Genomic DNA, 1,028,392 nt, shown 5'->3' on the forward strand with positions numbered 1-1,028,392 from the left:
TTTGGTGTTATGGTAGCTCTGATGGTCTAAGGACATAAGCATGGCAAGATCTGTAATCATCATCCTTTATTAGACCAACTCACGTTTGGAAAAAAATGTTAGGTTTTTGGGCACAGAGGCTCTTGCGTACATGAAAGCTTGCTTTCATTTTCCATCACATGACAATGTTGGGGATATACACTACGAAAAACATAGTCATATGTCAAAACATGAAAAACAATGCAGTTTCTTCAATTTTAGGCTCTTTGGAATCTGTATTTGAAGACCACCTTTTTTTGCCAACCTCATCACTGTTACAAACACTGTGATTGACTCTGGTTGTTAGTTCATTTTGATCTTGGGGGTAAATCCGAATGAGTGGCATGAGTCCACTTTGCATCAGGACTTGACACCATTGTGAAGATTTGTCACAAAAATGGATTAGCCTTCACTTTAAGCTTTGGCATGCATGATGAAATTATATTTGTATTGTATATACAGCAATTTTGAGTGGGGACTTTCTTATAAAAAGATAGAATCCCATGGTAACAAATTTTATATCTTGGTGACTCCCTCTAGGGTCAACAAATCTGATTTCAGGGACTGATGACTTCATGACAAAAAGGACATTGAGGAATTCCCTTAGACTGTCATCACAACACAATGATTGTGTCCAATTTCAATCTGCATTGAATTTCATTATATTTTTATTAGTACTAGTGTTAAGCATAGCTATAAAAAAAAGTTTTGCCCCTGAAGATTTCTTAGTAATGCACAGCATTTTAAGAAAAAATCACTACAGAAATCATTATTCATATTAGACTGGTTGTAAAATGGCTAAACGATGGTTGCCCAAATATAACTATTAATAAGGACTCATCGATAACAAGGGTTTTCCTAATAAAGTCTCTCAGGGATCAGCTGTCAGGATAATATTCCTCAATATTTCCATGCCAGTTCTGAAGGAAAATACAGGAGGATTATGGCTGTGCAGGGAGCCCAAAGATCAATCAGCAGCGAAAAGGAATGGTCGTTTACACACCGGGGACCATCATTCAGTCAGATGGTGGAACGTGGGCAAGGAGAAAAGGGTTATGTATAAACTGTGAATGTTTTTGCTGGCTCTGGGTTTGTACGTATCCTTTAGCAGTGACAGCATGTCTGCCTGGTTTGAGCTCTCCCAGGCAGAAGACAGGGAGGGGCACTGGCTTCTTGCTGCAGCGATCGCTGTCGCGGTCAGCCTGGAGGAACGGTGTAGGCAAGAGGGGAAAGGGTGGCAGCTTCGAGAGCGGCCCTGGGTACACGCAGAAGGGACAGGCTGAATGAAAAAGGCTGCTGCCGCGGATGTGAACCACTGCTGCCTTTTTTTCTTCTTTATTATCACTCCCATCTCAGCCTCAAGGCCTGGTATTTCTCAGAGGTCTAAAATCAGTAACATTTTTCCTTGTCAGTGGACTCAAATCTCAAAGAAGGATGTTTGGATGAGGAAGACAGAGATTGTTACTGGTTTATAGTTAGAAATCAAGAGGTCTCATAAACAGGGCAGAACTATCAGTAATAACAGGATGGCAAAACAGCAAAACTCAAGTGAACTAAGATCTTCTCTTTGAAAGAATAATAAGCTTTTCAAATCCTCGGCTTGTAATATTATATTATACTGTGGATATATCACAATGATTTAAAATGTTAGAAATATATGTAATTATACTATACAAAGTTGTACTAATTAATATATATTATTTCTAAAAGTTAAAAAGAAAGAACTTGCAATATTTTTAAGGTTGAGTTACAGGTTTTTTACCCTAATTTTGTAAGATATTTTGGAAAAAAAGTTGAAGTTGACTTTTACTTATGCAAAGAATGAAGTTCTGCAGTAGTTTTCCACAAAAAGAAACCTGTAAACAAATAGAAGTTCAAATTTAAAAGAAACAACTAGTAGTCTAAGGCAGTAATGAAAGTAGATACGGTATAAATTTTTGTTTGTTGTTGTTAATCAGAAAAGATCTCCACTTCACACAAAGTCATTTGGAATTGGGGAGTGGGGCTCTGAGGAGCAATTGAAGTCAAGTATGCTTCACTAACAGTAATTAACAGCATGCGAGCTGTAGTACACTGCTGCAGTGAAACAGGATTAAGCAGGATGAAGGAACTCATTACATTACTTTGAGAAAGATTCCACTTTCTTTTAATGCTGATGTAAATCTGCATTAGCTTCAATTGCTTTAATATAGTCACTCATGTTAGACAATAGTAGAGAACAAAATTTAGGCCATTGTCCTTTATCAGAATTCACATCTCATGGACATGCTCATTTTCAAAACTGCTAATATCAAAATAAGCAGTAACTGCCTGCATACAAGAAGTTTTTGTGCATGTGATTATTCCATATCATTTTTTTACAACGTATAAGTGAAAGCTACAATCCACAGAAAGAAGGCTTCTTCTAGTCACTTATTTACATTCGTTATTAAACATCTCCCAATGCTAGACAACTATTTATTTCTGAGAAAACACAAGGTCCATATCCAATGGAAATATGTTTGCTAACAGACCACATGGAACAGGATAAACATTTAATTATGTCATTTTGAAACTCCAAGAGGATCAGCTAAGCTGTAATTTGTCATGTTATTCTGGTTTTGCATACTTCACGGTAAACTGATTATATAAATTCATGTCGGCTCTCATGTTAAAGGCATTTTTGCTTTTGAGTAATACAGGACAGGAAAGGATTTTCTCTCTAGAAATTGGGGCGTGGGAGTTTTTCTATGGAACCAATACTGCTTTGCAAAAAACCACCAGTTTACAAAACACTGCAGGTGACTACCGTGAACCAGTTTCGTTTGCCAAAAGATGAAAGTATTTCCATCTGCCTTCATCCATTCAGAAGTTATCCTAGGAAATTTTTTTATAGGAGATTGAAATGGAATTGATAGAACTGTTTGCTAAGGAACATATAACCTATAATTGATTTTACTCCCCTTAGTTTGAATAATACTTTCCTTTTTCTAAAATGCATGAGCACATTTACATCTGTGGTTCATTTTGACACAAAACCACATTAAAGCTTCTCTCTGTAAAGGAGCTGATTTCTGCTCACATTGTTTACTGTCTTCTCATCCTTCTTCAAATGTTAAATCAGTACCACAATCAGTTTCAAACTATTAAGTTATAGACTTTAGTATTATTGATGGATTGTTAGGTCATCCGGCTCAGAAGCGACACACAAAACCAAAAACAAATAGACATGGTAAGTAAATGTGTTGCAATATATTTATCCAAATATGCTGGTGGAAAATGTGCTGTTATCAACATTCATTAGGCTTTTGGAAGTCTGTAATCATAGCTGATAGATGTAAAGTCAAAGAAAGCTTTCAAGAAGACTATCGTTTAGATTATATATACTAGTTTTCTGGAATTGTTGTAACATAGTTGGAATAATTACTGATATAACAAATTTTTAAAGTTTCACATTCGGCACTTGGAAGCCTTGATTTCACTGTAATGCAGAACTGATTTTTGACAAAAGGAAATCTCCTAGTGATTTTGTGTACTCCCCTTGAGTCCCCAGCCTTCACCCTACCCAAAAAAGAGGATGCATGAAGGTCATTTATGGAAAGAAGACTGATGTTTCTGTGTTTCCTGTATTCTTACTCCATCTCCTGTCTTTGCAGATTCTGGTTCATACATACTGTGTTCATACATGTGCAGAAGATGATTTGGGTTACACTATCAAAACAATGAAAAATTAATACAATTCAATGGGGGAAAAAAAAAACAAACCACCAAAAACCAAAACCCAAACACATCAGCTCTGTCCTGAAGTTCTTAATAAAACATTATATGTCTTGACTGAATGGCTCAGTTGAGAGCGCTGAATGCATCAAGACTGTCAGAGAGCAGTGGGTCCAACACGGATGAGATGCTACAGCGTGTGTAGAAGTACTGGACCTCGCAGAAAAGGCAAGTTGTTCGTGTTGGTGCTGACAGAGACCAGGGAGATCCATCATTTGGGGGGAACAGATCTCAAACTGAAGTGAGAGCAGAAAACACTTCAGAATAAATGGATAGTAAAAAATCACAAGGACCACCTTTCCTTTTAAATAAAGAAATGCACTGAAAGCATTGCACTGTCATTTGCAGTGCATAATTTGGAGATGGTTCAAAGGTTCAAAAAAATATTCAAAAACTGCAAAAAAAAGCCTCTAAGAGGGAGAGGGAGACTTTAAGACTGCAGTCTCTTTACCCTATCAAAGGGAAGACTGAGAGGAGAAATTATTACACAGTATAATTATCTCCATGAGGGAAAAATACTAATACAGGTATTAAGTAGCTTTTCAAACCGGCAGTGAAAAATGCAACAAGAACTAAAGGCTGAAAGCTAAAGTCTGACATATTCACATTATTAAACAGGCAGAATATTTTAATGGGGAGGGTAATTTACCTCTGAAACATGGTAATAGAGGAAGTAGAAGATTATCCGTCTCTCATGGTCTTCAAATTAACTATCCTGCACTAAAACACGAAGGAACTACAGCTTCTTAATGAAGCAATTATAAAGAAAATGTTAACAGGTACAAAACAGGCTTCTTCTTGTAATCTCACTCTGGGAAATGACCAGACTATTTCAGGTGAAAATCAAACATGCACAAACACAGAATCAGCTTGAAGCAGGCTTCTTAAAGGGGAAATTTTGCAAGGCTGTGGACAAACTAAATTAAGTCTTAATTATAAGCAGTAGTTCCAGCTCATTCTTTTCAAACAACCCTTGGGTTTTACTGGTCTTCTGTACAGAAGGTCAGGCAGAAACAATTTCCACAGCCCAGAGTACTAAGCAAAATTGTTGATAGCATCTAGTCATCGCTAAAGTGATTGCTTTCAAATATACACAAAATTATTGTAGCCTCATAGCCGTATTCATACATATTTCTAATAGTCTTGATTAAAATTTCAAATAAAAAATAAGATTTTAGATTCAGAAAAAAGTATTTTATTCTTCATGAGGACACTAACCTTTTCAAAATGCAATGTAACATTAAGACAATTAGCTAGTGTACTGCTTAAACCAGGAACAATCTGAAATATAACGCAATTATAGGGATTGAGTAGGTATTTTTAAAAAGTGAAAATACATCAGGTTTTGAGAGCTTCCAAGTTTTTGAAAACTTTTTTTCAAATTTTTTCATCAGTGTAGTACTAGGGGTAAAGTGCGCTGTAGCCTTCAACTATAAAATACAGAGATAGTTCTGTACCAAATCCAGACATACCCACGTGCATATAGTAACTCATACACATGGGTCAGATGCAAGTAACAGAGTTTGGCTTCGTGTTTGCAAATTACATTTTTTCTCCCCCTCCCCTAAAATTCAACTGTTGTAATGTAAGCCTTATTAGATTTTCTACTTATTATTAACCCGGAGGCCCTCCAGCCTCCTCCCTACTCTCTTTCTTATTCATTTTTATACTTCTGACCCGATGCAATCTGCCTGCAGGGGCAAATACAGTTATCTCCTTCTAAATTAAAATTGTAACTCATTTGGTACAGTTTACACAAGGCCTCAGCTTTGACACAAGCAATTACTATGAACACAGGAGGAACATGATTGCTGAGAGCCACCAGAAATAGAGTTTAATCAGAAAACATGGAGTTGTTCCAACAGATTTATAATTTCACCACTTGCTATTCTTTTATGTTCGGATAATTAGATACACTGGTTTTTTGCTTCCCAAGAGGCCGGGGGAAGAAAAATTCCTACTTTTACATTAACAAGATGAAATTATAATACAAACAATCCATAACTTTTTTGTTGAAATGACAAATTCATACAACATTAATTTTAGTACTTACAAAATGTTACAAATAATTTGTTCTGTAGTATTGGTGTGTATCTCATAATGTAGACTTATGTGAATTAATTACCCATTCAGATGGATCGTCCAGTCTGCCAGCTTTTACTCACATAAGAACTGCTAGGTAGCTCACCTCGCCTATCTTAAAAAGCAGCCTTTTTAAATAGGTCTTTAAAAAAGTAAGGTAAGGTTCACATTTTGTGCCACTGTTAGGGAATGATCCTCCGGTGTAGTGGATCAGACTGCAGATCTGAAAAAAAATTGAAATGTTACAAAGCCAGATTCATAGCCCTGCCTGATCTCTGTGCCTCAAGCTCATCTCTGAAAAAGGAATTTTAAATGTATTTGATCAAGTTCAGTGAAACATAGAGTTGAATCAACAAAGAGACATCACTCACTGTAATTAGAAAGGAAGATGCAGCCTTCAACTGTGTGCTGCCTTGCATGATGGCATGACATTCTTCTGAGGATAGGGGTGTTCACGACAATGACTCGATTGCTTTTACAAATAAAAGCATCTGAACAGTAAATATAAATGAATAGACATGTGCAACATTGCAGGGTTTTGCAGTCTTTTTTACTGAGGTCTGAATGCATTCATTTTAATTATACTTTAATAGCAAGTTTTCCAGGCTGATGGATGGGCCTCTGGGAGGACTGTGGGTCAAATAAGGAGTAAGGTTACAGAAAAGGGTTACAGAAAATACTTTGGGTAAAGAAAATGCATGGCTGATGATGTGCTCTGTAGTACAAATGTGGTCCTGGAGCTCTGGCTGCTTTTTCAAGAGGCCACCTGCTTTCTATTTCTCCTTTTATGTTAGCCATTAATTTTGCTGCCACAGGCACAATTCATACTTACAAGGTTGGAGGCTCAGACAGGAGCAGCTGCTGTTTCAAATGGCACTACTCCATTCCCAAGACAGCCAACTCAGCTGCAACAACATCAGTGACCTGGATACACCAAATTCACCAAAAGATAGACTTTCCCATCCTTAACATACTCTTTTCTGCTGAGTATGTAACAGCAAGGTGAATCCATAAGGCTGGAAGGAAACAAATTGCAAGTATGACAAAGTTACAGAAAGAAAGAGTCTGGAAGAGCAACAAAGAGAAGCAAAGGAGGAAAAAAAAAAAAAAGGAAAAAAGGGATTACAAAAATATTAGTGCTGAAGTTGCCAATCTGTCTCAAGCAAAATGCTTGGTCTAGAAGCGTTTCTGTGTTAGTGAAAACTTAACTTAGGTAATAGTACTAGTTACCAAATTTATAAAGAGACGGCAAAATAGAGACATGTAGTACCATCATGTTTGTTTAAGTCTGGGATGGCTGAGTCCAGCTCCAAAGGCAGATTTATTTTATTTGGCTCCAGGAAGGCGCCCTGAACCCTTGGGATACACTGCCGTTCCGGCAGCCTGCACACCCCCAGCCCTCTCCCCAGGACCCCACACTCGGCAGGCTCTGCGGTAGGAAGGTGAAGCACCTGCAGAGCCATCTCAGGTCTTCGAGAGTTTATGAGCTGAGCCACGGTCCTGGGCAACCTGTGCTTTTTTTTTCCCAAGCCCATTTGGTTTCATCTCAGCCCATTCTGGGAAAATCCAGCCCAGGGATCCCTGCACCACATTTCCAGAACTGGAAATGCAGGTAGTGCAGCTCAAAGCAGCCCAATGCTATTACAGGCACAGCTCTTGAATTGCATTGGTGCTGGTACGAGGATACAAGGAGGCAGGAGCCTGTGGCCAGGAGCAGGGTCAGGGAAGAGGTGGGGGAGAGAAAAGGACCACAGCGGCCCCGAGCAGTCTGCCCTATGTCACAATGGAAACACCCCCTGAATCAGCTGAAATTTCATCGTGCTCCAGTGCACCAGGGAGAGTTAGAGCTTGGGAGCAGTGCTCCAGTAGCATATGGGGACAGCAAGGGCTCACAGTCAGCGATTTTGCAATATCCTGAATGGAGAAGAGACTGACTGCTCCCTGTCTCGTCCAGCACAAGCCGCAAAAGGCATCAAATTAATTTAGTAGCAGCTACATTCAAAACAAACAAAAGGAAGTGGCGCACCACACAGCAGGTAAGAGAGCTGAGAAACTCCTTGCCCAAGAGACTGTGGCTGCAAGAAGTCTGGTGGGGCTCAAATGGAGGCTGCAGGAGCACTTAAAAGATCCTGAGTGTTGTAAAAGAGACCACAGTAGACTCAAGAAATACCCTCAGCCGGGAAGTTTTAAAAGGGAAGTATTTTATAGATTTGCTTTTATTGTTCCTAAGCCATCTGCTTTTGGACACTGTTTGAGACAGGATAATGGATTAGTTGGCCCATGATCTATACCAGTCCAGCCACTCCTTTCCTCTTAAGACTGATAAATTCTACCAGCTTCCAGTTAGCAGCAGCTGGGAGATTTCCAGGGCTGCAGCTAAATTGCTGTGTTCAACAGCCACATTAGGCCTATCCTCCAAAATATGCCCAGTCCCATTTTTTAACCTGTTCTGGTCTCCACAACATCTTGCAACAATGAATCCTAAACTTTGTTTATAAATTGTGTATAAAGGCACTTCAACTTTGTTACTTTAAATATGACACTTGGCACCTTCATTGAAAGCACTCTACTCACCACATTATGAGAAAATAGTAAAAAAGTAGGGGATCTTTATCTCATTCTTTCTCATACATTGATACAGCTCTTTTCTAGCCTGAAGCAGTTCATTTACTTATTTATATTTATTTCTAACTCAGTGCAAAATTATTCCCATAAAATGTTAGAAAATACGTATCTTAGGAGGTAGCTTTGAGAGTTTAATGTCAAAATCTACTACAGATAAAGCATAGGAATTTAAATAAACATTTATTTCTATAGATTACTTGCAATTCCTATTATTGTCTTCTGTTGGGCTGATTTTTCATTGAATACAGACTCTACATTTGTACCAGACTCTTCTGCACCCCTCTGTCCCAGTTCAGACATTTACAGGCACATAAATAGAGTCTAACGGAGCTGGTTAGGACACTGAGGACTGTAATATGAACGTGAAAACACCAAATATTAACTATAGCAGTGGGGAATCCACAGCACTTAAAAATAAAGGACTGTGTAAAGGGATATGCTGTATTTTTATGATGGCCATGAAAATCGATAGCTAGATAGGAATGACAAGAGAATAAAAAAACTTCTGCAATTCATTTGATTTGTGATGCTAGGCTTAAACTATTCTCCTGTGTTTGTAAATAGAGATAAAAGCAAATGTATTCATTCTAGTGTAAAGACAAAATCTCTGTTATCGCTAGAAAGAGTTTGAATTACTTGCTGGACCAGCGTAGGTTTCCACTAGATGGTGCTCCTAGCTTTAGAAAAGCCATAAAAGGATTAACCTGCTCCAATGCAAGAGGAGGAACAAGTTGTTTCATGGACTGGTGAACCAACAAATGTGAAGTGGCTTCTTGCAGATCTCAATCCACCTTCCCAGATCCTCAGGCTGCAGCAATTTTGCTCTTTCCTCATGTCTCCTAAGAACTCACAAGCATGACGTTTTCAATCTGGTTCTCCTTTTCCTACAACTTCTCCTCCCGGTAACCCTCAGCTCCTGCCCGTGCCCCTAGCTACGAGCTGGCAGCGTGCCTTGGCCAAGCTGCACGAGTGCCCACCGGCCTCAGCCAACAGGCACAAGCCCGCTGAGCCCATGCTCCAGCCTTCCCACAGCAGACAGTGGCCTTCCTGCCTCATGCTCTTCTTCAGCTGCAGAATTTCACACAGCCTGTAAGACGCCGCTAAGATGTCTTCTGCAAAGCAGGCTCATGAAGAAAGGAACACCATCTCTCAGAAAGCCACTTTAGGAAAAAATATGTATATACATATATTGTGCAGCTTCTTTATCTGGTCATCTTCATTCTTGCTGCAATTCTTTTTACCTCCTCCACTAGTGCCATAAGGTGTTACCGTCTTCTTCATTTTTGACAGGTAAACAAAAAAAAACCCCACGTTTTCCCTGAATAATGTTCCACACAGACACTTGCTTTTGCTATTCCATTGGAAGACATTGTAGTGTAGATTGAACCAAAAAAAAGGCATTAATTTCTTTGAATTATTGGGTAACACCTGCTGATTCCTTCCCCTACTCCTTTCCATCTGAGCAGCTCTTTCATCAGTCAACCAGCAACATACGTAAGAAGGATGTTGAAATACTGGAGACACTTCAGAGATGAGCTGCAAAAATGATTGAAGATAGGAAAAAGTATCTCCCAGTGAGAGATTCAAAGAGTTCAAATCTGTCCACTTTAAAAGTGCTTAAGCACCATCAAGTCCCAAGATGGGAAAAGAACAGTAAGAATTAGTACAGAACAAAAAGATACAGACACAATTAAGTCCAACACATTATCTGTGTGCAGCGGAGCTGGTTCATGTGCATTTGGGGATACCTCATGCTCACTGGGTGCATGAAGAACAACTGCTGGGAACATTGCACTTGCCAGGCCGACGCAGAGCAAGCCGGCATTGCAAACAGACTAGGCAGTCACCGAAAGCACCAGACTTACCGCGTGTTGTGTACAGCCACCGTGCACACGTGCCACAATCGTGCTGAGGCTTTCCAAACACGCACAAGCCTGGTCAGAGCTGCTCTACAACTCAGGTTGTGCAATTATCTGAATGGCTGATGGCATAGATTTTTGAGGTGGAAGAAGCTAAAACTGAGCAGTCATGTCTATATGAAGTCTTCCCAAAGAGCCTTTTTTTGCAAGAACTGCCTGGCTTTGGCTCAAAACAGCTACCACTGGTTGGTGGAACAGACCAATAGCTGGCAGCACCAGCAAAATTTTTGCCTTAAAAGTCTGCTGCTATGGTTCACTGAAGTGAGATTTCTCTTTAGGATGTAAGATTTTGTAAGATGAAGATCAGTATTTAAAATTGCTGTACCAGGGCACTGTTGATAAATCATTGTTGTGACAGTAGTGCACACTGCCATCATGAAGGATCAGTACCCAGTGTTGCAATGCATCTGGAAATACCACATACTCATGTGGGCTGCTGTTGGGATTCATGTACCCAATATACTGACTTTATTCACAGAAAGAATTCTTCTCTGTTGTTTGTCAGAGTTACAGAGAAATCTGTAAGACTGGTTTATCACTCTTAATAGGGAAAGGCAGTTTGTTTTCTTCTCTAAGTTGCAAATCCCTTTAATAATTACTTTGCTAGAAGAGAGGAATGGCTGAACTAGGCTCTGGGCTGACCGACAGTGAAATTTGCACTGACAGACAAATGAAGAGCTCTGAGGTTGAGGCTGACAGATCCATTTAGCCTACCGTGGGTGAGCAAGACATACAGAAGAAAGGGACAGACAGAGCTGCTAGAAATTTGAACTGCAGATGTCCCTTCTATGAAATGCTGCAACTGATGGGGGCAGCCCACTTTGCCCTACCACTTTGAGCCTTGACTCGGTGCTACAGATTGCACACCTGTGTGCCTAGTAAAGCAATGTCCTTAAAGGGAAGCATCATGGACACCAAGGGCTCAGAAACACCCAAAATACAGAACAGAGAGGTGTTGAAGCCGCTGTTGCCACGGTGTATTTGTGGTTGCAGAGATGGTAGCCAAACACCTTTCATTGCAGCAAATGGTGGAGGTCTTATGCTCAGCTCTCTTCACCAGGGATTTGAGATGACGCTGGTTTCTATTCCACAGCAGAAGCCCTTGGTCTCACTCTACCTGCAAAGCCATCAGACTCTCCGACGTGTCCTCTTCCACCAGACAGGTACCTGGTGGACTGACTCACACTGGTCTGAGGAGCCTGTGATGAAAATATAGCACAAGCTTATCGTGCTTTCCTGAACTTGAAGGCCCTCTCAAGGGCCAGGCAGCCTCCCCCATGCTCACAGATACATGACTACCAGGTCAATGTAAATAGGTTTGCAGCCTCTTCAGTGACTGCTGCCAGCTAATCGGAATTGCTAGTTACTTGAAATCCATCAAAGAAGGACAGATATGCACTGCTGCTATACTTTCTGGCATCTCCTCCTTTCAGGAGTTTCCACACGCAGATGTAGAATTCAGCTCCTTCATTGATTGCTGCAGAAGCTGCAGAATGACCCTGCCTCAACTTAAATGGTAGTGGGTGAAAAGTGTTGAGATTTAGCTATCTGTCTGGGCTACCTACATGTAAGCACTCTGCCTGGAAATCACACAGGAAAAAGGAGATACACCACGAAATACCACGAATTTTTAAACTTACTGAAGTTGGTGCAACAAAAATCAAATTGTATCCATGCTACCAACAGATTTGCGTGTGTAAAAAAATTTGGCCTCCAAAGAAAAAAGCTTGAAACCAAAAGCTGCACACTCCATTACTTATGTTTAAATGTGGCAGAATATAACAACTGGCTAAAAAAATATACCAATAAAGCAAATGCCTATTGTACAATTTGTCAATGCATCTTTACTGCAAAATACAATGAAGTTGATCCTCTTCAGGTTCTTTTCTATGAGGAAAGAGCACTAAGCAGCAGTTCCGAGTGAAGAAGAGCAACATGCCAGAGTAAGAGAGGTTTGGGGGCTTCACAGAAGAACACAAGACATTGTGGGTTAATTGACCTGTATCTTTTGCAGAGGGATATAAAACTACAGTGTTTGTATGTGGTCTGTGGCAATAAATTACCTGCATGTAACTAGTTCCTATATGGTAAATGACACAAGACCAAGAACTGGAAGTATGGTGTATGCATCTGTGTGCATGAATATAAATGAATTATTATTATATATTATATTTTTATAAATATGATGCAGTTGCAAAGCTTCTGCTGAACTGGGAGGCTACCAAGCTATATTTCTTGCAAGTCGGAGAATAAGCCACTGACTAGCAATTTGACATTCATCACAAGGGAGAGGGCCGAGCTAAGAGGGTGTTTCTCACACGCTGTGGATTCTGGCATGGTTAATTTTTGGAAAAGCAGTATAGAAGATTCTCTTCATCATGTCAGACATCAGAAGAGTCAATGGCACAAAAGAGGCAAAGTTACGGGAATAAAGTTTTCCCATGCTTTCTGAAGAATCCCAACGAGCAGTTAAAAAGGAGGGGAAAAAAATGCTTTACACCATAGCAGCAGTTCATCTGAAGAAAAACCTGTCTTCTGAGAAACCTCCTTTTAAGCCATTGTCATTCCCTGACTTCACAAACACTTCATGTGACAACAGCCACCTCACCGATGCTACAGATACGGAACTTGAGATTTTCAGGGCAGTTGAGCCCTGAAATATATTTCAACTTGGCTACCAGTCACACTTTGCTTTTTCTCTCCGATGCTGACTGCGACCATTGCCCGAGTTCCTGGCTGCTGGTAGATCTCCTGTGCAGTTCACTAGTTTAACTTCTTAGCCAAAGAGGTAAAGTCCACCACTTCTGGAGCAATGGCAGAACACCACATGACCACCTATGTTGATCTCTATAACTTCTGCCTCAAATCCCAGACAGTAACTTTTCCATTAATTTCTATTTCTATTAAGAAAGACATCAAATCTTTACAAAAAACGTCTAGTGGGAGAGATGAAAGGAAGCCTTTGAATGTTTAATGATTTTCTTTTCACTAGCCCTTCCCCAAATCTCCTCTTCTCCAATTTAATTTGAATCTAGGTGCTTTTAGCTTCTACTTGCAGTCATTGAATCTTGTTATGATATTGTTTTCTGCAGGGTTAGAGTCATCTACCACTAGAAATCTCCTTAAGTGCACGTAATTATGAATCCTACAGAGTACATCAGACTCCAAATTTCTCACCAGCTGTTTTTTTTCCAGACTGTGGAATATTGTTTTGTGTTCTGGCTGAAACCTCACTTAAAGGCTAGTGTCATTTATGAAGGGAGGATGTGATACTCTGGTAGCAATCTCACTCATGTCGCAAGCAAAGGACTGCCAGGGCAGACACATGCTCAATCCAAACAGGAGAGCCACGTAATTGCATGCTTATGACATGAATGGGAGCCTGAACGTCGTGTTGGGAGGATCAGCTAATTCTGGGCTGATGATCCCCTTGCCCTCTTAATAAATGTCCCTGAATACTGTTTCCCTTCTCTCTGGCTCACTGTGATGTGAGCCAGAGAACTACAGCACATGAATTCAAGGATACAGATAGGGCTGCTCCACTGAGGAACTACAACCACCATGCAGGCATGCAACTACCGCTGCTTCCCGGGTACAGCATGTGAGTAGCTCTGTATCGCTAGCAACATGCAGGGGCAATAATCTTCCCTGCTCCCTTAGCAAATCCTCTGCTGGCTGACCTGTGATTACTGGTGGTTGTGGGTGGAGTTGTGTGAAGTCACACAGATGAGCTTAAACCTCATGTAAGACATTTTGTTTAAGAGGGGCTGTTCAGTGGACCATCAGTATGACTATTCTTCTCTGCCACTGAGTAGATTTTCTAAGATCTAACCATCCTTGTCAAAGCTTTGGGAAAACAATCTGATCCAGCCAGCAATAGCACACTATGAATGAAGCAAGAATCGTTAGCAGGGAGTTCCTGCTAACTAATAATTGGATATCTAGTACCATCTTTTTCCACCTTACACAACTGACATAAAAAAAACCCAATTACCTTTTGGCAAGAGCCGATGAAAACCTGCTAAAATCTGAGTACAAGATTGGTATAGAAAAGGGCTACACAATTCATAACTGAATCATTCCAAGTAATCATTACTACTTGATAGGGTTTTAAACTTTCACATTAAATTAATGCATTCAGTGTCGCCATCCTTACTGTTTGTCATCATGGCTCACTGCTGTAAAATACTTCCATTGAAATGTTACTAACACGAAATGTTGTATTCAAAGAATTGTCTTTTTATTGGCTATATGATCTTGAATTTAAGAATAGCTGTGGAAAAGTTAGATACAATCAGTCATATTAATTAACTACTCCGGCGCCTAGAAATCATTCATACCATGAAGAACAGCTAAACGATACTCAGCTCATACAAGAGCCTATCTAAATTTAACTGCTGTATCATGTTAATGAGAGATAAAATGCCCTGCGTCCACAAACAGATGGTGTTAGCCCACATTAATAAACTCACTGGAGAACTTAATATGCTTAGATTTAGATGGGTTATTCCACTGGATGATGCAGTCGATGACACATCCTCAAGCAACGTACCTGTATTTGGCAGACCTTTATCGTCTTACTTGGTTCTACTGGCTACGCCGTTTGCTGTCCCTGCGTCCTATCCTGCCTCAGGGTTATCCTGACTGGCAGATGCACAGGTGCAGCCCTTTGTGGTTCTTATTTGTGGAAGCCAAATGCAAGCGGAATAAACTACTTACTGTTGCACAGACATATTTTGTATTTTCACATGATCCCTGGATTTTACTGACCCCGGGGAAGACCTGTGCGTCCATCTGTATTTGGAAAGCAGTCAGTGTATCCCTGCTCTCCCCACTAACATGCCCCCCCCAACACACACCCACACACCACCAGCAGCGTGGGGAGGGGTATACAGGTAAGAAAGATATGGCTGCCTGTTTCTGCCTTGCCCTGTCTCATTTGAGGGCTGCAGCAGCCAGGGAGCTGGCATGAGCAGGGGCATGAGCTGGGCATAAAGCCACTGGCACCACTGTGAGTCCCATATGGTCTCTCCTTCACTACAGGCTGTGATTTTGCCTCCCTATAATCTGCCTCCCGAGGCAACAATCTGCCTCCCAAGGCAACAGATTGAATCTGGACATTCTTGCCCAGGGATCTTTTGGCAGCTTATCCTATTCGCACTTCCAAAAGCATAAAATGTTTGTATGTTATGTTTTGCATATTTAACCAGTGTTACTAGCTTACAGTAAATAAATATTTAAATCATATTAAATAGTAGACTTTACTACTTCAGAAATGAAGCATTTCATGTGATTGGAAAGTGGTATTGGATGTGATTGGATTATGGTATTAATTTCACGAAGGCTGCTTCTGATGAATTCATTTATATGAATTCGATCCACCTTATCGGCAATCTCCATCATTATTTTGTTGTATGAATAATGCACAAAACTTCCTAAAATAAATCTTTTGGATACTGCTTTACTCATCTTCTGAATAATGTTAATTTAGTGCTCTTTAAATAAAGGTTGCCTAATACAAAACCTCTGTAAATACGTACAGTAACTTAGAAATAAGAAATCATAGGAAGCAGGTGGAAGAGAACACGTGCAAACTGAAAGTTCAAATGTGTTGGAATTCTAAAGGTATTTTCATAAGATATTGTAATATTTGCACAAAGATACATGTGTGGAGTCTGCAGAAAGCTTAAGATGTTCTTATCTACTTTGTATAATGTGATCTGGAGGATGGAAAATGTTGACTCAGTAGTTAGTATTCCAACTTGCAGAAATTACCATAACAGTCATACGGAGCTTTAGCCGCTCTATACCTGGGCATGGGCTTTAAATATGGGCAGAAAAAAATTGCTTCTTTTGAGCGTAAGTACATCTGTAGAATTTGATAAGCATGCATATTCTACTTGCAAACCACAGATGTACCTGAAAAGTCACAGAAAAGAATTCAAGGATTTCATTTCCTACCTTCCAAGATTATCTTACGTCAGGGAGAGACTGTTTCATTTCCTTAGGACTGCTCTTTCCTGTTGGGACTAGAAACATAAAGTGTTTTTAGCTAAGACATTCAGAGAAAGGAGAGGAAGAAGGTGTATGAAGATGACAAAGAAACGAACACAGATACAGAGGGCTACAAGCATACTAAAGCACTGAAAACATTTACTACTTTAATTTGTACCTAGTCCCCTTTATCTGTGCTCTATTTTCATCTTCATACACCTTGTGTGTGTGGCCATTTACAAGGATGTAGTTTTTCAAGTAAGAACTGAGAGGAGTTTAGCCTAGATCTGAACCACCTCTAAGAACGAATACATTTAAAGGTCAGTGAGATATTACCAGAACCACTACGGCCTCTTTCTTCTGGGTTTCAGTCTAAGAACAATAAGGGAGAAATAAAATACACAAGATGAATTGGGATACTCTTGATCAAGTGATCAAGTATGAGGCAGCTCTCAGAGCCCAGAGCAATTTGTTCCACAGTCTTGGATCAGCCTTTGAAAGAGTTGAGCAAGGCTCCAACTGCCCAAAATTTCTTTTCATCAACTGGGGAAGGATGGAATCAGCACGCACTGCTCTTTAAGTTCACTCACCCTCATCATGCTGAGTGTTTCCAGTGGTGTGCAGGGGCAGGGTTTGTGAACAAGCGTAGACTGCTCAGCACCTGGCAAAGACTCTGTGATACCTAACATGTGTGCCTTCTCCTACTCCAGTACTGAGAGGCCATTGTCAGATGGGAACTGGTGAGTTTGTTCGCAATTGCTGAAGCCAAGGTCATGTGTGAATTACAACACTGGGAATCTGGAGGTGAAAAGTACAATTTTAAGTGAACAATTATTTCTTGAAAACCCTGAATTATGTTTCCTAATAATTCCTGAATGAGGGAGGTCTCATCCTTTTTTTTTTTTTGTCACAAGGGCCTCTCATTTCTTCGGGCTGACACATCCAAGATAATGCAGCACTATCAAAACAAGAAACTGCTGTTCTTCCCACAGACCTGCCGGTAACTGCAGCCATTCCTTTCCTGATTCAAGAAAGTCAGATGGATTCTGCATTTCCTCACAAATCAGAAGAAAAACGTGAGCACATTTTCATTGCAAAATCTGTACTACTGCTAGTAATTCAACACAAACTTACCTGATTTTTCTCTTCACAGAGTATTTTTTTCCCAAATATTTTTAAAACCTTTCCTGGTTTAAATACTGAATAGATTTGCAATGGGAGTCATGAGGGAAAAAATAAGAAAGGAAAAAAAAAACCCCAAACCAGACCCCGCCCCCCATGGAACATGTGAAATCAACTGTAGAAAAGTTGTTTTAAGGGTGAAGGTGTACCTGAATTGTGCTTGAATAGGTATCAGCTGATTCTACCAAATGGCCATCAAGGTCAAGGACAATCATAAAAATCAAAGCAAGGACTTTTCCTAGGCAAGAAATTTTTTTTTTTAAATAAAGTTCAACATATTTGCTTTTTATGAACATTTATTTGATTTATTTTAGAGAAAACCACTTCAGTTTAGCTGTTAAATATTGAATACTCCTTTTCCTACTTCAAGGCTCACAGAAGCATATTTCATAGTTAATATTTGTACGCTTTTTATACATGAGTCCTCTTATTTGTACAGCTCCCTATAAACCATATAAATGAATGACAGAAAGGACCAATTAGAGCTTTTGCGCACCAGGGTAGAATGGCACTTACATGTTTGTGCAGTCTCATTTTAATGGTTTCAGGTTCCACAGTTTCCCCGAGGAGATTATTTGAGAGCTTACTGCAATTTATTCTCATGATAGTCAGCTTCAACATTTCCTTTTCCAATTGTATCATAATACACTTACATCCAACATAATGTATCATACATTTTCTCCTGTTGTGAAGCAAGTTAGATTCCATAAACCCTGCAATAAATTCGTCACCTCTTCTTGTGTCCTTCTAAGTCCTTATTACATGAGCTATGTAGCATATGCCAGTCTTCACGGCAACATCACAGTTACGGCTCTTTCGTGATTTGCACAAAAAAGTAGCAATCAAACCCTGATACTACAGACGTACTTTATTCAAACTCCAAATTAATTCACAAAAACGACACTTGCTTTTAAATAATTCTATTATGCTATATATTGTAAGTATAAAATACTGCCCTTCTTTTATGCACGCTTGCAGAGTCTTACTCCCATCTTTTCAGGGTCGTATAATAACATTCCAGGAGCAAGCTTCATCATGTGCCTCTGAAAGGATCCAAATAAACTTTCCAGTTCACTGCAGAGAAAGCAGTAGCGTCGTGTTAAGCGTGGCTTATTCTGCCCGGCCATGTGGGCTGGTCCCTTCACCCCTCTGTTTATCACATGCCAAACTGGTTTGCTTGCAGACTCCCAGCCTGCCTTTCCCATTCAAGCCCTGCCATGGGATTGCCCCTGTTACAGGGCTCATGCTCAGCTCCTTCACTGGGCGAATTTTCTTTCACAAGAAACAGGGCTTAGATCCATCTTTTTGCAATTACAGATTAAAGGGGCTACAGAGATGCGGAAACACATTCCTGCAAATTTAAGAAAGCTAAGCTGTACATTTTAAGTTATCCGTCTTAAGTTATACTGATTACAGCAGAATTTTAAAGAAAACAAATGAGAACCAAAATTCAGGGAAGCACCTCTTAACCTCCTAATTGTTCATGTATGTTCATATTGACTCTAAAACAACCTAGAAGATGGCCATCAAATTACAACTCATAGAACATTATTCCTACCCAACAAATGAGTTCTATAAAACTACAAAGTCTCCCGGAAACTCTTTCAGGTGGTACAGATGTGGTAATTAGAAAATAATAGACTAAACCCATGAAAGCAGTAATAAAAAGTTAGAATACTGCTTGTGCACTCAGTAATACAGAACAGGTGCCCTAATAGCGAAGGTTTAAGAGCTAAAGGAACAGGCAAGTGTCTAATACTTCACTAGATTTTACAATTGTGGAAGATGCTACAAATACCAGAAACTCTGATGCAACTAATAATAGTATTAGATCATTTTTGGAAGCTGGCTTTAGAAAACTAATAAAAACACAACTGGCAGAACTAAAAAAGCCTGCCTGCACCTCACAGCTGAACCTGTTCCAATACCCTCATCGCACCTTGTGCCCTACGCCTACCGATGGGGAACGAGTGCATGCGCTAGACCCCTCCGATGGGCTGCATGCTGGGTAGCCGGTGGCCACCACCTCCTGCCTGCTGACCTGACAGGAAAGCTTCTACCGGCTGGCAAGCCAGGCAGATCCCTGTGGGGAGCTACAACAAACCCCTCCCTGGCCACGCGGTGTGCAGGCCATTAGAGGGTGTCTCTGTTTCGTTCTTCAAGAAATCTGTCATTTATTATTGAAATCAGCCCCATACGGCTGAACTAACCACTGGATTGAAGTCACTGGAGAGGGAGCAAAGGAGAGGGCAGCCAAATCATCTGGAATGCAGCTAAAATACTTTAGAGAGTTTAAGGTTAAAAGGGATCATTGGCTCACATACTCTGACCGTGGGCCAGTAAGTCTTATCACTAGTCCCAAACTGAACCAAGGAGCTTGTTTATGATTAAAACTGTTATATTTGCATTAGGTTATCTCAGCTCCTGACCACTGATTCTTCTACATTTTTTCTACCATTTTAAAAAGCTTTAGCATGCGGTACTTTTTGCTTGTGAAGGTATTTGAACACTGCAGTAAAGCCAACTCTTGCAGATCTTTTTGACAAATTAAATTGATGTAGCTTTTTAAATGTATTGTTGTAAGAGATTTCCTCCAGTCCTGTAATATTTTGGCAGGTCTTTTCTGCACCACCCGATCTTTAATGACAGAGCTACACACCTTGTTCTAGTATCGGTCTCATCAATAGTAATTGATATCCTGTACACTGATCCTGGTAGTACATCCAACGGTCATACTGCACACATTGCACTGGGACCTCATCTGTAATAGTTTGCTTGAAATTGTTTTTATACGACCTTTTCCAAGACACAAGCTCTTGTTCCAGAGGCGTGGCTTGTATTCCTGGAAAATACATACACATTTGGCTGTAAAAGCCTGTTTGAAAGTGTTAATTTTACTAAGCAGTCCAGATGACATTGCAGTTGCTCTCACAGTAGTTTACCAAGTTACCATTTAGCACATCCATGGATTTTATTAACCGAGTTTATTTTGGATCTTTGGTAAAAATCTTGAAGTCGCTGAGCCTGCAGAACCTCGCAAACCCCAGTATCTTGAAGACTAACCTTTGAAAATTTTTCTGATCTTTCAAAAGTCAAAAACCATTTATCTGTTTAACACATTAACCGTTCGATAGCATTAGCCATTAGAAGTATATATGGTACTAACCATTCTGCAGTTCTAAGCCTAATGATTAGGAACTGTACAGTCATTATGTTTTTGCAGTTACTTTTATCGATTAACCTTTAAATCTCACAGAATAAGGCTATCAGAATTGTTTTGTAAGACCTGTGAGATGATTGATATTAAGAATATCTTACATATTTCTTTTATCAAACGGTTTACGTATCTTTTCTACTGTTTTGCCTGTGGTTGATGTTAAACAGTCGAGAATTGTACGGGTCATTCTGCTTGATCATTTGAAAATGGGCAGAACACAAGTGCTTTTTTCTTTCTCAAGAACTTCTTTTATATTTAAAGATTTACTAAACCCCAAAGTTGGATAATTCCTTAGCCCACTCTGTCAAGACCCCAGGGTGCAAATTAGCTAGACTCTTCATTAAAAAAAGTCAAGGTTTGCTGGAAACAGAAGATTCCCCATAGACTTGACAAAACACCTCGCCACGTGATGCGAGTACAACATCTTGCTTCTTCCAGGTATGGCAGAGACGTTCATTCAGTGTTATCGATCGCCCGCGTCGTTACTGCTATAGCATCTAGGAACCATCTCCACCTCTGAGACGTTCCCCTTATCCCTTTTGTTTCTCAGGCCTTTCAAAAATTCCCCTCAGCTGCCCCACGCCCAGCGGCACCCCCGGCCTGGGGTCCCAGCGAGGTGCCAGCCCCGGCCCCGGGGCGCACCTGAGCAGCGGCCCCGGCAGGTCCCCGTCGCCGCCCCGGCCGCTGGTGCCCCCTCGGCCGACCCCGCCGCCCGCGACACCCTCCCTGGTCCTACTCGTGAGACGGCGCTAGCGCGGCCGCGGAGCCGCCCGCGGCCTCCCCCCGAGAGCGGCCGGGCGGCGCCCCGACGGCCCGCGGGAGGGGGGCGCCTCGGGGGGCGGCGGGCGGGGCCGCTCTCCCAGCATGCCCCGAGGGGAACGGTCGGAGGGTGGGTGGGTGGACGCGCGAGTGCGCGCGCGGCGGCGGCACGCGGCGGAGGGAGGGGAGGGTGCGCGCGCGCCCCCTCCCCCCCCCCCCCCCCCGACGCGGAAACCGGCGCCCAGCCGAGCCGCTGTAGCCGGCGCGCAGGGCGCATGCGCGGGCCCCTAGGAGGGCGGGGGCCGGCGTCTAGTGGCGAGCGAGCTGGCCGCCGGTGCCCGCCCGTCGCCGCCGCTACTCGGGGACTAGCGGTCGCTGCGCAGCGTCCGCGCCCTCTCCCGTGCTGGGCCGCGCGTAGTCCTGCCCCGCCATGAAGTTGAGCAGCCGCGGCCGGGGATGCTGCGTGGCCGGCAGCCGGGAGCGCGGGCCGCCGCCGCGGAGCCCCTTCGTGCACCAGCTGCGCCTCAGCCCCCTGGAGAAAGCCAAGGTAGGGGCGTGCAGGGCCCGGCCCCGCGCTGCCCGCCGCCTCCTTCCGCGCGTCCCTCGCGGCGCACCGGCGCGGCGGGCCGCGTCCAGCGGCGGGCGGGGGCACCCTGCTGCCGGCGCTTTGTGAGCCGCCGGGGGCGGCGGGACCGGGGAAGCCCGGTGTGTGCGTGTGTGTGTGCGTGTGCACAAGCCGGGCTTGCGAGGGCTGCGGCGGGCGGGGGGGGGGGCGGTCGGTGCGGTGCCGTGCCCGGGGCGGGGGGGGGCTGGGGGCGGCCGTGAGGCGGGGGGTCGGTAGCGGCGCGGGGGCTTGCGGGGCCAACGGCCGCTGTAGCGCCCGCCGCTCGGAGGGCGTGTTCCTTAACTTCTCCACCATTGCTTTCTTAAAAAAAATACTGTTTTAAAAAAAAAAAATGGTTTTGTGTTTGTTTTTTTTTTTTTAAATGGGGGGCGGGGGAACAGTCCTGTGGAGACGCTCTTTTCCAGCGGCAAGTTATGGTATGCCTGGGCCGAGGCATCCCGTGCATCTGAAGTTTGGTCCCTGGGTAAATAATCCCTGCGGCATAATTTACGCATTGTACAGGTAGCGTGAAAAGACAAGAATCGGTATTAAAATGCAAATTTGCAGTTGCGTTGCTCCCCCCCCCCCCCCCCCCCCCTTCCGTGCTACTGCCTCACTGACCTCAGGCGGTGAGCAGTAGGTGGTTGGATATTCAGAGTGCATGGCCCTTGTCTTAGGCTTTCGGTAAGATCTGGGTCACTTGCTGGATGAAAAAATACCATCAAAGGCTCACCTAATAAGGGGCTGGCCATTTCTGATACTTTCATCGCAGTAATACTTCACTTCCTTAAAGCTGTTGTTTTGGGGGCCTAACAGCCTACAGCACGTATCAACGTGGAAATTAAGATCCACTAATATTGAACCTCTCGGATCAAGGTGCTTTAGATCCAACTTTAATTTAATTTACATTCTGAGCGAAGTTCATTGTTGTGTTGCCCTGTTGCTGTCCAGATACTTAACACAAGACATGTATGGCCTGATTTACAAAACGTTGGAATGTGCGTCATGTTAAGTATCTGGCAGGCAAGGAATTCATAGTAGACTGTAGCGGAAAAGGTTTTTACTTCTTTTTAATGAAGTTTCCCAGAGTGATACAGTTAAACGCTGAATTCGGTGGTTACTGATAAATTGTTGTTTGAATGGGAGAAAAGGTTTGTGTCATTTGCCTCATTCAGTTTATACCTAGAGCTGCCTCAATAAATCACATAGTGGTGATGATTTCTTTTCCATGTAACCCTACTTCGTTCCTTAGGTCATGTTTTCTATGTAATTAATGAGGTAGAAGTCTTATGGGGAGCAGAGAGAAGCAAAGATAGCATGTGTTCATATGGACTAAGATTGTATCTGATTAAAAAACTAACGTTTTATTTTTGCAGTGTTAATGTATCCTTTTAATGTCGCTTTCTACTTGGTGATTTATAAGGAATTTTAAAAATACTGTTGGGAGGGCAGAGTACCAGTTTCACAGTTTTTGCAGTATTGAGTCGCATATGAGCTACTGGCACTGCTGATCTGTTGTTAGTCCTAACAGACCTTTAGCCACTTCACCAGCGAAGTGACTGGTCGTAGAACAGACCTGCCTTCTGTGTGGGCTGCCCTGTACATCTGTATGAGATGTGAGCTTTGCCGTTGGATTTCAAGGATTTGTTATTTTCAATGAAAACTGCAAGATGCATTTAAAGCTCTGTAGGTTTTTACAGTGTACAGACCAAAGGAAGAGCCTCACCAAAGAGTGCGGCTCGGTCTTGCTTTTTAAGTGAGAAGTCTTTCATTGATGTACAGCAGTACAGAGTTCTTTAACCCAGCCTTTCTCGCTGTCTTATTTCTGCAGTTTTATGTGAGGAAAAAGCACACAAGCTAGCACAGAGAACTGTAATAGATTTTCTTCTTTGCCTTAATCACGCTCTCCTAACCTCTTTGCTGATTAAAAGAAAAGTTGTGCTTGAGATAGAGGCTGTTAAAGAAAGGCTGTGGAACTGTTCCACTTACGAGAAATGCTGCTCTCCCAGAAAGGGAGACTTCTTGAATGGGGAGTCAATTACAGCAGCGCGCGTTCTCTTCCATACAGTCCTGGCCTGTTACTGAGGGTTCGGTATGAAGTATTACAGCTGAACTCACTTCCTGTTCAGCTGTAGGCGCATATTGTGTCACAGGTTTTTCTGTCTGCCCTGTGAATCTAACAGGGGTGAGTTCTGGGATTGCAAAGCCTATTGAGGAAGGTTAAGAACATGTGAGGACTGGAGGTACGTGAAGAAGTTGGTGAGCAGAGGGGACTGGGAGACAGTACTGCTTTGTCTGACGGTCTGTTGTCTGTTGCTGATGGTCTGTCAGATAGCTCCATTATGCTACTATCCCCTCATCCCTCCCTCATCCTGCACTCTGCAAGAGGTTAGATTAGCTTTTTTCCTCATTAATACAACTCAAAGTAAATGCATTTTAGAACATTTCAGCCCAAGACTGTGGGAGTGAAAAAAAGTAGAAAGTAAGAGGACAAAATAACTGCAGAGGAATAGCAACAGCAAAAAGAAATCCATTTGAGTGCCAGGGAATTGTTCATGTCATCTTTTATTGGCTTTATAAAAACTGGGAGATAACAGGAATGTAAAAGCAGTAGGGCTATTTGAGAACTGAGTCTCATGTTTCCTGTTGAAATGATGGTTATTTCACTCTGATCTGACGGTGACAGTGGGGGTCATTCCTGAAGCTACCTGTTTTATTTCAGTACTATAATAAAAAGATCCTTTCTGGAAGAAAGACAGACATGATTTCATTAACCATGAGTTCTGTTCATCCTAGCATCCTTGGGGCACCTATCACATAAGTCAAAGCTCTTGATTCTAGTTACCTCTGCAGAACAGGCAGAAGCATTACTGGAGCTGTCACAAAATGTTCATAGCTTTGTTTCCTTGCTACTTAAAAACACAATACGATGCCATTTTCCTTGCTTCCAGTGTTTCTGGCCCTTTTATTGCACCAATGCTGGTGTTCCTTTGGTGCCTTGGTGAGCTGATTTGGCTCATTACACCAGCAGATTATTGTGTTTTACTGTATTCTGATTGTTTTCTTTTGCTGGGATTGCTTTTCTTCACTCTAATGAGCTGTATTGGCTCATTGCAAGCTCAGATAAGTGCTAGAGCTGACTCAAGGGGAGGATTGAGGGGAGAGTGAACAGGACCACCCTCTTTTGCAGCAATGATCTGTTAGATTGGCTTAGTTGCACGTGAAAATTTCTACTCCTGTATTTATCTCCATGATTGTGTCAATCAGGGAACTTGCAGAGTGGGAAAGCGGGTAGTAAGAGAATTGTTGAGGGATGAATTCCTAGCTCTTTCAGTGCCATCTTTGGTGAATTGAGGCTATAGGGATGATAATAGTGAGGAAGTGAATGTGTGGGACAAGATGTAGTCTCTATCCGATATGTTTAAAAGAAAAATCAAAACCTCTACCATGTTAAATGTGCAGTTCATTATTCTATTTTCTTTGTTCAGTATGTGACCATTACTTTGTAATAAGTCATGGAAATTTTGTTGTGAATAAACAGTTTTTTAATTATGATTCTCACTGTATCGCTAATTTCAAAGATGCATTTTTTCAGCTCTGTGCATGAGAGGTATGATACTGACTTTAAAGACAGGAAATGGAGACACACAGAAGGAGAAACAAGGGTACTCTGTGATTCTCTTGCTCAATGCTTAGATACGTAGGACCTGATGTTTTGGAGAACTTAAAAAGGACTTAAGTACATATTTTATACCTTCATTGTAAGTTCATACTCAAATCTGAATGCAGAGTCTCTAAACAAGGAGAACATATGATACTTAGTTTAGGTGACTTGCCTTTCATCAGATTGAAGCTCTTCTGATGGCAGAGTAGAGTACAGTTTCTCAGGGCAGCCTTCTGTTACAAGCTGTAAGACCAACCTCTCCCTTCCTGCTGTCCATGGGTCTTTCACAGCATACACTTCAACTTCTGAAAAACTAAGTAGGATCCTGTAGACCAGCAAATGTTAAATGAGCTGTAGTCAAACCCCTCTTGAGAAAATCGGTCATGACCTGAACCTCCCAAGATACAGCTCCAGATGGACCTCTAGGGTTTTTTTGAATGTATCTCAAAACACAGGTGTTTACATAGGACTTATTACCAGATAGAATTTGTAATTTTAATAGAAAACATGTCTGGCTGAATGTCCTAAATATGTAGAAATATGATCAGTGAAATAAGATGTCTGTACAAGGTCAGACCAGGAGTGTAGGTCTCCTGCATTCTGATCTCTGACAGCAGCCAGTGGGGACAGGATCTTTTCCCTTTTTCTGTCTGACACTGACACTACTAATGTACGTAGGTTTTATGGGATAGGAGCTTTCTTACCCAGGAAGGTGTCTGAATGTAGATGTAGACTGAAGCACTTTTCAAGTGTTAGTGTCTTTGTTGATTCCTAACCTTCTTCAGGGGCCAAATGCACTTCTTCACTCTCCTACCAAATTTCTTATGTGGACAGGTACTGCGCTACCATTGCTCCATCCCTGGAAACATTCAAGGTCAGGTTGGACGGGGCTCTGAGCAACCTGATCTAGTTGAAGATGTCCCTGCCCACGGCAGGGGGGTTGGACTAGATGACCTTTAGAGGTCCCTTCCAACCCAAACTATTCTATGATTCTACCACCTGCTAAAAAAGAGACTGGTGTCACAGCCGGACCCTGTACACCTGTGTACTTGGAACTGCTTCTTGTTGGCCATTTCCACCACTGCTGTCTCTGGACATAGAAGACCAAGAGGCCTTTTCTACACGCTTATGCCATCTTTCACAACCTTATGGATGCAACTACTGCTTTGGTTCTGTGATGTGGCTCTAAAGTGATCTTGATACAAAGGATTGCTACAGAGGTGCAAAGGACTGAATAGCTCACCATCAGTCGCCTGCCAGTCAGCTTTGCCCCGGTACAGGAGGAAACTTTAAGGAGTGGGAGGGAGAGGGTGTGAATCCCGGAGGACTGTGTCCTCACCTGCATTTTGTTTCCCTTTTTTCTTGAACAGCTGGTCCTTCTCATCTTATGAGCCTAGAAGGCAGCTGCTCTCTCTTCTCCAGTTTCCAGATGAATGCTCCCCTATTTTCTGCCAGATGTGGTGGTCTTGTCTATGGATGCAGAGTTGCATGAGTTGGTATGACTTCAGTGCTCATCTGACCATTGCCAGTTTAGGAAGTTGAACTGGTTCATCTGGGAAACTAGCCTATCTAAGAAAAAAAAAAAATCCTTTTTCTTCCAATTCTGCAAACTGAAGCAGTCCACCCAGGGACTGGAATCCTGTTTTTGGGGACTGAGACCATGGTTGTTACGAGATCATGGTGCCAGTCTGAACCATCACTATAAAATCTGGCATTGCAGTAGGCTGGTAGCTCAGGGTTTGAAACTGGTAGCCTAGGCTTTTCTCCTGCTGTGTGTTCCCTTGCCTCTACCCTAAGTCTACAGATTTGTGCAGCTACAGGGTGAGTTGGTTATTGAGCTGTTTTGGGAAGAGAGAGGAAGCTGGAACTGATCAATGGAAAACTGAGCTGCATGATGACTAGATCTGCATCAGGGAAGAGAAGTAGTATGTGAATAATGCTTTCCACAGCAGCCTGGAGATGCATCAGGTTAAGCACAACATGAGACAGCACCTTATGCCTCATTACTCATCCTTGCCCAGCCATTGTGATGCTGAAAAGTGCTTTTCTACCTCATCTGGTGCACCTGTGACTATGTGGCATATTTCCTTTTGAATTCTCTTTCTTTACATGGTCCTTGTATTTCTTAGTATTGTCTTCATCTTCCGCTAGCCTCCACTGTATACAGCTTGAGGAGCATTGGTGCTACCCCAGTCAGCTTCAAACAGTTTTCAGTTCCCTCTCTCTCCATTAACCAGTCACCTGAAGCTGTACCCTCCTCCACTTTAAAAGCTTTTTTTTCTTTCTTCCTGTCCTTTGACCAAGGAAGATGGGACTCTTGGCTCCTGGAACAGTTTCCTGGAGCAAGTGGATCATTGCACAGATAGTTGCTAAGTTGTGTTTTCTGGAGGACAGTTTGGGAACAACTCCAAACAGCTCAGGAAAGGCCCTACTTTTGGGAGAATTCTTCAAAAGGCTGTGGGAGAAGTTCCAACATGACATGTTTTTCACCAAAGTTGAAGGCAGATAGCTGACTGGCTGGGAATGAGCTCTCCGAGAACTAGAGTGCTGGGAGGAGGTGCAGAAGCAACTAGGTTCACTGTGGCTTCCCAGGGGAGGATAACTTCTTGAAAACCTCTGCTTTCCAGGGGGTTGTGCCTGTGCACAGGCCTGGAACATAAACTCGTATGCGTGTCTGGATGTTTGTCCAGAGGTGTCTCTGCACTGTGTTCCCTGCTGTGGTTCCCCACAGCTTGTGGTTCCAAGAACGTACAACAGAGGAACTGGTGCCTGCCCAGTCCTGGAAGAGCTTTCCAGGTTGGGCCCTGTATTGCCATGTGAATGCACCCTGCTGAAGAAGTGCACATCACTGGCTGGGAGCTGCTGTGATGAACTGACTTCTGTGTGGTGCAGTAAGATTTACAACACACCCATGCTAAATATTTACTTAATGTGAGGCTGCGGAAAGGGAAAAGAGCATGTGGATGTATTCACTGACAAACATAGGGTTTGAAGAAGTGTGGATAGCTAAGACTGCATTAGCTTTAAGGAGTGTGCTGTGTTTCAGCTATAATTAAGATTGGTGAATACAAAATTGTTATACATATGTGCTGGTTTGGGCTGGGGTAGAGTTAATTTTCTTCATAGAAGCCGGTACGGGGCTGTGTTTTGGATCTGTGCTGGAAACAGTGTTGATAACACAGGGATGTTTTCGTTACTGCTGAGCAGTGCTTGCACAGAGTCAAGGCCTTTTCTGCTTCTCACCCCACCCCACCAGCGAGTAGGCTGGGGGGGCACAAGAAGTTGGGAGAGGGCACAGCCAGGACAGCTGACCCCAGCTGACCAAAGGGATATTCCATACCATGTGACGTCATGCTCAGCAATTAAAGCTGGGGGAAGAAGAAGGAAGGGGGGGACGTTCGGAGTGATGGCGTTTGTCTTCCCAAGTCACCGTTACGCGTGGTAGAGCCCTGCTTTCCTGGAGATGGCTGAACACCTGCCTGCCCATGGGAAGGAGTGAATGAATTCCTTGGTTTGCTTTGCTTGCGTGTGCAGCTTCTGCTTTACCTATTAAACTGCCTTTATCTCCACCCATGAGTTTTCCCACTTTTACCCTTCCGATTCTCTCCCCCATCCCACTGGGGGGCAGTGAGCGAGTGGCTGTGTGGTGCTTAGTTGCTGGCTGGGCTTGACCACAACAGCTTACACCACAATTATTTGTTTGAAGTTGAAGCATATTCTGCTGTTTTTAACATTAGATATTTTTAAGTTAAGACTTCGGATCAGTTTCTAGGAATCGCTGACTTTTTCAGTCCAAGATTGTGTTAGAATAACGCATTTGTTTTGGATTTTGCAGATTGCCTTCATGACCTTGACTCTGTTTCCTGTCCGACTCTTTTTTGCTGCTTTTATGATGTTGCTGGCCTGGCCTTTTGCATTCATTGCTTCAATGGGATCTGACGAGCAAGAGCTTGAAAAGCCGCTCTCCTGGTGGCGAAAGTGAGTCACTGTTGTGGTGAAATACTCAGGGAATCGTCGTTTATTTCAGCAGTTTGAAATAGAGAAGATTGGAAATACCTGGTATCTGTCCCATAGACCTGCTTTTCTCTTCAAAAGAAAAATATAAAAATTATTATTTAAACACTTTCCTCAGATGGGAAACTAAAAATACCTCAACTGTTTGATTTACCAGGTGACCCAAGAATTACAGGGAAAAAATCTGATCATCTCTGGCCTCTTATCTTTATTGAGGATGTAGTGTGAAGCTTCATTGTGACCTCCTTCAATTTCAATTATTCCCATAATGTCAACTTCTTGTTATGAAGATTGACACTATGGAATGTGCCCAGATTTCGTATTCTAAATTGTTGTTTTAACCTGCTTCACCCCATTGTTTGCTATCCTGTGATGAATTGACAAAATTTGTGTTGATTCTCTGAGGGCTTGCCCCATGCTTTAGTGCTTATCAATAAGTCTGTGCTTGCTTTAATATTGGAATGCTAGTTAAGGTAGAATGTAAGATAGTGTTCACCCATCCATGAAAACTGCCGTTTGAGGAACAAGGAAGGAGGAGTGTATCACCTCTTCTGTAGAGAACTTCAAAATTAGGAGCTGGCACTAGCATGAGGGAAGCTGATTGTATTTTGCATCACAGGAGGGAAGGAGGTTGAGAACCACAGAGGCACGTCACTTTACATTTCATTTGGAATGATACCAGTATAATGACGAAAGGAATAATGGACTGCCTTCAATCTTGCATACAATTATTTTGAATCTTTTTAGATTGTCCCTCCCCCATTTCATCCATTTATCAGTGTCACCCTGCTCTCCAGCCTCCAATCCCTGTGAGTGTAACAATTTGTGGTGTTTGGTTTTTGCACTCTGTTGATTCAAAGTAAATGTTTCTTCTTTCATGACTGTCAAGACAGTTTAAAAAACAAGCAAACAAAACCCCACAAAAAAACCCAACCAAAACACTTTAGGTGGAGATGGGGAAAAGGAAAGAAAGTAAAACGTTTCCAAAGCTCCCGGATGTGTTCTGTAGGCATCCCCGTGTTTGAGAATCTCTGCCCTACGCTTCTTTACTGTTTTGCGTGGGTAAACTTGAACACAAGAATCAGGGTTGTTGCATTCTAGCAATATCCTAATAGCATTTTTCAGGACTCAGTTTACTAGAGCTTTTTTGGTGTTACTAGAAAGTGTTATTAGACATTGTATAGAAGAAACTCAGCAGTCATAGTCTGAATCAAAATTAATCTAGTGATAAAATAAATGCCAATTTTATTGTGATTAAAAAGCATTAATTTTCAGGCATGAAATGGAATTGAATGGCATCTTACCTTAAAAGTGGTCTTAAATCTGCTGAGAAAGAGAAAACAAAAGGTCTATGCAGTGTTCCTGCTCTGTTTAAGCAGGATGGCCTATCTGTGCTTTTGTTGTGCTTATAAAGTTTTTATGTAACGCTTTTCTTTTCATTATTTTAAGGTATTCTTGTGGCAGCATAATTGTTTTCTCAACTCTTTACAGGATAGTGGATATTTTGCTGAAAGCAATCATGAGAATGATGTGGCTTGCTGGTGGATTCCACTGGATAAATGTAAAAGGCAGACGGGCATTGCCGGCAGAAGCAGCAATATTAACTGTGGCTCCCCATTCTTCCTACTTTGATGCCATTCCAGTAACTATGACCTTCGCCTCCATTGTGATGAAAGCAGAAAGCAAAGATATTCCTGTTTGGGGAAGTAAGTTGGTAGATACTTAATTTTTCAAGAACAATTAAAAATGATTACTTAAGAAATTCACTGATTGTGTATGAGAAGCCCTGAAACACAAAAGAAAATTTTGCTATAATATATGGTGAGATTATTTTTTTTTTTACTGGTCTGCTTTGAATGTCAACAGAAAAAACTGGGGGGATGTGTTGGTCTTCCCGCTCCCCGCCTCCCTTTCTCCACGGTTGAATCATTGTACAAAGTTAAAACAATCCTGCAGAACTCATGGTTAAATTTGCAGTGAAATTGTAACATTTTAAGACCTGACAAATAGAAAAGCTAGTTAGGATGGGGCTATAGAGAAAGTCCACCAGAACTTCTTTCTTGCTGTGAGTTAGGGTGCCATCCCAGAAATGTGTTTTAAGAATGTTGTCTGCTCTGAATGGTATCCTGCCTTGAGAGAGTGCTGCTAATCCTTCATGCATCAGTTAGTTTGTTTCAGGCAGGGTGTGAGAGATGAGCAAGAGCAGATTGTTGGGCAGTCAGATTTAGTCATAAGAAATGCAGATGCCCAAGTCAGGAGTGTTTGAACGCTATCTTTGGAATTATCAATGTAGATTCTCACAAAGGCTTGAGAGAGACCTGTGATTTTTTTTTTTTTTGGTGCAGTTGTGCCAAAAAAAATGTGTAAGCTTTTAGGCTTGCAGACTTCTAACCAAAGTCTGTGTGGAAGCATTTTGGAGAAACCCACCATGTTGTGGCTAGGGACCAGCAACGTTCAAAGAATCTTCCTGTGTCTCATTGTGTAGACTTTAAGGGTAGTATAAAAAGGACAAAAGATTTTATTTTCACCTTGGGTAGGGACTCTCTAATTCAAAAGTCTAAACAAAAGCTTTGAGTTCCTTCACAACTAAGTGGAGTCAGGCTGTTGGTGTTGACATCCTCCTAAACTTTCGTCAGACAATGTAATTTTAAGGACATGTTCAAAACCAGAAGCAGAGACATGGCCACAAATGGTGAGTGGTTACATCTGGAAGCTTCATGTAGGGAATCTCTTGGTATGAAGGTCTCTCTGTATCAGGTAAAGCTCAGACCAGGACTGTAGCTGTATCTCGATTTCATTGAATATCTGGCTAATAGAGTTTAGTAAAAGTTTGTGGCAGTGAAAAACCTGTAAAAATGAATAGATGCTTTGAACAAAAAGGGTGTAGGCATGTGTTTTTAAAAACTGAGCATAGTATGAAAACAAAAAGAAATTGAACTCTCTTGTCCAGTACTGAAAGAAGATACTCTTGTGAGATGGTATGTTGACACTCCTGTACAGTATAGGTGTATCCAGGCCATCTTGGGCTTTAGGATCAGTCCAGCTGTAGAAGCAGGGGCAGATTTTTCTTCTTTCTCAGCTGACTCAATTGACTGTTTAATAATTGCTAGCTCAGCCAAAAAAAGTAGTCCATGTGGAGCTCTCCTTTACTTGCAGCTGGACTGTTTGGAGGACCCAAACTAGATGAGGTAATTCCAGGCAATGTGTTACTGAAATGTGATGAAACGGCAGAATGGCATTTGACAGAATGCTATAATAGCTGCTTAACTATTCCACGTAATAGATTCAGTGGGGACTAGTGGGAAAGCCTGAGGAGAATCTGTAGGGATGTAGAGGTTGTAGTTACACTGAATGTAGCACAAATAATGCATATCGAGTAGTTCAAACTATTTCCTATATATCTAATTTAATTTTAAAGTAACTTTTAAAAGATTCAGTTGAAAGTCTAGACTTACTGTAACAAATTTTAAAAATGATTCACTTGATTTTGCTCATGTGTGAGCAAAACCAGTTACAGAAAACCCAGAAAACTACGTATAGTGTTTTAATGGAATATTACTGGAATGTGCAGTGCAGTCAAGTAAATGAGTGTTTTGTCTTGTATAGCTGCATTTGCTTTATGTCATGCAGCCACAAAAATTATGTAGTCCATTATGAAGCGTTCAGAAAAATGCCACGGAAATGAAGCATGGCAAAGGTCATAAGTGGGGTTCAGAGCTCAAAAACCCTTTTTTTTTCTTTGAGGAATACTTTTATATGAGCAACATTAATTACAGCAGTTTGTGTTATTAAAGTAAATGGACCTTAACAGAGGGGTAAGTAATCACTGTAATGATTAGTTTGGCTTAAAATTTAGTGAAAACTTCCAGTGGAGAGAAGTTGTGATTTTTTTTTTTTTTTCTTTTACTGCTTGAAAGAGCTTTTCTATGAAGCAGATGCTACTGACTATCCTTGCCTCCTTTGATCTAGTATTTTAATTCCAATGTTATTTATGCTTCTCTGCATATACACACAAAAAAATGTATTTCATGTTACTGGACAACTGGTATTTCTCTTATGCTATCTGTGAAAAGGTGGTCAAGTTTTTCTTGGATTGTGTGGTGAATTGTCAACACTCTAGACATTCATCTAGAATTTATCCCAGAGAGGTTAGAATTGCTTTTTATGTTCTTCAGTTTTGCAAGTCTTGCAGATTTGTTGTACCATCTTCAGTGAAGTTCTGGAGCCAGCCATTGATAATCCTAACCTTGCTATCTCTTAATTGAGTCTTAGTAATGGTCATTCAGAATCTTCTGGGAAGCTTTGAATAAAGCACATTCATTTAACTCTGTGAGCAGACTTTTCAGCATGTAAAAAATGAAGCAGCAAAGGAAATTTGAAGATTATTTCTAAGGATGAGGACTTTGGATGAAGAGTAGATCTTCATCTGCTTCAGCTTCATGGGGGTTGGACTAGATGACCTTTAAAGGTCCTTTCCAACCCAAACTATATCCAAGAATATCCAAATATGATATAAATGTTGGCTTTTTTATGTAATGACAGTGTTCAGCAGGACATTGTATGTTGTGTACCAGAGGGATCAGGTGCTTTAGCAGGCGCAAAAAGATCTGATTGCTAACTGGTTACCAAGATTGGTTCTGAAAGTATTTTAATAGGTTTCTGGAGCAGCTGCCTATATTATTGTACCCTTAGTTTGCCAGTCATGGAATATTAAGCTTTTGATCCACTTTTAAGTCCAGATGATTAAAAGCCTGTTCTTTATGGGATTGGAAGTATTCCACAAGTGTGTGTTTGTATATGAGTGTTTTATTGCTTTCTAATTGAAGGCAGGTCTCCTGGACCACAAAGTCCAATTTCAGAAGCAGACTTAAGTCTTGTGACTCCTTCAGACAACTTCCTTCTTTTTAGGAAAACAAAAGAAACACCAAATTAAAAAAATGCTCTTTTGCTCTGACAGAAGAGTTATGACCTCTTCAGTTAGTGGTCAGTAGTGAAGAAAATTACCCACTTGGCACACACACTAGGTTAACAAACTCTGGGGAGGAACTGCTTGCCCAAATATAAATGAGATCTCAATGATCATAAAAAAAAAAAAAAAAAATCAGTATCTGGTAAGTAGAGAATGCCAGAACAGACGGAGTGCATCACCACGATGCTGAAGAAGGACGTGTCTTTCTGCAGAATGGCTTTCCAGAGTTTTGGTAGGTTGGAGATGTGAAGTTTGCTGGACCACTTTACTGTAAAGTTTGCAGCCCAGGGAAGATGACATCTACGAATCTGTTGCACCTTAGGTTGGCTGAAGAAGTTAGATCAATTCATTCATTAGCACAGATACTTAAACTTTCCTGTTTTGTCTGCTGGACCCCACTTCAAGTCAGGACAAGCTCTTTGCGTAAATTCTGGGTAGTTACACTTCACTGCCTTATTTTTGGCTGGTAAAGCAACCTGGATAAAAGTTATTTTTCATTGCTGAAGTGGTCGATGCTACTGCAGAAATACTTCAATAAGAAGGAAAAGGGATTTGTCAGTAAATACGATTTGGTGGGGATTTTGTTGGACAACTTTTGTGATTAAAAAAATCTTCTGTGGTCTGAACTTTTTAAAAACTAAATTTAAGGTTATAAGCTAGTTTAAACTTTAAGCAACTTCTCAACATCTGTAACCTCATCTTCTGAAAAAGAGAGGAGGTTGGTACCTGTGAAATGAATGGGGAGATATGTTAGCTTAAGTTTATAAAGGGGAAGGAGGTTGTTTGTACTTGGCAAAATACAGAAGAGCTATAGAAGAAGGGAGAATCATACTGTGCTGTAAAAGCTATCAATTCTATTGTGGGGATTTTTTCCACATCTAGTAAACAAAACCATGAGTTTTTGTTCAAGCTCATCTTTTGAAAGTGCTTTATAGGCCTTTCTTGAGCGTAATGACTGAAAGACAAGAAATAAGTGATTCAGTGGGAAATATTTATGCTGTGGTAGCTGGGTATGTTTTCATCTCAGAACTTAAAAGATGCCAAATTACTTACTCATCAGCTTTATGAAAAGTTATGCAACCTAATCCTCCAGTCTTCCGCCCCAGTTCCTTCTCTCCCCCCCCCCCCCAAGCACACAAGGAAGAGAACCGTTGTAGACCCGTAGTTCTTCAGTGAGAATCTCACATTTAAATACTTCTGAGATTCATCAAAACAGCCCTTAAACCCCTTTTGGAAAAACCTGCTGTAAGGTGAAGGTGTCACAGATTTCTTCTCTTTATATGCTGTTAAATCAGCACCTTACAACACTGTTAAGGTCACTAACTTGAATGCCAGCATCCTATGCTATGTTGGCATTGTAGCCTGCCTTGAGTACACGAATGAGCTCCCCAGTTCTGAGGAGCATCTTGAAGTTATTGCCAAGCTTATCCATTTCATCCTGTGCTTTAAAAACTTCTGTTTCAAAATTCAGTGTTTCCTTCAGGCTGTGGGCACCCAGATGGTCCTGCAATATTTCAGTCCTCACAGGAGATCTCTGGGAGAGACTTAAAATAGTTGCAGTCACCTGTGTATTATAGGTATGCCTTTATTTTTTGAGTTGGAATCCTGGACTTGTTGGATTTTTTTCTTTCTCACTATAAATTCAGTAACAATTACTTCTAATTTAAACTGCTGCTGGAATGCCTAAACCACCATCACTTTTTTTAAGCATCATAGTTCATATCATTTATGGAAGTTACAAACTACAGTATATAGGAAACCTGCAAACAAACACAACTGCCTTCATAAAATACTTTTTAGACTGGCAGCAGGAAGCTAAAACATACAGCCATGCCCTCATACAGGTGCTGCAGGTGTGAGAGCAAACAGCAATCTTTGCGATATGAAAAGGGTCTTTGTCCCTCAAGAAGTCCTTAAAGGAAATAGATCACACTTTGAAAGACCAACCCAAATACCATAAAAATTTATGTCTGTTAAAGCTAAAGAGAACACTGATTATTTACCTCCCACTACTGACCTCTCCTTGTCCTACAAACTGCATGTTTCCTGCCTTTCCCTTTGGAAATAGGGAGAACTTTCCCATTAACACTGCCTCTATGCCAGGAATACTTGGTATCTCTTCTGTCAGGTGGTCCATCTACTAAGCATTTAGTCAAACTCAGAGAAGTGGTTCTTGACACGTATTTAGCTTTAGTGATTGGTTCAGGCTTGGATCAATAAAGTATGTATTTCTGTGTATGATTGTTGCTATAACTAACTTTACAAATCTCATGTAGGGTACCATGACTACAATAACACTGTCTCCGTAAGAACAATATAACTCCAAGTTGAAAAGGTCCTAATTTTGGTTGACTTCAGTTTTGTGCTTTTAATGTAGCTTTGTGTATTTGTGTGTGGGTTTGATCCCACCCCCCACCCCCACCCCCCCATTTTAAGGTCTTTGAGTCCATATACACAGGAAGCCATTTTATTCTGGAACCTTAATGTTTTTTTTCTCCTCATAACCTTCAGAAGACTTTTGAGTCCCTTGCAGATTTCTTTTCTTCTTTTCTCTCCATAAAAGAGCAGTTTTCATATTAGATATTACTTCATTAGAAAAAGTGTGAGTTCAGAACTTTGCGAGCATGTTCATTTGAGTAAGGCAACTCTTAAAAACTAAGCCCAAGATAGCGCTTTTCAACCTTTAACCTTCATGTTTTTGTAAGCCGTAAATACAGAATGCACAAGAGTGCAACTGCTATTAGAAAAAGTGTCTGTATTTTTTCCCATAGGAGGAAAAATCAAGGAGTAAATACTGTAAATGGATATCCCAGTGCAAGTCTACCTGTATTACACAGCCTACCTCCATGTTAAATGCAAACCGAGCCAGTTTGTACTGGCTTTATAGGCTGCCATCTCAGTGTATCAGAGGAATGTATGTGATGGGATTTTGCGTTGTTTGGGGGAGAGGCCAAGTGAAAGCCTCAGGTTCAGCATTCTCTGCTCTTGCAGCAGATCTGTCACTCTGATGCTGTTTCTACAGTGGTGAAAATGTAACTGCCTACTTAAAAATGTGTGTATGCATACATTTTAGAAGAACAGCATTTAGTGCCACACTGCCATTCCGTTGCTTTTTGTGTTCTCTGATGCCTTGTAGACCATTGGTGATGCAGCCATACTGCATAACATAAAGTTACTAGATAACTTTATCTACTATATGGTTGTAGCTGTCAAGCATAATTTAAATGATTTGTTACAATTCTTCCTTCTATTCTATGTTAAATAGCATTTCATGTCTTGATTTGAAACAAGGTTTCCTCACCCACATTTGCCTGGAAATAGAGATGAAATACCTTATTTTTTTTCCTGTTATCCTGAGAAGCTCATTGACACCAATTCTATGTGTTCAGCTCAGCAGAGAGAAACTTTTTTTTTGCTTACACAACAGCTGGTGATTGAAATGATTGCATGGGAGTTACGGTTCTGAAATTGGTTGGAGCTGCCACCCTGCAATTAAGGCAATACTGAATTTTTGCAGGGTCTCTAAAAAAAGGCTGTTTCATGCTAGAGCAACTTTCCATTGGTAGCGTATCTGCGGCATTCTGGCTGCCCTGCAAGGCAGAGGTTTTGATGAATTACTGGCACTACTGTTTAAACTGCAGGCACCTGCCTAAGAAGGTGGAGTACAGCATGTGTCACCTGTCTTCAGGACCACTTGTGATGAGCTGAAATTGGGGATGAGAGTGACTACATCAACTAGGACTGACACTGCTAGAGAAAAAGCTGGAATAATGACACTGGCAAGGTCAATTTTGTGAATTGAAGGATTGTCCACCATCGCCCACTAGAATTTAGAATTTAAAGGTGGCTTTAGTGGAGTGAGAGGAGATGGGCAAGCACCTCTTTCAGCATCTCTTGAATACTTGAGCTGTGGTTTTCATTACCTGGTTACAATTGGACTTGGACAGTTAAACTGATGAAGAGAGAAGGTTAAGATTATGTTCTGTTTATTAAGCATATTGCACAGTTCTGCTTGTTTCCTTTAGTTGCTCAGTATGCCAGCTGTCTGAAGCATTTTCATGCATGCTGCTTTTTGCTCCTGCCCTGATTTTGCTTTAGTCCTGCCTGTTCCTTGCCTCATATATATTGCCTCCAGGCTTCCCTATGTTTCGACTTGACTTCTGACTGCAGTCTCATCTTGTCCATCTATTTGATGTGTTTCTCAGCTTCTCTTTACAGACCTTTGGCCCTGCTCCTGACTATTTATTGCACAGATCGACTTGGTACAGCCTTTGAATTTTCAGATTTCTGTCTATTTACTGAACATGAAAATATGTGGTGAGAATAAAGGTCTGTGTAGCCTTGTGCTCTGTTTTCAAAAGTGGTTATGAAAATAGTATATGAGGAAAGGCAAGTACAGAGCTAGTCTTCCCTTGGTATGTATTTTCAACTTCTTACTGATGACTGAGAGTTTCAATTTCACTTAAATTGTTGAACTTAACCACTAAGGGCCTGGTAGTTGGTGTCTTACAGGATCTTAAGTTGCTGTTTAACAATAAAACAAGAATTCTGTTAGCTTTTTAATCTGATCCCTAAGGAAGTAAGACTTAATATGATCACCCTGTCTCTTCATTAAGCTAAGATTTGATGTGATGGGTTGAAATAGTGACGGCTCAGATAAGCGCCTCGGAGCTCTGGAATTATCTTGTTCATTCCTTGGCCTGAAGTAACCTGAATTCCATCATTTGAGCCTAATGTAAAAGAAACTTCAGGGTGAAGGCTGAGGATGTTTGAGTCTTTTTTGCTTTCTTTTACTTGATAATGTTTTTGCTACAGAATAATAATTTGCAGCAGTAGGGGAAACTCAGGACTAGCATCACTAAGAAACAAAATGAGCAGTTATGAAACCGAGTATAGTTTCCTTTGCATCTTATTCCTTGTTCTGTTTTTTCTTTCTAGTTTTTGTGTGTGGTGGTTCTGTGATTTGTGTTTGGTTTTTTTCTTGGTTGGTTGGGGTTTTTTTTGCCTTCCCACAGCAGTAACCCCAGCTGGCCCATGATGATCTTTGGTCCCCTAGCAAGCATTGTTCTGTGGATATTGTCTAAGAGCAGGCATGTAGGAAAAAGTGCAGGAGTATGGTAACTTTTCTCTGATATACTGTCTCCTAAGCTTCGGCAACTTGTAGGATAAAAGCAGTATTTCATAGGCTGGCTGAATGTTTGGGAATTTGCTGTAAGGTGTGACGGATTAGTTTCACAGAACTATAGAAGGATTTTGGTGAGAGCTGACTAAACTGCCCATGGGGTAACACCAGAATCAGCAGCTTTTGCTGAGTACAGGACTGTAATTCCTTATGCTGTTTTTTACTTCACACTTTAAGCACTGGCTGATCCATTAATGCAGCAAGTCAGTCCTTGACAAAAGAAGATTATACAGCTAGTGTCAGCGAACTCATCTCGCGGTAGTTGGAAATATGAAAACTGTATTTTATATTTGTATTTTAGGCCAATAGAATAGCTAATGATTTAGTGACTTTTGAACCTTCGAATAAGATTGCAAGATACAAAAATGATAAAAAGATATTTGAAGACAACCTGCTTAAATAAAAGTATGAAGTAGTATATTTGAAGATGCTTCTCTTGTAGTGCTTTTCTGACACTGCAAAAGTTGTATATGCTATGCTACTTATTTTGTAAGTGGGCCTCGGTGTCCTTGTGACAGACATGCATGGAGAGGATATTATGGGTTGATTTCTGATTCTTGGTCACACTCATTTTGTATCTGGCTATGTTTAAGAGGTTTCCCACTGAGCCAGGAAGAGGGTGCCCGAGATCTGATGCATCTAGTATGAGGAACAGGCAAACAGGTGACAGCTTAGAAAATAAGCATGCTTTTTCTTTTGATCATGCTGATTCTTCAGAATGATAACATAATATAACATAATCGGTGTATGTAATATCTTTGATGGTGTACCTTCAGTGAAGCTGAGGTGTCTTAGGAGACAAAAGCTCTAAAGACAGTGCCAGTTTGACCTGCAGGATGTTTTTTGGAAGCACTTGGAAGGTTCCTGCTACTTTGCTCGGTTGGCGGAGGCTATAGATTTTGTGATTTTTGTGTTAGGAGGAAATGGCCTATAGTCAGCCACAGCTGTATTGTTGCAGAAAACTATGCATAATATATACAATCATGTTTTAAATTATGTAAAGTGTGTGTATTGGTCTATTAAAAATTGAACAAGTACAAAGTGCCAAAATTGTGTAAATGGTTTTCCTCACAGGAATTCATGAAAATATTTCAATAAAACTGCAATAATTCAGCTGGATATTTAAGTTTGCAGTGTAATATATTAAAATAGTTATGTATTTGTACCAAAATTTTTGTCCAGAGGACTACTGGGGGGGGAATCTTTTTCAAACAAAGGGGAAATAAAAGCTGTTTTGCTTGTTTTTGTTTTCCCTCTTCTTCAGCTCTAATCAAATACATCCGACCGGTATTTGTATCTCGGTCAGACCAGGATTCTCGCAGGAAAACTGTTGAAGAGATAAAGAAACGTGCTCAGTCTGATGGTAAATGGCCACAGGTACTGTATACTACTACTGTGTGACAGATGGTATTTGGCATTTCCAGACTTTGGATCTGCAGTTTACTTTTTTCCTTGTGGGATGCTTTAGATGGCTTGCGGGAGTGGGATTTCCCCCCCTCTTTCTAGAAGATGTAAGATTTCTATCTGTACAAAACACTAGTTTTTCATTGCAGCATGTTTTGAGGGGAGACTGGGTAAGTACATGGGAATACAGCACTATTAAGTGATACTAAATGGACAGATCATAGCAGGTTTAGAAAGTCCTCTAAGAAGAAAATAATCAGGTGTGCAGTAGAATACCTGGGGGAGTATTGTGTGCTCTTGCCCTTCTCAGGATTTTGGCATACTGTCATTGTTGGAGAAGTGATACTGGCCAAGACAGCCCAAGCAGTTCAGATGTTCCAATAGCCAAAGTACACCTCTATTGGACCACATGATGAAAACATTGCTAAAATAAGTGGCTCAGGGTTTTTTCTGCACCTGAAATATGACTATAATGTGCCTTGGAAGAGAGTAATGGGAAGGAAGGGATGACTACCTAAGGTCTCAGTTTTCTAGAAGCATGTGATTATTTTGAAAACTTGAAGCATTCTTCTTGTGAATTTTTGAGATTAAGATACAGTACGTCTTTCATGACATTGTTACTACTACAGTGGTTGCATCTGCATACTGGACTACAGAAACATTATAAACAGTTATAAACAATGTGACAGAAAGGTGATATATAGCTTTCACATCATGACTTTCATCAATAGATTTGAAAGCACTTTAAAAAGTAAGTATTCTTACTTACGGATAAAGAAACTGAGTTGCAGAGCTGAAGTGATTTCCAGAATATCTAGCAAGCTAGTACCAGAGTGGGCAATAAAAGTAGTAATGTTAATTCTAGTCCATTGCTTTGTCCCCTTATGAAATGTATTTATTTCCTTTAACTGTCTTGTTCTCTAACTCAACAAAATTCCAGCAGTTCTTGGCTTTTTGCTGTCAGAAACTTTTTTTTTAACAATCTAAGCTCTTCCTCTGAATTCGGTTCAACTTGAGCATTTTTTGCGTTGTTAGAATTCTGTTTAGATATTTTTCAGCCTCTATCATTCTGACATCTGTGCACATGCCAGTAATAAATGCAAGAAGAAAATAAGTCTTCCTTTTCTTAGCCTGTAAGCAGGTAGCTTGGGACCAGGAATTTTGTTTTGGTGCAAAACAGAATATGGTATTTTTACCAGCACCAAAACCTTTTGTGAAAATTCTCTTGTACTCACAAGTGTTTCTGGTCACTGTCTCAGTGTTCCAATCGCATAGGATTATTATCGGAGGTCAAGAAAGAGGCAAATTCACAGATAGAGAAAAATAATTTGACTATTAAGACAGAACTTTGACTTCTTTATTGAGCAGTATTTTTTTTTTACTCTAGCTGAACTGTTTTTCCCTGAAAACTTTTTTTACTGTAATCAGTTAACGTTAGCTTTGAAAAGATGTGTTTATAAATAAATCCACGTTGAAATATTTCTTAAAAGTCAACTTTTTTTTTACTTCAAGATAATGATATTCCCAGAGGGCACTTGCACAAACCGATCCTGTCTAATTACATTCAAGCCTGGTAGGTATGATGCTCATTTCTCTGTTCTCCACAGAATGTTCTTGTATCTTCATTTTCTGAAATACCACTTGCATTGTAATTTGCTTGCTGTTGCAGAAGTTGAGTTAACAATCTTGCAATAGGGTGGAATTGAATAGAAATTTTCTGATGCTACAAAAGGATTGTAGTTCCACTGTTGAGCAAAAATGTTTTAGATAATTCAGATTTTTTTCTTGGCTTCTGAGATGCATATGAGCTGGAGGACTGATGTTTCTTACTGGGTTTTTGTTTGTCGTTGTTGCTTTTTCTTTTTTTTTTTTTTCCCCCTCCCCCCTCCATTTCCTATTTTGGGTCTGTCATGCAGCATTTAGATACCTTAAGCTTTTATAGTGTATCAGCGCGTATCTATTTCAGGCTGCTGCAGCATTTGTTGCTGTATTGTATGTGGTTGATTCCTCTCGAACTCTTCTGTTGAGTTGCGTTCTGGTGAAGATGGCACAAGAATCTTGCCAGTATAGCAATGTTAACAGAGGCTGTCATTTTTTACAATCTTTTTTTTTATTTAGCATCCACATTCTAAGCTCTTTTCAGTTAATATCACCCTTTTAGCTTATCAAATTAGTAGAGTATAACACTGAACGTTGTTGCAGCTGTAAACTGCAGTTACAACAGGGAGAAATGCCAACACTGCAGTAAACAGTTTTTTCTTTACTGCAATAGCGAACCACCAATGTTTAATGTAAACCTGCCTTTAGGATGTAGGTAGGGAGATGGTGAATGAGGAGACTGCAGTGAGCAATGCAGTTGTGAATGTGTTTTTTGACTCTTCCTAGGTTTCTGCCTAGCTCATTGTGTTCTGGTCTTACTGTGTGTCTTATATTTTGTGTTGCTTACAACTTACATATCGCTATTAGAATATCATGCAGCGAGTCAGCATTGTGATTCCTTGCACTGGGTCATTTCGCTGAAGGAATCTCAGTATTGTCTCCTGAACAAACATTCAAAAAGCTTTTCTTCCTCCCCTCTCAGCTCTTGCCTTTTTACTTGAATGAGTGGTGGTTAGGAGACCATCCACTTCCTTCGCTCTTTACTCTCCCTCTCCCTCTCTCTCTACCTGAATCCTGGCCATGCTTTGAAAACCAGCTTGAGTCCCTCATTAAACCTCTGATTTCCTGCCCTCCCTCTGTGCCATAGGCATTCCAGGCACCATATACCTTCTGCCTCAAATCCCCACTCTATCTTCCTCTCCTCTGGTCTAGTACATGCCGCTGTCTGCCTCTTGACTGTCTCACTTTTCCTACTGGAACCTGTTTCTGTATCCATCCAGCCTACTAGAAATCCTTTGCCTCAAAATTCCTCACATCAAGTTACGTTAGGTCTCTATTCAAGTAACTGCTTTCAGGATGCCTTTCCCCATTCTACTCATACGGCCTTCACTCCTTGCTCTTGCTACGCTGTTTTTTGGTTTTGCGTTCGTGCAAGCTAGTCATACAGGCAAGCTAGTCTAGTTCTGTTTAAGTGGTGGTTTTGTCATCTACCACTCAGATTTTGTCGTCTTTGGATTCTTTCAAAAGTTGCTTGGGCTGTTGTTTTTGGAGACTGAATAGGAAGTACCACTGGGCCAAGAACCAAATCTCTGCAGGATCCCATTCAACCTTCATTTGAAGATGTTTATACTCCATTTACAATTACTTCTTTTACATCTATGCAATTATTCTGTAAAGCAAATGTAGTGCTAAGAATACAGTATTCTTCCATCATTCAGTTCTTAATTCTAATCGAAACATTAGGCAGAACTTGGTAAATTGCTATAAAAAACATAGTTTGAGTGAAGACTGTCTTGAATAGTTGTTTTCACGAGATAAGGATGTTTAGAGAAATCTTGAGCAAGATAGTTATCATGCTTAGCCAATCTTTGTGCTAGAAACCAAGAAAATGATTAGCAAATGACATTTATAGATCTTGTGCTACTTATTTATCAGAACTATAATTTTCATATGAAATGAAGCAATACTTCTGTACAGTAGCTCTAGTTCAATACTTTCTAACTATTAGATTTTCCATAGCTACAGAATAAACAAATAAGCCCTTCTGAAGGGAATTAAGGTGGGAGAAAAGTTAAATTAATTCTGTTACTTCAGAGATGATAGATTTCCTATAAATTGTTGTTACTCAGTTAAAAATAGAAAGCTGCTCTTGCATAAGAAAGCTTAGGTTCTTCACCAAAAAATACTGTTGACCACAGGGAATATATTGACTTAACTGTCTTGCACATACTCATTTTTTTTTTTAATCATTTATCAAGCTGAATTTGGTACTGGTCTTTGACTTGTGTACATGACAATTTATGTAAGTGGTAGAGGATAATTTAGAGAATGCAATCAAGCATTCTTAATTTATCTTCTGAAAAGATGGATATACATTGTCATTCTTCAGTGCTTGCTTTTTAGATTACTTCTGAGGCTACTTTTGGATCATATCTTTTCACTATCAACTAATTCCTATGCATATCAGCCCAGTAATTGTATAATTTTTTTCTTTACTGCAATAGATTTCTTCTGTACCAAAGTGCACTATAAAGTAATGATGTGTCGTATGTGCCTTCTAGGAGCATTTATTCCTGGAGTTCCTGTACAGCCAGTGGTTTTACGTTATCCAAACAAACTGGTAAGTTCAGCTTGCAGTAAATATGGGGCATTTTCCTCTAAATACTTTGGCACTTCTGTAATCTTTTAGGTTAGATAATTAGATTAATAAATTTGGAAAGCATTAATAAATGCTGAGTGTGTATTCCTTAATATATAATAAATATAAATAGTCTTAACTGATACAGTTTAAATGTTTCTGCTTTTATTAAGTTACTCCTTTAAAACAGTGCTCTGAAAGTTATTCAGGTTGTTAGAAGAAGTACTGTACAAATGACAAGACAAATGTCAATTTCTGCCTAGGATCTGTGTTCCCATGTGCTCCCTGTTACTGCAATGTGTGCTGGAGAGTTTTCTTAATATCATTTATTGCTGGAAGATGCTTCTGCACCTCCTGCCTGTGGGGGTGTTAGTCACAAATTAACGCAACTAGCTAAATGATAATAGAATAATGTGTTGGGGACCTCGGCACCTTTGTAAGGTGTCTCGTTGTCCATGTTCTACGTTCACTGTCCACTTGGCTAAGGAATGCTAGACACTAGCTAATTTGGAGTAGTCCTTCAATATAAATGAGATTCACGTAAATTATACATGCCAATTCTAGTGTTTATTTACAATATCTAAATTAAACAATTGTTACAAATGCTTGTAAAGATATAGGCAAAGGAATGAAGACAAAGCTCACTTGATCTACTTCACGATCAAGCCTACAAGAAAGCACAGAAGAAGGATTTTTTTTTTAATATTATTATTCAGTTTACCTGATGTAGATTACTTTCCTCTCCTACTGCAGCCAGAAACTTGTCTGTCTACATTCCTTGATTAATTAGAAGATGCTTCCTGGTGAACTTTGCTAGCTTTTTTACTTGAAGTTTCTTTTTGAGCCCTCTCAGGCTATTTTCAGGTCCAGTCTGTCCCCTTCAAAAATAGAAGTTATTTAGGGGAGGATGGGAGGAGTGTCAGAAGTAAAATAAGGACTACCTTGCCTCTTTGCTGATGCATGTCACATCAAAAGATCTCATGTCATCTCTCTTTGACTAGCCCATTAACAACCCCTCGATCTAAGGAAGGATTTCGTTTCCTCTTGGTACCTGAGTGCTTATGTTTTAAAGTGTTTCCATCCATTGTTCTTTCTGTCAATTTACAGGTTGATATAAAACATATGCTTGATCTAAAAATAAAAGAACCTAAGCAAAGTTAATATACATAGACCACCACTTGCTCTTGACTGAGACACGGTGTGATGGCAGTCAACTAATTTGCAGTAACAAACCCCAAAATGATCTTTGCGGATGCTCTGACAAGTATAGCAGCCTGTTATGCTCGCGTAGTATTAATTGCATTGTAGTAGGTTGCCTGGGACTTTTCATTACATAACTGTTTTATTTTCACGAAGAAAGATTCTTTTCTAAAAATATTTTTAAACCTTTATTGCACTGCCAGTTTAAATTGCAAATATGCACGTGCCTTATGTCATACTTAATATACCTTGCTACTTTTGGTTAATAGTAAACGTATTTATAACAATATCAAACAATATAAAGCTATCAAACATTGATTTGCAAGTATCTTCAAAAATCCATTCTCATACGGAAATGTCCTTATTGCCTGTAGTACATAATATGCAATGTTTGTAAACTAATATTAACAATTGCTAATACTCTATTAACAGAAATAATGAGCTTTTTATGTTGAGGTAAATCAATGTAAATTTTAATGAAAATTTTCATGCATTTTTATATTATTGCAAAATGTCATTAAAAAAACTGTAAATATTTATATAGATACCCATCGGAGTTGGCCTGAATCTGTGTATGGAACTTTACGGCAATTAAAAGTATTAGGTAAAAGTAAAACACTTAGGTTTTCAGTGCCATACTGAGTCATTTAACCTCCTACGGTCTACTTCCACTAAGTGTTAAGGGGGAGGAGAATAATTGCTATTACTATTTAATTTTTAGATTAGCTTGGGGGCTGCAGATGAGTTGCAGCAAAGTTAGAATTAGGAGAAGAAGGAGGAGTATGATGTGATACGTGAAGGTGAGATTTATTTTGGTTAGGATCCAGTTAAGAGGTAGCAAGTAAGAACAGCAGAGTAGGGAGATAACATTGTTTTTCATAAACTAAGCATTTCTAGCAAACTTTAATTGTCTCTGGCTTCCTGTTTGTTGCCTTGTTTGACCGCTACATATTATAATTTTAGGTTTAGAAAGGAATTTTGTAAGATCTTTGCTTAGCCAGTGAATTCCAGTTATGTGTTGTGTGCAGTCACCCCACTGCTTTTAGCTTGAACTGCCTTCTTTGTTCTACCTTCAGAGCTCTGAGTTCCACAGTACAGATGAGAACAGTCTTGGACTTGAGTGCAGCTGACTGTTTTGGGAGGCTTTTGGAGATCAGAGCCTGGTGTGAATGTAGTAGGTGTATGCGCTCTTACATGTTTATTTCCTTGTACTCTATTCAAGAACTAGGTAAAATACTACTGTTCTGCAGTGGACTGAAACGTGGCAAAAAATGGTGATGTAAATTCAGTTCTCTTCTAGCAAATAAATCTAGTTCTGGTTGCCATGAAGAACTGTTTCTAGTCAGGGTTGCCATCTGAATACCTTCCTTCTTTGGGCTTGTGATTGTTTGCAGTAGGCGATGCCTCTGGTCCTGTGTCGATGTTTCTTTAGGAGTAGTATGTTAGTTTGCTCTTCTTGATGCATGAACAGAAAGACATTTTAAGGCTTAATGTTGTTTAGACATGAAATTCAAAATTTGCTCCTGTTTATCTAGTTTTGTAGCATTTTGCCTATTGGATGCTAGACAGCTATTACCTATATTCTAATTAGAAGAAATGCTCTAATGTCTCCATCCATAGGTTCTACAGCAATCCTTTTTGCAACTCATTTTTACACTCATTTTCTTCGTGTATACACCTTTTCCTTCATTTGAATTTTCTGTCAGTGCTGGTGATTATGAAAGGCTATATACCTGTTTAAATATCACAGAGCCATTTAAAATGTATTTTTATGTCCAAGTGTCTTCCACAGGTAACTGCTATTTGATAAGAGATTTGGCAGCATCTCTTGTGTAGCTTTGGTGTATCAGGGTTGATTGAGCATGTCAAAACACAGCCAATCTGCTGTTTGAAGCTTGGCATGATTCTCAGTACCTCTTGTGTCAAATACAAATTATATGGAAGATGTACTTCTACACAATTCAAAGGATTCATTATCTAGATGCAAAAGTTTCTAAGTGTACTCAGAATGCTATCAAAGTGAATGCTGTCCATAAGCCTAAGCTGGTAGCTGTGTTTAAATATAAAAGGTATCTAAACTAGGTACGGAAAATACCACTTCCCGTCTTCTGCTTGCTGTTTTTATCATGAAAATATTGGATAGGCTAGCAGGAGTCTCCTACAAAATAGGTCTGCCTCTTGCAGAACAGAATCCTGTCTTCTACTATGTAGCATTTATAGTAGTCATCCCTGCTGCATCTTCATGTTCTCGATGAGAAAAAGCATGCACGTCTGCTGAGACATTCACATGGGGCATTTCTTACAGGACTTACTTGCAGTATTCTCAGACACATCAAAATTGCCAGAAACAGTTTAACAGTAAAACTATAGACATTAAAGTTCTACAAGATCATTACATGGAGAAGTATGTTTTCATGCACGTATGTTGATTCCTAGGGATGAAATTGTTCTTTATCATATTTTGTTTGATTTAAAGTAATTGTTGAAAGTCAATATTTAAATTTAGTTGTCCTTCGTGATATATTGACCTTATTCCAAGCTGCTGATCAATCACATTAATCACATTTTTCACCTTTTATGGATGTGTTGCTTGCTTTCATTTTTACTTGTTGACAGTCTTTTGCTCTAAATGGTAATTAAAACATGAGTTTGACTTGATTTTTCAATATCATGGCACATGTGATCTCCTAAACTCTCTAAAATAGTTTTGGATGGTAACAAAGAACTGAACTGGAACACTTTCAGTAGGTTGATAGAAATATCTTTCTGATCTTGTCTTTTAGAAACCTGAATTTAGAGAGTCCTCTTGTCTTTCCATTAATGACTTGTACATTTTTTTCCCAGTTGGTCAGAACAGTAGCTTGGAACTAATTTTCAGGTTTTTGGATTCATTCTTCTATGCTTAAACCTAGTCTCCAAGTATCGCAGTTTTTTCCTCTGCTGTTTTCTTAGTCTTACAGTTAAAAATGTGATGACCTTTACTGTCATATTCCTTCTTATCACCTGTTACATACTTGTTTCCAGGTCTCGGTTTCCTTTTTGCTGTTTTCATCTTGTTCACTTCTTTTCCTATTTGTCCTCTCAGTGTTTTACACACTATTCATCTCAGCCATCTAACAGTGCTGCTGGTCTTGCCCCAGAGTAAATTGGTGGGTTTAGATGTCTTATAACGTACCTTTTGATTCTTGGATCAGGTAGGTGGATGTATGCTGTCTGTGAGTAAAGGCAACTGGAAAAATACTGTTTTGAGGTAAGACATAAGGTCTTACTTGTCCTACTGCTTTATGTCAGTTGAGCAGACTCCCTTTCAGTCATCTCCACAGGTCCCAAACACTGCAGAAGTGTTAGAATGTTCATATCTATCGCTGAGAGGTCCAAGTAAAGTGTAGGGACACTTGAGGGACACCCTGTTGAGCAGGATGGGTTAGGAAAATACACATGGACTATGCATACCAAGGAACATCAGCTTACAGTAAATAACTTTCTTTTCCAAGGCTAACAGCATTTGAAGAATCCCTGGATCTTTAAATATTTTATGAATATAGATACTCTGTGCTTAAGAGCTGGTTACTGGGTATTTCCTAGATACATAAAGGGTAGGCTGAATCCTGTTGGGGCTAAGAACTTTTGCAAAGAGGGTATTGAAGTTTCCATGAAAACCTTTTAGTCATATGTCATCAGTTATACTATCTATAATGTAAGAAAAGTTTAAAGTACAATAATTAATTGCAACTGTCATGCTTCTTTTCTTAGGATACAATCACATGGACATGGCAAGGGCCAGGAGCGTAAGTGGTTTGTTTTATTGCTTATATCATGATTGCTTTCCTTCATTAGTTTTTATTTACATGTCTTATAGGCATATACACTCAAGTAGTAATTGCTGGTTATTGGAATATTCTTTGGGATTAATTTGTGTCTTTTATCTATTGTTCCCCAATTATGATAATATTCAGTTAGAGGAATTCAGGTATGAACAGTGTAATTCTGCTGCTACGATTCTGGTGGTTTGCAGAATGGATTTTAGGTTATTTCAAAAAAATTATTTTTATTTTATTTTTTTTTAGCCAGGTACCTGAAGTAAAACAACTTGCTTCTGCTCTATGGATTTTATTGCCTGCAAATCACTTTGGTGTGCTTCTGTATAAAATCTGTATGGCTATTTTTTGAAATTGGTCTAGTCCCACAGAAACAGTCAACCCACACAGGGAATTTGGAGATACTGTTTCCATTATCTTGCCTGAATGTAACTTCGATTTTTTTATTTTTTTTAAACAAAATGTTATTCTAGAGGTTTCTTAGCAAATTCACGTAATGTAAAATACTAAATGAAGCAGTTCTTGCTTATTTAAAAACATAATTTTTTTAGCACTGTTTTCATGTTGGGGTTGGAGTAGAAGTTCTGAAATGTTTAGATGAAGATCAAAACAAGAAATTTTGAACCCTAAGTAAAGGGGAGTTGGTTTCTATGGTTAATGGCTTGCCATTAGCCTCCTCCTTGGGAACTATTGTTTTGAATGTCCCACCTGAGATCCTATATTTCAGTAGTAATGAGGAAACCATTGGGATTAGCCAAAATTCTAAATTAATTTTGCACCTTCAAATGGACTAGGAACCAGGTCTAATTAAGGACACATCTAGATTTGGAGAATTGAGGAAATCATTGATCACTTTTAAACGTTCAGCTTTCAGTTAAATCATCACGTTGGAAGTAGATGAATCCATGATAGTGTCTAAAGTAGGTACTGCAGCATTTACTGCATGGAAGGATTTCTGTTCTCTCCTTGTGAGTTCCTACCTCTTCCCTTGCATTTGCACTGCAGTTCATCTAGCAAATTAACTCAGCCAGAGGGGAGAAAGGTGAGTAGCTTACTTCCAGTTTAGTGTCCTACCTGAGGAGTCAAGAACACATAGAAGGAGGAAGAAGAGGAAAGGAACTTGTAGATGTGTTGCCTCAGATCACTTTAATGTGTACAAAACTCTTATTCGGAAGTGCTGACCTCTGCTAATAAAGTTTAATTAAATTAAAGCTGAATCAGAATCTGTGGCAGCATGTGATGTTATGCAAATTCACTGGCTCAGTTTAAATTACAGCTTTACTTAATTAGGATTAATTCTCCTGAGTGACCTAAAATGTGTTTCTGATGTCTTAGCAGAAAATACTGTTAAGACTGATACAGTTTTCACTTTCTCAGCAAACGTCTCTCTTCTGCTGTCATAGTGTTAGCCAAAACTTAATCTGGAAATGTTGGTGTATCCAGGAGTATTCTGTTCAAAGTTGATGTAGCCTATAAAATGGATTGAAAACTCATCATGTGGAAACTATACACTTTCTTCCACTTATGGAAAGTAATGTTTTTACTAGCTTGACAGTATTCAGAGCAGGTGAACTGACTCTACCTTGAAAACAAAGATTGACTATAGCATACAACTTAAATTTTCTCTACATCGGACTTGAGTTAGATACAGGTTCTATCAGTTTTTTTTTAAATTGATATTTATAATTGAAGGTTTAATCTTTGAGGATTACGGAGAGTTGGCAGAGAGAAAAGTTTACTTGTAACTTACTGGGGTTTTTTAATGCTTTTGGTCAAGGACCTAGAAACCAGACTTTCACATTTCCTGTCAGTGACGTAAACTTCAAATCACAAATTCCACTGTTGTTCTTGCTCCTTTTCTTTGCTTTAATGTGTTGGAAGTTCAGTAGGAAAGAAGGGGAGAAAAGAAAATGTGTTGCAGCCCTGAATAAGTGTATAGCAAAATGAGTAGGGTGTTGCTTCTAGGAACTGCACTTTATCTGCCTAAGGGGATTTTGACCAGCCTTCCCCTCACAGTGACTGACTGCTGTAACTACCTAGATAGTGTATAAAATGTGGCTACTGATGCTGCTCCCTAATTTAGGTTTACTAAATCCTTTCCTGGATTTGAATCTTACTGCTTTCTAAGGTCAAGTTTGTTCCAGTATCTTGTGTCTTAGGCTACTAAAACACATGTACTGCATTTCATTAACAGACTTCTGAAGTATAATGAACTTTGATTCCAAACCAAGGTAATGATAAAATCTTAGTGGTTATAATTAATCTTGCCAACTCTATGCTGAATACAGCATTTTCCTGAAACAGACTTACTCTTTCTTTACACACTATGCATACATCATATCTTACTGTATCTATTAGTACCTGTATATCATATTACTGCTTGTCTTCCTGCTTTTGGGTATCTTTTAAGATGCAACTTCAGTGTAAATTGCTTTTGTTCCACCTTACAGAATGTAGTGTATAGAAGTACTCTCAAAGACCTTTTCTGTTAATTTTGTATCTGAATATGATCATACCTACAAGTAGGAATGTGACTTGAAGACTTTGGAGCATAATGTACTACTGTTTCTCTACATGTAATTTTTTCCTCCACCCTTTTCCTTTTTTTTTCCCCTTTTAGGTTAGAAATTCTGTGGCTTACTTTGTGTCAGTTTCACAATTCTGTGGAAATTGAGGTCAGTAAAAAAACCCCAGTGTATTCTGAGCAATATCAGAATATATAATATTGTACTTAATTCTGCAGTAAAAGTTTGTATTCAAACTTCATATGTTAACACAGCCTGTAAAAACAGGTTAAAATACCACTTATGTTTTAGACAAATGGCTTCCGTGTCTGAAAATGTAGCCTAAAAATGGAATAACAAAATATAGTTTTCCACTTGGCTTAAGACTTTACTTTCTTATTCATTTAAATTGAGTAGATAGATTTCTGACTCTGTTTACTGTTTAGAGTCTTTTGTGAACAAATTTCTTGTCTTTTAATTGCCTGATTGCTATTCCAGCTAGTATACCAACTGTGTGTTAGATATCCAAGTGTGTGGATGCTGATGTACAAACTAAGGACAATCTTCTAGAGAAAAATCATTGTGAGTGGTTTCTTATAGGCCAGAGAGGTTATTTAATATGTCTGGCTAAACTTTTTATTAGGCTGCACTGTTCAGAATGTGAAATTGGAAAACACAATGAAAAATTAAGTTTATGTATATTCTTAACTTTGTTTTGAGGAAAACACTATGTGATCCTAACGCTGAAGACTATTGTAGTGAAAATGCGAAAACAATTAAAACCTTTCCTTTTAAACTGCTGTCCTTATGCATTTTACAGAGAGTAACTACATTTTTGTGGAGAGGTGTGGTATTTTAAAGGTGTTATATAGGATATTTGACAGATATTCTGTGGTTCTGCTTACATTTTTTTAATAATGAAGTAGCTACTTATCTCTGACTGATGGCAGGGTAAATTAGTAAGAACAACTATTACATATTTACATACACATATATGTTACTATTGTAACATACAACATATGCTAATCACAGTATTTATCATTGCTATGCTCTCTGTTTACTTATTTATGCTATAAATTCTTCTCAGAAATAATGAATGCACAAAGTAACAGCCAGTGAACAGTTGTATGTATTGTAGAAATTTGTGGTTTGTGTTATCACTTTAGTTGCATGTTTTCAGCTATTAATAGTATACTTTTAAAAAAAGAAAATTAAAAATCTTATTTCCAAAACAGTGGCCTGTTTTTGGTAGAAGGGCCAGGGAGCAACTGCCTCACACAGGGATAAGACAAACCAGCTGATTGGCAGGATGCCGAGTTTCTATAGCAAGTAGAGAACTTGCACAAGGACAAGTTATGATCTTTGGTCGCCTTTATTTAAAAAAAAAAAAAAAAAGTGCTAGTGACTTTCTGAAATACTCCATACTGAAGCAGGAGCTGGCAGCGGGTAGAGGAGCAGAGCTGTTTGCAAGGCTGCTCGCAAGTATGAGGCAGAGTACTGGAGAGCTACTTGTTGAATCTGTTTTTGTAAGGAAGTGCTGCAGATCTAGGAAAGTAGAGGGAAAATGAGTTGTTCTGTGTTCAAAGTCGTGTTTTTTCCCTGGTCTCCAAAGTCTGTTGGCTTTTATTCCTGCTTTGTTCCATCAGCACAGGGATACTGGCAAATACCAACCAGCCTTGATACCAGAATTACTGCTGAAGATCCAATAACTCAGGGAGGTGTACAGCAAAACAACACAACTTTAGTATGTTTTTGATCAAATGATAGCTCGTAAGGTCTAACAGCCAGCAATCAGGATCCAAAGCTTGTTAGTCTGGGCTTCTCTGTATATAACGTATGTTCTGGCGTGCCATACATGTCATCCAGCCATGTATATTGAGAAGCAAGCATTTGTGTAGATTTTATAATAGGTTACTATAAATATTGGCCTGCCTATCCATCCATCCTGTACTTGGAACTGGCATGCAAGCAATTGTGTGAAGAAAGGGTATGTGATCACCCGCACATGTAGTTTGTTTTGGCTCGTGTAGGTTTGTTTTGCTGGCCTGTCAGCTTCAGTGTTCGTACATCCATCACAGTCTGCAGCAGCTGAGAGTTCTTCTCCTAGTTTTGTTAGTGGTGCTGAAATGATCGTGCTATTTCTGTCCAGTTAGGCACAGACATGTAGGACACCTCTGAAATTGCCTCATATTCAAACTTGTCCTGTGTTTGGATGAATGACTTGAAGCAATTTGCCATTCAAAGTAAAAGAAATAGAATTGGGTTTGGAACTCAAAGGAACAGTCTTTCCGTCTCTGTTAGCTTCACAGTTTTTGTGCTTTTGTATATTACATCACATCAGGCTGGTGTACCTGTTTGTAAACCTAGAAGACAGGAGTCATATGTCTTCAATTGCAGTGGTGCATATAGGGAAAACTGTAGCAAAACCCAAAATAAATTAAAGATTTGTCCATCACTGAATACTTCTAAGAAACAGTTAGACAAACATCTAATGGCAGAATTTTCGGTACTGCTGATCGTACCATTATACAATTCTGAAAATACAGCTAACTTCATAGTTATTGAGAAGTATTTGCTTAAATGATAAACTTTATGTTTATTTCCCAATTCTTGTTTTCTTTTTTAAAGACCAGCGTGAAATTTCTGGATCATAATTCCCATTTTGTATTACCGATAGGTAATTATATGAAATATAACTAAGCTTATTACAAATTTGGCTTCTACTTCAGAAGCTTTCCATGGGATTACAAACATTTTGTTCACTTAGTGCATAGAGTCATTGTGTTGCACTACTAAGGGAATTGTCTGTCTGGTACTGAGCAGGGGTGGGAATCGGAGTGATCCCTTCTTGTTCCTTCTATCTGAGAAGTTAGTTATTTGACAGAAATGGGATGTTTTGAGCGTTTTTATAGGTGAGACTGGCCATGGTCTTGGGGCTTACATCACATTTCAATGATGATTTCAACTTAAAAACATAGCCAAAAGCTGGAAGGTCTTTTAATATAGGCCATCCCATTCTGAAAGCTGCCTTTTCTGTTGCAGGTCTCCAGCAGTTCTGGTTTAATTTTCCCCTTCCAGCCTCAACTGTTCTGTGGTTCTGTGGCCATCTGCATTTATTTAGAATTTTTATTTCAATTGAGTATTAATATCCAGTGTCCAATTTGAAGGAGAATTTTTTCAAAACCTCCAACAGAAGATAAAAACACTTCTGATGTGTACATTAAGCAGTCATACATGATTTCAAAATGTGTAAATACCTGATGTCCTGAGAATTTGAATTCTTAATATTTAAGCTATAGAACAATGTTGATGTAGCAGGTGCATTTCTTGGTTATCTGCAAAGTGCTGAACAATATAGGATGTAAGAGAAAAGTTTGCAAGGAAATGCTAATACTTTTAAATGATTTAAAAATTCCTGGTCCCACTTATGAAAGGAAGATAAAACTCTCTACTCCATGAGGTAAGAAATGAGCAGGGTCACTGTTATATGAATTTCTAGAAGTATGATGTGTCCTTAAGCATTTAAGAGTTCAATTTTTACTTCTTCAGTAGTCCTTTCGTTAATATAATTTTGTAAGTAGCAACAAACTTCATACATCTTTCACTATAGTGCTATAATAGAGATTGTTTAAAATGTTAAATATTCTTGGTATAATTCAGTTCTCTGTATGCAGTTTCTACCCGTGTATATTCCTTCAGAAGAAGAAAGAAAAAATCCAGTGTTATATGCCAATAACGTCAGACGTGTAATGGCAGAGTAAGTATGTTGTAATATGGAATAAAAATAGATACATGGTTTTAATTTTAGGATCAAGAAAATGTCATGAAATCAAGTCAGTGTAGTTGCCTGCTTGCAAAGAAGCTTGTAGTCTGTAGTAGCGTATACAAAACGTTTTATATAGGAGTTGCCTTCCTCTATGAGAAGGCCAGGGAGCCACAAATACAGCAGGAACTGTAGGAGTTGCTTACTTTTTTAACATGTCTTCATGTAACAAGCCGGTTCTGCTTGCTGCTGTGGCTATTTAGTCCTCTGGGGAGAAAGGTATAGTTGAATTGTATGACAGTTAATGTAACTGAATTTTGTGCTATTGAAGTTGCATTTTTAAGCTATGACTTTTTTAATGAGGTTAATAGTTTCATGTATTCATTGTTAGCCTGTGGTTATTTCAAACAGTAAAGCACAGGAAAGCTGCTTGTGTTGGAAATAGAGCACTGATACAATGCAAAGAACTAACTGAAGTTGAATGTTAATGTGAGGACACTTAACAATGCTTGTCTATAGTGTATAATAAAGCTAACATCAAATACGCAGACCTTCATTCTATTTTGTTGTATTTTTAATTAACCTCTCGTTCATTCATTTTTTTGTCCTTTCAGTAAATCTTCCATTAGTCAGTAGATGTTCTTTTCAGTATTTACAGAGAATCCTCAGGTCTATGGTCATTAATAATTCTTGAAGGATTTATGAATCTTTCTACTCTAAATTTTGAAAGAACCTGTGAAATCTTAATTTCCTTTGTGTAACTTCTCTTCCGTTCCTAAGTTATCAGTTTCAACCAAAGGCCAGTTTGTAGACAGAAACTGGTAATCCTTCTCTGGTTTATAAGCAGAACCCAGCTCTGTGAGTTTCCTTAAGGATGTTAGGCCTATAATATAACAATAGATCAATACTCGATCCGTTGTATGAAAAGACATTTCTCAAAAGAAAAAACAAAAGGATCTGTGTGAATCAACCTGTCTTAGAGTTGCGGTGGCCTCAAAGAGTTTTGTAGTTAATTTAAGACAGTCAGCTGGCACTACATGAAAGTGTTGTCCTCAGACTTTGGGTAGAAGGCTGTGTTATGAAACCTTCGTTCTGAACTCTACTCCAGTCAGATGACAGGGATTGTGTGGTATAAGGGGAAATTTTTAAAGACTACGGAGGTTTACAACAACCTGCATATTGAAAGCCTTCCCTTCTATGTGTGCGTAGGAGGAGAGAGATGATTTTCCTCTTCCTTTTGTTTCTCCCTCCCACCTCTGAAGAATTAGGCATTTGGGGTAACAGAAGTGGGATGCCGGTCTAAAGGGAAGACTGTCAGAATGGGGGATAGCAAATACGGCTTGCTTTGAGAAGAAGAAGGGGCTGCAGATGCTGTGTTGATGTGAAAGGAAAATAAATGTGGATATCAAAGTTCTGAAGTTAAAATGCAGATGGGACTAAACAAGAATGCTGACTCCTGGATACTGTGGATTACTGTAGACCAGTTAAAATAACATCAACATAACCAAAATTTATTTACTTCTGGCCACTTCGAGATGCTTACTTCTAGTGGCAGTTCTCCAGACTCTCCCAGTTCATTCATGTGGCTTTTGGTGTAGGAGATACCAGCTCAGATGTAGTCAGTCTGTTCTGGAGCTGTAGCAGTTGCAACTGTAGCACCTCAGACGCTGTTTGGTGCTAGCATTGTACCCTGCATTCGTGAATAAAGGACAGTATTACTAGATTTGTCTCCTTTTCTTGAAGATTGAATCAGTGACAGTGTACTGTTTTGATGTCAAGAGGTCACTTCAGGATCTGTTTAGATGTCTGCTTTCCCTTTCTTCCCCATCATATTTTTCTGGAAGAAGAGTCTAATACTACTGGATATTTTGCAGTAGTGGGACTGCCAGCAGAGGTGGCAGTCCCAGACAGTAATGCATTTGTGAGTCTAGAACCAGTATTGCGGCAAAAAACCTTGTGTCTTGCCCCTAATTTCAAGGGGAATTGATAGAACTTGCTGAGTGCAACAATAGATACTATTTCCACTCCTGAAATCTGTTTGCCTTCATCATAATCTTGTCTCGTGAACAGCTTCTGTTAAGTGTTGAACAAAGCACTTGACAGGATGTCTGATTCTTATGCTGCTTCTACTTGTTGACTCTATAAAGAATTTTTGGTTTAGCCTTATTTGTTTAGATTTTCTGTGGGCAGCCACAGATGCGAGTGATGGGAGTCTCTAGATAGTTCCTGTTCATATATATAAATTGAATATTTGATAAAGGAGATGCTGTCATTCACAGAGGTTTGCTTCCTTAGGACATAATTTCTTGCAAGACAGATGAATTTACCTGCCCAAATAGTGAAACCCAAAGTGAGCCTGGCCTTTTGGCTCTCTGTTTCAGGCCAGGGACCTCAAGCATAACTGTTCTCCTGTGCTTCAGGTTCCCTCAGGCAGCCATACCAATAACAAAGGAAATGCCATTTTTTAACTGCTGTAGTGCTCTATATGTCTTTATTGTATTCCTTCTCATCTGAGATGACAAGTATTGTATACTTTTGAAGATGCATTCAAGTGTTAACCCACCACTTGCATCATTCATCTTTGCTGCTGCCATATACCATCCATTTGAGTATGAACATACTGGTTTGCTTTTCCTGGACCATATTGGGGATGATTATCTCATTGATGTGAACGTTGTGACCAGAAGTTACTCAGTCCGGATTACTATTCTGCAAGCACCCTTCCTGCTGCTTTTCAGGACCTCATTTCACAGACTTTTCTTCTAAACTAAACATAGTTTATGTTTTACTTAATTCAAATGTAATATGAGCTGATCTCTTCTTGATTGATGGTGTTTCATTATTTGTGCACTGATCTGTCACCAAATTCCACAAGAATCCAGGTGATACATTTCCATTTTTTAAAGGACACTCTGTTGTGGTAGAAAATGAATTTAAGGCTCACAACTTCTACAGACCTTTCAGTTGAGCCTGTGGCTACTTGCTTCCTGCAACGTTAACTTGTAGTGATATCTTTTGTTGCAGTCCTTCTCATCAGGAGGATGAGCAAGATCCAAGCCGTAGCGCTTGATCGCTTTACAGCATCTGTAAAAATCCAAAGTTTCTTTCTAAAAGGGCTTCTTAATCTCACCTATGCAATTACCAGTATTTTAATGTCTGTGATCTTCAAACTTTTTTTTCTCATTGACAGATATTTATTCAGTAGCATTGGGCCAAAAACTAGAATCACGTGCAGTCTTGTTACAGCCACTCAGCTCACTGTTTCTTCTGTTTTGGGGATTATCTCTGTAATCAGAACTGGAATTACTCAGGCAGGATAGCCACTGCTGCTGAATAGTGACTCCATGCTTGTCTTCCTTTGGATCATTTTCTTATTCTGCACAAAAGGTATGTGCAGATTAGATTAATCTACTGTTTTAAAGCATGGACCCCTACTTATTCCCTATCAATATGCTTTGCATTTGATTTTCTCATACAACCTATTCTGTTTGAGTGAGTCTTGAGTGAGCCAGTCTTTCTGGCCTTGTTCTGACTGCTACTCTGTTTAGTCAATACCCATCTCATCCACAACATGCTGTCAGGAAGTGTGTTTAGAGTCACTTTCAAATCACTGAAAATGTTGAGTGCTTTTAAATATGGCAACAGTCTGTGCAGGTTCTCTCCTTAAAATAAATAAATAAGATTTGGTGATATCTTGAGTTCTAATTCACTTTGTGTGTTCCTTAATGCTCTAATACAGTTCTGATACCACCATGCTAGTAAGTCATGCCATGTAGATACATATTGTATTAGCTCATTTTTGTAAATATTACTTATAATTGCAAAATTGTCATTTTGGTCTTTATGTGTGTGAGCTGTTATCACCTTACGTTGATGGTAGTCAACGTGGATTATTTTGATCTGTTAATTTATTAATTTCAGCACTTACTCTTTCTTCTATATATTTTCTAGTTGAGTGTCAAGCTTTCTGGCCTATGTTGTTACATTTTTAAAATTCTTTTTTATATCTTCAAAGTATTAACTCATGATTTGCTAGAACTACGGTAGTGTTGTAAAATAGTCAGTGTGTACACTTGAGGCTTCAATCCCAGCTCTTCTAGAATTATTAGGAGCAAATCATCTGACCTTGCCATCACAAGTATTTATTTCTAAAAATTTCTTAGTAATAAAGGAAACTTCTCTACCATTGTTAAAGCATTGGAAAGTACTTCATTTTATTCATAAGATATGTCATCTTAATTGTTGCCTCATGTAAAGTATCTATGGCATATGACAGCTGTTTTTGCCTCTTGGCAATTTTACTATCCTCAGCTGGTAATAAGTTTTCCTCTGTTTTTACCTTTCCATATTGGTTTTTCTGCATCATAGTTTCTAATTTACTGATACCCATTTTAAAGTTCGTTTGTTTTGTGGGGTTTTTTTTGTTTGGGATTTATTTTCTCTGAAAAAATTACTAGTTGTCTCTTTTCATTGTGGGATTGTAGCCTTTTGCCTGTTGAATAGATTCTTGAACACCTAATTTTCATTAGCACTTTTATTCTGGAAGACATCTGATAGTTGTAAAGTAATCAAAGTACTGTTTAGAGTATAGAAATACTGCTTTAAAGAGAAAGTAGGTAACTCTTCCACTCCCACTTTGCAAAACAAAATTTGTTAGTTTGTTACCTTGCTATCAATTAGGGCTCAAATATATTTAAAAGGAGTATGTCAGCAGCTCACCTTCTAGTTAGTTGCATGTACTTAGCACTTCAAAATAGGGAAGAATATGGTTTAGATGGTACAACTTGGAAAAAAATGCAAGTTAAAATATTGCAACTTTCTTAATTTTTTTTTATGCATATGGCAGATGTTTAGGCTGAAACCTGATGGAAACTGGACACCTTTGCCCCTTTGTTTTTCAAAACTGTAAGCACTTCAGAACTGAAGTTCTGTCAGCATTACTGATTTGAGCATTTCATTTTTCTGATCTTTCTGGTGTTAGAACTCAGCATTATAACTACATACATGACGCTAGCCAGGAGTTTTGAAGTTTCTTTTGTGGGGAGCCCAGAAGGGCAGACTTCCTATAGAAATACCAAAATGTCATAGTCTGGTTTGCATTTTTCCAATAACTTTGTTTTTCTTCTCCACTTACACAAACATTTAAAGACATGGTTTTATATTTACAGTAGATGCTTAAATCAGTTAAAGTGCAGAGTGTTAGACATGGAACTTGAAAACATCTGTCTTCCTTATGTTTTCTCTGTCAAGTCCTTGCCGGGATCACTTTCCCCTTGTTGGAGCATGTCATACTGTTAAAGCAGTAACTCTTATCAGCTTGACATATGAGGATTACACTTTTGCTTTTGAGAAATGAATCCTTTTTTTCCAGCATGCTGGTGAAGACAAAAGATATTACAGATAGTCTTCTGTGTCCATTTCGCCCTTTGTCATTTTCTGCATAGTCAAAATCAGATTTTTTTTTTCTTGCAGGCTTTGACAGTATCAGAATGTGATCTCTGCCACTGTACATGATACGGTAATGCTAGTTGCTGAAGAATAGCCTTGAGGATGTGGGTTTACAGTAGCTCACTGGTCTATCTCATGGCTATTTGTTGTATTTCAGTGGTCAATTAAATCTAACTTTGGAAAAACGGCTGTGCTCTGGGCCTATGTTGTCTGAAGTTTTATATGTGATTCTGCAGAAGCACTGGTTGGATGCTCAGCACTCAACTTTGAAATTCAAGACTTTTGTCATTTTTTATACCATCAAAGGCATGAGGATCAGTATAAGTGGAATTACTGAAGTGCTGGCATTAACAAGCATCCATTTGTTTAGGTTTCAGGCCATATACAAAAATGGAGATGAGAACTACATTGTGCACTCTTTATTTCTGGGCCTGCTGTAAGTGTGGCAATTAGGCAAATGTAGTTACTGAACAGAGTTAACTCTATGCAGCTTCTTGCTAAGTTTATTTTCTCAAGGAAGAAACACATTTTTTTAAAGTTAAGTAATATTTTGCAACAATCTCGTTTAAACTAGATTTTTGAATGCTGACAACACAAAGAGAGCCTGCTTCATTTTTCACCCCTTGAAGATTGGTGATGTACAGGCCTACAAGACCAACAATTGCAGGACCCATTTTCTTAATACAAGGGATAAATGCAGCTGTTAGCAGCTTCTTTTTCTGTCTAAAAATTAAACCATCTTGAAATATTATATTCTTGATGTGAACTCCAGATTCTTATGACTGGACCTTTATTTGCTTGGAGAATGTCACAAAGTAGTAGTAGTCCAGGGAGAGAAAAGGTGCTACCTACCCCGGCCTTCCAAAACTAAAAAGGTGAAAGCTCTTCAGCTTGGGAAAGAAAGAAAGAAAAAAAAAAAAGTGGAGGGTTTCTTTGAAGGTCAGTAAAATCATGAGTGTTCTGGAAATGCATAGTAAGGAAAGTCTGTTACTTTCCATAGCAGAAGAAATGGAAGGCACTCAACAGTACATCAGCTGAAAGTAAATGGAAATACTCTTTAAAACATGCAGAAAATTGTGGCATTTACTACCAGATGCATAAAATGAATTCATCAGAGCTGAGATATACTGTAAAAAAATTGATCCATCAGTGATTCTAAAACACAGTGGTACAAATAGTCTCTGGTTCAGGAAGTACCTATACAGATGACTACTAGAAGCTGGGGTTATTAGTCCACCATGTTTTGTATGTCTTTTTCCTAAACATCTGATAATGAAGTAAAATACCAAATTTGATACCCTTTTAATGTTTTCAGCACCCTATAAAGATTATAGCTGATTTAAAGGGGGTTTTTTGAGCAGCCTGTGGAATACTTTCTAGATTAGTTCACAGTTCTGCTTATTAACAATGTAAAACATTTTGAAAATGTTTTTGTTGAAGTGTAGATTCAGAATGTCACAATATTGCCTGTACTATTTTCTCTCACTTTGGATAATATTACAGCAGTCACATTCTGTTTTACGTTCGGAATTTTGCATGCGTGGTGGATTGGTATGCAGAAAATGAGAAAGTTGATAATTTATTTTTATATTATGACTGCACAAGTGTTAGACATAGGGAGCTGTTTGGTGTGAGAAGTCAGGATGTAACAAGTACAACTGTTGTGTGTAACAGATTGGGTTGGCAGGAAGGCTTTTGGGCTTTGGTTTGGTTTTGGTTTGTTTTTATTTTCTTGAGGTTACTTACTGACTTTGGTATTTCATGTAGTATGATATCATGAAAGGTAAATAGGCAGCATTTCAGGGAAGGTAGGGAGGGAAAAAGTCTCAAGGTATGTCAAGCCAGACATGCACGTCTGGCCGTATAAAATTGCTGAACGTTAAAAAGGCCAGGCTCCGGTTAACTGACTGTGAAAGCAGAGGTAGTATGAAGAAAAGAGGAAGAAAAAAAAATGCTTCCAAGTTAAGATATGGGAAAAGCTGTTATATTCCTAGTTTATTAAAAACATTGGGTTGCACTTGTAATTTGCATCTCAAATTGAAATGATCTTTGTTTTTCCTAGCAGTTGAATTGAAGTAGAGAAAGATTGCCCTGGAGATAAGCTGGAATAGTTTGGTAACTGGTTCTGCAGAAAATCCTGTGAGTTGCAGTTGCACCCAGGCTTTACAGTGAACTCTAGTATGCCAGTCTTTATTCTAAGAAATTGAAAAGTTCACAAGTCTTAGCACAAATAATGAATTTTATGTTCCCCAGCTTCAGTTTCTTCAACATTCTGAGCTGAAATCAAGGTCCTTTTGTGTTAAACTGCTAGCCCTATACAGCTTGTAACTTATCTTCTGAACTCAAGAGCCGCTTGAACTCTAATTTGTCTGGCCTTGGTTGATCTTATGACTGAACTTTACTGTGAGCAAAAGTTGTTTCTTCCCCTTCTTTACTTCTGATCTTTGTAATTCTGAAAGTGTGGATGTATATATAAATACACTGTTTCAGTCATTTTGCTTTTTTTGGAAGTCCAAAGGCTGGAGAACTGCCAACAGGTGAGCAAGAGAAGATGCTTTTATCCTTCTCAATCCTGTTTTGTGTATGTGTTGACGCTGGGCATATGTGCAGGCATTAATTGTAGTGGGAATTTTCCTCTACTGATAGCACTGTAAGTCTGGCTCAAATACTGCTCCTTCTGTAAGGGGTGCACACAGCTATAAAAAGATGCAGGTTGTATTTTCCCCTTATGGTTTGGCTGAGTCTGAGATGATCCCTGCTTTTATTTGGAATTTGTTCTGTATCATAAGTTTGGTTTTAGTTGTTTTGTTGTTGGTTTTGTTTGGTGGGGTTTTTTATTATTATTATTCCTCTTTGGCTAGGCTCCTTCAACATGTTTGGGGATCGTTATTTAGGAGAAGTTCTTTAAATGTGGCATTGGTTCTGGGATGGCAGTCAGTCAGGCTTCTACCCTCCCCCCAGGTTGAGTGGCCTGATCTTTCTTAGTCATCTTTCTTTTGATGTGTTTGAAAAGCTTCTAGCTTTTAGTTTTACCAAGTTATTGTTTCTTGCTTTGACATGCCACCTTATGGTTATGTTTTAACTTGTCTGTCTTCTCTGTTTTCCTTGAGAGAACATTTTTTTTTTTTAAATTATTTTCATTCTAATTGCCACCTTTAATCAGTTGCTGAGTCATACTGGATTTGTTTTTGTCCTTTCAGAATCTTTTTTGATAAGTGTCTTGTCACTTCTGATTCCCTAATATGGTGTGTCATTTTGTACGACAAATGAACGCTTCGGCCTTTCAGTTTCTTCTTTTAACTTATTTTTAACCAGCTTCCCCTTTTCTGTGTAGTTGCCCTGTGCTTCAGCTGATCACCCGTAAGTTCCTGTATTTCTGTTGTGTGCTATACCTACTGTTGCCTTAAGAGCTGATGAAATCCGGTGTAATTTGCCTGGCTGGACAAGATCTTTAGTTATTACCACGTTCTTTTATGTAAGCCGCTCTGGGTAGTACTGCTTATACTGTGTCCTTGCTGCCCTAGGAGTTCGGCTGTTTCACTAACAGTTGACAGGGAAGTTTATAAGGATGATATAGTGTGCACACAGTACAAAAGAAGGGGATAGGAAGTAATCTAAGCTGGCAGGATAGACTCTCCTTCTTTCATCCACCCCTTTTTTCTTTTTCCAAGGAAAATTTATTTTGTATTGTATAATACCAATGATTTCATGTTGTATAATACAACGCTATATTGAATACCATATAAGTATTGGCAAGACCTGCAATACCTGATCTCTAAGTCAGGTAGAACTTGGAAATGGATTTAAATCCCCACAGCATGGGGGAGTTCTTCATCTGGATTTTACACAGCATTCATTACTATATTAACCATAAGTCTATGGAAGGAAATATCATATCACAAGAACCTCTTGTCCATTCCATTAAGGTGGTTTACTGATTTGCAAATGCTACTAGGACACACATCACAGGAGGAGCAGAGTGATGAAACAGGAACAGATCAAGAAGTGAAATATTTGAAGGAACTGAATTTAATTGTTTAGGATCATCCATATGAGGCAATCTAGCCTTCAACAGTCTGCAGGATTTTAAGATGCCTTTTCTATGTACCTGTATCTTTTTTGGTTTCATTGGCTTTTTCCTTTTGTTCCTTCCTGTTTGTTGTTTCTTCTTGCAAGGGGGAGGCTGTTCATCCAAAATCACTACCCTGTATGTCCTTGTTTTATTCATAAGTAACTTATAAATAATACCTATTTTTTTAACATATTTGGTACTTTTGAGCTCAAATATCTATTAGTGAGGTGGTATTCCTGAATATTTGACTTTCTCAGCCGAAGAGAGAAACCCTGATCAGTAGCTTTAATGTTAAGTGCATGTCTTACTAAGGTATTAGAATTCCTGAAGTTTGACAATTAATTGGTGGATAAAAGAGAACTGGCTTATGTTACTTATATTGGCATTCAAAGGCCTTGTAACGAGATTCTGGGGAAGAGGCTACTTAACAGAAATTAAGCGGTTATTGCATGAGAGGTAATTGCCGTTACAGATCAAACTGTCTATAATAAAGCATAGAATTGAATGCAGAGTTTTCATCAAAGACTGAATGACTGTGGCATGCCTCGGGGTTTTGTATCAATCTTGCCATTACTGTATATTAACTTCACGGACGAAAAAGGTGGTTTATAGTGAGGTAGAAAAACCTATAGATGAAAAGAATGAAGGTAAGTCAAGAAAAAAATTTTGTGAAGACTTCATCAAACTAGAAAAGGCTGCGCAAAGGAGATAACGTTCTGTACTAATATAAGTAAAATCAAGTATAATGGAAAACATGGCAGATGAGTAACTCATATGGAGCAGTGTTCGCTTTCTAAATTTTGTCTCATGTTTGTCCACTGAATTCTTAAAGGCCTCTTCCAAACCGAAGTGTCTTTCTCTCAACTTTGGCACAGCAAATGCAGTGCAACTACAATATCAGGATTTCCTTGAAGTTATCTTTTGGTGCTGCTATTACTACAGAGCGTCAAGTTAGAAGTAAAGCAAAAATGAGTACTTAATTATTTGGCATATAAAAACTTGGGAGTATTTTTTCTTCTACCTTTCTTATCTCATACACTTAAATAACTTGTGTTTGCTTGGAGTTTTAACTCTGCTTGCTTTTATACTTTATGTTCTAGCCATTCTTTATAGAGAAACATTGCCTGTTGTATAATTTTAATATTACCTGAAGGTAATAGTTGTTCTACTCAGGTGATTATTGATTTATTAATATGTTAGTGTAATAATAATGTAAATATTTAACATAATTATTAATAAATATGTAATTTTGTTCTAGTTTAATAATTTTGAAACCCTTGTTATTCACTTCTATGAAAATATTAAGGAATGTGAAAGTCTATGCACTGCCTAATTTTTCCCCTTGTGTTCTTTTATATTTTCATATACTTGTAAAGTCAAAATAGATGTTCTGCAATGGGTGGAGTACCATATTTCATTCTTTGTATGGGAACTTTCTTTTATGGGCTCTTCTTTATAGTTCTTCAGAATAGAGAGCATAATTGTTACAGGATTTCTTGCTATAAAAGAAAGTGATTCTGCTCATTTTTCTTAGATTATCTTGCTTACTGTGTTTCTTTGGTTTATTCAAGGGCGTTGGGAGTTTCAGTGACGGACTATACATTTGAAGACTGTCAGCTGGCTTTGGCTGAAGGACAACTTCGTCTGCCTTCAGACACGTGTCTTTTAGAATTTGCAAAGCTTGTGAGAAGCCTTGGGTGAGCATATACAATATTTATATGTAAGGTGCATCTTCATTATATATCTATGTTTATATACTTCTACCTTCATATAACAATATTGCATTTATGAATATGTATGGAATGTTGTCATAATACATTCAGGGAAACACTAATATAAAATTAAACCAATACCAATTCTCCATTTGCAAGCAGCACCCCTAGACCCTAATGAGTAGAGTAGGTTGTAAAATTCATATTTTCACAGTCTGACAAGTGAGCAGAGTGTGTCTGAAGTGTTCATTCCTGAACAAAACTAGAAGACACCTCCTGAAGAGGGTCAGGAATACTGTGGGATTCCTAATATTTGATACAGTTAAGAGTCAATTGCCCTTTCCTGTGACATCTATGAAGGGAGAACAGTGCTGCCATAGCAGTCTTGTGACTGGATTAACATTATAATAGTGAGGGCAGAGGGGTCACCCTTTCGCAAGAAGCACAAAGTAGTGGTTGATCTTTTGAGTAGGTTACTGCTAGATGGACTTTCTAATGAAACTGTAGCTTAGTATATACAGTGTGGCTCTTCTCTCTTCCAATAGCTTCAGTTCCCTCTGGCTTTACCTTTTAGAAAAGCTTAAGCAAACAGTGAAAAAATTCACATAAACCAAGTAGTAGAACTTGTTGCTGCTGTTTTCCAATTTTTCTCCTGCTTCGCCTCTCACCGTATTGAACAACCACAAACTAAATTTACAGCCTCATCCTATTAATTGCTTTAATATACAAACACTCTCTTCCATTTTTTTCTCCTCACCTGAAAGTATAGAGCATAGTTTCCTGTTTCCATTCTGTATTTTATTTCCTTTGATTAATTTTTCCTTCATCTTCCAGCTTGTGTACATAAATGAAAAAAAAAGAAGAGAAAGATCTATTGGAGAATAAGGAATGTAGGACAGCATACACTATGCATTCAGATGACAAGCATATATTAATTCATTGTCGGGACCTCCACCTGAAAAGACTTCCAGTAGGATAGAAAAGACTTCTAAGGGGAAAAAAAGATTCTTGCTTTGTTCCAAAGGCTCTGAATTTACAGTACTAAGAAAAAAAAGAAAAAAAAAAAAAACAAAACACCAAAAAAAACCCAACCCAAAAACCCACTCATGTCTCTTATTATGCAGTTGATAATCCCGGGATTCAGTTTAATCCTCTTGTTAAATTGTCTGGCTTCTGTCTGCTCAATTTAAAGCTGTTCTTTCAAATTATGCTTTTCTGGGTTTTTGTTTTGGCCTCTAAAACAATTACGTGCATTTGTGAGTGAGGTTCCCCACAACCCAAAAGTTCTCTGTCTGGTTTGAGTAATTGTACATTGGTGAAATATTATCCTGCCTTGGTTTGGATATGTGCCAGTAAGAAGGCTATTACGATGGTATTTTTCTGGCACAATTGGATGAAGATTGTAATATGACTTCATCTCTAATGCATGTTGGATGGCGATGCAGTCATTTTGCTGTTTATTCAAAGGTTTTGAGGCCAGGGAGGCATTAAGATCATCTGGTCACATCCCTAAATAACTGGAACAGTAAATTTTATCCAATGGATTTTGCATCCAGTCTTAATACTTGTTTTTGAGCAGTAACATACCTTAAAGGTAACATCCAGTTTTAAATGCAAGATTTTTATAGTAAGGCAAATCCAGACTTGTTTTTGGTTTAGATTCTCTGAAATCAAGTTATACCTCAGTTTGCTACACTGGAGAGTTATTTCTGTTCACGTTATGTATCTACAGGATTCATTAACATTGTCTGTAAAATTTGCTTAGTCTGTGCTCGGCTGGATAAGATCCAATCCAGAAGCCATGCAGCCACAGCAGCAAGTTCTCATGCTTCATCTAATGAAGAGCTTGGGCTCTGTTAACACAGCTATACAGCTGCCAGGTCACAGCTGGCTGAAACTCAGCCGCCTCATACTGAACTCTGTGGTAAAATGACTGCTGTATCAATGAGATCAATTGATCATAGTTCCATCTTCTCAAATTCTGCATTCGTTAGTCCTCAAGCAGTTATGCTTCTGTTGAGCCTGATAATCTATGTCTGACCAATGAGCTGATTACTAAGCTATATGCACTCTTTATTGTAGGTTTCCTACATTGTAAATTCTCTGCTTCATTTGATGATTTATTCCACAATTAATTACCCCACTGTTTAAAGTGATTCTCTGTCTGTACTTTGACTGGATCTATTACCATGTTCTAGACACTGAAGCTTGCTTGGATTTTGTGCCTTATTAAACACCTTTTCAGATATCTTCTCCTTCAGAAAGTATTAATACAGTATAATTAAGTCTTATCTCCATCTTTTTGAGATACTTTTGTATGAGCTGCTTTAGGGTAGTTGCCTGCAGAGACATCCTTAAGTTCTGATTTGAATTGATTTGTTCCTATTGTCTCAAACTTCTGTTCATTCTAATTCCTGCATTCACTTTGTCCATGAACTAGAAGGGCCTTCTAGCCGTAATTGTTGTTCCCCTTTCTTATGGAACCGTGGCTTTTAGGCCATCAGTACCTCCTTAGAGAATTCCCAGTTTTCAGTCAAATGATTTTCTAATTTTTTTAGTTGTTATTATTCTCAGTTTTAATTGTTTTATTTTCTGAAAATTAGAGATCTCTCTCTTCTCTTTAAAAAAAAAAAAAAGAAGAAAAAAGCCAAATGTAGCACATATTGCAATCCAAAGTTGAAATTTTTTAGCGACTGTGCTCTGCTTGCTGTTAGATGAGGCTTATAAAGTCAGGTCTTGATATAACCTGAAATTTTGCTCAAGTAATTCTAGTTGTCCAGGCCTTTTGCATCTTTTTTTTTTTGGGGTGGGGGGTGGGGGGAAGTATTGATAGCCTCATCAAACTTCTAGCCAGATTAAGGATCATCTGTTTGCTTATCCTGTGCTTGATTTTTTTTTTTTAACTGATCTCTTTTCTCTTGCTTTCTGCCTACCTTTCAATTTTTAACATTCAGTACTCTGCTACTGCATTGTTTACTTTATTGCTTCCTGGTTGTTTTTTCCCAAATCTTTCACTTTTAAAACCCCAGGTATGATTTGGAACATCTAGCAAGGGTGGATGTCTCTCACATCCTTCTGTTTTAGTCACTGTTTTCTACTTCCTGATTTTTCTTACTCATTTGAAGTCTTTTTGGCAAATATTCTTTAAAAATTAAGATTTTTCGTCTATTTTTTCTAATTTTTTTGAAGGCTAGGTAGCACTGATACTTGTACAAGATGGCACATCTTCTTTTCCAGTATGGTAGTTGGCTTCCACTTTGTGCATCAGAAAGTAATAAGTATAGAGAGTACAGCAAGAACATAACATGGTGTCATGGTGAATGTGCATTTTATTACTGGGATACGTGTGGCACAAGACCCTTTGTTTTGGCAGGTTCTTGATCTGGTGTATGCTATTTAGTACCTAGACTCTGAGGTTCTTTGTACTTTTCACTGAAACATACATACCCATGTGATGGGTACTAGTGATGTCTGCCCTGGAAGACTGTTCTACAACCTTAGCAAGCCTGCAGGGTTTACCTCCTTACACACTCCCTGGCCCTGGTGAAACTCAATGTTAGTAAGCCTACATGTGTTGAATCAATTCTGCTGCCTCTTAAAAGCCACAGTATTTTGGTAAGAATGACCTGAATTAAACAGCGGTTCCATTTTGACCGCTACTCTCCAGTATTATCTCATCCAGTTGGCCACAAGGATCCTACTAGGCAGTGCCCCTATAGGCTCGTAAGATCTGCAAGGAGGAGATAATTACCTCAAAGGCCTGGTGCCTGTCTATTCTTGCTCAGCAGCCTTTACCATCCAGACTACAATGCAAACTTCTGCTGTCCACGTGTGCCTGAAATGGTGGTCCAGACTGTGGGTAGAGTTTTGCATCCCCAAAGTAATAACCCCTCACAGCTAACTAACAGTGCCATGACTTCAGAGTGTTCAGACATCATCCGTAACAAGAAAAAAACCTCTGGAGGATGTTGTCCATCTGCATTCATGATAAAAGCAATATTGTCCGTTACAGGAGGTGATCATGGATCAGGCTTAACATAGCAACTACCAACCGTGATAGCCCCTGCCTTGTGGATCAAGGCAGGGTGTGCCAGAGTATTCGGAAGGTCAGTTTTGCAGCTGTTCAGTATCCTTTCTCCATTATGACAAGAAGTTGCACAGAAGTACATCAGCAGACATAAAACTGAATGTATTGTGCTTTTCTGGCTTAGGGTATGTTTCTGTGAGCTTGCAGTTTACAGTAGCTAGCTACAAGATCCAGCTGTTCTTATGCAACTTCCAGCTCTGTGAGACACTAGAAAGTTTTTGGCAGGTTCCCAGCATGCAAGAAAGGAGTTTGTTTTCAAATAGTCAAATGCGGCTAAAACTAGCTTTAAGGAGGTAAGACATCTCACTTGCTAAAAATAGTGGTAATTGTGCTGAAAATATCCTACCTTCAGGGATCTGGGTTTCCTTGTGAAGTCTGCTGTGAAGGATTTAATGTTCAGAGCTGTTAATCTTGAAAAACGTCCTTTCCATCTTCAGGGACTCGGGAATGACTTTTTGTTCCCTTTAGCGCACACTGGCCTGAAAAACGAAGCAAAACAACAGCAAATAATATTATGTATCGTAAAGCCTAGATCCTGCATGGAAGCCATTAGGCAAACAAGCATGATTTCATGAGCAAAGACATCCACTGTTGGCTTTCTAGCTTTTATAGCCTCCATTGGGATAAAAGTAACAATTTTAAAGGAATTGGGACTTCAAACCATTTCATATTGGTTTAGAACCTATTATGGGATTTGGAACACTTGCTTTCAAAAGACTTCAGCATAGTAGGTCATGGTCATCCATGCATCAATTACTTTCTGATTCTGAAGGTGCTAGAGGGAAGTGAGCCCACCTTGGATTACCAGAAGTACAATGCAGTCATACTCAAGCTGAAGCAATAAGTTTGCCTCACTGATCCACATACTCTTTTTGAGACTGGCTCACATCCCTTTCTACATTTACAAAAGCCAAACCACAAGATGTCTGTAAGATTCATCGTAAGCCATGCTACTTTCCGTACAAGGTTTTGCCTTCAAACTTTTTTAGCTTTTCGGACTTAATTGACTGGTGAAGAGGAGGTCTCACAAGCCTCGAATAGTACTCACCAAACGAGTGAGTACTCGCTCATACAGTACAACTCCCTCGGCTCTAGAAGGTGAATTTTGAGTCAATTCATTGCAAATCAAATCTCTCTGATTTAGAGACAGATGTTAGACTGCATATTCTGTGTCAGCGGTGGCTTATCTCAAGGGAGGATTCAGATGCCAGCTGTCCTCATCCTACAGTTAAAATCCATTTCTGCTACTACAGTGGGGATGTATTATCTGTGAACACTTCTTATATGTAATCCTGCATGTGAGAAGCTGAGTTCTGTGTGCATCTCAAATCCTCCATGGATTCCTTTGTTCCTGCTACTTTTCTACTTGATCATGGAAAATGAATGTTTGCAGAGGAGTGTTTCGCTGCTCTTTTTATACTGTCTAGGACTAAAACTTAAGATAGGTGCTTTAATGTCAGGATGGAGAACATACGAATGTTCTGTAGGGGCCATGGGTCTCTGGAAGAATTCTTGCATGTTCAGGTCTTATAATTCCGAAATACAGGGCTTGGCGTTGTTTAGTTAGTACATTTTTGGTAAGTCAGTCTAGGTAATGGCAGACAGCATAGTAATTGTGTTTTTACTTAAAAGCAGTAATTTTTAGGAAGGGTCATTTCAGCAAGCGATCAAGGTCTGGAGCTGACATACCAGATAATCTTCCTATCAGAAATGCTCTTACCGTTTTTCAGAAGCTTCTGAGAATGCTGGTATTAAGTATTTTATTCATTCTTGTCACTGAGCGGAAGCTGCTGAGGAGTCCCAGCTGCAGTCTGGGAACAATTCTGGTGTGAGCTTGTGAGTTCTGTAAATAACTGCTTTTCCTTGTCTGCAGCAGCAAACAGCAAAACAGACAACTGCAGAAGAATATTGTAGTAGACTTTATTGGCTTCTTTTGTCTTCAGACTGGAAAGTTGGGACGCCCACGTTACCCTAAATCAGTTCAGAGGAAACCTGCTGATCAAGATTTGGTTGATGTTGTATTAGGGAGGGAATTTACTTTTCCTCACATACCTGCAGCACCATTTATTACATTCATAGCAAGACTTTTTTTCGCGAAGCAAAAACAGGAAGCTTGACTTAGCCAAAAAAAAAAAAAAACCCCAAACAAACAAAAAACCAAACAAAAACCAAAAAAAACAACCACCATGCAGTACATATCTGCATAAATATAAGGCTGTTCATTCATCAGTCAAAATCTGGTTTTGCAGTCAGGACTGAGGGAATTTCTGTAGCGGTATTAACTGCTATAACTTCGTTTGGGTCACCTCGTAATGGTGTCCAACTCCAGACTGAATGTGAAAAATGAGGACTGACAAACAGGATTAACAGTATAATCGCTATTATGTAATCCCTGATTTCTTTTAGGCAAGATGCATCAGGTCTTCCCTGGTCAGTGACATTAGTAAATTTGGAAACGTAATTGGTTTATGTTGCTGTCCCACAATACAGCCATATTCAGGTGACCTAAATCCCACCTAGTTCTCTATGCCTGGTATTTATTAGCTAGTTCTAGACTGTGTTTCTTGTTCATGTTGAACTGCTTACCATATGGTTTATAATCACGGTACAATAAAGGACACAAGTTTATGACCAGGGTTCCTAAGCCCTTGCAGTAATTTCTAAAACGGTTCAAGAACTAATGGGAGCCTAAAAATTACAGGAATACATTATTTTATAATAAAGTTGCTTAGCAATTCTGATTCCAGATTTTGTAATGTTTTAGATGATTATCATCCATTGCTTCATTTGGTATATTGACATTTGTATTGTTAAAACTGGGTTTCTTTTTAAAATGTGCAAAAATAATATGCTTTCTAGGCTGAAGCCAGAAACACTTGAAGGTGATCTCAATAGATATGCTGCAAGTGCCATGAAAATGAAAAACGAGAAGGTTGATCTTAAAGAATTTTCAGCATACTTGGAATTTCCAGTTTCTCACACATTAGAAAGTATGTTTGCACTTTTTGATGAGGTAAGAAACAACATCATGTTTAAAAATTGTACTACTTTTGGTAAACTCTGTTTTAGCCTAATTCTGTTCCAGTTGCATTCACTGAGGTCTGATTTGGGCCAGTGCTAAGTGCTTTTGAGCACTTCACCGCAGTATTTGCCTACTGCAGTTCCCTTTCAGCAAGGTAAGAGCACCTATCATCAACTAAATAAAGCATTCATTCAGGTAGAAGTTAAAAGGAACATCAGTTGGACAAAACCGATTTTCTTTCTAGATGCAAAATATGAAGAGGAAGAAAGAGGGGTTCAGGCTCAACCTCTGCTGCTGCTTGTTGCAACTGAATGCAATGCCTGTTAGCTGATATTTCACTTACTTGTAAATAAATCACTTGTTCTCCTAGGATGCCTGAAACCTGAAGGACCTAGGAACTTGGCAAATGAGCCGGTTTTTCATTCTTCTGGCAATCATTCAGAACGCGGAAATGACTATTATCTTTGTCTGGATGTGGTGCTGTTTGGACCAGGAGCTGGATATGTCCACAGTGTTCTCTCTTAGACCAAAGAGCAGATGTCATGTATTCAGGGCTTAAATTAGGCTATCTTGCCCTCTGGTTTTCCAGTTTTAATTTCAACGTAGTAATTCAGATGGTTTAACATAAAAATCTTAAATATGCAAGTGAAGGGTGACAGTAGCAGCACTGTCTTCCAAGAATCTTTGAATTATGACTTCTGACTGAGATTCTGAAAAGGGCCTGCAGAGCTTTGATCTGACGTAATTCCATTTCAGTGAGACTTTTTTTGCAGTGGCATATGTAATGATCTTTCTGAATATTCTGCATCTTTAGCAACTGTTAGTTATCTATGAAAGTTCTCAGCCAAATTGCAGTATTACGAGGTGAGGTTTTCCTTCACAGAATGAAGATGGCATAATTGACGTTCGGGAATTTGTCATTGCTCTGTCAGTTGTCTGTAAGCCATCCAAAACTCTGGAAACAATTAAGTTGGCATTTCAGGTAAGCAGCATTTTCTTCCTCTATGTAGTTTACTTATTTTTAGAAATTATTAATACTGCCATTAGGCTTAACAGAAGCTTGTTTCACATGCCTTTTTAATACTTAATTACATTTTAAAACAACATTAACGGAAAGTTAGATTAAGAGGTCATGTTCAGAGGGAATGCACTACAAGTTTAAGTTGTGTAAAATTATGGAAGTTTGCAATTTGAAATTGTTCATTGTGGAACTCTGGTAGAATCGTTTTTAGCACCTTGAGTCTCAAACCTGAAGTCCTTTGTATTGATTCCTCTAAACTAAAGGCTAATGAGTTGTGCTTACTACTTTTATAATGTTTCAATCAAATCGTATTTTTCAAGTTAATAAAATATTTTTAAACTTTTCCTGCATGTTAATAGAGATTATTTTTTTTTTTTACCCCCTTTATCTTCTTGATAAGATTTTCTTCCCTCTTAGTCTTACAATGTTTCTGTGTTGGTCCTGCAATCTCTGCCCGGAGTTTATGCTTCCCTGATCTTGTTCTAGCCTCAGTGGATTGTTGTAGCATCAGCATAGATGGTTAATGCAGGCTTTTTGGGAAAGTGACAGCAGCAATACTTAATGTTTGCCGTTCCGGTGGGTTTGTCTGACACCTTGAGTTATTACTTTTTAATTAAATTCTTTAATATTGCTATTTCAACACGCAAACTCTGCTGTATCTTGCATCATCTTTTCCCTTTGCTTTGAACTTACGTGGTCTTTAGTGTTACTGAAACTGAAGAGTGCTAACTCTTGATGCTGTCTTCACTAGTGAATGCATGGAGTTGAGAACATTCAGTTGCATGGTACTACATGGCAGCCTTATTTTCTGAGTAGTTGTTTTCAGGTTCTTCAGCATACCTGTATTATTCTCTTAACTATGTTTTGCTAAAGAAATGAGGCTCCTGTAAATGTTTAGTGTTCATATCTATCATTCTTACCCTTTGGCCAGTATCAAACAAATTTGACAAAGGAGGAAGGAACAAAAGTATTTAGTTCCTACAAATATTGGGGGAAATCTGCCTCTAATAGCTTCTGTTACTGCTACTTCTGAGGGAAAATCAGAATGGTCTCTGCCCTTCCTTACTCCATTTGATCTGTACAATGGCATAGAGAAATGGTCTGGTGCTGTTTGGTCAGCTCTGTGTCTTCATACTAAAATGAACAAGCTTAAAATAAAACTGAACGTGGCTTTTGGGCAGTATTTCAGTGAAATTTAGCTGTCATGATGCATCATGTGCAACATACTTTTACTGTTTTAGAGGAAGAAAAGCTCAGATTGGGCAGTTATTTTCTTTTTGGAAGCACCTAAATTTAATAGAACTGTTTCTTAAAAAATTCTGTTCTTCACTATCTGCTCTATTCTTCAACTCATAATATTTATCTTGAGTTCCCTGGTTAATTGCAAAATATAAAGTTAAGTGTAGAACTGCAAAGAAGTTCTATGCACGTATGTTGTGGTTTAACCCCAACCGGCAACTAAGCCCCACACAGCCGCTCGCTCACTCCCCCTTGGTGGGATGGGGGAGAGAATCAGAAGAGTAAAAGTGAGAAAACTCGTGGGTTGAGATAAAGGCAGTTTAATAGGTAAAGCAAAAGCGGCGCACGCAAGCAAAGCAAAACAAGGAATTCATTCACTCCTTCCCATGGGCAGGCAGGTGTTCAGCCATCTCCAGGAAAGCAGGGCTCCATCACGCGTAACTGTGACTTGGGAAGACAAACGCTATCACTCCAAACATCCCCCCCTTCCTTCTTCTTCCCCCAGCTTTATATGCTGAGCATGACGTCACACGGTATGGAATATCCCTTTGGTCAGTTGGGGTCAGCTGTCCCGGCTGTGCCCCCTCCCAACTTCTTGTGCCCCCCCAGCCTACTCGCTGGTGGGGTGGGGTGAGAAGCAGAAAAGGCCTTGACTCTGTGCAAGCACTGCTCAGCAGTAACGAAAACATCCCTGTGTTATCAACACTGTTTCCAGCACAAATCCAAAACACAGCCCCGTACGAGCTACTATGAAGAAAATTAACTCTACCCCAGCCAAAACCAGCACAATGTATTAAGAAGAGGAAGCACTCAGCAAGGGGAAGCAAGTATGGCTCATTTTATCCTGCTAGTGATGATTGGAAGGGTTAAAAGTCTCGAGCTGAGGAAATTTTGTACACAGTATTCTAGAAAAAAGGGAGAGGGAACCTTTTTTTTTTTAATCCTTTCTTCCCCCCTGTCCTGGGTTCATGTACAGTAAGATACTCACACAGCTTATTGGGAGTCATTGAAGGATCTAGCCAGTTCGTGAATGTGTGCCTTTGAACAGGTGCTGTCCTCTGCCATGTGCTACTTTTTGCAAAGCACTTTGTCATTTGTTTTCAGGGATAAAGTGCAACATCTCATGTAGCTGAACAAGTTCTCAAAGTGCAAGTGTTTAGTATATGGCCGAAGAACTTGAAAAATAGGAGTTACTGAGCCACCAGAGTTCTAAAGCAGTGGGCAATTAAAAGAGAAGGGGGGATTATGGCAATCAAGTGTAAGAGCAGCGCTCCAGTGTAAGTGCTACGCATCCTTCCTTCCTAATTGTTAAGGAAACTAAAGGGTGTTGTAAATCTTGCCAATACAATGCTTGTGAGCCTTCACCACCTGTGAAAATATAGCAGGTTTTATTAAACAAGTGTCTTGTCCTTGCCCCTACTCCTTGGGAAACAGTATGCAGGTTGGGTGCTAGGGAGGAAAAGGCAAGATTCCCGATTTGAGCATGAATGTTGTCTTCCACAGAACTTTTTATTTCACTGACTTTTTTTTTATTCCATTGAGGTGTGCTGTCTTGTGATAGCAACTTCTGCTTGTGTGAAAAATACATCCTTATGCCTGTTTTGTTCAATCTCAGTTCCCACCTTCTCAATGATGTAGAGAAACTAAAAGGAAGTTTCCAAAATAGCATTTTTTACATGGTTCAATATTTGCAGTGTTGTCATGCTTGAAAATGAGACAAGGTTGTTTCAAAAACTCTTCTGTCTCAATTTCCATTGCACAGGCAAATTGAGTTATTTTAGAAAGTTTAATGAAGCTGTATTTGTTACAGATGTTTTGAAGTACTCAGGTCCTTTTTTCAGTGGAAAATACTGTACATATACAAAGATAGAATGAGACTATGAACAATTATTTTTAGTTCTCAATCTCCTGTCAGTAGTAAAGCTAACTCTTTCTGTGAGGAAACTATTTGCTTCAGGACTTAAGAATATGCAAATTATTATTTTGTAGAATAAATATTTGCAGAAAATTATAGGCCCATCACTGTATGGGGTAGGATTCTCCTGATTAATACAACACCATTTAGATGTAGGCATTTTATGCAAACTGGTTGAATCGGTTGGATTTTGGTCAAAGGAATCTTGAGTTTTACATCTGACCAAGTGGAAACGGTATCTGCTTTAGGCTGACCTAAATACATCTCCTGATGCCACAGACTCTATTGGAGTTTGAACACGTAGCTCAGTGGACTAAAAAGTATTCTCAGTTACATATCTGCAAAACATGTTAGTGTTTGTCCTGGTTTCGGCTGGGATACAGTTAACTTTCTTCCTAGTAGCTGGTACAGTGCTCTGTTTTGGATTTAGGATGAGAACAATGTTGATAACACACTGATCTTTTAGTTGTTGCTAGGCAGTGTTTATACTAAGTCAAGGACTTTTCAGCTTCTCATGCTCTACCAACTGAGAAGGCTTGGAGGTGCACAAGAAGCTGGGAGGGGGCACAGCCAGGACAGCTGACCCAAACTGGCCAAAGGGACATTCCATACCATGTGACGTCATGCTCAGTACATAAACTGGGGGAAAGCTGGCCGGGGGGGCCGCTGCTCAGGGACTGGCTGGGCATCGGTTGGCGGGTGGTGAGCAATTGCGTTGTGCATCACGTGCTTTGTATATTCTTTTATCATTATTGTTATTGTTGTTATTATTTTCCCTTCCTTTTCTGTCCTATTAAACTGTCTTCATCTCAACTCACAAATCTTACTTTTTTTTTATGTGATTCTCTCCCCCCCCCCCCCACTGGGGGGGGGGGGGGGGGGGGCAGTGACCGAATGGCTGTGTGGTGTTTAGCTGCCTGCCGGGTTAAACAGTCTTGTCTCTGAATATCACTGAAATTCCAGTGGTTAGGCATGTAAACATAGTTTTTTCTGAATATAGCAAGCTTTACTTTCTAAGCATACACAGGCGAACTAATAATCAATGCTATCTTTTACCTAGACTAATCAGAAATCCTTAGATCACATCAATCTGAGAGTTACAAGAATTTCCAATACCAAATTTTAATTCTGCATATCTTCTTAGTGTGGTGCTGTTTATAGGAGTTAGCATTCAGCTTTGCAATGATTTATCTTGCTGTCTTGATTCATAGCTGTACCAGTCAGAAAATGGAACTATAACAGAAGAGGATTTAGCTCATGTTCTGAAGACTGCCATGGGTGTGTCACAGATTGATGTTACACATCTTTTTAGAGCTGTAGATGAAGAAGAAAAAAGGGAGATTACATATGGTAAGTATTTTAAGTGGATCTGAACTGTCACAAAATGTCAAAGTTGTCTGAAATCATGTTGATATACAAACCAGTTATATTTTTATTAAACTTTACCTTTTTTTAGTTGACTTGTTGACTTTTATAATGATAAAAGCACTGCAGACAAAGTAAATTTACATTTTAAAAAAATATTTGAGTTTCACCTTTAATATCAAATGTCATGTTTACATGTTTTCAGAGGTTTTCCCTTCCACAGTAAGTCAGGCGATACCTGGATTAGCTCTTTCAGCATATTCTGTTCTGTGACTTCCATATATTTGAATGTGTATTTTTAAGAAAGCTATCTTAGCTCTGTCCTGTCATTTTCTCTCTTGTATCTGTTCCTCACTATTTCTGCCTTCCCAGAATATAGGGGGATATAAGACTTTCTACTCCTATAATAATTTCTCAGCCTGTTTGAAAATAAGTCACCGGGGGGGGGGGGGCAGGGGAGGGGTGGGTTGCGGAAATGAGGGGGTATTAACCGGGCTGCACAATATGTAGTCTGTAATGCAGGTGATGTGGAGGCGAGAAAGTTGCCTTTGAAAAATGGTGAGATCTGGGTGAATAGATTATGCTGGGAATCAAAGTACTTGTGTGTTACTTCAGATTCTTCATCTTTTATGCAGTAAGGTTCTAAATTTAGTTGTATCATTTAAGTATGATACATAAATAAATATGTATCTTACATACATACATAAGCCAACATATCACATATCTCTAGTAAAAGTGCTTATGGCATGCCCTGTTTTAGTGGTTTTCCTTCAGGAGAATCAGTATGTATTTAATTTATAAAAATCCTATGAATTAAGACATCAGTGTTAGTAAATCACAATTTCTACACTAGTAATTCCTATGTTTCAATCATACAATATGTATATAAAGCTTCAACTACAGAACTGTTTTAGAGTTATTGGCATGAGAATCATTGCCACTGCCCTCCCCTTTTTTCCTGACTGCTATGTCTTGCCTCCTTGATTCCTGCAGTACTATCCCTTTCCTTTCTGTACCTCTCATCTGTCATGTCCCCAGCATTTCCATGTCCATCCTATGTTATTGCCTTTTTCCTGCCTACCTCTGTTGCTCCTTGTTGTTCTCCCAACTCGTTTGGGCAGTGACTCAACTCTTCTTCCTCCCCACCCCCCTCACCAGCTTCAAAAATATCAGCACAGAATCTAAGCTGGTAATCCTAGCAGACCTCTAATTTTGGCACGCTTCATTGTTTGAGAATAGCTAAATTTTGAAATAGTGTACAAGTGAACTCAGACCAGTTCGTGTGAGTTACCAAAGAACTCATATTTTAATACCTATCTCTAATAGTACTTAGCTGCATTTGAATCTGCGCTTTACCCCTCAGTGGTCATGGTATATTCCCAGCACAAGAAAATCTGGACCGCTGACCCACAGCAGTGGCCACTGAAGTGCTTAGCTCTCATTTTCACCGTTTTATTTCCTGCAGTCAAGAGTAATCTTTTGTGAGGCTACACGAAGTAGGATGGTGTTTACATCACTTCTTTGAAACTCTGAAACTTTGCTTCTGACAGAAGTGCTCATTTTATAATATAAACATTGCACCAAGATTTTAACATATCCGAAAGCTTAATAGTAAATGTCCAATTTATTGTGGTAGAGAATTAGAAGATGAAAATAAACTTTCGGTATTGTATTTCTATCTTGAAAGTTCTTGCCGTAAGTATTCAGTCTCTTGTCTTTCCTGAGAATATGTGCAACTTTCCACATACTCAATTTGTTGCACTTAAATACTGAGGAAGGCAAAGCGGAAAATTTGCAAACTACACCTTTTCTGAAGGCATTGTCCAGACAAGTTCTGAGAAGTCAAAACTTTGGTGGAAGAGTACTGACATTACTTTGGATACACACAGCAGAGGGGTCTGCTCACAAGCTCCTTCTTTCTAGGGTGTTAGAATGTGAAGCAGGAATATTAAGCCTTCAGTCTTAATTGTAAGAACAAAAAGTAAAATATCCAAAGTATCAAAGCTAAATTGCTGCAAATATAGTAGAGTCCTTGCAGTCAGAGATTTCATCCCAAAGGAAAACCTCAGGTTGCAGGTAAACAGAATAACCAGTAGCAAAATTGAGATTTTTATAATTACATTGATAATGTTGGAGCTGAATTGTTAGAAGTCTGGATTTTTGTTGCATGTTTGAAAATACACAGATCTTTGGCAACTGTGTATTGTTTCAGTTCTCTTAAGCAGTGTGCTGTTGGCTTAACTGTTTAGATGCACCTTGATTCCAAAGCTCATCCCTTCGCTGTAATCTAGAGAGAGGCAAGATGTCTCAATCTTAAGACATGATTCTGGAGAATTTGAATAGGTTCTGTAGGTGGACATCGCAAATTCTAGGAAACTGTCCACCTGCTCTTGATAGACAAATAATGACTGTGAAAGTGTTCTGAAGACTCTGCCTTGCTTGCTGGTAAGAAGAAAGGGGGGATTGGCAGTATTGTGAATATCCTTATGGACAAATGTTCAGAGAAGGAGGAATTATTTGGTCTTTAAAATGTAGTATCCTTACCTATATTAACCACAGGATTATCCTATAAAGTTCTGTACACTAAAGTAATTTATAGCTGATGAGGAGGAGGTTCATGAACATACAGCTTCCATCAGGAGCATCAAGTAGTGGGAGGGTATTGCAAGGGCGGGAGAAAAACCTCTTGATGTTCTTGTAGTACATATGCATGCTTAATGCGAAAGTATAGACACCAGTCTTAAAAGAACTCCACTTTGGGTTCTTTCCTTCCTTTTGTCTCTTTCTTCTTAGTAGGGGCAGGAAGCAAAATTACTTTTTTTCCCAAGTAAATGACTAAGGTGATCTCTTTTCCTCCAGTCTAATGTTTCACAGTTGCTTTAAGCTTGAGCTCCAAGATGAGACCTGTGATTAGAAGCAATGCCGGAATAGCTCGTTCTTCCTACATCACCTTGTCTCACGTTTCTGATGAATGAGACAAATGGGATCCCAAGCACTTTTCTTTGGGCTCTGCTGTGTACAACTTTGATAAATATTCCTTAAGATCTTCAGGACTTGTTTCAGCAAGACCCAAAATGTCTACTTGCTCAGATCTATCAGAAACATTATCCTGTTTAATTCAGTCCTCCCTGGAATCTGAGGTTTTTCATTTGGATCCAGTACTGATAAAACATTGAGGGATGTATCCTGGTAGCATTGTCAGGATGCTGATCTGGATATAGACTATCTACTTCTGTGAACAACTGCTTCAAGGGATTTTCTGAATTTATTTTCTGAAAAGATACAGTAGCTTTTTGAAGAATTACTTAGAATGGCATCTACAGTAAATCTTCTAGTCTTCCCCATGCAAAAAGTATTATGCTTAATGTGATTGTAAGAGCATCTTTGGTACTGTCGGTTGAAATTTTTATACTTGTCTTACCTTAGTTGGGCTAACTATCAGAATGACCTTCCACAAAAAACCGCTATTTTTTCATGGTCGTTAATATGATGCGCACATCATACGTGTTGTTACAAAAAGGAATAGATCCTTGGGATGGGCTTAAAGCGTCCATGTGAAAAAAGGGAATGCTTTCATGTTCCTGCTGCAGGCCAGACCCAGTTAAGGCTGATAGGTGATTGCTCTTTCCTTGTTAGCTGCAGAAAAATAATGTACCCAGTTGGGTTCACTGAATGTACTTAACTGTGTTGATTCTGATGAATCAGTTTGCACTCAAGTGTTTCTAATATATTATTGCAACTACTACCACTGTTAAATATTTTAAATGTAAAAGAATGTTCTACGTTTCCTTGTTGGAAAAGGTCAGATGCATCACATTCTTTGCTATGAGATTATTTTAAAAAACAGTTGAACTTGCATTAAATATTATCGAAAGAAAAATTTTTGCTGTATGCATTTTCAAACATTTAAGATTTCCACCCCCCCCACTCCCCCCCGAAGACTTTATCATTTATATGATCAACCAGCCTGTTGTACATATGGGTTTTTCAATATAGATGATAGTGTTGGTTTTCATGGCCTGACTATCATCAGCTTTTGTTGAAGTTACAGGGTCCACGATACTTTAGATCCATACAAACTGTGGATGAAGGTTACTCACTTTTTTTGTTTGTGGAAGGATGAAGTTATGTTTATTGCATTCTCTCCACCTATCCCTTTGCAACAGTTCAGAGGCAGGGTTGACCTACAACTTCAGCGCCCCTGTGAGCCAGATGACATTCCCTTGACCTTTGCAATACTGAGAAAAACTTGCCGTCTCAAACAGAGAAGAGTGGTGGAGAGGGAAAGCTTTGGTAGTTCCCTTCTTCCACATCAGCCCAGTTGTACCAGGAGGAACTGGGCTTCACTCCTCTGAAAGGCTACTTGAGCTGTCATGTGCGCTGCACTCGCAGGAACTCACAGCATCGTCTGATCATGAGCTATTCTGGGATAACAGAGTGAATTTGAGTGGGCTGCGTGTGATACACTGCAGGTGACTGAGTTAGTGATAATGTTCGCATCCAGCTTCTTCCAGTGTCAGTTTACATTATAAGAATAGCTTCTTATGACTTGGATCCTGTACAGTATGTTGTGTTCAAATCATGTCTGAGTAAACAGTCATAAGGGCAAATTTTGACAAGGCTTCAATGCCTGATTTTTAACACAAAATGTAACTTCTTGATGTTAAGGATGCCCTGCTCCCCCAAGAGCTAATTTTGCTCTTTTTATTGTCTTATTAGTAGCTAACATTAAAATCAGGTTTTTTATAATGTGTTACAAATTAATTATCTTCCCACAATATTCTCTAAAATATTAGGAGTTTTGAAATGCTGAAACCTTGAAAGCGGAAGGCAGCAATGACAGCTGCTGTTAGGTTGAAGAGAATTATGAGTGCAAAGCATTAAAGGGCATGTTTGCAAAAGACTTCCCAGATTTTAAAAAATGACTACTCTTGCTGTTCGTTGTTCCTCAGCTGGAGTGCTTCTGCCCTTCCCCCAGTGAACAGTGGGATGCTATGTCAGGGCGTGTGGTGCTCCTCATGCATTTTAATGCAAATCTGAGCATGTTTACCCCTTCACCATACAAGCTAAGCTCTGATCTGAAGTGTTTTAAGAGGGCTTAGATAACTCTTTGTGGTATCTCGGCTCTGGGGATGTGGTAAACTTCTGCTGAAAAGCTAAAACAAGCTATGGGGATAGCATTATGTTAACTGCTGCTAATTTTCTCCAAAGTGATCATGTGATTATATATGTGTAAGTATTCAAATTTAGCGTCCTTCTGTTTCAAAGAGCTGATTCTGTGTAACAACAATTTTTTTTTTAGATGACTTCTACAGATTTGCTGAATTGCACCCACACTTTGCAGAAGACTATCTCTATGCTGATCAGATGGGAGCTGAGAGTGGCTTGGAGACTTCATCTCTTTCTGCTCCTAATGGTATCTGTACTGACTTCAGCCCTGAAAACACCGAAGGCAAAAACAAGCCCCTGCAGAAGAAACTGAATTAACACTACAACTGTTACCTTCCTCTCCTGGTGAGAGGATTGTCTTTTCTTGGGATTTTCATAAGTCACTCCAACTATACAGCAAATACCAGTTTTGTGTGTTAAAGTTCTACCTTAATACCGTTCTTTGAATCATATGTGCTATATTTAACAACATGTTCGAGGTTACTTTGGGGAAGGTGTTTTTATTTTTTTCAAAAAGGTCTTTGAAAGGCAAAAATGTGAATGTGCTTCATTATTAATGTTCATATTTAAAAGGAAGCGGCACACTTATTTATATTCCCTTGGCTAGTTTCATGTACAAAGTGTCGCACAAACTGTGCATGTATAAAGAAACTGTAGCTACTATGGTGTTAAGTGCACTTTGGTGATTAGTGTTTTCCCTAGTTATGGGGATGTTTATTTGGGGCCAAACTTTGCTGTCCATATTTGCATAGTCAGTCTTGTTGATTTCAGTGGGATTATTCTCTTGAGCAAGGCAAGCACATTTTGGCCCTTTGTTTTGGTTTCAGTGAACAGTTTGGAAATGATAATGCAAAAACTTGCTAAGGATTACTTTTTATTTTTATTGTTGAATGACAAAATTGCTTCTCTTTCAGTCTGTTCCATGGTAGAATGAAAAGGAAAGGCTCCTTATCCCTCACCCCAACACTTTTCTACTGTAATCTTCGGATGTAATTAAACATGAATTTTTTCCAAACTGACATGCCACATACTGTTTGCAAATACGTGACAGAACTGCTTGTGCTTTTCTCTTATAATCAATTCAGATCATGTCCACCCAACATTTAAATGGGAGACGTTTACACAATTGTATTTGATCTAGATTTATCAGGAATCACAGGTTTCTTTTGTAGCAAGCCTGTATATACAGATAACTTAGCATGGAACACACTATGAAAACTTTGTTGTATCAGCACAAGTTTGAAAAGGTTGCAGTTACTTCAGAGGCCAAGCCAGCAACAAGTTGCAGAACATCCTGAAAAAAGGCTAGTTAAATCTCGATAGCAACAGTACATATACTGCATATAATGTATATGAAGCTTAAAATAGTTTAGAACTGTTAAAAAAACAACAACAACAACACCTAAAACACTTGTATTAGTAAAGTTTCTTATCTTTCCTTTTGTAAAGCCAGATGCCTTAATTACCAATGGAGGTCTCAGAGAAAAATCTAAATTATTATAAAACCACAGAGCTTCACTGATTAGGAAATGTGACAAAAGCCTCAAGGAGTAGGAAGGAGGACCCTGTCACAAAACAACTCTGATGGCAACTCTACTTCCAAACAAAAAAAACCCTTTCAGATAATTTCTGTGACTAATTTTGTAGGGCTGCGCTAAAATATGATGGTTTTGTGATTGGAAACCTGCTGTTGAGATTTGAGTCTTTCACATGTTAGAGTAATTTAAAACTAGATTTGATAGAATTTAATAGAAAGAGTATGGGGAAATGCAGCCTACAGTAGACAGGCCCTTAAACAAATGCCACATTGCGTGATGAAGAGGCACTGAAAGTCGTGTGCATCAGTGAGTTCAGTCCAGAGCTGCTGCTGAAGAAGGCCAGTGACTAGCACATTGTTTGCGTGGTGAGCAAGTTCTCTTGGTGGAAGAAACAAAAAAACAAAAAAAAAACAAAACAAAAAAAACCCAAACACAAACCACACTTAGAATTGCGATGCTCCCTCTTTTGTGAGATTGTTAAACAAGGTAGGGACGTAATAGGATGAATGATAGGGTAAAGTCCTGATCAGTCTGCATGGAAACATTGTTAGATCACACATAATGTCACAAAAGCTGAGATTAATTAATATAATTCAGGTGATTTTAGCAACTGTAGAATATAAGGCTATAATATTAGACTTGCCTCATAGTGACAGAAAAGCTGTCACTACAACTCCGGAATTTGAGGGCTGAGACCTGTAGCACATTGCATTACTGCAGCAATGTTTGTTACAACTCATCTATCAAACTCCGACTGCTGAAGTGTTTTAGTAGTTCCTTAAGTAGGCCTTTTAAAAGGCAGCCAACTGTGGAAGAGCTGGGTTGTGACAGTCAAGTTTCAGTGGCTTGCTGCAATGTCAGGGTAGAAGTGAAAGCTTCCTTTCCCCTTCACCAAACACTGACATGTAAATGCTTTCAATTAAAATATTACAGATTTTACAAACGCATTGTTTTATTTTAACTGGTGATATCAGCAGCCCCTAAATTTACAGGGAGACATATGAAGAAATTACTTCAGTTCTTTGCAACAATTTAACTTAATAGATCATCCTTACACAAAAAATGAAAGGGTGTGAAGGCATTTGACGTTTCTGATGAGCATTTTACTACTTTTATGTAATACTGCCATTCCTTGCCAGTAGAGCTCTTACAATATATAAAAATTCAGTCTGATGCAAGAGAGGCCCAGCCAAAGCTTTGCTATTCTGATACGGTTGAACAAGTACACTCTGTATTTTGAAAGTATTTAAAGTAACACAGAAAATCATGAAATCCAAGATATATATAAAGTGTCTTTTTTTTTTGCTTCATTTATATTTCTTCAAACATGATAAAACCTCACTAAAACCAAGCAAATGTTTAGGAGGTGCAAAGCATGTTTAAGCCTTATGGAGAAATTAGGTTGTACACTTAATTTTATCCCAATGAATTACACTATATGTTTCAATGCATTTATTGTAGCTAGAATAATCTTACTGTGATAAAAAGCAGCCAGGCCTCTGCGTGTGTTTGCTAATCCCACTCTGAAGGTATAACTCCTTGGGTCACAAAGGTTGAAAAGGAGACACGTGTGCAGTAAGGAAGTGATGCAACCTCTTTAGTGGCAAAGCTGCCGGAAGTAAGTGGTCAAGTTTTGTACGTAGCTGTTTTAATATTTTCATGCAAACTGAATAGGTTTGTTAGCTAGTTTAAGCATTGGGCTGGTGGGAATATGTTTTTAGTCATAATAGGTAGTAAACATTTGTCTGGAAGAGGGATTGTTGCACTTCAACATTTGCATAGCTTGATAAATTTTCTAAAGCGGGTTTATTCATTTATGAGTTCACTTACAAGGCCACCTTTGATATTGCCATTAAGTTATATTATCAAGCGGTAAGTACAGCTTTTCATGTTAACTGTTTTAGTCACATTCTGCTCTCTGCTCCTTCAAAAATGGTATTCTCATTTAAAAAAAAAAAAAGACTCAAGTTCTGCAACTTGTATTCTTTGAGCGCCACGTGCTGTAAATCCCATGATCTCAGAAAAACTATATAAGCACAGCTTTGCCTATATTATGGGACTGAACTAGAACGCAAAAAAAAATTCTGATAAAAACTCTGACCAAATCAGATCAATTTTCCTTTAGGTCAGAGCATGGGTTATACGACCTTCTGAAATGTGTTTTGCTTAATGTGAAGCCTCTGCTTTTTTCTAGCAGCACTGTTCATGAGTGTCCTAGCATTAAGAAATTACAAATACGTTGGCCAAGAGTTTTTCATTAGCAAAATTTAAGTTCGGCTCCTAAACTCATACTGAAGCACAGAAGTTCTCTGTGAACCAAGTACTTCAGATGGTTTGTTACTTTTTAGGTGTCTGAACTTCAGCTAATTTGGAAAACTTCAATTACCTAATTAATATGGCTAGATCCTTTGCAAAAAAGGAGGAAGAGTAGGTCCAGCAGTTCAAAATGGAAAGTAAGAATTTGTAATCAGTGCTATTGATAATTAAATTAATAATTAATCAGTCCAACAAAACCACAAGATCTGTTTCACAAATGAGCAGGAAGACTGAGATTGTCAATCAGGTAATTTTGCAGTCCCAGCTAGGTAGGAATTAAGCCAGCTGTTCTTTAGTCAGAGGATGATTTCTTGAAGGTACTGCAGCATTGTGTATCCAGGTAACGTCTAGGTCACTGGCAGTGCAGCCAGTGAGGTTTCATCTGCTCTCCCTGCCTTTTTCCTATGAAGACTGGAAAAAAGTATTCAAACCGTGACAGGAACCTTGTAAGACCTCCTTACAGGTAAAATCCTCCAGCACCACCTCAGAGGAACAAACGTGTTCGTTCTGTGCTATAGCTAAGGCAGTGAACTGGGTATACACCTTAGTCACCAACACATTGTGATCAAAACGTGCATAAATTATATAATATTGAGGTAAAACTACTGAGAGAATGCAGCAGCAAAGAGATCATCCATTAGATGTGCCTGGACTTGCATCTGTGAATATTTCCTGCATCTCATAGTGATCAAGTTAAGACGGTTTCTTTCCCTAGGAAACCTTTCCGGTTTATTTCAAGGTATTATTTATTTTGTCTTTTATGAGTGGAGGAATGATTTGGTTTGTAGAAAGTGGCTTCTTTTTCCCCCGGTGGTATGATGTGCTTTATCATGTGTAATGGGATTAAACTCAAGTGGGTGATACCAAGAGAGCAGAGTGTTTAAGAGGCTTATAAAACAGTGGGGTTAACATTTCTGTGAAATACGCTGAGGCCTTTTTTTGCAGCAGTTGACGCTCTGCCTAGATTGTCTTGCAAGCGTGTTAGGCAAAATAATTTTACTAGTTGTGTGATGCCAGCAGCTGCTTGTTCCATTTTCCTCTAGCAAAGTGGCAGAGCAGAGTACTCCTGTGCAGGCTAACTTCAGGAGGCCATCTGTAACCAGTAAAGACGTATTTGCAGTTTTCAAATGATCAGTCTCTGGGAATGGAAACAGTAGATCACCTTAGCACAGATTGCACCTGAGTAAGTTACTCCTGTTAATTAACTTATTTGTTGGGTTTTTTTTTTACCAACATAGTTGTCACGCTTCTTTATTCCAAGCTAAATTGCACAGGGCCATACGAACATCCCAGCTTATTTGAGTTAGCTTGGGGATCCCGAAAAAGGTGGCGTACGATAATCTGTGGAGGTAGCATTAAGCTTCAGTTCTTTCACTTTGACCAAAAAAATGTTAGAAGCAAGAGAAACGTCATAATGACTTGTAATTTTAATAATAATATCAAAATATTATTTGGATACTGTGAATGGGGTGTTATTTGAGATGCCAGTTCTGAGCCAGAGTGTCAGTTGGAGACAAATCAGGCTGAACTTCTGGTGCTGCACCAGCAAGTAGAAAAGGCCATCAAGGCTAGCGTGGCAGCAGAGCTTTCAATGTGCAGCTGGCCTTTTCCCACAGTAAAGAAGGATCTTTTCTGCCTCTTGGGCGGGTGAATTCACTCTTCTGTATCCCTAGCTCTTGCTTGCGCTGTCTGTTCGTTGTAGGTGTGTTGCAGCCTGAGGGAGACCTTGCTGCCTCCTAAGTGACATTCATGGACTTTTCTCCCTGAGCCCGTTAAGCGGCAGGTGAATTAAGGTCGTGTTCTGGTAATGCCACCCAAAACTAAGGGCCCGTGTACTGCTCCGGCTTGTGCCTGCCGTTAGGTAAAGGATTGCTTTTTCTTTTCCCACACTTCAGCGGTTGCAGGTGTGTCGAGGTGACAGCAGGTCTGAAAGAGCTTGAGATTCTTCTTGTTCCTATGAGCAATAAGAAATTAAATTTAGAAATGGAGTACAACGAAACCTTAAATCGGATTGACTTCTGACTCCCTATGTCACTTTCAGTGTGTGCCTGTTTACTTCCAAGTTCTGAATGCAGCATCTATAAATGTGATAGCAAACAAAGTCTCCTCGTGGATACTGGAGAAAGCTGAAGCTCAGACACTTTTCATCCTACCATGGTACTGGAAATGAAATTCATCTGACGATAGGTAATTTCTAAGTCTATGAACGTATATGGGGAAAACCCAAATACATGTCTTTTATTCACTATCCAGCATGAAGACAATTTTGTATTTTAAATGCTAAAGAAATAAACTTGTAAAGATCTTGTATGCCCTAAGTATATATTTTTGTCCTATGTTTTCTTTTATAATGAAGTTCAAGCAAAATATTTCTTATATTTCAGAAGGGAAGTTTAGGTTAGCCAGTGCTGTACTTTCCAGACTACAAAAGCAGTTTTTAAGTAAACATCTAAAAATGAAATTGTATTTTTAAATATGTGGATTAGAATTCCTTAAGTTAAAACATCTCTCCTTAGCAACTGTATATACTTAGACAAAAAGCGAACCCATTGCAGCTGCTTGTCTATATGGTCGTTTGTGTTTTGGTGATTTGTTTATATTGCTTTCTCAAATTGCTCTAAAGGTATTAAGAGCTCCGTGTTAATGTTAGAAATAGAAGTCAGAAGTAAATTTCTTTAGAAGTGGTAGATTTTGTTTCTTGGAGGAGGACCAAGACTAAGCATCTGCTAACCTTGTATTATGTGTTATACAACTTCAATGTTGCGGCATTGTGCTGAAAGTATTTGGCATCTGTTCAATGGGACCACTTTCTAAACCTTTTTGTAATTCTGAGCATCTCTCCAGGTGTGCAAGACGTTTCTAATTTGATTGCAGGTATTAGTTCATCTTTTTGGAAGAATAAAATTGAGTTATCAACAAGCTGAGAAATAACGCAGAAAAAAACTGTTTTGTCTCTTGAATTATTGTTAAACTTGCATTGAGGATATCATTTATATATTTTGGAAAAAATATTGCTATGTTTTTGAACACACTTGAGAATTTAAATGCAAAAGCCAAAAAAGTTAACCTTTTAAATGATCAAATTTTGGAATTTTCTCTTACCGCTACTGAATCCAAGTTAGGCACTGCCATGAAGAGGATGCTTCTAGTTGAAAACCTGTGCTGACAGAGCAGGGAGCTGTTTTGTAGGAACTCGCTGGCAAGGTAGTACGTGCTTGTTCCATCAGTGGTACAACTTCTGTTGACTTCAAGGCTGCTCAAGCAGACCGGGTGTGTTTAAAGACGCATATTGGCTGCAAGCTTTTTATTATAATAGCCCTTGGACATGCAGTGTAAATCTAACAATATATAGTGCTACTGGGTAATAATAATCTGAATGCCTATCTTCTGCTGTAAATTTCCCTCCTATGGCTCCTATGGTATGTGTACATAGACTATGACCTTTGCACTGAACTGACTATACTTCGTAACCGAAAAGCAAAACCAAGTAGTGTACTAAAGAGGACTGTAGCTTGTGGTTCCAATTGTGGAAGTACGTTTGCAGAACGGAAAGTATAGCTTCAGTGCTACAAATTTGATTTTTATATTTTTTATTAACATGCATGGAAGACTAAGGATAATATTTTTTAAAAATGAACTTGTTTTTGTACATTTTTCAATGTTTAAAACTATATGATTTAACATTACCTCTGAATACCAGTGATCAGTCAATTCTTAAAGGAAATACCTCAATTTGAGCATTCTTTTCTTGTTAGTTGTCTGATAGGTTGAAATGGACTATAGCGTGTGATGAACTGAGCCAAATGATGTGGACACTTAAACTATGCCGTATAAGTCGTATGATGATTTACTAAAAGGGAACTAAATGATACACTACAAGTGTTGATGTGCAGTATACAATCATGGCTCATTCTGCCCAACTGGACATTTTCCTTATGAATGGCTTGTAAATTGAATTTTCAGCGTGAAGCCAAATTAAAAATGAAACAAAAAAAATGTTTGGTTTCCTCTGGATTTTCTTTTTTTTTTTTAGATTTAAGGGGTTTTTTATAAACAACAAGGTTTACAATAAGGGAAAAGATACAAACCATAACTGTGAATAAGACTGAGTCCCTGCATGTTTAGGCGCGCTTTGTTGATGTATGTTCTCTGTGGCGGTGTATGTTTGTTTACCTGACAACCGGGAGTATGAAATTACAGGGTTTTAAGGGGTTTTTGTTTGGGCTTGGGGTGTTTGGGTTTTCTTGTGGGGGTGTGTGGTTTTTGATTTGGTTATTGGTTTTTTGTTTTGTTTTGTTTCCCCTAAGGATAACAGGGATATTATTCCAGTTTTCTGGAATAATACACCTATTTTCTGTGCTCAAAGAAGAATATCAAAAGATCAAAAAAGATACAGAAAAGGGGCTCTGGAAGTCTGGAGAACAAGCCTGTCTAAATTAGACTGAAGTAGGTCTGGCTACTTTTACTTATCCAGGAAACACGACAAGAAGTGATCCAACACTCCAGATACCTACATACATGAGAAATTCATAACAGAGGGTGGAAAAAGGCGTAATGAGGTCCAGTGCATATAAGCTGAACCATTAATATGAACATTTTTAATACGACTGAAACACTGGGGAAGTTTACCGGGGAAGTGACATACATTCATCATGATACGAAGATTTCAAGGGAAGACTTGTTAATGCTTTTCTTAATGTTGGTCTCTAATTTCAAGTTACAGGGCGGATGCAGATTTTGAGTATGTTCTTTGGCCCAAGTCAGGTTAGTCGTGCAGTGGTTTGTGTGAAAGAATAGACATCTGTAGGTAATAGCAAATGCATATAATTTCACTCTATGTAAGAAAAAAGACTGAATACTGTATTTGTCCAAAATTTAATTTAAATTTAAATTTTAATCTAATTAATAGGACTTCACTGAAAGAATAACTAGTCATGCAGCAATGTGGCATGCTTTCTTACGAAGAAAAGCTTTAAAACCTGAACTTTTTTTGCTTAAATATATTTTTCCTTTTTCTTCTGCTCTAAAATGCAAATACCTTATTTGCTCTATACTTATGAAAGTAGATTACACTAGGGAGTGTTTCAACTAATGCCAGAGGATGCTATCAGAATGCGGTACGCTTTCACAAACGCTTATTCATTACAAAATGGAAGTGATTGACACAGTTAATGAAATATTACAGATGTGTAAATGCACAAAATGCATGCAAGATTTCTTTCTTCCAAGGGTGAAGATTCCCCTGCCTGGTACCATCTGGTTTTAACCCTGTTTCTCCCTGCTGCTTGCCAGGGTAGCGTGAGGCCTGCCAGAGGCGACAGGCTATAGCCCTGGCTTTGCTTCTGTGCGGCGGCAGAGCCCTCCTCTGCTGCTCCTGCCACTGTGCTGCTCGGTTCAGCAGGGAGCCGGCGGCATCTGAATCTGCGGCCAGTCCTTCCTCGCTGCTCTCGTTTCAGCATCTTTTCAGGTGACGTGATCTGCTGAGGTAGCAGCATGAGCTGCGACTCCTCACATCGTGCCCTCTTCTCCTTCCCCACCCTCATTCCCACCTTTCTCCTGTTACTCTCCACCACTTTCTTCTCTTAAAGAAGATATCCATCTTCACCTTCCCCCGTGGTGTTTCCAAGCTCCATGCGTCCTGCCATGCGCTTACGGTAACACCCCAGACTGCCCCAGCCCTTCACCTGCCCGCTTCCTCGCTCGTCTGTGTTGCAGGGAAGCTCCCTGTTGTGCCGCCCTGCTGAGCTGCTGGGGCAGTCATCTCTTACCGCATGCTTGCGCCTTTTCTGCCCCCACATACCTTCTGCCTGAAGCTCTCGGCTGACATGGACTTGGAGGTATGTACCCGCGTCACCACTTTCTCCTGGTTGACGCCACATGAGGGGATACGTGAGGACCACAGGAAATGCTCCTTTTTTACTCCCAGCGCAGGGCCTGGAAGAGCCTTCCCGGCTCCCTTGAGGGGCAACATTTGGTAGCTCAGGCCTGCGAGAGCGGAGCGTGACTGACTGCTTGGCGGGAGGACTGCTTCCCTCAGTCGCTGATGGACGGACGCCGGTCCCTTCCCTTCCTCTGGGTACTGCCACCGTCCATAAGGGTTTGCTCCTGTTGCTCCCTTCCTTTCCCTCACTTTTTTTTATCGTATTACACTACCTTTCAGTCTGTGGGTCAAAGGTAATTTCTCGTTAGACTGCTGAAGGATTTTTTTGTTGTTGTTATTACTATTACCCCTTTGTATTAAGCGCCAAGCTGTCTCCGCTGTTCTCCTCTGGGAGCTGGCTCCCGGGGGCGGACGGGGTGGGGGCACAGCGCCGCACGGGAGGCTCCTCTCCCCCTTCCTACCCCGTTACCACACCTCGGCTGCCGAGCCTCACGTCGTGCCCGCCTCCCCCCCCCCCCCCCCGACCCTAGTCGTTGTGAGGGGCCCGAACTTTGGCACGCTGCTGTCCCCTCCCGGAGAGCCGCAGGCGCCGACGGGTGCGTGGACACGCCGCAGGCCCCCTCGGCAGAGGCCGGTGCGAGCTCCGCCGCCGACCCGCCCCCGGCCCGGCGCGAAGGGAGCGGGCAGGGCCGCCGCCCGCCGCCCCCTCCCCTCAGCGCCCCCTAGCGGCGGCGGGCACCGCCCCCTGAGGTCACGCCGTGACGCACCCGCCGCGGGCCGGGCCGTCCGCGGGGCCAGCGCCTCCCGAAGCCGGTTGCTAGGCGGCGGGGCGGTGCTTCCTCCGCCCGCCGGAAGTGACGGGCGGGTGGTCGGGCGGGGCGGCCGGCTGCCTGGGGGATGCGCGAGCGGCGGCGGCGGGGCGGCCCGGGGCGGCCCGGCTGATCCCGAGCGGGGCAGCGGGGGGCGGCCGCCGCCATGCTGAGCCGCAGCTCGTTCACCAGCCTGGTGGTGGGGGTGTTCGCCGTGTACGTGGCGCACACGTGCTGGGTGATGTACGGCATCGTCTACACGCGGCCCTGCCCGGCGGCGGCGGGGGGCGGCGCGGCGGGGTGCGTCTGGCCCTACCTGGCGCGGAGGCCCAAGCTGCAGGTAAGCGGGGCGCAGCGGCCCGCCGGTGGAAACGGGCGGGCGGCTGCGAGCGGCCGGGCTGCGGCGGCGCCGGGAGCGGCCCCGGGAGCGGCCCCTGCTGCCGAGGGAGGCGGCCGGACCCCGCTTCGGCCCTCGACCCCTCGGCTAACCGGCCGTGGAACCGGCTCCTCGGTACCGCCTGGGCTCCTGTCCCGGTCCGGAGGCGGGAGCGGCAGCGCCTGCCCGGGCCCGTCCCCTCCGTCTCCGCCGCTGCGCTCGTGGGTGCGGGAGGCGCCGCGCTGACTCGGCTGACGGCCGCGGTCGCGGGTGGCCTGCCCGCTGCCCCAGGGCGCAGCTCCCTCGTTCCCCCCCTGTAGCGCCGCGGTTGTGGCGGGGGGGGAGCAGAAAGCGGGGAGGGCGCTGCTAGTGCTCTGTGCAGGCGGCCCCTGCCTTGTGGGTGATGCCCGCGGCTGAAGCACGGGCGGGATGGAAGCGTGTTTTATTTTTTGATTGCGTGTATCTGCTGGCGCCTGCACTGAGTAGAGCAGCCTGACTGGAGAAAAGGCCCGGCTTGCTTAGACAGCTTGGACTTCAGCTGCAAGAACAGGTCATCCTATTAAAATGTATTTAGTGGCAATGTTACAAGGTGTTTCTGCCCCAAAAGGAGGGAAGGGGCAGCTGAAACCTACGTTAGGCTTTTTTTGAGTATATTGTTTTCTCTCCCAGCGTGTATAACCGTCATGTGACTGGGGAAATTAGTGAAGCTGACAAACAGATTTGAACTCTTAAGTGTACTGGTGCATGAATTTAATATTTCTGTACTCTGATTTCTCTGTGCTGTGTTTTGATTTCAGCTAAGTGTATATACTACCACACGGTCAAATATTGGTGCTGAGAGTAATATAGATCTGGTTTTGAACGTGGAGGATTTTGATATTGAGTCCAAATTTGAAAGGTAGGTATCCGAACTACGAGTTCTTTGTTTAATTCTGAAGTATGTATCCTAACTAGTAGTTACGTGTATGGAAGCACGCATGAAGCAAGGTAGACCGTTCATGATAGTTGTATTGAAAGAGTAGTGTTGTTGTTCTTGCATTCTTTGTTTTGGGGTTAAAGGTATTTTTGCACGCCGTACAGGCTATTCAGCTCACCCTTGTTTTCGTACAGTAATAACTATATTTGCCATGTTAAGGCAGGAAAGATGCGAAACTTAAGCATTGGTTAGTTTGGATCAGCACACTGTTTTCAGCTGTACAGACAAACGTTTTACGAAAGTGTGCTTTGCTTATAATAGCAAACATGACTTTCTGTTGTGAAAATCTAAGTCGAAGTGCCTGGAAATGCTTGAGACTTTCCTCAGATAGCGTGTAGGCAGTCTACTAGCTACATGATGTTTTGTTCTTAATAGCCGTGGCTTCAGACCTGGAGTAGAACTTGGAAGTCAAACCGTGTTCTCTTTTACTGTGTTTTACCAACATGCTTTTCTATAACTGTTTCAGTGCTAATAATCGTAAAAGTAAACCTTCTTTCTCTGGTAGTTTAGGGTTTCAAGATCTTCTGAAGGGATGTTGGTGCTAAGATGGCATAAGATTGTGCCCTTAGACAAATTTCTGAGTATAACACTGCACTCTATGTATACCTCTATACAATTAAAATGATTAGAACTACTTGTTTTGTGCTTCATATTTGCTGCCTCACTTTTTTTTTTGTTTAAAGTAGTCGCCTTATTCTTGACTTTCTTGTCGCAGAGTCTCCCAGGTTCTTTCACGCTCTGCATTTTCTATAATTAAAGAACACGTTGGTCTGCAGTTTAGGTCATATTAAACTTCATCTCTGACAGGCTTGAAAACGTAAGAATTGTTTTACTGATGGAGTCTGCTAAGCCATTGAAAGTATTCAGAGCAAAATAACCTGAGCAAATTTACAGGAATAGAGGAGGCATTATGCAAGGTTGCAAGTAGGATGGTTTCTTGGCTAACACAAGGGGAGTGACTTCATGGTTTGGGGCTCCTATCTAGAGTTCTGTGCTTGGCATGCCATAGCTGAGAAGATATTTTATTAATGCAAAGTGCTTGGCAAAACTTTGATTTTCTTTTTAAACTTTGTGTCATGTATACGGTCTGTGATACATATTCAGCACACAGAAGGCTATTTTCTGCAAGTTCTGTGATAATTTTGGCCCTGTGACCTATCGGCAGGGGAAAACAACAAAAGAACTGATGATGCAGTTGTGTGCTATCTAGGGTAATAAAGTATGAATTGGACAAAGATTAAAGTATCTTAAGATGATAGTAAAACACTGGAAATGCAAATATCGGGATACATACTGGAGTATATAAATTGATCCCATCCGGCCACAGCTCTTTAGGGCATATTAGCCAGAACTCATTGTTGTGTGCCAGGCAACCCAAACGTCTCCTCTTTTTTTTTTATGTCCCCAACCTTTTTCTACTTGCTTCCAGAACGTCTTCAGTGATCCTTATATGTGATAGCTAAATGTTTCAACATGTGCTATGTCATCTCATAATGTATTTATTTTGTATTTTAGGACAGTGAATGTCTCTGTACCAAAGAAAACCCGAAATAATGGCACATTATATGCATATATATTTCTTCATCATGCTGGCATTTTGCCTTGGCATGACGGTAAGCAGGTGCATATAGTAAGCCCTCTGACCACGTACATGGTCCCTAAACCAGAAGAGGTCAATTTGCTCACTGGAGAATCAGCCACACAGGTAGGTGGTTTTTCCATCTATAGATGAACAACTGCAAAAAAAAAGTAATTTCTTTTATAGACACTTCTAGCGTTAGCATCTGCTGTACTTGCATTTTTACACTAATGATGATATTAGGGGGAAAAAAAAATCAAAACCCCTCTTCTTATCAGCTTGTACGCTAATAGTAGGTCACTCAGCACAGCAAAGGTAGAGCCCTCTATAACACCGGCTGCTATTAAAGCACTTCCCTAGTTAACATTAATTGCTTCTTTAGGGATTCATTGCTTTTGGTAGAAGTACTGTATTGTTCTGTAACAGCATGATGCTGCTTTCTATAGTGAATTGGATTCATGTGAAATAATACGCTTTGCTTTTATAAAACAGAGATACAAACTTGATTTTGACGTTGGTGAGTGACCAGTGTCAAATTGCTTCTTTTCCTTTAGGATGTTCTTACTTTCCACTTCAGTTCAAGAGAATAAGGTAGCATCCTTTGACAAATGCTATGACTACTCACCAGGGGGAAAAAAATGTAGTGTTATTTAATGAAATACTTGTGAATGGCTGTTGTGCCTCATATTAAGTGGAGCTTGAGAATTTCACTCTGTTATTCTTTGGGATCTGAAATATACCTGTAGCCAGCGGTGCTGTTTCTAAATACTGTCAGAATAAACTTGAAAATAAGTTGAGGCTAGAGTCCAATATTGAAAGTCAGAACAGGTGGTGTTCATCCAAAGAAAAGCAAGTAGAATGCCCTGGGGATAAGCATCTGCTGAAAGCTAAGGTTGTACTTGGTTTCAGCACTGCTTTACACAGCATTTGGAAGCTCAGAAGTTCAAAACAAATGGTCTGATCTTTTTACTCCCAAAAACTAATATGGTTGATATCTACATCCTTTTGACCATTTTGAAGTAACATATGATTACTCTACAGTTCTTATTTCAAAGTGACTTTTTCTGACTAGTATCCACATTCCTACGGTATTAAGATTAATTAGTTGAATATTCATTCTTGATGAACAAGGCTGTGAATGGGCACTGAAGTTTTTCAGTGTCAGATTATGGTGGGTCTTTGCAATCCGTTCTGTCGTATTTGAGCAAAATACTTGATCTGGTCAAAATTAAGGTAAAGCGTTTCTTGGTGGGCTTCTGTTTTGTGATGTAGTTAATGACTCCATAGTTTCTGTGAGTTAGAGTACTAACCTATTCAAAGTTCTGTATAGTTTAGCAGTATATATGTTTGTTGTATTTTTAAAGCAAATTGAAGCAGAAAAACAGACCAATGCTCTAGATGAACCTGTCTCTCACTGGAGGTCAAGATTAACCTTAAATGTCATGGTGGATGATTTTGTGTTTGATGGATCATCCCTCCCTGCTGATGTTCACCGTTACATGAAGATGTAAGTCGATGACTTAATTTTGCTAGATTTGTTATTATAAACTTACTGTATGTTTCTTCAAAAATCCTCCCTGGCCTCCTTTAGTATTTTATGTTTAAATTGGTGTTTAGGAGACAGGAATAGATACTCTTAATACTTGCATTTTGGTAGTGAAAATTAGTAAGATATTATGTACTAGACAACCTTATTGGAGATACCTTGTTCCTGGGCAGCTCAGAGTTTAGAATACTTTTTTGTATGGAGTTATCATAGTAAGACAAAGCGGAACTACAAAGGCACAAGAAAAATGCTACAGCAGACTTCATACCCCCTTGTTCTCAAATCATACTTCTGGCCTTTAAAGCAATTACTGTCCCTTGACCTTTCCAGTTATCCTTCATCTGCAAATTATCTGTACAAACTGCAAGTGCTGAAGAGGCACAGCTGATCTCCTATGACATCTTTTTTCTCCCTTTGTGGTTGGCTTTATTGTACTTTGACAATGTGTGTTCCTACATTGTCATTTTCTCAAGAAAATACTGAAAAGCAGGGATAGGTTTTTAGGCCACTAAATGTAGGCACTAGCTTCTGTTCACAGCTTGCTTAAATTACTTCCAGTGTTAACCATATAAATAGTGCCGTACTGGCTTGTGCTGCTGTATGTTGATGCCTTTCTCTACAAGTATCCTGTTAAATCCAGAAGTAGTTGCTTAATCAGCAGACCCTGGGGTTCTGGGATAGCTTCCCAGCCAGAATAGATAAACTTAGTAACTCGTAAGATAGGCCCATAACAAGAAGGGGTTGGACTGGGATTGATGAACGAGGATATTTTTTCTGGTCATGTTTAGATAGGCATCAGTGCTGTTTTGTCATTGCATTGTACAGGAAATAGTTTGGATGTGAAATAGCCTGCTGCAATTCCACTAGCAGTAGCTTTAATTGTAGTCATTATATAGAAATCTAAACCTCTTTAGTTAAATAACCAACCCAACCAGTATTTCTGAGCCTCAATTTAGTACTTTTCTATATTACTGTTGCCCATTTTATATTTAGTATGCAGTCTTTCTTTGCGTGCATAGAGACTTCTTTCTTTTGTCAACAACTAAAATTCAACTTCCAGGCTTTAAAAATCTCTGTTATGCTAGTTCCATAGACTTTTACCGAGAACATCACAGTGTAGACAACTGACTTTCTAGTGAAGAACTTTAAGAATTTGTCTCTCTTAGGGCATTAGGCTAAATACTTTTCTAAGATAGTGACAAAGCAATTGCATATAGGTCATAATTTGCTAAGTAACTTTCCAGCGGTCAGTTTTGTAGAGGGCTCAAAGGCTGGGAAGTTTCTATTGGTTTGATGCAGGCTGGTGAGGTAGTAGAGCAATCCAAACGAGGGCTTTTGTTCAGGAGAAGGCAGAGAAGATTTCTGCTCCTTGTGCACTCTCTCCAGTAGTATCTAGCCTTCCTGTGTGCGTACCAGCCATCATGTTCATAGTCCCATGCTAGCTAGAGCATGTGCTGTTGCTGACCTGATAGATGTCATTGGAGGTGCAGAGGAGTGTGGGAGATGGTGGAGAGTGGTCATTGTTGTAGTAGGAGAGGGATACTTGAGACAAAGGATACAAATATATGGTAGTAAACTTCAGCACGTTTCTCTTCAACAAACTTGTTGATTTCCTCTACCTTTGGTCATGCAACAGCTTCAGCATCATCACAACCAATTTCATTTGTCCTTTTTTTTTTTGTTTGCTTATTCTGTCTTCCTACAGAAAGGTAAAAACAAACTAAAAGGAGAAATATGACATGCCTAATTTTTTATACAGACATCTCTCAATGAAAGACTAGGCTAGTGGCTCCTTTCTTGCTGTGTTAAAACAAAATGTGCCTGAAAAGATGGTGGGAAATATCTACATGGGTAGATCTGAAAGTGATGAATGAGTGCTAATTTGAATAAAAGTAGTTTTCTTTTTAGATCACCACAGTCATAAAATCCATGTTTAAACATCCTAGGGTTCAGTTGGGGAAGACAGTGCATTACCTTCCAATATTATTTATTGATCAGCTAAGCAACAGAGTGAAAGATTTGATGGTGAGTAATAGAATACCTTTAATTACATTTAACAGTTTTAACAGTAATCTTCAATGTTGTTTTAATTAAGATTTTGTCATAGGTTGTTTGCTGTAATGAAAAAGTATAAATTCACAAAAGGACTCTACCAATGACTGTTTAACTTTGTGGTCAATTGTGGTAACTGCAGAGACTGGATCTGGGTTTTAAGACTCCCCTCTGGCAGAAGTATCTGCCAAGCACTCCCTTCTATTACACCAAAAGATATTTGGATTACATTGCTTCTGGATGGATATGGAGGACATTGCTGCAGCACCAGCTGTGGTGGGAGCAGTCTCATAAGCAATTTGACTCCCTAAGCTGAAGAAGTTGTGTTAGCATCCCAGATTGGCTTCTGATATCTTCTAGGGAAATGAGCATACTGAACACAGCTGATACTGGAGCTACACTGAGATAAGTCAGTAGCTATTCTCTTATCTCTAAAAAAATTCACTTGTGGTTAAATTTTCTGGTGGTGCTCTCTATCGTGTTAGAGTAACTTGAGCACCTGAAAGCTTGGTGTTGCAGTACATCCAATGATTTTGTGCACTCAAACAAATCAGGACTTAGAAACTTCAATAATGGAATTACAGAAGGATGAGGTTGGACAAGATTTCTGGAGATTGCCAGTCCAATGCCCCTGCTCAGAGTAGTGTCACCTAGAACGGGTTGCTCAGGACCTTCTCCAGTTGGGTTTTGAATATATCCAAGGATGGAGATGCCAGGGCCTCTCTGGGCAACCTGTTTTAGTGTTCAGTCACCCCTGCAATTTAAAAAAAAAAAAGTTTTTTTATACATATAAATAGAATTTTCTGTATTCAGTTTTTGCCCAACTCTTCTCGTGTGGGAAATCATGCAGTTCCTTTACTACAAGTTACACATGGCAGTCCCCTGCATCTAAACCGCATTCATCTTCGCAGCTCTTAGTTAAGCCCTGCAGTTCTTTTCAGTTGCACTGACTGGAATTTAGCAATCAGAGTTACTGAGACCACAAGTCTTGGGGAGTGTCTCAAAACTGTTAAATGAGCATGTCTGGAATCAGCATCTTCTAGATGGAAGTCTTGGTATATGTAAACTTTCCATTGACCTTCTAAATTGTCTTTCTGATTCATTAACTTTAGCTCAGACAAAGCATTTTGTTATTTAGTGTTGGGGAGAACCTTCTTTAAGAACTTGTATCCCCTCCACCCCAAGCTTGTTTGGCAAAATAAACTCCTGAGCATCTGTTACGAATCTTGGTAGCAGATAGTTTTGTCCAGTATTTCTGGTGTATTTTCCAGTATACTTTTGTGATGTCTTTATCAGTGGTCATTGTCCTTTGTTTTAAGTTTCTTACACAGCTCATTCAGTTCAGTACATTCATATGAGCTTCTAACTGGTCAAGTCATCTACCCTGTTTACAAATAAACTCAGCATTCTCATGTTATTAATAACATTCCTGCAGTTGTCATGCATGTCACGGTTAATGCTATTGTAACTTACTACCTTAAAGTCATTAAAGATACTGAGAAGTGCTGCAAAGACTATTCCATCAAAACTAGCAAACTTCCCCTTCAGCACTGACTTATGTGACTTCTCAGTAGTGACTTGCCAAACCGCTTGCAAGCCCTGCAGAAAGAGTGGTCTAATAGTATGCATACTGTGAGATAATGAGGGGTGAGTGAAGAGCAGGAAAGGATAAGGGAAGAAGGTGATACAGCTTTTGTGGAGCAAGGTCGGCATTTGACTGTAAATAGGGGCATAGACACTGTCTGTTTGGTATGCCCGACCTGAAGTCATGGAGCTGAAGATGCATTTTCCCTGCTTGTGCTAGGCTGTGTAGCTTTTGAACTGACTACTATTTTGACCCAGATGTAGGTCTCCTATGGTAAGTACTGTAGTCTAGAGATTATGTGTTCCTCATGCTCTTAAATGTTCTTGCTAATGCTGGGGGTTTGGGCTTGCACAGGATTCTGATTTAATAAAGAGAAAACTTTAAAATTCATACCGCTGAACTTATTTGCTTTGTTTACACACTGTTTTGTAGTACTGGTAAAGTAGAGTGCTAGAAGTAATATGTGATGCTCAGGCCGTACTACAAGAGTAGGTTGTATTGCAGAGGGTTGGTAACTTCCTAGTTTTCAAAGGCTTAGCAACCATCACACTCAGCTAGGTTGTGAGGCAGCACTTGTGGACTTTTAGTTGTTCATTGAGAAAGAGTTCATTCTTTTAATCTTTGTATGTTCACTGAATTTGTTTTTGGTGTTGAAGAATTCCTATCTCTGTGTTGTACTGCAATCCGATTTTCTCCCTACGCTGTCCCTAACTCCTTAGTAGTGCTTTGGCTGTGAAGAGTGCACTTGCTGCATGTTACCCATGCATTTGCAAAATTTTTGTTTTCTGTCTGTCCTGCACAGATAAAATTTCTTTTCCTTTTCTCCCAGAAATGTTGATGCTATCTCTGATTGACTGAGAAATTGGAATGAGAATGGAGGGATTACAGGCATCCTTTAAAAAGGAGAAGAAGCCTGGAAGATGTTTATGTAGCTTTTGGTAAACAGCTGTAGAATCTTGGTAGCATTCTCTACCGTCAGCTCTAACCACATTGTTTTCACCCTGTTTTGTTGTTGGTTTTCTTCCCCAGACATTTCAGAGATTCCTGGCACCATTCTAGTTTCTCAGGCTTTCTCCCTGCTGTATTTATAAAACTGTCTCAGCTTCCCTTTCTTTCCCTTGCACGCGGGCATGTTCTGCCACTGTCTGAAAAGCTTATAGGGTCTTGGGAGGGTGGTGAGATTGAAAATTGTCTGTACTCACTGGAGGAAAGAATGAATGGGAGAGTGAACGTAATCCCCAGGTCACACCTGACTGATACGTGGGGAGGCTAAAACCATGTTCTGTAACATAAGGATCAGAAGAAGCCTATTCATCTCAGATAGGTGTCAGCTAACTGACTACTGTAGAAACAGATACAGTGTAGAGTAGCAGTTCTGAGATGGGAATTATAATTGGGTAGTAATTAGGAGCCAGGAGCAATAGATCTTGAACTGTTGCAATTCAGAGTGCCTGCCTGTCTGTAGTCTTGAGCTATCCTTAAAAGTTTAAAACATACTGCCTGAACTTGTACCTAGGTAGCTGCGGAGAATTCTAACATCTGTGAGGACTATTTTTTTTTTCCTTCATTTTAAACTTATTTGAGAGACAGTCACCTATCATGCAGAAGGAGCTGAGGCAATTTAAGACTTTTTGTTTGTTTGTTTCCAGCTTAAGGGGGCCCCAGGTAGTTCTCATCATAAAGGAGGATTAGCTGAAATTTATTTCTCTTGGAGCAGGAAGAAGATTTCTGTGACACCCCATATCCCAAGTTTTGCAGGCAGGGTAGCTTGCTTAGCTTTAGCTGTGGTGTTTTCACCAGTCCAAGCAAGTAGGATCATCTTGCTTCCCCACCTTTTGTTTTGGTATGAGTTGTTGTAGCTTTAATTTCTCTCAAAGACAGCCTCACTTTAGTAAAGTTCTGACTGTGGCCTTTGGGATATGATTTTTTTTTCTTGGTTTTTTTACCTTCTAGTTTAGGTAATCTTAGGATATACATTCAGAGAAGAACTGTCAGAAAAAAGAATTACCTTAAGCACACTTTTCCCACTTGAGCTGAGACCAGCAGAGGGAACTATGTAAATGTCTCAGAGGAGTTTGTGTACAGTAACAGTGAGGTTGCTATAAGAACAAACTGCCAATTTAGCATTTCTTGGGAAAAAACCTGAAGACTTAAAGCATAGTATAGAAGTCTAAGATCTTATTCCCTTTCAAAAAACAAACTGACCTCTTAAAATTGTGTGATTAAATCAGTGTGATATAATCACTTTCCTTTATTTAAAAAAAAAATGAATGGAAATAATTGTTGCAATTTTTCTATTAAAAATGAAACTATATCTTTTTGAAATACAGGTTATAAATCGTTCAACCACAGAGCTACCTCTTACAGTGTCATATGACAAAATATCTCTTGGAAAACTCCGGTTTTGGATCCACATGCAGGATGCTGTGTACTCCCTCCAACAATTTGGTATGTTTTTTATCTTTAATGACTTTAGGCCAAAAAACCCAACAACCCATAAATTTTTTTTCTTGTAGGTACATAGATGACACTTAACTCTCTCTTTTTTTCTGGTTAGCTGGTGAAAAGATTTAATCTTTAAATAATTTCTGAATTAATGCTACAAATCTTACATTGTTTTACCTTAAGGTAAAGGTGGAAATAAAATGCTGACATGGTAGGAAACAAGAATACAGAGGTGAATTAACCATTTTTAAAGTAATTTTTATTTGTATAGGACTACTGTAAAAGTGTAAGAGGCCAAAATAGAGGAGAGAATTTTCGCCACAGGTTTCCCCTGTCATCCATGGAACAGAAAAGCTGGATTGGTGTTACATAAGCTTTGATATAAGCTATACATAGCTGGTCACTGTAGCTATATACCTACAGTGAAATACAGGCAGGTACAGTAAAGTCTTTGGGCTGAAGCTGAGCATGAAGGAGGAATCTGGGTTCTGATCATACTTGCTTCTGACGCTGCAGAACTGGCTGGCCTCTCACTTTGGCTCAGTTACAAATTTATAAGGTAATTCAGATAAACTGGAGGCTTTACATGCATGAAACTATTAAATTGTCTGTTTCACTTAAATGTAATGGAGTAAGTGTACACTTTCACTCTGAAGTTCATATGCTCTGTGTTGGTGATGGTATAGCCAAGCTTTTACTCTCTTTAAATGTTTGTCCCGCTGATGCACACCTTTTTGAGTCTAATCATCACTCTTAAAAATCCGCATCTTATTTTCAGGGTTATCTTTGCTGACTTAGTTTTCTCTCACAAGACTGTAGTTGGCTTTTTTATGCTAGAGTAAGGAACTACTGAACTGGTATATGCATGTAGGATTTTTTCTGATCCTCTCGTTTTAAGCTCTTCAGACAGCAATTTGAACTTTTTTTCAGGCCAAGAGATCTTAAAAGCTTCTGTGCTGTATTATTTTAATGATTCTTAAATCCTTCCCAGTTTTTTTTTTTTTTTAAATGCAGATATATGCAGTATTCTACTAGTTTCCCAAGAGACATATGTAGGGGTAATGCTGCTTCCATACTACTCAGTGTTGTTCTTTGTTCACCAAAATTTAGTCAGTAAGAGGGAAAGGGTTTAGTTATTCACTGTCATCTCTGAATTACTATTTTATGATGGACAACTTAACATTTAAGGCGTTGATTCCTCTGGAAAAAAAAATCTGTTCTGGTTCAGCACTAGTTTAGAATCATAGAATAGTTTGGGTTGGAAGGGACCTCTAAAGGTCATCTAGTCCAACCCCCCTGCCGTGGGCAGGGACATCTTCAACTAGATCAGGTTGCTCAGAGCCCCGTCCAGCCTGACCTGGAATGTTTCCAGGGATGGGGCATCCACCACCTCTCTGGGCAACCTGTGCCAGTGTTTCATCACCCTCAGCGTAAAAAATTTCTTCCTTATATCTAGTCTAAATCTACCCCCCTTTAGTTTAAAGCCATTCCCCCTTGTCCTGTCGCAACAGGCCCTGCTAAAAGTCTGCCACCATCTTTTTTTATAAGCCCCCTTTAAGTACCGATAGGCTGCAATAAGGTCTCCCCAAAGCCGTCTCTTCTCCAGGCTGAACAACCTCAACTCTCTCAGCCTTTCTTCACAGGAGAGGTGTTCCATCCCCCTGAGCATTTTTGTGACCCTCCTCTGGGCCCGCTCCAACAGGTCCGTGTCTTTCTTATGCTGAGGGCTCCAGAGCTGGACGCAGGACTCCAGCTGGGGTCTCACCAGAGCAGAGTAGAGGGGCAGAATCACCTCCCTCGCCCTGCTGGCCACGCTTCTTTTGATGCAGCCCAGGATATGTTTCAGAGTGCAGTATTGTAAGACACAGTATCTTTATACAGTGTAACTTAACTGAGAGTCTAGACTTTCTCCATTTCTTTTGCAGCCTAAGCTTTTCTCATGTTTTGTTGGGGTAGGGAGGGTGGGTAAGGAGTAAGGTCATCTGAAGTAGAATCCAGCAGCTTCTCCTTAGCTCAGGCTAATGTATATCGAAGCTACAAGTATGTCTGCTTAAAATAACTGTCTTGAAAGAATCAAGTAACTGCTTGCACAGTTTGCGTGGGGCATTTGACCACCATCATTTCTCCATAAATTCTTGTAAGCCTCCTTAGAATGGCATAATTGAAATTTTCATGTTCTGTGTCTTGGCTGTCTTGTGATGGACACATATATCAAGACCTGTCATCCTCGGAGTACATCCTCTGCGTGGAAAAAAAGCTTACCTAAAATGCTGCTTGTTCTCTTTAAGTATGCAGATAGTGAAACGTTAAGGTTTAAAATTTTCCTTTTGGAATAACTTACGAAAAGGTCATCAGTAGCAGAACTCCAAAATCACTTGAAAATAGGTGAGTTCTTCTTGCTGTGATGAAGGACAGCTGATAGGACAAAGTAAATTGGTACTGAACTCACTAGTGTCATAACTAACACCATTGCCGTAAATGCAACATTGTGTATTTTCTGAGAAGGGTAGACTTCAATCACAGTGGCTGGAACTTTCTACTTCATGAAGAAAGCATCTTAACACTGGCTGAAGGAGTTCAAAGGGATGCTGTATCTTCTAGAAAACACACTCCTTGGTGCTGGCAACCATATTTATCATGGACAGGCTCTAACTTTTTTTGAATTAATGGTTGTCCAGTATATAACAAGAAAGCAACATTCCTCCTTTAGGAGAATTGATAAGACAGTAGAGAATACGTATTTAGCTTACAGATTGTGATTTCTGGAAGATGCTTTGCCTTTTTCTATTTATCTAAGAGAGGCTTCCAAGTTAATTCTGTAAGGACTGTGAAAAGAATTGATGCCTAATCCATGATCTGGGGTCTATACTGTTGCATATATGGCCGTGTTTCCCACTGACCTTTGTTGTCCTCCACAGTGTAGTCCTTCTCTCATTTTTTGGTTTTTAATGTGAAGCTCACTTTTCTTATGTATCAAATAAAAGCTCAGAGGCCAAGTTGAATAGTCCTTTTTCTTCCTACTCAGGCCAGAGTGACTTCCTGTGTCTTGCCATTTGTGTCTCTGGTGTTCAGCCTGGGTTGTAGTTATACAACACATTAAAGGCACGTCAGTCTGCTTGTAACTGATGGGTTTTGTTTACGGCAAGCCAAATAACTAGCCAAAATATAGGTAGACTTGGGTTTTACCAATGAAGCTGCCATCTTGTTTTGGATTTATGATTCCTTGATAAAACATGTGCAGGTGAAATAAGATTCCGTTCATACTGAACTCTAGTGTAACATCAATTAACTGTCTAGTACTTCTTGCATAATTACTTGTTCTTTCTCTTAGGGTTTTCAGAAAAGGATGCAGATGAAGTAAAAGGAATTTTTGTTGATACTAACCTGTACTTTCTGGCTTTGACATTCTTCGTAGCAGCATTTCATGTAAGTGGAGAAACTTTGGGTTTTAGGAATTACAGCATATGAAATTAAAAGGGCTGGAGGGTGGGTTGAACTTCAACTCTTTCATTTATTGAGAACTGTTCTTGGAAATAGTAATTTCAGTAGAGCAATAGAAGAGGTTTCAGCTGTACAAATCAGCTGTATTTCCAATACCACGTTAATATAAAAATCTCAAGATAGAAATATGAGATAACTAGGTGTAAACTAAACAGTCTTGACTGAAATATAAGACATTTAACTTCATTATCATCACCTTTTTTTTTTTTTAGCTGAACCAAAGCACCCAGAATTAATATACCTGTCAACATTGGTTCACATTTTCTGCTAAGCTGAGTTATCACAAAGTTTACTGCTGCAGTGGCATAGCTCAGGCACCACAGTAGGGTTTGAGTCTCTGACTTCTAACCCCTGGAGAAATTTAGATCAGCTGCTCTAGATTACTTCAAAAAAATGGTCGCTGTAAAGTGCAGAGCTTGTGGCTCTAGGCATTTGTTGTTGCGTCTCTCTGTCAGCGTTATGTGTGTCTTTGTTTTAATGAACAAGTTTTTTAGACTTCATTGTTCTACTCGGACCATTTTTGTCATCTACAATTACGCTCAGTACAATTCCCATATTCTGGGGTAGATAAGAACTTGCTGAGCGTGTTATGTTTCTTTATACTTACATTACATACAATTAATTTGGTTGGAAACCCTTAGACTTCCAGCCATTTTAATTTATTTTTTTCCATTCTGTTTATTAGATTGTAAGATATCTGTAGGCTGGGACTAGATCTTCTGATATTTTTTTCTTTTGTGTATCATTTACCCAAATTAAAAAAATACACTTTTTCATTAAAATTCTCTGACCCAAGAATTTCTTGAATCTGTGCTGCTTTTTTTTAAGACAGTGAATGCTTAAAGGAGATACTAAAAAATATCCTGGCGGCCAAAAGGGCAAATGGCATCCTGGGGTGCATCAAACACAGCATAACCAGCCAGTCAAAAGAGGTGATCATCCCGCTGTATTCAGCATTGGCACGGCCTCACCTTGAGTGCTCTGTGCAGTTCTGGGCCCCACAATTTAAGAAGGATGTGAAGGTACTTTAATGCGTTCAGAGGAGGGCAACAAAGCTGGTGAAAGGGCTGGAAGGCATGTCCTGTGAGGAGCGGCTAAGGAGTTTGGGCTTGTCTAGTTTGGAGAAAAGGAGGCTGAGGGGCGACCTCATTGCTCTCCACAGCTGCCTGAGGAGGGGAAGTGGAGAGGGAGGTGCTCATCTCTTCTCCCTGGGATCCAGCGACAGGACGCGTGGGAACGGTTCAAATCTGCGCCAGGGGAGGTTTAGACAGGACATTAGAAAGCATTTCTTTACTGAGAGAGTTGTCAAACACTGGAACAGGCTTCCTAGAGAGGTGGTCGATGCCCCAAGCCTGTCGGTGTTTGAGGCATTTGGACAATGCCCTTAACAACGTGCTATAACTGTTGGTCAGCCCTGAATTGGCCAGGCAGTTGGACTAGATGATCGTTGTAGGTCCCTTCCAACTGAACTATACTATTCTATTCTGAACAAAAATTCTGGAAAAAATACTCGGTACAAATAAATCTAATGCTAAAATGTCCTTGAAGTTCAGATCAACTTCTTGGTGATGAAATAGAGAGGAGAAAATGACTTGCTGTATTTTAGGAATTTTTAAAAAACTTTGGTACTATCCAAGCCTAAATTGACTATCGATCCAATACAAAGCACTTTGAATCTAATTTAGCGTGGCTTTCCCTGGTCTGTCAAGGAGGTGAGCAATTCCTCAGGGTCCTCAGTTCTTCATCCTCTATCATGTGTTACCCTGTATTGGGTCACTAACTTTCTTTAACTGATGCAGCATTGTAGCAGTACCTGGAATTCTTTGTGTCATTGTGCACTGCATTTGGAGCTTAGGCTTCTAAAACAGTTTTTCTTTTTAGCTTTTATTTGTGGTATTTAATTTTTATTTCTGAGGCTTCTAAAACAGGTTTTTCTTGCAATTCTATCTTAAATGCATTTTCAACAGTTCAGCTGGTAGTCTTTAACTAGTGCACGTTTGAACAAATGAGTGTGTTTCTTGATATTTGCAGCTTCTCTTTGATTTCCTTGCATTCAAAAATGACATCAGTTTTTGGAAGAAAAAGAGGACCATGATTGGGATGTCTACAAAAGCAGGTATGGGCCAGAATGCGAAGTGTTGTGCATGTGTTATCTAATGTATACTGTGTGTTTTTAGTCTTACTCTAAGTTGAAATTTTGTAGATTCACTAAGATGGCAAAATGAGATGTGTTTGTGTATGAAAAGAAGATGGCTAACAGGCTGGTTCTAACTTTGTTAGCATTGTGCTCAAGTATCGCTTGCTTTTAAGCGCTCGTGTCACTTTTGAGGTTTGACTGTCTTACAATTGAGAATAAGTTTAATACTAAGTCAGTCACCAGATTTCCTTTGCTGAAGGAACAGAAAAAATCCCATGGGTGGAAAGAATGTGCTATCATGGGTAATGCTGTCCTGCGAGTCCCATGTGTTCCTTGTAGATAACTCCAGATTCCAAAATATTTGGGAGGGAAAACACTAGTGTAATGCTGCTGTTTGATTTGGGCATTGGTGTAAACAGGAGCAGTAGAAGCTCCTGGGGGCGGCGGGGCAGGAAGGGCATGGGAGGGCTGAGTTGACTTGGATGTAGGAAAGATGAGAGAAACATAGTGGTCTGACATCCTGCTAAGCCTTCCTGGAGACAGATGAAGGTAGTAGCCAGCCCTGGACACTTGAGGTTTAACACACCGTTCCGCAGCCTTGTTTATTGTGCTAATACTTACTGCTTGTTTTTTCTAATAGATTTTTCCATTCTGATTATAAACCAAAATGATAAACCTGGAGTCGCTTGACCTCTGAGACTATCCCTAATTCTATCATGTATACAGATTGATTAAAACGTGAGGAATATCCATACCAGGAAAAAATTAGGCAATCTAAAGTACGATAGACAGCGACATGTTTTTTTCATGTGGAAAATCTGTTTATCATCTTTATCGGAGTGCCTTTGTTTTTGTAAGGCATTTATACTGCTGTTGGCATGTGTATGCCAAAAAGTTAGTAAAAATTCAAAATGGTCCACGGAATTTCAGAATTAAGTGTTGATTGCCAGTTCAAAAAATAAGTAAAGTCAAATTGGAAAAACTGAGTGACAAAGGGTTTTCTAACTTCATTATTTAAGTATCAGTCTTCAGTCTCCAGTAATTGATGGTTCCATCCTCTTTTTAGCAAGCCTTAGTCACCTTTCTTCCTGTATTTCCTCCTTGCCCTGACGGAGGAGTGCGGCAGGCAATTGCTCTGGAATGGTACAGTGTAATTGTTGATGTCTGAGTGTGTTGTAGCTCTTCTCTCTTTCTGTTCCTGCTTAGGGGGATGGATATTTGAATCTAAGAATTAGTTGGTAGACACAAGCACCCAAGGTTTTGCAAAACCTGAAAAATAACCCTAAAATACGCTTCTTAACATTTACAAACATTAAATTAGTTGCATGAGTTTCAAAGATTGACATTACATTACCCCACAGCCTTTCAGCTTCCTCGAGACATGAATAATGAACATAGATCATAATAGTACTGATACATTGCTCAGTTGCTGCAGTACAGAAGTCTTCCTTAAATATTCTGATTTCCTTTCATCTTTTGTGATAAGGATTTCATAAAATGTTTTTATTCCTTATTTGCCTGGAGGCATACAGATCACTGGCTGTTGCTAGGACTACTTGATATATCAAGATGTATATAAGAGAAGTTCGTGCTTAAACTGCGTAAGGCAGAATTCTAGTAAATAGGCCAACAGTCTTCTGTCATCTCAGCTGTTCATTTAAATATTAATAAGCCTTTTGTTTTTGTTTTTTCTATCTAGTGCTTTGGCGGTGCTTTAGTACTGTGGTAATATTTCTTTTCCTTTTGGATGAACAAACAAGTTTATTGGTACTGATCCCAGCAGGCATTGGTGCAGTGATTGAGGTGAGTTCTTAAAGCTCTAGAACCAAATACCAGTATTTGTAGCAACATGCGTAGTTTATTGTAGAAAAAGAATGCTAAACTAGTTACTGGAAAAATACTGCTGTTGTAGTATGGTGTCTTAGCAGCATTGTTTAACTGGCTTTCAGTGGTAGAGGAGATTGTGTCCTTTTATCAAATAACTGAACTGGAAGTATCAGGTTTTTCTGGGACGGGCCAGCTGGTATTGTGGAAACCAAACATAGAGCTACGCTGAGGTTCCTTCCTATCACATCATCTGATAGGCATCACTCCTGACCAGGCATGTATGACCATGTCACAAGCCCTCACGGAAACATTTGTCAAAGAGCAGGCTGTGGGCCATCAGACAGTGCCTCAGGTCTGCAGCTTTCTCCCTGGCCATGACTGAGGTGCTTGGGGAAGGAGGAGAGTGCTGGCTGTGTTCGTTATTCCAGGAGATCATGTCCAGTCAGTGGGTTGCAAGTACTGCTTAAAAGCCTGCTTTATGTGTAGTAAAGCTCAAAGTCAACAGTAATGGGAAGGGGAGATCTCTCTGCCTAGTATTGCTTGCAGATCTAATTACTTCTCAGTATTTAAAAATAAATTCAGGACTCTCGTGAAATTTTTGACTACACATCTGTTATAGTTGCAGATAATCCTTGTGGGAACAAAACAGTTCAGAATTTTTAGTTAGTGATTAAATTGTTGAATGCAAAGTCACAAAGCAATCCTTAAATTTCAGTTTATTGTATAAGACAGATTAAAGTCTTGTGAAAACTATGAACAGTGGTGTCCTAAATAGTACCATTTCATTGACTGTAACGTTATTTTTCAGTAAGTTCAGATTTTTAAGTCTGATATATTTCTGTGTTAAGTTTTCTGTATCAGATTTGCCGGTGGTTTTGTTCCTGTAAATAGAAATTTAGTCTTACATTTCAAATTTTCTTTAGCTGTCTGAAATTTTAACAGTTTCAGGGATAAATATATATCCCTATAAATATGCTGCTCCTTTTGTAGAATATCTTTTATTTTGTTCCTATATCTAAATAACTAAATTTAAGAAAATCCCTGAATCTAAAGACTTCAGAAATTCAAAAGTGACAAATGATTTAAAAATGTATCAGGTCAAGAAAAATTATGCTTTTGTTTGTTTCTAGTGGGGAAGAAGAAATAGCCCTGGTCTCTAAATCACTTTTTTTTTTTTTAAGAACTTTTAGTGGAAACCAGATCAGGCATGTATGGTAGGGTAACAGGAATGATCAGCTATGCTACAGGATTTAAGTTCAATTAAAACTATTAAGATTTTGCATTTCTCTTCTGTGATGAAGATGGATTTCTCTGTTGCCGCTACCTAAGAACAGGCAGATCCAGATCTCATTTGGTTGTTGTGCCTGTCTCAGATTCTTCTTGGAGCTTCTCAAAGATCTGTTAAATGCATCTCTCTCAGATCTGTAGTCCATATGACTGACGGGCTCCTATCATCTTTCTCACATGCCTTATTTTCCAGTATGTTGCTTTTGGATTGCAGGCTGGGGGAACTGGGTTGAAAGGATTATATAGGAACACTCTGTGGGACACTTAAATGGAGGGGAAACGTTCTGTAGGTTCTGTTGAAGTAACGTGTCTCTCCTCTCAAGTGATGGTGAGATAACATGGTTGTCTCAAGGTGAGAATGAACATAAGGGCTATACATCTCAAAGGAATTTGTCTGCTGGGAAGAGCTTTTTCACAACTTGTTCTTAACACCTGTTTCTCATGCAGTACTAATAGTGACATTGGTTCTGTAATAAGTAATTTGCTCGCTTGCATCAAAGATGACAGTAAAGGATCGTCTTTACCGTATTGCACTTTTTTGTTTGGAAGATATGATGGGTGAGAAGAGCATATTGGTGTATCTAAAGTTAAACAAACCAACCTTTTCTACAAAAAGCTTCACGGAGCATAGCTCTCCAGCTGAGCTTACTGCATTGCCTAAGCTGTTGAATCTGTATAGCAGGGTGGGTACATGAGTAAATTTTCAGGTGCACTGAACCTTTGGCTACGTTAGGGTCAACCTGTTGCAGCTGTACAGTAAGTAGCCAAACAGTTCAGTGGATTCACTGACGTTTGCTTGTAGCCCACTACTGAAGTGTAATGACCATGTAAGTGCCCACTTAATTACTGTTAGGAGTTCTGAGGCACCTTCATCTTGCAGATCCCAGCTGAACTCGAAGGCATGTAAAAACTTGCTTGGTAGGTGGTTACTGGAGAATTCTCTAAATGCTTGACCTGGGGGGCATGCTGATGCTGAGAGCAGCTAACCCCCGCCTAAGCGCTGCAATCCAGATGTCCTGGAAGAGCTATGTTATTTCACTTAAAGTACATCATCTGATATGGAGACTTAATAGTGCATGCTCCCAGCGTTATACTTGTCTGGTGACACAGTATTTGGTTTGTATAGAGACGCAGGCAGTGCGCTTGCAATCATGCTGTTGCTGCTTTATGTAATGGGTGCTTAAAATAGATATTCTGGGGTCTTGATTCTGAGTATCTGAATCCTCCATAAGACATTCCTTTCGATTATTCTTTATGTGCACATTTTGTTTTTGCTAATCACAGCTCTGGAAAGTGAAGAAAGCTTTGAAAATGACAATCAAGTGGCAAGGCTTGAGACCCAAAATTCAGGTATAGTAGACATTGGCCTGTTAATGATTACACTCTTGAGCTTTCCACATGTTTCCAGGTTACTGTGCAACTTGGCTTTCAGTGAAATGAAGATTAAAAAAAACCTATAAAAGTTTGCTAGGTTCTTCTCTTTATGGATGACTTAATCCAAAAGCTGGACGAACATTTTCAAACTTACGGATTTCTTTGATGAATTCTGTAGAAGAAAAAGCTATTTGTGTGTATTTATGGTGTGAGAAACTTCAGAACTCCTCTGTCAGTCCTGCTAAATCTTAACAGGTTTGACTGTGCTCCTGCCACTGTGTTGGAAAGGCATTAACTGGCATCATGATTTGAAGTAAGAAACTGAATTTTTCATGAAGCTGTAGGTATAACTTCTCCATTTTGGAACTAGTAGATGTGGTGACATGTTCTGGGGACAGGATAGTCTCTGACAAATCCTCTGGGTAAAAGTTTAAGTCCCGAGACTGTCTGCAGGACATGCAGAGGCAGCTGGGATTCAAATTAACACTTTTTAAAGTACAATCTACATTGAAAGTTTCCCTTGTTGGTATGAGAAACAGTTGTCTAATCTTCAGTATTTACTTCACAGGAAGTACTGGGGTTCTGTGCTGCTTGAAGTCTATGCATCCTGAGTGGCTCGTAGCTCTGGCTGTTCCTTTGTAAATATTCAAGGAACTGTGTTTAAGCAGTCACAATTTCTGGAGATGTGGAGATAATCCATAACTGACCTCTTCATGCGTGAAAACGGTTATGGTTTTTAATAATGGCTTCCTGTAGCCGCTTGACTTTACTTCTGCTTTGTGAACTCTGCTGTCTCAACAGCATTTTCCTAAGCAAAGAAGTCCTGGATGTTTGGTGTAAAATACGAAGCGAAAAATTAAACTTTTTGCCTACCCTGTATTTGGCAGGCTGCACAGGACATTTATATGGCTCTTGTATAGAAGCTTATAAGAACTTTGAACTGTTACCTAGCTTAATGTCTAAGCAGTTTAGTTTGCAGTTTAAATCTCTGTTTAGGGAGTTGGACAGTGTCGTGGTTTAACCCCAGCTGGCAACTAAGCACCACGCAGCCGCTCACTCACTCCCCCTTGGTGGGATGGGGGAGAGAATCAGAAGGGTAAAAGTGAGAAAACTCGTGGGTGGAGATAAAGGCAGTTTAATAGGTAAAGCAAAAGCCACGCACGCAAGCAAAGCAAACGAAGGAATTCATTCACTCCTTCCCATGGGCAGGCAGGTGTTCAGCCATCTCCAGGAAAGCAGGGCTCCATCACGCGTAACTGTGACTTGGGAAGACAAACGCCATCACTCCAAATGTCCCCCCCTTCCTTCTTCTTCCTCCAGCTTTTATATGCTGAGCATGATGTCCTATGGTGTGGAACATCCCTTTGGTCAGTTGGGGTCAGCTGTCCCGGCTGTGTCCCCTCCCAACTTCTTGTGCCCCCCCAGCCTACTCGCTGGTGGGGTGGGGTGAGAAGCAGAAAAGGCCTTGACTCTGTGCAAGCACTGCTCAGCAGTAACGAAAACATCCCTGTGTTATCAACACTGTTTCCAGCACAAATCCAAAACACAGCCCCATACTGGCTTCTATGAAGAAAATTAACTCTACCCCAGCCAAAACCAGCACAGACAGCAAGTGCTTTTTCCCCCAGTTCTGACTTGATTATACATTTTATATGTATTGCAGTTTGGTACATACAACGACTCTGAAAAGAAAACTGAGGAGTATGATACCCAGGTAAGAGGGAATCCTGTGACTTCTGATCTATAAAGTCTATATATGTGGCCTGCTGATTGACTTGTTTCACTCTTTATTGCTACAAGTGCATTTTCCATTTTCTCATACTTGTCAAGTGGATCATCATTATGTGGATGATCAGATAATGAAGATTCATTCTAATAATTTATGAAGAGAAACAGTGAAAGACTTGTTTGTTAGCTGAATCTGGTTGAAACATTGAGAAGCAGAATTGCAAGTGACTTATCTGAAGAGAAATATCTTAAAGGGTCTTCATTCACAAATTTGAAAATTCATGTTTGTACTTATTTATACTGGAGGAATGTTCGTGTGCTTCCTGATTTCTGAAAGGAGTTGAAGAAATCAGGAAGTTAAGCAGAGAGCTACTCTTAGACTCTGATCTTCATGCTGCCTCTTGTTGCTTATGCTCTAAGGTCCTTGGTGGTCTGAAATGAGCATTGGAATTTTCACCACCTTTTATAGAATTGGAAGCATACTGGAAATAATAGTAGATATTTGGAAATAGGAAAAGATTTTTAGGAAAAAAATTATGTGGCTGTCTTCTAGTTAATGCCATGACAAGTCTGCTGTATGTAAAATGTAAGCTAACTATTTTTATTGTCTATTAGGCTATGAAATACTTGTCATATTTGCTCTATCCACTGTGTATTGGAGGTGCAGGTTACTCCTTGCTGAATGTCAAATACAAAAGGTACTGTAAATCTATAAATGATCTTATATGGAATTGGAACATTCCCCATTTTTCCCCGTATTAATTAATTGGAGATGACAGGTTATGGAAATCAGTTACTTTATCTTGCTTGATTCATAAGCTAGGAACCAGAAACTTCCTTGTTCTCTATGATCGAAAGATGAAAAGTCTAGCTGTTTTTTTAACATCCTGTAAGCTACAGGCTGTTGTATTTAGCAAGTAACCTGATATTACTGTAGTATAGAATTCAATAGCTTACATATATAAGCAAGCTGTGAATCAAAAGAGGAGGAAGAAAGCTGTCACTGATGTTTAGAGAACTGATAAGGTGACAGGAGAGATGAGAGGAATTCAGTGGTTAAACCTGTCCAATAACAGAGAGAAGCAAAAACTGTCCCAAAATTATTTGCTCTGACCAAGAGGTTCCTCTGTTGCCAAATATGATAGCTAGGATGGCAAGTAAGCAAGAGCGTTTTTAAGAAAGGACTGTATTCCTTTAGAGCCACAGGCTTACAGCAGCATACCAATACTACAGCAAGAGCTGAAGACTCAATATTTCATGAGAAGGTGAAACTCCTGTCTGCTTTCACTCAAAATAATAAAGCTAGTTCATTTTGTATTGGAGAGATGCAAGCAAGTATGCAGCCATGAGACTGCGTTGTAGAAAAAAATCTGCAAATGCGAGCGTGGTGATGGCTGTGTAAACATATTTTTAATAGTTTTTAGGCCCCGAAGGGTTGGGAGGGAGAGCAAGCAGTAGCTTAAAATAACATCAGAAAGAGCTACTGTTGCTGCATACATGGACCGTAGCACTTGTACTAGAAACTGGGGCAATTTCTGGGCTATTAGAAAAATAATGTTTTTGAAAAGGTTCTTGTCTTAGTAAGGAGCTAACAAATATGCAGCATTTAAAAATTCTGCTTTTCTCACAAAATTCTTAAATTCATTCAGTACTGCAAAATATTATATGCCAGGTGTTCTATGAGCTGTAGCTTAAGAAAGTGAAAACAATTGATATCAGAGAATTTTTATCATTGTTAAATCTACTTGTTCCATCACATTTCCTTACAAATAATCTTAACAGTGGATTATCCTTTAATCTTGCAGGCATTTACTGATGCATTTTTTAGATGCTTGTGGATTAGTGAAATGCTGCTACAGCTGTAATGTTGCTATTAACAAGTCACTAACACAGCCTTGCAAATTTAGTTTTAAATGATGTAACCTGAGCATCACAATTACTAGCTGTTCTTACTATCGCAAGCAGAAGTGTGGGATTTGACCACTATCTGTAACACTACTGTTACGTAGCTAAGATTGTGCTCCATTGAACATCTGGGAGGGGTTTTTAGATGTAAGGAGGGAAAAATGTAGATTCCTTGTACTTACCTTTTTTTTTTAAGTGCCTACTATAGTGGTTTGCACTGAATGGTATTTGTTGTTTGAAATTTGGTAAGTCCTTACAGTGCCATATTAAGTGTCTCTAGTATTTAGAATACAGTGTTACCTTTGCAAGCCTTAATGCAGTCAGGGTTCAGTGCGCAGTAATATGTGATGTCATTTTGGCTGCAGAAGTCTTAGAACATTCTGAAAAAGTATAAAAGCAGTTGATAAAGCTCTCCAAACTTGTTGGATGCACTGATAAACATCCTTTGCTTAAACTGTTAGCACCTTCTCTGGAGCCCTTCCAACCTCAAAGGTAGATGCAAGGTATTTAGTTCTTGTGTAAAGTAATTCACAACATAGCCAGTTCTTGGGGTAGTCAGCATACAGTCACGTAGAGGATGTATTTTACCGGTATATATTTTTGGCTGAGGTCAAAAAATAACTGGACTGTCTTCTTTGTTTGTAGCTGGTACTCCTGGTTGATTAACAGCTTTGTCAATGGTGAGTCCCTTCTTGTGGTTTTTTTTCTATTTATATTTTTTCAAATGGGGGCCAAGACTCAAAAGTAGAAAATTAACTGCTATCAGCTGGATAAGTGCAATATAGAGGAATAACTTGACTTTAGGTTCCAAAATTATCACAGTGATTGAGAAAGGGAGAAGAATCAACCCAAAGTGAAACAAAAGGATTAGATGCATCTTCTCTCTTTAGGAAAATGAGTGTAAATCTCCAATTGTGAAAGTATAGTTGTATGGTGTACTTCTATTGTGCATTTGTCTGTAAGTTTTCCATCTTTTATCTTCAGGAGTGTATGCTTTTGGATTCCTGTTTATGCTGCCCCAGCTGTTTGTAAACTACAAGGTAAGATTGAAAAGTGATAAAAGACTACTTTTTTAGTCTCTTCTTCCAGAACTTATTAAAAATTGATATTTTTAATCCTAGATGAAATCTGTTGCACACTTACCGTGGAAGGCTTTCACATACAAAGTAAGTAAAGCTCTAATTTAAAGATTGGTGCAGTCATTTTGGAAATAACTTTCTGTGAGAAACAGCTTAGTATTGTGTAGCTTAAGGCTGACAGTGCTTTGCTTGTTTGTTTTATGAACTAAACTGACAGTAAAACCAAATTTGTTTGCAAATGTCTTTAAAAAAAAAAAATTGATTTCCGTATTTTATGACTTCCATATAATGAGAACACCTGCATCCTAGTTTTGATTATAATATTGGGTTTTTTTACTGTCAGCTGTCTTAGAATCATAGAATCATTAAGGTTGGAAAAGACCTCTAAGATCATCGAGTCCAACCATCGACCCAACACCACCATGCCCACTAAACCATGTCCCTAAGCGCCTCATCTACACGTCTTTTAAATACCTCCAGGGATGGGGACTCAACCACTTCCCTGGGCAGCCTGTTCCAATGTTTAACCACTCTTTCAGTAAAGAAATTTTTCCTCATGTCCAATCTAAACCTCCCCTGGCGCAACTTGAGGCCATTTCCTCTCGTCCTATTGCTTGTTACTTGGGAGAAGAGACCGACACCCACCTCGCTACAACCTCCTTTCAGGTAGTTGTAGAGCGCGATTGTCTTGCATGGGTGCAAGTGTTGGTCCTGCAAATAAACTAATCGGTCTCAATTTAATACATTGCTTTAGGAAGAGAGAGATTATATTAACAAAGGATAGTTCTCAGGAAACAGATAGGACCACTAAGAGACCTTATTTTGGCAGGTTCCAGGAGCTACCAGAGACTGAAGTAATGTACACACTGTTCTGTCCTGGGGTGGTAATTCTGAGCTTCTGGGCAGTGTAGTGACAAATGTGTGGTGGGTTGTTACACAGTGGAAAAGAGGCTGCACTGTGCTGCCTAGACTGCCCTTGTAGGAAACAATGCAATGCTGTAGCAAAGCCTAACACCAGACCTTGGAGGAAGGGAAGGTGAGTTTATTTCAAAACAAAGCAAACTTACTAACTCTTTGACACCTGCATACCCACAAGCACCCATGTGTGTGTCCGAGTGGTTTGTGTAGTATTCAGGCACCAAGATGGATGTACCTGAGTATCCCGGTCAGGATTCCTTGCACCGATATGGAGGACAAGGGACACCCACTGTTAAGTTCCTATGTCTCCTACGTTCTTGCTCAAATGACAGCTACATGCTAGTTTTGTTCTTGTACCCCTAAAGAGCTGATAGTATTTTGACTCCATCCTTTCCCAGCTCTGCGAGTCATTAGGATTTGTGTACTGTCATTTGTTTTCCTGATCATTGTGTCCTGAGAAACACTAAATGGATGTGCTGGGATCATCAAGATCTTGATGCCATCAACATGTGCCACGTTTTCTTCTGCTTCCACTCATATATGCTTTCATTTATTCTTCCTTTGTGCTGATGTATTACAGTTCTCCAGAACGTGAATACTTTAAAAGAAACAGTGTTAAAAACTGCTCAAGACATGGTGTCCAATTCTGAACAGATGATCTGGGACAAAAGAACTAAAATCTTAAAATTTGAAGTGCCTTTCATAGCTTTCCCATTTCTGTGAGCCGACAGCAATAGCCCAACTTTCTGCTGCCTTAATATTTTTAAGGAATCGTGGAGCATCTAGGAAAACAGATTGAAATATCGCTGATAGCAGAATAGCAACTAAACAGTGTTTGATATAGAAATACAGTCAAAAAATAAAAATAAGCATCTAGTGTTTCAGACATATACTAGGCAAATCAGCATGTTTCTTAATGGAGAGGAGTAAAAGGTATATTAGTGAAGTAATTTCACAATTTTACTTCAGCAACAAAATACAATAACTGAGCAGAGACATCAGCAGTTAAGTAGACAACAAAGGGACAGTATTCAAGCAAGTAACCTTTAAAGCAGTAGAATTCTCTTGCTGAATAGCCTTTTCTTACAGAGCATTTATGGTTCCTGTTAAGATGCCAGAGGCTACCCGCAACAAAGGCTTGTGTGTATGTAGAAAGCAGTATATGATGTTTTCAATTATGTTTAACTTACTGGTCTTTGGAGGGGGTAATTTACTTTTTCCTAGCGGATATTTAAAGTTGCTTGCTCTCTTCTGCAGTCTGAAGAGTGGAAAGAATAGTCTGAGGTCTCGTCTGTGATTGTTGGTTTAAAGAGCTTTGTTTTTTTTCCTTAATTTGAACTCTTCCCTGTTTTGGAAGACCTTGGCAAAAATGAAGATCAGTCTAACTTTCTGGTTTCTGTAGTCTTTACTTTTATGCTCTTTATTCTTTTATGAGGAGTACCTTCAAATGAGGTAATCCCAAAAGAAAACTAGCTAGACTACTGTTAGATGGGCTGCTTTGATGCATTCAGTTTCAGTGGCTTACGAGGACTGCCTAAGTGTCTGAAGGATGGAGCATTTAGCTTTTTCCTTCTTTCACCATTGTAGGATCACTCACTTGGGTGTTGGCTTGGAAAGGCTGCCTTTCCCAACTTGCCAAGTTTTTTTTGTTCCATGAGGAACCTTTGCACAGGCTTGAGAAGTGCAGTCTGTATTCTTTGATCACCTTAGATTGATGGATTTGTTTTGACTTGCCAGAAAGAGCTTTCCTGTTGTAACTAAGCAGAACTCTCTCCTGTCCAACACCCCCATCTTCTGCTGATGCTTTGTTCCATCATATAAATATTGCTTCATTTTGAAGAGTGAGTCCTTCTCTGCTTAGAGAATATATTATTTTCCCCCTTCTTACGGTATGGATTAGTGTACAGCTTGCTAATATTGAAAGGAGAAGCCATGTTAGTGACTCAGTTTGTTAACCCAGCAGTGAATATTCTTTGCTGGATTTGTTTCCTGCTGTTTTTAGTGAGTCAAAACAGTTTATTGCACCATATGAAGAGTACTAGAGCTGGTGCACTGTAAAAGTTGATTTCTAGTCCCCCTTGTAGGCTAGAGCCAGATCCAGAGGAGCTGCCCTTTACTTTCGTTACCTTCACTGACAAAATATTGTTGTCTTTGCATGCCTGGAGCCTGTTTGCGTTGCTTTCCCAGCAGATGTCTGGGAATTTAAACTTTCTTACTCGGGAAGAAGTCGTGAGAAAATATTTCATTATTGCTTCAGAAACAGAACCTATAGTATGCCTAGTTGAGTGGAAATGGTGTAGAAAATTACGTCTCAGATAAGGAATGGATGATTACTTCCAGGAGAGCACTGAAAATATTTTAAAATCTCTCCAAGGCTGTCAAGTTGATGTTCTTAAGAGCAGTAAATTAACAAGTTTTTACACAAATTTCAAATTCCCACAGAAAATTAAAGTGAACTGACATTTTGTAAATCTTAAATAATTAGAGTAATGGATGAATAAAAGTTTTTTGCCAGTTTCTTTTAAAGATTTCACTGAAGGTGAATCCATGTTTTTCCTCTCGCATGACAATACTCTCACTTACCTGAAGTAGTCCTACTTCCTTTTTACTTGTAACTATAATTGTGTGGTCTGGAGTAGACAGCATGGTCTTCATTAAAAGCAAGCACTTTAAAGTTTGCATTAATTAGTTTTTCAGCATAACCCTGAAGTATTGTTATAAATATGGAAGTAGTCTGTGTTCCTACTGAAAAATACAGTTCTAGAAAGCCTGTTTCCTGTGTCTTTGTATGACAGATGACTTCCTTTCTTCACAGCCAACTGAAGTATACTTTTATTTGTAGGCATTCAACACCTTTATTGATGATATATTTGCTTTTATCATCACTATGCCAACGTCTCATAGGCTGGCGTGCTTTAGAGATGATGTCGTGTTCCTGGTCTATCTTTACCAAAGATGGTATGGCTTTTTTTTATATTCATCAGAATTTTTACAACGCTGTAGATGGTTGCAGTCTTATTGCTATAAAGAACTATGAAAAAGTTCGGGATAGACTTCAAGCAGAATTTTTATACCATAGTAATATATGGTATGGTCTGGATAATGGTAGTTGTGCATATGCCTAGTGAAGGGAATGTTGAGCAGGGGATCCTGAAAAGGACGTCTCAGTACAAATAAGAGGAGCAAAAGCACTTTCCCATAACCGACAGTATTCCTGGACCCTTTTTAGCATGCTAAGAGAGTAGTCAAGAAATTCCTCTTCTCACAGCACTCTCGGAATTTTTGTCAATTACCCCTTCTCCCTCCCCAAAACAGCAGTCCTCCTTTTCAGCAGATACTTTCACATTTGCAAGTTACAAAAAAACCCGAACCTGAAACATGAATACCTGAAGTAAGGTGAAGGAGAGCAATTCTACAGCTTGTATTCACAAACACTCTTAGGAGTTCTGGGCTTCTAACCCTTGCTGAGGGGCTACATGCCTACATATGCTCAGTATCTGAGGCATGCTTTCCAAGTGGCCTGCAAGGCACTAACAAAGGATGTTTTCCGATGAGGGGTTGCCCTGCTCTGCTTTCCTCTTTATCTAGTTTCCAAACACAAGTTATCAGGTTCTCTTGCAGGTTGGGTATCTGGCAAGTTTCAGATTCTTTTAAGTAACTAAAATCTGATGGGGAAGAAGGCTATATGCAGTAATCACTGAAATATTGTTCATAAGTGAAGCTACAGAAAGTGTATTCTTGTTCCCAAGAATAAATATTTAGATGTGGAGCAAACAAGAATTTTAAGCCTAGTTCACGTTATACCCGAATATATGGATGTGTACGTCTAATCCTTAATACTAAATGTGAACTTCAGTTTTAGGTTTATATAATCGCACATAAGTGTAGTAAAATAGGGCCCCTTCCAAGGTAAGAGCTCAACAACTTCTGATAGGGGCTAGACACTGGTTTCAAGTTGGAGAGGTATCCTGGATTGCTCAAGAAATACTCCAGCCAAGCTTTAGGGGAGCTAATACATCTCTTAAGAGGCCCTGTTAGAGACAACTGGTTAAGTCTCAACGTGAAGAAGCTGATGTATCTGTAGCTAATCTTTTAAAACTGTTGTATTTTTTGCCACAACTGGGAATAGAGGATATGATGAGAAAGAAATTCACTTTTAAAATTAAGTAGCACAGAACTGCTTAATTCCTCCAGGTAGCAGACAGTATTGTAACTAATCATTTGTTTTTTCTTCCAGGCTTTATCCTGTGGATAAGAGCAGAGTGAATGAGTATGGAGAATCTTACGAAGAAAAGCCAAAAAAAAAAGCTCATAGAGAATAACTAAGAATTGAAGAAGATTCTGACCCCTGGACTCTTACTGGCTTCATGTATTATCTGGTCTTAAGGAAGGAAAAACTTATTTAATGAGAGTATTTTTAAAGCTTATGACAGAACTACATGGACAATACATCTTCTATATTGTCAAAATCTAGTTTTGATACCCTCCTATTTCAAGATCCTCTTTTGTCCTCACAAGGTCCACAGTCTGCCAGATGTCGTTAAATAAACTTCCTGCATTTAAACTTCTCTTTGGTGAAAACCTGAGTGTCCCGACCATTGTAATTAATATCCAAATCTATGGTTTTTAGGACAACTCACTAACCGGAAGTGTGGTGACCGTGCCACTAGGCTGTGAAAAGTGAAAAAACAAGCCAGTGTGTTACAGCAGAATCGAGCATTATTGCCAAACTGGAGGCTGTCAAAAATAAACTGTATAATAGTGGATTATATGCTAATTACAAGTCATTCTCATTTGATAATGGATATAATGGAAATTCTAGAAATCATGATTAAAGTTGTAAGTTGTATGTGGGCATTTAAGTTCATAGCTTAAAAAAAATATTGTTGGAAATACAGGATGAGAGAGATGGGGTTGTTAAAATTCAAATTTTGCCACGTTCTTAGCTGACAACATGGCGAAGGGTTTCAGTTGTCTTAAACTGAATGAAGATGTGAAGAAACTGTAACATGATTTCTTTCAATATGTATCCAAGTTTATATAAATCCTTCTGCATTGTTGACAAACCTTCTGATTTCTTGGCATAGCAGGTATTCATATAATGCAAATCATTGTTATGTGCTAGGAAAGTCTCTTACATCTTAAATTCTTCATCATGTGGTACCCCAGTGACCTACTAGGCCAGTTCTCTCATGTCTCAAAGGGAATAATTCCTTGGTCTTTCCCCCTTCCCTCCCTCCCTGCCCCGTCCTATTTAAGATGAAACACACATCATTCAAGTGGAATGATTTTGCTCAAATACAATACAGGTTCAACAAACTACCTGGATACAGAGAAAACAGCCTGGTGAAGAACAGGCATCTTCCTTTCAGAATTTAAAATCCATATTCCATGGAAACAGTTCATGAGGGGAGTATTTTGATCTGTTGCTTTCAAATTAGTAAAAATAATCAGGTTGAATTATTACACCAAAATTAAAGCTTCACAGCTGTATCTAGAAATTGTGGTTCTAGATTTTTAAAAGCAAGTTTCTTAGTAAGTGAAATAGAGTGTGCATTCCTTTCAGCAGCAAATAAAATGCAATTAAAAAAAATCTAAAAGGCAGAATTCTAGTTTCCAATTCTAGTTTTGCTTTGGTCAGTAAGTTTACAAATTAACCCTAATGATTCTTAAGTTTCTTTATTAAATTGCATGCTGTTTGTGCAAGGCTGTTTAACTTCAATTTGTCATTGATTAATTGAATTGAAAATATTAATTCAATAACCTTGAAGAACACAGATCTATTCCTATAGTCTGTAACTACCTTATGAAGTGGATTTTATCCAGTTCTGATACGGCAGAAGTCTGAATGTATAAATACTTGGGTCTCAAAAAGATACAGAAATGTGCCTAACTTCTTTTGTCACCAACTATAGTCTTTCTCATACTGAATTCCTCCTTACATGCTACTGGCAATGGAAAGGAGTCATCTTGTACCCCTTTCGGATTTGTTTGGAAGGACCTCTTTGCCATTAGGCAAACTAATTTGGGACTCCGATTTCATAATAATAGTTAAATGTAAGTGTGTGAAAATTTTTCGGATATAAATAATGCATATAGCAGATTCCCCTTCTGTGCCATTTCAAAACGATCAAGTTATTGGTTCTTCTAGAGTAGCTTCTGAAAGTCCAGAATACCATGTTTGGGTATTTCTAATGTTTCATCACTCATTTTTGTATGTAGCTGTTGAAAAATCACTCTTGCACCTTTACATACTGTGAGTTTCTTGGTCTTCTGTCTTGCATTTCTGATGACAATGACCTCATAATAACGTATACAGTAGTCATAAAGAATATAAAATTAGAACATTTTAAGTCTTTAAAATGAGCGAGGCTTTCCTGTTCAAGTCATTGTTTTCTGCATTCCATTTCCAAATAAAAGACTTGGCATACGGGATAGAGAGTTACCTTTTGTTGTTGGAAAGATAGCAAAAAACTACGTAAGCAGTGTAACTTTGGAGATACTAAATGAAATGTTTTAACTTTCTAGTTGTGGAAATGACATCAGCCTAAAACAAAAATGCGGTTCTATATGTCATTAATGCAGAAGAAAAACCTCCTATATATAAAATTTCATTGAAGGTATTGCAGCTCATGCAGGATTGTCAGTATCTGTGATCTATTTAAGAGTTCAAGAGTAACGTAAAAACTTCCTCACTTCTAGTAAGGTTAACTGTGGTAAGCAGCTTGGTGACCATCTCACGTTCTCCTCTTCATTAGGCTTGTAACGGCTTTGGAAGTTAAAAGATCACAGTGATTTGGGGTTGCGGGTGGGGCTGTTTTAGAGTTAATTGGGCAAATCATCTCATGCTTCTGGAAGATATACTTATTGGTGCATAATAACATAGCAATCATGATTCTCTAAGACGTAAGTGAAGAAGGGCAGCTGACAACGCTTCCTGTGGGTGTGCACGACCTGTGGCTCAGTGCCTCTTGGCTCTGTTACGGAGACTCTGCTGTACTCCCGCACAGTTCTTCCAGTTCCGTACCGTGCTATTTCCTGCTCATCTTCACCTGCTGCTGGCTGTGTTGTCCAAGAGGTGACCTTCTGCCCTTACGGCTTTTTTCCCTGGAGCCATAGGGCTAACTGAATTAAAAATGGGCAGCAGCACAGACAGTTTTTCCTCTTAGCAGCAGAGCTCAAGAAGTCTGCGCTGCTCTGCTTCTGTCGCTGCTAGAGCTGGCGCTGTATACGTTGCTGATATGTAGACTCAGCACAAGTATATGTTCCCTTTTGATACGGCATTACGCTCCAGCAATTGTCAGCTCCAGCATCTACACCTCAGCGCCAGAAGTATTAAGACATAATTCTGTAATTTGTCTGCTTTCAAACATCACATTTTCCAGTTGTTTCATCGGAAGACAAATCTCATGTTGAGGAAGTGAAACGTGATCATTTACTAGTAATATGGGTCCTCTTTACATTACAACTTACAGCTTTTCAGTATCATAAGATCTAAAATAATGCAGGTGGGAAGGGAACTCAGGAGGCTATCCAGTACCACTACAGCATCTTCCCCCACACCCCTTACGGACTAATCCGGCTTTCCTGATAGTCCTGTGTAAAATTGTCTGAGTGAATAGATCTAGCTGTAGGAGTTGAGAAATTAAGCCAGGAAGAGCCCAACTTTTCCAGATGCCCAACAACAGTCTCTGACTGCTTCCCCTCTTATGCTCAGAGAGGTTTGGTTCTGCATCTGTGAGGATCCATCCACTTTCCTAGTGGTTATAGACACATTTAAGAATTCCCTCTTATTACAGAGGGGGAACTGTGATGTCTCCCATGTTTTCATCCATCTGCATTAAATACCACTGCTCCTTCTTAAGGGTATCTGGAGCTAATCAGTTTGCTCTAGTTTTTCCTTTAAGCAATTTTTCTATTTCTTACAGCTCCTTTTAACATCGGGTCCCCAAAAATCCTGTATTGTCTTTTTTTTATCCTAACCCCCACCCTGATAAGTATACCTGCATCAAAAGGAACAAGATACTTCAGATTCAAAAGACAAATGCTTTAACACTGGGGAATTCTGGCTCACGTCTGCCTATGTTCGGTTTAAAGAATAGGATAGCTTCTCCCCTTCTCCCTCCAGCTTTCTGTTTGGCAGTACTCTGTCCTTTTAGTCCTTGCCATATGGTACCCATAAAACTTCTTGCAAGCCGTTTTGGGTATAGTACGTACCAGCCTCTCAGTTTATGGCCCCTAATGTTCTCCTTAGTCATCCACAGCTCCGTGATCCTTATTAACTTAAGGCAGAGCTCATTGATGGTTGCCTTGATGATGATTTGTCCTCTTTCTGTTCTTGCACTAATGGAGTCTTGCACGCCTGCAAAGACTCATGAGCTATCTTACTCTTATTTTGGACTTTGGACTTTGAAAAGTTCACTCTGAACATTTTTATTAGGCATTAATTGCCTCTAGCAGTCTCTAGCCGCAGGTTATAGTCTGTGTTGAGCAGCCTAAAGCCAGGTAGATATTTCATTGCCGTGGTTCATCTGCCTGATGATGCATCCAGCTAACCGCCTGGCCACTGAAGCAAAAGCCCTTGAGCACAGACTTTGGCAGTGCAGCTACGCTCTTCACTCCATTCAGAACACCAGGCCTGGCACAGCTCCAGCTTAGTGCCGCATAACACTCAATGCCTGGCTCCTGGCCAGCCAGCAGCGCCTATCCAGCACACTTTGCCTCCTTGCTGCCCTGCAACCTCCCATCTGCATCACTTGCAAGCTTCAGCTCAAAGAGTCGTCATAGATGCCTAGTTTGGACTGACTTCCACAGGATCTACTGGAGTATAGCCTCTACGTTTCCAACTGGACTTAGCAATTTACATTTCCTATACTGAAATTCTCAACTCTTGCTACGTCTGCTGTTTAGTCTCCATCGGAAGCAGGCCTTTCGTTTGCCTCGTACTGACCGTGAGAACAGAAAGGAATAAGCAGTGTTTCATTTGGTAAAACCAACAAACCCTTCATCAACTTGCTTGAGAAAGAACTGGTTAGCTTCGCCCTCTCTGCCATCCCAGAAGTTCTTACAAAGATACATAGGAGAAAAAAAAAACTTGAACCAGGAATTTGTGGCGTTTCAAGCCAACTCCAATTTCTTAAACTTGGGCATCTCAGAAGATTAGTGTCAGAGGGCCATGCAATCTGAAAAAATCCCAGTCACAGACCTTGACTCCATTATCCCTGGAACACAGTAAGCATTGCTCTGCAGCCTTATACAGGCTACCTCTGATCCTCTTTAGTTATGCCAAATGTGCAAGGATCAGCAGTACATTATGGATCTGTTTGCAAAACCTCCACTGAAGAGCAGTTCGAAAAGCAGACTTGAAGATACAAGGCTCTGCGAGCATCCATGTCCTTCACTACTGCTTTCTTCAACCTGTCACTTCACAGAATTAGAATTTCAAGAACAGAAACACATTCATCCCTTTTGGGGAAGGAAGAGGGGAAAAGAAGAAAGTGTTCTTTGGTTATGCTGTGGTTTTAAATGATTGGTTATAAATACCTCTAGCTGGAGTGCCAAACAAGTCCCTTAGACTTCCTAGTTTTCTATCCCAGGCATTCAGAAAGGATTGGGGTCTTCTCCTGCTAATCAGCTACAGCTATTCTCAGTCTGCAACAATCCTTTTAAAAAAGCTGCTCTTTTCTGCTGACATCTGCATTTCTAAAGGAAGCAGTCTTTGAAAGTCTCCCAGTGACAAAGGCTAATTTAGTTCATAAACAAAAGAGGTACTTCATTCTGCTGAGGATTTGACCAACTGAAGGAACTGTTCTACATTCAGCTATCAGCAGGATCATATATTTTGCTTCTTTCAGATTACTCTTCCCCAGCATCTTTTTCACAAGTTACATGTAGTTCCATAGCTGTTTCTTGGGACTGTACCCTGGCATCACGGTACTCGAGCAGAGCTCCAAAGGACTCGGCAGAGAAGTGAAAGGATACTGCCTTCTCTAATGGAGTTGCCAACTACTAACTCTTTTTTAGGGCCAGGCGGAAAATTTCTTATCAGAATGGACCATCTTTGAAGGGAGATAGTAACACCTAGGTTCGCCAAGGCCAAGAGTAAATGCTGAGAAAAGTGCTTTGTTTATAGGAGCAGAATTAGACTCTTCAGCAAGCAGAGCTTTTCTACCACTGGACCATTTCTGGACACTACTAAGGTTTAGTGGACTCTCATCTCACTGCCACAGAGGCAGGACTTGCTTTACATTGGGCTGTCGAGCAGCCTACACTTCTGCCTTCTGGCACAACGAGTCATGAACACGAGCTAAGTAGACTTAGGGCATTTGTACAGCTTTTACTCCACACATACAAATGTAACCCTGAGAAGTCAATTTTTTTGACTAGTGCTCCTGGTTGGTGGCCGGTACCAAGCAGCCTCTGCAGGGAAATGCTGGTTTTCTTTCTCCTTTCCTCAAATACCCATGTATAATGAGACATGCCTTTTCTTAGATGGTAACACCATGCTGTAGGTTTGTGAGCTTGGATTTAAGTGTAAAGGGTTAGGATATTAAAGCTGAGTTACACTTACTGTTTCTTACATAGCAGGCCCCCCCCGGGGGTACAAGCACAGGACTGAGAGCAGAGTTCCCACCACCCAAGAATAAATACATACACTGCAAACGGTCAATTAATGGTCACTGGGGAATGCCATCCAAGGGGCCGGGTAGAACAAGGTTCTGGACACAAACATGAAACAAAGAACCCATCTGAAAAACCTCCCATATATGGTGAAAATGCAGAGGATTACAAGGCATAAAAGATGGTCAACCCCCCCCCTACAAGAACAGGAAAGAAGTTATAACAGCGAGGGAATGCTCCAGCATTAACCCCAGGTAAGGACACTACGTCTGATCAACACCACCTCTTCACTGCCAGCAGGTTCCCCACCCCTTCAGTACAGGAAGAGCACTGCTTTTTGATTCACCTTTTGCTACTGCAGACTCTGCAATCACATAGTAAAAAAATAACCCAATGAGGTGTAAAGTATTGAGTAAATAAAATTTTAGAGAGCCAACTGTGCACACATTTTCTGCTCCACCTTTCCCACGTAACAAGGTCATGGATACTACGCTTAGACAGAGTAAATTTAGATGCAAACTGGTGGATGATGCAGGCATCTTCAGCACTAAAGTAGGAGTCAAAGTCTGAGAGCAACCGGACAGACCACACCTGGGCTACAAAGAGATCTGCGCCAGAGGGAACGAGTTTGCGTGGAGTTCTCAAAACTTGTAAGTCTCATCTGCATGAACAGAGGCATGACAACACAGTGTGAGCTTGTGTAAAGTAGTAATTCATTAGGGACTGAACCCACAGTGTCGTGGTTTAACCCCAGCCGGCAACTAAGCACCACACAGCTGCTCACTCACTCCCCCCCGGCCCCAGTAGGATGGGGGGAGAATCGGAAGGGTAACAGTGAGAAAGAAACTTGTGGGTTGAGATAAAAACAGTTTAATAATTTAAAAAAAAAAAAAAAAATAAAAATTGTAAGGAAAAGAGAGGGAAAAAATTAATAACACAGAGAGAGGAAAATAAAACCCAAGAAAGACAAGTGATGCAAATGAAAACAATTGCTCACCACCAGCCAGTCCCCGAGCAGCGGCCCCACCACCAACCTCCCCTCAGTTTTATTGCTGAGCATGACGTCACATAGTGTGGGATATCCCTTTGGTCAGCTGGGGTCAGCTGTCCCGGCTGTGCCCCCTCCCAACTTCTTGTGCCCCCCCCAGCCTACTCGCTGGTGGGGTAGGGTGAGAAGCAGAAAAGGCCTTGACTCTGTGCAAGCACTGCTCAGCAGTAACGAAAACATCCCTGTGTTATCAACACTGTTTTCAGCACAAACCCAAAACACAGCCCCGTACCGGCTTCTATGAAGAAAATTAACTCTACCCCAGCCAAAACCAGCACACACGGAAAATTAATTTCCCCTCAAACTCTCTAACACTGAAAGGCAGTGTGCAACAGCGAGGAAGAGTGTGCCTGAGGAAGAACAAAGTATGATGCACTTGGGCATGGCTGGCTGTCAGCCAAGAGGCTGAGAGAAGTATCAAAGAGTTTGTGGAGGAAATATTGGGACTAAGGGGTGAAAAGCAGCACGGAACATTGATTAAACAGAATTGAAGAGAAAAGTTCAAAGTTTGACCGGCACAGGGTGTGTCTGACACAATAAAGATCATGACTCTGAGGAGGCAAACGTAGAAGGAGAAGGAAGAGCTAAACATCTGTTTTAAGGAGCAACAGGCAAGTAGGGAGAAGCTGAATCAAACAGAAAGGCTGGGGCTGGTGTGAGAACAGAGACACCATTCAGGGACCATCACACACACTGCAAGAGACACACAGTGGCCTGGAAAAAGCAGTTAAAAGGTGGAGAAGGGACCACTGCAACTCTCAGGGAGAGTCCCGACCCAGAGTATTGGGATGAAGACACATGTGAAGAGCCAGACCCATGTAAGTCTGGTAACTGTAATAATAATAGTGCTAGAAAGGGCTTGTTCCCCCACACCACATGTCCCGCTGCAAGATGAGCTCTGTAACTCAGGAAGCCAGCCAGAGAAACAAACGGCACCTCCAGTTACCAAGACCACTGTAAAGACAACCAAGGCTGAAGATGCAGCCCAGCAGAGAAGAGAGCAAGTCACTGTCATGGAAGGCTTTCATTCCACAGCAGATGACTGGCATGGGTGCCTTAAAAAGGGATTACACTGAGTAGCTGGTTAAACTGGAGGGATGTCCTTGATTAACAGCATATGACTGTATGGATCTAGCTCAAGCAGCAGCCTCAGGGAGAGACTGGGACCAAGATCAGCCACATTGGCTGAAGACCCCCTCGTCAGTGATGAGTCAGACTGATGGATGTGATGGATCATTAAGGGGTCTTACTCTGACAAACTGTACTGGGTCTAGCTGAGACAGTTACCTTTCTTCACAGCAGCCTGTACAGTGCTGTGCTTTGTATCTGTGACTAACAGTGTTGACAACACACCAACATTTTGGCTATTGCTGACCAGTGCTTGCACAGCGTCAAGACTTCTTTTTTCCCCACTCTGCCCCCACAATGAGTAAGCTGGGGTGGGCAAGAAGTTGGGAGGGGACACAGCCATGACAGCTGACCTGAACTGGCCAAAAGGATACCCCATACCATATAACCTCATCCTCAGCAAATGTAATGTTGACTCCTCCAATATGCCATAGTTATCAACATGTCCACTAAATCCATTCTCTATTACAGAGTTAGTCAACTTCCACAGCAGAGCCCTCAGACTTACTGCTAGGTAGTTCCCATGATCTCCTTTGGGATCCTTGGTGTCCTTTTACGTATTTTAATGGCTTGTGATATTAAAACATCTGGCATGATATAGGTAGTTGTTCAGTCACTGAGTTCCTCACTGGTAAATACCATCGGATCACGGAGTCTTACTGATTTTTGAACATTTTTTTTCCTCTCTCTTTATTGAACAACATAATTCGTAGTACTTGAGCTTGAGAGAGATCATGCTGTGTGCAAAGATTTGACGCAGGACCCCGCTCAAGTTCCTTATGTAATTTCCTCGGTATTGCTACAATTGCCCTAAGTGTTCCTTCTCTACTTTTATGTTATGGACTTCCTGGCAAGCTGTCCCACTTCTGACGTTTGATGTTTCTTTCAGCTTTGGAAAGTTATTCATCAAACTATTCTGATTTTGTTTTATTAGTTTTTTACTTTTCTGTTTAAACAGAGACACCTTTCTTCTTCTTCTCATGACACTTCTCATAACAGTTTCCTTTCAGCCTTTTCAAAGGGAGCTTTAAAAAGAGAGACACATTTGCAGTAAGCTTGCGTGTTTAAATAGTCATTACTGAAGCTAGACCTAAACAAAACATCTTCTTTCCTTTCACTTCACTGTTGGATTATAAAAATGGCATTTTATTTTTATCACTGCACTATCATCATCCATTCCCAGGGTAACTCCCTTTCACAGAAGCTGGTCATAAAGCAGGATGTGGATAAGATTAAGTCTGCCTTGAAGGATAAATTTTGTTGAGGAGAACTGTGACTTCATTATTTGTACAGATCTGGGTTCCCAGTACAAGAATGACATCTGGAGTGAGCCCAGCAAACTTGCCACTAAGGGCCACTAAGACGATTAAGGAGCTGGAGCATCTGACATGTGAGGAGATGCTGAGGCAGGTGGAATTGTTTAGCCCCAAGAAGGAAAGGCTCAGTGGGGATCGTATCAAAGTGTATAAATAGCTGATGTAAACAAGATGGATCCAAACTCTTCTCAATGGTACCCAGTGACAGGACAAGAGGCAGTGGGCACAAATTAAAATACAGAAAATTCCACTTAAATGTGAAAAAACTTTTTACTCTGAGGATGATAAAACACTGGAGCAGGTTGCCCAGAAAGGTTGTGGAGTCTCCATCCTTGGGGATATTCAAAGCCTGATTAGACATGGCACTGAGCAATCTGCTCAGTAACGCTGCTTTGAGCAGGGGGGTGCACTAGACACCTCCATAGCTCTCTTCCAGCCTCAGCTATTCTATGACTCTGTGATTCTATTCTTTTCCTTATTCATCCTCATAAAAAATAACTTTACTCCTTTTCCATGTCACTTAATTCTCCGACTCCCTCCTGCATTCTCTCCCCAGCCCAATGGTAGACGCACAGAAAATCATGTGGTACCTGTGAAAAGAAACAGGAGGAAAGGGCCTCCTTAGCCACAGCAGCCCTCCTCTCCACCATTGCTGCGGTCATTGCCACCAAGAAGGCATCAGCAAGAGGCACAGGTAGGGAATTACTGAGAGACTTACCAGCAGTTGGTAGAAAGGGTCAAGAGACCTCTTCAGAAATTCAGCCTGCAGCAACACCTACAACCCAGCCATCTGCGAGGAGCATGTCAACCAGCTTTGAGAACATGGATCTGCCACCACCAGAGCTAGGGCCAAGTAGTTGCAACCTCACCTGCAAACAGCATGTTCTCAGCTGTGGGCATGTCCTTCACTATCACCACAACCCAACTGCTTCCTTGTACACTGGTCCTGGGGGTGTACCTCCTAAGGAAGACCCACTGATAGAAAGGCATAGACCAATGTCCACCCCCTAAACATCAAAATCTCACAGATGGTCCTCCTCACCCTCATGCCCTTGCTTTCTCCAGTGTCAACCCACTGGCTGCTGAGGAGGACTCCACTGTGGCAGTCAGGGGTCGGGTTGTCATTTTCAAGATTAATTAACCCCTTTCTCTTCCTCCTCCTCTTCCTCCTCCTTTTTCTTTCTTCCTGAATACGTTCCTCACAGGAAATGGTGAACCTTGTGTTTGCCATAGGCTGCTGATGAATCCAGCCCCATCACCTCCAAATCCCCTGCCCTTCTGTATGCAGTGGCAGTGCAATGTTTCAGTTACAGTATTGCTGAAGTCCCATGAAGCCTTCTGGTGTTATCACTCTCCCTCCTTTGCTAGTGCCATCTGGTGCCTATCGTCTGTGTCAAGGGGTAAAGGAGTCTGGCAAGCAGGCAATGCTGAGCTGGGAGTGATGTAGGAATGCCTCAACTTGAAGGCCCTAAGGTGCCACGAAGTTGACTCCTCAGCCATGCTGATGTCAGGAGATGAGCTGCTTTGCTCCCTGGAAGAGATTCATTGTTTTAGAAGGAAAGTAGGCCAGTCTTCAATGAGCAGTGGGATGCTGACCTCACTCCCTAGTCTGTAAAGGCTTCACATGAGGAAGGGAAGGTACACATTGCCCTGTCCCTGCCATTGGTGAGAATTTCTTGTTGCATGGCACCACCACTACCAGGGACAGGACTGTCCCTGGCCACAGGGCCACTAATGTCTCCCTTCACCTAGTGACACAACTAAAAAAAACCCTTCTCCATGCTGGGAGCTGTTGGATGATTCCTCACAAAGATGAGGTACTCTCTAATCTTTGGGAAGGAGAGAACTCTGTCATGTTCCTGCAGGAGACTCACAGCAATCCAACTAGGAAGCCTAGCTAGAAGACAGTCACAGGTAGACTGCTGACTCCATCTTGCCTGGATCTTTACTTAAAGGTCCTGGGTTTGTTGAATTTATGCCATGTGGCATGCCACTGTTCTCTGTTCTTAATCTTTAACACCTACAGCCCCCTGGGCCAGGAGTGCAGCCTTACTAGCAGACATGTCTTGGTAGTCAGAGCCCCAGAGTCTTTTGCTGTGACTGCATGTGAGAAATCAGCAGGACAGAGCAGCTGGAGCAGGGGAGTTGGATTTGGAGAGGAACTTGGTGATCCACGCCTTTGCAGCATGTTTTGAGTGACCTATAAGACTGCCATGCCCCAGGGCACATATCCAACTGCTTCAGGAGATGGATCATGGCATGCAGCATTTGCCCTTCCCCACTAAGTTATCCTTTTTCCAGTTCCAGCCTACCATGTCATTGCTCATACAGGACTGTCCCATACATTTGATCGTCCCTCTCTGAACCTTTTCTAATCCTAGTACATCCTTTCTGAGATGCAGAGACCAGAACTGCACTCAAGGTGTAGGCAAACCATGAATTTATGCAGTGGCATAATGACGTCTTCTTTATTCCTTCCCAATCATTCCTAACCTGCGATTTGCTTTTTTGACTGCTGCTGAGCACAGTGTCCATTTGTTTCATGTAACCTCATGGTCTCACTCCTGAGTGGTACTAATCAGCTCAGAACCCATCATTTTATATAGGAAGCTAGGAATGTGTTTCACCTCTGTGCCATATGTGATTTATCAGCATTAAATTTCATCTGCCACGCAACTGCTCAATCATTCAGTCTTGTAAAGTTCTGCAATTTTCTAGTCTGCTTGTGTCCTTGCTGCTTTGAATAACTTCATCCCATCAGCAAATCTTGCCACTTATTGCTTATTTACAGACCTTCTGGGTCATTTTTGAACGTTACACAGTGCAGGCTAATATGGAACTCTGGTGGGGATCTTCCTCAGTTGAAAGGACTGACCATTTATCCCTACCTCTATCTCTTATCTTTAACAATAGTATATCTGTACCAGCACCTTCCATTTTAGGTGGGGTTTTTTTTATTGATAACATTTGCTTGCAAAGGTTTTTGGAAATTCAAGTAGAATATATCAAGCAGATCACCATAATTTTCACGTCTTCCCAACCCTTCATAGAACTCAAAGAGTTTTCTAAGGCAGGACTCCCTTTTATGGGAGTAATGTTGACTAAAGAACTTGTGTTTCTCCCAGCATCTACTAATCCTATCTTCTGTTATTTCTACTAAATTACCTGGAATAAACATCAGGCGTAGAGACCTACAGTTCCCCGGAACTCCACTGCAATCCCTTTTACAGTCTGGCATCAAGTTTGCTACCATGAAGACTTCAGAGACCAAGAAAAGTTTTGACTAGGAGGCTACACACTAGCATAAGCGATTTGGCTTCTACATTCATGAGTTTGATGAGAAACCCAGGACCAGCCAGTTGTTATTTTTGCGGTTTTATCTGTTCATCTCCACCATAACCTCTTCTACAGTTGCCCTTATTTCAGACAGATCCGCTATGGAGTGCTGATCCTAAAAGGGGTTCCTTGGAAGGGAATCTTCCTGGTTTCTTCCAGAGGAAATCTACCTTAATAAACTCACAAGACTCACTTAAAAAATTCAACAGCTTTCTTGACTGTAGTTCACGCCATCCCAAGCATCCTGAAAGTACACAGCATGAATTGTCCACCGAAAAGATGCTACAAAGCTGTCAGAAAATAAAAGCCTAAGTGCCTGGTCAGAAGCCGTGCCACACACTTGTGGCAGCCAGTGCTAGTTCTCTGCCTCACAGACGTCCCAGCCGTGCCTTCGCCCCCCGCCCCAGCCCGCTGCCTCACCAGACGGCGCCGGAGGAGGAAAGGAGCGCCGGAGCTGGACAGCGGCCTCCCGCCCCGCCCCGCCCCGCCCCGCCTCACCTCGGCCGCCGCCCCTCCGCGGCCACGTTGGGGCCCGGCGGCGCCGGGAGACAATTTTGCGAGGGCGTTTTCTTCATTTTTTTTTTTTTTAATAACACGGGTTTTTTTAAACAGCAGCTCCCTGTTGCCTGGCGGTGGTGTGGAGCGTAGCGTAGAGTAGCGGTGCGGGAGGGAGGGGAGCGGAGCGCGGGGCCGCCCCAGGTGGCGGCGTGCTCCGTCTCTACAACATGGCGGGCGCGGAGCCCTTCGCGGCAGTGCTGGCCGCGCTGCGCGGGTGCTATGCCGAGGCCGCCCCGCTGGAGACCTTCATCCGGCGGCTGCGGGAGAGCGGCGCCGGGGAGGCCGAGGTGCTGCGGGGCGACGACGCCCCCTGCTACCGGACCTTCGTGGGGCAGTGCCTGGTGTGCGTCCCCCGCGGGGCCCGCGCCATCCCCCGGCCCTTCACTTTCCAGCAGGTAGGAGGCAGGGCGCGAATGATGGCCCGCTCGCACCTGCGTCGGGCCCGGGGCGGCCGGAGCAGCGCAGCCCTCGCCGAGGAGCGAGCCCTGCCGCGGGCCCTGGCGAGGCCCCGCGCCGCCCGGGGCCGCGGCTGGCGGCGCGGGGCTTCCCCGGTGGCTAGCGTGAGCGGCAACGGCCGCTGCCGGCCCTTGGGGGCCGCGGAGACGGCTCTGCGCGCCGCCGCCCGCGCTTGGCGGGGTGGTAGCGCGCTTCCTGTCCTCCATGCGTGCGCGGGGGTGGCGGCCCTTTGCCCCTCGTGGCTGCTGCCGGCCGGGCCTCCCCGCCGGGCCTCGCCTGCCCCCTCCAGCCTCCTCGGCTGTCGGCTCTAGCCAGCGGGGAGCCGTGGGGGATCGTCGCCCCCCTCCGCTTCTGGGGGGCGGGCGAGCAAAGTCTTGGCGCCAGCGGGTGGGTGGTAGGTCACACAAAAGGTCTGCGTGCCTGGGGCTCCCCGACTGTCTGCTTGCCCTGTGAGGTGGGAGTGAACAAACCAGACGTAGCCGGGGAGCAACTAGAAGTGAAAAATGCCACTTTCCCACTCTGAGAGGATAGAGAAGAGGGGGGAAAACCACTTGCGGGTCGGTGTTTAAGCAGAAGAAACTTCAGAGAGGAAAGACTGCTTTTCTCTTGGAGTTACTGCGTGCGTGAGCAAAACTGTGCTATGGTAGGAAACAAACTTTGCAAGCTTGTTGAGCGGGTCTTAGAATTGTGAACTGAGTCGTTTAGTTGAACTTTTCTTTACGTGAAAGGAAATGGAGGCCTCAAGAAAATCAGTGTTAGTTCCCTGGAGGTTAGAGCCTGTGTGAGCACGTATGTACGGGCAGAGTGACCTGAAGGCCTTGGAGTCCAGGTTGCTGAGGGAGCCAAGGGGAGTAGCGTAGGGTGTTTCCTGGGCATGAAAAGCACGATCAAAAGGGCAGACGTTAAAAAGACTTCCTTAAAGCCGTAGGCTCATGTTGCTGCATGTAAACATCTTGTGGTGCGCTTGAAAATCTTTCTTTTTGCGTTTGGCACTTATGAATCATTAATACTGCTTTGAAAGGGCTTGATCTAAAGCTGATGTCTAGGATGGTGTACCTTGCATGTCTGTCTGTTTAAAGCATGTGTTGTGGCTTCTGGAAGAGTCGGTGATAAAAGCTAGTTTTCTTTCTTCTTTCTTCAGTTATCCAGTCAGAGTGAAGTCATCACAAGAGTCGTTCAGAGACTGTGTGAAAAAAGAAAGAAGAATGTCCTCGCATATGGATACTCCTTACTGGATGAAAACAGTTCTCATTTCCAAATCATGCCTTCTTCAAATATATACAGCTACCTACCCAATACTGCAACAGAAACTATTCGTATCAGTGGCCTCTGGGAAACACTGCTGAGCCGGATAGGGGATGATGTGATGATGTATTTACTGGAACACTGTGCAATCTTTATGCTGGTTCCCCCTAGTAATTGTTATCAAGTTTGTGGGCAACCAGTTTATGAACTTATTTCACATAATGTAGACTCATCCCCAGTGTTTGTTAAACAAAGGTTTTCAAAGCATAAATGTAGTAGCTTGCTTGACTATATGCAAAAAAGGCTTATGTTTCATAGACGGTATCTTTCAAAGTTGCATTGGTGGAAATGCAGACAAAGACTTGAAGCTAATGTCTCCAGCATGGGAAATAAAAAAAATAACAAGATACAAAGCTTAGTGTCCAGTTACCAGTATTCTGCAAAAGCTGTTTCTAAAGCAAGCAAACATACCAGAATTGTTGCTGAACATCTGGAAAAACAGACTAGCTCCGGTTTATATTTGTCAGCTGCGGCACCATCTTTAAAAAGGAAGCTTAATAGGGAACAACTTGAAATTCCAGCTAAGAGAGCAAAAGTAGAGGAGAAAGTGAGAGAGGAGAAGGCTTGTAATCTCACTCCTGATGTAAAACAAAGTAGTTCCAGGAGATACGGAACTGGGTATGTAGCATCACATTCTGTAAGTCTCATTAAAAGAAAGCACATTTCTCAAAGAAGTAACAGTGATATGTCTGGTCCTTCTTTAGTTCATACATCTCGTGACGGGAAGAAGTTTGTGGCAGGTGAAAGCTCTTTTCTGCGAGTTCAGAGTAACAAACCTTTAAAGTCCAGCATTGAAATGCAAGCAGAATCCCATAGGAAAGGAGTAGAGATGCATGTGTATAAATCTCAGTTGGATTCTGTACAAATCAAACCCATGGAGGGTATTTCTTCAAAATACAGAAGGCAGGAAAGTCCCCTAGCTCATTTGGCAAAGAAGTTACCAAATACGCTCTTGCGTTCTGCAGTATACATTGACAGGAAGTTTCTTCTGTATTCTCGCAGGAGTTTCCAAGAATGTTTTCCTAAATCGTTTTTACTGAATCGCTTGCAGGGCTGTCAGGCAGGTGGAAGACGGCTTATAGAAACTATATTCTTAAGCCAAAATCTGTTGGAGCAAAAGCACAACCAAAGTCTGCCACATCACAACTGGAGAAAGAAGAGGTTGCCCAAACGCTACTGGCAAATGAGACATACGTTTCAGAAACTGTTAAAGAACCATGGAAAGTGCCCTTACTTAGTTCTCTTGAAAAAAAATTGCCCTGTCTGGATAGCTGAAACCAGTGTGAGAAAAAGTGAGCTGCCTTGTCAGGCAGCCTTGCCTGGGGAAGCAGAGGTTCACAAGCAAGCAGAACAGTTTGGGAAAGAGCCTACTAAGTGTGTGACAAGCGGCAAATGTGAATCTGGTCACACTGATGTGCCAGACAACTTATGCGCTCCTCTTGCAAAATCTGTGCATGGGGACTCGCAGAGTGAGGAGCAAAACCCGGGAGAGGTGTGTGATTCAGCCCTCGGGGAGCTCCTCAAGCAGCACAGCAGCCACTGGCAGGTGTACATCTTTGTGAGGGAGTGCCTGGAGCGGGTCATCCCTGCTGAGCTTTGGGGTTCAAACCATAACAAGTGCCGGTTCTTAAAAAACGTGAAAGCGTTCATTTCCATGGGGAAGTTTGCTAAGCTTTCATTGCAGGAGCTGATGTGGAAGATGAGAGTGAATGACTGCATGTGGCTTCGTCTAGTCAAAGGTACTTCTTCTATTAAAGAACTAAGTGGCGGGGGTGTCAGATGACTGGTGTTCACATTTAAGGTGGGAAGGGGAAGGTGTTGAATCTGGGTTCAGAGTTGGGTTCATTGGTGATAACCATAGCTGAGAGAGCAAACCTATTAGTGTTTGTAATTGATGGTGGAAGAACACTTAAGCCTGTCTTCCTTCCAAAACTTAAGTTTTTATTGTTTTCATTCACACTTCTTGTGTTCAGTAGGATGACGTTTTCATAAACATGAGTTCAGAACCTGGGCCTTTCAACAAAACTCTTTCCCTTCCACCACTACCCTCCAAATTGCAGTAACTCTGAAAATTCATTGAAGCATGACCTAAGCACATAAGGAACAAATGCAGTCTGCCTGTTGGTTGCCATAAGCCTTCAGAAAGAACTGAAGGCAAATCAAGACACTTGTAGTGGCATGTGTTCCTCTGCTATGGGAGTGAACCTTCATCCCACAGTGTGGTTTTTTACCCCCCTCACATCAACCCTGTGAGAAAGACATGAGTATGGGACCCATGCAATACAGGGGTTGCCCACCATGTGTCACCTTTCTAGAGCCCTTCTCTAGGAACAAGAGACCTTTACTGAGCACTGCTTCAGGCTGGGTAGTTGGTGCAGAGGTCACAAGACCGAGTGGTCCTTGGCTGAAAGCTGTTGTGAGGGCATCAGCTGATTGCTCCAAATTCTATACGAATCCCTTCTGTTTAGTCCTCTTTTCAGATGATGACAGGTAAATCTTGCTTCCTTGAAGAAGCCTTCATTCAGACACTATCCTAGGATTTAAATCTAGGCTGGAGCTGTGGTTCTGTGGTTGATTGCTGTAGGATCTAAGGCATATTGTCATTTTTCTGTGCTTCTGTTCTCTGTCTATACAATGTGGATTGCACTTCCTTAACTGGTATGTTTGCAGTATTTATTCTTACCTGGTAATGTACTTGGATCCTACAGTAATGTGAGCTGAAAATGGTATTCCTTTTTAAAAGGTGTGATAAGGTTCTGAAATTACTACAGGTTCCTTGTAATGTAGGAGGAAAATAAAAAGTCTGATGTTTGAGAACTGATGTCAAAAATAGGGGAGGTTACACTTCCATAAGAAACTGTTAGTTTTAGCAAATGTATTGATTCTTTATTCAGAAACTATGGCTCAAACCCATGCTTTTCAAAATGCTGAGGAGTGAATATTTTAAAAGGTTTTTATTGTAAAATATATGTTTGGTTCATAGTCATTTGGAACATCTTACCTTAAAAAATGTAATACCTTATTCTCTGGCCTTATTCCAGGAAAAGCAACACATAGGCTTGATTTTAATTTCCATGAAATTACTCCCTTGTGCTTGAAGTGTAAACACACATTTAATTGCTTTGCTGCACTGTAGGTGTTTTTTTTCCTCCAAAAGTAGTAGTAGTGGTTTCTTGTCAGTTCCCTGAATTGTAGTCATCATTTACATCTGTTGTCAAGAACTTAGAAAACAAATAATCTAGTTCTGGGACAGCTACTTAACAATATCCTGATTTAATTTGTGTATTACAACTGCATATTGCAACTCTTCAGTTAGAGAATTTTCTAACAGTCGTTGGATTTTTTTCATTGATGTTACCTGGCTTCTGTTGAAGTGAATGCTGTTTTACCTCTTTATGGTAGTCTTTTCTTAGGTGCTGTAAATACATGAAAATGTCTGCTCTGAAGCGCACAAAACCAAAACAGGGTAGAGAACTGGAAACTTACTTCCATTTTATAAGTTTCAGTTTTAAGCTTCAGCTCTGTTGTGTCAAAATTAAGCTATTTTTAACACATTTGTGCCATAATTGTGACTTGTGCTATGCAGCTAAACTAATATTTCTGTATAATTTCTTTAAATTATCCTGTTGTATTTGGCTAAATTCTACTGTTAAATTTAATTAGAAAAAGTAGTATTGGAAGTTGGCAAAAATTCAGTATTGTAGCACAAGGTTTTATTCGCTACTCGCTCACCCATATTTAGACATCACTACAAACCTGTGTGGCCTTAAATTTGACAGTAGCTAGGAATGTTCTGGGTTCAAAATTTTTGTGCCATCTAAATATTGTATGTGCTGATGGAGTTAGGGTGATTTTTTTTTTTTTCTTCTTTTTGACTGCAGCAATAGGCTTTATTTCAGACGTCCTATATAAAACTTAACCCCAAAATTAATTTTCATGTAATTGGGGAATCTGAATGTCATTCTCATGCCCAAGTCAGCCCAGTTTAATTCTGTTATTTTTACAGTATACCTAAGTATTTTCATTCTTCTGCTTATTTCTTTTTTTTAGGTTTTATATTGTAGTAGGCTTACTTCCATTTTTCCTTTCCCTTCACAATAATCTTGCCTTTGTGCATTAAAGTTCTTGTACAATCAACGTTGTGGGAAGAAATTAAGTCTTTGGGCTACTAATGGCATGTATTCGTATCCTGTATGTCAATTTGTCACTGCAAATTTGTACTTTAAGCTTGGGTCACATTTAATGCCAGTGAAAATTTGGAGCGGCATCTGTGCAATTGTTTGTATTTGCTTTTTTTTTTTTCCATTAACCTCAAGCTAAGAAAAGTCTGTTATGTGTGGTTTTTTGTTTGTACTTTTTTTTTCACTAATACAAATAGTTGATATTTACTATAACTACCTTTGAATTGTTTATTGAAGGTGATCACTTTGTTCCTGCCTATGAACATTGTTTCCGTGAAGAACTTTTGGCTAAATTCCTATACTGGCTGATGGATACCTATGTTGTTGAGTTGCTCAGATCATTTTTCTATATCACCGAGACCATGTTCCAGAAAAACATGCTTTTCTACTACCGAAAGTTTATTTGGGGCAAGTTACAGAACATTGGAATTAGGTAACATCAGAAAACTAATCAAACATAAATGGAATATGTGGAAATCTCATGTTTTGTAGCGTAAAGTTATAATTCTGCTTTTCTTTATTGCCCATTTATCCTCCTTTTATTTTCTTAATTTCCCAAAAGAAAAATCAACTTGTAGTATGTGCAGCTTATAAATTCAGAAATATTTTGTGTGAGAAAACTGATTCAAATTTTGAATTCTTTTGTAGGAGAAGAGAAACCTTTGCAATAATAATGAAGATAATTTTGTTTGATAAGTCAAATTTTTACACCTTTTATCGATGAGGAAAACATTGTGGTAGAATCCCAAAGTAACCTTGGGAAAGTTCATTTTAAAAATACTCAGTTTGCTTTCACTGCCTTAACAAAAGAAAAAAAATTGAACTCTGCTGAAATGCTGTAATAGTCTATTCATAAATTCAGGCAGTGGGTTTGTTTTCTTTTGGGTTTTTGGAAGGTTGAGGGATTTAAAAGCTGCAGATTCTTTTTTTAGTGCAGCTGTGGAATTCCTGCTGCTTTTTGGTCTTAAAAATACATGCATGTATTTAAGATCGAATTTTAAGCAATTAAGTGAGAAAATAGGAAAAAACATCTCTGTAGTTCACATCTGGGTTTTCATCATAAATTGTTGGTATCCGAGAGAGCTTTGGTACTGTGCAAAATGAGCATACTTGATGTCTTGTGTTTTAATGGCTGTTTTATATGGCGTTTTAATGGCCGTTTTATATGGTGAATCTTTTGCATTCACAGTGGTCTGTTGGTCTGCAATGTTATATGTGTGATTTTTTTTTTTTCCCCCTCCTGCCCTGCTGCTCCCTGATCTTAACATTGGTATCTCCAGTGCAGCTCTTCTGCATATGTGTTTGCACTTAATAGGGCCCTGGTCCTGCTTTGCCCAGAATATGACATTTAAGTAGTAGAATATAATTTTCATTCCCACATATACTGTTTGTTTTGTCTTCAAACTAACAGCCTTAGTGTTACAGTTAGTGTTTTAGGTAGTTTTAATGTACTTCAAAGGCTACTTTTTGGCATAAAGTATCATCAAGTACTAATTTTTACATATTAGATATAATGCTCTTTTTAGTAGGGTATGTGATTAAAAGAAAACAAATATTTTTGGTTTTAGCCCTTTTTGTCCCTATTCCCAGTTTCCCAGAAAAATCCAATGGGTAAGGATGTTGTGGTTTAACCCGGCAGGCAGCTAAACACCACACAGCCGTTTGCTTGCTCCCCCCACCCCGGTGGGATGGGGAACAGAATTGGAAAAAAAGTAAAACTCATGGGTTGAGATAAAGACAATTCAATAGGACGGAAAAGGAAGGAAAAATAATAATAATGATAAAAGAATATACAAAACAAGTGATGCACAATGCAATTGCTCACCACCTGCTGACCGATGCCCAGCCAGTTCCTGAGCAGCAGCTGTGCCCCCCAGGCCAACACCCCCTAGTGTTTTTTTCAGCATGACATCACATGGTATGGAATATCTCTTTGGCCAGTTTGGGTCAGCTGTCCTGGCTGTGCCCCCTCCCAGCTTCTTGTGCACCTCCAGCCTCCTCACTGGCAGGGCAGTATGAGAAGCTGAAAAGTCTTTGACTTAGTGTAAGCACTGCTCAGCAACAACTAAAACATCAGCATGTTATCAACGTTATTCTTATCCTAAATCCAAAACACAGCACTGTACCAGCTACTAGGAAGAAAATTACCTCTATCCCAGCTGAAAAGAGGACAAAGGACAAGGTGCTCTGAACTGAAAAGACCCTAATCTGGGCTGATCCCGTTTCTTCTGATTTCCTCCCCACTGTGTAGGAAGCCCCTTCTCACCTTTGTCTCGGGAAGTCCCTGAACTGCAGAAAACTGGAAGCTGGGGAAGTATCCCAAGGAAGTACTGCTGCGTGCTTGCCAAGGGCGTGCTGTAAGGACAGGGTGTTTGCTGTTGGCTACAGGATATGTAGCTGTATGGACTTTTAGTCTGATCCCAGCAGCTGCACTTAAGCCTCACTCACAAGGCTAGGGCTTTCTGCACTGCTTTTTTGAGTGTGCAACGTAACGTGAGGTCTCCTACTAATCCAGCTTACTGCATTCATACAGGTGGCAAGCTGCCTAGTTCACGTGGGAGGAGAGAAATTGGGGTTTAGAGATATTGGGAAACAGCTGTTTAGGGTTGCTTCGGCCATTTTGAGGCTCTCTAGGCATCTTCCTCTCTTAACCAGCCAGCGTTTTCAGGCACTGTTGGTGAATCGGTGCCAAAGGCTGTTGAGCTGCTTCCATCTTCCCTGGAAGAAGAGTATCTGGTGGCCTTAGTTGTTGCCCTAATGGCTGTTCTGTGGTTGTCCTGGTTCTTCTCCTTCTCAGCTGGAGCCGCTCGTGGCGATTGCTCTGAGCTGGCTCGCAGGAAGGCATTCACAGCCAAGCGTGGCCACTGATGCCTTTCCAGTTCTTTTGCATCCTCCTTTGGGAGGAAGAGAATGGATGGAACAGGCTGGACTGAGTGGACCTGGACTTAACTCATGAGCTTGCCTTTGCACTGCATTGTCATTAGGGAGTAAATCCCCATCCTGAAGGACTGTATAAGTAGGTCTTCCTGTGCAGAATCCCACTCAAGGATACAGACCATGGTTCTGAGAGGGGACCTGAATCTATATGTTTGTCTTGCTGTATGGGTGGAGGTGAGAGTGTGCTGGTCATTTTGCACACACGCAACTTTCTATTAATTTTTGAAGCTATACCAAACTTCATGCCCCAAACTTCAAAAAACAGTACTTACTAAGAAAAATTCCGTATTTCATGATACAGTTGCTTCAAGTTACATGGCTCACAGAAGTTATGTTTTAAAAGTAACGTAATCAGCGTTGTGGTGACAGCACCTGTTTTCCTAAGGACCGCTCCTTCCCCACCCTCGCCACACAGTGGCTGCTGAGGATTGAAATGCTGCAGAAATTCTGAATCTCCCCCATCAGATTGTGGTGAGATGTCAAAAGACAGCAGCACCATCCACTCAACTTCCTCCAAGTTCCAGTGTGTAACAGCACCGTGAGTGTACAAATGAGAGTAGGATGGTTCAGTGGCCACTAGATTAGTGCATGTTCAAAATCATTAGTGCTGCTACAAATCCCATGAAACAAGCAAAGAATGTTGCTGCAGGCAAAATGACATCCAATTCTACAGCTGGCCAGAGGTAGTAATGATGAAGATCTGCCAATAATTGGCCTTTGTCTTCACTTTCAGAGGAAGTCATATTTTTTTTATACAGTGCTTGGTTGTTTTGGGTTTTTTTCCCCTTCAATCTTAAATGTGAACTGCAAAGCGATGGAGATTTGATCATTCGGTTGTTTCTGTTGAACTGGAGTTCTTTGTTTTGTTTTAGTGATCTAGCTAATGCTATAGTACATAATGAAGTTTTATGGGTTCAGGAAGGAATTTAAGTCATAATAAATAATAGTGATCTCTAGCTGTGGAACAGCGATCTGTCCATTCTGCTTTACTTTGGGCTACATTTGTACCAGGAATTTAATTCCAAAGTTTGAATACAAATCCTCAAAATACTTGCTCAGTAATAACTCAGCTTGCTGGCCCTGGATGCCTCTATACCTTCTAGGTGTCATATACTGTATCACTCAGACACCGACAGTTCCAAGCAGCTGGATCATTAGCTTGTATGGGAGTTGTGTTAGCATACAGAAGAGAAGTACTTGTGTGCCTCGCTTACCTGCATGCTTGGCTTCTCAGGTGTCTCCTAGAGCATGCTTACCACGTTTCCACCAACCATCCACTGCCTTTTGTGATAGCGTGGCCTCCTTTTGCTAAACCAGCCTGTTGGTTGGTGTGGGATGAGAAAAATCTGCATGCGAATTTATATTTGCATCCCCCTTCTGCAGGGATTTGAATTGTCTCGCTTCACTTCCCAGGGGAGTATCCTAACCAGTAGGCTGTAGGGCTTTTTGGAATGGCGCATTGTGTCCTTCTGAAGCAGTGCAGGAGACTGATCCAGGTCTTTCGCATTGCAAGTAGGCCACTTTAACAATACAATCTTAAGTAAAAGCAAGGGCTTTTGCACCACCTCCTTTTCCTGCCTCATTGCATGGGAAAGTATTGATTTTGTACTAAGCTACACTGAACTGTAAATCCTAAGGGGGTATCTGTGAGGGGAAAAAACATTTCCCGGAAGATGGACTTACGGAGCTCAGAATCTGTGACTTAGGAGCCTTCCGTTCTTCGTTATTCTTTGCTGTTCACTTTAGCTGATGCCTGCTCATCAGATTAGTTTTTTTGAATCGTGTTGCTGAATACCTAAATGCCCTTTTGTGTTGTATATGTATCCTAGTACCTCAGTTCGCTATAATAACTTTTAATACATAGTAGGTCCCCTAAACGGTGGGAGTAGAACAGCCAATTACAGTGTGTAAGTCCTTCCCTGGATCTTTCTTAACTTAGTTTTCAGAAGGTTCTATTCAACTTTGTTAATGTCTTTCAAGCTGAAGAAACCATGAGAAACATCCAACTTCTTGTTGTCTTGCATAAAAAATATTTCATAATGGTCAAATGTACTTGGCTAATCTGTGCTTAAATTTTCATTTGTGTTAATTAAGATTTTTTTTTTATTATCTTAATTTACATCAAGCAGAAATGTGTACTCTCTTATTATTGTATTACATTGTCATTAAGATACCGCAAAATTGTTCTGAAATTCAGATTTCCATGTCACTTCTGCAGAGGTTAGTATTTGTAATTATCCTTTTAGTAAAATATTTGGCTTCAGTTATCATAAAGAGATTAAATGTTTTAACTTACTGCCTTTCCTATTGCTTACACTAAATGTATATTTGTATTTTAGAAACCATTTTGCCAAAGTACACCTACGTGCTTTATCTTCAGAGGAGATTGAAGCTGTCCGTCAAAAAAAATATGTTCCTGTGGCATCAAAGCTCCGGTTCATTCCCAAAGCGAATGGGTTAAGACCCATAGTAAAAGTGAGCGGTGTTGTTGAAGCACGAGCATTCAGCAGGGAAAGCAGAGAAAAGAAGGTTTTTATTTTCTTTATTGTTTTACATGGGTTTGATGTAGGCAGCTAATAAAGTGAGTGAGGTTTTTTGTTATATAAAACTAGTTTTAACACGGTGAACTGGAACGTTCAAATCAGAATGACTGAACGGGTCTAGCTGTTGCAACTTAGCTTCTCCTTTCCCAGTGCTTAATTACCATTAGCCTCCAATTCCAGAATTACGTACTCCTGTTTGCAAGCCTGTCTTAAGGAAATGAGTCTGATAGAATTACATGGCCTGTCAGATAATCATGTTTTCTTTCTCTTCTCTTTCCATCCCTTTCCTTCAGGCTTGCTAACTGTCTGGTTGTGGTAGGCATTGGCCATCTATGGGAGAAGAAGGACGGAAATCTCAAAGATAGTCAGTGTTCTGAACTAACATGTCGTATTTGTTTGGCACACCGGAGGGTGAGGGATGGATGAGTCCGGCCTGTTGGGATTTATCTGAATACTGATTGTGCATGTTGATCGGCTAGTTGGCTGTGGTGCCAGGTCAGCCTAGGGGGCCGAACAGTGGTGAATTGGGTGTGTTACAGAAGAAGGTCTAAGAAAGGCGAGGAAGCTGGATCAAGCATAGTAGGGAGATAGGAAGAAAGCTGGGAATTACTGCAGTGTGGGAACAGAGACAGAACACGCAGTGCACAGAATAATCTATTTAACAGGCCAGTTAACCACAAGACATAGTGGGAACCCAGTTTCACTATCTTGCATGACTGCATTAATTGTTCTGCCTTAAGGCTGAGCCCCATTTAGTGCACAAGATTAAATGTTTCCCAGATGGGTGAGAGGTCAATGGCTTCTTAGTACTTACTGTTCAGTATGTGATCTCAGACCAGGTTTAAAGGGCATCAACTAAAAGCTGTTCTGAAGTGTTATTTCTTCATAGTCTTTCTGTGACAATCAGACTGTCAGATTTGAGAGTATGCACACTGTTAATCTGGAAATAGCTGCAGTGCTTTAAAGGTGCTATTGCTCCTGTAACAGATCTGGCATAAAGGATGACATCAATATACTGGAGAAGATGAAGGTTCACAGTCAACCGTGGTAGCTGGTCAAAGTGATTTGAGTTAACCTGGCTGCCCTGGAGCTGAGAGGGAATATCTGTATCTACTGAAAAGTGGGAGCAATAGACTCCTGTTGGAGAGTGCTGACAAATAACTGAGGACGTTAAAGTCTTCAGCTTTTAGAGAGACCTCATCTGTCTAAACTAATCACAAAGCATAGCTGATGATTTTCATAAATCCATGAAAAAGAAGGTGGTAGTACTGTTACCTCTCTTCTCAGATAGTAGACTGAGACAGAGAAAAGTGTCTAGTGCAAACTGATCATCTTACTCATCAATTTAGGGCTTCCAACCTAATGGAAGTGATGTAGTTCCCCCCCCCCCCCCCAAAAAAAAAAAAAAACCAAACCAACAAACCAAAACCTGAAAACGAACTTGCATGGCTACTCAGTTTGCCTCTGTCATGGCCTTTTGTCCTGCACTCTGTTCCAGTTTTTCATCCTGTACCATATCCAGCTTGTCTGTGCTCTCCACTTTCCTCCTAGCACTTTCCTCCTAGCATTTAAATTGTAGAAAGAAGACGATCTTCCAGTTCTTTCTGTCTGACAATAGTCCAGGTTTTGGAATTTGGAAGCCAGTTTGGAATTGTAGGCGTAGTCTTGGCCAGCTTCTGTAGCTCCACACTGGAATGTATCCAGATGAATTGCTAGAGATAATCTCCCAAATATCCAGCAAACCAACTTCCGATTCTTGGGCAAGTCTCAAACTGTGCTTCAAAATACATGGTGGAATGAGTCCAGTTCTGTGAATTTATCCTCAAATCGGTGTAGATTTTGTTTTGTTTCCAAGGTTTTACGTATTTGCTTTACATCCTTCTTCCTTTTTCATTTGAACCAATATTTTTTTTTTTTATTTTTAATGGGAAGCTCAAAGCACTGGGAGGCAGCAGGGTTCTAAAAGATCTGATTTGTCTGAGAGCTTAGTCTTTTACTGCATTCTGCAGGCATGCCAGCAGATCTTTAGGTTTTGCAAAAATGTTAACAACTCTGTGGATTAGAGCTGTTCTGGGGAATTAGGAGGCTCAAGGGAATTCCTTCTAACATGAAAATGAGGAGCTACTGTGACTACTGCAACTCCAGGTCTCTCAGGTTTAGTTCAAACTGGGTTTGAAGCCAGTCTCAATTTTCTTTTATTGACTCACCTGCTAACACCCATATGGCCATCAGCTTTATGAAAAGGTAAAGGTGTGCTTTTTGTGAAAAAGCAACCATCCTGGGATATGCTCATTAAGAAGGAAAGGAGGAACTTTTCTACTGATGATTACTTTGATCTTGCTGCTTCTATTTACCTTTCAGCTACATCTCTACCCTTTTGACTGTTTTTCTTAGGAACTTGGCCTATTACAGAGAAGATACCACTGCAATGATTCAGGAAAGCATCTTAATTTTCAGAAATCTTTTTTTTATAAACTGGTCAAAAACATTTTGCAGGATCAGCCAATGAATGAACATAACTACTTACCTTATGTAAAACAGTGAAGTTGGATCAAGTTGTTTAGGAGGCAGTGGCAGTAGTACACTAAACACTTTTGGTGTGCTTTAGTTTTGCCAGTTTTTCACTGAAACCTGTAATTGATTTTTTTCAGTGCAAAACTAAATGTTTTCAGATGAATTAAAATGCTTCCATGATTAGTAGTTTCAGTATCATGATCACAATACTACCATTGAGAGTAAGAACGCTTTTATGTTCTGTGTATACATTTTGGAGGATTTCTCTGAAGTTCTGAACTGATTCATAAGTATGCTACATGTGCAGTTTGTTTATTTTCTTCAGTAGTACGGCTTGCCCTTTCAACATTCTTTTGTTGCCAGGTCTGTCAATATTTTTTTTCCTTAAGGTGTTTACAGAGCTAATCGACCTGCACGACTTCACTGCCGCTCTGGTGTACTTTACTGTTCCCATAGCTGAGAGTTAAATATTTGCTATTTACTTGCATGAAGTATCTCTAGAGGCTCAACCGATGGTGCAGCTGGAGTTAGCCTGAAGTCTCAGGGCACATGTTCTTTTTGCTGTTCTTGTGGTGATAATCTCCAGCAGAGAGAATGAATGATATTTAAAAAGTTACCTTCTAATTGGTGGTGGTTTTATTTGCTGGAGTCTGTCTATTTATCTCCTTAACTATTACACCTTGATTTCCAAGAGTCAAGTACAGAAAAAAACATTTTCCATAGGATTTAAATGTACCAAAAAAAAAAAAAAATCTCTGAGTCTGTTTTGTCGCTTCCAAGTAGTTACTGCAGCTATATTCAGGCTTTCTGAAAACTGCAGTTGACCAAAATAATATAGTAAATATGTAAATTTAATCTCATATTTCATCTAAATGTGAAATCTGTGTATTGCACAGAATTTAATATGTTTCAGCATACTTTAAGGTGATTCTCTCTGGTCTCTTTAGATGCATCACTACAACACTCGACTAAAAAATCTATTTAGTGTGTTAAATTATGAACGGACTATAAACACCAGTTTTATTGGCTCTTCAGTGTTTGGGAAGGATGATATCTACAAGATATGGAAGAAGTTTGTTACAAAGGTTCTTGAATCAGATGGTGAAATTCCTCATTTCTACTATGTAAAGGTATGTCTTTTTAGTTACATATTCAAACTACCTTTTCAAAGTCAGCTTGTGCAGATACTTCTATAGCTGTAATAGCTGTGATGTGAGTGCATAATTATTTCTTTTTCAAAATAAACTTTTGTGTGTACCTAACAGAGACTCTGGTTGGTTTTTTGGGGTGGGGGGTTGGTTGGGGTTTTTTTTTTTTTTGTGTGTGTGTCCCTGCAGTAGTGCTTCCTTTATTTGGATGTTTTTCTGTTCATCTTTCTGCCATGTAGCAGCTCTTGCTCCTGCACATGCACTGGATTTTTGCAGTTACATTTACTTAGGTATAAAAATGGGACAAAGATACAAACTCAGATATGCTTTTAGGGCCATCTTCCCAAAGGAAAATGAGGAAAAACTTTCTATGCACATTTGGATAAATTCAGTGTCTTTTCAAAAATAGGTCTCTTCTATCTCAGTATCATTAGTTTCTGTTGAAAATGAACACTTGAACTCTAGTGTCTCTTAACAAGTTTCTTCTCCTACTTGAAAAAAATGAGTGCTTGTTGTATCCCACTATTTGAAGGAGTTTCTTCTTAACACTTGTTTTTCAGTTATGTCTAGCAGGCAACCTTTTGTGTTTGAGCTCAATTCATAGCTTTGAATTCGGGCGATTTATACAGATGTATGTAAATTACACAGATTTTTATATATATTATAGTGGGGCTCCTCTCCAGTGCTCTCATATGTCAGTTGTCATCCTGTCCTGAAATTACTTTCAGTGATTGTCTTGTTATCTTTCAAGCCAAAGAATCATGTCATTGACATAGTTCTCCTAAGATTGTTGCTTCTTCAAAAGGTTTTGAATTTTGACTATGACAAGTAAAAGCAGAGGTAAGATTGCAATATGAGGTTTAGGAAAGGTAAAACATCTGGGTTTGCAGCTTTCCAAAAGCCTAAGATGTCACCTCCATGATCATATGGAGAGGAAGGTTTCTTAAAATATTTAAGCGTATAAAAATATCAGCAATAAACTTTAGTTAAATGATTGAAGGTTCAGTGTTAGATTTAACGTTCCATATGGTATCATCTTCTGTTAATAACAAGAATTGTGCTTAAACTGATGGTTTGGTTATCCCTTGTAAGGGAAAACTCACTGATGAGTGAGAAAAGGTTTTGCCGATAAGCAGAGAGTTTTTGTTTTGTCACAAATTTGGACTGAATGATGCAATAATTTCACTCCTATGTGATTTATCCTTCAGCATGTTTACATACTACAACAATACTTTTTTCATACTACCACGGTGTTTACAGTGATACTGATGAATACATAATGGAAGATATTTCTTCTATTTCAGGCTGATGTGTCCAGGGCTTATGATACCATTCCTCACAATAAACTTGTGGAAGTGATTTCACGAATCTTAAACCCTGAGAAAAGAACTGTCTACTGCATACGGCGCTATGCCGTGATTATGATTACCACAAGTGGAAAAGCCAGGAGGTTCTATAGGAGACATGTATGACTTGCTGATTTCTTCTATTTGCTGCTGTAGATACATTTCGGTCCAAGGAATATATTTGTTTATATCTTTGTTTAGTCACAATTTGAATTAGGCAATTACTTCACAAACCCTTTTTTAATAGTGTTGGGTATTTTCCAGAGGTAGCAAAGCTGCTTTTTTACTCTTTTTACACTTTTTACTCAACATTAGTAAGAATAAAGATAAATGTGTTGTGGAAATAGAGATATGTGAGGGAGATACTTAATTTTAACAATAGCAGAATTGTTGGATTAAAATAATGCAATAAAGCTGTCCTTTTGACCTCCACTGAATAAGAGTCTGGTACTGAATTTTCTATTGCTTTTGTCATTTATTTCTTTACACTCAATATACAGGTTTCTACTTTCAAGGATTTTATGCCAGACATGAAGCAGTTTGTGTCCCAGCTTCAGGAGAATGCCTCATTGCAAAATGCGATAATAGTTGAACAGGTAAATATTAGGAGGCTTCTTTTCAACTGAAAAAGAAAGCTCCAGAAGAATTGGAGGAAGATTGGGTTTTTTAATTGAATGTACCTATTATGTGGTGACACCACATCTCTTCTAGTTACCCAGCACCTTCCACAGAAAGATTTTTGTCATCTCTTCTTTGACGTTTATAACAGGCTCTTAGTGTTCAGTGGAAGGAGTGCACCAGGCAAGAAACCTGACAAAATGTCCTTTTAGACTTTTCCCAGATTTTCTCATTGTTGTCTCAAACTTTCATTTTAACCAGTGTTTTCTTTTTCCTTTCCTAATTCCATTGTTTGTTGCAACAGTTCTCAAGTGAGAAATTAACTATCTAGTAAAGAAGGGCTTCAACACTTGCTATCTCCAAAACGTACAGAAGTAAGAATGAGCAAAATGTATTCTAAGCTAAGTAGCTAGGGAAATAGATGTGACATCTTGAATAGCAAACTGCACGGAATAGAAAAATGACTTTTTTAAAAAAAGAAAAAGCTTATTTTAATGATTACCTGCCAAGGTTGATAAGAATGAACTCTTCTTTAGAAGAGTTAAAATGCAGCACAAAACAAGATTAACTCTTGCATTTTTTATTTAAAGAGATTTCTTACTTTCAGTGAATTAAAGTACGGTTAAAAATTATATGTATTTTAAATTTACTGCAACTGATGCTTTGTTACAAGAAGCAAGCATCCTTCTGTTGTTTTAATTCTTGTGCTGCTGAGAACTGTACTGATTCCAAATGTTTGTTCTCAAGACTTCCTTCTGTGCGGGGAGCATGACAGAAAAAGACATAGAAGTAGATGATATGCTCAATCAGTTTCTTAATACATTTTATTGCTTGGCATCAACCTACAAGATTCCTGAGCATCAGATGACCAGACAGGTATTTTCTCACAGGCTACTTCCTCTTTAAATTTTTTTTTTTCTAAACTCGCCAGTGGAAAATTTTGACATAGGGTAATTTATGCTTCTAACCTACAAGTAAAATGATCTTGTATGCCTATGGACATAGGAGTAGACTATACAGTGCGGGTGATGCACAATTCCAGGATCCTACAAAGTGCAAAGCGCCTAATGAATACATGGATGAAAGTGAAAACTAGCTGGATCTATGATGATGTGTATGTAGGTTTTGTTTTGTTCTTTTTTCCAGTGGACATCTGATTTAGATAACTATGCTAGATATTACATGAATAGCAGCATTCTATTTCAAAGTATTTTACATTTGAAAACAATTTCTCTGTGTGTGTGTGTGTGTCATTACTTTTCTCAGAATACTTTTTTTTTAAAAGTATCATGTCAGCCTGCGTGTCTGTACCACAGGTGCATCACGTTAGCTTTTCGATACACATAACCATGATCTCACATGGCTCTATCAAAAGCTGGGTGCATTTGTCTGATGTCTAATCAATGCAAATAGGAAGTAATTTTGCTTTAGTTCTCATGAAGTCATTGTTAAAGGGATTTAAACTGCTTTAAATGAATCTTTATTACACCATTTTAAACACAAAAAACTTCATAAATATTGGGCGGACAGTCATGCGTGGAATCATTGGTAATATGTGGCATAGAATGGGGTTTGCAGCAGAACTGGCAAGTGAGTGTATCTATACTTGGGGAATAGTAAAGAACATGACAGTTACAGAAATTGTCCTGCAGGATAGAAAGTGGCCAAAAGAGTGAGGTCTCATACATTGTAATAATCCAATATAATATACCAGCACTTAAAAAAGTGATTTTAGATGTTATATTTGACTATTTTCCCATGTAACACCAATCAAAACTGCTTTTCTCCTAAAGCAAAACAAAAAAAGAACTGCACCATTCACTTGTTGGATGTGAGCAGCTTTTTATTGTGTATATTCAGATCTTGGTGTTAGGTGCTTTGTTTCTTACCTTAGGGGTTTGAACTACTACAATCTAACTTTTCATAAAGGTTTCTGTCTATCTTTTAAGTTTATACTATATTTTTAGTTTCAGTACATTTCTAAAGTACAAATCTTGTTTTGTTTTGTTCCATTTCTAGAGCTTAACTTTTAATGAGACAAGTTCCAGCCTGTTTACTTTTTTTCTTCAAATGATACATAACAACATCCTGGAGATTGGGAGCAGGTAAAAAAGCAGTTAGTTTTTCTTTGTATAGTGTGTTTGGGTTTTTTGGTTGGTTTTTTTCTGTTAAGCAGGATACTTTTAATTAGCTCAGGGGATTTTTGATAGCTGTCTTTTAAAGAATTTCATGTTAATTTGAAATCTGTTTATCAGTTTAAGCTCCATAAAAGCATGAAGAGTTTGGAATCAAATTAATATTTGAATAAAATGTCTCTTTCCCACCTGTATGATGTTAACTATACACAGAATGCATTATTCAATAAATAAGGAACCTTCATTTAAAACTGCAGATGCAGTTCAAAAGAAAAATACTTTAAAACGTTGGGATCCATAGTGGTGAACAAAAACAAGGTAACATCCAAGCAATCATGCAAAAGCCTTGTTGATCATTTCCCTGTAGTGCAAAATTAAACCTTTTCTGCATGGCCTTGCTATTTGGCAAGTTACAATAAAAATAAAAGGCAATAACAATAGGAATTAAAATTATTGGCAACTCCAAAATTAGGAATCAGATGTTATAGAGGGTAGTAATGCAGATTTCTTCTTGTGTTGCTGGAGATGCTGATCTGGTATTTATGTTTTGCCTCTAGGTGGCAAATGTGTACCATGTCTAGAAAGCAAGTACTTACATGATCTTTATTTGTAAATTCAGAGTGAGGTATATTAGAATGACCGGCTTCTTGCTCTTAAAAAAATACCTTTATTTTAGAATACTTAATCTCACAGGATTGAAGGAGAGGGGAAAAAAGCTTTCAAGGAGGCAAACAGAAGAGCATTTATAGGTTTTCCTAGCATTGATGCTTACGCTACCTTTGGCAGGATCATGACAATGCTGACATGGCATGCTGTTAATAAGGACTAACTGACATCAGTATGTTTAATAAAAGTTTAATGGTTTTAAAGAAAGCACACCCTGACAAAGCCAACTTCACACTTATCTAAATTCAGTCACAGCTTGGCTGAAAAAAATACTGTTTGTCCTGGAATGAATTTGCCCTTTTTAAGTAGCTCATTCTCATTTGTTCAAAAAAAACCAACCCAAAACTGCAAATAAATTCAGTAAATGAATACACTCTTTAACTGATGGTTCTCAAAAAGCCATCACAGTTAGTCAACATTCACTTGACGTTTTGAGAAAAATGCTGATTGTTGAGCTGGGGACCTAGAAGGAACCTTTTAATACCATTTGATACATTTATCAAAAGTCTGGAAAAAATTAAAGTTACTGCTAGAAGAATTTGCAGATGACTCAAAACATAGGTAAGATCACTGCTAGAATGTAGTATGTGGCTCTGGTGTCCAGTTGCTTAGTTTCATTCTCTTCAGCTTCACTAAGCCATTCATGTAGTAGTGGTAAAATGGACATTATAATATAGTATCTCACTACTTCAAAGGAGTGTTGGGTTTTGTGAGGCATACTCATTCTGTTTCTGCCAGCACAGAAAAATCAACAAGGTAATGGGGAACTCTGTCTTTAGTAGCATATCTAGATGTAGTACATTACTATTACTGTGTGTGGTCTTACTGGCTTTATACAAGTAACAAGTTAGGGGAAGTATTAATGAACCTCCCCCGGCTGTGTCTATATGAATTCTTTGAAGCCATGAGAAACAAATCAAGATTTACTCTTTTGCAGAATGACAACTGGCAGCTTCAGTGAGCTTTTCAAGCGGGGGGGCGGGGGAGAGGTTGAGTATAATTACAAATAATAAGGGTTAGCATTTCACAGGATGTAGTGGTTTTTCCTAATTAGAAGTAAGATAGTTTCATGCCTGAGCAGTTAAATGAGGAAGTAAATGTGATTTACAGTATAGCTGGGATGTATAAAACCAGATTGCATGCTGTGTTGGGCTAAGCCATCAGAAATGTCCCTAAAATTAAAGTGATATTTATTTGTGGGGAAAAAACAAAACCAAAACAAAAAAAACCCCCAAAAACAAAAACCCAAGAAAACACTTTCCTTGGCCAGATCATGCTGCGCAAGTATAAACGAAGAATAAACACCTCAGTTTAAATTATTGATTTAAATTATTTCATAGTTAAACATTTTTACTCTGATTTGCGCTGTTGAAAGAGCTTTTTTTCAGAAAACTTAGAAAGATTTGATAGTGGTGAACATTTATATTTGAATTTAATGTGGATGTCTGCTGTTCCTGAGAAAAGTTGGAAGTGTTCCATCTCAAAATCCACCTGAATTTAATTCCTGACGTAGATGTACAGTATGAGCTTCAGCCTGTCGATTTTTAGTGGGCACCTGCAAGGAGCTGTTTGGATAATGATTAAAAATAAATAAATTACAGTTTGAAAGATTTGTCCAGTGCACTTTGTTTCTTATACAAGAACACTTGTTTTTAAGCTATGTAAGATGTAACATAAAGAATTACAAAGCTTAAATGAAGGGTGGCTCTGCAGCTGAAGGAGGAAGGAAGCATTGTGGTTTGAGATCAGTTATAAAATTCCTTTCATTTAATGACAGTTGTCTGCTGGGGTTTGTTAAAAAGAAAGGAATATGTGTATTAGTGGGTTTTTGAACTGTTTAACTTAAAACTCGAGCCATATGTAGATACCTAGAGGAAAGGACAAACAAATTTAAGGCTAACTAGCAAGCATGTAGCGTATTTCTGATTGAAACATATGTTATACTTGAAAAAAAAAAAAACTAAATGTTTAATGGCTATTGCAATTTTCTTGTTGCTTGTTTTGATTTTTTTTTTTTAATTCTTTACTAGGTACTACTTACAGTGCTGTGGAATTCCACAGGGCTCCATTTTGTCAACCTTACTTTGCAGCTTATGCTATGGAGACATGGAAAATAAATTGCTCTGTGGAGTACAGCAGGATGGGTAGGGGTGCTTTGTTCTGTGCTCTGTTATAGTAATGCATAATATATAATATATGTGGTTTTAATATATATAGTGTAGTAGATGTGTGACATTTTCTCTGAAATTAAATTTTGAATTTTAAGGATTCCTAACTCTCCATTAGGAAACGCGGTGCACAAAGATCTCTGCAGCTTCAATGTCACTGTGGTGGTTTTGTGGGGGAATTTCCCTGTTTGACATAAGATTGGGAAGAAAAGTGCTGAAAAGAAGCTGTCCCAGATCTGTGGGTGGCAGATGTGTTCTTACAAAAGAGCATAGTATTTAGGGATGCTTTAAAGAGTCTGACAAGCTCTTCTTGTACATGTAAGAAGTTTATGGTTCTCCCACACTCGTTCCCACAACATTTGTGGTCGTTTGTCCTCAAACAAGATGGGATGTTCGTTACAGGCTTTCTGATACTCCAGGCTTCTGCGTGAGGGCTTTCCAATTCACCATCTGTAAATCTTAACATTTTATCAAGGTCACAGCTTTATTGCAGATTTTTTACAAGGCATGTTGGTTCTTGTTTGGAGCCCTACGTGGCTCTTGGTACATCTTCTAAGTGTTTGTGCCCTGCTAGTGCTTGCTTCTTAGGAGCGTGACAGAAAGCTAGCCTGGTAAAAGCTCTAGCACTTTATTAGCCATAAAAACTTCGGGGTCCCTTTTACCTCCATATGAACTGATCCCCAGTTGAATCCCAGATTAGGGTCTTCAGGCAAGAGCTAGACATTGGTGAGCCCCCTGAAGCTTGTCTGGGTTCACATATCTCCCTCCTGTGTGCTGTGGATTCTGTCCTAAGAAAGAGAAAAGAAAACTAAGAAGTGTGTAGGGGTACTCCAGAAAAGCGCATCTGTCTGGTGTCTCTTCTTGGGAGGCTCACGAGGTAATGGAAAGTCTCAGAATTTTAAACATTTCCCTACACAAGTAGTAGAGGAGTTCTCATAGGCTTTAGGATGCTGTGATGATATGAGTCTAAACAGCTGTCTTTTGCTTTCAAAGGATGTTGTTTATACTTACTGAAATTATGAAGCTGATTCAGAGGAATGCACTTTTTTTATGTAACAGCGGTTTTCATACAGAGCAGATTCTAGAATGTTTCTTACGTGTCTGTTGAATGATTTTGATAGTTTCATTTGGCCTTTAAGTCAAAGAAATGACCTGGCTATTGACTTGGCTAGGCAAAGGTGCAGCTGATCTGATCATAGTGATGGCGGTACTCCTGCTTTGAAGGGGAGACTACACAAGATCATCTCCAGAGCTTCCTCTCTATGATCTGCTAGGCAGGATTTATCAGAAAAATATGGGCTTGCTTGGGGCCTGAAGACTGTTGAAAAAGAAAATTCCAGCCTTTACAGTGGTAGACTGTAGTCTGTTTTACATTCAAGTTATAGCTTCACAAACAAGTTATTACGTGGTAAACGAAGATACAGAATTAGAGCACATCAGGAATCTGGTATCTGCTTGTGTACCTGGTATTACACCTCCTTTCCTTGTCTTGTGGATTAAGATACTGCAAATTCTCCCTTGGAAAAGTTTAAAACCCTGCATCCAAGAAGCTACTGTGGAGTAGCTTGTGTGCTGTAAATTCCTGTCATGTTTCATGTAGCCAGCCCCTTTGCTTTCTTATTTTTATTTTTTTTTCATTTATTTTTAGGAAAGAAGCAGAGCTGAGAATTTCTTCATGAGACTCGATTTGGAGATCATATTGGCCTCTACCTTCTTCTGAATTGAAATGGGCACATTAATGCTCTGAAGAATATGACAAAAATTTGAAAGGATTACATATCAAAAAATCTAACATCAGTTTCTTCTTGATTACAGAGTCCTAATACGTCTCATTGATGACTTTTTGCTGGTTACGCCACATTTAATGCAGGCAAGAACTTTTCTAAGGTATGCTATTAAAAACAGTCTTCAAAGTAATAAGCATTAATACCTTTTAGGTCATTCTTTTTCATCTCCTTTATACATGCTTGTACATATAGATACATTTGTTTTATGGGTTAATAATCAAGGGCTGTTTTGGAATCCTTGCCGGTAGCCTGTGCCTGGGAAGAATCCTAATAGGTACATTCTTGATGGCCAACTAGCAACCTGTTGCAGCTCAGATGGTGGGGGATTCCTGCTGAGGTTTAAATTAGGGACCTAGCTACTGACCTTGATGGAGCTTCTAGCAGCAATTAGTAGTGCAGACTAACCAAAGCAGCTGACAGGTGTCTTTTAAGACCATTGCCCTCAAATTTTTAACATGTCTTAGTTACATTTTTAAAATGTTTTTATCGGGCAGGCGTGCTGCTACCTTCTGTTCCTGGGGAAAAAATGCAACTTTTCTCTGATCCAATATTGCTAAGAATTTTCTGGTCATTAATATTCCGGGGTGACTATTTGAAGATAGTGATAGCATGGCAGCATGCAGCTCACACAGAAGTTTTCATACGGTAATTCTTTAAAGTGCTTCAGAGCTACCTTTTTTTTAAAATTGGGCCCCAAAAGAGATTCCTGGTTACCGTGGATATGAATGTACAGTCAGTATCCAAGAAGAGTTCTGCTGATGCCAAAGCCAGTTCTAAGTATCCAAACGAGAAGTCTTGAAGAAAAGCTTAGCATCTGCAATGCAGTCAGTTGCATCACACTTTTCGGTAGTCAGAAGGATGCAGCTCTGTCGTGAGCCTGAAAGGTGATGGGGAAATCAGTTAAGTACAGTTTGAAGTATAAATTGTACTAAATAGTGGATAGTGTACTTTGAAGACTTCATTTGTCCTCACTTCCTTATCAGAACAGAAGGAAATTTCTAGGGACGTGCAGATTTACAGTTGTGGAAATTCTAAGTCAAACTAAGAGGCTGGGGATGCCTCAAGCTACTAATCTCTATAACATCTCTTCCACATAATGTCACTTGCAGTAGCATTGCAGATATTTTCCTACTTGCCCTTTGAAGTTATCAGCACCTTTGTTCGGTACCAATTTCTGCACCAGCTGTGTTGATTTCTGTAGACAAGTAGCCTCTTCTGTGCAAGTTTTCCAGAACTGCTTACAGATCCTATGCATTCTCTGCCACAAATGGAGTAGTAACAGTTTTTTCTAATGTAATATTAGAACTGGGGGACTCAAGACATTAATTTTGAGGAGACAGCATTATGACTATTACTCCCCAACAAGAAGAACCTACCTCTTCCTCTCACTCTTTAAAAGAATGAAGCCTGCACATGAATACATCGCCAAGTAAGACAAACTGCTGCTTGTCCATGAGATGACGCTGCTGATCCAATGTGTAGTAGGTAATCAGCAGGCATTCTGGCAGTGAAAACATCCTTAGGGAAAACTTTGTGGAGAAAGTTCAAAACTTTTCATCAGATAAATGAGGTTCCTGTTACGTGGATTCTTCTTGTTTTCGTTAACTTTCAAATACAATAACTCTTCATCTGTCTTTTTCCGGTGATTTTGATCTCACTGGTTTCTGTGAGTGTGGTTTATGCAGCTTGGCTCAAATGTTTCATGGCTTAAGTTCTTAATTTGCATTAATGTGTAAAAGTTTTTCTGCATTATCCTCATCCTTAAGCTTATTTATTTATTTTATGTATTTATTTACCTCGAATATCTTCATTTTTTTTTTATTTCTAGCTGTGTTCCTTAACCTAAAGAGTTGGCCGTGGTTCCCTTTATCCTTTGGTTTCTGTCCTTTTATGCAAGATCATATGAGTCTTGCAGCATGGTGGGGTTTTTTGTTTGCTTTTGTGGGGAGAGTTAGGCTAACTGTTTATATCTGTTTTAGGACTCTAGCAACAGGTATTCCTGAGTATGGCTTTTTAATAAACCCCAATAAGACAGTCGTGAATTTTCCTGTTGATGATATCCCAGGATGTTCCAAATTTAAACAGCTGCCAGATTGTCGTTTGATCCCGTGGTGTGGTTTATTATTAGATATACAGACACTTGAGGTTTACTGCGATTACTCCAGGTAAATAGACTTGTATACTCCAGCGTGGGCTTTACAGTATATTGTACGCAGTGTGAGAAACAAAAGGGTGTCTTGTGAATGGTGCAGTTGGATTAACTGCAAAATAGATTTTACAATTCTGTTTCTTATACCATAATTTAAACATTTTATTCTGATGTGCAGCCTGCTATTTTCTTCATTCCATCCTGGTGGAACGTACGTACCATTAACACTACTGAATGTGGCACAGGTCACTAGTGACCAGAAGTCATATACTGTATGGTGGCTACGTGGTTCTGAGAAAGTTTATTCCATCACCTCAGTTCAGCTTCTTTCACCATGATGCACTGTATTGTACCTGATATCATATAACTACATTTATTGTTCTGAAATTGTTGTGGGTTTTTTTTTTTTACCTTCCTAGAAGAAGCAGTAAGTATTACATGAACTACAGATTGGGATTAATTTTGTATAGACTAGAGGGACTAGTAATCCTTTCAACAGCAGAGGTGTTCCCTCTGGTACACTTCAGATGGTAGTGTAGAAGTGGAGAAGTAACCTCTCTTTAGACTAGCAACCTTGGCTATATACACAAAGCAGTCTGAAGTGGCATAGAACTCAGGATGGGACAATGTATCCTACTGGAAAGCTCTGTAGACCCTTTACATCGACTCCTAGAGATGGCATTAGACATTTGTTAAAGATAAACAAGAAAGAACTGTTTAAACTGAAGGATAATATTGCTGTGATATTGACCATATTTAGTGTAAACAGCCCATGCATACACTTAAGTGGGGAAATTAGGAGGAGGTTTTCCATCACCAGTGTGGTGAAGTTCTTCAGTAGTCTTCTAAAACAGGAAAGCTTGGTCAGTTTAGGAAATGAATTTACATGACATGATTTTCTGTAAAAACAGAGGACTAAAATCAACAGCCAAAGAGACTTATTCATTAGCTGTGTTTCTAAAAGAAACGGTTTATGTTGATGAAGGCATTGGTGCTACTGGCCTGGGAGACACTAATCCGAATCCTGAGGGTGGTTGTTACAAGGGCTGTCTTGCTTTTGATAAGCTTGACTTAAGTAACTGGAACACCGGGGTGAACTGAGGTGGCTTCCAGCCTATGCTCCTGCGTTGCATGGATCACAGAGTATAACCTGGTTGTCACTGGAGTCATTAATAATGATCTGGCTAGACAATGTGTTTTAGAAATACATCCAGTTTGTGTTTAAGATTATTGGTTTGTTTATTTTTAGCAGGGTGAATTATTCAGCCCTGAGGTATTGAAGTCATTCCTTAGCTAATAGCCTTAATGCCACAATGTCCAGTCTGTTTTTAAATTGAATTTAGTTATAGTAATCTTTTAGCTACTGGCTCGTTGATTAGTAGGCAATCTCTGTAACATGAGAAGTTAAATGAGGCTTACTTTACAGAATTTAATTTAGTCTGTTAGCTCATGGAGTTTAACTACTTTTTTCTTTTTTTTTCTAGTTATACCTGTACTTCTATCAGATCAAGTCTTTCCTTCAATTCAAGTAGAACAGCTGGGAAAAACATGAAATACAAATTGATTACAGTCCTCAAACTGAAATGCCATTGTTTATTTCTTGATTTACAGGTGGGAATATGGAAATGGATGTTTGGAAATATTGTGATTAGTGATAAAGAGCATTAAAAATGCTTTGAGTTCTAACATAAGAGTTGGTTTTGAGAGGTCATACACGTAACTTGGAAGTGTTGACATCAACTGAAATGTGGGGTCTCAGCACCTTCCAGAACTGAACCTTCACAATGTTGTTACTTAAGTACATAATAGAAATCTTTGAAGTTAGCATCAAATGTTTTTTTTTCTAGATTTCTAAATCATCTTATGCTGTTGAACTTGAACAAATCATATCGTGACAGTAAAATATTCCTATAGCTCTGTTTCTGTTCTGTTCTAGATCAACAGCCTTAGAACAGTTTTCATTAACATCTACAAGATATTTTTACTTCAGGCTTACAGGTAGGTCACTGTCTTCTGTAGTAAATCTGAATATTTCATTACTCTTCCTTGACACATGGAGGAGCTATGGATTAGGAAAAAGTGTGCAATAAAAATGTGCAGTGGTAAACGTCAGTAGTAAGTCACGTTATTCTTGTTTCAACACTGTTCTTATGTAATATTTTTAGATTCAGGACGTAGGATTATATTGATGTGCGTGTTTAAGTGACACTTCACTAAATGGATTTTAATTTTCTCTGGATATTGACAGCTGACCTCAAGAAAAGCAGTCTGTTTTGTGGCAGGAGGATGACGAGAAGCCTTATCACTCATTAACCAGTTTATATTTAGAACTTTGTATCTATTAAAATTATATAGAACTTTGACCCGCATAACTTTGCCTTAAGTGAAGTTTCATTCTACCAAGTTAATTGCAGTTTCTTAGCTGCTGATAATGACTTACCTGCTCCTTAGCTGGTAATATCTTGTTGGTTTTTGTGAGCTGTTCTTGACCAGCAGAGGAAGTGAATATTTTAAACAAGGATAAAGGGAAAGAAATCAAAACTGATAAGCGAGTTGGGGGGAAAATACTAATCTCTGTGCATCAAAAACTTTGAATGATTGGCGACACCAAGGAATTGTTCATTTATTGTTTTAACGCAAAAAAAGTAGATGTTTTCCTCTTTACAGAAATCAGGTGTTGCTCTTTGGCTAGGCTTATACTTGTTATGAAGTGACATTTTGGTTTTGTTCTTAAATTCAGCTTGGTTCACATTCACCCTGTATCATTCTTGCGTCCAAGAAGTGTAGCTGGACTTGTGTAGTACAGCACTGATGTGTCAAACTCTTAAACTTTTGTGTTGTGAGTGACTTACGGTTTTTCTCTGATGTTGAACATGATTACTTAGTTACTTCTGTTTGCTTTTATGGTAACACTCTAACAAAGGTCTTTATGATAGAGTACCTTTAAAAAACTGTCCACCATGCTAACAGCATGTCAGGTTAATTCAGCCAGACCTCTGTGATGCAGTGTGGTAATTATGTTTATCCTTTAAATACTTTAAAACTTCAGAATTTCTTGAAGTGGTTACGCTTATGCAGGGTTAATTTAATAAACAAGTATATACATTGTTGAGTAATTAAAAATCAGCATTGTAACTGTTGACTATATTCAGCATAAGCAGGATTATAATACCAAAGTCTGAAGAAAAAAAAAAAGAAAAAAAAAAAGTCAGCAGTTTAAAAATATGTCCAAACAGAGGTGTAAGGGAGCATACAATACAAGTAATTTCCATGGAATTGGCTTCCAGGTAGACAAAAGAGTGGAACACTGTCATTTGGAGGTCTGTTTTCCTGAAAAACAGAATTTGTTGTGGGATTGTGTTTTGTTTTGTTTTTTCTTCCTCTTGCACTCTCTCTTGTGGGTGTGTTCTCTGGCTGCATGGTCTGTGATATGGAATTGGTGAGGATATGAAGTTTAACTTTCCCTGCACATAAGACAGTCATTGTCCTCAGAAGAGAATTCTGTTACCAGGGCAGATGGCTTCAAGATCTTCCTTCAGCACAGAATTTACAAACAAACATCATATGTGTCTGACACTCCAGGGATGTGTATATATAGGAGAGGTGTTGTATGCTAACAGTGTTGATACAGCTAAAGACTGTTGGGTGCTTTTCAATGTTGTATAGCGAGTGCCTCAGGTATGTAATCATAGTTTCACTTGAAATTGCAAATGACTTGTGATTAAATAGGCTGGTTTTGTGAACAGGTTCCACGCCTGTGTTCTCCAACTTCCATTCAACCAGCAAGTTAGAAACAATCCTTATTTCTTCCTAAGGATCATCTCAGAGACAGCATCATGCTGCTATGCTATCCTGAAAGCAAAAAACGCAGGTATAGTATGTTAATGGCAATGAAGTAGCGTGTTTGGGTTTGGTTTTTTTTTAGACAAATAAACGATCTTGAATGTGCAGTCAGATCATGTCATTTTGAGATAAAGATCAAGAATGAAAAACACGGATTGCGTGATAGGAATCACAGTGCATTTTTTTTCTTAAACTCAATTTCCTGAAGATACTAAAATGTTTCAGTTTAAAAAACTAAAAAAAAACCTAAAGTTTTTAGTCCTCTGCTGACATAGGAGACTTCATTGACTACATAGGTTTTTAGTAAAAAATCCTGGAGTGATTTTATAGAAAGAGAGGAGAGATCAGACATACTTCTTAATGCTTATCATTTTCAGTGACATTATTTTTCTGTTTTGTCTGTAGGGGTTGCTTTAGGTAACAAAGGTGCCTCTGGCATGTTCCCTTCTGAGGCAGCAGAATGGCTCTGCTACCATGCCTTCACTGTCAAACTGGCAAACCACAAAGTTGTTTACAAATGCCTGCTTAAGCCCCTAAAAATCTGTAAGTATTCGATTATTTTTACAGTTTGAAATATGGTTAACTGTAATAAAACATGGAATCGAATGGATTTTTTTAACTTTTCTTATCATAAAGTGTTGTTCTAAAATGTACATTAACGAGCTTTCTGATTGTCCTGGTTCCAGCAGGGATAGAGTTAATTTCCTTCCTAGTAGCTGGTACAGTGCTGTGTTTTGGATTTAGGATGAGAACAATGTTGATAAGACACCGATGTTTTAGTTGTTGCCACGTAGTGCTTACACTAGTCAAGGACTTTTCAGCTTCACATGGGGATGGGGATGCACAAGCAGCTGGGAGGGGGCACAGCCAGGACAGCTGACCCAAACTGGCCAAAGGAGTATTCCATACCATGTGACATCATGCTCAGTACATAAACTGGGGGAAAGCTGGCCGGGGGGTGGTGACCGCTGCTCGGGGACTGGCTGGGCATCGGTCAGCAGGTGGTGAGCAACTGCATTGTGCATCACTTGTTTTGTATATTCTTTTATTATTATTATTGTTATTATTACTATTTTCCCTTCCTTTTCTGTTCTATTAAACTGTCTGTTCTGTTCTAGTAAACTGTCTTTATCTCAACCCACAAATTTTACTTTTTTTTTTTTTTCCCCTCTCCCAGTTCTCTCCCCCATCCCACTGGTGGGGGGTGAATGGCTGTGTGGTGTTTAGCTGCCTGCTGGGTTAAACCACAACTCTGATTTTAATCAAATTTACTAAGTGTAAGTAGGCAAATTAAAATGGTATGTTTTTCAGCTCTGCATGTTCTAGAGCCTTGTTCTTAAGGGACAGCTATTTATACTTGGCAGTCAGTAAGTTTGTACAGTTCAGAAAGCTTCATAAGATTGGGTTAATCATATAAGCATTCTCAGCAGGTTTAACTAAATGAAATATGAATGCTCAGTTTTCTACTTTTAAAACTGTAGATTAACTGGCAACTAAATAAGTTTCTCCCACAGTGTAAGCTCTTACCAAAAAAGTGTTACCGGGGTCACTTTGAAACAGAAGCACTTGCTGCGCTGCATATGCTATATTGTAATAGAGTTGAGTGGTGTTGGCAAATCTCTGACTCTTCCACTCAGTGAAAGAAGCTGTCTGCATACCTGGCCTCTGGGGACCTGTCTCTTTGACAGTTGTGCGGTCTGTTCCCAGACTAGCTACAGAAATACTGGAATTCTCAGTTCTAAGATATTAAAAGTGAACAGCAGGAGGTTTTTCTGAAGCGATCAGTACTGTTGAATTTAGCTGCAGTGAAGGCCAGACTTTCAACACTGACTCTGTAATTCACATTTTGAATGAGTCATTACTTGGGCGGTTTTATTATACAATACCGAGAAATTCTTCAGTTTGGTTCCAGAATAACCCCTATTTGATTTGAAATGTGTTGCAAGCTTCCCTTGATACCTGTGCTAAGGCCCAGTGCCCCAAAAAGAGAGCAGTTCTGCTTTTGGAAGTAAGCATTTCCTTCCCATATCAAGGGCTTGCAGCAACGCCTGAGTGCAAACAGTCTGATTTTTGGTGGTGCAGTGTGAATGCATCAAAGAAGACACTTAAACATTTACAGGAAACAAACCGATGGTTGGGATTGCACCAGGCGCGTTCCTGACAGCTGTGGACTTTCTGTATGGAGCAGAACTCCAGCAGCCTCTCCCAGAGAAGCTCCTTCTCCGAGTTACTTACTGACACCAAAACCAGAGGCACCATGTCTGATCACTGCTGCTGAGAAGCCAGTTCTGTTCAGCCCTTCTAGGAGTACCAGGGGAAGCAGGCCTACCTCTGGGAAGGGAAGGGATGCCTGCTTGCTTCAGTTGGAGAGGACAGAAACTGAAGAACTGAGCAGAGAATGCAGTAGTCACACCCAGTAGGATAATAGCTTCTCTGGGAGCTGTGTCACTTCTCTAAGATCCATATAGAGCACATCTGACTTTTCATCTCTAATGCTGAAGGTTTTGCTCTTGGGATCTTTGACTGGCAGACCACAATCCAAGCCAAAGCTCCCCCATCCTTCTCTGAGCATGCTTTGCTATTGAATCTGACAGTACACTCAGCGTGGAGGTACAGCCCCAGGCAGCTCTATTGTTCAGCAGAATCTCGTCTTCCATGGGTGTGTGCATCTGCCATAAAAGTGGTCTCTGCTGTTCACAGAATCGCATCACCACAGATACCAGGGAAGATGGGCTGGGAAGTAGAGGTGGAATTTTCCTAGTTTGAGTAATGATTGTCGTTAGGTTCCTTCTGCTGAACCTATACAGCCCCTTGCCTAACCACAATACTGACCAGAAAATTGCGTGTGGTCCAGGCCTAACTCTGTATGCACAGTTTCTAACCCAAGAAGGGAAAGCTGACCATCTATCAGTTGGCTTCTCTGGCAGTGAGAATTGCCCTTACAGCAAATGGAATAAACTTGCTTCCTAAATTCCTGGGGAGAACTATTAATGTTGTACTTGCTGAGTATTGTGGGGGTGGAGCAGGGAAAGTCCAAAGGCAAGTAGAAAATTAGTGGTGACGTTCTCTTGAAGAGTAATTTCCAGCTATTCTTTCATAAATCTTCTCTGAGGCAGAATCCGTTCTTCACATCCATAATGTCAAGACAACTCCCTTTTTATCTACAAGGCCCAGTTTCTTCTGGAAGTATTTGAGACTTCAGGTACACTGCTGAAAGATCAAGGGTTCGGAGATTTTTGCTTAATGGCTGTCTAAACAATTAGCAGGCTCTGACTTGTTTTTACTTTGAAACTTTTAAGATGGAAGCTTTTGCTGTGGTTGGTCAGCAGATCACTGGGGCCCAAGTAACTCGAATACCATCTCTGAGATATCTCCATTTGCTTATAGACCCCTGAAGTCTTACCTGTACTTCCACTAGCCCTGTTCCACCTGTGCTGCAAGGGTTGATACAATACTTGGTGGAGCACTTCTGTAGTTGCCATTTTTATGAAAAGCCCCCAAAACATCTACTAGGTAATTTGGCAGGAGAGTAGCTGTTTGGGGTCAGCTTGTCAGGCAACTTGAATACTTACCAGTGACTGTAATTTTGAGAGGTGCTTTGACTGCATGTATAATTACTTCCCATCTGCCTTTCTCCTTCCTTTAAGAGTTGGTTGAGGTTTTAAAAATAATTTCAAACTGTTTTTGAAAAGGAACTGAGAAGGCACCAGATGCACCACCTAGAGGCTGAGCAGGAGGGAAGGTGAGGCATCAGTGTGCTGGTACTGTAAAGCTGTACAAAGACGTCTTGTGATCTGTAGCGATGAGTCATATGCATACCCTTGGTGTGAACGTGCATCATTATCTCCATGTCTCCAAGATCTCTGATCATAGATAAAGGCTATTTTTCAGTCACCTGATTGATTGTACGTGGTGTTTATATTTGTATTTTCTTCCAAATTTAGTAAGATACTAAGTCTTCTGATCCTGCAGGAACCCACTAAAATCCATTTAAAGAGACATTGATAGATAGTTTTCTATTCTGTCTTACAAGTTAGTTTTGTTTGTCCTGCATCAGACTTTTTCCTGGGTAATGTTATTGTAATCAGAACATCATGCTGTAGAGAAGGTTACCACAGAGCTGAGCATTATGTAGAGATACTGGAGCTAATTTTAAACACTGTATTTTAAGTTCTGTCTTACTTCTGGAAATCAGGTAGCATGTGTGGATGTCAGAGTAGCTGTGACAGAGAAGTCACTGGTTCTCAGGTGTGTTCCTGTAAAGTTAGCTCAGTATCTCTCTATGGCACAGCAATCTGTAGCACAGAGATAACCAAGGCTGGTAATAGCACCTGTGTTGACTTAACAACTATGCTTTTTGTTGTTATTTTGGAGTTTGTATCGGCTATATAAAACCTATTATCCCTGTAAGATCATGTTGTTGATAGGAATTGATATAAACTTAGGGTTTTTTTTCTCTTGTGTCCCTGCACATGCCTTTCCGTTACTCTCCACGGGAATCGATATCAAGCTCATAGGTTTTGGGGAGGAGTTTCTTCCCACTATTCCAAAACATGTTACATACCAAGATCAGGGGCTTCTCAGTACGAGTTGTCATTCTTCAGAGTTAAGTATTTAAAACATAGTTACTGTTTAACATGCCTCCTATTATTACCAGTGCAAGAGTTTTTCCTTATCATGATAAGATATAAATACATCATCTGTCTCCTTTCCAAATACAGAACAAATGTTTATTGAACCCTTCTGCCTTTCTGCACCATTGACAATTTTGCCAACTGTTTAGGTAACAGACTTAAACTGTTGCTAGGATTTTACACGTTCTTCCTAATCTTTAAAAAGTCCTTTTTATTCTCTATAATTCTGTTGACGATAGACTCAATGGCCTTCTGTGTTTCAAAACTGCTATGTCCTCTTATAAAAATTTAATTCCTGATTAAGAGCCTTGTTTAGTCTACAAAATTTTCCACCTTAAGGGTGGCTTTCCAGTTAGTCTCTCTTCTCTTACAAGGAAACACAGCAGGGCGAATTGCTGTTGCCAGTGTTATAGCAAAAGGTGCATTTTCCACGTGATTTTTTTTTTTTTAATCTTTTTGTATATGTCAGTTCCAAGCATAGGGTACTTTGGAGTCACATCTGAAAGTAGAGGGGAAAAGAAACAGTTTGGGAATACCTTCCCACTGTAGGTAAACATTAGCAACCAGGTAAGGACCTGTCCCTTGTCCTTAGCATTGTTTAAAATAAGGTCTTTCAAAGTAACTATGCTTTGATAGAAGGCCTTTTTTGGTGGATATAGTTATTGAATAAATGGTCTTATACTTTTCAAAAAACTTTTAAAATTCTTAAATCCAAGCACAGAAGTGTTACAAGGACATAGTAGGAGGAATTTGCTCCTTGGTTTTCTTAGTTTGTTAATATTTTGACATGATTTTTAACCTTTTTATTTATTAGCCAGATTTAAGGGCAGTAGAATAGTAGCATATTCTATTATAGCTTTTTTATCCCCATATTCCAGGTGTTCCAACTTTTTAATTGGATTCAGCTAGTATTGATTTTATTACTTTATTAGCATTTTCCCTAAAACAGAATTGTTAGTTACTTGCAGTAGTAACGAATTGTTTCTGATATTTTGGTAGGTAAGATGCAGCTATTCAGGAAGATCCCAAAGGATACTATGGCACTACTGAAGACAGTGACAGAACCGTCTCTTTGTCAAGATTTCAAAGCTATCCTGGACTAACTGACTGAGGTTTATTTCATAATTTTTCCGGGTTTGAAAATAAATGCTGTGTCTTTAGATGACTTTTCTCTGTAGTTTATTTTGGTAGAGTGGACTGAAAGCAACTTTACTCAGAGGATTTCCGTGTTTGTTTCTCAGATACCACACAAGGACTTAAAAAGAGCAAACAATTTGGTTAATACCTTCTTGTTTGTGTTTGCCTGTAAGTTTACAGGCTATTTGAAGTAATTGACTTGGTTTCCTTCAGTAATTCCCGTCTTCTCAATGAAGGCATCATTAAACTATGTTCCGTACAAACAGATCTACTTTCTTGTTTCAGCATGTTGTTTCTTCAGCATGTTCTTTGCTTCTCTGTGTTGCAGACTATTTTATAATAAAATGTCTGGTTAATTGTAATATGCATGCTTGTCTCCAGTACCTTTATTTTATAGTAATCTTCAACATCCCACCCAGCTGGGTTATGTCCTGAAAGACAGTAACTTGGGCAGGGCAAATGCGTTTCATGGCACTACCTAGCAAGATGTACAAGTTGGAGATTTTATGCTTTAGAGAGCACAACTAATGCATGCCAAAATTTCAGTGCCAAAGCTGGGTATATTTAACATATGTTTTATATATTTTGAACACTTGGTGATAGAGAATGATGGTGGTACCTTTATACCTACAAAACAAAAGTTCTATTAAATAATATACTGAGTAAATTACTCTTCTATCTGCATTTCCTGTTCTTTATTTAGGCTTAGCTTTGGCTCTATAATGTTACTGAGGCTACTGTCTAGCCCTGTGTCGTGGTTTAACTCCAGCCAGCAACTAAGCCCCACACAGCTGCTCGCTCACTCCCCCCTGGTGGGATGGGGGAGAGAATCAGAAGAGTAAAAGTGAGAAAACTCGTGGGTGGAGATAAAGGCAGTTTAATAGGTAAAGCAAAAGCCGTGCACAAGCAAAGCAAACCAAGGAATTCATTCACTCCTTCCCATAGGCAGGCAGGTGTTCAGCCATCTCCAGGAAAGCAGGGCTCCATCATGCCTAACGGTTACTTGGGAAGACAAACGCCATCACTCCGAATGTCCCCCCCTTCCTTCTTCTTCCCCCAGCTTTATATGCTGAGCATGACGTCACATGGTATGGAATGTCCCTTTGGTCAGCTGGGGTCAGCTGTCCCGGCTGTGCCCCCTCCCAACTTCTTGTGCCCCCCCCCAGCCTACTCGCTGGTGGGGTGGGGTGAGAAGCAGAAAAGGCCTTGACTCTGTGCAAGCACTGCTCAGCAGTAACGAAAACATCCCTGTGTTATCAACACTGTTTCCAGCACAAACCCAAAACACAGCCCCATACTGGCTACTATGAAGAAAATTAACTCTACCCCAGCCAAAACCAGCACAGCCTGGTGCTTGTGTGTGGTGCAGGGCTGAATTTTGCCCTGTGGCTGCTCTGATAAACCTGCCCATATGTTTTTTTTTTCTCTTACAGGCTTGTGTGTTGAATTTGCATTGGTCTAATGTAGAACTATTTTATTAGGATTTTTCTGTCTGTTATAGGCTAAATAGCAGCTGCTGGGAGGTTTTATTGACGTAGATGGAGAACATGTTGCTGGAGAGAGACCTGTGTGGGCAATGTTACTCAGTAGATGTGTGTCCCCACCACACAGGGATCAGTAACACAGCTCCTAGAAGCTGATATGCAGTATTGCAGTCTGTCCATTAACACCACAGCTCCATTCAAACTCAAACGTACAGAGTGTCATTTATACAGTTGGGTGGTTTTTTTGGTTTTCGCTATGAAGCGGCACAGTTACAAATAAAATTTAAACAAAAAGCCATAGAACAATTGCTCCTACTAGAGTAGAGAACAGATGAAGGACAGCTCAGTTGTTCCTTAGCCAGCAGCTCAAACATTTTAAACCCCCCATCCCCCTCAATGTTCTGCAGCGATACTGGTGTGGGGAAACGCTATCATGGATATCTTACGCAAACCATTGCGTAAGAGAGGCCTGGTGGTGCAGGAAGCTTTATTTTATTGGATCATGTGGCAGGAAGAGGCAGCGAGATGCTCCAACGAGGGCCTCGGCAGGGATGAGACTTGAGCACTTGGAGAACTTCCCACTCTTCAGCTGGAGCTGTTCCTATCTGTGGCCGTTCACTCCTTACCCGGACTTTCTTCATCCGTGCATTCCTTCCTATCTGCTTCTCTTCCCCTCTCCTGCTGTAGTAACTGTGAGTGATACAAATTTTGACTCTTTACCCCTTACTGCAGAGGCCCTGTGCCTTTTGTGTGTCCTGTTGAAGGCTGTGCTGGTGGGCAGCAGTACGGATGAATGCATGCTTGCTTTGTCCTGGTGTTCTGCATGAACCTTCAGAGAAGGATGAGGCAGAGGAGCCTAATAATTTCCTGAGAGCCAACGAGCATGTCTGTTTTGAAAGAATGGTCTAGAATAGGGGTTGGGTAGCCTGAAAGGATACCTCATGAGCCAGGATCCGACAGCACAAATCCATACGGGGAGGATGGGCCCTTGGGAAGAGTAGGGAGCCTTTCTGCGGTGAACAGCTGTCCCAAGGCAAACTTCCAGGGTGATCAAAAAAGTGTCCTGGATAACTGGGGTAGAAAACTAGAGCAAGAACTGTGCTGAACCAGTCAGTGTTTCAGAAAGCATTGCAGACAGGTGGGCTTGGGAGGACTAGAAGAAAACCTCTCTGCTCCCATCCAAGAACACGGTAGTTATGGATAGATTTGCTTCTAAGCCTTTGAACTTAGACTTCTCCATGTGTGCTGAGACATACCTTGTTTTATTTTGTGTTTTAATGTTAAAGGCAGCAGTTTTTAATGTCTTTCAGCAAGGTCCCTTACAGAAAAGGATGGAGCTGTTCCCACCTTAAGGCTCAGAACAACAGGCCCTGTTTCCAGCGTCACTGCTTCTTTATGTGGTTTCTAACATGGCTCTAACATGGACAATGCAGGAAATGTGAACTTCCTTGACGGTTGGATTAGCCCGTTTCCGCTCTGTATCACAGTGGATACCGTGATAATAAAAACTGCCAATGTAGCCTCAGTTGAAGGTGTACTTTTGTAAAAATGCATAAAGTGTAATGCTTGCAATTGTCCGAGCCGACGTTTGCTTTTCCCCATAACTACTTGCTGAGTCGTCCGTTTTAAACACTAACTGCTGTTTCTGAGGGCTATTTCTAAACAGATGCAAATACAATGCAGAAATCACAAGAGAAGACTATCTCATCTCAAAATATCTTCCATTCAAGAAGGCAAGTGAAAATAAGGCTGAAACTGGTATGTGTTTTAGCAAATGGAGAATTTGGAAATTTAAAGAAGAGCTGGCAGTCTGTACTGGAAACTTGTACTTCCTTGCTGCTGCGGCTTATGACACCTGGAAAAAAATGCTGTGAGCATATGTGTAAGGAATAGATTAACCATAGCAATGACATAGATTTAATGCTCTAAAATGAGATGTTTATGCTGTTGGGAAGTTAGAAATATTCCATAAGGCTACTTCTGTAAGGAACTGTTCTAAAAGAAATAGTGCGATATATTATGGTGGTAAAATATTTTCTACTTAATTGGTAGCAAGGTAGTACGTTAAACAGCAACTGTTGACAGGAATGAATAACTTGAATCTGGAAATAAAAGAATTAGATTAGGAGCATTCTGAACCTGTAATGTGGATTTTCAACCATCATTGGAAAGCTGGGAAAATTGCAAAAGATTTGAGGGTTGGGGGGAAGGTTAAGATTGTCTCAGTATTTAGGAGAAGGTAAGTAGAGAGTTTGAGAGCTAAGCCACTCTGTAACTGCGCTGTGCAATCTATGTTGCAAGTGTTGCAAACCACCCTGCAAGTCAGTGCTGGAGGCTTCATATGGGGAGGAAGAGTGATAGGGCTGAAAATTGTTTTTTGTGTCTCTGTGCAGGGCTGGAAGGGAGGAATTGGACAGAAGCCCCTCTAGAGGAAATCCTAGCATCTGCACGCGTCCATCAAACACATCCTTCTCCCCACTGCTTCCTTTTGGGAGAGGATTATGGACTGTGAACCTCAATTTGAGGTAGATCTCAAACTTTGCAATGTAGGGAACTGCCTGTGTTCCAGAAGGAATACACTTTTCTCTCTGCAGCTTTTCTCTATTTATTGTTTTATGGTAATTTGGATGCTTCCTTATTTATAGTGTTGTTGCAATGCTCCTTCTGAGGCTTCTTCCTCTAATAGGTACTTGAGCTCCTTGTCTTAGGGCTATGGATTCTGCTTAAGGCTGAACATCACCATGCCTCTGTGTGTGTCCTTTACAGCTCTACCCCCAAAAAATCCAGGCTGTCCTTACAGCCTAGACATTTCTAGAAAAGTCTTGTCTGTCAGAACAGTATGAGTTCACAGCAGAGTATTATAGCAAAGAAGATCTGACGGGATATGCAGATAAAAGATTGGGAGGAGAGTGAGCAGAAGTAGAAAGTGCTTGGTATGTAAGACTTCGACACAGATTGTTTCATGTTTGCGTGCACGTGCTTACTCAAGTAACAAAGTCAATCATGCTATTCAAGAGAAAAAAGTACTTATAAGATGCTGTGCTTCATACGAATAGGAAGGGGAAGATTCAAGCACTAATTTTACTGGAATAAGGTTGCAGTTCTTACACAGGAATTTTAGTAGAGGTCACATCAGAAGTGCACTGAGAACAGAAAAGCAATGTTTCTGCAAGAGTTGCTCAACACGTTTTCTACATGCCTACTTTGGCTAAACGGTAACTTCAGCTAGTGCATTTGCCTGCCGTGAGTTGTAGTTACTGGAGCTGAAAATTGTCTTCCTCCTGAGTCCCGTCCCAGGCTGAACTGCATGTCTGGTGACCCACGACGTCTCCCTTCTGGTGAATGGGAAGGGGCAGCTCAAAAGTCAAGAAGTCTGTGAGTGCCATGACAGTGACTCGAGATAGATTTATAGACTTGAAAGTCTTGTATATGTAGTTTAACTCTTTTCTCAGCTTGTGTCTGTATTAGCTGGATGTGTTTTCTTTAAGAACAGGTCTCTGACCAAATACTTAAACCTGCTGCATATACTCTGTATATATGATTTTAACGAACATCTAGCTATCTGTAGTCAGAGATGTGAATATAGAGCGTACGCTTTAGTTAATTAAAAATTCTTATTTATGTATTTACAGCTTTTATATGAATATATGCTCAAAATTGCAATTATATTGGGTTTTTTGATTATTCATTCTTTATGGAAGCCTTTTTTACTCATAACCTTTCAAATTTAATTTGCAACAGGCAGAGTGGCAATTGAAATCTTCCATGTCATTGTCAACAGCCTTTACAGTGCACAGCGGCAGAACATCAAGAAGTTTGCTTGGACCTTTGTGACTTGTGAGGTTTCTGCTATCAGAAGCTGTTTCCATGCTGTCTCTCTATTGACTTGAGGGCTGGGACTGTTGGGAGGCTACCATGGGGAACTGCTGGACACCGTCACGCAGACCATTGACCAAGTCCATGGCTCTTGGAAATAAAAACATGTGGAGCCCAGACACTTAACTGTTTTGTGGGTGATACTACTCATCCCACATAGTGGAAGGACCAGGAGGCTCTGGCCTGGCAACTGCTGTGCACACAGACAGTTTACCCATGCATTTCCTTCCAGCAGGCAGAGGCACGGTGTGCTTTTGATCCTCTGGTGGATCTGGTGTGACAGACTGGATGCAGCCGTTTCTAGTACCGTCACTGCTCCACAAGAGTTACTGTCCAGGCTAGTTGCAGGACAGGAGGTTGCAGCAGCAGCTATGTGAGGGGGATACTAAACCTAAAAAAGAAAAGTCTAAAAAAAAAAAAAAAAATTTCTCTCTCTTTCCCTGCTCTTTCCTTAAGCAGCAAGATAAAAATCATTCCCTCCTCCCTCCCAGGCTTGCAGTTCCCCTTGTGCCCCTTTCAAGGAGTCAGGTAACTGCCTTTCCTCTGCAGAGTTTGAGTTGGTCTCATTCATCTTCACTGTGTGGCCAAATCCCTGTTACCCATTATGAAGCCCTACTAGTGCGTAGCCTATCACAAGGCTAAATACGGAAATTGCTTCCGTTTTCCTTAATCTTCCTCTCCTTTCCTTGACTCTTAATTACTCAGCCTAAAGGCTTTGTCATACCTTATCCTCACATACTTTCCCTATATTTTCTCAGAGGCTGCTGGTTGCTCAAGTATCTTGGCAAAAGGAATCCTCATCTCCCATCACTGCAGAGTGGACAGGATCTGCAGGCAAGTATAGGAAAACCTGTTTTTAAGTAAAGATTAACTTCATTGTCATGTCATGTAAGGTTGCAGCTCACTGAGAGGCTTCCATGCATCTGCACTTTTATTACAGTATTCAGTTACTCTGTTCAGTATGAGAAATTAAGGGGAAAAAATTTGGGACATTTGTTTTCACAGTATTTTCCACTACAATAAATTCTGGAATCTGCTAGGTTAAGAGATTTGTGCAAAATTAATTACTCAGATTTACTTAATATACGTTCTTCTAACTGCTCATGCTTTATTTTTGCTCTTCGCAATGCTTGAGGATATGAAATAATCATAAAATAACTGCTATTTAAATGCGTATAGGGATTTACAAAAAGTAGAGTGTAGTGGACAAGAGGAGTCCTTGCTCTTCAAGAGCTTCCATTCTACATCTCTCAGAGGGGGTCAGTGAATGAAACTGTAGGTGCTTGTGTTTCAATTTTTATGTTGCTGATCCTCAGGAGCAGACTGTTTATTTAGAAGACAAGTGAAGGAAGACAGAGGACACGTGCAATAACTAGCAGGCTTTCCAGGTTTAAAGTCTGGCTGGAGAGAGACATGAAGTTGGTAAGGCATGAAAAGGGTTAAAGCAATGGGGCTGGTACTTGGTCGGGATGTAGGATTCAGGACAGGATGTAGGAGGGACAAGATTAATATAGCTGTTGTGAAATTGGTTGAAAATAAAGGAAACATAGCAGCTCTGTTTATAGAGTGCTAGTGATTGGCTGTAAGCATATGAACCGCATAAACCAGGTTGGTTCGATGATACCATACTACACCTAATCCTGTCTAACAAAGGCTGTCTTATTTTTACTTACAGGCAGATACAACGGGTATTTATTCTTTTGGATGAGAGAAGTTGCTATTAGCCCCCTGACATGAAAACACTTCTGGTGGTACAAAGCTTGGGTCCTTGCTTCTGCGCATTCGTTTGATCAGATGGAAGAGTGCCACCAGAGGTACAAACACACAAGGAAGGACAGCTAGCAGCACACAGATGGCCAGTACCCAAGGTGGATAGACTTTCTCCTCTTTCATAGGGAAGCCTTCCTATGGAGATAAAAAGGCAAGCGAAAGAAATAATTTGTAGGTACAATTACATATTGCTATGATTTCCACATGCATTTTCTTAAGCTGTTATAGTAAGGATAGCAAAACTTTTACTTTTGCTCTACAATAGCGTTCAATGGCCACGTCCTCTGTATACCCTTCTCGTGGGTCTGAAGATGTCTGCAAATGTTTTATAGTTTCAAAGATTTATAGCCGGAAGTGTGAGATACTCCTAGGGATGCAGGGGTTGCCCAAAGAGTTATCAAACTTTCACCCTCCCTTGCTTAAGCTCTGATTAGTCTTGTAAGTACTCAAAGCTTACCTGGTTTCAGCAATTACCAAGCATGATCTTTGCCAAATAGGAAAGATTTACTTGAGAGATTTAGAAGGAATGATGATAATGCAATTTCTGCAAGTCTGTGGCTATGAGTTTTATTTTGGGATCATAGATACATAATGGTGTTTGGAGGATACTCAAAGCTCAAAGGATACATTGCTGGTGTATGTACTGTTGGGCGCACAGAGCTTTTTCCCGAGGTACCATGCGTATATTTATACTATGAAGGTTGATGCCTTTCTGTGAGGGTGACTGCAGTCCTCATGCCGGATTGGCCAGAATCGATCCTCAAACCCCTACACAGGGTGTATTTGAAATATTTGAAGTATCTAAGAAACTGCAACTGGCGTGAGCCAGTGCCATCCAGATCAAATGTTCTCGGCATCGACACCTCTGGTGCTGAATTAACCAACACTGTTCTCGGACCACTGCCTCCCTCCCTGTCTGCCTGTCAAAGCTGCACGTTCATATATTCATCAGGGCCCTAGTGATTGGCAGTTCTCACTGAGAATTGTTTTCATCCCCAGCATCTGTTATGCAGCTCTAAAGCTCTGCTCGTGCGTTTGTTCCACCTCTGAACCCCCTGTAGGTTCAGAGTCTCTGTGAGACACTTCACTTCAACAGTTCTCTGCATTACGCACATCCGAAAGAAATACGGAGCACGGCATATGTGGGTCTTCTCAAGAAGAGGCCCTGTTAACAGGAAAGCGTTTCAGTGCATGTAACCTCATAACCTCTGTGCATACTGGAGCCTTCTCATTCTGAGCATTCCATCACTTCAGGCTGCATTACGTAGGTAAGCAGCAGAGAGCAATGATTTTAAAGGATGTGGTAAGGGAGAAAAGTGTACAACTCTTCCATTTATTAAACGTTTAGAAAATATTTGGGAACATACATGTTTAGGGTTCCAGGCTGCATAGCTTGATGGCTTCTGTATCTGAAGAGTAACAAAGGCCACGAAGACAATTAGCAGGAGCAGAGGGCTAATAAACCTCCATGTGATCTGCCAGTAGAGATTGGGTTTTCGTCCAGTCATCCATTTCACATCTTTACTGAACCTTTTAAGAGGAGGCATGTTTATGATGATATCAGACCTAAGTGGTAACAGTTTCACTTTTTCATATTTTTCTATAAGTTTTAAACACATGGTACAGCTCCCTAATCTTTTCTATTCCATACCCTTCTTTAATAACTTACTGTAGACTTAAGTAAATAATAATATCAATAAAGTAGGTCTTTATTGATCCCTACCAGGGATGAATGATCAGTTTACATTGTCAGTTTACATTACCTGAGCACCTAGTCTAAGGTTTCTAAGCACAAATAAGTGATGAAAATATTACAGCAGTTCTGTAGAACTATTCAAACATTGAAAAAAGACAAAATCGCCAAGGGAACAAACATAGCTTGTTATTAAGAAGTCTGAATTAACCAGCACCAAGTGAATCAAATCAGGTCAGGGACAAAATTATTGCGACCTGAGCCAGCTTCCTCTGCAGTCAGTAGTGGCAGTCGTTTGGACGTGGAGCTGATCTTTTACATATACCACTTACAGTTTTGTACGTTGAATGGGCAGTAGGTGTATGGTTCGGGGTTTGATAGTTACATGATAACCTGTATCTGTCAAGTTGGAAGGAGTTTTGTAATCTGGAATAGGAATTGTGATTTTCGTGTGTGTGTATTCAAACACCAGCTTTGCCTTCAATTCTGTTAATCTAACTGAAGATATTAGAAATTCTCTTGAGAACTAGGAAAAAGTGATTTGACCGTGCTCGTATCCCATAGTAACAAAGAGGAAAAAGTGTATGTATACTAGCACAACAGAGAAAATACAGGCGCTGTGGAATCCAGAGTCTGTTGTAGCGTGTGAAACCAGATTTTATTGCTACTTCTGCATCATGGAAGATTGAGGCTATCTGTATGTGCAGCAAGAGGCATGTGTGAAATTGTTTATGATGATATAGCCTGGGAGTTATCACCATTTAACATGGGAAATGCTCCAAGGATCTTAACAGTGGATCTAAAAAATTTAATGCAGGGACTTCAGCTGTAATTGAGGAAGATTTTTTTTCTTCAGTTTCTTATTTTTAAAATCATAGCCTATGGTAAGACTTAAGTTGGGATGATACTGAAACACCTTGATATGCAACAGCACTGGCCAAAGGTGAGTTCATTACCTATACAGTATACAAACTGTTCCACAAAAAATCAGGACCTTCATGATCCCAGTGCCAGAGTAAGAATTGGAAAGGTTAAGTCCCAACATGTAACTGAGTAAATTATAGAGGGGAAAAGATTAATCTTTACTGAGAATTGGGGAAATTTCTGGACTGGAAGGGCCCTGAGTAGGGAAGGCAGGTTTATTCTAAATCAAAATGAGCTAAGGTTTCTGGCATTTACAATTACAAAAGATGTAGGAAAGCTTTTAAACTAAAGAGTGAATTTAATTAGTGTCTGTGACTGCAGAAATTCTTAGCACGCAGGTTGAGCCTTTTGACATGGGGGAGTTACTGCATGTTGCTTACTATGAAGTTTGAGGGGAAAAAATAACGATTAAAAAATACAGGAGTATACAAAACAAAAGGGCAGTAACAGGAGGATATTTGAAAGATGATGTAACTCCTCTTGGCCAAAGAACTACAATGGCTCTTGACTTTCCAGCTTTAAACTTAGGATCCCCCCTTCCATAAATGCTATGCAGAGATTGTCCTTCCTGTTTTACAAATATAGGAGACTTGAAGCAAAGAATGATAACTACATTCACAGGACTGGTAAGTGCTACAGAAATAAGTTAATATCGTATACCTGTATGTAACATACATGGATTGAGAGGAAAATGCATTTGTCTCTTATGAGAAAAAAATTCCATCTGTTTCCAACGTACCTTTTGATTTTATAGACATACGCAACCCCAATCACTTCAAAGAAAGCGATGACTAGAAGAGGCAGAGAGCCTGCATAGCTGTCAAAAATGTCAATCCAGTAACTCCCCGAACCCAGCGTAAAACACAGAGCAATGAGGAAGCAAATTAGACATATTATACCTGAAGGAAAAAAGGTATCTTTGTTACTGGAGTACCGAACTGAACTTGGTAAATGTATTTTTGTTCTGAATTATTTTTGCTCTTGTTCTAGTGATTTTTATTCTCTCTCCCTCTACGGAGCTACAACAAGCTGTTTTTTCCTTAGGGGAGCTAATATCACTTCCCAAACTCAGTTGTCCCCTGCGTGTTGGCCACGTGCCAGAGGCACCACTCTGTGGCAGAAGGATTGCACTCTGTGACTCAGAGCATCCTTCAGTTGTTAGTACTCCCAGCAGATAGCCTGGGCTGTGCTATGCTATTGCCCTATGTTAATTTTTGACTGATGTAGTGGGTTCCAAGTGCCCTCATTTCCACGCAGTCACAGGCTCAAAGCATAGACAGCCGGCACCTGAGAAGTGTAAGGGCTCCCTGAATTTCTGCCCCCCATTTCCTCAAAGGGCCCAGAGCTACAAATGTGTATGTCCCTTATGTCCCGGCGTGTATGGTTTGGGTTTCACCACACTTCTGTACAGTCAGTTCCCCTTTAGCCACGATATGGATTTGGGGTAATTGAGAGAAAAAGTGGGAAGGAGGGAAAGCGTTTCTGGATGCAGACATGGGCTGCAAATCAGTTTGTGTGTCCTTGTGCTGTGTTACTAATCGCTTCTGACTCTGAGATGGCCTTTGGTTCAATGCTGTGTAAAATTGACTGCAGACTTTTTTTTTTCTTTAAAAAAAAAAAGCTCACAATTGGAAAATCAATTTCAAAATAATATGGTTACCTTGTCAAGTTGTAAATAAATTTGTTTCTACATAAAAAGTTGTAAAATGAGAAGGATATAATTTAGATGCTACAGGAAGACTCTAAAAAAGGCATGACAGCAATATTCCCCATAAGAATTTAAAAGGGCACATTGCAGGAGTGTTAATCTATTACTTCAAACTGCCAGAAATTTTTCTAGACCAATTTCACAGTAGGATCTCTCAGACTCTCACCGAGTCTGGTTCTTGAAGAGCAGGTTAGGATCAGTAACTGTCTCTGGTTGAAAAGATTCCAGTTTTGGTGCAAGAACAGGATTGCACACACTCATTCCTCAGTTTCCAAGTGGTAATTTTCTACTCTGGCGTGTTCACAGTAAATGTGAAATAATCTGTAGCGGCATAAACCTGAACGAAATAGGGGTGTGAGTGACCTGTCTTACAGTTGTGCCAACGTGGTAAGTTCATGCGCAGGTGGTTATGGCAGGCCAGCTGATGTCACTGGTTGCCTTAAAGTGACTTGTTTAGGTGCTAAAGGCTTAAGTGAAGACAAGGCTCCTCCTGATGTCTGCAACAGCTCAGAGTGAACTTGACTGCAGGAATAGCAATTTAACAGGCTTTCTCAGACTGAAACAGCTCTTGCAAGCTAAGAAGAAAAATGGCAAGGGCAATGTAATACTGTCATCTGACAGCTTCTGCCATAAATGCTACCTCATCTGTGTGCTTATCTTCTGCAAACACAATCCACTGCCCTTGAGATAGCTAAATGAATATTATAAATTCTTAATCCCTCTATGATGTTTATTAAGCAGTTGATAGTTTGCACCTCTATGAAGATGCCACCTTCTTTGAACAAAGCAAAGCAAATACCTTACCAGATAATAGCTCTTTGGGTATTGATTTAGATATAATTGGAAGCTCTAGAAGAGGAGTGAACACTCCCTCGATGTTCCCAAACATAGAAGAAAGGCCCAAGCTGAACAACATTATGAAAAACAGGATGGCCCAGGCCTGGGAGCCTGGCATTAGAATGATGGCTTGAGTGAAAATGATGAAAGCCAAGCCAGTTCCCGATACACTCTGCAGAATTCACAAACAGATAAAAATATGCATTACAATGGCGTAAATGTAGTTTCTCATGCATATAGAATTACAACGCGCTTCTGTCCTTTCCTGGAGACAAGGGTGCTGGTCAGCCTGTGGCAGCCAGCAGTTGAGAAAATGGATGTGGGGAGTGTTTGTGGGGATTTTAATTTTAAATGGTCTATAAGAGATGTGTAGACAATCATAGAGCAGAATTTTAGCTTGCACGGATAGATGGGTCCAGAGTAAAGCAGATCTGAGAGTTGTAAATGAAATAGCAATTGTTTTGCTAATACCATCTTAAATATGTTTTTAAAAAAATCTATGATGTAATAGCTGCTGGAAAGAAAAAGATGTAAATAAGGATATGATACCCATTCTAGCAGCAAGAGAGTTGGTGAATTGTTGATCACAAAATACCCCATAATTACCAGGGCAGAAAAGGCTAATAGGGAAAACCCCAATTTCAGCCAAATTTCTTTGAATTCAGTCTCCCAAGGACAAGGATATATAAATCTAAGCATTGAAGAATGCTAATGTTGCTCTAATTTGGAAGTAAAATGCGTCAAACCATAAATCAGAAATGGGTGCCATCAGAGGAAGCCAGACAAAACAGAAAGTGACTCGTGTCAGGGCTGGAATGTCTGTGGACTTCTCCATCATGTGAGTAAAATAGCCTATTTCACCATCATTGTGCGTTAAGGCTATCGTGCGTTAGCACACTCTGTCTCTAGCAAATGTGTCCACCCTTTGGTCCTAAGATTTTATTTTTTTCTCAGGCTCCTTTCTTTCTTATTCCCTCCTCCAACCATGGCCCTATTCTTTTCTCATTAGGTGGTAAGGACTTGTAACAAGGGAGTACAAATGGGCGAGCAGTAAATGAGAGTTATAGGACTGGGTGGGATCACTGCAGCAAGTGGAATGAGGTTGGAGAAGTAAACAGAGAAGAAACATCTGTGTTTAGTGATAGGGGAAATGTTTTAGGAGGGTTGGAAAAGAAGGAAGGGGAGAGGATCATGATGTATTTTGGTGGGGAGGAGGGGGGTTGGAGGAAAAAAAAATAAAAATATTGGTGAGATCCTGTGCAGAGAGGAGGAAAAATAAAAGGGAGAGGACAAGAGGGAATAGAAAGATGGGGAAAGGAAGATAAAAGAGAAGACAGCGATAAGATACCTTCCTGGTGGTCATATATGTGATGTAAGGCAAACAGAGAATATTTTAATAGATTTTTTGATACTTTCCTAAATATGGATTTAGGAAACTCCCATTCAGCATCCTTTTTCTATAATCTTTCAGCTAGATGTGTTTCCTCTGTTGTGCTTATTCCTGTAAACCAAAGTAGGACTGAATCTAGTGTCCATGGTAGGCTCCAGGTAGGAGCACCTTTGAAGATTAGTTTTGTGATAACAATGTGTCATTTTGCACGCTGTACCAGACAGCTTTGAGTTCCGACTGCCCTACAGCAGTGTTGTTATTTCAAATTTTGAAAAATTGTTTTGTTTCATGTTTAAGTATAATATATTTATTACAAGTAGAGTAAAGTACAAGTACTTATAAGAAAAAGGAAGATACCGGTCCTTCTACATATTTTGTTTAAGGGTTACTTTGTTGAAAGCAATTATGGTACCTGATCAAGAAATTCTTGAAGGTCACAGCTTTTCAGTTTGAGTCCAGCAATTCTTTCTGGATACGATGAGTTTAGGAAACTAATCCAGGCTGTATAGTTCTGTCGCATGATGCTTTCTTCCGGAAGATCAAATTCATTGATGATGCTGATAATGTTCCTGCCAGAGAAGCCAAGGTATCGTTAGTTTAAATGTTTGCAGATGATGTGGCTGGAAATGCTAAGCCATGTATTCAGATGTCAAAGAAAGTTGTGTTTACTTTCTGTGCTGTTATTTACAATATAAAGGAAAACATTAAATGAGGACTTACATACGAAATAGTTAGGAGAAAATATTCAGACTATTTAATGTCTTCTTTTTCAGATACAAACTCTGAGTACTTTATGCAGATGCAGTCTCTAAAACATTTCTATTTTTATTTTATCAGCTCTCCAGACCATTTCCACCACTTCTGTTTAATAACTTGGTGAATCTGGTGGAATAGGAAAAGGTGTTGGTTTTTTAACTACTTCTAATGCTAGTCTGAGATTGAGATGTGGTCCTTGATGCACTACTTGCAGTGGGTTGTTTTATAATTTGTCTTGCTTCTTACAAACGCTACCCCTGATCATTCTTGCCTCAGTGCCATAATACTTTCTATTTTTATATTAGACTGCTCCATACAGATGCTTTTCCTTTTTAGTGAAAATAAATTCTCTAAATGCATGTTTTTCAAGTAACGCATTATCTATTTAGGCATTGAAACCACAGTATAATACTGGAAACGCAAGTTTCTCACCTGTCCAAGCAGTCCCAGTAGCCTGTGGTTGCTTTAAACCCCAAAACAGAAAAGACTGGGATGGAAGCGTAGAGGGATGTCACGCTGTTCACAATTGCTACTGTCACAGCATCCTTTTCGCAGTCATTTCTAGAAATAGCATTCAAACAAGTGAAGCGACTAAAAAAAGGCAGTATTTTATCTGTGATTCTCTCAGGTATTTTGGGAGACATTTTATTTTTTTAGATTTTTTTTTCCCCCCTTCCTGTTAGAACATCTATTTGGCCTTTTAGAAAGACAGCAGCTGTTAAGATCCTTTAGAAAAATTAAGATCCTTTATAAATATCCTAAGGAAAGAGTTTTGAAAATTTTAGAAAATTGCACAAAATGCAGCAAGAATTTAGCCAATTTATAAAGGTTGTAGTTCTACTTACTTTTGTGGATTGTAGCTTGAGAATGCAATAAGACCTCCAAAAGCCAAAGAGAGAGAGAAGAAAATCTGGGTAGCTGCATCAAGCCATACACGGGGATTTTTCAAAGTGTTCAGCTGAAATAATTGAAATAAATGCAGGTATTAGGCTTAAATTAAAGTTTCTTTTTCTCTCCCAGTTCTCATAGCTCATCTCTTATTTCACTTTTGAAATTGTGAGTTGTGTTGCCATCTAAATACACTGAAAATGGAAATTAGTACAAAACATGTCAGTAAAGCAGGTGTTTCTGAAGACATAATTTGGTCTATTTAAATGTATGTAGTAATTATAGAATCTGTTTCATTGTACACCTCTTCTGTCTGATGATAAAAATGTGTTTCTAAATGATAGGCATTAGGCACACAATAGGGACAGTACATTACATTTTTCCTCAGTTTATTTATTTTTGTTAATCCACATACTGGGTAACTTACAGTTTAAGAATATTATCGTCCTAAAACTGTATAAACAAATACTAAACCTTCATTGTTTTAAGACACAAAGTGATTCCATAGCTTTCCCAATTCACTTAAAAAAAAAAAAAAAAAAAAAAAAAAAAGACTAAAAGCCCAAGCAGGCAAGAAGAGCATTTTGAGAGCAGCCCTGCCGAGAAGGACTTGGGGGTACTGGTGGATGAAAAGCTGGACATGAGCCAGCAATGTGCGCTCGCAGCCCAGAAGGCCAACCGTATCCTGGGCTGCATCCAAAGAAGCGTGGCCAGCAGGGCGAGGGAGGGGATTCTGCCCCTCTACTCTGCTCTGGGGAGACCCCAGCTGGAGTCCTGCGTCCAGCTCTGGAGCCCTCAGCATAAGAAAGACATGGACCTGTTGGAGCGGGTCCAGAGGAGGGCCATGAAAATGCTCAGGGGGATGGAACACCTCTCCTGTGAAGAAAGGCTGAGAGAGTTGGGGTTGTTCAGCCTGGAGAAGAGAAGGCTTCGGGGAGACCTTCTTGCAGCCTATCAGTACTTAAAGGGGGCTTATAAAAAAGATGGTGGCAAACTTTTTAGCAGGGTCTGTTGCGACAGGACAAGGGGGAATGGCTTTAAACTAAAGAGGGTAGATTTAGACTAGATATAAGGAAGAAATTTTTTACGCTGAGGGTGGTGAAGCACTGGCACAGGTTGCCCAGAGAGGTGGTGGATGCCCCATCCCTGGAAACATTCCAGGTCAGGCTGGACGGGGCTCTGAGCAACCTGATCTAGTTGAAGATGTCCCTGCCCACGGCAGGGGGGTTGGACTAGATGACCTTTGGAGATCCCTTCCAACCAAACTATTCTATGATGCTATGATTCATTAAAAAGAGCATCTTAGATTCAAAGTACTGTGAAAACAGCAATAACAGATAAAAGGGCAACATAGGAAAAATAAGGAAAAAGGAGAAACTGACAGAGTGAAATTTGAATTTTGATCTAAGGGTCATGCGATAGAGGAAGCTAAATTAAAAAGTCAGTGGTTGTTGGATTACAGAGAATAATATGCAATTTTAAATAGCTGTACTAAGAAGGAATCTTACCATTAAAATCAGTCTAAAAGAAAAAGATAAAACATAAGTAATGGGCAAAATATAAATGTGCTCAATAAGTATGAGTTTCTGCAGGAAACTAAGAAGTGGCATATTACAGTCATACCCCACCAGGTGAATTACTTTCCGATCCGTTATCAAGTAGGGGAAATAGAAATCAGTATTAGTTAAGAATGAGCGTTTTAAAAACCAGCTGGCCCAAAAGTAATACCGGGGCTGTAGGGTATTTCACTTTGTTTTACATCAATCTGAGTCAAATCTGCATCCTAGTCACGCAGGGCGAATTGTGTTTTTTCTGTGTTGTGTCTATGTGCCTGTGCTATTGATCCTAGTACATGGCTAGGAACATTTGTAGGGATGATCCTGCTAGGAGCGTTTGTAGGAATGAGAGGTAAGTATGCCAAAAGACCCTTAATAGCATTTTGGGTTTCTCTGAAGCTGGCCTGAGCTTGAAGAGCGAGAATAATGGGTTCACCTCGGTGGGGATGGATGCGGTGAATGCCATTACTGCAGATGCTTTCTCCACAAGTATGCCAGTGCTTTGACCACAGCAGAACTGGTACAGCTTTTTGTACAACATAGCATAGCAAACAGATATGTGTAACCGTTACTGGCTGAAATGCTTCAGCTTAGGCAAACTTTCTACAGGTTTATTTGGAAAGATCATAACCAAACCCTCCAATGCCAGACTGCTCACTGGTAGGACCTTGTGCAGGTGCAGAACTAGATTGCTATTGCTGTGCAGAAACTCGGCATTCGCATTGCTACGTGGCCTCCACAGTTTCATTAAGTGCTGCCAAGTGAATTGTCGGTGCTGATAGATGTGACTGGTACAAGTCTGGCTTTCTGACTGGGGACTTCGGCAAATGAGTCTGGAGGTAGTTTAATTTGGTGCTAGATGCAATGCATTTATTGACTCTAAAAGACACTAATCAACCCCCAAACTTGAAGAAATAGTGGACAGGCAAGCACGCCGTGGCAATGTCATTATCTGGTCTTAAGCAAATAATTATGAATCTAAATGTTATTTTATATTTTCAGTAATATGGTGTACAGATTTCATAGGCATGTCTTCAGAAGAAAAAATGTGCTGAAGCTAGAAACATGCGGATGAAGATATACAACCAGAATGTTAATGAATGAACATGGGAGTAATGAGGAAAGGAAGCATAATTGCTCCCCCCGGGGCGGTGAGATGTTTGGATACTTGATGAACACATGAAACACAGACAGAAACTTTGTTAAAACAGAACTAAAAAATACTAGGATCCCTGTGATGTGTCATTTTGGTGTAAAAGCAGCTATTGCTTTTCTCATAAGCAAGTGGCCAACAAGTCATACTGCACTTAAAGACAGCAGTTCATTAAGGTAATGCTTTTGTTCTCCTTAGTACCAGAAACAATATGGACAGACCAGGTACCTTGAAAGGGGTTTTAAGTGTCCATTCACAGTAATATATCAGGTGTAAAACTAAACTGCAAAATAGAGGAAAAAATTACAGGTTGCCTCTGTGATGGAGGATCTGGTGCCTGTGCTGCCTTTTTCTTTTTCTTGGCTATTCTCACTGCTCGTTAAATAGCTGCAGAGCTCTGGGCGCAGGCGTCAGTTGCCCAGCCAAGTTCCTGGAATTGTTCATTGCCAGAGAAGCCCCAAATATTTACAGTCTCTGAAGCTCTTTCAGATGTGGAAGAGACTGGAGAAGGAGGCATTTGTGCTCCTGAGCCAACACAGATGTCCACAGAAGCTGAACTGTGTACAGACCATTGCCGATGTTTGATGGGATCCCTTTTCTGCTGCCTCTGATTATTTTTTTTCCCAAGAACCTTTCCAAAAGTCTCTGTTCCAGCTCCTGTGTTGCTTCATCTTTGTACAACTTCTGCTTTCCCCTCAAGTGCCTGTGAGCGTAACTTCAGTATCTTTTTGTTTTCTTGGCAGCTTCACATTCCAGGTAGCCAAGGATTTAGAGAGGGTGAGTAAATTGTCAGACTTCTTCACGTCTGAAAGTCAATGAAAAGAAGTATTCATTATTTGTTCTAGAATTTAAGGTGTGAAAATGTGTCAGATGGCAAAAAGCTGACTATGTACTTCTGCATGAAAATAAACCCAGAGCCTGCCATATTTAAAATCCATATGCATGCAGTTATTATTTGTGATATTTATTAATGAGAACTAAAATACAAACTTGGAAAGTGAAGAAACTCAAACAATGGTCGTTTGGGAAAAAAAAAATTCAGTTGGGTGATTATGATGTTGAAACTGGGTAAGATGTGACTTTTAGCATGAGGTATTACTTTCTTTCACAGATTTTCAAAAACAATGGTGAGGTGTAACAGTTACCAGAGTGGATGTGGCAGCTATTACAGAGAAGCTACAACTTCCGCTGCACTGCAAAGTTGGAAAAAAGTTGGAAAAGTTTGCCTCCAATGAGTGGAGAATGTCAAGAAGGTTGATTTTTTTTTTTTTTTTTTTTTTTTTAAGCAAGCTGAAACAGGCAGTAGGTGAGCTAACTTTTACTTTATTTTGCTAAAACTTTACAAGCTTTGTGCAAAAAGACAGGAAAAGAAGCAGAAAACAGCACACATCTAAGAAATACGCTTTACAGTTTTGTAAGCTAATGTGGTCTGGGTGGGCTAGGTAAATCTTTGCCAAAAAACCCCCACAAACCAACAACCCCCCTGTACAACTCAGTTTGGGACATCTCCCGTGGAGAAGTGTAACAAGAAAAACGCATGTATTTGCTGACGGCAGTGGTGGGAATAGTTCCTCATTAAACAGGCTAACAGAAAAGGCAATACTGGTACTGCAGTTGTGGGCTAAGGAGAAGAAGAAAGAAAGGAAATGTTGCGGTTGTATGCTTACTGAAGTCCTTGAAGTGCTAAAATCCTCCATAGCAGTTGGTATGTTAGTTTAACAAAGCCGTCTGTCTTTCTTACGCTGTAACTTTCTGTGCAATAGCAACACCCATAGCAGATATCACTTACCAGGCTGTTGCATCAGCTTTTCCATGTTTGTAGATAAGAACGTAGTTTCATCACCAAAACCCTCTTCAGATGACTCTTCAAGGATGTCCCCAGGATCTGCTTCTTCAAACTGACTAATCATTAACTGCAGGTTGGTTGCAGCTGGATTTTCATTCTGACTCCTGGCGCCAGTCTACAAAACCATCCGGCTCTTCTTTTATGATGATCCGCTCCCCCTCAGCACTGCAATACCTCCAGGCTTTGTGAATATACACACAAATCTATTTTTTGCATTAAGTTCACTGTGCAATGATCATAAATCCCAAAGATGCCTGAGCTCTTCCAGAGAAACCTGACAGCCGGGCTGAGACCAAATGACAACAGGCCAAGCCCTGTTCTGGTTGTGTTGTCTAATTTGCTTTCTTCATTAAGACATTGCACCAAGCATTTATTGTCCTGTCTGGGCCCTACAAAAATGCAAGTGCACATCCTGATCCCCTGTAAAGAGCAAGGTTGTCCTTTTTGAGCTCTGACAGCGTTCAGATGGGTGCCCGTGCCACTGGGCTTGCAGGGGGAGGGATAAAAGAGGTCTCTCATCTGAGCTTTCTCTCGCTGTTGTCCCTTTCCAGGCTGGCATGTAGCGTATCTCCGGGCTTCTTGGCTTATGTTTTCCTTAATGCCTGTGTTCCTGCTGTAGGAAGGGAAAAGGAAATACCCAGCGCTCCTGTGGTGGGAAGCACTGCTGTGGCTGTGGAGGCAGAGGATGCTCCAAGACCATCTGTCAGTGGGTGCTGCTTTTCCTCCTCTACACTCACCGCTTTATGGAGCTTTTTAGCACGAAGGCAGAGCTGTGAGGAGCCTACGGTTGACAGCAACCACTTAGTGAGACAATTTGACTTTGCGTTTGGGAAGGCCGCTAAGGCCAGTGTAAAGAGGTCCTTCTGAAATGGCCAGCATATGGAGGGATCTGGGACTCCTGTCCCTTTGAGAAGATGAGAAAACGTGGGAAAGGGTTATTCTCCAGCAGTTCTGTCTTTTAGGGACAGCTGCGGAGGGGCGGGGGGGGGGGGGGAACTTCAGCTATGGAGAAACAGGGGTAGGAGAAAATTACTTTCAACCTTAAAAAAAAATCACTTTGCAGTGTAATTTCTCAGTCGTTTTCCTTGTGAATTCCTAAAAGATTAAAGTTGTGTAAATTCTCTAGCGTTGGCAGGGAAATCCCATCTTTATCATGTGTAAAAGAGAGATGATTCTGTTCGTGAAGTACATCAGTTTCACTTACACATTCAAGACCGAGGCACCCATAACATATTTATACTCAATTTTCCAATATTTTCTGATATGCTTATTACTGAACTGTTAAATACTTTGCTGCTTCTTTTCTTGCTAAAGTATATTAAAATACTAAATCGCTTCATCTCAGAAAAAAAAAGCTTAGCTGAGCTCTTGGATAGGGAGCTAGATCAAGAGTTGCTGGAAAATGAATATACAGTATAAGATCTGAGGGGGAGCAAAAGGAAAAATAATATTTCTGACTGTAGCAGCAATACTTACATTAGGGGTGAAGAGGTAAGCCAGCCCGTCAGTGGCTCCTGGTAGAGTGAGTCCGTGAATAAGGAATATAGTTAGGACCAGGTAAGGAAATATTGCTGTTACATAAATTGCCTAAAGTAAGAAAGTAAGCAGACGGACAAACAGTTACTGATAACAACATCGATAAATCCTATTTAAGTTATTGCAACACACAATCCTAACAATATTAGATAAAAGAGCTACAGATGAACATTGCCATCTTTAAAAGAAGCAGAATGCACTTTTGCAGAATATACTTCTAACAAAGTATAGCTTTTAAAACTGGGGGGGGAGGAGACTGGTAGGGCGGGCGCGTTTGCAATGGAAAAGGAGAGAAGTGTCATTTTGAGCCACCTGTACCGCTGTTACCGCTTCGCTGGACAAGGAGCACACTGAAATGGTGCTAGTGTAGTAAATGGGGAAGGCTTTCCTTGGTGGTGAAACTCAGTATCTGGAGAGCGAGATCCAAAGTGTGGGATAATGCACTTCTCTATCCTTTCCGTACCTTTCCTGTGGTTTCAATTCCTCGGATGGTGCAGAGATAGACAATTGCCCAGCAAGCTGCTAAGCACAAAATGAGCCACCACTGTAATGTGCCACTCTCGGTGACATCGGGTGTTATGTTCAAAGTTTTCCTGTACCAAAAATAATTTACTGCGGTACTTTCATAACATTCTTCGTTGAGCCCTGGAAAAAAATGTGGCAAGCATAAGAATAAATTTTAAAATTGGTAATATTTTTCCCACTCACTGTACAGTTAGGAAGCAATACTTTATACTAACAGAGAGTGGCAGGACGGTCTCTTGTGGGCTGCCAAATCAAATACAGAGATGGGCTGAACTGACCTTTCTGCACTGTCTGTAATGTGCAGCAAGACAAATTCTGTCATGGCAGGTTGAGACTGCGAGACTTACATGAGACCTTCACCAGAACATCACCAGCATTTCTACAGACAATAACTTTCTAAATAGAAAAGGTGTCATACTTAGTGCAAGGTGAAATCTAAACTGTAATTGCGGTGGAGACTATGAAATTTTTTAGCTCTGTCTACAAGTTGGTGGAACAATAACAAGATTCAGGCACCTGAGGATACATCTAAGCCCAGGATCCCCTGGCTATGTCATGGCCCTGTAGTGGGGCAAGACCCAGGCATCAGCCTCTTTGGTTCACATTTCCAGGACTTCTGTGAGCAGGAACCTCGGGCACCTGCGCCCGGGGGAGCGGGCACTCCCCAGCCAGGCTTTGTGCCTGGAGAAGAGGGAACCAGGAACACGATGTACACCACGACCCTTGCTCACCCCTCTGCCTACGTGCAACCTAAATGCCTGAAGAGGAGGTTGACAGAGGATCTTCAGGAGACCCGCTGACCTGCTGTCTTTAGCTGGAAACCCAAGTTCCCTGGGTGCTGCAGCTCCTGCCTTTGCTCCTAGCCAGAATCAGGTGTGTTCTGAGAGCACGAGGCAGCCCCGTGCATTTCCACTCAGGTTTAGCATAACTTTTTTTCCCTTCCTGCCCTCATTTCAAGTCCCATTAGCTTTAGCTATCGGCTCCTGCTCGGATTACCTAGTGCACTGAGCGGAATAGCTCACGCAGGGCAGTTTGACGCTCTCCTGCCATGAACGGCTGATAGCCCAGGCTGGAGAAAGGACGGCTCATTCTGCTTGCACAGAAGGGTAAGTCAGTCATCCTGTCACGACTCTACAAAGGGAAAGAGCATGTCTGCGGGCAGGAGAATGATAAAATGCTGCATTTCAGCAACATCCTGATGCTGCGTTTACTGGTAGTAAGTTTGGGGTGGCTGAATGACTAAGTGGCTACAGGAAACCTCCCTTATTCTCCTGTGTAGACTCCAGAGCTGGGCATGATGATGTATTTTAGGAAGATAATCCTGAGGGTACAAGAAACAACTCCTCTCTCCATTTTGAATTTTTTCCTGTTGTATGAAATGCCAGCCTGTTCAATCAAGCTCTCAAACGGGACCATTTCTCCCTTTTCTTGTGACCTTTCACTTGCTTCTGAAACAGCCACCTTTCACAACAAAACTCTGAAAACAAACGAATCAACAACGTGGCAATTAAGCCACTAAGCAGAGCTCAGGGATCCTGAGAGTTCCTTGCCCCATGGCTGCAGTGGGGAAACACGCTGTGGTGCTCCCGAGTGGCCAGCTCTGTGATCTTGGCAGTGAATCGAATTTGGTTCACTTTTTGCCCTTGATAAATTCCTTTTCTTTTAGGGAGTCTCTTGTTATGCAGGAGATGTTGCCCAGAGAGGTGGTGGATGCCCCATCCCTGGACACATTCCAGGTCAGGTTGGACGGGGCTCTGAGCAACCTGATCTAGCCGAGGATGTCCCTGCTTATTGCAGGGGGGTTGGACTAGATGACCTTTAGAGGTCCCTTCCAACCCAAACTATTCTATGATTCTATGATTCTATGTTAATTCAAGTATTTTCAACTAAAGGGAGGAAGTGAAGTGTGTTGCTCTTCCATCTTTGCCTCGCAGCCCTCCAGCCTCTGGAAGAGATGGCGGCTGCGGGTCCTTCTGCTGTGGTTCGGGAGAAAGGGCTGATCGAGGAGCCCAGCTCTGGGAGAGGTTTGTGGAGTGGTGCCCCAGCGGCAGGAGAGGACCCCCTGCCACCTGACCCTGGGGTGCAGAGCCATCAGCCCTAGCCGGGTTAAAGAGAACAGGAAGATCTTTTAAGAGAGCAAAAGAAACCCTGACAAAAGACATAATAAAATTGTTATTTCTAATGTTAAAAAGGTAATATTGGTAAATCAATATTTTGCTCTTATTATTCTGTAAAATAGAGCCAGAACAGGACTACCAAGTAGTAAAAATTGACTGGAAAATGCAGTTTACATTAGAAATAATTACAAATAATACATTTTTAATTGAACAGGTGCAGCAAATCCCAGCGGAGACAGCGGAGGAGATTCCTGGTTTGTAAGTCTTGAAATACTACAGAAATTCTAGCAGACAAAGAGTTAGGGCGCCTACCTTTGAAAAGCAAAAGTGACCTGAATAAGTAGTGGCAAAATCTTGACCTCAGCTCTGGACTAAATCCTGGGAAAGCTGGCCTAGCTGGCAAAAGGCTGATGGCGAGGAGTAATCATGATTGTGGTCATTGTGGCTTTATGAAACTTTTCAAACAAAACTTGCTCTGGTGAGATTGCAAGGTGGAGAATGAAGTAACTTGCAGATATGTGATGTACTGATTTAGCCAAGTGACTTTCCAGTTACAAATTTACACTTGAAAGTGTGGTTACCACTGAAATGTCATTACACCTGAAGCTGGTGATCCTTTTTCAGTGTATGAGGATGCTCGTGTACTCAGACTTGCTGGTGTCCTTTCCTCAGCTCTGAATTAAAAGAATCAGACATGCACCCGGACACACACTGACCAGCGCAACCCCAGTTCCCTTTGAATACACAGTCTCTGGCTGTTGAATGAAAGTCTGTGGGTTGTAGCAGGGTGTATGAGTAACGAGCTGTGTAGTGAAAAGCTTTGCTGCTCTTGTCCTTTTAGTCCCAGCTTAAGTACGTGAGCCTGAAATAATGCCATTTTTGTCTATGTTCAGCCAAGCCTGGTGGATGGGAACAGATGTTACTTGACTCACTTAGGAAGCAGCTCCCTGGAGAGAGCATTGCAATCGTGATGGAGAAGTGCAGGTTCTTCCCATCTTGGCACTGGTATTGAAAAATCCATCCTTAAAGGACTTTTTCAATATTTTCTAAAAGATGCTTAACTAAAATTGCAGGTTTTTGTATACCAAACTAGTTGATTAAAAAGTTGATCTCCAAAGCAGGTTTGGAAAACATTTGTTTAGCTCACTAGTTGGGACATCTGTATCCTGAGAAATGAAAGAATCCTATTTCTTAAGGCCCAAATAATTTTCTCTACTTCTGTAACAAAGATGGGGGATATCTGATTGTCTTCCTACTCTAGAATAGTCCTAAGGTCTCCAAAAGAAAGTTGACTTCTGCTATGTTTTGTCTTTGTTCTTAGCCTCTTACTCAGATTGTTTCTTGCTCTGCCCTGGAACTTGTCGTCTCTCAAGCTCTGAACAAAAAAGAAAGCTGAAAAATAATTTTAAAGAACTGCGAGCAGTCTTCCTTATCCTGCTTAGGTACACTGTCTGTCTTTGGTCTTACTAAAGGTTTTGTAATGGGTACTGTGAATTTGGTCTGAGCTTCAAAGATTCCCTCTTTAAGTAGTTTCTCTGCTACCTCAAAACTGTTTTGCTTATTTAGTTGCTCCTTTTTCTTTTTTTTTAAACATTGTTATTTCATTTCTCATTTTGAAAGGGGTCATGGACTTCCTGGCTTTTGATGTTCCTGCGAGGATGATGAATTTGAGTAGGCTATCATCACTCTCGTAGCTTTTCGAGAGGAAAGCAAACCAGGTCTTGTGCACAACTCGGGGCCAAATCAAGTGTGGCTTCTCTTCTCAGGGGTTTCTTGGTTAGCTGCTCTAGGAAGCTGTCTTGTCAGATGTGTAAAAGTAGTCTCAGCAATCTACAGGCAGAAACTAAAGTTCTCCAGTAGGGTTGTGTTTCCTGCTCTGGCAACTCAGCTGATCTTTCTCAGCACATCATGGCAAATGAGCTGAAAGGTTCCTGTAAGAGCTTGTTACGAGTCATAGCCAATGCATCACCACCTAATGAAAACTCGAAGGTCTCATTTAAAGCAGTTACTGAAAGCTGTAGTCGTAAATTTGGTTCTTAATTATGCTCACTATCTCATGTGTCTTGATATGTAGTTTATGATAACAGACACATGTGTCTTGATAAAGGACTGTTTCTCCATAGTCAGAAAGCAGAGGACACTCTTTCAGGCTGGTATTTGTATCATAGCACAAGCATAAAAAATAAACAAGACTTCCCTTTTCCCCTTGGTAGCCCCCAGACTCTGATGTTTGTGATCCTCCTTTTGCTAGCAGTGACGCTCGAAGTGGTAGTTACCTGTTCTGTTTTCATTTAGAGGACAAACGCTCCAAGGAAGAGGTTCTTGGAAGGAGTTTATGAAATACCACATCACCCAGGTTAAAACGGTGTTGTAGTATAAGCTCACCAGAACCGACACCATCCACGAACCAACCCCTGCAGAAAGCACAAGATCTCAGCTTAGAAAAGCTTTGGAAAAAACTATCAGTCACAGCACTTGCTCTTAGCAGCTCACGTTTCCTAATTTTTCAAGATTTTCTGTTTCTCCCCCAAGATTTTCACATGAAAGATGGGCATTTGTGTCCTCAGTAGCCAAACACTAGTGCACAGTTCCCCAGCCCTGCTCCAAGAAGGCTGACACTCCCTACTTACATAGAAGATTAGGGTTGAATCTTTGCTCTAGTATATAATACATTGTTTTCTACAACACGGGACAACTTTAATAGCAGAGACCAGAGACTGAAGTTTCACAGTATGCTATAGCTGCATGAGGGCACTCTTTTGTCCCAAATCATGCACATATGCCCTAAACCAGTAACTGGTTTGCTCCTACAATAAGGAAGGAAGAATAGCAACACCACGGTTTCTGCTTGCTTGCATTTTTGCAAAGGGAGGATGGACATGCTTAATTGTAGGAGATGGGTTTAGCTGGAGGCACCACCCTGCTGCTTGGTATTTCTTCCTGGTTGCCCTCTGACCCTTAGATAACTCCTCTTACCCACCCCTTCTCCTCTCACACATGCCCACAGGCATGGCTGTTGCTGACAATCCCATTTTCAAGCACCTGCTTAAAGCAGGGCACGATCCAGCAGTGCTGGCTGGAGCATCCAAGGGTTTCTCCTTGCCCCTGCAGGCAGGAGGGTGCTATCTCAAAACCAGTAAAGCCGATGGTTCAGTGCTCTAACAGTGGCTGCTCCCATTCACTTTTTGCAGCCTAACAATGCGCACAGGACACAAGATATGTTTTTTCAGTGTATATTAAATTAAATAGATAAAAAGAAATTGCTGGTACAGGACTGCACACCGGTCTGATGCACACTGCTCTGTGGATTGTCCCTCATGCTCAGCCACATTAATAATCTCCCTTTAGCAAGCCCCACTGTGCCCCCCTCTCCTGAAGGGAAACTTTCCCAGGTGCTTTAGGATATTTAGGAGGTGCCAGGCTCCCATTCCTGACTTTGTATCTTTCTGTCCCCCCTCCAGTCCATCTGTCCCTGGAAGGAGAAGACTGACTCCTGGAGGGGCTCTGAGGGAGGAGCGAGAAGCACTGTGGGCAGGCAGCTCTTGTGTAAGCTCCAAGATACGGTAGGAATGGGGCAGTCCTGGCTAGCAGAGCTCATGATCATTATGCTTCCCACAGCAAAGGTTATGAGGTTTGCATTTAAGGCCCCTGTGTGCCTGGGGTAATGGGAGCGATGACCTAACGAGCATCAGGCACAGGTCTGTAGGAAGTGAGTGCTGGGTTGGAGCTCAGCTGCGGTTCCTTGAGCTGGGACCCCGAGAGACGTACCGACTCCTCCGAGGTAAGGCGAGATGGTGTTCCAGGCACCGATGCTGCCTTTCCTCAGGCACTGTCCTAGGGCCAGTTCGAGATGCAACAGTGGGATTCCTTCAAAGAGAAGAGCGATGAAGTATGGGATCAGGAATGCCCCTGAAAAGACAATTAAGTGCAATTGAGCCACACGATTATCTGCATCTCACTGAAATTACTGTTTTGTAATTTGTCTGCTTTATGACCCTAAAAAAGTCCTTGTGGGACGTGTTGAGAGAGGGAGCATGGCTAGGGATACCTGCCAAGTAACATCTGTTACTGGTAATCTTGTTGGTGAAGATGTAGGAGGAAGGACTGGGATGCTTACTGCTGCAGGATGCTTCCCCTCAGGCACTGCTACAGCCCATTATAAATAGCCTCCATTTCCCTTTCTTTTAAGCATCTTCTTTTCTGCCCCTGCTCATAAAACAGAGAAGGTTTGCCTCTCCGCTATACCGTCTGTTCCCCCTTCAGTGCATCACCTTGTTTCCCTCCCTACAGCTCTCAGGCGTGTGCTCCTCTGTCCTCCGCTGGTAAAGCAGGATTTTGCACTGGAGACCCCCGAGAGACCAGGTTATTTTGTTGCATGAAGTTCTGCTCAAAGCACAGAGCCTCTGGCTAATGGAAAACTGAAAGCAAGACTGAAGTTGTTCTGTGAGCCGTGGGAGAAATGAAACCTGATTTCCTCCCGATTTGTGTCCTCTATGCCTTCCCTGTTTTTCTCATAGCAGCTCCCCTGGGCCAGAGCCAGCACGTGCTGTTGGGTGCCTGCAGGCAGGTATCAATCCTGCCGGCAGCCTGGCTGGTTCCTGCAAAACGGTGTGCAACGCCTCATCTCCCCCGCCTTCCCTCAGAAGGGGCACGGGTTTGGGTCTCCCTCCTTTGCACATACTGATTTTCATGAGACCAGGGGAAGTTTCATCAGTATATTTAAAGCGCCTGCCCAAATGTCCAATTAAATTAAAATGGTCTAATAGATTGAAGTTTATTGCCATGACCAACAACTACTGTGACCACGAAGCCTCTTTTCTTTGGGGAAACAAAGACAGAAGTCCTGCCTCAGCCACCTCCCAATCCTCCTACCAACTCATACCGACTCTGTGCTCCTCATCGCTTTGTCAATAAACCTGTGCCTTGTTACACCGTTTCAACTTTGCCTCCAAATCTCTTATCTGAGTCTACCCAGCTCTGCTCTTCTAGCTCTGGAAACCTTCTCCCCTCCCTCCAGGCTGGCAGGGAGAGCGGCTTCACCATCACCATGCGAGAGAACAGAGCGGAGCAGCTCCGCTCCCCGCTCCATCTTCGGCCCCGAGAGGGAGGTGGGGGAATGCACAAGGATTTCTGGTCTCTTCCTGGAATGGCTCCTGTGTTTTGCAATCACTGATTATTTAGAAAGGCTAGGCAGCTAAATAGAATCATTTGGGCTAGGTATTGCAACAACTTTGCTACCTATTACTAGGTGCTGCAATAATTACATACAACACCCAGAGAAGATGTGCTGTTTAATGGTTTAGCCCTTTATCAAGAAACACATAGAAACAAAAATTGGCAAAGCTCTTCTCGGTGAAGGACTGTTCTTAATTTGCCAAAGGTGGAAATAAATGTCCCTCCTTGCAATCTGATTTCTTAAGATGTTTTTAACTGCTAAGAAGCAGATTTGAAAAAGGAGTCTCACAGTTAATTCCCAGTATGTTAAATCCTCAATTTGGATCCTTGGTACTCCTGCTCAGTAGTCCCCTTGCTTGGAGAAAGCTCTGAAGTGGCTGTTATAAACCCCCCCCAAGAGAGAGATTTACAGAGGGAGTTAAGGACCACAATAGTTTGTTTATTTTGAAGTGTTTTACCACCTGATGAAATCTCACCTGGAGCTACCTACCGAAGCTCCCATGTAAATACCAAGGAATTTGCAGGTCCCTTCCACAAGAACTCGGTAACCTCTCACCATGCTCAGTCCTGCGCTCTCCTTCAAACCTGCTGCAATATCCCCATCCACAGCACACCTGAGGGCACCCACCCAGCCCTCCTGACAGCCCGACGCCTTGGGCTGTCTCCTGGGAAGAGCAAAATATTCACGCAAATGACCGGAGCACCGCAGTGCGGAGCTCTCTGCTTGTTCACCCAGCCACCTGGCTGCACACCAGCTCCGGCTGGCAGCTGTTTCGCTGCAATCCATGCGATGCTGAGCCCTTGCTAGCAGAGCACTCCGTAAGGGACCGACCTATCTCCCATATCATATCTCCCTGGAAATAACTGTGTAATAATTAGTGCCAACTGCCCTCTGTTATCTCTCTCCCCTTTTCTGTTTGCTAGTTGAACCATTGACAGCAGAGCATGTTTAGATATTCTGCTGATAAAAGCCTGTTTACTTTGTGCTGGTTTGTACGTATCTCCAGTCACAGCACAGCAAAGCATAATGTCACACTTCTTCGAAAGAAAACACTGGTTTTCCATGAGAACAATGTAAAAAGTATGCTATCTGCAAATATGAAAATATGGCAAAAGATTGGGCTAGGAAGAAATGTTTAATGGAACTAATCTTTCTCAAACCTAATCCAAATAAATGTCTTGTAGTGTAAAAATATGTTTTCAGCTATTCATTCCTTTGCTTCACAGTATTTTTAGGCAAAAAGGAAATAGTCAGAAAAAGCATAGACAGCCTGCTCAAGCACTTGAAGCTTACTCTTTTCCACAATAAAATTCCCCACCCATAGAAAGAAAAAGGATAGCGGAAAGGTAGCAGGAACCTAACAGTGAGTAGGAACCCTCTAGCACTATATAGTCAAGGGCTCTGTTTAATAGATAGGGGAGGATGTGCCAGAAGGCAGAATTTAATACTTAAAAAAAAAAAAAAAAAGCCATGAGAAAACTAACCGTGGAAAAGACAAGAAGAAAATCCAAGAAGCAGAATGAAGAAGCGAGCTGGTACCTAACACAGAGCATGTATCACAAAACAGAACGTTCAAACACGTGCACAGCAAAACCCTATCAGCACCCATATGATGTGTAGCACAGGTACAGCAGAAACTCAGTAGGTTTGGCTTCCATGAGGCGTGGTATCCTGGTTTCAGCTGGGATAGAGTTAATTTTCTTCCTAGTAGCTGGTACAGTGCTGTGTTTTGGATTTAGTATGAGAATAATGTTGATAACACACCGATGTTTTAGCTGTTGCTGAGCAGTGCTTACACTAGTCAAGGACTTTTCGGCTTCTCATGTCCTGCCAGTGGGAAGCTGGGAGGGGGCACAGCCAGGACAGCTGACCCAAACTGGCCAAAGGGATATTCCATACCATATGACATCATGCTCAGTATATAAACTGGGGGGAGTTGGCCAGGGTGTGGTGACCGCTGCTCGGGAACTGGCTGGGCATCGGTCGGAGGGTGGTGAACAATTGCAGTGTGCATCACTTATTTTGTATATTCTTTTATCATTATTATTATTATTATTATTATTATTATTATTATTATTTTCCTTTCCTGTCCTATTAAACTGTCTTTATCTCAACCCACAAATTTTACGTTTTTTTCCCAATTCTCTCCCCATTCCCACTGGGTGGGGAGGAGTGAGCGAATGGCTGTGTGGTGTTTAGCTGCCTGCCGGGTTAAACCACAACAGTCCTTTTGGTGCCCAACGTGGGGCACAAAGGGTTGAGATGTCAGATCTGACCAGAGCGTGTTAAGGCAGATTTGTTATAAGCATTCATCATATTGGTTTAACAGTCGCTGGTCACAATGTTGATTAATTTACTCTCAAAGATGTCATGCTTGCTCTCAGAGTTGTGTTATGTAACACCTTACCGGCTGTACGTGTTCCCTGTTGTGCTGTCTATCACCTCTGGGAGCTGGATCGAGGATATAATTTTGCTGCACTGTGTAACACTACTGGTTTATGATATGATAAAATTGTTAGTCGTGAGACTAATTTTTGTATTTGTACTTCTGTATTTGCACTTGGCATTACCATCATCTCTGTACCTTAGGAACCACTTTTTGGAAATTATTAATATTACACTTTTTACTTTTTCTCCTTGGGGAACCAATCTATGGGGGAGATAAGAGGGGACACTTGCCCCTGCTCCTTCACCTTCCCTTTCTTCTTCAGGTGAGTTACAACAGCTCTTGCGAATTTTGAATATCCTTGGGATGTTCAAACCAGCATGGCCCTATTGCTCTGTCTCCTGTATGTGGTTCAGGTCTTGTTTAAGGTTAAACAATTTTTTAAGAATACCATCCAGAGATCAACCCCCATGACAGGCACAGTGGCTACTCAAACCCCAGCGACAGGCACCGCAACTACTCCAGCCCCCATGACAGGCACTGTGGCTACTCAAATCCTGGCAACAGGCTGCGGCTGAACCAGAGAACCAACCCATGCCAGTATCAGTTGCCCCTATACACAAGAAGAAATACACAAGAAAATCAGCTCATTTAGTAAGAGATGAAGATGAACCAGGACCATCGTGAGAACAGAAGGAAGAAGAGGCAGAACCCATAAATGAGATGGCAACCACATGATCCCTATCCCTGAGTGAGTTGTGAGATATGCAAAAGATTTCAGTCATCCAGGCAAGCACGTTGTCACGGGGCTGCTCTGATGCTGGGATAATGGGACCAGTAGCCTGGAATTAGAGGGTAAAGAAGCCAAGCAGCTGGGATCCCTTTCCAGGGCAAGGGGCATTGGCAAAGCGATTGGAAAAGGGGCACAAGCCCTCAGCCTCTGGAGGTGAATCCTGTCAGGCGTACATGAGTTGCAAGGAAAAACAATCACAAAAGGGGGTTCTTCCAGGAAAATTGCTGCTCTATTTTCCAGTGAGCAGTTCCCCAGACAGAGTAGAAGGGCTGATTTTACTTCCGATCTTAATAAAGGGACTTCTGACTCGTATTTACAAGAAATGAGTAACAAGAACTATGATGAGGAGTAAAGGGGCTCTGCCTCCAGCCAGGTGGAGGAAAGGGACAACCGGGTTTACTGGACTGTGTGGATTTGGTGGCCTGGCACATCGGACCCACAGGAGTATAAGGCTCTAGTAGACACCAGTGCACAGTGTACCCTAATGCCGTCAAGCTATAAAGGGGCAGAACCCATCTGTATTTCTGGAGTGATGGGGGTGTCCCAACAGCTAACTGTATTGGAGGCCGAAGTGAGCCCAACTGGGAATGAGTGGCAAAAGCACCCCGTTGTGACTGGCCCAGGTGCTCCGTGCATCCTTGGCATAGACTACCTCAGGAGGGGGTATTTCAAGGACCCAAAAGGGTACCGGTGGGCTTTTGGTATAGCTGCCTTGGAGATGGAGGAAATTAAACAGCTGTCCACCTTGCCTGGTCTCTTGGAGGACCCTTCTGTTGTGGGGTTGCTGAGGGTCGAAGAACAACGGGTGCCGATTGCTACCACAACGGTGCACCGGCGACGATATCGCACCAACCGAGACTCCCTGATTCCCATCCATAAGCTGATTCATCGACTGGAGAGCCAAGGAGTGATCAGCAAGACTCGCTCACACTTCAACAGTCCCATATGGCCAGTGCGGAAGTCTAATGGAGAGTGGAGACTAACAGTAGACTATCATGGCCTGAACAAAGTCATGCCTCCACTGAGTGCTGCCATGCCGGACATGCTAGAACTTCAATACGAACTGGAGTCAAAGGCAGCCAAGTGGTATGCCACAACTGATATCGCTAATACGTTTTTCTCAATCCCTTTGGCAGCAGAGCGCAGGCCACAGTTTGCTTTCGCTTGGAGGGGCGTCCAGTACACCTGGAACCGACTGCCCCAGGGGTGGAAACACAGCCCTACCATTTGCCATGGACTGATCCAGACTGCACTGGAACAGGGTGAGGCTCCAGAACACCTGCAATACATTGATGACGTCATTGTGTGGGGCAACACAGCAGAAGTAGTTTTTGAGAAAGGGAAGAAAATAGCCCAAATCCTGCTGAAGGTTGGTTTTGCCATAAAACAAAGTAAGGCCAAGGGACCTGCACAGGAGATCCAGTTTTTAGGAATAAAATGGCAAGATGGACGTCGTCAGATCCCAATGGATGTGGTCAACAAAATAACAGCTATGCCTCCACCAACTAGCAAAAAGGAAACACAAGCTTTCTTAGGCGTTGTGAGTTTTTGGAGAATGCACATTCCAAATTACAGTCTGATTGTAAACCCTCTCTATCAAGTGACCCGAAAGAAGAACGATTTCAAATGGGGCCCTGAGCAATGACAAGCTTTTGAACAAATTAAACGGGAGATAGTTCATGCAGTAGCCCTGGGGCCAGTCCGGGCAGGACAAGATGGAAAAAATGTGCTCTATACCGCAGCCGGGGAGAATGGCCCTACCTGGCAGAAAGCACCAGGGGAGACTCGAGGTCGACCCCCAGAGTTTTGGAGTCGGGGATACAGAGAATCCAAGGCCCACTATACTCCAACTGAAAAAGAGATATTGGCAGCATATGAAGGGGTTCGAGCCGCTTTGGAAGTGATCGGCACTGAAGCACAGCTCCTCCTGGCACCCCGACTGCCAGTGCTGGGCTGGATGTTCAGAGGGAGGGTCCCCTGTACACATCATGCAACTGATGCTACGTGGAGTAAGTGGGTTGCACTGATCACACAACGGGCTCGAAGAGGAAACCCCAGTCGCCCAGGAATCCTGGAAGTGATCATGGATTGGCCAGAGGGCAAAGATTTTAGAATATTGCCAGAGGAGGAGGTGACGTGTGCTGAGGAGGCCCCAATGTACAATAAACTACCAGAAAATGAGAAGCAATATGCCCTGTTCACTGATGGGTCCTGTCGTCTTGTGGGAAAGCATCGGAGGTGGAAAGCTGCTGTATGGAGTCCTATGCAACAAGTTGTAGAAACTGCTGAAGGAGAAGGTGAATCGAGCCAATTTGCAGAAGTAAAGGCCATCCAGCTGGCTTTAGACATTGCTGACCGAGAAAAGTGGCCAGTGCTCTATCTCTATACTGACTCATGGATGGTGGCAAATGCCCTGTGGGGGTGGTTGCAGCAATGGAAGCAGAGCAACTGGCAGCGCAGAGGCAAACCCACCTGGGCTGCCGCATTGTGGCAAGATATTGCTGTCCAGGCAGTGAACCTGGTTGTAAAAGTCCGTCACGTAGATGCTCACGTACCCAAGAGTCGGGCCACTGAAGAACATCAAAACAACCAGCAGGTGGATCAGGCTGCTAAGATTGAAGTGGCTCCGGTGGATCTGGACTGGCAACATAAGGGTGAATTATTTATAGCTCAGTGGGCCCATGACACCTCAGGTCACCAAGGAAGAGATGCAACATACAGATGGGCTCGTGATCGAGGGGTGGACTTGGCCATGGACACTATTGCGCAGGTTATCCATGAATGCAAAACATGCGCTGCAATCAAGCAAGTCAAGCGGTTAAAGCCTCTCTGGTGTGGAGGACGATGGCTGAAATATAAATATGGGGAGGCCTGGCAGATCGATTATATCACACTCCCACAGACCCGCCAAGGCAAGTGCCACGTGCTTACAATGGTGGAGGCAACCACCAAATGGCTGGAAACATATCCCGTGCCCCATGCCACTGCCCGGAACACTATCCTGGGCCTTGAAAAACAGGTCTTATGGCAACATGGCACCCCAGAAAGAATTGAGTCAGACAACGGGACTCATTTCCGAAACAACCTCACAGACACCTGGGCCAAAGAGCACGGCATTGAGTGGGTGTATCACATCCCCTGTCATGCACCAGCCTCTGGGAAAATCGAATGATACAATGGACTGTTAAAGACTACACTGAGAGCAATGGGTGGCGAGACATTCAAACATTGGGATACACATTTAGCAAAGGCCACCTCGTTAGTCAACACTCGGGGATCTGCCCATCGAGCTGGCCCTGCCCAGTCAGAGCTTTTACGTCTGTAGATGGGAGTAAAGTCCCTGTAGTGCACATAAAAAATATGCTGGGGAAAACAGTCTGGGTTATTCCTGCCTCGGGCAAAGGCAAACCCATGCGTGGGATTGCTTTTGCTCAAGGACCTGTGTGCACTTGGTGGATCATGCAGAAGGATGGGGAAGTCCAATGTGTACCTCAAGGGGATTTGATTTTGGGTGAGAATAGCCAATGAATTAGATTGTATGATGTTAATTGCTATGTAATACTGTATATCATCACTTCTATGGTGGCTATATGCCATATTAACAGTATTACAGTAAGAATCACCTAGATTAATGAAGAATGAACTTTGATGAAACCAAGCAAAATGCAGCAATGGTAGAACCAGACAAGTGCAGTGGTGGTGGGATGAAAACTGGCTTCAGCATGCAAAAATCCAACACCACACACCATCTCTCCTGCCCTGAAGGACTGTTATGACAGATGGAGCCCAAAGTCATAGACTAAATGAACTCAATGAACATTTTATAGGGGTGGCCCATAGACTAAGAGAATGATATCTGTGTGTATATATCAAAAGACAGGAAAAGTGGTGGTGATTAATTGGAATGTATTGGAAAGTGTGGGACCTGGGCATGACGTAGATGGTATAGAAAAAGGGGTGGATACTGTCCTGGTTTTGGCTGGGATAGAGTTAATTTTCTTCCTAGTAGCTGGTACAGTGCTGTGTTTTGGATTTAGGATGAGAACAATGTTGTTAACACACTGATGTTTTAGTTGTTGCTAAGTAGTGATTTAGTGAAAAGTCAAGGACTTTTCAGCTTCCCATGCTCTACCGACTGAGAAGGCTGGAGGTGCACAAGAAGCTGGGAGGGGGCACAACCAGGACAGCTGACCCAAACTGGCCCAAGGGACATTCCATACCATGTGACGTCATGCTCAGTACATAAACTGGGGGAAAGCTGGCCGGGGTGACCGCTGCTTGGGGACTGGCTGGGCATCGGTCGGCGGGTAGTGAGCAATTGCATTGTGCATCACTTGCTTTGTATATTCTTTTATCATTATTATTATTATTTTCCCTTCCTTTTCTGTCCTATTAAACCATGTTTATCTCAACCCATGAATTTTACTTTTTCTTTTTTCTGATTCTGTCCCCCATCCCACTGAGGGGGGAGGAGTGAGCAAACAGCTGTGTGGTTTTTAGCTGCCTGCCGGGTTAAACCACAACACATGGGAAAGGAAACTTAGCAGAAGACAATCATAAAGTGCCAGTAAGCAAACCATTCTATATCTGGATATTCTAGGTATATTTATATCTAGATATTCTAGATCTATATCTCCACAGTGAAAGCAAAATAAATGACATACATAAGAGGCAAGCCCAGGGGGGAACTTCTAAAAACAAAAGTTTAGCTTCAGTAACTTTTTTCCTCTCAAAAAATGAATGAGGAAAATGACAGTGATCAAGCATTTGTAAGTACCTTAAAAGCCTGGAGAAATGCCCATAAAAATTAAAAGTATCACCAGGGCGCTATTTAGTTTCATCCGTGAGGAATGACCTAGGAAAATTTTAGTCTACACCTTTCCTTCTGTCAGAAAGACACTCAAGATGCATAAAGCATCCATTCTGCAAGTAGATACACGCGCTACTAAAAGAAGGTAAAGGAAAAAAAAAAAAAACAATCCAAAATCTACCAGAGGTAAAAGTTATTTTGGAAGGAGATCCTGCACAAAGATACCACAAACAATCCCTGTGCACATGAGAAGGCACAGAAAGCCTACGAGAGCTTTTTCAAATCAGGTTATCAACAACTACAAATACTGCACATATTGGTAAATTGGTTTCATTAACAATAGAGTCCCAAGTGACAAGGAGCACCAGCGTGTAGCACGATGGGTATCATTGCTAACTCAGAAGAACCATTAGAGTAGAGATAGCTCTACAGTCATGGCAGTAGAAAAGAAAATACCTGGTGCACTCTAGATACGCTGAGGGTTTTTAAAACCTGATCCCTCGATTGCAATGTACAGGCAAATCAGTTCAGAAAAGCAACCACTCAATCATATTCAGCCCTCTGCTTTCAAAATGACACTTGAAAGACACAATCTTTGTTATTATCACCTACACATGACAACCTGGAAGAGAAGTGCATGAACTACTAGGCAGCCTGTTGAGAGCTGCTGATGCACCGGAGGGCAGAATGACCAGAAGGCTAACGAAGGAGCGCAGTCTAAAGCTGAATCATGGCAACAGGCAAAGCAGAGTGAAACAACCAAATTGGTTTTGTCACATCTTAGAAAGAGAGAGCAATAAACCTGACTAGTGGAAATGTAAAGCAGTTACAGTATCAGCCAGGTGACCTCCTAATCAAGATGTACCAAGACCAGCAGAAATTGATGAGCCTCAGTGAGAAGCAGAAAAGAAAACCCAATAGCTTTGCTTGATGTTGGGGTACCACTGAAGACTTCCTAAATGGTGGAGAAAAACTTAGAGGAACTGATCCACATGCTCAATATTGCATTTTACCAGCGCTTGCAGATCAGCTAGCAGAAGTAAGGCAAGTAACTTGAAATGGTGATCTAAAGACATAATAGCATTTGAAAGGCCAGAACATGAATAATAAATTTCCTTCAGATCAGAGATTTAAGAATGGAAAAAAATAATTATAATGAAGACTGAAGTGACCTGGAAAGTGGCAAAATAGTAATTCCAAAGGAAATGTATCTGTAGAGTCTGAAAAATTCAGAAAGCACATCTCAGTATGATACAATGCAACCAGCATTCAGAGTACCCCTTCACTGGTTCTGTTGGTACGTAGGAGAAATGGTGATGGGTGCATTTTTCCAAAAGACTGAGAACTTAATGGCAAGATACCTGCCATAATTTATGTTTTACCTACAAGAAATTGCAATAGGTGGTAACTGCTTGTTCAGATACAGAGAAAAAGCTATTAGCTATTGAAAGGGGATTGTCAGACCCGTCCCCCTTTCTCCATGGGAGTTCAGCTAAGCAGCGTAGTAGCCAACACAGCCATGAATCACATCAAGACATCAGGTAGGAAAAAAAGCAGCAACTTAATCATATTCACCCCTCCCTCTGGAAAACAATACTTCGTGATCTTTGTTATGTCTTCTGCACATGCCTTAATCCAGAAGAAAAATATGAGTTACTATAAACGTCATATTTGTGCAGCATATTTATGATAGCACTGATTTTGACTTATGGGCCACTTTGCACGTCTTACAGACTCTGAAACTTTGCAGGGCTGAGTTTCCCATGTAAATGACTATCATCTCCTTGAGCAACAATGAAGGAGCTAAAGACATGTCCAGAAAACCAAGGGGGCAATAGCCAGTTCAAATGAAGATGGGTAACACCCGTAGATCAACTTATAAAATAATCTTGGTGAACTTCCCTATGAAATACTCATGACTGGAGGATGCCAGTGAGCAGCACCCACGTGCAAGCATGCACCAACCTGAGCTATAAAGGGCAACCAGATACAACAAGTTATGAAAGGATCAACCCCAAATGCCACAGCTTTTCACCAAGGACTTGAGCCGGACGTGGTAACAATCCAGAAAATGAAGTTTGTTACTTCTTGTAACATAATTCATCTTTATATCAGAGCGTGAACTGTTCTGCTCTTCCCAACATACTTTTTTTTTTTACAGTATCTTCCAGGTATACCTGTTGTTCCTCTCAGGTTTTATTTTCCTTCTGAGAACACAGTGAGCCAGGCAACTGCATTTCGTAGCAAGTTGTAGTTCAAATTCTAGCAAAAGGTCAGGTAGGCCACGGGTTATGAAAGTCTGTAAATCATTGCCCCAGAAGTAAACAGTTCTTCCTTTTTAGCAGGACTTTAATGCTTATGTATATTTATTTTCCTAGAAAGAAACTGTATTTTATATTAAAGATATTTTTCAGTCATCCTGTAGGCTCAGGCACTATGCACATTTTTAATACCCATGGGTTAGGCAAGCATTTATATACTAGCTCTAATCAAAAGTAAAACACTGCAGTAAGTTCCAGCTAGAAGTGGGTTGTTTTTTTTTTTTAAAGTATACTCAGATGACTGTATGTGTACAAATATAGCTGTATGACTTGTTTGAGTCTCAGTTTTAAGTGACAAACTATATACTGGGCCATTTAGAGACTTCTTTTCAATCCCAGTTGCCTGGGAACCTTTGTGTTTGTCTCCACTTACTGTGGCAAACAACCTTCATATCCATTAGTCATGAAAAGTAAATAACTAACTTAACTCAGGCAATAAATCCAAATAATCAGTAACGACAGCGGGTGATAAATGTCAGCAAAACTGATATTATATTAGATCCGAGTTACTGAGTAACACCAATGTGCGATGGATAAGGTCCAGAGGTCTGATGAGAACAGCTGACATGAGACAAATATACAAGCACGTATTTTTATCTCTTGTTTTTTAAAAGATCTAGAAATGAGGAAAAGTGCATTGCCTAACTCTTAAACGCTTGGATGTTTAACCTGAACCAGCTGTGAAACTGATATCTGTACCCCAGAAGCCATTCAGCCTTAGGGCACGTCTATGCCATATCCATACCAGGTTTCGCTGCACTTGTGGCTGTGGCTGCAGGCACAGAGCCACTGCACCTCTGAGGGCTCCTAGTCAACCACGATGCTGCTGGTCTCTCACATGGTCACATCTTCAGATGCACACAAGCAGGATTCATGCTCCAGTATCCCTGAAAATCTGTTGGGCTTTTGCATCTGAGTTGTTTGCTTTCAAAAATGCAACCGCAAATCACATCACTGCCTTAAATTAGCAGAAGTAAAATGTCACTATATTATACACTGGTGTAAACCCAACAGCTCTGTCTTCTTGGTGGTCTTCATGACTCACTCAAACTCTTCCAACACCAGCTTTCTGGGATAAATTATTCACAAACCCCACAGCACTTCGTCACCGAGTCCATCCTGCTGTTGAGCTCTTTAAGCCATTTGTTAAAATCCAGTGACCAAACATTGGCCATACATCCGTATATTGACCTTTATTCACCACTGTTTTGTGCCGCTGTTTGTAGTGATGCAAAGTAGCTATATGCCGTTACTGAGTCTGCTAGCTATTTTAAACTGATTTTTCACTGGCAAATTTACTACTCACGGAGCAAAGGAACGACTCAACCTTTGTCCCTGCAGCATTCTCCTATTTTTATTATCTTTAAACCTACTCTAAATGCTGTCTTTTTTGTCCCTAGCAGCTCCTGTGGGATATATCAGTGCTCAGAAGCTGGATACACAAGCAAACAGACTTTTGGAGCACTGTGTAGTCCGTAAGACAGGTCACCATGGGTCTCCTTGCACTTGGACTCATGCTTCTCCTGGGGTGGTGGAGCTCTGTAGGGCAGGGATGCAGAGGACCCTGGAGGGGAGGGATGGAGGGGAGATATCAAACCTCAGTAGGAGGCAAGTGTTGCTGATCTTCTGAAGTGAGGCTGGGGTCTGAAGAGGTTGAAAAACAGCTGGCCACAGTTAGTCCCCCACCTCCAGCACGGAGAAACAACCCTTGGTGCTTCATGGGAAGCTGTGAGAGCCTTTTTATGGTCAGTAGAACAATATTTCATCTTAATCCGTAATAGCAATTTGCACAGAATCCTGAAGCACAAAGTTCGTGCAGCCTCATGCAGTTGGTGGCCCCAGAAGCAGCTCTGCGTAATGAGATGTGCGGAGGAGCTGTGTCTTGCTGTGGTCCCGTCTGTGAGTTTCAAACCTTCCACTGAGTGCTTTGTGTTAATTGTTCATTACATTACAAAAATATCACATTATGTTAGTTTTATTATGTTGTTTGTTAATACTGCATGCTCGTTCCCTTGCTCCAAGATAGAAAGGCCACCTGAGATGCTGTAGGGTATTTGTCTGACCTACAGCTCCTGCTCCAGAATAACATCTTCCTTGCAGGCCCCATGCCATATCTGCTATAGGGATGTCTCTCTAAAGGTGTTTTTCATGTCTCATTAACTGAAGTGACAGGCTTTTTCCAGCCGTTCCCATGGGCAAACGCAGAGAAACAGCATGCTTGCACCTATGGCTTTCTAACCACCCAGTTATGGCACTCCTCTGAGAGAGTTTCACTGGGTTTCACATCTTGCAAATAAATAATGGAAAATGTTAAGTCTCCTGGGAGGAATCTAACCTACTGGTTCTTCTCTTTTCTTATTTGAATTTGTGTAATTGTAGCTTCCAGCTGTTACATGTTCAATGTTAAAGAGCTCCTTGCCACCAAAATAATTTCCATTTGCTTGCTTGTAGATTATGATAAATATACTCTTTCATTTTCAATTTCATGAGCTAAATAGATTGGATTCTTGAGTCATTCCTTGTCCCATAAGTCTTCCAGACCTTGAATAATTGTTGGGGCTTTTCTGCATTTTGTCTAATTTTTCAAGTTGGCTTTGAAAGGTGGACTTTCAGAAGAAGTCAGAAGTTCAGAAGTTGTCTTAGTATCAGTAGCAGTATCTCCACCTACTTCCTAGTGCTCTGCTTATATATGCCAAGATTCTTTTTGTTGATACAACCTGCTATATCTCATTCATTTTGCTACTTGCCAGGGTCCCTAAGTGGCTACTTCTTTCTGAAACACCTCCTTCCATTAAAGGCAGCATCCATTCTTGGTTCCTTCGTTGATTCAAATATATGTAGTTCATCATGTAATATAGATACCTTGGTAGAACAAGCTTGGATTTAATAATTTTTTCTGTCATTTGACAGTTTCTCCAGATTTGAATTTTCTGTTTCTCCAGTTAATTGAAAGATAATGAATAATACTGGACTGAAACAATTTGCTATCTCACTCTGCTTTAGACAGCTTACCGTGGCAGATCTCAAAAACTACTGTGAATGGCGAGTTATCAAGTACTCTTTTCTGATCCATTTATATTTAGTGAATTGGCTGCTTCTAAAGCAATTCTTTGTGGGAATGGTGCCCAGGGACAGCCTTGGGCAGCTGTTTGCGCCACCTGGCAGGCTCCTGTCGGTGTTCTATCAACTGAGCATTTTAAATGGCCTCACAGACATCAAAAAGTGCAATTTAGTTTTGTGCAGGGGCAGTTCCAGACGACGAGGTAGCTCCTAATAGCATCAGAGAAGGGAGGGGAACGACTCGCTCACCTTCCCAAAGGAAAGCACAGCGACCATTTGTCTGGGGGCTGGTTCACTCAGGCCTCCCCAGGACTTCTCACTTTTCCTTAAGGTAACAAGCTGCAGGATCAGTTTCCTGCTCCCGTCGGGACTGTAGCAGCAATGTAAGAACTTTAACATTGGTTTTGCTGAGAGTTGGTGTCACTCTGGTCTTATTTCCTAAACGAACGCATCATTTTAAAATGAAATATACTTCTATAGAAAAAGCTAATCTAACTGGTGCAAAATATTTTATGAGAATTAGATAGTTAAAAAAAAAGTGATGCAAATATATAACTTCCATGCCCATCATAAGTTAGTATAGTTAAATTAGAATTGCAGTTTAATATTTTGGCAAAGTCCCATTTCAATCTTACCGCCTCCATGTATCTGACACAAGTATGGAAATCGCCACACGTTCCCCAGACCAACGGCAAATCCGATACAGCTTAAAATATACTGGAACTTATTGTCCCACTTGGGTCTGCCATCTTCTTTAGGGATTTCAGGTGGCACTGATAAGTCTTTTGACATTTTAATGAAATATCCTTGCCCTCTTAGCCCCTTTCCCTGTAAATAGGAAGATGCTTCAAAACCTGTCTCTCCTACAGGTTTTATGCGGGGTGACGGGAGGATCCTGGAAAAAGAGGTGGAGCTTTCTTTTTATGTGATGCAAAGGAACGTGTCACTGCCAAAGCTGCAGTTTAAAGACAAAACCAGGAATTATTATTATATAGAGAGTTACCACTCGACTTTTTTGCAGCTCCTTCTATAGTTAGAGAACTTGGGAATATGTTGTTAATGGGTAACTTGGGATCAAACAGGTTTTTATTTTCTGTTCTCCTTCTGTTCTCAGATACTTTCAGAGAAGTGTGACACTGAATATAATTAAAAAGAAACCTTTACAACAGACATTAAAATTGTAAAATACTTGGAAACATCTGTGAATAAAGTGTTGCCATTTCCTTTCTTAGTTTGTTAATAGAGGTAAATGAATGAAGACATCTTTTGCAAGTGCAAAAAGTAAATTTAAAAAAACAGCAAGAAAAATTAGATTGTGTATGTTCAGACACTAGAATTTGGTCCATTTTCATCATAGCTGCTAGAGGTTAATCACTTCACGCCTGTCAATGAATCCCAAGTGACTATTTTTATTGTTCATTAAATAGTTACCGATAAATGCAAGAGCTGAATGCTTTCCTTCAATTGAAAGTATGTGAGAATGTTTTTCTGTTGTCTTTCAGTTATACCAGGGGTTTGCTATTTTGCACGCCAAATCAGGTCACTAAACAGATCAGCCAGTCAGCTTGCTTGCTTCAGTAAATCAACACTTTTTGCCTGGGTTCCCCTTTTCGAAATGGGAAGAGTATCTAAGTGAAGATGGATTTTTTTTCCCAAAATACTTGGCGAGAAATAAAAGCCCTGCTCTGCAGCTAAGCATACAAATATGGTCAGGTTGCAGATCATCCAACCAGAAGCCAATTTCACATCTAGGCTACACAAGTCTCCCCAGGTAAGCACAGTTCATCTGCTTGCAGCTCTGCAAACATCCAGATCCATAGGTGGAGCAACTCAACTTCCCAGTCCCTTATCAGGATGTCTCACAGGGCAGTCACGAGTCAACACACGCAGTGTGGTTTGGCAGCACTTACACAGCATCAGTGTTGCCAGGGCACCCACCACCGTTGCCCCCGCTGCTGCTGCGCTTCGGATCGGGAGATGCCTTGTGCTGTGCTGGGGCCGTTCTAGCAACGCACTGATTTCCATACCTGCCACCTGCAGCCGACTGCTTCAAACTGGGTTTTACTCATTCTCGGTGGCTGAGCTTTTTCTCAGCAGGAAAATCTGACAAAAATTGTTTTTCCCATTACAGAATAACATCTTTAAATAGTTTAAATAATTACTCACATTCAAATAATTAAAAAAAAATTGAAATTGGAATGCAAATGAATTTAATCATTCAAATACACATATAATGCCTGGTGCTTTACTGTCTATTTAGAGCAGATATACTACTCTAAAGGTACACTCTAGAGTAGATATACCCTAAATATCCCTATTTCTTGTAAGAGAGTATTTTGATTATAAGGGAGTGTCAGGGTGTAAATTGGATCAATTCTTGTCTTAAAAGGTGGGTATAGGAAGAGCTGCAAAGTGATACAAATATGTTGCCCATGTACAGGGACAGTTGGACGAAAGGGACCACCCATCCAGAGGGGACATTTACACTGTCTGCTTCTGGCATTCAGCCTGGGTGCTCTAATGGTGCCCCTTTCTCCCTCCAGTGACCACACAAGGAATGGGACTCCTGGCTGAGCTCCTCTGGGTCGCATGGAAGTTAGAAGCTTGAAATGGTTGTAAGGTAGCTGTGCGTGTGCGTGTGTCTGTGTCTATATGAACTAGAGCTGCCCACCTTCATTGTGACAGATGAGGGCAAGAAGCTTTGCGCCACTTGGATGCCTTGGATCCCCCATCAGCATGGACCTCCCAGGCAAGTGGTGCACCCCTTGCTCATGGGTGCCAGAGAAGGCAGATTTTGCCATTTCCTGAACCGCTGCTGCCCCATTGCAAGATTACCCCTTCTGTCATCAGCAAAAGCAGCACTATCTCCTGGGAACTTGGAAGTAATAGGCAATTAATAAAATATCCAGAATTATAAATGAATCAAACTGTCATTCTCATACTTAGAAATGTTTTTATTAAATATTTTAAACTTCTGCATGAGACAAATAATATTAGTGGCTTTGTGCAACACAGTGGCATGTAAAGTAAAAACAATTTAATGTGCAAGAGAAGTCAGTATTAAGTTACCCTTCATATTGGCCACCCAACCAGAATGATTGCACATGGAAGAGTCACTTATGGCATGTCAAGTGCAGTGCATCCCCAAACAGAGAACTGCAAGCCAGTTTCAAACAAGCTGGCTTCAAAACCAGAAGAAGGACAAATGATTTGGCCTGGTGCCCCAATCACTTACAAATGTGGCTGTTTTGCTTCCAGGATCCAAGCCATTAACTCTTCACAGTGCATTGCATTGTTAAGTAAACAAATGTTTACCTGGAAACAACACATAGTTATCCTTTTATGAAAATAAAATCAACTCTGGATTCTTTAAAAAAAATATTTTTACTTTTCTCACTGACAAAGCATTCTTCCACATTTTTTAAATTGTTTTATGCTGAATACTTTAAGTTTCCATTAACAGAAGTCTCAGATGTGGCGGTCATGAGGCCCGTATGGTCGTTTTTTTTCTGACAGCAATTTCTGATGGCTTTGTAGATGGCAAAGCCAGGGATGCTCAAACTAGGCACTCCAGCGAGGATTACAATAATAGCATACACCCAGCTGGGATATTCAACCTTCTGTGTTTTGGGGAACTCCTCCTGAAAGAGCAAACAATAAAATTGTAGAAAGTTGTGAGGGGCAAATACCTGGGAACATGCACCCATTCAATAATTCAACAGATCAAAAATGTAATCAGAACAGTAGCTAGCCACAACAGCACAACAATTTGCCAATTCCACAGCAGTTTCCATCTCAAGGGTTTCCAGTCTCAGCTGTTTTGGACTTATTTTTACTTAAAAGCGATGGAAAGAAGATGGCATGAAAGAAGCAAGAGCCAGGAAGGGAGACTGGTGGGACTGCTCCTGGCACGCTTCCTGGGCACAAAGGAGTGTGGGGCTCACAGGCCACCAGGGCTTGGTGGCCAAACAGCCTTTGAGTGGGAAGGCTGAAATCAAAGGGTGTGGGAGAGCTGAAACATTATTAAAAAGGAAGTGAGTTTGCCAAGGAGGAGAGAAGAAAGCAGTCCCATTTCCCCATCTTCTTTTCTCTCCCTTTCTGTCTCTGTCTTATGAAAATAAAAATTCACCTTTACAAATTAAGTAAGTGTGCTGCATGACTGTTTCTGCTTTAAGGATGGCGACTGGTATAAGGCCAGAGAACAAAAAGCAGAGCTAGACAGGCAGGGAAGAGATGGGGTGACAGAGAAAATGATGGGACCCACATTTTTTCTAAAATGCCCTTCTCTGTACCACATAGAGCTTTTTATTCTGCAAGGGGCAGAAAGGAAAAGTAGGTAACATTGCTGCAATTATAATTTAAATTGTACCAATACATTTGGAAGAGGAAAAAAGAAATCTGGATATTAATATTAATTAATATTAATTTCTTCTGTCAGCGATGAGTAACCAGCACTACTGCAGTTCTGTGATTTTAAATGCACACAGAAACAAATGCAATATCAAAATGGCTTCACAGATTTGGTCCTTTGTCAACATAGAAAGGTTGTGACATTTCCAGCTCTTCTATAATCCCTACTGGGGAACTGACATCTGTTTCAGTCTTGCCCCACAACTGGACTAATGTTTTGGTTTTGCCCACTTTGGAAAAGCTACTCAGGTGTCACTATATACCGGTTGCAGGCATCACAGCTGAATTTAGGACTTCTTTTTCTAAGCATTACTTTTTATTATTACTTTATGTCTTGTAGTAAGTTTTTTACCAGAAAACTGTTTCAGATGGGAGATGAATATAACTATGACTCTCACATTAAAGAAGAATACATAAAATAATTCTAAATAAATATTTTGCGTTTATATACTTACATAGCTAGGGTCCCAAACGCTGTAGAGCAGTTCTTCGTTGACTTTCACCACAAAATAAAAGAAGAAGATAACTAACATAATGAGAGGACTGATAACTCTCCAGGTAACCTGCCAGAAAATATTGGGCTTGTGTCCAATCATGAACTCAATATCCTTGTTAAACCTAGAAACAAAAAAGAGGAAGTTCAGGACAGTAAAAACTGGTCAGGATCAAAGAGTGCCTGCTCATAAACAGGGAAGTCCAAACTACACCTGGCTGTGCTTCCCAGGACTTCGCTAATGTCAATGTGAAACGAGGATTGAGAACAACATCAGGAGTTAGACCTAAGTAGTTCAAATTAAGACAGATATCATTGCAACTACGTTAGAAGTTTTTAACTCATAGTTCTCAAAAGTAAGTCAGGAAAATTATTTTTGGAAATGTACTTTCTTCAAGAAGTCTGTGAAGCATATGCAAAATAGTTTTGACATGAAAGAGTCAATGCAGATGGACTTTCCCTATAATATGTTGCAGTATTGTTTCACAATTTTTTGGTAAGCATCTCAGAGCTGCACAAATTAAAAGGAATGACACAATATTAAAAAAGAGCAAAATCAATTTAGAGTAATTTAAAAAATTAGATTCTATGCATAATGTTTGCTTAATTTGGATTTCTACCAGTTTTCTTTCTGAGGTTGAGTACTGAAACAATATTTAACTTTACACATTATTAAGAACACCTAAAAATGTGTTATTTGGGTTATTCATAGAGCATGCAGTGGAAAATGGGGCAAAAATGTCTCCACACGAAGAAATAATCCCTGCATCGAGAGTGATACTGTCTGTATCAGTCCTGAAACTATTTATGACCTCTACATATGATGTAGCACCATGTGCACACAGTTCTTAAAAAATAATTATTTTGGAAGTTTGGGGCTTCTATTGTTAGTCCTCTTGTCTGGCTTTCCTGCATATCCTATGGGGATAAGTCTGAGGGGACTGTTCAGTTGGTCCTACAGCTATGAACAACACACAGAATTGAGTTGAGTTTCAATTACTACGTAGATTTATTTTATCTTTTCATCCCTAACTTCTAAGATCTAGGTATCATTCCTAAAATGACATGGAGCCCCATGTCCCGACTGCAGAGTGCATCCAGGTGTAGTTCACATGAGTGTCATGGATAACACGCAGGTTCTCCTTCAATCAGGAGAGCCATCTTTTTACCAATGACCCTTTCTCAGAAAAAGGTCGCAGAAACTCATCTGGAGCAAATAACACCACCTTTGGGCAGCCCTGATAAGCTCTGTACTCAAAGAGGGCTACAGCAATGTGTACTGGCCAGGAACATGAAACTCTTTTCTGAATCAATCCCCACCCCTCTGTGGCCTCAGCCCATGTTTGTGTCCTGGGAATAGTTTTAATTTGACTTTGTAAAGTGTTCTGAGATTTTAAAGGGAAGGAAAAGTGATCAACACAGACTTTTTTGTCCTTAACAAATTAAAATGAGCCTTCTTTCTCTAGGGGACTCCCTCTGCTAGCCTAATTTGCCTAAGCTGATTCATGCCACCTCAGGTAATATAAAACTCTAAGTATGGGAAGGTGGGCCACAAAAGCATTCACCCCATCACCAGGAGCAGCACAGCTTGGAGGGTCTGGCACAGGTTCAAGCAAAACCTATGCGTGATTGAAGTCCCCACGCTTTTTTCATATTTCTTACGTATTAATGATGAACAGAAAAATGGTGAAATTTGATTTATTAATCATAGAATCATAGAATCATTAAGGTTGGAAAAAACCTCTATGGTCATCGAGTCCAACCATCAACCCAACACCACCAGGCCCACTAAACCATGTCCCTAAGTGCCTCATCTACACGTCTTTTAAATACTGTCAGGGATGGTGACTCCACCACTTCCCTGGGCAGCCTGTTTCAATGTTTAACCGCTCTTTCAGTAAAGAAATTTTTCCTCATCTCCAATCTAAACCTCACCGTCACAACTTGAGGCCATTTCCTCTCGTCCTATCATCCTATTAAATCTCTAGAAAGTTGATAGGATAATTACTCACTGCTACAACTGATAAAGTCCTGAATCTATCACCTGAGAACGTATATCAGTAGCCTTGGATTTGCATCCTGCTGTAAAACAATATGTGCAGCCTGACTGGAGATCCCTGCGTTGGACAGTATCATTTAGCATTCACTTTAAACACTCCTGGGCTATACCTCTGTTTTAAACTTTCAGCTCAGTGCCAATGTGCTTGTACTTTCCTTCTGCTAACTCAATATTTAATGCAATGATCCTGAAGAAGATTTACTGTAAATGTCACCATACTTAAAATGTAAATGAGCTATAGTGGCACTTACGCAACTGTTGCAAATATGTACATTCTGATGCCTCCTTTAAAAATAAATTCTTTGCACTCATATTATTATACTCTAGGGCGCTGGCTAATGCTTAATATTTTCTTGCAGTATCTTAGGGATGTGTTTATTTTAGCTGGTTGTTATAGAGCATTATCTATTATAATGTATTAATAAAGTGGAAAGCTTTCATGTACAAACAAAAAGCCCCACTGCACTCTTAACAAAGCGTTTTTTCTTTTTGTTGAGAACTATTTTAGAAACCTAAATCATATAAGCAACCCTAAACGACAGTTGCATAATTTCAGTGATTTCTATAACAGAAATTCTATGCACTGAGATGTAGCAAGGTTGCAGCTATACAACTAATCAATTTATGCACTAGTTTCTAGTAATGATTAACTTGTATTTCATACCTGTCTATTCCATAAATGTAGACGACTGAAAACATCTCAAAAAATGCAATTATTAGCAAGGGAATAGAGCCAGCGAAACTGTCAAATAGAGCCAGCCAGTAATTACCAGACTTCAGCACAAAAATAAAAGCTATCAAGTAAGACCCCATACAAATGAAACCTGTGGAAAAAAACCAAAACAACAGCACATTTAGGCAAAGAAAGCAAAAGAAAAAAAAAGTAAGATATTTTCTCTGTAGCTAGGAAGCTTTATAAGTAACTTTTAGTTCAATTGCAGCCTGAAGGTAACCACTTTATTTTTTGATGGTACTCTGAGACATCCTGCTTCTATGGAGGCAAAACAGCAAAACTCTCCCAGCATTGCACAGGTGGGAGATGGTGCAAATAAAACGGGAGAAGGCTGAGGAGAGAAACAGGTCCTCTTCCTTCTAGTCGGTGGGACAAAGTTGCACTGAGAGAAATCCTGCCTGGGTGAAGGACTTGGTCCTCCAGCTTCCCAATGGAGGAGGTGATAATCATCATGAGCAGGCTGACGGGCAAGCAAGGGGGTGAGCAGCTGTCTACAGTCTCAGAAGGAACCTCACAGGAGCTGCCACGTTGAGGGACATGAGAAAACCTTCAGTAGGTTATCTAGGAGTCTTAGGACCATGCCAGATCAGAAAGTAGATGGGTGGTGGGTTCATTTTTCAGCATACAAGCTATTCCCTGGGGAGGGGGGAGGTCACTTGTCTCTAAAAAAGCACTTACCAGTAACAAGTTCCTTAGGCACTTTGGGGGGTATAATCTTAAGATCTTGTAAAGGTACAAGCACACCTTCCATATTTCCAAACATAGATGACAAACCCAAGCAGAAGAGCATGATGAAGAAGAGAATGGACCACAAAGGTGAGACAGGCATTTTGGTGATAGCTTCAGTGAAGACAATAAAGGCTAGGCCAGTTCCTTCAACTCCCTGTGGAAGATTTCAGAAGCTCCAAAATTAGGTTCATTAACATCGTGCAGCACTTAAATTTACATCGGTATTCACTAGACTTGGTGTATGCTACACCATACCACAATACTTAGGCTTTTGTTTCCACAAAGACCTCCTAATGCAGCTATATATTTACTGTAATTATAATACAAATTCTATTTCATGGAATTTTATGGACACCTATTTTCATCTGTAATTCACCACCTTAAAAAGGTGCACCCATTTAATTCTTCTTGTAACTTTTTTCACCCCAGTGTCAAGGTCCATCTTTCTGTGTTGTGACACACTCATACTGATTGGGACAGGGCTTGCTCCAGCTGCTTCCTCGCTCTGGGAGTCTCTTCCCTAGTCATCTTGTCCCACCACGGCTGCAACCAGCTAGTTCCAGAGAAATACATGCTGCTATTTTGCCAGCTACATGAGGTCAGCCTAGAACACTTGTGGTTCTAGTTACTAGTCTGACAGATTGCCAATACTTTCCAGAGGAATTAAACAGTTCTCCTCTTCAAAAGCAAAATGGGGTGAACAAAAGTAATTCTTCAGTCCAAGAGTATTCCAGGCCAATTGCAATCAATCAGTGGAAATATATAAAAACCCAACAACCTCAGAAGAAAAAGCAATAGGCAATTAAGAAATTGCTATGCGTTCCTACCATATTTATGGTATTGATACGAGTCAGGGTGCTAAACTTACATCATTCAGGAAACTTTCCAGATTACAGGATTCAAACTTCAGTTTTGCAAAAAGCGTCGGATTAGTCAAGTTACATAGCTGCTGCATTTGTTCAAAGTTATCTTGGGTTACATTACCTTCTGGCAAATCAAATGCATTCATCAGAGTAAGAATATTACTGAAAAAGTGAAATAGAAGCAATTTGAAATTATTTATTTGTAAGCATCCTCAGGATTCATTTTCATCATCAAGCAAGTTATTAAGAGCACGATGTCTTTTATAAAGATACAAAGGAAGCAATGTTTCTGTTGCTCAAGATCAGATTTAGAAATTGGGAAGTCCAGCAGTTTTGTGCATGTGCAATTCTTTCTTTCTTCTTCCAAGGTGAGTCTGATACTGTCTTTCACGGCACAGATGACAGCTAAATGGATGAGCACTCTAGGGACCTGTGCAGAAGTTAGGTGTCCATCTTTGCACTGCAGACTGGGAACCAGTTCCCAGACGGAGCAGCTTCTGGGAATGTGTAAGGTGTCTGCAGTTATGTATCATGCACCTTTACAGCTGATGTGGAAGAACTTGACTGGAACCCGCAGGGTCTGGCAGCCCTGGTTAGAAGGGAGTCTGAATTGCTCTGGTAAAATTAGGTACCTCTGACGAGACCTAAGCATTTAAGCTGTCCGGGAGGCAACCTAAATACAGAGCTGACAGAGGGACCAGGTTATATTACATTCATGCCATATGTCAGCTCAGCAGGCATCAACTATTGTGAATTCTGGTTGTTGTTTGGGTTTTTTTTGCAGAGTTTCTAGACAATTTTCCAGTGGTTGGTAAAGCGTCATCTAATGAATTAAAATGTAAGGAATTTCATGAATTAATTTGGGTAATTTCCCAGTGTAGTACGCAGAGTCACTAGCAGTACCTGAGGTGCCTACACTGCAATCCAGCTGTGGCCAGGACTCTGCAGGACTGCCAGAACTGCCTGGTCATGGGGAGCTTTCTTAAAATGGGCAGTGCTTTCAGTGGCTCATTGCAAGTGATCTCCAAAGCAGAACTGCATCGTTTGGCCACTATGTCAGGAGGTCTTTGAGGATTTGACGTCAGCCATAGTAGAAATATCAGCAGCAGCCTAGTATCCCTTTTTTGTTTGTTTGTTTTTGAAGTATGTAATGTAAAATCCAATTTTTCACAGAACTAGTTTTGTTGAAACTTGCCTTATCCAGTTAAGTAAATACATTCCTTCAGAACATTTCATATCCATTGTTGTAACCATTAAATGATTAATTTTTCACATTTACCTCTAAAACTATAGATATTCTATCATGTTTTAGTGAAATAATGTACCATGAACTGAATCTACCTTTATGTAAATAGAAATTGTTACATAAACTGCAGTTATATTTGAAAGAACTGTCACAAAAAAACACATTAAAATATGGAATATCTTCTTCCTCTCTTGTTATTTTTGGAAACATCAGGGAATTATGTAAAATATGGTTGCTTACGCAACATCTATCTAGGGAATAAGGTGGCTCAAATAATTATCACTCCCTATGGGGCTGCTACCACACGATTTAAATTTTTTGAAGTAAAGAGTGGTCTGATACCATGTGGGTCAGGAGCTGCAGTTGTTCAGAAATAATAAATCCATTATCATCAGGCTAACAGAGCTGCCTCAGCCAAACAAACCCCTGTATATTTTGGAATTTTTTTCAAGAACTTACTTGTCAAAACAGTCATCATATCTTTCTGTGGCTCTGAATCCAATGATGGAGTATATGACAGTTGCTGCATAGATGGATGTGAAACCATTGATCACTGAGATAATCAGGGCATCTTTCTCACAGTTATTGCTGCAATTCAAAGAGAAAAAAAGAATGGATTTCAAACACGTTCCCAAAATAAATACCAAAAACTGGCTACCAAGACTAACAAAAAAAAAAGTAGTCTACAGACGCATAGGTACATCAGTATGGTCTCTAAGAATATACAAGTACAGCTGTTAAAGGTAGATTTAGTGAATTAAAAATTAGTGCCTTAAGCAGTTTAATAGCTATGCTTTCCCCGTCCCCCCTCAAATAATCCTATTCATAAGGAATAACTGCCTGAGTTGTTTCCATGTCTGGCTCATGGAAAGTAAAACATGAAGGGCAAAAAAGTATGTCTCCTCCTTTTCATGCCTGGCATGCACGTGTGCAGACACACGTTGGCATAAGCTGTATCTTAGCTGCAAGATGGTGTTCTGCTGCAAGGTGAAAGATTTGGGTTTGAATTCAGACAGTCAGAAGGGAAAAGTGACCAAAAGTTTTCACAGCACTTTGGTATGGTGAAGGTGCAGTAGCCAAGAGCACTTGGGAACAGTTTTGTTTAATTGTTGGACAGAAGATGGTTCAAAATGTCCTCAAGTTTTGGAAATACAATGGAACGTTATGCTGATAAGGTTGGACAGACAAGGTATTATATTGTGAAAGTTAAACTGCTTTGTAGAGACTTCTCTGCTGCAGGCACTTGCCAGCGTATCTGTGTTAAGATGAAAAAATTGCAGAGCCAGAAGGGGATTTTCATCTGAGAGAGAAGATAAAGAATCAATATTAAATTAGTTAATGGTTTTATGAGAAGGCTGTAAAGCTCTAGATATTGTATTTCTTTTGGGCAAGAGAGGACTATTGAGATTAACTTAATGTTGTCATATTTAATTTTCTGATCACCTTCAAGAAGAGGGGAAAGACAAGCCTGTCCAGCCAAGACCTGTGACACTGCGACCTTTCCTCATTTATAGTGTCACAAATAGGTCTCTAGTGTGCAAAAGGCATTGAATTGAAATTCCTTGCTGTACTCTCGTGTCAGTTTTTTCACTGTAACATGAGATTCTCAATGACAGGCTTGACAAAAATATTTCTTCCCTTCAGAGAAAGTAAGATGCTCAAGCTCCTCCTGGTTATGAATGAGTGAATCCCTGATGGCATTGAAAACTCATGGTGTTTCCTGAGATGTTTATACTCCCAAGCCACCTGGGAGCAGAGTCACTCACACCTCGTCCAGCTGGTGATGGACTGCAGGTGGCCCACCACCACAGTGTAACACTATGGTATTTGCATGTTTTTTTCCTGTATCTCCATGGGAATTTCATTACTTTCTGCAGTTTCCTCCTTAAGTCGTGAATGATTGAGAACTGAAGGAACGTGGCTTGGTGCCACAGCTCTCTGTGTTGGAAAAGCAGGAGGACACTGCTCCTTTTCTTTGAGTCTCTTGGAAAGACGCAGAACATTCTCAGCCCTGCTCCTCACGGTTGTGGGAACATTGACTTGGACCTGAAGTGTGGCTTGTCACCTTGCACTGAGACTCACAGGCACCAAAAGTTCCGGATGAACTTTTGAAAAATATCTGAAATCAAGAGTGGTGGCAGGGAATTACATCAGTGACTGAAATGTTGCTGTGGTGTGGTTGAACCTGAGCCAAAACTGAACCATAGATTTCTGAATGCATGACGAAACCAGATAACCAAAACTTAATTCAGAGACATTTGTCAAAAATATTAGGTTCAGAGAATGCTGCACAGTTTGTCTTTCAAGAGGACAGTGCTGAAGGGATGGAAGGCACCAAGAGGTGCTGGCAGTTGCTCTAATATTTGTGGAGGGTGGGTGTAGAATATAGCACCATGTTGTAATTTGCTGACTGGATCATTCCCTGGGTGATGGGAGTTTGCATTCCATCTCTTCCCTGGCCCCATCGCATATATAAAGGAAGGAACTGAATTTGAATTTCAAAACTCCTAGATATATATTCTAATCTCTAAGCTAAAGATTTAAACTGTGGTCTGTAAATTGCTTTGAAACGTGCGTACCATCACCCAGCTCTGACAGCGTGGAGACAAAGGGCAACACCATGCATTGAGCACTCCCGCAAAGGGAGCTCCCGCTCATCAGCTGGTGGTGGGCAGCCAGCCCCCTTCTTTCTAGCCTGCGCCACCACGTCTTTCTGCAGGAAATCAGCCAGCACTAGGACCTAAAATCTTGGCTCAGGAGAGCTAGGATCAGTCAGAGATGTGCCTTACACGGCTGAGGGGATGGTGTCCCGGTTGCAAGTAATTACTGTATAACGATAGGGCAGAAGTGGACATGCTTCATTTGAAAGAATGAAATATTCATATAAAATTTGGCTTTTGCCTGGCTACTTACTGAACAGAATTGTAACTGGAGAATGAAATGAGGCCTCCAAAGGCCAGGGAGAAAGAGTAAAACACCTGAGCACCCGCATCCAGCCACGTCACTGGGTTAGCCAGCTCGGTAACCTGAGGTATCAGACATATAGCTTTAAGCATATGCAACATTGCTATTTAGACTGAATATGAGGGATTTAAAACAATAATTAAAACAAGAACATTAACCATGCAGAACTCACCATTTTTGAAGATTGTTAACAAATAGGTCAATACTTTTGTCAAACTTACTTTTTCTTCAAAAAGAAAACCTATGTGTAGGTTTTCTACAAGTATTTTGAAAATTGATAAACAAATTACTTTCCATAGCTGACAGCTGCCATGCCTGTTTCCAGAAAAGGTGTTTATTATTTAGCATGAATAATGATCATTCAGAGGTCTTCTCATGGAAAATGAAACCCCTTTTAATTTTGTTTAAAAATTGTTGTATAGTTAAACCATTCTCTTAGGTCTTTTGTCCGTATAGCCATACTGATTAGATGGGTTCTACTCCCAAATGGACTATTTGTGCTTTAAAGTTAGACTCGTCCTTAACTAGAATACAGGAAAAGAAAGCAAGCCCCCTTATGGCAACCCCATTGCATTGCTCTGTGATGATCCTTCCATTTTTTATAACAGATTTTGATGGGGGGTGGGGGGAGGGAGAGAGAGAGAGACAATGTGTGTGTATATGTATCTTTTACATCTGATGCAAAGGATTCACCTCCCAGAATCAAGATTTTAAAGGTGTCTGAGGGATAGTTAGAAAAGCACCAATGGAGGGGACTAATTTTCGATCGGTTGTTAATTACAGAGAGAACTACATCGTGTTTCATTAAGGGATGAACCGTGCAGTGACTTACATTAGGGGTGAAGAGATACACAATTCCATTAGTTGATCCTTTCAGTGTCAAGCCACGGATTAGAAAAATGGTAAGCACAAGGTATGGAAGAGTTGATGTTACATACACGGCCTGCACAAGAAGCATGTAAATAAAACACTTAAATAAAACAGAACACTTGCATAAAAATAGCACTGCAGGGAAGAAAAGAGGGGAATAAACAAGGTACTGTGACTAACAATAATGGCAAGTTTCAAGGGAGTCACAATTAACATACTGCAGAAAACCATGTTCAAGAGAAAGAGTATGTGCAGTACATTTTGATAATAAACATTTTTACAGTTATAGTACTCTATTTAAGACAAATTGTCATTGTTGAAATTCAACTCAGATCATTCAAAAGCAGCATAAAAAATAATCTACATAAAAAATAATCTGAGATCAGGTTGATGCTGCTGATGCAAGGATGGGCTCTTAGGGCTTTGCTGGGCAGCAGAACATTGGTCACTCTTTCAGAGAGGTAATATTAAGGACTAGCACAAACCCAAATAAATCTACACATGTATGTTTTGAAGAGAATGGCCATAGCAAAAAGACAGAGTCCCTTGATCCTGCATTAAAGGTTAATATTAATGTTAAGGTGGTAATACCTAAAGAATGTTTTATTAGGACAAGGAATATTTATAAGGACAAGGAAGCCGAATTGCTCACAAAAATCTCCACATAAATCAAATCAAATCAAATTTCATTTCATAGCTTCCTTCTTCAAAAAGCAGCCCCAGTGATGACACATGAAGTTTTAGACATGCTTTTACGTAAGAAACAGGCAATTTCTACAGTATGATTAAGTCTGTTTAAATAAGGAATCACAACAGCATAATGAATCTCATAAAAAAACAAAATAGAGTACCTTTCCTGTTGTTTCGATGCCTCTGATTGTGCACACGTACAGTACACCCCATGCGCATGTTAAACATAACAAAAGCCACCACTGTATAGTGCCTGAATCGTCAATGGAAGTGGAGATGTTTAATGTTTCTCTGTACCAGAAATAATCTACAGGAGAGCTCTTGGCACACTCTTCTACGTAATCTGTAACCACAAAATGGTTTTCATTCTGTATGTCTTTTATTTACTTGAAAAAAAGGAAGTTAAATAATAAACACCACGGTTCTAAATTATACCACCTAATGCCAAAGAATTTGTTGTTGGCAGATTTCAGGTTCTTAGAGGCTGGTTTCATGGAAAAATGAGAGATTTAAAAGAGAATTGTTTAACAGGAATTTTAATCCAGATTTTATTGTTATTTCTATCAATTCCAGCATGCAGATAAAATCTTTGAAGCTCACTCAAAGACTCTTCTATCTTTATAATTTTTCTTTTTTCCTACAAAAATCTGAGGTTAGAAGCCTCTTGTGCCAAAGAAAGCGTGGAGAGGATTTCTGAGCGTAAATGTATGTATATTGCATGGAATATTTTTTTTTAGTAGAAGAAAAGCAGTTAGGCGGATGTCTTTCAACGATTGTACACTTCCTACCTCATCTTAAAAAAACCAAACAGACAGCTTCGGGCTTTCCACATGCATCCTGCTCTTTCTTGCCTGATGGAGTGTGGGCACCTTGCCACAGCTTCCTGCGGCCAGGCGGCTCTTCCCCTCCCACAACTCCTTCAGATCAGCAATACTTTGTCTTTCTGTTTTGTGGGGCATCTTTCAAGGTCTTGTCAGCTCAGGCTGGATTTTCAGCTCCCTGCAATGTGCTGACCTGTGCAGTATTCTGACCTGGCCTGCCCTTATATGAGGCTTTTTATCCTGGGAGGAGAGGAGCAAAGCTCTCTGAAGAGCTGTTCACTGACCCACCAGATAAACCTGCTTCATATAGTTTCATGCAGGGCTGACTATGGAAAACAAAGCTGCTGTCACCAAGCAGTCTGCAAGGAGCTATGAACTGTTGCCATATTGAGAGATACAGGTGTTTCATACGGATTATGCATCTCTTTTTTTTTTTTTTTGTTTCCTTTTCAAGATGCTAACGGAGGGCTGTTGCTGAAGAGATGGATGAAATATATCATCTAACTCTGGAAAATGTTAATGTTTATGCTAGACTTGCACTTTGTGAATATTCTGTATGCGAACATATCTGTCAAAATCAGCCCTGAAGTTTCATATAAAAAGTCAAAGTTTGTCTCAAAGATTAAGCATTGATCACATTTTATATAATGTGAATTTTTACAAAACACAAGTATTAAAATAGCACAATGTTCCTGGACTCCAGGACTGCCATTCCTTATTGTTGTTTTACAGAAAGAGACGCAATTAGGCTAATTGCTAGAAATGGAAAAATGTGCTGCACAACAAAATACAATATTTCATAAAATATACCTGTTCTGTTGTCATTGAGAGGACAGCTACTCCAAGGCAGGGGCTCTTGGAAAGAGTTGAAGAAATACCACATTACCCAGGCAATAATGGTATTGTAATACAAACCCACCAGGAAGGATACAAACATTGCCGCTATGCCTGGAAAAAATAAAATCAGAACACAATGTAAATTTCAATACTCTTAGTCTTCAAGACATATCAAAATATACAGTATGAGCCTCAACCTTTCCCTACTCTCCTCCCCACCCTAATTCCATGGTTTATAGCCTTTCCCCTCTCCTCTCTTTGTTTTGGATGTAGGTTTAATCACTGTGAATTCGTTACCTAAAGGTTGGACAGGGGAGTCCTACATAGATGTACAGCCTAAAACTACCCTGGGACTGAAGCTGACATCCGCTTAGAAGCCAACATTGTGGGTGGACTAACTACCTACAGACACTACACAATCCTGTTCACAGTCTTGCCCGCTGATATCTAGGGAGTTTGGGATGCTGGGTACATGTAAAGCTCAACTGACTTGGGATTTTGCCTAAATGAGACCCAGATTGTCTTCCCCTTCCACAATGTCACTGCAGAGGTCAGCAGATGTGTTTGGCTAATCTTTGTTGTATGGGATGAATAGCTGCCAGGAGGCACAGTCTGTGAAAAGATACAGGATTCAAGCTGGTATCTCTCCTTCTCCACTTGCTCCCAAGTAATCAACCTCTGGTGACTTCTCTTGCAGACAGTAAATGCTAATGATTAGCTCCTGAGGGCTCTTAGGTTCTGAAGAAGTTTGAAAAATTTCAGATGCAATGATAAAATACCCTTTGTAACTGATTTACAGATGCAATGGATGCCAACAACAGTTCTAACTGGCTGTGCTTCTTCCCTTTCAAGTGTGTGGTAATCACAGAATCACAGAAGAGCTGAGGTGGGAAGGGACCTCTGGAGGTCATCTTGTCCAAACCCCTGCTCAAGCAGGGTCACCTACAGCCAGTTGCCCAGGACTGTGTCCAGGCAGATTTTGAATATCTCTAAGGATGGAGACTCCACAACAGCTCTGGGCAACCTGTGCCAATACTTGGCCACCCTCCCAGTGTTTCCTGATGTTCAGATGGCACCTCCTGTGTTTCCTGTGTAAGGAGGTATCTATCTGTGGAGTTTTTAATGCTGTGTGCATCATGCTGCTTTTACTACATTGTCAAATAGAGTGTTTGAATACTCAGAAGTCTAATACGGATATGAAGAAGTATTTTCTGCAAAATACTGTCTCCATGGCTCTTAGCGTGTTACCTCTCTCAGATGTAAGAAAGGAACATTACATGGAGCTGAAGTCTGGTAGACCAGCTTGGAAAAAGATTCAACTATTATTTATCCACAGAAAGGTTACAGAACAAATTTTTGGCACACTTAAACGTTCATCCTAATGGTAAAAACAGCCATTATCGATAACACAGAAAATCTCTCTGAAACCCAAAATTGGTCTCAAATTAAAGAAGGGTTTTAACTGGACCCATAGTACCTGGGAATGTGGACACAAAATTGTCTTAGGGCCTTATCATGATTAGTGTGACCTATCAGTGGAGAGTTAGTGAGAAGGGAAAAGAAATAGATCCTGGAGTCTCTTATGGCATGCCGGAATAAAATCCTGAAGCTTTGCTCTTAAGGTTATCAGTTCAGAGACTTGTGCTTTCTCAGGTGGCTTTTTGTATCCTCTTCAGACTTACCAACCCCTTTCAGGGTAGGGTGGATAGAGCTCCAGACACCCACACTGCCTTTCCTCAGCCTTTGACCAATGGCAAACTCAAGATGAAGCAGGGGGATACCCTCCAGGACTAGCAAAATCAGGAAAGGGATCATGAAGGCTCCTGAAATAGGTAAGAAAAAAAAGATGTTTCCCATCAGTGAAGTGCTACAATAAAGCACAAACTTCAGTTCTGAGGGCTTTTGAAACAGCAAGCGAGTTGTAAGCATACTTGTGAAAACCCTTCTCCAGTTTCTGAACAATGCTTTTGCCTGATTGCCCAAGCAGGGGACTTCATTACATATGTGGTTTCAGGTAGGAATCCTTATTCTTCCCACATGACAAACATAAACACAAATTATACATGCCCAAGGTTAAACTTTGAAGAAGCCACCTTTGGATTGCAAGTGGAGGAAAGGTAGTTACTTTCCTGGAATGACTTCCTTTTATTTCTGCAAAAGTTTATGGTTTTATAATTGTGAATCATGCAAATTATATGAAGTAGTTGAATGAATTAAGCAAGATGCCTCAAAAGATTAGGCAGTAGTCTGGGGCTGTCTGCCTAAAATAACCAATAACTTCCTGGCAACTGTGTTCAACAGTTTTTATGTTTGAGTAGAAGAGATCTGAAGTTCAGGGTTCAAACCTTGTTAATTATGACAAGACTGGTTAGTATAGGACAAGTTTTTAAAATCAATTTTTTCCTGAATAAATTGTCGGACATGGAGATAACGTATAACATCACAGTGGAATACCAAAGTGCAGAGTTAAATGCTTGAAAATTGCTACATACTAGAATTATGGTTATCTGTCATTACAAAAAGTCTTTAAAATCCTAATCATAGGCAGTAAATAATCTAAGTGCATTAAAAAAATGCAAAACAGTATGTGAAAGTTCAGGTCTGGGTATTTGCTGACTTTATCCTCATGTATGCAATGAAAATCAGATAACAGTGAAAGAGGAAATTTGAAGAATGGAAACTATAGTTTTGAATTCAAGGCAGTTGAATGTTTTTTGGAAGAGCTGAACTGCATGCTTTTCTGCTCCATGGGGTATCTTCTTGACATTGTCTACACCAGAGTTTTAGAAATGATCATTACTGCAAAGTCTTCATTTTCTGTGTACTTCAATGAAGTCTGATAAAAACAATATTGTTGTATCAAGTGGCCACTATTATAATGAAATCGGCCAGCTATGCTTTTTGCTTTCCACTCCTATGGAATTAAAGTAATGCTAGTTATTCACCTGTCTTTCATTGACATTTTTGAGATTTACTAATCAAAATCAGTAGTTTTGAATACAAAAAATGCTATTCAAAATGCTGAGCACTTTGAAAATGCACACACCACACATCAGGTTGAATGACTAATCACTGATGCACCACCAAATATATTTTTTGTTGAAGCCAGTTGCCAAAGGTAGCTGTGTAGACGTTATATTCTCAGACTTCAGTAAAGCATGTCATTTAGCAACAAAAAAACTTCTTACTAAAAATTTAACACTTTTCAAAGTCAGTGTAGCTCATCTTGTATGCATTAAAAACTATCTATCACTGTAAAAACAGAGACTGACAAACTGAAGAGGTTTCAAAGGAGAGACAGAAGAATAACTGACTTCGGATATATTTTTTATTAGTGAAAAACTGAAGGACTTAATATGAATTGTTATTTGTAGAGAAGTTTGCTAAACTTCCAACTCTGCTGACTCTTCCTCTCGGTCTTCTGTGTCAGTCTATCACCTTGGGAAATGGGTAATATGGACATCATCACCAAGGAGGACAGTATCCTATTTATTTTCTTCCCCACTTCTCATATCTCAGCTACGTTCCCTTTTCCAGAGACCACGTAGTCCTTGCAAGAACAAAAGCCTTGCATTAGTGGGGAGCAGCTACCTGTTAGATCTAGGAACCTCAAGTTGGTACTCTCTCACCTTGGAGGAAAGAGGCTATTTTGTAATGCTGGAAAGGAATGAAGGATGGTGGTCCGTCCTAGATTTGAGGAAACTGAACTCCTCTAGTTGCAAATTCAAATTTAGCACTGTGATCTTAGCTGAGATATCATTACAAATGGTATCAGAGCTAAAGCAATTACTTCCTGACTCATGTCTTTCTGAATATGTATTTTCACATGACAAACATGTGAAACGTATAGGGCATATTTCAATTTTAGAGGGACTAGGTTCACTTCCAAAACAAGGTTCTTCCCCTCTGCCTTCCCACCACTCCAGGGACTTCTACAAAATTACTGGCAGCAGGAGCTGCTAATGTCAGATGTAACGGGGCAGTCCTCTCTCCATGACTTGTTGACTGGCTGCTGAAAGGCAACTACACCAGAAATGGTGATGTACTCTTCAGCTGCCTGTGCCCCGGAGTCATTGTTGATGATGTGAAAGTCTTACCCAACTCTGGCAGAGGTTCTGGGATTCGTTGAAACTGTGTCAGGCTTGGTCACTGCGAGGAACTGACTCCCTCTGTCCTTTCAGACAGTTTCTGGCATTTCTAAAGGTTTGTCCCATTTTGTCTGTATGAACTTGCTTAGCTGTGCTGGAACATGCGCTGGCATGCATGTAAGAGCTCCTCTTCGTCTGATTAGACATGCAGCGCATGCAGATTTGGCTTCAAAGAGTTTGTTCTCTACCGATACCCCACCCTATTTCTGTGAATAGCACTTCTCCCAACTGTTTTATTCTTACTTTCACAGAAAACATGATTTTTGCAGTGTACGCGATGAGTGCCCTCTCACTGTTGAGATCTGTCCCCCTACATGGCTTCCTTCCTACCTGGGAGGGTCAGTGGGACAACCTCCACACACAGAGCCTCTGGCCTTCCACAGAGACAATGTTACTTAATGCGTGGAGCTGCAAGCAGCCAGAAATATGTCACGTGTTCCAACCTCATGTCAGGCTGGCACACAGTTTCCCTCCTGTTGCACTCTGTCCAGGAGCTCTCATGTGGGTAAGATGAGATAAGGACAAGATAATTGTGTTTATACCAGCAATTTTTAGTTCCAGAGTATTCTCTCCGTTTTAAGCTCAAGACACCCCCTAAGAGTCTGAGACCTGACCCTACAGAGTTTGTATGGCTGCTCCACCTGTACCTTTTCTTTTTACCTCCCCTTTCAGATGGTGGATAGGTCTCTGCTGTATCGCAATCTCACTTCTCTCTCGTAAAGCCCTTCCTTGGCAATGGTAATTAAGTCCAGAAGATGGATCTGTACAGCTACCTGATCCAGATACTCCTCATTTGCACTCAGGGTAAGTCCTTGTCACCCTTTGAAACGCAACTTGCAGTGATTTTAGATCATCTCTTGAAACTTAAGAATGGACTGGCAGTTAGTTCTGCTAAGGTGTATAGCTTAACTACCTTTGCTCCTAATGGAGACACGTCACTTTTTTTTCCATCAGGTCAGTAAGATCGCTTAAAGACTTGATTAGAAATTCCCCTGGTCAAAGATCTTGTTGTGTAAGGAAATACACAGCCTTTATAGTCCTTTCAATCTATGACCACTTGTTTCTTATCATACCTGTCAAAGAAGATTTTTTTTTTGGTAGTTACCATCTCTGTTAGCAGAAGGGAGGGAAGATCAGGCCATTTCCTATGAAGCATTAGAAGCATTTCCTTTAGAAAGCATTCAAAGGTAGTCTCAACTTTTCACTTTCAGTAGAAAGCAGGCTGATTGATATTCTGATCTGGGCTCCATTTTTTCCGTGCTTGAGGCATTCTTGCAAACCTTAAATGCAAAGTGGACCTCCACTCACACAGCTCTAGCAGTCTGGGTAGATATCATGCCTCACCCTCCAATATAGCAAGATTCAGCAACAGCACTGTCCCTACACCATAACTCTCCCTGTGGATAGCACAGTGCATCAAATTTGCTGCAAGACTCTCAGAACTGAACCATCTTCTGTGGTGGACATGCCACGAGCGCTCTATCAACCTCAGGAGATTTCCTGAGGTCTCGAGATACTTACAGAGGTACCTTTATTAAGATGTCATAAAAGAAGTCTTTAAGCATGACACATCTTTGACAGAGCAGTCAGATAAAGGGACTCCATGACCTTCCTTGCGCAGCCACAAAAAGGGGAAAGGATGCCCTTTGTGGAGCCACCTATCGCATGAAAAAGGTGTGCTGTCCAACTGTGTGCTCACAGCTCCCCAGATCCTCACTACCTTGGAATCACTGGGAAATAAATTTCAGGTTCTGGGATGGACACAAATGGAGAAGGTGGGTCTCTGTCCACCCCTTTTGTTATCACAGACATAAAGTACATGGTGTGTGTATACACCTGCAGTGCAGAATCTATATCCCTACACAAACAGATACAACTAAAACATTTCTAGCTTGAAGCGCTCGCCATGTATAGTATGGTAGCTCTGATGAGTTAAAAATGCAGGGTGTGCCATGTCAGAACTGGACAAATAAGTAAAACTACCTATATTTAGCTGTAGGAATATTGGTATATTTCCAAGAGAAATAAAATGGCAGTTCTCAATCACGTATGCCACTTTTTTCTCTTTCTTGGGTTCTTCTCTTTCCAGGGTTCAATTCTAACAGCCAGCTCAGAAATCCGGCTCTGCTGTATTTTCCATTTCTCTCAATTTCTCCCCAACCTTTCTGAAAGAAGCTGTAATGGAAAAGTAAGTGACAATGACTCTGCAAAGCTGCTATATGGGACATTAAAAAAAAAAAATCAATGCTTTTTAAGCTGTCACGGTTTTATGAACCTAAGAAATGAAACAATGATCTGAAAATAAATGTTGTATAGATGTATATGAACAATGAGTAATCTTCCAGTCTGAAAGCTTACAGCTGAGATATTAGATTCTCCTCCTGTTTCAGTACTGTATTTCAGAACACACAATATTTGGTTTGAACATCTGTATAGCTATTAGTCTCTCTTTAGTCTAAGAGTTTCTAATGTGAAATTGGAAAAATTTTTATTGCTTTCACATAATTCCTTATAACAGGAAGACAGGTAGACTTCAGACGGAGACATTTTTCTATGCTATCATATTCTTAGACCTGAACTGTAGTGAGGGTACCAGTACCAGTGAGGAACTGCTGATGTCATTACTGTCACTTCATTTAGTGTGGCATGCACAGAGATGAAAAAGTTTTCCCTCACGCAGTGGCAAGGTTTACTGCAGATATATGTGAGCCGTGGACTTAAAGACTTCTTTTTTTATCAGTGGTTTAAGCATTAAATATACATCCTCTTTTTTATAATACTTATCAGGGATGAAACAAAAATGTTTAACAGTTGATTAAATGATGTGTTGCTCAATAAAGATTAAACAAAAGCTATGTGTAATGTCAGAGAGAGCTATCAAATGACAGGAAATTTCAATCTCATCAAGCTGGTGAAAGCACCGAGGAAAACACCATAGATCTTACATTGTGTGTATATTGAAATCTAGTTCACCTGTGGTGATGATGCATTTTACAACTTTTAAGATGTGAAAAGGATAAAATGTGCTTTAATCTACTAAATTTTACTGGGGTAAATATTCCATTTTTTAAAATATAAACTCATAATCTATGATAACAAAAGTAAGTAAATTATGTAACCACCAATTTCTTTTTGAATATTTGGGTATCACAGTGTTAAAACACTATCATAGTGTTGTGTTTAGGAAGAAGCAGCCCTCAAATAATTTCAGACTTAAGTTCAAACATCTGAAAATAAGAGTTATCTATAAACTCCGTGTTCCTAACTACCTTCACTACAGTCAATTTGCAGAGAAAAAATCCACCTTCCTTGAAGTCCAAGTACTACAAGGGTAAATTTTATACTGCACTGTAGTCCTTTTATGTTTCATGAGGGATATACAATGTGCAAACACTGATTCACAAGGTAGGTGGACATCCAACCTCATTTGGGAGTGTCCTTGCTGAAAAACTGACTATCTACACCCTTGCTACCAGACCTCACCCATGCTAAATGACTCCAAACGTTCATCCATATAACTCATATTTCAAAAAGAAAGAAGGTAAGATAGCAAAGCCAACCCTCAGAAAGTAGAAACTATTTTCATGAGGTAGTCTATGCAACTTTGATTCTGCATGCATCTTATGAGACAGCCTCTAATTGATGTGATCACATAGGACTTTTTCCTCATCCTCTGCAGATATTTACTGTGTGGTAAATAGCTGTATTTTTTTCTCTCTCTTAATGCACAGCCATAATCCACCATCATATCCAAAGTGAGCTTTAGGACTCTATAAAATAATCATGCCAGTGACAGACTGAGGAGCAGCATAATCCTGCCTCCAGCAAAAGAGAGCAGCAGGGATTCCTGCTGCTCTGGACCCAGGATTCAGTGAAGACATATCTTGAAGACATAAAGTGTGAAGACATACACCACCCAGGGTAAAGGCACCGGACAGACTAGGGGAAAATGGAGCTGCCTCAGTGCACTCATGAGTGTGGTGTATGCTTTGTATTAGTTAACTTGGAAGAAGGTGCATAACGTTGCAGTTTTCCCCTACTCTGTTACAGAGGCACATCTGTGTCCCTAAGTGGGCCACACAAATGCAAAGATGAATGAATCATCTTGGCAACCATGTTGAGTGGCAAGGACTAAGGCAAAACTTGTCCAAAATGTCTAGTAAATATGTATTTCCAACTGGAGGTAGCTGACGCCAGACTTAAGAGTGTCTGTGCAATCAAAGATGATGCAGAGTGCTGCATCTATTGGGTGTTTGCTATGCTGTGAACATGGCTGAATGGGAATTAGAGATAAAGGAACCAGAAAATCTCATGAAGTAGAAAATGTCTCAACACCAAAATATCTTCAGAAATAAGAACTTCCAGATCTGTTTTTACAATACGGATAGTCACGTGTTCAAATTCAAAGCCATCTATCCAAAGAACAGCAAGACCCATTTTTTTTCTGATTGAAGGGAGAAGTTGGAGAACAGGTGCTGTAATGAGAGGATGGCAGTGGTGGCAGGAGTTGGATTTAGACCTACCAGAAGAGGCTGAGGTGCACTGTACAGCAGGGAAGGAGGAGGAATTGCACAACAGCTCTACACCCTCACATGTGATGCAGTTAAGGAGGCCTTCCTAAGAAGCCACAGGAAGGCGTTGCTGTTCACTCTTATGTATTGATATAAGTCACAGCATTTGGTGTTATGCAGAAGAATTGATAGAGAAAGTAGCAAGTCCTGCTACGGGGACACATATCTGTACAGTAGCTCTAAGCCCAGAGCCAGCTACGTCATTTCTTTGCTATGTCCTGCCTTTCAACTTCTGCCTAAAATTTGAGTGAGAGAGTCCCAGGGAAGCAAGAAGCCTGGAATAACTGTTGTTAGTGTTCCTGAGCAAGGACAAGCCACAGGATGATGAGAAAGGAAAATAATTGCTGCCAAAGGATAAATTAAAACACAGTATTGACAGACACACACAAGCAATTCATAAATCTTCACTGACATCAGTCAGAAAACCATGATCCATACCAAGTTCTTTGCATTTGTTGGATGTTCATTTTTCAGCTGCATTTCATATGGCTAGAACACAAGGGAAAGGAAAGGAAAGGGAAAAGAAAGACAGAAAAGCAGGAAAGTGCCTATAAATCAACCCTGGGAAGCAGGGCATGTCCACATTCTAAGACTAAGTAGAAGAACCTGAGAAGCCAATGAGTGCCATGAATTTTGGAGATATCCATCCACTTTTTCAATTATTTAAAATTGTCACACATGGAAAAGGGGTTATGATTTTTTTGTGTGTGTGTCTTGTAACTGTTTTGTTACAAGAGTTGGCTGTGCTGCAAATGACCTTCAGTTTGCACTGCAAACTCTAACACCAGCCCATTAGAAAAAACTTAATGTTAAAAGCATCTCTTCTTGCAACTGAGACATCTGTTGTTAAACATCCCTCAGTTTGTACCAGCAGCTGCCCACAGAGCCCTCCTTGGTCTCGTCTCTAATTAGGAAAAGCAATTTTTAAACATCTCATTGTGTACATTTAATGAAAATTACTTTGAAATACTGTTCCTTAAGAGAAAAATTTTCTTTCAAGATCAAACATCACAAAGGAACAAACACTTTTTACACATATCCCAGAATGAAATGCAGATAACAAGTAGATAGTGGGCAGAAAGGACTGTCAGAAAATGAGAAATTTATGTTGTCATATAATATTTAAGCAATGGCTCAGCTCAAGATCATCTTTAAAAACAAACAGCAAAAGAGTGAAACAAAATTTTTAATATCGTCATTCAGTCCTAACCTGAACCCTAAGGAGTCACAGTAAATTATGTGGTGAATAGCATACATTTGGATTTTAAATGACCTAATAACACCAACTGCTAAAAAAATATTCTTAATGTTAACTACTTTCATGCTGTTACTCCTAGCATAAATTACACACACACTGATCCTGCAGCTGATGATACGCGGATCAGTCCAAAACCAATGAAAACCCTATTATGAAAAGATCATTTGGGATTGTGATCAGAATCATACTCCCAAGTAGTTTATAAATATTTTTAAATATACATTATATATATGTATGTATGTAAAGTAACATTAGTTTTAGATTGAGAAAATATACTATGTACATGACAGTGCAAGACTGAGTTGATCAGTCCTGTGTCCTGAAATAAAAACAGTCCCTTCCTTTTCTTCCATCATTAATGTGACTTCAGTGGGTGTTCATAACCTGTGAAATAAATAACCTTCTCCATTAGACAGTCTTCTAGAGATGAACATCACTGTTCTTACAGGAACTGACCAGTTCTGAACATATTCCATTATTTGTCTCCCAAAAGAGAGATTAATCCTAGTTTATAGCCAAAGTTAGCTAAGATATATTAAAGACATACCTCCTCCATGGCTCTGACAGAGATACGGAAACCGCCACACATTTCCTAAGCCCACGCAAAACCCTACGCACGTCAGCATATACTGAGCCTTGTTATCCCATTTTGGTCTGGAGTCTGCCTCTTCTTTCTCAAGGACCTCAAGTTCTGCATGGGAAGGTATCCTGTCCTCCAGGCCAGGATTGGGCAACTGTAGCTTCACCATATTTTAAATTTCCTGACTGAAAACGCTGCCCCAGTGAGGAGATAATGAAACAGGCAGCTAGTTAGAAATCTGCGTAAAAAGAGAACATCTATTTGCTGTCTTCAGCTATATATAGTGAACCTTTGGCACTAAACTTGAAAGTGCAGGCTTGTGGTAAAAAGAAGCGTCAGCAAATCATTCGATTGACCAGGTCAGCTCTGACACTTATTAATGCTTTATTTGTCAAGGTTTTATGGAACAGTCTGTTCATCTAGTAGAAGACATTGATTTCAGCTAATGTAATTCAGGAGATAATTTGGCTATAAACTGTAATCACCTATAAGGGTATGTAACACCCCTTGCCACTCCCCTGTTTAAACTCGCTTAAATACATATATAGCCCTAGCAAATATGGAGTAAAAAGATTCCACTGGCCTCAGACCAAATATAGATGTTTCATACTATTTTTTATCAGGAAGATAAACTGCTTGTGAATCACCGTCACATTCAGTTTCCCATAATGTATGCTTACAAAATTGTATATTTCGTGATAATTACCGAAACATGGTGTTCTTTCTCTGTAAGAGATCTTACTCTACTAAATGCTCTGACAAAAAGGATGGAGAATGAAAAGGATTATAAAATCTGACCTTTAAAATCATAAGCGTAATCTGCTTACCCTAACACTTCTAATCATTACAGAACAAGGTCTGAAGAACATAACATCTTTCTTGTAAATGGGCTTGAAATCAAAGGTCCCTTCACCTTTTCAGTGACCCTATGATACACTGGTCAAAAATAAAAAAGAGGCACTGGTTAACAAATAGCACAGATACTACTCACATCCTCATTCTTTCAGTACAGCTATAGCAAGACTGTTCCATTTGTACCTCAGTGTTATCAAAAGTTAAGTACTTGCCACTGAAAACTATATATAAAATCTAACACAGTATAAGTCATAAGAAAGAAGTTTGTCAGCTAAGCCCTACAGGCTCATTGCATACAATGATAGAGGGTGGTCAAAATAAAGAACTAGAAGGGTTCTTGTAAGTGCAGCCCCTGCCAAAGAAGGTGAACACATCATGGCATCCCTTTGCAACCTTACCGAGTCGATTCAAAATTGATTTTTTTGTACTCCCTATTTCTAAAAGGCTGGTCTGGAATTTCGGTCCTCTTATGCCCCAAGAAGGCTGTTCATTATCTCTTGAATAGAAAAGTTACAAAAAAAAGTCTTCATCCTTCACATGGACAACTGTATACAGTAGCCCAGATGGATTTTCCCTGTGCCTTGTAATCAGGTATTGGTATTTCCCTAACTTGACTTGAAATATCTCTATCAGTCTGCCTAGCGATAGAACTTGCCTTTTTCACGACCCCGTCAGTTCTGTGGATGGGCTGTCTCCTGATTAACCACTGGATCAAAGCCTTTCTTCTTCTCCTTTGGTGGTTCCAACTAAGGATTTCCTAGCTTGCAGCAGAACTTCTTTTTCTAAATTGCCAAAAGCATATTTTAAATGTCACCCAGTTTCTGCTACTGCAGTACATTGAGCTACTCAGTTCTTCCTGAATGATACTTTTTCAGCATTCACAGTACTTCTGAGATTGTATCATGAGTATTTCACTAACATGCTACTATTTTTTGTCCTTAGTCATTAGTGGAAGAATGACAAAGGACTGTTCCTGAACTGATCCTTGAGGAACGGCATTAGAAACCTCCCCTTAGACCACCATTTCTGCTTTCAGCACAGCTTACCATCATCATCAGATGTTTACCTAGTTCTTTGTTCATGTTATATCTCCTGTTTAACTCAGCTAATACGTCCAGTTGTGGTGAAGTGGCAACTGGTCTACTGAAGTCCAAAATGACTACATTTACTGTACTTTCCTTGCCTAGAAAAATCAATTTTCACTTATAAGTGGCAATAGAGAACTTTCAAATTGCAGCTCTTCAACTTCCAATTTCGCAGAAACACATTGACCTATTGATCAATAGCAAGAAACTGCACGGTCCAGGACCTCACAACTCGTCTGGGTTATTATTCTGCCTCCTGAATCATAGGAGGATAATCCTAGTATTCATGCTGTAGGGAATATGAGGCAGTAATAAAAAGCAGACAGAAGACAAATAGGAAAACCCAACATCCTCCCCATAATATTTCTACAGTCCCTGACTTGTAGGCTTCAGTTCTAAATCTTTGCAAAGTCATATGTAGAACCTCTTTCAATAACTGAATCGGATCATGATTACATGCTGTCCACACAACATATCTTACAGCTACAATCTAATGACTCTATGTAACCAGAAATTTTTGACAATCAAGATTCTGTGCAGAATTTATTGAACCTAAACCAGCATGTTTCTTTTTAAGCACAGTGCAAGCTGACATGGAGGGAATGAATGTAGCTTCCTTTGGGAATCAAATTGTATGAGGACAAATTGATAGGATATGAAATAAATTCACACTTGTGATAGGATGATCTGAAAATTTCTCTCTGCTAAGTTTCATGTGCAAGCAGTTTCTATCAGGATCCAAAAATACATTCCAGATGGCTTTTTCCTGAATAAATCCAAAATGTCTTTCTGGAGAAGTTTATCTTACTTCGGCAATGCCAGGTTCCAGTGGTTGTTAGTTATCTATCAGTTGTTAAATATTTGCAGAAGCAAATATGCTGGTATAGCGTCTAGCTCAAATTTCTTTATCAATGTAATTGCATGGGTAATGATCTTGGAAGGCACAGCACCTTTTTCTGAAGGACCTGCAGTAGCAATAACACCAGCTCGAACATGACCCGCAATTGCACGGAAGGGTTGTCTATATTGCCACCCTGTGGATTTGAACAAATAAGTTGGGGCTGCTCTGCCAACTGTAGTCACAGTCACTTGCTTATTCAACAGAGCCCTTGCCTTTGCTCTAAGGTAAACTTCTCCTTCCAGTAACACAAGGCTTAGGTTTGGCACGTCCCACAGGGTTTGTTATGGCTAATAAACCTCTACGAAATCAATCCTTTCGCAATATAGGCTGCTAAACAAGACATGTTTTGCAAATTGCTAATTATAAATGCAGGAGAAAATGGATCTTACCTTTAGATTGGATTACTTGTGTTAAAACATTTCTAATGACACATTTGTCTTTTTGTCTACTACCCCCGTATTTTTAATGTACTATTTTTTCAAAAGTTAAAAGAGGCTATACAAAAAAGTAAGCCAACTTTTCCATAAGTAACTCTCAATTTTACAAAAACTGGATCAAAAAGGAAATATCCCCTTTCTAAAAGTCATATATTTTACTGGAATATACACGCATACACATTTGTGGAAGAATATGGGCATATTCCTTTTCCTTAGATGAAAATGTCTTTCATCTCGCAGGACAATGAAGATGTTAGGAAGGAGTATGAGAGGGGGTAGCAGTAAAGAAAAGAAATGGCAGTATAAGGATATCAGGGTTGTAAATCAAGACAACAGCAAGAACAGACCCACTTGCTTCCCTCTGCGGGGCCAGGTCCAGGCATGGTGGGGTACCCACGTGGGTTGAGGGGCTCCTGGCTATGGGCAGTCCCCAATCTGTCTGTGGTAGCCTGGGCTCCACAGGGACTGTCTCTGTCTGGGACACAAGCTGTCCTGCCCTGAGGTGTAGGTGGAGCCTGACACCCTCTCCTGAACTGACCACCTAGCAGCTGCTCCTGCTTCTGACCTTGCGGGGGTCTCTCTTCGTGCTGGCATGGGCACTCCTGGGCCAGCACAGCTCACTTGCCCTGCAGGAAGCCATCCCTGTATGGAGAAGGACAGGTTCTTCTCTCCTGTGAACGAGTTGAATTGACTGACTGAAGGACCTGGCTGAAGCGTCTGTTGTCTTCTGCCCTCCACCATGGGCTGGAGGGGACTGCACTGGGGGAACCTCTTCTGGCTGGATCCTGTGAAGGGGAGGACAAGAAGCAACCAGCAAGACAGGACAGGGGCCTGTTCTTTAAGAAAACCAATTCCTTTAATTTAAAACCATTGAGAAAAGCAGAGAGCAGCAGCAATATATGTGGTTTGCATCCAGTCATAGTTTCAGGAATGAAATACAATATGATCCTTTCCTTGTGATCCCATCATCCCTGGTATGACATAGGACAAGTCTGTTACTTTCCAAATATTTTCAGAGTGACATTTATAGAGCATTGCAGCTGAAGGCAATTAATCATAAACACCAAGTTTGTTCCGTAATCTTGCCTTACAATATACCATGCTATTAGGATTAACTGCGTTATTTTCTGACCCTTTTTAGTACTATAGCAGATACTGGTGTGAAATCTCTTACTCTAGTGATTCTATAACAATATCTCACCAGCATTAATCATATTTTTTTCAGTCAGCTTCTAATTTCTAGTCAAAGCAACGTATACAGCAATCACAATTACTCTTGGTTGTGTGATAAGCCTAAAACAGGAAAAGATGGAAATGTAAAGATGGTGGTAACCATACAGCCAAATGCGTAAAGCACAGGATTCTCATTTGGAAGCGTAAAGTGGTAAAGATGTAATAGAAGAAGAAGAAGAAGAAGAAGAAGAAGAAGAGGAGGAGGAGGAGGAAGAAGAAGAAGAAGAAGAAGAAGAAGAAGAAGAAGAAGTAGAAGAAGAAGAAGAAGAAGAAGAAGAAGAAGAAGAAGAAGAAGAAGAAGAAGAGGAGGAGGAGGAAGAAGAAGAAGAAGAAGAAGAAGAAGAAGAAGAAGAAGAAGAAGAAGAAGAAGAAGAAGAAAATTCAGAGGTTAAATGAAATGCTCTCTCTGACAGCCTGTCCCTGGCAAAATCTGCTTGGACCATCTTTTAAAATATGTGGAGAAAACACAAAATCCTTTTACGAGCTGCCAATGGGTAAAATCCTTGACCAGCTATGCAAAGAGGGAGCACTGAACCCCAGGCTCAGGAGGAGACTCAAAATGTCCAGCCTAGGGGACACTAGTGATCACATTAGAACAGGAGATATGCAGGCAAAATGTTTCAGAGTTGCTTAGTTTTAAGGCTAATAATCAACGGCAGGTGGTTATGGAGTTTACCTTGCCAAGAAGTGTTTTGTAGATCTTTAACTTGATCTAAGTTTTATGCTCTGTTGTTCTCAAACTCTACCTGTTAAGTAACCAAAAGACACAGCTCCTCAGCTGGCATGGTTTGGTTTCCCGTGTATGTGCTTCAAGGCTGCTGCTGTCAGCCCACGGCAGTTCAAGCAGGGATACCTTGAAGGCTTTGGAGAAGTCCAATAAACTTTGGAGGCTGAATCTCTTCCCATGCAATTGTAAACACAGATGGGAGAGAAGTCCTTTTGTGCCAGCAAGTATCACTGCAGAGGAAAAACAGGACAGCACTGAGCTGTCATTGAAACTGTCTCAGGCTATTGGGAACGCAACAGAGGCAGGATGTCATATACAATGACTTCCACAAGTATTCCGTTCTGGGGTGTTTTTATGGTGTCAGGGAGTTTCCTTCAGCAATCTGACATGCCTAGAAATTGCCAGTCCATGTTTATTGTGGAAGTAGCAGTGTCCTTAGCCACAGAAGGATTAAAGGGAACAAGCCATGAACATCATGTCTGCTGTAGTTCACCCAGAACTGAGCTGACACTGATGCCCATGTGGCACTTTTCTCCTTTTTATCTTCCAGAAATAGGCACGATCTTTATTTTTGTATATACTGGTAGTTTGTGTAATACTTACTTCAGCTTTGTATGTAAATATTTCACTGAAGTAATATCAGGTCCAGTAGCATCATCCTTCTTCTTTGTTTTGTTCTTCTTGTTGACACCAGGGAGGGAGATGTGCTGTCCTTAATGTTGCACTGCATACATTCAGAAGATCCCCAAAATATTGCTTTCATCTTTGAAGAGTACAGTTCATCTTTGGAATCACTTTGTGGGGAACTACAGGTAAGGTGCATAGGTGTAGAAATGCTTCTGTGGTCAGCACCAGATTATCTGATCTCATGATGGCCAGCATCACCCTAAATTTCTTAGCCAGTAAAGTGCTATTGCTTGGATCTCTCTCACCACATGCATCTCTTCTCCAGCAGGCAGCAGAACATACTGACAGTTGTATGTTGTTGCTTGCCATGTTCATTAAGCAATGAACAGTGTTCTTTAATCAAGGCTGTTACTGTTTTCTTTTCCAGTGCTGTAGTATACAATGAGATGCTAATAGGTTGTTGAACTACATCCAACTCCTGCATGCCACCTTTGCATAGAGGTCTACCGCAATACCCACTTTGGTGGAGACAAGTTCGTTCTGTCTTGGTCACCGAACACCACGTTTTTCCTCATCTTTGTTATTATTACGCTCCAGTTGTGTTTGGACTGGAGCTCTGACCGTGTAGCATCGGAGATGTGCTCCAGAGGAGCCCATGGGAACAGAAGGTGCCACCGAGGCTGCCGGCTAGAAGAGCCATTAGCCACAAGGGGGAGGCAGTACTTAATAACACAGAGCACCAACCGCTTTGGCTGAGGATTTCATTCTGATTGTGCAAATCAAGCTTGGAAGTGAGGCGTCTCAGAAATACAAACCCGCAGGAGCAGTTATAAAGAGAAGGGTGAAGAGGCATTTTTCTGGCAGCTGGACGGCTCGGGCTGGGGTCAGCCTGGAGCACAGGGCTGTTCGAGGTGCATGACAGCAAATGGCCATCACGGCAGCTCTCACAATCCCTCTGCGCTCTTCAAACTCTTCAACAGGCTCTTTGTTTCCAGAGGCACCATTTACTTTCAGTTGTTTGGTTGTTGCCATTAGTATTATACACTGTAGCCACCACTTTCAGGGCTATTTTACCAGTAATGTTTCATCTTTTCACTTTCTCCAGTGGCTATCCATAATCTGTCTGTAATTACTCTTTTTGTAAAACTCCTTCCACAGTAATTTCTCAGACACTGGTACCTTGTGAGTAGGATTAGATGCTATGACTGCACTTGTCCATTTAGAATAAAGCTTGCCACACGCGTGACTTGTCGGCCACCACCCTTAGTGCTGTTGCACAGTAGGCGGTCACATGTACAAGCTGGGAGGTGTGACCATTTTTTAACAGCCCTTCTGATGTTAAAGTCCAGGCTGCACCCTTCATGTCTGCATGGTTCACCAAGTATGTGAGTTTTGGTACTGTGTAGGTCTTCAAAGCTGTGAGCTTTCTGTAAAGGTTTTGACAGAGCTTTTCCCACGTTAGAAAACCAAGAATCAAGTTTCAATATTCAGATTTAGATGTCCCTATCCAGAGGTAAATTTTCAAGCCGGGGTATTTTTCAGAGTCTCCTGGAGCAATTGTGTTTGGCTTATATTGAACACCTTCCAGTGGCTGCAGTCATTGATCGTATAAGAATCATGGGTGGGGTTAGTGAAAAAGCCGTGACATTTCTCCCTCCTGGGTTTTTAGATCAGTGCACTCACAGAAAGGTTTCTACAAGGGAGACAGTGTTTTGCATTGCCTCCCATGTGTTGCTTGGCAGGTCAAAGTCATCAGCAAAGGCCAAGCCGGTAACCTGGTTTTGCCACATTGTGGCATTTGCTCTGGTGGAATCCATAGCCATCTTCTTCTAGGTTGCAGAGTAATGGATTAATTGGGTGACATTGGATCCCCTTGTTTGACTCTGACCTTGACGGTAATTGGCTCAGCATGATCCTTTTTCAATTCCAGATGAGTGGTGGCACTTCCAGATCAATTTTCATCTGACCACGTGGTCAGATAGTTCTTTTTACTTCAGAACCAGAGGGTATGTTCACGTGTCACTGAGTAGGAGGCCTCGGCCGGTTCTGTGAATACTGCCCACAAGGGTTGCGGTTTTTCCTAGCATATTGAATGACGAATTGGAGTGATTTTACCTTCTCAGAGCACCGAGGTTCAGCTATAAGGCCTCTCTGTCACCCATTGGCCATTAATAGGCCAAGCTTTTGTTACCCTGGTTGTCAGAATCCATGGGAAGAGTATTAAGATGGTCAATCAGATTATCATAATAGGTCTCTCAGTTTTGCCACATAACTTGATTTCAGTATCAAAATAGTTCTGTTTTCCTTGATACTACCCAGTACATGTGTTGCCATCTGTAAGTCAGAGTTCTGCTAATACCAGTCCTTTGGGCGTCTGCCTGTACGAGGTCTTTTAAACTTATTTGGTCTAGGTCAGGTGCTGAGGTTTTACTTGTTTCTTTTACTTCCTTCAAAATGTATTTAAGTGTTACCAGTTTAAAAGGCCAATTTGTCTACTTTTCCAAGATTTTGAAACTTCTCTGTGCTGAGAAATGGTTTCTCAGTCTCCCACTTGGACTTTACTGACTAAATATACTACTGCACACATTCAGAGACAGAACTTTTATTATTTTTATCGGGATATTTTGCATAGGATAACGCTTACGGGGGGGACCGAATCTCTTGACCAAGATGGTTGGTTGCTGCCTGGATGCTGATGTTGCAAACATCCCTGCAATGGTGTCTTCAGCTAGATGGACTGAGACTCCCCAAACTGTTGTTCTGGTGAATTTTTATAATCCAGCTGGCCTGTGGGCCTACGTGACCACTACAGTGTATGCATGATCAGTTTTTGCCGATTATCTTAAACTATGTAAGAAACACATCTACGAGCAAAAGACAGCCCCACGTGCCCATCCTTGCATAGGCAGGAACAATTTCCACTGCCTATAGAAAATTATGCATGATTTGATCAATTCCTTAATCGACAACAGGAACCACCTGGGGAAATCCCTGGCTGTGCACTGGATCCTTCACCCCAAGTGGTTAAGCAATATATCTAAGCATACAGATAGCGCCTATCAGCTTACAGGGCAGAGCTTCTGCGTATCGGCAGGAGCTCCCTGGGGAAACCTCTGGCCCCAGCTGCAGCAATCAGTCGGTTGTTTTGTTGTGAAGTGGCTGGCAGACCAGTTGATCTCCTCACTGTCAAGCTACCCTAAATTTCAGTGAGCTACTTCTTTGCAGATCCGTCTGTTGTTGCAGCTATGCAGTGGTTAGCTGGAGAGCTCCTGGACCAAGCAGTCAATTAACGACTATGTGTCCTTGGCATGCACACAGGCAAAGTCTTCATATCCAGCTGCACCACGACTGTAACTATAGAGTAAACTTGAATTTTATCCTTTTATCAAAGCTGTAACTTAAATTCCATTGCTTTTGCCACAATACCTGAACCATTGACCACTCTTTCTGCCTTGTATCCTCCACAGGGGAACTCTATTTTCTCATCCTCACATAGGTGTGTTCAAAAGAGTGATTTAAAGAGCAAGAGGTAATGGGTGGCTTCTGAAAACCCTTCCCTTCAGGGGGGCTTGAACAGAGCTGTCACTTCCAGAGTGCAGCATCCCTTTGAGCAAGACACGTAGTCGTGTCAGCAGTCTTCTGGCAGCTCCTATTCTGGCAGTAGAAGCAAGAGAAGGCCAGACCCTCTGGGCTGCTCCTCTTTACCCGCCCCCCTTCAGGAGCATTTTCTAAGGAAGATTTCCCTTTTCTAGCAGTCACTCAAAGTTCCGTGAAGTCCAGAGTGTTTTTGCCTTTCTCTCTGTGTTGCACGCACCCAGGACAGCAGCTGTACCACACAACAGGCAGTTCAAACAGAACATGTTTTTTGCTTTTATTGAAAGCACAAGATGTCTCAGGCTGTTTCCTTACCTGTGTCTAAATGTAAAAAGTCATATTAACACGGCTACTGCCCTGTGGGGTATGGACTGGGGACAACTTAGCTGTGCCGTGGTGAAACCCATGTGTGTAGCTACTCTCAGGGCACGCCCCAGTAGGACTCAGACGAGGCTGAAGACTTCCCTGAGGGACCTTCGCTTCTCAGACGCCTGAGGCAGACACCTGGAGCCCCATCCACCAAACCCAGCACCACTACCACAGCCTCCAAGTGGGAGTTCTCTTTGGAAGGCAACCTGCAGCCCTCCGTTCCACAGCAGCCCTAGGATGCCTCTTCCAACCTGCATGTTACTAACTTTCAGGAAAGGCTGTGACCCACAGATGTGTGAACCACCTGAACAAGATATGCATTAAAAAGAACCCCCAAACTCCAAGACTTGAACAGTGTGGTAATTTTAAACCGAAGTTATAATAACAAATCTGAAGTTATAATAACAAACACCAGCTCTTGTTCTCCATTTGACAACAAGCTGTACTCTTTTATTTCTAATATTTCACAAGCATGGCATTCTCCATGTGAAGGTGAGGGATGAGTAAATGCAAAGGATTGTGTCAAATACAAAGAGATTAAGGTTCTTTTATGAAGGGAACAAGGACTCCCAGAGTGCCTGAACACTGTCCTAGAGCAGCTGGATTGTACTTCTTTACGGAGAGCAGGAAAACAAGAAAATGCACCTGGGGAAATGAAAAGGAGCTGACATGCAGAATGAGACATTTGAGGGATTCTGGAGGGAGGCAGAATACCCTACGTAACAGACAGAAAGAATTACCCCAGTCTTTTAGTGGGATGGTCATCTTTAACCACTCATCTTTAGTTAAAGCTGGTGCACTTATCTGTTTAATGATGCTGTTCTTTCCTAAGAAAGAAAAAAACCTTCTAACATATTCTCTTCTCAGCACAAAGACCAAAACTTTTTTCATACCAATATAAAAATTGTAAAACCTTAAAATTGTGCAATTTGCTTAGAAAGTTGGAATAAAACAGGAAATTCCACTCCTCCTACCCACCTTGCCCAAGTTACAAAACAGTGCAGAAATATGTAAGGGTTTTTATTAATTGTTATTCTTCATTTAACAGGTGAGTGACCATTTTCATAACCAAAAAAAGTTCATTAAATAGTTTGAAAACAAATTATTCTTGCATTCTACATATATATGGGCATTTCCAAACAAATAACCAATCCAGAACAATGGTTGTTGAGCAAGATAAAGCTCACAATAGAATGTTCAACATAACAACCTACAAAGGGGGAATGTTTCAAAAATACATAACACACAAACAAACATGAGTTTTGGTAGAAACTAACAGGACTGGTGCTTCTAAACCAGTTACACACTTTTAAAAATCCTCCTCAAATAACTCTTCAGTCTTAATATACTGATCTGCAAAGTGTCCATGAACAATAGTTCAACAATTAGTTGTACAAATAATTGACACTTCTGAAGAAGTGAAAGGGAATAAAACATTTATTACATTGCATCCAACCCTGTGCCATTGAGCGTATGATGCTTTAACTGACATATTTATACTGAAAAAAGTATTTTACCCTCTTGATTACATTTTCTTTAAACATTTTGAGTGATGTCAGTGACAAACTATGAAAAAACTAAAAAAGCATAAAATGCTTTTAATATTAAGAACTAATAAGTATGTACAAAGTCAAGACATGAGTCTTAAAATACATTGGCATTGATTCACTGGCTGCTGTTTGTCACCCGAGTTGCTTAACTGCCTATACGTACATACAAAATGCTCTACAGCTGTGTGGTTAGACACTTTCCACATCCTGGAGGAATTACACACAGGGTAATTAGTTGTTCAAACTAATTTGTTCTACTGGGCAATTAGGGCATGTGCATACCAGCTACAGCAGCTTGGCTCAGGCTGTCACACACGAGTAGTAACTCAATTGCATTCTCATCTCCCAACCCGCATATGCATGGCATCCAGACAAATTTTGGCCTTTCTGGTGTTTGTGATAGTATCTCTTTTTTTTTTTTTTTTTCAGGTGTCTGTCTACTACAAATTTATTTAAAAAAAAAAAAAAATCAGTACATAAGAGACTAATAAATCAATACAACAGTATAATTAGCACCACCAAGGTGAGCAAAATCACAACTGGAAAACTGAGTAGTTGGGAAACATATTCTGTTTAAGAATTTTGTTTCACATTAGATGTTTTTGCTGAGTAACTGGATTACGTTGCACATGCTACTTCAAAAGATTTATCTGCCATCTTCTGTGCCCAGACTGAGATGAAACCAGAGGGAAATAATAAAGAGAAAGACCCACAACTGCTGGAGTTCTCTGTTAAACTTGGATGGGCATTCACTTAGCTGGATTGCTTCTGGGCCACGCGGTAGCTGATTGCCTAGAGCAAACGTGTTTGTCAAGTCTAGCCCTCAGTAAATAAAGAACTGTTAATTAAAGAACTGACAACCTACCAACACTATCAAAGTCAAGTAATAGAGAAGACCAGATGTTATAAACAAAAGGGCAAACACTGCCCCTTTGAGGTCTAAGGCTGGATTAGAAAGGAGGAAGAAAAAAGTTATTCTCCAAAATACATGGCACATTTGAAAAAAGAAGGTGGTTCCTACTGCTACAAGGACCCAAAGAATACTCAAAATTTTAGGGGATTTCAAGCATGGAAATGCACTGAGGCATTTTTTTTTTTTTAATATCTAGATCTGTTTATTTTACTGTGCTAACCAAAGTAAAAAGCCCCCTTTCTTGAAAGTTTGCAAAGCTTGTATATCTGTAGGCTTTCATGGTCACGTGTACGTGAAGTGGTGAACCATAAGCTCAAAATTTAAGAGTCGTGGAAAAGCGTACTTCAGTTCTGAGAGAACCAAGACAGTCAGGGAGGGAGGTAGCGGCTACCAGTGCAGGCTGCATTTAGGTTCCTATCTGTGAATAACAAACGGGACCTGTCCAAGGAACAGAGCCAGGCGCAATGGCTGTAACCCATGGAGGTTCCTGCAAGCTAACCAGGTAGCAGCCAGTGCGCTGGCATGCAGAGGCAGCAGCACGGTGACGTCTATAATGGATGTACACTGTTGGGTTACAGCTAAAACCTTGACGGAGAGAAAAACGTAAGTATTCTTAACATATCTCCAGTATGATGAGAATATAACTTTGAGTTCATACACTCTTTAGTATTCAAGCATGAATTCCTAGCTCCAATGAGACTTTCATCAATCTGTTTCTTTATGTGTTATTTTAATTAGCATCTTTTGGAAGTTTCCTTCATAAAGTACTATTTGTATATTAAGCTGGAAGACAATGCAAGACTGATTAATTTGAAACATGATCATACTATTCCCCCCCCTCAGAATACTAATGCATACATTTATACACACACACATTCACACATACATATATTTATATAAATGTACATATATACACGTAGGATTTATGTGACAAGCACCTTGCTCAAACATGGTCTCTTCCAAGCATCTGCCTCAAAATCAGTCTTGCTTAAACAAACAAACAAACAAACAAAAAAGAAAAAGATAGTGTTGAGACACCATGTAAAACATCAGGGATAAGGAGCACAATGTGCTACCCCACTTGGGGGAGACGAATCACACCTCTCTGTTGATGGTGTATGACCATCAACTAGGTAAATCACTCTAAACGGAGTTCTGTTTTGCTGCTTCTGATACCTATGGAAGCTGGCATATCTCTATACTACACTGCAGTCTGCAATACAAACACACTCACAGAGTTTAAGAGCATGCATAGCTCACTGGAGCATCTGTTGTTAGACAGTGAAAGGAAAGGCACCAAAACTGCACGTCCCATGCAAATGCAAGTGCAACGAGGAGAAGAAATGGAAACACGGTAGAATTTAACAGCTTCAGACTACAACTGTGATTGTCCCTACTACGCACAGTGGATCACATGAAATCCCATTACTTCTCCTACTTATCGTTTTCCTAACATGGCCTTTTCTGCCCTCTTGAACTTTTGTAGTTCAATAGCTAGTTCCCAGTATCTCAGATACAGCCACATAAGTCTTCCATTTTGACTTTTGTTTCTGTTCAGCAGATTGCCACAGTAGTTATCATGTTTGAAAATATCTTTTAAGCCACTTTCCATATGTAGAGCCACAGCAACAGGATCTGTTGCTGCTTTAACTAGCAGATTTTTCTCTATTTCTAGTCTCTGGCTTCTGGGTACAACAAGACTGCAGTAGATGTCCTGTCTTTCTTTAAGTCCCTCTTCAAATTCTTTTAGTAAAATATTGGCTCTCTTTTGCCACTCTTCTTCCTTTGCCAGACAACTTTGGTACAAGTTACCTGCTGCTCCTGAGCGCAAAAGGACTTGTTTTTCTCGCTCTAACTTCTCCTGCTCCTGTTCTAGGATCCTTCTTTCTTCTACTAGCTTGCGACTCTGGGACACGAGGGCTTCACGGTAACTCAGGGTTCTGTTGCGTTCCTTTTCAAGCTCCAACTCCAAGTGAGCAACCGTCCGACGATTTTCTGTGATTATATCCCGGTATTTGGCTTCCAGGTCTTTTTGTAAAGATGAATGTTTTTTATAATACTCTTTTTTTTCTCTTTCTATTTCTTTTTGACATTCTCTGGTCCAGATCCAACCTATCATATATAAATGAGACTTCAGACATGAGTATAACACATATAACATTGATGGGTATGATTAATTAACTATGCCTCTAAAGAAGCTATTAAGTGGTGAAAAACTTTCTTTCCTGCCCTCCCCAGTGATATTCACTTCTATTCACGTCCCACAAAATGTATTTCTGTGGGTCCATGTTTCACAGTAACTCACTTTAAATGATGATGTTTCCTTTGAAGTATAATCTCCCCATGTCTTTTAGTGCTAATACATACACTTCTTGGATTAAAGAAGGAAAACAACGTTATGGGGAAACAAACCGGAGGTTTCCAATGCAGGAACTGCACTGAGAACTTTTCAGGTCCAGTACATAAATATACATCAGCAGCTCCTTGGGTTGTTACCTTTGGGCTCTCTAGCACGTCATATGTCCACGCTTCTGAGAGAGCTTTGTAAACTGGAGCTTAGTAAATATGGATTCAATTCCATGTGTGAAAAATGGCCGTTGCCTTAATGCTATAAACAGTGCTTACTGTTTATAACATTATAAATGAGCAGGCCAGAGGAAATGCCTAGATGGGGTATCACTATACTGCTTCAGAGATTCCCCTTTGGCTGGCGGGTGAGAGGCCTGAGCGCAGCCACGCACTCCAGCTCCAGCAGACAGGCCTGGGCGCTACTTACGGAAGGCGGCCAAGCCCAGCATGGGGACCAGCAAGGCGTAGTTCCATCGGCTGCCTTCATCCCCGGGCTCTCGTTGATTTGGCAGGATGTTCCAGTTGGGAGGGTCATTTAAATTATTCATGAAGGCACCTTAGATTTACAGGAGAGACACACGGCCTTAGCAGCACCACAGGAGCAGGGCCGCTCCCACAGCCACCCTCTCACCCGGACCACAGCTAACTCCGGGACAGCTATTTCAGCCCGAGACCCTCAAACGGCGGCCCCGTCGCTTGGGAACTTTGCTGGACGCGCTTTCGTCCAGCGAGAGGCTCCCCGGCCTGCTCCGTAACTGCCGGCCCGCGGCGGCACTCCCCCTCCCCGGGCCTCGGCCCTGCCGGCCGGCGGCACGTTAGCTGATGTTGCCGCCGCCCCCAAGGCCTCCAGGTCCCTTTGCGCTGCAAGCCCCGGTCCCGCCACCGCCACCGCCACCAGCCCAGCGCCGACTCGGGGCGGGGGAGTGGGCCCGGCGGGGCAGGGCGATCGGGCCGCGGAACAGGACAGCCACCTACCAGCCCGGCAGCGCGGAGCGTTATCGCTGTCACTTACCTGCCGACCCCGCCCCCTCCCGGGCTAGCCCATTAGCCTAGACAAAGAGGGGGAGAGCCCTCTCCCAACAACAAACGGACTCGCCCGAGTCCTAAGCGCTCCCGATCGTCTGGCCCCGCCTCAGCTCGCCCAGGTGTCGGGACGAGGGGGAGGTTTTGGGGGGACCCAGCATGCAAGCACGCACGCACTCACTCAGTCCCTGACTCTCCCCCTCCCAGCACAATTGGTCTCTCCCGCCGAGCCTTGCGGGTTAGCGGCGCCGGTAGCGGCGGTCTCGCGCATGCGCTCTTGCTCGCTCCTCGGGGTCCCTGCGAAATGGCGGCGACGGTAGCGGCTTCGCGGAGCTTAGCGAAGCGCTGGCTGCGGCCGGCGGCGCGGGCGGTGAGTGTCTGTCCTCGGCCCGCTGTGTCCTGCGCTGCCCTCCCGCCGGCGTCCTGGCGGAGGGGAAAGGGTCGGGCCGCGGGGCTGGCGCGGAGAGCCCCTTCGGGAGGGAGACGGGCCGGCTGGGCCTGAGGACCCCGCGCGTCTCCTGCCCCTCCCCTCAGCCGCGGCGGGGGAGCGCGTCCGGCCCCCTCCCTGCCCGCCCTCCCCCGCGGCCTGGTGCGTGGCGGCCCGTCCTTGCCGTCTCCTCCGTGACCTTGGCGGGGGAGCACTCGCCCCGGGGCGGGGAGCCGCGGCTGGGCTGCAGGAGCGGGGCAGTCAGGGCCGTGCGGGGCCGAGTGCCCCCTCGGCAGGCTCGGTCCCTCCGGTTGTTTTTGCGGAGCGCGGCTGTCCTTGCTACTCGGCTCCTGGGGCAGGTTACGGGGAGGTAACTGACTGTTGGCATGGCCAGGCCGCTCCTCTTGGCTTGGGAAGCGAGCGCCGTAGCCTTAGGCCGTGAGCAGGCTCCCCGAGGGATAGAGGAAGGCAGCGGGTACGGGGTGTGCTGGGGAAAGGCTCTGGAAGAGTCTGGCAGATGCAGCACCTTCCAGTCCCAGCACCTGGGTAGAAAGCTTACTGCTGGCTCCTTCTGGGCCTGCATGGGAAGCTAGCGTATATCTGCACGTTGCTTAGATCTGGCTAGCAGTTGTTTCCAGAAAGTGCTTCTTAAACGTTTGACAGTTTTGTTTTAGCTGATCTGTAAGCGGTCCTTAGTGAAGGCTTGTTTTTCTCCGTGGTGAAGTGGGAGTCTTCCGTTTCTTTCCACCGTTCTCACTGTGTGTGTCCGTAATGAGTTTGGGATTACAAAAGATAAATACATGGGAAAAGGACCCTATAAATGCAGCTGCAGTTGTCCCTGTCTCACAAAGGAAGTGCAGAAAAGACAACCTACTGAGGGGGAGAAAGGCTCAAAGAGTGTCACTGTGTTTTAGATGGCAGTGAGCTGGTCCAGACTGGACCTTAGTTTCATAAGGGCCATGATGTTCCTGGTAGCATACCAATTCAGGATTAGTGTGTGATCAGTGTTTCCTTCAAATTTAGTGTAACATCTTTTTCTGCTTTGTGGACTTTTGTTCAGACTCATTCTGAACACAACTTAGTGGCAGCAGAAATTCTTACGTATAGCTTTAACGAAAAAGTGAATGTGGATAGGAATAGCAGTTCTGAAAACTCTGTTTTGCGGAAGCTTAGATGTGAAAAGAAAAGCAGTCTGCTAAACAGTTGTGTGGTTTTGTTTTTTTATAATATATTTCCAGAGTTCTCTGATGCAAAATATATTTGATAACTGTTCATAGCGACTTCAGAAAATAACAAAGTGTTTTAAAAAGGAAATTAGTTGCAAGGCATTGTGGCAGAATTCTGACTGGAGAGTGCAGCAGGCTGTTTACTCTGAGGAGAGAAAAAGAATGGGCCAATTTCTTTTGGGGCTTTAGGGCATAACCACAGTTTATAGCTCTTGGGGTTTTTTTGGTGGTGTTTTTTTTTCCCCTCAGTCGTTTGCACTTTCTTTAAGCAATACTAAGTATGTACAAACCTGTTTGTTGTGTGCTGTCTTTACATCCAGTAAAGATTTTCTTTGAATTGCTTTATGCATTAACCAAATGTATTGTTGCTCACCTAGGAGAAATAATTTATTGCAGTAAAAAGAGCTGTACTGTTGCTGGAATGACATTACGGAAACAAGCAGTAGTAGTATATGCTAGAGAATGCATGGCCGCTACATTTAAAATGTGCAGTGTAGCCTGCCATGTCAATTAGAGTTCTGCTAGTCTAACTTCAATTGCACTCAGGCCTGTGAAAGCAGTTTTGCTACAGAGAGGACACCCCATTTGAGCTTGAGCTGTGATTGTTGGGAAAGCTGTTTTGCAGAGGAATTACATCTGATAAGTAGGTTTTATCTGGCTGTCGGTGAACTAGTTGATCTGATTCTGTGTGTGAAATATTAATGAAGATGATTAATACAGGAATTAAGATGGGCACGGAATTGCCCCACAGCGTGACAACACAGCAGGGTGGAAGGGGGAGAGTAACTGCCTGGAGGAGGGTATTAGTAGAACTCCTTATGAATAGGTGTTAAGATTGATCTTATTTAAAGATGGCTGTAAAAACCAGAAGCGTGTTAGCAAATATGATGACGCATTAGATCCACTGTTATGCAAGAAGATGGGAAACTAGTATGAGAAGCAATAAAACTCAGGTTTTATTGTCGAGGAAAGTGTACTGTAGTTCACTTCAAGGATGGGGGAAGAGATGGACATTTGGAAGTGATAGGGAGGGAAAATCTGCTTGTTAGCATATTATGGGGTGATTGAACTGTGAATATAACAGTTGCTGGAAAAGGCAAGTATCACTCCAGTGCATTTTAGGACATACTTCAAATAGGGAAGTGCTGACGTCACTGCACAGGTCACTAATATGGCTTTGTGTTGCTGTTCTCATCAATCATACATGTTGGGTTATTAGGTGTATTTTTCTGAATGGTGTAAAGAAGGAATACCAGGTTCCACGACATTAGAGATTTATATGGTGGAGACTAAAATTCTGATTGTTTTAACCTATCGAAGCAAAAATTGGATACTGGGTAGGTTTGGGTGCTGGGGTTTTTGTTTTGGTTTTGAACATGCTAGGGGAGAGGGAATAACATTACAGAAGGGGAGAACTGTGCCCTTGTGATTCATTTAGGTATTAGTAAATGGTTCTAAATTGGTCACTAATTAATAAAGAATGAGAACAAGAGAAGTATCTCTGACTTTTGAAGCAATGATAAGCTGGAACAGCTTTCCCTACCACCTAATTTTATCTTCATTACTCTTCACCACCTGAAATAATTCAGATTCTGAGGATTGCTTGACACGAGAGGTATTTTCCATTAATTCCTGTGGTTCCCATAAAGCTATCTTCATCTTGGTTTATTTAGGAAAAAAATGCAAGAATACTACAGCATTAATTGCAAACATATTCTTCTGTCAGTGCAGCCTCAGATACGTCTAGGGATTGGTTAGTGAAGTGAATAACAGTCTGTGACACCCTGTTACTTGCAGGCTGTTCTCTCATCCAGTCGAAACTTTTTTTTTTCTGGGTATCAGTATAGGAGAGCCAGAACTTCATTGCATGTAGATCTAAAATACATTGATACAATATTCTTGAATATGTGGTATCAGTGGTAAGTAAAGGTTTGTTATAAATATAGGGTAGCTGAGAATGCTGAAAGTCTTCCTTGTGGAAACATTTGTTCTGTAATAGTTGTCTTGACTTCTTTCCGTAGTGGCCAGCGGCATGCCAGACTCTTGCACGCAACTTACACTTCACAGTCTATGGAAAGAAAAATGCTTCTACGAAGGTTTCTGATTCGGTATGTTTGTACTTCTTTATATCCTAAGTAACAAATTAGATAACACACTAAATGCTTGAGAGACATGAAACAACCAGGTACTTGGCTTTTAGTGGAGTGTTGTGTTCAAGTACGTAGTGAGATTGAGTTGCTGAAACGCATGGCTTTTTTTAATGATAGTTTCCACCCAAAAGAGTATATGTGGCATTCGCTACAAGAGTCTGTTAAGGATATTACACCTCTACTGCTTGTGTCTCCATGAAACTTAAGTTTGACCTAGCTTGAAATATTTGTGATCATAATAAACTGATTTATTTTTCCAGATTTCTACACAATATCCAGTCGTGGACCATGAATTCGATGCAGTTGTTGTGGGTGCAGGAGGAGCAGGTCTGCGGGCTGCATTTGGTTTGTCAGAGGCTGGATTTAATACAGCATGTGTTACAAAGCTGTTTCCCACCAGATCTCATACTGTTGCTGCGCAGGTGAGAAATGAGGTAGAACAAATGTTTAAAAACACCTGCTGTCAGAAAGCTGATGCGGATATGCACGTGAACATCACGTTTCAAGGCCACGCTTCCTTTTATAAATATTACATATTTGGTTGAAACTATTTTGGAGGGCAATATATGTTTAGATGTTCAGTGCTTTTTCATTGCATTCAATGTAACTTTGCAATTCATTGTTATGCAAAGCAGAACAAAATAAGAGCCACTGTGAAACTGATAAATTGCACAGGTTTTTCATAGCCACGTTAAATCTGATTTTACTGTATTTCTTGTACACAGAGGCATAGATGGTATGTGATTTTTAACAGAAGTGAGGAAAACCTACTAAAACCGTACTTCAGTAATATAATTCCAGGAAAATGCATTTTCAGGGAGGAATTAATGCTGCTCTGGGAAACATGGAGGACGATAACTGGAGGTGGCATTTCTATGACACAGTGAAAGGGTCTGATTGGCTGGGTGACCAGGATGCCATACACTACATGACCGAGCAAGCCCCAGCTGCGGTGATAGAGGTGAGACTCACTGGAACCGATGTCAACTATAATTACTTATAATACAGACTAGCTTCCAAAGAGATCTCTTTACTAGGAACGTAGTAAAATAACTTGTTGGATTGTTATGCAGAAGAGTTTCTGATGCTTGTATTTGCATTCAACAGCTGGAAAATTATGGGATGCCATTCAGCAGAACTGAAGAAGGAAAAATCTATCAGCGTGCATTTGGTGGACAGAGTCTTCAGTTTGGAAAAGGGGGACAGGCTCACAGATGCTGTTGTGTTGCAGACAGGACAGGACACTCACTGTTGCATACTCTGTACGGCAGGGTAAGCAGCTGTGAAGTAAACTTGGTTTGGGTTTTTGTATTTGCAATTAATGATCCCCCCCCCCCCCCCGGAGTTTGAAGAAAAAACAAACAAAACACATCAACGAGGAATCTAGGGGAACGACTGATAACAATTCTGGATTTCCTTCTTTCCTAAGGCAATGTGGAAGGATGTAGCCTAGGTGATGCTTGTTTTTTGTCAGGAGTATGCAGAAACAGAATAAACTGAAAGATCGTAATTATAATGGCTCTCATGAAGACAACAGATGTTAATTAGCGTACCCTGTTAGCTTTGTGGTCTGGAGTAGTTCTTCACTGTTAATACTTTTGTGTCTGTTAACTAGACCCAAAAAGAATTTAAGTAAACTTTCCCCAAAAAACTTTTTTGAAAAAAATCTGAAACAGCGGCATTGGGGAACTCTAAAAAGAGGTACAAGGCAGCATTTTCTTTCACTCATCTTCAGACAGGGGGGAAACAAGAGGTGTAAATACATGAAGGCCTACTGTGCATTTCTGAGCTTGCTCTACAGCAAGTAAGTGACCTGTGTTCCAGCATCTGTTTCTATCAATTCTACAAACCATAACTGAAGAAAGATTTGGGTATTTTAAACTGGTAGTAAGCTACTTGAAACCTGAAATTCAGTACCTAGTAGCTAATGTTATTTACTTGGTAGCTAGCTAATTGCTCTCCTTCAGGTTCACACTATATATGCTGCTGCAATACAAATGCTCAGTGCTGCCAAACACCGGTCTGATCCTTGAGGGCATGAAAAAATGTTTGACTTGATGCCCGCTGCTTCTGCTCATATACTAGGCTCCCAGAGACGTATTCCACTTCTCTGCGAGAGGTTAAGTAAAACATGCTTGTACATGTATCAAGCACCACAGCTGACTAAAGTGTTGCCAAATGCAGAGGGAAATAACAAGCCTTGCTGACAAGCTATGACTTCCCAGAATTAAGTGGTTTGGTTTGGTAACTACTTGTGTCTCTTTAAGCTAGAATAGATTCATTAGCAAATTTTTATAAAGATTTGTGAGGAAACGAGCTTCCCTGAGAGTTGGTGGGGGTGGCTTTTATCCTGATGCAGCCCATATGCATTGACAGTTTTGAAGAGAGGTTACTTCGGTTTCTGGATTTTTCTTAAAGTTCTTTTTTTTTTTTTTTTTTTTTTTTCCCCCCTCCAGTCTCTAAGATATGATACAAGCTATTTTGTTGAATATTTTGCCTTGGACCTACTTATGGAAAATGGAGAATGTCGTGGTGTTATTGCCCTTTGCATAGAAGATGGCACTATACATCGTTTTAGAGCAAAGAACACTGTCATTGCCACTGGGTAATGTAAGGTTTATGATGGACAGAAACTTGAGAGTGTTACTAGTTAGAAGTCTGTGTGTTTGTACGTGTATTTGAATCCATAGTGTGGAGATGACATGTTGACTTGAAAAACATGATTTATATGCTCTTCTTCCCCCCGCCTTCGATCAAAAGCAGTATAATTGAATTCAGTCATTCCCTCTGAAAGAAGGCACATACTAATTTTGTGACCAAGTATAAATTTAGTACGAGGTCTAACTTTGAATTCTAGAACAATGACATAAAGTTGGAATGTGTAAGAGCAGTATGTATGGTCCAAATGGTCTTAGATTTTTAAAATGTGCTGTTTAAAACAGACATTGTTGCAGTGCTACTAGCATGTGTATATCTGTAGGATTCTAAGTTTCCTGTAGGAAACAGCTTTTTCAAAATTCTGGAGAACCTATTACATTAAGATACCAACATTATAAGTCTGATTGTTGTAGGATGAAATTATCAGAAGATGAGTGTAACAACATTACTTGGTTGCAAAAGTTTATATATGTTTGTTAGAATACTATATGTATTAGTCTTTTGCTGCTTATGGCTGTCTCCTATCTGTTTCAGTATGCAAAATATTTTGACGTATCTGTCAAAAAAAAAAAAACAACAACTTAGGTTGGTTGCCTACATAATTTGGCTTTATTAAAGCCAAGGCTGTTTTCATACTTGTGTACTTTGAGGTACATACAATATGTAGATTGATATTTCTTCTGAGAGTTTGTCCTGAAATTGGGAGTATTGGCAGTTCTCAATAACTCTGGAAGCTAACCTATTTGTTTTAGGCATAAGAATTCATGTTTAATACCCAATTCTAGACCACTAAGTTTTGAAATCTAAGAATATAAAATCAGGGCCATATCAAGGATATAAACCATTCTTACATGCTATTTTTGATAAAACTGCTAGTAATAGTTTGAATGAAGTCTAATGGTATTGGATTGAGAGAACTTTCTAAAGTAACTTTTTTCTGGCAGAAAGGCTTCTGATACTAACCTAACTATCCTGCTTTGGAATTGTTGTTCTTTTTCTTGGACCTTCTATCACCAGCTATTTTTCAAATATGGTTGAGCATAACAGGGCAATACCAATTTTGTTTTCTTTTGGTTGAACTTAGTACAGGAGATGACAAAACTTGCACATCTTGCTTATTAACCCTCTGCTCTACTTCCACTGTTGTGCAAAGAGCATAGTTAAGTGACATGTTCTGGTGACTTTTTTTTGGGCTGCTAATTCTGTTAACTTTTGTGTCCTGTAGTGGGTACGGCCGCACTTACTTCAGTTGTACATCTGCTCATACTAGTACGGGTGATGGCACTGCTATGGTCACACGAGCTGGTCTTCCTTGCCAGGACTTAGAATTTGTACAGTTTCACCCTACAGGTACAGAATATGAAATAATACTTACAACATTATTTTTAATGATTTGAACAGATTTTTTTGTTGTTTTAAAATGTGCTCAAGTCAGTTTGCACTTTTCTGCAGCACTTCATTAGTTCATTATCATTCAGTATCATCATCATTCAGTTGCTTGTGACAGGTGTTCAGACTTGTCTGCAACTGCTGTGGATAATAAATCTGAGAGTAAGACTTACAATATGAGAGAGAGGTCTGAGCTGTTCTATTTAAAGGTCAGTGTTAAATATTTTAAGGTGCTGTCTCCACCATACTAACGGGTTTTATGAATTTCAAGTGGAAACCACTTCACCTCTTAAACTTATATTTTAAAGGCAAGAGGAAATGTTAAAGGGTTTGATATTAGACACAGGAGCAACGGGATAGATGCAAGTGTTAGGGAGTTAATATACTAGAATCTTTTGTGGAAGTGGGGTAGTTGAAGTAAAGTTAGATATTTAGGACTAGTTTTGTAGCACAGGATCAGTATCTAAACTGTGGACAACAATGATCACAGACTAAAAAGTGAAGATCTGCTTTTTTGGTTGTAACTAAATAAATGCTCAGTTTTAACTTGTGATAAGTGGTGATTTTTTAAAATTGGTCACTTAATTTTACAATGTTATCCTTGTTACATCGTAGAGACCCAATGCTCATTTGACTTAGCTAAGGTTTTTCTAGTCAAAGAAGCTTCGTTGCTTGTCTGATAATTATGTTAAAAGCTATGGAATTATCAAGTGCATGAGTTGGTTAGCATTTTTGTTTTCTATGATGACCAGTGCTGAAGGCTAACAGGTAGGCCTTCCTTCTCTAAAGGAAAAGAAAACTGAGTAAGCTTTCGCATTCCACACAATTTGAAGCCATCCTGTACTGCCTTAGCACGGGAGAAGAGGGAACAAAGATGAGCAAACTGGCCTTGAGATAATCAACTTCTGGTTTACTTAAAAATCTTGAACAAAGTAATTGCTGAAGGTCTACAAAATCTTTGTAAAAGTCTCCTTACATATTGCTGGGTGCAGATATCTTCTAGTTCTAGTATTTTAGATACCGTGGGTGTTCCAAATCAACTTGCTTACCTTCCAGGAAGAGTGTTTGAAAGGAATAACAGTGCTTGTTTCTGAGCAGTCTTGGGGGACAGTTACTAGTGGTATGATTAGGGTGGAATTAAATCTACCCTTGTCACTACTTTGCATTATTTTAAGAAGACCTTGTTTATTCAATCCTGGTCGTCCTGATTACGAAGCTGTCGAGAGACCATCTCATTTGATGGTTATTTTCTTTCTTCACAGGTATCTATGGGGCTGGCTGCCTTATAACGGAAGGATGTCGTGGAGAGGGAGGTATTCTAATTAACAGTCAAGGTGAAAGATTTATGGAGAGATACGCACCTGTTGCTAAGGATCTGGCTTCCAGGGACGTAGTATCTCGTTCTATGACCATAGAAATCCGTGAAGGAAGGTTAGTTAAATATTCTAATGAAGCTGCAGAATGAATACTTAACCATACTAGACTATATGTGGTACAATAATTCATTTGATAAACGCCTGGTAATTCATGGGAGTGAGCTTTAATAACTGTTAGCTGAACACTGCATGTAGGGCAAAATTTTTACTTGTTAATTCCTAATGATACTAAAAAGAAACACAAGATGCTGGGAGTATCCTGTTTGAATTTGGTGTGTCTAGAGACAGTAGCTCAAACAAGTTTAATGTATATGTTCTTACTGCAAACAATGGAAATAATTTGGTGCTCTGGTCTCTTGATTAATCATCTTCAATTCTTACACATTTCTGCTGTGATACAGTGATTTAAAGTCTTAAATACTGTGAATTATTGTGAAAAGAAAGCTGGGAGGTGAAAACTACACGTAAATCTGCCAGGTTCAACAGTCTTAAATATGCTACATACTAATTTTTGTCAGATAACCTTTGAAAAAATTAAAAGTTTAAAATTTTTCACAAACGAAACAAATTGGATTAGAAATGTTACTGGTGTTTGCAGAATTCTTGTTACATGTTCCAGTGTTGACTTGGTGGGTTTTTTGTTTTTTTTTCTTTTGGTAGGGGTTGTGGTCCTGATAAAGACCACGTGTACTTGCAGTTGCACCACTTACCACCACAGCAGCTAGCAGCCCGTCTCCCAGGAATTTCAGAAACAGCTATGATATTTGCTGGAGTTGATGTCACTAAAGACCCTATTCCTGTTCTGCCTACTGTGCATTATAATATGGGAGGTATTCCTACTAACTACAAAGGACAGGTAAGTAATAGATCACTTTTAGGATTTTTTTTTTCCAGCATGATAATAAGAAATGATTTTCCAAATATAAGAGCATTAACAATGTTTTTCATAAATGTAAGGATGCTGAAGAACATTAGCTTAATAATAATAATATAATAATGATGTCAGAGTACTTAAAACACACAATCTGGTTTGTTTTTGTAAATAACTTGAGAGCCATGTTCCAGCCCACCTGGAGATGGGAGTTCCAAGAAACATCTAAAATGAAGTTACTGTCATGTCTGACAACAATTCCCTGTTTATCAAGTTGATGGTAATATATAGTTGAACAGGGATCAAACTAGGGCTCTGTTACAATCTGTAACTCAAGTTAATGTGTATTAATTCTCTGTACCTCGTATAATCTCTACACTAAAGCAGATTCCTTCAATTCCTACTAGTTAGAAGTCAATGTGATGGTGTTAGCTGAATTTTTCTGTTTCAGTGTATTGTACTTGTTAATTTTTTAATGTAAAATTCTGCCTTAGAAATGTGTGCAGATCAGATTTTCTTCCTGTGCTTTTCTGACTTGCTGCAGAATTGTGATGAAGAGTATGTGGTTCTGTTTCATCAGCATAACTGTATTTATATAAGCATCTGTATTTACATAGTATTACTACTTACCCTTTAGAACTAAGGTATTTACGGTTTTAGAGTTGGAGAAAACTTTAGATTGCTCTGTTTCATCCTTACATGCACATGGCCTTTGCAAATAAGGAGGTTTGCGCTGTTAGAAACTGTTTAAGAGATGAGTATTAATTGACTGTCTGAAATGATAGGTGATTACACATGTGAATGGTGAGGATAAAGTGGTACCTGGTTTATATGCTTGTGGGGAAGCAGCCTCTGCATCTGTCCATGGTGCAAATCGACTTGGAGCAAACTCGCTTCTAGATTTGGTGGTCTTTGGTCGTGCTTGTGCCCTTACTATTGCAGAGACGTGCAAGCCTGGTAAGTCTCACGGTTTGTCTCACTTTTTTAGAGACATTTGCCTTTATGATTACATTTCTGCCCAACAGAGTTGTTGCTACCTAATTCAAACTCAGAATGCTAGACATAGACTCTTACTTGTTAGAAAAGGCAGAAATCGGTGTTTATGCTTTTTATAGGCATGTTCTTTGCAATGCAAATGCTTGTCATTAACATTCGCTTTGTGAGTTGATCTTAAAACTAGAATTGGGTCAATGCTATCGGCAAAAACAGTTGAGTTGATTTTTTCACAAACTAGCAAAACAGAAAATATTGAGTATGAAGACTGACTTCTCTACATCTTGCACTGCATCTTCTACATCAAAATGTAGTCTGCCTTACACTTGGCACTTTGTACTTTGTTATAGTGGAATTTTCTGCCACCTTGTTGATTTATAAGGTGGACTGCATATGCAAAAAAGAGATAGATACTAAAAATTGTAACATCTCATCCCCTGTATGTGGATTATCACTGCTGAACGTTATTTTTAAATAATCTGGTTCAGCAACAGTTACTGAGCTGAAAAAAGAAAACAACTGCACAAAGTGCACAGAGTAATGGTTCCTGATGGAATCAGCTTGGATCTAGCAATGCCTATTGGCTCTGGCTTTGTGCAAACATTTATTTGGATGAGTCTTTCTGTGGCTCCTTTGAAGTCGCAGGAAGGTTTTTATTAGTCTGAATGCAAAGCTGCAGGAGAGATGGAGTGTGCTGGTAAGGTGCTGCATTTGATTTGTTACCCAATAACAAATGGCTTCCAGTATTAGAGGTAAGATGCAGAGCTCATGTGTAACTGCAAAGCTTATTGACTGGTCCCTGGTCCCTTAACAGGTCCAAGAGAGGGTGGGAGGTTTGGGGGTGAGGAGACAAGGAAAATATAGGAGAAGGTGGTAAGGAGCCACAAGCTTATTCCGTACTTTAGAAGAATTTGCATCAAGTGCTGTTTTTAAGGAATTAACAGCAGAATTTAGCCAAACCTATAAATTCCCTACTCACTGTCACAGGAAAGAATGGGATTCATATATTGCACTGAGAACTCTGTTTTTAAGTGTATGGATGCTATTGGTGGGAGTTCAGGAAAGTTATAGTTAACCTGTACCACAGAGGAAGAAAACAGATTGTGTTGTAGTGAAATCTGACTTTTAGTAGTTGCTAGTCTATGAAACTGCCAGAAACCAAAACCAAGCCCGACCTACTAAACTTACTGAAACTTTCTTATTAGGAGAGCCAGTTCCCTCCATTAAACCAAATGCTGGTGAAGAGTCAGTTGCTAATCTTGACAAATTAAGATTTGCTGACGGAACCATAAGAACTTCAGAAGTGCGACTTAACATGCAGAAGGTAAGCCTGGTGAAGCTCACAAGTATAAGGTGGGAGAACCTGCAAGCCACAGAGGTGGTTTGGTCACTTTGTGAAGTATGCTTCAGGATTTGCTTTGCAGAAGTAAAAAGCAGTGTGAGAAGATTGTCTGTGCTCAGCAAAGGCTGTATCAGTTTTGTTAGTTTCTTCTCCCCTCCATGGTTATTCCTCTTGGGTAGTTTACCCACTGTATAATAGAGTGGGGTTGCCTCTGTTTGGGAGGAACAGAAGAATGTTTTTTCTTCAGGCTGCAGACATGCTGGAATTCAAAACAGCTCTATATCAAGCTCTTTTGGAACTAATAAGTTATGTGGGATATTATGTATATGCAGCATATGAAACTGATTTTGTTTTACTACCTTGCAGACAATGCAAAACCATGCTGCTGTATTTCGTACTGGTTCTGTACTCCAAGAAGGCTGTGAAAAACTTTGCCAAATTTATGGTGATCTGGCTCATCTAAAGACATTTGACAGAGGTAATTTGATAGCAAAGAATACACCTTGGCCAGAGTACTCTCTGGGAAAAGTGTTTGTTTTCTTCTGTAAACCTTCTTATGTGTTTCTTGAAACTTTGGCTAAAGACTTTGACCATTTTGAATCTTCCAAAATACTTGGTAGAGCCCTACTTGCTAAACATGGTAATCAGTAAAGTACTTGATCTTACTGGTAATTTTCTGGTTGCAGACTCTCAAAGAAGCAGAGGCTGAAAACAGATTTAACTGTATAAGGTACTAACTGGTGTTCTCTCAGAACATGATGTGAAGTTGTTCAAATACTAAGATGAACCACTAGTATCTTCTGAAAAGGCCAGGGAGTTGCAAAAAGGTGACAAGACTATTCATAGGCTGAACACTCAGTTTTCATTCTTCAGCTGAACAGATAGCGCTGCATACAGATACACTGCAAGACATGGCAGTATCTTAGGAGAACTTGGTTAATTAAGTACAACTGACGATGCATCTTGTCCACTCGTGTATTTCTCTCCAACTACTGCTATTGGATGTGTATTCTAACACTGAAAGTAGAACTGGCTTTCTTGAACAGCTCTCACCAAGCATCAAGAAAAGTGTTACAATAGCTTAGAACGTAGGGATCAAAATGAAGATATGTTCATGTAAGTGAACGTGGGTCCACCTTGGAGATACTTAAATGAAGAAGAACCTCGTATAACTAGCAGGTGTTCCCCCCCCCCCCCTTCTCTGAGGGTGGGAAGGAAGGCAAAGCCCTGTTGTCTGGATCTGCTAGGGATCTACTTAAAGAGCTACCATCTAGCCAGATCTTGTGATCCAAAATGAGGTATGGGGACTGAGTTGTAGGTATGATACATAGCCAGCAAGAGTCTATGGTGTAATTTTATCTCAGTAGTACACATGCAACAGGGACACCTGGTAGAACTACTGAGTTTTTCTAAGATTCATTACGATTGTTAGGGTGTAGGAATCGTTACTGAGCCTTGCAGGCAATAGTGAGTAATTCAGTGTTGCAGAGTACTGTGATTGCAGTAGGTAGAGCATTGGCTTGTTCGATTCTAAGTATCGGCAATAGGACAGAAGTAAATTGAGGAATAACTTGTTTGTAGAACATCTTCCATAGTATTTTAATATTTTACTAGGTATTGTGTGGAACACTGACTTGGTGGAGACCCTTGAACTGCAAAACCTGATGCTTTGTGCTCTACAAACAATTTATGGTGCTGAGGCTCGCAAAGAGTCCCGGGGTGCTCATGCCAGAGAGGACTATAAGGTATAAATATTTTCTGTGACCTGGATGTAGGATTGAACTTCCTTGTTATGTGTCCTCGGATGGATTATTTAAAAGTTGTAATTTCTTCAGAGTCTTGAGTTAAGATTAGTGTAGTATTCATTTGGGGTCCCATCTGCTCTGTTTTATCTGTTCTTATTTGTTACATATAAAATGACCAATACATGCAACATTGGGTAACGATCTTGAGAGAAGAGTTGTTCCATGTGTGCATCCGAATGATTAGAAAGGTCTAAACCAGGACTAGAGTAATAATAAGGTCATGAATGCATAAACAGGACTTCAAGCAGAATAATTGTCCTATACAAGGAACATTACCTTAAAGCCCTTGTTAAGCCTCAGTATTTAAAATTTCACACGGGCGGTGTTAAGATAAAGCTTGCTGGCTATTAGGAGACAGATGGTGTTACAGTTGTAATTGGAATGCAACTAATCATGTGGTGGTAAAGTGATTTGCAGATGTAATTTCTGTTCTATACTAACCTAATCTTCTTAGTTACGGATAGATGAGTTTGACTATTCTAAGCCGCTCCAAGGCCAACAGCGGAAGCCATTTGAAGAGCACTGGAGAAAGCACACCCTTTCGTATGTGGATGTCCCATCTGGGAAGGTACGTTGAGCCTAATGCTTGAGGGTCTTTCTCACTGTCAACAGACAGCTGCTCTCATAGACAGCTCTTGATATCATGATAATACTGCAAATGATTGTCACTGTCTGAGGTACCTGATACAGTTTAGTGTACTTAGAGAAAGAAAAAAAAAAATTGAACATTTATTCTGTTGTTGAACAGTAGGCATAACTGGGATAAGTTACTGTTGATTTTTGGGCGAGTGACTTTGCGATTTGAGCTGGAACTGTGTTTCCCCTTGTATCAGGCTAGTTCAAAAGCTTTTTTCTTTTCCTCTGATGGTGGCAAAACCTGTTGTTGGTGTTCAGCGTAAAGTTTTTATGGTATTTCAAAGATAGAAATGAAATCTGACCCTATAAAAATCTTGAGTGTTGGTTTTTTGTATCCCATTCTCTGCATCTGCTTTGTTTCCTCTCCCCCGGTTCTAGCTTCCTTGAATCTAGTTTGAGGACAAGTGAGAACACTTCACTTCCTGAATGGCTGCTGAGGATGGAACGATAGAGTGACACGGTTCTGTCTCCTAACTTTGCTAGCTTAAAGAACTAGGCAGTAGCAATCTTAGCCAAAACTTTACTTTTGTCCAAAAGGTCTTTTTAAAGTAGTAGTCTTCTGATACCATTTCTGGTCAGGCTTTGCTTTTAAGGAATTCAGTCAGTGGTAACTTGATGGAACTTAAATGTTCCTTGTAGGTTACTAACTGTTCGTTTTCTATGGAAGGAAAAGAATAATAGAGAAATTAGCTTAACATCAATGAAGTTATTCAGTTATCTGTGTTATTCAGTCATTCCTGTTAGCTAGGCTGTCTCGTTTAGATACAAGAGGTTTGTTTGTCTTAAAGTTCTTTGTTCTCTTTTACTTTAGGTTACCTTGAAATATAGACCTGTGATTGACAGAACTTTGAATGAAGAAGACTGTTCAACTGTCCCACCTGCTATTCGCTCATACTAGTAACTTACATTTAACTTGCAGTCCTCTCCCAGAGTGGGTTGGTGTACATAAGCATAGTGGAAGCAAATCAAAATAGTATTGTCGCTATCAATTAATGGAAAGTGCTGACTAAACTTTTCTCCGGCTTGTATTCTGCTGTGGCTTACTGTACAATTATGAAAATGGAATGCAGGACAGCTTATGTTCTTTCACCCAACTGTCAAAACTGACAGGGAAAACACAAAATGTGTCTAAATAAAGTGATTAGAAGTCTTCTATTTGTTTGAATATGCTGTTATGTATATAATTACAATGCTTTTATTTTGAATGTATAGTTATTTCCATATTTTAAGAACAAGAAATGCATTGCAATAGTTTTAGACAAGATTGAGATGCTGAATTTTATGATATGGGGATTTAAAATTAAGCATCATAATTGCTGATTGTAAGTAACATGAAAGAAAAGAAAATGATGTACTAGTAATTACAACTTTTTTTTCTAAAGCTGAAATTGTCATACCGTTTTATTGAAGGAAACAAGATACTTCTACTCCAGTTACTTCCTCCAAAATATACCATGAACAGAATATAATCTTAATAGCTAATCTCTACTATCTCTGGAACTTCTGAAGCATTTTTGTGGCATGTCCTGTGTGTGTATTTCCTGGACTTTTCTCTCAGAGGAACCAAGGGGCAGTTTGGCAGAAGACTTATCTAAATATTAAAACTTACCAGATGCGAACTAAGGAACTTTAATGCCAAGATGTAACTTCTAAGGCATCAATAGAGCAGTTTCTAGCAGCATTTCTGTGAATAACTCCCAGTTCTTGGAGGACTTGAAGTGTAACTATGTGGATTGCAATTGAATGGAGCACTCTTTTTTTTTGACAATATTTTTGTTTTCTCAACTGCTGAATGTTGGCTGTTGTTGGAAAAAATGAATGTTGGAAAAACTGAAATCTTGGAATGTTACTGGTGGTGGTTGGAAAAACTGAATACACCATATGTCATTCTTGCAGTGTTTCTGTACCTTGCACCAGGGAGTTGAGAATGGACTCAGAGAACTGCGCTACCTTTGCAGGGGCAGGATGGGAAAAGGGGACTATATCTTGACTTGGCTTTTTTTCATAGAAAGAGCCCTGGCTGTTGTTAAGGGGGCAGGAAATAATGTTTCATACATCTTTAAAAAGATTACAATGAAGCAGAATAAGCTAATACCTTCTTTCCATCGTCGAGAGGTCGCTGTTCCAGTGGCTTCCCCGCTGCCCTTCGCCCAGGGGAGGCGGGTTCTCCTCAGGCCGGGCGGAACCTGCCCTGCGGGCGGGCGCGGGAAGGGGGCGAGGGGCCGCCCTCAGCCTGCCGCGGCGCAAGGCGCCGGCCCCTCGGCCCCGCCCCGCCGCTGAGGCGGTTCTCCCGCGACTGGCTCGCCCGAGCCCGGCTGCCGCCCCGCCCGCCGCAACCGATTGGCGCGGCGGAGCCTCTACGGTGATGGACGCCCTTGCCACCTTGACGCTCGTCCGGGGCGGGCCCGCTCCCTCTCCCCTCCCCGCGGCCAGCCCCCGGCGGTGCTCCCCGCCGCCGTCACCATGCACCGCTCACTCCGCGCCTGTCGCCGCCTGGGCTGCTCCGCAGGCCTCCTCGCGCGCCATCTGCCCCCGCGCGCCGCCGCCGCGGGCTGGGGCCCGCCGCCGCGCGCCGCCATGGTGAGCACGCCGGCGGGGGGGGAGGGGCAGGGGGAGCGGTGACCTCTAACTGCCACTGCCAGCCGCTGCCGCCGTGACTCCTCCCCCTGCGCTCGCCGGCGCTCGCGACCCTCTCTCGGCCCCCCGCGCCGCTCACCGGCCGGAGAGGGGAGGGGGAGCAGGCGCGCGCTGCCTGAGGGAGCGGCGGCCGCCGGCCAGGCTGGGCCGGCCCGGGGGCTTTAATCCGGTGTGTTCCCCCGTGAGGAGGGCGCCGGCAACGGCACCGGGAAGAGGTTGCCGCCGTCCCCTGTCAAGCTTGCGCGGCCGTTTTCCTCTTCCGCCGGGGTAGGCTGCGGGGCTTGTCCCCGCCCGGCGCCGTGCGGCGGAGTGCGCGGGCAGCGCCGGGGCCCGGCTCTGCCGCCGCTCGGCAGCGCTAGCGCACCCAGATTTGCAGCCCCCAGGGGGTGGTTGCTGCCGGGGCGGGCTGGTGGTATCTGCAGCGCGCAGCTGTCCGGGTGCTCTGCCCAGGGGATGAGATTTACGTCCTGAGCACGGCTGTTGGCTGTCTTAGCATGGCTGGGGAGGGGTGGCATCGGGACAGGTAGCCGCGAGAGGTGTTACTGCAGGACTTGCTGTGACAGAGCTGTGGCATGCAGCAGCGCCTTCCACAGAAATTTCAGGGCCTTTCTTAGAGTTGTTGAGGCACAAATGAGAAAAAGCTGTATCCTCACAGAAATGGAGGTATCTGGGAAATCTTTGGGGCTGCCTGAAAGCTAGGGAGCTTTCAGCTGAGAACTGCCTGTGACCTCTAGCAGGCATCCTCAGTTGTTGTTCAGGTATAGTCAGTTCATTGTCAGGCTGAAACGTGAATGGGACTTGTTTATTGTACGTGGCTCAATGTAGAAATGAAAATGCTATTTGAATAAGGAACTCTGAGTCTTAGTGCTAACAACTAGGAAGTTGCATGGAAACCTTAGTCTCGGATGCATCTCTGTAAGTTCACTCCTAAAAACAAGGAGGTAGTGTGAGACTGTTGGAAGAATTCCAGGAGAAAGTAGGGTGTTTAGGATTTGATACTCTTAATAAAATTCACTAGAACATTAGTTCCCCATCTGTGATATTGATTAAGGTATAGAAAATAGCATAAAAACCCCAAGCTTCCAAATGAGTGAGTAAACTGCATGGTGAATGAAACGTACCTGTATAAGAAAGTCTGCTCTGACACAGGTGATGTGACTCATAAACCATTGGCCTCTCAAATAGTTCCCTTTTTTTAATCTTGTGGCATCATCCAAGAAAAACATCATAGATCATGGTCTTCATTTACTTGCTGAAGACCCAGTATTTAAGAAAGGCTGCAGTCTTACCAGAAACATACACGTTTTGATCTTTGCCTGTCAGAAGTATGATCTATCCTGTAAACAGGCATTATTAATTGCTTGAGCTTAACTAACAGCAGTAGTCAGAGCAAAACGTCCCTCAGTGAATTTGGAACTCAAGCAGCCCTTGAATTCTTACAGGAAAACTTTGTATGTTTTTATTTCCAAAAGGAAAATGTACAAAAAAAGTACCAATGAATATTTACATTAAAAAACCCCTACCACTTTTTGATGTTCGCAGAGATTTTTCAGCAGCAGGATTTTGTTTTGGTCTCGTGTAGACACAACCAAACCTGCATGTTGTCCTACGGTATGACTATTGTGCTGCCGTAACTTAGATCTAAATTGCACAAGATGTTTTAAATGGAATTGTGGTCGTAATGTTCTTTCCTTCTTCGGCTGAATGTTGTAAAATATTTGGCTTTGGTTTCTAAAGAGTAAATTTCAGAATTTGTGACTCGATATTATAAAGGAGAAGCGACACTTAAAAATGGAAACATTCATCTGCTAAAGGAGAGCAGTTGAGCACAAATTTCATTTTCTGCTGGCCTTTAAAGATTGGTTTTAACATGCTAAAAATGGTGATTCTTTGAATTGAAATACTTATATCCAAAAGTTGCTGCATCCTTAAATCAGAATGTAATTTTCCACAGGAAACATTATTGCAGCAGTTCTGCCATTTGAATATCTCCAGTGCGTTATGGTGCAATCAGATCTAGCTGATTCGTTCCCTGCAACGAGGCAAAGGTACAGTTACGTTTGCCTAACTGTGTAAGCTTTGGACTATGGGTTCTTGGGATTTTGGGGGGCAGAGCACACCTTGTCAGGCCTCTTAAAAAAAAAAAAAAATTTGTTTTGTAAAGGTGAGGAATAGTAGTTCTGAGCTGAGACTTGCTGTAGCTGTGATAGAAACTAAGCGAGCACAGGAGTTTGCCTTGGCTTGCGGCAGAGTTGCTAGGTCTCCTTTTGGCTTCTCCTGTGGCCCACTGATGTGGGAGAGCTGACACAAGTGAGCTACTGTTGCACCATATTACAGCAGGTTCCCTAGGGCAGGGACCGACTGCAGAAACTGCTTTAGATACAGAAACTGGGACATAAAGCCACTCAAGAGGGTGAATTCCATATAAGGAGTGGGAGAAGCATGTTTTTTACATTAAAATTCAGGTAGTGCATTCTGCAGGCTGCTATGGTAGTCTGAAGGTAGTGATGAAGTTAGTTTAGTTACTTTAATATGTATGAAAAAATTCACTTTGCTTTTTTTCCTAATGTTACTTTTTACTCTGTTAATCAGCTAATGACATTCAGCTTAAAGTTGTTTACCCTGTTAACTTCATTGGAGTTTGTGAGTGTGTGTAACGTGGAATTGGCTAGGGAAGTAATTTTTTTTAGTAACGGGATTTATTTGTTAAAAGGTACTTGTACAAGGAGGTACTGATCCTATTTATCTTTGTTTCACCATTGTTGACATTGGAATTATGTAAGTTTGAGGAATTAATTGCGCAACTGCTAGCTTTTTTGTCTAAAAGGTTACAGGTAGTTTAACTTTTTTATATTGTTTGAGTGTGGATACTTTTGGTGACTCAACCACTGACAATATCAAGAGCTGGGCTTGGAACTGAATTGGTTCTGCTCATCCAGCTCTAGGAAAAGCTTGATGTTGTCTGCTTACACAAGGTGTCCAGATAGCAAAAGCAGGGATTTCAGAGACCATGCATCAGTGATACCTACTGTTGGAATATTAGTATGTGCACAAGCACAGTAACATCCACAAGCACCCCCATTAAACATTTTTGGTAGTAAGATACTAAATAAGCGCTGACTGTGTTCTGTTTCTTGTTAGCATGTAAATGAATGCTAAGTGATTAAAATACGATAAAGAGGATTAGAGAACATAGGAATGGCATACTGGTCCACACTAAGCTTTGTGTTCTTCTGGGGTCAGTGTCTGGGAGAGCATCAACCAAAACACAAGGTGTGGGGAGTGGGACAGCAAGAGCTAACCCTGTTTGTGGGCCAGGCTGCAGTTTCTTTTTGGTCGCATGCACCGTCTACTCTGCAGAAGTGCCCTAAGTGAGCGGGACTGGTGTCTCCGGTACACGACTGCTGGGGTACCTGATGGCAGAGCGTCTCCATCTGGCTGGGAACGCCGGTTAGGACAGTAAAAAGGCTGGGACACCCCCCCACACTACTACCACCTGCAGCTTGCCATCCACGGTGATGTGCACCTGGACAGGCTGCTGCAGAAAGTCAGTGTTGCTGGAGACGGTGTTCTTCCCAATACCCAGCTGTGCTCCTGTCCAAGAAGACGGAGACCCACCAAGCAAGGAGCAAGTAAAACGGACCAAGAAAAGAGAGGAACAGTGTGACTTCAGAAGCGGACACCTAGGGAAGAGTAAGAACTGTGCAAACATACACGATGCTTTCCTCTTACTCTGACCCAGAATCCTCATTTGGCGACAGATGGAGTCCAGCTATCTCACAGGGGGAAAAGGATCATTGCTCATGAATTGGCAGGGCTCATTGAGAGGGCTTTAAACTAGGTTTGAAGGGGGAAGGGGATAAAACCAGGCTCACTAGAGATGAGCCTAGGGGTGGCATGCCAATGCCGGGGGCGAAATCGATAGCCCAGCTCAAGTGCATATACACCAATGCACGCAGCATGGGCGGCAAACAGGAGGAGCTGGAAGCCATTGTGCAGCGGGATAGATATGACTTAGTCGCCATCACAGAAACATGGTGGGGTGACTCTCACGATTGGAGTGCTGCAATGGATGGCTATAGACTCTTCAGAAGGGACAGGCGAGGAAGGAGAGGCGGTGGGGTGGCCCTGTACGTTAGGGAGTGTTTCAATTGTCTAGAGTTCAACGATTGTGATGATGATACGGTTGAGTGTTTATGGGTAAGGATGAGGGGGAAGGCCAACGAGGCAGATATCCTGCTGGGAGTCTGTTATAGACCACCCAACCAGGATGAAGGGGCGGATGAAGCATTCTACAAGTGGCTGGCAGAAGTCTCTCAATCGCTAGCCCTTGTTCTCGTGGGGGACTTCAACTTCCCGGACGTCTGCTGGAAATACAACACGGCAGAGAGGAAGCAGTCTAGGAGGTTCCTGGAGTGTGTGGAAGACAACTTCCTGACACAGCTGGTAAGTGAGCCTACCAGGGGAGGTGCCTCGCTCGACCTGCTGTTTACAAACAGAGAAGGACTGGTGGGAGATGTGGTGGTCGGAGGCCGTCTTGGGCTTAGCGACCGTGAAATGGTAGAATTCTCGATTCTTGGTGAAGTATGGAGAGGGGCCAGCAAAACCGCAACCATGGACTTCCGGAGGGCGGACTTTGGCCTGTTCAGGGCACTGGTTGAGAGAGTCCCTTGGGAGACGGTCCTGAAGGGCAAAGGGGTCCAGGAAGGCTGGACGATCTTCAAGAAGGAAGTCTTAAAGGTGCAGGAGCAGGCTTGTCCCCATGTGCTGTAAGAAGAACGGGCGGGGAAGACGACCAGCCTGGCTGAACGGGGAGCTTTTGCTGGGACTCAGGAAAAAAAGGAGAGTTTACCGCTTGTGGAAGAAGAGGCAGGCAACTCAAGAAGAGTACAGGGATCTTGTTAGGTTGTGCAGAGAGGAAATGAGAAAGGCAAAAGCCCAGCTAGAACGCAATCTGGCTGCTGTCGTTAAAGACAACAAAAAGTGTTTTTACAAATATATTAATGACAAGAAGAGAGCCAAGGAGAATCTCCATCCTTTATTGGATGCGGGGGGGAATGTTGTCACCGAGGATGAGGAAAAGGCTGAGGTACTCAATGCCGCCTTTGCCTCAGTCTTTAACAGGCAGACCAGTTATCCTCAGGGTACTCGGCCCCCTGAGCTGGAAGACAGGGACGGCGAGCAGGATGAACCCCCCATAATCCAAGAAGAAGCAGTCAATGACCTGCTACACCACCTGGATGCTCACAAGTCTATGGGGCTGGATGGGATCCACCTGAGAGTGCTGAGGGAGCTGGCGGAGGAGCTCACCAAGCCACTCTCCATCATTTATCAGCAGTCCTGGTTAACGGGGGAGGTCCCGGACGACTGGAGGCTTGCCAATGTGACACCCATCTACAAGAAGGGCCGGAAGGAGGATCCGGGGAACTACAGGCCTGTCAGCCTGACCTCGGTGCCGGGGAAGATTATGGAGCGGTTCATCTTGAGGGCGCTCACAAGGCATGTGCGGGACAGCCAGGGGATCAGGCCCAGCCAGCATGGATTCATGAGAGGCAGGTCCTGCTTGACCAACCTGATCTCCTTCTATGACCAGGTGACCCGCCTAGTGGATGAGGGAAAGGCTGTGGATGTGGTCTACCTGGACTTCAGCAAGGCCTTTGACACTGTCTCCCACAGCATTCTTCTAGAGAAGCTGGCGGCTCATGGCTTAGACAGGTGTGCTCTTCGCTGGGTCAAAAACTGGCTGGACGGCCGGGCCCAGAGAGTTGTGGTGAATGGAGTTACATCCAGTTGGCGGCCGGTCACGAGCGGTGTTCCCCAGGGCTCAGTACTGGGGCCGGTCTTGTTCAATATCTTTGTCAATGATCTGGATGAGGGGATCAAGTGCACCCTCAGTAAGTTTGCAGACGACACCAAGTTGGGCGGGAGTGTTGATCTGCTCGAGGGTAGGAAGGCTCTGCAGAGGGACCTGGACAGGCTGGATCGATGGGCCGAGGCCAACTGTATGAGATTCAACAAGGCAAAGTGCCGGGTCCTGCACTTTGGCCACAACAACCCCATGCAGCGCTACAGGCTTGGGGAAGAGTGGCAGGAAAGCTGCCTGGCGGAAAAGGACCTGGGGGTGTTGGTTGACAGCTGGCTGAACATGAGCCGGCAGTGTGCCCAGGTGGCCAAGAAGGCCAATGGCATCCTGGCCTGTATCAGACATAGTGTGGCCAGCAGGAGTAGGGAAGTGATCGTGCCCCTGTACTCGGCACTGGTGAGGCCGCACCTTGAATACTGTGTTCAGTTTTGGGCCCCTCACTACAAGAAGGACATTGAGGTGTTAGAGCGTGTCCAGAGAAGGGCAACGAGGCTGGTGAGGGGTCTGGAGAACAAGTCTTCTGAGGAGCGGCTGAGGGAACTGGGGTTGTTTAGCCTGGAGAAAAGGAGGCTGAGGGGAGACCTCATCGCTCTCTGCAACTACCTGAAAGGAGGTTGTAGTGAGGTGGGTGTCAGTCTCTTCTCCCAAGTAACTAGTGATAGGACGAGAGGAAAAGGCCTCAAGTTGTGCCAGGGGAGGTTTAGATTGGACGTGAGGAAAAATTTCTTTCCTGAAAGAGTGGTTAAACATTGGAACAGGCTGCCCGGGGAAGTGGTTGAGTCCCCATCCCTGGAGGTATTTAAAAGATGTGTAGATGAGGCGCTTAGGGAGATGGTTTAGTGGGCCTGGTGGTGTTGGGTCGATGGTTGGACTCGATGATCTTAGAGGTCTTTTCCAACCTTAATGATTCTATGATTCTATGATTCTCATTTTCACATCAGGGGATTTCCCGAGTCTGTGGTTTGTCTGTATAATAACCCAGTTCAGATCTTTCTTCTGAGTGCTTACCTCACTTTCCCTGAACTTGTGCGGGCTTCTAGCATCCGTAGCATCAGCTGGCAAGGAGTTTCGTCAGTCTGCTACTTGTGTGAAGAGCTGCTTCCTTTTGCTGGCTTTGAACCCGACTCTGACTAGCCTAACATTATGGCTCCTGTTTCTTGTATCGGAAGAGACAGTGAGCAGCTAACACCTATTGCCATTCTACTGATGCTTTTATTGACCTCGGTTTTCCTTCAAACCCCAAGTTGCCTCTTTTCTGAAAGAAAAAGTAGTCTTAAGAAAGCTGTTTCCTACCTTTCATCAGCCTTATTGCCTTTCTTTGAACTGTTTCCAGTAATAAGCTTTTTGGGATGAAAGAACTGAATCTGCACAAAGACTTCAAAGTGTAGATGAACCGTCACGGCAGAGTGATGTTTTTTCTTGTATCCTCTGCTTTTCTTAACAGTTCCTAACGTTTGATTTTCTTCTTTCACTGCACTGCAACACTGACTTGATGCTCATTGCAGGGGGGGTTGGACTAGATGACCTTTAAAGGTCCCTTCCAACCCAAACTATTCTATGATTCTATGATAGAGCTACCCCAAGGACTCGCCCTTGAAGGTCAAGATTAGGTCAGAGCCTGGCACTGTATATGTATGTACCCTACCTATGGAGCTGGGATTGTTTCACTCCATCTATGATTAAGAACTAAAAAAGACTTCCTCCCTTTCCTGAAGACTCTGCAAGAAGGTAACCTCCTCTTCTGGGGAAGGAAAAACACCTTTCTCAAAGAAAATTGGGACTTTGCTGACCAAGGCGTAGGGAGAGGAGGAGTAAACTGCTCTTGCTTCCTGTCCAGTCCCATAATCTTTGTAGAGCTGCATGTGAGTGTGATCACATTGTCACAAATGAATGGGTTGTTTCACAGAAAGTAAAAATTTACTTTTTAGTTGGTGTATGTCAGCTAAAATTAATTTACCTCTGGCTGTGTTAGATAATAATGCATGCTAGGTGTATACATGATACAGAAATACTGCCTTATGTAAATATTGCAGAAAATATACCTAGATGCAGTTTCTTCACGTTGCACAGCTAGGGCAACTGTGTTCCTGGTTTATGAGGCTTAAGAAGATAATTAATTGTCAGTAACTTGGTACTGAATTAGTCAGGTGCTCCCTTCCAGTATTTTTCTTCTGTCCCATGTGCAGTGTGGATTTTGAATAGGATTTGTGTTACATGTATGTTGCCTGGGTGGATTCCACCTGAATTCTTACCGTGGTAGTTCTTCAGTTTGGTTTTAACAAAACACCAATTCTGTAAATTGTAAGATAAGTTACTAATTCTTCGAAAAGAAGAAACCGAGTCTTGCATCAGGATGATGTGTTTCGTACAATGGGCAGCCGAGATCTTAAGCCTTGCAGTGCTGCCTGTCACCACTGGGTCTGCTAGGCTGCATAATGTTAGTAGTTGTGACTTTTAGTGAGGCAGGTGCTCAAACTAGAAAAATGTCTTAACTCTGAAGATATAAAATACCTATGATTAGCTGCGTGTCTTTGTTTTGTTTTTTTCCCACTTCTTGCACATTTTTTTCTTAACTGTATCTGCTTTCAGAAAGGTTGTGCTGTTTACCAGTGTTTGAAATACATTTTTTTCCTTTTCCATAGTCCACTCAAGAGGCTTTTAGGATAGAATATGATACCTTTGGTGAACTGAAGGTCCCAAGTGACAAATACTATGGTGCCCAGACTGTAAGATCTACAATGAACTTCAAGATTGGAGGTGTTTCAGAAAGAATGCCAGTAAGTAATTTAAAGCTGTATTCATTTCTTCTCTTTAAGTATTTTTTGGATGTGAGAGTGAATACCTTCTTCTTAGACTTCTGCTGGGAATATGAGCAACTTTGAATTTTAAAGTTAGAAATTCCATGGCAAGATACTGTTCTGTGGTAGAAATATTTTTTTGTTGCATTTAAATAAATTGAATGTTGCTTTTGAATAATTACTTTATTGTGTTGAATAGAAATCTACCTTTTATTTTTCTGAAGACGAAAGACTGAGTGGAATAACTTGTTTGCTGTAGCGTTATGCAGTTTGTTATTGAAGATGTTCAGTTTAGCATGAGTTGATACGAAGTTACTTTTTCACATGTAGTTGTGCATAAAGCGTTAGTGTGCACACACTTTGTCATGCACTGGTTTTGCATGTACTGAAACATATGTCAGTTTGCCCTCAAAAAGGCTATTTTAGAAATAGAACCAGTTCTCCTTTTCTGTTCATTTTAATGCATGTAATCTTTTTTGATACACAAAGAAAGGATGAGCTGTGTACTGCTTTCCGGACTGCTTGGATAAATGTTGCTGTTAATGGGAGCACAGGTCATGTGACCGGATTGCTCTTTGGTTTGGTTGATGGACTACTGGTGGATTGAAGTTCAGAAGGAGTTTGGCTTAGAACTAGACCTGCACTATAGGTTCCCAAAATGTCCTTTGGGGGGAAGAATGATGTATTTAAACTTACTCTTGTGTCTCAGGTTCAAGTTATACGGGCTTTTGGCATCTTGAAGAGAGCAGCTGCTGAAGTAAATCAAGATTACGGTCTTGACCCAAAGATTGCTAATGCTATCATAAAGGCAGCAAATGAGGTAGGAACAAACTGTTCAAAATGCTAGAACTGTCACTGTATTTTTGTTAAGCTTTTCACAGGAAGTTTGGAGGCTGGGGGAAGACCCCCCTTGCATTTCTCAAATTGTTAGAGGAAGGCATTTATTGTTAGTAAATTTTATTTTTCAGATTGAGAAATCATTTACTCAATATAATGTTTTACTGTTTTACTTCTTATGTTTATAGAAGTGACAGAATGTCCAAATACATTTTGATACTTAAGTTATAAAAACTATGTAATTTTTCCCCTTTATTAAGACTACTCATTACTTGCATAGTGTTGACTCTTACCAGATGAACAGTATAAAAAACCCTAGGAGGGGAATGGAATCTCGGTTCATTCAGCTAATGTGAAGTCTGACATGCCAAATAAAAGCTTTTTTGTTTTGGAAGTCTCCAATCTGTTAAGCAATTGCATCTTGGTAATGTGAAGACCATCTGCAATCTGAGTAGTTTCTCTCTGTTACTAGTCTATTTCCTCTTCGGACTTAAGCGTACTAGTAAATCTGTGCTTTTTAAGTATCGCTTTTATAGCTAAAGAGGACATGATGTGACACACAGAGGCATCTCCTCTTTCTCAGGATAAATGCCACTCAAGTGCACAGAGTTGTGAATGACCATTATTTGAGGGATGGTAATACTAGGTGTGTTGCTTTGTGTAAATCAACATATTTATCTAGAAGCATTGTTTTACAGAGCTTTCTTGTTCTGACTAGCTTCAAAATATTTCAGTATTTGCAGCCTCTTTCTACCAGCTGTAGCACCGTAAGTCCCAAAACCCAAGAGCTTTGGAGAACTCCAGAATATGTCCAGTCTCTTCTTGTGGTTTCTAGGGTTCTAGTTAAAGGTGGATCAGAAATTTTGGTGGCTAAAGGCTACTTATTTTAGATTCATGGGTTCTGGAAGTTGTTTGGGGCTGCTTTGTTGTGTTTTAAAAACACTCCTGCAGTGATAGCCTTTCCCTTACCTCCAAAATAATTTTCTAATATAACTGAAAAAGAAGGAGATACAGCAAGGAATCAAGTTACTCTTGGAGGTGGGAACTTTGCCCCTGTATAAGATGGGAAATAAATAAGATCCTTTCCCAAAAAGCATGATTCCAGGAGGACTAATGTATCCTGATAATCTGGAGATAGTTATCTAGCCTCAGAGTTGTGACAACAGATCCTTTGCTTTGCATTCTCAACTTTCCTGAGGCTAATATGCATGGGGGTGCTACTTCTGAGCACAGATTTTGATACTATCACAAACACATTTAGAAAAATCTCTAAATGCACGTAAGGTTCAACAGGCTCCAAAAAATGTAAATCAAACAGGAGATTATTTGTACCTGTTGTTCTGTTTTGATTTGAGAGAGTAGTTGTCATAGCCTACCTACAGAAGATGTAAGTTGGTATAGTCTTTTTTGGCTGATCAGGACCTTGTTCTCGTGGGTCGTTAGCAAGTCAATACGTATGAAATCTTTTTAAGTCCATGTGATTCTCTTACTTGTTTATATGTGTAACACATTCAGTTACAGTTGAGGTGCAGTAAAGACAGTCACAAGTCCTTTTTAGGCACCTCTCAATTTAAAGCCATGTAGGTCCAGGGCAGTATTAGGGAAAGCATGCCTTACAGAAAGAAGGTGTCTGATACCAGCAACCATCTGCCGGCTCGTTGTGTTGATGCAAAATCTAATGTCTAAAGGTGCAAGAAGTCTGGAACTTCCCTGTATGAAATTTATTTCTGGAGAAATTTCAGAGTCCGATCATACAAATACCATGTACTGCATGTGCATGACAGATGGCCTTTGGCAAAAACACCTCTTCTGGGGAACTCTTTGCCATAAGGAATGGACTTCTGAATGCCTCTAATTCAAATTGTTGTATAGTTGTGATCAGTGGTCGTGATGAAACTGTGCAGCTGTTGAGCTTGATTTCCTAGGAGAAAGCAGTGCACCCATGCTGATGAGGAGTTTGTAAACAGATAAGCGCTGTCCGAAAACTGCTGTTTCTGACACCCAAAGGATGGTCATGAGCCAAGGAGACACACGACACTGAATCAGTGCCCTGAAGCACCTTACGTGCTCTGATTGAGAAACTACTTAAGATATTTTCCTTCCCTGGGAGATCTTAATAAGCTGAGCAAATAACTGTGGAAGGGAGAACCAGCACGTATTACCCCTAGTCCTACCCAGGAAGATTAGAATCCAAATTGCTTTAAAATTTGGGAAGGGAGGGATGTTTTTGGACTTACCTAAGAGATAACCTAAAAGACCTTTTAAAAATCTTTTCTTTCTATGACTGTAGAACATGAAACCAAATTATGTATTTCTCTGTGTTTCAGAATTCAGCATCTTCAAAAAGCATAGCAAAAGTTTTCTTCCCTTTTAATATCTGGTATTACATCAAACTCAATTATTCTGGTATAAATTCACAATTGTTATATGTAGATTTACAAATATAACGGAGAACGTTATTTGAATTATAGCTATAAAATTCTCAGGTTTATGCTTTTTAATTTTTTTTGTGACAGTAGAACAACTTTTCTCTCTCTTTTTCCATTATAGGTAGCCGAAGGAAAATTAAATGATCACTTTCCATTGGTGGTGTGGCAGACTGGGTCTGGAACTCAAACCAATATGAATGTCAATGAAGTCATCAGCAATAGAGCCATTGAGATAATGGGGGGCAAACTGGGGAGCAAAAACCCAGTACATCCGAATGATCATGTTAACAAAAGCCAGGTCGTTATACTTGTATTATACTTCTTTTAATGTCAAAAGTATTTTTTTTTAATTGTGAATTTTGAATTCTCTTACAGCCACTGTTTAGATTTTTGTTTTTTTAAAAAAAAGGAGTTTTGTGTACAGCTTTGGCAACAATTTTCCATGTTTTTCAGTATAAATGAACTTTAAAATGTTGGTCAGTGACAGTATGAGCTTTTTAGATTAAAAATTTTGAACTCATTCACGACAGATGAATTCACACATGATGTAGTGGGCAGAGGTGGCCTGGTGACAACCACTGCTACTGAAACAGTCTTAAAGAAGTTAAATATAGATCCAGTTTCTAAAGGTTGGATACTTGTAACTGTTATCTCCATAATGCATTACATAAAGCGTGTAGAAAGAATAATAAAATGGCTAAAGTACTGTAATGGGTAATTTTTCCCCAAGGATCGTGGTAGACCTTTTTATTATGCTTCATTCAATGTTTCCTTCAAATTAACTGAAGTTTAAGCCACTGATTTGGTTGTATCCCTTTCTGATCTTTTGTGCTTACTCAATATCCTGTTAACTACGGTTTTAACATTATCAAAGCAACATGTAGGTGTTTTAAAGTCACCTACAATTGTTTTAAAATCATCCATCCATTTGTTACCTGTCTCATAACTACTATAGTAATTATTTTTCTTTTTTTTGTCCCAATGTTGTTGTGAACAATCTACTCAAGTTAACTTTCTGTGGGTATAGTTATAAAAAGTTGACTTTTTCAATAAGGTACTGGACTGGAATTTGGAAGATTTGATTATTCCTGCAGATTGACTTGTGGAACATTCCTAAGTTGCTTACTCTTAGTTTAGTTTCTTCTTGTTTATAAAATAAAGAGAATAAAGCCATACATGTACATCTTACAGCAACAATGGTGAGAAAAGCTTGTAAATAAATTTCTTGAACTTCCTTCACAGAGTTCAAATGACACTTTCCCAACGGCAATGCATATTGCTGCTGCCCAGGAGGTTAATGAGGTGTTGTTACCTGGACTAAAGAAGCTACAGAATGCACTTGAAGCGAAATCGAAAGAGTTTTCCCAAATCATAAAAATAGGACGCACTCATACACAAGATGCTGTTCCTCTTACGCTTGGACAGGTAAAAAAAAAAAAGCCAAATTATGCATTTGCTTGAAAAATTCTTGTAAATATATTGGAGGAAACTGAGGCAAACTTGAGGATGCCGAAATTAAGTTGATAGTTCAAGATAAATTACAGGAAACTGGCTGAATCTCAGTCAAGAGCATTTTCATCTTTATTGGGGTTTGCTGGATGCTGTACTCTAATAACTGCATCATAAATTTTCTTAATTTTTTCCCATGTTTGTTTTACTTCTAACAGTAGTAAGATGTAAGTGATTTTTAAAAGATGTTCCATTACCAAATAACACAAAGTGATATTTCTGTTACACTGACATTGGAAGGAAGAAGGTAGGTAGTCTGTAATCTGTAAGCTTACATAAATGAGGTTTTGCCAACACACAAAACTACTAAGTATTTTGAACGAAAATCTTTTATATATGATCATATATGTATATATGAGATAGCAAATCTTAGTTATCATAAGCCATTCTTGACAATATATTACGTTAATTTGGTAATGAATTAACTTAAACTGAATTGATAAAAATCCATGTAAAATTTGTGGATTTTTTCCAAGAATGCACAGGTGGGGTTTTTACTAACTAAAATTAAGTGAACAAGGCCCAAGATCCGTTTCTCTAATTGTACCTTGAGAACATTAGTTTAATCTGAGAGCTGATTTACCTTGGATTCAGATCCTGTTAAGTACACAACTGAGATAAAAGGCAAGAGAAAGATGTATTGTGTATACATTTTTATATATGTCGGTTGTTTTTATGTGTAATTGTTTGTAGTGTGAGAGCAGTCTTCTAATATATATGTAAACTTTCCCTCTTAATGAAGACATGCTAAGATTCAGCATTTGGGTAAAGTTCAGTGCCTTCAGGTTTTTAAAGAAACTAGTCCAATCACGTTAAAAGTCTAAATAATTCTAGATGCTTATTCTTGGTTGTTGTCTTTGTTCCTTTATTTTGTCCTCCTTTCTTTCAAAGGAATTTAGTGGCTACGTGCAACAAATTAAATACGGTGTGACTAGGATTGAGTCAACCATGCCAAGAGTGTATCAACTGGCAGCTGGCGGGACTGCAGTTGGTACAGGATTAAACACAAGAATTGGCTTTGCTGAGAAAGTTGCTGCTAAAGTGGCTGAACTGACGGGTGAGGAATGATATTTCGGAGTTAATCAGTAAAGCAGTATATGTAACATACAGTCAAATTCAAACAAAATCTTTCAGTTTCCATACTTCTCGTAAGCTCAAATTGTATTTATATTTTAACATGAAGCTTTCTGTTAATGCCGTATGTTATATGCCTTATACTTAGGATTTTTCATGCAATGTATTTTTATAATTATACTCAGTGCATTGAAAGTGACTGAAATTACTGTGTTTTTCTGAGCAAGGCTTATTGGAGATGGATACAGTTTCAAGCTCCTATTATCAGCCCAGCTATAATGCTCCTGTCTTGATCTTTGCTCCTCTGGCTCCCTTAATCTACAGTGACTTGGCACAAAAGAAGGGGAAAAAACCCTCCCGAAGCCACTATGTTTTTTCATGTGAAAGAGTAAAAGTTAGCTTTTTTGATTTTTTTGATGCTGTCTTTATAGATCTTAAAACTTAATTTACAGAGCCATTGAGTATTTTTGAGCTGTAAACCAGATCTTGTGTGTCACAGTATCAGTTTTTAAAATGCCTCCAAAATCAATGTGTACGTCTGTCATTTAATTTTGCTGTAAAACCTGAAACTGCTTATCAACAGTATTTTTGTTTTAATGGATCTATTATTCACTGTCTTGTAGAGGGTCAAGACTTTCTTGTACCCTGAGGGGAAAGAAGTAACTTGTCATAAGCAACAGCTGCTGAGAAGCAGTACAGGCCTTGTTTTGGTGCTTGAAGAAGCCATCGGAGGTGCTAGGAAGCTCTCCCATCTTAATGCTTGTTAGGTGTACCATATGGGCAGGTTGTACGAGTTTAAAACAAGTAGGGCAGACTATTGAAGTTCCAGATGTTCTTACAGGGGAAGTTTATTGGCAAAGGCAAAAGGGAAAGTTTGGGATGATCTCTGCAACTGAGAACGCAGCTATGTAATTCAGAAGGCCATGCATATTGGGTGGGGTCTGGTGTTTGGCAGGAACTGCAGAACACTAGAAATTATGGGGGTTATGCTGCTCTTGTTTGAACTGGTAACGTAAGCTCAGACCAGTAGTTTCATGGGGCAGAAGTCCAGCCCGCCGTCGGTCCTTAGTGATGTCCATTACCACTAAAAAAATTCTGCTGAGACTTTTCTTCTAGGGCAAAACCCTGAAGAAATGTTTTTCATTGTGGAACCTAGCCTTAAATCTCAGGCATTTAATTAATGTAAACAGAGCTGTTGCTTCCATTGCTCCTGTGCTCTTGCTGTTGGCAGCAGTTTCAGGCATCCTCCCAAGTCTGAATCAGCTTTCACATGTTCTGTCCGGTTTGTTGTTCCCTTCCAGTGTTGATACTTGGATGCATCTTTTTTCTTTAAGCAGCCAATTCCATTGTGATTACTTTTTATTTATCCTAATGTCTGCACTGTGCTGCAAACCCCTCTACTTTCATAAATGGGAGAAAGCATTCTGGCAACCAACGATCTAAAGTATCTAACTTGATTTAATGGAAGAAATATGTAAGTTTGGGCTAACTTGTAGGAGATTCTTGACATTCACAAAGTACTGTGGTGCAAAGCAATGCTTAGTATGCAACGCAGAATGAAAGCTTGACATTTGTACCTTTGTTGTGGGCAGATGGGCAAATTTCATATTCTTCTGTATTTTAGTGACTTCTATTGTGTCTTTTGTATTGAATTTAGTCTGTTTAAGAAATATGTTTGTGAGGAAAAGTCTAGAGAAGAGGGATGATCTTACAGTGCTGTTAATATTTTTATTATTATTATTTATTAAGCTAATGATGTGTTTGATTACCTGGTTTATGCCTGCAAGGAAGTGCCTCACTGGTTTAATATTTCCTGCCCTCCCTGTAGGTTTGCCTTTTGTCACTGCTCCAAATAAGTTTGAAGCTCTTGCGGCTCACGATGCTCTAGTTGAACTCAGTGGAGCTATGAACACAGTGGCATGTAGTCTGATGAAAATAGCTAATGATATTCGTTTCCTGGGTTCTGGACCACGCTCTGGACTAGGAGAACTCATCCTGCCTGAAAATGAACCAGGAAGCAGCATCATGCCAGGTACAGAGAAAACATACAGAGAAAAATTGCCTGTTTCTTTTGTTTTGGACCACTCACTCTTAACAGATATTTGCCAAACAAATGTCAATAAGTCCATGATTCAACACTTCTGTCAGTTTTTCTCTTCTGCCATATTTTACCAAAATTTGTGTTCATAAAACTTGCTTGCACCACTGTTTGTTGGGAAGTACTTGGCAGAGAGTAGTATCTGTAAACATATAATATGACTTTATTAATACAAGCATACTTCTCAAAACCTTCTTTCAGAATTGCAAGATCTCTACAGTTTTTGTGTAAAGACTTTTCTGAGACAAGCTTTGAATGATCTAATCTATGAATTACTACTTAGCATGATACGCGTTGCGTACTCACATACTCTCTTCTGCAGTGATCCCAGCATATGGGAGGATAAGAAAGGAAGGAATAGTATTAGTAATCACTCCTTGCCCCTCTCATAAAAAAGTATGTGTATGTGAATATTGTACATCCAAAACTATTCTAAGCATATTCTTCCTGTATGATAAATTACAAAAGAAACAGGTCGTAAGTATATTTGGCTTTCAAAAAAGCAAATAATGAATGCTCTTATTAGGATTATTTCTAGAAATGAAAGCAACCATAAAACTTTCTTGTTAGGAGGCCACTCTAATTTGTTTGGTTGGTTTTTTTTCTCCTGATAAACAGAGTGTATTAATTTTATTACCAAATAATTCTAACAAATTAGTAATACTTTTCTTATGTTGACTGAGATTTGGTAATGATTTACCAGAAATGCCTACTTACACGAATAAAGACAGGTTATAATCTCAAGAACTGTGGTAGTTAACAGCTGCTTAGCTCACGCACATTTTATCCAGCTCTCAAAGTCTTGGTAGCTTGCTAAAGCAGCCATAGCTGCTTTAAAAATCCTAGCTGAATTACTGGAATAGTACAGTGAATTTAGTATCATTTATGGAAATTACTTCTTTTCTGTGGTGCACAGATACAGATGAGTAAGACGTTACCTCTTACAAAACATCTTCTGTTGAATGTGATTTGGTAAATGAGGGGAGGTACTGATTTTTTTTAATTTTTATTTTTTCTTCTTCGGTAACCTTTTTCTCTCCCTTCCACAACCAGGAAAAGTGAACCCTACTCAGTGTGAAGCTGTAACCATGGTGGCAGCCCAAGTTATGGGAAACCATGTTGCTGTTACTGTAGGAGGTAGCAATGGACACTTCGAACTGAATGTTTTTAAGCCCATGATGGTAAGTTCATAAAGTTTTAAGTATCTAGGACTTCTAAAATCATCGTTTGTACAATTGGATAAATCAGGGGGGAAAAAACTCAGTGAATAATTGGTCAATACAAGCACCAGAGAAGGTGATGAAAATGTGAGAACAAATTTTATTCTTTTGTATGGTAAGTCCTCGTTACTTTGACAGGGAACTGGCAATGTTTTTTACATGAAACTATCTTATGCAGATAAGCTTTTATGTTAAAAATGTGTGCTTATCGTCAGTCTAAGAAAGCAGGGAGAGAGGAACACAGGGACAAAATTTTGTCCAAAGCTGAAAAGAATTTGGTATTTTAGCTAAAAATGAGGATTTTTTTCTTTAGCAACTATCTGCTACTGATTTCTGTTACTGCTGAATACTAAAGGATTACATGCTTTTGGCAAGTGAGTCGTGTAAAATTGTAAATGGTTAGTCTTAGACTTCAGTATTTAAAATAATGGCTGCCTTCTACAGTGTGAGCAAGATACACCAAGATACATACTGTGTGTAAGATGTTGAATGAATAGTATAGCTGTTAGTGTAGGGATGAGAGTTTAAAAAGAATGCAGGTGACTTGTGGAAAAGATCCTAATATTAAATAGAAATAAAAAGAAAGTTTTTGAGATTTTTGTCATCTTGTTAGAAATAAGAGGCACAAAGGAAGCGGCATGTCATACGTTATTTTTCGACACAGCCTATACTGACTGATACTGCTTTTTTTTTATTATGCTAGTAAGAAATGATTGAAAAGAAAATGAAATCTTATAATAAAATTGGTATTTGTCTCTTCCTTACTGTGTCTGTTTAGGGTACTGCTTTTTTCCCCTCCATCCGAACAAACTACTTCTAAGCATACAGCACCTGGTTTTGAGAAAAAAAAAAAAAATCCTATTGAACAGCCAAGAGATGTGTCTGGCAGAGGATAAATTTTGATAGAAACAAACACCTCTCCAAAAAAAAAAAAAGAGTGGCATGTTATGGATTGTCAAAATAGAGGACTAATGCCAGACATTATTGTACTTTATGTTTTTAGATGTCTTCTCTTGATCGGTACCCGAGGGGGAAAATGACAACGAATCAAATGCCTTCATATATTTTTTACTTGGTTATTTGTGAGCTGTTATAACAAAATGATTATACACATTGTGGTCTTAGTGCAAGAGTTCTGCTGTTGAGTGCTTCTCACAAATTCCTTTGAATAGGAGTGGCTGAGCTCACCCTGCAGAAGGAGGAGAGTGTATTATTTACTGTACTCCTTTTCTACAAACGGCCCGTTAAAGCAGTGGATATTGCCGGGGGTGGGGGGGGCACTGCTGTTGAACAAATGTGCCAGACTGTGCAACTATTAATGTCTGAATGTAATAGTTGGTATTTCTTTCTTTTTTGTTAGATTAAAAATGTTTTAAACTCTGCAAGACTACTTGGAGACGTTTGTGTTTCTTTCACCGACAACTGTGTAGTTGGAATCCAAGCCAATACAGACAGAATCAACAAACTAATGAGTGAATCTCTGATGTTGGTAACAGCACTTAATCCGCATATAGGTAGGTTTAAGGCTCAGAAACTTCTCACAACATTATACTGAAATATTTTTGCGGTAACATTATTTTGCACACATTAGTTGTATTGTCACAATGTTTAGGAGACCAAGTCGCAGCTCAGGCCAAAAGTTAATTTACTTTAATGTCACCGACTAGAATTACTGGTGACAAAGGTGTGTCCTCCTTGCAGTGGCCATACCAGTGCATTATAAAAATAATTCTGATGAGAGTCGGAAAAAAAAAAAGGGAGATTGGGAGAATTTGCGTACCTGTTGTCCTGATTGGACCGCTACTAATGAAAAGTGAAAAGATTACGGGATTTTTTTTTCTTTAAAAAGGAGAAAGTCACATAAAACTTTGATCTAAATGCATTAAGACCAGAATAACAGAATTTACCTTCACTATAAGTGAGGAGTTGGTGTAAACATTAGGTGCCCACTCACTGCAAGTAGAGTCAAGCAGCAGTGTTACCGTGAGTCGGCAGATGGAAAAACTCTCCAAGACTCAATTTGGAGTTTTAGAAAGCAGGCATCCTTTATTGCGGCGCCGGGTGCTAGGTGGAATTTCCACAAATCAAGCACACCTATGCCGACTTCACCGTTACATTTATACACAAAAATTACAAGGTAGTACACTCCCGGTTACAATGATTGGTTAGTGATTTGCATATAATTATACTATCTGCTGTGTCATTCTCTTCTGCTACTACGCTTGCGCAGGGGAAGGGTCTTCACCTGGGCAAGGGTCTTCTTGACCTGTGGGTGTGTTTTTTAGTATTATAATGAAGACAGTTCACTTCAGGATACCTTAAAAGTAAGTTTTGTTGCCAAGTTAGCCAGATATCCATCTACCTTGTCAGGTTGTCAAATAACTCATCCCATATACAATGGAACCTAGGGGATCTAGTTACGGTCCAGAGAATAAGGACTTCAAGCCACACAGCCTCGGATAACAAATAGCACAGCAACCCATACGTAACGCTAACATAGAGGCTAACTTCTTGAAATCAAGATGTTCTTATAGTTGATTATTTCACAACCAAACATAGAAAGATTCAGTAAAACTTAAGATAATCTTCAACGTTAGTAGCGGTGTCCAGCACACCAGTTCCCCGGGGGCCAGGTGCCCTACCTAGGTTTTTCGCACCTCTAGCAAATCTTCTGGAACTGCCAGTGGCTGACTTGTTCCTTGCGTTTTGTTACAGGATACGATAAAGCAGCCAAGATTGCCAAAACGGCGCACAAGGAAGGGACAACGTTAAAAGAAGCGGCCATCAAGCTGGGATTCCTCACCTCAGACCAGTTTGATCAGTGGGTGAAGCCTAAAGAGATGTTGGGTCCTCAGTAACTGCTTTAAAAAAGTGAAAAAAAAAAAGGTGTTCTTAACGTAACAAGTAAAGGAAATAAAACAAATACGGTGTGCACGCTTTTGTTTCCCCGCCCGCGCCTGGCTCCCCGCCGCGGGGCGCTCGGGGCGCGACGGGACGGGCGCGGCCCCGCCCCCGCAGACCGGCCGGCCGCCGCCGGGGCCCTTCCCGTCGGTTCCGGGCAGCGCCCCCAGGTGGCCAGCGGCAGCTCGCCGCCGCGGAGGGGAGGGCGGAAGGGCGGGGGCGCGCCGCCGTGCTAGTGCTTCCGCCTTCGCCGCGGCCCCGCCTTGGGGGCGGCCGGCGGGGCGGGGTCGTCGGTGGGCTTCCGGGTCGGCCGGGAGCGCTGCTGCCGCCGTTGCCGGGACCGGGGGCGAGACCGAGGCGCCGCCGCCGTCGCCGCCATGAACCGCTTCTTCGGCAAAGCGAAGCCGAAGGCGCCTCCGCCCAGCCTCACCGACTGCATCGGGACGGTGAGCACGTTCCGCAGGGGACCTGGCCCGGACCCCCGAGCCCGGCCAATGCGCTGCCCGGCCCGGCCCGGCCGCCGCCTCGGGAGGGACGGGAGAGTGGCGGGGTGGCCGCGGGGGCGGCACGGCCGGCCCGGGCTGTGGGCCGCGCCCGGCCGGGCGAGGCCTTCCGCCCCGGCGGGTCCAGGGGCCTGGGCTCGGGCCTGAGGGCGCGCCGGGAGCGCCCGCGGGCCGTGCCTGCCTCCGCTCGTATCGGTGTGGGTGTAGAGCTTGGTACGTGAGCTGCCGCGTGTTTGCGTGCCTGCCCGTAGGCGGAAGTGTGCGGGTGCCCGCAGCGACCCGGAGGCACGGGGGGTGTGTGGGCCTGCGCTGGTTCGGAGGCACAGCCTGCGAGAGGTGTCTGCCCCCGTGCATGGGTGTGCGTCTGCGTGTCCGGGTGTGGAAACACAGCTCTGTGTGGGCACGCTCTCTGCGTCGTCAGTGCGTGTGTATATATATATATATATATATACTTGAACGAGCATAGCTACGTGCCGGTGCTTGGGTACAGTGTGTTTGTATACATGCGCACGTGTATTTTAGTGTGCACCTGTGCATCAGCGTACGCTGGTACGCACATTTGTACATGTATACACCCATGCCTGCGTTCGTTGCCTGTGCATAGGAGCACATCCCGTAAACAGATGCACACAGTGTGCGTGTGAGGCCTGGCTCTCCTTACATCCTCGTGGGTACTTCCACTATTTCCATCTGCGGGCTTCACTGCACTGCTTGCGCTGCCTAACTCCTGCCATGCCAAGTTGTGGGAAGGCAGGGACAGGAGCAAGGGAACCAGTCCCCCTGTCCAGTACAGAAGGTGGGAGGGCAAATCTCACCTTCTGGTGAAGATTGTTCCGTCTGCTACAGACGAGCTTGCCGTGGGGTCGACAGCGAAGATGTGTGCGGGTGGACAGTTAAACAAGCCCAGACCAGGAAAGAAATGCTGAGGAAACATGTGGTAGAATGCTTCACAGCTGTTGTAACGTTGCCCTGTTGTCCGAAAAGAAGGTTAAGGAAAAGTTTTAAGAAGGCTAATCTTGCCATTTCATAGTCTTTTTTTTTGGCTTTTAAGTTTGCGAAGAAAACCGTGGTACATTTCTACTGCTCCTTCTGTTGTAAACTAGTTTTAAAAGGTGAGAAAGAACACAGAGGTCTTGAGTATTTGTCTGAGCGGTTAACAGTCAGGTGAAAGGACAGTAATGGCTGTGGTATAAATGGAGGGTAACTAAACATTGTCCCTGGAACCTGACAACAAAAAGTTTCTGCGGAAAATCACTATTTTCCTCCCAGAAGGTTTATTTTGCTACCCAGTGAAGAGACTCTTGAAGTTAAGTACCTAGTATTTGTCAGTGTTACCCACACAAACCCACGCACATCAGTCTCTTGCATATGCCAGTGGCTGGGGTGAGGAGAGAAGCGGTCATAGTTAGTGTTTTTCCCAGTGTGTTATTTTATCGGCGAAGAATCTGCATTGCTTTTTAGCAGTATTGAACCCAAACGTAGCTCCGAGTACATCTAGTTGGAACAGTAAAAAAAGCATATGCTCAAAAATCAGGATGAACTTTCCCATTGTTACCAGTGAATGCTTTGGTGGATGGCTACAACTCCAAAATCCATCTGGGATACTGTTATTAATACTTAGATTTGCTATTTCAGCGCTATAAGCGGAAGATCAGGAAACCTCTTCCTCACAGCAACCAATTAGCAACCAATCCATATTAGTCAGTTAGATCTTTGAGGGCTGATTCTGACAGTTCCAAGTTAATGTGCATTTTCTAATGTTGAGGCACATCATAACAAAACCGGCCAGATTTAGATATGCCAGTAGGTTGTCTTCCACTAGAAGCTTGCTCAATCCCAGTGGATTTTTGGGGTACATAAAAGTGTAATTTAAACAGCTGCTTTGACTGGCAACACCGGGAATTTAGGATTTTTTTCCCAAAAAGGTGGTCGTCGCCACCACCCACCAGGAGCTGCATGCAGTTTTGATCCTCTCCTAGTTGTTTGTAATCACATTCTCTGAAAATTTGTCTATACAAGACAGCAGGTTAACTGAAAAGCAGAGTTTCAGGTTTATTTTACGTATGTGGTGACTTGGCAACCAATGATGAGTTACAGGGTAGTTTTTAAGATAGGAAATCAAGAGCCTGTGCTGGTCAGCTGTTGAGAAATGAAGGGCTGGTTCCAAGCACAGCTCTTCGGCGTGAGGAAGATGATTGTTATCATTACTGAGCTCCATGTTAGCTTTTTGCCCTGTTTTGACAACTTTCAGTTTCTGCAGATGGAACTAAAATTTAAGACGCTTCTGTATACTAGTAAGCGTGGGGAGAAACATACTTCCTTTTACAAGTTCGAAGTTTGTGAATTAACTTGTGCCAATTTACATGAAGTAATCTACCTGGTTTGTGAAAGACTTGCTGTGTTTTCAGTCCATTTTCACAATAGTGAAGTCCCTAGTACAGGTCCTGCTAAAGGACTAGAGATATCATTAGATTTTTTTTCTTAAATTGCATGTGAATTATTATTGAAGAGAGTTGTGTGAGATTTTGAAAAACCTGGACTGTTTCTTTTCCATGTTAAATTCAACAGTTTGGAGACTCAAGTAACGTCACTTCTGTGTTGTTTTCAATCTCAGACGCATTTCGTTGTACCTTTTGAAAGCGTCAAATTGCTTTGTAAAATCTCTTACCATGTTTCTTCAATGGTAATTAGCCATTAAATGGCAGTTAGGAATTACTGTGTTTGGCGAGCAATGATTAATGTTCATAGTTAGCATTTATTAAAGATGTAGACAACTCTCAGGCAGTAATTATGCCTATGCTTTGGATGTTCTTTTCTGTGTATGCAGAAGTAGTATGACTGAACCCAGTAAGATCAGCACACAATATGCTTTTTTTTCCTGTGGCAAGAGAACAAGCGTCACCTTAAGATATCTAAAGAATTCAAGATGTTTGCATTTAAAGAGCTGGTTCTGCAGGATCACTCATCTAAGTGTTTACTGAAGCCCAGGAAGCACTTCTCCCTACTTTTCTTCGATGGGTGGTTACTATCGAGTTTGCCGGCTGGATGTGTGATGCCCTCTGGTCTCCCCATGGGTATGTTCCCACTCTCCCTTGCAGTTTCTGCTCGCTCCCTTGCCGCGCCTGCCGTGCTTGCCTCGACATTGCACTAAGTGGCAGATATTTTTTTATTCTTGCTGGCTGAGCACAGTCAGATGACCCAAAGCTGTCATGAGGCCGGTAGGAGGAAGGATGCATCAGGAACTGTGGCATTGGTATTCTTTTTACTTTTTCTGCTTTGAAAAAACACTCCAAATTTATGGTTTTTCAGGGTAGTAAGTAGGAAACATAGGAACAAAAGGCTAATAGTTGTGACAACAATGTTAAAATTCAGTCTTATGTGTGATGTTCTTTTTTTTGTTGTTGTTTTTTTAATTGAAATAAGCTGCGATTTTGCTTAATAGGGATTTGGGATACCACAATCACTTTCTTTTGTTTAGACTGGGACCCTTCTGTAGCAGTGAAATGTACCTCAGTATGCCTTATTTGTAAATAATAGAAAGCAGCTCTTCAAGTCCTAATACACAGTCTAGTTTTCTTTTGGATAAATTAGATCCATTCTCCCCTCTTCTGTCCATTCTCATTTTTAAAAGCTGAGGTCCTGTGTAATGTCTGTGTGTAAAATTTGTATGTAGTTTACCGATGTAGGAGGATCCGTCTCCATTTCCTGCTAGTACGCCTAAAAGAATCATTACATAAATAAACCAAATAACTGGTTTTCCCCTGTGAAGGAGGCTGACCTCAAGGATGCATTTAGCTGATGAAGATCTTGAGGAGGTGCTACACTTTGAACCTACAAGAGTTTTAAAATTGCAAATATCTCTTTTTCTTGCTATTAGTAAAATATTTGGCATAATAGAAAGCTTAATACAATTTTTTTTGATGCCAGCTGTGCCCGGGCACTTCAATGTCTTGTGTGGAGTGTTCCTATCAAATGTTCTGCTCAGGATGCCTCTGGCGAATGCACGTTGCTGTCAAAGAGCAGAGATTTAAAAGGATCATTGAGACACCAGAATGAAAATCCGCATAATTATACATGTTTAGCCACACTATTAGCAAGTCAGAACTGTAAATTTGCACTGATTGGTCTCATGCTATAATTGGAATGTCATTATGTTCTACTCCCTAGAGAGGCACCTTGGAATGAGAAATTAATAAACTTCATTTTGTCGTTTCCAGAGAAATGCAGTGATGGTTGGTTCATGTTAAGGAGGCTTTCTTTGTTTTTTATGAATTTGTGTATGCTGTTAGAATGATCTATACCCATGCTTGGTTATGTAATTATCATCTTTAACCCTCTTATGCAGAAGGGTCAGAATATTTCCATAATGACAGCCCTGTGATATGCTTTGCACCAGGGCTGTTAGGGTTGACTGCTGGAGGTCTCTTTCTGAGCTGTGCAGCTACTATTGGGATTTGGAGCAGAAGTGCAGTAAGAATTCAGAGTAGCTACCAGGTGGAACTGCTGTGTCCTCGCTCCCTTTGCGGGAAGTGATGGCAAAAGTGTCTCTCTGACAAAGAAGTTAGGCATCTTTGAAAAAATGGTTAAGTCTGGGCTTTTAAAACGTAACCCGTAATCCAGGTATCATTCTGAAGGATTAATGTTCTCTGCCCACCAAAAATAAACCTCTAGCCTTGCTGATCGTGTCCCTGTCCCTTTTGCATTGCCCCCTTATCTGCCAGCACGGTACGCTTACGTTTTTCTGTTCCAGTTCAGTCCCTGGCACTGTGTGTTATCAGAAATTCCTGAATAGAGACTGTGACTTGAGTGGGTGTGCAAGGGAGCATCTCAAAATGATGAGAACGTGTTACAATGGCAGAGCTTCCTGCAACCTCAGAATGTTTATTGTGCTCCTTGTGGAGGGTGTTTCACTTGATTCTGGTTTTAGATTCTCCACAAACTTTAAACTGTTTATAAAACCACTGAGTGAAGAAACGATTCAGTTAGAAGCATAATAAAACTGAGGCTGTTCTTTTTATTGTCCAATACCTGAATAAAACCTTAATGAATGTTTTTTTGTTTGTTTTCCCCATCATGTAAAGGTGGATAGCAGGGCTGAGTCAATTGACAAGAAAATCGCTAGGCTTGATGCAGAACTAGTGAAGTACAAGGATCAAATGAAGAAGATGAGAGAGGGGCCTGCAAAGGTAAGAATCTTCTGTGGGATTTAGGCACGAGAGGATGTGACTCACACTTCTTGTCATGTAGTGGGGTGATTTAGCCAGTTCATCAGGTTCTTAGAATTGCATCTTGCCCTGCTGATGAGATACAAGATCCTGCAGGATTATTTTTATTCTGAAGCATCTCTTAGACATGCATCCTTGAACAGTGTTTTCATTGGTTTTTATTTCTTCCAAAGTGTAATGTAATTCCTCGATCAGAAGTAACTTGTTTCCTTTCTTCCTTCTGTTACCTGAATTAAGTCTGGTAGAGAGGCTGTTTTGTTCATCAGCCAAAATAAAAAGGTCTGCGCTATGCAGAAAGGGAGTAGGAAAACACATTTTATATGTTCATCCCCTTTCAAAAATGGATCTAATAATAAACATGTCTAATATAAACAGTATTGTTAAAGTACCTTTGCAGTATTATTTTATGCTGACCATTAAAATGTGTTGATGAAAGATGGTTCTGGTGGACTAAGTTTGACTTTGTATTCTGCTTATCAAAAAAAAAAATCAAAAGCCAGAAATTTTGAAAGTATTTTGTATTAGAAGCTTTACGTACAAGCCAATTTGGTTTATCATTAATGTAGAACAAACGCTGAATGTGACTACTGTTAAGCTCTTTGCACTAGTAACTGAGGAATCCTTTGGAAAACTTAAATGCGATACATTAGGTTTAAACAGTATAATCAAGAGTAAAGTCAAATATTTTTCCTAATGTAACAATATTGTGTCTTTCAGAATACAGTAAAGCAGAAAGCGTTGAGAGTGTTAAAGCAGAAGCGAATGTGAGTTTAAACCTTTCTCAGTTTGGGATTAATGAAAGCCTGTTTTCTTTAGGGGGGATGGCACACTTTCATTTCTCTTTCCAGTGCTCTTGCTTCTGAGTGTTCTTTAAAGAAAAATGCTGAAAAAGCTAGCCAGCCTTTCATAAGCATCTCCTTACAGATTTTGTGTCAGCATATTTGTGCCTTATTTGCATGAGAATATATAAATTTGGACTGGGACAAGGTGACCTAATCTGCTCATTATTAAAGCTATGCTTGGCTCCTAAACTTTCTGAGAGAGTGCCTCATTTTATATTATTAATTGCTTACTATAAATTGTGTACTTGATGATCTGGATGAATCAATCAGATGAATTGTACCTCTACAGACTTGCTCAATTACTTGTTAAGTATTTGTGAACTCTTACCATCCAAAATATCCTATGGTGAGGAATGCAATAGTGTAGTTAGATGTTGCAAGGAGGACTGCTTTGGTTTGGGTGGGTTTTTTTTTTCTTTTTTTGACTATGCTGCCTGCTAATCTTACTTGATAGTTGTTCCCCTAGTTACAGTCACTGGGCCCCTCATAATAGGCTATCATCGTATCCCTCAGTCATCTCTTTCCCATCTTGTTAACAGTAATATATTTAAGTCATTCCTTGTCCAGAGCTGTTTTGTATTTGGATCATCCTTGTCTTGCAGGACCTCCTGCCTTGGATGTTTGAAGAAGGACTCGTTCACTTTTATGTTTAACTTGACATATTTTACATTCTTGATTGGACACAAGTTAGCTTTGAGAAGGATGATTTCTTGATTTTTAAAGTCTCCCTTTTCTTTTTGGTTAGCCTTAACAGTTTCCTTTTGCTACCGTATCCTCCCCCTCCTCCCTGCCCTGCAAAGCTCCAGTGCAGAGCCATTGTGGTTTGGATCACCTGCATCTCTTCCATTCTGCTTACAGCATTAGTGAGCAATGGCATGCATCTCTAGCTTACAGCGATTAAAGCTTTTGCTATATCTTCACCTGCTGTGTAAGTCTATACAAATATGGTATCGCCGTCAGTTAAAACAGCTTAGTTTGGGAGTAGCTTTGTCAGTTTTAAATACACAGAAATGCATAATGGCCAGATTTTTATGAAGCTGTTCTGTGATTGTTTATAATAAATTAGTAAAAATAAATCTGTTCCTATCTTTAGACTACCACTGCTGATTTTTCAATTTTTTTTTAAAAATTAACAATTTTTGTGGCAATAAATAGCGTGGTGTTTTAAAGCCATTATTTGCATTGTTTTTAACAGGTATGAACAACAGAGGGATAATCTATCACAGCAGTCTTTTAATATGGAACAAGCTAATTACACTATCCAGGCGCTGAAGGATACAAAGACAACGGTACCAGTATATTAATCTCACATTCGTTTAATTTGTGTATGCTACATCAGATACGAACGTGTTGTTTGACTCTATTCTAGGTTGATGCAATGAAACTGGGGGTGAAAGAAATGAAGAAAGCTTACAAGCAAGTCAAAATTGATCAAATTGAGGTGAGTTTCTATGGTTTAAATTATTAAAGAACAGAAACAATGTACTGAAATAGTGACGACTGGACTATGTAACTTAAAGATAAGCTGACTGGTTTAGTTCACGTGAGTTTGCCTCCCTTTTTTATGGGACCACCATCAGAATTCCTTCCCCATTCCTCTGGTACAGCTCAATCAGTTGTTGGCCTTATTGCACTGATCGTTGTTTCCTTGCTGGGCTAATCTTTAATCTCTTCCCTTCCTTTCCTCTGCACTTCAGCATAAATGTTGGTGAATACTTCGTGCTGTGGCTTTTTTTTGTCCTCTCCCCCCCCCCCCCCCCCCCCCGCCATGTTAGCAACATGCAGATTAGTCCTTTGGTCCCCCAGTTCAAGGTAGTGCCTAATTAAAAAAAAACAAAACCCAAACCCAAAAAGAAAACGAACGAAAAAACCCCCACCAAAACCCAGCCAAACAACTAATTTAATTTCAAGAGGTCTGCAAGGCCTGGCCCTGTCTTCAGAAAATGCATAAAAAAACCTCCATAAGATCTCTAAATATAATTTAAAGTATGCTGCACTTAAACTCTTGTCAAATGCCAGTGCTGAATTCCTTTAAGTTCTCTTTCCTATGCTGTTTTTATATATGGCCTGCATTGTAAACCTTTAGGCAAGTATTGTCTCCTCACTTGTACCCAAGTACAGTGCCAATAGGTATGCTAAAGTATCTTCTAAATTTTGCTGTGGCACATCTCAGGTTAGTGCTTATTCTCCAGACAGCAGATTTAATTTCTCTAGATTTCATACTCTCCTGCTTTTCAAGATAATGCTGGACTCTGGGGAACTTATTAAAGGTTTTCAGTGTACCCTGGAGAATACCTAAAACAAAAGGATTTTGCAGAGATGTTGTTTCAAGGTTCCTCTTTTTCTACCTCATACACTTATTATAATTTTCATAGTAGTTAGGGCCACACTGTAGTAGTAAATGCGTGTGTCTTGACTTGTATTAATACTGCTTCAAAAAAAGGTTTATGCATTAAAAAGTTTGAGTGCCTTGTATGTTGGAATTTAATTAAACTGAATTTGGTTAAGCTCTGATAAATTTAACTAAAACTATTAAATATGGACCAGTTGAAATTGTTTCTTGCTTCAGGACATACAAGATCAGTTAGAGGATATGATGGAAGAAGCCAATGAAGTCCAGGAGGCACTGAGTCGTAGCTATGGAACACCAGAGATTGATGAAGATGACTTGGAAGCAGGTTAGAAAGGTGGAGGATGATTTTTACATTGCTGAATGTAAAAAATCATCATACAGTCATACAGTGATTTTTAATTTCATTAGTCAAATACTTTAAGTATGTTTAAAAAAAGTTTTAATGACTTTTTTAAACATAAAAGCTGCATTTCCTTTAAGAGCAGTAACAAGAGCATGAGACAAACATGAGAGATACACTAATGGAATGCTACAGTGAAGGAAAGAAGGTTCTCTCTATTTTGTGTGTGTGTGTGTGTGTGTGTGTATTCCCAACTGATGACTAAGTAATGCTAAATGAGTATGAATGTAAACAATCATTATGAATCCTGTTTCTCTGTAAGAGCAACTTTTGTTTTACAAAAGGAATTCCTTGCATAATTTTTCAACCAACATAATTCAATTTCAGAACTGGATGCGTTAGGTGATGAGCTTTTAGCTGATGAAGACAACTCCTACTTAGATGAAGCCGCATCCGCCCCAGCAATCCCAGAGGTCACTCCTACCGACACGAAAAACAAAGTGAGTCCTTTCCTCTTTAAAAGCAAAATACATGTATTTTTTTTTGTTTGGGATTAATCACATCTGTGTTGGTTGCTTGATATTTGGAATCCTTAATATTTTGAACAAAAAATGTGCCTAATGTTTTATGTATTTTGGATGCTATATATCAGAGAATACAGTGTAATGAATGCTCTTTATTATATTTTAAAGAGCCAAAATGGCATTTTGTAACTCCTGTCTAACATTGTCAGACTGCAAGTAGAATTTAAGTGTACCATTACAGCTCCTAGCAGTTACAGTTATTCTTAAAAACATAAGAAAGTCTTCTGTATGTTTGCTTTGGGGCTTCATAGTGAGGAATAACACTGATGCTCTTACTTCGATCCCTGCTGTCACACAGTGACCGTTACAGATGTATCACTTTATAGAAATTGTAAGGAAACTTTTGTGAAATGTTCTGGTTGGTGCAGAGTTGTTAACCTGTTGCTTCTTTTTCTTCCTTACAGGATGGTGTACTGGTGGATGAATTTGGATTGCCAAAGATCCCTGCAACATAAATGTTTCAGAAGCACAATGGATATAATGAACTATACTTTACAAATCAAATTAAGAATTTTTTTTTTTTTTTTTTAAATCCTGGAGAACTCCTTCCAGCGTAACCTTAATATCACTACATCCTAGAAAGCAGTACGAATGGCTGGTGGTGTTCTTTCTTTGAAGAAAGTTGTTCTACTACTGACTTTTCTATTAATGGAAAATTCGGCACAGTTCCCTTCAGCGGAAGCAGTCAGTCCAATAGGTTTTGATTTCCGTGTCTTATGGACAAAGTAATACGTGAAGAGTAGTGGTGGCTGTTGATAGCTGGTTTATTTTGACTTTGTATTATGTTTCTCTTTCTTGAAACTAAGACTGTACGTTGCTGCTCACTCTCTGTAAAATAGCTTCCTTATTACTATGCTTATTTGATAAAAGAATTGAAAGCAATTTTTAAACTGCTGCAGTCTTGAGACTTTTATGCTACTGTACTCGTAACCTTCTTCAAAGCTGTAATAAATAGGGTTGTCGTTAACTTTATGTATTCTATGGAGACATAAAATCGTGTAGATCAGCTGGTCCTTGTGTGTGGTGTTTCTGGTAGTTGATTTGGTCTTAACCTGCCCCCTGTCCTTATCGGTGTCCCGCGCTGCTCGAGCACGGCCTCCGCCAGAGGCGACGCCTGGTTCCGATCCCAAAAGCATCTCGCGCTGCCTTGCGCAGCGTGGCGTTTACACCCGGCTTGCTTTGGCCCCATCTCTCCCCGTCAGGCGTTACCTGGAGCAGCGGCGACAGCCCACGGCCAACGCGCCATCCGAGCAAAAACGGTCAAAGAAAAACCGCGGGTTTTCATCCGCCAGCCGCAGGTCCGGGGCTGCTGCCGAGGCTGGGCTGCGGCACCGAAGAGCAGTTTTCAGGCCAGGAGGCGGAGGGTGACGGAGAGGAGGCGCCGCGGCTGGCTGTGCAGGCAGCGCTGCCGGTCGGTAACGGCTGCCCCTCCCCCCTGCCGGCGCGCCCGGAGCCGAAACGCTTATTCGCGCCCTCCCTCTCCTTAGAAACCCGACGGCTGACGCTGCCGCCCGGCCGGTGACGCCGGTAAACAACAGGCCTGTGGGAGCCCCTCCCCGCCCGCCTGTGACGCCACGTCCCCCTCGCGGAGCCGCGCCCCTTCCCGGCGGGGGGGGGGGGGGCTTGGGGCGGAAGTGACGCGCTACCGGCGCGCCCCGGGAGGCGCCCGCAGAACGGTTTCCTTGTGGCGGGGGCGAGATGGCGGCGCCCGGAGCCCCGGTTACTGTCACCGTCACTTACAGTAAGAGCCGCCCGAGGGAGGGAGGGGGACCCGCCTCCAGCCGCTGCCGAGCCGAGCGCGGCCCGCGGCGTCTCCCCCGGCGCCCCTTACCCCGCGCTGGTCCCGGTGCCTCGGCCCCCGCCGGGACCGTGCGGGTCGGGCCCCGGCTTCGGGGGCTCCTCCTGGCCCCGGGGCCGCCCTTCCCTGCCGCCCCCGCGAACCTCGCCGCGGCCGTTAAGGGTAGCCCGGCCTGGTGATGGTGCCCCTGGCGCCAGGGTTAAGCGGGAAACGCGCGGGCCGCGGCGCTGGAAGGCGCCCGGCGGCGTCCCGAAGCGTTGGGGGGGAGCGGGTGTGTGGCTGCCTTCGGCGCCCGAGCGCCCGCGGCTGCAGCTCCGCGGAGCCTCGAGGAGACAGAAAGTGGCGGAGCTGCCGCTGCCGGCGCCTGCGCGGGGCTGCGGCTGTCAGCTGGATGGCGGCAGCGTCCCCGGCCTCGCTGGGCCAGCGGCCGGGCCGGCCTCGGCCTCGGGGGGGGGCACGGCTCACCCTCCGCTTAGCCCGGCCTCGGTGCCGGCTGCTTCCGTAAGGTTTCACTCCTCTACTGGCCACATCTTCCCACTGTCTCTCTCAAGCTGGATCGCTTGAGCTGATCCAGCAGAAGGGAAAAGAAATAGCTTTTTCTGTATCAACAAGATGATCAAGCTCGCCGCACGGGGATAGATCTACTGTAAGGATGATGGTTGGAACAGGTGACAAGGCTGTCCTTGCCAGAGAGCACTGAGCAGAGGTCACTTTTATGGTAGCAGTCTTCATTTAGATGAAATAAATCACTGAAGTCAGTACTGTATGTTCGTTATAAGCAGGTGCTACCCGATGGGCTCTCGTCTCGTTTGTTGAATAAGCTTGAATGTTTGTGGTTAGTGAGGTGCAAGATTGCAACAGAAAGTGGTGGTTTCCTCAGTATGACAGTTGGGTGCTGACCTGATGAGATGGGTTACTCAAAGGCCAGCTGACACGACTGAGCTTTTTTTCCTCCGGAAGAGAAATAGGAGGAGGGAGAAGAAGGGGGAAGGGAAGATGCGGTTAGGATTGCAAATAAATATAAAAAGTAACTGCAAAGAGGTAAGAACAGCCTGGACTAAACAGTTCTTAAAATTAAGATGGGAAATACCATAGTTAAATTTTAATGAAGTGGGCCTAGGTGAGGCAGCAGGAGGAATGAGAAGGCTAGTAAGGTATTAAATCAGCGAGGTATTCATCAGCTGATTTTTGTTAACAAAACTTGTGAATCTTTTATGGATTATTTTTTAATTACTGAAAAATAAATTCTGCTCCTGTTCCTTTTGCACTATGTTGGTGATGTTCTTTCCACCTTTAGAGCTTATTGTTTATTTCTGCTTGCTCATTCGTGTTTTTAAACTGTTATTGTTGTATTTGATACATTATTTTGTGAAAGTGTTCCCTTTATCACCAGGCAGTTTTATCTAAGGGTCTTTGGTGAGGAATTTTGTGGAATAATCTGTTTGAATCTTTATGATTCATGTGCTCATTGATGCCTTCAGAGAGCTGAGGGGTTTTCATTTGCAAAGATGACAATAACTTAATGACATTAACGTATTTATAATTCCAACATCTTGCTGTTCGCCAACAGTCGTCTTATCTGAGAGTGTTTCTGTCTTCCCAGTTGTTTTCTTATCTGGTAATTACTTTGTCATTAATAAATAGCAAATAGAAGGCATCCTTCATCTTGGACTTCAGCTGTCTGATTTACACCTGTTGCTGTCAGATGCTGGTTTACTACTTAGCACAAACGTTTTTATTGAAGTTTTGCATGCGTGAGTGAAAGTGGGGAAAGATGGAAATAAGGGTTAAGAAAGAGAATGGTAGTAAACCCACATGTATCACTTGACAATCTGCAAGAAATTAATTGAACTGGGTTTTAAATGTATTTAGGCTTTTTTTAAAAAAGGTTTTGGAATTCTGCACTAGTGGTTACTTTAAATTAATATTGTCATTTACTGAAGCAAACTGATAAGCTATGATACCGGCTCTAACCCGTGAGGTATTTTTCAGGGTGATTTCACTCTGCTGTGGATTTACCATAAAATTTTTGTTACAGTCTGCCCAAAGTGGTACTCATAATTTGCTATTAAAACTGTTTCTATTGCTGGGCAAACTTCTCTTCCCCATTTGCTGTCTGGTTGTTTTTTTCTCTCAACTGCTGACAGGAACAGCCCTTACACAAAGCAGTTGTATTTATCAAAACAACCTTTTGAAATATATTGAGGTTAGGACCTAAATTTTTTGTTCAGTTTTTTTTCCAAAACAAATTGGGAAGAAGGTCTGTTTATGGAAAATGCTTGGGGGAGAATTTGTATAATGTGATTTTGAGCTCAAAACCATTTCGGAATTAAGAAATATTGTTGGAGCTTGCAAGTTTTTGCAGCCACAGTGTCACTCGTCATGTGACTGTGGGAGGCTGGAACATTTTAAAATCGATATTTCTAGCACTCTTCTTTGTAAAAGATGCGTGCACTTCGGATTAGTGGCATGAGAATAATTTTCTTTCTGGTATTTGTTAAGGAGTTCTCTCTTCCTGCAAAGTAAAAAATGCCTGTCTTGATTTCCCTTGCAGCCAATGGTTGCTGATTCCTGTGGGTGCTTTCAGATTGACAGGCCTTAAGTGTGTGGGAGCAGAGGGTTATAGAAAGGGTCTATTGCAAAGCAGAGATTAATAGACATACTCCTTTTTTCTAAGAACTTCCTGCTGTTTGCATGCAAGTAATCCTAGAGAGTCTGAATAGGATGCTCCATAAGTGGAAGGTGACATGTAGGCTGAGACTTCTCAAAGTGGTTAAGGCTGCATATCAGCAGTATTATGGGGAGAAATAATTTTTGGACTGTGAGAATTCTCTCAGGTGGCTGGTAGAGGGGAGGCAGGGTAGACATTGATCGCTTGCTTCTCATATATGAGGAGCAGGGAGCAAAGAAAATGATAAATTGTCTCGGATTCCCCAAGACTCATGCCATTAAAAGTTCCTACAAGTAGGAAATGGAATACATCACGAAGGTGTGGGCTTTCATGCTTTAGCCTGTGGGATGTCTGGACACCATCTGCACTCTTAAAAAGAGGTGGGGAATAATATTTAGCAGGAGTATTGTGCCAGTAGAATACGCCTGATCCAACTCTTCAGGTTATTAGAATGTAAAACAAAATTTTGAGCTGAGGTAAGTCACTCCAAGAGGAAGAAAATGCGATAGAATCCTTTGATTGAAAATTATGATTGTACATGAGAATCAGTGATTTGAGAACTTTCTGCATTAATGGAAATAAATTCTAGAAACGGATTCCCTGTAATATTTTCTAAGTAACAATAAGTATTACTGTTACTCTGTTTTTTGTTAGGTAATGAAAAACACAGTATTCGGGTTGCTTCTCCGCAAGAAGATGGTGAACCTACACTACAAGACATGGCTGTGCTTATTGAACAAGTCACTGGAGTTCCAGTTCCTTTTCAGAAACTGATATACAAAGGTAACTTATAATCTCTCAATGTTTCTTATAGATGATACCTTTCATTTTAGTCACTTTGAGGTGTCCGTGTTTTGAATGTCTTCAAAAAGACATTCTTATGCCACTAACTATATTTTGACTGGTTTTTTTTCCTGTCTCGTTTTCCATTTAGGGAAGTCTCTGAAAGAATTGGAACAACCGTTGTCAGCACTTGGTGTTAAAAATGGTTGCAAAGTCATGTTGATTGGGAAAAGGGTAAGTGTTGTCTTCGGACTTTTTTTTTTTTCTCCCTTAAATTATTGTCGTTTCTGTCAGTGATTGAGCTGCTGAACACAGAAACAGGTTACAGCATAAACCTAATCTTGTATACCTACCCACAAAGTTGAGTTCAATTTCATGTTGTACTGCAAATAACTCTGCAGTTTGTACATTTCTGAAATTACATTATTGACTGACTTCTCCCTTACGTTATTGAGAAACTGCTGCCTAATCTGTTGCTTGTCAGTGCTCATGAACCTTCTGTGCACTGATGACCTTATCTGACCATCTTATTTTTCTGGTTTAAAAAAAAAAAAAAAAAAAAAAAAGCTGTAGCTACTGAGTTTGCTGGGTTATTTCTAGTGAAATGACTTGTGGCTGGCTTTGCCAAGTAGAGGACAAGGTAATATCTCATGATATAAATGTTACCTCTACTTTAAAGATGGTAAGCTATCAAAAAAAAAAAAATTGCGCTTTTCCTTTCTCCCTTCAAATTCATCTCATTTAATGTGTTTATATACATTGCCACTTCGACTGTATTTGTAATTAGGCTTTGGAAGAAGCTTATTTGATAGGTAATAGAATACAGAAAGAACAACCACAGTGTGGTATGTATTTTAAATCAGCAAAAGCCTTTATGTCTGTATCGCCACTGTTGCTGCTTTTTAATTGCATAGTGACTCTGTTCCATAGTTGTGAATATTGTACTTTTGAATACACAGAATAGTCCAGAAGAGGAGGCTGAATTAAAGAAGTTAAAAGATTTGGAGAAGTCAGTGGAGCAAATAGCTAATAAGTTAGAGGAAGTTAATAAGGAGTTCACAAGTATCCAGAAGGTATGCTGGTTTTGTATCATTTTATATTTTTTGCAAAACAGTTTTGTAGGTATATAAATTTAAAAAAAAATACTGTTTAAAGGTTTTGTGTAGTCAGTAATAGGCAGCTCCTCGTAACTGTCCAAGGGGCCCGTAAAATTCTTACTGAATTTCAAATGCTATTTAGAAGTTTGCAAAATGGAGACATGGCACTGTTTGGAAAAAGGTAAATATTGTTGCACATTGAATAAATTATATTCTTTAGATCTAGAAAAACATAAAGAGTTCTTGCAAAGTCCAAAGGAGAATGACTGTTACTTGTTTAATCTTTTAAGTAAACCTAGCAGATCTTACATTTAGCATTTCAAGGATTGATAGAATACAGATTGAGATTGGAGTCCCTATCATACTTGAAACTACAGAAGTAGTAAAAGATGTTTTCTGCTGTGATGGATTGGCAGATTTTCTAAGCTGAGTATTCTGTGGGGTATGGAATAACTTTGTCTTTCCTTCCCTCTTTTTCCTCCTCAGGGATTTTTAGCAAAGGATCTCCAAGCAGAAGCGCTAAAACAGCTGGACAAGAGGATAAAAGGAACTGCAGAGCAGTTCATGAAGATCCTGGAACAGATTGATGCCATTGTAAGTAAATAACCACAGAAGAGGGTCAAATCCCAACAGAAACTTACTGTTAAAAATATATCTTTCTTGTGATTTGATATTTTAAAATACTAACAAATTTATTTTGGCTTTGAAAATTAGTTAATTGGTTTGCTCATTTTTTCTTTAATATCCAGCTCTTGCCCCTGTATGTCTCCAAAAGACTACTTGGCAGCATCTATTTCTAAATGGTGACATTAATGCCTGTGTATGCATCCCCATTCTACAGAAGAGCTTCATTTGGGGCAGCAGCCTGTTAAGACTACATGAAATGGGTATCCTTTACTGAAGTTTTACCCTTTTAGTTTGTCTTGGCAAACTTTCATGTTAAACTTCATGGTAACAGTAAAGGTCTGGAAAAAAAAATCAGATACACTTTGTATTCTATATTGCGTAAGAACAAGGAGATCCTGAAGACTGAAGAATTTTCTGGTCAGTCTTATGTGGACTGACAGTACTTTTATTTGAGATGCCTGCATATGGAGGACTGGATTCTTTCTTTGGAATGTACTGGGGTATATCCAAGTGCTTCACAGTCATTAATGGATCATAACCTTACAGTGTATTTCCAGAGTATAATATATATCTTCCTGTATCATGTAGTAGCTGAGAGCTAGGTGAGAATAAGGGACTTGTGCAGAGATAAATAGAGGATTATGGCAACTAGGGTATTTCCTTATAATGTTTCTCTGTCTGTTGGTCATTCTCTGTAAACTTCATTATATAATTACGTTGCATATCACGATCATACTATCCTGCTCTGAAGGAAAAATGCTGGTTTTCTGTGGTAGTGATGTCTTTGGGTCTACTCCTTTGCACAGTGACCCTTTATGGGATTGTTTCAGAAAGATTCCATGCAAATGCCTATAATTGGTGAACCAAATGTAGTTTAATTGATGGACGCTTTGAAAAAGTTCAGCAGCAGACTAAATCATAGAGTAATAATTTGAATTGGCCATCATCAAATGCTGTACAATATGGATGTGTTCCTAGGAATGGTGGGGAGCTCATTAACTTATTTCCTCCTTTCGTATTGTGCACCTTTAATGGTAAATTAGCCTTTGCTGTTTGTTATAGCCAACAGTTCTTAAATACTTTTTTTTTTAAATTGTAATATGCTAAGTATTTTAAAGTCTTAAAATTTCTCTTTTCTGCATCATATAGAGGAAGATATTTTGCTGACAGTTCTTGAATGCTGTTAAACATACAGGCTTCGTGTAACTGATTCCCTGTTTGAAGTGGCAGATTTACTATGTGTTATCATGAAAATAGCAATAAGGTGACAACTGTTTAATTTGGATGGGATTAAAGCTTATTTCTGATCCCTTCAATTTCTGATACTAAGTCCTATTTAGAAAAAAGTCAGTACTTGTATGCTGGTGTACAATCCTGGAACCCAGCAAGCAGCTTCGAGAAAACCTTTTCATTGCTTCCTAATTAATCCAAACTGAGTTTCCCAACTTTACTTTTCATTCTGGTACTTTTTGCATGGCTTAAACAGAAAGCATGCTATTATCTATGTCCTTATCCAAAATACTCTAAATAGTACTGGACAAGGGACTTCTAGGTTTAGTACAAGATTTTAGAAGACTTGTATAACCTCGTGACTTCATGCTTAGATTTAGGAAATAATGGAGTACCTCGGCCTCAGTTTTGTCTCTTGTGGAAGTGGAGCAGCCAGAGCTAAAACTAATTATAATTAGTATCTTGTAATATCTGTAATAGTTGTTTGTTACTTTGTTGTATAAGAGCCTATGACATTGACAAGCCTCATGTTTTTAAAGCAAGAAATACATGAGGGTTTCTCTTACCAGTGGTTGAAGTTATGTTACACATACCAAAGTCCGTATTTATTTGTTTTAGTAAACAAAAGGTGGCTGTGGTTTTTGTCATGAAAACTGAACTTCTGTGAAACTTCTGTGAAATCTTGCAGATGAGATACGTGTAGTTGGGTGGAACCTTTACATACAACGTAGCTGTTCAGTGTACTCGTATTATACCAGATCAGATGAACAGGCCACCAGCTTCCTGAGGTATTACTTAGCTGTACTGTAGTTGTGCAACATACAGAGGTAGCAACACAGAATGGTAATGAGGTATGTGTATGATCAATAAATGGGTTCCACTGAAGTAAAAAGTGGTAAATAGAAATGCAAAGCAGAAAAGCGTAAAGCTTCCAGAAAGTATTTTATCTGTATCTCAGAATTGTTTTATACAGTATTCAGTATTAGACGTGCTATTGATTCAATCAACAGCATGTTAAAAAAGGTAAGGGCGAAAAAAAGCGGCTGAGCGAGCTGTTTTCTGCTAAGACAGAAGAATGGATGCATTGTAGAAGTGAAACATACAGCAAGCTCACACTATAAATGTTCCAGTTTGTTTCTTTGGCAGAATTGTTGTGAAAACTCTTTAAAGTGTCTTGGCTGTCATATGTTGTTTGGATCAATCAAAAACATCTAGCTTGGTACAAAATGAGATTTGTATGGTTATAGAGAACCTCACCTCCTAAGGGTGAGGAAGCCTGCATATTGTTTTCTGTCTATTCTAGGGGTGTCACCCTCTTACTGTTAGCAGACAAGCTCATTAATTAGAGGAGCCGAGTCTGAAACTAATACTCCTTTTTACTGGACTCCATGTGTTCAACAACTATGAATTTAAAAGAAGTGATTTAGGAAGTGGAGAAGTAGGTCAGTAGTCATACGGTACTGGGGTAGGAGAGGAAAAAATACAGTGTTGTTACTGCCAGAGGTGTGAAAGGAAGGTCTTGAAGGGATGCTCTTGGGTAGAGCAGCTGTAACTTAAACGTTTTGACGTTAAATGTGTTTAAATAGCTACTGCTTCCACAGCAGGAAGGGTGGAGGGATCTTAAGAACATCTTACAAGTTTTTGAATGTTGTGACGCAGTCAGCCATTCCCATAAGCCACGGATCTTTGATGTTTTCTTCAGGAGGAATACATATTAAGTCATGTTCAACAGTTGAAGATTTGTGTGTGCGCATCACCAGAAATGCCATTTATTTCAGCAGTTAAAACATTTGGTTCGGGAGTAAAAGTCAAAGTACACTACTCACTACAAATCTCAGTGAGTAGAACACAGAAAATCCTTGGCTTGATCAGCTGGCACAGTTTTTTAAATAACTGAAAGGCTTTTTCAAGAACAAAAAGGAAAGCTTTTCTGAGATCAGTAGGAAAATTTAAATCCACAGTCATGACCCTATGTACTTCTTGTGAGCCAGCTCTTATTTACATGAAGTCTGTCACTGATACTGCAATCTGAGAGATTACTTTGTTCTCATGATGATTTCTTACTAAATGGCAGATTTGTAATCTAGAAAGACAATATTGCAGAGAACAGATTGTTCTAACAACTGAAAAAAAAGCTTTATCTTCTGAAATAGCAGTCACTAATTTTGTTTACATAAATTCACAACAAAATCACCTGTCAAATTGCATGTATCAGTATTGAGGACATTGATAAAGTTACTGACTCATCATTATGTTCTGGTGGCCCATCCTCCTTTCTTGAGGATTTTTTTTGGTTATAATTCCTCTGTAAAACTTACTTAAATTACTGTACTGTTCTGATGAAGCTTTTTTCACTGTCTCCTTGTCCCTGCTATACTTGTCATCTGGTAAATCAATACCAAATTAACATTTCAAGGATTAAAAGAAAGAAGTATTCTGAAAAAAACCATCATTGTGCCTGTAACAAACATTTCCCAGGCTTCTGGGAAGTTTTGCCACTTACAGTAAGATGAAAACTTACTGCTAAACCTTTGAATTTATCTAGATAAATAAACATTTGATAAACATTTCTTATTATAATTCTTAAATCTCTTAGCAAGAATCATAAACATAAAATCAAAGCTTTTTTCTAAAGCACAAGGAGCATGAAAATACTATCATCCCTCAGTGAGGGTAGAGCCCTTAGTTACCACTTCTGCATTCAGAAAACCCGTTGACAAATGCTGCCATTTAATAGCTGCTTTTAAAGAAGTTGCTCAGCTGTCTACTTAGATAAAAAGATTGTGTCAACATAATGTGCTTCCCCAATTTACTGATTTATTTAACAATAAGTTAGAAAAAGCGAAGGGCTGGTAGTCAATAAAAACTAGACACTAAAATAGTATATATTGTTTTGGATTTTTTAAAACAAACTACCGAAGAAGCTTCCTGTTAGATGGATGGGGTGTCAGCAAAAAATCCTTGTTTGCAACTGATTAGCACTGGTGCCATGTGTAGCGCAGTGATTTTCTTAAGCAATTTGATAACAAACCAAAAACGTTTCTAGCTATTATTGCTAGTGACTGCTAGTGTAGGAGATTGCCTGTTTTAAGAATGGTGTCCCTTTGGTTCTGATAAGATAGTCATAAATAATAAATTTGACTAGCATTTGTTCTGTTTATTAGACGACACTGATATAAAGTGGATTCAGGCATCAGGTATTACCTACTGGGGTCTATGGTTTGGGAAATAAGAAATAACCAAAGAGGAGAACAAAGATGTGGTGGTAACACTAAGCTTAAAAATCGTTATTGGAAGCACTTCCAAAACAAACGGAACTTGCGCAGAGCTGAAGGTGATGTTCTGTGGCAAAGGGAGGTGGTTTTATTAGGAAATCAGCTGGGAGAAGGGAAAAGAAATGACAAGAGTCCTGTATTTCGTAAGAAGCAGTGCTCAGGAGAGAGGGATGCTGGATTCGTAGTTAAAAGAACACTCAAGAATAGAGAGGATCTAGAGGTGGGAAAACGCACACACATGAATTTATTACTATGTAAATGGTGATTGGTTTTAAGGATTTCTTGTATAAAGCATGAGTGTTGTGCATACAAAAGATGAATCTTCGAGGATGTAACGTGTGTGTGTCTGCAGTGCATCTTGTCAGTGTATCTGCAGGGTGAGAACTCTTGAAGAGATGTGATGAAGCAACTCTGAATTCGGGTGTGTGGGCTGGGAGATAGCCACTGGTAACAGGGGGACTCGGGCTCTGTTTCTGGGTGGATGGGGGGCGGGGAGGATAAAGAACCTGTGCCCAGGAGTTCTACAGAAGTTCCTGGGGTGAAGCCAGCACTGCATCACTTTTGAAAGTTTAAGACCATACTTAACTGTGAGACTTGAGCAGGGTTTTGTCACAGAGAAAAGTGCAATGCAAAGAGGAGACCTGCTATAAAAATAAAAGAATTTATAAAAATAAGAATATGCTATGCAGCAGAAAGCCATATACTCATGCAAACTACTGCTCTGCAAGCAATGGTAGCACCAAAATGTAGGTTTGGCAAGAGTTTTGCATAAGCACTGCCTAGGCTTAAGCTACTCCTTCTTTAATTAAATTTGATTTTAATTAAATATTGAAATGTTATTGTGACTTAAGGTTTATTGCCAGCTTCACCTGTTAAACCCTGAATAGTTGGACAACGTATTCCTGGAGAGGAGACGTAAGCTGACTAAGGTAAAACAGAGAGACTGTGAGATTTAATTTGATGTTAAGATTTGTAAACTTTACTAATTTGATTGCAAAACACCTTTTAAGTAGCTTGATAAGTTAGTACATTTAGGCCTTCCAATTCCATATCTCTGCCAAGGGGATTACAGGGTGTGATTTAAAAAAACCCCAAAAAACCAGCTATGAAGGTGTGCAAGAAAACATAGGAGTTTGCACACACAGATGTAATTAAAAAGAGCAGTTTTGAAAAATGTTGTCAAAAATAGAAATAGACTGAATGTCCTCTCTACACTCAAAGTTCCCTCCAGTTACCAATATCTGTTTCAGAAACAGACTTTGTGTGGTAAGCCTAGCTGGCGTTCCCTGTCTGTTATTGAAAGTTAACTTAGGCCTATTCTGATGATAGAAAATTGTTTGTTAATTTGTTATTTCAGATTGGTAGGAATACTTGCATAGGCCAGAATCTCTTTCAGAAAGTACAGCCTGAAATAAGTACTCAGCAAAAGGAGATGGGCAGTGTAACTGAGCTAGTGCATAATTTCATTTTTAATTTGATTATTAAGAAATTAAAAGTCATGGGAAACTTCAAGTCATAAAAGAATTTCTGTGACAATGAGCTGACATCTTCATTTTCTGGTAAGAATCAGCCATTAATAATTAGGCCTAACCCATCTTTGTTCTTTCAGGCCATTACATATATGGAGTCAAAATAGTACGCATCAGATACAAGAAACATTTAACATAGGGAGTCATATTTTGTTAATTTTAAAAAGTGAATTGTGTTGTTGAAAACCAAGGGAAAATTAGAATGTTTTCTCGTGTGGTTGCAGGGTTCTGTGTCTAAGATCCCTTAGAATACTTCATATAACTTTATAATATTTTTAAATTTTTTTTCCCCGCTGACAACTATAAATACTCTGAAGGCCGCCTTTTTTATTTGTGAACTAGAACCGGTGTTTGAAGAGAATTCACCCACAGCTTTAAACTAACTTCTCAATTGTTTGGTAATGTCTTTGGAGCATTCAGTTTCTGAAAGAAAAGCGTGTAATACAATCTCTTCACAGTGTCCTGCTTATTGGGAGGAGACGTGGGTTTAGCATGTTACAGTGAGCAAGGGCTTATTGCAGTACACACTACTAGAAAATACATTTGGTAAAAAGTAAAGTAGCTTCCAAAATGAACAGCTGAAAAAAAGCTGTGCTTTGGAAAATGGAGATGTGCCATTTGTAGAAAAGGAGTTTTCATTTTAGGCAGACCACTGTTGAAAATGGAGTAACAGCTTCTGAACCTATCCTGTGCTGTAAATCCAAGGATGTACGGTGACATTACGTAAATGAAGAAAGTGACCGGCGGAGAACAGGCTCCTGTAGGAGGATTTACATTGTGTGTGACAGCTACTTCTCCTCCTCTTTCTCACAAAATAAGAGGAGTTGGAAAGGATTGATAGGTGATGGAATGCACCTTAGGACAAAACTGAAGGGTGTTTTTGGTATTAAGAGGACTAACATCAATTTAAAAAACCAAAACAAACAAAAAACCAAACATAACTCAGTTTTTAGGTATTTCTGTCTCTGCAAGCTGACACTGCACCAGTTTGCATTTGGAAAGGTATCTCCCTTAATCCACATACTTTCTTGTGCCTCTGATACTGATGGTCATTTTTCCACCTGAAAGAAATATGTCCAGATTCTGGTTCTTTTTCAGGAGGTGCAGTCTGACATAAAAGGTCTCTGCAAGGGAGATACCTTTTCTGATGTTGAAGGGAAGTGTTAAAATTTGATATGAGTTTTATACAGCTTAACAATGCTGCTGTTTGGGAAAACTGATACTGGAGCAACAGAAATGGAAGCTGGAACTACAGGAACAGAAGATTCTTTCTCTTGCTCATCTTCCAAAAGCAAACTAACAAAATAAACCAAAAAAAAATGACCCTGGGAAGAGGTCAGTGTAGTAGTAGTTACTCCCACTTCCAACTTTCATAATCTCCTAGGAGACAAGAAGCAGCATTGTGCATTCCATCTTCCAGCTGAGCGTAGAAAGAGTGAGAGGTATTTTAAACTAGAAGTTTATGTAGCAGTAAAATGTAAGAATGTATCCCAGCTTGCTCTGTTGCGTGCCCATTTTTCTCTTCACCCGTGATGCTGGGAACGAGTGCTAAGCCTGGTGATTATTATTTCTTTGTGTGATGTCACTTACAGTGTGCTAATTACTACGCAAATACGGGAGCAGTGTGATCCCTGAACTTCTGGGATCTCAGTGATGCCTATAGTTTCACTTCCCACGATGGACTGTTTTTTAGTGTGGAGTCTTGTGTATTTTTAACTCCTATATTAGGTTATGTGCAAGACTCCTATATTTATGACCATGTATCTTTGGCTGGACGCTAAAAGAAGAGAGCATCTTTTTTTTTTTAATGGATTTTTATCAAAAATTATGTGTCTAAACCTCCCAGTGGGGCTTGCATTTTAGCTGAAATGAAACAGAGAGTAGTATAGGGAAACCTCTATTCTTTATATGGAGTTAGGGCGGAAAATAAAAGGTATACCTACCAGTGAGAAACTCCAAGATTTTTATGCATTTTCAACAGTGAGAGCATAACGTTTCTAAGAATGTTCACATAAACTTTACATGATGATAATCATCTGTTCTACCTGTTTCAAAAAAAAGTCATAAACCTGAGCACCATTCCCCACCAACACTCCAATTTCACACTGCTCCAAAAGGACAAAGCATATAACATTTGCTAAGATGACATACATGAATACATTGAGTGGTAGGAGTGTGGAAAATGATGCAGTTTGAATTAAATTAAAAGCTGTCAGCATGTAACACTTCACATCTCCTCCCTTCCATGAGTAGGTTGCAGAGAAGATCAGGTGTACAGCTTAAACAGAGTGGCAATGCCTGCATTACTGATGATATGTTTTAATGGTGGCGAGTGCTTGAGTTAATGTGTTCGTAAGAAATTAATTCATCTTACAGTCTCTGAAAAAATCTAAAGTTGAAGCTCAGCAGAACAATTAACATACGCCACAGTAGACAAAAGTAGTGTATGCAGTTACTGCTGTATGTTACCTAAAGGCACGTGGTAAATTTGGTAGCTCAGTTCTTCGTAATCAGCAGGCTGTATCCCAGACTTATTGAACTTACGACTTTTTCTTTTAAATTCTTTCTTGTGTAATCATCCTTACTGAGCAGGCATGGCATTTTCAGGATGCCTGTTAAGAGGATTCTTTGATACGTTCAGTTTTTGCTTTAAGTTTAATACGTTAATTTCAACATTAAGCTGCATCAACTTGTTTGTTTATTTTACTGCAGAATCTGCCAGAGAATTTCAGTGATTGCAAACTGAAAAAGAAGGGGTTGGTGAAAAGGGTTCAGGTGAGTATTTTTATTTTTTTGTTTTCCATTAATGCTGGGTACTTGTATACCAAGAGTTTGTGAAAGTGAGAGCTGTTTAGAGCTTAGATTTTTTCAGTGTTTGTTCTTACATTGGTATTTCTTATGACCTCCCTTTAAGAGGAATTTAATAGCTTTATAAAACATTATACAAAAATACAGATTTTCATAGTTCATACTGTCTTCAGATAATGTTTGTAATTTACATTAGTGGTTGGCCTTATGGCTGCCTGATGATGTAAAGTAATTCTGATAACTTGTAAAGAAAACGGGATGATTCCTCCTTTCCCCTATGTCGGTGGGCTGGAGTAATGAATGAGGAGGTCTGGGCACAAAGATGCAGTCAACTGTAACTCCTGATGGCCCTTGCTAGAGGTGTTCTTTGGAAAATGTAGCTTCTATTGCAATGTACCAACTTTCTGTGGAGAGTCACTAAACTAAAATCTGTACAGAAGAGCAGCTGTGCTGGGGGTGGATTTTTTAATTGCTTTGCCATTGTATGATGCTTACAAATTCCTAGGCATTGTTTCCTTAGAGACCTTGAACTGAAGGTTTGTTACTAAATACTGGAATTCGTCCTTCCTCCCTCCTCTCCCAAAAGCCAAACTTCCATAAATGGATGGTAACGCTACTCATATTATTGTTTTTATTTGTATTATGCTAGCTTCAGTCACAGGTTAGACTCCTGAAAATTATTTGTGAAAGTACCTTGCATTCATATGTGGAGTTGAAATGTTCTGTCTTTTACTGTAACCTTATTAAATACTTTCTATAAATGTTTCCCAATTTCTTTAAAATAGCCATCTATTTTTGGAGGAAGCCTTAGCAAGAAGTACTTCATAGTAGAAATGTTTTTTGTTATAGCTTTAGGGACAAAGTCCTTTGTACTCTGTTACAGAGGTAAGTTCAGATAATGCAAATTGAAATGAAGATGGCTGCTGGCGTAGCTATGTTATATGAGGCTCTCAACACGCTCTTGATTCCATGTGCCTAACCAAAGCAGCAAAAGTTTGTAATAGAGGTATGGCTATAACCCTCATGGCAAGCTACCAGAGCTCCACTCTTGGGTGAAGTTATTGCAGAAATAAGTGGGGCTTTGTATGAGAACTGCTGTTAAAGCATAAAACAGACTCTGTTGAGCAGAGATCAGCATTATTGTTGTGCTTTTATAGGCACAGTGTTCTGCAACTGTAGGTTATGAACCCTTTGAGGACTGCAGAAGAATCTAAGGGGTTTCAGACCAGAGCAGTCAACAACAATTTGTTTTTCCAGAGCAAGAAAATGATGGCAAGTTACGCTTATTACTCTTAAGTATTCCTGAAAGCGAGGGGGGAGCTATTAACTGCCTTCTGTTGCTGGCAATCACATTATCTTCCAGAATGGGGAGACAGATACAAAACACTTGCAGCCAGCAACTGCAATTGTTACCACCTTGACTTTTTCATCCCTCAAGTCCTTACAGAAGTGAGTTGATGCCAACTCAAGGGATTGGTTGAAGACGCATGATTCAAAACAGTGTGATGGTTGAGAAACATTCACCTGGCACAACAGTTTGCTGCTCTAGAGGGAAGGAAGTTTCTTAATGTCATTTTAATGTAAATAACATTAAATATCTGGTTTGACTTTAACAAGTCTAGTGCAGACATAGCAAAACTGAGTGCAAGACTTGTATAGATAGTGGGAGAGTCTGCTCAGAAACTGCAATGTACTCGCATACATTGGAATTGGCCTAAAAGAATTTATTGGCTTAAAGTGCTGGTGGCGTTGTGCTGTGTACAGCACAAGCAAAGTGACCAGTGGCTGCTGGCTCTTAATTGCTGTGTGTGGGTTACTATACTTGTAAGAACTTGTGGGCAGGTTCTAAGAAAGCTTAAGGTGCTGTGCTCCTTTTTGGAAAGGAGCCTTCTGTCTTTTGAGGCGCACCAGCTACTTACTGATAAAGATGAGGGTTCATGTTGCCCTGTAGTCCTGAGAAATAGAAGTGGTCTTGGTTTAATGACAGCTTGTTTTAGATTTGACTAAGTAGGTTTATCGCTTCCACCCTCAGCTACAGATGTGTGTGTTTTAGAAAGGAGTTTAAAAGTCATGTTCCAAACTGAAGCGCTAACTTGTCTGAACCTTTATGATCCTTATTGTTGTTTATGAACTTTGGATCAACTCAAAGTACTTCAGCAGCAGGACTGGTGAGGATGGGCAGCCACGTTGTTGCCTTATCAGATACCATGCTTCTGTTGGATTCTGGGTAAACAAAATTATGAACAAGCTAGTATTAAAACTGAACTGTGGAAGGTGGTTGTTGAGTTGGCTTCTTCAAATTCATGATGGAAACTGCAGTTTCGGTTCTTAAGAAGCATCTACCATTGCTATAATTGCATCCCAAATAACATTTGTTTGTTTCTTATTCTCAGGTTTTTCTTGCCCAGTGTGATACCATTGAAGGAAATATTGGTCAAGAAATGGACAAGCTACAGTCAAAGAATTTGGCACTGGCAGAATGAGGCATTGCCCTACGTAATTAGGAAACATAATTGCTCTATGAGCAAGAAGAAAAGTTTGCTCTTTGTTTTGGAGCACGTATTCAGCTTTTTTTTTCTTTTTTTTTTTTTTAAGCCCAGTCTGTTAGACTGGTACTAGTCAATCCTTTCTTGCTGGTTGTCTTGTTTGCCGCTTGGTTAGACCTATTATTTTGAAAAGAAAATCCTTCCTGAAGAATTGCAGAAATAATCTTTGTGGTGAATTGTTATGTATCTTATGGGCGAATGTTTAGTTAACTAAGCTACAAAGTTTGCAGTGATGGACAATTTTGTCTGATGTGTCTTTGAATTTATTTACAGCTCAAATCAAAGAAGGTCTATAATCCTACAAGTGCCGTAAGTTGCAATTGTAGGACTTCAGCTTGATTGAAAAAGGCAAACTGAGATGACATCTGGGAAAGTCGAACATTGTAGTAGACAGTTCAGAGCAATAAAAAAACCCCTACGCATTTGTATCTACTTAATGTTTGTATACATTTATAAATATAAGAAAGCTTGACTATAAGGGAGTCGTACCTATTTTAGCCTTAAATTGTCATAATAAATGGCATGTACTGTAACATGTATGGTACTTAATTTTGAGTGGTGCTTTAAGTTGTTATTGAGCTCCTTGATACAGACGTATGTTTTTTTACATAGATTTCTGATGTACTGTGGTTTTTATAGATTATTCTTATTTTTATTGTTTGTGTTCTGTCTTGAGTTATGGTGGGAAATTAAATGAGATTACTCATGCTGCTCATATGCCAAGGGTTCAGTTCAAGCAAAGTATAACTAAGGAGCTATTTTGAAAGGTTTTTTTATACTTTTTTTCTGATTTGACTGAATTCATGATGCTGTATTTACTGGAAAATTGCAGTGATTATTTCTAGTCTGTTAAGGTAATCAGTGAATTTTTATAACATGTTACAAAGTGACATAACTTTATTTTAGCAATGCCATCTGACTGAGGATTATGACTGATTCTTGCAGTCAGATACGTGCCATGCTTAGCCTTCTCTGTTAGGTGAAAAATAAGCTTTTGCAGGAGATAGTAACTGTCAGCAGGTGCAGCCAACTTTGCAGTTGTTGGTCAGAGCCCGTAGCTAAGGTACCTATAGTGGGATTTGCTTTTTCACGGATGCTTCTGGTGGGTAGGTCAGTCATCTACGCAGTGGCTGGTGAAGTATTGACTGGTAAGGAGCCTGTTTCTGTGGGGAAAGAAAAGCGCTTTCGTCTCAAATGAGTCAGACAGAGGGTGTTTAGAAATGGCCCTTAGGTAGTGAGTCTTTATCCATATGTGACTGCTTTAAGATTAGCTGTCCTTTCAAGATAAAAATAGGAAATGTCTGTTAAAAAAGAAGTTAACTTCTAATAAGTTATAAACCTTAAATAATACCTAAAGTATTATTATTAAAGTGTTATCTTTGCTGTTTGTAATTGGAGGAGCATTTCTTTAGTGAAAAATGCCATTGGACAAATGAAGTGATAGCCCTGCATTAGAAAGGGTCACTTTTATTCTAAAAATGCCTTTTGACCATATCAAGACTGGAGTATTTTTTACTGTTAACCAGTTTCTTCAAGGTTGTATTTTTTCCATATGTAACTCTCTTCTCAGCATCTCTGGAGGATTTTAAGGTCTAAACTCCTAGGAAGCTTGTCTGTCATGTTAGGAAATTGTATGTTTGGTAGGACCGTGGATATTTTTTCCTAGGCTACTAATCTGGTCATGCTGCATTTTCCCAGCACTTTAAGGTTAGGAGGAAGAAGAGTTGCTTGTAGCCATTTTTGTGAAGCCCTACCTAGTTTTGTGCTGCTACTGGACCAGATTCAGCTGACTCTTAAACCACCAGCAACACTATTGCCTAATTCAGGGGATGCAAAATTATCCACTTTCCTGTGATGGAAGGGATCCTCACCCTCTCAAATGTAAGTCCTCTAACGCATTGAACTTTCACAGGTGCATGTATAATAAGCAAAGTATCCTCTTGTGCCCATGAAGAAAACTGGGAGCTGTGGTCATGGCTAGGACTGTGTCTGTTTCTGCTCCTCCTTTGTATTTTTCTCTCTTGGGCGAGAACACTGAGGCTATAGGCAGACATCGTCTTCCCAGCACTCCTTCCCAGAAACTGCTGCTTCTTGAGATGTGCTTGTGTGAGTACATCCTCAGCCTGTCTCAAAGCCAGGTGGATTAACTTTAAGATGTTCCATAGTAGACCTTTTGATAATCTGGTACTTTGAGGCAAAGAGAGCGATGATGAACCTGTCCCACCAGCATGTCTGGATTCAGCAAAGGGTGCGCGTCCTGAGCTGAAGGTACCTTACAGTGGTAACTCCTGGTATCAGTGTGTTCGGTTTCTAGGACAAAAGTATGTGTATGAAGACAAACTTTTGCAGTATAAAATTTTTTGTCTTCCAAATACAAAAATGAGTTGATTCGTTTTGGAAAACGGATGGTTGTATTTAGAGTTCTCTAAGACCTTCTAGAGTGGATTGACTTTTATACTTAATTTTGAAAGAGGAGCCCTACACTTCATTTTTTCATAATAGCCTTAAATTTCAGTAAAAGCAAACTTGTGTGCTTTTGAAAAGTGCAGCAGACTCCAGTTGTGGGAGGAAGGGGAAGGAAGAGGAGATTTTAAATATTCGTCAGAATTTGTAAAGGTAAACATAGATCTCAATCAAGCTTAAGATATTCTCACTGATTCTGTAGTCTAGGTGTACTGTGATACCTATTGTGCTACTGAATCATTTCCCCACCCCAACTATCTGCCCTGATCATGTCAAAAGAGAAGTGACTCCCTCTTTGCCTTAGTTACACTTACCCCATCGTCTTCCTCCAGTTGCTGTGCTGCTCTGGCTGTGTTTCCACACCTGGGATTTGCTGGCCGGGCAAAATGTCTTACCACAAAAGTTTGCCTTTACTGAAAATAGAGATCGAATCACACACTTCCCTGCTCCCCCTTTCTCCCCCAGCTCCCTATAAGCTGTTGTGTGAGACGAACCAAACCCGATGCTCAGGGAGCTGCGGAGTCTGGAGCCGTGGGACGGCTTGCTCTCTGGGAACAGCGTAAAATACACTGCTTGTAGTGGCGTCCTCTGTGACCAAGTCCTCCTGAAGGTAATGTCGCTGTAAACCTGGAGTGACGCTTTCTTGACGTTTAACGGTCGCTTGTGGTTTGGAGTGGAGTACTTGACACCGTGGAACTTGGGGCTAGATTTTTTTTTTTTAGCTAACTTATTGTATTTCATAAACAAAAAATAAAATATGGAAAGTTCTCTGCTGTCCTTGGTCATGATGCGGTTACTAAACACTGTAGACGTGCTGTAGGTGGGCTGTATTCTAGTGGGGGAAACGCGTGCCGCTCTCATGTTGCCGTGTGCCCTGTGCAGGCGAGTAGGGAGCGTTTGGGCGCAGCAGCGGGCCGTACCAGGCCTCCCGAAAGCGGGCAGGGAATCAAAGCCTGAAACGTGACCGTGATTGGCAGAAAGCTCAGGCATAAAGAAAAGCTAGGGGTTTTTTAAGAGCACTTTTCACCGTTGTGTTGCACACTGAGGGTTTCTGGATCTGGGTGGGTGGGTGGGATGTAGTGGGGGTGTTTTTGTTGGTTGTTTTTTTTTTTTACTTATTTTGGGTGGTTTTGGGGCACTTTTTAGGGAATTTATTCAGAGGCGTGGCGTACAGCTGGCTTACGGCGCCTCTCTGGTTCTGATGGTGCTCCAAAGGCTTGACTACTGAAAAAACTGATAAAGCCGGAGAAACGTAATTCTGCTCCGGTGTTGAGATGGTTTTATTTCTGCTCCGCCTCCTATGCGGGCCGGGGGCGGGCCCGGGCCTCCTGACCCCGCCCCCAGACGAAGTCCCGCCCCCGGCGCCTTCTCTCCCGCCCCCGGCTGAGGGCGGGATGCGAGCAAGCCCCGCCCACCCGGCGTGCGTCGCGTCGCGTCGCGGAGCCGTAGCCTCGCTCTGGCCGCCGGCCCCGCCCCTCCGCTCTGCTCGCCGGGAGAAGATGGCGGCGGCCGAGGTGGGCTCGGGGCGGAAGCAGGTGCGGCAGGAGGAGCTGCGGCGCCTCATGCGGGAGAAGCAGCGGCAGAACGCGGCAAAGAAGCGGATCGACTCGCCCTTCGCCAAATATCCTCGGCACCGGCATCGCTGGCCCGGCGCGGGGGGCGGGGGAGGGGAGCGACGGCCGTTGCGGGGCGGTGAGGGGCGGGGGTCCGCCGCGCAGCGCCCTGCTTTCCTTAACGGCCGCCACGTACAACAGCCTGGGACACCTGAGCTGCACGCTGTGCAACGCGCCCGTGAAGAGCGAGCTGCTGTGGCAGACCCACGCCCTGGGCAAGCAGCACCGTGAGGTGAGCGGCCGCCGGCTTCCCGCCCTGGCTGGCGGGGGCGGCGGTGGGGTGCGGGGTGGGCCTTGGTGCCGGTGCTCTGGTGGTGCTGGCTGCCCGCTGGCCGGTGGTGCGGGTTTCGGCTGGGCGCTGGCTGGGTTTTTGTTGTTCAGAAGTGACTGGGCACCACGTGAGAAGGGGGAAGGACAGGGGAGGTTACGCCGCGTTAACGGAGGCTAGGGGTTTGCTGCTTTTTGAGGTGCACGCTAATGGCTAACACTTAAGTATCTGCCAGGAGAGAGCAGTGTAAAAACAAGCCCGATTGTTTTGTCTTGTTTTGTTTTTTTAAAACCTACGTACGCATTGAAAGGCCCGCACTTGAGAGAATCGTCCCCTGTCTTTCAAGGGACGTACTCTTAAGATGAAGCTGTTCCCGCGTTGGCGACAACTTAACTGTCACTTGTCTGCAGCTTTGCATCGTTGGACTTGGAAACCCTCCTCGGATTTACTTTGTTACGTGTATGTTAGCAAGTGACAGCTTACATGTCGTTAAGAAAACACATTTTGTTTGTAATTTAGCAGTAAAGATAAAACATTTGTAAAACAATTTCAGGGAGCTTGTAACTTGGATGCAACCTTAAGTGTGGGTTTTTTTTTTTTTTTATTCTTTCAAATTCTGCTGCTGCTTAACGGAAACTGAGAGATTGCATTTCATTTTGCAAGTACTGAGGAAAAAGACCAAAAGAACTGAGGGGTTCCTCGTTCATTACCTGCGTTCTGGGTAGATCGTTGTGGCAAGGCACAGTGACGTGTCTTTAATACTACTGCTGTGTTTTAATTTTAAAGCACTTAATATACCAGATGAGGCCAGCCTTCCTGCTCTTTCCTCCAGTGTTTTACTAATGTAAATGTCACTGATCTTAGACTTCCCTTTCTCACTCATACAGTCTCCCTTGTGCAAGTGTCAATTCCTCTCCCCCCATGTCACATCATTCAAGAGACTGACAGAAACATTGGTCTTGGTTTCTGTATCGGTGATGTCTATTTCAGTGATCTTGTTATAGAAAGATATTAGCTCATTTTAATAAAGTATTCTAAAAGAGCTGTACTTGAAGCTGCAATCCAGAAGTTCCTGCTAGGAAAGCCTCCTGAATTTTGTACTTCTTTACAGAGAGTTGCAGAATTAAAAGGCACAAAGCAGACAGCAACAGGTTCAGCTGCTAGCACATCATCTCATCCTGTCAAGAGAAAAACTATTGACACAGAAAATACAGAGTTGAAGAGAGTAAAAGGTAAGGAGAGAAAAATACTTATCAAGTACTTGCCAGAATCTAGCCATTTTACATCTTGAATGTTTTTGGTTTGTTTTTTTCCTATGGAAGTGAGTGTGAATACACAAGACTGTTGAGTTAATGTCAGCCTGTTGCTGCTGAAAAGGGAAAAAGCCTGTCTTGCTCTTTCTCTGTGAGTTCACTGATCAGGAGAAAACTGCACTTTTGGTAGTCTACCTAGTTTTCTTCTGGGTTATTGGGTTCAATTAGGTCATGGGGCTGTGGGCTTGGTCAAAACAGAACTAGAAACAGTATAAGTTAAACAGTAGAAGCACTTGTTCAGAAGTAGTGTTACTCCTTTTTAGTGGGATCAAGCCATTGGATTACCACAAATCACGCATGAAAGTTCATGCTAAAAGAAAGATAGTTAATTTTTTTCCCTTGGTGTTACTGAACATGTAAATATATGAAATACATGAAAGTGGGCATTTGTGAACTTGCTGCTGTAGTAAGACTTTATTTGAGGGATTTTTTTTTAAAAGTATGGGTTGTAAGAAGTGACTCTTGGCTGTTATACAGGTACGGACGAAAAGCCACATACGTCTACATCTGGGTAAGCAGATCTTATTACATGTGTTCTTTTTGTAACTGTACCAACCGTTACATTCTCACCCTGTTTTTCCTCATCTCTCCTTCCTAGCCAAGGGTAAAGATTCAGAGAATCAGCAGATCCCCGCTTCTGCTCATTTTCTAATGTGGGTGTATATTCCTGAACATGGCAGCATCTTCCTCAGTGCAGATGAGAAAATCATGGTATTAACTCTAGGGTCTGTGACAAAACAGGAATTATTTTACTGTCACTATCAGACTTTTAAAGATTAGTATGTGGTGGTAGTACGCAGTTTGCTAGAATGAAAATAACTAGATTGTGGCATGCACTCTAATCTTCAATGCTAGCATACTGCAGAAGAGATGGTAGTCTGAAATTAAGACAAATTTTAAATGTACATTTAAATGATATTTATTCACAAAACTACTAACAAATGTCATCAGCAGATCTTTGTTAAGATGTTTTTGTCACTTAAAATTCATGTAAATGCATATCTTGCAGTTGAACTCTCACAAATATAGGAGTGTATTTGACTTCAAGGGATTGGGTTAAGCATCTTACTGCCACTAAAGATTTTTGATGGTATTTGGATATCTTTGTGGGGTCGGTAGATGTCACACGGGGCCTGCAGGTCTCCTGTACGCTTCTTAACAGGATAAATTATTATTATCTTGCATAGATATTACGTGCTGTTATCTTGACACTAGAAGATGCTTACCTTGTAGAAATTTTGAGTGTGTGTGCAAAATTAACGGTTGAGTGGTTTGTTCATTATTAAACCAATCAGTATGATGATTTTAAAATATAACCTGGAAAAATGTTTGGCTTGGAGGCCTGCAGGTATTCTAAGCAAATCTGGGTTTTCTCATTGCTGAACCTGTGTGGCCCTTCTAAGCTGCAGTTCTGAGCCGCAGTAGATACCCCAAATAAGTAGCTGTGTTTATACATGAAGGTTATCAAGGTTTACGTGACATTAATACGACCGCTGAACTATGAATTTTGTATTTAATGTGTTCACAGCAGGTATACAGACGCAAATAACTTCGAATGTGGAAATAGAGTTACCGTATCTGCCATTCCTCCAAATGCACTTTGTTACAGGATATTTTTATTAATGTTTCTGATATTGAATATTCAAACAGAAAAATGGAACTGAAATCTGTTTTCAGAATTAATCTGAGCATTCCTGGGGAACTTCAAAAAAAAAAAAAAAAAGGAACAAGTATGTGCTGCCTTCAGACAATGGTTACATCGGTAGCTGCGCAGTTTAGGGTATTGCACAATATCTAAAAGATCGTATTGCTCACAGATCGAATAGGCTTTGGATGCTAGACTGTAACTGATTTTTGTGAAGTTTGAAATAGTTCTGTTTTGTGTTCTTTACTAGGCTACCAGCAGATTTTTTTGATGAAACAGAGCAAGATAGTGCAAACAAACAGCTTTCAAAGGGTTCAGGTCCCAGTTTATTGTCAGGAAATTACGATGATGATGATGATGAAGAAGAACAAGATCAATCAAACAAGTCTTGTGTTACGCATAATACTGAAATTCCACCTCCAACTCAAGAAGTAATAGCTAATTCTCTGCCTGCAGGTAACGATGACTGAAATAGTAAGTGATTCAGTAAGAAGAAGCTGTGTTTTAACTGATGATGGAAGGGTTTTAATTTACTTTTCTAATTATTGCTATTAGCTGGTTAGGGTGTGTTATATTGGAAGTAGAGAAAGGAGATTCTCTGCTAGTTTGTTATTGTGTGGTGTTTTCTGAGCATGCTTATTGATTTTATGTTCTAATTGTTTGAGGCTGTCAAGTGAAATAATGTCTGGCTGTTCTTCCCTTGATTCAGTAAGGTATTAATTGAAATTCCTGTCTTCTGTCTAGTCAGAACTATAAAGAAGCTTGAACAGTTCTTTTTGTTCATCGGCTTCTGTCCTTTCTTGTAGACTTCTTTGACAGCAAAACCACAGCTGCTCCTATAGTTTCCCATTCAGGGTCCATACAGAAAGCAGAGATACAAGAGAAGATAGTGGAAAGGTAAGCAGTCAAATCAAATACTGATAAATTTGGGACTTGTAAATAAACATTATCCTTCCCGGAAATACAGACTGTGATCACTTAAAAATCTGTCATATTGGTAACTTGTATTTGGAATAGTTTGTATATACATCAGCATCGAGCATTATTTCAGACAGGTATTTCACACCCTAAGGGCAGGATAAGAGAAGAAGTAATGCCATACGGTGTCTGTTAAACATCTCCATTTGCAATTTTTAACACAGGATACTTCTGAAGCTTAGTGTCAACCACTGGTTTTTACTGTTTAAAGAAAACCATTTGCTTGTTCTGTAGTAACAGTTCAGCTCACTTGGGCACTTTTTTAGACATTGGTTTAGGCTTTCAAAAGTAGAGACTGCTGTTAAAATGTTTGGGTGCTCAGCACACTGGAAAGAATAGTTTAAGAAGCCTAAGCTCTTGTTTTGACAGTGGGGTTTAAACCTGTCTGTGCAATCCTTGTAAGTTAGATAAGACCAAACTGAAGAAGCAAGTTTTGATGGTTGTAGGTAAAACTTGGGGCGTAAAAAAAACTTGCTTCATTTCTAGGTCCTTTTATAAAAGATTATGGATTTTATTCTTGACTATTTTTAACGCTACAATAAAGCAGGTTGCAAAGTGTTAACTCGAGATAATAGTAATCAAACATTTCAGGAAAGAAAACACCGCTGAAGCTTTGCCAGAAGGTTTCTTTGATGATCCTGAAGTGGATGCAAAAGTAAGTGATCTGCTGATTTGATGCTGCTGGATTTTTTTCTGCCAGTTGTAATGATTTTCTGAGTAGTGAAGATGCTTTTCCAGGTAATTAGTCATACCAGAATATAAGAAAATGACTGAACTATTTTGGTTCGTATTAATTAGAAGACATGAAAAGGGGCAGAGAGGGGCAAGAAGAGCTTGTTAAATCATCTCTCATAGCGTATTTTTGATTGTGGTGCCTTTGTGGCTCTTAAAGAAAACTAAAGAAGTGTTATTTGTTGGCTAAAACGCTGGACTGAGATTTGGACAATCCACCTGTTACTTTTATTTCTTTGAGTCACCCCGGGAAAAGCGTTTCACTGAATTTGTACATCCAATTCTGCCTCTGAATTGAGGATATAAAAACAGTTCTCTAACGTCCTTTGAGAGATCCTGTTGAAAAGTGTTAAGAGTTACTATGCAACTGATACTATGCATCCTGTTAGAATGAAAATAGGTAGATTATTGCATATACCGTGATCTCTAGTACTGGCATACTATAACAGTGATCTTGGTTTTCAACCCTCTTGTCTTTTACTGTTATGGGGTTTTTTGATGCTTGGAAAAGAAAAGAAAGGTGCACATTCAATGTGTTTGTCAAAAAAATCACAACTAAAAATCTTGGAATTTTGATCAAAATCATTCATACTTCCTTCAACTTGCACAGTACCAAATGACGACCAAAATAAACAGATATTTGAAATACAAAGCTTTTTTTTTTTGTAAAATTTACCACAGATTTGATGACTTTCCTGCTTTCTTTATTGAAATAATACTGTGGTAGGCTCAAAGTCTTTTTTATTTTCCTTGAGTATATTTCCCTATTTTTCACACTGTGGAAGGCTGCTGGTGTATTTAAATTGAGTAGAGTCATGACTTCTGATTTGGAGAGCTTCCAAATAATGCTTCTTTACATTCAGCTAGTTCCACTGTCACAATTACAGGCTTAGGTGTGTCTTAGTTGCTCTGGCAAGATTCTTTTGGCACCACTTGTGCCCACATGTTGGCATATGTGAATAGTTTTGAATAATGACATTCTGAATATTGAGTTACATAGCTGAAAAAAATGCACTTTTTTTTTTTTGCATATGACTAATTGGTATGTTACACTTTTCAAATACTTGGTTTCACCGTGAGTTGGGAAGCTTGTAGAAAGCGGGAATGTCTAGCAGGCAAAGGAGAATCTGCTTGTATCTGTGAGGACACTGGTTAGTGATCTTTGTTCTGGTCATTGCCTCAGCTGATAAAATTTACAAGTGGATACATGTTCCAATAAGCTCTTCTTGAATTGCTTGCAGGTACTCTTCTCTTTAATCAGCCCTTTCTAAGTTTTGCTAATATGCAGGGGAAGGAAAATGTTTGTGACATCGCTTATGTTGTGATTGCTGCAGTGATTCTGTATTGGAATCATACACAAATAATTATTTTCAGAATTAACTGAGCTTTTTGGAAGGGAGATTGTGGGCTTGAAAAATGTTGGTTCTTTACATCAGGAATTTATAAAGCATATAAATTCTGGATTAGATAAATATTTCAAGGAAAAATAATACCTTTAGTCTTTAAATTTATTGTAAGAAATACAAATAATTATGAATTACAAAAGACAACCACAATGCGTAATAACACAGTACATACACATATGATAGAAATAATCACAGAACAGAAAAATGAAATGACGACTATAACTTCCCAGTATGTAGTTTGCTTGGAAGCTTCTAATTTATTCTATAAACTTAATTCATACTACTGGATTTTGTATAATCGTTCAGGAACAAAACGTACCAAACTGTTGTCTTTACCATGATGATGACTGATGTGTTACCAAAAGAGAGGAATGAATAAAGGAAAAATAAAACTAATGCAAAAAGATGATGTCATGAATTATTTTGTTCAAACTGCTTAGTTCTCCCAGCTATATAATTTCCACCCAGTCCAGAGCCAGGCATAATCTCTCATCTAACATATGTTATATGCCACATCTTACAGTCTTGAATTGTGGAAGTTTTGGTTACACAGGTAGATTATCTTGCTTATTTGCTTGTATTAAAAGCACAGTCTGGTTTTGATTACCTTAGTTGTAGATCTTAGACACATTCTTACAGCTACTTGCTTTTTCAGTCTTTTTGTCTTAGTAATTAATGCCGTCTACCACAGAAGAGAAAGCTTTGCATGTCGTTAAAATTGGTATGCAGCTGTACTATTCCTTCTGTTAGCCAACAAAATTAGACTAGATTTGAAATATAGTCAGACTATCTAACACCAGTCAGACTAGTGACTGAATCATTTGATATTTTATGTTATGCCAAAGGCAAATAATTCACTCCTTTTTGGCTTGTGAGATAGCTACTATATATGATTGAACAGGCAGCTTACAGAAGAATTTAGAAGTTACCACCTAACGTAGTGAAATTACAGACCATCAAATTAACAGACTTAGTCACTTTTTTTAATCCAAACATTCCACACTATCCATTCTTAGTCAATTATTCTTTAATGCTAGAGTCAAGGATGTTGTTTTAATCCAGGAGTAGAGTCAGATGTTTTCCTCCAAAACCATTGTGCAGCTGCACTCTCTTGTTCATATACATTACTTAAACGGAAGTATGTTGACCAGACTTTTTGGAGAACACAGCATAATTTGTTCTGTTTCTCCAGGTGTTTTACAGTGCCCCAGAGTCACTAGATGTAAATTGTTAATAAGCCTGCTTTTTCATGTTCCTTAGGTGCGAAAAGTTGATGCTCCAAAGGATCAGATGGACAAAGAATGGGATGAATTTCAAAAGGCAATGCGACAGGTCAACACAGTAAGTAATGGAATCTATTTTTATTGATTCTAAATACTATACACAATAAGGAAAACAACAGTTTCATGCAGCTCTGCAGAATGACTGACATCTGCATTTGTCAGTTGTTCGTTGCAATGCAGTGTGTAGTTAAATGCACTTTACAAATGAGCAAAGGGTTCCTTCTGTTTTCCGCTTAAGGGAAATTAAGTTGAAAAAACTTTCGATCAGGATCCAGTCATCAATATATATCTAGTTACATTTGTTAAATTGTATTTAAATAAGATAGCATATACCTCAGATCAGCATCCTGAGGTGTGTCCTGTATCCAAACAGGACATAATTGTGGGCTCTTATTTAGATGAGATATATTCATATTTTAACCTTGAAAAAAACAGAACAGAACACCACCTGTTTGTCTGTCTTTTTCAAAAAGGATCTATAAAGTGTAGGTAACCTGCGTTTTATGGTTGACTTAAATGTTCTGGAAAGGAGCCCCAAAATTTGGGAAAGTGACAGAAGATTTTGTGTGTGTGAGACCTAAGTTGGCCGCAATTTTTATGTACCTCCATTTTTTACTGTTGAGCATTGCATGGAAAGTCTTCCCGTGCTTTTTTGTACGATACAAAACACTCGTTACAGATACCTGGTGTTCTCAATCTTCCCCTAGAGTATTTGCTAGGTTTTTTTAATTTTAATTGTAAATAATTGCTCGTATGTCAACTGCTAAGAAAAGTGGTGCAAAAAACCTTATCATTGCTCATTTTAAAGTGGTCAGCACTGTAAACAGAGCGAATGTTCATACAAAAGCAGTGGTGGATACATTTTGCTAGCATTAGCCATTCAGATAATTCTTCAGCTTAGAAGGAATCTTCTCAGTTATGCGTGGACCATTGATTGCATAGCATCTCCCAGACATTCAGATTTGAGAAAGTATATGCTGAAAAAAATAACAGGTTAGAAACACTTCGGGATCTAGTGGGAATATTTAACCAATACTTTCAATAAGCTTGCGTAATTTAGTCCCAAGCATTGGGATACAGCTCCTATTTCAGCCTCAGACTTTGGATGCGCGTAGTTTGTTTATGCTCAGTTTCAAATAGTAGCGTATTGAAAAATTCAAAAGGTTAACCCCAAAGCAGCCAAACTACTTTTAACTTTTAGTTTTAAGAAAAAGCATTTCCATTTCAAATTAAACCAGATCCGTTTTTTTCTGTATTTGCCTCCAGAGTCTTTTGTGAAGGTGGGAGTATTTGTATAGGAGATTGACACTGGCTTGAGGTAGAGGGGAGGAAGGGAAGACACAGACATCAAAAAGGAACAACAGTGAAATTCAGGATGAAGGTGAATTTTCTTAGCGCTTTTCTGGTTTAGATTTCAGAAGCAATAGTGGCAGAAGAGGATGAGGAGGGACGACTAGATCGTCAGATTGGAGAAATTGACGAACAGATGTAAGTAGATCAATTTTTCCTCAAACTTTCTGTTCTCCAGCAGTAATGGATCGCTATTTGACTAGAGTGATAAAAACGTTTTTAATCTTCTGTGATACTACCTTTCATTAATCACCTAAATATTTGAAGGAGAAAGACAGGCTCCCTCAAATTGCAGAATGATACCTAATAAAAACATGAATTTTGGTGCAAAGTTATGTAATTACTTGCAAAGAGAGAATGCGCTAGAATTACTGAAAATACAGCAAGCAGGCATGGGCAAAATAAAGCAATAGACAGCAAATTCTTTGAACAAACTGTCCCCCTTCGCCCTGTCAGATGTCTTAATTTGTATTTCTCTGTGAATTCTGATTGATGTTGAACTTATGTGAACACTTCTAAAAAAACAAGGTCTGATATTCTGCACTGCAATTAAAATTTCGATAACGAGATTTGTGTTTTGACCATCCATTTGCTGTACTGAAAATGCCCTGTTCTGTGACTTAACTCTTCTTGTTTCTAATAAAAGTTTACTTAAAGGTTTTGTTGAATGATGCACTTCATTACATGAAGTGGGTCGTTTTGTTTTGTTGAAATGGTAGGTGTAGCAGTTGGATAAGCATTAGTTTAAACTCTAAGTAACCTGAAATACAGCTTAGTAGAACAGATTGTTACCATTATCATGTAGCTTCACACATTGATTAACAGTGATTATGGCAATGCTAGTGATTGGAAAAAAAAAAAAAAAAAGATGAATTCTGATTTTAATGAACCTTGCAACAAAAAGAAGGCACTAAAAATTAAAGCAACGCTTAAGCCACCTGGCCAGATTTACATGCTACAGATAATCAGCGTATAGTAACAATAGCATTGGGATCAAACTGAGCTTTGATAGTACAGGGATGTCTTTTAACAACGTCCATGTAATTTTGGAGAGGGCTTGAGCTAAACCTGGCTGCCTTTGAGCATTCACTTTTACCAGTAGCTTAGGATGCTATAGTATGTAGAACCAAATTCAGAAATTTGTAGAGAATTTCAAGTTTGTTACCGTAATCATTTTTCCCAAAATAAAAGTTCCAAATCGATTTTTAAAGACTGTTTTTGTAGCTTTGTCTTCTGAGTGCATTTAAATGCAGGCTATTTCGAATTAAATTCAAAATCAAATTAATTACAGTTACATTCATGTTTTCCTTAGCCTTCAAATCTTCAGCTGTGCCTGCCTGTAAGTAATCATGTTGCAGATATGCAAGGGGAAACAGGATCCAGATAATAATCTTTCCTTGTTGACTCTTCCTAACAAACAGGAATGAAAGAAGCAAAGATGTATTTAAATCAGGCTGATACTACTTGGCATTTTCAACAAAATACCCTGTTAAAATGGCTAGAATCATTGTTATAAAACATATTTCAAGGACAGAACTTTTTAAGTAAGTGGAAAACTGAAACTCGTGGATTATGTTTACTTAAAATGTTCTGTTACAGCACACAGTAAGCCAATAAAGGATCGGAACACTTGTGCTGCCTTTTTGTTTTCAGAGATGCCATCACGAAGTTATCAAAATTGATAGCCAATTGATATCTCACCTTTCTACCGTATATGAAAACCATAAGTGGAGCAAAGAATGGCGTCTCTTCTTGTGTGGAAGTGGATATTGGTTCTGTGCTTTTTTTAAAATGATTTGTGGTGGTATTGCAGTTGTGAAATATTTGGATTAGATCTCATTACTGGAGAATTGACCACACCTTGCCTCTGGTCTGTTTCCACTTGATTAAGACAGAGAAGGTGCACTAGCATATTGAAAGCTTATTTTTTTAATTGATGGGAAGCTGTGGAGCTTTTTTTTATCCAAAGTTGGAGAAGCAAAATCCAGCACTGTAGAAAATCCAATTAATGTGGAAAGGCCACAAGTATTAATGGGTGGTTTACTTTTCAACAGTGAATGTTACCGCCGTGTTGAGCTTTTGCGTAACCGTCAGGATCTGATGAAGGAGAAGTTAAAGGAAGCCATGAGATTAAGAGCAACTCAACAGAAAGAGGACGAGGCTATTGGTAGCGAAGATGAAGAAGAATTGCAGGATTTGCTGTCTCAAGACTGGCGGGTGAAAGGGGCTTTGTTGTAGCGTTTCTGCAACGTGGCTGATACTCTCTTTATCTGTGATGTTACTTCCGTTGTTAGAAGTGAGATGCTTTTGTTAAATATTTATTTAAAGAGGATCGTGAGGTGGTAAAGAGCCAAGCGTATTAAAAAAAAAATAATCTTTGTAGATCTACAATGGTGTATTACTTGCTGTAAAAACTGTATATTGCAAATGTTTTACAATATTGAATGTACCTTTCCTATTAAAATTATTGGTTTCCTACCAGAGGTATTTTCATGGGATTAGTAATTAACTGAAGAATCTCTAAGGTTTTGGAAGCATTAGATATATCTGGTAATTTTGAGACTTGGATTATTGTGTATAGAAGTAAAGGACTAGCAAAAGTGATAGTGTATGGAGTTTTCCCAGATCGGGGGGTTAGGGAAAGGAAAATATCAGGCATTTATGTTATCTTAAAATTTGTAAGTGCTCTTCTGTCCATTGCCCCAGCTCCCAATAAAATATGTACATTTTTTTCAGGATCTGTTACAGTTTCTCTGTGTATGTAGGGCCAAGCTCAGAAACGTTGAGCTACAGCTTCTGCACAGTGTATGCTCTGTGATGTGCCATAGGCAGTGCTGAGTATTTTTCTTTATAGTATCTTGTTTTGCTTAGTGCAGCCATAGTTTAGCATACCTCACATTTCTTCAATCAGAGGGATGAAAACGCAATGGTTACATATTTGCATAACTAAATGAAAGGGTGGCAAAACGCCAGAGAGGAAGGTACTGCACTGGAAACTGATGAGGTAAAATAATTTATCTAGCTGCAAAGACTGGAAGTTTTCTTAAGATACTGTCTTAAGCACAGAGAGCACCTAAATTGATTTCTGTTCTGATAAACACAGATGAAGTAAGCTCAAGAACCAAGAAACTTGACAAGATTGGGATGTGGAAAGCACAACTACCTTGAGCTTTGGTAAGTGTCTTTTTTTTTTTTTATGAAGCATATTTTTTTACTTTTGCAAATCTTAAAGCATTTCAAATGTGCTGAGGACTTTTGAAAAAGGACAAATGTGTGGTTTAATTTTTATCAAAAAGTAAAGTTGTGAAGGAACAGCTTAACATTTTCCTGTTTTAAAGATTCTAGTTTTAAAACAAGTTAGTGAGGTTTTAAGGGAGAAAACAAGCTTTGTTCTTACGAGAGCATTCTAGATGCTTGCTTCAAAGATGTTTATTAACCAAGCAATAAAGAGAAAAACTAAAGCTTGATGTTTGATTTGCCTGTTTTGGAAGAAAGACTTGATATGGTGGGAGCCCTTTCCGTATTGTGAGATGCTTTTTTACCACTCCTGGCTTCCATGATCCTTGGGTTCAGCTCTTTATATTTATAAAGCTGTCAAAATTCAAGCAATGGTCCTTAGCAGTTTGGTGCATCCATTTATTCCTGCTCACACATGCTGGCTTACAGCTGTTGTTTTTTGACTGATTTAATAACCGTAAGTGTAAGTAGGTGTTACTGCTAAAATGTTTGACACAACACTGCAGTCTTACATGAATTAGTACTGTTGTTGGGATAGCAACGTTCAGAGAGTATTGAAATACAGAATACAGAAACATTCAGAGAGTATTGAAACAAGTAATGAATGTTTTGGCAAGTTGGAGAAAACTTAGTTGGGCCAAAACTGAAATAAAATTTCCTTTTATAGCGTGAAACATTTGAGTATCAATGTATAAGGCGCCTATTGTGCTGTAGTGAAAGATCTCTAGATCCATTTATCACTATGAAGAGAACTTTCAGCTGAGAGGGTGGTACAATATTAGCAGATGGACAGGTTTTTTTCAGAACAAAACAAAAGACAGTCCCCCAGTTTCACTCTCAGAAGAGCTAAGCTAAGTTTGTAGTAGTTCTGCTTATCTTTACTTTTCAGTCACTCATCAAAGCATACTAGCTTGCTAACACTGAACTTTAGAACCGCTCTCTGCATTTGGCTTAATGTCAGAGAAACAGATGTGACTAAAGTCAGGTTACACTGAGCGTCATGAACGTACATGTTTTTACAGTATAAAAATGTTAATCTCCTGAGATTATAAGTTCCATTTTGTACGTACATCTGTAACTTCACTTTCATTTTGTACATCAATCTGCAAATCATGGTTTCAACTGCAGATAAATAGGAAAGGAAGTGAGCGTTAGAACGGTTCAGCTGTTTAGCTCAGCTGCCCTCCTTTTTAGAGATACCTCGTGGTAAGAAGCTAAAGGCAGTGAGTTTAGTTGCAGTGGAGGGAGCTTGTACATTCAAATCCAAACCAGTGCAGCCCATTGTTTTAATTATTATTAGGAATAGATGGCAGGAATAAACACCAGATCACTCATCACTATATTGATTATCTTTGCATAACTTCTGTTGAAACAGTAAAGACGAGGGACCAGCCAGCAGGTTATGTATTGCTGGGGAAGTAACTGACAGCATTGGTCCCTCTTGGTTGTTGATTGTTTAAGATTTGATGCTTTTTTCCTTGGAGGAATCTCGTAGATCCACAAATAGTGTTGTATACAGGTTTTATACAGCTTATTGCGTACAACTGTACATTTCTTCATTTGAAACAAAGCTTTCGGAGAGCTTTGTGAAGAAGATAGGAGTGGCTTTGCTATCTGTATCCTACATGACCATTGATGTACATGTGCTGTTGTGTCGAGAAGGCAAGAAATCATCCTGCTTTTTAGCAATGAAAGTAGCATGGCTGTAAGGGAGAAAAGGGAATTATCTCAACCTTACTGAACAGTCAAGCTAATGTATCAAGGTAAATGATCTCCTGTGTCTTAGAAAAACATAGGCATAATTAATTTATATTTTAAATCTCTCCTCTGTTTTAGAAAACAATTTTATGAACTTCTGATGAGCTAGATAATTAACCAGAGCAAATAATTGTTTTTAAAAATATGTACTTCCTTAATTTCTTTCTAACTTCTTAACTTTCTTGAATTATATTTTTAAACAATAAAGATGAAAGCAGTCCTAATAACTAGCTCTGTCCATAGCCACTATTAAAAAATGAAGTTTTAATCTCTGGCACAGTGGAATTCAGAAGAATATTTTAATTCTCTGATCTCCAGGACTTCAAGAAAACTGAAGAATCAGATTTAAGGGGGAAGAGAGCATTTGTAATCCTTATTTATTGAAATACTAATGGAGAGTGTTGCCCAAATTTAAGAACTGTGGAATTTCATGCCACCAAAAAATAGTGATTCCCAGTTCAGTGTTTCTGAAACTGGTAAGTGACTTCAAGGGCCAAAATGTGTGTGCATGTGTGTTTGAAATGGAGGTCCAAGTAGCAGCTCTGCAGGGAGCAGATAACCATAGCTGCTACTGCCAGTTGGTGGTGGTTAGCTGTTCTCTGGCAAGTGCAAACAATCACAAATGGTAATCTGTGTGCTAACTTCTCTCCCGCCATGGAAGAAATAAGCTGCTGCTGTCATGACTTAGAAGTAGATGTGGAAAAAGGGCTGTATTTGGTACAGAGGAGCCCAAAAGTGATTGCGCAAAACCAACCAAACCAAAATAACAGCAGCAAACAAAACAATGTTCTCATTTGCTAACATGATTGTTTGTCATTCCTCCACTAAAGCGTATAATTTTAAAATTTGCTTTGGAATCACAAATACTAGTTAAAAAGAACACTAACATTAGCTTTGGTCAGCCCCCCTGCCAATACATTCAATTTGAGGAGAGACAAATTTTGCATATTACATGCCACTGTAATTAAATTCTCTGCATTTTATCATCTTAAAAACGCTGGGCTAGAAATAGCTCAAATAAGAAAAGTCGTATTAGTCAAAGATTTTCAGCACTTAAAAATACTTTCTTTTTTCTTACAATCAAGAAACCTTGCACTAGGAAATCAGACACTCAACCAAAAGGAATCATGCTGTAGCTGTCATTAGAAACCATAATATCAGTATATAATGTTTCAGAAATTCCCTTTCATTAGGTAACATCAGATGAATTTGACACTTCTCTTTCAGTTACTGTCTTGAGACATATGCCAGTCTGTAGAGTGACAGGACACATGCATTGATGCAGAAACTGATTTAATCAACATTACTGTGTTCCTTCCTGGAACCAAGGAGTAAGTACACTTCAATGGCAAGAAAGGCGGTATGTACTTGTATCCCTAGAAAGTGTCACTCAGCCCAGGAGATTGAAATTTTTTGGTGTGAAGCAATTTTTCAGTATCTGCCTTAATTTAATCTTCTGTTCATCCCTTCACTTAGAACTATCCTGGCCTGTTAGCTGGGAAAAGAAATGCGAGCAATTCCCTTGTGTAGTCATCTAAGCCAGGTCTTTCTCCCAAACATATAGCTGAGGGACTAACGCCTTGCGTAATTGGTGGTTACAGCGCTTATAGAGGGTGTAAGAGATCTGTGTTCAAATCCTTCCTCTCTATGCTGTCCTTTGAACCTACAGTTCCTCTGATCTAGTTGAGCAGCCTAACAATTGCAGTCTTTCCTGTAGAAGCTGTGCCACTGCAAAATGATTGAATTAGCGAGCGTGTGTGACTTGTCTGATAATCACGACACTCGCCTGAGAAGGGGTAGGTCCTGTTCCAAGTGCGTAAACAGTGCTGAAATACATTCAGCTGAGACTGAGGCTATGGAATAAACTGGATTTGGATCTCCCCCATCCTGGAGAAGCACTCTTACTTCGATGCTGTTGGGTATTGAATGAAAAAACAGCTTCCATTTCTTCCTAGTTCGGGTGGGGAAGGTTCAGTGCATGCTTTAAGGCTGTCTTGTGAAATCTCACAGAAACACCTTGCCCGTGCAGCCCGGTGAGGCTGAGGCACTTCCCAGGTGCCTACATTTGTGGCACCAGTGAGATCCATGCTGTTAGCTTCCTAGGAGCCTTGACTTGGCACAAATATGCACGTTGGGGCCCATAAATGCCTTCTGGCTATGTCTGAGAACAGAAAGCACTCTGGACTAGGTTATGTGGCTGAATACCTCTAACTTCTTCGTTTGTTTGTTTTCTTTCTGGTTGACTATTCCAGCTGGCATTTGTACTTTCTATTTTTTTTCACTAGAGAAACACAACAGAACTTCTTGAATTCGTTTGAGATGTTTGCCAGAACTCTGATACCAATTTGATGATGTGAAAGCTGCAGAACTTGTGTTATCTTTCATATAGAAACTCACAGTTGTGTGGGCAGTGACCTTTTCTTATTGGGTGCATGCTTCCTCTTATCTACCTTTGGGCATGAGTGGTTTAGTTTTCTATCTTGGATAATACTATTTTTTACTTTTTTTTTCCCCCCTCCAGATGTACCTTGTTGGTTTTGTTTGCCTGTTTTCGATGTTAAAGCTATCCAGGAACTTTTTCTTGCCGTTCAGAAATCTTTTCCAACTAAAATAATTGAGTCCTCAATTAGCCTAGATTTTATCACATTTCTGCCTGTATTTTTTGCAAAAGCCCTCTCAAAAGACTTCTCTTTTTCCTTCCTTTGTCCACGTGTCTTTATTTTAGCTCTCCTCATTCCACACACAAACGTGCCCGTGCACTAGTTTGTTTAAATCTCAGCCTGTTCTAGTCGATTCTGCAAGGCACATGAGAATTATTTATGTGAAAGATGCTATGCACAACAGAGCTGCTGCTGCCCTTTGCCTAGCAGCTTTACTGGGAGAGCAAAGCCTTGACCTACTTAGTGTTGAGCTGCAATAATGTTCTCTTTTTTTCATTTACGCTAGCCAGAGAAATAGCTTTTGCTGTTTAGGAAATGAAGAATATGGAGGTCCCTGCTGTGAAAGCAGCTTCAGCTCTCCTTTCAAGAGTAAGAAGTTAAATATATTTTAACTAATGATAACACAGATTTTTATCGGGGCGAAGGTTAGTACTACAGCCTGTAGTTCTTCCAGCCTAAGGGCTGGCATAGCTAATTCAACATTGGGTAGAGCTTCCTGGGTGCTGGCATGCAACGAGGCATTCTGTAATCTTCCTCGGCAGCCTTTATTGTCAAGAGATGCTCTGTGGCTGCATCTGTATTGAAAAAGCTGTTGACTTCTACAGGTTTCCAGGTCTGTATGCATGTCTTGATCATATCGTAGTTCCAGGCTCAGACTCAAGACCAAGATATGTAGCAGGTCTCTGTACCCTAGAGTCCATGGAAAATAATAGCGATATGCCCCACAAGTACTCAGCCGGGGCAGTGAGGGGAACCGGGTCCCCAAGCAAAGTACCAGGAGACAAGTACAGACCTTAGTAGAGTAGGGATGGAGGTTGTGGAATTAGTCTCACGTCATTAAGGATGCTACTCACTTGCACTGCCAAAACCTCTGCTTTCTCATGAGGATAAAGCATTAAACGTGAAAGTATTGCCAACACCCTAAGAGGAGAGGTGGCCAGAGCGCAGCCAGAAGCGCTGTATGCAGCAACGACTCAGAGCCAGCCCCTTTCTTTCGCTTTCCTGTGAAGGGATAACTTGAGGCTGTGACTGCAGTGCTGCAGCAGACCCGAAGGAGGAGCTGAATGGCTCAAGCAGTGTGTCAGGGCAGGATGAGACACTTCCCTGGGCCAGCTCTCCAGTCTCCCTTTTTAACGCAAATTGTAATGCTCCTCCCAGCTGCTGGCCTAGCTTCCTGGCTGGGTGAAAGGTGCTGTCTAGAAGCCTCGTCGCTGAACAGTGCTGCTGGGATTGGGAAAATACGAAGGGTCTTAGCAATATTGTACTCGGTATCCAAGTTTGTTCTTTTGTTCTTGTTTTTCTTTCCCCAGTATCTGATCTTAAAATCAGTATGGGGAAACACGAGAGATACAAACCAGTGGCTTCTTGTAGCAAGAAGCCAGATTCTGTCTTTTCTATGCAGCGTGAGTTTTCCGAAAGCAACTTTGTTAAAAACGAAATAAGGTTTTGCAGAGATACTGCTTACTAATTACACAATTTGGCTCCATCTAATCATGAAAAGACTCATCATCCCTGACAATGGGCTAATGTACTTCTAACGTTGCCAGTATTGCACAGTTGTTACACTCTTTCCCAATGAGCACTGGGACCTTAAGCGTGATGATATGAAACCTTTAATCATTAATGAAAACAAGCAATTTGTCTATGACCTTAGTTTGACAATCCATAAAATAGTGTTTCTCAAATGACAAATTAGCAACTTGGTTACAAAGAACAAAGTTTAAACAACACAACAGTTGTATGCACAAAGCTACCACGTCTTTTTTTTAAATCAGGAAAAAAATTTATTTATAAAAACGTCTCATTTAATTTACTGTCAAGTCTCTAGCTGAATACAGTGGTTTAGAACACTAACGGCCCATGCTTTTATACAGATTAGCCAAAGCATGAACATCAATGAAAATTAACCCCCAAAAATAACTTTTCTTTGCTGTATGTTATGAGCCACAACAGTGTTAAAACTGGAACAGTAATGAAAGCAACACAAGAGTTAGGAAGCACAGTTGCTTAAAGAGTAAAAGAAGTATTTTCTTTTGATGTCTCAGAATAATAAGAAAGTTAGAAATGGCAGAAACTCCTCTGTAGATTAGTCCATAGAAAGCATTGTCTCATGGGGCTTTGGAAAAGTCCTGTCTGGTGGCTAATGCACTAGGGCATGATGAGATACATTACAGAGCCCCCAGGCCAGTAACTTCTGAAGACAGCCTAAAATGTAGGAACAAAAACGAGGAAAAGAAAAGGGGGAAAAAAAAAGGCAAAAAAAAAAAAAAAAAGAAAAAAAATCTTCTCACTATTAAAAAAATAACACTGAGTACAACCAGCATAGAACAGCATTTCAATGCAGGCAAGTTTTCTCACATAGAGGTTGGTAGTTTGTTTGTTTGTTTGTTTTTTTAAATGTCAGTTATTGAAACAGTTACAATAGTCCAGAACAATTTTACAGCAGTTTTCTAGAGCTCTTAAATAGCTGAGGTACCTTGACATTATTTCCAGTTTTTCCTTCATTATATACAAAAAAAAAAAAAACAACCAACCAACCAACAAAAAACCCAACAAAAAAAAAAACCAAAACAAAAAACCCAACAAAACCAACCAAACACCCCATTTGGATAAGTGCAAACTGTAACAATGGCAGTTCTACAAATGGTTACAGTGACAAAACTTAGTGCAAAGGTACTAAGGTGAAGAAAAGCCCACAGAATACAGAAATGACACAAAATACTGAGATAGTACTTAGCCCTATACAATAATAATAACACACTTTGAAATACCATGTTTTAAAAAGTATTGCATTTGCATTGTGTTTTTAGTTTATATTAAAATGCACTGAATACAGTTCAATTGTTAAAGCTTTGTGTCCAAGGAGTGCAAAGTGGATGAACGTGGCGGGCTAATGGGATTCTGGATTTGGAAGTGGTGAGGAAAACAATATTGCATTACCGAGTTATGCAACAGAAATTAAAAAGAAGGTGGATGGACAAACAGAAAATGCAGTTAAAAACTAGTTCCAACAGCTAGCAACCAGCCATTACATCACCCAGCTCTCTTCGGTTTGGCTGCAATTAGGTGTCTGGTTTTAGTTACTCTGAGCATCGTTAAGATCTTGTTAAAGGGATGTTACCTGTCCAGGCAGCAACCTTTGGATCTCCTTTGATAAGCACTAGATTTTATTCGTACTTACAGTACAGTCCGATTGCATGGTTAGGGGTGAGTTAAACAGGAATGTATTTAGAGAAACCTGACAAAAAATGGTCATTTTGGCTGAACAAAATATATGCGGGAGGGGGTACCAGAATAGTGACTGTGCATGTCTGGTTTGTACCTACTGTTAAGTACTTACGGAGACAAGTACTTTGTTGGTGTGTGTATAAGAGTAAAACATCTGAGCGCAAAAAAAAGGAGCCTGCTCTCCCTCCCTAAAGCGGGGTTCTTAAAATTACGTTTTTCCAACCCAGAGAAAAAGCGTTGCACCCTTTAAAAGAACGGAGTGGAAAGGCGCGGGTGCCTGATATTTTTTTCTTGTTGTCTTCCAATCATTTTCGTTTAGGAGTTTTTCTCGGGCCAGAAAGCTTCATTTGTTGTACATAGAAGTACCTAAAGTTTGGTACTTTCTAGCCCCCATCTGCTCACAGGCAGGCGTCAGGGCAGGGGAGACGGGAGTCTTCAGGCCTGTTGAGAGCAGCAGAGTGACCGTGGGGGCCCAGCACTTCAGGTGGGATTTCAGGGGCGCTAGCAATCATCAGAAGTGCCAGATTTGCAGGCTCTAGCAACAGAAAAAAGTATCAGAGGTGCCCATTTGCCATAGAAAATTGTTCTGCAGTTGGAAGGATCCCTTCAAATGGATTTAACTTTCTTTTATATGCCAGGCAGTATTGCCGGAGCAGGACCGGGCTGTCAAAATTTTGCCTCATTTATGTTTTTTCTTTCTCGCCAGGTGTCTCCTTGCCGGGGTGGGGGCACCCTGCCGTGCTGCGGGGCTGCCGGAGGGCCAGCCCTGGCCGCGGCCCCGGCGGAGGGACGGCGTCGGCGGGGAAAGCCCCCGCGCCGGCGCCCGCCCGCTGTTGGAACTAGTTGGTAGGTGGTGCCCAGCTGTTAGTCGTTATGGAGAGCGGAAGACGACTTGAGTCGGCAACAGTTAACACTAGCAATTTAACAGAAAATAAAAGATGCCGTATTGTTTCCTTGATAACTAGGATCTACCACAGACTCTTGGTAGAGCTGGCAAAGCTTGCATTGTGTCTCATCCCTTCAATATGGAGCAAACTTCTGGCGGTCAGATTTCTTAACCCCGCTCGTCGAAGGAATTTTGGCAGTGTAAGCGGACAAACTCCCCGTGGCCCCCGCGGCGGCCGCGGCATTTAGTGCCAGGAGTGGGACAGTTTTCATGCCAAGCAGACTGGAGACAGGAACGGCATAGTGGGTGGTTGGCAGAGTTGGTAGGGGAGGGGGGGTACTGACGGTAACGGCGGAGGCGGCCGCCAGCACGGCCATGGAGGTGGGGGTGGAGGTAGGGGTGGCAGACTGAGAGAGGTTCATGTTGAGGTCAACAGGGGTCGTGACGGAAGCGGCCTGGGTGCTGACTTTAGCCATCTCTAAGCTGCAAACGAAGAGAGGAAGAGGAACAAACAGGTTGGGAGGGTCCAGCCAGGGCGGTGGGGCCGGGAGGAGGAGGAGGAGGAGGAGGAGGAGGAGGAGGAGGAGGGAGGGAGGGATGGAGGTACAGCAACCACGAAAGGGCAGGATTAGATCGGTGGACAAGGGGAACAGACAAGAGGGGGAGGGAGAGAGAGAAAAAAAGGGAAAATGAGGGTCAAAGGAGGAACATGTTATGTGTTAAAGAAGAGAAATAACAAAAGGGTTTTTCATGATTTGATGGTGAAAACATTACTGAGGCTCTAAAGTTCTTTCCAAAAAAAAAAAAGAAAAAAAAAAAAAGAGGTCAGGGGGTTTGCTAGTTCATTTTACATATGAAAAAAGAAATCTAAGGAATGCAGGTAATGGCAAAAAGATGGAAAAAACAAAACTTAAAAGAAAACTTAAAATAACTATGAAGTTTACTCCCCAGCACTGATAGGGTGAATTTCGCTTTTCAAAATCACGGTATTTTTGAAAGGGGGATGTGGGGGGTTTTGGTAATTTTTTCAATTTGTCAATTTTGTGGCATAAATAGTACCCTTCGTTATTTTGCTAGGATGAGAGGAGACTGAGCAATGATTTGCTGCTTCCGTCTAAGGCATAATGTTTTGGTTTGTTTGTTTTTTGTTTTTTTTTTCCAGAAAGTTAGGTTCTCATTTCATTCATTGTGAGGTCAATGTGCATTTTTCATATAAAACAAACCTGATTAGCCAGTGTGTTCACTTCCATTTGTACTTTACCCAGACTTTTTTTTTTTTTAAATCACAACAAAATATTTATGCAATCTAATTATAAGGAAATTAGTAAAAAGGAAGACTGAAAAACCCCGGCTTCCACAGCAGCGGTATCCTTTCTGAGCTTGTGGCAGTGGTTACAGAGAACATAAAAGAGCTTACCAGCTGACAGACAAGGTACTACATGGATACAACATACACATCGCCAGACGGACCCTGCCAGCACGAGGAACTTCAGATTGACCCGACCTCCGAGCCCAAGGCAGCGACGGGCTCCTTGGAGGATGTAGGTATCAAACCACCTTCACTTTAGTCTAACTCCACCCATCGGCAGGCAAGATGAGTTTGGCCCATGAATTAGGCTTTTCTGTACAGTTTTACACATGAAAATAAAGTAATTCCAAGGACGCATTTTTTTTTTTTTCCAGATGACAAAACGTTTACCTAGATAAATCCTCCCTTTGCCGTGTATTTGTTGCAGCTTGTGCACTGGGTTTTGGGTCGGCGAACAACCTAAATACTAATTTCAGGATGCATTCTCTATGTGACCAGCTGGGAGGTACGGCAGCCTAGCATATAAATAGGACTATGGGTTAGAAAATCTTTGATCGATACGGTTATACATGTATTAATTCCAAGTTTGGGGCTTTTTTTTTCAGTAATTACTAGCTTGTGAGGCTCCTGGGCTTTCTCCTGAGGTGAGCCGAGGAGCTGCAGCAGCTTCTCCCTCCCAGAGCGGAACACCCCGGGCAACCGGCCGGCTGTGCAGAGGACCTGCGTGGCAGAGGACCTGCTGCTTTCTTATCAAGTCCCACCAGGCCTGGGGGAAGCTTCCCAGCGCAGGGTTTGCTGGTCCCTGCTGGCGCTAGGGGCTGGGCGTGCAGGGTTAGAGAGCAGCTGTAGCCAGGCTCCTTGCCCAGGACAAGGCAGGGGAGCATGGTTGCCCTACTCGGGGCTTGGGAAAGCCTCGCTTTTCCTCACCTTAGACTTACATGCAGTTTTGAGAATAACAGCCCCTGGTCTGTTCATGGCCAGAGAAAGGCAGCGACCAGAAGGCCTGCCCACTTTGTACAAGGGCAAGGACACAAGCGATGAACCAGCACTATATAGGGGATGGGGATGTTGTACTAAAGCTTCCCAAAACACTGCTGCTGAAGGTGAGTCTAAAGGATACCTGAAGCGGGTGTGAGCCAGGGATAGGAGAGTGGAGGAGAAGAGGGAAAGGCTGGAGCGCCAAGCTCCTCTCCTCCCCCCAAAGAAAGAGGGCTCTTGGAGTATTAACTCCTCGTCGGCTTTTGCTGGGAAGTTAGAAGGTGCACGTCTTCTCTGCGGGGCTGGGAGGGGAGGAGGGCAAATGCATGAAATGCAGGCCCGTTTGTAGTAGGTAAGGCTTTGTTTTTTCTACCTGTGGTGTTTATCTGTCCCCATGGATGAGCATCTCAGAATTTTTCTAACCTTTGCAGCAGAGTTGCGCTTTGCAGAGAGAAGAGCATCCTTGTGCTGTTAGCTGTGCTACTTGCAATCTACTCACACAGCAGGATTTACATCAAGAATACTTGTTTCTATCCACTGCAATGGTGGATCCAACTCCAGTGTACATCCTTGACTTGGGGTGTAGGGGTTACATGGTGATACCTTAATAGGTTTTTTTTAAAAACTCAGTTTATACAGTTGAATTTTTTTATATTTCTAACTCAGTTTTATTCTGGGAGGGAGGCATATAGAAAGATAATGCAGGACTCAGTGTTTCAGTGACTCCAAATTTGCCTACCTTGCATTTAACAAAAACCAAAACCTCCTACTGATGTGGATGATATTTGAGCCTGAGCTTTTTCCTGCACCAGCAGGGAGAATAGAGTCCACAGGCTGAATGCTGGTGTTGGTAGCAGCCACTCAAACTCCCCGTCTCGGGTGTACTCGCACAGGTGCAATTAAAGCTCTAATTTGCCCTGCTTCACATTTATTACTGGTAGTAACGTGTAAGGTGGAAGTACGTCAGGTTAGCTATCAGCTGTCCTGTGACAGCAGCTGTTTCCCAAACCAATTGTAGATGCAACAAGATTGAATGTGAAAGGGGATGAGGCAGCCCTCATGCAGAATTTCATGGTGCCAATTTTACAGTCCCTTTGAAGAACTACACTTTATGAATATATACACCGAAGGCCACATCCTGCATTACCCAAAACTGGTGAAAGGAATAAAGCTCGAGTGTGGCTTTGGCAGTCCTGTTAGCTCTGTGAATGAACCTGTCATCAAAATGGCAGTAAAAAATATCTTCAGGGAACTGCTCTTCAACACGGAGAAAGTGCTGCTGGCTACAATTCATTTATAAGCCAAAGTCAAACATTACACAGGAAACCTAAACTGCGGTTCATTCTTAATAAAAGCTAGAAGATGGAATTGGATAATGAAAATCCAGTTACTACAATGGAGACCAGTTAAGAGACAGAAGATTTTACAGGAACAAAAGACACTTCTACTGCAAACAAGCTAGGACACGTTCTACTCGTACAGAGGTCAGCGCTCGGGTGATCAATACAGAATCAAAACAATACTTTAGAAAGATTTAAATCTCTGTCTTGATATTGTATCAATGTATTTATGTATCTATAATTTAGAGTATATTATGTACATATTCAACACCAGATTGCAATAAAAGTCTTAAACCAACTTGATAAATTATTCTATAGATGGCAACTTTGGTTGGAGGATAGTTTAAAGATACACACAGATTGTTTCAGGAATACAGTGGATAGCTTTTTTTTCCTTACATCCTATGCTGCTGTGAGACACTGATTTTTGCAGAAATACTGGCCCTGGAAACCAAATCCACGAGAATGACAGATCTTGTGGGGGAGAGAAAAAGAAAGTCCACCTTATCCTGAATGCTTATATGGCTTTTATTTATTATAATTATTATTTTGACATACCAGACTATACCTTGGGCAGCCTAGGCACTGTACTCAGCTCTTCCCCAACACTGTTTATTTCATGCCAACATCTTTAAAAGAGACGGCAGTACTTGTGACAGGTTTAGAACTGCCGAACACTGAAATTGGCTCCCAGCGTGCACAGGCAGCAGCAGCCTAGATCTGCCTCTCGAAAACCTGCCCAAGCACCTAAACCCCAGCTGGAGGAGACCTCCCTCTTGCCTGAGAGTTTCTCAGTTCTGCCTCCAGTACGACTGCAAACTAGCACTGCTGCTGCGGTGGCACCTAACTGGACAAGAATTTCTCTTGTGAAAGGAGAAATCTGGAACGCTGTCACTTTTTAAAATGAAAAAGCCACCTTATTGTCCTATGTTACCTTAGAGCTTAATTTATTATACATTACTTTAAGGGTCTTCATTTACAAATGAAGTCACTTCATCTAAATACAGTTTCAACACATGGTACATAATAATATATGATGGTTTATTGTAGATGATGGTAACAAATGACTTCTATCTAGAAATTCAACAGGAAGAAAATATTTTGTTTCTGGTTTCACAGGGTATAGATAGAGTATCCATGGTATATGACTGCTGAGAAGTTTTCTTCTTTGCAAAAGTATGTTAAAAGACCTCATATATATCCCATTCCATCGAAAGAATCATTAAGCAGTAATATACAGAAGTGTGAGAGTTCCCAGGCTTTTCTAAAGTGAGTCAAACAGAGGTTTGTTCACTAGAGTTTCTGGTGAGCAGCTCACTGCAACTCCATTAATAAGTGCATTATTTTATTTGCATGCTTTAGCTGTCTTGAAGATCTTAAATTGTTATCTTCTGAGTTCCAGATGCATGCCATATGGTGTTTGTGCAACTAAAAATGAAGGGGTCTATTCTCGTCTCGATGTGTGGGGAATCCCTGAACACCAAGAGAAGAACATATCCTTAAGGGTTAAAGGAGGGAACACATTTTTATTTGATTACAGGGCTTATGGAATTGACTTATATTTGCTACAAAGAATATAAATCAAAAGATCTGTAGGTTGTTTTAGGATTCTGGAAACGGCTTATCTTAGGCTTCACAACGCCACCCCTCAATATAACTTTTCCTAGCAAACTACTTTCAAACTGAATTTTAAAAAGTAATACTTTTGTTTGCTGTAACACAGAGCTGCACAAACATCCTTTTCCTCCATTAAGACATTTACAGTGGCTTGCAGTGGTGCACTACAGAACTGGGCTGGAGAGGAGGTTGGACCATACAAGACTGTAGGCCTGCTATGACTACAGCCCCTCCGCATATAAATCACATACTTTCTACTACCTTAACAGCAAACAGTTAAACACAAAGCTTGATTCGTATCACCGTATTTTTTTTTTTTGGGGGGGGAAGAAAAGGAAAAAAAAAAAAAAACTCAATAAAATACATAGATACTCCCCCTCCCCACAATATATTGCCTCGGTCCACCGTTTACGAGTAGATCTATCAGACAGCACTATATCCATTGCACTATCTTCTCAGGATAATTGTAAATAAAGGTGGTATCAATTTTAATACTCTTCTAAATAATCATATCAAAACTGATAGAGACTTAAGCCATCTCAATGGCTTAGCTAAACAGGCAGTCCTTTCATTAATTCTGGCACTGAGAAGTGGAGAAGCAGATAGCCTCACCCCATCACATTAGGGAACGCTTTTTACAAATTTGTGATGCTGTCTCTGAAAAAAAATAAAGCCCGTGCCCCTTTAGCAACCAAATGTGAATTTAATATCAATTCTGCATGACAATTTCCAGTTAGTAAATTAAATCTGTTTTGCAATCTGTTTCACTATATTTGCCATTTAGGAGAGTAAAATGGGTCTGTGAAAAGCATTTTCTTCTAAAGAATTTATGATTGTCATTTAATTTATCCACCTATATTTTAGGTGGTTGTCAATGTGAGTATTCAGATTTTTCCGCTTTTGTCATTCAACAGGTACCTGGAATTGCACCAGATTAAGCTGCTTTCCATATAAACCAACAGCAAACACAGGTTCTAGTGATACAGGCTTTACAAATCATTAGGAATTGAATAATACTATGCAAAATGGACACTGCAAAGCAACTTTCTGAATCTATCCAGGACAGACATTTGCTGGAGAGCAGGCAGAGCAATCTCGCAGAAGCATTATCACTTACAAAGCAAACTTACCTTGCATTAATGAGGTACTGTGCTAAGCTGATGTTTGCAGGGGATCCTGTGATTGTAACTTGTCGTTCTGCGGAGCCTTCTGTGGCATTAGCAATCTTGATCTGCGCTCCTGACATCTGCCTGATTTCATTTATCTTACTGCCTTGTCTGCCAATAATGCAGCCTATTAACTGGAGCGGACAAAGACTGAGATTAGTGCCACAGACACAAGCAAAAACCACTTAACTGCAATTTGTAGTATTGATAAAAACATGGTTATGAAAGCCTCAATATCAAAACAAAAGATTTTTGCTGTGCTGTTTGGAAGGAATAACTAGCGCGGTCTATCGGCTTTATGGTCATATGTCTCTAAATCAAGTTTCGCTGCTACATGGGTGTCAACTTAATATCAGATTATTAAGCTGTCTTCAGTGGCAGAAAATGACAGTGTGCCGTGGTGCTGACGAATACAGAACACAGCCCAGCCTGACTTGCCAGTGGCAGCAGCAAGCCAAGAACAGCAGCTGGAAGTCAGGCTGACCACCCAAAACTGCCACTGTGAGGCTCTGCACCGTTCCAGTGTGCTGCTAGTCCTACACCTCCCTGGGCACACGTGGTCCTCACTTGGCCACGTACTGTGCCATTAAAGTCAGTGGGATTTACAGCTCAGTAACTGCAGGCAGAAACAGGTGTAGGAAGAGACTGAACTTTGTCTGCATTCCTTTACAGAAACTTACCAAAACTCATATTTCATGACTAAAACTGAGCCTGAGTTGTGTGTGTGTGTGTCCCCCTAGATCCCCTCAATTTTTTTTGGTAAAATTGCGTGGGTGTTCTCTTCAATTAACAGTGTTTTAAAGGTTGTTTAAATGCTCTTGGTGGAGTCACAAGCTCTTGGAAGCTGTGTGCAAGACCTCAAGAAAGTGTTCAGCAGCACACGTAACCGCTGCAGCTGCAGCTGGGGTAAGGGAGTGTGATAGCTGTGCCGGGGTGTTGCTCCTCTGGCACAGGGAGCCCCCAAGAGCAAGTGGGCACCAAGCAGGCAGCTGAGGCTGAGAAATTTTGGCTTCTGTAAGGGTGGTGGTGTGTGTGGGGGGTGTCTTTTGTTCTGTGTTAGGGAAGGATGGGTGCTGAGAAGCTCAGCAATGGCCAGAATGGGTAGAAAATGGAAACTTCACTTTACAGGGCTGTTGACACTGGGATGATGTTGCCAGTTTGGCAGAAGGACGTGCCAGGATGCAGACACCGCCTTCCCCTCCTACCCTTCCCGCTGCTTCAGGCCCTGACGTGTTATCCTTTCTGGTACTTGGAGTATCTTGCCAGAAACCGATTCACATTGTCCAGACATTTTATCAAAAGCAGAAATCCCCTGCAACGTAATCCTCAGGGACAAGCAGAAAGCTGAAGCAGGTACCCGGGTAGCTGAAACATTGACCAAGCACAAGAGGAGCACCCATGAGGGGAGAAAAGAGTGTTCTGGGAAATGCACACAGGATTTCCCATCCTCTTCAAAGTGGAGGGCCTCGCTGAGCTCCCTGTCCTTATCCTGAGGACCTGTCTTAGTGTGTGACTGCACGTGCCAGTGCAAAGGACCTATGTGAGCTTCACTGGGAAGCCTCTAGCCTGTCTCTGTGTGCACACAAATGTGCTTGCATACACTAGATGTTAGCAGCACAGGGATCCCTAAGCATCCACTTCCTACACCTCAGTCTCACTGGGCTCCACGGTCCGCAGGTAGTGAAGGTGAAGCAGGAGAGAAGAGCACCCAGAGCACAGGTGGTAGCACCAGAGCCAGCCAGTGGTGGGTTTTGGGTTTTATCAGAGTATGCCATCAGTGTGAGGAAAGCAAAGGCAGTCCTACCAGACCATCATTGTACAGCAAAGCTGGCAGCACTAGATCCGCTCTTATCTGTTACAACCTGGTGACGGACTTCCATAATTTTGTTCCTGTGAATCATTTGCATGCCATACTGTAGCTGTAATTTACCCAAATCTGGTCAGAAGCGTTCACTACTGCAGAAGCAGGATGGAGCACAAGGCGGGGAAAAAACCTTGGGTCATCTTTACTTGACTGCTAGCTAGAGTTGTTCCCCCAGATATCGGAGTGGCTTGAAATGGCCAACAGGAGTGGAGGCTGTCACTATTTCCTTCTGCCACAACAAGCATCTAATTGTTTTTGCGATGATGATCTTGAAGTGACTGGTCAAGAAACCATCTGTTGCTACTGATGAGCTTATAAAGTAGTGACCGGGATTTAGGTTCTGTGAAGCAGCTGTTATGGTGCCTGTCACGTCTTCAGATTCCTCTGATACTTCTCACCCGATGTGCAGATCTGAATATGCTTCTGGTTGCTTTAATAATTATGTCCTAAGTGTCAACAGGAAAATGTAAACTGCGCATATTCCCTCAGTCTGCCCAAAGCAGAAGGGTGGAAATCTGATAAAATTACTTGGTGTAAAAAAACATGCAAAAATATATAAAAATGTATTATTTAGAAGAATTTCAAGCAGTCCAGTTCACAGGCATGGTTGTCATTGTGGCATTCGAAGTAGAGGAACTGCGTGGGACTGCTGGTTCTTCAGGCACGTTGTGAGACATAGTCTTACATGCCTGGTTCACCAGCTCTGAGAAGGCACTTGCCGGGTCACTCAGGAGGCTGCCACTTGTATGTGCTGGGGGTCCTCCAACGAGGCTTGGGACCCAGGTGTGTCAGTAGAAAGAATTTGCAGTCTCCTAGCTGACTTTGAATTAAGTAGCGAGGCTTCAGTCCAGACCGGTCAAAGACATTGGTGATGCAAGTATCTGGAAGAGAGGTTCGGTAACCGTCGGTCTGAAGCTCTCCAAAGTCATCCTTTGTTGCTGTGATAACAGGTTACTTGAACGTGCTCTGCAAGCCGTGACACAACCTGCAGCTCAGACAGAATACACTTCTCCATTTGCCATGCAGGGAGAATAGTGCTGGGGTGCTTGGGCTCTCTCTGGGGTGCCTTTCCTATTACATATTACTTACACTGAAATTTGTGCACTATCATCTGAATATTCAAGAGCTGATGGGTTCTGGAAGAAGTTCAAGGGACTGGTTTTCATCTACAAATCTTTGATCAATCAGGCCATGGACATTTGGTTTTACATAAAAACACCTGCCCTGCCTTGCTTCGAGATGAAGCCATGTCAAATTGCATCCAAACACGTATCTCTTTTCAAGAGTGACCTTTCCAATGCTGTCAGCTGCCCCCCTGTCGTTCCGTAGCTGGCCATTTCACATGACTTGGCAGGCTCTGTGTAATTCAGTCCCACAAAAGTCCCTCACCACAAAAGCAAGCTTCCCCAGACTTTGAAATTTGCTACCTTGCATGCAATGCTGCGTGTTTCACAGACATGGGTTTGCTGCTTTTCCAAGCTCAGTAGACGGAGTTAGGGAACGTGGAGGACAGTAAACATATAGCTGTTTTCGAGGACTTTAGGTGCTGCATTACTTTTGATGCTCACCTGCTTGCTCAACATACAGAGTGCGTTACTCTCATTTACGGAATAAATCAAGATGCAATTCTCCAGAAAATAAGTGCTAAAGCTGGCCTATGTGAGAGAGGAGCCAAACCTACTGTAGCCTATACCAAACCTACTATGCACTATAGTATAATACATATACTATAAATATATATATGTATAATATATCTAATATACACATATTTACATACACACACACACACACATATGTGTATGTGTATGAATATATATTTTAACTCTCTCAAGACTTGAGCGGAACAGCTCACATCAGATGTGCACCTAGCCCAGCAGCCTGTCTCTGACTGTGGCAGTAGCACACGCTTACAGAAAAAAGGATAAAAACAGTGTGAGGTATAAAACAAAGTTTCTGCTGGTATCCCAAATTCCCACCTAAGGCTTACAGACTACCTGAGTAGCAGCTGGTATCTCTGCCTTTATGCTCAATAGTCCATGTGTCTGACAATTTCTTTTTGAACCCGTTTCTCCTTCTGCTGCCCGGGAAGAGCCATAGCAGTGACCTGCAGAGCTTGCTCGTGTGTTGTGTGTATCACCATTTGTCCATATACCTCAAAACCAGCTGGCAGCCCCTCCTTGGACTGTGAGCACCAGGGAAAAACTGTTCCTTTTTCACTTTCTCTGCACCGCTTCCAATCTGTCTTCCCCTACGTCAGTGTACCTCATTCCTCCTCATGCCAAAAAAACCCCCAACAAACCAACCCTAAAACATAGATTCTGCTTTTTGCCTTTTTCTAGTTTTACTCTGTCCTTCAGCAAAGTTCTGTTGATACCAATGTAAACAGGACTGAATCAGGAGTCTGGACTCTTAAAGGGTGGGACTGGAAGGTCTACTGTGATTCTTTCCACCCCAAACTCCTGATGCTGATAGTTTCTCTCAATACACTATGCCATCTCTGGTTCAGGTCCATCTCTTGCATTTTTTTTTTTCTTCCCCATAATGCTAAATATAAATGCTAAATATATATTTATTTCCCATAATGCTAAAGTCATTGTCAGAGCTTAATAATAACAGCTTCCTGCTGGGTGTTTCCTACAGGTTTGCTCCTCTACGTCCATCGCACTGCATTACTTCTGTGCAGCACTGGGAACAATCAGACTTTTAGGTTTTGGTTTATTATCCAAGTCCAATGCTGCGGAGTACTGCTTCTCACAGGAAGTGGCACGGAGCTCACTTTCTTTTAAATACCGGTAAAAAAATCAGATTATTTTCTTATAATGAATGTAGTGCTGGTAAAAAGGGCCAAGGAAGTAGCCTCTGCAACTTGGTATCTGCTGTCCGGAACAGAGGGGTTGATCATACCTGTCCATGGGTGCACGTGGTTCCCCTTGGTTCCCCACCACCAACCCAGAGCAAATCCATTGGCTTTGGCAAAGCCTCTGCATTAGTTGAGCAAGCAGGTGCTCATCATGAAGGAGACTCTTCAACCGTTTTTCGTAAAGATACAGGCTTTCTTAGTTCCAGGTTTGGGTTGGTTTGGGTTTTTTTTTAGTTAGAAATGCTGGGGCAGAGTCCTCTATAGGGAGAAATAATCTCTTGAGGTATGATTACAGTTCTTTACAGACTTACTGCAGGGCCTGGAAAGAGATGCTTAAATACTCTGTGCCTCTTAAGAAACAATAATAATAATAATAATAATAATAATAATAAAAAAACAACTTTATTTCCCTTGCCAGGATAATGCAAAATCTGGACTATAATAATTTCACAGGCTTTGCAAGAAGTCATATAGAAAACTGAGAAAACATGTTCAGAAATGAGCCTTCTTACTACTTGTTGTGTAACCCAAATGACTCTGCAGATTTGTGTGCACTTCAACTTATTGAGGGCCCATCACCAGGTCCCATCCTGTTCCCTAAAGTGAGCAGTAGGTGGTTCTGGGGGGGAATTACTTTTAATGCTAACTAGTGCCTTGTGCCACAAACAGTCTCACTTGCTTCTGATGGATATTAAGTCTGCAAAATCTTTCTACTGATTCTTGATCTCATCTGGACAGGTCTACTTGAGGAATCAAATGGCATTTTCTTAGATTAAGGGGAGACAAAAATCAGGCCTTGTGCAAACATAAAAAATGATAAAAATGACTTTTTTTTTGATAACACATCCCCTTAAACATTGACAGAATCTGGTTAACTCTGTATTTTTGCTCTGGGCATTATTTCCCTATTACATGGGAGGCTCTCAGCAGTAAGGTAGATTTATTGAGGTTGAATCCACAGGTCCCTTGCCTTCAGTAGAAGCGCTTTGACTTACTTACACTACTGCAGGACCTTTCCCAGCACATCTTGTGTGGATTCGTAAGTCTTTGCCTAACCATTGCTTTTAAACCCTTTCATACAACTGGAAAGTTTCTGAGCCACGGATGGACTTAGCCAGCAGCTTAGTTTTATAAGAACATGGCACTTGTTCTCAGGACTTTTCTGGAAGAGGGCTGAAGGGAGGGCGAGGTGCAATTTTCCTGTAACGTGTAGGTGGTGGGTGGCCTTGCTGGAAGTCACAGCTAGGGTCGGACACTGCCCTTATGTTCTCCTTAAAGGCTTGCACTGATTCTCCCCTCCGGCAGGCGATGGATTGGGGATCTGCAAAGATGAGAGCTCAGTCTCCCCAGTGACCGCTGGTGGAAGAGGCAGCGCCACGCAGACCTACTTGGAGCATCATGCGGAGCTGGTGCTGGATTTCACCGCGGGCTGCTCCGAGAGCATTTTGCACATGGGGGTCCCCCTCCGTTGTTTGCAGGGAAGTACTTCGGGCTCCATGGAGAAAGAAAGGTAGTTCTTCAGTATGCCATTTCAAACTTGGATGGATTGACATTTCTGTTTCTATGGAGTATTGATCAGATTTATAGCTTTCTTAAAATGTTCTTGGTGCTTTCTGAGGGGGAAGTTGTTTTCCTGTTACTTGCCTCTGCCTGTCTCTCCCACAAGTATGCAAAATATGCATAATTTTTAATGAGACAGATTTTTTTTTATTATTGGTTTGTTCATTTACTCTCAATGGGCATTTTGGGGGATTGGATCATGAAATCTTAAGACATCTGTTATCTGTGCCCAATGAGCTACACCCAGGGATACCATCCCTTCTGTTCCCTTAAGGACCTGCCACTGTTAACGCCACTTTATTCTGGGATTTATGTGAAACACACTTACATTGTGTAACTTAGGCAGCAGTGGAAGTCCAGACAAGATCCTAGCAAGGAAAGAAAGGCAACCAAACGCCCCCATTAGAGGTTTTGATGAGGAAAAGGAGATACTAGATAAGGATCAAAGTGACTTCTGAGAGGGACCTAGAGAAATGTCCTCTCTGGTTTCTTTTTGGAGATACCCAGAAGTTATGAGGAAACCTAGAAAGGCAAATCTTCTGAATTCATTATTTGGAGAGTAAGCCTCGGCTTTTAGCATGTGGAAAATAACTTTCTGTAAAATGCATTTCTTTGTTCTCCGCTATCTCTTTGTTCTTGAGCAACAGGTTAGCTGCAATTATCAGCATACTGTATGAAGAAAGCAGCATGATGTTGTTACAGGAATTATTATTAACAGAAAAAAAACCTTCTGTCACTGCCTTAATGCCAGAGGGAGTGAAGAAAATTTAATTTAATATGAAGCTATGCAAATTGTAAAAGACTATTAATATCTACTTTCTGTAGACTAGGCTAAAGTCTGAGCTCCTTATTCTCTTTATATCTGGTTTTGCTCCATCAGATTCTTACTGAGGCTTTGGCTTTATGTGCTTATCATTACCTTGGTTTTAAAAAAATAAGTGTAGCACATGTAGATATACACTGACTTCTCTGGTAGCTGCGGAGCATGTAGATATTTGCAAGTCTCATGTTCTTCTCGTGTGTGCTGGACTTTTGCACACATAAGCACATGCGATAAGAAAGCTGGGGGACTCATGCAGCACAGGGGACCCCTGGAGTCGGGGCAGGCAGGGGACTGGCCACGTGCAGCCTCGGGGCTGCACTACAGCCCCGTGCCAGGGCCTGCAGCTTTCTTCACCTTCAACCAGATAAATAATCATCGTGCCATGCCGACTGTCTGTCTATCAAAACCGTGACTAAGAGATGCTTATTGGGAAAGCAAAGTCAAATTACCCATGCAGGCTTTGCTGCACAACTGCTGTTGCTTCTCCCTCCCTGACCTCCCTCCATGCACAGCATCTGACTGACAGGGCACACACGAAACACGGGTGCTGGCGCCTCCCCACCTGGCTCCCTCTCTGACCCATGTCCCTCCATCTCCTTCACATTCTCATTTTTGTCACTGGGCTGCCTGGAGAGCAGCCTTGCTGCAGCGTGATGGGGCTGCAGGACACCGGTATGCACGGTTATGCCGGGAGACTCCAGGGACGGTACCCTCTTGCTGCTGCAGCCTGAGGACAGCCCAGGGCACAGGCAGAGCGAACGCCTCAGGGAGACGCACGGGGAAACTGTTTTTCCCCCTGCAAAATTCCCAAGCAGCCCCTGATGCCCGATGGGATGCGAGAACCCTTCCTCCCCTCTGCGTCAGTGCTGCAGCACCGGGTGCACACACACACGCACACGCACGCAGTGCACGTGGGCAGCACTAATGCCTTTCGGTCCTTTAATGCACACCTTGACACCATACGAACATCAGAACTCCCTTTCACCACCTGTAGAGCTCCTGCAGGCTGTTTCTAAGCCTAACCCCATTTTGACCTTGGTTTTGCTCCTTTGGCAACAACAGCAAGACATGCACTACGTAGCCAGAAAAATCTTCTATTAGAAACAACGCACGGATGTGTGTTTGCTTTTCAGAGGACAGTGCTGAGCCGGGGCATTTCATACCTCCTGGATGAGAAAATGATGGGTTTTTTTAATTTTTTACTGCACTACAGGACACAAGGACAACTTTCTCCCTCTCTTTCTCTGTTATGGACCCTGAGAGAAATGGAGTCAGAAGAGTGACCTTGGATTTATATCACTGATTGCAAAACCAACATTTGCCTGAAAGTGAGATTAAAAAACTTGCACTGCAAGGATAAATAGGGTGCTCCCATAAAATTCTCAACATACAATAAATTGGGTTGTAAAGCAGGTACTGATAAATCAGCAGGGCATCTTTTAAGTAACAGAAAGCTTACGAAATCACAGCACTCACACCTTTGCTTTTTCGTTATTCTGTATTTTTTTCTTACTGTAAATCATTGCCACTGAGTTTAATAGGGCTTACACAATATTCTAAGTATCTCTTAAGTAATATAATTGCTATTTGTGATCCCACTCATGCTTGAAAGCTTTTTTTACTGGAGGGGAAATCTTCCATTTTCCAAGTGACTCATTTGTAATGAAAACTGAACACCACCCACCTCCCCCGCCCCCAGCCATTTGCAATGAAAGTGAATAAAATGGGAAGGCATTTTTATACAACACGCAACGTATCAGCTGGGCATTTTGAGTAGCTGTTTTAAGATTCAGCACCATATTGCTCATGGAGACTGGGTCTGTCCATCACAGCCTGTCCAGAGTTGCTGCAGCAGGAATGTTTTTAGCCCTTGTTTTTCAGATAAACCTTGTATTGCACCTTTACATAACTGAAGTAGCTTTTTTGCTCAGGAAAAATGCCGTCTCAGATAAGTGAGGGGTGCAGCGGAGACTGGCACGGCGCAAGCTGTTGTGGGGCAAGCTCTCCATCCCCTGGCACGGAGGACTCCAGCCCAACACACAGCACCCGGGGCTGCACATTTTTCCACCCCTTTTAGCCCTTCTGCTGAGACTGCCTGTGCTAGTGCCACCTGAGAGATGAATTTGATAACTCATCTAAGACCACTGTAAGCAGCAGGCACCCAGGCTTTAACAAGTCCGGCGAAGCACCGCGGCGCTGGCACCGTCATGCAACTAAACCAGCATCCCTGGAGGCCTGACACGAGAGGGGACAGTCACTTCTGCCGCTTCTGTCCAGCATTTCACTAACCCCTAATACCCCTCCCCAACAGACTAAATGCCGTACAGTTTATTCTGGCGACTAGTGTTTACAAATCAGCCAAACCCGAGAGGTTTCCCCTCCGGTGGCAGAGTGAGAGAAGAGAAAGTGATACTGACTATTGGTCCACTTACATCATTGGGAATAGTAAGTTCATGGGAACTGGTTGGAGTAGTGGCATCCAGTCCTATTCAGGGGACAGAGGGAAAATGTTACGCCAGTTTGCAAGAAGGGCAAGACACAACAAAGGATATTTTAAAGAAGGAAACATACAATAAGAAGGAAAAAAAAAAAAAAGGAGCAAAGAAAAATAGAGAACTTGTAGCGAAACAGAAAAGAAAGCAAGAAATGCAAAACTCAGAGGGCTGGACTAATTTTAAATGAGTCATTTTAATTAACCTTTAACCCACCAAAGCAACAAATGTCACATGAGATTCCACAGGGTCATAAAAAGCTTCTAGAAAATGAAGGGTTTCCCCTAAAAGTCTCAAGCTTGTTCTAAACACATCAATTGAGAAATTAATGGATGGCTGAAATTTGACCTGTCTACCAGGAGTTCTAGAATACGGAAAATGAAAGTGGAAGTCAAACGAACAATTAGCAGAACAAAATACATAGATATGAAAAAGAAAAAAAAAATCATAAATTAAGGTTGAGGAAATTAACCTAGGAAAATTTGGAAGTTATATGTGGGATTAGTTGCTGAAGAAATGTTGGGAAGGGTAATTTTTGAAGGGAAATGTACAAAATACTCTAAGCTGCATACATTTGTTTGTAAATTGGGTGGACAAAAGGAAAATGCTCAGGAAAAATGGAATTACTGCTCTAACACAGAGTAACATTACAGAAACGTACATCTCACAAATATAACCAGGAAAAGATTAAGGAGCAGCATGTTAATGACAAGAATAAGGAAAATATAAAGCTAGGAAAGGCAATTTAGTATTTCTTGTAGATATTTTATCAGATACATCATGAAGAAACAAAAGTATACTTTGTATGTCATGTGTCTTTCTCTCCTTTTCTCTTTTTTTGGTGTTTATTATTATTATTATCTGTAAAGACATGCCAAAAATACTCATTTCCAACTAGAAAAGATGGAAAAGAAATACTCTTACAAAAAAGTGACTCACCTACCTTTTACTTATGTTTACATTCAATTAAGAGTTGCATATACTTATTTTACATTGAATATAAAACAATCAAGTTGCTCACAGAATTGGATGTATGTGATAAAATGTTATTTGCCATACAAGGCATGTACCAGTACATAGGTACTTCTGTTTTGTGAAGTTTTTAGATGCCAAGCATGTATGTAGTGAAGTACCGTAAAAATGATTTATTGCAGGGTTAACTGACTTCTCACTCTTGAATCAAGAATTCAGCTTCAGCTTTAGTAAGTATGGACCAAATTTGCAGTCCTTAATTTAACTAAATTTCCATTGCATTTTGTAGTTATATCTGCATATCTAGTAGGAAGAGAAGCACTTGTCCCAGCAGTGATGATTACAGAGGCTCTTAAGACATTTGGCTCTACAAGGAATTTGAGTTTCAGCGTGCCGTAATTTCTTTAATCGGTATTTCTGTACCACGATTACATACTGTTTTCCTATGTTTGCTTCTTTCTGAACCATGTTACCAAACTGGAAATTTGACAAGATGCACGCCCAAGTACTTCACTCGGGACCAACTGGTACATACTGTATGGTCCATAATAACTTTACAAGGACCGAACAAAAGAAACTCAGGGCTTTTAGCCAATGGCACAAATGAAGCGGTTTTGATTAAATAAATGTAACAAACAAAGCACGTTTTAGTAATGATGAAAGGAACTGTAACAGAGGCACGGGGGGGGGGGGGGGGAGAACAGAGATTAATGTGTAAAAACAGAAGGATTGCTGGTCATTGACCACATTTATTATTAAAATGATGTAATGACCACGGGAAACAAAGCTGTTAAGAAGAAGGACATCCCCAGGGGATCATGGGTACGTACCAGGGAAACCAGGGGTGGTCTGCCCAAGGGGAGTAAAGGGGGGATGCTGCATAGCCAACTGGTGAAGCTTGGTCAACTGCAGGGCAGGATGGGAAATTAGAACTAACCAATCAAATGGAATTATTTCAGAGCAGAGAAACCATCTTACATGTTCTAAAACTGGATTAATTAAAATTATATTGGAACAAAAAAAAGGTTTAATCATTCATTCTAATCTACTGTAGAGGAAAAAAAAAACGACCCAAACTGGTTATAAATGACATCTCTACTGTTATTACATGTAATGGCTATTGTTAATATTAACTAATTACTGTAGAATTACATATTAAAAGAACTCAAATATATCACATGCAAAGAAAGACCAAGATAACTGTCATTTGTTCCTGGGCCATTGTACTTTCTAGCAATTATTACGGAAGTTGAGAGATGCAGCTGAGCTAACACGTGGCTCTACAGTGTGTTGTTCAGGAAAGGTGTTCTTAGGCCGTGTCTTTATTGCTAACTGTAGAAAGCAAATGCTGCCCAGAACAAATAAGAGGGAAAGGAAGAAAAAGGGAGTAATTTACATGCGCAGGACTCACGTCTGGATGAGGGATGGCATACTGCCCCTGAATCGTGAACGCCTGAAAACAACAAGCACAGTTAAGACACAGGTCAGTCAGGTGGGACAAGCAGCGTTCCTGTTTTCATCAGAAAAGCTCCCCCTGGCTCCCCAGGCAAATGCTGCCTGCATCGCTTTCAACGCTGAGTGAAGCTTAATTGTCTTGTGCTGCTTGATAACACTTGGCATGGGACAGGAAGATCTTAGCTGGGCTGCCCATGCACCCTTTGCAAGCAGGGGATGCCAACTGCCACCGTCCAAGCTCTGGTGACCCCAGTCCTCAGGACCCCTCTTCAGCCCAGCTCCGTCTGCTGGGAGCAGAGCTGGGGACACCACAGAGGCTGAGGAGCATGGGGGGTGGTCCCTTCCCCTCCCTGCTGCCCCCTCCACCCAGTGCCACTGATGTACACGGGGAGATGCTGATGCTGGGGCAGCAAGGATGGGGCAGACCCTCCTGGGGGATGTCCTGCCCTGACATCCAACTCCTGACTTCCGCGTGCAGCTCTGAGCCACCTCTTCTGGATACCGACAGCCACAGACGCTAAATGCCAGCAAACGTGTGCCCTGGTGCACCCCACGAGACTCATGCCCCAGGCTGCCATGCCAGCTGGTATGTGAGCACACGTGCTGGATGGCAGCCTGTCCTGCAGTGCCTGGGCACAGGGCCAGCATGCCAGTTTGGAGATAGGAGCGTGACGGAGTCCCACAGCGTGGTGGTCTTATCTTCCACAAGAAGTCAAATATCCCCCCTCCAAATCCAGCCTCTCTGCACCACAAGAGCAGCGCAAGGGGTATAGTTTCTAGCATCACTCCTGGCAGCACTGGGATGAGGTGGGGGAGCCAAAAAAAGCACATGAGCGAGGAGGGGTACGGTGGCATATTCGGCACTAGTTAGCATGGCCCTTTGTCTCTGCTGCTGGCTCTGTTCAACTCTCTGTAATGGCCTACAAAGAAAAAACTACAGAGAGTTTATAATTTTCTGTTATAACCTGTAGGGCTTTTCTGAATGCAACGGCATGTCAGAAAAATTTTAATGTGCTTGTGCTTAGATAGGCAGGAAAGCAGAAGGACAAATTATAATGTATAAATATTTGTGGTGGGAGAATTATAAACAGGAACAGAGCTGATTAGCTTCGTTTGCAAAATGCTTACTTGACAAAAGGCCTCTTAGAAAGTAATGAATCCTCTGCAAATGATAAAACAATTCATTTTATGGAGTTCGGATTTTAAAACCTTTAATGCCCCAACTGCTTAATGCATATTTCTGCAGCAGAATTTCCCTTCTGGAGAAGAAACATTTCATTTAGTTTTTAAATTAGTTATAAAGCAAGGCTGCAATCCAGCAAACATTATGCACATGAGCAGTTTTCAGGCAGAAGTGTGTGTGACTGGGCTCAATGGGATGCTCGTGGGCATACATACGTGCATCTACAGGGGATGGCCATTACAGAAAATTTATAAATGACAAGAAGAGGTTCCAGTTCACCAAAACAGGGGATCACTGCTGTCAATGGCTCTTAAGCAAGCACATATTCAAGCAAGCAAAACATCTGTTTAGGTGTTTTACCAAATGAGGACAACCTTAAGGAGATGTTACGCTGCTTTGCTGAGTGAGGGCTTTGTGCGTAGCCAAGCACAGGAGAGGCCTCAGGAAGGTGCCGGGTGGGGGCTTAGGTCCATGAGCAAACAGCGGGTTTGGAAACCACGCTTTGATCTCTGAGCCTCTGTGCTGGATCACAAGTGTCCTTTCTGATCTTTGCTTTACTTCAAACCCAGCTGAGAAAACATCTTTTACATGGGCGCTTCCCAAGCAGTGGTCTGCAAACCATCAAGGAACCACCGCAAAAAAATCACCAGCGAACCTAATGGAAGTCACCCCTTTCTTCATCACCCTGCTCCCTCATACTTCCATGTATACATATGAGGAAGCAAACAAACTGGATAAATAACAAAAATAATGAACATTCAGAGCTCAGACTGGCCTTTATTTGATTGTCAATGAAAACCATCAAAGCAGCACGGACAAGATGGGTCTTGAATTTTCTTTCCCAGTAAAAAAAAAAAAAACAACCTTTTCATGTCTTAGGCTCCCAAAAGGTCATTTGATTGATTTAGACTGAGAAAAACTGCCTTTGACTGCTTTACCCCTTGGCAGAGGAACTGTGCCCTTCTGTGGCTGAGGCATACTAAGTACGAGCCTGGTAGAGGCTACTGAGACATCTGTACTGTAACATTTCACTAAGGACATGAGCTACGGGTCTGCTTCCATCAAAGTCAAGGGCAATTTTCCTACTGATGTACTGACATTAGTAACAGCAGGAATGGCCTGGTGTACAAATCTTCCCCAATTTAAACCATAAAACTGCTATGAGACATAAAGCAAAGCTGTACCCTGTAAGCACCCATCTAAACAGCAATGTAGCACAGTGGGTAGAAATTTCCAATTTGTTTCCATCAGGTAGGAGGGCCGGATTTATTTTTTTTTTAATCACTGCATATGCTAACTATTGGTAAGGGGCAGAGCAGGGCAGGACAGTGTTCAGCTTCCTTTTAGTTCTGTCATGCAATACAGTATTGAAGAAGCACAAGAGAATTAAAAGCAATACTCAAAGCAGAAGTACCCCAACTTGTTAAGGAAAACTAGAAATTTGATTTTGCCAGTGTTGCTTGATATGCAAGCATTAAACAAACCAAAAACTTTCAAGATATCTATGATGTAATTTAGAATGGAAAAATAACTTCTGATAGTGTAGCCAAAAGGTTGGATAGAATTAACGCTGTTGATAACATTTTATTTTCAGTATTAATTTCCACTTATGAAACCTGGTTAAAATGTCTTTCCATACTGATGCCCAAACACACCTTAAGCATTTCCTTAAAAAGTCTGCTTAGTCAGAGCACACAGAAATTCAAAGCACCCAAGAAAGTGTCTGTCTCTTACACTCTTTCTCACATCAACAAGGTTGCGTTAGAAAAGTGAGAACACTTTTTTAACTGATAAAACCGAAGACGACAAGAGCTATTAGACCTTAAAATAGGACACTTTCAATTATTTATACAAACTGCTGAAGGCAGTCTAGCAAACGGTTTCAATACTTTTGAGTAATCATATACAGAGACAGTCTTTGAAGGTAGTGGCAATTACAATACTGGTAACATGGCCTGCTGCATACGTACACACATTTCTTAAAGGAAAGCACTGCAGTGTAAACTTATATATGTGAAGTAAATTATTCTGAACTTTCAGTCATAGACCAATTTCTAGCAAATTATTTTAAATTTCAATTCAACTTTGGTCACTAAGGAAGCAGATTTCTTATTTTGAAGACAACTAAGAGTGGCAGGCTTGAACACTAGGAGTTGAAAGCTACTACATCCAGATTATTAAAATCTGGATATACATCACAACATATCATTACAGAGCAGAAAGTAAAACTCTGAGACAAAAATTCAGAGAAAGCTCATTACAAGGACCTGTCAGAAGCAATGGCGCTTTGGCGTATGCTTGAGATGTGCAGGAGCTTCCTTACAAACCGGCAGATTGTGGTGGCGCGGGTCGTCATACCGCCAACAATACCAGCAGCACCTTGTGCCCTCTGCCCCACCAGGAACCCCATGTTCAGCTTCTCATACGACCTCCGAATTGCCTACTGGGATGAGACATGGCCTCTAGGGCTGCTGGCACAGCAGCCCACACCGCACACCCCATGACAGGGTGATGACCTGGGCCGGGCTAATGGGATGGGAGGTGGAACTTGCCTGCAGATGTTCCACCATGGAGGTGAGTGGCTCTTCCCACTGGGTAACTACTTAAAAAGAAGCCTTGCTGTCATCTTGGGGAAAAGACTTGGCTGGTTGGGGGTGCCCTACTGCCAGAGAGCTTTCACATACGTGAATCCCGAGTAAAGAGATGGCTGCCTTCCTCTAGGCCAGATTTAGGAGATCAGTTTCCCCTTGAGTTGGGCAGGGCCTGCAGCATCTCACTCCTCCACCATTCCACATATCTGGGCAGTGCTGCTCTTAGCCTGTTGGCTATATGGGTCTCCTTGTGAGCCTCCTATGATGTTTTTAGGGTACATATCAGCTGCGTTCATTGCTGGCTTATCAGTTTCTAAAACTGCATTCCCCCTGCAACGGATGATGGCAGAGCAAATTCCCGCCATGTCTCAGTGGCACGTTGCAGACCCATTTCAGCGCATTATCAAAAGGCAAGGAAGAGTCACATTGCACATGGGGTTTTAAAGGCAGATGAGAACCCTGGCTGATATAGCTTAAGATGAAGGGAGAATCATCAAAACTTCACTATATAAAAAAGAAACAGGAATGCTGTTCTTGTGTTATCAATCAGGCTGTTGCACGCCATGGTTGGGAAGGTCTACACTTGCATGTATGTAGTTCCTGTAACGTCAGAACCCCATTACTACTTGATCCTGAGGAACTATAAACAGCAGAAATTATGTGTGTGTAAATTTTTACTGCAAAACACACTATTTGGTCCTAAAAAGTATGAAAACTATGAGAGAAAAATTATGTCTTTCATGAGCAGAGACATCCTGCTGTTTGATCATCTCTGAAAATTGACAGAACTGCTTATATTGCTAGTGGAGCTACAAGTTAAGAGTGAAAAAAACCAACCCCTACAATAAGCAGTTTTGTCCCACTCAGGGAGCATCTGATTTGGACATCTCTCAATTTGCAGAAGGGCAAACTTTTCCTAATTACAGAAGTAAATTTTAAATCATGGTAAAATACGAGTCATCACAATTTTGTGTCAAGTTTGCAATGCAGTGTTCTCCTTTCCTGCAGACTGTAAGCACACAGAGTAGACAAAGCACATCAATACTATACCAGGCAAAAAAGAGTAAAAGTTGAAAACTAACAGGCGCTGGCTGAGGTTGGGCCAAGACGGTGTGGTTTCCAGCTGAAGCCAAAATGGTGTCTGCTCTTACCTGGCCACCTGCAAAAATGATAGGTGCAGAGGCAGGTTTGGGACGGTAAGGGATGGTGGCACCTTTGGGTGGGGACTGCAGACAAAAACACAAAGCGATCAAAATGCAGAATGAAACAGAGCTCATATTAAAAAATCACGCCTTATCTTGGTCACCTCAGACAAGGCATACAGCTAACCCAGCCGAGCCCACCCCACCCTGCCCTCCACCCCCATCAGCCCAAAAGCAGGCTGGAGGCCGGTTGTCTGGGCTTCGAGGGGAAGAGCCGAGGTCCCAACCGCACAGCCGAAACAGGTAGTGCTGGCACTCGTGGCTTCATTACCGCCATTGTCGGATGAAGCTATGAAGCTTCGTTAAGCATGTCAAGGCATTTCAGGAAACAGGGGCACAATTTTGAAATTCGTCGATGTTTTGGAAGAGTCCAGCCTGTGCTCTCGCTTTGTTAACACAGAGCACATCTCCTGCTTATCGATCTTTCCTACACTGCTACACATCAAGGTTTCTTGTTTTACTGACTCAATTAAGTCAGCTGTTCAATTGCGAATGACCAGCCTGATCCTGCCTTTCGTCTGACTGAGCTGGAAGGTTGGAGAAAAATCCTCCCGGCTTCAGCAGGAGCATAACCTCAGCCTTCGCAATGCATGAAAAGGGAGTTTGTTCCCCGCAGCCCAAGGCAAGGACCCAAAGGGAAAACCCCTGACTGAGGCTGACTTTCTCCTCGTAAATGACACAAGCAGGAGCATGTGTCTGTAACAAAGGCTTCAAGCTGTCTGTGCAACACCTAGCAGAATGGTGCCCTGATTTCAGTGCAATAACTTACAACTGAAGAAGGTAACAACAATATTACTTCCATCAATTAATATCATATAATTAGCTATTTCATGTCAATTTGTTGCCAAATTAAATATATGCTGCAAATTAGAGCACATTCATTTTCTTAAATGTTCGAAGCAGCAAATTGTAGTTAAGCCAGTGTCTTCTTAGTGCTGCTTGCAATTTGACTAACGCTAAATTTAAGTACTTCTTATGTCAAAACTGGTTATTTAAAAAGTGGCTCCACCTGTGGGAAAATAGGACTGTGTCTCTCTGATTTTGAGAAGCGGCTTCTCTCATCTTCTTTAGCAAATAACTATTTATTCCACGAAAGTCACTTGGACAATAGACTACACTCTGTATTCACAAAGCTGATAACTATTGCCATCACATACTCCATCTCTAACAGACTAAAATTATTTTTTAATATTATCTTTCTGCTCTCTTGCATTTTTATAAAGAAATTCCTTCCTCACAGTAGTCCAGGAAAAACTGAAGCAAGAGACACTTTTCCCCAGTAAAACACTGGGGATTTATTAGTTTTTATGCTTTTATTTTCATTAGGCTGTATGACATTTTGATGCAAAGGCTGTATGTCATTTTGATGCATTGCATACTTCTGAACAGCCAATAGCAGTGGTGCTGTCTCAAACACTCCACTGTTTCTCCCCTCTTCAAAGAATAACAGAACAGTAGGGTGTCAGAGATCATCATGAGACAGCTCTTGACTAGACTTGGGTAAAAAAACAAACCAAACCAAAAAAAACCACAGGAAATTTTCCAGCGGAAAATGTGATAAAAACAGAGGTGTTTCATGTTCCTTGTCAAAAATTATGGTTACTAGGTCAAAATATTTAATTTTGATTTGCTGAATTTTTTTTTTTCAAAATTCTATTCAATTTAATCAGTTGAGAAATGTACTTGCACAAAATTATGGACATTTTCAGCAAAGGTTAAAATGCCCAGATTTTTATATGAATTAATTTTGTATCATTTAATCTAGGAGCTAAAAAACTGCCGTCAAAATGAAACATTCTGGCCTTATGCAATGACCTGACCCTAAGGAAGCAAAAAGTCCTGCTAAATCTAAATTATGCTAGTCAGAATTATTTCTATTTAAACCAAGACCTAGATGTTTTCTGCCCTTTTCTGCATCAGAATAAAATGTTTTTCTCTCAGAACGGGCTGCAGCTCCATGCTGAACCCGGTTTGCTGTTTGACAGTGTCATGACAGCCCTGCTCTTTGATTGCTAAACCCTGCTGCGAGAGGCTCTCAAACAGCGGAAAGGGCACAGTCTAACAGAGTCCTCTTGAAATCCCTGGCACGGGAAGGGCAGGCAGCACCCCTGGGGAACCCAGGGCAACTGAAAATTAATCATGTGTTTGAGCATCCCCCGAGTGAGAGGCGATATGCTAAGCACTCACTTACCTCCAGCATAACCACGCATATTTGTTTCACACACTGGATAATGGCGTCGGGAGTGCCCGATATAGTCACTGCGCGCTCCGTCGAGTTTGGCAACATGTCCCCCGCTACCTGCACCTGGGCTCCTGTGGACTTGAGCAGAGACCAAGCAAAGAGAGCGTCACTGTCAGGGAGGCAATGGCACTTCTCAAAAGCCAGCGATTCACTGATGTGATGGTGGGGACGCACCTCTAAACTTTTTGTCTTTTCTTTGCAAGATACGTGGTAGAGCACGTATGTAAACTCATGCCCAGGCGGGGTAATTGGGGTCCGGCAGGACATGGATTTGCCTGTTCAAGCCAATTTGCAAACACTCCCATCCTAGGAAGATTAGTCCTCAGTAGCTGTTAATGAATCAAACTGTGACCTGAATTTCAGGACAAGTCTTCTAACCCTCTCAAAAACAGACAGTCACAATGCTGACTAAAAAATGAAAAAGGTGAAACAAAGTACTTTTCAATAACAAAAAAAAAAAAAAGAAAGGAAAAAAATGCTGATAACTGAAGGAGGTCTGCTAATCAAATGAGTTGCAGGTAAATGGCTCTTTAATCCACTGATGGCTGACTTGTGTCTCTGGATGAAATTTGGGGCTGCCTTATGCCCTGGAATATCTCAGGATGGTACAGAAGCACTTCTAAATTATAATTAGTGTTGATTAAATATATGCACATGATCAGCTTTTAGCTCAGTAATGAACCCAAGGAGATAATGAGCCAGTTTTGTTTTCCTTTTTTAAAAATTTGATCTTAGCACTAATGTATCTTAGTTAACCACAAAAAAACCCGCAAAGAAAGAAAAAAATACATGAGGCCAAAACAATCCCTGGCATTATTTCACAAATATCCTGGAAGACCTTTTCAGTCAATAGGGAAAAACCCAGGCATTTCATATTGAGTTAGCACTTTCATGTATTACAAACAAAATCTATTCCCGACTGTTACTGCAATACAATATTTTTGGCTTTTTAAAAAAAGTATTTTCAGTAACCATTGACTTTGTGTCAGTCAGCAAGGAGTTAATTTGTTTTCTTGCTGGTTACATACAACACATGTTATTATTCTTTCCAAAGACTCATTAAATTACTGATTGCATCTTCTGTTCACTAGTGCTGTTTAAGGCCAGAATATCAATTCCTTTCTCTATAATAGACTTAGGAATTTCGCCATAATTTGATCAATCAGTCATGCTTTTCTTTTATTTTCTTTTTTTTTTGTAATCTTGTCTTGAAAATAGTACTGCAACCCTACATGTTGTTCCTGGGTACATGACTGAACACAAAAGACCATCCCTCGTGCAATTGCCGCTCAGTGTGTTGTGTGATGATGAAATTAGACCACATCTCGAGCTGGATGCTCCTTTTTTTTTTCCTGTTTGATCGTATTTGCTGTTTCACATGCAGTTCTGGGTATCTGTACATATAGCACAAAATACTCTGCCAAATACTGCAGTCATTTATGCATTTGCTTCCAGTGCCAATCTTGTTTATTCTTTGGTCATATGTCAGCAACAAAAAAAAATGAGTAATATTTTGTCCATTACCCTTATGCCTAAGAAAATGTGCAGTGTGACTTCTCGCTACATGAGCCTTATCAAAAGACCTATTTGGCCAAACACTATCCTTTTACTTCCTTGTACTAGACCAGTAGGTAATTGCTTCTGAAACTACGCCAACCAGAATAATCACTTCAGTCATTTAATGTACACAGACCAACAGACCAATCTCACCTTTAAAAACCTGTGTCCTAAAAGCACTCACTCAGTGCTCTGGGTGAGGTTACCAGTATTTGAAATAAAATCCAAAGTATCGGCAGCTGTAAAACCTAGAGCTAAGCACTCACCAGCACACGGTTCACACTCACGCCTGCTCCTATTTTAACACAACTAAGAAATCAGCTGGGTTCCTGCTGCCTGACAGTTCTCCTGGACACCTAAGAGATCTGGAGGACTAAGAGAAATCATGTCTCGTGGCTGAGGTCACCTCCGACCGTGTGCTCTGACAGTAGCTCTGCCTTCTCCAGTGGCAAGGCTTTGGCCTGGCTTCGCCTTCTGCCTGCCAGGGCAAGAGCGTGCAGCCGCTCGGCAGGCTTTCTGACTCACCCGGACATGAACTGCTACAAACACCAACAGTCCGGTGGCTGTGCAGAATCTGAGCCAGAAATGTCCCCTGTGTAAGGCAAACTAAACACCTTCCTTCCACCCAGGAAATGCACTTCAACACACAAGTATCTTGTCCCATCTATACAAAGTTCTCTGACAAAGCTTTTTTGGGAATAAAGAAAAAAAGACAGAGGGTTTCCTGCGACCCTAACATCTGCACAGAAATAATGTTTTCTTCCCCTCAGTGTCATCAGGTGACTCCTTTCTCCCACATCTCAAAAGCTGGTTTGACAATAAGGACTACTGAGAGGCATAGCTCCTGGACTCTTTGATGAAAAATAAAGTAACAGCGTTCCTAGAAAAAAAATTCTGATTCGTAATTGCCTTTTATTTGCAGGTCTTGGTAAGCACAGAGACCCCTTCAAACGGCAGGGCTCTGAATTGTTTTTCTGTGAGTTTACAGCACGCAACCTATGCGTGTTTTCATGAACGCAGTTTACAAAGCAAGAGGCACATGGAGGAACAACATGTTTTTTGCTTGGCAACAAAAACTCTGGAACAGTTTTTGGAAGCTCTGTCAGCTAATGGAAGTGGTACACGCTGCTTTTACTTCCCTGTATGCAAGGAGAGAAAAGACCCTTTTAGTAGCGGCCAAATCCCAAAAGGTGAAGATAAGCCTTCAGAGGGAATTTTGTTAAAAAAACTCCTGGGACAATCGAATTGGAATCGAAATGAAATAATTTGGAAGAACTTGAAAGTCAACAGGATGAGACCCTTAACTATCCTCTATCCTCACCTTTCCTTCCAAGGCTACCGTAAACTAACATTTCATAGCAAATGCTGGATATAGAATTTTGATCAAAGGATTTTCCACTCCTTTTTGACATTTGATCAAATTTTCTTTGTTAGAAAAATATCCGTTAACTTTTTGTCACATTTGAAATGAAACGTAAAAGTTCACCGAAACCTAGAGCCTCGAATCAACATTTTAGACAAAAAAAGGAAGTTTCACTTTGGTAAAGCCTGTCAAAAGCTTCTGGTTTGATATAGTAAAATGAAAAAAATTGATCAGCGTGTTATCTTGATATTCAACACCTCATCCCATGTTGGAATGAATACAAATTTAGAAGGAGTACTGTCACTTTATCCAGAACAGAAATGCATTTTTCCAAAATGTCCTATCCAGATTTTCTCTACATAACTGAGTATGTACGTAATTTTCTTGTCTGACTGATTACAAACATTGGATCCTTGGCTTGCCATGTGCTATGTTGTTACAGTCATGCATAGAAGAATTAAAACTGGCACCGTATGATAATTTTTGCATTTTCTGGTTAAAGGAAAAAGTGGCTGCTAGCACAGCACATTGAATGAATACCTTTAGATAAAGTCTGGATTAAAAAAAGTCGATATGGGTTTGGAATACATGAGATCAGGTCACCTGTGGCACAGTGAGATTAGGGAGAAACAGGAAAGGAGTATGAAAATAAATTTTTTCTAAAAAGTAGATCAAGCATTTGATCTACCAACCTGGACTCCCCAGTGCTACTTGGGCCTGTCTCTGGCTGCAAGCGTGGTAGTTACTTTGGAAATGGCTGCAATGGTCCAACTTGGGATCACCTGAGTATTGCTGGGGAGGGGGCTGTGCGTGAAGGGAAACTAGACGAGCCATTTCTGTCACTAAACCGTTGCTTTGCTAAATCGTGCATTTACAATATGTTGTAAAGCTGTTTCTTTATTTCACACATGGTCTTTAGCTTCAGGGAAGGTAGAAGGGTACAGCTGTGCTGGACCCCTGATTCCCCCAGAGCAAGGCTTTTCCAGGCTTTTCACTCAGCATGTGCTTGCGTTCGTGCCATGGGCAAAGTGCAGCGGCCGATGGTGGCAGGGCACGCTGCGGTAGGATGCTGAGCTAGCCAGTGTTCCCGGCAGACGTCCCAAGACTTACCTCCCTGATTTCTTTGATTTTGGAACCTCCTTTTCCTATAAGGGATCCACACTGACTTGCCGGGACGACGAGTCGCAGTGTTACAGGCGGTTTGCTTGTCACCGTGCTGTTTGTCATTGAAGCGTTTATGTCCTGTAATCACAACGTCAGTAAGAATTAGTGGAGGATTTGTCATTCCTGGTAAGCACTGAAGGGCTCAGAGCAAAAGCCCGAGCTGTTCGTGGAGACCTGGGGAACGTGCAACCTGTCGTGGCTTGTTTCTGTGGCAGGTAAAGCCGCCGGCTCTGCCGGTGATATGCCGTAAGCACGAACCGCACAAGCAGCTTGTGCCGGAGGAACCCTTTTGCAGTCTGGCGTTGCGGGTCCACGCTGCGGGACCAGAGGACAGTCTCTGAGGCAAGATTAGGTGAAAGAGGAGGTGGTATCTATCATTAGACCAGCCGAAGCAGATGGAAAAGACACAGACACTTTTGAGTTCCCAGGCCCCGAAATCCTGATTTGGTCTCTTTTCCACCATCTCAATTAGAACACTTCTACTAAATGATGTCTTTACATTTTACACAATTTCATGTCAGGTTTGATACAAAGAAAAAAGGTTAAAAAAGGGGATGACAACGAATATGTGAATAATCTGAAGCAGAAAAAAAACAGATTATTTTGATAAGTATTTTGCTGCCCCCCAGGTTTAATTTCTCTTTTATAGCAGATCCATAAGTATTTGTAATGTTACGTAATTTCTAAAATCTTTTCCATCACAGCTATGTAACCAGAATACAAAGAGCTCAGCGGAACAGCAATTATCCATATCCAGGTAACGTAACCTGTATCCGTGTATCTCATTGAGATACACGTGTATCCCATGAGACTACACTGCAGGTTTTCATGAGCATTTCAATATACTACTTGTTGCAAGGTTTACACTGTTTTAAATATATTTTGCTAGTACAAAATCTTCTAGGCAAGACAAAACAATCCCTCTAATGTCTTCATCACAGAGGAAAAGATAAAGCTTATCTTCCCACTGATCGATGCGATGCTGTTGAGAGCACTTAGAATCACAAAAAAAAAAAGCCACAAGCTGCATAGCACCTGTTCAACAACTCATCAGAATCTCAATGTGGTTTGCTAACACTAGCTGCGAGCTGAAAAGACCATCTCATCCATCTGTGAGGTGGCATGGCACAGCTATTACACCCTTCACAGAAATGCTACTCAAAAGATTAGGACAGGAACGACAGAAAACATGCATTTCATATTCATTTAACTCATTTACGACGCAACAAGAGTTCCAGCAGACAGAACTGATGTGTTTCCCTACATTCTTGCTTATCAAGACTACCACTTGTTAAAAAAAAAAAAAAAAAAGTGCCTATACTGTGTGATCAGGACCCAAAATTAAAAAAAAAATTAAAAACTTTAAACAACTCTGCATGCCTTGTTGAACCGGTGCGGGAGCTCAGTGACACCAGCACTGATTCCTGCAGTACCTCTGCATTTGCGATGGCAGCATTCTTCCGTCCAAGAAATGGCTCAGTGTGACCTCGCTTAGCTTAAAAAAGAAGAAAAAAAATCTTGAACGGAATGAGGCATTGCTGCATGCCACAAGACAGCTATCAAATCATTCCTCTGCCAGCCAGTAACTCATATTTTGTTTAGTGCCCGTGTCAGTGAGAGATTGCAATCCAAAGTAAAGCGAGAGGGAGAACGGAATTTTGCAGGACCTGTGTATCTGAAATAAAGCGCACGTCATGCCAGTTTTTCAGCTGGAAGATGCCATCTCGCTATATCATGTTTGTGTCAGGTGGAGGCACACAATCATCCAGATGTAGGTAAATAACCCTCTTCAGCCACTCAGCATGACCCTGATAATGTCTCCCACTTCCATATCATATGTGGCCTGGCCTCAAAGCCTTCACTGCACTTAATGCCTTCAAGAGCACTTCACAAAAATTGGAAGCCGCTATTCTCTTTATTTTCTCTTCCTCATTTAAAAAGAGCAAAACCTAAATATGCAGGGTCAGCAGCGTGGAGTGCATAAAGGAATTAGTCCAGCTTAAAAACACAACAAAAGAGAAATGAGTAGGAAAAAAATCCCCTCCAGAACTGCAGGCCCCCAAGTAGGGCTGGCTGGAGACTTTCTCACAGAACAGTCGCCTTTCGAACTGGGAGACTCCTATTTCTTTATCCTCTTTCTGTGGCACTGCATCCATTTCCTCAGGGCTCTGGCAGACACTAAAGCCGGACCTTGCCTGGCTTTCTGCGCACTTGCCTGGGCTGATCCTCAGCCAGGACGGGCTAACTGGGAGCCTGGAAGTGGTGGGAGGGCCAGCTCCCGGTGTTGAAGCCTTGCAGCACCCCTAGGCTCCTGGCATCCCAGAGTCACAGCGTCTAAGGCTTCCCAAGGCAAGCAAACCTGGCAGCTCAGAAATCTACCAAACCTCCGGGGAAAAACATATCAAAATTCTTCTTTACTCGTTCATAATGAAATGTTAAACCTGCCAATTTCCACAGCAAGTACGAGTCTGTGAGGTGGCTACTCACTTAGTAACGGCCACCACAGGATTTACCTTAGTTGTAGCAGCAGGAGTTAGTATTTGTCAAAAAGGCATCATCTCAATTGCTTTTATCACCTTGTCTTTCTCTCCTCCTTATTCCTAGAGCCGAGCAATTTGTTCATAAATGTTTGCAAATTCTTATGTATTTGGAGGAGGTCTGACCACTGAGCTCTGCTTGCTGTTTTTTCCAGCACTTAACTATCGTGTGCTTCCAGTGGATTACGCATATTTATACCCAAAAGCAGAGCTGCCCCACTCACCAGTGAACTTACAGCTGCATTTCTCATGTCTCAGCCTCCAGTCTGGAAATCACTGCTCTAAAATGTCCTCTCTTGCAACTCCAGTGGTCTGCCTGGGTTAGTGCCATTTTTTAACAAGTCTCTTTTTCCTCTGCAGTGAATACTTTAGTTGTTTACATAATTACCTACCTAGCTTCTAAATTCATCATCAGGCTGCTAGAAAATCAACTTTTATTAGGAAGGTTGTCAAAGCAGAGCAATATAAGGCTGCAGAGCAACCGCACAGAGAACAGTCCTCCAGATCTTTCTTTTTTTTCTATCTATCTGACACATTTTGAGATTTTTGCTAACATTAGAAAAGCAGTCGAGGGCTCCCATGTCTTCCTAGACCGGCTTATCCCCACCTATACAACTGTAGAGTTGAAATTAAGGGTTCAAGAGCTTCATGTCAAAATGCTTCATGTGGCATGCATAACAAATACCAAAAAATCCCTCAAACCATCATTCTCACACATGCATCTTTTTTATTCTGTTTGAAGGTAGTTGAGATAACCAGAGCTGGGCCAGGCACTGTCTGCTCTGGGATTTTCAATGTTTTAAATGGCTGAAGAAATCTCCACAAAAAGATATGCATGAAAAATAACATTTGGTAGCTAGCTCATTTGTAATTTCTGAAACAGTACTTTATTTTGCCTCCAAAGTGTTACAGTTACCCCATTTTATTGACAGGAATAATTATAGGAAACCTAACTGATTATATGAGACATTTTTCTTTACCACTGTTCTTTTAAATATACCAGAAGCCAATTATATCAAAAGTAAATACAGATATTTCGGAATATAACCGCAGTACCTTATCTGCAGGGAGTGCCAATACCCCTTTGCTAATATCCACATGAAGACCCCAGAATACCTTCTAAAATCTACAAGGGTAAATGTGCATAAAATCCAGTCAGATGCCTGAATTTCAGATTTCTTTGCCTACTGCTAGCTACAGCACTTTCAAAGACAACGTGGTGTTGGGTGGTGGGGTGGGGATCTGATGCTGTGCAGCGTTTGACCTTTTTATGAGAAATGCAGTGTTATTTTCACTGGGTACTTGTTTTGGTGGGAACTGGCAGGGATTATCTCTGTTAATGATTCCCTCAGCAGTTTTCAGGATAAGGCCTTAAGGAGAGAGACTGTGCTCTCCAGATCTCCGTGGATCGGAGGGTATGGTAGCATACGTGAAGCTGCCTCATAAGCTGGGGGAAACAGGGATTGGTACAAGATGGGTAGGAGATAAAGCTGAGAAGGAGATGACAACAGATGGTTTTGAAATTGGGCTGGAGAGAATTACTTGTGTGGTTCTGCAGGATTCAACCTCAAAATCATTATCATCTCATTAATAACTGGTAAGGAAAAAAAAAAATAGCATTCTTATAAAATATACCATACCACAAAACCAGGGTACTTTATCAACATATTGAAAGATTGGAATATCACACAGGAACATCTGAAAACCCACGAAGGATTGGAGAAATATAAATGGGATTAACATCTGCAGTATAAAAAAAAGGGTCATTTGTCTGGGGGCTGACAGGAACGTCTGCCGAGACCGAAGAGGTTCCCACTGAAAACACCTGAGTGGAAGCTGGGGATACCTGCCAGGCACAGCATGGTTGTGTGCAAAACATCACACTAGCAGGAGGTGAGGCATTTCCAGCAGCAGTAGAGACATGTTAGCGTGATAGCCAGGACAGGGGACAGTTAGTGCCATTACATCAAGCCCTTGTGGGACTTCATTTGCAACCTGTCCACAATTAACACATACATTTAATACAAACTGTAACTGGGAAATGGTAGAAAGGGACTACTAGAGTCACGAGAGGGGTGGGGAACACATCCTCTGAAAGATTGAGCTTGGCTCACTTACTCTGGCAAAAGCAAGGGTGTGAGGGGATAAAACTGGTTTCTAAAAACATGCCTAAGAGGTGAATCCTCAGGGATGGAAAGGCAAGAATTGTTTAAACTAGTGGTCAGTGCTGGCACAGGAACAGAGCTGCATAAACTGCTTGTGAATAAATTTAGGTGAGGAGTGAAAAGAAGGTGTCTAATTATCAGAGAACTGAGGTTGCGGACCCAATATCAGGAACTAGAAAAAAAATATCTAACTAGTTTTTGATCATGCTATGAAGAAGATTGCAAGACATACTGCTTGTGCTAGAAGACAACTGCATCCAATGACCCACAAGCTCTCTTCCAGTCCCGTTACTCTAAATGTGAACAAGCACCTTGGGTAAAGGCACACGCTGACATTTCACATCAATGCTAGCATCTCCCAGTGCTATGGGGAGATGTGGAGACTTGGAGAAATAAGTACTCTTAAGAAAGGGATTCAAATCCCTCTAGTTTAATCACTGATTGACAGACACAGCCCCTTTCTCCTGCTGCAGGTGATTCAGTCCACCTATCTGCAGGCTCTTCCTTTAGCAGAAGGTAAATTGCCTTCTGCAGGGGCCTTTGTCTCTCCACAGAGGACAGGAGAGACGCCTGGACTGGATATCTGATTTTCAAAAGTTGAGGGGGTTAAATCCTCTCCTGAGTGACCAGGGTTCATGTTCTGTAGCCTGCTGCCTTTCCTGTGAGGTTTCCCATTAAGTGGTGACCATATCTAATTGTAGTTGGTCCATGAAACTTGAGGAGATCCCAGCACTTTAGGTTCATATCTGCACAGAACGGTAATTCTACAGTAATTGAGCACTCTCTTGCCTCACTTACTCTTAGTGCCTTTATTTTAATTAATTTTAAAAGCCAAGCTTTAAATATGGTAATTGGTAATCATATAGTTTGTTTTTAAAATAAAATTTTTCTAGTTGAATGAATTATATAGTCATTTTGACATATATAAAATTTACATCAATACCAAATGGAATCATATAAAAACAGAGATAAAAGTTAGGCAATTATTCTTTTCAAATCAAACCCACAATGGGACCAGAAATTTTCCAAGACATTTTTCCTACCATTAGTGCACATTACTAGAAGCAATTGCTTTTCCCTGAAGCTTCCAAAAAGCAAAAGAAATGATCAAACAGCTTGTAAATTGACCCATTATTTTTCTTCAGCGTTACTGCCAAAAGCATTTATAAAAATACAACCACTTTCATTGCTATTAAATAGAACATTAAACAAATCATATTTAACATTAAAGCAAACATGAGAAAATTCAAACAATGTTTGTATTTCAACTTGAAGAGAGAAAAAAACGTATTTTATTTGCTTACCTCTTCAAATTTTAGTGCAATCATAGAAAAAGCTTTAAAAATTGCATCTGTTGGGCCTGTTATTGTCACAATTCTCTCTGGACAGGAGCCTTCTGAAATATTGATTCGAGCACCACTCTGTCAAAAACAAATATTTTTCAAATTTATACTTCCCAGGGAGCAAACTAAGTAGGATTAGGGATATAGTTTGGGAAGGAATATCTTGAGGCATCTAATTCACTCCCCTACAACTGCAGCCCAAACATCATATAATTTCAGCATAAACTGATCACACTCCAAAAATTCATCTAGCTGCGGGAAGCCAGATTCTGTCTGGGTAAATACTTATACAGCCTTCATCACAGTATGCAAATAGCACCTCTGTAACTCAAAGTTGCAAATAATTGCATGATCAAGTCTTTTCCCTTCCCTTTTGCGGGGTTAACCTTAAGTAGGACAGGAGCTGCAGAATTTCCGACGAGGTGGTTGTCTCCATGGAGCACCAACATCTCCCAGGAAAGACGCACCTCTCTGGTTTGGAGACCCAAAGGCAGAGCTCGATCTGTCTAGCTGGGGCATTGGTTTGCACTGAGGAGCAGGTTCCTTATAGATGTGTCTAATGTGAAGGCGGTCAATTAATATGCACTGAACAACCCTTTAGAGGAGTAGCGGTAGGACAGGCAACAGCAATGGTGTTATCTCCTTAAGGCAAGGAGCCTGTTGGAAGGAGTTAGAAAACCTTAAGTCTTGGAGACAAGCCAGCATGGCTCTCAGGTATACTTAGTCCCCTTTATGCCACTGTGGCAGTGCAGAGAAAACCCCTAAACTAGATGTAAATATAATTAAGAGGATCTTGGTGTAGATAATGATCAAAGCCAGTTCAGGTAAGACCCACCCTATGCTTTCCCTGAAGTTTCAGGCATGGGAATGTGTTAATGCAGTCTAACAAGTCACTGGAGCCTCAACTCATTCACAGGCACTGACCCTCTCGAGGATCTGGACCTGTAGCAAATGTGAGATAATCTGGGTTAATTTGGCCCTTTGCCTTCAGGGTTACCACAAATCAGCCGATGTGCTGTGTGTCTGAGCCCTTATTCACGTGCATGCTGCTGCTCAACAGCAAGCTATCTTATTTCCCCGTATGACAGCAACCGAACACAACAACAACAAAAAAAAGCCCCCAGCGCTACTGATACAAAAATCTTGCTGCCACAGACTCGGCTGGCAGACAAACTCAGCGTTCATAGGTAAGAAAGGGCAGCAGACACTTTTTCTGACAGGTCAACCTGAGTGGGACTTGCCCTCATCAAACTCCGGCACCGGTTGAGGAAGGAGATCAGGGCCAGGGGCTCGTTCATGCTGGTGGCAACGTCTGGCTGCTGCCAGCACACGCGAACCCGGGGCCGTGGGACTCAGCCCAGCAGGGAGCGCGCCAGGTGCCGTGCTGGGCAGAGCTGCCCGCAGCAGGCAGGCCTGCCCGTCCCACGGCCGCCTTCGTGCAAAGCACGGCTCTTCCTTTGAAACCGGAGCCATGGGAGCTTGTCTGAAAGATCGCTCCACTGTGGATCGGCGGCGGCCAAAATTCACAGATGTTACTCCTCTGATAGATGACCAGTCAAAGCAGAGCTACGGCAATTAAAATGTTATGTGGCAGCTTCCGTATTTGTGTAGGAAGTCAACAACCGCAGGGCACAGAACCAAGGTTTTTGTACTTTTCTTTAGGCCCGAAGTTGTCTCTGACATTTCTTGTTCTGACAGAGCAAGACAAAGTTGCATTTAATTCCATAAAGATGGCATACAACTTGCCACATCTGTCAGGAAAGTCAAAATAAAGTTGTGGTTTGCTTTTAAAGAAGTACTGAAACAGTTATTTAAAAGAAGGAATGAGTTAACATCACATGGAGACACAGCCTCTTAGTCCTGTGCTGATATAAAGATGGATATAATTTGTTAAAAAAACCAAACAACCAAATAAAGCCTCTTGTGACCACGTATACGTGATGGTAGGTTTTCAGGGATGGAAGAAGAATATTTGTTATTTATCTTGAAAAACTAATCAGGGATCATAACTCTTCTCTAAGAAGTTTAACTCAGAAGTCAGGAGCACTCTCCAGTGATGGCTTCCCTTTTGCATGTGCAATTTATATCCAAAAATATCTGCCTGTGGTCATAATTAATAATTAAACTACAATGTGTTTAATCAACTGGCAGGATTACCCAGTATATTGGAAACATCTTTTTTCTTTATTTTTTTTAAGCCTTAGCAAATGAACTTATGTGTGAAAACATGGGTGAAAGCTCTTATCATCAAAAAAGGAGCTCTGAACTCAGTCAGCCTGACAATGAACTCCCTATTGTGTATATTTAAAGATGTATCTCAGCAATTTTCTTTACTACAAATACTTTGAAATTTCCCTGCCACCGACCTTCTATCAGTGTATAAAACAACAAAGCAGATGACATAGTAAGGTACTGCAGATTTACCAGAACCAAATTGACTTGTCTTGAGGCATCCTCTATAATACACTTTGCACTCCTAAAGTTTTAAACGGTAGGATTTGTCTTTTGACTTATGCTTTTAGCACTTGCTTCAAAGAAGGAAAATTACATGGATCTCCAGGTAAGATGTGCTGCCTTGCAGGACAAGTGTGGGTCTGTAACCTCCACCTGGGCACAATCCTCTGAAGACAGTGCAACTTGCTGTGCAGCAGGGAAAGAAGTCTGCTGACACTGGGGAGACTGAAGTTTATGCACTGCCATGTTTTAATTAGCCTTTTTGTGTTTACAACCTTTTCAAAGGATGTGAATGGTGGGTGTGTGGGTCTACCCTGTCCACATCCTACTCACAGCTGTGAAACGATGAAAAGTTAAGGCTTTGCCAAGACATGGCAGAGGGATACTTTGGCTTATGCAAGTCTGGCTCCAGGTCTGCTGAAGCTTGTGTCTACCCTCAAACTTTATGTAGCATCAGTCTAATGCTTGGTTTCAGATTTTGGAAGCTCTCTACCAGGAGGCCAAGCGACATGCAGGACCGATGTTGGTATGCTAAAGAAAGATACAGTGGTTTTGATGCACAGAATCACGCTGGCTAAGCTGTTCCTGAGATAAGACAGCAGCAGGCATATTGCTATGGGAACGAAAGACTCCAGACTGCTGTGGCGATAAGGAGGTTACATTAACAACAATGTTTAATTTAGGCCAGCACACTTATACACCACCACTTGCAAAGAATGGTGATGTTAAATTAACTGCCCACTTGATGGCAGTATCGGTCTGTGCGCACTGAATTTCCCTGTTCTCTGAGCTGGAAAGAAAGGCAAGTAAAGACATCAAGGATTGTCTTACCTCCTCCCTCATCTTCTTAACTGTCTCACCTTTCTGTTAAAGAAACAGAAAAAAAAAAAAAAGAAAAATTAGCCTGGGCTGATGAAGTGAACTGATATACAATATTTTGACATGAAAATAAAGAGAAAAAGTAATTTCCTGACCTTTCCGATAATGCTTCCAACCTCCTGAAACAGAAAAAAAAGACACTGTGAATGATACGATTTGCTACAGAAGAGCATTTGCTCTGCTCCTAAGCTATTTCACTATCACTTATTTCAAACCTGCAATATGAAGCGTAGCCCGCTTCCATTGTTGCTGTATACAAATATGCCATGTTAGATACAAAGAGGCGGACTAAAAATGCGGCTTTGCAACTTACTGATTGTGCAAGAAAAATACCTTTAACAGAAACTGATCTTGCAGTTACAGATCAATCCCACTACTATAAACACAGATAAACCCATATCAGTAATGAAAGGTTCAAAAATAATAGAACTGCACAACCTGCTAGAGAAAACAGGATATAATACAAGCATCAAAATAATTGCTGGTCTCTCTGAGGGCAGGCATTTACCCTCTTTACACCCTGTAATAGCTAGAGCTGAATTTCCATGCTAGAGTGTTATTGCATAAACACCTGGTGGCCTGTCTTAATCTCCCTATTAAGCACTTACAGAACAATAATTGCTAATCACTTTTTAGGGATTTGGGAATTGCTACTGGACTCCCACAATCTTCCATGAAGGGACAGAAGATACTAAGAAATGTCAGTGTGAACATACAATAGGGGAACAATTTGGCAGTTCTGGCAACATCCCAAGGGTTAAAAACTCGGTGCATAAAACCAACAGGTAGCAAAAAATGAAGCTAGTAACTCTAAAATGAATACGTTACACAAATCATGCAGGTGTGACATCAGACTGGAAATCATCTGATGGAGAGGAGACCAGCTAAAGGAAAACAAACTCCTCTCCTATACTCAGATTGTGAAATCTACTTCAATGGTTAAAGACTGTCTCACATGGCTGATCTGTCCCAGACGTATGATATACAGTTTCCCCTCCCTCCCCCAGTCTATATACTTAAGTCTGACCCATCCTGAAACACAGTCCAAAGAGTAAGATTTAAGAAATTGTCCTCCATTGCTCTATCCAGTGATGGACTCATGATAAAGTGGTACTAACTTCACCCTGCAGTAGAGGACTATCTGTAGTGACCTTGAGAGAGCTATTTCTCACCAGAATGTTATTTATAAGCTCATAATATGAAGCTGCTTGTGCTTGCAACTTCTCACATCCTGCTCACAAGATGTAAAGTCCTTTCAGTGAGAAGACAACCTATCTCAATGAAGAACTTTGTCATATGGTTCCTTTGCACTCTCTGCAAGTTTGCACATAACACCAGACTGGGGGCAACAGTCACTACACCGCTGGACAAGGCTGCTATTTGGAGTCACCTAGACAGGCTGGAGAAATGGGCTGAGAGAAACCTCAGGGAGTACAAAAAAGCCAAATGAAAAGTCCCATGTCTGGGATGGAACAAGCCCATGTAGCAGGACAGGCTGGGCAAAAACTTGCTACATACAAACTGGCTTTGCAGAAAAAGTCCTGAGGGTCCCAATGCACAACTCCAACATGAGTACATGAGTACATGGGCAGTGCATCCCTCATCAACCAAATGCTGGGCTGTATTAGCAAGAGTGTAGGCAGCAGGCTGGGGCAAATGATTCTTGCCTTCTCCTTGTGTTTGTGAGACCATGCCTGGAGGATTGTTTTGGGCTCCTAGTATGAGACAGACAAGGACACACTGAAGTGAATCTAACGCAGGGCCAACAAGACGGTCAGGGGACCGGAGCACAGGACGCATGAGGAGAGGCTGAGAACTGCATTTGTTCACCCTTAGGAAGAGAAGACTTGGGAGGATCTTATTGCAGTATATAATAAGGAAAGCAAGTTGCAACATCAAATTCCTACTCAAAATGAGGAAAAGTTTTTTTACCATGGGGATGGCTGGACATTGGAACAGGCACCAAGAGAAGCTGTGGAGTCCCCATCCTTGAAGGTGTCCAAACCCATCCTAGGCAAGGCCCTGAGCAACCTGCTCCAATGGGATCTGCTTGATTCAGGAGGTCAGACTGGAGACCTTTGGGGGTCCCTTCCAACCTCCATGGGTCTGTGATTCTTCAAGCATGGCCTTATATCCACTGAAGTCAGTGCCTAACTAGCCACAAAGTTCCTCAACCCAGTGAGGCCCCTTCTCAGGTTTATTTTCAAAATGTACTTTTTCTGTTTCCCATTTCCCTTTTTTTATTTCCCTTCCTACTTCTCTTCCAAGATGGGATTCTGCTCTCTTGTACACGCTGACCAGAGAAAAGATATGGTCCAGACAGACATTGCAAATCTTCCAGAGGTATCTGCTTTGCAAACCTATAGTTCTGCTGGCTGATGTACAGTAGATCTTTACACGTCACACAGCTGTGCGACTGTTCTTGCTAAAGCTTCCTGTGTCCATCTGGGACCGTGAGACGTCTGTACATCTGCACACACAATGCAAAGAAGCAGCTCTGTGAGAAGAGGAATGAATGAAGCAGACTCGCTGCAGTTTTGTGTCTTATGACCAAATTATCTTGTGTCTCTTAATACGTGGGTTTAGGTCACGTCTTTTCCCGTGGCTGAGACAGCTGTACCAGCATGCTGTGTAGGCTCTCTAATGAGGTGCAGCTTTTTTGTTAGCAGTGACACAAATTTGGGGCACCCATTCCACAGAATTTTTAAGATCTTACTATTTTTTTATATTATCATTGTAACTTTGCCAACCTGCTTGTAACTGTTGAATGGGATTAAACAATACAGGGAGTAAGACTCTCAACGATGAGAGCCTTGGGAACCCCTGTCCTGGTTTCGGGGTTAAACCACGACACCCCTCATGTCTAGTAGTTCCCATCTGCCCACTCAGCACATTCAGCAGTTTTACCTTGAAAACTTTTTCCATTCTTCTCAGTCCCAGCTTTCAGAAGTAATTTCTTTCGTAAAACAGATTCTTAGGATGTAGAAGGACCTTTTGCTATGTGTGAGCGTATTGTGTTTCAATTGTTATGGGCAAGTAATTGTATTTCAGCCCATGGTATAATTTCAGTTTTTCTATATCTGAAGTTTCATTAGAAGCTGTAGGCCTGGTCTTGAACCTGCAAGGCTCTGCCAGTGTAGACTTAGTATGAAATCTGTCCCAATCCACTTGATCATCCTGGGTCTTAATGACAGATGCTGTTCTCTCCAAAATGTATGGATGGGTCATGGTTAATAAGTACAAAGATATCTTCCTTGGAAACAGGAACAGATACGTTTGCTTTGGAAACAGAAAAGCAATATACTGTTTGTAGCCCTAGTAAAAAAGATGGTCCATTTCAAACAAGGAAATTGGGAGTTTTTAAACAAGCAGAGTAGAGCATAAAATATTAGGATTCTCAAGCTGCTTGTTCCACTGAAGTCTGCGGGAATTTTGCTATTGATTTCAGTGGGGACAGGAATTCTACCTGACTGATCATCACCTTGTTATTACCAAACAGTACAAGCTGCCAAAGAACTGAGCAAATGAACAGTGTGAATCCCACTGAGAAAAAATATTTCAATGAGACTGGTGACCAGTTCCTTAGAACATACCAGCAAATGTCACTGTAATGCTATGGAATACTTCAAACCTTCCCCTCCTCAAAGGGTGAATTTAAAGCTTATTCTATAAGGAGACAGTTTCAAAACATCCAAGCAAAAGCCACCTCTCCCCCTGCACTGGAAGCTGGGATTCTGCTTGGAAATGTGAGGGAAGGGTGCAGGGGGAGAGAGAAACATTAACTTCACATGGATATCCCTAATTTTTCCAGAATTTTTGATTCATAAAAATTACTAAAAAAAAATTAAAATCTAGAATGGTTCTAAATGGGTCACTTCAGACTTTTTTGGGGCCTTAGCTGTTTCTAGGAAAGATCCCATAAGTACTGGTGACAACAGATCACGTCTTTAATTATGATGAGAAACCTACCTCAGCCACAGATTAAATCAGAAGTCTCTTTGCACCTCATTCTCCAAACTACCAATGCTACTTCATCAAACCTTTAATGTTTCTTTACGAAGTCCAATATTTGTTTCATATAGATTCTTATATCACCCTAAATTACTTTTAGTGCTTAATGAGATACCTAACATCAATTTTATGACACTCAAGTTTTATCAATATTTCTAGCCAAGGTTACTTTGAGGGCTTTATCTTCTTCAGAAAATGTTTCTAAAGCTGCCAGGCACCAAACTGTGCTGTAGTTAACTGCATAAGACTGAAGGGATGGGATGTCTGTCACCTACATCAGTTCATTAAAAGTTAGGAGTCTAGTGTAAGCCAGACACACAGCCTCCTCTGCAGTCCAGGGAGAGAGATAATGGAGGACGTTTTGTTCTTAAAAGAGGAGGGAAGAAGTGCACTCCCAAGGGTTTAGTTTTTCTCCATCTGCAGTAGAAGAAGCCTAGACTGACACTAACACAGCTGAAGTTTGGTGAAAGGAATCCTACAGCTGATGTCAAATTCAGCCTCAGTGCAGGTCAGACAGGAATTTGATTTTGCTGTCCTAGCAAATAATTGCCTATTAGAATATACTAATAACTCCTGAACTATTTGCTGTATCCCAGTGCTCAGGAATATAAGCTAAAGGTAAGTATTTATGATCAATTTCAGACTGATTTATTGACTAACCCTCTACGTGTAAACACAGTGGGAAAATAAGTTATATGATAACAATTACTGGGTTTCATATAATCACATTTCAACAGCTGATCGAAAAGCAGTGCACAAAAAAAGGAAATTATAAATGTCGGAAATAAAGCTCAGAGGGAGAAAGATAGGTCCAGGGCAACCCAGCAGACTGATGCCAGAGCTAAAAGTACTACCCAAGCTCCTTGGCCTCAACATATAAACACCCACCTGTCAGAAGCAGATACACCACAGCAACCGTGCTGGACGAATAGGATGCCTCCTAAAAGCTGCGTATGCGTGCCTACATCCACTGATACATATGCATACACACACACATACATTTATATATTTGTGTGCGAAGTCAATATATACATACAGGCACCAAAGAGGTAAATATGAACTTTCCTTTGAGAAATGACAGCAAGGAAAATTTGAAATGTACGCGCTGATTTCAGATAGCCCGAAAATAATTATTTAGCCCGGGGGTCTGAGTTGATTTATGTCTATGATTCTCTTTAGTATGCCATTTCTAATAAAATAGATAAAAAGACAAGAGGTGAACCTCACCAACAAGCACTGGAAGACTGCTCAGTATCAATTAAGTATATTGCTAGCCAACCACCCAATTCATTGCAGATAACTTGAGGAAAGGCAATGGTAAAAACAAGGGATGCTTTCTTTCACGCTGAAATGCGGCATATAATATTATTTGCACATCTCATTCACATGAATGGGATGAGTTTTACTCTTAATGAACACTTGGGGAGCAGTGGGCCCATCACAGAGCAGAAAGCTATTTCTGTAGTTTTTGCATCATCTGTGGTCACCTGAGGGCAAGGCAGCACCAGCAGAACAAAAGGCGGCAGCAGAGAAGTCTGTGAGCCAAGGCTTTTGCAGGGCTCTTGATGGTGCGAATGACTAAACAAAGATATAAAATAGGCTGTAGGAGAAAGCTATTTCCTAATCAATTATCTGGTGTGCCTTTTGAATAACAAGGGAAAGAAATCAGTCATGTTAAGAAAACAAGAGGCTTAACGGATGGTAACAAACCTTGGTATAAAGTTTAACCTTCGATCTGTAAACATAATGTGAGAAATTCCATCATTTTTGTAAGTGTGAGGCTAGTTTGATAATTACTGTGGCCTAAGAAATCAAACCAAAACAGCTAGCTATTCCAAGACCATATAAAAACACAGGTCTTGCTCTATTACCATGGGGCACGCAGCTTCTATTATCAACACTACAGGGCGAATGGAACACTAATCTCACAGGAGCCCTGAGATAAAGCCACATCTAGAAGGAAAACACGTTTAAGAAATAATGTAAGAATATATACTTTCACTCCAAAGCATCTGACAAAGCACAGGCCACATCCTAAAGCCTGCAATTTATTCAGGCAATGCTTTTGTTGCATACGTCTACCTGCTTTCTATGAACAAACATAAGGTAGAGCCAGCAGGACTGGACTCTACAAACAAAAGCGCCTGCTAGAAAAGCATTGAAAGGAAAGAAATACAGCCTTCCAGTGTGGGGAAGAACATCCGTCACGAGACAAGGAGGGATCCTGGCAACAGCAAACAACATCTGCGCTGATAAAGTTTTCTAGACCAGCACCAGCTGTTTTTCTCCCATCCATAAAGAGGCATAACATAACCCAACTCTCTCTCTTTGCTTTGTTCTAAGGATAGAGTTGCCAATACTTGTATAAGTTCATGAAGATGTTTGCATGGAAGACCCCAGGAAAATGTTCCATGAAGATGTTCTGGACAATGTGTATGGAGCACGTGGGCCATCGGTGTTTTTCAAAGGCTGGAAAAAAAGTCTTAGTCAGTTTTGGGAAACATGATGTAACGTGTCTACCTTAGGAAACAAACGGCTGCCTCGGATAAACTGAGAGTCTGATTTGTGTTTTGGGATTATGTGGGATTGGCCTCACTGACACGGGAGATCTCATGTTCCTAGGTGATGCTTCAATAGTCACTGTCTGATGCTAACAGACCTAATTTAGTAAGACGCTGCAGTCCAAGCCCTTACTGAGACAGATCTCATGCTAACAAATGTGGTAGTGTATGAGGAAACCTTCAAATTACGGTCTTTCTAACGGAGATGCCAGCGTTATGAATCTTCCGCAGGTCCATCTACCATTTTTTGGGCAGCTATGCCAATGGGCATTTCTCATTTGCTTTTTGACAGCAGATTGGCAAGCAATTTACATTCAATTTCACACCAAACCTCCCAGCCTTCCCCCCAAAAAACAAACCAAAACCCCATTCTGTCCCTTCGCTTGTCCCTCCGCCTGTGATGCTGAAGCAGCAGCACTGAGTAGGGTGTGTGCCTTCTGCAATCCCTGTCCATTACAGCTGCGGACCGATGAGGAGATTCTGTCTGACAGAAGTGGGAAAATTCGGCTATGGAGATTGTTTTTGGGGACATTCAGTGCCCAGGGGCTGGGGGAAAAGACTTCTGTCCTTTCTGTTGATTTTTTAGGCTAGTGAGAAACTCCCAGCTGTTACTACAAACACACTAAGAGGAAATCCATCTTGTGTTGTGTATTTGCACACAGTTTTGTTCCATGACTAGAGCTCTTAGGTACCACAGTAATGCAAACAAACAAAACAAGAACTATAATAGCAATAGGCAGGACAGTCAATCCTCATAACACCCTGACAGCGTTCGTGGAAACTAGAAAGAACAGAACAAACAGTGGCTTGGTTGGCATTTTATGGCTTGGATTAAATTACTGAAAAGGTGATTCTTAAAGCTACTTTGTTGTATGCTATAATTTAATAAGTAAAAAATAAAAGAAAAGAACAGGGAAGGAAAAGAGCATTACTTTACAGGTGGGGAAAAATTATTCCTGTGCTTGCTTTACAATCTTTCAGGGGGCAATTAAGCAGGCACAAAAAAGTGGCCACTAAAAGAAATCCCTGGTGCTAAAACTATATTATCTATACTGATGAAAATGGCAATTTTCTCCATGATTTTATTCTGTCTATATTTGAGCTGTTAAGTGTAAGCAATCACTTTAATGAGTCTACATTTTTTTTCTTTTTCTTGTAAAAAATTTTATATATAGCATCACAAAACAATCACCAACATGTCTAAAAGTCACCGCTGAAGCTGGACGCAAGTCCGCTGTAACCAGTCCTTCCAGTGCCACAAGGCACCCACTGATCCTGCTGAAACCACTGGGAGACAGAGTTCCTCAGGGCATCTAAAATTAAGCTGTAAGTACTGGTAGTTTATTGCCTAAACATCAAGGCACTCATAGGGTTTTGTCCAAACCTGAACATTTGACTGCAGGTACATTTTTCTAATTCACTACTGCTGAAACTATGAGAAGCATATCATTGAGCAAATGGTATCAGGGAAGGAAAAGCTCCACTCAGTCATCATCTCTTTCCTCCATCAATGCAGATTATACATTCTACATAGTACATGTGCTGCTCTTCCCCAGACATGTTTAAAATCTGCTTGGGAGGCTTCCAGAACCTCATAAAAATCCCAATACCAGGAATTTCTCTTGGGATTCCCTTATTAGGATTTATTTTCAAAAATATTTTTCATCCCGTTATTTCCAGTCACAAGCACTTGTATTGTTCAAAATAACAACACCCCATTACACTCGTATTTATTCTCTCCAGGTATTTATGAGAATGTCTGAAGAAAGCTAGACACAATCTCCTCAGCCTCCTAAAACTTTGTTATTTTTCTGTGAATTCCCACTCTGCTCAGTCTTCAACATCACTCACACAGGTGACGCCTGCTGCTGAGCACAGAACCGCAGGTGTGATTTTGCCGGAAGAACGGTAAGGTAATTACCATCTCTTTGCCCCGCGATGCACCAACGCTATACATCCAAAATTGCATATGCTTTTGCTGCAACAGCTTTTGTCTCCAACCCAGCATATCCCAAATGTGCGACTCTCTAGACACTGCCACATCTGATGCCTTTCAGTCTTTTATGCTTTCCAGATTTCCTTCTCTCACTGAACACGTATCTTCTAAATTACCTTCTCCAGTTAATTGCCTCAACTCTCCAATTTACACCTCTGAGTATTTGGCAAGAGTCCTACTTCCCTGCCACTTTTCCCTTCCCTCCTTCATTCTACCTGCAAATTATTTCCTTGATCTTCCTAACCATCTGACTTTATTAATCCATTTCGTTTTCTATTTCTGAACTCCTTCCCCTTTCTCTGAAAGGTTCCTCAGACTCAATATTTAGTAAATTCTACTTTGGTTTCTTGCAGACTTCACTGCACCCAATATGGTTTCCTCGATGTACACCTTCACTCAGTGCATTTGGAAATGATGCATTTTTCCTTCTGCAGGTTTGTACTGGAAGGAGGAAGCAGAGACTCCTGCACCACCACTACGAGATGGAGACCAAAGTGGATTTGTGACCCTGCTCTCCTTTCCGTGCTGGCACATTTGAATATTTTCTCTTGTTCCACCTCATGGACCCAACTTTTAAATCTCTATTAAGCTGCTTTCCTGAAATTTAATATCTTTCTACCAGCACAGTCTCTTTACCATCCACATTTAAAATTAACCTTTAATGGTGAGTCTCTAGGGTCTTAATCAGCCTGTTAACACTGGCTGTGTACAAATCCAAACCAGTCCAAAATCATGCAATCATTACCCAGTACAGTCAAAGTAGGTGCTTTTTCAAGAGTTATTTCTTTTTGGGTATGAACTGATCAAAACTGGAACAAGAGCATTACAGATGTCAAGTACTAAGATCTGTTGGCAGAGACCTGTGGGCAAGGCTACGATTTTCCACAATCTTCCAACCTCATTACCTGTGGTAGTAAGCAAGAAAAAAAAAACCAGCCACAAGTAATGGGAATAAAAAACTCAGCAAAAGGTGAGCAAGGAATGATAAGAGAGAAACATCGAGCTCCATCAAAGACCCTATAACATGCGGATAGCCAGAAGAAGCTTGATTTTGACAAAACCTAAAAAAGTAAGAAAAAGCGAAAGGTATGTTTCTTTCGGAGCCTGAGCTCTGCCTCTCCTTAGAGAGGGCTCTGATAGCTGGGGACTGTTTACCCACGAGTACACACGCACTCAATTTGTGTTCCATAAGCCCTTCAAAAATTTGATCTGATCTGGGTAAATGCTGCCATTTTTGCCTTTGCTGGAAGCAGAAATCTTGCAATCACCGCAATATTCTAATCCTACCTAGAAATTCTACTTTTAAAGCAGACAAAGGTAATAAAATGTCCGTACCCATTCACATCTCTGCCCTACACAGTGATTTTACTTATTTTACTTCAAGAAACAGCAGGGATTAGATGGCAAATACACAAGTAGGGCAACGCAAACAGCCCCAGCTTGTATTCCCTGTTCTTCTCTACTGAAATGCATGAAACAGCTCTATGCCTTAATGTGGTTCATCTTTCTCATTAATAAAAGATGAAAATGCATCTCTGCATTATTTAATATACTCTATATATCCAACTCCTGCACACGCTTCAAAAGGGTCTTCAGTTCCTGCCCTCTTCAGAGAAGCATTCAGGTAACTCGGTCAAAAAGGTCCCGGGCAGCAGAGGCTGCAGGGCCATGGCATCTATATGGGATGTATTCATTTATGTCTAACTTGTCCTTAAAAACCTCCAGTGATGGATGCTGCAGCATGCCCGGGCAGCCTCCTCCCCTCCTCACACGTCTGCATAAGAAGTTTTTCCTAATTTCGCTTTTAAAATTCCCTGCAAATAGAGACAGTTGATTCTCTGTGGATGTGAAGAACATCTGAGCACCGCCCTTGTAGTGTACTCCCTAACACCTGCCCTCTAATTCACTGCAAGAAAGTATGAGAAATGTTTTGTATTGCTCCTGGTTTCTCTTCAGGGCTGTCACACTATCATAACTTTTTTACTGACGTAACATGGTGCAAGATGAAAATTAGGCCTTTCATCTTACACGATCACACACCCTCTGAAGTCCTGGCTCAGGAGGACACCTTTCATGTCAGGCCCTGGAAACATTTACCCTGAGGTTTATACCTCACCGTGGTTAGCTTTTTCTGGGTCCGCACAAGCCTTCTTACTGCTTCCACAGATAAAAAAATTGTTGCCCGCCCTTAACATCACATTTTCTGCCCTAAGAAAATCAAGGCTGTGCCTTGCCTCATTGCCAGCCATCTGCTCCCAAATCTTGCTACATTGCAGAGGAGCGGCTGAGCTGGTCCTTCAAGCGGCCATCCCAGCCTCTTCAGTATGAGGCTGCACAAAGCCCTGCAGGAGCTCAGCTGGACCTACAGCCGCTTCTGTCCCTGAAGAAAGAAAAAGCAAAGAAGCTGATGAGAGGTGTTCTACCTGCGGGGATGCACTGGCCCTGGGTTCTCGTGGAGCTCAGGACTGTTCCCATCTGTTTTCCTTTCACCAGACACTAATGTTGTCTTTGATTTTAGCTACCTGCTTTTTTTGTTGCTGTTAAAGATGTTCTTTTATTCCCTACCCTCTCGCACAGGTCTGTTCATTCATACAAATCCTAATTTTTCTGTCTGCGGGTACAGAATTTAGCTTAATTGCATAATTAAGATGTCCATCCTTGACTTAAAGCCCCTATACAAATCACATGAAAAGTACATGCTGAAAATTTCCTAAGTCTGCAGGATTTACAGACGAGATAACTAAGCATAGTAGCACAAGTTATGGACTTTCAATCAAAATGAATGCAAATATCACAAAGCACATAGACCTTCCCTTTGCAAAGGTACACTGGTAATAGAGGTTTAGAGGCAGAGTTAAGGTTAGTGGGGACAGACCCTCGTATTTCCATGAAACACGCTAATAAATAAATAACTTTAAAATAATCTTACTTTAAAATTATTTAACTCAATCCAGTTTGCTACTGTTTTTTTTAAAGCAACCTTTTAATTCCCCTCTTCTCTTTCAAGTTATGAGCAGTTATTTACAGCCCAAGCTCTGCTTCAGTTAATTGTTTTGTCTAGAAATACTAATTAGAGATCAGCAATTTCCACCGATGTCATTACCACAACAAATCTTAAGGAAGAGCCTAGAAACATATTTCTTCTTTTTCAGAGGCAAATACAGCTTTCAGAGTGACCTTCTCACACTGAGTTCATATTGACTCAGACATCCTTCATTCCTCTATATTAGCATTTCTAAATCACAGAAATGACATCAAAGAAACCATAAGGGTCTGACTTTTATCACCAAAATAAATTCTGATTTAATGTACTCTTTGCAATACTTAGGCACAATAGAATACATGATTAGAGCATAGTGGAGTTAACAGTATACCCATCGTGCCTTGTTAACTGAGGATGCACGGTATACTCCCACTTAAAATTTGAACTTTGTAGCTTTTATGGGTTTAATTTAGACCCTTGGGGCTACATATGCATTGAAGATTGGACACATAACATCCGTTACTGTTAAAAGTGGCTGCACACACAGTCATTGATGTTTAACACAGAAAATTAGCTTTTTCTAATTTCATTTCTGATTACTATATCTTTTGTTTCAAAAAAACCCTAGCCCACAGTTTAACTAAAATGTCCTGAAAATGACAAATGTTTGATTTTTGCTTTGATGGCATGACTCTGAAAGAAGCAGAGCAAAGCACAGCTAAGCACATGGAAATTTGACTGAAACCAGTAGGGCTACTTATACCCACCAGGATAAGGATGTGTTCAAATGCTTTTCTGGATTGGGACCAGAACCCGGTAGAATCAACCCCTAAGACCTAATTTTGAGAGCAGACATGCACACAGTTTTTAGGTGGGTTTGGTAAGAGAGACTATTATTAAATTTGTTTGACAGATCCCTATTTAAGATGCACATTTTACACACCAGATGCCTGCCTGAAGCTGAATATTTCAGGGGGAAAAAAAAAGTCAAACAAAATGGTTGGATCATTTCTGAGAAAATACATAATTTGATCTGACATAACCTAGCCTCTGAGTTTTTTAATTTGCAGACTTAAACTGTACCCCCTCATACTTCATAGCAGCTCCGTAAGTAAAATACAGAGGGAGATACCTTAGCCTCTTATTTGTGCTATGGGTATATCACACATGTGTTCATGCCATAGTTTGAAAGCATGCACTGTTTTAAAATGTACATGTATTTTTAGTAATTAAATTCTATGAGTAAAAATACATTTTAGATTTATATATACAAATCTGATCTCCAAAATTATACATATATTCACTGTTCTTTTTTTAAGAAAGAGCCAAAACCATCTCCTTTATATAACATTCATTCATTAAGCCTAAAAATGCCTGGTGTTGCCTGATGCAAATAATACAAACCTACCTATGAAAGGTGTTTTTTAATTAAAAGCCCATTTTGTGATCTGGCAATGTGAAATAAAGGGCTCTCAGACTGTTAAGTCTGACAATACTGAATTGGCTCTTTGTCTATGGCACAGATTTCACACTTATCTGCATGCTTAAGTGCCACGCTGGACAGAAACTAAATGACAGTCAACCTTCCAAAACAAACCCGCAGGGGACCTGGACGAATGCTTGGTATATCAGGAGGTTCACTCTAATAAGATGCTACATCAGAATAATGAAGAACTATGCCATTTGCATTCAACAGAAACAGACAGTAATTCTGTGGCAATTCTTTCACACAAGTCAATGTTCTGGCATCTTAAAAAACCCTGCAAAATCCAGCAAATGATGAGGAAGGCGAGCGATAAGCAGGTCAGCCTTATGCAAGGGTCTGCCTAATTTGGCTAACTATCAGTGGAAGAACTCTTTTTTTGCCGATGGATCTGCTCAAAAAGGGTTCGTTACAGGCAGGGTTTGATCCAATGAACTCGGGCTGCAGTGCAAACTTAAGTATGATGCCTTGAAAGGCAGGGGGGTGATTTTTCGGTCATGGCAATGGTGCTTTTGACTCAAGTTGAAGGAGAAGGAGCAGACCCTCTGCCAATGCCACTGTCAGGCTCTGATGGTAACTGCACACACTCGCTCAATACACAGGCAGCTGCTGTGGCAACAGTAAATGCTTCACCTTGCCATGCATGAGAAGGCGTATGGTAAGCGTGACATTGAGACCTCCTTCAGTCACTTTTGTGTCCTTCGTGTTCATCCTGGCCTTGTATCTTCAATACTTGAAAGCAGCTTCGTTTTTCTTTTTTTTTTTTTTTCTATTCACTTAATCAACCTACGAAGACAGAGAGAGAAAAAGAAAAGTACCATTGAGTGGCTGAAGCTACTCTGAACTGAGAATATCACGTTGTACAAACCAATTAACATTCCTCCCTTTGATTCTCTGGACTACAGTTTAGTGCTGAAAAGGCTCCTTTGATTATTATCCCTCCCCAACCAACTCTTTAGCCCTTCACCAATTACAAGATAAACTCCCTTTTGAAACCTTAAAAATTCTTTTAACTTCCTGTATTTTGAAGCTGAAAGTACAGAGCACAACAGAGTGAAATACAATGCTTTCTTCTGACTACCACTTTCTCTCTGTTATATGCAATGTGTGTATATATGTGTATATGCAATATATATATGCATTTTTACATGTGCCTGGTGCTGTTTTAATTTCTCTCCCTGTTACTACCTTTCTCTTTTTTTTTTTTTTTGCTCTTGCAGAAGAGATATTTTTGTTTTCTCTCCAGCTAGAGAGAAATTAATTCTGAGCCTAAACACTGATCCTTGCCAGCAACAGCAGATGACACATTATCAAAGACATCTGAGTAACTAAGAGCCACTTGCTGCTGTAAATCTGGGCACTGTCTGACTTTGTTTTCGTCTACCAGGCCCAGAGGTGGCTCAGTCCCTCAAAGGCCAAAGCTGAGCTTCAGCCCTAAGTAGAAGGAAGTTTTTTCTTAATTCCTAATGACAAATTGCAGATTTTCAGTCATTTACAAAGCCATAAATATCCTAAAATGCTAATGAAAGCTGCAAGGGCTGGCTTTGAAGGGATAAACAAGATGCATTATGAGTTTATTAATGCAAGGACATTTATCAGTACAAAAAACAATGGGAGCAGGAAGGAATATTACCAAAGGTAGGCAAATTCTATAGTAGAAAAGGCTTAGAGACTCCTTATTCGTTTTTGTCCTTTTCAGGCCTATCTTCTAGAGCATAAAACCCTTAAACAGACATCACGCCTCTCAGTAACCATCTTTTATTAATGACAACCCTATTAGCTTCGCATCTTGGAATGCTATTTGGAATAGCCAAAAATTTGGCTAGCTTGGGCACTGGCTAATGAGCACCCCTAGGGACAACCATTTTGTGGCTCAGAGCGTACAGCAGTGTCTCACCAGGGTGGCAGGCTATTGTTCCCTTTCGGAGACTGCTCAGATATGGGGTCAAACTACTGGAGAGACCTACGAGATCATTCCCCTAAAAATGCTGGAGGTAGTATCATGCAGACTGTTTCATCAACTGTTTAAGCTCCATCTTAAGAGCCACTAAGCGCTGACATACTAGACCAAAGTAAAGCCCATCTTAGTTGAGCGTGTTATGTGTGAGAGAAGTCAACAGCTAGGCTTAAAGAAAGAGCACAAGAAACATGTATGGAGTCATCCCTGATAGCCTTGCTGAGCTGCCAGCATTCAGCGATTCAGGATCTTCTGGGAGACTGCATCCAGACCAGTATTTTCAATAGCCATTGGTAGACCACACCTCCATGAATTTGTCTAATCCCTTCTTGAATCCATACATCTGGTCTCCAAAAGTTCTGGTCTCACAGGTTAATTATTAGTGTGGGAAAAAGTGCTCCACTTTACGTGGTTTTAATCAGCAGACCGTTATTTCCCCTTGTTACACATTTTGCCCTCTGTGTATTATCTGAAGACCATCCCAGAAAGTCACTCCTCTGATGGCTGATGCTTCTCGCTTCAGCCTGAGCCTGCGAGCGGCCAAGCCACTCCTGATGTTTTTGCCACTGGGAAATACACTGGAAGATACAGAGTTTTCTCTCAAGTCTCTGCAGGAGTACTTAGGACCACAGAGAGCTTCTGTGCCTTTGGTGACTGCAAGAATAAGAGGCAGACATGCTTGAGGAGGGGTGAAAAGAAAGAGGGAGAAAGAGCAATTTAAACTCCTCCTTCCTAAAAGCAAATTCATTAATCGCTACCACAGAGCAGCTCCCGCCTACCTGCTCCATTGCCAGGGCTGATTTTCCCTAACCCAGCACGGATTCAGTGTATTTCATACCATATGCTCTACCACCCAGACCACAGCCACTGAAATAAATCCCATTTATTCTACATTTCTAGGCTTATCGCTTACACTACATATCACCTATCCAGATGGCGAAAAGCAGAAGAGAAGCAAGGTGCCTGGGTGAGAAGGCAGAAAACAGAAGCAGCCTGGCCATGCCTCTGATGCACCATGTGTGCAAAAGGGTGAGAGGAAAATGTCCCAGGGCAGCCAGTAGCAAATGACAGAGAAAGGTATCGGGCTGTGTTCTGCTTCTTTAAGGTTAGACCAGGACTCACAGTAAAATCTGCAAGTGGGTGACCATGACAGTCCCTTCTGACAACTGCAGAGGGAGGAGCAGAGGAGGAGACTGTGGTTGTTCCCAGACTAAGGAAGGGAATGGTCCCATGGTGCTCACCTGCTCCTTGCCGCTTGCTGAGAGAAATGCTCTGGCTCTGACAGCCCAAGCATTTTCTGCTCAGCTCTGTCAAAAAAAAAAAAAAAAACAAAACAACAACCCAAAACCAAACAGGAGCACTTTGGTACATAAAGAGTAGAATACATCTCTGCATTCTGGACTTTATGGGAGCAATACTGGCCATCTGAGATCTCTGGGACATGCTTGGAAGATTTCACATAATGGATGTGTTTCAAGTAGAAGCAAAGTATTTAAGACCTGTAGACCAAAATTTAGTGATGAAGGTACAGCTATGTTTCTAATGAAATGTATTCCCACGTGGGAAAAATAATCCCCGACCAGATACAGGTTTACAGTTGCCATGGCCTTTTACTGCTGTGATGCTACAGCAGTATGCTCACTTTGGGAAAAATTTTGAAGAAAAGCCTGTTCCCAGACAACAAACCAACCTCCATCACTGCAATCTAATTTTTTTGGAGGATTTTGTCTTTGCCCCTCCTCCCAACAAGCTCAAACTCTGGCACCTGGTACTGAGAAGCAGAACAGATGTCTGGGGGAGGGCTGAGAGCGTGTGTGCCTGCAAGGAGTTAGGCAACTCTGTGAGATACAAAGGGAATGAATTAAAAAAGGCATCCTCACATGATAAGGAAGAATATGTGAAACCTATACATATACCATGAAGAGAGAAGAGTTTTTACGATGCCAGGTCATTTACAACTGCCCCAGTCGTCCTAAGAGTCCAAGTATTCTGGTAAAACATTTACAGCTTTATAAAGTAAACCTACAGGACTGTTAATTACCTGATTATTTCAGTTTTAAAGACAGATTAAAATAAAATGCATTGTTGTACTTTATAATTTTTAAATAATTAAAGCAAATTTTTCCACGGACATCATCGTAAACACGTGCTGGTCTAGATCTCTGCGTGCATGGAGATGTCAGATCATGGCACAAGGAAGAGAATGGTTTCCTCTACAAAGCCTCCTACCAGCCAGCAATACATCCATGTATTTATAAACCTACTGCTGTAATATATGAGCACATAATGAATATTTAATCAGTAAAATAATTTCCCTCTCCTTTGCAAAATCAGCATTTTTACTATGTTCCTGGCTTATGCGTGCCTCTCTGTGTGAGCAAACAGAAGGCTAAATACGTAAGGCTTTCCTTTCTCAAGCTGTGTGTGACGAGGTCCCATGGCTACTCTGGGGGCTGGGAGAGTTGAGTCTCAGACTATGAAAAAAATCAACGTGTCACACTTTTCCTGATGCCAGAGGAAAGTCAGGGGACTCCATAGGTGAGCAGAGAGTATCGTGCAGGCAGCTACTGTCGACGGCATGGCTGAATGTTAACAGTGAGTGTTTATGCACTTTACCCTGCCTTCGGCAGAGAGCTGGCAGCAACAGAAGGATGGCTGGATAACATCCTCCTTCTGACCTTGGGACTCTGGACAAGAATGCACAAAATCCAACATCCAGGGCTCTGCAGCTCCAGAAAAAATCATGCCCAGGGAACAAAGGACAGTAGATCACATCAGATAGTTTCCAGCAAACAGCAGATCTTTGCCTCCTGTGGGGCTGAGCATGAACTTTTGAGGACATTTCCACTGCTCTTTATCATGTAAAAAGTGAAAATTTCTCTTTTGGTAGAAAAAAGCATCCAAATGCATTAAAAAAAAAAAAGCCTTTTGAAAACTCCAATAAAATGGACATGTAGTCTTACGCAAATTCTTTTTTCTGCAATTACGTGTTTCTACATATTTTCAGTATTAGCTATCCCAAGTTGGCATAAAATGGCATGTCCTATATGCTCACTATTCACTACATAAGAACCATCAATTTTCTAACGTGGTTTTTCTATAATTGTTAGTAGATTAAATAACTAAAACAACAAGCAGCTAAGCCACGTGTTCATCAGATTACTAGAAAGAACACCACCGCTCCTCAAGGATTTCACTGAATTAATAAAAGCTACTAGATGAATTATATAGCCAAAGGGCAGTGACACAACCCCCCCCCTCCCCCCTCCCCCCCCCCCCCCCCCGGAGGGTAGGAATCCACGTGGCCAAGGGGGTAGTGTGAGATGGCTGCCTGAAGCCTGAGACATGAAAAGTCAATCTCATGACCCTCTTTCTTCCTTCCAGCCTACTAATTCCCTCCCAAGAAAATAAGCTGACCATTGCAAAGAATATGGCTGCACAGTGCTGAAAAAGAAATATATATATATGTTTTAAATCTCTAAGGTTACCACTTCAGGCATGCAGGATAAGAAAGCCTTTGACTCCACAGCAGGCAGGGATGCCAAAGATGAATAAAATCAACATAGTACCAAGGTAGACATCAGGCAATTGATCTTTGAGTTTAAAGCCACAATAAATTATTTGACATCCACGAATCTGCCAAGAAAGCTACTCATCTGGAAGATCCAGAGGAATGAGAGGGGGGAGGGAGAGAAAGAGATGGTGTGTACAGGGTGAAATGGGACAGAGCTGCACAGTCACAGTGGCACGCTGGAAAGGAAAGATGCAGAGGGGAGAGAAGGAGAAAGACAGGGAGAAAGAGAGACATGAAGATTCAGATGGCTGATACAGAGAATAATGTGAGAAGAATCAATGTGGAAGTAAGAACTGCCTGAAAACATTCAAGGAGGAAGCCTGCTCTGGTATGTGAAAACTTGACCGTACGGTTGTTAAATCTGAACCTGTCAGGAAAGATGAAACTGGTCAGAGCACCCAGCACAGCATTGCCTGTGCTTGAGCCTCAAAAGGGACTCGAACCTCATTATGGTGCTTCATCACCATCAACAGAAAGATGTAATTATGAAGAAAGCAAGGAAGAATCGACAGATAAAATTAAAAAGAACAAATTCCAGTTGTTCCACTGGAAGAAAAAAAAAAAATATAACAAAGAAAAAAGAATGGGGGAAATTATAGTGACATTCAGCAGAAGCCATGTCTAATTTAAATGAGGACACTTAAACTCAGTCATCTAGTTCCCATGTATCTGTAGGTTTCGAAAAAAAAATCTTCAATAAGGGAAACATAAGAGCATCCAGTCTCTCACAGTAAATCTGTCATTTCCATAATATATGGAAACATCCCAAAGGAGGAGTAGCTAAGCAGCTGATCAAGCTATAGGGATGGGGGCAGGAAAATACAGGGGCTGAACAAGGAGACTAAGACATGAGTGGAGTAACCTGAAGAAAAACAAAGAGCATTATCATGAGTTATGAAGAACTGGAAGTTGGACAGTAACACACTGACGTTATGAAGGAATAGTTCAGAGTTTGGTTTATTTAGCAAGAACTCTTAAAAAAAAAGTGTTGTTAAAAAAAAAAGAAAAAGAGAGAGTCAATAAAGAAAACTGGAGAGAACTGAAACATGGGAAGCCATGAAAAGGCTGTAGCTAAGTCCTCTTGATCAGAAGCCTCCCAGGTGGATGGAGACCTCCCGGGAACTAGAAGCAGCACATGGCCAGGGATCATAATGAGAAGAAAGGACCTGTGCTTTCAGAAGAGCAGCGTTCTTCAGGGACAGATTTATGCTACTTACATGATTTTAGTCTTTCATTTAAACTGGAGGGAATGTAGAAAAGGAGAAGGAGATTGAAAGGAACGTAAGAAAATTACTACAGGACAAGAATTGATGACATTATCAATAGAAAACAACACATTCAGCCATATATATAAGGTTTAAAATTAAAAATAAGCTGTCTGCCACAGAAAGGTTCTTGCTATCAAATGCAGAAATAACCACTTTGCTTTCAAGTTCTTTGATAAGCTAAGCAGTTATTATCTATGGCTTTTCACTTGAAAGTAACATCTCTGGATGTCAAAGGACTAAACAGTGTAATTATACAGAAAAACACTGGCAGAAGTTAAAAAAAGACCCCACGACCCAAAGTGAAATCAAAAGCAAAACCAGCTCCAGTTGTATTATTTTGTTTCTTTTCAGAAATGGTGAAAAGTGATAATGATCAGCAGCTATTTATGGTCTCAGCTGAAGCAAAAGAAGACTGGACATTTGCTAAACATACACTTCTTCAGTTTATGTGTCAACTGAAGGATGAAGATATCTACTGCTACTAAACCATGTCGTTGCGAGGTTACTAAGAACAAAAGGCTCACAGGATGCCCACAATAACATAACAGTAATAACAATGACAACTCTTTAAAGGATTTCCCTCCCAATAATAACTATTTGGAAAAGGAGAAATCACGCTTTGAGGCACTCCAGTTTTATACAGAAGCCTCTCCAGGAGAATCTGGTTAACGAACAATAGCTAGGGAAGCAGGTGCAGTATTAACCTTTCTGCTTTACCAGTTCTATCTCCCAAATTACTAGAGAGGACTGTACATAAAGGAATGAGATTATACATTTTATTCACATTCTTATCATTTATATCCCAAAATAGTTTTAATGTTAATCTCTAACTCTTTAATGAAGTGAACAATATCTGCAGAACCTGGCTCCATTAAATCGTCATATCATGGCCCATTTTGAGTAAGCTGATAGTTGGGATGGGTCCAAAAATCCAGAAATAAGAAAATTAATTCTTTGTGTTAGCAGAACAAAAAGGGGGGGGGGGGGGGGGGAGGGGGGAAGGGGGCATCAGTTGGTAAAATGTTTTTTCACTAAAAAGAGAGAACAAGGTTTCAGGAAATTCATAAATCACATGCTCAAAGACATCTAAATAACAATTAACTAATAGGAAAGTAAGCTGAATATGGGCCACTGAAAGCAATTGAGTATACAAACAGATATACAAAATACCTGTTTTACAAAGAGTGGTAAAATATTAGCTCAAAAGTCAAAGGGGATTAAAGAGCAGCACGTTATTGCACCAGTTAACAGCTACCAACAAAAGACAGTTACACATCTTAGCAAGCCATGTGCTCCTTTTACTAACTATTGTACAAATCTCTGTATCTCTGATATGCTAAGCTCTGTGGTTACTACAGATATCTGGAAGTAGCAGGTTTGCCAAAGATAGAATCATAGAATCATAGAATCATTGAGGTTGGAAAAGACCTCTAAGATCATCGAGTCCAACCGTTAACCCAACACCACCAGGCCCACTAAACCATGTCCCTAAGTGCCTCATCTACTCGTCTTTTAAATACCTCCAGGGATGGGGACTCAACCACTTCCCTGGGCAGCCTGTTCCAATGTTTAACCACTCTTTCAGTAAAGAAATTTTTCCTCACATCCAATCTAAACCTCCCCTGGCGCAACTTGAGGCCATTTCCTCTCGTCCTGTCACTAGTTACTTGGGAGAAGAGACCAACACCCACCTCGCTACAACCTCCTTTCAGGTAGTTGTAGAGAGCGATGAGGTCTCCCCTCAGCCTCCTTTTCTCCAGGCTGAACAACCCCAGTTCCCTCAGCCGCTCCTCAGAAGACTTGTTCTCCAGACCCCTCACCAGCCTCGTTGCCCTTCTCTGGACACGCTCCAGCACCTCAACGTCCTTCTTGTAGTGAGGGGCCCAAAACTGAACACAGTATTCGAGGTGCGGCCTCACCAGGGCCGAGTACAGGGGCACGATCACTTCCCTACTCCTGCTGGCCACACTATGTCTGATACAGGCCAGGATGCCATTGGCCTTCTTGGCCGCCTGGGCACACTGCCGGCTCATGTTCAGCCGGCTGTCGACCAACACCCCCAGGTCCTTCTCTGCTGGGCAGCTTTCCAGCCACTCTTCCCCAAGCCTGTAGCGCTGTATGGGGTTGTTGTGGCCAAAGTGCAGGACCCGGCACTTGTCCTTGTTGAACCTCATACAGTTGGCCTGGGCCCATCGATCCAGCCTGTCCAGGTCCCTCTGCAGAGCCTTCCTACCCTCGAGCAGATCAACACTCCCACCCAACTTGGTGTCGTCTGCAAACTTACTGAGGGTGCACTCAATCCCCTCATCCAGATCATCAATAAAGATATTAAACAAGACCGGCCCCGCAACTGAGCCCTGGGGAACACCGCTCGTGACCGGCCGCCAACTGGATGTAACTCCATTCACCACAACTCTCTGGGCCCGGCCATCCAGCCAGTTTTTGACCCAGTGCAGAGTCCACCTGTCTAAGCCGTGAGCCGCCAGCTTCTCGAGGAGAATGCTGTGGGAGACGGTGTCAAAGGCCTTGCTGAAGTCCAGGTAGACCACATCCACAGCCTTTCCCTCATCCACTAGGCGGGTCACCTGGTCATAGAAGGAGATCAGGTTGGTTCAGATGATTCAGATGTGAAACTGATAAGGAAATAACAGATTGAAAAAATAGCAGAAAAAACTTTTAAAGGCAATAGCAAGCATAAAAACTGGCAGGACTCCAGGAGTGCTGCCTTTCAAATGTAATTTTATGAAGCATGTAAAACAGTACTAGTTTTTCCTTGAGGGATATGTTTAACGCTATTTTGTCAGAGGACGGACCTGTTCTATCTATAGAAGAAGCTGTCTTTGCGTTCTCCCCCAAACGAGAAATACCCTTACCCTGTATGACTAACATAGTTACATCTCATTTGCTGAAGATCACTAGATGTCAAATAATTTTTGAAGCGACCAGCAAAAGATTAGAGACTTATTTTTTCTATTCTCAACAGATGGATGTTTAGCTGCTGAACTTGATGTATATGAGCCCCATACTTTAAATGGACCACTTTTCCTCACGCTGATCAAAAAGCATATGCTTCAGCCAATGGCTGTGGTTGTTCCCTTTTTGTTTTATTAAAGGAAATGAACAGCAACATATTTATTGACTCTTCTACTTATAACATTTTCTGTAAAGCCTTTTGAGTAAACAATATGGCATCGTGATTTTATTGCGGGAAGAAAACTCACAGAAGCACAATAAAAACTATTGTCTCATTGTTCACAAAACCATTTCCTAATATCAACATTCAATGATGAATTACTTATCTAATATAAATTAATATCAAAATATTATGCTGTGCGTGAATAGACAGCTACACATTTGCCAAAATATAGAAAGTTATCCCTTCAGAAAACATCACATGTCAAACAGTTAACATGCTATCAAATGCCTGGAAATCACGTCTCAGGAAATCTAGAAAAGCTGTATAATGGCCTTCAGCAAATGTCAAACAGATCTGGGATCCTGGGGGAAGTAATTTCCAGGCTATGGAAAACACAGTGACTCTTTTGCCAATGATATCTTCCATCTTTCTAAGTCTTTTTTTTTTCCCTTTCTGTAATTATTCCAGAAAGAATTAACTTGGCAGGAATGCAGAGAGCATCTTTACAGTTTGCCATGAACCCATGAACTAAAAAAAAGCACCAAAGTGTGCATGTCAATACTTTGTACAGATCCACTAGCCAAATAGCTCTTCCACATATGTGAAAAAGCCAGGCAGCTAAAAGCTCTTGTAGATGGAAGCTGCCCTGTTACACTAATGAAACATAACCGCCTCCACAAAAAAGAAGGTTGTGGCAGCCTACCATATATTATTCTGTACAAGTATTCTCCAGGAGGATTCAATGACGAGTTCAGGATAGACCAGAAGGTGCTTGCTTTCCTTTCCTAGTGGCACGCAATGCAATTAACTGCAAGCTTAATCATGGACCTGGCAGTTTGCAAGATCAGGGAAGACAGTATATGCATATGGTAGACCAGCTATTTACCAAAGAATAATTTCTAATCATAGCTTTGAGCACAAAATCAGCTTTACCTGCCACTTGATCCTGTGGCTCCAAAACCTCATGTTAAGCACTGTGTTTCTCAAATCTTTGTTTGTTTTTATGTTGCTCAAGTTTTAAATAAAAATTTTGCTTTACTTGCTTATGTTCAACTAAGAAACAGACACTCCAACTAACTTGCATTAATCATTCCATATGGTCTGACATAATAAATCTAATAAAGAAATGTACATATAAGTCACAGTGAAGGTGGGGAAAAAATTGAACAGACCATCAACAGTAGGAGAGTGGTCTCTCCAGCACGGAGGTGCTTACAAGAATGGCCTACCATATAATAGAAGATTTTCAGTCCATACCTGTTCCCGAAAAAAACCTAGATTCCGATGACCTAAACATTGTGAATGTGTGTTATATTTGTCAAATTATCTCTACCCCTTAAAAGTCAAATGCATGACTTTGACATTTCATCAATGAAATACTTTTATTTTGAAATAATGTTTCAATTGTAAATTTACCTCAATATTATTGAAAGCAAATAAAACAACTAAAAATGTTCTGGGGCAAACAAACTTTGCTTGTTGATTTAAAAATAAATGTACTTGCACCAAACAAAAGAGAGTCAAGCTTAAATAGATGTTCTTTTTTCCATTTTTTAAAATCTCTGAGAGAATAGAGAAATCGTTCACATGATCTATTTCCAGGAAATTTTAAGTGAGCAAGATTTATATAAATATATGAAAAGATATATTTTAATATGGTATGCATATATGCATAGAATATGGTTAAATGCTGGAAAGTAAGCAAGGTACATTTTTTACATGATAGATGTGGACAAATGTTAAAAGATTGCTAGGGCATAATCTAATAAGTAAATATTGAGAATAGCATGATTTTTTAAATGAATTTTTTATCTTTAGCAAAAATAGTCTCACATCCATAAAGAAGAATTATAATTTTCTTTGTCAGTACATACAAGCGTACAGATAGCTTCCTGTAGATCAAAGGAAAAAATGCCCCAAACCAGTAGAATAGTTCCAGAAATATGGCAGCTTCTTTACTGGGAAACATTAACCCATCAAGTATATTCCCACTGGGCACAGAATAAATATATATTTAAATAAATTGGTATTTTGATAATTCCATCAATGTTGAAATGACATCTGCCTTAGAATATGTATTTGTCCAACCTATTTGTAAATCAAATGTTTTGTAGACATATCTGGTTCGATAAATATCAGTCAGTTGTTTCACTCAGTCTGGTGTAAAACACTGTTGTTGGTTAGGCAAAAAAGGCTGATGATAATAATACATTTCACCTTATTAAACAGAAAAATATTATATATTGATATAATTGAATATCTGACACAAGCAAAAATATCATTTTGTAATCACCTTAATTATGTTATTTACAAGGCTGTGATTTGAAAATCCATTCAACCTCCCTAGATAAATAAAATAAATACTCATCAAAAAAAAAAAAAAAAGAAATACATACAGCATCTAAGGGATGGAAGAGGATGAGCTCCCATCCTTCTGTCAGAAGGGGGTTGGTACCAGTCTCTGAAATGTGAGTCACAGGCCCCCTTCTGGGATGCCACCCTTGCTTGAGGCAAGGATGGATTGGGAATTGTCTGAGAAAGAAGAGAGCAATTGGCCCAACAGGACCACAGCTGTAACAGCTGCAAATATGGCTGAGTGCTGTAAAGAATTCCATCATTCACAGGGCTAAAAGGAAAAACAAAAAGGGGTGTTGCTAAGTCCTGCCAGGTGGCTGGAATTGTTGCCTTCAAAAGTCATGCTCACAAGACGAATACTTAAGTTCTCAACCACTGGTGGTTAGTCAAAACATATAGCATTATAAGAATTTCACTGTGAAACCCAGGACTATGCAGTGTGTAAAAAAACCCAGTAAGTTCCCAGAGCTTCATCTGAAACTAGATTTAACAAAAAAACCCAACCAAAAACCCCGACAACCAGCCCACAATAAATGACTCTTTTATGGGCAGTCAATACTCAAAGAGCCAAACACATGCCAAGATTTAAGCCACTTAAATCAATATTTTTGTCACTGATTTAAACGAGGATTTCTTTACTGAAAGAGTGGTTAAACATTGGAACAGGCTGCCCAGGGAAGTGGTTGAGTCCCCATCCCTGGAAGTATTTAAAAGACGTGTAGAGCGGCACTTAGGGACATGGTTTAGTGGACATGGTGGTGTTGGGTCGGCGGTTGGACTCGATGACCTTAGAGGTCTTTTCCAACCTTAATGATTCTATGATTCTATGAGGAGAATATTTAAAACACAAACGTGAGTCTAATTGATGAAGTATTCAAAAGCAAAAAAAAAATCAAATAGTTTATATAAATAAATGACTTCAAAGTGCCAGCTGTAAAGTGAATCACTGTATCTTGCTTTAGCACTGGGAAAAAACAGTGCTAAAGCTATCCATTTGTTACTTTTGTGCAACCTTTACAATGAAAAGAGCCTATTTTTGCATAAACAACTCAATTGCTTCACAAAGCTACTCGACTGAAACAGCGCTACGTGGAGTATCTGTCCTTTTGCCTATCTTTCAGTCTCTTTCCTTACAAATACCTACCTACCTATATATATGTATATATATGTATATATATGTATATATATGTATATATAAGCTCCCCAGCCAGTTTCAACATTTTGAAGAGATACAGGGATGTCCGGTGTTTCAAGTTCACACAAGTTTCATGGAGCCACAGCCTAACCAGAGGCGCAAGGTCGTGGTTCCACAGCAGGAAAAGCTTTGGTCTGAACCCAGCAGTGAACAATTCCCAGTGGGGCTGGCAGCAGGTGGGTCAGCAGATGCACACTGGTCACTCAGCAGCTCACGGCCAGCCACGCCATGTGCTCTCCTCTGCTTACAGTGAGCATCACAAGAGAGAAAAGCGAGAGGAGGGGGCTCTGGAAGAGAACTAATACAATCACTAAAAAATCCCCCATGTTTGGAGGAACTCCCTACAAAAGGTGCTTTAAGCAGACATAGGATGTACACTCGATTTTTTTTTTCCAGCCGCTCCAGTAGCTTTGTTGCTCATACGCAACCCCACTGCCTTTAACGGAGTTTCACACACGTAACTGGATGTGGAATTTAGTCCTATGTTCTTTACAAAATCAGGACAGGACCTGTGTTAATGTGAAGGATTTGATGCTGCCCTTACCTTCCCACCTTTGGCTTGGGATCACAAAGTGGTCCATTTGCTTATTTGAAGGAAAAAAAGTAAAGATCAAGAGAAGGTAATTGTTGACTTATTGCAGAGACTCCAGAGATGTACTGAGGAATAGGTTATTATTTAAAAAATAAAAGAAAAGCATTGCTAAAGTTTTGGTAATATTTACATCAATAACTGGAAGAGGGCATTAGCAGCACATTAATGACACCCTTAGATGACACTCAGTTGGAAGGACTGCAGGCATTATAAAGGGGAAGGGCTCAAATATGAGCAGGAAGATGACAACCTGAAAAGAAACACAGTGAAGAAATGTATGGTGATACAACTAGGGAAAGCCAATTCTTAATAGCGAGTCAAATCCTGAAGGCACTAATGATACAAAAGACTTGACAGAAGGCTGCAAATTAGAAGTTGAAAACTTCTACTTTGGAGCAGGAGAAGAAGCAGCAATCACGTTCACATAACCATATCCTGTTTCATATTTGGATCTGGACACTCCATAACCACAGGAAAAAAATAGAAAAAGCTGCAGTTCATTGAGAGGAGACTGGAAAAACCTACTAACAGAGAAAATTATACAAAGACAGAGGTGGAGCTTAGCTGGTAACAAATGAGGCAGTATTCGAAAAAGGCTACTGTTATTGGAGGGAAATAGGAAAAAGGAGAGAAACTAGGATGCTGCAAGTGTGGTTGGCTGATGCAAGGGCGACTTAACTACATAAAAAGGGAAGCAATTAAAGCTAAATTTCTGCTCCAAAAACCTGTTTGGGGTATTATCTCTCAGGCTGAATGACATTTTCCAGAAGCAGCAGTGCCTCCAGCATTTCCATGTAGAAAGGTTGCATAAAGCTTCCTGGAAGCCATGTAAGAAATACACTGAAGTCAGCCGAGACACTTAGCACTGGCAATGCCGGATCAGGTTTTAAACAGAATTTAGACACAGAGTGCATATTTCATAGGAAATTCCACCTTGCAAAGTTTGCTTTCATTCCAAATTGGACCGAAACATCGATTTTTGAAACAATTTAGTGCGTGAGTGTGTGTTTGTGTATGTTTTAATATTTTTTGTCAATCCAAAGAAGTTATTTTTCTACAGCTAAATTTTTGTACAGACTTCAACTTGCTGGTTTTATATTCTGTTATGTATAATATATCTCAAAGTAAAAATATCTCTTTGAAATGGAAAACCAAAATGGCACAAATTTACAATCTTGCGAAGGCAGTATGGACAGTCCTTATGAAAGTCTTTCATTTAATTTTTTAATAAGGAAATCGACACATTCCCACAGAACATTTAGATATTGACAATCACAAAAAAAAAAAAATTGAAAAATTTCTATCTGCTCTTCTATAGACTCACTTTGTAACGGAAAGGGAACAGAGTCAAATGAACTAACAAGGTCTTTTTAGTCTCCAGTTTCCAAGACTTTGTACATTTTCTGTCTCTTTTCCATTTTTATAAGAGCCCTGGCATTATCTTTATTTATGTTAGGGAGAGGAGGGATGTTTTAGAGATTTTTTTACTATTATTTAGTCAATAAGTAAGTTAACTTTGTAAGAGAAAAAGGAGGTCATATAGTATTCAAAAGGATACAATACTTGTTTTCTTTTTTCCCCTCCAGTACTCTGTATTGAAATCTGAAAAGCCCTGTTTCAGATTCTGCACTTTGCTATCGCACACGTAATAATAGGACACACTGGCCTTTGATACAATTCTCTTCAGGGAACAAAAGCTTCCTTTGGCACAACTACAGCCACTGCTTGTTGTAGGTTACACATGTCTTTCTAGTCAAGCATGATTAATAACCATTAAAAAAAATGCTCATGACCCATGGCAAGTATTCTTTCAACTATAATACCAGCATTATGGGCTCTGAATCTCAGTAATTTTAAAATGTGCTTCTACAATGGAACTATAATTTAATTACTTTTTCTGCAGCCTGTTCCATTTTGTTTCATCACTTTGATTGCACCATGCACTTGGCAGCTTATGGAAGACTGCATCTGCCTCCAGGATTATTTCACTGGGCTCTTTCGACATCTGTTTCTGAAAATGACTTTATTTGCAGTGGCATAAAGAATAATCAGAGACTTGTTTAATCCAGATAAATTGGGAAAGAGAGAGACACAGAGAGAGAGTTGGAGGGAGGGAAGAGATGGGGGAAAAAGAGAAAGCAAATCTATGCTGCATGCTGCAGAAGACATCAAAATAATCTGACCTGTTCCTGTGCTTCTGAAAATGCTGTTATCTGATGGACGATATGATACATGAAAAGATGAGTCACTAAGTCAGTTCCTTTTAATGTCTGGGTGGAGTTCATAGATGCAATACATACGACATTCTAGCTAAAGCTTCACGTTGTGCTTGATCAGTTTAATATAATTTTCATGAACTACATTTGCAACCTCATCCCTTGAGAATCACAAGGCAGTCTGAAATGATCTGTAGCAGTTGACAAAAGTCCCTATAATAAACGAGCTAAACCCCAGCTTCAGCATGACCTGACATCCTTCCAAACGCAGCTACAGCCAACACCTGTTGCAGAGTGCCATAGCACGGACTGCCGAGCACACAGTTCAGCAGTCACGCTGATGGATAACTTCCCACATAATATCACACGTGAACTGGGTCACCTGTGTGTCAGATGAGCAAGGCATCTATAACATGCCTGTGCCTGTATCAGCTTGTATTCAACACAAAGGAAATCACCATTGGCAACTGCCGTTTATTTTTGTGTTATGGGTGGGTTTGTTAACCCACAAACATGCAAACCATCATAAGCATTTAAAGACATTCTCTCTAACAGATCACAGGTGTTGGTCAGGTTTTGTTTTGTTCTTTATTCTCTTTATTTTTTGCAGGGGGTGAACGGATGTTTGCCAAGAAGCATCCACTGCCTCAATAAGAAAGTGCTACAGGAAGGCATCTCCAGCAACAGAAGAGTAACGACTGAAGAAGCCATACAATGCGGCTTTAGGGACCAGGGCCACTACAATTCAAAGCACCAGCGTGGGCAGACCATAATGATAACAAGCAAAACAATCCCCAACATGCTCTCACTTTTGAGAGTTTAAAATCTTGCCTGTCTTGTTGCTTCTTTCCTTTTGGAGATTTTTTTTCTGTGTTATTTGCTGATCTTCAGGGCTCTATTGCTGTAACAAGCATGTCAGGAATAGTCACAATGAACAGATCATCCAGCTAGTTTGGACACACATATTTTTCTAGGAATTACTTAAAGACAATCTGAAAGGAGACCATACAGTTCTCAGAATAATAATGAAGAAAAAATCATTGTCCCTGAAAGTAATAGGTATCATGCAAACACACAACAGCTGGACCTAAACAACCTGGTAAAAACCTGATTCCCATAGCTGTGTAGCCTTAATTAGCAGTCACAAGTATTTGGGCTTTCCTTTCCCATATGGCCAGACTGACTCTTGCCCCAGTTAAAAGCAGTCCTAGCTTCCTTCTGGGACTTCATCCATCCAGGGCATGTAACTCCCTGCACCCCCAAAGACGTCCTTTTAAGAGTTGCCCGTGCTGCTGTCCCCATGGGAAAGCCACAAAAAGGAAAGACAAAAAAATTCCTCCTCTTCTGTATTTCAGCACCTCACCTTTTCTGAGCAAAATACAGCAGGTGAGCTGAGGACCTTGAAAAGCTCAAAGCTTCCACATTGCTGATCTACTTACAGGCAATATGAGAAGCAAAACTCCTCTGGCATCTTGTGTGTCGAGTAACTTGGCAAGCTTGACAGACTGCATTTGGAAGCCTGGTTATTGTCATAAAAGACGTAATCCCAAAAGCAAACATCTCGAACTTTTGGAAGGAAACACAGAGCAAAACAAAAATACACAGCTAACGCAAAGGAAAAGAGTCATCAGTGTAGAGTATTTTGCTGAAGAACTATCTGAAACCCAGGAGAATAAGGTTCTCTCCCCTCCTTCCTAACCAACCTCCCAATATCTCTTTGATGTCTGAAGAGGAAGTGAAGATTTGATAGAAGATATCGCCTATTCACAAGTTTCTATTTGGCTAAAAGAGGTGGGGAATCTGCTCTGAGAAGAGATATGTTCCAGTGGCAGGGCAGGCCTGTGAAAATGCTATTAACAGAGATTATTAAAAATTATTTTCCTCTTTTTCTTTTCTCTCTATTTTTTTTTTTTTTTTTAATTTAGACAAATTCACTTCCTCCCCTCATTTTCCACCTCACGAGTGTGGGCTGTAACACAGCAGTTGTGCAGGGCCAATGGCCGTGCAAAGAAGTTACTCATTGCTTTTCTGGAGCTTCAAAGTAAACTGTACACAGCATAAGACATGCAGGGGTTATTGCAATTTGACAAGGCTTTGTCATCTTGCCAGTATTACCAAAGAACAAAAGCTGTCATGCTTAATTAGAAATTCTCCCTGAAGAATTTATAAGAATTTATTGCTCAACAGCCAAGGTTAAAATAGGCTTGCCTCTGAAGTACCAGCTAGTGACCACTACTGGACAATTAGTAGAAGTCTGTGCTGTACTGCTGGTCAGATGTGGCTCAGTAGCACCTCTGTCCCCAGGATGTTACATAAAAAGTGTCCTTAAAGGCAGGATAAGTGTTTGAACTTATGGATGTTTACCTTAGCTTAGTCACATGAACCTGGTTGAAGCTTTCAGACTGTTGGTAGCAACTGAAGAGACGAAAGACAGCATAACCCCTTAAGCACTGATGATAAAAGCAGTTTGTAAGGTCAGGGTCAAGTCAGGACAGGGCAGCATGCGGGAAGTAGCTCTATTCAGGTTACTTAAGAGAGAAACATAGTTGTAAGCTTTTTGCCTGTAATAATGTCAGTTTGGATGCTGGTGCTAGCACCTGCTCAGGTGTTCAGAGGTTGGGTACCTACTTTGGTAAGCAGCTGAGCCAGTGTCGGATGGAGTCTCCTGCCAGCAGGACACAGACAGGGAAGGCTGAATGAGGAAAGAGGGGGAGCTGCACCCTGACACCGAGGGAGCAGAGGTTCTTGTGGAGCTGACTCGTTTTCCTACCAGAGATGACTGGAGAAGCCAGAGGAGAAAGCATAAAAAGATGGCACTGAATCAGAGAAGGGTACTTTTGCTGTCACTTGAGGAGGGACAGAAGGTGCTTGATGCTGCAAAAAGCAGAGGAGACAGCAGCCAGCTAACTCAGCTTTTTTGTTGTTGTTGTTCAAGGAAGTGATGAAAGTAGCATTGAGAGAGACAGGGAAAGAGTCAGTGGAGATGGAGTAATTAGCAGGAGGGAAGAGACCAGCCAAACCAGTGCTAAGAGTCTGGGATTGCATCAGACATGATCAATATTAACAACGAAGTAGGCATAAAAGTTGAAAAAGCATCAGGGTGTGTGCTCCTGGCATGGCGTTCAGAGCTCTGGAGACAGGTATCAGTATGGTCACGTTTGATTCATGCACACTTGAGACAGGCAGTGTGAAGATAATGTGTCTGTCCTCTTAAAATCAATTTTTTAAGAGGTAAAACTAATGTTTTGAGTAAATTTGAATAACCAGCTTGGAATCTAGCTATTTAAGGTTCAGACAGGGAATTTCAACATTCTTTCACAGCAGAAATACAGGTCTCCTGCCACCACAAGACCACTGCTTTGCACAGGACTGCATTTAAAACAGAAGCTCCCCCAGGGTGGTAACAGAACCACCCCGCGTCTATTTATTTTCAACTGTCTGTAACAGTTAAATTCACTGTTATGGCTTCAGCTGTATGAAAATGGGTTTGCCTATTTTTCTGCACAACTTGTGGGTCAGACTGGGCCACAGAGAATCTTTTTCAGCAGTATTGCTAGACTGTGATTATCAAAGTGCTAATGCGAGTCATTTGCATTTCCATTTTTTGCCTTCATTTAAGAAAAGGCGAGAATGAAAAGTAAGAGGAGGTGACCACTCTACTGCAGTATTTCAGGTTTGGACTTTCCTCCAAAAAAGGTTAAAAATTAATTCCCTTCTCCAGTGAGGACTGCTGACCATGTGGCAAGACCCAAACCAAAGCTTTCCTCCTCCTGTCACCACAGGCTCACCTACAAGCACATGAGGCCCATAGAATCATAGAATCATAGAATCATTGAGATTGGAAAAGACCTCTAAGATCATCGAGTCCAACCGTCAACCCAACACCACCATGCCCACTAAACCATGTCCCTAAGTGCCTCATCTACTCGTCTTTTAAATACCTCCAGGGATGGGGACTCAACCACTTCCCTGGGCAGCCTGTTCCAATGTTTCACCACTCTTTCAGGAAAGAAATTTTTCCTCACGTCCAATCTAAACCTCCCCTGGCACAACTTGAGGCCTTTTCCTCTCGTCCTATCGCTAGTTACTTGGGAGAAGAGACCGACACCCACCTCGCTACAACCTCCTTTCAGGCAGTTGTAGAGAGCGATGAAGTCTCCCCTCAGCCTCCTTTTCTCCAGGCTAAACAACCCCAGTTCCCTCAGCCGCTCCTCAGAAGACTTGTTCTCCAGAACCCTCACCAGCCTCGTTGCCCTTCTCTGGACACGCTCCAGCACCTCGATGTCCTTCTTGTAGTGAGGGGCCCAAAACTGAACACAGTATTCGAGGTGCGGCCTCACCAGTGCCGAGTACAGGGGCACGATCACTTCCCTACTCCTGCTGGCCACACTATTTCTGATACAGGCCAGGATGCCATCGGCCTTCTTGGCTGCCTGGGCACACTGCCGGCTCATGTTCAGCCGGCTGTCGACCAACACCCCCAGGTCCTTTTCCGACAGGCAGCTTTCCAGCCACTCTTCCCCAAGCCTGTAGTGCTGCATGGGGTTGTTGTGGCCGAAGTGCAGGACCCGGCACTTGGCCTTGTTGAATCTCATACAGTTGACCTCAGCCCATCGATCCAGCCTGTCCAGGTCCCTCTGCAGGGCCTTCCTACCCTCGAGCAGATCAACACTCCCGCCCAACTTGGTGTCACCTGCAAACTTACTGAGGGTGCACTCAATCCCCTCATCCAGATCATTGATAAAGATATTAAACAAGACCGGCCCCAGTACTGAGCCCTGGGGAACACCGCTCGTGACCGGCCGCCAACTGGATGTAACTCCATTCATCACAACTCACCATCTCAGGAAGCAGCAGGAAGACCAGTTCATACTCTGTCCAAGACATTTCCACTCAACTCCAGCAGTAAGAGAAATTCAGTTTACGCAAAACCACAACCTGCCTTTTACCCACCATCTTACCTCAGGCAGAGTGCAGAAACCTTTTTTGAGGACACTTTAAAGGCTACACTGGTAACAGGGAGTAAGTGGCTCCTCCAACGGTGAAAACGAAGTATCTCAATAGAAACAGCACAGATGCCTGCTAAGTGTCTAGATGCTGGCAGGTCCTTACTTATTTAAGTGCAGCTGGCTATATAACTGGATGATTTAGGCCCCTTAATCCAAGCACAAGGAGGATCCCAGAACCTGCCCAGTGTGGGCACAGCTGCAGCAAACCACCATGCCACCAAATCTTGCTACCATGAAACAAATGATGTCTGCAGTAATTCTATCTTAAAAAAAAGATCGTAAGTGTTGGACAGTTATTCCCCAGAAGCCACCCACAAAGACTGTCCAAGACTGCCTGGAGTCAATTAGTTACACCCAACGATGCATCTGAAGAGCTAACCTGCTCAACAGAGTCGCTCTTAGATCAGCAAAGAAGGAGGACCATACCATAGTGTATTAGCTGTTCCTCCGCCCTTTCCCCTTGACATATTCCATACAAATTAACGATTTTTCTTGCAACATTTAAGCAAATCTACTTATAAATTGCTTTCTGATGCTCCCTTTCTCAACTATGTAATTAATTTTCATCTACAACTTATATATACATCCTTGAAGTGAAATCAATTAAGAACGGCTGAAATGAAAATGGACTATGTTTGTAATGGGCAGATCTAGTTCCCGTCTGTAGCTATTCTCCACCTCAATAGGGGAAGTGATAAGATACAGAAGGAAAATAATCTGTGTGGGAGGTTTCACTGTGCTCTGCTTAATTAACCTCTGTTCAATATGTGGGACACACAGCAGTGTGCACCTTCATGTCCACACACGTACTTACATATAAAAGCAATATGCACTGGTAACAGGGTTGATATATTTTCTATAAACTGGGATATGACACCAAAACATTGCCAAGAAGAACTAGTCTGCATTAATTTGTAAAACAAATCAAGATTTTCCCAGACTGCAACAGCTCTGAGCCTGTTTAATATTGAGTTCATGAACAGGATCTTTTTCTTCAGAATCTAAATCTTCAATTCTTATCATAAAGATGAAGCTCTGTCTTTGCAACAGCATTTAGTCAAGCTACCTAGAGTCTTCCCAAACTGTACTGTAATATAAAATCAAGATAATTGAGAGATCAGCCATGCAATACACATGTACATATATATATATATTCATATATTCGTTCTGATGGAGTCCTACATGCATAAAACTGCCTGTGTTAGCCCTAACGCTCCCCTCAGTGCTCAGAGATGATATTCTGATCACATAAAATACAGCAGCAACCACTGTTTTATCACACAGTCGTTCTATACACAAATGTCAGATTATGTATTGTTCTTGCCAATGCAAATGTCAGTTTGGATCGTTCATAGGCTACAGACGTGCCCCAAGTTACCCTGGGTCCCCTGTGGAGCTGAGGCATGAATTCTCAGTACCTCACAGCACGAAAAACTTGGGGTACATTGGTCCTGCATTTCTGGCATGAAGGAGGCCCAAATAAAATGTTAAGTCCGTGCACTTCTGACCCCTAAAATGCAGCATCAAAGAAAAGCAGGGCAGGACAACTTCTGTGGATATGTAAAATTAATGATCCAGCTTCTCTGATCTGTACGGGTGAATGGGGAGTGGAAGGTCACAGGTAGGGCTCTTCTGGGCTCAGACTGGACCTTCAAGGAGGGAGGTCAGGCATCTAAAAATCATGGAAAGGAGAGCAGCACAAGGCTTGGTGGGTGACTTCTACAGATAACCACTCCTTTACTGTTTCTGCAGCAACCTGTTGATTATAAAAGGCTGCTGGTGGATGTCTGTAAGATAAGAGGGTGAAAAAGAGGGCACTTTAAGGAAAGGAAATATCAGACATACATGGCGTGTTAGATGTTTCCCTCTGTTTCCCTTGACTTCCCTGTGCTCTAAATAGGAAAGATGGTGAACCACTCCGAAGGATTTCCTGGGCTTTACAGGTAGCCTCCAAATGGCTCTACTTCACAATTTCTCATCGTGACAGATTTGGCTAATGACAAAATTGAGGAAAAAAGATTTAGACAGCCTGAAAATGTTGAACTTAATCATTTTGTGTGGAGTTTTTTTCTGTCAAAGTCTGAGAAACATAAATTCTGTTGAAGTATTAGGACCTTGGAGAAGAATTACACAGGTAATTTGTTATTATGGCTAGCTGAATAAAAACCCCCAAAACCTCCAACAACACATCATTGCCTCCCAGAGTATTTCTTCAAAGATGAAGTTTCAAATGTTACATAAAGCCTAAGGCATCATGTTTTATATGAGGTGCGTATGCGTTAATAGAGGGATATCCGTGATGATATCCCCAAGCCCTAGGCAAACTAACAGTGCCTCTCCTCCCTCCGAGCCACACTGCCTGCTTCCTTCCCTCCATCAGGTCTCTGCCAGCTAGTTCAAGAAACTCAAACCCAAATATTCTGAATTTCTGCAAGCTATTTTGTTAATAATTCATAAATGAGAAACTGGTCTAAGAGTCCTATTTCTGTTACCTAAACATTTGACAAATATCATCCATTCCCAGACATTTTTGCTATTTAAAAACAGTGGAAGCCAGCTCTCACAGGAGTACAGATAACCGAGATAACCACGGTTACTGAAATGTTACTGTACTCTAATAGTGCTTGAGAAAACTAGCAGAAATAGTAGCAAAACAACAAAAGAGTTGTAAGTATGAAATACAAAGATGACTAAATACTTAAGTAGTACCTCTCAGGTCATGCAAATACATAATGCAAGTCATTCCCTTTCTATCCCATGAATCACAGAAGGTGATGTAAAGGAATAGCTACAGCTATATGTTCCCTTTGCCCGTCCACCCCCCATACACAAACACACACACAATACAGTTGCTGACATCCTAGCACTTCTAAAAAATGACTGTTTTGCCATCCAGCTTTTGGAAATACATAATGCAAAACTCAGTGGGTCTTACCTCCTCCTTACTGATGGTCTATTAACACCATCTAGCTTGACTTTACATGCAGACTGAATATACTAACAGCTGCACTCGTTCATAAAAATGAGATACAGAGTTATTAATTTTGCCACCAAAGTCATCAGACCAGAGTTTCTTACTTGTGGCCATGAAATTCCTTTCAGATGACATACTTAAAAAAAAAAAAAAATTAAGAATCCATGGAGGGGAGGATAAAATGACTCATATATTTTAGCAAAACATAGGCTTGCAACTCTGAGACACGTAGGTTTAGCAGGAAGCAAATTTGTACACAGCCTATTACAAAAGGCATCTTGTTGGTTTCTCCCACAAACGCATAAGTAACTGACAGGCTACTTGAAAAACTTTCATGAAAACAGCTTTTTCATGGAAAACTGAGATGTTCTGTTGTGTTTTGGGTTGGTTTTTTTTTAATGTTAAACAGAGAATCTTATTTTTTGCATGAAGGACATTCCGAATTCCACTTTCCAACTTTAATCACAAAATACATTTGCAGCACGTATTAGAACAACAATGGCTCTTCACAAGGAGAAGCCTTTGCTGGATGAACTGGCAGCTAGCAGATACCGTGTAGCTGCCAGAATACCAAAGTGTGTACCCACTGGCCAGGCTCTCTCCCTTCCCCCTTTTCAGATCTTGCCCAAAGCACTTGTAGTCTGAGCTTTGAGAGAAAACTCCCCTTCCTTACCCCCTTCTCCCTTGCTCCAGTGCAAATGCACTGCTCTGGACTGTGGCCAGGAACGAAGACTTCTGTCTCGGCGAGGAAGAGGGACACTCTGCTGTCCCCTGTCCCCTCGCTCCACAGAGGAGCAGCTCAGCACGAGCAACAAAACACAAGTATGGAGGGATGCTGGGGTAAAAATGCTAGCAATGCCAAAAGATAGGCATGAAGCCCTACACTGGCAGCACATGCACTACAGAAAATGGCAGAGTTACCCTGAAGTCCAGGTTCAGATGGGTGAAAGCTCCTGCGCCCAGTATTTCCTATTGGGTACGTGCCTCTGGTGGGTGCGGTCAGAATATACAGAAACCGGCTCCAAGGTCTCAAGTGCAGTTGAAGCCATCTGAATCCAACCACCTATGCCATTTCCCACACCGCAGCCGTCTCCCAGCTCCTGCAGGAATTCTGGCCGAGCACAGCCTTGCTATTTAGACCTATACATCCTATGATTGCAACCTGAAGACTCACAAACTTACAGGCCTGCTGCCACTGTCAAAAATGGTGCTGCAACTTCTGCAGACATTTAAGATGGTAACATCCTGTGGACTATCTGTGGACTTACCTAGCTCAGAGCAAGGGGGCAAAAGCTGTCCCCACTCATTGCAGGTAGGTAATAATTGAAACAGCTACGCAGGACCAAAGCAAATGTAAACATCTAGTTCTATATGTAGGCTTAACTGTGAGAGCGTTAGTCTGCACAACAGGCTTTCTAGTAAGGGCTAACTGGATCTATACTACAAGTTTCTGCCAGCATGGGCTATCAAGGGACAAGAAAATGTAATTTTTGGGTGCTAAAGCTCTGCCGATACAACCCTCCAGGCCAATATATATGGTCAAAACCATGTACCTACCAGAAGTAGTTTACTGTGCTTGGAGATTGTGTACAGGCTACAATGTGTTCACTTGCTAGTCCAAGCTGTAACCACACAAGGGGTGCACTGGTAGTATGGTACTGGGGGTTTACAAAGCTATGCTAGTGTTTACATCACCGGAGCACATGCCCTTAATTTCACTGGGACTGCTTAAGTGATTGAAGGTATACAGGATTGGGCCGTATTCTCATGCTGGTAACATTACCTTGAACTCTGCAAGGTGATCAGCCATTTACATCTTTAGTAGATTAAAAGCGCTGGCTTCATTTGAGTTTCCTTTTCAAACAAATTTAATTTGGAGGATTTTGTGTCCCTTTTGCTCCTGGTATGTAAAAAGCTAATCCAGCTATTTTGGTACACATCCCTGCTTTAAGATGCTTTATGACTGCACACTTTTGTGATAGATTTACAATTTATCATATGCTGGCACTGAAGGAGATTAAATCCAAAATCTTGCAATACTGTGGCAGTTAAGTGATCACTATGAACACTGGAGCTAGTTTAACCACTGCTTGTCAGCAGTTTGATAAATACAATGTTTTTATCCTGCTGGTAAATTGCCTGTAAAGAAAGTAAAGTTTTTATAAGTGTGTTTGCCATTCTCAGGTGTACTGGGATTGATTTATCTGGCTACAGGTTTATCCTGAACTGTTCACAGTGAATAACAAATTGACTGGACAACATACGGCATTTTGTATTCAAGGACAGTTGTGTGTGCAACAAACTTGGTTTGTTCCATCATAGGGCAATCTAGCTCAAATTAATATCACAAAATAAAATATATTACTCAATTTAATACAACCTGATTTATAAGTACCTTTAAAAGGTGCTGATAGATCCACATAAAAACAGTTTCTAATTTAAGTTTGTTTAGAGGTCATTAGTTTCTGACTCTTTGGTTTCACACAAATGTAACTAGCCTTTCTGAACACTGATGGCTCTTCAAATGTGTGCATGAAGCCGAAATAAAATTTCCATGGACATGGAATAAAAAAATAATTTCAGATTAATCAAACATTCTCCTTCTATCTATGCACGTATGCATTTAAGAACTGTAAGTGATCCTGAGCCAGTTCAGCTCAGACTCCCAAGCTGCTGGTATCACAGCAGGCAAGTCCACGGGCACATTGCACATCCTTATCTCCAGCATACATGTTATTACATTCACATCCTTAGCAGCCCCCTAGGTAACCTGACAGATAATGAGGGACATTTCATTAGAAGATGTTGAAACTGCTTTGTTTCCATAAAATATTTGGTTAGTGGCAGATAATGCTATTTCTGACAACTCTTCCTTCTCTTTGTTTCATTCAGAAACTCCCAAGAAAGTGCTGCCACATCAGAACAGTGGCACTGCACACCCTCGCCCTGTAAAAATGAAAGCAGAGTTCAGAAACATTTTATGTGATGACAAATGCAGTTTAAGAAGTCTTCATCCTTTTTTTCTTTATATTTGCTTCTTTCTTGCAGTCCTCTATCCCCTCAGTCATGCTGATACAACCGTAAACTGAACAAAACTGTACTGAAGTGATTTGACTTGAAAACCAAACCAAACCAAACAAATAAACCCAAGATACGAATCTGGTTTACAGCACAACCCTGCAAATAATAATCTGGCACAACATGGAAGTGGGTGAACAACAGTGCAAGAATGGTGACTTACTAAACTGGCTTTGCTGACTGAGAAAATATTTGTGTAACCATACCTGGCTATACAAAATGGATGGTACTGAAGAATCAGATGTTGCATTTTTTCCCTAGCAGTTTTGTCCATTTCTAGTTGGCCAGGGTTATAATTTTTTGCTGTTTCTCAGGAACCACAAGACAGCTTGGTATCTCTTTGTAATTCCTTGCTGTTTCTCAATCATGCTATCTCAGTTCCAGGAAGGGATGTGTTTGTGGAGCTGAATTTCTCAGCAATGTGCAGTGTAACTGTCTTTGTACTAGAGAAACAAGAGGAGGGGTCATTTCTTACTATTGTTGCCTTCATCAGTCTTAGAGCTGCAGTGTTGGTAGTTAACCAAATTGGAAAGATGTGTCAAATCTGGAGGCTAAATTAACCTGCAAATTTTCTTCAACAATTTACACATCAAATCACAGATGTGATCTTTTTCTTTTGAAAAAAGCAGCATACATTGTTTTCCAGTTAGCTGTCACAACTAAACGCTCAATACAGACTGAAAAGTTAAAAAAAAAAATTATTGTGCTTACTTATATATTAATTATAACTTTTTAAGGAAATGAAAGCTTTGTTGCAAACACATTTCGATCACTGAATGAAAATGTTCTTTCACATTTCTGAAATGTTTTGAGATCCCCAGAAAGAAGATAATGTGTAAGCCTTACTGTTAAAATTACCACCTCCTCATCTTTAGAGAAACAGTACGGTGAATTTTAATGCAGCAGAAATGCAGACACTATTTCTCCATGACAATTTATCTTTTTCCCCCATTTTAGAAAAGTACTTGGGCCCAGATGTTATCAGGTGAAATTCAACAGCAGATGCCCTGTCAAAGGCATGCCAAGCAAGCTGAATTTATTTTAGTGATCTGCTGGCACTCCAGTGTAAATGGCTCAGTGTTATTAATTGAATTCTCCCTGCTCACCTGAAGTGGATTTAAACCCATTTTTGTCTTGCAGAAAGAACCACACAAGAGTAATATGATTAGTTTAGAAGTTGCCAGAATGATTAAAGAAGGCTGCTTAAACTGAAGTGTGTGGCAAGGAACAACAACTAGTACCAGCAGGTTTCTTGCTTTTCGCATCAAAGACCCAGAAGTAAAATTTAGCATCCCATTTCTATGCCAGTGTCCTGGCATGTCTTTGTATAACCATCTTGTTCCGACAATTTTGCTAATGTGTTTTTCTGGAGATGAGTTGAAACCAAGACCTGAGCTGAGAATGCAAAACTTCGAAGTGACACTTCTTCCTAACTCTACCCACAAGTACAAGTATTTCCACCAAGCCCCAACAGACAGATCTAGGCTTCAAAACTGGATCTTATCTTTCTTTTCTTTTTTTCCCCTCCATACAAAATATAATTCCCTATATTATATTTTAATAATCTGCAGCATCTTGCCCAATGAAAATAAGGCTCTGCAAAATACCTGCAGTTCCTCATTAAGCCCCTGTAGATCAGGAAAGGATAGTTGCTTCTGGTTAGCTGGAGAGCACATGCCAGTGAGCACAAAATCACAAAGATCTAAGCAGCTAAGGATTGCATGCTCCTAACATCTCCTCAGAGGTCCTGCCATCTTCAGTAACTTGCTGGTTCAAGCTCGTGACCCACATCCTGCCCACTAAACAAAAACCTGCATTGACACTAGTGCCTGGCTCTAGGCTCCAAACTTTCCTTTGCTGTCTTCTGCAGGCCTGGTAGCCTCCTGCCAACACCACCTTTGGACCAACTTGAATTTTTCTAAGTCTTCAAACCTGGACAGACACCTCCTCTCCCTGTATTACAAACCACAGAGAATGACCATTTCTCACCATTGGCTTGCCCCCTCCAGACTTGGGATGACAACATGTCCAAAACTCAGGCTGTCCCACAGCTGGGCACCCCCTGCTGCCATTGCAGCAGCGCACACTGTGTTGGGAACCTTGGGGAGCAGATCAGCCTGGCTTGCCCATGGCAGGCAGCCGAGAGGAAAGGATAAGCCTGGCTGGACTTCTCCTTTCCCACACTGCCCAGAGCCACTTCCTAATCCCAATGCCTTCCCTCTCCCCATCACCCTGGGGCAGTGCCAGCAGTGAAGTCTCCATCCTCAAGTTCATTTGATTTAAACACAAGACCGTCATTTCCTTTCCTGAAGTCATCCTCTCTCTTCATCACACAATTGTCAATTCCCAGATTAACTTCTTCGACAACATCCTCATTCATTACACCAAACTGATTCACGCCCTGAACACTGCTCATCTTATGCCCGAAGGGAATGCTGCTCCTCTGGAAAAACTGCTGCAATGATGTCATTCATGACTGTAACACAATATATATGGATAATAAGGCCAAATTAAAGGCACAGAAGAAACACACATTTGGCTTTTCCTAACTCCCAAGAGCTTGCTTCTGCCACTTTAAAGTTCTTTTCATGTTGTTTTTCAGTGCAACGCTACATACTCTTTGTTAAACACTGACAGTGGGGTTAGTGGCACAGTGGAAACGGATATAAAAAGAGTCTCTGTCTTGAGGAATATCCTTCAAGCAAAAAAGATGCGTAAAGAAAAAAGCCTGAACCCCTTTGGCCTCACAGAACATCATGATCTTCATCTCCCGCTGCCAGCAAAGTGAAATCTAGACATCGCAGCCCTGCACCACTACTAGGGGACACATGGGAATTCCTTCAGATGGAAGTAAAGGTAAACACCACCTAAGCCTATATTTTTACCAGTCTACAGTGTAACAGCATTTACACCACAGATACAAAATCCCCTGTGTCCCACCAACAGTCATTCATAAAAACAGCCTGTTGTTTTTGGTTTTTTTTTAGCAAACAACTTGCACTTTGAGCCTCCTCAGTATGGAGGCTATGCCTTAACAATTACTTCATTAAGCTTCACTGTTCTGATCAAGATCATGTCCACTTTTGTTCTGCTTTACAATTAGCATCACATAACGCACAAGTCATCACACACTGTGAGTTTTCTAAATGAGAATCGTAGCTGTACTGTATGCAAGCGACCAACACCAAGAAAAAGCAGCACTACCTTTGGTTCTGCCCTCTCCTTCCTTGCAAGCCTGAGTCCTCTCCCTGCTATGCTCAGTCTGTTTCCATTTCTAAAAAGTGCAATTTTAATATGCTGAGAATTTAAGGCACTCCAATAATTTGTAGACACGTTTGAGCTTCTGAATATAAAGGGTCACTCTATGCTAAATTACAAAGAACTGAATAATCATTTATTTTAAACAAAGACTCTTTTGTTCCCTGAAGTTGTTGCTATGCACATTGATGTGGGAATATAACTTGATCACAGGAAACAAGAAAGATTTGTAGTTTGCATTTTTTTGGCTTACAAACGCAGTCCTGTTCACAGTGGTCACAAAGACATCACTTGATTTTTCACCAGTATTAGTAATGAAACAATCTTTTCTTGCTAACGTTTAGTGCTGCACAATTGATACACAACTGTAATACAACAGACCTGTCTTTACGGGTATTGGGGCTGGAAAGCCTGTTTTTTGCACAGTGTTTCTTAGTGTTTCAGGTACTGAATGGTACCAGTGATGGGCAATGGGTGATGGCTTACAGTCGGTCCAGCCGTGCCACTTCATAGCCAGTTCACACGATGCAAGCCAGATCCCAGACCTGCTCACGCTGCCCCCTGCAGCCTTTTGCTTTCCATTTTGGACATGTCGTGAGGTTCTACATAGCATAAGGCAAGGCTGCCTCAGAGAAACAATCCCCTTGGGGCAGATTTGCGCCAGGGGTGATAAAGCTCCAGGGGGCAGAGAAGACCTACCCAGACTCTGGAAGCCATCACAGCCTGCTGCCGCTGTGCTGTGCAGTTGTGAGCGTGGACAGGCAGTCAAAAGAGCTCTCTGGCCTCAGACCAGACCTGGGACAGCTCTGGGCATTTCAACAGCAAGGAGTGTTTTCATTTGTGGTCACGTAGGTTTAAGTGCTCACTTGCACATGGGCCTTTAGCTAATGAAAACTAACTTACAAAGTATATTTCATTTAAGAATAAATGAAGCAGAGCCATGGATCTATGAAATCACTTTGGGAGCCGAGGCAAAAAAAAACCCAAACATTTCTTGCTGTTGAGTGGGTCTTCAGTAAGAAACTCAAAGCCTGGGAAAAAATATTCTCTCCTCTTTGACAGCAACAAACTGCATCATCATTAACCCTAGCATCTGAGAAAATCAGCTATCACTGCCCTTCTTCAGTTACAGCTGAATCACTCTTGGCTCTGCAAGCAGGACAAGGATGCAAACTTGGGACTGGAGAGGCAGGAAAACATCCTCGATCCCCTTCCCAAAGAAAGAGCTGTACTAGGAGTCTGCTTTAAGACTGCCAGGGTGTGAAGGTATTGTCTTGTTCCCTGCTGGAGCATGAGCATATATGATGTGAGGCACCAAGTGGCTTAGCAACTCAGGAACAGCAAGCAATGCAAACCATTTCATAAAACAGCACGTAAGGAAATACTCTTTTTGCCACTGCGTGATATCAATGGCAATTTGGACAGAGCACTTTTCATCTGTCACTGATCTATAATTTGCTTAATTTTGTCATGCTGAGTTATCATACGGTCTTATGCTGAAAGCAACTTCATTCATCAGTTACCCTCATCTGACAAAGGGAAACTGTAATATCATTGCATTTTACATGAAAGAAAATAGGGTATCAGTTAAAAAATTGGAATGGACTGCCTATCTTAAGGACTTTTCTAATAAAATGAGTCAGATGAACTTTTCTGGCATTGCTAATACTAATTTTCACTGAGTATATGTACTTAGTGATGCTCCGTATCAGGAAACGTCAGAATGCACCTAATTTGTTCGCAACAATTCTGCAAAACGATTAAACCAGGCAGACCACAACAACCTTCATTGGTTCAGTGACAAAACAGCATCCGTTCACTTTAACCTGAAGCACACTTCCAAGCGCGTCTTGGACATGGTGTTAGGTGAGCATTCACACACAGGTTTGCTTAGGCAGTGGGATTAGTGCAGGACAAGAGAGAAAACACTGTTGCCTTAGCATGATGCTGTTAGCCTAGACAGACTCTTTCCTTCTTATTCCCTCTGCAAAGAAAATCTAACTGTCAAGTGTCAGTCTGAACTCAGACCAAAACATTGATAAGATTTTAACAACATAAAACTGCCTTGTTCATTTCTGAGCTTTGCAACAACTAGAAATAATCTCAGAAAAATAGGAGTACCTATTTCTATGGAAGCTTGAATTAAAATCAACACGTCATGATTTTCTGCCCCCTACCCTAATGTGCGGGGACTAGAATAATGTATAAAGTCAAATTCTCAGGATATAAAAAACCCCACCAACAACAGAGCTCTGGCTTGCCTGTTTTTATGGCTCTTCAGTTTGGTTCTGCTCTGTTAAGCTAGGATGAAATCACAGCAAACACTACATTAATGCTTCTGTTAATTAACAACCTGCTTTGCAACTGCACTTTTCATTCCCACAAAAAGTGCTGCATTTTCACAAAGTATCACTTGTAGTAAGGCATTCAAACATGCTAATCACAGCTTTGCCTCCCAGGGAGATGTATGGGCTTACTCTGCATTAGTTAAAGGCTTCTGAGTTGATTTCCTTTTATTATGGTTATTATAACTATTTGAAAAAAATTAGAATTTGTTTTATTTTTGCAAGCTTGCACAAATCCAGCCCAAGAACAGATAAAATGATACCCTGATATGCTTTACGAAGATACACATAACCCAGCTAGGTTTACAACAGTGTCACAGAAATGCAGATAGGAGGGGGCTAGGAAGAAAAATTCTTCAGACGTCTCTGTTTTTTTCCACATAGAGAAGTGACTGCAGCCTGTGAAAAGCAGATGTGATTGTAAATTGCAACATATGCAAATTGTTCAGTGTAGCTTCCTATAAACATTGCATATCCATTTTTTCTTTTTTTATGATCTTCACTTGTATTGTTATTGAGTATTTCAGGCTTTATTCCTCTGCTTTATTTTGATCCGGTTGCTGGGTAGTAATAACAAAGATTGAAAAGTTTAGTCACAAGACAACAGGATCCAGCACTTGGTTGTTGCAAATTCCTGTTTACTGCAAACACTGATGTATGCGAATAAAGAATCTGGGTCAAAAAAGCACAACAGAGGATGCTACCTGTCTCTGTACTGAATAGCAGGCAGCTGGGAAATTGGCACGTTTTAGCACAAAAGCGGTAGGAATCTGCTTCAATGAGACGATTTATTTTTTTATAAAGGCATTTTAGATGTTCAGCCAAAGTGAGAAAAGTTGGTTTCCTGTTGAATTAATGCTTCCCTTTCCAATAGATCTAGGCATCTGTGGCTCCTATTTCCGTGACCGTGCAGCAGTGACATTCGTCTTGCTAGGCACCTCTGCACTGATTGTACTGCTAAACAAATTAGCGGGGCACTGGACCTGTGGGTCTGGGAAGAAGCACTCTTCAGAACAGTTGTCCACTGCTTGATCGGGAAAGAGAGAAGAGATGCCTCGGAGAACACATTATTAGGAAACTGCCTGGGAAGAGAAGCCCCAGGGATCTTGCTCTATTTTGAAAGCAGCTGCTATACCTATAACATATGATAATCTGCCTGGAAGATTCTAGGGTAATGTTATAACCAGAATAAAATTGATGATGCAATTTTTGACCATGTGTAAGTGGTGGGAGATTGTACAATATTAAGAAAATACGAAAACCAGGCCACTGCATGAAGAGAATATCTGGAGTGCATCAGGAGTAAGTTAACAGGGTGTGGAGAAATGAACACAATGGAGCCAGAGAGCCCCAGACCAATTTACAATGAGTCATGATTCTCCAAAAAAAACAAATCAACATAGATGACACAGTCAGTCGTCATCCAAACAATATGGCACTTTCTGAACCAGATCTTGAAAACAGTAATTTGTCCCTTGAAACTGAGCATTAGGATGAGCCTTTTTTCAATGGAATGTGCAACTAATACTCTTTTCTTAAAAAAAAAAAAATTCAATAGACAAACACATTTGATTATATAGATGTTACTTGTTGAAGGTGTAGCCCTATTTGAAAATGTCATGCAACAAGAGTTGAAGACTCTTCAGAAGTCCACACACACAGAGCACGTTATGTATTGTTAGTCTTCTAGTTGTATTTGTACACAAATTTGGTCAAACAAAGCTAGCAGTTTTTTTTTTTTTTAAATCCTTTTTCTGAAAATATATATGCAAATCATATACACAAAGCCTTTACTACCTTGATCTCACTAGATGTTGTTTTCAGTGGGACTAGTAAAAGTCTAGAGTAAATTTAGCTTGTTGGTATTGCTGTGTAAGGAAGGGCAAGGCAGATTAGGCTCCAATCTAAAATGCTAAAAATAGTCAGATACACTTGCTGTAGGAGTTATAAAAATAGGACCTTATTTTAAAAGAAAAGAAATAATTTTAAAAAGTTCCTCTAAATCCATACTTCCTTGCAAAAGTTAAATCCTGAAAACAAGAATTAAATGCTCAGGACTCCTTTTGCAGAAACCTCCAGGAGTTCTGCCATGAGACTAAATGGCAGCCACATCAATGGCAGTGGAAATAGTAGATAAATTAATTGTCTACAGTGTACCTTTATTTAAAAAAAAAAAAAAAAAAACAACCCACATAAGCATAAGATTAATTTGTTACAATGTAGATGTTGGGTGTTACATAGTCAATTAGTGAAATGAAAAGTTAGGATAAATCCATCACTGCCAATTAAGATGTATTAAAGATAATATTGTCTCTTTGGTGTTCTTACAAATTTAAAGGCATTTACCCTTAGGCTACTGTTATTCAGCTCCTGTACGTGAGCATTAACCTGTGTCTTAAAGATGCTCGATAATATATACACTTTAATGGTCTGTTTTCTTCATTTAAAAGTGAACTCCCAAGCAAAAAGACTATGTCTCTACTGTTTCTTTAGGATGTATTAAAGAACTGCAGTAGCAGGAATGAGCATTTTTGCTTAAACATTGTGTGCTAACATCTTTTGTTTTTTCTCTTTCAGCCCCTTCTTCAGGGAGGGGCTCTGAGCAATGCAGCATCTTGTTTTGTTAAAGTTTTATCATTTGCTTCTTTTGAAATGCACAAGCTGCTTTATCTTTAGCTTTGAGAAGATGTTGAACTTGCACACTGTCTGGATCTGGGTGTTTCCTCTACCTCTAAAAAAGGGGCAGTTGGTTTTGGGAACTCGCAGAAAGCCTGGATGCCTGTCGGCTTCCACTCCCATGCACCCCCGAAGAGGGGAAGCGTAAGCCCAGGCTGCTCAGTGAACAACCACGCTGTTGCACTTGAAGGCACGTGCACTGCCAATTTGGGAGGAAGAGGGAATGCAGCCACCCTGCAAACTCAAGGCATGTCTGGTCCCTTTTCCACAAAGGGGTTGCACCGAGGGGAGTCAGCTCAGATGGGGCATGCTGACAGCCCAGCGTAAAGTGGGACCCTGACCTGCTGTTGGGTTTGGTATGCTTCTGAAAGTCCCTAGAACTGCTTTGGATGACTTTGTTCATTTATTGTCCTCAAGAATCCCACTGCTATTGCTTAACCTACAGTGACAGGCAGACCATTCCCAATACATGATTAAATAGATACAGGAGCAGAAAGTAAAGAACAAGAACCCATGTTTTCCCTTAGGAAACCAGGACCCCTTACGAGTAATAGCAGTGATGCAGACGGACACTATTGAACGGTTAAAGTGTTTGAGATGAGTGACAGGGCCCAGTTTTCCAAGAAGACACCCCACAAAAAGTGTCAGCTACTCGACTGGACACTACTTTGTTCAGACAGAGAAAACCTTTGAACTAAACTTTTCCCTGGTACACTCCAAGAAGGCTTTATATTGCACTACATTTACACAGACTGCTAGCCCTGGCTGGGCCAGGTGAAAGGTGAGAGTAAAGGTGTCCTTTGCCTCTCTCTGTAATGAAATGAGGAGCGATACTCACCCTGCAAAGAGCAGGCTTTGTCCTTTGTGGACATGGCAGAAGGGCTGTCCTAGGCGTTAGCATTATAGGAGGCAGGCGAAAAAGACAGTTGTCAATCTCTCATGCCTTGCCTGTTGTATAAAATGCACTATGTTAGAACTAATCGCACTGCTAATGAAATCATATTGTTAAACGAAGCCATTTAACATGGACAAGCATTAATCAAAATTAATTCATTTTTAAACACTGTCCATGTTAAAAATAGAAGATCATTGAACTCTTTCTTTGTTGAGAAAACACAATTAATACAAGACGGTACTCCCACTCCCATTATAGGCATCGCCAAGCTTACATGGGAGAAGACAACTGATGCTGTGGAGAAAAAGACATTTTTCTCTAAATGCCACCCTGCTGTCCTCTCCCATCCCTGCCCACCAGCTTTGAAGAGGGCAAGATACAGCTCTCCGTTGATTCACTGGGCACAGTTTCAGCCATCTCAATGAATGAATCTGAAGGTAGAAACAAAAAAATCATAACATTTTGTTCTACACACTGAACCTCAAAGGTCTTGGTCTTGAAATGTCACTGGTCAGAGATGTCCAAATAAATATGCTTCAGCCAGAATTGTAACCTTTAATAAAAAGGTACAAGTACTTTCTAAGGATATATGTCTTCAGCACAAATACAGTGTATAAAAATAAAAACAAATCCAACACTACAGCTGGTCTTTAATGACACTTAATTTACATAACAAAACCAGAATTGAGTGTTTTTGGAACTGGCAAAGGATTAAGAAGGTTGTTTTACCTTCAAACTGCTACTAAAAAAAGCCTCCGTTTCCATAGATGCTTCCCAATGCATTACCTTTTCAGTAACGAGTGCTAGGAGATCTAGTCAGAGATAGGTGCCTACTGAAATACAAATCCACAGCCAGTTGCTCCTTCAGACAGCAAAATTCACCTCAGAGTAATTTCCCTTTTTGCAAAGGACCAGCAAGCTTTAAGTCCCTCTTGAACTTTAAAACTAGGGTTTAAATAGGACTTAGGAGAGGTAGAGTTATTGCATTGACCACCAGCCTGAATGCTTAACTTAGGTGTGAAGCAGATCATACAACACATGAGTCAACAAGCCTTGTGATCAACGGTGTCAAAGGCTGACAATACATCTAATAAAAACCAGTACAGGCACCTCCATATTCATCGTCCATTGCCAGGAGTCAATTATCCACCATATATGCAAGTGCATTTGAAGTCCTCCTATGTTACTTGAACATAAAATTGCACCAGGTCAAGTTGGTTTAAAAGACTGGATTTTTCGTTGGCTGAAGTCCACATCTCTTTTCTTGCTGTATTTCAATGCCAGCTGCAAACTTCTAGTAAAGCTGCAGTATTATGTTTATTTATTTATTAAAATTAAGCCTCATATTAACACTGGTAAATAATCCAAGTTAGCATTCGCAGAGCTCAAAACTCCTTGGGACCAGCCAGTTTTATTTAGGTTTGGCACCAGTGACTCTATCCAGCCTTTGTCTTCTCCAGTAAAAAGAAAGCCCCCAACCATATTTTCACCCCATCAGCCCAAGCTCAAGCTTTTAAGAGCAACTGCTCCTCAAGTGCTCTGCCACAGCCCTTGTTTTCAGACTGTTGAGGTTTGCCATCGATCTCAGTGAGACGGGAAGTCCAGGACCCCCAACACCTGAGCTCTAGAACAGGGAGCACTGAATGAGCTGCTCTAGAAGCACTTTCAGCAGACTGTCATCCAGCTTTCTTCTCATCTCTTCAGTTTCAGTATCCTCATTCTGATATAAACTCCATATTATTTCTCTGCTTTTCTCTTCTTATCCATTTAGATCATAAAACTGGCTTTTCCTTTCAACTGCTTATAAGCTGATCTGCTACATCACTGTCACAAATTGATACCCTGCATAGCAAATTGCCACAATTACATTACTAACAAGTTTTAATATTTCTATGATGAAAAAAAACATGAGAGAACAACCACTTTGTTAAGACAAAGTTGACACTACTGTTTACAGGTGTGTCTGTGCAAAGGGCAATTTTCTGACACCCTATTTTATTCAGTAAGCTGAAAAGAATCTCCCTGCCCAAGATATGCTTAAGAAAATGCACGCAATAATTTAATTAGCTATTGCAATTTTGTGTAGTCCATTTAAGATTTTCTGGAGAAGTCCCCCAGTTCATGGAATTTCACTGGAAGGACTTGATGTGTTCTTTTCATGCCGCACAAGAGTGTTTCCACTCCACATTAGTAGGTGAAAAAGTGTCCCCTCCTGACAACATGCTGTTGTAGCACTGTTGGTACTTAGCGTGGGAGTCACTGGTGGCACAAATATTTGGTGTAAATAACTGTATGTGGAGACAATCATGTGGATTCAATCTGACATCCTGAATTCTGACTGAATGCCTCTAAACCAGAACCTCTTACACGAACTTCATATCAGCTCACACATAGTGTCTGCTACCAGGTAACGCTATATATAACGGTAATTTCTATTTAGCACAATAACAAACAAAAATAAAGTTATCACTAAGCACAGAAGTTAAAAGCATCTACCTGTTTAGACTACCCTGGAAATATCTTTATGCAAGTAATCATTCCATGAGGACTGGAGAATGATGTCCATCAAATAAAGAAACTATGTAGCTGAGTAGTGGTATTCTATCAATGAACATGGAGGTATGTGCCCGATGCATGTAACGTGTTGAATAAAATATGGTATCAGAAAGGGGCAGGATGGCAGGCTGAAGAGAAAGTGGTGCAATTTCCTACTCTGCTGCAGATCTGCTGGGTGGTCTTGGGTGACCACGGCTCAGTGTACCCTCTTTTAAGCATGGCTAACAGTCCTGACACTTTTCTGTCCAAGAGACTAAGAAGTCTCTTGGGGAGACATACTAAGAGATGAGTTAGGGTATAGCTAGAGATGTGTCGTTAAAGGGCCAGAAAGAACTGAAATGCTCAGAAACCTCTGAGAGCCTCTCCATGACATTAAGTGAAGTCTTGCTTCGCTGCATGGATAAGGCCATTTTGCTGTGAGAAGCAGTTGCGTCAATACCTTTGAAAATCAGTAATAAATTCTGGTTTGATCATCTTTTCTCCATTCCTTCCAGGAAGGCAAAATTTCAAATCAAGGATAAAACTTTGAGGTATCTTACGTCCTTCCCCCTTGTCCCCCAAGAAAGTTTAGGGCTGAGTCTTAGATGGGTGGATGTTGGTTCAGCCACTGGTACATTTGTATTGAAAAACAAAGCAAAACCTACATTTATAGTTAGGAAAGTTATTCCAGGAAGCTGTGAGAAAGTAAAACAATAAGACATCATTGGGGAGCTCATTTTAGAGAAAACACAGCAGGATGCACAGCCACAGAAAAACAATATTCAAAAAATCTGACCTAGATAACAGTATTTCCTAGTGACTAGCATTCATTAAAAACAACCGATTAAAAATGTACTGCACAGGATTCTTTGAAGCCTGAGTGTCACATTCAGTTTAAATAACCCAACCCAACTTAGCTAAAAATAAAAACAACTTTTATTTTTTCCCTTACCAAAAAATGACAACAGAGAAAGCTGAGAGTTCTGCTATTGAGAAGAGGCTAATAATGTCAGTATGAAACAGAGCTCTGACTTTGTAGGGTTTTACATGAGTGAATGCTTTCTTTGGCTATGAGTGAAGCTGATAAGCTCGCAGACCCGAGTGTTGGGTTCAAAGGGATTCCAAATGCAAAAGCAAAACTCAGCAGAAAGTCTCAAAGTTTCCATACTATAAAACTAAAGCATTTTCACATAATTTTAGTGGAAAATCATGATGATTAAATTATGCTGTCTCATGGTAGCACTGTGTTAGCACGTTAGGAAATCTTCTTCAAGGCTTTCCTACTTCCCTGCTTCTCCCTGAGTGCTACAGTGAAAATCCTTCTTACAAAAGGAGGCTCAGTTGTGTCCCTCACAGAGAGGAAGAGGGGACAATCAAACCCTTTCCTTCTTGAGAAAGCTTTTGAGTTGTGTTGAATACAGCCCCAGGTTACCTCTCCATTTCAAGAAGCTACTCGCATGCTTCTATACTCAAAGTTAAGCATGTGCTTAAGCACTATACTAATGCCAAAGTGCCTTCCTACATCAAGCCTATATTCACCTTACAAGTAGATATGGTTTACATTAAAAGCTTTACTGTTGTGTAAGCATGAATAAAGGGATGAGATTCATGGACTTGTCCATCTTTTCCTGTAAAAACAACATGATGCATCACAAAATATTTTCTAGTGTAAATCCAAAATTTTAGATGCCTGCAGAAGGTCCTCTGGACATCTCCCTGTCTGAAAAAGACACTCTCCCCACCCAACAAAAAACCTAATCTAATCTCTAGTTTAAAATTTGCTAAAAGAGAAGAATCACAGAACTGCAACCAATATAAAAACACCTTCATGCTTACCACATTCAATGAGTTTGACTGTTTCTTAAAATTGACTCCAGAAGCACCTTTGAATTGTACAACTGCTTTATGCCTACTGACTGCATGGTTAGCCATTTGTCACTTGACAGTATTTATTTTTGCCCCGAAAGAGTTACAGGAGCCAAAATAAGAGCTTATCTTTTAGAAAACACTAAAATAATGTAGGTAGACGAGTGTGCTCCATCCTAGTCATTATTTACTTACTACTTGTATTTCATACTTCACTTCCTAACCATCAAGTCTTTTCCAAGCAAACTCATTAAAGAAGGTCAATTAGAAGATGACTACAGTTACTAGCTAATATAGGGCCCATTCATCCCCTGAAGTACTGGTCAACCAAGTTGCAGGAAAGAAAAGGTTCATTGCAACTTCTGCAAGCTGGACAGTAAGCACTCCGCAAAACAATCCCTACTGGATTTAACAGCGGTGACTGAAGAGGTTGCCGGTCCCCCCAGCCTCTTCCCACACCACCCCGTTGCCACAGTTAAATCTGATGATGAGTTAGTGACTCAAAGTCCCCAGCCGCCTCAGTTCACACGCTGCCTCAACACCAAATATAAACCTGAAGGTGGATTACACTGTCCTCGAGCTGAGAGCTGAAGTGGCTGGGGAGCACGCACACTACTTTTTGCTATTTTTACCTCAAGGATAAGGAAATCCAGCAGAGGCAGGGCAAAGTAATTGGCAGTAACTTTTTAAAATGCCTCAGCCTGAATCAACGGAGCTTTTCAATCACAGCCCATGGAGCAAAACCCAGCCCTGCTCCCCCTCCGCTCCATGTAAGTTACCCATAAAAAGATTTGCTAAAGTGTATTGCAATGGGTTTTCTTTTGTTGCCCCAATCACTGACAGATCCTGGAATGAAACTTGTTATAACTCATTTCATCAAGTAGATGAAATTTCTTCTTAGACAGGCAGTTCTGCCTAGTAAGGCAGCTACCTGTGTGGCTTTGGATCTCGGGCAAATGTGCAGACTTACCAGAACGAAATCTGAGCAAAACAACCTCCTGTGTTTTAACTGATTGTACTCTAGCATTTTAGAGTTACTATTTGTAGGCCTCACAGGCTGACATCTTCTCCTTGCAGGGCCAGTAATCAGAAGTTAAACTTGGTATCTTGGAGTCAATGCTCTTCCACCTGGGATTTTTGCAGATCATCTCAGCAGTCCTAACACAACTGGCGCCTGTCCAAGTGTCTCTAGTGACAGTGACTGCTTGGTAGACTCCTGCAAGACCTCCCTAGCATTTTCTTTCTTACTCTCAAGAACAACACATTACTTCACTGTATTCAGACTTTAAGCCTATCTATAATGTAGAACTGCTACACGGTCCTCCTGCTGCTTCGAAGATCTCTGGCAGCAACCTTTTGCTGGATGTTGATTTACTCCGTTTGGTATCTAGTGCTTCTGCATCAGTTTCCACCATCTCAAAGTTCAAAACATGGTTAACAGGCTGAATGGCTAACACAGGCTATGCTGCTCTCCTACTGTCAGAGCGCACACTGCCTTCATCCCTCCGCCCAAGAACTGAAAGGTAAGGTGGCTCCCAGTTTTTACCTGATCCCTTCCTACTTGAGAAACTTTGAAAAAAAACTGTTCCGAACTATTTTGCTATTTTACTGTTCAATCAGAATCATGATGCTTTTTTCCTGTAACCGGGTGGATGTTTCTCCTTCGGAGGACACCATTTCCATTGAATAGCACACAGTCAAATAATCCTTCCTCCCTGTCTGATGTTCCAAATGACTGATCTGGGACTCTGCATTAACCTTGGCAGCTAAAACTCTCTGAACTGTTTAATGCTTAATAAGGGGGTTTCTTCTTGCACGCATGAATCTGAGGTTTCCACTGTCAGCCCCTTGAACTCCAGAAAAGGGAATGGCTTGCTGCTCCTTTTTATTTATTTACTTCGTTCTACTTGAGCCCCTTCTTGTGAGGAACATTTCAGTGTGGGTTTGGATCTTAAAAATTAAATTCTAGGAGAAGTTGGCAAGAACAGTAGGAGACGGACAACCGCAATGTGCCACAACACTCATAAAGTAAATGGACTTATATTAGGTAGGGATAGTGCCGCTTAAGCTCTGAAACAGGAGCTCATTCTGTGGGGACGTGTATCTGATCTCTATTATACTAGGGGCAAATCAGGAGCAACTTCAGTACATTGACTGGATTTACATCAACGATAGAGGAGAACAAGATAACTGGTTTTATAGAATGTACTTCAAAAAGTAGAAGCAGCCTGTAGGTCTGTCACCCCGCCCACCCCCCAACACTAAGTCTATAGAGACTCGCAGGATATAAATCAGGAAAAAAAAAAAAGAGAAACTAGGACTCTCACCTGCACCTTTGTTTTTTCCAAGATATTGTTCTAGTCCTAACAAATATTCCATTTTCACAGTAAGGTCAGCAAACAGTTACCCAAGCATCTGCTGTATTTCCTTGAATTCTCCTTTATTTTCTCCATAGGGAAATACTGGAAAGTCTGTCCTTACGGAAGGCTGCCCAAAATCTGTACTTTGGCTGTGACTAAGCATTGCTTTGGATCGCTCAAGTCCCAAATTCAGAAAAAGAGTTAAATTTATGCTTAGGTTTATTTCTGCTGAGCGAAAGGCTTACCTATATACATAAGTCTCATTGAAATCAAAAGGATTTAAAACATATACTTAGATTTACACAAGGGAGATGGATTTAAGCATAATGTTCAACTGCTCTATGGAGACGGGACTTAAGCAAGTCGAGGCAAGTAACAGATTAAATTTAAAAGTACTGCTCTGTGCTCTTGTGATATCACAATAATTAAGATGTGACTGCAGAAGTGGCAAATCCCACTCTGTACCCCTAACCTACTTCGCAAAGAATATACTTATAAATTAATGTAATTAAGGTATTTTAGACATATCATTGGTTGCATCACACTCTTGCCACTCTCTTTTGGGATTATTTTACTGTCTAGTTTACTTTACCAGGAATAGGAGATTCCAAATTTCCACATGAAGACTTGCTCTCATCATCGGGCGATAACATATTTTCAAGTTCCAATAAGGTAAAATTAATGTGCCAAAATGCAGGTAACTCACCTGAGGATAAGCCCCCTCAGACTAATGTCGTAAATTATCATTATTTCAGTCCCTACTCCAGAGACATTGGAAGAGGCTGTGGCTTAAGCCATTGCCTGAAATACAATTTTAGTGACTGTAAAATCCAGTCAGATCCATAAGTGCAAATCCAAATTATCCAAAGTGACTGATAGTTATACTGTTCTCCAAAGTCTTAATATGTCTCAGAAAAGTTGACGTATGTAGAATTTACAATCAGAAATAGCTTATTTAAAAATGAAAATCTAATTGCAGATGGATACAAGTAAATGACTTTTAAATGATTTTAGAAAAGCTCTTTTGCATTTACCAAAGCAATGATTTTTAAGTCCCACATCTCAGGCTTGAAAGCCCAAAAGTAGCTGTTTAGCAAGGAAGAGTAGCAAGTGGAGATCCAGTAAGCAACTGACACATTTATAACATAATTCTGTGATAATTGTCACATGATGATCTCCACATACATGTATGTACCTACCTAAATTTTTAACTGTATAGTGTATATATTTTATAAGGGCATAAAAATACATACATAGATTATATGTAACAATATTAAAATTGCACCAGGGTGTATATTAAATTAAGGGAATTTCCAATTATACAAATATTAGCACTTCTTCCAAAAAAGTAGCAAAAAGGAATTATCTCTTCCTTTTAATCTTATAATTCAAATTAAAAAGATACTGAAATTTACATTAATCAAAACAGAAGAAAGCACCAGTTTCACTGAAGATTTTATAAAAATATTATTCTCTGCTTTGCTTGTGGTTGTGCTCCTCAGACTTATTACTGCAATTCTCTTGCAGTTCAGTTAAATGTCAATGCTCCAATTACTTTAATAGTCAAACTGTGCGCTATTTTCACCACACAGTCATTCAGGCTTGTCATGTTTGACAAATCCAGTAATTGAGATGAACTCTTGGAGAATACTGACATGTAACCCGTCATTTCCTACTGCAGAACATTGACCTCTGCAGCGTAAACCACAGAGGATTTATTCAGCAGCTTGAAAAAACAAACAGGCTTGTTAAGTTTAAGATCATCATTTCACACATCTCCACTCCTTTCCTTGTTTATTCACTTTATGTTCCATTGGGGTGGGAATTAAAACATTAGGAGCACTTTGAATAAGCACAGAAAAAGGACTAGAGCAAATATTCTGAAAAACTATTGTAAATTAAAAATTGCCTAACAGATTACTAGAGGCTGAGTGTACTGTCAAACAGCTTCAAAGCCCCCCTCAGTCCTCCCTTGCCCCCCAGCAGCTGCACCCCACCCCAGCTTCAGCTCATTAACAGAAGAAGGTATTATACAAATTACATAAAGTATTTATCAAACAGTGCTTGTTTCAGTCAGTCATTACAGTACGTTAACCCTTGCTGGGGCCTTTTTATTTTTACCATTCCTCTACCATCATGTCCTGCAGCCAATGTGTAAGCAATGCGCTGAAACCTCAGGACTATCCACATTTACCTCAGATTCACTGAGCCAAGCACAAGCTCTGCAAAACCTACCAAGTGTGTACTTGCTGGGCTGGCAGGTCCTTGGGTGATGCCTTTGGGACAGCCATCAGTATTTGACAGGTCTGGACAGCTACAAGCCCATCACATTTGTATTGAAAAACAAACAAATATTTTGCAATGCCAGCTCGTTACAAAGAGAAAATGCAGCAAAGGTTTGGGATGAGGATGCAGCCTAATTCAAATGCAATTCTGAAGCTCCCCTGCGATTTACATCAACTGGAGACCTAATGCTACTTTTGTTATAGTTATGAAAGTTACTATGGACCTTTCTACCAGAATTTAGCCCTACTTTGGATGAAGTGCTGACATTTTATATACAGAATAATGAAAGAAAAAAAAAAAAGACTTGTGATCAAAAGCAAATGGTGGATAAAAATATAAAGAAGAAATAATCCACACAGACGATACCAGCTTCCAAGAAGTGACCTTTGCAGTTGCCAAAATTAAACATCCCTTTGAATGCTTCTGACTGCCTTTATCAGAGACAGTGGCTGGTCTAGGACACATGTTACCAAACTGGGCTATAAGAGACCTTGCTTCATGTCCCTTCTCGCGAAGACTTTTTGCTTGCTCTTGGGCAAGTGAATTAATTTATCTATTTTACAAGCTGATTGATTGCTCCTCCCTGGAGTCTTTGAAAGAAATGTGTTAACTATTACAGGTCACTTAGATTCTACAGGGCATAAAGACCTCTTAAGTATCAAAGACAGCCTGTCCATACAATTTTTTTAATACATACTAATTCACAACCAAGTGTATGGCAACCACCAAGGCTGAAAGGGCAACAGGAATCATCTGAGAAGGCAGAACTGAGAGCAAAAGACTTTTGCAGGAAACGAAGAGCTAGAAATTACTTGTGCAAAATTCTATTTCCAGGAAAAAGAAACAGTTCAAATACCCAATAGAAGGGGAAAGTGAATAACTAAACAGCTGCACTCTGGTTAAATTACTATACGTTTATTTTCATACTGTTTCCTTCCAGCACTACCTTTTCAATTAGGCAGGCATTGCCCACCTGAGAGACAGAGACCAGAAACCTATGAGGCTACTTAGAACATCTGGCAGTGTACAAAGCCTAAGAGCTGGTGGGTGAGAACAACACCCTCTCTCACTGCTGAGGTCACTTAACCCTTATCAAGGAGGAAGGCAGTAACTGTCCCTCCAGCTGGAGGCTCCGGATTCCGTCCTTTTCCACAGGAACACAGAAGTTCTTCATGAAAGATGCATGAAACATGCATTCAAACAGAAATTAGCCTGTGGTACAGCACACAGCTGACTGAAGTAATTCACTGCATTTGCCTTGAGAAGTCTTACTCAAAAAAGACTAGAGGACTGACTCTAAATCACAGTCCTTTTCATGGTCTCACAATCCTTAGTATCGCCACTGGTCACATGCACTGTGTATCCATCCTTACCAAGTAGTGCATTTGCAGAGGTCATGAGTTAACTTTCTGCCTATTCACATGACAAAAACCCAGTTGAGTCTTGTGATGAGGAACAACCGGTAGCAAGAAGGTCATAGGGGAGACTAGGCACTCTCCGAAGGTAATGCAAGCTGAATAGCAGTGTTCCCTGAAGGCAACGCGGTCTCTTGAACCATCTGCATGCCACAGCAGCTGCTGAAGGAGTTTCCATAAGTGTCAAAGCACTACACAGTCCTAATCCGCAGAGCATCTGTAGGCACCACCACAATACAAAGAGGACAATTCCTTAGGTTTATCTATGAACACCCATGGCTAACGTGCTTTAGGAGGGAGGAGGGTTGCTACCTCTCCAAGGCAGAGACACAAAGCCTGAAGAACTGCACATGTGCAACACAGTGGTCAGTACTCTGCCCTCCTCCCCACCGTATGGCAGCCCCCTGCTATAAAAGTCCCTATCAGACTTCCCGACTGAGGGAAGTCAGGTTATGTCCCATCTGCCACTATGTGCTGGATTGATTTTTTTCTTCCTCCTTCCCCACCCATCTGCTGGTAGATGATCATATTTCATCAGTAGTCCAGACAACTTCACACCACATGCACCTGAGCAGGAGATGAACCTTTTCCATCCAGAGTCACCAGCCTTGCTACTCACTCTCCATGGCTTCACCACCTCCCATAACAGTGGGGCTCTGGCAGAAAGCCTTTGCCTTTCCATTAATGAGGAGCAAAGCAACATGCTAATTGAGCATACCTAGTGCTTTGAGGTCTGCATTGGGCTGCCTACTCCTCAGCAGGTAGAGTTTGAGGTGTTGGTTATCATGTGTGAAGCTGTAAACAGGCATCAGACAACTGCTCAGCCCAGCTCTGGGAAAGGGGAAAAAAGCATTTTCCTGTCACAAGACACAGTAAATCCAAACCTGTGAACCCCTAAACCAACATCCCCTCCCTTCCCCAGTAAATCCAAGCCTGGTCTGATGTATTCAAGTGACTGTCCCTCTCCCTGCACCTTCTAGCCATAGCTGCAGAGTGGATTATCACTGTTGTACAAAAAACCAACAGGATTGCAACTCCAGTGCTCTTCATGAGGGCAACAAACTAGACCGCAGCAGGGACCTAGTTCTTCAAACAAACTGGAACATGATGACCTTCAGGATATGGCTAAGGAAAGCTGATCCTTATGGCAGCGGGTGTGCACTAGATGACCTTTTGAGGTGCCTTCCAGCACTCTTTGCTATAACTCTGCTTGCAAGGCCCCATTTATTAGATAGCATTTGCGGTAAAGGCAGAGCATGTGTTCCTAGGTGGTACATGCAATATGTTAGCCTGCTAACTTAATTTGTTACCTATGTAAGGTTATATATGTTATCTGGTCACCAACACACGATTCAGATTAGTTGCCAACACTATTTAAAATTTTATTCACAGGGTTAGCATTGATAAACCACACAAAAGAAATGACACTATTATGACCTGGTGGCTAATAACTAAGGAAGTGTCTGAGAAACTGCTTTCCGACACTTCCCTTTTGCTGCCATACAAAGCAACCTACTGTACAAAAGATGGTTGCTAAGGATTACATGAGAAATAAACATGCTACAGAAAACTCAAGATTTACATAATTTTTTTTCCTGCTTAAAAATCCAAGGAAAAATGTGTTCACGATATGTCTGCTCCTGATATTTGGAGTGGGAGCTGTCTCATGAAATTAATCTTTTCTTTTAATAATCAGTCATCAGTATTTCTCAGGGAATATTTTCAGGCCCCAGAGGCTGTCAAAGCCACTTTTGCTGATTGTGCTGGTTTTGGCTGGGGTAGAGTTAATTTTCTTCATAGTAGCCAGTACGGGGCTGCGTTTTGGATTTGTGCTGGAAACAGTGTTGATAACACAGGGATGTTTTCGTTACTGCTGAGCAGTGCTTGCACAGAGTCAAGGCCTTTTCTGCTCCTCACCCCACCCCACCAGCGAGTAGGCTGGGGGGGCACAAGAAGCTGGGAGGGGGCACAGTCGGGACAGCTGACCCCAACTGGCCAAAGGGATATTCCATACCATGTGACGTCATGCTCAGCATATAAAGCTGGAGGAAGAAGAAGGAAGGGGGGGGGGATGTTCGGAGTGATGGCGTTTGTCTTCCCAAGTCACCGTTACGCATGGTGGAGCCCTGCTTTCCTGGAGATGGCTGAACACCTGCCTGCCCATGGGAAGGAGTGAATGAATTCCTTGGTTTGCTTTGCTTGTGCACATGGCTTTTGCTTTACCTATTAACCTGTCTTTACCTCAACCCACGTGTTTTCTCACTTTTACCCTTCTGATTCTCTCCCCCATCCCACCAGGGGGGAGTGAGTGAGCAGCTGTGTGGGGCTTAGCTGCTGGCTGGGGTTAAACCGTGACACTGTTTCAAAGTCAGCCATATCTCTTTTGACAGTCTGAAAACAGATTATCACATCCTGTATTTTTTTTTTCAGGCCACATCCTTCTTGTCTGCAATCAAAGTCCCAGCCAGCCAGATATTTGAACATCTAGTCTGAAAAAGAGACTTGCTCTTGCAGAAAGAGGCAACAAGGGAGGAGCAAAAGAGGAGGAAGAAAGCATCATACTCAAATGTTTAACCACAGTGTATTTAAACAGTCATTTTCTCTCAGTAACAAAATTAACAAACATTCCTTGCCTTGAATATACAGTTCTGTTTTTCTCAGAATGTTATTTCAGGTTACGTCATGGATTTTTTGACTCGCAGATAGTTCACTTTATGCTGGCTTATTAAAAAAAAAAAAAAATAAAATTCAGAGCCCAAATTATCTTCTAGATATTAAAATGGCACTGCCTTGTGAGAGAATTCATGACCACCATGACAATCTTCATTCATGTCTCCAAGCTCCTGAATTGCTTAAATCTGTCTGTAAAGCACCCTAATATTTTCTAAGTGGAATGGTTACATCTGTGAAGAATATCATACATTGGTGTTAATAATACCTAATAAAGGATTTATTAACACATTTGGAATGGAGAAGCCAAAAAGGGCCTGATGTCCCATAAACAGTTACATATTCTTTTGAAATCACAGTAACCATTTCAATCTCGGAAACAATTAGTTTTTGTTATGTACCAAATACATTGCTCATGCTAATATGAGTGATCTTTAATATTCCTTACATTTACATTGCCAACGACTGTACTGAGTTCTTTACAGAACAAAAGATGTAATCCTTGCCTTGGCAGGCTTATGGTCCTCAGAAACGAGAAGAAACGGGTTAGTCCATGTCTCCCAAGCTATAGGTTATTAAACATTGTGCATATATTACTAAACACATTTGTGTGCAATGCAATTACTAGAGTGCATTTTCTTGAAGTGCCACTCACAGCCTCATGGGTAGGAAAGTCCGCTCACATCAGTGCTGCATCCCACAAGTTACAGGAAAAAGGGAAGATCCTTTAGGGATTGTCCTAACAGGATACAAAGGGCTCCGTGAATATCATCTCCTCACATAACCATGGAAAACTGAGATAAACCACACTCATTTAGCCATAATTCTGCTTTCATAAACTTACTGATGTAGAAGAGACCAAAAAAAAAAACCCCAAAGATAAGAGAACAGAAACTAGTCAGGGCTTTTCTTGATGCTAAACGAGACCTCCTTTTAATCATATTTGCTTTATATGGCTCTGGGGGCTATGATGCTTTTGGCAAAATCTTGTCTGAGTTGCTAAAGCATAATCTCACAGCCCAGACTGAGCTTTTTTATTTATTCTGAGAATTTAAACCATTTTGGCCATTCTAAGACAATACATTCCATGGAACCTGTATTTTCTGTCATAAATTCTGTGCATACTATACAGAATTTTTAACATATAAACATACATAGACAGATGTAATATGCAAGTATACATATAAAAAAGTAGACTGTATATAAATTATATAGTATGTAATATATTTTATGTATATATATGTAGTATACTGTACTATGCCCTTTTCCCTTCATACATTGCAACACTCATTGTACTACTTAAACAACAAGTAACAATAATGTTTATTGTTAATGTTTATATGCCCAAAATGCATAATACATAACTATGTTTTCCCCCTTTTACACCCATTTAATTAGATTGAAATGAGAGTGCCACACAATTCTAAAACTGGAAAACCCAAATAATGAACTGTACCAATAGCTGCACTGTACCATAACTTTCTAATACCTAACCTCAATATCTTAAAAGCACTTTACAGACTTGATCTGCATATTTATCTGTTTCCCTTTCATTCAATCACGAAAAGTGGAGTAGCTGTTGAAAATTTTCTGTTAATTGCCCTCAAACATCTGTTGAATAACTCTGAGAAAATACGAAATCAAAAGGGTAACTTTAATAGATGGTTTTTCTTTATGTCTCTCTCATATACACATTCACAAGCGTATACTAATATATCAACCCCTAAAAAACAATAGAAAACTTCACATTACTTTGAATGAAAACTGAATTTTATTCCTAAAGGCACAAACCTGGAGATGCCCAACTCTACTGCCTACACTGAAAGTGAATCTAACAAAATTTTCCAAATGAGAAGGAAAAAAGAAAAAACTCTTCACACAATAAAAATAAATAATAAGATGCAAGAACACACACACACACAGAGGAAGCTTGTCTTGGTGCTACTGTAAGGAATCATTTGAACTTATGTTTCTGGTTGGTTTTCATCCCACCAGAATCCTATCAACAAAATGATAACCATGTATTACAGACTGCGTACTTACTGTTAACACACACTTAATCCTGCCAACGCTGGTTCTACAGAAAACATTATCAGTGTGCAACCATAAATGAACAAAATTACCATCTGCACACTGAAGAACAGAATTGCAAACATAATTATGTCTCTTACATGTTGTAAGCACACAGTTGTTTTAAATTTGGACTTATAACCTGTTTTTCAAATAACAGCTTCAGTCTGCTTCAAAGTCACCAAGGTAATGACTGTAATAAGTAGCTATACCTCCTAATCAGCAAATGTCACAATAAGCATAGTGCATCTATCTATCTAATCTTTTTTGGCCATGTTATTATGGTTTATGAGCAGTTTTGCCACCCATATGTTATGCTTTCATGTTCTTCTAAAAGCTGGTTATTAGGATTAACTGGAGAAAGTGAAATATGAATGCCTGTATAAATTGCAGAGCTGACTGCTGCTAAAAGCAAGGTGTCCTAGGTCAGAGGAAGACGTGTCATGCATTGCAGGGCATACCACTTTCGGTGGGAAAACCACGGAATTTGCTTTGGCCTCTGTGAGGCTTTCTGACTCATTGCTGTGGTTGGCTTCATATGGGAAACAACAGCTGACCCTCTGTCCTGGTTTTGGCTGGGATAGAGTTAATTTTCTTCCTAGTAGCTGGTACAGTGCTGTGTGTTGGATTTAGGATGAGAACAATGTTGATAACACACCAATGTTTTAGCTGTTGCTAAGCAGTGCTTACACTAGTCAAGGACTTTTCAGCTTCTCATGCCCTGCCAGCGAGAAGCTGGGAGGGGGCACAGCCAGGACAGCTGACCCAAACTGGCCAAAGGGATATTCCATACCATGTGACGTCGTGCTGAACAAAAACCTGTGGGGAGTTGGCTGGGGAGGTGGTGACCGCTGCTCAGGAACTGGCTGGTCATCGGTCAGCAGGTGGTGAGCAATTGCACTGTGCATCACTTGTTTTGTATATTCTCTTATCATTATTATTATTTTCCCTTCCTTTTCTGTCCTATTGAATTGTCTTTATCTCAACCCACGAGTTTTACCTTTTTTCTGATTCTCTCCCCCATCCCACTGGGTGGGGGGGAATGAGCGAATGGCTGTGCGGTGGTTAGCTGCCTGCCAGGTTAAACCACGACACCCTCATTTATTTCTAGTGCACTAATATGTACCGTAGATGACTGTATAAAACAGTCACATCAATCCTTCTTCTCACCAACTTTAAAGCCAGATGCTGTAGTGACCATGTTATTCATCACAATAAGACCAGCATGCCTTATGAAGAATTATTGATATCCCTTTCTGACCTTAACAATACACCAAAATTCAGAAGACTACTTTCATTAGGAAAAAAAAGGTCACGAGGAAATCAGATGTCCTTAGATGCAGACACCTTCATTTTCGGCACAAAATACAAGAGAGATACTCCATTGTGTAATTACAAAACAAAAAGAAATTCCAAAAAAAACCCCACCAAAACCCACAAAAACCCCTCGGGGATCTATGACCCACAATGAATTATGACTTGCATAAGAACCAATACTGTAAGGCTGTTTGGGGCAGGGGGAGACAAATCTGCTAATATGTCACAGAATGAGAAGTGCTATATGCAAAAGACAGGAGGCAATTATTGTCCTTTGCTCAGCACTGAGGAGGCCCCAGCCGGTGTTTGGGGCACTGCACCTGGGGGAAGAAGTGTGGAGAAATTGGAGAGAATCTAGAATAAAGCAACATATTTAAGAGAGTTCCTAAAGCTCTGACCAGGAAGGAGAGACTGAAAGGGGGGGTTTCCTATTCTCGATAAAAGATGAGAGTTTTCAGAGAGGAAAATATTCTTGTAAATGAAGACAGTACTGTTTTTTTCCATGTCTGGTCAAAAAATTACTGGTTTAACATGCAATTAAAAAAAATAAAAGAAAGAATGATTCTGTGATTTTAATTAATAAGAGGAAAAACCTAACTAAAAGGACCACTAAGCATGGAAGCAGACTACTGCATGCAAACCGCTTTGCTGCAGATTTTTAAGAAGAAATCCTGTAAGAGATAACATAACTATAAATAATTCTCCATCCTAGTGGAACTAGGTGACCTTTAGAGATCCCTTCTAGCAGAAGCAGTGTAAGAATTGTGGTTGTCCACACAGAAGAGAGGAAGAGATGAGCCCCTTCCCTCTGTAGCATGGCTTCCTGCCTCAGCTGAACAAGAGGGGCTCGCAGGGCCTGGCGCTCCCACCCAACAGCCCGGAGGAGTCACCCTCACAGCTTCTAGGCCCTCTAGTCTTGTATTTCTAAGAGTGAGAAAACAGGGCTGCATAACAGGGTTGAATGACAAAATTTCCATCTTCCTGCATGCAGGAGTCGTCAAACAATATACTTTCTTCACAAGTCCATTTGTCAGCACATCATCCAAAAGCCCTCTGCTGTTTCTTAGAGCCATCTTCCTGGTGTTTCTGTAGCTACGTTTGGCCCTCCCTGCTGCCTTTCCCCACCGTCCTCTGCCCTGGCCTTCCAAGCCTTCTCAAACCTTTGCATGGACAACAGGTCCCTGTGGACTGTGGGGAGCAGTCTGCTGCTCTTGTAGGAACCTGACTACGTGAAGAAGGTAAATGACTTCCTGACACCTATCTTGACAGCAAGGCTGAGATCTACCCACAGTATACTATGACGTATTTATCAGTAAAGCACTAGCTAACACACTTCTGTGACAGCTCTTGCTAAATTATTAGAATAGCAATTTCAGTATTAGAAGTTCATACACTTCTCCAGGGTGGACACTTCTCTGTTCCCAAGTTTCAGTATCCTTCCTTTCTGACATACACATCTTTAAATGTCTTTTCTGCTACTGTAGACGGATTCCTTCAAAAGAACATGAAGCTTATAAACTGAGACAAGACCTTTTTTGTAGCTGCCTCTGAGATTCAGGAAACGGTCTTTGGCCAAAATTGCCCATGTCCAGTTCCAGGGTGTTTCATTCTGCACATAATCAGCAGCACTGCACCACAGACATGAAGACAGCGTGGCAAGCTGTAGACAGAACAGCATCCATAACAGTACTTTGATGACCTTATACATTGAGTGAGCCCACAGTTGGCTGCTAAAGCAAACGGGGTGCCAGCTGATGATGCACAGCATAGGTGCTGTGTGTTCACAGTGCCATCCCTACTAATGAGGTAGACTGCTGCACTCTGCAATAGCTAAAGTTTCTATGGAGCTTTTATCTTCAGCTTCAGTGAGTTACAATAATCCAGTCTGGTTGTGCAGAACGTGTTCATCACTGCTGCTAGATCTGTGCCAAAGAAAAGGAAGTATAGCTTCTTGGACAGCCAGAAGTAGAATAATTAATTTCTGACTATTTCTAGCATCTTGGTATTGAAACACCAGCTAGAGTAGAATACTGCACAGAACCCACAACGCTTTGAAAAATGAAGGTCAAGTGTCTTCCCAGAGAAAAGGGGTCACTACCTCTTCTAGTTCCCTCAAATCACTCACACTAGATAAATTTCTATGCTGTGGCTTGGATACAACCTGAGCCAGTCGCTCTTGCTGAGTAATTTAACAGTATCTTGTGATCTACATGTCAAAACCAGTAGGAAGATCAAGTATGGATATTAATATGATTTAAAAGGTATTTTGCAGTAGCAACAGCTAAAGACACAATTAGGTCTCTGTCTTTGCTACGTTACAGCGGTCAAAATAAAAGAGCTAAGCACTGCATTCTCTTTGGTGTCTGTACTCATTTGCAAGTTTGAAGTAGCAGTTCCTTAATGTCTTAGCCATGATAATATACTGTGGAGGCTGTATTGCAGATGCACCTTTAGCATTCTATTCACTTCTCATGAAACAAGACTAAATAAAGGCAGCACAAAATGGTACTTGCAATATATGTTGGAATAAACACTTCTCTGATATGACATAACAGCTAAACATTACGGTGTAGATGTATGAGAAGATGGGCAGTGGTCGGTACTCTGCATTAGAAGTTGCTAGTAAAGTAGCACCTCATAGGTGAGGTGACAGCTTAAAATGTTCAATATAAACCATCTTGGTTGAGGGGAAAAATCCCAGCCCAACAAATTAATCCTTAAGGTGGTCAAAACCCCCCAATATTCCAACAGTGTTCCTCTGAAACAGCCTACCTTGTTAGTTATTATTAATGCTTTTGAGCACAGGGAGGTTTGGCAGCAGCTGGAGGTAGCTGCTGGCTTTTTACCCCAACAGGTTGAAGGGAGGGAAGGGAGGGAAGGGAAAACTGGCTTTTCCCAGTGACAGAATCTAGAATATGGGCTGAAGAGTCTAGAGGGCATCTGCTCACAGTGTTAACGACAAAAAGGGATTACCAGGGCGTTTTCCCCTCTGAGGTAATGCAATGAAAAAGATAGAGTTGCACATTAAGCGAGATCAACATCTGACCCTCCATGGAGGCTCCAAGACGTGCAGTACTTTCTGCAACAAATAATACCTTATAATGCAAAGATCTCAAGGTCTTTGAGTGAATGAATGAGTGAATGTGCCTGATGGGCACATCTAGGGCATGGTATCTGTACAGCCAGATGTTGTCAGAGCATAAGAACTTTCAACCCGAGCAACGTGCCAAAGGGTACCTCTGCCTTATTCATTCATGCCTTGCTGGGATAAAAAGGACTTGCCTCACAATGCAGTTTTGCGTTCGGAGAAGAGACATGACCTTTTGATTTCTCCATCTATCGTGGCCTGTTGCTTTCTATTACCAGCCATAACTGCAGAGCTGGTAGGAAGCTACAAGCAGGCTGGCAAAGTACTGCCCTGCAGAAGATGACTGGACAAAGGTGAGCACGTACATTCCGTTCTCACTCCAATGGAGCAGCAACCGTGACTTGTAGCCGCCTGCAGGCACAGCCATTGGCACAGAAGTCCCCAAGGAGCAATCTCATTTTAAACGTCCCAGGCATGTCAGGAGAGTACACCTTCTTCTACACCCCTTGGGGCTGCAACACACAGTGGTGGGATGCACACCCAGCCCCTAGGAGCATCCTTCTCCCCATTAGGGGCTTACAAATGAGCTCAGCATAATCCAGTCCTACTGGTGGCGGTTTACTGGGCATCACTTTGTTACATCCTGCCAAAGATTAAAAGAGTTCTGGTTGCTTTCTCAGCCCATGAATCTCATGTAGTATCACCAAGTAGTACTCAGTAAATCCTCAGCTGCTGCTATACAATGAAATAAAATTACCAATAAGCACTATTTTTAACCACAAAACATGTTACTCATTATCCAACATATGATTCTGTCGTTCTCTGAGAAAAAAATGCCTAACTGCTTACACTATATCTCACTGGAAATATAACAAAGAAAACAAGCCAGGCCATTGAAGGATGAAAATAACCATGATAGCAACATGTGGTACAGGGGCTGACCCTAAGAGAGAGGTATTTATTCTGAAGAAATGTAAATGGTAACAGGAGTTTTGAGAAAAGCTCTGCCAGTTAAGGAAATTGTCTGACTTACATCAAGGAAGTCACATTTACCTAAGTATTTTTTGCTTAAGCTTAACCTGTATTATTCGGTTTCTGTGTGCAAGGGTGGAGAACAATGACATACAAGATTGATGGAATCCTGACTTCCCCCCCCCCCAGCATCCTTTCTGCTGCTTTTTGGGAGTATAACTCAATGTAATACAGAAAGGTAGTTTTCTGACAAATTATAGTGGCCGTCACTTACCTTTGAACATATGGTCAGTTTGACAAAATCTCTAGCAGTCTTATGGCTTAATACCTGCATATGTATATACCTTGTTTTTGCCTCAACAAGCAATGGTATAAACCTGTGTCTTTTTTCCTTTCTGCTGACTGCCCATCACTTGCACAAGTTTACACAGAGGAGCATACAGGGAACAAATAATAATAATAATAAAGTGACATTACTTTTCTGCAAACATGATGGGTAGCCATTTCTCAGGAATCCTGTATGTCCTCTGCATGCAAAACCTGCAGACCTCCAGAACAGCTGCTACTTATTAGTAGTCTATAAATCTGCACACCCATAAATGTGTTGGATGTGCTTGGTTATCTATCAGATATGCAGAAATGTGATGGTGTGGCACTCATTAGAATTCATGAATGCACTTTTTGTAGTGCCTTTTTTTCCCCCAGAGGTATATTCAGGCCAAATCAATGGCCTCCAGAAAGTGGCGATGATGCAGTGCACAGCTTGGAAATCCATTCATGAGGGAAGGTGACATGAAAGATTGATTAGATATTTGTACTTTCTGGGGCCACAGTTGTCATTTTTGTGGAAAGGCACCTGTTACATGCAAGTATTTACCAGGTTTGACAGAATGGGGCATAACTGGACATGAAGCCTTAAAAATTCATACTTGCAATTGAAAGAGTAAATGTTTAAAAGACACCACAGCCATTGTTCTACACAAGCAGTGTGCCACATGGAAGAACGGTGATGCACTAACATTGTTGTTAAAAGGTTCGTAGTAATGACTACCTGCTAAATACAATATAATTAGAGAATACTCCCCTATGAATTAAATGCAAATACTTTGAAATGTGACTGAGTGAGCACATTTAGTTACTATTACCATATTAAATACAATTTAAACCCCACTCTCAAGTACCTGATTTTTTTCCTGAAATGTCAGTCAGAATACAGTATTTCCACACCAGGGACAGGAGGGGGACTGGAAAGCTTGGTGAGGCATGAAAAAATTGAATTTCAGCGAGGCAACGGAAGGGACATTGTTGAGCAATTACAGTGCTCCAGTGTTTGCAGTCCGCAAAGGCTGCAATCATCTGCAGCGACAGTGTGGTGTATGACTCCCCCAGGGCAGCGCGCTCTGGTTAAATCAATTTGTCAGAAGCAGGGCTGCTCCCTCCCTTCTGCAGAGGAGGCCCACCGGAGTGGAGGACAGCTGGGGTGCACAGCTGTCTCTCTGCAGCAGATCAATTAGAACATCAAAATTCATCTGCTAATTAGCAAGCATGTACAGAGGGGAAAGAAACCTCTCTTAAATGAATCATTTCCATGTATTACTGAATTCAGTGACATCCCAGATTTAGAGCCTAGCCCAATGAGAAGAGACATAGCCACGTGAGGCACCGGCTAACACGATGAGGCAATTTCATTATCGCAAAAGTTCAATCTGCTGCTGAGTTGAAAATAAAACTCACTAAAACAAAAAATTTGCACTTCCAATATCAGTGAAAAAAGACCCACATCTAGTAGAGCTACTAATGTCTGATCACAGTGTAAACAGTGATCACTGTAATGTGACATTGAGAATAAATACGAGTGGGACCAGGAAAAATACTAATCCCAGTCAGCCTGACATACTGCTTGCTTTGAAATACGCTGAAAAGTCCCTTGACTTCTGTGATTGAGGACTGGGCCTCAGGTCAGCAATTTTTACCCTTGCTTTTATTTATTTTTATATTCGGCCTTTGCATTGTTATTAGAATGACACTTATTGTTTATTCACATGTTGCAATGTTGCCAAGGGGTGTTTTTACAAGAGAACTTGGCCAAAGTCAGCTGCTGATCCAATGCCATTTCAAGGCTTAGCAGGACAAGGTCACTAATTTTTTTTTCCTGACACTTATAGCATGGTTAGTAGAGACAAAAAAAAAAAGTCGTCATACTACTTTTTGCATTAAAGTACAGCTACTCTCTGAGAATTCTTGCACGTGCAATTCCCAGCCCAAAGAAGAGCCAGGCACATTGACTGGTAATACACAGAAAATTAATTTCTTCAGTTGGGAAGTGCACCACCAGCCTCCCTAGTTACTTCCAGTGCCTCAGCCATCTCAGCCTAATCGCAATGGACTTGAGCAGCTCTTCTCTGGATACCGAGCACAAACCCTTTGTTCTTGGAAGTTTGTCTGAGAATACTCGTACGATGGGTATCTTGTCAGAAATGATTAAGGAAAAGAGAACATCAGTGTGGAGAGGACTAAGACAAAATGACCTCCCCGAAACAGTAGCATAGTAAGGGAAACTCTAAAACTGGCATCAGCAATGACCTTACTGCTCATTTGAAGCAATTAATTCACTGTAATTCAATCCATTTTCCCAAGGTGTTTATTTTTTAAGGCTCTGTTTTCTTACAACTGTATGTAGATGTGATTTTTAGGCCATTTGACATCAGATAAGGAACTGCAAATCATTATTCTAAAATACATTACTATAACCTGCAGCGTGGAGAAGACACAACACACAATACCTACTTGGAAACGATGTTGTTTAATCTGACATACCGGTGCTGACCGCTTACCTTGTTCTTAGTTGTTTAGTTGCCTCACCAAGATTTTTCCTCTTTTGTTCTTTTAATAACACTCGTCAAAAGCAAAACTGCATTAACTGGCTGAAAACACAAAGCCACACAGCAATGCCAGTACATGAGGAGCTGAATTCTCTAAGGGAAGGCTATGAAATGTTATTGTTAGCTCTGCTGCAGTAAGACAAACTGTCACAGAGAGCCACGTCCATTCTCATCTACTGAAGGAGATGAGCTGAAAGTAAGTCACAGAGGAGGTCAACCAAGATAGTACAGTGCCCCACTTGCCTTGCAATAATGAAAAGCATGTATGAAAAAAGTTTAATAATATGAGGAAGTTTTATCACCACCCTCACTCCTTTTCAAACCCTGTATTGGACTTTCATCTTATACTGATTTCCATTACACCCAATAATGTCTATGCATGAGAAGGAAGAGTGTGACCCACCAAGTTTTACAGCTCTAAGCTGCCATTTAGTTCTAAATTTATTTCTTAAGTGAGGATTGCTGAATATGGCAAGCACTGAGCTGTAATATATATATACTCCATTAAAAGCAGTCCAGAGAATGTGACATTCTTCTTATCATATTACCTCAGTTACTGGCAGAATAATATAATTATGATTCACATTGAAGTGGCCTACAGAATGAATTTAATCAAATTTTAATATAAAATATGGACACTTAGAGCATATTCCATTCAATAGCTTGTTCAGTCAAGATGCTGTGTAGGGAGGGGAAGTGCACAGTTGTCATTTCCAGTAGCAAAACAACAACTGCTTTTAAGTCAAATAGGGCATGAAGATGTTTAAGCAGACATTAGAGGATGCATTGGTGTCACTGCTATTATGCTGTACTCTGTAAATAACTTGGCATGGATGACTGCTGTATCACTTTCAGTCCCTTACGCTTACAATACAAAAACATGGAGAACCTTACTATTTGAGTGCTCCTAGCAAGGAAAGAATAATTCATTCACTGAGAAAACTCTTCTCCTACCTATAATCATGCAGACCAAGTGGCTGGATTCTGTTCTGAAGGACACCAGTGCAAATTCAGAGCACAGTCATTGAAAACACACCAGTTGCTGCAATTCTACACTGGACTGAGTTGATATCTACTGATTTACTTATAACTAGATGACTTCAAAGTAGAGTGTGTCCCATTGATTAGATTTTAGGTAACTCCAGATGCAAGGAGATACTGTGTAGGTGTGTAAAATTCTCACCACGTAGATAGTTTTTCAGAGAAGTCGCTTGGGAACTATGGTTGCAAATGTTCAGCTATGAAGCTAAATGCAGAAAAGACAAAAGATACTAGATGTGAGAGGTACTAGATACAAAAGGCATTTGTGCAGGAGTTTAAGTTCACTACTGTGCACATTTTCTGCAGCACAGACTTGGATTTGCTGCTCTTCAGTTCAATGCTTTTTAGTTTTAAGGCTCTATAGCAAAGCCCTCACACTCTGGTAATACAGGAAGAGGTGTGCTGAGTTAAAAATTCAGTGGAGAGCTACCTTTTAGTTTACAGCATCTGAGGGTCCAGACTTGTGGTTTACAACTATTTACAACATTTTAGCCATTTGACTATGATTTCCTAGCTGTTTATGACATTTTTCTTGAAGGTGGATTAAGTCCATGAATTCCTTGCATGTAATTCATGGGTTTTGTTGTTGTTGTTTTATTTTGTTGGGGTTTGGCTTTTTGTTGTTATTTGTTTTTTAAAAAGCCCTGTCCATCTGCTAATCTCTTCGGGTTCTTACCACATCCCTTACTGCCTCATAGCATCTGTCTCCTTTATCATTTCCTTGCACTAGCTCCAGTTGCTCTTTTCCCTTTGCTTCCTTCTGTTATTTTAACTTCTTTTTGGTTCCCGTCTGCTACGTCTGACCATCTTTATTTGTTTATTCTCTCTTCATTTCCCCCTCACAGCAACCCTATGATCCCACATCCTCACCGTCCTGCCTCTGGTGACATTCTCCCCCAGGAATAACCTTCGTGCCATGCCCACCTTCTACTTCCCACCCCGGTTTTGGCACTACCTCCCGGTCTTTAGTAACATTATTCCAACCTGCACAACTCATCTCTCAGCCTCTTACTTTCCCTCTGTCTCTGCTTTTATTTTTTCTGAAACTCTGTATTTAAAATCACTGTAACCAGCCACAGCTTCCTTACAATTCCCTTTTCCACTATTCCCTTGGAGATCAAGATTATTTCTTCTGAAATTACTCCTTAACTATACTTTCTGAGTGATTTCTCCTTTTTCCTACCACTCTCCCTACCTCTGCGCAGATGGTCATGGGGATACCGGACTCCCCTAGCAACCTTTTCTAAATGCTCTCTAGTCTGGAATTTTGTTCAATTATTTTATTTTAGGTTTATTTAGTGTCACATCATGTTCTACTTGTATCTTCCCTCCATGTTGCTGTCATCTATGATCCACCAACTCCTTCCTTCCCTTTTTCACAACTAACTGAACTAATTTTTGATGACTGGGTCTTCCAGCCCTTCAGTTAGACACTTTATCACCCTCCTATCTTCATTCAGCCAAGAGCATTGATTCAAGTCTTCCACCCTGCCAGACTAACTTTTAATTTTACTTTGTTCCAACTAAGCAACAACATGTTCCTTCTTGCTACCATGATAGCCATCTCTATCTTCTGGTCTCATCCAAAACAGAACATCAACCCCTCCTCCTCACTCCCTGTCACTAGAAGTCCCAGTGATTTCCAGGTCATGAATGCTGATGACTTTTCGCCTATTATCAGTTTACTCTTGCATTCTTTTGCTTTCTTTGCCCCTGCGCATGTGGCTGCAGATCATCTCCCTTTTCTACTTTTTTCATCCTCAACTCACTTGTTCTTCTGCCTCATTACAAAGCACGGGAACTGTTTGGAACTTCCCACAAGCATTTTTACAAATACTGTTTGAAACTCTCCATTTCCATTTTTGACCTCTTGCAGTCTGGCTTCCACTTCTTGTACAAATTCCTGCCTTCACTGAAGGCTTTAGCGTCTTCTTTTTGGTCAGTTTTTTTTAATCAGTACCCTGGCCATCCAACTGCCTTCTGCAAAGTCAATCAGAAGCTTTTTCTCCAAGATGTTTAATGCTTTTTTTCCTACCCCTCCAATTATTACTTAAGAGAATAATCCTCACCTTCCTCCCATGATTTTCAGAAAAGATTGGACACAGGCATGTCTTGCGTTCTTTTACCTTCTGCGTCTTATTCCCCAGGCAACCTCATTAAGAAATTGGACTACTATGCTGATATTATTGATTTACCTCTCCCATGCATAGCCATCTCCTTTTCTCCAGTCTGTATTTTGATCTTTCATTCTGACATCTCCCATAATGACTAACAAGTTCAAGAAGAGCAAGGATAAAACACAGTAGACCTTCCTGCTATCTCCTTCCTTGGCTCTACCGTCTTGCCAATCACACAATCCTCGAATGGGATGCCACCTTCAAGACTACCCTCAGTGTGACATTTGTTCTCTAGCTATGTCCTAATCTTGCGAATGGGCCTGAGATATGACCTTTTCTATTCATCCTCATTGCCAAAACTTGCATGCTGTGGTCTTTTTGCTAGTTTTTACAGCTCTTAGTGCTTCTCAGTTCATGCAGGAATTCAAGAATTGTGATCTTCGTGCGGTTATGGTAGATAACATTAGATGCATTTACTGTCAGAAAACCCTTGTTCAGATCTTTCAGGTTTTACTCCCTATCCCTAAGGGGTGAAAGAGACAGGCAGGTGGACAGGGAAGGACAGACTCATACACGCCTAGAGCGTGGGACAATGAAGTCCTGTGTCCAGTCTAGGGAAGTGAAACATGGAGGGAAAAAATAGAAAGGCAAAAATAAGGAAGATGTGGAAATACAGAAAAGGACAACAAATCAAAGAAATGCAAGCAAAGTTTGAAAGACAAGAACAAATGAAAGAAAGTGTGTGCAATAAAGAGAGAAACAGAGAAAAAGACAAAGATAAAAAAATAGTGGGAGAAGTCTTTGATACTTAAAAGGGTACTTAAAAGAAATTTAAGTAGGTAAGCTCAGTTATAATTTTAGGAAAAGAAATACAACCACCTCATATAATCAGATGTCAACCAAAATCACCTTGTCTTAGCAGGAAGTATATAAAATCTAAAATATTTCCAAAGTTTTCATTAATCTTTAACTTATTCTTGAAAACAAGGAAGGAATGGGTGTGGTTTGAGAAGATATTCCAAGTTAATGGTGCAGCTCCACAACCATGGCAACAAAGAGTTGATTTCCTGCTGCTGGGGTCTGACATGGGAACTGCAAACACAGTACAGCGCTGGGATCGCGATCAATACCAATAGAAGCGCTGTGGTTTCACTGCTCTGCGGTAGCACAGCTACTTCATGTGTTTGTTACCATGCACGCAAGTCGTAGTAGGTCCTCACTTGTTTTAGGATTATTTTCCAATGAATTTAAGCTCCTAGCAGCTTTTTAAACATATCAGTATCTCAAATTAAAAACACATGTTTTCACCTCAGAGCTAGGTGAATAGCTTAAGAAACCTGTTTTGTTTAAAAACACGTATCTTACCTCTAAATAGAAGATTTTTTTTTTTCCAGGTTATTCAAAATAAACAAAAAATCCACTATATTTTAACTGAACAGTGGCTTCAAAAAGAAACTCAAAACTACTATAGATTACTTTAAACAAAATATTACCTGTTTGAACTGATTTCTACACAAATTCTAATTGATTAAAATTATGCTGAATTGTGAATATCTAAACATACTATTTATAATAAAGACAGATCATTAAATACTGAAATTGTTGTCAGAAATACTAAGACAAACAACAGAAATTTATTGTACAAAATTAAAGTATTAGATAGGTCATCTTCAAAGTTAACACAGGATATTCCATTCTCAAGATCACTCTTTCCTCAGGAAGAGGATTAATTTTTGTTTGCTTCCTAATCTACACATTTTAAAATAATCTATGGGGTAACTATAGTACTTCCATCCGTTCCAGAAACATGGCCTTTCAGTCCTACCTTTTCATTTATCGAGACCATGATCAATATAAAATCAAAAGTATCAGAAGTTATCACAATCAAGCCACTGAATACATTAGAAGTTGAGTAAAGGAAGATGCTGGAATAATTTGTCTTGCCAAGTGAAATGATGGAAAAGGTTGCAGTGCAGGGGGCAATGCCATGCATGGAAGAAAAATAAATGGAAGGGTCTCCGTTTCACGGACTGCTCAGTATATTTTTCTGTCCAGTTCTCTCTAGTAGGTTAATAGCTGGGCTGTCTTAACCATGATAGCCTTGATGACTGTATTGACAAGAAATCATGATCTACAGCAGATCTGCTTTTACGAAACGGCTGGATAAGCCCTTCCATTAACAATACTAATCAGATAAAGTATTGCTAATGGATGACCTTGCATCTGGTTAGCATGAACTGTTCTGTTTAGTATGTATATGCTGTATTTCTCATGCAAGATCAAGATGTCACTGCTATAAATTTATACATTATGTTTGGAAAATTGTTTATAATTTATTCTCTACATCTGCTGCAACTTTGGAAAACAGAGAGCTGTTTCTTTGTTCTTGTCATTAAATCAGATTGTTCTCATGCACTGCTAAAGGTTTCAGTGACCCAAACAACAAACAAGGGACCAACATGTAAAGACACACTAGGAATTAATTTATACATTCACTTTTCCCTCATGGTGTAAAGGAGTTATCTATAAAAAGTGTGTCCTGATAATCACATTTCTAGGTAAAACATATTATGAAACTGGAAGTATAATAGCCATTTGACAGACATGCTGCATAAAACCATAGTGCCCTGAGCACCAATCCCTTCATAAAATATTTAAAGTACACAGTGTTTACAGGCTGTTAATAGATAGCAGTGATAAATCCCTTTCAGAAAAAAAACATTGTCCTGTGAGCTTTATGGAAATGAGAGAAATCTTAAGAGGTGCAGCATCCACAAAATTCACATGCCAAGAGATCCCCCGTGCTCTTCTCCATGAAAAGAATGGCATCTGTGCCAAAGCGTGTACGAGAACAGTTTTCCTTCAGTCCTGTGATGGGTTTACCACCAGATCAGTGTATGCTATTCACAAAAGCTTTTACAGCATTTGTCTTCAGTCAGTGAAAATCTCCCTTACTGGCAGCACAGATAACAGAACTTGGTTGGCTTTGTTCTCTTTTGCAATGTAACATGCAAAAAGAGAGCAAAGCATCACCGATTTATAACAGCAACATTTGATACCTATCTTGCAGAGTCAGTGCAAAGTCAGTTATAGTCTGGACATCAGCAAGAAATTGGAACTGAAGTCACTTACATTATTGTAAAATTGAAAGTTGCAAACTGTTAAAAGGACCTATCCAATTTAAACTTACTGTTTTGCCCCCTAAAGTTTCTTTATTTTTCCTCTACATCAAAAATCACTTGCTACTCCACCAGGTCAAACTAGCAAGATCCTTTTGAAAAGCCAAGCTACAGAGAAAAGCTTAACGGAGTTCCTAAACCCCTATGCCTAAGCAAATCCTCAGTTACGAGTTTCTTCTCCTTAATAAGGACCTTGGACACAGAGGGACAGTTTCTTATCAGCGACGGGCTTGGGAGGTCAAAAGCTCCCCTCCACCCATGGATCTCGTTTGTTAGGTGGAACTGTGATGCTTAATGCACTTATGAAAGAACAGAAACTATGCCCTAAACTTCTATTCCTTTGATATTAAGAACTTGAGCTGCACGAGCTGGGAAGCAAATGGGCATTTAGAATATTAGTGATTTTTAAACACATTTTACTTTGGCCCCCAAAAGTTCTGGAACTTAAATGACTTATACCCAGTAGTACTAGCAATGCTGAACATTGCACGGCTAACTCATAGCACACACTTGTCGACTCATGTACCATACAAAGAAGCTAAAAGACATTTTCATATCAGGTTACTAATAATCACTCTACAAAAAAGAAGAGACAATGGAATTTCATCCTTTAAAAGTGGCTTTTGCCAACCTACAAGTCTGAATTTTCACTTTCAATCAATGCAAACCTCAGGTTTTTTTTCAAAAGTTCTCTCCCCAAAGGAATACTGTGCCAAAGCTTTTACAAGAGTTACTTAATTTTTTATTTTATATTTTATTTTTAGGTACAATAAGGTTTGGATGCCCTTTCAGCTTTAAAGCTTTGATCTGAATATTGTCATGCCCCATGTAACTTTGATGTGGTCTAGTGCCACACAGAAACAATGCCTGGGGTTATTTCTGTGCATCTTTTTGCCAAATTATGCAGCCTTCCACCTGTGGATGGAAACAGATGCCAGATACTATCAACTGTAAGTGAACTCTCGTATCTCTTTTCTATAATTTATTTATTTTTCTTTAAACTTTAACCTCTGCTGCTGCCAAGTCTGGATTCCCTCGGTGCTGTTCTTGTGCCTGCAGTGAGGTTTGCTCAGCTTGGTCAACCTTCTTATAACACCTGTCAAATTACTGTTATGCTTTACATGCTTTCCTTACCCCCTTTGCTGTCTTTTTTTTTTTTTAAATCAGAATGAAAATGAGTGTCTAAATCCTCAGCTTTTAGTCTTACAGAATCCAGCCCTACAGGATGACGCCAAAAAGTAAAGTTACAAAAAATAAAAATCTTAACCCAACACAGTTTGGTTGGCTCCTTTAAGGCCTGGGACGGATCCAGACAGTACAAGTGTTTGCCCTTAACTCACTGTGGTACTTTCCAGCCCCATTGCACAACAGAAGGATGGATAAAGTAAGACAGAGGAGAGTTTTGGTAAAAGGAGAAATTGAGCTGCCAATTCCTACAGTTCTCAGAGTTTTAAGGATTTTTTTCCTTCCTAAAATATATATAACAAAGCAACGAAGCCTTTACGAATGAGCCAAGTTTCTCCTCCCTATCTTTCTGAAGAGCATCAAAAAGCACAGACTGGAGGAAAGCCAAAGGGCAGCTGCAGCTCGGCAGCTGCTCAGCAATTCCTGCCTGGGCTTCTGTCTGAGCACTGAGTCTAGGAGGACCATACTGCTGAGGACCAAGTGGTCCAGACTTTGTACAGGGTGATGGATGGAATTAGCTTCAACACTCCGGCTGCTGCAACTATGCTCTTCCATGAATGCTCTTCAACACTGAGGTCATACGTACAGAAAACTTTTTCATGTGTGTTTTGGGGGTCATATCGACACTGTATATGCTTTTGTAGCAGGTAGGAAAGTATACAGTTGAAGAAGCGCCTCTCACAACCTATAGGTATCTTTTGGCCATTGTTTAAAGGCAGGTGCTTTCATTAAAGATCTGAAAGCAGCATTTGTTTCAATAAATTCATGGGTGTAAACTGTCAGGAATCCCTGTGGCTATTCTTACCATTAAGGTGGCATTGCAGTGTTACGGAGCTGCTGCTTAAGCTTTAACAGGTCTGTGACTTAACTGGGAGAAATTCTCAGCATAGTTCGCACTGCTCTCCCAGTGTCATAAGCATGTACCCCAGAGTTCAATTACTCAGCTAAAATGCAACAGTTGCCTTATACAACATAATGTAAGAAAAAGGTGCATTTTCACACAGGAACTCATCTATCCATTTCCTTTCAGGGTGGACTTTAATTTGTTACTCAGTTGTCCTTTTATTTTAATTAGACCTGTTTGCTGTGTTAGCAATTGCAAGGTGATTCGAGGTTGGTTTTTTTTTCCCCCCAGAAAAAAAAAAAAGGTAGCTTGGTGGTGGTAGTGGTGGAGGGTGAAAGAATCTTTAGGAAAGGGGGACTGTTTGATGTTTTGCTTTGAGGCTGGCAAGTTATTTGGATAACGTGCTGGCTTCAGGCAACATCACAAAATAAAACGATATGGTCTCAGATAAAGGAAAGGAAAAAGGTCATAAATATCACAGCAGTGCTCCAGTAAAATGCAGTACAATTAACTCCATAAGCTGCAGCTTCCCTACCTGCATTAAGAGTGGTCTGCAACGAATACAAGTCCCAGTTGCCTGAACTGGAAGAATGTTTTCCTGCTCAAGACTGCTGCCAAAGGCTATGATCAGACATGAGCATATTTCATGAAGATGACAGTTGCTCTAAGGGAAACAGTGTCTGTGCTGATGTCCACCCCGGGCAACCCCAGTGATTTCAGCGCGTAATTTAGGTAACAGCAATCTCCTACGTGTTCCATGCAAAAAAAAACACAAAGGGGGGTGGTGGTGGTGGGAGGAAATCCCAAACACCAAAAAAACAATGCCACAACCCTTCAAACACCACCTTCTGTCAGAATGAAGCCCAATCCCAACCTAACCACCTTTTAGGGGTAACCTCTTCCTACAAACCTCCAAACAAAAATACCATATGTATACATAAGATAAAGAACTATAATGTAAGTATATATGAATGAGCTCTGACCTTTCCTTCTGGCTTGCCCATATGACTAAAATAATGACATCTGCTTAGGGTCAGAGGTCTGTAACACATAGGGATGCTGTGCCTGTAGTACATGCTTTACAAAGGCAGGCTGCACTGTCATGGATAATTATGATATTTAGTGTAAACACGTCTCATTTTCATTTACAGTAGTCAATTTTTTTTTTTTTGAATGTAAATAAAAATAAGCCTTGATCCAGAACTATAAGACATCTTCATTATAATGGGAGATCTCTTTGGCAAGACTGACCATTTAAAATTAAAGTGAAAAATGTGATTTTTTTTCAAATTAACTTTTCATTTGCATTTAAATTTGCAGTACATCAGATAATTGTACAAGTTGGTCTAGGAAAGCTCCACACTGATCTTTCAATGCAAAAAGATCTCATTAGAAAAGGTTTTGACCATAAGAAATGAAAGGCTATATTCTGGCTACAGTCCACGTGATCTATTAGTAGGATGGGGGTAGGGAGAGAAGGCATCAACGTCACCATAGAGAAATGTTCCGCTAACTCAGTCTTGCTGGTTTTCTGAAAACAAGGGAATATATTTTCAGGTCAGTGATTTTCAACTGTTTTCAATTCACAGATCCCTAAATATTTTCCAGCAGAGATGCAGACCTTTGAATAGCAAAAATTAAGCCCAAGGCAAATTACGTGCTTTTCATCTTTACCTGCCATGGGTTTCTGAGGTATGGTTCACAGACCATAGGCTGAAAAACATTTTTTAAAAGATATCTCTTTATCGCAATTTAGCTGTTTTGCTTGGAATACTGCTATCCTAGCTTCCCTGAAAAGGAAGGGGGGGAGAAGAAGAGACACACTGCCCATGCTACGTGAACAAGATTTCTTTGAAATGAAATCACAAATGCTTATGTTTTCAGGTCCCTTAATTCTAGATATGTTTAGATATAAATTACATTGCAATCCTTCTTTCTGTAGTTTATCAGCCTTCAATTATACAGGGTTTCTGGGATTAGCCTCAACCTAATACACTCCTAGGCCATGGTTTTAGAATCATAGAATCACCAGACATGGGACAAACCTATAAAAGATTTTTTTTTTTTTTTTTAAATATCTTTCTTATAGTTGCCTGCAGAATCCTTTCCTTCCCTTAATTCCACTGGAGTGAGGGGAGGGTCCTTTGCTCCAATAGAGGTTTACACTATGTATAGTCACCTCCATATTTCCTTCGGGAGTATCTCATGCATCCATTTAGCAACAGATATGATTCACCCAAAGGACCCAGCCCAGCATTACGTGGCCTATGCAGACAGTCCTCTGTGCGACAGATATCCCTTCAGGCACAAATTTGGAAACAAAAGCATCTGTGTGCCCACTGATCATTGAAGCCCCTGGAGCACTTTCAATCCATGTTTTGTACACATGTTGGTTTTGAAGACATGCATCCCTTCTGCTCTTTATAGAGTGTTCTCGGTGCAGGCATTTAAAAGAAATACTGATTTGAACAGAGTTCTTCCTGGCTGTGTACTTTCTTTTCCCCCAGTCCCTTTTCAAATTTTGACTAAAGGTTTGAGCACTAAGCCTCAGCTTTAACTCTGGTGTTTGGCAATGGCACATCATGGCTTGTAGCGATACACTGTATTACAGAGAGGAAAGAACAATACAGTCACCATGTACTGGCTGAGGCCCAGTCTAGATGATTATGCAGGCTCTTTCCAATAACGGCATCCCCTCCTTTCCATAATTTATAGAGGGAATAAGGAATTTTTTTAAATCATTATCAGACTAATTTATATGTAGGGATTGTGCAGTTTGATAGAAAACTTGACGAAACCTTGGTAGAATCACCAGAAAACATTCTTACAAATGTGTATGATGTAGACAACAATAATCTAATTTTTTTTCCACAGTGGTTTTAATGTTACTTATGCCCTGTCTCTATTACTAAGTCTTTTCCCCTGCTAACACACTGTAGAAATCCCTTTCCTGGCAAATATCATCATCAAAGGGACAATTTCCCAGAGAAATCTGGCTCAAATTCAAGATTCTTTGGTAGGATCAAAGATGGATCAAAAAAGGGGGAGGGGAATTCATGAACACATCGACCAGAAAATTTGCATGCATCTACTCTTGCACTTGATTAAAAAAAAAAAGTTTTCTTTTAGTCTCTCTATGACTGATGAACATTGAGGCTGAGTCAACACCTCTGATTTGCAATTGGGAGCAACTGTGCTTTCAGAGGGATCCAGATCAAGTATATGAAATAGAAACTAAGATCAATTAACACCAGAAATATTCATTGTGGAACAAAAGACACAGAACAGGGATTTGTACACCATTTTTTTCCAAACAAGTGATACATATAACGTCCCAGCAGATCTAATGTTCATACTTGTATTACTATAAATCTGCAAAATACTCCACTTCAATAAAAACTTGATTCTGATGAGCTAGGAATCAGTGGTCCAGAATGGCTTCAAAGAATAATGGACTACTTCAGAAAAAATCCTTCAGATTTTTGGATGAAATAAAACATAAAAGACTTTCCTTTATGTGGCCATGAAAGCTTACTGAATATCTTTGTTACTTCACATGACAGCAATTGGGCTGCTTAATTAGAGAAAATTGAAAGGAATGTTAAAACTACTAAAAAAAAGCTAAATAAAAAAACCACGTTGTTGAAAATTGCACTGAAATTTATTAGCCTTGGCTCAAAAGATATGAAAAATGAAAATGAATTTCAAATATATACAGGCTTGTCTTTGCAAAGAATACTGCCAAACAGAGTAAAATAACTCAGGTCACACTAGAAAGGGCTTCTTTACCATTGATAACTGCCTGATCACTGAGCACAGAGTAGAAATTGAGAGTTAACCCAAGTGACCTCACCTTACCTTGTATCATCATATTCTGCCTAAGTCCTCCCAGCATTATCAACTAATATAGTTTCCATTGGTCTTAAGCTGTGATTGTTTAACAGCACTTTGCAACTTAACTTTCCTGAGCTGATGTCTAAATGTGGGTGCATGTCAAGAGTGGACAAAGTGATTGATACTCCAATGTGTGTGTTGCATTTTCTTTGGCAGATAGGGGGGGGGGGGGAGAAAAAAAGGGGGGGGGGGAAGGGAAGAAGAAGAGAGAGCTGAAGGGATAGCAGAACAGTTCCTGCCTCTGTAAACGTCCTCTGTGCTGTTCCAATTTAAAGACATACCTTAAGACAAGCACCGTGGTGGTCATGTTGTTCGCAAGCTGAAGAACAAAGCAATTAAGGTGCAAGGACTACCAAGGCACAAAAAGCAGTTAGGAGACAATATCTGTAAGCCTGTAGTGCTGTTATGGCATCAACTTCTGATGTCCTAACTTTCCACAGAATCGTGCTTTCTCACCTCTGATTCTGTGTCGAGATGGATTAATACAATGCCGGGGGGTCCTGGCCACCTGACTCCTAGCTCACAGCAATGTTTGGTGACTTCATGTGCCAAATGTAGCTGGGTCCCGAGATGTGTGCCACAGCTTGCGAATGCAGGAGGCATGGCCTCAGCTGACGGAATGGGAAGGGGAACAGTACACCCAGCAGTCACTCACGTCTTATGACCTCCTCATCTCTGGCTCTTCTAATGGCTATAGACTATTTTTTCCCCTCCAGACACCAGGAAACTGTATGAATAGGAGCCAATTTTCCTATTTAACCTTGTAAGGATAATTCATTACAGTGCAAGCAAACTTAGTACAAGTTACTGCTCAGACCTTGAAAACCTGGTTCATTTGCAAAGGGATTCCCCCCAAAACACACACACGACTGCTGGCTCAGGAGTAGCTCTAGTTGCATTTCCACTGTCTGTGAGATGAAGCTGTTTAACAGCCGTTTCTGTTCATTCCAGAAGGTACACAGACACTCAGACCGCAGCTAGTCTGTGCAGGCCAACTGTCTGCACTCAACAGACTAATCAACCTGGGTGGATTAGATTAAAAAAAAGAAAAAACAAACCATCAACAAAAAAACCCCAAACCAACCAAATAACCCACCCACAAAAAAAACCGCAAACACGCATCCATTCTCTCTTGCTGACGACGTGACCGCAAGCAGCATGACTGCATGCTCCCTGCCTCTGCCTTGCCTACCAACAGCACTGTAAGAGCCTATAAATACCACGGGGACGCACACTTGTGGTGCGGAGCCCACTCACGCTGTCTTTCTGTTCTCTGGCCTCGTCACCAGATGCCAGACAGTTCTGCAGGGCTGCAAGGGCACTCCCGAGCTTTTGCAGCCGACTGGAGTAACATGGCAGCATCATTTGTTTCGGAAACAAAACAATACAGGAAGCTTCAGCTGTATAAGTAGGAACCCAAATGGTTTCTTTTAATCTCGAGAACCTGTTATCTGTACACATCTGTCTTCCACTGCACATTTGTCTTTTGCTATTTATGTACTACAATACAAACTCTCTGAACAGGCTACTAACCTTAAGTGATGCCAAGTAAAATAAATAAATAAATAACCCCTCCAATATCCTGAACTCAGGCACTTATGGAACACCCCCCAACATCCCCTCACCACTCTTCAGTTAACAGTAATGTCAAGGGCATTCAAGAGACCTGCTCTGAGGACAGGGGAGGCAAACCAGGAATAACCATCCCAAACTCCTCCGCTTCCAGCACAGTATGGCAAGATGAACTCCACGTCTAATAGCCCGAGACAGACATTAGGAAGGAACCAGTCATTTACCAAGGAGATGGTAATCAAAGCCACATCTCTGCAGATTTGGTGGCAATGAGGTATGAGACAAGATTCCAGCTCCAGGGCTAGAAAGATGCCTTCAAATGGCTTAAATTTTCTCCCTAGATCCTGTTATTTTCTAATTCCAGTTCAATTTTTGCAGCAAGCCCCCTTTCCTTGAGCTTCCCTTGGGACAGTAGGACTGCATTTCAGCTTTTCAGAACTAACATTGCTCTCCCAGATCTCGGTGACTGATAACTTCAAAAGGGAACACGCTTGGTTCATTAGACTACTTAATGACATTCATTTTGGCACTAATCTTAAAGCACTTAATGCACTTAAAACTTTTTTTTTTTTTTAAATAATCAGTATAACCTAGCAGTCAGAATGGATTTGCCAATAACTGGTAAGGACCTCCATCACAGGAGGAAGTAGGCACTTTTAAAGACAGCTTGTCTTATTCAACTTTCACCTGAATTATGATAAAGCATCATCAAGAACCACACATCAAGGAATTTCATACAATATTACAGCAACACTTAATTTTTTTCCAACTGAATATAATGAAACAAATTAATCTCTGGCATAGACTAGTGTGGAAGCAAATAAGAAGTGTGGCCACTGATGCCAAGGATAAATCTGGATGGGAAGAGTAAGAAACCACCAATGGTGGTAAAATCAGCACAAAGTCTTTAAGTGTTTACATCTGGATGAGTAGAAGAATTTGATAATCAAGGAACAAACTGCTTTCTTACTAATTCTGAAATTCTAACATTCACTCAGGCAAGAACAATACAAGATGCCAGTAGTGTGAGCTATTTCACACAGATAAGCAACTCTGGAAGGAAGCAAAAGATGCTAAATATTACTTAAGGGAGGAGAAACAGCAGTAGAGAAAGAACTAGACACGTAGGATAAATTTAGCAGAAAAAGACTACTGACTTGGAAAATGTGCATTACAAGAAAGTTACAGAAAGTTAAAATAAAGATTTTTTTTTATTATTATAAAATTTACTACAGATGTCATTAATAGAGATTTCTATGTAATTTGATTTATAAATGTAATTCATTGTTGGATCACACTGAAACTGAAAACATCTTGAATTCAAGATAGATAAATCAGACAGAATTCAGAGGTTTGATGTACTGGGGGGGTGGGGGTGGAGTGGAGAACAAAACCAACCAAGCCTGTAAAAATTTAGAGACCTCCTAAACACAGAAACTGAAGTTGGTTTTGTGAGAATTCTGGTATGTCTGGCAGCTGGTCTTACACGCAGTTGGTTTCTCTGTTTTAGAACTATTACTTTGTTGCTCTCTTGAAATCAGAAGTGACAAATACACATGAAAATTAACCAAAACCCAAATATATATCAAGTAAAGATGAATGATTTTTTAATTTTTTAATTTATTTTTTTAAGTCCATAAGCATTAAGTTTATGTACTTTGGAGGAAATATTTTGCATCTTCCCATTTGATTTGCCTTTGCTACAAAGCCAAAGAGGATAGCAATCCACAAATATTTGAAATGTGCTGATGCAGAAAACGAGACAATATTTACTCATAATAAATAAAGCTATTCCTGCTTTACGTTAGAATATAAGCAGCACTGACAAAAACTGTAGCTGTCTAAAAGCATCGAGTGTGATGCCATCTGAAAGTAGGGTCAATATTTGATTGGAGATCGAAGATTATTTTGCAAGTTTGATCTGTTTGCAGGAGGAGCAACTGCTGGTCTTCGATTTGTATGTATCTCCTATAAATCCAAGGAGGTAATAATTCCACAGTACAAAGCCATGACGTGACCAAATGGAATATCGCATGCAGGTCTCTTCTCAATGGATTGCAAAAAAGATATAAAATAACTAGGCATATACAAAGAAGGCTAACTTAAATGATACAGGAATTGGAGGATAAGATACTGAATATGAAGACAGGCTAAGGAAGCTAAGGTTACACAATCCAGAAAAGAGGATTGAGCAGAACATAATCATAGTCTATAAATAACTTACAGGTAACAATATAGATGAAAGAAGAGAATTATTTAGTCTTGGTAGAAGATAAGATGAGAAGCAATTTCCTTTAGCTAAAGAAAGAAAAACTGAACAGAAGAATGTAGGCCAAACATTTGCAAAACTTAACACCCCACAGCATGGGACTGCATTTTAGTCAAGGTGGAGCCATTTCACGCACGTGGCAGTTCCAACTAAAACAGGTAAGTCCTGTGCCTAGCAGGACACCGCCCAACCCTATGGTCACCTGCCAACAGAACAGACCGGGGTTTCTTTTGCTCTCTGGGTACCCAATAGCAGAGGTGAATTCAAAGAGACATCAAAGTTGAGTATAGTTTTAAAATTAGAAAAGTTAGTTGGCTGTCCAAGAGAAGCATTTTTATTTTCCCCTGCAACTTATGGAAGGCAGGTTGTTAATACTAACCACAGACAGGAAAAATGGTATTAACGTGGCAAATAACCCATCGTAACAGTTAAAGATGAACATACAGCGAGTGCACAGGATGTGTCTCAAACAGCAAGAGAAGACTTGTTCTCAATTAATCCAACTTGCAAATTTTCAAATAATGTCAACATAAGCAATACCTGCTCATAGCAAATAAATTGGAATGAGTAAGTAGAGATTTACCTCAAAGATTGAAAAAAAAAAAGTGAAGTTTGACTTTGCAAGTACATTCAACAGAGCAGCAGGAGTCTATCAAAGACGACAAGAATCATAGAATCATTGAGGTTGGAAAAGACCTCTAAGATCATCGAGTCCAACCGTCAACCCAACACCACCATGCCCACTAAACCATGTCCCTAAGCGCCTCATCTACATGTCTTTTAAATACGTCCAGGGATGGGGACTCAACCACTTCCCTGGGCAGCCTGGTCCAATGTTTAACCACTCTTTCAGGAAAGACATTTTTCCTCACGTCCAATCTAAACCTCCCCTGGCACAACTTGAGGCCATTTCCTCTCGTCCTGTCACTAGTTACTTGGGAGAAGAGACCAACACCCACCTCGCTACATCCTCCTTTCAGGCAGTTGTAGAGAGCGATGAGGTCTCCCCTCAGCCTCCTTTTTTCCAGGCTAAACAACCCCAGTTCCCTCAGCCGCTCCTCAGAAGACTTGTTCTCCAGACCCCTCACCAGCCTCGTTGCCCTTCTCTGGACACGCTCCAGCACCTCAATGTCCTTCTTGTAGTGAGGTGCCCAAAACTGAACACAGTATTCGAGGTGCGGCCTCACCAGGGCCGAGTACAGGGGCACGATCACTTCCCTACTCCTACTGGCCACACTATGTCTGATACAGGCCAGGATGCCATTGGCCTTCTTGGCCGCCTGGGCACACTGCTGGCTCATATTCAGCCGGCTGTCGACCAGCACCCCCAGGTCCTTTTCCGCCAGGCAGCTTTTCAGCCACTCTTCCCCAAGCCTGTAGTGCTGTATGGGGTTGTTGTGGCTGAAGTGCAGGACCCGGCACTTGGCCTTGTTGAACCTCATACAGTTAAGCTGGCCTTAAGATTAATATGAGATCCAGAAGGCTGCTGCTGCACCCCTCACGCTGCTGTGCAGCGGCGTGGACTGAGCTAAATTGAGAGTAATTATTTCCTTGAGCACTGTGCAGGCAGTGTAGCCGTAACCACACAGACGTAAGCACAACCTGCAAAACCATGTTTGGATGCTGGTAAAAGCTCAGGCTCTTCCCTGGTTTTGTGCTGCTGTGGCTACATCGCTGTCACTACAGAAGTAGCCCACTTAACGGTAGTTTTAAAAGATCTGCAGGAGGACTGTGGTGATGCACTAGTTTGCACTGCAGGCAGCCAAATACTGACATATCCAAGTGGACTTATGTTCAGTGGTTAACTTCAGCCTAGCAAGGCTTCCCAGTAGTCAGGGGAGAATGACTGGCTTCTGAGATGGGCAATTCAGAGCTGCTCTGCTTGGAAGTGCCTCTCTCTCCACCAACTACAGACTGAGCCAAGGTGGGGGGGGGGAGCCTTGTTAGGCAGCTTTGGGGAATACTCCCCCCTCGCATCAGACATTCCATACTCATAACCAGATATAACTCTGCCCACTAAATTCTTGAAACAGCAGCATTTTACCTTGGATCGTGCACTTGTAATACTGTTAAGCGTGTGTCTGATAATCCAACTGATTTACAATGGCTTTAGGAAAAGGCAAGCAAGAATTTTTTATACTTAATAGCATTGCTGCACACATCTTGGGAAGATTTTGTTACTTCATTGCCAACTGTCATGAAAGCTCATATGAGCAGTGGAGCAAGAATACACCCCTTTGCCCCTTAAACGTGGCAATTTGAGACATTTTTTCTGCTATGAAAATGTCACAGGTTCAAGAAAGGTAATCGACTGCAGTCCATTTACTGACAAACATTTGTACAATGGTATTTTTCTACAAACACACCCAAGATGCATGATCATAATCAGCTCAGAAGAGAAACATTGCAGTAGTTAAAAGAGTAACCAGAGCTACAGATTGCCCCCTGCTGCAACAGAGGTTTTTTTGTTTGGTTTATTTATTTTTTTTTAATTATTATTATTTTTACATCACGCACTTGTGTCTACAGTACTATTACAGTACACTAGATAATACACCAGTGTTTACTAGGGAGGATCGGTCAACAACCAACCAAAGCCTACTCGTTCCATCCCATTAAGAGCCCCTTGCTAACGCAGACATGCCGACACGCACAACTTCACACAGAGGTTTCAGATGCATGCCATCCAAGACTGCTCACGTGCCACCACAGCACCTTATTGTGGCATTTATTCCCATTTCAGCTGGCATCAGAAGTACTGGGGCTGAGACAGTTTTGAATGGGTGAAAAAAAAAAATGCCTGCCTAGAATATGATTTTTTAGGTATTTCACTGCTGAATGTTCCAAGTGGTTGAAATGAAAATGCACAAGCTTTGGAAAGTCCATATTCCTACTGAAGTGAAGTGGTGGTGGACACAATACAATAGGTGTTACGGTGTAGTGTTCCTGTACTAACCACTAGACCTTTCCCATGCAGTTAAAAATAATATCTCCTCTTAGGGATGTGGAAAATAATCCACATACCAAGGTAAACATTTTCTACCCAAACATACTGCAGAGACTTTCACTCTCCCTTTCTAATCTCATGGACACATGAATCTCACTCTCCCTTTCCACTGGTCCCATGACTGAGACAAGGTATCTTCGTAAACCCATTTCTTTCTTCTTTTACCCCAACAGGAGGAGGTGTCATCCAGGCTTAAAACTCAGAGGACCTTCTAAAGAGTGGAGGGAAAGTCAGGAGAAATGGATAGGGGAAGAAGACCGACCCTGTGAAAACATAGTTTCCATGGATCTTCGAATCATAGAATCATTTAGGTTGGAAAAGACCCTTAAAATTATCGAGTCCAACCGTTAACCTAACACTAAACCCACCACTAAACTGTGTCCTTAAGCGCCATGTCTACACATCTTTTAAATACCTCCAGGGAAGGTGACTCAAGCACTTCCCTGGGCAGCCTGTTCCAGTGCTTGACAACCCTTTCAGTGAAGAAACTTTTTGTAATATCCAATCTAAACCTCCCCTGATGCAACTTGAAGCTGTTTCCTCTCGTCCTATCACTTGTTACTTGGGAAAAAGCTTGTATCTTATTCAGATACGAGCCAGAGCAGTATCACACATCACTTTCACAATGAGATGCCATCTTGCAGCCCAAGTCAACAGAAGTGGCTGGTAACATCTTTGTGTCATTCATAAAGGTGGATGTTCCTGCGATGTAGGAGCACAGAGGATCCCAGGAGCCCTTGGGGATTAGACAGAAACCTGTTCTCATCCTACTGCTCCAATAGAATAATCGAGGAGAAATTATGTCAGGGGCTCTGTGGACATCTCCTCCTCCTCCTCAACACCTTCCTTGGATGTTACAACAGGCCAGGGCTACCTCCAGCTCAGCCTTTTGTCACATTCGGTCTGCTGCATACATGTCAAAATTCAGGACAACCTTCACTGCCTGTCCCAAATAATTAAGGCAGCAAATGAGTGGAATACATAGAAATAGCTGTTTCAACTTGCAAAAACTAACCAGGTACATATGGTTACAGTTGCAAATCTAAGATCATCATTGGCTAAGAATGCAGATCAGCAGCACTTCAGATTGCCAAAAAAGAGAAACAGAAGATATCTATGGCTCAGAATCGTCTCTAATACCATTTTTGTCACAAAGTTACTATGTGTATATACAAGCTACAGATAGGTATGTAAATTAGGTGCTCAGTGCTTACACAAAACTACTGACTTTGACTAAATATTAATTGAACAACATTATTAGGTAAAAATTAATACAGATGAACTCCCTACTTTGTTGATTACACATCATAAATTAAAAAGAGATTTATTTGAACAAATACAGTTCAATAAGTCCTTTTCATGAATGAGAAGTGTGAAGCCAAGAGAGTTATTCAAAGCTGCAGACACAAAAACTAGTCTCACAACATAAGCTATAAACCCATCTTTGTTTATTACTATAGCCTACCCATTTGATGTCTATCCTAATAAATGGTTCTCAATGAAAAGCATGCAAGTACACACCATTTTCTCTGGCTATCCCCAGAGTATTGAGGATCATTAGACAGGTCATCGGCTTTCTGCAAGAGATGTCTGCATAGTTTTCAAATTTTGACTAGTAATCTGTTGAAATAAGGTTTGCAGCAGAAGACATACTGAGCCAAAGTCATCACTAGTCTGAATCTGTGAGGATGTGATTTTTGAAGATGACTTTGCTCTCAGTTTTAGACATATTTGCAGGTCCAAAGTGGTTTTATTCTGTTGATATCCCCACCCCCCAAAAAATTGCAATTACTATCAAGAAAATAAAAGCACCAATCCAGAACTAGTTGAATTGAGATGTTTCTGTGACTATTCCCAGCAACAGACTTGTTTCTCAGAATTTTGTCAGAAAGCAGTTATAACAGTGTAAACTCATTTCCTTTTAAATTTGGGCAAATATGTGCACAAATTTTACTTGATTTGCCCAGATCCTATAAACAAAAACATGCAAGAAATTTAATGTCGTATAAACATAATAATTTTCTTTAGAAAGTTGCCAGCCATGGTTTGAAGTTGTAGTTAAGTAAAATTCCCGGTTAAGTGTTTCAAGTGAGTAAGAATAAATACCTTTGAAATCAACACAGCCAAGAAAGGATTTTGTAAAATCTACTAAGCTCCACATAAGACAATCCCCCAATATAAAAAAATATATATATGAAAAATCTGAATTGCATTAGCAGCGTAGGAACTAGAAATGAAACACGTTTTAGGTGCATCTGCAATCTTTTATGCTTGTCCAGTATATATTCAGAATACTATTTAGAAATACATTTCTTTATCTGTCAACTCAGCCATATTCTCATTGAGAGCATCAGATTTTGATATATTTTTAAGTATGATCTCAGAGGCATACAGAGCTAAAATGAAGGTGACATTTTATTAGTAGCCGTAGGCAACACTAGTTCTGGCTACTTTTGTTATTATTTATCTCCCAATATATATATGATCTGCTGCTTTTAACTTTATTGACTAACAATAATATTCACTGGAGACTGGGTCTTTCCTGTCTAGTGATGGGAAAGCAGAAAGGTCACAAGGTAAAAGAAAACTCTTTTTTCATAGGCACTTTAATGCATTGCTCCTAAGGGAATTCAAGTTGCTTTAGAAAGGTTTAGATATATATTGGTGGGCCCTTTACTCTTGAGCCAACTAAAAGCCCATCCATCTGTGCACAATCCAATGTAATAAAAGCACAGTAAAAAGGATAGTTTCTGCACACTTTTTTTGTAAAGCCTCGCTTGCATTTTATTGCCAGCTCCACAGTAACTTCACACACCCACTCAAAGTAAGATCAGGCTTGTTTCTTAACTGAGGTACAACAGGCAAGAAGAGGTCACACTGTCTGAAAGGAAATATCACAGCAATGAACAGGATTAGAAGTGAATAGGTCCCAGTAAGCAGATTACCCTAAAACGAAACCCAGGGATGACAAGGCAAAGCCCAGGATCCAAATCGCCTGTCGGCAATCTCCTCACAGCAAGTGTGGGGTCAAGAAGTGGCTACCAACAAATATATGTAATCAACCACAAGTGGTGTTGATACATTTGCCCAATCAAACAATAAAATAAACAAACAAAACCCTCTAAAAGTTTAGCAAATCCAAAAGTTAAGGCTACCTTTGTCAGAAGAAAACTAGTATCAGAAAAAAAGGGAATATCAAGATGGGTTGCCTAAACGGCCGTAACTCTGCCTTTTACATTGAACAGCTTTTCATTGAAGCTAAAAACCAACGGAGCAGGAAGGATGTTTCTGAGAAATCAAAAAGCATCATCCAACCACATTAAAGTATGTCCACACAGCTGCAAGGAGATTGTATCACCCACTGGCTATAAACTACCACTCATCTATCACTCATCAGCTGACACTCAGTAGCTGGTCATGGATGTGATCCTACGCAGGGGCAACAAGACGCAAAACAGGTGAGCTACCATTACATTCAGTCATGACAATCTTAATAGCTGCAGAAGGAAATTATTTGCATTTGTAGTGTTTAAGCTAATGCATTCTGCTCCACAGCCAGCACCAGGAACAGGTATCCCTGAACTTACCATGCCACAGCTGAAGATCAGTGTCTTCTTGAAGCATGCTTTTTAAGACATGGGTTAGATTACTCACAAACACTAATTAGCTACCAATGAGAGGTTGGATACTATGCTGTCACATATTAAGTTACGATAGGATATGTTGACAGATTAATTGGTACTGAAGCTCCCAGAGATATATAGGCAACTGTGGTTCCTGTAAGCAAACAGGAGGCCAACAGCAACGCTGGTTAGAAGCGTGGGAAAGAGTCACACCCAGCATGTGACGGTCACAACAGACACCCCCAAGCGCAGATGCGTTTCTGTCAGCATTGGAGGCTGTTTGGGGAGATGCTCTAGTTAGTCATGGGAAAGTACAGCTTCAGGAGGCTCCACACGACAGCTCTCAGAGAGGTATCATTCCTGCACAAACAACAGAAGCCTCCAAAATTTCAGCAGTATTTTAAAACACAGGGTCGGATTCAGAGTATCTTACTTATCTGACACTACGACACTGAAGGGACATTAGACTTTGTTATAAGCAAGGTTTAAGAGCTGTTATGATTTTTATTCAACCTCCTCTACCCCACCCCAGTCCGTGGTAAGCATCATGGGATGCTCACAGTACTTAATTAACAGTGACAGTCTTTCCGTTACCTGCCAGGCATCTGTGTTTGTACAGTGTGAATGCTGATGGGGGAAGGAGGGAGGGGAAACTAAGTATATCTCTCCCTCTCAGCGTCTGCCCAGAGCCCTTGCTCTTCCCTGAGAAATCTAACGATGTAACTTCTGATGTTCCCTACTACTTGATCAAAATCCAGCAATTTAAACATCTCTGAAAGAGGAGTTGAGACTCCAAACCTGATTCTTATCGCTGCGAATGAAAACCCTGAACTTGCATATCGGAACAACGGTAGATCTCTCATATTTTCCCATTTGCAGGAGCGAAACATTTTATTTTAATTTACTCTTATAGGTATAACATACATTAATAAAAGAGGCAAACAGTCTTTTTAATCACTTCGATCATATGTAAACAAATCTCCACTAGATCCAGGCAGCTCAGGGACTTTCAGTATTTAATCCAGTACTATATAGTAATTATTAAATGGATTTACAGCATTTACAAACGTTGCATCTGCCCCCAATGTTTTTACAGCCTTTTCATTTAAAGTCTTTGCTGTTGTTCTATAGAATGTTTAATGTTACAAAACAGCCAGCAAAATTTCCATTAGCTCTTCTGGCTAGATGCTGACACGCAGCCACAGTCACGCTAATGAGATCCTCGAGGTACGCACAGAGTTTTGTTCATTGAATGAAATCACAGAAAAGTCATTTTCTGGTCTTCAAAACTCAGATTCTGTCCTTCTATTCATTTAAATCAGGCTCAAATGCAGAATAGGTGCTTTACTGCCCACTGATGAGAAAATGCAGGCCAACAGGAGTAAAGGTAATAAACTATCATAAATACAGGACTAGATGGTGTGGACATTGCACCAAGCACTTCATTGTCATGTAGCATCCAAAAGTGTTCTTTTTTTGGGAGACGTACCCCTCCGCTTTTCTGTAGAGTGCTCTGCATCTGGGATGGTATTCTGCTTCCCTTGTTGCCACCAGGACAACCAGACTGTTCAGATTTCATTTAATGAAATCCTCAGATTAGCACTAATATCTTATCCGTATTTGCTTACCAACAAACGCATACATATTCGTATATAAAAGATGACAAAAGTCTCTTTTTCTAGAGCTCCACGTGCTCTGTATGCAGCTGCCCAGACCCTTGCCACGTGCCTGGGACTGCGGTTCTGACACAGCCACCCCCATTTTCTAAAACTTGGCTGAACATTCATAAAGCCTCGCTTTAAGCATCACAGTCAAGTGCTTTTGTTTGGTTTTGATTTTTTTTTTTTAGCGAAATTATTCTTTGTTTCTTATTACAGACACGTCCCTAAACTAGTCTATAAGCATAGCCAAAAGTTTTTCAGTAAATGTACTGTGAATCTAACAGAAATAAAGCAGTACAGAACAAGGCAGAGACGTGCAAACAGTGTTTTTCTAAACATTTTAATTGCCTTTTTTTTTAATTATTTGAAAATGTTTGTCTTAAACTGTTTGCGAGGTTAAAAAGCAACAAAACCAAAAGTTTTTCTCTGAACTATTTTGTAGAAGTTTTCAGGTGTCACTGCAATAAATCCTACTAAGAAATGCTGCAGTGTCCTCACGCACTTGTATCAAGCCATAGGCTGTCTGAGCAACTAGATTATGCTGAGAACAACAGGTACGTGGACTCTTTTTATTCATGTTATAAGTAAGTCCACTGCTTATTTATTCCATACTGTTACAGTCAAATCCTACCACCGACGCCCACATCCTTCTCAGAAGGAAAGTCTGTTGAGGTCACTGGGCTGAGTCTTGACAGTCTTAATCACTGCTCAATGACTCCCAGCAGCTAGCTACGTCTAGCTACGACGTCAAGCATGGACCTCTGAGGGGGTGAACGGAATAAGGAAGTTCACCAGACTCTAAACAACCATTACAGCTTTGGGAAAAAACAAGATCTGATCTGAGTGGGAGTCTGGTCTGTAGAGGAACAGAATTAAAAAAAAAAAGCGCTTACATTAACCCTTTTGGAAAAAAGGCCCATTCATGTTGATTTGCATTTTTTTTTTTTGAAGTATAGATATTAACCTTTTATTTTTTAAATAACAATGACTTTCTATACTAATTGTTTTTTGTGTCTCAGTGCTGAAGGCTTTCAGAGCTCGGAAAGCAAGTCAAGATGCTGAACAGCGTGTGTGTACACAAGATGACAGCCTTTGGCAGGAGACACAAAAGCTTCAGAATAGGGGTGAGCACAGCAAAGGGCCACCCGTGTGCATCAGGGACGATGGGGCTGTCTGCTAGAAATCTTGGCATACTGCTCAAATGGGAGTTTGTTGACCTGACCTTGATTTCTGTGCCTGATTGATGAATGTTAACATACGATTGCACTTGCTGAATATTTTCGTGGCTTTCTAACCACTTTATAGACACTTGGATGTATTATCATCTCCCTCTTCCCTCCCCCTAGCCGATGGACACTACACTCCATAAAAAACACACATACACCCTTAAGACTAGGTGGATGTCTATTACAAAGATTTTTCTGCTTGGTTTTAATCCAAAAGAGCTGGCATTGAGTTGGTATTTTTTAATTAAAACCTCCTTCGCTCAGCTCTTTTTTGTCTTGTGGAGCATCTATCAATCAGGAGGAGTCACCACAGGATGCACCCGGTGGCAGGAGGCCATTTCGTCCCCTCCCCCAACCCCAGACACTGACTTTTTTCCTCCCCCCTGCCTCCAACTTCATTAGCTAAATGCACTGAATAAACCTTAACATCCCAGCTAAATCCTATTGGCCCTGGATTTGCTGCTTAATGCTAAAACCCAAGCGACCCATTTTTCTCATGTTGATACTTCTATTGCTGATGGCAGCCAGCAGAGAAAAATACATTAAAATATTTTAAGGTTGGGTAAGGAACAAAACCCAGAGTATTCATCACTCACTCTTTCTGCTGCTGCTCATGAACTTTACGTAAGCTCTACTTCGTGTGTCAAAGCCTCCCTTGCTTTTGTGCTTCATAGGCAACACGGTGAATCTGTTGCTTAGCAAATGAATGCAACAAAGTGCATCTGTTATTAAAAGTGCGACAAGGTTTCTTTTAAAGAAAAATGATCTTGCAAAGTCTATGAAACTAAATTTCTGTGCATTCTACAATCTCCAGCCATGACGTTGTTATAAACGTCAGAAGATGGAGACCCCACTAACTGAAAATCTTTGGGAAAGACTAACGACGAGAGTAAACCGTTTCAGGGCTACAGATGCATTTTGAGTTCCTATCCTTATGTTTTGCTTTAAGCTGTAATAGTTTGCCTTCCTGATTTCATGTATGCAACAGAAAAGGCTAAAGATTATTCACCATCCCCCTGCCTCCTGGCTGCCAGCCCTCTCACTGCACCCCAGTTATAATTGCTGTACCTAATCTCACCGCGGCTCAGCTGCCCAACACTTCTTCCTCGGTCTGTGATGATGAGCAGGAATGTTGATGGTCACTTCCCCACTTTTGACTCCTTATTCCCAAAGCACCCAAACTGGGTTACCCATTCAGCTGCAAAGTCTCCCTATGGTAGTGAAGAGCTTTAGCGCTCCTGACTGCTCCTGGGACCACCAGCCTGCCTTTACTCCTTGCTCCATCAGACCTCCAACCTCTCTGCCCCCCTCAAACCATCACCACCATGACCACTATGTGTTTTGCCACAGCATCTGCCACTTCAAAACCCTTCCCTCCTGCAAATACCTCTTTCACACTCCTGCCACACACACCCATGGCTGCAGCCACATCCCCCATTAGCTTTGCAAGCTTCTCCACAACGTCCTGCCCCAGTGATACACCCTTGCCCTACTGCAGGGTCCCTTTGCAGTTGTCCCTGCCCAGTGTGCTCAGCCCTGGCCTACCCGCCCTCCCGAGCAGGAGGGATGGCTCATCCTCTCCTCCTGTGTCCTGTCCCACTTCCCCCAGCGCAGAGCACCACAAGGGTGTGAACCACCGCGCTTTGGCTAGGACAGCCTCCAGCCATGCCATGGCTCCGTGGCAAGCGGCTTCACAACTGAGCACTACCCTCACGGCTTACAAAAGTTGCTCACCACATTTTCAGTAATCTGTCAGAGAAGGCTATTTCAGTTTGCTCTTGAGTATCCAACCAACACAGCAGTCTTTGGATTTGACTTATATTTTTAATAACACATTTTGCTTTACATTAATATCAGACCTCAATGCCCTACAATACCGAGGACGGTCTCCGAGAAGAAGGGCTGCATTCTGAAATGTCTACCCCATGCACACCCAGTCCTTCGCCCAACAAATTCCTGTGGCATTCAGAGGCTGCAAAGGCTGAAAAGAAACAAGGAGCCTGGACATCTGGTAGAAATTCAGTTATCCTGAATAAAAATTATATTTACAAAGTACCTAAAAACAAATCTAATCTAACACTGAAGATATGCAGCACAGGTTACACATTAAGATTATTAGTACGATGTCCATTATGAGAAGGCTTTCAAATAAAAATGCTTTCCTACTGACTGCGTGCTTGCGTTAATGTATTTCTTACCAATACCACTAATAGAGCGTTTATCATGTTTCTAGCTTCTCTAAAGTAACAACAAAAAAATATTGAGACATGTAAGAATAAAATGAATATATCCATGTCACTACGTGTTATCATACTGCACACACTCTACAGTTGTGTTTAAATATGGTCCTTGAAGGAAGTAATGCAACTGACTGACTTGAATATTACAGAAATATTCAAACCAGAATAAACTGGAGACCAAGATTGATAAGGAACGGAACCAGTAAAACAAACAGTTATATTCTCGAGGACTTATTTTTGCAGCACGAACACAGATGAGAGAAAGAAAGAGGGCAAGGTCTTTTGTAAGAAACCAGCTATTTCAGATTGTAAGGAAAATAAAAGTATTTTTGTTCACTTGATTATAGATTAAGAAGGTATGGAGTAATAACCACATGATCGATCAAGTTTTTCCGTTTCTTGACTACAATGAGTAGAATACTAGATAGATGATGTATTTATTAAGAGGTTTATGAGTAGGCAAGCCTCAGCTTTTCAGTTTATTTTATTTTTATAAACTCTTGCCTGATTTTAGTATGGCCGATTCCTGGATTCCATTTTGAACCATCCTCAGTGATAGTTCATGAACTTTGCACCAGGATTCTTTATAGGGATAAGCGGTGGACAAATGGATTACCAGCTGCTCAACTCCATTTTTTTACCACTGTTCTACTTCTAAAACTTTATATAAAAGAAACAAACAAGACCTACAGCTGGACTGGATGGTATGCACACTTCTAACAGCAATTTTTTTTTTTTTTTTTTTTTTTTAACATTTGAAGATAGACATGCACGGCAATTTCCAGCTATGACTGTATTTTGCTGCCTATAATCTACACAAGAGCTGTTAAAACATGATTAGGTAATATGTATTAACTGAATGTTTATTTTTCCAGTAGTACTAGTAGGGTTATCAGAAACACAAATAGAAGGTGTACGCTAAACATAGCCATATCCAGTGTAACAGGAAATTTTAGAAGATGTATCAAAGAGATTAAAGCATAGTTTTTGGCGCATAGTAACAAAACTTCTTGCATCTTTAATAATAATAATAGGCATGAAGTCCAGAGTCCTCTCTTATTACTGTTATCATAAAGCTACCATATATTTCCTAGCTCTTCTTTAAAAAATGCACACTTTGAAGTTCACTTTTCCCCCATTGCACAACACAGAGAACAGCGATACGATTGTTTACTTAGGCTGCTTACATTAGCAACTTAAAAACCAAAAAAAGCCTTCAGAAACGTTACCAGCTAAATGAAAGGAAGCAACTTCCAATGCTAGCACCCCCAAAATATGGGACAATATTCCAGCTCAGTAGCTTTTGACAGGGATGCTGGTTTACAGTACGTCCGAAACTTCTTAGCCTCTGCCTTCCTTCTGTAGTTTTCCTTGGCAAGGGCCAGATCTCGCCTCTCCCCATTTCACGTTAAACTTGCAGGAAACTATTAACCGGGGGGTGGCTGCGGGGAAGCGGGGGGCACACACACCAGCCTCCAGATGATATTATCGCATTTAAACCCTGGAGCTGCCGGCTCAGGCGGGGTTACTCACCCCAGGGAAGCGCGCACTTTCCGACTGACAGCCCCTAATAGACATTTTAGCGCAGCTCACTTGTGCGGATGATAAACCAGCACATTCTCCACGCAAATCACTTCTACAGCAACTTGTTGGTTTCAATCTTTTAACGGCTTTGCCCACCGCAGCCTGCCCCGGGCGGGCAGAGGAGCGAAACTCGGTCCCTAAAGCGCCCGCAAAAGCAGCGTGCTCGGCTCCTGCAAGCTCGAAACAAAGCGAACACCCCAAACCCAGCCCCCGCAGGCAGCACCCCCTCCTCGGCCGCGCTACAACTCCAGAAAGCAGGGAGGGTTGCTCCTTGCGGCCGGAGCCTGCTCCATCCCCTCTCGCATCCCTGCGCGGGGCAGAGGTACCCACCTGCCGAGCGGGTCCCCGAGCCCGGCCGGGGCCCCACGCCGCTCCCTTCCTCCCGTGGGGTCGTGCAGCCAGCCGGCTCCCTCCGCGCCGCCCTTGCGCGGGGCTGCAGCCAGCCGGCTCCCTCCGTGCCGCCCGAGCGTGGACAGATGGCCGGGAGCCCTGAGCCCTACCAGAGTGAAGCAAAGCTGGGCTTTTTTTTTTTTCCCCTTCCCCCCCCCCCCCTTCCCCTCCTTTCTTTCCCCCCTTTCCTCCCTTCTCCCCGGTTTTCCTCCCTTCCTCCCCTGGCTTAGCCCCTGACAGATAAGCCCGAGTCAGCCAGAGTGCGCTCACAACACCCCCTCCACCAATCATTTCAATTAGTGCCACATGAGAGGAGCTTCTGCCCAAAATCTGCTTAAGAAAGGGCCAGAGGGCAGGGCAATCTCCTTTGCTCAACAATGACCAGAAGCTGCTATAAATATCCAAACAAAAGCACTGTCAAGGCCAGGAATGTCACATCCTAATGTGATAAAAATTGTAAAGATCCGATGTATACCAGAAGTACAAAGGAGGAAAAATAAGAAAAAAAACAACACCAGAGCAAAGACTAAAAGCAGTCGCCACCTTCCTACCCTCTCCCTTAATACGTAACCTTGTAATATGTTATCAAAGCTGTATATTTCTGGGTGCCAAGCTATTATGTTTTCGAGGTCCCGAACAGCTCGCTCACAATCCCTTTGTGACAGCTGCATGCTCATATTTATAGGTAGCCAAGTCTATGCATCTTATATAACCGAGTACACTGACCAGGGCTGGTCAGAGGTAGCCTCCGACCCCGCAGACACGTTACATCACAAAAATAGTATAAGCAATGACTTCTCTAAATTAAAACATTAACAAGAGGTTCCCAATACGCCAATAAGTAAATCAATACATTAATAAAGTACAGGCTTGGGTGCATTTGTATCAAAACTGGGGGATTTAATCTAATTTGATTTAGACACATTTTACACCAGCGTATTCCAGCACTGTGAGTGAGGAGAAACTCCAGCCTGAGGTTTCTAACTCTACAGTGAGTTAGAGCTGACAACTAACAAAAAACCCCCTCAAAACACCCTTGATCAAGCAGAGTGCCTCCGCCAGAGGTGCCGGGACCTAGAGCTTGTGCACTGCTTTGCAAACCTCCAGTTCGCACTGTGCAAGTAGCTGGATGCTGCCTGCTCCAGCATGGGGAGGGCAGGGCAGGGCAGGGCGGCAGAAGGGAGTGGTTTCGGTCCCATTTGACTGCTTGTAAACTCTGCAATGCTTTTGAGATAGTAATTTCCAGCCTGTTGATGGCAAGATGACAACAGCTAGGTTCATCTGAGGGGAAGCCAATAGTCACTGTCACCTAATTCCCCCCACAGACGTTCCCAAATGTAATCATTGCAAAGGGAGGGCACTCAGCTGATGTCCCTCCAACTCTCGTGTCTCAATGTTTATGTACAAATCTATGTAAAAGTAGTTAATCCTATTGACTAACCTCAAGCTCTTTCAGAACGGACATAAAAAACATCTGAAATTATCTGTGTTCCCTCTGTTTGTTTTCCACCAACTCAACAATAAACTTCTCTTCTATTACAAATAAATGTTATTTTTTCCATTTCATTCCCATGCCCTCCTCTGATCATACTTGTTTGTCCTGCTGCAGTGAACATTGCTTTCTCATACTAAACCCATTCACATATAGGCTTATCCTCAAAGCACCCTTATCCTCAAAGGATGTCCAGAGATGGTTTTTGCTGTTTTATTAATTCCCTGAATTTAAGCATGTGCCCTACATAACAAAGCATGTACTTTTAGAAGATAATTTGAAGAAACGCATTTAAAAGAGAGAATATTTAAGTGAAGCCCATGCAAAACCCTAGTCTAAAAATCACGTGCACAGGCTTGCAAGAACAAAACTGCCCGGAAGTTTTCCAGACTTCCTAGTTTTAGCAGGGACAGAAATATTCTTTATTTCAACAAAGAGCTTTCAGTAACCCAGAGCGCACAGATGCAGAACAATAACACCAACACAAACAATACAGACTAAGCATTGTCGGGCCAAAGCCGCCAGCCCGTGGGCTGACACAGCCCTCCCTGAGGACAGGGGAGAGTGAAGCAGAGACCCCTGTTCTGGCACAGGCAGGGTGGTGGTCCGTGTAGCCCAGCACAGCAGCCGGAGGTATGGCAGGACGTCCAGCTGTATTTGCAAGGTATTGCAATATAGCTAATAAACCCTGCCAGTTCCACCGGCTGGTCTTTACGTTGGGTCCTTCTTTTACTTCAAGCAGGGCCAAGCTGGGTGTCTGCAGTGGCAGTACAGACATGCTTTGCATTGCAAAGGAGTGGACAGGACCTCCGCTGAAGGGAAAAAAAAATATCCTCAAGAACAAAAACCCCTCCAGGTAAACAGTAAAATGTTTTCAGAATAATGAGCTTACCTGAGAAAAACATGACCTATGACTTAAACAGCTGCATAGTCGTAACTGAGTAACAAGACAGCAAAAATAAGTCACTAATGGAGTGAAATGCAAGATTGTGTGCACGGTATAAAAATCCAGCCAGCCGGGCAGATGAATAAATTTGCGGAACTGTGCCACTGATGCCAGAAGTAAAAGAAAAATATCCTTCTCTCTCAATTTTGGGTGGTTTTTGTATCTTTCACTTCCTGGATCAGCTATCGTTACAGAGTTCAGAGACAGGAGGAAAAAAAAGGTTATAAAAATAAACAGTATTTCCTCGTCTTGCCAAAAGGCCCTGTTTGAGTTGATCTGTCTTGACCTGGTCCTCATTGTTTTGCATGCTGCTTTCCTACACCAGCTTTTCCAACCTATGCATAAAAATGGTGGGAGAATCTTGCAACCTCCCTTAAGGATGCTGAAAATGTAACATGAAGAAAACTGCATGTATGGAAATATGCCTCACAGAGAGGTATTCAGAAGGGCTCTCCTTTGAAAGCTTGAAAGTATTCAAAACACCATTTACTTACCGATCAAAATGCTGTAGTTGATGACAAATCTAAGAGACAGATGACAGAAATCTCCATGAGCAATGTCCCAAAAAGAAAATGTATAAACAAAAGATACTGTTTAGTTTGTAACAATTTAGTATATATTTTCAATTTTAAACTGTTTGTAAAATATTCCACCAATAGATCAGGGTAAGACTTCTTGTTTTATAGAAAACTATGACTATTACCTGGAAGTGCTTTAAGTTAACTCATTATGGAAATGGAAACCTGGAGCAGATACATTGCGTCCTCGCATTTGACATAATTTCCTGGAGAAACAAGCCTATATATGGAAAGCTATCCTCAAGCACTGGTTCAAGTTTTCCCTTAAACACTGTTTTGTTTGATAAGTGAAAACTGACAACACCACCAAATCATCTAGTATTAGTGTTCTTTTCTTTTACATGTCCCTGCTCTTGGAAAAAAAATGGATTATGCTATTTCTTTGTCTGAATAAAATGTTGCAGTTCCGGAGATAAAGACGTATTCAGCTGAGCAATTAAATAGCTAAATAAATGAATCAGCAGAGCAGAAGTGACAGATTTAATTACTGCTTAGAGCTAGGAAGGGGAACTAATTATGGGGTTCATGAACCACATGCCATTCTTCTCCTTAAGCATGTGCTTCGATTCTTCTGGATCAAGCTCTGCAAACGCAGTGGCACCATGCGCCGGATTTAAAAAAAAAAGGAGGAAAAAAAAAGAAAAAAAAGCTATTCAAAATTTGGAAATAAAGTCTAACCTTTGAAGAAAGAATAGTCAATACTCTGTTTTAAAAGCCCATATTCAATTGACTCGATACCATGAATTAGAGGAACTTTCTTTTAAATAGATAAGCACTAAAAATGTAGTTCTCCAAAAAATGAAAGCACAATGAAGTTCACTGGATGTGAATAAACCAAAGATTGCAACAGAAAGCTGTGGTAATTGAGGCATAAAACATATAGCTATATCAAGCGACTTGGAGCCCTATTCATCAGAGAGTATCTGTAGCTGGGAAGCCTGAGAAAGCTGTTGAACCTAGCTCTCAACTGCTTCGGTCTGTCTACCACAGCAAGCAATACAGTTCAAAAAGATGCTTTTGTGGCCACCAACTGCAAAGCCGCTAGTGGTGGAAAAAACTGTTCCTCAGTTTCTGCCTTCTGTCCCATTTCTCTACTTTGCATTAACTTTACTATCCTAATTTTATCCTTGTTTGATAAGACTGTCAATGCCAATTCTTGGAGCTTCACATGAAAATCATGAGCCTTGTGGTATAATCCCACAAACACAAAACTCTTCCCTCATTAGTGGGAGAGAGAAAGAGGAAAAAGCCCCACATACACTGCATTTGAATCACATCATTCAATGAATTGCATAATTTTGGCAAGTTTATGGCTAGCTTATACAGAAGAAAAGAGACAGGGATCATTTCAGAACAAAAAAGAAAAGAAAAAAGAAAGCACCAAACTATATTTAAAAAAAATAAAAAAATTAGTGGAGGTAAGAGAGGAGAGGTCTTTCATTCATAGCCAGCAGTTTTCTAAAATTAAAATCTCAATGTGTTGTGATGTCTGTTTTAGCATAATTTTAAAAAACAACACGTTTGTCTCTTTCCCTAAAAATACTGCAAAGAAAGAGATAAATAACTCTGTACAACTGACCTCATACACCATTCTGAAAAAGTCAGACCTTCTACTCCACTGACTTTGAAAATTTTCAAAAAGCAGAACATGATGCAAACAATAAAACATCTTATGGCTGGGAAAGATCAAAATCCACCCCAGCTATAGCCATGTTCTTCTTCCACACCACCAGTAATTTTGTCAGAATGAAAATGACTGTGTCCAAACCCAGAGATGTACACTGATCCCTGGGAAGGCTCGCTGGACAATCACAAATACCATCATCATCCAAGATTACACCATCAGCTCTACTTGGCTGAAATTCTGTCCTCTGAAGGCAGCCAAAACCAAGGTCTATTGCATCAATAAAGTCCAAAATGAACCCTATCTTGAAAATCAGTGTCTGGGCTTCTGTATCAAGGGAGACTGTATCTGCAGGGAACCAGGAGCACTGTACATCCAAGATAAGGTAAAAACAGGATTTTTTTTTTTTTTAATGGAATTATGGTATAGCTCTATAAAAGTGACATCCCTTGCCTGGAATTCCAGTGCAGTTAGATCAGAAGAAAATGCACTTTGTACCTAGACACACAGCAAAGCAGAGAGGAACTGATCTTCAAAAAAGGCACTGTATCTGAAACATTACGTACAAGTTGCATTAGCACTCATACCATATGAATTTTACAGCATCTGTTATCCATGGTTATAAAGTGTGATGTCTATAGAAAGTCACTAAGGTACCAGTGATCATGAACCTTGCAGAACACATGCACAACTGATATCTCATAACAGAGATGTTATGATTGTATAAATAACCTCAGTGCAGTGTGAGGAGTTGAAAAAGATCGCATGGGCAGGGGCAGCTAGTCAGCAGACTGCTGAAGGACAAAGAGAGAATATACTCTTGGTGCACAACACTTCTGATCTCAGGAGGCAAAATCAGCTGCATTTGTCTGACAGTCCCTGCCAGGCTGACATGGAAATGACCATTTAACTATCTGAGGTGTCCCTCTCAAGACAGGACATGATCGGCATTTGCATCCAAAAGCATATTTCCAGAGGAACACAGGGTGTTTGGAAGTGGAAGTCATGCAGAAGTGAGCTTGCCACCTGGCAGGAAGGCTGACCCTATGAATCCACCATCTTCTGCTCTCACCACAGGGCAATGCAAAAGAAATCCCTCACGGGATACTTGAAACAGGAGTCATGGTTAAGTATAGACCAGAAGCGAATTTGTCATTGTTTTATTTATACCCTTTTGCTCTCAATCTTGCACTTGGATGTCTGCCCTTAAGTCTTGCTTAACATAATTTTGCAGTGTTTCACCACCCAGCCAGTCCAGTGCAGTGGAGAGACAAGATGAAACAGAATGAAACCAGTAGGTCCTCAATAGAAAACAAAGAAGCGTGCACAGGGTTACTTGAGACATGGGTGTCTCCTCCAGCAGGATCATAGAAGCCCAGAGCTGGCAAGTATTTCCCTCCTATTTTCAAAGGATCACTGGGGGATGGACGGGAAGGGAGGACTTTACGAGCAGGGAAAGGATTAGCCCTAACAGGCATGAACTAATTCCTCTCCTACAAGAAGCAGATGGCAAAGCAATACTCCACAGTTCTGGGTGAGCCCTGGGTTTTCAAACAGATTCCAACTCTGTGTTTCGTTGTTACAGGGAAGGTAGAAAGTCATTTTTCACTGCCACGGCGAACGTGCCATTTTATCAAAGCTACCCTTGGGGAAGTTTGCTTGTGAAGGTTTACAAAAGAGGTGACTAAGCATGCCAGTGGGTGTAAAAGGAGTTGCTAGTTGACCGGCACAAAGAAGAAATTACTGTGTTTTTTGTATAAAGTCTAAATAACGTTTATACAGTACTAATCACAGAGCTAAAAATAATTTAAAATCACCCACCATTTTCTTCTTTTAAAACTCAAAGAAGCAATTTTTTTTTTTTTCTTGAGTGCCCTATTGCATATTCCTAATAGTTCATCAAAGACTGGAAGCAAACATCCAGTCTTCACTGAGGACTAATATAAAAACCAATCAAGCTCCTTGACAATAATGACAACTGACATAACGGGAGCCACTGTCCAAACCAAAAGCTGAAGTAGGCATCCAGCCACGATGCCCAAAGGGCTTTCATGGAGAAGGGCAAGGATGCCTGCATACAAATGATAGAACTTGCTTACTGTTGGAATAAGTTGTATCTGAGAAAAAACAGAAATATGCCAGAAATAGGGGGAGCAAGGAAGCACGTGAACTGGCTAGAGGGCAGCCCTTGAAGACTGAGCCTGAGCAAAACTCAGGGAAAGTTCCTCCTTTGTCCTAGTGCAGTGGTATACCAAAGAGGAAGCAGCCATAAGGAGTATGAAATAAGGAGTAAGACATCTGATCCTCATGAGCCTCACAAATACAACTCTTGACCTAATACAGATGATAAAAAGGGGGATTATAATATGGCTCACTGTGACACTTTCAAACAATTAGAATAAAAATCTGTCTTGATTTGTAAAACCAGAGAAGCAGTTATGTTGTAAAATTCTGCCACTTTGAAAAACACTAGCTGCAACATGAGGAAATATCACAAGCACAGGATGGACCAAGAGAACAATTCACAGATCTTTAGGAATAGTTCAATTCCATCACTTAAGGTCTGAGGTTTTCCAGCTTGAAGGAACAAAGCTCCAGGGCACAAAAACCAGTCAGATAGTCATGGAACAGACGTTGGAAGTTCCACTTCTAGACTCTGAATTTGGCTACTGAATTTGTAATCTCTGGAAATTCCCATGGAATAAGGTGTAAAAATCACCAAGCCAAAAATCCTGAAAACACTGAGAAGTTGAAAGTTGAAACTGAACCACATTTGTGGTTCAAATCTCAAATGCAGACAGTGATGGCAGAACATCCATCCAACCTGAATGAACGAAAACTGTTTTTAACACTAATCTGTTGAATTCACAACAAAGAACCTGGGGTAGAAAAAGGAGAAACTGAGATAGCCAGGAGTGGAGAATGAAATGCAGACAATGTCATCTGCATTTTGGAACAAGTAGCATAGTACATACAACATTTAGACCAAGGACGCTCCCTGAATTTCTAAATATAAGTAATGCCATGATTATTCCTCATTTAAGACTATAAACATTTTGCATGCCTTTTATTCTAGAGCCAGCACAAGACTTTTCAATGACTCAGACAAAATTGACAGTCAGTCCTCCTAAAATAACAGATGGGACAGGACCACCCCTGCCTGCTGCAGAAAAGTGGGGAATTGCAATGGAGAGATCTAGAGGATCCATGCTGTTAATCTGGCTGCCTCCAGGGACTGATACTAGTCAGCTATCACAGCTGCTGGCACTGGGCATTCTACCAATAGTTTCCACTCCTACTTTAGGGGCAGCAGCAGTTTCAGACAACCTGTTTTTCCCAGTCCTAATATGGACAAAATTGGGGGGGGGAATGTTAAGGGACATGCGCTTTGTCTTCCCAACAGCCTGCTACCTTAGGCAATTTCTGCTTTGCCTATGCTCACAGCCAGACCAGTTTGCTGCTGGAAGCTGAGGACTCAATTTAACTTTGCTGCTTCTGCATTCTCAGAAGATTCAGCAAAGACTCCGTTCACCAGTGTCATCTTATAATTCTTCTGAGAGTCAGGGGCCTTGACCCTAAATGTATGAAGTCCACCTTATGTTAGTCTTAATTCTTCTGCAGGGGCATCAGTATAATATCATTCTCAAAAAAACAAACAGTTCACCTATAATGATCAAGAATTTTTTTAATATGCTGTCCATATTGTGCTCTTCAAGTTCCTTGTGAAAGAGTTTGAGTGTAGTGAAATTCTTGATGTAAAAGGCTACCGTGAGATATTTCAATATGCTGGTGCAATATAAGAGTTATCAGTGTGCCAGGGTAGAGCTTGGCTGGTTTGATCAGGAAACTATTGAAGAGCCGTAGAGTAAATAATAGATTTAAAAACAGGAACAGCTTTGAAGTGTGTATTGGCAGTTGCTCATTGTACAGTACTCTCAGAACACACGTTGCATCAATATTGGCAGATAACACTGAAATTTCAGTAAATATTAGTGTTTCGAGCTAGGGTTATTAAAGCCTCATGCAGGTATATTTGTTACAGCTTTTCTGACAGATTATACCACTGTTTGCCAAGTCCACTAGTTTAGCAACAACAGGAAAAAATGCAGAAGAATAATTTTGTTCAACATAAAATCATCCCTTGCCATACCATAATGACTTTTTATATACAACTTCGTATCCTACTTCATTCCATTATTTCTTTTTAAATGTCTGAAACTTTACTGAGGCAGAAGATACTTCAGTGATGCTCACCAAGTTCAGACCTCTTCTCCACCTGCAGATTTCCACTGTGCTCTCTTGAGATTCATTTTGTCTTTTAGTGCCTTAGCTCCATGGACATAAAATAATAACCTTGTCCTACCCCACAGAGCTGCTATTAGCACAGCCCATTTAGATTCTGGAGCATTGCAGCATTATGGGAGAAAAATGGTTTATCTATGTACCGTTTTGGGTGTACATTTTCTACTGAGCTTTTTAAAAAAAAATCTAAATTTGTCTCTTGAACATTTTTTTTTTCATTTTCTTTTCTAACTTCCATCATTTTGTTTTGCTTTGTACTGTGCTGTGTCTCCTGCTACAGTCTTCTTCCTCCTTCAGTCACTTTTTTGTGTCATATAACTGTGATGAGGTTTCTCTCTGTACTTCTTTTTTCCACCATTGCATTCTTCTTATTTCTCCTTTATTGCCAGGCTCTCTAGATTGAGAATAGATAACTATTCCCAAATTTATTCACATCTTTGCATCTCCTTTCTTATTGCTCTGAGCCTTTCCTTTCCTGCCTGTGTACCATCCTGCCTCCTCTCCTGAAAGAATTTTCTCCTTTTACAGGGGTGAGGGAGAACCCTGCACCAGCAAGCATTCATTGATGAGGAGGTAGGGAAATTAGAAAGAGTGACTGATAAAATAAATAAAAGAGAGCTTTTATTCAGGATAAATGTAGGCCTTTAGCTATGTGTAAAACACCTCAATGAAAGATAATGAGTGCTTCAGGGCAGGGATGGTATCTGCCCGAAATAAACATTTCTCCAGTGCTCAGTGCAAAAAAGCTGCTAACCTTGCAGAGGCCTTAGAGTTGCTACAGCTAAACCCAGGAGGCTTTACGGGTTAAATCTAACATCTTGGACCCAACTGGGAAATAAAATCAAAGCTGCTGCATGCTACAAAACACATGGTTTATGGGCTGATCACAGCCCAGCTGCCGATGGCTCCCAGCTGCTTATTCCCTTGTCCTGTGCAGTGGACTTTCAAAGAGTGCAAGTCAGAAGCAACCAATGTTGTTATTTACCTTGATTTCACTCATTTGGAGGATCTAGATCTGTCCTCAGAAAAAGAAGTTAAAAGTCTTGTTGTTAAGCCTAGTTAAAAAATGGTGCTTTCGACTGCAACTGCAACTTGGCCTTTCAGAGAAGAACTCAGAATCCAGAAGAACTCCTAGAGTAAGAATAGATATATTATTTATATGTAGAGTGATATTGATTTCTATATTTCCTTCCCTTTTAGGGGTGGTAAGTGCATTTTTAAAGTTTGATAATTGCTTGGTTCCAAAAGGTAAGCTATCTTCTCCCTGCAAATCTGGAGAAATGTTAAAGTTGGCAATACATCACTGGAAAGCCTTACCTTGCTAGGGCTCAAAGCAGACCCACCATTTGTGTGCAGAGCAGCAGGCTCAGGGAGAAATCAGCACCTCTCCTTCTGGAGTGGTTCATGACCAAAAGCTCACAGGACTCAATCCTGCAAGGCACTGACATCATCTAGTACCATACTTTGCTGCTTCAGTCATATCACCATACTTTGCAGTGCTCAGCCACTGCCAGGGTATACCCAGGAATCACGTCTGTATACACCTGTATGTTTACAAGAGGCTGAACCTGCCATTTGGAGTCTGCTGATGAGTGAGGAAATTTAGGCAGCTGCCCAAGGATGAAATTTGCTGCTGGTTTGGGGGACCTGCTCACTATTCAAGTCCCATCAAAACATCTGGAAGCTTTGCTGCCTCAGTCTTCCTCACTTTTGAGGCAGGACATACGCACACACGTATGTCTATATCTAAACCTCTGTCTATATCTGGGTATAATTTTCAGAAAATAGAATTTATTCCTAGGATTCATCCCACTTATCTGTAGTGCAAGCTGCACTGAAACCATTAACATTTCAGAAGTTATTATTTTAGTATGATCACTGTTTCGTTTGTCTGTGTAACTTTTCCCAACCTGTTCTTTCCTCCTGCTACCCTTTCTTTCTTATCCATGCATGCTTACACCAACCCTTCCTTTCTCTATCCATTTTTGCAAACGGTTTCCCTTTGATTTTTTTTGTCCCCATGGTTTGAATTTTGTGAGCATTCCTTTCATGTTTTAGTTCCTTTCTGAGGGGACACAAAAGAGAGAGAAAGCAATTCAGAAAAAGAACAATAATTACCTTTTATAACTTTAACTACATATCTAATGTCAGGTCATATTGAGGGGGAAAGGCAGGGAAGATGGAAAGAGAAACTCCCCAGAGTTGTCTGTTTTTTCTAGACCATTTCAATACACAGCACAGTAAAGAAGATTACTGGAAGTTCTTCTGAAAGTAGAAGTCATTTCCCAACCAGAAAAATAGAAAAGAATATAAACTCTGGCAAGTTAAATTTAATAAGCCCGGCCAAAAAAAGAGTTTGAAGAGCAATTTTCCAAAGGCATAAAACCAATAATAAAATGTTTTTTAAGCACATCAGAAACAGAAAGTCTGCCAGAAAGTCTGTAGGGCTTATAAGTAATTGAGGTATGAAAGGGGAGCTCAAATAAGTTCAGACTGTACACCAGCAAAGTGAGAATTCTTTACATAGGTGTCCACTGCTGAAGAGCTTTCAGAGGTTCCCAGGCCAAAACTTCTTTACAGGGAACAAGGCCCTTAAAACTCGTTAGACAATAGGAAACACCTAGTAGAAGTAAATGGTCACTCTTCACAATGCAGAGAGATTTCTAGTGGATCAGTGCAGGGAAATGCAGTGTTCAACATAGTTGTCAGTAATTTGGATAAGGCTGAATAGTGAGGTGGCAGTTAATCACACTAGATTATTTAGGGTAGTAAAACCGAAGGGTGACTAGAAAATTGCAGAAAGATCTCAATTCTGTGTGATTGATGATAAAAGTGCAGATGAAATGCAATGCTAATAAATGTGGAATCTGGAATAAAAATACCAGTCTTAACTATACATACCCAGGGATGAGCTTTAAGTTAGCTGTTACCACTCTGAAATACAGCTGCCGCAACTGGAGAAACCACATATAGTCTTATGAAAACAACAGCCTAAAGTGAATAGAATATTATGAATTATTAGGAAAATGAAATGAAAGAGAGCAATTCTATTGCCATGGAGAAAATGTGCCTTATCTTCTAAGCCCCAAGGGACTCACCTGAAGTAGAAAACATATAGACAAGGGTGGTAAGTAAGATAATTGAAGGTAAGGGACAGTATCTGTGTGAGGAACAATAAGTAGGCTGGGATAACTCAGGCTGGAAAAGAGATAGCTCAGAAGAACATGACAAAACCCACAACATTATGTGCCACACCGAGAAGGGTAAAACAGAAAAGGCTATTCACCCCTACTAGTAATACAAGAAGGAAAGAGCAGCAAATGAAATGTTGGAGTGTCAGATTAACACCAAAAAAATGGACTATACTTTTTTACAGAATGGGTGATTAAGTTATGGAATAAACCATTAGAATATATTGCAGTGAAACAAATTCATGGGACACCCCACCACCCCCAACATTTATTAGAAACAAAGGTATAATTTCTAGCCAAGCCCCTAGACTTCAGACCAGGAAAGGCTGAGAAAAGTACTGGAAAATGTATCCCCCTGACGTTGCCATCTTACACTTTTGAAATATATGTTATCATCTACATTTAGAAAAATATACCAGGCCTACTGGTTAGGCCCAGCAGAGCCATTTTTCTGTTCTTACCCTCAGGAGAGCTGTGCTCTGAGCAGAAGACCTGAACAGCTCAGCACGGAGGCACAGGGTTACCAAACCAACCACGAACAGCACGTGTCAGGACAGCAAAAGGGGGCCAGAGGGTCCTTCATCTCATGCTGGTTGCTCTACAGCATCTGTACCCAAGCCTAAGAGCTCTCTGAGCCTGGATATTCAGCCGGTACAGTCAGAAGTTCTGACCACCACTCTGGCTGTGGGTTTATTTCACTCAGTAACGTAGGCTTTCCTCAGAGGAGTTCTGGGACCATAAGAGGGAGGATGAAGTCTTGCTCTCTTGAGAAAAAGCTCTTCTGCTCACAGAGCTATTGGACAGTAGAGTCCCTTATATTTTAGGTAGGTCTTAATACACAGTTAGTGAAAGATTTTGAAAGATAAATCATTGCCCGTATTCTGGAATGAAAAATCCCATCAAAGTCCACAACAATTTCTTCCCTTCATTTCCCCAACCCCCAAGGCCTATCAGATTTATTCTCTAAGCAAAAGAATATTTGTGAAGATTGAGAAAATTGGTGAAGAAAATGGTTTGCATTTTAAGCAGAAGAAATAAGCAAGACAGAAAAATATTAAAATATATTTAAATTGGATTTGTCCAGGCTAGTAAATCACCCGAATTGACCTATTTTTACCTTGTATTTGTTTACAAGGTCTGCAGATCTCTTCACTTGTGTGGATTAAACATGCTTCACTGACTTTTTTGTTCTATTTAACAAAAAACCACAATCCATTCTGGCAGCCTGGTATACATGACCACACCTACAATATTTCCTAGCAGCAATGACTTATATTTTGGTAATAATAATGATCTGCATTTTCACTGTTCTTTTCCTTCAAAATACAAAGTGCCCCAGGAACATTATTTAAATCCTTAAAGCAGTCATTTAGGTAAGCAAAAACAAATTCTGTAGGGATTATCAGCTTGGAAGGGATCTTTGAAGCTCATCTGGGCCCACTCAAGCAAGATCAGCTTTGAAGTTACATCCGAGTTCAAAGGTTGCTCAGGGACTTGCCCAGTCAACTTTGTCATATCTCCAAGAATGGAGATGCCACAGACTCTCCTGGTACCTGTGCCAGTATTTGACACCCCCCCCCCTCAAGGCAGGAAAGATTTTTCTAATACTTAGACAAAATTTCCCATGTTGCAACTTATGTCTCTTGCCTCTTGTCCTATTATGGTGCACTGCCTAGAAGAGTCTGGCTTCACCTTCTCTGTACATTGCTAGTAGGTAGTTTAAAACAATTAGATTCCCCCCCTTATTCTCATCTTAAGGCTGAACAAACCCAGTTCTGTCAGCTTCTCCTTGTATGTCCTGTGCTCCAGCCACCTCATGCTCCAAGAGTCTCATTCCAGCATGTCAATATCCATCTTGTACATGGGAACCCAGAACAGGGCACAGTCCTTTAGGCAGGGTCTTACAAGCTCCAAGCAGCGGGCCAGAATCCCTTCCCTCAACCTGCTGGCTACACTCTTGCTGGTACAGCCCAGGATGCGGCCGACCTTCAGGATGCTCTGCTGACTCATGTTGGAGTTGTTGTCTGCTGGGACCCCCAGGAATTTTTCTGCAAAACTGCTTTCTAACCAGTTGGTGTCCCACCTATCCTGCTGCATGGGCTTGTTCTGTCTCAGGTTCAGGAATTTGCATTTGCTGGCGCTGAACTTCCAAAAGTTTCTGCCAGACTACTTCTCCAGCTTGTTGAGAGGCCTCTGAATGGCAGCCCTGCCCTCCAGCGTATTAATTGCTGTCCTAATTAGGTACCATCTGTGAACTTGCTGAGGGTGCGTTTCATCCCATTGTCTAGGTGAATGAATGAACATCGATGCCAGTATTGACTCCTGACAGGTGTTACTAGAAATCACCCATCAGTTGGACTTTATACAACTGATCATAACTCTTGGAGCCTGGTGGTACGGCCAGCAGCCACTCAGTTTGTAGTTCACTTCTCAAATCCACGTCTCACCAATTTGGCTGCAGGGATATCATGTAACAGGCCTTGTGGAAGTTAAGGTAAATAACCACTGTTCTTCCTTCACCCACCATACCAGCCATCTCCTCAGAGCAAGCTCTCAGACTGTTCAGCCACAATTTGCCATTTGTGAATCCATGCTGGTTGTTCCCAATAGTATTCTTGCCCTCCATGTGCCTAGACATGGTTTCCAGAAGGGTTTTCTCCAAAATCTTCCCGGGGACTGAAGGGAGGTTTATGAGCAGATAGCTCCCCAGATCTGCCTCCCTGCTCATCCTGAAGATGCGTGTGAAACTTGCCTTTTCCCAGCCTCAGGAACCTCTCCTGATCTCTAGGGACCTTTTGAAGAAGACACAAAGCAGTCCTTGCAGTGACCTCAGCCAGCTCCCTCCACATCCTTGCATCCATCCATCCTCTCTTGTCCCATGGACTTGTATATACCCAGTTTGCTTATTTGGTCACTGACTCAATCTTCCCAGATCCTGCCTGGGAGACCTGAAGACAGAATTTGCCAGTAAAGACCAAAGCAAAGAAGGCATTGAGTTTCTCAGCCTCTTCTGTGTGCTTTGTTATCAACTCTGCTGCCTCATTTTGCAGCCCCACATCTTCCTTAGGCCTCCTTTTGCTGCTACCTTTAGAAGGTCTTCTTGTTGCCCTTCCCTTTCCTCACCAATTTCAAATCCAGCTGAACTCTGGCTTCCCTAATTCCCTGCCTGCATGGCCAGACAATGGTCTGCAATACTCCCAAGTAGCCCTCCTTGGCCTCCCCTGCCCTCTCTTTTGGTACCGGTGCCCAGGCTGGAGCTGCCTGCCCATCTGTTGTGCCTGTGTGATTGCCTGGGCCGCGGGCTGGGCTGAGCCCAGGTCTGGGGAGCTTGTCCTCAGAGAGCAGCACCCTCTCCAGGTCCCCTTCCCCTTCAGGGCAGCCTCCCATGGGAACCTGCCAAACAGTTCCCAGAATGAGCTGGTGAACCCTCTATTTTCATTTGCTGTTATCATTCTGGAAACTTCCCATTTTTGCCTGAAGTATTTGTTCATTTCAGACAAAAGATGTGCAAAAAAGTTTAAGTGTAAAAAAAAAAAGAAATTAAAATGAAACTTTTTTCTGTATCAAAGTAATTTAGATGCATCTGAACTTTTACAAGGAGCCATAGTCACTAAATTATGTTCACTGACTAAGCTGAAATAAAAAGTAATGGGGTAGCGATGCTTAATGATTATTGACTGTAAGTAAATTATTTGTAATTTTAAATATTAATTTGTAAATAACGATACATGGCTAAGTCTGACAATATGGCTGGAAAATAAAATCAAGAGAGATTACAAAAAATCCCCTCCTAGCTCAGCATCTCACAAATTTTGCTTGCTACCTGTCAACTTCTTCACTTTTCAACAGACCTAGTCTCGTCTCCTTTGCAACTCACAGTGCTGCTTAATTTAAACATTCTGTAATCATGTTTTTTAGTCCTAAATCATGAGCCTGTGAGATGTCCAATTACTGCTTCTTTCATTTTATTCACAAAAGACAAGCAAGAGGGAGAATACTGGTTTTTTACTCCCACCTGTTATGCTAAGAGAAGCCGAAAGAGTGTTTGACAGGTAAAAATATAAATGATGAACCTCCAAATTAAAAATCTATTGGAATTAAGTTCACATATGTTTGTGAGAGTTTGGGCAAGTTCCAGAAACTGACAGCATTTTGCTTTTTCTTTGACACGTACAGTATGCTCAAAAAGCCTCCACTAAAATGCCATGTAATTAACTCAGGATACAAGGGATAAAATGGTGAAGAGAACAACAAAGATAATTTGTCACCAAGATTTTAATTAAAAACCCCAGTATTATAGGAATCAATTTCAGCAGTGCTTTGCCCTGATTACTACCTGTCAGATAGCATATGGAGACTGAACAGGATATTTGAATGGGGAGCATTTGCAGAATCTCATCCTACATCAGCATTATGAAGGTAAGTGGTTTATCTACATTGACTGTAATTCATCATCTATATTTTAATATTCCAAAAACTGAAGACTTTGCTCTGATTTTAACTTCTCCTAACATTACTATTTTCCAGTAAATGTTACATTGATAATAGCTTTTCCTGACACACATTGCAGTCTCTGTCTTGGCCAGGGAGAAAGATCAACGTGCTTCAAAATCACAACAGCCATTAACTTGTTACTTTTTTCTCCCAAACCTTGTAGTTGTTTGCTAATAGTGTTACATCACACAGGCACACAAACGTTGTTGGCCACAGAAAGGAGAGAACCAAATTTGATTTCAGACCCTGAATTGACCTACCACCTGCACAGCATTTAGGCAGTGTTCTTATCCAGCCTTCACATTTTTATCTTTTCAAAATATTCCCCATCTGAAGCAGAACACTTTGGAGTCTGCAACACATTCTAAAGTAATGACTAAACACTAATCCACTAACATATTAAAGTGGCACTTGAGAATTTGGCAGTATCACTTTAAATAATCTCTTAGCCTACTGATGCCTCTCTCAGTATCCTGTGTTTCCACACATAGTTGATGAATAAAATTATTTGAAATAATCCTTGCCCATACTTTACTTCACACAGTATTTCTTGCATGAAGAGCAAAGGATGCAACATGCATGGTTTACAATAAGGAAACCTGTAATGCAACATATGGTCAAAATTTCAGTTTCTATAACATTTTTCCTTCAAGTTATCAAAAAGTATTTTTATAAAAAATCCCAGCTTAAATCTGAGAGTGCCACTGTGGAATAAAGACTATATTTCCTGGAATGCGTCAATGATAACTTCCTTCTCCAAGTGGTAGAGGAGCCAACGAGGAGAGGTGCTATGCTGGACCTTGTTCTCACCAAGAAGGAGGGGCTGGTGGGGAATGTGAAGCTCAAGGGCAGCCTGGGCTGCAGTGACCACGAAATGGTGGAGTTCAAGATCCTGAGGGCACCGAGGAGGGTGCACAGCAAGCTCACTACCCTGGACTTCAGGAGAGCAGACTTTGGCCTCTTCAGGGATCTGCTTGGTAGAGTGCCATGGGACAAAAACCTGGAGGGAAGAGGGGCCCAAGAAAGCTGGGTAATATTCAAGGATCACCTCCTGCAAGCTCAGGAGCGAGGCATCCCAACAAAGAGGAAGTCAGGCAAAAACACCAGGAGGCCTGCATGGATGAACAAGGAGGTCCTGGACAAACTCAAACACAAAAAGGAAGCCTACAGAGGGTGGAAGCAAGGACAGGTAGCCTGGGAGGAATACAGAGAAATTGTCTGAGCAGCCAGGGATCAGATTAGGAAAGCTAAAGCCCTGATAGAATTAAATCTGGCCAGGGACGTCAAGGGCAACAAGAAAAGCTTCTGTAGGTACATCGGGGATAAAAGGAAGATGAGAGAAAATGTGGACCTGGTTACCTGGGATACGGAGAAGGTGGAAGTACTCAATGACTTTTTTGGCTGAGTCTTCACTGGCAAGTGCTTGAACCTCACCACCCAAGCCACAGAAGGCAAAGGCAGGGACTGGGAGAATGAAGAGCCTCCCACTGTGGGGGAACATCAGGTTTGAGACTATCTAAGGCACCTGAAGGTGCACAGGTCCATGGGACCCGATGAGATCCATTCACGGGTCCTGAAGGAACAGGCGGTTGAAGTTGCTAAGCCACTGTCCATCGTATTTGAGAAGTCGTGGCAGTCTGGAGAAGTTCCCACTGACTGGAAAAGAGGAAACATAACCCCCATTTTTAAAAAGGGAAAAAAGGAAGACCTGGGGAACTACAGGCCAGTCAGTCTCATCTCTGTGCCTGGGAAGATCATGGAACAGATCCTCCTGGAAGCATGCTAAGGCACATGGAGGACAGGGAGGTGATTCGAGACAGCCAGCATGGCTTCACCAAGGGCGAGTCCTGCCTGACTAACCTGGTGGCCTTCTATGATGGAGTGACTACATCAGTGGACACAGGAAGGGCTACAGATGTCGTCTATCTGGACCTCTGTAAGGCCTTTGACACGGATCCCATAGCATCCTTCTCTAAACTGGAGAGGTATGGATTTGATGGGTGGACTGTCCGGTGGGTGAGGAATTGATTAGATGGTCACATCCAGAGCATAGTGGTCAATGGCTCAATGTCCAGATGGAGACTGGTGACGAGTGGCGTCCCGCAGGGGTCCATATTGGGACCGGTACTGTTTAATATCTTCATCAGTGACATAGACAGTGGGATTGAGTGCACCCTCAGCAAGTTTGCAGGTGACACCAAGCTGAGTGGTGCGGTCGACATGCCAGAGGGACGGGATGCCACCCAGAGGGACCTGGACAAGCTCGAGAAGTGGGCCTGTGTGAACCTCATAAGGTTCAACAAGGCCAAGTGCAAGGTCCTGCACCTGGGTCAGGGCAACACCCGGTACCAACACAGGCTGGGGGATGAAGGGATTGAGAGCAGCCCTGCCAAGAAGGACTTGGGGGTACTGGTGGATGAAAAGCTGGACATGAGCCAGCAATGTGCGCTCACAGCCCAGAAGGCCAACCGTATCCTGGGCTGCATCAAAAGAAGCGTGGCCAGCAGGTCGAGGGAGGGGATTCTGCCCCTCTACTCTGCTCTGGTGAGACCCCAGTTGGAGTCCTGCGTCCAGCTCTGGAGCCCTCAGCATAAGAAAGACACGGACCTGTTGGAGCAGGTCCAGAGGAGGGTCACAAAAATGCTCAGGGGGATGGAACACCTCTCCTATGAAGAAAGGCTGAGAGAGTTGGGGTTGTTCAACCTGGAGAGAAGGCTCCGGGGAGACCTTCTTGCAGCCTATCAGTACTTAAAGGGGGCTTATAAAAAAGATGGGGGCAGACTTTTTAGCAGGGCCTGTTGCAACAGGACAAGGGGAATGACTTTAAACTAAAGGGAGGTAGATTTAGCCTAGATATAAGGAAGAAATTTTTTACGCTGAGGGTGGTGAAGCACTGGCACAGGTTGCCCAGAGAGGTGGTGGATGCCCCATCCCTGGAAACATTCCAGGTCAGGTTGGACGGGGCTCTGAGCAACCTGATCTAGTTGAAGATGTCCCTGCCCACAGCAGGGGGGTTGGACTAGATGACCTTTAGAGGTCCCTTCCAACCCAAACTATTCTATGATTCTATGATTACAGAAATTACTTTGGTCACTTTTGGCCAAAGCAATGCAGGAGTTCAATGTCACACATGAGGGTCAGGGAGGGGGTAGCAGATGGAGAAATCAAATACACAAGATATCCATCATTATTGAGGAACAACAAGCCGCAGTATTGTACAGTTTCTTATAATATCATGTTAAGTGAACACTGACGTAATTGGATGTTGCCTTGAGTTCTTTTTGCTTGTTGGCACAAACTTATGATTTATTCTCTGCAAAAACTTGACTAAATAATGTCTGTGCTGCACACCGCTGCCTATAAGGCATGTAGGCAAAGTACTTTTTATGGCTTAAAAATTATTAGGGGATCAAGATCCGCCTCGTTCCTTGAGCTGAAATGTGGTTAAAACCGAGGGACTAAGCTTTCCATTCTCCCTCTTTGAGTAGGGAAAATGAAGGTGAGGGGTGTCTTGATCCTTAAGCAGTATTTAAAAAAAAAAGAAGTGTTCTCTAGCATCGTGCTTTAAAAGTTTTGTTGGTTCACTGATTTTTCCATCAATTCCCAGCTTTCCTAAGAGCTGTCCCAATATGCTACAGGTATTGGGTTCAAACCTGCTTTGCTTGCATCTTCTGTCATAATCACATTATGAGATGACACATACATTCATTTGGCTGTAAGGGAATGCTTAGAGAAGTCAGGTTAAGAAGATGACTCAGTTGCCTTATTTAGATGAAAAATTCTTCTGAGTATGCGGCACATTAAGCCATTCGTTAAATAACAAAATATGCCATCTCTCTTTCTTCTCTCTGTTCTCATTTTTCCATTCCCAGTTTCCTGGTCCTTCTATCATTGCATGTTTCCTTTCTCCCAATCTGTTGATCTCTTTTCTCCTCTTTGCTACTCCTATACTTGCTCTTCCTCCTGTTCCTCTTCACTCTTCCCATACTCTCTCCTACCCTACTGCTACATAACACTGCCAGTCATTCCCAGCTTCTCCTTTTATTCACACCCAGCCTCCTTCTATTTATGGTGTTCTTTTTCATGGAGCATATATACATGGCAGGAAACCAGCAGCTTCCTCGTTTTCCAGTACTTCATGTAGGGAAAATCTGTGCCATTACATAGAATCTAAACCCAGTCTACAGCAATGCCCTGTTCACCAGGTGCCCCAGAAACAAAGGGCCACCATTTTTTTGAGTGTCCTGCAGCCTACAGAGCTATTCTAGCCAAGAACAGGTCCTGTAAATGACATGCATGATAGTGGCTCCATGGTAAACAGTAGGTCTTGCTCTTCCCTGAAACTCTTCAAGACTGCCGGATGCGTAAAACAAGCTATGTTTGGTCAAACTTCACAAAAAGTGTTTTTCCCCTCCTCTCCCAGTGCTAGATTTGCCTTTTAAATTATTAAAGCTACTCATCAGAGCTAGTTCGACTGGGCAAGGCCTGGGGCTTCTGAATACAATGGTGTCACAGGCATGAAAGCATTTCTTTTCTGCCACAATGGAGCCATAGAATAGAACCTAAAATAAAAAGTAGAAAATATAGAGACAGAACATTAGATTTTTCTCTTTGATTTTTCTTCCTTAGATGTAAAACCCATTAAATAGGCCAGTATGTAGGCAACCTCTTATTTAACTAGAATTATGGCAATTGCACCCACTCTACATGGAAACATAACGAGTAGTAATGGCTAATTATTTCAATGAACATTTTTTCCAATCAACAATTATAATTCCCAGATATTGATTATAACACATATCTTTAAAAATATCAACAATTATTGCTAAAAGACTGAGTAGTTGCTTATAGTGGAAAACGTACACATTAGGAGAGAGGAATTATTCAAAATTATATGCATTCTGCAACACAGGAAATCTATTAGCACACACAAATTAACAAGCCACTTTGTGTTTCCAGTCAGGGCACCATGATAGTCTGTGACTCGTAATCTAGAGCACAAATAAAGCTGTGAATTTGCTATGCTAAAGTGCCACCATTGATATTCCTACATTTACTGTGTCTTGCATAAATGAACTAGTCCAAGAGGAAGGTGGTTGGATGATGCTTACTTATATTTAGATATAATCCTTTATGTACCAATGATTAGCCATTGTCACAGGGCCTATATAATGACACTGATTTCCATGCCTAATTCTTTCCGCTTAGTTGGCTCTAAAACTTTAGGTAACATCTGACACAAGAACTTACATGGAAATTAGGCCATCTGGATATGACCTTCTCCCTACAACCCATTCTCTCATCCTCTCCTCAAGGCCAAGCAACAGGATAGGTTATAAGGATAACCCAGCTGCCAAGCACATCCAAAAGTATGCCTAATGCATAAAGAACGGTGAGAAGGACTTCCTCCAAATTCATCTCCCATTTTCAACATAGCCACACCAGTTCTGCATGCAGGGCAACATCATGGCTGCAGGGACATAACTTGCTGAAATTACCTAATTATGCTTTCTCTCACTTTTCTTTATGGATGCTGCTGATATCAGTCAAAGACAACTCTTTGAAATCCCATCCTTGGAAAAGGCACAGAGAAGGACTTCCACACCACACTTTTGGAACAAATCTGTCTTGCTAGACTCTGGGTTATAATAAATCTGAAGCAATTTCTGTTCACTGTGTAGAACTAGGGCAACAGAAACATGATTGTTAGCAACGTGACAAAATACATTCAAACCTCTGGCAATTAATGAAAAACACCAGTTTCTTAGCGCAATGCTGTCTTCATACAAGTTCACAAGTACCACAAAGTGATACTTTCCACTGGCTTCAGTGGGAACTGGTCATGTAAATAAAATGTGGTTGTGGTGCACCTGGATGTGATTCTGCCCTTGCTGCCTCTGTGCTGACAGACTTCTCAGCACCTAAAGTCATCTGTGCAACAGGGAGGCTTTGTTTATTCCATGAAAACCTGGGGGTAACTTGAGTTTTTTTCTTATTACATTTTTTTTCTTTCTTTTTTTTTCTTCTTCTGGCAATCAGTGCAATTTCCAGGAATTAGAGTGCATGGACTAGAGGAACAGTGACATGCTTTTCTATAAATCTTACAGTGATCAGGATAGGAAAGTCACATAGTTGTGGTCTCCCTTTTCACAGCACGAATGTGAGGAAACTACAAAATATTGCAATATACACCAATATCACTATGAGTAGAATTTCACCCACAGGACTTTTTTTTTAACTGAAAAATCAATAGATGTCAAACAATTATAATACAGGTAACTTTTCCAGCACAGCCTGTAATGGAATTGTGCTTTAGATGTAAGACAAATGCAAGCCATATTTTAGCCATGTTTTGGAGTTAGCAAAAGGCAGGGTTCTCTAGAATTATCCACTGTCACCATGGCATAACCTGAAAATTTATTTTTCTGTCTTCCAGATACGTTTTCAGTTATTCTTTTATTTACTTACGTATTTTACTTCTCGCCATGTTGTCCACATTCTCTGGATAGGGTTCAGTTCAAAAACATCTCTGTTTTGGTTTACAACAGAAGTCCGATAAACACTTATATGCTTCTTAGCATGAAACATTAGTCTTTTAAAATATATACTGATGCTTTGAACCATCACAGAACTGATTGTGAAGGTGTTCAGAGCTTCTCTGAACTTGAGCTACCCAGGCTGGGTCCTACTGCTTTACCCATCCAGAGGAAAGTGCAGGTAAGTAATAAAGATAATGTATTTATACCACTTACTACCTGTGTGTGTGTGTGTGTGTACATATATATATATATCTCTCTCCACATACATACATTCACTATACATACATATGCACTCTATATGCATTTATTATACCTGTAAACATAATTTTATTACAATTAACTTAATGATCAACTAATTTGATCACACTTTCTTTTTTGAGTGGAATCTGAGATATCTCCATTCTGTTAATGTTTGATAGTGAGCTGTAACTTTTCTTTCTCTCAGAAAGAAGGGAAAATAATTTAGAATCCTTACTTCACTTGACATTGCTCATTTGGAGTGAAAAAGTAAATCCTCAAGGCTTGTACCTATGCTTGGTACAGTAATTATGAGAATGAAAAGAACAGCAGTTTGCTCTAAGTTTCAGAGTCAATTCAGGCTGATAACATCTGAAATTGGGAAGGCAGAACTGATATATAAAGCCAGTGTACAGCAATGAGAAAAGATCACCCTGTGTCTGACTAAAATGGTATGCAAAGCCCATGCTGCCTACAGCAGGCTATATCCATTGTCTGGATGGTGAAAATAATACAGTCCTTCTCCTTCAAGAAAGCAAAGCTGCACACACCACCACACCCTGACTCTGACGGGAGACAAAGGCAAGGGATTGATCTGTGTAAAGGAAGAAGGAAAACTACTTGCTGAAAAGATGCAGAAATGCACACCCCCGTTGCCTGACACAGGAAAGAAGAAAGGGTGCTGAATGCATACATGCACATACATTCTTCTACTCACAGCGCTACCCACTGCCAAGAGAAAACAACCATCTCAAGAGAAACAAAGAGGAAAGAGATGGAAAGTAAAATAAAGCCAGCCAATCGAATGCAATAAAGGCTGAGCAGATTTTTAAAGGAGTTCAGAACCCACAGTAAGGGTTCTGTCCTGCCAACAGGTCTCCTGAGCTCCTAGAAACGGTGGGGGATAGAAGAGGAACAAGAGAATGGTTTTGAAAGCTTAGTGAGGGTGTTGGTGGACTACCTTACGCTGCACCCTAATGCAGTGTCTCAGCCTTTGCACTGGGCCCCTGAGAACACTCACGTGTGTTTCGGTGTCTCATGTTCAGTATTTATGTAATTCACCAGATTGTCTGGACAATTCAGAAGGAACTTTCCTACCTGATGTCCATGCGCATTTTTGTGAGCACGCATGGAGAACCAGAGATGATCTATTTCACTGTGTTCATAGGTTCACATCACAAGAGGTTTGGGCTGGACACCGTTATTATTGTACAATGCCATGTGAAACACTTCATAGGGTGACACAGCTTACTGTAGATTTAGGGGTTACAATTCACGGAATCCAGCCCTGGGCACTGTGAGTCCTGAACTGGGTTGCTGTGATGCTGACCTGAGCACTAGTACACAGGCAGGGTTGAGCAGTATGGACACTCATTCTCTGGCTTAGCTGACTGGGTTCCTCCAAGTAGAGCATGAGTCCATAAATCTCTACAGAGAAGATATGCTCAGTGGGGAATTCAGCAGCTGACAAGCAGCTGAATGGAAACACCCCACAGAGCGGCTAGTGCATCTACGCAGAGCGGTATGTGGGCACAGCAGGGTAAAGCCAGCGTCATCTCCTCCCGTGGGCCATATTAGCAGCTGTGCTGGAATCCTTTACTCCAGAAACACCTACTGAATATCCCAGTTCAAAATACACATAAGCAAACATTACACAGAGGTGCACTCTTATAACATTAATGCATGGGTTTTTCAGTACAATGCCTTGGCATTTCATAATGCTATCTGACTGCTTTCCCAAAAGAAGAATAACGATAACATACAGAAATAAGTGGTTTTGTTAAAGGTACAGTGATCATGAAGGAAAGAAAACATAAAATCCAGACACATAACAACAGCTTGGGGTGTTTCCTGGCCTAAATTGCAGCTCTCCTCATGTCTAATATCCTGGATGTAGAAGACAGTTAAGGGATATCTAATATCCTGGATGCAGAAGACAGTTAATGACGATCATAAAATACTGAAATGACTATTCAATTCCTATTCTCTGGCAGAAACTGTGATGTTGGTTATTACTGGCCTTTCATGCTTCAATAAAAGTCTTTAAAATATCACCTCTGACTTGACTGATGTGCTTTTGAAATAGTTTCTTGAATCAGAATACCTCCACTGCCAGCATACTACAGAGTTCCCTTCAGAGTTCCTGGCTTTTGTATTAACTAGTTTTCTTTCTTAATGTTTTCTTCTCTCCTGTGGTCAAGGTTTGGAAATGCTACTTTATGCATGTGTGCAAGGGCACAAGGTTACACTCAGTGATTTTATTTAAGCTCCCTTATTTAAGAAAACAAACATTGGGATTAATTAATTCTCATACGTGACTTCCAAGCTGAGAAACTACATTTCTTCCCCTACTTCTTTTGTTAATTCTACTAGTAAAGGTTATTGTCATCCGCTGGTAGAGAATTTAAACAGTAATTTTGTTGATGGTACACTTTGGAGCAGAGAATGGGTCTTCCTTTCTCATTGTGACAATGGTGCTGCCGTCCTTTCGTGGTACGTACACGGTAAGGCAGACAATCCGCTTGGATATTGCAGAAGCAGGCTTCTGACTCCAGAGGACAAAAAGAGACTAATCAATCCTGTTCAGCATCTGGGTTCCTCCTCAGGTGTCCAGGCCATGTTATCTTCTCCATATACTTAATTTTTCTTCTGGAGGAATCATCAGGGGTTTCCTAGTAAATTACCAAACTGAACTCTTCAAACTCCTTAGGCCTTTCCACAGCTGGGATTATAGAGCATTAGTTATCTACTGCCACGTTAAGCTCTGTGAGCTGCTGAGAGCACCTCCTAATCAACTCTTATGTTTCTAGCTGATTGACTTAGAGACTACATTGTAGTCTAAAACAAACTTTTGTCTCCTGTGTAGCAAAGGTTTGACACATCCTCATTGATCTCTATTTACTTAAATAAATTAACAACCAATTAATGTGAAGTAAAAGAAAACCAACCTCAAAATACTAACATAGGCCAGCTGTATTCTTTAGAAGGGGGGAAAAGGTGAATGAATGTTTAGATATCAGTGTGAACAAAAAAAAATTGCATATGAGTTTACGTATAACTGCATGCTTAGCATCACACCTGAATTCAAGTCTGCTGGATACAACCATGCTACAGCCACTTCTGCTGCCTTCTCTTGTGTTTAAAGTGCTTAAGACTTGGGGAATAGCAAACACTCGCTTTGCACACAATATTATGCTGGTTTGACAACATTACTCCTCCCTGTTTTCCGTACTCTGCCCCATAGCTGCGCCAGCGGAGGGGGTTGTGTGAACACTCTCTAAAATGCTCAAGGCAAAATGAGCCAGTTTATTTTAAGTGGCGTGAACTGTGGATCTGGACTGCCCTGGCTGAGTTTGCAAGTTTCAGGCTAAGGAGCAATCACGCGAGCCACTCCGTTAGCAAAACTGCAGGGGCAGCACTGCCAGCTGGTGAGTGACAGTGACAGTAGAAAGCAGGAATGTCTTTGAGCAGAACAGCTGGAGCCTAGAAGATGCCATCCCTCTGCAGCTGTAAAACTTTTGCCTCAGTGTCCCTTAGGTGTGGGAAAGACCAACCCCAAAATAAAACAGATGGGACAGGGAAAGTTTCTGTTAGTAGCTGTAAAAAAGCCCTTTACAATATGTTACTCTTATCCACTTGATATAAGCTATACTTGAAAAAAAACCCAAACAGCCAGCTAGTAAATCAGCAAACTCTTGTACGTATAGAGAGCAAAAATTTCTTATACCCAATCCTCAAATAAATAAACTACACTTTTCTGTGGTGTAAGTGCACCAACTTAAACTTTTTCTAGCTTTTGTCATTAAAAAACCTCCAAACTCATAAAACCTTCAAATATCAAAAGCTAAATCTATCCCTAAATGGTGTTCCTGTGCTGGCAAAAGTTTTCAGCAGAGATTTGGTTCAGAGAAAACACCATAGGTGTTAAGGTACTTAACCTTAAGTGTGTCTGTGTAGAGTTTATAGGCATTAAGCAAATAACATGTCTTAAAATCCAACGGTAGTTTGATGGACACTTTTTTCTAGCCTGACTGAACTGAAGCAGTTCCCTTCCCTATGATGCATGTTCAGTTGCACCGGAGTAATGATTTGGGGGCTACACTGCAAACCAGATGAGCACATTGCTCTGCTTTATAAAGGACCTTGAAAAAACCAAGAAAGGAGATGGGTAATTTTCTAGGGTTGCTAACCCAGGTCAGTGCTCAGTCCTACAAAAAACTGTACCAGCACAATGGGAAGAAAAGAGGCAGAGACAAGTGGTAGGTTGTGAACAGGGGTGGGAGCTACTTAAAGTCAACTTTGCCACCAAGAAAAATACCCATGGAAGTCTAAATTGGTGTTAGGCATGAGTTCTGTGCCCCACCCAGAACTATAAACTAGCATTTATTAATTTATATTAATACTAATATACACATAAATTAAAAAATGTTAAATTTTAAACATACTAAAAAAATAACATTATAAACCTTGAATTAATAGTCCTTTAAAACTGTAATCAAGTAAAACTAAAATTCATGTATGTATTACGTATTTGTATTTTATCACCTTTAAAGAACTTCACTTAAAAATACAGTATGAATTCTTATGCAGGGAAACTGTCACTTATGATTCAATGTGATTCATCTGTTGCATTTGGAAGGAACTGTGGGATGGCATCGTGGATGTGTATTTTCCTCTCATTCTATTAGATACATAATAAAGCTTTCAGAATATTTTTAAGTCATAACAAAAACTCTATAGGAAGCAAAAAAATAGCTGAAAATCACAGAAGTCTACTTTCTAAGGCCTGCCTCTGACCCCAGACACAACCATTAGCACAGAAACTGCACTTATCTTACAGATATGGAATATGGACTTCAAGCAACAGCTGCCAAAACACACATTTAATGAAGATAAAGTAACAGAGTGATGGAGAATATCAGCTAGTAAACTTCTCAGGATTACTCATGCAAGACATCATCCTTTTATGTAAATACACAAGCACGCAGTGCCAGCCAAAAGCCGTGTTAATCTAACATTGAATTAAAGGCAATTTTAACTTCTGGACTTCATGTGATGCTGAGGGTGGCTCTCCCCCCTCTTGGTGCTACACCAGAGCTTGGACCAGATGGCCAGGTTAGGAGCACCTGGAGTTTCCTAGGCTGCACCACAGCTTGGGTTTGTATATTAAAAGTATATGGCACCGCTTCTGAGAGTGCGTGTGGCATATTAGGGCGTAAAGGTCAGGAGAGGAACTGAGAGTGATCGCCTCAAAGGCCAGCCCCCCGCAAAGGTGACGTGGTGTCGTAAGAAATGATGTTCTAAAGGACAGTTGTTCTCACCGTCAGCGTAATGCCTACCATAGGGATAGCGATCGTGGCTACAATGCTTTAAGTGTGATTGTTTAAAGACGCCCAAGTCTGACCTAAAGAAGGGCTTACATGCTTTAAACTTGCCTGCTTCTCCCAACTATTTTAGTCAGCACAAGAAAGGACAACGCCCCTCCCCTGCAAACCCACCTCTCTTACCTCATGGGCATTTAAAATTAAAAGCATCAGTTTGAAGCCAAGAAAAATCTGTTCTCATATGAAAGGAAAAATTACACACAAACTTACTCAAGACATTGAATTATGAGTGAATATGAGAAAACTATGAATTGTAATTAAAGTTGCACCTCATTATTTTCCAGAGCAAAACATAAATTAGCTGAGTGGCTGTATTTAATTCTTTAAGCAAAGCTGTAGGACTGGAATTTTGGGTCTCAGCTTTAATCAGAGAAACATTAAATTCTGCAAGGGTTAAAAGCTATATGAAGTTCCTGTTACATCACACGACTACTGATCTGGCTTTACTTGGAAGTACAGGTGCAACAGACTGAAATACTGTCTTTTATCACTCAGTGGGCAGTTTGAAGAATGGTGCAGAAAATGGGATGTGTTCCAGTCAACTGCAGAGAAGCTGTTGTACTCATTTTATAGATTAATAAGACATTTGGACAAAGATTTTGACAACAGAAACAATAAGTGAAACAGTTGCAGGCAGTATTATCTATGACAAAACATTTTGGAAGTTTTTTTAGCTTTTGTTTTATCAAATAACAGTTTAACAAAGAAGTTCTGTGATTTTTCATTTTGTTCCCAAGTATTTAATGACAAGCACAGCTCCAGAAGATATCTCTTACTATCCTTCTGGACTCTGATTTCTCATGCAGAATGAGTGTATCGAGGTTTTAATATTAAATAGTTTACTCACAGCACTTTCATTCAGATTCACATGCTAGTTTTCCTCCTTCATAAAAAGGCATTTTTGGATACATGGCTGAAGAGCCAATCCACAAAGTTGCCTTCCGAATGCAGCAGCTGAGCACAACGCACAATCCCAGAGTTATCCCTCTCGATACGCTCAGAGGAACGCATGAGTAACACTCTGCACCTCGTTCTGAGCATAATGGGGAATGCCATCCACGCCAGCAAGGCTGGAAAAAACTTTTTCCTGATTGGCTGCTCATCCCAAACTGCCTGGCAGAGGTTCGAAATATGCAATGCAGGGAAGTGATATTCTGTGGCATTCATTCAATTTACCTGCACTACACTCCAGGGAGCCATGCTATTAAACAACAGCTCCAGAGGGTCAATAAAGTTAACTTAATTAAATTGCTTTCCCTCCCACTCTTCCAACTAGCAAGATTTAGGGCACAGGGACACAGTGCTGCTTGTAAATGAAAGGATGATTTCGCTAATCATTTGCTGAAGAAAGACATATTTCTGTCAATAATTCTATACACAAAGCAGAGAGCTAATTTAAATTAAAACAATCATGTAGGATAAGGGGAGAGACAATACCTACTAATGAACGGCCATTAATATTTTTCAACCAGTGTCAATTAAATCCACTACTTACTTAAAAGTTAAATCTCAGAGATTGCACTTTTTGCTCCATAAAACTGAAATGACAATTGCTTCAGTGCAATGTTATAAAACATACTATCATTATTACAAGCACAATGAATACACATTCTTAATTTGCTGGGGACTGATCTAGTCCCTTTCCAGTCATTTCGACACATACAGTCTCACTGCCTTGCAAGAGTCATGTTTTAGGAGTCTCTAGTCTGTCCTTTTCTATGGCAGTACACAGAAAATATCACCAATAACTAAGGACAACAAACAAACTTTACAGTTAAGCCAATGTTTGCAGATTATTTGCAACCTTATCATACTTTCAAATCCTCAGTCTGAAACCTCTGAGGCTGCTTGTCTCTTTGAGGCTACAGGTTTTGAAAAGCTACAATTAAACTGATGTGGCTGTTTCGCAAAGTGATATTTAGGTATTCTTATTCCTTTTTCCTCAGAAACTCTACTACTTGTTCATTCGGAAAACAGACCTGCTTTTTGGCAGGAGTTGCCCTGATGTTACATGAGCACCCTCTGCTCTGTCTCTTGAGTGTTTCCAGCTTTGCCCCAAAGCTCTCTTTGCGTACGTTGAGCAAAAGCATGCCAAGCACTGGCAGCTAGACTCTCTAAAGATTTCTTCCGTGCTGTTTATAATCTATTCCCTCTGAGCTTTTACTTGCAAGTAAATGGGTCTTTTTTGTTTCTTTTCTTCAAATATCTTTACTGTTTCCTATGAATAGCAAGATCTTGGAGCTGGTCTGAGTTCTTATAAGCAAGTGAAGAGAGAGGGACGTTTGCAAAGGCACGTAGGCACAGTTTAATTTAGGAAGTATGAAAATACATGACAAGGCAGAAACAAGTCCCTTTATGTCCTCATAGCCAGTTCTTGCAGTACAGGCGGTCTCTCCATAAACCTGTCTGCCATGGGCTCTGAGACTGTCCTTTCCTCCTAGAGCTCAAATCCTCCTCCAAAGTGTTGGGTTTGCTGCTCTTTGTTCTACTCTGACTCCATCCATCCAGTGCAAGTGAAGGTCCAAACCAGTGAAATCACCAAGCTGAGTAGCCTTATGGTAGAGTCCTTTCTCTGCTTTTCATACTGGTTATTTTGTCTCTTATTTCTTCACAGCACAAGCTGGAATGGCAACAGCCTTCCTGCACATCCTCTCCCAGTATTTCAGAAAGAAGCCCAGGGAGAGAGCATTACTCACACAGATTTGAATGTCACTCAGTAAGAACTCCCACTGAATACCATAAGACAAAACTAAGATTAAACAAATTATTTACTGTGATTAGGAGTGTCAGAATTCAGGTGGAATGAACAGCCATTTGACTGCTTCATATTCCAGGATGTGTTACTTCATCAATGCCTTGTCAAAGCTGAGAGTCCACAATGAAAAATGCATATACCAATACAAACATTAAATAACTAGGCTGAGAAATTTAATATAAAACTAAAAATCACCTATCTAGGGAACCGTCTGTCAAAGAGACCGAATTAATTTAAATTAATGGCACAATGCAGTGGAAAGGTGGTCAGGATGCTGAGCGCTGTAGGGTCAGAGTCAGGAGGTCTGGTGGGATTGCCTATCCCTCTCCTCACAAAATTTCTGCAGCACCCAGGGGTGATGCCCTTGACCTCCAGGAGGGGAGGGTGATACTCAGCTGCGCCCAGTGCACCTTCCCACTGACAGATCTCAGCCTCGGAGAAAGAGAGCTCTATTCACAGCATCCAGAGATGCCAGGAAGGGGAGGGAGGAATCTCTTGTAGCACAACTGTGACCTTTTGGCTAGGACTGAATACACTGAATAAGACCCTTCTGGAAGTAGAAGGGTGAAGAAAAGGGAAGTTTCTGTTATAGAACAAATAGCATTTAAATGGAAATCTTCCCTTTTTTTGACCAGTTTAACTCCATATGGCAGCATAAAATAATTCAATATTATAGTCATTATATTCACACATTTTCTTTTCCTTTTTTTCCCTCAATTCCCCAAGCCTGATGAAGTTCTGGCCAGGAGACAGATGCTCTGCACTTTTATTGCAATATATAAATCTCAGCGAATAGTAAGAAAACTACAACCATTAACAAAAAAAGAAAGAAAGAGAAAAAAAAAATAGGAAGACAGTTTTCTTAGGATAATTAAATGGCTTGGTTTTTTCCCAATGAACTACTTCTGGCTTTTTGCTCATTTGTACCCTGACAAGACAGGCAAAGAATGTGTCTGTATCTGCCTAATAAGCACTGTTATCTTTTAACTGGTTATTAGTACTACAATACAAAAATAATATTAAAGTTGAGCTATATAGGACTGCATTTAGCCAAGCCTGCTCTTAATCTGGACTGGGTCTGCCCTGTCATATCAGAATCAGGAAATCATAGTTTGGAAGTGGCACTCCTCCTTAAAAAGACACTAAACACTCGCTCTCTGCCCCAAATTCTTTGGGCTGTCAGGAATTTGTAGCCCTTTGCCAGAGCCCCAGGAGGAGCTGCTGGAGGCAGGGTGTCACAGACATACACCATAGCCCCAGGGATCCCAGCTGCAGCCACATGGATTTCTTCTATTTTTAATGTTGTGGGTGATGCAGCGTTAGCCTGTTCTGCAGCCAAAGGGCTGAGACAGGCGCGCTGACCCTACAGACCCTCCCAGGCCAGGCTCCTGCGCTCACTGTGAGGGCTGCTGCTGGGCATCCATGTTTTGTGCCTGCAGGAGGAGGCTGGGGGACCCAAATCTCAAAGGCTCAGCTCCCTCTGCCCACTGGAGAGCAGGAGCTGAGCAGCAAGAGCAGCAGCCTGTGTACTGTAAGGAGCAGAGACCACTTGCTTCACTTACAGGAATGAGGACTGAAGTTCACAGTCATCCTGCCTACCTTTAGGCACTTAACCAAAGCTCCATTCATAGAATCATAGAATCATTAAGGTTGGAAAAGACCTCTAAGATCATCGAGTCCAACCGTCAACCCAACACCACCAGGCCCACTAAACCATGTCCCTAAGCGCCTCATCTACACGTCTTTTAAATACCTCCAGGGATGGGGACTCAACCACTTCCCTGGGCAGCCTGGTCCAATGTTTAACCACTCTTTCAGGAAAGAAATTTTTCCTCACGTCCAATCTAAACCTCCCCTGACGCAACTTGAGGCCATTTCCTCTCGTCCTATCGCTAGTTACTTGGGAGAAGAGACCAACACCCACCTCGCTACAACCTCCTTTCAGGTAGTTGTAGAGAACGATGAGGTCTCCCCTCAGCCTCCTTTTCTCCAGGCTAAACAACCCCAGTTCCCTCAGCCGCTCCTCAGAAGACTTGTTCTCCAGACCCCTCACCAGCCTCGTTGCCCTTCTCTGGACACGCTCCAGCACCTCAATGTCCTTCTTGTAGTGAGGGGCCCAAAACTGAACACAGTATTCAAGGTGCGGCCTCACCAGTGCCGAGTACAGGGGCACGATCACTTCCCTACTCCTGCTGGCCACACTATGTCTGATACAGGCCAGGATGCCATTGGCCTTCTTGGCCGCCTGGGCACACTGCCGGCTCATGTTCAGCTGGCTGTCGACCAACACCCCCAGGTCCTTTTCCGACAGGCAGCTTTCCAGCCACTCTTCCCCAAGCCTGTAGCGCTGTATGGGGTTGTTGTGGCTAAAGTGCAGGACCCGGCACTTGGCCTTGTTGAATCTCACACAGTTGGCTTCCACCCATCGATCCAGCCTGTCCAGGTCCCTCTGCAGAGCCTTCCTACCCCCGAGCAGATCAACACTGCTTCATTCAGGAGAACAGTTACCTGCACCTGACAACGGGGAGAAACAGACACCTCCGAAGGCCCACTCAGACCTTAAATGGACCAGTGTCCCTCGAGGTGTTGCCCTCCCAGTACTCATTCTCTATGTTAACTGGAAGAGCCTAAGGTGATGGTACCTCTAAACTTAGGACCCTCAGCTGGATGCCAGAAGTAAGGCAGATGTGGGTCCATGGGATCTTTGAGGAACAAGAGAGACTGTGAGGATGAGAGCAATGATTATGGCACCCGATACTGCGGCAGGACTCATCTCCTCCTATCACCCTGAGCACCCCTGCAAAAGGGTCCCCTTTGTGGGGACCCTTGTGTAACTGCAGCTCAGGCTGTTTCACTTGCCCCGACTAGCAGGTACGGGGAGTGCTCGATGCCCCACACCCAGGTACTACCTGGCCACAGCAGAAATGCTGGCCTGGATCAGGCCTGGGTCCACAGCCACATTTCTGGGGAGGAAGACAGAGCTGCGAAGAGCTTCCCACTGCTGCAGGGGGGAAGGTGCCGCCCATGGGTTCAGCATCGAGCATGAGTGGCAAAGACAGGCAATACCTGCTCCAGCACAAAGTCTCTGAGGGGAAAGGTAACCCCTGAATACAGTTTTAACACACCTGAACTGGGGCAAATTTCTGCCTTTTTGTGTCCAGTGCCACTGGTGTTTCTTGCCTGATTAGAGGTTCCCTAAAACTGAACTCCTCATTCAGCTGTCCCCTCTGCCATCCCTCCAACCAGGTGACTGTGACCCTTCATTTTTACTCATGCATTCACCTGCAAAACTCTGAATTAGCAAAGACAGGTGTCACAGGTGCTTAGCATCTCCCGTGGCCAAGATCTTTATTTGTTATACCTGTCAGCCCAGTCAATGAATGAGTGCTGTATCACACTGTGGGCAAGCATATTCCTTCCTGCCAACGTCAAAAGCATATCTATCTATTCAGCAATGCTCTACGCTGAGCAACTGCCATGCTGTGGGGAAAGAAGATTGTGATCAGCACCATTTGTCTACATAATTGCATTTGTTACTGGACAATTGTTGGGTCAGAGGGTCACTTTTTATTTATAGTCTTTCTACGTTCATCTGAATTTTCCTGTGCCTTTTCCCATACCAAAGATTGTGATGCCATTTGGCTTCATACTGCAGGAAGTCTGCTAGAAATCTGAGAAAAAATATCTGAAAGTAAATCCATTACACTCGATTGAACAGAATTTTACATTAAGGAGCTGGAAAGGCGCCTCAGATTCAAGGTGCATTTCTAGGAAAAAAGAAAGACCACATACTTATTTAGCTTCTTTTTTCTTCATATTGTGTAACTTCTATTTCTAGTAAAAGATATTGAATTCTGCTAATGGTTTACATGGAATTATATATATGGAAGATGAAGATCTATACATTTTCAAGGTTAGCTTTCAATTAGTCCTTTATTAACAACACTACCAAACAGAACTCAAATATACTTGCCTGTAAAGACTGAAACAAAAAAGTGTATGTCCCCCTTATATCTTAGTGTCCATATAATCTGGTTCTGAAATTCCCTAAATGAGAAAAAATATTTGTTTTCTTTATAATAAGAATTCTGTTTATTTTCACAAAGATATTGCATAGTATTTTGCCTTTTTGTTATGCTTATTAAATAAACACATCAACATCTAAGTGTAACACACTTGTTGCCTTAGGCAAGCCACTATTTCACCACTTTAACACTTCAAGGGTTTCCAAATAATCTTGCCAAGTAGAGCTGCTTGCTTCATTTTCCATTGTCCTGCAGGCAGCCTGGGTAGAAATTCATGCATCATTTTTTAATACAAGAATGGATTTTGCTCAAACTGTTTTTCTAACTAGATGCATTTTTTTTCAGATTAAATATATATTTTTATTTAAAAGTGGGGTCATTTAAGGTTAAACATGAAATTTTAACAATGTACTGCCAAACTTCTTAAATTCCATAATTCGATTTACCTTAAATAACATGCAGTATTCAAGTGTTACATATCTGTTGGTAAGGATTTGCTGACCATCAAACCACTGAGCTGGGAGAGTTTGAGTGACTGGAGAAAATGGTCTCTGACAAAGTGTTCAGTTCAAGTTTGATAGCTGCATCTTGCTCTGCAGGTGCAGAGAAGGTATTTTCTTCACTTTATTCAGGCTAGCTCTGTTCAATACCTAGTTCATGCAAAGCTATCTCTTGAGAGCTGATAAATGCAGAAAACCTTACTTTCTACTGTAGGTAAAAGCTCCATGGCAGGGGCTGAAATCTGCTAATTCTAAAATCTTGCAGGACACAGTAAACAGAAAAAACCACACAGTTCTCTTTACTCAATAAAAAGAATGATTAATTTGCTAATAAATCAGCTTAATATAAGTAATAAATAAAACAAATATGCAGTAAGTGTGAAATGTCATTCATTGGTTTCTAAGATAACAAAAGGTAAAAATCAGGAATCTGAATAAATATATCAGGAGTTTTATATAATTGCCTAAGTGCAACTTAATATAGCTCCACCTTTATAAACAGAAGTACCTAATGTAAACGAAGTAGCAAAGTAATCTGGTATATGATATTCTCACAGCAGTGGAACAGGACTGACTATAGTGATCAAGGACTTTTCTCCCATCACCATTTTGACCATGGGAATTATGCTGCCAGTCAACAATACTGTAAGCAAGGAGAATATGATGTAAAAGGAAATTACCCACTCTTATTTGGGTAATAATATACTTCACAGTCTAGGTTATCAAACAAGTGAGGTCACACACCTTATTATTTACTGCTACACTGTGGCAGAAAACCAAAATACTTTAATGATACCAACTGAGAAGAAACAACCCTTTTCCAGGAAACTAATTAAAAAGTAAAGGCATGAAAGAAAGACAGTGTGATGATTTCAGTTACGTTCCTTGCTTGCTTTTTTCCATGGTGAGGCCATCAAATCGGCTCTCGGCTTCTTTTAAAAAAACCAAAGCAGACCGAGCTCTTCAAATCGGTTGCAGACATTTTCTTCAGTGTACTAATGATTTCTGTGGCCCTCTTCTGACCCCCTCTGATGTTTTCAACACCCTTTCTTAAAGCAGGGGCACTAAAACACAGTCTTCTAGCATCAGTCTCACCAAAGCCAGACTTATGACTAAAGCAATGATCTCCATTCTATGTAATCAATTTTCTCACTTGAGTTGCTTATCTGCTGTGATTCCTGAAATATTTCCCTCAAAGGTTAGGACTCCTTAGAACACAATTCCTCTTTCTCTCAATGACACTATTAGTATTTAGCCTTAAATTCAGTATTTCGCTTTATATAGATGGACTGGGGTTACCAAGCAACCCAGGTTGCTTGCTATAGCAAGTGGCCTGGACTCTTTGTATCGTTCGCAAATTTCATTGACAGCAGTATTCTGTCAGCTTCCAGGTTGTCTGAAAAACACTGAAAACATACATCTGGTTGTGAACCTTGTTGAAACCTGCTGCAAATGCCTTCCCTCAATTATGACTCCTCATGCCAAGTATTTTCTGTGATGTGCTCATTTAGCATGTGCTCTATTGACATTGTGTAGGGTTAAATATTGAATAGATTGAAGTAAACTCTAATAAATACTTTGCCTGGGAATATTGTAAAGCCAAGGTAGCTGAAAGGTACTGTAATCAGAGGTGAGGGACTAGGGTTCAAATACTACTTTGTAGAAGAGGGACTTGACCCTGTGACTGTTACAATTCTGTACTACAAAATAAAAGGAGATATGACAACCACTACTTCTACCTATGCTGTGAACCTGCCTATCCTTCTCCTTTGCTTTTGTAACATCTGCCTCAAAACATAATGTTGTAAGTTAAAATCAATTAATTGCCTAAACCCAAATGGAGCCTCTTCCCCCCATCTCAAAAAGAAACCCTCCTTTTTCTCCGTTCAGATTGATTCATTATTTATTATTTATTTCCTGGGTTGATGAAGTGATAAATCAGTTTTGTGCACAGTCCTGATATGCTTAATGCCACAGAGATTCAGTAATTCAATTATTGGGCTTGGATTCATTGTGTGAAATGGCCTCAGCTTCCTTACGGTCTGCTTTTCATGGTAAACAGGACAGAGCTTCAAAACTGCATCTTAGAGACAAATCCAAGAATTGAAGCTGTTGGCTCTAGCCTGTCTTTTCTCTTAGTAAAATCCAAGTGGATGGTCAATTAAGTAGATACAGAAACTCATATTGTTATAAACACCTCTAACACATTACAGTCCAGACTGGAAAGTGAACCACACAAAAATGCAGATAATTAGAAGAGAGATCACTTAGTAACAGGTGCTGTATTTAGTAAATCTACTTCCTGGGAAGAGAGAAATGTAAGTCATGACCCTGTGTTCCTTTAAGACCCCAAATAAAGTTTCAAAAGTTTGGCTACATGCTTATAGCCAAAACACCTGAAAAGCAAGCAAGCAAGCAATTAGAAAGAAGGAAGATGATTTTGCACTTGTGAAAACAATAAAAATTGAGAAAAATCCTACAATTTCATCTGCTTGTGTAGAATGTGAAATTTCAGATGTTCAATTTATAGCTTCTAATAAAATTACATTTAAGTAATTGTCCTGGTTTTGGCAGGGATAGAGTTAATTTCCTTCCTAGTAGCTGGTACAGTGCTGTGTTTTGGATTTAGGGTGAGAACAATGTTGATAACTCACCAATGGTTTAGTTGCTGCTAAGTAGTGCTTACACTAGTCAAGGACTTTTCAGCTTCCCATGCTCTACCGACTGAGTAGTCTGGGGGGGCACAAGAAGCTGGGAGGGGACAGAGCCGGGACAGCTGACCCCAGCTGACCAAAGGGATATTCCATACCGTGTGACATCATGCTCAGCATATAAAGCTGGGGGAAGAAGAAGGAAGGGGGGGACGTTTGGAGTGATGGCGTTTGTCTTCCCAAGTAACCATTACGCGTGATGGAGCCCTGCTTTCCTGGAGATGGCTGAACACCTGCCTGCCCATGGGAAGGAGTGAATGAATTCCTTGGTTTGCTTTGCTTGCGTGAACGCCTTTTGCTTTACCTATTAACCTGCCTTTACCTCAATCCACGAGTTTTCTCACTTTTACCCTTCTGATTCTCTCCCTCTTCCCACCAGGGGGGAGTGAGCGAGCAGCTGTGTGGTGCTTAGTTGCCTGCTAAGATTAAACCACGACAGTAATAAAAATAATATAAACTCAAATATTTTTATTCTTGTATTTTCACTAGTTTATGTGAGCAGTTATTAAATAATGCATATTCTTTGTATCACTTTTTCTTCTTTTATATGAAATAATACACCAGAAGTCTTTTATTTTGGAGACTACAGGTAGCTAAACTTGCTTAATTATGATATATGAGGTAATGAAATATGAGATACTGTATGACTTAAGTTCAATGCATTTTCTTCATCTTTATCTTAGAAATATGCAGTGCCAAAAAGTGACAATGGCCTAAAATTTCATTACCTGTCATACACAGGATGATCAAATATCATTGCCAAAGCTGAGCCAGCCTATAACCAGGCACTGAGTTTTATAAAATCCATCAGATACACTGAAGTGGAGTATATTCCAACAAGAAGCAAATAACATATTTACAGTAACTATATGAAACCACGAAGAAAGATGGAGTGTGGTAGTGATATGAGAATCTTCATTGCTATTTTGGTGGAGCAGTCTCTGGAAATATAAATATATATATATATATTTTTATATATATATATATATATATATATAAAAATATATATATATATATAAAAGATCCCTCACTTAAGAAGCTAGGATGAGTGGACTCCATTTTTTAGGAATAATTTTGCATTTTAAAATGTAGTTTCTTATAAACCTTATTCTTTATGAACAGGAAAACTTTAAGAAGTTCTGAAGTTCTCCTTCAACAAATCCTGAACAGAAAGGAGCTTTCTTTTCTGTTCCTCTTAGTAAACAGTAAGGATCCTCTTTCTTCCCCTTCCTATGCAAGTTGTTCTTTTTCCTCTCTGCTTTTACTGATCCTACCAGCCCTTCTGATACTCTTTCTTCTAACTGTAGAGGCTATCCTCAGACACTACTATTTCCAGCAGTTTCCAAATTCTTCCAGCTTCCTTTTCCTAAGTCCAGTAAGGACTGTTAAATATTTTTATTTTTCCCTTTCTATAAGATGTCTGATATTTTTGTGAGATACCATCTTTGTAATTGTCTCTGAGTTTTCATCTTGGGCTTCACTCAGATTGGGAGGAGTAACAACTTGTAGGTTACTTTAAAAAGCTTTAAAAACTTTGAAAAGGAGTTTTATCTTGTTCCTTTAGAATTGAAGCCAAGGATCAGACAAGCTCCTCTTCCCATTTCCCAATATAGCCACAACAGTGTCCAGGAAATCTAACAATAATGGGAGGAGAAAAATAAAGTCCAAAGACCCTTTTCAAGGCTTGAGTTCCCCATTTTACACCAGTTTACCTTTGGGGTAGTACGGTATGATGTATCAAGCCTGCACAGGCATGAGAAGGTTTAAGGGCAAAGGTCTACATTTTGGGGAATGCAGGGGAATTTGAGAAAGACAATGCAGAGTAGGTAGGAGAAAGCAAGTCAGGTATTGCTGCAATATAGATAATAACCATAGTTACGGAAACGATTTATATTAAAAGGCTATTCTAGTATAACCTGTTGTACTAGGTGGACTGCACTGCTTAAGGTCCTGATTTAAATGTGGTGTTAGCAAACTCCTGATGTAGTACAAGTCTGAGACTAAGCAGCTCAACCTTTCAAAGAGTAGGACATGCAGAGGGAGCACAGGAGACTAAATGGGCAAAGGAGGCGTATGACCACAGTTTTTGTATCCACGTGAATCCTGGAGAACTTTAGGGTCCCATTTACTACAATGAGTAACCTCTGGATGCCCCCAAGAAGAAGAAGAGCCCACTGCAAATGGATAAGCATTTCCAGACCCAGATGCCACACAATTCTAGTGACAGAAAAAAGGCTTTAACCATTTAACCTTTTACCAGGGAAAAGCCCCCAAACATCTAGAGATACGACTACAGTCCCACTGGCATTACAAGTTGGAATAATCAGGTGATCCAGTACTTCATCTCAATTATATCTGTGATACTGATAGGTTTCACTGTAGCTGGGAAAGATTAAGATCACTTTCATACTGTTCAATTTGCACTCATATTCAGCTGGCCCAGAAAATGAATATGGTAGTCCGTATAATAAATACAAGGATAAAATACAAGCCAGGAATACAGGAGAGAAAACAAAAGTGAGAATGAAGAACTTACTTGTGAGAAGACCAGTGATATTTAAAAAAACTGCTGTCGTTGGTCAGTTTTTGCAGTCACTCTGCGATCTCAAAGAAGAAATCTAAAGGTATTGAGTACGCTCTGAAAATAAGAAGAATGAAGGACTTAGTAATTATATCACCTATCAAATACTAAAACAAAACTTGTCCAAAATAACTTGCTTTCCCATTTTATGGGGTTATTAATTCATAAAATAATTTTTTATTCCACCACTGAATCTCTGCAGAGAGTTTATGGGCTTCTACCAGTTGAACTGCTCAGATCAGGCTTCCTGGAGTGCACAGGGAATCAAAACAACAGGAAGAGTAATTATTTAATGTATTCTCTTGCATACTTACATTTCTAAGCTGTTCCAGTTGTGAGAGAACAGTGAAAATGAAAAAGGCCTGGCTCCTTTCTCGTTTGATAAACCAATATGCTGGAGTAAATGACTTTCCAAAACAGGCACATAAAATCATGTCCCTAAATGTCTTTCAAACAATTGACTAGAATTCGTTGGCTGTCTTTTGGACTAGTTCATGTATTTGGCCTCCTTATTTGTGATCTAATAGCTGAGGATGTCCCTTTGTACTCACAATGTTATTCTGCATTTCAAGTCTAGCTTTGTAATTTCCAATTGTCCTTAATGGACAGTCCAGTTGACTGAGTCAAGGAGCCGTCTCAGCTCTCCAGATAAAAATGAAACTGAGAGACTGGGAGATGACCAATGCTTCCATCTATGTAGACTGTGGGGGAAGGAGGTCGAGGTGTTGGGAATGAAGGAGTGAAGTTGAGCTTGGGAAAAAGAAGGGGTGGAGGGAAGGTGTTTTTAGTGTTTGTTTCTCACCACCCTACTCTATTTTTAATTGGCAATAAATTAAATTAATTTTCCCCGAGTCGACTCTGGTTTTTTGCCCATGATGGTAATTGGTGAGTTATCTCCTTGTCTTTGTCTCAACCCATGAGATTTTCTGTCTTATTTTCTCTCCCTGGTCTGTTGAGAAGGGGAAGTGAGAAAGCAGCTGGATGGGTGCCTGGCTGTTGGCCAAGGTCAAACCACCACAGCTATAAAATAAAGTTTCCATCGCTGATCTCTCCCAGACCAGCAGGACTGAGACTGGAATGGAAAAAGAAGCCATACAAAGAAAACTCTGCCTATAATGCATGGGAATAACAGAATTAATAAGGAACAGAACTCCTCCTCAGAGCAAACTGTGTTAACAGGAAATCTTCAAAAACCCCTAGCTTCTGTACTGTAGTACAGCCACAGATTTGAAAACAAGATCTTGTTAACAAGCAAAAAGTCAAATGACTCATATTCCATGAAAGGAGAGTGCTGAAAACCTCATTTAAGAAAGATGTCTGCTTGTGATATGATACTGAGGTCTTTTTGGCCCATTAAGAGATTTTTGACGATGAACATTGAAATGTAACACAGCAAGTGTTTTAAAGTCAGAGATGAGACTGATCCACTTGCAGTAATATATTTATTATATATAAACCTTTCACAGCTAGGTTTTAACAATCCTGAGATGATTTATTTAATTCCAGATTTCATTAAGCTCCAGAACTCCATCTTAGCAACCATTATGGTAGTAATAACACATTTCGGCTATGAAAAAAATTGAAGGGTTATGCTTCTCTATCTGATATTGAAGACTATGGGATGAAATCTTCATTGAGTTAGTACAGCAAAGGATTATGCATTTGTTTGGATTCCTTCAGTTTTGATCAGGATATGCCTTACAGTGGCAAAATTAACAAAACCATCTTAGAAAAAGGTTATGGAATGAACTCTTTCCTGAATGACTTTCTTAAAATTAATGTTCTGTTAAAATAATCAACAACCCACTAAAAAGATGGGGTCCATGGGAGACATTCGCACTGCCTCACATACTTGTTGTGAGAAATCTCTGGTCTAACAAAACCTAGAACAACATAAAATTGCCAGTAGAACTGAGTGAATATTAAATTCTACCAACAATCATCCTGTTTACAGCCTAAAACACTCTTGTAATTTAGCTGTGTTTTCATGGTTAAATAACTAACATCTCATGCCTATACCCTGGGAAATCTATAAACACACAGTGAAATTAACTGTTGGTGGGGAAAGAGAGCTTGGAAACAGCTTTATGAAAATGTCACCTAAATCCCCATCAACGGTCAAAAAAGAAAATGGTATATTAGGAAATATTAGGAAAAGAACAGAAAACAGCAGAAGAAAACATGATAATGCTGCCATAAAAATCCACTGCCCACCTAACATTTTGAATATTGAATATGGTTAGAGTCATCTCATCTCAAAAATGACAGGGTAGCAATAGAAGGATAAAGAAAAGGGTGACAGGATGATCAAAGGTATGTAATGGCTTCTGTACTAGGAAAGAAAAAATAGCTTTAGGATTTTCATATTGGAGGAGGGACAACTGAGGGAAAGGACTGTGACAGAGCACCAGAAAATCATGAACAGTACTGAGAAAGTGAATAAAGAATGCTTTTTCACTGTTTTTCATAGCACAGGAAACAGTCCCAATAAAACAAGCAGTTAGCAAGTTTAAAACGTGAAACCTAAGAAAGGATGTGTTCCACAAAGATCATAATTAAATGGTAGAACTCATTGCCACGGGATGCAGTGGATGCCACATACATGTGTGGGCTTCAAAAAGCAATTCACTGCGGTGATAAAAGAAACATCCACCAGTCTGTATTTTACAAAAAGATACACAATATAAACCTTCAGCTTAAGAAGCACCACAGAGTGCTGTGGGATGACATCAAGGGAAGTTATCTTTTGGTTTGATTTAAATACAGCTGTCACAATGTCTTCATTCATTTTGCTTTTTTATTGCGTTCTTGGTGATCTCTTGCAACATGTGGATGTTAGAAAGTGTACTGTGCCTCCAGCTAGTGCGCAAGGAAGATTTTGAGGGCAGAAAATTCCTAGTTTCCCTCATCCCCCTGTGCAACTTTACATCCTAGGGTAATTAGAATAAGTGAAGGGTTTATTTCTGGGGACTTTACAAGTCCATCCATAGTTTTGAAAATAAAAAATGAATATAATGGTAATTACAGTAATACTCTGTACAGCCATGTATTAATCTTCTAGTGGTTTAGCACCTTACATAAATGAGTAAATAAGAATGGCTATACTAGATCAGACAGAAGATCCATCTATCTAAGCCAGTATCCCATCTACAACAGTGCCAAAATACAAAGTTAGCTTTGGCTAGCATGACAGATTCAGCTTTCAGGATATTATATGCTTTAGAAAGCCATGCAAACCTTTTTCGTCTGAACAGATGCTGAGTAAACACTATGAAAGAAAAAGTTTTGGAGGAAAATCCTCCTCAGGCCCAAGTCCTGGTTAACGTCCCAGCTATTGGGATCACACCAAGATATGCCCCATCCCTTCTAGTTTTCACTGAAGAATAAGATGGGCATATAGTAGGAGAGAATAGTGATATCAACCAGTGTTTGCTGATATGGGAAACCAAGACTCTGGGCACACATGCCCCACAGCTTAGATGCCACCAGCGTGGCCAGAGATCTAGTCAGCCAAAGCCAGTCAGAACACTGTACTGCTATACAAGCATTTCCTGAACATAGCCTTTTATGTCATAGGAAGCATCAGCCTTCCAGTGGTGGAAGTGGCAAGACCTTCCCTTGTAGCATGACAGTGAGCAGGGTAAAGTCTTTTATGAAAGTGCAGCAGATGAACACAAGACAGATGCAGAATTCAAGCAACCTTGCTTATTTGCTAAAATTAATCACCACAATAAATGAAAAATGACAATTCCACATATCCCTGTCTATCCCTTTCCCATTTGTCTGGAAAATTTCTCTCTATTCCTCTGTCATGAGAGAGAGACTACTGGAATCTCACCCTACCTTCCCTGGAACAGGCCCAACAGGCAGACAGGACGCACGATACGGAGGATTCCCTGTCCTCTCTCTACCTGGCTGAATGTGGTGACTCAAGGGATAGGGGGCAATGGCAACAAGTTCCTGCCCAGCACGGCAGGTGCGTCTCCTCTGTGACTACCCCACCTTCCCAGGTGCCCTTGCATAATAGCTATGAGGCTCTGCAAGTGGAATCGAACAATAACGAGGACAATGGTTCACCTATCTTGGAGGTGTCGCCAAAGTTGTTGGTCTACACCCTGTGTCAAAACCTTTTCCATAAAGAGAAAAAGACAGGTCATTGTCATAGGAGACTGTCTCCTGAGGGGAACAGAAGGCCCAATATGCAGACCGGAATGACTTCTTAGGGAAGTCTGCTGCCTCCCTGGGGCCCGGGTTAAAGATGTGAAGAGAAAGCTTCCTACCCTGGTATGGCCCTCAGGTTATTATCCATTATTGATTTTTCAGGTAGGCAGCGATGAAATCACAAGAAGTCCGAGGGCAATCAAGAGAGACTTCAGGGCCTTGGGACGACTGGTTAAGGGATCAGGAGCACAAATAGTATTCTCCTCTATCTTCCAGTTACAGGGAATGATGAGGGAAGAAACAGGAAGAGGCAGCAGATCAATACCTGGCTCCAAGCCTGGTGTCACTGGCAGAATCTTGGGTTTTTTGATCACGGGTCAGTTTACACGACACCAGGCCTGCTGCTGATGGACAGGGTACACCTGTCTCAAAGGGGAAAAAGGATCTTTCCACAGGAGTTAGCAGGGCTCATTGAAAGAGCTTTAAACTAGATTTGAAGGGGGAAAGGGAGAAAAACAGGCTCACTAGACATAAGCCTAGGGGCAACACGCCAATGTTTGGGGGATGCTGTGCTAGCAAGGTCCTTCGGTCTGCCATCTCCGTGGAGGTAGGGGATGGAGATCCATGCGGCAGCAAAGATGCAAGGGTTATTGGTGTGTTAGAAACCATGGAAGCGCCTGAGAGTGGTCACATAGGAATTAGAGCGTCTTCTCCCAAAAAGGTGGTGGGATCAATAGCCCAACTGAAGTGCATCTACACCAATGCATGCAGCATGAGCAACAAACAGGAGGAACTGGAAGCCATTGTGCAACAGGAAAACTATGATATAGTTGCCATCATGGAAACATGGTGGGATGACTCCCACAACTGGAGTGCTGCAACGGATGGCTATAAACTCTTCAGAAGGGATAGGCAAGGAAGGAGAGGCGGTGGGGTAGCCCTGTATGTTAGGGAGTGTTTTCACTGTCTAGAGCCTGATGATGGTGACGACAGGGTTGAGTGTTTATGGGTAAGAATCAAGGGGAAGGCCAACAAGGCAGATATCATGGTGGGAGTCTGGTATAGACCACCCAACCAGGATGAAGAGGCAGACAAAATATTCTATAAGCAGTTGGGAGAAGTCTCACAATCGCTAGCCCTTGTTCTCATGGGGGACTTCAACTTACCAGATGTCTGCTGGAAATACAATACAGCAGAGAGGAAACAGTCCAGGAGGTTCCTGGAGTGTGTGGAAGACAACTTCCTGACACAGTTGGTGAGGGAGCCAACTAGGGAAGGCGCCCTGCTGGACCTGTTGTTTGCAAACAGAGAAGGACTTGTGGGTGATGTGGCGGTTGGAGGCCATCTTGGGCATAGCAATCACAAAATGATAGAGGTTTTGATTCTCAGAGAGATCAGGAGGGGGGTCAGCAGAACTGCCACCTTGGACTTCCAGAGGGCAGACTTTGGCCTGTTTAGGAGCCTGGTTGACAGAGTCCCTTGGGAGGCAATCCTGAAGGGCAAAGGAGTCCAGGAAGGCTGGACATTCTTCAAGAAGGGAATCTTAAAGGCACAGGAGTGGACCGTCCCCATGTGCCGAAAGATGAGCCGGCAGGGAAGAAGACCGGCCTGGCTGAACAGAGAGATCTGGCTGGAACTCAGGAAAAAAAGGAGAGTTTATGACCTTTGGAAGAAGGGACAGGCAACTCAGGAGGACTACAAGGATGTCATGAGGTTATGCAGGGAGAAAATTAGAGGGGCCAAAGCCCAGCTAGAACTTAATCTGGCTACTGCTGTAAAAGACGATAAAAAATGTTTCTATAAATACATTAGCAACAAAAGGAGGGCTAAGGAGAATCTCCATCCTTTATTGGATGTGGGGGGAAACATAGTGACAAAGGCTGAGGAAAAGGCTGAGGTACTTAACGCCTTCTTTGCCTCAGCCTTTAATAGTAAGACCAGTTGTCCTCTGGGTACCCAGCCCCCTGAGCTGGAAGACAGGGATGGGGAGCAGAATGAAGCCCCCATAATCCAAGGGGAAATGGTTAGCGACCTGCTACACCACTTGGACATTCACAAGTCTATGGGGCCAGATGGGATCCACCCGAGGGTGGATCTGAGGGAGAAGGCAGAAGTGCTCACCAAGCCACTTTCCATCATTTATCAGCAGTCCTGGCTAACAGGGGAGGTCCCAGTTGACTGGAGGTTAGCAAATGTGACGCCCATCTACAGGAAGGGCCAGAAGGAGGATCCGGGGAACTACAGGCCTGACAGCCTGACCTTGGTGCTGGGGAAGGTTATGGAGCAGTTCATCTTGGTACCATCACATGGCACGTACAGGGCAACCAGGTGATCAGGCCCAGTCAGCATGGATTTACAAAAGGCAGGTCCTGCTTGACTAACCTGATCTCCTTCTATGACCAGGTGACCTGCTTAGTGGATGAGGGAAAGGCTGTGGATGTTGTCTACCTAGACTTTAGTAAAGCCTTTGACACCATTTCCCACAGCATTCTCCTGGAGAAACTGGCTGCTCATGGTTTGGATGGGTGTATGCTTTGCTGGGTCAAAAACTGGCTGGACGGCCGGGCCCAGAGAGTTGTGGTGAATGGCATTAAATCCAGTTGGCGGCCGGTCACAAGTGGTGTTCCCCAGGGCTCAGTATTGGGGCCAGTTCTGTTCAATATCTTCATCAATGATCTGGATGAGGGGATCGAGTGCACCCTCAGTAAGTTTGCAGACGACACCAAGTTGGGCGGGAGTGTTGATCTGCTCGAGGGTAGGAGGGCTCTGCAGAGGGACCTGGACAGGCTGGATCGATGGGCTGAGGTCAACTGTATGAGATTCAACAAGGCCAAGTGCCGGGTCCTGCACTTCAGCCACAACAACCCCATGCAGCGCTACAGGCTTGGGGAAGAGTGGCTGGAAAGCTGCCTGGCGGAAAAGGACCTGGGAGTGTTGGTCGACAGCCGGCTGAACATGAGCCGGCAGTGTGCCCAGGCGGCCAAGAAGGCCAATGGCATCCTGGCCTGTATCAGAAATAGTGTGGCCAGCAAGACTAGGGAATTGATTGTCCCCTTGTACTCGGCCCTGGTGAGGCCGCACCTTGAATACTGTGTTCAGTTTTGGGCCCTCACTACAAGAAGGACATTGAGGTGTTGGAGACTGTACAAAGTCCAAAAAAGGGCAACGAAGCTGGTGAGGGGTCTAGAGAACAAGTCTTATGAGGAGCAGCTGAGGGAACTGGGACTGTTTAGCTTGGAGAAAAGGAGGCTGAGGGGAGACCTTATCGTTCTCTACAACTACCTGAAAGGAGGTTGTAGTGAGGTGGGTGTTGGTCTCTTCTCCCAAGTAACAAGTGATAAGACAAGAGGAAATGGCCTCAGGCTGTGCCAGGAGAGGTTTGGATTGGACATGAGGAAAAATTTCTTCACCAAAAGGGTTGTCAAGCATTGGACCAGGCTGCCCAGGGAAGTGGTTGAGTCACCATCCCTGGAAGTATTTAAAAGACGTGTAGATGTGGCACTTAGGAACGTGGTTTAGTGGTGGACTTGGCAGTGTTAGGTTTACGGTTGGACTTGATGATCTTAAAGGTCCTTTCCAACCTAAACTGTTCTATGATTCTGTGATTCTGTTAAGATAAAGAACATTAACTACACAAGACAGACTATTTCTTCTTTTTTGAGGGGAGGAAAGGCAGTATCATTAGTTATTTCTGTAAGACAAGAGAGTTTGGTTTATCAATCCTTTTAACCTTTAGCAGCGGTTGGATGCCAAACCTGAGGCTCGTTAGAAAACCCTAGTCTAAAACCTGCCTGCCTGAGTAGGCTGCACTATTTGACTTAATTTTTTGCATTGGGTGTAGGTGTTTAGGTGTTGGGGGGCTGCAGGGGTGGCCTCTGTGAGGAGCCAAGCTGGTGACACCTCTGGGAAAATATATTTAAGAAAGGGCAGAAAATGCCATGCAGGCAGAGGAGGAGGGAAAAAAGATGAGTGAGAGACAACAGAGGGAGTACCAAAGTCAGGGGAGGAAGAGGTACTCCAGACACGGGACCACATATCCCCTGTGGCCAGTGGAGGACCCCACGCCAGAGCAGGCAGATATTTCCTGGAGGACTGTGGCCCATGGAAGAGATCCCAGGCTGGAGCAAGGGAGAAGAGTGAGAGGGAAGGAGCAGCAGGGAGAAACCGCTTTGTACTGACCATAACCCTCATCACCCCTACACCGCTGCAGAGGGGGAGAGGAGTTGGGTGTGAAGCAATAAAGTTGAGCCTGGGAAAGGGGGGAGGAAAAGTGTTGTTGTAATGTTTGTCTTCTTGTTTCTCACTGCCTGAATCTATTTTAATTGGCAGTAAATTAAGTTAATTTCCCCAAAGTTCAGTCTGTTTTGCCTGTGACAGTAACTGGCAAGCAATCTCCTTGTCTTTATCTTAACTCATGAGCTTTTTTGTCCTATTTTGTCCCCCTAGCCTTCTGAGGAGGGCGGATTGAGAGACCAGCTGTGTGGGTGCCTAGCCACTGCCCAAGGTCAACCCACCACATCCTTGGAGCAGGCAACATGTTTATGCTACTTTGCTTTCAGTGAAATCATCCATACTGGGTTTGTTGCACCTCAGTTATGTACATGAATTCCATACCTTCAGTTAACTTAATCTGAACTGCTCTGAGCAATCCTTATGCAGACAAGGAACGATTCTGTTCTCAGGGAGCATGAGGATGCAACCCTACTTTCCTACTACATGCATTGTAGCTAGTTTGTAAATGCATTATCCAACCCTTTTTCCCGCTTGCAAATTGTTAATGAGCAGATTTCTGCCAATGCATTTGTTAATTATGCACTGAATTATTTGGACAAAGCATTTTTAGCATGTGGGTTGTTTGTCAGCTGTTTGCTATTGGCTATGCATTGTTAATAATTGTTTTGACTTCTGCCTTATGTGACTTACGGTGCAGGAAGAATGATATTGTTCATGAATGGCCACCTCATAGTAACAATAATGTTTCTGCTTACCGAACAGATGAAAACAACTTTCCAAAAAGACACAGGTGAATAAGGAATGACTGAATAACAAACAGCAAATAGCTACCATGTTAGTTTGCACCTGAATATTGTTGTTTGCGTGTAAGTACAAAATATTCAGCAAAGCAAAGCACTTCCTCACGCATGTAAGTAAGTATTTCTCAATTCTTCATAAAAGGAATTGAAATGTCATCAAACCAAATAGCTGTTTGGATCTAACAGATGTTTTTGTCAAATGTTATAGCTGTAGTGAATCAGTTTAATCTATAACAGAAGAAGTTTGCTCTGACCAACATGTAATCTCCAATGCAAAGGTTGCCATATTACTGAAGGAGTTTTGAGTGAAAGAGTTATGGGGGCAACCAATTAGAATTATTATATTTGCTGTAGGTTTGGACAACCACCTGGAATGATTTCATTTGCTTTAAGCTTGGTCAACCCAAGTGCATTCTTTTTTCTGATTTTCCTTAAACCCTCTGTGCCACCTGAAAAGATCACATCTGGTAGGGTCAATGCTTTTTCTTTGTCCTTCCAATACCACACACACACAACATTTTTTAATTCCCAGAGGCCTTTGACACTGCATTACAATGGATCAGCCACCTCTAATATGCTGAGAAGGAAGAAAAACAGACTCCCCAAGAGAGGGGAAGCAGACAATCTGCCCTGAGGCTTCCCTATTGTTATTTCATTTAGAGAGACAGGCAATACCACAGTATCTATGACAAGAGAGGAAAAGATTTCAAGTCCCCCCAGCTGTCTCCTCCTTAATTCGATACTGATTGTTCAGTTGGTCCCAACTGTCCATAAAACACTGAGATTTTCCATGGCTGCTGTGCTAGAGAATTCTCCTGCCTGCTTGTGATGTGCTGTTCTTCTACTTTGAGCAATGCTCCAAAATCAGTAAGCACAAGAGTAATCATAGGCAGCAGACACTGTGCTACCTTATCCAGCTATTTTTTTATTGAAGATTATCCTGGTGTGTCAGGAAGCAAGATTCATGTTTAAGCTTGTCTAAGTGGCTCAGCTTAGCTTCATAAAGACATGTGCAACACAAAGGTATATGTGAAGAACATTACACAGTTCAGTAAGCATTGCTTTGGGGACGATGGACAAAAAATGTGGTGGTCAGCATAGTATCCTTGTTTGACAAGCTTGGACTGACAGCTGGGCAAAACTGTGCCAATAACAAAGAACAAGGGTTGTTTCAGTGACAAACTCTGTAGGAGGTAACCTCTTCTCTATGCAGTAGACACTGATCAGTAATGGTTAGGACTAGGGAATCTCTGAGAGACCATGTCCATTTAATATGCCATCTCAACTTAGAAAATACTAGCATGTCTATTGTGCTATATTGCTCAGTAGAAATATTAAACACTTCCAGAGTCATTCTTTTCCGCAGTAGGTATCAAAATCCTTTACTAGTTGAGAAGTGGTATTATGCAGACTGTACAAAGAGGCTGAACCACCTGCCTCAGACCTTGCAATGGAAGTGGTAGAACTAGAAATAAAATTCATGTCAGCTGTCCTAGATGCTATGCAAGTTCCATCACTTCAGACAGACTTACACTGATGACACATCTCTACCAGGTAAGGGCAGAGAAATGACATAACTCGCTCCATGTCACATAGGTGAGGCTTACGTAACCTTCATGGTATTGCATTATCTGCTAAACTGCTCTACCTCTGGAATTAGCTAAGGCTAATGAAATGGTGATGCTATCAGAAGGCAACTGAGAAGAAAAGTCTCACTGTGAATTGCTGGAAGTTATTGCTTACATCACAAAAATGATACCCATTAAAGTACCACTCTCTAGCGAAGAGTAACCTAACAATCATAAGACAAACACAACAATTCGCACAGAGAACTAACTATACAGGAGTTATAAGTTTACCAGGAAGAAAAATTGTTAACGTAGTATCAATTTAATCAATTATTTTTATTCCAGGACTACAATGAATGGATACATACCATATTATAAGAATCTGTGAGCACAATCCCATTTCACTTATATATGAAATTAATGGCCTTACATTAGAAAAGAACCTCATGCAGGGACATCCTTGAAACTATTCACATGATTAAGAGCAAGATTTCACTTAATATGGTCAGCTGACATCCCTGATGCATATCACATATTACCAATTATACTGTTATATTATCCTTACTCAGCGCTTCAATACTTAAAATGTCTTTTCATCCATCCAAGCATCAATATTGATCTCTGGCTACATTAAGTATTTCCAGTTAAACAGTGCAAAAAATCTCATCTTTTCAGCTATTGTTTTAGTTAAATAACTCAACTGAAAACTACAAGAATAATTCTTATTCAATTTCCTCATTCTACATATGAGAATGACTGGCAATAATCTACTTCATTCAAACAGTGATCTCCCATAGTTTTCCAACAAGATATAAATGGAAACAAATAACTTTTATCAATCTACAGCTTATACACACAATAAATAGCATATTGCAATCAGTATGCAAATCTGTAAGGGTACAGTTTATAGCAGCAGGTCATTTACTGCAATTTAGATTTCAGTTTTCTCATATCTGCTTAGCAATTTTACCTGCTATGTTTCCCAGAACACTGTGGTGTTCCCTGTTGTTGTAGGCAATTTGGTCATGCAGAAGCACAGTGAAGTTTCCATAATTTAACTTGCATGCAGAAGTCCACCTTACCCTTCCTTACACCAAAAGAAAAGCCACGGTTGTTTCCATTGCTTACAGATCATGACCTTCTTATGCAAAGATTAGGGGGTCCTCTTTGATCACTAAGTGTGACCTCTCACAGAGTATGCGATGCAGAATCCCACTTGGTTTGTAAGTCCCTGACTGCAAGCCTAAACTACTGCCTTCCCACCTGTATCCCACTGATAGATGGGATCTATCGAAGCTGTTTGGTGTTACTGTACGAAAATGGGATTCCTCTTCGAAATTATGCTTCCCTTGCCTTCCATGGATGTCTCTATCTCCTCTGGAGATAAAAAAGACAAAAAAGAAAAGGTGATAGACAGAAAAATGGCTCTACAGAAGGCAAGAAAGTCAGAGACAGGGAACTGTGGAATTACCGCTGGCCAACTTCTGCCGTCCAGCTCTGGGGTAGGTTTGTCTGTAAGATAAGGAAGCACAGTCTATTCCTTCAGCCAGATCATTACCAAAAATACTGAATAGTTGGGGGAATTCAAAGGTTGCATACTGGAAAGGGCTCAGCTGATGATTTCAAGCCCAGGCACTCCCAGGAAAATCTGCGAGACAAGCAGAGGTTCAGAAAGTCTAAAAATTGTTTTGGGGGCTGAGCCAAGGAGTTTGCAGTATAGGCAATGGGTGGGTCAGGGGTTGAAGGACAACCCAACCCTCAGTGCAGATACTGGACAGTGGTCTGCAAAGGCACAAGAGCCAGGAAACACTGTGCCTTGGTGCTGCATAAACCCACTGGCACTCACTGCTGCTGTCCTTCAGGAGAGCAGTGTGCTACTGTGGCATAACATATGCTGATGCAGGCAGAAGGTTAAGCCCATAGATCAAATATTTCTTTGTCGTCTTAGCTGTGCAGTTTGCATAAACTGAAGTTAGTAGGACCTTGCTTATGTCTAGCGGGCACAGTAATAGTTTACCTGTGCTTTGTTCCACTTTTCAAGGAGGGACAATGAGGCCTAAGGGAAATCTCACCCTTTCTGCACCAATCTGCCACCATTAAACCTGACATCTTTGTACTTACAGCTGCAATAGCATCACAGTCTATGGATTGAGACAGATGCTGAATTTTTTTATGAGTACCCGTTGCAGTAAAAGTGAAAACTCTTCAGATACATATAAGTTCTTTGAATCACTACAGTATTTAGAATGAAAAGAGAAGTAAGTCACTATAAATATTTAAGTGTCTTAAAGATTAATTAAGAACTAGGCAGGAAGCTGCCTTTTCTTTTTAAGCAACACATTTTTAATTGCAAAGTATGCTTTAGTAAAAAATTGGTGCTTAATGGAGATATAAAAGGAGAAGTCTGAAGATCAGGGATAGTGATCAGATACCTGCATATGCGTCTGCACATAAAACACAGTGCTATAATTGAGCAAATATTGCAAAAATTATTAAAAGTTATTAATTTGAATAAAATGCTAAGTTCTGTTATAGTATTCACCATCCTTTTTATTTGCATGAGTTCATGCTCATATGCAAGAGTATCCCTTAAAAGAATACAAATTGCAAATACCTATTTCTAAATTTTTTTCTGTGGCCGACATGCCATTGATTAGAAAAGTAGGGAACAAACAGAAAGATGCCACTTAGAAGAAATGAAAACATCTAATTTTAACTACATGGAAGAAGTCATATCTATGGACTATGAACATAAGCAAAGAGCTTCAGTTTTCCAGTAATCAGGTAATAAATAACATTGTTAGCCATCTGAAGATAGATGCAGGTATTCCATGTGCGATGTCATGGCCTATTTTAAGGTGTTCTCTACCTGGTTGAAGAAAAAGGTAATTATTCTCCGGTCTTTTAAGATAAACAGAAACCAGAAAGGTACCACGAGTTCAATTATTCTCAGCTACTCAGAGAACCTGGAAAAACTGGCTTTGGAATGCATTGGCAGGGCATATTTTGGTTTTGTTTTAGCATAGTGCCTTGCTTTGTTTTGTTGACTCACACTTCCCCTGTTGAGTGAGCTTATTTTATTTATTTGTGCAACTGCACATGTAGAGCTTTACACATAAGTTAGGATATATATGTAAACCATCCAGGTTTACAATGCTCAATTTCGAGTACTGGGTACTAAACTGAAGAAGTAGCATTTTATACACACCATGCATCAAATGAAAGTTTATTCCTGCAATATTGGTTGCATAAAGGCAATTCTTAAATGCACTTTTATAACTGGATAAGCAGAACTGAAAGAAAAAATCAAACTGCAAGAAGACTCTTACCTGAACTGAAACCTAGCTCTTGATACAAAACCCATGGATCAGGCTGAAACCATGCAGTCTCCCTTCATATGAGTGTGGCCTCCTAGCGTGCATAGAAAAAGTCTCTATCCTATATTCTTGCTTGCCTTTTGCATATTCAGAGATAAGAACATAAGAATGATAAAAATAAAGGGCCAGAGAAAACATCACAGAGTTTTCCCCAGTTACTCTCTTGCTGGGATGTTCAACAGAAAGGAGGTTTCTTATTTTTTTCTCTACTGTTTGAATTTCCTAGATGCAATCTTCCAAACTTATCTCAGGCCACCTGCAGTAGGAGATTGCTACGACTTTTGGGTACTGACCAGCCCCTCCCCTCTCCCCCAGTACTTTATTCTATGTTTACAGTGGCGCTTTGCATGCTTTCCTCCCAGCCACTTGCTGGCAAGCTGAAACTGAGAAAAGAACACAAGCAAGGGTGTGTGGTTTTCCGTTTGGCAACTTTTCAGAGTCTCACTTGAAATGGAAATGTTTTATTATTTTTTCTTGGGAATGAAGTTCCTAACCAAAACCACAGCAATAGCAGAGAGTGTATCTTCTTTCTTTGGTATTAGCATAGCAGATACCACTACAGTTAGTATAAACTGTTAGTCTCATGCACTGCAATTGTACCAGTTTCTCTTCTCCTCGTGCTCAAGCACTGGTACTTCTTATGCTAATAATAAAGCATTAGGAATATCCTCTATGCCCTACTGTCCCATGGCAGAGGCAGGAACCAACCTCCTCTGCAAGCAACAAATTCCTAGTGAACCCTAAAGCAGAGAGTATTGAAGTGGTGCATCAAAGTGAGAGTCAAAAACGGAAAAAGCGGGCAGTTAAATACAAGAGATTTTGAACTGCATGGTCAAGACATATCTGAACACACTGGGTCACATCCTCAATTGGTATAAATAACCTTAAGTCCATTAATCTCAGAGCTACATTGGTTCTCACCTTGCTAGTGATGTAGCACAAGTCAAAAAGGATCCAATGCTGGGCTCCCACCTTGCTAAGCTTTGGTGGTTTGCATATTTTATAAAACAAGTTGAGAAAACAACCATGAGGGGTTACTAGCATTTTACAAGCTGTCCACTTAGAGAACCTGAGCAACTCGACTGGCGTGTAGCCTAGGAGCTGCTCTGCCTTTCCGCAGGGTGGCCTATGCACTCTGGCAGGACAATCTGCCAGGTTGTAGCCTCCACAGCATCTCCCCAGTTGTACATACGCTGTGGATCAAATGATGCCTTCAGCCTCCCCAGTATTTACTGAGGCAGTTTTCTGAACACCAAGGGACACTCTTCCCTGAGAAAAGTATAAAATCTTCTAAACAGTTCTAAGCATTAAAAAGAAATGTGGGGAAAAATAAGAATATTTTTTCAACAATTTTGAGCACTGATTTTCCTGGTAGGTATATTGAGGTATAGACTACATTCTCAAGTGCTTCTTCAGCTGTAATGATCTTTCCTTTAAAACTTGTCAATTTAAAATGTTCATGTTCAGTGATAAGGACTCTCTCTCACTGTCTATAAATTTGCTTATGTACAGCATAGCTGTACATAATTTTTTCTCAATGGTCTTGGTTGGACCATTGAGAAACAAATCCAAGTGAATTTGACATCATCTGTAAGATGGAGCTTTATTTTACTGTAATAAATTTACTCCACCCAATATATTTTTTCTCTCATAATAAACATTTGAAGAAGCCATGATGCTCCTTGTTTTCCTCAATATTTTGGAGGTGTAAGTTTTTGATAGAGATTACATTTTAAGGATGCTTAATACAAAGAGAAATTAATTTTAATGGCACTGATCATTGGATCAAGATATTTATTGATTATAGTAAGAGTTTAGTCTGTTTAGTTTTGCTAGATTTACAAGATCAAGAAAGAATGATCAGAAATGCATCTATACCAAGCTAGATTCGGAAATAAGCACCACTGCTGGCAAATAAAAACACATTTCCATTTCAATATTATTCAGAAAGGTTGTTTTGGTTGCCTAATATAGTGGTTTGATACCAACATAACTCTATTTATTTCAAAAGAGCTATAAATGCTGGGCTTACCTCTCCACTGAGGGACACATTTTCTACTGAGGATTCCCTGCTGAAGCCTATAATTATGTGGTGCCATACCAGTCTAGCTGAGTGCAGAATCAGGACCCACATGTGTTTTGACCACCAGAGCCATGGTCTTCCACTTGCCCACACAACTCCTAGTCACGAACTGACATTTCCAGGCATTTCAACTAATGCTCAAATCTGGCTGATGGAAATCAAAATAAAGAGGTTCTTTTCTATACACTTACAGTTTGTCTACAGCACAAATGTAACAAGCACGTCCCTTATCATTGACCTTTTTTTATCATTTGAGCAATGAGCACTGTTGAAGTACTGCTGTAAATAGGGTGGGAATACTACTGCTGTGCATCAGGAGTAAAACAAATAAGACAAGACAGTAAAAAACCAATGCTTTCTTGCTGAATCAGACCAAATCACAGCATGGAACTTTATTACAGAATCTGACAGCAAAGCACTAATTTGCTTCTTTGAATGATGCAGAATGAATCAATACATCTCCAGCTATCAGAGTAAATCCTTCAGGAAGATAAAACCAACCAGAAAGTCAGAATTCACTCTTCTTTCCACAGAACATTTGAAAAATTTAAATTTTTTCTCTGCTGTACTTTGTTTCTAAGGTATTGAGTCCATACCAAAGCCATGCTTTATTTTCATAATATAAGCATATCAATGTTCCCGTGCTCCCATCTCTTAAAAAATACTTTAGTAAATTAAAAAGCTAATAAAGCTTCAGTGAACCAGTAAACTATTTCTGCACAGCTTTGATTCTACCAGGTACTTCAGTATGTGCCTTGCTCACTAAGGTCAAGTCAAAGCTGAATATGTATGTTAAAAACTATGGCGAATCAGGGATTAAAACCTATATCCTGTATCCACAGCCCTACATACTCTGTGGCTTGTGTAGTATACATTTTCTGAGGTCCCTTATTTTAGTGGAAGAGAAATGTAGCAATGCTCTACTCTGTGGAACTTTGACATTTGCTCGTCAGCTGAAGGTGGCTTTAAAACCAAAGGTTGTTATATAATTAAAAAAGGAACACCAGCAGCAAGAGCTTCTAGGTCTTCTTTCTTTTGAGACTGAACTCAGGTCTCATTTTTGGCTTGTTTACCAACATAGTCATTTCCTTCATTTGCTCCATGTTTTGAATTTTTCTTTTGTCATGACATACTTACAGATGGTGGTGGAGAAGGAGGACAGAGAAGAGAAGGTTCTGGCAGGGTTGTGGCCAGACCCCCTGTGTGTGTTACCCTATGCTAACTTCCACACAAATTATTTTTTTTCTTTTCACAAACACTCTGTCTTTGCAACAACAGGATTGGTAAACAAATGTCTGTGCAACAGTTCTATGGAAAAAGGATTTAAGAATCATAGAGGACTGCTGTGTGAGTTTCGCTCTGCTGTAAGAAAGGCAAATTCTGCCTGGGCATACCTAAGAGAAGGACAACCTGCAAGAGAAATGAAATGATCCTTCTGCTACTTCCAATACAAGAAGACCCAGATGAGGGCCTAAAACTGAATCTGTTCTTCATGTCCGCAGCAGGCAGGACAGGAAATAATGAGTGTAGACCACAGCAAGGAAGATTCAGGTTAGAAACAAGGAAAAACTTTCTTTGAAGGAAAGATCCTGAAGCTCTTGGACAGACTGCCTAGAGTTGTGGTGACAGCATTTCTATTGCTGCCTAAACTGTTCCTTAAAGTTTTCAAACCTCTGCTAAAGACAAGCCTGCCACAGGATGAGGGAATTGTCTAGGTGACTTCTTGTGGTCCTTTCCAGGTCTACAACTCTAACATAATGTAGCAAGTGAGAGAAAAAACTATGTTTATTTGATACAATTAGTCCTGAAGTGTCTCAAGTGGATAAATACAGAATGGTGGAGTAGTCTATTAGAAATGTCACTAAATAATCTGCAACAACCATGTGCTTCCTGATCATTTGAGTACCTTTACCCTTACAACCAGTGAAAATCTCTGTGCAGTTTTATCCCCAATGAATCTCATGATATGCAAAATGAAAGGAGTTACAACAGATGTTTCTATGTAGATCTAGTAGATCCTATAAGACCATTAAGTTCACTGTGACTGAAATATGCTGTTATAGGAGCTTTAATACCTCAAGACATCATCTAAGTAAATAGGCATTTTTACTCCTAGACACATTAGCAGATGAATAACCAAGCTCATAAATCTGTAATGAATGAATAACTTGTTTCAGTCCCTGGAGGTAACACACAGACTAGATACCATAATTTTCTACTGAAGAAGTAACCATTTCAAGGAGAAGCCTATGAATTTCCTGTGGTGTGAATCAGTACCACCACGATGTGCTTACCTTTACTTGGGTCTATTTGCAGCAGGAAAACTCCTTTTGTTTAAACTGAGAGAGCTGCCAAATATCATGACTCTCACACAACACTCAGACATTTGGCAGCAGTGACAGCGACTCCTGCAGCCTGACTACACAGAGGGAGCTGTAAGAAATATCTTACAGTGTGGCCCTGAGTCTGACAGCAGGAACCAGTTTCTAGCCCATCCTCTTGCCTCCAGCTCACATGAGCTGCCAACAAGGGGAGTACATTGTACTAGCAAAGAGACGTGGCCCAAAGCTGGCTCCCTTAACTCCTTTCCCAAAGGGGACAGGGGCAAAGGAAAAAACACTGCTGAGGGGAAAATAATTTGTCAGCAGAGAAGATGACAGACGGGTGCATTGTTCCCCACTCCCAGGAAGGCTATAGCAAAACTGAAAGTGAAATCATACCTTTAAATATACCCTTTAATCAACTCAGCCTGCTTGCCAGTGACACAGTAGTTGCTGTCATTAATGAAGACAGAAGAACACAAGCCTCTGCTGAGACACGCCGTGAAGGTGAAGGTCCAGAGAAGGTCTGTGAAGAATATGATGGTACCCGTGGGGCCATAGACTTACTGTTCTTTATGCCTGAGAAAGCCTACGGCCCTGAAAACACTGGCTGCACAGCCTGAGTCTTAGAAACCATCTCATAGCACTGTAAGCTCTCTCCCCTTGAAAATCAGTCCTGCTTGAGCTCTTTCTCACCCATCAGTTTACTGTAAGAAGATTCAGCACCATCTCTGGCAACATGTTCCCTTCCACCTGCACCACTTATTTCATTACGTCCAATATCTCCCTCCTTCAGACTTCTCTAGACTCATGTGAACCCATGTTCACATGGGTGAACACCATTTAAACACCATTTAAATTCCTTCCCAGAGATGAGCATCAGCTTTTCCCACACTGTTTGGAGGAATATAGCAAGCAGCTTACCTTTTTAAATACAGATTCAGCTACTGAATTCTTATTGAATAATTATCACCAAAAGATACATATTACTTGTAGAAAGCTACATGAGAAAAATTAAGTGAATCTTGTAAGAGTCCAAAAATTTCGAGCAGCTTGGTGCTCATTTGCTCTTAAGAAATGACTTTTATTAGTAAGTACACATACAACCCCCCACCCACTAAAAAAAATCCCCGAAGAGTGACAAATTATGCATAAAGATTTAATGTGTGTAACTGTCAGGTTTTGGGAAAAATGACAGAATTCAATAAAGAAAAAGAGAACTACATATTCAGCAACTGTAATCACGAATTAATTAGTTCTGATATAACTTCAGAAACATTTTAATAACAGCCGTTCTAATTTATTTATGACTTAAATGCTTTTGCTCATGAGAAACATTATACCTAAGATAGCACAATATAAAATAGCACCTATCAGCTGCTGCTTTACCCGTGGTAGTGTCCACCCACTTTATTGAGGAAAATTACAAGTGAATGACTGAGAGAAGGAAGATGCTGTGTGTGGGTATTGACACAGAGCCTGATGGAGTCAGAGGACTAACGTGCTCTAATGGCACGTAAGAGACTGAAGGCTCAGAAGCAGAGACTACGTTGGGGGAGAAAGGGTTGGTTATTTGCCTGTTTTTCTGGGTTTTGTAAATTTAGCTTTTTACTTCCTGATCCTTGTGTATTTTTCTCTAAGTCAAAGGAAATCAGTTTCCAGAAAGCAGGATTTTTCAGAAAAACAATCTGTGCTGTGCTGTCCATTCCCCCACTGACCTGTGTCACTCGCTATTCCTTGTTTTTCAGAGTTTGGCATTGACATCAGGCTCAAATTCAGCACAGTCACATTCCTATCAATCAATCTTTTCTCCTTTGGAGAAAAAAAAACATTTCTCTCTAGTGTAACCGCTGCCTACGTTGGTTCTTCTTATTACAGGCAGATGACAAAACACAACAGCTGAGACTGTATGGTGTAATCTGACTGACCTACATTTCACTAAGTATCAACCTCTACAGGCTTTAAATGCATTGTTCCCTACTTCCAACTCATTTCATCATTTAAACTAAATTTTTCCAAAAGTCTCCCCACAGATGAGGAAGATTTCATTTAACAGTTTCTGCAGTTGGACAGAGCCATGGCTTTCTGTGTTTATTTACAGTATATGTTTGAGTCGAATGTCACCTAGCAACTGCAACATGTCCCCTTTTTTACTCTTACACCTAATCCTAAAAGGACCAATGCACACGTGGAATTTGCTTCCTGTGAGTAGACCGTGTGAAGGGGATGAAGTTACTCATGTTTAGTATTTTACAGGCCTGAGGGAATGAAATGGATCAAATAGAATAGAAACACATTATTTCTGATCAGTGTTATAATAAAATATTATTGTACAATATCTGAATTGATGAACTGCATTCAAAAAAATTCAGTGAAATCTCATCCAGAATGAAATTCCGTTCATCTTACTTTATAGTATCTTAGGCACAGATAAATTATTATCATACAACAGTTACTTTGTTTAGAGGATAGATAGATAGATATACATGTATATGTACAAGACAACATAATACCTCTAACCTATTCAACTAGATTCTTCTTAATACAATGATTTTTAATAAAATGCTAAAAAACTTGTAACAGTGTACTAGCTAAAGGGACACTGCTCAATTGATGTTTCTATATATTGATCTACCTTTAGAATATCCTGCTGTTAAAATACTATTAAAACATCTCCCTCCTCTACTAAGAGGGCAGTCCGCATGGAGGGAGACAAAACCACCTTGGAGACTGGACTTTTTTCTTCATAAGGTGTTGATATTAAAAGAATTCTTCTGAGGAACAGAGGATTGTAGACATTTTCAGTATGTTTGCCAATTTACAAGGGCCTTGGAAAACATGAAAACAGTGGTGACAGAGAGTACATGCCTTGGCTGCAAACCAAGACAAAGCTGGCTGATCTGATTTGAAGCCTAAGAGGTTCGATGGCATCTTGTCCATAGGACTACAGAGTGGGCTGTGATGAAGGTGCTCCCTCGGCACCGTAGGTCTGCTGGGTGCGTGGCCCTGGATTACCAGCTTGCAGTGCTAACCCACAGCCGAGACTGGTGCCTGCCATCCTCTTGTTGGCAGAACTATGCGTTTGCATTTTAATTTGCTCATGGCCACTATAAATGCTAAAACTTAGAGAAACCAAGGCCACTAGTGTACATCTCTTGCAGTCTTCTGCAGTGACTCTCATTGTTGTTTCTCTTTGTAATTCAACTACTGTTCTCCACTGCTGCTCATTTTTTTAAAAATTAGGATACATTTATAGCTTCTTAAGACAGATTATTTTCTTGAACTTCTCTATAGTACACATTGACCTTCTTTCTTCTATATGCAAGTAATAATTATGTAGCTTTACCATAATCTTAATTAAAAAAGAAAAAATCAAAATCATACTACACAGTGCCGATACCTTTATTTTAACCTGGATCTGCTCTTATTTTCACTGACAACGTTACTGCTGTTGTGAAGAGATGCAGTTCTGTATCTGAAGCATCTTGATCTGGAAAATAGTTGTGGCTATCCCTGATAATAAATTAAAAAATCTCTACCTTCTCAAAAATATTTATTATTTCTTAGACTCTGAGTGCCCAAAATGTTATTCCAGAGCAGCTTCTGTGGGCATGTATCAAGATGAGAAAGCAAAATCAGAAGACATCATTACTACTGTGCCAATTACATTTGCCACGCAAAGCTGCGGAGAAGTGCATTCCCTGGAGAGCCAGAATTACATGCTAAAAATCACTCAAAGGGATCACCTATCACTTGATCCAAATAGGTGCTGAGAACTCATTTTATCAGCATTAACTGATCACAGCAAAAGACTGTTGGTTAAAATCATCCTTCTGGTTATGACTCCATGCACTAATGTCGTCCAGACAGACGACATAAACTCACACGCCGGGAGAAAAAGCTCATGGTCTTGGTTCAACTCTGTTTACAGTGACTGCTTGCCACAGTTACAGATATTAATTAAACACCTCTCATTTTGAATATCCATAATTCAACTTCTGGAATATTTTTGTTAATGAAAGCCTCACACCCACATGACATGAGAATTAATGTGCTATGTCTTTTTGTAGGTACTGCTGGCCCAAGGCCCCTCGTGCTGCTCTTGCATCCGCGCTCTACGTAGGCCGAACTCCGCTATTCATCAAGCCTTGTTTTTCACCCTGCCTTTGACAAGCCGAATGGCAATATCCATTTGGCCTGCCCTACCATCACAGCCTGATTTGTAACCTAACTGCTCAGCTGTCAGCTTCACTGCAGGCCGCCTTTTGTTTTAATAAAACTGTGGGAGTGGAGACAACTTCTTTGTACAAGCACAGCGAAGGCCTGGAGCTTGCCCAGCTGAATACATTAAGGCTTTATTATTAACTGATCTTCAAGATCTATTTAAATGTGAAGTGTTAGTGATCTGACACAATGCTGAGAATAAGTGTAATTGACTTTTGTTATTTTTTCCTTTTCGGGGTCAGAAGCACTGAGTGGTGTTAACGCTCTGCTACTAGAAAGGGCCCTCTACCCACTACTGACTGCAGAAGAGGGTACAAACCTACCGTACCAACGCTCAGGACTAAAACCCAGCCTGCTGAGGACATTCACACTTCTTATTAAGACCTGAATGTTGTGAAGCATTTAATTCAAAAAGGTGAAGTATAATGAGGAGCAGGAAGTTAGGCATGGTTAACACACAGGTAATCTTTACGGACTAATTATTTTTATCTTAAATTTCCAAACAATTGGTGTACAAAACCTAGATGTTTTAAAAAAGCTTGCACATCCTCAAAATACTAGGTGCCTGGGTTTGTCACTCCTAGAACCACGCTAAACTCACATCAGCCCATTCACTTGCATTTCTCAAATGGAAAATGCATGCTCCTGGGTTAAAAAAAGATAAGGCTCACTCAAACTGGAGGAATGCAGAATCCTTGCAAAATTTAATTCATACACTAAAATAAAGTAAAACAAGTATAACTAAATATATAGGAGACAACTAGAATTAGATTCCCAGGTCAGTGACATTACTGGTCCTGACAAGGTGAATTCATCCAAGCTTTTACAAACAGGATGTCCAATTTACCTCAGAACATACTTATATTTTTCTGTTCCGTCTTTTCAATCTGATGACATTTCATAGACTGCTGCACCATTAGCAAATAGGTTGCTACTTTTTAAAACCGGCTTTGCCAAGCTCAGAATTTAACAGAGAAATACAGTTTGGATTCTGTGACACCTATGTTTCAAAATTCACTATCAATCATCAGGTTAATTATTGCTCTAAGAAAATCAGGAGGTAAACGTAAGCCAAAGCACAAAACAGCCTGGAACAACTTTTGCACTCTTTTATGCCCTGTTTTGCCTGACTGACATAATCAGGTTGCAAGAAGTAAGAACAAGGTTGAAATTGTTTCTATTACAGAAAATAGCTTTGTACAATGAAAATTTCTTTACAGGTTTTGTTTAGTTCCATAAATGTTTCTGAACGAAATTTTGGTCTCATTGACATTTTCTATTGACTTGCATAAAGCTGCAAATCATTGCCTGTCTTCTCCTTGTAGCAGGATATATATACAGGATGTGTTATTAATTTCATCTATCTGCAAGAATATTAAAAACTTTTCATATAGTTGTTTTTTAAAAGGTAAAAAGTAAACTACAGGTCTGATTCTGCAGCCCTGATCTTGTGTTCCATTGTCTTAGACACACTTAATATATATTACAAATGCTAAGGGATGATATACAATCATTAATTGCCTTTAAGAAAGGTTTTTGCCTTTTTAACACCATCTTGGAAATTGCATATAGACCAATAACAAAAGAGTTTTTATTCAATTTAAAAATATTTTCATTTGCTTGAACTTCTATGGTAAACACACACAAAGACTAACTGAAATAAACATGATTCATACCTCTCTAGGGAGGAGTTGATTTACTGTTAAGACCACTTTCTGTGTCCTGCACTGCCCCTTGCTGGAGTATCTTACAAATGTGACAGTGTAAATTCTAATAGCAGCACTAATTAAAATGTGCATTAGTTTCTGAGCCACAAAATAATCTTAAAGTATAAGGATTGCACAATTTTATAATCAGTCACTTAATCAACAGTTCATTATCACACATGTGGACTTCTTTTCTGTAAAACTATTGACCATTCCCATTTACAAAGACTAATTTTAATCCATACAGAGCTGATGAACACTGTTACCTTTTTCCCTGATTACTTTCTCGTAAGAGATTACTATTGAAAGAAGAAAACCATAAAATGAAACACCCAGAAATATTGCTACTTTACTGCTAATGAAAAGTGACAAGGAAATCAAGGCAAGCAGATGCTTTCCTAAAAAACATGTCTAAGAAGTACAGTAAATATGATCTTGATCTATATATAGAAATGAGAATAAGAAGCACACTTAGCAGTATCTCTTACCTCTGAAACTTCCACAGCATTTCCTGTTATCCTTCAAAAATGCATCTGAAAAACTAGTGTCTGTTATTGGTTATAGATTCATTCATTCATTCTCAAAGTCATTGCAAGCTTGACAAAATGAATACACTTGAGTACCTGCGTCTGCGACTCTGTATTTTTCAACTTTCTGGTTCTGGTCATTGTTTGATTTCTTTTAAGTTTTCCGTCATGGACACTATTCAACCTTAAAATAAGAATGTGTTTTCACAAAACTTTGAAAGGTTGTTTGTACAACTGTGTATGTAGGAAAACTGAATTACATGTTAGAAGCTCAATGAACACTTTCCTGTATTAAAGTAAATCCTACCACAACACATCTTCTAACCAAACTATTTGTAATATCCCTCAGCTAGTCATAAGTTATTCAATTTGTGCTGGTGTTTTTAATTGCATCCTACATGCATATATTAGCTTCGGAGAAGTTATTCTATACATCAGATTTATGTAAGCCCAATGCAAGTTACCCTCTCCTTCCCTTCCAACGGGGACAATCCTTTGTTGGTGAATAAAGCCAAGGACTGACCTTCCTTGCGTTCTCTCTATGAAACCACACACTCTTATTTGTCAACAAACAGTAAAGCACTTGGTCTTTGTACTGAACTAAGTGACATCACTCCCCTGAAAGCTGTGGGCAGTGTAAGGGTCAAAACAACTAGTCTACACTTGAAATATTACCTTCAATTTAAAAATGCACAGGAGAAAAAAATAAAGAGCTATAGGCAGCTAGTTACTTAAATGCCTTTCTTTTAAGAACTTGCAGGAAAAGCCTGAGGGAAGAGCCTAGCCCTGGCCATACTGGCAGCAGAGCACTTTCTGACTTCATCAAAGCTTTGATTTCACCCTCAGACTTTTAAATTGACCTGGGAATTTGGCCCAAAATATAAGGGGGTCAAGTGGCAAGAACAGGAATTCAAACCGTACCTCTTAAATAATCCTTCACGCTAAGAGGTCTATGGGTGGCAAGAACACTATGGAAACAGAAAAGACTAAAAAATATGAGACAATATTGGAAAAGAGCACCACGAAGCACCTGCAACTCTTTAAGAACTTAGGAAGAAAATAAAAACTAAAATATTAACTTTGGTCTGTTTCCGTGTGCCATCCCAGGTGTTGATTTAGCCACTCCTCCATCTTGGGATGTGAGGCTGACAGAGGTCCAACACGCAGCGGTTCTGTTTTCCTACTGTCCCGATCCAGGAACACATTGGGATGCACAAACAAATCTGCAAACAGCTTAGGGTGCTGCCTTTTCTTAGCTCAGACACATCCTGCTACTAGAGGAAAGCTCAATGTGGCTATTGGAAATGTCAACTCACTGCCACAGCTGATTACACATCGGCTCTAGAATGGAGCGTCATCAAAGAAAAAAATCTTATGCGCTGTACAGAGTGGAGAGCTCTATGTGAAAGCTAAATTGAAGCCTGCCAAACCCACCAAGTCCCTTTCCAGCAAGTCTGCAGAAGAGCAGCTCTGTGAATAAGAATCAGGATGCTACCACAGACGTAGCATGGCAAAAAGGATGACAATAAGTCTCAAGGGTAAGACGGTGTCTCTGTGTTTCATCTGTATAAAATGAGGCAGGCCAACTCCCAATTTACTCATAAGACTTGATTGAGGGGGACAGAAGTACAATATATTACTTCTACGTTTGGCACCAGTGTAACTGTGGCTGGAACACTGTGCCTATTTCAAGCATCCAAATTTCAAGAAGTATGCTGAGAAATTGGACAAGGTTCATAACAGAGCCTAGGGAATGATTAAAGAATTAGAAGACATGCCTTCTAGTGAAAGACTCCAGAAGGTTAATCTACTTAGCTCATCAAAGAGAAGGTTGAGGGGTTGGGACTTAATCATAGTCTCACATCTAATATGAGAATCAGAAGTTTGACAGTAAAAGAGTTTATCTCCTGCCCAATTACCAAAGGTCCAGTGGTTGAAAGCTGGATGTAAATAAATTCAGAAAGGACAGAAGGCAGGTTTGTTTACTAATGTATTTAATTTTATCCAAGGAGGGTAATTAACTACTGAGAAAAAAAAAAAAAAAAAGTGCTACATTTGGCCAGTGATGTCAAATCAAGATTGACACTTTTCTAAAAAACTATGCTGCAGTTCAAGCACAGCTATTGGATACAGGCTGTGCTCTTTACTGAAAGATACAAATCACACAGAATGAACTTACAGAAACAAAGTCATCAACATATTGTACTGAGAAGTGCCATAATTTCTAAATATAGCAAGTCCTTTAGTTCAAAACTAATTCTGCCTAAACCTGAATTTAAAAAGATGCCCACAGAAATCTGAATCGCTAAAAGAACATGCCTAGCAGTAAATTGTAGCTAGAATTAAAGACGTGAATTTAGCCAACTTCAAAAAACGTACACAATATCCACTTCATTAAGGGCTATGTTCTGAGAGACTGTTTTGCTGCAGCGTTCCCCAAATCATTCCCAGTTATTGATTTGCAATGTCCAAGTGGATGAATGTGACTCTGATAAGGATGAATGCTTCAAAGTTGAATGATTCTCCATAGCTGTCTGACAGATAAGCTTCTGAACACGTCTGGCATTACCGGGAAAATACAGTATAAAAATTGAACAGGGATTGCTACCCCCCCCGCCCCTTTGGTAATGGTAGAAGATACTTGCAATGTCAGTGTTTTTTTCCAGGTACAAATGAATCAGCTGTGTCAGGAACCAATTTTGCCATAACATAAATTACTTTTACATTTTCTCTTTGTTCTGGTAAGACAGGCCTATTGGTGAACAACCTCTTCCGTTTATTCATACAAGTAGTCTATAGCGGTAGCATGAATTTTGAAAGATGCATAACCTCTGACTCAAGAATATTAGGGTATATAAGATTTAGTTTATTGGGTGATTTTCATTAAAAAATAGAAACATAGAATAAATACATTGGTAAGTGTCTCAACCCTTAAACTAAAACTCCTCTGTGTATGCCTTCACCTTCACCAATAACCCACAGGCCTAAATTTCACAAAGAAAAAAACGTATTCTTTAAATCATATTAGCTATCACAAGGTAGCCAATATTTTGGCAGACCAAAGAAAACATTACAGCAACCTGAAAGTCCTTACATTAACCTGGATGTATGCCAAAATCTGCCTATTTCTTATTAAGATTAACTTTTATTTTCTGCTTATCACATCCTGAAAGCACTGATGTTCAGATTGCAGAAATGTCCATTCTTTTTGTGTGTCAGCCAGGAGTCAGACTGATACTGTTGTCCTAACACACAAAAAGTGGATTTTATTAGAGACAGTCTAGCACTTTCTTCATTCAATTTTGATTAAGTTTCACAGTTTGTTGCCCTGGGAAAAGAATCGAAAAGTATGTTAGAAATACATTCGTTCTCATTTAGGCATACATATGTTCTTGAATGCTTACAGTATGTTTCAATATCCCCTTAAAGTTAACGGCAAGAGCAAGATTCTTTTCTCCTGTTTGCTCTGGTGACTGGATTAACACGCAACGTGCCATGAGTAGCAGGACAGTAGTATCGCAACCCAGCATTGCCTAAGGCTGATGCCCCATTTGAGTCTCCGGAGTCTTTCCAAAAGGAAAGGGAATTGCATGTTGCTATAGGGCTCAGAAGAGGTTCATGGTGCAGGTCTACACCCCAGGTAAACTCACAGAGATGGGTATAAGTGCATGCAATGTAAAGAAGCACAGCACTAGCCCGTGCAATGTATGTTGTCCAAAGGATTTAGACAGCTGCAGATCTGAAACGTGTCCATGTTTTGAAGGACAATCCTTTTTTCTTTTCAACATATTGTGTTTCTTTTTTGCTATTGCTGTTTATTAATTTGACCTTTTTTTAAAGTTTAGTACTAAATCACTATGTTTTCCCACATACTAATAGGATAGCCTTATCAAGAAATACACTAAAGCAGCTGGTACTTTATGAGCAATTTGCATCACTCCAGGTTAGTCAAAAAATATACCAGTTACTACAAAGCTTAGGAAATGAAACTTTGATTCTAGGCAGTAGCACTAAGAGCTTTAGAGGTTTAATGTTTTACAGCTGTGGAGGTGTATGTTTGTGTATTTCTAAACTGCTTAAATCAGTGGGACGCAATATTCTAAGCCTTGAGGATCAAGCTTCTTTTTAAAAGTTCAGGGGACAATAACAAATGCTGAGTCAGGTTCTCTATTATTCTGAGCTACATTTGAGAAAGTGTATAGTGAATTCAGAATATTTTTACATTAGATGGTTGGACTGTCACAGATTTTTTTTTCTTCCAGATGGGCTTCATTCAAATACTTATATCTTCCTGTTTTGCCATATTTTGTTAATTTTTTTCATCAATTATTGTGTGCCCAACGTAGCTTCACAGCATCATAACAAGGGTGGAAAAGGCAACTCAGCAAATGTCAGAAGCCCTTTTGTGATGTGTTATTCACAGAGGGATGCATGCAGGGAACTGCGCAAAGGATGAAGTTGCAAGGTCTGTCTAAGCAGATTTTACCAAGTTAGTTTTGTGCCTTTTCAGTGAACTGAACTAGCTTGCTGTGGATGGCACTCAAGTTGGCACAAGGTGGGTGGTGTGAGCAAGGCATTAGGAGGTAGGCTTTGGGTGGCAGGAGTTGAAGCTCTGCATCTGAGCAGTAGCAAAATGATCAGTCTGGATCAAGCCATACTTTGCAACTATGTCCAGAAGGGTTTTTTTCTGCTGTGTACTCGGCACTGGTGAGGCCGCACCTCGAATACTGTGTTCAGTTTTGGGCACCTCACTACAAGAAGGACATTGAGGTGCTGGAGAGTGTCCAGAGAAGGGCAACGAGGCTGGTGAGGGATCTGGAGAACAAGTCTTCTGAGGAGCGGCTGAGGGAACTGGGGTTGTTTAGCCTGGAGAAAAGGAGGCTGAGGGGAGACCTCATCGCTCTCTACAACTGCCTGAAAGGAGGTTGTAGCGAGGTGGGTGTTGGTCTCTTCTCCCAAGTAACAAGCAATAGGACGAGAGGAAATGGCCTCAAGTTGTGCCAGGGGCGGTTTAGATTGGATGTGAGGAAAAATTTCTTTACTGAAAGAGTGGTTAAACATTGGACCAGGCTGCCCAGGGAAGTGGTGGAGTCCCCATCCCTGGAGGTATTTAAAAGACGAGTAGATGCGGTGCTTAGGGACATGGTTTAGTGGACATGGTGGTGTTGGGTTGACGGTTGGACTTGATGATCTTAGAGGTCTTTTCCAACCTCAATGATTCTATGATTCTATGATTCTATTAAGTGAACTGAGTCACAGAGGAGTCCTCCTGGAAGAGTCCAATGAACACCAGAGCCAAAGCAAGGGAATACACTTAGCTCAGAGATACTATGTGGCTGAGCCGTAACATAAGAATAAGGGTGGATAGACAGGTAAAGAGAAATAAATATTTTGTTAAGAGATTTTTTTTTTTAGAGGTTTCTGTTCAGCTCTACCCAGGAATAGAAACCAGAAAAGCCTGTTAAGGGACAGCATCAGTAATGTACGCAGAGGGTAGATGACTTTCTGTAGAAGGAAAAATGTGAGGTAGGTATGAATTTGGGTGTAGGGATGAAAATTTGTGAGTGGGTGACATTGCATATATTGGCTAAGCTACACAGAAAATAGACATATACATCCTAGTTGCTTAAGAGGCAGCATAAACATGTCTTATATTCTTTGCCACCAAATTACACAAATATGCAAATTTAACAGCAAGTTGTTGATTTTTAATTATTTATAGTGGAGATATTACAACTAGTACACTCAAACTAATGCTTTGTAAACTACAATTATTAGATAATAGTCAATAAAAAGCCCACATACAAATTCTTGGGCCAGGAGGAGCAAGCTCCATGTATGTATACAAGCATACCATACAAAAAACTTGTTAAAGCCAAGGTCTTGTGAATAGTATGCTAACAGAAAACCTCATTATAGAAAGTAAACTAGCTACTACCTAGCAAAAAATGTATCTGACAATACACTGTGAAGAAGCCTGAATATTGATATGCTATGTGTAAATCTAATAATGGGGAAGACTATCAAAAGGTTCCAAATTTCAATAATACCTGTGCTAGCTGAGTTAATTGGAAGTCTTACCCATAACCTTTTCTGAGTATTTCCTCTTCTTGCAATGATCTGTTATTTCCTTGCTTGTTAATGGAACAACAGGTAGAAATTTCCCAAGTGACAGCCCGCTCTGCAGGCTGGCTTGTAAACACAGAAGAGTGCATTATAGCCATCCTCTGTTAAAGCTGTTTGTTCTGTGAATACAATTTGCAATCTTCCTGACCAACTCAAAATAACCTCAAATACATTTATTTTGCTATTAGAAAGGCAGAAAAAAAGAGCATCAGTTTGCTTTTTTTTTCTTTGAAGGAATTCTTGGATTCTACAAAGAGCTGTTTCAATTTTTCTAAAACTTCAATAATCTGAAACCACCACCCCCACTTGGAGATACTGCATTGTAGAGCTATAACGTAAGGGAATAGAATGATACATTGGTAGAGAGAAACAAATATTTCATTAGGAGATTTTCTCTGTAAGGTTTCCATTCAGCCCTACACAGGAATACAAAGTAGAAAAGCTTGTAAAGGGAGAGCATACAGCAATGCGTACAAAGGCTAGACATCTGCAGTCTAACACATGTTCAGTTCAGCATCTTAATTCCTCATATGAACTTTCAAGGTGAAAATTCTTGTACTTTCAATGCAATGATAATGGTTATCCTCGATCCCTACAATTTAATCACAGTTCATGATTTTAGTTTGGCGCTACTTTTTTCCATTGGTGATAGTCTTAGGTCTCAGTCTTTTAATGTAATGGTATTTTAATCTTATGAATAGAAAAGTTAATCTAAAAGTTTTTAGTCAGAAATAAACTTCTAAGTTTTAAATCAACAACAAAAAAGGTGAAAGTTAAAAAACCGCAAAATGAAATGAACACTCCATCTTCAGACTGCTGCGATGGTGTGGCTGCGTACACCTGCTGATCTGGAAGTCGCACCGAGCTCTGCCTGGGTATGGGTGTGAGTGGGAGAAGAGCATGCTACGTACTGCCATGGAGGAGGAGGCCAGATGGCAGGGTTGACCCCAACAGAGCTAAAGACTTTCCTGTGTCCTGCACTTGCTCCAAATGTGTAGGCAAGCATACCACAAAATAAACTTTCTAAACATCTAGGGCCTCAACATGCATCACTGCTGCTGCTTTACCATGAATGGCAAGTTTGCACCTGCAATACTGTAGTGTAAATATCAAAAGTCCCATGATACAACTGTGCAACAGGGTTGAAAAAAATCTCTGCCTTATACAGGACGTGCAAATATTCCTTCAGAAAATATACTTTCTCATCCTGGTGACAATCTTTTGTTGGTTTTGGGGCTTTGTTTTTATGAGTTTACATTTTTTTAATTAAAGTGAGTAGAATATGTATATGCACATATATTAGCTTTCAGTATATCGCTGTTTGTTTTCCCTACTTTTTGGCATAAAAAGGAGTTCATTTTAAAAATAAGAAACACGACAGGATGTTTTCCTTTAATTCAGAAGGACATCTTTTGTCATTCTCAGAAATCCTACTATGTTTGAGTATAATTCACAGTAGAAGCTGCTTCAGTTCCTCATGACATGATTCAACAGAGATATAATGGGATCTCTGCTTCACAAGAGGAGAGGAAACATGACACAGGAACGTTCTGTAAACTCAGAACAGCGTTACAGTGCTAACGAAGCAGTCAGATCGAGTTTCTTTGTTGGAAGTCAGTTTTGGTCCCAATTGTCATATGTTTAAGGTGAAACTTGTAAAACAAATTAAAACTGAAGCATTCCTATACAAACCATAAATCTTATGATTTAGCATTAAGACTAAAACTATTAATGAATAAAACTCCAATGGCCAGGAATGATGGAAAACCTGCTTAGCATTACCTGTTGTGCATACTCATTTGGTATTTAATCCCTTCCTATGTTTCCCTGCTTTCACTGCCTTAGGTTACAATATTAATATTCTTTTAATGAAGCTCGTCTGTGTGAATTAAATTATACTTGAGTTCTGAAGGATTCAGATGCTGTATTGTTTTTTCCTTCAGATTACTTACGTTCCTGAGAAAAAAATGCTTCAGCAAGAAGGTGTGTTGCACTAGCTCTCAGCTGCATGAAGAAAAGCTTTCAGAGCAGCACTTGGAGCATCCAATTTAGATAAGGATAAGTTCTATTTGGAAAATTTTGGAGAATGCTAGGATAAGAAGGTTATCTGCTGACCAGCAGAATGACAGTCAAGAAAATGTAAGCATCCTCCACAAAGGATGGTTGTATCAGGAGTGCGTTAACAAAATGAATAAGATCCTCCTATTCAGAATCGCTTACAAAGTTATTGTACCAGATAAGAAAGAGCAGGAGTTCAGGAGTATATCTCTTATAAAACATTATTAGATTCCTTAATCTTAAGAGTGATGAATATTTACTCTTGAGCTTTTAAATGTATCTGAAGATTTACATACATTTATTGCAATAATTCAAGATTTGACAAAATACTGATACAGCTTGTAAGCTTTCCCTCATGGAGGCACAGCTGAACTGGCAAAGCAGTCTTCTGCCAATACAGCTGACAGTCAATACATCAAGTCACATAAAAGAAATTGACAAAACATTTATTTTTCTGCTAGAATTACTGCTGTACACCAGGGCTCCTGCTGCAATGGGGAAGGTATCAACCAGAGGCTTCCCCCTCTGCACCTCATGTTCCTGCTGGGTGGCCCTGGTAAAACCCTGACTCATAGATGAGGCCTCAGCACAAGGGGAAATGTCTTAAACACGTAGCTTCACGAGCAAAGAAACTAGGACAGCGTGGTTTCTGGAGGACCTGAGGCACTGGACTGACTCACTAAGGAGGTGCGAGTTCCCACGGGAACTTCTCCCAGGGTGCTGGCACTGACGAGGCCGCCCTCTTGGAGGGGAGTTTCTGCTGCTCAGTAAGGTATCAAGAAACTATCAAGAGTCTCCCATTTACAAAACAAGGATAAATGAAAAAGGTGACTGTGTAAATGACCAAAAGGGTGGAAAAGTTACTGGCTATATCAAAACCAGAGAAAAATCAAAGAAACTTAACTCATTGACATTATCACTGTCCTCCCCCATGCAGGATGTAGTAGTACTTGAAATTCCTGCTGATAAGACAATCTTTTCTTACTTCTTTGATTATTGTGGTTGTAGGAGTGCATTTATATCATTTTCAAAAACAGCGTATGATATCTATTTTGCAGAGAAAATAAAGCAAAAGAAATTCTTTAACTAAAAGTTACATTCATAGCTCTTATTCCAAATTGGATCACTTTACCAGATCACATGATTTATGCTCAGATTTGCTTAGATCCTCTTTGAGGAGGAAACATGGGATTGCAACCATAAATGTCCAACTATGCTCCAGAGATGGTGCATTTCTTCTAGACCTCTATGACCAAAAATGGTCAGTACCTTGGTAGTTTTATGGTCTATGCAATAAGAAAACTACAAGCTTGATTTGCAAACCAGAGACATACTTGAGCCCGCCTCATCTGTGTTACTACTTCTGAAGAGCTCAATTCCATGCAAGCAGAGGAGCTTTTTCTTTTTTCTCTAAATACCATTTCCTTTTCTTCCGTATTTTATTGCACTGGAGTTTTCTGCCTCCTTATTACTGATCTTGCTGTAACACTTCACAAGGTGTGAATGCACATCTGTGGGCATAAGAAGTGCTAACACTTCAGTATCTACACTTTAGCAAATGTTACCTTCAATAAGCCTGCTTCATTGGAGACAGCAAGAGTACATTTGTGTGAAACTAATCTTCTGGAAAAAAGAAATTGAGCCATTTTGATAAGATAATTCCCACCTAATATTAGATATCTACAATGCAGATGTCTACAACCAAGCTAGTATCCTGCACTTTCTTCAGAGTCAATGAAGAGAAATAAAAATGCATAAGGTATGATTTATGCGACCATTTTTAACCACATAATTTAGAATGGAATTATTTACATCCTACAAGTGTGTATTACTCTCTATGAACTAAAAAGCTGCTAACTGAGAAGCACTGTAAACATTTATTTTTGGCATTGTGAATCCCACCTTCTGTACAGCAGATCGAGTAGGAAAAAAAAGAAAAAAAGTAACTCGTGAAGCAAATCTGATTGGCATAGCCATGCCTTGAAGGGCTGGAAAGTTGGTTAAATCCCTTGCACTGCTGTGGCTGTGCTGCACAACTTCATAATTTGAATCTTCCACCTACAACAGGATGCTGTTGATTTAATTTCACACAGATACTAATCCATTAAAAGATCAGTTTAATCAAATAAGTAAAATCAATGTGACTCCAAATGCAAATTTGATTTGTTGATTGTAATAATCTCTTGTAATCAGTTTTGTAAAAGAAAAAAGTTTACACGTTAATTGATTTTTACTCTACCGGCTTGCTAAATTTCCATAAAAAGCTAAAAAGAACATTGAAAGCTCCTGCCTCCAAAATGAAACACAAGTTGTAGCCCTGCAAGAACAGATATAAAGCAACTGAACCTTTTGCCACTTTGCTGTGCTTCCAAATTACAACAGTCACCTGCAGAAGATCAATAAGTAACATAAGCAACTTCATGAAAGCACTCTGAAATGATAATGAGATTCTCCCACCAACCAGTGGCAATTCTTATGGAACAGGTGAAATGTGATACAGAAGTATTTGTCTCACAAAGAGAAGAACAAACCAGTCTAAAAGACCTACTACAGAAATCCATCTTGCTTTCAACTAGTAAATATATTTGAAAAAACAGTGGCATAGAGCAGAGCACTGGAGCCCTTCCTTCTTCCAGACCAGAAAATGATGCTGGAGAATTATTTGCCCTAGAGTTTCATACTCTCAATTTCCACTACTCCAAATTACAGGAGTTGTCTTCCTTCCTGGACAATAACTTATGAGAAGGGGAAGCTCTTAAAGGGACAACAGACAACAGGGTAAGGAGGTACTGACAATGAACTATCTTTCGTCTACCATTGCCAGACTAAGGTCATGTAGTTTCACATGTCCTGAAATACAGAAAGAAAGAAAGAAAGAAAGAAAGAAAGAAAACTAGATTCCTTAAAAAATGGGGAGAAATTTGAGCCTTCCAGAGGAGCAATAGCTGATACCAAAGGATACTGAGTACAAGTGAGATGAGATCTGACATCTCCAGGCCTGTTTATGGTCCCTCAGCATCAGGATATTCAAGGTAAGAGATGTAACAAGTGCACTTGTGGGCAACGGTTGTAGTACCAGCTTCTTGCTACACAGTGTATCGATTCTGTGTGTTCTAGTGCACAATCATCAACAGGGGGGTTTGTCAGCTGTACCCACTGTGCATGAAGAACTTCAAAATGTATTGAGGTTGTCGTAAGATCCGACCTGGGCATTCAGCTGCAATTTGCACAGTATTTGCTCTGCACTGGGGATAGAAATCCATGAAATTGGTTACCATATCACTGTCAAAAGGTAGCAGATGTTTTTGTAGACCTCATCAACCAAAATACATTTTTTGTTCTCTAAAACAAGGTTCTAACACTGATAAAACCATTCCGCTACCTAGCTAAGCACTAACTAGAAGAATTAAATCACAAAGTGGCCAACAATAAAGTCTTTGCCAGTGTGCTAGGTAGCTCCATAGCTATAAATAGTAAGACAGAACTGGAGGAAAATTGTAATTTTTCCAATTTTCATTCTTGTGAGTAAGGACATCAAAGGTAATGCAGAGTAGAAAGGTAACCTCACACACTGGAAGTGAGATATACGTGGATCACCACCCAAAGGTCAAGCAACATTTCATAGCTCAAATTCTACTCCCAGCAAAGCAAGGTGCAAGTGGAAACATTTCTCTTGGGTTTACTGGCACTACACCAGATCTGCACATGCATAGCTGACCAAAGCTCAGCTCCGAATATCTAAGATCAGCATGTAAGGTATTTATGCACATAATTGATGGTTGTACCTATTAAAGTAGCTCAATCAGTGGGCCACAGTATATCAATATGAAATTGCCTAAACTAACAGCATTGTACCTGAATGGGATGGGGAACACATTGCGTTGGTATAAGGGACTTTTACATCAATATAATGTTAGAGCTTTCCGAGTAAAATATTTTGATCCAAAAAGAAAATAAAACTCCTGAAACAAACAAAAAGCCCTTGTGCTCAACTGAAATAGTGACAACAGGAAAAACTGTCAGACCTTAGTGATTAGCTTTGGCTGTATTTCTCTTCCTCCTAGATTTTCTACCCTCACATAGAACTGTGCCAGTTTTTTGAAAGATATAAAATACAACTGTGGTTACTTAATTTTTGAAGGCATACAAAAGAAAACGGAGAACAAGGAAATGAAAGCCTAAATCACTAGCTGGATTAAAGCAGACTGTGGTCCCCATGTTGTCCTGAGCACAGACACAGCTCCTCAGTATTTCAGAAAGAAGGAAATTAGCTTCTGACCTTGCACATGAAATAGCCTGGGTATCTAGTCATTACAAAAAGAAGCTTATGATCCTCTCTTTGATCTGAACTGATGTGGAAACTTGGCCTGTCTTGGTTTAAGCTGAACATGGAAATTCAACAAGGGAGGTTCCCTTCTGTCCTTTCCGCATCCATTTTAAATCTAATTTATAAAGCAGTGCCCTTAATCTGCTTGTAAACTTGTTTTTAACTGTCAGACTTGAGTAGCTATCGAGCAAAATGATACACATTTCAAACAACTGCCTAACTGTGTATTTACTCTAGAGACATTACTGCTTTGAAATAAGGTATTCCATCTTCACAGGCAAATATTTTTCAATTTATATAATTTCATAAATGATTTTTAAAGAGAATTTAAAAATTCCTCAGCTAATACTCCTCAGTAGCCACCAAGATTGTAACAAATATTGGCAGAGAAAGAAATGCAAAGTAACACTCTGTCCTTCAATGCCTCAGCAGCGCCCTTGTTTTGTATTTTTACAGCAGTAGCTAATAGCTTACTTGCTAGTTCCTCCTTTGTGTCATACACCTGTCTTTTGTCACTTCTGTGACAGCCATTCTGTTATTTAAGCATATCTTTCCCTTGTATCTAATATAAGCACAAGCCTATCTGCAAAACTGAAGCTGTGCTTTCTCGCTTTTACTTGAGCAAAACTCCTGTGAACTTCAGTGAGAGGATTAAGTTCTGTTTGCTAACTTTCCCAGTGTAAAGCCCTCAGCAAAAGGAAGAAACATGCAAACTTCAGTGAGAACATCCTACCCGAGATCTGTCTCCGGCCACAGGCAGAGACGATACCTCTCCCAGCCTGTGAAGGGGGCTGGGGACAGCACAGAGACTTTACGAGACCCTTGAGGAGAGCCACATGGGAGCCCAAGACTTCTTCAGAGCTCTTCATACTTCTCAGCCAGACAGCACAACGTTGTCAGGTCTTCAAGCCAAAGTCTTCAAAAAAGCCGCGCTCTAGACAGCAAACTGAGAGGTCTGATCTCCAGCAAAGTCAAGAACCAGGATCTTCCAGGGAGGCAGGATATTCAATGCTTTTCAAAATCAGGGGACTTCATTATTTGTTTCAACTCCATGCCTTTCACCCTCAGTCAGATTCTCCAGTCTATATATCAGCAGCTCTGTCCTGTTGGTCACTAACTTACCTGATAGCACCAGATCTTTAAGACCTGTGTTACTTTTTTTCACTGCAGAGTTAGCTTCAGTTAACATAAGTGCTGTTGATAACTCAGGTCCCATTCATGAAAAAAATACCCACCAAAAAACCAGCAACTCTCATTCAAGAATAGTTACACTTTTAACGAGTTAGCTGGCCCATCAGTGGAAATCAGCTCAGGAAACACATCACATCAGCTACTAATACAGCTACTCTGCATCGCTGTAGTGTTAATTCACAGGGTGGCTTTCCTCATTCAAGCCACATTAACTTGAGGGTCATTAGCTTGAGTATATGCAATTTAAACTAACTCTTTAGTGAGGACAAGTTATATGAAGTAGCTTTTACCATAACCCTATAACCTTTCTGCCAGTAGTTCCTTATCAGGAATTCATTTTAAAAGAGCTTTTTTCCCACTCTTAATGTGGTGTTGCACAGGGCAAAGCAGCCAACCATCTGCCAGGTATTTTAGCATGCTGGACTAGCTGCTCTCACCTAGGACACAATAGAGTCACAACAGAGTCATTTTTATTTCACTTGTTTTATGTGCTTTGACCTCCAGGTTTTGTCATTTTTACCAGAAGGACCTATTATTATGAGTGCTTTTTGCTAGCCAATATAAATCCTTGGCAGCCAGTCCCCTCCGTCTCACTGAAGCAATCAATCTGCCAGAAAATCACAACAGTATCATGTGCTATGAATATTTTATAGTTTACTTACTCTAATTGCCCATTTCATGCCCAAGCACTGAGGTCATGCTGGTCACACCTGTTAGGATATTTTGTCCTCCATGAGACTGAAAAGCAGGTCAAAACCCAGAATATTCTCATATCTCATAATTCAGTTAAAGAAAGATAAAATGGGACTAAGAAACAGATGAATCGACAAGCTTCTCCAGACCACAGAGCTATCAAAACACTTTAAAGACACCCGACCTCTTTTCACCCTGAACACATATCTGTCAGGCACTCTGTGAACACACTCTGGGTCTGGAGCCACGCAGTGCCCATCTCAATCAGTTTGTGCAGTGGTTTTTGTGGTACTTGCTGATGTGGCAGGCTGACAATTCACCTCTGCTTTAAGATGGGATGCCCTTAGGTTCAAAGTCAAGCTCCTGTCAAGCGAAACACTAACCATTATAAAAATTTACTTTAGCAGCTTCTTTTAGGATTTTTGCATCACAAGACCTGATTTGCATACCAGCTTCTGGAACACTAGATGACCCCAGTACACTATTAAAATGTGAAGACCATCCTGCACTGGATTTTCCTGCATTCAAGCTATCTGAAGAAATACCTGTGCTATATCACGCTCCCAGATTCGACACGTCTACGCAGCTAGCAAAGTTATGTTCTTTCCTCTTTCTGGTGAGGGTGAGATAGAGGCTGCATACGGGACTTACAGTGCAAAACGTGTATCAAGCACTGATGTATCAGTAAAGATTCTCAAGAAACCTTCAAAGAATTCTACTACAGTAGGACACCCCCCCGAACGCAAGCACAAATACAGCATATTAGGCACATTAGGGACAAGAGCAATGCTCGGGGAAGAGATCATAAAACATCTTGTCTACCATGCCAGGGAAATTAACTTGATTCTGGTCCTCTTCTCCTAAGACAAGATATATAGAACTGGAATAACATAAGTGGCTTTGATTCAGCACTGCTTCTGGGTTTTACTGCTTAAAGACAAACGTGCCTTCACAAGTACACTCGGGTTATTCCACAATTTCAGCAAGAGATACATGACTTCTGCAGCATGTACTGCTGTGCCAATGCAACAGGTGATTAGAGATTCAGACAAACCCATCTTTTGGTGCAGGTCATTCTGGTATTCCACAGGCTGTGATAAGAGCTGCTGGGTGGAGGCCAGGCTTGGATGTACAGTAGTGCTCTAAGCCCTAAAAGCAGTTGGGAACCCTGTTATGAAATTTTGGAACGTGGCATTCTGGTAAAATAAGATTATTGCCAGCAGATTCAGAACAGACATGATATTCTTCTGCCAGAAACAGAAAACAATGACTGTGGTGCATTTCTGTCCAAGGACAGGCGGTTCACAGCTGATATGCATATTGACATTTGGCAGGAATCCCTAAAAATGAACGTTTGCTAATCGTTTCAGTCCAGGCCTAACCATATTTAGCACAGAAGGTGGTTTACCAGATTTGTCAGCATATTACTTCATACACTGTCTCTCATATCCTTAACACCTCGCTTTCTGTTGGGATTCACTGCTAAAAGTTTAAAAAAGCAGAACTGAATAAAGAAGCCATCACAGTTGGATAAATCCCATAAAGCTGTCAATAGAGAAGTAGCCTGAAGTAGGAATGCCATGTATTAGACTGGTCTATTACACAGTCCAGAAAATGGTGGTTTATGCATTTCTTGGATTTCCTGCAAAGATTTTGCTTTGGCAATGTATAGGAATTACAGGTCAGGCTGTTCCTCAGCAATGCAATACCTGGCAAATACAGCCTTTTACAACAAATAAAGAAACGCACACAAATTCACACATGCAGAGTGGGGATTTTGGTTTTGTGTTAGGTTTCTGCTTCAAAAACTCGCCCATTATCATCTTAAAAAAACATACAAAACATATATTGTTCTGAATAATCTATAAATAGCAAATGATTCTCAATAATCAATTTCAGTGCTCTATCATTTTTTTATTGACACCTAATAGGATGTATTTTCTCCTCACTATTTTTCATATACTTTAGAGGGGGAAAACAGGCATCTTGAAAAGTATTGCTGAATAAAGTCTAAAAAGTATTTTCAGTTTCTTTGTATTCTTCCAAATTTTTATGCATAATATAAAGTCACAATTGCATGTCTTGAATAAGTAGGAAGCAAAATAATTGCACCAAGCACAGAGAGCTCACGTGTACAATTTCAGTATTCAGAGACTGGGCAAGAAATGTTTTCCCCCATCTTGCCATGAATACTTCTGTCAATTCTTTTTCCCATTCTTTCAGACATCTTCAATTTCATTCAGATTCTGATCACTGAAAGATTCCAAAGTATTTGTGTATCTGTATGTCCACTTCCTTTGCTGGTATTTTTAATAATGCATTTATTCCTTTTATTTTAATAATTAATAACAGAAACAATAACTTCAGTATGACTACCTCTGATAACTTGGTAGTCTGAATTTGTCTGAAAATCTGGTCTCCTCAAAAGCTATTCTGACAGTGTATGGGATGATGCAGCAGTAAATACGCTTGCCACATTCAAATTCTTGATGAAAATAAAGCTGCATATAATGTTTTGCTTTTTTTGCTGATTCTTCTGCTGGTGAATGACTTTTGATATGTAATGCAGTAATACACCAAGGATATTTCTTGGATATGTTAGTTAAGTCAGATTTTTTTAAAACAAAGATGGAATCAGAAAGTCCTCTACCTGGTTCCCCTATGATAAGGATATTTGTAAGTACACATAAAACAAAAATATAATACTTTTCCTAAATCAGTTCATTATCACACTTTAGCAGCTGTTGAAATGATCTGAAAAGTTTAGTGCAAACCTGAACTGGCAATTATTTATACCCAGAATGATTTGTAGGGTACAGTTATGTGTCTATCCCATGTTCCCAACTGTACTGAAATAAATTTAAGACTGTTTAAGCACATTTGCCTTTAAGTGTTGTGAAAACCCTTGGCCACATCTAGAATGTAGGTCATATTTTTTTTCTAGGAAAATCTTTTATATGTTTTTTTTCTTTTCAGGAGGAAAATAGCCCTTGTATCACAGGACAAAGCTTTGTAGCTTGTTCTTCTTTTCAACAGCCAAATACGACAATGGGAAGCCCAGTGATGGTTTCATCTCCGTGGAGAAAGCTGTAAGCCACATAAGCCTTGCATGACCACATGCATAATATTCTGCTGAGATAAGACCAAACAATAGGAGGAGCCTGTATCAGTCAAAATCTGTGACAAAAGCTGCTACTGATAGGAACGGTTCAGGTAACTTAATTGCCCAATCTCTTGACCTGGAAATACTGGACGTGGATAAGCTGTCACATCTTGTCGTGGTTTAAACTCAGTCGGCAACTGAGCACCACACAGCCGCTTGCTCACTCCCCCCCACCCGGTGGGATGGGGGAGAGAATTGGAAGAGCACAAATGAGAAAAACTCGTGGGTTGAGATAAAAACAGTTTAATAATTGAAATAAAAAAAAAAAAAAAAAAAAAATACACAAAGTGATGCACAGTACAATTGCTCACCGCCCGCCGACCGATGCCCAGCCAGTCCCCGAGCAGCGGCCCCCCCAGCCAGCTTTCCCCAGTTTATGTACTGAGCATGACGTCACATGGTATGGAATGTCCCTTGGGCCAGTTTGGCTGTGCCCCCTCCCAGCTTCTTGTGCACCCCCAGCCTTCTCAGTCAGTAGAGCATGGAAAACTAAAAAGTCCTTGGCTAGTGTAAGCATTACCTAGCAACAACTAAAACATGGGTGCGTTATCAACTTTGTTCTCATCCTAAATCCAAAACACAGCACTGTACCAGCTACTAGGAAGGAAATTAACTCTATCCCTGCCAAAACCAGGACAATATCCACCCCTTATTCCATACCATCTGCGTCATGCTCAAGTCTCATATTTTCCAGTACATTTTCATTAATCACCACCCCCTTTTTTTTCTATATATACGCACACACACACACACACACAGATATCATTCCCTTCATCTGTGGGCCATCCCTCTAAAATGTTTGGTGAGTTCATTTAGTCCATGACTTCGGGCTCCATCTGTCATAATAATCTTTCAGGGCAGGAAAAATGGAGATGGTATGTGGTGTTGGATTGTTCCATGTTGAAGTCAGTTCTGGTACCATCATCACTGTGCTTTGCTTGGTTTCACTGAAGTTATTCTTCATTAGTCTGGGTGATTCTTATTGTAATAACATTAGTATGGCATATAATATTATTAGTATTATTAGTATATCTGTGTATTATTAGTATAACTATTATAACTATAATTAGTACTTAACATCACATAATTCAGATCATTGGCTATTCTCACCCAAAATCAAATCCCCTTGAGGTACACATCAGACTTCCCCATCCTTCTGCATGATCCACCAAGTGCACACAGGTCCTTGAGCAAAAGCAATCCCATGGATGGGTTTGCCTTTGCCCGAAGCAGGAATAACCCAAACTGTTTTCCCCAACATATTTTTTATGTGCACTACAGGGACTTTATTCCCATCTACAGTACAGAAAAGTTCTGACTGGGCAGGGCCTGCTCGATGGGCAGATCCCCGAGTGTTGACTAACCAGGTGGCCTTTGCTAAATGCGTATCCCAATGTTTGAACGTCCCGCCACCCATTGCTCTCAGTGTAGTCTTTAACAGTCCATTGTATCATTCAATTTTCCCAGAGGCTGGTGCATGACAGGGGATGTGATACACCCACTCAATGCCGTGCTCTTTGGCCCAGGTGTCTGTGAGGTTGTGTCGGAAATGAGTCCCGTTGTCTGACTCAATTCTTTCTGGGGTGCCATGTCGCCATAGGACTTGCTTTTCAAGGCCCAGGAGAGTGTTCCGGGCAGTGGCATGGGGCACGGGATATGTTTCCAGCCATCCAGTGGTTGCCTCCACCATTGTAAGCACGTGGCGCTTGCCTTGGCGGGTTTGTGGGAGTGTGATATAATCGATCTGCCAGGCCTCCCCATATTGATATTTCAACCATCGTCCTCCATACCAGAGAGGCTTTAACCACTTGGCTTGATTGATTGCAGCGCATGTTTCGCATTCATGGATAACCTGCGCAATAGTGTCCATGGTCAAGTCCACCCCTGGATCACGAGCCCATCTGTATGTTGCATCTCTTCCTTGGTGACCTGAGGTGTCATGGGCCCACCGAGCTATAAATAATTCACCCTTATGTTGCCAGTCCAGATCCACCGGAGCCACTTCAATCTTAGCAGCCTGATCCACCTGCTGGTTGTTTTGATGTTCTTCAGTGGCCCGACTCTTGGGTATGTGAGCATCTACATGATGGACTTTTACAACCAGGTTCTCCACCCGGGCAGCAATATCTTGCCACAATGCGGCAGCCCAGGTGGGTTTGCCTCTGCGCTGCCAGTTGCTCTGCTTCCATTGCTGCAACCACCCCCACAGGGCATTTGCCACCATCCATGAGTCAGTATAGAGATAGAGCACTGGCCACTTTTCTTGGTCAGCAATGTCTAAAGCCAGCTGGATGGCCTTTACTTCTGCAAATTGGCTCGATTCACCTTCTCCTTCAGCCGTTTCTACAACTTGTTGCATAGGACTCCACACAGCAGCTTTCCACCTCCGATGCTTTCCCACAAGACGACAGGACCCATCAGTGAACAGGGCATATTGCTTCTCATTTTCTGGTAGTTCATTATACATTGGGGCCTCTTCAGCACGCGTCACTTCCTCCTCTGGCAATATTCTAAAATCTTTGCCCTCTGGCCAATCCATGATCACTTCCAGGATTCCTGGGCGACTGGGGTTTCCTCTTCGAGCCCGTTGTGTGATCAGTGCGACCCACTTACTCCACGTAGCATCAGTTGCGTGATGTGTACAGGGGACCCTCCCTCTGAACATCCAGCCCAGCACCGGCAGTCGGGGTGCCAGGAGGAGCTGTGCTTCAGTGCCGATCACTTCTGAAGCAGCTTGAACCCCTTCATATGCTGCCAATATCTCTTTTTCAGTTGGAGTATAGTGGGCCTCGGATCCTCTGTATTCCCGAATCCAAAACCCTAGGGGTTGGCCTCGAGTCTCCCCTGGTGCTTTCTGCCAGAGGCTCCAGGTAGGGCCGTTCTCCCCGGCTGTGGTGTAGAGCACATTTTTTACCTCTTGCCCTGCCCGGACTGGCCCCAGGGCTACTGCATGAACTATCTCCTCTTTAATTTGTTCAAAAGCTTGTCGTTGCTCAGGGCCCCATTTGAAATCGTTCTTCTTTCGGGTCACTTGATAGAGAGGGTTTACAATCAGACTGTAATTTGGAATGTGCATTCTCCAAAAACCCACGACGCCTAAGAAAGCTTGTGTTTCCTTTTTGCTAGTTGGTGGAGGCATAGCTGTTATTTTGTTGACCACATCCATTGGGATCTGATGACGTCCATCTTGCCATTTTATTCCTAAAAATTGGATCTCCTGTGCAGGTCCCTCGACCTTACTTTGTTTTATGGCAAAACAGGCCTTCAGCAGGATTTGGACTATTTCCTTCCTTTTTTCAAAAACTACTTCTGCTGTGTTGCCCCACACAATGACGTCATCAATGTATTGCAGGTTTTCTGGAGCCTCACCCTGTTCCAGTGCAGTCTGGATCAGTCCATGGCAAATGGTGGGGCTGTGTTTCCACCCCTGGGGCAGTCGGTTCCAGGTGTACTGGACATCCCTCCAAGTGAAAGCAAACTGTGGCCTGCACTCTGCTGCCAAAGGGATTGAGAAGAATGCATTAGCGATGTCACTTGCAGCATACCACTTGGCTGCTTTTGACTCCAGTTCGTATTGAAGTTCTAGCATGTCCGGCACAGCAGCACTCAGCGGTGGCGTGACTTCATTTAGGCCACGATAGTCTACTGTTAGTCTCCACTCTCCATTAGACTTCCGCACTGGCCATATGGGACTGTTGAAGGGTGAGCGGGTCTTGCTGATCACTCCTTGGCTCTCCAGTCGACGAATCAGCTCATGAATGGGAATCAGGGAGTCTCGGTTGGTGCGATATTGCCGCCGGTGCACCGTGGTGGCAGTGATTGGCACCTGTTGGTCTTCGACCTTCAGCAACCCCACAACAGAGGGGTCCTCCAAGAGACCAGGCAAGGTGGACAGCTGTTTAATTTCCTCCATCTCCAAGGCAGCTATACCAAAAACCCACCGGTACCCTTTTGGGTCTTTGAAATACCCTTTCCTGAGGTAGTCTATGCCAAGGATGCACGGAGCATCTGGGCCAGTCACAATGGGGTGCTTCTGCCACTCATTCCCAGTTAGACTCACTTCGGCTTCCAATACAGCTAGCTGTTGGGATCCCCCCGTCACCCCAGAAATACAGATGGGTTCTGCCCCTATATAGCTTGATGGCATTAGGGTACATTGTGCACCGGTGTCTACCAGAGCCTTATACTTCTGTGGGTCTGACGTGCCAGGCCACCGAATCCACACAGTCCAGTAAACCCGGTTGTCCCTTTCCTCCCCCTGGCTGGAGGCAGGGTCCCTCTAATCCTCATCACAGTACTTATTTCTCACTTCTTGTACATATGAGTCAGAAGTTTCTTCATTAACATCAGGAGTAAGATCAGCCCTTCTACTCTCTCTGGGGAACTGCCTGCTGGAAACTGGAGCAGCAATTTTCCTGGAAGAACCTCTTTCTGTGATTGTTTTCCCTTGCAATTCATGTACCCGTGTCCCTAGGACTGCAGTAGGTTTCCCATCCCACTTCCTCATGTCCTCTCCGTGGTCATGCAGGTAAAACCATAGGGTGCCCCGTGGTGTGTACCCTTTATATCCTCTCTCTTGAGCAAAAGAACACGGACTACTAATAGCCGAGATACTGGTCTGTACAGGTGGGGAGTAGGACCTATCCTCTTCGAGTTGCTGGATCTCCCGGGACAGTTTTTCCACAGCCGAGACAAGGGAGGAAGAGAGACTTTCCTCGTATTGCCGGAGTTGACTAGCCAATTCATCCACTGTTTGTTCCTCTCCATCTTTCCAGGTCATCACTGCAAATGAATTGGCGTATGACGATGGTGAGCTCCTTACAAAATTCCGCCACATGGGTTGTGTGCGCTTGACTTCATCTGGATCTTCGGATAGTTGTTCATTGCTCAGGTCACCATAAATCACCTCCAGCACAGCTAATTCTCTCAGAAACTGGATACCCTTCTCCATGGTGGCCCATTTGCTTGGGCGACATCTTCCTTAAAGGGATACCTTTCCTTCACGCTTGACAAGAGTCGCCTCCAAAGGCTGAGGACTCGTGTCCCTTTTCCAATTACTTTGTCAATGCCCCCTTCCCTAGAAAGGGATCCCAGCTGCTTGGCTTCCCTACCCTCTAATTCCAGGCTACTGGCCCCATTATCCCAGCATCAGAGCAGCCAGGTGACAATATGCTCACCTGGACGACGGCTGAAATCTTTCCGTATATCTCGCAGCTCACTCAGGGATAGAGATCGGGTGGTCACTGCCTCGTTTATGAGTTCTTCCTCTTCCTCCTCCCTGATCAACGGCCGTCTCTCCTCCTCCTGTTCTCATGATGGCCCTTCTCCAGGGTAGTCATACAGTTCTTCCTCCGGTTCCCTTTTAGAAGAAGCTTCTTCCTCCCTTACTAAACGAGCCGACTTCCGCTTCCAAGATTTCTTCTTGTGTACAGGGGCGACTGATACCGGCACAGGCTGGTTCTTTGGTTCAGCCACAGGGCCTGTTGCCGGGGTTGGAGTGACCGCTGTGCAAGTGCATGTCACCGGAGTCTGAGTGGCCGCAGGGCCTGTTGCCGGCGTCTGAGTAGCTGCAGTGCATGTTGCTGGGGTCTGAGTGGCCGCAGGGCCTGTTGCCGGGGTCGGAGTGGCCGCAGGGCGCGTTGCCCGGGTTTGAGTGGCCACAGTGCGTGTCATTTTACTGTCAGAGCCAGAGACCTTCCCTTCCCTTTGAGGGCACTGAATGGTGTTGAACAGGGCTCGGTAGGCATGGGCCAGGCCCCAGCACGTTGCAATGAGCTGCATCTCTCTGGAGTTGCCAGGGTGACAGCATACTTCGTCCAAATATTCTACTAACTTTTCAGGATTCTGCACTTGCTCAGGGGTGAAGTTCCAAAACACTGGGGGTGCCCATTGGCCTAGGTACTTGCCCATCTTGTCCCACACACCCTGCCACTCATAATTATTCAGCCTTGGGGCAGATCTCTGGATGATATTCTTAAATTGCTTACCAACTTTAGACAAAACCGAAACAGTATTCCCAAGAAGTATTAATAGAAGTATCTTAACTGCCCAAGGATGTTCAAAATACTGAAAATTTACTGTAATGAAGGAGGAAACATCATAGAAGAAGGTAGTGACACTGCCATTCTGTATTTCCTCTGTAAAAAAACTCTAGAAAAATCACTGTAATTGCTAGTTTTCTCCATGAAATGGTATCTGTGGTACAGTAACGGCTTCATTGAGAAACTTACATACCACGCCAACGTCAAGGTCAATGTTCTAAAAACAAACCTCACAAGCAAGACATCACCAATCACTGCAGACCACAGCAAACTGCAAAACCTAACACCAATCTTTAATATGTACAGCAGAAAAAAGAGCACGATGCAGATTATACAAATCAATATCGAGAACAGAGAAACGAACATTGTGACCCACAACTACTAACAGATATACGTTCTTTAATACGCTCCGGTTAACCTGTTATTATCTCAAACCCTTCGAGCCCCACGTTGGGCGCCAAAAAGGACTGTCGTGGTTTAAACTCAGTCGGAAACTGAGCACCACACAGCCGGTCGCTCACTCCCCCCCCCCCGGTGGGATGGGGGAGAGAATTGGAAGAGCACAAGTGAGAAAAACTCGTGGGTTGAGATAAAAACAGTTTAATAATTGAAATAAAATGGTAATAATAATAATAATATGATAATAATAATAATACACAAAACAAGTGATGCACAGTGCAGTTGCTCACCACCTGCCGACCTATGCCCAGCCAGTCCCCGAGCAGCGGCCCCCCCAGCCAGCTTTCCCCAGTTTATGTACTGAGCATGACGTCACATGGTGTGGAATGTCCCTTGGGCCAGTTGGGGTCAGCTGTCCTGGCTGTGCCCCCTCCCAGCTTCTTGTGCACCTCCAGCCTTCTCAGTCAGTAGAGCATGGAAAACTAAAAAGTCCTTGGCTAGTGTAAGCATTACCTAGCAACAACTAAAACACCGGTGTGTTATCAACTTTGTTCTCATCCTAAATCCAAAACACAGTGCTGTACCAGCTACTGGGAAGGAAATTAACTCTATCCCTGCCAAAACCAGGACACATCTCTAGATGCACATGAGAAATGAACACCATTGTAGGGCCTTGACTATCCAGAGAAACTAGTAGGCTATCTATGCAGAGAAAGTAAGTCCCTCCATCCAGCACAAGCCTGCATGAAGTCATCCTTCCACTATTTTTCAAGTTTTCCTTAGGAGCAATACCTGAAAAATTGCAAGCAATTTCACTTGCAGTTAAATCTTTTCAGCAGCAGTAATGCACACATTTCCTAGCGCAGCACATCTAGCCCTAGAGTCTCTGTGCTGGAAAACATTTATGTAAAAATGTTTTGTTATGTGCACCATCAGCTGAAGAGTCAGCAGTGGTGGCACTATCGTGGATACTGCCTATTTTCTTGTAAATAATGTTAGAATTTCTGCAGTTCAAGGAGCTTGCATTAGAGCTAACAAATTAAACAAAAGTGCTGAAGCTGCTACTTTAGTGACAATCTCTGTATTTACTAGATGAGCTACAAATATGAGAGGGCACTGGTGTACGATTTTAAAGTGTGGCCAGTGGGGACACCTGCCTACTAGCAACATGAATGACTGCATATTTCTACTCATTTTATTACAATACTAAGCTTCTACACATGGGACATGTCTGATAAAAAAGAGATTTTGCTTTTGAGATATGCTTCATGTTTATTAAAATACTTCATCATCAACCTGATGTTCTTTCACAAACAAAACCGCATGTTATTGTTTCAAATCAAATTTCTTTCTTTCTAAGTCAATCTCATGGTAAGCAACTGTGCCATTCTTGCTCTGATTTTGTCCTGAATGGGCAAATGAGCCTGAGTGTCACAAGACCAGTTCTGTGCTTATGGCAAGTGGATAGATATACAGACAGTGACTGAAGTGTGTCCTGTCTCTAATTCAAAAGCAAGCAATGCACTAACAGCAACAGTGGATAGTTAGAGAATGATAGTTAGAGAATGTAGAGAGTACCGGCATCTAATTGAAGATGGCTAATACAATATAAAGCAGTCTCAGTTTTAAAGACTTAAATGGTTATCCTATCCCTAATGTGGACACTTTGCAGGAGTCAGTGGAAAATAACAATAATAATAATAAATCAGTAAATAAAGCAGATGAAGGCAAGAATAAACTAATACATTTGCATGTTTGGTATACAGGACCTGAGCTGCTGTAAATGGCAGTAAATTACATGCAGTGTCTGAGAGTCAGTACTGCATATCAAACTAAACATGAGAGGGTAGCTATAATTCAGATTAGACAGCGTCTGCTGTGGGCACTGAGCACCTGAAAGGGAACTTGAAGCAGGGGATGTGGTATATTATGCTGATGAACATGAAGAATACAAAGGCTGAACCAAACTTGGGTTTCCAGGGCTGTTGCTTCTTCCCACTGGCTTTGAACACTGGGCAGTGTTCAACGGTATGGAAAGTTAGATGTTCAAGGACAGCTACTCTCTCACCTATGATTAAAAAAACATAGTACTTTCTGCTTCTGACAGCTGATTTCAGACTGAAGGCTATATATTGTTCCCTTGATGCAGTACGTCCTTGAATAAGATTTGAAACTCGATTTCGTGTTTGTTTAAGTGGAAGCAGTGGACCACAAACACATCTGTCCTTTCCTTCAGCAAAGGAACAGCAAAACCTTCATTAATCAAATATAACGAATGTTAAACACTGACTCTATTAACTCAGAGTAAATAAGCTACATGATTGCATTCATCTTGGAGGTCAAGCCCAAGGGGATTTGTCAGAGACCACTTCATAACAGGCTACCCTTCAGCCCTGCCACAACCTTTCCCCTCTCCAAATAAAGCACAGAAAGAGGTGGGCACAGGCCATGTGGTGTCCACACTGTACATCTGCATTGCAGCACAAGGATGGAAGCAGCAACTCTGGACATTTTCAGGTAACTGGACTGGATTGTTTAACAACAACAAAGTTGCCCGTTAGGATGAATAAAGCCTCTTTATCTGTAAGAAGCTGCAAAGAGAAACTTTTGTTTTCTCTCCTGGCCTGGTCTATGCCAAAAGCAGAAAGGTAGAGAAGATGCCCAAGACTCCCCTTTGCTGAGGCATCTGCATGGCGGGCTGTGCAGGAGACCACAAGCTGACTCGGTACCCCTCCCCACTACCACCTGCAGAACGGGTGGGAGGAAGGGCTGAGCAAGCTAACAGACCAAAGAAGAACCAGGGCATCAAATCTATGAGTAATTCGTCTGATTTTGGTGAACTACCTTTGCAATATGCTCCTAGTTGGAGGCTTGAGGGAGTAGCAGAATTTATCCTCATATGAATAAATAATTTATTCCATACATGTGTAATGCATCCACACATGTTTACAGAAAAAGAAACACAAGAACATAGTAAGAACAACTGTAAATTTTCCAAAATATGATTACATACTTACCAATATAAACTCCTTTAATACATTTGCAAGCAACCTCATATGAAATGATATGCATATTCACAAATGCAGTGAGTACATTTCTTACACTTAATTAGCACGGCAGAATTTCTGCACTCTCTGATAATTTATCTGTGAAAATTACATTACAGATTTTGCAGCTGATATGAAGACATTACAGTAAAAAAACACCCAGTAAAAAATATGAACTAATTACATAATGTGCCTTGAGAAATCAAGTTCTCACTTGGTACGTCACTGGTGGTATATCAGATATCTACATCAGTGGTACCCAAGAGCACTAATCTGCTCTATAAACATTGGTGATTAAACTTAATAACTAGCTCTTAATTCTGCTGAACTGACTATCCAGGATTAGGTGTCTGCAGATGCCTCCAGTGCTTGGAATGATTCATCTATGTCAAACCAGGACAGGCAGCTTCCTACAGCACATATTGGTGTTTTAAAAATGTACCTCGAACTATCCATACTGTAAATCTTCCTTGCTCTTCCTTAGGTTATACACATCTTTTAATGCTCTACCTTTGCCCCAGCATATACCATCATATGACCCATACATTATTTTCTATTACTTAGATGGAAGTCAGGGGAACCTCTGCCCACATGAATATCCTGCGCACCTGAGATCACAAGGGCTATCCCTCTCTTAGCCAGCTGTGCTCACCAGCAAAAGCAGCTCCATGGAGCAAAACACTTGTAACTGGAGATCACACATCTGCATTGTTCCCATTTTGCAGCTATTTAATTCAGACTAGCCCTGATCTGACTCCACTGACCAAATGCTTGTTTAGAATTGGAACATATTATGTACACCACACCTCTGGAGCAAATCTTCCAGCTTAGTTTCCTCCCAAAGGAAAGCAGCTCACATGTTTGGAGGCAGCTCCACATTGCAAATCAAAGCACAGCCTGTAGGCATAGGTGGGAGACTTGCATCAAAAGTGCCCTCCTGATGCAAACTAAAAGGCTAATGTAGACATAACCCATATGACCAAATCATGCTTATGCTAAAGGGTGAAATTCTCTTTCCTTCATCTCACCTTTCGGGAAAGTTGAGGAGTTACAGTGGCTGGGAAACTCAAATGTAATCACAAAACTTCTCCTACAAAATGATAATATATCACTTTAATGTGAAGCTGCCTCTCCCACAAAACCTTGTGCAAAAAGTTATGTGCTTTTGCTGAGTGGCCTTCCCAGATTTAGTTGTCCAAACAGACATAAAAACCTGTACTAATCCAAGATGACACGAGAAAAGGTTTCTAAAAATGTATGTTCTGCTTAACTCTTCACTTGCCATATATGCTCAATGGTAAAGAGGATTTTCTCTATTAGTCATGACTAGTTTGCGGGTCAAGGTCAAACAAATTTAGAACAGATCTCTGTATATGCTTTTGCCTCCTTACACTAATCACAATCCAGTTTACACCAGAATGAAACCTGGAGGGCCTGCCAGAAGCACCGGCAGATCACACCAGGTGCTTGGGTCTGTCAGGTAGACACGCTTCATAGTTGCAGTTAGCTTATAGTCAGTGTGAAAAATATTCAATGCTCTTTGCTCTTTGTGCTTTTGTGTGTGTGTGTTTTAATATGATTTACTAGTCTTTTAAAACCAGTAATTATTTTTAAAATGAAAGATTCACACAACTGTCCACAGCTACAAAATTAAGATCTTCTCTATGGGAGAACAAGGAAGACTGTAAAATATCAATGAAAAATGTGAAGTCCCTTCATGTAAGTAGCATATGGAGACTGTCTTGCAAGAGGTAGAGCAGTTTGTGACCAGTTTTATGTCGATTAATCTGTACAGACTACAGCTTCTGAATGAGATTGTATATGAATTTAAGATGCTTTAAGTTACATAAACTGACTGCTGTAAATACTTCATACAGTATGGGGATGGAAAGGACTCCGTGCTCTCATTCACCTTATATCAGCGTTCCCAACTAGAAAGTGCTTATTATTCACTCTCTAACTTGCCTTCAAATAAAATGTGTGTGCAAAAATAAACTATCTCTACACACCAGAAGGAAGGCAAATCGATAGAGGACAGCAACACCACACCACCATCACAGAGCTCCAGTTCTGACTTAGTTCTGATCCTCTAGGAAGACCTAGGATACAGCTCCAAGAGACAAGCCTGCAAAATACCGGGGAATGAGTATACCTGTATAAGGAGCACGTCTTTTACAGCGCAGTACAAATTTTCCCATATCCAGATCTCGTTAACGCATGCTGTTCTGTAAGTGACACACGCTTGTCTGTTTGTCCCTTCTGCAAAGGATAACCACTGTCACTTCACCCTTCTGCTTCATAGGTGCCAGCTAGTTTTGTCTTTCAAATTATCTTATTAGACAGTACAATTAAATTAAATTCATAGAAATTGTTCCTAGTCTGCATTAGATGCTATTGCGTCTGTTTCAAACCCAGAAAGAATTTTTCTTCAAGTATGTCTGTCTGTATTTTGTTGGTCAGATGAGAGATGATTACTTTCCCCTTTGCTCATCTTGCTTCCCTTGCAATTGTAAAGGCCATTTTCCAGGCCTGTAGCTGCTCCAGCCTTTAGCTGCTTCCTGAGCATTCATACGATTATGGATTTCCATCTATAGCTGCTTGCCAGTAATACACCCACAAACGTACCAATAAAAGAGAACCGTTAAGACACTGAACAGAAAACTTACAGCAGAAGTAAATTAGGCAAAATTCAGAGGTCGATCTATCTCAAGAATTTCAACATATGTGTATATATATATATTTACTTCTTACTTCTTCACCATCTCCAATACCCCCTTTACAATACTCTTCATTCAGACCCTGGAAAAATCACGTGTGTAGTTCTCAAAAAGTTTTACTAAGTGCACACCTGAAGTTTGGGAAGGCAGAGTTACAACAGTATGCTGTCTTTGAATATTGCTTCTGCTGCTGATATTGATAATAAATAGAATTACATAAAATTTGACGCCCAGGAGTCATGAACTGAAGGGGATAAGCCTGTAATAGATGCTTCTGACACAACACTATCAGATTTTGACATCAAAAAGCCTGAAGTAAGGTTAAAAAGACTACATGTTCCATTACATTTTCCCAGTAATTCTTGAAGAAAATATTGCCTTTGAGACTCTTCCAAGAACTGAGAAGACTAATGATATATTTGATCTTAAGTTTATTTCTCTCTTTGGATGTTTTCTTTCTGTCTCCTTTTACATTGATTAATGCTGTGTTAGTCAAACTCTTTTAGTTATTGCTGCCTGTGATATTTCTTCTGAGGCAAAACTAAACTTTTAAAATGTGCTTTATTATTTTGAAGTGTTTTCTTCCTCCCTTTCTTCTTTCCACTTTCTCAGTAAAATTAGGAGTTCTTGGGGAAATGTTAAAACTTCCTTTAGACATGTCTGCTATGCTCCTTAAAAACAGTTTTCATTCCTATTCTAGAAAAGCACAGGGAAGAAAATGAAACTGGAGTGCAGTCAGTGTAGCATCACCACTGTTCAAAGTGGTTGTCATCAGTATGACCTGTAGTGTAGCTCATTCTTGAAGTATTTTTGCCATTGCTCATTCTGTTTTATTAAATAGAGGGATATGTACGGAAGCTAACTTTATGCTACGTGGCCAACACTTACAGAAAAATCGGAGACTCTGCCAAGTCTCAATTCATTGGCCAGTGCTGCAGATTTCCATAATCCAGGTCTCTAAACAGATTCTACAGCAACACATAAGCATCTATTTCAGAAATACAGCAATAACTTTCTGAACTTTACCTATTCTCTTATTTCATCCCAATAAAATCCAAAAAAGAATGTCAAATGAGAAGAAGAAAAACAAGATGGGAGTGTTATCTAGCTAAGATTCTTTCTCTGAATGCAATTTCTCCATGGACTCTCAGTCTTCAGCTTGAGTGCTTGTGTTATTTTCATAAATTATTATTTTTAGTGAGAAAAAGCCCAAGCACTACAGTCATGAAATGGGAGATCCCACTGTGGCAGGTGTTTATAAACAAAAAGACCATTCTTGCACTAAAGGCTTTATGATTGTTCCTATTATTCTAATTCATTGAACAGTTAAACTTTACTATGCTGCTGGTTTTATAGAGCTTCTGACTCATCATTGTTCTCCTTACTTCTTGGCAATCATTTAAAGAGTAAAGTTTGACCCTTAATCACATGTGGGAAAACAAAGACCTGCACTGGAGTGTCTGATAATATTGTGTTACCAGAAGTTCAGAGGCACGATCAGTGAGGGCTCAGCAGAAAGAAGCAGTAGGCACTACTAGAACTGCCTACAAAGAGAAGTCCGAGGACACAGTCGAGAAACCAGGAAATGAGGTGGTCGAGAACAGGGCTGAAGACAACACAGAGCAGAAGTAGCCATGAAGCTATGTGACTAATTTGAGGAAGTGGAAAAGTGAATAATGGAAAAGCAGGTGTAGCATGGTCAATGCTGAGAGGGATCACAATCCGATGGAGGTAAGCACAGTCCATCTCAAAGTATGCAAGGATCTTGGTGACAACGGGACTATCCTGAAAAGAGGTATCAGATTCGTGAACTATCAGTAACTTTGGAAGAGAATGAGTGAAAGAGTGCAAAAGGACTCATGACATACCAAATCTATTTTATCCATAGCTCTAGCCAACTTGAGAAGTATTAAGCTGTCCCACCATGCCCTCCAAAGCAACTACCACAACATTAAAGAATGGAGCAGAGGTCTTTGAACTCCTCAATCTTTCAGAAAAAGACTGCCTATCTGGTGAAATGTAACAAGAGTTACACTGCAGTTGTCACTGCAGTCAAGGCAAATCTGAATCCTGAGCTCAACAGAACGAAAATGAGTTATTCTGACCCATTATCAGTGTTTTCTTTCCAGAGCGTGGTATAGGATTTTAAAAGGGTGAACAGTTCTGCCTCCTAGAAACTTATGGGAAAGTAGTCAGAGCTCTTTGTTTCCTGAAATAGTGTTTCCTGCTTATCATTTCCACTGTGATAGTGCCTCAGAGTGTTACCTTACCATAATAAAGATTGGGAAATCGTATGCTACTGATTCTCCCAAGAGACAATAACACACCTGAAGTGTCGGGGCTGAAAATATTTTATGTTCACTTCCCCTGCCCAAACCCCCAAAGTAATAGGTGCCGTGACAACTATCGATAGTAGGATGACACGTAACAAGTCCTTTCTCTCCAGTATCCGTCTGTCAGAAAACTGATCTCACTTCAATCTTTTATTAATACTTGATGTTAGTTTTAACAGCATAAAATGTATGCTAGTAAAGCAAAGGAATATTTATAGTAGTGCCTATACATAATGAAATGATTTTAGTGGCAAGGACACCAAAACAGAATGTGCTATGAACTGGAGATTTACAGCTGTATATACAGGATTTTGTAAGGCAGCAAAGTTCTTCACTCTGTAAATTAGTCTTAATATTGATTTTAAATCCATTTCACACTTACATTTTCAGAAGCCCTAGCAAGAGTTTATCTTCTACTTATAATTTGATTTACATAGCAAACATGTGCTAAAGATTACTGAAAAAGTTTCTTGCATTGATAGCCTTAGTGGAAATAATATCCAGGCAGCAAACCAGAATTTTACAATGCAGACTCACATAGATTATAGAATTTCTTTAACGTACTTAACCAAAGTAAAGCTTGACAATACTCCCCTGCCAGAATAAAACTTTATCATATGAAAGCTGCCCACGTAGCTGAATAGATGGAAATCTTTCATACTAGTTAAATAATATATAAAGCTTCATGCAGAGCAATAAAGTGACTATCATCAGAATTTCATATTGACAATGGGGAAAAAAAGAAGTAAGGGGCCCCATTTATTCCTGGTAAGATTTTATTATCTATGGTAAGGTTATACCTTGAAGTATAGTCTGAAGGCTTGGGTATGTCAGATTTATGCTGACTTCTGCTTTTCGGACTATCTGGGCTTTGATTCCATAACCCATTGTAATTTCATGTACTCAAAAGGGCTGCCTAATAGGTCCTGAGGTCCAATGGTTTGGAAAGTTTAAAGTAACACCAGGGACTATCAAGTCAGAGGGATCTCTGTATTTGGGCCGGTGTTCACATAACACTGTTAGCACTACGCTCTGTATTAGATCAGGCAGTTCAGCTTAAGTTTATTCACATACAACTTTCACAAAAGTTGAGTGGGCAGACTCACCACTGAAAGAGGCTTTGTCTCTGAATAAAATACTCTGTAAAAAAAACCCCTCCTAACTTATTAAGCTAAGTACCATACACAGAGTAATAAAATTATAATAAGACAACCCTCAGTGAACTAACTGGTGGGTGCCTACAAAAATTAAGTTAAATATTTCAGTCAGTACCTGACAGACTACCAGCCATTTCTGTCTTCCAAAGAAATGCTGAAAAACTTGTGTAAGGGAGAATTTCCCACAGGAAAAGTTTGTCTGCCTCTCTTATTGAGTGGTGTTTTGGGGGGGGTTGTTTGTTTGTTTGTTTATTTTTGTTGGATTACCACCTGCCACTCCAGCTTCATGGAGCGTCTATTACCAAAGGCAAGAATTCAGACAAAAAGAGTATGCCAAGGACGGTGTCTGTAAGGATCAGGAACACTGGCAGAATTTTCTAGTGGGGTAAAAGGAAGGTAGCCTTGATTTCCTGCATGGGGTGAAGATAAAATTAGGGATCTCCACTTCCCAGCAAGTGGGGAAGGAAGAACAACCATAGCATCTTGCACGCACACGGCTGGTGTTTAGCTGGCTCTAAAAGAATGGGATGTACTGCAGCCAGGATTTGCAAACACATTGGCATAGATCCCCTTTCTGATTTTTCCACTAAACAGAGACAATATGAAGTGGCATCACAAGCTCTTCTACAGTCTCTGTTATGTTAATGATTGCATACTCCTCAATCCTTCTCTCTAAACGGTTGCCATCATGTACTAACCCCATCTCAGTGGCAGATACCTTGGATATTCCGGGAGTACACACAGTGATGAAGTAAGGTTTCTTTGGGCAACAGCTGTGCTACACAGCTCCCTCTCCGAGTCTGATCAGAGCTGTAAATGCATTCGAGTGGAGAAGGATGTCTTACTTCAAGGTTTTGCTCCTCTCCATTTCTGATATAATCTTTGGTATAGGTGTTCCTGTAGTTTCATGGTTTATTTTATCTTGTATTAATGAGCAAGCCAGTAACCATAAAAAGATATGTAACAACAATGGAACCAGTAACATAAAACCCATTGTTATTTGGCTCCATGAAACTAAACAAAGCGTGATCTGACAATTATGAAAGAATCACAGTAAAAGACAGAAAAGTCCTGTATCATCAACCAAAACACATCTGAATAATTTTAGAATCATGTTACATCTTAGCAAGTGAGGAGCTATTACACAGATTTATTGGTTCACATTTACCCCTGGTATAACTCAGTTAAAATAAATGGTGGAACAAAAGGAATAACTTTGGTCTATTATGTAGTAAATGGTTTTTAGAGCTTTGCTGAGTGAATAAATAATGATAGATAGGTTTTGTCTACTACAGCACTTATTTTCTGCATTGTACATTTGTATTCATAGCAAATACACTGAATGTGTTCTAAGAGAAAGCAATCATAAAAAGTTGCACACTAAATTATATATCCAGTGTGAAAATTAAAACAACAACAAACATACCCAAAAGGGATATAAACATTTAGACATGATCTTATGAGCAGAAGAAACAAGTCTACTAGTGCTCCTAAACTGTGGATCTGATCTCCTGCAGTGTTCCCACAGACTTATTCTGTCGGATTAAAGGGCTGAAGCTTCAGATATTACATTCTTGGACATCCACCCTCTTAGCAATTACTATCTCCGCAGCAAGGACAGCAGAAAAAACATGCAAAAAAAGCAATGGCACTCTGGACACTGAAGTTCACAAGTTCAGTGCATTAGTTTAAACTATCCTCAGTCTGTTGGATTTAGCTGCAAGGTTTAACCAGTCCTCAGCAGGATGCTGAGGAGAACAGCACTCTCTTCTGCCTCACCACCACATACCTGCTGGTCTCTCATGGCTCGGTGTATGGACATCTGGAAGCAGTAATGTCCTTATTGCTGTAGCTTAATCCAGCACAGCCCATCCCTCTGAACCCAAAGCTATCTGAAAACTTCCCCAGAGAAAGAATAAAGATTACTTTACAACACATTTATATTGTTCTGTCACACAGTACATACTGCTGAATTTTAATAGTCTCAGACATACTAAAAGCTCGAGCATCCAAATTTAGAGGGTCCATGGAGCTTAGACAAGGTGTGAGACACCCCGAAGCATCCCTTGGACAGTAACATTTTGCAGAGATTAGATAAGTAATCTTAGCACAGCTCTGCTTTCTTTACCAAAGAGCAAATCTTGCTCCCAAGAAACTAGTGGCAAAATTTTCTTTTACTGCAGGCCTCTGGGATCTCGCTCCAATCCAACTCTCAACATGTCAGCAGAAACTGTATGTATTTTGATTTAAAGCCAAATCTTATACCCAAAGAAAGTAGTCTGGCCCACTGCTTTGCTCCACCGTACAGAAGCCCACTCCTTGAGGCTCCACAAACAGTGAGGGAGACAGTAAAATAGTCCCATTCACTTCCACTGGAGGAAATGTATAGACATAGCTATGGTATGTTCATTGACATAGTTTACCACAGGGTGCCCTACAGTATTGTAAAATCATGTGGCTTTTATTGCACAGGACAGACAAATACTTACTGATAAAATATGATTTCAGAAAGTAGTAGTAATTAAGCAGGTAATGAAAATTAACACAGAGAAATTCTCCTTTGCCACTGCTAAGAATTCAACCCCCTCCTGTTTTCAGTCTGAGGGAGGGAGGAATAGATTTTTTTTTTTTAAGTGAATTTAATAGCTCATGGCAGCTGATTAACACAAACTCAGACAATTTTATTAGTAGCACTGTATTTTCATATGTAAAGCCCTTGCCCTCAGATAACCCCACATGCCTCTGAAAGCATTACTCCTTAAAATACATATTGCACCCTCAGATAACTCAAACAAAATAAGAAGTAAGGAAGGTGAAGGAGGGGTTAACTGAGGGAGAGGGAACAAACAATGGACGGGCTCCGAGGAAAATTTTTCTTTTTATTACTCACACACATATACAACCCACTCTGCTGCTGAATGACATTCTATTTTTCAAGCAGGTAACTCGCAGGTTGGACACATAGAAATACAGGTTATTATTATTTGAGCTGCAGTATATTCAGGAATGGACTTGCACCCTAGTGTGCTGACTGTATTACAAACAGAATTTAAAAAAAAAAAAAGTTTCTCTCCCAGTAGACCTTCATAGACCCATAAAATTACAGAAAGGCCAAATCTTGATGGTAAGTTCAACCCAACTCTTTCCTGGTTTCAAGTCACTCGGAGTGTTTTATATTATACCCTTGGGTTCTCTGTAGGTTCTTTCAGTCACAAAAACATTTGGCAATCACATTACAAAGAGTTCAGAAAAATTCAAAATGCAGGAGCATAAATTACTTTAGACACTCTCAACCTTTAGAAAGAGAAGCAAAAAGAGGGGAGGGAGAGGTAACGTGAATGTGAAATGGGGGACAAATAAAAAGTAGCGACAACATTTTACTTCCAAACTTTTGTCTGAGATCCAAGTAAGAACAGAAGCATCAGGGGGAATTTCCCAGGAAGTTCAGCCTCCAAGAAATTAAATGGTAGCCGTGATAGGGAGGGAAAACTTCATCTTAGGCAAAATTTGCCGCCTTACCTATAGGTGCAAAGTATATGTCCAAGATAGGTTGGGGTGTTGCATATAAGCCCTTTTTTTCCTGACTCCTGGTGAATGGGAGCATGCTAAGCATGCCAGCTAAGTATGCTCTGCATGCAACATGTTCCTGAGACTTGCACAGGGAAAGACAGAGAAAGTTCTCAAAGGCGAGACTGGGACGCAGAGGCAGAGATCATGAAAACGAGGATTTTCTTCCAAGAAAACAAAAAAAAGTCCAAAAGACAGCAACAACAATTACCACCAGTCCCAGTCCCCAGGACTACGTTGATGTAGGGAGGTGTCGTGGGCACCAGTGACACAGCCAGGAGCAGTCTGAGGACTATCAAGAAGGACTGCAGAGCCCTGGGAGCAGCGGTAAGGGACTCGGGAGCGCAGGTAGTTTTTTCATCAATCCTGCCGGTCAAAGGGAAGGGTTTGAAAGGGCCAGTTGAATCTGGCGAATCAACACATGGTTACAGGACTGGTGCCACAGCCAGGGGTTCAGCTACTTAGACCATGGGACTCGCTTTGAGAAACCTGGTCTACTGGGGGCTGACGGGGTCCATCTGTCAGAGGAGGGGAAGAGCATTGTCGGTCATAGGCTCGCCAAGCTGGTGAAGAGGGCTTTAAACTAGAGATGCCGGGGGAGGGGAACCTCAATCCATCCCACTCCTACCAGTTTGATGCCAGGGCCAGCAATAGATGCCCCAAACCTGGAGAAGGAACACAGGTCAGCAGGAGAGCGCCTGAAGAGCAGCACAAAGGAACTCCAGCCAGTAAGACAGCTTCATCGGGGGCCCAACTTAAATGCCTCTATGCAAACGCACGTAGCATGGGGAATAAACAAGAGGAGTTGGAGATGTGCACACGCCTGCAGGGCTACGATATTATTGGCATCACAGAGACATGGTGGGATGGTTCCTACGATTGGAGTGTTGGGATGGAGGGATACAGGCTCTTTAGGAAGGACAGGCAGGGGAGATGAGGAGGGGGTGTCGCCCTCTATGTCAATGACCAGCTGGATTGCATGGAGCTCTGCCTGGGGATGGATGAGGAGCCAACCGAGAGCTTATGGGTCAGGATTAAAGGGAAGGCAGGGACAGGTGACATTATGGTGGGGGTCTGCTACAGGCCACCTGACCAGGCAGACCGAGCAGATGAGGCCCTCTATAGACAGATAGGAGCAGCCTCACGCTCACAAGCCCTGGTCCTCATGGGGGACTTCAACCACCCCGATATCTGTTGGAGGGACAACATGGCAGGGCATAAGCAATCTGGGAGGTTCCTGGAATGCGTTGATGATAACTTTCTTCTCCAAGTGGTAGAGGAGCCAACGAGGAGAGGTGCTATGCTGGACCTTGTTCTCACCAAGAAGGAGGGGCTGGTGGGGAATGTGAAGCTCAAGGGCAGCCTGGGCTGCAGTGACCACGAAATGGTGGAGTTCAAGATCCTGAGGGCACCGAGGAGGGTGCACAGCAAGCTCACTACCCTGGACTTCAGGAGAGCAGACTTTAGCCTCTCCAGGGATCTGCTTGGTAGAGTGCCATGGGACAAAAACCTGGAGGGAAGAGGGGCCCAAGAAAGCTGGGTAATAGTCAAGGATCACCTCCTTCAAGCTCAGGAGCGAGGCATCCCAACAAAGAGGAAGTCAGGCAAAAACGCCAGGAGGCCTGCATGGATGAACAAGGAGGTCCTGGACAAACTCAAACACAAAAAGGAAGCCTACAGAGGGTGGAAGCAAGGACAGGTAGCCTGGGAGGAATACAGAGAAATTGTCCAAGCAGCCAGAATCATAGAATCATAGAATCATAGAATCATTGAGGTTGGAAAAGACCTCTAAGATCATCGAGTCCAACCGTCAACCCAACACCACCAGGCCCACTAAACCATGTCCCTAAGCGCCTCATCTACACGTCTTTTAAATACCTCCAGGGATGGGGACTCCACCACTTCCCTGGGCAGCCTGTTCCAATGTTTCACCACTCTTTCAGTAAAGAAATTTTTCCTTACATCCAATCTAAACCTCCCCTGCCGCAACTTGAGGCCATTTCCTCTCGTCCTATCGCTTGTTACTTCGGAGAAAAGACCAACACCCACCTCGCTACAACTTCCTTTCAGGTAGTTGTAGAGAGCGATGAGGTCTCCCCTCAGCCTCCTTTTCTCCAGGCTGAACAGTCCCAGTTCCCTCAGCCGCTCCTCATAAGACTTGTGCTTATGAGGGAGTCCTTCTCCTGTAGTGCCTGACGTGGCTGGAGCAGCAGTTAATTACCGGTCCTTTTTTGCACCATGGGGTGAAAGCCTTCAGAAGAGGATCACAAATGAAGGATAAATTTTTTTAACAACTGTAAACCATCACCTAAAGACACAGCATAACAACATGTCACTAAACCATTCAGAAGGTTTGGCTTGCACACAAACAACAAATCTGAAATTAGCAACCTCCCCCTGGATTAGTTATGGAAATCAAAGACGCAGAAATTCAAACATAGAGATTTGAAAAGCAGGTCGGGGGATGTGGTGACACGGCACACTGAAATCAGGCCAGGGGCCTTGATTTGGCCCACCTGGTCTGCAGGTACAGGCACCTTCTTTTAAAGTGTGGTGGTGGTATCAGGTCCTCTGGATCCGAACAGCAAAGACAGAGTACACACACACACAGAGTAGATCTTTGGACAGTAATTTACAAGTGACTGATGAGTGCCACTCTTGCTGTTACAAAGCCACTTTGTGATTGCCACACTTGCTGCTTTAGGTGCTTCACCTGACTTCACCTGACAGAACACTGCCTGAGTTAAGAGGAGCAGCAATTATTCAGCCAGCAGTGGAAAAAAGTGGAAAGGCAAGGAAAGAGCAATGCAACTACTTTACTGATGACACTAAGAGCTTGGGCAGGGGACTTTGGGATTATACTATGTTGGCCTTTTCATGGACTGCTGACAACTCCGTGTGTCACCAGCTTTCCTAACAGCAATAGGACAACATCTCATCAATATTTGCACAGTTACAGAGCAGGCTAGGCTTGGCTATGAGCTAACAGTCAGTACCAATCTACACAGATGTCACGCACTTGATTGCTTCAGCAATCAGCTGATAATTTGCCAAATGGGAACCCAGCAGTGAGGTCAGCCTGGCAATAAGGATACTCAAACCAAACTGCTGCCAAAAGTGTAAGGTCTTGCTTCCCATCTCTCCTCTCCTGCTCCTCCCATCCTCTATCCCACACCCAGCCCTGTGACTCCTCTTCTTTCCTTGTACTGGGTCCATCTACCTTCTCTTTGCTGGGTGAGTTTCCTGACTCACCCAGGTCAGGGGAATGAAGCATTTCAAGGAGGGGCTGGACAGGCACCAGAGCTGACCCAAGGTATTGAACAGAACTGTGTGACCACCAGGGAAGATGATGGAACGAAGTGCAATGACTTCCCCTCTTGGTGGCGGTGGGGAGCTGTTAGATCAGTTCAAGGCGTATTTCCTTTCGCCCCTTCAAATACACTCCCATTACCATGTAAAGGCATGACTTGTCTTGCTGTGTTGACCCTGGAAATGCTTGAGGGCTCCAGAGCAGGTGATGCCCATGCACAGGTGGCAGGGTTTTAAGCAGGTGGAAAAAAGGCAGGAGAGGGCTAGTAATCCATGTATCTGGGCATGGATTTAACATGCAGTATAAAGAAAGGTACCCTAACTCTAGCAGGGGCTAGAGATATGTGCAGAGCTAATGTGATAAATTCACTCAGATGCACAGTTGACTGATCAAGAAGTGCAAGGAAGAGATGCAAGTATAAGGGGAAATAGCAAAGAGAAAAGCATTACAAAAGCATACATACACATAAAGGAGGAAAATGAAAAGGACATCTGAAATCTAACCTTCATTTACCATGAAGCTTCTGTCACCAAGGTAAAATTTCAGGCACTGATGCCTTACCCTCCTTCCCCTTCTCCTCATGCCAGCACCAGCTAACGTGTAGCAGTGTGATGAGTCTGATCAATGACTGATCCAGCTGAAAACTAAGCCCATCCCCATCTTACTTTTCAGCTGGATCCCTCCCTGAATCTAACTGACCACAAGGTTGCATGATCAGCAATGGTATTAATGGAGTGGCAGCCTGTACTTAGATGAGTTCAAAGCACACATCACCCTGCTACCCAAAAAAACCCTGCAACACATTCACAGCACAAGCTTGTGTCACCCATCCCGGGACTCTGTAAGGCAGGTATATGAGTACAGGAGAGCTGGCCAGTTATGCAGTAGTGGCTTTCTGCCTTGTTCCCAGTTGCCATTGTCTCATTAGCAGATAAGGAGAAACTTGCATTAAATGTTTTGCTTTTCATTTTCCTTGTGAGCACACTGTTCTAATTAGGAAACTGAAGCCAGAGAATGAAATGGAAAGTGGTACTTGGACACAGTGTGTTTACACAGCTATCTACCCTAGGAAATAAAGAGAAAACTGATGTCCTCTAGAGCCTCATCATCTTCTACTTACCTACATGTCAATAACTGAATCCCTGTTAAGGCCACAGAGACTTGGAATAAGCAAGGCTAAGGAGAAAAAAAAAAAGTGTGCAAATATAAAGGGCTAACATTTCACTGCTTTTGTGTAACAGGACTTAAATAAGTACCTTTTAAAAGACTTACTGGATTCTTTAATGACTAGAATTAAGGGAGGTATGGTTCCGGCAGGAGGTATTTTGAGAGGTGGGTAGTTACGGTGCACGCTGTTACAAGCAGTGTGTGAACCACTGGCCCAGAACCATGGACCGAAGGACACCATCTCCCTTCACGTAAAACACAACTTCAGCATCTGGTTTCTGATGGAAGCTCATTTACAGAGCGGCAGCTCTGATGTCGTAATTGTAACATTAACAGGTAGCAAGCCGTTAAAACGTGGAATTAAGATGAATATGGCTGATACCCAAATATTATTTCTCAGATTAAATACAAGGGAGAAATATTCATGTTTCAGTAATTATGATAACATTGTATGAATAGCTTCCCTCAATTAATTACATACGTTCTGAACCAAATAAAGCCTTAATGTGGCTGATGACAGCAAAGCTGAACATGGTCTTCCTTGCCTAAGCAATAATGATTCTGTTCACATAGTTGGCACTTCTGAAAGGAAGATGAATTCTGGCAACCAGATCTATTTTCCTTAACAGATGTTTCAAAATATGGTAATGAGGTGTGGGTTTCCTAGGCTGTCAGCTGGAATTCACTAACCAGGAAACAAAACAAAATGGATCTGACTCAATCCATCTTTTCCCTTTAAACCTTTAAAGACTACATTAATTTTTATATTAATTTTACAAAACACTGCTTGCAATAAATTATGTAATAGTACAACCACCTCTGCCAACACAATTTACTCTCAGCCTTTCCTTCACTAATTCATAACTCTTTGTGACAGACACCATGTCTATTTGAAGGGTTTCAGAGTGGCTCTGGCATGCAGAACACTATCACAGCCCCCCAAAAGAAAAAAAAAAAAAAAAAAATCGGAAGAAACACATTTTTTTGTGACATGTTCAATCAAACTCCGTAGTTTGAAAAATGCAACACATTTTTAGACAGGAAACAAAATTCATACTGAACTCGAATCTTAAGTAATTTCTTAAACACAGCTTTATCTTCACACTGATGAAAGCTGTACTAATGAAGGACCAGCTAGAATTACATGTCTAGCAGAGAGATGAAAGAGAATGTCTGTCTTAATTAAAAGCTGAATCACGTTTAAATTTTCCACTTACAGTAGTTGCCAAACTCTTCTTTCCTGTAATTTCTAGAATAACTCTCATGTACATCTCAGCATAAAGGAGCAAAATATATCATGACAGTGTACCATATTAAATGTTCGCATACCCACAAAGAGTAAACAGTTGAGAAACACATCAAAACCTTCAACTTCCAGCATTGCTACTCATGTAAAAGATAAATTTGTGTGCCTGATGTTATATGTTGGGCACCATTAAGATTGGTCTTTGGTTAGCAGGTAAAAAAAACTACACTGAATCCTGACAACACAGAAAGAAGAGCACTAATCATTTTTAGCCAATTTGCGTTGTTAGGAAACCAATAACATTGGTAGCTGTATCAGTAACATTATCACCGGCAGAACTCATAGCTTTGTCAGTTATTAGGGCTACCCGCCAATCCTTCTTATGAAGCCCTGAAAAGAAGGGAAAATAAACAACTGGGTTGACATTTTCTGACAGTCTGCAGATGGATTTCCCATACACAATCACATCACCCAATTTCAGGCGCAACTGTTTAGGCATTTCCATGAATGAGGTTGGAGAAAACCCCATTGGTCTGCAATTTCAGGCAATTCAGGTGATCATTCCCTGAGAAACTGTAGCATCTCATGCACTGGAAGAGTAACTTGAAATTTGGAAGTTTGGTGGGTAAGCTTTTGTGTGAGAAATATGCTTCTTACTCTTATGCAAATCCTCCCAAAGTTGGCCAAACTATGAAAACATGAACTACTGCTATGAAAAACACTTATGCACTTATGGGGGGTTTCTCAGAGCTGGCTAAATGCTTGGACCTTCTGTTCTTGCTGAGGAAGCTCCATCCTTTCTCTGTCCCTGTCTACGACTGGACTTATCACCCGGGGCATCAACTGCCCTGCAGGACTCAGACTGCTCCAACAGGGAGAGAGGGGGATAAACCTCCTTCATCCCTTTGAGCTGCAGCAGTACAGGACAGTGTAATGGAGGACACCGAGTCTGCCCTCCCTTCGCCATCACTACCACAGAGGAGGAAGCTGCTGGACTTAAATACAGGGAAAGAACCAAATTTAACATAGTTATAGGTTTATTTGGGTCCCATTGTAAAAGTTACTTGTGCTTTTCATCACAATCTCTCAGGTGCTTTTTTTACGTTCTTATGAGTGGCTGGGAAGTGTTACTGCTCCTGTATTGCAAATAAAATACTGAGTTTTAGAGATTCAAAGCAGCACCCCCAAAATGCCAGTTGTGTTGCAGAGCAGAAACTTAATCAGAATTTCTGATTTTTCTCCTTCCCTGCTAGCCTGGTGAGAGGTTGGGGTGGAAGGAGAAGAACAGTGACTGGGGTTTGCAAAAAGACTAGAACTAATATCTCCAATAGTCTTTGTCTAGTTAATTCCCAACTGTAAAGTAGAAATATGTGTTGTTCTTTACCTTTAGGGACCATTGTGAAGATAAATCCATTGAAGACTTTGAGGTGACCAAAAGGAAACTATAAAAATAAGTAAATCAGTAACTTCTAATAGACATGCTAGTGCTGGTGTGAATATGACTTCAGAATAGTAAGGTTTATTTATATAATAAAAAGAACTATTTTGTTTTTATTTTGCTTTTTTAACTGACTATATAAAAGCAAGTGTATGCGCACATGCACACCTAACGAGAGAGAGATGGGGATAACCTATATCAAAATTTTAACTATAATAAAAATCAAAACTTTTACGTCAGACTGGTAATTTCCCTCAGTCTTCCATTAAATAACTCCCTCCACTCCCCACTGAGTTAGAATTGCCCTTATTATGGAGAATTTGAAAGACAGTAGCAAAACAGGTAACATTTTTTCCCTCTGCTGCTTATGTAAAAGACAGTAAAATGCAGTTTCATTATCACAAGCAAAACACCATAGCCATTTGCTGCTGAGGCATTCCTGTATTGACCTGGAACAAGCGAGTAGCCAAGCTTATGTCTTAAGTTTGATGTGTCCAATATATAATGGCTAACTGTAAAATACACTGATATATGTCTCATAGGCAGGACTTCATATTTATTTTCTCTGAGTGGGTCAAACACAATCATGTTAGCCCTGTTGCTAACGGCAGAGCCTATATATAGTAAAGGTTGTTTTTACATCAGTCTTTGCCAAGCGTTCGTACCTAGCAGCCGTTCTCTTCTTCAGACTATGTAAAGTTGTTAATCTTGTTCCAGTTTTGGATAGATAATTTTTCACACACAAGCCCTCAAACAGGCATAAGACATCACCCACGACAACACCAAAGCATCAGGAGCATCAGGAGGCTGAACTAGCACACATTTCCATTCCATCATGTATAGCAGTGGTCTTTCTGAGTGTCCTGGTTTCAGCAGGGATAGAGTTAATTTCCTTCCTAGTAGCTGGTACAGTGCTGTGTTTTGGATTTAGGGTGAGAACAAAGTTGATAACGCACCCATGTTTTAGTTGTTGCTAGACAGCGTTTACACTAGTCAAGGACTTCTCAGCTTCCCATGCTCTACTGACTGAGAAGGCTGGGGGTGCACAAGAAGCTGGGAGGGGGCACAGCCAGGACAGTTGACCCAAACTGGCCAAAGGGATATTCCACACCATGTGACGTCATGCTCAGCATATAAAGCTGGGGGAAGAAGAAGGAAGGGGGGGACATTTGGAGTGATGGCGTTTGTCTTCCCAAGTCACCGTTACGTGTGATGGAGCCCTGCTTTCCTGGAGATGGCTGAACACCTGCCTGCCCATGGGAAGGAGTGAATCAATTCCTTGGTTTGCTTTGCTTGCATGCGCAGCTTTTGCTTTACCTATTAACCTGTCTTTATCTCAACCCACGTGTTTTCTCACTTTTACCCTTCCGATTCTCTCCCCCATCCTACTGGGGGGGGGAGTGAGCGAGCGGCTGTGTGGTGCTCAGTTGCCAGCTGGGGTTAAACCACGACAGTCCTTTTTGGTGCCCAACGTGGGGCTCGAAGGGTTCGAGATAATGACAGGTTTGATTGGAATGTGCTAGATGACTGAATATGTACTAGATGACTCATATTCACAGCTGAATAGCTGTTTAGCTATTAATTGGCAGGCTCCTGTGCTTGCCATGGGGCTTGCTCGCCTTACTGTATATTAGAGTCTAATGCTCGTTAGTGGCTGCTTTTTGCTTTTGCTGCTTGCTGTACTGCCGTGCTGCTTATCATCATATTGTACTGTGCCTGGGAACATTTTGATAACAACAATGGCGATGCGCCTGGGCTGGCAGATGGGCAGGGCATCGCTGCTGTTTCTGTGCTGCTGTACTGGACCGGCTGGAACGCCAGTGTGAACTCGAGTCGAAGGGACTGTGACCTGTGGATGAGTCCATGCAGGAGCAGGACACCCCAAAGCGTCTGTGGCCGTGGATAAGCCCATGCCAGAGCAGGTACATCTCTAAGCGTCTGTGGCCGCGGTTACGTTTGTGCTACAGCAGGTTTACTTCTGAAGGGACTGTGGCTGCGAGTAAGGCTACGCTGGAGCAGGTATATCTCTGAAGACATTGTGGCCCATGGAGAAGACCATGCTGGAACAGGTGCATCTCAAAGTGACTGTGGATAAGTTTATGCTGCAGCAGGTGTACCCCTGGAGAGACTGTGGCTCATAGATAAGGCTCCACTTGGAGCAGGTACACCCCTAAGGGACTGCAGTCTGTGGATAAGTCCAAGCCGGAGCAAGGGCAAGGGGAGGAGTTCATTGCAATGTTAAACCCTATGGTTTGATCCAAAGGGACTAGGGGTGGAGATTGTAATGGAAATACCTTTAAATTGTTGTAACCCATGATTTGAGTTGCATGTTATAGGAATTACTATAGCAGGAATCCCTTGTTGCTAGCCAGGCTAGGAGCAAGGGGAGGAGTTCATTGCAATGTTAAACCCTATAACCTGGCCCAAAGGGACCAGGGGTGGAGATTGTAAGGGGAACACCTTTAAATTGTTGTAACCCATGATTTGAGTTGCATGTTATAGAAATTACTATAGCAGGAACCACCTGAACCAGTGGAGGACAAGCCTTACAAGAAGCAGTGCAAGTGCAGCAGTGACCTGACCCGATCTGGCTTTGGTGCCCAGTAACTCCACGCAACACACCACCTCTCCTGTCCTGAGTGACCACCATCACAGATGGAGCCTAAAGTCACGGACTAAATGAACTCAATGGATATTTCATGGACATTTCTGGACATTTTACAGACATTCCACAAGGGTGGTCCATAGACTAAGGGAATGATATCTGTGTGTTATATCAAAGGATGGAAAGCGGGGTGGGTGGTTAATGAGGTTGTACTGGAAAATATGGGACTTGAGCATGACGTAGATGGTATAGAATAAGGGGTGGATACTGTCCTGGTTTCGGCAGGGATAGAGTTAATTTCCTTCCTAGAAGCTGGTACAGTGCTGTGTTTTGGATTTAGGGTGAGAACAATGTTGATAACACACCGATGTTTTAGTTGTTGCTAGGTAATGCTTACACTAGCCAAGGACTTTTTAGTTTTCCATGCTCTACTGACTGAGAAGTCTGGGGGTGCACAAGAAGCTGGGAGGGGGCACAGCCAGGACAGTTGACCCAAACTGGCCAAAGGGATATTCCACACCATGTGACGTCATGCTCAGCACATAAAGCTGGGGGAAGAAGAAGGAAGGGGGGAACATTTGGAGTGATGACGTTTGTCTTCCCAAGTCACCGTTACACGTGATGGAGCCCTGCTTTCCTGGAGATGGCTGAACACCTGCCTGCCGATGGCAAGGAGTGAATGAATTCCTTGGTTTGCTTTGCTTGCATGCGCAGCTTTTGCTTTACCTATTAACCTGTCTTTATCTCAACCCACGTGTTTTCTCACTTTTACCCTTCCGATTCTCTCCCCCATCCTACTGGGGGGGGGAGTGAGCGAGCGGCTGTGTGGGGCTTAGTTGCCAGCTGGGGTTAAACCACGACACTGAGGCAAGAAAGTTCTTAGAGAAAGTGTTTCACATTTCTGCAGATATAAAAATGCTCTTTTTGGACCTGCCAGTCCATTTCTTCCTACAATCACTGTAATATTTATGTTGAGCAGAACTTTAAAGCCTTCCTGAGGAAACCAAAAGGGTTTTCATCACCTCCTTAAACAATAGCCCATTCACTAACAAAACTTATCAACTTCACTGTTACCAAGTGTTACAGAAAACAGCAAAATACAAGAAAAACCTCTGGACTTGAGCACTTTCAATAGTTTACTATCACAAAACAATCCACAGCAGGACTTGCTTAAGCTCTGAAATCAAGAAACATTGAAGGCATTAATAATTTACACTGGTGTCGTCTTTCATTTGCTATCCCAACCATATTTTACACATTCATCAACACTGTTTCACTTCAGTGGCAGCTGCACGTTCATGAAAACGCTGGAATGAGCTGACGCTGTGGGGTTCAAAGGCACTCCTTTTTACAAGTGTTTTACTACCATTCAGGTGTTTCACTTATACTCCTGTGCTCATCTCCTCAGTACTTTGAGGCTCTCAGTCAAAACATTTACTTTCACATCCGCTCACCTTTGTCTTTCCCAGCCGCACCCTTTCCTTGGCCATTTTACCAATAGGTCATTCAAAAACACCTCTGAAGTTTCTTGCATTTGGTGGTCTGTGATATTTGAATGACTACAGCCAACTTGCTCTACGCTATTGTAGCTATCACAGAGCCGCCTTCTGATACCTAGCTCAGTGCAGAGTGAGAATTAAATCCAGCTTATTTAGAAAAAAGTTTGATTTCCATCACTAGCACCACATCAGAAACAAGCAGCCCAAATTCGTTTTTGTTGATTTACATACAAGGAATCATAAAACAGTCACTAGCTTTGACCTGATTTTAGGCAAAAGATCTGCCTGCCTCTGCATGTCTTTAGCCTTTCTGTATGTTGCCAGCGGTCCCTGCCGTGCAAAGCTCTTTGCTGTGCTCTCTTCAGTTCCCTGTATCCTGAGGGCTGTCAAAGAGATGTAGTTTTTGTCACTCTTCAGCTGAAAGTGAGATGCAATCCCTGTATTAGCACACTGCCATTGCACACAGGCCTCCTGCACACTTAAAAGCATTGGCTTGTGCTCTGACAGCGTCTGCCAGAGGCAGTGTCTGGAAATTTCCAGATACTTGCCAGCAACCAACTCCAGTGCTAGAATTTCCATTCTATCATATAAAATTTGGGAACAGCCATAGCAGTCAGCATCTGGTCCACAGGGCTGGCTACTCAGTGGCTTTATTTTATAATACAGCACTTCCATTCCCATTTTCCTAAAGAAGGATGAACCTCCTGGCTCCATGCTCTACCAAGCTTCTAAAAATACACTCCCTTCTCCCAGGTGAATTTTGATTTTCTGTCAGTTCTCAGGGATGTCTCCACACGTGTTCTCACTTCCTTTCGTCCAGTGGTAGGTATGATTTAGTATTGGTTGTCTTGTATACAGTGCCATGCAAATGCACGCATCCAGATTTTAATACCCACAAGGCAAACAAGAATAATTCTCAGATTCATATACTCATTATTTCCTATAGTAAACAAATAGACACCATCCCTATGCCACAGCTGAATTTGGTGAAGGATTTAAGCATGGCAGCATGGTTCATTTGGAGACCTTTCCTGGAGTCTTCCTCAAAGCTAATGTTTAAAACACGATTTTAAATTACTTATTTTGTTGTTCTCATTCACAACTCTTTTTAGAGCTTTCTTGTATGTGACCATAAATATTAAACAGAGTTCAGTCAGCACATTTATTTCTGATTTCATCTGTGGATCGTAACAACCAGCTTTTCATACAGAAAGAATAGGGTTCACAAGCACATATTTTATTTAAATTGCTACTTTATTCCTTACACCTGCAAGCAGAACAGAAAGAGAAAATTGGAATCTCAGTTTCCTATAGTAGGCACTTTAGGCCAAGAGGAAACTCAGATACAAAGAGAAATGAGAGCAAACTTTCAGTCTTTCGTTTAGGGTATGATTCTTGACTGTTCACAGTAAGAACTGTCTGAGGTATGATACAGTAGAGATTTTCAACTATAAGCTCCTTTGCTTTTTTTTTTTGTAATTTAAGTAAAAATTTAGAGTTTCAAATAACTTGAGTCATAAATATATAAAAAAAAAAGCACAAAATATGCTGCTAGCAGTTTCCAACAGTGCATTAAATAGTATGATTAACATCTGACACATTACCTTATCTTCTTCCCAGTGCAGGGGGGTGCTCAATTTAGAAAGTTTTTCTCTCTTTATATTATAATTTATTAAGAATAGAATTCACTGTTTATTCATTAGGAAAAGTGGTGTCAAAGACGTGCCCATATCTGGAGACAGGTATGGTAAGATTATGATCATTCTCACTTCCTAAGAAAGCTCAATTGAGAACTGTTTTCTCCCAAAGTCTGTCTCATCCAACTACGCTTTACCGATATCGTAGAACAATGTTAATCAGGAGACATTGGGAACTGGTCCAAGAAGTAATCAAAAAAACTTTTGGTCTTAACCAAAGATTTAAAAAAAATCATGCATATTCCCATTTATTACAAGTAAACAAACAGAAACAAGGAAATAAAAATAATGTAAAGGAATTTCAATAACCTGTTTTTCTGTTTGGTTGTAAATTAAATTAAATATGGCAACTAATACTCTGTCCATCTGTTGTTTTCAAAAACATTTGAATGGTCTTTGGATATGTTTGAGAAAGAGCAGGTTATCTACTCTGATTTAAAAAGAGTGAGAAATTGCATCACAGAAGGAACAGTACTTTTGAGACAGGTTCTCGCCCTAGGATTGAGCATCCCAAATGCCTCCAGGGGATCATTGCAAGAGAAAAGGACTGCAAATTTGAATTTGATTTCAAATTCTCAGCAAAGCCTAGCAAAAAGCGGAGACAGTTATGATTTACACTGGGCATAGCGTGTACCATTAAGGAATCATGTTAAAGCACTGTATGCTATTTATTGATTTTCAAGAGTTCAAATTTCTGTGCTATTCTGAATTGTAATACTGAATTACATATTGAATTGCTACAAACTAGCCAAAAGAGGATATCATCTAATCAGATCACTTGCTAGGTATATATGCTTAATGAAAAGAACAAGGGAAAAACAGTGTTTTTTTGGTGATACTACACAGAAGCGAGACTAATTCCTGAAGACAGTTTTCTTAATTAAATTTATTCTGCAGATACGTTTTCCTAAGCTGAAGTGCCACGTACATGGATAGCGAAAATTAAATTTGCTGTTTTCAGATATGAATTAATTTATATATGGCTTATGGTTGCCCAGTACCTAATTAAGCACCCTCAATTCACAACTTGCCTGATTCAGTATCCTCAACCTTTTATTGATTAAAAGGTCCCGGCAAACTTCCATTGCTCAGTCCATTCTTCTGCAGCCTCCTATTGTGATTCTTGGTGGAGATATTTCCCTGAACCCAGCAGGATGAAAAGTAACCATAAGAAAGGCACATTTTAAGGAACATTGCCTCCTGCCATGAATGGGGTGATAGTAGGATTGTTTAGGAATTGAGAAGTTATTATCAGGGCTTGAATTGAAAGGGAAGAAAGGGACAAATGGGTCTGACCAGAGTGCAGCAGAGGACCTCCAAGTCCTTACTAGGTTCTTCTAGTGGTGACAATTACCTGCCAACTGACTGAACACGTTACATATTCATTCAGTCATGCCCATTAGGCTGCTGGCACTGGAGTACAAAAGGGCTTTCATTGTCCTTTCCAAGCCCAGAGCTCCTCGAGATCCATGAACAGGACGCCAATCAGGGCATAAAAAACACTGTCCTGAACTATTAACAAAACTGGCCCAATTCCACAATTCTAGTTCTCGGAAGTACTCTCCTTGACTTCATTACAGCATTTAGGTCTTGACTCTTCCATGGTACACAAGCAATGAAAACAGTATGGATTCAGTTGAGATGAAAGGGGAAAAATCCTGTGAGATAAAGTGACATGAAGACTTCTGTCCAGCACAGGAATTATTAATAAGCAACAAACGTAATGCATGACTTCTATGTCTTTGAAAGACACCCAAACACACACACATGCTGGTAAACTATAAAAGCCCTACTCTGTAATCTTAACTCAGTTTTGAGCCTATAACAATCTGCACTCTTCAATGGAACACTTTATTTTTTGGAACACCTACATATGCAGACTCAAATATGAGAAAATATTACATTCTGAAAACATACATTCAGCAAGGAAGTCAGCAGTGACAATGCTCTCCGCAAGAAGGCAACACAGTGATTAAACTGTGAATGCATCTGTCATCCTGACATCTAGCTTTGCTTAATTACTTGCATAATATCTTTACAGGACAGTTTAGAAATATCCCATTTCATCCAAACTGACATTTTCTCAGAATGAGCCTGTGTTGTCATTATATGAGAAATACAATAAAAAGACTAGAGTAAGAAGAGGCATACTCTGAAGCTATACCCAAATGGCTGTATTTTCATTTGAATTGACCAGTAAGCAGAATTTCTGTTTAGCAACAACCCACAGTTTTGAGATAAAAGCCAAACCCGCACCATTTTAATGGAAAGAAGAGCTGCAATAGTTTGCTTCAGAAACACCAAGGCATTGCCCGAACATGGAGACAAACATGCAAATAACACCATGAACAAGGGAAGTAACATCATTTAAACACTTCCAGGTTTCAAAACTCTGATCTGAAATGCATGTGAAGTTTCATGGATATAGGCATGACAGGGTAATCTAAACCATTTTAGCTGACCTATTCCTAATAGAAAACTGAGACCTGGAGATCAGTACTTTCTGAATATGCAGTTAAAATTCCCAATAAACATAACTGGAATCTGAGCTTCAGAACTGAGTAAGAAATCTGCTTGGCCTTATGTCTTTCCCCAATAATATATTTACAAGCTGTTTTAGCTTGCACACATGAGTGCATAGCTTATGAGTAGGGAAAAAAAAAATTAGAAAGAAGGCAAGTTATTCTGTGTTTAATTCTTTTAGTTACATGACACTAAGTCAGACTTAAGTCCTGGACTTTGATGGAAGTATTTGCACAAATCCTCTTAAAAGCAGAATTTGATACTCCATTACTTTTAAGATTATTCCCAGAAGCAGATGGATGGGTATGTTTATTAAGACACAATCCATTATCAGAGATATTATATACATTGCTTTTCTAAGAATAGGGGAGAACAACGATATCTCAAGTACTAAGCACGTTAAAATAGATACATTAAAATTTATTCAAATACTTCAAAAAAGTAAACATTGGTAAATACTTATGAAGTGCTATACCCATCTACCCTAACCATTTCAGTCAGGTAAGCAGTGTCGTTTCCTCAATAGCACTGTTCATACAAGTCGCTGCTTTAGAATCATGATTCCCGAAAGGATTTCACAAGCAGAGCTTTCTTGCAGGTCATGATTACCTTCTGCAGGGCTGTGAAATCTTTGATTTTTACTTCTATAAAAGGCAAAATAACTGTTAGTATTAATGATGACAAAATCCTCCGCAAGCAGCTATGGTTTAATGTCTTCAGAGTGTTATGATCTTTTATATGGATCCGTGTCTGGGATTCTCACACTGCAGCTGTGCAAAGCCCCCAGGCCCTGGAGAACGAGTCCTGCTTCCGGACCAGAGCCAGAGTGAGACCTGCACTTGCTCCTGCTGAATGCTTCAGCCAGAGGTGGGCTCATCCCAGAGCTCAATCCTCAAGATCTGCCTCTGGTTAATTTATGGGTCAGGAGATTCACTGGGTGATTTTCCCCGAGATACTGTGCTCCTTTCACTTCTCTCATTTACCATATGGCATTGGAAGTCACTAGGGCTCTGGTCTATCTTACCGCTTTAAACATACCCCCTATGTTTTTCTCCTTCCATTTGGCACACTCTTCACTAGGTTGCAACCAGTTTTTAGTCCCGAATCCTTAGACTCTCCCACAACTCCCACAACCAGTAGAGGAGACTCCCTATCAGCCTACTCATTAACACCTTCCACTCAGCTAGGAAACAGGAAACGTCTGCTCCTACATGTAGGAAAACCAGAAACTTTGGAGGTTTCCATTGAACCTCACAATCCTTGTGCATTGAATCCCAAGGGGAGGGCTGGGAGCAGTTTGCAAAATCCTCAGCAGCAAAAATGCCACTGTTGAAACTCAACACACTCCTGGCATGAGGCACACCACGTACAGTCCTGATCCCCAAGCCAGACCTACAACAGTCTACAAATATCTCCTCTGTGATGACAATCTCACCACAGCAGCTGCCGTGTAACTCAAAGGAGCTCCAGAAGGACACTTCTCTCAGCTGGTTCCTCTGAATGGGAATGCCTTTAGTGAAAACGGGTGGGAAATCACATCTTGGACTGTACATGAATCCACCAACATTAAGCTTTACAGTCAGTGCCACAGAGCATTTGTTGTGGTTTAACACGGCAGGCAGCTAAACATCACACAGCTGTTCGCTCACTCCCCTCCCACCCAGTGGGATGGGGGAAAGAATCAGGGAGGAAAAAAAAAAGTAAAATTCATGGGTTGAGATAAAGACAGTTTAATAGGACAGAAAAGGAAGGGAAAATAATAATAATAATAATAATGATAAAAGAATATACAAAGCAAGTGATGCACAGTGCAATTGCTCACCACCTGCTGACTGATGCCCAGCCAGTCCCCGAGCAGCGGCCCCCCCCCCGGCCAGCTTTCCCCAGTTTATGTACTGAGCATGACGTCACATGGTATGGAATGTCCCTTGGGCCAGTTGGGGTCAGCTGTCCTGGCTGTGCCCCCTCCCAGCTTCTTGTGCACCCCCAGCCTTCTCAGTCAGTAGAGCATGGGAAGCTGAAAAGTCCTTGGCTAGTGTAAGCACTACCTAGCAACAACTAAAACATCGGTGTGTTATCAACATTGTTCTCACCCTAAATCCAAAACACAGCACTGTACCAGCTACTAGGAAGGAAATTAACTCTATCCCAGCTGAAACCAGGACAGCATTGGAGACCAATACAGCAACTGGCAGGGAGGAAGGGAGAGAAAACCAGTGACTTTTACTTTGTTTTCTCTAAAAATCAGCCATAAAACCCAGGGCTATTAAACTCCACAGAGATACACATAGCTTTATGAAGTAAAGTAACAGTTGAGTCTTTAAGACAGGAAGGATGTGAACTGACCTCCTGGGTAATATTACTGGCATTATTTTTGCTCATATTAGAGGTCCAGTGAATCTCAGGGAAACTTTTAAAGCTCCCCAATTTTCTTCCAGCCTTACACTGTCCCTTTTACTTTCATAAAGTTACACATTCCAGCTACCGCCATGCAGAGCTTGAAGGGGGACGCTCAGAAGGCTACCAATACCATCTCCTAACTATCCAGAAAATAAATGATGTGGGGTATTGGAAGGCACTTCTAAAGAAACTGGAACAGGGTTAAGAGTAAAGTGTGCTGAAAACTGAGCGCTTGGGCATGTTTGAGCAAGAGGTCTAACTCCAGTGATTCCACTGTACCAAAAGGTTTGGGAGGGAAGTCAAATCTGTGGAAGGAGGGTTAATGCGTTGAGTAATTTGCTGAGTCAAGCAATCATTTGTGCAGCATTTACTTCAGATCCTCGTCCTGTTGTACAGACAGTTACTGCAGCACAACTGCAGATCTGGCCTCACTGAGTGAAAGCTGAAGTGGATGCTAATGTAGCAGGTCTGGGGATAGTTTCTCTGTAGACCAGAAGTCTGGCGTGCTTCTTTATGACTGCAAAACTTTATCTCTAAACCTGTAGTATGTGATTCACACAAGTAATCATGAAAAGATAAAAATTTTAATAAGATACGAAAGATATTAATTTCCAATGATGATGCAATTATTTGTCTCAAAAATTAAGATGTTTGGTTAAAGAAAGGTCATTATCATAGATAAAATACAAGAGCAGATGTTAAAGGATCTGTGATACATACGAAGATCTTACCGTTTTCTATTTAAGAAATAAAGCTACACTCTCCACTTTTAAGTCTGTCACCATGGAATTTACTTTGACCAATTCAGCAAGAGGACTTTAGTGAAAACAATAACAGTTAATGATGGGGAGCTGCCATATGACTGGAAGCAAAGCCTGAAAGACCATGCTTACTAAGCGTTAATCAAAGTCTGCTAGAGCATGCTCTGAAACAGAGCTGCCATCTGCCATACTTAAGTACAAGAGTAAGAAAGCAGAAGCTAGTTTTTTTCAAAAGATTTCCCACCACACACAGGGGTAGGAGAGACAGGGAAAGTAAACGTAACATGATGAAGTGCTGACACAACACAGCCAAAGACCCAGCGCAGTGATGAACACCACGCAGCCTGCAGAACAACAGAACGTGACCTTTGGGCTTTGCTTCCTGTCCAGCTCTTTGAGGAAGCTACAGGGCAAAACATGTGCGTTAAGTGAGTGCAGTGTCTGCACAGCACTTCAGAGAATTCCTGATTCCCTGGTTCATAAATCTTCAGGAGTCCAGCACTATAATATTGATTTCTCATCACTGTTTTAATTCTGCTACTTGCCTTCTTTCTACTGAACTCTGAAAAATCATAAGCATGTTTAACTGCAACCACTTCAAAGACCTTTGTGAGAGGTTGAAGGTAAATGAGAAAGCTGTTGAAAAGAACAGGCATAAAAAATATCTGCCGCAAAACTAACAGACAGTTTGAGACAGTGAACATCATTTAACAAAAAAAGATGCAGGATCAGATGGAGTATAATTTAAAGATTTTTATGTGACAATTGTTCTAACACTACAGAAATATGAAAAACAATGAAGATGATCCTGCTCAGTGACACACTTTGACACATGAAGACACTTGTTATTTCTCTTCTGTATTTACCTCTTACGTCCTATTTGCATTGTTCTGGGTCATAGGATTGACACTGGCCACTGAAGAATATCAGAGTATGAGAATGGCTGAACTGCCAGGGCCTTTCTGAAGATGCTACGTATCCCATCCAAATCAGCACTTGAGCCCAAGTCTGTTTTTTCAGCCTTGTGCATTTAAGAAAATAGCTATAGACTTTTTAAAATTCCGTTTAGGTTTCTGGTTCTGCAAGTCTAGGATGCAGCTAAAATTGTACCTTTCTGTCCTGTCAACAGGTTGTAAAATGTATGCGTGCTGTCGTAACTATCAGAATCCTGTAAAATTGCACTGAGGTGCTGTTACATGTAAAACCAGGTAGGGGCCATATAGATTGAAAAGGGTATTGAAAAAATGAAGCTATTAGAAGATATGGTTGTGTCAGACAGAAATAGGACTGTATTCTTGTCTGAATGTCAGCCTACTAAAATCAATGGATACAAAGATAAAACTAAAGCATAACACATCCCACCACGTACACTCCCTATTGCACACTCATTTGTATATGTGACATAGATAAAGGACCATGTTGCCAAAAGCCTGTCCATCTTTCTGACTTTATCAGTGATCTAATGGAAGATAATAACCCTGCTTGGACACCTTGCATCACTCATCTGTGCCACATGGTAAGTACACTCCTTATTCGCCTGAGCAGAACACACTATGCTTAAAGGCCCAAAATAGCAACCACCTTAAATTTAATTATTTAGGTATGTTGAACACTTTTAAATATTTTATTGCCTAGTTTCTGAGCTTACTTCAGACTTAGGGATTAAAAAAAACCAGATAGAGATCATGATTATATTCACCCATGGAGAAAGCCCCCACACATCCTGTGTTCAAAGACGGAAAACGTCTCTAAGGACTTGCCACTGCCCAGCCAGTGCAAGGAGAGGAGCACCAGATGACAAGGAGTATTACGAATTCCTGTAACAGTTGAGCAGTTCAGAGGACAGCTCAGAAGGACCTGTAGAACCAACGCAGATAACTTTTACACCTAGCACTCTGTTTCGCTGTCTTGCTTTAATCTGCAAATAATTGAGAGACAGCAAGCCTCCGGCTGCTACAAAAACATGAATCCATTGGCTGGACATTCAGTCCCAGCTGATGAAGTGCTACACCACGCACAGCACATGCTCTCTTTTGCCTCGTAGGGGTATCAGAAAGGACACGGGAAGGGAACTTGAGTAACTGTGGGAGTGGAGAAGGGGTACAGAACAGATATTAACAGTTAAATGCTTGCTTAACTGCTCTAAATGAATCAGCTTCTGAGGCCTAGGGTCATGGTGATGAAGTAGGGCCAAGGCAAGACTACCTGAATCAGCAGCCTTTCACTCTTTCCATATAAGTAGAGAGTCACATAGTGTCTTCCAGCTGCAACTTCTGTGTGATCAACAAGCTTCAGCTCTGCTATTCTGCTTGTAGAACCTGTAAGCAGTTTTCAATCAAATGGAAAAATAGCATCAATTAAAAATATTCACGCAACAAAATTTATTTAAGAATCTCCAGTGATAGGGAGCACTAAGGGATGAAGAAAAGGATGAGCTACACATCAGCATTCTTACCCCTCTTATGTATTTGTATTTCAGTACCTTTAAAATTAATTTAAAATTAAAAATTCCCAGTCATATCACAAGGGAGTTTCTGCTATGTATTGTGGCTGGGAAACTAAAATGCATAAAGACAACAAGACCCACTCAAGTATATGTCACTTAGTACAGAAAGGATATTTGAAGCTGCTTTTATCACTTATTTGTTTTATTATTTATGAGGCCATCTGCAGCCAGTCAGTTCACCCAAGTCTGGTCGGTCACAGCTGAAAGCCCTTTTTTGTTGTTGTTGTTTCTGCTGTTTCCGACATAGAACCTGCCTCTTAAAAAGACATGATATGAAACACACTACTCACTCACAGCTGCCCCCTCTTTTCCCCAGTAGCTGTATGATTGTTTGATGTTAATGCGACCAAGGTCTGTAGGATGTTGCTTATTACTACCCTTATAAAAAGCATCTCATGTACAGGCAATTCAGATTGATGGGTTGACAACCAAAACTAGCATACTTATGCTCATTTTGTTCTGTTGTTGCAATTTTTCTGGGCCTTTTTTCATTTAAATATCTTTCAATAGCAGGAAGTCCTGCTGAATAAAATATCTGAGAAACACATATTAGAGGCATATTAAAGTATGACCAGAGCACATTTTTCTAAGTCAAGATCTAAGCCAATCTTCCCCCATTTAGCAATGCACAGTCTCCGTGCACCACACCTCGTTAGGTCAAGCGCAGGCGTTCAGACTGTGCACAGGAAAGCTTCCATTCCCCAAAGAGCAGAAGGAATTCTGAGCATCTATTTCCATTCACGTCACCCCTTTAAAAACATGGGAAGAAGGATACGTGTTGGGTCATGGTAGCCACCACAGGTAATTCACTTTTAATGTTCTGAGGACACCACATCACAACTTACTGTACCTATTCTTGTTTATCTCAAAGTTGCATTTACAAACACCAACCTGCAGCTGAGGATCTAATTTCTATCATCAACTCCAAACAGGATGATAACTATTAGCCAAACACAAGCTGGCTAATCACAAAATTGGAAGTTTTAAATGTGACTTTGAACCTCCAAAATACAGCAAGACCGTATTTTCACACTTTCCTCTGCAATCATGAAGTCTGTCAAGTTTCTACTATTGGCTTTCCCCAAAAACTATAGATTTAAGGAAAATGTATGACTTCATGTCTTGCAGTAAAACTACCAGAATTAACAGCACTGTATCATACCATTTAATCAGTAAAAGTTTGGGTATGAAGGATGAAAAAGGAACACTGTGTGACTGTGGCCATACAAATAGATGACATTGTGCAGAAAATTTGTTCAATGTTCTAATGGTGTCTCAGAGTTATGGTTAAGCAGATATGGTGAACTGAAGAAAAAATAGCAGTAACTCTTCAGCTACATAAGTGCCCAGCACTTCCCAGTATAAGTACTATGGCCATTTTCTGAAGAACTGCAGCATTTCCACAGCCTCTAGAGGGGATCTTATATCTGCTAGGGGCATTTCTCTAAGATTGGACATGTAATTTTTTCAGGCTCGATAAAAACATATGCCATCTTAGGTAAAGCTTTCCATACAGATTTTCCTTGCTTTTTCTTTTTTTTCATTATTGTTATTTTTTTGCTGTCAGGCTTCTTGAACACTCCAGCAAGTAGCACTCTGTCATCTTTCCCTAATATCTTAAAGTTGAAATTTCAGGCTGGACACGGACAAATTAACTGTGCTACTGTCTAAACCATTATTTTGTCCTAAAGAAAATTACACTGGGCAAGTGATCAGAACACATGATGACATTTCTCTCCCAAAATCTTCTGGATGTATTTACAAAATCTAAGGCTGAACAACTAATGCAAAATGTCAGAGCTAATTTAGAAAGTTCAGTATCTAAAATGCTATTTTACCATTTCTCAGATGTTCTGTAGCTAAACTGCATTCAGACAGAATGGTCTTTGCTAATGCTGTCTCCTAACTGAAGTTACCACGTCAATACAAATGATCATCATTTTACATTTAAACTATTCATCACAAACAATGAAGCAGGACCTTCTGCTTGAATTACTAGACAAGCAACTTCAGACATCTATTTGCAATAAAGTATGAACAGAAGCAGCTCATCTTACGAAAATACATTCAGACACCTTGCTCTGTGTCAGTGCTGGTAAAATAAGACATAAGAGTAGAGAATTTACACAACCTATCATCTGTTTTCTCCAGATAAAGTATAAATGTTGCTTTTCATGTCTACTCTGGAATAAATGAGCTTCTACCAATTCCATGGGAAATTATTCCACAAGGTATTAATTTTGGAAGTCCCCGAGTTCCTTCCTGTCAGAGTTCCTTCCACCCACAACCATAAACAACTATTTTTTAAATTTGAAGCCACATTCTGCCAAATTTGCACCAAGAGACCACTAAGGACAAAATTCATGAATGTATTTTATCTCCCTGTACTCCTTTGTGGATCTGGCCCTTACTTCAGAAATTGCCTTCAGTTAAACCAGCAAGCATCTTGGGGGAAATAAGATCTGGGCAAATAAGATCCTGCATCTCATAAATAAAACTGGAAGAATCTGGTTCCATACTTGCATCCATGCACCTTTCTTCTCTATACAATCCAAATATTGATTTAAGCCTATCATAGGCAGGCAATAAGCACTTGGCAACGCTAAAACACTTGTATCTTTCTTACTAAGCAAGGCCATGTGCACTCCAGAGCAAGGGGGACTTAGACTTTGTTGCACAATCATCTTATTTTGAGCTTGACAGAAATTAAAGGTAGAGGTTAGTCAATGAATGATATGATCCTGAATAGTACAGTCAGCACATGTAGCGTTTGCTTCTTATCGTTTCCATATCATCTTTCACAGCTTGTGGATGAGAGTCTCATACCTTGCAAATGCCTCTGCAAGAACGACTGGGAGGCAAAAAAGTGAACAACTACCCTCCAGCGGCTGAAGACTCAACACACTGAAGGGATGAACTGGGGCAGTTTGTAATTGCTACACGGTCTTTCAGTCTGGTATATACTGAAGTATACATGAATATATGTAGTTTATACTTCAGCCTATTTTATCCCCAGTGGTCTTGCTGCCCTCTCATTAATATCTATTCTGCAGTCAGACATTGTGTAATACTTCTGTACTGAATAAATTTCACTAGCCCTTTTTTTCAATTAGCAGCAGATGTTCTAAAATACACTAGTTTTCAAAAATATTTGGCCTTGTTATCTTGCAGCTTTTTTCTTTAAAAACACCTCTCTCTACCATTTTTACCTGCACCTGCAACCTCCTGCAAGTGATAACTTTTCTTCATTACCAGGCAAACAAATTTATGCATTAATCCCAAAGGAAGGACCATAAAATTGGTTTCGGCCTGCCTTTAAATTTCCTTGCTATTTATCTCAGCTAAATCCATGAACCAATCTCCAGCTTTGCAGCTTTGCTTCCTGAACTCATGTATTAATGATATGTCAAAATCTAAAGCTCCCTGAAGAAAAGAGGTTGCCATGGGATACTGAGCGCTTAGGAGCAAAGTGTAGAAAGACGTATCCTGCTAAGAAAGGCTCCAAAGACCTTGCTGTGTCAGCCAGTATTGCTTTTTATCTGTTTAGATGAAACAAAATCACTGCTCTGGGAGTCACTGGGCATCTGTCAGCCCTGATTGCTCCATCATGCTGTCCATTTCAACAGGACTGTAGGAATCCATTAGTGGAAAGGAAACTCCTCCAGTTCTGCAAAAGGTCCGACTTTGCTGCCTGGTGTCGAGGCTGCTCTCCTGCAACATACGTAGACAAATCATTTTTCTTCAGCAGTACCTGTCTGTAATCACCCTCTTCCCTCCTAGCTTTTTAAACATCTCCAAACCCATACGCAAAGAAGTCGTGTGCTACAGATTAGCGATGCTTATGAGGGAGGAAAGGAGAATAAAGCGTGAATGCTTTAGGTGGGGTTCGCTAGCCAGATGGACATCATTTCCTCAGAGGTAAAGCTGACTTTTGAAAAAGACAAGAGGAAAAGGAAAGGTGAAGACTAGAAGATGTGACTGCTGAAAGATAATTTCCAAGAGAGAGCATAGCTTCTGCCAGAAGTGTGTTCTGGGTGGGAAAGAGAGAAGTCTGAATTGCCTGAAGGGCTAACAAGAGAGAAGGCATTTGTGACACGTTCCCTGGGTGCATCAAAGAGCTTGGTCACTGATGCACTTAGAAGCATTTATATATTTCCACAGTGAATTAGTCACACTAAAATCTTTAAAATTTCATTTTTTTCTGAACATAAATTGCTGCCACAGAGCTATAGTACATACACAACAGAAGTGGCTTCTGACACAATCTTTAGCAACAGACAAGTTTACAGAAATTCAGTTCTGCCTGCAAATGGTTCACAAAAGAGAAGAAAGGCTAAATTTGAGTAAAAATTTGCATCTTTTTTTTCCATCTCATGTAGCAAACTTATTCTTTGTAAAGGTAGCTGTAAAGATTTGATTGCAAACATTGTACATAGTAATTTCATTGTTTCAAAAAGGTACCTAAGAACACAATCTTCAGCTGGTAAAATCAATTATGCATTTACATATCTTGTGTTTCTAGTTAATTTCTTTGAAGGAAAACATAACAAAATTTTGCCTCTGGATCAGCAATGACGTTCAGTTGAAACATAGGTGATACTGATGATTTCCATGCACAGCTATCTAAAGATACAGTGTCTACAGCTATCTAAACATATAGCTAACATACAGGCTCTGGTCTTCCTCTTTCGCAGTCATTTGTACAGATACAAGTGAGGCAAAATGACGCACAGGGACAGCGTGCTCTCCAAGAGCAAGTGTAGTGTGTCTGCTTCACCAGCCAGCGACTGGTGGAGGTAAGAGAAGTTCCCCTATCATCATGGTTTCCAGTTGAAGACCATGCTAGATTCTGTCAGCAGGACCTATTTTATATCACGAGCATCCAATGCTAAAAAGAAAACAAGAAACCCAATACGAATTTTAGCTGTACAGGGCAGATAACATTTTATGGCAGAACAAGGAACGTGGTGTTATTTACCTCCAACACGAGATATAAGAAAGATCCCATTGAATATACCAATGAGATGACATCTAAAATATTGTGTTCCTCTTTCTGAAAAGTCTGTATCACAACAAATACAGGGAATTTACAGAAAAGAAGAACAAATTACTGAAGAACAGGACACTGTGATTTATAGGTAACAATCAAAAGATTAATGCCTGGTTAAATTAAGGCTATGGTGAAAGGGCATATGAAAATCAGTTTGAAGTATTGGAATGTCATAAGCAATGAAATGGGAGAGAAATTATTTTCACTTAGTAATAAAAATTAGTAATAATTGAATGTTCATTATAAAAAGCAAATTTAGGGTAATAATAAATAAGAAAACATCTCCCAACAGTGCATTTTACTGCACTGCACAGGTTTTCCTCAGAAAACGTTGAGGCTCACATCCCTTAATGTAAATGCACATGCTAACTCATCAAGTTACCCACATGGGCAAAAGAACCGTCTAAGAAAGCTCTCTTTGCCAGCTTTCTCCTGTGAACTTGCAAGACTAAATTAAAAACTAAGAAACAAAAAGTGTCTTGAGTTCAGAACAACAAATGAGAGCAGATTCTATAAAAATATGAGCTAAAAATTACAGTCCTTGGTTTTATTTATACTTTTTCTCCTACTGGAAAGCTTCAAATCTCTTTAAAAAAACCAAGACAGAATAAAACAATAATACAAAATTGCTTTTGGTGAAACATTTCTCCTTGAAAGATATTTTTAGTTCAACAGTATTTTAAGGGTAAGAAATCTCTTACAAATTGCAGAATCTTTCAAACCAGAATTTTTTGGTTTGAAAGCAACCATAGTGATTTTCTGTCCACTGTATTTCTTAATAAACATGAAATCCTCATTAATTTTTGGCTGTATTATCATTAATTTACTGACTGGTTTATTTTTAAATTTAAAAAATAAAAAAGCAGCAAAACAGGAGATAAAAGTTATTGAAACAAGCAAAAAAAAATATTCAAGCTGCAACTAGTACCGAGCTCCCATTGTATGCTTTTGAAAACTTCATCCTCCCTGGCATGAGTGGAAGCACAATGACACAGTGGATTCAGATTGGAGTGATGGCCCAGATAACCTGCACAGTTAAGTGCAGCATCAATTCCCACCCATAGACCAGGACAAAACCCACACAATGAATAGCGCATTTAGGCAGACAGCAGCCTTGGATCATTAATGAAGAATAAACTGCACCCTCATATTTTTGAATTTCACTTTCTGACACAAGGTGTCACTTTCAGGTATAAGTCAGAGCTCTTGGGAGTGGGATTTTGAAAAGCTCCTGTTGTAAGTCAGTGACAAAGCTTCCACTGACTTCTGTGAAATGTTAGATGAGCCCTTCTGAAAAAAATATGTCAGCAGTCTGAGGGACTGAACAGTGAAACTGTTACAAGGCGCAGCACCATGGTCAGTTACTCAGAGTGGTAAAATGGCATCTGTAAATCTACAGTTTGCTTGGAGAAGTAGCATATGTTTGGGCCGTGTGTTGCTAACAAGCTAACTTAGACAACTAGTTTTCCTAGGCGCCTTCAATGGTCAAGTAAGAGTGATATGAAGCACTTAGTTAATTCCTAATGCTCTCACATTTAGCAAAATTCAGTCTAAAATTCAACATATTCAGGCACAGTCCTGGTTCTCTTCTGCTTCCACCCAAAAGGGCTGCTGGGGATGTGATTTAATTCCCCTAACCACAGACAGCTGTAGTGTTGAAGTATACCTCTGAAACATGCTTCAGCTCCTTTGCAGAGAGGAGAAAGCAAAGAGCAATACAGCAGAGAACTAATTACCATTCATTTACTCAAATGCAGACACCTTCAACTACAAGCAACCCTTTCAAATACAAATCCCACCCTTCGAGCCTGCACTGAACAGAAACACCATTGTTTATTTTAATGCAATCTGCATTAAACACAGAAAGTCAAAGCAGCTGCAGTTTTAATTTCTGGCTATAGGGTTGCAGTCAGCTTGCCAGCATGCAACATATTCAGGCTTGACTTCCCATGGATATGGGGGAATCATTGCCATTTTGCATTGAAAGAAATAACCCAGGATGGCCATTAAATCTCTTAAAACCCTCAACTTTAAAAAATTATTGAACCTCGTCAAAGTCAGCTTTGTACCTCAGCTCAAGGATGACCTCAAATTGCCTATGACAAAGCTAAAACTACCTTACTCTTTTGCCTCCACTGTCATAGTAAAGCAGCATCGCTGCCATCTCATGTATTTAATGCAGTGTAGACACTTCTTTTTTTCAGTGAAGACACAGCCTGAGGCTGCCGCTTCTCCTTTCTCTGTGTGTTGGAGCATGGATGTCTTTTGAACTTCCTGAAGTAAGCAGGATCCCCTGGGTATTATCATGTTTATTTTAGAAAAGACCTATTGTTCCAGAGACTAACATCATTTCTGAGGCTATTTTGAAACTGCTCTTTCAAAGTGTTTATTGTTCCAACCTTCAATTTTAGGGACATCAGAGAAAAAGTGATTAAAGACCTGTTTCCCCCAGCAGAGACACTATTTTTATTCATTTTTGATGCCCTATTTGGCTATTTATTGCCCTTATTGTTCCTTTTGATGGTTGCTAGGGAGAAGGAGATTAAAACTCAATGTGCAGCACAGCTCATCCTGGGGTATAATTTTTCTGGTATTTAAAATAATATATGCTAGATAATAGATAAAAAGTACTGTGTTGAGCTTAAAAAGGGATATTATTGTACCATATTTAGTTTTATTTTTTCCTAGTCTTCAAAAAATGTTTCCTAAGGGATACAGAGGGAGAGGACAGATTTGATAAATACAAACAGATTTCCTCTGTGAATGCAAGAGAAGAAACATAAGCCCCAGAACAACTGACTCAGAAGGACAGAGCTTTCTGTTTTCCTCCATGGAACAAAGAAAAAGTTCCCCTCTAGACAGGACTAATTTACTTTAATTATGATTTTGCATAATCTGAAGTACGTGCTGACATGCATTATTTGGGGCATATGCTGTAATTCTGTGAATAAAAGTAATTTCTTAATATGGCTGTATTAGTGATACACTTACTGAAAATGGGCAAATATCCCCTACTAGATGGTCAACTACATTAGGCAGGGCAAAACCCAGGGGCTTTCTTGGAAAAAGCAGAAATTTAGTCAGCAATCGTGTTTTGCTCTGGGCCTCCAGTTTCTTCCAGAGACTCTGATTTCTTTGGGAAGGCTGGTCCTTCCACACATGATCAGCAGTGAAGCGACAGATTCTGTGTAGACCACATGAGGCATCAGCTTCACTGATAAAGCTCACCTCGTAAAACTGAAACAGGTGGTTCTAGCAGGAGATGGACTTCCATACAAGCACTGCTAATCTAGAGTCAGCGTCCAGAGAAGGAGGAACGATTCGCCCACTTTTGAACCTGCCTGGACCAGAGGGAGGAAACTCCGGTGAGGGAGAACTGTCCTGTGCGGAAGAGCTGCACAGCTAAAACCAGGACTGTAGGAATTGCTGTGCCATCCATAATGCACCACTGGGCTTGTGTTATTTTTCATTTTAAGTAAAACCAACAGGCAACAAATGTTATCGAGTAGGAAGAAAATACTCTTCCAAGGTGACTAACAGATTTTTAAAGCTCCTAAAACCTGGGAATGAATAGAGACTTGTGAGTGAGTTTGGACAAAGCATTTGCATTCTTTTAGAAACAATATCTGAAATGGGGTAGCTGATTCTTGTTGCTGACACCTGTCAGGAAGAATTCAGAGAGGAATTTCTCTGCTGTATTAAAAGAGAAGACGTGTCCACGGTCACAGCCTCCTCTTACTTCCTCGGGCTCAGTTTCTACAGCTGACTGCCTTTGGGCATACGCCTGTGTGCTGCTCACATAGTTTTAACAGGGCCCCATGAGGAGGAGAACTTGGAATGAGCAAGGTTTGATTCCCGACCCTACCAAACGGATTCTTGTGAGCCCCGGAGCATCTCATTTCATCTACACAGTTCAAGTCTTCATTCCAAAATGAATACAGTAACACTTACCTATTCTACTGTAAACTATAAAAATAAAAGTATTAATGTACCTGTATCACTCAAATGTTACACTGATAAGCGTCACACAGAAGCATCCCTAAATATTCACAGTGAACAACAGTTTGTCAGATCAAAGTGTTTGGCTATCTCACATGAACATCAGATCTTTCTCTCACAAAGATTATAGCATGCCTCAGTTGTACGACCGGAACTTGTTGAAAAGTTGAACATTAGCTACCAGTCTCATTGAGTTAAAAAAAAAAAAAGAAAAAAAGAAAAAGGTCTGATCAGCACAATTTGAAAGAGCTCTGAAAGACTCCAGTTTGGATTTGATGACTCAGCCTGTGATCGTTACGCAATCTGTGACTGTTGCATTGGTCCTCTTCTGATTACCCAGAACTCATAAGCTATCTGCGCAGAGTGGTGGAATTGGCAAACATTGCAAGTCCCAGGAAAGCTGTTTTTCTAATAGAACCTTAATTTACCAATGTCTGTCAAGATCAATGAACAAATGACCTCAGGAGTTACAGCTATTTTTTAAAAGAAATTACAAGGCCCAGTGGTAATGGATGCAAGAGGGACTTATGTAAAATACTAATTCAGCTGCTTTCCTCATAGATCCTTTAAAATCTGTGATCCCTGAAATTAAGTATTCCTAGAGATTATAAAGTGTGTCATTTACTACAGCAGTTCATATACTCTGTCACACTCAAAATAAAAGATTCACAGAGATCATAAACTTGCCAGATGCAAGACCTGGCATAGATATACACGGTTTTCTGCTGACTGTCAGGTTCTGGAGAACTTTCATTTATGAGAATTTTTTTTTTCCCACCTTTCTAGCTGCTCTTGTATGTGCATGCTACTCTGACTACATGTGTTGATATACAGCATAATAAATAATGTAATAGAGTAACAAGATTTTCAGCCTCAGTACATACTACAGGACAGAAGATGCTTTGTTTGAAGTAGTTTTAGTTTTGTAAGCACTATCATTAGAAACCTGAAAAATACATAGAGAACCCAATGAAAATAATGATCATATAGAAGTCAGCTGATAGAAAAGCTGAGAAAATGGGTTCCTTCCAAGAGAGAAGGAGCCCAGGATACAAAAAAAGGAAAAAAAACCTAGAGAGATAGTAGCCCCTTGGAGAGTCAAGATTTAAATTAAAAGAAGAGGTATTGCAGGAGGCAGGTGAACAGAGCTGACATTTTAGGGAATTAAACAAAATCTAAAAATGGAAATAGGAAATAAAAAGGATGATGTAAAAATATAGTTTAAAAATAGTTTTGGAAGAAAAAGAAGGAAATATATAAGGTGAACTTCTACTAGATTTAAAGATCAGCTATCAAGGGAAAAATTAAAATATTAACATTTAAGGAGATGGTGAAGGCTACAGAAAATCACTCCAAAGGAATACGGGCAATCTTAAAAGTCATTGGGAAGATGTAAAGGACTTTCCTGAAGATGTGAGAAGAAAATATCACTATACTGCTGTAACATCTTAAGTAAACAGACACTCAGGGTCAAGTATAGTGACTGCATCAGCTACACCATTCTAAGATGAATCATTTTGGTGGTCAGATGTTACCCCAGCTGGAAAAAACCCAAAGTGACTGTGCAGCACTCTGACTAGTGTGCCTGTGTGTTACTGCCACTGCCCGGAAGGAAGACTTGTGGAAATATTTGCAACTAAGGTCTCCCCTAATGGAAGGAATTATAAATAGATATGTATACAGTGTACACCCCTTGGCTAATCACGGTAGGTTCATTCACAGTAATGTCACAGGGCTGTCTTTTGGGAGTCTAAGATATTAGATAACCTCTCTGATGTCATGTATGTTCAGTTAACAACTGTGGTTTGTATGAAATATATAAAATACCAGTGTGATAAGATACTGGATGGCTCCTATATTCCAAAAGTGTGTTTCCCTCTGCTTTACATTTTGGCAAATGCATTCCAGCTTCAGAGAGACTAACATCAATTCTCCTGAAGCACTTAGTTTTAATTTAGAAGAAAATAAAGCCATATAAAAATTATAATTTTTAGTAGGTTAAAACTGACAGCTTCCTCTGAAGGAGAAACTAACTAATTTAGAATCTTCTGCACTGGATATTTACCACAATTTTGTTCAATCTTGATTTAAATGTTTCAATCAATATGGCTTCAAAGCATGTCCCTTGTGAGATCTTACTGTCAGCTATTCAGCCCATCAGTTCATCTAAAATCCTAAACCCAGTTGGCACAGATAGGCACGTTGAAATTTTCAAAGGAAAATAATCAAGTCACAGCAAGAATAATGCAGAAACATATAAAAATGAACTCCTGATGTCTTTTAAAATGTCAGACTCTCAGAATACGCAAGCTTGATTCTGTTTTACTATAAAGCGAGACTATATTCAGACATTGCTCTTTTTTTTTTTTTTTTTTTTAAATCTGAGAGCTTCATGCTCATTTAGACAGCAGAATGGATCTCTTAAAATATCAGGTTCAGAATTGCCTAAGCTACTGTCTTCATCTCAATGTATTTTCCTTCTTTTTCATTTTGACTGGAAGAGTATGTAAACATGCATGTGCAAACTACCATTCACATCAAGTGGACTTACTTTTATAGGTAAGAGTACAAATAATAAAGTAACATGATATTTTCTAATATTTACAGACAAAAAGAGAAGACTAGATTAAGACAAAGAGAGAAAAACATAGAAATCTAATTAGAAGGTAAAATCTAGGTATAAAAGCAATTACGAACCTCAGCTGTGGGAAGCAATTTTCATGACAATAACAACAACAAGTCATTTCATCTCCTCTCTGGGCCCTGGCCCTTAGCTTCCCTAACCTCCTAGGTGGTATCTCTGCATGCTGCATGGCAAGAAACAGGCCAAAATTTAAAAGTTCGGATCTGTAACTAGTGCTGAATCTATTTAACCTCAAACTGCAAGAGACGTGTTTGGATACAAAATAAATTACACTTTATTACAGTTGCCTCTTCTTCCTTCATAATCTAAATGCAGATACCAAGCTCAGGAAGTACTCACAATTCAGAGTCTCAGGTTCATCTCAATACTGCAACCAAAACTGAGCTCAAGTCTCCCTTAGAGGAACTTACTACTCTAATCAACTGATGACATCACTGACTACAATGTAGACACAGGGCCAGTACTGAGACTGCTTTAATTCCTGTTTGAAGTTCATGGAGGCTGTGATAAAGCACTAATCATCAGAGATTTCCACACCCTCAAGTGATAATCTGCAAAGCTCTACAAATTTTTTATATAGCTACTCCAACATAAAAGCCAGAAAGATAAGCCAAATAACTTACATAGCACCATTCTTGATTTAAACAAATATGATAAAAATCAGAAGTTTATGATTATAGTCACAAGTTGTCTATTTTGCTTAAAGGTAAAAGAACCAAAAATATGTGAATTTAGCTCAATGTAGTAAATAATAGATGAAGAAGGTTAATCATCTCTAATTTAAATTTTCTTTTATTCAGTTTGTAATTATATTCTGCATGAGAAAGTATCGTTGGGAATACCAAATAAGCCAAAAAGACATTATTTAGCCAAATAAGACTACATAACAAGATAAATTAAAATTAAATGCTTCTAAACTTAATTTAGGCATAGGGCATAATCATTATGAAACTTAATAAAAGGTAAACAGAGTTTTAAGAGTCACTTTTCAATTCAATTGACGTTCAATTCTCCATTTACATGCAAAATATATCTTGGCTATATAAGAAACCCACAGCTGGAAGAGGTTCAATTTTCCAATTATAGCTAATAGATATTTTACTGTAAGTTGAGAGAAAATTTATATACAATATAAAAGCATGTGATGACCAGATAAGTTGAGAAGGAGTATGTAATCAATAACAAGTAAGATCTGGAAAAGGAAGAGCAACTCTTGCTTAAAATGAGGGAAAACCATCTCAGAGACAACTGGAGGGACAGATCCTGGCGGCTGCTGGTGTATGCCATGTGTGCGTGTGTGCAGGATGGGTATGGAAGAAAAAGTATGAAATAAGATGAGAATCATTTACCACTCGGCTACAGCTGGGAAGGTGATATTTTGCTGCTGCTCTTCTCTGCTTGTACTTGAGTCTTTGTAGAGGCACTGAAGCCAGAGACACCATGGCAGGGTGAATGAATGGACACACAACTATATGATGATTTTCCAAATTTTAAACATGTCTACTTAGAGAGGGCAGCAGTCAAGTGCACCTAAGCAGTGTAAGGTTATGCATAGTCTTTTTGGAGGACTGCTTTTCAAACTGTACGAAGACAGAAAATCAGGAAAGTATTCAAATATATCTTTATGCGTGTTATACCCATTAATTTTCACTAACAACATAGGTGTTATTTCAGCTCTTCTACAGCATTACAAGGGTTCTTCAACTAGCTTTGCTTGCCAAGGGGCCTAATTGGGTAGTCAGGAGGACTCAGGCCACCTTACCTGGTTGGTGTTGCAGGGGTGGTTCTGGCTGGTGCTCTGGTTCCAGCCCCAGGCACACATCTTCCCCCAGGCCCCGGAAACCCTCCCTTGCACCATCCTTCCTTATCTCCCTGTCTCACGCTGAAGCCTCAGAGATATATTCTGCCCAGAAAACACAGGAACAAATGGAGAAGTGGAGCAGTCCATAAGACATTTCATTGCTCCCAGCTGAGCAATATGCAGAGACCTCTAAAAGGAAAAAGCCCACTGCATACAGATTTACAGCGCGTTGCAGGAAGGCCAGGCAGGTTTTGCACCTGTAAACACTTGCTGCTGTTTGCACAGTTCTGTGGTAGGATTTCACAACCGGAGAGAAATGCAGCGAATGCTCTCAGATGATGTCTTTTCAGTTTTTCTAAAATGACATAAGTTATTAGCAGTGTTAATTGTGTTCTGCACTACCTTACAGGGAAAACCTATCCAAGCAATATCTTAAAAACAGTTAATGGGAAAAAATAACATCTTTTCATGCTACTGCTACTGCTTGCAGTAGCAAGTGCAGAATCTCTGTAGAACAGGAGAGAGAACTCTGAGAGAACAGAAAAAAGAACTGAAAACACAGGAGGGAAAGAAAGGGTAAGTAGAAAGAAATTAGGGCTAGATATAGCACCATATCTTATTATGATACTACCTTTTGGTGTAAAGGTTTCCACTATCTGCTTCAACAAAAGACTGTCTTATACAGCCTAAGAAAAGTTTAAGCCACAAGACAAGGGCAAAAGTGGAATGTTAATAAAGGCAGAAATATATTTTTTTGAGAAAGAAATGAAAAGCTTTCCTTCATTGTTTTATTTTAAGCAAACTTTGTAAAAAGCACATTTTCATGTGAATTCATGATTTCCTCTGCAGCCTGCCAAGTGTTTTTCCCAGCATCTAACATCAGAGCGAGTGTGTAGATAGATTACGAGCTCACCCAGCCTACTATTTCACGGGATTTATAACTGTTGTTAGCTAAATAACATTTTTGTGTAATACCCCTTGTATTGGAAATCTGAGGTTTCCAGTATTCAGTCTTCACTTCAGCTCTGATCTGAGGGGAAAGGAAACCTTCAAGTTGACACCGAGGACAGAACAGAGAAGTGATGTGGCCGACATTAAAGGAGGGATGATTTCAGTGTGTAATCTGAAGAGCTCACAAGGAATCCCTTCTTGCAGATGTCAACACACAAGACGTCCTGTTAGGAGGCACTTGGCATTTTTTGCATTGCTGTTCACTCCGCACACAGGGATGGGGTCCAATGCTTGGGCTTCTCCCAGGCTCTGTAAGGGCTGACATCACACAAGGATGTACATGTTAATGTCATTGCTGACTTAGCTCCAGCTGCAGTATTCATTGCCTTACGATGTCCTTCCTTCCCTTTCCTGGACAGTGCTATGAGATCCTGCAGTTCTTTCTCAGGGCACTCAGAGGATCTGAAAACAGACCAGTCCATTGGCAAAGACACCTCTAGGGAACAGCTTCTTCCCAGTGGCCAAAGAATACCGCAAAGAAACATACAAATACCAAGAAAATGGTTCTGAAAATCTTGCCAAAACTCAACATATTGGATTTACAGATTTTCTTGTAATTACTGTATTTATTGGAAAGATATATATAAACACACATACAGTGAATGTATACATGTGTGCATATGTCTTGCACATATTACTATATGTGTGTGTCTAATCACACCTATGTTATAGACATATTTATATAAAATAAAATGAGGTTTTATTATTGCTGAGATATATTGCCAGAGCTGTAGGGTGCGTTTTAGAGCACAAACAACAGGAAATCACCAGATTACTAGCACATTTGCAGTATATAGCTTGACAAGGTCTATTTCAACTACTGTTCCAAATAAAAAACAAGACTGACAAAACACTCATCCATTACCAAAGCACCTTTCAGCCCACACTGTCTTTCATCCTGTCCTTCCATTTTACATATTTCCACTTAAAGAGATACCCCAGCTTATGCTGTTGCTACACTGGGTGTAAATAACATGCATTGCTTATTGAAAAGAATGACATTAAGGGGAAGAGTGTGCAGAACTCAGGAATGCCATCCAGCCCTCGCTGTAGTTAAGAAACACACCATAAAGCCCCGTTCAGTTTTACTAATGCTCCATCTCCAAACTGTTGAATATATATGGTACTTTGAAACTACTGCTGTATGCTAGAGGCTGAAACGCAAAAACTGTCCTGGTTTCAGCAGGGATAGAGTTAATTTCCTTCCTAGTAGCTGGTACAGTGCTGTGTTTTGGATTTAGGGTGAGAACAATGTTGATAACGCACCGATGTTTTAGCTGTTGCTAAGTAGTGCTTACACTAGTCAAGGACTTCTCAGCTTCCCATGCTCTACCGACTGAGAAGGCTGGGGGTGCACAAGAAGCTGGGAGGGGGCACAACCAGGACAGCTGACCCCAACTGGCCCAAGGGACATTCCATACCATGTGACGTCATGCTCAGCATATGAACTGGGGGGAGTTGGCCGGGGGGGCCGCTGCTCGGGGACTGGTTGGGCATTGGTCGGCGGGTGGTGAGCAACTGCATTGTGCATCACTTGCTTTGTATATTATTATTATTATTATTATTATTATTATTATTATTATTTTATTTCAATTATTAAACTGTTTTTATCTCAACCCATGAGTTTTTCTCACTTCTACTCTTCCATTTCTCTCCCCCATCCCACCGGGGTGGGGGGGGAGTGAGCAAGCGGCTGTGTGGTGCTCAGTTGCCGACTGACTGAGGTTAAACCACGACAAGAACATACAAGAAAAATTATTTTGAAAAGCCAGTCTCAGGCTGCTAACATAACTGAATTTCAGCTGGCACCACGCTTAGCTTAATTACATAAACTGAAATGAAGGCTGGAGATAAAAACATTAAAGCTATACCAGTGGTTTGTGCAACACAAAGGCAGTGCCCCTTCACGGCAGGCAATGGAGAAGAGGAGGTGAGCACAGAGGACATGAGGAGTACACTGAAGACAGTGAGGGGCAGGCAAGTGATCCTGAGTCCAGTTGAGAACTGGCCTAAAGTGCAGTTTAAGATTCTGGGTAATAGAAATTAGTGTATTTAAATTCACTTAAATAAAGCTATACCACCTTACACCTGCTGAAAATCCAGTCCAATGTATTTCAGTTGATAGCAGTGAGAAGTTGAGAAGTGGATTTAAATTACTGCTTGCATTAAATGAATCAGTAATAATGAAAATGCAACCACGGGGGGAAATATCCCTTCAAAAGAGAGCTTTACGATGTTAACATTATGTTGCACACATTATTAAAGAATAGTCTAACAGCTTGATTAGCCCTTTCTAATGGTGCCCATCCATTATTAATAAAGCAATCATACTTTTAAGGCCTGATTCTCAATTATTTCATTAGCTGAATGAAAAGTTAAACAAAGATGAAGAGAGAAACATTTTAGCTTCCTTAGAAGCCCTGGAGAGGAAAACTTTTTCTCCCATAGTGTATTTACTGAATTATTTGACAAGCGGAATAACCAGCCTTGATCATTGAGGATTTTTGCTGGTGAACATATGCCAATGAACTCACCAGATTTGTTCATTAAGTCTGACTCATGGAAAGATTTAAAAGAGTACATCATCTTAGCAGTAGGAAAATGCCAAAAGATTTAGATGCTTTGCTTGACCTTTGTTTATGAATTGGTTTCATCTAGAAATTGAGCTGAAAGCGTCCTATAAAAATCCTTCATCTTTTGAAAAAGGACAAAAAGGACCCGTCTTGAAATACAAGCTCAATAATACTTATGCATAAATAATGCTTATACATAAATCTATTTTTCCAATTTATATAAAACTTGCAATACTTTTTTTCCCTTTTCAGCAAATCACTGAGAAACAAAAGTGCTGTTCAGGCAAACTGTCTGAGATGTAACTCATAAACAGAACAGTAGAACTTCTAAGAACAAGCCAATGTTTAAAACTCAAGATATTTCCCATTCTTCAGCTCATCTTTCCCATACTTATACAAACTTACTAGCCACCACATTTCCATTTTCTGGCAGATTAATACCCATTACCCTATGTGAGAGCCAGAGATTCAGCTAATGTCCTACCATGTGTCAAAAGATGCATACTGTTTTTTGTAGACCAGATTAGCTCAGCCTATTGAATTTGTTTTCCATACACAGGCAGGAAGTGACACCAGCCTCTAGGCTGATACACAAGCCATGGTTTGCAAGCAACGCGTGCATCTGAACTATAGCCAAAGGGGGATGAAACCTTATTTGTTTGAACCTCTTAAATGTTTTGTACTTGTTCCTTAATTCTTTCTGAAAGCCTCCATATACACTGCAGACCTCCTAATAGTTACTCTGAAATGAAAACTTCCTGCAGAACATTGCCTTTCAAAGACTTCTTTCAAAAGACCTAGGGACAGGACTGAAGGGGAGGCAATTTACAGTTGTATCATGCAAGACTTGAAGCAGAGAGAAATGGATGAACAAATTTCCCCAATGACTCCACAACACAAGCAGATCATAGCAGCTGCTGCTGCTGAATCCTTGCAGCTAATGCACCATATCTGTAATGATGTTTGCTGGTATTTTAGAGAACGGGCTTAGGGACCATTTCCTTCCCACATTCCTTGGGGTGTCTCCCAGCCCTAGGAACACAGGCGATCAGCAAGGCACGTCAGAAATTAACTCACCTCACTCAGTCTCACTGCTTAAACATTTCACTGTCATTTAAAGCAGAACGCTTGAAAAAACAGAAAAGTATAATTATTTTTTTCATGTGCAGACAAGGCGGAGCAGTGCATTCAAGAAATATGATCGTAGGAATGTTCAGCTAAGCACTCATTTGTCTTGGTGCTCCAAATGTCTTATTTGCTCCCCCCCCCCCCTTTTTTTTTTATTTAAATGCAACTCTACAGTATTAAAGTTCTTTTTATGTTCACGGTTGATGCAACAGAGGGAGTATTTGGAAAGTGAAGTGAAAGCAGAGATATAGTGAGGTTGTCCTAAGAACACAAGGCAACAGAAAACAAAATGAGATGTTTCTGGGAGAAGATAATGAACGTGGTGGTGAGATTCATCTCTATGGGAAAACAGACAACATGAATATGATTTGTTAGTATTTTTTTTTCAATAAAAAACTATAGCATTCTTCCAAAAGAATTTTATATCATCAGACTAAGCCTAACAACATTTTGCTGTTGTCTGAGAATAGCCTATTTAAGAGTTTATACTATTGACTTCATATTATGGTTTGAAGCCATATACTATGGGTTTATACTATGTACTCAAGCCTGTGCTCCAACCCAGACATGCCCAATCTCTCTCCATGTGTTGATCCATGTGCCCAGGTGCAGCTCAGACCCAGGGCAGGAAATTACGCCAAAACACTCAGCCTTCGTCCAGGCTCCAAGCTCCCCTCCATCCAGTCCAACAGCACTGACAATAGGAAGCACTGAACACCCTAAAGCTTGTTCACTAGTGTGGCTCTCCCTGAGCATGGTGTGGATATCAGGAGCTGAAGGTCCAACCACGTTTCCGTACATCACTGAGAATGGAGATTGCACGGTTCACAGTATACTGCATACACATGTCCGCTCCTGCACCCTTGCGTCAACTGGAAGAGCAGCCAGAAGCACAGCCTAAACAGCAGCTGCCTGAGCAGGCAGACCCAGCAACCAGCCCTCAGGGTCTTGGAAAATATCAGGGTCTTTTTTGTTCATTGTGTGTGATGCCTAGCACAATGGTGTCCTTTGGTTACTGTTCCAGTTATTATTACTTACTAATAAAATTTTCTGAACTACATGAGACATCATTGCCACATCTTCCCTGCAAGCTTTTTAAGTCCAAAGCTTATATATAGCTTGTTTCCAATAATGAGCATAAAGCAGTGCTTTTTGTGTCTCCGTTGTGTAACACTGTGATGACCCAGGCCTGCCAAATGCCTGGTGAGTGACCAGATATGCAGAGTGACCAAGATATTAAAGTCGTCGGAAGGGAGGAAAGGTTTGCTTCTATTAGCATTCTGTTAATGTGCTTCATGTTGCTAATCCTTGACCTCAATCTGCTAATACAATATTTTCAGATTTGGAGTGCCAGGATAATTTTAGAGTTCATCCATTCTGGTGCAAGAAATTTAATTTGGGTTTACAGTAAGCCACAGAATTGAAAACTGACGAGGTGATAGTACAGCATATTATAGTATTAGAGTATCTGATTTTTGATTTACGTTTTGCAATGCTGTAGAAACAGACTAATGTGCAGAGATTACAGGTCTGAAAGGACTGGAAGACAATACCCATATCCAGTAAATCAGATGCTTAGTGCAACAAATACCCACTGATTACCTGTTATTAAAAAAAAATTAACTGAAGTACACTCATAGTAACGTAATGTTGCAAGAAAGGAAGTACAGTATAGCAAACATTGATAATCCTGTGAAAGACAAAGAGATGCTGTGTATTTCTGAAGAATGCCAGTTGTGATTCTTTGTAGTCATACTTTGAAATAAGTGGTGTATTTGTTATTTCAGTATCTCAGAAAAGGCTGAATGAACTCCCCCTCTCTCCGTTGTTATAAAAGAGCTCTAATAACTCTGGCATCATTACATTATCGGAGAACTAGATTATGAATCCTAAGCTTTCCACTACAGGTGACAAGAACAGTTTTGTTATCAGATTTTGCAAAACAGAATCAGCCTTAATATTCAAAGTCTGTATTTCAGCATGAAAAAATGGGCTTTGTGCAAACATTGACAAACAGAAAGTATTACTGCTCCTGCATGTTCAAATGAAAAGTGGATCAATAATCATTAGAGAACCTGTTTACTCATGAAAATTTGGAAATTATTCATAATCTTGCTTTCTCCATTAACCTAGCTTCTGACATGTAATCAATGTATTTCAGGTTATCTCCTATCTGAGCAGTACTTATTAAAAAAAATAAAAATGCACTGATAAAAATGTAGGGGCCTTCAGCAAACATTTGACTTAGAGCAGTAGTCCCTATTTCAGCAAGTCTGCGGAAATTGGATGCCCTTTTTTTCCCCCATCTCCATCAGTACCTTGCTAGGGGAGTTAGGGAAACTACATATTTTCCTCACCTATCCAATGAGTTTCTTGGGACCCTTAATTAGTCATTCAGAAAACATTTACAAAAAAAATTTATTCTCTCACCAGTGTAAAAGAAAGACTATGAGATATTTTTTTATCATTTGTATGGGTTGGTTGTTTTTGTTTGTTTTTTAGTTTTTTGGGTTTTTTTTCCATTCAGTTCCCTACAGCTGCGAAGAAGATTTGTTTAAAATTTCTTAATCACATTCAGTTTTTTGGGAACTAGACTATGGCTGAAATTTTGAAGAATAAAAAAATCTGAGACAATGGAATGGATTCTGCACCAACTAAATGCTTTGTGAACTCCCTTGCAAAGATTAGGCTTCAAATCAATTATTCAAACTCCTTTTGTTAGTTCGATGTTTACAGACTTAACAAAGTAACTTTTTTACATAGAAGAATTGTTTCATTGGTTTCTTGTTTTCAGCTGAAGTGTTTAGTATGAGGGAGGGATTCTAGACTAGTTTCACTAGGTTCCAGTGTTGACACCGTTGGGAAGTCAAAACCTGAGACTTGCTCTAAATAGGTATTTTAATGTCTAATAACTAATTAATAATTTAAGCTTCTTCTCCCTTTAGAATAATGCATTGAGAATTCTTTGTAGCTGCATCTGGGTTTTAAGTTTCTGTAATTGCCTTAAAAATTTCTCCGTGCAACAACCAGGGCTATAGACCAAGTTACTACGTACACATAAGTGACTACATACCAATAGGAATCTGGGAAATGGAGCTGTGAAAACTACCAGCAAAAAAGGTCTTACCCAGAATATGCCTAGGGGAAGCGGAATTTTTCTTTTAAGCCATCACCTCTTCCCTGCCAGAAGGATCCTGACAGATTCTTCATACTCCTTTCTTCTTCCTCCCTCTCCTCCCTTTTTTTTTTTTTTTTTCATTTGGTTACAGAAATTTTGGCTACAGAGAAAAACAAGTTTATCTTTACGTATGACAGCCTAAGCCACAGAAAGCCAACTCTTAAGAAGCAACTGACTGTCAAAGTCACGACATGGTAGGTCGTAGACAGACACCTTCTTTAGGATACCAGGGAAAGAAGGATGCATATGAACAGGGACTGACTTAAAAAAATCCTTCCTCCACCCCCTTTTAACAGAAACAAAGTATTTTTTCCCTTTCAGAATAGGACACAGTCTTTCTCTCTTGTCCTCCCACACTGCAGTACCCTGTTCCTCTAATTTCCATTATTAAACTTTGCTTAGACATAAAAATGTCAATGAAACAGCACAGAGAGAAACATTATAAAAATAAATCCTTCTGGGAACTACAGGTCTCCTAAGATATGGATATGAGTAAATGGAAATTTGGATCCGTGAAAAGGAAAAGGACCTTGTGAAAAAACACATTAATAACTGAGGAGAATCAAAACACAACTACAACAAAGAAAGCAGTGCTGTAGCCCCAAGAGAGACTTTGTGTGATGAACTTGCAGAAACAAAAATTATATTCTTCCTAAATGGAGTTGTTTGTATACTATAGCTTCTGGGTGTTCTGAAGACAGAGCTTTGGTTTCACCAAAAAAGCCCCCCCTCAACCAAACCCTAAATGATGCTCACAGATGACTCTATTGCTTTATAACATAGCAGTCACAGTTTCTCTCTCACCATGGCTGGTTTAGTGTAAGGTTCTTTTAAATTAGTTGCTGGTATTAGAATTTTCTCAGCCACTATAATTTCCCAACTCAGTGTCAACATGTAATTTTTTCTAGGACACTTGACAGCCGCCCACACCCAAATCCAAATGCTCATATTTTATATTTGCTTTTTGTTTCTGCACAATGTTTTTCAGCAGCTGTTACTGCTTTTCCTGATTTTACTCACTTTTAAATGAACCCATTTGGTCCTCCTCTCTTAGCAAGAATAACCTATCCTGAATCATAACAATACTTAAAACTTCTTTGAAAATGAATTAATTTGTTTTCCTTGTTGCACCACATACAATTCTATTCTGCTTAAAAATGCCCTTAAAAACAAAAAATGTCAACTGTTTCACAGATCAGAAATTATATAAATACTTTTCATCACATTCTAATTGTATAAATGATGAAAATTTGGAAATTAGATTTTGATCGAGTTTCTACTACAATGAAATTAAGATAAAATCTTTTGAAAGAGCACTAACAATCAGAACCAGACCTATCATATTATAAATGAAACACTGCTTTACTTCATTACAGAAAAATTATGAAACTCCAGAGCTTTCATTCCATTTCCCACAGGAAAAAGGAAAAAAATCTTGTTACTAGTGGTCTTCATTTACATCAGTCATCATTCTGCTTATCAATAGTTCCAACATCATGTTAGCTGGAGTTCATCTTCCAATTTTATAAAGTATAAATGAAATTAACAAACTTATGAGGAAGCTTCTACCAGGATCACTCAATGGCCTCTAGTTCTTGTACTGAAAGAGATGTGGAGCTATCAGTATTATTCACCCTCCAATCACACTTGCAGTTTCATAGATCTCTATCAGATCTCACCCCAATCACCCCTTTTCAAAGAAAAGAAGTCCCAGCCTACTCAGTTGTTTCTTATATGGAAGTCATTCCACATTCTTCTCACATGGCAGTTTAATTCTCTCAGAGACCTCTATTGAGGGACTTAGAGTCAAAGCAGACTATATTGGTTGAGTAACTTGTCTCCACATACTTGCTGACCGCTTAAACTAGAAGAGATTTGAAGACAGAAATTTCTTTACAGTAGCCATACTGATTCTTTCCATATAGATAGTAATTATCCAGGTGTCCGCTAACTCTATCCTGTGTTATAATTTCTACTAGTTTCTCAGCACAGATCTCAGTTATGGGACTGCCATTTCCAGGTTCCACCTAAATCTTTCTTCAAAGATGGGCATCACACCATCCTCCCATTTTCAAATACCAACAGAGTTTTAAAACAGGATGTTACACACTACTACTACTATTAAGCTATTTTATCCCTGAGTTCTTTTGGGACCCTTTGTGAATACTGTCCAGTCCTCGTACTCCGTTACTGTTAATTTCCTCTATTTCTACTACAACCTCTGACATTTATTTCAATTCCACACAAAGCCACTGTTGTGCCCTTCCCAAAAAACCCACATTTTGCTGTGGGACTCTCCCTGGTCTCTTCAGCAGGGAATGCTAATGTGAAGAGCTGATTAGACCTGTCAGCAGTGTACCTCTGCTTCTTTTATACTTCTACCCCTTCCACAAGTGTTTTCTCTATATGCTTGGCCTTTTAAACCCTCCCTGAAGGACTTCTTGCTCCTGGGTATGGATAGGGATCAAAGTTAGTTCCAATTCCTTTAGCTACTTGCTCTTCAAACTCTTCTTTTGTCTGCCTAATTGTACCTTTGTGCAACTGGCCAGAGTTTAAGAACCTTTCTCTTTTCTTAATTCGATTCAGTTTCAGCTCCCTGAAGGGTGCTTTCTTCTAGTAACCTCCATTACTTTGCTGATTAGCCATATTTTTATCCTTTTTCAGTCCTTCTGCTAGGGCTTTATTTCCAGGATGATGTTCCTTGCTAATCTTCACACCACAGGTAAGGATAACTTTCTCAGTTGCTTCTTTTAGGTTCTATTAATGACGCATTCTTATTTTTACACAGCTCACCTTTTGAATGGAAGCAGGTGATCTTTTGCTAGCTGTTGCTCTTGAAGGGATGCCAAATATTAATACAGTATTAGTGACAACACTGATACAATGATGCTTCAGCTGTAAGATTTCACACCAGGCCATTCCTTACATTGCTAAATACTGATTCAAGGGCTGAATTTTCCTGTGTGAGTACTCTGAACAGCTGCTCTACATGAAACAGTCATTGATAGCACCTAAGAATTATGTCTTCGCTTCATGTCCTGATATAACATTTGCCCAATTCACATGGGAAAACTTTAACTTACCCCATACTAATTTTCTCTGCTTTCTACTTCTTTCAGAATATTACACTGGTTCTGCCATTCTGGTCAAGCAGTCAGTAGTGCAGCCCAAGTATTATATTCTTCCTGTTCACGCCTAGAATTTCAATCCATATTGATTCTCATGTTACAAATTGCAGTGGTGAGTTGACTAATGTGATTTGAATCTTATCTCCTTTAACTTATAGTACTATTATTCCATCTTAACTTTCTTGTATATTTGATATTAGTGTCTCTTTGACTGTCTTTCCAGTAAGATGTTGACATACACTATTACATCCATTTCTTCATTTAGTTATGAATTCCAGTTCCATCTTAATTCTTAGATTTAAACAATTTCTTTAAAAGTGCGCATACCACTATCATAGTTCCCTTCTTGTCAGTCTATTTAAATAACACTCCATTTGTTTTTAATTTCCTATATATTTGGGAAAGAATATAACCAATTATTCACTTAAGGATATGAAGGTTTTCTATCTTGCTTTAGAAGCATTATCACAAACGGCTATTCTTGCACCTAATAGAAATGTCAACAGCTCAGTGTCTGATTGTCCTCTGGACATCCCAATCTGATCAAGACCATTTAGGGAAAATCTTCTCTGGCTATTCCTGTTAGTTTTGTCTTACTGAAAAATGTGCAAGGTATTTCAATGAAGGCATAATTTCTTCATCCCAGCATACTGTTTTCTCCGAATGCTGCAGCTGGAGTTATCCACTGTTATATATGTCTGAATAGCATGCACTTATGACCTGCAAGAGCCTCAGTTCTTCTATGCTTGGTATTATTAACAGTTTTACAAATAATCCTACTGTCCTGTTTTGGCAGGGATAGAGTTAATTTCCTTCCCAGTAGCTGGTACAGTGCTGTGTTTTGGATTTAGGGTGAGAACAATGTTGATAGCAACTAAAACATTGGTGTGTTAAGCAGTGCTTACGCTAGTCGAGGACTTCTCAGCTTCCCATGCTCTACCGACTGAGAAGGCTGGGGGTGCACAAGAAGCTGGGAGGGGGCACAGCCAGGACAGCTGACCCAAACTGGCCCAAGGGACATTCCATACCATGTGACGTCATGCTCAGTACATAAACTGGGGAAAGCTGGCTGGGGGGGCCACTGCTCAGGGACTGGCTGGGCATCGGTCAGCGGGTGGTGAGCAATTGCATTGTGCATCACTTGTATGTTATTATTATTATAATATTTTATTTCAATTATTAAACTGTTTTTATCTCAATCCATGAGTTTTCTCACTTCTACTCTTCCGATTCTCTCCCCCATGCCACTGGGGGGGGGGGTAGTGAGCGAGCAGCTGTGTGGTGCTCAGTTGCCGACTGAGGTTAAACCACGACACCTACTAAAGTCAAATGAAGATGTAAGAGCCTGTTACCACTGTCAGCAGTGGATGCCTAGAAAATCATAAGAAAAGGCCAAACATACTTCTCCCAGACTCTAGCAACTCAAGGACTTCCCAAGCCAAAGATGTTATCTTCTGTTTGGCAAACCTTGATGTTCTTCTTCCATTGATTTCCAATCACATTCTGAATCCATGTAAATAAAGCACTAGCAAAATTGTAGATGGAACACAGGATGCAAAATTTTTCATCCTTGGCCTGATCACTGGTCTGTCAGATTCTTATCAGGAGCAGTAACTGCACCTTGTGCTGGAGCATCTATGGATGCCAGCTATATATAAAAGTCAAGGAGAGTCCTGTTTCTTCCTTCTGAATTGACTAAATATAGAATGAGACCGAGCTGCATCCCTGCTGAAGTGGAACATGGCTCTAATGCCTGTGACTACTCTTTACAGTTGAAATTTGGGAAGAGCAAAACAAAATTCTTTCTAAAGTGCCATGCCACATCCTCCTCATAGGAAAGTCAACACAGCTCCACAGAGGTTCAGTGGAGCGACACAATTAACAATGTCTGTCCCCAGTTTCTGCCTCCACCCTCAGTGCGCTGTCAGGTACAGCATGTACCTGAAAAGAACACATTAGAGACAAAAACTATTCTGTTAAGCTGAGAGCCTGTCTAATGCAGCTTCAGCTATAAACCCCACACCTTTAGGGAACACTTTAAAAAAAAAAAAAAATCCACCATCTGTTTTTATATGAAAGAGGAAGAACACCAAACTGCACATTTTACTCTCTTTCAGCAAAGCTACTTCAAAAGTAAATGGGATGTGAGAAATGCACCTTGCCCATGCACGTGGCCCTTGCTTAGGTCTCCTCATCGTTTGAAAGAGTTCTGACCTAGCAAAGCTCAAAGTACTTGAACACTCTGCGTTGGGCCTGTTCTGCAGCTCTTTTACTAGCCGGGAGGTGTACCCTGAAATAGAAACATGATGCATTCATGACCAGCTGTGAAGTGTTCTGCTTTTGAAAACTGTAAGAAGCACCAAATTAATTTGTCCAACTGCTACCTCCTAACGTACAACTTCTTATCATTTGCTCCAGTTCAAAACTATGTTCCTCTAAAATACTGCATTTGAAAATGCAGATGTTATAAGCAGTTAAAGCCAAACTAATGCTTAAAATTAGAACCTAAATTCTAGCTCTTTATATCAAGTTCAGCTGGGAGAAAGGAAGAGTAGTAGTCTTTCCTTGGAGGAAATAGAGAGAGTAAGAGAGGGAATGGAGAAGTAGCTGTATCACCCTAAGGATTTCTTCAACTATATAAATCAAAAGTGTGTATGGATATTTAAATAGATACACACACACAGAGACATCCACATACAGAAACTGTTACTTATCCTGAAATTTTACCCAGTGGTTTCATTTATTGTCTGAGACAAAGGATGCTTGCTAAATCAGCTAGCTAGCATACCATTAGCATCGTGACTAAACAAATCTAACCTTGACTAACTAGAGACAGTTAATCTCCAGAACTGGGGGCTTCTCTAGTTCTCTAGGAAATTGAACTCACATCAAACTAAACAATCTATGATTCTGCTGGAACAATTTCTATTGATGTGGGAAACAAAAAAAAATGTCCAGGGTTCTATACAACAGGGAGGGAAGTAAAATTGCCTGTTTATCTATCCTTTTAAATGTACAAGCTGCATTAAGAAAGCTCTGTGAAATGACACTAATTAGGAGACAAGTCATCTTGTAAGAATTCTGTGGATTTCCTGCTGCTTGATAGGGGTTTTTCTTAGACTTTGTGCACTGTATTAGGTTCCTGAAGCTTTCATAATCAAGACTTTAAAAGAAAACTATCCTCTACACTGAAGATATGAAAAAATGAAAATATTTACGTTCCTTTAGCACCAACTCCACTAACAATCTCTGCTTCTCTGTGTCTGAAAGCTGGACTGCCTCAACATGATTTCCTTTCTAAACTGAGTCAGATCCCCCATCACCATACTGCATAGGTATTTGCTGGAGGTATTAATGTATCTGTCTTGCAGTATACTTGGATGAGATATGGAAGTTCCATACTTTGGAACTCCCTGGAGGCATTTCCAGTCTGCATCAAAACTGAGAAATCTAATAGAAAAAAAAAGTAGTTCATTTTCCCCAAAATGTTTTACAGGAAGTGTCATCAAAACCAGATATCCTCAAGGGGAAAACTTTCTGCTCTGATTTTCCCATGATGCACAGTCTGCACTGGTTTCACAACAGCCAGCCAAGAGACATGGACCTTACTGTAGGTATAAGTAAAAATGCCTGTGACAGCAGACTACTAAGGTGGCCATGGCTAGAGAAGGGATCCAGCAACGTCCGTATCACATGCAGCTTCTCTCCCTTGAACAACCCTTCAGTCCTGCTGCTACCACACAGGGTGAGGCTGAGCTGGAGAACATGGCAGCTACTGTGGGGAAGAAATGGTCCCCTAAGCAGCTGCGGCTGACACCTTGCCCCTGACAGCATCAGGAGTAGCAAGCTCTTTCTACCCTGCCACAAACCCTTGAGCTGGCTCAGAGATGATGTATTCCTCACTGTTTTAAGATGATTGCCTCTTCTTTCCATCCCTGTACTCATTTTGTAATCAACCTTTCAGCAGATGAAATGAAACATCCTTCTGATTACAAGTGCATCTTTAAAACATCATTCCTGAGTATAATTTCCCAGTGACTAGACAAAGAAACTTCTGATTTACCATCTGCTTTTAATTCCTTTCTGAGTGAAGATTATGAGTAAACAGGTCATCTTCATGTTTCCTCAGTTAGTCTACTTAGATTTTCTGAGTCCACCCACACATGACTGAAGGCACTACACACAAAAGCCATGCCATCTGAGGTTGGCGAGCAGCTTCTCTTCCAAGTATACTGCAAGACAGATACATTAATACCTCCAGCAAATACCTATGCAGTATGGTGATGGGGGATCTTTCCTCATCACCTGCATTTTTATATCCTGCTAGGACTGAATCATAACTGCTTAAGGATGCTGAAAACTATTATTCAGTTGAAGATTATTTTTCTCTATTAAGAGGCATTAAAAAGGAAAAACTTATAATCTCTCACATTCAACTTTTCACATCACTTTCTGCAAGAGCATGGTTATTAGACAGCTGCTTATTTTGACCCTTTGAAATGACCGCAATTTAGTAATGGAATTACAGTTCTTCACCTGTCACTGCATACCAATTTGTTAGAAGCTTTGGAATTAGTTTCTGTGCAAATGAAAATGACTGTCACTATTGTTACCAGTCATAAAGAATGAGTTCAGAGTATTTCTTAATAGGATGCAAATACTGTGAGTTGTTTCTGATAAATTACTTCAGTCCTAAAAACCCAGTGTGTTTAAAAAGGTGAACGTGAAGATGCAATCAGCAAGACAGCAAATGTTAGAGGAGGTCAGAGCTGTAAGTGTGGGCACAGCAGGATACCAAGATTACGGAGAACTACCAAAAGTGCATGCCTGGAGTATGGAGTCTTTTTTAATTAGCATTAAGCTTCTCTGAAACAAACAGCCTTCCAAGGTAGCATTGCACATTCTGTAGAAGTGGGGTGGAAGTCAGTTAACTGCTTCTTCACAAACATTTAACTTCATTGTGTAACTCAAAGTTCCTCATTTTGGATTACGATACATTCCTCTATTACTAGCCAGCTGGAGAAGAGTGGTCCCAAAATTGACACCTGGTCTGTTTAATCATGCTCTTCATATTTCAAAACTGGCCACATTCAAAAGTCCTCACTTAGTCTAGCGACATCTCAAGCAATCAGATCACTGTGAGGACTGACACATTAGTGTGCTAACCTGATGCGTCACTGATATACATTACTGTGCCTAGTCCCTTTCTGGCTCAAAAAGACTGGACAGCAAGCAAGGAAGATGAATCAGATCCAAACTTTGTCTACTTCTGCCTAAATTGGCTTCAGGAAGTAGCCAGAAAATACAGGGCCCGATTCCTCCAGCACATCCAGTTCCAAGGTCTGGCAGGCCATATTGGAGATAGTTTTCAGGTATACATTTTAAAGACCAGTTTAGCTGTCTATATTTTTAGTCTATCTTAAACACGGCAATAATAGAATACTGATAGGGGAACTAGGATTGCCAAGAAGTGGCTCACAGGAGATTTTAAAACTGCCTGCAGAACTCTTCTATTTACAGACTCATAGGACCAGTCAGGTTGGAAGGGACCTCAGGAGGTCTCTGGTCCAACCTCCTGCCTAAAGCAGGGTCAACCATGAGGTCAGACCAAGGTGCTCAGGGCTTTATCCAGGCAGATCTTGAAATCCTCTCACGTTGGAGACTGCCCAGCATCTCTTTCCCCTGCTTAGCTGTTCTCAAGGTGAAAAAGTTTCTCTATATATCTAGCAGTCTGAATCTTCCCTTTTCAGTTTACAACTGTTGCCTTTCATTCTCCTGCCATGCACCTCAGTGAAGAGCCGGGCTCCGTCTTCTTGCTAACCTCCTTGTAGGTGTTGGCAGCCACTGTTAGCTTTCCACTCTTCCCCAAGCTGAACAAGCCCCATTCCATCAGCCTCTCCTCACAGGGCAAATGCACCAGCTCCCCAACCATCTTGGTGACCCTTCACTGAACATGTTCCAGTTTATCATTTTTCTTTTATTAGCAGCCCAAAACTGGACAAAACATTCAAGAAGTGGCCTAGAAAGGCCAAATAAAGAGGAATAATAACTTCCTTTGATCTAACTGCAGTCCTGTTAATGTATCCCAGAATACTGCTAGCCTTCCTTGCTGCCAGGGCACACTGCTGACTCACAAGCAGCTTCCTCTCCACCAAAAGTTTGCTCGGTCACATGCTGCTTGGTCCTCTTCTATCCCTTTTGATGCTAATCATTTCTTCCAAGAATTTCTTCCAAGTCTGTAAGAGTTTAGTGCTCCTGAAAGCAGTGTCAAGAATGGCATCACTGTAGCAAAGCGAGTGATTTCCTAAAGAGGACCAGAAATTCCTTAAATACTGTAACCTACATATCTTTACTATAGCCATTCAAATCCTGTACTTAAACAATGAAAGCATACTCAAGTCCCAGGCAGGTCAATAAAATACATAAATCATAGATTAATTTGATCCATATTTGTGATGGAAAAGGTGTAAAAAGTGCACGCTGATAGAAGTAAAATAAAGTCTACATCCAACTGTAAGAAAAATTAACTACACTAACTACTAAGGGGGAAAACAAGATAAATAGTTACTTATACCTCAGGCAATTTTTAATCTTTAGTATTCATGTTCTGTTTCTACTGACAATTACTCCTAATACTTTACAGGAAATAATAGTTGAATATTTCAACTGTTCTAACAGGAAAAAAAACCTCATTCACTCAACATGCCACAGCTTACCAGGCTTATTATTCTGCTGAAACTAGGATGTATTAACTTTTTTTTTTTTTTTTGGTGAGTGCTAAATATACAGAAGAGGCACTGAGGAGCTAAAGGTAATCAACTTGTTTAACTTAACATCACTGAATCAGAGGCCCAGGCGTCTCCGATTCCCTGCCCTGAGTCATCTTTAATAGGAATGTAATTTTAAAAATGTGTATCTTCAGGTTGGTCACAAGCAATCCTACATAAGATTAGATATTTTATATTTGTCTTAGGATTTCATGTTTGGACTGTCACCATTGATATCTGTCTTCTAGTAGTAAAGAACACTTTGTAGGACTTGAGGGTTCAACATTGATTTTGTCATATCATAAGGCACAGATTCTTACTTAGATCTTCTAGGACTTCTAAAAGCTGAGTGATCTTCACAAAGCCAGTGCTGCATATTCCATTTCTGTTACGTTAAAGCTAAGCTAAACCCAAAGTGGGCTGATGGTATCAAAGTGGGCTTTCATCTGAAAGGTCCTTGTTTAAGGTCATAGCAGCCAGGCAATTTGTTATGTGTTTCTCCTTACTCATACTGAACTCAAAATACCTACTTGATCACATACATTTCTTCAGGGACTTCCACATTCTCCCCAGGTCTCTGTAAGCTCCCTTAAAAGCATGCCCATTCATGGGTTACCTCCAGTCTCAGAATTAGATTAACTTCTGCAAGAAGAAGGTCACTATTATTCAGATCTCATTCTTTTAGTGAAGGCAAATAACTTCCAAATATTTTCACCTTCAGTGCACATGGCATATATTAAGTGAGTGCATCCACACCTTACTGTTCCATGTATCAGACTTCTCTCATTTCAGACACCTTCCTGAATTTTCTGTTATTTTCCTGTTTATTTCTTTTCATGGGTTCCTGGAGAATCAGTTGCTAATGGCTTCTGTAGACAGGGATGTGAATTTGTTGGTTTTGTGTTTAATGTTTCTAATAAAGTGCATTGTGAATTATCATCATCTCAGACCAAATTACACTTGAGTGAAGAAGGAAATGAGCAGGATGAAACCTCCTGTCTCCTTGTGTGATTAGATGCATGCAGGCTGCAGCACTATTTAGAGTGAAGGGACAAGACTCAGTTATGATGACCATAATGAAGATTCTTTATTCAGGATGTTGGAGACTGTCAAATCCCCTGCTTCTTCCTCAGTCTTATTAAACAAACTGTCCTCTCTGCTGCTCCCTGCCCAAGAACCCTTTATGCCCGTGCATGCTCTGCAAAGTTCCAGAATGGATCTTTGTCAACAGCAAGTACGGCATCTTTTTTGATGACTTGTCCCGTTCCTGATAAATACCTCTAAATCCTCAGCAGCAGTGAAAACTCAGTTTATTTTCATTAATAATCACTTATCTCTCAATTATTTTCAAAAGCTCACATAATAGTCCCTATCACTGCTTTAGACATTGCAAAGCTCTTCTAGCATTAATTTTACTGTCAATACAAGCTTTGTCAGCAACTACCATTTTGAATGTCACTATTTCTTTCTATTTTTTAACATTTTAAAGCTGTCCTATTTATATTTGCTTGATTCAAAACTAATAAAAAAAAGATTTATTTTGCCTTCATAATGTAAGCTCTGCCTGAAGGTACGGATGTATCATTTATTGTTCACAGAATTCTAGTAAAATCTATAAATAATCCATAAAGCAAACACTATCTCTAATCACTACCTTCCTTCAGACTTTGTGCCATTCAGATGTGAAATTCTAGCTTGAATTGCATTACAAGTACTGCTGTTTATTTGACTAAAGTGCCAGGGGGAAGTGGAGTCAGATCTCAGTCATGTGATACGTAGAAAGCAACTCTAATGAAATCTAGTTATTCCACTTAAAGATGTGACAGTGGGATCCGAGCCTACTTGCACTAGATCTAGCAGCCCTGCTTGTCCTAGTTATTGTTGTGGTTTGCCAAAAGCCCCGACTGTAAGATAACCAAGCTGGGTTAAACATACTGGCTGGCTGGAAGTTGTACAAACATAAGTTAACAACAGTAACTTTTCAAATGTTAACAAGAACCATCACTTAATCTGCAACAGCATTCAATGCTGCTTAGCTAAAAATATCATTAAATACATTTCACAAGCCCTGCAGCCTGCATGTAATACTAGAGATGGACTGACATAATCATAAATTATTCATGGACAGTCAATGGCATTGTAAAAAAATCAGATTTCTCTTCTGAGAGACTATTCTTTTGAGAATATCAGTTGAACAGCTAGTGCACTTGAAGACGACCTTTCAGTGAATACCAAATATAAAAACCTGTAATGATATCTATATCTATGCAACATAAGTCCATGTCTATAGGCACAAGCCATCAATTATGCATAGTGAAAAGGGTATAAAGTGCCTAGCCTTGAGAAAGAAAGAGGAGTAATATATGAATGCCTTAAGGTATCAGGGTGTAATGAGTCCTAGAACTCTCACAATCAAATGTACAGGACCCACACAACCAGAGACATTGATATTTATATGACCAGGAATTTTTTTTTTTTTTTTTTTTCCCAAAAAAACCAAGCACCTTATGCTATGTAATTAGATATCAGTATAAAAATAGGTTATTAACCACAACAAAGTGAACCTAACAGCTATTTAGGGTTACTGTTTAAAGAGGAATAAGCACTCAGCAGACTGTAAAAGCTTATATGCAGAAGTTAGTGCAGACAACTAGTATTTCTAGGCAACATTATGTCCACGAGATCCACACCTTTATCACTGTCAAGGGTCCTAGCAATTCCATTGTGCAGCATGCCACAATCAAAGCAAGAAAAGCAGACTATTTAGTGTTCTTCATGTTCAGGCACAACTTTAATACATGCATGCCATGGCACTTCATGGTGGAAAGAGAAAAATTAACAAAATTTTCAAAATGTATTATTATGCCAAACCCAAGTCTGTCACGATGTAACATGGCACAAAGTGCCTCATCTGTAACTTTCTCCCTGTATTTGCTCAAAACCAAGAACTGGATAGTCATAGGTAATTATCTAGGGTGTTAATGTCCAGCAATGTTTGTCTGAGCAAAGGCCTGACAGACTTGTTCAATATGGTAGAGAGCTTCCCGGTAGACTTTGGCATCTTTGAACCCACAGATATAAGGCAGAGGGTGGGGTAACCTCAGCCGTCTCATTGGAAATGCTAGCAGAGAATTTGCCATCCCCTGTAACTTCTTCTGCAGACAGGAAATATTTTTGTTTTCTGTACAGTAGTTTCTAGGTAGTCTACTCAAAAGAAAAAGTAATGTTTGTTATCTAAGATAAAAATCTACTTCATGTTACTTTGCTTTTATCAATCTCTCTACCAGTCAAAGGAAAAAATAATGTTTCTTTTATTTTTTCCCTATTGCTTTCTAACAAGTAATGAAAGATCTATTTTACCTCATATGATTTTTTTTTCATGCAGTGTGAAGCAGACCCCTTTTTAATATCTCACAGGTTGCTTCCAACTTCCCCAACCTTCCTATCTGACACTGAGAAAGACATTGCTATTAAATGTTTCTAGGTCAAACCCAAATTGAAGTTTTCTGTTTAACAGCTGCGAACAACTTATCCTGCACTGTCACTAGGCAAACACAATATTGCTTTTCAAAGAAAATCATAGCAGGAGAGAAAGTAAAAGAGAGAGGAATGAAAAAAATAATCCATCAAAACAGTGGCAATGTTTTCCAAAACAAAACCAAACACCCCCAACTCCTCTACAGCACTTACTCATGTCATTTTTCAGAGACAGACAGTTGCAAAGGGAGCTCATCATCTTAGTGAGGCTTAATTCATTAAAATTAGAAACCCAACAGTAACTTTTTTTCCTCTTCAGTACAGGCCTTATTAAGAAGTGCTGCTCCTGCAGTCATCTTAAAGTGAGGCCGACATGCTACCATAAAACCCAAAGATGGATCATAGAATCTTTAGCACTTCTTTAATACACGTTTCATTTCTTTTCATCCTGCTCACAAAAGTGTCCCTGTTCTTCTGGCAAAGCTGGGAGGTGCCTAGGACAAGCAACAGAGATAGCACCGTGCTCAAAGGCACAGAAACTTATCCTTCATCTCAGCAGGGTCATTGTTTCCACTTTTAAGCTGTGACCACAAGTCGTACACTGAAGAAATCTATTGTGACCCTGGAAAGAACCCACTGCAGATGTTTCAAAAACTTAGATGGGAATCTCTAAAATGGCTGTAAGAATTATCCATCTAACTACTAGTGAAATGAAAGCCATCTGCCTGTAGGTAATTTTGTATATAACAGCCTAAAGACTGGACAAGGGACAGTGACTCATCCAGGGGCAGTGGGGGAAATACTGCATTTGCTTTTCTCACAGCATCAACCTGAACATTCGCTGTGTCACATGAAGTGAAATACTGAGTCAGACAGGGCAACGTGTCCAGCTCAGAACAGTGTCTCTGGCCAGTGCTAGATGCTTCAGCAGAAGTGTGGCATCGTGTAACAGAGAGCTAGGAGAAAGAAAGGGCGCTCTCAGTGGAGTAAAAATCTGAAAAAATACATCCCTACAATGAGAGATTCGCTGTGAGGAGCCTCACAACAAGAAAGAGAAGTAATAGCCAGCTAACCCAGAAAATGGTTTTGCTAAGAAATTTTCTAGAACTGTGAGTAACAAAAGGAATCCGGTTAGATGAGTGATCAGGTTGGAAATTAATTCATCCTAAGGAAGCTTGTGGGGGAGGTCTATATCAAGAAGCCCACTGCAGTGTCCTAGGACCATGGTCGCAGCTCCGTAACTTGAGAATACAGCAGACACGACTTGCAGTCCCTCTTCATCAGCCCTTCCTCTCTAGAGCCCAGAGATTTCTCCCTGCATCCTGCTGGGGAAGCCAGATCCATGCACTACTCCAGATTCCCAGGTCCGCTCCCCAGATTCTGAGGAATTCCTGTTCCCCACAAATCTTTCAACATACTCAGCTCAGCCGGCTGAACAGCTTTACCCACCGTTGGCTTCTTTTAGAGGAATTAGATTTCCCCAGCTGCCCTCATATCAAAAGGGCAGCTCCCGGGCTAACCTGAGGTGTGACGCTCCAACTGCTCTCTAAATAGGAAGAAACTAGAAGTGACAGAAAGAGGCAACAGGATAATGACAGAAATAGAAGAGAACCTTATAAAATTTAAACAGAGTGGACAATTACCAAACCTTCTTGATAGCTCCTAATTTGAATCTTGAAAAGAAAGGTGATTTTCAGGTGACTATGATATAACTTGGTATCCCAGGAAGGAATAGTTTAAAACAGACAGTTTAAAAATATCTGAGATAACGAGGCTTCAACTTATTTAAACACATATTGGTGTGATTCTCTATTCTTATGTAAAAATGGAATACCTCCAATAGTAGCTCAAAACCCTGTTACATTTTGATCTTCCCTGCTGACGAATTATTTAAAGTACGCTTAACAGGGACTGCCACTATTACAGAACCTATGGAGTGGCATATTTAGGAAGTGATTTACTTCCTCTCCTCTCAGAACAGCTGCGCAAGCCTGATGTGTACAGTCTATCAGGCAGCTGGTCCAAAGGCACAGAGGCTGCACGCTACCTGACAAGTTGGAAACTTTAATTGGGGAGCAAACATCAAGCCTTGGTCTTGCATAAATGAAGGCGGCAGATCTATCGACAGGATAGAGTCATCGCCATTGTGTTGCTCAACATTCCCTCAGCAACTGATTTTTCTGCTGAAATTTACATCAGCTTTGCAGGGCTCTGTTCACCTGCTCTTCCAGTCGTAAGTGCAAGCGTTGAGTACAATGGTGCTTGCTTCCTGCATGCAGAATAGGAGGAAATGGTCCAGAAAGAGAAGATTAGGACGAGTTTCTTTCAGGCACAACAAATCAAGGAAACTGTTCTATAGGTGGAGATCAAGAGTAACTCCTCTTATGAAAGTACATTCAGAGGAACAGTGATTGTCTAATGTTAATTTGAATTACGAGTCTGAAATTAGTGTCGCTAAGATCATGTTACGGTTTGTGAATCCATACTGCATTTGGTGATGTGGACTGTTTGCTTCACCAGACTAGGACATGAGTTTGTTTAAAAGCCACCAATTTTTTTTTGAAGACCTTGAAATTTCTGGTTCTGCAAGAGGGATTCAGCCAAAGCTATGCGAAATAATGCCCTGCCCTCTCCACACACACTGGTTTTATCCACACAGCGAGGATACAATCCCAGAGAAGCAATACCTGTGAACTTAGTAGATATAATACATACAGCCAAACCCTTTCATTTCTACCTGGGAGCACTGCTAATGGAAGCCACATTCAGAAATCTTGTAAAGCACCTCCACACTCATTAATGCAAGAGCACGGACTTCATTATAAATGTCATCTTCTTGTTCAGCCTGAAACTTGAGAAGCCATTTAAAAAAATCTCAACCCAATCTTCTATTGTTAATTAATCACTAATTAGAGGGATACATGCTAGAACTACTTTGTTTACTGCAATGGAGGTTGCCATGCCCTTTGATGCCTTTCACACGTGCCTTTCAATGAAACAAACCACATAACATAATCCCAACCGCTCCATGTTTTGACAGAAATCGGGACCTGCCCCAGTAAGCTTGGTGTTTTTCTTCTCTCTTGTAAAATTTCACCTCACTTATAATCTTTTCTTTTTTGGATGCTTTTGGATAGTGGTTTAAGCCCCATATAAGCAACTGTCCAATTTCAGTGATTACTTAGATGGGAGAACTCTAAGGCAAGTTGGGAGAACTAAAGTGTCTAAATCAGGTCAAATTCTACCCATCTTTATAACTCTTATGCAATCTTCTGTACTATGTTTACTTTAATTCAAGCTGTTGAAAGGTGACAAAGCCATGAAATGTTTCAGGAACACACAAATCACTAGAGTTTTAAATTTGCTCATAAAACCCAACCAATATCCAAAACACAGATCATTTAATACATGCATGATCCCGTCCTTGCTTTCTTTGCTTGGAAAACCTCTGCCTTGAGTCAGTTATAAACCACGGATGCAATAATGCTGGCAAAAGAAAGGCTTTCAAAGCCATTTGCAGCGTTGTAACCTTCCCATTTTTCCACAAACAAGAGCATTAATATTTTGCTTTCCTACTTTACTATGAAAACAAAAAACAGTCTGTGTGCATGCACACACAAAAGGTTTTCTTAAATGTACAGTAAAAAAAAGTGTAGCTCTTAAACTGTTTTACCCACTGATGACCCAAATAGTTTGATGGTCTATAAAATCTATTTTATTCTACAGAAACATGACTTCCTGTCTCAATACACATCACCGACTAACAAGTACAAAAAAGAGAAAATTTGAACTCTTGTCCTTCTCTTCTTCCAGGACACTTTTCTTCCCACTCTTAGCATACTAGTCTGGCAGTTTGCACAAACATGTCTTAATGCTTTTAGAAGTCTTGGTCCTGAGAATACTACCTCTGGGCAGTAGCACCACTTTTAATAAACTATGTCTGAGGTAAAGAAATTATGGCAGCTTATAATCAGCTGAAAATGAAAACCATAGCTGTTCTTTTAGAAAAAACATTGGAGAACATTATCCAATATAGAACTACTACTGCAGGGCTGCTGCCGAAAAGCAAGCCGCTCAGGTCTTTCTCTGCTCTGTGCCCTAAGCTGTGCTTGTAGGCCATACGGTGAGCAGGAACCACACCTGTGATGCATCCAGCCTCAGTCTAATGTAGGGTCTCTTAGATCCAGAGGATGTACATGTGATTCTTCCCCTGCTCATTATTTCTAGACAGTGCATTATATATTCGTGTGTCTTGCACAGGGTTTTCGACTTGGCCTCGCTGCCAGCCTCTACCCCATTTCAAGTGCCTCTCCTTTATACTGCAAATGCATCCTGGCACCCATTCCCTTCCCCTAGCCAGCAATAAGAACGGAACCCAAGAATATCTAATTCTCTTCATCCTAATATACACCACAACAGTTGATAGATACCCAGCCATTGAATCGCTTGCATAGCTCTCACCCTGTTCAGTCCATGACTGGACATGCAGCTGCAGTTCTCAAGAGTGCTGTTAGCATGCCAGTTTCAGAGATTATCCACACCATGCATGAGCAGCATGACCAGTTCAAATAGGTACATGTCAGCGAGAGGATGGACTGTATTCAGCAATAAGCCAGTAGAAAAGAGAAACAGACTGTTTTCAAATGTTCACCAACTCAGAGGGTGGGATTCAACCCAGAGTTGGAAAGCTAACAGGCAGGAATGCAGCTTGGTGTGCTAGCACATGCAAACTTCCCCTTCAACTTCAAGAGAGACTCCTGCACCAAGGGTCTTGGGGACACTTTTTCAGTTCTAGAGGGACCTCATCCAGAACGGTGAGTCCACTGTATTGTTCCAAATACAAATAATAGATAGCAACAGTCTATCCCAAAACGTGTTATTCTTGACAGGCTGCACACAACAGTTTTCATCTGACTGTTTTAATAGAGCTCAGTTATATTCTTCGGGTTTATTAATTACCTTTCAACCTCCAGCACCCACACAGTACAGAGTTAATTCTACCAGAACTGCAGTGTAGGTTAGTTAACAACAGTTATTCAGGCCAAAAAAACTGCAAGGCTTACAAGAGTGCTCTGATGTTTAGTAAAGTTTTCACTAAGTGAGAACAACTTTTCAATAGCTTAAGTGAAGAAGGTACAATAAATATTGCAATCCAAACAATTCTGTTTAGGCTGTACTTTACTTCAGCATTCGAATGGGCAGGTTACAGCAATCTCTCCAAATTTTAGTTTAGCTTTTTTTCCTATGCTTTTTTTGTGAAAGTTAGCCCCAATTTTTTCTTGCCAAGAACACGTTAGTTCAGTCATTGTAATAACATCTGTCATACCAAAACCACTGCTCTTCACATGGAACCATACTTAAACACATGGGATGTAAATAGGCAGTTTCTGGACAAAGCAGTTGGGCCTAGGATAGGGTTACCCAGTGAGCTCATGGAAAGCCCATTAGCTTCCTTTCAGTCTGGAACTACAATATTTATTTAAGTATGTCTGAAGTCACAGGGGAAATAGGATAGGTTCTCCTGTCTTCAGGAGAAGAAGGTCAGGAAACATATATATATACATGTATGTATGCATATGTAAAATCATGTATGTATAAAACACACACGACTGATGTACAACTGATAGCTTGTCTGCAACAAGAAGAAAATGTCCAATACAAACAATATAATAATAAAATAAAATAAATACTAAAATAATAGTATAATAGGGATCAGAACCAATAAGCATGGATTTCTCCGGGTGACTATTTGTGTGCATTGTGTAGTGTTCAATACGGACTGGTGTTTTTTGGTTGTTTTTCACCCAGTGAAGGCACAAACATAGCCTAATTACCTATTCTTATGACAGTCACTATAACTCAATAGCTTTAGAAATACACCCCCCCCCCCCCCGCCAAGTTTGGCTGAAGCTAGTTTAGAAGAAGAGAACTCTCAGATACATCCAGAGAATGATCATGAGAGTCTTGTTTCCTAAGGAAATTAGATTTAAAAAAAAAAAAAAAGAAAGAGTAAAGAAAAAAAAGGAAAAAAAAAAGAGAAAGGATGAATGATATAGTTAGAATGAAACACCACAGAGGATTTTTGGGTCTCTGACTCTGAATCCTGACCGTATATGCTTTCTATATTCACAGGGAATGACCCTACTTTATGTGTGCCTTGATTCTGCCTTAATGTAAAAATTACACTTCCGCACTCAGAGGAATATTGGGATCGTAAACTCCCATTAAGGATCGTAAACTATTCAGACACTACAGGTATAAACCCATACACAATAACCAGACAGTCAGAAAGTGGCTACATTGCTATAAATCAGAAGCAAGTGAAATACATACCCACACTAATCATGTTTTAGAGGCCACAGGTCTTTAATTTCTGAAGGGATTCACATTTGCCCAAAGTTTAAGGATGCTCTTTCCCTTGAACTTACTAATTCTGCACAGCATTGCTCACTGTCTCCATTTTCAGCTCTTGTTTCACCATCTAATTGGCAGTATTGCAATTGCTTCTTTCCTTTTTACACAGAGCTCCTCAAGGTATATTATACTATATAAAACTTACATATAAGGGGGGGAGATATTTTTGCTTATGTTCCATTCCTTTCAATGCGTATCATTTAACAGAGGTGAAACATATTTTAATTGCAGATTTTTTTTCCTGTTGCTTCTGAAGGGAGAAAAAAAATCCTTGATTTTTGGTGCTTAGTAAGAAAAAAATATATATTCTATGTGGTTTTTTTTAATATTCATACAATGCTTTCATTACTGAGAAAACAGGCACCATCTTTTCTTACACCACATGCAATTGTAACGCCAAATTCAGTGCAAGAGTAAATAGGGATAGCATAGTTCATGGAATGAAGGCTCACAAGTCAGTACCCAAAGAGTCAACAGATATATTAATATTTTTGAAGAAGTAGATTATTGCATCGATTTCAGGGAAGTTACTTGTCAGAACATTACCACTGAAAGATGTCATTGTATTAGCTGGACCAGAATTATTGTGTCATAAAGAGTCCTTAGAATATATGAAACCTTTTATTTCCAACATAAGTAATAGGTGATTCTAAAATATGTTACTGTGAAACCAGGTAAAGCCAGTTAGTGTATGTGCATGAAAAGGAAGGAAATCTGTCTAAACTGATTAATACACATACTCAATATTTTATCACTAAAAATTCAGACCAAAACCACACCCTCAGAAACAACTCAGCTCAGAAAAACTGTATGCATTTAAATTTTAATTTTAGTCACTTTATAAACTATTCAATATTCAGTTGCTTATTCTTCCTATCTCCTGTTATTTTCTTTCAGTTTCAAAGTACAGACCATTTTATGCTTCAAAAGCAGGGTATTCATTTGCATTTTTACACCTGAGGAAAGCAGCATATCCTCTGGAAGTACAGCATTTCCTGTTCAGGCAAAGGAGGAGTTTTCTGAGAGAATGAACTACTGATAGCGATTATAGCCGCGTATCTTAGAAATCATTAAAAAGTCATTTTGCAAAAGTCACAGAAGGAAAAATTGGAAAGAAAAGCCCACCCCTGTGTCATTAAAAACTACTTTAACAAGCATTATTATGAGAAATTAGGACTGTACACTTAATAAACAGCATTACCAAAGAACTGAAGTAGGTTTATGTGAGCGTCCTGCAGTCATGGTGTCACGATCCTAAGGGCTGGATCTGTGCACTGGAGGCTTACTCAGCGTAGGAACATGTTCCAAACCAGGCACAGATACACCATGGCACCGTGCTCAGATTCACCAAGGCACACTGTACACTATAGATGTGTTTATGCTGGCTGCAGAAGAACAGATGATACGCAATGAGGCATGAAGCCTGCTGGAACAAAGCTCCTGTCAATGTTTTGTAAGCTCATTTAAGTGAGTTTAGAAAACGTGTCATGTGGCTGCAGTGGGCTTGATCTGGCAGAAGTCTGAAAGCTAGGTTTTCTATACCACGGTTTCACTGAGCATTTCTAACACAGCTTCCTTTCATTTTAATTTTAACTAAAACTTTGACACAATTACTATGAAGAATTATTTGCTTCACCTGCTTTACTTAGCACAAAAGCTCAGGTTTCCAGTAGTTCTGATCTGTCATAACAGTAAACCCAAGCGGCCTACTTCTGATGTCACTTACGCTAATGTAACTCTAGGAAATGACTCCTTCCATGCATCACCTTACTTTACTTCATGACCTATCCTAAGACTACCTCATAGGCAAGTATTCAGGACCTTCCAAGTTATATCTGTTAAATGACTAAAAGCATGTCTACAATAGTGTCTTAGTCCAGATCAGGAGTGCACTTTTGAAGCAGATCTCCCAGATGTCTCCACTTTGCACTTTGGTTCACATCACAACAGAATTTCAGAGCTAATGAACTGGATTCCTCACCAACGAAGCTAAGTCAAAAGATGTGCTCCAGGAGTGCGCCTAATGCATCCCGCTGCTAAGGAGGGTTCAGTCCAAGGGATGACACTAGAACAAGACCCGAATAAACCTACAGACAGCTGCTGTGACTGCTGTTCAATATGTTGTTCTGATTCTACTGACCCATCATCTTCCTGTTGGGATGAGTCTGCTAAAACAATACAGCCTTATACCATTTCTACACCCAATAAGTGAACCATGGACTAAATAAAGCTACAACGCACTAAAGAGACTGGGGAAGAAGATTCAAGCTCAAACTTGGTAGAGTTGTAAACTGTGAGGTAAGAAATAGATTCCAAATGTAGTAATTTTCACCAAATCTATATTTTGAGTGCATGCAAAACAAGCGTGAAATACATAAGGCAGAAGGGGAAAAAAGGTTAACCAGGGTAAAGGAATGTGTATTACTTGCAGAGTTCCTACATAAGTGATAAACATGTATTTCCCATGCATACACAGTAGGTTGTAAAAGTAGCTCTGAAAGTCAAAAAACTTATGAAAAAGGGTGTGAAATACTCCTGCAATCTGTTTTTTCCTGTACCTCTTTTTTTCCAAGGGATAAAAGGTAGGAGTTGAACATTATTTGAACATAGGATACTAAATTCTGCTTTTGCTTACACTATAGTAAAACAATATTGCAGGTTGTTATTTGTAACAGTCAAATGGGCTAGGCATTGTACAAGGCAAATATTTCCTTATTATTTTGTTGCCTGCCCAAAGTTTATCCCCCAAAACACAAGCATATTGATCAAAGCTTAGTGTCCAGGAAAATGTAGACAAGATGATCAAGGACTGACACAGGTGGATCACACCATTACTGGGTTTAGTAGGAGAGGACTAAATCCTAAGAATCCCCAGATGATGTCAGATAAGAAATCCCACCACAATGAACTGTTAGGATAATGGAAATAGTACACATTTTATAGATGACCTCAAGTAACATGATCTAACTCTGAAATTAGCTCCAACTTTGAAGTTAGCCTTGTTTTGGGTGGGTGCTGAGAGGGAGAGCAGCTTGGACCAGATGGCCTCCAGACATCCCTTCTACCTGAAATTATTCTACGACTCCACAATTTTTAATATTTGTTACTAGAAATGTGTCCTGGTTTTGGCAGGGATAGAGTTAATTTCCTTCCAAGTAGCTGGTACAGTGCTGTGTTTTGGATTTAGGATGAGAACAATGTTGATAACGCACCGATGTTTTAGTTGTTGCTAGGTAGTGCTTACACTAGCCAAGGACTTTTTAGTTTTCCATGCTCTACTGACTGAGAAGGCTGGGGGTGCACAAGAAGCTGGGAGGGGGCACAGCCAGGACAGCTGACCCCAACTGGCCCAAGGGACATTCCACACCATATGACATCATGCTCAGTACATAAACTGGGGAAAGCTGGCTGGGGGGGGGGGCGCTGCTTGGGGACTGGCTGGGCATTGGTCGGCGGGTGGTGAGCAACTGCACTTCCTTTGTGTATTATTATTATTACATTATTATATTTCAATTATTAAATTGTTTTTATCTCAACCCACGAGTTTCTCACTTGTGCTCTTCTAATTCTCTCCCCATCCCACCGGGGCGGGGGAATGAGCGAGCGGCTGTGTGGTGCTCAGTTGCCAACTGAGGTTAAACCATGACAAAATGTAAAATTACTTGATAAAGAACACACAATACCAGTGAGATCTTCTCTTGTTTCAGGGCTCAGTGTTTCCTTCAAAAAGTATTTCACATGCTGGAGGAAAGAACTCTGGTGGCCAAAAATTATAGTGCTTCACTGGAATGAAAGCAAATGGAGTTTTTACACAAACACATAAGGTTTATCTGAGAGCTTAAGCCTTTAATTTAAAAAAGGTTACACCACAGGTGAGCCCAAGTTATTTATCACCCATAGAGCCTTGCGATTACATGGAATAAACGAGGTCTCCAGAAGAACTGAGTTCTGCTCCTAACCTCCTTCTATGCTGTGTCACCTTAGGCAAACTACTAAAAAAAACCCCACTGATACTTCAATACACATGAAATTTTTTCACCACAAACAAGTCAATGAGCAGTTAAGAGCAAGTAAAATTTTACTTATTCTAATTTGAATTACACGCATATCTAAAAGTGTGAAAAATCAGAGTTGATTCTCTTTGAGCTTTAGTTCTCCTGCTATAAAACAGGAAATGCAATAGGGTCTTGGAACAGAAACTACTGAAGAAAATTCTTTGTCTTCTGTTTTACAGGAGTCAGACCAAATTATAGAATCATAGAATAGTTTGGGTTGGAAGGGACCTCTAAAGGTCATCTAGTCCAACCCCCCTGCAATGAGCAGGGACATCTTCAACTAGATCAGGTTGCTCAGAGCCCTGTCCAACCTGACCTGGAATGTCTCCAGGGATGGGGCATCCACCACCTCTCTGGGCAACCTGTGCCAGTGCTTCACCACCCTCAGCGTAAAAAATTTCTTTCTTATATCTAGTCTATATCTACCCCCCTTTAGAATCATAGAATAGTCCTGTTGCAACAGGCCCTGCTAAAAAGTTTGCCGCCATCTTTTTTATAAGCCCCCTTTTAAGTACTGATAGGCTGCAATAAGGTCTCCCCAAAGCCTTCTCTTCTCCAGGCTGAACAACCCCAACTCTCTCAGCCTTTCTTCACAGGAGAGGTGGTTCCATCCCCCTGATCATTTTCGTGGCCCTCCTCTGGACCTGCTCCAACAGGTCTGTGTCTTTCTTATGCTGAGGGCTCCAGAGCTGGACGCAGGACTCCAGGTGGGGTCTCACCAGAGCAGAACAGAGAGGCAGAATCACCTCCCTCGCCCTGCTGGCCACGCTTCTTTTGATGCAGCCCAGGATACGATTGGCCTTCTGGGCTGCGAGCGCACATTGCTGGCTCATGTCCAGCTTTTCATCCACCAGTACCCCCAAGTCCTTCTCGGCAGGGCTGCTCTCAATCCCTTCATCCCCCAGCCTGTGTTGATAGCGGGGGTTGCCCCGACCCAGGTGCAGGACCTTGCACTTGGCCTTGTTGAACCTCATGAGGTTCACACAAGCTCACTTCTCGAGCTTGTCCAGGTCCCTCTGTATGGCATCGCATCCCTCTGGCATGTCGACTGCACCACTCAGCTTGGTGTCACCTGCAAACTTGCTGAGGGTGCACTCAATCCCACTGTCTGTGTCATTGATGAAGATATTAAACAGTACCGCTCCCAATATGGACCCCTGCGGGACGCCACTCATCACCAATCTCCATCTGGACATTGAGCCGTTGACCACTACCCTCTGGATGCGACCATCCAACCACTTCCTCACCCACCGGACAGTCCACCCATCAAATCCATACCTCTCCAGTTTAGAGAGAAGGATGTTGTGGGGGACCATGTCAAAGGCCTTACAGAGGTCCAGACAGACGACATCTGTAGCCCTTCCTGTGTCCACTGATGTAGTCACTCCCTCATAGAAGGCCACTAGGTTAGTCAGGCAGGACCTGCCCTTGGTCTCAAATCACCTCCCTGTCCTCCATGTGCCTTAGCATAGCTTCTAGGAAGATCTGTTCCATGATCTTCCCAGGCACAGACGTGAGACTGACTGGCCTGTAGTTCCCCAGGTCTTCCTTTTTTCCCTTTTTAAAAATGGGGGTTATGTTTCCCCTTTTCCAGTCAGTGGGAACTTCACCGGACTGCCATGACTTCTCAAATACGATGGATAGTGGCTTAGCAACTTCAACTGCCAGTTCCTTCAGGACCCGTGGATGGATCTCATCAGGTCCCATGGACTTGTGCACCTTCAGTTGCCTTAGATGGTCTCAAACCTGATCTTCCCCCACAGTGGGAGGGTCTTATCATAATAGTCTGTTTTGGCCTTAATCTGTACTTCACTTCCTCACACAGGTTTTATGAGGATAAATTCACTTGGGTATTATTGATGATAGGAGCAATTTAAATAGGTAATAGAGAATGTTCCTTCCAAACAAATGGATTGGCAATTAAAGATATAAATAGCATAATCAGTTCTCCAGTTTCATTATTAATTATCCGCATACACAGGTAAACAGACAGATATACAGATAAACATTTGATTTTAAAAAAAATTGACATTTTTGAAACAATATTTTTATCATAAAGATGTGCATTAGCTAATTCTCCCAATACTCTGGCAAAGTAGGGAAATAAGTATTAATATTCCTTCTTTAGCTGAAGGAAAATCGAGAGACTGTGGTGAGCAGTAAGTGATTTTTTCCAAGACCATGTATCAAATTAACACAAGAACTTAGCTCCTGGTTCTGTGCTCATTCCCTCACTCCATGTTGCCTCTAACTTGATTAGTTTCTTATGACTAACCATTAATAATTCTGCATTATGCAATCATACCTAGGTAAAAGATAAGTTTATTCTTAATAAATGACAGGGAAGCTAAACAATTTTAGAGGACCACAAAATGTACAATAATCAGATTAATTAAAATGGACTATGTTTGATTATGGCCATAACCCGATATACCCAGCCAGTCAGTCTCTCGTAGGCTCTAATTAGACAAAATTACATTTCAAATGTATCAGGAAAAGAGAATCTTTTCCTGCATTTAGAGTAAAGTCATTATTTTTCTTCTCTGCAAACTGTATAAAATCCAAAATAACCCTTTCTACTCCTTAGTAAGTTAAGTAAGCCTTGGTAAAGCAAAGTAATAATTTTCAGTGAGCAGCAAAAAACCTGCCTCTTGACAGTGAAGAAGTTATTCAACTTCAACAGATCTGATCACCCCAGACAGCATTTGATCAATTAGTCTCATTTAGCAAAGTACATAAGTACGTGCTTAGTATTAATTCGGTAACACCTTCATGGTCATTAGGTTATAAGGACATACCTGAGCAATATACTGAAACTGGATCTCTGCTATTAAATTGTGGTTCAAACTAACCAGTGAAGTAAATACAATGTGTGACGAGATACATGGGCTTTATCTGCCTTCCTGTAAACAGGGAATTTCTTACTGGTTAGCCTCACAGAACTATATATATGGCAAACAGCCTGAGAGAAGGTGGTGAATGCAAGCCTATCCATGTTTTCATCAAAGATGATGTGAACAACATAAAGGGCAGCTACAAACATAAATTTCAAAGAGGACAGAATTCCAAACTGAGTTATTTTAGGCGCAACCATCACTTCTGTTTCTTTGCTGGTAGAGCAAATAGGCTTCCCTGCTCACTCTTAGATTGCAGTCATTTCGCTCTTCCAAAATCCTTAAGGAAACACAGAGGAGAAAGCTTGGAAGCTTTAAAAAGTTAAGAAATCTTTACAAACACTATATTATGCTGGATAACTCAAGGGGTTTTGCATCCTTTGGGGTTTTGAAAAATCACATAATGAAATGTCAGGTTCTGTGTTAGCACAGCAAACTCCACCAGCTCTTAAATCTTCCTGGTTGCCTCCATGGCCAAAGGCCCCTTCCCCTGGGCAATTTGCAGGTGGAACAACCCTGCAGCAGCAACTTGACAGTGCCAGGCCACGCCTCTACCTCTTGACACCTCCTGATGCCACATGCTTCTTCCCCCAGCTTTCTCTGGAGTAGAACAGGAAGCAGGAACAACTGGATATGGATGTGATCGGACCTGAAATTCTGGAGCACCTTGGAAAAATTCTATATCTTCCTTAGCATCGCCCTTTTAGGAAAGAGAGAGGACCACAGTCACATTTGCACTCCTCCTTCTGGCCCCACGCCAAGTGATTCTCACTGCCGTGAATGATCTGGCCTGTTACTTATGCAGACAGCAGCAATGATGGACTGCTAGCACTGCCTGTAAATTAAATTCCAATTAACAGCACCATCTCCTTGATAGTTAGCACTAGCCCCCTCCTTCCTTACTCCTGTTCCTAATGCTTATGCCTACAGAGACTCGAGGCACCAGCTCCAGACAGAAAATCAAATTAGGCCTTCAGCTTTTTCTTCATTTGCTTTGTCTTGAGCTTGGGCTCAGCCCCAGTAGCTGCTCCAGCCTCAGCACTTCACCTTTGACCAGTAGGGCCAGAGCTTTAGCAGCCCCTTGGAGGCTGAGGTCATGTTCGCACTGTGGATCAGTAAGAGGAATTTTTCAGTCTAATGGCACTACTAGCATTGTACCTCCACAGAAGTCCTAGGCCAGATTTTCTTCTGAAAGGACCCTAAAGCTATTACACACCTTGCACATTAGGCATGTTGTCAGTAGCACATATCTAACACTTCAGCAGCACCCACAAATTCAGCACCAACAACCATTCGTTCTCAAAACACTATCGCACAAAGAATACAAAGTAAATCCACAATTCAGAAGTTTTAGTGGAAGTGAAGGACTCCCTGGTTTCAGGTGGTTATTACGTGATCCTAATTTGCTGTTTACTCTTGTCTTCTTCTGGTACACAGATTAGCCCTTGACTCCAAAGACTTCTGTCCAGAGTCTCTGCAGGGTTACAATCTTTAAAAAGATGTATTTTTGAGTAAGCGTAGAGAAAGAATTTCCATTATTTTATGGAAATCTGGCTTCCCAGAGAATGACAATAAATCAAAATGAGCTTGGATCACTAAAGGGGAGATCGTATAAGGCATGTAGGTGTGTGACAAGAAAAATTAAATGCCTTTGTGAGAAAGGAATTCAGGTTAACCAAGTCTTTGAAAACCTGAACCTTTCCACCAGAAATGCCAACACAGTAAACTGGGATTCTTATGGAGACAGTGACTCAGGAATAAGAAAAGCTTTCAGCTATTCCTATCAAAATCATTCTGATTAAGGCCAAAAACTTAATTATTACTACATGACCAATACTTCTTCCACCTATCACCACTGCTAATTAATCTACAAAATAGAGCATAATTCTGTATTATAAACATTAGATTGGATATCAAAAAATTGGTATAACCTATGAATAAATAAGAATGTCCTTCAAAAACCATGACCATAACTGGAATGAATACATCAGACACAGTCCTTCTTCTTCCACGTTTAACTGGCTTAAATGTATACACACTAACTGAAAAATGTTTTCCTTGAAAATGTTCAATGTAGAAAAGACAGCATATACTGTAGGTAATGCAGCTCACAAATAATGATATCATATTCCAGGAATAGACACAGGTTGCTCCAGGTTGAGATAATGGAAACAATTTAGGGCACAACTTAAGCTAAGTCTAATTTATGTTTGTGTGAGAGTGCTATAAATTCAGGCAGGAAGGGAAAGGAGTAGGAACATGACTGAGGGTTTTCAGTGAAGTAGAGCTCTTTTGATAATTGTTGAACCTGAGTTTTTAATCTATAATTGAGGTGATTATTTAATTTGAATTTTATTAGGAACCATGCACTGTAGCAACATCCTCTTTCAGTTTACAGATACCAGCTGGGTAACATTGACGTGAAGAACTAGGATGAAACATTACACTTCACTGGAAATTCAGCACGTCTAATTAGTCACCTAAAGGACTGATTAATTAAGTTTGGGGGGAGGGGGAGGGTTGCTTCCATCATACTAAATCCTTCCTGAAAACATACAGATATTCCAAGAACAACAACCAGAAGGAAACCAAATTATAGAAAGCCACTACTATTATTTCTGAGCTTGCAGAGCTACTATTTCTGACCTTGCAGAAATCCTTTGCTAGATGCTACATACCACAGGGAAAAACTGGAATTATAGACCTAGGAGACATTCAATCTCCAGTTTCAAATATCAGAGGAATTTCATTAAATCATATTGTTAGATAAAATTTTAACAGAGAGAACAATGCTACTCAGTTTTCTTGAAAAAATAGTCATAGCTTTCAGAACTTGTACTTTTGCTAACACTTACCTCAAGTGTCTTGAGGTAAGATATCGCATAATAAGAGCCCCCATAATCCAAGAGGAAGCAGTCAACGACCTGCTACACCACCTGGATGCTCACAAGTCTATGGGGCCAGATGGGATCCACCCGAGAGTGCTGAGGGAGCTGGCAGAGGAGCTCGCCAAGCCACTCTCCATCATTTATCAGCAGTCCTGGTTAACGGGGGAGGTCCCAGACGACTGGACGCTTGCCAATGTGACACCCATCTACAAGAAGGGCCAGAAAGAGGATCCGGGGTACTACAGGCCTGTCAGCCTGACCTCGGTGCTGGGGAAGGTTATGGAGCAGATCATTTTGAGTGCCATCACGTGGCCTGTACAGGACAACCAGGTGATCAGGCCCAGTCAGCATGGATTTATGAAAGGCAGGTCCTGCTTGACTAACCTGATCTCCTTCTATGACAAGGTGACCCGCTTAGTGGATGAGGGAAAGGCTGTGGATGTGGTCTACCTAGACTTTAGTAAAGCCTTTGACACCATTTCCCACAGCATTCTCCTGGAAAACTGGCTGCTCATGGTTTGGATGGGTGTATGCTTTGCTGGGTCAAAAACTGGCTGGACAGCCGGGCCCAGAGAGTTGTGGTGAATGGAGTTACATCCAGTTGGCAGCCGGTCATGAGCGGTGTTCCCCAGGGCTCAGTACTGGGGCCGGTCTTGTTCAATATCTTTATCGATGATCTGGATGAGGGGATCAAGTGCACCCTCAGTAAGTTTGGAGACGACACCAAGTTGGGTGGGAGTGTTGATCTGCTCGAGGGTAGGAAGGCTCTGCAGAGGGACCTGGACAGGCTGGATTGATGGGCCCAGGCCAACTGTATGAGGTTCAACAAGGCAAAGTGCCGGGTCCTGCATTTCGGCCACAACAACCCCATGCAGCGCTACAGGCTTGGGGAAGAGTGGCTGGAAAGCTGCCTGTCAGAAAAGGACCTGGGGGTGCTGGTCGACAGCCAGCTGAACATGAGCCAGCAGTGTGCCCAGGTGGCCAAGAAGGCCAATGGCATCCTGGCCTGTATCAGAAAGAGTGTGGCCAGCAGGAGTAGGGAAGTGATCGTGCCCCTGTACTCGGCCCTGGTGAGGCCGCACCTCGAATACTGTGTTCAGTTTTGGGCCCCTCACTACAAGAAGGACGTCGAGGTGCTGGAGCGTGTCCAGAGAAGGGCAACGAAGCTGGTGAGGGGTCTGGAGAACAAGTCTTCTGAGGAGCGGCTGAGGGAACTGGGGTCGTTTAGCCTGGAGAAAAGGAGGCTGAGGGGAGACCTCATCGCTCTCTACAACTACCTGAAAGGAGGATGTAGCGAGGTGGGTGTCGGTCTCTTCTCCCAAGTAACTAGCGATAGGATGAGAGGAAATGGCCTCAGGTTGTGCCAGGAGAGGTTTAGATTGGACATGAGGAAAAATTTCTTCACCAAAAGGGTTGTCAAGCATTGGACCAGGCTGCCCAGGGAAGTGGTTGAGTCCCCATCCCTGGAGATATTTAAAAGATGTGTAGATGAGGCGCTTAGGGACATGGTTTAGCGGGCACAGTGGTGTTGGGTTGATGGTTGGACTCAATGATCTTAGAGGTCTTTTCCAACCTTAATGATTCTATGATTCTATCTAAAAAATGCCTTTGATTTTAATTACAATGAAATATTTGCAATAAATGCAGATCATACTATCTGGCAACTATTAAAACCTTTTAACATTTTTAATAGTCTCTTACAACTCTTAGGTTACTAATGGATTATGAAATTCAGCCACAGAGCCTGGTAGGTTGAGAATCAATCCTTGTTCCGGAAATACCCTCTGCAGGTTGTGTCTGGATGTGGGACTAGGAAATAAATGAAATTTCCATACCTGTTATTTTAAGGAGAGAATAAATAAGAGTAAAACCTCAAATGTAACCTTTATTAGAATCATAACGACCACTGGTTTTTGTTTTTGTGGTTGCTCCCCTTTCTAAGGCTAGTACACGCAACAGACTTTTGGATAGCCCTGCTTTTAAAAAGCAAGACTGTCAGGCTACGTCCATGTAGTTTTCAACCCACTTTAATTTTGTGAGCATCAACCACAAAGTCTTCCCATGACAGCATATTATGTTTTCCCTGTTAGTACTCTGGACAACAGGAACAGAGTTCTGCTGCCCTTCTTTCTTAGAAGGGCCCTTCTTTCTTCTTTTCTTACTCAGGGAAAACCCTTCTGACTGGCTTTCCAAGGAGCCCTGCCTCAGCTGGGGAGCTGACCTCATCCACATAACACATGAAAGGGCAGAACTGGGAAAATATTAGCTGCACATTTACCTCCTATTTAATATCAGTAATGTGCATTGCAGTATTGCCTAGCAGCCAGATAATGCTGTGTTTCCATCCTCTTCATGCCACACAACAGACAGAAACAGGCAGTTTATAACCTGCAAATAGGAGTCCCTGTAAATACAACTAAGGGGAACCATCTTGGATTGAAAAACATAGTCAGGATCAGATGTCCATGCTTATCCTATATTGCATAAATGTATAGAACACTAAATGAGTAATTCATGTCACCATATAAGCTGTGGCATTCTCAGACATACAAATATGACTGTATCTGAAATATGACAGCTAGAAAAATGAGTATTGACACAACTATTAAAGAGGCATTTCTTTCCTGTAAAAGTTAGAAATTGGTATTCTTCAAAATGTTGTAAGCATTTACATTTTTGGTACTATGGTTTTATAAGGACGTTACATACAGTATCCTCCAGTACTTCTGCTTTAGCTAACTTAAACGCATCAAATTGAAAGCATCAAAAACCTGGACAGAGAGAGGCACAGCTTTGAACTACCATCCTCACATATCAGTTATCAAACTTGGCTGGGGCATTTTTCCTTCAAAATATGTTTCAGCTTCCCATCAAAAATGTTTTCCAAAGGAAAAAAACCATTAACAAAACAACAGCCTTTCTCTCTGTCCCTCAACACCTTCCATGGGGAAATACTTGAACATTTTTTCAGCTGGGAAATTTTAACAAAACAGTATCTTCCAGGCTGCTTTGATTTGATCAATATTCTACTTGCTTTTCTGTCTTCTGCTGCAGCTATTCCACTTTGCATAAACCACTAATAATCTTCCATCTATAAGCTGAAAACTCAGAGAAGAATAATCACTACCATAAATTCTTTGTTTTCTTCCTTTTTTCCTCTCAAAACCGAAAAATATTTAGGGTTTTTACCAGTGCAAAGGAACAATAATGCTGGAGCCACCTCCAACTTCCAACTCGAATACCATCCAATTCCTTCACAAGTAAGTAAACACCCACAGGCCAACAAGCCGTATACAGATACCTGGGGAAATATTTTTCCTTCTGCTGCACTATGCAGAAAAACATAACTCCAGGTAGACCAAATCTGGTCAGATGAAACCAAAGATGTAACCAACCCACCATCATGCACCCTAAAAATAGTCAGTAAAAGGAAGAAAGTTAAGAGAGGTCATGAGCATCTGAAAAGTATATGTACCCGCCAGGAATACAAGCAAGCAAACCCCAGTTACCAGCGGAGCACTTTGGGTAGCTCTCCAGCAAATTCACCAGATCTCAGCAACCATAACAGAGCTCCATGGTCTGCTGCCTCTCAGCTGCAGCATCATCTTTCGCTAACAGCCATCAATCCAGACCTACACCCTGGTGTACTGTTGACCCACACCACACAAACATTTCATGTATTTGCTGCTCCCATTTCCAGGCAGGTCATGCGCTGGGAACACTTGTCATAAGGAGCAACCTGTTTCAAAGCAAAGAATCAGTGAAGCCATATGTGGCTTGCTGGCACCGTACCCCACCAAGTCCAAGGTGGGTCTGGATGCACACAAAAACAAAGAGCCCCTTTGCTACTTCTTGTCTAACATAACATACTTTGCCAGTTATTGGCAAAGAACAGTTGAAGACAGAAGGTGTCCAAATTCAAAGATTTTTTTCCAACCATTTTGAGATTAACAGACCCTTAAAAATTTCTCAGTAGAAGCAACGTAAATTCAAGCTCATTGACAATAAACTTGCTTTTCTCAGTTAGGCTTTAGTAGTAGCTCGTGGATCTGGAGATCTGGATCTGGCCTGTGTAAACCATATAATAAAAAACAATCCCAGTGAATTAGGAGGTCTTTTTCTTTCAAGCCCTGTCACATGCATTCTGGTTTTTTATTCATACTAAGCATACTATGGTTACACTATTAATAAAATAAAATATAATGATATTATACATACAAATTATTTATCCAAGAGCTCCTAAAATAGAATATAACTTCAGTTGTCTCACTCTGAAGCTAGGAAATCATCTTCATGATTATTTGCTTTGTAGAATTAGAATTTTAAAAAATCCTACTTTCTAATACTGAAAACTCCCTTCCAAAAAACTATTTTCTTACAGTGTTGTCTCAGACATAGTATTCCCTCAGTTCAAAATAAACAAGGAAGATAAGCCAGCGAGCAAGTTCCAAACATCCACTGCTTCTACCTTGAACAAACTTTTTTTGCATTGCTGTTTTCCATTTTAAGAAATGAAAAGGCATCTCTGGCATCCAGGGATTGCTCTGCACCCAAGTAAAAGGTGCAATTAAAAATCAGTCTTGTAAAATGTTATTGTTTCTCACAAACAGGTAGAATAGCACTCACAGTCTTGTGCAACCTGAATGAGAATGAGCTCCTAGTATATCCCGTACGATTTTGCCCTGATCATCAGAACTGCAGGTCCCTGTGTGCTCAAAAGGTAAAACAAGGATAGTGTAGCTGACAATAAAGAAAATCAGGACCTAGACTGGCAAGTCAATAACAAATACTGCCTAGCCAATAACAAATAACTTCTATCTGGAAATTAACTTTCAGTGTATTTCTGATTTTTCAGAAATTTTCATGAAACATATACAGATGTTATATTTTAAACAAAACCAGTTCCCTTCATCTGCTAAATCAAGCACTTAAGCACTATAAACAACCCTTAAAATAGATTTTTATTTAAAAGACTTATATGTGCATGGTGTATGGCATTAGTAGGAAAAAAATAAATCAGAGAGATGCAATGTCCACTATTCACTACTCCACCTTTGAGTACCACTATCAGCAACTGATGCCTAAGGAAAGAGTAAACAAGTGAGGGAACAGCGGCAATATGTCCTCAACAGCAAAGGGACTTCCCAAGCCAAACTTTGTGTCACTAGCTTTGCTCTGATAGCACTTCAGGGGCCTTTTGCCAAGAATTCATTAAATGATTTCACAGCCTGGTTGTGTAAAAGAATTTCTAACAGTTTTAAATTTTTTTGAAAGCTTTCAGGTTGAAAAATTGTGTTTGATACCCTGATTCCTTGCACCATGAGAAAAAGAATAAATAATCTGTGTTGTTCTTTTCCACACTGTTCAAGGTTAGATAAAACTCTGGGTTATTGCTCAGATGTTTATCGTAAAGTTGAAATGTGTCAGTGAACTTCATCTCCTCATATATGGAAGTTGTCTCATACTCTTGATTGCTGGCCTTTTTATTCTTTTCTACTTTTCCTCTTCCACTTTTGAGAAAGAAGTCCAGACCAGCATGAAAAATTTCAATACGTGAACACACCATGGATTTATGCAAGTACATATGCAACACCACGATGACATTTTCTGGTTTGTTCATTATTCTTGCTTACTAGTGCCCAATTTTAACTGTTGCTGAGTTTGAGGAGACATTTTCAAGGAGCTATATACAGCATTGCTCCAAGACCTACTGTCTTAATGCTAATAGTTAATTTCAGGATCGTCAATGCAATATGTATACTGTAGGCTGTTTCCAAATATGAATTACTTATATTATTTGAATATGAAGTTTCATCTGCTATTTTACTGGAAAATCACTCTATAACAAATTTTTCCTATAACTTTTTGCAACGAGTTATTTTAATAATTTGCTGAACCTAGTGAAAAAAGAATTAAGACTTGAAGACAACAAAGAACTGGTGAACTAAACATTTTGATAGTAAATATATGGGAGAATGATTTGTCTTTGACATGGAGAGCATCTGATGTCTGCTGATCAAACTGTAGAGTAAGAAAACATCTTTACACATTTTGTTAGGACTACAGTGCTTTTGTAACTAAGTAAAACAGAAAAAAACTGATAACATTTTCAAACAATTTGTTTGGATTTAAAGTAAATAAATATTTACTCCTGCATAAATAAATATGCAGAAGGTAAGTAAAAATAATGTTATTATTTATAGTGATCATGAAGTTATATTAAATCAACAGAATATTGTACCTTGCTTTTACTGTAGGATCATGTACACATACATACTTAAAAAATGTATGTACAAATTATGTGCTTTATAGATTAAGAAGGATATTAAAGAATTGGCTCTTTGATGCTCTTTTCCTTCAAGATAGCCTGAAACCTGGCATTTATCTTGTTTCTGTCATGATGGGGTTGCACATCTGAGAGAATGTGGCTGTTAGAAGTGACTTGATTTTAATACTAAAGACAGATCTCTTTCTATGCACAGGTACTAAATAACTGTGTGTGACTGTTTTAAGGGGGTGAACCAGCTATGCACAAAAAAAAGGAAACAAAGTTTAATAGTTTAACCCTAATTCAGGAGTTAAATTTAGAAGCTACACCACTCTCCACTCATTTTTCCAGCTCATGTTTCCAAATGAAGTCCTAGGTGGCATAAAGAAACTGAAAAGTTAAACATGCAGTCCACTTACGCGTGTTACAACATACAGTAAAATCAGCTGTAAGCATGAGGAGACTATGTGGTCTCACTCTGAATGCAGTTCTAGGAGGACTATGTAACAGACCAGAAAAAGTAATTTATGCACACAGTAAATGATCATCAGCTTGCAGAAGGGCCCCCACTGAATTTGCCATTTGATCTTCCACGAAGAATTCTAGAGAAAGCCCCAAATTAATACTTCAAGCAAATGCCAGGGAAGGATCAAGCTAAAACACTACCCGGTATTCTTGGTAAACACAGGAATGGCACTGCTGCTCAGATCACAGTATGCAATCACACTGGGAAATGTGGAAACTCAATGTCTTATGACAATTAAGTTTAAAAGCCAGAAACCAGCACATTTTGGTCAGATAAAGACGTGGTTACGGTCCAAATCTGCAAACATATCTAAGCACTTCACTGTTATTTAACACTCTCAACACAAGATTGACTTATGAACGCTTTTGTTGGAAAGAGGGTCTCAGTGCTTCCAGCTTCCAATACCTACTGCTGGCCCACAGCTCCTACACAGCTGGGCAATAAGCAAAGAGACTACAGCTAATTAAAAGCAATGTAGTCTTTTGGAAGGCAAAGAAAGGAGGGTATTAAACCTTTCCATCACTTCAAACCAAAATGCTTAGATTCAGTCTCTGCTAACAATTTTGAAGTAAACAAAGCCATACTGACTGCAAAATGCAGGCTTTAAAAAAATATTTGAAATACACTGAAATCATGGATATATTTAAATGTCACTTTCTTCTTTCTTAGAAGAGTTCTATAGATATTTTGAAACCTTCAAAGGAAAAGAAACATGCCACAAACTGCAAATTCTCCAGCCTTTGAAGTACCTTTGGGAGACACCTCCAGCTAAAAGAAATGTTCCTGGTAAAGACAGTGTACATTTAGCTACAGTTAGGCTGCAATACATCCCTTCTTCAGATAGGCAACTGTTGTTTTCCCTACCACCGATCATTCCCAGCTGTGGGGATTTTGCAAGTGATCTCCTGCAGATACCCAAGGCAGAACAAAGGACATGGATGTTCACTGGTACTGATGGCATTCAGTCCTAGAAGTGAGAGACCTGGATTAATTCAATTCATTTCACTAAGGAAAAAAAAAAAAGAAAAAAAAGAAAAAAAAGAAAAAAGTTATGCAGGTCCTCTCCTTCCCCAACTGTATTAATCTTAGGTGAATGCTACAAGTAATTAGCCCTGACTTGTGATTCCAGCACTGTCCTTGCCCAGAGAAGTCAGAGACTTTATTAGGGAAATCACATAACTGCTGTCAACCACTCCATTTTATTGAGCTTTACTCCCATTTTTTTTCCTCCTTGAAAACAAATTTATCAGTGCATTTAGCCTCCTCCAAATCCCCACACCGCTGCACTGCCAGTCACTGGAAAAAGAAGGTTCTTCAAAACTGCTGCTGTGGTCCCACCCAAACTAGTCAACAGGTGACACTATGGGGGGGTAAAAGGACCTAGCTCTTATTCAAATGCTCAGTCATCTGGAGAGGTATGCAAAATGTCAGAATCTAGACATTTTACAAGGACAATATTGAAAACATTTCTAATTGCTGACTCGCAGCTTTGCAGTATGATATCAGTGAAGAAAACTACTGCATTGCAAGTTCAAGAGAATGATAAACTGTAAACTCCTGATAACAAAGAAATAAACACACTGTTCTTGCCCTTTGTTTTTTTCTTTTAAAACAAAAGATAATCCCAACAATTAAAAAAAAGTTTGTGAGTTCTTGTTTTATAAGTACAGTAAACATTTTTGAAAGGAAGAAGCTCATTAATGTACTGATGACAATCCTGAATATTTCAAGATTCAAAAGAAATGTTGGAATCAGTTAAACAATTTTCCACTTTGGAAACTCTTATTTTCATACAAAAGAAAACATCTTTACAAAACAAAGGCTTCTAGGGTGTTTGAGACTCCACTCATAAAACAGGGAATAATATAAGTTGCTTCAGAAAAAAAAAATCTGAAAGAGTATATTTTGTAAATCACAAAATGCTCAAGAATGTTTCCTTTTTGTTGATTTTTCCACATTACATTATATTGAACTAAAATGATGTCTTCAACAACTTGAAAAGTGGGAGGGCGAAAAAATGTCTATCTTTAACAAGATCTGATTTTGACTTTGCAATCATGTTTATTCTCTACAGAAAGAAAGAAATGCATATTTTTTATGAGAAAGTAATTTTTTATTGGGGATGAAACAACACAGAAGAGTAGCAAATGTTTAACCAGGAAATCTCTCAAAAGCTTTTTCAGTTTCACACTGATCCAGTACCCTTTTTATCTGAACATCTTGTCTGCGCATTTTACAAATTTCCTAGCTGTTATAATTCTCCCAGACTGATAGCTCCCAGCAGAGCCAGGTAGCAGCGGGGCCTCATTGTGCCAGCCACAATACAAAGCACAATGGCAGACGTTTTATCTGCCCCAAATTGCTTATAATCCAGTGGCCACGACACATGGCTGACTGGTGATAGCACAATCACAGCTGTGAAACAGGCCCTTCTCCAGTAATGTTGCTACTATTTCACACAAAGGGTTAAAGCAATATTTATCAATCCCGTACAGAAAGGTTTCATTCTGAAGACAATCAAGCATTTGAAATCTCTCCAGCCACTGACTACTCAGGGAACCAACACGTTACCCAGGCTCGAGACTCTACTTTCACCGGCGCAGCGTACACAGAGCCAGCGTACTCCACAGCCCTCTGGAAGCCACCTAGGCAGAGTCCTTTTAGACACAGTTCTTTTAGACACAGTTATTTCATTTGGCAAAAGTGGCTGAGGCTTTTCATTCCCTGTGCAGTATTTCTGCTCCCAAATTGCAAGTGATCATAATTTCATGAGAAGCAGTTTACAAAAGGGAAAAAAAAAAACCCCAAACAAAAAAAGCAGGTTGGCTACTTCGTCTATGTAGGAAATTGTAAGCTTGTTACAGAATTTGCTTGCTGAATACCTGAATTTACTGCAACGTTAAATAAACGTCCTGGGTTTGTCTCCATCTTCCATTTTAAAAATGGAATCAGAATTTTTGCACACTTGCTCGTCTGCAAGGTTGGGACCTCCCGATAATCTTTAGTTTGAATGATCCATGAACGGCAGTCTCTGATACACCACTGCTTAACCATAGGGTTGCCAGTTTTGTCTTGTAGGCATAACTAAAAATGGATTTTAAACGACACCGATACAGAAGCAGTACTGTTTCCATCCATACCTTGCACCCGCAGAAGGTTTTTGCCCCCTCAGAGTTAATTCAGCATTCAGCCAAAAAATGTAAATGGCACTGGCTAGCAAGGAGGAAACAAATCCTAAAACTGATTTGCTTTAGAGGAAATTTCTGCTCTGCTGATGGTGGGTCCCTTTCAGAAGGTTTGTCTCCCATCACTTAACCCTGCCCTTCAGCAGCTGGAGATGGTGTTCAGTCAAGTCTTCAAGCAGTAATAAAAAGATAAAAAAGAGTTATCATACAAAACCCTGATACATGAACAATGGGCTGCTGCTTAAACACCTGCTTAATTATTACATCCAGGCTATATCTTTTCTACAGGCATTTTTAATTTATCTCTAAGAGGATTTATAGGATCGATATGCTATCTGAAAAACAGGTGACGAGGTCAGTGCAGCCCAAGGTATTTTGTTTCAGCTTTTACAATTAACACACATACTGGAAGTGCTGGAAAGGTCTCAGAAGAGTAGTGGATTTGTCAAGCGCTCTCCCTCTCTCCCACATGCATTTGCAAGGGCAGGTAATGGAAGACCAACAGCAAGTATACCGATATTGTGCAAATTAGAAAGCCACAAATGGACAGCTCTGGGAGAGAACGGTACAAACAAACATGCCAGAAAGAAGCACCAGGTGCAGAATTTTTTATTTCTTGCAGTAAGTTTCACCAGTGAGAAAGAAAGTCTCCAGAGTACAGCTTTGCTAAATGCACCTTGTTGAGAACGAAGCGAGCATCACTCTCTCTTCATAGTTAACTTTCAACTGCCACACTTTGATGGCAGAATTCATTGAACTTTTGTCTGTTTTTAAAATAAATACCCCTTAAAACGTTACCCTTTGACCAGTATTGTTATTTCTATCTGCCTCAGCAAACACAAAAAGAGCAGTTCAGATGCTACGTTATTAGAGGTGGGGCTGCGTGGGATGAACGAGGAAAATACTATGACATCCTATTAAATCTAAACTCCACACATGGTGCAGCGCTGACCTGGAACCAGGGCACCGCTGTAGGAGCCAGCACTCTCCACAGAAGCCACTGCTCTTCTGAACTCAAGCTTGGAAACAGGCCCCTAAGGTGAACTGAAAGCCTAAGGATTTGCACAGATCTACTAATACATGTATAAGCTACACTACATAGGATGATGTGTCCCGACGGAGAGGCAGCATTACACAACTATTGTTAAAGAAAAAGCAGCACTGAAGGGCGGGGGAAGGAGGAGGAAGGGAAGGAAGGAAAAGAAATCCAAAAAGGAGAGACCCAGGAGATTAATTAGTAGAGAATAGAGTCAGTGGCTTCATTTTCACTTGGCTCCCCAGACCTTGGTAAAACCTGTAGCTCAGCTGGTTTATTTGGTGATTTGAACTAGAAAAAATTTTCTTGTTGGGGGAAGAGAAAGGGAGAAGGCAGAACATCCTCTTGCTCCACTAAGACTGAAATTATATTTTGGATTCAACTAAGTCTGCACCAGAATATGACACCCAATTTTGAATCTGAACTTGGAGTTAAATACGCTTATATAATTTCAGCTTTAGTGGTTGAACATGAAAAAGCAGACATTAATTTCCTGGTTTATTAGCAGCTCCAGTCTCCAAAAGCTAACTTGGTTTCCCAGACACAGTTGGCAAGAAGGTTGGATTTTCAGTTTGTGAGATACCATTATTCTCCTTTCCACCACCCCCACCATGTCTTTACACCAGAAACAAACCAACAACTGTTTGTAAATTACCAATAAACCAGAAACTCAAACAGATTTTTAATTCTGGAAAAAAACAGAACAGAGTTTCTGAGACAAAATACCCTCCATTATTTGGTTGTGTCATCTTTATGCCAGTTGAACAAGAGAAAATTGGGGTCAAATTAAGAGGTGCTCTCAGCTACTTGATACCAATTCAAAGGTAAAGCATAGCTTGAACAGACAACTGCCTATTAAGTCTATGAAAAGGATAGATGTATTCTGAGGGGCAGAGGAGGGGTTACTATTCAACAACATTAAATCTGAGTGGTCTGCCAGGAACTTTCACAGGGAGAGCGCTGAGCAGCAAAGGCTGTCGAAAATGGATACAAATACGTTGTCAAGCCACTGTGACAGATCCATTATGGGTGAGCAGCTTAGCAAAATGAACTCGATCTCAACTGTCTCACAATATAAATGCCACAAGCGCAGAAGGACTTGAGCTTCCAGTTCCCCCATCCCTTCCTCTGAGGTTAGCAAGAGAGAGCTGGCATCAAAGAGAAGCAGTGGGTCAAGGAAAGCCTTATCCACAAGAACAGCCACCCCAGGAAAGACCCTCCTGTCACATGCCAAATCTGCCACTCTGTGAGACCACACTCTTTCAAACACGTATGCTTTCACAGTTGCTCTCTCTCCTTGTCCAGCTGCGGAAAGGCAATTTCAATACCGTTACAGACAACAAAGAGTACATCTGTTTGGATATGCCGATTTCTCAAGTTACACCAAAATGTCATAGCACGACATTTTTTTCCTACTGTGAACTAATGAAAAAGCACAAAAAAAAGATAGTGACCTAGTGCTGGTCAAGGTGCAACTTGAAACTTGTTAAATGACATTTCCCTAGAGGTATTAGCAGTAATACTTCTGAACTCAATCTATGAGGTATACATGTGACATATACGGGTAAGTGAAAACTAGAGCTTTTAAAATGCATTCAATTTTCAAACACAGAATATTTAACACAAAATTAAGTTTTATGATAACAGTTAAAGCCATGTTACAATTTTTGCTCACACTTATGTGACTGTTCAGCAAAAAGCATTTCAGCATATGCTTAAGGGTCAATAAAGTCTCAAGAATGTGAGCCTGGCAATTTGCTGAGCCATGGCATCAGCAAGCAACTCACCAGCCAAACTCAAAGGATCTTCAGAACAATCACAGTAGCAAGGCAGCAGGGTGGGGACTGAGAAATAGTGAAATACGTTCTCTCCGCTCTTCAGGAGGATTTCTCTCACACTGTGATGAATTTATTAGGAAATATAGTGTGCTGGTTTTGGCTGGGGTAGAGTTAATTTTCTTCATAGTAGCCAGTATGGGGCTGTGTTTTGGATTTGTGCTGGAAACAGTGTTGATTGATAACACAGGGATGTTTTCGTTACTGCTGAGCAGTGCTTGCACAGAGTCAAGGCCTTTTCTGCTTCTCACCCCACCCCACCAGCGAGTAGACTGGGGGGGCACAAGAAGTTGGGAGGGGACACAGCCGGGACAGCTGACCCCAACTGGCCAAAGGGACATTCCATACCATATGACGTCATGCTCAGCATATAAAGCTGGGGGAAGAAGAAGGAAGGAGGGGACATTCGGAGTGATGGTGCTTGTCTTCCCAAGTCACCGTTACGCATGATGGAGCCCTGCTTTCCTGGAGATGGCTGAACACCTGCCTGCCGATGGGAAGGAGTGAATGAATTCCTTGTTTTGCTTTGCCTGCGTGCGCGCCTTTTGCTTTACCTATTAACCTGCCTTTATCTCAATCCACGAGTTTTCACTTTTACCCTTCTGATTCTCTCCCTCTTCCCACCGGGGGGAGTGAGCGAGCGGCTGTGTGGGGCTTAGCTGCCAGCTGGGGTTAGACCACAACAACTCCCCTCCTGCCTTTACATAGGGCTACAGAGCAAGGCTGACAAAGACCAGTGCAAGTGCAAAACAGGTGAAACCACCACATGAAGCATGGCAGGGCGATTTCTCTGGAAATGTTCTACTTTACTTGGAGAAAAAAAAAAAAAATATATTGCCCAGTCAAACCTAGTGTTGGTGATGACTGTGACTGCAGTGCAGTGGCAAGTTCTTCCACCAGAATGTATAATTTTTCACTTTGTTGCTATATTTAATTTTAACTTTCAGTTCTATCACATGGAATAATCAATGGGACAGCTTGATTCAGTATTGAAGTGTGCAAATGGGTTAAAAGGTTTGGGGCTGAAGTCATTTGGAATAGTATCCTATATTCTGCTTGCCCTGTCTTGAAGACTATATATATAGTCATATATATAGTCAACATATAGTCATTTACAAGATTTCCTATTATTTCTTTCCTTTAAAATAATAAGCTTTGCCACTCTCTTCAGGTCCATCCACTCCAAGAGAACTGCTAGAGCAGACACCAAAGTTTCATAGAGAATCTCTTGCTAATTCAGCATAGTACAAGCATTACCCCACGTATAGATCCGAGTGCAGGGACATACGGAAAAGCATATCAGAACAAAGCCTTAGCCAAATATGCCCTCCTAGCCAACATGAGGCGAGACTAAAGTGCAGTAGGTGCCTTCATTGTAGAAGATACAGACTACTCCACTGGTTTATTAAAATCTAACCCTGGCCTTGCTCCAAATTGCACGTTTGATGACACAAAATGGAAGAATAGCAAGGACTACCTCCTGGTTGATGATCAGCTAGCTCTATGTGTTGCTCCACAGGACCAGGTACTGCTGGGAAAGCACACAAGGGAAAAGTTTCGTGCACGAACCTGACCACGCAATAATTACTTGTATCTCTTTTATCTCTCTGCTCTCCGCCCTCCCTCTTTTCCAATGCTACAGCACAAAAGCGACCCACCTACGGGTGAAGTCTTAGTGCAGAAACACTGTTTTTCAATGCCACTCAATAAACAGACTGACAGCTGACACTATGACTCCTAACCTTAGCCAAGGTGCAATGGTGAGCTTCCTGCCATTGCAGCCCAGCCAACACTGCGTGGCTCATTCATGGGGCAAGGATTCCTCGGTCACATCCAAGAGTTGGTCAACATTCGTCATAGAAACCAAATACTTACTTTATTTTTATTTGTCATACAAACCAAATACTTTAGTTGCCTAAAGGACTCTAAAGTCACCTGAGTAATTCAGCAACCATTTCCACTCCCCACCCACTCACACATTTTTTAAAGCATGCAGTCCAGTGTTTACTACAATACTGTTTAACACCTATGTACCTTGATATTTGCAGGAGTGAGTATACTATTGCCAATTCTACCTTTGGAGGGTTTTTGAGATGGACAAGAAGGGCATTTGCTTTTCTTAAACTGGCCAAGTCAGTCCTCACTGGCCAGGATTTTTTTTTTTGTTTTGCCTGGTTTTTGTGGGTTTTTTAAACATAAGTAGTTATATTATTGTCATGAACTCTGATTAGAGCCATTAACATAAACTAGTAGACTGCCATGAGACCAAAGGAGAAAAATAATGACACATCAAGCAGAATAGCATTAACTAAAAAAAAAAAAAACAAACCCAAAAAACCAAACAAACAACCCACACATTAAAAAAATAAGTAAAACAGCCTCCAGTCTTCAGTATTTACTCACATATAATGCCAGGTTGTGATTTTTACTGACATCTTTCTGAGTCTCTGCACATTGCAGTGCCCCCTAATAGAAACAACACTGGCAAAACAGAAATAGCCTCATTTTCAGGAGCTCTCTAAAAGTTTATTTTAGTTGTCCTCAACTCCCAGTTCATCTCTGTGAGGAACAGTACTCAACGTACGGCTGATGAACCATAAACACTGACATCACTCTAATAAATAGTTCTAATAATCAATTTAAAAGCAAAGCAATATAAGAAAAAAAACTTAAAAATTACGATTAAGAATAAAACTTGGATACGTATAAATCCCTTCATGTGTTCAGTTATTCTGGTTAATGCATGCTAAGCATGTTAAAGACACTGTGTTAAAAAAAACCAAACAAGAAAAAGAAAATCAATGTTCAGCAGGATATACTTTATGTCAACTTTTTTTTTTTAATAAAAATGTGTAAAGAAGATGAAGATCATCTTGTGATGACTAATTTTTAAAGGTGAATTTGCTCTGACTTCTTACTTACTTCATATAGTGCATGTCCACTGCACAATTTACCTTATTCAGCATCTCTCCTGTACTTTTGAACTACGCGTGGATGGTGCTCCTTCATTTTCTAAACACACCAGTTATCAGCGTTATTCCCTAACAGATAAGCAACTTTTCACAATTACCTTCAGCAGATTAGATTCTCTTCTGCCATCCTTAGAGGACCTGTCTGAACCTGGCCTCTATGTCTCTGATTTCATCCCCTTTGTCCTTTTGCTCTGTTCAAGCCATGCAACCAGTAATTAAAGCAGAATGAATCAAGAGGGGGAGCTACCATCACAACAGATAACGAAGCACTAGGAACAAGAGAAACCTGATGCACCAAGCCAGGGATAACGAAGGATGTTTTTAATTGTATTTCTTCACTTTCCCACCCCCACCAGCTTCTCATTGTAGCTCCTCCACTATAACCTCTGCCACTGAGCTCTCACTTTTGGGCTCTTCATCTCCCTCTCAGATCCATATTTTCAACCTGCTGTAATTTCCTTCCCTGAACCAGCTGCCCATGCCTGCCTTCCCTTTTCAGCAAAGTGCTATTCCTCTTGCAAGAATAAAAGTCTCTCCATCCCTCTCCCCACATAATGAGCTACATACACATCAAATCCACTGGCTGACATCTATTTTTCTGATTTTTCTTTTAGGATATTAATGTTACTTTGAAAAATTTTAAGTGTGTTCCATGGCTTGACAGCATTGTGTGTGTGTCACAGACTGTCATTCTGTCACCCTCGTCTTTCCAGTTTCAGCATGTATTCCATTTCCTCAGGATCAGACCTTCCAAAACATCGGACACTTGCTCCTGACACAGTGAGTCAAAAATTGACCCTGTAAATGTAGCTTCTTTTAACACAAGATCTACCAATAAAATGCCTATGTCTTTTATGATACAGAGGAGATACACACACGCACACACACAAAGAAAACCTCTTCTGAAAAGATGAGCTTATGGAGTGTCATCTACTGAGATGAATCCTTCCCTTTCTGCAAGGAAGGAAAGATCCACATGTTTCTGCAGCACCATTTTTCCTTTTTCTGCTTCCCACAAGCAAGCAAGAATTGATTTATCCAATCCATAATAAAAGGTAACATAGCAATGGAAAAATATATCCGTTTGATCCAGTGTTACCAATCACACTTACACAACACACACATGCAACACCAATTTCTCTCATGCACTCCTTCAATATGAGTGGTCCTCTCATTTGAGGAATCCATGCTCAGATCACATTAAGTGTCTGCCTGTATAATTTCTCATAAGGTATTACACACACACAAAGTTAAACTAATGTTAATTTTATCTAGGAAGGGATAAGTTTCTGAACTATAAATCACAACATACTGACATTTTAGAAGCTACTCAATCCATGTGCGATACATAGGTCTGGATGGCAAATTGTTCTGGTGCTAAAAATATTATATGTTTTACATTCCCTATTATTAAATTTACTGTCACTTCATCACCCCAGTGTTGGACTGGTGCTACCAGTTTGCCTTTGATGGTCTGTACCAAAATGAAGGAAAAATGCAAGTTAAAAAGCCCCAAACATACTCGATACCTTGCAAAGAAGTGATGGAAGCAAAACAGACTGAATGGAGTTAAGCTCTCTCCTACACAGCTTCATGAAAAGAAAACTCTGAAATATCAACAAAGTTCTAGAAATTTGTCATCATGTTCAGACTAGTAGAGAAAGCACTGACCTTTTCCTACCTTCGTTTTTAAATCCTAACCATAGAAACCTGAATGACAACAACATGTATTATGAATAGGACTCGAAATCCCACCAGGAATATATATCTTTAGATTACTTCAGAAAATGTTACCCTCCGACTTGAAGAATGACATCATTAAGCAGTCTCCTAAACTGGATTTCAGAGATGACAAACAGTTATTTGTCATTTCCTTTTTTTTTTTTTGCATACTTAGGCATTTCTACTGCAACTTTCAGTTCAACTTTGTTTGTCAGATCAACTCTACCCAGTTAAATACACTTCTCCACAACGCATCTGCTTGAGTGACACAAGTAGTGCAGGACACCCCCAATTGCCTAACTGCTTCTGACTGCCACAACCCTTCCAGTAATCATTTCCACAGCGGATATCCCTGTGACAAAGGGATCATGCAAGCTTAGATCAAATCCTTTCACATTTCTCTCCACTGTTTCTCTGGAACTGGAGCAGCCTCACATACTCCAGGGTAAGCAAAACTCCTGCTTGGTCACACCACTGTTTCGTGACTGTAAGACCAAACAGGTCTGTAGATCTACGCCCTAAGTATTAAACAACTGCCATGAATAATAAAATTCAGTGAACAGCACGATATAAAACTCTACCCTTAATTTAGCCTCTCTTTTATGTACTAGCGACATGCTTAGATACCTTCTTCACAACACTGCCCATCTGATTAAATAGCTGAAGAGAAGAGAAAAGAGCGTGCCACTAAGTAATTTAGCATCATTGACTATTACTATACCTAAACAGGTATTTATTACTCTATGAGCATGTGGACAATGCATCAATTATACCAGATTTTCTGAGCTGTCTCCCCATAAGCCCAAATATCCTTTTTCACAGTAAAATATCTTATCACCTTATTTCAAGAAAAAAGGTATATCGAAGTTACTTTTTTTTTTGTTCACTTTGCTGCTGCTGTATATTGTTTCTGAACAAACAGCTCATTAATAGTAATTTAAACCTTGTTTTTGAAGTATCGTTTGGAAGAGGGGGAAAGGAAGTAAATTTTCATTTCACTTCCACCAGTGTAAATGCAAAATAAGATAATACATCTATAGTTTGCACGTACACTAATGTAATCAAGATTAATATTTGTCATGTGTCAGTAATGTAATAAGATGTGTCAAAATCAACTTACCTATCACATCAGACGTCCATGAGCCACAATTCCACCTCAATCCGAAGAACACTTGACCTATTGGATATGAAGCAATATGTTTTCACCCATTATAAAGTCTTGCCCTCTTTGGAACAGGCTAACAAGCCACAGATTTTTGTGGGGAAGAACAAAAAACACTTTGTCACCCCAGAGAGCTTAGCATCCCAAAACTTTCTTTTTGCTTTCTGTTAAAATTAAAATATTACAGATAACTCAGATTTCCCAATCAGTAGCCTATCTGGTTTTAATCTTTATAGAGAGTGTTCACTGAGGTTCAGCATTTGGTTCTAAGAATCATCTCAAAAATTTACAAAAGACCCTGAAGGTTACCAATTGTAAAAAAACGTGTACACAGAAACTCTTACGGTGCCCTTCGAACAAATCTGCAGAGACCAGAAAGCAAAACGTACTCATCTTCCTTTACTTCCACTTTTCATCTTTGCTCCTTTCTACATATTCATTTGATTTTATTCTGAGAGAGAAATAAGGGAATGGAAAAGGAGAATGGAAAGAAATAATAAGGACTGTCAGGGAGATGAGGGGGCTGTTTTCTACCAACAGTACCATTATGTTAATTGCATTTTTATAAAATCAACTCTCTGAAAACCATAGCTGTCAAGTATTTAGTTCTCTTATATTCACACAATCTTACAGATTTAGAATAGTTTTGCTGAAATTTCTTGAGCTATAAAGCAAGGCAAACACGACTCTCTAGTAGCCTGTGTTCACTAGAAAATAAGCAGAAGTTAGAGATGTCCAACCCGCATTAATGTGTGTAAAACATATTGCTAATGCTAATATTGTTCTTGAAAAGAAAACAGGTCAAGTTTCAACTCTCAACTAGCATGACAGCAACATAACATGAATCTTTATTATTTGACTGTGAGTTTGAGATGATACAATACACAATCTATGTCTTTTGGTGTACAGAATTGTAGTGTGCTATATTAATTGCCTCCGAAGTGAAGCACAAAAAGTTACTGACTTAAATTATTTCACTGACTCCACTTAAGCAGTGCAAGAGATCTGGTTTCAGGGTAAGCTAAGAAAAGATACGCAAGTAAGGAATGTTTAGCCTATGACACCCAATATTGATTTTTTTTACTCAATCTATATTAACGTTGGCCTTCCTATTTTTCCCTTGGTCTTACGGGCGCAGGGAACTCCACTGCATCAGAATGAGGTCAGTAAGCAAAGGCTAAATCCCATTTCCACTCAATTGAGTGGCAGAACTTCCATTAACTTGATAGGGAGCTATAGCAGCATCTGAATGCCAAAAGATATCCTGCAGACCCCCTTTTCTTGCCTTGGGCAGGGATTATAGGCGTCAATATTTTAGGATATAAAAGGCGGGGGAAGCAGTTATTTGGGAGAGTTGAGAGAGGAGATTATTTTCCATGGGTTTTTTTGTTTGTTTTGTGACGAGCCGTGTTGACACATAGCGAAGTGCAAACAAGAAAGTAAAAACTAACACTGTGTTATGTGTCGCAAGGGAAAAAAAAACAACAATCTGGTTTTATAATGCATCAGGAAATTTCCTCAGGAATAATGCTGTCACAGCATGCTTGCATGGTACAAAGAGGAAGGAGATGCAGAACTGAATAAATGATTGTGGGAGGAGAAGATTTCTAATGGACCAGTTAAAGACCATCAGGTTTCTGATATTGCCTACAAGCAAATTGCCTTGTCACACACTAACACCTTCATATGAGAGAGTAACTCAGTTAGCCCTGTCTGATGATTTGCATCACTTGTTTGCTATTACAACAGTTTTCGTAGGGAATGTTTCAATCATTAAAATAGATGAGCTTGAAGCCAACTGGACAATGCTCTGCAGCTGAGTTTAAATGCATCCACTGCTTTCAAACAAACAATCCAAAGTTGGTTTCCTCCCTGCGCCCCGCTCCCCGCCCCCATATGTGAGCTATACTTCACTTTGTTTTACATTTCCTTAGGTCTGTGGCTTGAGTAACTTTGAAGCAATATTTGCATTAGGTCCTTGGAAGCAGTCAAACATGCCTTTCTGATTATTAGGAGTAGGAAATGAAACTAGCTCCTTTACTCCCCTGCTGTTCTCAGAAGGGTCTCTCTGCTTTTCCCTGAAAGTTCACAAGTCCTGTGGGCTTCAGCAGGTGGTCCAGGCATCCAAGCAGGCTCTGCCCTAGCAACAGCCATATCCGAGAAGGGCTTTCGCAGCCGCTTCCTATGGGGATCTCAAAACATTTTAAAAGGTGAGTGGCAAGATAAACACTGGCACATCTACTACATCTTTATAATCTCTTTGCTAAAGACTGAGGGAAAATTCTTTTTTTATGCTTTAAGAGCCATAATGTCTTTAGGAATATTACTTTTTATGTTTTTAATCTATAGTGCCTTTCTCTTTATTTGCATTTTTGATTAGAGGAAGGTTTATGAATCAACCTCAGTATAATGGAAATATATTAGCAGCCTACTCAATCATTGATACATACATTCATCTAGATAAAAAATTACCTTGAAAATTCACACACTAAGTTTAATACACAACATTTTTCTTCTTTTAATTTCAAAACTTGTGTTTCCCCATATACAAAACTGAAATAACATTTCCTTTTTAGGTCAAGATGGAGTTCATGATTCAATCTTCTCTTTGCTTCTTTCTTTCAAAAGACCACCGCTTCTCAGTGCACAGCATGCAGTTATGCAATACTAATGAGGGAAAAGGTCCTTGCATGAATGCTATTAGATGTGCTCAGTGCTGTTTGTCTGCAGTACAGCTGTTTACAGTAGGGAATGTTTTATCATCTTTGGACTAGACCTTAAGAGTAGGAAATATACTATACAAAATCTGATATGAATACAATTAGAAAAACGTGCAAGTCACCCAAAACAACATCCAATTTCTTAAGAGAGTTAAAGCTTCCAAGAAGAGTAATTTGCTCAGTGAGTAATATGGACTATTCAGCATGCACTGTTATTCCATTTTGCTCTTAAAGTTATTTTACATTTACAGTATATGTGTTGTTTTATACTCCCTCAAGTAACAATTTAAAGACCCTCAACTTTAAGGTATTACTCCACGATGTCTGAGACAAGACATTAATTTCCTGTTTGAAGCATGGGAAACAGCAACAGTTCCAATATCACACTGCCTCTAAAGACACAGGCTTGTTCAGCCACCACCCTGCCCCTGTGCAGAGCTTCCCAGTGAGCCAGTCACGATGGGCTAAGCAGAGCAAAACTAGATGTCCTGGAGGACAAACTGCTTCCCCTCACAGAAAGGACAGACACCGAAAGTCATGCAAGCCAAAGACTCCGAGATCTCTATGGTGGAGATCCTCCATCAGTGTCTTCCAAGGGACCGGACACCTTGGGGAGATTTTGCTAACGTGAATTTTAAGAGAAATCCCATGACGGTGCTCCTCTTTTATGCCAGCCCATAGGGTGATAAAACCCTGTGAGATAGCAATTACTGTGTCATAACAGTGGTACATCAGGACACAGTAACTCAAAGCCAAAAGAAAACCAAAACACATGTGGAAAGATAAGTTCTTGGTTTCGGGTCTAACTTTAATTTTTGCATGTCACACAAGCCAGCATACTCTACTGCAGTGATCAAGCAAGATAAATCTTCACTTTGTTCTGTTTCCTAGCCATGAAATGCCGTAAAGCACTAGATAAGGATTACTGCTTTTATCCAGCATGCCAGGAGACTATTAGCAATTTATTTGAAAGGAGAAAACTTTAGATAGAAATAAAAAAGGCAATGTTGATCAACATAACTCAGTATTTTCTTTTAAAATAAAGTTTAATAGAATTGAAAAGTTGAAAGGTTGGCGACCCAAGCTCTCTACTTATGCACTCAGAAGATAGAGAATGAACACGAGCAATACAAGCTTTTCCTAGGCTGTTTCCAGCTAAGGTTTATTACCTGTGGTTTTCTGAAAAAGGAAAAAGAACCCAAACCAAACTAACAACCAAACCTAAGAAATTAACTAGTTAGATGGTTTAAGCAGTTTCTACTCATTCTGCAGAACACACCAATGAGTTGCCAGTTTCAAAATATAAATAGATGTTCACAAAGAAATGGAATTACATAACCAAACTAATTTCTTGAGGCACTCCCACAACTTATCAGATAACAGTAGTTCACCACTGAAGATTTAAACCCAAAATTCTTTAACTTAATAAGCATGTGATCTCCATTGCTTTGTATGTTGTGTAGGAATTTACATTTGCATAAAGGACAGAAAGAAAGAAAAAAAAAACCCCTCTACCAAACCATTGTGGCAATGTTGTAAGACCACTTTACAATGGAGCCAGTGAAGACTGACAGAGCAGCTGTCCCTATATTACTAAGAAAATACTCACTTTCTTCTTTTTTTCCCTTTTCTTTTATTTAAATAAAAAGCAAACAAAAGCAGCCTTACCAAGCAACATTTGAATTTTGTGGTTTGCATTTGGGAATGCTTTATCTCTGAACTTGGAAAAGGCTGCAGTGTTTTAGAACAGTGTTACAAGAAGCTGGACCTCATAAATTCACTGATATGAGTCTGAGAAACATTACGAGTTAACACATTTAGATAAATAAGAAAACAAGGCAGAAGTAGGGGAAGGAAAGCAGCTCTGAAATACAGCTCTGCATCACAGTTACCAAAAGCTAAAACCAAGATACAGTTGCTAGAGGCATCAACACCATAATACTTTACATGCATTAAAAACATTTAACTACAATAACTCATACTATATTAATTAACATTTTCCAGTATGGTAAACTCAAGTAAACCGCAATTACCGTGCACACAGATTTCTGACATAGCAAAGTGAAAGCTGGTGACATAAAATGCAGTAACTTCTTAAAAGGCTGACAGCCACGAACTGCTAAGGTCAGGTACCACATGCTGGAAAGAGCAATGCAGCGGCTATGTCATGCCAGACCATTTGTTTGGTCAGAGGCATGCTGAAACTCATAGGAGCCCTGCATCTATCAGGCTCCCGCAAATCACAAAGAAGGAATGAGAATTAAACCTACTGCAAAGAATTACAAAATGAGACTGGAGTTAATGACATGTCAGGAAGAGCATGAAAATGGAATATTTAAAAATTCACATGTGGATTGAAAACAAACAGGAAAGCGGCTCTAGCACATATGGGTCAGTTACTAGGTAGTGCTGAGCTGTACTCTCACAGAGCCGTACTCAGATATGAGGCCTGCAGGCTCTCTTTCAAGAATGTTTCTTAGTTATCTATATTGTTGTTTCACATCTCTATTTACAAGTCAGTGGGAGCTCTAGATACCCAAAAAAACCCCCAATAAAACAATATTTAAGCACCTAAATTTCAGTTTATATATATATATATATTTAAATAAACATTTATGTTCCAAACTTCTGTCAACTATTAAAAGTTTGGGTCAGACTGTACCACTATGTGTTGCAGATCTCTGCACCTTAAGAGGTTCTTACTTCTGTGTTTCTTTTCCTCTTAACTCATAAGATTCTTCTCTCAACTTTTTTAAATAAAACCAACTTATTTTACTTCAGGTAAGAAAATTAAATACATAGAAAAATCCCATACCTAAATGACTTGAGGTAGCAGCAACAAAATATTTCAGTTTCTTCCTTTTCTCCTCCGTAAGATCATTCATCATTTCAGAATTATAAAATTTTAAAGAGTTAACATATGCCCAAAGTATTGATGATTTTCTTTACCTTTCAAAACACTTTGACCATCTGTAGTGTCCCTGCTTGTCAGATTTCAAAATCCAAGATCACAGCTGTATATGCAGGCTCTTTAGCCTTCCAAAATGGACATACAAAGGAAGTCATAGAAATAATACCTTAAATAAAGGAAAAGGGCTCAGTATTGTCATACCCACTGAACAACTTCATTTACAACCACTGACTAAATCCATTGTAGATGTTGACAGCTTTAGATCTATGTATTACGTTTTGGTGAATAAATGCCACTACATATTTAGCCTTTATAGAGGAAAGCTTTTATTTTGTGTATAAATCTGTGTTTAATGAGCCTTGAAAGAGATGATTGCTAAATAACAGCCTGCTGCATTCAAGCTCAACTGCCTCCAATTATATTGTTTATAATTATATAATTGTACAATATAACGTGTGTCCAACAATCCCTGTGTTTTATTACTGCACAGCACTATGACACTGGCGTAAATCACCTTTTCACTTTCACAGTCAGCCTCTTTCATTTTGCTTACTCAACCAACACAAATGCACGTGGAACTGCACTTTTGACTGCTGAATACATCAAACCAGCTTACCAGCCTCAGCAGAAATAAAGTAATGGAAGTGGTCAACTCGCAAAGATGAAAGGAGAAAAAAAGGCACTGCCTATACAAGGAAGTGAGGGAGAAAAAAAAAAAGAAAAAAGAATTAGTTCAAAAAATCATACATAGTGTTTGTGAATTCTGTTTCTTAGGGTGTTTCTTGTTGGCAGATGTTTCCAAATATATTGCCTATCCAAAATTCCTGTGAGAATGAGTGCAAAGCAGCTAACATTGGCAGGTAACGTTCTTTGCATTGTTCTTACACCTGTACGGATACCGCAACATTTGCTGTAAAGGCACTAAAATTAGCAAGAAACTTATTAGCAAACACAACATTATGCTATTAAACACCTACACAAACCTCTCTTCCTCCTCCACTTCCAGAGAGCAACATTTCTTCTCTCTGTTCCATCATTTGAAAACTAACCCAAGTTTTAATCAGCAATTTAATACACTGGCACTCAACATGTACTTGCAATAATTCCTGCCACAGAAATTTAAGCCCCAAAGTTATCTGTAAAACTCCATTTTGACTTAATAGGGACAGAATTTCATTGTTTTGACATGACTTGTTGGGCACACCTTCCATTCTTGTTTTTAAATGTCACGTAAAGCGCTCTGCCTCCCTCCTCCCTTCCCTTCACACACACTCTCCACACAGGATTTTCTTCTTTGCTCTTTAGTCCACAAGTCCTCACACCCAAAACACCTGGCCTTTTAATCAGTGAAGCTCTGGTACTGCAATCCCCTGTCAGAAGGGCTCCCATAGGTCTCCCCATCAGTGGAGGGCAGCACAGAACTGCCTGCTGCACCCTCCCCCTGCATTCTTTTGCTCTTGGCTGCCTGTAAAGGATTGACTTTGAGTTGGTCCGCATTGACTTTTAAAGCCAGCAGCTTCACATCCTCCGAACTGCTCCAGCCTGTCCTCCTCCCTCATCAACATTTACACATCTTTAAAACTCCTGAACTCAGAGGCCTGTGTACAGTGGGACGCCTCTCCCTGTGATGATTTGATGATTCAAATCGTTGTCTTCTGAAATCTACTGCTATCGTTATTTTAACAACTTGGACAATTTCCCAAATTGGGAGAAGCCGGTTTAAAACTATGATTAATTTTTTCAACATTACCAATAAAATTACTGCAAACACCTTTTCAGGTCAGTTAACTTCACTACTGCACATCAGTTCCTAAACAGTCCCTTAACTAGAGTCAATGACTGTAGAAAAACAAGGCACCTAAACTTCTCTTAGGTTTAGATGCTGTTTTGGAACTGAAAACTAAATTAAAAATTAACATGTAATTATAATTATGAAGTTGTTTTAAAATAATAGCTGTATCACTTTCTTTGATCTTGAGGAAATGTTTCACCATTATTTATCAAACAACCTACTTTTATATGCCATCTCTTAAAAAATTCTTCAAACTGTGACCTTAATACAAATCTTTGTATTGTGCTGAATAGAAAAGTATCAGGTAGTAAAAAACATCACTGTCTCTCTCATAGTTTTGAAAAAATGGTTGTCACAGCAAGAAATACCACACAAGTGACAAGTACATCAATATTAACTTGTATTTAGATTTAGCAAATCATTTCCTATAGCCAGGCAAACTTGTTAAACAAAATCCAAGCAGAAAGCCAATTAAATGAAACGTCCAAGGGCAGGCAGGAAAAGGTACAGTGAAGAGACAGCCCACACAGAGTGTCACACAACCATGGATCCTCTTGGTCACTTCAAAGAAGTCTGGGGCTGACTGTGGGGCCACAAGGAAAAGCAACGTGATGTCACAGCACAGGCCACAGCACCATTTTCACTCCCAGCACAGAGACCTCCCACAGCTTCCAGATCCCAAACCTATTCAGAGGTACTGAACCAATTTCCAGCTGCCGTACTTTCCTAGCTGAAATAACTGGCAGGGTTTCCCACGGCACCCTCCTTAGGTGCTCAGCCTCTTCCAAGGTGAGCATCTGTGCACATTGCCTTGAACATTGGTGCTCGTTACAGCAACAAGAACAATATTGCTAATGGAAGAGACGCTTTCTGCTAAACTGTGAGAGTATATGTACCTCAAATTGCTAAAGTTGTTAAGTCAGATATTTCTAAAATTCAGCATCCTTTAATTTGCCTTCTTGTTTCCAAGTCTCTGGGATTTGCTTTCCCATGTTTACAAGATTTCCTCACCAAAAATAAGGGCTACATGTTTTGGCTTTTTCAAATAAATGCCAAGGTTTCAAATGTTCTCCTCATCCCCCTTCCATCTCGCTGCAGGGGAAGGAGGGGTGAGCACTGCAAGATCTGCAGTAAAGAGAAATGACCATTCTGAGTTCAGGTCCCTTGGGTACATTACCTGGGAGCAGCTCCATAAGACCCCACTGTTCATAAGCAGCTGCCTGATGCCTGACACCCCGTGTGGTTCAGCACTTTACATAAATGGGCATCTGAACTGTTCTCACCTGGCTTGTTTTCAAGCAGAAAGTTAGGTACCAGCAACAGAGAGAGGAAGCACTTGTTGGTTGGCAATGGAAAGGTAGGGTGGGGCAAATTTAAAACTGGCAGAGGAGGCAGAACAGACCAGGTAAAAACTTGTTACCAGCCGAGGAAAAAAATAAATATTAAAAAAAAAACAAAACAGCTTATATCTTAAATTTTGCCACAGTTTTCTTTCACACGTGTACTACGTTACCTTTGAAAGGCTTTTCACTAGATCTATCTGTACTTGGTTCTGCTTCATACTTCTGTAATGTCAGAACTGTTGTAGTGTTTTGGGTTTTGTCCACATGCTTTAAGGGTTGTTTTCCTGACTGCTATACTTGGACTTCTCTAGAAATTACTGAGTTTGTGTTGCTTTGCACTTCCAGAATATCCATATAATACAAGGAAATTATGTCTGCTATAGAGGAACTACTCCAGAAGATAAATTATTTTTCTTTTTTTTACCCCTTTCTGGAGGAGTGGCAATATTAACAAAAGTAGTCATGGCTTTAAAAATAAAATAAAATTTAAAAAGTGTTTGTGAGCAAGAATGACTAAACAATGGTGTATCTGTTTCAATCCAAATGGAGAAAATACAGAAGGTAGAAACAAAAAGCAGACACACAAGTATGTCACATTTAAGAGGAAAGAATGAGTCTTCATAACAATCGATAAAGGCCACTTTTCACTACTCAGAGGTATAAATTGACAGTAGATAAGAAAGCAGCAGAGAAAGAATATGCATTAGATATCAGAATTTTTGCTGAGAAATAGAAATCCTGCTACTCTGTAGATGCTAGACATACCAAACAGGTCAAACTGATCTTAGCTTACTACATATACATGGGTTAACTGTTCCTCCCACAGGCACTGCTACCAGGTGCAGAAATTTTCTGGTTGGCTCTTCCAGTTATCCCAGAAAAAAAACAACTTCTTTTTCCATTTGCAAAAGTCCAGGAAAATGTACATGTTCGGGATGCCAAATTGTATGCACTTTAAGACCTGAATTTGCAAAAGCTTAAATGAAGTCTGAGCAATAAAAGCCCTGTATAATTTACTAGTTTTTCCTAGTGCCGTGGTTTAATTTCAGTCGGCAACTAAGCACCACGCAGCCGCTCGCTCACTCCCCCCCACCCAGTGGGATGGGGGAGAGAATTGGAAGAGCACAAGTGAGAAAAACTCGTGGGTTGAGATAAAAACAGTTTAATAATTGAAATAAAATGATAATAATAATAATATGATAATAATAATAATAATAATAATAATAATAATAATAATACACAAAGCAAGTGACGCACAGTACAATTGCTCACCACCCGCCAACCGATGCCCAGCCAGTCCCCGAGCAGCGGCCCCCCCCGGCCAGCTTTCCCCAGTTTATGTACTGAGCATGACGTCACATGGTATGGAATGTCCCTTTGGCCAGTTTGGCTGTGCCCCTTCCCAGCTTCTTGTGCACTTCCAGCCTTCTCAGTCAGTAGAACATGGGAAGCTGAAAAGTCCTTGGCTAGTGTAAGCATTACCTAGCAACAACTAAAACATGGGTGCGTTATCAACTTTGTTCTCATCCTAAATCCAAAACACTGTACCAGCTACTAGAAAAGAAATTAACTCTATCCCTGCCAAAACCAGGACAATATCCACCCCTTATTCTACACCATCTGCGTCATGCTCAAGTCTCATTTTCCAGTACATTTTCATTAATCACCACCCCCTTTTTTTTTATATATATATATATACACATACACACACACACAGATATCATTCCCTTCGTCTGTGTGCCATCCCTCTAAAATGTTTGGTGAGTTCATTTAGTCCATGACTTTGGGCTCCATCTGTCATAATAATCTTTCAGGGTAGGAAAAATGGAGATGGTATGTGGTGTTGGATTGTTTCATGTTGAAGTCAGTTCTGGTGCCATCATCACTGTGCTTTGCTTGGTTTCACTGAAGTTATTCTTCACTAGTCTGGGTGATTCTTATTGTAATAACATTAGTATGGCATATAATATTACTAGTATTATTAGTATATCTGTGTATTATTAGTATAACTATTATAACTATAATTAGTACTTAACATCACATAATTCAGATCATTGGCTATTCTCACCCAAAATCAAATCCCCTTGAGGTACACATCGGACTTCCCCATCCTTCTGCATTATCCACCAAGTGCACCCAGGTCCTTGAGCAAAAGCAATCCCACGGATGGGTCTGCCTCTGCCCGAGGCAGGAATAACCCAGACTGTCTTCCCCAGCATATTTTTTATGTGCACTACAGGAACTTTATTCCCATCTACAGTACGTAAAAGCTCTGACTGGGCAGGGCCTGCTCGATGGGCAGATCCCCGAGTGTTGACTAACCAGGTGGCCTTTGCTAAATGCGTATCCCAATGTTTGAACGTCCCGCCACCCATTGCTCTCAGTGTAGTCTTTAACAGTCCATTGTATCGTTCAATTTTCCCAGAGGCCGGTGCATGACAGGGGATGTGATACACCCACTCAATGCCGTGCTCTTTGGCCCAGGTGTCTGTGAGGTTGTGTCAGAAATGAGTCCCATTGTCTGACTCAATTCTTTCTGGGGTGCCATGTCGCCATAGGACTTGCTTTTCAAGGCCCAGGATAGTGTTCCGGGCAGTGGCATGGGGCACGGGATATGTTTCCAGACATCCGGTGGTTGCCTCCACCATTGTAAGCACGTGGCGCTTGCCTCGGCGGGTTTGTGGGAGTGTGATATAATCGATCTGCCAGGCCTCCCCATATTTATATTTCAACCATCGTCCTCCATACCAGAGAGGCTTTAACCGCTTGACTTGCTTGATTGCAGCACATGTTTTGCATTCATGGATAACCTGGGTATAGTGTCCATGGTCAAGTCCACCCCTGGATCACGAGCCCATCTATACGTTGCATCTCTTCCTTGGTGGCCTGAGGTGTCATGGGCCCACCGAGCTAGAAATAATTCACCCTTATGTTGCCAGTCCAGATCCACCTGAGCCAATTCAATCTTAGCAGCCTGATCCACCTGCTGGTTATTTTGATGTTCTTCAGTGGCCCGACTCTTGGGTACGTGAGCATCTACGTGACGGACTTTTACAACCAGGTTCTCCACCCGGGCAGCAATATCTTGCCACAATGCGGCAGCCCAGATGGGTTTGCCTCTGCGCTGCCAGTTGCTCTGCTTCCATTGCTGCAACCACCCCCACAGGGCATTTGCCACCATCCATGAGTCAGTATAGAGATAGAGCACTGGCCACTTTTCTCGGTCAGCAATGTCTAAAGCCAGCTGGATGGCCTTTACTTCTGCAAATTGGCTCAATTCACCTTCTCCTTCAGCAGTTTCTACAACTTGTTGCATAGGACTCCATACAGCAGCTTTCCACCTCCGATGCTTTCCCACAAGACGACAGGACCCATCAGTGAACAGGGCATATTGCTTCTCATTTTCTGGTAGTTCATTATACATTGGGGCCTCTTCAGCACGCGTTACCTCCTCCTCTGGCAATATTCTAAAATCTTTGCCCTCTGGCCAATCCATGATCACTTCCAGGATTCCTGGGCGACTGGGGTTTCCTATTCGAGCCCGTTGTGTGATCAGTGCGACCCACTTACTCCATGTAGCATCAGTTGCGTGATGTGTACAGGGGACCCTCCCTCTGAACATCCAGCCCAGCACCGGCAGTCGGGGTGCCAGGAGGAGCTGTGCTTCAGTGCCGATCACTTCCGAAGCAGCTCGAACCCCTTCATATGCTGCCAATATCTCTTTTTCAGTTGGAGTATAGCGGGCCTCGGATCCTCTGTATCCCCGACTCCAAAACCCTAGGGGTCGACCTCGAGTCTCCCCTGGTGCTTTCTGCCAGAGGCTCCAGGTAGGGCCGTTCTCCCCGGCTGCGGTATAGAGCACATTTTTTACCTCTTGCCCTGCCCGGACTGGCCCCAGGGCTACTGCATGAACTATCTCCCGTTTAATTTGTTCAAAAGCTTGTCGTTGCTCAGGGCCCCATTTGAAATCGTTCTTCTTCCGGGTCACTTGATAGAGAGGGTTTACAATCAGACTGTAATTTGGAATGTGCATTCTCCAAAAACCCACGACGCCTAAGAAAGCTTGTGTTTCCTTTTTGCTAGTTGGTGGAGACATGGCTGTTATTTTGTTGATCACATCCATTGGGATCTGACGACGTCCATCTTGCCATTTTATTCCTAAAAATTGGATCTCCTGTGCAGGTCCCTTGACCTTACTTTGTTTTATGGCAAAACCGGCCTTCAGCAGGATTTGGACTATTTCCTTCCCTTTTTCAAAAACTTCTCCTGCTGTGTTGCCCCACACGATGATATCATCAATGTATTGCAGGTGTTCTGGAGCTCCACCCTGTTCTAGTGCAGTCTGGATTAGTCCATGGCAAATGGTAGGGCTGTGTTTCCACCCCTGGGGCAGTCGGTTCCAGGTGTACTGAACACCCCTCCAAGTGAAAGCAAACTGTGGCCTGCACTCCGCTGCCAAAGGGATTGAGAAAAACACATAAGCGATATCAACTGTGGCATACCACTTGGCTGCCTTTGACTCCAGTTCGTATTGAAGTTCTAGCATGTCTGGCACAGCAGCACTCAGCGGTGGCACGACTTCATTTAGGCCACGATAGTCTACTGTTAGTCTCCACTCTCCATTAGACTTCCGCACTGGCCATATGGGACTGTTAAAGGGTGAGCGGGTCTTGCTGATCACTCCTTGGCTCTCCAGTCGACAAATCAGCTTATGGATGGGAATCAGGGAGTCTCAGTTGGTGCGATATTGCCACCAGTGCACTGTGGTGGTAACAATTGGCACTTGTTGGTCTTCGACCTTCAGCAACCCCACAACAGAGGGGTCCTCCAAGAGACCAGGCAAGGTGGACAGCTGTTTAATTTCCTCCATCTCCAAGGCAGCTATACCAAAAACCCACCGGTACCCTTTTGGGTCCTTGAAATACCCTCTCCTGAGGTAGTCTATGCCAAGGATGCACGGAGCACCTGGGCCAGTCACAATGGGGTGCTTCTGCCACCCGTTCCCAGTTAAACTCACTTCGGCTTCCAATACAGTTAGCTGTTGGGATCCCCCCGTCACCCCAGAAATTCAGATGGGTTCTGCCCCTATATAGCTTGATGGCATTAGGGTACACTGTGCACCGGTGTCTACCAGAGCCTTATACTTCTGTGGGTCTGACGTGCCAGGCCACCGAATCCACACAGTCCAGTAAACCCGGTTGTCCCTTTCCTCCCCCTGGCTGGAGGCAGGGCCCCTCTAGTCCTCATCACAGTACTCATTTCTCATTTCTCGTACGTACGAGTCAGAAGTTTCTTCATTAAGATCAAGAGTAAGATCAGCCCTTCTACTCTCTCTGGGGAACTGCCCACTGGAAACTGGAGCAGCAATTTTCCTGGAAGAACCCATTTCTGTGATTGTTTTCCCTTGCAATTCGCGTACCCGTGCCCCTAGGGCTGCGGTAGGTTTCCCATCCCACTTCCTCATGTCCTCTCCGTGGTCACGCAGATAAAACCATAGGGTGCCCCGTGGTGTGTACCCTTTATATTCTCTCTCTTGAGCAAAAGAACACGGACTACTAATAGCTGAGATATTGGTCCGTACAGGTGAGGAGTAGGACCTATCCTCTCCGAGTTGCTGGATCTCCCGGGACAGTTTTTCGGACAGTTTCTCCACAGCCGAGACGATGGAGGAAGAAAGACTTTCCTCGTATTGCCGGAGTTGACTAGCCAATTCATCCACTGTTTGTTCCTCTCCATCTTTCCAGGTTATCACTCTCAATGAATTGGCGTATGACGATGGTGAGCTCCTTATAAACTTCCGCCACATGGGTCGTGTGCACTTGACTTCATCTGGATCTTTGGATAGTTGTTCATTGTTCAGGTCATCATAAATCACCTCCAGCACAGCTAATTCTCTCAGAAACTGGATACCCTTCTCCATGGTGGCCCATTTGCTTGGGCGACATATGACATCTTCCTTAAAGGGATACCTTTCCTTCACGCTTGACAAGAGTCGCCTCCAAAGGCTGAGGATACGTGTCCCTTTTCCAATTGCTTTATCAATGCCCCCTTCCCTAGAAAGGGATCCCAGCTGCTTGGCTTCCCTACCCTCTAATTCCAGGCTACTGGCCCCATTATCCCAGCATCGGAGCAGCCAGGTGACAATATGCTCACCTGGACGACGGCCGAAATCTTTCCGTATATCTCGCAGCTCACTCAGGGATAGAGATCGGGTGGTCACTGCCTCGTTTATGAGTTCTTCCTCTTCCTCCTCCCCGATCAGCGGCCGGCTCTCCTCCTCCCGTTCTCGTGATGGCCCTTCTCCAGGGTAGTCGTACAGTTCTTCCTCCGGTTCCCTTTTAGAAGAAGCTTCTTCCTCCCTTACTAAACGAGCCGACTTCCGCTTCCAAAATTTCTTCTTGTGTCCAGGGGCGACTGATACCGGCACAGGCTGGTTCTTTGGTTCAGCCACAGGGCCTGTTGCCGGGGTTGGAGTGACCGCTGTGCAAGTGCATGTCACCGGAGTCTGAGTGGCCGCAGGGCCTGTTGCCGGCGTCTGAGTAGCTGCAGTGCATGTTGCTGGGGTCTGAGTGGCCGCAGGGCCTGTTGCCGGGGTTGGAGTGGCCGTAGTGCGTGTTGCCCGGGTTGAGTGGCCGCAGTGCGTGTCGTTTTACTGTCAGAGCCAGAGACCTTCTCTTCCCTTTGAGGGCACTGAATGGTGTTGAACAGGGCTCGGTAGGCATGGGCCAGGCCCCAGCACGTTGCAATGAGCTGCATCTCTCTGGAGTTGCCAGGGTGACAGCATACTTTGTCCAAATATTCTACTAACACTTCAGAATTCTGCACTTGCTCAGGGGTGAAGTCCCAAAACACTGGGGGTGCCCATTGGCCTAGGTACTTGCCCATCTTGTCCCACACACCCTGCCACTCATAATTATTCAGCCTTGGGGCAGATCTCTGGATGATATTCTTAAATTGCTTATCAACTTTAGACAAAACCGAAACAGTATTCCCAAGAAGTATTAATAGAAGTATCTTAACTGCCCAAGGATGTTCAAAATACTGAAAAATTACTGTAATGAAGGAGGAAACATTATAGAAGAAGGTAGTGACCCTGCCATTCTGTATTTCCTCCGTAAAAAAACTCTCAGAAGTTACTGCAATTGCTAGTTGTCTCCACGAAATGGTCTCCGTGGTACAGTAACGGCTTCATTGCGAAGTTTACATACCACACTAACGTCAAGGTCAATGTTCTAAAAACAAACCTCACAAGCGAGACATTACTATTCACTGCAGACCACAGCAAACTGCAAAACCCAACGCCAATCTTTAACATGTACAGCAGGAAAAAGAGCGCGATGCAGATTATACAAATCAATATCGAGAACAGAGAAACCAACATTGTGACCCACAACTACTAACAGCTATACATTCTTTAATACACTCCGGTTAACCTGTTATTATCTCAAACCCTTCGAGCCCCACGTTGGGCGCCAAAAAGGACTGTCGTGGTTTAATTTCAGTCGGCAACTAAGCACCACGCAGCTGCTCGCTCACTCCCCCCCACCCAGTGGGATGGGGGAGAGAATTGGAAGAGCACAAGTGAGAAAAACTCGTGGGTTGAGATAAAAACAGTTTAATAATTGAAATAAAATGATAATAATAATAATATGATAATAATAATAATAATAATAATAATACACAAAGCAAGTGACGCACAGTACAATTGCTCACCACCCGCCGACCGATGCCCAGCCAGTCCCTGAGCAGCGGCCCCCCCCGGCCAGCTTTCCCCAGTTTATGTACTGAGCATGACGTCACATGGTATGGAATGTCCCTTTGGCCAGTTTGGCTGTGCCCCTTCCCAGCTTCTCGTGCACCTCCAGCCTTCTCAGTCAGTAGAACATGGGAAGCTGAAAAGTCCTTGGCTAGTGTAAGCATTACCTAGCAACAACTAAAACATGGGTGCGTTATCAACTTTGTTCTCATCCTAAATCCAAAACACTGTACCAGCTACTAGAAAAGAAATTAACTCTATCCCTGCCAAAACCAGGACACCTAGAATATGGGGAAAAAAATGCACAACTGAAAGACTTCACACAGTTATATGTGGTTGCTCACCCAGCAACAGTATTGCTGAGAAGCAGCTGTTAGTTACTCTGACTTCCAGCTCAAACAAACTTTGAAAAAGCACTCAACTGTTACTAAATTTTACATACATTAGATTAACTTCCTTCACAAAGTTGAAGCATTAGTTGAAGAGGGTAAAATATTCATGCTTCAACAGATTTATCACAAAATCTATCTGTAAGGAAAAAAAAAAAAACGTGTTAGTGCATATGAATAAAGTTTTCACTACTTCTTTCCTTGAACAGTCCTGCACCAAAAGTTTGCACAGTAGGTTGTTTTAATGTATTTATTTTTACACAAAAAGATTTCAAGTACATTTTTCCATCCCTATCTCTCAGACAACCCAGCACAACTGAAGGAAAAATGAGTTTTTTTCTTCCCCCATTATTTAATGGATATTCACTGATTGAAACAGTGGTGAAAGTAGAACTCTTGATAAATAAAGTACAGTATGCCTTAATTTGATTCTGTCAAGAGCCTGTAGATGCCACTATGTATTTGAGTTCATAATAGAATAAGAAAAAAATAAATTAAGAGAAAATAAAATCAATGAGATCCTTTTTAACAGAACATACTAAAGCATTTCTTGAAAGAAATGGAAATGAATAAGGAAAAAGTAAAGGCAGAAGAGAAGTCGTTCCCCAATATTAGATTGTTCTGTACTGAGGTTCATGCCCTTGCTGACAGCTGGCGGGTAATACATTATCACAAGCACCCAATATACATCCCTTGATCAAACACTACAAAAGTCCGCATCAGGAATTTAAAAGTCAAGTGTTCATGTCTTTATAAAAAGAACACAGACATATGTAAAAATTATGTTTGCACCTGCTGAAAATGCCCTTCCCTCTCTGCTTTCTCCCTACAATCCTTTCTTTCCTTAAAAAATGGTTTCATTACCCAGTGAAAACTTTATTAGCATAATTTTTAAGGCTGTAGGGTATCAGGCAGTCATTCATGATATCATAGATACCATAAGACACAAAAATACATATTTCAGCCATTGGTCACACGCATTTTGACTGTGCATGTTGTGCAAGGATGGGTTTAAACATTATAGAACATGAAAGTGAACAGAATAAGGGCTTTTCCATTTTACATGTGAAATACATGGCTGATTGCAAAGCCTGAATTCCTGGGTGTGGTACTGATACTAGGATCAGCCGGCTTTCCACATGGGATTCATCTGCAAGAAGCCTCCAAGCTTGTCAACATTAGCATTCCAGGATCTCCATTTTCCACAATGACATATTTAATTCTACTACCTATTACAAAAAAAAGTCTCTTTCCTGCCTCTGAAGCACTAACAAGTGCCATTCTTTGGCCATGCTTTCTGAGCTCTCTGCTCGTACCCTGAGCAAGGAGAATTACTTCACAGGGCAATGACTGTGGGTTAGGGTAGGACATTTTAAGATTAATTTCACGTTTAACCTATGCAATCAGATCTTGGGTTATCTGGCAGCTATACAAGAGCCCAAAATACCAACAGCCATATATCTGGAGCCTGTCCCTAAAAGGATCTTCAGCTCTTTGGAGGAAGTGCTTGCTTCTTGCAGGAACTGAGCCCCGTCACTGGATGCTGCTCTCTCCCCTCACATTAATTATTTGCCTCCTAAAGCAGTTTGTCAGCTTACTGGGAGAACAGCTTCCTGCAGGTAACTCCCTACCTTACAGAAAGGAGAAAGGACAACCTAGTTCCCCTTTTGTGAACTCACATGGCCTCTTTAAGCTCCTCATAAATCCCCACTGGGAAGCTTTTCTGAAACATTTTCAGGACTCTAGAGTGTTGTTCTCCTTTCTGAAAATGCTGATATTATTCCTGTGTCTCCTTTCAAAGATTTTGTCACAGTTAAGACAGGCAGAGTTTCCCTTCTGGGCCTATCAATATTCCTCTGGGCTGTCAACCGTGGAAATTTCCAGCTCTAAAAGCATAAGATAATCTAAAAAAAGAGGCATTTGCCTTAACTGCCTGTTACCTTCCAGAAGTTCTTAAATTCTCATACTTATTCTTCACCAGTCTGCTAAACCCATTCATCTGATGCTTTTTTTCATGTTAATAGTACCGATTCAGTTTTTAGCTCTGCCCCCTCATACCAATGTTTCCCTGCCTGAAGTCTTATGGGTTCTGGTTAGACTTTTTAGCAGGACCCCCTTGCATAAAATAGGACACTTAAAAAAAAAAAACAACGTAAACCAAACACACCAAAAAACCCCCCAACAAACAAAACTGTGCTGCATCTGAGCTAACAACTACTAAGGCATCCAGCCTGGTTTGTGTAGGAACTGAGATGTCCCATGTACCTGCAGCATAAGTCATTCCACAAATACAAAAAATATCAAGAAACAGCAAAGCTCGGAAGCATGGTGCCTATGTACAGAAGTAGCTCTTGAGGAACAAGGCTAGGTCCAATCAGGCAGCTGAGATGAACACGGGCCGCTCAGGACCACTGCTATCTCCATACAAAGCCACCTCATTATGCCTATGCTGACTTCTGAAAACAAGTTCAGCCCAGAGACACCTGCCATGGATGTGCACAGAGCCAGCTTGGGCTCCAGGGAGATTTATTTCCTCAGGCTTCACGCTGCAAGACAGGGACTATACCACTTCCACCCCAGAGCTGGCCCTGGAAGCAATCTGTCCACATCCACACATATTCAAACATGATCTGTCAGATGGGAGCTGACTTGGCACAGAGCTGGCTCCCTGTTGCCCACTACGGGTAATAGTGCCAGTGAGCAGCACTGCCTCCTACCCTGCACCAAAGCATTGTCACCTTGAGGGAGCACAATCCCATGCCATTAACAGATTAGCAAGGACAGGGACGTGCACTTATTCTAAACCTTAATGGTGGGAGAACATTACAAAAATCACTGGAACTGAAAACGGAGAGCATTTTCCCATTCCCAAACTGCAACTGCACCCACACTGCTGCTTCAGATCCGAGTCCCATATTTTCAGGAGGAAAACAGGAAGAAGGAGAAAGGAAGCTTCTTCCTTGGTATCTGATATATACTCATAGATATTTTCTCTATGAACATTCAGTGAAAGAAAATATGAAATGCAATGCTCTGATGAGGTCATAGACTCCGTTAATTTATTACAAAACAGGAAGGATTTCTGTGTCTTGAGGCAAACTCCTACATGGGAAATGTTGATCCAGGATAACGTAGCACAGTTATGGTACATTTAGAAATTCTAAGTGAAAGTATGTTTAGATTTTTTTTAATGGCTTGACTTAAGGCGATTCTGAATCCCCTAAAAACGTGTTATTTTGCTATACTTCATATAACAGCCTAATTAATTTGATTTTGAAACATATAAATTGATCACAGATTAACACACAAATTCTAAGACAAACAAGGTTTTACGTATCTCATAAGCGTTTATATCAGCATGTTTCTTGATGGAATATTCTTGTCGCTCCCATACCTCCTGCTTCAAGAAGATAATTATTAAGATAAGAACCTTCAACAAAATATAAAATTTGGAAACAAGACCTATACATAGTCAAAAATTTCTTACTGTCCGTTCCAAAAGAAATGCATTCTAGGAAGTATAAAACAAAGATGAAGAAAAACTGGCACTGTTAATACAAAACCTTGTATCTTGGACTAAAAATAAAGGTGCTGTAACCTCTATGCTGGCCTAACATCACGAGTGTTATTCAGAAAGTAAGAACCTGTCTTTAATTATTGAATAGATGTTAGAATTTTATTTTTTAAACACAAGTGACAGTGTAATATAAACCAATTTATGGAATCAATATTAAATCTGTTAAGAATAAGAGGTATCCTTTATCCCTATCCACAAAGCAATCTAGTCCCCCTACATCCCATCAAACATTATGGTTTTGATCTTTGTTTATTCTGAGATTGGCCCAAAAGAGAATAAAAGTTGAGAAACCAAATTCTGCCATAAGCAAAGACATTTTGTGTTTACTGCAGGGAGCTGAACACATCTGAAAATACAGCTCTGTTAATGAATGAGTTTTTCAAATAACTGCTACAGAAGTTCTTTATCAGGTTGATACAAAAACACCAGACAATAATTAAGCAAGCTCAAGTGGTGTAAAGATAGTCCCAAAGCCTTAGGTGAAAGGGCAAAGTTTTCCCTTTCCCAGGAACTTTGGAAGACAACGTACAAGCTGCCCTCCACAGATGCTTCTACAAGCACTGCTGTATGGAGAAGGCCACAGCACTCAGCACTGTGAAGACTGCAGCTTGCTCAAAGCCATAAAGGACGGTTCCAGAGAGACTACCATAATTTACAGAGGTGCCCAGAGCTGGACAGTTTACCCTAGAGTCCCTTTTCTGCCTCCAAAGCATCTCTTCATCAGGAAAACAAAGACGGCTTAAAACATTCTTAACTTTTCATTTCATTTGGCTCCAAAACCTGCATTGTACTTTTGAAAAGGCAAGAGGGAAAGAAAACACCTATCAGGATACTTCAGTACAAATTTTCCTTGAAAGAAAGTCTGCAACATCAAATGGGGAAGATCAATTCCCTGTAAAATGTTAATAATACATAATAAAGATCTTCCTACCTTACACTTCAAGAGCAAAACCAATGCAAAAATTTTAAAATATTCTCTGTTATAGATGTGACATCTTTAAGTGAGAGGACTTTAGGTGCAATCCAAGGATGTTTCTCTCAGTTTACAAAACCAAATTCTTCATAGCTAGAGGGTTCTTATTCACTTTTTTCCTAATCTGATTTTTGAGGTCATTAGTAACAATGATTACTTTTAGTACTTATGGTGCCATAAAAAAAATTGTTAACTTCATTTAAAGTGAGTTCCGTCCCTTCCTCTGTCCTATCTATCCTCTAGCCTCTATTTGCATTGGTTAGTATCATAAAACAAAAGAAAATCAGGAAGCTTTTCAAGCCTAAGGACTACAACTCTATAAATTGTCTCTCAGAAGAGCACACAGTTGCACTAGCAAGTTAGAAAGCTAATAAAATATCTCCTAGAATGGAAAGTTTCAGAAATAATTTTCAGGCATCACAGACATGTTTGTGAAAGTTAGGTGAGTTTTGATCCTTATTTCTTTTGTTAATTTTAGGTCAAAACCTCAGTTATAACAGTCTCAGTGATAAAAAATACTGTTCCTTTTGATGCAATTTTAAACAGCTACAAGATGGAGATTAGGAAGACTTTCCAAAGTTAAGAGTGATTTTAATCAGTGGTTTCCAAAAACTGTGTGAGCTTCACACTTGTATGTTTTTGCTGGGGAATAAATCCCACATTACTTACCAGTGAGGTTGTAACCCACCGTTGCTGCAGAGCAATGAGGTCACTACGATAACACCAGAGTTTGGAACACCAAGCCATTTAACTGCTTTCTGACAGTACCCATGGGGGATTTCAAGATTTTATTTAACATCACAATAGTGCACTTTGTGTTACTGAGTCGTATTTTTTTTTTTTGTCAAATCACATTCCATAAACCTCAAGACAGCCTCTTTCAGCCGAAACATGAAGATCGAACTATAAATAAAGCACAGAGATGGGAGGTGTTGAAGAAACACGGTTCTTTTCCTAGTCAACAGTGTCTAGCAAGTTTCCGCTAAAACCTCAAAGACATGCATAGCTGAAGGTAAACCAAATAACGTGGCTGGTACTACTGGGAAGGGTCTGAGTTCACAAGGATCACTCAGCAAACCACAGCTTGTGTTCTGTGTCTTGCTAAATAGAACTCTAGAGTAACAGATTATTCATTAAAAAAAATTAAGACATTAATTGGAACAGGAGTCATCAGAACAAACACCATATGAAACATACATAGTAAAATCTGAAACAGGTAAATCTGTCTGTTGTGGGCATTCTGATTTAGGTGTTTAAAAGTGACCATTGCAAATCTGTATAGTTCTACCTCAAGTCAATAAACATTGTCCTTTGATTATGTAACTTTACTGGTCTTGGGGGAAAAATATTATTGTTTTCCAGATCATCTGAAATCTGCCCATTTTTCCTGAGTTTGATTTAAATATTTTGTACTTTAAAAAAAAAAAAAGAAAAAAGACACACAAAGGTTTCCCTGATCTCATGTGAAGTCAAATCACTGTTCTGAGAAGCTTAATTTCTGACTAGTTTATCTTTCCTAGTGATTCCTATTAAATCAGAAAAACCCCCACTATGCCTGCTTAAAAAATTCTTCAAGACATGACAAGCAAAATATAAGATACTATTCCAAAAAAAAAAAAAAGAAAAGAAAGAGAGTATTATACCTTTGGCCATCTGATTTTTTTTTTTTCCTAAAATATCCTGAATAGCATGCTTTTTGGGGAGTAGGAGGAAGGGGGGAATCCATTGAAAACCCAATTGTCTGAGAAAAATAACATCAAAATGTAGTCTGAACTAGCCCTTGTTAATTCCCTTAAGCATATAATAAATTCTTTGATGAACTTCCAAAATATCCAAGGATATGCAAAACAGTAAACAGGCCAATTTTTCTGAAGGAAAAAGATGCTTTTATATGTTTTATATTATGCTACTCTTCATTTACATATATTTTTGCTCTCAGTGTGGAAATACAAATACTTCAAGCAAACAAAAATAGAGAGACAATTATTTTCTTGTTTCAAGTTTCATTACTACATCTGTATTGTAGAAGCCAAAATATTTCAAGTCTCTTTGAATGCATACAAGGCACTAAGTACATTTCTCACAAAAGCCACATCTTTTGTCACAGGTTTTCTATTACTTAACAAGAGAAAATGAAAATAGGAGATATATTTGTAATTTACCCTAGTTCAAAAAAATTCACCTACAAGAAGAAAACTGAGGTGTTTGAGCAAACAAAACAAAAACAATCCCTGTAGGACAGTGTGCTTAAATTGTTCCTAGATGTATTGTGAAATACTGTTCTTCTGAGGTAAGAAAACAGGAAACTAAGAATTAAGTTTTTTAGCTGAGTACTTCCTGAATTATCATATTAGTAGTTAATGACATGGTATTACTGTATCATTTTGCAGTCAGCTAAGCAGCAATAACTAGAATATAAAGTGTGAATCATCACAGCACAACTGAGTTGCAGGAGATTAACATTCTTGCAGATTGTAGTGTTCAACACAACTTAATGCTTTAGTCCTGAAAATACCACTCTCTCCCATGTGCAACAATAGAGAATCAAGGCACCATAAATATCTCTAATCATCATTAATAAACCCCCGAGCAGAAATAGTGAACATACCTCTGAGACAAATTAAGAAAAGTTTGAGTGTAGTCTGAGATGCTGGTAACTTTCATTATTAGTCCACCTGTAATTCATCGGCAGCAAATTGCTTGCACACATATGCAGAGGAACACACACCTTCACAAATATCTAAGTGGTTTGACTATACCCCAAAAGTGTGACTGAAGCCATCTACGGACACACCTACACTAATTCAGGTACCAGTAACTGCACAGCCACCGCAGCAGAGCTCAGCGTGAGCTGCAGAACCCTGCCAGCAAACCCCAGCTACCTTACAGGGAACAACGCTGCTGTCAACAGACTACAGCCCCAGTCTGCCCTAGCTGATACCGCTCCGTGCTAACACTCCTGGAGCTGGATTGTGCAGAGACAGATGGAATATCTTTGCACATGCATCTTTTCACCAAGACCTTTTTCCCCTGCAGCTGCGCAGTAAGGTGCTGAGCAGACAAATGCCCATAGCAGGTATATGTAGTTTCTCAGTCCTCATGCAGACCAAACATCCCATTCCTATTTCCCAGCAAAACTGACTGCAAGACAATCGGGGACATACAAAAATTGTTTGTTCACTCTGATCCAGGTCTGCAATTTGACCATGTGCCAGTGAAACTGAAGATTTGGTTTTGGACCTTCTTAAAAATGAAAAGACTTGTTTCTGCCTTGTGGTGATGATGATGAAGCTGATAAATCCAGGGATGGGAAGAAACTTGCATCTCTATATTCAGCAGCTAATCAGGGCTAACAAGGGATAAAGCGCTACCACAAGGGATAAAGCGCTACCCCTTACTGAAGTGACCTCAGTGGACCGCTGCAAGGATCCCAAATCAGCAAGCATTAGGACCATTTTAGTTACACAGCCCATCATCCTGACACACCAGCTCTAACACCAAAACAGCTTGCAAACATACACATACCTTCCCCGAGACACCACTGTATCTTCAGGCCTCATAGGAGACAGTGCAGCACTTTTCAGCTTCCATCTTAGGTTTTAACTTATATCTGTGCCTTGCTTCCTCACAGATCCGGTTCTTCTAAACCTTGCCCCGGTATACCCATTTATGCAAAGGCCAATGTGGGTAATACAATACCTCGGCAGAGAAGTAAGCAGGTATACACATTGTAAGGAGATGGTAAATCAGATTCCTAAAACATGGTATTTTGAATTGCAGGATCCAGAGGATAAATATAATCCTTTGACTGTTGAGAGTCAGTGTTAGCATTGCTACACTGCATAAAAGGTGGGAAGTGTGAGTGCATGTGTTTGTGTTGGAAAGAGAGGCCATGAAAATAACAGAATGGATGGATATAAGTGCCAAGGCCTAGATATGGAAGTATCACAATAGGGAATGGCAACGGTAGTGAGATTTAACTGTGCAATACATAGTTGATAAGGTGGCTTACTTAACAGCTTACCCATTTATTTGGTTTGGGCAGCCTCCTCCAAAGCACACAGAAAAGTCAAACTTATTTTAAACAATGTAGGTATCTTCAAAATTATTTGGTGCCTGCACACAACAGCTGGACAAGAGACGGGAATTTATTCTCTTTCCTAAGCCCTTTAAAAAGAATTGCCTTTCATATTGACATCTACTTAGTTGCAAATGACAGGCAGATTATCAGAAGTGAGGACATACCCCTTGAAATGACTGTTTCAGGTTCTTGGCAAACTGCACGGATTTGTTCCTTTTACATTTTCGAGGCACTCTCCAAACTTACATGTAAGCACAGGTTTCAGTGATGAAAATGACAGCATGATCCCCTCACCTCAAATGAGTAAAACAACACAAAAGCAAAGACCTTCAGAAATGGTTAAGTAATTCAGTGTAGACCCATCTGACAGCTAGCCACCTGTAGCTATAATAAATGATTATTTGACATGCTATCCTTGACTTTCGTTAGTCAGCTATTCCCCCCAAGACATCACGCTACATTTAGTTTTAAAGATTCAATCCCATATTTCTTTCCTCATTTTTACCTGATAAACTTCAAAATAATCCAAAAATATTTTAGGACTGAACCTTGATGAGGAAACCACAATCTTACATTCAAGTTATGTACTACTTCCTTTAGAAACATCATAAATAGATGTATAAAACAGAAAGTAATTATTCCCAACTATCTATTATAAAGCAAGAAAAACAGAGATCTAAACAAAGTGCTTGGCAACTTATTTTTAACGTGGATGATTTGATTTTGCAGAGCTCCCTTACATGTGAATTTCTGAAAGCGTTAAAAAGTTAGGATTATTTTGTATCATGGATGAGATACCTGGCATTATGTATAGATAACTATTCATTGGCTTCATAGTCCTCTAGGGTATATCGCACATCTACACGATATACCTGACTGCTAGGCCTGAATTTTTTTTTAAGCCAGCAAATGAGTAAAAAAGTCCACACAAATCCAACAACCCCTCAGTTGGATAAATTTCTCAGAGGTTTTTACAAAAAAAGTTTTATTCCCACTAACAGCTGAGAGAAACGCATATCATTAAATTTTTACCAGATAAAAAGCAGTCCCCTCCCCTTTCCCTCAGATTTACCATACGGACAACTGCTGAATCAGTTTCAAAACAAAATGATCCAGATTCACAAGAATGAAAAAAGAAAAAATACAGAGACCTGCAGAATGTAGAAAAAGTGCATAGCCTGGAATTTCAGTCCCTCGCTCAGTAGCGCTAAGGAAAGCTTCTACTAGATATAAAGAAATAAAATGTATCCTTTGTACTGTCCTTCTGGAAGTATATGCATGCAGGTCTGGTCAGAGGCTGGTATTTCTACCTCTTTGTTTTGTTGGGTTTTTTTTCCCCCCCAAAAAAAAGAGTCCACAAAGAGGTTCACACGGAACTTCATATCACCATGGAAGGCCAAAATAACCACCAGCTCAGTAAAAACACTTCAGCACGAAGCTGTATGAAGCTACTGTCCCTCTGACACTTCAGCACGAAGCTGTATGAAGCTACTGTCCCTCTGAGGGACATGGGATGTGGCAGTTTCACTTAGATGGTGAGCCGAAGTGTTGGCTCAATAAATCACTTCTCAGTGGTGATACTTCAACTGTCACTCTTCTTCCAAGCACCTTTTTATTAAAGGCTGTTACTGTATGGAGACCACCAATTGGCTTTTGTCCATCTAGTTTCAGGACTGGGACGTGGCATAAAGACAACCTTTTTCTCTTGGTTGATGATCTTCACCTGCAGAAGGGTAAACGTATAATGAATGAACATGACTTTCGGTCTACCAGCCAGTTCTCTGGGACCGTCTCTTTTGGCTGAAGTAGCAGCAAACTCAGAACAAGTGCAAGAGCACAACCTCTCCCCCTGTTGTTTGCTCACTGTGCCCAGTGGGGCTTCCCTTTGGAGGAAGAAACACGGCTGCCCTGACCAAACTGTTCTTGCAAATGGCAGAGCACACTGGAAGTTTCCTAAGGAAACCACATCCATGTCAGCCAGCCCTCTCTGCTCCGCTGAGCCCCAGGCCAGCAAACATGGCGCCTGCCAGACTCCAGCCCCCACAGCCAACCCCTGTTTCAAGGGCAGCGCTGCCTCCAGTGCACGGGGAGACATTTCCACTGGCAGCCTACACCTTCCATGCTGCTCCCTCACGCCCTGGGCACCCTTGAGGTGCCAACTTGGGGCCTTGTGCAGCCTTGTCTCCCACCATCCCCATCCCCGCCCCTGCCCCCATGCTGGCTGGACACCCAGGGCACACTGCCGCAGGTGGCTGCCCTTGCGTCCCTCTCCCACTCCAAACAGGCCAGGGCCTTGCAGCCCGGGGTGGGTCCGGAAAAGGCTGGTCCTGGAAGGAGCCTGCCAATTTTTTACGTATTTATTTATTTTAATCAAACACTGGAAGGCTCTGGCTGTTATCCTGATGTGGGGTGGAAGCATTTTTACACCATGGGATGGGAAATGCAGATGTCCGGTTCAGGTCTGTTGCACACACCCTGAGATTTCCCCCACCAGCCCTGTTGTCACTTCATAATTATCGCCATCTCTTCTCCTTATGCCTGGACAGAAAGTAAATATCAGAAATAATTATAATACTTACTGACTTCGCAGTTAGCACCAACTGAATAACCTGCTGTGGTGGTATTCCTCCTGCTTTAGGCAGGACATGCCAGCTATTGTTTTTTAATGTCAGAGTATACGACTTGTGCACTTCCATGCTATTTGTTTTGTTGTCAGTCTGGTCAATTTGAAGAGAATGGAACTTATTATTTTAATACCCAGAAACTGATTTCTGCCCACCGTCCGCAGGGCAACACAAAAATACATCAGAAGGCAAGGAGGACAGAGTCACTCAGTGACATAATAAACCTAACGATCTATAAATGCGACTGCATGTGAATGTTTGCACCTGTAAGCATCCTTTAGGATAAGCTAAATATGCTAGAAGGTGATTGACAATTTTCATCAGTCCTAAAGATTGAATAATTTAAATGCAGGGCTGCTTCTTGTCTAATACAAAGTGCTGAGCACAGAATCCTAAACAAACACTGTCAAATTTAAATCCGGTCTGCACAAAATCTGAAACGGAGGAAACAGTTTAACCCAAGGTGAGCCTGCACACTCCATGACTGCAGTACCATCTGATTACTGGGAAAGCGGCAGGAAAATCTACCCTGACTGCAAAGGAAAAAAGGATAGGGCATGTTAAACTCATCTGAAAAAAGCCAAGAACAACAAAAATCCCAAGCCCTGTAACTGTGCTAGCGTTAGACAATGATTTGTGTTTGCCTTTACTCATTACAGCAAAGTGCTGCGTTAGTGGGAGACAAACCCAGATCCCCATGCGTCCCAATAATCACCATTTTGCTGAAGAATCAAGTAAGAGCCTGATGAACCTTACGGTAATTTATGGAAAGCCTCAGGAGAGCTTCAGAACTACAGGAAAGTAGCAGAGCAAATCCTTCAATTTGGGGAGGAACCTACATGCACATGGGCAGGCCGGCTGTGCTTGGGAATCAGTTGGTGCCAAGGAAGCTGAGGGAGATCTGCTTCCTCTGGTGTCCCAGATCATTCTATGTTGTTTGAGCTGCTGTTCCACCTCCATCAGCCAGTCCTTTTCAAAAGCCCTAGCATAAGCCAGTCATTTAATCTGGTCTTCCCAGCAATATTCACAGAACTGAATTTCCATAATTTCATCTGCAAATTAATGCCCTTATATGGGCATTCTTTAACATCAGCATCACTGTCGTCAGCCAGTGACATTAAGTCCGATGGTGGGATGCTCTGGTACTTAGCCATCTCACTCGGCTTTGGTTTTTCATAAAGCTAGGGCAAACCTAGATTTCAGAACACTACGAGGTTTGTTTTTTTTTTTCCTTCTCTGTCTTTTCCCATATCTGCAAGACTCTTGCAACTCTGACACTGTTTTCTTAGAGTCAAAACATCTCAGCCTTCAGCCCTCCAGTGCACATAGCACCGGCAGCAATAAAGCCAGATTTCACTGGTCTTGTGGTGTGATTTAAAAAAATGCAGACTGATGTGCCACTTTTTTTTTTTAAATAAATACTTCAGTATTTAATGAATAACCCACCTACTTATTAGACTAGGCTTACACATTCCGTTTTAAACTTTACAACAGCCTGCTTAAATATGGCCTATATTTTTTGTAACACAATCCTGATAGCTTTACACAAAACCACATCTAGTACAGGCAGCTCCATTAATGATAAAGGCTAGAAATACACTGTTCTGGGCAAGCTGTCCAAATAACCCTAATTGCTTTTTTGCCAGATGTCATTCTCAGAAGTAACTCTGACAGTCCCATTCCTGCCCCTTTCTTCCCTTATCCCCATCAAACTGACATTCTTTATAATCTAGCTATGATTAGCTAGAAATAGCTAATTTCCACAGCTACGCTTTTGACAAATGTTCAGGAGAGGATGTTTGCAATCATCCAGTTTCTCCTAGGTTAGTGTTCAATTTGCAGCCACTGAAGTGCTCTCTATCCTTGTCAAGAAAGAGGTACAGGACTGCTGGTCAGACTCCATTCAGGAAAGGGAATCAATTTCAGCCAACTTAACCTCCTGTAAATAAATATATGAAATTTTACTTACAAATCTTCTGTCCAGAGTACTAATGTACACTTAAAGACCTTTCTGTTTTTCTCAGAAGTGATAAATAAGCCACTGCTCGGTTAAAATCATACTGGTCTAGGACACTCAGTGTCCTCCTAAGACACGATCACAAATAAAACTGTTTTGTGTTTGTGGCTTCTGGACAAAATATTCTGTTCTTCTATCCTGATTTTCATAAAAACACATCAAAAAGCATGATAAATTCTTATGAGGATCAGAAGATGCCTCAATATGAGAAGTGACTTATGTGCACATCTCTAATACTTGAAATATCTCTGACAACATTAACTTTAAAGCGCACATTTAATGAATATAATTACTGCTTAAATAACTATAATAACCAAAGTATGAAACATTTATCTGATTATGAGATTTCACTGAAGCCAATAAAGCTTGTCTTTTTCTTTTCACAATGTGTCACTACATTTTTCTTCAGTTTTTAATCCAGATGCAATCTGGCATGACAAAAACTGCTGCCTTCCCAGACACAGTCTGATAAGCCAAATTCCATGCTGATTCAAACCCTGCTTCAGCGGGAGCATGTGGGTTTCAAAGACAGCATACAACAGTTGTCATTGTTGAGAAACTTCTAAAGAGAGATGAATCACCACAGCCAAAAAAAATTGCAGATTACTGGGATTTCTTTTATGGAACAAGGATCTCACCCATTTCCATCTTTGCATTCATCTACTGCACGTGCTTTTCTGTTTGTTTTCTTTCTCATATTACATGAATTCATAGTGGTCAGTTCCTGCATTTGTTGCTGCTATATCAATTTCATTTCCATGCACAGAGCACATTCCATTGAAAAATAAAACAAAAAACCCCCAAAAAAACCAAACACCAAAGCCCCAAAAATCACACAAACAATTTTTCTTCTATATAATCCTAAGTGGAAACAATGCTTTCTTATACTGCCTTACTTCCATTCCTGATAATGAAAGGTGTGGGGGTTTTTTGTTTGGGGTTGTTTTCTTTTTTTTAAATTAACATATCCATTTTTATTGCCACAGTCTGGACTGAAGTTCTTTGCTCTATTACAAATGCAACAAAACAATAAAACAGATAAAGAGCCGTACTCTGCTTCTCTCCATTTCAACTGTGAAACTGAGATGCATTGCCACTGGTGCCAACAGAATTACCCAGATTCAGATACACAAGAATAAAAAAGACAGAATAAAAGAAAGAATAAAAGACAGAATAAGCTAAATATAAATTTGGACCAAATATCAGACTTACCTTTACATAAAAGCTTGTGATAATATTGCAATTGGCAAAGCACATTTATCTAAATATGTATGGGTACAGATAAATATGTATATAGGCTATGCTTGTAGCTGCAAAAATGCAAATAGAGAGAGAGATGAAACCTGTTTAACTCTCTAAGAAGAGAAAACAAGTGGGGAAATCAAATTGGAATCTGCAACACTCACAAAAATATTCTTTTGGATCATAAAATACTCTTTTATAGACACACATGCAGGCAGACTTACTGAAAACTAACTAATATTGTCAGCACCTGATGCAACAGCAACACGTACCTATTTATCAAGGAAGAGGATTTTCCCCATAAGTTAATGTCCTCAATTATAGTTTATCATAAAACACTGTTAATATTCACTCTGAGCAGAAAAATAGCTCTGATTATGTCTTCATCCATTTGATTTTTCTCTACACACATGGTCTACATTGGCTTACTGTGTTTGCTGCTGATTAACGGAGAACAAGCCTTGGGTATAGCAGTCTGTATTAAGCATACGTTTTATAGCAACTAAACAAGTTTGAGGCAATTAAAAAAAAAAGTCAAAACTATGGTATTTCCAGCATCTATAACAGAAGATCCCAACAATGCAAGTTGAATCTTCCTTCAAATTGTCAGATCTGCAGTCACGTCACTCAGCTTAATCCTTAAAGCACCAGGGCAAAAGACAAGGGCAAGGTGTGAAGTTCCATCTTGGGGAAGGGGAGGAACAAGAAAGATGATAATCCTCAGAAGTCCTAGAATAGTAATTCAACATCTGCTCAGATGAAGCAGGTGATAGCACAGCAGCTGATGCAGTTAGTGAGCACAAAACCCCAGGGATAAGCCCTTTTTTCTCCTACCTTTCCTCCATCACCTTGAGAAGCAAGGTGACTTTAGTGACTTTGAGAAGAAGGAATCACTAACCCATCCTTTCTCCAGTGGTCTGGGAGTGTCCATGGCAGGAGGATCACTCTTACTACACCTCCTCAGTAGGGGACTCAGTAGCAGAAGGCATAAAATATGTCCTGGGGGTTCTTTACACCAGCCTGAGAAGATGACAGTGGTAAAAGCTTGAACTTTTCTTTCCTTCCTTCCTATCTTGTCTGACTACTGCTAGGTATACATGTACATGCTGGAAATGGAGAAGAGGAAGGAAACTTGTTCACAAGGATGTAGAAGGGAGACAATTTACAGAATGTTGGAAAGTTACAGTCTGATCGCATTTTGAGCCTTTAAGGCTATGTCTAAGAACCACCATACAGTTTAGAAAGAAGAGCAGTGACCCTCCCAAAAGGCAGTTCTTCTAAATTTAGAGGCTCATCATCCTAGTTGGACACAGGCCAGCTGGACATTAGATCTCTATCTCCACCCCCATCACCATGTAGGCTATTTGATTTAAACATGCTGAGGCTTTTATACAGCACCCTTTGTGCCTAAATTTTCAAAGCAATTTGAAAAGCATTATTTTCAAGTCACACACAAGAAAGGCAGGAAAAAAAATTAACTGATCTGTCCAAGGCAGCTTCTCAACCTGCACCTGCTTTCAGTGCAAATCAGTCAAGGCTGGGCACATCCATGTGTAACAGAAAGTCAGACACAGATACCCAAGCGAGCCTTGAAGGTGCCAGCAGCAACACTGCTGGCAATATAAAGTTATCAGCACAATGCTCAAGGCTATGCTGAGAAACAGGGAATAGCAGCCCCCAGAACACCACTCTAACATAACCATGCTGTGAAAATATGCAAGCAACCTTAGCTGTGGGCATGGTGCCCACATAAACCTGCCCGTTCTTAGACATAGCATTAATTTGCCTGTAGGTGGAGCTCAAGAATATGTATAGAGTTCCTGCATTTTTTGGGATGAGTACTGTCTGTCTCACACACTCACCCAAGCTCCCTCTCTAGAAGCTTCACAAGCCTTACATCAAAAGCTAACACAGAAGTTTTTAATAGAATTGACTATACACCTGTGTGGCTTTGACCCTGTATATTCAGAATAATGCATACCTGACTGAAAAGATGGGCTGTTCTTGCTTTAAGTTACATTACACTCAGTAATTTTAATTACCCACCCTGTTAATCTATTCATAGAAGCAACCGCATCTCCCAGGAACTCCTTTCTTCCCTTGTCCCCACCTAGACTCAGGCCCTTCCCTGCAAGCCACAGAGAAACAGATCACAGGGATGCCCCCCCAAAGACCTAACACCCCAAGCACTACTAACCAAGTCTCCATTTTCATTTATTCGGATTTTACAGCAGCAAAACTGTGTTCTTCAGGGGGCCTTTTACCATGAGCAGAACCAGATAAGCATCTCTCTTTGCATTTGATTCCCTGATACCTGTTAGGAGAAGAGCTATTAGAAACATTAGCTTCTTCATATGACGAGTTCTCTCGTTGAGAAGCAAGATTTTAATAATCCACTCTTCTTAATTGCTAATATTTAATGTTTCAAATCTGAACAGGTTTTTCAATCATTGTTATTTTATTGTTTACACATGCAAAATAAAAATCATGATATGTTAGGAGACATCCTATAGGAGTTCACAGTCTGTTAAATATTTCAAATGACAATTATTAAAATAAATCTCTCTTAGTAATAGGACAGTACACCTCAAATTCTGCTTCAAGTTATACCCACTGTCATCTTTCAAGAATGGAGCCAAATACTGCTCCAAGTAGCTCCTCTATAATGCTACCTGAACATAACTGAGAACAAAATTTAATGAATGTGCTAAAAACGCAACTTCACAAGGTACGTAAGCCAGTATCATATTTCCAAAGGCAGAATCAGCCAGCTGTAACCTAAAGGTTACAGCTATAGCTTAAAGGTTACAGTACATCGTCAGTTTTGAAATTCATAAGGCAGATATGGCCAGAGTGCTCCCACCTGAGAAAACTTAGCATTTGTGAAATCCCTATTAGCCTAGTAACATCATTTAAGATGCAAAGCCAATATGCAACTGGCCCAATTCTGATTCCATTTTAAACCAGAGTTAACCTGTATTAAAGCTACCAATAGATATAACAGGATTCTGGATTTACATCAACACAAATAAGACCAGGGTATGTGTCTTGTTGAGGATCTTGAAAGGCAGATGCTTGCATTACATATTTTTATTATAACAGAGCGCCTGAAATGATTCGCTAAGCTAGTATCCACTAGGGATTAGTGGACACAGGCACGATCACATTTGGATGGTGTATATGTTCAGCAGTGTTATTCTAAGAAGTACTTGAGAAAATTAGGAACTAGACAAAAAGCAAAACCTTGGAATTCAAGCAAGTAAAATAGGAACAGTGATGGTGAGGGAAATCAGAACAGCAAGTGCAACAGAAGCCAGCAGAGAGCAGCATCAAGATTAATGATTTTCTGTTTCTTACATTCTTATTAAGTTTCTAACCATTTCACAGAAGTTGCAGCATCATTTGTGGCAATAAAGATGAAGGAAGCCCAAGGTGGGCATAACCACAGAACCAGCCGCAGAAGGGAATGGCTTGATAGCAATCCACAGCACACTGGCAAGTGCAAAGGAGGAAACCCACATTGAAGGAATCAACATGGCAGTGTTCACTGAGCAGAGCACTTGACCTGGTTTGATTTGCTTTGTAGCAGTAAGCAGGCTAGCCAATACCACCAAAAAGGTAAACAAACACAGGAAAACAATGACGGTAGCTGGAAAGTAAAAAGGCAAAAGTTTTGGAGGTTCCACGGAGAGTCCCAAACTTAAAAACAAAACACTGACATTCAAAACTGAAATTGCAAAACACCCTCAGAGAGTGGCATCCCTCAGGCTGTCCTCCCACAATTTAGCATCCGACCTTGTCATTGCTGGGATTTTTACAGGATTTTTCTGCATGCAGTTCAAATTAATTTAAAAGTTAAGGGCTCAAATAAACACATAACAGTGCTTCTCTAAAACACATAAGGACGAGACTGCGAAAGGTTTCCTTTTCTTCTACACATACACCCTTTACAAGAGACACATTTCATAGCAAAACTCTCTATTTTGCGTATTAATTACCTGATTTTGAATCTCTCAATTTTATAGAAGTTGGCCCAATAGCCAAAAATTCCAAACTAAGCTTAGAAAAAGGTTCTCAAAAGGACATCACCCCATAACATGGTTTGAGTATATTACAGAAGAAGCTAAACCACACCAGTTCAGCAACAGATGCAAGACTCATATATAAAAATATTAAAATTATGAGAACGGTGCGATATTGCTGTTGCACCCTGTCACTTAAGTGGCAAGAACTCTAGGGGTCCTGGTAATCTTTATGAGCTAATAGAATAAGCCTGTTTTCTAGTTTGTGCATGCCAGCACCAGCACAAAATAACCAACAAGTGCAATGAAGGCTAAGGAGTGGGTGTAGGCCATAGTAATGAGCAACAAAAGTCTCCGCAGCCTTCCCTCTTACACTAAGAGTGGAAGGGGGAGAACAAACCAAGAACAGGAGCATGCATTGGCAGAAAATGAGCCTAGCACATTAGCTGAAATGTTATCCCCCACCGTAATGCTAATGGGAGCACTTATCTGTGCACCCCTTCCTCAAGCCTTGCTTTTTCCACTACACAAGCGTAGCAGCAGGACTTCCATTATCACAGGATGGGGTACTCCTTAGCAGCTTTCTCAAAATTTGAAACACATACTCATCACTCTGCACTTGTGTCATGCAAAATTAAGTTTTCATGAGTCAAAATGGAGAGACTCAAATCCCAGACCAGTTACCAGTAACTGAGTTAACAAAGTATCAAAGTATCAAAATAAACAGCACCTCCCTCACTGGCTGCAAAAATCTCTATTCAGCATTAACTCCATTGTAGCCTGTTTGCCACTTTGTTTATGCAATTCCTCTCCCCCACCAGCTTTATGCACTAAGATTTAGCCATACATTCCGTTAAACATATGCTAACTCATCAAACTCACCGTGTTTCATGCAGACACTTCCATTTCAACAATGCTTTCAGTGGAATTATTTTTTAGGAGTAAGAAAAGCAAGCAAAGACAAATATCATGGGCTAGGATGCTGGAAGCATAGCTTCAAGTGCCTGAGCTCTGTCTCAATGGGTGATACAGGATGTAAAATTATTTTGAACTGGGCAGAGAGAAAACCTGAGGTGGAGTACCCCATATCCTACCAAGCAGCCCCTCACCACAGACCAAGCTGCTACTTCTTCCTGAACCGAGACTCACATGCTTTCTATTTGGAAAGGGAAATGCATTGACATTCAGACACCAGATCAATGCAGAAACCTTCGAAATGTTTAATTTTCTTTATGGCACCTAAGAAAAACAGAATTTAGAAGCCTTAGGAGACGAGGTAAAAGGGCAGCAGCATCCCCCAGCCGATCAGAGCCTGCCCTTGCATTGTAGGCAACGGCAGATGCTCAGAGAATGGCTCTTTCATCCTGCTGCTTTGCTTGCCCCATGTTATGCCAAAACACACAGACTTGAGAAGGAGAGGGAAAAAAAAAAAGCCAAATCCTTGGGTTTGGTCCTGCCAGTGAAGCTCTGCTACCTTTTCATGAAGATCAAGAGAAAAGAGTATTCAAAGAGAATTGCCAGAGTGTTCCTCAATAAATAGCTGCAATTGATCTGGAAATTAGAGTTGGGAATAAATTAATGTTAATTAATAAATTTTTACATTGTTTAAATTGCTAAGGGTAGCTGTAATTGTCCCTCAAAGCATCCTGACAATGAACCACAATAAATCAAGTTAAATATACCAAGTGAGCTGCGGTATCAGATGGCATTGTTTTAACATTTACTGTAATAATTTGAGTGACAGGAACAACTGACCAGAAAAACAATATGGAGTTGAATGGCCCTTGAATAGCAAAATAGTACTTCACTTCATCAACCACTGACACATCACAGCCATTGCTTCTATCTCATCCACTGTTCAACAGCAACAGGTCAGACAGAGAGAGAGAGAGAGAGAGAGAGAGAGAGAGAGAGACAAACAAGGGAAATTTCAAATTGACATCCCCCCCCCCCCCCTAATTCTGCAGCAGTCAGTTGCACTAGGCAACATGTCATATTTTATTTTCTTCATGGAACACAGATTTTGTCTAAACTAATTTAAAACAGCAAAATCATTAGAACTTATTAGGTATCCAGCTACTCCACGTATCAAAATCATAATTTTTCTGCTGTAAGAGGTCTGTATCAAACATGGTATGAAAGGCCAGTTGGGTAAGATAAAAAAAAAAGAGGAAATCATGACCTGCAAAGAATCTCTCCCTACCCCGAGTTTTGAGGGGGGGAAAAACCCAAACAAACCAAAGACAAAAATCAAATTTGCATTTTTTAAAGCTACTAAGATCTATCATTGACATCTAGGGGGAGGACTGGAAGGAGCAATACACAAGGGTAAGGAAATGGATTGGAATTTACAGCTTGCTTTTTTTTTTTTTTTAAGAAGGAAAAAGAGCAAAATAAGCATTTGGAAAAGATCACATTCTTGAAAATGTTAAACAGAGATCACAAGCTTTGTTAGCTTCTTCAGTTTACAACATTTATCTGATGAAGAAGTGCGATAGGGACACTCTTCCAATGGTCACTCCAACATGAGTGCTTTACAGGATTTACTTGGATCATCTTTCATTTACATTTGAAATGAGGAGAAAAAAAAAATCACTAACCATGTAAAAAGATAGCACATGCAGTACTTTTAAAAGACAAAATCGCAAAAGATTTGAAAACAAAATATTTTTCTTACACTAACATGCCTACTTACAAAGGCAAAAAAAAAATACAGGAACTAAATCAGAACCAGGTACCTGATCCTCCCAGCATTTCTGGAAGACGTACTTAATGCTGTAAGTACGCTCACTGACTTCAATGGGAATTGTGGTTCTAAGCACCACTGAACATTAAGCTATTTCCAGTTAGTAATAATTTATGAAAGGGGAGTTTGCAAGAGGTACTGAGTCCCTCAAATATACTTTAGCTGAATTCAAAGTGCATTAGATATGGGAGCAGCAGGTACCACTGTCATGTATAATTTATTATAACGGGACTTCTCCAGTGTCCAGCAGCACTGCTTTGCAGGCTGCTCCTGCAGGCAACTGGAAGAGCTGCTGAACAAGAGGCCTCTAAGAAATTTTTTGGGTATCAGAGTTCCCCTGAGCTGAAAGCTCCCTGTGCTGCTGGCGAGGACAGCAGAGGGGCTTTTCATTCCTGTTTGATGTCGTTTTGGCCTCTGAATTAAAGACAGAATTTGTGGTGTGGGTGCCATCTGAATCCCCTTTGAACTCAGAGTTGAACTAAGAAATGAAGTCATTGAAGTAATTCCCCTGGAATATAAGCCACTTTCTGCATGAGTTATTAAGTCTTTTCAAGTCACTTGTAGAACACAGCTGGAAGTAAAATCTGTCCTTACAGGAGATATTTTAATTGCTACTGATACTGGGAAAGACACTGAAACCTTCTGGGAAAACCAAGAGGAAAAGTCTACTGGGAAAACTAACATGTAACAGGAAGAAAAAGTGTGCCTCATGACAACAGTCGTTTGCAGCTGCAGATAGCATTTGGGAACAAAAAACAGACAGGCAAATGCTTTATTATAAAGTGCAGATTTTTCCTTATTATCTTTTTCACACCATTTTGGATACAAGTTATGTCTTGGACAAAGGTAAAAGCATAGTAAGAAACAGTAAAGAAGCTCTAGCTTTAATTTCTACAGATATTAATAAAACCAATTTTGCCTTGAGATGGCTTCCTCCAGTACTATCATCTCCAGCAGTAATTACACACATGTATCCAACAGCAAAATTTTGCTGGAGTATTTGAGCCAAATCAAAGTACAGGGTAATTAGTCCTGTAAACTAGAGACCTTATTCAGCATCATTTGCACAGTCAAAGCTCCTGCTGAAGCCCCAGGGAATTCTGCATAATTAAGGCACAAAGAAAGTGGCTCTGGAATTGCATCTGAAGAAATCTGGCTAGAGATGGGCTCTTTTGAATTATGGCAGCTGGTTCAGAAGTGTTGCCAGTATCCATCTCAATGATATGTTGTAAATCAGAATGTAAGCTTGGGTAGATCAAGCTAAGAGGGGAACAAGTAGCAGGTAAAAGAGGACTTCACAAACATTAAAACTCTCTTTTGGGAGAGATCAGCCCTTTCCAAGTAGGACAGGATCTTCCGACTTCAAGTCCTAGGAGATACTGCAGTCCTAAGGGGCCTAAGCCAACCTACCTGCCAGCTGTTGCCCTGCCTCCTCAGCACTGACGTAGGCATTTGTCTGAGCCAGTGCCCAGATATTTTACCTCAATACTCTGGCAAGAAACAGTTTTGGTTGCTCTAGATTTATGCTGCCTTAGAGGTCTACAATGCCTGTGAAAGGATGGTACCACAGCACCTAGCAGATAGATCACCACACACAACCGTAGGTTTGCAGAAAAAGGGTGGAGTGGCACAAGACAGACCCAGACAAATGAGGCATTGCTGCTCCCTTTCCTCATCTCACCTCTTCACAGGCATCCCTCCTCTCCACCTTGAACTGGCTCTAAGTGCTTGACTGACAACAGAGAATAAACCACCTCCATCTGCTAAGACAGGAAATCAAGCCGGGGGGGGGGGTGGTGGGGAGAGCCATCATTGTCTGTTTTGTTGGCAAAGTGCACTGGCTGACCAGTAAGTGGCAGGGTCAAAGCAAGGGAGAAGGCAAGACTACATAGCCACAGTTTTGGTTGGAGGGGGGAACGGGATTACCAGTTTAGGTGACAGCCAGCTGTTGAACTAGGTCAGTAAGGTTTTGCAACCTGAGAAGCTATTTCAAACAGTGGGGTCCTGCTTCTGAGCATCAGTGTTGAAAAGTCACCCAAAAAAGGTTAAGAAGCTGGTTTATCCCCTGCAGGGCAAGCAAAGACGTGATGATCTCTTGCCCCCTCGGCACACTTTTACAGAGCATGCCTTCTGCTGATTTGTCTTTCCCTTGACAAACATGTAGAAAAAAAATAATGTCCTTTTAATTTGAACAATTTCCTTCTCTTTAAAGCTAGACATAGAATAAGTTAGAGGCATAAAATTAATTTCAGATCAAGCACATTTCAATACAACACAGACCAAAGTGGGAAAAATAATAAAGACACTTTTCTACTAGTCTGTAGAAGACAGGCTTCTTATATCCACATGGAGTACACCTGTACATAAATGAAAGATGTCAAGCCTGTTCATACAGTCTCACAAGACATCTAAATATATCAAAAACCACATCCCTCAAGCTGAGAGCTTTTCTGTCCAATTAATTTTCAAAACAACGAGGCACATAAGTAATTTCAGATCTTTAAGAATTTGGACTCATTGAAAGAGGTGAAGTACTGTATTTAAACAGTAATTTTAAAATTAATATTTTTTATTTACAGGAAAGAGACCTGAAAAGTTTAGTCACACATAAGGAAAATTTAAGAAGGCAAGTGGAAAATGAAGGAAAGTTTAGAGTTGACAGCATAGTCCTTCAGTTGCCTAGGCACATCCTAGTGGAACGAAGCTGCGTCAGGGGAAGTTCAGATTGGACGTTAGGAAAAGGTTCTTCACTGAGAGGGTGGTCGCTTACTGGAACAGGCTCCCCAGGGAAGTGGCCACGGCACCAAGCCTGTCAGAGTTCAAGGAGCACCTGGACGATGCTCTCAGTCATATGGTTTAGTTTTAGGTAGTCCTGCAAGGAGCAGGGAGTTGGATTTGATGATCCTTATGGGTCCCTTCCAATTTGAGATATTCTATGATTCTATACTCGCCAAAGTCAGTGGAAGTTCTTACGCAGAATTTTCATTATTGCCTCTAATACAGATGTTGGAAACACAGGGAAATTAATGAAGAAGTCATTTTGGTATTCAGAAAGTTGAACAGAAGAGTGACATATGTTAAAATTTGACAAATTGTCTATATAGTCACCAAAGGGATTAAACTCAGCACAAAGAAGAAGAAAAAAAAAACAAAACACAGTATTTCTCATGTAGAAGAGACATTCAAGAGGAAATTTGTATCACATGAAAAAGTGAGAGAAATTCAGAAGTTTTAACTGCAACCTTCAACTAACCCCAAGCTTTGAATCAAGTGTAAATAAAAAAAATAATCTACAGATCTCATTAGAGAAAAGAAATAGCCAGACTGACTAAAATAACAGCTAAAAAAAGACAACTTTATTTTTCATAGATTCTTTGCAAGTACAACTTGCAATATATCAATTTAATATATGGGTGTCAATATTTTAATACTGTAATAAAATGTGTACATATGTATACATACACACTTCTAGAAAACCTGCAAGACACAGTAGTTCGTTACATCAGCGTGTGATGAACTAGCATAAATAGGTCTGAGTACTTATGATAGAAGCATCTGAGATTGGAAGAGATGTGTTACTGGTAATGCAATTACCAGTTTTATTGTGCCTGATTGCACTTACATAATAAATCAGCAATCAATTGGCAAAAGGCAAGTGGCAAAAATTCCTAGCACTGAGGCCAGAAAATAAAGAGGGCAAGGGGAAAGGAAAGTATATGTGGCAGGTTTATGAAAAATAAAGCTTCCTAGGGTGTGCTTAACAGCACTAAAAAGAAAGTATTATATGGAGATGAGCAAGGATTACGGAACATAGGGGAATGGAAGGGGCTCTAACCACATTAGAAATGTGACTAGAAAGGCCACCTTTGGTGTTATTTTATTCTAAGAGGCAAAGTCCCTGTCCTGCTGCCAACTGATGCATAGACTTCATTCCCTTTGAAGTTAATTATAGTTGTGCACATTACAATAGCTACTGTTCTGCTGATGATTCTCATATCCGTTTCCAAGAGCCATTGTTCTTCTCTAGTTTGCTCTGATAAAAAAATGGTCAGGTTAAAAAAGAATAAGGCTTGAAGTGTTGACACAAAGGGTTAACTTCTGTTTGTTTATAAATGCAATCCAGGCATTCTCCTTCCTTTCCTCTTAGAGGAGATCATTGACTCAGTCTAACAGGGCTCCTGCTTGCATTCAAAAAATATCCATTTTGGTCTAATGCCATGTTCTGGTAAGAAACTTTTCATATTTGGAGTGTGGAATATAACCTGTTACATGTCAAACTAAGCATAGCCAAAAAGTATCTATCTGGAAGAGAGCCACGCTCCTAGAAGTGAAGATTGATTTATGCCTCTTCTCTTCATATAAAAATGCCATGCATTTCAAACAGGGTAGAAGTTGCATACCTAGAGCGTTTATGGAAATGATATGTTTGTTTTGCAGACGTTTGCCAGAACCCCTGCATAAACAAATGCTTCTGCTGCTTATTTTTGGGTAAGGGAGTATACATAGACCGACTCCACATCCAGGATTCCTACACCACTTGATGACAAAGAGATCAACTTGACAAATGGCTGGTACTGTACACACAGGAACACAAATAACCGTCATGAGCTGTGTTACTGGAGTATAAGTTTTTATTAATAAAAACTTTAAAAATACCTGCTTGGTTAATGTCTATTAAGGAATCTTGTAACTTATCCAGGCTGATGGATGCAATATGCTAGTCAAAACCAGCATCTCAGCGAGAGATTGACTGTTAGAGACTCATCATTAGGAGACACGAACACTTGAGTAAGAGCACTGTCTGAAACCTCAAAATAAAAGCTTTAGACAATATTCATATTTCTGTTAGGACAGCAGCTACAGGTGCCAGTTGGGAATCTCTGCTTTATTGAGCAAGATGCTGTACTGCGTGCATGTACGAAGAAAAAAAAACCCAACTGTTGGCCAAAGACCTTTATGTTACTCTCTGAAAGAAAAAAACAAATTCATCGGAGCTCCTGAGAATAAAGACGGCAGTGTTACAGGACAGATTTCCTCTTTGCCCAAACAGAGAACAAAAAGACAAAAGTTTGAATAGGGAACATTTTGGAAGTGGTTTAAAACAACAACAACACAAAAGTGGTGCCCTAACGCTGCTACTTCTGTGGAAAAACTTTGCCCCTCCTTGCATGTCCCTGTTGTCTGTTTTCTCTGATTGTACCAAAGAGGGTCACCAAATGCATAATGTTAAAGACAACTAACTGCTCTCTAGCTTTATGCATTAGTTTCAGTTCCTCCTGGAACTGGTGAAGTCCTGCATCTCCTCAGGCCTGTTCTCCACTCCCATTTACTGCAGGAATAATCTGAAGCAGCTTTTTCCTCCCAACTCTGCAAGAGAGAAGCATGGCCACAGCAGACCCCTAAAGTTTTCCTAAAGGTTACCTTAAGCTCTTATGCAGTCACAAAATCTACACCTTAGAGTGCAGGGAATAAAGCATAGGCAGCAATGCAGACTAGCCATGGTGGGGCGACAACCCTGCATACTGCTCAATGGTGGCAACTGCTTCCACTTAACAAGTATGACACAAAATAAGTTAACTATATTAGTAACATATTAAGCCCTGAGTGGTGCTGGCCAATGTCTCGCAGTACTCCTAACCTATCTAGCAAAAGAGGTCACTGATCTACACAGTCTGTGCTCCTCCTCTGTGAAAGGCTACCTTATTCGCAGCAGAGATATCTGAGCAGGACAGCTACCAGTCATCACATTATGCTTATTTACACTGAAAGCAGCAGGAGTTCTCTAGACCACTGGGTGACACATCCAGTTCCTCGGTGCTGCGATGTAAGTCCCACTGAACTCTCTCTCACATAAAGTTGGCATCAGGCAACCTCCAGAAAAAAGGCACTGTGGGCAGTTAAGACTAACTATTACAACTTCTCCAGCTGTATCAGTTGTTAAATACAAGTCATTGATTCATCACCAGATGAATTACCTGAGCCTCAAGTGCTGTTTAGCAGCAAAGACCCTCCAAGAATCTCCAATTAAGATAGATGATCCCTGATGAACACTGATGCGGAGGGTAAGTTTCTAGCTCCTTCCACTTTATTTAAAATGGCCATAGACACTATGCTAAAGCAGAAGAAAAAAATTAGCGTACCAGCAACAGAAGAAATTGAACAAAAGATTAATCTATCATGGATGACTCCCAAATATAATGTTTGAGAAACTTCCAGCTCTTTGGGGGTGAAAAATCCGACTGTATATTATGTTTTACTGTTGTACAGAAGATGCAATCCAATATTGAATTTATTGGAATTGTTGAGAGAACAAAGATACAGTAGGAATTAAGTGCTAGGGCTCGAGTGAAAAAATCTTTTTGATGCTGTGTGGCAAACTTACTTTAGAAAACATGGCAACTTACCTGGTTTCAGTTCATATCACTTTTAACAAACTATGTAGTGAGGCCAGTGATTTATCATTACTACTGAAGACAGTCAGGAAAAATTATTTTGGGCACCTTTTGGCATAGAAAGGGAGCACTCACTAGTCTTGTAAGTCTAGGTCTTGTCCTTAGGCCTTGAGGACTAAGACAAAAGCAGCAAGATATTGCTCTATATCAGTCTAAAAAAAAAAAGCAGTAAGATTTCAGAAGAGGGAAGAAAATTAAGAAACTCAGGAAAGCACAGAACACTTGCACAGAAGAGAATTATAAACTACAGTATAAATGTTTTGGTATTTTCCCTTGTTGTGAACTTAGAAGAAAAATCCAATTAGAAAACAGACAAGAATTTTAAAATACTATGACTTTGAAAAGGCTGGGTCATACCCCGTTCTGCTATGCCAAACTCACATTTACCAAAATTCCAAAGTATATACGTGGAATGAAAAAGAACTACTAGGACACTTAGAAGCCTTAGGTATTTTTTCAGCATCAAAGATTTTTTTGTTTTGTTTTGGTAAGCTGAAATTGTGGTGTCCCATGTATTTACCTGAGGACTGAACATACTAAAAACCAATGAAAAAAAATTGATACTTTGAGGTAAAATCTTTTATACTGCTTTGTAGCTTGAAAAGAAAGAAGCAATGGAAGTCATGCCACAAATACACACGTTCCTACAGGTCTGTCTCAGATGTTGCCTCTGAAGTCCCGTTGAAAGTGAAAACGGGAAGTTATTCAAGCACGCTGTTTTCCTGCTGTCTTCCCCGCTACTTACGATCCCTTAGTCATCATACGCAGTGAACAAAAATTAAACCAGCCCTTCAAGCTGCTCTAACCTGAGCTGTGACAGTGAATCACAGACACGTACCCGTCTGTTGGATCTCAGGTTCCTCTGCTTACACCATTCCTGAGCTGCTAGAGAAGGTTACCTCCCAAACCAGCTTTTTCTAGGCACATCCTTTGGCTCACACAGAGCCTTTGAGTTTCTACCTAATCCTCCCCAAGGTCTCTCAGGGCCAAACACGTGTCTTATGCTCAGAAACCCTTCAGTTTCAAAACTGCAAGGAGTTGGAAAACAATGCTTCCTTTCACAAATCAAAAAGTATATATTTTCTCAAAACTATCCAAAAGCCACAGTGTAAAGCCTCAAGATCCAAAGCCTGTTTGAAAGCCACAGGAAAAATTACCACAGACTACAAATAATTTTAAAGATAGGAGGTCTGTTTGTCAAGATTTGTATAAATTGCAAACTCAGTTTTCATTGTTCCTTGCTCATTTGTGAGAAAAGCAAATGCCTTTTCAACATTATAATCACCCATCAAGTTTACTGCTTATGCCAAAACTGGATTCTTTAGAGGATCACAAACACTCCTACTTACTGGAAAAGTCAAAACCAACCCCAGATAAAATCTCTGTAGCTTAGTTCCATCTCTCCTCTACCACAAGTCATACTACTATTGAATATATGGCACTGTAGTCACGACCTCCCCTCCTCTCAACAGGTAGAAATAAAGGCAAAAAGTAATTATGCCAGGATTTTTGCACTCTATTTACACTTCTTTACCGACTGCTCAGAGCTGCTATGGCATGAAATACTCCATAGATAGGCATGTCACTAAGCCAGAGGTATAAAGGCATGGTCTCAGCTAGATGTGTTATGGCAAATACTTTACTCTTTTTGTTGACAAGGCATTACAACAGAACAACTCCAGGGAGCGAAGGGGACTGTGCATGGGAGAGGGAGATGTTGAGATGTAAAAGAAAAAAAAAATTAAAGGGTATTATTTTTACAGGTGACAACTACATGATTGTCACCTTTTACCCTTCATAGTCTGTTGCATACTTTTCTCCTTTAAGTTCCTGTCGCAGTTTCAACTGTGAAGCTCAATGCTGCAAACAAAACATTACAGAAACAAATCAACTTACCCTAAAATCACCCCAGACCAGAAACTCTTGCTATCCACATTTTACACATGAGGGAACTGAGAGCACAAGGATTAAGAGTCGCAAAATAACACTGATGGCAGAAGTAGGAAATGAACCCTGACTTTAAGTCAGCCTGTTGTGTTATGATTACTGAATCATCCCACTCTCCTTAACAAACCTGAATGCTAAGAGGGGATCAGAGGAGCATTGAATTTAAAATAAAGTGAATAAAATCAGAAGCATGCTTATTCTTCACTCCCAGTTCACTCTTCACTATATGAAAGTCTTACCTTCATGTTGCAAGGTGTAGGTGGCAAATAAAAAACACAAGGCAATGCGAAACAAGGCCTGCAGCATTACTGTATTTTAAACTTATCAACGAAATCAGTTCCCATGAAACCAAAAGGATGACAGTACTGGCCAACCCAGAAAATGTCTGTGCATGTACAGTGGGTACATGCAAAGCCAAGACTGCAGAAGGACGATGGCATGATCTCATTTTTACATGGAGTCACTGATGTAACTTTACGAGGTTCAATGGAGGGCTCTTGATTTCATACCACCAGTCAATCAAAACAGAGTTCCAGCTGCTAATAACATCAGCTCTCAGAATTGCTTTTAAGCTGTTTATGAGCCTGCAGGGCATCTGCAAGAATATTTATTCTGGGGTGTAAAAATAAACATTTTCATGCAGGCTTACAGAATTTTAAAAACAAAATACTAGAGCAAATCCTCAGCTGGAACACGCTGTCCATTCACTTCAGTAGAGCTGCCTCCTTATATTTACATATTTCCAACTGACCCTGTCAGAGATGTTGGCAACTATTGCTTTTAAAAGACAAGCATCTCAAACATATTTTTGTGTTTTCATTGACCTTAAATTAAAAAAAGTCCCACCTCCCCACCCCACAAAAAAAACCCAAGTAATCCACCACACAAACCCAACAACCCACAATAAAGTCAGAATACTGGTATTTCCTCCTCTCCCCAAGTTATGCATCCAAGCTGTTGTGGTCTGTCCCAGAAAGCAGAATAGTTAATTTTAGTTGAAATATCTTGTGAATATTTAAGGTCAAGGATCTCACCAATCACGCTTCCATGACAATGGGGGGGGGGGGGGGGCGGGGCAGGGGGAGGGGAAGGAAGGCAAAAATAAATTTGAATGGATTTGATGAATAAACACGCTAAGGTAAGATTCCTTTGTAAGCCTCCTGCTAAAATTGAGGGCATCACAGTCTGCAGGGGTTTTTTTGGGGTTGGTTTTTTTTTTTGTTTGTTTGTTTGTTTTGTTTTTTGGTTGTGGGTTTTTTTGGGTTTTTTTGTTTTTAAGAAGTCTGTTGTCCCATTTTTTCAGTCACGCCCATTCTAGCTTAAACTTAGAATTGACAAGACACAAGCAAAACCCCTGTTTTTCTCTGTCACATCCAAAGCCAGTAAGAAGTGTAGAAGTCCCATTCTGGGAAGGATAAGCTTTTAATTTTGCTGGCTCTGTAGAACTTCATTACCCAAATGTCTTGCAGTACCACCTGAAGAGGCTAAGTCTGATCTTTTCACTACTGTAAGCCAGTACTTACCTAAGTTGCACAAGCGCTTAAGAGATCAAGGCTCTAAAATACTTAAAGTTGACCCTAGCAAGCAACAGGTGAGATTCAACATCCTTAGGAGAGCAAAAATCCTTAATGGAACTTCTGCTAAATATTCCTTTATTTATTTTCCCATGTGAGCTCCAGGATCTCATCTGGCCCCAGCCTCACACGAGGGGGCACTACGTGAAGAAGCCCTGACAGCCGGGAGTCACTGACCCATTCTAGAACTGCAAGGCCAGTGAGCACACCTTGGTTGCAACCTGCCTGTTGTCTAGAAAGATATTTTGTAGGCCAAGGACAAGGATGCTTTGGAATTGGGAGAGGGATTTGAGATACCACAGCCATTGTTCCTGTTGTTAATTACTGGAGGCGGTTACATCTTTTTTAAATACAGTAATTTAAAAAATAAAATTACTATGATGCATTTAAAACAAAGAGATTAATGAATAATTCATTAGTATACGGATGGTGTAAATGCATCCTTGTACTTAAAGTAGATTAACTAATATCTGAAATAAATCACTACAAAAAATGCAAATGAGTTTTCCACTGCAATCATATTTTATTCATGTTGTATGATATTTATAGATATGTTCGGTGTATAGCAATAAATACCTTTATGAAAACAAAGGTATCTAGATTAATTCCATGCTATTTAAGTGGGCTTTAGGCTGTTTTCTAGATACATATGCAAATTTTAAAAAGCACTTCTCTCTGGAAACAGAAAAAAGCAAAACTTGACAGATGAAGTGAAAAACTGAAAATGAAGATATTCATCAAGAACTTTGTTGCCTTTGTGATGCCTATGCGTAGCCTGCTAGATGCAAAACTAAACAAGATCCTGAAATTGTCCCTAAGGCATTAAGTTTTACAATATTGGATACATGTTATTTTGAAGAGCTAAAAAACCAAAACCAAACAACAAAAAATGAAGACAAATAGGTCTCTAAGTCTTCTACTTCAAAGATTATTCTTTTTTCCCCCCCCAAAAAAATCACTAGTTTAAATGAAAATGCAATTTTTAAGCAGTTTTGCAGCTTTTCATAAAACATGACCCAATTCTCAGGCAATAAGAACAACCCCGCCCCCCCCCCCCCCCATTTTATTTTAATAGATATTAAAATAAGGATATGATTTATTTTGGGTGAATTGAAATATCCGAGATCAATAACAAAAAACGCACAAGCATTTTACATTTCCTTCTCTCTTTTCTACAACTTCAGTATCTGAACCTTCCCCCAGTCCAGAGTCAGGGAAAAAAAATCTCCTTTCAGCTAAATGGTCTTATGCAAGCACATGTACACAATCAAGTCAACATGAGTGTTCAGTAAAAGTTCTAACAGAAAACTCTGCACTCACTCTTGTCGCCACAGTGAAGCTTCTTTAGTCATTGGGCTTTCTGATATTGCTACAAACTGATTTCTGTTGAGATCCATAACTCCACCTCTCAGCTTCCTTTTGAGCATCTGCATCTTCCTTCCACAAAATTTAAGCTGAATTTATTATAGCAAGCCCTGAGCCAATCTGCTCAGGAGCACCTAGAAACTCAAACCGTAGTGTTTCAACATTACCAACAATTAATTCCATACAGCATAGTTTCTCAAATGTAATAAAACTCCAGAATCTGTTGAAACCTCATTATGTAACGATGGCAAGCATTTTCAATAACATTCAAGATACATACCTTAGGGAAATACAGACTTAATGCTTGGTTTACATATGAAATTTCTATTACTCTTCCACTTATTTTTTCCAAGGTGCCCCAGCATATTCAGCTAATTCCTGGCAACATAAATTAAGCTTTGCTCCTATATTTCCAGTGCTGGTTAGTCATGTTTGACTGAAAACATACATTCTAGACCAAATTTCAGGCAATAGTAGATCTAAAGTGAGGTTTAATTTATACTGAAACTATGCATTATACTAGAAGTGGTGACATAAATTATAGCATTATTTCATACATATGAAAGCTTGCATTGTTTTCCGTTGTTTTGGATTTTGTTTGCATTTTTTTTTTTTAAATATACTCAAGTAGGTGGGAATACACACAAATAATCTGTTAGATTGCATGAGTGTCCACACAGCGTCACAATCATTTTCCTCCCTTTCAGATTTTTGTAGTAAAGCAGTCAACTTCAAGAACACATACAAGACTTCAGAAGGAGTAATTAAGTTTACAGAAATTATCTTATCCTGACCCAGTTCTTGTCACCTGAGTTCTAAAGTGGGGTGTCAGTGGGAATTGAATAGGGGAAAAACAAGCCAACCCCCACCCTCAAAACCAAAAGACCCTGCCTTTACCCAAGAGAGCAGATTTAGCCTATCTCCTTTCTCAAAAGGACAGCAAAGTAAGAGAATATTTGTTAGAACCAAGAGAAAACAAGGACTTCTAGCCTTTCTCTGTACCACACTACCTACAATTTGGACTCTTTCCTCAAGAGCTGGACCTTGCATGGACTTCTTGAAATTAAAACATCCTCTGTCTCCAATCACATTCAAGAATTATAGGAGGTTTCAGTATCTGGAGTGGATACTGAAGTGGCACTGGAGTGCCTTACAAAGAATGATATGGAAAAGCTTTTCTCGTGAATGGTGATCTACTTCGAGCAGTAGCAAAAGTACAGAAACTCACTGACATTTGCCTCTGTTCTGTATCGAGGACACTTGGATTCTGGTGTTGGTGTTAACCTTGGCAGGAAACAGGCATCTTAAGGCCTGAAGGAAAATCTAGAATCTCTGTTAGAGCCTTCATAAAACAGCAGCTAGCATCCAAGACGTGAAGGTATTATCAGGACAGCTGGCATTGTGTGAAAAAAACATGCCTCCAACTCACATGTGTGGAAATATTAAATAGAGTACAAAGTTTAAAGCAGGCACAACCATATAGTATGGAAAACCACTGTGAAACTGTAAAACAAACAAAACCCCCTTACCAATACCTTTCTATGGAACTAAAAAAAATTATTGTATCACTGTAACTATCTAGTCAGCTTTTCTTTGTATCACTTCGGAGAATTTCATTTCCCAATTCTTGCGTTCAGTCTTAATATGCTTACAAGAGTATCTCTCATAAAAAGATATGCTTGAACAAAAAGTATCTTTCCCAAAGATATCTGATATTGACTAAAGACTTCGAAATGCTAAAGATTACCCACATACTTCATTGTTCTAATTGTTGCTTACCCTTGCTGTTGTTAAACCATGCCACATTCCCAGTCTGAACTTTCATCAGCTTCCAGACACTGGATCTTGCTTTTTCCTGATGATACAAAGCTTGTTCTCAAGTACAACCTCTTTGTGTAGGTACTCAGAGGCTTAAGCTAAAAGACAGTTTCCAAAATGGTTCTGATATCAAAGCACTGTTTCACATAGAGTTGGCTTATGCAAGATCTTTTAATTAGTATTACTTATAAAGAATCATGACATCCCACAGGCCACACAAGCATTACTGTTCCATGAGTATCTCAATATCCTTCTCCCTTTCCAGCTGCAAATAACCTTGTGAGGAACAATATCCAAGGAGTCAATGGGGGCATTATTCCTTCACTGAATGGCTTGACTTCAAGGACAGTTCTGTACTAGTAAAAAGAAACACAGTGGCAGTACACACATTTCCATACACTTCCCAGCCAGGAATCTGAAAAATATCTGTGTGTATTTATTTGGTTTTAGCAAGGATGCACAATCAAAGCTAGTTCAGCATTTCTCTGAAATCAGAACATCTGTTATGTACCAAGAGAGATGTCCTAAAAACCTACATAATGCTAGATTTTATTTTTCTATTAAGCAGCAAAGCATTTTATATTTATGTGCATTAGCATCAGGATGCCAGGGACATAAGCTGAACATTCATCTGTTAAACATTGCCAGTAATCAGATCCTATACTCCCAAACCTAGCATACAAGATTTGTGAATGTTTTTTTCCCCCCCATTTTAGGACACTAATTTTAGCACAATTCAGTTGTCACTATTCTTGGTTACAGAGACAGCCTGTACTTCAAGACTACTGTTTCTCAACTAAATCAGAAATTGGAAGATGAAAGAACTCCTTGAAAGATTTGTCACTGAAATCTCAGGAAAGATTTCTTTACTGAAAGAGTGGTGAAACATTGGCACAGGCTGCCCAGGGAAGTGGTTGAGTCCCCATCCCTGGAGGTATTTAAAAGACGAGTAGATGAGGCACTTAGGGACATGGCTTAGTGGGTGGTGGTGTTGGGTCGATGGTTGGACTTGATCTTAGAATCATAGAATTATTGAGGTTGGAAAAGACCTCTATGATTCTATGATTCTTGTGACTCACAAGTAGATGTTTTCTTTCTGCCAGATCTTTCTTATCTCTTACAGAACCTGTACCATCTTATGTATGACTTCTCTGTATAAGTAATAAGAGGAAAATATATGTTAGAGAAAAGGCATACTTACCGTAACTCTACCTCAAAAATAACAAAACTTGCAACAGAAACAAGTTTAATCGATGACCAAGGATAGGGCAGTAATAGGTGCTAGTCATCCCGCCCCTTCCCAAATCTATAGGGTGTTTGAATCATGCCTAGTTTCAAACACCTAAATAAATGAAAGATCTCTTGCCTTTGCTACTCTGAAAAAATAAGGGATTGAGGAAGAGTTTTATTGTGCAGATGTGAAGGCTATCTCTAGTCATCACATCTGCACGGATGTGCGTGCTCTCTGGACAGATCCTCTGCAACCTGAAACCTTGTGCAATTGTTTGTCCGCACATGGGCAAAACACCTGGCATTAGGCATGGGTATCATGCTGTACTGCGAATCTGTGCCTTTTTGATGGGCAGCACAGTGACCCACCGCTCAGTCGGAGAAGCTGGGCAACTGGCACCAGATTGTGGATTCCCCTGTGACAGTCCAGCAGGGACCTGCGACAACTCAGCACCAATGCTCCTCAGCTCCCTTTTGAATATAGCTGAAAGCACCTTCCAACTCAGAAAACAAACCCAACCAACCAACAACAAAACCCCCCAAAAAACATCCACACTTGGATATTAGAGACTTTAAGATTGTTATATATAATATAGAAAAGGTCATGATTAAGAACTGCTGACATTGAAATGAAACTCAATGCAGAGGTCACCAACAAAAATCCTTAGAGAATTAATCTGATGCCTTGAAAGTTATACATTCTAAGCTTTGATAGCCTCCTTTAATTAAAGTTTCCCTTCAAGCCTCTAAACAAATATCACTGAATGAAGTCGTGTTAAACTTCCTCAGGGGTTGTGTTGGGGAACAGACACATTGCAATCAAAATGTTAAACAAATCTTATCATGAAGCAGAAATAAGACTTCCTAATTTATGTATATCCTACCCTATTTCCTGTTTATATTATGATGAAATGGTTTAGCTTCCATTGCTGTTGCTGTTTGCACTTCACATTTTTTTGTAGGAAAACCTGTTTTTTAATTTTTTTTTCTTTTAAGCAAAATAGGAAGAGAGAATAATTATCCAACTATTCTTCAAACTACATGCATGATGAAGGGCACACTAAAAAAGCTCAATGATCAAACATGATATGACCATAGAAAAAAAATGACAAAAATAAATGAGCCACACAATTGTGACTTACAGGAGACATTTCTCTGGTTGGAGTTTATTTGTTTTAGTGTTACTATTTCTAACAATCTTTTCTCTGACTTTTCGTTCCCCCAGATGTTATTTCTTCCTTTAGATTTTTATTCTCTCCCAGAAGTATAATTAAAAAAAAAATAAACAAACACCCTAACGTATTGAAACATTTTTTCCTCACCTCAAGGAAAGCTGAATACAGGGTTTATTTATGCTTGCATTTAGTGGACACTTGTAGTAATCTCAATTAGCTTATTTTCTGCCTTTAAATTCCACAAATAGATCTGTTCAGTCCTAATGCCATCTATCTTGGATGAAGATTGAAAAATTAATCTGTACAGTATTTATTTTTCTCTCTCAGTTGGGGCTTGGTTTCAATAGACAGCTTGTAGTGGTTTCTGAACTCTAAGATGATTGTCCAGTAAGTCCTACAAAACCACCAACGCTTTGCCATGTTCTCACATCCCTTGGGCTGTGCAGTTAAGAATGTTCCTGGCTTATGCTGGAAACCTGAGATAACATTTGTTATAGGAGTATACATTAGAGGAAGTGGAACGCAGCTGAGCCCCTTAAGTCCACTAATCAAAGCAGCAACACATCCATAACACCAACACAGCATCACTATCGCGTTCTCAGCTAGCACTAATGATGCATTAGATGTCCTATAACTCAGCAAAATTAAAATATTTCTAGATGTGTAACACTTCAACTTTACGGAGAGAAGCTCTCGTAGTTCAGGTGAACAACAATGGCCTTTCAAGATGCCACGACTGCTCGCACCAAAACATTGCTAGACCTAACATCACCAAGCAGGGACCAGGACCTGGCTCAGAGTATCTCCCTCTGAGCATCCCACATTCAGGCTGTGGATGCAAGCACTCCCTAGAGAACAGAAGCTATTCTCTGCCTGTTTCTCATCAATGCACAAGCGCAGAAGGAAAGAATATAAAAACAAACGAAACTAAAAAACAACCAAAAAAAAAAGGGAATGGGAATGGGATTAAAGCTACAGCTAAACCTCAATGGAGAGGAAGCTAGTCCCTCTAAAAACTTTAACCTTCTGCTTCCTGTCCATCTCCAGAGCAGAAAAGAAACTGTTTAAATAGAACTGACTCAGGGCTTTCACAGGGGAGGGGCCAATAACTTACGAACAAAAAAACAACCACCAAAATGCATTTGAAAGCATGGTTACTTGGAGACGAAGAAAGGTATTAAAAACAAACAAAACAAAACTTTTTAATTTGGAAGCTTTCAAATTTCTCCTGGAAGAGGAAATTTTTTCCCCCAGTGGCTGTGTTCTGGCTGTTTGTCCAGAAGGGACCAGTGAGTGCCCACCCGTTGCAGGAGCTGGCTGCGTTCCTCTTACTACCCTCCCTCCAGCTCAGGCCTGAGCTCTGGTCCTGCACCCTCCCTCCCTCCCACACACGCCTGCCCCAGCCTCCTTCATCCCCACACTCCTAGGAAGAAGACCTGGGCAGAGGCACCAAACAGAGCTGCAGTACTCCTCCACCCCTGCGGGACCCCTGATGTGGCCAGAACAGAGAGGCACCCCAAATGTCAGCCCTTCTGCAGGACAGCTTCTGTGGCACCAGGACCTGTTGCAAGAGCCAGTGATGGCAGCTTTCATAACACCCCTTGTATAAGATCTTCATAAAGGTCCGATCTTCCCCAAAATGAATACCTCTGTGCTTAGAGAACACCAAGAAAAGAAAGAAAAGGCAACAGCAATAATTGCCTCTAATTGCTTTTGTTTTCTTTTTAGAATTTCCTCTCTTCTTCTACCCAACCTCCAGCTTGAAGAGTCAGACACAAACATGTACAAACACCGCGTATGATATTTATATTGTCTGATTCTACATAGGGTGGTATCTTCAGATACCAAACATTTTTTTAAATGGTAAAATGTCTCACCTGACTGCTGCAGATATTTCACCTCCAATAAGTATTTTGCAAAACCTGTAAATGGCCTAACCAAATTAGTAGGACAGCAAAAACGTCTCAGAATTTATTGCTTATTGCTGGGGGTCAAAACACTGCACTGCTGCTTTTATTTCACCACTCTTGTGCACTGTCTAAATCTAATCTGGAACAAAACAATGTCAGATAGGAAATTTATGATCATAAATAGCCAAGGAATAATATCCTAAACAGTACTATCCTGTCTGTAAAGCATTGCTTTCTGGGCAGTATGATTCTGTGAGGATGATTCTCAAGTGTTTCCTCTAATTTCTTATTTTTTGTGACCATTAACACCACACACAGAAGAGCTGTCTGCCAGCAGAATCTCACGAGCGGATGTTGTATTGCAGATACATCTAAGAAACAAGTTCAACCAAATCAACAGAAACAGGTAAATTAATCTCAGAAGGAACTTCATTAGGCTAATCTTTGCTCTCAGTTTTCTAATGTCTATTGGAGCAACTTTCTTCCCGTAACAGGGTTGCTCTGAACAAGGCTGGTACAACAGAGCAGGAATCTGGTTGACTTAAATATAGATGAGCAACAAATAAGATTCAGTTCCTGCCACTGAAAGCATTTTTAATAGTGTAATTGTGCAAATATTTCTGCTGGATTTGTGAGATCTCCAAGAGTTTTAGCAGTTAGTTGGCTGGGTGGCACGGCTGCGGCTGTCCGGTGCTGCCTGACAATCTCATCCCTAGGCTGACAGGATGCCGCTCTCAGCTCTGCCACTAGGTATTTTCATCCACTTACTTTAATAGGGGGAAAGTAGCTTTACTGATTAATTTTATAGCTTGATTTGCAATGCTGCCCTGGGACAAAAAGCTGGAAATTTGCACAAACTATTAGAAGAGCTTTAATAGCAATACATTACAATAAGCTTATTAAATAGAAACCTGTGATTGAAGGCAATTGCATAGCTTCTGTTGTCTAGGTAATTAACAATATTGCATGGAGGGACTTGCTTGCAATACATTTAAGACTTTAAATATTCACAAAGTATTCCCCCTCTTCTTACCTGCCCAGACCTAATCAGTTGTTATTGCTATTCTTTATTACTTGTTAAGCACCTTCCCTGTGCTGGGCGCCTGCAGGATCCTTCCTAGCGGAGTGAAAACAGTATTCGAGTTGTAAGGAGCGTAAAGGGGATTCTTTATTCAGACTATGGGAGACAGAGAGCCTCTCAACCTCCTCACTCCTTCAGCACAGCTCTTGCTGCTTCATGTCACCAAGCAGGGCCTCCCCCAACCATGGTCTGACCCCAACGCTCCTGGAAGGGACCGAGGACCATGCTGCGCTGGCTCCCCATCAGCAACAGGACATCAGACGGAGACTTGGCTCCCCTCTGGCCCTGGCAGGTGACAGCTACGCTGCCCTCTCCTTGCGAGTATGTCCAGGTGGGTGCAGCCTTACCGGGACAACTGAACACAGCGTTTGGTAGACAGCTACCCCAACCCTATAAATGATTGTCACCTCTCATGCATTACAGTCCTACATATTCAGATTTTCTTTTTTTCCACTTTATTACTAACATGGGTGACTTAAGACTTTTAACTGGTAAACTCAATTAATAAACCTGTATAAAGATAATAAATCTGTATAAAGATATTCAAAGCTTTCTGATCTCTTGGCCATTTTGCTGGACATAAGAAATAATTTTCAACCCAATATTCAGTCAGCTTGTAGAACTTTAGTTACCAAGAGAAGAGAGGTTTATGCACTTCCACAAACCCAGGTGCTCAGTCCAAGACTGAAGAACCAAAGACTTAATTTCCTTAAATAAATAATCAAACAAATAAATGAGCAGGCATCAACAGAGCTTTTAGATTTGAGTATCCCATAAAAGGGCTATTAGAACCTTTGAAAAGTTTTGATTTTTTATCTTTAAATATATTTGCAGAAAACACTTTTGAACTCATTAATAAGCCTTTATTTTTTAAAGCTGCTTAGAGCAATACCAAACAGGCTTTAGTTCTTGCAGCAGGAGACTCCATCAGCCAATGCTGCAGGGACAGGGAGCATTGCGCTACTTTGTGGGCAGTGCTGCTCAGGAGAACAGAGCCAGTGGCAGTGGCAGAGCCGTTGGTAAAGAAGCCAGTAGTAAAAATTCAAGCAAGCAGTAGAGGACTGTTTTCGCTTTAGAAAGAAGGATGTTCACTTCCTCAACTCAGGGGTGGAGCTCACTTACAGCATACCATACGTATGCTTGCAAACCAGACCTGGGGTAGTTCAAATAACCTGCCGAGATTAGGGTTTTTTTCCTGCATTCCTGCAGCTGCTGCTTTTGCTCATTGTTCCGTATGAAGCCCTTAATTCTTGAGGCACTAGTTGAAAGAGAAAAAAAAAAAAATCTGTCAAAAAGCTAATCGCTCCAAACAGATAAATGTCACAATAAATTAACTAGTATTTAACAAAGTAGTCATTCTCTGACAGTCTGTCACACACCAGTACAGGATGCACACCTGAATGCAGTAGACTGAAAAAAATGCAGACTGAAAAATGCAAGCCTGAAGTTTTCCTTTGACACAAGCAATTCCCTAGGATTTTCACTTTTCAGAGTTTATCAGCACAATAGAAAGAGAAATAACATCCCTGTATTACATCTTCATCAGAAGATTAAGCAATCTGCTTTGTCACAACCCAGATACAATGTATCTGTGCTTTTCCTTTTTTCGGTCATGTATTGACAAAGACACAAACACAAAAAGACAGGAGGGATAGGCCATCTCTCTTTTCCTCCATACTTTTATTTTTCCAGAGCACCCATATCTTAAGGTCCCTTCATTTCTTTGTCTCCACCTGCTTCTACTCCCCTTGACCACACCTGGTCCTCTTCCCTTCTCACTTTACAGGTGTCTCACCTTGGCCTTCAGAAAAATCTTCAATTTACCCTCTAACCTGTGCTCCCCTCTCATGCAGCAAAGCTTGTGCCTTTTCCCTTCCTTACCTCTTCCCCCCCCCAACCATTTCTTAGGAAAAAAGCTGTTGTCAAACTGCTGCTATTTATAGGGACTTCCAGTCCTTCCTCTTTGCTTTGTCGCTGGAGGAGACAGTGGACAGCATTTCTGAGTGGTCATTGGAGAAGATGCTGAGAGTCTCACCCATCTCCTGTCTGCCAGAGTGCATCTGTGAGACTGTTCCCAGACCCGGGCATAAAACAAAAGACATTTCTTGTAGGTCTGGAGGGACAGTAGACTGGTTAATAACAGTATAACTCAGTACATTCACTACATGTTGTATAAAAACAGTTGCATCAAACACCTGACGTGTGAATGCTATCCTGAGATCTGCTTCTTGCAAATGGCTTTTCAAATAGTACTTTAATTAGAGCTTTATTAAAAAAAAAAAAACAACAACCAAGAAAACCCAAAACACCACAAAACAACCAAACCAAAACAGTTTTAAGTCTCTCACATAATAAGTTCCTGAGAGTAGGCACTATCAACACCTAGCTATTTGTTTGTGACCTCAAGATCCTCCTGAATGCCCTTGAGCAAACAATCCCACCCAAAAGCATGACATTTTGGCTTGAAGCGCCAGAGAACTTGCAGAGTTCTCCATAAAAACTTCAGTACATTGGACATACTAAGAAAAGTTTGACTATCTCCAACTGGAATGTTTTCAAGGCGCATCCTATTTTTACACATTGAGGTTTTATTAATTTCTTTCTGTAGTTTGACAATAAAAATCATAATTCAGCTTCCAAAAAAGTTGACACATTTTTCTGGAAAGGATTGACACCAACAAATAAGTATAACAGTGTTCCCCTCTGTCATATGCATTCTTGCAGTTGCTACTATATGTACCTCCCCCTTTACCATCAGGCCTTCCTAAATCTCTTGTGCATCTTTCAGCGCAGTTCAATGAAACCATCTCTGAATAGGTGTCGTCTCTGACCAGACAGTGTGAAACATGCTCTGCAAGGTTCTGTTTCTCTAAATTGCCGTAAGATGCTCCCAGGTCTCAGTCATTACAAATCTTCTTTTCAACTCATTTGTGGCCAGACTAGCACAGCCATATAGTTTTCATCACCTATAACACTCAAAAAAAATCTGCCCTACCCCCATATGCCCAGTCATATTAGAGCACCTCAGCAACCCATGAACTTTCCCAGTCTTGGCTTCATATATAATACAGATTCCAGCAATTCTTCCTCTCCTTTTTCAGCACTGGAACAAACTGCAATGCTAGGGTTTATTTGTTTCTCTGTTCAAAAAAGCCACAGTAGTACACAGCAATCTACTTTAAAAAAAATGGAGGTCTGTTTTTAAGGTGCTGCATAAATTAGACTGTAAACATCTCCATATCTGAAGACAATATACAAAGAACAAAGCAACAACCAGTGAAACAAAACAACATATCTGGCCAAGCGCTAAGCTGAATAACATTAATGCCAGCAATACACCAGAAAACATTCAAAAGCAGTTTGTTGTTGCTCAAGTGTCACTTTTCTATTGTGGTGAGGATCAATAAGTCTTCTAAACAGCTTGACAGCCGCACAGAACAGATTAGCATGGAAGTTAGTTTCACTTGAAAGACAACCACAGAAGATTAATTTGCACCAGGGACTCCTGCGCACCTTCATGTTTCAGAACAAGAGCCTAAACATAGAATAGAGAGCAGAAAAGCACTCTCTTCAACAGAGAATAGGAATTTTGTCAAGTTAGAGAAACTTATTTGACCTACAGCTAACGCTGCTTGGCTGAGAGGTAACAGATGCATAAATTAAACATGTTGCAGCACCATTTTAAATATGGCAACAGTGATGCCAGTACCCAAACTACCTCGGTGATTTCCATAGTCCTTCATTATGACATCTCTCTCAGATTAGAGAGAGGTGTGTAATGTGTCCTGCTGGAGTCTCAGAACTAAAGTTACAGAGCTAGAATACAACTGGTCAGCTTGGAAACTAGCACTGACTTTTTATAGTTTATTTCTTCTCATAGGGCTTTTTGTTGTTGGGTTATTTTAAAAAAAAAAAAAATATGAAAATTTTAAAGAGTTTAGAGTGCCCATCTCCAAGCAAAAGAAAAAAAAAAAACCCTAAAACTTTTGAAGGGCAAGTAAGCATTCGGCTCAAAAAAGAAATAAAAGGCAAAAATCAAGACAAAATGCTTTATTTAACTGGGACCAATCTGGGAGGAAATCTTCATTTCAAAATATTGTTTCAACTTTTTATCCCCGCTTCAGGTGAGGAATTTAGTTAAGCAATGGGGAGATGCATAAAAATTTGCAAAGCTGACCTATGTCAATCTTTTCTGCCTGTAATTGTCAATGCTTCATGGCAGAAATCATCCTTCTTTCTCTGTGTGTCACTAAACTGATGACAGTCTCAGTCATTATTATGCATTTTGCAGTTCTAAAATTCTGCTCTCAGCAAGAATACCGGAACACCAGTAATTCTCACACAGGAGAAAGTCAGTGGGAAAAGGAGCTAATTCTCTATGGCCAGCCTTCCAATTTCCAGCTGACTTCCACTGACTTTCAGCCCCTGCTGCATCAGATCCTTCCAGCTACTTGGCCAGTCCAAGACATTTAACAACCGTTCCTACTTGAGCCTGGAAGAGAATTACAGGCTATTTCCAACTTCCAGAGAAACAAAGTCCTACCCTCTCCTTCCAACACAGGGTACCGGACAATAATATAAAGTCCTCAAACATCTAAACCTTAGTTTTAGCATCCTGTAAACTTCCTCAGGACCCTTCCATGTTTCTTTTAGGACTCGATAGGAGCTCTAAATATGCTCCATGTAACACAGCATATGAACACAAAGTGTGCATAGGGTCCAAAACAATGAGTTTTGCTATAACCAAGTCGTGCTGTAGCAGAACTTTGAGTGCAGATAACGTACTCAATTCCTCCCAGCTTCTCTGGGCAAGGAGTGGGTTGTGGAGAGAGAAATAGTAATAGTTGTGGTTTTTTTAATCTTTACTGTAGATTAAACTTGTCACAAAAGAAATGCTTTGTGACTCCTTGTGTATTGCCCACAGGCAATAGATACTATGGGCTTCACAACCATTGCAAAATTGCCCGGGATTGCAGAGGACTGGATGGGGACTAATAGGCAGTCCCTTTCATCACTACATTCATATGACTATTGGTGTAAACAAGCAAAAGAAATAAATTAATCCATGTGTTTTACAAGTTTTAATTTGTAATGCACGTGTGGTTAGGATTAGTTAGGACTTGGTTGAGTTTGATACTGAAGAATAGAGTAGTTGAGAGCATAGACAGTAGCTAATTTATCTATGAAAGACAAGGGAGACCTACACAGGAGTACCATGGGTACACCCTGTACCTGCTTTGCTGCACTCCTCAGGTTCAAGTTTGAGGAGGAAGAGCACTGGTCTCGCTATTCCCTGCGCCATTATCGACATTGACATGCATCATACAGCATAGTAAGTATGATATGTCAGCTTGCCCTGCTAAGAGGGCAAGGATAAAAGCTTCTTTCCAGGCATTCTCTTTTCTACCAAGGTACAAGCAGAGACCAAGACATTCTGGTAGAGGGAAACTGAACAAAACTGAAGTTTGTAAATGAAACATTTAAAACATTGGAAACTGAGGGGTGCACTTCCATTACTACTATCCAGTAACAATCCACAGTGAATGAAATATGACTACTTTGATAAGTACAAAATTTCTCTTAGTAGTTCTACAAAACATCTTACAAAAACTCCAAATACGCAATGAAACTAGTACCCATAGTGCACCATTTAGAGGTAGACATAGTTTTCTACAATACTGTTGTTTGGCCATGCTTTTTACTTGCTATAAATTCACCTTCTAAGGCAGAATAGTTTGAAAGAACCCAAAGTATCCATGAGAAGAATATAAATACAAATTTTCTGGTAGTCACTAGGTCAGAGCACACACTAATTTACATGCAAAGCAGCAGCATTTAACACTTGTAAGTCAAGCAGACGTTTCCTCCTTAGTTTTCATCCGTTCCTTAATTTGGGGACTGGCTTTTTTAAAAATCAAAAAAGAGGGGGGGGGGGATTTGTTTTTGTTTTTTCCCCTGACAGAATATTTTGAAACAGTTGATACATATTCCTGCATTTCAGAAAACTAAGGTATTAATTTTGGAATACATACTTTCGTATTCCTTGGGTCAGTTACTTACGTTAGAATAGAGCTTGTCAAGTTTCACTCTTTAATGGAAGGATCAACACTACAAAATGTCCCACTAGAGCTAGAATGCATCAGAAATTATCAGTCTGTATTCAGAAAGGCTAGAAATCGCAAATGAAAAGAGTTAGAGAGAAATCTAATCCTTCGAGTGGGCAAATATGTCCTAGTTCCAACTCCTTTCCCAACTGTGCCATTTCCCTCTCACTGGCAGAGGAGCACTAAATGCACCTGTGGTAAGAAGAGAAAATTTATTACCCACAGGGGAAAACCATGTTCCTTTATTTTAACGTATAGCCATCAGACTTCAGTTTTGGAAAATATACAGCAATACAGTATATATAGTACTGGTGGGTAGTATTTTAGAGCTGCTCTACCACGTTAAATATTTAAGTAATGTAGGTATCATCTGTTTTGCATATGTTTTCACAGCAGATTGTTTGTTATCAAGCTCAATTTTTTTCCAGAAAAAGACAGTTGTCAAGCATACACACAGAAAACAACAACAACAACAAGCAGCACAAGAACGAGTCCAGCAAACTTCAGCACGTGCTCTATTGTTTCTCTTGACTTACGTACATATTGTAGATCAGTACAACTATTTACCTGCTATAAAGCTGATACTGTCAATTAACGTTACAGATGCACAGCTATGTGCATCACCTAAATAGGAGAAAAGGGAAGGAGTGGTCCTTAACTTGCCCCCTGGGGGGCTTCAACAACAGGACATAATGCCATTTTCAATTGGGAGATCCGATTTTCCCATGAAGAATCATCACTGCATTGCCAAATAAGTCTCAGGTCCTCTCTCTGCTGCTATGTCCTTCAGATACACTCTGACAGTTGGGGCTTTTCCCCTGTACAGGCATATAAAGCACCCCGGATTCTGCTGTCTCTTGAAGAGCTCTCCCCAACCCAGACCTTGCAGTGATTGTCACTCCAGCTCTCTGCCTGCAAGCTAAAAAGATTCTCCAGATTGTCCACCTCTGCGCTGAAAGATTCAAGCCATCTCCTAACTTCCATATCCATGTGGCATGTATATTCTCTTGTACTACAAGCGTAGTTAGGCCTTTGATATAAAATTAGTAATACCATATTCCATACCTGCCACGTCCCCAGACATTACGATTTTGAACTGAGACTGTTAAAACACCCTAAGAAACATGGTTGCCTATCTTCTTTTACAGGTGATGGATGTTTTCTAAGTAGCTTTGAAAAACCTTAAACATTAATGCAATCATTCCATTAATACAAACTTTCTTATTGGTGAAATATTGGTCAGCCTTTGTGCATCACACCCTCCATAAAGTGCAAACGTTTTGTTATATTTTTTTTTTTCCTTAAGAAGCAGAACATATTTTTTCATCACTGGTGTACACAAACAGCAGATGGAAGTTAAAGGGGACACACTTAGATACAGGGTATATATCAATGCCGCTTACAATGACTTAATGATCAATTAATATTTTATGGCTTGGGACCATTTTCCAGCATGAGTCTTTTTTTTTTTTTATAGCTTGTATTTGTAAACAGTACTTTAATCGTTAAACTGCCTCATGCACATATTCTATTCCTTTGCCTCTTCCTATAGGCCAAACATATTCTTTATTGGCTACAGACTGCAATTAAAGCCATACCTATAGCTAATTAAGCGGTTGCCACAGTTCCCTAAATGAATCCTTATCTGGAAGCTACTCTTCAGTGATTTTAGCTGTGCATACAAATGAACAGATTATACTCACTTTAGCCAAACTGTATTCTGCCTACAACAGAGTTGTGGAGGACATGCTTACACTTTGGCTATGACACAGTACATACCATGCTTGTTTTTCCAATCTTGACATAAGTGGGTAACATACTACGTCCTGCAGCAATGTAATAAGTGACACAAATTACGTATCATGAAACTAGACCCATGATGAGCACCAACCTACTTGCAAATGAGTAAAAGTTCTGCCATTTATGTGACATCTTCTGTGCAGGATCAGACCTAAAATGGCTTCGGGGGTGCAGGGCTGGCTACTGCTTAGTCTTCTATAATTGGTCTTTGGAGGCAAGGAAAAAAATCCCGAGAGTATGACGGCCATATATATATCCCCTATGCTATGCCCAAGAAATGCATCCTTTTCTAAAAATATGTATTCTTACTATTTTTCCTATAGTCCAGGACACCACGAGTCTTACCCTCTCCTTCACATTGGAACCAGGGCAACTCCAGGGGCCACAGCAGACACAATTGGAGAGCAAGGACAGATTTGCATCCCTCGTGTGGAAAACTCATCAGGAACATACAAAACACTTAAATAAGAATCAAGATCAGGATATTTGCTGGTATGCAACATGCTTCCTGAGCTACTGAAAGGCTGTTGCACTTCTGTGTTTCCCGAAGGCATACCACTGCTGAGGTGGCATGTCACAGCTGAAAAGCTTATGGTATTCCTTTCATTTCACTTAGAGGCATTCTATGCAATGCAGCAACCCTAACTGCAAAATACCATCGCAGATCCCATACATCGATCAAGCATATAGCATTACTGGGCTACTTACAGTTGAAGCAGCCATGAAAAGGCTAAGAAACTGGGGGAGGGAAGAATATCTATGTGTCTGTACTTTTTAGGTCACACATATGGTGGATTAGCTGTTTGGCATATGAACTTTCAGCAGAAGGTTGCTTATTTCACACTTGCAGTTATGTTAAGCACACTTGTTTCTTATGCCTACTAAAGAATTGTTTAAAAATCCTCTTCCTGATTAGGCAGCCAAGCTGAGACATAGGAAACCAGAAAGCTTATATAGAAAACTTTATATAAAGAGCGCTCACGTTAAACATGGGTCATATACAAGCTAAGTACAAAGACAAACAACAACTGCGAAGCCAGATCTCTCTTTAGAGCCACATGGAAAATCCTGAACTTGGCAGAAGTCAGTGACAAAACTCTTATTAGCATCACTGATGCTTTAGATGTGTTTGTGCAAGGCCTAGCACCCAGTGGGGAATGCCCTACTGCTATTAGTAAATCCTGGCACAATTCTCCACAAGAGGCAGGACTTAACCAACTCAATTATCTGGGGTAATAGAATAGGATAACTCAGATTATGAAAACAAAATACTCCCCCCCAAAACCACCCACACTGACAGCACAAAACACAGGTAACATTAGGTGTAAGACATATTTAATACTTTCAAAGGTGAATGTATCCATTTGCAGCCATCTGTAAAGAGCAGAGGAAGCCTCAAGTGCAACCAGGCAAAGCAGACTTGATGCATGCCGCATTCCACAGCTAGCAATACTCCCCCCTGCAGCTGGTGCTGCTTAATGAATTCATAACATCAGAGGTAGCAGAAAGCTGGCTAGTTGTGCTAGACCCCATCCCCACTGTACACCTCCTCTTATTCCACAAGTTAGCTGCTTCCTATGAAGGAAGCACCTGTTGGGTTTCTGCCAGCATCACTTCCCATGTGGGTAGCTGTTACTGTACCCAAGTCCTCCCAGGGCAGGAACAGGGAAGAGAAGGTGACAAGGTGAGAAGAACTTCAGGTCCTGGGGATAGCGATTGCTGCAAGGAGTTGGGTGGGCAAGAAATCATACCCAACCCAAATCTGAACCTGCTTTTGCAGTGTGCTGCGACCTGCAGCCTAAAACAGAAGGAACCAAAACCTTTTCATGTCCCTGATCCTGAAGGGACCACTTATGAGGTCAAGACAAACAAGAAAATCTTTGCTTCTTTGCTCCCATGACATTCAATTTAGAGTGGGAACACATGACAGCTTGACCTGTCTCACCTACAGATGCCCCATCCTCTAAAGCAGACAGCCAGCTGGCAGGCAACCAGCGGGAGAAGTGATATAGCTTAAAGGAAGGGAAAAAAAAAATAATCATCACAGGCAAAGGCAGAAAAAGACTAGAAGGGAAAGTAAAAAAAGAAAGAAAAAAGTAGAAAAGGCAGAGACCATAAAGATGTGGAAGACGTACTTTTTTTTTTTTAAATCAGACAGTGCAGGTGCCGCAAGCACCACATGGATAGTTTTTACATGAAATGAGGTTTAAGTCTTAAAGGCCCTCAGATATGTTCACTTTGATATATGAAGCTAAAAACTTTTGCAAAAAGCTCACTTTCCTTTAATACTGCCAACAAATGGTTGTTACTACAGCGTATGAAAGCTTCAGAGGACTTGCACCCTCCCCTCACAGAAAGTCTTTGGATAAAACACTGACAGATCTGGCAGCAACCTGTGTTCTCAAACACACACACCCCCCATGCAACCTACAATTAAAACCACTTCAGTGTCATTGAACACATTTGGATGAAGCACAGTTCAATGAAGAATTTCTTACAGAATGACTTCTACCCTCCAGAAGAAACAAGCCAAGTGAAAGAGTACCATTCAATCCCAAGAACAATATGCAAGCGTGACTTTGACTATCATGCTCTTCAAAAGCAGCACAGGAAAGAAGCTGTTGAGACTTTAAATAGTGCGTATTCACAGATTTCAACAGCTTCTCTACAAAATATTATCAATAAGCCCACTCAAACTATTAGAGAGAAGACTTCCCATCACCCAGCAGCAGCAGCCCTGAGAAGCAGCATGCACTACTGCTACTTAGAAAGAAAAAAATCACATACCCCTTTAGCCATAAAAAAAAAAATTATAATCTAAGTCAGCTTTTTTCTTCTAAGCCCCTCCGAAGCATATTATGTCAAATATAACCATTAAATCTCAACTGTCTCCAAATATTTTCAGAGAAAAAGGAGATCCACAGACAACCAAAGTAATATATTTTTTACACTAATGAACAAGTACATATTTCTAGTTACTTTTCTGTAATGGCACAAATTACGTATAAAAGAATCTTGTGGAGTCCACACATGCTCACTTTCAAGCTTAGAAAACATTCAGGAAGAGGAGGTCAAAAACATCTCATGCTTCAGTTAAACCCTGCACATTCTTTCAGCTGCTGCTGCTTAGCTGCGGAACCTGTGTTACAACTCAAAAATTTAAAGGGTAGGAGATTAATGTTAAGGATACAAACCCATAGATACAATTGCTTGGAAAAGTAATTGAAGAAGACATGGACTAATCCAAAATAAACATAGGATGCTCTTTTTATGGGGGAAGAAAGGGACCAGTGCTTCTTCCTGCCAGCATGCCTACCTGTCTGCCAGAGCTAAAAGATGGAGAGAGCCTGCCACCAAGGCGGGCAGGGAAAGATGGAGATCCCAGGATGCTAGTCACCCAATTTCACAAGCTGTTAAGCACCGCTCAGAAGTGGGGTGACAGACCCACGGAAAGTCCTTCATTCAGTGCTGCATCCCTGTGCCTTCTTGCAATATATTATGGCAAGGTTACAGATCTAATGAGAGAATCTGATACGCAGCACTGTGGGACTAGACCTACCCATAATCATTGTCTATGATACAACAGGGAGATAAATGTAAGCCCCGACTAATGGAATAGAAATGTGTGAATGCAACGATGCTTCTCAGTTTAAATTTACATCCAAGTATCACTGACTATGGCAGTAAGGAATGAGTTTTAGAAGCTTTAGTATAACATTAAAGCCAGAACCATGCTCTCCCATAAGTCTTGAGCATGAATTTAACTGCAGCATCCCAAATCTGGTTTGTTTACATGAACTCTAGATCAGATTATGAATGTCTTCAATTCCTTGAATTGAACAGAATCCTAAACATCATTAGGTATACTTGTACTCTCTTGCTTTTTTTGGGGGTCAAGAAAATCCCCACATCTCTTAGAACAGGAAAAGTATGTACTACAAAGCATAATGATCAATCGAATGAAAAATCTAGATATTTTCTTGTATGATGGAAAAGGTATATAAAGCTAGTGTTGTGAGTACACCAGTTAGAAATTAGGCAGGGTACCCGTCTGAAAAGGTTGTTGCTTTTTAAGGTGTCTGCTAACAATATAATGTAAGCTATGATGTGATTTTGTCGATAAATGAGGCTGTCAGTAAAAGACAACTAAAAAAAAGTCTGTAAGGCTGGGCTACTAGGACTGAAACATAAGACATCAGGGTTTTTCTCATGTAGGTGTCTCATAATTGGTGTTTCAATAGTTATAACACAAACTATTTAGTAATAGTTTGTGTTCTAGCTTATCAAAGGTACATTTTCAATAAATACAGTGTTATTTATTTATGACTTCAGCAGCATAACAGCTGAAAATAAATCAGCAAGATATATTTGGAGATAAAGGAGAACCAATGAGATTTCTCTGATGAATTAATTTTAACTACAATCTACAAAAAATAAGTCAGTCTCATCAGTTCTGTAGATGGATTTCTTTCACTTTTCTCAGAAACACCTGGGAGTGGCTAGTAGCTGTGACAGGACACTGAACCTAACAGACCACAAAGCTGGTCTAAATGGTCATTCATAAATCCCTGTCACAGTGACTAGTTTTACCTAGGAGATTAATTTTACCTTCATCCCTGCTCATATACATCTGGCTTTAGCAGATTACTGCAAACAAGAAGTGGTTTTGGCAACAATATTCTATACAGTGTAGCCTTTGCCACTCACAAATCTCTCATATGTTGTAAAGAGAAACCACGTTTAGCTTTAAATAATTAATCGGATACTCAAAATAGCACTTCATATGAAATATTTAGTAGGTGCACAGGGCAACCGTGACAAGTGTTGTGTTCAGTCTTACATACGACTTTACAAACAGAAGCCATGAATTCTCTTCTTTTCAAGTTTGTAACTCAAACTCCAGTGAGTTCAACAGCTTCACAGTGATAGAAAAAAAATCAGGTGAGATTCAGACAACACATCTGGTATAACCAATCCCATGTGAATTAGGAATAGTTATTCTTTCTACATTTACAATGATTCCTCCTCAAAACATATAGTATGTTTCCTTTCAGTTCAAACTGTACATTGATAAGCACACCAAACTCCCATCTAGCATCTGGTAGAAGAAGAAATACAAGAACAAGCTCTTCAGTTATACGGGTTTGCATCTCATCAGTGAGGGATAGCTACCAAGGCATTGAAGTACAGCATTGGGAAGTACATTTAAGTCTCATGTTAAATTCTGCAGCACTCTAAACAACGAGCTATAGTTTCACACAGTCTGAAACCACCTATTTTATATTACGATTTCAATATAAGCCCATATATGCAAGGTCTCCTTAAAACAACAGCTGGAGATTCTGGATCAAAACCACATCATTTATGATGATTTATATTTCTAGATTAAAAAAAAGCAAAGGCTAAAAGGAGGCTTTCTTCAACCATTATTTTTTTCTGCCAGCAGAAAGCAGAGTAGCCTTTATCTTGGACAATTTAGACCCTTTCTTCTTCTTTGTCCAGTGCCAGAGCTGAAGCAGCTGATAGGGCCAGCTTTCTGGAAGCTCTAGGGCAGCTTTGATTTATCCCACCACGGATAAATCTAGCATGTACCAGAAAAGCATAGTCTTTTTCCCATCTACAAAGTATTCTACGTGAAACTAGCCTCTCCTTGCTAACCCAGCACCAAAGAGAGACGCTGCTGTGTCTCATGGGCCTTTGTGGCAGTCAGCACCTTTCAGAGCTCTCTGAATATACCCTCCAGCCATCTCTAATCTGTGTGACAGAAACAGTCTGGCACTAAGAAAGATGAGGAGCCACTAAGCACAAAATCACTTTGCACAAAACATATCTCCTTAATCTGTTCTGAGCACTTGATCTGGTCCACAGACTATTTCTGCTCATCCTTCCATATTTTTTCAGTGCCCTATCAGCCTGTGACTTTTTAAGTGTATGCATGCTTCTTACGTACATGCAAAGTCTGTAATTTGATGTGCACTTATTCTGAATAATCAATATAAATTCAGTCACCTAACAAATGTTCCTGAATATACCCTTCTTATTATGCACCAGACTGCAATTCCATGCTACTCTGACACAACACTGACAGTATAATCCTCTCCATGGCAGCATATAGTGTAATCACAGACCCTGAAAATACTAAGTGCAGGCAATACCTAAGCAGATGCTTAAAAGTGTACTACACATAACAAGCGTGCAAGTGATCCAAAAATAAAAGGCTATATATTCCACAAGTACAGAACCGTATGTTACTGAAGGATCGATCACTCACTACAAGCAGTGTCTGGAGTCATTAATCTGTCTTTACCAACAAGGGTAAATATTTCTTCACTGTTCAGGAAAAGCAGCACTGTATGAATAATTGATTTTTTGAAACAATTGGTATGATGTCCAAGTTCATGTAATTAAATTTCCCTTTGTCAAGGCATACCACCAGTAAATGATTCCTAAAAGGGAATGAGAAAAGACAGACGACATTAACATCAAAACTTAACTGGCATTATAACATCAAAAAACCCCACAGTGAACTATAAAATTCTCCATCACTAGGCCAGAGATACATATTGCTTATAAATCCCCTCTTCCCTGATCCAGCCCTAATCATAAGTAGATGTTATTGTCTGTTAGAGTCCACATACAAATTATGTGAAAAAGGCAAACAAAAATTTTGTCAGCTAAATCCTATCCCAACTGGAGTTGGCAGCAAGACTCCCATGGACTTCAAAGGCAGCAGGATTTGGCAGGGGTTAAGCGTTCCAAATGGCATTCAAACAACAGATGGACATTCGCTCTAGTTCAAAGGCACGAGACATAGCTCGTGCCTTATGTTAAAATCTTATCCCAGCTTATATAATTGTGGAAAGACCACTACTTCTAGAAGTGGGAGACAGGCTACCAAGAGAGCCTTGTGCAAGTCACCATCCATCTGCTCTGAAACAGTGGTGAAATTCAGTTTACTAGGATGAAGAAGAAAAACAGTGAGAGGCAGCTGTATGTGGTCAGAGGATGCCTACACTCAGCAGCAATCCAGCTGTCCACAGCAGATGCTGGGGAGCAGGGATGCATCCCTCCATCCAATGTTTCGGTTCACTCTGGTCATGAACTTATGCTCAGCATTTCACCAACACTATATAAAGACGCGCGCATGCTCACACGAAGTTCTTGCTCGGCCTTAGTTTATCATTAAGAGACTTGCTTTTATTTTGTGAATTTATAAGACCTGTCCTATTCTACAAAAAACCTACTATGAGGATCTACGTATTATTAATGAAAGTTTGATGAACAAGCATGTTCACATCCAACTAAAATGAGAAATTCAGACACTTAAAACAACCACTTCTTATTCCTCATTTAATCTCCTGGCACCTCTCCAATTTATCCCATCTTGCTAGCTTTCCTACACACCCTGAAAACATTGTTCATAGGTTTATTTTCTCAGTTTCTTCCACATGGTACTCACAGACAATCATGTCTGTTCAAAACTGAAATCTTAGGATATCACCCATTCTGTAGAAAGCAATGTCATGACATTTCTAGGAAAGCCACCAATTTCATCCCAAAGACAGGAAATCCCCTACCAGAGAGGAAGAGTTTTACAGCCTTAAGAGTGGGTTAAACACACTCAGCTGAGACTAGAAGTGTAGTGTTAAAGGACACAGTAAAGATTTGAAAAATACATTTACATCAAACCCAGCCAGCTTACCACCACCCATGGGCAGAGTACCCAGGTGCTGGACTACACAGGCTACAGGCACAGAGGCATCTGTGCTGGCTCCAGGCAGAGCTAGCAAGTGGAATATGGCAAACGTCCAGTTGGCTCAGGTGTGTATCAGCTCACTGACATATCATCTCCATTACACTTTTACTGTGTATTTTTATAGTGTTATTTGCATATGTTTGTTTTATCTGTATTTGTTTTTCACAGCCACCCAGTGTTGTTGTCCTTCTCTGCTCTGTCTCCTGCCACCACTAATAACCAGGAGTCCCTTGCATAAATGAAGTGGCATTTGCAAAGGGGTGGGGGTCGGGTTGAAGAAAGCTCTGTAACATCTCCATGAAACAAAAATTCTTCATTGAAATTGAGAGAACCATTCAGTGAGTATAATGTGAACTTCAAGCAGTTCTTTGCTCTGATATTCACATCAGCATTGCTGTATTCTCTTTTGTAAGTCTATTATATTCCCAATGCACGGAAGCCAGTTCAAAGATACTTCAGGCTTCCAAAGAGTAGCCCAAACTGCTTCACAGCTACCATTCAGCATCTTGCCAGAAAAATAAGACAAAAGGGTCCTTTTTGTTCTGGGTGCCTCTGACCTAGAAATTACTTTGCTTTACAAGTCCTTATTTCGCATTCTTTCTGAGCATGCACAGTTTGGAATCAAAGAGCTCTAAAAACAAGAGAGTTAAAGGCTCTTTGGCAAACTGACAGAGTCTATGCAAGCAGCCCTGACAGCAAATCATTTCACCAGCAATTTGATGATTACACTTTAGAATTGAGGGCTAATGCAAATTTTCATTCACAAATAGTTACTCTAGGCATTTTCCTTACAATGGTATATTCCAAAATGTAAATTGAAGATGAGTATTAGAGGTTTATCATGCAATAATTTTCCTGTCCTTGTACGTGAAGTATGTCTTGGACAAGCTGTCCAATGAGGTCTTTTTTAAAATGTAATGAAATCATTGTTACCCTAAAGTTCATGCCCTTGTGCTTAATATAACACGGATCTCAGCCACCTTTTGCCCCAGAAGCTGTCCCACACCTCAGCTGGATCCACTCTGGAAAAAAAATAAACACAAAACCAAAACAAAACCAACAGACATGTTATAGCAGCTTCAGATCTCCTGTAACACTGGCTGGTGGTGAAAAACAGTAGTGAGAGAGTTTTCATATCTCCCACATAATACTCCAACACTGCCCCTGCAAAGAAAGTCAAATGTAAAGCTGCGCAGATAACATTTCTTGGCTTGGCCATGGAACAAAACCAAACATGAATGCACAAAACCTCAAAATGCTTTTGTTTGTATTCAGATCAAATGAAAGCTTCTACCAAATCCAAAATTAAGTATACAGGTTTTCAGCACTTAGAAGAAAATGAAGGATGCACATAAATACAAAAGTAGAAAGTAGTGGTCATTTCCCTTTATCCAGTATCCTACTGCACAGAGCACTTCCTTAGTCCAAGGTAAGTTAAACCCATTGCATCCCAGGAGAACAGCTCACTGCTAGCATACCAGCTTTTCTAGGGTAGCATAAAACTTAACACAGAGTTCCTAATTTTGCTATTATACATGCGCTGGAGCAGATGTGTGAATCAAAATCTTCATCTTCTCAGACAACATAAACACTTGCTGTCTTGTTTGATAAATATCTCGGTTTTCAGTGCAACAGATCTGCAAAACAGGAAAGATAACCCCAGCTCAGAATATCCCATCCTTGCAGTAGCAGAAGTCAGAAGACAGACATGGATTCAGACCTTTCAGGCAAAAGAAGCATTTCAGCTAATGTCTATACCTCAGAAGAAGGAAGTGTTATCATCCTAACACAGGTTGTGGTGAAAAAAACCACCCCAAAACTAAAAAACAACAAAACCCCAAAACAAACCCACAAACAAACAAAAAGCCCCAGCCACCCACAATTCCACTACCCGGAATTTTTCTGAGCCAAAACTATTAAATCAATTCAGTATGAGTTTACAAGTAACATACAAATCATTCACCAAACGTTCAGTCTGAATTTACTTCACACCTATCTAGTCAAGTAGAAGCAATATCTTTTTCTCTTTCTTCTCAGCAGTTGGAGAACAGACAGAATATTCCACTTCAACTTATTATGATATTATTATTATTTTAAAATAAGTCTTGAGGTTCAAAGATGAAGATGGGAAATTACAGATCTACAAATTCCACAACACCAAAACTGCATTTTTAATATTCATTTACAGAAAGCAAATGAAACTAGAAGAGATTTGCAAGAGCAGAGGCATTAGCAAGTGGCTATAAAAATGGATTTTATATTGAGAATGTTAAGTTTGATACTGGAGTTTCTGCGGAGGGACTAAAGAGGCAACTTAGAGGCAAAACTGAGCAAACCAATTTCCATCCATCAATGGTTAGGCCAAGTGGTAAGGCACAGAAGAAAGGTTACTCTTTAATGGCTTTACAGAGATACAGTACTTTTCCTATGTTCACTTCCTATTCTGTCCTCAGCAAATGACTATTTCAGTGCTGAAACTTCCACACATCTACTCAGCATCTTTTACTCTTCACTTGGAAAAAATTTCAGTCCCAGATGACCAGTTACACTTGCAGTACAAAGTAAGCCATATTTTCCTATTCAATCCGTAGTCTACAATTATTCAAAGTACCACAATATCATTCAATGAGAACCAATTTTTTGCATAGTTAAAACTGAATCCACTTGTGATATTTATGCCCTTTAGTTCTTCCAAACTGCCTTGAGGAACTGAAGGATCATTAGTATGACCAATACCAAGAGCTTCTACCATCACGGAGGAAAGCAAGCTATAAAATTCATCTTTATACAAAGGCTGTAAATCCTCCATATATCACAGGTACAAGCATCGAGTAGCAATGATGGCACAAGGCACAGAGGCGTAAAAACAGTCTATATTAACTGCTCAGTATCACCTGGCCATGCTAAAGTGTGCATTGTGCTGTACATGGGGGAAAAATAGGAAATTGTGTCTGCATTGAATGATTTATCTCCTCTTCAGATACCCATATTTGACCTCATACACTCAATTTGTTCTCTGGAGCACTGTACTAGTAAGTCCTCCCTCCTCGAATCCCACCCCCAGTGGGAATGAAAGGGACCCCATGGTCTAACAGCAAGCTGTCTGAACAATGAAAAGTTTTCATGCATGAGGTGAGGCTGTGGGCCTCAAGCCCCCCTAACCATCACGGAGTATCACAAAACCTAAAAAATAAATTTTGGAAAGATAAGAGAACTGTTCGTTATACTGTTCTAGACTTTGATTTTGTTTATTTTCTCCTGCCCCTTCATAGCATACATGAGAAATACTGGAACAGAGGAGGCCGTCTTGACAAGAGCCAACACAGATGTACAAGTAGCTTATGAAATGTAAAATATTGAGAGGAAAAAAAAAAGAAATGGAAGGAAGGACTTAATGAATTGCAAAAGGGCTTATACTATCAGTGGTCAGATTCAGCATGGCAGCGATCAGGAAAAATATGTTCAGCTCTCTGCTCAACAGCAGTCAGACATGTGGAAGAATCTCAGAGGACCTGAGAAAAAGCAAAGTCAATCAAAACTAATGATAACACTGTGCCTGACAGTGGATGGGAGCAATTCTGTAGCACCATCCACCCTTTTGGGCTCTATTCACGAGCTGAGAGTGAACAGTCTGGGTCTCTCAGCAATAGTTACCTGCTTGTAATGTGCTATGTACACCCTGCTTGGGAGGGGAGGAGACACTTAGCTGGACGGAAGAGAAGAAGAGCACGCCAGTGGAAAGTCCCAGTGTTTCTTCCATTTCAGTAACAATTCCAAGATGAAATCAGATTCTTTTAAAGCTGAAACTATATTTTTTTTAATTTCAAATTTAAAAAACAAGCAAACTGCAATCAAATTGGCTACCACAGTTATGACAGATCTTTTTTTGAAGCACTAGATTATATGTTATTCAAAACGTTTATTGATGGTTGTGAAATTCCCTTCCACAAAATGAGAATGTACGGCACTGGAGAGACATACCCTCTTCCCATTACAAACAGTATTTCATATGCCTTTTTAGCATAGAAGGCCTGTACCTATGCTCATTTTCAGATTATCTTCAGCATATTAGTATAAAAATGAGATATTACTTATGCTGAACCACCTGCTTGGCTTGGATCCACTTCCACAGAGTTGTTTGGCCAAAACACATCCGTATAACAAGAGACAGCTATCCTCAGTGGAGGGACACCCTGCCCCTGGAAACGTGACATGAAGCAGCGTGCCATGAAGCAGCGTGCCTGCCGCTCTGGATGTGTGAAAGCAACGTGGCACTTCAGGAACCCTTGCAATGTTTCTGACCTTGGCTGTTGCACCAAAAGGCACAGTGTCAGATACAGCATGAAAAGAGTTCATGCAGCTGTGTTGCTTAAACAGGTTGTCCCCTTATTTATCCCTGTACAGCCTCACAACAGCAAAACACATGCCTCTGCAGCCACAAAGACGAGCTATTGTAATTCTCTCCATATTGAGTTTCGCCACAGGGTTTTCCTACCTCACACGGTTAGTGCAGCATGCAGCAGCACATCAGCCACCAGGACAGAGCCGCAGCGATCACGTTACAGCCACCCAGTGCTGCGCCCCACACTCAGGCAAAAGAAAGCCTTCAGAAGAAAGGCATTGTACAGATTTGTTCATCACTGGTTGCGGAGTTACATTTCTCAACACTACCCCTCACCCCTACATTCGAACTAACACGAAGGAACATTAAGTAGGTTTTCCTTCAGGTAAACACCTTCTCTGTAAGAAACTGTGTGCCTTGGCAGGTCACACAACACTGTATGCTCAGCCAGGCCCTCCTCCAAGTCTACAAACATTTTTGCCTTTCAAAGGGGTTAGCTTTAACAACCACTTCATGCCGGGAGACCTTCAGAGCTGTACCACATCCCGACAGTCTCACACCCTAGTAAAACCCTTCTTGCATTGCTTACGCATCCCTTCTCCTCTCCAGGCTCCTGTCTTCAGGAATTAGATAGAGCAAACCTGTAGGTCTATTTCAACATGACTTACCTTTCCTACATGAAAAAACAGTATGTAAATAGCGATCAGACCCAACCATGGCATAATTGCCATTGCTTCTGGATTTATTGTGATTAGTTAGTTCAAGTGGGTCCAACATTCACGCAATTAGCATCCAAGGCACACAGCAGTGAGCACATTATCTGCACACAGAAATTAACAAGTAAGAATTGTCAATGCAGCACCCCTTCACTTCTCTGTGGGTCTCAGATTGGAGTGTTTCACAGGAAAAAGTTGAATGCAGCTCTGAGGGCTTATCTACATAAAGTAAGCTGCTTCCCCAGACCAAAAGCCCCAACTTGTAGACCATCCCAACAGCTAAGCTTCCTGGCAAACTCTGCAGTGCTCACTAGCTCTGTTTAAAGTAACGAGGAAGTTAATGCAACCCAAACAGAATAGTACATTAAAGCAATTTGCACTGAAGACACTACATCTATCTGTAGTTGGGGTATCTTACTTGAAACTACATTTTGCCTGGTTCCCTGGATGGGTGTTCCCAATGCAGAAGTGGTACAAGCTCTTGAAAGGGACCACCAACACCTTCTGTCCCCATTAGAGGCTGAACCACACTTGGAAAGAAGTTTCCTGTACAGCCCTCCTTCAAGGAATCTTGTTTGTACACACCAAAACCACTTTGTGAACCAAACCAATAAGCGGTATAAGTGGGTACAAGGAGGGGATTCAGTTCAAAATCACGCTGCAGCTCCAAACAAAAAAGCAGTCTCAGCCACTATGACCATGTTGAAACGTCTTTTGGAGGGAGCCCAAGTTCCCTAACTAACTGTTAGGTTAGTCTAGGTTGGGAACCCACAAACCTTGCCAAGTGACAGCTGAGAGGTGGTGCTACTGGATGCTGCCTTTCTGGACCACTGCTAGCTTTCTTTCAGAGGCAGATGCCTGAAAAAGGAATTATTATGCCTTCTCTCTTCAGCTTTAACTAAACAAATCATAGATTTAAGTGCTGTTCAGGTGTAAAACCTCAGGCTACTGGAGGCGACATCCATCCTAGGCAGCTGCCCAAACGAAGCACTTACATACTGTGGGAACAGATAAAGATCCCATAGTGCACGTAGGAATTGGCTGGGAAAAGCAGCGAGGATTGCTCCTCCCTTGGGAAAAGCCAAACCTATTCCTGGGATTCCCTTCTGTCAATGACCCAGGCACACTTGGTGGAAAACACAGAAGGATGGGGAAATCCAGTGTGTACCTCAAGGACATTTCACTTTGAGGCAAAACAACCCATGATTTGAGTTGAATGTTATAGGAAGTACTACAGTAGGAACCACTTGAAACACCAGAGGATGAGCTTCACAAGGAACAGGGCAAGCATGGTAATGACCCAACACAAGCCAGTCTCGGCAAACCCAACATGCCGCTTCTCTTGTCTTCGAGTGACCTTGACAGATGGAGCCCAAGTCATCAGCTGTTCTTACGGACATTTGACAGGGCCCTATAGAATGTGGAAATCATATCTGCATATATGTCAAGGAAAAGAGGATAGTGGTTAATGAGAATATTTAAATCTGACTGTTGGATGTAAAGATGGTTTTAGCATGCAGTATCAGTTGTAAGTGTTGGTGAGAGGGAAATTCAGGCATAAGAAATAGAATGGAAAGAATAAAAAAGGTATGGGATAGAAGAATCAAATGTTGTAACACAGTGTGGGTTAGGTAAGTGTGCTGGTTTCAGCTGGGATAGTTTTCTTCCTAGCATTTAGTACAGGGCTGTGTTTTGGATTTGTGCTGGAAACAGTGTTGATAACACAGGGATGTTTTCATTACTGCTGAGCAGTGCTTGCACAGCGTCAAGGCCTTTTCTGCTTCTCACCCCACCCCACCAGTGAGAAGGCTGGGGGGGCACAAGAAGTTGGGAGGGGACACAGCCAGGACAGCTGACCCCAATTGACCAAAGGGATATTCCACACCATATGATGTCACACTCAGCATATAAAAGCTGGGGGAAGAAGAAGGAATGGGGGGGGATGTTCAGAGTGATGGCGTTTGTCTTCCCAAGTAACCATTACGCATGATGGAGCCCTGCTTTCCTGGAGATGGCTGAACACCTGCCTGCCCATGGGAAGGAGTGAATGAATTCCTTGGTTTGCTTTGCTTGCATGCACGGTTTTTGCTTTACCTATTAAACTGTCTTTATCTTAACGCATGAGTTTTCTCACTTTTACCCTTCCGATTCTCTCCCCCATCCTACCAGGGGGGAGTGAGCAAGCAGCTGTGTGGGGTGCTTAGTTGCTGGCTCGGGTTAAGCCACGACAGTAAGCAAGTGGAAAAGTGTGAATAGGATATAGAAATGAAACCATATATGAATAGGACAGTCAGAGGATACTTAGACATACCAGATAACATAGAACTGGAGCATGATGCAAATGGTATGGAATAAGGGGTGGGGATTGCACAGGGTCTGACTGGGATGGAGTTAACTTTCTTCATAGTGGCCCATGTTGTGCTGTGCTTTGTATTTGTGGCTAAAACAGTGTTAATAACACACCAATGTTTTGGCTGTTGCTGAACACTGCTTGCATAGCAGCAAGGTTTTCTCTTTCCTGCTCTATGCACCCCTATCCCCCAGTGAGTAGGCTGGAGTGGGCAAGAGGTTGGGAGGAGACACAGCCAGAAGAACTGACCTGAATTGATCAAAGGGATTTTCCATACTGTATGACATCATGATCAGCAATAAAAGCTCATGGGAAGGAGGAGAAAGGGGGGACACATTCATAGTTATGGTAATTGTCCTCCCAAGCAGCCATTATGCATGCTGAGGTCCTGCTTCCCATGAAGTGGCTGGACATCTGCCTAGCGATGGGAAATAGTGGATGAATTCCTCCTGTTTTTCTTGTACACACAACTTTTGCTTTCCCTGTTAAACTGTCATTATCTCAATCCACAAGTCTTCTTGCCTTCCTTCTATTTTCTCCCCATTCTGCAGGAGTGGAGAGTGAGCAAATAAGTGGCTGGGTGGCTGTTGACCAATATCAAGCCACCACACCTATATCACTCTATATAGACTAGAAGCACAAAGACTGTAAATGGTACATATTAAGGACCAACAAGTTCCACCACTAAAGATATTTAAAAAAAACCCCACTCCCATCCTGAAAGAACATCATGTCGCTCTTTTCCAGTCATATAACAAATCACTAGAGACAACAGCAGGCATGAAATTTAAAAAAGTATATATGTGTGTGCATGTGTATATGGAATAAAGCAACAGCACTAACTACTCTCCTGAGCAGCACTTTGCACCAAACTTGCTCCCTCAAAATCTAGAGGTGAAAAAGCAATTCAAAAGCGATGGCTCTGGACATCCCCCATGTCACTGACTGGTCCTTCTGCACGGGGCCCCACGGTGCTCCGAGGGTGGAGAAGACGAAGGCCTGGTGTGCTTGTAGGATATTAGGAGGGCTGTGCACGGTCACTGTCTGGGTTTGGTGCCACTGCAGTGCCTGCCCTGGCTGACAGCCCCCTCATCTCTATCCTGGTGCTGTCTCCCTGCTCAGCCCTGCTCCAGCTGATGCTGCCCCACATCCCCACATGCACACACCTCCACATGCGCACCAATGTGAATGATGCTAAACTTGCACTGTGAGTCTGTGAAACAGCCAGTAAGGGTCAGACCAAAATCCTTAAGAGTCAAACGCTGCTGAATTTCTGATTTCATTGAGAACAGTTTGTATGGTTGTTTCCAAGAACTGTGATATTTACTTCAGTCCATGATGCTTTTAGTCTTTCCATCCAAATAACGAGAGCAAATATGATGCATTGTGCCAAAATTCATGTCTGTTATTGGTGTAAATTCACTCCTTATAGAAGTGTTATCCAACTAATGGAATTATAATCAGAATTTGAAAGTGACCTTTAGATTTTTCTTGAAAATAGTTAAACAGTAACTCTAGAAATTTATCACCACAGGAGATGAGATGTAAATAGATGAAGAATTCAGATCCATGTATTTTGTTAATCTACCATCCATCTGTTAGACAATTTAGTATGGTCCAATAGCCTATAAAAACAAATCTTGATCAGGTAGTACAAACAAAACAATCAGATTTCTAATAATTAATATGGAGGGGTTTTTTGCATAAAATAAGTCACATCACTAGATTAGTGCAGTTCCCCTAATGGAAGTAAGTTTTATCATAGACTGAATATTTTAAAAGATTTTTACGTCAGGAAAAGAGCGCATAAAGGCCTTAAAGAAAAAATAACATGAATCAGTACCTTCATTAGCTGCATGCAGCATAACTTTCTGATCCAAATTGTCAAAAAGCCTCATACTGTGGAACATAACCAACTCAGACTTGTAAATCCCCCAATACACACACTTTTTGCATTCATTGGAGGACACAGGATTCATTAGTGGCAACGTTTCAACAATCAATGATCTGGGAGAAGAGCCCGCCATTGTCCCGCAATAGTTACTATTCTTATTAAACATGATTCTTTGAAAATGGGGCAACTGTGGTAACACATTGAACAATGGATCCCTGGCTCTGTCCTCCTCCCAAGCAACAAATATTGAGGAGAAGCTTTTGTTTAAATTGCTCAATTACTGCCGAGTTGTTTACTGACCTCTTAAATTTTATTTTACATGCTGCTGCAGTAAAACTGAGGACAGATGAAATAGCTGCCTTAAAAAGCTTCTTGTCCCCCCTCCTCCCCCCCACATTGTATAAGGAACACAATTCACCGGAAGACCTCAATTCCATATTTTTTAAGATCAGGAACAGCTACAACGGGCTAGAAATGAATTATAACAAGGCACAGTGCTCCATTTCAAGTGTAGCTGCCTTCAAGTACATCAACCTGCAAATTAGAGTTGCAGAAAACATTCAAGACTGAGATGTGCGAGAGCCTAGAACAAAGAGGGAGTGAGAAGACCTCACTGACCCATGCCACCTCTGCAGCAATGGTAGTGTGCACACTTAGAGGTAACAACAGATAGGGCAGGAGGGTCAGAACAACCTGTTGCCATTTTTTTTTCTTGGAGGAAGAATATGCCATAATGAAGACAGAAATGCCTTTTATCATAGATGAAGTCTGCCTACTTCTCATATATGCTTGCAAATGCTAGGAACCACCAAAATTCCCTTCGGTGGAGTGCCTCCCTGCTGCCAAACTAGATCAGCCCACAGTGCTGCATCCCAGAGCATAACGATCCACCCTGAAAAACATGAGTCACTACACTTAAATACTCAACAGTTATTACTCTTATTTTAAATCAAAGGACTTGGTGTGATCTGTGCTTTGTGTACAGGAGGAATTATTTAACACACTTGGGAGTGGACTTGGACTCAGGCTAGTCAGCTTCACCTTAGTCCCTGGGAAGGTGATAGAGCAATTTATCTTGGAAACCATTTCCAAACACATGAAGGGCAAGAAGGTGGTCAGGAGTGCTCAGCATGGATTTACAAAGGGGAAATCGTGCTTAACCAACCTCATCACCTTCTACAATTAGGTGATCAGCTTGGTGGATTTCATTAGAGCAGTAGATGTTGTTTACCTTGACCTTAGTAAGGCTTTTGACACTGCCTCCTATAACATCCTCAGACAAGCTGACAAAGTACGGGTTGGATAAGTAGGCAGTGAGGTAGACTGGAAACTGGCTGAACCGCCAGGCCCAGAGGGTTATGATGAGTAGCACAAAGTCCAGCTGGAGGCAAGTCACCAGTGGTGTATGCTGGGGCCAATACTGTTAACACCTTCATTAATACCCTGGATGACAAAACTGAGTGTCATCTCAGCAAGCTTGTAGACAATACAAAACTCAGAGGAGTGACCAATACACCAGATGGGTGTGCTGCCATTCAGCAGGACCTGGGCAGGCTGGAGAAACGGACGGAGAGGAATCTCATTACCTTCAACAAGGGGAGGTATAAAAGTCCTATATCTAGGGAGGAATAACCCCAAACATCAGTACATGCTGGGGACCAAGTGGCTGGAAAGCAGTTTTGCAGAGGACAACCTTGGGGTCCTGGTGGACCACAAGCTGACCATAAGCCAGCAGTATACCCTTACTGCAAAGAAGTCTAACAGCATCTTGGCCTGCTTTAAGAGCATTGTCAGCTGGTCCTCGGCAGCCTGCTCTAGCTGACCTTGCTTGAGGAAGAGGATTGGACCAGATGATCTCAAGAAGTTCCTTCCAGCCTCAACTGTTTTGTGAGGTTCTGTGTGAGTGGAGGTCTAACTAGTATCAGCATAAGCTTGCTAAATTACTTTAAACAATATCATAAAAAAGAGACCTAGATGTTTAATTCGGGGTTAGGGCCAGACGGGGCAAATAAGAGAACTCTATGAATACCTTATTAACCACATTAAATGCATCAAAGTTAGAAGAAAGTCACAGGAGTTACTTCCAATGCATGCCACAGTTCAGAACACATTGAGTCTAATTCACTGCACAGTTCTGGAATAAACAAGAGCGAATATTCAATGTTTAATCACTGGAGCTACAACACCACAGGAGCAGAATCAAAACTGATCTATCCTTTTCTGGAAATGTTTCCAAATAATTTATTTCTAATAACAGTAAAAAACCTACAGCATCAGCACTATTAATTTTCTTCTTCATAGTCTAATGTTGGTTTGTCTTATATTCTACAAGTACCCAAGCTGCAATTCGTCAAGAAGTTACACTCCCTAAAGTGATCTGAAATTACTTTTCCAGATATTGTGATGTCACAGTGTTAAGAACCTGACATTTTTCTCCCTGTTTGAGATGGAAACAAATACTCTGTTAATCAGCGAGAATGTTATTGTAGGGCCATAAAACACCTGACACCACATACCTGCTAGAGGGGAGGTAAGGAGAGGAAGATACAAGTCACAGGAGGGATGTAATCCCACTGAACCCCAACCCAGGCCTTGTGCTCAGAGCTGGGGGCAGATATCAGGCTGTTACTCTAGGGCTAAGCCCTTCAAGAATAATGAGGAAGGAAAGGGAGGGGGTAAAAGCCAGGCTTTTTCTTTCTTTTCTGTTTGTGCGAGGAGCACACACTTGTTCTTTTACTGCACAGTTTATGCCAAGTTTACTAGAGAAGTAATTGGCTGCTGTGGTTATAAAGGAGTCAAAAATGTATGTAGAAATCACAGTATGAAACCTATTTTCCCTGCAGCCTATGTTAAATACTGTATCTTAAAATTGCTGTTAAGCCCACCTAATTTTTTAAGAAATGATGGTATGTCCAACTGACACAGAGCAGATGGCTCCGATCTCTGCAGGTGCAGCAGTGCTGCACATCTGACTACAGCAGATACAGCTACTGCCAGGGAGAGGAGGGAAGAGTCTGTGTAGTGGTATGGCTCTACAAGTTCCCCAAATAAACTACGAATAAAACACTTGCTTTGTAAACAACAGCACCCCACTCCGCACAACATCTTAAACAATGAGTTAGGAAAAGACAAAGATGTACCATGGATTTATTCCATTTACTACAGGAACACTGACTTGAGAAATTCAATTCAGGTTAACCTTGTATTTGGTTTCAGTAATACTCACATTATTCCCTTACAAAACAGCAAGGGAACACTGCTTTAAAGCTTCCTGGAATGGGGATTAATAGTAAAATAAAGATTCTCCTTGGAGATTTTCAATGAGTATCTTGTTTCTTGATTATAAAGGCAGAAGAGAACAGAAAGCAAGAAAATTTGGAGATAACTTTGAGGACAACTGTTTAGCTTGCCTGTAGGAACCAAAGCATTGTAATAAAACATCAACTGTGGATCTGAATCATAGAATCATTGAGGTTGGAAAAGACCTCTAAGATCATCGAGTCCAACCATCGACCCAACGCCACCATGCCCACTAAACCATGTCCCTAAGCGCCTCATCTACACATCTTTTAAATACCTCCAGGGATGGGGACTCAACCACTTCCCTGGGCAGCCTGGTCCAATGTTTCACCACTCTTTCAGTAAAGAAATTTTTCCTCATGTCCAATCTAAACCTCCCCTGGCACAGCCTGAGGCTCTTTCCTCTCATCCTATAGCTAGTTACTTGGGAGAAGAGACCAACACCCACCTCGCTACAACCTCCTTTCAGGTAGTTGTAGAGAGCAATGAGGTCTCCCCTCAGCCTCCTTTTCTCCAGGCTAAACAACCCCAGTTCCCTCAGCCGCTCCTCAGAAGACTTGTTCTCCAGACCCCTCACCAGCCTCTAATGTAGAACCAACCAGAAGATGCAGGATGAAAAAAAAAAAAAAAAAAAAAAAGAGTCTTCTGATCTTCAATTTAAAAAAAAGCTACCAGACACTTTCACATCTACTAGAGATTTATTTTTAATGGACCATGTTTCTTAGGAAGATGTTTAAATTAAGTAAAAGAAGAATATGCATGTGTTTGAAGATATAGCAGGACTAAGTTTCTCATCCCTACTGCCTTAAAATCACATCATCTCTGTAGCAGAATTAATAGAAGGGAAAACCTACCAGTAAAAAAGCCTCAAACTAACATTAGAATGTTTCCTCTCCCCAAAATGACACAATTTATAGAAAGGTGATTTCACTCAAGAAGTCACATGAATTACATTATACAGATTAATGGCCTAAAAATAAGTTCTCCATCACATGCATGCAGTAAAAGATGTGCTGTGCACAAGCGCAGAACAGATCTTGCAGGGGGGATAGGTTTTAAACAGTGCAAGGTGGAACAAATTCTAAGCTTAAACGAAAGTCAATAATAATTTATACTACCAAGTACAAGACATGATTGAAACAGCATCTGGATTCTAGATCTCATCCTGGACAAGTATCAAAATTAGTATTGAACAGCAAAGGTTGTATTAATTGAGTCCCAGGATGAAACCATAAAAAGAGGATTCTATTACACTCTCAGTTGTGCATGCATGAATCTAGAGTAACAGTTGACATTGTTGTTTTGTACATTCGAGGCTTAACAGGGAGCAGAATGGGAAAATACAGAATGTGAGGACTTTCATATACCTTTGACAGATTTTGTAGTTAAAAGATACTTTATTACGAGGCTGCTAATGGACAGGCAGGAACAGCTATTTCACAGTCTTAGAATGTTTAATAGCTATGTGTTAAGACTTGTTACATTTGTCTCAGAAGATGACCAGGAAATATGTTATAACACCAGAACGGAAGCGAGAAGAGATTAAAATTGTTTTCCTGGTACTTCAGAATAGGAACAAAAAGAGAAATGTGAACTGCCTGTTGGGGCCTTGAAGTATCCTATATAGCATCTGTTAAAAAACAAAAAACCCAGAACACCTACCCCCTCATCCCCAAATGCAACCTGTCTGTATACTTTGTAAGAGTTGCTCTGTTATCTAAGGTTGTAGTGAATCTACTTGTTTCTCCTTATGTCTTGTTCCAGGGTCTTTTGGGAAATCTGTAGTAAATTTTAACAGGTTTTCTCTCATCTCCCAAGCTACTCATTGAAAAAGCAAAGATTGTGGCAGCGTGGATGCAACTTACATCTTCAAAAAAAATCATTTCATACTTATTTATTAGAAAACTAAGAATCATTCCCTCAGTGGAGGGAAACCGGTAGCAGTTAGTTTGAGAAAAGACCCAAGACTGTCTTTTTGGACTAACTGAACAGAAAGCCTGCTCTCATAAAAGGTCTCCCGTGCTTTAGGTCTGCTGACTGGCATTGAGCTAGTCATTAATAGTTATGATCTAAGCAATATTAGGATCACACAGATATCTTTCAAAAACACAGGATAAACTTTCAATAAGCCGTGCCATTAGGAATAAGACCAAGTCACAGCTAGTTTTGAAATTTCCACTTAGAACCATTTTTGTTGATACATGACAGCATTTGGAAGTCCTAATCACAGGCCAGGACCCTATTGTATTTGATGCTGTACAAACATGAAACAAAGATGCCAAAACTTCAGAGTCATCTTTTGTAGCTGGAAAAGCTTTACACTTCCAATTTTAAGAGCAAAAGGTGGCTTTTGGTGCTACATCAGAGCAATGGAGGTATCAATGCTTTCCTTCCTCCTAGCAAAGCAATGCTAATTTGTTTCTGTTCAGCAGACTGTCATTTAAGTAGCATTCCTAAAAAATCAGGTTTTGAAATTAAAAACTGATATGGGATCAGACCATACAACTTAGGACTTTTCATACAACAACATTTATGAGTAAAAAAAAAAAAATCAAGATTACTAGGGTCACCAAGACCTGGTACTGATAGAAAAGATTTCTTTTACACAAAGAACGGCATGCTGTGTTTAATGCAGCAGAAGCCTGGTACTAACCTTCCCCTGCCTGGTATGTATACCTTCCCCAAATACCACTTTTTCTTGTGCATTGACAAAAAAGAACTATGGTTCCTGCAGCGATGGTCACAGAGCTTCCGAAGGAACAGGGAAGCACCACAGTTTTTGTTTGTGGAGGTATGGTTTTGGCTGATGCAGGTGAGAACACATGCAGGTTGTGAACCTCCAGAAAACACATTTGACCTGTGCTAACACCAACATATGCACCAGCTGAGCCATATTCCATGGCTCAGAAATCCACATATAAACATTATGCTGCATCAGGCTTCAGAAGTTTGAAGTGAGGGGGTTTTTTTTATTGTCTTAGAAATTGAAGAATATTTTGAATTTATATGAGCACTCCAGCAATGGTCAGACTACTATATCCTGTGTCACACAGAACTGGACAAATTCTCCACAGAAAGCTACAGAACAGCTGCAAAGTGTAGTCTTGCATGGTAATGGGAAACAGAAGGAGAAGGCTGGAAAATATTTTGTTCACACATCTAACAAAAGAAATTGTAAAAAACCTTAGAAGAAATTTATTACATGACTAGCTTTTCTCTGCACTCAGACAATTTTTTATTTTAATCAGCAAAAAACTGAGTCCAACTAATTGCCTGAGTCTATCCAAAATACACCTTAAGGTTCAAATAGAACACAGAAAATATTTTAGCTCTGAATAAAGAATGCAAAAATTGCGGTTCTTGTTTACTACAATAGTGTATGTAGGACTGTAAGAAAAAAGGACTCCAAATAGAGTTGTAGAAAAGTTATTAAAAATGCAGATCCAGAGAGATTACAGTCTGAAGGATCAGATAAAACAAAGTAAGTGAGACATGTACTAGTCTGACACCGGAGAAGTTCACAAGTTCATTCCTAGTGCCCTGGCTCAACATGCCTCCACGTTTGCAACTTTGATCTCTGCTTCCTCTATATCCCTGCTCCCACCACATGGAGTATCCCAGTCCACTTATCAAGCAAGAGATGAGAAGCTGGAGTGCTCCACTTCAGGGTTCTTTTCTCCATCCTTCCTTTACTCCTACCATACTGGTCTCATGCTAGCCATGTCAGAGACTTTGCCTATAGCAGCCAGTGAAAGCATCCCTGTAACCCAGCACAGCTGGAAGAAATGGAGTGGGTACACGGTCTAAAACCTCCTTTACTGGACTCCTACACCAAATCTCCTCCTGCATTAGGTCTTGCTTCAGCTACTGCAGATGTCATGCAGAGGAAGCAGAGGAAGGCACTGCAGGAGATCCAAGGTGCTGGTGGCGATAGGGAGGTTTGTGGAGGAAAACAGCAGAGGAAATAAAACAGAAGGATATGACTCTTCATCTTTTCTTTTTTTCTTTCCCAGCCCAATCCAGTCACGATCATCCTAAATTGATGGCCCTCTGCCACTAAACTCATTGGGACCTCACAGCAAATTGTTGTTTGGGGCATGGAAAAGAGAGGTGGAAGTCCAATGGATCATATGGGCCAATCCTGCAATATGAATGTGGTCCTTTGACTTGCTGCTGAAGAGCCTCACTTTAGAGGCTTTTATATGATCATAGAATCATTGAGGTTGGAAAAGACCTCTAAGATCATCGAGTCCAACCATCGACCCAACACCACCATGTCCACTAAACCATGTCCCTAAGCGCCTCATCTACACATCTTTTAAATACTTCCAGGGATGGGGACTCAACCACTTCCCCGGGCAGCCTGTTCCAATGTTTAACCACTCTTTCAGGAAAGAAATTTTTCCTCATGTCCAATCTAAACCTCCCCTAACGCAACTTGAGGCCATTTCCTCTTGTCCTAAATGTACACTGATGACGTCCTGATGACATCTCCCACATTCTTACAGAAGCACCTATCTAATATATTGTATTTAAATCTTTTCCCCTCAAAGTATGCACATTCTAGCAAATATCTTGTATTTTTATTCCAACAAAATCTTCATTTATCATTTTCAAACATGGGATTACCTTGATTACAACAAGCAAACAGCACATATATTTTCATGAGAAAGTACTATGCTTGCTAGGAAGTTTTCATAGATAGGTCCCGTACTCCAATCCATCTTGAGGAGATTATTCTTCCTACATATTATCAAGCTCTATGTGTTAAAGTTTATCAATAGTCATATCACAATTTATAAACAGTCTTTCACATGGTGATCCCTCAGAAATGTAAGACAGTACACATAGTAGTTTCATGTACTACAATTAAACCAAAACTTATATTCTACTTTAATATTAGTGTTCTGATTTTTTTCTTACTACTAATTATCTAATGAACCTTTTAAACAAGGAACTTATACTGTTCTCAGCTGTGAGACTGATGTGCAGTTTACTACTACTACTAATTCCATTTAAAAAAGTTAAATCGGCTTTTAAAGTGTCAGCCTGGATATCAAAGAGCAAAAGAGTGCTTTCTTTCACAAATTTGTTTCCAGCATACTTGGGGAACAACAAGGAAAAAAAGGAAAAAAGGGGGATTAACACTTGTTTACATTTGTAAACCAATTAAAAATAAATCTGATTAGTATAGTCTGATTAGACTATATGATGATAAAATTCTAACAACATGCTATTGTCCACAGTAATTGTGTAATATTGTCTAATATTAGACAATTAGTTGGTCTTATAACCACAAGGTTCTAGGTAGAAATTTTGTAATAAATATTCTGTCAAACATACTGTTTTCTAAAAACTTAAATCCTTCAGTAATATAATAATATTTTGTCCAACAGCTTTCACAGCTCCAAAACTCTAATCAACTGGACTCAAGACTGAAAATAGACCTTTTGTATGTAGACATGAACTGATTTTGCACTGTTCAAAGGTGTCATTTTGTGCTCAGAGAAAAACACAAGTTTCAAAACCTCTAAAGGTTTCATAAAGCTGAACTAGAATCATCCACACTGCTCCTCTGTAAAATATCTGAAAAGACCCGATTTCAAGTAGGTTTTCTGACTATTATATCTCCTTAAATTCATAACTTAAATACTTCAGGAGTCAAAACATTTTATAACTGAAGTAGGCATCTTTGCTCCTTACCCTCATCTTTCAGTTTAGATATTAACCTGTATTTTTTAAAGGAACGACTGTGTGGATCGGCCTCCTTTCTCTTCCCTAGCTGCATTAGTTTTCGTATTGTCCCAAGTACTGCCTGAGGAGGATCAGCAGCTCCCCAGCAAGCCAAGAACTGAGAAAAATCAGTCCACAAGAGAAACAGAACATGTCATTTGGGGAAAACTGCTAGAGGATCAAAGAAAGCAGCTTACATGGTCAGACTCAATGTCTTGAGAACTTTAAGTAACTGCAGATGTATCAGTCTGCATATCCAGCCTGTATTTTCAAGTGTGTGTATACAGACACAGGATTCTGAACTAACGCTTACTACACATGTAACTCGTGGAGAAGATTTTAAATTTTTAAAATGGTTTGAAATGAAGCAGTACTATAGTACCTAGATAAGTACATCCTGAGGTATTTCAGATTTGAGAGTATTCAATTTCCTTTTCCAGATACAAGCTGTCTACCCTGTTCACAGGGGCAAGGGGGAAGCCCCATTTGTCATACCACAGGAGAAGGGGTTACTGATGAGGCTTGGTCTACATAGAACAAGGAAAGTATTTCACCTTTGCTGTTTAAGAGAGCGTCACACAAACCAGCAATTATAAGTTGGACTCACAATGAGTAGCATGACCCTTAGATCAGACCTAGTTTTAAAACATACCCCACAACTTCACTATTAAACCCTGCTTCCTTTCAAGAATTATGTGCTTGCAGCAAAACAAAGCCAGTACACGGTATTCTAGGTCTGGAAAGGGCATCAAGGTCAACTCCTTATCACCAAGTACAAACCCCAAAGGTAGTCTTCTAAAGACCAATGGTGATCCTTAGACTGCAACAGCAGATGATACTGGAGAAGAGGTGGATAACACCAGCATTATGGTCCTGTGAAACACCAACCCTTACAGTACTCGTAATCACAACAGCCATTATTCCCAAGGTAAAAAAAAAAAAACAAACCACCACACCAAAAAACACACACACAATAATAGCACTGTGGAATCCCTAAACAGTTGCTCTCCAGCAAACAGGCTAAACTATTGCTCTCTGGCAACCCATAAAGCTTTCATGCCATGACAGCAGGTACAGCCAAATGAAAAAGAAAGTAAGTGAGCTCTCATCATTCATAGTTGGCTTACAAAAGTCTTCAAGTAAGCTGGCAATGGAATGATAGTGAAAAGTGTGATATGAAGCAATAATGAAGTGTGATATGATTGATAGTGAAAAGAGTGACAGGAATTGGGAACAGCATTGTTAGACTACATAGGGCAGTGCTGTTAATTAAGTAGAAGATCCTATACAAGGTCTACAAATCGAGCAGGAACATACAGTATTAGATGAGCTGCACTGCCCTAAAATTAATTCCTCAGTCCTACAACCATAGGAGCAACTGCAAGGATAAAGAAGTAGAGAAATTCTGCAGCGACATCAAAAGGCTCTTGCAGCTGCTTCTCAATGGGAACACAGACTCTAGACAGCATCCATCAACTCTGCCCCCACAAAAGCACAACTGTACGGTGAAGCCCATGCGTGCCAAGTCAAACAGCAGAGAGTGACTTGTGAGTAAGAATGACTCAGTAATAAAACTGGTTTTGCCCATTCATAAACCATCAAGGTGATGCACAGCCATCATATCGGCAGATGTAAACTAGATGAATGTTATCAATCATTTCAGAGAGTGCAACTATGCCATGAAAGTAAACAAATCAATATTTCAAAATCTATAAAGTGACAACACATAAAAGCTATACAGTTCATTTTCTGCCTTGGCAGATGAACCTACAAGTGGGACTTCCATTTACATGGGATGGTGTGAGCAAGACATAATACCTAATCCAAACCTCTTTCAATATTGTCTATGGAATTTAATTCCCTTTACATTTCACAGCAGTAACACAAGTGTCTAACCCACCCTGGCCCACACAAAGCACCAGCTCATCCAAAGGCTTTGGACTGCCTCAGCTGCGTTCGCTCTTCTTACCCATCTTACCTCTCTGAGCAGCTCTGAACAGACACTGTCTGCAAACGAAGGAACATGCTTCCCTTCTTCCCCAGCAAAGTGGAAAGTGTTTCCCCAGCCTGCACTGCCCTCCAGCCCAGAAGGACTAACATTCCTTCATTTGAGGACCAGTCATTCTGGGTGAGGAATTCCACTTGGGGGATGCATGGGTGTGTGCGTGTATGTTTTTAAGTACGAGTAGACTCATTAACTCTTATGATCATCACTGACCACCAGTATATGTGTTGGAGGAGCCACTTTTTGATAGCCTTGTACTAGCTTTGAGTATGTTTCCTGAGATATTGCTTACAAAGCTTGTAGACAACTGTGAAGCATTTCCAAATAGGCTGTTACAAATAATTCTGAATAACTATCATTCAGCAAGCCTTTACAGACATTGGTGCCTCCTTAAAAAAGAGATTGACTAAGAATATTAAATCGATACAAGCCCAAGCTGATCCTTGGCTTTAGCACAAGATTGAAAGGCCTGCAAGCGTTTTGAACACTTTTGTACTTCCCTCACAGTCTATGTAGCACTGACCAACCTTGAAAATTCTTGATCTACTCTAGGTCCTCAATGATATTATTTGAATATTAACTAGTAGGTCAGATTGCAGATAGCGTTATTCAAACCATTAAAAAGAAAGTTTTACACTGTCTGAGGTCCTCCGTCTCCCTTCCTATTCCTTGGTAGCAGCCAAAAAGTACCACTGCCCTGTCTGACATCTAACAGCTTTAAGTAGCTTAAAAAAAAAAAAAAAAAAAAAAAAAGCATCTTTGTCTGAGAGACTCTTGCTTTGCCAACAATAAGCTTCTGCCTTCAAGTCTTGGAGACAGTTCAGAAATCCACACATTTTGCAAAATTAAGCGCAGAATCAGCCCTCCGTGTCTATTATTCCAGAAACAGATAGAAAATAGGTCCATTTTGTACAAGCATGTCTACAGCAGGTCTTAGCTTTTGTCTTCATCATTTGATAACATACATTAGGAACCGAGAAGCAGAACCATTATATTCTAGTGTGTTCCCATTATATACACAAGGACATGCACTCAGTAACAAGAATTACCACTATAAACCAGAAGCTAATTTGTCAGTGAGAAGGAGTAGGATTATTCTGATTAAATGCAGAAATTCTCATCAATGCAAGCCACCTCAGGCTTCCATGATTCTCAAAGATTTTGGGTGCGATTCCTTTCATCTTAAATTAGATGCCTAAAATAGGTCAGATTAATCTCACCATAGCTCCACCTATTTTTCTCCATTGACTATACAAACAGCCCAAGGTAACTAGTTCAGACACAGATATACAAAGCCAGGGGAGATTCATCTTACTCAAGATGCCTACAAGATATCAATAAGCTCTCTCTCTGTAGGAGAGCCCAAGATATATCAAGAAATGTGTTTACATAAGGAAACATCAATCCTGTAGAAACTGATGGAAAAATCATTTGAAATGCTGAGTGATCATAGTTTTTACACATCCTAAAACAAGAACAATTAAAAAAAAGTGGAGAAAATAGAGAGAACACCTAATCAAAATAGCAAAACAACAACAAAACCCAACCCTCGACACCATTGACCTGAAAAGACACATTTCAAAGGCCTTAGTTTGTTAACTCTCACAAAAATAAAGCCTGAGAAAGTTTCACAGGCAACAGAAAGGCAAAACCATTTAAGGTAAAGGACAATATTGGCAGTAAGACAAATAAACTAGCTTTGAACTTGCCTTAGCCAAAAATTAGAAGGCTTCTAATTTTCACAGGAGCTCAGCTGGGGAACAACCAGCCTATAACAGGGTAAAGACCCCTGCTAAATTTTAGATAGACAATAACAGCCTTCTAAAGGGGATTTATATACTACAGCAGCTGTGATGGCAAGAGGAAAGACAGGAGGACTCAGGAGGTCCCTTCCGATCCTATACTCCTAATTTAAGGACAGAGAGGATACTAAATAGCTACACAATGCACTATACAAAATTGCATTTCAAGGGTGAAGAATAACACAAATAAATTACTCTGGCAAAACACTTCCTTTAGGAAATGAAAGATTATTTTACATATTTATGATAACTAACAACAAGATACAATCTAGGAAAGAGATCTTACTTCCATTTGCAAGGCAGGTTTATCTCACCAGAAGAGTTTGCTCTCACTCTAGCACAAATCCACAGCAAGATGAACTCTAGTACTGGCTGGTAGGCACCAGCTAAGAACTGGCTGTAACGAGAAGACAGTTTTCACCTGGGCCTTACAGGAAGGCTCTTCTCCTCTTTGGGAGGTTAATTGAATATCAAAATTAAGAAAGCAAAACAGCAGCAGCTGTGGAGGTGGCACTGACACTCAGAAAAATGGATCCCTAAAGACATTTTCTAGGGAAGCCTGTAATCACTTAATGAGAGTATATGTTACCTAAGTAAAACAAAAAGCATATAAAACAGCTGCAATGTCTGCACTGAGGTGTGAACTACCGTAAGAGTGGAAATACAGAAAGGTTTTAGAAAAAAAATGGATGAACATTCATAAACAACATTTTAAAAACAAAACTCAGACCAACTCCCCTCTCTAAAGAGCAGGCAGCACCCACAAGCATGCCTAAATTCTCAAATCCAATGTGGCTAGCTCAGGAGAGGGCTGCCATGCCACTGCCACTCCTTTTGCACTCCCCATTGCATCATTTTACACTACATTCAGGAGGGAAGAGGCAGGGACTTGAAACACCTGTGGCTGCATGAAACCTGCATGTTAGGGAGATGCATGTGCAAGGGTTGCTGGTAACAGCGGTAGAAGGTGTCCTGTACAGCAAAGTGTAGTAAGTAGCTCAGTGCTGTCTGGCAGGGAAGAAAGGAGTGTGATGGGTCCAGGGAAATGTGGGTTGGTGCTGGTGGGGGCAGGGGAGATTTGTGTAGTGTGTGGTGTTAAAATGATGGATACTGTAAGGGGATGTGTTTATGCAGTGCAGCAAAAGGTGTTTGAAAGTCCTATTTGGATGTGATTAAAGGAAAAGTTTCTTCAGGCAATTACTGAGGGAAAAAAAGTTATTATTCAATGGAGTAGGAATTGATTCAGGGCAGCAGTCATATCCTCTAACTATTTTTGATGAACCCAGATTGGTTTCAGTGACCAAAGTTACATTTTTTTCAGTTAAACTCTATGACAGAAAAACTACAACCATTCAATCCCTGTTGTAGCTGGAGCCTGGACTTAGTGCTCTTATGAGAAGATGATGGAGGACAATTCACATGAGTTGTTATTGCAAGGGGAGCAGTATTAGCATAGCTAACCTCTCACCTGATTAAGCACTAAGAGACTCATGGGAGCAAATCACTGAACCTAAGCAACTTATTGAAAAAGTAAAGAAAAATAGGAGGCAAAACTAAGTGGCTTTATATGATCCCCTCACAGCTTGAAGCTAGTGCAGAACTCGGTGAAGGCTGTATGGATATCAATGGAACCCCATTATGAAGAAAGATCATGATGTTATAAATGGGAAAGGACAAGTAAAGTATCCCCTCCAAAATGCTGCTGACCCTGGTGAGAAGGTATATACTGACTATATAAGTTATTTCTGAACAAATAATTTTTTCCAAAAATACACTGTTTAAAGTTTTCTGAGATGCTAAAAAGAATCATTGCTGCTCTTAGCCGAGCTCTTCCCCATTAATTGCAATACAGCTGCTATTAGCCAATTCCCCTGGCCTCTCCAGCTTCCACAGTGATTTGAAACCCTGATAATGTTTTTCATTTTGTTTCTTCTGTAGACAGAGGCAAAAGCATTTCCTTTCCAACAACATGACACAGGCTACAGACAGCCTGACGCCAAAGCTTTCTGCAGATCAATATATTTAATGCATTTGAAGTCAGTAAAATCTCCCAGGCTAGTCCAGGGTTGCCTGAGGAAAAAGAAAGCCAAAAGGCTAGACAGCTGTGTGGATATGGATTTAATATTCAATTTGCTTACTTAAGGCTCTCTCCACTTTAACAGAAACCCATTTAAGTTATCTTGGGTTGTAATTTAGAGTATTTTTCTCAAAAAGTTTTGGTGACTATGGAGAAAAATTTAATGTAGTAAGTGGAGTCAGGTACGCTCAACCCAGGCTGGTGGGAGGTATGTTTATATGCATAAAGACAAAGCAGTGAATAAATCCCAAAGACTGTGGGAACAAAAATGTTATCAATCCCATCACACCAATTCTCTTTCTCCCCATCTCCCAGATTTATTTTGTTCACTTGAATATTGCTCCAGCCACTCTGGCCTTTCCCACAGGCTTTCCTCATTTACTTAAGGTACCTCTCATTTTCATTAACCTTCAATCTTTATTGCTCCAAAGCATCTTTCTTGCCCATCGATGAAGTTTTACTGCCTCTTAAATACAAAAGCCAGAGGCAATCACACAAGTGAAGAAGCCAGTCGTTCTCCTATCAAACCCATCAGAATTGTTCTCCTTCCATTCAGCCTTAAAAATTCCCCAGGGATTCCCATTCACTCTACCTTCTTTCCCACTCCCACTCCACAAAACTGTATATCAAGAAAAAAAGGAATAAGCCTCACTGAAGAAGCTGCCATACTTTTCAGTCTTATTTCATATCCATCAAAAAACATGATTACATACTAGGTTAGCCTGTAAAACTCTATAATACCACAGAGCAATTGCTACCTTGCTGTCAATCTTTAAAAGCTACTAAATAATGGTACCCCAAGTTCACTATTTGTCTTGCAAAACCAAAGCATTTTTTATTGCTTACAATTGGAAGAGCAACTTAATAAACTTCAGCTCTATGTACAACCTTGGGCTGCCAGAAACAGTGAATAAAATAACATCTTCCACCTTAAGATAGTATTAACTATGATGCTCAAACACACATTGCTTTAAATGCAAATATTAATTATTTCATGCTAACATTTCAGCAAGAATGAATGCAATTATTTCATCAAAGCAGATGCAGTGGGAGGTAAGCAAAGAGAGGTAGCTGTTACTGGTTTGTGGGAAATAAATTGAGTCTTTCTCTCAGTCATTTTTTCTTGTATGGATTAGGTGGTTAGAAAGAGAAATATTGCCTTTCTGTTACATCAAAAGGTCTGGCTATGAAGTTCCAGATGACTTGCACTGCTTTCCTGGATACTAACAGTCCAGGTTAACCCAATAATATTTGAAAAGCATTTATAATAATTTTTAAAGGTTTTTATTGAAAATTTGGAAAGCGAGGGTATATCACACAATCATTAAATTTAACATCATTTATTTCTCTCTCTGAGTGCATCCTATTCTGCTACAAATCTTCATCCTGGTACATTATAGTGCTATGAGAAAGTAGGGTCCCTGCCATGAATTCCAGGACAGCCTGACTCCAGCAGCTCTTGGGAATGGCATTTTATTCCTTCGTAGCAAATATATGAGGGGAGCAGGTGAATTATATCACCTGAGTTCAGCACAGCAGAACAGGCAAGAACTAAAGGAACAGCTTCAGTGTCTGGCTTTTGCACAACGTTGTCTTGTGTTTGAAATGGCAGAAATGAGCTGCGGGTATTGCACCTTGGGGCCAGGTCTGCCTGATGCAATATCAGACGCGTTGGGCAGCAACCCAGCTCTCTTGCTTACCAAGTAAAATTGCAGAGACGTTGCTTCAGCCAGAAACTTTATGTGACGCCTATCAAAGTTCTTAAAGAACTTAGTGACCAAAAAAGTGATAATCCCCTCTCAGAAAAACTGTCCTCGTGCGGGTCCTGGGGCCTATCATGGCTTGAGGTTCTTGTGATGGAAAAGTTTAGCCTGAAAGCAAGTAAGCAATAAAAATTCGCACATGCATTCACATCACAATGCTAACTCTCCTCTGCATAAACTTCTCATCGAACCAACTCTTCCTAGCTGCTTGCCCCTGCTATTCAGCAATGCATAACAGAATATATGCATTTTAGAAAACATGCACCATTTCCCTTGTGTCTATTCTTCCTTGTGATTTACCAAATGCAGTTTTTGCCCATGCTTTCTGAAGAAACAGCTGTAATGTCACATAAGAACTGCTAAAAAGGCAAAAAGATGTACTATGAGATATAAAAAAAGGACCTTTTCTATCTCAACAGGACTCCCATCTAAGCAGCAAGGCTTCTGTTTTGAACTTGCATTCTCAGGGATCCCAACTGTAATTTTTGTATCCTACACTACAGCCCTCAAACTTTGCACGTGATTTCCCAGTCCATGAAAATGTCTATTCTATCTCTTAAATTTAAATATGACATATGTAATGCTGTAGCATCTAGAGAGTCCAACCAATACTGAGTCAGACAGATGACAGAAAAAATACTCTGCCTGCAAGCTTGTACTCTTTTATATGCCAGTAGTGTAGGTAAAAACTCCAGTATAGTCCATCGGCTTGTGGACCAGGGGCCAAATTCCTTTCTGCTGTGTATTGGAACGGCTCAACCAGTTGACTTCAAATAACCCGTGCCATTTCATTCCAGCAAAGAGTTTGCCCCAAGGGTCTTGCTAACACTTTTGATCATAAACACTAAAAGGGCAGTTAATCCTCAAGCTCAAATGAATTAACATGCTACATTTCTATGGCTCGGAAGAAGCAAAAGCTGTTCAGTCTACTGTGAAAAGAAGGCATTTGTCTGATAAATGAAAAAAAAGCCCAACCAGAGTGTTGTCAAAATAAGCGTGTATATGACGGTTCCAAAATACAAATTATTCACTCCTAAGCACAAACAAGGTTAAATATTATGGGTGGCAGGACACAGCAATGCTCTTCTGGAAGCTTTTCATGAGGAAGGCAAATGCTGCACTCTTTAAAGTCTGACTCACACAAGGAAGCCCGCTGAAATCACTGGGACCATTCACGCCGCTGTGAGGTGACCTACACCTTGCACCCAGTGCAAGACTAGAAATACAGCCAACCCCAACCCATCCTAAAGGGTAGCTGATACTACACTTATCTTTTGTACCTGTAAAATGGGTTACACCAAGAGACTTTCAACAATAGCAAGAGGTGAATAAGAGGGTACAACACAATACTGCTGTAGGCCTGGATTTGTTACACATATTTAATTATTATTTCTCACTCCGTCTTACTCAAGTCCCACAAACATCTCCACCGTCTCAACAAGGTGCTCATCTCAAATTCAGGAGCCCTGCGACCCTGAAACAATACCTAAGCCCCAAAATCTCAGATCTGCTCAGCATACATCTAACAGACACAGGCAAATTTGCACTTCTTGGAAAATACCCTTGTTTTCTAGAGTGCAGCTGGAAGAGATAGCAGCCTGTATTACACACGCATACAGCTGGAGCACTCACTTGGGTGTGAGGGATCTCGTTTCCAGGCTCTCCCCACCCTGAGGTGGCGTGTACACCCACTTTCCAGCAGAACTACAAGCTGGTCTGGAAAACACGAGTGGGGAGTGGTCCACTAGTCCTACTACAGCACTGCCAGAGTGAAGTAAATTGCAAATTTCATGCAGCTGGCAGAAAGACTCGTGAGAGGATAGCACAGCCCAGTGGCTGGGCAACTTGATGAGGAAGGGAAGAGCCTCAGTATCACACAAGCAATGAGTTCCCACATATCTGGCAGACTGCAAGAATGACCACGAAGCCTGATGAGTCCTTTTAAAAACCCCTGCTATGGGGACCTACCTCCGGAGAAGAGCCCCGACTCCGCAGCCTGTAGGCACTGGGCTTTGCTCAGCCTTTGCTATGTGCTATTTCAAGGCAGTTTCTGCTGCGTTTGCAGGTTTCCACCCAATCCTGGCATGCACTACAGAGGGAGATTGTGTGTCCCAGCCCTATGTCTTTATTGAGCCTTCCTGGGACTGGCTACTGAGGACACCTGTTTCAGCCCTAAATATGACAGCAGAGAAGCACAGAGACCACATCCTGCCCTTTGTTCTTACATGTAAAGCATTTCTGGCCCAACATCGTAAACACTTCACAATTCTCCCACCAACTGCAGTGGGAAGTGTATTGCATCTTCTATATTTTGATTTAACTCTCCTCTGCACCTTGCAGCTGAGGACAAAAATGTTGTCCTTGTGATAAATTTCCTTACCATAAGATTACAGACACTAACAACAAAGAAGGAACGAAAAAATGCTAGAAAAAAAGAAGTGCATTACTTAGACAAAATAATGGAAACCATAAATCACTGCAGTGACAGGATTAAATGTGAAACCTTTAATTATACATTTAATCATTTACCAACTTCTTATTTTCCCTGTAGTAATGTTCATGAAGCTTTAATAAGATTTGAGTTTGAAGATGATTTTATTTTATATGTGAATTGCAAAAGCAATATACATAGAAATGGTTTTAAGAATAAAAATATTATTAACTTTAATCTTCAACTATGTTGACACCTTACTGAACACCTTTATTGGTCTCAGTCATACTGGCCCTCACTTAATAGCATCGCTGTGTCAATGCACATCAAGCCCATCTCCATTGCACAGTTATTATATAAAATAAAGTAGAACTAAAGTAGAACTAAGGGGGAAATAAGTGGTGGTTCAGAAAGTACACTACTGTATTAAAGCAAGAGAGTGTAATTACATTGTTGAAGAAGACGCTGTGTTATTTATGAAGTATGGACAAACCTGTGCCCACAGACTGTATCTGCTCCACTGCCTTTTCCACAAGGAGGCAAGAAGCAGCTGCTAGAGCAGAAAAGTGACTCCCCAGCTCCTGAACACCTTTTCCTATGGATCCCAGAGTCCAGCAACAGAGAGCAGGGCTGTTGTTGCTGTTGCCGTCGGGCTCAGTGGGCAAGGGAATAACCTGTTTTCTGTAAAATTTTGTGCACCAGCATAATCTTTCAGCATACTCAGAGCAGTACTTACTGAAAAGAAAAATAAAAAAGGCAAAAATAGCAAAATTCCCCTTCTTCTAACTGGAGAGTAAGGCAAAGTCCAGACAGCATTCATGTTTACACAGATCCCCTCAAAGAATGTGCAGTAGCAAAAAGCAGGCTTTCATCAAAGTCGAAACATTGCTTGTATGTTAAGAAAAACAGCCTAATATTACACTAAACACATCATCTAGTAGCAATTGTAAAGGTACTATTATACTGCTAGATATTGCATTGCATATCAGACAGCTGTTGGCAGGAAAGTACCTGTCCTCTGGAGCACCCTTCATTTTGTTCTATCATGTTGCAGGCTCTGGCAAATTGCCTTAAGGTTCCTAGCTGGGGTGGCCTGTCACACAGCTAAAACCATAATTCAGCTGCTCTACATGTTCCTTAAAAAAAAGTGTCCACTGGGCCTGCGTTGCAGGGAAGATGGGTTTGCTCTGCTCATTCAGCTCGTGCTTTTTGCCCCAGCACAGAACACGGGGCCTTGCCAATGTTTAGGGTGCAGAAATGGGCAGGACCAAATACGGTGGGGAAGCACACACTCAGAGGGACTTTCAGCCATCCCAACGGAGGAGGACACCATTTTCATCATGTCTTTTGTAGAGACACCAGACAGAGGACTCCAAGTTCATCTTCAGGTTTTGTTTGGATTTTCTGCCATGTTAGTCATATGTTTTGATTTAGATCATCTTTTTGAAAAATAAGTTATCCTCTGTACATGGGACCCTTGAACCTGTTGGATTGGCTTCTTGGTTCTTGACAGACCTTCTGACTCACTGCTATGAACTGGAGGAAATAATCCAGACTCTGCTGTGGTCTCTGCCTCTACCACTTTTGGGAACAGGCAAACACAGAAAGAAAAGGGCATCATATAATTAGGTTCTGGCTATCACATAAGTCGACTACACATTTGTTTCTCACCTAGGTAATTTTTTCCATTGCATTTTGTAAGCAAGAAAAAATTGCCTAGGGAAAGCAGGGAACACAGGCCCAGATCTGTAGGAGTCTAAGTACCGTCAGCACTCGGAAAATGAGTTTTATTCCTTTCTTTTCTCTTTTGGATCTCTTTTTGAACCATGAGGAGTTTGGACTGATTCAGTAATAGTTAGATATTTCTGTTTCACACACTCAATTTGAAAAGGGTCTTAACAGCACCACGTACATAAAAAAAAAAAACCATGACACAGAACTGTCTATTTTATTAAATGCATGTTCAAGGCTTAAACTGGAAATATAGGAGGTGTCTGTCTTGGTACTTCTGAACACATGTAGGGCACCAGTGTCAGAGACCTGGAAACAGGAGACATTTTTATCATCTTTTTCTCAAAAATTACTGGAGAGGAAATTCCTGAGGCAACGCTTAAAGTAGGATCACTCGTGTACCTGACAACTCAAGACTGAGATGCCAGGACATTTACTCACCGTGCCAGCAAGATGATCTGTAGGTCTTTGGAGTTTTTCTGTCTTTCCTTTCTCTAGTCCACTCATGCATCAGGTCCCTTAGAGATAAGGGACAGCCAAAGGAATGTACGTTTCTTGCTCTGGGTGTAAGATGGTTTCCTGTGACAGAGAGGACATAGAGACCAAATGTGGCATATGAAAGCACTGGAACAATCATTTCCAATCATACTGTAATTCAAGTATTTCCTACCTCCTGCCTTCAACAGTAGCCAATATTGAGGAATAAAAACCCCAAGAGATGGTTTCCAAACAAGCAGTCTGGGGGGATCATTGCTTAGTAAGTGCCAGAATCTTTTATGCTGCCCTATTTAGTTGCAAAGAGATAATACGTGTGAGGAGAGTTTCCGGTGTTTTACTCAACAGTATCTTATAGCAATCAATTCTACTAGTTAATTCTGCATATTTCAAATATGTTTTTCTTTCATCAGTGTTAAATGCATGTGACCATGATCCTTTTTGGATTTTCATTCAATACCGTCATTCTATGCATGTTCTCTTCCCTGTACCTTCTCTGAACTATTTTTTCTACTCGCTTTTCACTCCAGAATGTCTTCCTTAAATATTATTCATTGGGTTTGTGGGGTTTTTTTCAACACCTATAGACTTTTCCTCTTTAGGGGTGAGCTGGTCAGACCTAAATATATTTCAGAATGGTGACTGAGCACTTCTGTTTCCCTCTTTTCCTCCCTGTACCACTAAGGGAGTTATGGGAGACCAGTTCAAAGTCAAGCATGATAATCAACTATGGCACTTTTCTGCTCCATTTCCTTCAGAAAATCGGTGCAACTGGTAGAGAAGCAGAAGGGGAGAATTGGGAACGTACACACAAATCACATCCTCTATGACCACTGCGTTGCTGTGGTTCAGGTGGAGAAAAGCAAACACACAAACCCCCAAATATACTGCACTTAAGAACATTATTAAAAGCAGAAATGGGCAAATGTCTAACTTAGAGGATTTCAGAGCTCTCCTGAACAATTTTTCTGAATTGTCAACTGAATAGCCAAGAGACTGGAATAATTCAGAAAAAAAGAAACCAACCAGGAATGGGTAATTATTTTAATTGCCTCACAAAGCCTAAAACACAAAGGACTTTCACCAGGGGTAACTTTGGAGGTGAAATTGCAAACTTATCTTCAGAGATTTTTCTATTAAAGGTCATGGGTATCAAAATCTATTGTCTCATTTTAGATCAGTTATAAAGCTACTATAAATAAAGTCTCCTATATGGCACCTTGTCATTGATTCCCACTTCAGTGTAATCAGCACTGCAGACACAAGAAATTCTTAAAATAAACAGCAGTATTCTCTACTTACTGCACTTAAAATGGAGTCAGGAGTTCTGTACTTTTAAGATATTCATTATAATTGTTCATTGAGCAAATTATTTTACTACTGTTTAGATGAACACAATTACTATATCAAAATACAGTGTAACTATGACAACAGTAACTCATAGTTTACCACTTTCTTTACCACTAAGCAAATTCAGTAATTTTGCTGAATTAGTTCTTAATAATAAAAATATGATAATTTCCAAGCAACAGTGTTAGCATTCACTATTCTTAGAACTAGTCCAATATCTTTTATGACAATTGTAAATACATCAACACATCTTTCTTGGATAAAAACAGACCATACAACTGGAAAATGTAGTGCCTATTCTACTGAAGTTGTTAGACAACTCATGGTGACTGTTCCAAAGCTCTGGCTAAAAAAAAAAAAAAAAATTTCCAGAAAAAACATCAAAATACTTGACAACTTCCAAGCAAACACTTAAAAAAAAGTCTGTAGTAAATTTACTCACATACAAATGAAAAATCATGCTAGAAAAGAAAACCTGTGGAACTACAATGTTTTGATATCCTTCAGATTACACTGCTATATCTTGCTGAAAAAGATTTGGGGATGTGAAGACGGAAGGGTGGGAAGTAAGAAGGATGACCTGAAAAATCGAAACCCAACATTTGCATCAATTTTTTTGACAGCTCAAACTGAAATGTGTCTTCTGAAAACCAAGGTAGCAAAGGGGCCCAGAAGAGCAAGCTGCTTGCTGAGGACAGTCTTCCCAGTGCACAGGGACTTCCCAGCTCGCCATGTGGAAAGTCATGCAGGCACAGGAGAAGGGCAGTGTGGACAGGCAGAGGATGAAGAGGCTGGGAGGGTTACTTGGGAGCAGTGCAGAACTTCCTTATTCTGGCCTGTTTGGATGAAATTAGGGAAGCCAGACCTCAGTTGGACCTGAAACTGGTAAGGGACTTGAGGAGCAACCAGACAAGCTTCTAGGGGAACACTGACAGCAAAAGGAAGACTGAGGAACAGGTAGCTGGGAGAGGCTGATGAATCTCCACCCTTGTAGATACTCCAAACTCAAGTGAACAAGGCCCAAAGAAATGTTATTGAAGTTTGTCTCTCTTGGACTAGGACATTGTTGATGTCCTCCAGAAGTCTGTTCTAACCAACACAATTCTGTGGTTCTGTGAAATACTTAATTTGCCTGCGGTTTTCTCCCCTCTGAATAAAAGAAAAGTGGAAGTAAAAAGAAAAACTGGGGGGAAAAAAGTAACAATTTATCTCATATTTAATACTTTTCTGAAAGAAGAGGTGCTGAATTTGAATAGAAAATACTGTTAATGGGGTAAAACTTTTAGACCACTACTAATCGCATTTTTATTTTTTATTTTATCTTTGTCGTGGTTTAACCTCAGTCGGCAACTAAGCACCACGCAGCCACTCGCTCACTCCCCCCCACCCGGTGGGATGGGGGAGAGAATTGGAAGAGCACAAGTGAGAAAAACTCGTGGGTTGAGATAAAAACAGTTTAATAATTGAAATAAAATGATAATAATAATATGATGATAATAATAATACACAAAACAAGTGATGCACAGTACAATTGCTCACCACCCGCTGACCGATGCCCAGCCAGTCCCCGAGCAGCGGCCCCCCCTGGCCAGCTTTCCCCAGTTTATGTACTGAGCATGACGTCACATGGTATGGAATGTCCCTTTGGCCAGTTTGGCTGTGCCCCCTCCCAGCTTCTTGTGCACCTCCAGCCTTCTCAGTCAGTAGAGCATGGGAAACTAGAAAGTCCTTGGCTAGTGTAAGCATTACCTAGTAACAACTAAAACATGGGTGCCTTATCAACTTTGTTCCCATCCTAAATCCAAAACACAGCACTGTACCAGCTACTAGAAAGGAAATTAACTCTATCCCTGCCGAAACCAGGACAATCTTTCACTCTCTATTACCTCTATGATTTTGTAACCCATTCACCTTGTTGTGCTTTTTTCCTTTTACTGAATTAATGCAGACCAATAAAAGAAGATTAACTGATGACGTAGTTCTCATCAGATTCTTGACTGACCTAGGTAAGCTCTAAGTCTAGGTAGGTGCTAGGATTGATTAGCTCAGTTTGGTAGGCAGCTTTCCCTGTGCCACATACTGGCAGTTCACAAGTGACACTATAATAAGTGGGAATAGATGGGACATGGAGATCTTGAGTCTAGCCTTCACAAGAGGACTGACAGGGACCTTTCATTTCACCAGCTGTTTCCCCAGGCAGAAAGCTTCCTCTGTACCATGGGATGGCACCAGAGTGTAGGCACTATCATTTTTCCAGGTGCATGCTCCATCTGTTTCTCCCTCTTTGCCTCTTCATGTTTACCCAAGAAAAAGGAAGAATTTAGCACCGCACACTCTTTGAGCCTGAGTAAGCAGCTTAATTATTCAGACAAAATACCATTGATTTAAAAGCGTCTCAGCACTTAAAATTCAGGCTTGCCGACCTCATTGAGAAGGACAGCCAACCTTCTCAGGGAATTTCCAATTGTGTTACTTACATTGCTTGTTCCTTTCTTTTATTTCAGGGGCATTTGATACAGTACAGCACAACTTCTGGTATTGCACGCACACAGCTTCTTTTGAAATCAGAGGAGACTTTGCTTAAGATGCAGACCTTCAGCTCCCTCTGAATTCAAGAGCAACCTATGTGCACCCGAAGACAACATACGAATCAGGGAAGCTGACAGAAATGATAAAAAAATAAAATGGCAGGCTCAATTAAGCATCCACTAAAATGTATGGGACTATATACATCTATGAATGTGCTACCCTTAAACATGAAGTAAATCTCACGCTCCATCATTGTCTTCTTCTTAAACCATAAATTCAAGTTTTTCTAATGTCATTCCACAGGGTCATTTTCCAAGAAGCCATGCCTTTTTTTCTTCAGTCTTTCCAAGTGTAAGCATTTAGACAACGGACAATCATCTTCCCTAGTATTCACTTTTATCACAGCAGGCATACTACAAAATAGAGACCCTGTATACTACATTTATTAAATGTAGGTAGGAAGCAACTTCCCAGGCTATAAATGGACTGTATTATTCATGTTATTTGCTATAATAGTTGAACACCAAAGAGCTGCAGATCCAACAAATATCCAAAAATGGCTACCCAAAAAGCCCTAAAATTAAGTTCTTGACAGATAATAACTAATGCTGTATACCCCTACTCGTTATGTTATGAACAATATGTACACTATATTTATGCAGAAGAAACCAGTATTTAAAACTCTTACATTTATCATAAAAATAGATTTTATCACAGAAAACAGTGCCTTCCCATAAGAGATTTACAACTGATTAAATAGGATGGCTTGTCCTAAAACACTTACATGATTGCATGAAAAGAAAACAGATGGTCTGTGTAACAGTAATTTGATTTCTTCCAGTAAACATTACTCATGATATAGAAAACGTTTATGCTGATCTCTTTCAGAATGATGTGTGCGCTTTGCATATCTCTTTAAATGAAGCCTGCAATTCTGTTCAAGAAACAGCACAGCAGCTCTGGTTTCCCAACAAATCAAATAAAATCAGGTAGTCTAATGCATTATTCCTCACTTAAAAGCCTGAAAACACAGAGATTGATTTTAACTTTTCACTCTCCCAAAAGTGCTTAACATAATGCCATGCTCCTTTCTCATTTATTCCTTTTGTAATGCCTCTTCATACCAAAAAAAGAACACCATTTCTACCTTCATCTCCGCCTAAGAGAAGTATCATAAGCCAAACTATAATGTCTATTCTCTTCTGATTGCATCTAACATTCCTCTCCTTTATATAGCTGCAGGTGTATAAGAAGGGAAAAAAGTCTTACTGATAAGTCTCCATGTGTCCACCTCAAATTTTGTTTTATCTCCTGAGTCACACCAAGAACGCTGCTCAGGGAACTTCAGCACCCAAATTTCCCTGAAATGACTCTACTCAAGCTTTACGCTTCCCAAACACCGGATGAAATGCTATCTGCCTTTGTAAGGCAGACAACCCTCATGAGGTCATCTAAATCACTGAAGTCCTTGGGACCAAGCCATGGATGGGAACTCTGTTACTTGTTCCCACAGGATGATAGTCTGGGCTGATAAAGGATTCATGTTGCCTTTTACAGATCTTTTGCATGGGGTGAGTACAGGTGGATCTTTCTCAAAGGCACAAATTTAACCCCTGAGAGTGCACCCTTAAATCTGGCCCTAATTTTTACAGGGTCTTCACACCAGGATATGTTCCATCATCTGCAAGTAATAAAGTTCCTGCTGGGATGTAACCCTATTTGTCATTATCTTGTCTTGTTTGATTACTGCTGCTTCACCTGACTGGCCTGGACTTACCCCAGCCAAATGAAGTAAGGGCACAATCCTATTAAATGCCTGCTGGGAACACCCTAAGCTGCCGCTATTGTCAGTGGGAATTAAGGGTTCTCGGCACATCGTAACAGGTACTCAGACCCTTGAGAAATTGGACTCTTAATTAGATATTCCCTCGTGACATTGTGTGATTATTTAACATTCTGACAAGACGCCTCAGCAATCTCACAGGCCCTGAATTAACTATCCTGGAAGAGCTCTATGCCAACTGCAATTCTGTGAAACCTTTGTCATGCTTGGCCATGGAAGCAAATTGCATTTCATGGAGCACATGAAAGGATTTACCCAATGAATTGCCTGAATTATATACAACACAAACTACTGGCCAGGCTTGAGATGTCCAGTTTTAAATAGTTGTTCTTTCTTTGTCCCTTTCCTAATCCCTCGCCTGTGCCTTCCCCTCCATCCTTCCATACACACTTTTTGTTGTCCCACTTGCTGGCAGAGCTCAGCAGCAGCAGCAGCAGTCCTTGTGGCGATGTGGGATGATTCATCACGCAGTCTACATGAGGCAGATTAATACTGCCAGAGCAGTCCCTTATTATAAATTTCCCTTTCTCCTGTCTGGCTCATCTGCATTATAATATTTGTTACTCACACGTAGATTTCCAACTCAAGCCTATCCATCCAGGGGCTGCTGAAGCTTTTTAATCTATACTGAAAAGTTTAACAAAACCCCAACAGACTAAATATTTCTGCCTTGCAGCTGATGCCATATTATCAAACACATTAATAAAAGTTACAATAAGCATGAAAAATAAAGTAAATAAACAGAAGAGTGCTGAATGACATAGCATATCACATAACAAATGCACACAACAAATGGTCATCTTTTTATCATTCCCTATGCATAACAGCTTTAGGCACAATCATCTCAGGGGAAAAAGGCATAGGATCAAATGTTTTCCATAGGATTTTAGCAACAATGCCATTCTGATTACTAAACCCTGGTTCAAGTCTGCAAAATTATGGTGCTTGACAATCAATATTCATCTCCCCTCCACTTTGTAGAAATGGAAGCTAGAAAAAGAGTATTTGGACTACCTACCCTAACTCCTATGACACCCAAATACCCACCTCAGACCCAAGGACTGTAGTCAGAGTGTATCAGCTATAGGTAACTGAAAGATGTGCTGCAAGTAAAGTATAAGAGAGACAATGACTGTCACGAGAGGCATTAAAATACACTGCAAAGGTTGTATTTTTAGGAAAAGCTTTATTAAACTTCGAACTTCTCCATCCCTGCTGGGTTGCAACACACTTTCTGAGGCTGCTACGCAGAAATCACAGCACTTGCATGCTCTCTGCTAAGGCTTGTAGTTCCCATGCTTGCAACCACTTGTCAAAAGACATACTCAATTCCACTTATCTGTGGTCACAATTTCTACTAAGTCCAACTCAAAGAATTCACAGACATGGAATGTCTCCCAGCCCCCTCCCTGCCCTCCTACCCAGCCAAGACTCTTGCTTTACCTGCTTACCTTTTAGGGAGGTTTTTTTCATTCTTCTGTTGTTAACAACATTTCCATCAACTAAGTTTTCTTGGGGTTTTTTTTTATGAGCCTTCAACACAACCTTAAACTGTGTCTCACAAGCATCATCAAATCCACTTCCATGATGAGGAATCTAACTTCAGATAAATCATTCTACCAACTAGTTTCACCTACAACAAAAACAGTTCCTTGAGTGTTTTATGCATTCTGGCAAGCATCTGCTTTGCCAGGAGTGGATTAAATAACACTACCTCTATTATTCTAATAGTGCGGGAGATCATATAAAATATTTACATTGTGAACTGCAGGCAAAATGCCTATTGTAAATTATGCTCCGGAATCTCAGCAAGATCTTTTTTTGATAGAAAAATACCTCAGTTTAAATAATTGGGCAATTTTAGTTATTCCTTATTCTACAAATCTCATGTCATTTTGCTCTTTTCCCCTTGGGAACATGATCTATTTTAGTAAGTACTGTTTTCCATGTTCAAGGGTTTCTTGTGTACTAGTACAAGCATCTCACCCACATCATACTGAATCACAGGGCCAGCATAGAGGTAACTATAAAAAAATACAAATGCTGTCAGTGCAGATCAATGTTCTGCCTGAGCTTCTTCATTGCATTATACAGGGCATCAGACTTTTTTTTTTTTTAGTACATAGCTATGAAGATAGATTTGCTTAAGGCTCAATTTTCAGCTGACTTCCAAATTTGCAAACAAAGAGTTGGCATGTGCAGTTATTTGCAAGCGAAGACTATGCACAAAATCCCATCAATGTGGTAAGTTGGCACCAATCTGCATGTGCAAGAATAATATTTATACAAATTGAATATCCTCTCACCCCAGAGTCATATTAATGTTTTTATTTGGGTTAGTCCAATTTGCTATGTGAGTATGCGTGACTGCTTTAGGGTCACAAGCCCATTTTCACAGAAGTCACTTGTTTCAGCAGGTTTCAATGTAAAGGGTGTTCTTCTCAAACCATGGCAAACAGTATGCTTTTCCCACGTTTCACAACTATACAGTGCAGGATGGTTGGCATTAGATTCTGCAACCAGCTAAATGCAGTGTATGCGTGCTTGTGCTGTTTTGTGCAGCCCCAGGACAATGTGGCATGGGGAAGAAAGGCATGAGCCATTCCTCTGCAGAATTTTCCCTGGGTAGCAGCATTTTCAGTCAGTCTGGAGCCAGTAAGGACAGCCCACTGAATCCACACGAACTTTGTCTAACCCTGATGATGCTTTGCTGAGCATCATCAGCAAGGAGAGGAATGAGGACACGGGCAGAGGGAAGGCAAAGTGACACACAACAGAGAGTGCACTGTGCCTTCCCCTCTGTTGGCAGAAGGCATCAAAAGCAACCGCACTGCAGCTCCCATGCAGCCTTTCACATGCTATGGGCAGGCAAGCTCTTTAAAGGTGGGTATCTCAGTTAACAGCTGAAGTCAGCTGTCAAGCAGATGTCCAAGCTAATGGCATTTTCAGTGGCCTTGGAGAATCTTCTCCACAGACTGTCACAAGCGGTTCTGTCTATACTCAGATTCAGAGACTACTCTAGGTTACCCTTGCCCAGCCCAGGTCCCATTGCACACAATTTCCGACAAAAACAGCCACACAGTGCTGTTGATATGTGAGGTTCACCTCCCCGAGTGAATGGACATGTCTCGCCCTTCAGCCTTACTCCTGTTAGTGAGGGCAGGCATGAGCAAGGGCAGCAGGAGGAAGGGAAGGTGGCAGGAGATGAAGGGCAGGTTTTCCTTGACTGTCTCGCTCTTGTCAATTCTGCCTCAGCTCCAGCACTGCCACTTGGCAAGGGCAGAGATGGTGCAGCAAGGCCCACCCTTTCCAATGAGAAACTGGGCGTTAAGCAGTGCCTGCTTTTCCTGATCCCTCCCCATTGCATGGGTCTGCTCCTTTATTTTGCAGGCATCTCCCACTACAGTGTCCTCCAGCACTCTCTCTGCTATCTCCCCTGAGGGCTCCCTTCCCCTTGCCGGAACGGGAGTGCCCTCAGAGCAGCTCCCAGCCCTCTGATTGCCACCCCCTTCTGCCCAGGCTGCAGCTGGGTCGTGGCAGCCACAGAGATCCAGTGCAGCCACGGAAGTAACTGGTCTGTCCATTCATCCTTTCCGGGCTGGGATAGATCCAAAAGCATAAAGTCAATCCCATTCAAAATCAGGATGATTCTCCAGGGGAAAAAAAAAAATCATGTTATTGTAGCCTGTCTTGTGACTTGTCAACTTCCCTCCCTTCAGCCAGCGTATGCAAAACTGCAGTAACTTCAGACTGAAAAGTCAGCCTTGAATGCATTTAAAATATGCACGTTTCCTTTGCTGTTTATGCAGACATCATGCTGACTCTCTGCTCACATCTATAAGGAAACCTATGCATGTGCCCTCAATGGTCTGATTTCTTCCCACTTTCTCAACCTGACCCTCATGCTGACCATCATGCTCCTGCACTCCCACCAGACCTTTTCTCCTTTTACTGTCCCCAGTAGTGCAAAAAAATACAGCTAGAAAAGTGAACAATGAACATCCATAATCCAGTAAGCACTAATATAATGTATTAGGTTTTCAAATGATTTTTCAATAGAGATTTATCAGCTGCCTTGCTAGTGGATAGTAAAGCACTCAGCCAAACAGCACCTTCTCTAGCTTACTACTTTAATGATACTTAAAATTTTTAAATAAAACAGAATCAATTCTCAATCATTCAAAGTATGTAAAACAGTTTTGCACTGCTCTCTTTCTTTGCCGTTACCATCAACTATAAAAATACAGAAATTATCAAATAAATTTTGTTTATTGCTCAATAAATACACTCAATAATATACTGCTCAGTACATAGCTTTCATTAAAGGAAACAACATGACAACAGAATTACCCAAGTACCTAAAATAATTCATTTCAGACTTGTTCCATGCCTGGGACCCTAAAAGCACTTCCACAAATCTGTTCCTTCATTATCTTCTTGGACACGATCGCAAGAACAACAGAAATCCCTCATTCCTGCTTAAGCAGTCACATCTTGCCCTACAGCAAAACAGAAGAGCATCTCACATTATTGAGAGAACCCTTCCCAATATTCCTGCGGAAATAGCAAGGTGTTTGATTTTCACTTCTATTTTAGTCTAGATACGACTTCCCTCACTGTGTAGACATAACCTTAGCATCAGACACACTGTTGACTATTTCAAGGTGTCTACCCTGGACAGTAATCAACTAAGGATATGGCTGAAATGTCCACAAGGCTGCAGCCTATGTAAGAACTGCATTTAGCCTAAAATTTCAAGTAGACTCCAGTAGTCTGATATTGGGGAAGGGAAATATTTTAGGTAGCCTGAGAGGGTCCAGTCCCACAACAGGATTACACTCAGGTGTGAAGCTGAGCTGTTTATTTTCTATTTAAACAGCCTTGCTGACATTTCTATGCTTTGCCGAGCAAGGAGGCAGATAAGACTTCAAGTCAAGCCAGGCATTCAGCTACTTAGCAGTATGTCCCAAGGTGGCAGGGAGGGTTGAACTTTTGCATCCCGTCTTTTGGACACCTGGTCAACAAATACAAAGAAGCAAATACAGACCAACCATTTGAGTAAGAACTGCCGTTGTCAGACACAAAGAGAAAATCTGTTGTGCTTTGAATTTCCTTGCCCTAAGATCTTCGCTGACAACATGTTGTCAGCAAGTAGGATTCTATTGATGCAATCCTCTTCTCCCTGGTAAAGTAAGAACCAGGTTCCCCAATACTGATTTTAATATTAAAGCATGTTCAGAGAGAGTCTTTTCAGGTTCTCACTGAAAGTCTTGCTTGGCTTTATGGCTTGTCACAGCTGACATGATTCTTAATCAGAGCTCCTTTAAAACACAGTGAATAGATAATAATATCTGGAAAACTAGGACATTAAAACTTTGATTCACATAACACATCGTTCTAGTCTTATCATACATTATGCATAGCTGTACTATATTTTGAAGGAAACTGCTGTGACGTGTTTTCAGTGGGAGATATACGCATGACTACAGTGTCTACAGCATATCAAAAAACAGGATTCTGATCTCTGGCAGATGTTCAGATAATTAGGCAAAACTGCAATACAGGAACATTTTGCCCCAAACTAGAAATATTTTGGATTGATAATGAAACACTTGGATTCCATATTACCATGGAGATATCTCATGGGAGTTATAGTTTAGGTGCCTCAGCAGCCCAGTGTCAAGGATATTTAGTTTTCCTAAAACTCCATTTTGCCATGTGAAGACTGTTATCGGAAATATGCAAACTCCAGTTGGTATACAATAAAGACCCATAGCTGCCTACTTTTATCATGTTAGTTTTGCTTTTTAAAGCAATGGTAGTTATTGACAAATTGGTATTGACTCTGATCTCTTTAACTGTTGTGCAGATAAATTTTCATCCTTATCATTTACTTGACAGTGTTAACATCATATCCCCACTTTAATGATGTGACTGACTTTAAAGAGTCATAAATTCATTACTACAGTACATATCAAGGTTAAAAGAGGGAGAATTCCCTTATCAGTATGAAGGACTCGTACAGTTTGCAACAATCCTAGATGAAATTACCCTTTTGTCTTTCAATAAGCAGAAATCTCCTGCAGTGGCAAATGTTCATAATGCACTGTTTCATCTTGGCAATCATCTGAAAAGCATCTAATTTAATTAAAGCTTTAGGACAAAGTGATCTCTCCTTTAACAATTAAATATTTATGTTAACACACATATCACTTAATTGGCATAACGTATCAAAGGGTATTAATTGATTGTACAGTGTGTACGGACTGAAAAAAAAAAGTCTAGCACTGGTTTAAAAGTCTTTTCTGTATTAAACACTGAAGAAAAAATTGCAAGGCAGAGAAAGGGCGTCAAAGATACAATAATAAGCAAGAATTAAGACAACTGATATTTTAATGATCATTAGCTCTGTGCTACCACTATGCTAACTGCTGGCAGTACAAGCTGTATGACAAGTCACCAGAAATGCTGTGTTCACAGAAGCCGCAGTAACTAGTGCTGGAATTGAGAGAAAGAACAGGAGCGGAGATTAGAGAGATCCTAGACTCAACAGTAGGTCTGTGTATTCTTGGTCATTAATCACTGCTGAACACTTGATTCCAAAGCTGTGCCAAAGAAGCTATAAGTGGCATAATACTATCTATGTCAACATGAACTGTATAACGAAACAATATCTACAGCCTACATTATCTCGACAAAGATCAAAAGAATGTATCACATTTTATTCAATTATCTGGTGGAGAGAGACAGAATTTAAATATGTGAAAGCCACACTAATTGGAAACATCCTTTTCAGGCTTTTTTCTGCCTTTTTCCTAGGGAATTAGAACATATCTGTGAAGGGGAGGCGGTGAGAATTTGTCTGAATAGTTGCTAAAATTAACTTAAATGCGCAGTTACAGGCCATCTCTTCAGCTAACAAGCACTTACTGATACCATTTTATTTAGTAAGAAGCTGACTTCTACACTAACAAGTAGCTCAATGGGGAACATTCAAGTAAGTTCATGGGGGAAAAATCAGAATTTAACCTCTTACATACTACTTTTTGAGGTCTTACAGGCTCTACTGTTAAAGCCACATTTTTTTATTTCTCTGTGAAAGGTCGGAAAAGAAAACCAAAAATTAACAGGCTTAGACGTTCAGCACCAATTCAAGGGACAAGTTCTGGTGTAGATATGTGTGATTACCATGTTATACAGCCATTTGGAAGCGTAAAAGCTGCTCGCTGAAGTTGCAAATATTAGCAAATAAAGCCTGTTTAAGCTATAGCGTTAACACTTTAAGCTGGCACGAACAGATGCTGCTACTAAATGTAGTCCTGGATCTCTGTTAATGTTGCTGCCTTTGTGAGTTTAACCCAGGCCAGTTCCTTCCAGAAACACTTGTGGCAACATCAGAGAGAACACAGGCAAGGGAGTAAAACAGTGGGGTGGAAGCAGGACAGGATCTCTTCCTTCAGTGGCAGTACAAGTTTAAAGTGCTTGATCTCATGTCCACCCTCTTTCCTAAAAGCAGAAAAGGACGCAGGAGGGAGAGAATATCTCAGCCCCAAACCAGAAGGACTCTTCACTCTACATCCCAGAACTAGCTGGGAATACAGTCTGTGGACTCTCCCCAGTGTTTATTAAAAAAAATTATGTCAATAGCTAGTCGTCATCTCAAACTTCAGTGTCTTTGGAAAAGTTTGCTCCCTATACATATCCTGATCACTGTCACACTTACAAGCACTTGTATAGGAGCAGCTGCTCATGAATCTTTCCAGCACAGTTCTGTGCACATTCATTTGGCTATTTGCAATGAACTTTCTCACCATTATTTCCTTCAAAATAGATTACATGCTATCCATCAGTTTTCTAGGGCTATGTTTTACAGTTAAGAACAACATTTGTTCCCTGAGGGCCTTTAGAAACGAAAGGAAGTAGACGTTAAACAATTATTCAGGAAATTTCAATCTAAGATGGACTGAGCAGTTGATGAAGGTTTTCTTCAGAAGTGTAACATGAAATGGCTTACTAGATCACAACATAAAGTCTAGTACTCTACCTTTGACAATAGCTAACAACAGATACTCATGGTGAAAAAAAAATTAGGAATCCGTCAAATAAAGAAATTTTAGTAATCATTGTGTTCAGGACTTTCGGAGCCTGGACTGTTTTGTCCTTAATTAGTCTTGAGAGATCACTTTTAAATCTATTTTTCAAATTTATATTGAAATCATACATACTTCCAGGATCTAAAATAGTGTAGAAAGAAAAGTATTTCCTTATGTTTTAAAAATTCTGCAACTTCTTTTGATGACTTTTGTTCCTTGCATTGTGAGAAACATTGAACACTTCTTTTTGTTTAACATTACCATTTCATATTCAAACATATCCCATCTCAGTTTTCTCTTTTCAAAGCTGAAAAACTAGGTGATAAAATAATAGATGATATTCAGTGTTGATAAATCCAAAGGAATATGTAAGGAGAAGAAAATGCCCTCTTACTATTCAAATACACTGCTGGGTCTGAATTAGCTATTGCTGTTGAGGAAACAGATCTCAGAATCACCATGGACAGTTTTGTGAAAACATCCAGTCAGCTGCAGTGGTGGTCAAAAAGGCAAATATAACATTACTGATAATCAGTAAAGGAACAGAAAACAAAATAAAAAACAAAAAATAACAAATAATAATAATTAGTATTAGCATAATTGAACATTAGTATTATTACTATTATTTCTTATTATTTGTTATTATTATGCTATTGTGCAAAAGTAGCATGGGTCCATACCTTCACTGATGCCCAGAGTTCTGTTCCACACTCTGTGAGAAAGAATAGAGTAAAACACAACAAGGTATATATTATATAGTACACCATACAGAGATCTCAACAGGCTGGAAGACTGGGCCAACATTAATTGAATGAGGTTTAACAAAGATAATTGTAACATTCTGCATCTGGGATGGAATAATCCCAAGCAGCAGTGCAGGACAGGGACTGACTGGATCAGGTGTGCATCCTTGCAGCAATGAAACCAACCTGGGGCCTTGACTGCATCAGCCAAAGTAAAACCAGCAGATGAAAGATTGTCGCAGTTTCATTTGTCATTTGTTTGGTCACACTTGGAATAATGTGTCCAGTTTTGGACACTCACTTCAAAAGAGACACTGAAATATTGGAGATGGTCCAGTGAAGGGCCACCAAGTTGATTAGAGGGTCGGAGACCTTGATGCATGTTGAAAGGTCAAAGAAATTCAGTTTGCTCAACCTAAAGAAGAGAAAGGGCAGAGAGGAGTCTAATCACATTCTCTCAATACCTAAAAGGTAGTTATAGAGAAGATGGAGGTACTCTTTTCACAAGGACAAAGTGACAGGACAAGAAGCAATGGGCAACAGTTGCTTCAAAAGGAAATTTCATCAGTCTATATGAAAAAGTTCTTCACCAAACATTGGAACAGGTTGTCCGGAGAAGTGGTGGAATCTCTCTTGCTGGAAGTAATTCAGGACTTGTCTTGTTGGACCAATGGGTAACCTAATCCAAACCCTTGCTGTCAACTGTAGGTGGGCTCAGATGATGTCCAGAGGTCCCTTCCAATCTAGGCTTTTCCCTGCTTCTACACAGGAGGGCAGCAGGCACAATGAAATTTCTGGAACAGCTTTCACAGCAGGCAAGAAGCAGAAGACTAGCACTCTTTAACAATGAAAAAGAAATGACAGGGGACAGAAAGGGGGAAGACAGAGGTTTACAGCATCATGAAAGACCCAGAGAAGGTAAGTATGGAACAGGTATTCAACCTTTTTCACAATACAGGAAAGAGGGGATATAAAATGAAATTTTCAAAGGGAAGCCTTGAAAGAAACCAAAGGACTTTTACCAACAAAACATAACTGACCTATGAAACTTACTGACATATTTTCTGGGTATCAAAAGAATAAAGGGAATCAAAAGGACATGCTGAAATGAGTCCATCAAGGGCTGTTAATAAAGAGATGCGGAATCGAACTCTGGACAGGAAGCCACCAAGCACTGAGCTGACTGAGCATGGGAGAGTATACCACGGCAAGGATCGTGGTATGTACTCATGCCTTTTCTGAAAGGATTGTCCATATTTGGAAAACTTGAGTTCATGAGAGAATGAGAATGTTTTATCCAAAAGAATCTCAACAAAAATAAATTCTGATGCCTTTACTGCCATGTCTGCATCGGGAAAATACTCACCAGCTCAGTGGCTCATCACATCTTTTTTCTTTTTCATTTTTCTTTTTTTTTTTTTTTAAGATTTCCATTAAAAAGCATAGTTTTTTTCCTGAGGACAAAATTAAATCCTGCAAAATATACCAAATTCCTAAGCTTTTGGATAGTTGACTACATAACAACCAACATTTGGCCTATTTTTCTTTTTTAACTGATGCTGGGAGCACTGAGATGCAAGAAGGATCATGCATATGATTATAGCAACAGTGGGAATTCTCCTGGCTTTACAAATGAGAACCATGGCTTACCACAGGGAAGCCACAGAACGCCTTAAGGCCCCAACTGTAGCAGCCTGTCTAAACCTGCTGTGCAGCAGGATTTGTTTCTTAAAATTCACAATTTACATCTGTTTGCCAGAAGGGAGGTTGCACATTCTCCTATTAAAAAAAAAAAGAAGAAAAAGTGTAGTTTTTTTCAGTAGCCTTTGGTAAGTATTTATTTCCTTCTTCTAACCGAAAGGCTCCAAGGGAAACCTGACTCATTTAAAAGTGAAAGATGAGCTCGCATGCATTTTCTTGGTAGCATTCTCAGAGCATGATGCTGCAATGCTGCCCCATCACAGTGGAGCTCTGCTTAGTTCATTTTCCCTGTCACACAAACTCAGAGGTAGCTAAGGGTAGCTAAGTTGCCCAGCCACCCCAAGAGGGGTACAGGACAGGAATAGCCATAACATATATCTCCATTGGGATCAATGTCAGAATGCCAACTGGTTTCATTTCAGCAATAATTTCCCATTCCAAGTGTTTATATGGACTAATGCAGGGTAGCCATACTGATATCAAAATTTCTCTAGGTTTTTACACATTACTGACATTAGAGGACTGAGCACTAAAATTGTTACTTCTTCAAACGGAATCTTTTTCTGATAGATCCAAATTTCGCTGCTGCTTTTTGCTGTGATCAAGTACCAAACCCAAATGGCAGTATCCTAGGTTGATACACATCTTTGAGCTGTATTCACAGGCATCCTGGCCAACTGTTTTAACTGATTTTAAGGCTGTGTATTGCATGCATTCTATCAAAATATTGATAAGAAATTCAAACATCCAGATTTGAGTCACTTACAGCACATGGCTCAAACACTAGCTTCCCAAAATAAACAGCAGAGCATTAAATTTCTTTCTACTTTGCTTTTTGAAAGTCTTCAAAAATCAGAGGTAAATCAGTGGGCCTGTTCTTATATAAATGTCTCATTTATCAGATCCATTGTGAAGTATAATTTCATTCTTTTGTGATCAAATGCAGATTCTTGAAAGAAATTCAATTCTGTTTATATAAAAATCTCTGTATATTCAATGACAAAGAAACCAAATTTTCTTTTGCAGATGGTGCTAAGCAATTGTCAAAAAGTGTTGAAATCTGCTTTATTCCAAGCCACTACATTAATTTCCTATTGCAGTGATTTGCAAACTGTAATTTATCAATTTGTTTTAATTTGTGACAGTCAGTTGTGTTCTTCAGCAGAGACATTCTCTGGGTTGTGTGGTTCCACCATAGAAAGGTTACATTTCTGTTTTCTGGTATGTTTGGACAGATTAAAAGGCCAAGGCACGGGAACAAGAATACCCAGAAGATTATTTGGATTTTAAATACAAAGAAAAAAAGAAAGCCTTCCAACCCCATCCACTTGAATAACGATGTTAATCTGGTGAGATTTAATGAGGAAGTAGCAAATTTTAGGTTACGTGGATGACCATGAAAGATTGGTGTGGGGCAATGGATTGTACAAGAATTAAAAAAAAATCTAGGAGAGAAAACCTTAGACTCAGTAGATGAAATAACGTTAATTGAATGCATATACTGTTTTAAGATGTTCCTCTCATTATGAGAAAAAGCAAATAAAACTATGAGGCAATGCTAGAACCCCCAGATAAATATACTGTTTAGGTCAGTGAAGAGAACAATTCATTTCATCTAAAATCAGGATCCATTTAAACGGATCACAAGTTACTCTTAAAATACTTATTTTTTCAGAATAAATAAACCAGATTATCATTATTCTAATTGAATTTCAAATATCTTTGGCCCCATTTTGTTGTTATTTGGAATATATTCGACAAAGTAGAAAAGGTTCGTTGCTCTGTTCCGTCAAGATGATGAGCTATTATAAGCAGATAATCAATGAGTTTCAGATATGGTTGTCAGCTTCTTAAACACAAACAGAAAATCAAACTTTGGAGAAGAACAGAACTGATGTTATTATCCCGTGACCCTAACTGAAGTTGATTTTTCAATCACTATGAATATAAAAAATACAAAATAAAACTACAGAGTGCTCTACAGCTACTGCATTTAGAATACCCCAAGGTGCATCTTTTTGTCAAAAGGCTTTTAAAATCCCTCTACATTGCAGTAATGGAAGCATGCAGCAATTAATCACAAGTTAATTTTTTAAATGGGAGGCCTAGAGGATAAAATACCGACTCCTTCACTGACATAAACCCCACATACATATTAGCAAGTAGCATCCGCAAAATTCAAAAGCTACAAAATGTTATAGTCTCTCATCATTTTCTCCCAGGCTGGCAATCTGTGCAAAACACAAGCACTTATGAGTCAGCAGTTCATTTGCATGTTACCCCAGAAGATGAGAAAATTGTTATTTTTGTTTGGGTTTAGGGTTGTTTTTAAGGAGACTAAAAAGGGAAAATTATAATCAGGCTTGATTACTCTAAAACAACGAGTGCGTTCAGATCATACACAAATCAGTTTATCAGACCTGAAATGAAAACATATAAAAATGTATGCACGGTTAATGTGCAAGATTTCTAGGCATTTTACTTCCACAAGTCACCTAGGACACTATATTGTGAATTTTGAAAGATTTCTATATTCACAATTGCAATATCAAGTTGATCAAATTCTGATGTGTGTAAGTTAAAAGCCCTAACACATACATGAGATCTATTCCTTTATCCAGTGTAACTGGAGGAGCTAATCTCTTTTCAGGACAGGTCCTACCTGCACATGCACAGAAATCTACAGTATCTAAACTTTGACTTCAAACCGGCCTGCTTGTAACTCAGTATCCTTGCATTTCTTATGGGATTTCAGGTTACTCTACAGGTTTTCAAACATGATAAGGTCAGTCCCCCACTACATCCATAAATCAGAGGAACAGACGAAGTCAATAGCCTGAGTGGGAGCACTCTTACCTTCCCTGATTCCTGAGCTGGTTCTTTGCAGTTTCTAGCACAATTTAATCCAGCCTTGCTGCACAGCAAGAAATGACCATATGAAATAAAGTGATGGCACGCTGGCCAGGAATGTAACATTTCTCCAAACCTGGAAGAGAAAATAGCTCAGTTCCCCAGATCTCCCAGGCCAGAAACCATTAGCTGTTTGACTGTGCTTTTTCTTCAGCACTTCCCCTCTTTGAGGTTGAAATAAGACAACAGGCTAACTTCGTCACAGCTATGAAAAATCATCACTGGATTTAGACTAAAGCCTGAGATATTAATAAATATTTCTGGTCAGATTTTCCTGCCTTCCAGCCCTTACTGTGTTTTCAGACCACACAGTATTGCTATATTCCAGTTACAAATACGTTTTTGTTACCAACCCTTATATCAGATAAGGCAGTGCCCTGGAGTGTAACCCCCTGCTTTTCCTCACTCTAAATCACATCATTTCATGCTCTCTAAGCCAACACCTGACTTTTGCCTCAAATTCAGTTCTACCCTTCTTCCATGGGCTGAGGTTATTCCCTCCTCCTAGAAGTGAGGGAAAGAAACACCAGAGAAATGTTCCTTTTTTCCTTTTCTGCATTAACGGACAGAAAGGAGAGCAGGATACAGGCTACCCTCTGGTCCCAGAATGTGGGAAATCACAGCAGAGTGGTGGCAGGCTAAACACAGCCTTCATCTTTCCTTCCCTTCCCTCTAAATATGTTTTGCTGCTCCAGGGTAGAAGAATACCTATCAATGTGATTTAGATAGGTGACTTTAAATACTGTACTGTAACCCCATTTTGCAGTAATTCTGAGCTCTTCTTCCAAGAGAAAAGGTGATCCTCATCAGTGTCAACAACTATACCATGCTGATTTACATGCTAAAGTCAGTGAGCTCCTGCTTGCCAGAGACCACCAGGTTCCACCTTCTCACTTGCAGATTTAGTTCACAAGTTGGCTAACAAGCTCTCTTCTTTGTCTGTCGACAATTTGTCAATAATACTTAGAATTATTTTAATTCTAGATTAGGCAGTCATTGCACTTGCCTTTTAGAAAGAAACATGTGTTTTAATACAACCCAATCTATAGAAAAGAGTTTGGTTGACTAATTTTATTAAAAACACCATTTATCTTGTCCCAAGCACCTCGCACTCTGCTGAAAGGTTCTCTTCTGTATTAATGAGGAGGAGGAAGAGAGGGCTTTGTCTTCTTTGAAGACATTTGTAAGTAGATTTACTTTTCTACAGAGAGAGAAACAAGCAACACGCTGAACAAGATCTGCTTCTGAAAAGGTTACTGCCTGCATCACCTTCCTCTGTCCTAAACCTAGCTAAAGCAAAAGCCAGTGCCAGCACCGAGAGAGACGAATTAGTCTTTAAAAGAAACAAAAAAATGGACTGTATGAAGCTGAAAGCAATGCTGGACCACAAAAATTGACTGAAAAGAACTGACTGCCCTGCAGACATTGATGCAAAAATATGAAACATGATAAAGATGGAATTGTCTGTTTTTCAAAATTATGTGCCCGCTGGCCAAATCCTGTCTGTTGCTCTCCATTAAAGTTGATGAGATGGATCAAATAAGAAGGAGAAGTAGAGTTTGGCCGTAAATATTCCATTCCAAAATGGAAAAAAAGGAACAACACTTATCATCTGCATTTCAGAAGTCAATAACCATAACTTGACTCAACAGAATATTCAGGATTATGCTTCTAGGAGCTGAACACTAAAAATCTGAGTGTCCTGAAAGGGCCTCAAACTGCATGTGAATCTTTACTGAGCTAAAACCTCACTGAGGTTTCAAGATGGAAGGATGGCAATAAAAAGATGTCAGGATTGAGGCCCTACAAACATATTTAAAAGGATATGGTGAAGCCAGTGTTTCTATCAATAATTGCAATTAAAATATAACAAAGACAATACAGACAAGAATACTTATCCATTTACCAGTGGCAGTAACACAGACAGGAAGTTTGCTTGAGTAAATAATGTTCTTGATTTTGTATACAGGATAGTACTGCAACTTTAAGGTTTCATAATTAGTGGGATGTGTGGTTTTTTATTGGTGAGATTAAAAGTGTTGAGATTTTCTGCCATTTTAAAATCTTATTTCAATTTGGATTTTATTTCCTGCTAGTAAATCCAGAATAACACTTCTATGTTGCTTGACAAAACTATAAAAGTGCTCACACATATATCAACTGCTCTTCATTAAGAGGGGCTTTCACATCAGCATTCCTCTGCCCCCATAGAACAGATGTCATGTCATTTTACAATATATAATTCTAATTTATCAACATCAGTAATGCTGAATTACAAAAACAAGTAATTGTTGGCAGACAATATAAACAATTCATTTAAAGCATTCTCCCAGTACTTCTGATTCCTGTGTCAAAGAAACACTTAATCCGTGACTGATTCTCCAAACCATGAATTCAAAATCAATGTATTAGTCCATTTTGGGAACAGGAGGAGGAGAAGTATTGCTCTTGGAGTGTCATTTAATTTTAACATTTTAGAGAATTCAAATCTCAGTGCTGCTTCCACTGAAGTCATTGGGAGTTCCAATAAAGACTCTGGTATGAAAAAAAACTAATTATATATGATTGAGATGGGACAGATTCAGATTTCCAGACAGATTCTTTACTCCTAATGAATACAGGTAGAAAGAGGTCGGCTCCTCAGAGCGCTTCCATTGCACAAAAACATACAATGACATGTACATACTAAAACCAGAGCTTGTCGTGAACAGAAGAAGATTAAATGTTTATTTATATTAATATCTCTGTACACTCTTTTCTCCCATCAGCTTTGTTTCAGAGACAAAGTAACAAAGTGTCACTTGGTGTTGTATTCTGTTTTGGAAAGGAAAATATTGGAATAACAGTTTCTGGTGAAACAGAAATTACAATTTCCGAAGAGTTCTAGAGAGGAATAACTGCCATGAAGGCTTTGTCTTGGATTGTTAGTGCCAATCACTTATATTGGGGAAAGAAACTCTTATCTTTCTTAGAGAGGCAGAGTTTCATATAGAAACCCCACCAAAACCCTCATCTGAAAACAAACTGTCATTTTTACCCACAAGTAGGCAGTCTAGTTGCCCATTCAACATCAAGCTTGAAATCAAGATTCCTCTTTCTCTTTTGTCAGGCTCTGGATGACTTTCATATACAGTACAACACAGGCCAACAGTCACCGCGCAGTCTAATAGTGTTTGGTATCTGTCCCCCCAGACCCCTTGCTTAAATTCATTCTCTGTGCCAAGGACAGTTAAAAAAGCATGGCCTGGGAATCCATCTCTCCAAGCTCTAGTGCTACCATTTTATTTTCTCGTTTGAGACTCATTACTTCACGTACTGTCTTTAACTCCTCATATATAAAGGGCAACAAAACTCTCTGCCTCATATTTTGGTGCAAGTATGTGCTTGCTGAATAGCTCCAGGGGGGCTCATCAGCTGCACTGCTAGCATTTCTGAACCACAACAGCAAGAGGACAAGTGCTTCTCTCTTTGGCTGCTGCCTCTCCGAGGCTCTTCGTAGATGCAAGGAGAAGGAGCTAGATTTTGCCTCATAGTATCCTATAGCTGCAAACAAATAGAAACACCAATTTGGAATTCTTCAAAACACACGGCTCAGCCCAGCCTGTACCTCTGATACGTAGGGCAAGACCAATCAAGGACATCCTGCAGCGCTCTTTTGATCTAAATGCTAGAAATTATTTATAAGTAACTAAGTAAACATTTTCAACAAACTATTCCATAAATGTTATTTGTAAAGAAATTAACACATGATACTATTTAAGAATGTGAATTCTGATGCTACAAATATATTGGGAGAAATGTAGTTCGACAGTTTTGATGGGAGGTGTGTTATTGATTACATACACAGGCCTTTATATTAATTTCAAACTGCATAGGCACTTGTACAGCTGTATATGCATAAAAAGTGATTTTTTATATCCTCCATGGATTACTGATAACTATGCAAATAAGTAACATTATTGTAATGTTTTTATTTTGTCTTTTGATTGCAATCAATTGTTTATCTTTTTCATCGTCTGTTGGAGCAGCACATACTAGATCTAATAAATGTTTCCATCCAGTAACAGGCAACATCCACTGTAGGTAGATTTAATTTGTGCTGTCAGAAGCAGTACTGCACCAAATGAAAGATCCCTCCATGCATTTTTGAAGCATGATAATGAATGCTATGCAGCTGAGATTAAGAACAAGCTCTCTACATAACACTTCTTCAATCAGTTCTTTTAATTTTATAAGAAATACTTTAGGTTTTAAGGATGTTAACTTACAATATGAATAATTCGCTTTACATTTACTAATGGGAATGTTTCCATTGACATCCAGAAGACTATGTGGGAAAGTAAACAATACATTGAGGAAAAAGATTTACAGAGCTTCACTTGAACCCATGATTTATCTATTTCCCCTTGGTAAGTCTCCCATTTACAAAGGACATACTTTTCCAAGGCTTGCATGCTCACCTGTAACATTTTCTTCCATTCTTTCTACTCTATTTTTCATTCCTCCAGACAGAATTAATTGCATAACATTAATTAAACTATCACTTGAAGGAATATCTTTCCTATTTTTGAAGAAACATTCAGATTTTTTCTTTTTACATCTAGATGATTTATTAGTTCCTAACTTAGCAGGGGGTACAACTTGTGACAGGGACACCTGTGTTGTGCATAAATAAGTCTGGATACAGTTGTAGATCCCAGCTCCAGAGAACAGTAGAGCAAAGCTGGCCTTCTTCCTCAGCAAAAGTGGAAAGTGATTTTAGTAAGTAGATTGCAACTATCTGCAGCACTGATTGGCACCACAAGCATCTCCATATAGGTAGCACACAGGCACATCTTCATGTCCTTGTTCCAGGTTTCCTGGTAGCCCATGAACCAAACTTTGTCCACGAGACAGTGCCATTGACATAGATCACTGCTTACACAAAGCCGAAGTCAGGAGAACCTATGGAGACACTCATCGAACAGCCATACATTTCAAGGCTCAGCCTCTGGCCTACATAGCGCATATTTTCTTTCCCATCTGCCTGTCTTCCAGAAACAGTGGACTATCTTCCAAAAAATGCGCTATGCTCTGCATTTCCCTTCTCGCAAATCAATTTTCCTGTTTCAGCTCTGTCCTCCGACTGCTTTGCTACACAATGACACCACCTTAAACTCTCTAGCACGAACACAAGAGAGTGTTGCTCACGCCCTCTGTCTGCTTCCATTTATGTCACATCTGAATTGGACCAATTGCATCTGTTAAACTCTATATGCTATTTTGGGAACAGCCCCTACTTTGCTGAGTTCAAGCAGCCTGCTGTAAAGTATCCACTGTACAGAATGCTTCATTCACCTTTCAAGCAGACACTTCCCACCACTCCTTCCCTAACACATTTTGCAGTTCTCTCTATAATACATGACTTTTGACAGAGTCAGTTCTTACCTTTACAGGTAACTAGGTGAAGAAAGACCTAAGAGGCACAGAAAAAAGCAACTGTACTGTGTCGTCCATGAGGATAACAGTGTGTAATAAAGTGTTGAGGATTTCTGCAAGTGCCCAACCTAGCTGTCACAGAAGAAGTAGTTCATGGGAAATGCATGGCCAAATCCAGTTAATCTAGTCCAGCTTCACATGGTTCTCTTCTGTATGACTGTGAGTCTCCAGCTTTGCAAGTACCACAGGAGGAATTAATGAATCATTTACTGTAAGACTTCATCTACCATCCCTTTGTCCTCTGATGTTATTACATGCTATGCTGAGAGGCAAGGGAAATATTTCCTTCCTGGAGCATTATTTTTAATGAGCAGCGTGTTTGTGGTTTAACAGTATGTTTTGGCTAATTGATTCAAGAGGAAAAGAAAAGGTTTCCGTTTTTAATATCATATCTTGAATCATTATTCTTCAACCATAATGAGTCAGCTTTGTGATTTTTTTCCCTAACTCCCTGTGTCTACTTGTCAATTCTATATTTGACTGCTTCATTTTGTTTTCATTTTGACAGCTGTTGTGTTTATATAAGTGTGTGTATGTATGTATATGCATTTATATATAAAAATAAATAATGTACTTAATACTTGTGTTGTTAGCCTAGGTTACCAGATGATCAACATATGATTTTTTAAATAGTGTGGTATTTCAAATGTTTAAAATTATGTTCTTGAATAGAAATCTTAGTCACAGTGTTGGCATTTTTCTAGCTCTATTAGTCTTGTCACTTGTGTAAAGAGATGGTATCGTCTTTAATATGTCACTTGGAGGAGGGATTTACTATTTACTAGTAGGTATTTGATAAAAACAGTCAGACTTTTTCTTAAGTCATAATTTTACATATTTTAAAACTCCAGAAGCCAAATATAGACTCATTAGAACACCATTTATTGAAAGTATGGTATTTGTACAATTGCATGCAGTGAGCATTTTATATAGCCAAGCCCAAGGAGAAATGGCTTCTGCTGCTGTCCACAGAGGTTTTTGAGGCTACTGTTCCTCCTGTGGAGGGACTTTCTTCCACCAGAAAATGCTTCATATTTTTCACTGGTTTATAATTGCCAAGACCATAGCATCTATGGGACCCAGTCACCGGCTTTACTTATCCTGAAGGGGCAGAATGACAACTGGGTTTAATTACACTTGAATCCAAGTGCTTTGACGTGCAAAGAGAAAGCTTAGGTTCTTTGTTCACCGATTCTTGGGAAAAATCACATCAAGCTTTTAATGGTAAGAACTGGTATAAAATGCAGCTATTTGTTTCGCAAAATGGTGAGATAGTACATGTCAGGTGCTTTGATCCTGTGGCTCGCTGAGATCAGGGTCACCTACTCGATCATTAAAAACCTTTTTTAGACACCTAAGTTTCCCCTTGAAGATCTCTTGTGCAAGCTGTAGTGAAATCTGATCTTGTACAGTTAGTAGCAGGTTCACAGCCCAAGGTCACATTTTATGTTTGAAGGCTAAGATATAGATGGATAATAAGACATTACATTTAATGACATGGGCCCAGTAGGGCAATTAGGAGTTGACTATAAAGCACATATTTCCTCCAGGTTCACATGAGTGTTTCTACAGAGGTTTGAAAAGCAGCAATGCCAGGGAAATGGATGCACAAAGAATGAAAAAATCATGTGGAAAATTTTCAAAGGACTAGAGGAAACTCAGGAGCCTATTCACCAGAAACATCAACCCAGTGAAAACCAGAGAGAGACAGGGGCCTAATTCATCTTTCTGTCTTTAAAAACCTCCCATGATAATGCAAAAAATAACTGAAAGTCCAGAAGACTCACTACTTACTTGAACAAAAAAAATCTACTTGGGAGAAAGAAAATAATTCTCTGGACTTTGTCAGTAAATCATTTTCTGTGGGAAATATTTTAGATTCACAATGATGAGAATAATGTCTGGCTTTATAATCTTGTAGAAAATAAAATTGTCTCTGACAACACCTTCTGAAAACTGTAAGTGCAGATGCCTGTAGTCACACTAGCTAGAGAACAGACTGCAGCTGGGCTACTTCAAAACAAAGGTTTTGAGTGGCATGTGAAGAGTTATGGAAAAGCACAGCATTATTCTGGTATGGCAAAGAACCTGCCTTTCAAAGATTTTCAGTGTTTACCTTCTGATGCATAACTAAACTGCTCCCTTCCAGAAGTGATACCGACTTTAGACAGAAATACAATCTTAGAAAATAACAATTTATAAGAAATTCCATGTATCAAGCTATTATATTGAGAGCATCAATAGCCAAGTCACATAGGTAAAGAAGTCTGCTGTGAAGGATTTCAGCACAGGATTGCTCCTGCCACAAGAATTTCTTAGTCTGATACAGTAGCTAAACCAGAGAAGACTTTGGTTTGAAAGACACTATGACAAGCAATCTCCATTGTAGAGAGTGGCCTCTGTGTTCCAGATTAAGCTTATTATATGAACATCTGAATCCATATCCTTGACACTGGCTTAGTTTTAGAGAGAGATCATTTCATATCCCTAAATTACCATCTAGGTGGACAGGATGGCTGTTCTGCATGAATATCCCTCAAAATCTTAGATATTGTGAAATTTCAAAGGCAGTTTTCACTGTATGATTCCCTCCCCGCCCCCAAAGAGTAATTTATTTGAGAAGCACAGGTAGTATAAAAGTCAGATTCTCTGAACCAAAGCATCCCATTGCAGCAAAGTTTACTTTGAAAGAAGATGAACTGGATCAAGATTTCTGCTTAGGCTTCCCTTGTTTGGAATCGCTAGCAGGGGACTCAGCTATTATGAGGAAACAGCTCCAGAAGTCCCTGAATGGATTTCAAAGAAGCCAAAGCAAAAAAGAAAAAAGGGGGAAGATGGGAAAGTGATGACTAGAAGGTACTCCTCTTCTCTCTGGAGTTAATCTTCAAATATAGATGGTGCATTATGAGCTAGAAGATGTATAATGAGTGGAAGAATTTTAGCAGATATATTTATCTGCAGTATCCTTTCAGTCAAGTAAATACAAATATGAACACCGTAAACAATATATATTCCAGAAGGAAATATATGAAGAGAAGCCTTTTTCCTTTTAAGAGTCTCTTTTTTTTTCAGGGAGATCCAACAAAGTGCAGGAGCTCAAGATTACTTTTTCTTTGACATGTGGTGGAAAAAATAATGGCCGTCACTAAAAGGAACCGAGCATTATCACTGAACTCGCCCGTTGAATGAGGACATGACTGAATTACTGGCTGTTACCTAACCAAAAAATCTCAGAGGGAGAAAAGACTCATCACCCTTTCACTAAGCATGTGAGGCAAGGTATATTCAGGCAATAAATGTAGCCCCATGACAGGTTTACTGTACTGGTAGCCACCTCAAGGGTATTATTATCCCTTTACAAGGCTAAAGTCTCAGTAGCATATCAGATACTTCTGGGAGAAAGGGGGAGAGTTGTTATCACAGTGTACAAAGCACCAAAGGTAAGACAATAGAAGTCCTTTGCTCTGTTGATTGTGCAGGAATTTGTTAGCTAACACACACTTGCCTCGCAAGACCTTTTCCTTGCTAAACCCTGTGGGCTTTGGAAAGCTTAAATTGCTCCATACTTTTGAATAGAGCAAGCTGGAGTGAATCCTCTTTGTTCTGTGGCACTTGGCACTTGGGTAGCTAGACAGCAGCTTTCACAACTCCCTGTGATTTTGAACAATTATTTAAATGTTCCTATTGCTTTCCACCCAAAGTGATTACAGACAGTGACATATCATTGTTGAGGGCTTAAGGCTACCTAAAAGACCCAAGAATGGATAAGAATACAGGTGACGGGTTTGCTGTACTGTCACCCGTAAGAGAGGGAATGGCTCATTCCATCTCGTTGGCATCCCAGGAAAAAAAAAAAATCAGTTGTGATTAATATGTTAATGGTAAATTGGCTGTCTCTTCTCTGTGCAATTCAACATGGTTATTTTATAGAATGAGACTTTAGATCTCGCTCTGAAGAAAAATACATCCTTTGGTTGACAGTCCCATGTAGATCAAATAAAGTGTTCTTCTAAGTCCTGGACTTCTCAGGTGATAAACACTGCACAATGAGGTCTGTGAGTAACAAATGCTATATACAACAACAAAGGCACAAACCACTTAGCTGTGTAAAGAAGCAAAAGGGGATTGTTCAAGCATTCCCACAACTGTTCTTAAACAAAGAAGAATTGATTTGGCTCCCAGTTACAATGGTCTGACAGGAACTAAACTGCTGAATTTGAGTCCTCAGCTACCCCAGAGGAACACGACAAAAGTCCTCCTGGCTTACAAGCACTGTCCTTGAACTATTCATTTTCTGTATGTGCCTTTCAAGGTACCAGTTCTACTCAATACAAATGCACGCTGCCTTTTCAGACTGTCCTCAGCTCAGCCCCATTGGGCCAGCACATCTACTATTGGTGGGAATTTCTCTGTTTTGGCTCCTGTTTCTGAGCAAAAAAAAATCTGCTTGCGTTTCCCAAGCAGTCACAACGCCCGAATCGGCCAGTTACCAATGGTTACCCTGGCAGGATTTAAGAGCAGTCTTTTGCCATCTTACCTTATCATACCATTTCATGTCGAGGTCCACAGGGTGGAAAAAGCATACCTTCCTGAGCAACACCAACCTGCAGAGCTATGAGCTGCTATTTAGCAACCACAGAGCTCCAGATATTTTCCTCTGATGCGCTCTCTCATTATCTGTGTATTCCTTTCAAAGTGGAGCACAATGCACAGCACAGATCTATACTCTGATTACTCAGCAAGATTAAAGAATATCTTTAAGGCACTTATTTAGAGTTATAAAGAAATAAATATTGGCTCCTCAAAGTTTGCTACTTTGGACTAGAGGCTAGCTGATTTACACCCATTGAGCAGCATACTTCTCATCTAAATTCAGTGACATTATTTATAAGATAACATTTTTCAGCCAGAGTAAAGTTTTCCAAATGCAGCCCCTGGGTTTTAGCTATTGTATAGACCTTCCTGTTCCTCACTTCAGAGACTTACTCCTAGAAGAAAGGACAAGTTTCATTTTCTTCAATAAAACTCTAATGTCATTCAATGTAGGCTATTCAGACCTGACCATAGAAGAGATTTTCACAGATGTGTAGTGGCAACAGAATTATTGTTATTGCCATTATTGGTTTCTTGGCTTGAACATTACCCCAAACCGGGGCCTTTACAATGTTGTTTCTACTAAAGTGAGAAAGAGATTATAAGCATTTTGGTTAAGTGTAATGCTGCTTACACACACACAAAGGAAGAAAAAAAAAAAGGCAACAAGCCCTGTTTCCCTGAATGCAGCAGAAAGAAAGAAGAAAAACAAGCAGGGTTTTCTTCTGATCAGGTCTTCTAGTCCAACAAGCCCTGTGCCCAAGAAGTCCTCCCTTTTTCTTTTTTTTTCCAGGGTCACACTCACAGATTCCCAGACCGGCTTCTTCTATAGCGTGCAGCTGGCATTTCTGCTACCAAGCACAAGCCACAGTCTGGGTGTTTTCTTTCTAACATTTCATTCTGCCCAAAGCCTCAAATCAAGCCTTCAGCTAGTACTATTTAGCTGCATGCAGGGGCTGTTTATTCCTGCTTCCACTGAAAAGTATTAGTTTGTACACCCGCAGACTTTCATAGGTGCACTAGTGCCCTTGGATCTGAGATTGCCTGCCTAAAAGCTGGCCTACTGCCATGAATTCCCTCCAAGGTTACCCTCTAGCTGTCCACATCTTCTTGGATCATCTGTGTAATCCTGAAAGAACTACTCTGAACAAAAAAGAAACCTGCTTTTGAAACACATGCTTGTTCATTTTTGTCCCCTCTAGAGAGAAAGAACTTTCTCTGGTTTCTAAGACACTTCTGGTTTTGTTTATCTTTTAGCAGCTCTTCACATTTTCTGTTGGTTCTTTCTTCTTGTTGCATAACTTAGTTGACTGTTGCAAACCAGTTTTATAGACATAGTGCTGTGATTAAGTATTTTATTTTAGCAAAGATTTTACCATCTGTACTTATAATATTTACTGCCCAAATGAATACTTCATTCTTTGGTTTTAGCATGTTTCTCTTCAGTATATATGTGTTTATTTTTCATGTCTCACAAAAGACACCTGGTACCCTGCAAAATTCCATGTATATTTTTGTCACCAGTTTTCACCTTGACATGCTCAGACATGAACACAAAGAATAACCTAAAATTATCAATTAAATTATTTTAAATTACATTACATTTTCTTATTTGTTACAAGAATAATTGTGCTGGTTTTGGCTGGGGTAGAGTTCATTTTCTTCATAGTAGCTAGTATGGGGTTTTGGACTTGTGCTGAAAAGTGTTGATAACACAGGCATGTTTTGTTACTGCTGAGCAGTGCTTGCACAGAGTCAAGGCCTTTTCTGCTTCTCACACCACCCCACCAGCAAGGAGGCTGGGGGGGCACAAGGAGCTGGGAGGGGACACAGCCGGGACAGCTGACCCCAACTGACCAAAGAGATATTCCATACCATATGACGTCATGCTCAGCATATAAAAGCTGGGGGAAGAAGAAGGAAGGGGGGGACGTTTGGAGCGATGGCGTTTGTCTTCTCAAGTAACTGTTACGCGTGATGGAGCCCTGCTGTCCTGAAGATGAGATGGCTGAACACCTGCCTGCCCATGGGAAGTAGCGAATGAATTCCTTGGTTTGCTTTGCTCACGTGCGCGGCTTTTGCTTTATCTATTAACCTGTCTTTATCTCAGCCCATGAGTTTTCTCACTTTTACCCTTCCGATTCTCTCCTTCTTCCCACCGGGGGGCAGTGAGCGAGCAGCTGTGTGGGGCTTAGTTGCCGGCTGGGGTTAAACCATGACAATAACATAGCTTATATATCTATTATATAAAAATATTTGTGGATACAATTCATGGGCCTACAACCTCTAGGGAATGTTACAAATCCATACAATGTTCCCAAATGTCCAAACATCTATAGGAATTGAAGGATACATAAAACTGCTTGCCATCAAAGAATTCCTTATATTGCACACATCAGTAAGGACGTTCATGTAAATTGTTTATTCACACACTGAAAGAAATACGATATGTGAAAAACTAATGTAAATATTGGGGAAAAAAACAAACCTTCACGCAGGTAAAAAAATCTCTCTCACATTCTAAATCCCACATTTTATTTTCAAAGGAATGTCCAGAGCTACTACGTCTACCAGCCAGGAGCAAAACCCGAGCTCCAAAACCACAGGAAATGTAGGCAATGCAAAAGAAAACAATGATCTGTACTTCTATTATACTTTATAATCCCTTTTTTGAGAGCAAATTGAGGTTCAGATGTGCAGTTGTTTATGTCTAGTTTCCATCAAGTGATCTTGTACACATCTGAAGACATTATTTCTTAATTTTGAAAAAAAAAAATATATCTTAGCTTCACTCTTACCATATGTTGTACTACATTATTTAACAATTGATAGCAATGGGAATTGCTAAAAACACTGGAACAGATTGCCTAGAGAGGTTGTGGGGTTTCCATCTGTGGAGATATTCAAAACCGGACTGGACAAGGTCCTGGGCAACCTGCTCTAGCTGAGCCTGCTTGAGCAGGGTGAGTAAACTGGGTGATGTCAAGAGGTTTCTTCCAACCCCAATGATTCTGTGATTCTGTGAAATAAAACTATGTATGTTTACTGCTGTAAGCCAGGTAAGTCCTTCAGTACTCCTTTTTTTTAATGACATAAGCAGAACACAAGACTGCTTTTGCACTTAAAATTAGACAAGCGGTTAAACAATTTGATATATCCTCATATCTCATTTCAGTGGAGATTTAACCTGCTTCACTTTGCTGATGCATGGAAAAATTCTAAGCTATAATAGCCCCTTCAAAAATAAATCTTGTTAGCTGCACATTAAACATGATCAATAATTAAATACAGAAAATTTTATTCTTAAATTTACCAATAATCTGTGAATGCCTGTATATAGATACATGCTGAGATAACCACCTACTTGTAAACATATACATATTGTGTCATACTGCACTGTGTGGCTGCAATCAACAGAAAGCAAAAAATATTCATTTGGAGAGAACTTAAACAGCTTAGACTAGACACTGAAAGTTGGGTGAGATAAACCCATAATTAACATACTGTGGTCAGGTAGTCCTTCTAAATATTTATAGAATGGGCTGGATTCTGTAACTCATATATTGAGCTGTAGCTGTGCCACAAGACCCGTTTCACTCGAGAAGCCGCCTGTGTAAATAAAGGCAGTTCGGCTAGTTCATAGGGGTCGCAGCATCCTGCCTCCTTCCCGGAGCTGTCCAAACACAAAAAAATACATGCTGTAGAGCTTAACGGAAAATGCCTTCTAGTTCTATATGGATTACCATTGGAGTCGAATAATTTGCCCATCTAGCAGCATAAAAGCAGGAGGACACAGTAATATAAATTAATTTTGGATTACTGTTTGTACTGTAATTACTGAGGCTTTTGTTTGCTTCTTATTTTATTAGTAGAAACCAGTACTGTTGTTACAGTGCTAAAAAAAAGAAGTCTTCCTTAAATGGAAAGGCTTTCAAGCAGTAAGCCTAGTATCTTCATCAGTGCCAGTGGTATAGATACCAGAAAGAGTGACAGCTAATCCACATGTACTCAGAAGAAAAATGAAAAGGCCAGTTACACACGCTTGTCAGTGCTAGTCTCATCCACACCTACTAACTTGCAAGACCTTCAGACAATCGGTCAGTAATGAAATGAGTAGGGGAAGGAGAAGAACAGAGGAACAGGACAGGAAAGAGATGGAACACCAGCAAAACATCATTCCGCATTCATGTAAATGGGAACAGGACATTTTAAGTGGAGCTTTACAAGGTGGCTTAAATAATTTCAGGACTAAATATCTCTCTGTACCGTATCAGCTTCTCAGGATCACTGTTTGTTGGGTTTTTTGTAATCCCCTTGTCGTGATTTAACCTCAGTCGGCAACTAAGCACCACACAGCTGCTTGCTCACTCCCCCCCGACCCCCGATGGGATGGGGGAGAGAATTGGAAGAGTAAAAGTGAGAAAACTCATGGGTTGAGATAAAGACAGCTTAATAATTCAAATAGAATAAAATAATAATAATAATAATAATAATAATAATAATAACAACAATATACAAAGCAAGTGATGCACAATGCAATTGCTCACCACCCACCGACCGATGCCCAGCCAGTCCCCGAGCAGCGGCCCCCCCCAGCCAGCTTTCCCCAGTTTATGTACTGAGCATGACGTCACATGGTATGGAATGTCCCTTGGGCCAGTTTGGGTCAGCTGTCCTGGCTGTGCCCCCTCCCAGATTCTTGTGCACCTCCAGCCTTCTCAGTCGGTAGAGCATGGGAAGCTGAAAAGTCCTTGACTAGTGTAAGCACTGCTTAGCAACAACTAAAACATCGGTGTGTTATCAACATTGTTCTCACCCTAAATCCAAAACACAGCACTGTACCAGCTACTAGGAAGAAAATTAACTCTGTCCCAACCAAAACCAGGACACCCCTATCTCCTTTTCCACCTCCCCTTTCCTACTCCCCATCATTGTCAGCATTTCTGTCTTGGCAATATCAGAGCAAACAGGGAAGGGACTGAAACAAGAGAATCGCATAGAAGAGATTGTTTTGGCAGGGATGTGCAGGGCTGCCTTACTAATCCAGCACACACAAGATATTACTGGCTTGTATTCTATTAAAAAATATTAGCAGTGTGAAAAAGTATCCTGTGCCAAATCCAAGGGCTGCTGAGCTCCAAGTTCAGTTCTGTCCTACAGCCTTCACCTTTCACTCGCACTCTGCAAAATGAGATAAAAAAGGAGATGCCGTAGTTTTTGTTTGCCTAATAACAACTTTAAAAAAGGCAATATGCATACGGAGCCAGTGTGCTCAGTAATTTGATCAGCCAAGCCCAACTGACATATGTGTTCTCCCAAATTGTGATTTAAGTTACAGGTCATCTATGCACCAAAGGGGAGCTTTGCTATCTTCTCTAACAGCTGTGGGATGAAAGTACTGATTGGCAATGCAGTTTTACACAGATATATAAACAAGCTACATAATTCCTTTAGGCTCCTTGAAAAATCCCATCTGACCATATTCTTATGGAGGAATCTTTCCATGATTACATTTGAGGGATCCACTGATTTTTCCATTGAGGTTTCTGAATTCACTCAGGGCAGAAAATATAGCCCTGAAGCTTTGCAGTCACAAAGCTTGGCAGTGTTTCAAAAGTACCATTTTCACAAACTTTGTCATGATGTCAATATCCATGAACAAAGATCAGCATGCTGGTATTCGCAAAATGAAAAAAAAACCCCGTCTTTGGTGAATTTCTCAGTGAAAACATCATTGCATTAACATTTTGCTCAAGCAGGCTATTCTTCAGTGAATCTAAAGGCTAATGTAAGACTTCCAGAACTGATCTTCAAATCTTATACATTTATGGAGTAATACCATACAGGTAAGATGGAAATTTAAGGAAATATTTAAGTGAACTTACATTATATCATTAACGCCTGACATTTTGTAAAAAATATAAGCTGCTCACTAGTACATATATGCTGGATACAATGCTTGGACTGGCAGATAGTGGGAGAAAAGAAATGTCAGTTGTCACCTTATTCAGCTTTATCCTGTAAATTCCCCTGTCTTAAAGCATGATGGACATACAGATTTTCTACTGTAAAAGGTCTGTTAAAGTTGCTTTACTAAACACTTTTCAAACTTCTGGGAATGATTGTTCTGGATAGAAATTACAGTCTCTTCAGTTTTTCCTGGAGAGTGTATTCTGCAGCCTTAAAGAAGATGGTATTTCTCTAGCTATTTATGAAGAATATAGAAAAGATTCACGTGGGATTAAATTTGCTTGCCAAACAAGCAAAATTCGTGATAGCCCAAAAACTGTTAGTTATCCTTTCTTGCACAGAAACAGCAAAAACCTACAAATGAAAAAAAATAAAAAGGGGGAAAAAAAAAGGAAACAGGACATTAATTGTGCAACTAAATTTCAGCACCATGCTTATTCTAGTCTTGGACTTTTACCAATGTCTCAGGAAGAGATGAACAACAGAGATTTAAGATGCAACCGTCAACTGGTTGAACCCTCTCTTTTCCCACTTCTCCTGGACGTTAATCTTCCTGTAGCAAAGCTGCCTATTCTTTAGAGGCTCCAGCCAACAGCCTGGTATATTAATGTAACAGCTATTGAAGCAGATACATTGGACTGTGATTTGCAGTGGCTGAGAAGCTGATACATGATCCCTTCTGTTACTTCTGCTCCGGGGCCCCTGTCCACTGGAGGATGGATGGCACAGACCGTAGGACGCTATAACCTTTTACACTGCTGGAGCAAGATTTAGCAGAGCTTGATCCACTTGTGACCTTATTAGATTTGTCATTAAAACCTACAGCTGGACCAATTGTTATCTAGCAGTTTGTGATGGTACCCTCCAAAAAGAGGAAAAGCCCCCCACATTGAGGAAGCCATGGTCTGTTGGCAAAGACTTGAGCAAGTACTGACAAATGGGTTGTGCTTTGATCTCTACCAACTTCTTGAGGAGCTGTGTTTGCTTGAACATGTTATAGTTTGCTGCTGGCACAAATCCACATGAAATTACAACTCCTCAGAAAGCAAAAAAGAAGTACAAGATGAACTAAGCTGACAGGACACATCAAATTCACACTGACTGAAATTTCTCCCAACCTCTGCCAAACACACTGACCCACTGACAACACCAACACCAACTGGTCTTAAGCTCTTAGCATCCTCTTTTCTTCAGTCATCCAACCTTTTCTTTTATTTTTAAAGGGGTATTTGGACCCGATTTGTTTCTTATGTATGTGACACTAAAGACTATTCACATTCAGTGAAAAGAACCCCAATACAAAATACTACAAACACAAGGCAGGCTGCGTGCATATAAATGTGGTATTTTACTGTTAGACAGAATGAAAGACCAGCCCACTGAGGAAAATAAAGATATTCCTCAAAACATCACAGTGATTTTTCCAAGATAAAATTTTCAATGCAATGTATGAGCATCGTGTGATGGCTAACTGCTGTACAGAGAAAAGGCAAAAGGGAAAAAAAAAAAAAGACATTTTTTGTTTTAATGTGATTTGATTAGCCTCAATGGCCCACGTGAGGACATCACATTAGAAAGACATGTGCTTTTTTTGCAACATGAAACAAATGCTGTGTTGCCAAAATAGTCAGCATCTTTAAGCTATGCTGCAGAAAAACCTACAGTAGTATGGCCATCTGTTTTAACTGAAAGGTACTGTTGGGTACTGCACTACTGAGAATTCATGGAACAACTGAGTATATTGAAAAGAAAAAAATGAGTCAAAGGATGATAACAAAAAGCTTGTATGTTTTGTTAAAATGTTTACCCTCTTTGGGATACCACGTCCTATTGGTTAAATAGCACTGCAACTTTTCTTCACTACATTCTAAGAATTCTTTTCCTTTTGGCTGTTTTTTCTGCAAGTCAGCAGGAATTAAGGAATTTGGCATTCAGTACTTTTTTTTCTGTCTATCTCCAAAGTGGTTCAATGCCTATGTATCTGTGCCACTCATAAAAACTCAAGAAACAAAACATAAATCTGCTTGTCTAATTTAGTGGCTCAGAGAATATTTTGAAGTATGATTCAAAAAGGAAAATAAAACCTTCATAGTTCATCTTCTACTTGCTTTTAAATAATTCAATCTTTCAAGCATTATATTTCACTCATTTGCTCTAATCCATTCATTTACTTTTCTTATTTTTATTGCTTACGAATGTAATGATCATGAACTAAGCCGGTATGAAAGCCCCAGTGAAAGAAACTCACTGTTTGGGTTTTGTATCAGTGTTCGGTGCAACATCCTCTTTTTATCCATGCTGGACACGTCAAAGGCAAGGACAGCAACAGATTGCTCTATCACTGTGACCAGTCCAAATCCAGCAAGAACTGGATCTGTTTCAATTATGCCTTTTGCCTTTTGGTGTCATTTACCAAACAATGTACCATTTATCTATGCAAAATAATGATAAATTCTTTCTAATTATACTTTTTATAGCCATTTGCTAGCACAGACGTAAACACTTGGGCCAGATACCAGAGAATCAGGTATCTGATCCAAAGCAAAGGGGAATCAGGCTCCCACCTCTGAGCACAATGGAGAACTCGGGCCCTGTAACACACAGGATGATTACAGGTCCTAGCAAGAAGGCTAGCAAGGGAACTAATTAGCGCTAGGCGTGATCCCCTTTCTGTGGCCTGCATATCTCTGTGTTAGGAACTGGAAGAACTGCGTCAGATCCCACAGGCCCACTTTTCAGAAGAGCTCAGCACCTTGCATTTCGTGCTGCTGGAGTCCAAAGCAAGTTCATCCTTCTAAGCATGTGACTGTGTGAAGGGCACTTTCATTTAAGCAGTAAAACAAAGGGCCTCACTCTGCTTCCATTACAGCCACTGTGCACCCACTGAAACCTACTTCCCCGGTCTGAGGGAGAACAAGGCTCACTTGTTCACGTTTCACCTCAAAAGTATTATTTTCCTTTAGGTACGGAATACATTTTCAAGGGCTGAGGGCAGCCGTGACATTGATCAGGGGCTATACTGAAGAAATGAAAACCTAATTCTCAGCTAGTGATGAGGAGGTGCATGCCACAGCAGGCAATGCTAATAGGAAGGATGGATGGTGTATGTCCAACCCAGAAACAGCAGCAGAAAGGTTAACATTTTCAGCTATCAGACCATTCACTGTCACTACCATGTGTTTACAAGTCCAGGATCTATGTTCAATAAGAAAGGCATGCTCTCCCCAGCATTTTGCCAACATGACCAGCCGTTTGATATCTGTGAGGCTATCTACAGATTGCTACCTTTCACTTTTGTTTAGAGAAAAAATATGGCTTCCTTTTCTAATTTGATTTAAAATCAAAAGATTTTGTGCAGCATTACCTTACTCAAATGATGTCTTAATTGCAAGTCTTTTGATGCAGTATAATCTCTCTGAGAGAGAGAGAGTACTTTAAAATGTAAATGATGAAAAACCTCTATCAGTTTCTAAGAACTAGAGGCCCACGGTGCCTAGCTGGTGTAGGGTTTCCATTAACACTTGATAGATAAATGAAGTTTCAAAGTCTTCATTATTCTGATCAGAGGACACATCACATTTACATTCAGATAATCCTGAATGGGAAGCTTACCTGCACAGAAAAACAATCTGGGTCATCACAGCTAGCTGTACGCTTGCAATTTATATACCCCAGTGAACATAAGTAATGCTCACAGTATATTCAGGAGAGATACCTTAGAAAGCAACACAGTGGAGGGCAGAAGAAAAAGCAGTGCAATTGTTAAAGATGTATGGCAGTTGTATCCTCATTTGGGTGACAACATTTGGGTGACAACTTACTCTCTTTCCCTCCATTTAAGTCTGAGAATGAGAAAGGGTATAGCTTCCAAACAGAGGTCTGAGAGTCCTCTTACCAGTATTTACGGATCTCACCTTATCCTCTGATAACATAAGAGGTAACCTCATCTTGGTAGATGGCTTGACATATCTTGTAAAATGAATCCCTGACTGACCAAAGACACTGGATATCTGGTAAGGTCACCGCACTTACTCATGGAGCTGGAGTGAATCAATATCCTCACAGGAATACACACTGTGGGGCAGCAGGAAAATCCTGTCCTGGTGGTCTAATACAGAGCATGAAAGGATTAAATTAGGAGTGAGAAATGGTGGCAGAAAAAACACCCATACAGTCTTAGAGAGTGCCATGGTGGTTTTGGAAGTTCTTGCACAAGGGACAAATAAATCTAGGGGCAAACTAATGCAAATTGTTACACCTCCTGCAGTTGGTATCAACTGTCATGTCCAAAAAGAAGCAGCTTTTGCTGATGTGCAGGCCAGGACCTCACCGCAATGAGCACTCCATGAGAGAATTGTATCACAGCAACTATGATTTTCACGTGTACGCAAGAGCTGGACTCCGAAGGGGATTTAGGGCCCCAAAGATGCACATAGGGGCATATACAGTTTTGTGCCACTGAAATCAGCCAACTTTTTCTTCCCTATGCATGCAGCATGGAAACTTAATTTCAAAGAAATCTGCATTAATGGAAGCTTTTTAATTAACTCGAGATGGGGAAGCTTTCACATCTCAGCTGAGCAAGACATGAGAGAGAAGTGCAAATCCAGGGATCTCATGTCAAGCACGGTGACTCAGTGAGTTGCAACACAATGAGAATAAAGATTTACTTCCTCTAGCATACTTTCATCTTTGCTTTTTTTTTTTCTTTTTGTTCTCATCCCTATCTCCAAAGTAATCTGGACACATCGTTACCAGCACTGACATTAATGACATGCAAATGAAATGATAGACAGGGGGATACTTGGTGCACTCTAATGAAACGGAAGACTGTTATTATCCAGACATGAATAACTGTCCTTTCCAAGGTGTACTTGAACCTTTATGTCCCTTGATGCTGCCTAACAAATAAATGGCATCCTAAAAGCAAGTGCCTGGTAGGATATACGGAAACCAAGTGATATCCTATACAAGGTCTATTATCTCTCTAAACTTTCAAGATGATGTGTGCTCAGGCATCTTCAGAAGCCTTATAAAACCAGCTCCCACGCTTCCTATAGATCTGGCAATCAGCAAGTCCCAAACATTTAAGTCTTCTTTGTTTATTCATGATGAAGCTGTGGACTAAATTGTCAGTATTGCCCTTCATTTCTACCCTGTCTTATTCCTGAGAATTCATTTAGAATGAAGAGGTCTCTTAAGAATGAATATTTACAGGCAAGGGAGAGCTCAAAATGTTGGAAACCTGTTACATTAAGCATCTAGAATTGTAAATAGTGGGTAAGTAAATAACATGCATTGCTCTTTGTGTTTGGAAACCTGGGAGTACACCTCTCATGTCTGCAAAACTTTCACGTACTGGTATGAGAGGACCTGCTTGCTGGTATCTGTCCCCAGTCACCAGTCACCGTACTTCCATGGCAGTGGAATTATAGTCTCAGTCAGCAGTTACAGTCTGTGATTATAATCTCAGAAGTAGCAAGGAGTTTAGCTGTTCTCCAAAATCCACCCACAGACAGACTGCAGCGTATCTAAAGAAATGTTGTAGACATTGGACTGCACAAGTCAGTCTATGTTCTGGGTTCTGCACACTCTGGAGGGAATATTCCTCAGGAAACATCTGGGACTTGTCTAAAAGATCACCATCTATCCAGATCGACAAAGAATTTGGCAATACTGTGTCCTGTCTCAGGGCAACTTTCAAAAGGCAGCATAGGCATATGTATTCTTCTTTACAAGACATGAGGAACATCCACAGTAATTTAGTGGCAGGTGCAGTTCAAACACTTCTCATACAGAAGCAATCTTAGCTGTAGGCTAAGATATAAATATAAACTACCTATTAACATTTGAATGCAATTTTAGACTCTGGTTTGTCTGTCTCTGGGCTACCTGCTGCAATATGAGACACAACTCAGTAAGCAGATTCATGCAAAAAGTAACCATGTCTAACAAAGAAACTGGACAACAAACAGGTCTTTTCATTTGTGCTCTCAGTTTTATGTGGGCAAAGGTTGTCAATGCAAGAGAGGACTAATGAAATACAACATTTAACATTTAATTAATCGGAGCTATGTGGTACTTCTGTTAATGAAATGGTGAGCTCAAGCTTAGTAGAAAAAAAAAACCAAACTCCTCTATCTATGGAAACTGAATGGTAATTCTCTGGGTACAATGCCCTGATTTCAACAACATCGTGATATCCTTGTGCATTTGTCTCCACAAAAGGAGTCACACGCGTCTCTGTAGAGCAGCCCCAGACCCCAGCTCTGTCTTGGCAAGTCTCTTGCTGAAATACCTCGTGAGAGTTCTCCCCATAGCTAAGGTAGCTGGCAGAGAAGAAGCTTAAAGAAGCTATAGAGAGATACTGTGCAAAGCAGTGTATGTCTAGAAGGACTACATAAAGGACAAACTTCACATTTTTATCGTTGAGGAAGAAGTTCAATATACATTAACAATAGAGGCATAAAAAACAAGTAAGAAAATTCTTGGCCTGAAGATAAAACTAGTAGAAAAACTAGCCCACGGCCAAAGCCCTGGGGACTATTTTGAAGCGTGATGTAAAATATATAATTTTCCAACAATCCAGTCAATCGGAATATTCTTCTGTAGATATTGTGCTAATAAATATTCTTATTGATCTTTTTAATGCAAACATTGTGCTAACAGAGAAAGAACATGCCGCTACTTCAAGTCTGAAGCACTTTCCATTAGCTATCTGATCATGGGTGGAGGATTTATTGAATAATAAATTGCCTACTCGCAATAGGCTTGCAAAAGCTCAATACGTCCTTATTAGTGCCTCAAAATTTTGCAATACAATAATTAGGCTATGAGTGGAACAGAGACATTTTTCTGCATTCTGCAAAGTGTCGACTAATGCTTTTGTGAAGTTCTGGCTGTTCTCAGTTGCGGCACATTTTTATTTGTAAAGATCCATGGGACTTACACTTGCAAGTCTTGATGAGTCAAAAATGTCCTCTATGGGAAATTTTGAGTGAGTAGAGCATGCAGAATTAAGACCATATGCAGTGGTAACAGTGAATATTATTAATTTCATACATAATCTAAACAAACAAAAACTTGTCATAAAAATGTAAGATACCTCAAACAGTCTCTTAAAGTTTAGTATTTCTCTATGTCTGCCTGTCAGGGAATAAAATGGCACATTACATGGGGCTTGCATAAGCTGAATAGGTCTGAAAAAAATGTATTAGCCAACAGAGTGAATGTGGACCATAAATCCCATTTCTAGCTACCTCATAATTTTTAGTGAGTGGTCCTCTCAAAAGACCCAAAAGGGCAAAACTGTACTTTAGATTGGAGGTGTAAATAAATTTAGCACACAAAATAAATCATTCCAGTATTACATGCATGAAAACATAAAACCCAACTTAGTTCCAAAGTTCTTTTGCACAGTCCAGCTATATATTACTTCAGCTTCTGCCAGGATTTATTTTGGAGATGCTGGTAGATGCTGAACTGATGTACAAGGACAAGACATAGCTGATTTAAGCAAGAGCGGATTACCTCTTCCTCTAAAGATTGTAAAGAGCATTCATGAGCATATTTTGACTCAGATAGCCTTTCTTCTGATATAACACAAACCTAAATAATTAAGAATATTCAGACTCAGCCAGTAATTACTTGCTTTTCAGAAGGTGAAAAAATGCCTCCAGTTCCATATCAGCCAGAAGAGAATAGCGACTGGTGATCTGAAGACAGTTCCTGCAGGACTCTTGCTCGTACCATCATGCAGTGTGACACCACAGAGGCTGTGGTCACTTCTACCTGACGTGCACTACCACTCCATTGTGAGAAAAACACTCCACTCGGTGCCTGGCTGTGTTACAAGTTGCCACAACTAGTGTCATCCGTCCACAATTTTAATAAAAGAATCTATGCACACTGACACCACATCCATCCCAAACTAATCTAACCCCATCCTTCCTCCCTGATTCTGTATCGCCATTGAATCATTTGCAAATTATTAAAGGTTAAGGGAGGGTGCATCTCTTTTCCTAATTACTGAACTCTGTAGCATACTACATCCACACACACACACACACACAGAGGCACGCAGTTCTGGGTTAGATGACTTTCTTTCCTGAATCTTCCTCTCTCCCCTAGATTTTCACTGTTACTGTAAGGATACCATACAATATCTAAATAGCATGACTGGGTAGGCAGTGTATAGAAATTAAAAGGCCCGAAATCTCTTCCTGCCTTTGACCTCCTCATCACGCAACTTCTCTAAGCCTTATTTTCACTAAAGATAAAATGTCATTCTTAGTAACGTTCTTAGTAAACTGGTGTGACAGCTACAGATGAATCACACTATTTAAACAGCAAAGCACAAGGAATGAGCTGTAGAAACATGAACAATACAGGAAAATTATGAGCATGACACACAATCTGAATAACCTACTGCAAGATCAGAGTAAGTGGGCAAAACTGGTTGGTATCCAATACAACTGGGGTTGCAGGATAATCAAGGAAAGGACAGAAGAACATGTTGTTACAGCTGGTTTTATTTACAGAGATGAAACTGCAATGGTGACTAGGTAAAAAGTCAATTCTGATACTAAGAAAAATAAGATAATCTTATAAAATACATGACATTCTGCATAAATCTAAATCAATCCTGAGGCAATGAACACTATGAAGCTATTCTTTCCAGCTTTATTATTTCCCCATTTTATCAAAACCAGGTCAAATAGACTATCCACTATATGCCTCATATCTGTAAGTAAAAGATCTGAATTACCATTTATAACAAATGCTTTTGGCTTGCTTTTAACACAAAATTGTTTTCTAACTGTTCTCTTTCCAACTTTAAAGCCTTAAAATAGGTAGGGTAATAGTAGTCTGTGTAACATCTTCAGTATTAACTTCGACCCATTTATCCATCAAATAGCATATTTATATAGACTTGCTCTAAAGTGCAGTTTCTGGGAGAGTACATGAGTAACCACCAGAAAGGGTCCAGTCCAGCAGATATTCCACAGAAATAAAAGCTCTGGTTTGTTCACTTCACCAGCAGAAAGACCCAGAGGAAAGTGTAGATTTCATCCCACATGAATTATTAGCAGTGGCAATTCATTTTGAACAAATCATGACTTTTTCTTGTGTTGTATCTGACATCAGCGCAGTACAGTACCTTGCCAACATGCACTGTACACTACCTGGGAGGCAAAAAGCAAATGACAAGTCCTAATCCATCACATTTTAAGGAACCTGACTACGACCAAGGCTGGATGTGCAAGTGAGGCAGGGAACTTTTCTGCAAAATATTTTAAACTGGATTCAAAGTCATTCTGGATGTCCTCTAATAAATAAAGACCTGCTTGTAAAGGGGACCAGCAAAGAGCATGGAACCAGGCTGGCATTTTGTTCTGTTTCTTTGCCTTGTGTAAAAAAATCAAGGAGGATGAAAAATCTTTTTTTTTTTTTTTTGAGGAAGAATGAGCTCTACTTTCCTACTTTTTTCCACTTAAAATTCAAAGTTTGTTTACCTTAGTAAAATACAGTGACAAGGCAACTCATGGAAAAAGGAGAGTATGAAAACCAGGAAATAAAAGTTGGGTAAATAAAAGAATTTTTTCTTGTTGTTAGACACACAAATTCTTTGTTTCTTTAAAAAATTCTTCAACTCCAATGATTGACATTTTGGAGAAGAGATTTTTCGTTAACACTTTTGTCTCTCAGCTTAAAGTGTGAGAACTTGCAATATACAGCTTTAAGATTTCCAGCAAGTATTCCAAAAATAAGAATCAGAACAGGTGTTTCTGACATTTCTTATTTTTAAATAGCAGCGGAAAATTCAACATTTCTAAGAACCTTTCCAATCTTTCTTATTCATTGCAAGAGAACAAAGAGATGGAAAAGTTTGAATGGTTAAAAATCACCTGACAGTCACCTTGTATTGACGGAGCATTTACGGAGACACTAAATGCATTTTTTCTGTTCTCCTGGAAATGGACTTCCAGCAATATGTACAGAAGACCTTGGATTTCATCTGACCTCTGGTCCTTAGAGTAACATAGCTACAGCAGAATTAGACTCTATATTGTAATTGTCAATATCTGAATATCCTGTGGAATAAAATAATTACAGCAGGCTCTTTTGACAGAGGCGATACATAAGGTGGAAATATAAGTAACTGACCCAATTTATCCTGTTCATAACTAATATTTAATGTTACATGAACTAATACTTGCAAACAGGGAAAAGTACTGCTTGAAGTTATTAAGATGTCCATCAATCCATATGAAACATCTGAAGCCTTGTTTTCTATCACTGCTTATCCCAGAAAGTAGTATCAGCAAACGTGCTGGCATGTATAGGTGACCACATGAGCTGTGTCACAAGGGTACATCTTTCCTTTAACATAACAGAATTTTGCCATGTTGCCAGGTTATCCCTAAGCAGTAAGCAGTGCTCTTTAGCCACCTCCAAAAAGTCCAGATGCTCTTGCGTGGGGTGACCAAATTAAGTTCTTCCATCTACCACTCTCTAACATGAATGCAATGTTTCCGTTATTATGCCTTATGTCAGGGCAAGGAAAACACGTGCCTATGGCTTTATTTGTTCTGATAATGTTGGAATTTTTTCCACAAATGGTTGTGATGTTCACCAGGGAAGTCTTTTAAGTATCTATGCCATATTTAAAGGCATAATTGATCTTAAAAATGCCTTCTGGAAGACCTAGTGGCAATTCCTTAAAATCATCGTTATGTGATAAGAGTTCCCAGCCCTCAGGAAGCTGGTGCAGGCTTTGGCACGGACCTGAATAAGGTCAGGACTGTATTCAACTTCTCAGTTTCATAGAGTATCCACATAAAGCTTGATTATTTAACTCTGAATACAGATTTGTATGCCAAAGTGCATACTGAAATAACTCCCAATAATCACTGTCACACTGAAGCTACTGAGTCATTGTTGATTCAACTGAGAATCAAGCAAACCGGACAAAAAGAATTAGATATGCAGCCTTTGCTTGCTCAAAATGATACCACCACCCACTGCCACCACCACAAGCCAATACAAATATTCAGCAGATTTGGTCTATGGCCATTTCTGTGGCAGAACGCCAAGCTATGTATTAAGGCAGCCTCTTAACTCTGTAATGCATGTACTATCATCCCACCCAAATCAGATGGAAGGAAAAGATGATCAGCAATTCTTATCTCAATGTTTCAATCTTTGAGCATCTACTACAGGAAGGGAATTACAGGCATTTCTGAAGCCACTGTGGCACCGAAGCCAGCTTCACAGTGAGTCATTGAAGACCAATGGCCAGGGCTTGGGAAAAAAATAATTTGAAATTCCTTATTCAATAAAAGGGACTTATTTTAAAAGGCCTGGACAATATCCTTGGATTATTATATTTCAGCTGAATGACTGAAAATATAAAAACTCAGTGGATGTTTCTACATTTTTGCTTTCTTTCATTACCTTGTTCTTCTCTGATAAAAGGAAAAGACACAGTAAAAAGGAAAGAGAAGTGAACAAAAGTCATCATTGTTATTTCTAATTGAAAAAGTGAAGGATTTTAAGGATCTGCAAGTTTAAAACAAGTACGTGAGAATGCCCTGCAAATTCAACTTACCAGGTTATTAACTGCCCACAACGAGTGAAAAATTCATCATCTAGTCCCATACTGATAATAAACAGTGACTGCAATTAAACTTGACACTTGGCTATAGCCCCACATGTTGAAAAAATGACTGGCAATGTGATATGTTTGAAATGCCAGCCTCTGAGCACTATTTCTGTCTGCAGGTTATTCTTGCATATCCAGCTATAATAGTTTCATCTATAAACTTAGGCCTTCCAGGCTACACATTCATAATCTTTAAAAATCTCCTTGCCCTAAAAGTAGTTTTCTCCAAAGCCTCTGCTTCACCACAAAGGAAGATGTAAGGGTTGTATGCATCAGGTCTGAGATGCCTAGAATCAGTAAAATCATAGCTTTTCATCCTACCAGCTTACTACGAATGAAATAGATTACATACGGCCTGCCCATGTGTGAATGCATCCATATGTATTTAAAACTCCATTTATTGCTTGCTCTGCAGCATTTTTCTTTAGAGGTTTATGTCAATATTTTTGGCAAAATTCCCCCTCCTTCCCACTGTTTTGCAGTATGCTGTGAAACTGTTACCTACTGCCCATCTGTAAGGTGGCTGAATTTGAGCAAACTTGTAAGCACGGACTGAGCAATGTAAAGCAATGAGTGTGCCAGAAATTTGCAAAATGGCATATAAATTAATGATATTATTCTGCATTTTCATTTACTAAGCCACACGATCCTATATTTCAGCCAGTGGAAGGGCTTAAACATTGCTTTATGACAACGATTCGTAATTTGCTATTCATTGCTTCTTTATACTGCTGATCCTCCACATTTACGTTGCTCTTCAGATCTGATTGAGAACATCTCCAAGTCAAATCTTCTGTTGCCTTCTGGCATACATATATATTTTTTTTTTCCCCTATATGTCATCTATCTTCATTTTCTTATCCACAATGCTGGAGTTCTGTTATGCAGCTGAAAAGTCTTACAGGCAACAGATAGATAGAACAAGAACGGTAATTCGTGAGCTGAGTGAATCAAATGTAAATATTTCAAACAGAGGTTCCCAAGCCATGCTTAAACTTCAACTCTGAAAAGCTTTTTTTTTTTTTTCTTTTTTTTCAGGTGCAATGGGCAGAGAAAGACCTTTCGGCGACTACAAGGAACGCTGAATATATTGCAGATGGCACTGCAAAGGAACTGACCTTGTGACAGCAGGAGTCATGTTTTGTAAAATAAAATAAAAAATAAGCCTAGCGTGACCTTAACAAACAGGCTGCATGAGGCTTTGCCTGGTAGAGACTGTTCTTCCACAGCCTCCTACAAGCATGGCCCAAATTCTGTCTGATCAATACCTGCCTGAAAATACCAACTTTCTACCATTCATGCAAAAGTGCTCAAGGCCACATTATTAATTACTAAGAGCACCTAGTGCTGTTAGAAATCTCCAGGTTTTCATAGCATTATCTAGACATTTTAGGTAATAACTTGATCCAGATCCTTTATCAGAGAACAAAATGGTGTTAGAGATCAAATTACTCCCAGGGAATAATTTTGTCCCATTCAAGGCATTTAGTGGTTTTTTTTTTCCCCCCTTTATTTCAGTAGCTGGGATTTCACCTGTAAGAGTGTAATGATTGCAATGGTTAGAATACAATGGAATTTGATTTTAATAGTTATTACTGTTAGCCTCCAGTCATTCATTCTGCATATTTAAAAAAAAAATAGTTCCTACGTCTGCATATAAGATCATGGCTTCAGACTGCAAGTAATTTGTTTTATTTTTATCTTTTCAGTGTCACACTCTTTTGCCTGTCTTTTGTTTGCAATTAAAGCATACTACAGTTAGGAGTATCCACGCCCTCCCCCCCCAAAAAAAAAGAAAAACAAAAGAGAAATTAACTTTCCTTGGTACTAAAATTCCTAATGGAACTCTCTACCTCTTGGAAAGATTTTGTTTCCATGGAAGAATATGAGTTGGAGATTTTCTGCGATGCAAATATCATTTCACTTGCATGAACAAAATGGAATTTACCCATATCATTCCTTGTGACAGTATTTCAACATTTATTTTAGGAAAATTAACAACAGAGAACCATGTCCCTGATGCAGTAACAGATGCACTACATACAAATTAAGGAAGGTTAAACAAATGTATATATGAATAATCAGCATTATCTCCTACTGTAGGAACATGGTAAATTTTACAATATGGAGATATAATGGGTTACCAATTCCACTAAATATTTCGGTAACAGAAGGATCCTATCCAGCAATAAAATAAAACAGAACGTGGTTCATAGATTAAGCAACTTTAATACAGTAACTGCTATATTATACATCAGCTTTGTTTAGTTTAGTAGTAAACATCTTTATACAAAACACCTACTAGTATTGCTTTCATTGTAGCTTTCCCCTGGGTTCGTCTATAAGGATAACTCTACTAAAACGATAAACTGCATAAAACACAGTTTCCTCATTGGATTTGGATCGCAACATGTCCTGAATAAAAGCTTTCTGTTGAATACAACTTGCTGAATTCCCTGTTTACTTTCTTGACGGACATGTACCCTACGTATGCATGTGAGTCTCATCCCATCTGCATTAATTCCCGTTAAAGTGTAACAGTAAAATCCACAATTAGAGAACTGCTGGAGGACAGGACCAGCTGCTCTTTTGTCTCAGGGCCCCCAGGAGAGGTGACCTTTCGCTGAGAGCCCCACGCTGCTCTCCAGCGAGCTCGTGTTGCGGTAGTCGGCACTGGGCAGCAATGCAATCCCACCAGGCAGATGGGTGGCCGAGAGCCTGAGAAGGACCTGTTCAAGACCAACCAGACACCAGGCGAGATTCGGTCCCTATCCCTCACTGTCACTCTCTGACCTCGTGGTCTTCGGCAGAAGGGGCTGGTACAGCCGTCTCTGAAATGAACATGCAAACTGGCTACACATGTGCATCTCTGGCTATGGTGATCCTGAGATATGTGTGCATATTTACATAAACAATGTATTCTTAAGTTTTTGTCCTTTCTCTGTAAATGTAAAAGTTGTGAAAGGAATAGCTCCTTCCTGAGGAAAAACTATCAGCTCTGCACTGTACAAATTCACACATACACACTACTTAAAATCCGCAAGCTCATTTTGGAGGGTTAGAGTGTGTGGCGCGGAACGGGGGAAAAATCAGCATGTTTGAAAATTATTTCACATGTTTCCTTGGCTATTCGTCATGCCATTACATTTATTCTCCACAAACTTGTAGTCATCCTTCTTTGTCATTCTAGGCTGTTCACAGATGTCACAATTTATTTAACATTCTACAATGATTTCGACAGTACACATACACATCTGACAATTTCAATATGAATACTGAGGAAATATTATATTGCATTCTGTAGACCAATATAAAATGAAAAACAAATACTTCATTTTCATCAAATTAAAAAAAGTATTCAAGCTGAAGTATTACTGTTATATTCACAAAGTATAGTAAAACTGCCAAATGAAAAGAGCAGGTTGCAAAAGTAATAAAAACAGATGCAATGAATTACAGTACGTGGGGAAGGAAAAAAAAAGATTCTTAAGACCATTTAAACATATAGTTATTAGTACCATTTCTTCTTTTTGGTAATTGGATCATTTAAAATCATTGAATAGTGCTAGATTACAGTGAAGGCGAACACACCACCCTCAGCAAGGTTTTCCCATCTGTTTCCAGCTTCTGGTCCTTTCAGAGTCAATTTTCACTATTTCATATCTCCAACTCCAGTCATTATTCAGGGGCAGCATTAATATAGCCAGCAATAAAACTGATTAGAAAAAGTGGGCAGGGTGGGTAAATACATTAGGAGTGAATAAGAGAAGCCATGGGGAACCAAGTCACTTTTGTTATACACACCATGGGAGCTAGGACCATACACCAGGGAGGATCTTACATAGCCAGCTCACATTAATGCAGCACTAGTGGCTAATGGACGTGGAACAGGATTAAGTCTATATGGTAATGGCACTGAAAAGGGAAAAGAAGGAGTAATAAGAAAAGAAAAATCATAAAAAGGAACAGTCATCTCCTCTCAAACAATTTTAAACCTCAATCCATCTTCTGCTGAAGTAGACTGATTTGTCATTGGTTTTGATGGGAGTAGCAGTGACCTCATTATTGGCATCTGGTATATTTACAATATATTACATAACCCTCCATAATGTGCTCCCAGAAAAAGTGAATACCCCAAAAAACCTAAAAAAACATCCACTAAGGGAAGGGCTTCTATTAGTGCCTAGCGTACAAAATCCAGCTCATTTCTTATGTTGTCTAAAAGGCAATGGTCAGGGCCCTTGGTCCAACAGCTGATCTCTCCTTTCCATTCCTCCTTTCAATAACAAATGGTTGGGATACCCTCACATCTAAGGAGACTGCTGCCAAGTGAAAAGAAGCATTGACAGAACCCTCTCCGTGGCACTTTCGTGGTCACTTAAGTGCTCATTCAGGCTTGATGCTCCAGTACTTTCCAATATACCTAATGTTAATGAAGAAAATTCCTCCACCTGGGTGAACATGACTACTACTAAGCTTAAATGGTTAGTAAATGTGGAATTATTGGCAGGACCAAGACAGTTGAGGCTCCTCCTCCTCTCCTCCTCCTTGGTCAAAAAGTCAATTTTCCCATTTTCTCACAAATTGTGATCTGCCAGAATGGAGTTGCAGTGCGTGGAATTTACAGGCTGATTTCTAAGGTGATTTCAAAATGTAACGAAGGAGAAGTGCATTGGCAGTGAATTCCCAGCAAGCACAAGCGCTACTGTTCACAACAGCACTCAAGACTGGAAGTGCCTGATATTTTACTTCCACAGCCCAGTAAAATATTTGAGTGCCACCCACAAACAATTAGGACCCTGAATCAACTGAAATCCTACTGCCCTACCTCAGGAAAGTTTGGAGGCACAGTATTTCTGACTCTACAGTTTCACAATATTACCCCGAAATCCCAGAGATACTCTTGTGCTATTTCTAAAGGTAGTGAGTTAATAGCATTAAAAGGAACAAGGTCATGCCTTTCCTTGTAGCGTTGCATTAAATGTAATATTGACACAGAGGGGACAGGAACAGGGGACACTTCTGCTGGAATGAAGAGGAGCACTACTACCTCAACTTATGAAGAACTCTCTTTTCAGCCGAGGAGTTTCGCTGAGCTTTCTGTTGCTCCCACTTAACTAATCCCCTCTCCTGACAGATGGACAGTAAGGTCTTCTTTTTTAATGCAGCTGCCAAAAAACTGATGGGGCCCTTAAAGGCTTGAGACAGAAACTGACAGAGGACTCTTAGTCCTGGGCAGGGGAGCACCATATGAAACAAAAATGGTGGCACACAGCCCCATGGTTCTTCTGTTCCCCTAGGACTAGGAGCCTGCTTGTCCTGCTAAGCCCCACAGATGGCTGAAAAAGCCCTTGTTGCTCACATAAGAGAACAAAAGTGAAAGTGGAAAAAACAAGACCAAAATGAAATATCTGGACCTGAATTATTCCATAACTTAAAAATATTGGAGCCAGGACTTTGATTCACATCTGCCCATACCAAAGCAGCAATGTGAGGCTTCTTGTATCAAGGGGATGGCAAGTTTGCTGGACTGAAATTTGCTTTTGGCTTAGAGGTTTGTAATGGCTGACATGGTAAAATGCAAACACTAGTTATAAAGTAAGCATAAAGAATCCAAAACTTCAAGCAATGACTAGAGGAGATCACAGGACAAGTGTGACAGGACACCTAAATGTCAGAAGTATTAGGGACTTGTCACTCCATTGGATATTGGTAGTGATTGGTGGCTAATGTATACAAAGCGGCTATCTCCAAATGCTTTGGAGATTTGGGAGAGCTCTTATTTTGGGGTGGTTTCTGCAGAAAGAGCAGCAGGTTATCCACGGTGTTTAAGGAATTTGTTGTTGTCTTCCTGACCTGAAGCTGTACCTCCAGCCTGGGTACAGAAGCGCATGGCTACCTCCACTGATACGGCTGGACTCTTGAGATGTACCAGGGATGATAATCTATGGCTTCTATAAATAAGCTCACCACTCTGTTGTCCTGTCCTGCCCAGTATATTTTACTGCTGAATCTTTCTCTTTTTGCCCTCTAATGAGTGCGCAGTTTGGCACACTCTGAGAAATGCATCCTTGCTTTGCTTTTGTGTTAAAAAAGGTAACTGAAAACCGACACTTCCATCTGATTCTCAGTCACAGAGACAGTGTTAAATTTTCCTCAGCTGAAAATCACACTTACTATACTGCCATCGTACCCACCATATTCTGAGACCTCCTGCCAAAATGCAACTCTGACTCACAAGACCAGAACATAAATATTTCTGTTCTTTAATTTTCATAACACACTTTAAAATGTCTTTTTTTTTTTTTCTAGATATAGTTCCATGGCCTGTTGAAGAAGCAAAAGTTTGATCCATCACACTAAAACATCACCACTTGGGCTAGATTTATGAGTAGCTGACTCAGCCACTCTGTGGGAACAGAGAATTGCAGGAAAGGACACTCTCTCTCCCCAAATCAGTGTTTGGAGAGGTTCCTCGGATGGCTGTCAGCTGCTCCCCCTCTGTGGAATGGTGTCAGCAGTTGTGATGCTGACTTCTATAACAAGATCTGGTGCAGCTACACTTTTGCTTTAAATAAGCTTTTCGAGTATCAGAAGAATTTGTACTAAGCAGCACAAACTCCACACATGCTGAAAATGGAGTTATGACCCTGAAGCAAGCTCTGTGCTTTTGTGACGAGACTGCATTGACTATTCAAGCTAGCTATTTAAAATTCACTCTAGTATCTCCACACAACACTAAAATCTATAGCACAGATGTGTACTCAGGTCTGCACAGAGATCAAGCTCTTTCTTACACGTAAAGCTGCTCAACAGAAACCAATTTTTTGCTCCTGTGAGTAAATAACTATTTAAAATCATTTAAAACCACTCTAGATTATAGGCATAAACTGCTTGTTTTATACAGGAAGGACTCCCAAATGAAGTACACAAGGGGCACCAGTCTTCCTTACCATTGAAGGCAGCCCAGAAAATCTGGGAAAAAACGCCCCCATGGCAGGGACTTGTATGATTTACTCAGCAAGAGACAGCTTTTTTTTTTTAAATTATGACACAGGGAAAAAGATGCACAGCAGGCAAGATTTTCCATCACCCTTCAGCTTTTATGCTACTGTAATGCTAGAAACTAGTGAGTTACTCCTGAGCTATGTTGGTGTGACTGAGCTCAGCATCAGGTGCTTATAAAGAGAAGACATTTATGCTCTCTATTTAAAATAAGAGAATGTAACAGTTTTAATATTAAAAAAACCAACCAAACAAACCATCCTGATGTTTCAACAGTATGCAATAAATACTTGAGCAGGTCAGTGTGTTTTAAATTTAGAGTGGTGACATGCACACTAATGGATAAGGGGAATGATGTTCTACCATAACAGAATCACAGACTCATAGAACGGTTGAGATTGGAAGGGACCTCAGGGGTCATCTGGTCCACCCCCCCTTGCTCAAGCAGGGCCACCTAGAGCAGGCTGCCCAGCACTAATCCGGATGGCTTTTGAAGATCTTCATTAAAGGCTTACTAGATGTTGCACTGTTTTACTCTGTAACACATGTATAGCATTTTGCTGACTGGCAGAGAAGAAGAAAGTTATCTCTGAACCTCCTAAGGAAGTACTTGCTTATTATAATTATCACTGTGTTTGGGTGGATATCTTAAATTATACCTGTGAGTGAATATTAGAGTCTCCAAAACTGTGTAAAACAGAATGAGAAAGTTTATCCAACAGACAGTTTGGATACTGCTGCTCATTTTTAAACTAAATCTCAACTGAGCAAATTGACTATTTTAAAGTGTTTGCTAACCTAGCCAAGAAACATATAATTTTGGAGGAAAAAAAAAAATTAAAAAAATGGTGGTAGGAAGTTGGTTGAACAGGAAATTTCAATACCCACTCATTATAATAAGCAATATTTAAACAGACCTTCAAGTCCACTGCAAGGGGAAGACATAATTTAAAAAAAAAAAAACCAAAACCAAACATGGGTGGGGCAGGACTTCCCAGTAAAATTACAGATTAAAAATGTGAATAGTCAGTGTTGAACCTTTCTGTCTTGTCTAACAGATACTTTAATACATACTGCTTAATACATGAGATGATGTGTTTTAAAACATTACTAATTTTTCCATAATCTAAACATAAAATCACAGTCTGGCCATGGAAAAGGATGTCAGCGGTTGTCACCATTCTTCATCACATGCAGCTCTGGTGTTTATATTTTCTATACGCTATTTCTTTAAATGTCCTACTCCAGCATAGGAAGCAATTACAGCTACTAATGATGCCTTTCTCTGCAGGATCTGCCCGTCTATAAAAGATAGCCTGATAAGGAGCTGGGGCTGAGATAATGCCACAAACAGATTGCTTGCTGCTCCACCAATATGCTGCCGTATGCTGTATCCTTCTCTCAGGAACTGCACTGGATCTTACACATCCTGCTGGAAGTACTTCATGCCATCATCTATGTAAAACTAGGTGATCCCTTTATGATTACTCCCTTTAAAACCCTTAATTCCTCTTGTTTGGCCTGGGAACAAATGCCCATAGCAAAGCTTTTGTTTTCTGTGCCTCCGGGGTATCTGGTGTATATGCAGACAGGTGACAGTGCCAGGGTGGTGAAAGCAAACAAACAATGAAGACCATCTCCTGAATGAATTATTTTTCTTAAGGCATGTATTCATAGCGGTCTAAAGACTGGGCTAAATCACAAATTATCTGACATATGCAGGACTTCAGGACATGGGGCTGCAGTACCATCTCCTGAGATTAATGGTGGGGCACAGAGCTGTTTCTCAGCATGAATGCTGCAGTTGCTCTGAGAAAGAAAATATCTCCTTTACCCAAGCTTTTGCATTTCAATGCTATCTTGTCCCAGTTACACTCAAATGTGTTAGGCATGCAGTAAGAAATATGGAGTTGTTGAAACTTTTATTTTGAGATGGGCAGGATGGCAATTCAAAGTCAGGTTTAAAATAGAAAGCACGTTGATTCCTTCAGTGTGGAAGCATTCCTGTGACTGTAACAGAGACTGCTCTTATTTGAACAAACTTTACTGCTAAAGAGCCAAATTATGCCATCGGTTTAAAGCAGACTCCCCGGTGAGATCAATGGAGAGGTCTGCTTAAAAACCAGTGGTACGACACGGCAAAGATATTTAATACAATGAGTTTCCCATCTAAGTAGCAAATCCCCTAACGGGGTGTTTCTGGAAAGGTACTGGCAGTTTGAAATCAATGAGGTGGAGTGCCAAAGGAGAACAGGAAGATGCTGACTGGCTCGGGAAGCAAGCTGTTTCCGAGCAGCGGTGCAGCTGCCTTCCAGCTGTGCGGTGTGCGCTGCCAGCCTAACCTTCCTCACTTCAGGACAGAAGACTGCTTGCAAGTGGTGTTCTGTCGTAGCTGTTGAATATAGATACAGCGGCTGTGGTTTAAATAAGAAGAAACAGCACCGCACTGGATTGCTTGCTATTTTGAAAATAAAATCGGTGGTCTGAAGTGACTCCAAAGTCCTGAATACTCAAATTAGTGCCAAGGAAGATGAACTGGTGATACATGAACAGATGAGGCGGCTATAGTAAAAAAATATAATCTCTTACATAGGTCTGTAATTCATCAGCTGGATCAGCACCGACTTCCAAGGTGTGCAAGGCACCATGCAAGGAATGAGGGAGAAAGGAATGAGGGGAGGGAGGGAGGGAGGGAGGAAGGAAGGAAGGAAGGAAGGAAGGAAGGAAGGAAGGAAGGAAGGAAGGAATTTATTACTATGAATCCAGCTTCTGAAAAGACCTCTGGTTATTTTTCTGGACTATATGCCACCCCAGACTACTGCTGTAACTACATAGCACAAGTAAACCACAAAATAAGACAGGAATGCCATGGACCTTTGTCTCCCCAGATACAGCAGTGATATTATTGTGATTTTTTGCTACTTTCAAAGTAGGAAAAAGCCAAAGAAAAGGAGATAATGTTTTGAGCTGTAAAAGATATTTTCAACTTCCTAAAATAACATTAAAAATATCTAATAGATATTTTTGTGGCCATTTTAAAAAATATATGTGCAATCAGGTTTCCAAGCTTTTTTCTGTAACAGAGATGGCTAGAAATGTGCTTTTTCTAAAGAAAGCTGAAATTACAATGGGTGTCAGAGGAAAAATCATGAAACATCGCAATATTATGTCAGTTTACAAGACTTAAACACCAGTGTTGTCAACAGGAAGGTGGGAGAACAAGCAGAATGCACTATCTTTACAGAACCTGCAGACAGGAAAATGATAACACAGTAAGAATGAGGAAAAAAAATCAGAATATAACAGACAAAATAAGCTGTTTGGCATGGGCTGAATGTATTTAAAAATACAGTTTGATTCAGTTTAATTAAACAAAATGTTTTGAATTAAAATGAAATTATTTTCTTCTTCCCATTGTGCCAATGGTGGGTTGAAAAAAGAACAGAAACAAAGCAATTTCTGGCTGGGCTGAGCTGAGGTGATGTTTTGTGTTTGAAATTTTCTGGTTGGAAGCGGAACTCAAAAGAAAATCTCTCTTATCGTAGCTTTCTAGTCAATGGCCATGAACGAGACCTCCAAAGGTAGCTTCCCTTGACCCTGGTGTATTTCCTCACCTCCCCTTATCTTATGCTCTTTAGTGCATACAACAAAGAGAGTGTTCGGTATTCAGCACTTACACTGTTAGAAAAGATGCTTTTTTACTTCAGGATACAGAATTTAATTTACATCATTATTCTCAGTGTTTCTTTTACAAGATAATCTAATGATTCAGCAAGTAAGACAATCTGTTCCACTATATGTCACAAAGAGTAATATTAGCTATTATTGTTCGTGAAACATTAGGACGTTATCTTACTGGATGTACCTAATTCAAAATCAGGCTGCTGCCTCTGAGGAATTCTGCAGATCTCTTCTAAACGTAAGTAAGAATGCTTCCTAAACCAGCATCAATCCAGTAGAACATACATCTGAGGCTTAGGCTATCTCTGGTAACTTTTTTACTTGCTTTTCATTTTATCTACCTGTCTTACAACTTTTCTTGGAAGTACGAAACAATTTTCTTTCTTAAACACATAATGAAACATACAGTTTATGACAAGGCTTTTTTCAGCTTATTCCAGAAAGCAAACATACCCCAGACTATTATGGAGGCACGTGAGTGAAGGACTAGCTGGAGTGTAGCTAGGTCTCTTTGCTCCATGGTTTTGAAAAAAAAAAAAAACCGCAACCAAAAACCCAAAAAACAAACCACAACATTAAATACATTTTAAATCATACCCCGATGCTAGTGTAGTGATGACTGTTCGAATCTGCAGAAATTCTGGAACAATTGCTTTGAAGTCTGAATGTCCTAAATTCTCTTAATAGATGCTAACTCAAATGTTACTGATGCAAAGCAACCTCACTCCTTTTTTTCATCTGGGACTTGTATAATGAGGGGTCAAGAAAAACAAGAATGGCAAGTATTCATACTCATACATAAGGCACTGACTTGCTTTTTCTTTAGATGCACCTTTTTACAAACTAGCAATAGCATGATTTTTAGTACTGCAAAGTATTATAATTTCTCCATATTTTCCTCATTACTCACGTAGGTGATTTTGGATTGTGGCTCTATCATCATGACAGCATTTTTCCCTATGTATCCAGTATATGAATTCCATTTTGTATTATCATCTTTCCTTTTTTTTGTAAAATAATCACCTCCTCTCTGTCACAGTTTGTTCACACCTGCAGAGGTTGTAACTCCCAAGAGAATGAGATTAACCATTACTAGAGTTTTTAACAGAAAACAGTTTCAGAATTTGAGTCCTCCTTCTGAAATCTTTGTTCAGCTGTGGACGACAGTATGTAAAAGATAACACAACTATAACATATTTCATTCCCCTTCTGAGGTAGCTTTACGTGAAAATGGCAATAATCTTCTTGGACTATATAAAGTCTTTTTGATCTACCAACAGTACTTGAAAGCTGGTTTATATCAACAAAGTCTTTTCACTTCTCAGAAGGCAGTAAAAAACTGGGGTATACAGCATGGAATGCCATTGGGTTAAGATAGCTCCTGAGCAAGTATTTATCTACTTCCAACATATAAATGAAAGAGAATAAATAACAAGGCATCCAGGAAGATGGAAGAGAAAAGAAAAAATAGGGGTTAAAAAAGAGAAAAACCACAAAATTCTACTGGGGGGAGAGGGAAATAATTTAGAAACTGTAGCCAACAAACAACTACAATGCAAACGACCATGGCAGATCCAAACTCTGACATAGCAATAACCAGATAAAATGATCTGCTGGATCTCATAACATCTTTTACCTGATGAACAGACTAACTTCTTTGTGTTGCACCTAACACAACAGGGCTCCTACCAGTGGTACTTGAAGCATACGCAACACCAAATTGTTTCTTAAGTAGAAACAATTGAGCAATGACTGGATTATTCAGTGACTAAAACCCTTACAGACCACGGATGGGACATGCCAGTAGAATACATTAGGGAAGCCCAATTACATTCATAATTTTCCTGGGAACTTGGTAGATGATGATCATGCAACAGGCAAGCATAAACCTTGAGGTCAGTAGTCCTAAATCAATCCTATAAATAGAGATTCTAGTGATGAGTACGTATACAGATATTCACCAAATTCAGAAATACTCACTCTTCTTTAATAATTGCAAATGTGATAAAACTAACATACTAAAATTTAATTTTAGCCACTTAGAAGTTTCTTAAAAAAATACACTGGTTGAAATTTGTCACACATTATGATTATGCATGTTGCCTTCAAGATGATGATGATGATGATGATGATGATAATAATAATAATAATGATAATAATAATAACAACAACAATAACAACAACAACCACCACCACAAACAGGAAAAGTCTATCCTTTTTTTGAAAATTAAGATGGGTTAGTGTTTAAGGAGAATTTTTCTAAGAAATTATTTTATTAACACGCTTTAAAGCCAATGGTATAGTACACAAAGTATTAAAAAGACTTCAGGAATTAAAAACGCTAAAGACCTCCTGCTCCTCCCCTCCTGGGACATCAGTTCCACCCAGTAACACCAGATCAAGCCTTTTACAAACACCATAACCTTCACGTTAAAACTAGCTGGGCTTTTTTCTGCTCATATTGGAAAGCTTTTGCAGAAACCTGTTCCTCTGATAGCTAATAATCTTTAAATTTGTTTCCTGTTGATACTCACTTTTTCTTTGTGCCAGTGCAGTCCCTTAGTTCATTCATCTCAAATGTTTACCTTCTTGATGTTATAACAGAGAATAATAATGTCTGCTCTCAGCCTTTGTTTTTCTAGACTAAGAAGCCAGGCTCCTTAAATCTCTCCATAGAAAACAGATTTTTTTCCTTCCTCTTAACCTAATATCTCTTCCAGACATATTCAGATCTTTTTATGAGGCCCTAAATGCATAACCTGGCAATTCTCACTGTTAAATTCCATTCCACTGATATTACTTCACCCCTTAAGGTGATCCCATTTTCCTCCTATATTGTGATCTTTCTCTTTGTTGTTAATCTCTGCAAATTTAGAGTATTGGGCCATTTTTACTCTCTCTCTTTTTTTTTTTTTTTTTTTTTTGCTAAGGTCACTAATAAAAATACAGTAGGATAGACATTTAGAACATTCCTTCGTAGTTTCTGGCATGATTTTAAGAGGTATTTATTTCTGCCAAAAGAAGCATGTAGGTGCTTGCTAGAATTTTTAGCAGTACTTAGATACCTAACTTGGACTAAATTTTGTGACTGTTGTACTTTTGGATTCCCATTACGGCTCTACCAGCTTCTTTAGGTACTTAACACATCCTTACAGTCCGAGTGGTTGCAACCTGAAGTTTCTCTACAAACAAATTTTTTGAGGCTGGTCTTCCATAGACCTAAACCATCTAAACTTAGTGATCACCATTCTATCTGCAAATCTGTCCCTGAATATCTGGAAAACCTTCTTTGTCTGAGTATTTTCTGAAATCCTTTTTTTTTTTAATACAGTCAAGTACATGACATCAACTTTCCCCATCACTAGCGTGTTTCATAACCTGGTCATCCAAGACTTAACATGCACGGTTTTCAAGTGATTAGCCTGTACTATAGCATGCAGCGACCAGAAATACAAAAATTAGTTCTCTCTTCAACAACATATGTGTTCTCAATAGAAAGCCTTTCCCTGAAGATTGCAGCATGCAAACGGGGGGGTTACCACAGCTACTACTCAGAAGCAAGGGGAGCCCTGACCACACAGGGCCAGAGCAGAAAAGACAGCATCTCTTCCACAACTGAAAGAACAACCCTATTCTCCCCTCTATGTTCTTGGGATTTTTCTGTGAGACTAGAAATTGAGTCCCCTTGCTTGTAGGCATCAGTGGTACATCAGTCTTTGGCTTGCTAAATGGATTCTAGATTTAATGTGAAAGATGACTAAGTTTTTTTACCCAGCAAACATGTACTTAAGTTTTATTAAGAAAGAAATTGCCTGAATTGCCCCTCAATAGAAATATACTTAGTTAACCTATCCAAAACCCAAAGGGAAATCAGTCAAAGACTGAAATAGGACAGCTTGCATTCCTATCAATTTTTTTCTGGTTAGTACTATTGTTACTCTAATGGTCATATTTCCATAAATGTTCAAGTCTTCTGTGAAGACTGCTAAGGCCCAAGCTGCCACCAAAACCTGCAACTGTGATAATGTGTTGGCTTTTCACCTGCTTTGAATCTGTCACATTACAATTGTTTCATACATTTTCGTTCATCATCTGTTCTTCACTTAGAGACCCATGTGACAGTGACAGACTTTGAAATTTAATGATTTTTCATATAGTATTATTCGCCTTTTTTCTGTTTGTGCCAAAGTGCACTTATCAGTGATGCTGACAAATTGCAGTCTTGGAATTACGCTACCTTTGAGTTTACAGGAGAGATTTTTTAAAGGCTCACCAACAGATAGGTAATATGATGGGGTTAGACTGCTGCTCTTCTTTTTGGCAAAGTGAATTTCTTTGGCTTTTCAGCTGGCTGATAAAACAAAATGGTTTGGACCCCGTTAACTCTTGGGCAGAAAGAGCTGTTACTACAAGGGTCACACTGTGCCTGTGTTATGGTCATGGTATTTGTCTTTCATAACAAGCCTTCAGCACCCTTCAGGGCAGGAATGAAGAATGTTTCTTCTATTTAATCCTATCTCTGAGTTATTTTGTTGGCCGTGGCTTTGACTGATAGGAATTTGAGAGGATGGCAGTGATGGGAGGGGGAGAAGCATACGAAGGGAGGGTCTATTTGTTCTCATTTTCCACTCTGTATTGATTATATTTTCCGTCCACCTTATTTGGATGCTTGTAATTTTGTTTGTAAAACACAAAATGCCTCTGATATGAAGCAGCAAGAGGGAAAAAAGCTTATTAAAAAAATTCTTATTTTCTTGTACAGTTTCTAAGGAAAATTTACTCATACACTGTGTTTATGGGGTTTTTTTTCTCCTGATAATCTGGTGCCAATGCTCTGTAATGTTATGTACTTGACCTGGATTTTATTCCTCTTTCTGTTGTGTCACCCCCAGAGGCTTCAAGTAATACAGTTTAAAAAAAAAATATCAGTACCAACCAAGCGTACCAAACCGACCTAGGCTTTAATCTTTTCAGCTCACATGGCAAGGGAATGTTGTGTCTGACCAGGGCCTGAATCGAGGCCCTCAAAGGAAAAAAAGGAAAGGAGATGTATGTACCATCATTATGCATCCCAAAGGAGATGTTCTTTGTTTGGCAGATTCTTCCTGCAGTTTTGGAAAAACTGCTTTTTCTTTGCCTCTCTGTTTCCTCATTAAAAAAAAATAAACCTGGTTTGCAACTCCCTCCTTCAATTTTAGTGAAGAATGAATAGATCACATAGGTAGCATATAGACAACAGTAAGTTAACAATATCTACAGTAACTCTGACTCAGCCACACTGGAGAATTGCTGCATGAACTTCAGATATCTAGTTTAGATTGATAAATGAGGTTCCCCCTGTGGCCAGTAGAAGTACATAGGCTCCTCCAGAAGATTCAGAACATTTTGCGTGGAGCTTCTCTCCCTCTTTTTTTTCCACTGACTGAAGAGATATAACCTAAATGTTGAGAGTAGCAATGTTCTTCTGTCTGTGTATGTATCACAACAGCGCCTTCCTTATCAACCAATTCCCACTGATCATCACCAGTCTTGTGGGGTAGCTTTCACAAAAGACATCACGCCCTGGTGATCAAGGAGCCTCCCTCCAGTATGTCAACAACACACCTCCTAAAAGGCAACTGGTCCTTGATATCACTGAAAGGAAAAGGATACCAACCTGCCACCAGCCTGCCCTTACTACACGATTTTAAACAGAAGCAAGCTAAAAAGGCCCAGGCTCAATCAATCTGTTTATGCCTCAAGCTCGAAGGAGCCTGCAGCTCCAGGGAAGTTGGAAAGTTAAGAAAAACATCTGATTAGAGCTGCAGAAACCACGAGCTGGTGCCTAATTTTAAGATCAGTATATCTCAAGCAAATAAAGGAACTCCTCGGAGCCCAGCTTCTTTGTAAATAGAGCCATTAAATTAGATGCTTAATTATGAATTTGGAGTCTACCATGGGCCCAGAGTTCCAAAACTGCTGGACTGCAAACTGCTTCGGCATTTCTAATTCCTTGTCTAGGGCTCTGTAAGTGTGTGCAAAAGTGGGTGACTGTGCTGGTTTTGGCTGGGGTAGAGTTAATTTTCTTCATAGTAGCCAGTACGGGGCTGTGTTTTGGATTTGTGCTGAAAACAGTGTTGATAACACAGGGATGTTTTTGTTACTGAACACAGGGATGTTTTTGTTACTGCTGAGCAGTGCTTGCACAGAGTCAAGGCCTTTTCTGCTTCTCACCCCATCCCACCAGCGAGTAGGCTGGGGGGGCACAAGGAGTTGGGAGGGGACACAGCCAGGACAGCTGACCCCAACTGACCAAAGGGATATTCCATACCATATGACGTCATGCTCAGCATATAAAAGCTGGGGGAAGAAGGAATGGGGGGGGATGTTCAGAGTGATGGCGTTCGTCTTCCCAAGTAACCGTTACGCGTGATGGATCCCTGCTTTCCTGGAGATGGCTGAACACCTGCCTGCCCATGGGAAGGAGTGAATGAATTCCTTGGTTTGCTTTGCTTGTATGCACAGCTCTTGCTTTACCTATTACACTGTCTTTATCTCAACCCACGAGTTTTCTCACTTTTACTCTTCCGATTCTCTCCCCCATCCCACTTGGGGGGAGTGAGCGAGCGGCTGTGTGGGGCTTAGTTGCCAGCTGGGGTTAAACCATGACAGTCTTTTTTGGCATCCAACATGGGGCTCAAAGGGTCAAGATAATAACAGATTTGATTGGAATGTTCTAGATCGAATTTATAGCTGTTATTGCTGGTTTTTAGCTATTAATTGGCAGGTTTCTGTGTTTGCCATGGGGCTTGCTTGCTGTACTGTGTATTAGAGTCTAGTGCTCATTAGTGGCCGCTTTTTGCTTTCGATGCTTGCTGTACTGCTGTGCTGCTTATCATCATATTCTACTGTGCCTGGGAACATTTTGATAACAGCAATGGCGATGCGCCTGGGCTGGCAGATGGCCAGGGCATCGCTGCTGTTTCTGTGCTGCTGTACTGGACCGGCTGGAACTCCAGTGTGAACTCGAGTTGAAGGGACTGTGACCTGTGGATGAGTTCACGTGGGAGCAGGACACCGCGAAGTGTCTGTGGCTGTGGATAAGCCCATGCCAGAGCAGGTACATCTCTAAGCGTCTGTGGCCGTGGTTATGTCTGTGCCACAGCAGCTGTACCTCTGAAGGGATTGTGGCCCAAGGATAAGTCCACACTGGAGAAGGTACACCTCGAAGCATCTGTGGCTGTGGATAAGTCCATGATGTAGCAGGTTCACCTTGAAGCATCAGTGGCTGTGCATGAGGTCATGCTGGAGCACCTCAAAGCATGTGGCCATGGATAAGCCCACGACAGAGCAGGTACTCCCCTGGAGGGACTGCAGCCATGGGTAAGGCCATGTTGGAGCAGGTATATCTCTGAAGGCATTGTGGCCCATAGATAAGGCCACACTGGAACAGGTGCACCTCAGAGTGACTGTGGCTGTGGATAAGTTTATGCTGCAGAAGGTATACCTCTGAAGAGACCGTGGCTCATAGATAAGGCTCCACTTGGAGCAGATACACCCCTAAGAGACTGCAGTCTGTGGATAAGTCCAAGCTGGAGCAGGGGCAAGAGGAAGAGTTCATTGCAATGTTAAACCCGACAGTCTGGTCCAAAGAGATCGGGGTGGAGATTGTAATGAAATTACCTTTAAATTGTTGTAACCCCTGAACCAATGGAGAACAAGCCCTACAAGAAGCAGTGCAAGTGCAGCAGTGACCCAACCTGAGCTGTCTTCGGTGCCCAGTAACTCGATGCAACACACCACCTCTCCTGTCCTGAGTGACCACCATAACAGATAGAGCCCAAGGTCATGGACTGAACTAACTCAATGGACATTTTGTGGATATTTGTGGACATTTTACAGACATTTCACAGGGGTGGTCCATAGACTAAGGGGATGATATCTGTGTATTACATCAAAGGATGGGAAGGGAGGTGGTGGTTAATGAGGATGTATTGGATAGTGTGGGACTTGAGCATGACGTAAATGGCATAGAATAAGGGGCGGAGAATGTGCTGGTTTTGGCTGGGGTAGAGTTAATTTTCTTCATAGTAGCCAGTACGGGGCTGTGTTTTGGATTTGTGCTGGAAACAGTGTTGATAACACAGGGATGTTTTCGTTACTGCTGAGCAGTGCTTGCACAGAGCCAAGGCCTTTTCTGCTTCTCACACCACCCCACCAGCGAGTAGGCTGGGGGGCACAAGAAGTTGGGAGGGGGACACAGCCAGGACAGCTGACCCCAACTGACCAAAGGGATATTCCACACCATATGATGTCATGCTCAGCATATAAAGCTGGGGGAAGAAGAAGGAAAGGGGGGGGATGTTCAGAATGATGGCATTTGTCTTCCCATGTAACCGTTACGCGTGATGGAGCCCTGCTTTCCTGGAGATGGCTGAACACCTGCCTGCCCATGGGAAGTAGCGAATGAATTCCTTGTTCTGCTTTGCTTGCATGCGTGGCTTTTGCTTTACTTATTAAACTGTTTTTATCTCAACCCACAAGTTTTCTCACTTTTACCCTTCTGATTCTCTCCCCCATCCCACCGGGGGGAGTGAGCGAGCGGCTGTGTGGTGCTTAGTTGCCAGCTGGGGTTAAACGACAGTGACAGTGACATAACAATTATGTTATTCAAACAAAATACTGCACACATGTAAATGAGCTCTGCCAGGACAGTAGGCAGACGTTTGGAAATCCAGAGCTTAAAATGTAACAGCACGACTGTCGTTTATAAAAGGAATTTTCGTTTGCTATAATTATCCATGGTAACTTGCCAACAGTCACTTGATAAAAATCTGAGGTACTAATGTATACATAGCTTGATTTAGAAAATCTAGCAAGTCATTAACCCTAAGCAATATATGCTTATCTTTGCTGGTGATGCTGTCAGTGTTTAATTTCCTGTAGATCATAAATTCAATAGAGAGTTGACAGTGCTGCCTGGAGTAAGTAAGGGAAAAATTCCCTTTTTAATATCTCATCCTACTGATCATTTTCTTTACTAGTGGAAATCTCTGTAAGCCATTTGGACAGTAAGATAATTCCTGAAAGTGTCAAGAGGCATATGATTCATAGTGTCTCTCTGGTTAAAATAAATGGGGGAAGGGAAGGAAATGGGTTTTCTTTTCTCTCATCCCCCTTTCTTAGATTTCTTGAGTTTTCCAGTATTTTTTTTTTCTTATGAGCAAGTCCTACATTCTTCTGAAGGATTTATCTGTTTATGAAATGCTTTTCTCTGAGAAACCAGCCTACTAAGATAATTTCTCCTTCATTACTGGGAATTTAATGCAACATTTTTGGTTTCTTATTTTATTCAGACTGTTATCCAAACAATCACTTCTACTCTGCATAATTTAATGGCCCCTTAGATATGCTACAATATTATGTAAGACCTGATCCTGTTCTCAAATAATCAGATGTCTACCACCAAGATGGGGAACAATCCAGACAGATGGTGCCTGAGCAAAAGTCTATGGAGGTGAACAGGAGTCACTCCATTGACTCAGCCCCCAGGAGGCATGAGCTGCAGCCTCCTATCAAACATGTGCTCCACCGAAATATTAGGGAATGGTCCATATGTCTAATGCTCTTGTGCTGGAGATCTTTAAATTGGCATATGGCTTAACTTGAAGAGCGTATTCAAGTTTTGCACCAAAAGTTATTTATGTATATCCTGTAAAGTCTGGCAACTTCAGAGCAAATAGCTTTAGAGTAACTTATTTTAGACTTTTAGACTAAGCAATGTGCATCAGCCCTCTCAAATTCATATTCAACTGGGAACCGTCTGGCTACTTTTGTGTTGATATATCTGTCAACTAAAACGAAACATCAGATAAAAAAATGCTGTGTTCAGAGACATCAGAAGTATTGTCACATTCCTACAGGGCTATGTTTATAAACCTATGAATAGTTTATATTTAGCAACATATGTAGTTTTAAAATTTATATAAAACAGCACTACTACTGCAGCAGTCTACTTCAGTATTCAGTACCGTACACAAAAGATCTCACAGATTTTTGAGAGGCTCTGTTATGCTAAGGCTTAGCATCTCTAATGTTCAAAGGCTTGCAGTTAAAGTAAAACTCTGCTTGGACGGCAACAGTCAGCTGTTCTCCATGGGCAAGGTAGCACCATGTAGCCTTATTAGTTACATTCTATATTCTTTGTGTTCTGTGAAATGAAAATCTTAATGGAAATTCATTGAGAGGAAGTTTGGACCATTTTGTAGTTTGCTACAAAAGCCTACAGTCCAATTATGCTCCTGGGGAGAAGAATGTGTATTACAAGCTTCAGTGGCAGGACAGCAGTGTTTAACCAAGAGCAGTTCTTACTGCATCATCCCAGTGTGATTAGTAGTTACAAAACTTTTAGACAGGATCGAGATTTTCACTGTAGGAGCAGAACTGCTATAATGATCCAACCTGAGGAGAATATCCTGCAGGGAACCCCAGATCTGCCTCTAGAGCTATGTTTATTATGTGCTCTACCTTTGACTAGAACCAGAGTCATCAAAACATCTTTTTCATGTGAGTGAGCACCACAGCGTGACTATGTTTTGTATACAAAATAACTGGTTCTTGCAACTTCAGAGCAATCACAGGATACCTGTTGCAAATGTAACGAGCAATGATGTCCTGGGTAGCTTTGCATGGATCTTGCATGGGTCTAGCCGTTCCAGTTCTACAACTGGTATACATTGACTAACCACACTGATTAGAAAATGTTGACAAGTAATATCCACATGTGCAGCTAAGAAGAAAGAAAAGCTTTTAAAAGGTTACATTATTTTGTTTTTTTCCATCAGAACTCATAAAGCAAACGTGCAACTGATCCACAGGGACCTGAGGATCAGACAATCTGGAAGAAAAAAAAAAAAACCTTCCTTGGCAAGAGGACATACTGGGAGGTCTTCAGAGTGGTTTTTTCCTCCAAAAAATTAGTTCAACAAGAGTTACATTTTTTTTAAAAAGGGAAGGATTCAGAAGTCAGTCTAAAAAGGAAGAACACAATTTCAGATTTCAAAAAAACTCTTTAAGTAAAAAAGGGCAAATGCTATTTATGTTACTTAGCTGCTGGAGTGAGGAAATGAAAATCATAAACCTCATTGCTGCTATAGCTGGGGGGTGGGGGAATCATCCCATTTAGAAATGCTTCTTGTAAACAAGTGTGTGTTTGTTTAGGCACTACAGATCTAGGGTCGCTGTTTTCAGAGGAACAGCGGAGCAAAGGGACTACGCTCTATGGGAACTCTCCCGCTTGGAAACAGTTGTGAAGCTGCCTGGAAATGAAGGACAGGGTATGTCAGCCAGGGAAATGTCTTTCTCTGAGGGCTCTTCCGTAACAAAAAACCAACCATACAGGACTGAAAAAAAATTGATTACATAATCCCTATTCACCATTACTCCTATTCATCCGCCCATAACGATGGTGGATTGTGTGTATTGCCCTCCTCAGCGACTCATCACAGATGGGCCGGTTATGAAAGAGCTCTGTTCACTGCCGCAAGCCCCGCTGTCCTCTGAATCATGAATGAAGACAACAACAAGCTTCAGAATCCCAGAAGATAGAGGAGATGATAACCTTTAGCATTGACAGATCACAAGGACAAAGATTTACTGCCACAGCAACAGAAACGTGCAGAAAGAGTGATAAAAATTAAGGTAGGAGTGATGCTGTCCCTTGGTTTGTAAGAAAAGTCATATCAATTTTTTAAACTGATAGGTTAGGCGATATATTGCTGCATGGCAGTTTGTTTTGGTTTAGGGTGGGGTTTTTTCACCTGTTGTTTTTAAGATGGCAAGGTATGAAAAATGGAAGTTACATAAGGAAAAACATCTTATCATGGCTCCTACAGCATTCTGACAAACAGATTTTAAAGCCTAAAGCAGTCATGAAAATCTAGAAGGGACCACATACGTTAATACAGAACAACTGAATAGTTCCTGTCAAAAAAACCCACAAATCCTCCATGAGCTGTAACATATGTTTTTAGGACAACAAACCCAGCTGACCTTAATTAAAGAAAACAACACCCTGCCACACCCACGATAAATGGTAGGTCAGGATTACTGTGTTCTCATACTATCTAGTCATTTTGTATTTCTCCTCATCCAGCTTATGGAAAAAAGTCACCAATACTCTACCATGCTCCTTGCAAACAACTAGTTTGTAGGTTTTGTGAATGATGCAAGATAAAATAAGTAAATAATAAAATGAGGAATAGCTGTAGACAAGAGTAAACCACTGCCTTTTAACAGGAACTGTGAGCTACACATTCTCTACTTGGTGGCACACACATTCACTACTTTTACTTATGTACAGTTTCCAAAACTGCCACTTCTGTACATAAAATTACAAGAATTCTCCTTAACCTGTGAAGAATAGTTGCCTCTTCATAAAACTAAAGCAAGCTCACGGTTCTCATACAACTGTTAGTAATTTTTATGAGTGTTTTCAGTACATCAGGGAGTGTTTTTTCTTCACAGATTTTGAATGAATTTAATTCTAACTTCATTATTTTTTTTTAATACAATTACAACTTGGTTATGCTTTATTTCTTTTGAAAGCGTCTCTTGTTAAATGCAATTGTTTGAATTCCCCATTGTTTCATGTGTCCAGTTGTTTTAGGATCAACAAGTAATATTAGTAATGCTCTTATCTACAAAAGAATTAATTCTTTAAGAAAAAATTGTTCTGAACTAGTAGTTTAACGGCTAAAGAGTCTGTAAGTCAGAACATACACAAGTCTCATCCAGCTATCAACAAAAATAATCTGACCCACTACTGCTTTATGCACTTCTGGTAAAACTACAACTCGACATGTCTAGGGTGTTCTTTGCTCCATAATCACCAAGAAACAAGTGAAATAGGAACTGAATTCCATCCTATCCAAGGCATGGCAAGTTCCTCCTTTAATTAAATCAATATTGTCTTTATTAATTGAATTTCAAAAAAAACCTTACTCTTTCCATAAAGAATGCTGACTTTTCATCCTACTAATGATTCATTTTTTTTAATTCAGAAAACTGTAGCCCTGTCAACCCATCAACTGATTAGCATTGATTCATGGACACCACTGAACATAAGCTAAAAATAATATATTCAAACTTATTAAAAAACCAGCAAGGTATATTACTATTATTGTGATATTTACATTTTTAAAGTAGCACAAGCTATCTAACCCCCCACCCCATGGCTCTGTCTTCAAGATGCATGAGGCCTGAAGTATGTCTGTAGCTTACGTACAAACAGCAATAAAGATGATATTATGGGATATATTCCCTGGGAGTAGATGCTTGTGCCACTTGCATAGATTCCAGTAAATCTATTTTCATACTCTCCTACTCTCCAAGATGGGCCACTGAGCTAGAAATGTCCCTGAGAGAAATGTGGGCTTCTGTCCATATGATTAACTAAACAGACATATTGAATTTTAAATAAAATCTTTCTGGATGTTTTGAAGAAAAGGAAAAAAAAAAAAGAGAATCAATACATTCTGAGCACTCCTTTTACGGCTTCTCTAGTACAAAAATAGCAGTGAAAGACTACTAAGGCTTTGAGGAGGAATGCTGCTTACTGAGTGCAATGGCTCTGGCTTGTCTAGTGGTACTGAAAAGAGGCAAGATACTGCAGAAATCTTTGACAGACTCAGGGGCAAGCCAAGGTTTTTAACAGAGCAGTCAGTTATCTCTATTATTATAACTTCTCAGCATGCTCCCTCTGCTTATCCATGGGCTTCAGGACTGCTGCACAGCTTCAGCTTACTCCACAAAGGCTTGTGTGAGGCAGCAATTAAGTGACTCATGGAAAAGATACAGAAGATATTGGTTCAAAATTGAAAATCCTCAATCACCAAGAGAATACATCTTTTTTCCATGTCCCCTACATGGTCAAAATGCTATGAACTAATTGCTTTTTAAAATGTTTGAGAAGATCTAAATTAAGTATTTCTCTCCACCTTCACATTGTACCTTCCAGTGTAAGTGTTTGTGTGCCTGTCGTTGTCTACGGCAAGACTACAGCTGAGTAAGCATGGCACTTTGCTCTGAAGGCCAGCCATCCTAAGCAATCGGGAGTGTCACAACTGCAACCCGTTTGCAGAAAAGAAGACGTGGCCTCTGCCTACCTGAAGCTCATGTTTGATGGAGTTACCAAAGTACATCTTGAGAAAAGGCTATGATCATTCAGGAAGCATGTTACTCTGAGTAACCTGGGCCTGCTCTGTGAAGGGTTTTTAGATCAGGACCTATTAGTACCAGAAGACCAAAGGCTATGACTTTTGTGTATCACCCAGCAGCCCTGGACCTTGCCCCCCTGAGAGACCAGCACAGCCAGCTCCCAGTTCTGTGGTCAGCCAGGACAAAGTCAGCTAGCAGTGAGCCTTCCCAGCATCACATTTCCAAGAAACAGCCCCCCGCCACCACTCATGACAACCTTCAGGACAGCTAAATGTCTGTTAAACACCCTACTCATCAGAAGGTGGCTGAGGCTGAGGCTGAGGCATGTGTCTCCATCTCTTTGAAGAGTCTCCTTCATGACCATGCTTGATGAACCACAATTGTCTGGCTTACTTGTTTTAGAGGAGCTCATCTGCACCTCACATTTCTACAAGCTAAGCCTTGAACTGGAGCTCCTAGGATCTTATTAGAGCTTTTCTACATATATTTTACAAATTCAATATTTACATTTTAAAAAAGAACATTTTTCTCTCATGAATGCAAAAACATCACAACAGGAACACACATTGCTTCCTGCTGCTGTATGAAATATCTCCTTAAGCACTTTAAAACACATTTGGTCTAGCCATTTAATGACAACTTTATGAAATCATCATAAAGGACTACTTTTCACAAGAGAGATTTGAAAGCAAACTAGCTCCAGATTATACATATTTAATAAATAATCCATGTATTTTTTTTAACTCATTCTGGCTGATATTGTTAGACAAATTAATAAACTTTAATGGCCCTCATCTTGGTATTACATTGGTCTCAGTCCTAAATGAAGCTGAGTTCATAATCTGTTTTCTCATTAGATTGAGGTAGATTTCTGGCTCCTCCTTCTCGTCTATTATTAGAAAATCTCTTTGTCATGCACAAAGAGCTAAAGTTTGACAAAATTTAGCTTATATGATGCACCTAAGCAATCCACTCAGGAGATATTATGTAAAGCTATTAGATGCTTTCTGTACATAATGCTTTTGATTTCATATCCAGCTGAATCTTGGCCCTTTTCATTAAAAAAAAAAACAAACAAACAAACAACAAAAAACAGGAAAAAAGGAAATATTTTCTGAACTTCTTAATGTCTCATTTTGAAGACAGCTCCAGTTTCTGTGCTATTTACGGTTGTAGTTCTAATTGTGACTTTGACTGTAATGGGTCTGTAACTTTTGCAAATTGCCATGTTATGTATGCTAATTATCTGTTAAAGACACAATAGCCCTTAAGTACTTTCCCTGCATAGGTATAGAAATGCTAAATCTTTCTTTTCCTTCCCCACCACCAAGTAATTGATTTGAATTTTAGAAGTTTTTTATCATTTCAAAACATTTAACCCCACTAATACAATACAATATTCTCTTTATGTTTTATGATAAAAACCATTTCTTTGAAAGATGGTGAATCCTAGTTAAAGTACAAAGCACAACCGTACAAGTTTTTCCTAGATAGTATCTTAAAAAGGCATTTCTGTTGTAAGACTCATCAGTCTCCATTACATACACCACAAGAAATCCAAACACCTGAGCATCCCCCCCCAGCTGTCATGCAGACTGGGTTGGCATTACCTATCATGCAGAGCAAAGTTGGTTTTACAAAGAATGAAACAGAAGAACTAAAGGTTTAACATGGACAAATTTACTTTCCTTTCTAGCAAGGAATCTGCTGAAAAGATCATTAGGTAGAGCACCTAGCTCCCCCCTTCCCCAAAGTAAATTGGCTCCTGATCTTGAATGCACACAATGCTCTTGAGTAGCACTTCAAAATGCCACGATGTCTTTAAACCATACAGCAATTTGTATTTGTTAGTTTAAAGGTCACTATGTCTAAAAAAGACAAACTCATAAATTAGTTTTAAAAACCACTGCTAAAGTAGCTATTTACTGCAGTTCTGTGAACCAGTGTCTTTGCAAGCACTTAAGAAAAGTCTTCTTCCCATGCTACCCATACATAACCAAATATCCACAGTGGGAGTGATGTGCATGCCCGAAAGGAAAAAAGTCCCTGAACATGGATTTCGCAGTAATGACAGGACTGCAGCAAAGTGGACAGAAAGTTGCTGAATGGAGCATGCTAAATTTCTCATACCACACAAATCCAAAAGTTGTTTTGCAAGACCAGAACCAGGATGAAAATTACAAGTCTTTTTTCTCCAGTTTTGATGCTCAGTTCAAAAGCTCATTCAATTGTTTGACTTCTAAATGAGGTCCTAACTATGTGTTTCTTTAAATATCCTACGTACAAGACATAATGAAAGACAATGAAATCTGTCTGTTAAAAAACAAACCAACTTACTGTAATGCAAAAGATTTATCAGACTGTGTTAAGTACACAGTGACAGCAACCATTTTTTCAAGACACTTTTTCTGTGAATTCCTGCAACAATAACATCTTCAGCAATAAATGACACCTTAAATGCTCAAACACCAGATTGTTTCACAGAAACCTTCATGTACAAACATAAGAAGAATCTCTCAATGGCTTAAAACAATTAGTTAATAGCCAATAGCAGAACTGAGCTGTTTCTTGCAAGACACACCAGTCATCATGTATCCCGGTCACCTGGTAATAGATCTTACAGAAAAAGGAAGGCAGAGAAAGAAAAGCTCTACTAAATCTCTTACATAGTCCCCAGAAAGTGTCAATACAAAAATCTTCCCTTACAATTGTTTTGATCCTGAAAGAGATTAGGTGCAGCACGTGGGGAAAAAAAGAACAAGGCTGCTACTTTTCAGTGCAATGTGACAGGAGCAGAGGTACCACTACAGCTGGACATCAGGCAGAGTGGGATGTTGAAACCACTTGCACATTCAGTCCCTTGCAATCTGGAGTGCAAAGCAAATGAGCTGTAGTATGGCTACTAGCAATTAGTTTTGCTTCCGCGTCTCAAGAGATACTAGCTGAAGTGTGATTCTGAACACAGTCCTTCTCAGGCCCCCTGGGAACTGAACAAATGATAGCAATTTCCAAGGATTTTATACTCTGGCTTTGCTCCAAATTACAGCAAAACTGAAACACTTCAAATAATCTTGGAAGGAAAATTCCATGGCTCTTCTGTTTATTTGTTTATTGTTTGCACTTATTTCTAAAGAAATCAAAATAGATAGAAAATTAATCAAAAGAATCATTTCAAAACTAAGAATTAAGAAAGATGTATTCCAAAACATTAAAATGTGCTCTGTCTGACAGTCCTTTTCATTTTTTTGAAACAAAAGTCTAGTGCAGTTGACCTGCTTTTGTGAAGTATTTTGATTTCAACAGAGCTGCATTTTCCAGGAGAGCTTTCACACCCCCAAAATTTGTAGATTTCTTCCATCTGTCTCTCACTTAGCCAAGATAGGCATTTAAATTTTATTCATTTTTTATCTTCAGCTCATTAAACAGCCTTCGTCATTCCCCAACTGATTCCCATTTTTCCATTACCCACCGCCAACCTATTTATCTCTTGCCGTGTGAAAGTGCATGGGCACAGGGTCTGCCAGAGGCGGTTTCAGTGTGATACCACACCTTGGCCCAATAAACACAGCAATACATGTAGCACATCTACAGTTCTGCCAACTTCTTTATAAACAAGTATCAAGGGTCCAGGTTCCACCTACTAGTCTCAAAGAACTCCACTGCTTTGTCAACATTGCAGCTGGCATAATACAGGAGAAACCCCAGTGAATTAAGTTCCACGTGTACCGTCCACTGCTCCCCCCTGCTCGCCAGTTAGGTAATTTCTTTTCTTCCTCTCTGCTATTTATTGATCTGATCAAACTCTACCCTCACAGATCTGTGCACAAAATGCGATGCTTTTCAGACAACCACTGAAATTGATCTGAAGGCACAATTTCTCAGGTCTCCTCCATCACTGCGAGTGTGCAAGGATTCTTCCCTGGGGAAGATCAGGCACCAACTACAGAAGGACTCAGATTTTCACTAAGAGCACATGCCATCTGAACATGGCATTCCCTGCCACTAACAGGAGCTTGTGTCTCTTGGTTACCTCAACCTGCTGTTGAGCAGCAGAAAATGATTTCTAAGAAGTCACAGGAAGCATATAAAGTTAAGAACACCTTTGATGCACAGAAAATGAATGACTAATACACGATGAATCATAGAAATGATGGTTGGAAAAAACCTCTGGAGGTCATCTAGTCTAACCTCCCGCTCAAAGCAATGACTATCACTAACACTAGATGATGTCAGCTGTGACTGTGCTTAGCTAACTCTAGAAAACCTCCAGGGACCAGCAAAAAAGCCAACCAATCAATCAAACAAAAACCTGTCAGATGACAAAACCATCAGACAATTCAGAGTTAAAAAAGGACAAAATATAGAAAGCATAATAACATACATTCATAACAAATATCATACAATCACATTTGAAACAGCACTGCCAACATTTAAAATTAGGCTACTTGATCACCAGCACACCTGAAACCCAGCCATCCTAAAAACAACATGCCTCTAAAACATCTAAAACCAGGAGATGTCATGGAGGGAGGTGGAAAATGTCCAAGAAAATAACAAAAGCAATGAGAAGGAGACTGGGTGGCTTAGGTATTGCAAGATGATACATACCTCTCTTTATCTGGGTCATCAGTTTAAAACCGTATGAGTATAAACACATACCTCACTGTGGAATAAAGATGTGATAAAACAATCCTGAAATAGGGTGAGCAGACCTTCCTTTCTTTTCACCTACCTTCAGAAATAATCCACCTCATGGAATTCACTCTGGTATGGCTACACCAGCGCCTTGAGCATACACCCAGGATACCAAAAAGTTCAGTCTGGAGTTACATCTTCCTTAAATCTGCCTGGACAATACTTCTCCTGGAAATAAAAGGAACTCCCTACCACCATATCTCAACCCACAGAAATTGATCCAGACGGGAGAAGGAAAGACACCATGAGCAGGACTTCTAGCTTGTCATGTGTCTTCTTTTTGCAGCAAGATTGTGCATGTGCAATTGTTCTTATGTGCAATTCTCCATTCAGATGTTCATCTCATTTCAAAGATGTTTTATTTGTCCATAGCTTTGTCTGTAGGAGGGTAGCAAGCAAACGAAACCCAGAAGCCAGCTATCTGGTGGCTACAGATACTCTTAGAAAAACTCTATAGGTAGTTGGTGGACGTATGTTTGACAGTGAATTGTAGATCCAGTGTAGAAAAACACTTCACGAAAAGGATCTAAGTGTTGCATCTTGCAAAAGAAGACGTGAACCAGAGGTCTATGCATGTGTTAGGAGACTGGAGGATCTTCAAGCACCCAGCAGCCAATAAACATTGCAATGGGCACTGTAGATTGCAGGATCCGCTCCATTCTGAAGCCTTCAAAACTACTTTTATTTAACTCTGTTTCTCCTGTTTGGTTCACGCTGCTGATGAGAAACACTCAAATCTTCACATCAGCCTTTCTCCTAGAATTCCAGCTCATTAGCCGTATTAAAAAAGAATTGGTGGCCACCCAGTTTCCTAGCAGGCAGGTGTCTCCTCCTGGTTTGACATTACATGGCCTTTACGGCTTATTCAGGGGACAAGCCTTGTGAGCAGACAGTGACATACCCACTGGGCTGCAAGGACAATTTCTTTCAGTTAGGGCCATGAGGCATCAGCAAGGCATGCCTGGGTGAAAGCTTGTAAGTCAGCTGGTGATCCTGTCCTATCAATAGATCAAAGATCTCTGCTTTCAGGGGAGAAAAAACCCAGCATGTTTTTAATCAAAAACATGTCTTTTAAAGAAAGTAAATAGAACAAACTTTCAAGTAACAAAACAGAACCTAATAACATCATGAGTAATTGTCTTGAATGTGTTAGCACATAGAGTATTCTGTTATTTTTCACAGCATTTTAAAACATATTCTACTTTCTTCTGGTTAGAAAAGAAACCTAATCACAGGACTAGGAAGTGCTGATTGTATGATATCTGCAAAACTGCAGCCATGCTCTTCTGAATAATCTCCCAGTTTAAAAAAAAAGCTTTCAAATATATATTAAATCATCCTTAAGAAATGCTAATGTTAACCAATGTAAATGAAGAACTGTCCTGAAGACACTGAATTGTAATGACATTTCATTTACATCTACAAATGAAATGCTTTTCTCCTCTCTAAGCTTAAGTGTTATTACGCCTGATTACATTTTCAGATTTTTTTTCCTCTCTTTTGTTCCCCCATTGCACTGTCTGTTTTACAAACAGGTTTAAGCAAAAACAGTTAACATTTCCACCACATGGACACTCATCTCACTTAATTGTGTAGAGTTCAAACATTTCTGGGATGACTAAAATGTATATGGCTTTGCTTAGCAATGCAAAATTCCTTGATCTGCTTGAGCACAGCCTAAGACACAATAGTGGTTTTGTTCTGTGCTTTTAATGAAGACAAAAAATTAGACGGATTTAGGTCAAAGAAAAAAGAGCATGCTAAAATGCTGTAGAGTTAAAATTCAGCTGCACCAGTAACAACATATACTAATTAATTATAAACTTCATGAATACTAACTCAAAGATAATGCCAGTTATCACAGCATTTGCAACATTTTTCTTCAAAATAGTACCTCACTATTCTTGGTACCTAATGCTGCAGTGAAATTTCCCATTTATCTCACCTCCCTAAAATTTTCCTTTCCTCTTTGTCACAGTGAGAAGTGAAGTTATTATTGTGGTGCTGTGAAGATGTCCCATTTCCTGCTAGAAACAATGAGGCTGACTTCAAACATCAGGGGCTATATATTGAAAATACTTATCCACTTCCTGTTCCATTACTTTGCAGTCAACATGTTATTTTCCAAAATATTTTGACAACAAGGAATCACTGCACATGCCAACTTTTATACTCCCACAGAACTTTTTCCTATTCAAAATTAGTTAGCCAATGACAAGTCCACACATTCCATCTATAAACTTCTGTTACATGCAACCATACAAATGATGGTGACAAAAAGAAAACTGAAAATATTTTCCTGACTTTTGGATTTGGGATTTGTTTGTGGGGGAAGGGAGATACATTATAAAAAAAAAGAAGGAAAGCAAAAAAGGAGTAAAAGAACATTGATTTCTGTTAGTGTTCATACTTTGTTGAAAATTCTATTTCCAAATCAAACCAAAGTGGGAGGAAAAGTGTTTATTCAGAAGCTTTTTCATGGAAAATACCAGCAGTATCATTTTCAAAAAGAAAATCAAAAAGCCATTATGGGAATGGAAAAGAGCTTCATGCTCTGTGCGATACCTGTAAATCATACATCCTCCAGACGTGTCTCTGGGCAGCCAGGTTGCCAGCAAGTGGCACATGAAACAGAACAGGAGTTAATAAGCTGCATGGCTTATTGGGTTAGGAGCCAGGCTGGGGTTAGTACCCTGCTGTGGCCACAGGCAGGCAGCTGGAGAGGCAGGAGGGAGAGCACACCAAAGCAAGAGGAGCCAGCAGCAAGGCTTCTGCTCTAGGGGAAACTGCAGGAGAGAGGAGCTATTGGTGAAACCTGTGGTGGGATGTACTGCCTTCATCAGGGCAATGACGACTGTGCTATAGAGGAGACCCTTTCTCTCTGTTCCTTGTGAGACAGTGAGTGCTGCAAAATCAAAACTCACTTCTTACCCCCGTTACCCAAATGCACTGATTGACAGGCCAGCCTTAGTCCAACCAGCCAGTGAAAACATGACTAGTGTAACGTTCTGGCCACAGCATAAATTGTACCCAACCTGTAATTCCATGTTCTAGCAATAGGAAATACATAGAAAATCAAAATATGCTTTAGTTAAATACACTGAACATTTAGAGGAAGAGCAAAAAAAGAATTCAAGGTTGTTCCCCTCCCTTTCCCAAGATACTCTTCAGATCTCCAAAGACAGATTCATGCACGGATCTCACATGTGACATCAAGGACTGCAACATGCTCCTAATCAATCCAACTGGCAATTTTAATTTCTGGACAAATCAAGGCAGATAGATTTCACGTTATGCTATATACCCAGCAAATTAAGTTGCTAGTGATTACAGTAGAAGTACTAAATCCATGAGATAGGAAGATGTTGTTATTAACTATACTGCACTGTGATGCTCCTGAGTTTCAAAAGCGTCACTGATGAGTTAAGACTTCCCCAAAATGGCAGATGAAGAAGTGCTCCAAATAAGAGTAAAAAGCATCAGCAAGCAGAGATAGGCGATGAAGGATTAACGGGGGGGGGGGGGGGGCTATGGTTAACATTCATTCATTCATTTCAGCGGATTGCTAAGGTTTCAGAGAAAGGATGGAATTGCAACTCCTAAATCAGTCAACAACTCTATCCAACAACACTTCTTACAGAGGCTTCCTTCAAGAAAAGGCCATGCTTTCTAAGTAAGTCATTTAAAGCACAGGACATCAGTAGTAACTTGAGCACAGTGGGCAGGAAGAATGAGTTTGCAAAGCTTGTGTCAGAAGTTCAAACAATTATTTGTATTCTTGACAAACAGGATACCAACTTCCACTTACAAGTCTTAGCTCCAGTATATAATTTTCAGTATTTCTCACAAGAAGATAAAACAAGGAAGAAGAAAATCAAACCAAAAATAGATGAAAGTAGTAACCCTGTCTGGCTGCATTTGCCAGGGGAGTCAATGCAGACCAACACAGAGGTATTATTAGCTAGCCGCATGAACGAGGTTAGTGAATCAGCCCATTTATCATTACACTGTTCTAGCCTCTGGTTCACCTAAAATACTGTTTTCAAGGATGAATCACTCAACCTAAAGTATCACTTCATAGTACTCAGATGGATCATAACTCTGCACTGCAGCAAAAGCTGATTCTTAACCAACAAACCAACCCTAGGTAACTGATACTGTCACTACACCCAATGAAACAATAAAAGCATGATTACACATAAAAATAATTAAGAAAAAACTTTTAAAATAAAAACACCCTAGGTCTTTACACTTTATCTCAAATATCATACTTAGTTGGACCTCATGTCTTGCTACATTAATCTGCTGTACACCGCAAAACTTCTTTGGTCACTGAAATGGTATCTGGTTGCACAAGGCTAATACAGTAGGGAGACAGGTTTTGAAACCTCAGATGAGGTACCTGACCAGAAGTTAAATAAAACTGAATGAGAAGAAGAACCCTAAAAGCCATATCTAACAGCTCTTCTTGATATGCCAGTGAAATCTACAGCCTCAGCATCACTATCACTCAATTGTGCTACTGAGCCAAATGTACAGTGAAAGAAAGCATGCTGGCATGAATTATTCGTGGTCAAAGTGGTGTCCTAATATCCTCTGTAATCATTACACTGCCTAAAGATTTGGAATAGTGTAAGAATATGAAGAACAAATATTTCTCCTTTGAACAGAGGGTGGACATAAATTCAGGACAGAATAATACCTAGTCAGGTATACAAGGAGAAAGTCGCTATTACTAAGAAATTAAGAGCAGTAATAGTAGTACGGAAGATGGAAGAGAAAGCCCATGATGAAGAATTGCAGAAGGGTTAGTTTGGGAAGGGAAATAACAACTTAAATTTACATTCATTCAAATTAGACTCTTCTCAAGATGTTAAAAAAGAGAAGTATATGAACCGAAAAAACATTGTTCAAGCCAATGAATCACTTTGAAATGCTTTTAGCAAAAAAAAAAATATGATTCCCATCACCACCTGTTCTGATGTGTCAACAGGACATATATTTATCAGCTTGACTGACAGTTCAGGACTGGACGTGCAGCTTCAGTGCATCACAAACATGAGCTATCTCGATTACACAAGGTTGAACGTGTGAAAGATTAATGTTCTGATGTAAAGCAGAAAAAAAAAAAACAACAAAGAAACAAAGCATCGAAAATATCTGTATCTTCTATAGGTCGCCCCAAAACATATTTAACCAGATATTTGCTCAGCTGTGTTCTGCTTTATGATCTATATTATCCTTTGAAGACTTCAAGACAAAAGCTTTAACCCTTCCCTCCAAAAAAAGTTTCAAAACTTTGAAGTTGTGTATGCACACTATCTCACGGTGCAAAAATATTCACTATTCTTGAATTTACAATAACTTTTCTTTTTTCAAAATTCTATGAAGGAACAAAAGAAAGCATTTATAGGTAATAAGTTAAATAAGTATGCGAGTCTAGGTGTTATTTTTATTCCCATATGCTTATTTTACTGGGTACAATAATTTCATGGTTGTCATGACCTAAAATGAAAATTAAGTGTGAAAACACCAAATGAGAACCAACATGAATTTGATTGAATAATGATGATTGAGTAATAATTTTCTGAAGACAATTTACTATTTTAAAAGATTGTGCTGAATGTGTTTGGAGATAAAATTCTACAATGTAAATGTAGAACTAAGGACTGAAATGCTGCCTTTCTTCATTAATTTCCCTATACAGTTTTTTTTTCATTGGTTTCTTAAACTTACTGGTAATATTTACCTAGGTTCTGATACACTACTTATAATCATGTAATCCAAGCCACTCCCCCTAAAAATAAATCATAGAATCATAGAATCATTTAGGTTGGAAAAGACCCTTAAGATCATCAAGTCCAACTGTAAACCTAACACTGCCAACTCCACCACTAAACCATGTCCCTAAACGCCACATCTACACGTCTTTTAAATACTTCCAGGTATGGTGACTCCACCACTTCCCTGGGCAGCCTGTTCCCCAGTGCTTGATAACCCTTTCGGTGAAGAAAATGCCAATTACTGTTTTATTGCTAGAAAACTAAGACATGATGCTCATACAAAAAACTACCCATGACAAGAGTAGACCTCAGACCAGTAATCACATCTGCCAAAATTCAGGGTCTGAACCATGAAACCGTCTCTGGTTATTTATGACACATCCTTGATGTACCCCTCCATCCACTAAATAAGCAGCAGCACTGCCACTATCATCATTCACTCCTAAAGAGTTCTAATGATGAAACATGTAATGCAACGGATTCATAAAGAACTTCAGTACAAGTGGGAAGATTCAGTGCTCAGAATGGTTAACGTTAATTAGCATTGTCAATGACCTTCGTTCAGTAGATCCTGGAACTGCTTACTGAAGTGCCTCACTTGATTGAAATACACATATTAGCTGTTTGGTCTACAGCGTGCCTTCCCTTTAAGTGAAACCAATTTGGAAGGGGAAAGAAAAAGCTTGTCATTCAAGATGTCCACTGACTTTGTTAATACCTGTATACAAACACACACAGGTTTCAGAGGAGACACACTACATCCCAAACCAGAGTAGGATTTGCACAAGAACAGGTAGTCTCTGGTGGGTTCATCATTCAAAATGTTAGCATGTTCCTGATGTCACCTGAAAGCTTGCAATTGCTGCCATAAACACTGAAGACCAGCAGCCCTGATTTAGTCTTGATCCTGAACGTGGAACTCCTTGCCTATGTAGGATCATCATTCAGCAGAGAGATCGACTACATTTTTTCTCCTGCCAACACTTCAGTGTAGCAGCACAGCTACCCAAACTTTTTTGTAGGTTTAGGATAGAGAACTGGAGAATCATGTCACAAGTAGGGAGATTTCAGAAACTTTCTGGGGGAACAACAAATGACTGCAAAGAAGTCACATCTTATAATCTGTAGACATAGGGATAGAGAAGAGGTGAGCCACATGAACTCTGACTTTACTGTTCTCTTTTTATTTTAGCATTACATATTGATGCTAAAAGAGAGGTCTCTGAGAACTGAAGGGAAATTGGCCAAGAACAATTCACTGATTTAACAGCTTACAGAAACCACTTCCATGAAAATCTAATGGGTTGCTAAAGTGCCACCCTAGAGGGAAGTATCTGCCTCCTAAAGGTTTTCCTGAGTCTGCAGAATCAATCTATGGAGCATGCTTTCATACCAGGTGAGACCCCAGTTTGACTGGGGACTTTTATGTCCAGTGTTTTATAAAAGCTCACCAGAGTGAGCCCTAATCCTAGTCCGTGACATATGAAGAGGTTTTAGGTCTTGAGCTCCTTTGAAAAACTGACCATGTGCACTTAAACCCTGCAACACACACACACACACACACACACACACACACACACACACACACACACACACACACCCCCACACACCCACACACCCCCACCCAACAGATTAATGACTTGCTCAAAATTCAAGCCTATTGACTACTCATATGGCAAAAGGAAAGGAGGAAAAAGTCACCACCAAAACGACAAATCTCTCTGTCACTCCCTATTTTAAGAAAATTCAGGGGTTTGCATCAGTCTCCTTACCTCCATTAAGTCACACTGCTCACACATAGTGCGGGTTTACTCCCAGAAGTGATTTCATTGAGGAAGTCAGAGTAGCTGATCAACATTTAAGGGAAGAGATTAACAACCTGAAGAGGAGCCGTTCCAAACAACCAATCTCATTGTCCTCCCCATACTTTTGCTCACATAATTAATAAGGTTTTATTAAAAAATGAGAAGATTATTCCATGGTGTTTGGTTATTATCAGATTACCATACCCCAAGAGCATTTCATAGCCAAGGCAGTCTGGTCTTTTTGCAGAATTCGAATGGTATATCCACGTGCTAATAAGACAAAATATGAATTTGAAGGTCTCCATTTATTTCTGTACAACTAAACAGCCATTTACAAAGCATACACAAAGCCTGACTCAGACTAAAATATCACACATTTCCCGTTTCCCAGTTACTAGACATTTGACCTCTTAAGACAAATACAATCGCATCAGAAACATTTTCATGTTCCTGAATAAAAAAAAAAAAAAAAAGGAAAGAAAAATCATAGACCTTTTCAAACTTAGCGCTCAAACACTGGAGATGCTGGGTCTGGGCACGCTACCCTGCTGAGCACCTAGAAAAAAGGCCCACAGGCCTGCCCTGGCAAAATTCAGCTTGAATTCAGTAAAAAAGCTTGGCTTTTTTGGTCTGTGTATGAAAAAAAAAATCTAGGTAGTTGTAAATTAACCATTCTAATATTTGTTTCTGAGTAAAACTAGCTGTATTCCTATTATATTTTTATTTGTAAAACTAGCTGTATTTCTATTGAAAAGTTTAAAAACCAAAATGCTGCATGAGCACAATTTTCACTTCATGTTAAACTAAATATTGGGGTGGGTGTTTTATTTTCCTTCGTAGATTTTCATTTTCTGAACAAAATCCTTTTGTGTGATTTTTTTCTTATTCTTCCGATTCATGCAGTCAATGAAATAAATCGACTGCCTGCATCGCTCTACCTACACAGTTGTCTATAAAGTTGCTAATGTAAATTGTCCCTCTTGGTTAGTTATGAGAACCTCAGCCAGGGTAATCATGCACAAATCTGAATGAATACAAGTAGGAGAAAGGAGAATACTCTCCAAATGCTGCTGGGCAGTAAATAAAGGTGAATCAGTGGTCCCCCCTCTGACAGTATGCCCTCAAAACAAAACCTCCTGCAACACCTGTTTAAATGCTCCTGTTGCTTTCACTGGCTGTGGTCTTCTGAATTGAGCTGCTTCTGCCTCTTTACACGGCTTTCTACTAGTATTTATTGCCATCAGTGTGAACAGAATGAGCTCAAAGAAACAACCTCTTGAAAGGTTTCACTCTTTACCTACTGGGTGATCAGATGCTACAGACAGTCATACGGACAACTGCAGCACCTCACTCTATTTCTCTCATAAATATAAGACCAGAAGAACTGACTCAGAAACACAGACCTATTTCAGGACAATTGGTTTTAGGAGAAACACAGCTTTAGTTAGCCCTGTGAAAATGTAGTCACATAGGAAATAGAGCTCCCAGAAGGAACCGGTGTAAGATCATTATCGTCTCTAGACGTGTCAACAGAACACCTTATCATTTTAAGATATTTAAAGAATATCTTTGTTTGCATCATAATTTAGCATGTTTCCTCAACTGCTAATATAATTTGGCTCTGATGAAGCAGCTCTCTGTGTTTTTCAATGTTTTTCTGTTTATATTCCCCAGTAATTTTCTGCTGAATGCATGGATCCCTAGATAACAAAATAAAATTTTCTACCAGTGGGTTGCTATTGTTACTTACCTTTCACAGATCCCTCAGGATGCCTGGGGGTCTGTAAGATCATATCTCAAAACTACTGTGATCCATGTAACAATTATTATTTATGTTCCCACAGAAATGTTACTTAACTCTTTGCAGGACAAATTAAAACACTTCATTTACCAAGGGGCTATCATCCTCTTAAAACTGAGGGTAACTCAGTCTATTTAATAACTGAATGGCCCTCTGGAAGTTCCCAGCGCTCTACATTGACCAAGAGACGTGCTTAAGGCAGCTGCTCAAGAGCTTAAAGAAGGGAAATGTATGATATTTATAATCAATGGTTGGCTGAAGAGGCTTCCCATCCCAAGTTGCATATCTCACTGATGCTAAAACAAGCCTTATTGTGATAGATGTTAGTTCACAAAATAGCATTTCAGTGCAGTGGTTGCTTCAAAGCTTAGGTACATCAGTTCCAGTTGGGTTATCAAAAGGGCAAAACTGAGATCCTCAAAGGTATTTATGTGAAGGCTCACAGAAAACTTTGTGGAAGTGTGGTGCCTTTGAGAGTTTGGGTCCTGTACGCATCTTTTTAGGTCTGTCTAAATGGGCAAAAGGTTTTGTTCAACACAGATTGCTATGTAGATTTCTGTAGGCATCATGTTAATCAAAACAAGCAGTTTATTATAGATCAGAAGGTTGAAAATTAATCAAGAAAATTAATGGTTGGCCATCAGGCTCTTAGAGAATTGGCTGCTTGACTGCTCATGGCACATCCTTTGTGAAAACACTGCTAGGAACTCTGCTTTTACCTGGGAGGAGCACAGAGCAAGAGCAAGGAAATGAAAGGTTATAGCCTTATCAGTGGGCCATGTCTCAAACTATTCATGTTTAAGGTCTTAAGTTTAGGTTTTTGGGGTTTTTTACATTTGTTTTAGAATATGAGTTTTGTTTTTAAAAAAGGGAGCAAAGCACTCTCTTTTATTAAGTGTTTTCTCCCCCTAATTCCCTCAGATGCTGAGCACCAATACATAGCAGGAAATGGATGCTGAGCAGTACAAAGCAAAGACTCTGGGAAGGAGATTGGGGCGCACACATGCTGAGAACGTTTGTACCAATAGTTATCAGTAAGTCTGCTTTATGTGTATATATATTTTGGTTAGACATTTAATTGCAAATATTGTTTTAAAATGGGAATGAGAAGTTGCACTCACTTATACTGCAGCAAGGCAAACCTTGCCCAGTGTTTGTCAGCTCAGTAAGTATTTTCTTGTGGAACTAACAGTATGTGCTTTGGAGTGCTAATGTGCTCTCTCAATTGTTTTTCTTCCTACTAGCTCTATTGACAGTAAGATTTGTGTAGTACTGCCATACCCCAAAGGTCATTATTACATTTTTACACAGCCCCTACCTTCAAAAATAGAAAGTTATCTCAAAAAATATATGCCGACACAGCTTCTTTGCTAGCTACAGTGCCACAAATAAAAGACAATTAAAAAGTTAAAAAATTAACAAATAGCAGATGGAATCTTTAGCTGTAATTATTTTTTTCTATATCCACACAAGTATTTGCAATGAAAACAAGCATCACAACAAGATTACGTAAGCTAGCAGCACTTCTCAAATATGAACCCCTTGGCTTCTTGAAGGATTAATTGCCAGAAATAATGCAAACAGAAATGTAGGCTCCTAACTTCAATATTTATACAACTATTGCATTATTCAGAGACTAGATTGGTAATTGTTGTAAGTTGTTATCCTAAATTTCTTGCATTCCTATGAATTTGACAGGAATTTGGGCTGGGAAAGGCTTAAAGGATTAGGAAGACAGTTACAGAGAGGCAATTATCTTCATTTTCATTGAGATGGCTAACAAGGTGTTGTTTCCCTATAATAAAGTTGACACTTTCAGTGACCAAAGAAACTGCAGTACATTAAACTATTAAAGAGCTGTGAAAAGTCGAGCCTTCTTTACGTTCAGGTACAATCCAAAGGGAAAGATGTAAGAGCAAGATTCTGACTAAATAAATAGCATAACGAGAACATTAGCTCATAGATATGGACTAAAAGGCAGATAAAATTGCCACCACTGCACCTGTGAAGACACGCTTGCACAACTAGAGTCGGATTGCTGCCCCAAATGAAGCCTGCAGTTGAGTCACGCAGGCACTGCAGGTGAGTGTGAAGTGCCTTCTTCATGATGACGATGAGTCAGGAAGGCATGACAGCCTGGCACAGGAAGGAGAGAGCTAGCAGCGGATGCCCTGCTGCATAGCTTCAAAAATAAATATGAAAAGAACAACATTAAGAAAGTAGTGGCTCCAAGCAGGGTGTCGAGTCCCTTCTTGTAAGTCTGAAATACTGGGATTCACTACTGCATGAAAAGTCTTCTGGCAGTAAGCCTTGCGCCGGCGTTCTCCATGTAGGCAAGACTGTGGGAGTTACTGGGGAACCCTATGGATGAGCTTCCAGGGCTCACAGGGTGAAAAACCTTACTTGGCGTGGAGCACTTTGTGAGAGTCTCCAGAAGGCTGTAGGAGGAGGACTAGTGCAGGCACCAGAATACTTGTTTCCCTTTCATTCCCATTCCCCCCTTGCTCTTTTCTGCATTTGTCAAACTTGCGGTATTTGTGACAAAAGCAGTAGATATTATTGGGTTATGCAAATTGCTGTGTTCACTCTTCTTGAGTTTCTTTCCACAACCCCTTAGGAAAACAATGCAATGAAGACGATCTGTTTCTTGTATTGGCTGGGGAACGCCATCAAGGCTGCAGTTCATCAAGTCTGAGGCAGAGAATACCTGCTGAAATGTTGCTACCTGGTTATGTTGTACGACTGGTGGTACTCATCAACTCTCATCCGAATGTACTTGAAAGAAGAGAAGAATTGCTGTAAGTCAGAGGTGGCTTTCCACACCTTACTAATCAATGGAGGAGGAGCGAGACACACAATGCTTACAAGGAAAAGGAAAAAAATTACTCTCTCAAAAGAAAAAAAAAGGAACTTCCTAATCTATGAGCCAAAAGAAGCCCCTGTTTGATCAGAAACTTTTCCTAGTACCAAATAGTGTTGGGTAGAAATGCAGACTTAAAATATGCAGACCTGAAAATGCAGACCATCTCCAGCTTTGATGTGATTTTTTTCTGTAGTAATCAAGCATATATTTGGGACAGTAGCAGTTTCCCTGATTTATGAAGCTGAGGGCTTGGTCCACTGGTTTCAGGAGGAATTGATGGTGGCTGAGCAATGCTCAGCAACCTACAAAACTGAGCTTTCAGAGAAGTGTTGAAATATACACCAGTGAGGCTGATTTTTCACATTGCCAAGTATCCTCTATCTGTAATCTTTGCAAGCCTGAGGCTGTTCTCATTCTGATTACAGCAGTGTTTTCCAACTGGCTGGAGTTCTGAAGTCAGGTTCACAGGAACAGGAGCGAGGGTTGGTCACCGAGCCACAAATGTAGCTTCAAGGAATCAAATCCCACAGCTTGAGCCCAAGGTTCAAAGTGCAGTTTCTCCATGGATAATTAGCTTTAAGGCCTTTTTATGAAAAGCACTTTCACTGGATCAAAGTATGGGATGCTTCCGGCTTCTAACTCATCCTCTGTTCCTAATTTCTTGACATACTGAAAACAGAAATCTGAAGCTGAGTGGGCCCTGCAAAATCCAGCGCTTTCTAATGAGCAATAATACTTATGTTTAATCTAAAGTTACATTAAAAGAATTGAGTAAACTGCTATAGGAGATGCATCAGGGATAGCTATACATATGTAACAACAGAATCAAGTGCTTTGATGACTTTAACTTGAATCTGCATGTAAATTTTGTATAGCTTGATCATAAACAGCCATCTGCAGTCATTTTTGATGATGGCTTTTTTAAGTAACAAAACACATCACATCCAAGCCAGAATATTCCAAACAGACTGCAGTTAGCTGCTGGGATTAAATGGTCACTTTATGAAACAAGCACATAGTTTTTGGGAAGGCACAGTATTTTATTTCCTTAAAGACATTTATTCAACAAACGTGCTATCACCTTTGAGTTAACTAACAAAACCAGCGAGGTACAAAATCAATATTTTTACACTGAAACTGAAAACTAAAGGGTTTCTAGTGTGCTGAACAGCAGAATATAGGTCCTTTTTATAAACAATCCCTACAGAAAAAATGACAGCTCTGGCACAACTCACAATGCAGAGGTAAGACTTTTTTTGTTGCGGAGAAATGCAGTCTTGCTTTGAAGAACGCATGTCAGAGAGATCATTTTTTGAACTTGCTCTATCAGAGCCATTTAAAATATTTCTGTGCACCGAGAGACCTTGTGGTGGAATATGTTAAAGTGTTCAAAATGGTGAAACAAATAAGAGGGATTTCAACACCGAGCTTACCCACGCAGTCAGAAACCTCAGTGCTTGTGCATGTTAGCTACTAGGGTGGACTCTGAAGCAAGTACACCAGCTAAACTAAATTACACTGAATGGCAATACCTTAGTAATGCTTTATATTTTATCCCACTGGTTAAAATTTCAGTAAAAAGGAAACACAATATTGCTTTAAAGTTTACAGATGAGATTAGGCAGAAACAGATGAGACTAGCAGACTACCATGACTCATAATAAAACCCCAGTAAAGCTGTCTGTGAAGAAGTTCTACAATGAAAATCAAAACCACGGAAGACTATAACTACATTGGGGTTTGAATAAGGAAATGGAAACCCGATTCTCTACACAGAATATACAAGTGTATTTCCATGCAATATCGTTGCAGAGAAATAAAGCACACAGTGCCTGTACACATATATGGATTTCTCAAGCTTGAGTTTTGTGAAAACTGTGAATATCTAGGCAGATAGCAGATTGAGTAAATCTCAGTTGTAACTGAGCAATTACCAAATACTGGCCTGGATTATTCTTCCTCATAATAAATCTCACATGAGCAAGCTGAGGAAGAGGAATTTTCTTTAAGCATCTATATCATAGAATCACAGAATAGTTTGGGTTGGAAGGGACCTCTAAAGGTCATCTAGCCCAACCCCCCTGCCGTGGGCAGGGACATCTTCAACTACATCAGGTTGCTCAGAGCCCCGTCCAACCTGACCTGGAATGTCTCCAGGGATGGGGCATCCACCACCTCTCTGGGCAACCTGTGCCAGTGCTTCACCACCCTCAGCGTAAAAAATTTCTTCTTTATATCTAGTCTAAATCTACCCCCATTTAGTTTAAAGCCATTTCCTTTTTATGAGGCACTCTTATTCATTAAGTCCCCAATTCATATGAATTTGACAACCCAACCTACTCTCCAACCAGCAGAAAATATGCTTCAAGTATTTGAGGGAATCTCTAGGAGCCCAGGCAGGATGGCAGCCCTCTTTGAAAGAAATGCTAATGAAAATATATTGAGGTGACTCCTATACTCTCCCATACCCAACCGTATTCTTGTACCAAAAAGGGAGGGACATTACAGATAATGTTGCTTATTACACAAGTATTTGAGATCAGGGTGTCTTACTATCTGCTCTCCCAACCCCAGTGTAGGTATAATTTGCATCAGCAGGTGTAAATAACAATATGCAACTAGATTTTTTGAGTGATCCCTCATTTTCTGCATTTCTTTCTACTATTTCTGTTTGAGAGCTACTTTATTAAAAATGAGATCTTAGCCATTTTCTTAGTGCTTATTCCAGTTTGTAGTCCAGCTCTTTAGTCTGCAATAACTTGCACTGCAACAAAGTGACAGAGCTTTAGTAGAGAACTGTAGGTTTGGTACCTTCAAACAATTATCAGAAATTGGTACCTTCAAAATTGGCACCGGATGAGAAAGTGTGCCTATAAACCAGCTACTGTAGGATCCTTTCAGAGTCACCTGCCAGCACTTTTTAATTTTTCTTCAGCCAACCTTTAGGTCATGTGACATAAAAAATAATTAACTTTTTTTAACAAGTGCTGTCCCCTTTTTTGGTAAGAACACCACATAAATTCTAAGCTCTTGTATTCTATTTTTCATATATCCACCTGTATGAATACATACATAATAGCTTAATGAGGGATCACGTTCTGTGAACCCCAACTACCTGCAGGCATATAGTTCTATTACACTCAAAATATTTAGTGATTTTTTTCCTTATTGTTTTCAGGTATTGTACTTCATTCAGCTCTCTGCTGCAGCTACAGATAAGATCCAAGGAACCTTCAGTGTCTACTAACAAGTGCCCAAAAAGATGTGTAGCTGGGGCTTTGGCTGCTCATCCTTCTCATCCTGCTCATGCGGTGCTATGGCACATCCTGCCGCATCCTGCTTATGTGGTGCTACGGCACAAGGGCTAGATTGAACACTTTGTATCAGAAATTCATTTCAACAGAAAAATACTTTGGTGATAATACTCCCTGCCCATCTCCACCTGCCTTTTTCACCTCACTCCCACAGAAAAACTTGCTTCCCATGAAAAAGTCTGACAGAAAAGCTTTTCCAATGTTAGTCAGAGCTGGAACACTTGCACTTGGAAGTAACAGTGACTCCTGCCTGTGGTTTGAAATGTATATACTCCCATTCCTTTCTCTGGCTTGGCTAGATCTTTCATGATGCCATTGGCCATCAGATTCCCATGATCCACTGAAAAAGGGATAAGGCTGCTCCTTATACCAGGGGACACTGGTTGGTCAGAAAGCCAAGTTCATAGAAAAACATAAGTCCCCTGAACTTCAGGCCATATAAGGTACCATGGAACCATCTCCAAACTGCCACATTTTAGCTTTTAGCCACATTTGCACTTTTTGACCATCAGCTTCTGATTTTCAGTTCTTTTTTTGAAAAGTGGTCATTTCTGAAATGGGGGAAGGAACTTGAGCATAAAAACTGGCTCCTGTCATCCTTTTCGTCTTGTACCATTGTCTGGTGACTGAGAAGGGCAGAAAAGAAATTGCCTTTATATATGCTCTTTTGTGCCTATGAGGCAAGCAGGACAAATCAGAATGGAATACATCTTTGCTGAAGATGGAATATCATCTAAAATTAATTCAATTTCACTTGTGTATCAAGAATGATTTAGAAAGGATATGCAAAAAGTCTTGGTGTATGCCCAACGTGAATAAGCATGTAGAGTACCAGTGCATTCAAAGCGATGTTCTTCATTCTTTCTAATGTTCTTTTGGACAGTGAAATCACTGATGAAACTTGAACACCAGTCACAACATGAATAATACATGTGTCAAAAGTTAGTCCACAAATGAACATAGCATACTGCATAAAAGCTAATGACCCACTGAAAAGCAGAATCATTTAGAAGGATAAGAAAGGAATTTTATATAGTCCTCCCTTATGAGAGCCTCCCTAAACCCATAAATTTCGGCTCAGTGGAAATTAAACTTTAAAAAACCCTAAAATACCCATAAATAGAACACTTTAAGTATGCCTTACAGGGAAAATAAACTTAACTTCAACACCAGGTGATCTAAAGTCTCTCATCATTTTAATCAGACTTCTTTGATTTTTAGGAGTTTGCTGCTGAGGAACAAATAAATGGCAACAATGTGGCTTCCTCTTCTCCTTTCCTTTTGAATTCCCCCCCCCCTACATCCTGGCACAAACCCATTATTTTTTCATTCTTTAGAAAATTTCTGATATTTCATGGAAATAAGATAACGACTTTATGCTATTTATCCACAAATTTATTAATGTATACATATTCTAGATACCATTCTATCATCATCATCTGTGGCCTTCAAAAAGGATAACTACTTTAACAGTTACACTGACCATAAAGTTAACGACATACTTAAGTACTTGGATTAGCTAAATCCTAAAACTGTAAAAGAAAGAAATTCAAATCCAACTGTATGTCAGGCAGGATGCTCTATAAATGCATGAGATCCCTCAGCATCATACTGCTTCATCCTTTCTGACTCTTTGTAAAGATACTGATAAGGAAAATTCAAAAGAACAACATTGAGAAGTACACCTTCACATCAGGTTACTACATTTCTCTGATTTCTGATATTTGATTTTGCTTTTATAAAGATTTCATTAGAAAATCTGAAGACCTGCTTTGCTTCATTGCTGTTCTGCAATATCATAGTATGAACAGATAATTTGACATGTAAAATAGAGTTCCATCTCCCGTAACACCTGTACTTGCCTTTAAGACATTTATCTACTCTCTGAAACATTCAGATTGGTTGATAACAAGGAATTTCACGTGGTTGATCACATTTCACTTTCTCTGAGGCATAAATATTTTTGGGATAATTCCTTTCCTTTTCTTTAAATCAAATTACACTTTGCTTTATTTTCAGGGCCCTTAAAGTGCCTTGTACCAGATTATTTATTAACGTAAATGAGGTCTAAGGAGAACAGGACCTGGCTCTCTATAGTCTCCACCAAGCCCATCAGGTTTCTCCAGAAAGCTGTAATAAATTAGAGTTCCACGACAACAAATTCCTGCTGTGTGTTTAAAAAGAGGTATTTGTTGAAACTGATCCTTTCCCAGGAAATATTTGGTGAATTGGTAAATTAAAGTCAGCAAGCAAGCAAAAACCGCTCTTACTTGTACACTTCTGATTAATTCTCGCCATAACCACAGCTATTTATTTTGACCCGAATGATGTTCGACTGGATGAGATACAACCGCTGCAGTAAGAAGGGCCTGGTTTCAAGTGCTGTACGCTCCCCGGTTCAGTGAGATGCTCTTGATCATCATCCCACAGCAATTGCTTTCGGCCCCAGCTTAACAAATTTCCCCTAGAAAATGTGTGGCTGTCCCTGGACTACCAAAACTCCTTTTATGCTGTTACTCCTGATTTTCACTGCCTATGTAAAAAAGCATAAATTGAAAGCCTATCTGGAATAAAGGGACACAGCACCAGGGAACCGCAATTCTGGCTTATTCTCTGTGGCTGGAGTGGCTCAAGGGCCTGTTAGCAGACTTCTGTAGGACAGAGCAGCAATGGTCTTTTGCACCACAGACCAATGCATTTGCAGGCCCTAAATCAGCCATATAACAGTGGCATTTCCAAGCAGGCAGCCCATTCAGGTAAGGCCAATACAGTACTGCCTGTATAAAATTTGCTGAAATGGCATCCGAGTGTTCCAGCAGAAGTGAAAGCGTTAACCAGAAATCTTGCATAAATCACATTTTGCAGGAATCACTCTGTTACAACAGATTGTGCAGCACTATTTTTTCCCACTCTTTCTGATACAAGCACCCTAGGCAAACTTTCTAATTAGAGCAGCAGATGTATGCAGTGCCATGTCTCTGTGAAGTTATTATCCCCAAACCAAATTTTGTCACTAGCAGCCAATAATTCGTTTGTCTACTAAAGGCTTGAAGTGGCCGTATCAATTATTTAAAAACATACTAAGAAGAGGAATCCATTTAAAATCTTCTGGGAAGCCCAGTTATAAAACAGCGCATGTTCAGATTTCATTCACAATATTGTCTTTTTAAAAATACAGTATTACTAATTAAGGCTTAGTGCATTAGGCCATTAGAACTTGAGTGATTCATGACAGCATAATGATCTTGCTTACCATTTGTGCTTTAATTTATGGGGTTCTAAGAAAAAACAAAGGAAAAAAACCTAAGCAATTTGCAAAACTGAAACTCATCCAAAAATTTCTTGCAGTAATTTCTCCTGAAAAGTGATTTCACTGTGTGTAAGTGCTATGCTGGTAAGAAAATGCTTCCTATCAATAATTAAAGTATAATGAAAGTTTCATGTGTCAGAAGACACCCTCAAAACAGGGCTACAAAGAAGAACGTTGCTTTTCATTCAGACCTTCCACATTTTAAATTTCACAATAACACCCTTCTCAAGAAAGCATTTTAAATAAACTATTTAGTGAAATAACTGACTGACTCCTATGGCTGGAGTATGTCAAAGGTCTGCCTGGGGCACATCATGGACAATCTGCGGTCTCCTCCTTGGGGCCAGGGTCCTCCTCACCTGTCCAGGCACATGTTTGGATGAAACTCCTAGGGACTGGATTGTATTTTGAGCTTTTCAGCCCCATGGCAGATGTGGCTGATATCGGCAAACGGACACAAGAGTTACTGGTGACAAGAGGAGGAAGCCAAGAAGCAGACTGCCATCAGCCTTTCAGAAAAAACAGTCTAAAAATAACAGTAATTCTGCACACTGATTTAAAATATCCACACCTAATACCAACAAAGAGAGAAGGTTAGCAGGATTGTCAGAGAGGTCCTTGGCATAAAATCCTTTTTAATATTGACAGAAGTTAGAGACTGAAACATGTTAGAGGGGGATTTTCCAAGGGGCCCAAGTTTTCAGCCAGCTGATCCCACTGCTTCCTCACTCTGGTTATTATTGAACTCCACTGTCTTCACACTCTGTGAAAGCACTTATGCTAACAGGTGGGAGGACCATCCAAGCTCAGGATGGCCAGGATTGCTGGCCTTCAGCAGCATCCCTCAGGAGAAATACAGTCCCTCCGCTGCCGAGGAGGCACCTCCACCACGACTCTGCCACTCGGGAGGTTTGCAAACCAGCTTGCAAGTGAGATCTGATACATTGGATCAAAATATTAAGCAGGCTAAACAGCAGAAAGCTAACCCTCGAAACACGTAGGTGGGTCTGAACAAGGTTACTGTGAGCAAACTGCAGCCAGGACATCTGAAGGCAAGCCTGCCACGTTGCTAAAACACTCACTGGAAACACTATCGCAATGCAAACTCTGCATGATTCCAAAGGGATGCTGGGCTCAGCGTGAGGCCACCGACTCTGCGACTGAGGAGATGCCTGCTTCAAAAATAACTGAAGTCATTGTAGCCTGAAGAATTAACTAAACCGCTAACTAAACATTTTTTTATACTTTGCATTTTAAATGGTTTAATATTATAGAGCTACTCTTCCACATGGCATTTAGGTGATAGTTTAGAGCAACATCTGGATTGATAGGACCATTTATATAAAAAACCCCTCAGGTTCGTGGTGAGAAACATTAAATTTGGAGTAAACTCTCTTGGTCAATCTCCCTAGTTCTGGCCATCTAATGGACAGAGGTCAGACTGGAGTCTCCTGTATTCAAAGTCCATAACTCAGGAGGGGACCAGCAGTCCTCTCAAAATTTTTCCCCCAGCATCCTGCTGCGGCAATGGGAGTTAGCCTTGTCGTGTGACAAACCCACTCTCTTCTAACTCTGGATAAGGAAGTCACTCTTCGATCTCCTGATCTTCCAGCAGAGCCACTGCCTGTCATCTCCAATGGCTTCGGCTACTCAGGCAAACTTGGAGTCTCTGATCCCCTCTCCACCTCTCCCCATGCATCAATCTGTAACTACAGTTACTATTTAACAAGTGCACTAAGTAGGGCTTCCTCTCACGTGATAAGCTTAGTTTATCACATTTCGAAACACAGGTAACTTCTCTTCAGTAAATTCAAAACTTTCTTCAACAGGATCTCTGTTTAGCAGGCTGTGGTATACAAGTACTGTTGGAAATGGAGCCGCAGCAATTAGGTCTGGAACTGTCTGAAGATGCCACCTGTTTTTCAATACTCAAATACTTGGATCGATCTTTACCATGTAGGAGCTTGGCATGCCACTATAGGCCACAGCTGATATTTCCAAGTTCTTGTACTCATCCAATTTTATCAAGACTTGATTCCTAGAAGTCAAATAGAGTAAACCTTGGGCTACATCCTCCCTCCCCAACCCCCAAAAAAGCTGGAAATCTCTAATTTTGCTTTTCTTAGCTTCATCTCCATTACCCCACCGCATTTCCTTCTGGCTTTTTTTCTGTATATTTTCCCTCCTGATTTATGCAAACACACCTAAAATTTTCTAAATGAGGTGAGAAATCTTTTGTAGTTAATATAACCTTATTGATAAAAAGGTTGACTTTCTTGATTTGTTTTGGCCATGCAAAAGTAGTCCATGAATAACAGGAGAGATGCTGCCCACAGCTTGAAAACTCTTTTGACAGGGCTTTGGTAGAAACTCCAAACTGATCCTGTGCTGTCCCAGGAAGTGCAAAGCTCTTACAGGTTATTTTTTATTATATTATTTGTTATGATACCTCTCCCTGATGTGCTGATTCTTACCATAGCAACAGCATGTGGGAAAAAAATTTCAAAATCAAAAAGCATCCAAGACATCCTAGGAAAACAGGTCACACACTGCCATGACATATTATTATAATATTTTTTTTTTGCCAGTCAATAGTTCATTTTTTAATAAAAAAAATCTGGTGTTTTTTTTAATAACAGCAACATAAACAACACTTCTGTGTGCATTGCTGCATTCTTTTCAACCAGCATAAACATTCTGGATTTCTGAATAGAGTTAGCGCAAAGGACTCCAGGCTTCTTCCCAACGCCAACCTTTGTGCATGCACCTGCTGGCAGTCTACTCCCCTACACAGATCTTTAATCCCTTCCATGCCCAGGTCTGCACGACAAATACGACTCAGAGCTTACTCCTACCAACACTCAAATGAGAACCTGCAGCCCCGTTAGGTTAAATGGGACAAATCCAGTGAGTGAAGTTATTTGCCCATGTAGGTATACATAAACCTTAACGCTGTGACACACACCCTTTTCCATGAAGAGGATGTCTACACCAGGATTAAAGGTTGCTCATTACTAATGGACTAACACCTTGCAGATAACATTCATAGTCATTCTGCAGACGAGGCAAATGTCAACAGGCCCAGGAGAAAGCAGAAAGGAGTGACTGGTGTTGGGCAGCTGGTATGAGTTACAGTTCCAGCTGCTTCGTTCATTGTGGGATTTTACTGTTTTAGATATTGCTTATTGTAGTATTATTGTAGCATTGTTGTATTAGATACTACTTATTTTGGTATTTTTAAACATCTAATAAATAACAGAACTGTATCTTATCCATCCATATTAATCTTCCGACAGAAGATTAATGACAAGTAATATAGGAAAGTGTTTTTTTTTAAATGACAAATGCAATAATTCCATATTAGGTAAATACTAACCTACCTGTATAACATAGTAATGTATAAAATTGTTTGTATACACCTGAACTTGATAAAGACAGTGATAGTCATATCAATCTAACTATAGAGCATTCACCCTTCCTGCCCCATACTTCACACATAGGGGCAATGACTTCAACATTGCAAACGATTTAAAAGCTTCAGTATCATGACTTCACTCCTTGGTTTTTGAGAAAGAACAGAAAAAGCAAACTGAAAATATCATGAACGAATAGAATAGAATAGAATAGAATAGAATAGAATAGAATAGAATATTTCAGTTGGAAGGGACCTACAACGATCATCTAGTCCAACTGCCTGGCCAATTCAGGGCTGACCAAAAGTTATAGCATGTTATTAAGGGCATTGTCCAAATGCCTCTTAAACACCGACAGGCTTGGGGCATCGACCACCTCTTAGGAAGCCTGTTCCAGTGTTTGACAACTCTCTCAGTAAAGAAATGCTTTCTAATGTCCTGTCTAAACCTCCCCTGGCGCAGATTTGAACCATTCCCACGCGTCCTGTCGCTGGATCCCAGGGAGAAGAGATCAGCACCTCCCTCTCCACTTCCCCTCCTCAGGCAGCTGTGGAGAGCAATGAGGTCGCCCCTCAGCCTCCTTTTCTCCAAACCAGACAAGCCCAAACTCCTTAGCCGCTCCTCACAGGACATGCTTTCCAGCCCCTTCACCAGCTTTGTTGCCCTCCTCTGGATGCATTCAAGGACCTTCACATCCTTCTTAAATTGTGGGGCCCAGAACTGCACACAGTACTCAAGGTGAGGTTGCACCAACGTTGATGCCCTTCACTTTTCAAAATAAAGCCATTTCAAGTAAATTCTTGAAACATAAAAAGGCCAGCCACTTGTATTTCCTGTCCTCTGTTTACATTATACTTCAAGGAACAAAAATAAAATATACATGTTCCTTTTCCCAGTAATTTTAAAATTAGGAAATGAGTCCAGAATCAAAACCTACTAATTTCCAGCTTCCCAAATGAAGTACAAATGGTAAATCCACATGAAATCCAATGCATTCTTGATTAGGACTATTAGATAGTCTGATTTGAAAATAATTTTGCTTACAGCATAATGGCCACCTCCTATTTGAAAGATTAATGCTTAGAATATTGTATCTGTTTAAATGTTAAAGTATCAACTCTCACCAATTGAAATTTAATCCAAAGGAGAAACAGGATTTTTTTTCAAACTATAAACAAAGGTTCCTTCTGTCTTACTTGAACTATTTATAGTAAGAAACCAGAACTAAGCCAAATGAAAATGAGTCTGCAAAAACCCCATAGAGCACTACGCACTGGAAGACCAAACCTACCCCCAAAGAGAAATGGGAGTAAGGCACTTGTCTTATCACTCACCCTCTGAAGGTCAATACTGAAGACTGGTTTAAGATATAGTCATCGCGTGAACGAGGAGCATGACCAGAACCCTATTGTGTCTAACTTTACACCATTGTATATCCTCCACAAGAATTTAGGAGTCCCCACCAGAACTGAACTTTGGCAGGCAGGAACTTTGCTTTTTATGCCTAGCACAGGAAAACAGCGAGCAGGACTGCTCCATACTTTGGGGCAGTAAACACTGTGCAGAAAAGGCCTTTGAAGCTCTAGTACAAGATTAGACCAAGAACAAGGTAATATAAGCAGGCCACAAACATATTTAAGGGCAAAAGAAACCAGAATACTGAAACAGCCTCCAAATGGTAGTATGGAAGCTAAAAAAATCCTTAAATAGTTGTAAGAAGGAGTTTGATCAGTACATGAAAGGAATTATATGATATCTTGGCTGCAAGAGCAAGGAAGGGACTGAACTGGGTAACGCAGAAGAATCAGTCATATCTTCTTATGAGTATGCAGTTCTCTATAGGTATGCTTAAAGGGAGAAAAAGCAGCGTTTTAAAAATATGTTATGAAAAGACACCAGAACCATAGAGCATGATCAAAGTAAAATCTAAGGTCATCAGCTAGCACTTCTGATTTCTTAGAATTTTAAAATATTTTATTTAAATAAGTTAGCTAAGATTTTTTAAAATACATCTTTTATTCTAGTCTAGACAGCATGACATCATCTGCCAGCATCTTATTTCTCACAGGGCTGGGTAAACTCTTCTTTTTCAACCCTTTCCTTCAAAGAGTGGAATCCATAACGTGGTTTTGCCTCTGTGTGTGTGTGTATTTGTGCATAATCTAATTTCTCCATTTAATATTTTTTAAAAAATCATTTAAAAGATAGCCAGTAAGACCTAAGAGCTTTATATTTCATTTATCACAAAACATATCATAATCTTTGCCTCCTTTTCTCTGAAGGCATTTCATTCTGAATTTCTTTTTATTTTTCTATATTGTTTCTTCTTATTCCAAGAGAAACTTGAAGCATACATTACCATTTAAAAGTAAGCTTAACACATGCTGCACATGTATAGCACATTGCAGGTGCAGCTATGAGGCAGAAAGAGGCAGAAAGATGTTTTGTTTGGGAGCCATAAATACTGGATTAATAAAAAGTGGTACAAGTCAGTATGAAATACGCCGGGGCCCCTGAAGGAGATGCACATTAAGGTTGTGAGAGGGAAGCGCAGAGCTACCAGTGGGACTGCTGCAAGACTGGACTTTGTCATTCATGATCCACTGAGGTGAAGCAAGCCCCAAGTCGCAGGCACTGCTCTGCTTAACAGGGGTCATGAGGGACAGGGTAGCCACTCATGAGGGGTATGGTACTCCTGGAGCCTCTGCCACCCTGCCTCTCTGCAAGCTGTCCCGAGGGAAAAGAGCCCCACCCGATCATGTAATTAAAGACTGCATCAGCAGGCATGCCTGTGCATACTGAATTAAATACACAGGTAACATAAATACCGGTTTTTTGTAACTTTTAAATGCTTGATTTTGCCTCTTAAGTGTTTTGAGCATCTTTTATCCTTTGCATGCAGCCATCTAAACTGCTCGCTATAAATACTGTCCCAGGTGGCTTCTTCCTTTCTTTGTGTTACCACTCCAAGTTTTCCTAGCCAGCCCCTCTTCTGAGTAATTTCTAACTCAGAATCTCACCAGGACTTTCAGACCAAGAGCACGGATCCGTTGTCAGCGTAAGTCAATTTTATGCTGCCCTTTCCTATGTCCACCCCCCCGCCTCTTTGCCTTGAGGCAGCTGTAATGTTAATATGAGCAGTTAGTTAGCCGGATCAAGGATCCGATCTGGATGAATTTTTCTTTTTTCATATTACCAGTTGCAGCACATCATTCGGAAGAAGGAAGGAAGAGTGTGCAGGACTCCCTTTGCAGCAGCAGCTGGCACTTAGATCAACTTAAGCTGATCCTGAAACCACACTTTAAATTGATAGTTTACAGCTCCCTTTCAGCCTGTCTTTTTGCCTTCTACCATTAGTTGCGCTGTCTTTCTTCTAATCCAGCCTCCATCTCTGATATTTGTCTTGGGCTTTTTCTCTCTCGCATTCTGTTAAATCTTATTAATTCTATCCCAGTGCAATGCCTTGCCCTCTTCCATCCTCTCTCTTAAGGACTCCCCCACACTTAGCTTCTTGCATTTTTGCTTATAAATGTACTTTGTTACCCTTTTGCTAAATCCTTTCCTTGATTCCAGCTACTTTACTATCCCTGATTCTGCCTCCCGTCACTCACATCTCTAGGCTGCACATATAGGTGCCACACACAAGCAAAATCTGAGTGAGAGTGCAAATTTAGAAGTTGCTTTTAAGATTTTGGCCTTGAAGATCTAGCCTTTTGCAATATGCACTGGAAAGATCTCAGAGGAGTGGATGATCTGATATTATCCATATGGCACTGCAGATTTTACCTTCAGACTTGAAAGAATCACAAAATCCTCCCCTTCCCAGGTTCTTCCGTCTTGCCAGGCAGGGGAACCCTGCCAATCCCAAATGCTAATACAAGCACTGGTCCTCACTCAAAAAGAGTAAGGAGTCTTAAAACTCAGCCGGTGGCTAGGAACAGTCAAATCTACAATTCCTTTCTAGTCTCTACCCCACATTACCACTGAAAGCTAACTAGAAAAAGAAAAGAGAGGGGAAAATAAATTCTCCTCTCCTGGTCCCTCATTTTACTATTACTGCTGCTTAAAATTTTGTCTATGTACTACTAAACCGAAGGAGGGTTTGCTGTAATGGCTAATTAGCTGATGTCTGTAACATAGAATCATAGAATGGTTTGGGTTGGAAGGGACCTTTAAAGATCATCTAGTCCAAGCCCCCTGCAATGAGCAGGGGTTGCTCAGAGCCCCATCCAACCTAACCTTGGAACACTTCCAGTGACGGGGCATCCACAACCTCTCTGCGTAACCTGTTCTAGCGTCTCACCAGTGTCTCATCTCTGACATGTAAAGAATTACCTATAAAGTACTTATCTGCTTCTAGAATTCATAAAGTATTTTTATATTAGGTGAAAATCCAAATAGAGACAAAATAATTTCTTGCACGTAGATGGACATGCAGAAACATACGGCTACATTAAATCTGAACTATCATATACAATTAATATATTTAAAATGTTCCTATATTTTCTATGTTCTTTATTTAGACCCCAGATTTTAGAAAGGATTTTAAATTTATTTCATCCTGCCACAGAATCCAGCAGTGACGCATTGCAGAAATCAAGTGAATTTTAGTCTGGTGATGCAGACTGCCGGGAACATGAGCCATCTCATACAAGGTAAGCTTCTCTGAGATAATAATAATGATGATACTTCACAACTTCCCTGTTGTCACTGTTCTACGACCCTGTTTCTGAGACTCTCGCTTAAGCAAGCAATCCCACTGAAGTTGAGGAATTAACACGACCAGGAATTGCTGAATTTAGCCTTAACTGTACTATCCCATTTTACAGGTGGGAAAAGCATCACACAAACTCTGCATTCAGTGCCACTTTAGGAGATGTTTGTCAGAGCTGCAACAAGAACTCCCAAGCCATAGACCATGCCTCTGTAATGGTTAAGTGCAAGTTAAGCCTTACCTTTGAATTTCCATATTTTTCTAGTCTAAATCATTCCCCATTCATTACCATAAGTCAAAATATATAAACCTTTTCAAAAGGTACACAAATGAAACAGAACACACTTCTCCATTGGTATCACAACAGGAGAAGGAACCATGCACATTCTCATCTAAATATAAGTACCACACTTGTGAAGTTCTCCCTTTCTGCTCCTGTGACAACCTCTGCTGGATTATATAAATTTCATTAGGATTCTGTACTGCTGGTAAGCCACTGGGATTTTGTCATGTATAGAAACAGCCCTTAAGTCCAAGGAAGCTTAGAAGTACATCATGGCCATGTGCTGACTTCTACTCCAGAAAGACAGACTTTTTTGTTTTTCCTGAGGGGTTTTCTAAGCCCACCTCGGGGTCCTATTTACTTCCCAGCTGATGCCCCCTGTCTTTCACCACGTTGTCATTGAGTACTGGTATATCTCTACCTGGATTTCTGAAGCAGCCATCATGAACTAAAGGTATTGCCCCAAACTGCTATGGCTTATAGATAAGTTTTATACTGAACTCACACAGACGACAAGATGGCAATGGTATGACTGAAAAGGGAACTGTACATTAACGGCTGTTTTATTCTACCAGAGCTCAAATAATCCAAACACTTTGATTTGATTAAAATATTCAGACTTTCACTGCAAATAAAAAAAAAAAAATCTTTATGGGAGCTCCAGATGACTCATTATAAAAGACATTGTTGTATGCAAAGTGCCAGTAAGTTTGAAAAAGACCTTGTCACTATATATGTCATTTATATTAATGAAAGTATGATAACAACCAGTCATTAAGAGGGCTAAGTTCTCAGTGGCCTACCCTAAAACTTCGTTATGAAACTAAACATTTTTTTAAATGCATACAGAAGAGACTGTCTAAAATTAATAACAATAAATCCTTTTGTAACTATTTTTAAGCAAACTAAGAGACAAATTTTAATCAAATAAGGTGTAGTCCTGAACCATCCACACTCCCCAAAACCAAATGAAAGAACAAATTGAGGATTTTATCTATCATTTACATAAGACAAGCATCTTGCTTCCTTATAGCCTACTAAGTGTCCACAGCATTTAAATATATCTAATGCATAGATGAGACAGTCACGGATGTTGCAAGGTAAACAGATCCATAATCAAAATGACTGGATTCATACACCCTGTTAAAAGCATTGCCCATTAGCAGAAATCAATAGTGCATTATATATTTTGCCCTATAAACAAAGCTTAAATTTTGTTACTGATACCACTGCAGCACTGGACTAGGTACCCAGTTACAAGCACGGAGTTACAGTAGTGGACCTAACGGGAGAAACTGGCCCCACCCCACTTTAACCAGGAATTAACGGGGCTGCTCCAAACAGATCCCGCAGGACAAGAGTGGTCATGGGGACTCGCTGAGTCTCGTTCTGAAAAGAGCATTTCCTTTGAATTACGTTTAAAAATGTGTCTCCTCTCATGAAGTATGAAATCTCGTATTCATGTCAAGCAAATTCTGAGCATTTTACCCACAATGCCACAGCTATTCTTGCATTTGGTTGGGGTTCATGGAGCTGTTATATGGTGTTGTTCCAAAGTTAACAATAATATTCTTTTTCCCCTTCCTACAAACACTTTCTCCACACAAAGCATCCTCCAGCCTACACAGGGAAGTAGGGTATAACAGCTGGATGCAAATCCAGGGAAAACTGGCATAAATGAAAACATACCACAAAGAAGAAACAGTGTAGCTGGAGACTCATCTCCGCAATTATTTTCCATTTGACCTCCTACAAACAGTTGTCATCAGAGAGCTGCGTTAGCACTGTAATTAAGTCTTCCATATCTACTCTAACGCAAAGGGAAAACCAAGCAGATCACTGAATGCAATCCACGAGATAGAGGAGTTTAATACTGTTAAGGGTGAGGAAGCAACTTGCTATTTTAGCCCTGAAGCACACAGCCGCTCCACCACCAGGTAGTTAGATACTCCGCTTTCCCAAGAGCCGCGCTCTTCCTTTCCCTGCCATGCCCAAGCACTTGGCACCCCTGCCACTCATCCACATTCACCAAGACTGGGAAGGTAGCTGCTTGTAGCTCTGTTCAGCACCTGGCTCTTCAGAGTTACACATGGTTGCCAGGAGGAATATACTAATTTTCTTCTATGTGTAAGCAAGCACAGCAGAAAAAAATATCTGTTTTATTACAGAAAGTATATTTCTCACAGACAAAACACAAATAAAAAGTCAGCTTTGCATAAAGTAACTTCATTCATCTGAGCGTTTTAAAATTACAAATATACACTCAGATTGAAACACACACAGAGTACCATTTAAAACTAGTAAAGAAAGAGGGATTTACAGAGAAAAATTAATTTGTTTTCAGATGGATAATGCTACTGCTTTTTAATGGATATTGTGATTGCATTCTGCATGGATATAGATAATAGCTCTGTACCCCATCGCTAAAAGTCCCAGGCAACACTGTGATAGTTTTCTTTTCCTTTTTAAAAATTTAAGAAAATCCGAGATCAATATAGCTTCCTCAATAAGTATGTCCAAATGAAACAGCAATTTTGCCCTGCAACAAAACGCTACAGAAACTGGTGGGTAGTTGTCGTTTAGGACAAGACAAAATACACACGTTCTTCATTTGTGGAAGCACCACGTCCACAGAATAAAAACTCCTTGGACTAAGTATTTTAGACTGATATTGCAGAATAATAAAGTGCAGTAATACAAGAAAATCATTTCACTTGTCTAACAGTAGAGAGAAATCCCACAGTCAGAGTGACTTCTGAACTCTCCCTCCATTACTTTGCTTAGATCAGTTCACAGCTTTCTAAGGCTTGTTTCAAGAGCAAAAAAAAGGCTTTAGAAGTGAACAAATCCAAGGTCTGAGGTTTTATCCAAGCCTCAAAACATAAATTAAAGGGAAGTTTAATCTAGGTTAGTACGTTATTGAATAACCTAAGTGTTGGTGTGCTGCCATCCACATCAGTGGGAACAACCACCAGATCAAACTCAACGTTAACCTTGCTTCAGCATTTTCATATCCAGCTGAAAGCACTCTTGTCTTTCAGTTGTTACGATAAAGAAACACATGACTTGGTCTCTTTTTTTTGTATGAATATTCCATGCATTTTTTTTTCCTTCACCGATGTCAACAGCTAATCAACCAGCGTAAGTAACTTACTGCATAGATTTCTGAAGCAAACACTGCTTTTTCACAACCAGCTAAAGGATACCAAGAGAATTCTCTTAAAAAGCCCATGAGTAAACCAATGCTAAACTTTTCCACCTACCGACACGTTTTAGTGTTCCTGTGGTAAAAGAAAAACACTTATTTGTAAACATACTGTATGCACCCAATGTAAAATCTAAACAAAATGACACATTACAGATCTGTTGGCAACTGTATCCTTTGGAAATATCCTGAATCCTGGTACGTTTAAGTAAAAAATCCTGACGAGTGCTGAACACAAGTAACTCCTAGTGACTTCAGTACGAGTTGTGGATATTTCAGCCTTCTCCAGATTAAAACGAGGAGGCATGATTTTTATCAGCAGAACAAGAGCTCTCCTGTGCCACATGTGATTTTAACAGCAAACTCTATCAAAACAGAAAAATTGTATCACATCACAGTGCTTACCAAGAAAATGTGTTTAGCCAGTAGTCAGGGTTCAGCAGAACAGCAGCTGACAAGCTAACATACATCACCCTTATTTATTTATTTAAACAGGTAGTGCACTGTGCTCGTTTTCCATCTCTTTTTCTGACTCCTGCATACCGTCAGGGATGATGTACAAAGCACACCAGGTGTTTCTCCCCTCACTGCTATCAAGCATTAGGAATGGCACAACTCACTCAAAGCATGCTTCCTGCTTTCACAACATCAGCCAGCCACAGCAGAAAAAAAAAAATCCCAAGGCATACTTGTGTAAAATATTTTAATTTAGGCTAACAAGAAAAAGAAACGATGAAATTACTCTTGATAGCACAGGACTACTTCCATGGCTGCTCATTTTTGTTGAACGTCATCTACGCAGCATGTGGAAAGATAGGTTATTTTGGAATTGCATTAACTAGACAGGCAACATTAATGTTCCTGTGTCCGTACAGCATGAAGGCCTCCAAACACAGATGATAGCAACCTTTTTAGTGCATTTGTAAACTTCTGGGTGCAAAAATGACTCGACCTGTTAGAAAACTATGTATACAATGTGCTCTTTCATGTACTTTGGATCCACTAGATTTCATAAACAAATTCAAGTTTCACAGTCAGACAAGTGTAGAATTTTGAGCTCTGAATATTTGAAACTGTGTATCATTGTGAAGCCAGTTTTCCTTCCAAGTTCTTAAGCAAAATCACCTGCTTATTTTGAAACAAACAAGGGAGATGTGAAAAATCCATTAAAAAAAGCTAGGGGCTGTTATTTTGCTTTATATTAAGTGACACTTTGCAAATGGCACCCTGCAAGTTATGCCTTAACTCCTTGTTAAAATGCAACTAAAATCTATATTACTCCACTTCACACACATAGGTAAAATGCAGTTGAAAACACATTAAAAGACTGGGGGAAAATCCATGAAACAGATAAATTACTTGATTGCCTCTAAATAATAAATCGTTGCCCAGCAGATTTATAATAGGCTGTTTTACTGTAGAAACACATTTCTGTCGTCAATAGGAACAGTTAGCTGAACAGCTGAAGAAAGAAAAACAGTCTAAAACAACTTTGGAATTGGGAAGCAAACCGGGCTGCAATGCTTCTGCTGGCTGGCCAAACTAGTAATGTTTCATCTCTCTTTTTCTCACTGAACACTAGTATGTGACAGCAAATGATCCATTTGCTCTGGATCACAATGCTGTTTTCCCCACTTATCCCTGGAATACCACTGTCTCGGGCTGCTGGAGGAACAGAAACGCTATCAATTCACGTTAGCCCTAAAGTTTTCCCTCTCGGCACTCCTCTACTGAGAAGCCGGGAGAGGAATGAGAGCCATCACCTTGAAGGTGCCAGTAATGATGTATGGAAAGATGTCCTGGAGCACAAGGGACCGAACTCCGTGGAGAGCTCTCTAGCTTTCCTGCATCCCTGACCGATTTCTCCATCAGCAGTCTCTGCCGTGCTCCTCACTCTACGTACAGTGGCTGTTTGGAAGCTTTATCACTCATCATCCCATAAACACAAAATACAAATGCACTTCACACATACATACGCGTGCGCACACACACACACACTCAAGACACACGTGCACAAGCACACTCGCTGCCCCCGACATCACATGCAATTCTTTCCAAATCCCCTGTGTATTGCTTAAAAACAAACCGAGCACACACACACACACACAAACAAAACCCAACCCCCCTCACCAAACAAAAAACACCCCACAAAAAAAACCCCAAAAAACAACAAAACACAGAAAGGAGGAGGGAATGGGGGGGCGGGGGGGGAGCGAAGGAAAAAAAGAGCAGCTTTTTTTTTTTTTCCCCCTGCTGTTGCTGTGGCTCCCAAGCATGCAGTGCTAAGGAAGAGTAGTTCCCCACTTTCATCAGCTAGCTCCATCCTTGGGATAAAAGGGAGCAGTCCGGAACGATGCTGAGGCTGCAGGAGGGAAAATAAGGCTTTGCAAACATGCCTGACTCCCCACGAAATTCTCTCCTCCACATCCCCTCCTCCCTAAAACCTGCCCTAAAGGGGGGAAAAGAAAAACCAAAACCAAAAAAACAACACACAAGGAAAAAAGTGATGAAAAGACACAACTCACCTTAACAAGGGGTGTTGGATGGGGTCAGAGAGGAGGAAGGGTATATAAAAAGATCTATTTTTAGCAGAGGTTGTGATAGTATTGAAACACACAGACACAGGGTTTGGAAGCAGGGGGAAGAGCATAAAAAAACGAGGGGAAGAGAAATTGTCAAGAAGGTGCAAGTCAGCCTGGCAGGAGAAAGAATCCCCAAGAAAAAAAAAAAATTAACACGGAAAAAAGAAAAAAAACAACCACCAAATGCCAAGAGGAAAGGAGGGAAGAGCGTGGCGGTGCCGGGGTTTTGTTTTGTTTCTCTTCGCTGGGGGCGGGCGGAGGCGGCGGGGCGGGGGGGGGTCGCGCTTTCGGCGAGGGGCCCCTCGCTGCCTCCCCGCGGGGCTGCCGCGGCCGCGAGCCTCTCCCCGGCGGCTGCGGGCGGCCGGGCTCGCTCCTCGCCCGGCTCCGGCGGCTGCGGCGGGCGCGGCGCTCCCGTTCCCGCGGCTCGCTGGGGCTCTGCAGCCGCGTTCACGCCGCTGCCGCCGCCGCTCCTCGGCCACCCCCGCGCCCGCGCTCCCGCCGCCGCCCGCGGGCGCCCCCCGCCGCCCGCCGCTGCGGGCCGGGGCGCGGGGACGCTCCGGGGCAGGGGCGGGGCGGCGGCGGCGGGGAGCCGCGCCCGCGGGCGGGGGTCCCGGGCTGGGGCGGGGGGGGGGGCTCTCCGCGGCGGCACCGCCGGTGGCGGTCGGCTGCGAGGCGAGCCGTGCCGGCTGCGGGCCGCGGAGAGGGACCCGCGCAGCTGCGCGGGGAGAAGTGCCGGAGCGGGGTGCGAGGGACGCGGGGGTCCCTGCCGGGCACCTCCGTGCGGGACCCGGGCTGGCCCTCTAGGCTGCGGAGCCCCCCTCCTGCGCGCAGCCCTTGCGCGGCACTCGGGGGGTAAAGGGAGTTCGGGTCTGGGAGGCAAAACTTGGGCACGCAGGAAGGCAGTCGGCGTGTTATTAGCTGAATGCTGCATATCAATGGCACATAAGCGTCGCTCGGTATCATTGAGAAAAGCACCAGGAACAAGCCGGGAGGCTGAGAACTGTACTGATTTTCATTAAAAGTAGTAAAACTGCACCCAGCCTTGCCTTTAATACAGACGCATGGCTCACAGAGAGCGGCGCCAGCAGGTGATGTTCGTTCTTGATCCAGACGGAAGCTACTCGCAGCATTTTGTTGATGAGCACTATCAGAGGGTCACATTTGTCTTAAACAGCTGACAAAATTCAACAAACATTTAGATGTTATAGAAGCAAGCTTTTGCCGCGACTACACCCCCAGAAGTACTCTTCAACTAAAAATAAATCCTGTGAAAGTTGTTTTTAAGCAGATAAATATAAAAGCTTTGGACACTTTTACATTTTGTCTAGATTGAAAGAAGTAAAAAAAAAAAAAGTGGAGAATTTAGGTGCAGAGAGATAAATGAGCCTTTAAAAAGTATTTTATTTCTATCTACGGTGCTATTAACAACTGTAAGTAAACACGTCTGTTTATGACTTGTGATTTTGAATTGGCATTGTCCCATAAATGATGAGAGCAAACGCAGGCCAAGCTGTCAGACCCACAACTTGCAATTGGTATACAAGCTGTGCTTCAGCACCACTGTTACACTGAGATAAGCAGGAGTGCATATAGTAAATAGTAGAAGGGTATGCTCCAGTATGTAAACCGATGCTAAGACACTTACTCAAAGTAGTATCGTTTGTTGATACCTGGCAGTAGATGAAGCCACCTAGAATAAGAGTTGTGGAGGTACCGGGGCATGTAAAGGTTGCTCCTAAATACTGGCCTTGGTACCCGCAGGGAGGATGGTGTATGAACCAGCCATCAATGTGGGGACCGCAGGCAGCCTAGCTGAACACGTCATGATGGCCAAACCGCCTGATACCGTACTGCTGGCGTAATACGGCAGGGGATGTGGAGTGCGCAGTTTCATTCTCCAGTTAGAGAGTGGCTCTGGTCTTGCAGGCACCTTCGGAGCACTCCCACGGGGGCTCTCAGGAGCACATCAGTTATCTCTGTGCTCTGCCTTCCCAGTCACCATCAGCTGAAATACAGGAGCGGGTAAAATATTTTGAACCCAAGTCTTGGTTGGAACCAGGACATCTTTGCTAAATGAATCATTGATTAAATAAAAAAAGACATTCTCAGAACCAAACGACAATTTTATTATACCGTATTTGAACTCTTTTTCCTCCTCCAGAGAAAGAGGTGCTTCCTACGGGTTTGCAGCAGAGGAACTGGAGGAATAATGAGCTTTCCAAATCTCTCATATGAAGTAGAAATAAAATAAGAGGATGTAGTTCCTTTTGTGAGCTTCTCACAGGAGTCAGAGGAAGAAGATCCTCTTCTGCCTCGGTGCAGGCTCAGCTTCTGCCCGTTTCTTCTCCAATTTCTTCTGTGAACCAAATTGTTCAGTGGTCTAATGACTGAACCCAAGAGTTTACAGGATTTGGATCATGTCTCTCTTTTTAAAAATCAAATATATACAAAATTATTCACAGCCACACAAAGGGGAGTAAAGACATTGGAAATAAACTCCGTGCTGCTTGGAGCCTTAATTTCTGCAATAACTAAGTTGGGGAAATGTTTTATACATTAAAGTGGGGGTAATGTTTTATACATTATGGTATTAAATATTTTCTTTAATTTCAGTTCATTTTCAAGAAACTGCATCTTGGTTAACATGTATTTACATGAACTCTCATTGGCTTCTAATATTTATGAATCATTTTGCACTGTTGCAGAAGTGCCGATTTACTGTAAAACACAGGTCCACCCAGTATGCAGTGCGAGGCTCTGACCATTACCAGTTCCCTGAGCCACTCTATGCCCAGTAATATCAAGGCAGTTTTTACTGTCAATTATAACTCTGTGGCCCTATTGACTTTGCCAAAGTTGCACAGACCTATTATTTTTAATTTCCCTTCTCCAGAAAAAAAAGCCCTTTGATAAATGGCTTTATAGTTTGATTATGAAAAGCACACGCACTGGTGGTATTCGGGAACAGCTAAACGCACAATGCTTAAACACCAACGTATCTTTTTAAAATGTACATTTCAGTTGCCATGTCACAGGATCTGCATATTTGATGTCTGATTTACAAGCATAGCTTGGCACTCAAGTCATTTGCATGCTGGGAAACAGTCAGTTTTACAGCTTGAACATACATTTAAATGCATGGAAATCATGACAAGGGTTAAAATCAGAGATTTTTATTATGTAAAGAGCTCCTGTAGAAATTCTTTTTCCAGAAGACAGTATACATACATTATAGATAATTGTCTAAATTGATCAAAACCCAAAGGTAGTCAGAAAGGTTATTGAGACAACAAGACAGAGCATCTAAACTAACATACACAAAATCACTCCTCACAGGTGACCTGTGATATATTGCTTCAGGGTGTCACTGTTGCTGCAAACAGCTAATGCTGGGAAGCTTTCCTACAGTTTTCATTCAGGCAGTCCAGAGGAAGGCATACTTTGTGTTTGGTTCATTATGAAACACACAAATCATGTATGCTGACAGTGCAGCAAAGTAATCTTTGAGGCAGAGAGATAAAAACTTCAGTTTGGGTAATGCATTCAATGTCCTTATACTGCTGAGAGGTATGAACCAGCTCACCACGAACCCTTGCCTGCCACTAGTATCTCTTTAAAATTTCTGCTGCAGGGTAGACCCAGCCGAAGAGCAACTTGCTTCCCTCCCAACCTGGCGGAGATGTCTGCAGATCTCCACTGCTGCTTAGTACCATTCCCCCAAAGCTATGCTGTAGCCAACATGAGATGAACCTTTGGTGCGACCTCACCTTGAGTACTGCGTGCAGTTCTGGGCCCCACAATTTAAGAAGGATGTGAAGGTCCTTGAATGCATCCAGAGGAGGGCAACAAAGCTGGTGAAAGGGCTGGAAGGCATGTCCTGTGAGGAGCGGCTAAGGAGTTTGGGCTTGTCTGGTTTGGAGAAAAGGAGGCTGAGGGGCGACCTCATTGCTCTCCACAGCTGCCTGAGGAGGGGAAGTGGAGAGGGAGGTGCTCATCTCTTCTCCCTGGGATCCAGCGACAGGACGCGTGGGAATGGTTCAAATCTGCGCCAGGGGAGGTTTAGACTGGACATTAAGAAGCATTTCTTTACTGAGAGAGTTGTCAAACACTGGAACAGGCTTCCTAAGAGGTGGTCAATGCCCCAAGCCTGTCGCTGTTTAAGAGGCATTTGGACAATGCCCTTAACGACATGCTTTAACTTTTGGTCAGCCCTGAATTGGCCAGGCAGTTGGACTAGATGATCGTTGTAGGTCCCTTCCAACTGAAATATTCTCTCTTCTCTTCTCTTCTCTTCTCTTCTCTTCTCTTCTCTTCTCTTCTCTTCTCTTCTCTTCTCTTCTCTTCTCTTCTCTTCTCTTCTCTTCTCTTCTCTTCTCTTTTCTCTCCTCTCCTCTCCTCTCCTCTCCTCTCCTCTCCTCTCCTCTCCTCTCCTCTCCTCTCTTCTCTCCTCTTCTCTTTTCCCTTTCCTTCCCTTCCCTTCCCTTTACCTGGGTAGGGATGTAATGAAGAAACTCTCTCTAAATCACCAAGCATCAATTGAATGGTGCGTGTTAGTGATATGTCTGAAAGAGGCATGATGCCCATCTTTCTGTCCTTGCTAGTGATACATGCAGATGCTGTTTTTATTAGTGTAAATTAGAAAGTTAATTTCAGGCCAGTAAGAAGATTTTTCTAATAATATTATCTCACACAAATTGAAATATATTTATTGTTTCAATCCATTTGAGATCCTCTGACTGTCCCTCTTGTCTAGGCTTTTGTCTGCTTCACCTGAGAATGGTAAAGTCCATGAGTCATGCCCAGGTGTGATGGAGTCCACTCACCACTTCACAGGTTATGGACATTCTTAGGAACTTTTCGCAGAGCATGTCAAAACATTCATTTAATATACACTCTCAAATTTAGTACAGATGTGCAAGCAATAAATAGTACTTCAAGATGATTGTGAAGTCCCCAGAGATCACAGATATACCAATTCCTTCATATTATGCCTTTTAAGAAATGATCTCCCAGTTACCTATTGCCGTGTAAGGGGTGTAGCCTTGAAACTTTATTTTCTGTTGTACAACATGATAGAAACATACGTTCCATGGGTTTTAACGGTGTGATTTACTGCATTTGTGAAAGAAGGTGTGTGATATGTGAATCTAACATCACAAGTGTGTGATGTTAGAATTCCAAAAATGTGACCAGGAAATAAAAGATAGAACAGGCTTTTGAATTGAAAAAATATCAAACAACACTGAAATGAAACACTTCAGACTACGTGACCAACCTGAATAGTCTCATGATCTTATGTATTATCAATAGTTTTGTTAATATTTTTATGCATTTTGCCAATTATTATCAAAGGCTTCTTTTATGATGTTTGTATTATACTAGCCTACATGTCTTTAAAATGCTAAACATTCCTAATACTGTGTAATGTTGAATGAGTTGTGTTTGCTATTTGATTGCAGTTTGATGCAACTGACAGCAATTTTAAATATCTAACTACATATTAATAGAAATGACATGCATTATCATATTTTTCCTCTAAAATTATTAGCATTGTGATAGATGTGGATACAATTTTACATACCAATTTGAATTAACATAAACCAGGCTAATAATGTGCAATTGTGAGCAAATCTTTTGTTCCAGGCTGAGGCAGAGCAGCTGAACTGGAAACTGGGCAGACAAATGATGGGAGTTATGGAGGGAAATCCCTTCTCCTTCAGCAGAGAAGTAGCTGTTATCTTAAGTTCCCTATTAATATGAATGTTTCTACCCTCCATCAGAGGAAATGCCTATTGTGATCACTAGTCCAGAGTCACAGCTGTATTTAAGTGTCTGCTTCCTGTCAAAACTGCTCAAAGTATTAGGGATTATTTGTGATACATTGGCTTGTAAGGGGTTTTGTGGAGGGATGTCATACCTAAATTTGTCAATGTTCATTTATACTGCAGCCACTTCAGTCGTGAACAGTCCTTCCTGGGATAAATTGTTAAATATGTATCTCTAGATGACAGTGATGAGCACTTTTTTTTTTCTTCCCAATTAATTGCTTTGTACTATTGAGTAACAGCATCAGTCTATTTCCTGCGTCCTTCCAAGGATGTCACACAGGCCAGGACTGATGGACTTTTGTGAAAGCCATATTACTCCAGTTCACTTTCTACGTTTCAACAGCTATGTCACAAACTTGCCAGAAGCTATGCAAAGTGATTTGTCTCCCGCCACCAAACATACTTCTTCCAGAAAACAATCAACAAGTTCTCAAAATGACATTCCACTTCAATGATTTCTGAAATTACAATTTCATTTTAAAAAGTGAGCATGCTTCTTATTTTGGCACCTGGCACCATACATACAAGGCTGACCTCTACAAGCTCTTTCCAATGCATCAGAGTGACAGTAGCTCTTCCCCCATACTATTAGTTTATTTATTAAACTTTGGTAGGCTATCTCTTCAGACTTATTGGTAATTCTTATCTGACCAAGAAGATTACTGACAGGCTCATCCATTTTAAAAGGAGACTAGAATGGATTTCTCATTTGGCTGTCAGTCCATGTTCTTCATTTGTCAGAAAAAAGTCGAAGCTTGCTCTTCATTTGTCAAGTCTGTCTTTCCCATCAGTGGGTCAGAGATTACAACTCATCTCAAGTACTTATAGCAAATATGTTGTGGACAATAAGAATAGGATTGCTTGACTTTGAAAGACATGTACAGTAGCTCATAGCAAGTGCTACAGGACACCATTGGCAGGATCAAGCCAATAAAATAGAACAGCAAAATGTAGCAGGCTCCTGCTCCTCTCACAGGTACACAAGCTTTCTCTTTTTGGTCTTGCTTTCTTTGTCTCTGATGCTTGTGACAGAAAGACATGAAGTTTCCCCTGTTCTGACACTGTGCATGCAAAAAACTATCAATCAGCAGCATTTTCTTAATGAAGCAGTTGGGTTTTTTAAATTCTGGTGAGCTTTTTAAATTTTTGCGTCCCAAGGATATTAATTAGTCAGAAGAGAAGAATTTTTTTTTTTTTTTTTTTAATGGAAGCAATTCCTTAACTTCTAGGATAAAGCTAGATTTTGTGGAGGGTAAGAAATATCCTAGAACTCAACAGATCAGGTGTCAAGGAGCAGCAAGGAGCAGCAGCAGCTCCCTCAAGAAGAGAGAACAAGAAACCAAGGGGGATAACTCCAACATCACAGCACTCAACCAAGTGAGGTGAACAAAACAGGCCTGGAAATCATGGTCAGGCAAGAGTCCAGATCATCAGGCAAGTTTGCTGTGAAATCAACCTGCAAGCCAGGGACAAGATCAAGTCCAGTGCCAGCTGGGCAGGCCCATCATGACAGAGCAGGTCTGAGATTAAGCTGGAAAACGAGACTGCAGATCAGAACCATCCATGACCAGGCATAACTGTGGCTAAGTTCAAGACCAGCATTCCTACAGCATAGCCAAAAAAGAGGTTGAGGGCACTGGGGTGAGCTTAAAAAAGCCTCTGTGTCCATGGGCAGTGGTGTGGGTTGAGGCCCCAGGTGAGGCTGGTTCGTGCCGGTAAGGCCTATTAATGCATTTGGAGCCAAGAGGTGGTGGTAAAGTGATGGTGGAAGTAACAAAAGAAGTATCCCTGATTGCTTCTTTGTGTGTTTTTGTGCTAGCAGGGAGGGGCCACAGAAAAGGAGAGGAGATGCAAACTAGGTGTGTAGCAATAAGGCAGCCTGGAAATAAGAACAGGAGGGGGAAGGGTGATTACAAACTAGAAAAAAAGGAAACAAAAATAACTTAAGAGGTGTGAGAACTGGAAGGAGAAAAGAAAAGGATGGCACAAAAAAGTTATGTAAGGAGAAAAAACGGGGTTCCCATGAGAACAAAATAGTTATAGAATACTAATGCTTTTATGGAAATAAGGGAAAAAGCTTGAGTGTATGTGTTTATTTTACCCATTTTGGGGCGGCTGGAGCTTTGCCCTTATGACTGCCAAAAAGGGACAAGAAGATTTTGCTAAGTCATTATATTCCATCTCTTTGTTCTCTCCTTCAAGTTGCCTTCATTTTTTCTGTTACTTCTTATTCTCCTCCTTAGTGCAAGGGTCTCTGCTTTCCTTGGGTGTCTGTAGGGTTTCCTGTGAAGAAGGCTATTTTCCCTTTTGTTTCTACCTTCTGTTTTTCTAACTTCTGTGCCCTGAGCTATGCCAAGAATTACCTATGGCCAAACTAGGATCAGGTCCATAGTTGACTGCATTTTGCTCTCTCTTTACTTAAGTATATGTTTGACTCACTGTTTACTCTGTTAGGAAGTGGCTACTGATTTATAGCAGATCAGACTTTGAACTTACTTGCAGTGATGTAAGTGTGGTTTTACACCAGGAGAACTTAGATCACATAATTGTTAATTGTCTCTAGTAGTTTTATAACCCATGTACTCAACTTCTTAAAATGCTTCTTTTGGCTTAACGATGCTACTTCCCATTTCATGCATTTTCATCCCTTCCATCATCAGTTGTTTTGATGGTTTTCTGTCAACTCAGATTTTCTCTTTGTCATTTTCCTCCTGCTTCCTAATCACAGATTTAGGCACAATTCTCATTGACCTTGACAACCTTGAACCAATGAGCAATTTCACAAAATGAGAATCAATTGCAATATCATTTTATGCTTCCACATTCAGAAGTATAATTTAAGATAAACATAAATTCTTATTACTCTGTTGTGTTAAAATATCTGACAGCACCTTAATATTTTACATCATTGTACCTTTTTACTATTTCATGATCTAAATCCAATTAATAAACATAATATTAGGAAAAAATAGAAAACTTACCAAGTCCTTTACAACAGAACAAATTATTAGTAGCTCTGATCGCAGATTCTTTTCCCTCTGGATTTCACATCCTGCTTTCAAAGTAATTGAACAACAGCATGAACGAAAACGTTACTTAGCGGGACAAGTGAAGTGAAAACACAAAACAGAATAAAAATATCTCAAGGGAACATACATACAACTTAATAGTTGCATGCTTACGTCGCATCCGCTGCATAGACAGTCACTTCTGACTATATTTGAAAAGAGTTCACAGCTATCTGTGAATTAATCAGAGTCAAATTCTGCTGTATTAAGTCTAGTTTACCCTTATGCTTATAAAGCTGACCCATAATCTAATTTACTCCCACTCCTATATTTAAATTCATGCATGATCTGACAGATTTGATAATCTAAGTTACCATAATGAATTTCTCCTTTCAGAAAATAACGCATGAAGCATCAGATTCCTGGAACTGACCTAAAAAGTTTAAATCAAGTCTCATGTAAAGGTTGTCAGTAAAAACATGCCTTTTTATTTTTAAACTGATATGTAGAATGTGTGTTACTATTTCTGGTATGTGGAAACAAGAACAGACAGGATGTAGTCCTTTAGTATGGAGATGGGAGGCACATACTCAAGTTACTTTGACTTTAATAATAAATTATATTTATTATTTGAAATTGTTAAATATTGAGTACATAGGGAATTTGCCAAATAGATTGAATTAGTGTATGTATTTGATTATGTCAACAAGAAAGGAGCAGATTCTTTCCATGAATAATTTGAATCTTCCGTATTTTTGCTTCAATCAACAATGAAAATCATTTTTGTTTTCCACCTGACATATAAAATTTCATCAATATTTCAAGAGTCTTTCCATCCTGAGCCCCATTCTACAAGAACCTTTATCCACCAATTTGACCTTCTTCAGAAGGTTTCTGCTGGCACTCAATACCAATTATTTTCACCTGTGACTCCTCAGCACAAACGTGCCTCAGGCAGATGAATCAGAAGTCCAGTGTCCTTTGAGACAGGAACTGTACTGGATCATTTAGGAGTGCTTCCAAGAGTCTCATTCATGCAAATGCAGGCTTCCAACCATGTCCCAGATTTCTTCCATTGTGGCCCTGAGCCGGTGGGCCTCTCCCAGTCCCAGAGTGCCCAGGGACAGGGTGGAAGCCACAGCCACCAGCGGTGAGCACTCCCTAATTTGCTTCAGGCAAGATCAGCTGGGTTAGTGTAAACAGTTTAAATGCATTTTCCCTCTGGTAAGGTAGAGCCTGCTCCTATAAACTTTTCCACCTGCAGATTACCAGCTGTAGCAACCTCTGACAGGGAGCTATTGCTACACAGTGGGGGTTAACAAGGGGCAGTTCCCTCCATCCCTGGAAAGAGGGGTCTAAAGATGAAGGTTTCTCGTGGGTGAGTGAAAGCACGTTGGCGCAGTGCACTTGTGCAGACTTCTGGATAGGATGCGATGGCTCCTACTCCTCTTACCTTAGATTGCACTAGGGCTCCTGAGTCTGCCCTGTCAGATTTTGACACCCAGATTCAGAGATGGTAAGCAGCAGGAAGCTCAACACAGCTTCAAAATCACCACAGACAAAGATGAACCATAATCTACTGAATCTGATAAAACTTTGAAAATTTAACTGCCATTCTAGCTTGCCGTCAGTCCTTGCTCAGCAAATGGTAGGGGTATTTTTTTCCCTTGCTCTGTGTGGGGTAATAAACAAGAGTTGTTAGCTATCTCCTTTCTTTGGGAAATTCAGTAGTGGGAAAACATCAAAAGCTCCTGAAGATGTGCAACACCTCAGATTTGGATTGCATAGAGTGACAATTTCTTATCTGGAAGAACCCTTTGTGGAGTTTCTGAATATTTGTATGAAAGCTATTACAGGGAGGGGGGGAAACAAAAAGTCATGAAGAAGTGAAAAATTGATTTGAAGGTTTTCTTAAGACACAATTTTCTGTGAAGTTTCCATGCCTTTCCATTTCCCATAGGAAGTGTATTAATTGTATTAATGGAAAGAGTAGTATTTGAGGTGAAGCTCTTTTAGCGCTTTAAAAACACCACCACCACCACCAAACAGCATAGAGATCAATTCAGAATAGTTTCAGAGAAAAAAAAGTAATAAAAATGCAGCAGCTCTACTATTACAGAGCTTGTAGGGAGCCTTAGAAGTTTCTGAATTGGTCAACGGGTTATTGTTTTATGCAGAAACCCATAATATACTGTGCTGGTCTGTTAGAACTTGGATGCGGTAAGAAACATTTCTTTGTTAAAATCCTTGGCTCAGAGTGATTGATGGACAGCACGTGGTGCCAGAGATAAAGGAGATTTAAAAAAATGCCCACCAGTAGTGAAACTCTGGAGAACAGCACTTCATTCCGTATCTGTAAGTAGGGGCTGTAAGGAGGAAGGCAGGTGGAGGTAGCTCTATTTCTGATAATAGCAGATTCTGAGGCAGCAAATGTTTTTCATAGTTTTCAGATATCCCAGACAGAGGAGGCTGGCTATGAAACTGTATTGCAGAAATCTGAGGAGTATTGTGTTCCATCTGAAAATGTATGAATACATATATAGAGAGATGCATTTTAACAGAGATTACATAAAGGCGAGAAAATCACAGAGGACTTTTTGACTGATATAAGACTGAAGAGCTAGGCTTGCAATTTTGAGTACCTGTATTTTGGATAAGAGAACAGATCTTGAAAAGAGGAGGCGCAGAATTAAGCTATGATTAAAGCAAATAGAATTAACCAAGCAAAAGAAGTAATCTAATACAAGCCTTTAATTTGTGGATGGTGTGCAGTCTGGACATAACAGAAAATCCAAGACATTAAAGGAATTGAGGGTTTAGCTAGAAAGGCATGAAAAGCTCAAAGAGAGAGTTCACAAATAAATACCACAAGAGCAGCACAAGCTGAAAGCGAATGGGACATTTCTTATTCCTAACTGCAATATAGGAGACCACTTAACGAGCTGTCAGAAACAGTTACTTCCCAACTGAAAGAAAAGCCATAGGTAGTAGAAGGTAAGGAAGTGAAATTCAAGGCTTAGGGAAGGAGAATTACCCCACTAAGTGAATTTGTTTTCTGAACGTGTGGGTAAATGAATTCTCGAAGATGCAGATTTTAATAGTACAAGGGAAACTTAATATGCCTTCCTGTATTAAAAAGAGCTGATCCCTCAACCAACACCTGAGCTAGTTCTGAGCGAGAAATCCCACACGCCCTGTAATGTCTTTGTACAGCAGCAAGCTGCTTTTTTTCTTCTTTTTTTCTTTTTTTGTTTTCAGCAATAAAGCAGCTCAAGGCCTGACCCTGAGCTGGTTTGATATGGGCTGGTGGTCATTGGCATAGGCTTGGGAGTCACTGGATAATTACTGAAGCTGGGGTAGGGATGTTCCTGCTTTGGCAAGTATGAGGCCCAAGGAAGTGGCATGGGGCTGGGCAGTAGGAAAAACAAATCAAGGCCAGGAGGTGAGCAAGGTCATTGCAAGGGAGGCTTTCACAGGTTCCACCACCTCCGCATCAGTAGCTTTACCTGGATGCCTCTCTTGGGGCCATGGACACAACCAGGGCTGCTTCTCCCCTCCTGCACATCCATGCCATGCTCCCTTCTTCCTCTGACTTGCAGAAGGATGAGGGACCTAGAAAGAGAGGGAATGTTTATAGCTACTTCAATGTACAGGCAATGGCGTGAGGTCTTAGTGAAGACAGACAGACTTAGTCAGAGAGTTACTGTTTTCTTTTGCAGAATTAGTGTTATTTACACCTTTTAATGCTGTTTTCCAGGTGTTTTACAAACAAATGTATTAATAAGGAATAGGATTTTATAAATAGTGGGATAATGAAATATATGAAGAATTCAAAACAGCACAAAGTATTTTTTCATGCAATCTGAAATCAGGCTTCAAACCTACGGCCACCACAGAAGGAGTCAATGCCAGGACAATAGCAAGATGGGAGTGAAGGTGCATATGGATATCAGCTACCCAGTGCTAGTCTAAATCTTCCATCCTGTATTGTTGCCACAGGATGGAGTTGATACCTAAGCAGATGTGGGAATACCACACTGGTTTGGAGAACATGCAGTAGTCTCAGGTCAGGAGAGAACAGACATTCCTCAGGCAGTGACCTGTACACAGGAGGGATGCAGACCACAGGTCTTCCTCTTATAAACATGTCAGTGGAAACTCAGCAGGCTTGTCCTACAACCTGCCTGTGCTCAGACGTGAGCCAGTCCTGTGGTCAACATTATAGCAATTCAGTGGAAAACACAGTCATAGACTTGAGGAGCCTAGAGACAGCACATGCTTAACTTGGAGGCATCACTGCTGAACAGTTATTCGTAGCAAACAAAAACAGTAGGACACAATGTTGTGGGGAGCACAACTTGCAAGGGCTGGGACCATCTTTCAGGTCATTAACCTCAAGAATGGCTTTAGTTAATAATTTTGTGCTGATTTCATTTAGAAAATGACAGAAGTGCCCAGCAAACTTGCACTGCTGCTCTGAAAAAAGCCCAAAATCTTGTTAGGCTGCTTGAGGAAGGAGGGCAGATCATGGCAGAAAGCAGGTCTCCCGTTGCATGGAGGAGTACGTACCTAGGATACTGACCTAAAATAACAGACTACCTGCATAATAAAGGCAATCCAAACTCCAGTTTTGACTCATTACTCTCACTTCATATTTAGTGTAGTTACAACCTGAGGCATTTTTAAGAGCTCTTTTTCTCATTTGGATTCTCACTGCTGAATGCAGGGTGAGATACCACTGTCCTCAAGGTCCCTTTGCCTTGTTCCAGGACAAAAGGCAATGGGCACAAACTGAAACACATGAAAATCCTCCTGACATCAGAAAACACTTTTTTTCATGTGAGGGTGGTTGAACACTGGAACAGGGTGCCCAAAGAAGCTGTGGAGTCTCCATCCTTGGAGATATTAAAAATCCATCTGGACACAGTCCTGGGCAACCAGTTCTAGGTGGCCCTGCTTGAGCAGGGGTCTTGGACTAGATGACCTCCAGAGGGCCCTTCCAACCTCAACCATTCTGTGATTCTGTATTTTGTATAGAGAATATATATATGAAGCTTGCACAAATATTGTTTCCAAGTTACCTACATTTCTGTCAGATTGGATTGCTCCTGCTTGGTGCCTCCAAAAGTTAGTAAGTTATCTGTGGAGGAGACAACCACAACAGAGTGTGATTATATAAAGTGACAACACTTAAGAAACCAGGGTAGTAGACAACCAAAGAAAGAGTCTGCTGTAACCCAAACAATGTTTGCCCTCCTAATTTCCTCCCTATGCCCTTGTCTGGTCACCTCTGTATTACACGAGTCAGAAAGCTAGAGGTCAAATTAGAAATGGAGCATATATCTCCAGAGTACATCACTTCATCTAAGCTGGGAGAAGTGCTTCTTACACCACTGCTGTGCCACTGCTCTGAATCATGTTTTTTTTAAAATAAATTGTATTCAGACTCCAGATAATTATCTTATAGCTGCAGCTGTTTTTTCAAAATGATGATTCAAGCATTTTGTAACCCACATATGTATTTTCCCAAAACTACCTCAGCTTCTTCAGTTTATACACCTCAGTCAAGTGTAAAATTAAACAAAACCAGGAAGAAAATATGCTTAAAGAAAGAAAAACACATCTGGAAAAATAAATTGTTGTATTGTCTTAATGCATTGTAGTCAAAGGCTGAGAAGTGGAAAATAGAAATCACATTCCATTTTGTGAAAGCTCCACTGCTGGCAGAGGTGAAACTAATAAGGCTGGTAAATCTTTATGATAAATATTTAATAAAACTTCATAGGTGTATGATTTACTGCATTATCATTCCTTGAAGAAAGGAAATAACTAAGACCCTATACTTGCAAAGACTATGCATTTCCTTTAATATCGCAAACCACAAATCTCCCCACTGGTCACAGTCATGTGGGTGTAAAATGGAATTTTTCTCTAGTTTTTGCGTTGGTTGTAACCCATACCTGACCAGTACTTCCTAACCTAAAATGCTAAAAAATTATGAAAATGTCCCCAAATTAGAAAGAAAACCAAAGAATTCCTGAAGAGAGTGGATGCTTTTTGGAATGTGAGGAAGTTTCCCGGTGGAGAGGACAGCTTCCTTGTAAGTCATAAATCTCATTGCTCCTCTCAGAGCACTTAGAGTTCATGGAGACAGCACGGGGCCTCATTCCTATTTTAATAGATCTTACCCATGCGCTAGAATGTCATTTGCCTAGATAACATCACTTTATTAACTGATGTGTATATAAACCTATACACTTTTTTGCATGTAATTAAAGAAATCAGTGAACATGTTCATTAAAAAAACCCACAAGGTGCTGTATCTCTAAGTAAAGATCTTAGAAGTTGGAGTTTTAAGCTTCATTAAGATTTTTATGAAAAAGAAAAGTGCTTCTGGCATTATACGGTTCTGCAGAAAAACTTTGATGTGCATGTTAGCACCGATTTATGGGTAGGTTTTAGGTGTCTGTATATTTAAAGGAATATTTCATATGCTTTTTTGGAGAGAAGAGTCTATTTAAAAGACTAACAGGGAATTTTGCATGGAAGGAAAGATTATTTGGTACCTTTGCAAGACAGTGCCTAAAAGAGACAGCTCTTACTAGTGATTAAGCAGATGAATTTTCCAAAAGTGCAGTGATTCATGGAAATGGCTTGTATTGCTTTTTTACCATACCACTTATTTCCGTGGATCGATTTATTGGTGGTTTTGAGCCCATTAATAACTATATTTGAAAACTGCTGCCTCGTGTGCATTCACATCGTATGTCTTAAGTAGGGCTGATCTCCCGCAGAAAAGCATCCTCTAGTTAATTCCCAGCAAGATAGGGTTTGTCATGTTCCTGGACAGACAGAATGCTGTGGGGAAAGTAAAAAATACTATAGAAAAAGAATAAATGCAACTTACTGCTTTTTTATCACAATGTTGATGGGGAACAAGACTGTATTCTGTTACAACCTTGAGATACTGTGACAGAAAAATATGGGAACTATAAAAATAATGTGAAGTGACATTTTCTCCCAACTTCCACAATAAATATACTGGTTGTGCAGTAAATATACTGGTTGTGGAATAGCTAGGTGGGACAAGAACTTGTACAGTACTCATCTACTGTTACAGAAAAGCCTATTTTTGTCCTACAGAATGGAGAAACTCTTCAAGAGTAGTTCATCTATGTGAAAATATGACCCAGGAAGGTCTACCAAGCAAGGTCAGTACACCCTAAAATGATTTGTTAAATAAATTCAGCCCTAGGGAGGCTAAGGTGCTGACAGCTACTTTGACAAGCACATCAGGTCTTTTGGCCCAAGCTTTCCGAAACAGCATAGGATGGTACAGGGCATGAGTAAGCAGCAAGTCCTTTCCCCGTGTTTAATTGAGGGGGGACACCACCCCTATCCTATTCCAGACAGTTCTACACATCATACTGGCACAAAGAAGGAAATAGAAAAGGTGTAAAAGAAATCTTCCAGAAACTTTTCCTGGTTTAAGATGTTGAAGCTCCAGGCCTAGGTTTTTAAGAGAATACCAAATTAGTTGGGCTCTTGACTGCTCTTTTCCCCTTTTCCTGAAGTTTCTGTTAGAAAATGTGTTCCTTTTGCTCCCGTATGGATTTTGCTTCAGCTGTTAAAACTCGCATCCTAAGCTTAAAAATAAATGTCAGTCTATGCTGGCATTTGCGACAAGGCAGCAGGTTTGGAACAATGATCCATAAATGATCCAATGAGGCATCCTTTTAGTGTTCTTTTCCTATTTTAAAGCAAACGTTCCCCAAGAATTATGATGAACAAGTGGAGGACTGCATTCAGCAGCAGGGAGTCACTAATGACCATTTCTATCCTCACCAGTAAATAGCACAGCAGTTAATGGAAATTACTTTTGAGTATTTCTCAAGACACCTGAATGAAGCAACCAGCCAAAGACACATTTTAATCTCCTCTCCCTTAATTAACATGCATCTGGCAAATATATAACACTGTAAATACTATATTATCTCTGATACTGTAAAAGAAGAACAGTGAGTGGATTGATACTGATTCAGATAGGGAGGTAAATTAGCTTGATAGATGGTCTCTTGGTGTTTGTCGCTCCCAACCACCATAATTACAACTATATTTGAATACTTGGCAGTATGCAAATCACAATTTAAAGTAAATAGTTTAAAATACATGTGTCTGAAGTAACTGTTCAAACAGCATATTCCAAGAGAGACAGAGAAAGGAAAAGAGAGATTTGATGCACTCACCAAAAATCAATTTGTTTTTAAAAATGGGAAAAAAATTACTGTAGGGAAAGCAATGAGATAGTGCCCCAAAGTTTTCATTCCCCCTTCCTCTTTTCATTTGCCTCTTTTTTTTTTTAAACCATATTGTTCTTTCTGTAAGAGTTGATTTCTAAGGCAGATCCTCAGTAGTTTCAGAGAAAACGAATTATTTACAGCCTTTTTGATTAAGGACCTGTAAAACTGAAACCTCCAAAATCATGTCACTTTTGGAAACACAGGCCTATGACTGCTTAACATAAAAGACCTTCAGACATGACCTTCAATGCAGTGTAAAACCGCATTGATTTTCCAGTCCAACATTGCTGAAATGCCCTGGGCTTTAAGAGATTTAAGTATGCCACAAAGTAAAGCTGGGGTGGTGCCATTTTTGGAAGACTGTACTGCAGGTTTTAGTTCAGGCATGTTGTGAGGAACTGAGCTGGAAACATACCGCTGGCATGGGACTCGCAGTGGTGTGACAATCAACTCTGTGTGGTTGGAAGAAGTCCTGAGAAAAGGAAGGACTTGACTTGAAAAAGTGCTGAGCTTTCCCTAATTACATGAAAGGTTGCCTGTAGATGGGTGTAGATGGACATTGCACTGACTGAGGAACTAAAAACTCTGAGATGGGACTAAGCGAGACTATAGGTAACCCTGATCAACAATGCACTGTTTAGGAGAAGGAACAGACCACTTACATGCAAATCATTTTAAAAAGTCCTGTGCTCTTTGTGGACCAGAAAGGACAGAAAAACATTGGCTTCTATTTGATGGTTGTTTAAAATAAATTTTTCTTGTGTCTACCAAACTACTCTGGGCAGTGAAGTCCTACCCTTTATGTATGTGTAGTGTAGTGTCCATCAAAATGGAAACGATCTCTAGACCTTGGTATTGTGGGACTGAAGGTAGGTCTAAAGAGCATGTTGGTAGGTACAAGGTGATGACAGAGACTGTGATGGCTCAGAGACCTGCTCCCAAGCCGCCGTCCAGGAATTCCAGGCAGTGCCTTCCTCTGGCTACAGATCCTACAGAAATCCCTCTGACTTCCCCTTTCTACTGCCATGCTATAAATGCCTTGCTATTCCTGCACAAGCAACGCTGCCATACTGATGATCCAACAGTTGACCCCCAAGCCCCAGCCTGACCAAATCATTGTCTGGGGCATAGTGGCATTGGATGAGTGCATGAACGTCTTCAGGTGCCCGTGTCGGTGGAACTAACAATACCGTTCCCATTGTATTTTCCCATCTGCAATAACATGCTTCTCGTGATGTGCTGTTTTCTTCTACCTTACACTACCTAAAACTCCTTTGTGCCCTGTGCTGGGATTTTTTTTTTTCCTTTTTCCTCAATACAGAAGTTAGAGCTTAAGTCATCTACATTAAAATAAGTCTTCTAGCCTACCTCTTCCTCTAGCTGATGTCAGGACCTGCGTAGACAGATTTTTTTTTTGCACGGGATTTTCAATGCATTCACTTTTGAGTATGGAATCAAGCCCTGACAGATCAAGAAATCCTCTTGGAAAAGGAAAGGCCAAGAATCACAGCTCTGGGGCAATTCATGCGACTCTCTGGCCCATAACTGAAGACCCTGTGGCCCTTGGTGTTCCTAGCTCCTTAGTAGCCTTCCTGGCTTGTTTCCCCAGATTCAAATGAGAGTTTGGATTGCTAAGGAGCCAGGCACTTAGCAGTCTGCAGGTCAGTACTCTTTGAACTGCCAGGTTTCTGGCTGTCCACCATTTTCCTGGAAGATTAACAAGGCAGCTCTTCTCCAGCACTCTGCCTGGCATGCTACAGGTGACGTGGGAATGCAAGATCTTACAGAGGCCCTCTCCACACAGCCTGCCCAGAAGTCTTCAGAGAAAACAAACAAACAAAAGGTTTCAGACTTAGCTCCCAGTAGGAAGCTCAAGACAACAAAAATCAGCTCCTGCCCAAAATACAAGTTACCTGGACGTGTTCCTTTAGAAACACCTCACTTAAGGAAGCGGTTAAGCAGCAGTGACTGAAGTATTGGTAGTGTGGGAACTATCACAGTGCCCTCGTCACCACAGGGCTTAGCTGCATCATCCCACTGCTGGAAAAGCACATTTCTGACAGACCACTTCGCCTTTCCTGCATTAAGCCAGATGAGTCTACCACCTCCCCCTGCACTGAGACGGCGTCGTTGTCGCAGTGTAATTCTGAGTTGCCCCTAGACAGAGAAAAATGGAATATGTATCTAAAAGGTAATGCACTGACACTGTTTTCAGGATTTCTTTTGTTCCTAGTTTACTTAAAAGTCTAATCTGCATTGTTTTTAACTCTGCTGACTAGAGGGTTTTCATCATGTACCTTTTTTCTCTTTTTATACATTTTCTATAGCTCTTAGTTTCTAACTTATATTACTTTTATTATTTATATTAATTTCATTCTCGTCATACAATGACACTGCTTCACTTAAAGGCTTACTTTTGCTCAGTAAATGCTTATTTCATAAATATTAAATAGAGGAATGAACAGTTTTCTCATCAAAATCTTATATGAGCACTATGTTGAGAGTTTACCCCATGTTTATATACATTTTAAAATAATGAACCACAGTCAGAACACTTTGAGTAGTTAAGGATATATTCCCTCTGTTCCATTTTTAAAATACATATACATACATATATAAAGTGAATACAATTTTGTACCTGCTTTTTTCCCTTACTAGGTTGCTTTTTAGGCAGTGTAGATATTTTTCCACTTTTTGGACTGCGGATTTTGAATATAATGTGAAACAGTTCTAGTCATCTCTCAGATGCTTCTGTTTGTATTTTTTCTCTCGACTGATTTGATTCATGATTATTTTCAGCATTTCTAAGTTGGCCCTATTAAAGCACCAAGTCTAGAACATACTGGTTACACAATTATATATTTGATTCTGTTTCCACATAAGAAATGTAAATCAGTCTCCATCACTTCCATTGAATTAGGCACCACTAGCCTGATAATCAAGCACTTTCTGTGGTACACAATGCCCCCAGGTCAAACATACTTACAGGTTAGGAAATATTCATTTATCGTTTTACAAGTTCCAGGGGTAGAAGCATAGTTTTTGCTGAAACATCTGTCAGTCAGAGAGAAAGGCCCCACGATAATTAATTTCCCCCCGAACGTTATTAAAGAGTACTTTTGGAGCTCACCCTGCACTCAAATTTGATGGAAGGAAGAACATGCCCACTATATCCATATTGTGATTTTTCTGTTGGAAATGTGGTGCATGATGATTTAAGACCTTTTGCTCCTAGGCTGTCAATGACTTGGGAGTGGTGAATGAGCAAGAACACCCTTCCTCCATTGCTTTTGCTCTTTCATTCCTTCTAATATATCAAGTTTTTAAACATTTGATTAATATGCCCCCTTCTACCCGCTTTCAGTGAATAAGTGAAATGTGTGCTCATAAGCAAGCAGTCTGAATATCTCTTGCCTATTACCCATACATCAACATATAGAGAGTCTTCATTTCTTCTGGTATATTGATTATGAACTAAAAGGAGCTGATATTTTTGCCTCTTTTTGTTGCCCATTTAATGTCCCTGGCTGTAGCTAGGCTATTCTCCTGAAGATCAGTTTCCTCTGTGACAAGTAGATCGTCCAGACTGCTTGGTTGCCTGTGCTCATAGAAGGGAAAGCGATGTTCCCCAAACCCTCTACTTTCCCATATCTAAAAATCTGTTAAAATATAAGACTGTGCTGTGTTTTCACCCAGAAAAGTCATGACATATAAAGAATGAGTGTATATATTCATACTGTTTCTACAAACCTGCATACATGCAGGGCTCTAGATCTGTATTTCTTGTGCTTCCCGAACTTGTATTCCCTCCTTACAATTTATGTATCCAGGGAACAGGGTGATACTTGTATGCAAAAACTGCCAAATGAGCTTCTAGAACTCAGTGAACTGAGTATTGCCTACATGGGGCACACATTTAGGACACCAAACCCATATATTTCTTAGAAAAAAGCATGGTTTATATTTAGGCTTATCTAATTAAAATCTCCTTCAAACTGTTTACAAAATGTCTTCCTAAATGCAATGAAGTCAGAGAGAATGGATAATGAAGATCAGGGACACACACAGCTTTCCTCTATGTTGACAAAATACTAAGCTAAAACTAATTTCATTCACAATAGCATGATACTCTCTCTGTTCATGAAAACACCTTTATCATTTGGCATTTCTGTGTTTCCTAGTAAAATAAAGATCCTTGCAAAATTCCAATTACTTACGCTTGAAAGATTTTCATAGCCCAGGTCAGATAGATTAACATTGATGATTTATAAAATATTAAGCATTAGTAATGAAATGTTGTAACGTCTTGCAGTCTGGGGGCTTTCTTGTGGGACGTTATTTTAAAATGTATATATACACAGTAAACTCTTAACAGTACTTAAAATGAGATTTTGGTGACAATTTTACAATACATTTCAATCTTAATATTTATGAAATATGCATTTACTCAATAAAAATAAGTCTCTAGGAAATGCAGCGTGGTGCAGTGGCCAGGATGCAGACCTATGAGTCAGAAGTTTGTGTTCTATTTCTGGACGTGCCAGAAGGCTTTTTCTATAATTATCAGCATCTATATTTGTCTCTTTTTTCTCACTCTCTTTTGTCATATATTTGGAAACTCACAAGAAAGCCAAGAAATTATTTTAGAGAGAGGGTGTCACCATCCATTTTGGGTTGTTTCCTGACACTTGGAGAAAGTAGTACAAGTTGCCTCAGTACTTTCAAATCTTGAAATATTACTCCTTTTTGAATCCTGTTCATTCACCTCTATCCACATAGAATAATGGTATCAGTGAGTAGATACCCAACATTCTGTCTAGAGATACAATATTTATGAAGATAATTAGCCAAAATACAGAAAATGCCCAGTTTTCCTCATGAAATTCTTCTACTGCATCGCCGATTTGGACAAAATCAATCAATTAATAAACCAGTCAGGCTTCAGATGAGATTTTCTTAAACCTGAGAGGCAAATACTGGGATCTGGGTTTTCCTGCTGGCTCCTGTACCTTCAGTAATTACTTCATGCTTTCAAATTTTTTTAAGCCAGTAAGATTCCAGTAACTGATGCTACAGTATTTCAAGTGAGAATCTAAGAAAATTGTCTATTCATAAGTCTCCTAGTATAATAAAAGTTTTCACCACTAGTTTAGAGAGGGGGAAATTTGTATCTATTCTTATTCCAGGATAGAATGAACTGCTCAAAATTCTGATGAATTCAATTAAATTCTATTAGGGATTTTTCCAAAGTAGTATTCATTCACCATAAAGGAAGTCATATGATTATGATTTTTAAATGGGATATCTGGTGGCAGGGGAACAAAAATCAAAACATCAGCTAAAAGCAATAAACTGCATGGTGCTAAACTGAAAAAAAACCCTCTATGACATTACAACGATCAAATATCTTTCCAATGATGCCAACACAGTAAGAACAACAATGTTATACTCACTGTTGCATGAAATAACACAATTTATTGAGGCAATTTGTCTTCAATCTGTGTTGTATGAATAATATATCAATAAAAAGATGGGCATAGGCAGCATAGCTTCAGTTATATTTTGGAAATTTCAAACATCTATATTAGGACAGAAGAACTAGACAGGAATGATTTACAGTGAGACACTCGAATACCTTGGTTTTACCGTTGGTACCCCTAACCTTCATATGCAGGATAATTTTCAAGATATTAGTCCCAAAATCAAGCTCAGTTACATAGAGTGGAGCATGGGAAAGATGACTAGAGCCAATTTACATAATCTTTCAGGATTTTGTTTCTCTTAATAACCAACTCACAAATATTCACACTAGAAGTAGGCTTTCCAATGTAAAATGTTAGATTTACCACCTGTGTTCCACATGACTAGGTTTTCTTTTCAATTTTTCATTGTAATTTTGATGTGCAACTGGACCTGGTGTCTACTGTCCAATTTAAAATTAACGCATGTGCCATTTATATTCGAGGTACTATTCAAGTTGATGGACCTAATTTTTCCACTAGAAAATCTTTAGTTATGCTATTATTATAATGATCTTGATTGTTGCTGAATCCTTTTCTTTCTGGAGAATACATACGCTTCGGTTCTTACCAGTCCATTTTGTTCTTGTTTACAGCCTTTTGGAAAATGATTTTGTTTTTCACAAATATAGCAACTCTGTCCAAAAGCAGGTTACTGTTTTGGTCTGCATTTGCTTCCACACTACGTGTATGCTCTATTTTTCATTCTGTTTCCATATTAAAACATACGTTATCATGCTTTGCTGTGATTCTACCCAGCTTCACGAAGATATCAAACTTTTGTTTGGACTTTTCCCAGTTTAATCCTGCAGTTGTAGGTACTCTGAATACATCAGATTCCTTCGTTGCCCCAACTGTTCTTCTATCACCTTTTCTTCTCTTTGCAGGTACCAAGTGTAGTTCTCCAGTGGCAGATAATGAACATTTTCTGTTGGAGCCCATGGATAAGATATCTCCATAATCTTAGAGCTAAAGCTAAAAAGCAAAGAGCAAGAGAGTGAGACTTCTGGTAGGATTCTCCATGGATGCCAAGCCCAAGCTCTAAATGCCTGCTTGTCAAATATCTCCATCTTCCTGATGGAAGAAGATACACGGTACTTACAATACAACAGTCTGAGTCAGTCTCTTCAGTCTTGTATTCCTTCACAATAGGTCCCAGTTTTTAGTTTCTGGACAGTTTTATGCAATTCATTCCCTGATGGTGTCTGATCCACTGAGTCCTTTTTGGCCCATTCTGATTTGCTCTTTGTAGACTTAGAGTGCAGCTTCTTTTGCTCCTTCCTTTGGAGACATATCTGAGAAGGCCTCCTATTTCTCCTGCTGATCTGCCTCTACTTAGTAATTGCTGCAGTAAGAGAGCAGGTAACATCTTCCAAAAAGACACTTGCGTTTTGCACCCATGTTTTGCTATTCTTTTTATATTCACTCTTATGGATGAAAAAGCTTTAACTTACATTACCTTTTATCACATAATCTGCTTCATTTTCTCATGGTTAATAAAAAAATTTGATATTCTTATTAGCAATAGTGACTACATAAGAGACTCTCAGCTTGCTGCTGAACTGTATGAAAGTATTTTATGCAATTATTGTAACCATTCCCCAAAACTCTGTGGCACCAAGCAGGGATCTGAATTTCTTTCTATGGGTTTTGAAGTTTTGTTTTTAAAAAATTTTAGCACAGCTTTTATAAGGGCAATTCACTGTGGGTACCCCAGACACTGGAGCATTTAAAACCATAGCAGAACATCAGAAACACTCTTAACAAATCATATTGTGGTCCATTATTTGTCACTACCTCACTTGGTATGCCATATTTAGCAGATACTGATTTTACATGTGAGAAGCAATTGAAACAGCACAGAAGTAGCACTCAGTGCTATTTCTGGAAAAAGAAAAAAATAATTCCAGAACAATGTGTAATATTTTCCAGTGTAAACAAACAAATTAATGCCGGCCTTGTACACGGATCTGAAATTCCCTTTAATATGCCTGAATTACAAGTAGAGTTTCCAGCTTCAGTGTCCTCCTCTCTTTAGTCATTTATTGTTACAAGCTTTTCTTTTCTGTGAAGTTTTTTAACTGTTCCACAGCGCTTCACCTTGTTTTCTTTATGGCATTTTTCTATTTCCTGGGGAATTTAGTTTTTCCTGTGAATGTCTACAATTTCTCCCTGTCTCTTTTTTTTTTTTCTCTTTAACATTTGGGCACCACTTTTCTCAGTCTCCTACAATGTAAATTCTTTCAGGAAGACATAATATATGTGAACGCAAATTGTTATCATACTGCTGGGTTTCACTCTAGACATGCTGATTCTCTGAAGATAATCCATGCTAAAAGGTGTGTTTGGCTGTACAAGAGTTAAGAAGCCCATTTCTATGTTTATAGCAGCATTTAAAAATGTGTATTTAAAAGGGAAAATATTTGCAGCAAGGGATGAATTAACATTTAAAGGTAATTACTTAGTTGTATTTTTAAAGTAACCTTTCTAATGAATAGATGCCACAATAAATTACATTTATTTTAAAAAAGAGTCAAACTACTCTTCATAGTGGGGTAATGGATGCCTTTAATGACAAGTCATATAACATGTGCATTCACAAATGAATATTCATGCTGCAAGTGTTCACAGATACTGATAATATTTCACTTATTCTATGAGGGAGCAAAGTAATCATGTACCACATGTAGTGAATAATCAAAAGGAAAGTAAATCAGAGACAACTCAGGGGATGAAACTTATTCAGATAAATCATTTGTTAAACAATTACAACTAATGAGCATATTCATAAAAATCAGGCTATTCATTGATAATACATCAAGTGACTAAAAGTCTATGTTTGATGGCTACATTATTTTCTATGAATAGTTCATCCATCTTCAACTGTAAAGCTTTAATTTTTGTTTTAAACTGTGAACACATATGGCTGAAATTATCTCTGAAATTTGGAAAAACTGAGCTTTCTTCCTTTTTTTGCCAACAGGTTTCCTACCTGGCTTTGAACAAACCATTTATAGTCAGTCTCTGATGTACTTGTTTGCAGTGGCCAAGATTCCTCCAGTATTTTGACACCGTTTGTGGCAGCAATGGTTTTAAAGGAGTCCAGGTGTGTGTGATATCCCTTTGATGGCTGTGCAGGAAGATGCACTTGAGTTTCTTCAGTTGCTTGAGCAACTGGCATGCAAGCTGTCTTCTCTAGCTTATGTGGGGACCTATCCAGTCCTGTCTACTCCATACTGTCCCAAGCAGCCTAACTCTCTAAGATGCTTTTTCTTCTGTGACAGAGTCCCCTAGCATTCTTGTCTAGCTCAGTTTATTGCAGTACAGGGATCTCATTTTTGTGGTGAGATGTTAAGCGTGGGATGGTATGGAGGGAGGGGCCAAGCCTGCTGAGACACCCTTTGAAGACTGGGTGATGAGTCATTCTGAGCATGGCCAGGGCCAACTACTTGTCAGTGCAGCTTTCAGACTTGAGGCATACCCCAGCGCTGCACGTAAGCTCCCTTGCTTGGAGAGCCAGCTGACACATGCTAGATTACAAATCAGCAGGTAAACAGTGTGGGTGCTCAGCAGGTTGTGGCTCAAGTCTGAGTTCTGGCCCCAAAATTAAAATGGTGTGTCCTTAATCCCAGCTTCAGCTAGATGACGTACCATGTTGCCTTAAACTCACTTTTCAGAACCATGATCTTGTCTTCAGTTTCGTTTTCTGTTAAGCGTCAGCTAGAGAGGCAGCCTAAGAGCCAGACCTGTGAGCCATGTCCTTCCCAGCTGCGTTGCTGCTAGCCTGACTGCCACTTGCATTGAAAACATCCCTGCAAGCCCTTCCTTTGCACAGAAAATTAGTGGTGGACTGGGTGTAGCTAACTTGTTGTCGTGGTTTAACTTCAGTCGGCAACTAAGCACCACGCAGCCGCTCGCTCACTCCCCCCCACCCGCTGGGATGGGGGAGAGAATTGGAAGAGCACAAGTTAGAAAAACTCGTGGGTTGAGATAAAAACAGTTTAATAATTGAAATAAAATGATAATAATAATAATATGATAATAATAATAATAATACACAAAGCAAGTGATGCACAGTACAATTGCTCACCACCCGCTGACCGATGCCCAGCCAGTCCCCGAGCAGCGGCCCCCCCGGCCAGCTTTCCCCAGTTTATGTACTGAGCATGACGTCACATGGTATGGAATGTCCCTTTGGCCAGTTTGGCTGTGCCCCCTCCCAGCTTCTTGTGCACCTTCAGCCTTCTCAGTCGGTAGAACATGGGAAGCTGAAAAGTCCTTGGCTAGTGTAAGCATTACCTAGCAACAACTAAAACATCGGTGCGTTATCAACTTTGTTCTCATCCTAAATCCAAAACACTGTACCAGCTACTAGAAAAGAAATTAACTCTATCCCTGCCGAAACCAGGACAATATCCACCCCTTATTCTATACCATCTGCGTCATGCTCAAGTCTCATATTTTCCAGTACATTTTCATTAATCACCACCCCCTTTTTTTATATATATATATATACACACACACAGAGATATCATTCCCTTCGTCTGTGGGCCATCCCTCTAAAATGTTCGGTGAGTTCATTTAGTCCATGACTTCGGGCTCCATCTGTCATAATAATCTTTCAGGGCAGGAAAAATGGAGATGGTATGTGGTGTTGGATTGTTCCATGTTGAAGTCAGTTCTGGTACCATCATCACTGTGCTTTGCTTGGTTTCACTGAAGTTATTCTTCATTAGTCTGGGTGATTCTTATTGTAATAACATTAGTATGGCATATAATATTATTAGTATTATTAGTATATCTGTGTATTATTAGTATAACTATTATAACTATAATTAGTACTTAACATCACATAGTTCAGATCATTGGCTATTCTCACCCAAAATCAAATCCCCTTGAGGTACACATCGGACTTCCCCATCCTCCCGCATTATCCACCAAGTGCACCCAGGTCCTTGAGCAAAAGCAATCCCATGGATGGGTTTGCCTCTGCCTGAGGCAGGAATAACCCAGACTGTCTTCCCCAGCATATTTTTTATGTGCACTACAGGAACTTTATTCCCATCTACAGTACGTAAAAGTTCTGACTGGGCAGGGCCTGCTCGATTGGCAGATCCCCTAGTGTTGACTAACCAGGTGGCCTTTGCTAAATGCGTATCCCAATGTTTGAACGTCCCGCCACCCATTGCTCTCAGTGTAGTCTTTAACAGTCCATTGTATCGTTCAATTTTCCCAGAGGCTGGTGCATGATAGGGGATGTGATACACCCACTCAATGCCGTGCTCTTTGGCCCAGGTGTCTATGAGGTTGTTTCGGAAATGAGTCCCATTGTCTGACTCAATTCTTTCTGGGGTGCCATGTCGCCATAGGACTTGCTTTTCAAGGCCCAGGATAGTGTTCCGGGCGGTGGCATGGGGCACGGGATATGTTTCCAGCCATCCGGTGGTTGCCTCCACCATTGTAAGCACGTGGCGCTTGCCTTGGCGGGTTTGTGGGAGTGTGATATAATCGATCTGCCAGACCTCCCCATATTTATATTTCAACCATCGTCCTCCATACCAAAAAGGCTTTAACCGCTTGGCTTGTTTGATTGCAGCGCATGTTTCGCATTCATGGATAACCTGGGCTATAGTGTCCATGGTCAAGTCCACCCCTCGATCACGAGCCCATCTATATGTTGCATCTCTTCCTTGGTGGCCTGAGGTGTCATGGGCCCACCGAGCTAGAAATAATTCACCCTTATGTTGCCAGTCCAGATCCACCGGAGCCACTTCAATCTTAGCCTGATCCACCTGCTGGTTATTTTGATGTTCTTCAGTGGCCCGACTCTTGGGTACGTGAGCATCTACGTGACGGACTTTTACAACCAGGTTCTCCACCCGGGCAGCAATATCTTGCCACAATGCGGCAGCCCAGATGGGTTTGCCTCTGCGCTGCCAGTTGCTCTGCTTCCATTGCTGCAACCACCCCCACAGGGCATTTGCCACCATCCATGAGTCAGTATAGAGATAGAGCACTGGCCACTTTTCTCGGTCAGCAATGTCTAAAGCCAGCTGGATGGCCTTTACTTCTGCAAATTGGCTCAATTCACCTTCTCCTTCAGCAGTTTCTACAACTTGTCGCATAGGACTCCATACAGCAGCTTTCCACCTCCGATGTTTTCCCACAAGACGACAGGACCCATCAGTGAACAGGGCATATTGCTTCTCATTTTCTGGTAGTTCATTATACATTGGGGCCTCTTCAGCACGCGTTACCTCCTCCTCTGGCAATATTCCAAAATCTTTGCCCTCTGGCCAATCCATGATCACTTCCAGGATTCCTGGGCGACTGGGGTTTCCTATTCGAGCCCGTTGTGTGATCAGTGCGACCCACTTACTCCATGTAGCATCAGTTGCATGATGTGTACAGGGGACCCTCCCTCTGAACATCCAGCCTAGCACCGGCAGTCGGGGTGCCAGGAGGAGCTGTGCTTCAGTGCCGATCACTTCTGAAGCAGCTCGAACCCCTTCATATGCTGCTAATATCTCTTTTTCAGTTGGAGTATAGCGGGCCTCGGATCCTCTGTATCCCCGACTCCAAAACCCTAGGGGTCGACCTCGAGTCTCCCCTGGTGCTTTCTGCCAGAGGCTCCAGGTAGGGCCGTTCTCCCCGGCTGCGGTATAGAGCACATTTTTAACCTCTTGCCCTGCCCGGACTGGCCCCAGGGCTACTGCATGAACTATCTCCCGTTTAATTTGTTCAAAAGCTTGTCGTTGCTCAGGGCCCCATTTGAAATCGTTCTTCTTCCGGGTCACTTGATAGAGAGGGTTTACAATCAGACTGTAATTTGGAATGTGCATTCTCCAAAAACCCACGACGCCTAAGAAAGCTTGTGTTTCCTTTTTGCTAGTTGGTGGAGACATGGCTGTTATTTTGTTGATCACATCCATTGGGATCTGACGACGTCCATCTTGCCATTTTATTCCTAAAAATTGGATCTCCTGTGCAGGTCCCTTGACCTTACTTTGTTTTATGGCAAAACCGGCCTTCAGCAGGATTTGGACTATTTCCTTCCCTTTTTCAAAAACTTCTCCTGCTGTGTTGCCCCACACGATGATATCATCAATGTATTGCAGGTGTTCTGGAGCTCCACCCTGTTCTAGTGCAGTCTGGATTAGTCCATGGCAAATGGTAGGGCTGTGTTTCCACCCCTGGGGCAGTCAGTTCCAGGTGTACTGAACGCCCCTCCAAGTGAAAGCAAACTGTGGCCTGCACTCTGCTGCCAAAGGGATTGAGAAAAACGCATTAGCAATATCAACTGTGGCATACCACTTGGCTGCCTTTGACTCCAGTTCGTATTGAAGTTCTAGCATGTCTGGCACAGCGGCACTCAGCGGTGGCACGACTTCATTTAGGCCACGATAGTCTACTGTTAGTCTCCACTCTCCATTAGACTTCCGCACTGGCCATATGGGACTGTTAAAGGGTGAGCGGGTCTTGCTGATCACTCCTTGGCTCTCCAGTCGACGAATCAGCTTATGGATGGGAATCAGGGAGTCTCGGTTGGTGCGATATTGCCGCCGGTGCACTGTGGTGGTAGCAATTGGCACTTGTTGGTCTTCGACCTTCAGCAACCCCACAACAGAGGGGTCCTCCGAAAGACCAGGCAAGGTGGACAGCTGTTTAATCTCCTCCGTCTCCAAGGCAGCTATACCAAAAGCCCACCGGTACCCTTTTGGGTCCTTGAAATACCCTCTCCTGAGGTAGTCTATGCCAAGGATGCACGGAGCATCTGGGCCAGTCACAATGGGGTGCTTCTGCCACCCGTTCCCAGTTAAACTCACTTCGGCTTCCAATACAGTTAGCTGTTGGGATCCCCCCGTCACCCCAGAAATACAGATGGGTTCTGCCCCTATATAGCTTGATGGCATTAGGGTACACTGTGCACCGGTGTCTACCAGAGCCTTATACTTCTGTGGGTCTGACGTGCCAGGCCACCGAATCCACACAGTCCAGTAAACCCGGTTGTCCCTTTCCTCCCCCTGGCTGGAGGCAGGGCCCCTCTAATCCTCATCACAGTACTCATTTCTCATTTCTTGTACGTATGAGTCAGAAGTTTCTTCATTAAGATCAAGAGTAAGATCAGCCCTTCTACTCTCTCTGGGGAACTGCCCGCTGGAAACTGGAGCAGCAATTTTCCTGGAAGAACCTCTTTCTGTGATTGTTTTCCCTTGCAATTCGCGTACCCGTGCCCCTAGGGCTGCGGTAGGTTTCCCATCCCACTTCCTCATGTCCTCTCCGTGGTCACGCAGATAAAACCATAGGGTGCCCCGTGGTGTGTACCCTTTATATTCTCTCTCTTGAGCAAAAGAACGCTTACTTCTAATAGCCGAGATACTGGTCCGTACAGGTGAGGAGTAGGACCTATCCTCTCTGAGTTGCTGGATCTCCCGGGACAGTTTTTCGGACAGTTTCTCCACTGCCGAGACGAGGGAGGAAGAAAGACTTTCCTCGTATTGCCGGAGTTGACTAGCCAATTCATCCACTGTTTGTTCCTCTCCATCTTTCCAGGTCATCACTGCCAATGAATTGGCGTATGACGATGGTGAGCTCCTTATAAACTTCCGCCACATGGGTCGTGTGCACTTGACTTCGTCTGGATCTTTGGATAGTTGTTTATTGTTCAGGTCACCATAAATCACCTCCAGCACAGCTAATTCTCTCAGAAACTGGATACCCTTCTCCATGGTGGCCCACTTGCTTGGACGACATATGACATCTTCCTTAAAGGGATACCTTTCCTTCACGCTTGACAAGAGTCGCCTCCAAAGGCTGAGGATACGTGTCCCTTTTCCAATTGCTTTATCAATGCCCCCTTCCCTAGAAAGGGATCCCAGCTGCTTGGCTTCCCTACCCTCTAATTCCAGGCTACTGGCCCCATTATCCCAGCATCGGAGCAGCCAGGTGACAATATGCTCACCTGGACGACGGCTGAAATCTTTTCGTATATCTCGCAGCTCACTCAGGGACAGAGATCGGGTGGTCACTGCCTCGTTTATGAGTTCTTCCTCTTCTTCCTCCCCGATCAGTGGCCGGGTCTCCTCCTCCCGTTCTCGTGATGGCCCTTCTCCAGGGTACTCGTACAGTTCTTCCTCCGGTTCCCTTTTAGAAGAAGCTTCTTCCTCCCTTACTAAACGAGCCGACTTCCGCTTCCAAAATTTCTTCTTGTGTACAGGGGCGACTGATACCGGCACAGGCTGGTTCTTTGGTTCAGCCACAGGGCCTGTTGCCGGGGTTGGAGTGGTCGCAGTGCAAGTGCATGTCACCGGAGTCGGAGTAGCCGCAGGGCCTGTTGCCGGGGTCTGAGTGACTGCAGTGCAAGTGCATGTCACCGGAGTCTGAGTGGCCACAGGGCCTGTCGCCGGGGTTGGAGTGGCCACAGTGCACGTGCATGTCACCGGAGTCTGAGTGGCCGCAGGGCCTGTCGCCGGGGTTGGAGTGGCCACAGTGCAAGTGCATGTCACCGGAGTCTGAGTGGCCGCAGGGCCTGTTGCCGGGGTTGGAGTGGCCACAGTGCACGTGCATGTCACCGGAGTCTGAGTGGCCACAGGGCCTGTTGCCGGGGTCTGAGTGACCGCAGTGCATGTCGCCGGGGTCTGAGTGGCCTCAGTGCATGTCGCCGGGATTGGAGTGGCCGCTGTGCATGTCGCCAAGGTCTGAGTGGCCGCAGTGCATGTCGCCAAGGTCTGAGTGGCCGCAGTGCATGTTGCCGGGGTCTGAGTGGCCGCAGTGCATGTTGCCGGGGTCTGAGTGGCTGCAGTGCATGTCGCCGGGATTGGAGTGGCCGCAGTGCATGTCGCTGGGGTCTGAGTGGCCGCAGTGCATGTCACCGGGGTCTGAGTGGCTGCAGTGCATGTCGCCGGGATTGGAGTGGCCGCAGTGCATGTCGCCGGGGTCTGAGTGGCTGCAGTGCATGTCGCCGGGGTCTGAGTGGCTGCAGTGCATGTTGCTGGGGTTGGAGTGGCCGTAGTGCGTGTTGCCCGGGTTTGAGTGGCCGCAGGGCCTGTTGCCGGGGTCTGAGTGGCTGCACGGCCTGTCGCTGGGGTCGGAGTGGCCGCAGGGCGTGTTGCCCGGGTCTGAGTGGCCGCAGTGCGTGTCGTTTTACTGTCAGAGCCAGAGACCTTCCCTTCCCTTTGAGGGCACTGAATGGTGTTGAACAGGGCTCGGTAGGCATGGGCCAGGCCCCAGCACGTTGCAATGAGCTGCATCTCTCTGGAGTTGCCAGGGTGACAGCATACTTTTTCCAAATATTCCACTAACTTTTCAGGATTCTGCACTTGCTCAGGGGTGAAGTTCCAAAACACTGGGGGTGCCCATTGGCCTAGGTACTTGCCCATCTTGTCCCACACACCCTGCCACTCATAATTATTCAGCCTTGGGGCAGATCTCTGGATGATATTCTTAAATTGCTTACCAACTTTAGACAAAACCGAAACAGTATTCCCAAGAAGTATTAATAGAAGTATCTTAACTGCCCAAGGATGTTCAAAATACTGAAAAATTACTGTAATGAAGGAGGAAACATTATAGAAGAAGGTAGTGACCCTGCCATTCTGTATTTCCTCCGTAAAAAAACTCTCAGAAAAGTTACTGCAATTGCTAGTTGTCTCCACGAAATGATCTCCGTGGTACAGTAACGGCTTCATTGCGAAGTTTACATACCACACTAATGTCAAGGTCAATGTTCTAAAAACAAACCTCACAAGCGAGACATTACTATTCACTGCAGACCACAGCAAACTGCAAAACCCAACACCAATCTTTAACATGTACAGCAGGAAAAAGAGCGCGATGCAGATTATACAAATCAATATTGAGAACAGAGAAACGAACATTGTGACCCACAACTACTAACAGATATACGTTCTTTAATACGCTCCGGTTAACCTGTTATTATCTCAAACCCTTCGAGCCCCACGTTGGGCGCCAAAAAGGACTGTCGTGGTTTAACTTCAGTCGGCAACTAAGCACCACGCAGCCGCTCGCTCACTCCCCCCCGACCCCCGATGGGATGGGGGAGAGAATTGGAAGAGCACAAGTTAGAAAAACTCGTGGGTTGAGATAAAAACAGTTTAATAATTGAAATAAAATTATAATAATAATAATATGATAATAATAATAATAATACACAAAGCAAGTGATGCACAGTACAATTGCTCACCACCCGCCGACCGATGCCCAGCCAGTCCCCGAGCAGCGGCCCCCCCGGCCAGCTTTCCCCAGTTTATGTACTGAGCATGACGTCACATGGTATGGAATGTCCCTTTGGCCAGTTTGGCTGTGCCCCCTCCCAGCTTCTTGTGCACCTTCAGCCTTCTCAGTCGGTAGAACATGGGAAGCTGAAAAGTCCTTGGCTAGTGTAAGCATTACCTAGCAACAACTAAAACATCGGTGCGTTATCAACTTTGTTCTCATCCTAAATCCAAAACACTGTACCAGCTACTAGAAAAGAAATTAACTCTATCCCTGCCGAAACCAGGACACTTGTTTGAAGCCCTGGAGCCAATTCGCAGCAGGGAATAACAACAGGCAAGGCTAGCAGGAGAATAGGACCATCTGGGCGCAGACATAGGCTTGGACTGCGGATCGCGGGTTGAGGAGAAATTAAATAATTGAATTCTCTGGCCTTGGGAATGGGATTCTCTCTCCTCCTGTGTGAAGTGAGGTGAATGATTGCCAACTGGGGATCGCTCCCTTTTTCAGATATGGCTTCACACTGTGGGATCTGGTTTGCAGATGTGCTGAATATTTATTATTGTAGCCAAATCAGTGGTTCTTGATTTTGAACATCTGCAGAGCTAGCTAATAGATACCTGCCTCTACAAGGAGGATGGGATTTTTAATACAGGGTCAAAGGCAGGATGTGTAAAGGAGGTGAGAGTTCAGAACTTGAAATAAGCTCATCTGAACTGGAAGCAGCGTAGAAAGAGCACAGTGCACTTGAGCCACTGCGGTCAGATACACCGCATGTTGCAGAATACAGAAAGAATTGACACATGGGTTTGTAAGATTCATAGCAAGGAGTTTGAACAGAGCTATTATCTTGTGTGTTTGGACCGTGTGACAAAATAATAACAAACACAATAAAAGTGTGAGTCAAGTGTGTGGTAGGGCAATGGGTGTTATAATGAGGTTCATGTGTTTGGCCTCCTAGACATGGTATGTCTTAGCAGAAACGTTTGTGGGAAGAATAACTAAAAGCATAAAGTGAAGTGAATATGGATAAACCATAACTTGATTCTGCTGAAGATGCCCCACAGTATACTGACTTCACACCTTTCTTTTTTAGGGAATTGATTTTACGGATTAGAGATACTGCATTTTCTTAGTCTGTCTTGTCTTCAGCCTGATGTCACATAGGAAACTATTAGTTAAACTGTAGAAGATGCAGTTTTTATAGAAGAATTATAAGATTAGTAAGGAAAAAACTAGGGAGGAAGCTCCAGATTATGCTGAAAGAGCATCTATCTGGCTGTAGAGTGATTACTCCTCAAAGATCAGTCTTGAGATGGAACTCATTAAATATTTTTATTAATGACCTTGACACCAAAAATGGCAGTGTGCTAAATGTGCTGATAACAAGCAGTTGTGAGACACTGACAATATTCAAGAAGAGTTAGAACTCAGAATCACTGACAGCTAGAGTGGCACAAATAGGGTTCAGTACAGTAGCTGGAAGTGGTATTAGGGATGAATAACACAAATTTCATCAATAAACTTGGAATTTGTCAACTCTTAAAAATTGATGAGGATAAAGAAACCGAGAGTATTAGTCTATTATGGGAATATATGAGACATCAGTCTGACATACATAACCTCAAAAATGTATGTGAAAGCTTAAGATGTAGCATCTCCAGTACTGAAAGGAAAGCATTAGTGCCAATGTGTAAGACCCTGTCTGCAATATTTTGTTCCATTCTGGATGGTTATGTTTAATGAAGATGAATCCAGAGTTGAACAGGTACAGAGCAGGAGGATTAAAATGAATGGGTAATGGAAAACTTTAGTTAGAGGAGGGATATTAGACGAGCATAGTTTATTTAGGTTAGTTAAAAAAAAAAGGAAATACTTGCTGTCTATAAGGAAATCAGTTAACATTGGGTGTGGACAATATTGGCACAAAGGAAAAGGGTATAAACTGAATCAGGTTAAGTGTGGTCTGGAAGCTAAAGGAGGTCTGTAACAGCTTTCCAACATGAAAGCAACAATATTTAATTTTTGTCTGGAGTTTGATCTGGTTTAGGAAGTAGCTTCCTACAGTAAAAAAGAAAGGCATGTGGGCCGTAAGATGTCATCCCATTTCATTAGACATGAAATCCTGAAGGACATCTAGTTTGGAACTGGACGTCAAGATAAAGCCTGGGGAGGCAAGGACTGCTCACGGGGCTCAAAAGGGATATTGCTGTGAGGTGCTGGTAAGGCTGTAATAGAAGAAGGTGCATGGATAGAGGCAACAACACATAAGAGAAATGGCTTGGATGAGGAATGAGGAAGAGGACAAGGTGGAGGGCCAGAACCTGGAAGTCTGGAGAAAGACTGAGATGAGGTTGAGGAGACTGGTTGTATGCAATGAGGATGTGGATAAGCAACCTGAAGAAAAAAAAGGGCTGTGAACAAGGAACCAGAGGTGGGAAAGAAACAGGCAGCAAGACAGACATAAAAGACTGGAGCCAGCATAGACCTGTTCTCCTCAGAGCCCAGAAAGGGGCCAGCAATTCCTGAGTCCTGCCATTCCTCTGTTGACACAAGATATCTGTGAAACCTCATGTTGCTTCATGCTGTACTACAGGTCTACATCTAATATAATTTATTATCACCCTTGATTACAGAGATCTGGCCAGGAGTCCTCATTATCCTGTCCCAACCAGTGAACACAACAACTGTCACTACAATGCTCATGATTAAAAAGATATATCTGGGTGATACTAAAAAACCACAAAAACTAACAGGAGACCCACGCTAGAAATTAACACTAGAAACCCTGTAGTGGCATACTGAATAGTTGTTTCAGTTGCTCTGAAGTCATGATGCTCTGAAAAAGTCCTAGAGGTTCGGGAAAATCTGGTATAAGAAAAACAACTCTCAGTTAATTCTGGTCTAATTAAAGTACTGTGGAAAGTATCAGTTTGGTTTTAACTTAATTGTAATTATATTAGTTCAGGATAAGATCCTTCCTTCAAGACTGAGAGAGTTGGGCATTCTGGTCCTATTTTGTTTTCAAAGCAAAAACACCAGTAAAATGATCTAGCTTTTATTTTCACTATTTAATGTTTAGATTTCTTTAGCACTACACCATGTGCTTAGTTTGGGGCTCCTAAAATAAACTTAATTAAAAACCGCACAGTTTTCATGGGGCAGTTAAGTTCTATAGATGATCCAAAATGGATGAAGTCTGGGAAAGAATAAGGCTAGCTGCAATTTAGTTCAGGATTGTATTCAGAAAAAACAAACCTTCTGCAACATAAAATAACTGAGATTAAAATATAAAAACCAAACAATTGGAGAGATAAAAAGATGCTGTAAAAATTCTGAACATTCAGTTCTTACTGCATTTTTATTCACTGCTTTAAAAAACATTTGAGACGTGTAAGGAGGTTTATTTTTTTTCACAGCGCGGGCAATATCAGCAGGTTGGTAAATCTTCTTAAATTCCAGCATGACTATAAATAGCCAAAAGAGAATTACTGAATATCTCCAGTAAAATGATGACAGTTTATCATATGTCAGCATCTACCTTCCTTATATTTTCTGTCTTGTAAAGAAACACAGAGGTTTTAGCTAGGTAAAAACTGACAAATTACTTGATGGGCATTTGTCCTTCATCCAGCAAGGCAAGTTATGCTGGTAGCAGGCAAAAAGAAATTAACATTTTTGAGATCTAAAGAAACTATAACATTTGTGCTCAGGCAGACCAGGTTCTGACATTAAGAATCAACTTTATGTATTAATTTTCCTTTGAAGTTATTTAATCCCTTTTATAATCTGACTAGGACTTGACATCTGGCATAGAGGGTGTATTTTAAAATAATTTTATTTTCGTTCTACTTCTATCCTTGCACTGTTGCTTACCATTTTAGTGATCTCCACATACTTATGTGAGACAGTTTTAATTTTTCCAAATGATTACCTGGAGCAGAATGGGAAAACCTAGTTGCTATAGGTACCTATATTACCTTTCTGTGCTTAGAGAAACATTATGGATGTCCCCATTTTACATGAAAAAGGCTCTATCTGTTATCCTTTTTCTTCAAACTTATCTTCATTTTGGAGAGAGACACTATTTTGATACTGCTTAATACAGAGGGCACAACGTACACTTGTGTTTCTCCTGGACACCTACTCTCATGCAGTCTTGCCAGAATGCTTTGTCAGCCTTTGATTAAAGCAAAGTAAAACTCAAAGGATCAAAGGGCAAATCAAAACCATTGCAGCTTTTATGCACACTGAAGGGAGACATACAACAGACATCTGTCTTGAGGCTTAGCACAGAAAGGAATAAAGTATGGTCGTAAGCGTGGTACTAAAGGATAACAGAATACCATAGGGTGCCCAGGGCAGTGCTTATTATTAAAGATTGTTACCGAAGGTGGGATATCAGTGAGTACAAGTGATATCCTGAGTGGCACAAACATAACTTGAGGCACTATCCTGCAGATATGTGAATGAGTTTATTAAATAAGGCCTTAAATATAGGCGCGAGGGAGGAGAAAGGGTTAAGAAACCACAGAGACATCTGATCTGTTTCTATTCTTTTGGAATTTATCTTTCATGCTTCGTCTCGAGAATAAGTGTAGGAAATAAAGGTGCAATTGCATGGCAAGTAGACATGCACATATGAGCTGTGGTCCAGGGGATGCAGGTAATAGTACTAACAATACACTGGGAGGGGTTGCTCTGTGGGCTGGCAAGCTAAATATAAACCCCTTGGGAAACTTAGACTTGCACTTTGCTTGCTAGCCTGTATCTTCATTACCGTGACCTGTGCTAACTAGCTAGAATCTGTTTAGTTGCTTTCAGCTGAAAGCTGAATGCAAAATTGAGTAAGCTTTTTGCAAGTAGCTTTCCCTGCCCTGCCCTGCCCTGAGTATTTATATCCATATAGCTTGGCAATGCTTTGTAATACAGAATTGCTTGGGTTTCTCCCTCTCCTTATTTGTGTTTTTATAGCTATAATATTCAGTGGTTTAAGATCAGGACATTAGTTTTGTCATTGACATCACTAAGAGGCAAGATCAGTTCCTAAAATTTCTTATTCCTGGCACTGAGTTGTGCTGTTTTAAACCATGTTTTCCTTCTACAGCTAGGTGATTAAAAAAAAGGTACCCCCTGTGCATTTAAGTCATGAGATTCAGCATAAGTAGTTACAGACAGTGCCAAAGGCACAGAAAATTTGATGGGAAGGGCATCTGGGGAACTGTCTTCTGCTCGCTGTCTGTGGCTCTGGTGCTTAGTGATTTGCTACAGCCATGATTGCTATTTTCCCTGTTTCTTGTTGTGCATTAAAATTCAGAGCAAAATACCATCGTGCCAGGACCGTCCCCAAGTGTGGCCTGGGACATCTGATCACTGCTTTCTGGAAGGGGTGGTGTGCCCTCTTCCTTGTTACAATCTGTTGTTCTGTTGCACAAACTTCTAGTTATCCAATGCTGAAAAAACAGTAACAAAAGGCATTAAAAAACTGCTATGCATATGAGGACTTGTCAACATAAAGACTTATATTCTCACAAGGTCATTATTGGCAAAAGCTTCAATTCTGGCAATATTTATTTCTCGGTTCAAAAAAATCTAATGTTCAGCTCATCAGGTGCCAATTTCTACTTAGTATTTAGACACATCCATTGGTGAAATCCAATACTTCAGAAGAGAAAGCATTATAAAGACAACAGCAACAATCATGTTTTGCGTTATCATTCCTACTGTATAATTTTTCAACAGTGAAGGCTTTAACAAAGCCTTTTGAAAAATTAATCACTACTTCTATTCTGTGCATAGATAGGAAGAGTTTGGGAAAATTAAACCCTGTGAGTGTCCCACTACTTAAAGAATGGTTATTGAAGAGTATGGGATGCCATAGGTAGTCATGTCAAGGGAATACCCTTATCACTACTACTGTCTTTGTAATCACAGGTGGTATGGAAATACAATTAACCATTGTGGAGTTCTGCTTATTTTTGTCAAAATTATTCTGTTTTTCCAAGAAAACAGTAAACAAGAACCCCATACTTGGATTCAAAATATAAATTTCAGTGCAAAGGAGAGCGTTTGAGGGTGGCGATATTGAATGTGTATTTTTACTTCATTTCTTTTTAATGCTCTCACTTTCTTGCTTTTAATATTGATTTATTTTTTTTATGTTAATTAACTTGAACCTAACTTCTTAATATTACATCAGGGAAAAATGTGCAACTTCAATAACCTTGGAAATCTTGGGGCCTGTGTTATGTTGGAGATTAGATTACAAATTTAGAAGAAATGGCTTGGCTTTTCTATGGGAATAAACAGGGATGTGTTAAACAAAACAAAGCATTACATGCATCTGGCTGTTTAGTACAGTGATGTTCAGACAAAAGCCTTCAGTAACTCAGTCGCTCTCAATGCTTCTTATTCATATGAGCAAACAGGTTAGTGCATGCCATGAAACTTAAAAAGCTGGAGACAATAAGTTTAATATAACTACAGAAAGTAAGTTTTACCGACATGTTTTATACATAAATTGCAGATCCACATACATTCACTAGGCAACATACGACACCAGACACCCAGCAGAGTGGGAGAGACTCTCAACGTGGCTATCAGTAAAATGGCATCAGTGGCTGTTTTTTAGCAGTCAAGGATCTGTTTCATTGTCCATCCAACACACATTGCCAGGTTTGAGTGGAGGAAGCAGTAGTAATTCAGGAAGTTAGTGACAGGGATGGAGGGACTCTCCGCTTCCGCCTTCAATATTCAGTGAATCTCCTCTTGAAAAGTCCTGAAAAGAAATAGAGCAAGGAGAGACAGGCATGTTCACAGACATGTACGTGTCTTACAGAACCCAACTTCATCTGCAAGGGCTGGATACTAAGCATCTGCCTCAAGATACGCCTCCAGGGTGTGAAAGCCTTTACAACATGTAGCTTGCCCCTTGGCCAGCTAAAAAACATACTTAAGCAAAAAAAAAAAATTATCATTTCCACCTATGCCCTCTAAGAAAGGAGTGCACAAAAGTAATTTCTGTTGTTTGAGGCTTGAAAATAGCTTGTCAGTCCTAAGCACAAAACAGACTGCAGAGATTTTAAAATATGAGACTCTCGAAGAGATCACACCCTTTTTTCTATGTAGCTGGTAAGCATTGTCTGATGCTATGCTTATAAACTAAATTACTGAGGCTCATGCAAGTGACTTAGTAACTTGAAGAGATGAATGAATGAATGAATGAGTATAAATGCAGTGGTAGCATAGCTCGGTAAATTCACCTCAACACTTCAACTCTATTTATTTCTTGTTAAGCTGAATGTTTTTGAGAAAATTACAAGACAAGCCACTGTTGGATTAGGCATCTTCTGCTGAAGACCCCTGCACTCTTGAGAAGGTTGTGATTCTCTAAGATGAAAGGGTCTGCAATAACAAAAAAGAAATACAGATCCAGAATGAGACAAATGGTACCAGTGTAGTTGCAGCACCATGAAGTACTTTCCAGTTCCAGCTGTCCGCTGTAAATAGTAGTCTCCTTTGTTAAGACAGTACAGTTAGTGTGTTCAACTCATTCTCTGATAAACTGTGTTGCCACATCTCCACGGAAAGCCATGGGGAGCGTGCTATGGTCTGAGCAGAGCCTGAAGACTTTCTTCCAGCTGTCACTTCCAAGAAAGTAATAATTCATGCCCGATGAATTCAAGAGGAGCAACAACTCATTTATTTCTTTTAATCATAAATTTTGCCACGATTTTAATTAGGTTGTACTCTAGTCCAGAGCCTAAAAACTGCTACTTTGGTTCGATGGGAGTTTAGCAAAGAGCTGGTTAAGACTGTTGGAGTTCTGCTTGGGTTTGGATCAGAGTCTCGTTTAGTGCTGAGTCACAGGTGACTAAGGATGTCCAATTCTCTCTCACATATTTAGGTTTTTCTCACTTGCTTTAATTTATGCAAAAATTGAAAAAAGCAGCAGACAGACTTAGCACAAGCATGCTGACATACCTTGGTTGTGTCTCAGCACAAATTCTGGAATGATGCTTTTAACCACATGCAGCTATTTTTCTATGACTATTTTTCTTTCTACAATACAACACATACAATACAGTTCAGGAGGACAATGTGCTGCAGTGGCAATAACACTGAAATTCATCAGCTAATTTAGCTTGCTACCAGTTAGGAATAATTCAAGGTTCTTGACCTCTTTTTTTTGGTAATTGATGTATCATCAACAAAGTGTTTGGGCAAAATGATGGCCATCCCCACTGGGGAAAATATGTAAATGACAGATGTTACTTAGATATATCATCTCTTATCTAGACAAGACAAGCTGTTAGGTGAAACACGTGTCATGCTGAGGCTTTGCACTGTGCCGGGCACAAGGGTCAGGTCTGAGCTCCAGGTAGCAATGCAATATGAACAGCAGCAGTAATACATTTTTCCTTTTGGCATTAGGATTTTAGGTCTTGAATGTGAAAAAGTCCGGTTATTTTCCCAGTCTAATCCTGAAGCAGAGCATCAGCAAGGCTTTCAAAAGTCCCAGTAAACTTAAGCCAATGGGGACCATAGCTAAAAAAATCCCTTTCCTTATTTATAGCTTCATATGTCTTACTGAATAAAGTAAAAGTCACTTTAAGTATGAGCAATCACATTCAGTATTGCTGAAATACAGTCAACACATGAGCAATATACATACCTTCAAAGTAAACTTTAAAAAGTATAGAAGTTTCAGGATAAACATCAGAGCAGGGCTGAGCTTTGCTTCACTCTGAAAAGTCATCCATCTAATGGCTGTGTCTCTGAATCAGATATTTTAATCCCCTTAGAAGACTTAAAATGACCCACTCTAAGAGTTACTCTGCCATTTCTGTATTTAAGTAATGGCAAAACTTTAACAGGAAATTCACACTGTTCACAAAATTCTGATCATGTAGTCTCTTAATGAGAGAAATTTGTCCATTTTACTTGGAACCAAGGAAATAAGACTTCTAAAATTTAGGTTAAGACTTTTGAAGATGAGTGATGGATTTCTTCACCTTGCTTTGAAAAATCTGAGTGATTGGATATATAGGTAAGAAAATAAAATATAAAACTGCATGGACTTCTCATTCAGATAGCTCTATGCTTGACAGAGCCGGCTCCTGCTTTTATAAGCTTTTTAATTTCACTGGTGTTAACATGGAAGTCACAAATGCAGTGACAAATATAGAATAATTACTATGGCAGCCAATTCCACGATCACCTCACTTTGCCCCCAGAGCCAAGTGATAATAACTAGACACAGGCACGCTACCTTGCTCAGACTAATGGATTTTACTCAAGTACCCATGCACCCTTAGTCATGTCCATGTTGCTTGTGAACAGTATTGACGTGCATTTTTTTCACCAGAATAAATATATGGCAAGTAGGACAGATTCAACCTGCAATGCACAGCCAGCCTTGCAACTAAAATTTTCCTTCAGTCACTGGTGTAACAGAGCGACAATTTTTCTAGTAGCATTTTCTTGGTTATACTGTCACTGTACAGACTTTACTACTACTTAAAATAGCAGTGTATGCCAGACTCCTGACCTACCAACCAGGACAGCAGTCCTTTGATTTTGCACCATTGATACACTAATGTCATACTGTTATTTTTAAACACTTGGAACGTACCATGCCACCCAATCTGATATTAGCAAATCTTGCCTAGCCGTTACTTCTTTTCTTCTGCTGCTCCAGTGGAGCAGTTCATGCTGCTTTTTCCTGTCTTTATCACAGCACTAGCATTTGAGATACAATCAGGAAAAATGTGGGTTTGTTTAAAAATGGACTTGAGTTCTCGATATTTTTAAGTACGGTCATTGACAATTATTAGAAATAGCAGATATCTTTACTAGTATAAAACATGTAAGGTCAAATAAGCTTAAAGGAGAACAATTTTCCCCTCTTTGAGAGAGGCCCAGCTTGGCAATGGAAACAGTACAGCATTCAAAGAAAAAGATGTAGCCTTTTTTATGTTCCTTACTGAAGCCTGAAGATGCTGCAGAGATTTTACATATCAGTCTTTGAAAAAAAATACACGATCATTCAAATACAGACCCACGATGCATTCACATAATTTGAATTATATACCCAAACAGTTTCTGACCATTGATTCATGGCCAGATCTGGTTAGGCTAACTTGTAATGACTTTATCGGCAGAACCATCATACACAGCCCCCCTTTCTCTTCAATTGAAGAAGTCAAATAACCCCAACACCTAGAACTAGTGTGTGACTTACGGGGCTAAGGCTACGCCAGTTTAGCAAGCCTGACCTCAGCCCTGTCTCTGGCACGAGCAGCATGCTCAGCTTGGTTTCCAAAACTGGCATCCTCAGATGCACTGAGTCATCTCTGAACCTGTGGGTGAAGGTGATAGTGATGACAGAGCTCCTGGAAACATCTCTAACTTCCCACTCAGTGAACAAAGTTCCCTGTTTTGTTTGGCATGCACTAAGCAAGGTTACATCAAACCTCAGGGGAAGGAGGCTCTGGGAGGCTGACATTTTCCGCAAAAATGTGTGTTTTTCTTCCCATCTCAAAGAGAGGTTTTGAAGCTTTCACCCATTCATCCTGCATGCAGCTCTGCCTTCTGGCCTTAAGTGACAGAATGACTCTCTTGCTTATGCAATAAGAGGTTAGTGCTCCTGCTGAAAGAGCTGTCTCCATTTTGCACTGATCTATGCTCCTGTTGGGGTCTGTGAAGGGGCTTTATCAGGCAAAAAGTCCAACAACCCCTTTCTTGCCTTGGCCTGTAACCCCTCCCCCCATTTGCAATGCTGGGGAGGCACATCATGGTAAATAGCAGCTGTTCAGGGACCACGCTGCGCCTTGCAGGAGGTGAAGATGGGGTATCTGCATGCGATGGGGCAGATAGGCTTCTCAGGAGGGGGCAAGATGAGCTGCAGAGAGAGACCTTGTTACTGTCCCTCATAAACTCCTACAGTCCTCTAAAAATCATCCCTCCTAAACATCCCAGGAGTCTCATAAAATGGGTAGCAGATCTCATTACAAGTAGCCTTGGACCACAGTAGTGGTTGATCTTTTTTCCACTCTCTTGGTGAGGATGGGAAGTCCTATGCAGTGGCTATTTCTACAGCAACAGTAGTTGTCTTTCTCCCATCTTGTTGTATTTCTGGTGATGCTTCTGCCTGCTGGGTTTGAAGATGGCTTTTTCTAATGCAGCAGTCTCAGCAGCGGCAGTTCCAGTCTCATGCTTTAAGACATTCTTGCCAGCAGTATCATGGAGCTGCTCAGCTCCCTACGGACAAAAAAGGCTACAGTTTGCAAATCACTATTGTAGGTTTTAATACTGCATTCATGCCACTTGCAAACATGGGACTTGTAAATGAATCACTGAAGCACAGTAAAACCTCCAGGGACTGGAGAAATCTAGGCAGGAACTGCAGCATTAAAAAAATCACATACCCTGTCATTTTACAGTCTCTACAGTTTTTGTTGCATGGTACGAGAGCCCTCAAATTGATAAACTTACTTTAAAAATGTTTCCCTATTTTTTTTGTATAGATGCATAAGCTGCAGCCCTTATAGATTTTTCTTGGAACAGAGCTTCCCAATAAGAAGTCTGGAATATGATCCTCTCACATCAGCTTCACCTCAGCTATGACTGACTCAGTTGTGAATCTTAAAGGGTCAGGTCTTTTTTTTTTTTTTTACATCTTTCCGATGAAATAATTGAATTGAATGCAAAATGCTATATTATTGAGGTTTAGGTCATGCATGGCTCTAACATAGCAGTACCTTCATTATCCATCGATGCCTTGACAGCGGATATCCAGATAAACTTTCAATATACAGATGTGCTCTGCTTGCTGAGACACTGAATGAAATACTCAGGGCTACGTCTCCTGTCTCTGAAGTAGGGAGCTTATCACATTTGGTCAGATAGTTAGTGCTGATGGAGGAATTACACAGAAGAATTAATGTAAACAGACTTATATGGCAGCAATAACTAGGGTTCCTGAAGTAAGCGTTGATGCTTAATGTTCCATGTGAACCGCAGAAATCTAGGTTATTCCAGATAGAGTACTCTCAGACGTTCTCCACCATGTACAGGAAAACACGGGATGACAGAATTCCCACTCAGCAAAGCAAAAGGGGTAGAGCACATTGTACTTAGCATCCCTTTAGAAAATATGACATGGGTATAAAATCTCTCAGTGCTTGTGCTTTACCCACAGGGCTTAATTAAATCTGTTGAAGGTTAATAACTAGGAATAGGTAAATCTCAAAGTTTACAACATCTAGATTTTATCTCAATGAGCACCTTTTACTTCAGAGGCCAATTATTCTGCTCTCCTAAATGGAGATTAATTGGGTGACCTGCTCCCAGGGCATATGGCCTAGTGACCCCTCTGCTCAGCTTTGAAAGGGCTGTCTTCCAGGATGCATCATGAAATTCTTAACCGCAATCTGCTGCTTTTTAATTTTCAGGGGAAGGATTTCACAGCATTGCTCTGTCTGGTGAGTTTTATCACACACCTAGCAGATTTAAAGCATGTTCTTTAGATGGCAAGGGCTACTGTGTCCTACTGCACCAGAACAAGGGAATGGACTGTCCTCTTTCCCTGTAAAGAGCTTTGCCTTCGAGCATTTTCGCACGAGACATTTTCTAATCAAATGGGTTTTAGTAAACCTGTTTAAATTCGTTGCTTCCCTTGCATATATAATGCCAAATGCCAGAAAGCAGTTGGTGTCAGTAGCCTCTGTCCTGGACACTTAGTACTTTCATCCATAAAGCACTTCACAAACATCAGCTAACCCTCGTAATGTTCTTATAAAGTCCTGTAGGTAAAGCATTAGAGCTAGGTAAATAACTCACTACCAACAGTTTAAAGAATTAACCCCCTTTTTGCATGTAAACTATTGCCAACCCGCTGTGATGTTTTTTTCCCTCCAGTCCCCAGTTGTCCGCTGCATTGTTTGCAGAACATGTAGAAGTGGGGACTCTGGTGCTCTTCCTTAGGAGACATGGCACTATTTGTTCCCTTGACCACATATGGAAATTTTCTCTGGCAGAAGTGAATATGGCCAGTGGCTCTCATTCAAATCTTTGGGAAACCTGCATCATCTTAAGCATACGGCTTTGTGGATCAGTTGAAGAGCTGCATGCTGTTCAGTGAGGGATTTCCCACTTCCCCCCTCTCCCTGCTGATGGCCATGCATTCCCACCGCTTGCCTTGGGCTGGCTCTGGTGATCACCAGACCTGTCTGTGAACTGCCATGGACCTGCCTGACAGCAGAAAGCAAAAGCGCTGACTACCCTGGCTAGCTCTCTGCTGCGTTAGCATGTTAAATTGGCTTGTGGAAAAGAGTGAGGAGTGCCAGAGCTGGCACAAGGGAGAATGGGAGACCTGGGAGGTCAGGAGGGAGGCCAGGGAGTAAGGAAGGCAGGGCCAGCAGTGGGGCGGGAAGACGATGACCCTTCTGAATGTGTCTCCCAGTCAGTTCTCCTGTGTGGCAATGGGAACAAGCAATGCTTTTGTATTGTTTCCTTTGCACTGATGGGGTTGAGCGGTCTTAGTGTTGAAGAGAATCACGGAGAAAGAGAAAAGTAAAGTAAGAACAAAAAAGGAGAAAGTGTTATGCTAATATTTGACCAATGAGTCTTTCACCTCCTTTGTTAGAAGCAGGAGATGGTGTGTTGTACTTTTTTTTTGTTTGTTTAAGGAAACATTGTCATCTGCTGATTTCCCATGATCAATCAATGCCCTCAAGCCTTTGCATTGCCCTACCGCTGGTAGTCCTCAGACAGAATATTCATGAATGCAAGACAAATGGGACAGTCCAGAACTGAAGAAAGAAGAAAGTAGTGAAGTGCATAATTTCCTAATGACTCCTTATTGTGTTGTGAATATAATTGAAGATCCAGAATGTAGTTATGCATAATGTGAGGCCAAATAACTATCATCTATTGCTCTCTTTAGGTTTTTGCATGAAATTTTATTTACTTTTCCAGCTTATCAGCATAAATGCATGCAGAAAATAATTTTGTAAATCCTACAGCCATTGCGTGCCAGAAAAATACTCAGTTAATTATATATTACTGCAAATATGTTGCTCTGGATTGATTGCCTTATATTGGAAAGCACTTGTATATGAAATATTTGATGAACATAACAATAGGAAGCAGGCAAACCAAAACCCAAGAGAAGAAATAAATCTGAAGGAAATAGAGTGCAGCAAATAAAGTACAGAAAAATAAAAGAGCTTTTGTCTCCAGGAAAAAATGGTGAATCTTGTTAAGTCAGTTGACTCATAGTCAGATCAGGTTGTTAGGGGGTTTATGATTTGATTCAGCAAGTTACTTAAACATGTCCATCCGCATATGAGTAATCCCACTTACATATTTATGTTAAGCATGTATTTAAATTGTTTGCTGAATCAGGGCCTTCTGAAAGATATGGTACGTAAGTACTGAGTAACACTTCTTGGTGTAATGCTAAAACAGCAACAAGTTCTATGCCAGATGCAATTCTTAGAATTGCCGCATCTGGTCACATATATATGTTCTGTTTTTTGTCTGCATTAGCAACATCTGCAAGTTTTGCTCCTTTTAGCTGGGAGTGAATCCAGTACTCTATTTTGGGAATTACTTTGCTGCCAAAACACCCCTAACAAACTACCTCCATTCATAACAGGAGAGTTCATATTCTGTTCTTCTAAACTTTTTCTTAATTATAAACAGCTTAAAACTCTTTGAATGGTACTATTAAGTCATTGAATTTCACTCTTTTTTAGCTAATTACTAACATTATTTCTATTTTGGGGGGGTATATTTTCATCTTTGGAACTCAATCAGATTTTCTCCTATAAAGCCAAGTTTCATCATTATTCTGTGCTAAAGGCTGAATTTTCAAGCATGCCAATACAGCTGGCATGACATTGGCCTTCCTAATTCAAGGACACAAAGGATTACCCTAAACCATAAGCAGAAAAGATTCACATTTGTTCTATTAATCAAGGTTTTTCTTTTTTGTCAAACGTGATTCGTACTTGCCTCACAGCTAAGTCTCTGAGCAACTCAGTGTTTCCTGGAAGCCCTTTGGTCAGTAAGAGCTGAGCATCAAACCATGCAGTTCGTCACCTGCCACAGTATTTACAGAGCCAATGGATAGGAACAAAATAATGCAGAGCAGTAACTGTCAATAATTCACCCAGTAGTGACTGCTGACACATAAGATATCACCAGGACAACTTGAGCAAAATCCCATCATTTCAGTTCATAGGGAGTAACAGGCTCTTTCTCTCAGCTCTTGCTTTCTCCACAGATTTTTCTCTAATTATTAAAAAAAAAAAAAAAAAAAGTTTTGGAAACCAGAATCCATTGTGTTCCCTATAAAACGTGAAATTGTGATGGTTGATGTGGCAGGAATGATGGGGGTCTTGGCTTCAGGAACAGAAAGACACAACGGAGCAAGTAGTTCTTTGGGCAGAGGAAGCAAAACCCGGGTTTTCAACATATCTCTCTTACTCTCTTTCTCTCCCTCAACTGCTTGAGTCTCTGATTTTCTAAAACTTGGTGATCTTATTTGTCTTTTTCACAGTGGGGAACTAACGGCCCTTTAGCTTGTTGCCTTCACCAAACTCACAGAATCTTTGTCAAATTTGATTGGAATTCAGCAATGGATTAGAAAGCAGGAGACCAGCTTGTACCTACACATGCAGAATGAGCGATGAAACAAGCCTCATTTCAGTGAGGGATCAAGCTAAAATCCTCCCACTCAGTGAGATGTCTCTGAGATTTTAATCTAGGAATTGAGGCAGTCAGCACTGTCATAGGCAAAAATTCCAAATCAAAAACAAACAGAAAATGTCAACAGAGGCAGCCCTTTAGTTCATAAACTGAATATTACAGGTATAAAAATCAGGTGGTGAGAACAAACATGCTACCTCACAGTGCTCGCAAGAGCGTTTGTGCCATGTACCGGGTGAGTATGGCTGAACATGGCTGAGGGCAGCAGGCTGTGTCCTCCGGGGTTGGCCATGGGGGATGTCAGGGTGGAGTATGGGTGCTGGAATTGTTTGAGGCTCTGTACAAGACCACAGCCCCTTACATTCACCAAGATTTGCCCAACCTTGTCCTCATTTTCTGACAGTCTTAGTTTAATAATGAATTTTGGACAGAGCTTGCATGAAAGATGCTTTATAATATCCCGCAAAGTCCTGAGTGACTCCACTGAAGGTTTCATGAGGTCTTTGATGAAAGATCCCTGGCTATGTAAAAATCTTTCTTGATTAGTGAAGTCAGCTGCTGTTGGGATGATTTGGGTGGATTTATTTCATCTTTTAAATTCAAATTACCTCCAAATAAGTTTTCAAGGCACTGCCTATAGATTAAAGGATAGGAGGAATGTGACACAGAATATTTCAGTAGAAGATTTTCCTCAGGAAACTAATCACTTGGGATTCTAGTTCTGCTAAATAAGCTATATGAACAGGCCCAGAACTTTTAGCTGCAGTATGTATCTGACCCAAAAAGTTACTGAACACAGTCAACGTCCCACAGAAGGCAGTGCTCAACAAGGGCACCTTGTGCCTCATGAGGAGCATTTGGGATCTTGGAAATCAGATCTTTTGCTCCCTCGTGCCCCACCGACTGTCCAGCCTTCATCCTGCAGCAGCCAGGAGGCATTTTCTCATCAATACTCAGGGAACAGGAGAGGCTTGACAGGACTTGGGAGGTCTCATAGCTGGTTAGCGTGGCTGACTGCCCATCAGCAGCCCTCAGTTCCCCACTCCCAGGCACTTGCCGGGGTAGCTGGGCTATTGCAGGTGTAAAAGGGAGGGCTCTGCTGCAGCTGAAGAGATGCCTGAAAACAAGAAAGATCCTCGGCAGATGTAAGAAAAGTGTGGTGGCAGAGAAGCGGGGGAGATACACATGTACCACAGAGAGGCAAAGAAATGAAAGGAGGGAGACTGGCAGCTTGAGATCTCAGAGGGAGAAGATCAGGCAGAGGAACAGCAGAGGAGCTCTGCAAGCACCTGAAAAGGAGAAAGCAGGTTTAAAGATTGTCTCACTTCTTCAGGGACCTGCATATGCAAGTCTCAGACTTTTTTTGATTTTACATCTTTTGGAAACTCAGATCTGCGAATAAATTGCTATACGATGCTCTTCAAGCCTCTTGATTTATTTTCTTTAAAGGAGAGGTTTAAAAAGAGGCATCTCTCACCGCTTTGGTATGAAATGGAATAATTTGAGAATAAGGGAGGGCTTATATAAAAATATATAAAAATATATAAAAATATATTTTAACAGAAAGGAGGTAGTGAATAATAAACACATCCATAGGTTTGGGCTCCCTTATATAATAGAAATATTGAGTACATTTCTGTATATGTTCAAAAAGAGTGAACTTTTTTCTGTCATAAAGTTCTCTTCTGCCAGTTTAAACACGTTTTATGAACTGACTTTAGGGCTCTGTGTAAATCTGCTCAAGATTCTGAGAAAGGAGAGGGTTATTAATCTGGAAAAAGTGTCTTTGCTTAGAGCCAACTTCAGAATCTGTTTAAAATAGGAATTTTTAACAAGTGAATAGTATTCCCTCAGTTGTCCTTAGATTAGCTTTCTTTCATGGGTACTGGGCAGAGTCAGTACAATTTCACTCCTGGTAAAAAGTTTTTACATCCCTGAACAGATATTAAACATGATCAGCATAACATCAGTGAATTTGATGAGATTCAGCCCACACAGTTTGTTCCTCCCAAGCTGATAGAGCTTTTGCTAGCCCTTATATCCCAAACTAATAAAAAAGAAAGACTGAATGAACTCCCACGACTGAAGCAAATAAAGCCAATTACTAGACAATTTTAACAAAAATAATAAGGTTTCAGTCAATAGTGAACATTGCAATTCTGCTGAAATGAAATGTTCTCAGTCAGCCAAGTGCAAGGCGTGTTTAATTCAATATTATTGCCAAATCTTTACTGGCTATGGAGAACCTTATCTTCAAACGTTTGCATCTTACTAGTCTACTCCAACCTCATGTAGGGATACTGCCACTTACATTACACTGCAAAAGTACCCACTTTTAAGGGGTGCTGTCTGTGTCAGGTTAGAGTTTTCCTTTATAAAATCTGAACACGTTATACTGATTTGGTGATTTCAAATTTGAGCCTATGGACCTACCGATTTCTTTTATATTGTGGCATGATTTAAAAAGTTTGATTGTTTAATTTACTTAATGAAATTGAAATAACTTAGCTTGATACTATTTAAGTTGAAACATCATTTTAATGGTTTAATTCATATATGGCAGGCAAATAAATGCCTTTAGCTGTTCCTTTGGATCCTTGCCATTTGAGCCCACTAGTTTCCCACTCCTGACAGTCGTGCTAGTAGCTCATATAATGTTGGCTGTTGCGTAATGTTGCATTTTCCTTTTAGTTTCCCCCCATGCTAAAGCTAAAGGGTATGCAAGAGGTAGAAGCATACCAGGTCATTGCTCATCTCCCTGCTTTCTTCAGGCCAGAGCCACCCTGATCACAGAAGCCATCATGGAATGGGAAGGCACCCAGCCTTCCTATTAACATCAGATCTCTAAAATCCCATGCAGAGTCTGACAGACTGGTTTATGCTATGTACTTTCAGCACTGGCCTTGAACTTAAGCCCAATAACTCCTTTGCATAAGGCATGTGCAAGCTGCTTGGGTCTGATTCCATATGAGACCCAGGTCCTTTTCCCCTTCTTCTTTATCTCCCATGCCCATGCTTTTCTATGCTTTTGTAGAGCTCTCATCCTTCATACCTCACACTGAACCAGAGGAACTGCGATGGTTAGTATACGTTCAGTCGTCAGCCTCACTTTTCTGGCCCTTCCACGTAACCACCTTATACCCGTATCCAAAACTTTACACTGCTTTCCTCTCCCAGTGTATCAGTGTCTTGTGCTATTCTAAGACATTTCATTCAGGCATCCCTTTCTGTTCCAGTTCTACAATGGTGGCAGTTGAGACATTATGTATTTACTGTGTTTTATCATTTAAAGAACGCGTCTTACTTTGTGTTGCATCAACTTCACGAAGAAGTGTAAAATCTAATTGCTGCTGCTCTACGCCCCCTCTTCCTTTATCAGATCTTTACAAAGGCTATGGCTGACATAGTCATCCTTACTGTCAAATATATATGGATATGGATAGTAACAGTGTTGTTTTGTCTAAGTGTTATATTGCAGAAAAACTAATTTTAGGGTCGTGCTGCATCTATTAGGGTTAGCATTTGCCTTTATACTAAAATCCATAAACAGGCTATCATTAAATTGTTGAAGATTTGCATAGTGGACAGGAATTAATTTTTTTTACTCCTTTGTTCACAGTTGTAGGATGTCCCTTTATGAAGGCTAGGTCAGGTGCAGCCCCTTGGAGGGTAACGCAGATGGTTCCTGTCTATCCAGCAGCTGGGCATACAGGGCTGGAAAAACTTTGCAAGACAGCTGAGTGTGGCACATAGAAGGGTTACGGCATACAGCTGGGAGCCTGCAGCTCAGGAGGAGCAGACAGACTTCGGAGGCTGGTAGAAAGGACTTCCTAGGGATCAGGGGGGATTAGTCAAGTTTGTGACAAACTTAGAAAGTCACTGAGTTGGCCGAAACCAAGCCTGTAACTGAGGAACAGTTTAGGAATGCTTTTTATGTCTATTCTGCTTGAATTGGTAATTTTGAGTTTTTTCTATTCAATTTTTTGTTTTTGGTTCACGGTCTAATAAAACATTGCTTTCTGAGTTTCCAAGTCTTTCTGTCTTCTTTGGGGATCTCATTATAATGAAAAGGTCTAGGCATTCCATTGCAAAACCTTGGCTGACTTTGGTTTCTGTCACAGTTAGGTAGTTAGGAGACACTAAATATCTCCCTTGCTTATATGTTTCAAACTGCTGATCATAATGAGTTATTTCAGTGCAACTAAAGACAGAATTTGGTGAAATTCAGTATTTGTACCATTTGCACAATTTAATTATACTACCTTACAAGGCCTATGTGGACTGAGCTCTACTCAAAAATCTGCAACAAGCAGTAATTACAGCGGTACTGCTTTTGGACTATCTGATCTGTTTGGGATTCGGAAGTTTCTGCGGCCGATACCTCAAGAGGAGTCTTAGATCAATAGTTTCTGTTCTTATCTAGATTACTAGCCCTTTGGGGCTGGCAGTAGCAAGCCTTCCCTGTCTTCTTCCCTAATAACTAAGTGTAAGTAAACCTGTCCAGCTAGGCATTGCCTAGTTGTTGCTCATTGTGCCTTCAGACTGCAAATTTGCCCCTGATTTGGTGTTTTTTCCTTGTCCTGGATCCTGCAGTGTTGATTTAATCTCCTGGTATTCAAGTGCTGGCCACTCCTTTGGCTTGCTTTCTAGTTTCATGTAGTTCCTGATGTTGGTAGTTGGCGCTGATGGTCCAGCCACCACCTAATCCTTCTTCTTGTCGTGCAGATTGGTGTCTCCGCAGGGGTGTCAGGATCTTGGCATGTTACTCTGAGCTACACACTTCACAGGCTAGTGGATGATAGGTAGATTTAAATAAAAAAGCCCATAGTAGAAGTCTATGTTTTGTTGTATATTACAGTGAAACTTCCCATTTGGTCCATCATTATGATATTTATGAAACATAAAGAGTATTTTCAAAATAACATTCATTTCATTATGCTCAAGGTTTCCTTCCCTCTTTGGGGCTCAACCCTAATGTGTAGTTGCTGATTCACTGAGAGAAAGATCAGTTTCTCAGACTGAGAAGCCATCCCTTATGGGTTGACTATCTTCTAATGTGCTAGTGAAAAAAGAAGTGACCAGCCCTGAAATAATTAAAACAGAGTTTGGTGCTCAAGCTCTCAGCAAATGGTAAGAAAGGTGATCCACAGAGACTTTGTAAACATCTGGTAAAGAGAGAAATGCAATGATACAAAAGTGGGAAATGATAACAGCAATGATAATATCCAGGTGGCTCATCTAAAAATGATATGTTTGCAGCCTGCTTTTATGTGAAGCAACCCTTAACTGGAGGAAAAATAATCCAAGCTAGGGATTCTGAGGAATAAAAGCAGCAAATGTGCCATGACTGGAAACAAAACAAAACTTAACAAGTAAGCTCACCTGCAGAATAAAAAGCTGTAATTGGTGTTTCCTGCATCCTGCACTATGAGATTGATGCTGGTTGTGATAAATGGAGCAAGGAATAGATTTCTGGCTGAAAGATGCTCAGAACACAAAGGGGTGGGCTAAAAAATGATAGGTAGGTAGGTAGGTAGGTAGATAGATAGATAGATAGATAGATTATATATACATACATACATACATGCACATGTACATACAGATACGTGTGCTAGATTTCTTAATGAGAATCTGCTGTAGTGATGTGACAGTGGTATGTACTGTATCAATAAAGTCCTACCGAGATATATGTGCGCTGAGAAGCACAAGACGCACTGTGAGCTGAGCTTGGAAGCGTCCACGTGTTTGGTTTGGAATACTAATACTTTGTGAGTTTTCCTTTGTTATGTAAAAACCTATGAAGAGCTGTGCTGGTTCAGACCAAAGTGCTAGTCCAGTATACTGTCCCAGAAGTGGCCATAAGTTGACTCCCAGGGAAAAGAACAGGGCAAGCGCATGTTATTTACCCTCATACTCTCCCAGCATCCAACTGTTTGCAGCTCTGAAGATTTCTTGAGCTTGGTAACCTTCAGTGGAGTTTTATTCCAAATACTTGTCCAGCTTCCCCTTGTACCCATGTAAAATTTTTGGCATCCAAAATACCTTTTGGGAAGGAGTCTGAGGACTCTGCTGCATTCTGTGTGAAGAGCTACCTCCTCTGGTTTGTTTGCGTCAAGCTCCTATCAGCTTTGTTTCATGACCTCAGTTACATACAACAGTGATGCACAATACTACTATCAATTTTTATATATATATATATATATATATATATATTTGCAATAGTGTTATGTTTCTTTAAAAAGCCTGAATTGAGTGAAATTCCCAGGAGGGAGGGGAGATTGATCCGGTGTGGTGGGGAACTGAGCCTGTCTCTGGGGCCAAAATGTTTGGGCCCACTGAATGTGGCAGAAAAGAAGATGCAAGTATGGAGCTGGGAGCCTGCGGGTCATTCAGGCAGCAGACAGAAAAGTCCTCCTGAAAAATGTCCTGGGGACCAGAAGTTGCTAGGCAGGTTTTGCTATAACTCAGAGAGTCCCTGAATTGTCATTGAAATTAGGTTTGAGGAAATGACTCACCTGCAAGGACACAGTGAGAAGGAGGAGTTATTTATGAACCTTTTAATTTAATTATTGATATTTATACTCCAGATGTCATAGTCACTTTGGATTTTCTCTCTTCAGAAAAGTTAAGGATCTTAGTTAATACTACAGTAAAACCTGGCTTCTCTGATTTTAAAGCCTTTTGTCTCAGAGAAAGGGAGAGTCCATTGGAAACAAAAGCCTGGGCAGATCCACCTCAAAGATGTGGTCAACGTCTATTTGCTCAATAATGCTTATTAGTTGTACTGTATCCTGCTTTACCGAAAATTGCCCAGTGTTCCCCACAAGGAGATCTGTGACATCTGTTGCTTATAGCTTTTTCTTATGCCATCTCTGTGAAAATCTGCTCATATTAACCAAGTTACAAACATTTAAAAAAGGCCAGTGATACATTCTCAGTGAAGACTAGGATTTTTCCAAAGGCTTTGTTTGTACGGAGTATGCTCCCTCTTGAGACTGAGCATAAATTCCCTGCACTGGCATTTCTCCATTAATGAATCTGAATGGCTGATTAAAGATTAGAAGTGTTATTTTTTCTGGCTTCTTTGTGTCCCCCTTTTTTTTCATAAAATAATGTAACATTTTCATGATTTGTAGGGGCCAGCAGGCATTTTGTGTCTAGAGGCAAAACGATCCTTCTCATCTGTGATCTAGCAATTAATATAAATGTCACTGATGACATTTTAAGGTGGAACAAATATTTGAAGTGGAAAGTAATGATTAGGTGGTGCCAGCCTAACAGAAAAGTTTTACTGTTCAGTAAGCCAGGCTGTTTCCAAAAAGCTTGTCTCCCAGATGCAGTCCCCACACTTAATCTAGAGGAAGGTGAAAGGCCAGCCAAAACATATGAGAATTTAAAAGCAGAAACTTTGCAAAAGATGGAATGGTCACAGTGGATGAGTATTCAATAAAAGGTTCCTAAAAAATTCTGCGACTAAAAAACCTTAACGTGACGCTTAGTTGTATAGATGGGGAAATGTATGGGGAGTCAGTGCTATTTCTGTGTAATGGGAATGCAAATTGAGAAGCGGTTCACAACTGTTCCAGCTCTAACAGATCTAAACCAATCTGATACCAACTAATATTTTTTTTGGCTTTATTTAGATGAGTAGTATCAAAGTGATACTTTTTATATCTTTGCTTTTTCATACATTTCTATACATTTTTCTTTGTTACCAAGCTTTCTAAAAGTTGAGAAAGCTTTCTTCCCGTATTTGGCTACTTGCTGAAACCATGGCTACTCTTTTCCTTCTTTTTATTGAATCTCCATGTTTGCCACCTTCTTGGCTGCCTGTTCTTCTATAAAATGAACTGTAATTGGTATTCAGTATCTTACATGTATTCAGCCCTAGAATTTTTGAAACAATTCCAAACTTTCTGTTTTCAAGGCTGTGTCTTACCTTTATGCCCCATTCACATCCACCCACTCTGGGAATAATTTCTGCAATGTATCATTGTTATATCTTTCCTTATGCCTACGTTTCCTCTTCAAACCTTTCACTCAAACTTCAGATATCACACTCACGTGAGATCTCCTGAGTGTTGAAGCTTCCAGGTAGTATTCCAGGTAGCGGATGTGACTTTTTTTTTGAGCAATTTCTACAACTAACTAATCTATTTCCTTACATATGTATACCTTTTTCTCTCCTTAGGTACTGTCAGTGAGGCTGTGCTCTGATGGCTTTATTTCTTTGCAGAGAGAGCAACTCTGCCAAATGCAGGTTAGTGCTCAGTTCTGTGCTTATCTCTGTCCTCTTCACATTCTTTGTTCCAGTCTGGAAAACGCTGTTGCCTCTTGCAGTTTCACTTTTATTTTGCTTCTCCATGTTCCTGGGGTTTGTTTTATTTTGCTTTAAAACCTAGTCCACTGTGGCACCGAGGAGCAGAAAAAAAGAGAAATCAAAACTTGTAATCTGATCTGAGTACATTCTGCAGGCTGGCAAATTTCAGTTGCTTATTCTGTTATCTTTAAGCCTGTTTTCAAAAATATTTTTTATCTCTGTTCCATGTCTCTGAGGCCTATTACAATCTGATCTTACATTAGAGATTGTACAAACCCTCCAAACAGCATGTCAGACTTGCCGGACTGAAGTCTGCTATAAATGCTTCAAAAATTTCTCCCTTTTTGATTTTACGTATGAAGCCAATGATCTTGCAAACAAGTCATTCATTCTAGGAGTGGAGTATTCCCTATGTCTGTGTCATGGCTTGCTCTCTTTCACTAAGTTTTAGGCTGGTGAGTGAAATATGTGCCCTGAATCCTGCAAATATAATGTGTTTGGCCCCAATATATTAAGATAGATATAGACCTTCATCTCACTATGCCTTTCCATAGTTTCACCTCCTTTTAGAAGAAAACAAATTCTTGCCTGAATGACTTCCAAGAGTCTGTTGTATCTGTGGCAAATTCTAGATACATTAGTATGTTAATACGTTGTTGCATTTTGTCATTTGACACCTTTTGTCTTGTTTCATGATGCTTTTCCTCCTCCATTGAGCATGCTAGCTAATAATTATTGGTGGCAATTTATAAACAGTCAATGTCAGACCATGAACGATTAGCTGAGGCTGGAGCTGGGGCTGGAGGCTGGGCTGCAGCTGCTTCATGTGTGGATTCGTGTGCAGCTCACAAATTGGCTTCTGAGAGGATGGACCACTTTGTCAAAACTCACTGACATCCCAAACCACACACCTCAGTGGACTCAAGAGCACAGGCACTAATGACTGCACTAGTCCACAATCAAATAGTGCGTTGAGCTGTCCAAGACCTGTAATTAGCTCAGTGTGAGGAGTAGAGATCAAGAGCCTCATCTTATCCGGTGAACACCATTATATCCCTCTTTCGGCCAAATTTAAAATAGGGCTTTTTTTCAACAAGTGAATAGAGGATTAGGCAGAGTCAGGAGACATTCACTCCTCCTTAAAAATTAAAAAAAAAAAAAAGGAATCAAAAGAAAGTGGTTTTTTTCCTGAACAGATATTAACCATTATCTGCATAACCATGATCAGCACAATGGCTTTGATGAGACTCAGCCCACACAGTTTGTTCCTCCAGAGCAGACCGAGTTTTCTGCCAGCCATTCTGTATTCATTACATCCCAACCTAATAAAAAAGACTGAATGAACTCTCATGATTGATGCAAATAAAGCCAAATGCTGCTACAAAAGAAATAAGATTTCAGTCATTACCAGTCACTGTTATTCTGCTGAGAGGGAATATTCTCAGCAACACTCATGCAAAATATACCTAAGCCACAACTTTTCCCTTTCCCTCTTTTTGTTGTTTGTTTTTTTTTTATAATGGGTGAGGAGAGATACAATGTTGGCACCTTTTAAAACATCCTTCAGGAACTCTGTCTAGACTGCCATGTAATACAAATTATTTTGTAGTTATGTCCTGCTCACTGCCAGTTCCTTCATTTCCGTGGGTGGTTTGTCTGGATTTTCTTTATAAATTGGAACATAAATACCTAGGCATTTTAGCTGGCTCTGTACAGGTCAGCTCAGGTTCAAGCAGGGTTCATATTACCCGTGGAAATTTGAGCATATGCTTGTGTGATTTGAGCAAAAAAAGGGTAAGGTAACTTTAGAAGCTAGAAGCCTCTAATTCAATCCCAAAGCATGTTGTCAACTGTTTTTTACTAGCCTGTAGGTTTAATGTTGGGCCGGAAGGATTTGACCAGAGGGAGACTAATATCTGCTAACACTGTTGCTAACATACTGCTTTACTCAAGGGTTGTTTCATTTTGTATTTTATTATCAGTGGAGCAGATAGCACTGCCTATTATTAAAATTGGTGGATGTTGTCCTTGAAACTCCCCTCAGTTTCTTATAACTTTGTCAAGCTTTTAACTCCTAATGTTTAAAATTTTCATGCTGATAAGGTGCCTGCCTCTGGCTGCTTTTGTAGGGTTTATTTAGTTATTTATTTTTCCATAGATTCCAGCTGTTTTGAAGGATAATGCCTGAGAAACGTAGGTTGTTACACGTACGCTGAAAAACAAAATGATACTTGACAGTCTTTTTCTTTAAGCATCAGTAATTTTTATTTTCTTTTCCTCATTACCTGAAGCAAGGTCAAGAAGTTTGGTGGGGAGAGACTGTTATGACAGGGAGGTACATCTTGTATTTGTACAAGCAGTAAGCTGTTTAAAAATGACCATTTAAATATGGTCATTGCTAACAGGTAAAATTCCCCAAACTTCCTATCTATGGTGAGCACAATCCAGTGTGATGTTGTACAACATCTGCCAGCAAGTACAGCTGTAAGCAGCAGCGTATCCGCTTCATTTGGCCAACTGGACTGTGAGTAACAAGATTGTTTCAGAGCTTTCCGTGCCGTTGTGCTGGACCTCAGAAGAAAAAGCTGCTTCATCTGAAAGCAAGGGAAGAAGAAACTGAGCCTGTGGAGAAAAGGGGAGTTTGTCAAGGAGCTCCTTAGGAAAGAGAAAGAGGGGAGGAGGCTGGCAAGCAATAGGAAAAAAAGATGTCATGAGTGGGATGGGAACAAAGACTGGGAATAAGGACCAACGGAGCTGGATGAAGAAGATGAAGGAGGCCGGAAAATGAATACAGTGAGGTCTTAGGGTGCAGTGAGGAAAATGGGAATTGAGGAGCAAAGAAGCGGGAAAAAAGAGCCCAGACCACTCAACTTTAAAAACAGACTTCACATATGTGTGTTAAAGTGCCCTCTGACATTTGCAAGACCTAGGTTTTCCAGTTTGTAGGAAATTCTGAAATTCCATGATTGGGGCTGGAGGGAATGTTCTGAAAAGGCAAAGGAAACCAAAGAATTGAAAAAAAAGATCACTTTTTAGACTAAATTATATATAAAAAAAAAGGCAAGTCAGGTGATAGTTTCTCAGTCATAATGTTCAAAAAGTTGGATATAGTTTTGACATTTATCCCTTTAAACATTGTTGCACCATAAAATAAAATACATCTAAAATAAGTGATTTTGAGTTACAGGTGTAACTGTATTATTCTGAAACTACGATAATCTAACATTTTGTAGTTAAGCCAAAAAAAAAAAAATTTAAAGCACTCAAGCCAGTACATTCCACAAAATTATTTGCTTTCAATACACCACCAAGTTACAAGACAAAAAATTTCATATAGGAAAGCATCAACTAATTTTAGATTCAATTTTCAATTTCCTGGTGGTGCGCAATTTTTTATGAGCGAGGCTTCCTTTTCTGTAGGATACCAGCCACAGAATTCGGGAGACATGCAGGATTTGGAAGAGGTGCCGTTAATGAAAAAAGGCATTGCAGAAAGAAAATGTAGAAAAAGGCACTGCGGAAAGAAAATCATATAAAGCAAGTATTTCACAGGTGGTCTTTTTACTGTGTTTTCTTCATTTTCTGGATATCTGATTTGATACCTTAGGGTCTCATTTGCAGAAATAGTGAGAACTTTCAAATGCTGTTGAAATCCATGGAAACTGCTGCTATATACAGTAAATGCTTTAAAAAAAAGTAGGTCCAAGGTATTTCAAACAGAGCAACCAGAATTAGTGGGTATTTTTTACCTTAATCTCTCCGTTTTAGGATTTCCCATCTGTAAAACAGTGATACTGACAAAGTGATGCTAATGGGTGGCAAATGTGGTATCTCTTATTGCTGGAGTGCTGAACTGTACAACTTCAGCGGTTTTCCTTCAATGCAAGTTTTCTTTTCTGGACTGAGTATGAAAGAGTAATTGCTTTCTTTCTATGATCATAATTCTGCAGGAGAAAGTCATGTGAACAATCTCAAGCCTCTCACAGAGGAGACTTGGAAAATATTTTTAAACTACTGAACTCAAGTCACTTAATCTTTCCTGCTTACTGCAGCATATTGAATTTTTGAGACCAAACAGTGTAGACTTCAGCTAGCTTTATAGTCTTGGCTGTTTACAGAGAATTTATCTAAAAAGAAAAGTAATGCAGTGTAGATGCTTCTTAAATTTACCATAAAATTAATAAATTTACAGGAATATTAAGAATAGATATGTGGATCTATTGCATAATGGTTAATCGTTCTCCATGAATGACTAACACTTATGACCTTTATTCTCCAGTTAAGCGTATACATGCATAAAGACAAAATTGCAAGAGTTCTGTGAATAAAATATTTAACTTAAATATGAAATGAGAACATTTCAGATGTCTAACAATTGGAAATTAGAATCTACTCTCAGAAAATGTAAACCCGAAATATGAGAAAACATTTCAGCGTTGTATTTATTTCCCCCAAATAAAAGCTTCTGTGGGTTGATAAAAAAAAATAATTATACCAAATGCTGTTGCCATCATTTTTCTTCTTATTTTATCTGTGTAATGCATTAGAACGATCAATAATGACTCTGAAATTGTAAGAAGCAAGGCTAATTTGTGTTTATCAGGCTTCTCAGTTGCACAAATTGCTGTGAGATACAGCTTAAAACTTTTCCAATTACAGTCCATATTTTCTACAGTAAGCAATGAAGCTGGAGGCTTGATTGCCTCTGACTTAGGTCCCAGCCGTTATCTTTTTCTTCTGCTGTATCTTTGTGGCCGCCTTTTAAAAATTTCTTTTGGATTTGTGTCAGCACTCCTGGTACCATGTAAAGATTAGTAATAACTCAGAGCAGCCGTGTTACCTAGAGCAACAATAAGGGCCCATTCTTCAACTCTCATCATCTAGGAGGGGACCATGTGGCAGCAGCACTTTACTCTAGAAGTGTTTACCTCTCTCAGCATATTGAAGCACAGTGCTATTAAATAGTCTCCCCACCATCTCCAGGGCTGGCTAGTGTTGCAGCACAGGTTGCTAGTCCTTTCTCATGTGATGCAGCTATCCTAATTCACAGAGTGGGAGGATGACATCCATCTTAGCTCGTACATACTGCTCCCCTGGTAAAAGTGCACAGGAGCGCCCTTGTTTTATCCAATCTGCTCCTGTGTTGCTAAGTTACTTTTCAAGAAATGCCATTTATTACTGTTGTTTGTTTATTTATCGTGCTGTTTTAACAAGAATCAGGAGATGCAGACTCATTTTTGAAGAGGACAGTCTCAGCAGCCAAAGCAAAGGCAGAGTGTGCACAAAGTGATTAAATGACTTGCATACGGTCCCAAAATAAGTCAGGGTCTGGGACAGAATCAAGGTTGTCCAACAGCCATCACTTTTATTTACCACCACACCACGCTACCACTGGCTAGTTTCAGAGGATTTGAACTTCTCTGTGCTTTCTTACGTAAAACTACAGTGGAGCAAAACAAAGACAGCTGAATAAGTGTATCTGGGAACAAAGAAGAAGTTTGTTAGGGCTGGCTGCTACGTTGATACAATATCTACTGCAATTGCTGCTTGGGGAGAGTGTGTTTGCAGAGTGTGGCAGCAACAGATTCTGCAAGTCGAAGTACTGCACATTTGACCGCTATGGTTGGCAGTTTTTCTGTCAAGTAAGCACTGGCAGGGAATACAGGGTGCCTTTCCAACAGCCAGACTTGAGACATTTTGTTCCCCTTCCAGGAGGGGTCTGTGTTTCTCCGTGAGCTGCTCAGTGCAGTCCTGTTAAAATCTTCTTCCATTAGGATACTGCCTACACCCAGTAAAAGCAAAACACAGTGCAAGTCCCAGCCGAAAGACAGACAGACTGTTTCAATTCACGTTATGACCTACTGACAGCATCCTAGCAGTGCCAAGGTGGTATGAACAGATTTATTTTTTTCAGGTAGACTCTGAGGTCCATTCACATGTGCAGCAGAACATAAAGCAACCTCAGGGCAAATGAGAATTAGGGCCATTACCTCTGCCCACGACAGTCCCTTCATGACTCATTTTTCATCTCTTGCTTCTTTGTGGAGAGCCTTCATGTGCCACAATGATTCTGGGAAAAAAGTGGGGATGCCCTGCCAAGAAAAGAGGGCACTGTAGTCATCTCACTGTGAACAAAGAGAACTGGTTAAGACCAAGTCACTCTTGTTTTGCCCGCATATTTTGGCATGGCTGAGGTAATTTCTTTACAAAGGCAATTGGCAACTGAAGGGTTCTCTGTTGGTGGAACTGGGCTGGAGCTGATCACTAAGACGAATCTTTATTACATTCATAAGGAAAACTAAGAAGTGAGTGAAGCAGAGATAGGTGAGGGAGAAACAGAGGATCCACAGGTTGCCTCCTCCTCTGGCAATTTACACCAACTGACACAAACAGTAGCTGCTTCAGACCTCAATGGTTTGTCTCTCACTGGCTTTGCATGGGAGCTGCAAAGGCAGAAAACAGAGAAGGGAGGGCAGCCCACAACAGCAGCGGGATCGAGGTCAGTCGGTCCTAAGCAGGAGGCAAGTGCCGTTCTGTGAGCTGAGCTTGCCCTGGGCTCAGACACGTGCTCCCAACACACCAGGCTCTCATTCATCCACCCTGGCACCCGTTCCCCCTGCAACCGCGCTATGCTGTAGTTGTGTTTGGGATCCCTTTCTGAAGAGCTACTTGTTTAAAATCCTTCGTGGAGCTTACTGCTTGTACGCAGACAAGTATTGCTCATTTTTGAGCAGACCCCCATCGTAATTTAGGTTCTGCAGCTTATGGGACATGAGCTGAAGTTTCAGTCTCAGTGAGCACCACAAAAAATTGAGCTGATCTTCTTTCTTATGACCTAGCTGTTGTTCTGGGCTGTTGTTGATAGAATTTCAGGGTCTGATTAGACTTCAATGGATATATTCCTACTAGGACAATGTTTTCTAGACTGCCTATATATATGCAAAGACCATTGAGGTTTTTTTAGCTTCTTCCAATTTTTCTGTTCTGTTCCTTTACCCCATCAAACTTCTTTCTGCCACTGTTGTTCTTACTCTTTCCATCATTTTGACACAGCTAGCTACAGAAAGGAACTGAGTAGGATGCTTATCTCTGAACTAACAGCATCAGAGAGCTCTTCTAGTCAATTCTATTCTTTTACAAATGCACTTCATGGAAAACAATATAGGAAAAAGAAATGTGCAGGTGCATGTTTTCTGATACCATATAAGAAAAAAAAGCACAATTGCATGGTATATGATTGCTGATGAATGCCTTCAGAGGAGAATACACCTGAACACGAAAATTAATGATGTGGGAAAGCACCAGTATAATTCCTTCCAGTTTCCTATGGACCCCCTCTAGATCATACTGTCTTTCTCTGTCCACTTCTCTACATTAATACAGTTAATGATCCTGATCTTGCATTTTTCTTTTGTAGAAAAGAGTAGAGATCTCAAGGCCATACCTGCACAGAGGTGCAGCTGATTCATTAGCAGGGTTTAGCCAAAGAACCTCCCCCTGAAAGTTTTGCCTGCAGTGGTACAAAAGGAATTACTCTGTCCTCTGACAGTAGGTGATTTCCTCTGAGTTCTTCTCATTGGAGCTCCTGTGCCCGGCATGGAAAAATTAAATATTCATCTTACAAAGGGGCTCTGTTGTTTAGTAATGTGGATCAGGGAAACCTGAGTGCCATTACCCACACCAGTAAATGCTTTATTTGGTTTAATACTAAGTGAAACAGTGTAGCTTTCAGAGTTAAAACAGCATTCGTTGTGGTCTAGATATTTTAGGTAGGTCACAGGAAAGGGAGCAGTCCTGCCAGGGAAGATGACTAACGTTCTGTGGTTGGCTACTATATGGTATAATGGCTAGCAGTTGCCTAGAGGTGGACTCAGATCCCTTTAGAAAGAGGACTGAATTTAACCCAGGTCTCCTACATCCCAATTTTCTAGCTGTAGAGCTGTTTTCCGAAAGCGGAGGGCTGCCTCACATCCCCTCTCATTTTGTATGGAGCTCAGCCGATCAGTCGGGATCAGCGAGGCAGCACCTGGTTTGCAGACTACAGCTGCTCAGGGCATCATCGGCGGATTTGTGGGACCTTTGCCAACGAGAAATCGAGCGCCTCTGGGCTTCAGGTGTCTTCAGGGTGAGTTGGCAACTTAAGCAGGATGTGTGGAGCTTCAGTTATGGCTGTAGGTGCTCCTTAGGTAGTTTGGCAGACCCTTTTGTAGATTAAACAGCATCTAGACCTTGAGAGGCTTGCCCATTGGTGACACCAGCGAGGTTTAGGACATGTAACTACCTTTGCATATCTGGGTTGTAGCCCCAGGGGTGGGCTATGCCTTGCCAAGGTTGTGGGCAGTCATCACGTCAGGGCAGGTTGACCCTGTGTGCGTCACAGCTCACACCCTCCGCTCAGCTGCCCTTGGGGCCACGATGTGGTGCCTCTCTGGTCAGGGAGGCTTGAAACTAGGAAGCAAATACCGAAGCCGTGCAGTGCTATCCCTTAAGTTTCAGTCTTTCAAAGTTATGGTCATTGTAATTCAGTTGTATTTAATTAAGTGCCCGTATCTGTGCTCCCGTATATAAATCAGCCAATATCAGCCAACATGGTAGATGCTGCTGGTGAATAACATAGCTCCCAACACAGTGGGGATTTTAATCTCCTATTGATCCCGCAGATCAAGGCTTCTGGCTTGGCTGGACAATGCATAACAGGCAACAAAACAACGACAGCTTTCTTCTCCTGGTAATGATGTGCAATACTTTGAACTATTTAAATTAATAACTGTATTTTCAGCTTGTCAGATGCATCCTATGCTTCCAGGACACATCCTCACATTTTACATTTTTCAGGGAAGTTGCTCATCAGGCATGTTGGCCCCAGCACAGGCAATCTGTGATAAAGTGTGATCCACCAAGCTAACCAGGATTGCAGAAAAGAAAGTGAAGGCAAAGCCCTGACCCAAAAGACTGCTTATGGATGGGAAGAGAGAGCAGTTAGGCAAGAGCCCCCTATTTGCACAACCCAATGCTGCATGCACTTTGTGGCACGTGGGGAGGAACAGCTGAGCTGGGCAGCCCAGCTTTATCTGACTATGTCCAAATAGACTTCAAACAAACCCCACACTTGTAAAAGTTGGCTCGACTTCCACTGATCTTAATAACAGCTACACGAGAACATCAAAAGAGCAGAATTTGGCCCCATGAAAGGCAAGAAATAACCCATTTATGGGTCTCATTGTAAGGTATTAGCAGTTTAAAATTACAGTCATTGTGTGGCACAAAGAACATTCTGAACAATCCATTCCCTTATGGATGTGATTTAAAATTAATTCATTCTTCCGCCTCACTCCATTATTGCCAGCAAACCAGTGATGTGGAATTACTTACTTCTAAGCCATATGGTCTTCTGAGGACAGATACCTCCTTAGCTTACTCTAATTAATACATTTCATGTATCAGAAGCTCACTCTGATTTTAATTTTATGTTAACTAAACTGAACAAAAGGAAAAGTCGATTTTGCAATTAGAGGTTAGGGATGGTTTCTGTTGTTTTTCTCATTTCCTATTTACTTTAAAATCAAAGGGGCTTGCATCCTGGCATGTCAGTCCTTCCTAGCAAAGCATTAGAGTATGCTGGAGAAGAGATCAAATGGTGTTAAACCCCTATTTTTTATTTTCATGCTTCTACCTAAAAATGTAATTCTTTAAAAGGATTTCTTGTGACAGAGTCACTTCTGCACATGACTGTGTGAAGAGCTAGGATCTAGACCTTGCTGACTCATTTAGCAGAGATTTCTTGATTTTCTTAACAGCTCAGGTTCTTGTTTTGTTTCTTTTCCTGCTGTTTTGTTTCCTGCTGTCAAGAATACAGAACATGTAGCCCACTATGCTTCATCTATCCTATACCCAGCTGAACAAAATAGAGGCAGGCATAGTAAGAGGGGCAAAATATTACCTTAGCAAGTTCATTCGTAACACTTTCAAAGACCAAATTCAGTGTCCTGAATTGAGGAACATTTTAAAATTATTTCCTGCAAAGTTTTTTTTTAATGAGAAAAGTAATAGATCTACGTGATACTTGAGTGGAATTTGGTATTATAATAATATAATAACATCCTGTTAAAATATCAGTGGATGTGTAAACCAGATCAAATGGGCCCCGTATGAATTCACACTTTCCCCTTCAAATGTATATTTGCCACCTTTCCACTATTTTATATCTCATTAATCGAGTACTGTTTCTGGCTTCCTTTTTCTTTATCTATGTAATTGCCCTCTATGGGAGTATATTGTTTCACAGACCTTTCCCTGCCACTGGGCAGTAGTGACAGCCCATTTTGAAGGTTATGCCAAGAATTAGAAGGAGAAAATGAGAGGTCCTACTGGAACTGTGAATGAACTGCTAGTCTGGATTCCCTCCATTCCTTTTCTTGCCTTTAAAAAGAAAATGGTTTGATGTTTGTCTGTATCAGCTAGTTCTATAACAAAATGTAAACTGGAAGGAAAAACCTTTCCATATAAAATCTGTTGACCTTCACTACCAGTGAAAACTAAGGCTCCTGAAAGGGCACGAGAAGTATGCAGAGGTTTGAGTGTGCAGACAGACATTTCGGACCTCTCTACAGTCCTGCATCAATATGTATTTATTTATTTATTTATTTATTTATTCAAAGGCAATCACTAGTTCTGCACACATGCAGAAAACCTTGAATCTGTGGCCCAAGTGAAGACACGAGAGGTTGCTTACTGGTCACTTTGTCTAACCTTGGCTATTGCACTGAAGAGGATTAAGAGCACCCACTCAGTCTGTTAATGCAAGTCATCCGTGCAACTCATAGCATCCGTCTCAGAAGCAGTGGCTGCCGATATCACTCCTCCTCAGTCCCCAACAGCTCTTCTGGTTAATCCCAGAACCAAAAAAATCTCTCTTACTTCTGAATATGAAGAGAGTTAAAGGAACAGAAATAATGCAAGCTAAATTTCCATTGTACCTGATAAAGGTGTAACCTCCCAACATAGACATATCCCTATAACGCATCCTCTTCTTTTCCTGCCAGCCCTGTGCAAAGATTTTACACCCCGTGCCTTTTGTCTGTCATCCCTGCCTCTAATAATTCATTCTCCCATGAGGCCTAAGAGAATACTGATTAACTTAGTATTAAGAAAGAAAACTGTGATATAGAACCTGCAAGGAAAGAAATCATACAGCTTAACATGTGTTTGGATGCCCCAAATGATAGTAATTTGGTCATTCTGCTAAGCTGTATACATGCGCATGTTTATTTTTGTTAACATAATTCCCTTAGCTGTTTAAAGGTTATAGTTAGTGTTCCACATTTCCTTAAAGAATAATTTATTTCTAGCCTTGAGGCAAGCTCATGAAATAGCTGCCAGCTTTCTGTATGTCTGCAGCACACTTAGATCATAATCCCGTTTTTAGAAGGCATCTGTACCAACCTCAGTATGTTCATAATGATGAAATAATTATGTTAGTATTAAAATTCACTCTTTGCCAGTAACAAGCTACAGAAATCTTGAATGCTCCCTAGGCTAAGGTTCACAATCTCTTTAAATTGGTCTTTCATGGCACCAGTAAACAGCTTTAATTATCTGGGCAAATAATCAAAGTATTCTTAGATCTGTGGGTGAGGTTATATTAATCATATCCTACCTCTAGAGAAGGTCCAATTCTATCAAGCACTTCATGAAAAGACAGGAGTGCTTACTCCATAATAACACTTATTAGCCTTCACAGATTATGAAAATATTATGGGTGTCATAATGTCAATTTTGTGAAGTTGGAGCTTCCTAATAAAAAATTACTGACAGTCAGTTTATACCAATCAGCAAAAAGTACTGAATATATATATGTACCACCTGCATTGCACAACACGAGCTGCCACTGAATAATGTGCCTACGATATATACATCTATGATGCACATCACATGCCAGGGGCAGGTAGAGCCCCAGTGTAATTGGTAAAGTAGCTTTGGACTTACCCCGAGTCATCTGAAAAAGAGAGAGGGCATTGCACCACTAAGATTAATGGTTGGGACTAGAAACCCTTTCTCAAGTCTCTCCCTTCACCAGTAAATCTGCCCCAGAATTCATTTGCACAATATTTAAGCGGAGGAAATGGCATTGGTCAACAGGTACTATACCAAACCTGAGATTTATTGAGGACTACATTTATGTTTTTGCCTTGTCACAGGCTTCTGAGTATCTTATGCAGTGCTGTATTTATTACAGTACAGGTCCGCGATAGCTTTCCAGTTACTTCTATTACGTGAACTCAGAGGAGAAATAAGGTAGAAATAAATATACTGTCACTTTTCCAGATGAATTGCTCAAAATGCTAAACTTGCCACCTGAGATTTATGGCACTGGGAACTAAATTACATAATAATATAAATTTGGCAACATGGCTTTTTTAACTTCATATATTGTAATATACTGCCTGGACAACATCCCTGTGGAGTTAAAACAACGACCATGTTGTTGTATTACCTGTAACAACTTTGAAAGGAAATTAAGTGAAATGTAAGTAAGTTCAGCATGTTTGAATTAAGCTGATGATTTATTAGAAGACGCCTTTGTGATTAAAAACAAATGGCCAGGTGAAACCTCTGTTCCCCACCCCATTTTTTATTGACTTCTTCCACTGAGAGGCTGGGAGACAGAGATCTTTATTTCTTGTACATTAGATTTTCAAAGGACTTGTACTCTTCGTTAGAGACAGATTTTCAAAGTATTTCAGAGCTTATCTGAACACCTAAGAGAGAGTTGCTCCTTCACAGGTGCTTAGATCTCATTGTTTTCAATTGTGGTGGCAGACTACAAGTGGAGATGGGAACAAGCGTGGAGTTAGGAGGGTGCTGACCAGCCCTGAGGATGCACACCTTGGCTCTGTCAAGCTCTGTAGCCTGTCTCTTTTTCCCACGTTTTCAAATGCATTTACCACCCAGTAACATAACTGCTTTTAGAAAATACTCCAGTGGTTAATTTGCAGCTGGATTCTTTCACACACCCGACCTGACTGCAGGCACTAAGCACTTACAAAAATCTAGCAGAAATGGTGGATTATAGTAATTTAGCCTACATCCCTAGTGGAGCCAAACCAAGTGATGACTACATCTACAGCTCTCAAAGGGAGTGGTCTCCAATGTGGTCAGGAACACAGTGGTCTCCATTTCAGGCTGCCCATGCAAATAGCATCACCTATCATATATTCATCACCTAATCATATATTAAAAAAACAGTGTCTGATTTGATTTAGAATCTCATGATTTCAAAAACAATCTCACGACTGATTTGAATCTCTTGGCATTTGAATGCGTAGGGTTGGCACTTATTTGGAGCCTGAACAGGGTGCCACACAAATCAATAGAAAAGAGACCTGGGACTTAGAAGTAAGTTTGGTTCAAAGTGATGAGAACATAGATATTAGCAGATTAGTAAAAAGTGCCGCTATGTCAGACATGGAAAATGAAGACATTGTATAGATTCTTTATCGTTCAGCTTCTTGCTTGTTCTAATGACTTTCCTTTGCCCAGTACCAATCCAAGCTGTACTGCGCTGTTACTTCTCAGTCTTAAATAGTGAACTGTCCTGAAGCAGAGGGAATAAGGAAATTGAGCCCATCTATAACACATTTCAATAAAGCATGAAGGTGGTATTGGTTCTGTCACCTGCGAATTAAAGTAGCTGGTTTCGTTATAATTTGATAGCATTTTGTTCTTGTTCTATTATTTCACCGTATTTTATTTAAAAGAAAAAGAATTGAAGATATTTAAAAATACATTGCCATTGTAGAAAAATGGCAATTTTTCTACAAAAAGCAATTACGTTAGCTTTCTGCTGCTGTACTTCTATCTCAATGTTAAAATTTCTCAGTTTTAAAGTACGTTTTACTTTTCACTTGAGAAGAGTGGGTATAGACTTTCCTTAAATCACCTGTGGATCCTCCTCCTTTTGTTTCTGTGTTTGTATGTTGCCACCATAGGACATTAGTCTCAGAACCGATGATTAAATGCCCATTTATTCCAGTGGGACAATAACGTCTCACCTGGGTTTAATGTTTGCTCCCTGACATCCCAGAGGTGGCTAAATTTTTGCAAATGGACAAAGTGAAGCATTTCTCTTTGAAGACTAAGCTGATGATTTGGTTTAGTACTTTAAGCCTCTTGAGAAATGCCATGAAGGGCCTCGGTGAAAAGCCTGTTCAAATAATGGCAAGACTCTCCCTTACATCAACAGACTTGAGCCCAACCCTCACGTCTGTTAGCAGTATCAGAAACAGTACTAGGCCCAAATTTACAGAATTTGGTATTTCAGAACTCACTGCAGTGTAACTCCAGTTACCCGAGTCAATTTATTTCCTGTGGGGCATATGAGAAGTTGAACCAAGCTATTGCCATTATCTATTCCTGTAAATTATTGATATCTGAAATGCTGATGCTTCAGGCTGTGGTTACAGTAAGCATTAAAGCTTCCTGCAGTATTATTTTTCTTACTGGCTCGTGGCCCATATTTTGGCCTTGTCCATTTCTAGAACAAGTAGTGATGGCCTGTGATTGACAGATCATTGTTGTTTGTGTATATATGATTATCTGTGTTCATTTCAGGAATGTCAGAGAAAATGCAATGTTAATTATTGATTTCAAGCAGGAGAAGGCAATGCTTTCTTTTAACAGCAAACATCTTTGCAGCTACAGTAAATTTTACTTTAAAAATTTGAAAGCGTGTGTTTACCTATTTGCACAAAGCCAGAAATGCTTTTGCTAGGTTTCAGCAGCGTCCCTCCCACTCTTCTCTCTGCTGTTCTGTTGCCCAGAGAAAAGCAGCAGCTATGGCATTCTCTGCTGTTAGTGTGGAGCAGAGAGCAGTAGGTTTAAGTTGGCTGCCTAGGTCTGGAAGGAAGGAGCTGGACTTTGTTCTGCTAGGTAAAGAACGGCTGCTGCAGACCAGGGAGGATCCTCCCTCTCACAAAAAAAAAAAAAAAAAGCAGAGCAAAGATTTCAGAGCCTTTCTGAAACGTGTTGTTGACCTCATATGGCAACATCAGAGCTCTGACAGAGTACTGACATCAGTACTCTTCCAAGGGGTGGAAGACTGTGTGTGTCTGAGAAGCCTGAAAGCACAGTAGTAAATTATTGTTATGTGTAAAGTTTCTGGGATGGATTACTCAACCCTATTTTCCCGAGGAATTTTATCATCTCCTGTCAAGGAGAACATATTACAGAAATCCAGGACTCTGTGTGTCTGCAAACCCCTTCAGTAGATGTAAATACTGAAACTTTGGGGATCGTAGGGTACTGAGCAACCCATTTCACCCTGTTCACATCAAGAGTAATTAAGAGTGCCTGGATCTCAAAAGCTTGGGGTCTAAGTGATTTATTTGAGGTCATACTGAAGCCTGTAGGTGAATTGATCCATGATGTTTTTATGAGGCTAAAGCTGGTGTTATGTTAGGCTGTCCTTTCTCTGGTAACCCATGTTCAGATGGCAGGGAGCTCCGGCCCCCTCCCAGCAAAGCATTTAAGCACAGCGTGGAGTATGAACATAAAGCCCGTAAACACAGGGCTTGCCTTAATAATTCCACGGGGATTCAGATGACGTGACCTTTGCTGGAACGGGCATGTGATGGGATCTTCTCTCTGCTCCCCGGTTATGAATGCAAGGAGGGATGTTTACCCTCCTAGAAGAAAGCATGACATCAGCTCCAGAGTGCTGATAATCTCCCTGGATGTTTCAAATGTTTTGGGGGTAGCAAGTTGTCCATGTATGTTCCTGAAGCCCCAGCAACGTCCTTGTAAATATGGCATTACTGACTGTCCAAGGCTCCCCATATTTTCTTGTTTGAAGCACGCTGCTGCCAGGACAGTTTGGATCCTTCCCTTGGCATCACCCTGCCTCCTGCTCTCCTGCATCTCCGTGCCATCTATTCTGATCCAGAAACCCAGTGAGCTCTATCTGTGTGCTGCAGGGGAAGGGAGAACATTGCTGTGGAAGTAACAGCTCCTGACATTCAACTCGAGGAGTGGGAAATCTGCCACCACACCTTCTGCTAATACAGAGCAAGCTTTGAGACTTGAATTACACCCTCAGTTCTGAAAGTCAGGCTTGGCTTGAGCGTCCCACAGGAAGCTGACCTGGACTGCCCCGTGGTCACAGTACAGGAGGACATCTCGGGACACAACCATATGCTGAAGTTGACATAGTGGCTTGTGAGGCAGACTTCTCCCTAAGGAGAGTGGCAGATATCTTGAATGATGTCTAACAGTAGTCAGTTTTTAGCTTATTAATCTTGCAGAACGCTCATTAAGTCATGTGTTGCTTTATTTGATGTAATGGAGCCAGCCTTTAACTCACATTGATGATGCCAGCTGTCTGGATATGCCAGTCTCCTTTTTGACCACTATTTAAAATATTCTACGCCGTTCTTTTTCCTCTCCTAACTTGCTCATCCTTGCTCCTGTATATGATTATAAAAAGAATTTCCTTCATCTTCTATTCATCTTTTAACTTACAAGAACCAAATATACTTACAAGGATCCGGGTATTTCAGCACTAAAAAAAAAAGGGGGGGGGGGAGATTATTATTTACTACTTTTCTGATATCAGAATTAAACTGTGCCTTGCCAGACTTGCTTAGCTGGCACTAGGAAGATTAATACACCCACATTTGGCTTACTCAAGTTACAGACTGTTTACGCTAACAATTTGGAGAAAATGACACCAGTGGTCTCCAAGAGTAAAGTGCCAACACAACAGATTTTAAAATCTGCAAGAAATAAAAAGATGGGCCTCAGTAAGAAATGAAAGCCTTGCATGCTGGATTAATAAAGAGGAAACTGTTCACGGTATATAAAATACAATGTGTGTGCAGGACCTGCTTGCTAATCCAAAGCTATACCAGAGCTAAAAAGTTTGGCTTTTGCCATTGCTAAATACCTAGGAAACCCAGACACGCTAGTGTATTAAAATGTTCCTTCAAAATGGCATTTCCTTGCATATATAAAGGTCCTTTTCTAATCAAATCTCCATTTAAATCCACATACTGCAAATGCTTCTGCACATGCCTAATTCATCTTGTGTACATGAATACTTGCAAGATTATGGGCTGAAAGCATATCTATTTTAACCTTTTAGTCCTCGCATGAGTGAAGAGTGGGATTTTCAAGGGTGCTTAAGAAAGTGAGGTATGCAGTTCTCCTCACTTCTCATATTGGAGGCCTGATCCCTAAAGATCTCTTAAAAATCCTGACCAGAATATTTGAAGGAGGAAAAGAGTGTCCACAACTGCAAGCCTGAAAATGTTTTTTAGTGAAAGGCGAATGTACTGAAGGAACCATCAAGAGAACAATGACTAACAGTTGCGACTGCAAGACGGAGTAAATAGCATAATTGTATATGCCAAGTACTCCAATGCAGAACATTTATTTTCATATCCATGTGGGGAGGGGAATGTGTAGTAAATGACTCACCCTCACTACCAACTGCTTACAGACCTCACACCGTATTTTCATCTAAATTACAATGACCGTTCCAGTAGTCTGTAAAGAATATGTCCTTTGTGTGTGACGATACAACTGAAACAGGAGGATGCAAAGGTTAGTTATAGAGTTAAAGATTTGTAGTAAGTTTTCATCAAAGCCCCAATGACCAGTTTATCAATAGTGTCCGCATTAATTACCCTCCCATGTTTCAACACTATTTTCATTTATGGCCCAATCTTTAGCTCACTGGAGGTAGTGAAAAGATTTTCACTGAGAACAGCACAGGCGCAATCAACTCCTAACCTTCCAGATCAGAGGCTGAGTTGTTTCCCCAAAAAAGTTCCAATGGGGGGCAAAAATAACTTTCCTCTTTTATAACTCCCAAATTCTCCTCTCAAGACCATGAAAACCATAGGTACATGCAATAACATGCTATAAGCCTGTTTCCAAGATTTCTAAAAAAGTCACGGAAACCCATGCCTCTCCCAAAAAGCCACTGACAGTTTTTGAACTGATCCAACCTGCATTGGTAGCAATTACAGGCTTGAATCTGCTCGGGATGGGGTGGAAACTTTCTCACAAGACCCTGTGACTTCCAGGTCTTTCATGGTCTCAGTCATTTCTGAAAGCTGCCTTCAGCGCCTCTCCATTGCACTGTCTGCAGTGTGACAGTGCAGCCCAAACTGGGCGTTAATGCCCTGGTGAAGTACTGCCCAGACAGAGGTACCTGGGGAAAGGTAGTCCTTAAAACAAAACGAAAGCAAACAAAAACAGTTGTCTCAATTATAACGGCACAAGCTGTGATGTTTGAATGATTACTGATAAGGTGAAATGGGATGCTGAGTGTGGTCCCCTAAAATCTGTCTCTTCTCTGAGCAAGTCTAGTAAATACCAGTAAAACATTGATGTTATGTCCAAAAGCTGGCAGAGAAGCTCAACAGGGATGTGTTAGACAGTTGGAGTGAAGCCTTTAGCCACAGTAAAGCACTATATGAGACAACAGTTCCCTTCAGCCCATTAGCTGGTCACGACAAACGATTCGTAACAAGAAGCTGAAATAAAAACATAAGTCTAAATCTCTCCCTTGTGTGTTGAAGCTGTCACGATTTTTATGGAGATAATATTTCCAATAAACTTTAATTCAAAACAGAGCTGCTTTTACTGATTCTCTTCTTGCTGACCCAGATAACTCCATGCTGTACGAGGTGGTGGATATTCACGTGCCGACAGTCTGTTCCTGTGACTTTATTCACAGGAAACGCTATTGTCTAAACTTATGTGGCGGATGGCCGAAAGATCTGAGGGGTGATCCTCCACATTGTCACACCTGAGCAGCAAGCGGAGTGCCCAGATGCTCTCATATCCACTGTGCAGCCTAGAGAGTGCAAAGACAATAGGAAATGAGCTCTCTTCTCTTTTTGTTTAGCAACAGCTGAGGAATAAAAATTTACTCTACACAAATTAATAGTGACTGCTATTGATCCTAACCAATGTGTCTTAGGGAAATCAGCTACTGGCAGTCCCCAGGTCGGTGGTGGCTTGCCTCCGAGGGAAGAAATGACTCTTGGGAACATGTGGGACACCTGGGAATTTGAAGCTTCTGTCACCCATCAGAGAAAAGACCTTGCTTCCAGGTGTGCTGTATAGAGGGCTTTGACAGAAGAAAAGCAGTATACTCTGACTGCAAACCTGTCATGCTTGATCCTGCACTAGAGCAGAACGTGACTGTAGTTGCTTAAGCGTGCCAGTGTAACTTTTGAGAGAAGATGCAAGAACTTTCTGCAATGAATAATTAGAACGCTAAAGATTTGTGCACATGACTTTGAGCTATCCCACAGCCGGATCAAAAATAAGATACTGAATGTCTTGAAACAGCAGTAGGCATGCATACCTGTCTGTTTAAACAATACTGAAGTGGAAGAGAAAATATTTAGAGAAAACCGCACGGCGTCTGAATTTCAGCAGCGTCTTGCTGAAATACAAAGTTGGAGAACAGAATGAGGACTGAATTCAGAAAGAATGCAAATCAAGGTGGAGTTTAACACGCTTTGGGAGAATGACTTAAATACAGCCACTTGTTAAGTAATTTGAGATATGGGCTAAAAATTGTAAGATTAGGTAAAATGAAATCTTCAAGCGCATTTTTGTTTCGAAAAATGGGAGCCTAAAATGCTCCCTCTTCTTCCCTTGACCTGAGTGCAGATCTTTGCATTGAAGTCTCTATCTGCTAACTTCACTAACAAAAAAAAAATATTGCTTTTTTCTCCTAATATTCTGGTAGGGCTGGGCTCCATTGCACATCAGCAAGACTTATTAACTCAGTCACAGCTGTAAATTTTGCTCGGTGTCACTGAGAACATAACTTGAAGACAATGGAGGCTCTGTGGTATAAGTGACATCTCAATTTATTCTGCACAACCTTAATTTCCTTGGTTAGAATTCTCAGAAGCAGGTTGAGTTTACAAGACTGGGATTTAATACCAATAATATGAGAACCTAAAATATAGAAATTGAGAGAAAATAAACATGAATGTCTCCCATGCCATGTTTGAGGTTTATTTTACAAGCACCTGTACTCTGAACTCCAAAGGAACAATCATATGTACTTGTATATGTAAATACAACATGAGTGAGCAGGGATGTTGGCATATTTGGATGGAAGGTCTGGGGAAGAGGTAATTAATCAACCTAATAAGCCCATACAATTTGTATCTTATCTCCCAAATCAAATCTGAATTTTTACCTGGTTTAGATTTATTTAAACTTTGCCCTTTTCATTTGTTTTTTCCCTTCCTTCTTCAGTTTTCTTTTCTACTTCCTTCCTAAATAATCTCATAACTGGCAGGTCTCCCACACCTTCATGGTTCTTGATGAACTACCTTATTTTTTCCATCACCCTTTCAGTTCATTTCTAAGACAGAGACAGTGTGCTCTCTCTAGAATCAAATCCTGACAACCAGTTCCTCTGACAGCTCTACCTACAGCGCACATTTGATACCTTTTGAGTTTCAATCAGCCATAAGATGTACAGTGAAAAGATGTTTGAGCAGTGAGGATGATAATGGATCAAAACAACATGTGAACACTGTGTCAGCATAATATGAAAAGCAAGAGTGATATTATGCCACACTGTCACTTTTACAAGTGAGAACTCATTGCCTTCACGGAGTTCCTTACTTGATTATGGGTGCCACATTTTTTGAAAGACAGACAAATTGAAGAAAATTTAGAGATAGCAAAGCATTAGGAAATGGTCTGGAAAATAAGAATGTACAAGGAAAAAAACAGAGTTGGGCATGTCCGGTCAAGAAATAAGATGATCAAGGGGAGATATAATTTCTACGTTAAGCATGTTACAGTCATGGATGATTAATCTACAGAGGAAGATAAGAAGTCAAAGGCTTCAAGTGGAGAGGCAAAAATGTAAGTTTGATATTAGGGAAAACTTTCCAGTACAAAGCAAAATTGACAATGAACAAACCATCAAGAAAGACTGTATAATTGCTATTATTGCAGAAGCTCAAGGTCAGATGAGAGACCCCCATCTATTTAATGTAAGTTAAGGAGGACTAAATCATACCTGCCCTTTAGGAGGATGACCCAAATCCCAATCTTCCTCCAAAATGTTCTCATCAATAATCCTCACAGGTAACCTGTCTTGTGCTTTTGTCTTAATGTAAGCCACAAGCTCTATTTAGTATAGGATTAAGTGTTTGGATTTGTGAGGCTTGAAGAAATTAGAATGTTCTCCCTATGGGTATGCAGAGACCAGTGAAATTCAGATAAATAGGAAACTCCATAAACACTCAGAAAGAACACTCAGCAGTTGATGAATGTGCCTAATAGCAATTCCTGAAGTTGCTTAATGGGGTTTAACTACGGACAGCCTACTTGATAGATCACACCTGACCATCCTCTGAGCTTTAATAAAATGCAGATGCCTGAGAGAATGTTATGAATGCTGGTGGTGTTCTCCCCTACCTTCCCAGCTCTGTGGGTCTGGCATTAGGTTTTGATAGTTGCATTACTTGGATGAAAGTGCTACTCTGGTTTTCCTTAGTACAGCAGCTACCCATGTGGATAATGTTTGGTTTGCTGCTGGGATTCTGTCCTCCTTCAGAAGGTAATAATTCTCCTCCCAGTTATTTTTGTCCCTTATTCATTATGACCTGACTTCAGTGGACCTACGGGAAAAGGGTAATGCTGTCTTTATATGTGACTTCAAGTTTTCTGATTCTGCTTAAGCTAAGTGACCCATGCTGTATATTGTTATCACGCTTTTGAGGTTCAGATACAACTTCTGAAAGTGGAATTGAGAGAAATGTGCTCTCATAGAAGCAAAATATACAGGTACAAATGTGACACTGGATGCTGACATTCATGTAACAACCTCAAAGTTGGGAACCTTTTGTGAAGCACACCAACAGAAGAACTGCTTAATAGCTTTTGCATTAGTTATGCATACGTTTCCAGATACCCCTTATAATGTTATCTCTGTGCATTAAAAGTTTGTTTACCAAAAAGCTAATTCAAACCAGGTGGGATGTGGTCTCATTTATAGTATGAACTGTTAGCTAGTTAGAACACAGTCTTCCTAGCCCTGAGGTTTACTTCTGCATGTATCCTTCTGAAAACACAGAAGTCTGGCCTGTGTTGAGTTAAAGCAAAAGGCTGTATGTATACCGAATGGTATATAATGCTGTCCTGTCATCCTTTCATGCCATCATAGAAAACACGCTCTCCATCTAGCTTTTTGTTTTACTTAGGTTTGAAATTTTGAGCCAGGCAACACGTGGTGTTTCAGGGCTATGTAGTTACAACCAGCTACAGCAGGACAGAACGTGACTTCTGTAAGGGCAGAAAAGAGTCCCAAAATGTTAACGCCTTAAAGATGTTATAGGCCTGCTTTGAGCTGAACCCTATTGACTTTTGACTGAAGGTAGGAGGAGTAGGGGTAAGACAGGTCATGTTGAGGTTTGTGGTGAGTAGAAATGAATGTGGATTTGCCTAATCAGATGGCTGTGCATTTCAGCTATAAATAGAAATATTTTAAAGCAAGACTCTAGAGGTTATGTAGAGAATCAACCATTTTATAAGTTGAATTAAGGGGTAAATATTTCATGCCAAAGAAGCATTTTTACATGGCAAATGAATGGTTTGAATCTTACCTGTGTTGCACACCATGTACTCTGCCCACTCTTTCAGTGTTACACCATCCTGTACCTGCTACTGTGTCAGAGTTTAGTGCTGCGGGCAGGGTCAACGTACTTAGGACATAGTGCTGTTCGCTGGTAAGACATATGCTGTATACCTGCAAATGTACACTCATAAGCAAAAAGCTAGTGTGATGGCAACTGTGTGCAAACACAAGACTCCCGCAAACTGATCTATTTCTTCTCCAGAGAGAAAAAGGCAATTTCACTTCAAAACTCTCAGAAATTTTCTGTTAGGTTTATGGGCGCTCTGAGATCTTTTCTTTTCCAATGTACTTCTATGAACTCCAAGGTCAAATCATGTAGGCTGAATTAGGTAACAGTGTCTAGAGAGGGGATGACTCAGTTTATTTGAGCAGCACAATATGAGCTGCTTACAGTCCCAAGAGCTACTCTCAGCATGTCAGGGATTTGCAGGCAATATTTATGCTTGTCTGTTTTCTCTTGTAGATTTTCATACTGCAAAAACCTCTAAATCTTCACCTGGTTTATTTGGGTAGACAATGTGGGATTTAAGCAGTCGTCAATAATGCTGGAGAGAGGTTTCTATGTTCTGGAGATGAAGTATTTCTTTTACTTATTGCTGGTTACTTAATGATGCATAACTCAATACTTAACAGCCTCATGGCATCTGTCTTTTGAGTAGTGTGTGATGGAGACCATGGGGTGGGTAGCAGGGGCGGTGCCAGGCTGCAGGAGTGGGTTGTACCTTATAACAAGGCTCCCTTCAGTTCAGCTGCCAGTAGGTGATGCAGCCCTGGTGGGTGCACTGCAGCAGCGTGCCTGTCCCGCACCCCCAACTCATGCACCAGACTTACCAGGCTGCTGTAACCTGCTGTGCTGGGGGAGGCTGGCCTAGCTTCCAGGGAGATCGAAATGAGACCCAAGTGGGGGGGAAGGTGCGGGTCTGCATTAGTGCACGAGGAGGGTAGTGTGCCGCCTTCGGGAGAGGCGGCACCGCCCTGCAGCAGGGATGTGGAGGAAAGCCACCTTGGGTAATAAGCACATCAGCTGCATTTGCTGTAAGCAGTGCCTCCTTAAAGAGGGAGGTAATCAGCATTAATAGGGGCTGAAGCGTTTTTTTCCTCCTCTCTTGGGAGACAGATGTAAGCGTATATTTTTCTTTTGTGGTTCATGGTTGCTAAATGCAGAGCAGACTTCAGCTGCCTTCTCACTGGAGCCAACCTGGAACTTCCTTTTAACTGAACCTAACGCAATTAGAAGCTTGCTGATGTTTTTGTTAGGGGACAAGTATCCCAATAAATAATCTGGAGAGTTTCTCTGTGATAGGTTGAGTGACTGTTTTCTGAAATAGGCCAAAGATCATCTAATTTATATGCCTGATCTTCCATCTGGCTGTCTTTAAAAGGCTTTAAAACTTAGGCTGCAAGAGGAAATATGCCTGATCTGTCTCAGTTCCGAGCAAACAGTTTTGATTCCTGGAATTGGTGGCACCATTAAAAAAAAGTATGCGATATTTTTTATGATGGGATCAGAACAGGTGGAAGGAGGTGGAAAAGGAAGCATAAGCTTATTGTCACATTTTTTTTTTTTAAAAATCAAGAAATGCACATCTGTTGATGTGTTTTCACAAGTTATCCAGCTGTAGGAGTAGGTGAAAAGAGAAAGCCTGTTAATTCAATAGTTTATTTGCAAAAGCTCGTCCATGAGTCTTCAAATGCCCTTTTCCACTACTGACAGTCATTTTTCTTGTGCCTGCTGTCTGGTTTCCTTTTGTAAGGGGAATTAGAGTCTCAGCCTGGCTTAAAAATTTTACATGCCTTATTCATGCATCAGTTAAACATCCTCTATTTCATATATTTATTATGGCCCTGTGATTGTATTTACCTAAAAAGGCTTGTGTGTAGAACTGGATGTTTGTCCAAGAAACCCTTTATAAAACTCTCTCTGGGCCTTTTCCTCAGAAACTTCTTTGGCTTGTCCCCCATTTCCTCCAGTAACTTCTATGACCTTGATAGGTATCATATCATGAGGGGCTTGTTTGTTTGTTGACAAACCCCCACAAATATCATGAGCTTTGGAAGCTTTGTCTTTGAGAAAGACATAAGTAGTCTGCCATGATTATAACATTCAAATCTCTTACTGCAACAACCAATTCACATCAACAACCAATTCACATCCTTCGCATTCAGCTCCAATAGGGTTTTTCTAAATTCAGATATGATCAATGCCTTTCAGAGTGGAACCCTACCAAATAAAGTTGGTCCTTTTTTCCATATTAGTCAACTCTATTGTGCTTTTATTTTCCTCTGGTAACCAGAAGAATTTACTTGGTCCTTTTATTTCCCTCTTGTAAGTTTGTTTATTTAGGAATATTAATTTAAAATTTCTCTTCATACTTAGCGATATAAATGTTTTAGTTGTAAAATTGTGAAAATCAAACTGAAAGAACCATTATTATGAAACCAGTAGGTTGTGTTGCATTAATAACTGGTGTCCTACATTAACAGGAGTTAATGCACTGATACCTCATTGCCTCCTAGATCTGCCATGGAAGCTGTAATCCTTTTCAGATAAGCAATTTCCACATTTTTAGGACATTGAGGGTGGTTTCCAAGCTACAGAGAAACCCACACCCATTCTGAACTCCTCAGAAGGTAATACGAGAACTGAGTTTTTAGTTCATGATGAAAGTCTATTTAAAAAAACTTGATAGACTCCGAGCTTTGAATGATGATGGCTGTTCTGTTTGTTTGACTTTTTGGCTTTCTGGTTTGTGCAGTATGGTCTTCTCCCTACAGAAAACATGGGGGTATGGAACTTTTTATCATTTCGTTCACTTTAGCTCCTGATTAAATGAACATAAAAATGTAACACAACAGCTAAGAAAGCCAGCTGCAGAACAGATATTATAAAATGTACACAAAACATAATAAAAAAAGAGAAATCTAATGCCTAATCATAGCTTAGAGAATTAAAGGAGACCTTTAACTAGTGGAGCTAGCTCTTGTTTTGTCCATTTTCTTACTATGGAAGTTAGGCAAAATGAATTTACTGGAACATGTGTCTGATGTATCTGCCATCAAAACCCTAGTAACTCATCTCCTAAAAAAAAAAAGGGGAGTGGATTTTTTTCTTTGCTAAATCACTGTTTTTGGGATTTACTGTCAGCTCTGTGGATCTTGACTCCTGAACTTCTTTCTCTCCTTGGCTTATTGAAGAAATGGATATTCCATGATAGTTAATTTCTTTTGCTGGCAACACAAACTTTTCCATGTAAATTACACAAGTATATTTTCTAACTCTGTTTTAACTGGGGTAACGTTTGCCTCCAGGCTTATAAACCAAACCGGCACCTCCTTCACTTGCAAAATGCATTGTAGGTACAAAATTTGATTTGTTTTACTCACGCAGTTAAAAATGCCATTCTGAAAACATGAATAGATAAATTGTGTTGGCAAATACATTTAATTTGGTTTATGCCTTCTGTATCACCCACTCTACCTGTGAATACAATAGTCTTCTGGAAACTAGCTATTTTAAAATCTAGGTTAGGGTTACGTTAGATTTCATCCACTACAATTGTCCAAGTAACTCTTCTGAATAGATGATGTGTTATGCAATTACGAAGCAGCCTACGGGGATTTGCATCATGGAACTCAAAACATGTATGATCTGGCAAAAGGAAAGGAAATAAGAAAAATAGGAAGGAGTTGCTTTTTAAATACTGAAGTTTGACGTATGTACCATTAGCACTTTCTAAAACCGCAAAGTAAAATAAAACCAGGTTTTAAACAAACTGATTTATTATGCCAACAATACATCTGACCTAGTTGTAGAACTTTTCCTTTTCTTAATAGTGCTGCAGTGCCAGAACACCAGCAGAAGTCAGTAAAATGATTAAAGCATTCTCTCTAGATTTCAGGGGATGACTGAGGTTTATTGCAGCTGTGATGGACAGGAATGATTGGTACCAGCTGTGATAAGCTTGATGTGAAACTGGCAGGCCACACTTTCATTGGCTGAAATAAACCGTAAGAAAGATCTTTGACAATATTAGTGTGGTCCTGAATGAGAAAAAAGGATGTTTTTTTCCATCTTTGCTGGTTTTCATGGAAATTATTCTCCTTTGTTACAAAGAAATGTGGTACCTTAAAAAAAAAAAAATACTTTGGAACTGCATCTTTTTAAATTAAGATTCCTTCCCCTCATGCCATGCAGACATTTATACACTGAGCAAATCTTCTCTTTCCTGTTATTGGTAAGGCTGCTGCAATGTGTAACACCATTTTTTTTAATTCCTCTTGGTAAGCTCAGAACTCTTTTTATGAAGGATCCACAATGCAGTGCAAACAAATGTGTACACCATAATCTTTTGAGAAAATGAAACTGGGAATGAACTAAAACAGATTATTGGTGTTTGCATTGCTTTGTATGTTTAGCGCAACCTTAAGCAGTTAATACGGGAAGACTCATCCTGAATTTCAATGATAAGTTTGCATCTGTGTTACATGGTTTTAAAAATTGATTTGGTCAGTTGCATAAGCTGTCAAGTCATGGAGTAGCAAAATTAATATCCAGTGATATGTTCCATAGTTTTTTTTTCCCCTGAAGTGAGTTAATTGAAAACAGTATATAGGTATTGACTGGGACACCTGGCCACTATATGTTTTAACAGAACCCATAAAACCAATAATGATTAAGTTTAATAGATCGATATGAAATTCACTAAAGCTCTGTTAAACTTTAAGCAGTTAAAATCAATAGTTAACCTACTGCAAACAGATATGGAGAAGCCCTTGATTCCCAACAGAGTTAAATATCTCCTTTCGAAGAAGCAGTGGGTAGAAAGCTCTTCTATGTCAGCATACTTGTCAGTGTCATGCTGTTTCTGGAGATCTTATTAGGAAGAAATGTGTTTGAGAACTACTATGCTAATCTGATTTTACAACAAAAGCATATTCAAAGCTATGGGCATCACCAGCATTTTCAGGTTCAAGCGCAGACGTTTTACCCTGCCTGCTGCTCGGCGTTACCAGGCTTACGGCTCCTCTTACGCTATGGCTGCAAGTCTCTGGTCGGCTCCCCACGCTGTCACTTCTGGATCTTTAAGCTGAACCCAAATCCCAAGCTGACACATCACCAGAATTTGAGAAGGCTTGAACCTGGACTTGAACACAGTAGCTTAAGCACACTTCTATCATTTGTGCTGTTTCTTTTTGCTTCCAGACTTTCTTTTACACTTAAAGCCCTAAATACTTGGAAATTCTCACAGTATAAATAAAGCGCTGTTAGAGCTGCAGTTTATCATATGTTGCCACCTGTACCTGTACTGCTCTGAAAGGTGCTGTCTGCCCACACCTAGTTTTAAACTAGAGTGGATGCTTGTAACACTGCATGTCGCAACGCACGTTTCACTGTGGTCCGCGAAGAGCACTCTGAGCAAACTCTGTGCTGCCACTATTACACCGGTATCGGCGCCGGACCTCCTTAGTTTAAGGTTGGTTTGGGTTGGTATACAAGGCTTGAAGGAGTTCCCTCCATGGGTTGCAGACTGAATATGTCCATACTGACAATTTAAACTTTCACTGATTACACACATAACTCATAACTTGTGAACTTTCCATAATCGCAAATGCTGTCTTGGTTGCTCAGATACGGGGTTTTTTACAGCATTTTTAAATTCATCTATGTTTCTCAAGGTCTTTTAGTTAAGAAACTGCCAGGCAACCATTTCTTTAATGCTAAAAGGTAGGCTTGGCTTAAAGCAATAATATTTGAGTCCCTAGTCCTAGAATCTACTCACTGTTGGTGGACCTTGCAATCTTTACGGAGACCTGTATGTTTCCCTGCAGGTACAGATCTGGGTGCCGGATAAGGGGATTAAATTAATAGTGAAGCTTGAGCTTGATCTATACAAGACTGAAGGAGAATGGGAAGGTAAGAGATGCAGTGCCTGAAATGGGCATGGTGAGGATACTGTTCATAACTGAGGAATATCTAACTCCAGTCAGAGAATTGGTAGCTTAAAGCCAGAAGGGCAATTTGGATCGGCACAGCCAAACCAAGAGTCTCCAGTGCTCCTGGTTGGTCTAATCAACCTTCTGCCATGCTGAATAGCTTCATAATTCATGTACATACTGGGATGTAGGGATAGAGGGGATTTATTATAGGAACTTCACCTGGGGACAGCAATGTTGTTTCATTTTTTTAAGTTTAGATGAGTGAAGCTAAGGATACATGTTGTCTTATGCCTTGCTGGAAAAGATGGGTTTGCATAATCTGGTTAGTTATCTTTCTAGGGAGTAAAGTGATAGGAGTCCCCTTTCTCCCTCAGCGTTGGGTGTCTTACAATAACTGGAAGAGAAATTCTTATTCCCAGATGCATATTAAATCTTTATAATAAAACTATTTTTTGTGGTTAGTTACAATTTAGCTCTAAAACAAAGCCCTGACACTAATCACTTTTACAAATCCTTTTTCTAGGGCTTGAGTTAACTCCCTTTGAAGTCAGTGGAAATCTTTGAATTTACTGAGAGTTAGTTGAGGCCCTTACATTATAAGCAGGACTTGGTTGATTTTTTTTTTTTTAAAAAAAAGCCCACTTACATTAACTGCATTTACACACAGTACTAAAACTTTCAAATAACAGCCTTCTAATAAAAATCTTAATTTCTAAAACATGTGAGCCTAATTATTATTCATCTGCACTTGCATGCTGTGCTACCTCTTGCAAGGCTTTCTGCCTCATGTATCATCTTGTAATTAGTAAAGTGGGAAAACACATTCATCTCTTCAAAGAAAAAAAGAATCACTTTAATCTTAGTACATCATAATTGGCAAGAGGAAAAAAGGGTGGGGGAGGTATCTCAAGATACTTCAAGAATTTTGCATGGACAACTTTTTTGGTAGGGAATCATTGCTGTGTAGCTCTTTGCTTGTATCATTATTTGTTGGAAAAAATAAAGGAGCGGGATAAGGAAAGGAGCACAAGGACCAGCATGAGGACGCATCATCAAAACAGGGAAAACCACCCTGTATGGGGAAAACCCGCTCTCCCCCTCTTTTAGAAACAAAAACCTGAAGGCTGTCAAGAATACTAATGCTATTGATCTTACTCATAGTGCTGTCTCCCTAACAGAGCCAGCAGGCTGTGGTAACATGGCTTATGGAACCACACAGAACAGAAAAAATTGATTTTTTTTTTTAAATTAAAATTTGGATGATGAGGCTGCATTGTGGTCCATGGGACATTCTGAGGGTAAGCAGAAGTCCATTGGTCTCACGTTTAGGAATCCCTGGTTGAAGAGTTGCTTCTTGGCGAAAACTTCCAGTAAGACAATGAAATGCATATTTTTACAGCAATGAAACAGGAGGATGATCAAATCTGTCCCTGTAATAGGCTTGAATATGGTCAGGAATTCAAATGTATAAATCACTTTAGGCTGCAATTTGATGTTGTTAATTTCTCTGATCTAAACACAGTACTGTAAAATGATCAATTATCTGTCTAAGGAATACTCGGTTGGGCTGAATATTTAACAATAAAAGCATCAGGGGATATGTATTTTTAAATAGTGTAAAATGAATGCAAGCTTAAATATTACCAAAATGGGAGTAAAGAGTGATACGGTACACTTCCCTGGTGTCGGTTTACTGAGGATCCCAGAATACTTTAAGCAAACACCATTTGAGGCTCCAACCCACAACCTGTTTAAGCTTTATAATGTGTTTCTCAAAAATTAACAGTGTTAGTTTAGATTTAGGTCTAACCTTGAAACCACAGGAAACTGCCTAGGAGCCTAGCTTAGTTACCAAGGACCAACACTTGTGTTTCAAGTGTCTTGCCCAAACTTAAACTCAGCGTTCTCACAGCTGGAAACAAGATCTAAGTTTTGTTAGACTTCCCCTTCCATCATGTGAAATCCTGGAACCCAAATGTTACAGGATAGTGCAAAATTTTCACCTGGCTGTGGTTAGTGAGGTTTATTCTGGGTTTTTGCAAAGAAGCAAACTGCAGCAGAGACAGAGTTGAATATCTCCTTAGCACAGTAGACGAACTGCCTTTTTCACATTGCAATGAATTGAAAAAGCCCCCGCTTTAGACTTCAGTTTGTCTACGTTTTAGCTCTCCAAGTCAGCAATTATAGCAAACTTCCACCCTTATGGATCTAGCCCAGTGTTCTCAAGCTCCAATTTTCCATCACCTTTTAAAAAAAATAAAATCTACATTTGCAGTCAGGTTCTGCCTGGAAATATGCCAGCTTCCACTTAAATAGTCTATGGAACAGAAAGAATTGGGCAGAAATTCACCCAGAGGGAAAGCTTCAGCAGATGAGTCCCAAGGAATTAGCTTGCTCATCCCCTCTGCATGTTTAGTGTTTCTATATTATAATCGGGACATTGCGGTTTTAGGGTTGACTTCTCCACATTGGGATTAGAAAGCTTTCTTGTAAATTCTTTGTTTAGACATCTGTGACTTTGGGCAAGCTACTCAACTGTTCTGCAGCCTGTGAAATCTGTATAACCCTTCTGCTGCTTAGCTATAGTTTATGAAGCGCCAGAAATGCTTGGACAATACTCCAGTATGGAAGTGGTGGGTGACGTAAGTATTTTGCTGTACTGCAGGGCACACTTCTGTGAAAGAGCTAGCATATGGCAGGTATTAGCTGTGCACTGAGGCTGACGGGAAGCCCTGCTGCCTGACCTCTGAATATCAGAGTATTATGTTTTGTCTAGTTTCCCTTCGCTGTATTGAGCTGAATAACTTGTGTTTGATGAAAGATACGTTGCTTTGTTGAGTGGCAGGCTGAAATTTGCTCCACCTGTGCTTTGAAACTGTTGTAGGTGAGTCTGCCCCCCAGCAGCAGGATGCTGAGGTGTGCTTCTAGGGCAGCAGCATGTAGTGTGGAGGTGGTCTGTGTGCTCTCAGGAGGGTGGTGGGCACTGTGGGGTGCCTCCAGGCATCCCTCTGAGCAATGATGTTCTGCTTGACAGTGATTACAAGTGAGGGTGAAGTCCCCTCTCCTTGAAATTTGTTCCAATAGTTGATCAATTTTCAAGGAACATCTTAGTTCAAATACAAATTTGTTGAGTATCAGCTTCCAGGTATTGGCCCTTTCTCATCTGATTAAGAACCACCTCCTTAACTCTCTTCTTTCCCTGCAAAGGAGATAAGGTTGTGTTGTGAAGCCACATCTTATGTTTCTTTCTGATCGTATAAACTGATGGAGTTCTTTCACTGAAGGGCATTTTCTCTGGTCTGAGATATGAATATATTTCAGAAATACTGAAGTTGGTCTTTTGTGCTTCTCTGTCCTAAATTTTTCATTATGCTTTTTAACAAGTGGACACTAGAATTGGAGAGAGACTTTTAAAACAGGAAACGATAGCTTTGTGGTTATAATTCAATATACACTATGTGCTACAGTCAGGAATGTAGGTGCTAGGAAAGAAACATAAGAAGGTTTAAGTCAAAATATGCAGCGCACTCTTTTTCCTGCCTCACCACTCTCTGCTGTCTTTGCGATAGGTAACTTGCTTTGACCATATATCCATTGACTGAATGCTAAATTACACTACTATGCACATAGCCTTTAGTTCTTGGCTCAGTGAATCTTGGTTACCAGGCTTACCCTTTTAACAAGATGACTCTTGTTGCATATGAATATCTTCATTCGATAAAATAAAATGAATCAGTAAGTTTTAGCTCATTAGGCAAAATGTTGCATAAATGAAGAGAAAAAACCTATTTGCTGCTATAAATATGTTTCAGAGAGTAAATGTTAAATTGGATCTAACATTTAATAACAGTAACATCAAGATTTTTTTAGACTGTGCAGTATAAATATAGAGAGACAAAATGAGGAACTTGGATATCAGTCCATGTAGAAATGTGAAGCAATGTCAACAATGTACAAAGGCTAAAGATATGCATACCGTACACTTGTGCTTCAAAAATGCAAGGTACTTTCCAGCAGTTTAGGGGAAATAACTTTTCCTCGATATTTGAAAAATGTTGAAACAATTTGCAGGGAATAATATGCTAAATAAACCCCAAGCTCAGTTCTTCACTCAACTGGCATGAATCTGTCTTTTCAGAATGTTTCATGGGTTTACAACCACTTTATAAATCTAACAATATTGTCTGGGCTAAAATAGTGATGGTTGCAGCTTCCTCAGACCTGGGGCTTCTCTAAATGGGTTTCAGAGGATGTCAGAATTCAATGGTCTTGGCATGCAAACCTGGAAACCCTTGTAAATGGCATTTGAGATCAGATGAGGTAATGGATGTGGATGCCTTGACCTAACTGTGATTGCAGGAAATATTCTCAGAGAATGCTCTAGGATAGATCTAAATCTTTGACAACTTTTTCCTGGAGTACTGGCTCACTGAATGGAGTCTCTTCCTAGCAGTGAATATGGATGTTGCTTTTTTATGAGTGAAACATTCAAGTTCCGTCAGACATCAACTCCCTGCACAACACTGAGCTCAAGGAATCTGGAAACTGGGGCTGTTACGAGTGCAGCCCTTCAGCTTCACAACTTTATAATAGGTATTTCGGACACAGGATTTCTAGATTACAAAACAGTTATCAAGTAAGTTAACTGAAAGCAACAAAACAATTCAATTCCCATACTATTGATTTGATTGGAGTTAATTTATCCCACATTAAAAAAAAAAAAAGCAAATGCTTGACTTGGAAATAACCCAAATATTAACACAAATCATAATGCCATGCTAATTTCCCCCCGGGGATGTAAACACTACAGATTTGTCACCATGCAAATCTTTTCCTAGAATTGGTGAGAAATGCTAAAAGTGCTATTGCTGTGGGAAAGCGGCACATATATTGTGTACTGATTTTATCTTTTTAGGAGGGGGAAGAATTTTTTTTGGAAGATGGTCCCATGGAAACATAACTGAATACTTCTCAATAAAGCTCAGTGATCATCACCTAAATCTTGACTAAGCTGTCCCATCCTCTCTTCTATAAATGGAGTTTTCACCTTGTCCTTATACCTCTACTAATTGGTTTACCTTCTAAAATATAAAATCATTTTCTCCCCATCCTTCCTGTGCCTTAACAAAGCTTTAGAGTCAGATGGGCTGGTAGCTACCACTAGTTCCAGCTCCAAAGCCTGGAGTCAGCCTAAACACCGAAGCTCTCCCGTTTTGAGCAAAATATTTACCAGGTCAGATGCTTGGGAGCCTGGATCTACCCCACTAGCCAAAACAGAATCAGCCTGTTTTTTTCCGCTCAAGCTCATTAACATGTTATATGAACAGGGACATCTTCCACACTGGGCATTGAGAGTGCAAACTCAGTGCTCTCCCTGTTTCCTCGTGGTTAAAGCAATCACCTCTGAATTTCAGTGCTTGGGGTGAAGACCCTTCTCTAAAATGACGTCTCCCATAGCCCAGCCATATGCTCTCACAGCTGGCTCTTGGTGTGGGTCTGTAAGAACAGGCTGGGGTCAGCTCTGCCCCAAAACTGTGCAGAGAAAGCCCAGAAAAGATTATTCACGGTCACAGCCTTATCTCCTTTACTGCGGAAATCCTAAGGATAGTTGACTATATAGTAGGAGCTATGGCTTGGAGCAGAAACACCAAGGTATAGCTGTAACTTTAGATGAGGTTCCCATAGGACTGTCTAAGAAAATGGTCCCAAAGGCAGCAGCATCTAGTAAATCTGTCCCTTTCAATCCCAAAAAGCCACATTACACACAGAGGGCAAGCTGAGATGCTATTTTTCAGATGACTGACAGATCATTACATTTTTTTTGGAACCTAGAGTTTTAGCAACTTGTCTTTTGCTAGTCAATAATAGTGATGCCCCCCCAGCTGGTTGCTGGAGTTTAAATTTATTCTAGTGAGAGAGATAAATCAGTTGTGAGACTTTTTTTTTGTCTCTCAATGAGTTGCTGTCACTGAACAGGACGATAAATGATTATTTCTGTTGACAATAGAAGATAACTAAAGTGCTGATCGGATCCCACATTTTGGGATCAATATGGCATTTCTCTCTAGCCTCTCTTACACCTCTGTGCATAGCCAGCTTCCTGCTATCCCAGACATCAGCTGAACATACAATAACCGGTACCCAGTGAATTAGTGAAATATGGTTTCTGGCATGTTGCTTCCTTGCTCAGTGAATGCTTCTGAAATGAACGCCCCTCTCCCTAATAAAAAGCTTTATAGAATAGGACATCACACTTTTGCAGGCTTAATATAGCTAGAGATGTATCCTCCCCTTAGTGATTTTGGAATAAACAGGAGAGAAATCCTCTCACTGCAGCTGAAGGATTACCAGCAGGTGTGTTCTCACTCACTCAGGGACCTTGCTAGGGTCCTGCTTCCCATCTCTCTGTCTACTTTAGCTTGTCCAGCCTTTTTTGCTCATCTCTCTTGCTCACTTTCCTCTTAATGCCTTCCCTGCCATTGCTACGTCATGAGTTTTAAAGTCCCCAGATCTCTGTCAGTAAAAGGGTTTTTCCATCCCTCCCTCAGGGCCTTCTGGGTTGTGCCTGCCCACACTGACACTGTGGCCTTCAGCCAGCTCTGCTCTCTGCCTCCCCCTTCCCCGCTGCTTCCTTGACCAGGTACTCATTCTCTTGATTGTAGCAATGTAGAAAAGCATGCCGAAGGGTGTGCATCCTTGAAGGTCCTTCCTAATGTCCATGTTTAGGAGGTAAAATGCAAGTTGCTCCATGAATGACTCCATGCCTGTCCATGGCAGCTGGTACCCTGAGGTCTTGGTTCTGGTGGGCTTCCCCTTCCTGGCTCTACTGCAGCTTGCAGGGTCTTCGCACTTGCTTATTCTTTTGTCGTTGCTTGTTAGATTCCTGAGCGTACCAGAAGGACCCTGTGTAAACAAAAATTAGAAGTTGGGGAACAGTAATAAAACTACTGACCTGAAACCATGCTGAGCACAGGAAATGGCAAAAGTTTTTGCTGGTGAGAAATACTTGGTTCATGTCATTGAAACTGCTGTTTTGCTGTTCCTTAATGTCCATTTTGTTAGTTTCATGCTAAAAGCAGGTGGCTGCTGTCTGCTTTGCCTTCCATTGAAGCTGTCTGCTTTAAACTCTTTAAAGTTGTCCACTGGTTGCAGCTTTCAAAAGTCAAAGTGACCAGCTAAGGGAGTCCCTCTGTGCGTGGGAGTGCGTGCACACTGCCTTCTCTGGAGTCTGGAATACAAATCCAAGTGGTACGTGCTGGAGGGAGGCTGACTGCAGAATGATCAGGAAGAAAATGCTGAGTAGCTTATTTTACATACAGATGCTTTTCTTATTCCAGCAAAATTTCTTTGGTACAGAAGAAATATACCTAATCTGTGATAATATAGTTCTGCCACATGACAGACTGCTGCTCACCAGCCTGAGACATGCTTATTTTCCTTTCTTTTTAAAAGAAAAAAGACCTAGCTTGCCAGTTCAATGCTTTTTGAATTATTATGGGTTTTGCATGTAAAGCAATAACACAGCAGCCAGGCTATAAGATAACATGTTCAGTGTGCCATAATCAGATGGGACCAAATGTATTCTTGGTACAACTCTATTAACTTTGATGGGCTTACAGGAGAGAAAAGCACAGACCATTGACATTAAGGGGGAAATTTTTCCTGGATAGAGAGCTGCAATATCTCTGTAGGTAATACTGATGTGATTGTTCCGTGTCTTGGAGGCACAGTCATTACAATTAATGGAGTGAGTCAACATGATATACAGCATTTTGTCGTATGTCTTTTTTTCATTTAGTAGGCTCATACTACATTTTTACGTGTAGTATTTCTGTTCAAGAGTAATAGCTGTGCTTTTCATGCTCTCACCGCTCAGTGTGCAGTCTCTGAACTGAATAGTAGGGGTGTTTCTAAGGAAATAACATTACTCAGGACAGTAACAGCTAAGCAAATGGTACAGGTGGATGTGATTTGCTGCTGACCAAGTCTCATTTGAACTGTTTGGCACACCTCTAAATTAACTGAACAGATGGATTTTTAATTAGTTCTGTCATTTCATTTTCTGCATTCTTAATATATGTCAGGCTGTATGTCAGGGAGTATTAACATCAATTTCAAGTGATACAAAAACATTCATAGCAAGAATAAGCTGATAATAACAATAACAAAACATAATTAGAGTACAAATTGGGAGGTCTGTAGCTTTAGAAACATGGCAAACCTAGATTTATGAGACTTCAGAGATTTGTTTAAAATGAAAAATGCATGAAAATTGCTGCAAACCAATTAGTTCTGTGCAGACATAGAGCAGGATTTTCCAGCTTCCAGTTAGTGGGATGGACCTTGCTCATATGAATTAGCTAAGAGAAGCTGCTGAATTTATGCAATTGATTTATCTGGTTTCACCTGCCCCAAAGAGCAGAAGCACTTGCCTGGGCACTAAAGTGACTTTTAGCTTCTGAGACAGTAGTAAAAAATTTAGTTATTCTTTCCTTCTGACCAAAGCGGTGTTTGTCCAAGTGCAAAATCCTTTCTTTGAGATTTGCAGCCAGGCTAGTGGATTGTTTTCAAGGGCAAGGCAGCAGCAGAATCTGGTCCAAGTATAGTAATATGGCAGCAATAGTTGCACTCCCATATAAAATTAAAATGATAGTAATTTCTGAGCACAGATAAAGCAACACAATATTATATACTTGTTTTATTAATACAATCTTTCAGAATACTAATGATGTTGTTTATATGATGGTAGTTAACAAGATGAAGTGCAATCTACATAAAAACAAATTCCACACAACTGTATAGAATTAAGATCCCGCACTGTTCATATAGTTTAAGCTACAAAGATTGATTTTTATGCATTTGTAATTTTCCATGGCAAGCTCTGGATAAAATACTCATTTCCTCCAGATTTATCTCTGCAGGGAATACCTTAGAATTATGGCAGGCACTACATCACAAGTAGTATCAACATCTAAGTTAAAGCAAATAGCTTTAATCATAGATTTCCAAAACATGTTCCTCTTTGGATCTGCAGAAAATGGCTAACTTGTAAACAGGCCTAATCAGACCAATAACATTTCCAGCAGTAGGATCCTAGAGAAATTAAATAGGAGACACCTCATCAAGGGGATATAATGGTGCTTGGTAGGATGTCCATCCCTTGACACTTTTTCAGCAATATTACACAATGTGCACATAGTGGGAACTGTTTTATTTAATATACAACACTAAGACTGGCATGACTCATGTTTGCTTAGGTATATCTTCTTTTGATGGCTTACAATGAACTGGTTAAAACCTACACAGAAAAGTCTTTTTTTTTCCCAAGGATAAGGAAAGTATTTCAGCCTGAATGGCTTTATGCATGTCCTAGTTATTACCTGATTTTCTTATTCAGTCTTGGCCCACTTGCTGTCCTTTTGAGCCAAATCTTCTCAGCATCTTGTGAAAAGCAATTGCCAGCAACGGAGCTTCTGTTCACAGAGCAGGCAATATGCTGGCTACTAAGGAAATGCTGGTTCAAACCTCCTCCCCCGTTCAGAACTGGGGCAAATGCCTAGGTCTTTCCTGTGGCCTAATCATAAGGTTACTAGCTCTTCTGTGGTGGGGTTTCTTGCTTTGACCTCTTTTGCTCTGGCCATTGACAGCATCCTGAATATGCTGCAGCCAGCTCTATGGTTTTGTGAGATGTTTCATTTCAAACAATGGCACTTTGCAGATTTTGGAAAACTTACCCTTGGAAATTTTCCAGTCAGATCTGAGGCTGAATAAACCTTAGTTGCTACTTTATATTGTCAGAGGACATGTCTGGCAGTCTTTGAACACAGAGGGGCATACCGACCCAGCCCTGAAGATTTCACACGTATTCAGGCTCTGATAGATGAGCCCTGTGCACAGGTTACCTTTACCCAGTTGAACAGACCTAGGGAAGTCTTTTCAGGATCTGGGCTACTTCATAGCTGATGCCTTAATGCGTACTGGCAGTGCAGGATCTGGTCTTCATCAGCTTTGCTGCCCAGAGGGTTTGACAGGTGGATCCATGCCCGTGTGTAAGTGGGCTCAGGTCTCTCTGCTCTGTCTCCTCTGCAAGGAGCACACTGTGCTTCTGCTGTGCTTTCCAGTCTGCCAGACATCCAGAGTCATCCTGAGAGGACCCAAGACAACCTGGCCTCCTCCCGGGCAGATAAATGAACGTTGTTATTTGAATACGGTTTGGAATTTGTATGCTTTGAGGGGAGAGGCGATGTTAGGGAGACTGTCTTTGGCTGTAAGCATCACTAATGCTGAAAAGCGATGGTTACAGTCCTCATGTTAGAGCACTGGGCAGCTTCCCTGCTATCACCTCCGCCCAGCCTATTCTTGTACTGTCTGTTTGTCTTTGATAATACAGAGATGACAATGATCTCACTGACAACATGCTTTGTGATCTGATATTGTTATACAAAAGTCAGCTAATATTTATTTCTACAGGAATAAAAGGTTTGTGTATACAAGGACTACAGGACATCAGATAAAACTAGCGTGGACCAGGTTCAAACCAAGTAGAGAATTGCCCCATGGCACAGCCCATGGTTGAGCTGTGGAACACCTGGCCATAGGGTGCGATGGACCCTGAAGTTCTCAAAGTTTGAAAAGGAATTGGACATGTTACTGGAAGAAACACTAATTAAGGTTATTAAATATTAAAGGCACCATCTCTGCTTCAGGAAGCCCTTAAAGCAGGTGGCACCTGAGGTTAGGAGAGGTTGCCGGGCCAGTGTTGCTATGTGCCTCTCTTAATTCTTCCTTGGGCATGAGCTATTAGCATATGATGGGAGGCAGGTGCCTAGGCTACACAGACCTTTTATCTAACTCAGTATGGGTTTTCTTATGTTTTTATGTATTCTTATGATCACTGATTTCTAAAACAAAATTTCAGGGCAGAAAAAGCTGTTATGTTGTTAAAAGAAGGAAAAATTTGGAGAAAGAGCAAACAAAAATCCCTGTAAGAACATGCAGCTTCTGTCTCTTCACTCTTACAGTAATAGATTATGAGAAAGGACAACCAGATATTGTGAAACAGAAGGTAAAGGTGAAGTAAAGAGGAGACAACAGGCACTGGAGTTGCATGCCTCCTTCTTCAAGTTCCCAATACAATCAAAAGTATTTTCATCAGACTGCTAGGCAGGACCCTTGATGTAAATAGCAGATTATTTAAATTGTAACTAGCAGGTTGCTGAGGTAGCAGCCAGATTCACTCATCACCTCAGTAAAGAAAGTGCACATTGCTGGGAAGACCTGTACCACATTATTCATGTAACATAAAAGCAGATTCTGAAAAATTGTGTTGTGCTAGGCTCAACACCGTCTGCTGTTTGTAATTGTCTGAGGCCAGAGTGAGAGGAAAGAAGATGCTTCAAAACTTTTTGTAGCAGTGGGGAGGAAGATCTTTATGGGGCAATAAATACTGGATAAAGGAAATACAGGTTCGTCAACACAATTCTGAATAAACAAGCTTGCTTCATTCTGTGGCTGTTCTTTAGCTGTATTATTTGTTGTTTGTAACAACTGCCAGATACTCTTGAAAATGTTCATGAGTTCTGGATGATTCATGATTCCTTGGTGTAGGTGATTTTTCATCAAACGGTTCTTACCAGGAGTGTGGTGTTTGTTATTCATTAATTCAGTATTTGGTATTGTTTTGTCATCTTTTGTTTAAAAAGTTTCATATATTGAATCAAGAAGCACAAATATTGTCTGGTAACTTAGGACTAATTATGAACCATGAAGAGCAAGCAGACAAAATGGAACAGTTTGACATCAAAAATAGTATGTCCAAACTAGTTGGCAAATACCTTCCATTAAGGAATACGTTAATAGAAATGAGTACTTGCTCATAAAGAGTCTGAAGCAAAAAAGAAATTGATTTCCAGTCAATATACATTCACCCAGTTTTAATTAAGTACTCTTATGGAATGAGTCTCTTGTTAGATGCACTGGAAAATGGTGTTCATGAAAGATACATCTGAAATAAAAGCAGCTTTATATTTGAACCTATTGCCCTGCATGGTGTAGCTTCAAGCACAAATAAATGAGACTTCCATGAGGCTGAGAACCTCTTTTTCTTGTTATGAGGGTGAAGCACAAATGCCAAGTGGAATTTTGTTTTGCTTTGCTTTAATTATGAGCCATGTTACGTAGCTGAAGAATGAACCCAAGAGGAAAAGCTTGAAGCTTAAAATTATTTATAGATAAGCTCTCTACATGTATTCTGCTTTGTGGGATGCAAATTTTACCTGAGACTTCCCTCATGATTCCCTTAAAAGCTTGGTTTATCTTCATGTTAGGTCTGGTCCAAACTGTGGGACCAAGGGAAAGGGGGGAATATAGTTGCTATTTTGTACAAAGTTTATTAGGGCCATGCTTAAGGCTTTTATGTGCAGAACACTACAAAAGCTGGCACACAGCATATCCTATCTAAAACCACAGCAAGTTCACCATACAGTCTCAGTGCCTCCTTGATGTGATCGTAGCATGTGCTATTTCGGTAACCTCCCATGTGCCTTTCTATATTAGTTTCTACCCTTGGCAGATGGACTGTTGTTTCCTTTTGTGTTCCTTCCTACTCCATAGTCACAGTGACAGGACTTTGGTTCCTTACCCAGAGCACCAACAAGCGATGTAAATAACACTTTGCCACAGCAGTATATTTTCCCTCCCTTCCTTCCTGGCCCCCCAAACCAGCGTGCAGCAGGGTCTCCTCACTTCCCTGAAGCTTCAGAAAACCCTGAATGTGGAGCATTGTAACAGGGTACTTCTGAGGCTATCACTAGAGAGATGCACAAGTGAAGTCACAGACAGAAAGTGATGTGGTGACAGATTTTGAACAAACTGCCAAAGGACTTACAAGAACAAAAGCAATCAAAGTTCTACCTCCAGCAAGGCATGAGAGGCAAGTGACCTCAGGGTGCATGGATTCTGATGCCTGACTTTCTGTTGCACAGTACCAAGCTGATGATGAAGTACCAAGGATATCTAAAACAGCTTATGAAAACCTGATCTTTCAGCCCTGTGATTAATCATCTCTCGACCTCCGTGCACACCCAGTTAGCAGCACTGTGGGAGGTGCTGGTAAGCATCTTTTGTCTCCCCCCCCCTTTGGTGATGAATGCTTCAAAATTATTTGATTTTGAGTGTATTTCTGCCATGTAAGAAAAATGGTAATGAGAAGTTAAATCTTTCCTCCAGTGAAGAATCAGTCTTTCTGGGTATATTTAGAAGATCTGTTTTCTCTATTACATCTTTCATTTAGAGACTACCTTTGTGCTCTAGTACGACATGATAAGGCTGCATGTCACCTTGGGAACCTGCTCTTCAGAAAGGAATGATCTTTACAGATGCGTGCTTTATTTTAGTTTTGCTGTGACGAAGTGGTGAAGCAGAGGCGCTGGTCAACAGGCACTTGGGACTACAAATCTAGCTGCAACACACTTGTCTCCAAACTTAGAGATTTGTGAGTAGTGAAGAAGACGCAGCAACTACCACTGCCTCTCACTTATGCTGATAGTCCTTTTAACTGCTGAGATCCCAATGGTGGTGGAGATGCAACTGCTGTCAGAAGCAAGAGGTTTGTGAAAAGAGAAGTAGAAAAGTATAGCACTTAGCACTGTGATACGGTAGCAGAGTAAGATAATACTTTTGGGGAGCTATCTATTCAAGTGGGATCTCCTAGGGGTCAACAGTCTCACTCAGCGAGGATGCAAGAGGATGAAGGGGGATGTGAAGAGGTCAAATTTCCCAATGACCTGCCAGACCAAGCAATGATTGGTCAACAGGGATTTATTAAATACTGGTTTTGTCTGCTTGTGCAAACTCCTTCCCTCTTCCAGTGACAGAAACGTGGCAGTAGTGCCAAAAATGGAAACCCTGAATCCCTGAATCCAAGAGTGACCATCACACCAGAGTATCTGCCATTCTCTTTGCATAGGGAACATGGACATACTCAGAGATTAGAGTAGGAAGCTAAATACAGTATTAAATATGACTCTTCTGTGAAAGCAATCTTCAGTATGTACAGCAGAATAAGATTTCAGAGGGTTCAATTTGAAGCATTATATAGGAAAATACAACTTGAAAGATATTACACTATCCACCCAAGAAAATTTGCACGATGATTTTAATATTACCTTTCTTAAAGCTCTTGCAGCTAAGGTCAGTGTAACTGTATAAAGGAAAAAAAATCTAGAGAGACATGTTTTTGTCATGCTAACTGAGGTGATAGGATATTTTATGTATGTGTGTACAGAGCCACATTCAGATTGAATTCAAATGGTATACAGGAAAACCAAAAGGCATATTAATCTTGTATATTTTAATTATTGTTTTAGTGGCTCACATTGGCAATAATGTCTTAATAATTCAATAAGTCTCAATTCAGTAGTTCAGTCTTAAATCTTGGGCAGCTGGTGGAGATTTTAATAGAATTCAGCAATTTAGTCGATATATGAGAACTGAGATAAGCAAATTAAGATCTACCAGAGATCAGATATAAAATTAGAGACGGTATAATTTTTGATGGGCCATGACCTCAGCAGCTAGGAATTGTCATTTCTCTGTGAAATTAGATGAACAGATAATGAAGCAATTACCTTGTGAACTTTGAAATTATAAACAAATAGTAATGCTGCAGGACAGGCAAAGTAAGTTATTTCCAGCATCTGGAGAACCTGATGCAATTTATCTTTAAATTCCACATAAACTGTTTAAATCTGCATATATTTGTATAAATAAGAGTAACTAAACCCAAGTATGTTTTTTTTTTCCTCCCAAAGGCATGCACATTTCTTAGTGACACAAATATGAATAAATAAATATATTTATAAGAGATTACCAATCACAAGTCAACCAAGCTATCTTATGATTTATGTATTGAATTCAGGTGGCCAAGTAATTAACTTTATCATATTTATCCCAGCGATATCTGAGATAAGATACATCTTGTCTTTTCCTTAGCCTTCAATGAAATGACTGCTTTTCTTCAGCAGGAAATTAAGAGCATCGGAAAGATCTGAACGCCTTTGTACAGTGGCTCTGTGAATATGAATTCTGTCTGCCTTTTCTTTACCTTGGGCGTAAATGTGTGGTCAGCAGATTCATTCTGAGCTCGTCTTGCTGAAATCTAAGGTGTGAGAATGACGTTCTCGTAAAGCTCTGACTGATGGGACAGCTGGCAAAGTCTGTTGTTCCACCCTGGAGGGTGAGAGAAAGATGTTTAGCGAAGGACAGGATAGGCAAATAAACTGCATTTTTATCCTGTGGTGATTTGAGTAATGTAGACTTCATGCATTTCTCACTCTGTGCAGCAGGTGATTTTGATTGACATATTGCTGTCAGTTTTAGACACAATTTTATTGCAAGCAGAAGATGATTTTGGTTGTCTCTGTAGGCATGTGTGCATCTTCTCTGAGTATTTAGAAGTCCCCTACTATAGGTGCATGTTTATATAATCTTCTTTAGTGCATTATACATGTACTTAATGAAGTGTGATCTTTCGGTAGGTGCTTATGATAACTATTGCTCCAGACAGGCAGTAACAGTTCGGGTGATCACAATGATATTTGCTGTCTGGTTCACTCAACGCTGGAGTTATGGAAAAGGTGGAAAGAACTGCATTACCAAAGAGGTAAAAAGTAGTGTTATATAAAACCAGACTATAATCTATAACCCTATTTTAAAATACAAGGAGATCAGTAATAGCGGGCTATTTCTTCGATTGGGAAAAGGTGAGTAGGGTAGGGAGGATAGGGACAGCATTGGAAGTAGACAGAAACCTTTATTTGCTTGTTCAAAAACTTTTTCACGTATTATGAGCAAAGCAAAACTGAAACTCAAAATATAGGCAGATGAAAACAGAATCTCCTCTGAACCCCTCCAGACTTTGAGGAGCTGGATGATCTCAAACTTCATTTGTCTGTTTTTTCTCTAAGAAAATCACAAATGAGGAGGGACAGCAAAGTCAGCATCAAGAGCTTAATTAGGGTGTTTGCTCATTGTGCCCACCTTAGTCTCTTGGTGTCAGTAGGTTGATACAGATGTCAAAATAAAGTAGTACAGGGGTGAATTGGGCCCACGGTTTCTATACCTGGTTTGGAATCTATTTTAAGATTATACACAGATGTAAATCAGGAATAATTTCTCACAAATACAGCTGTATGAATCCACGGATTCTAGTATTAGAGATCAAAATCGAATGTTTTCTGTGTGCTTCCATTTCATCAGAGAAGCCTCTGCATTTCCATGCTGTTTCTTCTATTTGCCTTCCCAGTCAGGAAAGAATTTAAGGCCAAATTTACCTTTAGGCACATCTTTACCTTCAGAGTGGCTTTGCTGAACAGAAGCCCTGGTCACTGGAACCCCATTAGGAAAAGTGGAAGGCTTGTGGAATTTCAGAGCAGGATCCAAAAACCCTGGTTTGAGTAAGGCCACGTTGGGAAGGTCAGGGTTATCAGCTGTCAAGTTTCCACCAAACACTTTTTAGGCTTCTTGAGTCAAAGGAGTAAATCCGTTGCCTATTCCACCACAAAGCATCAGGAAAAGAAGGAAAAGCTGCTCACCCAGAACACAGACAAACTGTGCTGAGAAGATGGTGCCAGAGGCTCTGCCTGCATTAGTTGTGCTCAGCAGGGCCAGATGCAAGATTCGGAGAACTTGCTAAAAGCCCCAGTGGAGAAACACCAAGTGGGATGGGGTGGGGGCAGAATTTGGTGCCTTTGAAAGACAAAGACAAGACTGTTGTCAGGAGTCAACCTATTCTTTAGGCTTTTCTGCAGACCTGTTGTCCCCCAGCTTTCAGTTAGGAGCTGCACTTCCTATCACCTCCCAAACAGTTAGGGCTCTTACACCGTTTTTTTGAAAGGCTTTTACACTGCGTTACAGACAATGCCTAGAGTAGCCGAATACAAAACGGAGAAGTTCTTACCAGTGTTGCTAAAACTTACTGAAAACAACAACAAAAAAAATCAGCAAATTCTAATACTGCCTTGCACCACTGCTATTGATTACTTTTTGTACTTGCTAAATATTTTTTAATGGCTAGATGCCTCACCCAGCGAAGAGAATGGAAAAAAAAAATCCACTTATTTTTCTTTTACTTAGTTTTCCAGTTATTTTACCTATAGTTTTTATCCTGTCATGGTGCTGTACTCTCTGGATTGCAAACATTGTGAGGAATCATTTTGATACAAATGAAGCAATCCCTATGCATTTTCTGAAGTGGAACACACTTTTGGTAATGCTAGATCTTGTAAACTCTTTAAAAGAAACTTAACTTTGAGAGTAAACCAACAGCACCACCTTACTGGAAACCACATGATACGTGTACTGCTAAAGAGCTAAAAATATACAGTACTATAGGATATTCGTCTTAACAATATTAACCTTTCCCTAGAGAGATGTTTCAGTCTGTTCCATCTGCCTATATCCATTTTTATCATACTTATCCCTGTTTCTAAATTAAATTTGGCTCTCTTATTCAGGTTTCTTTTTATTCCCACCCCTAAATATTTTATCCATTCAGTTGCCTACACAAAATTCCCATTTATGTGAAAAGCCCTGTATTACCCTTTAGTTAGGGGCAATATCTCAGATTTATCCCATTACTTCATAATTTCAAGCTACAGTAGGGCGTCCCTATTTGTTTCAGAGTTTCAAAAGTAGCTACCTTCTGTTCAATGAGAAAGTGTAATCCATGTATATGGGAACTTTGCTACATAATCTTGACATCCAACTGTGTTTCCATCAGCATTAAAATCCTCCTTTTATGGTACCATTCTGGGTTTATGAGCACACAGATGATAATGACGATAAAGAAATAAGTACCACCCCAGCAAATGTTGCTTATGCAACAAACATCTGTATGACAGAGGAGCATTTATGTAATTGACGAAAAAAAGTTGCTTCAACACTTTTCACAAAGCCAGATTTCACTTGATCTGCAGCCAGACTGGGCTAAATAACTCTCAGCAGAATCTAGTCTTTGGTGCACAGCTCCTGACCACCCTTACCCTGTGCTGCTTCCTTCTTGACATCACCTCCCTTTCCTGACTTTCCTAACTCTGATGTGCTGAGTATGATTCAATAACAGAATAATAGGTATTATACTAGAATCTCAAGTAACATTTCACAATGGATAGCTTAAGGTGTGAATTTACTGTGGAGACAAAAGGAATCTGTCACCTAGCTGGGCAGAAGGGAGGGAGGCTCAGTCCACTGGCCACGGCCTTTATCTTCTCTTCATTCTCTTCTTTCACTCTCTGAAGGCTGCAGATAGATCTGCAGATGATGCAAATGAATGTAGCTCTAACAGACCACATAGAGCTATGCCTGCTTATCCCAGCTGAGAATCTACCCCAGCACTTCATGAGCCAGTTGTCTTCACCCAGGTTTTTCTTTCTTCCTGGGTCTTGTTATAATCAGTGATGAAAGCACAGTGAAGGAGGAGAGGAGAAGCTGTACAGTTCTTGAGGTACCAACCAAGAGGAGAGGAATCCCTAGGGAAAGGCACAAAGGAGGGGAGGGCAAGCTGTTAGCAGGGAGGTTGAACTTTCCTTTTGGCTTCCAGCTTGGTAGACATAAATATGGTCTTGACCGAGGAGTTTGCATCTCTTATACAACAGATTGTAGACTATCTCAAAGTTCATAGGCAGAGTACTTAACAAGTGCACCCTGAGACTACTTGTGTCGATGGCATTCAAACATGCAGTGCTTGAGATACCACAGCAATGCACTGCATTTAAATGGAGGCAGGGAAGGGAAAAAGCACAGTGCAGTTGCCACCGGAGGCAGGCTTGGATAGTGGTGAATTACTTTCAGCCAGAACAAGCAAGCTGGTCAAGCTGTATCACTGTTTCATCTGCTTGGCAACTCTGTCTTCAAGGGAGGTGATGATAAACTCTAGCAATAGTGGAGACTTTTCCTTTTGCCAGCTGTCCTGGTTTCGGCAGGGATAGAGTTAATTTCCTTCCTAGTAGCTGGTACAGTGCTGTGTTTTGGATTTAGGGTGAGAACAATGTTGATAACACACCGATGTTTTAGTTGTTGCTATGTAGTGCTTACACTAGCCAAGGACTTCTCAGCTTCCCGTGCTCTACTGACTGAGAAGGCTGGAGGTGCACAAGAAGCTGGGAGGGGGCACAGCCAGGACAGCTGACCCAAACTGGCCAAAGGGACATTCCATACCATGTGACGTCATGCTCAGCATATAAAGCTGGGGGAAGAAGAAGGAAGGGGGGGACGTTTGGAGTGATGGCGTTTGTCTTCCCAAGTAACCGTTACGCGTGATGGAGCCCTGCTGTCCTGGAGATGGCTGAACACCTGCCTGCCGATGGCAAGGAGTGAATGAATGCCTTGTTTTGCTTTGCTTGCGTGCGTGGCTTTTGCTTTACCTATTAAACTGTCTTTATCTCAACCCACAAGTTTTCTCACTTTTACCCTTCCGATTCTCTCCCCCATCCCACCGGGGGGGGAGTGAGCGAGCAGCTGCGTGGTGCTTAGTTGCCGACTGAGATTAAACCACGACACCAGCCAACCGCTCATCTGCCTAAAGAGACTACGTAGGTCTCTAGCCACAAAAACTGTTAAGCTCAGCGGCCTATTTCAATCAAACTCATTGGAGGATAGTTGTCTCAGCTTTAGTATCTACAAGCTTCAAAGAAGAGGTGGCCAGGCAGAGGGCTTTACTGTTGCCTCTGGTAAAGGAAAAACTGAAATATAAACTATTCTCTGTTGCAGCTGTATACATATATATGTGCCACTCCATAGGGGAGTGACACTAGCCACAGGAAAAACTCATGTTAAATCATGCACCTTTAGGTGCTGAAGATTCTCATCCTGGGAACCAGATACGTAGGAGACTGGGCATCTTCATCGCCCACTGAATTACTTTGTTTCCTACTCGAGTGAAGGTGGAAGCTTTTGCCTTCCCTTCGTGTTTACAGTGATGGCCCTTCTGATTAGCAACAGCCTGCTCTCATGTGCAGCTGGATATAGCAAATGCAACCTCTAGTTAAAAGAAACTGGGGGAAGCAATCTCAGGAACCGGACAACACTTTCACTGCCTGGTATAAGGCTCTTACGAGGGGAGCAGTGTGAGCTGAGGGACCTGTGGGTGACAGGAAAGGAGGACCATGGCTTTGTGAGGTGTGAAGAGGCTGCGTTATGCCCATGTGGAGGAGATACAAATCTGCTCAGGAACAAGATGTGTTTTCTCACAGCAGTGGGATGAATACAGCTAAGAGCAGGTATACATTTTACTCTTTGGTGCCTGAAGTCTGCACTCCTCAAGGCATCTGCCCCCACAGTATTACAGGGGCTGAAAGCTGTTTTGTGCTGTTCCCAGCTGGGCTTTGATATACTGCTTTTTCTGGTGACTCGGTTCATTGGTTTGGCTTTTTGGTTTGTGGGTTTTTTTCCTAATGAGGTAGGCATTTTCCCACCTTGAATGAAACTGGAATGATCCTGTGATGAGCTGGCATGCAATATTGAAAGGAGGAAGAAAAACATTACTCTGATTACAAGATAAGGAACAGAAGAAAAGCTACTTATATTTTAAATCTATAATGTTGATTGAATGATCATAATTATAGGTTGGTGCTGCAGCAACTGAGGCTCCACAAGGTATTGTAATCGCAGATAAAAGAATACAACAGGCATTTGAAATACTGTCCTAACAAGTAAGTAATACTATAGCAGCTGGCCTGTATTACTTCAAACATTTTTCTTTTATATAGCTAAAAATATAACAAGAAACAAAGGAATAAACAACAGATTAAAATAACTTTATCATACACATACCAGGCTTAGCAGAAGGTAGTTGCAGAACTGAAATAACACTGGATCAAATGTTCCCCTCTGCTTCTGCATGGCAACAGCATAAGCTCCCTGCCAGGCTCTGAAGTTCCCCACCCAGAGCAGACACTGAACATCAGCAGACACTGTGGCTCCACTTGATATGTGCTGTAGTAGACCGAGAGAGGTTCTGGAGGGCAAAGGAAGACTTCGTGGATGTAATTCTTTGACTTTTTTTTTATCCCCTGCAAACAGGGCAAGCTGTTTAGACGTTTTTATGGGAAAACCTAATTCTACTTTAATGTGAGCAAGTGGAATTTAAAAAAAAAAAAGGCAGATTACTGTATCAGCACACTTGGAGGTCCCTCTTCCTCTTTTTAGGATATCTTTAATGGAAAAGCATGGGGTTTTTTAATCACGTAATTTTGTCAAGAAGAGTAGGAAAAAACAGAACACAGTAAGTGCTCAAACTTTCAATAATTGATGACCTGTACCAGCTGAGTTGATGTCTGGTTCCACATCTGAAAATTTTTCATAAAAATTATCTTTATTTTTGTGGAAGAAGTCCTCTAAATTCCTCATGAAACTAAGGTTAACTGATTCATATTTTAAACTTAAGTTACCTAATGAAAGAGAGGCATTTCTCACTTAAGCACAGTGACTGGATATTTTTTTTTCCTTCTGGTTTGGAGAACTGTATGGTAAAAACATGCAGAAGGCAGATGACAGGCTGCTTTGCACCACACACGGCTGATATGACATAAGGCTGCCAGTTTCTCTAACCTCAGAGTGAGGTCAGCTCTCAAAATAGGAAGAAAAAGGAGTATTGGCATTGCTTACACTGCATGATTTCCACTCCTGACCAGATATATATGAAAAGAACCTATGGAATATAAATGACTACAGAAAAAAACAAATTAAAATAATTATGGTAAAGCTCTTACATAATTCCTAATTATTAGGAAATATATTGCTGTGCATAAATTTATAGTTGCCTTTTTCATGATGGCATATATAACATTAGCTTGAAATTTTGAAGTGGAATGAAGCGGGATATGATTTCCTTGTGTGAGGATAACTTTCAAATTGAGAGACATCCTTGTCCCATATTGGTAACAAAAGTTAATGCCTAAAATTTCTGTCCACCAAGAATACTTCAGGATGGATCAACTGAAACATCTGTGTTAAGTTCAACCCTTTCCTTTGATGTCAGCCCTATGAGAAATAAAGGAAAACTTCAAAAATATAAATTATTTTATATTTTGAAGTGAAAATTTCTCTTTAGTGTGTATTAATCCCCCTTTGCTTTCTTAGTATGGAAACTTGTTACCTAGGCAAGTGTCCAAAAAGCACGCTTGAGAAGTTTGAAACTTTGAAAGAAACAAAGTTTTTCTCCAGAATATTTTTCATGACCAATAAGAATCCCCCAGGGGGATGTAAAAATTAAAGCTGCGCAGAACTGAAGATGCTCTCAGATTCTATTCTAACATGAGTGTTTCTAAAGCAGTCTTTATTATGACATTTAAATGCTATATATGTAAAAACCTTCATGTGCTCTTGCTGGAGGTGGAAATGGAGGCTGTCTATATTAAGGCCTCCCTATTGCCCTAGATCTATGATGAACAGTCCTGTTAAAATCAGCAAGAATTCACTAAATCTAGAGCATATTAATGAGAGTGGTAGAAATAGATGTGCAGTTGTTTTGCTGACTGGGATCTTTTCAGGGACTGCTTTGAGGCACTCCATTAGTGTTGCCTCACATGCTTCCAAAGTAGGTTGGTGTTAGTGTTGGAAAAATTAGATCAGTCTTGAGAGATGAAAGAATAGTTGTCTGTTATGACAGTTCTTTCAGCTGGAAAAGAGGGAGGAGAACTGGTTTAAGCTAGCTCTGTGTCCTTGATAAGAGCTGCAGACAGACCATCAGCAACTGTTGACACAGTCGTAGAAGTGTTGATTGTTAGGGACCTCTGGAGGTTGTCTACTTCAACCACTGCCAAAGCACCGTCTACTTCAACCATTTAAAAGCATGTGTCTCCAACACTGGAGAAGATTTTAGCAGTGGTTTTATGTAGCCCAGTAAGAAAACCCTCCAAAAATTGCCATAATCTCCAACAACAACTTATTCCAGTGCTGCGCTACTCTCCTAATGAAGAAATTTTTCCTGTTCTGCAGTTTGAACCTCTCAAGCTGCAGGTTTTGGCCATTTCCCTTTATTTTATACTGTCTGCCATTGCTGAGAAGTGGTTGGTTCCATTGTCTTTTAATTCTTTCATGCAGTTGTAAGCTATTAGCAAATTACCTCTTAGTCTTCTCTTCATCAGACTAAGTCCAGCTGTCTTAGCACACAGCTTCTGAGGAGCAGCTCTAGGACCCAGCCATCTTAATAGCAACCTACTGGACCCTCTCTAGTTTGTCAGCATCTTTCTTGAACTGGGAGGCCAAAAACAGGACACAATATTCCAGCTGCAGTCTCAACAGCAATGAGAGGAAAGCTTCACCTTGTGTAGCCCAGCATCAGTTTCCTGCATTGACAATGACAGCACAAGTTGGCTCACGTTTGCCTTAGTGTTCACTGCAACCCCCAGGTCCTTTTTAGCAGGGCTGCTCCTCAGCCAGTTGTCTTCCAGCTGTGCTGACACATGGGGTCACCTCATCCCCAATGCAATACTTTGTGTTTTTTACTGAGCTTCTTGAGGCTCCTGTTGGCTCAGTCCCCAAGTTCCTCAGGGTCTTTCTGGACTGAATCTCCTTATGGATCTGCTGAGGGTGTGCTCTGTTGCTATCAAATCTGCTGATGGAGATACTGAACAAAATGGGCCCTACTACTTACCTGTGGTATACTCTGCTTCTTAACCGTCAGCTCAGCATCAAACTTGATTTTTTTTTTTTCTTCTCTTTTGAACTTGTGGTGGTGCAGCCAATTTACAATCTAGGGTTGGTATCAGAGTCAGTTAAAATACTGCCTGTGTATTGTTTTTGTCTGTAGCATAATAGTGATATGTCAATGGTATCAGATGTGTTAAATCACATAGTATTCAAATCTGAAGACTAACTGGAGTGGTTTTAAATGCAGGCAAATATCATTCAGTTCCACTCTTTTCCTGGTTTTTTTTATCCTATATTAAGATAGTTTATATCTGAAATAGTATTGATTAAAATTACTCTAGTTAAGCTTCTTCAGTGTGCTTGTTTTCAGACACCTGTCCAAATGTTTCCCAGGACTGCTGTGATGAGGCTGGCAATGAAATGAAGCATTTCTTACTGATTTTAAATAATGTGAAGAGGCAGGGAGAGTTAGCAAGCAGAAGAGATCTTTCAGAGATAAGAAACTCAGATTACCCTCTGTTCCACTTCTGCCAGAATGTTGAACTGGGCTATTTCTCCCTCTTTAACCTAATGTTGTTGTGACAGAGTTCAAATTTTTATACCAAGTAGGATGCTGATGCCACATTTAGCATCATTCTTTGCCAGTAACACACAGAGGTCTCAAAGCTAATGGCCCTAAATTTTTCCTCATAGTGGCTATGCTTTTCAAAAAAAGGTAACTATGAACTCCAGAAATACTTGTATTTGCAGTATTTAGTATCAACCCAAACACTGTTCTGAGAAATTGTGTATCCACATTTCCATTTTTTTCTGTACTTCTACCTGTCCTTAAAAAAATTGAAATCTATTAGTGTAAGAGTAACTTTCACAAGCCTAAAGATAGTAATTTAGATCTTGAAAAACACTTCTAGTGGGATAGAGTTATTTCTCCTAAAGTATAGTGCTTTTCTGAAATGAACCTACATTAAAGTGGTGGCTTTTCTCACCATATCTCTTGCAGAGCACTTTCAGAGTCCCATCTGCTAATTTGAGTGACACAAATACACTTTTACTGTGCTTTATTCCTGTTTGCCCTGCAGAGGTACCACTGCTGAGAGACACTTTGATTTCTTTTTCTTGTACTTTATCAACAGAATTGTTTGTTAAGAACCATTCACGGAACATATCAAAGGCAAAAAAGAGGATAACTGTCATGGAAAGCACAATCAGAAACCTTGAGGCTACGCAGGAATACCTCAGGACAAGATTTGGCAAAAAACATTTATGACTAATTGGGTATTCTTGAAAAAGAACCCAGCAGGATTATGAAGACTTGAATAAGGAAAGAAGCAAGGAGAGATTATTTGCAAACCAAACAAGTCTGCAACACATTTATGGAGATATACTAAACAGAGCTAGTCAAAGAACAGAATGTCCGTTCTTTAGGAAATGGCAGGATTTATCAGAATGTAATTTCTTCCCAGATCAGGATGAGGAATTTTAAAAAATGCAATCCATAGTGAAAATGTCTTGTTGTGAGTAAATGCGCATTTAACTTTTGTGTGTGGTTAAAAACAAACCATTCCAATTGTATCAAGATGCTGTGATAACTTTTTGTCAGCATTTTATAATGCTACTACATGACACACATCTAAATTTCATTGACTTGGCATCCTTCAGTAGAAAACTACTTCCCTGGAAGTTGTTTAATCAGCTCACAGATGAAATAGTGCACTATAAATGTTTCCAGTTTCTTTACATCCTTCTCTGCATAGTAAGTGCTTGTCTCATCAAAATCAGGGAACGTGATCTCTTATCAGTATTGGTGCTCTCTTTGCCTTTCCCCACCCACCCCACCTTAGCATCCTGCTTTACCCTCAAAAATGATTCAAAGGAGATGACGAAATAGGCTCCTGGAGTAAAACTTTCTAAGAGCAGGCATTTAGTAAAAATGCATCAAGAACTCCTTTTAAGGACACTCGTAGACCTGAACTATTCCCAGAGGAAGTAAGTCTCTTCTGTTTAGCTTTTAAGTGACTTTCTATTTTAACGTAAAGCTGGCCCTCAAGAATGGAGATCCAAAGAAGAACTTGGGTGCTTGTAGGTCTGTCCTGCTAGACAGCTTGTCACTGCGGATGCATGCTGCCAGGCACTGCTAGGAGCTTGTGATAAAAATTAAATCCTCCAGCTCCTGAAGGCTCAGAAAAAATGGATACTGGAGGCTGCAGGGACGTACTTCCCCAGATTCAAAACCAGAAGTAATTAGCAAAAGGAAAAACTTTATTCTTACAGCAAGGAGAAAGGACTATTGGTTTTAAACTTGCCACAACACTTTATGTTCCTACATACGTTGAAAGACCTCACTCTCTTCAAACCACGCCTGGAGATTCATGACTGTGCTTCACTGGCAAGGGTTCATATTAACATTTCTGCTGATGTTCCTGATGCCTGGTTCAAGGAGACATTGGGCTTAATTTGGAAACCTCCTCTGCCACAGGTTTCCTGGAATCATAAATATTAATGCAGTCTATTTTATGTTATCTTCTATCCACAAAACTTCTGGAAAATATTTGTTATGAAGCAGTGTCTAAAGTGAGTTGAAAGACAAATGCTGTGCTAGACAGGATGATAACAGAGGCAGCATTAAAGATGACATTTTCTAAGGATTCTGATTGTTCATGTCTGGTTTTTCGCAAGCAATAAGGCTAAAGGTCTCGCCTATAGCATTTAAGTTTAATGTTTAATTAAGTAAACATTTAAGTAGAGAGTTTACCTGAATAGTATCTCATCAGTATTCAACAGAGCTTTGTGTTTAGGATGTTTTCATTAGAAAATGATGTTTTGGAGATGATGAGACTTCTTCAAATATAGAAATTTCGTCTACTAAATTAGGATCCTAGTATTACTGTGTGCATTTTGGAAGATAGCGATAGTACTTGATTATATTCTGCTACGCTAGAGCTGATCTGTTTAGTTTTTAACCATGAGGTCATTGGGAATTGGAACAACTTCCCAAAGGTTGTTGTAGATTGCCCATAACTGGAAGTTGCCACATCAAGATTGTGTGGGGTTTTCTTTTTCCCCAAAAAAAGGTGTTCTTTAGACAGAAAATGAATTAATTCAGGGGATTCCTCTGGCCTGCATTGCACAGTCTGGCTATGGGATCATAGCCAGTTACTTTTGGTCTTATGACCTATTAATTTGCAGCATGTTAGATGAACCTATATAATTGGCAATACGCCCAGGCCTCCCAAAAAGTTCCCTGGTGACTTTGAAATGTGTTGTACAGTAGTAATGCCAAATTCCTCTCACAGGGTAGTTGTGATGACATTCATAGTGCCAGCATTCATAAAACACTTAAAAAATCTTTGGCTTGGATTGTGTGTTCCTGTAAGTAGGGGAGTGGTATAACTTAGTTGTGAGTGATACAACTTAGTTATGTGGAGTTACCAGTAGACTGTGAAAGCTGTTTGGAAAAAATGCACAGAAAGCTGGTGAGGGACAGGACACCTTGCTAACACTCATCTCATTTCTCAGTGTCAAGCCTAAACTGGAATTATAATCACCTTTCACTCATGTTGGCTCTGTAACCCAAGTGTGAGCGAAGTGGCCATCCAGCTTTCATGCTTCAGGCTCAAGTAGGTGATAATGAAATTGTAAAATGTCTTCTCTGGTTTGTCTTGCTATTGGTGTCTGAAACCCAGGTTATTCCTATGAAAACAGAAGTGAAGGAAGACTATTCCTTTTAAAGGAGTTATAATAGCATTTTAGGATAAGACGGTAGAAAGATTAAACCCTGTGTTGTCAAGTTTGCTTGTCAAAAACAAGATACGGAAATATGTGTCTGTACGTACATTTAGACAAGTAAATAAATAGCTTAGTGTTCAAAAGTGCTGAGCACATTCAGAAGTAATTGAACTCAGTGAGATTACAAGTGCTTGCTGCCTGCATTACTATTTTAATATCTGTTTTAAAGACTTTAAGAAAATTTAGTATCAGGCTTTTATGCCATCCAACCATAAACTTTCCTTGTCACACTGCGATCACATCCCCAGTCGTCTTCCGTCAGCCTAGCCACAGAAGTCACGACAGTTACTGTTGTGCTGTAGTCCTGGGAACGGTCATCTTCCCTTCATCCTGAGAAGACAATCTCCTGTCTTCTCAAATAGTTGTGTCTCAATCTCAAATATTTGTCAGGCTTTCTGGGACAAGTTGAGTTTATAAATGTGAATTGCATTAACCTCAGTATGATATTATTGCTCTGTCCCACCTCTACAATTAAAGCTGCTCTTAAGGCCCAAACAGGATATGTAGTTTTCTCCATACTCTGCTGAATTTCACAGACCAATAGTTTCACCCATCTTTTGTGCTTTACTGTGCTTGCAGGTAAAACTGGGCTAACACTGATTTTTGGTGATTTTTTTTTTTTCTGATATTTCAGTAAAACAGTAATTTTAATAATGTGTGGAAACCTAGGTCCCAGCACACAATGTGTAGGCCAGTCTCAGCTGATCAGCAGGAACATGGGTGATGGCTGGTTGGTACAGCTGTCGTGTGTCATCTGAGTGCACTGTTAGGGAGACAAGCCCCAAACAGCCTGATACCAACCCAAGAGGTGCCAGGCTTACAATGAGGAAACCTTTGATGGGAGAGGAGATGGGAGGGGTGTGTGGGAAGACCAAGTGGACACAGAGTGTTTTAATTTTTGCATGTTGTCATCTCAGTTCTCAGTGTGACAGCTCCTGCCTGAGGTTTCGAGCCACTGCACTAGTCAGATGAACTGTAACTTCTGCTTCTGACTTTACTGTCTCTCCTATTCTCAAATGGGATGTTTCACAGAACTTGGGGGGGGGGACAGAACACAACCCTACAAGATTTAGCTAAGCTTTGCAAACTTGGAACTCACAGCTTCATGTAATTTTAAATGATAGTTCAAGGAATTGTCTCTTCCTGGACAAAGTAGTGCAACTTCCCAACCTGATGCTGGAGTGTTTGTTGGCAAACCTCAGCTTGCTGCATTTCAGCCAACATCAATAACAAAAAAGCAATGAATTGCATCCTGGACAAGACTTTACTGTATCTAAAGCAGTTTGATATACGCAAATGTATGCAAGTGCATACAAATGCATATGTAATCCCCAACCCCCCTACATTTGCAGATAACTGGATATTGCCGTGTTATTTTTTCATGCCACATTTTGACCGCTGTTCTATTTCAGTCATAAGAGGCTTGGGGTATGGGACTTAGTGCCTTTTAAAACTAATTACCCTTACCATTATCATCAATTAATCCCAATTAATGTCAGACAGAAATGCAAAAATGTCGAATCATGTTCTACAATTCAGTACAGATGAGTTCAGGGGAACTGGTAATGACATCTTCAGGCTACCAAAAAAGTAAAAACTTTCTTCTAGGTTATATACACACATCACTCAGTATAGGAGCCTTTTCCCCCATAGGTGTTGCTTGTGGAGGCCAAGCAATTAGTGACCTGTCATCAGGTCACCGAGCTCTTTAGACAGGAGGAGGCCTGGGTTAGAGGATGCAGTGGGCAATGTTCACCAGTGTTGGCAGCTTTGCTGGCAGCCTGACATGGAGGATGTACAGGCACAGCCTTCGTCACTTGGCTAATTTCTCTTTGTCGTCTTGTATTATCGACTAATTTTCCCAGCACAAGGCAGTATGCTGTAGAATGCTGACTTTGTCAATCTTATAAATATTTAGTGTATAATGAAACAAACGTTATTGAGGCTTTTCAGGTTTTGAATTTTGCTCTTCCAGACCTGATCTTTGCTTTCTGCTTTAGGCCATGGGGTCCTTGCTGAGTAAGGATTAAGCCTTCTGCTTTACATGACATCCCATTGGAAGTGATGTCAGTGTCGTTGCCCATTCCTCATTCTAGTAAATGAAAGGAACCCCACATCTGTTGCAAGGTTCTGTGTGCACGGTGAGCACCTGCTGAAGGAAGGGCAATGGCTCGCAGGTCAGGGGAACTGCGCATCAGGAATGAGATCAGTTCAGAGCGGCTGGAGTCGTGCTTTAAAATAAAAATGAAGAAAAAACATTAAAAAGAGAGGAAAAGAGATTCTGCCAAAGAGAGTTGCTTCCCCAACTTGTTTAAAAACCTAAATTAAGTTGCTCACTCAACAATAGGTATTATGACATTAGTATGTACAGTTTTGCCACATACACTTTTCATACATAGCTTTGCTTTTAAACTAAGAATGGGGAACGGAGTCACTTTTACTAAATTAACATTATGATATTTATTATCATAGTTATATGTAATAGCACAAGTGTACTAATGTTGGCTCATGAATGCCAAGACTCACCCAAGATTTAAAGTCCTGGCTGTGGCTCTAGGGACGGTGGATCTACGAAAGAAGTTTGCTCACAACATTCAAATTTTCTGCAACACTTCCTAAATTAGTGGCTTTATCCTGGCCGCAGTATGTAGCTTGGAAACCTAGGGCAGAGCTGTGCATTATGGGGATAAAGCTCTCTTCAAAATATCCTCTGACTGCATCTGCCAGTATAGCTCCTCTGAATCCCCCAGCATCACTCAAACCACTTTCTGATCCTTTCTATTGACATCACCTGCATTGGGATTTGGAAAGCTTTCAGGAATTATTATTGCATGTGTGCAAGGCAAAGACAATTGTTTTTCATTATTCTGTTAGGATGTAGCATGACAGTTATGACAAATACTGTGACAATTATGTCTCTTTTGTTATTTGAACAGATTTAGTTCTTAATAGAAGGTTACAAACCTCCTTAATCTTTCACTTTTTTGCAACGCAGCAATGAACATCAGTAATTAAAAAAATGAGTATTTTTCTAATTTCAGAAAGTGTCATATGAAATATAAAACCGACTTTTTTGCTTTATCTTGTTTTTTTACTTCAGGAATGGAACCTGTTTCAGTACACAGCAATACAAAGAAGCACCGCTAGTTACTTTATGAAAGTTTATCATAAAAGAGAATAATATACAGATCTTTGAGGTACATAAGTAGTAATACTTCATTTCTTTCTACGCTACAAATAGCCCCGGATACAATATTTTACACCACAGCTGTGAAACTGCTGAATGGCATTAGTCTTTAGGGAGCACGAGTGTGATCTACTGGTCAAAGCACAGGACTGAGAAAGGGGAAATTTATACTGTAGGTCCATGTTTGTGGTAGTGTCTAAATCATTCTATCTGATCAACTCCAAGGCAGTTTGGTTATATACAATGGTATCTCAGCAATACCTCATGGCCTTCCTGCCTAAAAAACAGAGTAGGAACAAAAATCATTATCTTATTGACCAAAATTGTTTGGTCCTTAACAAAGATCAGTAATACATGCTCCAGAGAAAAGCGCAAGAATACTAAAGCAAAGAGATTTTGAAATAATAATTTGGAATTTCCCCCTGCTGTTCTTTTTGCCTCATATTAAGGCTGGTTTATACCATGGAGTACCGAGGCTTTAAATCCCTTCTGAATACTAAGCTTTGTGAACTATTTTGATAACTTCAGTTGAGAAGCACTATATAAGCCAAAGTAGTATTATTAGTAATTGCTTTATTATACAGTACTCATAGATGTCGAGAAATATAAATACTGGGGGTTTTTTTGGCAGCCATAGGCCTAGCAGGGTTTGCACAACCTGGAATGATAGGCTTGGAGGTTTTTTATTCTTCAGTATTTGAAGAAACACACGTTTCAAGAATTTCACTTTTCAAGTTCTTACAGCATGAAAGAGATTTCCTTCTGTATCCCTGAGATAAGTGCAACTATCTCTTTCTCCCCACTAGAAAGGGGAGAAAGTATGTGAAGTGAAGAGAGGCTGGCTTCATCTATTGCTGCCATGAAGCTCTCTGACCCTTGAAATGTTTTTTTTTTTTTTAACATTTTCTTGCCGTTTTGTGTAACAATAACGATCCATCGCTTGTACTTTGTCACGTTGTCCTACCTGAGCTTACCGATGAGTAAACTGACGTGGGAATTTCAAAATCTCAGGTTAGTCCTGGTTCTGCATTGTATAGAATTTTACTTGTCTCTTTGTGTAAGGTAATTTTTTTTTTTTACTGTTCATAAGATAAATGGAAGTTTGCAAAAGTAGAACAAAGCATATATCTGCTAAGGCTTCAATATTTTATTAAGAGTGACAAAAATATGCATACCTTTCCTTGCGATAAACAGCCTGTCCTGCTCTTGAATGTCAACTTTACCATTGACTCAGTGGAAGTGGCGTGGTCCTGATCTTGATTCCCTCCCCCCTGAATCTTATAAATTTGCACATTCTTATGAAAGAGGCAATAGCCCTTTTGACTCTTCCCTTTTAACTTGCTCAACAGTTTGCTAAGAGTGCCAAGAAATTATTTTTGCTTTCCACAACCCCTTTTTTTAGTTCCTGAAAGCCCTCATATATTTTTTTGTAGTATTTCTAATCTCTGTTGGCCTGCAAAGCGAGAAACTTGGCTTTAGGAAAAATAATCTCTTGTGTGGTAGGTGCATAGCATGAGAAATGAGGGGCCAGGGCAGATGGTTGGAGGTCTGGATCTACTAAGGCCGCATCCTTCCTTGAATTCCTGCATACAAGGCCAGTGATGCTGTTAGTTTTGTCTTTATGATCTATACATAAATAAATGTCATACACCAATGCAGTTCACAGTAGTTTGGAAGTGATTGCCTTTCTTAGCAAGAAATGGTTAAAAAAATCAGTAGTCGCTTTTGTAATTTTTTGTTGTGCTTTATGCTTGGAAGCTTGTTCATTGTAATCAAAGGCAAGGTCTTGATTCAAAGAAACTTATTGTAATTGTATGACCTAATTAGAATCAAACTCCTAATCATACATATTTCATAAATAAACTAAATGACTTCTCACATTCTTTTCTTCAACTTTTGGAGATGTATCCTGAGTAAAAAATTTAGGGAATGTGTTATTGCAAATAAATTACTTTCTTTGCCAATAACAGTTTTGCAAACATGGGCATGGTGCTGTCTCTTGCTGCAAGCTCTTTGTTAACCGTGATAAAAACTGAAACATGGACGAGTGACATTTTCTTTATTTACACACAGTTTTAATGAACAAAAATGTAGCTTGTCATAATTTATAGGATTTGCGTGGTGTTAGTTCTGATTAGGTGCAGGGGGATGCATCGACATTTCTATTAACATAACTACCGCACAGTTGCTGCTATAAAGAAATTCTTAGAGTACAAATGAACACAAAAGGCCTTGGTTGCATCTCATCAAGCGAAGTAGATCATCTTTTCTGTCAGTACCTGGCCGCAGCCTTCTGACTGAAGAACTCACGTGATGTATATAGAGTGACTTTGAATGAGTTGGCTGCTGAAAAATTTGATGCGAAGCTGTATGGCAACATTTTTCCAAAGTGACAGTAACTTCTCATTACAAATTCAAGAATCTCTGATTCTTAGAAACGGTGGGCTTTTCTTGTTGTCAGCACAAAGCTGTGAGCACTGCTGCCAGACCCACGCAGCAAACATGCCGAGATTGCCAGCACAGAGAGATTTATCTATCCACAGTTTTGGCTAGCTATGGAAAAGCTGAGATAGTCTCAGGTATGTCATTCAAAGAGAAATCCCAGAAGTAACCTCTTGTTGCTGTGGGTAATAGGTTTTCATTTATATTCATTACATTCATGTCATAACCTTTGAGGTGGATCCCCCCTTTGTCTTATTTACGAAGGCTCCCTTTCCTTCTGTTTCTTCATTTGCTACTGTCTAAAAGGGCCTTGTAAAGACAAAAAAAAAAAAAATAGTTCTGAGCAGTATCAGCATAACAAATTTCTCAGACTTGCCTGTCAAGGTCTGACATTAGCCCTTTCACTCACATGGCAGTTGGCAGGTAGATGCCCCTCTGTTGTTTAAAAGGGAGCTTGCTTTGTGTTGCTCCCTGGCCTTTCACTTTTATGCAAAATTCTCTTATTTCCTTATGCTATTAATATTTTCTATGAATTTGAAGGAAGCCAGAAATTGCTCCTCTTTCATTTCCTTTTCACAAATCCCCTGATTCTTTGTTGTGTCCTATAAATACCGTCTGACTGTTTCCAGTGCTCTACCCAGATATCTTAGCAAGCTGAAGAGCCGACTGAGGGCTGCTGCCTGCCAGTCAGATGCCGTAGAAGGATGTGTCCACGTGCACAGAGGCAAGATGAGAGACGTCCCGGCAGGGTCAAGTGTGCATGTTCACTTTGCCAAGTGTCAACTCCAATTACAGAATGCTACCTGCCCAACATTTTAAAAAATGCAGCCCCTTCTGAAAGTACACTGAGTACTTCTTAATTGCAGGAAAACTCTCTTTCTTTTAATTTTTTATAAAGTGAAGCATAAAAAATTTAAATGAAAACTTTTAAAGGGTATAGCTTGAAATGTAAGAAGGTTTGGAGTATTGCTGCAGCACATCCGACTCTAAACCCGAACCTGTAAATTGGCACAAGTTTTATTGTGCAGTAATTTAATCTCATTTCCATTATATATCTTCTTCTTAGGCTCAACATGAGGTGGTTATTCCTCTCTTTGGCTAGGCAATGTAGCTCTTGACTATTACAAACCACAGACTTGAATCAAACTCCGAAGTCATTAGACAGAGTCCAGGAAAGTGCTTCTAATGACCCTCACTGATGCCAGTGATCTTGGGACTCAGCTCTTTTGTTATAAATGGTACAGTCCTTTTCTATCCAGAAATAGATAATGTACAAAGTTAAAAATGTGTTTAATAGTGAATGCAGAGTGGGAAGAAGGTTCAGGACACGCAGTGCTCTGGAGTCAGATTCACCAGGTTTAATGCAGTCCACTGAGATGAAATACTTTTCTGTGATGTGTAATCTGCCACCAGACTATAAGCACTAAGGGAACCTCTACTGCAGAAGACCCAGTGAACTTGGTGTTTATAGCAGCCCTGTGCAGTATGATTTCAAGTCCCTGTTTTGAATTAGGGATTTGGACATAGTGCTGTAACCCTATAAGCATTAACTTTCAGAGTTTATCACTTGCCAGTGCACTTTTTCACACCACCAACTGGAGGAAGCAGTTTCTTTCCAGTCAGACTTGAGGCAAGCAGATGATCTGGACAGAATTTAGTTCCCTATAATCTTAATCTCCCCAACTTCTGTCTATGATTTGTTCCTATTAGTTTAAATTGCTTCCTGACAAGCTGATCTCTGTGGCTCCTTCCTTAATCCTGCCCCTGGGTGACAGGAAAGAGCCTGTGGGGATATACGGAGATGACACTGCCTCTAAGCGGCAGAAGCCTGAGATGCCGCACTGCCTCGTGTTGAAGCGCCCATGGGAGCCGAGCCTTTGTGCCAGCAGTAAATGCGTTTCTGAAGCTCCACCAGTGACTCAGATCTGCTTCTCTGTAGCAATTTTATAAACCATTGTGCTGATCTAGTCAGCTGAGGTTAAATGTCACGCTTGATGGAAAAAATCTGAGTGGAGGCTGGCATTTACACAACCGCTCTTCTTCACCAGCTTTCAAACACCTCCTCTGCACAAAACAGCAGGGTAACCAAGAGGGTTTTCCATCAAAGCCTACTCTGAAATACTTCTGAAGATTCTCTGATTAAGTGACAATATGCCAAAGACTTACCACGTATTTAGAAACTCAAAACTCCCACATGCTTTTCTAAACGCATTTATAAAACATGAGTCATGGAGGTCTGCATTTTCAGAGGTGCTCAAGGGTTAAACCTGAAATCCATGGGAAATATGGGTGCTCAAATATTTGGAACCTAGGACCTTCCCTTTTCTGTTCTTGTAATTACTTTGTCAAGCCCAGCTGCCTCTCGCCCTTCCCTGGTGCGATTTATTTCACTGTGCTGGAGAATTGCAGATGCATACTAATATTCTGTCTTTTCTTTCTCCTGGTTCAGTTTTACCTACCAGATTGTTTCCAGGTGTGTGAAACCCTGGCCACTGGTCGGTGTATCATACCTAATTTATTGATCATTGCTGATGGCATACATTATTGTCACACATGAAGTAAGACTCCTACGCAATATTTCTAAAGCCATGAATGATGGCTGTAGTGCCTTTCAGAATTTAGTGTAGAAGAATTTCAGGTAGTTGAGACTCCATTGAAGAAAAGACCTAAAATGTTAATTTTTTATTTTTTAATTGCAGCCTAGTAGAAATCACTTTGGAAAAGGCCCAAATTAAAAAGGGCAGCAATAATCACTTCATTAAAGCTTCTAGTCCCAAGCTGGAGGTAATCTCTTCTTACAATGTGTTTCTAATGTTTTCTAGAAAAAAAATTAACACCTAGATCTATGTCAAATTCTCTGTGTTGACAAAGTAAGTATTTTTACTGTAGTGAACTGTCAGCTATAGCTTGGAACCCATCTGCAAGCACAGAAAAGAATGTTAAAACTTACTAATAACAGTATTATTTTAAGTTAACAAAGGTGATCTTTTTTTTCCCCACCATGTATTTACACTTCAGAAACTAAGGGTAAAGGTGTCTTCAAAGTGAAAGCTCTTGTGTTTGGAAATGAATAGTTCTATGTGGAAAATTTTGTATAACAAAAATTTCACAATACCTCAGTGTGCTACCAGAAGTGGCAAAATTGGTCATCAGCATCATATACACTTTAACTTTGTGTTTGAAGAGAGATGTCAGATATAACAGACACACTGAGTACCTTAAAAAATAAAAAATAATTCAGAGCAATATATTTAAAATAATGAAGCTCAACTGGTAACAGCAGTTCATCATGTATTTGTTTCATATTGGTTTTTAGTCTGCACAAAAGGTTCTGAATTTTTCAAGCTGAACATCAAATCATAATGGAAAGCCTTTAAGAATGGGAAGCGGGATGAGAAACATTATTGCATATTTAGGTACATGTTGAAGTCTGCAAAGCTGTTTCAAAGAAATAGAGAGTTAATTTTTTGACAAAGTTGCCCACATGTTAAAGTTGAACTGCTGGGAATGTTTTTCAGTAGCTTGTAATAACAGGTATAAATTGTAAGCTCTATGGTTATAAACAACACGTACGTGGATGTGTTGCATCTATTATGCAGTACAGAAACCTTCTCTGCGCTTCTGCATGTGGATATATGAAACATTTTGGATTTCGTAACTGTAAAAAGCTGTTTGTTTGCCATTTAAAGCCAGTATCGCTAAGCCTCAACCAGCAAGATTATGACTCTCCAATCCACATTAATAATTCAGTGTGAAATATCTTCGACATTTGTAGCCCTGTCAGAGATCAAAAGTGTTTATATTTTCTGGATACGTTATATTAAAAGCAAAAAGCATTAGTACGCTGCATGCATTTACAAATTCTAGTCATGGTGGATGTGCTATGATATGAAACCTATAATTTTAAACCCAGCCCTGCATTATCACTCATGTTGATTTCTGTGTGCAGTACTGATTTGTAACAGGCGTCTCATGATAAAACTGCCCTGTCTGGGCAGGCGTTTGGGGCGAGGGCAAGCGGTAAAACCTGAATCCCAAACCACATTCACTTTTGGTCTCCATATGGGGTGTGAGGTTCTTCAAACATGTTGGTTTTGGTCCCTCTTGTTAAAGTAACTTTTGGTTTTGTGTTTCCATCAGTCCTTCAGTTTACATTGCATCTCCACCCAGTGACCCCTGCCTGGCTCTTAGGGTGACACGGGGTACATGCAAATGTTTTTCCAGTGAAATCTTCTTTAGCCAGAATGACTCAATGAGAGGTGGCCTAGCTACTGTTTGTCAAACTCGTGCATGTCATATTTGCAACACAAGCAGCCTCTTGAAAGCAGAGGCTTATGTGATCAAGTCTTCCTTTGAACTTCTGGATTCTCGTTAGCAACACAAAGCTTTGTCATGCTGTTGCAATAAATCATATTTTAATAACTGTTAAACCCTTTGAACATAAAGTTTAATAGCAACACTTGCAGGAATTAAATACTTTCATTGAGTGTCGCTGCTTATGGCCTAAACCTGTTAGATGCTCACCACCTGCCACCTATCCCAGTTAAGGTGGGGACTGGGATGCCTTGGAACAGGGTCTGATTGCGTCGAACATGGAACAAATGCATTCAGTAACAGTAGAAAAAGGGGGTTTCTATCCCTGAGTTTACAGTTCAGAAACACAGGCCTGAAAAAGAGCATGGAAATGGGGCAGAAAGCACCAGCCATGCCGTCGAGAGATTCCTTTCCCATCTCATGATAGTTGCTATTTTTTTAAGGGATGGGGCTCTGTCTCAGGATTCACCATTGGTGGGCAAGGATTAGAGAAATTTAAAGACAACTAGAAGAGAAGGTGTGCTGCAATTAGACTGGAGGAGGAAGTGGGTAGCACACACAGACCAAAGCTGCAAAGAAATGGTGAGCATTAGTGGAACGGGAGGGCAAAAAGGGCAGGGAACTGAGAGGCGACCTGTCTTGCTGCACAGCTAGTCCCACCAAATCACCATGTTGTGTTTCTGCTCAAGCTTCTTGCTCTGCTGAGTCAGGAGTCTTCTCAACCTGCTGATCTGGGTTTGTTTAGAAACCATGGCCCTCATGGGGGAAGGATTAAGCAGTATGGCTGTATGCCACATGGCTGTACTGTCTTAGAAGTGGCTGACCATAAGGGGCTGGAAGATGCAGGAGTTTATATGGTTATGACTCTGCTAGGGCTGCATCTTTCCCACAGCACCCTACAGTGGTGTGAGGGGTTGCTTCCCTGCCTGCTCACACGTTCTCTTCCTAAAATGCTGCTTCTCAGCTATCGAGGTGGCACTAGGCACCTAATGGGTGCCATTAGTCACAGCCCTGACAGCGTCAGGGGACATGCAGCGAGACAGCAAGCAGGGACAGCTGTCTCTTTCAGTGATTCTTCTGCTAATAAGTTATTTAGGAGCAAATCCCAAGTCCCACCGAAGCCCACGGCAACGCTCTTGCCAACCTACTTCAGAGCTGGAGTTAGTGCTTTTGAGTGCTGAAGCATCTTCTGTGATTTGAATCAATAGCTTCCTTCTACTTAAGCTACCAAAACTGTATTTTCATGCTTGCTTCTGCTACGACTGGAGTATAATTGCTGAGGGTTTGTGTATGTAAAGGACTCTTCTTTTTTTTTCTTTTTTTTTTCTTTCGAGTGGAAGATCACCACAGACCAAGTCTAAACAGTTCACAATGATCAGCCCTAATTCTGAGGAGAAATATGGCCATTTTTATTACTAAAGACAATGATCCATGTGCAAAACAGACTATCAGATGTCAGTGAAAAAATAACCACTTTTTTTTCATGTGTATAATTTTTTTTTAAATGTGCACAGGGATAAACTAGAAGTTGTAACCTTGACTTCTGCCATACATGCCCTAGCAGCTTTTTATAACTGGTAGGCTCAAAGGGCCATATAAGAAGTGGATTTCTTGTAACTAATTGTAAACATGTGGTGAATTAGATAACATTTTCCTTATAGTCAATAAATAACTGTTTACAGTCAGTAAGCAACTGCATTAGAGTTTCTGACACTGCACATCTTTTCAGATCAACCAGTTAACTAATCAGAGACTGGAGCAGTGTGTGCACACATTGGGATGTCTCTGCAATGAGCAAAATAGTCTTTATTTTATTGTTCCATGACACAACATGAAAAAGAATATAGCAGGGTGAAAACTTATTTTGTGTATAATGAACAAATGAGAAGGGTTATGTCACACCTAAATGTGTAGCAAGTGTGATCTTGGCTGCAATGAGCTAGTAATGCTTTTCCTAACATACAACCACAAAGGCGAGGCTGTGCCTGTGCTGGCCTCTGTGCAGTCATTTAACGGCTGTAGCGTTCGTTTCCACTAATGCTTTCAGCGTCAGTGGAGGATGAGAGCAGAATCTGGCTTTCTGCTGGCAAAAATTCTGCCTGAGAGCAAAATCTCTCCATTCCAAGACCTTTCTTGCAGTGTTCACATATACTGCATTATGTCGGTTCTTAATACTCTGCATGCTTTGTGTTACATACTTCCAAACTGCTTAACCCTTTAATACAACACCCAATCACGTCTATAAGCTCTGATTCATAGTTTTCTTTAATTTATACCTTATATACAAGGAAGGGATAACCTCTCCTGCTCATACAGTAGACCAGTGGCAGAGACAAAGCCTGAGCTCATGGTTTTCTACAGCATTAGTCTATGTATTTTATACCGGCCTTGTCAGTAAAGTTTTGTCAAAGGGGGAGACTGTAAGATGTGTCTTGGGATAGTCACGCAATGGTAAAGCAAGCCGGGTGTGACAGGGTTCAGAACTGGAAGTTGATGATGACTGGACTTAATGTGATGTGCAGTGGGTTTGTATAGTAGCTGTCAATTGCTGTCATCATTATAAAAGACATGATTGTTATTGGAGACCAGTGGCATAACGGCGAGTAACCACACACAAGTGGACTGGGGGGGGTGGAATAGGTGACCTCCAGAAGTCCCTTTCAACCTCAACTATTCTATA

The 1,028,392-nt window shown here is 40.6% G+C and overlaps 12 protein-coding genes across 21 annotated transcripts; 8 read left to right on the forward strand and 4 right to left on the reverse strand.

Annotated features, from left to right (window-relative positions):
* The first annotated feature begins 21,889 nt into the window (after nucleotides 1–21,889).
* On the forward strand, nucleotides 21,890–92,136 carry LPCAT1 (lysophosphatidylcholine acyltransferase 1). The gene is made up of 14 exons (XM_076330197.1): nucleotides 21,890–22,099; nucleotides 29,656–29,798; nucleotides 31,326–31,540; nucleotides 41,250–41,362; nucleotides 42,902–42,962; nucleotides 45,550–45,608; nucleotides 50,580–50,614; nucleotides 53,265–53,319; nucleotides 56,823–56,905; nucleotides 68,003–68,128; nucleotides 75,090–75,243; nucleotides 76,136–76,234; nucleotides 80,639–80,777; nucleotides 86,095–92,136. The coding sequence occupies exons 1-14, from the start codon at nucleotides 21,983–21,985 to the stop codon at nucleotides 86,277–86,279; spliced, it is 1,584 nt and encodes a 527-aa protein (XP_076186312.1). The 5' UTR covers nucleotides 21,890–21,982; the 3' UTR covers nucleotides 86,280–92,136.
* A 4,498-nt stretch (nucleotides 92,137–96,634) lies between these two features.
* Nucleotides 96,635–129,255, forward strand: CLPTM1L (CLPTM1 like). Its single transcript, XM_076330199.1, has 17 exons — nucleotides 96,635–96,845; nucleotides 97,679–97,779; nucleotides 99,373–99,562; nucleotides 100,801–100,943; nucleotides 102,929–103,007; nucleotides 106,950–107,067; nucleotides 110,396–110,490; nucleotides 112,597–112,681; nucleotides 114,402–114,505; nucleotides 117,101–117,166; nucleotides 118,854–118,904; nucleotides 119,534–119,616; nucleotides 121,469–121,503; nucleotides 121,808–121,863; nucleotides 121,945–121,989; nucleotides 125,663–125,778; nucleotides 127,058–129,255. Exons 1-17 carry the CDS (start codon nucleotides 96,672–96,674, stop codon nucleotides 127,140–127,142), a joined length of 1,626 nt encoding a protein of 541 aa, XP_076186314.1. The 5' UTR covers nucleotides 96,635–96,671; the 3' UTR covers nucleotides 127,143–129,255.
* An 11,699-nt stretch (nucleotides 129,256–140,954) lies between these two features.
* Nucleotides 140,955–176,755, forward strand: TERT (telomerase reverse transcriptase). The gene is made up of 16 exons (XM_076330200.1): nucleotides 140,955–141,221; nucleotides 142,424–144,326; nucleotides 147,006–147,201; nucleotides 152,045–152,234; nucleotides 155,710–155,892; nucleotides 157,215–157,376; nucleotides 157,757–157,852; nucleotides 159,894–159,979; nucleotides 162,706–162,819; nucleotides 164,659–164,730; nucleotides 166,610–166,795; nucleotides 168,264–168,390; nucleotides 168,716–168,777; nucleotides 170,526–170,650; nucleotides 171,028–171,165; nucleotides 176,256–176,755. Exons 1-16 carry the CDS (start codon nucleotides 140,994–140,996, stop codon nucleotides 176,357–176,359), a joined length of 3,972 nt encoding a protein of 1,323 aa, XP_076186315.1. The 5' UTR covers nucleotides 140,955–140,993; the 3' UTR covers nucleotides 176,360–176,755.
* A 2,547-nt stretch (nucleotides 176,756–179,302) lies between these two features.
* Nucleotides 179,303–219,856, reverse strand: SLC6A18 (solute carrier family 6 member 18). Of its 2 annotated transcripts, XM_076330202.1 has the most exons (13): nucleotides 219,634–219,856; nucleotides 204,221–204,361; nucleotides 202,729–202,866; nucleotides 198,274–198,455; nucleotides 197,751–197,861; nucleotides 191,677–191,789; nucleotides 191,264–191,392; nucleotides 190,488–190,644; nucleotides 188,653–188,857; nucleotides 186,880–187,039; nucleotides 184,891–185,053; nucleotides 183,427–183,658; nucleotides 179,303–179,732 (listed from the first exon to the last, which is right to left on the reverse strand). In XM_076330202.1, exons 1-12 carry the CDS (start codon nucleotides 219,788–219,790, stop codon nucleotides 183,446–183,448), a joined length of 1,869 nt encoding a protein of 622 aa, XP_076186317.1. In that variant the 5' UTR covers nucleotides 219,791–219,856; the 3' UTR covers nucleotides 179,303–179,732; nucleotides 183,427–183,445. The 2 variants fall into 2 exon arrangements, with proteins under 2 accessions (XP_076186317.1, XP_076186316.1); XM_076330201.1 differs by lacking the exon at nucleotides 179,303–179,732 and having other exon boundaries at nucleotides 182,679–183,658.
* Nucleotides 219,857–221,937: 2,081 nt separating this feature from the next.
* SLC6A19 (solute carrier family 6 member 19) lies at nucleotides 221,938–246,507 on the reverse strand. The gene is made up of 12 exons (XM_076330203.1): nucleotides 246,238–246,507; nucleotides 237,396–237,536; nucleotides 235,687–235,824; nucleotides 234,217–234,398; nucleotides 233,328–233,438; nucleotides 232,445–232,557; nucleotides 229,991–230,119; nucleotides 228,291–228,447; nucleotides 227,372–227,576; nucleotides 226,625–226,784; nucleotides 223,864–224,026; nucleotides 221,938–222,639 (listed from the first exon to the last, which is right to left on the reverse strand). Exons 1-12 carry the CDS (start codon nucleotides 246,437–246,439, stop codon nucleotides 222,430–222,432), a joined length of 1,911 nt encoding a protein of 636 aa, XP_076186318.1. The 5' UTR covers nucleotides 246,440–246,507; the 3' UTR covers nucleotides 221,938–222,429.
* Nucleotides 246,508–257,097: 10,590 nt separating this feature from the next.
* CCDC127 (coiled-coil domain containing 127) lies at nucleotides 257,098–262,199 on the reverse strand. 3 transcript variants are annotated; one of them, XM_076330206.1, is made up of 3 exons: nucleotides 262,115–262,199; nucleotides 261,338–261,466; nucleotides 257,098–260,673 (listed from the first exon to the last, which is right to left on the reverse strand). In XM_076330206.1, the coding sequence occupies exons 2-3, from the start codon at nucleotides 261,456–261,458 to the stop codon at nucleotides 260,000–260,002; spliced, it is 795 nt and encodes a 264-aa protein (XP_076186321.1). In that variant the 5' UTR covers nucleotides 261,459–261,466; nucleotides 262,115–262,199; the 3' UTR covers nucleotides 257,098–259,999. The 3 variants fall into 3 exon arrangements, with proteins under 3 accessions (XP_076186321.1, XP_076186322.1, XP_076186320.1); XM_076330207.1 differs by lacking the exon at nucleotides 262,115–262,199 and adding an exon at nucleotides 261,923–262,097; XM_076330205.1 differs by lacking the exon at nucleotides 262,115–262,199 and adding an exon at nucleotides 261,886–261,908.
* Nucleotides 262,195–278,698, forward strand: SDHA (succinate dehydrogenase complex flavoprotein subunit A). The gene is made up of 15 exons (XM_076330204.1): nucleotides 262,195–262,303; nucleotides 265,608–265,694; nucleotides 265,997–266,158; nucleotides 266,554–266,697; nucleotides 266,844–267,008; nucleotides 268,193–268,341; nucleotides 269,620–269,744; nucleotides 271,046–271,214; nucleotides 271,820–272,015; nucleotides 272,816–272,987; nucleotides 274,229–274,347; nucleotides 274,732–274,843; nucleotides 275,980–276,110; nucleotides 276,625–276,738; nucleotides 277,618–278,698. Exons 1-15 carry the CDS (start codon nucleotides 262,238–262,240, stop codon nucleotides 277,702–277,704), a joined length of 1,998 nt encoding a protein of 665 aa, XP_076186319.1. The 5' UTR covers nucleotides 262,195–262,237; the 3' UTR covers nucleotides 277,705–278,698.
* Nucleotides 278,699–279,254: 556 nt separating this feature from the next.
* FH (fumarate hydratase) lies at nucleotides 279,255–300,194 on the forward strand. Its single transcript, XM_076330208.1, has 10 exons — nucleotides 279,255–279,386; nucleotides 287,949–288,083; nucleotides 288,814–288,924; nucleotides 291,492–291,668; nucleotides 292,613–292,795; nucleotides 293,771–293,936; nucleotides 295,782–295,985; nucleotides 297,105–297,232; nucleotides 298,632–298,785; nucleotides 299,987–300,194. Exons 1-10 carry the CDS (start codon nucleotides 279,270–279,272, stop codon nucleotides 300,127–300,129), a joined length of 1,518 nt encoding a protein of 505 aa, XP_076186323.1. The 5' UTR covers nucleotides 279,255–279,269; the 3' UTR covers nucleotides 300,130–300,194.
* A 271-nt stretch (nucleotides 300,195–300,465) lies between these two features.
* CHMP5 (charged multivesicular body protein 5) lies at nucleotides 300,466–311,025 on the forward strand. The gene is made up of 8 exons (XM_076330209.1): nucleotides 300,466–300,618; nucleotides 305,757–305,861; nucleotides 306,618–306,664; nucleotides 307,938–308,031; nucleotides 308,112–308,183; nucleotides 309,312–309,420; nucleotides 309,823–309,935; nucleotides 310,424–311,025. Exons 1-8 carry the CDS (start codon nucleotides 300,550–300,552, stop codon nucleotides 310,472–310,474), a joined length of 660 nt encoding a protein of 219 aa, XP_076186324.1. The 5' UTR covers nucleotides 300,466–300,549; the 3' UTR covers nucleotides 310,475–311,025.
* Nucleotides 311,026–311,656: 631 nt separating this feature from the next.
* On the forward strand, nucleotides 311,657–331,568 carry BAG1 (BAG cochaperone 1). Of its 3 annotated transcripts, none has more exons than XR_012994643.1 (7): nucleotides 311,657–311,760; nucleotides 315,143–315,271; nucleotides 315,423–315,505; nucleotides 316,231–316,344; nucleotides 316,855–316,962; nucleotides 317,118–317,255; nucleotides 322,364–322,429. XR_012994643.1 is itself a non-coding variant. In XM_076330211.1 (7 exons), the coding sequence occupies exons 1-7, from the start codon at nucleotides 311,718–311,720 to the stop codon at nucleotides 328,318–328,320; spliced, it is 630 nt and encodes a 209-aa protein (XP_076186326.1). In that variant the 5' UTR covers nucleotides 311,657–311,717; the 3' UTR covers nucleotides 328,321–331,568. The 3 variants fall into 3 exon arrangements, 2 of the variants coding, with proteins under 2 accessions (XP_076186326.1, XP_076186327.1); XM_076330211.1 differs by lacking the exons at nucleotides 317,118–317,255; nucleotides 322,364–322,429 and adding exons at nucleotides 325,742–325,804; nucleotides 328,231–331,568; XM_076330212.1 differs by lacking the exon at nucleotides 322,364–322,429 and having other exon boundaries at nucleotides 317,118–317,297.
* Nucleotides 331,569–332,332: 764 nt separating this feature from the next.
* On the forward strand, nucleotides 332,333–344,169 carry ZNF830 (zinc finger protein 830). Its single transcript, XM_076330218.1, has 10 exons — nucleotides 332,333–332,467; nucleotides 332,592–332,691; nucleotides 333,839–333,959; nucleotides 334,518–334,551; nucleotides 335,936–336,141; nucleotides 336,492–336,582; nucleotides 337,255–337,318; nucleotides 340,062–340,142; nucleotides 341,496–341,572; nucleotides 343,489–344,169. The coding sequence occupies exons 1-10, from the start codon at nucleotides 332,346–332,348 to the stop codon at nucleotides 343,670–343,672; spliced, it is 1,080 nt and encodes a 359-aa protein (XP_076186333.1). The 5' UTR covers nucleotides 332,333–332,345; the 3' UTR covers nucleotides 343,673–344,169.
* Nucleotides 344,170–353,160: 8,991 nt separating this feature from the next.
* LOC143156555 (poly(rC)-binding protein 3-like) lies at nucleotides 353,161–902,030 on the reverse strand. 5 transcript variants are annotated; one of them, XM_076330217.1, is made up of 18 exons: nucleotides 901,730–902,030; nucleotides 792,208–792,345; nucleotides 536,489–536,590; nucleotides 455,669–455,752; nucleotides 454,977–455,060; nucleotides 453,062–453,174; nucleotides 405,987–406,139; nucleotides 392,415–392,438; nucleotides 392,272–392,304; nucleotides 388,948–389,064; nucleotides 382,888–383,019; nucleotides 378,807–378,935; nucleotides 376,496–376,639; nucleotides 371,596–371,637; nucleotides 371,015–371,090; nucleotides 369,153–369,205; nucleotides 359,578–359,747; nucleotides 353,162–353,686 (listed from the first exon to the last, which is right to left on the reverse strand). In XM_076330217.1, the coding sequence occupies exons 7-18, from the start codon at nucleotides 406,062–406,064 to the stop codon at nucleotides 353,338–353,340; spliced, it is 1,347 nt and encodes a 448-aa protein (XP_076186332.1). In that variant the 5' UTR covers nucleotides 406,065–406,139; nucleotides 453,062–453,174; nucleotides 454,977–455,060; nucleotides 455,669–455,752; nucleotides 536,489–536,590; nucleotides 792,208–792,345; nucleotides 901,730–902,030; the 3' UTR covers nucleotides 353,162–353,337. The 5 variants fall into 5 exon arrangements, with proteins under 5 accessions (XP_076186328.1, XP_076186331.1, XP_076186329.1 ...); XM_076330213.1 differs by lacking the exons at nucleotides 453,062–453,174; nucleotides 454,977–455,060; nucleotides 455,669–455,752 and having other exon boundaries at nucleotides 353,161–353,686; nucleotides 371,581–371,637; XM_076330216.1 differs by lacking the exons at nucleotides 453,062–453,174; nucleotides 454,977–455,060; nucleotides 455,669–455,752; ... (1 more) ...; nucleotides 792,208–792,345; nucleotides 901,730–902,030 and adding an exon at nucleotides 524,809–524,920 and having other exon boundaries at nucleotides 353,161–353,686; nucleotides 371,581–371,637.
* Nucleotides 902,031–1,028,392: the final 126,362 nt, after the last annotated feature.

The sequence above is a fragment of the Aptenodytes patagonicus genome, chromosome 2 (genome assembly GCF_965638725.1).
Source record: "Aptenodytes patagonicus chromosome 2, bAptPat1.pri.cur, whole genome shotgun sequence".
NCBI lineage: Eukaryota > Metazoa > Chordata > Aves > Sphenisciformes > Spheniscidae > Aptenodytes > Aptenodytes patagonicus.

What these genes read in the sequence shown, in the direction of transcription:
- LPCAT1 (XM_076330197.1), top strand. Translation starts at nt 21,983, where the DNA reads ATGAAGTTGAGCAGCCGCGGCCGGGGATGCTGCGTGGCCGGCAGCCGG. An exon ending in CCGCTCTCCTGGTGGCGAAA is followed by an intron (nt 29,799 to 31,325) that starts GTGAGTCACTGT and finishes AACTCTTTACAG; the next exon opens with GATAGTGGATATTTTGCTGA. An exon ending in CTGATGGTAAATGGCCACAG is followed by an intron (nt 41,363 to 42,901) that starts GTACTGTATACT and finishes TTTTACTTCAAG; the next exon opens with ATAATGATATTCCCAGAGGG.
- BAG1 (XM_076330211.1), top strand. Translation starts at nt 311,718, where the DNA reads ATGGCGGCGCCCGGAGCCCCGGTTACTGTCACCGTCACTTACA. An exon ending in TGGAACAGATTGATGCCATT is followed by an intron (nt 316,963 to 325,741) that starts GTAAGTAAATAA and finishes ATTTTACTGCAG; the next exon opens with AATCTGCCAGAGAATTTCAG. An exon ending in GGTTGGTGAAAAGGGTTCAG is followed by an intron (nt 325,805 to 328,230) that starts GTGAGTATTTTT and finishes TCTTATTCTCAG; the next exon opens with GTTTTTCTTGCCCAGTGTGA.
- LOC143156555 (XM_076330213.1), bottom strand. Translation starts at nt 406,064, where the DNA reads ATGAACACGAAGGACACAAAAGTGACTGAAGGAGGTCTCAATGTCACG. An exon ending in AAATCAAAGAAATCAGGGAG is followed by an intron (nt 378,936 to 382,887) that starts GTAAGTCTTGGG and finishes TCTCTGCTCAAG; the next exon opens with TCCACAGGAGCCCAGGTGCA. An exon ending in CAGTACCTCATTAATGCAAG is followed by an intron (nt 353,687 to 359,577) that starts GTAAGTTTGCTT and finishes CTTCGTTTGCAG; the next exon opens with CTTAGAGATGGCTAAAGTCA.
- CCDC127 (XM_076330206.1), bottom strand. Translation starts at nt 261,458, where the DNA reads ATGAATAATTTAAATGACCCTCCCAACTGGAACATCCTGCCAAATCAA. An exon ending in GCTGGGCTTGGCCGCCTTCC is followed by an intron (nt 260,674 to 261,337) that starts GTAAGTAGCGCC and finishes TATATATGATAG; the next exon opens with GTTGGATCTGGACCAGAGAA.
- CLPTM1L (XM_076330199.1), top strand. Translation starts at nt 96,672, where the DNA reads ATGCTGAGCCGCAGCTCGTTCACCAGCCTGGTGGTGGGGGTGTTCGCC. An exon ending in GTACTCCCTCCAACAATTTG is followed by an intron (nt 107,068 to 110,395) that starts GTATGTTTTTTA and finishes TCTTTCTCTTAG; the next exon opens with GGTTTTCAGAAAAGGATGCA. An exon ending in GCTTGAGACCCAAAATTCAG is followed by an intron (nt 117,167 to 118,853) that starts GTATAGTAGACA and finishes TATGTATTGCAG; the next exon opens with TTTGGTACATACAACGACTC.
- TERT (XM_076330200.1), top strand. Translation starts at nt 140,994, where the DNA reads ATGGCGGGCGCGGAGCCCTTCGCGGCAGTGCTGGCCGCGCTGCGCGGG. An exon ending in ATCCTGGAGATTGGGAGCAG is followed by an intron (nt 159,980 to 162,705) that starts GTAAAAAAGCAG and finishes ATTCTTTACTAG; the next exon opens with GTACTACTTACAGTGCTGTG. An exon ending in CAGGCAAGAACTTTTCTAAG is followed by an intron (nt 164,731 to 166,609) that starts GTATGCTATTAA and finishes TATCTGTTTTAG; the next exon opens with GACTCTAGCAACAGGTATTC.
- CHMP5 (XM_076330209.1), top strand. Translation starts at nt 300,550, where the DNA reads ATGAACCGCTTCTTCGGCAAAGCGAAGCCGAAGGCGCCTCCGCCCAGC. An exon ending in TGAGAGAGGGGCCTGCAAAG is followed by an intron (nt 305,862 to 306,617) that starts GTAAGAATCTTC and finishes TGTGTCTTTCAG; the next exon opens with AATACAGTAAAGCAGAAAGC. An exon ending in TCAAAATTGATCAAATTGAG is followed by an intron (nt 308,184 to 309,311) that starts GTGAGTTTCTAT and finishes TTCTTGCTTCAG; the next exon opens with GACATACAAGATCAGTTAGA.
- SDHA (XM_076330204.1), top strand. Translation starts at nt 262,238, where the DNA reads ATGGCGGCGACGGTAGCGGCTTCGCGGAGCTTAGCGAAGCGCTGGCTG. An exon ending in TGCATACTCTGTACGGCAGG is followed by an intron (nt 267,009 to 268,192) that starts GTAAGCAGCTGT and finishes TCCCCCCTCCAG; the next exon opens with TCTCTAAGATATGATACAAG. An exon ending in ATAGAAATCCGTGAAGGAAG is followed by an intron (nt 271,215 to 271,819) that starts GTTAGTTAAATA and finishes TTCTTTTGGTAG; the next exon opens with GGGTTGTGGTCCTGATAAAG.
- ZNF830 (XM_076330218.1), top strand. Translation starts at nt 332,346, where the DNA reads ATGGCGGCGGCCGAGGTGGGCTCGGGGCGGAAGCAGGTGCGGCAGGAG. An exon ending in CCACATACGTCTACATCTGG is followed by an intron (nt 334,552 to 335,935) that starts GTAAGCAGATCT and finishes GTTCTTTACTAG; the next exon opens with GCTACCAGCAGATTTTTTTG. An exon ending in AGCTAATTCTCTGCCTGCAG is followed by an intron (nt 336,142 to 336,491) that starts GTAACGATGACT and finishes CCTTTCTTGTAG; the next exon opens with ACTTCTTTGACAGCAAAACC.
- SLC6A18 (XM_076330202.1), bottom strand. Translation starts at nt 219,790, where the DNA reads ATGTCAAAAGACTTATCAGTGCCACCTGAAATCCCTAAAGAAGATGGC. An exon ending in TCAAGCTACAATCCACAAAA is followed by an intron (nt 191,393 to 191,676) that starts GTAAGTAGAACT and finishes TGCTATTTCTAG; the next exon opens with AAATGACTGCGAAAAGGATG. An exon ending in TATGTCTATAAAATCAAAAG is followed by an intron (nt 185,054 to 186,879) that starts GTACGTTGGAAA and finishes TCCTCTTAAAAG; the next exon opens with GTTCAGTAAAGATGTGAAAT.
- FH (XM_076330208.1), top strand. Translation starts at nt 279,270, where the DNA reads ATGCACCGCTCACTCCGCGCCTGTCGCCGCCTGGGCTGCTCCGCAGGC. An exon ending in TAAAGTGGCTGAACTGACGG is followed by an intron (nt 293,937 to 295,781) that starts GTGAGGAATGAT and finishes CCCTCCCTGTAG; the next exon opens with GTTTGCCTTTTGTCACTGCT. An exon ending in AGCACTTAATCCGCATATAG is followed by an intron (nt 298,786 to 299,986) that starts GTAGGTTTAAGG and finishes GTTTTGTTACAG; the next exon opens with GATACGATAAAGCAGCCAAG.
- SLC6A19 (XM_076330203.1), bottom strand. Translation starts at nt 246,439, where the DNA reads ATGGTGAAGCTACAGTTGCCCAATCCTGGCCTGGAGGACAGGATACCT. An exon ending in CCCTACCCTGAAAGGGGTTG is followed by an intron (nt 235,825 to 237,395) that starts GTAAGTCTGAAG and finishes TATTTTTTCCAG; the next exon opens with GCATAGCGGCAATGTTTGTA. An exon ending in TGGAAAGTTTCCTGAATGAT is followed by an intron (nt 227,577 to 228,290) that starts GTAAGTTTAGCA and finishes AATCTTCCACAG; the next exon opens with GGAGTTGAAGGAACTGGCCT.